The following is a 1,039,594-nucleotide window of genomic DNA, read 5'->3' on the forward strand; positions in this document are numbered from 1 at the left end:
GGGTTAGAGTAAATGGTGGGTTGAATATGAGTAATGAGCACACAGAATGCAGGTTCAGACACAGTCTTCTAGACAGTATACTCACTATACAAAGGTCACTTAGAACAAGGTTCTGTACCACTAGTCTGTAGTTACATCATGGATCAGCAGTCACATACAAGCATTAACTGCAAAGTGGATAATAATACTTGACTGGTCTAGCGTTCACTATAGGAGAACGGCTAGGATCTGGTGTAACGTCCCCCGGGAAGTACCTCTTAGGGGAACGGCTAGGGTCTGGTGTAACGTCCCCCGGGAAGTACCTCTTAGGACGGATAGGCAACCTGCGGCTCTCTAGCTGTTGTGGAACTACATTTCCCATGAGGCATTGCAAAGATTACAAAACTGACAGTTACAGCTATGACTTGCAGAGGCATGATGGAAATTGTAGTCCTGCGGCTCTCAGGTTGCCTACCCCTGTTTAGGAGAACGGCTAGGCTAGGGTCTGGTGTAACGTCCCCCGGGAAGTACCTCTTAGGGGAACGGCTAGGGTCTGGTGTAACTTCCCCCGGGAAGTACCTCTTAGGGGGACGGCTAGGGTCTGGTGTAACGTCCCCCGGGAAGTACCTCTTAGGGGAACCGCTAGGGTCTGGTGTAACGTCCCTCGGGAAGTACCTCTTGGGGAACGGCTAGGGTCTGGTGTAACGTCCCCCGGGAAGTACCTCTTAGGGGAACGGCTAGGGTCTGGTGTAAAGTCCCCCGGGAAGTACCTCTTAGGGGAACGGCTAGGGTCTGGTGTAACATCCCCCGGGAAGTACCTCTTTGGGGAACGGCTAGGGTCTGGTGTAACGTCCCCCAGGAAGTACCTCTTAGGGGAATGGCTAGGGTCTGGTGTAACGTCCCCCGGGAAGTACCTCTTAGGAGAACGGCTAGGGTCTGGTGTATCGTCCCCCGAGAAGTACCTCTTAGGAGAACGGCTAGGGTCTGGTGTAACGTCACCCGAGAAGTACCTCTTAGGAGAACGGCTAGGGTCTGGTGTAACGTCCCCCAAAAAGTACCTCTTAGGAGAACGGCTAAGGTCTGGTGTAACGTCCCCTGAGAAGTACCTCTTAGCATAAGCAATAGGCGAATGTCTTTGTGTAACAGCTGTAAAGGGACAGTCTTTAGTCCTAACTCTTCAGCTGGCTAGCATTGGGACCCAGTTAAACTGTTGGTGCACATGAGAATAGTCCCCTACTATTACTACTACTCCCCTAAACAATAATGTAAATAAATTCCCTTCAGTGACACCATACACATGGAACTGTACTACAACGCACCTCCCTCACTATTGTCCTTAACTAAGTAAAGTGCATACATCAAGAATATACACCATACATTATAATGTCGATAACTATGACTTAATTTAAATGAACAGCTTATAGCAAACTTAAGTCAATATTTACACAAAACTAACCAATTTATGTTAGCATAAGAATTTGACATGGGAACCTCTCACCACTTGTCATAAGGAGTGAGGTTGTTTTTGTTTTTCATAAGCCACTCTAAGCCGAGCTTGTGCTGTCATGCTGCCGCTATACGAGGGTGCAGTGGTGAGCAGGTGGATGAATATACAGTGGTACCTTGACCTACGAGTGAATTACTGTACGAGTTTTCTGAGGTACGAGTCGTCACTTGGTTGATTTTTTGCTTTGTTACACGAGCAAAAAAGTGACGTACGAGCTTGAGTTGCCACTGCTAGATGGCGTAGTGAGCAGTGACGCCACAGCATCCCCCAGCCTCCAGCACACTCTCTCATTCTCTTCACGTTCTCTTCACGTGTTCACCTCTAACTTTCTTGTAACCATGTCTCCCAAGAAAGTAAGTGCTAGTGACAATGCTGAGAAGAGGAGGATGATGTCCATTGAATTAAAGCATGAAATTATCGAGAAACATGAACAAGGTATGCGAGTAAAGGACTTGGCCAAGCAGTATGAACGTTCAACGTCTACGATCTGCACGATTTTGAAGCAGAAGGAGTCACTTAAGGTTATAACGTGAGCCAAAGATGTTAAAATAATTTCTAAGCTCCAGACGTCTGTCCATGAAAAGATGGAGAATCTGCTGTTGGTGTGGCTGACGGAGAAGCAGCTTGCACGAGATAGCGTAACAGAGGCTATAATCTGTGAGAAGGCACGAGCCATTTATGCGGATTTGGTGCAGCAAACCCCAGGCACTTCAGCGACTGAGGATTCCTTTAAAGCCAGTCGGGGCTGGTTTGACAATTTCTGGAAAAGGACCTGCATTCACTTTGTTGTTAGGCATGGTAAGGCAGGAAGTGCTGATGTCAAGGCAGCAGAGGATTTCATCAAAACCTTCGCTGAACTCGACGAGGTCGAAGAATACATACCTCAGCAAGTCTTCAACTGTGACAAGACAGGGCTATTTTGGAAGAAGATGCAGAGGACATAACGGAAGAGGAGAAGAAGATGCCAGGCCACAAACCTATGAAGGATAGATTGACACTCGCCCTGTGTGCCAATGCTAGTGGCGACTGCACGATAAAGCCTCTACTCGTATACCATTCCGAAACCCCAGAGCCTTTAAACCACACAAGATCATAAAGGAGAAACTGCAGGTTATGTGGAGGGCAAACCCTAAGGCGTGGGTCACTAGGCAGTTCTTTGTCGAGTGGGTAAACTTTGTGTTTGGTCCTTCGGTGAAGAAATATTTTCAAGAAAACAACCTGCCCCTGCAAGCCCTTTTCGTCCTCGACAATGCTCCTGCTCATCCACCGCATATCGAGGATGAAATACTTGACGAGTATAATTTTGTGAAGGTTCTCTACCTTCCTCCGAACACCACCCCTATCCTGCAGCCAATGGACCAGCAGGTAATATCCAATTTTAATAAGCTCTTTACCAAGCACCTGTTTCGCTGTTGCTTTGAGGTGACGGAGAGTACGAACCTCACCCTTCGAGAGTTTTGGAAAGGCCATCTTAATATTGTGGTAGGCCTCAAAATCATCGATATTGCCTGGCAGGGGGTTACAAAAAGGACCTTGACCTCTGCATGGAAGAAGCTGTGGCCTGAAGTTGTGGCTGAAAGGGACTTTGAAGGTTTCGAACCTGAACCCGAAGAGCCAGGGGAGGAAGAGATTGTGTCCATTGGAAAGACTATAGGTCTGGAGGTGGATGAAAGAGACATCGATGAGCTCGTTGAGGAGCACTCCGAAGAACTGACGACTGAGGGGTTAAAGGAGCTACAAGAGCAGCGGCATACGGAGGCGTTAAGTGAAGTTATTTCCAAGGTAGAGGAGACAGAGGCGGAGGTCATCAATACAAAAGAGCTCAAGGAAATTTTGGCAATGTGGGAGAAGGTTGCAGATTATGTAGAAAAGAAACATTCTGAAAAAGTTGCAACTAGTCATGCAACAGCGCTATTTAACCACTTCAAGTCCGGATGTTAAAGGGTGTAAAAGCAATAATTTCTCCTTCTCTCTGACTGCATTCTTGCAGCCATTGAGAAATGCTGTGTGAGCTGTGATTGGTCACAGCTTGTCACATGGTACAAGGCTGTTGTGAATAGCCTTGTACCATGTGACCTCTGTGATCATTCACAGATTTCACATGTAGTAAGCAATGATAACAGAAGTGACATCTTGCTTACTACTCTGCATGTGATCACTGATTGGCCAGAGGTCCTGTACGACGATCGGTGTTCAACTGTGTCCGGAGGACACAGCGGGCACTGGATCGCGTTGCTGCGCGCTCCCAGGGAGCGTGCACAGCTTGAAGATGCGGGTGCCGTTTATGAACGGAAACCCGCCCCTGGACTGCCACCGTCCTGCCGTTAATAAACAGCGGACGGATGGGAAGTGGTTACTGACACTTGCCTAACTCGTTTCTGAAACATTTTAAAAGGGATAATGAAACAGACCTCCTTGGACAGGTTTATTAAGAAAAGGCCTTTAATTGAAAGTGAGGAAAGTGTGGCGAAAAAGCCAAGAACTAGTGAAAGCGAAGACAGTGATGAAAATTAAGATAAGAAAAGAAGAAAAAGTAAAAAACAAGAAAATAAAAAAAAGAAGAAAAAAACAATTGTGAAATAGCAATTAAGTTTAGGGATACGTAGTGTACAGTAGCGATAGCAAAAAACGAGTCTTCCATCCTCCTCTGTCTATCTCCTTAACCCTCCACCTCCGCCAGTGTCTTCGTTAGCTCAAGTCGTCTCATCGCCAAGGTAAGTACACTGTATAAAACCTTATTATATCGTTACATACTCTTTCTATTATGTTTTTATACAATATTTGTTATTTAGAAATCCTTATTTAATAACATGAAACATAAAAATATGGGGTGGCATTTTGAGGGTTGGAACAGATTAAGGGCATTTTAAGTATTTTCAATGGGGAAAATTGATTTGATGTGCGAGCAAATTGAGCTATGAGCTCGGCCACGGAACAAATTAAACTCGTACGTCAAGGTAGCACTGTATATGTACGAAGCGTATTGTAACTTTTATCCTTTGAGTGTCAGGTATTGGTTGGGGTTTTAATAAGTGTTTTAGAAATGGAGAGCACTATGTTTCTGCCTTTCTGTTCTATATCTATCCAGCATCTGAGGAAAGCTGAGGAGGTAATACCGGGGTTGGGATTACGGCCACTTGGATGATATTGATGAGCCTGTGTTAAGTTGTAGGAGGTGAGCAGGTTTTTCACCTGGTTGGTGTCGTTGCACGGGTCACTGGAAGAACGAAGATTGCTGGTCACAAACTACACTGTTTATTGGGTGTTGGACTAGTTATCTCCAGACACTGTATTTTAATTATACCGAGGGCTTGAAGGACTATTTATCACAAAATGATTTGTTTATTTTGGTACAGTGTATAATAGTATCGCGCTTCACTAATTTTGAGATATTTTTGATTTAAGAAAGTGCTGTGGAATTAATTCATAGCTTTTAAGCTTGCAACACATTTATATAAGGGGAGCAAGAGTTTTGCGTTGATTGTGTTGTCGTTATTAGTACTCCCTCAGCCTTGACAACATGACAGAAGGCTGGTAGAACTGACATTTTTCTTGAGCCAACTTCATCAACATCCTTGTCATGAAGTCTCTTCAGGATCTTCTCCAGGCACTTTTCATGCTCTTCCAAAAACAATCATATCTTCTTGCTACACCAGCACTTTTATCAGGTTTATGTCCCCTATTGTTTTCTCCATCAACCTCTGGAAGTTTGCTGGAGTCCTCAACAGACTTGATGGCATTCTGCCAATTTTTAACATTCCTAGCAAACAGATATAGGCCATCTTCTCTCTGTCTTCCGAATGCATGGGAATCCTATAGTACCCACTCTTCAGGTCTAGTACACTGAGCCACTTCACCCCTCACAAACATTGTAGGGCATCTTCTATCCAAGGTGTGGGGCACTGGGGTGGCTCTCCTATTGAGTGTGCGGTAGTCAATACACATCCTCTAGGAACCGTTCTTAACCACAACTATAGAGGAGGCATAAGGGCTCCATGACTCTTGAATAATGGTCATCCTCTTCAACTCTGCCAGTTGTTCGTGGTGATCTTCCAGATCACCCAGCTCTTTCAGTGAAAGCTTTGTCTTCCTGAAGGTGAAATCGGGCGCTGGACAATCTTTGCACACCCACATCAAAATCACTCTTTAAAAACATTTCCCGCCATCTCAAAATCTTGGATTTGGCTCTTTATTTTGACTTTGGTGAGAGCTGTGTGTTCTGCAGGTAGAACTATGGGAATCTTATCTTCTGCTCCACCCACCAAATCAGAAACTGAGACTGTAGTAGCTGGATTCATTTGTCCTATCAGCATTTGTGCCCATAATTTCACTGGTGAGTCAGTGATGTTGCGGACACTGATAGAAATCTTCCCATGACTTTGTTGTAAAGCTGTAGTCAACAATACTCCAGGGATTACCTCCACACCTCTTTCTTTTCTCTGAGAGTCTGCTTTAAGGACAACAAAGGGTCCTGGTTCATCCCAGTTGAGCTTGACTGTTGCTTGTAAATATGCTATTTCCCCTTGCTTCAGTATCTTCTCATTCTTGTCCAGTTGTCATAGCTTCCCCACTCCTTCTGCTGGGGCTTTCTGTGCCATCCTTTGAGACAAGGGGAGTAAATAGTATCCTAACGAGGTCAGTGTTTGTTCCTACTATCAGGGAACTCTTGTTGGCTCTAGGTGGATGAGGGCATACAATGGTTAATGTATCGAATGTCTCTCACTGCCCAGCAACAAAGGTCAACTTGATCTACAGGTGCCTATCATAGGGGAAATTCTGAGTTCCAAGACCCCATATTTCTAGCTCCTCCAACTTTTGTACGGGTAGGTGTTTAAAGCGGAGTTGCAGTGAAACCATAAAAAAATAAAAGTCAGCAGCTACAAAAACTGTAGCTGCTGAGTGTTAAAAAACATCCACTTACCTGTCCCTCGATCCCGCGGTGCCCTCCCCACAGCCCATTTCACCGGCTGTCCTGTGTTCCTGGGTGACGGCATCTTCAGTATGGGCACCTGGCTGTGACAGCATGTGGCTTCACAGCTGGGTGCCCACTGCGCATGCCACATGTCACAGAAGACTACACAGAAGGAGGGGGAGGACAACTTCCGCTTCCGACCTCCTAGATGATCGCAGTGGAAGTGGGAGTGGGTACCTGTCAATTTTGGGTACCCGCTTCCCCCCCCCCCGATCCCCAAAGGTGCCAATCCTTAACAGGGACCAGTCTTTAAATCGGAACTGTCCCTTTTGGTGGAGCTCCGCTTTAAGGTATTTATCATAAAGGTCCCGTATAGCAGGGTCACCTATGCTCCTGTATCTAGAAGGGCCTTTGTATATATGCTTTCTACTTGAATTGGCATGATGAGAGAAGGTAAGGAAACTTGCTTGGTTGACCTGCTTCTGGGGTGTCAACAGCTTTCTTAAAGTTCTGGGAGAATGGTGTGCATTGTCTTTTAATGACAGTCTGCCTTAGGTCAAGGAGAGCAAGTTAGTTTTTTTCTCTAGAACAGCAGGGGTCCTCTGCAAATTTTTGAACCTCGCTGTTGTTTCTTCATGTCTTTGAGTTTGTAGCTAACTGTCATAGATGGGTACCCAGTTGATTCCTTCACTGGGGCGCTCTGAAGTTTCCCACCGCAGCTTCTTTAGCTCCTTCAGGATTACCAGATAGAAGTTTGTATAACTCCTTCCTTTGTGGTGTAGGGGAGTCCTTCTGTTTGGGAATTGCACTCTGAAGTGTCCAGTTTCCTCACAACTATAACATTTCTTTCCAGAAGGAGACAGTGTGGAACCTGGCTTAACTTCCCCTAACTTCTTTTTTTTCTTCTTTTTTTTTAGTGACAAAACAATCACTACCTGTTGCACATCATTGAGGAGTGTCTGCATATTTGCCTGAGTCTCCATCGATTGCACAACTGTCTTGTGTATCTCCAGAGTCTGCACAACTTGAGCCATCAGATCTTGCATTCTCTTTCTTGAGCATTTTAGTCTTGATTTCTCTCCTCCAAAAAGCTTCCCCCTCCAAAACTTCCTTCTCCAACTCTGGCTAGGTGAGAGTGCTTTTGGAGCCCCTTAGGAAAAACTTCAGGACAATGGGATGGTTTAGACAAGCTCCTCATGGAACTTGGTCAGACTGGACTGTCAACATTTGTTGGGTCTGTCCCTTTCTTCTGGATGATCTGGTGTAAGATCTCATTCACTTGGATTATTTAGTCAGAGAACTTTCCCCCTCTGTATTGATAGGTGTGTTCCAACTTCTACTTTAATCCTTTAAGGTTACCTTTCTTAACCTGTTACACCCATATTCAGGGACGGCCCCTGCTCTTCCCCGCCCCTCCCCACCACCTGTTATGACAGCTTCTGACCCCCCCACTAGCTGTCACAATTTTTTTAAAAATGTGGCCGGGTAGGTGGAGCCTCCCACAGTGTCCTGTGAATGAGAACACAGAAAGTTCTGACAGCCTTTGTGGCTATCAGCTTGTAGTTCTCAATGAACTGCCACAGTGCTGTGGAGTGCCATTTTAGTTCATTGAGTCTTCCTCTCAGTAAGTATCTGCCTGCCCGTATGGGATGTAGGGGCACACAGATATACTGACAGTATGCAGGAGAACTGCATGGCACCAGTGATCTGCTGATCTATGGTGCAATACTTTAGTGGAAAAAAAAATGCACTTATTATTTTTTTATTAATAGGTGAAGTTATCCTTTGAGTCTGAATGTTTTTTTGATTCTCCCTGTCAGGAACCGCCGCGGCGTGTGGCTCAGCGCAGGCGCAGTGTGCCGATTCACACTGGTGTGCGGGCACTAGGTCCTGGGCGGCTGCGGCGACGGCGGAACTCGCGCATGCGCACTCGGGACATCGGGCGCGTGCCTGGCACCAATGACAGTGCAGGGCGCGGTATTTAAATCCGCTCTGCTCTGCACTGACACTGGTTGCCGTATGGTCTTATCTGCTGTTCCTGCTCCTGTTTTCTGTGCTGATTGATTGCTGCCGACCTTGATTGATCCTGACCGTGCTGTCTTCTCCTGCCCTGACCCCTGGCTTGCCTGACCTCTCTGTGGATGCCCCTTATTGGATTTGACCTCCCGTTGCTGACCCGGCGAGTGACCCGACTATTCTCTGCCTGCTGCTTTGTACCGCACTGTCCCCACGGTTACCGACCCGGCCTGTCTGACCACACTTCTGCTCAGCCATCCATCCGTCCTGCTCGGACCCATCCAACTCTTCACATCAGGATCATATCCTGCAGATACCTCTGGCGGATCCCTCTACCATGGGTGGGTGTACTCAGGGGCCGCGACCTGGTCTCTGTCTGCTCCAAGTCCATCCCCACCATCAGGGGCCCTGGTGAACAAGCAGACTGGGACTTAGACTCCGCGCTCTGGGGAATTCTATCCCGTGGGTTGCTAGAGGTACCGCCAGTTGGTACATTACACTCCCGAACACAGCATAAAGCGCCTCAAAGTAATTTAGAGCTGTACAGTCCTGTTTTCCTAGCTTTAAGTTGTGAATCACTTTTGCAGCAGGTCCCCTCAGACTCTACCTGACTCTCTGCTTCTTTAGGGTCTGTGGGATCTCCCTCTCCTCTAATGCCTGGGAGGCTTGAGCCGTTCATGATTCAAAGTCCTCTTCTCCTGGAAAGAACCGCAGCTTCCTATACCTACAGTTGAGGGGGATGGAACTATTTTTCACTATGTTCTCCACCAGCTTTCCCACATCTGTGAGGAAGGAGGCAGGGAGCAACCCTGGCTGTGTTGTAGGTGTTGTGGCAGCTACCTCAGGCTCTGGTGGTGCCTGACTGGAACTCCTAAGGGTTAGTGTCCGGCAACCTCAGCTGTATCAGGGGGACTTTGGCTTCATTGGTTATTTGAAGGCTGGCAACTGGAAACATTTGAGAATCCCTCTTCTCCACTCAAGTAGTGCATACATGCAAAAGGTCACTTGGTCTACTTTCTAGTCCATTATCAACCCTTTCTGGTCAGGAACAAGTACTGTCACCACTTGAGGGATCTGATCCTCTGTCCATGTGTCTCCAGGGGTATAGGCCACCACACTTGTCTCCCGACGGCCATTTTGCTCCTTTGGATTGCAGCAGCAGGGTCCATATTATCTGTTTCTGGCTCATTATCTTGGTAATGTGCTTGGAAATGCCCTCCATGTATCACGTTACCCCTCACAGCAGCCGCTTAGTAATTTGGGCTCTGTGTTCTGTGCCTTGACTCCAGGAACACCCTCTAACACACCTGGTTGAATGACAGTTACTGCAAGCCCTTATAAAACATGAGTATAGATAACTTGGCTAGTATAATCACTTAGCATAAGCAATAGGTACAGGTCTCTGTTTAACAGCTGTAAAGGGACAGTCATTAGTCCTAACTCTTCAGTTGGCTAGTGATGTTGCCCAATTGTACTGTTAGTGCACATGAGAATAGCCCCAGTCAAGTCTTCAGGCAGCAGTAGGGCTACTAGATGGCTGTATAGTCAGTTCCTAAAGGACTCAGTGTTTCCCCAGCAGGAAATAGTAAATCCCCACAGTAGCAGCTCCACAGTAGCAGCTCCACAGTCCCAGCGACATTGCAGCTCACCATCCAGTCATACACAGCAATTAGTCTACTTCCTGCTCTCCGCCCAGGTGACTCTGGCTGTCAGCACACCTGGACTCAGCACTCCAGATTCTACACAGGCTGCCTTTATGTAGCAGTAGTGATGCACACTGGACAGCTATGTGCATCTCAAGGCTCCCTCATTGCATGCTGTGTCCTTTACAGTCTGAGAAAATTATGCTCTTTCCCCTCCTCCTGGAAATTTCTCTCTGAGAAATGCAGTTTAAAAACTATTTATCACAGTAGTGTCAAGGTCCTACCTTTTCCCTGAGGTTATGTTACTCCATGTGCTGGCGTCCATCTTGGATTCTGCTGTGCATGGTGGGAATCCTTTTATGCCTTCAGGTCTCTGAGGTCCATCCCCCAGAGGGGCGTGGCTGATGACATATAAGCCTGTGGCCCGCACATGCTCTTTGCACTTGTGTCTTGTGTCTTTGTGTTGCTATTACTCTGTTCTGACTCTCGTGACTCTCCTGGTATCTGATTCGGCTTGTGACTTGACTATTCTTTGTATTCTCCTTTGATCTGACCCTCTCTTGCTGAACCCGGCTCGTGACCTGTGATTCTCGTCTGCTGTCTTATACTGTTTTGTCCTGTTGTTGTTGACCCCGGACTGTCTGACTATTCTTTTGTCTCTTCCACCAGCTACACGCCATTGGCGACGGCCATTACCGCAGCTGAGGTGTCTCGGGGGCCGCGACCTGGTTCCTGGCTGCGTCAAGTCCATCCCCACCATCAGGGGCCCTGGTGAAGGGCAGCCTGGGACTTAAACTCCGCGCCCTGAGGGACTTCGGTCTGTGGGTGGTGGTTGTCGTCAGCCAGTGCATTACATTGTTAGGCCTGCCTGTCCGTTCCTCGGCTCCTGCCCTGACAAGTAGACTCTCTCCTCAAGTGCGCAGTTCTCACAGTGCAGTGCTGCCTGACTGAGTCTATTGAACTCTTCCTGTTTAGCAGCACTCAGCACTGTAGGGCAGCAGCTACAGAGAGCAGCTGCAGCCAGAGTTTCTCTTATTTTTCATTCATAGCCAAGCACCTGGCTACAAAGAAAAAGAAAGCTTCATCTGGTAGATGAAGTAGAAACAATCTTTATAATGTTAAAGAGGAATTTTATCTCACGTGTGTTACTGTGTTTATAAACCCAGCTATATGTTTCCTCTCACCCCCCTACTCCCCTCCTTTCCTTTGCATAGGTAGGGCACACAACCAGCCACAGATGTATTTGTAAAACACTGTGTAAAGTTTGGTGGAGGGGAGATTATGGGGTGGTGTTGTTTTTCAGGGGTTGGGCTTGGCCCCTTATTTCCAGTGAAGGGAAATACCAAGACATTTTGGACAATTTAATGCAACCAACTTTGTGAGAACAGTTTGGGGATGGCCCCTACCTGTTCCAACATGACTGCGCATCAATGCACAAAGCAAGGTCCATGAAGCCATGGATGAGTGAGTTTGGGGTGGGGGAACTAGATTGGTCTGCACAGAGTAATGATCTCAACCCGATAGAACACCTTTGGGACGAATTAGAGTGGATACTGTGAGCCAGGCCTTCTCATCTGAAATCAGTGCCTGCCCTTAAATGCGCTTCTGGAAGAATGCTCAAACATTCCCATAGACATATTACTAAACCTTGTCGACAGCCTTCCCAGAAGAGTTGAAGCTGTTATAGATGCAAAGGGTGGGCCAACTCAATATTGAACCCTACGGACTAAATCCACTAAAGGTCATGTTAGTATGTTCACCTGTTTATTCAAATAAGTTTATATGCAGCTCAAGTTATTTTAGTTACCCCTGTACCTTCTGCTCTGGTCTTGTTTTAAGAGCTAGTTTTAGCTCATGGCTCAGTAACCAGCATAGGCTAGAGCCATGTTAGGCATCCAATGGCCACTTCTGGTAGCTAGCAGTCCTGCTGCATGTTAGATTAGAAACTACTAGGGAAGGACTAAAGCTCAGAGTAGATAGGCTGACTCTGAGTTCCATTGCCATACCACGGTATCTGCATGTGAGAAGATGTGTTCCAGGCAGAGGTTGTTTGGGGTATGTATAAAGTGGTTGTAAAGGCTGAAGGTTTTTTTACCTTCATGCATTCTATGGGTTGGGTAAAATTCACCACCCACCCCAGCCACAAGTGTAAAATAGTCCTTACAGCGAAAGAGCAAGGGCTACTATTGAGCAGGGAGGCAGAAATGTACCCTTAGGAAGGTGAGTATACCTGGCTGAGGAGGGGGAGGCTATCAGGAAGCATGTTCAGGTTGGCATTCTGATTTCGGCAAAATTACAGTATCTTTTTAAAACATCAGCAGAGTCACGCTAAGGGGTGGTGTAGGGTTGCCACCTGGCAGTTAGAAATGGGACTTGTTTACAATCTTATTAATAGGAAAGAGTGCTTAACTTATGTAATGTAATGTCAAGTAATGTCAAGAGGGTACTATGAGAGGTAATAAATATCTGCAAGTGTTACACTTACAAACCACTCGACACTCATGCACATAGCAGGAAAACATTTACCGTCTCTGACACTAGGTACACTTTTTTATTTTATGTATTTGTATGGAAGAAAAATGTATTTGAAATATATTTTTAAAATATTCTTCCCATATATATATATATATATATATATATATACATACATACAATGCATGTTGAAATGCGTTTTTATTACAAAATATATGAATAATATTTTTAAAAATCCATTTCAAATATACTGTATGTCTTTAAAAATACAAATCTACATTTTTGGAATGCATTTACAAATATATGTAAAAATATATGTTAAAATTACTTTTTTATATGTTAAAAAAAATCTGAAGAATATATTTAGGATCCTTCCTAAAATTTCAGGAAGCGATCATGACAGCCCTTTTGTATCCAGAAGGGGCTGTGGCCCAAGTCCCAAATCCAGATGCAGTGACCTGGTTGCATTAGTGGCATTTTCCTGATGTCCTCTGTGGTACCCCAACCCAAAAGTCACCCCAAAGAAAATGTCCTGTCTGTAGCAGACACCCATTTTTTCTGTCCCTCTTTTCCTGGCCAACATGGTCTCTGCCTCAAAGACTGCTTCCATTTCTACCACACACTAGTCAAGTGTTAGTATAGGGTACAGCATGGCACAGTCTAGGGCACACAATTCACACGCAAGGGTCCCGAAAGATGATAGATAGTCAGGAAACTGTCTATCGCATTTTGAGAGACCCTAAAATCAAAGGCTGTAAAGATTATGTTTACGGTTCTTATAAGTTACAAACAAAGTTAAAGAAAATAAAAAAATTGTTTCACTGAGCTAATGTTATATTGTTACTGTTTTTTATATTTCAATCTTTTTATTGAAAAAAAAAATCAAACATACAGACCAACAATATCAACAAATGAGAGATATGGAACTTCTAGGGCAGTGGTTCTCAACCTTTCTAACGCCGCGACCCCTTAATACAGTTCCTCATGTTGTGGAACCATAAAATTATTTTCGTTGCTACTTCATAACTGTAATTTTGCAGTAGGAGGAATAGTGCCACGTCATTGGTGTCAGTGGGAGGAATAGTGCCCCGTCATTGGTATCAGTGGGAGGAATAGTGCCCCGTCATTGGTGTCAGTGGGAGGAATAGTGCCCCCTTCATTGGTGTCAGTGGGAGGAATAGTGCCCCGTCATTGGTGTCAGTGGGAGGAATAGTGCCCCGTCATTGGTGTCAGTGGGAGGAATAGTGCCCCGTCATTGGTGTCAGTGGGAGGAATAGTGCCCCGTCATTGGTGTCAGTGGGAGGAATAGTGCCCCGTCATTGGTATCAGTGGGAGGAATAGTGCCCCGTCATTGGTGTCAGTGGGAGGAATAGTGCCCCGTCATTGGTGTCAGTGGGAGGAATAGTGCCTCGTCATTGGTGTCAGTGGGAGGAATAGTGCCCCATCATTGGTGTCAGTGGGAGGAATAGTGCCCCATCATTGGTGTCAGTGTGAGGAATAGTGTCCCATCATTGGTGTCAGTGGGAGGAATAGTGTCCCATCATTGGTATCAGTGGGAGGAATAGTGTCCCATCATTGGTATCAGTGGGAGGAATAGTGCCCCATCATTGGTGTCAGTGGGAGGAATAGTGCCCCATCATTGGTATCAGTGGGGGGGAATAGTGTCCCATCATTGGTATCAGTGGGAGGAATAGTGCCCCATCATTGGTGTCAGTGGGAGGAATAGTGCCCCATCATTGGTATTAGTGGGAGGAATAGTGCCCCATCATTGGTATCAGTGGGAGGAATAGTGTCCCATCATTGGTATCAGTGGGAGGAATAGTGCCCCATCATTGGTGTCAGTGGGAGGAATAGTGCCCCATCATTGGTATCAGTGGGAGGAATAGTGCCCCATCATTGGTGTCAGTGGGAGGAATAGTGCCCCATCATTGGTATAAGTGGGAGGAGGAATAGTGCCCCATCCTTGGTGTCAGTGGGGGGAGGAATAGTGCCCCATCCTTGGTGTCAGTGGAGGGAGGAATAGTGCCCCATCCTTGGTGTCAGTGGGGGGAGGAATAGTGCCCCATCCTTGGTGTCAGTGGGGGGAGGAATAGTGCCCCATCCTGGGTGTCAGTGGGGGGAGGAATACTGCCCCATCCTTGGTGTCAGTGGGGGGAGGAATTGTGCCCCATCCTTGGTGTCAGTGGGGGGAGGAATTGTGCCCCATCGTTGGTGTCAGTGGGGGGAGGAATCGTGCCCCATCGTTGGTGTCATTTGGGGGAGGAATCGTGCCTCATCATTGGTGTCAGTGGGGGGAATAGTGTCCCATCGTTGGTGTCAGTGGGAGGAATAGTGCCCCATCGTTGGTGTCAGTGGGAGGAATAGTGTCCCATCGTTGGTGTCAGTGGGAGGAATAGTGTCCCATCGTTGGTGTCAGTGGGAGGAATAGTCCCCCATCATTGGTATTAGTGACACCAATGATGGGGCACTATTCCCACTGACACCAAGGATACTTACCTTGCAGACCCCTGCTCCAGCCTGGGCTCGCTCGCTCCCTCCCTCTCCCATGGTACCAACACTTACCTGTCAGATGTCTTCCTTCTCCGGCCGCTCTCCTCCTCTTCACTCGCTCGATCTTCGCGGTGCCGCTCGGCTCCTCCTCTCCAAGCTCCACCTCTTTGCCGGTGATTGGCCGCCTGTGTGCCTCTCCTGAGCTACAGTTCCGGCGGCCAATCACAGGCGAGGATTGATCTCGAGGTGTGTCCAGATGACAGGGGCGGCATGTCATCCCGCCCACACCTGGAGACGGCGGTGGCGGCGGTGGCGGCGGTGGCGGCGGCGAGGAGCGGTGTCTCGGTTCCTAAGACCATCGGAAATATGTGTTTTCCGATGGTCTTAGGCGACCCCTGTGGAAGCGTCGTTCGACCCCCAAAGGGGTCGCGACCCCCAGGTTGAGAACCGCTGTTCTAGGGCAATATTCACATGTGAAGATAGGTGACTTTTACATTTAACAGAGAGGTTGAAGAATCGAACATTGCTTACATGTATGGGAGCAAGAAATCCCTCTGGTGTAATCTACAGATATGGAGAATAATTTTGACAATGGACAGAGTTCCAGTACATATTTCACTATGAAAAACGATTAATCATGAGCATGACCAAACAGTAGTCTTAATGTTAGATCCATCAAATGAGAATAAGAGAATAAAGTAAAAGAGGGTCAGCTATGGTCCCTCTAAGGGACAGATAGGTATTGAATCCATGGATCCCAAGTTCTGTCGAATTTTGGTGTATTGTTATTGAGAATGCAGGTGAGTTTGTCATTAACCATGATCCATTTCAATTTATTTTTAACATAGTCAAGTGGCATTACCGATCGCTACCAATGTTTAGCAATAGTGATCATTGCAGCCAGGATCATGTAAAGGATCAATTTGGTCAATTTCTTGAGGATTCCTGAAGGTAACTTTTGAAAAAGGGCTATCTCTGGGGATCTACGAATATTCACGCCTGTCTGAGTAAATAAAGTTAAACATTTTGATCCAAAAATGTAGTCAACCAGGGCATTGCCACCAGATGTGGCACATAGTCCCATCCTGCCCAACAGTGCCGAAAACAGGAGGGCGATGTGGTAGGATGTATTTTTGCAAGGTTTGCGGGGACCAAGCAGACCTGGACTGGTCATAGGGCACACTGGGCATTTGCCCATCCCCAGTGCTGACAGTCCCCGCCCACCACAGACAGGAGAGGAGAAAGAAAGCTGCCTCTCCTCCTGTGTCTGCCCCACCCACACTCCCAGTCAGCCTTGTGTCTTCTCTCCCTCTTTCCTTCCTTCCTTCCTTCCTTTCCTTTCCTCTCCTCTCCTCTCCTCTCCTTTCTTTCTTTCTTTCTTTCTTTCTTTCTTTCTTTCTTTCCTTCCTTCCTCCCTCCCTCCCTCCCTTTCCTTCCTTCCTTCCTTCCTTCCTTCCTTCCTTCCTTTCCTTCCTTCCTTCCTTCCTTTCCTTCCTTCCTTCCTTCCTTCCTTCCTTCCTTCCTTCCTTCCTTCCTTTCTTTCTTTCCTTCCTTCCTTTCACTCCTCCCTTCTTTCCCTCTATACATCTCCTGTCTCCCTCCTTCTTTCCCTCCTTCTATACGTCTCTCTCTTTCTCTCTCTGTCTCCTGTTTCCCTCCTTCCTTCTGTCCCTCCTTCTTTTCTTTCTTTCTTTCTTTCTTTCTTTCTTTCTTTCTTTCTTTCTTTCTTTCTTTCCCTCCTTCCTTTTTCTTCCCTTCTGTCAGGGAGCGAGGAGCCAGACACACAAGGAGGTGCAATTAAAGGTAGGTTTATTATAACAAAAACAAGACAGAGTCTATGCAAGTCCAACAGCAACAGCGGATGACTTGGTAGAACAGTAGCCAGGATGGACGGTTGCCAGAGCCCGGGTCAGAAGCCAGGAAGGATGATCGCCAGAGCCGGAGTCAGAAGCCAGGAAGGATGGTCGCCAGAGCCGGGGTCAGAAGCCAGGAAGGAGTCTTGCCGAAGCCGAGTCGGTATCCAGGAGACCAATGAGAAACTAAACAGGAGCTACTGCTGTGCAACAGACAGGACACGAATGCAATGGACAGCTACAAACAGCAGACATATATGTGATAAGCCGCCACCTCCTGGGGGAGGAGCCGCAGAGGGCTGAAAGCATAAAGGATCCCACAATGCTTTGCAGACACCTAAGATGGATGCCAGCACATGGAGCAGCACAAACCCTGAGGAAAGGTAGGACCTTGACACCTTCCTTCCTTTTTTTCCTTTCTCTCTTTCTTTCCCTCCTTCCTTTCTTCCTACAAAAAAATGTCAAAAATAATATAAAATATAAAAACGGGCTCAGAGGAAAGGGTCCTCGGGCTTTGGGCTGCTCAGTCCAAAATGCCCAGGCCTCTTTTTTGTCCCACTCCAGGCCTGGGAACAAGTACCATCGTAGAAGTGTTTTATAGTTAGATTCTATTTGTGTGGTATTAATAGAAATCTTGGACAAAGCATAAGCAGTGTCCTGCCAATCAGTTAGTTCTAGGGTAATATGTAGGTCCCGTTCCCAATGAAGCATATAAGGGAGCTTGGTTTTTGAATTAATAAGGGAAGTATACAGTTGTGTTCAAAATAATAGCAGTCAGACATCACTAACCTGATCAATCACTGTTTTTGGTAGAAATGATATTTCTACATGGCAAATAATTTACTAACAGGTCTAGTAGAGTAATAGAAATCCAACAGACCCAACAGTCATGACATGCATGCTGCTGATTCTGTGTAATTGAATCACTAATTGAAAGGGGCATGTTCAAAATAATAGCAATGTGGAGTTCTATTAGTGAGGTCATTCATTCTTTAAAAAACAGGTGGCAATTATTGCCCTTATTTAAGGAAGGAAGGCAGCAAATGTTGTACATGCTGGTTACAGTGCATTTCTCTCTGAAATTCTGAGGAAAATGGGTCGTTCCAAACATTGTTCAGAAGAACAGCATACCTTGATTAAAACGTTAATTGGAGAGGGGAAAACATATAAAGAAGTGTAGAAAATGATAGGCTGCTCAGCTAAAATGATCGCAAATGCTTTAAAATGGCAACCAAAACCTGAAAGACGTGCAAGAAAGCGAAAAACTACCATTCGAATGGATAGAAGAATAGCCAAAATGGCAAAGACTCAGCCAACAATCAGCTCCAGGCAGATCAAAGAAGGTCTATAGTTACCTGTGAGTACTGTTACAATTAGAAGATGCCTATGTGAAGCCAAGCTATCTGTAAGAAGCCCCCGCAAAGTCCCACTGTTGAAAAAAAGACGTGCTGAAGAGGTCACAATTTGCCAAAGAGCACTTTTTCTGGCCTAAAGAGAAATGGCGCAACATTTTGTGGACTGATGAAAGTAAGATTGTTCTTTTTGGGTCTAGTGGCCGGAGACAGTTTGTCAGACGACCCCCAAACACTGAATTCAAGGCACAGTACACTGTGAAGACAGTGACGCATGGATGCGCAAGCATCATGATATGGGGATGTTTCTTATACTACGGTGTTGGGCCTATTTATCGCATACCAGGGATCATGGATCAGTTTGAATACATCAGAATACTTGAAGAGGTCATGCTGCCTTATGCTGAAGAGGAAATGCCCTTGAAATGGGTGTTCCAACAGGACAATGACCCCAAACACACCAGTAAACGTGCAACATCTTGGTTCCATACCAACAAGATTGACGTTATGGAGTGGCCAGCCCAATCCCCGGAAATTAATCCAATAGAAAACTTGTGGGGTGACATCAAAAATGCAGTTTCTGAGGCAAAACCAAGAAATAGAGAAGAACTGTGGAATGTAGTCCAATCATCCTGGGCTGGAATACCTGTTCACAGCTGCCAGAAGTTGGTTGACTCCATGCAACACAGATGTACAGCAGTTCTCAGAAACAGTGGTTATACAACTAAATATTAATTAAGTGATTCAAAGGAAAGCAAAATCTTTTTTCAGTTTATATAGTGAAAGTTTGAGTTTTTAAAGAAGAATACAAACACTGCTATTTTTTTGAACAGTTTAATATTCACTTTTCTTCAATTTTTTTAGAGGAACAACACAAATTTGATATATTTGTCTTCATGTTTTGATTTGGAATATAGAGAATATTGGACCTTTCAGCACACCAGTTGCTTGACAGGATAGTTCAAAGGAAGTAAGCGTTAGGGGTTCCTTCAACAATTTAAGTTTGGATTGTATAAAGGACACAATTTGGTTATATCAAAAGGTCTCACTGGATCGGAGCTGGTGTATATCCCAAAAATGTTGTAGAGAGTACAGTTGATCCCCATACAAATAATCCCGATACAGAGAAGGCCCTTATTAATCCACCACTGAAATAAGGGCAGTATAAACCCAGGTATGAATTCAATGTTACAGAAGATGGGGGCTAAAGGGGTATGAGGAGAATATAGAGATTTATGGATGCGCAGCCTGTCCCAGATGGCTAAGGAGTAAGATAATGTAGGGTATAAAATGGGAGGACGTAATCGATTGGAAAGCCATATCAGAGAGCACGTGGCACTAGGATGACAAGACAGGACTTCAATAATAACCCATTGGGGTTTAGGGCCTTTGGCTGTAGTGTAAGAGATCTGTGTTACCTGGGCCACTTGAAAATAAGCCAGGAGGCTGGGAAATCCTAAGCCGCCATGTGTTTTCTGATAGTATAGTGTTGATTTATTAATCCGGGGGTGTTTATTACCCCATAGAAAACAAAGGACTTCAGATTGTAACTGTAATAGTTCTCCTGTAGGGACTGCAGTTGGTATTGTCCTAAAACAATAAGTAGTCTAGTAGTCTAGGTAACAAAGTCATTTAATGGAGTTAATTATACTGAAACAAGATAGAGGGAAGCCCCCCCAGCAACAAAAGTCTTCTTTGAGCCATTTAAAGAGTTGGGGATAATTTGCACGATAGAGTGGCGATGGAGGGTGTTAGATGAAGGATCAGATAGGGAAGGGAGCAGGTAGCCCATTGAAAGTTATAATTGTCCCGAAGATTCTGTACCTCTGAAGGGGATAAAGTAATGTTGAGAGCAGTCCTTTTAGAAGAGTTTAAAGTAAGTCCCAAAGCTAGAGAAAATTGATGTAGTAAAGTCAACAGATTGGGTACGGATATCTGGGGATTCCTGATATACATAATGACATCATTGGCAAACAGGGCACACTTGTGCTCCTGTTGGCCACATTGAATACCCATAATATTAGAGTGAGAACAGATAACAATAGCGAGGGGTTCAATCGCCAGTGCGAAAAAGTAGGGGGGAGAATGGACTACCCTGTCTAGTACTACATCTGATAAGAAGAGGAGACAATTTGTATCCTTGTATAGAAATCTGAGCAGAAGGATTACAACACAAAGTTTTTAATAGAGAAATAAAGGTGGAGCCAAACCCAAAGGTGCTCAACTTGTTACATAGGTCAGATCAGACTATAAAACGCCTTGTGAAGATCCAGAGATAACAGTAATATTTCCCTGGGTAGGGGGTTATCCCAATTAGACTTTACTGCAGATATCAATGCTAAAGACCGATGGATTTGATCTAGTGTCTGACGTCCTCGTATAAACCCTGATTGGTCGTTGTGACTGTAGGTTTCCAGAAAGGTATTACGGCGCAAAGCCAAAACCTTAGTAAGGATCTTCAGGTCGCAACTGATCAGAGAAATAGGGCGGTAATTAAGAACAGCTGTAGTATCTTTGTTAAGTTTAGGAATAACACTTATATATGCTCTATTCTCATCGTGTGGCACTGCACCTCCATTCCTTAGGTGGTTAAAATAGAGAGCCATATGTGGAACCAAAAGGTCTGAGAAGGTTTTATAATAGTTATGAAGGAGACCATCAGGGTCTGGTGATTTATGTAGAGCTAAAGTTTTATTAGCCTTATGAATTTCTTCACAAGTAATAGATTGGTCCATAATTTCTCTATGAGTCTCCTGAAGAGACAGGAGTCATAAAGCGACTAATAGAAGGGGAGGCGTCTTCTTGGGTTTGGCGATATAGGTCAGTATAAAAAGAATTAAATTCTTGAAGAATTTTACAAGGGTCTAAGGATATAATACCAGTCAATAATATGATTTTGGGGAGAGCTAGATGAGTGTCTAGGGGATAACTTACGTGCTAACAGGTAACCTGGTCTATCTCACCATGTGAGAAATTTATGATTAGCCCAACACAGCTGTTTTTCTGCTGTGGTAGTGAGGCACACATTAAGTTTTGTGCGGACTTGGTCAAGTTTAGCCAACAGGTCAGCGTCAAGGTTTTTTTTATGTTGAGCAGCAAGAGCATCATAAGCTTTAGATTTGGCCAAAATCAATTCATCAGGAGCCCTTTTGAGTTGAGAGGACAGCTGGATAAGAAAGCCCCTAACCTAGGCCTTATGGGCCACCCAATTAATAGTGGGAGTCATGTCTTCTGCATTATTAGTTTCAAAATAAAACTCCAAATGGGTAGAGATATCAAGACAATAAGATTCATTGCTTGAGAGATTCGTTTAAACGCCTATGTGGGTTGGCCATTTTAGTTGTTACTGTTTTTTATTGTTAACTGTTGTTTGCTTTGCAGAAACACCAATCAGCAGCAGCGTTGATCTGTTCTGACAGCAAAAGGGTGTTGCTCTCAGAATACATACATCAGTGCCTGCAGCACTGCAGGAGGAGATTTATCATTTGCAGTTTTAAAAAGAATGTATATGCCCAAGCATGAGAGGCCTGGGGTGGTTAGTGGGCAGATTGCTCCTATGCTTTGGCATATATTGTTTCATTTTTTTTGGAACAGATTTCAGTTAAAAAAAAAAGTTGCTTTATAGAGTGAATGTTAATCATTATTGTGTGTTATTGTTAACCATTGTTGTTTGCTTTGCAGAAACTCCAATCAGCTGCAGCACTGATCTGTTTATTCTGACAGCAGTAGGGTGCTGCTCTAAGAATGCATATGTCATTGCCTGTAGTGCTGCAGGAGGAGATTTCTCATCCGTGGTTATAAAGAAACATGTATGTCCAAGCATGAGGAGCCTGGGGTGGTCAGTGGGCAGATCACTTGGTATAAAATGTTTTCACTTTTTTTCTGGCAGAGATTTTTTCACCTACATCAATCGATGTGAATGGAGGAATCTGTTAGGTTCTTTTTTTTTCGTTCAGCCCATGGGCTGAAAAGAGTACATTACATGTATGCAAAACATTAGAAGTAGGTGGATGCAGGGTGGTACATTTTAATTTTGGGCATACCACACACGTTTTCTGACAGAGATTTCTTCAACCACATTGATGTGAATTGAGGAATCTGTTAGGTTCTCCTTTTTCGAGTTTCAAAGACTAGTTTTTGTAACACTCCAACAGTGCACAGACCTTCATAAGTCAGTATGCCAAAGGACATTGTTCTGTGTACATCAGAAGCTGTGCAACTGGTGCTATTCTGACCACGTGCGTTACCACATCTGCTATTTCATCATGTACAGCAAGTAAAAACAAAGAGTAAAGATGAAATTCTGTGTGCAAATCTGCCACAGAGACGTTTGACATGACTCAGCAAATTTACAATGATGCTGCAATAAATCGTTTGAGGTGTTTTGAGAGGCCAGGTCCCCAGGCTGCTGACGCAGGAGCAGAAAGAACACCACATCAAAGTCTGCCAAGAACTCCGTCCGGGTGCCATGGATGACCCATCCTTCATGTCGAGGATCATACCAGTGACGAAACATGGATGTACAGGTTTCACGCAGAATTTCATATTTGCTCTTTGTTCTAACTTACTGTCCATGTTGAAAGACGTGGTAACGCATGTGGTCAGAATAGCACCAGTTGCACAGCTCCTGATGTACACAGTATGATGTCTTTTGGCACACTGAATTATGAAGGTTGGTGCCCCCTGTGACTGTGAGTGTGCAGCCTTGTTTTGCCATCTGTTGGGGTGTTACAAAACTAGTTTTGAAACTTTTTGATATCACGTTGTATATGCCCAACAAGGACCAACAACTTACTGGTATGGCACTGGACTTTGAGCAGTTATATCGGGATGATTCCTGCAGTTGCTGGCATCATCCTGGTATTTTTTTTTCAGCCAGTGGGCTGTGCTTTCTTGTAAAAGCAATCCTAGTGGCTAAGTAGCCGCTGGATTGCTTTAACAAACAGTGGGAAGGCACATTCACCCTCACCCGCTGCCTTTAATGGCTCTCCCATCCCACCAGGGAACCGAAGAATGCAGCCAGATGACCACAGAGCCTATCAGGGACCCGAACAACTCCAATCATTTCTATGGTCTAAGAAACCAGAAGCAGTGAGCATTTCATCACTTCCGATTATGTACACAGCTCCAATTTTAAATTGGGAAAGCATCTGATCACACCGATCTTGGTAGGATCAGATGCTGGTAAGGGCAGATGAGAGATCTAGGGTCTAATAGATCCCAGATCTCTTAGTAAAGAGTACTGGTCACTGCCAACTGCTATCACAGAGGATATTTACATTCCCTGTGATAACAATAAAAGTTATATGAAAAAAAAAAGAACAGTGTAAAATAAATAAATAAATAATAATTTTAAAAAATGAAAGTACTGCCGCCAAATGTGAGCAAATGCGTCCGTCCATCGGTATGTAAACAGCGATCTCACCATGAATGTGAGGTATCACTGCAAATGTCAGATTGAGGGTAGTAATTCTAGCTCTAGGCCTCCTGTGTAAATCTAAAGTTGGTAACTTGTAAAGGCTTTTAAAGTGTTACTTATGGATATTAAAAATTTCTGTGGTTTGTCACTTTTGCACAGGCGTACACAATTTTAAAGCTTGACGTGTTTGGTATCTATTTACTTGGCGTAACATCGGCTTTTATATTTTATTAAACAATTGGGTATAATTTAGTGTTTTTGTGCATTAAAATTCAAAAAAGTGTATTATTCCAAAAACTTGCATTTGAAAAACCACTGCACAAAAATTGTGTGACATAAAAAGTTGCAACACCCACCATTTTATTCTCTATGGCCTCTGCTTTAAAAAATATATAGTGTTTGGGGGCTCAAAGTAATTTTGGTGGTAATTTTCTAGCAGAAATTACTGATTTTTACTTATTTATTTATTTACTGTATTTATTTCAGGTATTTATATAGCACCGTCAATTTATGCAGCGCTTTACATATATATTATACATTCACATCAGTCCCTAACCCTCAAGGGGCGTACAATCTAAGGTCCCTAACTCACATTCATATACAAGGGCCAATTTAGACAGGATCCAATTACCTTACCAGCATGTCCTTGGAGTGTGGGAGGAAACCAGATTACTCAGAGGAAACCCACGCAGGCACAGGGAGAACATGAAAACTCCAGGCAGGAGGTGCCGTGGCGGGGATTCGAACCAACGACCCTAATACTGCCAGGCGGAAGTACTAACCATTTAGTCAGAAAAGGCTTAGTCTTCCAGTGGTTAGAAGAGTGGGTGATGCGTGGTAGAAGCTTCTAATGTTAGACACACCATGGTATTCCCTGAGTGGCATGCTGAGTTTATGGAAGATTTAATTTTTTACCACAAGTTTTTGGAAAATTATGCAAAGTTGTATCTTTAATGAGATATTCTCACATATGCCATGGGTATATGTGGAATTACACCCCAAAACACATTCTGGTACTTCTCCTGTGTAAGTAGATACCACATGTGAGACTTTTTTAGTTTAGGTGGTCTAATCCAATGACCACCTTCAGCCATTCAAAGGGCGTAATTCCATCACTTAATTTCCTGACAACCTATCACTATTTTGGAGGCCCTGAAATGCCATGATAGTGCAAACACCCCCCCCCCAAATGACTCCTTTTTGGAAAGTAGACACCCCAAGGTATGAGGGAAAATTAAGGACCTCTAAACCTTTGAAAGGCTGAAGAAGGTAATTGGATTTTGGGGGTTTATAAATGGCTAGGCTCCTAAAATGTCTCACACATGTGGTGTCTCCATACTCAGAAGAAGTAGCAAAATGTGTTTTGGGGTATAATTCCACATATACCCATGGCATGTGTGAGAAATATCTCATTAAAATGACAACTTTGTGCAAAAAAAAAAGTTTTTTTTGTTGTCATTTTCTTATAACTTGTGGCGAAAAACAAAAACTTCCATACACTTAGCATGCCTCTCTGCAAATACCTTGGGGTGTTTACTTTCCAAAAACGGGACATTTTGGGGTGTTTGTACTATCTTGGCATTTCAGGGCCTCCAAAACTGTGATAGGTAGTTAGGAAACAAAGTAAGGGAATTACATCCTTTGAAAGCCCGAAGGCGGTCATTGGTTTTGGGCCCCTGTATGCAACTAGGCTCCCAAAAGCCTCACACATGTGGTATCCCCATACTCAGAACTATCAGAATGTGTTTTGGGGTGCAATTCTACATATACCCATGGCATGTGTGAGAAATATCTAATTAAAGTGACAACTTTGTGTAAAAAAAAAAGTTTTTTTTGTTGTCATTTTCTTATAACTTGTGGCGAAAAACAAAAACTTCCATACACTTAGCATGCCTCTCTGCAAATACCTTGGGGTGTTTACTTTCCAAAAACGGGACATTTTGGGGTGTTTGTACTATCTTGGCATTTCAGGGCTTCCAAAACTGTGATAGGTAGTTAGGAAATGAAGTAAGGGAATTACATCCTTTGAAAGCCCGAAGGCGGTCATTGGTTTTGGGCCCCTGTATGCAACTAGGCTCCCAAAAAGCCTCACACATGTGGTATCCCCATACTCAGAACTATCAGAATGTGTTTTGGGGTGTAATTCTACATATACCCATGGCATGTGCGAGAAATATCTAATTAAAATGAAAACTTTGTGTAAATGAAAATTTTTTTTGTCATTGTCCAAAATCTGGTGGCAAAAAATAAAATCTTACATGGGTGCAGTGTGCCTCTCAGCAAATTTCTTGGGGTGTCTGCTTTCCAAAATGGTGTGATTTTGGTTTTTTTTGTACTGCCCTGACTTTTTAACACCTCATAAAATGTAGGCAGTAAGAAAGTAGAAGCTGTGTATATTCCATTATACAATATATACCCCTCCTGTCCGTTTGCATCCGACTGTCATCCTGTTCATTCATCTGCAGTGCAGCTGAGGCTGCAGAGAAAGAAATCTGTGTTCTCATTTCAATTTTTTTTCTGTCTTAAAGGTGAGATGTCAGACTCTGTTTGGACCCTTGATATTTTACCCAAACCCCCTCCAACAGAGTTGTAAAAAAAAAATGTAAAAAAATGTTACTCTATGAGGATGTAGCACTGTATGAATACAGCTGTAGCAAGCGTACACACAGAGATGGACGCGGTTCAACCATTTTGCTCCAACCCTCCATTTTGTTAAGAATTCTCCATGTTCTCCCCTCATTCCCCCCCCCTCCTCTCTGAGAGTCATAGAGACATTTGGCCAGTGTGTGTGTGTGAAAGCTGTGAAATATAACACCTCGTAAAAGCTAATGCAAGCCTTCCCAGGAGTTCAAAGAGATTCTAGCTAAGCACAGCCCAGATAGCCCTTTTAAAATCCATTTTTCCCCTATGTCTCATATCTTGGAATATCGTCAGAGTGGCCAAGAGGAGACAAACAATTTGATAGGTCAGTGGCAGGGATACATAGAAAAGTAGATCTCGTGAACCATTCAGTGTATAATTTCATATTTCATATCTAATCAATCCTCAGAAGTGTCTGCATAATAATCTACCTGCGGGTGGAGTGTCACTTGTGCAGATGGAAAGTTATGAGCCAAAATATGAACTAAAAGAGACTTTGGCTCTAGTTTAGGTCTACGCCCAGACCTTCACGCCCTAAACGGGGTATTGGTCCTTGACTTCAGAGACACCCCCTGCTTGGGAACTACAAAATGTGCTGTCAGGCCTAAGAGAGGAAAGTTGAAGAATACTCCCGTTTAACATCAGAACCAACTTGGGAGACAGCCCTTTCACTCTGAAACTTGATCTGCAAACCCAAGGCTGATTGGCAAGTACTTTAACCCTTTAACCTCCTTTCTGTTATCTCTTTGCTGTGCTGTTGCTCTCTGTATATTTATATATATTGGTTACATCTTTTTTTCTGTAAATATTTTTATTGCACCCTTTTGACCATTTAGTAATAAATCTTTCCTTCTGAAAGTGTTGAACTGTTTCTATAGCTCTTTATTGCAATTTTCGAATTCCTGCCTCTAAAAAGAGAGCTACTGTGTTTGTTTAACCCTCTGTATAACCGGCCTGCGGTGACCGTGTTATACAGACGATTACCTCAACCATTATAGTGTTATTGCGGATATCGCCGAGTTTCCTCTTTCTCTGTAAAAAAGGAGGTGGTGGCAGTGTGCAGGGTTAATTGCGTAATTAACCTGACCCAATAGCAATTGCTCCCAGGCTGCCGGTACATAGATTGTGGTTCAATTAGCTGGAAAATCGTGCAGGGAGCAGCTGGGTGTGGCATTGTTACGCACGTGACATTGCGGTTTTAGATTGGCCAGTCCTTCGGTCACGAGTTTGGTGAGAAGGTCAGGGGTCTGATGCCGCGTTCGTCACAACAGCCGTAGGTCCTAATTTGATAAGTGTGCAGGTGTGGGTGAGTAGCCCCAAATACACACTGTCAGTGTTTGGAGGCCATACACCTGCACCCACATGCCTATAAAATTAGGACCCGCTGCTGTGTTTGTAGGGAGATCTGTAATGGACTTGGGGAAGGGGGATTTGTACTGTTAAGAGGGGGAATTGACCATTGCATCATGCATTCCTGAGTCCTGCAGTCTGTTTTACACGCACCTGACCCCCTGCACACTGTGCATTTCACGCTCCTGACCTCTGTACCTATGCATAACTCCTAAGCCCTGCACACCCATGGACACTATGTTCTATATTCCATACTCCTGACCACTGCACTCTGTATTCTGGACTTTATACAGCATTCTCCTGCGCATTGCACCATAAATACATTATATACTTTTGAAGTTCTTCTTTAAGGTAGAATTCCAGATTTACTTTGACCTAAAATAGTTCATTTGGGCCAACCTGGACTTTTTACATGACTAAGTGAGGTGGCTACTGTGCGCGCTGTACTATGCTATAGTAGCATCAGCTACATACAGTATACAATGTTGTGTTCTGCAGCAGTATGGACAACATCCTGTTTATTGCTGGAACTCAATGCCTTTCCACCATTCAAGAGAAGCCTTGTATTTTAATCAATGAATACAAAGCTTCCTCTGATTGTTAGAGATGGAGAGGCGAGTGGATGATGTGATGATCAATGCTGCTGTAGTTATACCTCACCCATATGTTCAAGCCTACTTTACGTTGACCACACTCACATTTTGCCTTGGTGTGCTATACATGTCACATTCTACCCCTTTAAAAAATGTCTCTCTTTGGCAAGTTCAAAACTTAGGAGGTACAGGTGTACCTCGGTTTACGAATTTAATGCGTTCTCCGGGACGTTTCGCATTGCAAAAAATTTGTAAACCGAAACGTGGTTTCCCATATGAATGCACTGAAAAGCAATTAATCCATTCCAGAGGTCAGAAAAAAGTAAAACAAAAGTCGCTATCACTATAGGTCAGTGCCAGTTTTTAAATGTAACTATAGGCTTTTTTTCCCTTCACTATAGCTCAGAGAATCAGCTGTCACTTTCCCCCCAGCTAAAAGAAAGAAAGTTTCCTTTTAGTTTCTTTCCCAGTGTGAAAAGAAACAATGTTTCCTTTTAGTTTGTTTCCCCGAGTTAAAAGAAACAATGTTTCCTTTTAGTTTGTTTCCCCAGGTTAAAAGAAACAATGTTTCCTTTTAGCTTGTTTCCTGAGTTAAAATAAACAAAGATTCCTTTTAGTTTATTTCCCTGGGGTTAAAAGAAACAATGTTTCCTTTTAGTTTGTTTCCCCAAGTTAAAAGAAACAAAGTATCCTTTAGCTCCAGGGAAGGTGACAGCTAATTCTGTGAGCTATAGTGAAGGAAAAAAAAAAGCCAGCAATTGCATTTAAAAATCGTCACCGACATACGCTTCGTATTGCGAAAAAAATTTGTAAAACATTCATAAACTGAAGGCATTATTTTCAATGGATTTTCATTCGCAAACTGAAAATTACATTAACGAGGCATTCGTAAACCGAGGCACACCTGTATAATTTTATAGTACCTGATTTTTCATGCCCATATTGTTTTATTAGAGGCGCGTGGAAAAAAAAATCTGAACAGTGTGTATCTTTAACGCACTAGATTTGTCACCTGTCACATGCAATCACGGTGTTGCTGTCACACACAGTTTCTTCTTGTTACTTCCTGCATGTAATATTATGGCAGGGGAAGAAGAGACAGCACTGCCTAAGGAAGAGGAGTCTCAAGCAGATGTGTGTCCTACAATCCGGGAGCTGCAGAGACTCTTGGATAGTAAACATCCTTTTCCTCATCACGTGGATGAAGTGTGGCCCAACTTATTCCTGGCAGATCTGTGAGTATCGTGTCAACTTGCCTAAATCAATATGTAACCTACTATTAAAGGCTAGGCGAAGATCACACTGTCACTGACTAGCTGAAGCATTCTTTGAATGTTCTATTACTGTAGACAAGAAGGAGTGTAGTTAGTTTTTAGTAAGATAGACCTTGTCTTGTAAACTAGTGCTGAGATAAGATGGTCTGTATGGCACAAACCAGAAGCAGAACATACATACTGTATGAAATATATAGATACAGCTACCCCATCTACATATGCACGAACAAGGTGTTTGCAGATCATTCATAGTTACATAGTTAGTCTGGCTGAAAAAAGACAAAAGTCCACCCAGTTCAACCATTAAAAATAAATAAATAAATAAAAAGTTATAATCCTATACCCACAGTTGATCCAGAAGAAGGCAAAAAAAACAACAAAGCATGATCCAATTTGCTCCTGCTGGGGAAAAAAATCCTTCCTGATCCCCCGAGAGGCAATTGGATATTCCCTGGATCAGCTTTACCTATAAATGTTAGTATCCAGTTATATTCTGTGTATAAATGTGTATTCTTTTACAACACTAAAATCTTGAAGCAGGACTGGTAGTTTTTGGTACCGATATTTCAGGTGCCTGATAGGGTGGGCATAGTCAAAGGGCAGTGCTATGTGTGTAGCAGGAAAAAACGAGCCAAAAAATGTGTGCTCCCACTACGCTAGATGTGAATGGGGCTTGGAAGTGAAATTGGTTTGTTTACACAAGAACAATGAGGTTTCATTCCCATCTGTGTGTTTCCGAATGCATGGCAAACTGCATAGAAAATGCACATTTTGCTATGTGTTTCAGAAACACGGAGCAAATGTCCATTATGCTTGTGTTGTCATTATACACACACCAAAAACTGCAGTAAAAAGGCACCATGCTCCACTCCAAAAAAAGTTCTGGAGCTTCTCTGGGGTGATTGTTGTACATAGGGCAGTCCATTCACTATGCGTGATGACTGAAAATGCTCCAAAATCCCCCCCCTCCCCCAAAATAAAACCACATGCAGGAATGTGATTTTCCATTATGTGGAATTACATGGAGGGAGTACACCTCCTATGTACTTGTATAAAGATGGCCATACACTATGCAATCCGATTGTACAATCCAGAACTATGGAATAGGAGGACACACCCGACCAATCCATTCAATTTGCATCAAATCAGATAGGCCCTTGTACTACATAGCTGATGGGAGATCAAAAGGAGATTGTACAATCAGATTGTATAGAAAGTGGGTGGAAGGTAGTATTGTAATGAGGGAAGTGTGGTCCAGAGTGGTAAACACACCCTCTCATGCTCTTTTCTGTTATGCAACAAGAAAGTGAAGGCTTCTGGGAGATATCCTACAGGAAGTGAATGCTGAGAGAGGAAGGCCTACAGGAAGTGATGGAATCTGAAAACCATTTTAAAAATCCAAATAGACTGACAAAATTTTAAACCTCCTGTGGATAAAGTAAGAGAAATTTTACCTGAAAAGTTGAACTTGGCCTTTAAAGAAGAATCCCAAGTACACAGTTACGTAGGTCCAGCTTGGATCAATGTGACTATGAATATACCATACCCCCTGGAGGAAATCACTGTAGTGGGCACTGCTGTTGCAGTGATCTGCATTCGTTTTCGGGTCCCATGCCAAGCACCTGTCCTGCTACAATGTAAACACAGGAGGTTACCTGGGACTCCATCTAGAGAATACTTTGCATTTTCTCAATGTATGTAAAACACTCTCTGATTGGAAGACGTGGAGAGAGTGATGTCATTGTCCTGCCTCTCTACCTTGTCCAATCAGAGAATGCTTTTCATTCATTAATAAAATGCAAAGTGATTTCTGAATGATGCCTGTGCCAAGCAGGCAAAATCGTGTGTTCACAATGCTCCATGGCAGACACTTGGTGAGGGATCTGTAAGCTGGTGGAGATCACTGTGATAGCAGGGTCTATGGTGATTTTCGGCTTATAGAGGGATCGCACAGGTATGGTATATGCGTAGTTACATTGGTCCAATGTCCTTTGTATTCTTACCTGGAATTCTTACTGAAAGTGGTTCTAAATTCTGTCTTTTACCTTAACCGCTGTCCATCTGCTTACCGTGTATATATACGTCCTCGGAGGGGAACGGTGATACCAAGATCATGTCTGTGATGTCAGAAAACAGAAATGATGAGGATTTTGTCACTTCTGGGTTCAGTTTGTTTTTTTCTTACAAACAGTTACTGGCTTTTGAAAGCATCTGATAAAACCTGGATTTAGTTTGGTCATCTGCTTTGGAAAGTAGAGAAGAGATCTGGAGTCTAGTAGACCACAGATCTCTCCATAAAGAGGATCTCTCACAGCCCATGCTATCTATAGGGATAGTTCACCTTCACCAAAGAACTGCCTATGCAGGTAAGGGGTATCTGTAACTAATAGCACACTGGGCAACTCTGACTAAAGTTGAATAATACCCTTGCTGTAGGCGTAGGCCATTTACTTACCTCATGATGCCTGATGGGCATACTCCCAGGATGTTGCTAACTGAGGTCTACATGTTACTGTTCACCTCCACCATCTCAGGAGTCAACTCTCAGATGTTGAGATCAGAACTACTGTATTAGGGGAGAGAGAGCATGTGAGGGGGTCTGAATCAGAGAAAAAGCTCATTCCTGTGATGGTGGAGGTGAGCAGTAATAACTAGGCCTCACTTAGCAACATCCTGGGAGTACTGCAGCCGGGCTTCATGAGGGATGTAAACGGCCTACACCTATACCAAGGACATTATTCCATTTTAGTCAGAGACACACAGTTTGGTTTTATCCACAGACGCTATCTGCATAGCCAGTTCTTTGATGAAGGTGAACTATCCCTTTAAGGGATGTTGTTTATCCCTTGTGATAACAATAACGTTTAGCAAAAAAAGTTTAAAGAGACAGTGTAAAAAAAATGAAACAAAATAATAATAATAAATAAATCCTGTGAGGGAGTAGGGGGCGGGGTGTGCCTGATCTGCACTGTGTGTGTCTATGGACAGGTGCTCCCTCAGCACATAGCTTACTGAGAGGGCACTGAAAGGACTGGAGGAGCAGACAGCATGGGACTCCAGAAGAGGAGGTAAGGGATCGTTCTGTGCAATACCATTGTAAAGAACGTTACATATAACATCTTTTTTTAATTTTATTAAAAAATGTTTGCCTTTACAACCACTTTAAGGACGATGAAAGGATTTAGATTAATGTCAAGGCTAATATAGAGCTCACACCTGAAATTTATTTTTGCATTGGATAGAGGAGGAGTCAGAACCTCTGTCAGTTTTTTATTATTGTCTTTTCTCAGGAGAGTTCAAACCACATCCTGATACAGCAGGAGGTAACAAAAATGTCAACATTGTCACAGACAGCAATACAATTCTGGCCAAGGTATTAACCTTCATAATCCCAAGTGTGGCTCGGTGTAATTTACAGTACCAAAAGCAGTAACCCCGAGCCACACTCAGGATTACTCTATAGTGCTTGTCCTGCAATCTCCCGATCCTTTCCTTTTCCCTGCGATCCCCCGATGCCCTCCCACTGTGTCCTCTGGCCATGTCCTCCAGCCGATGCCAGCATCAGTCTTCTGGGTTTCCTTCCCTGCAAGCGTCAGTACCCAGGGGGGCGGAACCGGCAGGAGAGTTAAAAAAGTAAAAACATGACATACACACAATACATTGTAATCTGTTAGGATTACATTACTGTATCAAACCATTTCGTCTAAATTTTGTGTCCAGTGCCCTGCCTGAACTCTTACCGTTCTTTCTGCTTGGAAACTTGAGAACGTCCATGGCATCCAAAAAGCGTCCTTTTAGGTCAAAAGCAGTTTTAGATCAGCTAGAAAACAGCGATAGTAAATTAGAATCACTTGCAGAATTGAGTGATAATGATTCGTGGGGAAATTCGTCATCAGACACTGAAAACGATTCTGCGACTGAGCTCAGTGATGTGCGAACTTGGCGCTATATTTCACATTTCAGTGTTTTTGGTTTGATTACATTTTTGAATTAAATGTATTATTATTATTATTTATATATATATATATATATATATATATATATAATTATTTCTTATATTATAATGTATGATTTTGTTTTTCAAACTTTATCATACCCGGGATGTTTACTAGACTCTTGTTTGGACAGATTTAAGTGAGTTATTCCTAAGTATTACAGGCCTTCAATATAAAACAACAAATTTTTGTGCAAAACAATGTACCGCTTTTGATATTCAAAAATATTGATTAGTTAGACCGCCAGGGAGGTTAATCCGTCCCTACACTATTAGCAGCATTTACAAAGCTTTCAGTAACCATCAACAGCCCTCAGCTCCAGTGTGATGATAGGTAACACCAGTCTGGGAGTGTGGGGAGTTATTATAAAGAAAACCTTTCCCTTCTGGAAAACGTATCAAGCAATCACATACTATTAGAGACATATATTGCAGAAAAATATAGTCAACTAGGAAATTGACACTTCCAGAAGTGTGGATCTTGAGTCACCCACAGCTTTCACTGCTTCCTCCTGCTGACTTTCACGGTACTACTGTAGTAATGCATGCTGAAGCTGAGGGCTTTAAAAAAGCAGTTTGTAGTTTACTGAAAGCCCTGTATATGTTTTGCAACACTGTGATATACACAATGCTCCTATATGAAGCTTGTGTGTGAAAGGCCTTAATTATCAAATGGCATTGTGAATTAAAATGTAAATCACATCTGTAAGAAATAGTACTTTCTGCATATTCAGAGAAATAAGAGGTGGAGCTATGCAAATCCAGAGCGATTGTGTATAATAAGTTATTTACTTTCCCCCATGAGATTAAACTGATGGCAAAAATTACACAGAGGATTAGTATTGTCACCTTGTAGAGTAACATACTAAAAGTGGCCCCGTATTTTTTGCATACTATTCAAAGTATCAGGTTCCCTTTACAGGAAAGGCCTTAAAGAGTACCTCCCATTAAGGCTAAGTTGAGTGATTTTGACAATATTTGCAGATTTCACCAAGGTGGAACTCTTAATTCCTCTCATTGAGCTGGTAGGAATCATTGTTGTTAATTATTTAAAACCTAAGTGTAACCAAAATCACAAACAGAAATATCAGCACAAGGGACATAACTTACAGACAGTAGGATGTGTCCCTTGTGCCTCTTCCTCTGTTCTGCCCCCCCCCCCCCACAGCCTCTATCCTCCAATGAGGTTTACTAGTTCCAGCCGTCATTCTACAATATGTAGATATGCGGGAACCAACAAGTACAAACTTACACAACAATCTTTGGTGGTCTATCAGAGTAGTAAGGGGAGTGTATGTAAGTACAATGTGCTTATAGTTCCTGTGGACCTGTTGCTTTTCCCAAATACAGTATAGGCAACATAAACCTCAAGAGAAAGGTGCAGGCTTCCAATGCTAACCTCTCCTTCTGAATATCTGGCTGTCATGATGATGCTGACTTTTATAGCTTCCTTTCTAAGGTGCTGACCCAGAACAAGCATGCAGGTCAAAAGGACATCACTTGTTGCATCCTTGTTGCAGCTCAGTAATTATTACAGCTATTGATTCAGTATAATAAACAGACAGCTAGCATTTTTAGAAGGAGTTAAACTGTTACTAAACCCAATATGGTCTCCCACAGTACACAGAACGTGTAAATACAATCATTTTAGTAAATATAAACTGCTAAATACCTTTTCTCATCAACAGTTAGAGCAGTCTTGTGACTTCTATCAGTGTCCAGCAGAACAAATGTTAATGCTTATAGGAGGAGTTTTCATTTTGCTTTAGGAGGATGCAGAACCCCTGACCTCTGTCTGGACTGTGTTGATTGGCCCTGTGCTGATCACATGCACCTTGCCAAAAAAATAACACATCTCTAGCAATACAAACCACACTGAGCATGTGCAACGTGACTCCACATGATATGTCTTATCATGAGATAAGAGGGGGACACTGGAAGAAGGGAAGGATCAGAGAAGTCAGGATCAAACAGCCTTTTTACACAATGCAGAGGATTAACCCCTTAGGTTCCACAGTGAATATAACAAACATGCTTTACTGCATATACAGACAGATTTTACTGTTGTGGGTTTAGTAACACTTTAAGCAAAGGCATCCTACAAATCATTCTTAGCATGTTTTCATTATTTTGTTTTTCATTTTTGGACTAGATAACCATGTGATTGAGTCATGTATGTCAGTTTCACCCAGATTTTACTTTGTAAAACAGGGGTGGCATTGCCACTGTGTTGCATTATGCAGAAAGGAGAGGTGTAGGCTCCCAATTCAGGCTGCTTGCAAAAAAAAATAAAAATAAAAAAAAATACAAGACCAGTTAGCTTGAACAAGTGGAGAGACGAGCAATGATTGGTCTTTATAACATGAAACTCATGCACAGAAGGAAAAGTTGTTTAACGCAGGGTTGCTGCACAGATCTGGAAGAAATGCACACAGAACACAACAATGCAAGTACAAATAGACATGGATCTTGCATTTAATCAATATTTGTTTTGCATAGAGTTCTGCTATAAAACCATTATTCACTGTAGCTGAAACATAAAGATGACCTGTTTATTGCTATAATTTTGTTCCCACAGTTGTTTTGCCAATAATCGATATGAGTTGTGGAAATTGGGCATTACACATGTCCTGAATGCAGCTCATGGACGGATGCATTCTGATGGCAGCCCTGAATTTTATGGTACCAGCATAACGTATCATGGGGTACCAGCCAATGATCTGCCAGACTTCGACATCAGTCAATATTTCTATTCTGCTTCAGAATTTATTCACAAAGCACTGAACACCTATGGAGGTAAACATATGTAAAACGATATATTTTAATTAATAATTAATTATAATGCTATATTGTCAGGAATAGCAATCAAGATACAGGCTACCTCGATTTACGAACACCTCGGTTAACATAATTTTCGGTTTACGAATGAAAATCCATTGAAAATAATGCCTCGGTATACAATTTTTTTTTCGCAATACGAACGGATTAATTGGTTTTCAGTGCATCTTACAAATTTTTTTTTAGTCATGTCCCTGTACAGTATTTATGCCTTTAAAGTGAACTTTATAAAGAGTTTTGAACAGATAAGACTTTTTTCTTACTTTCTTCTGACCAGATTAATCTGAACAGATTAATTGGTTTTCAATGCATTTACAAATTAATTTTTAATCATGTCCCGGCCATACATAGGTCAAAATTCAACAGATTTTTCGTCCAAAAATCGGACCTAAGAATAATTGGCCAATTTTCACTCTGTTAGTGGGTCAATAGCACTGGCCGCTTTTTTTCATGGTTCCTCCCCTTTTCGGTGATCGGGCATGTTGGAAATCCTGCTGAATGATAGGGGATCAAATACTTAGTTCCCTCATGAACATGCAGATCAGTGCATAATTTGTTAGACATGCATTTCTTTTGAATTTTTTGTTGCTATTTTGTCTCACCTACACCTACCATTCGATTTTTAGACTGATCATTTCTTTGTGATTGGGCAAACATTTAAAATCAGCAGGGGATCAAATACTTATTTCCTTCACTGTATGTCTTTAAAGTGCACTTTATAAAGAGTTTTGAACAGATAAAATACTTTTTTTTTACTTTTATTCTTCTCTCCGGAACGGATTAATTGGTTTTCCCATGCATTCCTATGGGAAGCCGCGTTTCGGTTTACAAATTTTTCGCAATACGAAAAGTCACGCAGAACAAATTTAATTCGTAAACCAAGGTACACCTGTAATATTAATTACAGCAGTGCTACATGTTTTTCAAAGTTCATAGTCTTCCACCAACTGGTGATGAAAAGTGCACCAAATCCAAAAACAGTCAGTGAGATGTTTTCCTCTGGGTCAAATAGCTTACAGCATCACTCCTTCACCTTTAATCAGAATAGCAAATCAATCACCATTTGTGCTCAGTGAACCACATACCCCCTCAGGATACAACACTCACCACAAGCAAATGCCTGTCATATTACTGATAGGCAACAGCACTTTTATTTGATCATCCATTTAGGTGGATGATTGAATAAAAAAACTGTTTGCCTATCAGTAAAATGACAGGTAACAGATAACAGCTTCCTTCACTGAGTGTAACTTGGGGTTGCCGCCTCAATTCTTTAAACCCGAACACATATTAATTATACAGGTTCTGTGGCTAATTAAGGTGGTAATTAAACTCAGTGCCTTGTCTACAATAAATTAGCCTCAGAGCCTGTGTAATTAGAATGTGTTCGGTTTTAAAGGGATGAGGTGGCAACCCTAGAGTAACTTCAGCTCCCTGCCCCCTGCTTTTCAGAGTGGAGAGATCCTGTGCAAATTCTGCGCTATGTCTGAATCTAGGTGATAGGCGGGAGCAGATAAACAGGTACAACTTGTGTAGAATGATTTGTTTAATCTGTGTATCACCTGAGGCCAGTCACTTCACTGGGCATATGCAGGGGTTTACAACCACTTTAATGATATTGTATGTATGTATGTACTATATGACCCCAAATACAGTACTTGTGTGACCCCTGTATACTTACATTTGTGTGATAATTTTCATTTAAGGTACATCCTGTTTTATTAATACTGTGTGATCATTTTTAATAAACATGGATCCTGTTTTACTAATGCAATGTTCTTTCTCAGCTAGGGTTCTGGTACACTGTGTTGTTGGTATCAGCAGGTCAGCCTCTTTGGTTCTTGCTTACTTAATGATTCATCATCAGCTTTCCCTGACACAAGCTATACAAAAAGTACAAGAGAATCGCTGGATTTTCCCAAACGCAGGTTTCCTTCAACAGCTATTACACCTGGAGAAAGAACTGCAGCAGGCTGGAAAGAATCAAGTTCAGAGCATAAATTAGGCAGGAATGAAAATATGATTTTACTAGAAATGTTACAGTTCACGAGAACAAAACAATAAATATTTCAAATTAAACAGGTGGCTCTTAGATGTAGGCTACTTTTTAGAATTTAATCATTGTGTTCTATCTAATATTCCTTTTTATTTCTGAATAAAATTAGTCCATACCATTGTGTAATAGAGATTGGATTTGTTTCTGTATTAATATGTAGATGTTTGTGTATATAATATCGTGAATTTGCTGGTTTCTATATATTGATGTTCCACTTCACTGACTGTACGTTCTGTAGGAGTCAGCATATGCAATCACTGACACAATTTATGCAGATCAAACATGAGATTTTTTTTGTGTTAATGTTAAGTGTATGCATGCTAAGTAATCTGTAAGTGGAACACTTATAGTTATGTTTACCATTTAGGGTAAAAAGACTACTACTGACAATGCCCTAAATGCTTTTTTCCAGAACAGGGTGGGTCGGTAAAATATGGTACAGTGGCACCACACTTTGATGGCACCAGCAGAAGATAAGCAGGCCGCACCACGGACTGTAAAGCATAGGCTGAAACCTCACCCTAACTAACCAGTAACCACTATCTCCAGCAGTTACTACCTGCCAGGTTTCCTTCACCAATTACTGGAGCATAACTAAAAGCACACACATGTCTCTGCATGTTACCCATGATGTTTTAAGATTTTAAGGCTCATGTTTTTAGCAGTCACAATTATTTTTACATTATATTATGTTTTATTGTAGCCATGATGAAGGGGGAGTTCCTTTGACCCCCAAATCGAGTTGGCTGTCTTTTAACACAACATCAACAAATGAATTTGGACTCTTATTTTTTGGTCTGACGCTCCTTCCATATATGCACATTTTGTCCTGGAAATTGTTTAATGGTAACAGTTCCTTTCTGACCATTCCTGAACTGCACAGCCCACTGTTGGCATTACCTTCAAACTGTGGTGCCGCTGGCCATTTTTTATCCACCCAAACATAAGAGTTTCAATGCTGACTTTATTTTTTAGACAGACACCTCTCTGTGGCTTGTGTCTCCACGTTTAGGCCTGTTGGTACTGCAATGCCACTGAGCAATTTTTACTCACCTAAACCTAACAGGTCTAATTTTTTGAGGTGAACGTTTGGTTTGTATCTTTGATTTTAAGCATGTTTGTTCTAACAGCAAACTGGTGCCACTGGCCATTTTTTCCTACCCATGTCTTTTGAGGAAAATGACTGCCTGTGCCCATGTTTTCACATTTAGGCTAAAAGCCACTGGCAATAAAGGTAGAGATGTCTGAGCAAAGGAAGGTTTGGAGATATGAGGATTCCAGAGAATTTTCCCAAATACACATTGTGAGAGTTAGAATGGTATTTAAAGCCTGTGGATGGCGAATCCGTGGAAGCCAGGGAAGAGAAGCTCTGGTGATTGGATGACAAACGACAGAGTCTAACTAGTCCAGAGGGAGAAATCATGGGTGGCATGGAGATGAGGTAAAGAAGCAATGTTTGCTGCCAGGTAGTATTGGTAAATACTAGGTACTGCCAGGCCTCCTAGAGGTTTTTAGCAAACATATTTTGTTAAATATCCACTTGCCCTCCAGAAGATTTACCCCCCTTCATGACCAGGCCATTTTTTGCTGTGCTATTTCAACTGGCAATTGTGTGGTCATTCAATGCTGTACCCAAACAAACTTTATGTTCTTTTTTTCACACAAATAGAGCTTTCTTTTGGTGGTATTTGATCACCTCTGTGGTTTTATACTTTTTCTACACATTCTTCTATTTATTCCAAGTATAGGGGTACCACATGTGAGAGATCTTTTGGCAGCCTAGCTACATACAAGCCCCCAAAATCCAATGACCACCTCCAGGCTTTCAAAGGGCACTTCCCCACTACCTATCATAGTTTTGGAGGCTGTAAAATGCCAGGATAGTACAAACACCCCCCCTCCCCCAAATGACCCCTTTTTGGAAAGCAGACATCCCAAGAAATTTGATAAGAGGCATGGTGAGTTCTTTACAAATATAATTTTTGTCACAGGGTTTTGAACAAGAAAAAAAAGAAAAGAAAATACATTTTTTTCCCTTCGTTTTCCAAAAACATGTGGCAATAAATGAGATCTGCAAAATACTCACCATGCCTCTTAGCAAATACCTTGGAGTGTCTACTTTCCAAAAAAGGGTCATTTGGAGGGGTTGCTTCTACTATCCTGGCATTTCAGGGCCAATATTAGAAGCTTATGCCACACATCACCCACTCTTGAAGACCAAGCCTTTTCTGACACTTTTTGTTCACATGAAAAAATAGTTTTTTTTTGCTAGAAAATTACTTTGAACCCCCATACATTATATATTTTATTTAAAGCAGAGGCCCTAGAGTATAAAACGGTGGGTGTTGAAATGTTTTACGTCACACAGTATTTGCACAGCGATTTTTCAAATACAAATATTTTGGGAAAATTACACTTTTTAGAATTTTAAAGCATAAAATCACAATATATTGCCCAATTGTTTGATAACATATAAAAGATGATGTTAGGCCGCGTAAATAGATACCAAACATGTAAAGCTTTAAAATTGCGCATGCCTGTGCAATAGCAACAAAGTACATACAAATTTATTATTGATATGCAAAGGTTTAAAAGCCTTTACAGGTCACCAATTTATATTTATATAGGAGGTCTAGTCAGTGGTGTATTTTGGTTTTGTGCTGCCCTACGCAAGATTAAAATTGGGCAACCCCATCTAAATGTGTCCCTCCCTTTGCTGTTTAAGATCCACCTCTTCAGGACTGGAGCATGATGGAGGGCAGTGTGACATGGGGGAGGTGTCGCGGGACAGGAGGGAGGCAGTGTAATAGGGGGGCCGCAGGACAGGAAGGGGGAAATGGGATAGGAGGGGGGCACCATGACGGGGGATATCAGGACAGGAGTAGGCCATTGGGACAGGTGGGGGGTAGCAGGACAAGAGGGAGGCAGCGTGACGGGGAGGGCAGCATGATGGGGGCAGCGTGATGGATGGCAAAGCAGAGGGACAGGTGGTGGGCAGCGTGACGGGGGGCACGGGACAGGATTCAGGGCAGCGGGACAGGAGGAGGAGCGCAGAGGGACAGGAGGAGTGCAGAGAGACAGGTGAGGAAGAGCGTGACGGGGGGAATGGGACAGGATCGGGGCAGCGGGACAGGAGCGCAGAGGGAGAGGTGAGGGGTAGTGGGACAGGAGGAGCGCAGAGGGACAGGTGAGGAGCAGTGGGACAGGAGGAGTGCAAAGGGACAGGTGGGGGCCAGCGTGACGGGGGGCATGGGACAGGATCTGGGCAGCAGAACAGGAGGAGCACAGAGGGACAGATGAGGGGTAATGGGACAGGAGGAGCACAGAGGGACAGGTGAGGAGCAGTGGGACAGGAGGAGCGCAGAGGGACAGGTGGGGGGCAGCCTGACGGGGGGCATGGGACAGGATCGGGGCAGGGGACAGGAGGAGCACAGAGGGACAGGTGAGAGGCAGCGGGACAGGAGGAGCACAGAGGGACAGGTGAGGGGTAGTGGGACAGGAGGAGCGCAGAGGGACATGTGAGGAGCAGAGGGACAGGAGGAGTGCAAAGGGACAGGTGGGGGCAGCGGGACGGGGGACATGGGACAGGATCGGGGCAGCAGGACAGGAGGAGCGCAGAGGGACAGGTGAGGGGTAGTGGGACAGGAGGAGCGCAGAGGGACAGGTGAGGGGTAGTGGGACAGGAGGAGCGCAGAGGGACATGTGAGGAGCAGAGGGACAGGAGGAGTGCAAAGGGACAGGTGGGGGGCAGCGTGACGGGGGGCATGGGACAGGATTGGGGCAGGGGACAGGAGGAGCACAGAGGGACAGGTGAGAGGCAGTGGGACAGGAGGAGCACAGAGGGACAGGTGAAGTGCAGTGGAGCAGGAGGAGTGCAGAGGGACAGCTAGGGGGCAGAATGACCGGGGGCATGGGACAGGATAGGGGCAGCGGGACAGGTGGAGCACAGAGGGACAGGAGGAGTACAGAGGGACAGATGGGGGGCAGCGTGATGGAGGCATAGGACAGCATAAGGGCAGCAGGACAGGAGGAGCGCAGAGGGACAGGTGAGGGGCAGGGTTACAGGAGGAGCACAGAGGAACAGGTGAGGGGCAGTGGGACAGGAGGAGTGCAGAGGGACAGGTGAGGGGCAGTGGGACAAGAGGAGCGCAGAGGGACAGGTGGGGGGCAGCATGACAGGGGGCATGGGACAGAATAGGGGCAGTGGGACAGGAGGAGTGCAGAGGGACAGGTGAGGGGCAGTGGGACAAGAGGAGTGCAGAGGGACTGGTAGGGGGCAGTGTGACAGGGGGGCATGGGACAGGATTGAGGCAGCGGGACAGGAGGATCGCAGAGGGACAGGTGAGGGGTACAGAGGGTCAGGTGGGGGGGGGGGTAGCATGACGGGGGATATGGGACAAGATCGAGGCAGCGGGACAGGAGGAGCACAGAGGGACAAGTAAGGGGCAGTGGGACAGGAGGAGTGCAGAGGCACAGGTGGGGGGCAGCATGACAGGGCGCATGGGACAGGATAGGGGCAGTGGGACAAGAGGAACACAGAGGGACAGGTGAAGGGCAGTGGGACAGGAGGAGCACAGAGGGACAGGTGGGGGGGTAGCATGACAGGGGATATGGGACAAGATCGAGGCAGCGGGACAGGAGGAGCACAGAGGGACAGGTAAGGGGCAGTGGGACAGGAGGAGTGCAGAGGCACAGGTGGGGGGCAGCATGACAGGGGGCATGGGACAGGATAGGGGGAGTGGGACAAGAGGAATGCAGAGGGACAGGTGAGGGGCAGTGGGACAGGAGGAGCACAGAGGGACAGGTGGGGGGCATCATGATGGGGGGCATGGGACAGGATCAAGGCAGCGGGACAGGAGGAGCGCAGAGGGGCAGTGGGCCAGGAGGAGCACAGAGGGACAGGTGGGGGGAAGCGTGACAGGATCAAGGCAGCGGGACAGGAGGAGTGCAGAGGGACAGGTGGGGGGCAGCATGATGGGGGGCATGGGACAGGATTGAGGCAGCAGGACAGGAGGAGCGCAGAGGGACAGGTGAGGGGCAGTGGGGAGAGATGGGGGGTAGTGGGACAATGTTGGGTACAGGAGGGGGGAAGTGGAACAGGTGTGGGGCAGGGTGACAGGTGGGGCAGTGTGACGGATGGGGGGCAATGGCACGGGGGAGGGAAGTACAGCAGGTAGGGGGCAGTGTGTCGGGGGGACAGTGAGACAGGAGTAGGGAAGCACCAGTCCTCCAAGCACTTACCTGTCCAGCAGGGGCTCCTCCAGATGGTGTCAACATCACTCAAGGAGGAGCACCTGTGTTCCATCTTCCGGCGGTGGCTGCAAAAGAGAGGGAGGCTCCTCCCCCCTGACCTCGTCCTTTTCCTCCTCCGTGGCACCTTCTGGCCATCCTGCACATCCCGACATACTGACAGCGGGCCCCGGCCCTCACATGCACGCCACTCTGTTCTCCTCTGCAGCCGGTCCCTTGGCCCGGGTGACCCTACTTGTGTGTTGGCTTGTCTGTACCCTCACCCATGGCGGCCCTGCACACAGTGTCCCTTCTGCTTGGGGGGGGTGCCCTCCCCCCTGTAAACTGCCGCCCTAGGCAAACTCCTTGTTTGCCTCGCGGCAGATACGCCCCTGGATCTAAATAAAGATAATTTCTCCTGCAATGCAAAGCTTGCTGTCATGGGTTAGGTTTTTGTCAGTGATCTGTGATTGGCTGGAGCTGGTCACATAGTACAGTGTGCTGTGATTGGCCACATGTATCATGTGACAGCTGTGGGCCAATCACAGCTCACTAGGAAGAGAAGCAGAGCTGTTATGAATGAGATTGATTCACAACAGCTTTGCTTACATGATCATCGAGTCCCGTCCACTGGGATTTTCATTCCGCTGTGTCCGCCGGACACATCAGTCACGGGGGGGGGGGGGAGCGCTGCTCACCTGCTCGGGCACACAGCACCCCCCTGTGTTAGTACAGCCAGTGCAACGTACAGGTACATCGTTTTGTCTGTAGCTGCCACCCGGCCACAGCACATAGCGGGCGGGAAGTGGTTAAAGCATTACTACAGGATTACATTTTCTAAAAATACCAAACATATCTATACTTACCTGCTGTGTGCACTGATTTTGAGTAGTCTGGTTCCTCCTCTTCCCAGGTCCCCCGCAGGATCTCCTAGCCCTTCCTGTTGGGTGCCCCTACAGCAGCAGGTTAGTATGGGGGCACCAGCTGCTCCGTGTGTCTATTCACACTTGGAGCTGCGGCTCGGTCCCGCCGCCTCTCTCTTCTCATTGGCCCAGCAGCGGGAGCAGAGAGAGTCCCGGCACAGCCGAAACTCCAGTGCACATCGCTGGATCAAGAGGGGGCTTAGGTGAGTATTAGGAGAGAGAAGAGTCCAGCTTTAATCTGAGGGTGCTGCCACTGATGCTGCTGTCCGTTGTCCACTACCATTTGGGAACACTTACAGACTGTTCCCCCCTCACTCCCCTCCCTCCTTCCCTTACTAGTTGGACTTTATTGATGAACTTTTTAGATTGGTGGAATTTCTAGTAGGATCCATTATACCCCTTCAGCGCCAAATATTTACTCATTAAGTGAGCATTAGGGGGGACTGAGAGGGCTGCTGCACAGAGAAGGTTTTTTACCTTCATACATAGAATGCATGAAGGTAAAAACCTTGAGCTTTTACTACCACTTTAACTGTACGAGCCCCAGACAAAAATGTAGGAAGATATGTCATCTTGATTGCGTGAATCCTATGGAACCACGTTATAGAGAAATGTTGCCAAAATCAAAGTAGAGAGTTTAACTGTCTAAATAGGGGTGGAAAAGTGGTTTGATAGAGGGATTCGTAGGAGGGGTAAAGTAATACTTAAATAAGGAAAGACACTCAAGCATTGAAATGAGTAGGAGCTAGCCTGAATCATGCTCAACGAAAAGATTGTGAGTGTCTTACGCGATAAACAAACCCTATTTAAAAAGGGGTTTGGAACCCCTGGCACCTAAAGATGACTCCCTGGTGAGAAGGCAATGGATCCTGGCCAGACGCAATCTTGATCCTTTATTCTTTTCCTTTTCTTTCTTCTCTTCTTTTCCATTCCTGTTCTCCATAGTATTCTCCTACTTTTACTGTAAGTCGGATGTTGTTGATGTTCCCATCCCGACTTATGGTTATTTGCTGAAATGATGATAATATATGAGCGCTGGGTGATGGAAAGATGGAAAGCAGCCAGCATCAAGAGGAAAACCTCAGAGTCCTCCAATGTAAAAACCAATAGACACATATAGAGTTGCCCCCAATCCCTATTCACCCACCGCATGGCCCTATTCATGTTAAGGCAGCCATATTGGATTTCTGTCATGTAAGTGTTTTCCTGTTTTTTGTATTTATTCTCTGATATTATCCCATTTGGATTTATTAAAATACTATACTATTGGAGTTTTCTCTCTTTTGGGCTCATTTTTGGCATCTCTGAGCCCCCTTCCCCTAAGGTGCTTTTTTGCATTGGATCCGTGCTCTAATGTGGGATCCCCCTGGTGGCCAAGACCGATACTGCTGGATACTGCTAAACCTGGACTGCTTGATGTGGTGATATTGGAGAATGGTAACCTGTCCTGGATGGATGACACCTGGTGGCTAATCCCTACCTGACGACTTCATCCCTATGCAGAGTTCCCAATTCCTGAGCACCGTGGAGTAGGTCTTATATACTCCAAAGCACAATCATTTGTGCTATCTGGTTAGTGCAATATACATTTATTCTCCACAAGCCACGACAGCCACGGAAGTCACTATCTTCATATTGAAATTATCACCATTGTCACGTTGCACCATAGGGAATTTATTAAGGACTTAAGTTTTGATGCTATACCTTAACAACAATTTATTACGTCTAACATGATTTAATACTTCTCAGCGCTGCATCCTATATGTGTCTATGGTTATTTGCTTGCTTGCCATAAGTGATACATTACTGTATAGATAAAGATGCAGTCTCGTGACCCAAAGGCACTTCTACCATTGATGGGTACCCTTTGTGTACAGGGCCCCAGCGGTTGGTGTCTAATTTGCATTAAAGCCTAGAGAAGTGTTTTTATATGTAAAACTAAAATGTCAGTGTGTGTGTGTGGGGGGGGATAGTGCCCCATCATTGGATCATTGGTGTCAGTGGAGGGAAGAAATAGTGCCCCATCATTGGTGTCAGTGGGGGGGGGAGGGGATAGTGCCCCATCATTGGATCATTGGTGTCAGTGGAGGGAAGAAATAGTGCCCCATCATTGGTGTCAGTGGGGGGGGGGGGGGTAGTGCCCCATCATTGATGTCAGTGGGGGGGCGGAATAGTGTCCCATCATTGGTGTCAGTGGGGGGAGGAATAGTGCCCCATCGTTGGTGTCAGTGGGGGGAGGAATAGTGCCCCATCGTTGTTGTCAGTGGGTGAGGAATAGTGCCCCATCGTTGGTGTCAGTGGGGGGGAAATAGTGCCCTATCATTGATGTTAGTGGGAGGAATAGTGCCCTGTCATTGGTATCAGTGACACCAATGATGGGGCACTATTCCTCCCACTGACACCAATGATACTTACCTTGCTGACCCCTGCTCCAGCCTGGGCTTGCTCCCTCCCTCTCCCATCTACAGCCAGCATACCTGGCTGCAGCTGCAGCAGCACCATCTGCACGGCACAGACACTTACCGGTCAGCTGTCTTCCTTCCGCTCTCCTCTTCACTTGCGCTTGCTCCCTCACTTCTTTGATATTCGCACTGCTGCTCGGCTCCTCCTCTCCAAGCTCCGCCTCCTCGCCGGTGATTGGCCGCTTGTGTGCCTTTCCTGAGCTACAGTTCCGGCGGCCAATCATCGACAAGGAGGCGGAGCTTGCAGAGGGAGGGACAAGCTGCCATAGGCTGTTGAATGATTCTGGGGGTGTGGCAAGATGACAGGGGCGGCATGTCATTTCGCACACACATTGCAATCCAGGGAAATGAAGACACCGGACCCGCTGACAACCTCCCTACCCCTCCTCCAGCAGCACCTCATGGACCGGATTGACATGGGACTGGGACACAGAGTCTAAAATGTTTGGGTAAGGTTGCTGCCCATGATTTGAATAGCGTTTGTCTTCCTACCTGTAAATGGAAATGTAGAGGTGAAGAGAAAATAGTAAATAGACATAAATTTGATTAATGTTATGACTTATAATGTGAATGGTTTAAATTCTCCGACCAAAAGACATAAGATACTGAGGGAAGTACACCAACATTCTATAGATGTGTTTTTTTTTTTACAAGAGACACGCCTATCTTATGATACCATTGTCAAGGTATACTCAGGTACTATCCAACCTGGTCACATTACCCTAAACGCCCGCCCTGCCTCCTGGCTTCTGAAACTCTTAAAGGGCCGGGAGGTGCCGGCACCAAGAGGTTAACTTGTGATTAACCCTGCCAGTTTCAATATCTTTAAAATCAGTATGTATGCATATTGCTCCTGTTAGTGGTTCAAGCACCAAAATGAATAGTATGGGTTAAAGCAGACAACCTTGTTGAGTTTTTTCCCAGATAGGGAAGATCCATAATACTTGAATTTGGCTTGAGGGGTGCTATTGAGTGCAGTAGTCCATGTCCTTCATTGGAGACCAAAGCCCAAGTGTCCAAGTACTGCTTCAAGATATGACCAGGATGATGTAACAAACGTATTGGAAATGTCCAACAAAATTAACATCTCATATGATTAAAATATAATATCATGTGACTGCTGACCCTTACCTGTTGCTTAGGGATGCATCCCAATTGATATTTCCTAATAGAATGGGTAAGAAAGGAATAAAGTCTACGGCCTAGGATTTTAGTAAGTATCAATGTCTGTATTGAGCAATGATATTGGCTAGTAGATAGACCAACTGTCAAGGCCTGGATCTGATCCCAGGACCTATTCTGTGTCTGGCAGTAACTCTTCTTGCCAAGCCACCTGAGATACTTGACAGCAATCTATCTCATCTCTTAGGACAATCTTGCCTTGTCTCTTGTTTCTCATGAACCTTGAGCTCTTTGCTCCTACCATGAACTTCCTGATTTAAGCCATGTCTCTGCACTTTCTGTTTGTCAGATAATTGTGCTCTCTCCAGAGAATATCTTGCCCTTGTCACTCCTGCTGTCATCTGTATTTTTGCTAACACTTGTTACCAACCAACCGTCTTGTTTCTCAATTACACTTCTGCTTGATCCCAACCTGCTATACCTGCTACTGGACACTAGCTTGCTGAACTCCTGGTAGAGTGACCCTGAGGACTGCGATCTGGTACTAACATGCAGCAAAGCTCATCTCCACCATCTGGAGATCTGGTGAATACTGGTTAGTACTTAGACCTCTCACCACAGGTGACCTTGCATCATCCGCTGGCATGACCTGCTTGTCACGATCGTGGCGTCAGACCCCAGCCCTTCTCACCAAACTCGTGACCGTGACCAAAGGACTAGCCGATTTAAAACCGCGATGTCACGTGCGTAACAATGCCACACCCAGCTGCACCCTGCACAACGATTTTCCAGCTAATTGGACCACAATCGATGTACCGGCAGCCTGAACGATTGTTACTGGGTCAGGTTAATTACGCAATTAACCCTTCACACTGCCACAACCTCCTTTTTGTACAGAGAAAGAGGAAACTTGGCAATATCAGCTAAAACACTATAATGGTTGAGATAATCATCTGCATAATACGGTCACCGCAGGCTGATTACGCAGAGAGTTAAACAAACACAGTAGCGTTCTCTTTAGAGGCAGGAATTCGTAAATTGCAATAAAGTGCTATAGAAACACTTCAACACTTTCAAAAGGAAAGATTTATTACTAAAAGGTCAAACGGTTGCAATAAAAATATTTACTTGCTAAACTATGCACACTTAGTTTAGCTGCTATCAGGGATAGCACTGCTGGATATTCGTTCTTTCACAGACATCCTACGGACTGCTATAGTTTTGCTGCCACATCACCAGCTTGGAATCATTTATATCAGCAGTGTTTGTGATCTATTGACAACACATCCCGCACTACCGTTTGCATACATCTGTTGTCCACTGCAGCCTATCCATCCATCCATCTGGAACCTCTGGGTTACAGCGCATACAGCCATATAGCGATTTTACATGCATTTCTCACTTCATACCTTTGGATTGTCCTTACATTTTTAAGGACTGAGCTGTATGCCCTATGGACTGTAGTGGGCTTTCATTTATGGTGCCTATGCATTAGGGTCCATCTGAGACCTTGAGATTGACTCTCTTGAGGAACAGCAGGATTGGTCTTCATATTTTTCATATTTCATATTTAGTACCACCAGGGGGACTTAGACGGGGGTGGGTTCCTCAGCAACTCCAGGGTTGGGGGAGTTCGGTTGGTGTTTCCCTTTGGGAGGGGGTCAGGTTGGGTCTGTCCTGGCGGGTAGGTCATAGTTGGTGGGGGGGTAGTTTAGGTTGGGGGTGGTGTTCTCTGGGGGGACCCAGGTGGTTTAGCGGGTGGAGGGTTCGGGGGTTTGTGATGCTTGTATTATATTTATGTAATTTTCAATAAATTTTCCATGAGTAGTAGTCATATGGTGTGTACATCTACTTTCTTCTCTTGGTTTGCATGACCTGCTTGTATACCTAGCCTTGTTTGGCTTAGGTACCATGACTACATTGGCAGTAAGCATTGCAGAGGAGAAACAAAATCCTTTTTTATTTGACTGAAGAGTTGTGCCACATGGGGATGTGAGGGAGGGGGCTACTATAGTGGACATCTTTTTATAGAAAAGGACATAAAGCCTGCTCAGGGCTTTTACTAAGTGTTTGGTTCTTTATGGCTTGCAATATTTCAGGAACTTTTATCCACCTTTATTAGGTCATTATGAGAAGTGGAAAGTTGGGGGAGGGATAATTGCTGCAAAAAAGTCAATTTTGTAAGGGTAGAGGAGGCAAAATAGGTGGCCAAAAGGCGGTGTTAAAACTCCACATGCCTTGAAAGGGGGTAGCACATATGTACATTGCATGTAGCCTTAAGCATTTTGGGAGAATACTTGGGAGAAAAAGTTCTAAGTATATTAGCTAACATCTTATCACGTTTATTCCCTTTAGCATAAAATCTTTGTTGCATCCAACGTAGGTGAAATTCTGCAAGATAAGTAAGGCATAGATTAAGTTTGGTGCACACTTGATCAAGAGCCTTGGCTATTAGCTATTATGGGAGACTAAAAGTAGCAGAAGCTATATTTCTCTTTTGTTTGAACATGATTTGGATAATGTGGCCCTACATTATAGCTTTGTAAGCTTCCCATAGGATAGACGCTGAGGAAACTAAACCTTTGTTTAGGTTCAAATATTCTGTCAACCTCAACTGAAGCATGGCAACAATATGACAAATAAAAAGTATGGAGGCCTTCATGACCCAGGGGGAGGTAGCAGGCTTGTTAGGAGAGATTGACAGATATGAATAGGCAGTTGTGATCAGAGACAAAGACAGTAATATTTTAAACTATGTTCTTATTTGAAGGGGGGTTTCAGGCACCTGTAATTACACCCCCCTCCCCTACCCAACAACTGTACTGGTTTTAAGAGTTTGTAAATATTTTTGTTTTTTTTTTACTTTAGGTTGTCCTTCATCTAGAATCACTATTTGCTAATATTAGCTAAGTACCCACTTCATATTTCTTGCATTCTTGCATGTTATTGGTCCTGGCTACACTACTGTAAAGGACCTTTGTTTCAGTTATTTTTCTCTAGTTAAATCAGCATTCTTATGATCCCTGGCAGAACACTCTACAGTGGGGACAATCACTCTGTGTCTAAACATTCCCAACCCCCCTCCACTCTCCTTCCAGCAGCATTTGGTGACAGTCCGTCAGCTGTTACATGGCATCAAGTGTCTCCTCATAGAGATAGACTGATATATGCTGCACAACTGTCACATCCAAGAATCTTCTTCTACTGCTGCTGCTTTTACGTGGGATCCTAAAATGAGGAAGCTATTCAGAGGCCCCCCTCCAGTCTATGAGCTGGAAGCACTTCTGGACAGCTACAAAGGGGGTACGCATCACGTGGACCAAGTCTTCCCAAACCTTTTCCTGGGGGATGTGTAAGTGATAATGCCAAACAATAAACAGTACAGTAATATTACACCGGGTATACTCAGCTAATTCATATTATAAAAGTCCATTTTGTTTCTTGTTTTGTCCGCCACATTCCTAATAACAATATATCATTTCAAAGCAGCCCATCTTGTTAGCTTAATCATTTGTATTGGCTATAGGCGAAGGGTGGTACAAGTTCACTAGCAATTTCCTTTTGTTTTGTTTTTTTTGTTTTTATTTTTAATCATGCATTTTAATTAAGTATCAATGTTGACAAGCTAGTATTGTGAAGAAGAGACGTTACGGTCCCTTCTGAAAAGATATCACCAATGCATTTCACAGCCACGAAGGCGTATTTTGTCCTTCATACACCTGCTCTACTAGTGCTAACTGAATGTAAAATCTTGGCTTGTATAGTCCTTCAAAGACTACACAATGCAAGTTCAGAGATGGTGGGCATATTATGCAATGCACTCACATTTTGTTTCAATATATGGCAGAAATATTGCAAGAGACAGAAAACAACTGAGGAAGATGGGCATCACACACATCCTGAACGCAGCCCATGCCTCCTGGGAATTTACAGGGGATAACATTGATTATGGTCCTGATATCCAGTACTATGGCATCACTATCGAAGATTGCCCAGATTTCGATATTAGTGTATTCCTACGCCCAGGGGCAAAGTTTATTCACAATGCTCTGAGTACACCTGGCGGTGAGTATATAACAGCCATATACTGTATGTGAAAAGCCATATACTTGTGTGAGTAAATATAATCAATCGACACATACTAAAAAAAGGAAAATGGAGAAGCAAGTAGATCCACAGTAATGTTACTGTCACCTTCATGGGCTTTAGGTTTAGTGGACAGAAAAAGCAGTTGTTTTTTTTACCTGACCCTCCACTTTCCCCATGCCATGGATTATTTCTTGGCGTCCTCCTGCCCGATGCAGGGCTAAGGGCCATGTATCTGTCTTGATGATGTCATGGGAATCTGACCCCTGAGCATAGGGAATAAGATGTTGCGGGGACCGGTCTTGCAGTGTGGAGGAGCCGAGGATTAGGTAAGTAATGGTGCTTTTCCTGGTCCACTAGAAGTAAATGACCATTTAACCCTTGCAATGCAGGGGCAGCTCCATTGCAAGGGAGGATTTTTACTTTCTCTGGAGTTCAACTTGTTCAAAAATGTACGCAGTGCAAATCAGAAAACCAGATTTTGCTGATAAAATATGATTTCTGGCTGTTATTGGTTACTGCACTTCTCATATAGCCAGAACTATTTAAAGCTAGGTTTATACCTATGCAATTGATGCAGGTCGCATTTGCACAGGCACAGCAGCCCATTCGTTTGAAAAAGGTCCCTGCACCTTTTTAAAATTGCAGCTGCAGGGAAATCACATGGTGTTTTTGCACCATGTGGTTTCCCGCACTGAAAAGCTTACTGCATTTTAAGATGCCTGCGGGTGCTGGAATGTGCAGGAATTACACACATTCCCACACCTGCATATACTCATTTCACTGTATGTGAACCTAGCCTAAATGTACAAAAACAAATACTTAATTTGATACTTTGTGATTAAGCAGTTTATCCCTCATATTCAGCAATTGAGCTTACTGTGGCACCTGTCTACAGCCTCCTCTTGGACAATGACCTCTCTCCAGTGAGCACAAGCTGACCCAAGAAAATGTAATGCTATACCAAGAAGCAGGGGCGGACTGACAACTCATGGGGCCCCCGGGCAATAGGGGATCATGGGGCCCCTGTGTCCTTGCCCAAACTCAAAAAGCCTATGAAAAAGGTACCAGGGACATCTCATGGGGCCCCCTACTGATCCCGGGCCCTCGGGCAGTGCCCGAGTTTCCAAATGGTCAGTCCGCCCCTGCCAAGAAGTATCATTGTGATATTACTTACATAGTTACATAGTTAGTCTGGCTGAAAAAAGACAAAGGTCCATCCAGTTCAACCAAAAAAAATAAATAAATCCTATACTCACAGTTGATCCAGAGAAAGGCAAAAAATCCAGCAAAGCATGATCCAATTTGCTCCTGCAGGGGAACAAATTCCTTCCTGATCCCCCAAGAGGCAATCGGATATTCCCTGGGTCAACTTTACCTATACTGTAAATGTTAGTATCCAGTTATATTCTGTGTATCCAAGAAAGAATCCAGGACTTTTTTAACCACTTCATGTCCGGACACTTGCACCCCCTTCCTGTCCAGGCCAATTTTCAGCTTTCAGTGCTATCACACTTTGAATAACAATTGCACGGTCATGCAACACTGTACCCATATGAATTTTTTAGCATTTTTGTGAGACAGATAAAGCTTTATTTTGGTGGTATTTATTCACCACTAGGATTTTTATTTTTTTTCCTATGTAAATGAAAAAGTCCAAACATTTTGAAAAAAAGTGTTTTTTCTATAAAATTTTGTAAATAAATAATAATAATTTTCATCATAAATCTAAATTTATTCTGTTATCTTTTTAGTAAAAAAAATAACCCAAATTAGTTTATAACCAAAAGTTATAATTTTTAAACATTTTTTTTTACATTTTTTTATATTATTGTTTTTTTTTACATACTGTCACCCTAGCAGTAGTGTCACCATGCATGCAGGAGCACTGTACTACTTGTGGCGTGTGATGAAGATTTTTTTTTTTTTTACACTGATTGCTTTTACACCCATAAAGGCTATAAAAGCAATCATTTCTCCTTCTCTCTGGCTGCATTCTTGCAGCCATTGAGAACTACTGTGTGAGCTGTGATTGGTCACAGCTTGTCACATGGTACAAGGCTGTTGTGGATAGCCTTGTAAAATGTGACCTCTGTGATCATTCACAGATTTCACACATAGGAAGCAATGATGTCAAAAGTGACATCTTGCTTGCTACTCTGCATGTGATCACTGATTGGCCAATCGGTGATCACATGATTGGGACCTCGTACAGAGGTCCCGTACAACGATTGGTGTTCCACTGTGTCCCAGGGAGCTCGCACAAGCAGGGGGAGGGGAGGCCATTTATAAACAGCCAGCCGACCCAGCACTGCCACCGTCCGGCTGTTTATATACAACGGCCGGATGGGAGGTGGTTAAAGCAATCTACTGAGCTGGCCAGAACCAACTCTTGAGGGAGTCTATCCCACATTTTCGCAGCTTACTGTGAAGAAACATTTCCGTGTTTGGAGATTAAATCTCTTTTCCTTTAGATGTAAAGAGTGCCCCCTTGTCCTCTGTGATGACCTCAGGGTGAATAACTACACCGAGCTCACTATATGAACCACTGATGTAGTTATACATGTTGATCATATCCCCCCTTAACTTCCTCTTCTCAAGAGAGAATAAATTCAGTTCCTTTAATCTTTCCTCATAGCTGAGCTCCTCCATGAATCGTATCAGTTTGGTTGCCGTTCTCTGTACTTTCTCCAGTTCCCCAATGTTCTTTTTGTGAATTGGTGCCCAAATCTTAACTGCATATTCCAGATGAGGTCTTACTAATGATTTGTACCGGAGTAAAATGATATCTCTCTCTCTCTGGAGTCTATAGCTCTTTTAATACAAGAGAGGATTTTGCTCGCTTTAGAAACCGCAGCTTGGCTTTGCATGCCATTATTAAGCTTGTGATCTATCAGAACTAACAGATCCTTCTCCACCTTTGATTCCCCCAGTTGTACTCCCCCTAGTATGTATGATGTATGCATATTCTAAGCCCCCAAGTACATCACTATGCATTTATCAACATTAAAGCTCATTTGCCACATAGTTGCCCAATTAAACAGAGCATTGAGGTTGGCTTGTACATTGAAGACATCCTGTAAGGACATTATTCCACTGCACAGCTTGGTGTCATCTGTGTAAGCCGTGTACCGGGGTGTGCTCCCCAGAATACAGTGAAGTCACGAACGAGGAAAACAACCTCAACACCAGCTTTTGCCAGAACAGAAGTTTACTTAGATGTGGCAAATAAACACAACCACAAATGCTGGAAACATACAATAAATTTACATACACCCAGCGCAAAGGCTGAGACCCTTGTACTGCACAGCACGGCACCTTCTGATGGATGAAGGTAGAAAGTGAAGTAATTTACCTACTGGCGGGCACAACTAAGCTGCCACACCTTACCTGTTATTACCCTAAAAGAGCAAGAATCAGTGATGGGTGTATGGTATGGGCTAGACTGTGGTGCAGCACATCAGCTTACAATCTGACCCGGGTCTTCTTTGCATCCGCTGGTGATTCTGAACAGAACAAATGTCTCTCCAACAAGCATGCAGTATTGCAGTATATGCTGCTTAGTTCCTCTGCTCTCATCAGCATTCCTGGCAGCAATCTTCCTTTCTCTGAACAGGATCAGGGTCTTGGACACAATCAGCTTTACTTAGCTGCAGCTCTGGTTACTGAGGGATGCTTTCACACCTGGATGTCATCAGATTCTCAGCTCACAGGGCCCCTTATTCACCATGCTCCAAAATATGGCTTCCCTCTCTCCTTCCTGTTCTATCTAAACTCTGTGTGAAAACCCCACCTCTTCAAGAATATAGAAATATCTATGCAGTCTGAGGCTGTTAGAAAAACAGTGACATCTTGTGGCTAAACCACAGAATGTCAGTCAAACCATTTAATTGCTCCACACAAACAGTGTTCAAACAATGAGAGCTGTTTCCCCATCTCACATTTGCAAAGACTGAAATGGGATTTTTAATCCCAGACCCTATATCGTTTATAAATATATTAAAAAGTAAGGGTCCCAACACTGAACCTTGGGGTACACCATTAACAATAGAAAGGCAATAGAAAGGCTGTGAAGTAACGGTTTAAAATAAACCCAAGCAGAGTAGTTAGTGGTACAAAAATTACTTTAATATGAATCTTGCATAAAAAGTGAAACCTTGCAAGGTGAAAAATACACATCACATTTGTAAAAACTTGAGCAATCCAGATTGCGATGGTCTAAGGCTAGTATAATTACCAATCGTCATGGATACGCTACATAAATTAAACAATATCCATTATCCACAAAAGTGGTAAATACCACATTACTTAGTAGATGAATTGCGATATATCATTGTCAAATACTATGACTATGCTAGATGGCATAACAATTGAGGATCATGATGATGAGAGTTCCAATCACCCATAGGAGTGAAATGGGATCATATTAACCCCAGAGGAACAGAGTAATCATGCAGGCCCAAATTCCTATATGCATATCGCAACATGTCAAAAAGATGATGGAATATAGCACCGTTAACAATCAAAAGGAATAGCAGAAAACTGACCATTTAACAGTGAAGATAGCCTTATCACATATTTTAGCTGAAATTGAACTGGCAGTAAGTCATATTTGTCATAGCATGACCTGGTTGGAAATAAAGCGTAACATTGAATGAGACAATAACAATCATCCCAGAACGGGAGCATTTTATGGTGGGCAAATTTTAAGTACACAGAAAAGCAATTCAAACAGTCCAGCATATGTGAAGTGAGATAATAAAGATCAGCTGTAATGATGATGTATCAAACAGGTGTTGAAAATCAAATGTTGCAGGGATGGACCCCGTACGTTCCCGCTGATATGCAAATCTTAATGGGTATAAACTTCAAATGACACAGAGATATAAATGTGTCAGCATGCAAAGAACGTGAAAAATGGCATAACTCATATGTTAAAAGTCAAATGTTGCAGGGATGAACCCTGTGGGTTCCCACTGAAGTGCAGTCCATAGGAGATGTATGCTTCAAATGACACGGGGATATAGATGTATCAGCATTATAAAGGTATGGAAGAAACTCCAGAAAGGAATGTACGTTGCGAAATCGTAATGGCGTCACTCACCAATGGTGTATCCAACACTGCAGAACTTGGCGGTGGGAGCAGGAGAGCTCAAGTATATCCTTATATGTCGTTGGTTGCTGATCCAGTCCCCGTGGAAGGCTTAGAGGGGTCTAGGAAGAGTCCCTATGGTTATGATGCAGAGGGATGTAAGTTGTGAAGCCATGTGAAGTCACAAGTGAGCGGCTTTACTTTCAGTGTGGTAAACTCACATGGTGTGAGAACGCCTAAGGACATCGCTTCTGGGTGCAATAACGTCATTACGTCAGAACAAAGTAATGTGGTATTTACCACTTTTGTGGGTAATGGATATTGTTTAATTTATGGAGCGTATCCATGATGAGTGGTAATTATACTAGCTTTAGGCCATCACAATCTGGATTATTCAAGTTTTCACAATTGGGATGTGAATTTTTCACCTTGCAAGATTTCACTTTTTATGCGAGATTCATATTAAAGTACTTTTTGTACCACTAACTACTTTGCTTGGGTTTATTTTAAACCGTTACTTCACAGCCTTTCTATAGGGCAGTTTATTTTTTTGTATGCTTAAGTTTTTCGGTGTTAAACCACATCTTTATTGTTTAATGAGTCAGAGAGTAATTATATAGGGTTATCCACCCATATTGTGGCATTTTCTAATATATACATCACTAACAACCCTAGACCATTCAGAGTATGAATTATTAACCACTAATCTCTGAATACGATCTTTGAGCCAGTTTTCTATCCATTTACATACAGATTTTTCCAATCCTGTAGACTTTACCTTACACATTAGCTGTGTGTGGGGAACTGTGTGTTAAACACTTTTGAAAAACCCAAGTATACCACGTCCACGGCCACCCCTCTGTCCAAGGTTTTGCTCACCTCCTCATAAAAAGAAATCAGATTTGTTTGAAAACTTCTGTCTTTCATGAATCCATGCTGTCTGTTGCTTAAAATATCTTTTTTTTCAGCAAGAACTCATCTATGTGGTCTTTTATTAAACTCTCCAGTATCTTCCCAACTATAGAAGTTAAACTAACAGATTTATAATTACTTGGTAAAGATTTTGATCCCTTTTTAAATATTGACACCACATTGGCCTTATGCCAATCCAGTGGTACTATGCCAGTCATTAAAGAGTCCCTAAAAATTAAAAACAATGGCTTTGAGATGACAGAGCTCAATTCTTTAAGGACCCATGGGTGTATGCCATCCAGTCCAGGTGCTTTATTCACCTTTATTCTGTCTAAATATTTCTGGATCATATCAGTTGTGAGCCAAGGTGGATCATCTTTTTATTATACAGTATTTATATAGCGCCAACAGTTCACTCATCTGTGTCAATATCATGCCCATTATGGACAAGAGCTCCCCCATGCTTCTTTGTATACACAGAGCTGAAGAAGGTATTTAATAAATTTTCCTTCTCTTTGTCCCCAGTCACCCATTCTAGATTATTTTGTAAAGGGCTTACATGCTCGGACCAGACCTTTTTACTATTACTGACTGCTAGAGTTGTGTGCATTACAAGAACAGCTGGACAACATTTCTAATCCTTTGCAGATTAAACAGTAAACAAATGTGGGTTTCAACCATATATTTGTATTTCCACTTTAATTCCTCTATTTATTTAAAGTTGCCATCAAGGCATTTATATAAAATACACCAAGTCATGCAGTTACATTTCCAATAAATAAACTACATAAAATATACTAAATATATGCTGTTTAACTAGGGAATAGAACAGACCACGCTTATATGCAGATGGACTCATACTGCATGTGGGAAATGCTGAAAATGCTCTTCCCACTGCAATACAAACTGCACTCACCGGCCACTTTATTAGGTACACTTGATCAATTGCTTGGTAACACAAATTGCTAATCAGCCAATCACATGGCAGAAACTTGATGCATTTAGGCTTCTAAATGTGGTGAAGAGGACTTGCTGAAGTTAAAACCGAGCATCAGAATGGGGAAGAAAGGGGATATAAGTGACCTTGAACATTGCGTAGTTGTTGGTGCCAGACGGGTTGGTCTGAGTATTTCAAAAACTGCTGATCTACTGGAATTTTCATGCACAACCACATCTAGGGTTTACAGAGAATGGTCCAAAAAAGAGAAAATATCCAGTGAGCAGCAGTTGTGTAGCTGAAAATGCTTTGCTGATGTCAGAGGTCAGAGGAGAATGGGCAGACTTGTTCGAGATGATATAAAGACAACAGTAACTCGAATAGCCACTTGTTACAACTAAGGTATGCAGAATACCATTACTGAATACACAACATGTTGAACCTTGAAGCAGATGGGCTATAGCAGCAGAGGACCACACTGGGTGCCACTCCTGTCAGCTAAGAACAGGAAACAGAGGCTACAATTCGCACAGGATCACCAAAATTGGACAGTGGAAGATTGGAAAAACGTTACCTGGTCTGATGAGTTTTGATTTCAGCTACGACATTCAAATGGTAAGGTCAGAATTTGGAGTAAACCATATGAAAGCATGGATCCATCCTGCCTTGTATCAACGGTTTATAGATGTGAAGCCGACAAATCTGCAGCAACTGCGTGATGTCAATATAGACCGAAATCTCTGAGGAATGCTTCCAACACCTTGTTGAATCTATGCCACAAAGAATTAAGGCAGTTCTGAAGGCAAAAGGGGGTCAAACCCAGTACTAGCAAGGTGTACCTAATAAAGTGGCCAGAGAGTGTATACAGACCTCAGGATTAATTGGCAAAAGTTATTGGTTATGCCTTGAAACACAGGTGCTTCCCCTCTTATCTTTCCTACCTATCCACTATACATGGTGTCCTGTTTTACATAAAAGGGAAAAATCATTCTAATAGATCCTGAATAGGCCCCAGACACCAATGTTACCATGTTGCCCCAGGTTATTAAATGTAAATTTGCAATTTGAGTTAAACTGCCTCTTTTACTAGTTGATAGAATCAATATTATTAAAATTATACTTCTTCCCAAGTGATTATCTGTTCTACCCCATATGCTAACGGTAGACCATAATTCAGAATTAAATTAATTATTCTCTTCATTTATTTGGTCTAGCTCTAGGCGTAAATTGCAGTTAACTGCTCTGCAAATACTTCAAAAAGAGGAAGGTATGGCTTTGCCCAATATTCTTCTATATTACCTGGCTGGGCAATTGGAACGCTTGGTTCTCTCCCAGTATCTCTACCACAAGAGAAGATGCCCTTTTATCTCATATCCCTCAGACTGAGCAGCTGCTATTATGTTTAGAAATCCCTAATTTGCTTGTGTCCAAGACTTAACTTCCATTACTTAGACTAGCCAAGTCAATCTCATCAAAAGTTAGGAAGTTAGAAAAGAGCACCCTGAAATTGCATCTTCCTGATAATGTATTGCTCTCCCAGCTAACCTATGTACCGGGCACTGCAACTTGGAGGGCCAGAGGGATGTTGACTTTGTCTGATGCCTATGTTACAATCAGTTGTGTACCTATTTCCAAACTCATTGTCTGGGCTGTCACCAGCCTTAAGCAGACTTTGTACATTTGCTATGTTCATGCCCTGTACTCTGAAAAGTTTGATCTCCGTTGCCCCTGTCTTTCACCCCAGAGATTTGCCTGTTTGGTATTCTAGATGAGGATTTACAAACCCATTATATATGGATACTTCGAGGCAAACCCTGGATGGTAATTGAGTCAGCTAAAGGCATCTGTCTTTTGGCTAGCCTAACACATGTACAGTATGACAGATGTACTTAAGAAGTGGCCAGGGCCAAGTATAATTTTATAACGTAGTTTTAGAGGGGGGATTTATGACATGTTTTGGTAAATCTGTTCTTGCTGTGTGACAAAACTGAATTTAATTGTTTGAACCTTTCTTTGTAGGAAAAGTCCTTGTGCACTGCGTTCTGGGTAAAAGCCGTTCAGCTACAATGGTCCTTGCCTACCTGATGATTTACCAGCGCTTTACTCTGGCAGATGCTATTCGCCATATTTCTCAATATCGCTGTATTGCTCCTAACCGTGGATTCCTACAGCATCTGCAACACCTCGAGACGGAGTTACACTACACCCTTTGGAGGTGCTATATGTTCTAAAGGCATAAGAACCCACATGTAAGAAAAATATGTTTTAAATATATTTGAAAAATATTCTTCCCAAATATATTGACATATATTTGAAATACTACAATTTTGGCCATATTCAATATCTTTCAAAATATATTTCAATAAACCATTTGGGCACTGCCTGAGGGCCCGGGGTCAGTAGGGGGCCTCATGAGATGCCCCTGGTACCTTTCATAGGCTTTTCTGGGTGTGGTTTGAATGTGGGAGAGGACACAGGGACCCCATGAATTGTCAGTCAGCCTCTGTGCAGTATGTATATATATATATTGAATACGGCCAAAATTGTAGTATTTCAAATATATGTCAATATATTTGGGAAGAATATTTTTAAAATATATTTAAAATATATTTTTCTTCCATGTGGGAAGGCATGTAGCAACAACAACAAGTGGAGAGCTTGTACATATCCCAAAGATACTCCCATGGCTTATGTCACAAAAGAAAAAAAATATTTTAAAATGCTTGTAGTCCTAAAGTGTATCAAAATCCAAAAAGCAAACATTATTATATTGAAGCTTACCATTCCTTAGATGTGGTAGATGCATTCATTTCTCCATTTTTTTCCCATTCATTTTTCACCTGGTAATCCAGTGAACAAAACACTTCCTGTCCCTTCATGGCTACACTCTTTTATCCGCTGTATCGATGGAGGAAACCATGATTGTCACAGATTTGACTTAAAAAATGTCAGCCTTTGTTTATCTCCATTACATGATGAATTGATAAGACTAGTGGTTTACACAAGACAGATGAGGATGTTTGTGCTTTCTTTTCAGCAAAGACACTGCATTTCTGGCAAGATCAACACCTCAACATGCATTTTCTGTGCTTGCTGAAAATGTTCTTAGCCTGATAAGCTGTCAGATAATTGAATGTGTATACAGAGCTTCAGTAATTTAGTAATAAATCACAGCTATGATCCCTATCTCCAATGCCCTCAGTATCAGGCTTGTAGCCACGTGTTACAAGGGCCGGCCTAATGTGTCTTCAATGAAACATGTCAGATGGCACCCTCAGACACATTTGTACAGCCTGATACTAAGTGGAACACTGGGGATCGGGATTGTAGCTGTGGTTTGCTATTTGCTTACTAAAGCTCTGTTTTCACATATAATTATCTGATAATGCTGGATGCACTTATGTCAAGTGAGTGTGCCTTGCTGTTTTACCTTGTTTTTTTTGTTTTTTATAATAAACCCATTATACTAAAAGAATGCTTTTTCTCTTTCCTAACCATTGCACACTTAAAGTGTTACTAAACCCAGGACCCTGCATTCACTATATCTGGTCACCCGCAGTACGCACAACATGAAAATTCAATTATTTTAGTAAATATAAACTGCTAAATACCTTTTCTCATCAGCAGTTAGAGCAGTCTTGTGACTTCTATCAGTGTTCAGCAGAGCACTGGTTAAAGCCTGTAGGAGGAGTTTTCATTCTCCCCTGATTGTCCTATGAAGCTGCATAACCCCTGACCCTCTATCTGGACAGCTCTGATTACCCCGTGCTGATCATTATTTTTTATTACGTTACATCGAGTTTATATAGTGCCAAAGGATTTGCTCAGCGCTGTACAATAGAGGGGGGGACAATACATGAAACAGTACAGCAACTACAAACAGCACACGAGGGGTTAGAGGGCCCTACTCTTTCGAGCTTACAATCTAGGAGCACATGCATTCTCCCAAGAAAAATAAAACTCTCTAGCAATATACACCAAACGGAGCATGTGCAGCTTTCCCCCCAAGGCTCTGTTCTATCAGCAGATGAATTGGGGACAGTAGAAGAAGGGGAGGATTGGAGAAGACAGGATCAAACATCTTTTTTACACAATGCAGAGGATTAACCCCTTAGGTTCCATAGTGAGTATAACAAGCATGCTTTACTGCATACACAGACTAATTTTACTGTTGTGGGTTTAGCAACACATTAAAGTAGAACTCCACCCCCCTCCACTGCCACATTTGGCACTTTTTGGTAAGAGAGGGGAGTGGGTACCTGGTAGGCAGTCATTTCGATGCAGTAGGTTCCAGTCCAGTAGGTGATGGGACTGCAGCTGTAGTAGTGAGTGATACACGTGTGGATATATTGATTATTCCAGAGTGCAGAGATAGGCACAGGTGCAGCATTTAGCCATACTGCCAGCCGCCTGTCAAAATCTATGACAGGCCAAAATTACTCAGATGCTGGATGCCGCTGGAGGTACTCAAGCACATTTCCATACAGTCTTCATTACCACCTTGATCATTTGGATCTTTGAGAGCCAAGCTGGAGAAAATAATTGCCTCTCTGGTCACATATATAAAACACCTTCTGTATATTTATCACTGATACTGAGGAAAAGGCTGCTTTGAAATATGGTGTAGAGCCTTTGGTACAGACTCCATTTGCATGAATATATGTACTGTACCTTCTTCACCTCAAACCATTTATCTTTAGAATTTGCCCCTCTGGAGAAATGCAATGAGACAATAACTTTGCTTTAGGCTTTGATTTATCCTGGAATAAGCAAATATTGTCTAAAAACAATAGACATGAGTATTGTACTTACATTTTGGCATGCTTAGTTTATTTCTTCCAGATCTGATCAGCAGTAATTCAGTGTGAAACTTTGCATTTGTGCACGAGCTTCCTTTTGGTAAAGACCAGTCACTGCTACTCTTTGTTCTTGAGCAGGGTGACTGGTCTTACATCTGCCCCAATGTAGTTTTCTGCAATCATCCTATCCTCTGGGATCCCCCCACATCACTGCTGCCAGCACAGGGTATGTGCAGCACAGTGGTCTTGCAGGGCCGTGGATAAGGGGGTACCACCAGTCCTCCTGTATGAGGCCCAGGCCAGCAAGGGTGCCCAGGCAGCTAGGTGAATTGGATGTGGACAGGGAGGGTGATCAGCTCATTGTGGGGGGCAATTACTGGAACCGATCCCCTGCTGTAGAGAAAGCCATACTGGGGATCGGTTCCAGTAATTGCCCCCCGCTGCACCCATGACCATCCCTGTTCACCATACATTTCCCCCTGCTGTCCAGGCCCCCTCTGTGTACCCCCACCCCACAGTGCCACTGCCTCCCTCCTCTGCTTCCTATCAGCAGCTGCAAGTACATAATAAGATCCTTCAGGATGGAGAGTGGGAGAAGGGTCCTGTAAGTATGTCACATTTACTAGCTCCTTCCTTTTGTGAATGAACACAATGAGTGATAGGTTCCAATCACTCACTGTGTTCATTCATAACTGAAGCATAGTAAACTGTGTTTTTTATTTGGGGGGAGGGCTGTCAGGTTGGCTATATGGGGCCCCATGGTTTCTTACAGCAGCCCTGTGGTCATGTCACTGCTACTTTTACAAGATCTCTATGTCTGAAAAAGCATTTGGTTCAAACAAAGTGAATTTATATCCTTGGTGGTTATTGATAAATATATTTAAATAAGTTAAAAGAATGCTGCTGTGCATCTCGTAAGTTACTCTGGGTGGCTGTGCGCACCATCTGGGTCTGGTGGTACCTTCTTGGTACCTTTACAATATACATTTCATATTACTGGGCCTCTGTGTAATCTCTGCCATCAGAGCACCATACTGCACCCCACTCATATACAGACAATAAGAAAAGGGGTGGTGTGAAGTGTTATTATAAAAAACAAATAGAATAATGTCAGATTTCATATATCGTCAGCTATCGCTAACAGCTGTCAAACTAAAACCTTGAGAAGGGAGGGAGTAAGAGAGAGAATGTTCTAGGAGAATTCAATCTGTGTGCAAGAAGGACATTGCAAACAATATGGAGTATCTTGTGCTTAAAGGTTAAGTTCACCTTTGGAACATGTTACGTTTCACCCATTTTTAGGGTGGAACATGTTACATGTTCCCATAGTCGCAGCCACGCCTGCTGCTCTCCCCTTTGAAAACAGTGCGGCTGTGCGGGCCTCTGCTCACGTGGCTGCGTCACTCATTCATAGAGTTCTGTCGGCTTGTAGTTTTCAGTGAACTACCACAGTGTTGTGGAGCTCCATGGTAGTTCATTGAAGCTTCCCGTAAGTATATCTGCTTGACTGTACATCCCATACGGCAAGCAGATATTCTGACAGGTCTGCAGGAGACCTGCATGGCATCAACGATATACTGATCACTGGTGCAATGCTTTCTAGGCTCCTTTGGACAAAAATAATAAATGCACATTTTTTTACCTACAAAAAAATGTGCATTTATTATTTTTGTCCAAAAGGTGAACTTATCCTTTAACCACTTGCCAACCGCAGATAGCTGAATGATGGTTTCACCGCAGCCGACCAGTTCTGAGAGGGCATCATATGATGTCCTCCCAGAATGCATCCTCCCGCACGACCCCAGGGGTGCACACCCGGCGATCTCCGTTTATCGCTGTGTCCTACGGACACAGCTGATCACGTGATGTGGTAAAAGGCCGATCACAGCGGCTTTTTACCACATGCTGTCACCAGCGTGAGGAAAGTGCTGCCGATAACTGGCAATTGTCAGAGGACTGATTGACACCGATCATCAGGGCACTGATGATCAGTGCCCTGATGATCAGTGTCCAGCAGTGCCACCCACCTGTGCCTGGCAGTGCCGCCCACAAGCGCCTATCAGTGCCACCCACCTGTGCTCATCAGTTTCCAGCAGTGCCATCCACCTGTGCCCATCAGTACCTAGTAGTGCCACCCACCTGTGCCCATCCGTGCCACCCATCAGTGCTGCCCAGCAGTGCCACCCATCAGTGCCCATCAGTGCCACCAATCAGTGCCATCAGTCAGTGCCACCCATCAGTGCCCATCAGTGCTGCCCATCAGTACCACCTATCAGTGCCCATCAGTGCCACCTATCAGTGCCCATCATTGTTGCATATCAGTGCAGCATCATCAGTGCTGCCTCATCAGTGCCAGCTCATCAGTGCTGCCTATCAGTGCCAGCTCATCAGTGCCGCCTATCAGTGCTGCCTATCAGTGCCCATCAGTGCTACCTATCCGTGCCACCTCATCAGTGCCGCCTATCAGTGCTGCCAATCAGTGCCCATCAGTGCTGCCTATCGGTGCAGCCTCATCAATGCACATCAGTGAAGGAGAAAAATTACCTGTTTGCAAAATTTTATAATAGAAACAAAGAGAAAAAACACCCAGCAGTGAGTACATACCACCAAAAGAAAGCTCTATTTGTGTGAAAAAATTATAAAAATGTCATATGGGTACAGTGTTGCATGACTGCACAATTGTCATTCAAAGCGTGATAGTGCCGAAAGCTGAAAATTGGCCTGGGCACAAAGGGGTATAAGTACCTGGTAGGCAAGTGGTTCAATGAATAATACAGTGAAATAATTGGTCAGTGCATGCAATATTTTCAGCAATGCAGCCCACCATAACGTGTGGTAGTGACTTATAATGTATTGTGTACTACAACTCAGATGCATTGAAGTGCCATTCAGAATGAATAGCACCACAGCTCTCCAAAGTGCAGAATGTGTGCTACTGCAGTGCAGCTGTGTGTACCTGGCCTAAAAGTTTTTCCTTTAGGCTGTAAATAATTGGAAAAAAACTCTGCACAGGAGATAAGCATAAAATTAAGTTCTAGCTTCAAAATAATGTTGTAACTTTGTAGAGCATACTGTATGTACAGTCTATTGGGCCGCAGCACACGGGCGTTATAGGCACAACACTGAATATCATAAAAAAATATACAATCTTTATTGTTGCATGATTAAAACTTAATTAAAATCATATTTATAGTAAAACATAGTAGCATCCTGCACCTTTATGTCCATTATGGTGGTTGCAAACAAACAAAAGATTTCCCAGCAACACTTATCAGCCAGTCTAAAAAACAACCAATTTGGCACTGTCTAACAGATTGCGTTAAAAACAGAGGGTTTTGTTTGCAAACATTTGCAAATACATGCGTAAGCCACAGGAACGTGTCAAGGGTCCTCTGTATACTGCAGACCTAACTAAAATTTCCAAAGCCTCCAAAGTAGGAGCACGTATATCAATGGATAGGTTAAGGGCCCCAAACTATAATAAAGGTACACACTATGCAAATTACCAACATGAATACAATTATCCTGGGGTTGCCACCATCCATTCACATAGTAGGGCTGGACCGCAGGGCAACTGGAATTGACCTAATACCCCACACTGGAAGTGATGTTCTGCTCGCAGTCAGCGAGGGGACCAGGTAAGAGGCCGCTTATGTGGCACACTGGAAGTCTGTGGGGACAAGTTTTATTATATTGATGAGTTGTCACATTGGATTTTGTGAGTAGTATTTTTATTTGAAGGAATAAAGTATGGTTTTTAGCAATATCGCGCTATTGGCCTATTTCCTTCCTTTTTCTGTGGAACTCATATGCAGAGTTTAGTGTGTCACAAGAATCCACCTACTTCATTATGTGGCTAAGAGACTGCACAGGATGAGAGTTTAAAGGAGAGAGTGTTTACACAGGCGTTTCTTCATAGATAAGCCATACCATCTGGTGTGTGTCGGAGAGTGCGGAGGAGGGATCTGTGAGCATATGGTGCCTTTGGTGGATATTTTGCATGCATGCATGCATCCATAATTTAGGATTACTGTGAACTTACTTGGAGCTATATTGGTTATATGGACTTTGTAATATTTATACATGGACTCATTTAATATTTCATGTATTTTTCATGTATTCATATGAATTTATTAGTTATTTTGCACTTATTGTGTGTTTAGAAGGATTATGTTATTTTGCTCTAGTGCTGCCAATTGTGTGGATATGGTAAGCTGCAATATACCCTGCTCAAAAAAATTAAAGGAACACTTTGAAAACACATCATATCTCAATGGGGAAAAATATCATGCTGGATATCTATATTGATGTGGACTGAGTAATATGTTAGGAACGTAAGGATGCCCCATCATTTGATGGAAATGAAAATGATCAACCTACAGAGGACTGAATTCAAAGACACCCCGAAAATCAAAGTGAAAAAATGATGCAGCAGCCTAGTCTATTTTGCTGAAATTTCATTGCAGCAACTCAAAATAGTACTCAGTAGTTTGTATGGCCCCCACGTGATTGTATACATGCCTGACAATGTCGGGACATGCTTCTAATGAGACGACAGATGGTGTCCTGGGGTATTTCCTTCAAGATCTGGACCAGGGCATCACTGAGCTCCTGGACAGTCTGAGGTGCAACCTGCAAGTGTCGGATGGACCAAAACATGATATCCCAGAGATGTTCTATTGGATTTAGGTCAGGTGAGCGTGGGGGCCATTCAATGGTATCAATTCCTTCATCCTCCAGGAACTGCCTGTATACTCTTGCTACATAAGGCCAGGCATTGTCATGCACCAGGAGGAACCCAGGATCCACTGCACTAGCGTAAGGTCTGACAATGGGTCCAAGGATTTCATCCCGATACCTAATGGCAGTCAGGGTGCCATTGTATAGCCTGTAGAGGTATGTGCGTCCCTCAGGGCACCAGTGGCGGACCAAATCTGGTGTTCAATGGCAAATGCCAATTGAGCTCTATAGTGCCAGGCAGTGAGCACAGGGCCCACTATAGGACATTGGGCCCTCAGGCCACCCTCATGAAATCTGTTTCTGATTGTTTGGTCAGAGACATTCACACCAGTGGCCTGCTGGAGGTAATTTTGTAGGGCTCTGGCAGTGCTCATTCTGTTCCTCCTTGCACAAAGGAGCAGATACCGGTCTTACTTATGGGTTAAGGACCTTCTATGGCCCTGTCCAGCTTTCCTAGAGTAACTGCCTGTCTCCTGGAATCTCCTTCATGCTCGAGACAGTGCTGGGAGACAGAGCAAACCTTCTGGCAATGGCACGTATTGATGTGCCATCCTGGAGGAGTTGGACTGCCTGTACAACCTCTGTAGGGTTTTGGTATCGCCTCATGCTACCAGTAGTGACACTGACCCCAGCCAAATGCAAAACTAGTGAAAAACAGTCAGAAAAGATGAGTAGTGAAAAAAATGTCAGTGGCCTCCACCTCTAAAAAACCATTCCTGTTTTGGGGATCGTCTCACCGTTGCCCATCTAGTGCACCTGTTATTTCATTAAAACCAAAACAGCTGAAACTGATTAACAACCCCCTCTGCTACTTAACTGACCAGATCAACATCCCAGAAGTTTAATTGACTCGTTACTATTCTCTGATTAAAAAGTGTTCCTTTAATTTATTTGAGCAGTGTATTACATTCTTGGAACAGTGTGCAGGATGGTCAGTTTACAGAACTACTGTGTACAGAACAGCATAGTTCTATCAGTCCTGTGCAGAGCAGAAGGATCTTTCATTGCCTGTGTAGTTGCCCTGTAGTTGGACTACAAAGCACTAGAGGGCACTGGAGTAGAAGTATTCATCACTGCTTAGAATTATTCTACAGCAAACTCTTTGTAGACCTGTCTGTGAGCAGCACACTTCCTGTTCATATCCTTGTATAAGGCAACCGGCTGCATTTACAAGGTCTAATTAACATCTACATGTTTGTGTGCAATAAGGGGGACACCAAAAATTGTATTTGGAGTTGAAATTGCCAAGGACTGATCAGAGTTCCTGCCATACATACACTTACCCTACCTGTAGTAAAAAAAGGACAGAAAAATTCTTGTACGGAAAGGATAAAAGTAAGAAAAAAGTTGTTGTGCATTATCAATAAACACAAAAACATTCAATTGGCCAATTTTTTGCACTGCCTTTTTATGGCAGGGACAGAATCCTAGAATTGCTTTGAAAACTCTAAAAGTAGAACTAAAGATAAAACTTTTTTTTGCATTTGGGTAGAGTAAGGGAGATTTATAACCCCTGTCAGTTTTTTGTGCCATATATGTCCAATTGGGGGGATTTTCTTTCACTTCCTGTCCCATAGACATAAGAAGAAGTGAGAGAAAATTCTTCTGAAGTGAGGGAATCCCTGGTTGTCACCAGTGTTACCAGAATTAATGTCCCCATTGGAAGATTTCCCGTCTTATCACTGTTCTGATGACAACCCAAATTTGTGATTTTCCTTGACTTTCAGTGATAACCGTTAACAGGGAAAACAGAGAGGGGGAATTTCCCTTAACAGAGGTACATACAGCAATAAACATTTGAGAGGTATTCTAATTCCTCTTCATTCCATCACTCCCATCCCTAAAAAAACATTTTGCCTTTAGTTATACTTTGAGCTACTTGCCCATTTGACATGCTTGGCCTTCATGATTTTCACAAATATAATCTGCCTGCACAATTAGTGCCTATCCGTGGTTGGCTTGTTCCAATGCCTGATAACATCTGTACTCCGACTGAAGCCACTATAACAACTTTTTATGAAACCTTAGATAATATGCCATATAGGCATTCAATTCCCCCTTTTCCAGAAGCAACCTTGTTTGGTACCTCCCTTCCCATCTTCATCTAGGCAGTCTTTTAAAGGACCAATGGCCTAGGTTACTTCAAAACCCTGTAGGGTCAAACCTAATGTTCACTATTGTTCTTCATATGGCATTAAATTGGCATCCCACTGCTATTCCTTTGGGAAATGAATGTAATTTCCAACTACAGGTAGAATTTAGCCTACCCTCAAAATCATTTTTTTACTATAATCAACTAAGCCATGCAGCTTGTACTGAATTCAGAGCATAAAGTGACTCTTTAACTCTTACCCCATTAGAACAGTTATTAAGATAGTTGAATACCTCTAAATTAGTCTCTACATATTATTCTGTCCTTGGTCTTCAGACCTGGATATCAAAAGGCTCAAGCTAGGTGGTCGACTCCTTTAGATCATAGACCAGGACCAGAATTTGAGGACACTTAAAAAAGTTCTGTAATATCCTCTGGGGATAGAGTGATACTACTAAAACTGTTCACCAAGTTCACTACACCCCTGTTAGACTTCATAACTTAGGTAGATGCCCCTATTTAGCTTGATTTCAAGGCTGTGGAAAAGCTGCTGATTTCTTCCATGGTTTCTGGATCTCTCACTATATTCGAGAGCTCTGGTTAAAGTTGAATGAATTAATTTTCTCTGGCACTGGAACCCCCCTATAGTTCTCACCTTAAAAACTGCTTACGAGGTATCATTGGGGACCTACCACGCTCTAAACACACAAAGGGCATCTGCATGCTCTCTATTTGTATGCAAATAAATGAATCCTTTTAACATGGAAGGGGCCTGTATCCCTCTCCACTTCTGCCTGCAAAACACCGGTTAAGACCTCCTTCACACAGGCGTACTACAGCCTAGCTGGTGTGGGTGCACAGCCCTGAATGCAGACAGTTTGTATTGAGGGTCATGAACTCACTTGACTGTCAAATTGGAAGCAGCGGCTGTGTCCACTCGCTGAATGGAAAAGAAAATATCATCTATGGCCAGCTTTAGAGGGGAATTCTATTTTGTAGAGATTTTGTCTCACATCCCCGTAGTGTCCCCAGGACAGAAAGTGAGGAGAATCTTCCCAATGAGACACAAAGAGCTATCCAAAGTTAAAAAAACAAAAAAAGGTTTTGGCTATACACACACTTTAAAGCTTGTTTGATCCAACATAAACCCACGGAACCAGGCTTGTGTCTGTGTGTATCTTAGATTCTCAGCAAAGATTTTTTCTTTGTACCCAGATTCTGGGCATTCACAGCATGCAGTCCTAGACTTGACTTCTAAGCTGGAGCTTTGTCATTCCCACTTGTCATACCATGAAAAAATGCAGACATTTCAGTGGCCAACATAGAAGAGCTTGCATTGTTATTGGCAGGACAAGCACAGCTGTGACTAGAACTTAAGTTGAGGATTATAATATAAGCTTTGCTAATTGTAGTGTCTAATTCTGTGTGCTTGTACTAGTTAAACATTTTTTTTATTGTGCCAGGTTGCCTTTTATCTGCAAGCCTACCATTTTCAATTTTCAAAATCCTTTATGCACTCACGGCTACATTAAGACAAAAATGGACACAAAGCACCTATATAATCTATTGAGCTATCACGTTAAATCCATTTAGAAGGAACTGAACTCTGGAACCTGTGCCCAAAAAAAACAGGCAGATTGTGCAGGATTGGTCACCAGTATTGCCAGTGGTCCCATAGCAGCTGATCTTTCCCCATTACTGGCCATCCTAGTAGAGGAAGGGGTTATCTTCTTCATGCCAGGTTCTCCAGCAAGGAGAACATAGAGCAGCTCACTAGTGACATCTCCACATTTTACTCCAAATTTCCTGAGACTAGCATTCAGAGGCAGCAGTTTCTAAGCGTTCATATTGACGATATACACTCACCGGCCACTTTGATAGGCACACCTGTTCAATTGCTTGGTAACACAAATTGGTGATCAGCCAATCACATAGCAGCAACTCGATGCATTTAGGCATCTAGATGTGGAGAAGAGGACATGCTGAAGTACAAACTGAGCATCAGAATGGGAAAAAAGGGGATTTAATACAGGCCATAGAAACATCTGTATCCTAAATGGATACACATAGATACATTGTTGCAACCGCTATAAATGTCAAGGAACTGTCAAAGAAATAGCGGAGCTCTCTGCAGGGACACTTTTTGCCGGCTGTAGACGGGTCGAAAATCGGCCGATTTTTCTTTAAAAAAACGAAAAATCGGTCATTCAAGCGGCTGACGTTACCAGCAACGGTAAAAAAAAAAATCGGCCGATTTTCATCCCATCTACAGCCGGCAAAAAGTGTCCCTGCAGAGAGCTCCGCTATTTCTTTGACAGTTCCTTGACATTTATAGCGGTTGCAACAATGTATCTATTTGTATCCATTTAGGATACAGATGTTTTTTATTTGGAAACAAATAGATACATTGTTGCAACCGCTATAAATGTCAAGGAACTGTCAAACAAATAGCGGAGCTCTCTGCAGGGACACTTTTTGCCGGACTGGAATTCCTCTTCTTCTTCCTCTTCTTCTTCTTCATCCTCTTCTTCCACTTCTTCATTCTCTTCTTCTTCATCCTCTTCTTCTTCTTCATCCTCTTCTTCTTCTTCCTCTTCATCCTCTTCTTCTTCCTCCTCTTCTTCTTCATCCTCTTCTTCTTCTTCCTCTTCTTCTTCATCCTCTTCTTCATCTTCTTCTTCATCCTCTTCTTCATCTTCCTCTTCTTCTTCATCCTCTTCTTCATCCTCTTCTTCTTCATCCTCTTCTTCTTCTTCATCCTCTTCTGCATCCTCTTCTTCTTCTTCCTCTTCTTCATCCTCTTCTTCATCTTCCTCTTCTTCTTCATCCTCTTCTTCTTCTTCTTCTTCATCCTCTTCTTCATCCTCTTCTGCATCCTCTTCTTCTTCTTCTTCTTCTTCCTCTTCTTCTTCTTCATCCTCTTCTTCATCCTCTTCTTCAGCTTCTTCATCATCTTCCTCTTCTTCTTCATCCTCTTCTTCTTCATCCTCTTCTTCTTCATCATCATCCTCTTCTTCTTCTTCCTCTTCTTCTTCATCCTCTTCTTCCTCTTCTTCTTCATCCTCTTCTTCTCCATCCTCTTCTTCTTCTTCACCCTCTTCTTCTCTTCCCCTTCTCCTTCTTCCTCTTCTTCTTCATCCTCTTCTTCTTCTTCTTCATCCTCTTCTTCTTTTTTCTTCTTCTTTTTGTCTTCCTCTTGCAGGTCACTGCCCATGCGCAGATTTTTTTATCGGTAAAAAATTGGCCGATTTGCCCATCATTGTCGCGAAAATCGGCCGATTTTTTCCCAACTTTACCGCTAAAAAAAATCTGCCAAAATACCGAAAAACGGCCGAACATTTAGCCCACTAACGATCCGAAAATCAGCCAATTTTCGACCCATCTATGGCCTGCATAAGTAACTTCCAATGTGGCATAGTTGTTGGTGCCAGACAAGTTGGCTGAGTATTGTAAAAACGCCTAATTTATTGGTATTTTTATAAAGCGACACAGAGCAAATAACACAAACAATAAAAATGTGACGATGCCTTGTGGGAAGGCAAAACGCATTGACGTAACTTCTGGTTCCGACCATATACATGTGACATCATATCCGGTGAGTGGAATGCACGCTGATGTGCCGTTCCATGGCCATCTTGTGTGGGCAAAGAGATCTGATTCTACAATTTTGCCATTTCTTCATTGCCAATGCTGATCAACTGTGTCTGCCTAGCTGGAATTGTCAGAAGGGCTATTGAAACAAGTTTGAGTTCTGATTTATTTACAAAAATGCATTTTTCATCCATCCATCCATGAAAATGAATTCAGGGTAAATTAAGGAGGAATCATTAGCGAAGGCTTGAGAGTTACAAGATGGTCACAAATTACACTGATCCATCCATCCGTCCATCCATAAGTGAGAGCTTGGAGGATGTTAAGGAGGGATCATCATCTGTGATTTGGGAGGCATATGTTTCCATGAAACCTGGTGTCTAACCACCTTATGTGAGTGTAAGGAAGGTTTTTTCTTGGCTCTTTTTATTTTTATCATTATACAGTAATATACCATTGGCATCTTTTCTTTTATATTTTATATCACCATATGTGGAAATATCTGGGAAGGAGAGTCAGTGAGAAATCATTTAAGAGTATCACAACATCTGAGGATACCACACTCCACCTGCAGGCTTGTCTTTTTGTCTCTTAAAGCTATATTAGCTGGAGAATTCACAGTATTTGGTGAGTGTGGATCAATTTTTTTTTCACTGAAGATGTGAGCACGCTGGAAAATTTATGAAGTTTGTATTACAGTTCTATATATTTTTTTTTTTCACAAATTTTTGGGACATTGGATTTTACTTTGGGACTTTTGTTTGTTGGACTTTAATATATAATTTTTCACATTTTTATTATTTGTATTATTTGCTATTGTGTAAGGTAAAGTCTGCAGGCTTGGAAAAATCACTTTGTAAATGGATAGAAAACTGGCTAAAAGATCATATTCAGAGAGTAGAGAGAGTACAGCTGGGGGAATCAATGGTGGAGAGGTATGTGGGAGTTCTGATAGATCACAAGCTTAATAATGGCATGCAATGCCAAGCTGCGGTTTCTAAAGTGAGCAAAATCTTCTCTTGTATTAAGAGAGGTATTGACTCCAGAGAGAGAGATATCATTTCCCCTGTGCAAATCATTAGTAATACCTCATCCGGAATATGCAGTTCAGTTTTGGACACTGGTTCACAAAAAGGATATTGGGGAACTGGAAAAAGTGCAGAGAAGGGCAACCAAACTGATAAGAGGAATGGAGGAGCTCAGCTACGAGGAACGTTTATCTGATCCAAAATTATTCTCTCTTAAGAAGAGGAGATTAAGGGGAAATATGAGCAACATGTATAAAAACATAAGTGTTCCATATTGTGAACATGGTGTTGAGTTATTCACTTTAAGGTCATCAGAGAGGACAAGGGGGCACTCTTTATGTCTGGAAGAAAAGAGATTTAATCTCTGAATACGAAAATACTTTTTCACAGTAAGAGCGGTGAAAATGTGGAATAGACTTCCTCAAGAGCTGGTTCTGGCCAGATCAGTAGATTGTTCTAAAAAGGCTTAAATTCTTTTCTAAATGCACATAATATAACTGAATACTAATATTTATAGGTAAAGCTGAATCAGAGAATATCTGATTGCCTCTTGGGGGATCAGGAAGGAATTTTTTTCCCTACTGGAGCAAATAGGATCATGTTTATTGTGTGTTTTTTTGCCTTCCTCTGGATCAACTGTGGGAATAGGATAGTGTATATGAAGGTTTTCTAATTGTGTGTGTGGTTGTTTTGTTTTGTTTTTTTTTTTCATGTTGGTTGAACTGAGCGGACTAGTGTCTTTTTTCAACCAGATTAAATATGTATTTAACCCCAGTTAACATAAAAAAGCAGAACACTGGTAAAATAGGAATAATTAAATAGCAATGTTTAACAGGTTATACAGTCATGAGTAGTAAGCTTCAACTATGTAATTGAAACACCAGCAGCAAGAGGGGGAAGAAAAGGCTTGTTGACTTATCATCTTCGTCCATGCCACCGACACCGCAACAGGGCATGCAGAAAATGATGTAATGTATACTCTGGCATAAATAGATATAAATACCCCAAACCAATAACAATGGCCTTAGAAGAGAAAAACTCTTTAATTAGAGATCGCAACTTGAGTCCTGCGATGTTTAAAGTTCCTGATTATGGTGGTATCCTCTGTCTTCTGCTAGCAAAGCATTGATGAATACTGGTAAATCAATGAACAGATAAACCGTGGTACTGCTCAAAGCAAAGGTCTCCTGGTAACTGAGGTGTAAAGGCTCATGTACACGAGTAACTGCTAAAATCAAATTTAATTGCTTTTGGCATTTTTTGACAAAGCTCCTAAACTCAACTCCATAAAAGCCTCTGTGTCCATGCAGGGGCGGACTGACCATTTGGAAACTCGGGCACTGCCCGAGGGCCCGGGGTCAGTAGGGGGCCCCATGAGATGCCCCTGGTACCTTTTTCATAGGCTTTTTTGAGTCTGGGCAAGGACACAGGGGCCCCATGATCCCCGATTGCCCGGGGGCCCCATGAGTTGTCAGTCCGCCCCTGTGTCCATGTACATGTATAGGCTTTTAGCAGGGTTTAGGAGCTGCCATGCTTAAACCTCCCTCTCCTGAACGCAGAAGAATCGCGTTCAGGATAGGAACGTTTGGACTGGCGGCCATAGGAAAATGCAAAATACGGCACCGTGGTTGCCGTGTTTCGGCACGGTTTTGCCTTGATTTGCATTTTCCCGTGGCCGGCAGTCAGGGTAGGCTCGTGTACATGGAGCCTTAAGGTATCTGTATGCAATATCTCTAGAGTGTTGTCAGAAACAGGTTGGGCATCCACCCACGCACCAAACCCATGGATAGCACGGCCTCCTAGGAACAGAGTTGTTGCCCAGGCTTTTGGCTGTTTGCAGGGAAGTGCAGAGTTACTGCCTTACGGCCTGTCAGTGTGGAAGCAGAGATGTCTGTGTGAAGACCAGACAGTGACAGCCCCGATGCAGAGAAGCTGACGCGGTCCTGGGGTGGCAGTTGGCATCATCCCTGTGCTGAACTGATGTGCAGAGTCTCACAGCAGTAGACCAGCAATCTGTCTCTGGAAAAGAACGGCAGTCCCCCAGTGTTCAGCTCTGAATCCCACGCCAAGAGAGAGAGAGCAAGTCCTTTGCTGTAGAATATATATGCTTTTTCCAGTACCCTTCTCGTTCCCCAGCTCTCTGGTAGTTGTAAATCAAACAGCACTCAGGATGTATTGGCTATAGGACTACAGTTCCAAGATCATTTGCTGTCAAAAGAATTGGATCCACTCTGCTAACAGGAATGTAGCAGCCCCAGTACTGGGCATTAGGAGGGAAAAGGATTAACCATAGTCTCATCTGTAAATGACCCTGAATTACATAGTGATATAGCCAGCACCAAGCTACATAAAACAACGTATTCAGTTTAAAATAGAAATGAAAGGCAAACCATTGTGTATTGAAACCATTACATACATATTTTGTTTTCCTTTTTTAAAAGTAATTACCATCTGTTCTCAGCTCCATAAGAGCGGGGGGAGGAGAAACAGCAGCACACTAATCTTCCCAGTGAAAGGTTGTGCAGATTGGGTGTTTCAGGACAAGTATGATCATTGGAGGAGAGCGCATGGAGTTCCAGCATAGCTAGAGAACTGACCACACTCTGCTCACATGCCTAGTGTGGTCAGTTTAAATAGGAAAGCAGAGGGACTGGCAGGAACACCAGGGATTTCACACAAAGGAAGCAATATAAAGAGAGCAGGATACTTTTTCATACAAGTACATGGTACAGCAGTTACATATCAGGAACATGAAATGTTGGGTTTATACATTCTTTAAGGGCAAGAAGAGAAATGATGTGGAAGGGAGCCTGAAACTCCATGTATTGGCTCAAAAAGGGAACCCGTATTTTTCAAAATGTTATATTCTTTTAGTCTTAGCTGCAATTGTAAAAATGTGTACGAAACCATTACAGATTCCTTTTTAATTCCTTTTATTTTAAGAGCAATAATGATATGCAAAGGTTATTATTCCCCAAAAACCAGTTAGTCCGCAGTAAGCAGATCACTTAAATATTAATTCTGATCAAGTTTTATTGATTATTGCAGCTCTTGTCTGTCCCATTTGCCTTCCCAAGCCTATATTCTTTAATACTGGACACATGATATACTGCAGTGCAATGACACTGCTAGAGGCATGACTGAAAAATACTTTAGCAAAGATAGATAAATGTGAATAAAAGGGAAGATCTACTGGAAATTAAAGTAGAACTATGGGTAGTGTGTCTATAGCATTAATAGAGCAGTTGTTGTTTTTATGAGTCACCCATGTAACATAATTCTATTATCTGTTGATCCTGCCAGTAGTAGTGTGTTGTTCCACTTCCTTTACCAGGGTGACAACCCTGTTTGACAGTGTTATCACCCTGTGGATAGGATAAGCTTGCCATACACATAAAGGTGATTTTATTTAACTTATCCAAATCCCTGGCACCCTTTTGCTGGACAGCTTGGTCTACATGTAAATGTGTTCAATAATATAAATAAAGGCATATAAGAAATAATAAAGAAACTCATATACTGACTACTATCATCAGAGGTATTAACACCATATAGTTACAAGATATTTTTTTCAATATAGTGGACCTTAATTTTTTTATGACATTCAGTAGGTACTGAACTCACAGGTCCCTAAAAAAAAGTATGAAAGTTATTGCTAAAGGACAAATGCATTTCAATTTCCACTTTGTATTAAAAAGGAATACATAGTGTGTATTTATTTGATTTATCTGAAATGTCTTGCTTATGTTAGGCTCCTTGTAGTGTAGCAATGAGGGAAAAGCAAAACCTCCAGAGTTAAAATTATCTCTGATCAAAAATAGAAGCAAAGTAATATTGCCCGGAGTCACTGTCCAAACGTTTGGCCACAGGATCCATCTTGTAATGGAGGAGCTGACGGGAATGTAGTGTCACAGTCAGACACTTAGAAGGAAGAAAAACATCAGAAGAATTCATAGGACGTTTGTTCTCATACGACTGCTACGCAGAGGTTACAAGGTACAAACCTCATAACATAAAATTCAGCATATTCTGTGATACAAATTATATGATCATTGTTGCTACCAAAATACATGTATAACACACAGATATATAGAACATCTCGTAATAAAATGTCATGTTTATTTCAGGCATACAATGTCACACAGATGATGTAAATATACCACTTTTATAACACAATACTATATTTTATAAATAATGCATCACAGGGAAATAATAAAAACTTTATAAATTTCTCCTTTTCTAAGAGATGTAACAAGCTACTGTTTCAAAAACAGATTAACATGGATTTTAGTAATATACTTTTTATAATTAAGTACATATATATTTATAGTAGCAGATACTTAATATTTAAGTCATTGATATTAATAGTAAGTCATGTAACATTTTACATTTATACTGACCTTTGGCCATAGGTACATTGTAGCGGCTGACAAAAAGCTTTCATGTTGGTATCAATGCTGTTTATTGGCAGTTTATCATGGATACAAAGTGATGAGACGTAGATTAATTTAAGGATCGGTAATATAATCCTGCACAGAATATTCATTACCACAAGACCTTATATTGACAAAATCACAGAGAATATTTACAAGATTATTATACTTTGTGTAGATTAAGAAAAAGGGAAACGTTTAGGTAGAGACACTCAATTCTCATAATTAAAGGTCATATTTATAATAAAAAATGTTGAATCTGGCATATTCCTAAAACATGACTTTACTACATTCTCTTCTGCTACTTGTGGTAGTCATACCATTGGGGGGTAAACAGCTAAAGATCTTTGTTTACAATCCTCAATTGCTTTGTGTTGAATGCACACAATGGGTGATTAGAATCGAAGAAGATGAGACGTCCATAGTCAATCTCCCTAGCATATTTGACACCCATTGTAGATGATTTTTTATCCCTCCTTTATACAACAAACTATTTTCAGTCATTATGAAATATAATAAGAACACTAAAAATAATACTAATAGAACCTAAAAATAAACTGAAATTTACCTGAGAGCAAGATTAGGGTACCTCCACTGGATCACTACCACTGGCTCTGCCAAGACTACGCAGGCATGGTTGGACATTAGCGTAATCAGTCTTACAGTTCCTGCACAAATCCACTGAAGTGCGAGCTCTTGCACCCTATACCTGTGTGGAGTGGGTCCACTGCTCTTGGCACACCTCTGTCCATAGTAACCATTGGTAAATGATTATTAAAATGAATGGTTAATCAGCTGAAAATTGTAAATGTAAATGGAGTTTGTGTTGGTAAATTTAGTAATATTGGCCATATTAGAGATAAGGCTAATGTTGCTGAGACCTGGATTTACCATCACAGAATCCAGATATTGGGTGATGACAGCACAAGGGCAAACATGCAAACAAATGCAGATTGTGAATGTCTGTTATACAAATGGCTAACCTTCCAATGGGCATTTGGTTTTAAAATGTTTCAGATGAATGCAAAATCAATTATTTGCTGCTTTATGCTTTATAAATATGCATCTTGGTACACACGTATACGTCTATGCATACACGTTTGCTAAAATAAGAGGATATAACAAAGGGAACCTGAAGTAGTCATGGGAACACAACACATTGCCATGTTCTTAGCAATGTCAAAATTAATTCTAAAGGGAATTAGAGATTTTTTAGGGATGTTGTTTGGAATCTGCTAGGAGGAAATACTAGGGCTAACTGCTAGAGACCACTGAGAGGCTGACATGGAGTCATATGCAGAAACCATGTCACATCCCCAATGGAAATTGGTCACTGGAGGCTCGAAGCAATGGATAGTCAAAGAGTAAACTCTGGTAACAGCTCCCCAACTATCTAGTTAAAATAGGGGTTTGCTTATGGGCCATGGTCTGCAGGCATAAAAATATGTCTAGCATAAAATTTCTGGCATTTTCCAATGCCCAAGATGCCGCAGATGGGCTGTACAGCTGCCCACTAAAGTGGAAAGTCTGTATGCCCCTGTAACCATGTAAATGCTAACATTTCTGTGCATGCAAAGCCTGCATTTGGGAAATAGGTTTATATGCGTATGCTCAGGTTAACACTGAGCATGAGAAAACACCAGGAATTTTATGATAGGCATATTTTATGGCCTTTTGCAGTCAGGTACCAGAGGCCATGCAATATAAACTCCTGTATACTCCCTCCAGTCTGCAAAACACAGGTGCTGCATACATTCGCTCATAGACATGATGGACTGTGTGTGGCTGTACTTGGGTACACATTGGTGCTTGTGTAAACACTCCAATAGGGTATGGCATATTAAAAATGTACTAGCATATAGCCAAGTACACCCATGCACAGGGACTTGTTTTAAAAGGTGCATTTCTGGGGCTGCCATCCTCATCTTTGGTTACCTATTTAGTGACCCCCAAATAAGTATGCAAGTCATGGATCCTAACCTTACACCGTGCATACCAGTTCCAGGTAAGATACTTGTAACAAAGAAAGGAGGAGGATGGTGGTTTTAAAACAGTAGGCAGTAATAGCTCCCATATTTATATTTTGTTAGATTCCCTTGGATTAAAACCATTCATTATTCTTAATACTCTCTTAGGATGGCTGATGTCAAGTCTCACTATGAGCCCTTACCTGTCCATGACCTGCAGCGACTTCTCTGGAGTCACAGATCATCCACAGGACATGTCAACCAAGTATGGCCAAAACTGTACCTGGGAAATGCGTAAGCAGACTGAGCATTCATTTGGGTCCTTTGGCATCCTTTCTGCATATTGTCACTGTAAAAGTTTGAAGTGTGATGTCAAATGTGTGCTTTCAAATCAAAATGTTTTGTATGTCTCTTGTTATGACTGAACAAAGATTTAATTTGCATATTCACTTATTTAAATCTGTTGCTGCTTTGATATTACTAGTGCATGCTATATGTGCATATACAGTCATGGCCGAAATTGTTGGCACCCTTGATATTTCTCCAGGAAATCATGTATTTCTCACGAAACGTATTGCATTAACACATGTTTTGCTATACACATGTTTATTCCCTTTGTGTGTATTGGGACAAAACAAAAAAAGGGAGGAAAGAAAGCAAATTCGACATAATGTCACACAAACCTCCAAAAATGGGCTGGACAAAAGTATTGGCACCCTTTCACAACTGCGGATAAATAAGAATGTTACAAGCATGTGATGCTCCTGTAAACTCACCTGGGGCAAGTAACAGGTGTGGGCAATATAGAAATCACACCTGAAAGCAGATAAAAAGGAGAGACGTTCACTTAACCTTTGCATTGTGTGTCTGTCTGTGCCACACTAAGCATGGACAACAGAAAGAGGAGACGAGAACTGTCTGAGGACCTGAGAACCAAAATTGTGGCAAAATATCAACAATCTCAAGGTTACAAGTCCATCTCCAGAGAACTAGATTTGCCTTTGTCCACAGTGCGCAACATTATCAAGAAGTTTGCAACCCATGGCACTGTAGCTAATCTCCCTGGTCGTGGACGGATGAGGAAAATTGATGAAAGATTGCAACGCAGAATAGTCCGGATGGTGGATAAGCAGCCCCAAACATGTTCCAAAGACATTCAAGCTGTCCTGCAGGCTCAGGGAGCATCAGTGTCAGCGCGAACTATCCGTCGACATTTAAATGAAATGAAACGCTATGGCAGGAGACCCAGGAGGACCCCACTGCTGACACAGAGACATAAAAAAGCAAGACTACAGTTTGCCAAAATGTACTTGAGTAAGCCAAAAGCCTTCTGGGAAAACGTCTTGTGGACAGATGAGACCAAGATAGAGCTTTTCGGTAAAGCACATCATTCTACTGTTTACCGAAAACGGAATGAGGCCTACAAAGAACAAAACACAGTACCTACGGTAAAATATGGTGGAGGTTCAATGATGTTTTGGGGTTGTTTTGCTGCCTCTGGCACTGGGTGCCTTGACTGTGTGCAAGGCATCATGAAATCTGAGGATTACCAAAGGATTTTGGGTCGCACTGTAGGGCCCAGTGTCAGAAAGCTGGGTTTGCGTCCAAGATCCTGGGTCTTCCAGCAGGACAATGACCCCAAACATACGTCAAAAAGCACTCAGAAATGGATGGCAAAGAAGCGCTGGAGAGTTCTGAAGTGGCCAGCAATGAGCCCAGATCTAAATCCCATTGAACACCTGTGGAGAGATCTTAAAATTGCTGTTGGGAAAAGGTGTCCTTCCAATAAGAGAGACCTGGAGCTGTTTGCAAAGGAAGAGTGGTCCAAAATTCCGGGTGAGAGGTGTCAGAAGCTTATTGATGGTTATAGGAAGCGACTGATTTCAGTTATGTTTTCCAAAGGGTGTGCAACCAAATATTAAGTTAAGGGTGCCAATACTTTTGTCCAGCCCATTTTTGGGGTTTTGTGTGACATTATGTCATATTTGCTTTTCTGCCTCTGTTTTATATTTGTTCCAATACATACAAAGGGAATAAACATGTGTATAGCAAAACATGTGTTAATGCAATACCTTTTTTGTGTGAAATACTTGATTTTCAGGAAAAATATCAAGGGTGCCAACAATTTCGGCCATGACTGTAATATAATATAATAATTATTATTTCAAGAGCTTTAACATAAGGGAAAGACAACCAAATTTAAAGAATGCATGTAAAAATGTACTGCATAGAGCAAGACCTATATTTGGCAAGTTGGGCTTGGCTGGGGCGGAAGGTGTCTTGACCCTCCTCTGAGCCATTGGGACTGTATAATACTGCACAACTTTCTATAGACCCCAATGGAAATAGCTTTCAACCCTAAGACTTGCAAATAAATGGCTTGTACATTAAGGCCAAACTATACATACACTATACAGCATGGGGTTGTGGGTTCAGAGGAAGATCATCCCCCTGGTACAGTAGAGTAGGCTGCCATTCTCATACTGGGTCACCTGCTGATCTAAGTCAAAAGGTCTATAGCTAAAATGGGAATATGTATCTAGCGTTGTTAGCCTTCATTTGTTTGAAAATACACTTATCCATTAAAAAATATGCATGTTTTCTCACTCATATTTGTCGCTCTGTGTGCAGTATTGAAGTTGTGAGCCTTTCCTTGGATAAAGAATTATTCTGAGAGTAATGCTAATGAACTCTCTTCACTAATTTCCCCATTCTCCTGCTTCCCGCGTCTGTTTCCAAAATTCCTATTATTATTTACCCAGCATATAATCAAGCATGCTTTCACTTTGTTGGTATTTTTAAGCATAAATATAATGTTGTATTAGTTATATTTAGATAGCACGCAGTCCTATTTACTCAGGAAAGTTAAAAAGATTCTCCATCCCTTTTATTGCAAAGTGCTGTATGTTTTGCATAAATTTCTCTATGTATCCGTAAACCTTAATGGGGGTACTCAATGTTTTTTCTATCAGACAGCGATCTCATGACTATGATGTAGTAGAATATACTGCCAGCAGTAAGCTATGGGGAAATAGTGATTAGGGTGGGGGTGCAACTATTGAAATAAGGGCTTCAGTATCAAATTTGTTTGCAAGGCATTGTAGCACCTTGCTTCTTTATGAGTCCCAGGCACTTTGTCATTGGATCTGATATGACATCACATGACAAGGGACAGGGGATGCCTTGAGAAGTGTTCTTGACCACTGATTTTAATCAGCACATCCATTCCACACCTTCTGCTTTGTGATGAGTTTATAGGTGGGCAATAAAGGTGGTGCTCAAATCCACCTTGACCCCACTCCCTGGGAAGCAGGGCCTTTTTATATAAGAAGAGGCATTGGCAGAGCTTTTATTAGCTTTCTTGAAGCCTATAAAGTACCATGTAGTTCCAATAAGATCTGTGTTTATTATTCCCAAGCTGGAAGTGAAGGCTCGTTGAAAGCCTGCTAGCACTCAGTTTAATGTTATAGCACCTCTATTAAAATCTGTGTTTAACATCCTCAAATTAAAGCTGAAGGTTACTTGAATGATTAATTCCAGACAGACCACTATCTACACAGAAAAAAATACATATATATGAGCTGTATTACCTGTGAAAGGATTTGTATGTCTGTCCATTCAGATAGGATATTTACACAGCTCTGCCACACAGCCCTGTCTGGCAGGGAGGAGACCTAATTTGTTATTGCTGCAATTAAACTGCACCTGTGCTCAGACTATGGAAATTAAAGATTTACGTATTCTTAGCATGTAGTAAAATATGTATAAAGAAACTCTCACTCATCTCTTTATTTGCTTGCTTGTAATGTGAAGTCCTTCATTCTCAAAGATCCTGAAAGATCACAACAAAGACAGTAAAGTTGGTTCCTGTGTGCAGAATCCCTGGTTCTACCATGTACAGTCAAGTGCATGGCTTTATGAGGCTGTACTCGGGTAAACACTGATGGCTTCTGCATTGGTACTTAGCTGTGCATGCATACATGGACCTTCTCCCCAAATGCAAAAGTGGCGCTTGGGGAGAAGCACCTTACATGCATGGGTAAGTGCCAACGCAAAAGCCATTGGCATTTACCTGAGCATGGCTGCATACAGCCATTCACTTTCACTTGTATTGGCAGCTGTATGCAGCACGTCTGGCATCTCAGGCTCCAGAAGGAGCCATCAATTTTATGCCTCAACACTCAGGAGCTGGTAAGCATCTGTATGTATGGGCCTTAACAAATAACAATTCTATGCTCACATTAAAGTGGCTGCTGGGTAATGCTCATCACCAGTGGTTGCCCTGACCTTGCAAGCCTCACAAAACCTTTGACACTCTGGGTTCAAACATATTTCAGTAGTAGAGAATAATAATACAAGAGACACAATTCTTAGTAGCACCTCTATATTAGACTTGTTCAAAAGAGTAGGCCACAGGAATAATGGGTTTAAAGTGCACAACCCAAGTTAAAGCATAAAAGCCAAACACTAGTATATTATAAACAATCAATTAGCAATGTTTAACAGATTATACAGACATGAGAAGTAAGCTTGAACTATTTAATTGCAACACTGGCAGTAAGATGGGGAAGAGAAGTATGCAGAATAAAATGTAAATGTATACTCTGGCATAAATATACACTATATTGCCAAAAGTATTGGGACACCCCTCCAAATCATTGGATTCAGGTGTTCCAATCACCTCCATGGCCACAGGTATATAAAATCAAGCAGCAAACACAAATGCTCCTGCACTTGGGGATGGACTCAATGCAGGCTACAACCACATTAAGAATGTCCTGGAACATGCACACCTTGCTGCCCTCAAATAGACCGGGGGAATCCAAATATACTGAATGAGGAAAGAACAAACAGAGGGCGCACAGGCCTAGTGCATTACCATAAAAAATGTTTAATAAGAAATAAAGTAGGTGCTGTACTCACAAACAACAATAAAGTCAAGGCACATCATAAAAGAACAACTGGGTCAACACTGCGCTGAGTAACAGTCCGCAATAGGGAGTGTAGACATCCAATAGCTGACGCGTTTCGAGGACTTGCCTCTTCCTCAGCCAAAAAAAATAAGCACCTAGGCATGCGAACTGCTTCTACAAACATTTGTGAAAGAATGGGTCGCTCTCAGGAGCTCAGTGAATTCAAGCGTGGTACCGTGATAGGTTGCCACCTGTGCAATAAGTCCATCTGTGAAATTTTCTTGCTACTAAATATTCCACGGTCAACTGTTAGTGGTTATAACAAAGTGGAAGCAACTGGGCACAACAGGCCATGTAAAATGATAGAGCAGGGTCAGCACATGCTGAAGCGCACAGTGCACAGAAGTCGCCAAAGTCAATGTCTGTAGAGTCAATAGCTAAAGACCTCCAAACTTTGTGTGGCCTTCAGCTTAGCACAACAACAGTGCATAGAGAGCTTCAAGGAATGGGTTTCCATGGCCGAGCAGCTGCATCCAAGCCTTACACTTCACCAAGTGCAATGCAAAGCTTCGGATGCAGTGGTGGCCTCTAGAGCAGTTGAATACGTATTCTCTGGAGTGACAAATCACGCTTCTCTGTCTGGCAATCCGATAGAGCTGTCTGGGTGGTTGGAGATTGCCAAGAGAACAGTACTTTCCTGACTTCATTGTGCCAAGTGTAAAGTTTGGTGGAGGGGGGATTATGGTGTGGGGTTGTCTTTCAGGGGTTGGGCTTGGCCCCTTAGTTCCAGTGGAGGCAACTCTTAAGGTGCCAGCATATCAAGACAATTTCATGCTCCCAACTTTGTGGGAACAGTTTGGGGATGGCCCCCTCCTGTTGCAACATGACTGAGCACCAGTGAACAAAGCAAGGTCAATAAAGACATGGATGAGTGAGTTTGAGGTTAAGAACTTGACTGGCCTGCACAGAGTCCTGACCTCAACCCGATAGAACACTTTTGGGATGAATTAGAGCGGAGATGGCGAGCCAGGCCTTCTTGTCCGACATCAGTGCCTGACCTCACAAATGCACTTCTGGAGGAATGTTCAAACATCCCATAGACACACTCCTAAACCTTGTGGACAGCCTTCCCAGAAAAGTTGAAGCTGTTATAGCTGCAAAGGGTGGGCCAACTCAATGGTGAACCCTACGGACTAAGACTGGGATGCTATTAAAGTTCATGTGCGTGTAAAGGCAGGCGGCCCAATACTTTTTGCCTTCGTAGTGTATGTAGGTACCCTGGTTTGAGTAACAATGGCCTTAGAAAGGAAGATTGCAGCTTTAGTCCAGCGATGTTAAAAGTTCCTGATATGGTGGTATCCACTGTTAAACAGATAGGCTGTGTTACTGCTCAAAGCAAAGGTCTCCTGGTGACTGAGGAGTAAAAGTGTTTACATGCAGTCTGCTGTCTCTAGAGTCATGACTAGAGATGAGCGAATTATTCAAAAATTCGGTTCGGCCGATTCGCCGAATTCGCCGATTAAATTTTCTTCGTGCCGAATATATTCGCTGCGAATTTAACTTATAAAAAGGGTGTTTCTAGGCTTCAGAGAGCCTTTATATTAGTGCAGAACACTGTACCTTTAATTTAAATGCCCTTGGAGTCTGCTGGGGAAGAGAAATAATACTGTCAGTCAGTATGACATGCAGATGAGTGCCGTCGATCTTAGAATCACCGCACACTTCACTCATTTGGGCAGTCACGGGGCCAAAACCAGAGTGTGGAGCCACAGTGTGGCGGTGGAGGCAGCAGCAATGGGAGGCCAAACAGCACCCTATGACAAAATGGAACCCACCAGCAGTGTGAGGAGACCTGAAAGTGGCACATGGCAGAGTGTGGCGATGGAGACAGCAGCAATGGGAGGCCGTACAGGGACCCATGACACACTCTGGACCTGGCAGCAGCATGAGGAGGCGGTACAGGGGCCCATGACAGATTACGGGCCTGGCAGCAGCATGAGGAGTCGGTACGGGGGCCCATGGCAGATTACGGGCCTGGCAGCAGCATGAGGAGGCGGTACAGGGGCCCATGGCAGAGTGGTGGAGCGTAAGCAGCTAAAATTGAAGGCCATACAGAGGCCTATGTTAAAAAGTCCCCCCAGCAGCAGTGTGGGGAGACGACTATCAAGAGTCCAATGGCAGAGTGGCGGAGCAGAAGCAGCTTCAATTGAAGGCCATACACAGGCCTAGGTTAAAAAGCGGAAGCCGTCAGCAGCGTGAGCAGACGACAGAGACACATGGCGCAGGGTGGCGGTGGATGCAGCAGTATTCGGAAGCCAAACACAGGCCTCGGTTAAAAAGCGGAAGCCGTCAGCAGCGTGAGCAGACGACAGAGGCACATGGCGCAGGGTGGCGGTGGAGGCAGCAGCAATGGAAGGCCATACAGCACCCTATCACAAAATGGAACCCACCAACAGTGTAAGGAGACCTGAAAGTGGCACATGGCGCAGGGTGGCGGTGGAGGAGGCAGTATTCGGAAGACATACACAGGACTAGTTTAAAAAGCGGAAGCCGTCAGCAGCGTGAGCAGACGACAGAGGCACATGGCGCAGGGTGGCGGTGGAGGCAGCAGTATTCGGAAGCCATACACAGGCCTAGGTTAAAAAGCGGAAGCCGTCAGCAGCGTGAGCAGACGACAGAGACACATGGCGCAGGGTGGCGGTGGATGCAGCAGTATTCGGAAGCCAAACACAGGCCTCGGTTAAAAAGCGGAAGCCGTCAGCAGCGTGAGCAGACGACAGAGGCACATGGCGCAGGGTGGCGGTGGAGGCAGCAGCAATGGAAGGCCATACAGCACCCTATCACAAAATGGAACCCACCAACAGTGTAAGGAGACCTGAAAGTGGCACATGGCGCAGGATGGCGGTGGAGGCAGCAGTATTCGGAAGCCATACACAGGCCTAGGTTAAAAAGCGGAAGCCGTGAGCAGACGACAGAGACACATGGCGCAGGGTGGCGGTGGATGCAGCAGTATTCGGAAGCCAAACACAGGCCTCGGTTAAAAAGCGGAAGCCGTCAGCAGCGTGAGCAGACGACAGAGGCACATGGCGCAGGGTGGCGGTGGAGGCAGCAGCAATGGAAGGCCATACAGCACCCTATCACAAAATGGAACCCACCAACAGTGTAAGGAGACCTGAAAGTGGCACATGGCGCAGGGTGGCGGTGGAGGCAGCAGTATTCGGAAGCCATACACAGGCCTAGGTTAAAAAGCGGAAGCCGTCAGCAGCGTGAGCAGACGACAGAGACACATGGCGTAGGGTGGCGGTGGATGCAGCAGTATTCGGAAGCCAAACACAGGCCTCGGTTAAAAAGCGGAAGCCGTCAGCAGCGTGAGCAGACGACAGAGGCACATGGCGCAGGGTGGCGGTGGAGGCAGCAGCAATGGAAGGCCATACAGCACCCTATCACAAAATGGAACCCACCAACAGTGTAAGGAGACCTGAAAGTGGCACATGGCGCAGGGTGGCGGTGGAGGCAGCAGTATTCGGAAGCCATACACAGGCCTAGGTTAAAAAGCGGAAGCCGTCAGCAGCGTGAGCAGACGACAGAGACACATGGCGCAGGGTGGCGGTGGATGCAGCAGTATTCAGAAGCCAAACACAGGCCTCGGTTAAAAAGCGGAAGCCGTCAGCAGCGTGAGCAGACGACAGAGGCACATGGCGCAGGGTGGCGGTGGAGGCAGCAGCAATGGAAGGCCATACAGCACCCTATCACAAAATGGAACCCACCAACAGTGTAAGGAGACCTGAAAGTGGCACATGGCGCAGGATGGCGGTGGAGGCAGCAGTATTCGGAAGCCATACACAGGCCTAGGTTAAAAAGCGGAAGCCGTCAGCAGCGTGAGCAGACGACAGAAACACATGGCGCAGGGTGGCAGTGGATGCAGCAGTATTCGGAAGCAAAACACAGGCCTCGGTTAAAAAGCGGAAGCCGTCAGCAGCGTGAGCAGACGACAGAGGCACATGGCGCAGGGTGGCGGTGGAGGCAGCAGCAATGGAAGGCCATACAGCACCCTATCACAAAATGGAACCCACCAACAGTGTAAGGAGACCTGAAAGTGGCACATGGCGCAGGGTGGCGGTGGAGGCAGCAGTATTCGGAAGCCATACACAGGCCTAGGTTAAAAAGCGGAAGCCGTCAGCAGCGTGAGCAGACGACAGAGACACATGGCGCAGGGTGGCGGTGGATGCAGCAGTATTCGGAAGCCAAACACAGGCCTCGGTTAAAAAGCGGAAGCCGTCAGCAGCGTGAGCAGATGACAGAGGCACATGGCGCAGGGTGGCGGTGGAGGCAGCAGCAATGGAAGGCCATACAGCACCCTATCACAAAATGGAACCCACCAACAGTGTAAGGAGACCTGAAAGTGGCACATGGCGCAGGATGGCGGTGGAGGCAGCAGTATTCGGAAGCCATACACAGGCCTAGGTTAAAAAGCGGAAGCCGTCAGCAGCGTGAGCAGACGACAGAGACACATGGCGCAGGGTGGCGGTGAATGCAGCAGTATTCGGAAGCCAAACACAGGCCTCGGTTAAAAAGCGGAAGCCGTCAGCAGCGTGAGCAGACGACAGAGGCACATGGCGCAGGGTGGCGGTGGAGGCAGCAGCAATGGAAGGCCATACAGCACCCTATCACAAAATGGAACCCACCAACAGTGTAAGGAGACCTGAAAGTGGCACATGGCGCAGGATGGCGGTGGAGGCAGCAGTATTCGGAAGCCATACACAGGCCTAGGTTAAAAAGCGGAAGCCGTCAGCAGCGTGAGCAGACGACAGAGACACATGGCGCAGGGTGGCGGTGGATGCAGCAGTATTCGGAAGCCAAACACAGGCCTCGGTTAAAAAGCGGAAGCCGTCAGCAGCGTGAGCAGATGACAGAGGCACATGGCGCAGGGTGGCGGTGGAGGCAGCAGCAATGGAAGGCCATACAGCACCCTATCACAAAATGGAACCCACCAACAGTGTAAGGAGACCTGAAAGTGGCACATGGCGCAGGGTGGCGGTGGAGGCAGCAGTATTCGGAAGCCATACACAGGCCTAGGTTAAAAAGCGGAAGCCGTCAGCAGCGTGAGCAGACGACAGAGACACATGGCGCAGGGTGGCGGTGGATGCAGCAGTATTCGGAAGCCAAACACAGGCCTCGGTTAAAAAGCGGAAGCCGTCAGCAGCGTGAGCAGACGACAGAGGCACATGGCGCAGGGTGGCGGTGGAGGCAGCAGCAATGGAAGGCCATACAGCACCCTATCACAAAATGGAACCCACCAACAGTGTAAGGAGACCTGAAAGTGGCACATGGCGCAGGATGGCGGTGGAGGCAGCAGTATTCGGAAGCCATACACAGGCCTAGGTTAAAAAGCGGAAGCCGTGAGCAGACGACAGAGACACATGGCGCAGGGTGGCGGTGGATGCAGCAGTATTCGGAAGCCAAACACAGGCCTCGGTTAAAAAGCGGAAGCCGTCAGCAGCGTGAGCAGACGACAGAGGCACATGGCGCAGGGTGGCGGTGGAGGCAGCAGCAATGGAAGGCCATACAGCACCCTATCACAAAATGGAACCCACCAACAGTGTAAGGAGACCTGAAAGTGGCACATGGCGCAGGGTGGCGGTGGAGGCAGCAGTATTCGGAAGCCATACACAGGCCTAGGTTAAAAAGCGGAAGCCGTCAGCAGCGTGAGCAGACGACAGAGACACATGGCGCAGGGTGGCGGTGGATGCAGCAGTATTCGGAAGCCAAACACAGGCCTCGGTTAAAAAGCGGAAGCCGTCAGCAGCGTGAGCAGACGACAGAGGCACATGGCGCAGGGTGGCGGTGGAGGCAGCAGCAATGGAAGGCCATACAGCACCCTATCACAAAATGGAACCCACCAACAGTGTAAGGAGACCTGAAAGTGGCACATGGCGCAGGGTGGCGGTGGAGGCAGCAGTATTCGGAAGCCATACACAGGCCTAGGTTAAAAAGCGGAAGCCGTCAGCAGCGTGAGCAGACGACAGAGACACATGGCGCAGGGTGGCGGTGGATGCAGCAGTATTCAGAAGCCAAACACAGGCCTCGGTTAAAAAGCGGAAGCCGTCAGCAGCGTGAGCAGACGACAGAGGCACATGGCGCAGGGTGGCGGTGGAGGCAGCAGCAATGGAAGGCCATACAGCACCCTATCACAAAATGGAACCCACCAACAGTGTAAGGAGACCTGAAAGTGGCACATGGCGCAGGATGGCGGTGGAGGCAGCAGTATTCGGAAGCCATACACAGGCCTAGGTTAAAAAGCGGAAGCCGTCAGCAGCGTGAGCAGACGACAGAAACACATGGCGCAGGGTGGCGGTGGATGCAGCAGTATTCGGAAGCAAAACACAGGCCTCGGTTAAAAAGCGGAAGCCGTCAGCAGCGTGAGCAGACGACAGAGGCACATGGCGCAGGGTGGCGGTGGAGGCAGCAGCAATGGAAGGCCATACAGCACCCTATCACAAAATGGAACCCACCAACAGTGTAAGGAGACCTGAAAGTGGCACATGGCGCAGGGTGGCGGTGGAGGCAGCAGTATTCGGAAGCCATACACAGGCCTAGGTTAAAAAGCGGAAGCCGTCAGCAGCGTGAGCAGACGACAGAGACACATGGCGCAGGGTGGCGGTGGATGCAGCAGTATTCGGAAGCCAAACACAGGCCTCGGTTAAAAAGCGGAAGCCGTCAGCAGCGTGAGCAGATGACAGAGGCACATGGCGCAGGGTGGCGGTGGAGGCAGCAGCAATGGAAGGCCATACAGCACCCTATCACAAAATGGAACCCACCAACAGTGTAAGGAGACCTGAAAGTGGCACATGGCGCAGGATGGCGGTGGAGGCAGCAGTATTCGGAAGCCATACACAGGCCTAGGTTAAAAAGCGGAAGCCGTCAGCAGCGTGAGCAGACGACAGAGACACATGGCGCAGGGTGGCGGTGAATGCAGCAGTATTCGGAAGCCAAACACAGGCCTCGGTTAAAAAGCGGAAGCCGTCAGCAGCGTGAGCAGACGACAGAGGCACATGGCGCAGGGTGGCGGTGGAGGCAGCAGCAATGGAAGGCCATACAGCACCCTATCACAAAATGGAACCCACCAACAGTGTAAGGAGACCTGAAAGTGGCACATGGCGCAGGATGGCGGTGGAGGCAGCAGTATTCGGAAGCCATACACAGGCCTAGGTTAAAAAGCGGAAGCCGTCAGCAGCGTGAGCAGACGACAGAGACACATGGCGCAGGGTGGCGGTGGATGCAGCAGTATTCGGAAGCCAAACACAGGCCTCGGTTAAAAAGCGGAAGCCGTCAGCAGCGTGAGCAGATGACAGAGGCACATGGCGCAGGGTGGCGGTGGAGGCAGCAGCAATGGAAGGCCATACAGCACCCTATCACAAAATGGAACCCACCAACAGTGTAAGGAGACCTGAAAGTGGCACATGGCGCAGGGTGGCGGTGGAGGCAGCAGTATTCGGAAGCCATACACAGGCCTAGGTTAAAAAGCGGAAGCCGTCAGCAGCGTGAGCAGACGACAGAGACACATGGCGCAGGGTGGCGGTGGATGCAGCAGTATTCGGAAGCCAAACACAGGCCTCGGTTAAAAAGCGGAAGCCGTCAGCAGCGTGAGCAGACGACAGAGGCACATGGCGCAGGGTGGCGGTGGAGGCAGCAGCAATGGAAGGCCATACAGCACCCTATCACAAAATGGAACCCACCAACAGTGTAAGGAGACCTGAAAGTGGCACATGGCGCAGGGTGGCGGTGGAGGCAGCAGTATTCGGAAGCCATTCACAGGCCTAGGTTAAAAAGCGGAAGCCGTCAGCAGCGTGAGCAGACGACAGAGACACATGGCGCAGGGTGGCGGTGGATGCAGCAGTATTCGGAAGCCAAACACAGGCCTCGGTTAAAAAGCGGAAGCCGTCAGCAGCGTGAGCAGACGACAGAGACACATGGCGCAGGGTGGCGGTGGATGCAGCAGTATTCGGAAGCCAAACACAGGCCTCGGTTAAAAAGCGGAAGCCGTCAGCAGCGTGAGCAGACGACAGAGGCACATGGCGCAGGGTGGCGGTGGAGGCAGCAGCAATGGAAGGCCATACAGCACCCTATCACAAAATGGAACCCACCAACAGTGTAAGGAGACCTGAAAGTGGCACATGGCGCAGGGTGGCGGTGGAGGCAGCAGTATTCGGAAGACATACACAGGACTAGTTTAAAAAGCGGAAGCCGTCAGCAGCGTGAGCAGACGACAGAGGCACATGGCGCAGGGTGGCGGTGGAGGCAGCAGTATTCGGAAGCCATACACAGGCCTAGGTTAAAAAGCGGAAGCCGTCAGAAGCGTGAGCAGACGACAGAGGCACATGGCGCAGGGTGGCGGTGGAGGCAGCAGTATTCGGAAGCCATACACAGGCCTAGGCTTAAAACTGGAACCCAGCAGCGTGAGCAGACGACAAAGACGCACATGGCAGAGGATGGATCTGGCAGCAGTATGAGAAGGCGGTACAGGGGCCCGTGGCACAGTGTGGTGATGGGGGCTACAGCAACTGGATGCCAGAAAGTGGCCGATAGGGCTATATACTGCATGGAATTATAAAGTTGTAAAGACAGCGGCCTATAAGGCTATACACACTATAACAATCATGACTTGATTGACCATTGGCCTATAAGGCTATACACAGCATGAATATCATGACTTATTCTGAGAGTGGTTTGGAAGGCTATATACAAAAAGTAATTCATGAGCTGTCCGGACAGCGGACAATAAGTACATATATACAAATCAATTCATCAGCTGTCCAGCCAGCGGCCTCAAAGGCGACACATATAGAAAGCAATTCATGAGCTGTTCAGACAGCGGCATCTAAGGCGACAGATATACAAAGCAATTCCCGAAGTGTTCAGGGAGCGGCCTGAACGGCTAGGTTATTAGGTCAGTTGTGTCAGGAACTGGTGGTTTGAAATCCAGACTAATCCACGCCTGATTCATTTTCACAAACGTGAGTCTCTCCACACTTTGGGTGGACAGTCGTGTCCTCCGCGGAGTTACAATACCTCCTGCCGCACTAAACACGCGCTCCGATGCCACGCTACTGGCCGGGCATGACAGCCTTTCAAGGGCAAATTCAGCTAGTTGGGGCCAAAGGTCAAGTTTCGTTGCCCAGTAGTCAAGGGGATTGTCTACCTCGGTTGGCAGGGTGCTGTCCAAGTAGGCCCAAGCCTGTTGTTTGAGGTCCTGCTCCAGGTCCAACTGATGCTGCTGCTGCTGCGGCTGGTTAGTAGTTTCCTCACTGCGCTGGTGAAGAAAGCTACTCATCATCGACTGCAGACTGAGGCAGCCGCTGCTGGTGGAGCTGCCACTGCTCCTACCACCCCACCCCTCCCCTGCTGCCATGGCAGCGGAACGCGAGCGCACAGGGCCCACAGTGTCTGAGGATGGACGTTGGCGCAGAAAGGCAGAGACCAACTGACTACATAGGTGGTTTTTATAGTACTTTATTTTGGCCTCCCTCTCAGCAGGTGTGAAAAAGGCCACCATTTTTGAACGGTAGCGAGGGTCCAACAAGGTGGACAGCCAAAAGTCATCCCTCTGTCTGATGGTTATTATTCGGCTGTCGCTACGCAAGCAACCGAGCATGCTATGGGCCATTTGTGCCAAGGAATGCGAGGGACTCCCTGCCTCCATCTCCACAGCATACTGCCACGGTGCGTCTGGGTCCTCTGTCTCCTCCTCCTCCTCTACCAGATGCTCCTGCTCCTCCACTCCTGTCCGCTGAGTGGAAAAACCACCCATTTCACTCAATAATTCCTGAGCACCAATGTCCTCCTCTACCTCCTCCTCTTCTTCCTGTCCTGCCCCCACAGGGGTCATGTGGCGTTGAGATCTGTGCGCCACGTCTACCGCACCCTGACCAGCCATTGTTAACAGCATTTGTTCCAGGACGTGCAACAGAGGAATGACGTTGTTCATCCCATAGTCCTGCCGACTCACGAATAGCGTGGCCTCCTCAAAGGGCCTGAGCAAGCGGCAGGTGTCACGCATGAGCTGCCAATGGCTGACATCTAAGTTACACAGGGGAGTACCTTTATCCTCTTGTAACATCAGGAAATCGGTGATGGCCTTTCGCTGTTCGTAAAGGCGGTCTAACATATGTAGGGTTGAATTCCACCTTGTTGCAACGTCGCAGATCAGGCGATGCTGTGGAATTCCGTTCTGCCGCTGCAGCTCAAGGAGGGTGTGCTTTGCGGTGTAGGAATGGCTGAAATGCATGCAAAGTTTACGTGACATTTTAAGGATGTCTTGCAGTGGGATGGTGGATTTTAGGAACCGCTTGACAACCAGATTGAACACGTGAGCCATGCATGGCGCATGGCACAACCTTCCTTGACGCAGAGCAGACACCATGTTCTTTCCGTTGTCGGTCAACATGGTTCCGATTTTCAGTTTGCGCGGAGACAGCCATCTGTCGATTTCTCTGTTCATTACACTCAGAAGCTCCTCCCCTGTGTGACTACGTTCGCCAAGGCATACCAGGTGCAGCACAGCGTGACACCGTTGCGCCCTGCACATGTGATATGCCGGTCGGGTAATGGGACTTGGCACGGGGAAGAGGACACGGCGGAAGAAGAGGTGGTAGAGGCGGACATCTTTGCTGGACCAAGGACGTGCAAACGTGGAGGCAAATGCGGCGTGACCTGTCCAAGTTGCTGGTGCGGCTGTGCCGGCACCACGTTCACCCAGTGGGCCGTAAATGACATGTACTGTCCCTGACCGTAGTTACAGCTCCACACGTCGGCGCTGCCGTGCACTTTGGCAGAGACCGACATGCTCAAAGAATGGCCCACCATCTCTTCTACATGTGAATGCAGGGCTGGCACTGCCTTTTTGGCGAAGAAATGCCGGCTTGGCACTCTCCACCGCGGCTCGGCACAAGCCATCATTTCTCGGAAAGGTGCTGAGTCCACCACTTGGAAAGGGAGGGACTGCAGCACCAGCAACTTGGACAGGAGGACGTTCAGCTTCTGCACCGTCGGGTGCGTGCTCGCAAACTGTTGTCTCTTGGAAACGGATTCCAAGAAAGACTGCTGACGGAATCCGTGAAGAGGAGTAGCAGGAGAAGGAGCATCTGAACGAGCGGAAGATGCCAACGAGCGACAACTCCCCTCAGCAGAGGTGTTGGAGCCTTGACTGGCTGATAGAGGGCGATTGACGTCGGGTGACGGAGCAAGTAACGGAGCGGGTGATGGAGCGGGGGCTGGGGCAGGCAGAACCGCCGTATCTTTATCACGGTTTTCCCAGGCCACCGAATGGCGACGCTGCATATGCTGACGCAACGCTGTAGTCCCAACATTGGCCCCCTGGCCACGCTTGACTTTCTGGCCACATAGTCGACATACGGCTACGTTTACTTCCTCGGGCGGCTTGACGAAAAATTGCCACACCGCCGAGTAGGAAACTTTGCCCCCGCTACTCCTCACTGGCTGACTGCTACTTCCTCCGTGCACACCGGCACCACTACTGGCCGTGGTGGTAGGCTGCAGTGGAGCTGGTGCTCTAGTCCGTGGCCGTTTGGCTCCACTGACACTGCTGCGACCCTGCTGCCTCCTGGGCAACCCACCGACTGTTTTGCTTGCTGGCAAGCTGGCACCCTCTTCTCCTGATGATGCGGAAGCAATAGCCTGATGACGACGAGGCTGCCAAGTGCGATCAGCCTCATCATCATCAATTAGGGTCTCCGCGTCACTACTAGCCCCCTCAGCTGCGTGTGGGTCAGGAGACAGACTTGTCTCTAGACCGGCTACCGAGCCACTCTCCTCGCCAGTACTTCTTCGCCTGGCTGCTGAAGAGGCGGATGTCTCCCCCCGTTCCTGACTGCCCTCTGTTAGCTCTTCCTCACTGTACAGTGGGGCTGAGCCCACAGCATGCGATACTTCGCTTGGTGAGGGAACACCAAAGGACAGGGGCAGGTCGAGGACACGTGATTTCAGTGGGCTTGCTCCCGGGCCATGCCAACTAACGGTTGTGTCTGACGTACCCACCGACCGTTGGCTGTAGGTGTCAGAGGTGACCTGGGAAGAGGAAGACGACCGAGTCAACCAATCGATGACGGCAGGGTTGTCGGTGGAGACACGACCGCTGGATGACACCGGGAGCACTGGCCTCTGGCTGCGACTAGTGCTGCCTCGACCCCTTCCTCTGCTGCCACGTCTGCTCGCTCCTGAAACATTGCCTCCTCTGCCACTCCTCTGCGTGTTGTCTGACATACTCTTTAATTCAATAAGCACCCCAAAAATAAAAACGGATTTAACTCTTTGAACGTACAATAGTGGTTGTGAAGCAGAAAGTCAGTTTATTTAGCACAATCGGTCAATTGCAGCTTGCCGTTGGCTGGAAACTGTACGTTTATGTCACTGGAATGCACTAATCACCCAAAAAATATTACCGCCACCCGGCGTGTATATGGATTTAACTCTTTGAACGTACAATAGTGGTTGTGAAGCAGAAAGTCAGTTTATTTAGCACAATCGGTCAATTGCAGCTTGCCGTTGGCTGGAAACTGTACGTTTAGGTCACTGGAATGCACTAATCACTCAAAAAATATTACCGCCAGCCGGCGTGTAAATGGATTTAACTCTTTGAACGTACAATAGTGGTTGTGAAGCAGAAAGTCAGTTTATTTAGCACAATCGGTCAATTGCAGCTTGCCGTTGGCTGGAAACTGTACGTTTATGTCACTGGAATGCACTAATCCCCCCAAAAATATTACCGCCACCCGGCGTGTAAATGGATCTAACTCTTTGAACGTACAATAGTGGTTGTGAAGCAGAAAGTCAGTTTATTTAGCACAATCGGTCAATTGCAGCTTGCCGTTGGCTGGAAACTGTACGTTTATGTTACTGGAATGCACTAATCACCCAAAAAATATTACCGCCACCCGGCGTGTAAATGGATCTAACTCTTTGAACGTACAATAGTGGTTGTGAAGCAGAAAGTCAGTTTATTGTACACAATCGGTCAATTGCAGCTTGCCGTTGGCTGGAAACTGTACGTTTGTGTCACTGGAATGCACTAATCACCCAAAAAATATTACCGCCAGCCGGCGTGTAAATGGATTTAACTCTTTGAACGTACAATAGTGGTTGTGAAGCAGAAAGTCAGTTTATTTTGCACAATCGGCAAACTGCAGCACCAACTGTGCACGACAGCCACCAAAAAAAAAAAGGGTGTATGTCACTTTAAATTTTCGATTCTTTGATAGCTGTGGCCCTGAGTAACGTTTCTGTGTCCCTGAGTAACGATTCTGTGTCCCTGAGTAACGATTCCGTGTCCCTGAGTAACGATTCTGTGTCCCTGAGTAACGATTCTGTGTCCCTGAGTACCAATTCTGTGTCCCTGAGTAACGATTCTGTGTCCTTGAGTAACAATTCTGTGTCCCTGAGTAACAATTCTGTGTCCCTGAGTAACGATTCTGTGTCCCTGAGTAACGATTCTGTGGCCCTAAAGTCTCTGTGGCCCTAACTCTGTCCCTTAATACAGACAGGTCTGTCTCTCTTGAATGACCGGAGGCTAATGAAGAATTCTAAGATGGCCGCGATTTATAGCTCCACCATTACACAGTGCTTGCTGGCTGCTGATTGGCTAATGCGATCACATGTCATGATTCATGACTCATGAATGCATTATGGGTCAGCGCGCCTTGTCTGCGCGCCTTCCCAGAGATCCCCGCCCCATCTTCTCTGTCCATTTTCTCCTGTCGCCACACATGTCGCCGCCATTTTTGGGAAAATTCGATTCGTGCATCCGAAGTTTGCTAATCTTCGGATTCGTCGCGAATAGAATTTTTCCAAATCATCGGAACGAATTCCACTTCGTCATGTTCGATTCGCTCATCTCTAGTCATGAGAGAAAGAGGTTGGGCATCTGCCAGCTCACCAATTCTATGGATAACACGGCCTCCTAGGAACCAGAGGTCTTGCACAGGCTCTTGTCTGTTTGCAGGGATGTGCAGAGTTACTGCCTGATTGCCTGTTATCGCGGCGAGCAGCAATACCTGTGTGAGGACTGGACAGTAACAGCCCCGGTGCAGAGAAGACTGATATGTTCCCAGTGTGGCTATCACTGTCACAGCTGTGCTTAACTGTTGTGCAGAGTCCCACAGCAGTAGGCCCACAATCTGTCTCTGTAGGACAATGACAGTCCCCCTGTTTCCAGCTCTGAATCCCGTGCCAAGAGAGTGATCCTGTCCTTTGCTGTGGAATACATCTGATTTCCCAGCATTCTTCTAGTTCTCCAGCTCTCTGGTATGACTAGTTCAATCAGCACTCAGGAATATGATATGCATTGGCTGTAGGACTACAGGTCTTAAGATCCTCTGCTGTCAGAAGAATTGGATCCACTTTGCTAACAGGAAGTGAAGTAGCTGTCCCAGTACTGGGCACTTGCGGGAAAAGGCTTGGTCATAGTCTCATCTGTAAGTGTCCCTGCATAATAACATACGGTATTAACATACATTAACATGGATTTCAGTGCTTCTATTATGAGTTTTGAAAATGAATTTCATTACAATGGCTAAAGGGACAGAGTTGAATGATGGCTACCAGTGCTTCTACTGCTTTTCAAGAATATGTAAATAATTTAGTGTGCATAGTCTGGGCACAGGTTGACTTTAAGTAGCACTCACAATCTTGTGTCCTTTTTCTAGCCTGTGGCTAGACAGTCAAAGCTGCCACTCTACTTTCTCCACCTTCCAACATGCTTCTTATTAGCACATAAACTGATTGCCCCTTTCTGCTGCAACTCCATCTCCCAGCTATGTGTTACAGAGACTGCAAATGGCTTACACCAGGTCAAATTCAGGTACTTGTTTGCATTAAAAAATGATTAATGAATATAGAGCTGAATTTATTTGCATTCTTATATGTAAAGCCTTGAGTCCAAAGTTTAAAAAAGCTGCCCCAAAACAGGTTTTCTGAAAACCTTGTAAATGCTCTGGAGTAAAAGCATTATGTATACTGTAATGTAATAAATTGCAGTTTACCAATCCTTAAATGTGGTAGCTGCATTAGTTTCCTTTTTTAGGCATTTTACCCATTCATTTTCATGTGGTGATCTGGCCAATAACATCCTTTCTGTCTTGTGGTGTCTCCACTCTGGATGAAGAGGCAATGGAGACATCTTTGGACAGCAATATTGTCAGTCTGGAGTAGTAGTTACTATACTAGCAGATTTAGATTAGACTAACATGTGGGCTGGCCAAGCCGTACTGACTACCAAGTTATAAGGAGGTGGACTCTCCAACATAGGGTACCTTTGGCTTGTGTGAGCATGCTCACCAATGCTGTTGCCAGGAGGGGCCACTTTCAGGTGAAATTCACCTTATGGCAGCACTCCAGTTTAGAGCTGAGCCGTTCACCGTGTGTAGCTGTATGACCTACAGAGTCCCTCTGTGAATATACTGTCCTGTGTCACTACACACCTTCTTTGTTGTATATTGCATTTACGAGGGACACCGCTGAGCTCATGCCTTCTCCATCAGTCCAGCGTACTTTTGCCACCTCACTCCCAGTGACGGAAACTCTCCCATGTGGTTAGATCTGGGGTCTCCATAACGCTGGTTTAGTCCCATTTTCAGAGGAATCGATCTCCAGAGAAGGAAGTCAGCGCATCGACCCCCCTCTCCACCAGAGGACCCTGCACCGACGCCAGGAAGCAGGCTTACAACTGGTTGCTGTACACTTTGCTCTAGTTCCGGATACTAGGGATGCACCGATACCGGTATTGGTGCCAATACTGAGTATTTTCACGTGTACTCGAACTCGTGAAAATGCTTCCGATACCCAAACTGATACTTTGTGTTTTGATTTGTGTCAATAAAAAATGTATGGACACAAATTTCACTGCAAAGAATAGCATGCGATTTGATAAGGAATGCTATTCCTGTCCAAATCACATGCAGTTTCCTCTCCACTCCCATGTAAACCAATGCTTGTCATAGCCAGAGTTCACATAGGAGCACTGCGGTAAACCTCCCTGCACCAATCCCATGCTGAGCAAGTGAGAGAAGTGTGGGAGAGAAGGGCATGTGGGGATGTATATACCGGTGTCAGCAATCAGGCAGAGGATGGAGGCAGATGCTCAGGATTCTCAGCTGTAAGAAAGGATTTGAAACCCCAAGGGCTTTCTCTCCTCTCCTTGCAGGGATGACAGTACAAGCTAGACGGCTTCTGATTGGTCAGGACCGTGACGGTGCTGACCAATCAAAAGCCATTTAGCCTATACTGTCATCCCTGCAAGGAGAGGAGAGAAAGCAGTGGGGATTTCAAATCCTGCAGCTTTCCCTCCTCTCCTACAGCTGGGAATCTAGAGCATGGCCGTGGCTTTCCCTCCTCTCCTACAACTAAGAATCTGGAGCATGGCTGCAGCTTTCCCTCCTCTCCTACAGCTGAGAATCTGGAGCATGGCCATGGTTTTCCCTCCTCTCCTACAGCTGAGAATCTGGAGCATGGCCGTGGCTTTCCCTCCTCTCCTACAGCTAGGAATCTGGAGCATGGCCTCAGCTTTCCCTCCTCTCCTACAGCTGAGAATCTGGAGCATAGCCATGGCTTTCCCTCCCCTCCTACCATTGAGGATCCGGAGCATGGCTGCGGCTTTCCCTCCTCTCCTACAACTAAGAATCTGGAGCATGGCCACGGCTTTCCCTCCTCTCCTACAACTAAGAACCTGGAGCATGGCCACGGTTTTCCCTCCTCTCCTACAGCTGAGAATCTGGAGCATGACCTTGGCTTTCCCTCCTCTCCTACAGCTGGGAATCTGGAGCATGGCCATAGCTTTCCCTCTTCTCCTACAACTATGAATCTGGAGCATGGCTGCAGCTTTCCCTCCTCTCCTACAGCTGAGAATCTGGAGCATGGCCATGGCTTTCCCTCCTCTCCTACAGCTGAGAATCTGGAGCATGACCTCAGCTTTCCCTCCTCTCCTACAGCTGGGAATCTGGAGTATGGCCATGGCTTTCCCTCTTCTCCTACAACTGAGAATTTGGAGCATGGCCATGGTTTTCCCTCCTCTCCTACAGCTAGGAATCTGGAGCATGGCCTCGGCTTTCCCTCCTCTCCTACAGCTGAGAATCTAGAGCATGGCCATGGCTTTCCCTCCTCTCCTACAGCTGAGAATCTGGAGCATGGCCGTGGCTTTCCCTCCTCTCTTACAACTAAGAATTTGGAGCATGGCCACGGCTTTCCCTCCTCTCCTACAGCTGGGAATCTGGAGCATGGCCATGGCTTTCCCTTTTCTCCTACAACTAAGAATCTGGAGCATGGCTGCAGCTTTCCCTCCTCTCCTACAGCTGAGAATCTGGAGCATGGCCATGGCTTTCCCGCCTCTCCTACAGCTGAGAATCTGGAGCATGACCTCGGCTTTCCCTCCTCTCCTACAGCTGGGAATCTGGAGCATGGCCATGGCTTTCCCTCTTCTCCTACAACTAAGAATCTGGAGCATGGCTGCAACTTTCCCTCCTCTCCTACAGCTGAGAATCTGGAGCATGACCATGGCTTTCCCTCTTCTCCTACAGCTGGGAATCTGGAGCATGGCCATAGCTTTCCCTCTTCTCCTACAGCTGAGAATTTGGAGCATAGCCATGGCTTTCCCTCCTCTCCTACAGCTAGGAATCTGGAGCATGGCCACGGCTTTCCCTCCTCTCCTACAGCTGAGAATCTGGAGCATGGCCATGGCTTTCCCTCCTCTCCTACAGCTGAGAATCTGGAGCATGACCTCGGCTTTCCCTCCTCTCCTACAGCTGAGAATCTGGAGCATAGCCATGGCTTTCCTTCCCCTCCTACCATTGAGGATCCGGAGCATGGCTGCAGCTTTCCCTCCTCTCCTACAACTAAGAATCTGGAGCATGGCCACGGCTTTCCCTCCTCTCCTACAACTAAGAACCTGGAGCATGGCCACGGCTTTCCCTCCTCTCCTACAGCTGAGAATCTGGAGCATGACCTTGGCTTTCCCTCCTCTCCTACAGCTGGGAATCTGGAGCATGACCTCGGCTTTCCCTCCTCTCCTACAGCTGGGAATCTGGAGCATAGCCATGGCTTTCCCTCCTCTCCTACAGCTAGGAATCTGGAGCATGGCCACGGCTTTCCCTGCTCTCCTACAGCTGAGAATCTGGAGCATGGCCATGGCTTTCCCTCCTCTCCTACAGCTGAGAATCTGGAGCATGACCTCGGCTTTCCCTCCTCTCCTACAGCTGGGAATCTGGAGCATGGCCATGGCTTTCCCTCTTCTCCTACAACTAAGAATCTGGAGCATGGCTGCAGTTTTCCCTCCTCTCCTACAGCTGAGAATCAGGAGCATGGCCATGGCTTTCCCTCCTCTCCTACAGCTGAGAATCTGGAGCATGGCCATGGCTTTCCCTCCTCTCTTACAACTAAGAATTTGGAGCATGGCCACGGCTTTCCCTCCTCTCCTACAGCTGGGAATCTGGAGCATGGCCATTGCTTTCCCTTTTCTCCTACAACTAAGAATCTGGAGCATGGCTGCAGCTTTCCCTCCTCTCCTACAGCTGAGAATCTGGAGCATGGCCATGGCTTTCCCTCCTCTCCTACAGCTGAGAATCTGGAGCATGACCTTGGCTTTCCCTTCTCTCCTACAGCTGGGAATCTGGAGCATGGCCATGGCTTTCCCTCTTCTCCTACAACTAAGACTCTGGAGCATGGCTGCAGCTTTCCCTCCTCTCCTACAGCTGAGAATCTGGAGCATGACCATGGCTTTCCCTCCTCTCCTACAGCTGGGAATCTGGAGCATGGCCATAGCTTTCCCTCTTCTCCTACAGCTGAGAATTTGGAGCATAGCCATGGCTTTCCCTCCTCTCCTACAGCTAGGAATCTGGAGCATGGCCACGGCTTTCCCTCCTCTCCTACAGCTGAGAATCTGAAGCATGCCCATGGCTTTCCCTCCTCTCCTACAGCTGAGAATCTGGAGCATGACCTCGGCTTTCCCTCCTCTCCTACAGCTGGGAATCTGGAGCATGGCCATGGCTTTCCCTCTTCTCCTACAACTAAGAATCTGGAGCATGGCTGCAGCTTTCCCTCCTCTCCTACAGCTGAGAATCTGGAGCATGACCATGGCTTTCCCTCCTCTCCTACAGCTGAGAATTTGGAGCATAGCCATGGCTTTCCCTCCTCTCCTACAGCTAGGAATCTGGAGCATGGCCACGGCTTTCCCTCTCCTACAGCTGAGAATCTGGAGCATGACCATGGCTTTCCCTCCTCTCCTACAGCTGAGAATCTGGAGCATGGCCACGGCTTTCCCTCCTCTCCTACAACTAAGAACCTGGAGCATGGCCACGGCTTTCCCTCCTCTCCTACAGCTGAGAATCTGGAGCATGGCTGCGGCTTTCTCTCCTATCCTACAGTTGAGGATCCAGAGCATCTAGCTTCATCATCTGATTGCCGACATTAATGTATACATCCCCACATGTTCTCTCCCACTCTTCGCTCAGCATGGGATCGGTGCAGGCAGGTTTCCCACACTGAACCCTGGCTTGTCATAGTTCACACAGGAGCAAACCTCATGAGAATTAGACAGGAATAGCATTCCTGTTCAAATTGCAGTGGGATTTGCGTTCATAAATGCAAATTGCACCGCAAAGTATCGGTACTTACTATCGGTGAGCACTTGACCGAAAGTATTGGTACTCATACTCGCCAATCAAAAAATGGTATTGGTGCATCCCTACCGAATAACAGCTGCATTCCTCTTCCGACTTGTGTGACTGAGTTAACCATTAATAGTGGCCTTTCTTCTATATCCCATGTGTGCTTTACAGGCCCTGCTCTTCCATACGCCAGAAACCATCATGCACCCCTTTCAATGACTTCAGACCAGGCCAGGGGCGGACTGACAACTCATGGAGCCCCTGGGCAATAGGGGATCATGGGGCCCCTTTGTCCTTGCCCAAACTCAAAAAAGCCTATGGTACCAGCGGCATCTCATGGGGCCCTCTACTGACCCCAAGCCCTCGGGCAGCGCCCGAGTTTCCAAATGGTCAGTCTGCCCCTGGACCAGGCTTGAAACAGTTAACAGCCTTACTGAAGATTCAGCAACACAATTCAACATGAAACAGAGTCCAGCCATAACAAACTAATGCAGGCTACCAGGTTCATACCTTCTAGGGAAGCAAAGTCCAATCCACAAACGTCCAGGGATGGTAGGTTGCTAGTCCAGGGAGAATCCCAGCAGGGTGACCCAGAAGGGGGCTCATGTGCTCCAGCAAGACTTACATGTTGCACCAGTGCTACCTCTGAAATCCCATGTGGAAGAGAGAGGAGCTCTGAGCCCTCCCCTTGTATTTATGTGGTTTACAGCAGGGGCAGGACTCAGAAAGCCCGAGAAAAGAGATTAGACACAGTTAACCCCTTCCCATCCCAGGCAGTCTGTAACTGTCTGTGTAACTATACAGTGCAATGCATACAACAGCGGAAATACACCTGCTTACAAACAAATTAAGGATACTTTCCGGCAACAAATTTTAAAAAGTTACAGCAACAGGTTTTGTTTTTTCTTTTTGGGATAAAGGTTTTACATAAATGGATACAAGCTGGTCAATGTAAGCACCACTGTCTGTTTTAAATGGTTTGTTTCAACCTTCTAACTGACACTTTTGCTGGTCAGCTCGGTCTGTTAAAGGAAGTTGGAGAAATAACAGACTTACTGGAATGATCAACAGGTGAAAATAAAGGAAAGGGGGCCTGAATATATAAAACTAATGCAGCCACCACTTCTAAGAACTGGTAAGCTGCAATATAATACCTTTTTTGTTTTTAGGTTTAACACTGTTTTAATTCCCTTTTCTTAAAATGTTATGAATCAGCCCTAAAATGTCTGGTTTTCTATTTCATCCATGAATATAGGCTTGTATTATATGGATATGTTCCAGTGGCTAAATGGTTAGCACTTCCGCTTGGCAGCACTTGGGTCATTAGTTTTTATTCCCAACCATGGCACCACCTGCCTGGAGTTTGCATGTTCTCCTGGTGCCTGTGTGGGTTTCCTCAGGGTTCTCCGGTTTCTTCCCACACTCCAAAGACATGCTGGTAGATTAATTGGCTCCAATCTAAATCAGCCCTAGTATGTGTATGCATGATTGTGAATTAGGGACCTTAGATTGTATGCTCCTAGAGGAATAGGGATGTGAATGTGCAATATATACAGTGTGTGTGTGTGTGTGTGTGTGTGTGTGTGTGTGTGTGTGTGTGTTGTGTGTGTGTGTGTGTGTGTGTGTGTGTGTGTGTGTGTGTGTGTGTGTGTGTGTGTAAAGTGCTGCATAAATTGACGGGACTATATAAGTACCTGTAATAAATTAAATATTTAGGTCTGGTAGTTATTTTATTTCCTTTAACACACAGTGTGCAAGTACATTTTTGTAAGTTCATTTGACTTTCTTGTAGAGGTCATTGTGGATGCAGCTTAAAGGAACTACGGTAGTTAAACGTTTGTTTTGTATTAATGCTGTGTAACTATGTATGTGGAGATGACCCCAAGTCTCAGCATGTTCTGTGCTTGATGCTTTCTAAATACAAAGTTATGACTAACCATCCACCTACCAGTGACCACATGACCCTAAATCACTAAATCAAGGTGACCCTTACATGGATTATAGGTGGTCATAAACTTTAATCAAAGAAAGAAGAAAGAGCTCTGACAAGTCCTGATATCTCCTAGATTGTAAACTCAAAAGAGCAGGGCCCTCAATCCCCTTATGTTTTGCATTGTATTGGTATTGTTCTGTCACATGTTCTGTCCCCCTTTGTAATGTACAGCGCTGAGTAAACTATTGGCGCTTTATAAATACTGTATAATAATAATATATCAGTTTTACACAGTCAGTCTGATTGTATGATGTATCATATGATATGTATGTGTAGTACCCCATTACCTCCCAGAAGCCACACACAGACTCCAGAGGCCACATGTGCTAGCATTTCATTCCAGGGTTTCGTTAATGGCAGATGGTGGGGGCGTGAAACATTGGGCATCAATCATTTCAATTAAACAAACTGAATTTATTTGACAACATTTCTTGGAATGGAGAGAGGGTTTAGGACATCAGATATCCAGATCATAGTACGATACAGACTCCAGTCTCCTCTCCCAGCTTTACATAACATAGGTCTCTAACCCAAGACTGGCGTTTCTGTGATTCATAAAAAAACATTTTCTTAAAAATCAGCACAAGGGAAAATACTTACATTTAATCTGAAGTGTCCCTTGTGCTGGTGCCAGCTGTAGTAGTTGAAATCTGAAGTCCATTCACCCCCTCTCAATCCCTACAGCTGTAATCTTCCAATACTGTGGAGTTAATACTTACCAAGAGTGCCAAGAATGCCTACCCTTTCCTCCCGCCTCCTCCATTCATAAGTCCCTAAAAGATTTACTATAGCTTCCATAAATGAAAAGTGCTCTATGAATGTATGACAGGTGGATGAATTAAAGGTCTGCCTCCTCAATTCATAGATCGCTTTTCATTCATTAAAGCTATAGTACAGCGCCTATGAATTGAGAAATGGGTGGAGAGGGCAGGCATAGTTGGCACTCATGATGAGTGCCTGTCACATGTCCAGAGTTGGTATTAACCCCTGCATCAGAAGATAACAGCTGTGACACCAGCACAAGGTAGGGGGGAGCGGACGCCACTCAAGACCAGCCCTGGGAGTCCAGCGTGTTGTATGTGTTGAGTTCCCTCAGCACCACACTAGCCACACCCTCTGATGCATTTCACCCCCCCATCGGGGCTTGGTCACAGAGGCGTAAGGAGAACAGGCTGCTAGGGGATGCATACTCAGCATCATCAGCTGTGAGGTGAATCAGGTGTGTGTATGTGTGTAAAGGTGGGGAAAGGAAAACAAAAGTCAAACAAAAGAAGTAAACAAAGAAATCAAGGAAAAGAAAATCAAACAAAATATATATACAAAGCAAGAAATCAGAAATAAAAAGGGAAAAAAATTAATTGGAAAAAAAAAATTAAATGAAAAAAGGATGAATTCATCAAATAGAAAAATTAAAAGAAAAAAGGGGGAGGAGGATGAAAGGAAAAAAGAAAAAAAAAAACAAACTATGAAAAAATACATGAGAAAATGATAAGGAAATTAGAAAAAATGAAAAAAGAAGGAAAAATAAATAAAATCGCTGCAAAAACTTTTTAGAATTCATATAACAGAAAAGAAGGGGGGGGGGGGATAAAAATTGACATATGACCAGCACAAGGTACACTTCGGATTAAATGTAAGTAATATATCTTGTTCTGATTTTATTTTTTTTTTATTTCCTAAACTTAGGCTTTAAATGTCAACATAAACACAACAGAAAGCAAACTGGAGTCATCACAATGTTAGGAAATCCCACCTGTCACCAGAGGAACTACCCTCATTGGAAGATATCCCCTCTACTCCTGAATCTATGATATTCGTAAAAATGTAAATCCTTGTTTCTCAGTGGCAGTTATCACCAGGATAAATCATTTGTAATTGAGTGTTCCATGTGGGGACACAGGCAACAATAGGTAATATAATATGTTGGGGGTCCAGATCAACACCCAAGCATATTGGTAAAAGCAAAACAGTCTTTATTTTCCAAAAATCAAACAAAACCAGCTTTGTGCAACATAAAAAAACAAACAAAACAGTTCAGAAACTTCTGGTATACGAAACAAAACTTCGACTCATCACCATTATAAACTTGTCCGCCAACAGGGTTCGGAGTCCTCACCTGCTCCAGGGGTTCAGAAAGGTCGCAAGAGCTTAGCTAATCAACCTTCCACAGCTTTTTCTCACACCACACATCATAGGCACCTGCTGACTGCTTCATGGTCTTTTCAGCCCTCTCTTGCAGATGGGTTAACCCTTTCAGGTCCAAAATAGCCATAATCAGGGGTTAGAGGCACTTTCCTACCCAAGATCTACAAATTCTGGGTCCTATATCAGAACAATTTTGAGAATGCTGAGTCAGTTTTCTCTCTTTGTGATGGATCACCCCAGAACTCTTCACCCTGCATGGGTGACAATCCCTGAGTTGTTTCCCACTGAATCCCAGTATGCTTCTTTTCACCCCCCTTAAAGAGACCACAACCCAAATAATGGGGACAAATATTGTATCTCTATTCCAGGACCCATACCTGGTGTCCTGTACAAGAACTTCGCAGAGGGCTAGCTCTTCCCTATACAACATAGATCTAAAAAAAGGTTTTGGCTGAAGTACTCCTTGAAGTGATACCAAGCAATCATACAGTATATGCCATTATTTAACTAATATTAGGAGATGAAGAAAAGAGATAATGCTGCTTAAAACTCATGCTGGCTTTGTAAATGTTGCTGTTCGAACAGGAACCCCTTAACTATGATTGTCCCAGAGGCCACAGGCAGTCAGTTTATAGTAATTACACACAGGCATAGTAGTGTAGACAACACACTCGTGCTATTCTGAGTTTCCAACTATTCATTCATATTATTCCTTGTACAGGTTTACTGCCAGGGATAAGTCTGTTCTTCGTGAGATGGGGATCACCCACATACTGAACGCTGCCTCTGGAAAGTACCGCATTAACACTGGGCCAGAGTTCTACAGAGATCTCAACATTGATTACTTAGGAGTCGAGGCAGATGATCATCCTTATTTCGACCTGAGCGCTCACTTCTTTGCAGCTGCACAATTTATAAGGGCCGGGCTGCAATCTCCTAATGGTAAATTATAAAATGACATACGTTAAGTTGTCCTGTTAAGAACCCTGTTCTATTTCAATAAATTATGCATGTGTTCATGTGACGTGAAGTGAAAGCTGCATTAGGACGTAAGTGGGCATCCTTTCACCTTTCTAATACAAGAGTTAAAAAGTTCTTCTGAAGCTTTAAGACCTGATGATTGGATGCACAGAACCCAGCAGTTTATCCTGAAAGGAAAAGGAGGGAGATAGTCATATCCCCACCATCCAGAAATGTAAATCCCATGTTTTTGCAGACAAATGGAGTAGCAGTGGAGCGCATCAAAGGTAAGCGTAGCACAACCCCTGTAGGAGTTGCTGATGATTTGGGTCCCCCATAGTCCTGCTCAGCCAGGCAACACACATTTTCTCAGACTTGCATTCAGAGTCAGTTAACAGTCCTGGAGCTTGGTTTTATGTTTTGTTAGGGGGTGTTGAACTTGGATGGGGTAAGGGGTGTACGGGATGCCCAAGGAACGGTGAACTGAGGACAAACTCCTTAGCAACTATGTGCAAGTCTTTACACAGCAGAAAATCTTCTTGGACAGCTCTCCAGCCTCTCCTGCTGTACCACCCCAGATCCCTCTCCTTATCCAACTGCCTGAGGGAATCCCTGGGCAAGGGGATCTGATGACTATCACTTTAAATGAAACAGTCCCAGGTAAGGAGCTAATAAAGTTTCCCACCAGAGTGCTCTTTTCCCCTTAACTTGTCCAGAGGGTATAGGACTACTCACTTTCACTCTACCCACTCTCAGTCCCTCGAGCTGATTTAGGTAGGTGGCTGCCTTCAGGCCTTCTGCTGGGCTGGCTCCTTTCCTAGCTCTATGGGTGGTCCTCACTCTGGTGGCCAGTGAGGCTGAGTGATCCTCCTTTCCTGTCTGCAGATAGGCCCCTTCCCACTGTGCCCCCTCCCAAGCTCCTGCATACCAGCTTCCTCACATCTTCCACCCCAACTGTCCTGCTACTGAGCAGGCTCAGTCATACCTAAGGGCTGCTCTGGTTCCATGCCAGCCTCCTGTTTGGGAATTGGCCAGAGCCCCTTGAGTATGCTGACCAGCCCCACTTCACTTCTCCAAGATTCCAGAGCAAGGGGAGGTAGCTAGAAACTGGTCTGCAGAACCTTGCAGCCCTGACCCAAATTTGGCTCAGCTTACTATTGCCCAGGCTGCTATTCAGCCCTTCTGACTAACAAAATAGTCAGCTAGCTCCCCCTATCTAACTAGGAGGGTGCTACATTAGCATTTGTGGAATAAGCAGGGAGTGGCTTAACTAGTGAACCTGTATGTGCAAAGTGACAGAGTCTCTGGAAAATGCATTAGGATATAGATTTTTTACCACATTATAATTTATTTTTTGATTACCAATTTTAAATTAGAATGATCTATTTCTAATAAATTAGAAATGTAAATATATAGCACATACACAATCATTATATTCTAACAGATGAGCCAAGTAAACGAATGAACAGCAATGGAGCTGAAACTCCATTGTGGGTCATTTGTTATCATGGCCTATCTGTTTTCAAGTCCCATACGTGGAGCATTAGGGAGGTTGAGGGAACCAGCGTAGCTACAAAGAGCTTTCAGGTCATCTGAAGATGCAGTATATTTAAAAAACCTATACTATAAAAAATATGGCCGACATCTGAAAAGGCTAGCTGCCTGGCCATCTGTAGCTTCAGAATTTCTGTTCACTTATGTGGAACACAAACACACAGCAGCCAAAGCTAGATTATATTCAGAATCCATGATCTGAATACTTGTGTCAGGAATAAATAATGACATATATTGTATTTTTCAGGACAGTTTCCCTTTAATAAGTTAAAACACTCAGTTCAAATTTTTATTTAATCAAATTACATAATTTAATATTTTTTTCCATTGTCTTTTCAGGGAAGGTGTTGGTGCACTGCGCAATGGGGATCAGTAGAGCAGCTTCTCTTACTCTTGCTTTTTTAATGATCTCTGAAGGATTGAGTTTAATAGATGCTATACGCACAGTGAGTGAGTACCGAGACATTTGCCCCAACCCTGGCTTTCTTGAGCAACTGCGTCAACTGGATATAACACTGGAGGCCAAGAGACGAAGCCGGAGAGAATAGTTTATGATCTCTTTCAGGCAACACAGATCTATTTCTTATTTTTAAAGACTTCAGTCAGCTTTATTTCAAGCTTCAATCTGAGTTTGTTCTGGAGATTTTACATGTTATCTTTTCTATATGGACTGCTCAACTTTTTAAAAAATAGTCAACAAATGTCCTGCAGGGGGCTGAGGTCAGTGCAGAGTTTGTCGACCTTTCAGCAAAAAAGCTGTGTCTCTCTTTCTCTGAATAAAAATGTATCTGCCGTATAGCAAAAGCAGATAAATTTGAGTTTTGAGAGAAGATGTTTCTTTTAAAAATTGCTGTTTGGCCCTCTGGAAATTGTATTTAGCGCACAAAAAAAGAATCCAGAAAAGATTAGGATATTTGGTGATTTATTCACATATCAAGCCTGATTCTAAGCATGTTTTAACTGCAAAGATGAGGAGATAATATTTAACAAAAACATTAAAGTGATCACACAGGGAAATGTGAAGATTCAGAAAGTTATAGCTCTTCTGGCTCTTTATGACATTTCATCTGTAAGAAATATATGTGTGATGATATAGCGTACATGTTACTATATTCTTTTCAAATTAATTTATTGAAACCATCTTATTATATTATTTTGTTGGAAATATTTGAAACAGGTTTGTGCAATCTATTTCTGGGCACAGTGATATTTATCAAGGATTTCAGTTATTTATATGTCCCCATGAAGGTTTCCCTGTTAATAAAACAATCTCATACAGCACCAGTACAATAAAGATCTAACCATTCTGACTAAGCATAAAACTGATTAGTAACGGATATCAATAAACTCAAAACATGAATATTACCAGTGTGCTTTCATCTATGATAGAATTCTATTTTTAGACTACTACTCATGGTGGCATCAGTAAAATAATATGCTATATATATTTGTAGATGACAGTACATAATGTTCCAGGGCATTTCAGGTTAGTATCTGTGTATACATGTGTCATCTGCCCATCCTGGCCAGTGTTCTGTAATAGAGTAGGCCTGGTCCATAGAAAGGGTACTAATTGCATTAGAGATTTTTCAAAAGTGTAGATAACAAACATTTTTTTTATTCTAAATATGTTTTGTCCTCAAAAAAAGGTCAGAAGGACACTTAAATTGCATTAGTTCCAAGACCACAGACTTTAAAATCTTTAAACATTTTACAAGCAGTGAAAAAACTTTAAAACAAGCCATCCTTGACCTCTCTAGCTATTAGCACTGTGAAGTTATTAGTTCTCAAAGATACTCAATGATTACACAAAAACTCTGAAGTTAGATAAGAGTCCATTTGTAGCAGTTTACAAACGCCTGCGGTGTGTTTACACAAGAAGGCTGGAATGCTGCCAAGATTCTGCTCTCCACAGAAAATAAGGGGAGAAGAGTTGTGATTTCAGTGCCTCTGTTCTACAATGCCTGCAGCTACAGAGGTGATGGAGGGCCTGCATAAAATTCTTTTACTGCTTGTTCAGAATATATTAATACTTTATGTGCATAGTAAATCCACAGGTTCACTTCAAAGCAGGTTTAAACCTTAAGCACTTGAGCTCCAGAAGGTTTTACCCCCTTCATGACCAGAGCATTTGTTTGCTATTCAGCCCTGTGCTACTCTAACTGGCAATTGCATGGTCATGCATCACTGTAAGCAAAAGATATTTTGGTATTTATTTTTTTCACACAAATAGAGCTTTCTCTTGGTGGTATTTGATCACCACTGGGTTTTTTATCTTTTGCAATACAAACAAAAAAAGACCAGAGATTTTGAAAAAAAAATATTTTCTACTTTCCGTTATGAAGTATATCCAATATAAAAACAAATTTCTTCATAAATTTAGGCCAAAATGTATTCTCCTACATGTCTTTGGTAAATTAAAAAAATACCAATAAGTGTATACTAATTGGTTTGTATGAAAGTTGTAGCATCTACAAACTACGATGTATATACTGAAATTTATACAGCTATTGCATTATACTGGTAATGGCGGCGATCAGCGACTTATAGTGGGACTGTGATAGTGTGACAGGCAATCTGGCACTAGCTGACACTGGCTGGGAGGAACACTAACTGACACCGACAACAACAGTAACACTAATACAGTGATCAGTGCTAATACTGTACACTGTCATTATACTAATGACACTGACTGGAGAGGGGTTAACATCTAGGAGCACTTAAGGGGTTGTGTACCTAACAATGTGTAATATATGCTGCTTTTACTTTACTGTATGGCTGTTTATTCTCTTTGCTTTGCAGGGAGAATAAACAGCCAGATTGCTGTTCCCTGTACACAGAGGTCTGTGTTATGTAAACACAGAACTCTGTGTGTGATTGGACACAGCAGATCAGCTGACTTCAGCCAAAATTATTGGCTGAAATCATCTGCCAAACCCATGCTGTGTTGAATCTCACCACAGGTTGGCAGGGGGTGCGCACATGGGCCCCAAACCCAGATAAAAGGTCGTGATGTACCAGTATGTCACCCTGCCTGCAGCTGCTGCCCACTTGCAGTACAACTACTGTGGGCAGGCGGCAAGCAGTGAACTGAATTATCTTCAATCCCAAATGTTAACAAAGCTACAATTTAGAGGAAATAGATCTCAGAACTTATACCTAGACATATAAAAATAACTTTCCACACTGGTGCCACATCATCTGTCTTATATGGAATTATATTTTGATTGAAAGACATTTACAAAAGACTAAAAATCAGCTCCATGCAGGAAATTCAACATCAATAAAAATACACAGTAACACTCATTTATCAATTGTGACAGGAAGGCCTCAGTAATGTCTCCTCCAGAACCACGCGTGGTTTGGGAGAGGATAGAGCTGAAGCCTTCCTGTCATGTTTGAGATTGATTGGCTTTCAGTGTGCAGTTCCATATTTCTTTTTTATCCTGTTGAAAATCGGGTAAGATGAGCCCTTGGGGAGCTGCACCCAGCAAGGAGTGAATATGGAATGACACTTCGTGTTTGGTTTGGTCTAACTAATTCATCAATATCACATGAAAAAGTGTAAAAAAAAAGTCTTAGTTTACTAAAATGGAGTAAAGGCCTCCAGCTATATGAATAGACTACGTTGTTTATTTAGTCACTTGTCTTTGATCCAAACATTAACACCAGGGAGAAGCTTTAGCATAGATGTCCCACAGTAAGTTATAGTAAAGCAAATTCTAGGTTCAAAAGGTTTGTACCACACAGAGGAATTTGTCATGGATTCCCATCGCTGACTGATTTAGGTCTAAGTACTCAGAGTTTGCTCAGCTACCCTGAATGCCTTTTCTCCTGGCAGGAGAAAAGCTGTTTAAAAACTGTGCCTAAAGCTGTGTTTTGCACATGTGTTTAGACATATAAGGGGATCAAGTGTTTAAGGATTCCATTGACCAGACTATATTTTTTTTTTGGCCATTGGCGTGAAGGAACACTCCAACGCGAAACAAGCCTAGTGTTTAGGCACGTTTAGATGCATTTAAGTGTGTCAAAAAATTTTTATGCCCAAAAGATCCTCCCTGAATGAGCTTGTGATGTTTTTTTCTATCTATAAACGCTCCTCTTCTAATATTCCTATAAATGCATATGTGTGCATGTACACATAGACTAACATAGAGGTACTGTATGTTTACAGGCAGAAATAAATTGTCAAACGCCTAAAAGCAGCGTTTTTCAAGCCCGTTGTACATGGGGCCTTGTTGGCTGCTAGATTTTGTTTCCCATTTGTTATTGACCTGGCCACAGATGTTTGGGCCAACAGCCTGCTATCGTGTGACAGTTTCCTGCAGGTTTGGGCAGAATTGTGTTTGGCCTGAACATTGACTCATCACTACTACCAATCTCGCCTTATTTCTTACATGGAAGCCACCAAATGAACTAATCTTACTCAAGAGGTGATAGTGCCTTATCAGTTTCATTCTCCACTCTAGAAATACAAAACACCATCCCCTCCTTACCATCAGGGAAAAGTCCAGGCCCTGACAGGTTTACCAGTGCTTTTTATAAACACTTTAAAGGGATGCTATCCCTGATGGTACAATACCTTTAATGTAGTCTCCACAATGTGTCATTGCCTTAAACAAGATCAGGAGAATCATGATTCCCTGATTCCGAAAGAGGGCAAAAACCGTTTGCGGTGCTCCATTCACCACCTGATCGCCTTGATTAATATAGATCTTAAACTATATATCCAAACTTATTTTTAATAGATTGAAACTCTGTATCCCAACTGTGATCAATACTGAACCAGTGGCCATTTCCCATGTGAAGAGGCACGTGACAAGACTATAAGAATGATTTCCCCTATAGACTATGCAATAAACACTACCATCCCCTATGCTTGCTATCTTTTGATGCCAAGAAGGTGTATGATTGTCTTCACTGGGGATTCTTAACTGCCATCTTATAGAAGATTGGTTTCCCTCATACTTTAGGAAAAAGAAATGGCATTATATGACTGTTCCATGGTCTGAGTTTATGCTAGTGAACTACTGTCATATCCAATCTCCATCAGCAATGGGACATGTCTGGAGTGCCCACTCACTCCATACTTCTACATTCTAGCCAAGGAGCACCTTGCCAGAGCAAACTATGCTGACCACACTATTAGAGGTATGTCAAGCTGTGAACATCACCATACTGCAGGCCTTTAGACTAATGACATATTGTTTTAAGTACATGTTTCCTATATATTTCCAAGCGCTATCCATAGCAATTCCTAAATCATCCTTTGACAAAACGAAAAGGGCTTTGCTTTTTTATATCTGGGTCCACTCCCCTGCCTGCTTGAGATTCAACATGCTAGAAAGGCAGAAATCTTATAGCAAATCTGTATCTGCAGACCAACAAACAGAAAGTATCTTAGCCCTTTTGTGTAACAAACCTCATTTGGAATGCTACTATAACTCCACATTACTGACACACATCTTGGAATGGATTTTTCTTTTCTTTTTTTATTATTTTTGAAAGTACAAATAACATATGAACATGAATGGCACAGAGAGAACATTACAATGTTGAGAACAGAGAGTTCATTACAATATTGAGAACAAGATAAAGTTGTAAGTAATTCAACAATAAGAAACAATAACTTATTTATTAATACAACATAGGTAATACCCTGCCTATCCCAGAGGGATCAGACTGTAAGCAGGTATCTGAATAACATCAGTCACTAAAGACTCCGCAAGGTAGAAAAAGGTTACCCAAGAAGTCAATCTCAATAATTACACTCATTGGTCAGAAATCAAAATTATATACATCATGAAAATGAGTTAAATTCTTTTAAAGGAATAGAAGCTCTTGGATGAGAAATCCAAGTTTGCCAAAAGTGTTTAAATCTACCTGTAGTAAAGTTTTTATAAGCCAACGTGAGCTCAAGATAGGCTTGTGAATTTAGTCTACTAATGACATCTGAAGATTAGATTTCAAGAGACTGGTCATAGTAAGTCTTGTGGCATTCAATATATTAGCAACAATTGTTCTATAATAGAGGGGATGTAGGTCTAATTGAATTCCTAAGAGAACCATATGGAATGAGAGTAATTAAGTTTCCAGAAAGGTCTGCTATAAAGGAGGATACTGATCTCCAAAAAGTTTTTACAGCTCCAAAGAATGTGGAGCAGAGTACCCACTTGGTCATTACATCTCCAACAAATTGAAGAAGAGGATGGGAATATTTTTGAAAGTTTCAAGGGAGTTAGATATCATCTGTTCAGTATTTTCTGGGCATTGTCCCAGTGTTCAGTACAGGATGATGCCTGTACTATTAATTGATATAGCTTTTTTCCATTGGTCTCAAGCAGAAGACTGGAATAGCTCTGTTTCCCACTTTAACATATAGGTATTTTTGGTATTATCAGGATATGTAGACAGTATTTTGTAGAAAAAAGAGATCCCTTTAACTTTTCCACAATCTTTAGAAGTTAAATATTGCCGTATTAAAGATGGAATTTCTAATGGTTTATCAAAATTGACTTCTCTCTTGCCGTTCATACTTATTTAATATGTTACTCACTTTGTTCTTATATAGTTACATAGTTAATCTGGCTGAAACAAGGACAAAAGTCCATCCAGTTCAACAAAAAAAAAAGTTACAATCCTATACCGGCAATTGATTCAGAGGAAGGCAAAAAAAACCAGCAAAGCATGATCCAATTTGCTCCTGCAGGGGAAAAAATTCCTTCCTGATCCCCCGTGAGGCAATTGGATATTCCCTGGATCATCTTTATCTATAAATGTTAGTATCCAGTTATATTCTGTGTAACTAGGAAAGAATCCAGGCCTTTTTTAAATCCACTGAGCTTGCCAGAACCAACTCTTGAGGGAGTCTATTCCACATTTTCACAGCTTCCATATTTGGAGATGAACTCTCTTTTCCTCCAGACGTAAAGAGTGCCCCCTTGTCCTTTGCGATAACTTAAGAGTGAATAGCTCTACACCAAGTTCACTATATGATCCACTGATGTATTATACATGTTGATCATATCTCCCCTTAATCTCCTCTTCTCAAGAGAGAATAAATTCAGTTCCTCTAGTCTTTCCTCATAGCTGAGCTCCTCCATGCCTCTTATCAGTTTGGTTGCCCTTCTCTGCACTTTCTCCAGTTCCCCAATGTTCTTTTTGTGAATTGGTGCCCAAAACTGAACTGCATATTCGAGATGAGGTCTTACTAATAAAGTGTACAGGGGTAAAATGATATCTCTCTCGAGTCTATACAAGAGAGGATTTTGCTCGCTTTAGAAACTGCAGCTTTGCATGGCATACCATTATTAAGCTTATGATCTACCAGAACTCCCAGATCCTTCTCCACCATTGATTCCCCCAGTTGTACTCCCCCTTATGATAACAATAATTTGTTACAGTGATTGAATCCTTGAAATATCCATTTCCTCATTCTTAAGCAAGCTTTACTGTATTTTATTGCCCTTAAAAGGGACAGGAATGGTTATTAGGTCTCCCAAAAATTTAGACTTTGATAGAATATGTTTCCACGCAATCAAAGTTGATTCTATAGTAAAGAATTTGGGTATAGCTACCTTAGGCAATAAAATATATGCTATAGGTAAGGCGTACATATCATTGCCCATAGTAACTGCTCTCTCAATATTAACCCATAGTTTTTCCTCTGAATATGTGAACCAATATTTCATATAATCTAAAAGAGATGCTTAGTAATAATGTTGGATTTCTAGGAGGCCCATACCTCCATTAGCTTTGTTAGATGTTAATGAAGAAAATGCTACTCTGGGTTTCTTGCCATTCCAAATCAGATGTCAGAAATAGTAAAGGATTTTGAGTAACGTTTGCATTTTAAAAGCCGCTATTTTCCTAACCCAAGAAAGTTGTGTTTTTTTGAATGCCTTGGAAATCTTTATTAATTTGTTCTATTAATTTATGGTAGTTTGTTTCATATAGTTTAGAACAGCGGTTCTCAACCTGGGGGTCGCGACCCCTTTGGGGGTCGAACGACGCTTCCACAGGGGTCGCCTAAGACCATCGGAAAACACATATTTCCGATGGTCTTAGGAACCGAGACACCGCTCCTCGCCGCTGCCGCCGCCACCGCCGTCTCCAGGTGTGGGCGGGATGACATGCCGCCCCTGTCATCTGGACACACCTTGAGATCAATCCTCGCCTGTGATTGGCCGCCGGCACTGTAGCTCAGGAGAGGCACACAGGCGGCCAATCACCGGCAAAGAGGTGGAGCTTGGAGAGGAGGAGCCGAGCGGCACCGCGAAGATCGAGCGAGTGAAGAGGAGGAGAGCGGCCGGAGAAGGAAGACATCTGACAGGTAAGTGTTGGTACCATGGGAGTGGGAGCGAGCGAGCCCAGGCTGGAGCAGGGGTCTGCAAGGTAAGTATCATTGGTGTCAGTGGGAATAGTGCCCCATCATTGGTGTCACTAATACCAATGATGGGGCACTATTCCTCCCACTGACACCAACGATGGGACACTATTCCTCCCACTGACACCAACGATGGGGCACTATTCCTCCCACTGACACCAACGATGGGACACTATTCCTCCCACTGACACCAATGATGGGGCACTATTCCTCCCACTGACACCAACGATGGGACACTATTCCTCCCACTGACACCAACGATGGGGCACTATTCCTCCCACTGACACCAACGATGGGACACTATTCCCCCCACTGACACCAACGATGAGGCACGATTCTTCCCCCAAATGACACCAACGATGGGGCACGATTCCTCCCCCCACTGACACCAACGATGGGGCACAATTCCTCCCCCCACTGACACCAAGGATGGGGCACAATTCCTCCCCCCACTGACACCAAGGATGGGGCAGTATTCCTCCCCCCACTGACACCAAGGATGGGGCACTATTCCTCCCCCCACTGACACCAAGGATGGGGCACTATTCCTCCCCCCACTGACACCAAGGATGGGGCACTATTCCTCCCCCCACTGACACCAAGGATGGGGCACTATTCCTCCCCCCACTGACACCAAGGATGGGGCACTATTCCTCCCCCCACTGACACCAAGGATGGGGCACTATTCCTCCTCCCACTTATACCAATGATGGGGCACTATTCCTCCCACTGACACCAATGATGGGGCACTATTCCTCCCACTGATACCAATGATGGGACACTATTCCCCCCCACTGATACCAATGATGGGGCACTATTCCTCCCACTGATACCAATGATGGGGCACTATTCCTCCCACTGACACCAATGATGGGGCACTATTCCTCCCACTGATACCAATGATGGGACACTATTCCCCCCCACTGATACCAATGATGGGGCACTATTCCTCCCACTGACACCAATGATGGGGCACTATTCTTCCCACTGATACCAATAATGGGACACTATTCCTCCCACTGATACCAATGATGGGACACTATTCCTCCCACTGACACCAATGATGGGACACTATTCCTCACACTGACACCAATGATGGGGCACTATTCCTCCCACTGATACCAATGATGGGGCACTATTCCTCCCACTGACACCAATGACGGGGCACTATTCCTCCCACTGACACCAACGACGGGGCACTATTCCTCCCACTGACACCAATGACGGGGCACTATTCCTCCCACTGATACCAATGACGGGGCACTATTCCTCCCACTGACACCAATGACGGGGCACTATTCCTCCCACTGACACCAATGACGGGGCACTATTCCTCCCACTGACACCAATGACGGGGCACTATTCCTCCCACTGACACCAATGACGGGGCACTATTCCTCCCACTGACACCAATGAAGGGGGCACTATTCCTCCCACTGACACCAATGACGGGGCACTATTCCTCCCACTGATACCAATGACGGGGCACTATTCCTCCCACTGACACCAATGACGGGGCACTATTCCTCCCACTGACACCAATGAAGGGGGCACTATTCCTCCCACTGACACCAATGACGGGGCACTATTCCTCCCACTGACACCAATGACGGGGCACTATTCCTCCCACTGACACCAATGACGGGGCACTATTCCTCCCACTGACACCAATGAAGGGGGCACTATTCCTCCCACTGACACCAATGACGGGGCACTATTCCTCCCACTGATACCAATGACGGGGCACTATTCCTCCCACTGACACCAATGACGGGGCACTATTCCTCCCACTGACACCAATGAAGGGGGCACTATTCCTCCCACTGACACCAATGACGGGGCACTATTCCTCCCACTGATACCAATGACGTGGCACTATTCCTCCTACTGCAAAACTACAGTTATGAAGTAGCAACAAAAATAATTTTATGGTTGGGGGTCACCACAACATGAGGAACTGTATTAAGGGGTCGCGGCGTTAGAAAGGTTGAGAACCACTGGTTTAGAAGGAGGAAAAGTAAGCTGAGTTCCTAAGTATGGTATAGAAGTTTCATCCTACTTAAATCTACATTCTTTCCTCAAAGTATCACAGGACGTAGAAGGAATATTCATAGTTAATGCATAGCATTTATTATGGTTAATTTTGTACTAGGATGCTCTCCCAAAGGTTTCTAAATTTTTTGTACTGCTCTTAGAGAGGTATCCGGTTCAGAGATTGCTAGAATTATATCATCAGCAAATAGTCTTAGTTTATGTTCAGTTTTACCAACTTTAATACCTTTGATATCCTTATTGGAGCAAATAGCTTCTGCTAGTGGTTCTATTGCCAATTAAAAGAATATGGGTGATAGAGGGCAACCTTGTCTGGTCCCATTTGTTAAATTAAAACTTTTGGATATCATTCCTGAGGTGTAAACCTTAGCTGAGGGTTGAGACATTATAGCTTTATGAATAAATTCTTTGAAACCAATTTTTTTAAGGTTTCTGAGATAATACCCCAATGGACGCTGTCGAATGCCTTCTCTGCGTCCAAGCCTAGAAGCAGAGAGGGCATCCGACTATTGTTTACAAGTTGGATAAAATTCATCATCTGTCTAGTTCCGTCTAGTGCTTGACCACCTTTTGTAAAACCCACCTGATCTGGACCTATAAGATATGGGGTTAGTTCCATTAGGCATAGAGCCAGAATTTTTGCATAAATATTAAGGTCAGAGTTTAATAGTGATATGGGTCTATATTTTGAAGGGAAAATGGTGTCTTTCCCAGGCTTGGGGATAGTAATTATGAAGGCCTCTAACATTTCTTTTGGAAAATTATTATTAGTAGCCACATGATTAAACAATTCAGTGAGGTAAGAAACTAAAATATCCGCAAATGCTTTGTAATATTCACTGGAGAGGCCATCAATTTCTGGTGCTTTATTATTTGGGAGGGGCTTGATAACCTTAAGGGTTTCCTCCATCGTAATTGGTTTATAAATTAGTTGTAAAGTAGAGCTGTCAATTTTTGGGAGGTTAATTTTATCTAAGAATTCTACTATGATGTGTGGTAAGGGTTGGGAAGTATTCTCATCTCTTTACAAGTTATATAGAAGTTTATAGTATTCTGAGAAGGTATCAGCTATTTCTTGGGGATTATATATAACTTTACCAGTTTTATGATGGACTAATTTATGAATTTTATTTTTATTTTGACGATGACGTAATTAGGAGGCTAATAGTTTCCCTGCTCTATTATTCTGAGAATAATAGGTTTCAATTTTTTTAAGAACTCATCTTTGTCTGCAACCAGTATAGTTCTCAGGTCATTTCTTTTACTATTTAGTTGTTACAAAAGAACAGGATTTGGGGGGTAAGTTTATGACTCTCTTCTAATTTAGTTACATCCTTAAGCTATCTATATTACTTGATCTCCTTTTTTTCCCTTTGCAACTATCTGTATTAGTAGTCCCCTAATATAGGCTTTGTGGGAACACCATAGGGTTACACCTTGTTACAGAGTTATTATCATTAAGCAAAAATAATTATTTTTGTCTTTCTTTCATTACAGACAAATGTTTCTTTTGAGCAAGAATATAGGTATTATTTTTCCATATAGTAGTATTAGAGTGTTGCTTTCCAGTCACTATTGGTAATGTAATTGTTGTGTGGTCAGACCACGTTATGTTGTGAATCCGAGCTTCAACTATTTTTTTGTAAAAGAGCTTTGTCTGTAATGAAGTAATCAATCCTTGAATAAGTCTTATGTACATTTGAGAAAAATGTATAATCCTTTTCAATGGAGTGGAGACACCTCCAAGGATCATAATTGTCCTCTTGACAAATTTTTAAGCCTCTCCCGGTAGCATAGTTTTTCTTTGTAGTGTTCATGGTGGGGTCCATAGGAGCAATAAAGTCTCCACATTGTGTAGCCTTTTTGAAGTTTACGTATTTTCATCAAAATTTTCTTAATAAAATGATGAGGTTGATTATTTGGAGCATATATGTTTCGCAATGGTATAGGTTATATTATTGGCTACAGCTACTAATATCACATAACGACCTTGACAATCTGTCCTTAAATCCAAAATTGGAAGGAGGTATGATCACACCTTTTTTCTTTTTTCTGTTGTTAGAAAAGAATAGGTGTGGAAATTTGTGATGTGCAAATTTAGGTGGTTTATCTTTAGACAAGTGTGATTCTTGGATACAGATGATATTGCAGTCCAATTTAATAGCATCACAAATTTCCACACCTATTCTTTTGTTGACAGATGTTTAAGTCTCATTATCTGGAGAAAAATAAGTTGAGGTCAGGAAGAAGCTTTCCCAATGGAGGTGTAAGCCATTGAGCGTTTTAAAATAATATTTATCCCAGAGGTAGAAAATAATGATCTCGTTAGTATATAGGAAAGTGAGATAAACTTAACAAAAAAAATAAGTGAACAATAAAAAAGATTGAGTTGCGGGCAACTCCAGTGTGCATAATGATTTGTACTTGTATCATGGGGAAGAGGAAGAAAAAGAAAAAGGTCAGCAGTGGCTCCCTATGTAATGGAGTGCCTGAGATTTAAAACTGCATATTAAGTAATGAAGCAACAGAGTTAAGGAGGAGGTAACTTGCATAGGATACATATTTCTTCTGGCAGGAGAAAACTACAGTAACCATTATTAGAGCACCATTGCGGGGGGATTCTTCCAGGTGATGATTTTTCATGGAATTACCTTCAATGTCAGGCAATAAGTTCCAGGATTTAAGCATCTTCAGGCCATCCTCCATTGTAGAAACTGAGTAAGAGGCGTTGTTCCGCTCAATGAGTAGTTTAGTGGGGAATACCCATTTATAAATGATATTGTGGTTGTGGAGGATCTTGGTTATAGAATTTAGATTTTTCCTTGCCAAAATGGTGGCTTGGGAGAGATCTGAGTAGAGAATAATGCCCCCATAGGGATCTGGTAGAGGAGAGTTTTGACACGCATATTGCATCAATTGATCTTTCACGTGGAAGAAATGTATTTTAGCTATAACATCTCTTGGCAGTTTTTCTGGTGTATGATGTGGTTTAGGCAGCCTATTGGTCCTGTTGATCACCAGTTCTTGATGAGATATTGTTGGGATCAGGTCTAGTAATATCCTGTGCGAAAATTGTTTCATTTCTGTGTGTTTAACACTCTCTGGTATTCATCTAAAAGTTATATTATTACATCTAGTCCTGTCTTCAAGGTCAGCAACTTTCAATTTGAGGTGCTTCATTTCTTCCTCCAAATCAAAATGGACATCTACTAGATCATTATGAGCTTCAGTGAAATCACTAATTTTATGTTCAATATAGTTTATTCTTTCTCCCAGTATATTATATCCCTATTAGTACCTTAAATTGCTGTATGAAGGATCTCATATCATGCTGAAGAGCACCTCTTAGTGATAACATCTCTTTAATTGTTGTGTCTAATATAGGTTGGGCTGAAGTGGGAAAATCATTCAGCTTATCACTGTGTGGGTTGTTTGTTAGCATTGAATCATCATAAGTAAAGTCAATCACATGTTCATTAGAATCTGGTATTTCCTCCTCTGCTTAACAGGGCTGGTAATGTCAGCTGGGGAAGTGACATTGCTGTGTGCTTGCAGCTCCATGTGTCTGCTCCCTTCTCCTTTAGCCTTAGTAGTTTGCCGCCCTGTGCTATAATAGGAGCAGGCGCCATTTTGCTTCGTGGGAGACCCGGCTGGTCTGTGAAAATCACTCAATTTGCGGGGAGCTTCTATATTTTTGCTCTTTTTCATAATGACCATCCGACTCACAACTCTCTTCGGTCTCTGCCTGTACCCTCCAGTAAGCTGTGTGTTGCCTCTAGTTGCTGCAGGGATACTCATTGCCCCAAAGCTCTGTTATGTTGCTGCCATACACCCCCGCTGCCCACCACGCCCCCTGGAATGGATATTTCATATCGAGGACAAATTCAAAGTTAAGCTTGAAGATCATTTAATGCCACTAACTTTAACTTCTTTGCTTTGGATCTAGCTCTAAAACTGTCCCCACTTCACAACCCTTCCAGTCTACCACCCTCCCTCCTTACTAACATTGACTTGTTGCTCAAGCATCAAAACATTTCTTCACTCCAATGACACCTATGTTAGGAATTCTGACGTTTCCTCCAGGACTGCGCAACTCCTTCTTTGTGTGCTAGAAAGGCAGTAGACCTTCTCCCATAGTCTTGGCACTGATTTATGATTTGCATCCCCATCCTATAATTTGTAGTTGTGGGGATTAATGAATTGCCTTCATACCCATCCTGTTTCTCAACCTCATGCCACACTAGTGCACCAAACATATCCTACACTTCCTTACTTTGTTCCTGCTTGGGAAAAAGAATTGAACCATCACACACACAAACACACACACACACAGTTAAGCGCTGTGAACATGGCCCAAGAGGAAAACTTTAAGATCCTGACATTGTGGTATAATTGTCCATATACATACAGTATATCTAAGATATTCCCCTCAGTCCAGTGCTGGATACATGGTAGAGCGAAAGTTAACATGCCCCTTGATACTAATCTTTTGAAAACAGATCTTTACTGTATACGAATTGGCCACAGGTATTAACTTACCTGTAGCACCCAAAATGTCCTTCCTATTAGTGATCTCGGGCTCTATTGCTTATGTCACGACCCGCGGTCGCCGCCACCAACAGGCGACAATCGCACAACCGCGACTAACAGTAATACGTCACGCCCACGGCGTCAGACCCCAGACCTTCTCACCAAACTCCTGACCAAAGGGCCGGCCGATCCAAAACCGCGGTGTGACGCGCGTAACAAGGCCCCACCCAGCTGCACCCTACACAGCGATTGCCCAGATAATGGTCTACAATCGGTGCCTGCAGCCTGAATGCGCTTGTTACTTGGTCGGGTTAGTTACGCAACTAACCCTCTACTGCCACCACCACTTTTGTCAGAGACTGGGAAACTCCCGTTATCAAATATACTCTATAATGATTGAAATATTGATCTATATAGCCCGGCCCGCGGACCTACTATACAGAGATATACAAACAGTAGCGTCTCTTCAAAGGCAGGGATTCGTGAATTGCAAGTAAGCGCTTAGAAACAGTTTAACACTTTCAGAAAGAAAGACCTTTTTCTAACAGGGTCAAACAGATGCAAATAAATATTTCTAAAGATGTCACAAAAATATATATATATATGTATATAAAGACACAGCAAACATAGAATAGCGAGGGAATTACAGGGTAAGTTACTTGCCTTGCCTAGTTTTAGCAAATTCAAGATGCAGAGCAGAAAGGTTCTTTGATCTCCTCTGTTACGATGTTACCTCGGAGATCTCTGCGTGTGTGTGTGAGAGAGTGTGACAAACTCTAACTCTCTTGAAAGTCCCTCTCAAAGGGGAAGGGGCTCTGACTACACCTTTTGGGAGTGGTCATTGGGAGATTTTAAACTGAAACTGCCAGCTCATGTCCCATGATATGAAACATATGTTTGACCTGAGGAATGTTCAGTTCTGGGTCAGGTTGATAAGGTGTGGGGCTTACATAGCTTTGGGTGACCAAAGTGACACCTCCGCAGACGGGCCGGCTCCACTTCTCATGTCTTAGCCTGGTTGTTCCACATCATCTGCCAGGAGATAAAGTCTGCCCCACAGGAATGCAAAGGGGGGGGGGAATGTGAGGAATGATTCAAGGAATACCTCAAATACAACAAGGTAAAGGAGAACTCTGCTTCCAGCTGGATGAGCTAGTTTGCTACAGCTTATAGTAAGATGGGTCTTCTACGTTTCTTCTTACTGGCAGCCAGAATGGGCATTGAAAATTGAGTTAAAATCCGTTAAAACAATACCTACTCACATGGTACAGTGCTATGCACAAAGTTGTAAACCGCTTTATATTTGCATAGGGTACCTACTCCACATACAGCCTGTGCGAGCAACACTCCACTTGTCACTTCCTGATGTGTAATTGCGTCACTTCCGAGTGCACTGTGCAGGATGATGTCACTTCCTGCTCTGCCCCGACGCGTTTTATCATCTTGACATTTTCAGGAGGCATTCTCAAGAAGCAGTTTACTCCTTTGTGCAAGTCATAGCACTGTACCATGTGAGTGGACATTGTTTTAGCAGATTTTAGCATATTCAATAAATACTGTATTCAAAGTTTTATACTATAGGGCTTTCCTTATTTCCTTATAGCACTTTCAAAACATATGTGCTCATGTGAGGTGGGGAAACAGCTCTCATTGTTTGAACACTGTTTGTGTGGAAGTAAATTGATGTTTTGACTGACATTCTGCGGTTTAGCCACAAGATGTCACTGTTTTTCTAACACAGGCTCAGACTGCATAGATATTTCTATATTCATTAAGAGGTGGAGTTTTCACACAGAGTTGAGGGAACAGGAAGAGGAGACAGCAGCCATGTTTTTGGACGATGCTGAATGAAGGGGCTGTGTGAGCTGAGAATCTGATGACATCCCGGTGTGGGAGCTTCCCTTGGTAACGGGAGCTGAAGCTGGGTGAAGCTGATCGTGTCCAGGACCCTGATCCTGTTCAGAGAAAGGAAGAATGCTGCCAGGAATGCTGATGAGAGCAGAGGAACAATGCAGCATACACTGCAGTATTGCAAGCACATTGGAGAGACATTTGTTCTGTTCAGAGTCACCAGTGGATGCAAAGCAGACCCGGGTCGGTAAGATTGTGCGCGCACCTCGTTTCAGTGTTGGCGCCTTAAGACTGAGTCCAGGCCTATAGTTAGTTAGTTAGGGTCTCTGTTTGTGTCAGGCCACAAGTGTTGTTACTGATTATTGGAAGGACTCCACAACTTAAAGTGACATTTCACATTGGAGAGCTGATAAAATCCTACAAACTCAACCCAGACTGGCGTTTTGCTCAGAAGGAATACTCAGGCACGTGCTACAGGACCAGTTATGGGAGGGGGAATACTGTAGATTTGTATAAGATTGTAAGCTGTTGTGCTGCACCGCAGGCTAGGCCATACCGTACACCCATACACTGATTCCTGCTCTTTTAAGGTAATAACAGGTAGGGTGTGGCAGCTTATTTGTGCCCGCCAGTAGGTAAATTACTTCACTTTCTACCATCATCCATCAGAAGGCGCCGTGCTGTGCAGCACAAGGGTCTCAGCCTTTGGGCTGGGTGTATGTTAATTTTATTGTATGTTTCCAGCACTTGTGGTTGTGCTTATTTGCCACATCTAAGTAAAATTCTGTTGTGGCAAAAGCTGGTGTTGGGGTTGCTTTCCTCGTTCGTGACTTCACTGTATCCTGGGGAGCCCACCCCGGGAAACGGCTTACACTGACATACTGATGAAAGGAAAGGATAGGTGTCTGACCCAAGTCGATATGTATGGTGGAAACCCCTGTATAAACATAAGCGCTAATTGACTTACCTTCTTCGGGTGGTCATGGAGAATGGTGAATTCTCTGGTGTGATGGTGGAGGATCACTGATGCATGGATTATTTATTAAGCATTTGGAGGCATACTGCACAGCACTGATGCACTTTTCTGGATAATGGAAGATTTATTGCATGGACATTTTTTTACTAGCACAGACACTTTAATAGATACTTTATTTATTATTTTTCACTTTTTATTTTTTATGTTTTCTGTTACTGTTTCTCATGTGATGTATTAACAGAAACTAGCACTTTATGGCATTAGTGAACATGGAATAATGCAAAGTAAGGGTATGTTTATTGACTTTTAAAATAAATGTGTAGCACTCTCCTAGTTAGCTAGGGGGAGGTCTAGCTCAATTGTTAGTCAGGAGGGCTCAGTAGCAGCCTGGGTGAAATAGCTAGCAGGGTCAAATTGTGGTTAGAGCTGAGAGGCTTTGCACATCAGCCCTCTGGAATTCCCCCCTGTTCTAGGACTTTGGAGAAAGGTTTAGAAGTAGTGGGCAGATTTGAGGAGTGGCTGGTCTGTACTCTTAGAGGATCCTGGCCAATCCCTAACAGGAGGCTTGGCAAGGGGACAGGACAACCTTTAAGAGTGGCTGAGCTTGCTCAGCTGCAGGAGAGTTCGGGTGGAAGAGGGAGAAGAATGTGAGTCTGGAAGCAGGAGCCTGTGGGGGGCCAATATTGAGAGTGGCTCACCTGCAGGCAGAAGATCTTGGAAGGAGGAAAGCTCAGGACTTCACTGGCCCCCTGAGAGAGAACCACCTCTAAGGCAGGGAAGGAATGGTCTAGCTAGCTAGCTAGCAGCCACCGAACCACCAGTAGCACAGGAGAAGGACTGAGTGAGTAGACCTGCACCCCCTGAGCCAGATAAGGGAAGGAGCACTCTGGTTGGAAACCAGATTAGTTACCACCCCAGACTATCTTATTGTCTTGAAGTGACAGGTACTGGATCCCCTGTTCAGGGATTCCTCTGGGCAGCCAGATAAAGGAAAGTCTGGGGTGGTACATCAGGAGAGGTTGGGTAGCTCTCCAGAAGAGAATCTTTTGCTGTACAGACTTGTAAATAGCTTCAGGAAGTGGGGGTGGCAAGCTCAGGGGTGGCAGCCCTGGATGTCACTGCTATCCCTAACAGCCAGGAGAGCAGACCATCTGGTGGGCATAGTGAGGGTAGTGCAGGAAGGCCTAGACAGTTGGTGGTAATAGGAGATTCTATAATCAGAAAGACTGATAGAATAATTTGTCACCAGGAACACCTCAACCGAATGGTTTGCTTTTTCCCTGGTCCCAGGGTTCTGCATGTGGTGGACCGGGTTGATAAAATACTGGGAGGGGCTGGGCATGACCCAACTGTCTTGGTCCATGTTGGAACCAATGACAGATTACATGGAAGGTGGAGGCTTTTTAAGAATCAATTTAAAGAACTAGGCTGCAAGTTGAAGGGAAGGTCCAAGGAAATATTACCTGTGCCATAAGCAACACAGGAAAGACAGGGGGATATTATAGAACCGAATGCATGGCTAAAGACCTGGTGTAAGAGGGAAGGATTTGGGTTTCTAGAGCACTGGGATGACTTTTCTTTGTGGTGTGACCTACTGTATATGTGTAACGGAACCGGTACCCGACCGCACTTGGGTATATTCCGTTATACCGCAGCTTCCCCTGTCCGAACACCATCCACGGACCACACCCTTGAAATCCCTCAGGAAAAAGACAGCACCCAGCTCTTCTCAAAACAGGAAGCCAACTCCCTTTATTTTACACAAAAAACACAGGATATACACAGAGGGCGAGGAAACATAACCAGAGACAGGAAACATATCGTCAGCCCGCCCCATCAGTGGGAAGGGCTACAGTATAGACAGGAAACACCTCATCACCCCTCCCCATCCAACCAAGACACAGAACAATGGGATAGCACATGGAAAGCAAACAATGGACAGCCATGTGGCCCAGAACAAAGGAATGGCCACATGGCAGTAGACAATGGGCAACCACACGGCAGGGACAAAGGAACACACACTATACACAATACTGGGACATTCACATTTACACCCTGTACCCCTTAACAGGCACAAGGTGGGTTAAACATAATGAGGGGAACATGAGCTGACCAAGCGGTCCTCCCACCCCCAAAGTCACTCCCGTCACATATCTCCCCTTTCGGCAGGAGAGTAACGCAGGAGTAGATCCCAGACGGATGTACTCTGAAGTTACTCTGCACCTCCAGTCTCTCAATGCCAGCACCCGCACAGTACCCCATGCAAATTGTCCCACACCAAACGTTACTCACCCAGCCAACCTCTGCCTCTCCCGTAGAACATACCCGCCGCTGGGGAGAAGTACGGACTGGTCCTTCTCCCTGAAGTCTTCTCAGCCGCTGGGGAGAAGACAGGGTGGCTGGGCCAGCTCCATTATGCTGTGGGGGATCTGGGCCGACTACCCAGCATCTCTGAGGTATCCAGGTGGTGGCTGTAGTTGCTAGGCAGAGGCCAGCGGCTCTCTGTCCTGTTGCCAGCTCTTCTGCTGGGGACCCCACATCTACTCCGGCTAACCGTGGGGGAGGAAGGCTGCCTTCCTCCACTCCCAGACTGTGGATCTGCTGCTGGGATGGCATTCCTCTGTCACTGTCCCCCTGGTGCACAGATCCTGGCTTGGGAGGGAAAAGAGTTTCCTCCACTTTGGCTGACTGTGGGGGAGGGAGGACAACAACCTCCTCTCCCTTCTCACCCTGGGCCTCTGAAACTACCACAGGTGTGGGGCAGAGGTCCTGGATCCTCTGTCAGGTTGTCAGCGCTTCAGCTGGCGGCTCCCCGGCTGGTTCCTCATCAGTAAAAGTCAGTACAATCCCCAGTCTCTGGAATGGCTAAATGTCCAGGGCATGGGCTGGTGGCCCTTGGGTCCAGTGCCAGCACTTTGGCAGGTGACTCATCACCCACAACATCCTCCATTGAAAAATCAATTAGATCCATACAGCCTGGGATCTGTAATTGGAGGGATGAGCCGACTTTTCCATCTTCCATACCCTCATCCAGTTGTTGGACAGACGCGTCCCTCCATCCAAGCTTATCCCATGTAGAAACAGGATCGTCTAGGTAAGCCAGCACTTGCTGCATCCGCCATAAGACCTCTGTTTCCATAGCTGCAACTGGTATCTCTCCTCTCCTGCTATCTGAACCTTGGATCCTGGTGGTGGTTTGGATGTCCCAGACTGCAGGTGATTCATCACCCATAACATCCTCCAGCGAAAAATCCATTAGATCCATACTTCCTGGGATCTGTAATTGGAAGGATGCGCTGACTGCTCCATCTTCCACACTCTCATCCAGCTGTTGGACAGACGTATTTCTCCATCCACGCTCTTCCCATGTAGAAACCGGGTCATCTAAATAAGCCAGCACTTGCTGCATCCGCCACAAGATCTCTGTTTCCATAGCTGCGGGTGGTATCTGTCTCTCCTCTCCTGCTCTTGGATCCCGGTGGTGGTTTGGATGTGTTTACAGGTTGGAAGCACAATCCCACCGCTTGCCACCAATGTAACGGAACCGGTACCCGACCGCACTTGGGTATATTCCGTTATACCGCAGCTTCCCCTGTCCGAACACCATCCACAGACCACACCCTTGAAATCCCTCAGGAAAAAGACAGCAGCCAGCTCTTCTCAAAACAGGAAGCCAACTCCCTTTATTTTACACAAAAAAAAACACAGGATATACACAGAGGGCGAGGAAACATAACCAGGGACAAGAAACACATCATCAGCCCGCCCTGTGGCAGGCGCAGCACCCTTTGGTGCCTAGTGCGCTGTGGCATTAGAAAAATTATGCAATTGCTGTTTCTTTGTTTGATTAGACTAACTTTACTCTGTAATTCCTCCAATGCCGCTCTATGGATGCAGTAGGTTTAAAGAGCACACCGAATACTTTAGTTAACTTCTTTAATAACTTCAATCTTCTTCATATAACTGCTTACAATGGCTTATTTCTTTCATATTACAATGGTTTAATTCGTATTACATTGGGTTGATTCGATAGCTTATCTCGATAGGTTCAATAGATTCGATAAATTCGTTCTGTATATTTCGATAGATTGATAAATTCACTTGGATTTATAAATACGTTAGATTACTCTACAGTGACTTGATTCGTAAGTTCGGTGGAACTAAAAGTAAACACATACAACAGATTTTACACACAGATCTACCTGCACTGTTAAACAACAGAGGAACACACAAGTGCATTAAATACCTATTTGGCCTTCTCTGCTTCCATAAAGCTTTTCTGATTGGAACCTTGTCTGTTTCCTCTTCTGTCTGGTGAGCATGTGTCTCTAGAAAATCCTAGCAGGGAGATTTACACAGGCATAAATGTGAAACTGGCTGGGATTGGTTAAGGCTCTGTACAGTATGAGGCTGTCTGTGATTGGCTCACCTTTAACTAACTCTTAAAGGCATATTTTCCTTTTCTGCTTCTGCTAACACAATGAATATATAAATGTCATATAACAATCAAAGACATAAATTACAGCAATGATTCTGCTTTTGGCTTTTACATATGCACATATACACTATACTGAGGTTATTAGCAACCTAGGACTGGTCTTAGCTGGTCAGCTACACTCCCACCAAAATTACCTATAATTCTATGTTCTCAGTAATAGGATTCGAACATGAATTTGAGGAATTTTCCATCAGTTTCTCAACTCTCAAGTGTCTTTGTTACTCTCAAGCAGAACAACTAACTTTTGTATTGGACGTTCCAACTTGAGTGGAGTTGTGAGACGTTTTCCCTTTTTGTCCAGTTTTGAGTCTCTCATTTGTAACAAAACTCTTCTTACTAGTCCTTCTTCGTCCTTTCGAGCTTCTAGGACTTTGGCCAATTTCCATTGACTTCTAGGTAAGTCGTCTTCCTTTACTAACACTATGTCATTAACATGAACATTTCTTCTAGGCATTTGCCATTTACTTCTTAGTATGAGATGAGCTACGTACTCCTTGCTCCATCTATTCCAAAACTGCTCTGATAGATATTGAACTCTTCGCCATCTTTTCCTTGCGTATAAATCCTCTTTGGTGAAGTTGCCAGGTGGTGGCTGTATGTAATCAGCTTTAAGGTGAACTAGATGGTTGGGAGTTAGAGGTTCCAAACTTGTTGGGTCGTTGATGTTGTTGACTGTAAGTGGACGACTGTTAACAATAGACATTACTTCATAGAATAGTGTCCTAAGTGAAGCATCATCTAATCTTCCGGCGTTCTTTTTCAACACTGAACTTAGTACGTTTCTTACAGTTCTGATTTGCCTCTCCCAGACTCCGCCTGTATGGCTTGCATGTGGAGCATTCATGTGAAAATCACACTGTTTCTCTAACAAGTACTCAGTTACTTTCTCTTTATCAATCTCTTTTAGAGCCTTGTTCAATTCATTCTTTGCTCCAACAAAATGAGATCCTTGGTCAGATCTACGTTCTCTGACAGTACCTCTAATGGCTATGAAACATCTTAAGGCATTGATAAACGCGTCGGTTGACATATCTTCCAACATTTCCAGGTGAATTGCTCTGGAGCTTAGACACGTAAATATCAGTCCGTATCTCTTGTACTCCTTGTGGTTTTGTTTGGTGATAAATGGGCCGAAGCAATCCATTCCGCTATAAAGAAATGGTGGTGATGGGTTTACACGATCAGCTGGTAGATCAGCCATTCTTTGTTCTTCTGTAGGTCTTTGTGCCTTTCTACAGATTACACATTTACTTATGTACTTCGCTATAACTTTGCTTCCTTTCACTATCCAATAACCACCTTCTCTCAAACAGCTTTGAGTAAAGCTTCTTCCTTGATGCAAGGATTTGTTGTGGTAGTGATTGATAATGAATCTTGTGAAGGTAGAATTTTTGGGTAGAATTGCTGGATGCTTAACTCTGTTAGATAGCGACGCATTTTCCAGCCTCCCTCCCACCTTCAGTATACCATCCTGCAGAATAAGATTAAGCTTGTACAATGGGTGGTTGTTTGGAAGTCTCTTAGGTTCTTGACTAAGTCTTTTCAATTCTTCACTGTAGAATCTTTGATGAATGAGTCTTATAACCGTTTCTTCAGCTTTCACTCTTTCCTCTACATTCAACGATTCTTTCTTTCTGATTCCTTTTGCTAAGCGTTGAATTCGAGCTACAATGTTTATGACTGTATTCCACTTTGAACATCTGGCTAGTTGTTCAAGTATGTCATCTTGACACTTGGCAGCAGTGCTCAATGTTTGAACTACCTTTACTTCTGGATCACCCATAGACAGTTCTGTATAACCTTCACTGGGTATGATTTCCCTTTCCCAAAGGAACTCTGGACTGGTGAACCAGTTTGAATTCTTCAATTCTGTTACATTTAGGCCTCTTGAAGCATGATCTGCCGGGTTTTGCTTTGTGTCAACATAGTGCCAATGTTCTGGATTCTTTACTTTTCGAATTTTTTGAACTCTGTTAGCGACAAAGGTGTGGAATCTTCGAGCTTCATTGTTTATGTAACCTAGGACAACTTGTGAGTCTGTCCAAAAATGCTCTTCATCTATTTTCAATTCCAATTCTTCTCTCAGAAACTGACTTACTGATGCTGAAACGACGGCTGCCGTTAGTTCGAGTCTTGGTATTGTCTGAATATTGTTGGGTGCTACTCTGGCCTTTCCCATAACTAGGGCACAGTGTATCTTTTCTTCTCCTATTACTCTGATGTAGGAGCACTGACCATAACCATGACTACTGGCATCTGAAAAGTGATGAAGTTCTATTTTCTTGTACTTTCCGAAATCAGGAGGTACAAAACATCTGGGTATCCGAATTTGTTTCAAATTTTGCAAGTCTCTTATCCAACTCTCCCACCTTGGCCTCAAGCCTGCAGGTATGGGTTCGTCCCATCACAACTTCTGTCTGCATAATTCTTGCAGTATTTCTTTTGCTCTGAGGATTATTGGTGCCAAGAATCCCAACTGATCATATATTGAGGCTACCGTGGAAAGAATGGTACGTCTAGTTGGAACTTTCTCTTCCATGGATATTTCAAAGAAAAAATTGTCGTTTTCTACATTCCATCCCAATCCGAGTACATTCTGAACTGGAAGAGGATCATAGTTAAGATCCACATTCTTTATCGTTGATGCACGTTCGGAGTCACTGATGGATTCTAGTACCTCTCTGTCGTTTGAGATGAATTTGTGAAGACGCAGGTTTGCCTTTGCGCATAACGCTTGGCTCTCTCTCACCAACTGAATTGCCGATTCTGAGGATTCTAGGCTTATAAGACCATCATCTACATAAAAGTTTTTCTTCAAAAAATTTGCTGCTAATGGACAATCCTTTTCATTCTGATTGGCCAGATACTTCATACCATAATTAGCACAAACCTGGGGATGATGCTACTCCAAACAAGTGTACTTTCATCCTGTATTCCGCTGGCTCTGTATCTGTATCGCTGTCTTCCCACCATAGGAACCTCAGGAAGTCTCTATCTTCTTCCTTCACATGAAATTGGTGGAACATCTTTTCAATGTCGCACATGACTGCTATGGGACACTTTCTGAATCTACAGAGTACTCCAGGTACAGTGTTTGTAAGATCTGGTCCCTTAAGTAGATGATCGTTCAATGCAACATCATTGTACCTTGCTGAGCAATCAAAAACTACTCTGATCTTATCTGGTTTCTTTGGGTGATAGACACCTTGATGTGGGATGTACCACACTTCTCCATTTTTAGGCTGACCATCAACTTTCTCTGCGTGCCCTTCTTTGAGGATTTCTTTCATGAATTTCAAATAATCGTCTTTCAGTTTGGGATCTCTTCCCATCCTTTTCTTTAAGCTTTTCAATCTTGCCAGGGCAAGATCTCTGTTATTTGGCAGATGAGGTCGTTCTCTAAAAGGTAGGGGCATTTCAAGATAATTGTGTTGATTTTGCTGAATATTATCTTCTAGAACTTGTACAAACTTTATGTCCTCTTGGGAGACACTCTTTTCATTAGAACTTACGTCTGCAAAGTCGGATTCTAGGATTTTGAGTACTTTCGCTGGACTTACAGTTGGTATCTCTTGGACAGATATTCTATGAAGACAATCCTGTCACCTGTCCTGAATCTGCAATCTGTCGTCTTCCTCCAACAACACCCCATCCTAGATCAGTCTGGACTGCGTAGGGTTCACCCTTTCCTCCTGCGATTATCTTTCGTGGCACCAAGGCCTCGGGAGAGTCGTAGCCTATCAAGAGTCCAACACCAAATTCCTTCAGCGGGGACATTTCATGAGATATGACAGATAGGTGTTCCCATTTGTTGGCTGTTTCACAGGTAGGTATGCGATCTCGGTCCAGAGGTATGTCGTCTTTTGTATAAGCTGGAGGTAGATCTAATATGCAGTTTGAGTGGAGTCCTCTAACTCTCAGTCCTTTTACTCTTTGACTGTTCACCAATGTGTCTCTTCCTGTCATTGTGGTGAGTTTGAGTTTCACTGGTTCTGTGGCCACTTGTAATTTCTTGCAGATTTCTTGATCAATGAAGGTGACATCACTCTGGGCATCCAGCAGCGCATAGGCGTATACCTTCTTGTTCTTGCTTTTAGGATTTGAAATACACACTGGTACAACCATTGACATGCCATTGATTTCTCTTTCTCTCACTCTGCAAGAGAATACTGTCGCTTTATTTTCTTCCTCAGTGTTCTTGGGCATTAAGGACTTCTCTTTCTTTGGACGTTCTTCATGTAGTGGGGTAGGATGACGTCCTTTACAAACGCTGCAAGTGGCCTTTTTCTTGCATTCTTTAGTAATATGGCCTTTTCTTAAACATCCAAAACACAGCTGATTATCAAACACAAACTTCTTCTTTTCATCTGGAGACCTTTCCTTCATTTGTTGGCACTTATGTATGGAGTGATTCTCTTCACAGAACATACACTTGAAGGTAGTCTGAAGACTTGTCGGTACAAACTCTTTACTGATCCCAGTAGTGATGTTGAACTTGCTCTCATGGGCATCTGGACCTTTAGTAGCTGTGTTGGTTGCAAAGCTAGTTGCTCTTGCGTGTCTTATTTCTCTTGTAGGCCTTTCTTCTAAGGGTTTTAAGACATAAGATGCTGTTACTGGATTACATGCTATTCGTGCTTCCTTATTGACAAATTCAGAGAACTCTTTGAAACTTGGGAAGTTTTTGCCGTGATCTAATTGTTCAGTCACATAGCGATTACATCCAGAAGCCACTTGTTCTGGTAGCTTGGCTAGCATCCTGTGGTTTTCTAGATAGTCGTTCAATACTTCTAGTCCTTGAACATGTGGGATAGCATTGCTGCATGCTTGCAGGAAGTCGCCATACTCTTGGAGCTTGAAGTGTTCTTTAGGACCTATTTTGGGCCAGTTTATCAACTTCTCTCTGAAAGCTCTTTGCACTAAGAAAGGATGACCATATCTTGCATTTAATTTTTCCCAAGCTTGCTTGTAGGCTTCTTCATCTTTCCTATAGAAGTTACCTTCAAGAACCTTTTTTGCTTCTCCGCCAGTATACCGCTGGAGGTAGAATAACTTGTCCACTGGACGGGAGCAATTATGTTCAATGATCATTTCAAAACTTGCCTTCCATTCTATAAACTTCAGTACGTCTCCGGAGAATATAGTAGGTTCCGGAACAGGAAGTCTAGTGAGAAAGCTTCTCTGAGGTTTCGCCGGGTCAGCAGTTGCAACATTCTCGTGACCACTGCCATGACATATGAGAGTTGAATTATCTGGTTCTCTTTTTCCACTTTGTTCTGAATCAGGTGAGTCTCTCTTCCTTTCTCTCTGAGCAGGGATGGAAGGACTATGACTTATTTCTTCACTACATGGTGGAGATTTCCTTCCATTTTCCTGGGCGTAAGGAAGAACATAGGAGTCAGCTTCTCCACTGATTTGGATCTATGACTACCCTGATTCGTATCCTCTTCGTGCACTCTAAGTCTGGCTTCTATAATCTTAACTTCCTTCTGCCCTTCCAGACTTTTCATTTCAGCTTCCATTTTATGGCGCTGAGCCTCCATTTTATGGTGCTGAGCTTCCATTTCCTGGTGCTGAGCTTCCATTTCCTGGCGCTGAGCCTCAATGGCAGATTCCATCTCTACTTCTGCTCGTTTGGCAGCGAGTTGTTCAGCTAATTCCTTTCTTTTGGCTGACGTACTTGAGAACTCTGTTATGTGGATGGCGCTTCTGCTAGTGATGGAAGTCACACTTGAGATTGTGGTTCCTCCCAAGGACCTAGCATAGTCTTTCATGAAGAGCTCATTCATTCCCTTTCGGGTCTTGACTTCATCATAATTTGCTGCAGATGATAGTTCTCTCATAAGCTTCACTAAATCCCTAGTGACTGCGGTACATGTATCCATGTTCCTTACAATATCCTGGGAGGGTGTCAAGGAAGACCGCAAATTGACATATGCTGTCATAAGCTCTGACTCAGAATCTTCTACCGTCTCTATTATTTCACTCAAATTCTCCTTTATGCTTTCTTGTTTTAGCTTTCTGCAAATGTCTTTGATGTATGCTTTCCACCTCTCATATATTCGGATGAACTTTTTTCCTTTCAGTGCTGCCTCTTGCTCCAAATTTTCTAGCACCTTTTGGGTCGGTTTTCTGTCCCGTGATGAACGTCTTAGTTCACCTGTTTCAGCTATATTTGTTTGGGGCGAGACTACCGTTACATTGCACCTTTCAGATTCAGACACGTTCTCTTGCTCTTCACCTTCTACCATATCTATCATTGCATCCGCTAACAGTGGGGTGGCAATGCTAGGCTCAGCCATTTCTGAATGCTATAACAATTAATATGAATAATAAGGACCTGTCACTTTAAATGCAATACTACCAAATGCAAGAATAAATGACTTTCACTTTACATGTAATAGCACCAAAATGCAGGCAATAAATGACTTTCACTTTAAATACATCAGAATCATATACTATAACTGTCTCTTTTTATTAAAAGTCTGTATTCTCTTGAGCACAAAAATGTCTCTTGCAGAAACCTATGTGCGTAAGTGAGTAATAAAGGAAAGCTCTGACCTTAATTGGAAAGCAGCATACCGTGATCTGAGGGTTGCAGAAACAAACGTCAGTCTTAAAGGAGACTTTTCTTTTCTTGCTGCGGTGACTTTGCGATGCTCTGCAGTGACTTTGCGATGCTCTGCGGTGACTTGCGATTCTCTGCGGTTACTTGCGATGCTCTGCGTGAACTCTCTGGATGCAACACGTGGTCTCTTGATGGAAAGCGGTGCGGGCACTCTAGCTCTGGACTCTGACCCTCCCCCCATGCATCTCTTTCTCTCTCTAGGGGTGCAGGAGGTTTGGCGCTCTTTCTCTGACTGTCTTGCCTTTGCCGTTATGCCACTTTAAGAGTCGTCTGCAGTCTGACTAATGCGCACGTGCTATTGCCTGTACTGTTTTTCCGCTGAGGTGTCTCCGCGTGGCGGTATATGCTGGCGCTCTGTTTCTCTAGTGTACTCTTTACTGTGCAAGTTGAGGAGCGCTGTTGCTTGACCTCTGAGGGTAATAGTTCCACTGTGGCAGGCGCAGCACCCTTTGGTGCCTAGTGCGCTGTGGCATTAGAAAAATTATGCAATTGCTGTTTCTTTGTTTGATTAGACTGACTTTACGCTGTAATTCCTCCAATGCCGCTCTATGGATGCAGTAGGTTTAAAGAGCACACCGAATACTTTAGTTAACTTCTTTAATAACTTCAATCTTCTTCATATAACTGCTTACAATGGCTTATTTCTTTCATATTACAATGGTTTAATTCGTATTACATTGGGTTGATTCGATAGCTTATCTCGATAGGTTCAATAGATTTGATAAATTCGTTCTGTATATTTCGATAGATTGATAAATTCACTTGGATTTATAAATTCGTTAGATTACTCTACAGTGACTTGATTCGTAAGTTCGGTGGAACTAAAAGTAAACACATACAACAGATTTTGCACACAGATCTACCTGCACTGTTAAACAACAGAGGAACACACAAGTGCATTAAATACCTATTTGGCCTTCTCTGCTTCCATAAAGCTTTTCTGATTGGAACCTTGTCTGTTTCCTCTTCTGTCTGGTGAGCATGTGTCTCTAGAAAATCCTAGCAGGGAGTTTTACACAGGCATAAATGTGAAACTGGCTGGGATTGGTTAAGGCTCTGTACAGTATGAGGCTGTCTGTGATTGGCTCACCTTTAACTAACTCTTAAAGGCATATTTTCCTTTTCTGCTTCTGCTAACACAATGAATATATAAATGTCATATAACAATCAAAGACATAAATTACAGCAATGATTCTGCTTTTGGCTTTTACATATGCACATATACACTGTACTGAGGTTATTGGCAGGTTTGGTATACACATATATGTGAACCATATTAGCAACCTAGGACTGGTCTTAGCTGGCCAGCTACACGCCCCATCAGTGGGAAGGGCTACAGTATAGACAGGAAACACCTCATCACCCCTCCCCATCCAACCAAGACACAGAACAATGGGATAGCACATGGCAAGCAAACAATGGACAGCCATGTGGCCCAGAACAAAGGAATGGCCACATGGCAGTAGACAATGGGCAACCACATGGCAGGGACAAAGGAACACACACTATACACAATACTGGGACGTTCACATTTACACCCTGTACCCCTTAACAGGCACAGGGTGGGTTAAACATAATGAGGGGAACATGAGCTGACCAAGCGGTCCCCCCACCCCCAAAAGTCACTCCCGTCACAATATGCTAGAGATGGTTTGCACCTAAATTTATTTATTATTTATTTATTTATTGAGTTTATATAGCGCCAAAGGGTTTGCTCAGCGCTGTACAATAGAGGGGGGACAATACATGAAACAGTACAGTAACATCAAACAGCACACAAGGGGTAAGAGGGCCCTACTCTTTCGAGCTTACAATCTAGGAGGGAGGGGGTAGAGGTACAGGAGGAAACGGCTGTGGGGGATGGAGTGGTAGGAGGAGGGAAGGGCAGCGGCTGTTAGGTGAGGGTGGGGTAGGCTTCCCTGAAGAGGTGGGTTTTCAGGGAGCGCCTGAAGGTGAGGAGGGAAGGTGACAGTCTGATGGATTGGGGTAGTGAGTTCCAGAGGATGGGGGAGGACCTGGAGAAGTCTTGCAGTCGTGCGTGGGAGGAGGAGACCAGGGAGCAAGATAGAAGGAGGTCCTGTGAAGAGCGAAGGGTACGGGTAGGGTGGTACTTGGGAATCAGGTCGGTGAGGTAGTTAGGGGCAGTGTTGTGAATGGCTTTATAGGTCAGAGTGAGCAGTTTGAATTTAATGCGTTGGGCAATGGGGAGCCAGTGGAGGGAGAGGCAGAGGGGGGTGGCAGAGGTGGAGCGGCTGGTGAGGTGGATGAGTCTGGCAGCTGAGTTCAGGATGGTCTGAAGCGGGGAGAGTTTGCACTGGGGTAGGCCGATGAGGAGGGAGTTGCAGTAGTCAAGGCGTGAGATAATCAGGGAGTGAACGAGTAGTTTAGTGGTGTCTGGGGTAAGGAAGGAGCGTATTTTGGCAATGTTGCGAAGGTGGAGCCTGCATGTATTTGTGAGTGATTTGACATGAGGTTGGAAGGAAAGGTTTGAGTCCAGAATGACGCCAAGGACCTTGGCTTGCTGGGCGGGATTGATGGTGGTGTTGTTGGTAGTGATGGAAAGGATGGGGGGGGGGCACGGGAAGGGGGAAAGACGAGAAGCTCGGTTTTGGAGAGGTTGAGTTTGAGGAAATGGAGCGACATCCAGTCAGAGATGTCGTTTAGGAGGTGAGAGATGCGGGCGGAGAATGTGGGGGTGAGGTGAGGGGTGGATAGGTAGATTTGAGTATCATCAGCATAGAGGTGGTAGTTGAAGCCGTGGGAGTGTATGAGTTTGCCAAGGGAGGAGGTGTAGATGGAGAAGAGAAGGGGTCCAAGGACAGAGCCCTGGGGGACCCCAACAGAGAGGGGGAGGGAAGAGGAGGTGGCGCCGTTGTAGGAAACGCTGAAGGAGCGTTGGGATAGATAGGACGAGAACCAAGAGAGAGCGGTGTCTCTGATGCCAAGGGAGAGTAGTTTATTAAGGAGGAGGGGGTGGTCGACTGTGTCAAAAGCCGCAGAGAGGTCTAGGAGGAGGAGGACAGAGTAGTCGCCTTTGGCTTTGGCGGTTAGTAGATCGTTGGTGATTTTGAGGAGGGCAGTTTCGGTGGAGTGTAGGGGACGGAAGCCGGACTGTAGTGGGTCAAGGAGGTTGTTGTCAGTTAGATGGGCGCTTAGGCGATCGTAGACCAAGCGCTCAAGGAGCTTGGACATGAGTGGCAGCAGGGAAATTGGTCTGAGGTTGCTGAGGTCAGTGGGGTCCAGGGAGGGCTTTTTGAGTATGGGGGTGATGTGCGCATGTTTTAGGGGGGAGGGGAAGACGCCAGTAGCGAGGGAGAGATTGAAGATGTGGGTAAGGGAGCGGATGAGGGAAGAGGGGGGTGACCGGAGGAGTTGAGAGGGGATAGGGTCCAGGGGGCAGGTAGTGAGGCGGGCTTCTGAGAAGACTCTGGTGACTTCCTCAGTGGTAGTAGGGCTGAAGGAGTGCAGTGATGGGGGGGTTACGGTAGGCAGGGCCTTGGGTGTGGTGGGGGGCAGTGCCATTGCAAGGTCAGAGGAGGGGAGAGATGAGAGGGTGATGGAAGGGGAGAGGCTAGATGGGGAGGTAGACTGCAAGTTGACTATGTCCTTGCGGATTGCGTCAATCTTGCTATGGAGATGACTGGCAATCTCGTGGGCGGTAAGTGAGGTACTGAGTGGAGGAGGGGGGGGAGAGAGCAGGGAGTTGAAGGTGGAGAAGAGTCGGCGAGGGCAGTTTGAGAGGGTGTTGATCAGGTCAACGAAGTAGGCCTGCTTGGCGGCGTGGAGGGAGGAGGTGTAGGTGAGGAAGGCAGATTTGTAGAGGGAGAATGCATGAGGGGACCTGGTTTTGCGCCATAGTCTCTCCAGCGCACGACTGCGACGTTTGAGGCATTTAGTGTGGTCGTTCTGCCATGGTTGGAGCGGTCTGGGTTTGATGTTGCGTGTGGTTAGGGGTGCCAGAGAGTCTAGGGTGGCTGATAGTGAGTCGTTGTACGCGGTGGTGGCTAGGTCATGACATGACAGTGGAAGGATGCTGTCGTGCAAGCGGTCGGCAGCCGAGTGGAGGGGGGCCGGGTGCAGGTTGCGGAGGTTGCGGCTGGTGATGGTTTGGCGCACTGGGGGGGGGGAGTTAGGGGAAGGGGAGATGGAGAACGTGAGGAGGTGGTGGTCGGAGAGAGGGAAGGGGGTGTTAGTGAAGTGGTTAAGGGTACAGAGGTGGGAGAAGACGAGGTCCAGGGTGTTCCCATTGATGTGGGTGGAGGATTGAGTGTGTTGTGTGAGCGCGAAGGAGGTGGTTAGGCAGACAAGGCGCGCTGACCCATAATGCATTCATGACATGTGATCGCATTAGCCAATCAGCAGCCAGCCAGCACTGTGTAATGGTGGAGCTATAAATCGCGGCCATCTTAGAATTCTCCATTAGCCTCCGGTCATTCAAGAAAGACAGACCTGTGTGTATTAAGGGACAGAGTTAGGGCCACAGAGACTTTAGGGCCACAGAATCGTTACTCAGGGACACAGAATCGTTACTCAGGGACACAGAATCGTTACTCAGGGACACAGAATCGTTACTCAGGGCCACAGCTATCAAAGAATCGAAAATTTAAAGTGACATACACCCTTTTTTTTTGGTGGCTGTCGTGCACAGTTGGTGCTGCAGTTTGCCGATTGTGCAAAATAAACTGACTTTCTGCTTCAAAACCACTATTGTACGTTCAAAGAGTTAAATCCATTTACACGCCGGCTGGCGGTAATATTTTTTGGGTGATTAGTGCATTCCAGTGACACAAACGTACAGTTTCCAGCCAACGGCAAGCTGCAATTGACCGATTGTGTACAATAAACTGACTTTCTGCTTCACAACCACTATTGTACGTTCAAAGAGTTAGATCCATTTACACGCCGGGTGGCGGTAATATTTTTTGGGTGATTAGTGCATTCCAGTGACATAAACGTACAGTTTCCAGCCAACGGCAAGCTGCAATTGACTGATTGTGCTTAATAAACTGACTTTCTGCTTCACAACCACTATTGTACGTTCAAAGAGTTAAATCCATTTACACGCCGGCTGGCGGTAATATTTTTTGGGTGATTAGTGCATTCCAGTGACAGAAACGTACAGTTTCCAGCCAACGGCAAGCTGCAATTGACCAATTGTGTACAATAAACTGACTTTCTGCTTCACAACCACTATTGTACGTTCAAAGAGTTAGATCCATTTACACGCCGGGTGGCGGTAATATTTTTTGGGTGATTAGTGCATTCCAGTGACATAAACGTACATTTTCCAGCCAACGGCAAGCTGCAATTGACCGATTGTGCTAAATAAACTGACTTTCTGCTTCACAACCACTATTGTACGTTCAAAGAGTTAAATCCATATACACGCCGGCTGGCGGTAATATTTTTTGGGTGATTAGTGCATTCCAGTGACATAAACGTACAGTTTCCAGCCAACGGCAAGCTGCAATTGACCGATTGTGCTAAATAAACTGACTTTCTGCTTCACAACCACTATTGTACGTTCAAAGAGTTAGATCCATTTACACGCCGGGTGGCGGTAATATTTTTTGGGTGATTAGTGCATTCCAGTGACATAAACGTATAGTTTCCAGCCAACGGCAAGCTGCAATTGACCGATTGTGCTAAATAAACTGACTTTCTGCTTCACAACCACTATTGTACGTTCAAAGAGTTAAATCCATTTACACGCCGGCTGGCGGTAATATTTTTTGGGTGATTAGTGCATTCCAGTGACATAAACGTACAGTTTCCAGCCAACGGCAAGCTGCAATTGACCGATTGTGGTAAATAAACTGACTTTCTGCTTCACAACCACTATTGTATGTTCAAAGAGTTAAATCCATTTACACGCCGGCTGGCGGTAATATTTTTTGGGTGATTAGTGCATTCCAGTGACATAAACGTACAGTTTACAGCCAACGGCAAGCTGCAATTGACCGATTGTGCTAAATAAACTGACTTTCTGCTTCACAACCACTATTGTACGTTCAAAGAGTTAAATCCATTTACACGCCGGCTGGCGGTAATATTTTTTGGGTGATTAGTGCATTCCAGTGACATAAACGTACAGTTTCCAGCCAACGGCAAGCTGCAATTGACCGATTGTGGTAAATAAACTGACTTTCTGCTTCACAACCACTATTGTACGTTCAAAGAGTTAAATCCATTTACATGCCGGGTGGCGGTAATATTTTTTGGGTGATTAGTGCATTCCAGTGACATAAACGTATAGTTTCCAGCCAACGGCAAGCTGCAATTGACCGATTGTGCTAAATAAACTGACTTTCTGCTTCACAACCACTATTGTACGTTCAAAGAGTTAAATCCATTTACACGCCGGCTGGCGGTAATATTTTTTGGGTGATTAGTGCATTCCAGTGACATAAACGTACAGTTTCCAGCCAACGGCAAGCTGCAATTGACCGATTGTGGTAAATAAACTGACTTTCTGCTTCACAACCACTATTGTATGTTCAAAGAGTTAAATCCATTTACACGCCGGGTGGCGGTAATATTTTTTGGGTGATTAGTGCATTCCAGTGACATAAACGTACAGTTTACAGCCAACGGCAAGCTGCAATTGACCGATTGTGCTAAATAAACTGACTTTCTGCTTCACAACCACTATTGTACGTTCAAAGAGTTAAATCCATTTACACGCCGGCTGGCGGTAATATTTTTTGGGTGATTAGTGCATTCCAGTGACATAAACGTACAGTTTCCAGCCAACGGCAAGCTGCAATTGACCGATTGTGGTAAATAAACTGACTTTCTGCTTCACAACCACTATTGTACGTTCAAAGAGTTAAATCCATTTACACGCCGGCTGGCGGTAATATTTTTTGGGTGATTAGTGCATTCCAGTGACAGAAACGTACAGTTTCCAGCCAACGGCAAGCTGCAATTGACCGATTGTGCTAAATAAACTGACTTTCTGCTTCACAACCACTATTGTACGTTCAAAGAGTTAAATCCATTTACACGCCGGCTGGCGGTAATATTTTTTGGGTGATTAGTGCATTCCAGTGACATAAACGTACAGTTTACAGCCAACGGCAAGCTGCAATTGACCGATTGTGTACAATAAACTGACTTTCTGCTTCACAACCACTATTGTACGTTCAAAGAGTTAGATCCATTTACACGCCGGGTGGCGGTAATATTTTTTGGGTGATTAGTGCATTCCAGTGACATAAACGTACAGTTTCCAGCCAACGGCAAGCTGCAATTGACCGATTGTGCTAAATAAACTGACTTTCTGCTTCACAACCACTATTGTACGTTCAAAGAGTTAAATCCATATACACGCCGGGTGGCGGTAATATTTTTTGGGTGATTAGTGCATTCCAGTGACATAAACGTACAGTTTCCAGCCAACGGCAAGCTGCAATTGACCGATTGTGCTAAATAAACTGACTTTCTGCTTCACAACCACTATTGTACGTTCAAAGAGTTAAATCCATTTACACGCCGGCTGGCGGTAATATTTTTTGGGTGATTAGTGCATTCCAGTGACAGAAACGTACAGTTTCCAGCCAACGGCAAGCTGCAATTGACCGATTGTGTACAATAAACTGACTTTCTGCTTCACAACCACTATTGTACGTTCAAAGAGTTAGATCCATTTACACGCCGGGTGGCGGTAATATTTTTTGGGTGATTAGTGCATTCCAGTGACATAAACGTACAGTTTCCAGCCAACGGCAAGCTGCAATTGACCGATTGTGCTAAATAAACTGACTTTCTGCTTCACAACCACTGTTGTACGTTCAAAGAGTTAGATCCATTTACACGCCGGGTGGCGGTAATATTTTTTGGGTGATTAGTGCATTCCAGTGACATAAACGTACAGTTTCCAGCCAACGGCAAGCTGCAATTGACCGATTGTGCTAAATAAACTGACTTTCTGCTTCACAACCACTATTGTACGTTCAAAGAGTTAAATCCATTTACACGCCGGCTGGCGGTAATATTTTTTGGGTGATTAGTGCATTCCAGTGACATAAACGTACAGTTTCCAGCCAACGGCAAGCTGCAATTGACCGATTGTGCTAAATAAACTGACTTTCTGCTTCACAACCACTATTGTACGTTCAAAGAGTTAAATCCATTTACACGCCGGGTGGCGGTAATATTTTTTGGGTGATTAGTGCATTCCAGTGACAGAAACGTACAGTTTCCAGCCAACGGCAAGCTGCAATTGACCGATTGTGTACAATAAACTGACTTTCTGCTTCACAACCACTATTGTACGTTCAAAGAGTTAGATCCATTTACACGCCGGGTGGCAGTAATATTTTTTGGGTGATTAGTGCATTCCAGTGACATAAACGTACAGTTTCCAGCCAACGGCAAGCTGCAATTGACCGATTGTGCTAAATAAACTGACTTTCTGCTTCACAACCACTATTGTACGTTCAAAGAGTTAGATCCATTTACACGCCGGGTGGCGGTAATATTTTTTGGGTGATTAGTGCATTCCAGTGACATAAACGTACAGTTTCCAGCCAACGGCAAGCTGCAATTGACCAATTGTGCTAAATAAACTGACTTTCTGCTTCACAACCACTATTGTACGTTCAAAGAGTTAAATCCATTTACACGCCGGCTGGCGGTAATATTTTTTGGGTGATTAGTGCATTCCAGTGACACAAACGTACAGTTTCCAGCCAACGGCAAGCTGCAATTGACCGATTGTGTACAATAAACTGACTTTCTGCTTCACAACCACTATTGTACGTTCAAAGAGTTAAATCCATTTACACGCCGGCTGGCGGTAATATTTTTTGGGTGATTAGTGCATTCCAGTGACATAAACGTACATTTTCCAGCCAACGGCAAGCTGCAATTGACCGATTGTGCTAAATAAACTGACTTTCTGCTTCACAACCACTATTGTACGTTCAAAGAGTTAAATCCATTTACACGCCGGCTGGCGGTAATATTTTTTGGGTGATTAGTGCATTCCAGTGACATAAACGTACAGTTTCCAGCCAACGGCAAGCTGCAATTGACCGATTGTGCTAAATAAACTGACTTTCTGCTTCACAACCACTATTGTACGTTCAAAGAGTTAGATCCATTTACACGCCGTGTAGCGGTAAAATTTTTTGGGTGATTAGTGCATTCCAGTGACATAAACGTACAGTTTCCAGCCAACGGCAAGCTGCAATTGACCGATTGTGCTAAATAAACTGACTTTCTGCTTCACAACCACTATTGTACGTTCAAAGAGTTAAATCCATATACACGCCGGGTGGCGGTAATATTTTTTGGGTGATTAGTGCATTCCAGTGACATAAACGTACAGTTTCCAGCCAACGGCAAGCTGCAATTGACCGATTGTGCTAAATAAACTGACTTTCTGCTTCACAACCACTATTGTACGTTCAAAGAGTTAGATCCATTTACACGCCGGGTGGCGGTAATATTTTTTGGGTGATTAGTGCATTCCAGTGACATAAACGTACAGTTTCCAGCCAACGGCAAGCTGCAATTGACCGATTGTGCTAAATAAACTGACTTTCTGCTTCACAACCACTATTGTACGTTCAAAGAGTTAGATCCATTTACACGCCGTGTAGCGGTAAAATTTTTTGGGTGATTAGTGCATTCCAGTGACATAAACGTACAGTTTCCAGCCAACGGCAAGCTGCAATTGACCGATTGTGCTAAATAAACTGACTTTCTGCTTCACAACCACTATTGTACGTTCAAAGAGTTAAATCCATATACACGCCGGGTGGCGGTAATATTTTTTGGGTGATTAGTGCATTCCAGTGACATAAACGTACAGTTTCCAGCCAACGGCAAGCTGCAATTGACCGATTGTGCTAAATAAACTGACTTTCTGCTTCACAACCACTATTGTACGTTCAAAGAGTTAGATCCATTTACACGCCGGGTGGCGGTAATATTTTTTGGGTGATTAGTGCATTCCAGTGACATAAACGTACAGTTTCCAGCCAACGGCAAGCTGCAATTGACCGATTGTGTACAATAAACTGACTTTCTGCTTCACAACCACTATTGTACGTTCAAAGAGTTAAATCCATTTACACGCCGGCTGGCGGGATTATTTTTTGGGTGATTAGTGCATTCCAGTGACAGAAACGTACAGTTTCCAGCCAACGGCAAGCTGCAATTGACCGATTGTGCTAAATAAACTGACTTTCTGCTTCACAACCACTATTGTACGTTCAAAGAGTTAAATCCATTTACACGCCGGCTGGCGGTAATATTTTTTGGGTGATTAGTGCATTCCAGTGACATAAACGTACAGTTTCCAGCCAACGGCAAGCTGCAATTGACCGATTGTGTACAATAAACTGACTTTCTGCTTCACAACCACTATTGTACGTTCAAAGAGTTAAATCCATTTACACGCCGGCTGGCGGTAATATTTTTTGGGTGATTAGTGCATTCCAGTGACCTAAACGTACAGTTTCCAGCCAACGGCAAGCTGCAATTGACCGATTGTGTACAATAAACTGACTTTCTGCTTCACAACCACTATTGTACGTTCAAAGAGTTAAATCCATATACACGCCGGGTGGCGGTAATATTTTTTGGGTGATTAGTGCATTCCAGTGACATAAACGTACAGTTTACAGCCAACGGCAAGCTGCAATTGACCGATTGTGCTAAATAAACTGACTTTCTGCTTCACAACCACTATTGTACGTTCAAAGAGTTAAATCCAGTTTTATTTTTGGGGTGCTTATTGAATTAAAGAGTATGTCAGACAACACGCAGAGGAGTGGCAGAGGAGGCAATGTTTCAGGAGCGAGCAGACGTGGCAGCAGAGGAAGGGGTCGAGGCAGCACTAGTCGCAGCCAGAGGCCAGTGCTCCCCGGTGTCATCCAGCGGTCGTGTCTCCACCGTCAACCCTGCCGTCATCGATTGGTTGACTCGGTCGTCTTCCTCTTCCCAGGTCACCTCTGACACCTACAGCCAACGGTCGGTGGGTACGTCAGACACAACCGTTAGTTGGCATGGCCCGGGAGCAAGCCCACTGAAATCACGTGTCCTCGACCTGCCCCTGTCCTTTGGTGTTCCCTCACCAAGCGAAGTATCGCATGCTGTGGGCTCAGCCCCACTGTACAGTGAGGAAGAGCTAACAGAGGGCGGTCAGGAACGGGGGGAGACATCCGCCTCTTCAGCAGCCAGGCGAAGAAGTACTGGCGAGGAGAGTGGCTCAGTAGCCGGTCTAGAGACAGGTCTGTCTCCTGACCCACACGCAGCCGAGGGGGCTAGTAGTGACGCGGAGACCCTAATTGATGATGATGAGGCTGATCGCACTTGGCAGCCTCGTCGTCATCAGGCTATTGCATCATCAGGAGAAGAGGGTGCCAGCTTGCCAGCGAGCAAAACAGTCGGCGGGTTGCCCAGGAGGCAGCAGGGTCGCAGCAGTGTCAGTGGAGCCAAATGGCCACGGAGTAGAGCACCAGCTCCACTGCAGCCTACCACCACGGCCAGTAGTGGTGCCGGTGTGCACGGAGGAAGTAGCAGTCAGCCAGTGAGGAGTAGCGGGGGCAAAGTTTCCTTTGAAGAAGAAGAAGAAGAAGAAGAAGAAGAAGTTATGATGGTACCTTCTAAGTGGTATTGGATCTTTATGTTCCCGAGTAGGACAATACATAGATTATTTCCTACAACCACTAGTACGGAAAACGCCATCTTATCTGCGAGACACAAAACAAGTGTTGCAGGATATTCAAGGCCTCCATGTCGATCATGATACAATTTTAGTTACTGCTGACGTGGCTTCTTTGTACACGAGTATTGATCACATAGAGGGTATGCAAGCAGTAGATTTTTATCTTAATGAATCTACTCTGTCTCCTTTACATAAACAGTTTATTCTCACCCTTTTGGATTTTGCTATGACTAGAAATTATTTCTGGTATGATAGTAATTTTTATTTGCAGACTAGGGGCGTGGCAATGGGAGCGAAATTCGCCCCAAGCCTGGCAAATTTGTTCATGGCAAGATGGGAGGAGGATGTTATATATGCCAGAGATTGGCCGGAACTATACTTCTACAGGCGATATATTGATGACATACTGCTTGTCTGGAAAGGGGATGAACAGACACTAATAAATTTCTTTGGCACTCTTAACAATAACACCTTAAATATCAAATTAACTTTTGATTATAGTAGATCTAGTGTAAATTTCTTGGATTTGACATTAATAAACCAAGAAGGTACCATCATAACTTCTTCCTTTTTCAAAGAAACAGACCGCAACGGGTACATTCCCATCAGTAGTTGCCATCACCCGTTATGGCTTTCAAACATACCAAAAGGCCAATTCTTAAGGTTGAGAAGAAATTGCACTTCGGTTGATACCTTTTTTTCACAGGCATCTATATTAAAAAATAGGTTCTTGGAAAAAGGATACGACGATGCAGATCTGACCCGTACTATGCATGAAATAGGGAATATGGATAGGGATTCTTTGCTTGCTAATAATAATGTTTTACAAAAGTCACAAAAAATTTGTCCTTTTGTTACTACATTTTCCAGACAATATAAGTCCATCTCGAGGATTATTAATCAGAATTGGAAAATTCTGAAGGCGGATCCAGTGTTAACTAAAATCCTCCCTGATAGACCCGAGATTACTTATAGAAGAGCTCAACCTCTGAGGAATCTTATTGCCCCAAATATTATCAACCCTCCTAGGAACATTTCTTTTTTGAATGATATCACCGGTTTTTTCCCATGCAACAGGTGTATTATATGCACCTGTAATAATAATAGGAAAAAGAGGATAGATAATTTCACATCGACTAGTACTGGTAGGACATTCAAGATCAATAACTTCATATCATGTCATAGTAAATATGTCGTGTATCTCTTGCAATGTCCGTGCAAAAAACAGTACGTTGGGCGTACCATCAGAAAACTTAAGGATAGACTTCGTGAACATGTTAGCAATATTAAGAAGGGTTTTAAAGATCATTCTTTATCATTACACTACAGAACCCATCATAATAGGGATCCATCTTCATTACAGTTTGTAGGTATTGATATAGTACAGGCCCACTGGAGGGGCGTAAATAAGAAAAGAGCAGTCTCGCAAATGGAAACAAAATGGATATTCCAGATGGACTGTATGCGCCCCAAAGGACTTAACATAGAATTGGATATCAATAGTTTCATTGATAACAGCTAATTGGGACTAGTTAGATATCCTTCTATCTGTACATTTATATTCGAATTCTTTACAACTGATCCTATGTATATCCATCTTATTTTATTTATTTTATAAAACTATAAGAGTTTCCGTTTGCCATTATGATGATACATATTTATTTTAACAAATATGTTATTATATTAATAATTCTACATGCACTAATGACCCATTGGTCTATAGATGCATGTTTTATTTTTATAGTTGTATTAAATATATTTATTGTTGGTCATTACTGGTTTAGAAATGACTTTCATACATAAAGGTATTTATGATGTATTCATCTATTAAAAATTCTCTTGCTTGGCAGATGTTATATGTTTGCCAGTATCTATGTATGCATGATCACCAGGTTTTTTTATATACATTTTTTATACGTTTTTATATATGTTTTTAAATATGTTTTATTTTATGTTTATATAAATATACCCTTGTATGGGTTTACATAATCTCACTATTTGGGCTAGGATAAACATGGGCTATATACTAGGATTTTGGATCTATTAATTAAGGATCCATCCTGGTTTTTGCCCATAGCCATATCACTTGGGCTTTACTCTGCACAGGTGACCCATAATTTATGGATTGAATTATCCCTGGTGCTCATAGCATTACATTGAACCAGCTATGGTGTTCATAGCATTCGTTCTGCTGTTTGTCTTAGTGCACCTGACGATTGGCGTTTGCGCATGCGCCATCGGGTCGGGCTACAATAAAATGGCGCCCGTAGCGCGGACATCCAGCGTAGGGAAAATGGCGCATGGCGTACTGCGCATGCGCCAATGTCCGTATTTAGCCATTGTCATTTGCGTCCACCACTGTAAGCTGCACCCCTATGACTACGAGCCTTCGCTCGAAACGCGTCAGGGATAGCTACAGCAGGTTGGCGCCACGAGGGGCCCCGGCGGCCATCTTTGATTCATACCTGGGTCAGTATTTTTTGTAAGTTGGATTTTCTGCTATCCTGTGCCTTCAATAAAGATACCTGAGGATATTACACTATGTGGCCCTTTCTATTTATTTGAGTTCTGGTGAGAACCGGCCAAGTCTACGGAACAGCTGCATTCATCCAGTTACCGGGCCATGAGGGATATGCTGACCAGATCTGACCAGACCAGGATGATGATACAGGAGGTCTAGTGATAATTTTACACAAATGCGCATAAAGATTGCGTATCTGGTGAGTGCGCAGTCTTTATATTTTATCACCCGATGGTCCTGTATATTGGACGTCTGAAGATCACCCTGGATCTTAAGAGCACTCCTTCATTGGACTGTTTTTCACTCTCTTCACCTAGAGCCACCATAGAGTGGCATTACTAATTTACAGTCACTGTTCACTATTGTGTAATTATTATTTGTTTGGTTATACAGCGCTGCACCTCCCTGTTCACATATATGCTATTGAAGGTTTGATACGGTGCCTTTTGGGTGTACAGCTGCTGCTTATTATATATTATCACATAAGCGCTCACTTATCTTCTGTTTTTCTTTATGCGCCATGCATGGCTCACGTGTTCAATCTGGTTGTCAAGCGGTTCCTAAAATCCACCATCCCACTGCAAGACATCCTTAAAATGTCACGTAAACTTTGCATGCATTTCAGCCATTCCTACACCGCAAAGCACACCCTCCTTGAGCTGCAGCGGCAGAACGGAATTCCACAGCATCGCCTGATCTGCGACGTTGCAACAAGGTGGAATTCAACCCTACATATGTTAGACCGCCTTTACGAACAGCGAAAGGCCATCACCGATTTCCTGATGTTACAAGCGGATAAAGGTACTCCCCTGTGTAACTTAGATGTCAGCCATTGGCAGCTCATGCGTGACACCTGCCGCTTGCTCAGGCCCTTTGAGGAGGCCACGCTATTCGTGAGTCGGCAGGACTATGGGATGAACGACGTCATTCCTCTGTTGCACGTCCTGGAACAAATGCTGTTAACAATGGCTGGTCAGGGTGCGGTAGACGTGGCGCACAGATCTCAATGCCACATGACCCCTGTGGGGGCAGGACAAGAAGAAGAGGAGGAGGTAGAGGAGGACATTGGTGCTCAGGAATTATTGAGTGAAATGGGTGGTTTTTCCACTCAGCGGACAGGAGTGGAGGAGCAGGAGCATCTGGTAGAGGAGGAGGAGGAGACAGAGGACCCAGACGCACCGTGGCAGTATGCTGTGGAGATGGAGGCAGGGAGTCCCTCGCATTCCTTGGCACAAATGGCCCATAGCATGCTCGGTTGCTTGCGTAGCGACAGCCGAATAATAACCATCAGACAGAGGGATGACTTTTGGCTGTCCACCTTGTTGGACCCTCGCTACCGTTCAAAAATGGTGGCCTTTTTCACACCTGCTGAGAGGGAGGCCAAAATAAAGTACTATAAAAACACTGCTGCTGGGGGGACTTTTTAACCTAGGCCTGTGTATGGCCTTCAATTGAAGCTGCTTCTGCTCCGCCACTCTGCCATTGGACTCTTGATAGTCGTCTCCCCACACAGCTGCTGGGGGGACTTTTTAACATAGGCCTCTGTATGGCCTTCAATTTAAGCTGCTTACGCTTCGCCACTCTGCCATGGGCCCCTGTACCGCCTCCTCTTGCTGCTGCCAGGTCCAGAGTGTGTCATGGGTCCCTGTACGGCCTCCCATTGCTGCTGACTTCATCGCCAGACTCTGCCATGTGCCACTTTCAGGTCTCCTTACACTGTTGGTGGGTTCCATTTTGTGATAGGGTGCTGTATGGCCTTCCATTGCTGCTGCCTCCACCGCCACCCTGCGCCATGTGCCTCTGTCGTCTGCTCACGCTGCTGACGGCTTCCGCTTTTTAACCGAGGCCTGTATTTGGCTTCCGAATACTGCTGCATCCACCGCCACCCTGCGCCATGTGTCTCTGTCATCTGCTCACGCTGCTGACGGCTTCCGCTTTTTAACCTAGGCCTGTGTATGGCTTCAGAATAATGCTGCCTACACCGCCACCCTGCGCCATGTGCCTCTGTCGTCTGCTCACGCTGCTGCCAGGTCCATACTGATTCATGGCCCCCTGTACCGGCTCCTCATGAACGTGGTTCAGCGGGTTGACAAACGCTGGGATGTTCAGTGTTGTGCGCATTAAGCCAGACACCAAAGGGCAGCACAGACCTGTTATTACTCGCTCAAGCATGGCTGAACAAAACCAGTCTCTACCACAAATTGGACCCAGACCTGCCCAGGGTCTCGTAAGTAGATTGCACGGAGGAGTAGAGTTCATTATTGGAATTAACTGTGAGGGACTTTTAAACCTAGGCCTGTGTATGGCCTTCAATTGAAGCTGCTTCTGCTCCGCCACTCTGCCATTGGACTCTTGATAGTCGTCTCCCCACGCTGCTGCTGGGGGGACTTTTTAACATAGGCCTCTGTATGGCCTTCAATTTTAGCTGCTTACGCTCCGCCACTCTGCCATGGGCCCCTGTACCGCCTCCTCATGCTGCTGCCAGGCCCGTAATCTGCCATGGGCCCCCGTACCGACTCCTCATGCTGCTGCCAGGCCCGTAATCTGTCATGGGCCCCTGTACCGACTCCTCATGCTGCTGCCAGGTCCAGAGTGTGTCATGGGTCCCTGTACGGCCTCCCATTGCTGCTGTCTCCATCGCCACACTCTGCCATGTGCCACTTTCAGGTCTCCTCACACTGCTGGTGGGTTCCATTTTGTCATAGGGTGCTGTATGGCCTCCCATTGCTGCTGCCTCCACCGCCACACTGTGGCTCCACACTCTGGTTTTGGCCCCGTGACTGCCCAAATGAGTGAAGTGTGCGGTGATTCTAAGATCGATGGCACTCATCTGCATGTCATACTGACTGACAGTATTATTTCTCTTCCCCAGCAGACTCCAAGGGCATTTAAATTAAAGGTACAGTGTTCTGCAGTAATATAAAGGCTCTCTGAAGCCTAGAAACACCCTTTTTATAAGTTAAATTCGCAGCGAATATATTCGGCTCGAAGCAAATTTATTCGGCGAATTCGGCGAATCAGCCGAACCGAATTTTTGAATAATTCGCTCATCTCTAATTATAAGTGGAACTGCACATGGGGGTGTGTACTACAAAGGTAATCACTGGAGTTTGTTAAAGACCTCCCAGTGTTAATGAGGAGGTGGAGACTCAGCTTCGTGCACAGATCGAAAAGGGCTGCAAGGGCTGGGACAGTGATAATAATGGGGGATTTTTAACTACCTGGAAATTGACTGGAGTAATGGTACTGCAGGAACAGTTAAAGGGCAAAAATTTATATACCTACTACAGGACACTTTTATTGTTCATAGAGTCCCCAACTAGAAATGATGCTCTGCTGGACCTGGTAATTTCAAACCATGCAGAGCTTATTATTAATGCCCATATAAAAAAACATCTGAGTAGCAGTGACCATAACATGATTTAATTCATTGTTAGCTGTAAACAAGAAGCACATACGGGTAAAATAAAAGCACTCAACTTTAAGAGAGCTAATTTTCAAAGGTTGAGAGCTGCTCTCCAAGATCTAGACTGGGAGGGAATATTGGCATCCATGAACACAACACAAAAATCGGAGTTCTACAAAAAGACTGTATGTGAACACACTGCAAAATGTATTCCTATGAGCAAATTTAAAAGGCTAAAAATAAAACTTATGTGGCTTACAGCCAAAGTTAAAAAAGCTATAAATAATAAGAAAAGAGCTTTTATAAAATATAAAAATGAAGGAACGCTATCATCATTTAAACATTACAAAGAATATAATGGAATATGTAAAAAGGAAATCAAGGCCACAAAAATGGAAAACAAATTACAGATTGCAAAGGATAGCAGGACAAACCCCTCCAAATTCTTCAAATATATTAATAGTAAAAAGGTCTGGTCTGAGCATGTAGGCCCTTTACAAAATAATCTAGAGTGGGTGACGGGACAAAGAGAAGGCAAATTTATTAAATACCTTCTTCAGCTCTCTGTATACAAAGGAGCATGGGGGAGCTCTTGTCTATGATGGGCATGGCATTGACACAGCTCCAGATGATCCACATTGGCTCACAACTGATATGATCCAGATATATTTAGACAGAATAAAGGTGAATAAACCACTTGGACAGGATGGTATACACCCACAGGTCCTTAAACTCTGACATTTCAAAGCTAGTTTCTAATTTGTAGGGACACTTTAATGACTGGCATAGTACCACTGGATTGACGTAAGGCCAATGTTGTGCCTATATTTAAAAAGTGATCAAAATCTTTACCAAGTAATTATAGACCTGTTAGTTTAACATCTATAGTTGGGAAGATACTGGAGAGTTTAATAAAAAAACCACATAGATGAGTTCATGCTGTAAAAAAATATTTTAAGCAACAGACAGCATGGATTCATGAAAGACAGAAGTTGTCAAACAAATCTGATTACTTTTTAAGAGGAGGTGAGCAAAACCTTGGACAGAGGGGTGGCTGTGGACATGGACACAGCTCCCCACACACGGCTAATGTGTAAGGTAAAGTCTACAGGCTTGGAAAAATCCATATATGTAAATGGATAGAAAACTGGCTAAAAAATCGTATTCAAAGAATACTGGTTAATGATTCATGGTACTCTGAATACTCTGAATGGTCTACCGTTGTCAGTGGTGTACTCCAAGTTTAAGTGTTGGGACCCTTACTTCTTAATATATTTATAAACAATATAGGGTCTGGGATTAAAAATACCATTTCAGTCTTTGCAGATGACACCAAGCTGTGCAGTGGAATAACAGGATGTCTCCAATTTACAAGCTGACCTCAATGCACTGTTTATTTGGGCAACAGTGTGGCAAATGAGGTTTAATGTTGATAAATGTAAGGTGATGCACTTGGGGGGGTACAATTGGGGGAATCAATGGTGGAGAAGGATCTGAGAAGCTTAATAATGGTATGCAATGCCAAGCTGCAGTTTCTAAAGTAAGAAAAATCCTCTCTTGTTTTAAAAGAGGTATAGACTCCAAAGAGAGAGATATCATTTTACCCCGGTACAAATCATTAGTAACACCTCATCTGGAATATGCAGTTCAGTTTTGGGCACCAATTCACAAAAAGAACATTGGGGAACTGGAGAAAATGCAGAGAACCAAACTGATGAGAGGCATGGAGGAGTTCAGCTATGAGGAAAGATTAGAGGAACTGAATTTATTCTCTCTTGAAAAGAAGAGATTAAGGGGGGATATGATCAACATGTATAAATACATCAGTGGCTCCTATAGTGAACTCGGTGTAGAGTTATTCACCCTGAGGTCATCACAGAGGACAAGGGGGCACTCTGTACGGCTGGAGGAAAAGACAGTTAATCTCCAAACACGGAAAGGTTTCTTCACAGTGAGAGCTGTTAAAATGTGGAATAGACTCCCTCAAGTGTTGGTTCTGGCCAGCCCAGTTGATTTCTTTAAAAAAGTCCTGGATTCCTTCTAGGATACACAGAATATAACTGGATACTAACATTTATGGGTAAAGTTGATACAGGGAATATCTGATTGCCTCTCGGGGGATCAGGAAGGAATTTTTCCCCTGCAGGAGCAAATTACATCATGCTTTGCTGGGTTTTTTCCCTTCCTCTGGATCAACTGTGGGTGTAGGATTATAACTTTTTTTTTTTCATGGTTGAACTAAATGAACTTTTGTTTTTTTTTTAGTCAGACTAACTATAACTATGAGGTTGGTCCTCAGTTCTAGTTTCATTGGGCATCCCGTACACCCCTTACCCCATCCAAGTTTTATTATCCCCTGATAAAACATCAAAACAAGCTCAAGGACTGGTCACTGTCTCCTGGATGCATGTCTGAATGGAAAATGTGTGTTGCCTGGCTGTGCAGGACTATAGGGGGACCCAAATCTATTGAAACTTCTAAGGGGGTAATGCTACAAATGTTTAGATACAGTATACTTTAACTCTATGTTTATATTTGAAGTGAGACTTTCGCTTGTGGCACAATAATTAGGCATCTTTAGTGGGTACAGAAACTGCAAAATATGTGCACATTTTATACAGTGCCCCTTTATGTCATGCCCATCTTCATAGCTCCCAACTGTCCCTGATTTCGAGGGACTGTCCCTCATTTGGAACAAAGTCCCTCTTTCCTCCTCATTTGATCCTCATTTTGGTCTGATCTATATAGTTGTATATAAAATGCACTATTTATCTATTAAAAAGTGTTTTGCAGCGTTAAACCTTTCATCCATTTTCTAGATTGTTGCATTTGGAAGTTTCAAAAGCAAATACAAAGGAATAGTGGTAGAAAAAAAAAAAGCACTTGTGGGTTTAACTTATCATTTTTTGTATAAATTTCCTTTAAGGGGGGCATGGCAGAGGGTGTGTCCTGTGCCTACATACTTTTGCTAATAGGTGTCCCTCGCCCCCATCTCAGAAAGGTGGGAGGTATGTATTCCACCATGATGTGGACACAATCTTTGTTATTTCAGTGTGCCCTGGGTCTTTCACATTTCTAATAATGCCCATGCTTTGCTTACAATCTGACAACTAAAGACAGATACAGTATGTATCTGTATAACAAAATATACACAAGTAATGTACTGTATATATTTAGCACAGATAATTAGGAAACAGCATATAGATTACACAATGGAAGGTGTAGGGTTACATTGGAGCTGGTGGCTAGTACATGTGATGTCCTTGAGACTATATTTAAAAAGCTAACAAGCAGAGATCATGAATGTTTTTTTTTATAATAAGAATGAATGTAATTTTCTACAGAATGGGATATTTTCTTAATTTCTGCATTTGTCCAAACACTGCCAATTGTACCTACCCTTCTGTGACGGAGGTGTGGGTGGAAAAGAACACACACACAGAGCAGGAGTATACACAAGGCTTTTATTGAAAGACAGGGATAGCAGAGTTCTGGTAGGCAAAGGGCTAAGTCCGCAACACGGGGCTGGCACACAACAGGGATAGCAGAGTTCTGACGGGCTAAGAGTTAAATCCATTACACAGGGCTGAACACACTACAGGGATGGCAGGACTCCAGCAGACAAAGGGTTAAGTCTGTAACACAGGCTGGACACAAAGCAGGGATAGCAGAACTCTGACAGGCAAAGGGTTAAGTCCGTAGCACAGGTTGGGCACACAGCAGAGATGGCAGAGTTCTGGCAGGCAAAGGGTAATCCGTACAAATAACTGGGCACACAGCAGGAATGGACAGAGTTCAAGCACAACATGGGCTAAGTTCTGGAGACAGGGTGGCACTCTAGCACAGCAGAGCTTAGTCTAGAGACAAAGAGCAACAATTATGGCCCAGAGTGGCAGGATACAAACTGGTACAGCTCAATCCAGGAGCACAGGGCAGCAATTCAGGGACTCACCAGCCAACAGTGGTCTCAGCAGAGGAAGTCTAGGCAGAGTGGCATGGAGAATGAGGTCTAGTGGGCAGAGGTCCTTCACCAACTCATCACGTGTCCTTGGAGAACTATGTGCTCTGGCCAAAGCTTCAAGACCACACAGGCAACAGTTGACGTAAGAGCAGAGAACAGAGGAAAGTCCCAGCATCCGGAAAGCTACATAAACAATGCAGAACTACAAGTCACAGCAGTGTGGAAAACAAAACACAGAACTATCTGTCTCAGCAGTTCAAAGCATCTTCTCATGAGACCTGCAGTCATGAGCTCCTCTATCCATCACTGAGGTAAGCTCTGAACATTCTGCCATTCTTCCAGCATAGGGACATTATATTGTCCCTTCAATTCAACCAAACCTCAAGTACCCGGTGCAGACACATCTGGCTTTTTCCAGCTGCAGGACTCTGTGCTGTCTGTGCTTCCCACTGAGATCAACCTCATCTCCCACCCCCTGCTGGGCACAGGAACTTCTAGATTTAATTATGCAGACAAGCTGACTGCTTGACACACTTGTTGATTTCACCAAAACAACACGAAATAAAATAATATTTCTCATCTCCGTCACACCTCCATATGACTTCTTCTAGTGAGACTGGAAGACTGAAGCATCAAATTTATGACCATTGGATGGATGCTGTGGTTATCTCTGAATCTCATTTGATTGATGAGGTCGGGGCCCATGTCAAACTATGCAAGTCTCCCAACTGCAAATACATTATGGTGTTGCCACTTGTGGAATGAAGGGGAAAGAAAAACATATTCTTAAAGTAGATGTAAACCTTAAAGTGACTGGTCTCAGATGATACACAGAGAGGAAACAAACCCTCCATAAGTTGTACCTGTTTATCTTCATCCATCTGTCCTCTACATCTACGCAAAGCACAGAATTTACAGAGGATCTCTCAGCTCTGAAAAGCAGGGGGTGGGAGCTGAAGTTGCATCAGTGAGGAGAGCTCTGAGAGCTGATTGGAGGGAAGGGACACACCCCTCTTCATACAGCACACAGTGACAGAGCTGAGGATATCAATCACAGACTGTGCCCTTCCCGTCACCTTTTTTTTTCTTGGTGTTAGGAAAACTTGTCAGGTCTGATGTGATTCATGATGATAGCAGAGGAACAAAGCCACAGACAAAAATGACAGTTAGTGCTCTTAATTGAGGCAAGTACACACTATAGAGGGATATGCTTGTTCATATTTCATGTCTGAGGTTTACAACCACTTCATAAGAAGCAAACAGCTAAATACACAGATGAAATACAAACTGTACATGAGAGCTATTTTGCATACCAAAAAGATCTATATTTCTGTCAATCCAGGCCTGTGATTTAGCCAGCTCTGAAACACAGCACAGTCCTGTCTGGGAGGTGAGGGAACCTGATCTTTCTCTGTTGCAGGTGTATATAGGGCTCATGTACACAGGCACATTCCTCCTTACGGTGTAAACATACTGACAATTGCTGGTGCTCAGGAGCCCCTGGTGCTGCCAACGACCACCCTTAGACATGAATGGTTGTGGGCCACTTGCATATAGTGCACATGCATGCAGATCAAAGTCCCTGAATTCAGACATGGCATTTCTCAGGGTGGGTTTCTTGATGGTGATAACAGTAGACCATATCTGTATAATGTGTGTTAAAACATCCATTTGTAGTCTCAGCTAGAAGCCTGTGTGATGGGATGACAACATACAACTGGGAGACAGGGACTGGGTGTTGTCAGCCTATGACACAAATGCCTAATCAAGGAACTTAATGGCAGGATCACATATGTATTTTTTTGATTAAAGTTTCATATTAGAAAGTATTGAAAAGGATTTCTGCCATTTTAATGCTCATAGGATATTTTAGCATTTGAGTTTACATATAGCACAGCTGTCAAGTGTTTGGATCCTGGGTCTCTGCATTCCAGCACCGATCAGGGAAGTAACACTGGTACTGTCAGTCGGAGTGATCTTCGCTCAACAATAAAAATATATCTCCAGATCAACGTCATTACGAGAAAGGCAGAAGTGCTGGAGCATATGATCAAGTGAGTAAAAAATCTGTGAGGGGGAGTTTATTAGCACTTCACTGACCACCAATGAATGAGTATTTAATGGTACTGTCATTGACCAATGTAGGGAGTTTAGAGCGGTAGTAAACCACCCAAAAAAAAACACAGAATAATGGGCCCCATGCAGGTTTAGATCATAATGTACTAGTATGCCTGCATACTAAAACATTGTTACAGGCCTACCTGTACACGTAGTCCTCCAGCTCCCTGCTGTCATGGCTGCCTGGTGCTGCCATCTTCACCCAGTCTTCCTTCAGGGTTTGCGGACCCCGCAGTATGAATGGATGGAGCCGCAATGACGTCACAACTGCACATGCACGGGATAGATGCACAGATAGCTGTGGCATGAAGCTCTGAAAGTCTGGTACGCTGTAGTCCCTTCAGAACATATGAACCTGTGACATCACTGGCTGCATGCTGTGTGCAAGTTTAGGAGATATTCACTGTACCTAAAGTGGACGTTACTTCCACTTTAACCTCCCTAACGGTATTCCCGAGTGTAGCTCGGGGTAAAATGTCTGTACCAAAAGCGGTAACCCCGAGCTACACTCGGGCTTACCATGCAGCGCTGCATAGGGAGTCCCTGCAGCACTTACCTTGTCCTTCGCTCCCGCGATGTGTCCCCGGCCATCTCCTCCGGCAGATGCCGGCATCCTGCTCCTGTGTTCCGGTCCCTATGACGCCGGCGGGAAATTTGAAAATTTTAAAAAAATTTAATTTTTTTCAAAACAATTTTTCATAGTAAAACATTGCTGTTTCAACCCATTTCACATACATTTTGTCCCTAGTGCTCTGTCCTGTCCCCTGTCTGCATTTTGAATGTTCTTTCTGCCTGCTATTACAGCCTACAATAAAAAAACTACATATTTACATGCAGAATAATGGTACCGCTTTCAGCACCAAAAATCGGAAATAATCATACCGCTAGGGAGGTTAATAGTACTGCCAATGACACCAATGCAGAGGGGTAATAGTACTGCCTTTGACCACCAACACGTGGGGAGGGGTTTTATTAAACCTTCCACTGACCACCAGTGCAGGAGGGGGTTAACCCCTTCATGCCTAAGGGTAAAACAAATCTTAAAGCCTAAGCACAATTTTGCAACTTTGATATGTGTTAGCAAAATTGTACATATCACAACAACTACTTTCTGCATCCAGGTTAATTTTACCTTGCTTTTTTCAGGACAAATTGAGCTTTCATTTGGGGGTAAAATGATAAATCTCCTGATTTTTTTTATTATCAAAGGAAAACTGACCCAAAATAGTACAAAGAAAAACATTTTTTTAAATTTAGTTGTATAATTCTTGCTACTACCATAACCAACCACCAAAGAACAACCCAAAATAATTTCTCCTGCTCCTGATGATCGCAGCGATACCACATATGTGTATGTTAGTTGTTGTTTGTAACTGTAGTACAGCCCAGAAATAATAGTGCACATTTTGGGGTTTTTTTTATTGACACTGACACTGATACTAATGTAAAAATTAAAAAAAATCCTGAAAAAAAAATACTGACAAAAAATACTGATCCTTGACTTTTGACCCTGACCTTGACCCAAACACTAACCCTGGCAATGACCTAGATCAAACCTTGATCTAGGTATTTTTATTTATTTATTATTATTATTATTTATTTATTTCAAACATTTTTCTCTCTGAAAAGACAGAGAGAGATACAATGTATCCCTCTCCTGCATTCTGAGAGAGAAAACAAGTGGGGCGGGCTTCACAGTGACTGATCACAGCAATCATGTGACCCAGAATCGTTAGTTCTAGGTCCCAATTGTTAGAATGGGACCTGGGGCTCTCATTGACACCCTGGTCTTTATGCTGGGAACGTGCTGTGTGGCACACTCCCAGCACAAAAGACAGGTACGCAAATTAGCGGCTCCATGGAAAAAAGCCCTGTCCTGTGGGGCTGCTAATTTGTGAACGCTTGGTGCCAAGGGGTTAACAACACTACAACTAACACCAATGCAGGATGGTAATAATAAATAAATTCTTTAAAAATCATACAATGTGATTTCCTGAATTTTTTTTTAAATTCTGTCTCTCAGAGTGGGAATGCACCTACAATGTGAATTTCAGCCCCTCCATGATTTCTAAGTGGGAGAACTTGCAAAAATCGCAGGGTGTTCAAATACTTCTGTTCCTTACTGTATGCCATAAAGCGGCATACATTATATTGGCAGTGTACCCTTTTTTGGCCATGTCCTCTTGAGTGTTTATTTTACTGAAGTTGATTGAATGTATAAACAAGATAAACTAGAATCAGTGAGCGCTTTGAGACTAGCAGCTATAGCACATAAAGGTAACCAAGTAAAACCTAATAAAGACTAATAATAATAATAAAGTGCAACAATACAAGTAAAACCTACGTTTCTGCAGTGTATTTTGCATTGCATTTATGCACTTGTTTTTGACGCTTTTTGTGTTATTTTTCCTTTCTTTTTGCTAGGTAGATTTAAACCACAAAACGCATAAAAAACGCACTACATGCTTTTCTGCAGCGTCTCCTTTGAAGTCTATAGAGCCAAAAAATGCAACTTTTTGTGTTCAAAAAATTCCCTGAACCGTTCCAAAAAATGCACCAAGTGAAAAACGCGGTGATGTGAACACGTCCCATAGGAAATCATGTTAAATGGCATGGCACGTAACGCGTAAGGAGGAGCCTGCTCGCGCCGTTGACGTCACGCCGTCAGAGCATCGTGGAGCTCCGGCGGCCATTTCACTCTTGGGACGGTTAGTGTTCGCTTTGCTTTACCGTTCCCACTGTATGTCGGATGCATCCTATGCTTTTAAATAAACGTCTGCCTTAATTAAATCATACTACACGATGGGCACCTCTTTGTTTTGACCCCGTGCGGGGAGTATTTTTTTCCAGATACTGTGTTGCTCTGAATCTATCCAGAGAGGGAGGTTCCTACCACTGTAAGAGCAACACCCATACATCTCTTAAGGGGAACTCTGAGTTGGAGCTTTAATACCTGTGATCCTGGACCTATCTCACCCTGAGAGGGAAGCCCTTCTACCTGCTGACCCAGATGTGTATACCCAGAGACACCAGGGAACATTTATATACTGCACTATATCAAGTGCACTTCCGGTGAGTGGGCACTTCTTCTATTTAGCCTAAAGAATGTTCACCGGTCTGGAATATTGGGGACTATTTATTCCTTCATTGGGAATAGAATTTCTATTAAGCGCTGCACTATTTTTATGTTATTTTGTACTGAGGTTTTGTTGGTTACCTTGAGTGTACAGCTGCTGGACTGAATAGCGCTCACTTTTTTATTTTTTGTTTGCCAATGTTAAATGGACTGTAGTGCATTTCTGCAAAATGTTGCAGAAAATGCCTAGGTGTGAATCGAGGGTAAGGTTGGCGAGCTAGGCTAAGACCCTGAGTTTCTTTCCAATCCCTGCAAGGTGCCCATCCTAATTATTTTACATTATTGGCAACTACCCATATACTTCAAGACCCAGAAATACCCACGGGTGGTGTTGTTATATCCCTGTTACCAACAAATCCAGCAAAAGGCAAAAAACAATAAATAGCTCAGATTATTCCAAAGTACCTACCTCAAGGCATGGCACAGTGACTGTGTACTGAGCTGCAGCTAAGGAGATGAGCAGTGCCGTGTCTGGCACAGCACCACATTCGCTATTAGCGTCCCCACAGAATCCCTGTTTACATACGGACTTCCTGAAAATCAGTAAATACTCAGGACAGCCATGGGATCGCAGGAAGAATGACAGAAATGAAAACCAAACATGTAAATAAACTCGGCAAACATTCTTGTGGACAAAGATTGTCCGCGACCTTTATTATTGGTTTTCACAGACAATCCAACTTTCCGACATACCATTTGATACAACAAATATTCATTTGTATTACTTCAAGTAGTCAATCTTGGAGCAGCTCAGACTGGAGCTGAAATATTTAGCAACTGTCCCCCTTTTCAAAACAAAGGGGACTCTACCACATAACAAGGCCACCACAAGGAAGGGGGGGTTGGGGTGCTCTGCAGGCAACTGGCAGTGGATCTGCTGAGTGGTCATCTTTTTATAGGGACCACCAGGAATTCTAGAAAATTCCTAAGGTTCAGTCGTCCCTAATTGACGTATCCTGTGGCAACCCAGGATTCTAAAAGATTTCTAAGGTCATATTACCCAGACTGACCTATCTCAATTGCCCCCACTAATACTAATACGGGGGGGACTTGAAACTGCCACTGTCACGATCCCATGAGGAAACGAGGGGGGCCTTAAAACTGGCTTTCCCTCCTTTTCCTGCCCAGACATGCGCTGCGCTGTGGGTTGCAGGTGAAAATGCACACTGGAGACACTCCGGAGATGGCCCCATACAGTATCCTGTAAGTCTTTGGCCAGGTACCAGCATTGGAGAAGACATGTTTACATGGAGGATGTATAGAGTGGCACAGGCCGTGCTGTCCTCCTGAGGGAAGTAAGCAGCGGACATGAGAGTTATGTGATAATTACCCTGGGATAAATAGGAAGAGGTGATTGCACTTTTTGTATTTTAGGGCTGGTTCACACCATGCCCACATCTGAATCGCACAGGAACGTGCTGCGCATTCCTATACAACATGTCGTTCTGTGTGGTGCGATTGCAGCCCAATCATTTTGAATGGGCTGAAATCGCCCCGCACCAAAAGTAGTGCATGCATTTTTTGCATGTACATTTTAAAATGCACTGCAACCGGATCACGTGCTACAATAGTACCATGCGATCCAGTGCGGGCAGGTGCTGGCAAATGTACTGTGTTTGCGATCTGCGTTTTGGGGGTATTGTAGCAAACTAGCTCATCAGAGTTGGACGCGGAGCTCCCCTTTTCCTTTTCTTTTAGTGAAAGCATTCCTCAGCCCTCATTCCCTACCCCCCTCCCTTCCTGAGAGGCAAACGTTATCCCCTGACAGATGGTGGGGGGTCAACACAGGCTAGGCATTCCTAGTTTGGTACCAGCCGTTTGTGTAAGTGTAACCTTTTTCACCCATCATAAAACAGATAATAGCTTCTCTCCCGGACTTAAAAGAGAATTGAACATTCCTCAGGTCAACTGTATGTTTCATATCATGGATTATGAAGCTGTTAGTTTTAACTGAGAGTCCACTGACATCCTGGCCAACATATTGTATTGGGCAGACGCAGAGCCACCCCCCATTGCCGGGGGGATTTTAAAAAGAGACAGAATAGCAAGTCTGAGAGTTAGAGTTGTAACAGATCTCCCAGCTAACATCGAAGGAGATAAAGAATCATCCTGCTCTGCAACTTGGATCTGCAAACCCAGGCTAAGGGCAAGTAACTTAACCCTGTAATCTTCTTCCTATTATCTCTGCTGTGTCTTTATATACATATATATATATATATTTTTTTGTGACATCTCTTTGTAAATATTTTATTGCACCTGTTTGACTCTTTTAGTAATAAATCTTTCTTTCTGGAAGTGTTAAACTGTTTTTAAGCGCTTACCTGCAATTCACAAATTCCTGCCTTTTGAAGAGACGCTACTGTGTTTGTTTACTCCCTGCCCAATTGATCATATTGGACAGGTGACTTCTCAATCATTATAGTGTATTTCTGACAGATTCCGTCTTCTCTGTACATTTCAAGACGGTGGTGGCAGTGTGAAGGGTTAGTGGCGTAATTAACCTGACACAGTAACAAGCGCATTCAGGCTGCAGGCACCGATTGTAGCCCATTAGCTGGACAATCGCTGTGTAGGGTGCAGCTGGGTGGGGCCTTGTTACGCGCGTCACACCACGGTTTTAGATCGGCCGGTCCTTCGGTCACGAGTTTGGTGAGAAGGTCAGGGTCTGACGTCGTGGGCGTGATGTATTACTGTTTGTCGCGGTCGTGCGATTGTCACATGTTGGTGGCGGCGACTGTGCGATCGTGACAGGTATCGTTAACTTTTTATTGACACCCACTGCAGATTGCAAATGTAGTGCGTTTTGCATGCTGTTTGAATCGCACAGGAATGTACAGTACATTCCTGTGCGATTCAGATGTGGGCATGGGGTTGATTTACCAAAAATGGAGATTGCAAAATCTGGTGCAGCTATATTGGTTTCTATAAACCAATCAGCTTCCAGATTTTATTGTCAAAGCTTAATTAACCCCTTACCCAGTGCCCTATAGCAGATATACTGCTACAGGGCGGCCACTCTGCGCAAAACCACGTAAATATACATGATTTAGCAGTTCTAGGTAGGGAGCTCGCGCTGCCCTACCTGCGCTGCCATTGGTTGCAGCGAATGTCAACCACCGGGTCCCAGGCAGCGATTCTCGGCCGGCACTTGGTGATCGCCGCTAAAGCTGAGAGGGGTGAGATCTGTGTGTAAACAACACAGAGCTCTCTCCTGTCAGCACAGACATGCTGCTTTCTCTCTCTCTGCACAATACACAGTTAACCCTTTGATCACCCCAGATGTTAAACCCTTCCTGCCCAGTGTCATTAGTACAGTGTCAGTGCTTTTTTTAGCACTGATTGCTGTATTAATTTCACTGGGGATGTCAGTGGCTGTTAGTAAATTCCCACCCTGTGACAGAATGCCCGCCGCAGTCCCGCTATAAGTTGCTGATCGCCGTCATTACTAGTATAAAAAATAAATAAAACATTTATATATACAACGCCATTTGTAGATGCTATAACTTTCACGTAAACCAATTCATTTACACATATTGGGAGTTTTTTTTAGCAAAGTTGTGTAGCAGAATACATTTTGGCCTAAATTTATGAGGAAATTTGATTTTAAAAATTTTTTGGATACGTTTTATACCAAAAAGTAAAAAATATTGGGTTTTTTTTCAAAATTGTTGGGCTTTTTTGTTTTTAGCGCAAAAAATAAAAAATGCAGAGGTGATCAAATACCACTAAAAGAAAGCTCTACTTGTGGGAGAATAATGACATAAATTTCATATGGGTGCAGTGTTGCATGACCGCACAATTGTCAGTTAAAGTAACGCTGCGCTGTATCGTAAAAAATGGCCTGGTCAGAAAGAGGGGTAAATCCTCAGGAGGGCAAGTGGTTAAAGGAGCTGAAAGGATAAGTTCACCCATATCAGGTATGTAACATGTAACTTGTTCTGAATAGACCGGCTCCTGCTCCCCCACTTCAACAGCTAGCGGGGAACTTCTCTCCCCGCTAGTTGTCAAAATGTTAAAAAACCGCATCACTCATTCACAGTCCTCTGTGAGCGCCGTGGTAATTCATTGATTCTATTTGTCAGTATATCTGCTAGTCTGTACATCCCCTATGGGCAATCAGGTATACTGACAGGTCTGCAGGAGAACTACATTGCATCAGTGATTTGCAATGCTTTACAGACTACCAAAACAAAAAATAATAAATGCACAATTTTTTTTACCCTTTAATCACTTCAATACCGGGCACTTTTACCCCCTTCCTGCCCAGGCCAGTTTTCAGCTTTCATCGCTGTCACACTTTGAATGACAATTACATGGTCATGCTACACTTTACCCAAACAAAATGTTTATCAATTTTTTTGGTGGTAGTTTTTATTTTTTGCTGCATAAACAAAAAAAGACTGAAAATAAAAAAAAAAACTTTTCTTTGTGTTATAAAATTTTGCAAATAAATAATTGCTCTTCAAAGTGCATATTATTTAGTCTATATGATTGATATATATATATACACTCTATTACCAAATGTATTAGGACGCCTGCCTTTATACGCACATGAACTTTAATGGCATCCCAGTCAGTCTGTAGGATTCAACATTGCGTTGGCCCACCTTTTGCAGCTATAACAGCTTCAACTCTTCTGGGAAGGCTGTCCACAAGGTTTAAGAGTGTGTCTATTGGAATGTTTGACTATTCTTCCAGAAATGCATTACAAGTGCTTTACACCACTGCATCTGATGCTTTGCATTGCACTTGGTGATGTAAGGCTTGGAGGCAGCTGCTCGACCATGGAAACCCATTCCATGAAGCTCTCTACACACTGTTGATGTGCTAATCTTCAGAAGTTGAAGTTTGGAGGTCTTTAGCTATTGCACATTGGACATTTGCAGCTGCTCTAGGTGTTTTTTCCTGCCTGTAAAGTCCTCTGCATGTTAGCCTATATGTCCAGGCACACATAGACTTTTAGCAGCTTTTAGCAGCAGGGGTTTTTAGAGGCAGAAAAAAACACACTGCCATTGCGTCCAGGAGTAACAGAGTTTTGGCAGAAAAAATGCTTGACGCCTAGCGTGTTAACACTAGCGCGATTAGCACTTGAGCCTTACTTAATTTTAGTGTCCAGACTAAATAAATATTCTGGACTATGAAATGAATTAGTCCTTAGCGATTGATGCCTGTAAACGCGCCTTATTGTGGTACGCAATAAGAGGACTGCAAATAGGCAGGGGTTTACTTCTTGCTCCTTTAAGGCAATTTTCTGCCTTAAATCCTCCAGGTAGCGACATGTAGTCACTTTCTTTTCTGGCAGAACTGTATAAATGTGGGAGGTGGAGTTTAGAAGGTTGGCAGATGACAATGGAGCTGACAGGATATGGACATGGAAATATGAGGTTTAGACCTAGGTTTTTCTAACCCCAGGGTAGGCTCCCCTGATACTGGGTTAGGACACTGCTAATTAGCGAAAAGGGATTGATATATGCCAATGAGTGGAACTGTTTATTACAAATAGACCAAATTTCTTGTACCAAAGATTTTATTAAACATTGTAAAAGAACCATACAAACCATGACAAATCGTATGATACAAAGCGACACCAGACAATAGAGGACAGGGAAACATTGTACAATAACACAGAAATACGCACTAGTTCTCTAATGCCGGTATGTTATGAGAGCATCGGGAAACCGCTTTCCACATAGGCCCCCAATCCTCAACAGAAATTTCCATCTGAAGCTCCACATTCCATTGCACACAATAAGCAGGTAGAGGTTCAGCCATATGATTGCAGATTGATAAATAAATCTGAGAGAGGGCGCCTTTAGAGGAAGCTGACGCCTTACAAAGCATTTAGAAACAAAGAGACCAATTTTCTATCTGTGTAAACAGAGTTGGACTGTGCCTCTGGCTAAAGTATGGTGATTCAAGTGGATATTATCTGTGTAAATTGGGACAGCACACAGTTAGGCCACAAAGCTAGATGTGTGTATCTTATGTCAAACACACAAAGTGCAGTACAGGACCCGGACTTGAACTAAAGTTGTGCAAACCTGGTCAGGTTAGGACTGGTGGTTTTTAGGGGACAGAGCCACCCCTTGTTGGTGAAGAGTAGACCCTTCCATGTAACATGTAGTAAGTTACCTGGGCTCCCATGTCACATGGGCCCTAGGTGTTTGGCTGGACTATCTGAGTCCTGTCCTGCAGCCATGGCGAAGACGCAAGGCCTTGTGCAGTGAGTGTTCCCAACAGTTAGTGGGTTGTTGCTAATGATTACCAGGGGAAGAGTGAGTGAAGGGTTTACAACCCACCCAGTGTTGGGACAAGGTCCTCCAATGCCCAGAGCAAAGATACCAAACTCTTCCCCCCCTTCCCATTCATGATGTGCAAGCTTAGGGGGTGCACAACCTGCACCTAATCCCAGCTCTCTCATTGCTGCTCCCAGTGACCGCTGTCACTACTCCTGTCAGCCCTGTAACAGAAGGAACTCAACACAGGGTGCACACATCCCTGTAATAAACCACTGCACCCAGGGCAGCTGTCCCTCCTGCCCACCCCTTGTCCCAGCCCTGAACCCACCATTCGAGCGCATATGGCAGAAAAGGTGTTCAGCGTGGGCTGAGGACTGAGTGTTAGGTCCTGGACATCCCTGTCTTGCAGCAGTCCCCCAATGGAGAGTGTGATGATTCAGTAACAGTTGGGCCTGCCTATATGAATCTTCTACTTCTACTATATCTACTGATATCTTTATTCTCTAAAAATAACCTATACACATCCACTACTTAATGACCCTGTATTCTATTTTTCATTAAAGAGGTTTGTATTATATTTTTTTTTTCTCCTTGTAATGTCGCCTGGAAGCTCCCAAAAATCTCCTTTTCCACCTCACTTCCATTTTTTTTTGCAACGAGCGGTGCACACTAAGTACAGTCATGTACACTGCTTTTTGCACACTACAAATCTCATAGTCCATCTCAGAAGTGAGCAAGAGAAGGTCAATATGTTCCTACGTACAAAGGGACCAAAAAAAACAAACATAGCCATGAAGTCAGATCACAGCCAAAACAAAAAGGAATTTGGAGATTTGATGGAGGCTGAGAACAATAGAAGAGACTTTTTGAATTGAGAGTACATACTTTTTTTTTTAAACCAGAGTTTAATGGCACTTTATTTCAAGAGAAAGACAACATTTTCTGAATTATTTACCTGCAAAGTGATGGAAGGAAGTGTAATTTATCAATCTGGGGGGCACATTTGTCTTTTTCTTAAACCTTAAACTACCAAAGGCCTCAAAATAGGAACGGGAGGGCTGCCTGTGACTTCTAAAACACGCATTGACATGCCTGGGATAGTGAAGTGGATGAAGCCCTGCTTAGTGGGGACTGACAGCTCTGTTAGTTTTCATTGACTTCCATAAGTTGGCTCTGCATATACATTCTATTGTACGTTCTGTGTAAGTCAGCTCAAGTAATCCTCTGTAATGCTAATGAGCCTGTAGCAGACGCCTTAATGCTTCCACCACTGTGCTATCAGACAGTGCTGAGGTTTTCACTGGTCCCTTACAGTTTGGTGTAACCAGCACATTAACAGCCTTGACCCCTGTGTATGCAGCCTGCTCCACCCCACCGACAAGGTCAGAGTCAGCAAATCCCACCCTAAAAATAGCTCTCTTCACAGCAAGTGAGCGTTTTCACAGAGTGGCTCAGTCAGACGAGGGTCTGCCGAGCACTCAGGTACATCACGGGTTCCATGAAGGGGTGATAGAGGAATACAGGTGGGAAGAGCTGGGCCTGAAGAGGCTGGAAACCTCGAGTGTCCATAGTCTGTGTTATGGTCTCTGCTGGTGAACTGTAAGTCATACGTTGTCACCGAGGGTTATTTAGTGTAGCAAGGGCATTCCTGGGGAAGGTAATGACAATAATTAATTAGTACACTAAGGAGCAGAGAAATCTCTCTCATGAACACAGCTGTGCTAACAGAAATAGATGGAGCCATGTGATGACTACAAAATGCTTGTCGAAGGTATTTGAGAGCATGCTTAGTGTAACATTGTGTACTTATAATCATTCATATTTATTGGGAGGGCGGTAAGAGTGATAGAAATGTACTTGATGGTTTAAGACAACCATCTGAAAATCATCTGTCTGTCACCAATGACGTAACAAAAGACTGCTACAGTACATTTGTGATGAATTTTGTAAAATGAAGTATACTGTAATTCAGGAGCCTCACTAGATATTGTGGAGCCCCTGACACTTGGACATTTTACTGTACATTTATGGGTTGTATGCTCCTCTTTTGGACTGACTATAGGAAGCTGGTCACAAATACAGGTAGGGGGCTGAAACCTTGGTAATTTCTGTGTTAAACTAAAAATATACAGTTAGAATTCTTTACATTTAATGGCTCGTTGACACCAAGCAGACGCACCGATCGGATGGCTGCTGGTGTGAGCTGGCATGGACAGTGCCAATATGCAATTCCCAACACACTATACTCTTTTACTTTTTTTCTTGGCTAAATTTTATTTAAAAGTGAAAGTAACATTTCATTAAGGTTTTATTCACATTGTAGTGTTGTGATGTGGTACTTTGCATTGCAACCCGCTGCGCTGAAAAAAGTATTGCACGCCATACTTTTCTCAGCACACACCAGTGTACTGCAGTGGTGTGAATTCACATTATAGGGAACAAGGATTTTTGCCTTGTCTTGCATTGGGTCTGCACTTGAAGAAGGCTGTCCTGCATGTGAATATACCCTAAAAGGAAAGTATAATGTATTTACAGCAAGTAGTGCAGTAAAGACCAATTTTTTTTATAAAGAATGGTTAAAATCCTTGCTGTTTCTCTTTGGGGGCATTTCTCTTCATTTTCTGTACACACAACAGGGTGGGAGGAAATATCTCCAATGTGAAGGATACCCCCTCTTTAGCTGGCCATGAGTGGCTCAAATGTCATCCTATTCCTGCTGAATCAGATGAAATTCAAGCTGTGGATGACCCTGTTAGCACCATAAGGCTCCACAAACTTCGAATGAAAAATCAAAGGTAGACATGTGCTGTTCTTTTTGTTCCAAAATGAAATTCAAACAAAATTTTTGTTATTCATTGATCCTGATGTATCTGAATTTTGGAATAACAAATTTAAAACAATCCAAAATGATAAAACACAAATTTTGTCTGAAATACGATTTATCCAAAGTTGTATCAAATTCTAAACAAATTTGAAAATGAAATCGAATTAGAAAACAAATTTGATATGTAAACATATTGCTCACCATGTGCATTAATGTTAGACTATAGCCATATTCCAAAATTCAAATTAAAAAAAATAGAATAAAACAGAATAGGAAAAATATTGAATAGATTAGAATAGCTATAGCTGTCTTTCAAAATTCGAATTTCAAATATGATAGAATTAAACTAGAAAGAATATAGCTGTCTTCCAAAATTCAAATTTCAAATAGAATAGAATATAACTGTTTACTTTGAATAGAGGAATCCTTTTGATTTCTGTCATTTTGATTGTGTGTGCATCTAGCAGACATCACCGACAAACAGCAACAAATAGCTGTGGCCATCAGCGACCTGTCATTAAAGTGTACAGACTTGGTGGTCACAGCCAGCCACTCACAGGTGTCAAAAACAGCAACAGAAATCAGGAGATTCCTGCTGCTGCCATGGGCATTGGGACAAAATTCCCCTGCGAATGGAGCCGTTAACAGTAATCACAGCAACAAGTGTCTCCACTGGAGGATTTCCCCTCTATTCGTGGCAGTTAAAATTTTAGATTTACCCACTTTTATTCCCAGGGACATTGGTGATCAAAATTTTGATTTTTAATACTTTATGTCCCAGTAATTAACAAGACAAAAGAGAGAATGGTTAGATAATTAATTAAAACTAATTCAGACAAGTATACCTCTCCCCGGAAGGGAAACAGATCTCAAAGCATCATATTAAGTCCCCAACTCACCAAACACAGACCAAAAATTGTTAGGGGACCAGATAGATCCCCTAAAGCAGAGGTTTAATAGAGAGCCAATTGCGGTGTAATAAAATGAAACAGCTTTCTAGAGGTCAATATAGATAATAGGGCCAAATGGCCAACAATCCTCCATTCACCATTAAAATAAGGTAAGATAACGTTATCTCTTTAAAACCCAAGCCCGGGCCACGCTCATGTACTCACAAACGTTATAAACAAACATCCATCTGTAAAGAGCATAATACGGTGGATCAATAATCTCCAGAGTCACTCTCAGTGGGTGCCAAAACACAGTATCAATCTATAATGGGGTACGCAATCAATAAACACATGATAGTAATGTTAGTGACTGGACTTCAGAGAATAGATCCAATGTGTAAATCTCAGCATAATCAACTTATGTCATATCTTCTGACATGCAAAATCACATCTGAGTAAAATAGAACTAAGCTGGAACCCTTTATCAGGTAATACAGGAAATCCAAGTCCAAAAACACAAACCTCTGCAAAGTTGATATACCCCTGTAGAGGATATGATTGTACGATGTAGGAAGGCAGGTTTAAGAAGCTCACTAATTGAGCGCATTGTATAGTAGATGAGCTAATTGGATAGCTTAGGTGTATCCAAAGGATGCCTGCACAGAATATAAATGGACCTGAGGGGCACATACAGTAGTGGAAACAACAAAAGACTAATGACAGTTCGAGCAACAGGTATAGATCAGTACATCCCTTGTGGGTGAGGCCAATAACTGTCAGGTTGAGGCAATGTTGATTTACTGCACATACGGTGGCTACCACCACATAAACTGTGCTCGCATGCTCTCACCACTCCACACACTGTTGTTGGTCTCCTCGGTAGTGTCCGAACCTCCACTTGGGAAACATAGCAGAGTGAAATGAAGTATCTTTCTGGAGTAAGCCAAAAGTTTGTTGCCTCCAAACACCAGCAGGGTCAGATGGAATGTCCTTGTGTTGATAAAGCTCAGAACGGGAATCTTGAGTAATTAAGCAGAGGTAGCACAGAAGTAACCGCCATCTAAGAACCTAGTGTTTGGCAGATATAGACAACACTGCCGGTGGGGATGTGGCCCGGGACTGGCTGACGATGCCTACGTCAACGCGTTTTGCCCACGTGACCATGCACTTCGGCAGGATGTTGGGACGTACGCACCCCTGGCCTTTTAAAAGGACTATCAACCAAATCAACTAATTGTAATAGCCGGGGCCAGTCCCATATTTAAAAGGACAGCATGCATAAATTGCACATATCAATTGTTACATATTAAAAATAAGGAAATGTACTTTCAGTGACAGACGGATTCAAAAATCTCTAATAGTACTATCAATATTCATAAGCTGGATATGCAAAACAAGTACATAATCCACCTGGACATAAAATGTAATGGCATGCACAAAGGTGATTGATCATAGTAATCATTTAACATGGTGGTGATCAAGATCTACAGTGGGCTTTATCTCCTCTGAAAGTGAGGGAGAGGAGCAATGTTTAGTTGGATTTTTAGACGAGACACCAGGAATTGCGGAGGACTCGGCATTACCCAAGGGAATCTTGAAAGGAGGGTCAATCCAAGGAGTAAAAGGAGGAAAAGGAAAAGGGAATTTGAAAGAAGTCAACAATACCAAACAATTAGAAAGAACATGTACTCGGAGTCAGAGGGGTCGATAACTACAGACACAGTGGATTCTCAATTTGAGTTGGGCGCCTTAAATGACATGAAGGTTATCAACCTCTTTTACTTCCCACTTGAGAATAGACATTTGAAATTACTAAACAAGGCCTCCATTTTTCACCCTCTAATAAAATGGATCACTTTGAAATTTATAGGGACTTGTGCCTTTTTTTTAGGAAGGTTTTCTTAAAATTAACCCATCTAGAAAAATCCGTAAATCCAGACATGGAGGATAATTTAGAAACCGATTAACAGGAGGTACTGGGTTATCAGATGTCCTTACTTGAGGAGAATGTAGATACTAGTGAAAATGAGGATATCCCTCATGGGATATAGATGGACAGTGGAGAAGGTCGGCAAATATTAAAATTAAATCTATCTTGCTGCATTTGGTCCAGGAAGACCTTTCTAGATTAAATTGGGATAATCCTATTTTGGATAATCTCTCTATAGATGAAAGAAGAGCCTTAAGAGAGATAAAGGAAGCCCAAAATCTGGTTATCAAAAAGAGTGATAAGGGTGGCAACTTGGTCCTTATGACAGAAACACTCTATGAACAGAAAGTCTTTAGACAATTAAATGATAGCTATACTTATACTAGACTTCAATTCAATCCTTTCCCAGGACTTGTAGCCCTATTAAATGAGAAACTGACCTTTGCATGTGAGGCGGTGCTGGTTTCTAAAAAAGAGTTGGAATTTTTAAGTGTGAGGGAATTTAATACTCCTACCTTCTATATCATTCCGAAGATTCACAAAAATGCAAGCAACCCCCGAGGTCGACCTTTTGTCTTGGTGGTGAAAGGGCCTTTAGAGAGAATCTGTAAATATATCAATTCTCTAATTAAAGATATGGTATTTGCTCTGCCGTCATATGTGACGAACACAAAAGATGTCCTTGACAAGACTGAATTGATTCGAGTGACTGAAGGAACTCTACTTGTGGGTATTGATGTTGAGTCATTATATACACTGATACCACATGAATGGGGGACAGCAGCAGTGTCCCACTTTCTGGATGTATCTTTTTCATCTATGGGGCCTCAGAATGAAGTTATCATTGAACTACTGGAGATGGCACTTTATCAAAACTTTTTCCAATCTGGTGGTGTATACTACCAGCAGATCAGAGGCACGTCTTTGGGTGCCCCGTGGGCCCCTGACTATGCTTGTCTCCACCTTGGATGGTGGGAGGAGGAAGCAGTGTACACTTCGTCGTTGTACCTCAGCCATACGTTTTTGTGGCTGAGGTACATCAATGACGTTTTGATGCTGTGGAATGGTACTCTGTGTGAGTTGAAGAGGTTTATGGAGGAACTTGATATCAATTCCCATAACATTAAGTTGACCTATACAGTTGATGCCCGTGAGATTTCATTCCTTGATTTGTCTATCAGGATTGAAAATGGCAGGCTTAAGAGCAAAACTTTTAGGGAAAAAAACTGCAGCAAATACACTCCTTCATGTTTCTAGTCACCACCCCAGCTCCTTGGTCAGGGGAATACCTGTAGGTCAATTTATGTGAATTCATAGGAACTGCTCAGAGGACGAGGACTATAGGAGAGAAGCTGGAGACCTCTACAATAGATTTAAAGAGAGGGGTTACTCACATCATACCCATAGAGAGGCCAAGAAGAGGGCTAGTACCCGCGAGAGACATGACTTGGTAAGACCTAAGGAGGTTCACAAAAGCAATGCTGTATCTAATGATGGCCCAATGAGAATTATTACTCAAATTGGGACCCAGTGGAATGAGGTACGAGAGATCCTTGATAGGCATTGGCACATACTGACACTTTCATAGAATCTACAGGCTATTGTCAGCCCTAGACCATTTATGGTTGCTAAGAGTGGCAAAAATATAAATGATATGCTTGTACAATCTGAATTTATAAGGACAACAGGTAGAACCTGGCTGACTGACCTTCCGGAGTTGAGGGGAATGTTCCCATGTGGGCACTGCAATATCTGTAAATTTGTAGAAAGAACGGAGGTGTTCACAGATTCTGAGGGGAAAAAACATTACCAGATAAGACAATTATAAACTGTGCCACCACTAGAGTATTTTACACCATTGAATTCCCTTTTAAAAAATATTATGTGGGCAAAACTAAACGTCAACTCTGTATCAGGGTGGGTGAAAATCTTAACAGTATAAGGCTAAATGAAGATACACCACTGGCTCAACATTTTGTCGAATTCAATGGAGGTCAGACAGCAGGTTTGAGAGTTAAGGGCTTCTATGCCCTCAAACTATCCCTTAGGATTGGTGATTTTAACACTGTGTTATTGAAGAAAGTAAAGAGCTGGATTTAAACTCCAAAATTTCTACACCGTTCACCTGATTTGGATGTAAATACCCTCAAATTAAAGCTGACAGTCTGCAGTTAAAGCACATCTTGTTCGTTTCATTTCAAATCCATTGTGGTGGTGTATAGAGCCAAAAATGTTAGAAATGTGTCGATGTCCCAATATTTATGGACCTGACTGTAAATGTGAACAAGTTCTATAGGAAACCATGTTAAATGGACTGTAGTGTGTTTTTGCAAAAAACAATACAAACCGCATTGGTGTGAACGGAGCCTAAATTTAGCAATAGATTAGCATCTTAGTTTTGCCACAAACTACTTTAAAATACTTGTGTAAAATTTGTGGTAGCAGGCTGACAATCACAAATTTCTTGCAGAATTGATATATACTTTTGCAAAATTGGTAGTGGAGCACTACTTGCTAAAGCAGCAGGATGATTATTTACTGCGCTCCATGCATGCTAGCATTTTTTTCTGCTCTTAGAAGCTGTTACTAGCATTTATTTTTCTGCTCTTAGAAGCTAAATAGTGTCATCTTATGTGTCCAAAATGCAAGTGTACAATCCAAATGCACACCTTCCTGCGTTAAAAATGGCTGTGTGTATAAGTGGGTGCCTCAGCAACTGTCAGCTGGAACTGAACAGAATCAGCAAGGGAGGATGTCACCAGCACACCAAGGTTCACCAATATGGGTCTAAAAGGTTTAATGAACGATTACATAATTACAGCAAGGCAGCGTTTCTGATTCTCGCAGGACCCATTCATTAGGCATGCCTGATGAAGGGGTCCTGCGAGACTCAGAAACGTTGCTTTGCTGTAATTATGTAATCGTTCATTAAACCTTTTAGACCCATATTGGTGAACCTTGGTGTGCTGGTGACATCTTCCCTTGCTGATCCAATGTGTCCATGCACACTATTGTAGGCTAGAAGCATTTTTCAAGCTTCAGCTTTTAGGAGCAGAAAGAAAATTGTTTTTGTAGAGTTTTTGGGAGTGTTTTGCCGGTGGAAAAAAACACTGACTGCTCCTAAAAGCTCCTAAATGCTTCTAAAATCTCATAACACCTCCTGAGATGCTCCTAACAGGTTTTTTCCAGCTTTTTTTTTTTTTTTTTTCTTCAAGCAGAGGCCGCCGGTGTCCTTAACCATTTGACGCCCAGCCTATGGCCAAATGGCGTCCGCAAAAGTGCATTACCTTTCCGGGAGGCCGCCATATGGCGTCCTCCCGCACATGCGCAGTTCGCGGACTTGCAGAGCCTCGCAGCGGCGCGATCTGTCACCGGCCGTGTACCTCGGACACGGCCAATGACAGATCTGAGTACCGGCCCCCGTTGCCGGTACCATGTGACCTGCTGTGACCAATCACAGCAGGTCACATGACAGTTGTATACAATGGATGGCTTCATTCATGCCATCCATTGTATACTACTGCCTAGCTGTCTATGGTCACAGCTAATCACATGCACATGTCATGTGATTAGCTGTGGCCAAATCACAGCTAAGCACAAAAAAAAAAAAAACCCTGAATGAATCAATGTCATTCAGGTAAATGCTTGCTTATTAAGTAATTTTTTGCTATAAGTAAATTGTGTAAAAAAAAAAAAAAAAAAAAAAAATACTGATCACTTCCCCAAAGTAGTACAATGTTACCATAGAAAAAAAGATCTTAAAAAAATTTAAAAAATGTAATAAAAAATTTAAAATAAAAAAAAAATTAAAAAAAAATATATTTTTTTCACACTGTCACCAGTCAGTGTCCCTGATCACCGCCATGCCAGTTATATGATGACACTGTACTGCACTGGTGACAGTATGTAAAAAAAAATTGTGAAAATAATTTTTCTTATTTTTTCATTTTCCGAAAAATTAGGACAAAAATAATACGACTTCAAAAAACTAGCCATGCCTCTTATGAAGTACGTCAGACTGTCTACTTTGCAAAAAGGGGTCATTTGGGGGATATCTGTACTATTCTGACATTCTTGGACCTCAAGAAATTAGATTGGCCGTCAGTAATTCAGGATTGATCAATTTTCAGATCTATACCATAGTTTGTGAACTCTATAACTTTCCTACAAACTAAAAGTGTGAGAGCGCTGAAACCTGAAAAATGGCCTGGGCAGGAAGGTGTAAAATTGCATGGTATTGAATTGGTTAACAACCAGTGAATAGCCTGTTGTCATGGAGCGGGTCAGCAAGCTGGCCGACACATCTTTAACCATGGATGAGTCATCAACTGTCAGCAAAAAAAAGAAAAAACATTGTGGGTGTCCCCCCCCCCCAATTCATACCAGGCCCTTTGGGTCTGGTATAGATTTTAAGGGGAACTCCACACCAAGATTGAAAAAACACTGCGGTCCCCCCAAAATCATACTCCATAGCCATACTTATTCACATAGGGGAAGGCCAGGATCTGGGGGCCCCTTGTTAAAGTCATCCCCGCACCCCCATAACCAACAGCCAAGGTTGTGCGAAAGAGGCCCTTGTCCTCATCATGTCCCCCCACTTTCCTGGCCTGCCAGACTGCATGCTCAAATAAGGGCTTGGTATGGATTTTGGGAGGGAACCCCCCATTTTTTTTCTTAAATTCTGGCATTGGGTCCCCCCAAATCCAAACATGCAGCCTAGCAGGCCAGGAAAGCAGGGGACTCGTGAGTGCCCCCCTGAACCATACCAGGCCTCATGCCCCTAAAATGGGGGGTGCTTTGGGGCAGGGGGGCTCCCCCAAAGCACTTTGTCTCCATGTTGATATGGACAAGGGCCTCTTCCCCACAACCCTGGCTAGTGATTGTGGGGGTGTTGGGGTGACTTATTGGAATCTGGAAACCCCCTTTAACAAGGGAGCCCCCAGATCCTGGCCTTCCTTACATGAATGAGTATGGAGTCCATACTGTAGTACCCCTACTCATTCACCAAAAATGTGGTAAAAGGGAGTAAAAACACAACAGTTTTTGACCAGTCCTTTATTAAAAAACAAAACCCCCCCAAAAAAATAAATGTCCCCCGAAGTAGATCCATGTCAATCATAATGAACGCTGGCCGCAGACCCCCCCCCCCCCAAAAAAAAGGGCTCTGCAACCAACAAAGGCTCCCACCATCTTTCAGCTCCCCTGTCTGACAGTTAAATAACTAAGGGGCGGGGACACCCGATTACATTATCGAGTGACCCTGCCCCCTTGTGACATCATTGACCCAGCATGCCCTGATCAAAGAGTTACAAGGGGGAGGGATCACCTGGTTGCATCACTGGGTGGCCCCAACCCTTAGTTGTTTTTTTTTTCAGTCAGCGGCCAGATTCACCATGATTGATATTGGATCTACTTTAGGGGACTTTTTTTTTGTTTTTTTTTTTATTAAAGGAATTAAAACTGTTGTGTTGTTACTCCCTTTTAACACTTTTTTGGTGAATGAGTACGGGTACTATGTATTCCTATTCATTCACAAAGGGGAAGGCCAGGATCTGGGGGCCCCCTTGGTAAAGGGGGCTGTCATATTTCAATAAGTCACCCCCTGCACCTCCATAACCAACGGCCAAGGTTGTGGGGAAGAGGCCCTTGTCCTCATCATGTCCCCCCACTTTCCTGGTCTGCTAGGCTGCATGCTCGGATAAAGGTTTGGAGGGGACCCCACACCATTTTACAAAAAATAATTTGGGTGTGGGGTTCCCCTTAAAATCCATACCAGACCTGAAAGGCCTGGTAGGGATTGGGGGGGACCCCACGCTGTTTTTTTCTCAATTTTTTTAGCAAGCAATTCTTTTCTTTACATTCAGCTGTCAGCTGGGAATCCCGCTGACAGGTGATGACTCACCTGTTGTTAAGGACTTGGCTGCCGTCTTGCTGCTCCTTGACAACCAGTTATTCTCTGGTTGTTAAAGATGCCAAGGGCAACCTCTATAAACGCTAGTGCTCCTAAACTTCAAACATTCCTTTGAAATGCTTCTAAACACTGGAAAAACACTGACAAAAAACACTAATTATTTGCATTTTTGTCCAGCGTTTTTTTAAAGGCTACTATGCATGGAGCCTAAATGTTTTGTGTAGTGCAAAAAGTGTAACAGAGCTTTTTTTGTTTTTTTTTCTGCAGTGAGGGCAGCACGGTGGCTTAGTGGTTAGCACTTCTGCCTTTCAGCACTAGGGAATGTTTAAATCTCAACCAAGATGCTACCTGCATGGAGTTTGCATGTTCTGTTTGTGTTTGTATGGTTTTCCTCTGGGTACTCTGATGTCCTCCCACACTCCAAAGACATGCTGGTAGATTAATTGGCCCTGGTATGGTGTTGTACTGAGTGCATCCAAGATTGTTGCCTTATCTCCTGTCTGCCTTAACACTGATTTGATTAGTGCTTTAAGAAGAAAAGTACTATAGAAATATTAACTTCTTGCCACCTCCATAACATCCACATGCTGCACATATGCGACCATATTCCCATGACAGTGACCTAGCTGTTATAGACAGCTCCCAGTCTCTAGTAAGGATCAGAAGCTGGTGGGAAAGGATTCCAAGATTATGTGTCTAATGTGACAGCCACTCACATTGGCCACTTGATCAGGCACCCATCGGGTGTAAAGACCCACCTAAAGGGAATGCGGGCCAGGGCCAAATAATAAATGACTCCGCTGTGTTTTATTTTTTTGAAGTACTGCTAGCATGTCACTCATAAGGTATAATAGAAGGTGCCTAGAGTAGGGGCATTTTACCTTTGACCTGTCCCTGTCTTTGTTAAATGGTCCTAAATGGTCATCTGGGCTTTTGGCAAGATATTTATAACTAGTGATTAATTAATGAAAAGTCTGAAACATTGTTTTATTGGAATATCATTATTGCATACAAATGTTGCTTCACACATCGCAGCCCGCACAATGCTGGCACAGATTTTATATGGACTCTGTTTTTGTAATTCATCAAAGAGGGCTGAGAGCTTGTTGAAAGAAGAAAATGGGTCAAGGGTTGTGTTAGGCTGGCCACTCTTCACTATCAGCTGTTAGGTCCCTTTCACATGGGGCAGACTCTGCTTTGCTCTGCGGAGGATCTGTGCGCTGATCCCACGCTGAACAGAAGGGCCGGATAACATGTCTGCGCCTGCTCCGTTTATGTAGAGAGGACACAACTACAGCCTGCTCTGCGCTATGGGCGGTCGGATATAAATGAAGCGACTGTCCATTTACACCCAACTGCCCTCCAATTCGGTCCAACCAGATGAAAAGGAACTGATTCCCTTCCGTTTGTTTTTAGTGGATTGGATTGGAGGTAGGTGATGTAAACAGACACAAGCCCATTTACATCCACATGGCAGATGGACAAATACATTAATTAAACACTGGGTCGGTAGTAGTGGTTTTATTGTACATTAAGGCAACTGTATATGGCATTTGTGTTTTACACAAAGGATGTTTGTTTAGCCCCTCTGAACACCAGAACTCCTGGAAAGGGATGTTGGCTAAAATGCTCCTAAAGCCACATGTAGCTGGGTGCTCTGCCGCCTCTGCACAGCTCTACTCATCCACCTCCGCCACTGTGAGCTTCCGGCTGGTCCTCCTCCCCCAAAACCTGAGCACTGTGTAAACAAGAGCAGGGGGACTGGGACTGCAGAGATGCAGCTGCTGGTTTTCTCACCCTCAGCTGCGACAAGACTGTAAAACAGGAAGAGGAATGCAGAGTGGCCCCTTCTTCTACCTCCCTCTCCTAGTAATGCTAGCAGGTAAAGAATGATGGGCCATGTAGTCCGGGGGGAGCGTGCTGCCCATGAAAAGCAATGGGGCCTAGATTTCAGCCCACCAAGCCTTGCAGGAAAGAGGAGGCTAGAGTAAGACGTTTTCCTGGACAAATTTTACTGGGGGTCATCAGTACAGCATGGGAGAAGCTTGTGAGAGGACTGTGTGATGGAGACCATTCGACAGAGAAAGATGGAGCCACTGGAAAGTTATTGCATGGGGGACCCAAAGAGCACAAAACTGTGACCTGAGTGTGGGGGAGTAGAGGCACTGCCAGGATACAGACCTTGCTGTGCTACCTACTGGAGTTGCCACAAGCAACCCATAATGAATGGACACCTAATCAGAGAGATGACTGCTCATGCGTCGCTAGGTCTGGTGAGAGGGCCTTGTGGCCAATCCCGGTTGCTACCACTAGAGACTGAACTCTTGGGAACTATCTACACACAGGGGCGGACTGACCATTTGGGAACTCGGGCACTGCCCGAGGGCCCGGGGTCAGTAGGGGGCACCATGAGATGCCCTTGGTACCCTTCATAGGCTTTTTTGGATGTGGTTTGAGTGTGGGCGAGGACACAGGGGCCAAATGATCCCCTACTGCCTGGGGGCCCCATGCATTGTCAGTCCGCCCCTGTCTACACAGCTACTTTATAACTCTAATACTGCCTGTAGGCCTTGTTGACTGCCTCCAAGCATGCCAATGGTTATTGGGCCACGTTTAGCCAGCTGAAGAGTCAGCACTAAAAACTTAACAGTTGCTACCCAGAGACTTTTTCCCCTTTTACTTAGTTGAAGAGGTACTTCTCAGGAGACGCTACACTATACCCTAGCCGATCCATTAGAGTGCATTCTAATTTAATGCAGTATTGTTATTCATATTGCAGCTAACGTTTATTTGTACTGTTTATTGCTGACTTTCTGATTCACGTATTAATTTCAGTTTAGTGGTATAGGCTTTATTACTCTGTCCTGCAGATTGTGTCCAAATTTACCAGTTGTTTGCTTATTTATGTTCAAATCACCATTTATTCTAATCTGTATCAATATATTGAGTGCATCTACCAGCAAGGGCTCAATTCACAAAGCCGTATCTATTGATTTAGGTACTGCTAGCTATATTTTACACCAGCGGTACATAGTTACATAGTTAGTCTGGCTGAAAAAAGGCAAAAGTCCATCCAGTTCAACCATACAAAAAAAAAAGTTATAATCGTATACCTACAGTTGATCCAGAGGTGGGCAAAAAAAACCAGCAAAGCATGTTCCAATTTGATCCTGCAGGGTAAAAAATTCCTTTCTGATCCTCCGAGAGGCAATTGGATATTCCCTGGATCAACTTTACCTATAAAAGTTAGTAACCAGTTATATTCTGTGTATCAAAGAAATAATCCAGGCCTTTTTTAAAGCAATCTACTGAGCTGGCCAGAACCAACTCTTGAGGGAGTCTATTCCACATTTTCACAGCTCTCACTGTGAAAAAACCTCGGTAGCCAACGTCCTTAACAACCAGTAAACAACAATGTTGCTAAGGAGCGGGTGGCCACCGTTTCCTTAACAACCATAACTCATCAGAAAGTATGCAAAAAAATTGCTGGCTTTTACATTTTTTTTTTAACTGGCGTGGGGTCCCCCCAAAATCCATACCAGACCATTATTCAAGCATGCAGCCGGGCAGGCAAGGAATGAGGGGAGACAAACATTCGCCCCTCCAAACTATACCAGACCATGTTCCTCTTAACATTTGGGGGGTGCTTTGAGGGAGGGGGACTCCCCCCAAAGTACCTTGCGTCCATGTTGATGAGGACAAGGGCCTATTCCCCACAACCCTGGGCAGTGGTTGTGGGGGCCTGCAGGTGGTGGCTTATTGGAATCTGAAAGCCTCCTTTAAAAAGGGGGCCTCAGATCCCAGCACCCCACATGTGAATGAGTATGGGATACAACGTCCCTTGAAGTAGATCCAATGTCAACCACGATCAATGAAAAAAAAAAAACCTTTATTCGCACTTGGCTCTTGATGAATGACAGCTCCGCCGCCTCCCTAGGCTAAATAAATGAATGGGTGGGACAACCTGATGATGTCACAGAGTGAGAATATAGCTGACTAAAGCGATTCTGGTGGACTTTCAGGCATCACCATAAAGGGTAGGGTCAGCATTGTCGTGGCTGGGATCCCAAAATACGAACAAAGTCTTAATGGAAAGGGATACCGTTTGTTTCCAAAATAGGGTGATGCACTCCTTAGCGCCGTTAAGAAAATGAAGTAGTTAAAAAGGTTTGTAGCGCTTCAATGACATAGGGGTCAAATGTAATATAGAGGTAGCAGCATCATCCAGCATCTGGATATCGGCAAATTTTAGAATCCAAAATTAAAATTGTAACCAGAAATCTTTGATACCCTCACAGGACCAGAAAACATGGAGCATGGAGTCTACCTCCCATTGACATCTCCAACACAGCAGGGTACTCTGAGTGAACAATTTATGTAAAGTATTAGGGACCCTATACCATCTAGTTAATATTTTGGATCCAGTCTCTTGGATCCTACAGGAGATAGATGTCTTATATATAATCCTGTCTCTCTACTGATCTGTAAAGGTAATACCCAGCTCATTCCCACTTGATAAGGTACGCTGAAGGTAATGAGCACGGCGATAAATACAATATATTTGATATGACTGTGAAAGACCACAGGGATAATCTCCTCAGATAAACAAAGGTTTTCAAAGTCAGTAGTAGACAGAAGAGATAGTACTTTTCCCCAATGATGGGTTAGGAAGTGGTAAAGCTTTGGTATGGATTTTAAGAGGGAACCCCACACAACCACAGTCATTTATCCAACATGCAGCTTGACTCATCAAGAAAAAGGGGGGGCATGTGTGCAGCCCCCTCCCCTCCTCAAACACCTAAGGCCACATGCCCCCAACATGGAGAGGGGGTACCTTGGGAGACCCCCTTGGCAATGAAAGTACCCTGTTCCATATTGATAAGGACAATGGCCTCTTCCCCACGACTCTGGCTCGGTGGTTGTGGAAGCCTGAAGGCAAGGGGCTTATCAGCATTTATTTAGTAATAAGTGGCCACCCAGTTACTGCTCTCCCCTATGTGAATGAGTAAAGGGTACATAGTACCATTAATCATGTCAGCAATCATTAATCACAATACCTGCTGAAAGATAAGACTGACAACAAATATCTGGTCCCATTGCTTCACTCATGCTGAATGACAAGTCTGGTTGATGACAGCTGTTGTTAAAAAAAAAAGGGAGGGTAAGGTCTCCCAGGGGACACCATTGACCATGTTCATATATAGTCAATTGTATATATCAGCTGTTGGGAATGATGCGACAGAACCATACGTGTCAGTAGGCGGTGGGTTTATTGTTCAGTAGGTCGGTGAGCATCGTGACTGATGTAGATCTACATTTACACTTTGTATTTACTTTGTATTCCTTGCTCATTCCCATGGGAGGTGACTTATTATTAAAAGGATATCCAGATCCTGATAGGCCCTCCACCAGCAGACCTTCAGAACCGCTTTGCCAGGGTTGTGGGGAAGAGGCCCTTTATCCTCATAAACATGGGGACAAAGTGCTTTGGCAGGAGTGTTTCTGCCATGTTGAAGTTATATGGCCTGGTATGAATTAGGAAGAGAGGGAGGTGCCTGCTAAAGAAGGGCTTTAAAAATGGCAGAGTGGTGAATGTGTATTCATGAAGTGCCATCTATAAGAGGCACTTCTGAATACACACACAGATTGCCACTTCACTCGTGAATGGCTGATTACAGCTCAAATCACTTGTTAATCCAGAAATCTTAAGGGCTGCTGGAACATCCTTAAAATGGTAGTAAAGCCTCAATCGTGGCACAGCACTCTGAAGGAACGGCAAACTCACTGTATGAGCTGGTGATGTCACCGGCTGCAGAAATAATGAATATCTCTTAAACAGCGCAGGTTTAGAAGATTTTCCTTGTACCTAGAGGTAAACTTTATTATACGCTTATCTGTAGGTACAAGTCACCAAGCAGTGTTTACTACTGCTTTAGTAAGTGTTAGAAGTGCAGAATCTATATAAAACATCAGCCCCAAAATTTCCCCACTAATTGCTCCAGGATAGCTTACATAATTTCCCTTATTGTAAGGGAGACCTGTGACTTGTGAGAGAGATGGTCACCCCTCTGTGATAGAGACAATCCCCTGGTTTACAACTTCCCAGAGTTCAAAGCCTCCATTGCTGCACAATGAACTAGGATGTGCCTCCCCCATTTCTAGTGTTTTCCTTTGCTTTTGCCAGGGTAGCATGACAAAGGGCCAGTATGCCAAACAGTTTTGTCTACTTTTCCAGCCTTCACAAACATCATCAGAATATGCATATGGTCTTACAACACATATGTGTACAGTAAATGAGCTCGGCAACAAGGCAGGGGAGTTCCTTTTTGAGCAACAAAAAGCAACATTTCTTGGTCATATTATCTACAAGAATTGCCTCCAAATGGAACCCAACAAGGTGTCGGCTGTTGCTAACTGGGCAGGTCCAGTCAGTCAGAAGACAACTTGTTAATTTCACAAACTATTGTTGTCAGCTTATCAAGTCCTCTCTTATGGCACCACTTACTGGCCTGACCCATAAAGCTTTAAATGCCCTGAAATGCATCATCTTAACCAGTTCAGCTTTACTTCAGATACTGCTAAGCCCTTCTACCTAAATACTGACCCCTCTGTGGTGGGGATCAATGCTGTACTTCTGCAAAAATCTGCATCCAGAAAATTTTTGGACTGTATGGCATGCCATCTCATATTGTCTCAGAATCTCCAAATTTGGAGGGTGCTTTGTGAATCCATGCAAATCTCTCTGCAGTTGTCATCTACGTGCCATCTTCAACCAAATGGTCAAACAGAGAGAACTAACTAGATTCTGGGACAGATATCATGCCTCTGTCCACCATGATGACTAGGGTCTCTCTCCTGCCAAGCCTGCTCATAACAACATTGTCAGTTCTAGCTCCATGGAATTGCCATTCTTTTTAGTCTTTGGTAATCACTCCCCAGTCCTGGCTCCTATCCCATTGCCTTATGAGGTGCTCACTTTTACTACCTTGCAGACCTTCTTCAGTGCAATATAGCCTCAGGTATAAAAGCAGCTTCTCAATTCTGCTTGCAGAAACAAAAGATTTGTTGTCTGCGGTCTTACTAAAGTCCCTTAATTCTAGCCTGGACAAAGTTGACCCAGGACTTCTGAGCTATACAAGGCAAGAATGGGACAACATTCCTCTCCGAAAACTCCAGCAACTGGTCTCCTCAGTTCCCAGATGTTTACAGCATGTTGTTTATAGAAGAGGGGACACTGTAGTAAACATGGCCTACCCCAACTTTTTTGAGATGTGTTGCTGCCATCAATTTCCAAACTACTTAATTTATTTCCTAAAATATAAAATATGATATATTTTCTATTTTATACTGCGTATAAAATATGGATTTATGAGGTCTGAAAATCATTGCATTCTGTTTTTATGTAGATTTTATACAGTATCACAATTTTTTTTGGAATTGGGTTTGTAGTATACTGTAGATTCCAGAACCATTATGTACTGAAGTCCAGTTTTGTTTAAGACCATTGTGAAACCTGTTGTTATGCCACTTATTCCATAGTCCAGTTTAAACCCAGAGTACATAGATGTTGGGCACCACTAGACCTAGTATGGTCAGATCTAATTGTCATGCCACTTCTGACCACAGTAGCTCTACATGAATGGCTATTAATAAATAAGCATGATATTCCAAGCAGCTGTGTGTTTAAATGAATAATGAACAAAATCTATGTTTATGAGAGCAAAGGTAAACATCCACTTTTTTACATAAACTGTACATGTAATTGTAAAAGCATATTTATATATGTGTTCCTATTTATAAAGTGACAAAGTACTCTGAGCAGCATGTAATAGAGAAGAAAGCGCTGAGCATGTAACTTACTCTAGTACAGTTAATCTGTGAAACAAAATTCTTGCATTCCATTTAGAGTACACAAATGTTTACTTTCATTAGAGCCTAATTAAAGAACCACTATTATTGAAAATGTTGTATTCTGATAACTGTATGTGATTAGAGTGTAGCGAATCTCAAGAACAAAAATGTAATCTATGACAGTTCACCTGTTCTAAAATGTGGTGGCTGCATTATTATAGCACAAATAAAGTGAATATGATGTCAGTCAATCTTTATAATTGTTCAGGGTGTAGGTGGCTTTGATTTTGCCCATAACCTGATGGTCCATTTCTACATGTACTAACTTTTGGCTGACCTATAGCTACATTCACCAATTTGTTTTAAATAAATTTGGTAATCTGTGATCCAAATCATTTTAGTATATTTTCAGTAATAATTGTATAATTTGTATATTTATGCTTTAAAAAAGAATTCCAGTTATGGATATTTTTACATAGTTACATTGGTCCAGCTTGGACCAATGTAACTTCGAGACATGTGCTATTTATTTCATGATGAACCAAAATTCCGGCAAAATTTCATTATTCAGATATATCCAAAATTCTGAATCACAGAAATCAGTCAGCTAGTTCAGGCTGTGGAAAGATCCTGACTTTAAAGTTGGGATCCACCACAGAGTCTAGAGAGGTCTCTGACTCAGCCTCTCAGCAATCCACTGAGAGCCTTAGCCAGCCACTCCCTCCGCCTTCACAGCCCAGCGCTCCAGTGAGCGTGGGGGGAGGCAGAGCAGTCTGACTAATTGACAGTCACCGCTCTCTGCTCAGAGCGGCTGTGAGAACTCAGTGATCACTGAGTTCTCACATTTAGAGCTGGTGTGGGACCTATGCTGCATCCACCTACGTAAGTATGATTTGAGAAAAAAAAAACATAGCCATAATTCTCTTTTAACTGGGTGAAGCTCTTTGTCTCAGTTGCCCCTGAAAGTGCTCCTGTATAAATGATTCCGGCAAACACTGTTTACAGGCATCATCGGTGAATACGTTCTAAAATATTGTTGTTACTATATATTGAAATTTTTGTAATGAAGATTATTCCTTTATCTGTACACACAGTGTGTGCTGTGGATATGGAAACTTTTTCATGTTTTTCCATTTTGTTTGTTCAGTTTGTAGTGTCACAACTTTATTTTTAATGCCTTAAATAATTTTGCCAGACTTATTGCCAGAAATAGCATCATTAGACTGTAGATTTAAATTTTTAGTTTGCATACATAGTAACACTAGTGGATTAAAAGGCACACACAGGTAATTTAGAAATACATGGGTTTTTATTTTAAATCATTTTACCTGTAGGTTCCAAAGACAATAGAATTAAAGTGTTTCTTGCTGAAAATGCAGGTTGCGTTTTGATTAGATGGGCCAGACAGAGACTTTACCTCTTTATTTTCAGTTCAAATCTATCAGTCTATTCAAATGACTGAAAACAATACACTCTGTATAAAACTACATATCTTACCTTACAAATTTAAATGGTTTGCATTTAGCAAAAAACCTTGCATGTATTCAACAGCCAGTTCTATAGTCCATAGACTATTCATTCATAGTCACCAGTAATCAGTTTGTTACTAGTTCCAAACAGACATATTTGTAGCAGACATACAATAGAAAGGAGACATCATGTTTATTGTGTCTTTATTACAGGAAAAGTCCTGACAAGAGGACAGTGTTTGGCAGTTTAAAAAAGGACAAATATGTTTCCTCTGAGTCTTTATTGTCTAAATTAATTATACATTCTGGGATCAGTTCTCTGCGGTGTCTATAGCTCCAAGTTCATGCAGCTCCTAGGCCAATAATTTCCAGATGTGCTTTAAATGTAGCCTAACTCATTCTGAAATATTTTGTTTTTGGACAGAGTGATGGAGAATCAAACTTTTATTTGTGTTTGTGGCCCCGTTGGGGAGATTTTCCCTTACTTCCTGTCCATGTGACTCGTACAAGTAATGGGGGTTGTCAATGGATCAGAAAGATACAAACAGCAAAAACAGCAGCAGATGTTGAACCCTTTCTTACAGTAATCTAAAAAGTGCTTTTGTCTTTGTACACACTGGAGAGGTTTTCAAATTACTCCCTGTCCCCATCTGTATACTGATATGCAACTGGCCTCTGGACTTTTCATGTAGTCACCATTGCACCCTCAAATATATGACCTCATTCTGCAAATGCTAGGTGTTTGTCTGTCATGTGGATCCTTCTGCTTCATTACTTTGAATTACTGACTCAGAACAAGTATATAGACTCTCTTTTGTCTCACTTTCCTAATAGGTGTGCTTGTTCTACACCCTTGACTTAAAAAAAAAATATTAAAACCAGTGGTTCAGGAAACTAGCATTTTCAGAAGAAGATCTACAAGGGCAGTCTACATGTTTCTTTGCTGACACTGATGATTTGTGTTTTAAATTAAACCTGTGCTCAGACCATACACACTAAAGTATTTACATTTTCCGAATAAGCCGTAACAATGCTTTAAAACAAGCTCTCATTCACCTCTGTAGGTATATACATTGTGGAAAACTTTGAAGTGCTTTTGCAATCCGATTTTGAAGTCTTTATTCTGACCTTTGAGGATCAATACAAGCAGCAAGAGAGGTTGGGGATGGCTTGTTTTAAAGTGTTCACCTTTTAAAATTTTTGTTGAAAAGGTGAATTAACTGCGCACATCCTCCCCCCACACTGTACTAACTTCTGTGGATGAGGAGCTGTCAGTGCCCACACAGTGGGTGCAATGGTTCTGGGATTTGAAATCCCAGCTCTGCTCCCTCTTCTTTCTGCAGCTCTTCCATGATGGTTTAGAGCAATTTTGATTGGTCAGCGCCAATGCACAGAATTGCTGTGATCTGTCCCAGAAGCAATGTAGAAGAAGAGGGAAAAGAGCAGGGATTTCAAATTCCCAGCCTGCTAAACTTGCTGTGTGGGCACTGACAGCTCATCACTCACAGAGACAGCGGGGACCAAGGAGGTGGGGAAGATTTCCGTTGTTAGTTTGGTTTTCATTCATTCTTTAATGCCCTTTTATTGCTTGTTAAGAATATGAAAAGGATTTAATGTTCATATTCTGGGCACAGGTGCACTTTAAAGTTTTTAGAAGCCACTCAATCCTTGCTAACCATGAACATCAACATAACCTGAACAAAGGTCTACAAAACATTCTGATGACCATAGGGTGAATACTTAACCATGATGTTGGTTTACACCTATAGACATTTTGGGGGATATTTACTAAAACATGACAGTACAAAATCTGGTACAACTCTGCATAGAAACCAATCAGTTTCCAGGTTTTATTGCCAAAGCTTTATTGAACAAGCTGAGGTTAGAAGCTGATTGGCTACAATGCACAGCTGTGCCAGTTTTAGTAAATCTACCCCTTTATCAAGGAAATTACCCATTACTCAGGATACGGCCATACAGCCACATCACAGTTATATCTACTATGATCTGTATGTGTACAATGCCTTTAAAGTCTCATTTTCATTGAGGGTTTGCATTCTAGTTTGTTTGTAAATCTACCCCTTTGTGTCAGAGCAGTCAAGACCTTTCAGGAATGGATGAATCTCAGAAGGTTATTGACCTTGTCACCCAGTTATTTCACAATGATGCAGTCATCACAAAGTGAAGGCCAGACAGTCGCTGAAGGATGGCTGTAGACAACTGTCTTCACCGAAAGGCAAATAAAGCCTCAGCAGCTCTCATTTGTCCAGACTGTCTCAAATGTTAGACTTTTCTTTGGGTTATGGCATGGCTGTCACTAGAGGAGGCAAGAAGGACAGCTGTCCAGTCTGGAGAGGAACATTGTGTCATACAGGAAAAAGACAACTAGATAATACAATGTGCGTGGTCAAGTTATGGAGCCAATTATGGACCCAAAGCTCTGCAGTGTTATTATTTCTTCCCCAAAAAGGCTCTTAAAAAAGGAAAAGGAGAGAACACACAAACAAACACACTGCACATCTTACATAACTATTTTTGTGCTTATATGTTTGTTGTTTGTATTGTCACTGAATGTGCTCTTCTGTCTGACCTGTTCTGACCAACTGTAAGACATTGCTGCACTCAGTGTTAATTCTGCAAACACATTTTGCAATGATGTTTCTGAACATTCATTACATATTTGGATTTTCTCCAACGTATGACCTATTCTTGTCCAGATTCCCATGATACCCTACACAACTATATGTCTCTAAAGCTGACCATAGATGGACAGAATTTTGAAAATTCTTAAGAAAATTCATACAAAAATTCTCAGAACATTGAAATGACATTCAAAAGATTTTGTTTGCTTTTAAATTTGATTTTAGAATAAATGTATTTTACCGAATGAAAACCATATACCCTGTTAGAAATTTGTCCAAGAAAAAATTTTCATCTTGCTCCTTTGAATTTTCTCATCATTACAGTCGAAAAAGAATGCCAATTTAAACCAATAATAATTAGAAAAACAAAAGAAATTTTTTAGAACAATCTTTTTCTAAGAATTTCATTCAAAATTCTACCCTTCTATAGACAGTACACAGACCAAATAAAACCAAAGGAGACTCATGTTTTGTACTTCAGAATGCACCCCTTTTAACTACTCTGAAGTTAAACTAGTAAATATGAATTTCTTGGTGAGATAATTGCTGCTATAAACAAAATAGATGAACCTGAAATGGTTTATTGCATTCGTCAGCTTCACACTTAGGATTCTTCACTGGTGACATACTTCTAGTAGTGACAGTGTTTCACAGATGCCTATGACTTCTGTACTCAGTATTTAACAATACAAGAACCTTAGTGTCCATGAATAGTTAAAAGTATAAAGCTATGAATATTTTTGTAGTTAAAAACAAGTTGTGTAAACTAGACATACTAGGTCTCCCCAGTCAGGGTTATACATTTCTTGTTCATATATTCTTAATAAATTTGCTAGATAATTTGGTCACTGGTGGTTTTCACATATTAAGGAGAGATTTAAACTTGGTTGTATAAAGTGCCTGAAATGTCTCATGAAATCCATTTTTCAAAAAACCGAGCAAGTTATGTCCTGTGTTGACAAATGTTGCAGTGAAATAAAGATGGATTGTCAAAGTTAAAAGTGGCTGCTGTAAAATAAGTAGTCCAGGGTCACACAGCTGGTCAGAGAGGGGAGCACCAAGCTTCTATTGCTTGTAAAGACTGAAATTACACTCCAAGGTCTTGTCCAATGAGTCTCTGCTCACTTGACAAAACTCTCAACAAGGTATTTGGTGATCAGCAGAATAGGGAGTTAACAGAGTCTGTGAGCAGATCTAGTAACCACAGACATAGCTGCTCATGGTACTACTCCGCTAAGCAGCTGTTAATGAGATATAATACTCTATAAATTAACCGATTAGAAACAAAATAGGAGATGGGATAAAATGACTAACTAGCTCACTTTTAAATATATTTGAAAAAGCTAAGTACAATTATTTTATTAAAAAAAATAAAGATCTACCAACATATAGTTTGTGCAAAGGCCTGCCTGATCAGATACAATATTATTATTATAATGCAGGATTTATATTTTGCCAACAGTTTACGGAAGGCATAAATTAATTGCTTCAGGTCCTCAGATATTATGGTTTTGATACATTTAAAGGAGTCTGTACAATCAGATTGCAAAATGCATGGCCTGCTTTGTTTTTGAGCACCATAGGCCTTGGATCAGGATTAAATATTGTCAACACTCTCCCAACTACCTAGTGTTTATTTATATGGCATGGTGAAAAGAGCAGTGAGTGTTTAGGACAATTGTATCTCAGCCTATACACCATGGGAGCCTGGACACAGCACGTTTCTTGAAGCTAAACTGTAGTGTTTGTAAGATAATAAGCAGCTTCAGGATTGTTTTGCTGTTTAGTGTCACACTACTCCATGAGCACCCCAAACCTGAGGCTCTCCATTATGCCAATGTAGCACTACCCCCTTAGGAGTCGTTAAAGATTCAGGTCCCCCTGTAGTCCTGTACAGCCAGACAACACACATTTCCATTCAGACTTGCACCAGGAGACAGAAACTAGTCCTTGAGTTTTGTTTTGAAGTTTTATTAGGGGTTTAGAACTTGGATGGGGTAAGGGGTATATGGGATGCCCAAGGAAATGGCAATGGAGGACAAACCTCCTGAACTATATTACAAGTCTTTACAGAGAAATCCTCTTCTGGAGAGCTAGCCAGCACCTTCCAATGTACCTCTCGAATCCCAGATGCTTTTCAATTTGGCTGAATGGAAGAATCCCTGGACAGGGGATCCAGTAGTAACTACTAGAAGGGCAATAGTCCCAGCTGTAGCACGACTCAGGTTTCTCACTCAAATGTTCTCTCCCCTTTCAGGTGTAGATGTACTCAATAAGTCCTTCTCCTGTGCTGCGGTTGAGTCGGTTGCTGCTACCAGGCCTTTAAGATGAGCTGCTCCTTCCGTGCAGCCAGGTGATCCTCTTTCAGGGAGCCAATGATGTCCCCAGTTTTCCTCCTTTCTAGCATCACTCCTGGAAGTGAGCCCCTTCCAGCCTGGGCTCCCTCCCAGACTCCTGCACCTCAACCTCTCTTCCACCTCCTCCCTCCTTTGTCCCTTGCTGAACAGGCTCTATTACTTTTAAGGGTTGTCCTTGCCCCTTGCCAAGCCTCCTGTTGGGGATTGGCCAGGATCCCTCAAGAGTACAAGCCAGCCACTCCTCAGATCTACCCACTGCCTCCAGCCCTTTCTCCAAAGCTCTAGAGCAGAGGGAAATTCCAGAAGAGCTGGCTTGCAGAGCCTCTCAGTCCTGACCCAAATTTGACCTCCTATCACACCCAGGCTACTACACAGCCCTCCTCTCTGACAATTAGGATCTTAGCTCACCCTAGCTAGTTAGGAGGGCGCTACACTAGTTTTGAGCAAAGCTTGGATGGTTGCACTATGTATCACACCTTGCTCTTCTGTACTGGACACTAATGGATTGATTTAATAGAACTGAAGAGTACAAACTCTGGTGCAGCTCTGCCCAGAAACCAATCAGCTTCCTTTTTTTTTTCTGTCAAAGCTTAACTGAACAAGCTGAAGTAAGAAGCCGATTATCTACCATGCACAGCTGCACCGGATTCTGAGTGCTCCAGTTTCAGTAAATTGCCCCCTATATTTGCTTGTTGAAAGACAGATACGATTCCTTCACCCGCAACCAGCCCACACTGTATGTATCAGGCTTTAGGGTGACACTGTTCATTCTCAACAGACACAGTAGAAGTAAAAAAAGTGAAAATAAAGAACAGAAAGTCTTAAAAAAAAATATTGCAGCTGCTATATCTAAGCATGTGTAAGCTGCAACACAACAACCCCCTTGTGTGCAAGGGTGAGCATAAACTTGGCATGCCTATATCTTCATGGTCAGATTATTATCACATCCCTTGCCCAACCTTGCTGATCCCCCTGTTGTGTGTGTGTATTGGACGCTGTACAGCATCCAGTAAATTCTAAAGTATACGCCTTACCACACACTTCCCAGCCCACCTCTCCGCCACCTCTAATGTGTATGCCTCCAAGCTCTCTTATCTCAATAACATTAGGCTTGTCGTACATGGCCATAAGCAGGGAGTGTCAAGGGATTGGCAATCATTCCTTTATTCCTCCCACCCCATCCCCCTATGGCCTGAGGATGGTTTTGACTGTCTCCATGGAGTTAAAATGCTCCTGAGACATGTGATGCTGGTGCAAGTTGATGAATGCTGATTTTAGGATCTGCACCCAAGGCAGGGGAAGAGGAGAGGATGCAACAGGCATTTGACCGCTAAGAAAAAAAAAAGTACATAAACATTTAATATTAATATGTCTAGATTATATGGCATGCTTATCCAGTGGGTAGACATTGCCATAATGTATTTTAGGATCACAAATACTTTAAAGCCCACTTCCAATTTCTTTAAAGTAATAAGAAAATCAGACCTCCAACAGGTTTAAGAACAAAGCAGCTCTGGCTGCAATACTCTCTTCTCTAGTGCTGTCCCCCACAGACTCTCCAGCCGTACTGCCAGTGCTGTTTCTCCTCTGGATTGAATGACACCTGGGGGTTTATTTACTAAAGCTGGAGAGTGCAAAATCAGACTCACTTCTGCATAGAAACCAATCAGCTTCCAGGTTTCATTGCCAAAGCTTCATTGAACAAGCTGAGGTTAGAAGCTGATTGGTTTCTATGCAGAAGGGAGTCTGATTTTGGACTCTCCAGCTTTAGCAAATAAACCCCCTGGTGTCATCCAAACCACATGCTGTGAGCCCTAGTCATCAGGAACCTGGCCGTGGGTGAGGCTCACAGTACTCCTGCCTTGGAGGAAGGAATGCTCAATGGGCCAGTGACATCGCTGGACCGACCTAAAGACCGCAGGAAAAAAGGCATGTATGAAAAGGAGGTTTTAAGGAGGAAGTGTGAGAGATTGTGTTGTGAAGCTGGGCTTTATCCATATTCATAACATTACTAATTATGCTGATCACCTAACATTTATATCTACAGTATAAGCAAAACATGTACAATTACTCACGTTATTTACATGTTTTAGCCTGGAAAAGCTTTCAATAAAGAGTTGTCTTTCTCTATGATTTGTAGCTGTTTAGACTTGCTTAATGTGAGGCCTAAGCTTTTACCTTCTTTTATTTAAAAGAACATCTTTGCTGGTAATTTACAGCCAGAGAAGTACTAGTGCACATACCCTAAGAGGTTAGGATGACAGCAGATCAAGTATTTTATGGCTGAGGACAGCACTTACATGCCAAGTGAAGTGGGACTTGGCTGGGAAAACACCGGTTTAGTAATCAGTTCAGGACCTTCAGAAAGCTTCTGCAAAGCTGTTGAGACAGGAGAATGATCTCATGCCTGAATGGGAATTTGAGACAGGTGTCCAGTGCAGGGAACCAAGCCAAATACATCAGACTAATAACCACATTGAATGTATAGTTGTCATGACATGTACTGTATATGAACCTAATGAAAAATAGTACAAAATAAAGTGAGAGGAGCCAACAATGAAGTCATTCTAATATACACACATTTCCGAAGCAGGAAATTGGTATGGAAAACTTCAATAGTCAGGCAGAAAAAAAGAAATATGTCCCAAATGTATCCCAATAAACACAAATATTCATGACCAGTGAAAGGGAAAATGAGTTCACCATTCCTGACCCCACCTGTGTCACATGATTCTTTAAAATCTACATACATTGTTCTCTTAGAAAAGCCTTGCCTCAGTGGACTTGGACATTGTTATTATAATGCTCCAGCATCCCAAGTCAGTCCATCATGGCTAAGCTTTTAAATTGTTGATGGAGATAAAATCATATCCTGCTGATCACCATTATCACATCTATGGTAACCAAAGGGAATACAGTATATTGGAGGTGGATGCATTCATGAGTCATATCCAAAGCCTGGTTCAATGGTGTTATGCACATTTTTAGGCTTCACCAGTGTCTTTCATCCTGTCAATTGATATGCAATTCTTTATCACAATCCAAACTTGTGGCTCCAGAATGTTTAATGGCTCATAACTCCCATAACGTGCTTTACACAGTAGTAGTAATTAATGCCCACCCCAGGATGATCTATTGATACCCATCCTCCCCTCTTCTCTTTCTTCTCCAGTTCTACAACTCCCCACTTTCTCTGGCATATAATGCTACTTATTTGCACGTTTTACCTTTGCTGTATTTGACATTCGTTATCCCCCTCATAAAGAAATACTTTCTAGAATACATTGTAAGTTTAAAATTAACTATGAGGCTTTGTTTTGCTACACTATTGAGCCTTGTGGAAATTTATAATTTATTTTTTTATCTACAGTGGGGCAAAAAAGTATTTAGTCAGCCACCAATTGTGCAAGTTCTCTCACTTAAAAAGATGAGAGAGGCCTGTAATTGGCATCATAGGTAGACCTCAACTACGAGAGACAAAATGAGAAAAAAAATCAAGCAATCACATTGGCTGATTTGGAAAGAATATATTTGCAAATTATGGTGGAAAATAAGTATTTGGTCACCTACAAACAAGCAAGATTTCTGGTTCTCACAGACCTGTACCTTCTTCTTTAAGAGGCTCCTCTGTCCTGCACTCATTACCTGTATCAGTGGCACCTGTTTGAACTTGTTATCAGTATAAAAGACACCTGTTTACAACCTCAAACAGTCACACTCCAAACTCCACTATGGTGAAGACCAAAGAGCTGTCGAAGGACACCAGAAACAAAATTGTAGACCTGCACCAGGCTGGGAAGACTGAATCTGCAATAGGCAAGCAGCTTGGTGTGAACAAATCAACTGTGGGAGCAATAATTAGAAAATGGAAGACCTACAAGACCACTGATAATCTCCCTCGATCTGGGGCTCCACGCAAGATCTCACCCCGTGGGGTCAAAATGATCACAAGAACGGTGAGCAAAAATCCCAGGACCACACGGGGAGACCTAATGAATGACCTGCAGAGAGCTGGGACCAACCTAACAAAGGCTACCATCAGTAACACACTACGCCACCAGGGATCTTGCTAACCGTGCAGTTTGTGTGCAATGTATCAAGTGAAAGTGATCTACTGACACTGCACTTGCTGGAGGAGAAGGGGGGGTTAAGCGTAAGGACTAAACGCAGGTTCTGGCAGGTGCCGGGGCTGATCCTGCTAACGCTGCCTTTTTGGGGACATTATACTATTGTGAATGCTGGTATAGTGCTGATCTGATCAAAGATATTGATCCGTTCAAACGCTATACTAGCAATGGAGGTTAATTGTGTATGTGAGCGTGTTCCTGGCAATCAAAGGGTTAAATGTGATGACTGATACAGTGGCGGGAAATCTGATGCTATCTGGGAGGGACGCTAACGCTATCTGAAGTCGCTTTTGACACTAATACAGTGATCAATAAAAAAATCTATACACTGGCGGCAGGGCAGTGAATGGGTTAACTAGGGGGAGATCAGGGGGTTAAATGTGATCTCAGTGCTTTTACTGTAAAAGTGTAGTGCTTTGACTCACTTGGATCTTATTTCTTCTCTCACTGGAATGGAATGTGCTCCAGGGACAGAAGATTGCATCATTTCCTGTGCCTGTGTATTGTAAACACAGGCACATGAAGATCTGTGATAGGGCAGGGATCACTCAGCTGATCCAGGCGGAATATCATTGGCATGAATCTGCTGACTGATCAGTGCTGCAGTAAACCTGCTATAGGGTGGAGCTTAACTGATTACTTATCACTTTGTCCCAATTACTGTATATGACAGCTGTTTAACAACTGTTTATGGTGTTCAAGGGGTTAACTGTAGCCATAGCATAGAGGGAATATCCTATTGCCTCTTGGGGGATCAGGAAGGAATTTTTTTCCCAGCAGGAGCAAATTGGATCATGCTTTGCTGGGTTTATTTTGCCTTCCTCTGGATCAACTGTGGGTATAGGATAACTTTTTCCTTTTTCTTTTATAGTTGAACTGGATGGACTTTTGTCTTTTTTTCAGCCAGACTATGTAATACATCTGCTATAAATTCAACAGTATAAACCTGCACAATTCATACAATTGAACAAAAATTACTAACGCGACAGTAATGAAAGATATATAGTAGTGTAAAAAGGAAATAAAATGCATACAGCTACATTCTCACTAGTTCTTGCAGTTAGGTTTTCACCCCAGTACCAGCATGTTACACCCCCTTTCTTTCCAGGCCATTTTTCAGTGATGAGATAGTTTGACTGACCAGTACTCTGTCATGCAACACTATCAATTTTTTAAGATATTTAAAATTATCAACTCAGAATAACTGTTCTCCATAGCAGCCATTTTACTACAAGGGCTGGTAGTGGGGTGATTATATGTAGGAGAAATTATCTGGGACGTACACAAATTTTCTGCTTCCCAAATGACTTTCCCCCTGCATTTAAATGCACTTGTGTTAACATGTGTTTAGACATGTTGAGGGGATTTAATTTGCCTCAGGAAGTACAGGATTCTATTTTCTATATAACGCTGCTAATTACATCTTGTGAATAATACCAAATAAAAAATCATTATACATGAATTCAGAAACAACCTATAAATGCATAAAAAATAAAAAAACACAAAATAGCAGTAGGGTATGAGAAAGAGGTGATAAGAATATTTTATACTATACATATATACTGTAGATATCCTCACAGTAAATTATAGTATCAATATTTGATTTTGCAAATAATAAAGGGCTTTTTTTAATATTTTCAGAGTTGGAATTACTTTTTTTTCTCCTAAATCATGTATTTAAACACCACTTATTGCTCTAATGTGGAAATAAGGATGGTTGTTATATGACTGTGTTCTAGTTGCCAGGCCGTCATATTGATGCAATGGCGTCCACACTTTCAAAGTCATGGATTCAGAACAAGGATGCAGACGAGCTGCACCTATTGCAGCCAGGCAACTAGCGTGTTTAGAAGGTCAAAAGTGACAGTCTATATGTATTTCTTAGATATTTAGAAAGTGAAGGACATTTTTATGTGCAAACCTGGATAAAGCACATTTTGCTATAAATATCATGCCCTAGTGTAGATTGGCAACAAATGTTGATGTTGGGTGCTTAGGATCTCCTGAGAGCTGCAGGCAAGTTATGTTGAGCTTCATAAAAAATAAATAAATCTGTCACTTACTGTGGAATGGGAAGAACTTGTGAAATAACTGTATTATGCGCTACAATCCTCTGAACATACTGTATATAAAACAGTGTATGTCTGTTTATCAACCTACTCCTGTTATACATTACTAGTACAGTTTTTTTGGGGGCGAGGGAGGAGGGGATGTTTTTTTCTGAACTATTTTATTAAATCTGGGACAGGTTAGGAAGTTCTATAATGTGTTTTATAATATGTAGCACATGGCTTTCTTAAGGGGTATTTGTGTTCAATATTTAGCTCTCAGCAGATGATTATCTCCTAGAGAAATGATAAAGATGACGTTTAACAAATGGCACACATGACATTCTACATTGACAGCAGAAGTGTGAAGGACTCATGTCTTCTTTCATCTTACATAACTCTGTAACTAATACTTAGCTTTTCATCTGCGTAGGGACCACAGCGATACAGTACCTAGTCAGTAGCCCAAGTAACGATGCCTGCAAACACCACTAGCCAGAAGAAGCGCAATGCCTATGCAGCGGTCGCTGTAGATCCTGACACCGGGTACAGCACTCCAGGGGCATTTGAGCTGGAGAGGTTGTTTTGGCATGGAGCAGCCAAATTCACACATGTCAATGAAGTTTTCCCCAATCTTCACATTGGAGATGAGTGAGTATGAATATGACATCGCCTAAATTATTATAAAAGTATATATTGATTGCACAGCTTAGCTTCAAACATGCTGATATTTATAGCTTTTAAAGCTCTGAATAAGAAATTTCAGAATCCTAAATTGATTTGCTTATTGCTGAAGTCCCAGAATACCCCAGGCAGTTACACAATAATGAATCAGGCTTCATAGGTTAAAAAAAAATATTCAGAAAGGCTGGTAATACTGTGCTGCATAAGAGCGACCAGAACAGCAAGAGCAGACTTAGTGTTACTAAAATCAGGACCCTGCATTCACTATATCTGGTCTCCCACAGTACACAGAACATGAAATTGCAATTATTTGTTAAAGCTTGTAGGAGTTTTCATTCTGCTCTAGGAGGATGCAGAACCCATCACCTCTGTCTGGACAGTGTTGATTGGCCCTGTGCTGATGACATGCACTCTCCTGAGGAAAAAAAAAGCCTCTCTAGCAGTACACACCAAACTAAGCATGTGCAAAGTGACTCCACATAATATGTCTTATCAGGAGATAAGAGGGGGACACTTGAAGTAGGGGAGGATCAGAGAAGACAGGATCAAACAGCCTTTTTACACAATGCAGAGGATTAAACCTTTAGGTTCCACAGTGAGTATAACAAGCAGACTTTACTGCATATACAGACTGATGTTATTGTTGTGGGTTTAGTAACACTTTAAAGGAAACCTGTCCTTATGGAAAAGTGGTGGCTGCCATTGTGGACTTATGAAAATGTAATTTGTCTGGCAGTTAAGTCTCTCAGGTGGAGATAATACTTGTTCCAGGTCCATGACTTAGAAGTTACTGAAACCAGGCAACTAGCTTTCTATTTTTTTTGAAAAATGGCAGCCCCCACATTTATCCAAGGACAAGTTTACTTTATGAAAAAAAAAACAAACAAAAAAAACACGTTTCTGGGTACAAAATTTTATGTTTATTACAGTGACCTAGCTGCCAGGATCACAAAATGTAAGCAGCCACCCCCATTTATATATATAAAAGTTGAAATTGTACCTTTCCAGCTGGCAGTCCATTGTTATCTTGATAAGTGCACCACTGCACTTATCCACCACGTGTTGTATTGTAAAATTTGACTAAAATGTTTATGTATAATGTTAAATCTGGTTTTACAGAAAAACTGCTCTGGACCGCTATGGTTTGGAAAAAAGTGGCTTCACACACATTGTAAACGCAGCACATGGGCGCTGGAATGTGGATACTGGAACAGAATACTACAGTGATATGCCTATTGAATACTATGGGGTAGAAGCAGATGACTTGCCCACCTTTAACCTGAGCCAGTTCTTCTACCCGGCAGCGGAATTCATCCACAAGGCCCTGAGCAACCCCAGCAGTAAGTCTGAAACCTTATACCTTGTCACAGTGCAACATCTGCGATTTACATTCTGAAAAAACTATATCGTTATTTACCTCCTATAGAGGGCATTGCTATACTGCTCATTATTTTAAGCAAAACCGCGTTTAAAAGTCATTGGTCATGGCTGTTGGACCAATCTCAGTGTCAGTGTCCAACTCCAAAAAAGTGCTTTCTTCTCCTGCCTAGGCTAGCCAGTTATTAGTGAGGATAGTAGGGTGTAGAGTGGCAGAAGAAAGCAAGCTTTAAGTATTCCACTGTGTTTTCAGTTTACTACATTGTTTGACATATAAAATAGGATGAATAGGCTCATCATCATGTGAAGTTATCTTTCGCCCTCTATTAGACATGTCCTGACAGTAACATAGGATCATAGCATATGTAGTTCTGCTTTCATCTACAAAGCTGTTAGGGCCTATTCAGACCTGTGCCCTCTGCAGCAGTGCACAGGTAAAATGCATGTCTTACCACAATGCACAAACTGAGGGATTAATGTAGAATGGCACCTTAATGCACAAATCTACAATAGTGGGCAACACACCTGCCCTGCAGCTCACCATCAAGCACTTGTCATGCATCGTGGTGCACTGCATTAAAAAAAAAAAAAAAAAAATATTAAAACTAAAGTTGCAGGTTTTTTTTTTGTTGTTCAAGTAACCACCCCCCTCTTTGTCCCAAGTGCGACCTACCTGGTAAAACACAAACTTCTTCTCCACAATCTTCCCTGTGCTGAACAACATTTCCAAGAAAAACATGGTAGCTTGGTCCACTTCCTCCTGCACATGCACGTTGTAGCTCCACTCATTCCTACAGATGAGCCATACCCATGGTGGTCTTCAGTTGCCATGGCTTTTCATAGGAATGAATGGAGCTGTAACACTCATGAGCAGTGGAAAGAGGACCCCCAACTGATATGCTTTACTTATCCAATGAAGATTGAAGGATCTGGAAGGAAAGTATTTTCCCAGGCAGGCTACACTCAGGTAGGTTTACTCGATACTAAAATGTAAAATCGTCCTGTAAAGTGTGTCCCTAGGTATTTTTTTTTTATTTTAGTGAGTGTGGAAGGGTTAGAGCTTCTGTCAAGTTTGTATTGCTGTCTGTGTCCCAAATGGGGAGATTCGCCCCTTGGTACTGATGTCTAAAATGATTGATTTTCACTCATTTTCTGTTTCAGTAGCAATAGAGTTGTCCTCAGAGCAAGACATGAGGAGATATCCAATAGGAGCACTTGCCCCTTGGACAGCTATCCTATCTTGTATCTCTAGGAAATTTTTCCAATGGTACACAGATAGCAAAAAAATAATGGAGATAAGTCTTTTTACTGAACATCAAATCAGTTTCTTCTTCAGAGTTCATTAACCACCTCCCGTCTGGCCGCTGTATATAAACGGCCGGGCGGTGGCAGTGTAGGGGTGGTTGCCGTTCATAAATGGCGCCCGCCATTTTGGATTGTGCGTGCTCCCTGGGAGCGTGCGGCACCGCGATCCGGTGCCCGCTGTGTCCAAGATCGATCTGTGTGAGGTCCCGATCATGTGATCACTGATTGGCCAATCAGTGATTACATGAATAGGTGTAAGCAAGATGTCACTTCTGACATCATTGCTCACTACGTGTGAAATCTGTGAATGATCACAGAGATCACATGGTACAAGGCCATTCACAACAGCCTTGTACCATGTGACAAGCTGTGACCAATCACAGCTCACACAGTATTTCTCAATGGCTGCAAATGCAGCCAGAGAGAGGGAGAAATGATTGCTTTTACAGCCATTATGGGTGTAAAAGCAATCAGTGTAAAAAAAAAAAAAAAAATCTTCATCACCCCCCACAAGTAGTACAGTGTCACCATGGTGACACTGTACTGCTAGGGTGACAGTATGTTAAAAAAAACCCCAAAACAAATAAAAAATACAAATGTAAAAAACATTTTTTTAAAAATTCAAATTTTTGGTTATAAACTTTTTTTTTCTTATTAAAGATATCAGAATACATTTTGGCCAAGATTTATGGAGAAAGATTATTTATTTGCAAAATTTTATAAGAAAAAGGTTTTTTTTCAAACTTTTTCATTTATATAGCAAAAAAATGTAAATCCCAGTGGTGAATACCACCAAAATAAAGTTTTATCTGTCTCAAAAAAATGCTTAAAAATTCATATGGGTACAGTGTTGCATGACCACGCAATTGTCATTCAAAGTGTGACAGCGCTAAAAGCTGAAAATTGGCCTGGACAGGAAGGGGGTAAAAGTGTCCGGACATGAAGTGGTTAAAGCCAAGTACACACCATCAGCCACTGGCTGCCAGCATTGATCAGATGCTGATCAAATTCTGGTTTTCCAGCATGCCCGTTCAACAGAAGCTGGTCAGGAGACCAGTTTCTTTTGGACAAGGAGCTGTACACACAGGCCGAAAGTTGGCTGGTTCCTGCTGAAGGGACACAGAATCAGATACAATTAGATAAGTAGGTTATACTGCTTCATTTGGGTGGAACTGGATTCTGGCAAACAAAAAGGGTATTTTGACTTACTGTAAATTCTGTATCTTAGAGTATAGTACAGAACACAGGTACGATATTTAGACTGTGGGTTATAGGCTCATACCATCAGGTGACTGGAAACTGGCAAGCTTTGGAGGACACATGCCCTGGGTGCCTCCCCTATAACCCTACTCCACTCCATGAGATCTCAGTTTTGTAGCAAGCAATCCAGAATACCCAAGGAATGGAAGGGAGGGTGTCCTGTACTCCAAGATATGAAATTTACAAATAAGTCAAAACTCCTCTGATCTTAAATGTACACTACAGGATACAGACAAAATAGCCACAGACCCTGGGACATCTCCAAACAACGAATGTGAAGGGTTGGGCAACAAGTAGGCAAACAGGAACAACAAGGGTCCAAAGACCCAACTTCAGAGTGCTGCCGCAAGAATATTGCAGCTGAAAGCTTCATCTACAGAAGATTGGACATTTACCTGGTTGGATTTAGAAAAGGTATGGACAGAGGACCAGGTGTTGACCTTCCAAAGCTGGGCTACAGATGCTTGGTGCCAGAAAGCTCAGGAAACTCCCACCAATATGATGTCATGGATGTATACAAGCGCAGTAGTAGATTTGTTCTTTAGAGTTTAAGCTCTAACAATCCGATATCTTATCCATCAAGCAATAGTATATTTGGAAGCAGGGTGTTTCTTTTGGGGTCCTGAGTACAGGACAAATAGGGAATCCATCTTCTTGATCTAAGCTGTTGCTTTGAGGTAGGCTAACAGCTCCGACTACATCCAGGGAGGTTTTTACACACTGACACAGGTCAGAAGTGGAAATGAGGCCTGTTGGATAATTCTCAGTCACCAGCAGTGGAGCTATAGACATTGATATGAGCTGAAGATATGGAAGAAAAACAAGGAATGTGTGCCTGGCACTGTCTTAATGTAAGATACATCTGTACTGAGTGCCTCAGGTAATTCTTTACCCTGGTAAAATAAATAAAAAAGGTGTGAATCTTCAAAGAGAAAGGCGCCCCATAAGCTACAGTTGGTCACATTCATTTTAATGCAACTTGCCAGTCTTAAATAAATAGGAGACTGGGTTACACTTACAGGCTGTACCACAGTGTTGAAACTGGATTGTACTCTGCATCATATCACCTGTTAGTTGCCTGTGAACTGTTTTCTGTGTTTTAAAGAGATGAGTGTGTAAGAGGTTCATACGAAGATGCGGTAACCTCAATCCATAAACTCACTTAGAGAAAGACAGTATACAGTATCTAGGACACAGCAAAAACTGAGCCATGGCTCTAAGGTAAATGTCACAATGTAAAGCCCAGCGCCCAAGGCCACAATTCTCAGCTCATAACATTCAGCAGTTTACTCAGAATGCAAATGTACAGACATCAGTTGTGAAACCACTCTGAAAAGGAGCCGTGCCGTGCAGTTAAAACAGCTTTAATGCGAAGCATAGTTGTCAAGACATATCAGGATTTATTGCCCCATGTAGAGGCTTACATACACTGATAGACATCAGAGACTGGGCTTCAGCAGAGACACAGTGATCTGTGGCTGACACAGGACACGAGAGGGCTGGAATGCTCCACATGAAGAGTTCAGTGCTCAAATGCCATAACAGGCTAAAGTGTTAGTAGATCATGAGCTGGAGTGACCATTCTGGCCTCTGTCTCTGAGTTAGAGATCCAACGAGTTGCCTGCAACTTATACACACCAAGAATATACTTTGTGTACTCATAAGTCATCACGCACACTTGACGTTTTTACAGCTGCTGTTTTAGGCTTTTGACCTTTTTATCTACAGTTAGTAAACCCCCCAGCCTGTTATCCTATGTGTCCATGCACACACAGACAGTAATCAAAGGTTTTTGGCTGGGACATTTTTTGGCTGGAAAAAAAACCTAGGACTAGTGGGTTTCTAGAGGAGTTTTTTATCTGTAAAAACGCTCTAACGCTGAAAAGCGTGGCAAAACACAGTAAAACTCTGCAAACCGCCATTTTTGACCAAAAAAAATTGGGGGGGTTGGGTAAAAAAAACCCCGCTAAAAACACAAACGAGGGAAAACACTGCTAAACGCGGCAAAACGACGCTAAATGCTAATGCAAAAGCGCTAAAAAAAAGATGAAAAACTCAAGTTTTTAACCTGAGTTTACACAGCTAACGTTACCAGTGTTATCAAAACGCCCGTGTGAATGAGGACTTTAACAAGCTGCTGAGAACAGGAGGTGTAAATAGGTGAAAGTGAGACCAAATCACTAAAGGTGTCAGCAAAGGCAAACTTGGGCAACAACCATTTGACCCTCTCAGAGCAATGCTAAGGGAACTCCCTTACGCTCAAAAAGAGGGAACATTGTTGGAAGCCCGTCCACCAAGAGCCATTATGTTGTTGCCAACCTACCAAAACTGTCAAGAATCGAAAAAGACCCCTGATCGTTGTATTGGACTTTTAAGGCAACTTGAAAAAGGACTGAAGTAAAATAAAAAGCTCTTAGAAAAACAAATCTCAGCAGCTACATCTTCAAGAACATAGGTAATAAACTTTATGTTGTAGAGCATCTTCTTTCTTCCACTGTTGGTAAGGAGAAAACAAAACTTCTTCAGTGGGATATCCAACGCATTTCAGACCAATATATTTCATCAGGAGTAGAATTACAGAGGAGGATGGTAGAGCTAGGTTCACAATACAATAAAAAAAACAATAAGGATGTACATGTAAAGCTGTATACACAGATCATGTAACACATGATAAAACACAGACCATCCATAATACATGCCGTTACAACAAACATAGCCGTATTACATTAAAAACAGTCTGTCGTCCTCTGTCAGCACCCCAGTGATTCGCCAGGTGTCGGTCCCCCTGGGAGAAAGTTCACAAGGTACCACACTGAGGTTGCCACAAACAAACCCCCAGAAAAACTAGAAAAGTTGAAAGAGCAAGAAATATTTCACACACACATTCATATCGCAAAAAAAATAAAAACAAACAAAAAAAACCTTATGCAATATGTATTCCTGAAGATAACATGTATGGGAAAACCGATTTGTCATCCACAGTGGGTTCTCTTTGATAGTTTATCTATCATAAAGCGGAAGATGAATCTATCGTAGAAAGAAAGCTGAAAATGTGACTATATCAATGTGGAGACAAAGGTACAAATTGTAGATGTATAGTACAATATATCCTTAGATTCAAAAATGATGAGTAACCCATCATTCTCTAAATATCTCGAGGATAAGGTGGCCGCTACATAGGTTGTTCTATAAAGTAAGAAACTAATCAATAACGAGAGGGATGAAAGAAAGAAGAAAACCTCCAACTATCCTATAGTAATAACACAAAAAAGAGCCACAAAAGGAGGGAACATGGGGTATAGAGCATCAGTCCAACGCAAGCATTAGCGACACAGCACTTAAAACTCCAGCACATGGTGGTGCTCATTAGTATACTGTGCTCAAAAATAAAGGATAAAGTCCTTAAACATTTATATTAGGGGTGTACCTGGAAGGCGCTCTGCAGCTAACAAGTGCAGTATTGAGATGCTAAAGAGCACCACATGCAGAGCCCAGTGCCTTAAGATCACATTCCAGGTGATGTTTGCCCTGTCTGCGGGAATACTCACACAGCAGGACTTCAGCTATTGGTGCACACTAGAGGCTGGATCTGTAAAGTGCTCTTAGATTAGCAAACCAGTACACTAGGTGTCTGGAGAGGGGCATAAGCAGTGTCAAGTGACCGAACACCATATTACAGGTTGGCCTTGTAATCCTTGGTCCAGCAGGGTCTGGGTATGGGCCTACAAGGTGGTGCTGAAGACTAGCCAATCTAGATAGCTTTAACGAGCCCAGCTCAGCAGCGTAGCTATTAATCTTGATTGAAGACAACGTTTCTTGATAAAAAGGAAAATAAATATACACATAAAAATGGGTATATTTTCCAAAGTGAAGAGATGTCAATCCTCTAAGGACACTAGCAGTAGGAGTTATATCTGGTTAGACAAACTTTAGGGCAACATATTATCTGAATGGAATGTCGTGTCAATGTTTCTATGGAAAATTTGGCTTCCTCCTCCCAAACTAATCTTCTACTAAACTCATCCTGTAAATTTTCAATAGAACAAAAAGAAAAAATATTTCTAATTCTTTCAAAGCAGCAGCAGAAAATTAAATCACTGAGAACGACATAACTAAAAAAAGGGGCATTGTTGGAAATCTGAATTACAGCCCCTTTATATTAAAACAAAGGAATAGAATAAGAACATAGCATGATTTGGAAGACATCCGCTATGAGAGCAACACCCACGTAACGCCACTCACAACTACATCACATTGCAGCTGAAATCCAAACAGTAATGGAATATTTTTTGAGACTTTGAAAGGAGTAGAACCTCTGTCAAGCTTTTAGTGCCGTCTGTGTTCTCATCTTGAAGATTCTTTCTATCAGTCCCCACCTAACACATTAGGCCTACTAAAAAATTGTTTTGTGCTAATTGTCTCTCCTCAGAGAGATATCCAATCACTACATGGCCCAATAAGGTCTTCACCGTAGATCTCCCCAATGTGAACACAGGCAGCAATAGCAATCTAAATATTGTTCCCTTTTAGAGTCTATACATTTTGGTGCATTGCCTCAAACACATCAATGTGCACTGTTTGGGCAGCCCATCCATTTAAAATAGGTGGCTAACACATATAAAACCGGACAAGTGTCTTGTGTTTTTTAATGCACCACACCACAGATGAGTCCTGTCCATGTGGTAGTGCCCTGCCACATTTGTATGTTGGAGTTCCACTCAAAATGAACAGCACAGCACTGCACCACTGATGGCACATTATGGCAACATGCATACTGTACCACCAAGTACATGTGTGAAACTGGCCCCAGGGAAAATAACCCTCTTAAAAAACATGGATGTTATTTGTATGGAAAGTCTTGCCACAAATAAGGTTTATAACCCACTTCTTTCCACAGGTAAGGTGCTTGTGCACTGTGCAATGGGACGCAGCCGCTCTGCTTCTCTTGTCCTTGCATACTTGATGATCTATGAGAAGATGACCATAGTTGATGCCATAGCTCAAGTCCTGAAGCATCGCTGCATTCTTCCCAACCGGGGCTTCCTGAAACAGCTAAGAGAACTGGACATTCAGCTAGCACTGGAGAGAAGAGAATCACGTACTACCACAAATGGGGCTGAGGAGGATCAGTAACACTGAACAGAACAAGAGAGTTATCGAGACAGGACAACATCAGAGGTCTCAAAAGAGGCACAAGGGGAATCTTCAAATTTCAAAGGGCATGACTTCAGTCACCTAAATATGACATTACCATCTTTTTGCCCCATATAATCAATGCAGGACTAGTTTTGCTAAAACTCTTATCTTATATGTTCAGATTATTTATGTATTTACCACTACATTACATTTTTGATTATGAAAATGTGCAGTACACAACAGAACCTTCCATAATTATAATGCCAGCTTGTTACATAGTGCTAGCCTTTCATAAAAGCAGAAAGCATATTGAAATTATTACACATACAGTATAAGCTGATGGAGGCATATTTAAGGTGCAAAATCTAAAACATTAACCCAGAGTGACCAAAAGGTTTTTTTTTTCATTCATCTGAGATTTGGAAATAAATCTTTATGAATGGCCAACAATGCAACACACTGCTGCAGCTTTGTTGATTTTAAGTCCTCATGCACACTGGACATTTTAGCAGCTGCTGTTTTTGGCTTTTGTTTTTTTTTTCTACAGCCAGTAAACTCCCAAGTATGTTATCCTATCTGTCCATGAACACATAGGCATTAATCGGCGTTTTTTGGCTGGGAAAACAAAAAAAACAGAACTAGTGGGCTTCTAGAGTTTTTTTAGCTGTAAAAACGCTCTAAGGCTGCTAAACGCTGTAAACCAGCATTTTTTGAGCAAAAATTTAATTTATTTCTGTGTGGAAAACACTAAAAAAATGCAAACGTGGAAAAACGTGGCTAAACCCTAATGCAAAAACGCTAAAAAAATGCAGAAAAACTTGCATTTTTAATGTGACTATATATGGCTAACGCTATCCCCAAATGCATACTTCCCTCTCCATTTAACCCCTTCGTGCCAGCGCCTCCCGGCCCTTTAAGGGTTTCAGAAGCCTGGAGGCAAGGTAGGGTTTAGGATCATGTGACCGCCGTGACATGATTGGGAAAGGTCCCGATCGAAAGAGGAGATCAGGACCTTTCCGTAGGTACCGGACATGTGTGCTGGGAGCGTGCAGGGTGCGTGCTCTCAGCACATATGTTCTTTTTTAATAGAACGCAAATGTGCAGCTGCTCAGCGTCTAGTCCCAGATGCCAGGAGGCCGCACATTTGTGTTCGGCCGGCGTGAAGAGGTTATTGGACTCAGTGGCACGATTTGTTTTACATGAACGCAAGTCATAGGTATCTATTGGACTATCTCCTGAGGCCAGAGACACTCAGAAAACAACCCCATAAAAGGTCTATGAATGCAATGTGCAGGCATGATCAGGACACTGCAGAATTCCTGCTCTGGATGTAAATAAATAGGGACTGATATATGGAGATAAGAATGCATCTTGGGACAGGAGAGGGTTAGGTCAGGGAGAGGAAGCCAAAATGGAAATTCCAGCCAAAATGTTTATTTAGTTCTGGGTAGTGTGGAAAGGGCTAAAGCTTTTGTTTTTGTTTTTGTTTTTTTGCCATCAATATCCCTCTATCTAAAACTAAATAAAAAAAGGCTTAAACGTATTTTGAAACTAATAGTACATTATACATTAAAGTATGCAGAAGTTCTGACTTCTGATTGACTGGTTGCATGCATGTTTTAAGTCAGTAATTCAAAGTACTGAATGTCAGGCAACTAGCATTTATAGAAAAGGCCAGTAATGGCAGCCAATTGATATTCCACTGGTTCAGCAGGGACCGGGCGATTTTCAATCCAGGTATGGGCAGGCAGGTTGTACAAAAGTCAATCTACCGATCAACTTCTGTACAACCACCCTATTGGAAAATCTCCACATTATCAGCTCTGCCAGCTGCACTGGTCAGTGTATTCTGGTAGCAGGGAACTCTCCCTGTTGTCAGAATACAATAGCTCAGCAGAGGATTCATCTATCCACCTGGAATGTGTGGATGTGGGTTGCACAAAAAAAAAAAAAAAGGCTAACGTATTGGCTGCCTTGGTAATGCTAATATTCTTAATGAATAAAACATTAAAATAAGTAAAGCTAACTTCCTTCCTGAACAATAAACTCAGGATCAAAAAGTCTTAAACGCACATTAAGGTATACTGTGGCATTAAAGGAACTGTCCTGTGTCTTTTTGGTACCCCCATGGACCACCAGCTCAGCACCAAAGACATGGTCGCTATCCTGTTATAGTGCCAAAGATAGCAGAAGGCAGTTGGACATACAGCTCAGCTTCTTACTTACCCCTGCACCTGCTTCACTTCCTGTGCAATGTTTCGTTCTCATGTACAAATGCCCCTTGGTGCTATTGAACTGAACCCTCATACACGTCTATGACACTGTCCCAGGAAGACGCTCATGTATATGGGATGCCCTATAAAAGAGGGCTTAGTGTGTAGGCAGAGACAGAACCAAAGAGGATTTTGGCCCAAGAAGAAGAAAACTGCAAAGGAGGTGGTGCAGATACAAGGGAAAGTAGGATGCTGGAGTGGGGCAAGGTGTAAATACAAGGTAAGAAGCTGGGGTGGTGGTAGGTAGTTAAGAGGAGTTTATACTAGACTACAAATAAAAGCCAACTCCAAACATTTTTTAGGCGTTGGATAGGGTGGGCAAGATAAGAACCTTGTTAAATTTTTATCACTGACTTCCATACCAAATTATTATAGGGAGAGGAAGTGAAATTACATATCTTCACCGAGGCCAGAGAATGGAACTTTCTAAGAAGGGTTAGCACGTGTGTCAAACTGGCGGCCCTCCAGCTGTTGCCAAACTACAAGTCCCATGAGGCATTAGATTGGAGATTGATGGGAGCTGGAGAGATACTAGGTCTCGCCTGTCCTTGTGTGAAGGTTTTACACGTACCACACCTGTAAGTCCCATGAGGCATTGCAAGATTGACAGTTCCAAGCATGACTCCCAAGGGCAAAGGCATGATGGGACTTGTAGTTTCGCAACAGCTGGAAGCCCACCAGTTTCACACCCCTGGGTTAGAACATCTACTGGTGTGTTATTTTGCAATAGTAGAGCCTGATCTGACACTCACAGTAAACTTGTCACAACAAAAGTGAAAGCATATTAAATGTCAGCATCATGTCAAAGTCAGCGTGGTCTCAGAAAGGTATATATTTCCTTACGATTTGTTTTACTTTCATCCTTAGGGGTTAAAAGGTCAGGCAAAGTAGTAAGGTTAGGCTACTTACATAATATATGTAACAATTCTACAATGGATATATGGATAAAATCACCATCACAATCCAGGTTAACAGACTGCATTCAGATATGTGGTCCTAAATTCAACCTTCTCAATCCAGGTCTGGAATTATGCGTTGCACAGGGGCACAGTGTGGGATAAGCAGATTTATTTCTCTGGCCTGCAATTAGCTTGGCTGTTTGCCTAAAAACACTTTTCTAAAAATCTCAAAGTTAACAAATCACATTTTGTTCTTTTCTGAGTGTTTGGCCTTCCAGGTAAAGGATGTGCACTCAGGACCCAGTACAGTAAGCTTCAATGAAGCTGGTCATAAGATTTTCTGGTTCTGTGTCTTCAGGTATCTTTATGGTTTAGCTCTGCTGCCAGGAAAGGACAGATAGCTTTACTTTTCCAAATGTTTGTCTTCAAGGATTGCTGCACTAGCAGAATGAGGGTTTGATTAGACTGCTTAACACCTAATCGAGATATTATACATTTTTATAGATCATTTAACATTCACCTACAGATGATCACGGAACAACTTGGTATAGATGTCATCATATCGATCCCTTGAATGTTCCCACAGGTGGTACACATTTGAACAAGTTTTATTAAATCAAAACAATTATTTTTTTTGGAAGTATTCATTTTGTGCTTTGAAGTACAGCATCTATACAAAAAATATTTGACTTTTTTGCATTTGTATATTCTTGCCAAGCAATATTTTTTCCAATATATCCCTGTGTGGCTGTTTGTCAAACAGTGCAGTCCACATCACTGCTAAATGACAGTTCTACTTATAAACCTACTTCGTCATAAAATAATCAGCAAAGTACAATCACTCAACAGTAACCAGTGTGTATACTGCATGTATTGTAGGTCCAGTGTTTGAATTTGAAACAATATATATCCGATATAGCCAGTCAAATTAGGAGGAAAGGGGCATATTTTCACATACACAGGCACTCTAATTTAATACTGACCAAACATTCATGTTAATACCATTACATTTATACAAATGAAATTGTGCATACAGGATTCCAATGTGACTATAGGCTCAATTCACAAAGCTTTAACCTCAGGATAAGAATCTTTATTTTAGCCATGTGACTGAACTTTTCAAGTCTCATTGGACTCTGAAAATAATTCACTTTTTTGAAAATAAGTATCCTTATCCTGGTGTGTTAGTTTAGTGAATTGAGCAACATATCAGAGCAGTGTACAGCTTAAGCCAATGTCTGTGATATGACCAAAAACAGAAAAAGAAGATTCTAAAAGCACAAAATTCAGATATGGCTCCTCAATTTATTTTTCTTAGTAAAATGTACAGCTGTGTTTTGTCTGCTTTGACTTTTTTCAAATGACAGACTTAGAACGAAACACCAAATTATTACTAGATAATAAACTGCTTCTGTCCATCTGTCCACAAACACAAAAATAGGGGGCAATAATAATAAAACAAAAATATCTAGACACAACTCTGTCCTTCAAGAAATATATATAGGTTATACATGCATCTTGTCGAAGTGCTTGGTAACAATTTCCATATTACGGCTCTTGGTTTTTATTTAATCTTTTTCTCAAACTTTATTAAAAAATAACTCCAGTATGTTACAAAGATAGAAAATCTAGAGATGGAATGAAAACTTGTAATTGAGCCCTCATATGCAAGAGGGCTTGAAAGGCATTAAAAAAAAATAGCAACGTAACACCAAATTCAACTGCGTTTAACCGTATGTCCATTTCAGGACTCCTTGGCAAACACTAGGTGAAAAGTATTTCCAGTATCCAGCAAAATTCTTTTTGTGATGTACCTTTTTCACAAGTAAAAAAGTCTCACAAAGACACAGAAAGGTCACGTACATATCTAGGGTGTGAAAAATATACACTCGAGAGATCCCTCTGGGCAAGAGGACCCTGCAAATAACACAATATAATATTTTGTACAGTTTCATAATTAACAAAAATATATTTATTTTAATTTTTTTCCTTTAACTTTCAAACAAGGCTGACCAATATCAGAAAACAAAATATTAACCAATGGCTTTACAGTTTAGCACAGGACTGACTTGTAACAATACTACATTAAAAAAAAAGCTCACGCACCACAGAGAAGCAGCATGCTTAGTAAGGCTTACTTCCAGCAAACAAATGAAAACAAAACACAGACTTGGACAGGAGAGGGACAACTGGGTAAGAAAATTATGACAATTACTTTGTATGGAGTTGGTGAGAGGAAAAATGTTCTTTAAACGCATATTGATGTTGTAGGTGGTTAGAACATCTTGCTTCAAAGAAGCTGCAAGCTACTTACTATGATGAAAGTGGTAGAACAAATGGTGAAATATAAAACTAGTGAGATAAGTAAAAAATGCCAGTTACGGATTTCCAATTTTTCTAAAGACGCCTTTCTTAAATATTTTTGCATTTATTGCTGGCTTTGAAATCTCTCCAAAACATACTGAAGGAGATGCTGAAGTGAATGAACACAAGAACAGGCCTGGGGTCAAGGTACTGCAGGGAAAGCAGCTTATTCAAATTCCTCCTCTAGTGAAGAAGACAAAATCCTGGAAAAAAATGCAAGAAAATTGGAATAAAAAAAAAAGAAAAAAAGAAAAAAATCGCAATGCAAGCAGAAGTGTAAAAAATAAATTTCCACATCTTTGCTTGATAAAGTGTCAAGTGTAGCCATTATCTACAAAGAAATCCTCTAAATGTACATATGAAAAAAAAAATTAGATAAACAAATGGTATCAATTTGCATTCTGAATTATTACTGCAATAATAACTTCTCATACTCTGCTCCTTCAAGGACAGTCAGACTGAAAAACAAAAACAGCCCATTTTGTCTGTCTGGTCATGCCCAAAAATAGGTGAATGATTCTTCATGAATGGTTCAAAATGTTGCTTTATTGATTATTTTTGTACCTCTTGCCATTCAGCTTTTCTGAGTGGATTCCTCCCTTGTATTAGTACTTTTCATGATGCTTCTTGATGCACTTAAAATAAACTTCTTTCTTTAGAACAAGAATAAGATATGCCCAATTGCACCATTTTCAGTTTTACCCTGAAATCTTATTTTTAATTCAACTTCAGCGCAAACAGACGTTTTCTCCAGAGGATACATTTTGGTTAGAAGCTAGAAAACATCTATTCTGCTCAAATTTCAAATGAAAAGTATGGTAATAAAAAAAACAAAATCCAAACAAAAAAAAAGCTCTGATAAATGTGCAACAATGCAAAAAACAAAACAAAAAACAGAAACTACGTTGTAGCACAATTTGGGCTATCAATGAACTGAAAAGCTTGAGAAAAAGAAAGTTATATGGATACCTGGGGCCCCAAAAATACATTTCACAAGCATGCAAAGATAAAATGAGGTCTCAAAAACTTAGAAGGGAGATGAGTGATAAGGAAAAAAAAAAATCAAGCATAAAGTGTGTGTTTCTGAAATATGCAGCTGATGGGATTACAGATGATGAAGGTCTGCCTAAAACACTTTTCTCACCGCCAACAAATGTTCCTGAACATCACTGCAACATAAATGAACCAAAATAAATTAAAGTAAACATAATTACATATCTAATCTTTACTGGCATATTGAGTATGAAAGGTTGAGTGGAATAAAGAGCACAAGGAACTATGTTAAAAACCAAGGACAAGGGAATGAGTCTGTGTCCTTCAATGACTGCTTTCAGTCTGTGTTAGGTTCTGTAGTGCAGATTCCATTTTGCAGCTGCTGCAGTGTTAAGGAAAAGGGGTTTGGTATGCTGGTACCTGTAAGGGCAGCTCACCGCCTCATGTATGACCCGTTAAGTGACTGTTTGGGCATCTGCGAGTTCATGTACCCATGATGCCCAGGGCTGGAGTACATCATGTTGCTATGAGGGCTGGCCTGCATTGACTGCTGTGCATAAGGCTGGCTACCCATCATGCCCATTTGCATTGGGTACTGAGGGCTCTGATTCATATATCCATGGTTGCTATGATAGCCACTGTTCATCATGGACTGAGATACACGGTAGCCACTCATGGCATTGAGTGTGTTTACCGGATTGACATTGTAAGCAGGTGCTGGCATTAGATTGACACTCATATTCATTCCACGCTGCATGGTGAGTGAACGTGAAGGAGGTTGCATGGCCATAGCCTGTGGAGGTGGGGGGTGTCCATACAGCTGTGGTGGATGGGGCCCAGAAGAGGCTCCAGGAGGCAATGCAGATACTTTGGTCCGCATGGACATGTGAGTTTTGCCTGCCATCTGTGTTTGTAGCCTTTGACCATGTGAAAGTCCCATTTGCCCATTGGACATATTGCGCTGGAGGAGTGGTGGAGGCAAGTTCATAGGGGGAGGTGTGAGATTTGGGGAAGGAGTCATTGTTGTTTGGGACTGTGGGGGAACAGAGTGTGGACTTTGGGTCAGCTGCACCATGTTGCTCAGGGGAGAGGAAAGGGAGGCACCATTTGCATAGGATGTTACGGCCTGGGTATGGCTGTAAGGCAGGGAGTGATTCATTAAGGTGTTTGTTAATTGCTGAAGTTTGGCAAGGCTGAATGTGGCAGTGGGCTGTGGGTAGTGTCCAGATCCAAAGTCCCCTTGTCCTATTCTATCATAAAGCCCACCAAGTCCACTTCCACCAGTTTCTGGGATGTCTGGCAAAGTGAAACCTGTTCCTGCCATTCCACAAGGAGCAAGTTGTTGCTGTTGGCCACTACTAGGTGGTCTATCTACTGCACAAGCTTGTGGAGACTTTACATTGCAAGGGGGGTTAGGAGGAGGAGACCCAATCATGCTGCAGTTATTGTTCATTCCAGATATTTGTTGTGTTACAGCACAGCTGCTCTGTGTTAAGTTGGCTGAGGTCATTCCCCCGCTATACGTGCAACTGCTTTGTGAGGGTAAATTACTTCCTCCCATACCAGAATCATAACTGTTTGGATTATCATATGTTTCAGTGGTGCTCTCAATACTTCCCAGGTCACTGAATCCACTGTCTACAACCTGCTGTGAGTGATCAGATACAGAAGGTACATCCATCATTGGGCTAGCTTCAAGATTTTGCAAAGATGGAACAGGCAAGGCAGTCTGATCAGGGCTGATCTGGGCATAAGTATTTTCCAAAACGGGGGCATTGGGGCTACTTGATGACCTAACAGAATGACCTGGATGTGAATGAACAGAGGACACTGGGCTGCTGTGTTCAGACTGATGGCAATCCTCTGTTGCACTTGCTGCTGGGCTATGGGCATATGTTTGCAGACTATGACATACTTCCTGGGTGTCTGAACAATCTCTGTATGCCTCCTCTTCTACTTCACTTTCACGTGTCAAAGACTGAACAGCTTGCACAGTTTCTGAGTCAATATCCAATCCATCTCCACCTTCACGAGGTAGCTCGGGCTCTACTTCCTCTGTGGGAACATCCTCAGGACCAATGGCTTGCTCTGGTGTATTGCGTGGAAGTTCATTTTCTTCAGGTGACTTTTCAGCCTGCTCTCCTACCACTACTAGAGTATGGTTTAATACATCTGACTGAGGTGGGTTACTATTTTCTACACCAAATTCTAAAAAAGACTGTTCACCCAGGGATGCTTGGAAAGCTTCCCCTTGTACATCTTTCTTTGATACATCAAAGTGGCTTTCATCTTCATCATCTGCATCATGATCTTCATTATGTGACTGCTCCTCTTCATCTTCTTCCTCTTCTACTGCTGCAAGATCTTTTTTCTGCTCCATACCAGAATTACCACATTTTTCTTCCACAATGCATGGCTGCTTTATTTCTTGCTTTATATCTTCCTCCTCTCCCTGGGTTCCATCCACTTCTATTTTCTTTTTGTCTTCTTCAGTGTCATCTTTTTCATCTTCCTCTTCAGCGCAATCTTTTTCATCTTCCTTTTCAGCGTCATCCTTTTCATCTTCCTCTTCAGCATCATCTTTTTCATCTTCCTCTTCAGCATCATCTTTTTCATCTTCCTCTTCAGCATCATCTTTTTCATCTTCCTCCTTTTCATTTTCCACTTCTAAATGGTCTTTCTCACCTTTTTCTACAGTATCTTTTTCATCTTCCTCTTCTGTTTTGACCTTTTTATCTTGCTCTTTATCTTTTTCTTGATCCTCTTTATGTTGCTCTTCATCTTCATCCTTTTCATCTTCTGGTCTTATATCTTCATAGTCTTTCTTTTCTTCTTCATCTGTCTTTTCCAGACTGGTGCTACTTGGACTTGGTAGCTCTGCAAAAGAGGTCTTTGCTTCTTCAACATGAGTTTCATTTTCTTCAGTAGCTTGCAATAGGTCCTCATGATGAGCTTCATTTTCATCTTCCTCTTTAGTCTCCTCAGTTTGGATCTGATAATCTGGCTCCATAGGTGTCTCTGGTGGAGTATAGAGGTTAAGCTTAAAGCCAGCTTTTCTATCCACACTATGCTTTCTCTTAGAAGGGCCTCTTTTAACTCCTTTAGGCCAACCCTGTTTTCGTACAGGCTGACATACAGCTTTTTCACGAACTTTATTGTTAACAAAATCCTCTGGAGAGGGTTCTTCTATGTGATCTGTGTGGAAACAAATATGCAGAAATTAGAAATAAATAAAAGCACCAACAATTAGTATTATGGCCAAGGCAAAAACAACTACAAACTGAGAAACAAGCAGCTATTGGCTTGTAAAGCAGCTGGTCAAACCAATTTCGGTTTGATCGGCTGCTTTGGACGGCAGAGGAGGGATCTGAGGTCTACTAGACAAACAATCCACCATTTTATTCTCCAGAGACTTCGATTTTAGTAGATATATATTGTTTGGGGGTTCTAAGTAATTTCCTAGCAAAAATATGCTAAGTTTTACATGTAATGTCAGTTTTTCCTCGGTTTTGAAGTTAAGGATGACATTACAAATGTATATAACACCAATTCAAATGAGTGTAAGACAGGGACACATATGTGAAATACAACCACGTTCAGAAAAGAATAAACTGAAAATCACATAAAAAGCTAAACAGTTCGTGAAAAAATGTCCACAAAGTGAACTCATGCTTTGATAAGTATCACTCCAACAACAAAGTGGTGACTGCTTCCATCTCAGACTGCCAAGTGCACATACTCCTTACCAGAAGAAAAATCTCTAGGTTCAAGTGCAAACACACTAATGTCATTAAATATTACATTTCTGATTTTGAGTTTATGCTCTAATTCCAATGACAAACACATGCCACTCTACATGCTTCCACAGCAGACAAATGTTCTATAATCATAGGTAAGCCCATGGATAATAGGAAATCCAATAGCTTATTCCAGAATGGCTGCATCTTATATTTAGTATAATCCTTAGGCATTACCTGGATCGATCTAGATATCGTACGTCAAGCAATGGGATTTGTGTTAAACATGGAAGAACGGCAGTGTATTTTTTTGCTCCTGCATAAATAAATTTCATATCCAAAGAAGCAGCAGCATAGAAAAGGCTGTACTAGGTCGATCCTACCTATATCGACAAATAGGTCACCAGAATCTTGTGTCGCAATACGTGTCCAGAATGCTCCCAAGGACTAGTGCTATTAGAGGAAGGGAATCACCAAATAGAACATAAAGGAAGTGATCAAGGCTACTCTGTTGAAACCTTAAAGAGTAACTAAAAGATATCCTTCTCCAAAAATGAAGAATGCACAGCCATTACGTAAGGACCCTGTAATATATTTTATATTACATTTTTTCCTACAGTGTATCTGCCTCCTTGTAATGTCCTCTGTAAGTTCCCAAATCTCTCCTTTTTGCCTTCACTTCTGTTGTTTGGAAAACCATTAGCTGTGCACATTAGCTGTGGTCATCTGCACTGCTCTTTGCACACTACAAATCCCTAGTCCATGTGAGGCGCAAGCAAGAGAATGTGGCTTTGTTTCTACATACAGGAAGACCATGGAGAAGGAACATAACCCCCCTCTAAAAGTCAGATCACAGCAGCAAATAATAAAAAAATTAGAGGACACTGAAGGTTCTTTTTGTGGGTTAGGAACTCATACTTGAATAGATTTTTTTGTGTTTTTTGTGGACCCATGGCAATTCTACCTTTCTTGTCCATGTCTTGGGTGTTTTTTGTTGGTAAGTTCCCTTTCCTAATACCATCTGCTTGGACCACTGTGGACACTTGTTGCAACACAACGATTCTTAATTAATGGTGTTAATTAATGACGGCTAACGCCTGGATATGGGGCAGATTGACTCAATACAGCCTTCTTTGTGCTTCTGTTTTAAGATGGTACTTATTTAAACCTTGTAGAGAATACAGGCAGTCCCCGAGTTACGAACAACTTGTACTTATGAACAGAGGGATAAACAAGAAGTGGGAGGAAATCTACCCCTAGGAAGGGAAATTCAATCCTGTAAGAGTTATCATGGGAAAGAGGTGTCTCCACTAAAGGAGACACCCCTTTCCCATGATAACCATGGAAATTAGGATTACCACCAATCCTAATTTCCATGACAACCTACAATTTTCAAAATCCAATTGTCAGGAGGACAGAAAGTGAGGTGAAATCTTCTGAACAGGGGCACAGACAGCAAAACAAACATTACAGTGGTGTTAACCCTTCCCTATGCTATCCAACAAACTTAAAAATATTTTTTTTGCTGGGGCTACACTTAAAAAAAAAAAAAAAAAATTTACCTGTTCCAACTTGCATACAAATTAAGAACAAACCTACAGACGCCATCGTGCTCATAACCCGGAGACTGCCTGTAACAACTTACACTTCCATTTTAAAACACAAATCCCATTGCTAGATGGTTAAAGAATATACTGGCTAGAAAATACAATCTCTCTCAAAATATACTATTCGATATCCACTATGCAGAATAACATGTTACACATGCATTGTCTGTCTGTAATAATGTTGTCCTTTCCTCACTCTGTAGGTAGGAGATGCTCTGTATAGCATGTCCCACCCTCTTTTCAGCATGCTTTAGATTCCATTCACCACATGCAAGAAAGCAGAGATGGAAGCAGAAGCTGCATGGAAGAAAGCAGAAAGAGCAAGCTGCTATCAAAAGTGAAGAAATAAGAGCAGCAGATACTCAGTTGCATTGTATGCATAATCCTCACATGCTCTCCTAAAACTGCAGCTCCCAGTCACAGTATCTGGATGCCTCACCCAAAGCCAGTATGCTGGACATACCACCTCAAGACAATCTGCCTACTCATCCCTTAAGTACACCAGGCCTTTGCACCGCAGCAAACTGTAGAGACTGGTTTGCAGATAATAGACAACATATCTTACAGTGGGGCTAGTAAATTACATATCTAAAGACAAGAAGCAGTGCTTCAAAGTATACCTGGGGACTGTAGACCAAGTGACCCTTGTACCAAAGAAAGTCTCCATATACTGCAAGGAATATAGTTCCAATATTTATTGATCACTGGTAAAATGTAAGAACTGAGCTGATTCCACTCCACATACAGACTGACGCTGTGTGATATGGTGTCTCCCAAAAAGGCTAAAGACATACCCAACTCCATGTCCAAACAATCTGAGAACCGTCAACAACATGGGGGGGGGGGGTTTAGGACCACAATGTGAGGTCCCAATGTGAAGCACCCGGCCAGACAGATGTCTGAAGCAGGAGAGGACAGAAAGCAGCCCAAAAAGTGGTTTTCTGTAATAGATTACGTGTTTTGAAGCAGCAAGCTTCTTTATCAAATCCACTAATAAAAAAAAAAAAAAAAAAAAAAAAAAAAGAGAAGACAGAGTGGGTTTAAATAAAAATTGGCAAGGAAGAGGAGAACACAGACCAAAGAGCACCTCATACGCCTGTTCCCTTTACATATAAATAAGTCTGCGGAGAAAGTCTCCATGACAAATGTGCCAAAATATGCATACCCCCATGGGTCAACCTGAAAAGGCTGTAGGACTGTAAACTATTATAGATAATCAAAGTAACAGATCTCTTGCAAGGCCAAAGGTGTTTGACTTGTTAAACATAACAGGAGATGCCTTACTATGGTATGCACCCTGGGCACCTGTACAGGAATTACAGAAGTTTTAGACAGGACAGCCACTGGTGTTGTAGTAGCTCCCATAAATGACAGTGCAGAAATACCATTGCCCACTCTCATCAAGTATAGATTCCAATCAACAGAGAGGAGATTCCTACTCCTGCAGCTGCCTCTCACAGCTCTCTATTGAGAGGAATAGCTGACCACAAACCAGCTCAATAGAAATGCCAATATTGTTCTGCTTTGCAGCAGAGACATCCCAAGGGCACACAAGGATCACCAACAAATCAATGGGCCATGACCATATGCCCAATGCCTATACCTAGGCAGGGTTATCATGGGCAACATCTGGGAAAAGTCAGATGGTCTTCTACAAATGGTCACTTTAACCTGTTTTAAACAGTGCACACATCACTATCATGTAAAAGTAAGACTTTGTAGTAAAGACATGCAACAGTTCTTCACACAAGGCAATAAAAAGACCCTTAACCTCTGGGATGAAAATGTTGGAACCACAGTGTCCGATGTAACAACTAAAGACAAAGCTGGCAGCCACCATGGAAGACAAGGAGTTCCTAAAAACTACAAATAAGAGTTCTATCAGCATAATTCCAACAGGGTGGCACCACTACCATTTCTTGCCTCAAGGAAGAAACTAGCAAGTAATGCTTGGCATGCAGAAGCACAATTTACTAATATACAACGCACCCTGGAACCCCCCCCCCCCCCCAAAAAAAAAACAGATGAAAAATACACTGTTAACTTTATGCAGAAGGTGTTTGCAAAAGATCCTGCTGAGCCTGCACCACCACTCAAGGAAGGAGAAGAATGTTGGTACCGCCCATATTTTGGTGTGTACCATCCTCGCAAGTCATATCAGATCAAGGTGGTCTTTGACTCAAGTGCTTGATATGAAGGAGTTTTCCCTCCTTCTCAATGGGCCTAAGCTGAAAAACAATCGTATTGCTCTGCTTCAGATAAAAAACAGTTGGATGTCATGGCAGACATTCAGCAAATGTTTCGCTGTATCATCATTCGAGAAGTCAACAGAAATTTCTTCAGTTTCCAGTGGTATCGTAAAAACAATGTTAGCGACTATGTCTAACTGCCGAATGAGAGTACGTTTTTGGTAACAGTCCTTCTCCTGCTGTACCAATTTATTGGCTGAGAAGAACTTGGATTTGACGAATGTGAATTTGTGGAAGAGAATTTACATGTAGGTGACTGGCTCAAATCTCTGCCTACAGAAGAAGCAAGTGATCTCAGGATTTGCTTGCCACGGTCAGCCTAAGGCTTCACAAAATTGTCTTCAACAGTGAAAAGGTAATGGAAAGCCTTTCCTTCTGTTGACCACACCATTAGTGGAAAAGGTTTTGAGCTAGGAATGGATATTTTCCTTATGCAACGTAACCTTGTATTGCTTTGTGATGTCAAACCAGACACGTTCACACTTCAAGTATCAACTTGTGACAAGCCGTTCACAAAGCAAGGAATTTAGTCTCCTGTGAACAGCATTTATGATTCTGTGGGTTTCATAGAACCCTTTACAGTTCAGGGTAAGCTACCTCTATAAGACAGCTTACTTTTGAACACACAGATTGGGATACCCTGTTACCTATAAGGAAACAGCAAAGATGTGAATCATGGAAAGAGTCCCTAAAAGTACTAGAACAACTTCAGATACCACGCTCTTACATTTCTGCATCCCTAACGAATACCACCATAAAAGAAATCCAAGTTCTCTGATGCTTCCATTGAAACAATAGCTGTGATAGCCTACCTCAATGTTATAGACCCAAGAGACAAAGTAAGTGTGGGTTTTGTCCTCGGTTTGGCTAAGCTGGCCCCAAAACCAGCACACACCATTCCGAGGCTTGAACTCTGTGTAGCTGTGTTAGCCATTGAAATTGTTGAGCTTATAAAACATGAAATATACTCTTCACTTATACACAGACAACAAGATAGAGTTGAGATACACGCACATCCAAACAAAACAGTTCTATGTGTATGCTAGTAACAGGGTAGAATGCATGAGAAGGTTCTTCAATCCCAATCAATAGCACTATGTGCCTACAGGACTCAACCCAGCCAATCTGGGCATCAGTGCGGAACCAGCTGGTGCATTTCTGGACATTTAATAGTCGTCCCAAACTGACTTCTTGAATGGTGACCCCCATCACTATTCACACCCACTCTACTTTTGAACTGGTACTTTTTTGCCTAAGGAAGAGGTTTTGTCTTCTAAACCAACAACTTGATTCAAAAGGAGGTAAGAAGGACTGGTGAATGTTGCTGCCTTCCTCTCTGAAGACAGACATATTAATGGTCTTTAGTATCGCTTCTCAGCCACAAGTAATGACAAGTTTTGTGTTAATATTTGGTTTGTTCTAGTCTTCCCCTTTTCTTCTCTTTCAGGTATTCTTGCCTTAATGTTTGGACTTGATTCTCACTTGTTTTAATATTTGAGGTCATAGATTTCAAAGGGCAGTATCACGCTGCACATGCATTGTCTGTTTGACGTATCTAATGTTCATCTGTTATGATCTGCACAAGTTTGGAAAAAGCTTTCTACGATCTGCAAAATGTAATTTAGATGGAGTCAATGTCTGCTAATTCTATTGAGACTAAATTACAGCTATCTTGTCACTAGGGCAGGCATCAGAAATTTAGGGGCTCTTTGCACAGCTTTAAGCCTGGGCCCCCCCAGGCCTGAACACCAACATTCCCCAGAGCTCGCCCACTGGCCATTCCACCGAGTCCTTCAGTGCACCCACTTTTATTTAAAACATACAACTTAATATATGAAAATGAAAAGTGTATTCCAAGTCTTCAGTGCTTAACACTAACTGCACTTCTTTTTCAAAGGGACAGCCCAATCCAGCAGTGACACCCCCATATATTCAGCAAAGAGACTGTCTCATATATTCAGTAAAGAGACAGCTCAATCCAGCAAAGAGACATCCCCATATATTCAGCAAAGAGACAGCCAAATCCAGCAAAGAGACAGCTCCAACTAGCAAAGAGACATTCCCATCTATTCAGCAAAGAGATATCCTAATGCAGCAAAAACACGACCCAATCCAGCAGAGATATCCCCATATATTAATTCATTCAGTGAAACCTCATCACCGGATCCCTCACCTGTGGAGGAGCCGTGCACCCCAAGCCTGTACACCAAGGTTTTTGAATTAAAAAGCTCCCTTGACAGCCCCCTTCCTTACACCCCCATCCCCTTCACAGCCCCCCTTCCTTGCACCTCCATCCCCTTCATAGCCCCCCCATTCTACGCACCCCAGTCCCCTTTACTGACCCCCCTTTCTTTGCACCACAGTCCCCTTCATAGCCCCCCTTCCTTGCACCGCAGTTCTCTTCACAGCCCCATTCTTTGCACCCCCGTTTCCTTCACAGCCCCTTCTTTGCACCCCAGTCTTCTTCACAGCCCCCTCTTCCTTGCACCCAGTCTCCTTCACAGCCCCCCTGTTCCTTGCACTGCAGTCCTCTAACCTTACTAATCCTACCTTACATAGTAGGTGGAAGGTAGTAGGCAGAAGTAACAGTATTGTCCGGACAAAGGGCAGAAGCTGCCCAACCTTCCATGTTAACAGGAAGGTGATTGGTTGCGGGGGCGGTCCTAGCAACGAATCACCTTCTTATTAACTTGAAAAGCTCAGAAGCTCCTGCCCTCTGTCTGGACATACCGTTCCTTCTGCCTACTACCTTATACCCGCTGTACAAGCATGTACAAGCGTTCCTTCTGCCTACTACCTTATACCCGCTGTACAAGCATGAGTGCCGAGGTGGTGGCGGCGGCAGCAGCAGTGGGGGGGGGGGGGGAGCTTGCAAGCAGAGGAGGAGGATACCAACCAGGCTGCTAAGTGACGGGAGCCGCGGTACACATAGGACTGTTATTCATGGACCGCGCTACGCCATTCAGGGCGGCCATCGGAAATTTTCCATCAGATTAGCAGTGAAGTCCATTACAGAAGGCTCTCATGGAGCCCCTGGGCAGTGCCGGAATGTCAGTCCACCCCTGAGCTTGGGCCCCTAGAGATGCCCGGACCCCATACATTAGTATGGGCTGTACCCCTCTGATGGCAGCCCTGCTTGTCACAATGTTATAGGGATCACACTTTCACTGCTTAACCACTTGAGCTCCTGAGGATTTACCCCCCTTAATGACCAGGCCCTTTTTGCTACTCGGCGCTGTACTAATTCAACTGATAATTGCGCGGTCATGCAATGCTGCACCTAATCAAAATTTACGTCCTTTTTTTCACACAAATAGAGCTTTCTTTCGGTGGTATTTGATCACCTGTGCGCTTTTTATTTTTCATGCTATAAACAAAAAAAAGACCAAATATTTTGAAGAAAAACAATATTTTTACTTTCAGCTATAAAAAATATATAGTAAACTCAAAGTTAGTTATAAATTTATGCCAAAATGTATTCTGTTACATGTTTTTGGTAAAAAAAATCCCAATAAGTGTATATTGATTGCTTTGTGTGAAAGTTATAGCGTCTACAAACTATGGTATAGATACTGCAATTTACGCCATTTTTTTGCTATACAGCGCTGCGCTAGTTTAACGGACAATTGCGCGGTCATGCAATACGGTACATAAATGAAATTTATGTCCTTTTTTAACACAAATAGAGCATTCTTTTGCTGGTATTTGATCACCTGTGCACTTTTTATTTTTGGCGCTATAACCAAAAAATTTTTGAAGAAAAAATTTTTTTTTTGAAAAAAACAATATTTTCTCATTTTGGTCATAAAAAGTATCTAAAAAAACTAAAATTCCATCATAAATGTAGGCCAAAATGTATTCTGCTACATGTTTTTAGTTAAAAAAAAATCCCAATAAGTGTATATTGATTGCTTTTTGTGAAAGTTATAGCGTCTACAAAGTATGGTATAGATAATGGAATTTACACAGCTTTTACTTTCTGACTGCCCATCACATTTCTTGAGGTGCTAAAATAACAAAATAGTACAAACACCCTCAAATGACCCCTTTTCGGAAATTAGACACCCTAAGCTATCAGCTGAGAGGCATATTGAGTCCATGGAAAATTTATTTTTTTTCCACAAGTTTCTGGAAAATGACAAAAACTTTTTTTTTTTTTTTTTACACTAAGTTGTCATTTAAATGATTTATTTCTCGCAGAAGCCATGGGTATATGTGGAATTACACCCCCAAAATACATTCTGCTACTTCTACTGAGTATGGGGATACCACATGTGTGAGACTTTTTGGGAGCCTAGCCACATACAGGAGCCTGAAATCCAATGACCACTTTGAAAGCCTGAAGCTGCGTAACTTCCTCATTACACTTCCTCACTACCTATCACAGTTTCGAAGGCCCTGACATGCCAGGATAGCCCCAAACCCCCCCCAAATGACCCCTTTCTGGAAAGTAGACACCCCAAGGAACTTAAAAAGAGGCATGGTGAGTATTTTGCAGATCTCATTTTTTCTCACAAGGTTTTGAAATATAAAAAAAAATAGAAAACAAATGTTTTTGTTTTTCTTCATTTTCCAAAAACTTGTGGCAACAAATGAGATCTGCAAAATACTTACTGTGCTTTTTATCAAATTCCTTGGGGCGTCCACTTTCCAAAAAGGGGTCATTTGAGGGGGGTTAGGTGCTATCCTGGCATTTCATGGCCTCCGAAACTGTGATAGGTAGTCTGGAAGTGTAATGAGGAAACAAAAGCCCTTTAAAAGCCTGAAGGTGCTTATTGGATTTTTGGTCACACATCATTCACTCTTCTAACCACCTGAAGATCAAGCCTTTTTGTTCACATGAAAAAAAGCTGTATTTTTTGCTAGGAAATTAATTTAAACCCCCAAACATTATATATTTTTTTTAAAGCAGACACCCTAGTGAATAAAATGGTGGGTACTACAATTTTTTTATGGCACATAGTACTCGCACAGCGATTTTTCAAAAGCAATTAAAAAAAAAATACACTTTTTTTACTTTTAATGCACAAAAACAATATATTGGCCAATTGTTTGGTAAAATATAAAAGATAATGGTATGCTGAGTAAATAGATACCAAACATGACATGCTTTAAAACTGCACATGCAATGGCGACAAACTGCAAAAATTTTTAATATCCATAGGCAGCGCTTTAAAAGCCACCATTTTAGATTTACAGAGGAGGTCTAGTTTTAGAATTACTGAACTTGATCTGACGTTCACGGCAATACCTCACATGCACGGTGAAGCCGCTGTTTACATAACGGCACAGGGTCAAGACTTGTGCACACAGGTGTGCGCGCATGGGAGGGGCAATTTTTTTTTTTTCTTTTTAGTTATTTTGATTTTTTTTTTATTATTTTTACATTGTACCTTTCATTTTTTTTTTTTTATCACTTTTAATGCTATAACAGGGAATGCAAATAACCCCCATAACTTCAATGGGCACTGTCATATATTCTTTTTTGAGAAATCTGGGGTCTATCAGACTCTAGATATCTCCTCTGCCCTTACATTATCTAATCAAACCAAAATCGGTGTGATCAGATGCTTTCCTAATTTACAAATGGCACTGTTTATATCCTGCGAAACTGAAGTGATGAAATGCTTGTAGTTTCCGATTTCCTAGACTATAGAGATGATTGGCACCATTCTGGTCTCCAATCAGCTCTATGGTCAGCTGGCAGAAACACCGGCTGCATTCTCAGGTTCCCCTGATGGCACGGGACTGCCCGAGAAGGCCGTGGGGACATCATCTCCCACTGCTTGTAAAAGCAATCTTGCAGCTAATTAGCCACTAGGATTGCTTTTACATGAAAGCCGATCACCGGCTGAAAAAAACGACATGAGGATGATGCCTGCAGCTGTAGGCATCACCCTGGTATAACCATTCAAATCCAGTGATGTACCAGTACATCGCTGGTCCTTGTTGGTTATATATACTATGTTCTTTTTTTTTTTTTGTATGCAGCCAGTGGACTGAATGAAAAAATGAGAAGAAATCTCTGCCAGAAAAAGTGTGTGGTATGCCCACCATTAGAATATACCGCTCTGCATCCACCCACTTCTAATGGTGGGCACACATTAGGTCACACTTTGCCATAAGTGCCAGTTCCAAGATTGAATAAATGTCTAAATAGTGGCACGCTTGAATAAAAATTGTCCACGTATAAGTGGTACCCCATATGGAGAAATGATGACACCAAGTCCCAAACTATCTTGCCACTGCTCCCTATGTAGTCTGGGCATCCGGGGGGCTCCACATGACTATCTTTTCCCTCGTAAATCCGAAACTTATAAGTATAGCCTGTTGTCCTCTCACAGGTCTTCTACATCTTGACCCCATATCTGGCACGCTTGCAGGGGAGAAATTGTTTGAATGCAAGGCGGCCAGAAAAATTAATAAGGGACTCATCAACGCAGATGTTTTGCTGGGGAGTATAGACATCTGCAAATTTTAGGTTAAGGTGATTTGCGAGGGGCTGCATTTTGTGGAGCCGGTCAAATTCAGGGTTACCCCGAGGATGACAGTGTATTGTTGCTGAAATGCATAAAACACATTATACTCTCATATCTATGTCTGGCCATGGCAGCAGAGAAAACGGCATATGATGAATGGGGTCTGCGGAACAATACAACCGCAATTCATTTCTTGAGGGTTAGGCCCAAAAAAAAAATGTAAATTTGAAAACCATAATGAGTTTCCATGCGAATGGTCTGGCAAAGTTTGAATTTGGGTTGGCGGCAATAAATTGTTGTGCATGTAAACTGCTTTGATCCACAATCAACGCATACAGATATTCCGTGAAAAACAGCTCCAAAAATCAAGGAGGTATGTGAAAGACCAGGATGTACTAGACCGCTGGTACTCGCCAGTTCACCAAAAGGTAGAACGGCACTAGTACTGGAACTCTGCTGCATATGAGTCATGAAAATTTTCCGGCAAGTGCTAAAAGAGATCAGGCCTGATTCTGTGAACACTGCGGTTTTGTGTGCAATGTATCAAGTGACAGTGACCTACTGACACTGCACTTGCTGGGGGAGAAGGGGGGGTAAGCGTAGGGGCTAAACACAGGTGTTGGCAGGTGCAGGGGCTGATCCCGCTAATGCTGCATTTTTGGGGACGCTATACTAATGTGAACGCTGGTATAGTGCTGACCTGATTAAAGATATTGACCCGTTCAGACACTATACTAGCAATGGTGGTTTATTGTACATGAGCGTGCTCCTGACAATCAAGGGGTTAAATGTGATGAATGGTGTACTGAAGGGCAATCTGATGCTATCTGGGAGGGGTGTGAAAACCACAGGAGCGCGAATTATATATATATATGTGTGTGTGTGTGTGTGTGTGTGTGTGTGATTTTGCGTACCCATGCTGCCCTGTAGCAGTATTTCTGCTGTAGGGTGGTCAGGAAGCGGTTACAGAAGAGGTTTGTGTTACGGCGGTGCGTTACTTTAACTGACAATTGCGCGGTCATGCAACACTGCACCCAAATTAAATTTACATCCTTTTTTTCCCACAAATTGAGCTTTCTTTTGGTGGTATTTGATCGCCTGTGCGTTTTTAATTTTTTGCGCTGTAAAAAAAAAGGCTGACAATTTTGAGAAAAAAAAACAATATTTTGGACTTTTTGCTATAAAACATGTCCAGTAAAAAAAAAAATCAAAAAATCAAATTTTGTCACAAATGTCATCCAAAATGCATTCTGCGACATGTCTTTGCTAAAAAAAAAAAATCCCAATATGTGTAAATTAATTGGTTTACATGAAAGTTATAGCATTTCCAGATGGTGTGAAAGATACTGGGATTTTTTATTTTTTTATACTAATAATGGCGGAGATCAGCGACATATGGCAGGACTGCGGCGGACATTTTGACACTGGGGGGGAACTGACTTGAGGTCACTGACATCCCCAGTGACACCAATACAGTGATCAGTGGAAAAAAAAAAAAAAAAAAACACTGACACTGTACTAATGGCACTGGGGAGGAAGGGGTTAACATTTTTTTTCACTGAAAGGGTTAGGGGAGTGTTTTACTAGGGGGCGGGGGTGTGTGCTGGACGGGGGCAGGCTGATCAGGAGAGAGAAACTCTTCTCTCCCTCTTCAGCTTGTCAGGGAACTGACAGGTAGCAGGGCTGTGTTTAAACAATGCAGCCCTGCTCTCTGTCAGCGATCACCGCTAATCCCGTGGAAACGGCCGATAATCACCGGCCGTGATCCGGCGGCTGACACCCGCTGCTGACACCCGCGGGACAGGTAGGGCGGGCGCGCACCTTCCGTGCGCCCCCTACCTGTTTTGCAAAACTACGTTTTAAACCGTGGTTTTGCCCAGCCGTGCCGCCCTGCAACCGTTTTAATGCGGTGGTTGGCGGCAAGTGGTTAAACTGGAGAGGCAGAACACAGGATGTATTATCCTTGAGCTACACTTGATTTCTAATAACATTGACTATCTGCTGTTGAGTCATATGGCGTGGCATTTTATTGGATGTTTGAATTAATCCAGTCTTATACTAACCTGCACCATGACAATTATGTGCACAGTTATCATTTTGGAACTTATTCTAATCCCTTTCTGATGGTCAACCCATTCAAATGCTGTTCAATAGATCATAATTGTTTGGAATTAACAATGATTTACATATATTTTTGAAAGGGGATCTCTCTAAATGATTTACTTACAATATATAGTAAAGCGGTTTCTCTTTATTGAATATTTGCGTTATTTGCCCATTATACCCCAGAAAATGGGGAGTTTCAACATATTGAACATTTTCATTTGTGTGCCATAATAGTTCTGTAATAATGCAGTTGTAACAACAAGCTCATTTTAATGTCCTTTATTGAATGTTGGGGATCTAGATTTGAAACAGGCTCTACATGATTTGGTCATATGCTTTTAAGAATCCATACCTAATTAGTAAAGATTTTTCTAAATTTAAGTACAGACAACTCTCTTTGATTTTTTTTTTAACCAATCTCTCTGATAGCAATAAAAACCTGACAGAGGTTCTAGTACTGCTCCCAAGAAGTTCCTCGAAGGGGCAATTCGTATCACCAGAACACAGAGCTCAAAATGTTGGAATAAAAAAACTGTACTTAAAGCGGAGCTCCACCCAAAAGGGGGACGTTCCGCTTTAAGGACTGCTCCCCATTAAGGATTGGCACCTTTGGGGGGTGAGGGGGGGGAGCGGGTACCCGAATTTGACAGGTACCTGCTCCCATTTCGGTTCCGATCAAAATGGAAGGTGTCCTCCCTCCCTCCCTGTAGTCTTTTGGGACACGTGACAGGTCCCAGAAGACTACAGGACCATTCATGAAGTGCAGCACTACTTGAGCATGCGCAGTGGGTATCCGGCTGTGACGCCGCAAGCTATCACAGCCGGGTACTCACACTGAAGATGACGGCCTCCTGGAATCCAGGACAGCCGGTGAAACGGGCTGTGGGGGACACATAGCGGGACCGAGGGACAGGTAAGTGGCTGTTTTTTTAAAAGTCAGCAGCTACAGTTTTTGTAGCTGCTGACTTTTATTTTTTGACAGGGCTAGTGGAACTCCACTTTAAAGTGTTACTAAACCCACAACAGTAAAGTCAGTCTGTACATGCAGCAAAGCATGCTGGTTATACTCACTGTGGAACTAAAGGGTTAATCCTCTGCATTGTGTAAAAAGACTGTTTGATCCTGTCTTCTCTGATCCTCCCCTTCTACTGTCCCAAATCCTTCTGCTGATAGTACAGAGCTCTAGGAGCCACTCTGCAAAAGCTCTGTTTGGTGTGTATTGCTACAGAGTTTTTTTTTTCTTTGGGAAGGTGCATGTGATCAGCACAGGGCCAATCAGTGCTGTCCAGAGGGTCACATGTTATGCAGCCTTATAGGACAGTCATAGCAGAATGAAAACTCCTCCTACAAGCTTTATCAACTGCTCAGCTGGACACTGATAGAAGTCACAAGACTACTATATACTGCTGATAAGAAAGGTATTTAGCAGTTTATATTTACTACAATTATTGCATTTCCATGTTGTGTGTACTGTGGGAGATCAGATATAGTGAATGCAGAGTCCTGGGTTTAGTAACACTTTAAGCCATTGGGCTGTGTCTTTTGGGTTAAAGGTGAGGCGACTTGCGCCATTTGTAAATGCAGCATTTGCAGAGAAGATTGCCTTTTCCTGTCTGCAGTTTAAATGCACCTCAGAGCATGTTGCCTCCAAAGAAACAGCGCAAAGCAGGTCAAACGGAGCCTCTGAACTGCAATGTGTACTGCTCAATTAAAGGCCAGGGGATTTTGCTGATGTGTGTTTTTAATGCTTCTTGAACACATCTCAAAAACAAGAACACATCAACTGTCAACGCCCGCCCATAGTCTTCTCTTACTCACCTATACAATATTTCCCGTAGAATAAAATTGGATCTAGATTAGTTTATGGAAACCCAAACACACTTGTTTGCTCCCTTTTGTTCTGTTAATATACTATCGAAAGTGTTTTTATAGCTGCTGATACTGCCAGAAATCCACTGCTGTCCTGTGCAGTTTTATCTCAAGCACTATTATCAGCTCTGTCTTCTTTTCCTTGACCTACAGAACACATCCCAAGTTTTAGAGATGAGGAGAGGGCGAAGTGTTCTGTTCTGTAGAGGACAGGCACTGATGACACTATTCCTTCCAATTTTAGTGCAGCAAAATGCACTGCATTGTCAGCCCAAACATGAAATTAGGAGCTCAATGCATTTCTTCCAGAATCAACTGGCATGTAAAGCAGTAAAAAACATTGGGATTTGTGCATGTACTGCAGAAATGTGCTAAATAAGTATTTTTATTATTTTGTCCTAACAGTTTAATGAATTAATACAAACTGTTTAATTAGCCTAACAAATAAAAGTCAGCCAAACCATTTGCAGATTTTTTTTTTATTATATTGTGAATGGTGAAACGCAGTCTATTATATACTTCATATCTCTTCTAAAACATAAAATAAACAAAAAATACAATATCACTGACATACTTGCACATGGCTCCTCCATTTTGTTAGGTCTCTCGGTTGTCATACTGTTGGTAACTGGTTGTTGGCTGGCTCTTCTACTATTGGTTTCTTTCTGCTCTACTTTTTGCTGTGGCTCAGGGCTGCTCCTGTCAGAGTCTTCAAATGGCTCATTTAGCACTTCGGTGGTCTCAGAAATAGTCTCTGTAGTGACACTACTGTTAATTCTACGCCGTTTCCTTCCACGTCTTCTTCTGGGTGTGAAGGTATTCTGTCCAAAAGAAATACTTAAATTATTATTATTATACAGGATTTATATAGCGCCAACAGTTTGCTCAGCGCTTTACAAAATAACGGGAGACAATACAGTAACAATAGAGTTCAATACAAGAGGGATTTGAGGGCCCTGCTCCTTGGAGTTTACAATCTAGGAGGGATTAAATTAATATTATATGAAACAAAGAAATGTTGCCTATTGAATAAAAAAATTTACTCTGATCAGAAGATCTGTAGCTGGTCCTACACTGTTTCAATTTGCACACATCCAAGTAAGGTAAATCTTTGTCAGCAATTAATTATGTGGTCAGAAGACACTTTTTTGCCTTTTTTATATCAAATCTACAAAAATTTCAACAAAAAAACGTAATTACAATGCCCTATTCCAGGGGTAGGCAACCTTTTTAGTACAGTGTGACAAAAAATGTTTTCAAAGAAATTCAGTATGCCGGTTTTATGTGGGGAAAAAAAAAGAAAGTTAAGTTCGCACTCTTAATCATAAAAAGGATTTTTTATAATGTAAATGCTATAAACTACTTGAGTAATAGCAAGAAATGAACATCCCGCACTTTCATGCCTCAGATCAGCCCAATTCATGCACCTTCACACCTCAGATCACTGTACCCTTCTGCAAATCTGTTCCTAAGCTGTACCCCCCTGCCCATCTGTCCCACCACTGTAACCCCCTGCTCATCTGCGCCACCACTGTAACCCCCTGCTCATCTGCCCCACCACTGTAACCCCCTGCTCATCTGCCCAACCGCTGTAACCCCCTGCTCATCTGCCCCACCGCTGTAACCCCCTGCTCATCTGCCCCACCGCTGTAACCCCCTGCTCATCTGCCCCACCGCTGTAACCCCCTGCTCATCTGCCCCACCGCTGTAACCCCCTGCTCATCTGCCCCACCGCTGTAACCTCCTGCTCATCTGCGCCACCGCTGTAACCCCATGCTCATCTGCGCCACCACTGTAACCCACTGCCCATCTGCTCCACCACTGTAACCCCCTGCTCATCTGCGCCACCACTGTAACCCCCTGCCCATCTGTCCCACCACTGTATCTCCCTGCTCATCTGTACCACCACTGTAACCCTCTGCCCATCTGTGCCACCACTGTATCTCCCTGCTCATCTGCCCCACCACTGTAACCCCCTGCTCATCTGCCCCACCACTGTAACCCCCTGCTCATCTGCCCCACCACTGTAACCCCCTGCTCATCTGCCCCACCACTGTAACCCCCTGCCCATCTGCCCCACCACTGTAACCCCCTGCCCATCTGTACCACCACTGTAACCCCCTGCCCATCTGTCCCACCACTGTAACCCCCTGCTCATCTGCGCCACCACTGTAACCCCCTGCTCATCTGCCCCACCACTGTAACCCCCTGCCCACCTGTCCCACCACTGTAACCCCCTGCCCACCTCTGTAACCCCCTGCTCACCTGTCCCACCACTGTAACCCCCTGCTCACCTGTCCCACCACTGTAACCTCCTGCTCATCTGCCCCACCACTGTAACCCCCTGCTCATCTGCCCCACCACTGTAACCCAATGCCCATCTGATCTGTACCACCACTGTAACCCCCTGCCCATCTGATCTGTACCACCACTGTAACCCCCTGCCCATCTGTACCACCACTGTAACCCCCTGCTCACCTGTCCCACCACTGTAACCCCCTGCTCCCCTGTCCCACCACTGTAACCCCCTGCTCCCCTGTCCCACCACTGTAACCCCCTGCTCATCTGCCCCACCACTGTAACCCCCTGATCATCTGCCCCACCAATGTACCCTCTCTCTCATCTGCCCCCCCCCCCCCATTGTGCCTCCCTGTACATTTCCCCCACCACTGTAACCCCCTGCTCACCTGCCCCACCACTGTAACCCCCTGATCATCTGCCCCACCAATGTACCCTCTTTCTCATCGCCGCCCCCCCCATTGTACCTCCCTGTACATTTCCCCCACCACTGTAACCCCCTGCTCATCTGCCCCACCACTGTAACCCCCTGCTCATCTGCCCCACCAATGTGCCCTCTTTCTGATCTGCACCCCCCCCCCCCCCACTGTACCTCCCTTTACATTTCCCCCACCACTGCACCCCCTGCACTTCTGTTTCACCGCTGAACCCCATTCTCATCTGTCCTGCATTTCATCTTTCCTAACACTGAATCCACCTGCTGATCTGTCCCACCAATGATGTACCCCTCTGCATATCTGCCCTATCGTTGTATCCCGTTGCTCATCCACCCATCGCTGTACCCTCCTGCTCATCTGTCCCATTGCTGTAGCACAACAATAAAGCAAGAGCAAGCCACCAAAAATGACACTAATTGTTAATGTCATAAGCACATCTCCGACTCACTTATACAAGTGTGGATACATAAACCCAGGGGACAGCATACTAAACAATATGATAGTGTGACAAGAACACGCCTATCTGAAAAAGAAGGTTTCTAAAAGATCCACGCGGAGTAGTATGAATTCAAATGAATTTAACAATACTTTATTTGATCACATAGATCATGGGGAGGTTAAACATGAGCACGGTGTACATATGAAAAAAATAAAATCATGTTTAAAAACACTTAGCGTCTTCAATTTAGGGTCATCTTAGCCAACAGAGCACCATATAAGGCAGAGTAGTGTAATGATGGAATAGTTATCCTGGATTTCCGTAGGTTTCCTGCTTAATATTTGTGTGAACCGTATATTCAGTGGGTGTGTTCCCAGTATATGTCAGGGACCTCCTGGAATGTACAAGCTGGAACACAAAAATACATGGTATGTATCTAGCAATATGGAAACCAAATCACATCCAAAATTTACCAGGCCTCCCTCCACAATAATCAATGGATACTGCTGTTACCTTCTCAAAGGTGAGACTATCATACCCGCCTCTCAAATGTAGGGACTTCCTGGATAGCCACCCCAAATGGAACAAGGTCCACAGTACCAAATGATTCTGAGGATATACATAGAAAAAGATAATAAATGTGTAGATCATGGGCATCAGGTAACCCCGAAAACAAAACACACATAGAGATGTGGATATATTACCATCAATGAGGATCAAGAAGACTCCTGTCGACTTGAACTAAGATCAGGTCCTTGATGCTTTTCCAAAAATGCATATGGGGGTGAGGGACCAGGTATACAAGATGCGTGGATTTCAAACACATATAGTGTGTATATAGCATATAGCAGGCCGTAGATACCTGAATTTAATATACCCAATAAAGGGTTTCCAAAAATTGCTCAATTTGAGAAGGTTATTTGCGGTTTTATAAGGATGTGGCTATGTCACAGCAAAAAGATACCTGAATAGGATAGCGTATATATATATATATATATATATATATATATATATATATATATATATATATATATGTAGATTCTCCTCCTGAGAGGATTTCCAAAAAATTCCCTGAGTATACAGGGTAAATTAGGCCCATACAACATGCCCTATGAACAAAGTCTGAACGAAGTCTGCGGTGATTGGCGGACGAAACGCGTCAACGTATTGACGTCACTACGCTCGGCGTCTTCACAGGGTGCGGCGCCCACGAGGCGGGAAGGAACGGCGGTGTCACAGCTCCCTGTTAGGTAGGCCCAAGACCTTTTGAGAACTACCAGTGGGCTATTATCACAGCGGTTCGCAAACTGCAATCCCTCAGGGAAACATATCTTCCACCGGTGGCAAGTTATTTAAAAGCTTACGTCTGTTGAGATTTACAGAGCCTACATGGTGTTCATAGGGCATGTTGTATGGGCCTAATTTACCCTGTATACTCGGGGAATTTTTTGGAAATCCTCTCAGGAGGAGAATCTACATATATATATATATATATATATATACGCTATCCTATTCAGGTATCTTTTTGCTGTGACATAGCCACATCCTTATAAAACCGCAAATAACCTTCTCAAATTGAGCAATTTTTGGAAACCCTTTATTGGGTATATTAAATTCAGGTATCTACGGCCTGCTATATGCTATATACACACTATATGTGTTTGAAATCCACGCATCGTGTATACCTGGTCCCTCACCCCCATATGCATTTTTGGAAAAGCATCAAGGACCTGATCTTAGTTCAAGTCGACAGGAATCTTCTTGATCCTCATTGATGGTAATATATCCACATCTCTATGTGTGTTTTGTTTTCGGGGTTACCTGATGCCCATGATCTACACATTTATTATCTTTTTCTATGTATATCCTCAGAATCATTTGGTACTGTGGACCTTGTTCCATTTGGGGTGGCTATCCAGGAAGTCCCTACATTTGAGAGGCAGGTATGATAGTCTCACCTTTGAGAAGGTAACAGCAGTATCCATTGATTATTGTGGAGGGAGGCCTGGTAAATTTTGGATGTGATTTGGTTTCCATATTGCTAGATACATACCATGTATTTTTGTGTTCCAGCTTGTACATTCCAGGAGGTCCCTGACATATACTGGGAACACACCCACTGAATATACGGTTCACACAAATATTAAGCAGGAAACCTACGGAAATCCAGGATAACTATTCCATCATTACACTACTCTGCCTTATATGGTGCTCTGTTGGCTAAGATGACCCTAAATTGAAGACGCTAAGTGTTTTTAAACATGATTTTATTTTTTTCATATGTACACCGTGCTCATGTTTAACCTCCCCATGATCTATGTGATCAAATAAAGTATTGTTAAATTCATTTGAATTCATACTACTCCGCGTGGATCTTTTAGAAACCTTTTTCAGATAGGCGTGTTCTTGTCACACTATCATATTGTTTAGCCCATTGCTGTAGCCTCTTCTCATCTGTGTTATGCGCAACATGCAGAACAGTGCAGGGAGGCAGGAATGAGACACAGCTACCTGTACTCTCACACTCATCCCCACTTATCCGCCTCTTACATCCAGCCCCAGTGCTTGTATGTGATGTCAAATACAAGTATCTGGAATAAATGCGCAGTGATGATCTCATGTTGGGCATTTTTTGAAAGCAGTGGTCCTATGTGCAAGATTATAAATTGGGCCCTCCCAGATTAAGTGGATGCAAAAATTGGATGTGATTTTCATTGCGTGGAAGTGGCAGTGGCTTAAAAGGGACACAGAATGCAGGAGTTCAGTTGTGACGCAGAGATTCAGGAGTAAGTGATGTAGAGTTTAAGGGTTGGGAGTAGGTGATGCAGTGGTTGGTAGCAGTAGATGACGCAGAGCTGAGGCATCAGCAGTAAGTGATATGATATATATATATATATAAAACACACACACATTCACCAGCCAAGAAATTATCCCCCACACCATTACGCCACCACTACTAGCCTGAACCGTTGATACAAGGCAAGATGGATCCATGCTTTCATGTGGTTTACGCCAAATTCTGTCCCTACCAGCTGAATGTCGCAGCAACCAGTCTGACCCTTCTCCTCTAACAAGGCATTTTTTTTCACACAACTGCCGCTCACTGGATATTTTCTCTGTCTAAACGTTCTCTGTAAACCCTGGAGATGGTAGTGCGTTTAAATCCCAGTAGATCAGCAGTTTTTAAAATACTCAGACCAGCCCCTCTCTCACCAACAATCATGCAATGTTCAAAGTCACTTAAATCCCTTTTCTTCCTCTCTGTTGCTCAGTTTTAACTTCAGCAAGTCGACTTCACCACGTCTACATGCCTAAATGTATCGAGTTGCTGCCACGTGATTGCCTGATTAACAATTTGTATTACCAAGCAATTGAACAGGTGTACCTAATAAAGTGGCCTGTGAGTGTGTGTATATATGTGTGTGTATATATACACACACACTGAGCACATCAATCCTTTTCTATGTATACTCATAGCTATGTAAGGGCAAAATTAAAAAAGAAAAAGCAAGGGGGACAGGAATTGTAATAAAAAGTGAGATATGACAAACAAGTTATCAAAAAAATGTCAGCAAGATAAAAGTGTGATAGACACAGAGGTTTACCACCTGTCCTTTCCATCCAATATTAATTAAATGGCCAGTGTGGTAGGAGAGCAGCAGCAAATGAAAACAAACAGGTAGCTAACCATTTCAACAAAGTTCCCAGAAGCTCAACAGTAATTGCACACGGTCACCTGATTGTGGTTCTCTCAATCACAGTGAGATCCCTTCTTTCTGAGATTGGTAGTGGCAACCAAGCGAGTCATCTTCCTCCAAATAGTGGGACTGAGATTGGCTTTAGTAGTGCCTCTCCCTAAGGGCGTCTGTGGCACGGGGAATTCTGAGATCAGAATGCATTTGTACGGCAGAAGCTGTATATCACCTACACTTCCCTGTGCTGCTCTGCTGATGGGGAGGGAGTCTCGTGCCAGCATAAGAGGTAACGCGTGTCACTTGTGGCACCTGTGCTGGGGGTTGCTTTCTCCTGCCCTATTCCAATATATAGAACACTGGAAATGTATCTTTATATTTGTCCCACTAATCGTCAAAATTATGAAAAAAAATTATTTTTCTTTACCTCCTTACAACTCAAAGACCCATAAAACTCCATTGTTAATCATCTAGAATTCAGATTATGATAATACCTATTATTCAAGGTAGCCTTCCATCACCCCATCCCTTTAAGCAAGTCTTTCACAGTGAGTAAGATTATCAAGGTTATTTAAAGGATAAGGTCACCTTTTGGTAAAAAAAATAATGAATGCACATTATTTAGCAGGTTAAAAAAAAAAATGTGCATTTATTATTTCTTGCTGCAGGAAGGCATTGCACCAGCGATCAGGTCAGTTTACACACCGGCACAGGACCAACGCTTGTGTTCGCCTTTGCATGCGAGCATGGGGAAGGGTGGGGGGCGTCTGATTTTTTTTATTTATTTAGCTTTACTTTACACTGCCCCTTTCTAATTTTTATAACTTTTATTGTTATCACAGGGAATGTAAATATCCCGTGATAACAAAAGGCAGTGACAAGTACTCTTTTTTTTTTTTTTTTGTTATAGAAATCTGGGGTCTATTAGACTCTACAACTCTTGGTGTGTGATCAGATGCTTTCCCAATTTAGAAATGTCAGTACCCCCTTGTGTTAGTGCAGACAGAGCGACGTACCGGTACGTTGCTCTGCCTTTACATGCCGCCTGCCCAAGGTACTTGTACTTGGTCGGTAAATGGTCAAGTTTGGTATAGGCCTCGCACTTCAAGCAGTCGCAATTAAGATCATTTTTATTTTCAAAGTATCTGAAGAAATAAGGGTCCTATTTATGAAAGTCCTAAAAAGTTGGAACGTTGTGTACAATCTACATAAAAACAGAATGCATGGATTTGCAAATCTCATAAACCCATATTTTAAGAACAAAAAGAAAATAGAAAACATATCAAATGTTTAAACTGAGAAAATTTAATTGAAGAAAAAAAAAAAAAGAAGGCCATTTTCAAATTGATGGCAGCTACAAGTCTCATCATGATCATGGATTTTTTTTTTGTGTGATGATCACCTCCTACCACTGATGATCACTGATATGAGCAATAGTTTTAACTGGAATAAATGATTTTCCGTTCATGACAGCTTGTTTATTGTTGACATGCTGTGATTGGCTACACATGGTACAGGGTGCCAAGTCCCAATGTGATAGCTGATGACTAATCACAGCAGTATTACAATACATTATTACATCGACCATAGGTATATATACCTACAAACCTACAAGAGAACACACATAAAATCACGCCCCATTCACACTATAGTGTTTTGAATCGCAGTTTAGGAGCTTCTTTTGGGCGACGCGCTTTGTGTAATGCAGTTTGCTGTGACTGCAGCACAATTAATCGTGTGACAATCACAGCAGAACTGCACTGTGTTTTTAGGTACCATTAAAATGAATTGCACCTGAACACGCTGTTTTGCGATTTGGTATTTTAGCAACGCGTTTTGAAATTGTTGCAATTCTGCCCATGATTCAAAACGCCATTGCGTGAATGGGGCCAGAAATAAAAATGTTTAATGTTATATCCTATTGTAGTATAAACATTCCATCAGATATCTCATAGTCAACACTTTAACAAGTATGTGGGCTGTATTTCACACAGCTGCCAGCAGAGGTCCTTCAGCCCTTATGTAATAATCATTACAACCTAAAGAGCCCCTAGCCTAAAGTGCTAAACTGAGGCCTGTAACACTTAAGTTATCAAGTCTACAATGCATTCAGGTAGCAATCCATTTTAGAAGAAGGTTGTTGAATACCTGAGCATCTATTAGATATTACAAAGTCTTCATTATTTTGGCAGGAACTCAAAATTTTAGAATGCTGAAATTATATTTTCCTGCATTTGTGTTTTTTTGTCTTGCATACAGGTTTTTACACTCATAATTCTCAAAGTATACAGCAGTGCACGTTCTCACGAATGTGAAAACTGAAAAAGGCATTGAAACCATGTTCCTAGTCATTGTCTGTTTTGGGGGTAAAATATATCCTGTAGATAACTTTGTCGTACTACAATATTCACTGGTAGTAGGCTTGTTGACGGGACAGAGTGCAATAACAACATCTACTATATGCACACAAAATACTTTTTTTTTTTTTGGTTTTTTTTTTTTGCATCAGTAATTTTTTTCCTCTGCGTGCCCATGAGTTATATTACCACATCTATGCTCCCAGTAATAAAAAGGTAGGCTACCCATGCTGAGCCTTTTCCAAAAAAAGGCTAGGTATGCTTTATAATATATACTAGAGCTGACTTTGGAGTCCTAGAGTAACAATAACAGTCTGTACCAAAGTCTGTGTCATTGTAATTCTGTCAAAGGGACAATCGCTCTACCTGTAATAATTTAAAGGGAACGTAAAGATCAAATGTATTTATTTTTTTCTAAAATAAAAAAAAACATGTTATAAATACAAACAAGAGTAACTAAAATACACTTGCTGGTAGTGCACTAATAATACACTTAGATATATATGTGCTCTTAGCAAACCAATATAAAGTGCCAACATCTGTGATATTAAAAGATTCATCAATTATTCCATAAATTCATCAATGATATTTTCATGAATTATTCAGTGCAACAGACAATATTCTTCCTTTAAATACACCACCAATGGTTGTGTAAATCTTCCAATCCTCCACCACTGTGTGAAAAGTGCTTGCCACTCCCCATAAGACAACACACTCAGCAGAGGTTATTACCTCGTCTTACTGATCGGCAAATAAAGCGTTCGAGGTAATCCCCTTCACATTCACAATCCCATCAGTTTTCCCGCATTCTTTCATATAATAGTATTTCTAGGTCAAGGATTATTTCCTGATCTTTAAGAATCTGTGTGACACTCAAAATGTTCATATGGAACTGTTGCAAGTTCATCTGTAACAATAATACACTCTTCAACCATCTGATGACAACGTTCTGGTAAATCATATGGGGGAGATATAATTCTGTTTAAAGGCTTCTGATTTTTGATGACTAAAATTCTTTTTGATGAAAGGGTTCCTGGTTGCTTTTGTTCTAAAACGCACTTTAGAAGGTCAGTGGCACTGGAGTATTTCATGAAGAGCTTTGCCCTCAGCTCTTCAAACCATTCAACTGTTTGCAGTCATCTGCGATTCAATCTCTCTCTCTTTAGGTGGTTGTAAAGGCTGAAGCTTTTTTACCTTCATGTATTCTATGCATGAAGGTAAAAACCATTTCTGTGCAGCATCCCCCCAGCCCCCCCCAATACTCACGTATGCCCCCTCTCAATCCAGCAATGTGCACTGGAGTCTAGGCTATCTCAGAACTCCATCTCCGCATTGGCAGAGACAGCAGCAGGAGCCAGTAGCTCCTGCTGCTGTCAATTGCAGCCAATGAGCCAATGAGAAGATAGAGGGGGCAGGGCCTAGCTGTGGCTCCATGTGTGAATGGAGACATGGAGCAGCATCTTGTGGAGCAGCATCCCTGCTTGGGTGATCCCATGGCAAGCTGCATGCTGTGGGGGTGCCTGACAGGAGGGAGGGGCCAGGAGTGTCAAAGGGGGACCCAAGAAGAGGAGGATCCAGGCTGCTCTGTGCAAAACCTCTACATAGAACAGGTAAGTATAACATGTTTGGTAAATTTTTTTAATTTAAGCCTTTAGTATCACTTTCTTCTCTCTTTTCTTCACACTCTTCTTAAGTCCATATCTCTTTTACAGTTATACTTACCTGTTCTGCGCAATAGTTTAGCACAGAGCGGCCCCGATCCTCCTCTTCTTGAGTCCCCTGGCGGCGATCCTGGCTCCCTCCCCTCCCCTGAGTGCCCCCATAGCAAGCCGCTTGCTATGGGGGCACCTGAACATACTCGTTCCTGAGCTTTCTCTGTGTGTCCATTGACACACAGAGCATGGCTTGGCCACACTCCCTCCTCACTGGTTGTGATTAACAGCAGGAGCCAATGGCTCCTGCTGCTGTCTCTGAGCCAATGAGGAGGGAGAGCGTCTTTGGTAAAGAAAATCCCAATAAACGTATATTAATTGGTTTATGTGAAAGCTATAGCATCTACAAATAATTTTATATATACTGGAATTTTTATTTATTTTTTTTAATATTAGTGACGACGGCGGCGATCAGCGACTTATAGCAGGGACAGTATGGCGGCCAATCTGAAACTTTGTGGGAACTGCTTGACACGGACATCACCACTGAAACACATACTTAGATCAATGCTAATAATAAACAGTGACACTGTACTAATGACACTGGCTGGAAAAGGGTTAACATTTAGAGGCAAAGGGATAACTGTGTGCCTAACAAGTGTTAATGTGTTTAATTTGTGTGGTTTTAACAATGCAATATGCCGGTTTAAATTCACGGTTTCGCAGGGAGATAAAAACAGGAACATTGTGCTGTCAGAGAGCTCTGTGTTGTTTACCAACAGAGAGCTCTCTCCTGTCATTCTCTCCAACAATCATCGGTGATCGACATGTGCTGGAGCCAGTGACAGCACAGCTGGGGCAGCGCGTGCCTCCAACCTGGAAGTCTGAAATCACGTACACGTACAGGATCCAGCACAGTGAGCCCACACTGTACACGTATCTGTACAGTGCACAGTCCGCTAGCGGTTGATAAAATGGAATGTAATGTGCATTACCTGGAGAGGTGATGGTGCCTAGGCATTCATTCAAAACGTACTTCTAAATGCAACTAGTGTAAGTACCCAAATTGTGACTTGGTATTAGCCTCTTGCCATGCCTATACAGCAGAACACAGGCAGATAGGGAGGAGCAGTACTGAGAGCCAACCAAGGATGCTGAATACAAACAGTGAAGGAAATAAATATTTGATCTGCTGATTTTGAATGTTTGCCCACTCACAAAGAAATGATCAGTCTAAAAATCAAATGGTAGGTGTATTGTAACACAGACAAAATATCAACAAAAAATTTAAAAGAAATGCATGTCTAACAAATTATGTACTGATTTGCATATTAATGAGGGAAATAAGTATTTGATCCTCTTCACAAAACATGACTTGGTATTGGTGGCAAATCCCTTGTTGGCAATCACAGAGGTCAGACCTTTCCTGTAGCTGGCCACCAGGTTTGCACACATCTCAGGAGGGATTTTGGCCCACTCCTCTTGGCAGTTCCTCCCCAAGTCATTATGCTCCCTCCACAGATTTTCAATCGGATTAAGGTCTGGAGAGTGGGTACGCCACTCCAGGACCTTAATGTGCTTTTTCTTGAGCCACTCCTTTGTTGCCTTGGCCGTGTGTTTTGGGTCATTGTCATGCTGGAACACCCATCCACGACCCATTTTCAATGCCCTGATGAGGGAAGAAGGTTCTCACCCAAGATTTGACGGTACATTGCCCCGTCCATCGTCCCTTTGATGCGGTGCAGTTGTCCTGTCCCCTTAGCAGAAAAACACCCCCAACGCAGAATGTTTCCACCACCATATTTGACAGTTGGGATGGTGTTCTTGGGGTCATAGGCAGCATTCCTTCTCCTCCAAATGAGTTGAGTTAATGCCAACAAGCTCGATTTTGGTCTCGTTGACCACAACACTTTCAACCAGTCCTCCTCTGATTCAGATGTTCAGTGGCAAACTTCAGACGGGCCTGGACATGTGCTTTCTTGAGTAGAGGGACCTTGCGGGCACTGCAGGATTTCAATCCTTGTCGGCGTAGTGTGTTACCAATTGTTTTCTTGGTGACTGTGATCGCAGCTGCCTGGAGATCAATCGACAAAATCCTCACGTGTAGTTCTGGGATGATTCCTCACTGTTCTCATGATCATTGACACTCCAAGGTGAGATCTTGCATGGTGCACAAGACCTAGGGAGACTGACAGTTGTTTTGTGTTTCTTCCATTTGCGAATGAGTGCACCAACTGTTGTCACCTTCTCACCAAACTGCTTGGTGATAGTTTGGTAGCCCAGTCCAGCCTTATGTAAGTCTACAATCTTGTCCCTGACATCCTTGGACAGCTCTTTGGTCTTTGCCATGGTGGAGAGTTTGGAATCTGATTGTTTGATTGCTCCTGTGGAGAGGAGTCTTTTATACAGGTAACAAAATGAGATTAGCATCACTCCCTTTAAGAGACTGCTTCTAATCTCAGTTTACCTGTATGAAAAACACCTGGTAGCCAGAAATCCTGTTGAATGATAGGGGATCAAATACTTTCCCTCATGAACATGCAAATCAGTGCATAATTTTTTAGACATGCATTTCTTTTGAATTATTTGTTGCTATTCTGTCTCTGTGTTACAATACACCTACCAATCAATTTTTAGACTGATCATTTCTTTGTGAGTGGGCAAACAGTCAAAATCAGCAGGGGGATCAAATATTTATTTCCTTCACTGTATGTACCGATAATGAACATGGTAAAATTGGAATAGCAGAGTAAGAACAGAGATGGTCTGTCTCAGCCTGATGCTGCTCCTTCATTGTCTGTTAACAGGCTGGGGGCAGCAAGGTAGCCAGAAAATTAAACTGCACAAAAAAAACACAAAACATTCCACCAGGTCCGTGTAGATCCCAGGACCAGGGGCGGACTGACCATTTGGAAACTCAGGCACTGCCCGAGGTCAGTAGGGGGCCCCATGAAATGCCCCTGGTACCTTTTTCATAGGCTTTTTTGAGTTTGGGCAAGGACACAGGGGCCCCATGATCCCCTATTGCCCGGGGGCCCCATGAGTTGTCAGTCCGCCCCTGCCCAGGACTGAATAGAAAAGCAAGTATGGCAGTTGAAACAGCAACCAAATAGTCAAACTGTCTGTAAAGCTGATTTCTGGAGGTCAGCATTCAGACAGATAAGCAGAAATTGACCATCTACTTCTCAAAAGTGTATACAATCTATGAAATATCACTTCTCTTAATTGCTGATAGAGCCCAAACACTGGATTATCCAACACTGCCCTAGTCCAGCAGGACACTAAACATACTCTTGCACACAACTTTTGCAGTGTCAAAATACTTGAGATGAGAACAAGGATGACCATAACTGGCAAATATATCTGATTGGCATGTTTTATAGATAATTCACATTTTCAGTGCTTTGTACAATCTAAAAAATAAAAAGTACAAACTGTTAAAATCTTCTACATCCTGTGAATCATTTACCTTTCTCTTCACTGTGAGTGTCTGGGGTTTGGTAAGTATTGGAGTAACTTCTAGATGTGGGTCCTCATCTTCATCCTCACTACTTTTCTGGTTGTGTTTTATGGGCTTTTTCTTCTCTAAGATGGCTGGGGTGTCTGCTGCTGGAAGCAAGTAGGTGCTAAGAGCCTCATCCTTTGATGGGGACTGCTTTGAGTGTGATCGTGAGTGGAGGTGCTGGTGTTCTTGCTCCGTACAGCTTTCCTGCTCCATGAGATGCTCTGCCTACAGAAGTACACACACATAATCAAACACACACACATACATTTAAAAGATACTGGAAAAATCACCTGACTAGAGCTCAGGTACTGGATTTTTCTTATCATAATAAAAGGCATAGATTTAGATAAATTATACTGTTGCTGTATGCTGTGATATGTTAGAAATGTATTCATGCAATACCCCACCTGAAAACTTCATATCCGATTACCCTTCTAAGTGGGAATCGAAACTTCAACTCCTGTGGACTTCCTCATAAAAGGGATACAATTTTTCTCTATGCCCACAAAACCTTCCAATGCACAAAATATCAAGAATCAGGTTTTAAAATTCTGTCCAGTTGGTACAAGACCCTTTGAATTTGACATACTAGGTTCCCTACAATCCCCGTCCTATGCTGGAGGTGCCATTCATCTTCAGGCACGATCCTATATGCTTTTTGGTCATGCCCAGCCCTCCATGGCTTTTAGACTAACGTACGAGATGCTCCACAAAAGTTTACAGACTACCACCTACGCTATAACCCTGTCCTTTTCCTACTGTACCATAATGATCTGCCCATAAACATGTACATGTATAAGAGATCAGTGATCCCTCCCCTGATTAAGATGGCTAGGAGTTGCATCCCAGCCTACAGGAAACAGTGTCAGGCCTGATCTATAGCTACGTGGGCGCTTAAAGTCAATGATACAGAGCGCATGGAAAGCCCAATTGTCTCAGATAAAGACACCCTGACAAATTTCAGAAAACCTGGTTCTACTGGCAGGAAATCACTGTTTCTGCTGGGTTTCAGGATCTTCTGTTTGGGAACTGAGTGGCCAAAGGTTCCTGGGGTACCCATGGCTATGAGAGGGCAGGGGAGAGTTTTAATCCTTGTAATTCAGTTTCTTTACCTTCTACTACCACTTTCCCTCTTCCGAGGGAAAAGATTAGTCTCGGAATAGGGTTCCATGGTTGTGCATCCCTATACATGGTTTACTCGTATTAGTTCTAACAATATGTCATGGAACCCATCACATGAATGAGCCAATTGCTATAAAGATTGCACAAAACAAGAAATATATTCATGCAGAATTATGTTACTACAGATCTATGCTAAATAGTCCATATGTCTCTGACAAGATGGGCGCATATCAATTCTACTTTTAAGTGTGATTCCAAGCATGCAGTTGAGTCTTGTGATCAAGGGGTCACCACAGTTATGATGCTAAGCTACTGCCCAGAAACCAGCCGGTGTAGTCTTTGGTAATTTGATTAACCAGGACCTGGTATTAGGACAGCAGTAACTAGTGGAGACCCAGGATAAAATATGCAGCAGATCTATACTTTTGCAGTGTCACACCACAGATCTTCCCTCCTATGGTCAATATGAAATAATATCACCTTAAGATTCTTACAATTTGGAGGGACTGTGGCACCAGTACGGTTCTCTCTACTGGAAATCCTGGCATTACTCTAATTCTTTATAATGTAAAATAAAAGGAGAATCTAGTGCAAAAAATAGTGCCTTGCAATGGTGCTCAAAACATGTCATTAGCCAGTGATTGATTCTATCCAGCATTGTGAACCTTAACAGACATGAGTTTTGGGTAAGTGAACTTTTAGAGAGAATTGTGTACCTCCTTTTCAGAATCATGTTCCTCTTCAGACACTGCAGAGTTAGATGAAATGACTGGTGTCCACCTTAGACAGTCAGGGTCAACTTCGTTTACCTGAGCCCGTGTTTTTACTTTGACCATACAACTTGCCAAGAACTTTTCACGCCGAACAACAACAAACCTGCAAACGTAGAAAACAACTTTACCTGCATGCCAGGATCAGACTGCGGAGACATACTGTAAATAGTTTTGATGGTTTACCAGGGTAAATGAAATAGAGGCCCTATTGAAGACCGTGCCATTGAAATTGTGTCATTCACAGCTATTACAAAGAGGTCAAAGATATAATAAAATTGAGTCTTTAGGTATAAACTGAAAATAAGTTCCCTGGATCCTGGTGAAACTGAGTTTATGCAGGAAGAGGGTGGTGCACTTTTTCATGAAACATACAAGAAGAAAAAAAAAAGCTAAAGACATTCCATATCTTTTAGTATGGCACAGAAGACAGGCCAAGTATTCATAGACCCTGGGTTATAGACTGGTAATTTCAGGTGATTGAACACTAGCAAATCTTTTGAAGAAAGGCCCCATGGGGACCCTCCCGCTATTCCTCTACGCCACTCCATGAGTCCTCAGTTTTGTAGCAAGCAATTCAGAGTAACCAAGGAAAACAGAAGGTAGAATTTCCTGTATTGTACTCCATGATATGGAATTATTATACAGGATTTATATAGCACCAACAGTTTGCAGTGCTTTACAAGATAAAAGGGGGCTAGTACAATTACAATACAGTTCAATACAGAAGGAATAGGAGGGTCCTGCTCATGGAGCTTACAAACTAACGGAAGGGGGAGAAGGTACAAAAGGTAACAGCTGTAGGGGATCTGATGGAGGTGACTTAAGTACACTTCTTAGGTGCAGGTGGGGTAGACTTCCCTAAATAAATCAGTTTTAATGATTGCCTAAAGGTGGACAGGGTAGGAGCTGACTGGACATACTGTGGTAGGGAGTGCCAGAGAATGGGAGAGGTTCTGGAAAAGTCCTGGAGGCAAGCATGGGAGAAGGTAACAAGGGAGCTAGAGAGCAAGACGTCTTGGAAGGAGCGGAGAGGACAATTTGGGTGATATCTGCAGATGAGGTTGGTGATCTAGCTTGGGGCAATGTTGAGAGTGACTGTCATTTTATGAGTAGGAGCATTTTCTTCTTTGGAAAAAAATTTTGCTTGGGATACCTCCAGGCAAAGAGAAGGCAACTGAAACCCTGGGGCATGTAAAACCTACTCACTGAGTAGGGTGCAGAACAAAGAGAAAGTGTATTTAGCAGGAGTATGCAGCAATCTGGGTATAGACATCCTTTAGTGAAGTCCTTGTGGTGAAGTTACAGGAGGAAGCACCTGAGTATCTAATAAAGGCTCTAAGGCAAAAGTGGCAGTAAAGTGTGCAACAAGTGATTTGATGTGATGTAACACCTGTTCCTCCATTAGAGACTAAGCTCAAAGTGGATGAGTTTTAGCACAAGTTTGGCTTGCATTCACTTTACAGCATAAACTTTTCAAAGATAGCCCCAGTTAGTACAGGTAATGGTCAGCGATAAAAGGGCGACCATATTATTATTATTATACAGTATTTATAAAGCGCCAATAGTTCGCTCAGCGCTGTACATTACAAATGGGGACAGAACATGTGACAGAACAATACCAATACAATGCAAAACATGAGGGGATTGAGGGCCCTGCTCTTTCGAGCTTACAATCTAGGAGGGAGGGGATAGTGGTACAGGAGGAGATAGCTGTGGGGGATGGAGTGGTAGGAAGAGTGGAGGAGATCGGCAAGTTAGCAGGGGGTGGGGTAGGCTTCCCTGAAGAGATGAGTTTTCAGGGTGCGCCTAAAGGAGGAGTAGGTGATAATCTGATGGGTTGGGGCAGGGAGTTCCAGAGGATGGGTGACACCCTAGAGAAGTCCTGGAGGCGGGCATGGGAGGAGGAGACCAGGGAACTAGAGAGAAGGAGGTCTTGTGAGGAGCAGAGTGTGCGTGCTGGGCGGTACTTGGATATTAGGTCAGTGATGTAGTTCGGGGCAGTATGGTGGACAGCTTTGTATGTCAGTGTTAGGATTTTGAATTTGATCCATTGCGCAATCGGAAGCCAGTGGAGGGATTGGCAGAGGGGGGTGGCGGAAACGGAGCGGTTCGAAAGGTGAATGAGTCTGGCAGCCGTATTCAGGATCGACTGAAGAGGGGATGGCCAGCGGCGAGGCAGGCCAGTGAGGACGGAGTTGCAGTAGTCGAGTCGTGATATGATGAGGGAGTGGATGAGCTGTTTAGTGTTTTCTGGGGTTAGGAACGTGCATATTTTGGTGAAGTTGCGGAGGTGGAGTCTGCACGAGTTTGTTAAAGATTGGACTTGGGGCTGGAAGGATAGGTTGGAGTCCAGAATGACACCAAGTACTCTGGCCTACAGGGAGGGTTTGATGGTGGCGTTGTTGGATGTTATGGAGAAGTCAATGGGGGGTGGTGTCCGGGCTGGGAGGAAGACAAGAAACTCGGTTTTGGAGAGGTTCGGTTTAAGGAAGTGGAGCGACATCCAGTCTGATATGTCGCTCAGTAGGTGTGTGATTTGGGCAGAAAATGAGGGGGTGAGGTGGGGGGTTGAGAGATAGATTTGTGTGTCGTCGGCATAGAGGTGGTAGTTGAAGTTGTGAAAGTGTATGAGTTGGCCAAGGGAGGAGGTGTAGATGGAGAAGAGAAGGGGCCCAAAGGACAGAGCCTTGAGGGACCCCAACAGAGAGGAGGAGTGAGGAGGAGGTGGTAGCATTATAGGTAACACTGAAGGAGCGTTGTGACAGGTAGAATGAGAGCCAGGAGAGAGCAGAATCTTTGAGGCCGAGGGAGTGTAGTTTTTTGAGGAGGAGGGGGTGGTCAACTGTGTCGAAGGCCGCAGAGAGGTCAAGGAGTAGGAGCACTGAACAGTGGCCATTAGCTTTGGCGGTTAGAAGGTCGTTGGAGAGTTTGAGTAAGGCGGTTTTGGTGGAGTGTAGGAGACGGAAGCCAGACTGTAGGGGATCGAGGAGGTGGTTGTCGTTGAGGTGAGAGCATAGGCGGGTGTAGACGAGGCGCTCGAGGAGTTTAGATGTAAATGAGAGCAGGGAGATGGGTCTGAGGTTGTTTGGGTCATTGGGGTCCAGGGAGGGCTTTTTAAGTATGCCTTATTCAGAACACTGGGCCCTGTATAGAGTCCAGGCTTCATCTGGAATACTCCCAAAGGGGTCCTTGGGGTCTGAATTCTGTGGTGATGGACCATGGCCCTGGACCTGTATAGCACTCTGCAGCTGATTGCACAAAGTGACACGGTGAGCACCCGAATCAACATTACAGGCCGCTCCCACAGTGCGGGTCTGGTTAGGCTTCCAAAGTGATCCAATAACAAAAGGGTCTATAAATACTCAGTCTGTGTCCTGTACTGTACAAGTAATGTATCGCCTTTACAGCCATATGAGGACAACTTCCACTTCCGATCGCCTTAGGCGATCGTGGGAGCGGGTACCTGTCAAATTCAGGTACCCGTTACCCCCACCTGCTCCCCAAAGATGCTAATGTTTAACGGGGAGCGGGGGACAGTGCATTAAAGCAGAACTTCTCATTTTGGGTGGAGCTCCGCTTTAAGGCAAGCCGCATGCTACTCCCCAGGTTATTGCAAGACATCACTGTAGGCTAAAAACCGACTCCTCCTGTGAAGAATCTACACATCCCGCAAACTCTGGGACTTTCTGTCTAGTGCTGGCACAGGTGAACACTAAATGGTAATTAGGTAAGATCAAATTAGCAGAGCTTACCATGCTGGAGATGTGTTTTATAAAACATTTGTGATGCACACAGGGAAATGGCAAGGCATACATGACCTGAAAGAATAAAAGTTGCTTGTCCCTCTTGTGAAATATGGACAGGGTAGGTGGATCTATGGATGGCCATAGTGGAATTATCCATAACAATGCAAACTGCAGCCACCACATGTGTATCCACCATTACAAGGTAAGGCAAAAAAACAACTGAAAGTGTACAATTCAAGCATATAATTTCCCCCACACATGGACATCATAAAAACACTTCTGCAAATGGCAGATTCTAATCTTGTCATAAGCAGCATACATTTCTTACACAAAGCTTACTATATGAATTAAAAAAGTACAGCTGGAACCCAATCAAGCCTGTCCAGGAGGCTTCATTGCTCCCTGATGACTCCCTACCTTGCTCCATGACAGGGAGGAGGTTATTAGGAGGCTTGCTGTCTGGGCCCTTCACAATGCCTAGGACCCACAGCAGTTAGTCCTACATTATTACAGCCTGTAGTATTCACTGGCCCAATGTCACCCTGATGCCAGCACCTCTCAGCAATCAAAGCATGGAATAGAATGGTGCCAGTGTGGACACCCATGATTTTAAGTGGCTGGGAGGAAGAGCACATCCTGTCGCAACGCTAAAAGTGTGTTATTTGGTTCCAGAATGGAGTCAACATCATCTTGGTCCTCCTTGGCTAAAGGACCTGCCCATAGGCATTATACTGCTGGAAAAATGCGGGAAGAAACCCAGCAGGGGGGGCCTATGACCATCTGTGCCACTACTTCATCAGAAGAAACAGGCCAAAAAAGCAACGCACCGCTGGACTTGCCTACATCAGTCAAGCAGCAAGGTCCAGCACATATCTTCAGGAAAAAAAGCCGTTAGGTAATCAATCTGACCAGAAACACAGGCACACCAGGACTTAGTAACCTAAGGGGGGCCTGACAACCATAGTTACAGGACCAGGAGAAACAAAACAAATATGACTAAGTGTATTGTTGGACGGTCGGAAACACAAAATAATTGAGGAAGAGGCGAAGGGAGGGGCTTTTTAACCTCTTTCTGGTTTGTATTTCCTTTTGAAGGTGGAGCCAATCATCTCTCAAGTAGTTGTCCTGGAAGGTGATTTGGGAAATATTGTATTCTGGTAAATGTACTGTATTGTGTCTAATACCAGTAGTGATCGTAATCAGTATATGAATTTCTTTTTCATTTCACGTTTTTTATATATTTTTTTAACCTTTACATGTATGCCAATCTGTCCAGAAAAAGTGACAGTTACAGTAAATCAGAACAAGCTATTATACCCTTCCATTTAGATTATTAACTGCTGTACTCTAACTATACAGTCTACCTTTTTTTTGTCAAGAGCTGGTCAACTGTTGGCGCTAAATAAATCCTGTATAAGAATAATAATAATAATGCTGACGGGTGTGTGCAATAACAACTGCCAGCTCTAAATCTCACGATGTAACGGTTTTTCCCCATAAGGAAAAAAAAAAGTTACTATAATCACATAAAAGTGTTAGCTGGCATTGAGGTTTTTTATTTATTCTTTTGGTTACTTAAAGTAGAATTCCAGCCTAAAACACTACCTCTGATTACAAATGTCCCCTGCACCCTCATGTCTAAACTGTGTAAAAATGATATGTTTAGATTTGTTTACGTACTTATTTTCAGTTTCCTTCCGTTTGGTCACATGATCTAAAGCCTGATGTCCCCTGTGCCAGTGAGAGGCAGCGAACAGCGGCTTCAAGGGAGAGGAGGAAGCCTTTGACAACAGCTGGGAATTCTGGGAGTCATGATGTCACTCATAGGCTCCCATGTCCCAACCAATGTCACTGCTCCCTACTCTCCACTGAAGCCGCTGTTCACTGACACAGGAAATCAAGTGACCGGACTTAAAAAAGGTAATGTATGCACATCTTTTACACTGGTTAGGAAGCACAGGTAGCAGGGCTAGGAGTGTTATGGGACATTTTAAACATAGTTAAAGCTAGGCAGGAATTCCACTTTACCATCCATCTCAAACTACCTTGTCCACAGGGTGACAACAATGCTGTGGTTTCATTACAGAACAAACAGCGTTTGATACAAGAAGAGAAAAATGAATAGATCTACTGCTGGAGGTGACGAAAGCATATTACAGGGGACTCAGAAAAACACAAACTACTAATGACAGACTGCAGCATACATGTCATTTTTCATTTGCCCATAGTTCAACTGTATTTAAGACACTTACGGAATAATTTAAAAATTCAGCTTTAGAAACACGAAGCAGAAATGTCCATAAAGATGTTTTAGAAGCTATATTTGCAATAGTTGAACAGCTTAAAGACAAGTTCAGCATTACAGGTAAAAAAAAAATGTTTTAATATATGCATTTACCCCTTACCCCCCTTATACTTACCTGAGTCCAAATACCATTGCAGAAAGCAGGCAAATAGAGCAGGTTTGTTATTTTAAAAGAAATAAAAATGACAAAAGCTTTAAAAGTAATTCCACTTTTAAAACGAAACCTGCCGTAAGACCATAACCAAGTAATATCCAAAATGCTCTTGTAACACTTGGCAGCACTGTACTATATACAGTAATTTAGAAATTCTAATTTGCATTCAGATTGGACTGTACCTTCTGTGCAGGGTGTGTCTTCTAGAACCTGCATGGTCAGCTAGGGCTACAGTTATGCCCTTTGGTGGCTACCTCTCAGAAAGGTTGTCAATGGCTATGATGAACACTAACATTTTCAATCTAAGAACAGAATGGCAAGGAACTCTCCATAACATATATAGGAAATGGCAGATGCTTATTACAGTGAAATGTTACTTTCTTAGTCTGTCACTCACCTGTCTCCTCTCTTGTCTATCATGTTGAGATGCTGCAAGGTGGTGGCAATGTCATGAGGACACATCCCTGTAGCTCGACTAAGCCCTTTCACACTGATCTGCTTGTCATGATGAGTGGACAGATAGTTTATAACAACACTTTTCCAGTATGAGAAATACGATAAACGGCCCAAATCTGACAGAGGCTTTTCTGGAGAGCCCGTCTGCCCCTCACACCGTGAAAGCAAGTAACCTGCAAGTATATTTCAGAACAGGACAATTAGAACACTAGAGATGCATGCTTACGTTAAACAAATAATAGGAAACTACATGTCCAGAATTAGAACTATCAATTTCCTTTATATGGTTGTTTTTTGAAGCTTTGTCATCATACAAGTAGTTACTCCTCCTTAGACAGAAGCTACACTGAACAGCCATAGGATTATGACCACCGACAGGTAAAATGATTATCTTGTTACAATGGAATCTGAAAGTGAGTGGGATATATTAGGCAGCAAGCGAACATGTTGTCCCTAAAGTTGATGTGCTGAAAGCAGAAAAAAAAGGGGCAAGCATAAAGATTTGATCACATTCCCTCTGTTTTCTTCATTGGGAGCTCAGGGAGGAGAAAATGCAGCATACTGAACTACCCAGTGAATGGCTGGGGGGGGAGAAGACACATGTCAGCACAAGCCTAATCATTGGATTAGCTCCCAACACAGCCAGAAAACGGACCACACTGCACTCTCATATCTATTGTATTCAGTCTTTATTAGGAATGCAGAAGGAATGGCAGAAATACCAGAACTGTTAGGCTAGGTTACGCTTCTGAGTGTTGTGATGGAAGCGGTTTTCTGGCACATTTTGTGTTTTTGATGCGTTTTGCTGAGGGGGGTGGAAAGGTTGCCAAAAGGAGAGTATTGATTTTAATGTGACTTTGGATGGGTGTTAGAGGTCTAGTGGAGTCAATGTTTTGACGAGTTATGGTGGGTGGTTATGGTTCTATTGCTATGGCTGATCGCCGTATATTAAAATGTTTCTAACCAAAGAACATATAATTTTATGGTGCAGCTTGCCTTTCCTCAGGCTACGTACATTTTCTTTCAGGCTTTTTTTTAACATTTATTTTCAACTGGTGTCCCTGTAACACACTTCTTGTCCTAGAGTAACAACGCTCATTCACTGTACTGTATTGAGGAACACAGTTATCACCATAGGGCAGGACTACAAAACTGTCCCTTTTCTATGGCATAAGGGCAGTGTTATGTAGTCCACCGAGCGAACTGGGAAGAATGTAACTAACCAGATCACTATATTTCTGTCAGGAACAAGTGGTATTTTTTTAACTTATTGAACAGATAACTGATTTGAACAGTGTAACACACCAAACAGGAGCAAATAAAATGAGCCCCTTGTTAGAGCTTACAAATGACTTTGATGCCGACTTCGAATTTACAAATAATGTCAAGCAAATGGCCCATTATCACAATCTACAAAAAAATAGAGGACCATAGCTCAGGTTCAACAAAACCACTGTATTCATGAACAAACTAGACAATGATCCCAAGGAAAAATGGTGACACACACATTCAGTAATTTCTTGGTAGATAAATGTTGTTCTATCTAAATGGATGTCCATTAGTTTTGAATTAAACCATGTAAACGGTTCTCTAGCAGTATTCGATATACAGTGCCTTGAAAAAGTATTCATACCCTTCCACATTTTGTCATGTTACAACCAAAAACGTAAATGTATTTTATTAGGATTTTATGCGATAGACCAACACAAAGTGGCACATAATTGTGAAGTGGAAGGAAAATGATAAATGGTTTTAAAAATATGTGCAAAGTGTGGCGTGAATTTGTATTCAGCCCCCCGTAGTCAATACTTTGTAGAACCACCTTTCCCTGCAATTACAGCTGCAAGTCTTTTTGGGGATGTCTCTACCAGCTTTGCATAGCTAGAGTGAAATTTTGCCCATTCTTCTTTGCAAAATAGCTCAAGCTCTGTCAGATTGGATGGAGAGCATCTGTGAACAGCAATTTTCAAGTCTTGCCACAGATTCTCAATTGGATTTAGGTCTGGACTTTGACTGGGCCATTCTAACACATGAATATACTTTGATCTAAATCTTTCCATTGTGGCTCTGGCTGTATGTTTAGGGCCGTTGTCCTGCTGGAAGGAGAATATCCGCCCCGGTCTCAAGTCTTTTGCAGACTCTAAAAGGTTTTCTTCTAAGATTGGCCTGTATTTGGCTCCATCCATCTTCCCATCAACTCTGACCAGATTCCCTGTCCCTGCTGATGTTCAGGGTGATGTTCAGTGTTAGTTTTCCACCACACAGTGTTTTGCTTTTAGGCCAAAAAGTTACATTTTGGTCTCATCTGACCAAAGCATCTTCTTCCAAGTTTGCTGTGTCCTCCATCTGGTTTCTCGTAAATGGTACTTATGGTTTTCTTTCAGCAATGGCTTTCTCCTTGCCACTCTTCCATAAAGACCAGATTTGTGGAGTGCATGACTAATAATTGTCCTGTGGATAGATTCACATTCCCTCTGTTTTCTTCATTGGGAGCTCAGGGAGGAGAAAATGCTGTGGATCTCTGCAGCTACTCCAGAGTTACCAAGGGTCTCTTGGCTGCTTCTCTGATTAATGCTCTCCTTGCCCAGCCTGTCAGTTTAGGTGGACAACAATGTCTTGGTAGGTTTGCAGTTGTGCAATACTCTTTCCATTTTTGGATGATGGATTGAACAGTACTCTGTAAGATGTTTAGAGCTTGGGATATTTTCTTTTATAACCTAACCCTGTTTAAACTTCTCCACAACTTTATTCCTGACCTGTCTGGTGTGTTCCTTGGCCTTCATGATGCTGTTTGTTCACTAATCTCTAACAAACCTCTGAGGGCTTCACAGAACAGCTGCATTTATACGGAGATGAAATTACACACAGGTGGACTCTATTTACTAATTAGGTGACTTCTGAAGGCAATTGGTTCCACTAGATTTTAGTTAAGGGTATCAGAGTAAAGGGAGCTGAATACAAATGCAAGCCACGCTTTTCAGATATTTGTAAACAATTTTGAAAACCATTTATTATTTTCCTTCCACTTCACAATTATGAGACACTTTGTGTTGGTCTATCACATAAAATCCCAATAAAATACATTTAAGTTTTTGGTTGTAACACGACAAAATATGGAAAATGGCAAGGGGTATGAATACTTTTTCAAGGCATTATATATCTCACTGTGGTTTGCCTCTACAATACTAAGGAAAATGCACAAGCGTTAATAGACATATTTGTTGTTTTTTTTTTTCAGACAGCATATCTCCACATTCACACTTGTAAGTGGGCCCAACAATGATTACATGTGAAAACCCTAGCAAGGGTTTCCGGCAATTAGTTGAGGGAGGCAGACCCAGTGAAAGCAAAATGAGGCTGCTGGCTCCAGTAGCTAATCATTACCGCTCATGTGTAATCGCTCATGCAACAATCACCTGAGAGTGATCAGCCCTGGACACAGACTGAATGCATTGCTTTCAATGGGGCTGCCTCCCACAGCTAATCGCCCGGAACCCCCATTGGGGTTCTTGCATGTAATTGGTGTTGGGCATATGTGAAAGTAGCCCAGAACTATACATGGAGCTGATGTAGGCACTTATTTTCACCATGCCATTATACAAATTAAAAAAAAAAGCCAGTAAATCAAATTGCAATCTCAAATATCTAAAATAAAACCGCTTCCCTGCCGCCCTATAGCACAAATACTGCTACAGGACGTCAGGGCTGCGCAAAATTACGTATATATACATGTGATTTTGCATTTCCGGGCAGGGGGCACGTGCGAGCCGTCATTGACGGCTACGGCTGTCAATCACCAGGTCCCAGTCAGAGATTGCATGCCGAAGAACACTGACAGAGGAGAGGTCTATATGTAAACAATACAGATCCCTCCCCTGTCAGCACCAGCATGCTGCTTTGTTTTGCTCTGCATAGCAGAGCAATACAAAGCAGCATGCTTACCCAGTAAAGCACACACAGCTCACATAGTAAAACGGCACACAGTTAGCCCTTTGATCACCCCAGATGTTAACCCCTTCCTGCCAAGTGTCATTAGTACAGTACAGTACTTTTTTTTTTTTAGCACTGATCACTGTATTAGTTTCACTGGGGATGTCCCGCTATAAGTCGCTGATTGCTACCATTACTAGTATAAAAAAAAAAAATTCCAGTATATATAAAGTATATATTTTAGCAAACAAATTAATTTACACGTATTGGGATTTTTCAAGCAAAGACATATAGCAGAATACATGTTGGCCTAAATTTATGAAGAGATTTGATTTTTAAAATGTTTTTATTTAATATGTTTTATAGCAAAAAGTCAAAAATATTGTTTTTATTTTTCAAAATTGTTGATAATTGTTTATAATACAAAAAATTAAAAACACAGAGGCGATCAAATACCACCGAAAGAAAGCTCTATTTGTGGGAAAAAAAGGACATACATTTCACTTGGGTGCAGTGTTGCATGACCGTGCAATTGTCAGTTAAAGCGCATCGTCGTATCGCAAAAAATGGTCTGGCCAGGAAGGGGGGTAAATCCTCTGGAGGGCAAGTGGTTAAAGAAGAACTAAAAGCTCCTCTATGACAGTCTAAACACATATCAAATTCAGTTAATATTGGATACACAAGCCTCAAAGTAAACAAAAAACTCCCTTTACCCTCACTGAATGATCCAAATCTATATCTATAGGATTGCAAATTAGCAGTGACATTCCCTATACCCCATGCATTTTTTTAACCCACATGTAGCTTTGCCTACATGAGAATGGTAATTATGCTTGGAATATTCAAGAAATGCAGCAGGTTGACACATTATCACTGGAAGCTGCTTTAGGTAGACTTCACTGGAAGACAAACAGGTATTTGTGGGACTTTGCAGAGGCATCAATAGAAGCTGTCAGTGCAGATCCACTTACAATGGAGTACTGCAGCACTTTTTTTTGTTTTTAAATGTATTTTTATTAGGAAGGTTTCTAATATTACAATGCATTAAAATCAAAATGCTTACAATTAAAAAAAGCATGCTGGTCTGATTGTCCAAGAGCTACTTATTACAAGTAGGAGTTTAAGAGTGTATAGGAACAGGTATTAGACATAGTTGTAGATAATGCAGCATGTGAAAGTGTTGGTCACACCAACAAGTGGTCACAGTCTGTAATATATAGAGTCCTGTAGTCTATGAGATCGAGGTCTAATAACCAAATCTTTAATCCATGTCTTAGCAATGCAATAAAATGAGAACACTAAAAAAGTGTATAAAAGTGAGGAAGGGGCGATGAAGAGAACATTGTTGCCCAAGAAAACAGTGGAAGAGGGGGAAAGGAGGACACCAGATAGTTGGGAGATGGCAAAACAAGCTGTTTTGCTGTACCAATGTCACATTAGAAGCTTAGGGTTCTAAAAGTTTGACTTCTTGAATGCTAGAATAAAGGTCGTGTTTTTAGCATATGTATCCACTTCCAATGAGACAGCGTTAAAGCCAAGCTAAAGTCCATAAATACCTCCACTTCAGCAATGTGAAGCCAACATCTTCGCCTTTTCTTGAATGGCCAGCAGGGAATGATGTCATTCACATTGAGCTGTGCCGAGAATGTACACTAAGCTGTGCATGATCAAACATATTGCAAACAGGCAAGCAGTTTGTTATATTGGTGAAGATACATCACATGTTCTTCCACAAAAAACAGCCTGTTTGCTCACTATTTTTAATTTCCAACTTCAATTCCGCTTTAGGCATCTACTTGCAATTGGTACACTTAAAAGTAACTTTCTGGAGTCTTTATTCATGTTAGGGAGTGGAAGACCCAACAAGAGGGTAGATGCAGAAGAGGAACCTGAATAAGCAAAAGATATAGGAGATTTTTTTTTTACTGCCTGCCAGAATGGTGTAGCTTAGTGCAAGCCCAGAATATGCAAAAGAGTCTGTGTGTTTGAGGCCTTTCCAACATTGGTCTGGAAGGTTGGAATTAAGAGTATGTTAAAAGGCAGGAATATGGTACCAATGATAAAGAATTTAAAACTGGCTCCCTTTGTAGAAAGAGGAAAGTGAGGTTTTATGGGCTGATGCCCATACTGTTCCCCATTCCTCTATGGCAAATTCTTTATTCACGCTATGTTCTCATTTAGGAATATAGTTGTGTTTTGGGGGGATACGACATTTGGGGTCAATAAGCGTTTGAGATCCTAGAGGATTAGTTCTCTACACATCATGCAAAATTTCAAAAGCAGTAGGGGTGTGAAAAAATTAGGCTAGAGCAATAGATTGTGCAATGTGCTTTATTTTAATATAATTAACCATCTGGATGGTCGTTTCTGAAGTGTAGTAAGGGGCAGAACAGAAGAGTTCTGTTCTTCATGTCTATGATGTTGTAAAAGAGGGATTTAAAGTGTATTTCCACTTTTGCAGCCAAAACTGGATAACACTTTATATTTGTTACATGTTCCCATTCACAGAAGATAACTTTAATCAAAAATTGACGCTTAACTTTTTAAAATGTTCTTTTATGAAAGCTCTGCAAATAAAAAAAAAATATCCTGCTTAGCTTTCCTTTGTCTATAATGTTTATGAGAGGACTGGGGAGTGAAAGCGGTATTAAACCCATAAGCAAAATATTATATTGCAGTTTACTAATTCCTAGATTTGGTGGCTGCATTAATTTTTCTATTTAGTCTCTCTCCATTTTCAATTGGTGATCCACCCAGTAAGTCTGTTTTATAAACAGAACAATCTGTCCTGCAGATGTAGCAGCTAGATGGCGGAGACAAACCATTCACAACAGACAGGGACGATTACAATGAACAGCTTTTATTGTTTTTTTTTTTTTATATATATATAAAGCCTTTATTCCATAAGGAACAAAATAAGGACCACAACTGTTGCATTAACTATTTAAAAAGTGTTAGCTCGAATTTGGCTTCAACTTGTTAGCGTATTTAACACTAACCTCCTCCCACCAGAAAAGCAGCGCTGCTGTCCAATGCCATCTCTATTGCTCTTTAATTCAGAGTGTAGGGACTCTAATACAAGAGGTGTGCTACTGGTCAGATTACCAGGTGAAAACAGAGGGAAAAAGCCTAAAAAAAAGAAAAGAAAAAAAAAAAAAAAAAAAAAGAACACAATTGCAGCCGCCACAACTGATTGGTAAGCTACACTGTACAGCATATTAAAATTTTGGGTTTAATACCACTTAAATGTTTATCATAATTATCCCCGTCTATACTGCACTTGCAGTCAATGATTTGTGACCATCACCCCCACCATCCTACATACCTGAGGAATCGCATTATAGACCAAGACTGATGCTGCAGTGACTTTACCTTTGCAATACTCAACCTAAATCACTGTAAGTGTCCGGATGGAGGAACCACACTAATCGAAGATTCACCCCAGAGGCATTTATTTTCCGATGTGAAAGCTATCCCTCAATAGTAATGTAAGTTGCCAAACTGTCTACTCCCATAAATATGTCTAAACCAACTACACTCAGATGCACCTTCTGCTGTCTTTGTTCATCTATGAAGGACAAAGCAACTGGTTCATGATGATGCCCAGAACCCCAGCAGCATATGTTAACATTTCCTCTGCTCCCCAGGAGAGAAAAAGAATTGTTCTTCCAAGTATTGAGAAGAATGTGGCTCACTCCCCTTCCTCTCATATGACAGGGCTGGTGTTTGGTGATTGGCCCTGTACTGTCACATGGAGTGGGGAAACAAAATCATCACAAAATAGGGCTAGACTTCATTCAAACAGTGAAAGTAATGTAGACACACATGGAAAATGTACACTTTCCATGTCATCTGCACATAAAAACTTCAGTCTTAAAGCGAAGATCCAGTCACAATATAAAATAATAAAAGTCAGCAACTACAAAAACTATAGACAAAAAAAAAACAAAACAGACAGACACTCACCTGTTCCACAATCCAGTGGTGTACTCACCGGCGGTCCTCTTTCCCCGACACCAGCATCTTCAGTGTGGGAACTCGGCTGTGACAGCTTGTGGCTTCATGGCCGGGTGCCCACTGTGCATGCACAAGTAGCGCTGCACTTTCTGAACGGTCCCCGTAGCGAGGGGGAAGGACAGCATCTACTTCCGATCACCTAGGCCAGTGGTCGGCAAGCCGCAGCTCGCGAGCCACATGCGGCTCTTTACACACTTCAATGCGGCACTTCTGTGTGCCGGGCGCCCGCTCCCCTCCCTCCTCTCGGGCGGCCGCCCCAAAAGTCAGGACTCTGCAGCTAGCCCAGCAATGGGCAAACTACGGCCCGGCGGACCTTTTAATCCAGCCCGCGGAGCGTGGCAAACATTGGCTGTCAGGATGTAGGCGGGGCAGCGTGACGAACTCCTCTCACAGTCCGCCCTGAAGAGCGGAACGGCGCAGGAACACGGCGAGAGGAACGCGCAGAGCAAAGGTAAGTGAATTGACACAATATGGGGAATGAATTACTATAGGGGGGATGAATTACTATGGGGGGGATGAATTAGTATAGGGGGGATGAATTAGTATATGGGGGATGAATTAGTATATGGGGGATGAATTACTATATGGGGGATGAATTACTATATGGGGGATGAATTACTATATGGGGGATGAATTACTATATGGGGGATGTATTTTCAGTTTTAAAAATGTGGCTCTCAAAATAAATTTCAATCGTGGTTTTGGCGAGATTTGGCTCAGTTGAAAAAAAAGGTTGCCCACCACTGACCTAGGCGATTGCAGTAGAAGTGGGAGCGGGGGGACGAAGCCTTAAAGTGAAATGTCCCCCTTTGGGTGGAGCTCCGCTTTAAATACCAACAGGATGAAGAATTACTCCTTAAAACTAAAACTTCTGAGAGACTTCTATGAGTGCACAGCCAACTATTTCTGGGAACATGTTTTTTTAGTGGCTTTCTGATCATACAGTTATACAAACATACTGTCGGTGCTACAGTAGGAAGCAATATCTTCTAACACACAGTTAATGTCCTGGTGCCGCAGAAACAATACCACAACTGTATATTAGGTTTGCAGTGATAAAAAAAGAAAACATTATACAAGACTGAAATATAATGTAGGCAAACAAGGGTATTCTGATGTCACAAATTACATAATTTGTTCCCATTAGGACCTTATTCACTTGGCTGTAATACAGCAGTAAAACTTTTACTGATCATAAAAAGCAAGGATCAAAGTTCCAGCCTAATGATCAGTAAATAAAGCAGTTCTTTAATGCGTAAAAATTCTGTTTCTTTTTTTTTCCTTTGATCGTGTACATATTTCCTCAGATGCAGATTTTTGGATTTTGTGTTCTGGATCTGAAGGCAGTGCATTTTTACGCATTTGTGTGAATGCCTCAGAATTCAGATCTGAAATAAAAAGCAGCTGTAAATGCATTTTTTTTTTTACAGCCATGTAAATTAGGCCTAAGACACTGAAGTTGCGGACAGTTCCTGCCCAACGGGATCAACATTTAACAAGTAAGGTTCTACCAGAATATACAGACTTGGACTTGGCAGGACTGCATTAGAAGGCTTGAAAGAATCTTAACACAGACGGGCAAAAAAAAACCAAAAAAAACATAAAACCTTTTAGACATTCTAAGCTATAGGAAGATCATTTGTGCTTGTTGACAGGGTTTCTCACAAATATGATGGACAACCAATAAAACAACCAAATAGATTCTTAATTATATAAATCTTAAATTACCACATGAGCCCCAGATAGCTCAACTGAAACGTACAATTAGGTCCATATATATTTGGACACAGGCACAATAATAGTTTTTTTCAGGTATTTACGAAAACATAAAACATATTCAAGCTATAGTTATATAATGGATATGGGCTGAAAGTGCACACTCAGGTTTAATTGGAGGGTATATACATCCAAATTGGAGGAAGGGTTTAGGAATTACAGCTCTTAAAGAGTAGCCACCCCCCCTTTTTCAAGGGACAAAAAGTAATTGAACAATTGAATCAAAAGCGGTTTCATGGCCAGGTGTGGGCTACTTATTTGTTATTTCTCCATCAACTAAACAGGTAAAAGTTCTGGAGTTGAGTCTAAGTGTGGTATTTGCATTTGGAATCTAATGCTGTGAACCTACATCATACGTTCAAAGGAGCTGCCCATGCAAGTGAAACAGGCCATTGTAAGGCTTCAAAAACAAAACAATCTATCAGAGAGATAGCAGCAACATTAGGAGTGGCCAAATCAACAGTTTTGTACATTCTGAGGAAAGAACGCACTGGTGAGCTCAGCAACACAAAAGGCATGGACATCCATAGAAGACAACAGTGGTGGATGATCGCAGGATCCTCTCTATGGTAAAGAAAAACCCATTCACAACATCCAGATAAGTGAAGGACACTCTCCAGGAGGTGGGCGTATCATTGTCAAAGTCTACAATCAAGAAAAGACTTCACGAGAGCAAAACACAGAGGGGGTTTACCACAAGGTGCAAATCATTCATAAGCCTGAAGAGCAGAAAAGCCAGATTAGACTTAGCCAAAAAACTTCAAAAAAAGCCAGACCAGTTCTGGAAAAGCATTCTTTGGACAGATGAAACCAACATTAATCTGTACCAGAATGACGGGAAGAAAAAAGTGTGGAGAAGGCTTGGAACAGCTCATGATCCAAAGCATACAACGTCATCTGTAAAACATGGTGGAGGCAGTGTGACGGCATGGGCATGCATAGCTTCCAGTGGCACTGGGTCATTTGTGTTTATTGATGATGTGACAGAAGCAGCCGGATGAATTCAGCAGTGTTTAGAGATATACGGTCAGCAGCCCAGATTCAGCCAAATGCAGCAAAGTTGATTGGACGACGCTTCACAGTACAGATGGACAATGATCCAAAACACACTGCAAAAAGCAACCCAGGAGCTTTTGAAGGGAAAAAAAAGTGAAATATTCTGCAATGGTCGAGTCAATCACCTGATCTCAACCCAATTGAGCATGCATTTCACTTGCTGAAGGGAAAACTAAAGGCAGAAAGACCCACAAAGAACAACTCAAGACAGCTGCAGTTAGAACCTGGCAAAGCATCAGAAAGGAGGAAACCCAATCTTTGGTAAATGTCCTTGGGTTCCAAACTTCAGGCAGTCATTGCCAGTAAAGGATTCTCAAAAAAATATTAAAAATTTACAAATTATAAATTGGCCAATTGAATATTATCATTATACAGGATTTATATAGCGCCAACAGTTTGCTCAGTACTTTACAATATAATGGGAGACAATACAGCAACAATACAGTTCAATACAAGAAGGATTTGAAGGAGCAGGGCCCTCAAATCCCTCTTGTATTGAACTGTATTGTTGCTGTATTGTCTCCCGCTATATTGTAAAGCGCTGAGCAAACTGTTGGCGCTATATAAATCCTGTATTATAATAATAATATTCAATTGTCCAATTACATTTAAGCCCCTGAAAATGGAGGGACTGTGTATAAAAATGGTTGCAATTCCTAAAATTTGTACTTGATATTTATTTTCAACCCCTTGAATTAAAGCTGAAAGTCTGCACTTCAAATTCATTTGGATGATTTCGATTTAATTTATTCTGGTGCCATACAGAGACAAAAGTATTAAAATTGTGCCTGTGTCCAAATATATATGGACCTAACTGTATATTGGAAACATTATAAGACACGCACATTCCTTGGAAAAAAAATCCATTTTATTGGAAGAGGATGGAGGCAGAAGATGATGCTGAAGGAACCATCACAGCTTCAGATAAGAGATAAAACATTTTTGAGGTAGCAGGCACCCATCTGTTAAAGCTCCAAGGGCTAATGATGGTCTCCTTACTACTACAGGGCAGTACTCCGTTTAAAAAAGTCCCTGACCCTTTTTAAAAACCCAGCAGCTCAAAAAGGCATAGATGTGAACATGTCCCATAGGGAACCATGTTAAATGGACTGTAGTGTGTTTCTTCAAAAAGCATTTGTGTAAACCAGGCCTTAAGATGCCTACCAGCCTAAGCCTGTTAAATCAATACAGTCTACAAGAGGGTACATGTAACCACAGTTGAACTAAAATTGGGAAAACATTCATTAAAAATAAGGCATGCTTCACTAATACTGTAAATATCTAAATCTTAAAAGGAGAAGTAGGGCCAAAGCTTTTTTGGCTATACTTCTATGGATCACAGAAATGCAGTTCGTTCTCCACTCCTGTGACCCATTTTCATTTGGCTGACATCACGGAGCCATTCCAGGCTCTGAAAAGATCCTGACTATATGGTTGTACCCACCCAGAAGCCTGGAATGGCACCTGGTTCAGCACCTCAGTGGTCCGCTTAAGGCCTGAGCCAGCCCCTCCTGCCCCCTTCACAGCCCAGTGCTCCAAAGGGGTAGAGCAGACAGCCCAAGATTAACAGTCACAGCTCTCCACTCAGGGCGGAGGGAAGAACTGAGTGATCAGTGGTGTTTGATCACTCAGTCCATGCTTCTCTTTAATGCAAAAAAGAATTCCATAATTTGTGGAGCTAGTACTAAGTAAAAAAAGATACAGATTTACTGGAGTAAAATGCAGCCAGGGACAGGATTACTTAGAGCATTACCTGGGTGGTCAGGGACCAAACTCAAATAACCCATAAAAAGCATCCATTTGTTCTTTGTATTCACTTTAAATGTCACTGCCATTGTCTTAAGACAGATACAAAAAAAAGGTATCTATTTAAGAGAAAAAGGAGGTGACAAAATAATAAAATGTGCAACCATATTTTATAATATACGCTTCTTTTAATCTTTATAAAATGAAGATATATTCTGAAGAAAGCAGGATCACATGCAGCCTTTTAAGCATTGTGCTCACTAGTAAAACTGTAGAACATCAAGCTACCAAACCACCATTATGATTCAAGAGAAACAGAGGTGTTGTGCCTATGATGAGATTTATGTTTCCAGTAAGAAAGCACTTGATAGATTATAGTGGTTTGAATATGTGTCAATATCCGACAGCTCCTGTATTAGTATATACAACGCTGAGTTAGTAAAGCCCCTCCTGTGTGTTGCATGCAAAACATATTACAGTATGTAGGGGAAAAAAGGTTAAGTAAAAGACAAGAATCTGGCAGCGCAGGACAGAGATAATGAGAAAGCGCTGCAGGCTGTCAGTGTTATTAAGAGGCACTTAGAGGGGACACGACAAACACCAGGGGGGCAAAGCATTCTGACTTCCTGTAATTACACTCAACCAACCTCATTAAACACCTTCACAAGCCCGCAATAAACGTTGAGACAGCCCCTGAGACACAATGTAAAAAACACTAATCTACAGACAAATCAAAGCATTCAGGCAGCACAAACAGAACCCTATCACACAGACAATTATACCCATGTTTACTTAAGTAATGGTCATAGTGCTGGGGTCCAGCTTCATTGTTCTATATGAATTCTGTCTTTGTCATGTGTCAGTGAGCAAGCAGTATCCTGTGTTTCCCACAAAATCAGCTTCATAACAGACACAGTCACAGTGCCCAGACTAACACGCACACTTCAGACACATGCACTGCCAAGAGCTTGAACAGACAAAAGAGCTACAGCACAAGTACACAGCTGCCAAGATCAGCTTAAGCAATGAGTTCTGACAGTACAGGGAAAAGAAGGGAGGGAGGGAGGGACAGGAGGAAGGTCTCCATTCCTAGGGTGAGATTTTACACGCAATGCAGATCTCTTCCTTATGCTCCCACCTTCCGCATGGCTTTATCTCCTGAGCACAGATTTATTTATTTCAGGTACTTATATAGCGCCGTCAATTTACGCAGAGCTTTACATAAATATTGTACATTCACATCAGTCACTAACCCTCAAGGGGCGTACAATCTAAGGTCCCCAATTTACATTCATACATACACATACTAGGGGCAATTTAGACAGGATCCAATTAACCTACCAGCATGTCTTTGGAGTTGTATAGAATCTGGCTTTGATAGCTCACAATACAGGAGTCAGGAGATTAATTTTACCACATATGTTAAAAATGGGACAATTGAGCTAAAGACGGTATTTTGAGAATAATGAATCATACATTTAGAGGGTGGTGAAATTCTGCCTCTAAAAAATATAACTAAGCAGTGTCGTACCATAATGTATACTCCCTGAAAGGCCTTGGGACTATTAAAGAGTTCTAATGATCTTGATAAGAAAATCGAAGACTCCAAGTAATGATGTGTGCTATGGCTACATATAACATGTGGGTTACACTTTATGTAAAACTAAAATGGGAACTTATTAAAAGTTAAATAGATCACCACAAAAAAACAACAACAAATAAACAGACTGCTCTGCTGCACCAGGCTATTCTTACAGGCAAAGCTTTGACTTCTGGGTAGTTTCAGTTTGTGGTTTCCGCATGCTCCCACATTCCTTTTAGCCCATTACTATGGTGGCCTGCATCACTGGCTCAAATAGAGTGCAAGAGGAAGAAAAGACCTGACAAGTTTAGGGACCAAACGTTGCAAAGCTTTTCCCCCTCCAAACAGACCGGGATTCAGCTGTAAAATAATTAGAGGTTGCTGCATTTAAATTACCTAGAACAGTCTGTTTTTAAAATGACAGATTCTATTAACCATGTATCATATTTATGTGGTTGTAACAAACAATACATTATGTACTATTTAACAAGATCTCACTTTTACAGAAATTTGTTGCACAATAAAAACCCAAAAAAAGTAATAGATCACAAATGGAGACTAAGATACCGCAAACGTATTACATTACTGCAAAACAATAAAACTTGTATCATACAGCTGTATACAACCAGAAATTGAGAGGTTTAGTCTTTCAAGCAACTACAGAGCGGTATCAGAAAATGACTTAAGTGATTTAAGGAATCTGTAATATACAAAATATCAATCACCACAATGGTCAATAGCATTATTTGATCTACAATGTTGTATGCTTTGCTCTTGACACATGACAAGCTAGCAGACTAGAGCTTCTAATGGTCTCTTGAATGCCCAAAGGCCTTGAAAGAGAGGGATAAAACTTACTGAAATCAATGAGGAACCTTCCAAATCCCTGCCGCTGATACTGAGGCAAAATCATGATACATGACACATTGTACTTCTGCTGGCAAAGTTTCTCCTGTATAAAAAGGGAAGACAACTGGGGTAAATCATTGATACACAAAAGGATAAACAAGCCCATTCAGTAAGAGAAAGAGCCAACATAAGGAGCAAAGTATAGCTTGTCTATACAGCCAGTCAGATTTCAGCTTACTGCAGTAATATAAAAAGAGTCTGACTGGTGGGGATGGATTAAAGCCCTTTCCATATCACCACTTCTGTTTTTTAAAAACTAGATAAATAAGCCTGACAGTGTTCTGGGGACACACCTGCCCCTGACCTACTGTGTACCCCCTTTGTTACTTCACATTTCTTTATACTATTCAAAATAAATAAAAAGAAGCAAATAAGCTATAACTTTTGTAAAGGCCTCATTTGTCATTGGATGCTTTCCAAATACCTCTTGGGAAAAATGAATAAACACCCTGTTCTGACTAAGAAAATGTAAAATAATGGAACTAATTAGCACATGGGGATGATTAACAGAACAGCATCTTAAAAACATTCACGTTTACATCAGAGTTTGAATTGTCTAAATAAATGAGTACTGTCCATGATATTTTATATTTGCAAATACAGTTCCTGGGAGGTATAAGAGACTGGCAGGTGGGTTTAGCACTCCAGGATTTACAAAAAACTGAAATACTAGTTCTGAGTGGGCTCAACAATTATTATAAATGTTTCTTTAGTATCATTCATTGAAAAATGGTAAACTTGAAGGAACTTATCAAGATAAAAATATGGGATTTGCCATTTCTGACTATAAAAGGTGCTGGTTTCAGTACTGTCATCCTCAATTGCAGGAGGGTCTTTTTTTAATTTTTCTACTATGCAGGGGCTCTTGAGATCAGCTAAGGTCTGTTTAAGATCAGTTTACGCATTCCTACATTCAAACCAATACGAATCTAAATGCACTGCAAAGATTTTAAATGCCTGTGTACACTAGCCCTATGTCTACTTGCACAATAAGAGACTTGGTACTTACATAAAGCATGTCATCCTAAAATATGAACAGACAAGTGTGAAAATTATTTCCATAGCTCCTACAGAGCCATTAGACCCTAAATGTATCAGCAGAAGAGGTTCATCAATGTTTTAATCATATGGCAAGTTATGAAAAGTGAACTAGTTAGGTTCTCCAAATCTACACACCCAGGTTGGAGATGAAAACTAGGAATTGGTAAAGGCCAATGTGCTTGCAAATATTATTTGAAATACACTTTTTGTAGGCTCAAAAACACAAGATATGATAAAATCCATCAACATTCACATGTACAGTGCTAAAGAAGCAAAGCATAGAATGCAATGGGAAATGTCCTTTGAAAAATGCCTTTCACTGTACAGCTTTGACTCATCATTTCAAGCTCAGAACTGGATTCATTCAACATACAGCATTTAGGAATTACAATTTTTAGAAAACCTACCTTAGAGAAGTATCCAACCAAATGACAGCCCTTCTTGTCATTTTTAGTAAGAACATAGAAAAGGAATGGCTCAACATCATAATATAATGTTTTGTGATCCAGAAACAGCTTTGCCAGCAAACACAAATTTTGGCAGTAGATTTTACTAATGTTACCGTCCACCTAGAACAACAGCCATACAAAAGGCATTTATAATGAGCACTGTCCAATACCAAACATGCAAGTATATAGATTACAATCATATATATGGATAGGAAAATTTGGATTGCACCTACAAAACCATTATCTACTATAGTATTGGCTACTGCAATCACATCCACGATCTATGGCATGACACTAGCAAAAGATACATTTGTTTATGTAAAGAAGCCTGTAGGGTTGAGACTTGAGGTAGTCAAATAGAATATATATATATATATTCTAACATTAAGAGAAATAAAATCGCTGTCTGGCCCTCTAAAGATTATAGTCGCCCACACACCTCGAACACTGATAAGTTATCTTTCCGGTAAATTTCATTGGCAGGAGGGTGGAACCAGCCACACTTCTTTAGGTGCCGCAGTAGGATAGTCTTGCTCTTCATGTACTTCAGACAGAACTCGCACAGGTAAAGCTTTGGTAATCTGAGAAAAAAAAAAAAAGTCACCAACTAAAAAGGATCAAGAACTGTATATGTTAACGATAACACAACTCCAGCTGTGCTAGACGAAAAAAAAAACCTAAAGCAGGCTGGAAATGGCTATCTTTCCTAAGTGTTCTTTTTGTGTCCTCTCATCTTGCTGGGACTTAGTCCGAGTTCAGAGTAGAAAGGAGAGCGGGTTCATGAGAAACAGTGCCACTGTTCTAGTATGTAGATTAGAACAACCAACTCTGCATAGATAATTGAACACCAATTGCTAATGGACACTTGTAATCTGTGATCCCCATTATAACAGAAACTCAAGCTATCATATAACAATGCTGTCAGGATTACATGCATGAAGATCAAATGCTTTTTTATCTTACAGTTTTACCATACATCAGAAGCCAAAGAGTGTCAAGATCATACCTAAATGCCAAACTGCCCTACCTTAATACAGTCCCTGGAATTCATAACAACTGGCATAGACAGATTTTGCAAAAGTGTATTGTGTACATTCTAAAATTGGTGTAGCATGTGCCAAATTCATGTACCTGTCTAAAACGTGTACTTGAATTTGTCTTTTGGAGTGCATGTGAGACACTTTCACAAATCTGTTTGCGCGAGGTTCTCTCGCAGTACGGCAAAAGAGAACTGGGCTTCATTGGCTCCATTATTATAAGATATGAACTGTCTGTATTTTAGTTTGAGTTTGGAGCATTCATTTTGGTACAATGTAAAAGTGGCGCTTTTTTGAACTATCAGAACTTGGAGCACAAGTTGCTGCCAGAACCAAAAGTGTAGCATATGTTACATGAATTTGGCGCAGCACATTAACAAGAGTAATCAACACCAGAAAAGTGGTGCAGCAGCTTAATGGAATTCCCCCCCAATATCTTTCACATTAGTTCTCCTTTAACGTCTTCCCACCAGCACAGTAACTAAACGGTCACAGATAGATTCCAATGCATCTTTGTGATTAGGAGCTTTCGATCACGTGCCCACTGTGTCAGCCAATCACAGCGATCACATGATTGTAATGCCTGCCTCTGCCTCCTGGCATTTTAATCCACTTACAGGGCTGGAAGGCAGCAACAGGAAGGGGTTAACTAAGTGGATATATTTTAAACAATGATAAAAAGTAGATTGGGAATGTAATTTTTCAAAAGAACTTGTATCTAAAAATGAAATTTTTTTCTTGCTTTGAAAAAAATGCTTATGTGGGATATCACACAGTTCTCACCTTGCATATTCCTGTGGATAAGGCGAGGAGTACCACGTCTGGATTTCAAAATTTCCAAACTCAATAACTGAAGGGTAGCGTCCAGTGTGGTCATCAATTGTTTGGCATCCTATTTTCTACCCAAGAAAAAAAAAATGGCATAACATTTACTTAAATGTCATTACATACATAAAAGTGTATTGATTCTATATATTATAGTAAGCTCTGACATGACTCTGACATGACTCAATATTACTAGCAGCGTATGCAGTGAATGATGAGAGAAGCTTCCCACCTGTTAGCTAGGTGTCTCATCACACAGCAGAAGCAAAAGAATGTTACATAATTTCTGCTTTCAACGTGAAATAGGTTGTCACTTTCACACCTGCAAATCAAGTAGTGTTTCCATATTTTTGTCCAACCCCTGTATGTATCCCAACAACATTGATTTTAAAAATGCATTTATTATACTTACCACTACTGCCTTCATTGAACAGACTCTTTACTTTCCTCTAGAGGTACTGCTAGGATCATCAGCATCTGACACTTCTGGGAACATCAATGCCTACTTCTATCTGTTGTGCTTTCCCTGTCAACTACGTCGCTAGTGTGCCCCAGTAGCTTTGAGTAGATACATTAATGACACAGTGGCCAGGAAGGTGTGTAAAAGCCACAGTATGACACACCAGCAGGTTGAATGAAAAAACTGACTTGGATTCCCCCATACACACATTCCAGGTGGTTGGGTAAACCCTCCTCGCAGTGTCATTGCATTCTGACAGCAGGGAGACTTCAGTCACCGACCCTCTGCCCTGCCCTGCCCCCCTCCAGTTCTCACTGGAGCGCCAGGTTGTGGAGGGGATGGGAGAGGCTGGCTCAGGCTCTCAGCTGTACGTTGAGAGTCTGAGCAAGCTGCCGGTCAGGCACCTGTGTGAACTGGCTGTTGTCGGGGTCACAGGAGTGCAAAATTAAGTGCACTCCTGTGACCTACATAAGAGGCATGGCCAAAATAGCTTTGGCCATACTTCTCCTTTAATTATGTAAAATTGTGGGTTCTTCCTTTTTTCATAGAAGGGTACCAATAAATTTGTGTACATTTGTATCTGAGGCGTTTACCTTTCTTCCTTCCTTCTAATGCCTCTGTGCTTTATAGGATACCAAGAAAATTTAACAACTTGACTTGACTGAAGCAGCGCCCCCTGCCATTGATGGATGCACCCAAACTCCACCCCCAGCATTGATTCTGTCATGTTTTTTTTTTTTTTTTTTTTTTTGAGATCCTTATGAGTGGCACATTCCTCTAAACTCCAACTGATTCCAGATAATGGCAGGATGGAGTTGCCTATGCAAGTTTTTTCCTTTGTTTTTACTAGTGTCGTAGAGCATGAGTGTTAGAATTTGTTAACTTGTTACAGGGACTTGGAACATGCTGAAGGCAGTGCACTGGCATGACAGCAAGGGAACTAGCATTTTCAAAAGGAAAAAGAGATCAACAATGGCAGCCTCAATAATTTTCTCATGACAAGTGAAAGAGAATGAGTAAAGTTTTAAAAAGGGGATTTATTTTATCCATGCCTTAAAAATGAGGACAGCCTAACCTTTCCTATGCATCATTTCTCACCTCACCCAAAATTATTTTCCTTCACAAAGAAATACATCTTCAGTAGTGTTTCCAGTGTGCCTTTTTTTGCCAAGCTCAAGACTACCAAACTCGAATGTGAAGTGTCGTGTGAATATATGAGGAGGACATAAAGAAATAGATATGCCAAGGACAGAAGATGCATAAAAGCTGTGAGCCAGCTCTAAACATCTAAGAAGTTTATTACTGCCACCAGAAATAGGATCCCCTCTCAAATATAGCTGGATTCTTTGCAGCAGAAGGTGCAGAAGAGTCTGCAGCAACTGAAATCAGGACCAAATGTCTAAGGGATCCATCTACATTCTGTGAAAGTGGCACATGTTCAAGGTAACTCAAATACCTGGGTTGGGGTTCTGAAAACCCAGCTCAGGTAAAATGCATTTCATAGCTTTTAGTACTGAAAGCAAGCAGAAAAATACACTTCCTGAGCCCTAATCCTAACTAAACCCCTAGGGCTGATCCTATTGCTGTAAATTCCCCTCACTCAGGCCCTGAAACTCCAGGCAGACAGCGAAACATACAGTTTTCTTACAGCTGCTCCCATATATACAAAGCATTTTAACTGCCAACATTTTGAATTTCTGACCTGCACAGTCTTGAAATTTACATAGTTCTGGTTTAAATCATAGCCAGGATAGTGACCTGCCCATTTATATTGCAGTTAAGCAATACAGCTAGGTCGCCTTCCTTCCTCCAACCTGTGAATGTATGCAGCATACCTGACTGGCCCCTAATGCTGCCCCTCCTTTTCCCAGTCTGAGTGAGGCTGTACATGGCATAATAAAAAGGTTGATATGAATTCAAATTCAGGTACCTAAACCTATGTGCATTTAAAACAAAAGCATTTAAGGCTTTTTTAATTTCAATAGTTTTTATTTAAACCAAAAAGCAGATATAATTTGCTGACATATCCAATACAGAGTAATCAAGAAAAGTTATAAAAAGACAATGCACATATTGCAATACAGAATGTTGATTACATTGGTATAACTCTTGACAGAAAGCATATGTACTATCAGCAAAAGCAAATGTGAAAAAAGATGCTCTTTATGAACAGTTGGCGTATAACAAAACCAGCTTTAAGAAAAAAGTCTGAAACAGGAAGTATAAAGTGCCACACCATAAAATGCTATCTGTATGTAGGATGTAGTAGTTGATGACTACAAGAGCGACCCATACTATTACTCGGAAGCCTTAATTATTGAACAAAAGGAAGGTTATAAGATGGTAACCACGGTTCCCAAGTAGATCTGAATTTAGTGTTTCGTTGATGATTACATGCCAAAAAGTATTCGTAAGAGCATTGTTATTGGACTGTGATGCTTCAGATAGGTTTGGGGCCAATGTTTGCTTCCACTTAGCAGGTTTGGGGCCAATGTTTGCTTCCACTTAGCAGTAATTGTAAGTTTAGCTGCAAAGAGAATGTGCATAACTACAGTTCGGTGTTGTATCAGAAATTGATCTAGAGTAATGCTATGTAAGGCTAGGTGCATTTAGGTCTTCTTTAATGCATTCATAACTGTATTAATTGGTGTTTCTGTCTGCCTGGATTTCAGCCTTAACACAACCTATAAATTAATCATTAAAAGACATCAACACTTAAGTTAGAACTAAACAGAAAACATTTAGGATAGAGTAAAGGAAGGTTTATAACCCCTGTCATTTTTTCCCCCCATTTGTGTCCCATTAGGGAGATTTTCCTTTGCTTCCAGCCCCATAGACAAAACAGGAAGAGAGAGGAAATCCCTCCATAGTGAGGGAATCCTGGGGTGTCACCAAGGTCACTAGAACTAGGGCCCCCATGGGAGGATTTCCCCTCTATTACTATTCTGGTGTCAACCCAATTTGGAATTTTCATTTACTTTTGATAATTGTAAACAGGATCAATAGGGTACATCTCCCTAATGCAAGCACAGTCAACAATGAAAACTGGCAGGTGTTCTAATCTCTCTCCACTCTATCCAATAAAAAAAGCTACCTTTTGTTACACTTCAACCTTGACTAAACTGTGTTATTTAGTCCTTAGGCCCTTTTCACATTAGCGAAACGATCAGCTCCGCCTGTCCATTTTTCAGGTGGACCTGACTAGACCCTCCAGTCTCCTCTGTAGAACGGCAGGTGTAAACGGACATGTGTCCATACACATGAGCCTACATCTAATCAGCTAAAATCAAACGAATAGGGATCTGTTCCCCATCCGTCTGGTGGAATGGATCAGACAGTAGTTGGTGTAAATGGACAGGTGGTCCTTTACATCCGACTGCCCATAGAGGAGAGCGAGCTGTGTCTGTTCTGCATACGAAGAGTGGACACAGACCAGCCATCCGCCTGCTTAGCAGACAGATTCCCTGCTGAGAAAGCAGACTCCAGCAGAGACTGCCCTGTGTGGAAGGGGCCTTAATCTAACCTTAACTCCTCACACCAAGGCTGAAATCTGGATAAATTAATATTGCCTAATTACAAAAGACGTGTTTTTCTTAAACTCCTTTGTGTAATTCTTTCAGATCTGTCCAGTAACCCAGCATGAAATAATTACCACTTACTGCCTCTGTGTGGGAGTTTCCTGTAGTAATGACTAGTTACTGCTCTGCTCTCTTTTCTTGTGCAAAATGACATGTTTTGGATCAGCCTCCCTGTTATATTCTGCAGGCAACCTTAAGTATGAGGACTTGCTGGGTCTCACCCACCCACAGGCTATGTGCAGTACAGACCTGATGTCACCAATAATTTTACAAAGTAACGTCTGAGTTTGCAAAGGCATTTGGTACTTCTGAAGTTGATTTATATCGTGGCTATTTAATAAATGTACATTAAATTACTGTGCTCACAGTTCAGCTTTAAGCCCTTCAAATGCACAATTTTTCCACCCCAAACATTATAGGGCATATTTATGCTGAGAACACTAAAGCACCCTCTCCAATTTAAAGCAGTGCTAAACGCAACCGTTTGGTACTTTCAGGTTCTCAATCTCCAGGCCTTAATAATCCATGATTTATTCAACAATTTTAGTACATTCTGAATTCAGAACTGTGATAACCATTGCTTTTGAGTTTGGTGGGTATATGTAGAGGCACACAACAGCATTTACAAGTTGAATAGTGGCTGCTTTATTGTTATTGTAAACAAGCGTATGACATCAGTTTGCATGTGTGGTGTTAACTAGGATTTGACTCCAGTGCAGTATTCCATATCCATTGAAAATGTTTCAGAAACTGGTGTCAGAAATAAGCCAAAATGCCCATTTACAATAGCCCTTAAATGCATCATGTGACCCCAATTCCTTAATGTAAAATAGTTTTTTTTCTTTCACACATTGCTACAAAAACACAAATTTAACACATGAATCAAAGGTCCTGCTAAAAGCTTAATTGATAAAAGCAATATGGTAATACTCACCTCAAAAGACAGTTCCCGTGCTTGTCTGAAAAGGTCAACATCTTCTTGGGAGACAAAGTCTGGCTTTTCTGGAACACAGATCAAATCCCACTTTTCCTGCTTGATATTCATCTTCAAGTCAGCATCTGACGTTTAAAGCAGAAATACCACTGAAAGGCTCAGACACATTGTAAGTATTCAACTGAGAATAGTGTAGGTTTGTATATAATAGTGGTTTTTAATTTTAAATACAGTTAGCAGTACAGACAGTATTGCTTCCAGGCCAATATTCTGTCATTCACTAAATCTGAGCTCTCAGTGTGCCCCCAGTCAGTACAGCCTTTGTGAATCACAAGGAAGCTATAATGCTTATCAGTATTTTTGTTTTTGCCATTGTGTCTCATTGGGGAGACTTTCCTTCACTTCCTGTATCATAGCCAGGAAGTTGTCCTCTTAGACAGTGTACCCATTGAAAGAGCTGGAGAATTTCTCCTTTATTCCTGTTCTGGTGCCAACTCAAAATTTGGGACTTTCACCCTCAGTGATAATGATCACAGGACAAACAGAGTGAATGTCTCTAACAGAGACATAGGCAGCAACAAAATCCTTCAAATCCTGCTCTACCGTATCCAAAACTACAAAATAAAAAATGTTTGGGCTGCAGTTGTATTTTAAAGTTTGTGACATTTAGGTGAACTTGTTACTTTGCACTACATGGAAAAACCATAGTTTCACATTAAACCAAATACTTCACAATTTCAGTTGCATTATAGTTGCTAGTACCCTTTCAATCATCTCTGTTTTTGAAAGTGTATACTTATAAATGCTTCAATATGCCACTGTAAAAAATTGGCAATACATTGATCCTGAAAGTCAACCTTTACATAATATCAGGAAGATCACACAACTGCTGTACTGTTTCAAATATATATCACACGCACGTTTTTTGTTTATAATTAAATGCCCAAATGCCCAACTGATGGAAGATGCCATTGAGATACAGGCTGCATACTAGATCCAAGGCAGATATCTCAAACAGACAGTGATAATGCAAGGGTGTGGAAATTTTCTAAAAAAACTACTTGTCTGAGGGACTAAATCGGGGACCCAATCTACTTGTCCCTCATGACAATCTACTTGTCCTGATAAAAAAAAAAAAAAGATATGAAGGGTTAATGTTTTCTTTAGGCAAAGGTGCTTTTAGGAATGTCTGGGGCTTTTAAAAACAAAAAGGGGCTTTATAGCGGACTTATACTATTAGTGTTTTTAACATTGTGCTGTTTATTTCCTCCTCACCTCCCTGCAGGTCTCGAGCACTGCACCCGGGGACTAGCAGGGAAAAGAGAAACCTTGCAGTTTGATGAACACTGATTAGGTGCTAGTCAGGAAAGAAGAATGTCTGGCTCTTTAAATGCTCAGCAGAAGCACGTCTGTTGAGTAAGTAAATCAGGAGCTGGCCCCAATGAGGGACAAAAAAAAACATAAAAAACCCCAAAACTTTATTTTTTCAGGTTGCCCTCACACACAAACACTTGGGTGCTCAGTATTAGCACCTGCTGAGTAGCCGAATCAAGCTCCAATGTCTGCTCTGTTAGGCCCTGTCCAAAAAATTTGCAGTGCAAATACCTTCAGCATTTGCAAAGGTGCAACAAATGATCACCGTTTTGTTTGTAAAATCATTAAAAAAACATACTGCATTATGGCCACCGGATGAAGCCGACAATCATACATTATGGTCACTGGATGAAGCCGACAATCATACATTATGGTCACTGGATGAAGCCGACAATCATACATTATGGCCACCGGATGAAGCCGACAATCATACATTATGGCCACCGGATGAAGCCGACAATCATACATTATGGTCACTGGATGAAGCCGACAATCATACATTATGGTCACTGGATGAAGCCGACAATCATACATTATGGCCACCGGATGAAGCCGACAATCATACATTATGGCCACCGGATGAAGCCGACAATCATACATTATGGCCACCGGATGAAGCCGACAATCATACATTATGGTCACTGGATGAAGCCGACAATCATACATTATGGTCACTGGATGAAGCCGACAATCATACATTATGGTCACTGGATGAAGCCGACAATCATACATTATGGTCACTGGATGAAGCTGACAATCAAAGGAGATAACCCTGTTACAAATTATACTGTGATCATTCGTTGTGCTTGCTTGAATGCACAAAAGCAGTATTAAAAACAAAAGTAAATATTTATTATATTGCAGCTTACCAATTCTGAGATGTTTATTAATTTCCATTTTAGATTTTCCTTCTATTTTCATCTTGTGATCCAGCCAGTAAGTCTGTTTTCTACAGAAAAGGTCTCTTGCAGTTACATGGATGAGACACACCATTTAGCACTGGCAGGGGTGCTTAAAATGATCCCCTTCAATTTATGCAAAACTTTTATACTAAAAAGAAAAACACTGTATGCTGTAACTGATAATAAAGTATTAGCTGGAGTTTGGCTTCAATTTGTTACTGTATTTAAACCTGCTAGTACATTGAATACTCCCCTCACCGAGTCTGACAATGCTACTGTCTAAATCTGTCTCTGTTATTCATCAAGAGTAGTGACTGTATAATACAGGTGGTGTGTTACCGGCCAGATCACCAGTTAAAAACAGAGGGAAAAGTACCTAAAAAAAAGAATAATAATACAGCTACTATATCTAATAACTGATAAGCTGCAGTAGATTACACTTTTGGTTTTAACACTGCATAAGACATCTACAGGACATTTTTTTTTATTAATACAAAGACTCCCTAACTGTCATACTCAATTTCAAACACAAACTCTGAAAATCGGAGCACTGTCTGCTTAAAGTCCCTTTCCTTTAAGGGTTCATTTGCAGTTGGCAGTGCTTAACCGCTTCCCGACCGCTCTATAGCAGCAATACTGCAACAGGGCAGCACAAAATCATGTATATACATGTGATTTTGTATTTCCGGGTAGGGGGCGTACACTGTTGATCACCGGGTCCTGGCTGGTGATTCCCCCGCCAGCACCCGGCGATAGCCGAGTATCACTGATGGGGGAGAAGTCTGTATGTAAACAATACAGATCTCTGCCGTCAGCTCCAGCACACCGCTTTGTATGGCTCTGTTGAATTAGCGTGCAATTGTCAGTTAAATTAACACAGCACCGTATTGCAAAAAATGGCCTGGTCAGGAAGGGGGGAAAATCCTCTGGACGGCAAGTGGTTAAAATGGAACGTTACCCATAACAGTTTGATAAACAAAAGAATATACATTTCATATTGCCTTACTGGATTTCAAACAGTATAGGTACTTATTTTTTTAAGGTTTTACATAGCTATACTTGAAAAAAGGGCCAGCATGAAGTGATCTAACATGACAGAATTTTTGGACTAAAGTTCCACTTTGAAGTATGATTCTATGCAGTGGTGAGGGGTTAAAACAACTCTCAGGTTTGTACCATATGTTTTGCAGTTAGGGAGATTTACCCTCTGAAAGTGAAAATAAAAACAATTTGAAATTGTTACTGCTGACTGCTTTATAAAAGGGGATTTTCCTAATATTGAAATTATATACTATCACTTCCAGTTAAGTCTACAGGACAGGAAGTAAAATGGCCCTAATTGGACACAAATAGAAAAAACAGGGGTTTTACCCCCCTTACTCAATCCAAAATGAACAAAAAAATGGAATTTTGAGGTACCTGTAAATTCCATATATTGTAATACAGTACAGGGCACAGGAATTGAGTCTTTCAAGTCTCACAAGTCTTATTTTGCTGCTACCTTCAGGTGATTGGACACTGGCAAAATGCTTTACTGGGACCTTCATCTAGGGTACCCATATAGCCTTCCCCACTTCAAGAGGCTCCAGGTAATTAGCAAGCAGTAAGAAGATCACAGAGAAAAGAGTGGAGGGCCATGTGCCCTGTACACTACTCCAAGGAATGAAATTTACTGGTACATTAAAATCCTTGTCATTTTAATTGTACAGTATAGGACTCAGAAATTGATTCTTAGGGTCAAAGGACCTGAAAGACAGTTGACAGCAGAAGTAACTTCCATCTAAATCTCAGATCAGCAGAGGCTCACTCAGCCACATGTCAAATAAATGGTTTTGAAAATGTGAACAGGGAAGCAAGCTGGAGGTCCTGCAACTTGTGGGGAAAAAAAAACATGTGCTAGATGCTGTAAAAAGCCCAAGCGTATCTTTGGGAGAATGGGCTCAGGTATGGGTGGAGGGAAATGCGAAAAAAAACAACCAGGCAGCTGGACCAAGGACAGAGGGACCACCCTGTGAAGAAACAGAGGAGGGGTTAATTCCCAAGGGAAGACATAGCAGGCGGCCATAGATGACAGTTCTGAACCCACCCATAAATTGAATCTTAAATTGTTTGACATGTCTTCAAGGTAGCATATAGAAAGGGAGAATGACATTTCTACAGAAGGGAAGAAGAGCCCCCAAGGAAGCAAGATGGTCTGGCTTCCAGGATTCCTTGTCTCTATGTAGCATAAGATCAAAAGGCACTCCAAAGATGAAAATAGGGTGAGCCATGGATCTCCCATGGCTCACCCTATTTTCATCTTTGGAGGCTACCAGGGGCAACAGAGAGAAGGTGGCTTCGTTTCTATAGAGAACATCACAAAGGGAGGCCTCTGCGTGGGCAAAAGCACTGAGAAGCCCTCAGAGGGAGACAGAAAGGTGCAGTGGGTGACAACTTCTGGCAAGGGACAGTGTGCAGGAAGTGCAAGAGCCAAGGTGTTTAGAAGAGGATACACAGGAACAAACCAAGGCCTGCAGGGTACCAAGAGCTAGGAGTTTGGCAATTACAAACAAAAGAAGTTGCAGGCTGAAACATGGAACATATTCTAGCATTGGGTTTCCCCATTATCGCAATAGGTGAGAACTACCCATCATAACAGATTGCAGAGTAATAGGGAAGAAATCTGCATTCCCCAGAAGAGAGAGGCATGCAACCTAGAGGTTGGAATACTTGTAACTTGTGAATATCAGTGAATTATTGATGGTGGGAGACATTTGGGTGAGAGTTTGTAGAACAGTCATAACTGAAGAAGTTTAGTGAGAGGCAGGCAAATGGGGGGCATCTACAGACCACATAAAAGGAGAGTGTGAACCTTACTAGTACTAAGCCAGGCCACTCAAAAGGTCAGGTTTTTTGAGAAGGCGAGAGCAGAACGGCTTCTCAGTCTATAAAAAAAAAGGCAACTTGGTGATCCGCAACCCCAATATGGGGAGGAAGGGCTCAGGGCAGAGTACAAGGGTTGTAAGCCAGGAAGATTTGATTATATGGAAATTAGTAAAAGGGGCTCCAGGCAGTGGAACTGAGTGGAGAAAACTGGGTATGGGCAGTCTTGAAAGAGACTGTCAGTATAACCCGAAAGTCTCCTGAAGGGGCAACCAAGGGGTGCTATTGAAAGCATGTTCCTAACCATGACCATCATGACAAAATGTCATGATAGAGGGCGAATGGGAAAAAAAAGTAATATCAGGATTAGACTCCGATACCTTGGGCAGTGCATTGCCAAGGTAGAATCCCAAGTAGAAATCGAAAGGAAGAAGTGTGAGGACTGGCATTAGGGCATATAGTACAAAGAACTAGACTGAGGGGTTTCATAGTAAAAGGTCTCAAAAGCACCCTGGGATAGAAATGACCAAGCGTTACAACATAGTACCAACGAGTATCGTGATTCTTAAAAGCAATGTAAGGACTACATTGATGTATGAAGAGATGGGAATTATAAACTATAACATTGAGTTTGCTATCAAAGATAGAAAATCTATGAGAGATAGAGTGGTATGTCAACAGGAGACAAGGCAGAAGCCTTGCTACTGCAATACACATATTGGCAGGTCTACAGGAGACCTTGCAGGAACCCATCTACTGCAGAAATTAGAACCAACGTATAAGGGCATAATGGGACAAGCAGCTGTAAATGAACAATTCTTTCCAAAAAGGAAAGGGATGACTACCCTTTGTGAATGTAAATCTGCAAGATGGGGACAGGAAACGGTTTGCTTTTTGTGAAACGGCAAGTAGGAAAGGATAGGAGAAAGGAAAAAAAAGGGCAGCAAAAACACTTTGTGTACCTCTTGAAAGACAGGGAGAAATAAAAAGGCCAGGATATCCCTGTACTAAGCTAGAGCAAATGTCAGGAGATGTCCTTCCACCACTAGGCGTGGAGGTAAACTTTTAGTGTGAAGATATCTGAGCAGGCCTGCTGGGCTCAGAGATGGAGGGGCGAACAGATGGTTTACATAAGATAGAGCAGGGTAATTCGACAGGGTGGTGTGAATGTGGATAGTGGAGTGGGAAACCTCTTTCCTCTGTAAATGCTTCAATGTATTCTACAAGATATTTCAAAGAGAAACTCTCCTTCAAAAAGGCATGCACAAATGCCACCTTTCCTGATCAGGGCCATTAGACTAGGCTCGAACGCATAAAATTATTTGCATACCCACAAAAAGTAAGGACATTCTGGAGTTTGACTAACTATTCTCCATGACGTCTATGCAAAATAGTAACAATGGGAGAAAGAGGTATAATCTGGCAGAATAGGAATAGGAAGAATAGGATTATCTATTTCAGGAAACAGTTCACTTTTGAGTTCTTCAGTTCAGTTTGCCATACTCTGGGCAACAGCAAGGTGTCAACAGCTGGCTGCAGAGCTGGACCTGCTAGAACAAAGGATGACTTCCAGAGAGACTCCAAACACCTATCTGAATCCTTAAAGGGAGGCATACCCTCAATAGAAACAGATTTAGTGCAAGAATAGCTGGGCCCACAGTGGGAACAGTCCATTTTCTTCTAAATTCTTTCAAAGGGTACAAGGCAGCAATGATTCCTGGAGGAGTGAATAATCTCTTGGAGTTGGGCGAGTGATTATATACACCACAATCGGCTTGATCAAGAATAGGAAAAGGCGTTGTAGGAATTGCTTGTATGTTTAAAATGTGTAAAGTCCCACCCCTATCTGTAATAAATGTGAAACGGGTGATTTCTTACATATTGTTTGGGGGTGCAGTAAGACCTCCCAAATGTATGCTGTCCTAAGTGGTGCCTGTTAGGAATTTTTGAAGAACTGGAGGTGTCTAAGTACCAAACACTCCTGTTTGACTCCTGTTTTACTATGCCCATAAGACGACTGTGCTCAGTTGGAACCGTACGGAGACTCTACATATTGGGTTTTGGAAAAAGGTTATTAATCAGACCTTACCTATGTATAAACTGACGTATGAATCAAGAGAGTGCCCTAAAATGTTTTATAAGCTTTGGGGCCCATAGCTTGATACTCTGGATACTAGTGTGTACTATCTCACCCTGGGCAGAGTGGTGTTAATTTAACCTATTAATTTGGTGGTAAAATGTATCCCTATTACCTACTTATTTCAAAATTGGTAAATAATGTGTTTTCAGACACTACAGTCAGGTCCATAAATATTGGGACATCGACACAATTCTAACATTTTTGGCTCTATACACCACCACAATAGATTTGAAATGAAATGAACAAGATGTGCTTTAACTGCAGACTGTCAGCTTTAATTTGAGGGTATTTACATCCAAATCAGATGAACGGTGTAGGAATTACAACAGTTTGCATATGTGCCTCCCACTTGTTAAGGGACCAAGAGTAATGGGACAGAATAATCATCATAAATCAAACTTTCACTTTTTAATACTTGGTTGCAAATCCTTTGCAGTCAATTACAGCCTGAAGTCTGGAATGCATAGACATCACTAGATGCTGGGTTTCATCCCTGGTGATGCTCTGCCAGGCCTCTACTGCAACTGTCTTCAGTTCCTGCTTGTTCTTGGGGCATTTTCCCTTCAGTTTTGTCTTCAGCAAGTGAAATGCATGCTCAATCGGATTCAGGTCAGGTGATTGACTTGGCCATTGCATAATATTCCACTTCTTTCCCTTAAAAAGTCTTTGGTTGCTTTTGCAGTATGCTTTGGGTCATTGTCCATCTGCACTGTGAAGCGGCGTCCAATGAGTTCTGAAGCATTTGGCTGAATATGAGCAGATAATATTGCCCAAAACACTTCAGAATTCATCCTGCTGCTTTTGTCAGCAGTCACATCATCAATAAATACAAGAGAACCAGTTCCATTGGCAGCCATACATACCCACACCATGACACTACCACCACCATGCTTCACTGATGAGGTGGTATGCTTAGGATCATGAGCAGTTCCTTTCCTTCTCCATACTCTTCTCTATCCATCACTCTGGTACAAGTTGATCTTGGTCTCATCTGTCCATAGGATATTGTTCCAGAACTGTGTAGGCTTATTTAGATGTTGTTTGGCAAACTCTAATTTGGCAAACTCTAATGGTTTACATCTTGTGGTGAACCCTCTGTATTCACTCTGGTGAAGTCTTCTCTTGATTGTTGACTTTGACACACATACACCGACCTCCTGGAGAGTGTTCTTGAATTGGCCAACTGTAGTGAAGGGTGTTTTCTTCACCAGGGAAAGAATTCTTCGGTCATCCACCACAGTTGTTTTCCGTGGTCTTCCGGGTCTTTTGGTGTTGCTAAGCTCACCGGTGCGTTCCTTCTTTTTAAGAATGTTCCAAACAGTTGTTTTGGCCATGCCTAATGTTTTTGCTATCTTTCTGATGGGTTTGTTTTGTTTTTTTCAGCCTAATGATGGCTTGCTTCACTGATAGTGACAGCTCTTTGGATCTCATCTTGAGATTTGACAGCAACATATTCCAAATGCAAATAGCACACTTGAAATGAACTCTGGACCTTTTATCTACTCATTGTAATTGGGATAATGAGGGAATAGAACAGCCATGGAACAGCTGAGAAGCCAATTGCCCCATTACTTTTGGTCCCTTAACATGTGGGAGGCACATATGCAAACTGTTGTAATTCCTACACCGTTCACCTGATTTGGATGTAAATACCCTCAAATTAAGTCTGCAGTTAAAGCACACCTTGTTCGTTTCATTTCATATCCATTTTGGTGGTGTATAGAGCCAAAAATGTTAGAATTGTGTTGATGTCCCAATATTTATGGACCTGACTGTATCTTGCTAAAATGTCCTCTTTATTTCTTGAATTATCATCTTGTATCTTATGTTTGATGTAGGGGATTTTATTCACTCTGCAACAATTACCCTGTTGCTATCTAATAGTCCTATAATGCTGTAAATGTCTGACTTTGATTTTTTTTTTCTCAATAAAACTCAGTTTAAAAAAACCCAAAACATTACAGACCAACCCTGCTGTTGCGGAGTTCAGGTACGATTCCCAAGATGTACATTGAGATTAATCGATCTAGACACTGCTAATGAACCATAAGGCAGTAAGCAGTCGGGTCTTCAAAGTAGTGTCAGTAAAAAAAACCCCCAAAAAACGGTGAAACATAGAAATAGACCTTCTCCAACAGAAGAAGGGGTCAATCACCTGGCACTTGACCATGGCAGAAAACTGCAACTTCATGGCCAAGGTTATCTTGGTACACTGTGGGGTGGGGTCCCAGCAAATCTATTTGCCAGTGTCTAATCACTTGAAAGTAGGGGCATATAACCCATGATCTAAGAATCAATTCCTGTGCCCTGTACTGTAAATTAAGGTAATACAGTTTTGGCTTTAGATATTCTTTAATGTATGTATTAAGCAGTGTTTTGCTAAGAGATCTTGAAAAACATTAAAAAAAAAGTGTGGAAGATTATTGACCATACAGTGATGCAAACATCAATCAGCATAGGCTGAGCATAAGATATGCAATGCTCAACATGGAGGAACTGAGTACACAAGAAATAAATGTCAACATAATGTTTGATATTTTATACCTTCACTGATTATTGAGGACATAACAAGCATCACCATCATGGAGAACATAATATAATTTTATGCTCTATATGGAAAGCTTTATAAATAGCAGCACACAGTAGAAGCCTGTGTGCTGTGGAATGAGGTTGTTAGGTAAGGTACAGTATGCCCTGCCCTTGTTTTTTTTATTGGCATTATTTGAAAAGCAGAAGAGACCTGCTTGCCATTCATTTTGAGCAGAGAACTATTTAAACCCCTCCAATTTTGGTACATTTGTTAAAGTGGTTGTAAAGGCAGAAGGTTTTTTTTATCTTCATGCATTCTGCATACAGCTCCCCCACCCCAGCCCCCCTAATACTTGAGCCTGATCTTGATCCAGCTCATTGGCTCAGACAAAGCAGCAGGAGCCATTGGCTCCCACTGCTGTCCATCACAGCCATATAGCAGGATAATGGGGGGGGTGGCCAAGCAATGCACCGCGTGTCTTATAGGCACACAGAGACCGCTTGGGAGTGAGCACGCAGGTGTGCCACTATAGGAAGCGGCTTCCTATGGTGGCATACACAGGAGGAGCCAGGAGTGCTGGCGGGGGACCCAAGAAGAGGAGGATCGGGGATGTTTTATACAAAACCATGTGGTTACAATTACAATAACATGTTATTTTTAAAGAATAAAAAAAGCAAGGTTTACAATCACTTTAAGCTGGCCATACCAACCTATTCCCCTATCAACACATTCGAGCTGTTGAGCAAACCCTCCACTGTGCCACTGTATTCTGAAAGTGGGACAGCTCCACTGCCAGAATACAATGGCTAGCGCTGCATACAATTGGATGCAGGCTCTGATTGAGCAAAAATATAGTGACAGTCCCGTTCAGGAGGAACCAGCCAAATTTCAATCCATGTATGGCCAGCTTTACTATGACAGTGAGGAGGATTCAACTGTGATTCACTGAGAAATGTCATTTAATCCCCTCCACCATTCTGGCTTTCTACAGTGGTTATCAATGCAGTGCTGGGGGATTTAACTGTTGTAGACAAGCTACATATACATCAACTTTGTATGTGTACTAGATGTGCCCAGCAGCATATTGAATCTTTTTATGCATTATAAAAAATTACTTTCATCTCATTTGAATGATAAATACAGGTCAATGGTTCAAAATGAATGCAATAGCTATTTTCGTACCAAGTGTCAGTGCAAGGACTCTGACAAGAAAAAGTCTTAAGAAAAAAAATATGGATTTTAATGAACAGCTGCATTTTGCAGACCTGGAACATGGTACTCAATTCAGTGACATTGTGCCATAACTTGTCACCAGCACAGAGAAAGTCCTAAGGAGCTGAAGGAGAGGGAGAAAGCCAGAGACAAAAAACTGGAAGGAGACAGTGTTAGAAGCCAAGTAACTAGACCAACACCTATCTTTTTGTCCAACTTCCTCCCTGCAAGTCCATAGGACACCAGCTGTGATTGTCCAGACCTCCTTGCACTGCCATAAAAGAAATATTTTAAGTCCATTATCAAACATTGCTGATCTTTCCCACCTCTTCATTTTCAGTATGGTCTACTACTGAATGGGAGATGGAATTTAGCTGTAAAGGAAATCAGAGCGCACATGTCCTCAAAGATTTGGATATCATTTTAAAGAACTAATGAATGCATGTACATTTGAATGTTATTTACAGAAATGTTTAAACAGTGAAGATTTTTTAAGCTATTGTAGAACAAAGTATTCCATGACATATTTCATGTATGTGTTCTGCACTGTACTGCAAGTCGTCAGGTCAAGCTAGAGAAAAAGGTGAAAGGTATTATTTAGTGGAATGACTAGAATAAAAAGCAAGCAATGAAGAAAGACATGGAAGAATGTGCATGGGTTGAGCTGATGAAAAGCAGAGTTAGGACTGGACCAGCCATGCCAAAAAGCCAAAGCAATGAAGATATGGAGGCCAGGGAAGTGGTAATAGCTGAGCTATTCTATAGCATTGATCAAATGGTAAGAAAGACCAGGCAGAACATGAGCACAGTATGTGGAAAGAGGGAATTTAAACCATCTAAGAGGTTAAGTAACACAAGGTAGGCTAAACTAATATCCATACATCAGACCAAGATGTGTTTGCTAAGGCTAGAAAGGGGAAAATGAAAAATAAAGCAACAATAGCATTTCGACCTGTGCTAATAATAATGCAGTCATTTAAGAAATCATTAGAGCATATGGAGGCTGTTTCTGACTTCTAAAAATGCTAGTTGCCTTGTTTTGCTGATCCAATGACCGACATAAAACAAGCATGAAGATCAGGAATTGTGCCTATACTTTCGGCATACTTGTTTCAGGTCAGCAACCTTAAAAGTATTGAAGTCATGAGTAGCCAAGAGACATTCATTGCATTTTCAAGAAGAGTTCAGCAGGAGTGGTCTCCATTTTTTTTTTTTACCTTTAGTAACATGTTACACCCATAAATACGGTTTAAACATGTAACATGTTACTCACTGTGGCTTACGGCTTTTAGTTCTCAATGAACGGGCAGACAGCTACACTGACAGATTGCAGGAACCTGAGATTGCACCCGGGATTCAGCTGATCGTGGGGGCAATGCTTTACAGCAAAAAAAAAAATGTGCATTTATTTATTTTGATTTTTTAAAAAGCTGAACTTATCCTTTAAATAGGATAATAAAATAGGGTCCTAATATAGAAGTCAAAGAAGATGGTAGTACATTTCTACAAGAATTTACTAGACTTTGTTACTATTTTTTCTCTTACACTTTGGTGTTCTGAGGCAAATCTGTGCAAGACATATACAGGACAAAACATCAACCTTGTCTGTGGGCTTCATTTGCATGCTTATTAATTATATGTGAACAAAGCACAGAAAAAAAAAAGACTTTACACTGTTAAGCCTGGTACACATGCTGGGCTGAACAAAAAAACAAAACAAAACAAAAACGGAGGAGCTCAGGAAGAGGTTGCTGTACTAAGGATGCGAATTTAGTACAGCGATCTCCCAACTGAGCTATTGTGTTCTGACACGGGGACCGCCCCCAATGACAGAACAAAACGGCCATTGGCTGAGAGCGCTTATCAGATGCTGATCAGCTGCTGGTTTCCCAGCAAGCTTGTTCAACAGAAGCCAGCTGAGAGATCGGCTTCTGTCAAACAAGGATGCATACACACGGGCCGAATGTATGCCGGTATCTATTGCACCAGCCAATTTCAGCCAATATTCAGCCTGTGTGTACTGGGCTTTAATTATTCGTTATTTTTGAGTTAGGATATAAAAACAATAAAAAGCACACAAAATGTTTTAAATTAAATTTATAAAACAATTTTTTTAAATCACTGTACTCCATAGAATGTTGTTGTCCTCAATCTACTATCCTTATATTTTTTTTAAGTCCTACATGATACACAATGTTGCATAAGCTAGTCATGTACAAATACATTTGCTTATAAGGCTTGGTTCACAATGTCATACGACTTGCAGCGCGTTTTTGACAGGCAACTTCCTGGCGATTTGCTGGTGACTTAAGTACGACTTGATACACGACTTTGCCATGTGACTTTGTGTTTTGTTTTTTTGTTTTTTTACAAATTCTGTGTAAAGCATAGCTGGTTGCTGCATCCTTAACAACCGGTGACTCGTCAGCTGTCAGTGGTTTCCCCACTGACAGTTAAATGTAAATAAAAGAATGCCGGCAATTAAAAATGTGAAAAAAAATGAGTGGGGTAAAAGGGGTGCATAGAGTAAAAGGGGTGGGGGAGGCGAGCAATTCCCCTGAGCGACCCCCCCCCCCCCCCCGTGAACATTTTGATGGGGACAAGGGCTCTTCCCCACAACCCTGGGCTGTGGTCGTGGGGGTCTGCAGGGGATTACTTATCAGGATCTGGAAACCCCCTTGAAAAAGGGGGCCCCCAGATTCTTCCCCCCTAATGCGAATAAGTATGGGGTACATGTCCAGGTCGGTGACATCACAAGGGGGCAGGGTCTCACAGTAATGTCATCGGGTGGACCCGCCCCTTAGCTAGCAGCCACCTTCGGGAGTGAAGCTTTTTTTTTTTGGGGGGGGGGGGGGGAGAGTCGTCCATCGTAATTGACATTTATTTATTTAAAGGACTTGTCAAAAACTGTTGTTGTGTTTTAATTCATATTTTACACTTTTTTTTGGTGAAGGAGTTTGGGTACTACAGTGAGGAACAGAAGTATTTGAACACCCTGAGATTTTGAAAGTTTTCCCACTTAGAAATCATGGAGGGGTCTGAAATTCACATTGTAGGTGCATTCCCACTCAGAGACAGAATTTAAAAAAAAATTCAGGAAATCACATTGTATGATTTTTAAAGAATTTATTTCTCTTGCACTTGAACACCTAAGAAACAGCAAGAATTATGGCTCTCAAAGACCTGTTACTGTGCCTTTAAAAAGTCCACATCTACTCCACTCAATCTAACCTGTCTGAGCTCTTTAATCAATTCAATACAGGGCAATTTTACACCTTCCCGCCCATTTTTCAGGTTTCAGCGCTCTCACACTTTGAATGACAATTGCGTGGTCATACAACATTGTACCCAAACTAAAATTTTATCATTTTCTTCACACAACTAGAGCTTTCTATTGGTGGTATTTAATCACCGCTGGGGTTTTTATTTTTTGCTAAATTAACAAAAAAAGACCAAAAATTTTGAAAAAATAACACGTTCTTCTTTGTTTCTGTTATAAAAGTTTACAAATAAATAATTGTTCTTCATAAATTTAGGATAAGATGTATTCTGCTACATGTCTTTGGTGAAAATAACCCAAATTAGGATGTACTATTTAGTTTGTAGGAAAGTTATAGAGTTCACAAACTATGGTATAGATCTGAATATTGATCAATCCTGAAGTACTGACAGTCAATCTAATTTCTTGGAGGTCCAAGAATGTCAGAACAGTACAGATATCCCCTAAATGACCCCTTTTTGTAAAGTAGACAGTCCGACGTACTTCATAAGAGGCATAGCGAGTTTTTTGAAGTTGTATTTTTTTTTGTCATAATTTTTTGGAAAATTAAAAAATTATTTTCACAATTTTTTTTTTTTTACATACTGTCACCAGTGCAGTACAGCATCATCATATAACTGGCATGTCGGTGAACTGGGACACTGACTGGTGACAGTATGAAAAAAAATATATATATATATTTTTTTATTTATTAAAAAATTTTTTTTCATATTTTACTATGACCAAAGTAGTACAATGTTACCATAGTAACATTGTACTACTTTGGGGAAGTGATCAGTATTTTTTTTTTTTTTTTTTACACAATTTGCTTATAGCAAAGAATTACTTTGCTATAAGCAAGCATTTACCTGAATGAAATCGATTCATTCAGGTTTTTGTTTTTTTGTGCTTAGCTGTGATTTGGCCACAGCTAATCACATGACATGTGCATGTGATTAGCTGTGACCATTCACAGCTAGGCAGTAGTATACAATGGATGGCATGAATGAAGCCATCCATTGTATACAACTGTCATGTGACCTGCTGTGAATGGTCACAGCAGGTCACATGGTACCAGCAACGGGGCTGATACTCAGATCTGTCATCGGCCGTGTCCCAGGTATACGGCCGATGACAGATCACGCCGCTGCGCGGCTCTGCAACCGCGCATGTGCGGGAGGACGCCAAATGGCGTACACCCCGGAAAGGTAATGCATTTTTGCGGCCAAACGGCTATAGGCCGGGCGGCAAATGGTTAAAGATACCTGTCCACCCCACAGTCAGTCAGACGCCAACTACTACCATGGGCAAAACCAAAGAGCTGTCAAAAGACACCAGAGACAAAATTGTGGACCTCCACAAGGCTGGAAAAGGATACGGGGCAATTTCCAAGCAGCTTGGTGAAAATAGATCAGCTGTTGGAGCAATTGTTAGAAAATGGAAGAGGCTAAAGACGACTGTCAGTCTCCCTCAGACTGGGGCTCCATGCAAGATCTCACCTCGTGGGGTATCACTGATGATAAGAAAGGTGAGGAATCAGCCCAGAACTACAAGGGAGGAGCTGGTCAATGACTGGGACCACAGTTTCAAAGGTCACTGTCGGTAGAACACTACGCCGTCATGGTTTCAAATCATGCATTGCACGGAAGGTTCCCCTGCTCAAGTCATCACATGTCCAGGCCCATCTGAAGTTTGCCAATGACCATCTGGATGATCCAGAGGAGGCATGGGAGAAAGTCATGTGGTCAGATGAGACCAAAGTAGAACTTTTTGGTCTAAACTTCACTCGTCGTGTTTGGAGGAAAAAGAAGGATGAGTTGCATCCCAAGAACACCATCCCTACTGTGAAGCATAGGGGTGGTAACATCATGCTTTGGGGGTGCTTTTCTGCGAAGGGGAAAGGACAACTTCACTGTATTTAGGAGAGGATGAATGGGGCCATTTATTGTGAGATTGTGCGCTACAACCTCCTTCCCTCAGTCAGAGCATTGAAGATGGGTCATGGCTGGGTCTTCCAACATGACAACGACCCGAAGCACACAGCCAGGATAACCAAGGAGTGGCTCCGTAAGAAGCATATCAAGGTTCTGAAGTGGCCTAGCCAGTCTCCAGACCTAAATCCAATAGATTTCCATCTTTGGAGGGAGCTGAAACTCCGTGTTGCTCAGCGACAGCCCCGAAACCTGACAGATCTAGAGGAGATCTGTGTGGAGGAGTGGGCCAAAATCCCTGTTGCAGTGTATGCAAACCTGGTCAAGAACTACAGGAAACGTTTGACCTCTGTAATTGCAAACAAAGGCTTCTGTACCCAATATTAACACTGATTTTCTCAGGTGTTCAAATACTTATATTCAGCAGCGCAAGACAAATAAATTCTTTAAAAATCATACAATGTGATTTCCTGAATTTTTTTTTTTTAAATTCTGTCTCTCAGAGTGGGAATACACCTACAATGTGAATTTCAGACCCCTCCATGATTTCTAAGTGGGAGAACTTGCAAAATTGCAGGGTGTTCAAATACTTCTGTTCCTCACTGTATGTACTCCATACTCATTCACATGGGGGGGGCGTGATCTAAAAAAAATAAAAATTTAATTGCTGGCATTCTTTTATTTACATTCAATTGTCAGTGGGGAAACCACTGACAGCGAAGTCATCGGTTGTTAAGGACACGGCAGCCAGCTTCCTGGCCCTCTCCTTAGCAACCAGCTATTCTTTACACAGAATTAAAATTCCATTCGTTCTGAAAATTCGGAATTCAATAAATGAAACAAAATTTAATGAAAAAAACTTATATTTTCCAATAGGTCAAAAAAAAAAAAAAAAAAAGTGTGTCAGATCCAAATCACATCAATATAGATGAGGATGCGACTTGGAAGCGACTTCCATTAATGTCTATGGGCACAAGTCGGATAGAAGTCGCCTTGAAGTAGTACAGGAACCTTTTCTAAAGTCGGACCAACTTCAGTAGTACTAATTAAGACAGCTCTCATTGGCGAACATGGGATTTCACGTCATACGACTTGAGGTCGTGGCAGTGTGAATCGAGCCTAAATGTTGGTGGCCTCAGGCACCTAAAAGCAATGCAATTAGTTGCTCTGCATCTGAAATTTTAGGCTTTCAACTGTGGCACCTGACCAGTTGAAACAATCTACTAGAGATTTTTTTTGGCACAGTTTCAAAATGGACACCTTTTCAAGTAGTGAAGCATGCTAAAAATATATAACTAAAGCTGGGCACCAGTATTTTTCTTTTTCATCAGCCAACTGGTTGATCACTAGATCAACACCTCTCGAACAGGAACGACCATAGATGGATTGAGATTTGGCTGGTCCCTGTTGAACCGGCCGAATTTCGATCCTTCTATGGCCAGCTGAACTCCTGAGTTTGTCTTGGCTTTATCAGTTGTAAATTTTCTTAAACACCTGTCTAACCAGGAAGGAAAAGACTGCATTATTAGCACTACCAATAAAAGGAAAGTGACACAGCATGTTACAAAAATGTTCAAATGCTACTGCTAAAGTGCAATATAAAAGTACTAAGGAAATGGTTCTTAAGCCTCTGCTTACCATTGTCCTGGACGGTCTTAGTCCTTCTGTCTGCCAAGCTGACCTTTCCTGGTGTCCTGGCTCCCGCCCCTATAGGTCCCACTTTGTACTTTAACCTGCCTAGTGTCCTGTGTTTTATAAAGAATGATGAGCGCTTGTATTGAGCAATGGCTTTCAAAGCCCGACCCCGAGGCAGTGCCCAACTTGGAGGGCTGGAGTGGGAAAGAAGGAGCCTACTCCTTGCATCCCTTTTGCCAAAGTAGTGGGTTGAGGTGTACAGTCTGCCTTTTTGGCGAAGGCGCTTTGGAGGTGCATAGCTTGGGTGGCTTTTTTGGCGTGGCTGGCCCTGAGTAGCATAGATATGGGACAGTCCATCAAACAGCCCCTTCAACTGACTGTTACTAGGTAGGCTTCTGAGTGATGGAGCACTGGAGTGACTTGAAGAACTCTGGGGTGAATTAGACGTGGTAGAGTTGCTGGATTGCTGTGAGGTAGGGCTGTAGCCAGAAAGGGAAGAAATTTGTGAGTGAACAGGTGGGGGAACAAGTTGTGAGGGAGGAGGGCTGCTTAGCCCATGAGTGGTACTTGTAGCCAGCCTATGGAGAGTGCAAGAGTCTGGGTCATTATGTTTTTTCCTGGGACGGTAGTGCACAGAAAAGTCTACCATTCGCCTGCGAAATCTGCGTCCCTCAGGTGATGGAGTGAAAAACTTAGTGAGGCCGTCAATTAGCCCTTTGGTTTTCCTGTTAACTTTGAGAGGGGAACAGGTGGAAGTGAGGGTGGAAGTGATGGGATGGGGGCCAGGCCAAATGAAGTCAGATGCAGCCAGGCTGCTGATGGGGTCCTTCACAGATGCAGCATGACCAGATGGCAGTGTGGTGGGACACATTTTATTTTTTTGACTCCTACCGGATGGCCCCCTTCCTGGTAATGAATTCACAGATGTTCCATCATTGGGCATACACCTGCAAGTAACACAGTGATTTTAGCAACCAAAAAGAATGCAAACAAATACCTTGAATATAAAAAATACACTAAATTTCAAAAATAATCAGTAGATTTGAGAAATAGTATAATGCATTTCAAACTTTGCTTCTTCGATTGACACACAGAATATCAAGCAATGCAGATTAATGGTTTACAAGGACTATTTCTGTGACCTGTTATGGACTTAATAAATGTCCGGTGTGCATGAGGCCTAATGGTTTCCACATCTAAGAACACTAGGTAAAGCATATGTATAACCAAAACAATGAGTAAAACCCATCAGTGTATTTCTGCTCTCTTTTTCCTGGAGAGTGTGAGAAAATCAGATTTAGGCAACCTGGCTTCTTAGACAGCTGTCACTGATCAGGTGCCCCTTTGTAAAAAGTATCTTCACTTCTTGTTATGGTGACCATAGAAAAATTTTCGGTTTTCCAACCCTTTTGGTCTCGATCACAAGGACAAGGGTGAATTTAATCAGTAAGGGCACAGAAAGCAATAGAAACTTCACAAGGGTTTTATACTTCCCTACTTTATTTGACACAAAAAAAAATAAAAATGGATGGGTTATACATATACAAGGTAGATCTTGATATACAAATATATGGTGCTAGAGATGTGGAGAGGCAGACGGTAAAGCATTACATATTGGAATGACATGCTGAGCCATTCACGTCTACTGAAATACTATCTTCCAGGTCTATAAACACTTATAGAAGTTATATCTCAGCAGCTGTCACCGGAAGCCACATTGCTCTCCATAAACTCAGGACCGCTTTCCATGACCTGTAGGGAAATGCACCAGTGGTCACATGATAGCCTATCCTTCCTTACCCCCAGGCATTTAGAATTGTTCAAAGGGACGCCTCGGTGGGCAGGAAAGCGTTAAATGCAAAGAAACTAACCAGAGATATAAACAAACTTTACACTTCCCAAATCACTTTTGCCTGCGTTTACATATGTTTAGATGGGTTATAAGCATCTAACCTGCCCCTGTAGCCATATACAATCATTATATGCATTTATATGTGTTTAGAAATGTACTATAAATGCATGTATATCATAGGCATTGTGAATGAGGTCTTACACTTTATTGTAAGGATGTCCTCAATGACCAATGCAGAAGTTCCACATGTGGTGGGCAACTTTATTTCACAGGGATAGCAGAGACACACACATAACTTCAGCTGCTCAGACATCTGCTAATCATTTTGACATGCAGCTTTCACTAAAGATAACCTGCTCCGGTATGACTTCATTATATGCTCAGCTACTTGTAACCATGTGTGGGTAGATAAAACATTACCTTCCAACCTCCTAATGTAGGAAACAGATACCAGTGCTTTGGGACCCATCTATAGGCATGAAATATGGTATTGGCATGGCAGGAATCTGTATCTATAAACATACTGACCCACATGCCTGGTGTGCTTGGCTGCTGCCAGTTGTGTGTGTTTGTTTTTCACTTAAAATAGAAACAAAATAACCTGCCAAGTGCTGATCCTGTCTTTTTATTCAGAATCAGAACAAAAAAGCGCAGAACAATGCACTTCTAAACATTCCTTTGAAGTCACTTTTTGATTAGAAAATGTAAACTTAGCGAGTGTCATTGGTCTTTACCAATGATCTATATTGGATCAGTCCCCAGGAGTTGTACTGGAGGAGAATGACTTTTCATTGAAGCTCTGACATCTGCAGTTTATGCACACTAAATATGCCTTTAACTCCTCTGGCTGTCATAGTCTTTGCCTCATCATTTATGACCTTCTCTCTGTAGAAGACTGTTCATGAGAATCAGATCTGGCAGGAGTGATGTGTAAAAATCCCGACAAATTATAAAAACTAACAAATGTAAAACATCTGGCTAAATACAGACGTAGAACCATTGGTAAGGAGATCATGAAGAATATGGCTAGGGTATCAGATTTAGGTATACCTCCACAGTATCTCTGCAATAATGTGCACATAGATTCTAACTCTACTCAAGCATTAAAAAACCCAAACATAAAAGCAGGAAAAGTAATACATACAACATGCGTTGCTTTAATTTGTTTTTTGGTCGGCCAATGGGTTTTGCGTATCGCCTCTTGATCTGTGCAGCTTTCTCTTGAATGATTTTACGACCCTTTTTCTTTGGCCGGCAGACATGACAAATCCACATACCTGAAAAGTGACATCATTAAGTTTCTGGAATCACTCTGCAATAATTCAATAATTAACACCTTTTAAATGAAACTAATTTAGTTTACGGAAATTTATGACTTTATTGCTCATCATTAAAACAAGATGGTTCTATTTGCACATCATTAAGTCCTCCAATTTAACCAGTTGACGCCAAGCTCATACATATATATTGCGTCAAAAAAGTGGGCTTTCTTCCAAGGCGCCATATATATACACTCCTGTGTTTGAAGCACGCTCCATAGCATGCTACCAGTAGGGAAGCTGTGTTGTCGCTGATAGCTACTGGTCTCATATCAACGATCGGAAGATGGGAGAACCAGCTTCTCATCACATGAACACTGTGATAGATTAAACAATTATCACTCTGAGGCTTTGTTCACATCAGGGAAACCTGCGTTCTGTGTGCAGAGCAGCCCATTCATATCAATAAGCTGCCCTACCCCCAGAAACATAGGTAAAGAAGTCCAGGACCCTTTTTAAAATTTACGCCACATGGAATCGCATGCCACGGCACCATGCAGTTTCACACAGCCTGGCTCTGAGAAAGAGGCAAGTCCCCGAAACGCATTAGCCTGTTGGAGGTCCAATGTTCCTATGTGGATAGCCACACCATGAGGACTTGACAGTGCAGTTTTTTATGATGAGCTGGTACATTTTTGTCTTTTGTGAATATATTACCTATTATCTTTCAATAAATGGTATTTAAGGTAATGCACTAGGCCAGTGCGCCCACGGTTTGTTTTCTTTGTACCCAGTTTCACAGATGTTTAGAACATGCGAGGAGGTGCTCTTAAGAATTAATGTCACCCCCGTGTGTCTGCTAATGAGCAGTGTGTTTTGACTGCACTTTTTCTCCTAGCCAGAGAAGAATGTATTAACAAAAAAACAAAACAAAAACCCCACATACAATAGCTACATTCGGGCTTGGTACGGGTTAGTGAAGGGATCAGAGTTTGAAGGCCAGTGTCATTCTACTTAAGGCAGGAGTAAAAAAACAAAAAAACCAAAAAAAGTTATTTTATTTAGTATAAGAAAAAAAAAAACACAGCGCACACTATTGCTTCTTGGCTACCACAGGTGCAAACAAATAATGTACACATATGCACTATTGCCAAAAACATTAGGAGTAGAATACATTTTAATTTAATTGGGTTTACTTTTTGGTGGTGGGTCGTGGTAATCGCAAGAAATGTACAGTAAAAAAAATTTACATTTTGGGCCTGTTCTCCTTTGATATGAAAACAAATTATATTGACCTTATTACACTATTTTTCTACTACAAAATTCCCTCCCGCCCCAAATACCTGCATTTGGCATACATACGTTCTCAGATGCAGTTTTGTGGATTTTTAATGCAGTGCATTTTCATGCACTGTGTGAATGTTTCAATAAACAATACAGCTGCATTCAGATCCGTAATTAAAAAATTCTTGTTGATGCGTTGTATGTTGGAACGTTATGTATAATCCACATGAAAACAGAATGCAATGATTTGCAAATCTCATAAACATCATATTTTATTGACAATCGAAAACATATCAAATGTTTAAACTGAGAAAATGTACAATCTTAAGAAAAAACGCAATTTTGAAATTGATGGCAGCAACACATCTCAAAAGGTTGGGACAGGGAAACAAAAAGCTGGCAAAGTACAACCCCAAATTCCCTAATGTTGGCCATGTTTACCAAGGTGTAGCATCCCCTCTTAACAACACTCTGTAAATGTGAGAGAACCAAGGAAAACAGTTGCTGGAGTTTTGGGAGAAGAATGTTGTCCCATTCTTGCTTTAGCATACAGTGGGGCAAAAACGTATTTAGTCAGCCACCAATTGTACAAGTTCTCCCACTTTTGTTCCTCAATGTAAAAGTGCAAAGACTTTATATCATTAAAAGATTCAGAGTATCTGGAGAAATCTTTGTGCGCAAGGGACAAGACCAAAAGGCAATATTGGATGCCTGTGACCTTTGAGCCCTCAGACAGCACTGCATTAAAAACGGGCATGATTCTGCGATGGACATCACTGCATGTGCTCAGAAATACTTCCAAAAATCACGGTCTGTGAAAACAAATTGACATGCCTTCCAAAAATGCAAGGTAAAGCTCTATCATGCAAAAAAGAAACCATATCTGAACATGATCCAGAAATGCCACAATCTTCCCTGATCCAGATATGCCGTGTGTTCCAGGACTGTTATCCGTACTCTGTTCAAAAGCCTGCATCTCTCATAGTAAGGGGGGGGGGGGGGGGGTACATTAGTGTGTATGGAATGGGAATTTTGCACATCTTGAAAGGCGTCATCTATGCTGAAAGAGATATCAAGGTTTGAGCATACAGTGGTGCAAAAGAGTATTTAGTCAGCCACCAATTGTACAAGTTCTCCCACTTAAAAAGATGAGAGAGGCCTGTCATTGGCATCATAGGTAGACCTCAACTATGAGAGACAAAATGAGAAAATAAATCAAGACAAATCACATTGGCTGATTTGGAAAGAATTTATTTGCAAATTATGGTGGAAAATAAGTATTTGGACAATATCAAAAGTTCATCTCAATACTTTGTTATATATCCTTTGTTGGCAATGACAGAGGTCAAACGTTTCCTGTAAGTCTTCACAAGGTTGGCACACACTGTTGCTGGTATGTTGGCCCATTCCTCCATGCAGATCTCCTCTAGAGCAGTGAGGATTTGGGGCTGTCGCTGGGCAACACAGACTTTCAACTCCCTTCAAAGGTTTTCTATGGGGTTGAGATCTGGAGACTGGCTAGGCCACTCCAGGACCTTGAAATGCTTCTTACGAAGCCACTCCTTCGTTGCCAGGGCGGTATGTTTGGGATCATCGTTATGTTGGAAGACCGAGCCACGTTTCATCTTCAATGCCTTAGCTGATGGAAGGAGGATTGCACTCAGAATCTCACGATACATGGCCCCATTCATTCTGTCCTGTAAATGGATCAGTCGTCCTGGTCCCTTTGCGGAGAAACCGCCCCAAAGCATCATGTTGCCACCCCCATGCTTTACAGTAGGTATGGTGTTCTTTGGATGCAACTCAGCATTCTCTCTCCTCCAAACACAAGGAATTGTGTTTCTACCAAACAGTTCTATTTTGGTTTCATCTGACCATATGACATTCTCCCAATCCTCTTCTGGATCATCCAAATGCTCTCTAGCAAACTTCAGACGGGCCCGGACATGTACTGGCTTAAGCAGGGGGACACGTATAGATGACGCCTTTCAAGATGTGCAAAATTCCCATTCCATACACACTAATGTACCCCCCCCCCCTTACTATGAGAGATGCAGGCTTTTGAACAGAGTACGGATAACAGTCCTGGAACACACGGCATATCTGGATCAGGGAAGATTGTGGCATTTCTGGATCATGTTCAGATATGGTTTCTTTTTTGCAAGATAGAGCTTTACCTTGCATTTTTGGAAGGCATGTCAATTTGTTTTCACAGACAATGATTTTTGGAAGTATTTCTGAACACATGCAGTGATGTCCATCACAGAATCATGCCCGTTTTTAATGCAGTGCTGTCTGAGGGCTCAAAGGTCACAGGCATCCAATATTGCCTTTTGGCCTTGTCCCTTGCGCACAAAGATTTCTCCAGATACTCTGAATCTTTTAATGATATATATAAAGTCTTTGCACTTTTACATTGAGGAACAATATTCTGAAATTGCTCAACAGTTTTTAGAAGCAGCTTTTCACAGATTAGTGAAACTCTGCCCATCTTTACTTCTTAGACACTGACTCTCCAAGATGCCCTTTTTATATCCAGTCATATTACTGACCTGTTGCCAATTAATCTACTTTGTTGCAAAATGTTCTTCCAGCTCTTCCTTGTTAGTACCACTTACATTGCCTGTTTTTTTGTTTTTCTTTTTTTTACCCTGTCCCAACTTTGAGATGGGTAGCTGCCATTACTTCTAATACTACCTTATTTATTTCCTTCAATGGTCCATTTTTTCAGTTTAAACATCCGATACGTTTTCTATTGTTAATAAAATTTTACAGCATCCTAATTTTTTTTTAAATTGGGGTTGTCTATTCAAGCATATATACACAAATTGCAACACTCAGTGTTGGGACCCTTACTTTTTAATATATTTATAAACTATATAGAGTCTGGGATTAAAAATACCATTTCAGTCTTTGCAGATGACACCAAGCTGTGCAGTGGAATAATGTCCTTACAGGATGTCTTCAACTTACAAGCCAAAATCAATACACTGTTTAATTGGGCAACTATGTGGCAAATGAGGTTTAATGTTGATAAATGTAAGGTTATGCACTTGTGGGCTAAGAATATGCATGCATCATACATACTAGGAGAGAGTACAACTGGGGGGATCAATGGTGGAGAAGGATCTGGGGGTTCTGGTAGATCACAAGCTTAATAATGGCATGCAATGCCAAGCTGCGGCTTCTAAAGTGAGCAAAATACTCTTGTATTAAGAGATATCATTTTATCCCCATACAAATCATTAGTAACACCTCACCTGGAATACGCAGTTCAGTTTTGGGCACCAATTCACAAAAAGAACATTGGGGAACTTGAGAAAGTACAGAGAAGGGCAACCAAACTGATACGAGGCATGGAGGAGCTCAGCTATGAGGAAAGATTAGAGGAACTGAATTTATTCTCTCTTGAGAAGAGGATATTAAGGGGGGATATGATCAACATGTATAAATACATCAGTGGTTCATATAGTGAGCTCGGTGTAGAGTTATTCACCCTGAGGTCATCACAGAGGACAAGGGCGCACTCTTTATGGAGGAAAAGAAAATTAATCTCCAAATACAGAAAGGTTTCTTCACAGTGAGAGCTGTGAATATGTGGAATAGACTCCCTCAAGAGTTGGTTCTGGCCAGCTCAGTGGATTGCTTTAAAAAAGGCCTGGATTCTTTCTTAGATACACAGAATATAACTGGATACTAACATTTAGAGGTAAAGCTGATCCAGGGAATATCCGATAGCCTCTCGGATGATCAGGAAGGAATTTTTTTCCCTGCAGGAGCAAATTGGATCATGCTTGGCTGGATTTTTTTTACCTTCCTCTGGATCAACTGTGGGTATAGGATTATAACTTTTTTTTATGGCTGAACTGGATGGATTTTGTCTTTTTTGAGCCAGACTAACTATGTAACGGACAGCTGGAAGAGGCTGAAGAAGAATTTCAAGCATATGCATGTTTACATGCCTGTATGCATGTATACACAAGGATTTTACAGAACATAACTTGAGGTGTTTACTCAGGACCTTAACTGGGTCAGGCATTAAAGTGTATTTAAACCCTAACAATACATTTCTCTGATTTCCTCCATTTTGGCGTTTTAAATATAGAATTTACTGGAATGTTAACAGTTAGCATTGTTCCCTGTCATCTCCCTGAACTACAAAACACTTCCCCCAATAATGGAGAAGAGTGGGTGGTGCTATGTAGTCCCTCCTGTCCTAGGGTGAAAATGCTACTTAGTACAGTTATTACCTCAAAAGAGGAAGTTACAGCGGAAAAACCTTTTTAGCAATGGAACTTTTAAGGAACAAATTAAACCAAAAATGCTATAAAAGAATAATAAACCAGGTTTTATTTATATAGTATTGTAAAAGGCAAAAAACTTTAGAAAATATGGCGGTATCACCAAACGTGGTTTTACAGTAGATGAAAAAAAAATGAGTCATGCATATATTTGCACATGACGCATTTTGAGACTAATCATAATCTCTTCTTCAGAAGTTCTCAAAAAGCATGACACATAGCCCCAAGTGGGGGCAGAAGATGTGAGAAAACCACCAAGAATAAAATCATTAGTCAGGTGAGTGTAGCCGATAACTCCACAATCCTCTCATACCGGAAGTGAAGAAAGAAAAGGTCATAGGAAAACAAGCTTGTGCAGCCTTGGTGACACATTGTTTAATCCGACCTGGCTTATAATACCATACCAAAAGGTTTTCCGTCTCTGGGATTTGGATGCCAAGTCATCACTTACCCATATTAAGTGTCTCCTGCCACTTATGTACCCCTAAACTAATATTGGGGATCAGGTATCCCACTTGTTCGCCCCTTGGAGGTTTTGGAGGGGCCCCTCCAGGAGACGTATAGAGCGACGATTGTTTTCCTCTGTCTTTCTTCACTTCCAGTATGAGAGGAGGATTGTGGAGTCATCAGCTACACTCACTTGACTAATTATTTTAATCTTGGAGGTTTTCTCACATCTTCTGCCCCCACTTGGGGCTATGTGTCATGCTTTTGGAGCACTTCTGCAGAAGAGATGATTAGTCTCGAAATGCGTCAAGTGTAAATATATGTATGACTCATTTTTCTTTATCTACTGTAAAACCCACTTTTGATGATACCGCCATGTTTTGTAACTTTATGCCTTTACAATACTGTATAAATAAAACATGTTTTTTTTTAACTATTATTCTTTATAACATTTTTGGTTTAATTTGTGCCTTAAAAGTCCCATTGGTAAGAGGGTTTTTTCCACTGTATTCTTATAGGGATGATGGCATTTCTTGTATCACACCCATTTTTCTTTTCAAAACAGGAAGTTAGTTAATTCCAGGATTACCAGGTTAAAACAAAGGAGGGGGAAAAGTGTGAAAGAAAAAACTACTGTAGCCACCATATCTAAGGTATGATAGGCTGCAATGCTATCAATTTTTGGAATTTTTGGTTTTTATACTCTAGTATTTTTTTTACCTCTTGTCATGAGGTGGACATACAAAAAAAAGAAAAGAAAAACAGCCACTTATTTAGCACCAGTATTGAGTCATTTTGTAGAGAGGACCTTTTACACAACAGATCTGTTTGCTTCAAATTTATAAGTAAAATGGAAAGTTTCATACCCTTTGGCATGCGGGCCAGAGGTGGGTCACAGCATTCCATGTGAAATCCTCTATCGCAAGAGTCGCAAAAAAGCATATTATCCTGCAAGAGAAAGTGAAAGAGTTTGATCACTGGCATTTAAACATAATGGCAAAAGCAATAAACCAAGCAAATGAATGAACAGCTCTACAGAACTCACTGCATTTTTGCCTTGAATCCTACAGGCACTGCAAGTTTTGCATTCGATGCACTGCCACCTCAGTGCTTTTACATTAGAGGTTAGCTCTGGGCAGAATTTTAGACACGATGGGTGACCTGGAGAGTAAAAAAAAGTGTAAAATGGGTAAAGTTACAGATTGCAGCCACCAAGAAAAACAGCACAGTTACAAAACAGGAAACAAAATACAGATGTGCATCATTAAAACATTACCTGCAATATAACACACTAAGAGACGTCAGCAAAGGTGTACTAAGCTGAAGCCATCGTAAGGATCGATGCTCATTTGTGTGGAGAGGACAGTGGGAGTGTTATCTTACCCATACCAGGTCTGACATAAAATATGTACTGCGGTCAGTCTACGGCCTTTCTCCAGCCCCTTCAATATGAAGCCACAGCAACCCTGAGAACGATCCACAAATGATATTGTAGTCTTTCCTCATCTTGTCCTAATGCAGTTCACCAGAGCTGAACATGATCCTGCAAGGTTAGCAACAAGCCAGTCTTTTATGGGGATTATTACTTTTATGAAAACACACTCTGCTGCTGATACTGGGGACAGGTCAGGCTGGCAAGGAAAAGGTAGCTGACCCACCTCCTGAGATCTCTCCTGTGCATCTCATTCCTATGTCAAGAACAAAGCTGGAATTACACTTCAAACAAAGAGATAGATGGTACTGCCACATGCCTGGTGGGTTTACTATAAATTGTATAGCCTCCAGTGTAACACAGGTGTGATGCATGCAAGATACAGCAAGTAGCTAGGGAAAGACTGGTAGGAAGTATGGCTGCAAATGACATAATTGCGGTTTGCTCCAGATTGGAATCGGATAGCTAATAAAGCACCTCAAAGATTGAGGCAGGTGATATATCAATAGATGTACTGTATATATTGCTTAATTTAGAAGATACGGATCCTTTGGTTTGAATTTAATCTGTAATATGTAGTGTAGCTTTGTTGGGATAAATAAAAAAAACAGTAGGTAGCTAGGGAATGTAAAGTTGGCAGTCAGCAAAAGGAAATCTATATTAAAGTGTCAATAAACCCTACATTTCTCTGCGTCATTATGAACAACTGTTCTCCATCTTAGGGGTGGGAAACATGGCAAACGTACACCAACAGGTCCATTTAACAAATAGTCAAGAAGGGCTTGACAGTAATCAGAGAACAGCTTGCAGCATCTTGTGCTTGAAACTGGCATTCGAAAAAGCATGAACATCCACCTGGCAAAGCATAAACATGGAAACAGAAGAACAGGAGCACTCTTGATCTGGCAGAGTGCTCCTGAACAGAGATGGGGGAACCCTGTCCATCACACCATAGGCTGGAATGATCGATTGTCTCATCCACCTAGGAATGGTGGAACAAGAAGCAGGAAGCACAACCTGCAAGAACCTTCTTCAAGAAACATAAGGAGAAAACTGATTGCCGAAAGCAGGCTGTAGGTAAACTTGTGTGCATCTCGTGGATACAGTGGAGAAAATTTCCCTTGGGAAGCACTTGAGCAGGGAATAAGGAAAACAGGACAATGTCCTGGGTGAGATGGAAGAAGAGAACCACCTTAGGGAAAAAATGAGGCTTTAGGCCTCAGGACAACCTTGTCCTTAAGTAACATGAGTAAAGGCTTTTTACAGGATAAGGTAGCCAGCTCATAGACCCTGTGCCCAGAGGTGATAGCAATGAGAAAGGCCACTTGGAAAATTAGGTCAGACAAAAGAATATCCCTAATGGGTTAGAAGGATGATCTCTGAAGAGCCAAAAGAACCAGGGGAACATAAAAAGGGCAAACAATGTGCGCAAAGCCTTGCATAAAGGCCTTTAATGTTGAGAGGTCAAACAGAATGGACAAGGCTGTGATTTTCCCCTTTAATGGTACACAAGGCCAGATGCTGGTCTAGACCAGGCTGGAGAAAGGGCAGGATGCGTCACACAGAGAACTACCTGTGATGAAATTTCCTGGTTTTGCACTTAGCAAAATAGGCTTTCATGTGTGATGGTAGACTATGTGAGAATTTGACTTCCTAGCTTTCAAAAGGGTATGGATGACCGATTCTGATAGGCCTCTGTCTCTCACCAGCATCTGGACTTCAACAGCCACGCCATTAAGGCGGTAGTAAAAAAAGAAAAAAAAATCCCCTGCATAATAATGTCATATTGTGCTAGTATGCAAGTATTGCTTGGAGGCTCTGGTCTATTGATAAAAGTGTATTCCAGAGTTAGACCTGGACCTGGAAACCTGAGAGGGATGAAAGGAACATTTTCTAGCATTATGGAGTAGGTGGTCTATGTGCTGGAGAGCAAGCCATCTTTTACTGGGGGAAAAAAAACAAAACAAAAACAAAAAGGAGTATCTCCTGTGATCATGTTGTTTTGACCAGTATTTGTACCAAAGAATACTCTGCATATGGATGCAATGGAAGCTCATGCTGAAAATAATGTAGAGTATCTGCAAAACTGTTCAAGGTCACAGGTAAAAGCTCCAGGTAGCGGTGAACGAATGTCTGGCAGACGTCCAGGGAGGCATCTGCAGGTTGCATGACAAGGCCCACCAAAGAGAAGAGGGCCCTAAAGAGGAGCTCTAATTGCTTATCAACCAGAATTGTATTAAAAATGGCTGAATTCAACCACAGGGACTGTACATTTCTGCAGAAAATCCTACTCATCAGCATAGTGATGAGCAAGAGGGGCAAGTATTTTTTCAGAGCAAGGCCAGTCACTGTCAAGGGAGTCTCTAAGAGCAAAACAGACTGGGAAGGTCTTAACAGGTTTAGACAATTTTGTGGAACCCGTACTGGAGACCTTCGAGAGAGTAGACTCAGACTAAACAAAAGTATGCTCAGTCAAAAAGGCTAGCAATGGTCCAAAAGCACCAAACATCACTTCAGGCTAGCCCACTTACAATGCAAGCCCCAGAACCGATCAGCTGACAGTCTGGCTCATACTGCTAATAACAAAAGAGCATGGATGGATGACCGCACACGGATTCCAGTAATGTTCCGCCTTTTCAACCTATGCTGGAAACCTTAGGGTGAGCAAACTCAGGCTAAAAACAGAAGCATGCTGTGTCAATGGGTCAGAGACTAATAAGAGGGGAGACTGAAGGGGCTCAATTGCGACCCCTACAATCTATGGTTTCCAAAAGGACCAAGATGCTACTCAAAATCATGCATGGTGCCGGAGACTGCTCTCTAGAGGTAGGAGGAAGGGAGGGTAGCTGAAGGATCAGTGGGGTGCCCAGAAAAGGCAGGAAATTAGCAGCCAAAACTGTGGACTACTATGGCCCTTTGGAGACAGGCTACCACAACCCCACCCCATGTCCCTAGAGCAAGGATCTGAGCCTGAGCTAAAAAGGCCACCTGACTCCTTCTCCAAGTGCATAATCTACCACATCTGCTACTAAATTTCTCTCAAGGGCACCAAAGCCCTTTGCCAATGTTGAGAGGGAATAATGAATACCTCTGTGCCTGGCTGTTCAACCTAAGAAACCATCCAAGGAGTACTGTGCTATATATTGCAGGGAGACCTGGTCCTGACCAGGAGAGTGCACCAGAAGACCAAAAAAAAAAAAAAAAAAGAATATATATATATATATATATATATATATATATATATATATATATATATATATATATATATATATATACACACACACACACACATACATACATACACACATATATACACACACACACACACACACACACATACATACATACATATACATTTCCTATTGCCCAGGACATGTAGTTCCGGGCGCTGGGCAGATAGTTTTATTTTTGCCTTTAGCCCTGCTGCGGACAGGGCTCACCTGTCAGGTGAAAGCAAATCGGGCGGCTGCTGCCAAATTGCTTCCACACAGACCACAGTGCCAGCCCATCTGCCCATCTGTTGTTCCGGGACTGGTTCAGTGGGTGCCGCGGGATTTGGTGGAGGGGAGGGAGGAGAGTGGACACATCCGCTCCCCTCCCCTTCTTGTCCTGATCCAGAAGTGATGTGACATCACTTTCGGGTCCCTGTTTGGGGTAGTCAAGGAGCAGCACTGGCAATCGTGCAGCCAGGAATCTTTATAGAAGAATACTGAGAGAGAAAAAAACCTCCACATAAAAGAGGCAAGATTATTTCAGTAGAGAGCAGACAACGATCACCTAGTGACAGTAGCCAAAACTGATGGTTGCTGATAGTGGAAGGTGTTGTATAGGGAGTGTCCCTGTGGTTTTCTTTTTGACAGTATCCCATCACTTGAATGTAGCTGCATATAAACCATGTTTAAAAGCAAGAGATCCTGTATCCGTACAACTAAGAAACGCATATTACATGCCCTAACTTCACTCTGACATAAGTCCATACTTGTTTCAGGTACGATCCTCAAAACATTGAAGCCAGAGACAGTCAGGCAACTAGCATCTCCAGCAGCCTTTAGATTTCTCTCAGGACAGGGTTCCATTACCTTTCTAGAAAAAACAGCACTGTGGTGGTAGTATTATAAAAACCATACTAGGGGGAGTACCTTTATTGGAATAAGCAACATAAAACCACATACTGCCGCAAGCAGGGGTTGGTATGGTCGATTACCAGGACGACATGTTTCACACACGTGCTTTCTCAAGTCCTGGAAAGGGAGAGGTAATTGGCCATTTTATAGGACTATAAAATGGCCAATTACCTCTCCCTTTCCAGGACGCTGCGATCACGTGGTCCCTGCATCTGACTGACAGGCTGAACTCCATTCATCACCACTGTACATCATCCCCGAGCGGATAGGCTGTCCACCTGACCCAGGCACTTCCTCCAAGCCACAGGCTCAAGTGCTTTTAGTTTCCATTGCTTATTCCAAGACTAGAGCCACTAATAGGGGATACAGGCAAAGGGGGGGTTGTCAGGTAGGCTCCCAGTTTGTTTGTTTTTTTTTTTAAAGTGGACGCCTATTTGTGGGTGAGATTTGTTCAGGCCTGGCTTAGTTTTACTAAGTATGGCAGCATCTGCTGCAGTTCCACCAGCAAGAAAGGATATACAGTGTGAAATGTCAGGAAATTATGGTGGACATGGCATGTCATGGCACTATTCTATTACAAACCTGGACTACGCTGCATATCGAGAGCCAGTTAGTCAAATATAGGAATCAACAGGTACTTCTAAGTAATCAGGCTTGTTTCTGATGACAACAGAGATAATGGCTCAGTTGAAGTTTCTTACAAACTTTGGCCATCTCTTTTCTGGAATTTCTCCAGCCCTTATGTTCCATGCTCAAATTTGTTAACGAGAGAAAATAAACTTTATATATCCAGGTTAACATTTCATAATTTTGTAGCTGCCCCCTTAATAGAGTCGGGACAACGATCTAAAAGAAAAGATCCAGGGATGACTGTCCATCAACCCTCACAAAGCAATTCTCCAGTACCAAAGCTAGTGGTGCTACATCGGTTTTATTATCTACAACGCCAATAAGAACTCTCCTAAAATATGGGAAAAGTGCTAGATTTTTATGGAGACGTAGAAAGATACTTGCCATACAAATTGTAATATAGGCTTAAAATGCGTTTCCCGGTTAATCTCTTCATGCTCGGCATCCAACGAAGTTGATAAACATTCAACTTGACTTGTGTCCCTATATAGTCTGCAATGACTGAATTTTCTTAATGTCCAAATACATCACTGCATGATAATCTACTATTTTTGATTACAGTATCTTTACAATGCTTTCATCTATCCGGCTATATGGTACAGCAAATAAAATGTGATCTAGTTTATCACACACAAATGCTACAAGACTGCTAGAAAATGTGGCTAGTGTAAAATAAGTGGCCTCGGATGAGCAACAGCAAATGTTTGCATAATGCTAGCTATAGCCCTAGGGAATAAAACTACATGAAAAGGATTGCACTGCGAGGAAGGTATAACATTCTTGCTCAATAACAGCTCAGGGAATTGCAGAATCTTAATTCAGCAAAATACAGATACTGGATTTACTCGTTCTATCTTGGGTCAGGCCTGTTAGGCACCCCCTGTGAAGTGAGCAGTCAGACAGAAGAGATTAGTGCACTGCTCCCATACGATTAGACGGTAGAACAGTGACTTATTCTGAAGCTGCTTCTAAACACAGCACATTACGTGGGACATCGGAGGAGCTAATTAAGGATAATTTGATCTTAATGAGGCAGAGCGAGGATCAGCTGCTAATGCTGAAGGAAGCTGATCCATGAAAGTCGTGTGGAGTTCTCTCTCTCCACTGTGAGCACAAGGAAGAATAAAAGGTTTGGTTTTCTACCCTATGACTTAACTCCTGAAATGCTAGAACAGTTTACTTCTACAGACACAATCTCTACAGAATCCATAAACATGTGTCTAGCTTGGGATTTGAATGAATTGATATAATTAAGCTAAAGACTTCCTAAACATCAGTTCATTAAGTTAAATTAAGTTAGTGCAGGTTAAATCAATCAGGAACCAAGTGAAACATAATAGATCAAATATCCCACTCATTAAATGGTTGTTATTAAGGCTTTGGAAATCAAAGATACCCTCACACATGTTGATTTTCAGATGAATTTATTTTGCTTTTTTTTTACCCAACGTGCTTTGAGCTAACCATCTAGAGCTAAGTAAGGGGGAGAATGTGCCCTGCAGCAAAGAGCACAAGTGGCTTAGCAGAGGAAGGCAAACTATTGTGTCTACAACCGGTAATAGTAGGCACAACAAGCGGTAACAAAATATGTTAGACAAATAAAAGTCAAAACCTGTGGGGAGGTAGGCACGGAAAAGCCAAGGCTCGTTAGGTGAAACTGACACTGCATGAGAAGGTAGAGGACAATGTGACTATATTGACAGTGGGATCTGTGCTAGAAAGACTGAGCTATGTTATGCAGACACGTGAAAAACCTAGGTCAGTCTTACTCAAACAGCGGCAACTGTCACATTAGCTATGCTCTGATTCAGTACCTGCTTTACCCAATGATAATCCCAGCAATAGCCTGCTTCCCCACATACAATGGCTATATTAGCAAGCTAGGATAAACTCAATGTCCAAATGCTCCCGCCCTGTTCTCAAACTGACATTTGTCAGCTCCAGGATCATGACTTGTCTGCACTGAGAGTAGTGCAGCTAACAAAATGCAAGCAGGCCATGTGAACACTTGGCGCTGTTTACTGTTGCTTAAAGCTGCTCTTCTGGAAAATAAAGTCTACAAGGTCTGTTCTGTATTTTTATTGTCAATTTGTCAAAAAAAAAAAAAAGTACTACTGCTTAACTATACATCTTTTAGCTACATGTACAAAAAATATGAAGGTTGTGTTGTGCTAGCTCCTAGGCTGTTAAAGCTGGCTCACGGTTCTGTGTGAGATTTGTTGAGATCTGATGTAAAATATCTAGCAAAATGTGCAGCGCTGAAAAATACTAAATATAAAAATGTATAATAGCAATTCTCAATCACGAAGTTCATATGAATGACATAATATTGTTATAAACCATATGACATACAATGTTAGTAATAACATCATAAAGTTAGGTCCATATATATTTTGGACACAGGCACAATTTTCATACTTTTGGCTCTGTATGCCACCAGAATAAATTAAAATGAAACAATCCAAATGAATATGAAGTGCAGACTTTCAGCTTTAATTTAAGGGTTGAACATAAATATCAAGTACAAATTTTAGGAACTGCAACTATTTTTTTATACATAGTCCCTCCGTTTTCAAGGGCTCAAATGTAATTGGACAAATGAATATAATCATAAATAAAATGTTTATTCATCCGGCTGCTTCTGTCACATCATCAATACCAATGACCCAGTGCCACTGGAAGCCATGCATGCCCATGCCATCACACAGCCTCCACCATGTTTTACAGATGACGTTGAGGGCTTTGGATCATGGGCTGTTCAAAGCTTCTCCACGCTTTTTTCTTCTCGTCATTCTGGTACAGATTAACCTTAGTTTCATCTGTCCAAAGAATGCTTTTCCAGACCTGGTCTGGCTTTTTTAGATGCTTTTTGGCAAAGTCTAATCTGGCTTTTCTGCTCTTTAGTCTTATGAATGGTTTGTACCTTGTGGTGAACCCCCTGTATTTGCTCTCATGAAGTCTTCTCTTGATTGTACACTTTGACAATGATACGCCCAACTCCTGGAGAGTGTCCTTCACTTGTCTGGATGTTGTGAATGGGTTTTTCTTTACCGTAGAGAGGATCTTGCAATCATCCACCACTGTTGTCTTCCGTGGACATCCATGCTTTTTTTTATGTTGCTGAACTCACCAGTGCGTTCTTCTTTCCGCAGAATGTACAAAACTGTTGATTTGGCCACTCCTAATGTTGCGATCTCTTTGACGGATTTGTTTCATTTTTGAAGCCTGTTTCACATGCATGGACAGCTCCTTTGAAAGCATGATGTAGGTTCACAGGAATAGATTCCAAATGCAAATACCACACTTAGAAGTAACTCCAGACCTTTTACCTGCTTAATTGATGAAGAAATAACGAAGGAGTAGCCCACACCTGGCCATGAATCAGTTTTTGATTCAATTGTCCAATTACTTTTGGTCCCTTGAAAAAGGGGGGATGGATACTCTTTATAAAACTATAGCTTGAATATGTTTTGGTAAATACCTGAAAAAAAACAAAAATTGTGCCTGTGTCCAAATATATATGGAACTAACTGTACATCAATAAACAACAAAAAGTGAAAAGTGCAAAGTGTCTGATGAATAATAAAGTCCATTGACTATTAAACGCAAAAACCAGTGCCATCAATCCAGTGTTGACACCTCTTCCATGAGAACCTCATCCCTATGCACTCACCAGAACTCTGGCAAGCCCAAAATGATATTAAGATCTGATATAGCCTCCTTCATTTCTTCCTCTTAGAGGACTCCATCAGGAGTTACCAAGATGCGCCTTAATAAAAAAGCTCACACACGTAGCCCAAGGAAAAGTGCATACTGTAGTATTTTATTAAAATAGCGATGAAATCCACGTGGCGTACATAAAAAACAAAGCAGCCGAACTTACATGAATGGCCACGGAACCATGCACAGCCTCGGCAGCGTGACGTCAGCACGTAGGCTCCTGCTTGACGCGTTTTGTGCACACGCATGTTCTCCAAGGAACCTGCCTCCCTTGATGGACAGAAGACATAAAAAGTCTACACACTCCCTAGTAAAAGGTTTCTGTGACAATAAAAAATTAGATAAAGATAAATCATTTCAGAACTTTTCTTACCTTTAATGAGACCTATAAACTGTACAACTCAGTTGAAAAACAAACTGAAATATTTTAAGGGGGGGGGGGGTTAAACATAAAAAAATAAAATAATGTGGTTGCATAAGTGTGCACACCCTCTTATAACTGCGGATGTAGCTGTTTTCAGAATTAAGCAATCACATTCAAAATCATGTTAAATAGGAGTCATTACAAACCTGCCATCATTTAAAGTGTCTCTGATTAACCCCCCAAAAAGTTCAGCTGTTCTAGTAGGTCTTCCCTGACATTTTCTTAGTTGCATCCTACAGAAAAAGCCAGAGAGCTTCCAAAGCATCAAAGGGATCTCATTGTTAAAAGGTATCAGTCAGGATAAGGGTACAAAAGAATTTCCAAGGCATTAGATATACCATGGAACACAGTGAAGACAGTCATCAAGGGGAGAAAATATGGCTCAACAGTGACATTACCAAGAACTGGATGTCCCTCCAAAATTGATGAAAAGATGAGAAGAATACTGGTCTGGGAGGCTGCCAAGAGGCCTACAGCAACAATAAAAAAGCTGCAGGAATATCCGGCAAGTACTGGCTGTGTGGCACATATGACAACAATCTCCCGTATTCTTCATATGTCTGGGCTGTGGGGTAGAGTGGCAAGACGGAAGCTTTTTCTTACGAAGAAAAAAATCCAAGCCCAGCTAAATTTTGCATAAACACATCTGAAGTCTCCCAGAAGCATGTAGGAAAATGTGTTATAATCTGATGAAACCAAGGTTTATGGCCATAATTCCAAAAGAAATGTTTGGCGCAAAAAAAAAAAATAAAAATTGCACATCACCAAAAGAACACCATACCCACAGTGAAGCATAGTGGTGGCAGTCATCATGCTTTGGGACTGTTTTTCTTCAGCTGGAACTGGGGCCTTAGCCAAGGTAGAGGGAATTATGAACAGTTCCAAATACCAGTCAATATTGGCATAAAACCTTCAATCCTCTGCTAGAAAGCTGAACATGGAGAGGAACTTTGTCTTTCAGCATGACAACAACCCAAAGCATACATCCAAATCAACAAAGGAATGGCATCACCAGAAGAAGATTAACGTTTTGGAATGGCCCAGCCAGAGCCCAGACCTGAATCCGATCGAAAATCTGTGGGGTGATCTGAAGAGGGCTGTGCATAGGAGATGCCCTCACAATCTGAGAGATTTGGAGTGTTTTTGCAAGGAAAAGTTGGCAAATATTGCCAAGTCAAGATGTGCCATGCTGATAGACTCATACCCAAAAAGACTGAGTGCTGGAATAAAGTCAAAAAGTGCTTCAACAAAGTATTAGTTTAATGGTGTGCCCACTTATGCAACCATAATATTTTAGTTTTTTTATTTTTACTTCTCTCCACCTAAAAGATTTCAGTTTGTTGTTCAACTGAGTTGTACAGTTTATAGGTCACATTAAAGGTGGAAAAAGCTCTGAAATGATTTATCCGTCTCATTTTTTTACGTCATAGAAACCTGACATTTTAACAGGGGTGTGTAGATTTTGTATATCCACTGTATGTTATCATTACCAACATTGTATGACATATGGTTTATGATGGTATTATGTGATTCACATGAACTTTGTAATTGAGAATTGCTATTATACAATTTATATTTAGTATTCTTGAGCGCTGCACATTTTGCCATTTATTTTTCATTGGGTTGTTCACCTTTTCAGTGCTAGAAGCTTTCTCATCTCCAAGCGCTCACTATACCCTGTTAGTTTTATACCTGATGCAAAATATCGATTATTAAAGAGTCTCAGCACAATTTCCCCTTCCGAGGATACTCAAATAAACAACCTTATGGCAGAATTAGCAGCTGACTTCAGTGGTGGCTGCTATTCTCATGACCATATTGTATCAGACATCTGTGCTGTTACATACAGTGACAAGAAACCAATTAGCATGTTTCTGAACACGTGAGCACTAACAGTCATTCATAGCAATCACATGGCTTTATTTACAAAAAAAAAAAGTCAGTGCAAGATAGATCATCTGTCATTGTGTTGCGCACCCATACTGCAGGCTGCGGTTTCTAAAGTGCTATACAAAAACTGTAAAAACATACATTACATTATTATTATGAACCACTGAGTGAACATTTAAATTCCACATTTTTCCATTATCAACTTATAACAACAAAAAAAATATGGAGCAGGGTATATATTAAACCAGCATTTCAAATAAAAGTCAAGTTCTTAAAATTATTTAGGTAGGCATATTGACTGATGCAAACTGGCACTGCTCAATTTGGCCTGGGTATCTAGGTATCGCCCAAAACTATGAATACAACTTAAAACACCACTAGAGTGGTTGTAAAGACTAAGGTTTTTTTTTTTTACCACAATGAATTCTCTGGAATGCATGGGAGTTTTGTTGGATAGGTCGAGGAAAGATGAACAAACCCATCCACAGCCTAGAAAAGGACATTCACCAGAAGTCAGTGAATGGGTAAGAGCAGCAGAGGTAACATAAGCAACAAAGATGCTATTGGTAACTCTTAACAGCTGTATAGTTTCACAGAGGGAACGATAGAACTAGGTGATTGTAAAGGTAATTTTTTTTTTTCTTTAACCACTTGCTCTCCAGAGGATTTACCTCCCTTCATGACCAGGCCATTTTTTGCTGTTCGGCACGGCGCTATTTCAACTAGTAATTGTGTGGTCGTGCAATGCTGTACCCAAACGAAATTTATGTCCTTTTTTTCACACAAATAGAGCTTTCTTTTTGTGGTATATGATCACATCTGCAGTTTTTATTTTTTAAGCTATAAACAAAAAAATCCAGAAATGTAAAATTAAAATGATATTTTTCCCTTTTGGTTCTAAAAAATATCCAATAAACTCAAAGTTAGTCATAAATTTAGGCCAAAATGTATTCTGCTACATGTCTTTAGTAAAAAAAAAAATCTCAATACATGTATATTAATTGGTTTGTGTGAAAGTTATAGCGTCTATAAACTATGGTGTATATATATTGGAATTTACGTAGCTTTTACTTTCTGACTGCCTATCACATTTCTTGAGTTGTTAAAATGCCAGGACACTACAAACTCCCCCCCCCCCCAAATGACCCCTTTTTGGACAGTAGACACCTCAAGGATTTTGCAGAGAGGCGTGTTGAGTCCATGGAACATTATTTTTTGCCCCAAATTTTTTGAATATGAGTTTTTTTTTTTTTTTTACACAAAGTTGTCCAGTTAATGATATATTGCTCATGCATGCCATGGGTATATGTGGAATAACACCCCAAAACACATTCTGCTACTTCTCCCGAGTATGGGGATACCACATGTGAGAGACTTTTTGGCAGACTAGCTACATACAAGCTCCCAAAATCCAATCACCACCTCCAGGCTTTCAAAGGGCATATTTCCTCATATCACTTCCCCACTACCTATCACAGTTTCAGAGACTGTAAAATACCAGGATAGCACCAATACCCCCCTCCCCCCAAATGATCCCTATTTGGAAACTAGACACCCCAAGGAATGTGAGGCATGGTGAGTATTTTACAGATATCATTTTTCTCACAGGGTTTTGAAAAAGAAAAAAAAATGTTTTGTTTCCTTTCTTCGTTTTCCAAAAACATGTGGCAACAAAAGAGATCTACAAAACCCTCACCATGCCTCTTGGCAAATACCTTGCAGTGTCTACTTCCAAAAAGGGGTCATTTGGAGGGGTTGCTTCTCAAAATATAAAAGATGATGGTATGCCGAGTATATAGATACCAAACATGATATGCTTTAAAACTGCGCATGCCCTGTGCAATGGCAACAAACTGCATACATTGTTAATATCCATAGGCAATGCTTTAAAAGCCTTTACAAGCTACCATTTTAGATTTACAGAGGAGCTGTAGTGTTAGAATTACTGCCCTTGATCAGGCGTTCGCGGCGATACCCCACATGCACGGTGCAACCGCTGTTCACATACTGGCACAGGGTCAATGTTCGTGCCTGCAGGTGCGCCGGGAGGGAAGGGTGCATTTTTTTTTTTTTAAGTTACTTTGATTTTTTAAATTATTTTTACATTGTTCCTTTAATTTTTTTTTTATCACTTTTAATGCTATCAAGGGGAATGTAAATATCCCCTATAACTTCATTGTCATAGATTCTTTATTGAGAAATCTGGGGTCCATCAGACTCTGGATATCTCCTCTGCTCTTACATTATCTAATCAAACCAAGATCGGTGTGATCAGATACTTTCCCAATTTACAAATGGCGCTGTTTATATCCTGTGAAACTGAAGTGATGAAATGCTTGTAGCTTCCGATCTCTTAGACTATAGAGATGATTGGAACCATTCTGGTCTCTGACCAGCACTATGGTCAGCCTGAGGAACTGCTGACTGCATTCTCGGATTCCCCTGTGGGACAGGAGAGCCCAAGAAAACTGAAAGGAAGCAGGAGGGGGGGGGGGGGGGGGGGGAGATGTCCCTTCCTGCTGCTCGTAAAAACAATTCAGCAGCTAATTGGCCACTAGGATTGCTTTTACATGAAAGCTGACCACCAGCTGAAAAAAACGGTACCAGAATGATGCCTGTAGCATCATCATCCTGGTGTAACCACTCAAAGTTCAGCAAAGTACCAGTACATTGCTGGTCCATGTTGAGTATATATGTAACAGCAGAGAACACGGGCATATGATGAATTGGCTCTGTGGACCATTATGACTGCAATTCATTCTTCTCTGTAATGCCCATGTTGAGAATTAGACCCAAAAGAGTTTTAAATTCAGAAACTGTGAATTCCATACGAACTATCTGGAAAGAGCTGAATTTGGGTGGGCAGCCATATATTGTTGCGTATAAATTGCTTTGGCCCCCAATCAATTGATACAAATCTTCCATGGAAAACAGCGGAGGGGCTAAACGCTAGTGCTGGCAGCGAATGGGGCCGATCCTGCTAATTCTGCATTTTGGGGGACACTATACAAAGGAGGCACTAGTATAGTTCTGTATGTGATCAATATCTTGGTCCGTACAAACACAGTAGAGTAGCAGATTGTAAAATTAAAATAATTTGGGATTATATCTGTTTTCTATAGAATGACAAAGGCTCAATGCAACAGAGAATGCCCATAGGGTACAATGGGAACCGAGATGTGAACTGGACCTTCAACATTCCAAATAAATCCTTAGCAGACATAAGAAGCAACATGTGACTTGGAGTCAGAAGCATTTGACATCACATAAATCCTTAGCACAGTGTTTCTCAACCTTTTTCAATCAAGGCACACTTTACAATTCTGCACAATTTCGAGGCACCCACTGCAAAATGTAAAAAACTAAACTACGTTAGAGGTGATTTATTCTACCAAAGCAAATACAACTTTGCACACTGGTACTGACTAGTATTCCATTGTTTCTCCTCTTCCTCAGTTTATTTCTCTGAGCTTATGGAAAGGGGCAAGGGAGGGCCAAACAAGGATGCTGTGCAGGTGCTGATGAACTTCTTACCAACTGATGACATGATTGGTTTTTTTATGTCCTCGTTGGCAGCTAGAAGGTTGTAATGGTGCACAATGAAAACTTGTGCCTTTGTGTAACTAAATCCACTTGTTGGCTTGTGTGCAATTTTTGGGCAATTGTTAGGCATTTTGCCAAGGCACCCCTGAAGAAACCTGAAGGCACCCCAGGGTGTCTAGGCACCCTGGTTGAAAAAGGATGCCTTAGCAGACATACTCTACAAGCTCAGTTGTAATGTTTAAAATTGAGATTATCATTGCTTTCTATAGAATGACAAAAATCATTTTCCAACTGTCATTTTCTGAAAAAAATGGCAGTTATTTTTAGACAGTTGGAAAATGGCAGTTGGAAAATGGCAGTTGGAAAATGGCAGTTGGAAAATGGCAGTTATTTTTTGGCAGTTGGAAAATGGCAGTTATTTTTTGGCAGTTGGAAAATGGCAGTTATTTTTTGGCAGTTGGAAAATGGCAGTTGGAAAATGGCAGTTATTTTTTGGCAGTTGGAAAATGGCAGTTATTTTTTGGCAGTTGGAAAATGGCAGTTATTTTTTGGCAGTTGGAAAATGGCAGTTATTTTTTGACAGTTGGAAAATGGCAGTTGGAAAATGGCAGTTATTTTTTGGCAGTTGGAAAATGGCAGTTGGAAAATGGCAGTTGGAAAATGGCAGTTATTTTTTGACAGTTGGAAAATGGCAGTTGGAAAATGGCAGTTATTTTTTGGCAGTTGGAAAATGGCAGTTGGAAAATGGCAGTTATTTTTTGGCAGTTGGAAAATGGCAGTTAGAAAATGGCAGTTATTTTTTGGCAGTTGGAAAATGGCAGTTATTTTTTGGCAGTTGGAAAATGGCAGTTATTTTTTGGCAGTTGGAAAATGGCAGTTATTTTTTGACAGTTGGAAAATGGCAGTTATTTTTTGACAGTTGGAAAATGGCAGTTGGAAAATGGCAGTTGGAAAATGGCAGTAGGAAAATGGCAGTTGGAAAATGGCAGTTGGAAAATGGCAGTTATTTTTTGGCAGTTGGAAAATGGCAGTTATTTTTTGGCAGTTGGAAAATGACAGTTGGAAAATGACAGTTGGAAAATGGCAGTTGGAAAATGACAGTTGGAAAATGACAGTTGGAAAATGACAGTTATTTTTTGGCAGTTGGAAAATGGCAGTTGGAAAATGGCAGTTGGAAAATGACAGTTGGAAAATGACAGTTGGAAAATGGCAGTTATTTTTTGACAGTTGGAAAATGACAGTTGGAAAATGGCAGTTGGAAAATGGCAGTTGGAAAATGGCAGTTGGAAAATGGCAGTTGGAAAATGGCAGTTGGAAAATGGCAGTTGGAAAATGGCAGTTATTTTTTGGCAGTTGGAAAATGACAGTTGGAAAATGACAGTTGGAAAATGGCAGTTATTTTTTGACAGTTGGAAAATGACAGTTGGAAAATGACAGTTGGAAAATGACAGTTGGAAAATGACAGTTGGAAAATGACAGTTGGAAAATGACAGTTATTTTTTGACAGTTGGAAAATGACAGTTGGAAAATGACAGTTGGAAAATGACAGTTGGACAATGGCAGTTGGACAATGGCAGTTGGACAATGGCAGTTGGACAATGGCAGTTGGACAATGGCAGTTGGACAATGGCAGTTGGACAATGGCAGTTGGACAATGGCAGTTGGACAATGGCAGTTGGACAATGGCAGTTGGACAATGGCAGTTGGACAATGGCAGTTATTTTTTGACAGTTGGAAAATGACAGTTGGAAAATGACAGTTGGAAAATGACAGTTGGAAAATGACAGTTGGAAAATGACAGTTGGAAAATGACAGTTGGAAAATGGCAGTTGGAAAATGGCAGTTGGAAAATGGCAGTTATTTTTTGACAGTTGGAAAATGACAGTTGGAAAATGACAGTTGGAAAATGGCAGTTGGAAAATGGCAGTTGGAAAATGGCAGTTGGAAAATGGCAGTTGGAAAATGGCAGTTGGAAAATGGCAGTTGGAAAATGGCAGTTGGAAAATGGCAGTTGGAAAATGGCAGTTATTTTTTGACAGTTGGAAAATGGCAGTTGGAAAATGGCAGTTGGAAAATGGCAGTTGGAAAATGGCAGTTATTTTTTGACAGTTGGAAAATGACAGTTGGAAAATGACAGTTGGAGAATGACAGTTGGAGAATGACAGTTGGAGAATGACAGTTGGAGAATGACAGTTGGAGAATGACAGTTGGAAAATGACAGTTGGAAAATGACAGTTGGAAAATGACAGTTGGAAAATGGCAGTTATTTTTTGACAGTTGGAAAATGGCAGTTGGAAAATGGCAGTTGGAAAATGGCAGTTGGAAAATGACAGTTGGAAAATGGCAGTTGGAAAATGGCAGTTATTTTTTGACAGTTGGAAAATGACAGTTGGAAAATGACAGTTGGAAAATGACAGTTGGAAAATGACAGTTGGAAAATGACAGTTGGAAAATGACAGTTGGAAAATGACAGTTGGAAAATGACAGTTGGAAAATGGCAGTTATTTTTTGACAGTTGGAAAATGGCAGTTGGAAAATGGCAGTTGGAAAATGGCAGTTATTTTTTGGCAGTTGGAAAATGACAGTTGGAAAATGACAGTTGGAAAATGGCAGTTATTTTTTGACAGTTGGAAAATGGCAGTTGGAAAATGGCAGTTGGAAAATGACAGTTGGAAAATGACAGTTGGAAAATGACAGTTGGAAAATGACAGTTGGAAAATGACAGTTGGAAAATGGCAGTTATTTTTTGGCAGTTGGAAAATGGCAGTTGGAAAATGGCAGTTGGAAAATGGCAGTTGGAAAATGGCAGTTGGAAAATGGCAGTTGGAAAATGGCAGTTATTTTTTGACAGTTGGAAAATGACAGTTGGAAAATGACAGTTGGAAAATGACAGTTGGAAAATGGCAGTTGGAAAATGGCAGTTGGAAAATGGCAGTTGGAAAATGGCAGTTGGAAAATGGCAGTTGGAAAATGGCAGTTGGAAAATGGCAGTTATTTTTTGACAGTTGGAAAATGACAGTTGGAAAATGACAGTTGGAAAATGACAGTTGGAAAATGGCAGTTGGAAAATGGCAGTTGGAAAATGGCAGTTGGAAAATGGCAGTTATTTTTTGGCAGTTGGAAAATGGCAGTTGGAAAATGGCAGTTGGAAAATGGCAGTTGGAAAATGGCAGTTGGAAAATGACAGTTGGAAAATGACAGTTGGAAAATGGCAGTTGGAAAATGACAGTTGGAAAATGGCAGTTGGAAAATGGCAGTTGGAAAATGGCAGTTGGAAAATGACAGTTGGAAAATGACAGTTGGAAAATGACAGTTGGAAAATGACAGTTGGAAAATGACAGTTGGAAAATGACAGTTGGAAAATGACAGCTGGAAAATGACAGATGGAAAATGACAGATGGAAAATGACAGTTGGAAAATGGCAGTTATTTTTTGACAGTTGGAAAATGACAGTTGGAAAATGACAGTTGGAAAATGGCAGTTGGAAAATGGCAGTTGGAAAATGGCAGTTATTTTTTGACAGTTGGAAAATGGCAGTTGGAAAATGACAGTTGGAAAATGACAGTTGGAAAATGACAGTTGGAAAATGGCAGTTATTTTTTGGCAGTTGGAAAATGGCAGTTGGAAAATGACAGTTGGAAAATGACAGTTGGAAAATGACAGTTGGAAAATGGCAGTTGGAAAATGGCAGTTGGAAAATGGCAGTTGGAAAATGGCAGTTGGAAAATGGCAGTTGGAAAATGGCAGTTGGAAAATGACAGTTGGAAAATGACAGTTATTTTTTGACAGTTGGAAAATGACAGTTGGAAAATGACAGTTGGAAAATGACAGTTGGAAAATGACAGTTGGAAAATGACAGTTGGAAAATGACAGTTGGAAAATGACAGTTGGAAAATGACAGTTGGAAAATGACAGTTGGAAAATGACAGTTGGAAAATGAGTTATTTTTTGGCAGTTGGAAAATGACAGTTGGAAAATGACAGTTGGAAAATGACAGTTGGAAAATGACAGTTGGAAAATGGCAGTTGGAAAATGGCAGTTATTTTTTGGCAGTTGGAAAATGACAGTTGGAAAATGACAGTTGGAAAATGACAGTTGGAAAATGGCAGTTGGAAAATGGCAGTTGGAAAATGACAGTTATTTTTTGACAGTTGGAAAACGGCAGTTGGAAAATGGCAGTTGGAAAATGACAGTTGGAAAATGACAGTTGGAAAATGGCAGTTATTTTTTGACAGTTGGAAAATGACAGTTGGAAAATGACAGTTGGAAAATGACAGTTGGAAAATGACAGTTGGAAAATGACAGTTGGAAAATGACAGTTATTTTTTGACAGTTGGAAAATGACAGTTGGAAAATGACAGTTGGAAAATGGCAGTTGGAAAATGGCAGTTGGAAAATGGCAGTTGGAAAATGGCAGTTGGAAAATGGCAGTTATTTTTTGACAGTTGGAAAATGACAGTTGGAAAATGGCAGTTGGAAAATGACAGTTGGAAAATGGCAGTTGGAAAATGACAGTTGGAAAATGACAGTTGGAAAATGACAGTTGGAAAATGACAGTTGGAAAATGACAGTTGGAAAATGGCAGTTATTTTTTGACAGTTGGAAAATGACAGTTGGAAAATGACAGTTGGAAAATGGCAGTTGGAAAATGGCAGTTGGAAAATGGCAGTTGGAAAATGGCAGTTGGAAAATGGCAGTTGGAAAATGGCAGTTATTTTTTGACAGTTGGAAAATGACAGTTGGAAAATGACAGTTGGAAAATGGCAGTTGGAAAATGGCAGTTGGAAAATGGCAGTTGGAAAATGGCAGTTGGAAAATGGCAGTTGGAAAATGGCAGTTGGAAAATGGCAGTTGGAAAATGGCAGTTGGAAAATGACAGTTGGAAAATGGCAGTTATTTTTTGACAGTTGGAAAATGACAGTTGGAAAATGACAGTTGGAAAATGACAGTTGGAAAATGACAGTTGGAAAATGACAGTTGGAAAATGGCAGTTGGAAAATGGCAGTTGGAAAATGGCAGTTGGAAAATGGCAGTTGGAAAATGGCAGTTATTTTTTGACAGTTGGAAAATGACAGTTGGAAAATGACAGTTGGAAAATGACAGTTGGAAAATGACAGTTGGAAAATGGCAGTTATTTTTTGGCAGTTGGAAAATGGCAGTTGGAAAATGACAGTTGGAAAATGGCAGTTGGAAAATGGCAGTTGGAAAATGGCAGTTGGAAAATGGCAGTTGGAAAATGGCAGTTATTTTTTGACAGTTGGAAAATGACAGTTGGAAAATGACAGTTGGAAAATGACAGTTGGAAAATGACAGTTGGAAAATGACAGTTGGAAAATGACAGTTGGAAAATGACAGTTATTTTTTGGCAGTTGGAAAATGGCAGTTGGAAAATGACAGTTGGAAAATGGCAGTTGGAAAATGGCAGTTGGAAAATGGCAGTTGGAAAATGGCAGTTATTTTTTGACAGTTGGAAAATGACAGTTGGAAAATGACAGTTGGAAAATGACAGTTGGAAAATGACAGTTGGAAAATGACAGTTGGAAAATGACAGTTGGAAAATGACAGTTGGAAAATGACAGTTGGAAAATGGCAGTTATTTTTTGGCAGTTGGAAAATGGCAGTTGGAAAATGGCAGTTGGAAAATGGCAGTTGGAAAATGGCAGTTGGAAAATGACAGTTGGAAAATGACAGTTGGAAAATGACAGTTGGAAAATGACAGTTGGAAAATGACAGTTATTTTTTGACAGTTGGAAAATGGCAGTTGGAAAATGGCAGTTGGAAAATGACAGTTGGAAAATGGCAGTTGGAAAATGGCAGTTGGAAAATGGCAGTTGGAAAATGGCAGTTGGAAAATGGCAGTTGGAAAATGGCAGTTGGAAAATGGCAGTTATTTTTTGACAGTTGGAAAATGACAGTTGGAAAATGACAGTTGGAAAATGGCAGTTATTTTTTGACAGTTGGAAAATGGCAGTTGGAAAATGGCAGTTGGAAAATGGCAGTTGGAAAATGGCAGTTGGAAAATGGCAGTTGGAAAATGGCAGTTGGAAAATGGCAGTTGGAAAATGGCAGTTGGAAAATGGCAGTTGGAAAATGGCAGTTGGAAAATGGCAGTTGGAAAATGGCAGTTGGAAAATGGCAGTTGGAAAATGGCAGTTGGAAAATGGCAGTTGGAAAATGGCAGTTGGAAAATGGCAGTTGGAAAATGGCAGTTATTTTTTGACAGTTGGAAAATGGCAGTTGGAAAATGACAGTTGGAAAATGGCAGTTGGAAAATGGCAGTTGGAAAATGGCAGTTGGAAAATGGCAGTTGGAAAATGGCAGTTGGAAAATGGCAGTTGGAAAATGGCAGTTATTTTTTGACAGTTGGAAAATGGCAGTTGGAAAATGGCAGTTGGAAAATGGCAGTTATTTTTTGACAGTTGGAAAATGGCAGTTATTTTTTGACAGTTGGAAAATGACAGTTGGAGAATGACAGTTGGAGAATGACAGTTGGAGAATGACAGTTGGAGAATGACAGTTGGAGAATGACAGTTGGAGAATGACAGTTGGAAAATGACAGTTGGAGAATGACAGTTGGAAAATGACAGTTGGAAAATGACACGGCCGATGACAGATCCGAGTACCGGCTCCCGTTGCTGGTACCATGTGACCTGCTGTGACCAATCACAGCAGGTCACATGACAGTTGTATACAATGGATGGCTTCATTCATGATGCCATCCATTGTATACTAGTGCCTAGCTATGAATGGTCACAGCTAATCACATGCACATGTCATGTGATTAGCTGTGACCAAATCACAGCTAAGCACAAAAAAAAAAAAAAAAAAAAAAAAAAGAAGCTGAATGAATCGATTTCATTCAGGTAAATGCTTGCTTATAGCAAAGTAATTCTTTGCTATAAGCAAATTGTGTAAAAAAAAAAATACTGATCACTTCCCCAAAGTAGTACAATGTTACTATGGTAACATTGTACTACTTTGGTCATAGTAAAATATGAAAAAAAAATCTTAAAAAAAATTAAAAAAAAATGTAATAAAAAATTAAATATAATAAAAAAAAATATATATATATATTTTTTTTCATACTGTCACCAGTCAGTGTCCCTGTTCACCGCCATGCCAGTTATATGATGACACTGTACTGCACTGGTGACAGTATGTAAAAAAAAAAAATCGTGAAAATAATTTTTTTAATTTTTTCATTTTCCAAAAAATTATGACAAAAAAATACAACTTCAAAAAACTCGCCATGCCTCTTATGAAGTACGTCGGACTGTCTACTCTGCAAAAAGGGGTCATTTGGGGATATCTGTACTGTTCTGACATTCTTGGACCTCAAGAAATTAGATTGGCTGTCAGTACTTCAGGATTGATCAATTTTCAGATCTATACCATAGTTTGTGAACTCTATAACTTTCCTACAAACTAAATAATACATCCTAATTTGGAATATTTTCACCAAAGACATGTAGTAGAATACATCTCGGCCTAAATTTATGAAGAACAATTATTTATTTGTAAACTTTTATAACAGAAACAAAGAAAAATGTGTTTTTTTCCAAAATTTTTGGTCTTTTTTTGTTAATTTAGCAAAAAATTAAAACCCCAGCGGTGATTAAATACCACCAATAGAAAGCTCTAGTTGTGTGAAGAAAATGATAAAATTTTAGTTTGGGTACAATGTTGTATGACCGCGCAATTGTCATTCAAAATGTGAGAGCGCTAAAACCTGAAAAATGGCCTGGGCAGGAAGGTGTAAAATTGCCCCGTATTGAAACGGTTAAAATTAAGATTAACCACTTGCCCTCCTAAGGATTTACCCCCCTTCCTGACAAGGCCATTTTTTCTGTTCTGCGCTATTTCAACTGGTAATTGCACGGTCGTACCCAAACAAAATTTATGTCCTTTTTTTCACACAAATAGAGCTTTCTTTTGGTGGTATTTGATCACCTCTGTGGTTTTTATTTTTTGCGCTATAAACAAATAAAACAGAAATTCTGAAAAAACCCGATATTTTTCCCTTTTGGTTTAAAAAATGTCCAATAAACTCAAAGTTAATCATAAATTTAGGCTAAAATGTATTCTGCTACATGTCTTTGGTAAAAACAAATCTCAATAGTTGTATATTAATTGGTTTGTGTGAAAGGTATAACGTCTCCAAACTATGGTGTATATATATTGGAATTTACATAGTTTTTACTTTCTGACTGCCTATCACATTTCCTGAGGTGCTAAAATACCAGGACACTACAACCCCCCCCCCCCCAATGACCCCTTCTTGGAAAGTAGACACCCCAAGGATTTTTGCAGAGAGGCATGTTGAGTCCATGGAACATTTTATTTTTTGCCACATATTTTTGGAATATGAAAATTTTTTTTTACACATACTTGTCACTTCATGCATGCCATGGGTATATGTGGAATTACACCCCAAAACACATTCTCCTACTTCTCCCGACTATGGGGATACCACATGTGAGACTTTTTGGCAGCCTAGCTACAAACAAGCATATTTTAACTTCCCCACTACCTATCACAGTTTTGGAGGCCCTAAAATGCCAGGATAGTAGAAGCAACCCCTCCAAATGACCCTTTTTGGAAAGCAGACACTGCAAGGTATTTGCTAAGAGGCATGGCGAGTATTTTACAGATATTTTTTTTTTAAAAGACAAAAAGAAAAGAAAAATAAACTTTGTTTTCTTTCTTCATTTTCCAAAAACGTGGCAACACATGAGATTTGCAAAACACTCACCATGCCTCTTAGCAAATACCTTGGAGTGTCTGCTTTCCAAGAATGGTCATTTGGAGGGGGGGGGGGCTTCTACTATCCTGGCATTTCAGGGCCAACATTAGAAGCTTATGCCACACATCACCCACTCTTGAAGACCCAACCTTTTCTGACACTTTGTTCACATGAAAAAACTTTTTTTTTTGCTAGAAAATTACTTTGAATCCCCAAACATTATATATATTTTTTTTAAAGCAGAGGCCCTAGTGAATAAAACGGTGGGTGTTGAAATTTTTTCCGTCACACAGTATTTGCACAGCGATTTTTCAAATGCAAATCTTTTTGGAAAAATACACTTTTTAGAATGTTAATGCACAAAAACACAATATATTGCCCAATTGCTTGATAACATATAAAAGATTATGTTATGCTCAGTAAATAGATACCAAACATGACATGCTTTAAAATTGCGCGTGCTTGTGCAATGGCAACAAACTAAACACATTTTTATTATTGATAGACGACGCTTTAAAAGCCTTTACATGCCACCAATTTATATTTACAGAGGAAGTCTAGAGCTAGAATTACAGCCCTCGACTTGACGTTCGCGGTGATACCTCACATGCATGGTCCAACTGCTGTTTACATACCAACACGCGCAGGGAGGCAAGGGTGCATTTTTTTTTTTACATTATTTTTACACTGTTCCTTTTTTTTTTAATCACTTTTAATGCCATCACAGGGAATGCAAATATCCCCTATAACTTCATTGTCATAGATTCTTTATTGAGAAATCTGGGGTCTGTCAGACTCTACATATCTCCTCTGCCCTTACATTATCTAATCAAACCAAGATCGGTGTGATCAGATGCTTTCCCAATTTACAAAAGGCGCTGTTTATATCCTGTGAAACTGAAGTGATGAAATGCTCGTAGCTTCCGATTTCTTAGACTATAGAGATGATTGGAACCATTCTGGTCTCTGACCAGCACTATGGTCAGCCTAAGGAACTGCTGGCTTCATTCTCAGATTCCCCTGTGGGACAGGAGAGCCCAAGAAAACTGTGCAGGCAGTAGGAGGGGGGATGTCCCTTCCCATTGCTCATAAAAACAATTCAGCCACTAGGATTCCTTTTACATTAAAGCCAACCGCCAGCTGAAAAAAACGGTACCAGAATGATAGAATAATGCCTGTAGCTGCAGACATCATCCTGGTGTAACCACTCAAAGCTCAGCGACGTACCAGTACATTGCTGGTCCATGTTGGGCATATGTGTAACAGCAGAGAACACGGGCATATGATGAATTGGCTCTGTGGACCATTATGACTGCAATTCATTCTTCTCTGTAATGCCCATGTTGAGAATTAGACCCAAAAGAGTTTAAATTCAGAAATGATAGGTTTCCATGCGAACTGTCTGGAAAGAGCTGAATTTGGGTGGGCAGCCATGTATTGTTGCGTATAAATTTCCTTGGCCCCCAATCAATTGATACAAATCTTCCATGGGAAAACAGCGGAGGGGCTAAACGCTAGTGCTGGCAGCGAACGGAGCCGATCCTGCTAACTCTGCGTTTTTGGGGACACTATACAAAGGAGGCACTAGTATAGTTCTGTATGTGATCAATATCTTGATCCTTACAAACACTATACTAGTAATGGCGTGCGATAGTGTGCGGGCAATCTAACGCTGGCTGACCCTGGCTGGGAGGGACGCTTACTGACTTGACGTTATCTGATGTCACTAGTGGCAGAAATGCAGTGATCAGTGAAAAATTCTATATACGGACATTGTACTAACAGCACTGATTGGGTGACGGGTTGATCAAAGGTTAATAGGGGCGATCAAAGGGATATTTGTGCTAATCTAATGTGTGTGTGTATAAAATGTATTGGTGCTTTTACTCGGTGCGGTGTTCTCACTTCCCTCCCTGGACCGACGGTTGGGGCAGCGGGGGGCGCAGGTGTGTTCACACCCCAAAATAGGAAGTGACGCAAGATTACGTCGCTTTGCCAAGAGCTGCTGCTCGCCCGCAAAATGGTTGGCAAGTAGTTAAAAAAAATTTTTTAAAAACTCTTAAAAACTATTTTTTTTAAATTCTCTATATGTTTTTAGGTTAACATTTTTTAAATACTTTTATCAGAATAGTACAATGTTTAGATTGTAACATTGTAGTACTTGGGGGTGGGGTGATCAGGGATTTTTTCTTTTTTTGAACTGTCATGGAGTTAAGTTTTGACAGCTCAGAATAGTGATCTGTGCTTGGCTGGAGCTGGTCACATGGTACAGGGTGCTGTGATTGGCCTTGCTGTGGGACAATCACAGCTCACTAAGAAGAGGAGCAGAGCTGTTATGAATGAGATTTGATTCATAACAGCTTTGCTTACATAGTGATCATGTGGACACAGCAGTCGCGAGGGGGGAGTGCCCCCCCTGTGTTAGTACAGTGAGCGATGTATGGGTATGTCACTTTGCCTGCAGTTAACTAACAAACATAATACTTACCTGTTCTGTGCAATGGTTTTGTACAGAGCAGCCCTGATCCTCCTATTCTGGGGTCCCCCACTAGCACTCTTAGCTCCTCCACCCTTCCAAGTGCCCCCATAGCTAGCCACTTTCTATAGGAGTGTTCATTCTGGCTGGATCCCGAGCTAGGCTCTGTGTATCCATTGACACACATGGCAAGGCTCAGCCCCACTCCCTCCTCACAAGCTGTGATTGACAGCAGCAGGAGCCAATAGCTCTTGATGCTGCCTCCATTTTCAGTGTGGAGGGAGAGGAGAGAGTGGGATTGAGAGAGAGAGAGGGGGGGAGAGAGGGAAAAAAAGTACACACAGGTACGAGATCAGGCTCAGAAAATTACCGTATTTTTCGCTCCATAAGACGCACTTTTTTCCCCCCAAAAAAGGGGGGAAAATGTCAGTGCGTCTTATGGAGAGAATATGAAGCGGCCGGTCCGGTATTCCCACCACTGCGTCAGAATACCAGGCTGGCCGCTCGTCTCTCTTCTGCAGTAGAACCTTACCTGTTCCTCGGTCCAGCGCTGTACAGTCTTCCCACGCCAGTATCTTTAGTGTGGGCTCTTGGCTGTGACAGCTGTGCCTAGTGCGCATGCGCGAGAAGCGCTGCACTTTGTGAATGGTACGGCATCTTATGGGACACATGACAGGTCCCAGAAGACGCCGGACCAATCACAAAGTGCAGCGCTTCTGTGTTCGCGGTCTCTGGTCATTCCCTGTACTGTGTCCGTGGTCTCTGGTCATCTCCTGCACTGTGTCCGTGGTCTCTGTTCATCTCCTGCACTGTGTCCGCGGTCTCTGGTCATCTCCTGCACTGTGTCCGCGGTCTCTGGTCATCTCCTGCACTGTGTCCGCGGTCTCTGGTCATCTCCTGCACTGTGTCCGCGGTCTTTGGTCATCTCCTGCACTGTGTCTGCAGTCTCTTGGTCATCCCCTGTACTGTGTCCGCTGTCTCTGGTCATCTCCTGTACGGTGTCCGCAGTCTCTGGTCATCTCCTGTACGGTGTCCGCAGTCTCTGGTCATCTCCTGTACTAGGTCCGCAGTCTCTGCTCATCTCCTGTACTAGGTCCGCAGTCTCTGCTCATCTCCTGTACTATGTCTGCAGTCTCTGGTCATTTCCTGTATTATGTCTGCAGTCTATTGGTTCAGAATATTTTTTTTCTTGTTTTCCTCCTCTAAAACCTAGGTGAGTCTTATGGTCAGGTGCGTCTTATGGAGCGAAAAATATGGTATTTAGGGGGGTCTGAACACAGGATTTTTACCTTAATGCAGAGAATGCATTAAAATGTTACTAAACCCCAACAGTAAAATCAGTCTCTATATGCAGTAAAGCATGCTTGTTATACTCACTGTGGAACCTAAGGGGTTAATCCTCTGCATTGTGTAAAAAGGCTGTTTTATCCTGTCTTCTCTGATCCTCCCCTTCTTCCGCTGCCCCCAATTCATCTGCTGATAGAACAAGGCCTTGGGGGCAAGCTGTACATGCTCAGTTTGGTGTGTATTGAGTTTTTTTTTCTTGGGAAAGTGAATGTGATCAGCACAGAGCCAATCAGCGCTGTCCAGACAGAGGGGTCAGGGGTCAATCAAGGTAGAATAGGACAATCAAGGGAGAATGAAAACTCTTACAAGCTGTAACAAGTGCTCTGCAGGACACTAAGAGAAGTCACAAGACTGCTCTAACTGCCGATGGGAAAAGATATTTATCAGTTTACATTTTTTAAAGTAATTACATTTCCATGTTCTGTGTACTGTGGAAAACTGGATATAGTGAATGAAGAATCCTGGGTTTAGTAACACTTTAGGGTCAAAAACCTTCTGCCTTTACAACCACTTTAATAAGAAAACTACAACCCACAAAGCTTTATGGAAGGGTAATAACAGGAAAGGCATTGCTGGAAAAAACAAATACAATTCTATTTGGAGTTTGCCAAAAAGCATGTGGGAGATGCAGCAAAGGTATGGAAAAAGTTTGTCTGGTCTGATGAGACCAAAACTGAACTTTTTTGGCCCTAGTTTAAAATGATGTGTGTGGCAGAAAGCCAACATTGCTGATCAGGATTCAGGACAAGGATGGAACCAAACACATGGAATCTTCAGGAGGAAAACCTGTTTCAGTCAGCAATAGATATTAGACACATATCCAAAGCTACAGAGGAGTTGTTGAAGCTTGGGTCCACATTATAGTGGTGTGGGAAATTGCATGCGATACGGACAGGAATCACACTGCAATCCTGATTACAAAAATATGACAAGCAATTTTTTGCAGTATGATTTAAGCCCGTTTATTTTGTATGGGCGCAATTCGCACTGCACCTGCATGAACAAGGTGCAGGCATCTGATGTAGTTGAAATGGGATTATGCTATGTTGGCCACTCTTTTTTCAGAGCCCTAGTATATCTATGGGAGATAGTGTGGTGCTGATGGAGGTGTATTGAAGGAGGAGCAACTCTGAAGGAACTTGATGAGAGTGTTTTTTCTGATCATTAAAATGAGAGGCAAATGCAATTGTGTGGTGTCTTATGGGGAGTGGAAATCACTTGGAGCACAGAGGTGAAAGTGATCTGAAGACCAGGACTGGTTTTTGGATTGGAGCACTTGAATTTTGTTTTGGATCGATGCATGGGACATTATTTATGAACTAGTAGTCATCACAGAGGCAGACATTTGTTTTACAAAACAATACCCATCAGTATAAAGATTGCCATTAATATTGCTAAGATATCACTTCCAGTCCAGTGTGTTGACATCACTTTCGGTCTCTGTAAAGCCCCACTCTAACACGTTTCGTCATTATGACTTCCTCCGAGGACTTTTAGTAGTCACAGTAGTGCGCATTTGTTTTACACCTTTAGCACTGGGCGACTAGTCCTTGGAAGATTAAGTTTAATTTTTGGATAGTGTAACGCTACCAAGAGGTAAATTTTGTATAACTCTTATGTTTACGATGTCTGTATTTTAGCGCAGCTATAGGCTGTGTTTGCAGTGTAAATGGAACATACAAAAAACAATTGCTTCTGTGTGTCCTTGCAGCGACAGGCATTATGCAATGTAGTAAAATGCCGCATTGTGTGTAAAGTCACCCTAAAGCTTCCTTTAACAGACCAATTCATCTGACAAAAGTGGCAGCTAGAGTAGGGAAAAACCATTTACCACTGGCAGGGGTGCTTTTAATGATCAGCTTATATATATATATATATATATATATATATATATATATATATATATATATATATATATATATATAGCGCTTAGGCACCCCAAAGATATCAGTTTTTCTTCATTCAACCACCAATGAACACAGTTCTCAAAATAAATTGCCTCAGTTATGTGCCTTTATTAAAAAAAACAAAAGAAAAAACAGACAAACACACACACCTCTCTGCACTTTCAGAATATCTGCTTTCACAATTTTTCTAAATTGTAGGGTTTGCCTACTCATCCCCAGTCCAGTTAAAGGATAAGTTCACCTTTGGGAACATGTTCCACCCGTTTTTAGGGTGTAACATGTTCCAATAGCAGCAGATGCGCCCGCCGCCCCCCCTCCCTCTGACAGACTACGGGGAGAATTTTCCCCCTGCTGTCAGATTTGAAAACAGCGTTCTGTGATTGAGGGCCTACAAGTCCCAGCCTCCTTAGTGGCTATTGGCTTGCAGTTTTCAATGAATTACCACGGTGCCGTAGTAGTTAATTGAAGCTTCCTATCAGAATATCTGCTCGCTTGTACATCCCACGCGGCACGCAGATATTCTGACAGGTCTGCAGGAGACTTGCATGGCATCAGCGATCTACTGATCACTGGTGCAATGCTTTCCAGGCTCCTGCAGAAAAAAAAAATAATAAATGCACATTTTTTAACCTGCAAAAAAAAAGTGCATTTATTATTTTTGTCAAAAAGGTGAACTTATCCTTTAACCAAGGGAAAACTAAAGGAAGCATCACTGGTCCATCCAGTGAATTGGTGGCACTGCAGAAGCAGGCAAGTGGGTTGTTGATCTTCTAGTAATCATGTAATTGGTGAAGTGCCTCCAGACACAGGACTGCTAGTAAATCATGGCCCCTTTCAGACGGGGCGGACCCGTCAGTGAATCTGCCTGCTCAGCAAGGGATCTCTCCGCTGAGCAGGCAGATGACAGGTCTGTGTCTGCTCTGGTGCTGAGAGCGGACACAGACATTGCCAGCTATCTTCTATGGGGCGGTTGGATGGAAACGGATCACCTGTCCATTTCCATCCGATCCACCAGGCAGATGGAGAATGGATCCCCATCTGTCTGTTTTTGGTGTACAGGATCGGATCGGATGCTGGCGGTTGTCACTAGTCCGCTGACACCCGCCGCTCCATAGAGGTCTATGAATGGCCCGATCAGGTCCGCCTAAAAAAAACAGACAGGTGGATGCGATCGGACCGTCTGTGTGAAAGTGTAGTAAAAAAAAAAAAAAAAAACAGCAAACAATTTAGACTCTTTCTCAATAGAAAAAATATATCCAAAATCCAAATATGCCACTCCGATTAAAAAGTAAAAAAAAAAAAAAAGAAAAAAAAACAAAACAAAACAAAAAAACACACACAGAACACCTTCTGGAGGAACATTTCAATTAAGAACTCGATTGAGAAAAGTTTCAAAAAGTCACGCAGCGGAGAACATTTTTATGAAAGATGTCCTTCAAATTAACATCCAACTAGTGCACTACTAGTGAAACTACTCCCAAGCAATGCACAAAGAATGGTATCCTCTTTTGGCTGTAGACGTGGTACTGTAGATCACATGACAGAGCTACAAGGGACAGTTTGGTTATTAGTTCAATAAAAAGTGGCTGTAATATTCCAGAGGGGGCACTTCCCTATGTGCTTTGCTTGGAGGATATGGATGATCTTAATTCAGCAATGGCAAATCACTCTACCACCAATAAGGTTCGTATTCTGAAAAGAGATTTGTTAAAATGATTGGGAGGAGACTGATGACTTTAGAAAAAAAAAAGTGGGAGCCTCCTCTTCAAATCAGAAGTTTTGACATGTAGTAAATACAAAGTACTGAGAAAAAATATTTCAGCGGTGGATATGTCACCACAGTCACTGTGCAAACCTTTCCACGGTTTCTTATGCAAGATCTACACAAAATGTAGGAGCGTGGACTGCATGGCTCAATCAATTTAGACACTACTTACGGGGGTGAGTGGTGGGGCATCTCTCATCGAATGTACCTTTTTTAAAGTGTTTGAATATACTTAAAATGTATATGCAATTACAAACTGAAGGCAGGAGTTATAAAAGCCAACTTACCACTGCTCCCACAGTCAGCACAAGAGATCAACTCTTCAGGCTTCTTCTCCCGGTTTGATTCCTTTGTTCCAAGACAGAAACTACAGATGGGTATGGGATCTGCTCTGGGCTGTATGAAAAAAAGTTGAAAAAGAAGGGTAACTGGTTAGAAGAGTAGTCTCAATAGCCTTTCAACTGCCAACAGAATGGACCTGCATACAGGCAGCATTTCATCAACACCAGCTCAAAGCCCATCAGCCCTGGCATGTTCCTGATGTGGTCAGTGATTGTGTACAATTTATTGATGTGCAAAAAATATATATATTAATAACCAAAGTGGACATCTGTCCATACACACTTAAAACTGATTTTGTCAAAATATGTTTTTAAGACCTGATGTATTAAGGCATTTGATACTATTGACCACCAGCTCCTCCTCAAACTCCACTCCCTTGGCCTTCAAGATTCTGCTCTTTCCTGGTTCTTCTCCTGTCACATTGTTCCTTCAGTGTTACCTACAACTGTCTCCTCCTCTCTACTTCCTCTTTCTGTAGGGGTCCCCAAGGCTCTGTTCTTGGTCCCCTTTTCTTCTTTACCTACACCTCCTCTCTTGATCAAGGGACAACCTCCCATGGCTTTTAAATACCATCTCTACGCTGATGACACCCAAATCTCTCTCTCTACTCCTCTCCTCACTCCTTTTGGAAGTTTGGAGATCTGAATTTAGATCTTAACCACATAGAGGTTTCTATAGAATACAGTTCACAAGAGAAAGCCTCCATGTGGACTCACTGCCGGGTCCTCTTACATTCATTACATAAAGTCAACTTAGTTGAGCAGCTTGATAATATTTGTCCAGTTGGGGAAGACCCCAAGATCTCCAAAGGCCTTTGGCACAAGCATTGTCTTGTTTACTTGGTGGTCCCTGGATACCCAAATGAAGTACACCAAGGCATTTTGAAATCTATAAAGATCCAAACAATGGGACAGGAAGAGTCTTGAAAACATACAAATCTTTGGCAAAAGATTTATGTCTACGGCTGAGATTCTGCTGAACCAGAAGGATGGCAAAGTCAACCACTTCTGAAGATCCTCCATATGGCTTTTAACATCTGTCAGTAGTTTACTTAAAATAGACTGCACCCCAGAAGCAAGATAGATAGATACCAAAATAATGGAGAGCCAACACTGACCAATGAAAGTCAAAAGAGGAATTTGAAAGAAAAGTTGGTGCACAAACTCACATTATGACATCTAGCCCCTATTTTGGCTGCCTTGTTGGAGAGAGCCCTAACTAGGGTTGATGACTTTTCTTATTCTCTTTCCTTTTAAGTATTCAAAAACGCCAAAGACATTGAGTCCAATCCAATCAGTTTACAAATATTATAGATTGATTTAAAAACTGAGCACTTTAAGCTCTATGCCTGCCTTCAGTTTTACACGAAATGAAATGCCATACGGATAGTGATAAGTTACTGCTTTAGCCTTGGTTCACACTGGATCCGACTTTGAAATAGTCCGACTTCACTTGAAGTCGCACGACTTCAAAGTTGCATGTCAGTGTGACATCAGGTGCTATATGGAAGACATCTATGTGACTTCATGCACAGATGTCTATGCAAGTTGCACCTGAAATCGCAAAAAGTATTGCAGGAACTACTTTCAAAATCGGTGCGACTGACGGAGTTGGAGTCGCATCGATTTGAGTGGTTCCATTGCAGACAATAGGGTGTGTCTTGTTCTGCAATTTGAAACTGTAAAACTGGTGTAAACCAGGGCTTGGAGTCATCAATTTCAAATGTGTAGATTTTACCTTCAGATACTGATATCCATTAACAACAGGCTTTTACAGCAAAGTGCACTACCTGATAATTTACCTGATTAAAAATAGAAACTTTTTAATGAGGTTAATTTAGTTCTAATTATAAGAAATAAAACTTGTTTGGATAAAAAAAAAAAAAAAATTATATATATATATATTTATTTTTTTATATATATATATATATATATATATATATATATATATATATATATATATATATATATAAATAATTTTTTTTTTTTTTTGCTTCAATGAAACCTGTTCTAAGGAGAATACAGAAGCTTTCTTCGCTGATCTCTCCTGAAAATTCTAGTTGTTTGGCCTTCATGCTAATCCAATGGACTTCAGTGGCATTTCTGTGGCATGCCACTAAAATGAAAGATGCGGATCAGAAGTCCTGACCTCAGCCTTTTCTGAGATTTAAGGTTAACAACCAAGAAAATTTGTTTCAAAAATTCTTTAAAACTCAACTCCGGGATTAGAAAATATTGTCTAAAATTAAGAGAATTGGTTTATTCTGTGGAATAATCCAATGTGAAATGTTGCCTCTGTGCAGGAGCTTCCTGTAAAAAAAAAAAAAGGGGCCAATCACTGCTGCTCTCTCTGCTTGAGCAGGGTGACTGGTTTTGTCTCGGCCCCCTCCTGTAGTTTTCTGCAGGGAGCCTGTAGTTGGTGGAGCCTGTTGTGACCCTCCCACAGCTCTACTTTCTTCACAGGCTAGGTACAGCACAGTGGTGATGTCATGGTTACTTTCACAAGGTAATACCTTGGTTAGCAAAGATGTTTGGTGCACATAAAGCGGATTTATATCCTTTGAGGAATATACTTGTATGAAAGTTTTTGTGCCCGGAGTTCAGCTTTAAGGTTTAAAAACGCAGACCCCCCCACCCACTACTCAGTACAGCTTTCCGTTAATCAAAGACATAAGATATAAACACGGCATGCAAAAGAAATTCCAAGATCAAAAAAAGGCCAACTCAGAAGAGCAAGGAGTTAATAGTGATTACAGCAGCTGGAGATCCAGAGAGAGAAAAAAAAAAAAAAAGATACAATTGTAACCCATATACCTTAATTGGTCCTCCCCACACAGCTGCATCCTTACCAAGTTCCTAAAGCAGTTTGCACGTGTGGACTGCAGGACCAGGATTAGAGCCCCATAGACTTCTTATGTCCACAGGGTGTTATCTGCATAAGGAGAAAGCCCCATTGACATTTAAGAGCTTCTATTGTGCACACTGGAACTGCAGCAATAAGATCTAGCAGAATGTAAACACTGATGTGGGAAGATGTGCAAAAAGTGTCAACTCCTTGGTGCCGATGGTACGCACGTATGCAGCCTCACGGCAGCTGGGCCCTGATGCAGAGAGGCCACATTTGCGTACCAGATGTAAACAAAGTGTGCCGAGAGCGTGCGCTCCCGACACAGTTACCGGCACCTCACAGAAAGCTCCTGATCGCAAGTAGCAATCTTTCCAATTATGTGACCACTGCAGTCACACAACTCTAAACCCTGCCCCACCTCCTGACGTCAGGAGCCGGCTGGGAGGTGCTGGCACCAAGGGGTTGAGTATGCTTTGTTTAAAAGCATATTTGTTTTATGCCTAAAACTGAACTCCATACAAACCACTAAACACACAGATGATATACATTACGGCAGCCGCCAAAAGGATTTGTATTTCTGTCCATCCAGTCCTAAAATTTACACAGCTCTGACATACAGCATGGCCCCATCTGGCAGGGCAGGAGATCGAATTTTCTCTACTGCAGTTTAGCATCAGGTCTTGCCCCTTCTCCAGTATGTGACTTGACAATGAAAGGAGAAGAAGCTGACTGATGAGCTCATCTCTGTCACTTTGCTCTTTTCTTCAGTCATCATGTGCCTTGTGAGCATATGAGCATTGCAGCACAACTGACAGGATTCACGTGCAGATTCTCCCTCTGTGTGCGGCCGTTCCCCTCCCACTCGAAGCTCTGCTGAATTTACTAGTATATTAAAATAAATATAGCCAAAGCTTCTCTAGCCATACTTCTCTTCAGGGTCACAGCAGTAAACCTACTTGTGCTCTATGACGCACAATCAGCCATTACCAGGCAAAAGCCCACTCTCAGCTGATGTCACAAAGCCACCCTAGGCTCCTGAAGGATCCCTAGGATATGGTCAGGATCCTCTTGGATGCCTTACCGGCAACTGGTTCAGCCTCTCAGTGTGTCACTGCTTGTGTCAGCTGCACCTACCCCCCTCTCCAGTCTGGCGCTCAATTGAGTGCTCAAGGGGAAGAGCAGAGAGCGGTGACTGACAGTCACCACTCTCTGCTCCAGGAAGTGTGAGAAATGAGCAATCAGCAGTCATGTGATTGCTCATTTCTTGGACTTAGAGCCATCGGGGGGCAGCTGCAGCATCACAGGGATATGCAGGAGAAGTTTTCTGGGAAGGGTTAACAACTTTTTCCTTCCCAGATCACCCTTTCCTGCCATCAGATGTTCCTGATTTAAAAGAATAAGTACACTTTAACGGAGTAGAAAAAAAAAAAAGAAAAAACAATCCCCTCTAAGTGATCAGTGAACATAGCATGGATTTTATTGAATTTTGTAGCCGATTCCTAACATTTGTTGTCCTGAAGAAATAGTATGTTTCACCATGTCCTCTCCAGAGTGATTCTGAATAGTAAGGTCTGGTTCATTATAATCTGCGTCCTGTTAGAAGTATTCAAAGTAGAAATTTAGCCTGACACGAACTATATACTTACTTCTTTTTAGTCTGCTCCTGTCACATGATGCTGTCTGTTAGTGAGCAGTAGCTGCAGGGGAGAGGAGGGAGTGCTTGAAAATGGCTGGGAATTCCAGGAGCCATGCCATCATCACACCTAGACTCCCATTCCAGCCGTTGTCGGCATTCCCTCCTCCCCCATCACCGCTGACTGACACAGAGGAGCTGGAGATCAAGAGACCAGACTAAAAATAGGCAAGTATACAGATCTTTTTTTACACAAATTAAGCAGCAAAGGTAGCAGGAGGGGTGAGGGAACATTTTTAAGACTAGTTCGTGTTGGGTTGGAATTCTACTTCAACTCTTGGCGAATGATCTTACCAAAAATGAAATTCCTATTGCAGGAGGTGCCTAAAATCTGATTAGTATATTAGCGCAGACTTCAGGGAAAATCAGTGAGCCAATCACACACTGGACTTGTATCAGTTACTTAAAAGTCCCCGTACAATACATCTCACACTGGGAGAAGAAGCAGCACAAATGGTCATGCTGCACTGCAAATGTGCCAACAAATATGAAGACAGGAGGGGAGACAGCAAACTGAAAGAGAGGTAAGTTCATCAGTCTGCTGCTTCTCCTTTACGGTCCAATCAAAGGCTAGGGGAGAAACAAGACATAACATACATTCATTACTAGTGGTGCATCGAAATTAAAATTCTGGTGCTGAAACTGAAAATTCAGAAGGCATGTGGCCGAAAACCGAAATCTCTGCATATGTGGGGGTGGGGAGGCTCAATTTTTTTTTTTTTAAACTTTAGTGTGTATTTTATTTATTTTTTCAACTTATTATTTTATTTCTATCACATTGAGGACCAATAGTCCCCTATGTGATAGCATATGAGTGACAGGGGAGGAGGGGGGGCAGTGTGTGCAAGGAGGGGGCAGGAGAGGAGCAGTCTATACAGTGAGGGAGCTATACACTCAGGCTCCCTCACTGACTGCCCCTATATGTCACTGCCGGTTTTTAAAATGTAATTACCGCCTTTTTTTTCCCACCTTCACTATAGCTCCGAGAATAATGTCAATCTCCCCTCCGCTAAAGGAAACTAAGGGGTGGGGTAATGTCCCTGGGTGACCCCGCCCCTTAGTTTCCTTTAGTGGAGGGGAGAATGACAGCTCATTCTCGGAGCTATAGTAAAGAAAAAAAAAAGCTAGTAATTGCATTTAAAAACAATGCTGGTTTTTAAATGCAATTACCGGCTTTTTTCCCCCTTTACGATAGCTCCAAGAATGAGCTGTCCCATCCGCTAAAGGAAACTAAGGGACGGGGTCACTGGGTAATGTCACTGGGTAGCCCCGCCCCTTAGTTGCCTTTAGTGGAGCTATAGTGAAGGGAAAAAAAAAAGCCAGTAATCACATTTAAAAAATTTGCAGTGACATTTAGCAGTATCTCACTGTATACACTGCTCCTCTCCTGCCTTTCTCTGCCAAACCCCCAAATATGCAGTACACACAGTCCCCTATCGGCACCTGTATGGGCTAAACTTTTCCTATCAACAAAATGTCGAAAGGCCTATGGGCTATTTTCGGCACATCCCTATTCCTTACTTAACTGCAGCAGAGAAAAGACACGTTCCTAGGCTGGTTGTGCTGCCTGACAGTTCTTTGTAAATCTCAGAAACGCATTTAAAACTAGCTCACATATGTATTTAACCCGTTGCCACCCAGCCTATAGCCAGATGGCGGCCGGGCAAACAGCTCGTCCCTCCGGGTGGAGGCCACATGGCGTCCTTTCCAGAGCGCATATTGCGCATGCCCACAGGGCCGCGCTGTGGCATGATCTGTCACCGGCTGTTTACCTCGGATATGGCCGATGACAGAACTGTGTATCGGTCCCATTGCCAGTACCATGTGACCTGCTGTTTCACTATGACCAAAGTAGTATAATGTTACCATAGTAACATTGTACTACTTTGGGCAAGTGATCAGTGTTTCTTTTTTTACTCAATTTGCTTATAGCAAAGAATTACTTTGCTATAAGCAAGCATTTACCTGAATGAAATCAATTCATTCCGGGGTTTTTTTTTTTTTTGTGATTAGCTGTGATTTAGTTTGGGTACAATGTTGTGTGACCGCGCAATTGTCATTCAAAGTGTGAGAGTGCTGAAACCTGAAAATTTGCCTGGGCAGGAAGGGGGTAAAAGTACCCGGTATGGAAGTGGTTAATCTGTGAAGTAAGTGGTTTGCTAGAAGTTAGGCTTCACAGTGTACCTCCAGCCAAAACAGTATTTTTGGTTTTAATAGCATGGTGCAGTTAGATTTGTCAAGTTCTTACAGCTATCTACCCAATATAGGAGATTCTCTGTACATCCTCCACCCTCCCTACAATCTCCCCTTTAGCGTAACAGACAACCTCTCCATAGAGTCTATAGTACTGGCTGTGCGACTTCCAATGAGCCACACGGTGAATATTGGTCGCTCCTCTGGTCAGTATGTTCCTTGTAAGCATGTATGTCACAGAGTCTGAATGACCCCAGTACTGCCCCTCTCTTTACCAGAGTGTTCATGCCTGTGGCAGCACAAGAGACTGATATAAATACAAATAGGGTGGTTGTAAAAGCTTTTTTCCCTAAAATAATAGACATACATACATGCTCTATATTGTTGTACAAAGCAGCCCCGAACCTCCTCTTCTGGGGTCCCCTGCTAGCAATCTCAGTTCCTCCTCGTGTGGCCCCATAGTAAGTTGGTGGCACATCTGCAGGTTGGCTCCTGAGCCGGGATAGGCAAGTATATAGGGATGTGAGGGGGCAATACAATTACTGGGACAGTGTTCACCTTAATGCAAGGAATGCACTAAAGTGTTACTAAACCCACAACAGTAAAATCAGTCTGTATAATGGGAGTACAATCTAAGGTCCCTAACTCACATTCATACATATACATATTAGGGCCAATTTAGACAGGAGCCAATTAACCTACCAGCATGTCTTTGGAGTGTGGGAGGAAACTGGAGTGCCCAGAGGAAATCCACACAGACACAGGGAGAACATGCAAACTCCAGGCAGGTGCTGCTGCGGTTGGGATACGAACCAATGACCCTAATTCTGCCAGGTGGAAGTGCTAACCATTTAGCCACTGTGTTGATGAAGTCTTGTTTTGTGTACTAGAAATGTGGGCTTTTTACACTGACGTCAAGCTTTGTTATTTACGTACTACATCACTGACCTAATATCCAAGTACCACCCAGCATGCACACTCCGCTCCTCATCAGACCTCCTTCTCTCTAGTTCCCTGGTCTCCTCCTCCCATGCCTGCCTCCAGGACTTCTCCAGGGTGTCACCCATCCTCTGGAACTCCCTGCCCCAACCCATCAGATTATCACCTACTCTCCTCTCCTTTAGGCGCACCCTGAAAACCCATCTCTTCAGGGAAGCCTACCCCACCCCTGCTAACCTGCCGACCTCCTCCACTCTTCCTACCACTCCATCCCCCACAGCTATCTCCTCCTGTGCCACCATCCCCTCCCTCCTAGATTGTAAGCTCGAAAGAGCAGGGCCCTCAATCCCCTCATGTTTTGCATTGTATTGGTATTGTTCTATCACATGTTCTGTCCCCCTTTGTAATGTACAGCGCTGAGCGAACTATTGGCGCTTTATAAATACTGTATAATAATAATAATAATATGCAGTAAAGCATGCTTGTTATACTCATTCTGGAACCTAAAGGGTTAATACTCTGCATTGTGCAAAAAGGCGGATTGATCCTGACTTCTCTGATCTTCCCCCTTCTTCCAGTGTCTCCCTCTTATCTCCTGATAAGACATATGGTGTGGAGACACTGCACATGCTCTGTTTAGTGTGTATTGCTAGAGAGGTTTTTTTCTTGGGAAAGTGCATGTGATCAACACGGCCAATCAGCACTGTCCAGACAGCGGTCAGGGGTTTTGCGTCCTCCTAGAGCAGAAAGAAAACTCCACCTACAAGATTTAACCAGTGCTCTGCTGGACACTGACAGAAGTCACAAAACTGCTCTAACTGCTGATGAGAAAAGGTAATTAGCAGTTTATATTTACTAAAATAATTGCATTTCACTCCAAAGACATGCTGGTAGGTTAATTAGATCCTGTCTAAATTGGCCCTAATATGTGTATGTATGAATGTGAGTTAGGGACCTTAGATTGTACACCCCTTGAGGGTTAGGGACTGATGTTAATGTTCAATATACAGTTGTGTCCAAAATTATTCAACCCCCAATGCTGTAAAGGGGTTTAGGGACTATAGTGTACATTTGGAATTGTATTCAGAATCAAATCCTACAAGGACGTTGTAACTACCCAAATGCAACTAAAATGACATCAATTGTTTATGTAATACAGTAGTAAATGGTTCTTATGTGGTTTCTTCATTGCCACAATTATTCAACCCCTTAAAGACTACCACTCTGAAGAACAGAGGTTCATACAGGTGCTTTCCATCAGGTATTGAAAACACCTGTGGATGTCACCGAGCAGCAATCAAGCATAATAAGCACCAATTAGGCAGCTTTAAAATGACTGTGATACTCAGCTCCTTCTAGACATTTACTGGTGTGGTTACAAACATGGTGAAGGCAAGAGAATGGTCCAGGAAGACAAGAGAAGAGGTGATTTCTCTTCACAGGAAGGGCAATGGCTATAAGAAGATTGCAAAGATGTTAAACATACCAAGAGACACCTTAGGAAGCATCATTCGCAAATTCAAGGCAAAGGGCACTGTTGAAACGCTACCTGGTCGTGGCAGAAAGAAGATGCTGACTTCGACTGCTGTGCGCTACCTGAAGCGTAGAGTGGAGAGAAGTCCCCGTGTGACTGCTGAGGAACTGAGAAAAGATTTGTCAGATGTGGGTACAGAAGTTTCAGCCCAGACAATAAGACGCACACTGCGTAATGAAGGCCTCCGTGCCAGAACTCCCAGGCGTACCCCCTTGCTGTCTCCAAAGAATAAGAAGAGTCGACTGCAGTATGCCAAAAGCCATGTGGACAAACCACAAAAGTTGTGGGATAGTGTTCTGTGGACTGATGAAACAAAATTAGAACTGTTTGGGCCCATGGATCAACGCTATGTTTGGAGGAGGAAGAACAAGGCCTATGATGAAAAGAACACCTTGCCTACTGTGAAGCATGGTGGAGGGTCAATCATGCTTTGGGGCTGTTTTGCTTCTGCAGGTACAGGGAAGCTTCAGCGTGTGCAAGGTACCATGAATTCTCTTCAGTACCAGGAGATATTGGATGGAAACGTGATGCAGTCCGTCACACACCTGAGGCTTGGGAGACGTTGGACCTTTCAACAGGACAATGATCCCAAGCATACCTCCAAGTCCACTAGAGCATGGTTGCAGAGGAAAGGCTGGAACATTTTGGAGTGGCCATCGCAGTCACCAGACTTAAATCCGATTGAGAACCTCTGGTGGGACTTAAAGAAAGCAGTTGCAGTGCGCAAGCCTAAGAATGTGACTGAACTGGAGGCCTTTGCCCATGAAGAATGGGCGAAGATACCCGTAGATCGCTGCAAGACACTTGTGTCAAGCTATGCTTCACGTTTAAAAGCTGTTATAACTGTAAAAGGATGCTGTACTAAGTACTAAGATTGAATGTCACTTGGGGGTTGAATAAAACTGATAATGCTGTGAGCACAGAAAAGACATTTGTGGTTATTTCATTATAACTGTTATGTTATATTTGTCTGACCTACAAGTGCCTCTTTAATGTAAATGTAAGCAAGATGACTGAATGATCAAAAGCAATGTCAAACTGGCCAAAACACTCAATTTCAGTGGGGGTTGAATAATTTTGGACACAACTGTATATGTAAAGCGCTGCGTAAATTGACAGCGTTATATAAGTACCTGAAATAAATAAATTAAATTTCCATGTTGTGTGTACTGTGGGAGACCAGATATAGTGAATGCAGGGTCCTGGGTTTAGTAACGCTTTAAGGTAAGAAAAAAAGTTTTGCCTCTAGAACCACTTTAAGGTACTTAAAATAACTGCATTTCAAAACTTTGTGACTTTGACTTTTTATGTAGCCTCCCTAGCGGTCTGATTATGCCAGTATTTCTGTGCTCAAAGTGGTACATTCTTTTGCATGGAAATATGTCTTTTATTGTAGACCTGTACGTTTTAGGAATAACTCACTGAAATCTAGTCTAGTAAACATCCCGGGTATGATAACGTTTGAAACACGAAATCATAAATTATAATTTAATAAATAATCATAAAAAATAATAATATAATAAATTTAATTTAATAATGTAATAAACCAAAAACACTGAAATTTGAAATATAGCGCCAAGTTCGCACACCACTGATCTTAGTCGCAAAATCATTTTCAGTGTCTGATGACGAATTTCCCCACGAATCATCACTTAATTCTGCAAGTGGTTCTAATTCACCATCGCTGTTTTCTAGCTGGTCTAAAACCGCTTTTGACCTAAAAGGGACACTTTTTGGACGCCATGGACATTTCTCAGTTTCCAGGCAGAAAGAACAGTAAAAATGCAGGCAGGGCACAGGAAAAAGCACTCGGGACAAAATGTATGTGAAATGGTTTGATACAGTAATGTTTTACTATGCAATTTTAGTGTATTTATTGAATGTCAATTTTTAAAATTTCCCACCGGTTACGTCCCACCTTCGGCCTGACGTCGCAGGGAAAGGAACCCGGAAGACGGATGCCGGCATCGGCAGAGGAGATGGCCGGGGATGCTGCAGGGGAGGGGACATTGCGGGAGCGCAGGACAAGGTAAGTGAAGAAGAGATCCCGGAGCAGCGCTGCAGGGTATTCACAAGTGCAGCTCGGGGTTACCGCTTGTGGTGCTGAAACTTTACCCCAAGCTACACTCGGGATTACCTCCAGTGAGGTTAAAACATAGTGGCAGTAAATTGGTGCATTCATTTTTTTCACATTATATTGGCATTAAATTCAGCTGTAACTTCTGATTTAAAGTAAGTGTAAAGGTAGTTTTTTAAACAAACATGTCATCCAGTGAAAAGGGAAATAAAGCAATACCGCCACTCTGGAACAGAACTGGATCAAGATCAGGTTCAGGTAAGTATTTTGGGGGGGGGGGGGGTTGCCTAAAGGGTTTTTTACCTTAATGCAGAAAAAGCATCAAGGTAAAAAACCTTTAGACCGCATTCACACTTTGACTCAACACTCAGCAAGCAAAATCCCATTTATTTCAATAGCCGCTATTCACATTTGAGCGTTTTGTCACCTGTAGCAAAAGACCTGTCTTTCAAAAAAGTACATGAGCTACTTTTCAGGTAGATTTGAGCATTTTTGTCTCCATAGATTGCAATGGAAAACGCCTGCACAGCATGTTTCTGAGTGTTTTTTTTTTCTAAAGCATTTTCAGCCAAACAAGCTCCCCTCTTTTCTAGCATCACTGCACATATATGGTCACATCAAAAAAGCCTAAATGAAAAAGGTCTGAAAAAAAAAAATATTTGCAATACTGCTCCAAAAACCGCTCAAAAGACTGCTGAAAAACGCGCTTGAAAAAATGCCTGAAAATGCTCAGCTTGAGTGTGAATGTAGTCTCAGCCTTTACAACCACTTAAAGATACACCAATCCAAAACACACGATTTGTTTTAGTAGAGGCCTGGTTAAAAGGGGCATTCTGGGCATGATAATTGGGGATGGGGATAAACGGGGATGATAATTACCCATCATTCCCCATACTTGCCTATTCAAAGTGCATCTGTTGATCTGTTTTAGTCTGATAAACTCATCTCTTCAGTGTTCAGTGCAGACAGTGACCCCCCCCCCCCCCCCACCCGTGCCTACCATATGGTCATGAATTAAAATGTTTCTTTTGCTTGATGTAAGGTGATGTGTACAGCTTGTGCACAGTGTGCATACTGCATGAATGTTCAGTGTCTGGCTGGTGTATTATTTCAGTCTGTTAAACTCATCAGCGATGTTCGGTGGAATCAGCCACTTATTCTTTACTAGCCAGCCATACGTCAGTGTGCAAATGTTCATTGGAGACTGAATCTTTCTGAATGTTTCCTGTATGCCAGTGCACACGATACTGAGCAATGTCCAGAATGACCCAGGCTGGCCCATCTAAGTCACGCAGATGTTGCATCCACTGCAGACGGCTCAGTATTGTATCGAGATAGGCAAGTATATAGGGATGTGAGGGGGCAATACAGTTACTGGGACAGTGTTCATCTTAATGCACTAAAACATGCCTATTATACTCACTTTGGAACCTAAAGGGTTAATACTCTGCATTGTTTAAAAAGGCGTATTGATCCTGACTTCTCTGATCCTCACCTTCTTATAGTGTCTCCTTATCTCCTGATAAGACATATGGTGTGGAGACATTCTGCGCATGCTCGGTTTAGTGTGTATTGCTAGAGAGGTTTTTTTTCTTGGGAGAGTGCATGTGATCAGCACAGGGCCAATCAGCACTGTGTATACAGAGGTCAGGGGTTCTGCATCCTCAGAGCAGAAAGAAAATTCCTCCTACAAGCTTTAACATGTGCTCAGCTGGAAACGGTTAGAAGTCACAAGACTGCTCTAACTGCTGATGAGGTATTTATCAGTTTATATTTACTAAAATAATCTAATTTCCATGTTCTGTATACAGTGGGAGAGTGAATGTAGGGTTCTGGGTTTAGTAACGCTTTAAGGTAAAAAAGAAAAAAAAGGGTTGCCTCTAGAACCACTTTAAGGTACTTAAAATAACTGCATTTCAAAACTTTTTTTTATGCAATGCATACTAGCACATTATGGCTTTACCTTGCAGGAGGTTTGCAGGAGGTATTTTTTTTTCTTTCCTTTTTTTGGATGCGGTTTACTACCGCTTTAGGAGAATCCTTTGAGGACCCCCAGGTCACCAGAACTAGTGTCCCCAAACCATCTGCTGATAGAAAAGAGACTTGGGGGCAAGCTGCACATGCTCAGTTTGATGTGTATTGCTAGAGAGTTTTTTTTCCTTGGGACAGTGCATGTGATCAGCACAGGGCCGATCAGCAATGTCCAGACAGAGGGTCAGGGGTCCTGCAGCCTCATAGGACAACTAAAGGATAATTAAAACTCCTCCTTCAAGCTTTAACCAGTGCTCTGCTGGATACTGATAGAAGTCACAAGACTGCTATATACGGATGATGAGAAATGGTATTTAGCAGTTTATTTTAACTAAAATAATTGCGTTTCCATGTTCTGTGTACTGTATGAGACCAGATATAGTGAATGCAGGGTCCTGGGTTTAGTAAAACATTAATGCATTCTCTGCATTAAGGGGAAAAAAAAAAAACCTTATTTGCTAAAGAACAACCCCCCCCCCCCCCAATTTACACATCTTCACTATACGTCACAATCAGGAAAATGACTCTGCTTTCTAGTCCAGCTTCTGCTAGTGTTGGGGAAAACCATTTTCCAGAGTTCCACTTTAAAGTCCAGCACAAACATCCTATTTACTGTGTGCCCATTGGTAAGATTTGCCCTCACGTCCTGTCCTGGTGATTCTGTGGGTCAAAAAACAGGAAATAAATCTCTCTGATGTCAAACACACATTTTTCGTTTTCCAGTGGGGATGGACTTTTATTGCTGTCTACGTCTTCCTGTCTCAGTGACCTCTCATTTTTTACCTTTGTGTTACAGAGAAAAATAAAGAGGGAGGAGAGGTCTGAGCACACGGCGGTTTACACATCTTGGTAAATCAAGTGAGACAATGAACAGCTTTGTGGGCGCACCAGCAGAGTATTCTGACATTTTTAGACTTTTTCTAACCAGTGTGGTTCTGAGCAACATCAAATGCGATGCCTGTTTATCCACTAAAATGAATAGCATTACACGCCGAGAATGTGGAGAGGGTTTAGTAAGTGTCCCTGAAATTTTTCTTTGAGGTTTTTTACACTTACAAAGCAGCATTTACTGGTATTTTGATTTCATTACACAGGGGTGTTTATTAACAGTGCCTAGCTTAAAGCCCTATTTTCCTCATTCTAAAGAACATCTACACATATTATTATTATTAGGCATTATAGGGCTAATTAAAAAAAAACTGCAGCAAAAGCGTAGCGGTTCACTTTTCCAGGATCGTTGGCCTCAAAATGGCTTTTTTTTTTTTAAATCAATGCTGCAGTATTTCATAGAGGAAAATAGAATATTCCAGATGGTATTTCCAAGTAGGATCCACATTGGCCATGTATTATTAATTTAGCTTGATATTTCAGTCTTGCATGACAGCTCAGAAAGGTTTTCTCTCTACTAGTTATGGTGATGCCCATGTATCATCAATGGATTTGAACATAAAGTCAAGCTCGGTTACGTGAACACTGACATGCAGGGCAGGCTCCACAGTAACGCACAGTCACGGTTTTAATTTTAAAATGGCCAGAAACACCCTTTTTCCCTCAAGTGGTTAGGTTTCCTCTCTCAGTTTTTCACTCAACATCCTTGGTGGGCCAACAGTGTCGCCATAACATTGCATAGTGTGATTTGTCCTGTTCTATATTTCCCACGGTGTCTGTGCTGTCATGCAGCATTTTAGTGCATTTAGTGCTTTGTATAATACAGTGATAACAGTGTAGAGGATCAGAACGCTGCATACAGCATTGTCATCTCTATACAGTAAGCAATACACTATATTGCCAAAAGTATTGGGGCGCCAGGCCTTTACATGCACATGTACTTTAATAACTTCCCATTCTTAGTCCGTAGGGTTCACCATTGAGTTGGCCTACCCTTTGCAGCTATAACAGCTTCAACTCTTCTGGGAAGGCTGTCCACAAGGTTTAGGAAGGTGTCTATGGGAAGGTTTGACCATTCTTCCAGAAACACATTTGTGAGGTCAGGCACTGATGTCAGACGAGAAGGCCTGGCTAGCAGTCTCCACTCCAATTTATCCCAAAGGTGTTACACAGGGTTGAGGTCAGGTCTCTGTGCTGGCCAGTCAAGTTCCTTCACCCCAAACTCACTCACCCATGTCTTTATGGACCTTACTTTGTGCACTGGTGCACAGTCATGTTGAAACAGGAAGGGGCCATCCCCAAACTGTTCCCACAAAGTTGGGAGCATGAAATACTGCAAAATGTCTTGGTATGCCGACGCCTTAAAAGTTTACACTACTCTAGAGTCCAGTGGCGGCGTGCTTTACACCACTGCATCCGACGGACATGCTTTGCATTGCACTTGGTGATGTAAGGCTTGGATGCAGCTGCTCGATCATGGAAACCCATTCCATGAAGCTCTCTGCACACTGCTGTTGTGTTAATCTGAAGGACACATGAAGTTTGGAGGTCTTTAGCTATTGACTCTGCAGACAGTTGGTGACTTTTGCACACTGTGCGCTTCAGCATGCGCTAACCCTACTCTGTCATTTTTCGTGGCCTACCACTTTGTGGCTGAGTTGCTGTTGTTCCCAGTTGCTTCCACTTTGTTATAATATCACTAACAGTTGACTGTAGAATATTTAGTAGGAAGGAAATTTCATAAATTGACTTATTGCAGAGGTGGCAACCTATCACAGAACCACGCTTGAATTCACTGAGCTCCTGAGAGTGACCCATTCTTTCACAAATGTTTGTAGAAGCAGTCTGCATGCCTAGGTGCTTGATTTTATACACCTGTGGCCATGTAGTTGATTTGAACACCTGAATCCAATGATTTGGAGAGGTGTCCCAATACTTTTGGCACTATAGTGTATTTCTGGAAGTACAGTTAAAATAGAAGGCACTATGCTACTTAGACCTCATGTACACTGCTGCTTCTAAAAAATGCGAGTTTAGAAGCTTTTTGCATTTTTTTGCCAAAACCCCTGAACTCAACTCAATAAAGCCTATGTGTCCATGCACATATAGGCTTTTATCAGAGTTTAGGAGCAGCAGCGTTTAGGGGCAGTTAAACGCCCCTCTCCTGAACGCAGAAGAATCACAGTCAGGAAAGGAATGTTTTGGCTAAAAATTGCAAAACGCAGCAAAAAAACGCATGTAAACGTGCCTAAGATCTAGCCACAGTTAGTGTTTATTCATTTCATTGGCAAGTACTCTGGCCAATAAAAATTAATAAACACCCAAGTGCTAAATGTAGTACTGCGTTCACATGCCTTTTTGCCACGTTTAGTGTTTTTCAGCGCCCAGGAGAGCTTGGCGTCCAAGGGAGCTTCAGTGTAGACGTAGCCTTAACCTCCCTAACGGTATTCCCGAGTGTAGCTCGGGGTAAAATGTCTGTACCAAAAGCGGTAACCCCGAGCTACACTCGGGCTTACCATGCGGCGCTGCATAGGGAGTCCCTGCAGCACTTACCTTGTCCTTTGCTCCCACGATGTGCCCCCTGCAGCGTCCCCAGCCATCTCCTCCGGCGGATGCCGGCATCCGCCTCCTGTGTTCCGGTCTCTGTGACGTCGGGACGTACGGGCACCGCCGCCGGCAGCGGGAAATTTGAAAATATAAAAAAAATGTCATTTTTTTCAAAAACGATTTTACATAGTAAAACATTGCTGTTTCAACCCATTTCACATACATTTTGTCCCGAGTGCTTTGTCCTGTCCCCTGTCTGCATTTTGATTGTTCTTTCTGCCTGGAAACTTAGAAAAGTCCATGGCGTCCAAAAAGTGTCCCTTTAGGTCAAAAGCGGGTTTAGATTAGCTAGAGAACAGCGATAGTAAATCAGAACCACTGGCAGAATTGAGTGATGATTCGTGGAGAAATTCGTCATCAGACACTGAAAACGATTTTGCGACTTTGCTCAGCGATGTGCGAACTTGGCGCTATATTTCAAATTTCAGTGTTTTTGGTTTGATTATATTATTGAATTAAATGTATGATTTAGACTCTTGTTCAGACAGATTTCAGTGAGTTATTCCTAAAAATTACAGCATACAATAAAAAAAATACATATTTCCATGCAAAATAATGGTACCGCTTTCAGCACCAAAAATATGAAATAATCATACCGCTAGGGAGGTTAAAGTGAGACTAAAAACTCTGGTGAAGATGAAAAAAAAAATAAAAAATTAAGAAATAGAACACAGGGCTATTAGGAAGTCGATGCAAAAGTACAGTTCTGTGCAAAAATCTTAGGCAGGTGTGAAAAATAGAAATAGAAGTGTTCATAGTTCATTTTTATCAATTAAAATGGAAAGTAAATGGACAGAAGATAAAGCATTCTCAATTTACAGCATTTTTCACAGTATTGTATATGGATAATTTTAGGCAAATAAGGATCTTGTTTCATCTCACTTTAAAGTTGCAGTGTCTTCTATTTTTCATGGTGTCATTTTTAATTTTACCTGTACTAATACTAGAACTTAAAATGCAATGCCATTACTAAATAAGAGATCTTTAAAAACACTACTTCACCAATCTAGCAGTGGTTACCAAGAACAGATATACTAATAGACTAATAAAGGCAGATGTGAAATGATGTGTCAAATAGAAGACAAGCCAAGTACCTACATACTGTACATTGAAAATAATGCTGAGACAGTTGTAGAAAACATGGCGGATGCAAATGAATGTAGTAGGTTTGTTTACTACAAGCGGATCAACATTTGTAAATATATTAGTGCTGAATATACATTGCTCTTCACAACTGCATAAAGAAGACAATTTTCCAGCTGGTGTTTTCAGGTGCAGCTGTCAAACTGTGCTGCCAATCTGTCTACCGATGCTTCAGCATTTTCACATGTACCGCTAGACACAGCAAACACTGAGAGGGTCACTTATGATAGATTTTGATAGCCTGCTGACTGCTTTACTACTGGGAAGTGTTTTGCTGACAGATAAGACTTGCTAGAGACCTACTCAACACCGAAAGGATTAATGAACAGCCTTCCTAGGCTTATATATACACGGGTAACATCTTAGCTTTTGTCTGGGTGAACTGCGGCTGCTACAGTGATTTTAAATCCATCAACCACTTATTACTACAGGAACAATCGGCCTCTGTAGACAAATAGTATGTGCAAAGTGTAAAAAGCCCAAATATTTATTTGTAAAATATTCCTGGGATGGACTCCTACAAAAGGTTGGACAACATGCATTTGTGATCACCAATTTGGCTGTTGTCACAAAGACTAGAAGCACATGGGCTATTGTTAACCACACAATTGTGCTACTAAAATGGCTAATTATTAAGTGTAGGTTCACACAACTGCGGATGTGGGGATCACCACTGTCCCTAAAAAAATGTGCAGGTCTGTCATTCATTCTTAATGGCACCCCCACAAATCTAACCTGCAATGTGTTTGCGGGTGTAGGAACCCCAGAGAAATTGCACGGTGCAAAAGCACAATGCTATTTCCCAGCCACTGCATTTTCAGAATGCTGCAGGAACCTTTTTCATGCGTGAAATGCAGGCACAGCAGCCCATTCAAATGAATTGCTGTATTGCCTCCCATTATATTGTAAAGCGCTATATAAACCCTGTATAATAATAATAATAATAATAATAATAATAATAATAATAATAATAACAGGTCTGCAAAAACATTTTTTTCAAGAGCAGTTTTAGTTATTCCACATAATCTTTATGTTTTTTGGTGCGCTGAATCCGAAAATGACCTCCATTTTGTCATAGGACATCACGTTTCCTGACAATTTAGGTAACTATGTTAAATAAGGCAATACCGCAAAATAAATGGAAATAGACTTAAAAAATTAAAGTTTTATTACAATTTTTTCACGAAAATCTTTTTTTGAACTGAAATGAGCTCACCTACACACACTAAACTCAATTCTTCTTCCCTGTGAGGCTCCTCTTGGTGCATTTACGCTTGTGAGTAGCATCTGGAATGTCTCTCTGAAGCATCCAACAGTAGTCTGCCATCATTGTAATGCTCCATTTTCCCTGGTATCTCCTTTCCATCTCTTTAATGTCTTGGTGAAATCGTTCACCTTGTTCCTCACTCACAGCTCCCAAATTTTCAGGAAAGTAGTCAAGGTGGGACTGGAGGAAATGCACTTTCAAACTCATCAGGCAACCTAAACCTTGAAATGCTTTCAGCATTCGTCCGATGATCTTTTTGTAGTGAGTATCTTTGTTATTGCCTAAAACTTTCTGTACAACTTCTTTAAATGCAATCCACCCTTCATTTTGAGGATCCGTCACGGTACTGACAAACTCTCGATCAACTGTAAGCCTTCTAATGTCTGGTCCGACAAACACACCTTCCTTCAATTTTGCCTCCGACAGGCCTGGAAACTTGCTGACCAAGTATTTGAAGCATTCTCCATCTCTTGGAAGTGATTTTATGAATTGCTTCATCAATCCCAATTTCATATGGAGAGGTGGTAGAAGAACTTTATGGGAAGGTACCAAAGTTTCTCAGAGGACATTTTTTTCACCGACTGTTAGCACCCTCGGCTGCCAACTCTTCTTGGTCCAGTGATTTTGTCGGTCTCGACTGTCCCATAGACACAGAAAACAAGGGTATTTGGAATACCCAGCTTGTTGCCTGAGCAGCATGCACAAGACCATCAAGTCCCCACACACTTGCCAACCATGGTCTTCATATTTAAGATTACGAAGAACCAATTCCAAGTTCTCGTAGGTTTCCTTCAAGTGTACGGAATGACCTACAGGTATGGAAGCGTAAAAACCACCGTTGTGGAGTAAAACTGCTTTGAGACTTCTTTTTGAAGAATCTATAAAAAGACACCATTGCTCTGAATCATATTGGATTTTAAATTGACCCATCAGACCTTCGACATCGATGCAATAAACCAACGTGTCTTCCTGGGCGAAGTAAGGAACAAACTCCTTTTCACGATTTCTGAACCATGAAGATGACACTCCTGGCAACAATAAATTCCTGCTTTTCAGCCTTGATCCGAGTAACTCAGTGGAATCTTTGGGAAGATTCAAGTCTCCTACCAAATCATTCATCTCCTCCTGAGAAAACAATTTGGGTCTTGTATCATCTTCAAAGTCAGAACTTGATTCGTCATCTGGTTCAGGTATGACTTCACCTTCATCGGAGCTAGGTATTTCTTCCAAGGTAGCAGGGGGCTTGGGTACTGGTATATCTGTGGAATGGGGGATGGGACAAATTGCTGAGTGAAGATTGGGGTATGAAATTGAATGCTTCCATTCGGAATTAAACCCTTTCACATGGCATGGTTTCGGAGGTCCTCAACACACCGTATGCACACTTTATGAGGTGCCCAAACTTTATCTTGATCTCCAATTTTTAGTTCAAAGTATGCAAAGTATACTTTTTTCACAAAGTCTGTAATATTCTGCTGTTTCAACACTGTATATTCACCACAGATGAAACAGAAACTTTCTGGCGAATTAATACACTTTCACAGAGCCATAACCATAGCCATAAGTTAAGTTTCTTCATAGGATATACTATACTATACTCCCACAAGTCGCTCCATAGAATATACCCAGCACGCGACCCAGTGTGTCCTCGCTGCCGTGTCCATCCCGGGTCTTATCTTCATATGTTTTGGGATTGCCCAAATCTAGCAAGTTTTGGACTGATGTTTTCGATCTAATAAATCTTAAGTTACAACTTTCTACGTCCCCGGAGTTAGCACTTATGGGTATTTAGGAGGACGAACAGCGTTCCCATCCTATCAAATTGCTGATTTCTTTCCTTTTCTTCTATGCCAAGAAAGAAATCCTTAAGTAGATCTCTTCAAATCTTCCTAAGGTGTCTTCTTAGGAAGCTATGGTGGATGCAGCCTTGCCCATGTACAAACTTACATATCTCAATAGTGGCTGTCCCTGGATGTATGATAAAGTGTGCTCCCCCCTGGACCTTGAGATTCCCTTTGCTATTTTTCCTTCTCCCTCATCCCCCCTCTATTTCCTTCCCTTGTCCTTTTCTCCTCATTTTCCCCACTACCTTCTTCTACCTTTACATTTGGACAGATATCCCCTTATGGGATTCCGGTACCTTCCCTGACTTTAACTTGGGGTATCTTTAACTGTGTGGTGATTTCATGATTTTTGTTATGTACATGCATGCTTACTATCCTGTTGTATTGTACAGTTCGGCTCTAACTGTTCATCGGCTTTGGCAATTATGTATAGCATTGTACATTGTATATGAGTTTATTTGCTCTGTACTGTTCATGTATTCAATAAATCACTCCTGATTTATAAAAAAAATAAGTTTTGCCTTTAGTTGTACTTTAAGGCACAGGAAGTGCACTGCTAATTTTCAGAAGCAATTCAAGACAAAAAAAGTAAATATCTAAGGGTACTAGTTAAGGGATAAGTCCACCTTTGGGAACATGTTACATATTCCACCCATTTATAGGATGGAATATGTAACATGTTCCCAATGCTGCAGCAGCTGCCCGATATCCCGCTCCCTTTGACAGAAGTATGGGGAGAAGTTTCCCGTACAAGCTGTCACTTTTTAAAAACATCTTGGCCGTGCGGGGCTCTGACCACAAGGTGGCATCATTCATTCACAATGATCTGTAAATGAATGAACTACAAGTCCCGACAGACTTAGCAGCTGTCAGCTCGTGGTTTCCAATGAACTACCACAGAACTGTACATCCCGTAAAAGCAAGCAGATATACTGACAGGCTGCAGGAAACCTGCATGCCACCAGAGATCTGCTGATTTCTGGTGTAATGCTTTACAGGCTCCTGCAGCCAAAAAAATTCACTTTTTTTGCCAGCAAAAAAAAAAATTTGCATTTTTTTTTTTTGGTCAAAAGGTGAACTTATCCTTTAAGAGAATTAACATTCCTAGAGGTTTCCTAGGAGATAGCAAATCTTAATTCTTAGGAGTTCAAGTACACTTTAAAGTATGAGTTTATGCAAACATCACCCCAGCTCCCCTCCATACAATCAACTGTCACAGCACACCCAGTGTAGGTCTGCACTTACCTCCTCTGACTGTCCTATAGACTTGAATGGGGCATTGCTCCTATGCAAGTCTATGGGAAGTGCTGCAGACAGAGGGTGGTCACAGCCATTAGAAGTGGCACGAATAGACCTGGTGGGGATGGATGGTGCTGTCTGTAGGCTCTCTTTTTTTAATTCTCATCTTTCATGGATGGCAGTATGGATCTTGTATGTTTTCTGGAGTGACTACTCAAACTGAAAGGTCTGTGTCAAAGGGTGGCAGAATAAAAAGTGGCCTGTAGACTCTACCAGGAGATGAATATCACATTTCAATGTTGAACCAGAAGAAAAACTGGCATTCTAGTGAAAGTCGTGTTCCAGTACAGCTCTGAATTACCTGCTACTGTACTAGAGAGCTGTTACATATTTAAATTTTGTCACTGAATAAGACGTTGATGGTTAAAAGGACAGGATGACAGGGTTAACGTTACTTTAATCTGCTGAGCAATAAATCAAGAGTAATTAGTCCTCAGAGCATTTTTCAGGTAGGATGAATGCTGTTCTCCCCTATTACATAATTAATCCAAAACATCCCTTTATGTCGGCTCGATAAGCAGCGTCTAAAAAGCTTTTATTTGTGTAAGCTCTGAGCAGCCTTCCAGGAAGCGTTCCATAAATTGCTGGCTATAAAACTCATTAAGCTTTTTGCCATTACTTGGCTCCCAGTACAATACAGGCAGAAGTTACTATGTGAGGGAGGGAGAAGCTTGGCACTATAAAGTCTGTGCCTTTAGCATGACACTACTAAATACAAGCAAACTTTGCATGTCAGTAAAAGTCTAGACTGGAAGGGGGGGGGGGGTGCTCATAAGCTGAACAAGCCACTCCGAGAACATGACAAGATTTACAAGCATTGCTTTGCTGGTAATCATTCAGATCTCAAGACCTCTCATAATATTGCAGGCTTTCATTATTTTAAAGATGTACTTATGTACTTCTCAGCTTGAAATACTCTTCAGAAAAATGATGCTCAAATTAAAATCTGCACTGAGCAAACAAGACTTCCTATCATTTACCCTCTGAATTAGAACAGACTTCAAAGTGCACGGATCTAAATGCGTATAAAAATGTAGAGACAGCATTGAATTAGAAGGACCGTTCCTTGGGTAGACATACAAAAAGTTGTTGGCTACTAAAATGATCCCTCCAGTACCACAGCTGGTAAGCAGACAGATAGAATAACTAAAGAGAATACATACAGTATGCGTGTCATTAAAAATAAACATATCTTACAGAAACACTTCAACCACACAGGAAGAGTAGAATAGGGTTGGAGGTTTTTGCTCATTGACGATTTCCACTTGTCTAAGGCCGACTATACATGGGTCGAAATTCAACCGATTTTTTTGTTCTGTTAGTGGGTCAATGGCACCGGCTGATTTTCGTGGTTCCTCCCCTTTTCAGTGATCAGGCGCGTTGGAGAATTTGTGAAAAACTACCGATTTTCGACTCAATGAAGGTCAAATTGTACGATGGTTTTTCCGAAAAGAATATGCACATGAGCCGTGACCTGGAAGGAACAGAAGTTTCGCCTGTTATATGGGGTGAACTTTATGACTTGGTCGGCCGATTTTCGAAATCATTGATGGCACCATCGGATTACTGAGCGAACGTTTTTGATTTTTGGACAAAAAATCGTTTAATTTATGCAGGCCATACATGGTTTGAATTCCAATGTTGGATATTTTTTTCCCACTTGCTGCCCTTGTGACATGTCACTACTGAGGTGGCATGCACAAAGAAATTTTCTCAGCAGGACCAGAGAGAGCAGTGAAAGCTCTCAGGAGTTGTACTAACAATAAAAATCCTACTGCGCTCAAAGGAATCCCTAAAAGGTCAGAAAGCCGCTAAAACTCAACCTGATACCCAACAGTAGATAATCAATAATAAAAATAGTGCAGCGCTAACTATATAACATCACGATGAGAAGAAATATAAAACTCCGATTAATGATAATAATCTCAATAATCACAATATAAAAATCACACATCCAATGATGCAATAGGGTGACCCAATAATGAGATCATAAGATGGAATGAATCACAGTAGACCAGACGGGACCCCAATCCCACTCACTAATGTGAATAGTGAGCATTAAAATCAGTGTCACAAGTGAAAAAAGTCCATACATAAGATAATAGTGCTCCACTCCATGCGATAAAAATAATGCAAGTGATCACACAATACACTTCAAGTGATGGTGAGTGATAATCCTCCTGTGGCTAAATTGCCCCCTCACCTCCACTCTGCGGCCCAAAAGGACCTACACGCCTTTAAGATCACTTGGGATCTTGATCCATACAAATGACAGATATTACCAGCTGCTTTCCTATGGACCTCTCATCCGGGAAGGTAGATTCAGGATAGACTGGCTCTTGGTCTCAGCAGGATATACCTTGCCAGATTCATCCAGCCTAGCCACATAGGTTCAGCCTCTCCTGTGGCAAAGCTCTTTCCATACAGGTTGTAACGCTCCTAGAAGAATGAAGCCTCCCCAATGTCCAGGTACTGGGGTTGTAGGATGCTGGTCTCTAGGGATTGCACAAGTGCCTCCTTCATCATAACTCCATGCTGCACATTCATTGAACTTCCAGCTGGCTATGGGAAGTTCAGATGGTTAGACACCACTTGGTGCAAAAGACAATAGTACTTTAAGGCATTGACAAAACAGACAGAACTATAGACAACAAGCCAGCAAGACTCACATTTGTGATGCCTGCAGTAGATAACTCTTAACAGTTTAACAGCTGCTGAGTACCATTGTCTTTTGCACCAAGTGGTGTCTAACCATCTGAACTTCCCATAGCCAGCTGGAAGTTCAATGAATGTGCAGCATGGAGTTATGATCAAGGAGGCACTTGTGCAATCCCTAGAGACCAGCATCCTACAACCCCAGTACCTGGACATGGGGAAGGCTTCATTCTTCTAGGAGCTTTACAACCTGTATGGAAAGAGCTTTGCCACAGGAGAGGCTGAACCTGTGTGGCTAGGTTGGATGAATCTGGCAAGGTATATCCTGCGGAGACCAAGAGCCAGTCTATCCTGAATCTACCTTCCTGGATGAGAGGTCCATAGGAAAGCAGCTGGTGATATCTGTCATTGTGTGGATCAAGATCCCGAGTGATCTTAAGGGCGTGTAGGTCCTTTTGGGCCGCAGAGTGTAGGTGAGGGGGCAATTTAGCCACAGGAGGATTATCACTCACCATCACTTGAAGTGTATTGTGTGATCACTTGCATTATTTTTATCGCATGGAGTGGAGCACCATTATCTTATGTATGGACTTTTTTCACTTGTGATACTGATTTAATGCTCACTATTCACATTAGTGAGTGGGATTGGGGTCACGTCTAGTCTACTGTGATTCATTCCATCTTATGATCTCATTATTAGGTCACCCTATTGCACCACTGGATGTGTGATTTTTATATTGCGATTACTGAGATTATCATTAATCAGAGTTTTATATTTCTTCTCATCATGATGTTATATAGTTAGCGCTGCACTAATTTTATTATTGATTCTCAGGAGTTGTAACTGTTCTCCATTCTATCAATGATTGAACATGAAAAAAAAACCCAAAAGCTGGAGATGTACTTTAAAGTAAACCCTAGTAAGTGCCAGTGTTTGGTGCTCAAAAAACATCAGGCCTGGGTCACATGCGCTCAAATATCTGGAAGCTCTAACACACATATGTCAAACACAAGGCCCAAGGGCTGCATCTGACCCGACTGGTCATTTCCTATGGGCCCTGCACCTTTCCTGCACCTGTGCCCCCCCTCTTCTTAACAGCAAAGATGAGGACAGAACTCCTCCACCAGATTCTACATCTCTCCATGCAAAGAGGATCTTCTCTGCCCCCCCCAGCAGTTGGCAGCAGATCCAGCCAGCACCTCTCTGTGCAGCCGCAGCACCCCTTTGTCTTTGCCTCTGGTAAGGGGAAGTGCACTGTGATGTAAGGAAGGGTGGGGGACTCTTAACATCTGATGAAAGGGAGATGGCTTGCTCTGGACATCTGCCTATAATTATTGTGAGAATACAGTTTTGTGCTAGTTGAAGGGTTGCACACAGCTGGTATAAGTCATTAATAAGAAACTTTATTGGAGACTGCTCAGACAGGACACCCTAGCAGACATGTTCTGTCTAAGCAGTTTCCAATAATGTTTCCTGTGGTTGATACCAGCGGTGTACGACCCTCCTTTTCAGACTTGCATCACCTGCTACAGGAGTGTGAGTGGGCTCCATGCCAGTCTGCACCTGCCCTTCACAGCATAAATCTTAATTTATAACTAAAACCAGTAATAATCCAATGCAGAGGCAATTATGTATTATGACAAAGAATAGATACATTTATATACAAGTGTACATCGGTTTACAAACGCCTCGGTTAATGTAATTTTCAGTTTATGAATGAAAATCCATTGAAAATAATGCCTTGGTTTAGGAATTTTTTTTGAAATACAAAGTGTATGTTGGTGCCAATTTTTAAATGCAATTGCTGGCTTTTTTTTTCTTCACTATAGCTCACAGAATTACCTGTCACTTTCCCCGGAGTTAAAAGAAGCTTTGTTTCTTTTAAGAAACGAAAAGGAAACATTGTTTCTTTTAACTTGGGGAAATAAACTAAAAGGAAACTTTCTCTTTTAGCTGGGGGGAAAGTGACAGCTGAATCTCTGAGCTATAGTGAAGAAAAAAAACAGCACAATAAATAAAAAAAAATTGGTGTGGGGTCCCAATGTTGAGGGCCATGTGGCCTAGTATGGTTCAGAAGGGGGGTGGGTGTCACTCACTCATCCCCCACCTCCCCTTTCCTGACCTGCCGGGTTGCATGCTCGGATAAGGGTCTGGTATGGATTTTGGGGGGGGACCCCACGCCATATTTTTTTTTTATATTTTGATATTTATACTTTGATATTTTCGCGTGGGCTTCCCCTCCCATCCATACCAAGTCCTTTGGGTCTGGTATGGATTTTGAGGGGAACTCCAACGCCAAAATTAAAAAAAAAAAAAAAAAGAAGGTTCCCTCCCGCCAGATCCATACCAGACCCCTATCAGAGCATGCAGCCGGGCAGGTCCGGAAAGGGGGGGGGGGGGGACGAGCGAGTGCCCCCCCCTCCTGAACCATATGCCCTCAACATGGGGGGGTGCTTTGGGGCAGGCCCCCCAAGGCACCTTCTCCACATGTTGATGAGGACCCGCTGACAGCTGAAACATTAACACATGGTTGTCACTGCTAAAATACCGCATGACTTGATAAAATAACTCATGCGGTATTTTAATAGCGTTTACTTTTTTATGACCTCCGGAACGGATTAATTGGTTTTCAATGCATTCCTATGGGAAACGGCGTTTTGGTTTACAAATTTTTCGCTATATGAAAAATCCCTCAGAATGAATTAAATTCGTAAACCGAGGTATGCCTGTAGTCTTAAAGATACAACTGGCCCTTTGAGGGCAACCAATATGCTGATGTGGCCTGCGATGAAAAGGAGTTTGACACTTCTGCTCTAAAGCAAGGGCTTCTGATGGAACAGGGATACCAGGAGGGAATGTGGATAGACAATCAGCAGACACTATCATTTGCCCTGAATAGACAGATGACACTGTCTCCTTAAAGTGGAATTCCAGGTTAACCCCAACTACTCTTAAAACTACTTTTCAGGCTGCTTCAGTCCAAACACATGAAATCCCCTGTGTCAGCTGGCAGGGGCTGAATAGGACAAGAGTGCATGTTCTGACAAAACCTGGTAAAGCCTGCAGTGGTGATGTCACCCATAGGCTTCAATGTCCCATCCATTGTTGGCGCTCCCTCCTGTACCATTCAGTCACGTTGGCTGACAAAGGGGAGCGGCCTGATAATAGACAAGTATACACATCTTTCTTACACAGGTTTGTAAGTGCAAGTGTTGGGAAGTGGGGCACTTAGGGTTAACCTGGATTTTCACTTTAAGCGAAGGAGTATCACTATGGCTTGAAGGCTAGCTGATAATCCTTTCCAAAATTAGTTCTGGGGGGGATGATGTCTTCTTATATTCTTTCATTGTTTGCACATAAATGTAATGTTATGATCACTTTTCATGCACAAGCTGTACCAGAAGCAAAAAAAAACCAAAAAAACGCAGAATACATTTCTAGGAAACAAACTGCATCTCCTAAAGTCTTACACATCGTCGATGCTTTGCTGACGCTCTAGGGTACATCTCCCTTTAGAGCGGTACACTTCTGTTTACATGGCTTGGAGCGTCACCCATCCTCCACTACTACAGATGTTTGTAGACAGAAAAACATTTATAGGGATAATTCATTCCTTTTCTGCTCGACTCACACAAGCCCTTCCGTTCTTCTTCTCTCTATCCGGCACACTGGTCCTCCTTTCCACCTCATTAGCCTTTATGATTCGTAAGAGAACATCAGCCAGTGCAGGACTCATTTTGTATAATTAGGCAGGCACAAAGCAATTAAAAGAAGACCTTCAGCTAGCTTGCATTTATTAAGCAATTGCTGTAGCTGTCTGTAGCATTCATAGAAGAACTTCCTGAACACAAAACAAAATACAAGACTGATGTGACAAAGAAATTTCACTGTAATGGAAAGGAGATCTTTTTAAAAGGATAAATTCAACTTTGGGAACATGTTACATGTTCCACCTGTTTTTATGGTAGAACACGTAAAATGTTCCCAATGCTGCATCCACTCCCCTCACTGTGACAGCATTACGGGGAGAAATTCCCCTACTAGCTGTCACTTTTTTCTTTTTTTTTTTTAAACCAGTGTGGCCGTGCAGGGCTCGACCCACACAGCTGCTTCATTCATTCACAGATTTCTGAGAATGAATGAACTACAAGTTCCAGTGGCTTTAGTGGCTGTTAGCTTGTAGTTCTCAATGAACTACCATGGCACTGTGGAGTACCGTGGTAGTTCATTGATTCTTTCTGCCAGTAGGTCTACTTGCTCGTACATCCTGTACAGGCAAGCAGATATACTGACAGGTCTACAGGAGACCTGCATGGCACCAGCAATCTGCTGATCACTGGTGCAATGCTTTACAGACTCCTGCAACCAAAAATAATATATACACATTTATTGTGCAGGTATTTTTTGTCAAAAGGTGAACTTATCCTGTAACATAACATATATAATCATCTTAAACATTTTTTATTGGTATGGTATAGTAGTTTAATGCTTTAACTTTGAGAGTGATAATTCATCTTCTGTGTGCATTAACACCCTTGTGCCTGCAACCCTGGATTGGCAACAGAGTATCAATTAAAGGCTTGAGATAAAATTCCAGTTAGTTTAATAAATGTACACCTTAAATGTACATATTTAATTTGAGTGACTAGAATGGCTTATCTCAACTGTGCAGGGATAAGAAATGGAGATGTTCTCCGTTTCTCACCGCAGCTCAGTGAGAAGTTGCCAGTGAAGTCAAAGCAAAGGGCCAGTTTAAAAAGGTGTGACAGAAGCACATGACGGACCATTTGTGTAATTTATCTCCCTGCTTCGCCACCTCAGAGATGGAGATAGTTGGGAGAGAAGAGGGTAATGGCCATGATTTGATGAGAAAGAGGAATTATGTCCTCTGATTCCTCTGTCACTGCTCAACAGCTACTGAAAATTGCAGAGCAGGTTGTATGTACACCAATCAGCCATAACTTTTTGACCACTGACACGCAAAGTGAATAACATTGATTATCTTGTTACAATGGCATCTGAAAATTAGTGGGATATATTAGGCAGCAAGTAAACATGTTGTTTCTGAAGTTGATGTGTTGAGGTGCTGAAAGCAGAAAAATAAAAAAAAATAAAAATGGGCAACTGGTCAGGGTGCCCATGCTGACCAGTGTCCATAGCAAAAAGAGTCTACTATGGGCATGAGAACATCAGAACCGGACCACGGAGCAATGGAAGAATTTGTACTGGTCTGATTAATCACATTTTACATTTTGTGGATGGCTGGGTGCGTGTGCATCACTTACCTGGGCAAGAAATGGCACCAGGATGCAGTAGAAGAAGGCAAGCCAGCAGAGGCGGCATTAAACTTTGGGCAATGTTCTGTTGGGTAACCTTGGTTCCTGCCATTCGTGTGGCTGTTACTTGACAAACACCACCTACCTAAACATTATTGGTGTCCAAGTACACCTCTCCATGGTAACGCTATGCCCTGATGGCAGTGCCCACGTTCAGCAGGATAATGTGCCCTGCCACATAGCAAAAATTATTCAAAAATGGTTTGAGGAACACAACGAGTTTGAGGTGTTGACTTGGACTCCACATTCTCCAGATTTCAATCCAAATTGAGCATCTCTGAAATGTGCTGGAAAAACAAGTCTGATCCATGGAGGCTCCACTTCAAACTTACAGGACTTTAAAAGGACCTGATACTGACAGTTTGGTGCCAGATGCCACAGCATAGAGGTCTTGTGGCATCCATGCTTTGAAAGGTCAGGGCTGTCCTGGTGGCAAAAAGGGAAACCTAATCAATATTAGGTGGATGGTCCAAGTTATGGTTGATTTATGTACATGTGTAAGTAAGGGAGAACCTGAGGTCTAGTGTGGGTATATTCCCACACTTGACCCTCAGTTTAATCTATTATACTGTATATAAAAGGTGATAAAAAGACCTATGGGAGAGAGAACATTAAAAAAAATTGTGGTTTTATTTATCAAGACATTCCTGTGACACTTTCAAATTGGTCTTAAACATAATAAATAAAATTTATAGTTCATCTATTTTTCAACTTATACACTTTATATTTTTTACTATACTTGAGGAATACTTGAGCCTGTGATCTTGCGAGATCATAGGATTAAATCTCACTACTACACATATTCTATTCACTTCTCTTCTCAGAAAAGAGAAGTACAAATGGTAGTAAACAGGCTTACCTGAGAACTTTATATCATGTCAAGAGCTGTGATGTGATAAGGCAGGTATGATTGAAGGTTAATAAACATGCGCGTAAATAAAGGGGCTGACATTGCTGACCTTTAGCCCTCACGCAAACGAAGCTGAAAAAAAAATTGCAGCTGTTCTAGGCTTTTTTTGCAAGCCTATAAAAGCACTTCTATATAAGCCTGTGTGTCCATGCACACACATGTTTACAGGTGAATTTGTAGAGGAGCGTTTACAGACAAAAAAAAATAAAATTCGATAGAATATGAATACATATATTCGATCTATATCTCTCACAGGCGCATTCAGGAGAAGTGCTGAAGAGAAAATAATGCTAAACTCTTGGGTGCATTATGACATTAACTTGCCGGGGAATTTTTTTAAAATTTTTTTTATGCATTTAATGCTTTCCAAAGGCCAGAGTAAATGAATAGAAAAGATAGAACACAGAAGCGCCTCTAAGTGCAGACTGTTGGCTGTTTATTAAAAAGAAGTGGTAATTTACATTTAGCAGGATAAAATAGGCATTAAAAGTTCATCTCTGATGCACTAAGGTTACTGTCTGCACTGTTGGTCCATAGCTGCTGCTTGTCTGAATCCCGGAAGCTGGTCGTCTGTAGAGGAGAACCAGGAGAGAGGGCTGGAGCGCAGCGCCAGGCGTGATGAAGTCATCTCGGGCATATTGTGACACATTTCTGAGCATGCACACGTCAGGTGTGCTCCTTTGTCACATTGCCATGAGCACTCAAGCCTTCTCTCCTGGTTCTCTTCTAAACATTGCTGGCATCTGGGATCCAGACAAGCAGCTGCCACGGACCAATAGCGCAGGCAGTGCCCTTAGTGCACCGGAGATGGACTTTTAATGCCCATTTTATCCTGCTAATTGTGAGTTGCCTATATCACTTCTCTTTTTAATAAACTGCCAACAGTGTGCACTTAAGAGCAGAAGCAGAGAGAACACAGAAGTACCTTTTAACAAGAGACTTGCCCTTAGTTGCTTACACTCCCATGCTTTCATCATTACCTCTGGATGGACGTTATCCTTAAAATTTTGTACTCCACAACATAGGTCGATTTTCCCATAAGTGAACATGTTATTTGTGCCCATATTCCATTTTATCTGCCATTAATATTCTGATCAATGGAAAGCATTAACGCACAAACGCTTGCCAAGCTGAAACGTGTTTAAACGCATTTGCAATACGTGGCTTTAGGTGCATTGTTTTAGCACCTTTTCTCCTGAGAAGAGTTCAGTGTTCAGAAGAGAACAGCAAACATCCTGTATACATGAGGCTCTACGTTCAGAAAACACCAGCTTCCTGACGGATGACATGCTGATCCAATTAATTCAGAGATCTGAGAAAGAAATACCCATATTTCTTGAACCATCTCCCTATAAAACATAACCCTTCACATCCCCAGGGAGAATACCCTGCATTTCAAATTTGGACGGAGAAAGGGATAACACATTTTCATCATCAACTGTCTGCAACGCCAACAAGTGAACCATATACATTACCAATAGAAGTGAAATATCTGCGCTCACATAACTCTATGCATATTTTAGCTGCTGCCTAGATACTTGGCATTGTACTAAACAGGACTGACCCCGCTTAGCTTCTGAGATCAGAGAGATTGGGCGCTTTAGCGGGGTGTGGCCATAGGTCTTATTCCCAGTTACTATTGTTAACAGCAACGTGTAATCAAAATGCTTTGCATAAACTGTGTTATTGTGATAATATACAAAAACAAATCAAAGTGCTTAAATCCAGGAATTCAGATAGAGGCAAATACACTGGAAATTACACTAGGACAGAATAAAAAGAATCCCACAAGCCGTGATGAGAAAATAGGACGAGCTCCTCAGGCCATCACCAAATCCCTGTAAGGTCTCCCAGGTGTCATTGGTCACCCAAGGCTTATCAAATAATGTGATCCCCCGATATGAGTGGTCACATGCACAAAGTGAAATTCCTCCAGGGAAAAGGCGCTCTTCTCCAGCCTCCCCTCATCCACACAGACACTAGGAATTTTTCAGTTGTCACTATATTACATCCACAACTTGCAGGGAACCTCTGCACCACTGAGAATTAACTCAGCAGGACTGATGTCCATATAATAAAAGACGCTCCACATTGCATAAAACCACCCATAAAAATGTATTAAGTTTATGCACTTACAAACGTCCATAAGTAACACAGCATATCACATGGTACAGCAACATGGAATACTGGCATCAAAGACGGCTGCCATTCCTTTGCACATGTTCAGTAGCGTGTATCTAGGTCCACCCTAATATACACACACACAGTATAGCCAAAAGTATTGGGACACCTGCCTTTACACGCACATGAACTTTAATGGCATCCCAGTCTTAGTCCGTAGGGTTCAATATTGAGTTGGCCCCGCCCTTTGCAGCTATAACAGCTTCAACTCTTCTGGGAAGGCTGTCCATAAGGTTTATGAGTGTCTATGGAAATGTTTGACCATTCTTCCAGAAACGCATTTGTGAGGTCAGGCACTGATGTTGGACAAGAAGGCCTGACTCACAATCAAAACTCTAATTCATTCATTCCAAAGGTGTTCTATCGGGTCTCTGTGCAGTCCAGTCAAGTTCCTCCACCCCAAACTCGCTCACCCATGTCTTTATGGACCTTGCTTTGTGCACTGGTGCAAAGTCATGTTGGAACAGGGAGGGGCCATCCCCAAGCTGTTCCCAGAAAGTTGGGAGCATGAAATTGTCCAAAATGTCTTGGTATGGTGATGCCTTAAGTTTCCTTCATTGGAACTAAGGGGTCAAGCCCAATCTCTGAAAAACAACCCTGCAACATAATTACCCCACCACCAAACTTTACACTGGGCACAATGCAGTCAGGCAAGTACCATTCTCCTGGCAACAGCCAAACCCAGACAAATCCATCGGATTACCAGACAGAGAAGCGTGATTTGTCATCTCAGAGAACACATCTCCACTGCTCTGGAGTCCAGTGGCAGCGTGATTTACCCCACTGCATCCAACGCTTTGATTTGCACTTGGTGATGTAAGGCTTGGATGAAGCAGCATCTCTATGCACTGTTGTAATGCTAATCTGAAGGCCACATGAAGTTTGGAGGTTTTTAGCTATTGACTCTGCAGACAGTTGGCGACTTCTGCGCACTGTGCGCTTCGGCTTGTGCTGATCCTGCTCTGTCATTTTTCGTGGCCTACCACTTGGTGGCCGAGTTGCTGCTGTTCCCAGTTGCTTCCACTTTGTTATAATATCACTAACAGTTGACCGTGGAATATTTAGTAGCAAGGAAATGTCACGGATGGACTTATTGCACAGGTGGCAACCTATCACGGCACCACACTTGAATTCACTGAGCTCCTGAGAGTGACCCATTCTTTCACAAATGTTTGTAGAAGCAGTCTGCATGCCTAAGTGCTTGATTTTATACACCTGTGGCCATGGAGGTGATTGGAACCTGAATCCAATGATTTGGAAGGGTGTCCAAATACTTTTGGCAATATAGTGTATGCTGGGTGTAAGACCTATGGTCACACCACCCTAAAAGCACCCAATCTCGTCTGATCTTAGAAGCGAAGCAGGATCAGGACTGGTTAGTACTTGGATGGGAGACATTGCGGTTAAGATCTGGGTGATTCATAGGATTATTTTTCATTACTATTTATTATTTTAGTTTAGGGTTTGTGAGTGCTGCACTTGTTATATACCTAAACCATATACATTGCCTGAACTATGTACTAGATAGAACATCTCAGAGATTGTCTACATTATTTTTCAGGTCACAGCCCATTGGAAAAGCATTACCTGCAACCCAGCCATCAAACTGAGCACAGATTACCCTAGAGAAATCCATAGTCAGACCCAAAACTTATTTTCACCATGTAGCACTTCCTAAAAAAAATCTAGGAGTTGCAAAAATCAAAAATACAGAAATTAGCATTAGAATTTCCCACTGAAAATATAGTAGATAAACTTAACTGGTGATGAAACTGTCCACAGAGTTCTTATTAAGGAATCTGGGAGAGAAACCCAATACAAAATATAACAGAGCCTACATTCTCCATTCCAACAAGGTAGAGCTGATTCAGACTTGGAAAACTCACGTCCCAAGTTCAGGGGAAAAGTTTACTACAGTGTCGCACCGCTTCTGAAAATGCCCTATTATAAGTGCATTCTGGGGAAAAATAATCAAATATAAATCACCATAATCTGGGGAAACACTATAGCTCTAGATCCACTACTGTTAATATTTAGCTTCTGGGTGACTTCACAAATTCCTTAAAACACAAAAAAAAAAATAGATTGGCTACATATTTGTCTTTCTGGCTTTCACACAACCCCCTCCCATGATAACAAGACTGCAAAGTGACCTACAAGATCTACTCTAGATTGATAAACTGGCAAAGGGAGCAGGGGTGGACTGACAACTCATGGGGCCCCCGGGCAATAGGGAATCATGGGGACCCCGTATCCCTGCCCACACTCAAAGCACACCCAAAAAATCCTATAAAAAAGGTAACGGGCATTTCATGGGGCCCTCTACTGACCCCGGGCCCTCGGGCAGTGCCCGAATGCTCGAATAGTCAGTCCACCCCTGATCGGGAGTGGTGTATAGAAAGAACCTCAACACAAACACATTGTTAAACAGTGGCTACTATTTAATACACTAGATACCTTTTTGAGAGGAAATACAGAGAATTTCTAATAGTGAACAAAATTTGTATAGGCCATAAATGAGTGCACACCTTAGGCTAATCCAAGAAGTAATGTTGGGCCCCATGCAGTACTAAAGCAAGGTATAGACAGACAGAAAATCAGCCAGTTCCTGTTGAACCACGTGTACCACTGTCTGTTCAACAGAAGCAGGACTAACGGCAATAGCTAAAGAGCTGATCTGTGTATTCTGACAGGGCGATAGGGGTTAAAAACTGCAATATGTGTATCCCTATTTCACCTGGTGAACTAGCCAGTAAGTCTTCTTTTCAATAAAACAAGCTCTCCCACATACAGTCAGGTCCATAAATATTGGGAAATCGACACAATTCTAACATTTTTGGCTCTATACACCACCACAATGGATTTGAAATGAAACAAACAAGATGTGCTTTAACTGCAGACTCTCAGATTTAATTTGAGGGTATTTACATCCAAATCAGTTGAACGGTGTAGGAATTACAACAGTTTGCATATGTGCCTCCCACTTGTTAAGGGACCAAAAGTAATGGGACAGAATCATATTCATAAATCAAACTTTCACTTTTTAATACTTGGTTGCAAATCCTTTGCAGTCAATTACAGCCTGAAGTCTGGAATGCATAGACATCACTAGATGCTGGGTTTCATCCCTGGTGATGCTCTGCCAGGCCTCTACTGCAACTGTCTTCAGTTCCTGCTTGTTCTTGGGGCATTTTCCCTTCAGTTTTGTCTTCAGCAAGTGAAATGCATGCTCAATCGGATTCAGGTCAGGTGATTGACTTGGCCATTGCATAACATTCCACTTCTTTCCCTTAAAAAACTCTTTGGTTGCTTTTGCAGTATGCTTTGGGTCATTGTCCATCTGCACTGTGAAGCGGCGTCCAATGAGTTCTGAAGCATTTGGCTGAATATGAGCAGATAATATTGCCCGAAACACTTCAGAATTCATCCTGCTGCTTTTGTCAGAAGTCACATCATCAATAAATGCAAGAGAACCAGTTCCATTGGCAGCCATACATGCCCACGCCATGACACTACCACCACCATGCTTCACTGATGAGGTGGTATGCTTAGGATTATGAGCAGTTCCTTTCCTTCTCCATACACTTCTCTTCCCATCACTCTGGTACAAGTTGATCTTGGTCTCATCTGTCCATAGGATGTTGTTCCAGAACTGTGAAGGCTTTTTTAGATGTCGTTTGGCAAACTCTAATCTGGCCTTCCTGTTTTTGAGGCTCTCCAATGGTTTACATCTTACATCTCCAATGGAACCCTCTGTATTCACTCTGGTGAAGTCTTCTCTTGATTGTTGACTTTGACACACATACACCTACCTCCTGGAGAGTGTTCTTGATCTGGCCAACTGTTGTAAAGGGTGTTTTCTTCACCAGGGAAATAATTCTTCGGTCATCCACCACAGTTGTTTTCCGTGGTCTTCCGGATCTTTTGGTGTTGCTGAGCTCACCGCTGCGTTCCTTCTTTTTAAGAATGTTCCAAACAGTTGTTTTGGCCGCGCCTAATGTTTTTGCTATCTCTCTGATGGGTTTGTTTTGTTTTTTCAGCCTAATGATGGCTTGCTTCACTGATAATGACAGCTCTTTGGATCTCATCTTGAGAGTTGACAGCAACAGATTCCAAATGCAAATAGCACACTTGAAATTAACGCTGGACCTTTTCTCTGCTCATTGTAATTGGGATAATGAGGGAATAACACACACCTGGCCATGGAACAGCTGAGAAGCCAACTGTCCCATTACATTTGGTCCCTTAAGAAGTGGGAGGCACATATGCAAACTGTTGTAATTCCTACACCGTTCACCTGATTTGGATATAAATACCCTCAAATTAAAGCTGACAGTCTGCAGTTAAAGCACATCTTGATTGTTTCATTTCAAATCCATTGTGGTGGTGTATAGAGCCAAAAATGTTAGAATTGTGTCGATGTCCCAATATTTATGGACCTGACTGTATGTAGCAGATAGAGAATTGACACAAACCATTTAACACTGATGGGTGCTTATAAATGTCCAGCTTTTATGTAAAACCTTTATCCAAAAAGGAACAAAAAACTGTTGCTCTAACTGCTTAAAAAGTGTTAGCGTCCAAATGTTAGTGTATCTAAATCTGCTAGTGCATCCAACACACCGCTCCCCACAACCTCCAATGCAGCTGTCCAAAGGTGTGTCTGTTCCTTCTTAATCAAGAGCACTCCAATACAGGTGGTGTGTTACTGGTTGAATCACCATGTGAAGAGAGGAGAAAAAGGCCTAGAGAAAAGAAACATTTTGCAGATTACCAATCCACGTTGTCTCTGCATTAGATTACATTTTTATTTTCGTGTTTAATACTGTATTAAAGCAGTAGTGAACTGCAACCTAAAGGAAAAAAAAAAAAAAAAAACCTGTAAGACAATGGCATAATGTGCTAGTATGCATTGCATACTAGCATGTTATGTGAAACTTGCCTTAAAACGAAGCCCTCCAGCGGTGCGCTGTCACCGCTGACAGGTCTTCCATCTTCACACAGTCCTTCTTCTAGGTTCATGAACTCTGGCGGCTTGAATGGCCAAGCTGTGATGATGTCACTCCTGCGCATGCGCACGGGAGTCACTTTTTACGGCACACAGCTCTGAAGGAATGGCACGAGCATGCCGTTTCTTCAGGGCGCATGCGTCAGTGCTCCTTTACAAGTAAATATAGCGGGGAAAAGAAGTATTGAACACATCACTATTTTCCTCAGTAAATGTATTTCTAAAGGTGCTATTGACATGAACTTTTCACCACATGTCGATAACAACCCATGCAATCCATACATACAAAGAAAACAAAACAAATAAGTTCAGAAATTAAGTTGTGTAATAAAATGGGAAAAGTAAGGGAAAATGTATTGAAAGGGAGGTGCAAAATACATGGAAAGCCAAGACACCAACTGAAATATATCAGTAATTAGAAACCAATCCTGCCCCTTGTCAGTGCAAATTAATACCAGCTGGTTCAGTCTCAACTGATGGCCTATAAAAAAAGGTATCTTATTACCAAGGTGTCACACAAGAAACATTTCATGATGCAAAGAGCTCTCAAGACCTTTGCAACCTTATTGTTGCAAAACATACTGATGGCATTGGTTACAGAAGGATTTCTAAACGTCTGAATGTTCCAGTGAACACTGTTGGGGCCATAATCCGGAAGTGTAAAGCACATCATTGCACCATAAACTGGCCATGACCAGGTGCTCCTCACAAGATTTGTGACACGGGAGTGAAAAGAATTATCAGAAGAGTTTTCCAAGAGCCAAGGACCCCTTGTGATGAGCTTCGGAAAGACCTGGAATTAGCAGGTACAATTGTTTCAAAGAAAACAATAAGTAATGAACCCAGCTGCCATGGTCTGTATGCATGCTCACCAAGCAAGACTCCATTCCAGAGGAAAAAGCATGTTGGAGCTGCACAACATTGAAACAAGCCTATGAAATACTGGAAGAACATAGTCTGGTTAGATGAGAACAAAATTGAACTCTTTGGATGCCCTAATACACACCATGTTTGGAGGTAAAATGGCACTGCACATCACCCCAAAAACACCATACCAACAGTAAAGTTTGGAAGTAGGAACATCACGGAAAAAAGTACAAAAACATTCTTGATAAAAATCTGCTGCCATCTATCAGAATGCTGAAGATGAAATGTGGGTGGACATTTCAGCAAGACCATGATCCCAAACCCAAATCCAAGGAAACTCTCAGCTGGTTTCAAAGAAAGAAAATAAAGCAGCTAAAAATGGCCCAGCCAATCATCTAACATCAGAGTTCATAGAAGAGGCCTACAGAACCTTCAAGATTTGAAGGTTGCGTGTATAGAAGAATGGGCACAAAAAAAATAAAAAAATAAAAACAAAATCACACTTGAGCGATGCATGCAACTAGTTACTCCATAAAGCAGGCGTCTTGAAGTGATTATTAGCAACAAAGGGTTTGTATAAAGTATTAAATACATTTCAGTTAGCGTGTTCAATACTTTTTCCCTGTGTCATTCCATTTTATTGCACATAACTTAATTTCTGAACTTATTTGTTTTGGTTTCTTTGTATGTATGAATGAATTGCAGGGGTTGTTACTGACGTGGTGAAAATTTCATGTCAATAATACCTTTAGAAATGTATTTACTGAGAAAAAGACAATCCTCCATAGTGTTATATTGCAAAAAATGGTGTTTATGGATTAAAAGTTAACTTGCATTCAGAAGTGCACACCTATAACGAGTGTAATATCGCTTGTTGACAGTCCTACCAGTACAATCTGACAGTAAACCTGAACTTCTAGTCTCGGCCACGACCAGAAGTGACATCACCCAGTTCTGTTCTAGTCACATGACTTTAACCTGAGGAGGAAACTGTAGCCTGGTGTGGTGACCCGCTGGGACAGCATAAAGCGATTAGACCTGTATACAAATATAAGTCTAAATACAAGGTGAGCGGCCAATTTAATCTCGGGTGGAACACATCACTGCATACAGATGGCAGCCTTTTGTTTAATACACACTGAGAGATCAAGCACTCTGTTGTGATACGTGGACTGTTAGGGCCAGGTCACACTACATGCGTTTCAGTTGCTTTTTTTCGGCATCCAAAACACACAGAAAGTAGGTTATATGGTTGTTAAGGTCATAGTTCACATTAGTGCGCGCAGTTCCAGAAAAAAAAAAAAAAAAAAAAAGTAGAACAGGCATCATTTTTCCTGCACAGAACTGTATTAGAACGAGGTAAAACATCAAAAATGCACCAGAAAGCACCAAAACTGCACTGGAACGCACATGTCCCTATATATATTGAAGAAAAAGAGGGGTAAAAATGAACTGGAATGCATAAAAACACACTGGAACACGTCAAAAACACGCATGCAGAAATGCATCCAGAGCACATCTGGACTACGTTTCTATAGTGTGAACCAGCCCTTAGTGATTCTATTCACAGAAGAGTACCTGTGGACTTTTACTGGACTATCTTTGCACTTCATATTTGTTTGACAGCACTGGGAAAATGGTCTCAAGCTCTACTTATCGCTACATAGATGTACATGAACCATGTTGAGAGATTGAGCACTGTGATTTGGACAGTTCAAGTGAATGAAACTCCATGAGCTGATACCAGCTAAATTGTAAACTATCAAATTGGATGACGATAATCACCAAATCTGTATCCACCCTGCACTGAAACCGTTTCCTTTTAAAACCCCAAAAATCCAGTCTCTCTGTAGAGAAGGAACCCTCTACCTTTCAAAGATATGTGCAAAAACTGAATTTTCCTTAAAGCAGATACTATATGCAGGCACCTCCACCATTTGACTATGCTTAGACCTGATGAAGTTGTTGAAGTCTCAATAGACAAAATGCATAGGGAAGATATCTGGTTATTGAATTTGTTTTATTCTTGGTTTTAATAAAAATTGATATGCACTAGGTTTGATCTCTGTGCAGCTGCCCCTTTTTTCCACTTGGAGTGCATGTGGAACTGTGGCCATAATTGCAGAGTGTTGAGCCTACTAGTGTAAACAGCAGGATGTGAGGATGCCAAGATGTCCAAGAATGGTTACCATACAGAGACAAGTTGTTGTGACATATGATGTCACAGATCTGCCCATAGACTACATCAGAATGTGTGCCATCCAAAGCACTGTTTGTCTTCCATAATGATAAATTCAGGTCAAAACAGTCTGGCAAGTGGAATTACCCACGTTACTTAGGAAGATGCACTTTGCAAGGGAAGAACACCAGTTTTACATTATATATACTGCTCAAAAAAATTAAAGGAACACCTTGAAAACACATCAGATCTCAATGGGGAAAAATATCATGCTGGATATCTATATTGATATGGACTGGGTAATGTGTTAGGAACGTAAGGATGCCCCGTTGTTTGATGGAAATGAAAATTATCAACCTACAGAGGACTGAATTCAAAGACACTCCAAAAATCAACGTGAAAAAATGATGCAGCAGACTAGTCCATTTTGCTGGAGTTTAATTGCAGCAACTCAAAATGGTACTCAGTAGTTTGTAAAGTCCCCCATGTGCTTCTATGCATGCCTGACAACGTCGGGGCATGCTCCTAATGAGACCAGAGACGGCGTCCTGGGGTATTTCCTCCCAGATCTGGACCAGGGCATCACTGAGCTCCTGGACAGTCTGAGGTGCAACCTGGTAGTGTAGGATGGACCGAAACATGATATCCCAGAGGTGTACTATTGGATTTAGGTCAGGGGAACTTGAGGGCCATTCAATGGTATCAATTCCTTCATCCTCCAGGAACTGCCTGCATACTCTCGCCACATTAGGCCGGGCATTATCGTGCACCAGGAGGAACCCAGGATCCACTGCACCAGCGTAGGGTCTGACAATGGGTCCAAGGATTTCATCCCGATACCTAATGGCAGTCAGGGTGCCATTGTCTAGCCTGTAGAGGTCTGTGCGTCCCTCCAGACCATCACTGACCCACCACCAAAACGGTCATGCTGAACGATGTTACAGGCAGCATAACATTCTCCGCGGCTTCTCCAGACCCTTTCATGTCTGTCACATGTGCTAAGGATGAACCTGTGAAAAGCACAGGGCAGCAGTGGCAGACCTGCCAATTCTGGTTTTCAATGGCAAATGCCACTCAAGCTCTATAGTTCTAGGCAGTGACAGGCACAGGTCCTGCTAGAGGACGTCCGGCCCTCAGACCACCCTCATGAAGTCCGTTTCTAATGGTTTGGTCAGAGCTCTGGCAGTGCTCATCCTGTTCCTCCTTGCACAAAGGAGCAGATACTGGTCCTGCTGATGGGTTAAGGACCTTCTATGGCCCTGTCCAGCTCTCCTAGAGTAACTGTCTGTCTCCTGGAATCTCCTCCATGCTCCAGACAGTGCTAGGAGACACAGCAAACCTTCTGACAATGACTTGTATTGAAGTGCCATCCTGGAGGAGTTGGACTGCCTGTGCAACCTCTGTATGGTCCAGGTATCACCTCATGCTACCAGTAGTAAGTGTACAATCTAAACGCACACGTTCCTGTGTTAAAAATGGTTGAGTGTATAAAGTGGGTGCTGCAGCGACCGTCGGCTGGATCCAAACAAAATCGGCAAGGCGTTTTGTTGTCTCGCAGGACCCCGTCATCAGGCATGTGACAAGTTGTGACAGAAACTGGAGAACTATTTAAGAAAACCATCCACCAATCAGAGTGAAGAAAAATGAGCCTGACCCCATCCCAAGATATCATGTTCCCTCCAAAAAATCACCCCCACATCTCTAGGCAACAGCTTTTATCTTCTGTCAGGGACATATATGCTGCTGGTCATTGTTTCCATAATACAGAGCTGCTTTCAGCTGACATTTTATTACAATCTGGGGAGTACTATGATACACATGTGACCACAATGTTCATATCCCTGGGAATGCAGTTTATGCAATCTGATTGTTTTATGGTTTATTTATTTTCGCAGTTTGTTTGTTTACATTGATTTGAATGCATTTTTGGAGGGAACATGACATCATGGGGCAGGACCAGGCTAATTTTACTTCACTTGGATTGGTGGATGGTTCTCCTAAATAGCTCTCTAGCTTCTGTCACTGTTTGTCACATGCCTGATGAAAGGGTCCTGCGAGAGTCCGAAACGTTGCCTTGCTGTAGCAATGTAATCGTTCATTAAAACTTTTGGACCCATATTGGTGATCCTCGGTGTGCTGGTGACATCCTCCCATGCTACCAGCAGTGACACTGACCCTAGCTAAATGCAAAACTAGTGAAACAAAGTTGGAAAAGATGAGTAGGGAAAAAAATGTCAGTGGCCTCCAACTGTAAAACCATTCCCGTTTTGGGGGTTGTCTCATTGTTGCCCATCTAGTGCACCTGTTAATCAGTTTCAGCTGCTTTGGTGTTAATGAAATAAACAACACCCTCTACTACTTAACTGACCAGATTAAAATCCCAGGAGTAACTGACTTGATGCTATACTCTGATCAAGCAGTGTAGTTTGTTTACCAACCTTGCTAGTGTACAATCAGCTGGCTTCAACAAGAAGGAAGCATGGTGTTGACATGCTGGGACCTAGCAACTAGCTGCTTAGGCACTGAGCACTTCACTGTGTGAAGACGGGGCACTGTACACGTTCTTTGAAAAGTGCAGTGACAGAGGGGTTAAAATGTAAAGCCCAACTCTAGGAATTAAAAAAATGCAGCCGTGCAATTGGAGTAGGCTGAGAGCAATAAATATTTTATTGTGAGTTAACAATACATACTTCAGCATTTTCTAAAGCCAACGAAACACAAGAAAGAGAAGCTCCTATTAGTTTACACATGCTTTTTTTTCCAACCCACACGGCTATGACATGATGAGAAAGATGAAGCCCCACACAGCACCTAATTTTCTGTTAGATGCATGAGGCGTTCTACAATTACACTGGTTTTAGATTCTATAATCAGTTTAAATGCAAACAGTGCTTAGGGCAGATTGTCTTTAGCAGTTTGTGTAGCCTTGGGTTTTAAAACGCTTACATTCAATCTGTGGTAATGCAATATGCTGCTTGAGCTAAAAGAGCTTGCTGCTGGCATTTTCTATTGACCCTGCAGTAGTTAACACAGACCTAAGTACACATCTGCCTCCCTGCCAAGAGCAGGCAGACTGGCACTTCATTCAACAGATTATCACATAACTGCCTGTTTAGCGGCTGGATCAATAATCTTCACTCCACTGAGTAGCACAATCAATAGCAACAAGGGTGCTCTGCTGTCACTGGGCAACACAGGCTCTTAAGCAGCAGCCCCAGAAGGCTTTTGTCATATTGCAAGGATTCCAGCAGAGAGAATGAGTTTTATCAACCCAGCTCAAGTCAGAATAAAAAAACTGGAGCCAATATATCTGAGAAAGATAGGATAGATACAAAATAAGCACAGCACTATGGATTATGTGGCAAGGACACAGTAAAACTAAGAAAATGACTGAGGGCAGACCAAGAACAATTTGGGAGACTGAAGCTCATAGAAAATGAAGAGGAAGTGGTTGACAAAGTAATGTACAACAGGGATGGTTGTATGCATAGACATCAAAAGATATCTCTTCCCACAATATAGAAATTTGTAACATTTTGGCATACTGATGTCCTAAAACAGAAATTTCCGTACAGACAGAATTTCATGGAAGAAACATCCAACTTCAAACAATTTAAAAATGTAACTACAGTCTGAAAGTCAGTTGTGTCGATTTTAGCAGTGTTTAAAGTCTGGGTACACACTTGTGCAGTGCAGTATATCACATGTGATTCGCACAGGAACCACACCGCATTCCTGTGCAAATCACATGCAAATTGTGTGTGGTGCGACTGGAGCCATATATTTTGTATGGCTCAAATCGCCCCACATCAAAAAGGTGTAGGACCCTTTTTTTGGTCCGCACTAGAATCGGAACGAGTGAATATTCACACCCATGTGATCTGATTCTGCACATCGCACTGCGTTTTGTGGACCGATTTCAGAGTGTTGTTAACCTAACATACACAACCGCAGTAGGATAAGTTCACCTTTCGTTACATGTTACACCCATATTCAGGGTGTAACATGTTACATTCAAGTGACCCCCCCCCCGATCTCTGCTTTGACAGCTAGTGGGGGAACTTCTCCCCACTTGCTGTCAAATTTTTTTAAAGGGGGATGTGTGGGGATCCGCCCACACGGCCATGTTACTCATTTACAGTAATCTGTGAATGAAAGACTACAAGTCCAGACAGCCTTAGCGGCTGTCAGCTTGTAGTCCTCAATGAACTACCATGGCGTTGTGGAGTGCCTTGGTAGTTCATTCATTCTTCCTGTACAACCCGTATGGCAAGCAGATATTCGGACAGGTCTGCAGGAGACCTACATGGCATCAACGATCTACTGATCGCAGGTACAATGCTTTTCAGGCTCCTGCAGACAAAAATAATAAATGCAAATTGTGTTACCTGCAAAAAAATGTGTGTATTATTTTTTACTAAAAGGTGAACTTATCCTTTAAGACAACTACTGTGGGCTACCTCTATCAGCAAGCCACATAACCTGTGAAGGCATTAGTCACTGATTTCAACATATAGCAATGATTTGAGATTGATACTTTGGCATCTGGAAGAAGCCAGTGAAAAGATGCCCATGCTGGTGGGGACCTTGCAGGCACTGAACTATCTTGCCCTTCCTTTCACTCTAAGGCTTCCATACCTTATACAGATTTTGAAAGTTAAGGGAGCTGAGAGTTCACTTTTTTGAAGTATCAGCTCTATGACTGTCATTCTTATCCTTCCTTCACTACTTAGTGAGTCAATAACCTAGGAACAGTAGGTTTGTGACAGGTGTCCCGACACTTCACTGGCAGTTGGCTTGTTCCATGACAGTGAATCTGTGCCCCAGAACAAGTAACATATGTGGTGTTCAGACACTTCACTGGTCAGTTGATCATTAAGGAAGCAAAGTTTGGAATACTTTTCTCAGCGTTATTTAGCTGTAAAGATGCTCAAACGCTGATAAAAGCTGAAAAATGCTGATAAAAGCTAAAAACCTAAGCTATCCAGCGTTTGAGCATTTTGAGCCTGATGATTTTGTTGGAGATTTTTGCTAAAAAAAACCCAAACACTAAAAAACGCTGAGAAAAGCATTCCAAACTTTGCTTCCTTAATGATCAACTGACCAGTGAAGTGTCTGAACACCACATATGTTACTTCTTCTGGGGTAGATATTCACTGTCATGGAACAAGCCAACTGCCAGTGAAGTGTCTGAACACCACATATGTTACTTGTTCTGGGGCACAGATTCACTGTCATGGAACAAGCCAACTGCCAGTGAAGTTTGTAGGTGACCAAATACTTATTTTTCACCATAATTTGCAAATAAATTCTTTCCAAATCAGCCAATGTAATTGTCTGGATTTTTTTTCCCATTTTGTCTCTCATAGTTGAGGTCTACCTATGATGCCAATTACAGGCCTCTCTCATCTTTTTAAGTGGGAGAACTTGCACAATCGGTGGCTGACTAAATACTTTTTTGCCCCACTGTAGGATAACATGCTGAAGAGTTTACTGGCATTAGAAAAAAAAAAAAAAAAGGCAAAAAACAGCCACTGTAAAAACATCCAGTGTGCATGAGGAATTACCGTATTTTTCGCTCCATAAGACACACTTTTCCCCCCCCCCAAAAAAGGGGGAAAATGTCAGTGCATCTTATGGAGCGAATGTAAAGCAGCCGGTCCGGTATTTCTGCCGCCACCATGTCAGAATACCGGGCCGGCCGCTCAGCTCTTCTCTCCTGCAGGACCTTACCTGTTCCTCGCTCCAGCGCTGCAGTATTCTGCGACAGCCGGGTGCCCACTGCACATGCGAGAGAAGCACCGCGCTTTGTGAATGGTCCGGTGTCTTCTGGGGCACGACAGGTCCCAGAAGGCTCCGGGCCATTCACAAAGTGCAGCGCTTCTCGCGCATGCTCAGTGGGCACCCGGCTGTCACAGAAGCCGCCGCAGGAAGAAGAAGGAAGGACAACTCCGTGGAAGTAGGAGCGGGTACCTGTCAAATTCAGGTACCCATTCCCCCTCCCTCCCCAAAGGTCTGCAGTCTCTGGCCATCCCCTGTACTGTGTGCGCGGTCTCTGGCCATCCCCTGTACTGTGTGCGCGGTCTCTGGCCATCCCCTGTACTGTGTGCGCGGTCTCTGGCCATCCCCTGTACTGTGTGCGCGGTCTCTGGCCATCCCCTGTACTGTGTGCGCGGTCTCTGGCCATCCCCTGTACTGTGTGCGCGGTCTCTGGCCATCCCCTGTACTGTGTGCGCGGTCTCTGGCCATCCCCTGTACTGTGTGCGCGGTCTCTGGCCATCCCCTGTACTGTGTGCGCGGTCTCTGGCCATCCCCTGTACTGTGTGCGCGGTCTCTGGCCATCCCCTGTACTGTGTGCGCGGTCTCTGGCCATCCCCTGTACTGTGTGCGCGGTCTCTGGCCATCCCCTGTACTGTGTGCGCGGTCTCTGGCCATCCCCTGTACTGTGTGCGCGGTCTCTGGCCATCCCCTGTACTGTGTGCGCGGTCTCTGGCCATCCCCTGTACTGTGTGCGCGGTCTCTGGCCATCCCCTGTACTGTGTGCGCGGTCTCTGGCCATCCCCTGTACTGTGTGCGCGGTCTCTGGCCATCCCCTGTACTGTGTGCGCGGTCTCTGGCCATCCCCTGTACTGTGTGCGCGGTCTCTGGCCATCCCCTGTACTGTGTGCGCGGTCTCTGGCCATCCCCTGTACTGTGTGCGCGGTCTCTGGCCATCCCTGTACTGTGTCCGCTGTCTCTGGCCATCCCTGTACTGTGTCTGCAGTCTCTGGTCATCTCCTGTACTGTGTCTGCAGTCTCTGGTCATCTCCTGTACTGTGTCCGCAGTCTCTGGTCATCCCCTGTACTGTGTCCGCAGTCTCTGGTCATCCCCTGTACTGTGTCCGCAGTCTCTGGTCATCCCCTGTACTGTGTCCGCAGTCTCTGGTCATCCCCTGTACTGTGTCCGCAGTCTCTGGTCATCCCCTGTACTGTGTCCGCAGTCTCTGGTCATCCCTGTGCAGTCCGCAGTCTCTGGTCATCCCCTGTACTGTGTCCGCAGTCTCTGGTCATCCCCTGTACTGTGTCCGCAGTCTCTGGTCATCCCCTGTACTGTGTCCGCAGTCTCTGGTCATCCCCTGTACTATGTCTGCAGTCCATTGGTTCAGAATATTTTTTTTCTTGTTTTTCTCCTCTAAAACCTAGGCGCGTCTTATGGTCAGGTGCGTCTTATGGAGCGAAAAATACGGTACTTTGGGTAAATGTTGTAACAAGCAACAGTAAAATAAGTTAATGTGTCTGCTTACTGTGAACACAGCACAGCAAGCATATCAAAACATTAGAAATAATAAGCTTTATGTACCACAGTTGTATTTTAGAAATCACAAAATAATAAGACAAAACTGTGGGCTTTCATCTTTCTCCTGCCGGAAAGAAGAAAGCGGTGTGAAAAGAAACCTTACACATTTTTGAGAGTCAAGAGACAATCCAAACAAAAAACTCCTGTCAAGTCCATTCTGTTACCTTTCAAGATGCCCTCGCCTGTACCTAAAGGAGAACTCCAGACAAATATAATACGCTGCAATAAATGACATGAGCACCTGTGCCCCGATCTTTGCTTTAGCCAGATTAATGAAACCCCAAAATCTCATAATGTTATGTGCTTGTAGCAGGAAATGTCTGCTTGGGATATACTGCTATGGCAGGTTCCAGAACACATACCAGCCATTATACACAAAGCAGTTTGTTCCAACCCGGACACCTACCCTCCTAAAAAATAATTCATAAAATGTAGTGAAATGCAGAACTGGGGCCATCTTTGTTCACTGCTTCAACTGAAATGACAAGGCAGAATAAATCATTGTACTGAAAAGAAAGAAAATGCTTATTTCAAATGGAACACATCTTACAGATTAGGGGGAACCACAAATTAAAAAAAAAAAAAAAATAGTTGTGTACAAACCTTTTTTCCCAAGATCCAACTTATGACAGAAACATACGGACCTGTCTCATGCTCAGTGCAGACCACAAGTTCTGGCACAGCTTGAAACTGAACAATTGAAGCAAATAAGGGCTCTTTCACACTGATGTATTTTTTTTTATCAGTTTAACAGCCCTTTTACATTGATGCACTTTAGATACGTTCCTAGTTACTTACAATGTAAGGTGCCTTTTTAGAGCACTTTTGAGAAACTGCATCAAAGGGAACGCCTGCAGTGTCAACAGTTACATGGGATTTAACAGGGAATCATTTCATGTGCTTTTGTCACCCTGGAAAAGCATGGCAAAAGTGCCCCAGTGTGATAGGGGTCTTACGGCAATCACTGCCTGAAGAAATGCATAACTACACACAAACACTTGGCTACAAAAACAAATAAAACATGCAGATGTACTGTACATTCTTTAACACCACAATTTTAAAGACCTTTTTCAAGGAACATGCAAGAATGTATAAAAGCTGATTCCCACATGCGTGGTGCGGACTGCAGCTCGGGTTTCACAGCTAATTGATACATTAGTTGTTCAGCGGTTCATGTCAGGTGCACATCAGGTTCAGGACAGGATTAGCTCAGGTTTTTATCTTGTTCACACATATGCGGTTTAGAAACGGTTCCCAAAGAAGTCAATGGCCTGTAATCTGAACCTGAAGGCACTGCTCAGAAATCGTACATGACTCTTTCAAACCGCACTGAATCTGCACCGCCAGTGCGCCCGGACATATGTGAACACGCACCATAGGAAGCAATGTTTTTCACATGTCATGCAGATTGGATGTGGTTCAAACCGTATCCAATCCGCATACATGTGAACCAGCACTAAAGGAGTCACAAAACATTGTTTTAGATTGTAAAATTCATATAACTGGCTCTCCTTCAATCTCAACTTTTTATTCTGCGATAAGTGAGAACACCATGGAGTTACATGCTGCAGCCCACATTTTATGAGTGGCCTTTAAAATGCGGACCATGTTTTGTGCAGTCCAGTGTACTGGTTATTGTATATGACAGTCTCTAATTTAGGATAATCACCCCAAAGTTGCCAATGATATAGCCATGAAAGCAGTAAAATATCAGGTGGAATCACTCCGGGCTAAAGCACATAGGCAACTGCATTTTGCTTCCAACATGTCAGTAAAGCATTTCTGAAAGGTCTGCAAGTGTTTGAATGCTGAACTGGAATCTTAATAAGTAGTGCACACTTGCATTTGTTGTTACTTTTGCTATACATTGTATTGCTTTGCTTTTATTCATCTATACAAGTGAATGTGAATTATTTCAAAACTTCCCAACCCAATCTCAAACTGCCCTCAAACACAAACCATTTTCCATAAAAGGCATGCTGTGCACGACTTGCTTTTAAGCCCCTATACACGGACTTTAAGTGGTTTTCACCCTGCATCATTACGGGTAGAAGTGTTTGGTTTCTTATTCAACTGACTGCCAGAGCTCATTACCCTGGGATTTTAACAAGTGTTGGTTAAGAGGGGTTCGCAAACTGAGAGCATAGGATTGTTTTCAAAGAGTTCAGGCCGCTACAGAAGCGCCTCAGTTTTCTTTAAATATAGCTCAGCCTAGTTAAACAGTCACAAGGCTACTTTCAGTACGCTTTTATTGTCAGGTCATTCTTGCAGTTTATACCTAAAAGTATTATCTTTTTTTTCTTTCTAATCCTTTAAATAGCCACAGAGTTGGGCACAAATAAGTGCCCAAGTGAGCAAAAGAAAAAATAAAAAACACACACACACACACACAAAAAAAAAAAAACGCAAAAAAAAAAAAAAAAAGAAAATACCCACACACCACAACAAACAGGGAAAAATAAGCAGACATGAGCATGTTCAAATAAGTTTATCGTCAGTTACAGAAAGAAATCTGGGATGGACTAATTATCTTATTATAATGTATTCTCTAGCGTACATGCTCATACAACGTGTTCCCATGAACCAGAATCAACTTCTAGCAATGGTACCCCCCTTGCGGAAAAAAAGGGAGGGGAAGGGGGACCCCCTAGGTCAACTACAATTAACAACCAAACCACCATTAAGTATCATGGCAAACTATGTGCAGCGAGTGGTCATGTCTACCTCTCTGAGAAAATTATACCAATAAGATCCAGTTACAAATCAGGCCTACAGAATAAAAATAAACAATCATCAGGTGGCAAGGTCTGCAGTATACCTGGAGGAAAAAATATATTCCATCTAATAAAACCAAGTTCTGTGGAACTGTTCTTCATTAAGTTTAGCAAAGGCAAGTCCTCCATTTCATGGAAACTGATTTGCTCACTGGGGGAGAAGTACTCTGATTCCAATACAACGCACATTTTTGCCACGTTGAGCACACAAATCAATCGCTTAAACGTTTGGACAAAAGGAGAGAGACAGGTGGAATAGGTAAGCTGCTGGGTCATCTACTGGCTGAACATCAGCAAGTTTGAGTACAAGGTTACATACTTGAGCCCAGAAAAGATGCAGAACCAGACAGGTCCAGAAAACATGCAAAAAAAAGTGTCTTCCTGTGACAGACACCTCCAGCACATAGGTGCTGTTTGCGGATAGATTTTGTGGAGGGATGAAAGAACCCTGTATCAGCATGTGAGAGGATTTCGAATCCTGTTTCCTGAATGTAGCTGGAGAAAAATGAGGTATTGGTAAACAGAAAAATACATTCTTAATGCTGTACGGAAAAGCTGAACAGTTTAAAAGAGAGACAGAATGGGGTTTATTTACTAAAGCTGGAGAGTCCAAAATCAGACTCCCTTCTGCATAGAAACCAATCAGCTTCTAACCTCAGCTTGTTCAATGAAGCTTTGGCAATAAAACCTGGAAGCCGATTGGTTTCTATGTAGAAGTGAGTGTGATTTTGGACTCTCCAGCTTTAGTAAATAAACCCCAATGCGTCTAACCAGAGAGGTCGAAGTACATAGCTTGTGAAAGCTGGTTAAAGGCAGCAAAGGAGGAGCTAGCTTCCTCAGACATTTTAGAAAATGGTGTTAACGGTAACACTCTCAAAGCGATAACTGTAAATCCAACATGTGTTAAAGTTCTGCCACAGATTTGTATACCTCCTGCGTAAGGAAAGCATCTAAGATATTTTCACCTGAACTAGGAATTAGAAGGTCTGGTCAAAAACACCAAAGAGAAAGTTGGCCAATCACAGTTGTCATACAATTGGGGGTACCAGTCTGCAACGTATTCCACCTTGTTCAGTGCTAAGACGTTTGGCCGTACAACCTACCAGAAGAGGAGTCTTCACAGAAGATGGTAAAGCAGTCTGAAGTCACGGTATACCACATAATGGCACCTCAAGCATTGCTTGTTTTAAATGGAGCCAACATTTATTACTATCTTGAGTACACCAATCTAAAACTCTTGCAAGGTTATTTAAGTCCATGTTGCGTAATGAAATGAGGCAAAAGTTTGCACACTGGGTTCTATCTTTCCCTTCTTTGGAGAAATCAAAATGGTCATTCTCAGTGTATCAGGAGCTAAATGGTGCCTATCTCAGCTTGCATTAAAAGCCTGAATAAAGGGCCAGTTAAGAGTTGCATAAAAAAAGAAAAATAAAAAATTTATAGTAAAGCAAGGAGAACCCATCTAGGCCAGGGGCTTTCAATTCCTTCAGAACCTGAAGTAGCTCCTCTTAGAGGGTGATCTAGGGCCTGACTGTCAGGGACAGATGGGGAAGCTCAGCCTCACTCAGATAATAGGTAATTTCTGAAACCTTGTCCACCTCTGGCAATAAAGACCTTGAGGGTGACGAGTTAAAGTGCCCTATAGAATGACATCAAAGGAATTGCCGATTGCTTTGGAGAAATATAGGGATTTCCCATCTCTTGAATCCTAAATCTTGAGATGCCATTCACACTTTGTGATTTTGAACTGCGGACAGTATCAGCACGATTCTGCTCGTGATTTCAACTTGTGCCAAAATGTGCGACGTGCATATGGGTGTCATTCATTCTTAATGGCAACCCAAATGCAGTACAATCTTGCCACGATTGTTGTGCAGCAAAACACACAGGAAAAAAATCATGTAAAGTTTGTTGTCCCAAAAGGTGCAGGAGCTTATTTTGTGCAACAAACATGCACAGGGCAGTCCGTTCAACTGAATAGGCTGCATAATGAGCGTCATGTGGAAACGCTCGTGAATTATCCACACAAAATAATGAGAGGGAAAGCATGTTCCTGCTACACAAAGTGTGCCCCTGCAGACTTCTTATGAACCCTAACAAAGTTTACATTTGGGACAGGCCATTTCTTTACCCTCTCGGACTTGCTCTGGTCTTCAGGACAAATTTTCCCTTTCAATGGAAACCCAGAAGCATATCCTATTTAGGCACAGATGTACCAGCCCAGCTGTCGGACCTATATACTCTCAATTATACCCCCCTCTTGACTAAGAGGGATTTAGAACAGTGGCAAGATGAACAGATATTTTAAAGATGAAAACATTGCCTAAAATTACTGTATATTTTTAAAACCTACCAATCCCCCCCAGAGGGTTTCTTTCGGACTTTACGCTCTCTTTCAATACACTTTCTCTGACACAAATGGATCTCCAGACTACAGTATAATTCTCTCTGTATTGAGAAGTCACAGGGTGGGATCGGACTTCCTGACTTTAAGCTATACCATACTGCGGCCATTTCATTTTCGCTAGCTTTGACTAGTTCCCTATGTATGTTCCCATATAATCTACTCAAACAGAGCAAGACATGTCACCTGTGGACCTTACAGTCTTAACTTGGAGTTATGGGGAACACAGACACTCACTCCAGACACTGTCACCCCTTACTGATTTGCTACTCCACCTGTGCTATAAAACAGACTTTGTTCTTTATCGCTGTCTTCGGACTCTTGTCCTCTCACATCCTGATTTGCCTACTGACATACATAGTTCCTCCTTTGAAACTTCGAGGGAGGACTGGCCCATAGATAAATCTTTGTGGAGAATATTTTCGGTCACTTTATATCATCAGCTTCTTCCAGCTTCCTTCCTATAGATTGGCTGACTATACTCCAACTTTCCTCCTTTTGCATATCTCTCTTCTCTACAAAAAACACACACAGACCTCACATTATTCGAGGATATGTGCGTCAGTTCAGAAACATAATGTCACACATTATCAAAATGTCTACAGTCTCCTCCTTTCTAAAACGTCCAAGAAGTTCCCTAATTTTACCACGCTATGGTCTAGGGACTTGGGCCGTGAGATCAATACTGAACAGTGGTAAAGAGCCTTTCAATATACACACACATATATCTTTTTCCTGCTATTTCCAGGAGAAAAAAAAATTACAAACCGATTTCTAGATGGTACAGGGATCCATTGTCGGTCCACAGGATGTTCCTAATATCACTGGACACCTGATAGAGATGTGCAGAGGAGAGGGGAATATATCTTCACACCTGGCGGGAATGCAGAGAAATATGCTTTTTGGTGCAAGATTTTTTTCCACATATAATGGGATTTATGATGGGTCCCTTTCTTCATCACCTTCGTCACCTGACATTGCACTTTTGCCCATCTTACCGGATTCTTATAATTCAAAAAAAGAAAAAAAAAAAAAACAAGCTTGTTGTGTTTCTTTTTATCTGGGGCCCGATAATTGATTGCCTTTTTGGAAATTTCCTTCTTCCTCGTCCATTATTCAATGGGTTCATAAAGTTAATGATATTATGGGGATGGAAGAATTGCTGGCCCAGGAAAACAATACATGAGAGAAATTCCCTACCCTGAGGTTGATATGGGAACACTACTCTACTTCTGATAAACTGAAAACCTTGGTGGCCTCAAACTACACCCACTGCTTCCTGACCCTCTCGCATGTAGTTTTGCTACCCCTTGTAGCTTTAGGAAATACAATTTTGGTCATTTTGACCCTATCTTCCCTTAAGGGCTGAATGCAATGTACTCGGAGCACTCCTCCCTTTACTCTCTCTCCTTTTCCTCCCTTTCTTTTTTTTCTTGGTGCTTTTATTTTTACTAATGTCTTTGGCAAATTTGGTCTCATTATTGAAGCTCTTAAAGCATGGATGTGCTATTTACAGGCAGTATACTGGCCAGAACACACAGGTAAAAAAATTTTTTTCTAAATTTGTGATGCTTATCCTCTTGCAATATTGTGTTTGTAGACCCTCCCATTCACTGCTTTTTGATTGGCTGACATATTTGCCTAAATTTGGGACAAGCAAGGTTTTCTTTTGGGAATAAGATTTTGCCCAAAAAAATAAAATGTTTTTGTAATCTTCTATGCATGTTTAACTAGTGTTAGTTTTAAAGCAACTAGTGTTACTATTGATAAAAGTGTAAACTCTTTCCTGCAATGGCGTTGATTTACTAAAAGGCAAATAGATGATGCACTCTGCAAGAAAAAGCACTCCTTATCCCCAGAGCTTAGCAAATGTGGTAAAGCTGTGCTGATTTCCATCATCCAATAATGTGCAAGCAATACGTTTTTTTCCCCTTGCACATCATTGGGTGCAAAAATAACAAAACAAAACCAAAAACAAAACCAAAAACAAACAGTTCAACTGTCCACTTTGCCTTTAGCTACACACCAGCAAAAACAAAAAATGGGATATTTGGTTTACTTGTATCCTTTTCTTGTAATACATCACAGGACACAGGTAGTATTAAACCCAAAAAGGTTTACTTGTTGATTTTCTGTTTCAATGTATTTATTGAACTTTTCAGAGTAAACATGACACGCTCACAACTCTCCCTCGGAGGGACAGCGCTAAACAGTCTGATGTAAAAGCTAGTACAAAGAAGGCAATGTATATTAATATCAGCAGAGTACTTACCATAACCAAGGAGGACTAGTAGGAGGTCAAAGACAATATTGTGATCATTGCCAAGCTGTCCTCTATGAGGTAACAATCCCTGCTGACAAGTATCAGCCAGAAAAAAGGGAAAAGGGAAGAACAAAGTTTAAAAAAGAAGGAGGAAAGGGAAACAGAGCAGGAGAGAGAGAGAATAAACAGAAAGTTTAAAAAAAAAGAAAAAAAAAAAAGAAAAAAAGGAGTATCACAGACCCAGCGGACATAACTGGATGAAGGCAAGCATGGGAAGGAATAGCTTATCCAGGGTTTCCAAACTTTAAGAAACTTCAGGTGTGAGTCCTTAAAAATTAAGGACATTTGCTCATTGACCATCATGGCTGTCATCCGGGTTTTCACACCCTGGAAGGCAAATAAAGGAGTACTCCAAGCTTGAGCTATAGTACGTTTGGAAGAGATAAAAAGAAAGGGAGACAATTTCTGCTGGGGTGTGAAAAGGCCCAGAATAGGGCAATGCAGGAGGTTCAACCTGGCATTCTTGCACACCGCATTAAACAGTGTGCAGCAGACCAAAAGCCGTGGTGGACATGACCACCAGATGTGCAGGACTTCCCCACGCTGACCACAATTCCTGAAACAACAGTCGCTGCTGCCTGGATAAGCATGAGCAATCTGACCTGGGACCCAGTACCACCGCGGAAGAACTTTATAGGCGGCCTCAAGGGTAGCGGTGTTCAAAAACATTTTGCCACCATCTTCCAGGCCTTGCTCCAGTTCTCTCCCTCAAAAGATGAACCAAGATCTCGCTCCCATTGAGCCACAAATGGAAGGGATGTTAAAGAAGTCCTGCTGTTGAGAGGCGTAAAGTGTCGAGGTAAGACCAGGAGACCCTGGAAAATATGCTTGATGTTTTTCATCAGAAGGTCTCCTGCAAATGTATCTGTGTTGAGACAAATAAATGTACTACTGACAGGGGGTGCTCACGATGATCAACTTTTATTTATTCAAGTAAAACCTTTATCCCAAAAGAAAAACTGTTTCTGTAACTGCAGTGTGAGCTGGAGTTTGGCTTTAATTTGTTGCTGTATATAAATCTGCTAATACATTGAACACTTCCCCCAAAGGTACCCCTGTGCTCCTTCAGAGTGGAAGCACACTAATGCAGGTGGTGTGGTACTGCCCAGCCCACCAGGTGAAACAGAAGGGGAGGGAAAGAAAAAAAAAAAAAGAAAAAAAAAAAAAAAAAAACAACCACCACACACTATATACAGTAGCTGTGTCCTGTGATGTACTCCAAGAACAGGATTTTTACAGGTAAAACAAAAAAAACCCATTTTTTTTTATAATACTCAGGAAACAGGATATTTATTATTCACTGAAAGCCAGTAAGTATTTTTTTTAATCTTTTTTTTTTTTCAATCACTTTTATTCCTATCACAAGGAATGCAAACATAGAAATAAGCAGTGACCAGTCCTCTTTATGGATAGATATGGGGTCCATAAGACCCCACATCTCTCCTCTACAATGTAAAGCATTAGATGGGGGAAAAAAAAAAAAAAAAAAAAAAAAAAAAAAAGCATTGATCTAGTGCTATAAAAAATAATTGCTTTGTTTACAAGGCGCCAGAACCAGAAGCGACGCAATGATGTTGCTCCGGTCCTCCAAGGGCATAGAGATGAGTGGAGGCCATCATTCCTTCACTGATCTCTATGCCCAGCGCCAGGAACGTTGGATGGGTTTTCAGGTAAGGCTGAGAACCACCGGGCGGTGGCGAGGGTATTTTCGTCTGAAACCTCAAAATTTCGGTGAATCCGTAATTAAATAGTCCAAGTAGAATAAGCCATTACCAAGAATGTTGGAATTCTGCACTTCGTTCGGTAAGCTTGAGAAATAAGATGCCAGATAAACGAGAAATGTTAGATTTGGAAGTTGCGTTGACCCTTCCTTAGGCCTTCAGGAAGCACAGAGAAGAAATTAGAGGATGGAAAAATGAACGATGTGACAGGTGGTTAGGTTGATCTAGTAGGGTTCATGCTACACCCACCAACATGTTTTTGATATCGAAGTACAACATTATCCTGGGACACACTGGCGTTATTAGATGCCTTCCACCCAAGTCCTGGGAAGCAGAAAAGGTAGAAGCTGTAATGACGAGAAGGCATAAATGAGGAAAAACTGATCCCATTTCATCACCATACCGTCATCACCATACCATCTACCATGAACATCCTGGGGTTTCCGGCGCTAGATATGAATCTGTTCAGCTTCACATTGAACCTGGATGCCAAAAGATTCATATCCTGGGTTACCCACCTTCAGCAGTATTAACACCTCTGCATGAAGAGCCCACTCCCCTGAAGGCAGATGTTGACTGAGAAAATCTGCCTGCCAGGAGATATGAATTTCCACCCAAGAAAGGATGAAATTGACTTCCTGAGCAGCCAGACTTCTGGTCAATTTATGAATGCCACCACCATGGCACTATCAGTCTTAACCCTCACAGGGAAGCCCTCCAGCTGCACCAATCAATGCAGCAGAGCAAGATGAACCACCCTTAATTCCAGGATGTTGGGTAATGACTTCTCCTGCAGTAAATCAAATCCCCTGGGCAGAGAGATTGCTTCTCTCTCCTCCTCCCTTTTTAGCAACTGTTCAAATAGAGAAGTTAGATCTTTTCAGAAAGTCATACGATTATAGATTTGTGTTGCAAGAAACATCACTAAAGTTGGCTATACACTGATTAAAATTTGTCTGGTTCTTCAGGGACCGGCCAAATTCCGATCAGTGTGTGGCTATTCAATCTCCACAGAAGGTGATCGTTTTGTCGACTTCTGTCCAAGGAACATGTTTGGAAACTTGTCCATCAGAGGCTGCAACCTTGTTTGTGTGGATGGAGGAATCGGTTTTTATTCAGCCCACTGGCTGAATGGAAAAAGAAAGTAACCATGTATAGCCAGCTTAAGTCATAGCCACTTTCCTGCAATGCAAAGCAAAACAACAGAGCCTAGGGATGTAAAGAACAATTAGGGCTGACACCATGTAAACATACAGTATAACATTAAAAAATGTAACTAAATCATAAGCGGTTATTTACATCCACTTGATCACTATACAAGCAAATTAAATTTAAAAAAACAAAAACAAAAAAACCCACTCCATTTATTCCAGCAAATCTCATCTTAAGAGGCCTTTAATTCTCACAGTGGGGTTCTGATAAACAGTCCATTACAGATTTGTTATGATTAATGATGGTCAGTTTTGTACTTTGGTCAGGTACAGCCAAATTTAGGTAATGGCATGGAATATATGTGATGTGTCTTTGGAAGACCAGGTGTCAGCCCACAGAAAATTTGTCTAAACCTCTGTATACACAACATAAATAATATGCTCAAAACGATCTGCACTTTTTGAATGACAGGCATGCTTTAAGATTGGCATATTTTCAGTGAAAACATATCTTCAGTTATTACAGCTCTGGTTTAGTTTATCTGCAAGAATCTTAATTATCATTATTAAATGAAATAAATATTCAGATAATACTTCAAAAAAGCACAGCTAAATTTTAGTATGTAAAATTGACATTTGGTTTGGTTGCGTGTACAAAAAGGATCTGTTAATGCTGTCAAATTCGACGACATGGCAAATTGCCCGCAATTTAACACGTCTGCTTCAAAAGGAAAAAGTGTAAAATTAAGGTATGATATTGTGAAGTACTATGTAAGCCTTTCTATCGCATACACTCATGTTAAATCAGAAGAGCATTCAGCTTCACCGCCAGGTTTATTATTCATTTTCTTGGCTGTTACCAAGGGATACATGTCCCTAATGTGTAGTCGAGGAACACATGCCTGCAGGCTGCCAGTTGTTCTATAGAAAGCTGGCTGAGCCGCCTTGCAGATGGCAGGGGGAACCCTGGGTGCAGACTCTGAATTATTGTGAAACCTTTGTCAGTAGCCCTCACATCCTCGTGGTGACTGCAGCTGCTCCCACTTCAATTCTGTGTTTACAAGAGATTTGGCCTTCTGCAAAAACAAGAGCTGAAAAACACCCCTTTGTTCCTCGATGGAGAGGACCTGTGATTCACTGGATGAATGTAAAAGGACAAGGGTTTATACACCAGCCAAGGAGCTCATTTTCTGCTGAAGATGCTTTTGGTTAACCACTACAGAATCGCAAGTCTATGTGCTGCTATAGCAAGAGTTAAATATCTCTATGGCTAGAATATAAAACCGTATTCACCCCTCAAGATATAGTTACGCTCTGCACAGTTCTTCATTGTAGTGTTATCACATACCCACCTAAATGTATCCTGCTGGGCTTTTATCCTAGTCCAATGCTCTAAGATCGCCATGGTAACACTCACTGACATAACTGCGCCACCTTTGACTTTTTTAGACTGATACAAATCATGGAGATCAACTGTGCTGACAATGTTAACTGACACATGAAAGACAACAGGTGTTGAAACAAAGTCCCCTTAAGTGGTTGGATAAGTGCCTGGTACTCTTGCCAGCCAGCACTAGGATTGTGGATTTTCTTGCCACACAAAGGACACAAAATCTGCATGGAGTTTGTAAATGCTCCCTGTGTGGTGTGGGTTTTAAAAGGCGCTTTTTCAAGCCAGTTGCCTCTGACCCCAAAACGCAAACATATTGATAGTCTAACTGGCTTCTACATAAAACTGTATGTGATTAAAAAAAGGACTGTAACAGGCACAACAAGATTTATGGATTTTGATGATCCTGTAAATGCATGTTAAAAGGTTAGGCTAAATTCTATAAAATACATCTGCAAAGCAAATATATACTATAAAAAACAAACAAACAGAGGTCTAATAGCAGTTTTGTGTGTATGATCCCAGCTACACCTTTGGCAGACTCATTATCATTATCCCCCACCCCTTTCGAGCTTCTCAAACTCATATATTTATTTCACTAAATTACATTAATGAAAGAGATAGAGATATATATATATATATATATATATATATATATATATATATATATATATATATATATATATATATATATATATATATATATATAATATAGGCACCGCAGGCCTTGAAAGAAATATACAGTGTGGTTGCAGCATACACTTTTGTGTTGCTATGTAATACCAATACAAACTTATTTTTGACGATCCAATATAAAAACTTGAGAAATCTCCTTTCATGTTGTGAATTTTGCCTGTCTGCTGGCCATCAATTTCCACAACTTCCTGCATTCCCTGCATGCTTTGCAGCTTCTCCACTGCTGGTTACTTTCCATTTCTAAGGACTACATGTCCCATGATACCTTACTGCCTGCAAGCAGTGATTTCTGTACCAACACCTCCTGAGACGTCTCAGTTCCTCTGTAGTTCCGAAGGCAGGCTCTGAGAATTCAGTGACACAGCAGTGCCTACTCCCATGTGAATATGGGTCACAGAATTCAAGTAGTACATGTGTGTGTTCTTCACAAAGTAAGTTTAGAGCACAGAAGTGTCAAGATCATTCAGATTAATATACGTTGGTCAGAAATTATTAACATTCAATGTTGAAATGAATATGTGTTTTACATTTTGACCATAAAGATTTACATCTTACAGCTAATAGAACACAGATAAAACACTTAATCGTGAAATTCACCCAGTAATGTCTAAAAAAGGTATAGAATTTCTAGGAATAGTTCTCCATTTGCCACATTGGCAACCTTTATAATGTATATGCAAGACTATGAATAACCAAATCATGGCAAAAAGCAGCAAGATGGGTAACAAAAAAAAACACACAAAGAAACATTTTTGTTCACAGCTAGTACAGAACAAATTCCAATGACAGAAACTAATATTTAAAGAATTTCTATACTTTTGCATGACTGACTATCATTAAAAGTAAGCACTGTAAAAACGGCTGGGGCTATATAAATCCTGTAAGACAATAATAATAAAAATTATTATTAAGTACCCCACCCAGAAACCCCCTTAACCCCAAAGTTTTAATACTCACTTGATTATACTTCTGCAAGAGGTACACTGTGTGACCCATGACAAGTCACACAACCTCTGCAGCAAACACTCTGGACTGCACCTCTTAAGCCATTTATTGTTGGGAAGCATAAGAGATGTTCTTCACAGGAATGACTAGGAGTCTGCATGGGACTGCTTTTCTCTGAAAGGGAAGTAAAGGACTGGCTGGAGAGCTAGCAGTAGGTCGCAGTGTGAATCTTGCAAAAATGGACAACTGGGTATAAAACTTTTGGAGAATGCAAAAGATCATACAAAAAAGTATATTATTTATCTTTTAACGTATAACTGAAACCAAAACTTTTTTTTGGTGGGATGTTTACCATTATAAAACCGAAAGTGAAAGTAAAAGAAAATCCCAAAATTCTGGGTTGGCCCCAGAAAAGTAATGGAGAAGAAATCTTCCAATCAAGTCACTAGTTCTGGCGACACCCCAAAATTCTCTCACTTTGGAAGGATTTCCTCTCACTTCCTGTTGTGGCTATGGGACAGGAAGTGAGGGGAAATCTCCACAATGGGACACTGATGGCCACAAAAAAAAAACCTAACAGGGGTTCCAACCCTCTCTTATTCTATTCAGAATGAAAAAAAAGTTCTTTAACCAACTGAAGTGAAAAACAGCCCCAGCTTTACTGGGTTCTAACAAAAAAAAAATGGCACTTGACAATTTGTTGTAAGTCCTGAGATTATAGAGCTCTGCAAGACAGCTCAGCCAGCCTAATGTAATTAAATAATACAGCTAGGTAACCTTCCTGCCCCTAGCCTGTGACTGGACATCAAGGGAACAGCAACACAGTGATCAGCTTATCTCTCTGCTAAATCCAATACTTCAATCAATACTTGCACTGCATTTAAATATATATTATGCTTTAATAAATACATAACTGCAATGCATTGGCAATGTTATATTTGCCTAGCATTCAGCTTTAACCACTTGACCTCCAGAAGGTTTGACCCCCTTCATGACCAGGGCATTTTTTGCTATTCAGCACTGCGATATTTAACTGGCAATTATGCAGGTCATGTAACACTATAGACAAATGAAATTATTTTTTCACACGTAGAGCTTTCTTCTGGTGGTATTTGATCGCCCCACTGGGTTTTATTTTTTTATAATATAAGCAAAAAATTATAAAATTTTGAAAAAAATAAAATAAATAAACTCTACTTTCTGTATAAAACATATGCAACAGGAAAAAAAATCTAAATTTCTTTATAAATTTCAACCAAAAATGTATTCTGCTCAATGTATTTGGTAAAAAAAAAATCCTGATGTGTAAATTCACTGGTTTGTGTGAAAGTTATAGCTTCTACAAAATGATGTTATATATACACTGGAATTTATGCAGCTATGACGCTTTACTGGTAATGGCAATTATAAGATATAATACTGTACACTGTCACTGTACTAGTGACAGGGGCTGAGAAGGGGTTAACAACAAGGAGCAATCAAAAGGGCTAACTGTGTGCCTAACAAGTGTAATATGTATAATACATTCTGCTTTTACTTACAGATGTGGCTGTTTTTTCTCCCTGCTTTGCAAGGAGAAGAAGCAGCTAATCGATCTGTGTACAGAGCCCTGTGCGTTTGCAAACGCAAGGCTCTGTGCTGTGATTGGCTACAGCTAATCAGCAGGTCTCAGCCTTAAATCATAGGCCAGGACCTGCTCACAAAATCCCTCTGTAGCCTGTGACAGTGGGGGTTAGCAGCCCAAACCTGCAACAGGCTGGGTGACGTACGTGCACGTGATCCAGCCTGCCCATGACACCCACCCGCAGTAAATGTACTGTTGGTGGAGAGCAAGCAGTTAAATCTGCACATGGTAAACATTCACATACATTTTAGATATCTTTGAAGTCATGCTATCAATTAACCTGAACACATTCTACTACAAAGAAAAAATAGTTTCACTACACAAAAGGCTTTTTTTATTAAACTCGAAATTACGCTACTCCAAGCTTGCTTCAAACATACAATCACATGAATCCAGTCTTGAACCTTTTAAGAAGGGGCCAACATTGCCGAATTACTCAAATGCTAGTTGCTTGACCATCAAGCTTACTTTCTTGCTTCAATATTTCAAGCCACTAAACAAAGCAGAGAAGTACAGGGAGCACAATGTCTCTGAACACCAAGCACGTGCTTAGAGGAAATAACAGTAGTACATCACATGAAGTTATAATGGGGTTTATAATACATTTATTGAACTGCTGATCTAAAAAGACAGTCAGTAATATTTTGAAGGGACTTTCTCCATCCTTGGCCAGTCTTATAAGATCTGCATATGTTTTGCCCACCACTGTCACATGGAGCAAAGGTAAGTAGATTACAGGAAATGTAACCGGTGTGTATACCCTGAATTGGAAATCTGCCCAATTTTATAGTTTTGAAGTAAAGGTTGCACCTAAGAGGGGACACCGCATGATGCCAGTCATGGACTTTAAAATACCTAGAAAAGGTTTCCTGTGTTTCACTTTGATTTAATTTCAGTTTCTTACTGGGACCTTATGTCCTCTGATTCACGGCTAGAAGATATATTGTGAGGCCCATGTTTAGCCAAGGCAATTACTTTTAAAAAATGTTTAAAAAAAAAAAAAAATGAAGTGGTGTTAAAGTGGAATTCCAGGCTATTAAACACTTCCAGTCCAGACACTTTCACCCCCTTCCTGTCCAGGCCAATTTTCAGCTTTCAGTGCTATCACAATTTGAATGACAATTGCTCGGTCATGCAACATTGTACTCATATGAATTTTTTAGCACTTTGAGACAGATAAAGCTTAATTTTGGTGGTATTTATTCACCACTGGGATTTTTATATTTTGCTATATAAATTAAAAAGTCCAAACATTTTGAAAAAAAGTGTTTTTCTTATAAACATTTGCAAATAAATAATCTTTCTTCATAAATCTTGGCCAAAATGTATACAGCTATATTTTTAGTAAAAAAAAAAAATATAAAAGTTTATAACCAAAAATTATAATTTTTCAAAAATTATTTCTATTTTTTTAAAATATTATTTCTTGTTGTTTTTTAACCTATTTACTGTCACCGTAGAAGTACAGTGTCACCATAGTGACACTGTAGTACTTATGGGGGTGGTGAAGAATTCTTTTTTTTTTTAATACGGATTGCTTTTATACCCATAAAGGCTATAAAAGCAATCATTTCTCCTTCTCTCTGGCTGCATTCTTGCAGCCATTAAGAAGTACTGTGAGAGCTGTGATTGGTCACAGCTTGTCACATGGTACAAGGCTGTTGTGAATAGCCTTGTACCATGTGACCTCTGTGATCATTCATAGATTTCACTAGTAGTAAGCAATGATGTCAAAAGTTTAGGATTTAATTTGTTAGTCAATCTAAATCTCCTAGTACATCCAACACTTGGACTGACAATGCTGCTGTACAAAAATGGCTCTACTGCTCCTCCAGTGGAGATACCGTAAGACATGAAGCGTGTTACTGGTTAGATCACCAGGTAAAAAAAGAGACACAGAGGCACAGAGGCATTGGCATTTACATGAGTACTGGGCCTCACATAACTTATGGCTGGCTGTACTCCCGCACGTGCATCACCCTTTGGCAAAAGGAAGACACTGGGAATTTTACATTAACGTATAACTAAAGGCAAAATTTATTTTTTTTAGTTTTGGATAGGTCACCTGTGCTGTCTGTGCCCCCGTTTGGGAGATTCACCCTCTCCATTATCCTGTTTACTGTTATCACTGAAAGTGGAAGTAAAAGAAAATCCCAAATTTTCAGTTGTCCGCAGAAAAGTAAGAGGGGAATCTTCCACTTTCTGGTGACCTGAGGCCCAAAGGGGATTCGCTTAATTTGCACAGGTTTCCTCTCACTTCCTGTTTTAGCTATGTGACACCAAGTGAAGGTATATCTTCCCAGTGGGACTTCAATGGCAAAATCTGACAGGAGTTAAAACCCTCACTCTATCCTAAAGTGGTAGGGGAAAGTAAAAAAAAAAAAAACAAAGGTTTTGCCTATACTTCTACTTTAAGCCACCCCCCTCTGTCATTCCCTCCACTGGCTCCCGATTGCCCAACGCATTAAATTCAAACTACTAACACAGACATACAAAGCCATTCATAACACTAACCCAAACTACCTCACTGACCTGATACCCAAATACCACCCAACCCGTACTCTTCGCTCCTCACAAGACGTCCTACTTTCTAGCTCCCTGATCTCCACCTACCACGCCCGACTGCAGGACTTCCCCATCCTCTGGAACTCACTACCCAAATCCATCAGACTGTCACCTACCCTCCTCACCTTTAGACGCACCCTGAAAACCCATCTCTTCAGGGAAGCCTACCCCACCCTCACCTAACAGCCGATCTCCTCCACTCCTCCTACCACTCCATCCCCCACAGCCACTTCCTCCTGTACCACTATCTCCTCCCTCCTAGATTGTAAGCTCGAAAGAGCAGGGCCCTTGACCCCCTCGTGTTTTGTTACTGTATTGTCTCATGTTCTGTCCCCCACTATAATGTACAGCGCTGAGCAAACCTTTTAGCGCTATATAAATACTGTATAATAATAAGCATATTTTATATCTGCAAATATCTGTGTGCATGAGGCCTAAATGACTTCAGAAGCATCTCAAACTACTGTCACACTGATACTATCCACACGGGTCCCAACCCTTGCTCACCAGTGGATGACAGTGATTTACAAGAGTCAACAAATGACATTTGGCACAATAAGGACAAGCAGAAAAATGAGATCAACAAGGCAGCTTTTAGGTAGCGGCAGGAGGTCAATATCTGCATTTTAAGATTCCCTACCACCCAAATTATCAGTGGAAGTCTTTACTGGTTATTTTTTTTTTAAATCCTAAAACAACACACCCACCCACCCACCCACGACTCACTCCACGGTACATTTTAAAGAACAGCTTCATTTTCTGTGGACATGTGTTCTACACTCACCTGATCCTTCTCATGAGGAAGGAGACTGACAAGAGGAAGCATGGAAGAGGAAGAATATTTGGATACTCCTTTCCCTTCTGACCCTCCATAGTTAATCCTATATTGTGGGCCATCTTTCAGTAGCCTCCCGCTGTTAACAGCCCGCTTGGCCGCTAGACGCAGCCTCCTCTGGAAAATTGGATTTGCCACAATTCCAACCAGATCATTCTGGCTACGCAAATATTTCTCAATATTCTTAAGTGAAGAGCCATTAGATTCCTGAAGGCCTTCTAGTGCCCTACGAAGGAGTTTATTCCAGTCCACAGTGCGCAGATCGGTAGTTACAGCTCGCTGGCCTTTGGCTGCTTTAGGTAGAGGACCAGGCTTAACATTTGTAAGGCGCCCAGGGTTTTCCGGATCTTTGTATGAAACCACACCTTTGTTGTTAACCTTGAGAACGGAGCCATCCTGTACACTGAGTTCAAGCTGCTCAAGTACAAGCCTTTTATCAAGACCATGGGATACGCACACTGCATGACAAATCCGTTCCTCCGAAGGACGCTGTTTTTGTCTTTTTACTTTTTGTATGGCTTCCAAAATCCACTCCGTGTACAGAGGGTTTGCAAGTTTTACCATGGTTGAAAAACTGTATCCAAAAGCCAGATGCAACCCATAGAGGTCATCCGTGTACCACAATAAACATCCAAGCAACAATCAGACGACTCCTAAGTTGTGTTTGGTAACAGGTCACACACATCCATCTTCAGAAGACAAATCCGGCAAGAGCAGTCACATCAAAAGACACAGCTGGAATACAGTAAATCCACGTCATAAAACATAATCTGAAAGAAAAGAGGAAACAGACTTCACTGAAATGATCAAAGCATGAGGCATGTTAATGAATGACAGAGAGACATCTAAAGAGAAAACAGTTTGCTTGACTCATGAAACTGTTGTTACTCTAATACAACAATGTAATTTGGCCACATGAAGGACAACTGTACAATACACAGTGCAGATCATTTATAATAGGATAATGAATTTGGGAAGCACCAGATCTCCAGTATGAAAGCAACACCACTGCAAAATGGTAGTAAGTCTATTATAGTATGTATCATAAATGGAACATGCAAGGTACCTTTCTGTAACTGCAAGCATATGTAAACTATAGCACAAATGTTAATTTAGTTTCAAAAATCATTTTCAATATACCTAAATCTGCAGCTTTCATTAACCACTTCCATACCGGGCAGTTTCACCCCCTTCCTGCCCAGGCCAATTTTCAGCTTTCAGCGCTGTTACACTTTGAATGACAATTGCGCAGCCATGCAACACTGTACCCAAACTACGTTTTTATAATTTTTTTGAGACAGATAGGGTTTTCTTTTGGTGGTATTTAATCACCACTGGGTTTTTTATTTTTTGCTAAACAAAAAACAAAAAAAAAAACAAAAAAAAAAACAAAAAAAAAAAAAAAGGACTGAAAATTATTTGTAAATAAGTAATGTTTCTCCTTCATGGATTTGCGCTGATAAGGCTGCACTGATAGGCAGCACTGACAGGCATCACTGATGGGCACTAATAGACTGCACTGATGAGGAGGCACTGACAGGCATCACTGATGGGCACTGACAATCAGGGTCCTGATTATCAGTGTAGATGTCCCCTTTCAGGGTTGCCACTTATAGGCTCTCCTCTCCTCATGTGCTGTCACGCTGAGGTCTTTGTTTAGACGCTTCTTGTTTTACAGGCATTTGCTCCAGCAACTCTTGCACATCATTTCTCAGGTTGGGTTTCCTATGTTTGACAATAGTGGACCACTCCTCTACTCTCTATTGTAAGACAGCGTGACAAGGAGGCCACATAGAAGAAGGGTATAGACAGTCACTTCCTGTCTATATGCTTTTGCACCAGCCACCCCAGCGGACCATTCGTATTAATCACCATATCACCTATTTTACAAAACAGTACAGGTACTCTGCAAAAAGGTTACAAGATATAAAAATGGAAAAACAAAAAAAAGGAAGACGCAGCAAACACACACAGCACTTGCTTATGAACAGAGAGCTGAAGTCTGAAAGTGGCATGTGACACTGTTAATGCAGTAGTATCAGAGATGAACTATGCCAGTGGCACTAAAACCCAACGCCCCCCCCCCCCCCCACAAAAATAAATCTCTCTCTCTCTATTAAAAAAAATATGAATATTTGTGTAATGCTGCTTTTTCACTGCTACTTTTGACCCCTATAAATTTTGGGACCCAACTGACTATGTACCTCTGTACTGTAGCAATGCTTACATCTACATCAAGGCTTCATAAGCACAATTTCATGACGGAACACTTTTGAATCAGTAATTTTATGCTCATAAAATGTATGTAAGATGAAAACACTGCCCACACACAAATATATTTCCCATTTTGATATTTTTTCTACTTTTGTACAAAGTACATTTGATATTAATCAACTTTACCACCACATCATTGATATAATGCGGCATTATGAAATCCACAGCAAGCAGACAAATCCGATTTTTCAATGGTTCATTACAGCGAGGATTCCCGTTTGATGCTATGACTTACTGCACTACATGTGGTATTGCCAATTTACAAACAGCAAATTGTTAAGAATATTACAAGCTAAAGGTTTGGAAAAAACATGAAGTGTGACATTGTTGGTCCCTCTAACTGAAAAAGTTAGTTGTCTGGCTGACATGCTAAGCACCTTTCTTGCAGATAAAGGATCCTGGCTTTTCTTATCTGCATGGTCATTTTCGGTGACTCAAAGCCAGAGGTCAACACAACAGCCAGGAAAACAGCATTTGGCAATAAACAATGGCAATCCCTGCTTTTGTCCCATGAAAGTTTTACTTTAACAACACAGTGGAACTACATTGCACCTGAGCACCACAAACCAAACGGTGCTATTAAATTTTGTAAAATTTAAATAAAACTCACCCATGTCTTCATGCTCTATTTTGCTGAGAAATCACTTAAAAAAAAAACACCCCCTAGCATTTCTGGCCGTGGCCATCTTGAGTAAGGACAGCTGATTCATCTAACATTCTCATCCTGTATTCTATCGGCCCTTAGCTCAGGCATGAGGGTGTGCCTACCTGAGAAAACCCCTCCTAAAGACCCCAAGTAAATATAATATACTTTCCCATCAATTTACGAATGATAGCAGCATAAGGATTCAAAAGAGTTAATGTTGACTGAGAGATTGAAGTTCCACTTTTAAGTTTAGCAAGAAAATGTGTAGGCTGACATTGCTCAACTCTCCTTTAGAAAAGATCAGGTTTTTGGCTGTCAATGTGATCCCACAGTTTCAGTACTTTTTAAGTAATAGACATGAATATGTATGCAATCATGGGAATGCAGATTAGGAGTTCTGACAGGAACGGAGGATATATATCAAATTAAAAAGACAAATGCAAACACAGTGTTGTGTCACGCTGGTAGGAAGAGGTCAGATGTATGAAGCTTTATGAGGTGCAGTAAAGCACAGATGTATCATGTGGTTTCCTTTTTACTTAGTCATTTAACCATAAATAACAGTGTAAGCCAATTGTAAAGGTTTACACTTCTATATTTCTTGTGTTTTACCACATTTGTTAGTATAGCATGCAAATAGAAAACCTATTATTTGCAAGATCAGCTGTACTGGTTCAGGTAATGGTTTTACTGGTAACTATGATGATGGCACAATGTGCTCTGCAGATTATATTGCAGATTTGGTTTGGTTCATAAAATTTTTGGCCTGATAACACCACACAGGTAATAGTCGGGTACTAAAACATCTGTTGTGGTAGCGTTAATGGCGGTTCTTGATGTTTTTGACAAATTTAAACGGTTACAAAACCCACAACCATAAAATCAGTCTGTATATGCAGTAAAGCATGCTTGTTATACTCACTGTGGAATCTGAGGGGTTAATACTCTGCATTGTGTAAAAATGATGTTTGGTCCTGACTTCTCTGATCCTCCCCTTCTTCCAGTGTCCCCCTCTTATCTCCTGATAAGACATATAATGTGGAGATACTCTGCACATGGTCAGTTTGGTGTGTATTGCTAGAGAGGTTTTTTTTTTTGCTAGGGAAAGTGCATGTGATCAGCACAGGGCCAATCAGCACTGTCCAGACAGAGGTCAGGGGTCCTGCATCTTCCTAGAGCAGAAAGAAAACTCCTCCTACAAGCTTTAATATGTGATCTGCTGTACACTGATATAAATCACAAGACTGCTCTAACTGCTGATGAGAAAAGGTATTTAGCAGTTTATATTTACTAAAATAATTGCATTTCCATGTTCTGTATACTGTGGGAGACCAGATATAGCAAATGGGTTTAGTAACAGTTTAAGGGTTAAAACAAGGGGTTAGAGTGAGGTAAAATAAATATCAGTATTTAGAGACATGTAAAATGCCCTTCACCAATAAATTCCAGTTACTTGTAACTGGTGTACTGGCTTCAGTATGTCTAAATCAATGACCTGGAACAAACTAGCAGCAAGTAAAGTTGTTTAGAATTGTACTGGATCAGTGACTTATAGCACTGAAGCCACCAGTTGGGCATTATAGTGAGGCAATGAGAATTTTTACATATAGCAGCAATGGCAGCACATATTTGGCATATATGGCAGCATTATAGCGAGGCAATGAGAATTTTTACATATAGCAGCAATCCATATTACTTTCAGCACAGGTATCTGTTGAGAGGTTCACACTGAGTGACCTAGAAGTTAATGTGTGTGTTGTCTGCAAAAACAAAAAAAAGGCAAAGAAATGTGTCAGTAAAACCATCTAACCTCTTCCCCACCACCACCTCTTCGGTAAAGATGCCTCTTGTGTTAAAGTGCATCTAAATCCACTGCAGCTTAGAGTTATACAGTTTATACCTGCTTAATTGATGAAGAAATAATGAAGGAGTAGCCCATATCTGGCCATGAAACCGCTTTTGATTCAATTGCCCAATTACTTTTGGTCCCTTGAAAAAAGGGGGGATGGCTACTCTTAAGAGATGGAATTCCTAAACCCTTCCTCCAATTTGGATGTACATACCCTAAATTTAAACCTGAGAGTGTGCACTTTCAGTCCATATCCATTATAGAACTATAGCTTGAATATGTTTTGGTAAATACCTTTAAAAATCTACAATTGTGCCTGTATCCAAATATATATATGGACCTAACTGTATGTGGCAACTGCTTTTGTTTTCTCTTTTTTTCTGCCTTCTTTTCATCTGGTGATTCTGCCAGGAATACACTACTTGCCCAAGTGTGACGGTGCTCCCTCACCATAACCTGTCTATGGAGTAGCAGAGTTGTCACCCAGCACAAGGACACTTCCCTCAAATCCATAACAAGGGGTGGGGGATGTCCTGTAGCCCAAAGGTAACTTGTGCAGGTTTGGTAAGACTGCAGAGTGCTCAGGACAGCACTGATTTCTGTCAGGAACAGGTACTTGCACTTATCAATGAGAGTCAACTAAACTTTTACAACTGTATATTTACCAGACCAAAACAGACATATACCTGCAAAACAATGAGAGTGTACCTTAACCTTTCAGATTTCTTCCTAGCTGTTTAACCAGCTGATGTAACAGCTTCATGCAGAAAAAGCAAACACCATCTAAAAACAAAATCACATTTCATGTGACATACTGGCTAAACAAAGTATCAATACACAAAACTTTTTTTTCCTGGGACTCAGATTTCTCTTTACTGTCCCAGGGACCACCTTACCGGACAGGAAGTGAAGAAAAGTCTTTATTAATTCTCTATTAATTACATTGTTTAAAATTCAATTACAAACATATCTCATTTTACCAACAGATTACATTGATAATATTATAGTGGTTTTAAGGACTGAAGGTTTTTTACCTTTATAAATTCTATGCATGAAGATTAAAAAAAAAAAACCCTCTGTATGCTGCTCCCCCCACAGCCCCCCTAATACTCACCTGAGCCCCCTCTCGATCCAGAGATATACACGGGAGCCTCGGCTGTTGCAGCATTCATTCTGCACTCCTATGATCAGTTTTTTAGAATGGCGTTGTAGAGCCAGTTCAGGCTCCGGAGGGATCCTGACTAACATCAGGATCAATCCAGATGACTGGACCGGCAGCTGTCTCAGCATTTCAGCAAGCCGCTAATAGACTGAGCACGCAGCTCCTAGCTCCTGCCCCCTGCACAGCCCAGAGGGCTCTAGTAAGCACTGGAGGGGCAGAGCAGAGATCTGGTGACTGACACACACCAGCTCTCTGTTCACTGAAGACCGAGAACTGAGAGTTCAGCGGTCTTTAATCGCTCAGTTCTCAACTTTAGAAGCGGCGGAGAACCACTATATATATTTTTTGTGACGACTGCTGTTTTGCAGGGAAAAAAAAACAAAACCTGTGCACCCCCTCCACTGGTGCAAACATGCAAGCTGCATCATGAGAACTTTATGTTTGTACATCTGTGCCTGCATAGCTGACCATCATCTAAAAGCTGGTGGCAACACTGATAGTTTGATGTTCAAAGGTTTCATTGGTTCCCATATCAAATAAACATTTTTGGATTTGTAAGCAATGTTTTTCAAGAATATTAGATGCTCGTACTAGAACAAATTTAGGTTCAAGTCAGTTATCACTGACATTCTGGAAAAGAATATTGACTGTGGTCGAACACCAGTATGTACTTTGCTCCTTTACAAAGAAAGCATGCAACAAAAATACCTCTGCGTGTGCACATACACCCAGAAAGTATTCTCATGCAATTGAAATATAACCCAGTGTTACAAGCATCTGGAAATGATTTTTGTGGGTCTGTGATAAATAACTTTGCAACTTCAGGAATCTGCTTTTATAACGATTATGTACTGACATTACCTTGAACAAAGCCTTCAGAACCAAGTGCAACAAAACCCTATTTTTCCTCTCTTGAACCATTTTCTGGTTTGGGCCAGCATTTTAGCTAATTGTTTTTATTAAGGATTATAAAAGGAAAAAAACCCCAAAAAAAACAATTAACTCCTCAAACCTCAAATCAACAGTCCATCACCTTCCTGACCCCAAAATTATACAAGTCCAATTTACTAGGCCTACAGGATGTTACGCAGACCACCTTCTATTACTAGCTTGCAATGCTAGTAATAGAGTAGGAACACCAATGTCTCAGTTCATGGCCAAGGATGACCTACCGAACCCTGACCTCCCCCACAGATTGCAGATAGCCTTTTCTGAAAAAGCAGAACATCTAGACCAGGAGTGCTCAACCCATAGCCCACTGGTGTGGCCCACTACCTCATACCAGGGAAATGCATGCTCAGGGCCAGCAATCCGCTGATTGTGATCTGGGCCTGCCCACCCGCTTTCCAGGGCTTTTTGTCAGCAGCGGAGGAAGCAGGCGGAGTGATACCAAGTGCACTTCGCCTGGAACCTTTCTGGCAGCCTAGAGAGTGATGTGTGCAGAAGCTGGAAGAGAAAAGAAGGTCAGTGTATTATATCACATACACTGCACTTGTGCAATAGGCATATTAGCACCTATAGCAACAATTAGGCTGTTTTAACACTGCAGGTTATCTGCACTGATCAATAAACTTCTATTATATCATGCAGGCGTTTTGGTGCGCTTTCAGAAAGGGCACCACACCCGGAAATAGAAGTCTATGGCAAAGCGCAGCTAACCCTCAGGAAAACCGCAGGTGAACTGCGCTGCATCCCACGGTGCTGGTAAACTGCAACGCATCATGTGAAAGCAGCCTTATAGGGGGCTCAGGACAGTGATTGCTCATTTACATTTGCGGTTTGGGGGGTGGTAATATCCCATAATTGACATATTTTTACCACATACCCCCACCACTGGTATAGCATCAGTAGTCGCAATGGTGACCCCGTCCCATGTGGCCTCCATCATATTCTGTTTTACATTTGGACAGCAGAATGAAAAAAAAAAAAAAAAACCCACACACACACAACACACTTGAAGTGGGGGTCCTAGCTGCAATACATACCTTATCGCTCGGTACAGCAGGCTTCCACCATGCTGTGTGGTCAATTGTCCAAAGCCTTATCACTGGTGCTCTGGTCGGTGGTTGCACTCTCACATCATCACGTACTGTAGAGAAGAGGAACGTTCCGGAAGCCTGCCAAAGCAAGGAATAAAGCAAGTAATACAGCTTATTCCTCTACCCCTAGACTTAAGCTGGCCATACACTGCTCGACTCCCATCTGACATTCCTTGATTGAAGAGAGAAAAGGAAAATTGCTGGTCGAGCAGCAGCTGCATCCATTTAAATGAAGCCACTGTTAGGTAATTTGAAAAAGGTGGCGGTGCTGGATGTCATACAATAGCCACAGCAACACACGCCCTGTCCTAGGGTGTCTGCTTTACTACTTCATCCAGAATACAGACACCTTTGGGCAGCTGCATTGTCAGTCTGGGGAGAGGGTAGTGTTGGTCAAGTCCATATAAATCTGCAAGTGCATCTAACTAGCTAAAGCTGAACTCTAGCTAATAGCTTTCAGGCAGTTGAGACATCAACTGGGATAAAGGTTTTACATAAATTAATAAAAGCTGATCATTGTAAGCACTCCTGTTAGTGAATGGTTTGTCTCAACTCTCCAAATCCCTAGTGCCCAACCTGCGACCCTGCAGACACTAATCTGTGTTTCCCTATTGCTATTATATGTTATACTTGCGATTTCTAGCAATCTCATGTAATAGGTCTCCAGACTGTCATCTAAAGCATGTCCCCATCAGCTCCTATATCGTGCCCGCAGCCTCTGGCCAGCTCCGGTAGCGGGCCCGCAGCCTCTGGCCAGCTCCGGTAGCGGGCCCGCAGCCTCTGGCCAGCTCCGGTAGCGGGCCCGCAGCCTCTGGCCAGCTCCGGTAGCGGGCCCGCAGCCTCTGGCCAGCTCCGGTAGCGGGCCCGCAGCCTCTGGCCAGCTCCGGTAGCGGGCCCGCAGCCTCTGGCCAGCTCCGGTAGCGGGCCCGCAGCCTCTGGCCAGCTCCGGTAGCGGGCCCGCAGCCTCTGGCCAGCTCCGGTAGCGGGCCCGCAGCCTCTGGCCAGCTCCGGTAGCGGGCCCGCAGCCTCTGGCCAGCTCCGGTAGCGGGCCCGCAGCCTCTGGCCAGCTCTGCTATTCCCAGTCAGACAAACTTGTTGTGCGTCTGCTGTCTCATAATAAATATCCACTGAAATTTTATGTGCCGCCCTTTGGTGATATCAGGGGCCACACTTGAGGTCCCTAATTTTAAGAAATGAACCACCATTGCTCTACCAGCTACTTTGTCTGGACAGCTTGGTTTGTTAAAGTAAAATGAAAAATAACAAAAGCAGGGTATACATGCAAAGTTTTTTTTCTCTATTCCACCAGCGAGTTATATGAAAAAAAAAATATATATATATAAAAAACACATATAATAACCACACAGATCCCCAAAAGCGATGTGGATGCAGGGATAATCCCTGCTGCACCACTGTATTCTGACAGGGGTACTTGAGACTCCCCCCACCCCTGGGCAGAGTACATTATTATTATTATACAGTATTTATAAAGCGCCAATAGTTCGCTCAGCGCTGTACATTACAAAGGGGGACAGAACATGTGATAGAACAATACCAATACAATGCAAAACATGAGGGGATTGAGGGCCCTGCTCTTTCGAGCTTACAATCTAGGAGGGAGGGGATGGTGGCACAGGAGGAGATAGCTGTGGGGGATGGAGTGGTAGGAAGAGTGGAGGAGGTCGGCAAGTTAGCAGGGGTGGGGTAGGCTTCCCTGAAGAGATGGGTTTTCAGGCTGCGCCTAAAGGACAGGAGAGTAGGTGATAATCTGATGGGTTGGGGCAGGGAGTTCCAGAGGATGGGTGACACCCTGGAGAAGTCCTGGAGGCGGGCATGGGAGGAGGAGACCAGGGAACTAGAGAGAAGGAGGTCTTGTGAGGAGGTCTTGTGTAGTACATAGATCAGTTCTGAAGCCATTGGCTGCATGTGGTGATCAAACGCTAGTTTTCAGGCAGGTCCTTTTGACCAGCTTCTGCTCAACAGAGAGGTGTACACATTTACTGAGAGTCGACTGGTTTCTGCTGAACCGGCTGACTTTTCGATATGTGTATATCTAGCTTTACCAGATCTCCAGATAAAAAAAAAAAAAAAAAAAGGAAAAACTAATGCAGTCACATCTAATAATTAGTAAGCTGCAACAAGTAAAATTTGTGTTTTAAAATTTAATATATCTTTAAAGCAGAACTATAATTACCTTCACTCCAGTGCTGACCTGTCTTGGACCTACTCACCAGCTGCTGTCATCTTTGGCCAGGATGCTTGCAGGTAATGAGCTCTGGCCATTTTTGGCTGGGCCGAGGTGATGTCAGCCCCACGAATGTGTGGGAGTGAAGTCAGTTTGGCATTGCCAAAATTGTGTATCAAGCTGTGCATGTGCAGTTCAGCATACAGTGGCAAACAGGCAGGTAAGAAACTTTAAAAATCCTGCCTGTTCCCCAAATAGTTTTTTTGAGGGGGGTGACAGTTGCCCAGTCTGACCTTAGTACACCATCCATTGCTCTTTGCATTGCCTTACTAGATAAGCCATGGTGCCTGATAAAAATTATAGCTACACAGTAGGATCTCCTAATTAGTGGGGAAATAGCCTAAAGCACCAATACTGATTACATACAGTACATGACAACTATTACATTTCAACACCTTTTACTGCTGAAACTAACAAGCAGGTAAATGCTAATAGTTTCTGTTAAGGCCATGAAATGATCTAACCTCTTGGCATCAGATTGCCTGGATCCATTCTGTTTTGAAATTGCTTGAATGATCATAAAACTAGCCACAATTGGACTGCATCTGTCCTTGACCCAAAACTAAAGAACTAAGATTTGATCATCAGCGCAGACCCTCACTAGCTCGGGTAAAAACATATGTGGCCAGCACACCATGGATCCACAGACAACGGTCAAAGTTTTCTTTGAAGCAATCGCCACAAATCGTGTTAGAAGCACCACAGGACCTGTTTGTCAGGAACGTGACCTCACTAGATCAGGAAAATCAATATATAGATTCTAGGAGGTGCTCAGACTTATAAACTTAGGCAGTATATATTGAACTGAAGTGATTTTTACCGATGGAACAGTTTAGAATAAATACTAATACAAATGATTTCCAATACAACAAAGCAAATGTCAGTTTACATCAAATTTAACAAAAACAAACATACATTTATTAACAATAAGCTAGGAACAAGGATAACATGCAGTGTACAGGGAGGCCAAGTTTACATATATGCGGGTCGGGAATCAATGCATAAAATCGCACCAGTTCAGTACAGCTGCCCTGTGGGTGTGCTTTGGAAAAAGGGTCAAGGAGTTTTTCTATGCGTTGCTCACAGGTACAGTACATCCATTCTAAAGAATTGCTGCTGTGCCCACGCAAATTAAAAAAAAGGTATGAACCTTTCCTAAGGGCCCATTCACACCAGCAGCATGCACGACCAGTGGAAGGCAGAAGTGTACATGCACTGAAAACTATTCATTGCATTCTACTGGCTGAGAACAGGGCAATGGAGTATGTGCCACCACACTGTGCTGAAAACAGTTCTGCAGGTTGTTCTTTTTTCAGCACACACCACTACAGCTCAGTGGAGTGAACAGACATAGTAGGAACAGAGCCTTTTGCTTGGGGTACAGAGACTCAGGGTATGCCAGGTTATGTGCTGGGGGGCTACGGGCTCCAAGGAAATGGCTTGGGGTTCCTTGGACTCCCTATAAAGAGTTTGAGGTATTGAAGATACGCAGGATCGAGATATGGTGCACACCTGGTAATTAGCTCAGGGTACAGCAGACTTCCAGCAAAGGGCTTGGGGTATAATGAACTCCCAGTAAAAGGCTTGGGGTACGCCAGGTTCCCAGAAAGGGGCTCTGAGTAGTCCTGGCTCCTGATAAAAGACTCCAGGTATGCCAGGCACCAGATAATGGGCTCAGGGTAAGGCGGACTCCCAGTAAAAGACTTGTGGTACAGAGGCTCCAAGTAACACGTTCAGGGTATGGTGGATTCCCTGTAAAAGGCTCAGAATATAGCAGACTGCCATGGAGGTGCTCAGTGGACTACAAGTAAAAGGCTCAGGTACACCAGGCTCCAGGTTGAAGGTATGGTGGACTCCCAGTAAAAGTCTCAGGTACACAGGCTCCCGGTAAAAGGCTTGGGTGCACAGGCTCCAGGTAATAGGCTTACGGTATGGCAGACCCCCGGTGAAAGGCTATGGTACACCAGGCTCCAGGTAATGGGCTCAAGGTATGGCAGACTCCAAGTAAAAGGCTCAGGAACAAGGCTCCAGGTAACAGGTAATGGGCTCAGGGTATGGCAGACTCCTGGTAAAAAGTTTGGGGTACACAGGCTCCAGGTAATCGGCTCAGGGTACAGCAGACTCCTGGTAAAAGGCTCAGGGTACACAGACTCCAGGTAATGGGATCAGGGTATGGCGGACTCCCAGTAAAAGGCTCCGAATACACACGCTCCAAGTAACGGGTTGAGGGTATGCCAAACTCCCAGTGAAAGGCTTGGGTACACAGGCTCCAGGTAATGAGCTCAGGGTATGGTGGGCTCCTGGTAAAACGCTTGGGGTACACAGGCTCCAGTTAATGGGATCAGGGTATGGCGGACTCCCAGTAAAAAGGCTTGGGATACACAAGCTCCAAGTGACAGGTTGAGGGCATGGCAGACTCCCAGTAAAAGGCTTGGGTACACAGGCTCCAGGTAATGGGATCAGGGTATGACAGACTCTCGGAAAAAGGCTTGGGATGCACGGGCTCCAAGTAATGGGCTGAGGGTATGGCAGACCCCCAGTAAAAGGTTCGGGGTACACAGGCTCCAGGAAATGGGATCAGGTTATGGCAGACTCCCAGTAAAAGGCTTGGGAATCACAAGCTCCAAGTAATGGGCTCAGGGTATTGCAGACACCCAGTAAAAGTCTTGGGGTACACAAGCTCCAAGTAACGGGCTGAGGGTATGGCAGACCTTCCAGTAAAAGGCTTGGGGTACACAGTCTTCAGGTATTGGGATCAGGGTATGGCGGACTCCCAGTAAAAGGCTTGGTTACACAGGCTCCAGATAATGGGATCAGGGTATGGCAGACTCTAGGAAAAAGGCTTGGGATACACAGGCTCCAAGTAACGGGCTGAGGGTATGGCAGATCCCCAGTAAAAGGCTCAGTGTAGACAGGCTTCAGGTAATGGGATCAGGGTATGGCGGACTCCCATTAAAAGGCACGGGATGCACAAGCTCCAAGTAATGGGCTGAGGGTACGGCAGACTCCCAGTAAAAGGCTCGGGGCACCCAGGCTTCAGGTAATGGGATCAGGTTATGGCGGACTCCCAGTAAAAGGCTCGGGATACACAAGCTCCAAGTAACAGGCTGAGGGTATGGCAGACTCACAGTAAAAGGTTTGGGTACATAGGCTCCAAGTAATGGGATCAGGGTATGGCGGACTCCGGGAAAAAGGCTTGGGTACACAGGCTCCAGATAATGGGATCAGGGTGTGGCGGATTCCTGGAAAAATGCTGGTAGATACACAAGATCCAACGGGCTGAGGGTATGGCAGACTTCCAGTAAAAGGCTTGGGGTACACAGGCTCCAGGTAATGGGTTCAGGGTATGGCAGACCTTCCAGTAAAAAGCTTGGGGTACACAGGCTCCAAGTAATGGGTTCAGGGTATGGCGGACTCTCAGTAAAGGGCTTGGGATACACAGGCTCCAAGTACTGGGCTGAGGGTATGGCAGACCCCCAGTAAAAGGCTTGGGTACACAGGCTCCAGGTAATGGGTTCATAGTATGGCGGACTCCCAGTAAAAGGCTTGGAGGTACACAGGCTCCAAGTACCGGGCTGAGGTTATGGCAGACCCCCAGTAAAAGGCTCAGGATACACAGGCTCCAAGTACCGGGCTGAGGTTATGGCAGACCTCCAGTAAAAGGCTCAGGATACACAGGCTCCAAGTACCAGGCTGAGGTTATGGCAGACCTCCAGTAAAAGGCTTTTGGATACACAGGGTCAAGGTAATGGGATCAGGGTATGGCAGACTCCCAGCAAAAGGCTCAAGTACACAGGCTCCAGGTAATGGCAGACCTTCCAGTAAAAGGCTTGGGGTACACAGGCTCCAGGTAATGGGATCAGGGTATGGCAGACTCCCAGTAAAAGGCTTGGGATACACAGGCTCCAGGTAAAAAGGAACGGAGTACACAGGCTCCAAGGGGCTGAGGGTATGGCAGACACCCAGTAAACTGCTTGGGTACACAGGCTCCAGGTAATGGGTTCAGGGTACGGCAAACTCCCAGTAAAAGGCTCGAGTACACAGGCTCCAGGTAATGGGTTCAGGGTACGGCGGACTCCCAGTAAAAGGCTCGAGTACACAGGCTCCAGGTAATGGGTTCAGGGTACGGCAGACTCCCAGTAAAATGCTTGAGTACACAGGCTCCAGGTTATGGCAGACTCCCAGTAAAAGGCTTGAGTACACAGGCTCCAGGTAATGGGTTCAGGGTATGGCAGACTCCCAGTAAAATGCTTGAGTACACAGGCTCCAGGTTATGGCAGACTCCCAGTAAAAGGCTTGAGTACACAGGCTCCAGGTAATGGGTTCAGGGTATGGCAGACTCCCAGTAAAAGGCTTGGGATACACATGCTCCAGGTAATGGGTTCAGGGTATGGCAGACTCCCAGTAAAAGGCTTGGGATACACATGCTCCAGGTAATAGGCTCATGTTATGGCAGACTCCCAGTAAAAGGCTTGGGATACACAGACCTCAGGTAATGGGCTCAGGGTATGGCAGACTCCCAGTAAAAGGCTTGGGATACACAGGCTTCAGGTAATGGGTTCAGGGTATGGCAGACTCCCAGTAAAAGGCTTGGGATACACAAGCTCCAGGTATTGCTGCCCCAGAATAGGAGTGTGCAGAGTCCCGGTAACACCTGAGGCTCCCCATACATTGTCATGCAGCACTAGCAGAGTCCGAGCTGGTGAAGTGTATTGCAGAGACATGTGGAGCCCCCCAGCGGTGAGGACAGACACAACAAGTGGTTCTGGTCACACATGAACAGGTGTAGTGATGGAGAGCTGAGCTCACTGACGTGACCCGGGGATGCGGACACTGAGCCCCGTACACCCCCCCCATGACAGACACACTGCCCCCCGCACAACTCACACACACTCACCGGCTCCGCTTCCACAAACACCGCTCGGGCACGCGCACAGCGCTCAGACTCTCATTCGTGACGGAGTGACGTAACGTGTTTACCGGTGACGTCATGCGTTACCCAATGACATCACTGAAGCTTCCGCACACCCGCTTCACCTCTTTTACCCCCAGCGGCAGTAGCACCCACGCACGGCTTTCTCACCTCAGCTCACCCGGTTCCAAGGAAACCCGTTACAATTCCGCCGCCATTTTGTTGCGCCGCGTTCGGGTCCGACATGACACTGATTACACCGAGTCTCATTACAGCTCACCTACTCCGCTGGCCCCGCCCTGGCTCTGCGCTCATTGGTCGCTTCGTCCGCCATTTAGATGCTCTGCTCGGTGTCCACCAGTTTGGGGCGTGCCTGAAACATGAATGGCCCCGCCCAGTCGAGGATGCCCACCATGCCTACTGTTGTGGGATTAGAAGGCCGTAATTGGTGTTCGGCCGTGGAGGGCGTGGCTCAGCGTTAACGTTTGGAAGCTGCTTTCCCATAGACGGTGGGTATAGTTAGAGTGTGGCCGTGTTCGCGGGGGCTGAAGGGCTGCATTGGGAGACACAGGGGCAGCGAGATAGATGAGGCCAGGCCTCACCCGAAACAGACATGGAGCGCGTCCCCGTGCTGGGTGAGGGCTCAGCGCCCGGCACTAGTGATGGCAGCGGAGGGAACTCCTAGTACCGGGATCCGCCTTGCATCCCACCTTCTCTCACCCCATGCAGGTAGCTGCAGTCATGTCAAACTCATTCGTACCCTGATCCCATTACCTGGACCACTAGAAGACCTCTTCCCCCAGACATTATATATTATATTTATTTGTGAAGACCCGGAGAATGAAACCGCATGTGCTGCAACTTTTTTTTCCTTTGAGGACCCATGGGCTTTGCACAACAGCAATTTATTTTGTTAAAATAGTACACTTTAGTGCAGGGGTGTCAAACTAGCAGCCCTCCAGCTGTTGCAAAACTACAAGTCCCATCATGCCCCTACCTCTGGGAGTCATGATTGTAACTGTCAATCTTGCAATGCCTCATGGGACGTGTAGTTTGGCAACAGCTGGAGGACCTCCAGTTTGACACCTGTGCTTTAGTGAATAAAAAAACCAAACAATATATTCCCTGATTTTTTTGTAAAATGTGAAAGAGGATATTACAGCAAGTAAATTTAATGGTACTCACAACCAATTATTGGTCCAAACTAGACTGAAGGAAGGACAGGACATGTCCCACAGAGCACTTTCTAGGATGGAGGTTACTGGAGTACCAGTAAGCAGGAGAGGTCTGTGGGGTACAGTGGTAGACGTTACCAGAAGTTGACTTCTTAGCTATACTAATAAAGCCAGTGACCAAGAAGCAGGATGTCACACAGGCTCTGGGACAGGAGGTGTGGACAATCCAGAAGAGCCCATGGTGTGTCTGCTAGAAGCCAGAGTTGGAATACTAAGTTCTCCCAGCCCAATTTATTGCAGTGAGGACCATTAGGATGCTCGCCTTGATTCTGCCAAGTAGGCGAGGGAGAATTTGGCATAGATCAGCTTGAACTGATCTAAGCGCATCACCAGAGCTTCCACTGAAGAGCCGAGGGTCCCTGGACCTGGCGACAAAAGCTGTCCAGTGTGCTGTTGAATTCGGATGAAAAGGTTTCCCTAACTCCAGTTCTGAATTAGAAATCCAGCATGTCAGGGAGAGTCTGGCCTTGATGTTCAACCACATCAGGTGGACTGGACCCTCATGCATGAACCAAGTGCTTACTCTGTGCCCTAGCATGAGAATGAGGGGACAGAAGTTTATCCCAAGGTAGAAAGGGTCTGGACAAATTTGTGTTCAGCATCAGACCCAGGTACTTCAATCTGAGATGGGTCAAGTAATACCTTCTGTAGGTTGAGAATCAAACCCAAGCTCTGCAGAACCTATACTGTTTTTCCAGATGTTAGGCTGGCAGGTAGGCTTGATCCTTTAAAAGGAGATCTTCCAGTTACCCCACAATATGAATCCCCATAGAACTGAGTGGAGCTAAAACTGGAAAGCACCGTGGTAAAAACCCAAGGGGCTGTGGCCAGGCCAAAAGTAAGGATGTTAACTGGAAAGACTGATTGCCCACCGCAAAAAAAACCCGGCATTGATAAGGCAGAAATACAGGAATGGGCAAATAGGCATGTGTCTATTGTGGCTAGAAAATCCCCTGGAATTCAAAAAGGCAATGAATGAACGGGCCTTTTCCATGTGTTTTCAACGGTCCACATATGGACCACGGCACCCTCTGATGTGGCCTATGATCTCCTGCTGTGGGATGGTGGGTTGGCAAGCCCAGATCACAGGTGGCAGACCCGCCTTCCCAGATCATCAGTGTTGTGGATGCTAGTGCTAGAGGAAGCAAGTGGCTGTGGAGGGAGCAGGAGCTTCCTTTATAGCGCCAGCTTCTGATGCCAAGTGCACTCCGCCTGGGACAGCAACATTTCCTACCAGTGATGCCAGTAAAAGTAGCGATTCCTGTAAAAAGTGGCGATCCCTGCAGGCTGAAGCATAAAAGGTCAGTTTGTGAAAGTCACAGTTTAGCAGTGGGCATATTATAGTTTCTCAATGGTTAGTAGGTTTCTTTCACACTGATCCGCTCTCCTGGAGGTTACTTTCACTGAGCCATAGACTTCTATTATGTCCTGCAAGTTTGGTGTGCTTTCTAAAAGTCAAGAATGCAGGAGTATTCGTGCACTTTCAGAAAGCGCACCACACCAGCAAGATGTAATAGAGTCTATGGCTCATTGAAGCAAAGCAGCAGGAAAGGTGTTGGTGCGGTGCACTGCACTGCACCCGTGATGCAAAATGCTGAAAGCTGCCTTATAGGGGGCGCAGGGCAGTAAGGGCTTGTTTACATTGGTGGTTTGTGGGGTGGTAAAAAACCATAGTCCATTGTGGCCTGCAACTGATTCCAAATCATGTAAGTGGCCCTTGCTCTTCAAAAGGTTGAGCATCCCTGCTATACATCAAATATTGGCCAAACTCCTTTTCTGTCTTTGGAACCACACAACAGTTTAAAGTGGTTGTAAACCCTTACATAGTGACTAGCCTCAGGTGATACTCAGATGAAAAATCATCCTACAGAAGTTGTAAGTGTTTATGTACAGCCATCTTTCCCCTACATCCATTCAGAATTTACACAGGATTTTTCAGCTCTCTGGGGTTGAGAGTTGAAGTTCTACTCAGTGAGGAGAGCACTGACAGCTGACTGGAAGGAAGAGACAAACCCCTTCACGCAGGCTGTGCCCTCCTTGTCACCCTTTTTTCTTGGTGAAAATTTGTCAGAAGTGACTCATGCTGATAGAGGAAGAAGGCAGAGGAGAGAAAATACACTTGGTGCTCTGGATTGATACAAAAGCAGTTAAAGTAGTTGTTTACAACTACTTTAACTGCTTCCTGCCTGACCTATTGTAATATGATGGCCAAGCAGGAGCTCTCCCATCCTGGGTGGACATCATATGACATCCTCCCAGGATCGCCCCATGGGTCATGCTGCGGCATTGACTTTTCACCTGCTGTGTACAGTGACAGATCAGTGCCACCAATCACAGTAGATCACATGAAAATTGTACAGAATGGATGGCTTCCATTCATACCATTTATTGTATACTAATGTGTTGATCTCTGTGATTGGTCACATTGATCACATGGTACAGACAGGGCCAGTCACATCCCATCTGTAGCATGTAATTAGCTGGGGCCAATCACAACAGTACACAATGAATGGATTTCATTAAGAAAAAAATGATTGCTTATAAGTGATTTTCACTGTTATAAGCAATAATAGTGATCCTGATCACCTTCCCAAAGTAGTACAGTCTTACTATGGTAACACTGTATTGCTCTGGTCACATTATATTAAAAAAAAAAAGTAATACAAATTGAAAAAAAAGTTTTTTTACATTTATTTAACATACTGTCACCAGTCAGTGTCCCTGATCACCACCACACCAGTAATGATATAATGCTGTTCTGCATTGGTGACAGTATTTTAAAAGAAAAAAAGTGTTAAAAGACCCATTTTTTTTAAGTTCTTCATTTTCCAAAAAATTGTGACAAAAAAAATCACAACTTCAGAAAACTGGCCATGCCTCTTACTAAATAAATTGGACTGTCTGCTTTCCAAAATGAGGTCATTTGGGGGATATTTGTACTGTCCTGGTCTTTTTAGGCCTCAAGAAATGAGGACTGATCGATTTTCAGATGTACGTATATGCCATAGTTTGTGGACTCTATAATTTCCATACAAACAAAATAATATACAGCGATTTGGGTTATTTTCACCAAAAGTTTATAACAGACACAAACAAAATGCATATTTTCTTCCAACTTTTGGTCTTTTTTAATTTCCATGGTAGATGTTGTGGCAAACTTGCTCATCCTTGTTGGAGCGGAGTCCCCTTTACACTCTCTTTTTCGTGTTCTGCCTGTGTATTTGAGGTCTTCCTGGAATCCTCACATCCCCCCTGCATTCCTGTGAGGCAGACTTTATCTCCTGGCAGATGAGGTGGAACACTCTAAGATATTGGAAGTGGAGACACGCTGTCTACAAAGGTGTCACTTTTATCACCCAAAACTATGTAAGCCCACACCTTATCAAAGGGACCCAAGAACTGAACTTTCCTCAGATCAACTGTATGGTTCATATCACGGGATATGAGCTGGTAATTTAGTGTAGAGTTTCCCAATGACCACTCCCAAGTCAGAGCCCCCCTCCCTTCCCCTGAGAGGGACCTTTAAGAGAGTGAAAAGTTTTTTGTCACAGAAAGAGACTGTCAGAGATCTCTGAGGTAACATCATAACAGAGGAGATCAAAGAACCTTTCTGCTCTGCATCTTGAATTTGCTAAAACCAGGCAAGGCAAGTAACTTACCCTGTAATTTCCTCGCTATTCTATGTTTGCTGTGTCTTTATATACATATATATATTCTTGTGACATCTGTGTAACTATTTATTTTGCATCCGTTTGACCGTTAGAAATAAATCTTTCTTTCTGAAAGTGTTAAACTGTTTCTAAGCGCTTACTTGCAATTCACGAATCCCTGCCTTTGAAGAGACGCTACTGTGGTTATATTTCTGTATAGTAGGTCCGCGGGCCGTGCTATATAGATCAATATTTCAATCATTATAGAGTATATTTGATAACGGGAGTTTCCCAGTCTCCGACAAAAGTGGTGGTGGCAGTAGAGGGTTAGTTGCGTAACTAACCCGACCCAGTAACAAGCGCATTCAGGCTGCAGGCACCGATTGTAGTCCATTAGCTGGGCAATCGCTGTGTAGGGTGCAGCTGGGTGGGGCCTTGTTACGCGCGTCACACCGCGGTTTTGGATCGGCCGGCCCTTCGGTCACGACTTTGGTGAGAAGGTCTGGGGTCTGACGCCGTGGGCGTGACGTATTACTGTTAGTCGCGGCTGTGCGATTGTCGCCTGTTGGTGGCGGCGACCGCGGGTCGTGACAGATGTATCATCCTGATCTGATGCCTCCAGAGATGATTAATCCTCAGCAAATTCCCCTCCTGGTATATTGTCTGGCTTTTCTTGCTGAGATACTGGACAGCTCCCTGGACAACTGCTTGGATGATCTTGCCTTGAACCTTGTTTCTGGTGAATTTTGAACTTTGCTCCTCCCATGAACTTCCTGTTTAAGCCATGCCTTTGCACTGTTTTCCAGATTATTATTCTCTCTCCAGCTAATATCTCACTCCTGTCACTCCTGCTGCTGTCTGTATCTCCTTTACCACTTGTTACGACCCTTGGCTTGTCTCTCAACTATGCTTCTGCGGGATTCCAACTTGCAACCACTTGTTACTGACCTTTGACTTCGTTTACTGACTATGCTTTTGCTTGATCCCTACCTGCTATATCTGCTGCTGGACCCAATCTTGCTCACCTTCTGGTGGGACGATCCTAAGGCCCATAACCTGGTACCAATATGAAGCAAAACCCATCTCCACCATCAGGAGCTCTAGTAAATGCCAGTTAGTGCTTGACCACGCACCTTGGTTGAGCCTGCATTATCCGCCAGAATGACCAGCTTGCATACTTATCCCGTTGGTTGGTGGAAGCTTCTTAACTGTTGTAGCTACTGGTCTCCTAGCTAGACCCCTGACCATGACAGAATAATGTGGCCTGAACATAGAGACCACTATCGCAAATGCTGTGGTTCCTTTTAGGCAACAAATTGCGGAGCTGCAAGAGTTCAGTGTTACGTACCAAGAAAAAAATTTCCAATCTAGAAAGCGTGGTGAAAGGGCAGTGGGAGGAAATCCATGCTCTGCAGAGACCATTGCTGGACTTGTTCTTGAGATGATGCTAGACACACGTATGCCCCTACAGCACAAGTTCAATGAAGACCGATACAATTACAGGGGTTTCCAGAAAAAGAAGGTATCGTTTGTTATCAACCTTCTGCACGAGGAAGCCTCTAGCGTGGGCCTCCTTTTATATAGAGCAAGACAGTGCAACTCTGAATAATTTTGAGACTTGTGTGACTGCAATGAATCAAGTTTTTGATTACTGGTTTCCAATCACTGTGCTACTGCTGAAGCAAAGTTGCCTAGTTTACAGCAGGGTAGACATTCCATTGCTGAGTACACAGCTGAATTCCGACTTTGGCTTGCAGATACCACTTGGAACCAAGCAGTGCCAAAATGTTTATTGTAGGAGCCTAAAAAGCACTGCACCCACGATCAGCAGATTGTGAGTGCCATGCAGGACTCCTACAGACTGTCAGTGTGAGCTGTCTACCCATACATCATACGGGCAGACAGTTTCACACTGACAGGAAGCATCAATGAACTACCACAGTGCTCAACAGGTGCCATGGTAGTCCATTGAGATCTACAAGCCAACAGCTGCAAAGGCTGTAGCTTCCCATTTACAGAACCCTCTGAATGAATGACATGGCCAGAGCCCTGCACGGCCCCATTTTTTCAAAATTGTGACAGCTAGCGGGGGGAGAAGATCTCCCAGTAGCTGTCACACGTGGGTGGTGTGGGGGCCGGTGTTGCAGCAACATGTTAGACCCTGAATATGGGTGTAACACATTACAAAAGGTGAACATGTCTTTTACCTGCTTCTTGTCCACCCATTGCCTATAAACTGAGGACGGGAAGCAGCACCGATACAGGTTAACATACCTGTGTCAGCCTGCATTGGTGGATAACAGAGCATGTACCATCCAATGCACAATCCATTTGTCACCTGGGCACACAGATCGCCAGGCTAAAGTAAACAATAGAAAGTAAGAGTAAAGATTGGTTGGCCATAAAATCACAAAAAACAAGGACACCATCCAGGGCTGCTGCCCCAACAGGCCAAGTACTGGTAAGCTAACTTTGATCCAAGGGAGGCAATTGCTTGACATTGTATTGGGGAGATAGTTATACGGATGTGTAATTTATCCCCCTTTTAGGCCCATTGGCCGTTGTATGCCACACGGCGGTGGACTGCCAATGTGAGACTGATTTATACAGTGTAGACACGGTTATGGTCGTTTTTGGATGCCATTACAATATTATCACGATTAGGGGCCATTGCCCTGACCGGTAGGTTTTCTTCCTTGGAAAAGGAATATGATTGTAGACGTTTTGGTATTTATACTAATGTGGTGATTATATATCCCATTGTTTGCAGGTCTATGTACCTTCCTTTTTCATTCTCAGCCTTCTGGTGTTTTCCACTGAGTACAAGCCCCCCTGTTTTTTCTGGGACTGCAAGTGATGTGGTTATCCTCTAACTTATTGTTGTAAGAATATTTGCGTATCTACTATACTATAAGGTAAAATACTACCTAGGAAGTTAGTTTCTATGTATCAACATTACCGAGTAGAAAGCGGTATCCTTAGCCCGTACATATATTTCTATCTAGACCCTTATTGGCTTTCCAACTTTTGCCATTTATATTGGGACCCAAATCTCTTGGGGTTCCCTGGGTTTCCGGCCTGCTGCGGTCTTTGCACCCCAATATCTGATCCCTGGAGTGTCTTCCCCCACCTTGGATTCAGAGGAGGCTTTCCCCTGTGTGAGTGAAGGGTCCACTGCTGTCTGGTGCATAACGTTCTATTTTGTTAGTGCTAAACTCTTTAACAATTTTATAATGCTTGTTTGTTGTTCATGATTTTCTGTTTGTCTAAGTATATGTATCTTTTAGATATATAATTAACCCCTGAGGAACCAACTGTTGTCGTGAAACATGTCAAGCATTCTCTTCAGTCTTTGAATGTTCCTTGCCCTCCCACAGGATTACTTTGGTAGTAACTTCTATGCTGTATCACTGGTTGTCATCCTTTTGAATATATGGTGGGTTTTGGGACATTCATTTCGGGTACACTGTACAACAATATGTTATCCAAAATTGTCTATATGTGGTGTGATGTTAAATAAAGGAACATTGATCTTACTTTTCTGCATATGTAGTCTCTGTGCCTATAAAGTCCGTTTATACAATCTCCTTTTTTATAAATAGTATATACCAGGACGTGGCACTGTTGTATCTAGCGGGTGTGACCTATATCACCCGAGGGTTACCCCATATCCTTTTCATCAACTCAATATATTATCCTGTCTCAGAAGAACTTCCTAGGAGCCACAAGTTCCAAGACATTCCTGAGTCTCCTCAGAGAGGAGTATGAGAATGTGAGAATGACCCACTTCTCAATCCTCCTCCTAAGGACTTTAACCTCAAGTACAAGAATGGCTTTTGGAATCAAGTTCATTGTCTCTATGTGCCTGAATTGGTTTGGGTAGAAGTTCTCAGGTTGGTGCATGATTCTAAATTTCCTAGGCATTTTGGGGTTTCTAAGGTGGAAAAACTTTTATCACATTCTTTTTCATGGCTTGGTTACAAGAAAGATGTCAATAATTATGTGACCTCGTGTCTGACCCATACACGCAGTAAGAGACCCTGATTCTTTGGGGTTGCTCCAACCACTACCTGTTCCATCAAGACCATGGGGTTAATTTTTTCTGGACTTTGTGGTCAATGTTCCTCGCAAGAGATGACTAATATCAAGGTAGTCATTGACCGTCTCACTAAGATGGCTTGTTATACCTCTTAAGGGGGTACCTTCTGCTGAACAAACTGCAGAGTTGATGGTTCGAGAACATGGAATTCCTGATGATGTGGTATCTGACAGAGGAGTAAAGTTAACTTTTACATTTTGGAAAAGCATTTCCTCAGCTTGAGGTGTAACAATAAATGTGTCTTCTGTTGCTTTTTATCTTCAATCTAACAGTCAGACTGAGAGGACCAAACTTTAGAGCAGTACCTTCAATATTTTGTTTGTAATCTTCAGGATGACAGAGTGGACTATCTTCATACGACAGAGTTTGCTTTTAACAATTCTAAAATAGTTCCACTTCACAAAGCCCTTTTTTCTTAAATACCAGATATCATCCAGTTTTTATTCCTGATCTTCCTATCTGAACTCCAATTCCTGCTGCTACCAACGAATTAACTACATTACAGGAGAAATTGATACTTTGAAGGAGGCTCAGGAATATTATAAAAAGGCCGAAGGCAGACATTGCAGATCACTCCCTACTTTTCATGTGGGTGACAAAGTTTGATTACCTGCCAAAAATTTGAAGGTTCATGTTCCATCTGCTAAGTTGGGTCAAACGTTTGTGGGACCATTTCAGATCTCTGCTCAAAGCAACCTGGTAACCTTAAAAGTATGTCAAATAGATAAGTGAGCGCAACCTGAAAGTGTAATAGGGAGCAGCTAGCATAAAAAGGCAATCCTCAACACCTCAGTAACAAGTCATAAAATAAATATGCAGCGCTAGGAAAATGATAAACCAGTATGGCCCATAAAACTCTAATGTATGTGAACAAATGTGATCACTATAGAAGGTGCCAAAGCGGCGTGATAATGTCCACGTTATAGCAACTGCTGCTAATACAGATGTTGTTCCAAAAGTGACAATGGTGATAAGTCAAAACTGGATAGAACAAATAGTGCTCGGTGTTTTCCGTGACTTCAACTTGCTGGTGTAAAAATCTGGTACAATAATGCACTTACCAGAAGTACATATAATCAGGGCATTATATGTATAGCATATCCGTAGTGGCATCTAGGTCTGGTCAGCGGTTATGATGACATCCGGCACTATGGTAGACACTCAGGAATGAAATGACACACTCGGGGGTCACCTCAGGCTCACCGGTAAGTCCAACGCAGTCCAGATTCCTAATTGCACTCTCCAGAAGGCTCCACCTTGTAAGGCTCGCCAAAAACGAGCCAGGGGGCAAAATAGTGCTAATAGTGTAGTATGTTTTATTAATACAGGGAAGATCCAGGTAAACAATAATGAAACTCATATGAAGTATCACATGGCCACCAGGCCTTCCTCACAGGCTCAATGGTGGCTTAAGGCGTCAATCTGATGGATTCCCCGGACATGTTTCGTGCGACGTTTTGAAAACGTGCTGGTCACACAAAACAGGGTGAATAAATTGTGGGTGAGCAAATTCTTAAATCTAGGAGCTTTAGAAACAAATTACAATATCTGGTTCAATGGGAAGGATATGGGTAGATGTATATTCTTCGGAACATGAGGAGAAAGTTAATGCCCCTAGCTTAACAAAATAATTCCACCAGAGGTTTCCTCACAAACCTGGCCCTAAGACATCCATGGAGGAGGGGAGTACTGTTAGGATTGGGATCTGAACCTGCAAATTCTGCTGAGTTTGGCAGTATCTTTTCTTGTTGAACCACCTGAGATGCTAGGCAGCTCTCTGGACAAATCATTGGACAGTCTTGTCTTGAACCTTGTTTCTTGTGAACCTTGGACTATTTGCTCCTCCCATGAACTTCCTATTTAAGTCATGCCTTTGCACCTGTTTGCCAGATTATTGTGCTCTCTCCAGCCACAATCTCGCTCTCGTCACTCCTGCCATCCAAATTTTTGCTACCATTACCTATCTTTGGCTTGTTTCTGGACTACGCTTCAGCTTGATCCCAACCTGCAACCTGTTACTGACCTGTAGCTTGTCCCCTGACTATTCTTCTGCTTGATCACAACCTACAACCACTTCTTACCAACTCTGTTGGCTTGTTTACTGACTACACTTCTGCTTGATTCCTACCAGATTTATCTGCTGTTGGAGCCTGGCTTGCTCACCTCCTGGTGAGGCGATCCCAAGGACCACAAATTGATACTAACACACAGCAAAACCCATCTCTACCATCAGGAGCTCTGGTGAATACCGATTAATGCTTAGACCTGGCACCTCAGGTTAGTGCGGTTCATCTGCCAGGGTGACCTGCTTGTATGCTTATCCCACTGGCTGGTGGGAACCTCTCTACTGCCATAGCTACTGCTTTCGAGCCCGACCCCTGACTGTGATAGAAGCTATTCTAGACCAGACTGGAGAAAAAGCAGGATTTGTCCCATGGAGTATTCTCTGGGATAGAATTTCCTTGCGTCACACCATGAGAAGTATGCTTTCCAGGTGCAATGGTAGACTTCACGAGAACATAATTTCCTAAATTGTAAAAGTGTAGAGATTAAAAAAAAACAAAACATACAAACGCTCTCTCATTAGCACTCTGGTAAACACAGCCAGATCTTGTATTTTGGCAAATTAGTGGTTTGCATAAATAAATGATTTTAAATCTATGAAAGAGCTGTCTTTCACTTTAATGATAAAGAGTCCTTTCGAAAGAAGAGCTACTAGAGTGAATTCACATTTACCAAAAATTACATAGAGATACTAGCCTGGGGTATGCTGGACTGAGGTAACTCTAAAACCATATATCAATAATATTTGGATCTGGTTGACACTATGAGCCTGATTTCTCCTCCTCTTCTTTCATCTTCCCACCCCTGCTCTGTGGTTCAAATGCCATTGAAACAAACACTTTGCCAACGAGCGCAGTGCTAATGTTAACGTTCTATATACACACCTAACATACTTATATAGTTGTGTTCAAAATAATAGCAGTGTGTTGAAAAAAGTGAATAAAGCTCAAAATCCTTCTAATAGCTTTTATTTCCATACACACAAATGCATTGGGAACACTACACATTCTATTCCAAATCAAAACATGAAGAAAAATATATCAGATTTGTGTTGTTCTTCTAAAAAAATTGAAGAAAAGTGATTAGACTGTTCAAAAAAATATCAGTGTTTGTATTCAAACTCAAACATTCACTATATAAACTGAAAAATGTTTGAAGATTTTGCTTTCCTTTGAATCACTTAATTAATATTTAGTTGTATAAGCACTGTTTCTGAGAACTGCTGTACATCTGTGTTGCATGGAGTCAACCAACTTCTGGCACCTGTGAACAGGTATTCTAGCCCAGAATGATTGGACTACATTCCACAGTTCTTCTCTATTTCTTGGTTTTGCCTCAGAAACTGCATTTTTGATGTCACCCCACAAGTTTTCTATTGGATTAAGATCCAGGGATTGGGCTGGCCACTCCATAACGTCAATCTTGTTGGTCTGGAACCAAGATGTTGCACGTTTATTGGTGTGTTTGGGGTCGTCTTGTTGGAACACCAATTTCAAGGGCATTTCCTCTTCAGCATAAGGCAGCATGACCTCTTCAAGTATTCTGATGTATTCAAACTGATCCATGATCCCTGGTGTGCGATAAATAGGCCCAACACCGTAGTATGAGAAGCATCCCCATATCATGATGCTTACGCAACCATGCTTCACAGCGTACTGTGTCTTGAATTCAGTGTTTGGGGGTCGTCTGACAAACTGTCTCCGGCCACTAGACCCAAAAAGAACAATCTTACTTTAATCAGTCCACAAAATGTTGTGCCAATTCTCTTTAGGCCAGTCAGTGTGCTCTTTGGCAAATTGTAACCTCTTCAGCACGTCTTTTTTTCAACAGTGGGACTTTGCGGGGGCTTCTTGAAGATAGCTTGGCTTCACATAAGCATCTTCTAATTCTAACAGTACTCACAGTTAACGTTAGACCTTTTTTGATCTTCCAGGAGCTGATTGTTGGCTGAGTCCTTGCCATTTTGGCTATTCTTCTATCCATTCGAATGGCAGTTTTTCGCTTTCTTACACATCTTTCAGGTTTTGGCATTTTAAAGCATTTGCGATCATTTTAGCTGAGCAGCCTATCATTTTCTGCACTTCTTTATATGTTTTCCCCTCTCCAATCAACTTTTTAATCAAGGTACGCTGTTCTTCTGAACAATGTCTGGAACGACCCATTTTCCTCAGAATTTCAGAGAGAAACGCACTGTAACCAGCATGTATAACATTTGCTGCCTTCCTTCCCTAAATAAGAGCAATAATTGCCACCTGTTTTTCAAAGAATGAATGACCTCACTAATAGAGCTCCACACTGCTATTATTTTGAACATGCCCATTTCAATTAGTGATTCAACTACACAGAATCAGCAGCATGCATGTCATGACCGTTGGGTCTGTTGGATTTCTATTACTATACTACACCTGCTAGTAAATTATTTGCCATGTAGAAATATCATTTCTACCAAAAACAGTGATCAGGTTAGTGATGTCTGACTGCTATTATTTTGAACACAACTGTACATTCACAGGTGAAACAATATTAAATCCTAAAGTGCCACTAAAGTACCAACATACAGTGTAGTGCAACACAATAAAGTGCTATAGTACTTGAAATGTAAGCAAATACGCCATCCGAAGTGCTATAGTGCAGTCAGTGCATCAGATATTGTCCTTATTATCAAAATGTGATTTATTCTGTTGTGCTTCCGTCTCCACTACTGCAATTCCCGAGTGTAAACACTTCATGTAATCAGTTGTGCCACTTTGCATACTTAAACATCTGAAGTGTACATTGGGTTGAACCTCAAATATAAAAATAGTCTTATTGTTTTTTTTCTCCTTCAGGAGTTAAATACACCTCAGAGGCTGCACATTGGATTACCATTATTCTCCATTGGAGATGCCATGTCACATTTACTATTCATTTCTATTAAATCCTGTAGAATGACAGTCCTGCAGAGTATGGTCATCCAACAGGAAAAAATAGATAGGGCCACAGTGCACATGGGTAGTGTGAAAAGGAGCAGGGAGCTTGACAAAGGCTTTTTTGGAAAGCTTAGACAACATCAGACAGCGCTGCACAGTGAACATCTTTGGATCGGTTAAAGGAAAGTTTCACCAAAGGTGACATTCTTTAACAGAGAAAAAGTTAAGGTGCTGTAAAGCAATACATTTTGAATATCTATAACAGTGTCTCTAAGTGTGCTGACATACCCCTTTGCTTGTCATCGGCAACAGCAAAGCTCTTTGCACAGTCACTGAAGCAAGCAGAGTGTAATGCCCATTTGTAAAGCGCATTGTTCTGATTTATATGTTTGTTGATATTTTAATTTCTTTAAGTAGTGGTATGGCTGCAATAAAGCCATACTGCTGCTTTATTAGCCTTAAACATGGCCATATACTAGTAACATTTTAAATTAAAATTTTTAGTTTTCAAAAAGTTCGTTCATTTTTCTAATGATGGGTGGCACCGCCAGGCTGGGCGACTTACTGGTACATCGTCAGATACAAGTGCAGCGGCGCAATCCCGTGACTGCTGTGTCGAACGGATACAGGGATATTGTAATCACTATGATTTGTCATATCCATAACATGATTACAAAATAAAAGAAACATTCATGAATGGTTTCCATTCATGACTGCTTTCTTAGTGTTGTGAAGCTGTGATTGGCTTACAAGTATCCCATGGTACCTAGCTACCTGTACCTTATGATTAGCTGTAGCCAATCACAGCATGTCAACAGTAACTAAGCGGTCATGAATGTTAGAAATACACATGGAGAGGGGTGCTTGACTGGTACCACAATAAGATGGTGTGTGGAAAGGCAAGAAGTTCAGCTGCTCATTTACTCAACTGACTAGTGATGATAGTTCAAAAACCACAAAACAAGGAGTGGCTAGTCCTGCAACAACTTGGGGATGGATACTCTACTCTGAAATTCCAAAGAACCCCAGGCAATATGCATATTGCCTGGCATTCCTTGGACCTTCAGAGTGGAGTATTCACCCCTAAGTTGTTGCAGGACTAGGTGCTGCTTGTTTTGTGGTCATGAATTTTAACCCGTTCATGACTAGAGATAAAAACATTTTCAGAAATTTTGAAGCCATGAGAAAATTTTCCGTTTTTTTTTCTGGAAAACATGGACATTTTGTAAAATATTGGAAAAAAATTCAGTTTGGAATAGTTTTACAAATTGAAAGTCATTTGTTACACTTGGAACATGAAATACAGTGCATACAAAAGTATTATGCTTGAAATAAAAGTACAGCCTAATCAGTAAATAAACTAAACTTGCCTTTTTTAAAATATTTTTTTTTTTTATTACAAATGGAACAACAAGGATTTCCTCCTGATTTTCAGGTGTCATTTTATTTATAAATGAAGGTATTGTGTATTTTTGTGAAGCAGTGGTTTGCAACACTTCCTTACTTGAAGATGCTGCTGGTGAAGAAACACTTTTGGATTGATTTACTAAAACTGGAGAGTGCAAAATCTGGTGCAGGTGTGCCTGGTAGCCAATCAGCTTCTGACTTCAGCTTGTGCAATTAAGCTTGGACAATAAAACCTGGAAGCTGACTGGTTTCTATGCAGAGCTGCACCAGATTTCACACTCTACAGTTTTAGTAAATTAAACCCTTTGTCAAAGTACTTGCAATTTCATTAGAGTCCTTATCTTTTAATTCCTTAACCACTTGCTGACCGCCAACAGTACATTTACTGTGGGTGGGAGGCACATACAGGAACAATCATGTACTGTCAACAAAGCTGTTATGAATGAATCTCAGCTGAATACATTTTGTCCTAAATTTATGGAGAAATTTGATTTTTTTTTTTTATTGGATATGTTTTATAACAGAAAATATATATTTTTTCAAAATGTTTGGTCTTTTTTCATTTATAGAATAGAAATTAAAAAAAGAAACAGTGGTGATCAAATGCCATCAAAAGAAAGCTCTATTTGTATGCAAATAAAATTTATATAATTTTTTAAATACAGTGTTGCATGACCACGCAATTGCTAGTTAAGATAGTGCTGAATAGCAAAAAATGGCCTGTCATAAAAAGGTAAAATCTTCTGGAGCTCAAGTGGATAAAGTATTTTTTAATGTCTATAGGGCACCTCGGGCATGCAAGTGTGTGTTTTGTCATCCTTGTAGCATTTGGAAAAGAATATTTATTCTCACAATATTTGCAAATTGCAGCATTGCTCATTGCACTATGGAAATGTTTCCAGACTCTAGAAGTTGGTCTCATCATTTTACTTAGAGGAGGAAAAGAAACATTTGTCAAATTTACCCTCCTTCCTGTCCATTAAGGACAGAAAGCATCTATTGTATCCAATCACCCAACTGTGGGAAATAAAGGATGGTGCCCACAAGCAAACTAAACTAGAGCCTTTTCCCCCAGTGTTAATTTTTATGTCAAATCTCCAATCTAGTTTTAGTCTTTTGATTAAAATGCCATTTTAGTTTTGGTCATATTTTAGTCATCTGAATAGTTTTAGTCGACTAAAATCTCCAGTACATTTTACTCGACTAAGATCAAAGATCTGGTTTAGTTAAATTGTAATGCATTTTTCTTTAGAATTTCCAAACTCATTAACCTCCCTGGCGGTATTCCCGAGTGTAGCTCGGGGTAAAGTTTCAGTACCACAAGCGGTAACCCTGAGCTACACTCGGGCTTACCATGCGGTGTTGCTCCACGATCCCTCGATCACTTACCTTGTCCTGCGCTCCCGCGAGGTCCCTCCTGCAGTGTCCCCGGCAATGTAATCTGGCGGATGCCGGCATCTGTCATCTGGGTTCCATCCCCTGCAAGTGTTGGGACGTACGGGGGACAGAACGGCAGGAAATTTGAAAATGACAAAGTGACATTCACTAAAATAACATAGTAAAACATTACTGCATCAAACCATTTCACATACATTTTGTCCCTAATGCTTTGTCCTGTGCCCTGCCTGCATTTTTACTGTTCTTTCTGCCTGGAAACTGAGAAATGTCCATGGCGTCCAAAAAGCGTCCCTTTTGGTCAAAAGCGGTTTTAGACCAGCTAGAGAACAGCGATAGTATATTAGAACTACTTGCAGAATTGAGTGAAGATTCGTGGAGAAATTTGTCATCAGACACTGAAAACAATTTTGCGACTTTGCTCAGTGTTGTGCGAACTTGGAGCTTTATTTCAAATTTCAGGGTTTTTGGTTTGATAATATTGAATAAAATTTATTATTATAATTATTCATTAAATTATAATTTTTGATTTCGTGTTTCATGTTTTATCCTACCCGGGATGTTTACTAGACTCTTGTTCAGACAGATTTCAGTGAGTTATTCCTAAAAATTACAGGCCTACAATAAAAAAAATACATATTTCCATGCAAAAAAATGTACCGCTTTGAGCACAGAAATATGGACATAATCAGACCGCTAGGGAGGTTAAATACTCCTGGAGTAAAAATAACATAAAACATTATTTATGGCAAATGTCCCTCCCTCACATTTTTGCTCCATTTACATTTGTTGAAGAAAATTGGAATTGATTTTAGTCATTGTCGAAAATTCAAATTTATTTTTGTTTAGTTTTCGTCACTGAAAACATGCTGCTGCCGAAAATGATGATGAAAATATTTTTTTGCCCTGCAGTTCCCCCTAGTGGCAGAAATGCATATTTCTCGTTTGAGAGCTACATTGAGAAGTACAGTGTTACTTGAATTGTATTCCAGAAATTGTCTTCAGCTGAAAGACATTGCAGTAATTAAGGAATTTACATAAAGTCTCAGAAAGACACTGAACCACTCTGATGAAAGTATGTGAAAAAAAAAAATGGTAAAAATATAATTATTCAAATTTTTTTTAACTTTTTTTTTTTTTTAACATACTGTAACCAGTCAGTATCCCTGATCACTACCACACCAATCATATGAGGACACTAACGCACTGGTGACTGAAAGAAAATTGCATTGCTTCATTTTACAAAAAATTATATATGTACTGACCTACTCATTTTTTGGGTGAATGAGTAGGAGTAATATGTTCACTGGTTGTTATGGACACCGGAAGGTGTTAGCCCTTTAACAAGCAGCTAGTAATTAAGTACATTCATTAAAATAGCACATGGCTAGACCACAACATTTACCGAATGTATGTACTTTTTTTGTGCCTGTTGTGAATTGGCTTTTAGACAGGCCTATGTGGTATTTACTGAGTGTTTCTTATTTTTTGCCATAAACAAACCTGTAAATGAATTCACATTTTCATTATCACATACGATATTTGCATACATCACCCAAATATTGCATGCAATATCCTTTAGTGAATTGAGCCCACTCTTCCACAGTGGAAGTGGATGGAGTGGCACCCACAGAGTCAGAAGAGCACAATCAACCTACATGAAAGTCTTCATCGCTATCATTTTCTTCTGGATCTGTTTAAGTCGGTGGCTGTGGCTGAGACCCAGTGACTGGAGGTTGCCTGGAAGGATATGACCTGGGCGATAACTCCCCAGTAAATGGCAGTAAATGGTTTCAATGCCAGTTCTTTAGAGATCCTGTTCTATTACAAAGGATTTGGTAAACAGGAAGGCCACGTAGTTTGCAGATAACATATTGCTAGGTCAGCTATCTTATGCTTTGTAGAAGGTCCCAGATTTCTCAGCAACACTGTCTCCTGGCTGAAGGTCATGAACCTGTACTCTCAGTCTTGTTTCATTGTTCTCTGACATAGGAAGCTTCTCAAGCTTTCTCATAGGCCATCTTTAGGTTCTTACGGAGCCTATCCACTGAGTCAAAGCTGAAGTTCCATCTACAGAAATGCCAAAAGCCAAATCCACTGGCAAACTTCTTTCCCAAATGAGAGTCTATAAAGGGGAATAGCCAGTTGCATCAGTCTCTGTACTAATGTAAGCATGCATGACAACAGAGATGCGCCTGTTCCATTGTTGTTTTTATTTTTTTAAGGTGGCCCATTGGTACGGTTCCGGAACTCAAAGTTGTCCTCTGGATACAGTGAAATCAGGTGTGAAAGTAGCTTGCAACTTCAGCCCACATACATGGGTAGTAGGTCCAGTAGCCTAGGAATCACAATCTCAGTCACTGTATGTGACTGCAGCAGAGATGTCATTTTGAAGTCCCAGATGCAGTGAGAGACACAGCACACAGCCATAGTAAGCTCCTCAAGAACAAGAAGGTGCATTAGGCACTCAGGCCTCACAGGCACACTAGGTGCCACTGGGGTATGCATGCAGGAGCGCCACCTTAGATGCAACATAAGCTGGAAATGATGCCCTCTGTTAACTAATCCTGGTCCTCGCCACAACCAGCAGGCAAGTGGCTTGAGGCTTCCACATACCCCTATATGGGGTTTAGGGTAGGAGTATCCTGGGCACAGATATTTAAAGGTCTTTTGCCCTAGCTCATCACCATCTGTGCAGACAGAAACAACGGGAATAACCTTTTCCTGGCTTTGCCCAACTTGATGGGCTTACTTTACCAGGGGTTTGATAGGGCTCTCCACTAGGCAAACCATGGTCATGAGCCTGTAAAGCACTCTGTTGCCAATTCCATACATTGCACTACATGCCAAGGAGAATGCCTACAGGATCCAGTGCAAAAATCAACACTGGAGGCCAAACCTGCATCCTGCACGAAGCAGGGTCCAGGAGAGGTCCCTCAAGGCTCTGCCAATGAGTCAGGCAATCCAGAAGTTGCAGAAAAAGCCGCTGTGGCTGTGGTGAGCAGGAATCTTGCTAGAATAATAATCATTTAATATAATCATCCAGAGACTGACAGAGAGAACCCTAGATAGAAGGTAAATGCCACAGAGGAAAGAGGTTCATCAAAAAAAAAAAAAAAAAAGCGGTTGGGAATTCCACTCAAAGCTAGCCGTTTTTTGTTTTTTTGAGTGGGATTCCCAACAGCTTTTTTTTTCCTACCTGAATGTAGCTGCATAAAACCCAGTGTGTCCTGTACTATACAAGAACAGAGGAATTTGACTTGCCTTAAATGTCATATCTCTGAGTACTGTACAGGACAAAGGCAACTTATTCATACACCATGAGTGATTGGACACTGTCAAGCTTTTGAGGACTTGCCTCCTCTAAAACTGTACCCCTCTTTGTGAATTTCCTAGCAAGCAATACAGACTAACAAGAAGAGTTTAAGGAGAGTGGTGTGTGTCCTGTACTGTGTCCCTGTATCAAGTGATAGCGAAAGCATGTCCAGAAAGAGGCTGTCCTACAACAAATTATTTTGGGGAAAGGATGGAAGCAAACCAGAGTACCAAATAAGTGATCTAGCCAAACCTGGAACTGAAGTGTATGACCAGTGGTGTGATGTCATCCACCTGGGACTGAGTGGTTGAATTTTAGCACCAAGTTTAAAAAGTTTGCACTGTGAAATAAATACATTCCAAACATACAGTAGCCCTGTTCTACATAGTAACAGTCATACATACAGGGAGACCCTGTTCTAGCTGTCCATGACGCTTGACTGTATATAGGGTCCAGGCACAGATCCTTGTTTGATCTTTTTCTTTGCTTAATATTGTATTGTCTAAATTCTTAATAAAAATGCAATTATATATATAAAAAAAAAGTACAGACTGCACCCGTCATGGTGGGCATACCCCAGAAAGAGCCCTCAGGGACTGGGTTCCATAGTGATAGACCATGGCTCTGGACCTGCATAGCACCCTGCGGCTGACAGTGTGTTGCACAAAATGCCAAAGGTGAGCGCCCCACGCAGGATCCAGTGCGTCACCCACAGCATGGGGTCTGGGTACAGCTTCCAAGGTTTTACTGAGGCTGCACTAATCTGGATAAACAGCTTCTATTTAGGCATTAGAAGACAGTGAAGGCTGATTAAAGAATTCCAAGAAAAAAAAATGAAAATAATCTAGTGTAGCTGATAACTCCATGAAGGAGAAGAGATCCCTCACTAGCAAAAAACTGGGGACTCATGGGTAGTGTTACAGAGCAGGAAGCCCCAGGGAGCGGCTTTTTCTCAAAAGCTTGCCAGTGTCCAATCTCCCAAAGGTTCAAGCCTATAATCCATGGTTTATGAATGAGTTGACTGTGTCCTGTACTATACTGTATGATTAAGGCTGTCCATAATTTATGCAAGATTAGGCATTTAAGATTAAAATTTATGCTGAGTACACGAGAAGTTTAATTTTGTTCAACCCAGCGAGCTGAATGGAAAAAAAAAAAAACCTGAAAGATTGCAGTTCTAATTAAGTGATGTTCGTGCGGCGATCTTTCCTACTGAGCTATTGTGTTCTGACAGGTGGACTGGCCCCCTGCCAAAAAACACAGATTAGCACTCAACTCCATTGGCTGCCAGCACTGATCAGATGCTGGTTTTCCAATAGCCAGGCCGAATGTCACTGGTTGCTGTTGAACCCGCCAATATTTGGCCCGTGTGTACCAGCCTTTAGTTGTAATGTCCAGCAAAGGAACATAGTTTTTAAAATAAACTGCTAAGCTAATTTTCATTGCTTAAAATAGCAAACCTCTAAATGGAGCAACTAGTTCAAAGTACAGCATTTTACTTACTTCTAAAATCCCTTTCTTGGAGTACATCACAGGGAGGTTAATCCTTAGGCTATTGGATTATGCTCCACCTCAAGTTAATTGAACACTGGCAAAAAATAGTAAAGTTCGGCACAGTCCAGCATTACTCTTCCCACTCCCAGCACTGTCTCAGTTTTTTGAGCAAGCAATAGAAGAGTGAAACCACGAGGGACGGAGGGACCAGTGTCCTGCGCTCCAAGAAAGAAATTTCACCGGTAAGTAAAAAATAAATAAATCTTGTTTTCCTACTAATACACCAGAGTTATTCCTTACACTATTGGAATGTACAAAAGCAATCCCATAGGGACAGGCAGCAGCAAATCATTGCTAATAGGCCCAATAGTCTTAACAGAACAAGAGGAGGAATAACTGGGAAAGATTTCTGAGCAAGGCCTAAACATCCATCTGGTAAAATATAGCAAATGTTTAAGCAGAAGATCAGGTGGCTGCCTTAGAGATCTGGGAAACTGAGGCCCACAGAACATTAATAATTCTGGTGTAGCGGGCCTTCACAGGAAAGAGGCCATGGCCATAAGAAAGAAACTTATGTGATAGGACAGAGAGAAATTTAAAAAAAAATAGGTTCAAATCGTGATCTCCGAAGAACTGGCACCAGACTGAGATCCCATGGAGTTGGCAGGGAACAATGCTGAGCCATCCCTTCCACAAAGGATTCAACCAAAAAGTGGGAAGCTAGTAGTTTCTGAAAGAGCACCTCCCAGGCAGAAACCTGACCTTGCATAGTTCTCAGTGCTAAGAACTTGTCTAGTCCTGACTGACGGAAGGAAAAAACAAAGTAAAGTATCCTTTTCACATGCAGTAGTAAACCCTATGAGGACGACGACTTTACAGCCTTCAGCAAAGTAAGGATCATGGAGTGTACAAGAGCCCTGCCTCTCACGAGTTTGGTTTCAAAAGCCAAACCATCAAAGCCAGTGACCATAAAGAACTTTAGAGAAAAGGTCTGCCTGAACTGGTAGGACCCACAGAGAGTCTGCAGGGACTTCGCAATGTCAGAGTATAAAACCTTCTTGGACCAATTAGATGCAAGAATCACTAGAATACCTTCCCTCGCTGTCTGCTGAAGCAGATGGGGTAATGCATAAATAAAGGTTGAACTGGCTCCATGGAGTGACTAGGGCATATACCCCCAAAGGCCTCAGGATCATTGGACTTAAATAGAAATAATCCTGTCCAGTTTGTGGTTGAGTCTTCAGATCTAGGTCTGGCACTCCTCACTGAAGACGATGGTGAAACGCCTCTGGGTGAAGGGACCACTTTTTGCAATCCAGCCATTGGCAGCTTAAGTTTGCTTGCCAATTTTCCATGCCAGGAATATAGGGATGTGTGAAGTAGGCATCCTTGATATCAACCAAGGTCAGAAAACCCCCCAGATGGAAGGAAGCAACTACTGGCCATACATAACTTTTGTAACAACTTGTAATAGCATGTAAGAAATTGAAATAGCAGGTTGGTATAGTAACTGAAAACTTTCTGGTTCTTGAACAGTAGCATTGACCTCCTGAGAGTTTAACTGGTCCAGAAGAGCAAACATGGCTGCTTCTTCATCAGGTGCAATAGGTATGTTTGACGACATGAAGTGCGACAAACATGAAAACGCCAACTTGCAGCCTCTGGAGGCAAAGTTTTGAACCAAGACATCAGAGATGTCTTGTGTCTGCACAGCTGCCAAGTGTCCCCCCACATACATGAGTTAGAACATTTGTTGCCAGTCTTTTGTGGGCTTGGGGCTTCAGAACTTACTCCAAAAGAAGTTTTATGTTTCGCCCCTGAGAACGAAGGGAACCTTTCTTGGTTCCATATGATGATGGCTTCTGCTTCTTCATTAGAGCAGTGTTTCTCAACCTTTTTTCAGTCAAGATACTCTAAAATTCTTCACAATCTCAAGGCACCCATTCAAAAATGTTAAAGAAATATTTTTACATATTGCAGCAGCATCTACATGCTTAAGACACCCAACACCAACAAGGTGATTTATTCTCTTAAAGAAAATACACTTTTGCATGCTGCTATTGACTAGTATTCCAGCATTTCTTCATCCCCATTTTCTCTCACTCATGCAGCTCACATGACCCAGGACTGAAAAAGAGGGGTGGGGGGAGAGAAGTCCAGTGCTCGATATCCTCCTTACCAACCACGGAAATCAGCAGTTGTTAGGACATTAGCGGCTGGCCTGCACAGTGCCCTAGGTTGTAATGTTGCACAATGAAAACCTGTGGCTTTGTGTTACAAAAAAGCAGGTTTGAGCCCGTCCGCTGTCTTGTACACAATTTGAGCAATTTTAGGCATTTTGCCAAGGCAGCCTGGCTAACAAAAAGGCTGCTTCAGAGGTAGGGGAGTGTGTCTATTTTTTCAGATAAACATATCCAGAGTATTCCCAGAAGGGCATTCACCCTTGAAAGGCATACGTTCCAAATTCTTCTTGAAGGTAAGCGCTGATGACCAGCTTTTTAGCCATGGCAATCATCTCATGCTCACTGACATAAACCCCAGGCGAGAGTTGCTGAAGAGACTCTCCCAACATATCCACCAGAAGTGAGAACTGAAAATCTGAGAGGAACTCTTGGCTGATGAACTAGACTTAAAGCTGCCCAAATTAGCAAAGTCTGACAAACCCCCATAGATGCAATGGTGGTTTACATGGCCACAGAAAAGGATTCCTTAAAAAGGGACTCAGATTTTTATTTTTTTGGTCTGCAGGGTCTTTAAACAATGGCACACTATCCCGATACTGTAAGGATCTTATTTAGGTAAGGTACCGAAGGGTCCATGTAGTGACCGCCATCACGTATTGTTGCTTGATCCGCTTAGGGGGCGCAATGCTTCATCCTGATGGGCCCAGTCTTTGTAGAGATCCTCTTCCAGAAAGGACTTCGTTAGTTTGGGTGCTTTTCAACACCTCAAAGGCTTCAGTAGTAACAGTTTTAATTTTGTATGCTCCGCCTCTGTGAGAAGCCTCACTGTAAACTGTTGAAATGGAGACATAGGTCAGGGTGGCCTCTTCAGACAATTCCACTTCTTTGGACACTACCTCCTGTGCTTTCATCCTTTTTCAGAGGGTGGTAGGTAAAAGTCATAGGGTAGTCATCAGCCCATAGATGATTATGATGTCTGCTAGCTGTTCCAACACAGCTCCATCAAGCAGATGAGAATTCATCTTTGGACACCAAGCTTCCTACGGACAGAACCCATGAAGGAGTTTGTGAGAAACCGAATGTTGCCTGACAGTCAGATCTGGTTTGCTGCCCCATAAGTAAGTTTGTGAAAGGAATACTGTCTTACTTCACCTGATCCCAATTCCCCTAGCACCAGATCCGCCATGCCTGCAAGCCAACAAGAGGTCACAATACTCACGATCCTGGGCACTAGCACTAATAAGGGGTAGCCTCAGTGTCGCAACACCTGTGGCTTCAGGGTCTCAGATTGTACCAGGGTTTGTGTATAAACCACCACACCTGATAACTCACAGATGCACTTGCAGTACAATGCTAACACAACTTACAAGCCTTCCCTGTTTTTCCAATGAGGTCCAGGTACTGTCCCTATAGAATATAACTGTAAGTGGGCACAGATCTGGAAAACTGACACCGCTATAGAGCACTGAGGCTCAGCAGAGAAATGCAGTTCAAGTATAATTTTGTGTGCTAAAGGAGGCCCCTCAGAGAGTTAAGTCTATCACCTGTGGATACTAACACAAAACTGAGGCAATGCTGGGAGTAGGAAAGGTTATCCTGGGCAATAACAATATGCTGTAAGCCTGTGTCCAATCACCTGGGGGTAGAGCACCCAATAGTCTAAGAATGAACACTCCTGTGATGTACGATTAAGAAACAAGCTCTACATTAATTACTTAAAGCTGAACTCCAGCCTTACCTACAGTCTTGCACAGTTCTATGCACAAAACCTATTGACAGCTGTAAAAAAAAAAAATTAAAATAAAAGCTGATGCCCAGCATCCTAAAATGCTATGCACTGCCTTGCCTATGCGAGCCTGGAAAGAGTGGGCTGTGAAAGGGGGCAGTAGTCTTGATACAGTGCCTTAAAAAAGTATTCATACCCCTTGTCATGTTACAACCAACAACGTAAATGTATTTTATTGGGATTTTATGTGATAGACCAACACAAAGCGGTACATAGTGGTGAAGTGGAAGGAAAATGATAAATGGTTTTGAAAATTGTTTACAAATAAGTATCTGAAAAGTGTGGTGTGCATTTGTATTCAGCCCCCTTTACTCTGATACCCCCAACTAAAATCTAGTGGAACCACTTGCCTACAGAAGTCACCTAATTAGTAAATAGAGTTCACCTGTGTGTAATTTAATCTCAGTATAATTATAACTGTTCTGTGAAGCCCTCAAAGGTTTGTTAGAGATTAGTGAACAAACAGCATCATGAAAGCCAAGGAACACACCAGACAAGTCAGGGATAAAGTTGTGGAGAAGTTTAAAGCAGAGTTAGGTTATAAAAAAATATCCCAAGCTCTGAACATCTCACAGAGCACTGTTAAATCTATCATCTGAAAATGGAAAGAGTATGGCACAACTGCAAACCTACCAAGGCATGACTGTCCATCTAAACTGACAGGCTGGGCAAGGAGAACAGTAATCAGAGAAGCAGCCAAGAGGCCTATGGAAACTTTGGAGAAGCTGCAGAGATCCACAGCTCAGGTGGAAGAATCTGTCCACAGGACAACTATTAGTCTCACACTCCACAAATCTGGACTCTATGGAAGACTGGCAAGAAGAAAGCCATTGTTGAAAGAAAACCATAAGGAGTCCTGTTTGCGGTTTGTGAGAAGCCATGTGGGGGACAGAGCAAACGTGGAAAAAGGTGCTCTGGTCAGATGAGACCAAAATTTAACTTTTCAGCCTAAAAGCAAAACGCTATGTGTGGCAGAAAACTAACACTTCACATCACCTTGAATACACCATCCCCACCGCAAAACATGGTGGTAGCAGCATCATATTGTGGGGATGCTTTCTTCAGCAGGGACAGGGAAGCTGGTTAGGGCTGATGGGAAGATGGATGGATCCAAATACAGAGCAATCTTAGATGAAAACGTGTTAGAATCTGCAAAAGACTTGAGACTAGGGTAGAGGTTCACCATCCAGCAGGACAACGACCCTAAACATACAGCCAGAGCTACAATGGAATGGCTTAGTTCAAAGCATATTTATGTGTTAGAATGGCCCAGTCAAAGTCCAGACCTAAATCCAATTGACAATTTGTGGCAAGACTTGAAAATTGTTGTTCACAGATGCTTTCTATCCAATCTGGCAGAGCTTGAGCTATTTTGCACAGAAGAATGGGCAAAATTTTCACTCTATGTGTGCAAAGCTGGTAAAGACATCCCCAAAAAGACTTGCAGCTGTAATTGAAGGTAAAGGTGGTTATACAAAGTATTGACTCAGGAGGGCTGAATACAAATGCATTCCACATTTTTCAGATATTTGTATAAAATTTTCCTCCTACTTCACAGTTATGTGCCACTTTGTGTTGGTCTATCACATAAAATCCCAATAAAATATACACTGCTCAAAAAAATTAAAGGAATACTTTGAAAGCACATCAGATCTCAATGGGGAAAATATCATGCTGGATATCTATACTGATATGGACTGGGTAATGTGTTAGGAACATAACGATGCCCCATCGTTTGATAAAAAGGAAAATCATCAACCTACAGAGGTTTGAATTCAAAGACACCCCAAAAATCAAAGTGAAAAAATAATGCAGCAGGCTAGTCCATTTTGCTGAAATTTCAAAGCAGCAAATCAAAATGGTACTCAGTAGTTTGTATGGCCCCCATGTGCTTGTATGCATGCTTAACAATGTCGGGGCATGCTGCTAATGAGACCACAGATGGTGCCCTGGTGTATTTCCTCCCAGATATGGACCAAGGCATCACTGAGCTCCTGGACAGTCTGAGGCGCAACCTGGCAGTGACGGATGGACCAAAACATGATATCCCAGAGGTGTTCTATTGGATTTAGGTCAGGTGAGCATGGGGGCCATTGAGTGGTATCCATTCCTTCATCCTCCAGGAACTGCCTGCATACTCTCACCACATGAGGCTGGGCTTTTTCGTGCACCAGGAGGAACCCAGGACCCACTGCACCACTGTAGGGTCTGACAATGAGTCTAAGGATTTCATCCCGATACCTAATGGCACTCAGGCTGCCATTGTATAGCCTGTAGGGGTCTGTGCGTCCCTCCATGGATATGCCTCCCCAGACTATCCCTGACCCACCACCAAAATGGTCATGCTGGACGATGTTCCAGGCAGCATAACATTCTCCACGGCTTCTCCAGACCCTTTCACATCTGTCACATGTGCTCAGGGTGAACCTGCTCTCATCTGTGAAAAGCACATTGCGCCAATGGCAGACCTGCCAATTCTGGTGTTCAATGGCAAATGCCAATCAAGCTCTATGGTGCCAGGCAGTGAGCACAGGGCCCACTAGAGAACGTCAGGCCTTCAGGCCACCCTCATGAAGTCTGTTTCTGATTGTTTAGTCAGGGACATTCACACCAGTGGCTGCCGGAGGCCATTTTGTAGGGCTCTGGCAGTGCTCATCCTGTTCCTCCTTGCACAAAGGAGCAGATACTGGTCCTGCTGATGGGTTAAGGACCTTCTACGGCCCTGTCCAGCTCTCCTAGAATAACTGTCTCCTGGAAGCTCCTCCATGCTCTTGAGATGGTCATGGGAAACACAGCAAACCTTCTGGCAATGGCACATATTGATGTACCATCCTGGAGGAGTTGGGACTGCCTGTGCAACCTCTGTAGGGTCCAGGTATTGCCTCATGCAACCAGTAGTGACGCTGACCCTAGCCAAATGCAAAACTAGCAAAAAACAGTCAGAAAAGATGAGTAGGGAATAAAATGTCAGTGGCCTCCACCTGTAAAACCATTCTTGTTTTGGGGATCGTCTCATTGTTGCCCATCTAGTGCACCTGTTAATCAGTTTCAGCTGCTTTGGTGTTAATGAAATGAACAACCCCCTCTGCTAATTAACTGGCCAGATCAATATGCCAGGTGTGTAATTGACTTGATGCTATACTCTGATAAAAAATTGTTCCTTTAATCGTTTTGAGCAGTGAATTTACGTTTTGGTTGTAACATGACAAAATGCGGAAAATTTCAAGGGGAATGAATACTTTTTAAAGGCACTGTATACGAACTGCTGCTACATACCAACAGTTTTAGATGTGTGTCATTTTTTGCACACTCCATTTTGGATCTTCAGTGAATTTTTTTGGCACTATGAACTTTGATTTTCGGACAATTCTCTGTAAACCCTAGAGATGGTTGTGTGAAAATCCCAGTAGATCAGCAGTTTTTGAAATACTCAGACCAGCCTGTCTGGCACCAATAACCGTGCCACATTCAAAGTCACTTACATTCAAAGTCACTTAAATACCCTTTCTTTCCCATGCTGATGCTTGGTTTGAACTACAGCAAGTCGTCTTCACCATGTCTACATGCCTAAATGCTGAGTTATTGCCATATGATTGGTTGATTAGCAATTTGTGTTACCAAGCAATTGAAGAGGTGTACCTAATAAATTGGCTGGTGAGTGTATATTTCTGACAACCAAAGCCCTTTGTACGTGTATTAGACTACTAATATTGCTTTAATGAATATGTAAACTCTCACTTTGTAAAAACAACCCATTCTGAAAGGCAAAACATATATGTATACATATAAAAAAAACATACCTTTTTCCCCTTTTTTATAGCTGATCACATACCCTCTGTTCTCAGCTGCATAAGGAGCTGGGCAGGAGAAGCAGCACACTGATCCTTCCGGGGAATGGCTGTGCAGAGTGTATGTGTCAGGACAAGTCTCATAATTGGAAGAGAGCACACTGAGTTCCTAAGACAGCTAGAAAACGGCTGTGCTCTCATGGCTAGCATGGTCAGTTTTTAATAGGAAAGCAAAGGGACTGGCAGAAACACCAGGGATTTCACACATGGGAAGGAATACAAAGAAAAGAGGATACTTTATCATACAAGTACTTGATACAGCAGGCACATACACTATATTGTACACAAAAGTATTGGGATGCCTGCGTTTACACGCACATGAACTTTTATGGCGTCTCAGTCTTTGTCCATAGGGTTCAGTTTTGAATTGGCCCACCCTTTGCAGCTATAACAGCTTCAACTCTTTTGGGAAGGCTGTCCACAAGGTTTAGGAGTGTGTCCATGGGAATGTTTGACCATTCTTCCAGAAGCGCATTTGTGAGGTCAGGCACTGCTGTTGGACAAGAAGGCCTGACTCGCAGTCTCTGCTAGAATTCATCCCAAAGGTTTTCTATTGAGTTGAGGTCAGGACTCTGCAGGCCACTCAAGTTCCTCCACCCCAAACTCGCTCATCCTCATGTCTTTATGGACCTTGCTTTGTGCACTGGTGTGCAGTCATGTTGAAACAGGAAGGGACCATCCCCAAACTATTTGCACAAAGTTGGGAGCATGAAATTGTCCAAGATGTCTTTGTATGCTGACGTCTTAAGAGTTCCCTTCACTGGAACTAAGTGGCCCACCTCGACCCCTGAAAAACCCCACATCATAATCCCTTCTCTACGAAACTTGGCACAATGCAGTCAGGCAAGTACCGTTCTCCTGGCAACCGCCAAACCCAGACACGTCCGTCAGATTGCCAGACAGAGAAGCATGATTTGTCAATCCAGAGAACATATTTCCACTGCTCTAGAGTCCAGTGGTGGCGTGCTTTACACCACTGCATCCAATGCTTTGCATTGCACTTGGTGACGTAAGGTTTGGATGCAGTTGCTAGGCCATGGAAACCCATTCCATGAAGCTCTCTATGCAATATTGTGCTAATCTGAAGGCAACACGAAGTTTGGAGGTCTTTAGCTATTAACTCTGCAGACAGTTGGCGACTTCTGCTCACTGTGCGCTTCAGCATGCCCTGACCCCGCTCTGTCATCTTATGTAACCTACCACTTCGTGGCTGAGTTTCTGTTGTTCCCAGTTGCTTTCACTTGGTTATACCACCAACAGTTGACCGTAAAATATTTAGTAGCAAGGAAATGTCACGAATGGACTTATTGCACAGGTGGCAACCTATCACGGTACCACGCTTGAATTCACGGAACTCCTGAGAGTGACCCATTCTTTTCCAAATGTTTGTAGAAGCAGTCTGCATGCTTAGATACTTGATTTTATACACCTGTGCCCATGGAGGTGATTGCAACACTTGAATCCAATGATTTGGAGCGGTGTCCCAATTTTTTTGGCAATATAGTGTATCAGGAATATGAAATGTTGGGTTGACACATTCTTTAAGGTTGCAACAATTATAATGGCTGTTCATTAAAAACTTATTAAGAAAAAAAAAAAAAAACCCTGCAGATGCCTCCCCGTCTGCTACTGAGCTTCAATGATTTAGAAACCTGTGATGTCAGACCGATGGAGATTTGGGCAATTATTGGATGATGCCCAGAGAACAAGTTTAAATTTGGAATGAGACAATATACAGTGGGGTAAATAAGTATTTGATTCCCTGCAGACATTGCAAGTTTGCCCACTTACAAAGAAATGAAGGGTCTATAATTCGTATCATAGGTGTATTTTAAGTGATAGAGAAAGAAAATCAATCAAAAATACAAATTGCTATAAATTGAGTTGCTGTTCAGTGAGTAAAATAAGTATTTGATCCCCTACCAACCAAGAATAATTCTATCTCCCACAGACTGGCTATTTGCTCACGTGGTACACAGATTTAATTTAGGAAGGTGCTCCTAATGACTTGTTATGTGTATAAAAGACACCTATCCACAGAATCTCTTTCTTGGGCACCACCATGGGCAAGACCAAAGAGCTGTCAAAGGACATCAGGGACAAGTTTGTAGACCTGCACAAGGCTGGAATGGGCTACAAGACCATCATCAAGAAGCTTGGTGCAAAGGAGACAACACTTGGAGTGATTATTTGCAAATGGAAGAAATACAAAATAACCATCAATCGTCCTTGGTCTGAAGCTCCATGCAAGATTTTGCTTCATGGCATAAGGATTATTATGAGAAAAGTGAGGGATAAGCCCAGAGCTACACAGGAGGAGCTTGTGAATGATCTCAAGGCAGTTGGGACCACAGTCACCACAAACACAATACACCACCATGGATTGAAATCCTGCAGCACCCGCAAGGTCCTCCTCTTCAAGAAAACATATGTACAGGAACGTCTGAAGTTTGCCAATGAACATCTAAATGATTCACAGGATTGGGAGAAAGTGCGGTGGTCAGATGAGACCAAAATTGAGCTCTTTAGCATTAACTCGTCTCCGCGTGTTTGAAGGAAGAAAAATGCTGACTAAAACCCTAAGAACACCTTCCCTACAGTCAAGCATGGCGCTGGAAAAATTATGCTTTGGGGCTGTTTCTCTGCTAAAGGTACAGGCTGACTTTGTCGCATTGAGGGGCCAATGGACAGGGCCATGTATGGTAAAATCTTGGATGAGAACATTCTACTCTTAGTCAGAACACTGAAGATTGGTTCTGGATGGGTTTTCCAGCATGACAATGACTCAATACATACCGCCAAGGCAACAAAGGAGTGGCTCAAGAAGAACATCATTAAGGTCATGGAGTGGCCTAGCCAGACTCCAGACCTTAATCCTATAGAAAAGTTATGGAGGGAGCTGAAACTTCGAATTGCTAAGTGACAGCCAAGAAACCTTAAGGATTTAGAGAAGATCTGTAAAGAAGAGTGGACCAAAATTTATAACATTTGTATCATGTGTTTTTTCTGGATTTTTGGTTGATATTCTGTCTCTATCATTTAAAATACACCTATGATAAAAATTACAGGACCTTCATTTCTTTGTATGTGAGCAAACTTACAAAATCTGCAGGGGATCAAATAATTATTTTCTCCACTGTAGCTGCATGCTTTACATCAAACTATAGCATACTATTTATGCATTTGTGTTTTAGAACACTCCTGACAACTGTCAAATATCATACATACATTAGCAAAAGAAAAAAGAAAAGACTCCAACACCAAAAGTAAACAAGTTCATTTTGTTTTATTTTTCAGTATCAAATTATACATTGTATGAATGTACCACAGACTGTGCTAATGTCACAAACTAGTAAAATGGGAGGGGAAAAAAGGCTTTCCTCAATATTGTTACTAAACTGTGCGTCACTAACAAATCACTTCAAGAGGAAACCAAATGTATTTTGGTATCCATCCCCTCCATTGGCTAAGGTTTGGTTTAAAAACACATTTTGGCATTTCCTGACAGTTTTGTATGTGAAGTCTGTACCCGATTTAGAAAAAAAAAAAAACAATTTGCACCATTATTAAATACAACAAAATATAGCTTACTCTACAGTCCATAAGGACACTGACAGAAGGCAATTTATTGCGCTCTGGAGAATGTAAATATTACTGGCTCTGCTGCATAATATCTTAATGGTTGCCCAGCAGAAGAATAAAGAGACATTTCTTCTAAAGACAAGCTGTGAAAATGGTGTTCTTAGGATGCCGTTTCCATTCTAAAAGACAACTGTAAGCCCTGTTGATCCCTTAAAAAAAAAAGGTCTAAAGAATCTGTGTCAGAACTGATACTCAAATCGCTTCTTCTCAACTTACAGTTCTATGAACATATATGTGAAAATATTTGAAGGCCTATTAACACCAATAATTGCCAAAGAATTTTTTTCCTGCTAAAGATTTTCTCTTCCACTAAAAGAATAATAGATAAATGTTGTAAGGAGGCTGTACCTGATATTACATTTAAGACTTAAGCAGCAATGCTGTCCAGACAGTGTGCATGATCAGATAATTACAATTCACCAACTGATAACCCAACTAATAGGCAAGTTAGGTCACCTTGAGTACACCTATTTAAAACAATGCCCTCCCCAAATACTGGACAAATTTATTGGAGAAGAGGTAGAGAGATAAGTGGGGAGGGTATATATTATATTTGTGAAGCGGACAGGAGAACAGAGCACAGTTCCTTTTATATGCCTGTGTAGAGGGGAGGAGAAAAAAGAAACTAGGGACCTGCAGATCTCTTCTCACAGGCTTCATCCCTTTCATAATTTGAAGTCCGGTTTCTCTGGAAAAGTGCAGCCAGCTCGTCTGATAACCACGTTAGCAGAATAGTGACCAGCATGCACACATTCTACTAAAGCCTTGTCAGACACCAACTGCGAAAGAAAACCTAAAGAAAAAAAAGACAACATGTTAAATACTTAACAGTTTATGTATCTGCCACCATTCTATAAGCTAAGCACAACAAACAAGGCCATATGAATCAGACTTCCACATCTTTGTAAATTTTCTAAACCATCAGATTCCACTCAATTGTGATATTGTGGTTCCCACACCAACCTCATTCTACCTGTTACAATGAATGCAGAGATGGATTTCAAAAGTCAGAGAGTAATAGCTACAAAACCAATATACCATTCCACAAATTCATAGGTGGAGCCCCCCACAGGAGAAAAGATCTAATCTCTGTGCTAATCAAACACCTTACCAAGCAAGAACAGGCCTGGTTTATCTGACCTTCTAAAGATGTGTTACTGTAATTGGCTAAAAGAAAGACAGAAATCTGCCAAGCACTGCTCACTTGTAAAACAATGTAATTCAAGTTTTAATACAAAATGTAATGACATCCTCAATAAAGTACACATTTTCATCTTTTCAAAACATGTTAAAGTTGTATCCTGCTATACTGTGAAGACTTAAGCTGGCTATAGATGGAGCAATTTTCTTTCCTGCAACCATGGGTTTCAGAGAAGAAAATCATTTGATTCCCCCCATCAACACAGTTTTGATGGGGGGAATCCCTCCCACTGAGCCACTGTCTTCTGCCTGCAGGTGGCAGGGTGGTTCCAGGAAAACAGTAATTGCAGCTATAATAGCAGCCTCTAGCAATAAGCACATTTAAACCCCAATTGGCTGATTGTACCCTAGTTCTATGATCGGTCAACTTGGGTACATTGGGCCTGCCTATACATGGTTCGAATCTCGGCCGGCCCCTGCTGAACTGGCCGAGATTCGAACAATCTATGGCCGGCTTAACTGCTAATTTTATAACATTTAAATTAGGAGTATCAAGAAAGACAAATATGAATCAGTGTTCTGAATACTACCAGAGCAGCCCCTAAGGACCCTGCGGCCAAAATGGACTTCTCCTTTTCTAGCACGCATTAAAGTAACAGTGAGTGTACCACAAACACTAACAGCCTCTAAACCAAACTTCTTTGAAGCTTGTTCTGTCAGTGTTTCTCTTGCTATGGCAACTACTGTTCTCTTGTTCTGACATGAATGTTCAAACTAAATAAAGCTTTGATCAAAAGACTATTACCTCTGTCCCTTAACTCTTTTGTGACCAAAGTTCTTTAAAGCTTAAATGCCCAGACAAAGTTTGGCTGCATCAGTACGAGTCGGGTAATTTGAGAATCACTATAAGTAATTTGTCTGTGACATTGGGTCTGAGAACTAAGAGCACACATATGCACATTCCAAATTCTCTGCTGCATGGTTAATTAACATTCTCATGACAAATGGTATTTTACATTAAAAACGCAAAAGTCACAAAGGAGTAAAAAGGGAATCATAGTTTGGTGCAAATGTAATTTATTAGACTGATCATGTATTTCTGTTTTTACTGTGTATACAACCTTTGTTTTACAAACATTTGCTACATGACAAGATTCCCAGAGTACTATAGGCTTGCACAGTGCTGTACAGTGTGTGGTAATCACTGCTCTGGTTCACTAACTGTGTAGAAATTTCACCAAGCGTGCCCATGTTATCTAAACAAGCCTTTTACAATTGTAGGTAAGGAAAAACCTGAAACAAGTGAAAAGAGCTTAAAGACTAAGTTTACTGTTCAGGAAAGCTGGCTTCCTTAGGCGGTTTCAATGCAGGGCTACCCTGTCCTCTTCCTGCAGCTGAAATTTCGGAGCTATGGGGGTTAGTAGCTTTGGATCTTCAGGCTCAGCTGCACTAAAGATATTTCAACATGAATGGTTTGTCTTCCTACCCCCATCCTCCACTGAGAAAAGTTATTTCACTGATTACTCTACCTGTACAACAATCACAGGATTCTCTTCCCCTTTAGAATATGTTACAGGTATAATAATCGGTGAAAGAAACGTTCTCCATGTTTGAGAGGGCAGGACAGACTGCATCCCCTTGATCATCTTTAGTACAGCTGACCCTAGAGACCTTAAGATGTTATTCTCTCCAAGGGCAAAGTTCAGCAGCAGGAAGAGGACACAGCAGCTCTGCAGTGAATCTTTCTACAGAAAGCAGCAGCCTGCATATCAAGGAAAATACTTAATTACAGCTAAACGATGTAACTATAACTGTACAATAAAAATAATTTTTAGCTAAATGTCAGTTTTAAGAATTTAGGTCTGCTTTGAAGCAGGGGTCCTGATTTGCCTTATTTGCTTGGGGTGGTTTGTTACTACGACATCTTGATTTTAATCTAAAAATTGGTATGTAGACACCAACAGAAGATAATAAAATATGTATATTCATTTCTTGCATCACCATTATACATGTTTCTATATTATTAAAGAAAAAAAACAAACTTAATGACAGCATGTTTACCAGCTTGTTCAGTTCTCATGTAATCACATTTGCAAAGATTCAGCAAAGCTATCATTATAAAAGCACTACACCGCATAACATAAAAAAATTCATCTGAACCTTCAAACTAACCAGTGTGCTAAACTAACCAGTGTGCTACAGAATCACAAATGAGGTATTCTTCATTGCTTGCATTTGCTACCAAGTGCTAGAATTAAAATTTTCATGCGATTAAAACTGTAGTGATGCATGAAATTTAAAGTTACACATGAGGCTAGATACTACATTTCATGCACTTGTATCCACTGTAATTTAGCTCCCAGTAGTGAGGTTGCATGCTGGCAGGTGATTTGTCTGATGTGTTGGTCGGTAAGTAGTTTAGCAAGTTAATGGCAAGAGATTAGTGCAACAAAGGCACTGCATTCAAAATATTCTTGAAGGTTAGCAGCAGGAATCCCCAGAATGCCAAGGAATTTATATAAACCATGGCACTGGGATATGCAACTGAAAGTGTGTAAGCTGCTGTTGTTGATATATGGTTCAGTTTATGTTAACAGACACCAAGGACATAAGATCACACACTCCTGGAGCCCAACATGTGGCCCTCTGTCTGCCCTCCTGCTCAACTGAAAATAGAGGAGGAAGGAAGACTGTTTACCCTGCATTTGCTGGGGTTAAAATCAAGGCATATGGGCAGGAATAAAAGGAACTTTTACTTACCTACAAATTTCATATCTGAACAGGACACAGGTTGAATATTTATAGACTCTGGATTATAGACTGCTACCTTCAGGTGTTTGGACACTGGTAAAAACTTTTCTGGGCATGCCCTTTAGGCATACCTCTATAACCCCACTCTACCCTGCGAATCCTCTTTTTTTTAGCAAGCAATGCAGAACAGAATAGAGAGGACAGTGTCGTGTCCTGTACTGAACAGAAAATAAGGAATTTACAGGCAAATAAAAAATTAATATTGAATTCATCTCAGTACAGGATGGATATTCATAGACCCTGGTACAACCCCAAGCAATTCAACAAAGGGGTGAGCAAACAAGGCAAACAAAACAGAGCACACAGGCTCAACAAATCAAACAAGCAAGGGTCAAAGATCCAACTCTGAGTGCAGCTAATGAACCTTGCAGCTGAAGATGCTGCATCTACCTGGTAACACATGGAGAAAGTATGAACCAGAAACCAGGTGGTGGACTTACAAAGATGGGCAGAAGATGCTTGATGTTGGAAAAGCCAGAAAACCCCAACAGACTGTAAGCACCTTATCTTATATAGCATACATCCTTGCAATGGAGTTGAGCTATATACCTAGCAATACTGGACTTTAAAGCATCCATTACGAGAGAGACCATTTTTCAGGTATTGGCTGTGACTGTCAGATAGACCCTGACTGCTCTGTCTACGTCCAGACAATAGAGATCGATTATTTCGGTGTGCTTTTTTAGCAGGGCACAAAGAAAGAAAAAAAAGGTCCTTGAGGTTGAAGGCCGATATCACCTTAAGTAGAAAAGAAGAGTCTTGGGCGGAAGATCACTTTATCCTTGTGAAGAATCAGGAAGGGCTCTTTACAATAAGAGAACCGCTATGTCAGAAAGACATCTGACAGATGTGATAGCCACCAAGAATGCAACTTTACAGGAGAGTTTCCTAAGGAAGGCAGAACAACAATGAGATCAAAAAAAGCACTGAATAATGGGTGTTTGATTTCTGAGACACCTTTAATAAAGGTTCTAAAGAGGAAAGTGAAACCAAAGGTTTCTGAAATAGAATGGATAAGGCCATAATATGTCCCTCCAGAGTATTTAAGGCAAAATTCTAGTCAATAACAATCGTAAGAAAGTGAAGTACAGAGTAATCTCAAGTCGAAAAGACTGGGTCCACACCAGCCAAAAAAAAAGATTTCCAGGCAAGGTAGTAAAGTTTTCTTGAAGTGGATTTTTGGTCTCTGAGTAAGGTGGGAATGAAAGAGTCAAAGATACCTCTTTCCTTTAAAACCATGGTGTTAAAGCCAGTGACTAAGAAGCAGGATGAAACAGGAGGCCTTAAAACAGTAGGTCTGGCATGTTTTGTGGAGCAGTCTAGCAAGAAGATGCACTGGAGGAAAGGCAGACCCTGAAAAGAGTCCGGGGAATTACCAGGGCACCCAATCTCATTGATAGGGGATCCTTGGGTCTGGCCACAAACGGGGGTAACTTGTTGTTGAACCTGGAAGCTAGGATGTCCACATCTGGAGTCCCCCATTTCTGAAATCGGAGATAGAAGATGGTGGGATGAATGGACCATTCCCTCTGTCCAGTGAGTCTGCAGACTGTCTCTCATCTGAAGCAATAAGATTACTTTTAGCTGTTGTTCAGTATGCACTAGATCACTATTAGAAATGCTCTGTTGCTGCAAGGGTGGTTTCCAATGAACAGATCCAGACATCTTAAAGATAAAAAAAATCCAGTTGTGTAAATGAGCACACGGTTATTCAGGATTTTAATGATGGAAAAACTTGTGCCTGCCAAACTAGAGACTTGATCTTTACATTATGTGAATGTTTTACACAAACATTTTTTTGAGGGTGTGGAATGTTATGTACCAAATATAGAGAATTTACCAAAAGCAAACTATTGTGCCTTGTGTCTTGACACGTGAAGGGCTACAATTGATGCCCCTTATGATTACCACATTGAAAATGACTGCCAAAAACAGGACCTACCTCCAACAAATGCATCCCCAGCTCCATTGGTGTCTACTATTTTACTCTGGTCAATCTCTAACACGGGGAATGCCACAACTTCATCCACTGGAAAAAGAAAGCTATAGATTACACAGCATGTCATAACATGTTAACAACTTTTAAGATCCATCATACAACCCCAATTCCAAAAAAAAAAAGTTGAGACATTGTACAAAATCTGCAAATCATTGCATTCTGTTTTAATGTAAACATCATAAACCCATATTTTATTGACAATAGAAAATATATCAAATGTTTAAACTGAGAAAATGTAACATTTTAAGAAAACAAACAAAAAAAAAAAAACTGCAATTTTGTACTTGATGGCAGCAACACATATAAAAAAACATTGGGACAGGGCCAACCCCCACATACATAGGCATACATTAAAAAAATGCTTGCGTTGGGGAGCCTGTCAGTGTAAGATGTCTACTTGTACTTCACAAGAGCAGGCAGTTACACAATGACAGGAAAAATCATTGAAATACCTAGAACGCACACTATATCCTGTTAGTTCATTGAGAAATACAAGCCATCAGCCACAAAGGTTGGCAGCAGTTGCACAGAACTCTGTGAATGAATGATATGGCCAGGTGGCGGAGCCCTGCATGGCCGCATTTTTTTTCTAAATTGTGACTGCAGGTGCATGGAAGATCTCAGAACCGCTGTCACAGGAAAGGTGGATCGGGGCTGAGAGCTGCAGGAGCATGTTACATGTTCCACCCTAAAAATGGGTGTAACATGTAACATATTCCCTAAGGTGAACTTATCCTTCAATGTCAGCACTCTTTACTGGGTGGTAAGGTTGCTCAAGGCTGCCTGCCCATTTTCAGCACAGGCTTTGTCAACCCTTTCAAAGCACCTCTAAAATCCTGAAGGCTGTACAGGCACAGACATCTAGAATGGTGATGTAAAAAAAAAGAAAAACAAAAAACAAAAACAAGTGGTTAATCAAATATTTGTCCCTTTTTTAACTGTTTAACCTTCTTTGTCTGAGCCAAGACCGGTGTTTGTCGGAAGCATGTTTAAATTGACTGACCAACCATTTATTGACTAAGTATGCTGGAAGTCTGTTCCAAAACAACAGCTACTCTTTCAGTTTAAAAAAAAAAAAACTTCAAACGGTTATATTTAAACTGCTCCTGCTAGTTGAGATCTGGTTTCAAAGTTCTCAATTTTTGATTCATACTGTAAGTACAGTTCTGTTGAATCTTATTGACGTTTGTAAGGGTTCAATCATGTCCCTTCTTACCTCAAGATTGTACACAGTTCCAGCGATCTCTCCTGATGGTTTTATCCCTCATACCTTCATTTTATATATCTTTATTTTAGATAATAGCATTCCACCAAAAGAAGCAGGCCGAAGATGCCAAAAAAGATGTTGGGTATGCACCAGAGGGGAGAGTTGGAAGACACCAGTTTTCATTGTCCCCAGTGTGCCTCCCAACCAGGCTTATGCATCAGAGACTGCGTCTGACATTTTCATACATCACAAAAAAGTAACCATTTTTCTAACAGCCTGCCCTTTCCCCGTTTTCAATATCTGTGCTGATCATTTGCCTGCTGTCTCAACCAACCATGTCGCCACCCATTCCACCTTAACTGACTCTGGTCTGTTTATCAACTATGCCTCTACCTGCATTGTTTATTCACATTTCTGCATTCCACCTGAAATGACCCTGGCATGTTTATAAACTATGCTTCTGCCTGCTGTCTGGATTGTTTATCAACAACCACATTTCTTCCTTCTTCCTGCACTGACCTCAGCCTGTTAATCGACCATGTTTTTTGCCTGGCACTTGGATTGACCTTTTGCCCTGCTACTGTAATAATGGGATTCAAGAGAACACATGGGTCTCAAATATGTGAGGGGCTTCAGAGTAGATTTCCGAATAGAGAAAAACAGTTTTTGGTTTTCTCCAGGATTTTTAATTCCCGAAACAGGGTCTATTACTCTGGAGCCTTTGAAGAGATTAGGTGGGATGAAGCAGCTACCCCAGTGCCAAGGTCCTAAGCCTGATGTTCCTGCCTACTGCCTGGACCAATGCTTTGGCTGTGCTGACCATATTTCTGCCTACTGCCTGTACTGACCCAGGACCTTTTATGGGCCATGTTCCTGCCTGCTGCCTGGACAAATACTTTGGCTGTGTTAACCATATCCCTGCCTTCTGCCTGTACTGACCTAGGACTTTTTATGGACCATGTTTCTGCCTGTACTGACCGTAGCATATTTATGGAGCATATTCCTGCCTGCTACCTGGATGATTCCTTTGGCTGTTGCTGACCACATCTCTGCCTGCTTCCTGGACCAATGCTCTCTTCCAACTACAGGTAATCATTTGTTTACATTGTTTTATATACAGTGTGTGTTGTTTTTTGTGTAACACAGGTTGCAACGTTGGGTACATAATCTCTTCAGATACTGAAAAGGTCTTAAACATGTGTTATCCCCATAATCGGTAGTAGCAGAATGTATTTTGGGGTGTCATTCTTGGTATGCTCATGCTGTTAGAAATATCTTATAGAATGACAACTTTGTGTTAAAAAAATACAATTTCATTTTCTTTGCACATTTGCCAAAAACATGGCAAAAAAATAAAATGTTCAAAAGACACATTATACTTTTTACAAAATACGACGTGGTGTCTGCTTTCCAAAAAAGTAGTCATTTTGTGGATGTTTCCACTGTCCTGGTGCTCCAGAGCCATCAAAAATGTGATAGGTAGTCAGGAAATTTGATGTCTAATTTATGATCCTAGAACACCTGAAGGTGCTACTTGGATGTTGGGCCTCAGACTTTTCCATAGCCCGGCCACATACAAACATGTGGTATTGCCATACACAGGTGTAGCAGAATGTATTTTGTGGTGTCATTTTTGGTATGTGCATGCTATGCATTGGAAAAATCTTATAAATAGACAACTTTGTATAAAAGAAAAAAAAAATCTAGGGCTATTTGTGTGAAAAAAAGGCCAATTTCATATGGGTACAGTGTTGCATGACTGAGTAATTGTCATTCAAAGTGTGAGAGCACTGAAAGCTGAAAATTGGTCTGGGCAGGAAGTGGTGTATCAGTGCCCAGTAGGCAAGTGGTTCACGTTCCACTGTACTTTATAAAATAACAGATGGAACCAAGTGACAATAGCTTTTCACTTGCTTGTAATAGGCAAAAAGCAATCCCCAACACATACATCTTGCCTTTAATGCAGTGACAAAGCTTTGTGATATGATAAAATCATTACAGAAAAAATTGTAAACATTAAAAGAGAAGTTTGGTCAAAGCTTTTTGGCCATAGTTTTCTGGATCACAGGAGTGCACATATTTGTGCTTTTCTGTGACCCAGAATCAGCCGACAGCAAACTAAAGCCACAGACCAGGTCAAGGCTGTAGAAGTATTTCGACAATAATGTCAGGATCCACCCAGATGCCTGACCAGCAGCTGGCTCAGTCTCTCAACACACCGCTAAGAGCCTAAGCCAGCCACTCCCACCACCACCCCAGCCTGATGCTCCAGTGAGCGCTGAAGGGGCAGAGCAGAAAGCCTGTGACTGATAGTCACCACTCTTTGTTCAGCGAAGACCAAGAACTGAGCAATCTGCGGTCATGTGAGCGCTCAGTTCACATGTTTAGAGATGGCAGGGGGACAGCTGCAGCATTAGACCTATGCTGAAGCAAGAAGGTATGAATTTTTTTTTTTTTTTTACTATGCCCACGCTTCTCCTTTTGCAATTACTAAAAAATGTAGTTGATAAATAAGGACCTACATTCTAAAAGGTAGACAACATTTTTTTTCAAAATTCTCAATGCTTACAAAAAGCTACATTTCATAGGCAAATGACCAGATCTTTGTAGCAATAGCTGTTCATGAAACTATGTGGTAAACATAGCCTGGAACAGAGCAGAACATAAGCTACTGCTATACTCCTCCTTTAAAGCTTCCCACTTTAATGCTTGCAGACAGCGCTGTAGCCTAATTAGCAGCAAACTACAATGACAAAGAATATTTCAGAAGTGTAGACAATATTTAGCACTTCTAGCAGGATACACTGTTTAACTATGTTCCCTTAAGCCATACAGACTTCATGTTCCAGACATAACATATTTTGCAAAATTTATATACAAGTACAATACCCATATGTTACATATTTACTAATGTAATAGTGGACCCCTCTCTGGTTCTTATGTTCCGTGGCAACCAGTTGGGAATTTTTTAAAGCAGCTGGCCTGTCAGAACACAGTGAATTTCAGGGCAAAGCAAGATGGGGAGCTGAGAGGTGCCAGGACAGCCCCACTCGTTATGGGCACTGCTCTGTTCATTATCATGTCAATGGAGTCTGAGCCGACCAGACAAAGAAGGGTTATGAGAACCTCCCAGAGCATCCTGACTCAATCAAGCGACAATATTTCTTACAAGAGCATCTGTAACACAGACCTGATTATGTGGGGCCTGCTTAGGGTTGTTCTAAAGGGACGCGGATATGTGAGCAGGTCAACAAGTAAAAAGCAGTAAATAAGTGCTGCAAAGCCATAGGCTCACAGAATGAGGATACTTTTAGTCTCATTTTGATTTGCAGAAGATTCAATTATTGCCGAATTCCATTTGTTTCCAGGTTCTGGACAGGCATTTAAACAGCCCTTACAATTTTACTAAAAGCATATGAGATTGTAAATTATCAGAACCAATATGGCTCAATTAAGGATAAACCTACACTTGTGTGTTTAGCATCCACATGGAAACATTTATTGTTATGGAAATTTCCTTGTAATAAAATCTTTGCACACTAAGCACATACGTTTAAATGTAGCATTAGGATTTATTTGAAATGAGCCTCAGGTTCCAAAACAAAGAAACTATGATTTTTCCTAACAGAAGCAAATTTATTTGGAAGTAGCCAGCTGTGCCTCAGAGAACCCCTAATCCAAATGGTACAGTAATCTCTGGTGATGGTTGTGTGCAAGAGATTCTAGTACAAGCAATGTTTATGATTTCTGCAAACGTGTCCTGGGTTAAGGTGGTCAAACTGGGCAGAACTGGAAGAATTAAAATTGTTCTAAAGACAAATAGTTAACCATAATGCGCATTATGCATTAAAATGATTATAAAGGTTGGCGTGTAAAAAAACCCCAAAACAAAACATGTTATACTTACCTGCTCTGTGCAATTGTACAGAGCAACCCAATCCCCTTTTTTTTTGGATCCTCGCCAGCGGCCTTAGATCCTACCCCCAGCCGAGTGCCTCCCCAGTAGCAAGCCTCTTGCTTGGGAGCCAGTGAGGAGAGAAAAACCCGGGAGAGGCTCAGCTCTCATGCACATCCCTGGATTGAGATAGGGTTCAGGTGAGTTTAAGGGTGGGCTAAGGGGGAGCTGCACACAGAAGGAGTTTTTATTTTATCTTAATGCATAGAATGCATTAAGGTAAAAAAAAAACAAAAAAAAAACCCTTCTGCCTTTAGAACCACTTTAAAAAGGCAAAAACCTTTCAGTAGCGGTTTCTCCCCCCACTCCCCTAAATACTTACCCGATTCCTGTATCAGTCAAGCACTGTGCATGTCTGCAGGTCTTCTCTCCTCGGTCTCACATGCTTAGCCGAGAGCAGCCAAAGCCATTGGCTCCTGCTGCTTTCAGTTAAATCCAATGAGCAGAGAGCAAGGGACAGGGCTGAGCTGTGTGTATCAATGGACACACAGCTGGCTGGGAAGCAAGCCCATACTTGTGCCACCATAGAAAGAAGCTTCCTATGATGGCACACTGAGAAGAGAAGGAGTCAAGACTGCCAGCAGCGGACCCCGGGAGAGGAGGTTCAGGGCCACTTTGTGCAATACCATTGGCACTGAGCAGTTTAGTATAATATCTATTTTTATTTTATTATTGAAAAAATAAATAATTTTACAACAACTTTAACAACTAAAAAAAATATTTCCAGGCATGATGTGATGCCTCCTTTTAGCCTTTTTTTCTCAACTCAAGGTAAGCAGCTAAATACAACATTCAAATAGATATATGGGATAGGTATTACCTGTGAAAGGAATGAAAATAATATTCAGCCTGTTTTGAGATCTAGGCAGCATAGTCATACCTTCTATTGCCACTGCAGCAGCATGGGTTGATCAAGGACGTCAGAGTCAAAATACAATCCCAGCCTGCTGTCTGGATGGCAGGACAGCAACAGCACACTAAGGTGGTCATCCCACTCTTTTCCTGCAGGCATTTTCCCTGTCAGGCAGTATGCATGCATGCATGCTGCAGCATCTGATAGGTTCCCAATGTGGTCTCTCCCTTATCCAGTGTCAATTTGGGGTAGAGGAAACTGATATGGAGACAAATTAAGTTACTTACACTAGCTGCAATTAAGAAATAGTGCCTCTTTATTAATACACATTAACTATTTTTTTTTATCTGCCTGAGGCTCAACCTTAAGTTTATTTATATAGTTTCTCAAACAAGACTGGAGTGGTAAATATTCAAACCTTTTGTCCATACTAGCAAAATAAATGGTTTTATTATATATGACTGTAAAATGCAGAAGCCCGGAAACAGCTGGTAATTCACTTCACTATTTGTAATAAGTATGACATTGGAGAACCTGCAAGAATGTATGGAAAGGATAGAACGAGACAGATGAAATCTGATACTTTCCTAACAAAGCAAAACGCAAAAATGCAATCAAGGCAGTGCACACTGTATACAAGCTCAAAGAAAGAGCGAAGAGGTTTTTCCCATCAGCAAATTTCATTCTGATTTTCTATTTAGGCAGACTTTAAAGCTCAAATCTAGCATTTTTTGGGGGATACAGCACCGTACACATTAGCTAAGTGTAGTTGGTGTGTATCCCATTACCTGATCTCTCCCCCTTTCATACAAGTAATTTTATTACAATACCAAAATGCATCGCAATCTGTGAATGAGCAGTGGAGCAACTGAATGACAGGATTCTACTAGTTGCATTGAAAATAAACTTAAACCAAAAAATTTAGTTTAATCTGTTTTTAAATAAAGCAAGATGCCTATCCCTTTAAACCTCACTGACTGCTGTAGTTTTTTCACCAGAGATGGATGCTTCCCATAGTATCCTTCTAAAGTTTCAATGCAACCATAGAGTACCAAGTAATATCCTGTGAGGATGAAGGCCAGAATCCAGGTAATTCCTCCTCAGCTTAGCTGTCATTGACAATGTAGTCCTCTTAAAGCGGAACTCCACTCACGGTGTCAAAAAATAAATCAGCAGCTACAAAAACTGTAGCTGCTGACTTTTAAAAAACACACACTCACCTGTCCCCTTGGTGTGTCCACTGCAGCCCATTTTACCAGCCATCTTCTCTCCCTGGGTGCCGGCATCTTCAGTGTGGGCACCCGGCTGTGACAGCTTTCAGCTTCACAGCCAGGTACCCACTGCGCATGCATGAATAGCGCTGCACTTCCTGAATGGTTCTGTAGTCTTCTGGGACCTGTCACATGTCCCAAAAGATTACGGGGAGGGAGGAACGGAGGACACCTTCCACTTCCGATCGTCTAGGCAATCGGAGTGGAAGTGGAAGCAGGTACCCGTCAAATTTGGGTACCCGCTCCCCCCGCAGGTGCCAATCCTTAATCAGGAGCGGGGGACCAGTCTTTAAAGCAGAACTTCCCCTTTTGGGTGGAGCTCTGCTTTAAGTACAGGGGGGAGTCATAATGCAAGACTTGGCTGCTTTGCTGCAAGTCTCAGCTCTCCCTTTCCTCACCACTGTCCATACTGTTCCCAAAATCTTTTTGTAGCAAAGCGCAAGAGCCTTCCAAGTGGACAAAGCTGACGGGAAACTTTTGTGTGGCTAGATGTTACAAAAGCCTTGAGAATGCCTTTCATTGGCTGTACATGTACAGAAATCAAAAAGAAAATATTAATGATGTCACAAGTAAAGAAAAGAGGAATATCTAAAGCTACATAAAGCATTTTAAAAACTCCCTTTTCAGGTACAATATTTAACATACTAGTGTGTTAATGTACAGTGATTTGACAAAGTATTCATTCCCTTGGAATTTTCTACATTTTGTCATGTTATAACCAAAAACGCAAATGTATTTTATTGGGATTTTATGTGCTCGACCATCACAAAGTGGCACATAATTGTGACGTGGAAGGAAAATGATAGTTTTCAAAATATTTTACAAATATGTGAAAAGTGTGTCGTGCATTTGTATTCAGCCCCCCGGAGTCAATAATTTGTAGAACCACCTTTCAATGCAATTTCAGCTGCAAGTCTTTTTGGGGATGTCTCTACCAGCTTTGCACACCTTGACAGGGACATTTTTGCTCATTCGTCTTTGCAAAATAGCTCAAGCTCTGTCAGATTAGATGGAAAGCGTCTGTGAACAGCAATTTTCATGTCTTGCCACAGATTCTCAATTGGATTTAGGTCTTGACTTTGACTGGGCCATTCTAACACATGAATATGCTTTGATCTAAACCATTCTATTGTAGCTCTGCCTGTCTGCCTGCCTATGTTTAGTGTCGTTGTCCTGCTGGAAGATGAACCTCCGCCCCGGTCTCAAGTCTTTTGCAGACTCTAACAGGTTTTCTTCAAAGATTTGTATTTGGCTCCATCCATCCTCCCATCAACTCTGAGCAGCTTCCCTGTCCCTGCTGAAGAAAAGCATCCCCACAATATTATGCTGCCACCACGTTTCGCGATGGGGATGGTGTGTTTAGGGTGATGTGAAGTGTTAGTTTTGTGTCACACATAGCGTTTTGCTTTTAGGCCAAAAAGTTCAATTTTGGTCTTATCTGACCACAGCACTTTTTTCCATGTTTGCTGTGTCCCCCACATGGCTTTTCATAAACTGCAAATGGGACTTCTTATGGTTTTCTTTCAACAATGGCTTTCCTCTGGCCACTCTTCCATAAAAGGCCAGATTTGTGCAGTGCATGACTAATAGTTGTCCTGTGGACAGATTCTCCTTCCTGAGCTGTGGATCTCTGCAGCTCCTCCAGAGTTACCATGGGCCTCTTGGCTGCTTCTCTGCTTAATGATCTCCTTGCCTGGCCTGTCAGTTTAGGTGGACGGCCATGTCTTGGTAAGTTTGCAGTTGTGCCATACTCTTTACAGGATATTTTTTTTTTTTATTACCCAACCCAGCTTACACTTTTCCACAACTTTATCCCTGACCTGTCTGGTGTGTTCCTTCGCCTTCATGATGCTGTTTGTTCACTAATGGTCTCTAACAAACCTCTGAGGGCTTCACAGAACAGCTGCATTTATACTGAGATTAAATTACACACAGGTGGACTCTATTTACTAATTAGGTGTCTCCTGAAGGCAATTGGTTCCATTAGATTTTAGTTAGGGGTATCAGAGTAAAAGGGGACGAATACAAATGCAGATATTTGTAAAAAATTTTGAAAACCATTTATCATTTTCCTTCCACTTCACAATTAGGTGCCACTTTGTGTTGGTCTGTCAGATAAAATCCCAATAAAATACATTTACGTTTTTGGTTGTAACATGACAAAATGTGGACAATTTCAAGGGGCATGAATACTTTTTCAAGGCACTGTAGAGGTGTTTATGCCTAAACTTTAATACTCTTTAATTAATGCCTAAGGATAATAATTGGTTTAAGATCTGCCCACAATTAAGTTTTTAACACCTAATAAGTTGCTATAAACAACTTACGCATTTCTGTCTTTGCTATATTTCTAGTCTTTTTTTTCTATTTGCTTAATTCGCACTCTAGCTCATGTAAAAAAGCAATTATTTAAACAATTAAAAACTTTGCAAACATTAATCTCATTACACAGTACAGATCCCTGAAATGCTTAAGCTAATGACATACATGAAGATGTTCCAAGTTGACTAAAAAAAAAAAAAAACTGTGGTTGTCCAAAGCAAGCAATCCAGATTCTGGCTTTATTTTTTCCCAATAAAATAAGGTGAACCTGACTGGTGGTAAATGTGAAAAACATCACCTTTTACTCATTTTCCTTTCTCCCATTTATAAAATACAGTCCAAAGAAAAAAAGATGGAAAGTCACTTATAATAAATAGAAAAAACAAACTTGTTAAACCTGCCAATTCTGTATTTAAACCAGGTCTAGACAAACAAAGAATGTTTAAAACATTATAGTATTGCTCAAAACTACAAGAAAGAAATCTGGTACATTTACTCAATTGTATAAGTGTTTTTTTTTTCCCAGGTGCATTGGGCATAGGTTAACTATGCACAAAATTGATCCTGCAAGATCATCTTTTGGTTATTGCATGTCTTTTTTATATTCTTTGTTAAAGTGAAAGTAATCAGGAATACTATGTAACCCTTACTCATTCAAATAAGGAAAGGACTGGATATCATTGGAGTTTATCTTAAAAGGTGGTTTCCACATTCTGACAAGTTCCCTGCCCGCAAAGCCCCACAACCACTGGGCCAGAGTTGTGGTGAAGGGGCCCTTGTTCTCATCAATAGTGGCACAAGGTGCTTTGCCAGGGCAGTGTTGAGGGCTTGTCACATGACTCAGAAGAGGGGGTGCACGCTCTCTCCCTTTTCTGACCAACTAGGCTGTATGTTTGGATAAAGGATTGAGATTTTTTTGGGAAACCCCATGGTTACTCGTTTTTAAAATTTGTTGCTGAGGGGTCCCCTTCTAAATACATACTAAACCCATATTTTGGGTTACATTTTGACCCAAGGGACTTTCCTTCTAGATCCATTCTACATCCTCTTGTAGGTTAAGGGTCTTGGATACAGTTTGGATTCAAAAGCACTGCACAATGTTCATTAAAATGTACACTAATGCATATAAATGCAAAGCAGCCTTCTTAAAAATGCAGAGCAACACACAAAGCATGCATTTCATTGCATCGCAGTGCGTTTTTATGTGAGGTATGGTGTGATAGGACCCTTATGGATGGAGCATTTTATCATATAGAACTGATTCACACTAGCCAGTATAGAAACACACAAAGTTTTCCCATGTGGGCAGCTGTCCATGTGAGCTCTGGCACAGACTTGTGCAATACCAGACTCAGCACGTTGACTGCTTACATTTTTCTTTTAAGTTTATTTGAAGTGTCACATAGTACACATCATTCATGTGTTTGCACAGCAACACAATGCCCTCCAGTGCATTGCGTAAATATGTAGACATGCTTTTTTTGTGCTGCATTGCACATCATACCAGCATTATGGTGTGAACAGGGCACATACAAACAATTCTCTTATATGTGCCCTAGTGGTGACCTGCAGTGTGGAAAAAAGCAAGTCACCGAAGAGAATCTGAACAAGCCGTTAGTAATGTCCATAATCATAATCTAATATTTTATAGAGGATTTTTCAATTATAATACTCAAAAAGTTGAACTGTATTCTTCCATGGGCCCAAAAATGTCGCTTTTGATTTTTATAATCAAAAGGGTAACTACTGCGAAACAATGGATGACAAAAACCATCTCCTTTAATTAAGGTGCCGCACAGGTCTTGTGAATAAAGCTGTGTCTTTCAATGGTTAAAGGGGAATAATTCTAGAAGATAGAATTTGACAGGTACCCGCTCCGATCACTTAGGCTATTGGAAACGGAAGGTGTCCTCCCTCTCTCCCTGTAGTCTTTTGGGACACGTGACAGGTCCCAGAAGACTACCGGACCATTCATGAAGCGCAGCGCTACTCGCGCATGCGCAGTGGGTACCAGACTATGAAGCTGCAAGCAGTCACAGCCGGGTGCCCCCACTGAAGATGCTGGCCTCCAGGAATACCGGACAGCCGGTGAAACAGGCTGCGGGGGACACACCGGGGGACCAAGGGACAGGTAAGTGGCTGTTTTTTTAAAAGTCCTCAGCTACAGTTTTTGTAACTGCTGACTTTTATTTTTTGACAGGGTGAGCGGAACTCCGCTTTAAGTAACGCCCTTTTATAATCAACTGTCTGCTGGACACCTGTTTAATGAATAATGTTAATTAGGATTTTTTGTTGAAAATTTTGCTTTGCTCCTAAGACTTTCATTGAGTTGTACTCATTTTTGCAATATGGTCTTGAATTAACTTGTTAGTAAAAATACTTTGTGTGTGCAAATAAACCACTTGCCCTCCAGAGGATTTACCTCCCTTCCTGACCAGGCCATTTTTTGCATTCCGACGCCGCGTTACTTTAACAATTGCATGGTCATGCAATGCTGCAACCAAATGAAATTTACAACCTTTTTTTTCTTCTCAGAAATTGAGCTTTTGTTTGGTGGTAGTTGATTGCCTGTGCGTTTTTTATTTTTTGTGCTATAAAAAAAAAATAAAAAATAAAAAATAAAAAAACCCCAGAATTGAGAAAAACAGCTTGACTTTTTGTTATTAAACATGTCCAGTAAAAATAAAAAAAAAAAAAAATAAAATTTCGTCATAAATTTAGGCCAAAATGTACTCTGCTACGTCTTTGCTAGAAAAAAAAAATTAATTTGTTTACGTGAAAGTTATAGCATTTAGAAATGGCGGTATATATACTGGGATTTTTTATTTTTGCTAGTAATGGCAGTGATCAGTGATTTATACCGGGACTGCGGGGGGCATTCTGACACTGGGGGGAACTGACTTGTCACCGACATCCCCAGGGACATCAATACAGCGATCGATGCTAATAAAAAGCACTGACACTGTACTAATGACACGGAGCAGGAAGGGGTTAACATGTGGGGCAATCAAAGGGTTAACTGTGTGCCGTTTACATTGTGTCCTGTGTGTGTGTGCTTCAATGTAAGCACACTGCTTTGCAAAGCAGTGAGCAGGAGCTGACAGGGGAGAGAACTGTATTGTTTACAAACAGTTCTCCCCCCCCCCCTTTGGAGATGCTTGGCAATCACCGGGCACGCACGCCCCCTACCCGAAACAGCAAAATCACACATACGTATATACATACATATATATACACACACACACACACACATATATATACATATATATATATATATATATACATACATACATACATATACATACATACACACACACACACATGATTTTGCGCACCCGTGCCGCCCTGTAGCAGTACTTCTGCTATAGGGCGGATGGGAAACGGTTAATAAATTTTGTTTGCAATCAATGGTCCTCATTTGTGGGAGTATTTTGTAGTTTAGTGTGCTAAAGAAAAAGTTGATTCTGAAAGGAAAGTAAAGGTTTTCTGACACATCTGTTGAAGTGTACTAATTTATGCTGAGCACTGTATATATAGTGGAAGAGACTATTTTTTGCCATAAACTCTTCCCCTGGCTGCCACCAGCTTTTTACTAATTCAACAGTCATGAGCATCTCAAAGTACAATTTCCACATTCTTTAAAGTTCTTCAATGTATTAACTCCAGTGCACAGATGTGGGAGTTAAGTCCTTGCAGACAATTAAAGCGATAAGTTCACTTTTCTAACACAAAATAACAAATGCACATTTTTTTTGCAGGTAAAAAAAAAAGTACATTATTATTATTTTTGAAGCCTGAAAAGCATTGTACCAGCTGGTCAACTTCTCCTTGTCATGGGTGGGGGTGGATTGGGCAGCGGCTGCAGCAGTGGGAATATGTTACATGTTCCATCCTAAAAAGAGATGGAACATGTAACATGTTCCCAAAGGAGAATTTATCCTCTAAGACTGCCAAAGACTCCAGACATGAACACATTGGCGCAATGTGGAGGACATCACATCACTGGGTAAGGGCGCTTTGCAAGGTAAATGTGACACAAGTGCAAATATGCTGTGCATACTTGCACATTATAGGTAAAATCTATCATGATTCAGACTTAATTTTTCACTTTAATCGCTTTTTCACACCAGCCTCGCTGTGCTATATTGCCCAATGCAATCCCAGGGCATAAACATGACAATATGCCTTATCTCCTGTTTCAGTTCACACACTGCATTACAATAAGCTGTGGGACATAGGTTTTAAGGTATTGGGGTCTCTGGGTTATATGCTCAAATACTCACAATAATTTTTTTTTTATCATTGTTAAATTTTTCTTTCATATATGCACTTTTTAAACTCTTTTAAACTTGGCAATATCACTATCCTATCCCTTTTCCTCAAAGGGAATCTGTCACAACCCTGTAGTGTTTAGTCTGCATGTACAATGGAAGACTATATCAACAAAAACTACTTTTCAGTGAAAATGGATTGTCAAAACAACCAGTTGTACCAGTGATATAAGCAGCTTTATTTGTAAGCAAATTCTGATTAATTTAAGCTTACTATTTAATTTGAGTTAACTCCCAATTCCCTGTTTGTTGCTTTAGGTGTTGGAAAGCCTCAATTGCCAATATGGACACTTTGGATGTAGATATTAGATGAAGTCAAGCTCTGGTTTTACAAGAAGAAATTAGGTCTACAATGTAATTTTAGTTCTCTGTATTTATGGGTCAGCTAAGTGTTTTCACATACAGTTTTTATTGAAGATATTCTCTGCTGACACATTTTTCATCCTATGGAAACTTCTTTCCAGTTCAGCCAAAGCATGCATGTGAAACATACAATGCAGGTATACTTCCTTTTTGACATATAAAAGGAAATAAGATATTCGTTACAAATCATTTTTTTCTAGATTTCAGAACCTGTCCTTAGTGAAGGAATAATTACAGCTATTGAAACTCTAGTTACCTGTACCAGTTCCAATTGTCAAAAAGAACCGTTGAGTTGGTTTTAGCATGTGAATTTATTAGGTCGAGTATGGGCAGTCTTAGCCTGACATGATTTTCAACAAAATGGTACATTTAATTATAAGCTGAGGAAATCCCGCACAGACATTTTACTATAGCAATTAAATTCCTAATTATCCAATCTGAAAGGGATCCTGGTTTCTTACAATTAATTAGAAGCAAGAAAGCAGTCTTAAATTAGGTGGAGCAAACATTCCCCACAGTGAGTTCACTTCAAGATCACAGCAGCTACGTAGTTCTATTTTAATGCTCAAACACATAAATATAACCTATGCAGAAAAGGAAAACATTCTTCCATATTCATTCTGTTGGCAAACCTTTTTTGGTTGTACTTCTCTCTAGGGTCACAGGTATACACTTGCTAATGCACTCCTGCTACTCAAGAGTCAGCTGACAGTGGCCTATCGCTCTGGAGGAATTCAAATGACACTTTCAGGATCCACCCATGCTCCCACCATCTCCAACCTGGTGCTCTAGTGAGCACTGAAGAAACACTACAGGGTTCAGTGTCTTACAGCCATTGTTCTGGTGCAGTGTCTTACAGCCATTGTTCTCTGCTGTGAACAGATGTGGGACAGCTGCAGTTTCAAATTGATGCTGGAGCATAGAGTTTTTTTATTTTTTTTAGCAACCCCACGCATCTCCTTTAATTTCCTATGTTTTAACAAACCCCATGTAGTAGCAGTGTTTTGGAAATCAACTTCTGATGTTAGTGATGGCGACAGCAGTAAATGCAATGAAAACATTTGTCCAATCCAGCTCAAGTAGGTTTTTAAAGAATGTAGATAACATCAAGTGTGGTACTTCCATCCTTTTAAAGTTATATCCGTCATGCTATTTAAAAAAAAAAAAAAAAAAAAAAAAAAGAAGGAGGGTGAACGGGGGTAAAAGGATACTACTCTGGAGAGTGATTTGAAGGGGGGCACAGGGCAGAGGATGCTAATGTAGGGGGTGGGCAGAATGTTCTAGCATTCAGTGCATACTAAAACATTATGACATTACCCTGCGGGGAAACCTGTTTTTTGTTTTTAACGTGGTTTACTACCGCTCTAAGAATTGTTTACTGCAGTGTGCTATGCAGACGGGTTAGTGCAAGGAAATGAAGTTCAGCCTTTGCATGATCCAGTGTGGTTCTGTTAGATTATGGGTGGCAGAGTCCATTTACCTACCTGTTGCCATTATGGTATCCTCATTTCCTTGTGTAAATACAATAACCCTTGGCCTTTTCGAGTTCACCTTTGGAAGAGCCTGAGCCTTTCTGGCGATTTCCTTTATATCTTCAGTCTAGGGAAGAATAAAATGTAAGGATGTAAATACATATGGTAAAGAGACTCTAATACTATTTACATTTCTTTTTAATCATCATTGCATGAAAGTAAAAATTATTAATGTTCTCAGAAAGTTCCAATAACTTTCATAGGTATGCCCCAACTCCACTTGATTCTTATCTTTAATATCATAATAATAATTATGGCACTGCTCATTCGGATTTCTTCTCTTCCACTACTCACCAGCTTTTTGTAATGGTGGAAATGCAAATCACGAGAGGCTGGGATGCATTTGTGGACATTATGTCTGCTACCATGTATATTAACAGAAATAATGGCATACAAGCATTACTGCTGCTGCTGTACAAATAACAGCACAGTACTACTGGCTTATTTTACAAAATACTTTATTTTGGATAGGGTGAGGGGCATTAGGACACCCATCAATAATTATTTTTGTTAGTACACTCATTTAGGAGATTTCTTTTTTACTTCTTGTCTATATCATGGTACAATGAGAAGTGCTCCCCAATATGAATACAGACCACTATAAAAACACATTTTCCAGTAGTACAGAAAATGGTAAGAATCAGTCAGGATTTTAATGCTGTACTTTGCCCTTTCAAGAAGATTTTACCTATCCTCCTTGATCAAGCGATGGGTGTCTGACAGAATAGTAGGCCAGAATAGATATCCCCAATGAGGACACAGAGCAAGCAAAACCTTACAAACATTCTAACTCCTCTTGATTTGATGGACGCTAAGAGGTTTTGGCTGGAGTTGAACTATAAACAAGGTATACCATTCTGGAAAGGTCTGCTCCCAAAATGTCCAGGTCATGGTATAGCTGGTAGTAAAGTCTAATTCAATTGGACTTCTAGCTTCATTGCTTATCCAAGCTGCTGTAGCTATAAATGTAAATTCTAATAAGACAGAAAGTGGAAGAAATTAAATAGTTTGGCATTACAACTACCTATAGAGCCTATAAAGAGTAGTTGAGTTTACAATAAGCTAACAAGAAAGGACAGATCAACAATTTCACCAACTTACTACTATGAACCAGCAACAGAACAGAGGAGTTAACCTTGAGGAAAAGGGATGATAGTGGAACAACCCACAGCAATAAGGACATGTGGGTAAAGAACCTTTCAAATAGAGTGCTTACAAAATCCTCCACCCATAACCATCAGACATCGGCAGAAGAGGCTGAAAAACTCCATTTGAGGGATTCAGCAGCAACATTGATTGCCAAAACACCCCCTTCCAATATGACCTCACTAGAGAGGAAGGCTCTTACAATTCTTAGTACAGATCTGATCATCACCATCCTGCCAGTAGACATGGGATAACGCACCGTGAACATGAATACATCTAATTACCATTACTTGGTAGAAAAGGTAAAAGCCATTTTTAACATCTTGAACCACAGTCTCCAAGGAAAGCTTGACCATGCCTATATAGGCTTCCTAAGACACACAAGGCAGGTGAGTCTCTATGACTGACTGTCAGCAGCATCAACGCTGTCACATACAACATCGTGAAAAATTTGGCTACTAACCTAGCACCCTACACGGGCAACACTGTACTCCAATAGAATTAAGAACCAGAAGAGAAAATTGTGTCTTATGTGGTTGAGGCAACTGCAGACATTATTGAGACAGTAAGAAAACGTCTGAAATAAGATGAGACTTAATAGTGGAAGACAACTCAAGCCAGATCAAAGTATGTTTTTTTTTCAAGTACAAGGATATCATCTGCAGAGAGACACAGCTACGCTATAGAATTACCTGTATGTCTCATTGTAACTAACATGTATATGGAGGAAGTGGATAAACTCTCTCAGGGAAATAACACCAAGTCACTGGTTTGGGTATTTAGATGACACGTTGGTCAAATTTAGCGCACTAAAAATGCAAGCTTTTTGTGAATGCAGACTTACTGGACAACTACATCAATTTTACATGGGAACAGGCACTGAATAACAAAATTACCCTTTTGGACAGTGGTTAACATGGTGTGTGTGTCTTGGAAATTGAGGGCTATACCAGTATCTGCTTTTTGACTTCTACCACCCACTGCAATATACTTTTTAGTTATTAGAACACGCAGCAACATCAGGCTGAGATGGTAATTTAAAAATAAAAAAACCCCAGCAGCTCAGGAATACAATGAAAGTTTGTGGCTACCAAGACTGGACTTTTGTTAAAACATACACAGGGACAGGCAAAAAAGCGGGATCATCTACATCAGGTGTAAAGTAAGAGAGTCAATTTCACATTTGGCCGGAGTGTTGGAAAAATTCAGGATCTTCAACATAGATTGCATACCTGTATTCTCCAAGCCAAGCAATTTTCAGAGTAATACAACCCACCCCCCCAAAAAAAACAAAAACAAAACAAAACTCAAAACAACAAGATAAAAACCCCAAACACCCAAGTGATAAAGGGAACTGCCTCAAAGCATGCCACCATGAGAGACGGAACCATCATTCAGAAGTGAATGACTTTCCTCCACATTTTTAAATATGACCTGAAGGTGTGAGAGCTGAAACTTAGGGAGGGAATCTTTTCCAGAGGGAGGAAGATTCTTGCTTGGGCTGTGTCCAAGGTTAGACCTAGGGACTCCAAGACGATGTGAGGGCTGTAAGGAAGACTTTGGAAAGTGGATCATCCAGCCAAAGGTTTGAAGGAGCTGGACGAGGACAAAGATCCTGGCTAAGGAGTCATTTAGCAAAAGGTCATCCAGGTAACCTGTAACATGAATGCAATGGATTTCAAAGAAGTAGATTCAGAAGCAGAGCAAGCACTTTTGTGAACACTTGGGGTGCAGGGGAGCCCAGAGGAGAGTCCTTCCTTTGGTCTGAAATTGGCAGATGTGAAGGTACAAAGCAAATAGGGGAGGAGGGAAAGCAACAATTTTTACTATTTGATATGACAGATTTAACCCAGAGATCCATGACGTCTTGGATCCAGACTGGCACAAATGCCAACAAACGTCAGAGGACAGTCCTGTCAAATGACATTTTCAAGAGCATCAACAGAAAACAAAATAGGGCTGAAGCCATCAGCTAAAATTGTCCTAAGAGCAGGTTCATCAAAGACAGGTTCCTGCTCTCTGTTCATTTGTCTCAACCAGTTAGTAAAAACTTGGCAAAGAGACATGGTGGAAATTGCTAGCTGCAGGGCTGGACTTGCAAGAGTAAATAAGGCCTTTTAAAGGGCTTCAAACAGCCTATCAACAGAATTTTAAAAAGAAGAAACATCCTCAATGGGAGCGGTAAGGTGTTTATCAAGAACTTAAGCGGCAGGGTACACTACAGAAAGATCTTTTTTCTTTTTAAAATCCCTTTCCATAGGAAAATTATTAGCAAAAAGCACAGCAAATCCATACAGTACACATTTAATTTAATATGAACATTAGGAGTAAAAGTCTTTTTAGACTTTGCTAGGTTTAGTACCCATAGGGGTCCATTTCAGCTGTTGAGAGTCAAGAGCTGTTAGGCAAAAACTAGTGGGTGCCGCATCAATAGGTGTGTCCACAATGGAAAGCATTTGGCATGAAGCCATAGCTTGTAAATGATATGTTTCAGGAGAGGGGGCAATCCTCTGCTACAAAATGTACCTCAATACTTTCCTCAACATTTTGAAATATGAAGAGGGTCAGGGGGAGACAAGGGGAAAGTGTTGTGTTTTTATCATCTGGAAACCAAATGTTCTAGGAGTGCCAAAGGTTTTCCAAAGAATTCAGACATCATGGCACAGAAATTTGCTTTTGCCAGTTAGATGGTGATAGGAGGTTCAGATGAAAAAACTTCAATGGTTTAAACAGAAAAATACCACAAGAGAAGAACAGGTCCATCATCTAAGGACACTAGCAAAAATGGAGCCTCACAGAGTGGGCAGGGTTATATGGGTACGCCCCACATATTAAACACGTTAACAGAAAACAAGGTATATGCCTAACAAACTTTAACAGAAGCTTGATGTTGAGTGCAGACACTCCTGGTGGCACAGGCCTTGACCAGGAAAAAAAAGGAACCTTGCCCTTAAAGTAGTTGTAACGCTAAAAAGAAAAATACTGCTGCTTATCCTTTGAGGCAGGATATATAGCACGGTGCTTTTGCAGTGTCATTTGTCTCATTCCTTGTTGTACAATACTTGGTTCATCCTGCTTTTTCCTGTGTTCCCGTATGTATACTGACCACGCTGATCATAGCTGCTGATCTAGGATAGTGTTATCAGATTACAAGCTTCCATCATTCTGCTCTCTTCTAAGAGTCTCTGCATCCCCCCCACCCTCTGTCTGTCATTTCTGTAGTCTGTGTGTGAGACAATCTCCTCCCTGCCCTTTCCCCTCTCCTCCCCTTCTACTTTGAGTAACACTATTCTCAGCAGCTGCTCCAATGCTTGTAAAGAAAAATTACTTTGATTCTCTGTTTTAGGTCCCTGTTTAGTACAGTGTGTGTGCGCGCGTTTTCTTAAAGGGATGCTACATGCCGCCTTTGCACAGTGCTGCTGTGCAGTCACATATCCTCCCTCTGCCGTTTTGCATATATTAGAAGGGAATCTCAGCCCCTCCAACTGAACTCTCTTAGATCAGGATGGAAAGCAGAGGTGGTTAGTGGGGGGGTGGATAAAATACCTAGGAATAAAACTCACTGCCTCATCTAAGCATTTGTATAGATTAAACTACATCTCTTTGATAAATGAGATCAGGGAAGATTTAAAAAGACTAGAAGGAGGAAACCCATCCTGGATAGGACGTATAAACCTAGTCAAAATGGTAATTATGCCTAAAATACTGTATAGATTTCAAATGGTACCAATTAAAATTCCAGAGGCCTTCTTTAAGATAATGAAAAAAATGTTAACAAGATACATATGGAAGAATAAAAAACCTAGAATAGCATATGAAACATTGAGTAGGACTAAAGAGAAAGGGGGATTGGGTCTACCAGATGTCAAGAGATATTATAAAGCAGTAAATAAGGGGGGATATCCTCCTGCGCTTAATATGGGTAGGTCCCTATCTACTAGCTGCAATCACTCAAACTCAACCAACAAGTCAAAAATACCGTGCATTAAAATAGTGAAGCGCTCCCAAATTATCTAAAAAATTATTCAATAAGTGAAGAATTACATAAACACTTCTAATAAATACCCATATACTATTAACTCATAATAGATCTGTGATAAAAATACCAAAATATACAATTCATAATATATACCCAAATAACAGTGATAAAACCAATTGACATAATACTGCTGATTCATAAAAATGTGACAAATCGTGATACTTGTGACACAACTGAATATCAAAAAAAGATATATAGTGATACTGCGATAAGTAAATACATATATCTGTGGTGAACCCTATAACAAATTAGAAAAAATTGCTTCTTAGATCAAAAATTTTTTTATAAATAAATAAATAAACTCAGTGTTTCAAAAAAACTCAAATAATCCATGCAAAAAAATGTGAAACACTCTGTGATCTTCACTTCTAGTGCTCAAGAAAGGAATCCTCCAACGGCAGAAATGCCTGCTCACCTCCCCTCCTCGACCCACACAGGGCCAAAAGGCAAAAAGGCTCTCCTTAAAGGCAATCCTTTCCTCCAGGCAACTCAGGCAGGAACCTCAGGACTTCCACTCCACCTCCTCTCACCACGTCATATAGGGCACAAACAGAAACTTCCCATAGTATAACACCGTTTATTGTAAATAATATGGCATAACAAACTTTCCAACTCACATGGTAACTTTGGATACAGCGCTTTTTCACCTCACATCATGGGTGTACTCTCATGCAGGGAGGGAAACCAATATGGCCGCTGCGTCCGGACAAAAACGTCCCCACGTGACCGGAAGTGACGTAATATCGTGCTGGGAATGGCGTTCCGACGCGTTGCGTCACGTGCGTCGTGACTTCATCAGGGTACCGCCCCCCAGAACCATGATTCATTTATATATGGGAAAGTCAGCCCACTATGCCTAATTGAAGGGCGGACTCCCGGCGGCCATTTTACCGGAGTCCTCACTGCTATCCCCATTGCTAGAAGACATCCTATTACAGCACTCAATCCGTGCTATAAATAGGAGCCATCAGCTTCCATCAAATATATGGCATATTCTTATTACCACTCCCCACAGAAAAACATATATAAACAATGTAACTAATCTTTTAATATAATATTAATATTAAAAACCCACAAAATACCCCAACTTTAATACTAGTTAATCAATACCAAAAAAAGGGGGGCAGAAGAAGATTATTATTTAAAGGTAAATGAGACCCAGCAATGAATTAGATGAATATAAAAATAGATACTCCCATCTAATAAAATTGCTACCTTTAATATTAAAAATAGTATACCGGTATATATATATATACACCAATAAAACCATAAGACCATACAATTTAATAATTTCCAATAGAAACATTTATTCAAAACCCTAACTTGATTCCTCTAAATCCTCACAAAAAACTAAAAAACCTATTTGTTTATTAAAAAATCCCATATATCAAAACAAATAAATATATGGTTAATTAGGTCACACCTCACTTCGCCCAATCCGACCATTTACCTATGATTGAAAAAAACAACAATACCCAAACGAATTCCTAATAAGTCATGTGAATAAGCCCATGATCCGAGTATACAGGATACATAGCATATATCAGTAATCAATCACTACATTATATTAAAATTATTAAAAGAATTTTTTTAAAACAAACTTTTTTATATATAAATGCACAGTCTAAAACCAAATTAAAAGTCACTAATAAAACAATTTAGATCAAATTCCACATTTAATCCATACGGTGCCTGCGTACGCATAGTATAGATCCATCGGGACTCAGCTTGACTTAAAGATTTGACCTTACTACCTCCCCTCCAATGTTTGGTGTATTTCTGAATTCCCCAAAATTTTAAACCCGACGGATCCTTACTATGTCGTTTAAGGAAGTGTTTGGACACACTGTGTTTTGGGAAACCATTTTTTATATTTTGGACATGTTCCCTGATACGTTTCCAGAGTGGTCTCTTCGTCCTTCCAATATACTGCAGGCCACACTCACATTCTAAACCATATACAACACCTTCTGTGCGGCAAGAAATAAAATCCTTGATCTTGAATTCAGTGCCGTCGATATTGCATTGAATCCATTGTTAGGAAATGGTCCGAAATTTATTTATAGGAAAGCACCAACATTGAAAATGAAGTTGGCAAAAAGTGTGTTGGATCCACCTGATAGAAAAAAGAACGGCACGTTTCTTGACCAATCTGGTTTTTTCCCATGCAAACAGTGTTATGGGTGCAGGGAAACTAAAGGGAAAAATAGTAAACGGAAAACGTTTAAATGCAATATCGACGGCACTGAATTCAAGATCAAGGATTTTATTTCTTGCCGCACAGAAGGTGTTGTATATGGTTTAGAATGTGAGTGTGGCCTGCAGTATATTGGAAGGACGAAGAGACCACTCTGGAAACGTATCAGGGAACATGTCCAAAATATAAAAAACGGTTTCCCAAAACACAGTGTGTCCAAACACTTCCTTAAACGACATAGTAAGGATCCGTCGGGTTTAAAATTTTGGGGAATTCAGAAATACACCAAACATTGGAGGGGAGGTAGTAAGGTCAAATCTTTAAGTCAAGCTGAGTCCCGATGGATCTATACTATGCGTACGCAGGCACCGTATGGATTAAATATGGAATTTGATCTAAATTGTTTTATTAGTGACTTTTAATTTGGTTTTAGACTGTGCATTTATATATAAAAAAGTTTGTTTTAAAAAAATTCTTTTAATAATTTTAATATAATGTAGTGATTGATTACTGATATATGCTATGTATCCTGTATACTCGGATCATGGGCTTATTCACATGACTTATTAGGAATTCGTTTGGGTATTGTTGTTTTTTTCAATCATAGGTAAATGGTCGGATTGGGCGAAGTGAGGTGTGACCTAATTAACCATATATTTATTTGTTTTGATATATGGGATTTTTTAATAAACAAATAGGTTTTTTAGTTTTTTGTGAGGATTTAGAGGAATCAAGTTAGGGTTTTGAATAAATGTTTCTATTGGAAATTATTAAATTGTATGGTCTTATGGTTTTATTGGTGTATATATATATATACCGGTATACTATTTTTAATATTAAAGGTAGCAATTTTATTAGATGGGAGTATCTATTTTTATATTCATCTAATTCATTGCTGGGTCTCATTTACCTTTAAATAATAATCTTCTTCTGCCCCCCTTTTTTTGGTATTGATTAACTAGTATTAAAGTTGGGGTATTTTGTGGGTTTTTAATATTAATATTATATTAAAAGATTAGTTACATTGTTTATATATGTTTTTCTGTGGGGAGTGGTAATAAGAATATGCCATATATTTGATGGAAGCTGATGGCTCCTATTTATAGCACGGATTGAGTGCTGTAATAGGATGTCTTCTAGCAATGGGGATAGCAGTGAGGACTCCGGTAAAATGGCCGCCGGGAGTCCGCCCTTCAATTAGGCATAGTGGGCTGACTTTCCCATATATAAATGAATCATGGCTCTGGGGGGCGGTACCCTGATGAAGTCACGACGCACGTGACGCAACGCGTCGGAACGCCATTCCCAGCACGATATTACGTCACTTCCGGTCACGTGGGGACGTTTTTGTCCGGACGCAGCGGCCATATTGGTTTCCCTCCCTGCATGAGAGTACACCCATGATGTGAGGTGAAAAAGCGCTGTATCCAAAGTTACCATGTGAGTTGGAAAGTTTGTTATGCCATATTATTTACAATAAACGGTGTTATACTATGGGAAGTTTCTGTTTGTGCCCTATATGACGTGGTGAGAGGAGGTGGAGTGGAAGTCCTGAGGTTCCTGCCTGAGTTGCCTGGAGGAAAGGATTGCCTTTAAGGAGAGCCTTTTTGCCTTTTGGCCCTGTGTGGGTCGAGGAGGGGAGGTGAGCAGGCATTTCTGCCGTTGGAGGATTCCTTTCTTGAGCACTAGAAGTGAAGATCACAGAGTGTTTCACATTTTTTTGCATGGATTATTTGAGTTTTTTTGAAACACTGAGTTTATTTATTTATTTACAAAATTTTTTTTGATCTAAGAAGCAATTTTTTCTAATTTGTTATAGGGTTCACCACAGATATATGTATTTACTTATCGCAGTATCACTATATTTCTTTTTTTGATATTCAGTTGTGTCACAAGTATCACGATTTGTCACATTTTTATGAATCAGCAGTATTATGTCAATTGGTTTTATCACTGTTATTTGGGTATATATTATGAATTGTATATTTTGGTATTTTTATCACAGATCTATTATGAGTTAATAGTATATGGGTATTTATTAGAAGTGTTTATGTAATTCTTCACTTATTGAATAATTTTTTAGATAATTTGGGAGCGCTTCACTATTTTAATGCACATTATAAAGCAGTGATCTTAGCAAGAATATATGACTGGACATTTAACCATGGGGGGAAAAGCTGGGTGACAATTGAAAACGATCTTAGTGGTATTAGACTGAGTCAGATGATATGGGTTCCACCACAGTTTAGAGGAATTAAAGAAAGCACAAGTATCTACACTTTGAATGTGTTAAGGGTATGGGACAATTTACAAAAAAACATGAAATGGGAATTTAATTCTATATTAATGCCTCTCACAAACACTGAGTACTTTCCTCCGGGAAAGAATAAGATATCAGGGAGATGGATTAGAAAGGAGGATACCCAACTGAGAGATGTTTTGGTGGAGGGGGTATTGAGATCACTTAAAGATTTAATAGAGAAGGGAGATATTTTTATTAGAATAGATGAGTGGAAATATCATCAATTGAAATGTTTTATTGGAAATCTTCCGAAACCCCTGAGATTAAAACAAGAGTGGAATATGTTTGAAAGGTTGTTAGAAACAAGAAGGGATGGGAAGCACGGTATTTCAAAGGTGTATAGAATACTCACAGAATTAGACACAAACACAAAGTTAATTTTTGTAACAAAATGGGAAAGGGATATGGGAGTTGGGTTTGATGAGGATAAACAGAGAAAGATGTTTAGATTGATACACGATAATGTTAGTATGAGAGAGGTAGAGATTAATTACAAGTGTGTGACACGATGGCACATTACACCGAGTGTAGAGCACAAGATGAATGGGGAAAACTCAAATATGTGTTGGAGAGGATGTGGAGAGATAGGCACGGTGTTTCACGTCTGGTGGGAATGTCCAAAAATCCAGGTTTTCTGGAAGATAATAGTCAAATTGATTGAGGAAATAACTGAAATTGACATAGGGTTAGACCCAACGATGTGTCTCCTACACAATGTGGAGACATCTGTAAACAAATATAAAGACTCAGGTATATGGTACTTATTGAATGCGGCGAAGGGGTTGATACCCAAGTTTTGGCGGAGATCTGAGGTGCCGAAGGTGGAAGACTGGATCAATAGAGTAAACCAGATAGGCGGAATGGAAAGATCATACCATATGCAGGAAGATAGGATGAGAGTTTATTATAGGAAATGGGAAAAGTGGGAAAGAGCTGGATTGAAAGAGAAATATAGGAAAATTATGAACTAGGATGTTAGCAAAAAATTAATAAGCCTTGAGAGATTAGAATGGACTAGAGTCTGCAGAGGGGGAGGAGGGGGGATGAGGGGCGGGAAGGGGGGGTTGTGGGATGGGAAAGAAAAGTGTTTTTAGTAGGGGAAAGATAGAAATATTATAAATGTCTATTTTTATGCGAATTATTCCCCTTTTTGGGTTTTTGTATTAACATGAAAAATTTTATAAATATTTAAAGATGTAGACTTCAGATAATTCCAAACAACTCAAACATGCAATAAGCAAAGTACTTTCGCCTTTGGATAAACAAATGACAACGCAATGTCGTGATTCAGGTAGAACACCTTTAGTACAAAAAAACAAAAAAGAAAAAAAACACACAAATGTTTGTATGAAGGAATGAGGTAGGTCTCTGAAACCGAACAGCCAAAGTTTAGATCTGCTCGCTGAGGCCAGAGTTGAAATCGGCCCCCCTGAGACCAGAGACACTGCCACACCAAACTGGACAAAAACATGATTTTTTACTTACCGTAAAATTCCTTTCACTGAGTTCATTGTAGAACTCAGTTCGATATTCTTGACAGTAGAGTTATAGTGCCACCTTCAGGATTAGGAAACTAGGCAAAAATAAAGAACACAGCACCGCCTATGGGTAAGCCCCAACTGGTAGCCAAATCTTATCTTGGCAGCTTATTCACAAAGAAGCACAAAAAAATGTGGTAGAGGGGTAAGTGTTGTGTCTGTCAATTAACCAAGAAATGAGAAAAAAAATTTTTGTAAAAAATGTTTTAAAAATCCAGTTTTCTCTATTTATTGAACCACAAATCTCAATATTACTGACTGTAGGTATGTCCCAAAGCAGTGCATCACTGAGGGGTGGTCAACCTCTAGAACCCCCCCTCATAGATGAGGAATAAGGAAATTCAAACAGCTGCCTGCAAAACCTTGTAGCCAATACAGGCATCAGAGGATGCCCAAACATCAACTTTGTAAAACGTAATATAAGAATGAACAGACGACCAGGTAGCTGCCTTGCAAACTTAAGACACAGATGTCTGATGCCAAAGAGCCCAAGATGCACTAATTGCCCTGGTGAAGTGGGCCATGATGGGAAAGGGAGGAGCCCGACCCTTCATGGCATAAGCCTGGGAAGTCTGTCTGATCCATTGCCAATAGCAGCAGAAGAGGATGCCAAACTTTTACATGGATTGTCTGCAATCACACAGTACGACCTATGAAAGGAAGCTGTAGCAGACAGATGCACACTTACAGATCGAACCACATCCAAAGAGTGAAGTGCAATTTTCTTAGGGGGCTGGCACAGTGATGGAAGGCCAATGCCCTCAATCAGATGAAAATTGGATAGAAGAAGGGTTGGAGAACCACCTTATCCTTGCATCAACATGCGTCAAGAAGAGGTGATAGCTACCAAAATAAACAACTTTTTGGAAAAGTGTCACCACCAATAGAAGACCCGTAATATTCTCAAGGGAAGGCTTCTGTGGAACTGAAAGAGGCACGTTCTGGTCCACCGGTGGCAACGAAGATCCACATGCCTAACCCACTGAATAAAAGGTATGAATCAATGAATGAGTGGCCAGAGGATCTTGAAAGAAAAAAACCACAAGGGCTGAAACTTTGTCCGCAAGCTCCGCAACACAAGCTTCTGATTAAAGCCTTGTTGGAGAGAAGCCAAAATCTGAGACTCTGAGAATGCATGTGGATGAATACCCGAAGCCTTGCAACATCAAAATGTAAGCCTTCCAAGTATGATGGTAAATCTTCCAAGAGGTGAATTTATGTGCTTTAAACAAATGTCCAAGGCCCACAACTCTCTCTTAAAAGCTGGCTTTCAAAAGCTAGTCAAAGTCAGCCACAATAAAGCAGGGTGAAAGATTGGTCCTTGAGACAGAAGATCCTTTTGCAGAAGAAGATGCCAAGGGGCATCCATGACCAGATGCATCATGTCAGCATATCAGGGTTGACAAGGCCACCAGAATGATAGAATTAGCCTCTATCCTTCACAACAGATGCGGGAGAAGCTTGAGAGGTAATGACTCCATGACGCCTCCGGAGCATCTGCCCAAGGATCCCTCGTTCTCGCCGCGAATCTCAACACCTTCCTGTGAAGACAGGATGTCAGAAGATCCATGTCCAGAGTGCCCCACCACAGGCATATCTGGTGGAAAACATCTGGATGCAAGGACCACTCTTCTTGGTCCAGAATTTGAAAGGTGAGAATCTGCCTGCCAGTTTTCTCCTCTGTGCAATTGCCCTGGGCTCACATTGGACCCATCATATTGTTGAGTTGTAGGGGACTGAAGTAAAACTAAGAAAAACATTATTGGCACTAGTGATGCTACTATCAGGACCAGAACTCTGCAGAATCACAGAGATAAATGGATGGATTCTGGATTGTTGAGAGTGAGTCTGGAAGCAGAGGATTGGAAACTTTCTCTGGGGAAGAAAATTAGGGATTGGACCGTGTCTAGGACAGGACCAAAATACTGCAAGTGATGTGTCTGTTCCAGCATTGGATTTTTGAGATTCAGCATCCAACAACTTGTTCAATGTCCTTACTGTCAGCAGCACATGGTTAGTCAGTATTTGATGTGTCTGTTCCTTCAGAAGGAGATTATCAAGGTATCCCGCAATGGGATTACCATGGGACATTGTAAATTTAGTGCAGGTGGCAACACCTTGGTGAACACTAAAGATGCAGAAGACAGACACCATGATAGGTCTACAAACTAGAAGCGTCGAAACGCCCACAGCAAAAAACAGGAGGTAGCTGGGATATGCTTAAGGGACAGATAAGTATGCACTGCTTACATCTACAGAGACTAGACAATCACCCTGATGGAAGGAGACTATGACAGATCTGGTGAATTCTATGTGAAATTATTACACTTAAAGACAATTATTATTATTATACAGGATTTATATAGCGCCAACAGTTCGCTCAGCGCTTTATAAAATAAAGGGAGACAACACAGCAACAATACAGTTCAATACAAGAGGGTTAGGAGGGCCCTGCTCCTTGGAGCTTACAATCTAAGTCTTTAGATCCAATTTAGGGCGAACAGTGAAAAGGTTTCAGCAAAACCCCTCAAACTATTCTTCTAGTGGAACAATGGCAAAAATACCCTAGCTCAAGAGGATTACAAGAGCACTATGGAGTTCTGCTAGTCTGTGTAGGAAAATAGCCAAAATTTGATGTAAGGCTTGGATGCAGCTCCTTGGCCATGGAAACTCATTCCATGAAGCGCTCTAAGCACTCTTGTGCTAATCTGAACGCCACACAAAGTTTGGAGGTCTTTAGCTATTGACTCTGCAGACAGAAAGCAACTTCTGCGCACTGTGCTCTTCAGCATGCGCTGACCCCGCTCTGTCATTTTATGTGGCCAACCACTTTGTGGCTGAGTTACTGCTGTTCCCAGTTGCTTCCACTTTGTTATATTATCACTAAAAGTTGACTGTGGAATATTTAGTAGCAAGGAAATTTCATGGATGGACTTATTGCACAGGTGGCAACCTATCGCAGCACCACACAAATTCACTGAGCTCCTGAGAGTGACCCATTCTTTCAAAATGTTTGTAGAAGCAGTCTTCATGGATGGACTTACCGCACAGGTGGCAACCTATCACAGTACCACGCTTGATTTCATTAAGCTCCTGAAAGTATTCCATTCTTTCACAAATGTTTGTAGAAGCAGTCTGCATGCCTAGATGCTTGATTTTAAATACCTGTCGCCATGGAGGTGATTGGAACACCTGAATCCAATGATTTGGAGAGGCGTCCCAATACTTTTGGCAATATAGTGTAGAGGTGACAGGACAAACTCTGCTACCAGGGACACACAAAAGTTAAATTTACAAGGAAAATGTCTTATTTTAACTCCCTGATATTCTCTCCTTTCTACCTCCACAGAGCAGACTGTGAACTTCAGCACTGTAAAGCTTCTGTCAGCCTTCCTCTCTAGCTAAGATATACAATCAAGGCTGAAAATGTATATCATTTTAATTGAAAATAGTGACAGTTTTTGAGACCAAGGAGAGGGGGAGAGTTTCCATTAGGAAGTGACTTCTCTGGGCTTCAACAAAATAGCAGCTTCCAGCAAGAAGAAACAGGAGCAATGGGGGGGGGGGGGGGTAACGACGACAATTTACAAACACACTAATTTTGGTAGCATAATTAATGTGAAATGTATTTTTTTGTTAAAGGATGATAATAGTTATCAAACTTATGGGTAAAGTTCTCCTTTGAAGTAGAACTAAAAGGCATAGAACTAAAGGCAAAATGTTTTTTTCATGATTACCGTGAGGAAGTTATCCCTGTAAGTTTTTTGTCATCTGTGTCCCATTGGAGTGACTTCTCTTCAATTCCTGTGCCATAGCAAAACCAGTAAGTGAGATGAAATCCCTCCAAAGTAAGGGACTCACGGTGTGTCACTAGTACTAGTGTCCCCATTGGAAGATTGTTCTGGTGTCAACCCATAATTTTAGATTTTCTTTTACTTTCACTTTCGATAACCATAAACAGGACAAACAGAGAGAGTGAACCTTCTTAATGAGCTCTTGGAGCTTTTCAAGGATCCCAGACTAGTAACCACACTAATAGAAGCTACAGGCTGTTATAATTTGAAGCTGTGCATGCAAACCATCAATAAGAACCAATACGGTATCCAGTCTAGGAGCTAGGTTTTTTTTTATAAACCCTTCAAGTCAGGGGTGCTCAACCTGTGGCCCTCAACCTCAAATGTGCATGCCCAGGGTTGGAAACCAGTTGATCATGATCTGGGCTTGAGCACCCACCATCCCAGAGAATCAGAGTGCATCGAGCTGACAGTACAGGAAACAGCTGTGGCTGTCGACAGAGCAGGAGCCGCATAAGCCAATATCTTCTCTGTTGCACTGGCTTCTGTCCCAGGCAGAGTGATATCAAGTGCACTTTGGAACCTTTCTAGCAGCCTGGAGAGTGATGCCAGCAGAAGCTGGAAGAGGGGAAAAAAAATAGGTCAGTGCATTAAACACATACACTGCACTTCTTTTGCAATGGGCATATTAGCACCTATAAAAGGGTTAACTATTAGGCTGCTTTCACACTGATCCTGCTGACTGCAGGAGTTTTAGTGTGCACCACACCAACAAGATCTAAAAAATCTATGGCAAAGTGCAGTTAACCTGCAGGAAAGGCGCAGGTGCACTGCGCTGCACCCACAGATCATTGTGAAAGCAGCCTAATAGTTGTTAACCTTTTTATAGGTGCCAATATGCACATTGCAAAAGCGCAGTGTATATGTAAACTGTAGCGCATCAGTGTGAAAGAGCCTTATAGGGGGCTTAGGACAGTAAGGGCTCGTTTACATTTGTAGTTTGGCGAGTAGTAAAACCCCGTAGTTGAGACATGTTTTTACCACACCCTCCCAACCACTGGTGTATTATCAGGGGTTTCAATGGTGACACAGCCCCATGCTGCAGAGGGCTGTGCAGCCTCCTTGTCACTTTTTGTTTTACACTTGGACAGAAGGGGCAGCATGTACAGGAATCAATCCTCTCCATTTATCTCATGCAACCTCTGAAACCTGGCTTCTCCTCCTCTCTCTCCAGCTGTCATTCAGCAGCTGCAGGAGCAAAATGTTCTTTACGCTATTCAAACTTTTACTGTGGCCCATGACCGGTTACCAAATCATTTAGGTTGCCCTAGCTCTACAACAGGTTGAGTACCCCTGCTCTGTTTTTTTTATATTGGTTTAGTATCCTGGATTTATGTTTTATGGTTTACTACACACATGGACCAACATTATTAGGTTCTCTGATTAAAGCCAGCCACATACCAAATTCTGACCCCAAAAGATTCCCCCATTCACATTATACAGCAAGGATGGACAAATATTTTGCCACAGCTATTGGGGCGCTGGCTGTTAGAATAACCAAACAACTGTTTTATAGGACAATTTACTGCCCTGTTTCTTTGATTCTTCAGCTGACAGGGCCATACACTGGTTTACCAGGAACTGTCCAAAATTAGATCAGTGTAGGGCCAGCTTAAGAATCAGCACTCTAGTTGCACCTAGAGGAAAAGGGATATTTTTGAGGACTGAAATGCACACATTTTCAACAAAGAGGGCAGATGGTTTAAAGGAGTTGTGTTCAAGGTCCATAGTGTCATGGTGGATCTCAGATTTCTGCAAAAATGAATGCCCCTAGTCCTTGTTCATATTGGCTCCAACTTGTAATCACACTGCTTTTACAAACCATTTGCAGAGCATCTGGTAAGCTTTATTAAAGCTTTTAATGTACCATCCATAGATCTTGGCCTGTTCAGCAGGGACCGACAGAAATTTGATCCATCTATGGGCAGGATGGTTGTACTGAAGTTTATCCATTGAGCAAGAGCTACATCAGTGCAACCAGCATGTGTTCACTTTTGCATGTGATCACTGCTGGGAGACTATAGCTGCTAGCAGTGATCATTGATTTTTGCCAGCAGGGAAGACTCCTCTCCGGCAAAACACAATAGAACTGCAGGAGAGATTCCCCCTTCAACACTGACTAGTTTGATGGAGAAATTGAGCAATTTTGCAAAACTGTATAATCTGTGGCTTGCCTTAAACCACATGCCAAGTGGCTTAAGCAGGCTTCATAACTATGATGCCTGCTGAAGTTAAATAGTCGCCTGTTTAAATTAACAGTTGGCATTCTCATTAAGATCTTTGGTTAACATTCCAAAACTGGAGCTAAAGGGTGCTTAAGGACCCATTCACACCTGTGTCCTGTGGCAACACGTTATGAACCTTGATACAGCGTCATTCACGCAGAAGACCACGTTATAGCTCAACACAACATGCAGTAATGCATATCGTGTTTTGCAGTTCACGGTCAAGAACCCTATATGCACAATCTTTGGTCCATTGTGGTACGCCAAGCAGTCCATTTAATTAATGGGCTGCCTTAACTCAACTCACGTTAATACACAAACAGCGTTTAATGCCCCACAGTGAACTGGGCTGATGGGAAAGGACCCTAAGGCCTTCTTCATACCATATCTGTTGAGCTGCATTCTAATGTACACCAAAGGGCTCTTTTAAAAAAAAAAGTTGCTTGAAGCATTACAAGAGCTTGCTGTACACTGATCTCATACAAGCTCAAACCTGTGTGATCAAAGCCCTAAACATCATTACCCCCCACAAAGCTGTGTTATCAGGAGTTCACCAAGTTCCTTTTTGTGAGACTGGTAAATTCAAATAGAAAAATCTCAGGTTGTTTTTAGGGTATTCAACCCGACAATATACTTCAGATATTCCTAGATTTTTACATGTGGCTTTCTGCTGGTTTATAATCTGCTGAACATTTACAAACTGTTCAGCACAGTATGGTACATTTGTTAAATAAATCTAATTTCATTGAATTTTAAGTGGTGGTAAAACTAGGTGACTGTCAAGCTCTGACGCATAAAACAGTCTACGAAGATGTTTCACATTAATGCAATAAGACATTTAAATCTTGCCAAGATGCTTGCAGTGTACAATAATAGAAAGGCAACAGCAGGTTCATCCCATAACAAATGAACTTCATCATACGTGGGTGTCACTGTGCCAAGAAGATTGGAGAACAGTGTCAAGAAGGTGGAAAAGCATTATCGCTAAAGTATTCAAGATTTACCATGGCAACTGGAGTGAGCATCAATCAATGTCCAAAACATGGAATCCTGTTATAGGCTATGGCAACATAAAAATCTTAACCTTTCCATTTGTACATAAGGTTTAATAATGCTAAAGAATATAAAAATATCTGTGTGGTTTCCAAATACCTCAAATCCTTGTTCCCTGGCAAATGTAGCAGCTTCCTGAAATTTAGAAAAAAGATGTAAATAAACAGGTTTTTTAAATAGTTTAACCGCTATATTCATCATATTTTAGACTACCGTACTATATTTTGAAGATTAATAGAAGCAATATTAGAAACAATATATGAGAATTGCATAATCCTATTCCATTTTGGCAATTTAATGGAGACAGCTAATTGTATAAATGAATACAAAGTTATTGTTCTAAATGAATCAAATGCAATAACTTGAAATTGTTACTGTGCAGATTTTTCCTAACACACACTGATTTTAAACATGATCATTTAAATTAATTGTCCAATAGATAACTGAAATCTTGCTTAAAGTGTTGTATCCTCAATTCCACACCTTGAAGCCTCTCTGGTATCTTATTTTTTTAATAAAAGCACTAAAAAAACTAAAAAAACCCATACATACCTTTTTCTTGCAGACTTCAAGCTGGTCTAGCAAGGTCATGGCAGCCTCCTCTGACAGTGACGTGTGGCAGGCATTCTTCCAGGACTGAGTGATGCCTATGTAATGAAGTATCAGCCTGGGAAGCCATAATGATGCACCCCAGGAAAAAGGAAGGGGGGGGGGGGGTGAGGTGGTTTAAAAGTACAGACTGGGCTTAAAAAAAAAAAAAAAAAATAGCAGATTGACTTTGTGCTGTTATACCACTGGTGCTGGACCAAGGAGTTGGTAAAACTAAGACAAATGAAATTAATAAGTTGGAGATGTATTAGGCTAGACATTACACACTTTTTCAAACCATTATCAAGGCTGGGTAAACCTATGTACCTAAATTAATTTAAACTGCAAGCCTTTTTTTTGTTGCCATCCACTGAAGTATGTAATTATTCCTGGCTCCTACATTGTGCTGTCCAACTTCTGAATTCTAGCGTAATTTGTTATACTTTGTGTTATGCAGGCAACACTCAAATAATTAAAACTCATCCAGATACCTGTATAGAATGTCAACAAGCAAACAAAACATGGAAAATGGCACTTTGTCAGACAGGCTCAATTCTCTTAGATTTGTGATAGAAATTAACTAAGAATAGGCAACTGAACTGCCTTTATTCTTCTGCTCCTATGGGATAACAGATATTTCCCTCATTACCCAGCTCTAGAATCATTACAATTACTGCCCGATGAAAATTAGCACTTACTGTGTGCCTTCCAAGGAAAATTAAGTACCTCAGACACACTTGCTGGGTTCTGAACTTGTGAACTTACAGCAGCTGCATTTTTATCAACAGACTGTGAAGTGCCAGACTATGTATGCCTCAGCTGCAATTTGCAACTTTTTGAAAACTGAACAAGCTATCTTGTAGTAAGCCTCTCAGATCTGCTACAGAGGAGAATAAGATTAACTGCAAAAGCAAGAACGCATTCTTCATTAAAAGCAGGGTTATAAAAACTGAAATTCTATGAGGACTGAAGGGATGCAAATAAAAAAGGAGGCAATGTTACCATATCTTAAAACAAAACACAAGGCCATTGCTTAAAAAAAATAAATAAAAAAACCAAACACATTTGGCCCTTATTTTCTTACATGGGACATTTTCTTAAAGTGGCAGTAAAAGTAAAAAAAATTCCCCTGCAAAGCAATGTTATAATGTGCTAGTATGCACCACATACTAGCACATTACGTGAAATTTACCTAAAAAGGAAGCCTTCCAATGGGACGCGGTCACCGCTGACAGAGCTTCCATCTTCACCCAGTCTTCCCTCTAGGTTCACAGGCTGCGGCAGCTTGAATGGCCGAGCTGCAATGACCTCACTCCCGCACATGTGCACAGGAGTCACTGTTTATGGCACAAAGCTCTAAAGGAAAGGCCCGGCTATGCAGTTCCTTCAGAGCGCAAATGCCAGTGATGTCACCGGCTGCTACACAGTAAATACCTCCTAAACAGTGCACGTTTAGGAGGTATTTACAGTACCTATAGGTAAGCCTTATTGTAGGCTTACCCGTAGGTAAAGCATACAAAATTGACTTTACTACCACTAACTCTCCTAGAAGCCTTTCTTCCTTGCAGCAGCATTTTGGAAAAAAACAAGCGTGTAATGCATTTAGGGGCATTTAGCCATGTCAAGCATTTGTGCGTCAATTCATTTCATTGGTCAGAATAATTTATTCTGGCCAATGGAATGAATTAACGCTCAAGCACTAACGCACCTAGCGTTAATGCTTATTTAACCACTAGCCTACAGGGCACTTATACCCCCTTCCTGCCCAGGCCAAATTTCCAGATTTCAGCGCTGTCGCACTTTGAATGACAATTGCGCGGTCATGCAACATTGTACCCATATGACATTTTTATCTTTTTTTTGTGACAGATAGAGATTTCTTTTGGTGGTATTTAATCACCTTCGGATTTTTTATTTTTTCTTAAACAAACCAAAAACCACTGAAAATTTTGGAAAAAAAACCAAAACGTTTTTTCCTAGTTTTTGTTATAACATTTTGTAAATAAGTGATATTTCTCCTTCACTGATGTGCGCTAATGAGGCTGCAGTGATGGGCACTGATAGGCTGCACTGATGAGAAGGCACTGGTAGGTGGCACTGATGGGCATTGACAGGCATTACTGATGGGCACTGAAAGGCAGCACTGATGCACACTGATAGGTGGCACTGATAGGTTGCACTGATAGGTGGCACTGATTGGCATGGATAGATGGCAATGATAGGCAGCTCAGATGGGCACTGATATGTGGCATTGATGTGCACTGGTATGGCACTGGCACGTGGCACTGATCGACACTGACAGCTGGCACTGATGGACTTTGACAGGTGGCAGCTGCTGGGGCTACACTGATCATCAGGGCACACTGATCATCAGTGTCCTGATGATCAGTGTTCATGTCCCCTCCGCGGAAAGCCGATTACCGGCTCTCCTCTCGAGCTGTCAGCGTGACAGCTCGAAAGGAGAGAAATGCCGATAACCGGCATTTCCGTGTTTTCATGTGATCAGCTGTGATTGGACACAGCTGATAACATGACCGAGCCGACATCTTCGGCTCTTTTCGTGATCGGTGATCCGCTGTGTCCGAGGGACACAGTGCACCGCCGATCGCTGCGCGCTCCCTGAGCCGCGCATGCGCGGTGAGAATGGGAGGACGTCATATGACATCCTCTCAGAACGAGAGAACCACCTTGCACCCGTCATTGGACTATATGGCGGGGGGAGGTGGTTAAACGTGTCAATCGTTTTTTTCTGCCAAAACTCTGCTGCTCCTGAATGCACTGACAGTGGGGTTTTTCCCTGCCTCCGAGCTCTCCTATCATTAAAATGATTCTAAAGGTTTATGCACGCATGGACACATAGGCTAACATGTAGGTTTAAACAAAAAAATCCCAAAATATCCCCAAGCCACTTGCCATGGAGGGCATTGGTGCATGCTAGCTCCGGAGCCCCACTCTATGCGTCTATACGACACAGAGCTGCGGTTCAGCCTTGCCCCCGCTCTCTCCTCATTGGCTCACTGTCTGTGTTTGTGTTTCAGTCAATGAGGAGACCAAGACCCAGGACAGCTAAGGCTCCAGTACACATTGCTGGACCAAGATGGGGCTCAGGTGAGTATTGGGGGAGCAGTACATGAATGTATGAACCTTTGGCCTTTGTAACCACTTTAAACAAGCCAGAAAGTGCTTACAATGGCACAAAACCTCCTATTACTGCCCTATTATTTAAACACTGTAGGTGCTGTGTTTCTCCGAAAATAAGACACTGTCTTATATTTTCTTTGGCTCAATAAAACACACTAGGTATTATTTTCGGAGTAGGTCTTATTTTTTAATGTACAGGTGTGGACAGGGAGTGCAGAGGTGAGCTGCAGGCAGTTGTAGATGAGGGTTACTATAGAGAGGGCCGGTTGATGACAGTTGTGAGCTGCAGTCAGGTGTTGCAGAGGTGAATTGACAGGTGAGTTTCAAACAGGGTGCAGAGATGAGCCACAGACAGGGTGCAGGGGTGAGCTGCAGACAGGGGATTCAGAGGTGTGCTGTAGCTGGGGGCTACAGGGGCAAGCTTTGGACAGGAGGTGCAGAGCTGAGCTGTGGTTGGGGGGGTGCAGAGGTGGATTGCAACTCAGCTCACCTCTGCACCCCCCCAGTCGCAGCTCACCTATGCACCATGTCTGCAACTCACCTGTAAATATACCTCTACAACATTTGACTGCAGCTCACCTTTGCACATCCCCCCCTCCCCTCACGCACTCACCGCTCCACTGGCCAGCAATCACCCCTGCAGTATCGGCTTCCATACATTAGGCTGCAGGATGAGATGCCCTGCCCCACTCCTAAACACAATGCGCTCGCAGATATCTGTTCCTTCCCTGTCCCACAGTGAGTACAGAGGTAGGGAGGTTCTGTGGGAGCGGATGGTGCTGGCACTTACAAGAGGGACTGTCACTTGCAAACACAAAAGCCACGTTTGTTTATAAGAGACAGTAGATATTGGTGTGCACAGGGCCAGTGCCGGAGGTGGCGGAACAGAGTTCCGCCACATTCCGGCTGGAAAAAAGCCCTGATCACAACCAGGTCTTATTTTCAGGGTAGGTCTTATATTTTAACAATTCCCAAAAATAGGGGTAGGTCTTATTTTTGGGGAGACAAGGTATCAGAAGCCAATCATATGATGCCAATGAGCAGTAAAAGTGTGGTTTGTGGTAGTGCAACATTCTAAAGAGTTTTTGGGCATACTGTCATGTAACAGTTAGCACATGAATGATGTTGGAGGAGCAGGTGAGGTGCTGAGGTCTTCAGTTATAGGATGGAATTCCATAGCCTATTAAGAATCATCACATCCTGCTGTACTAGAAAATCTCAACATAAAAGGCACTTTGTGTCTGACACAATTAACTATAGCTTGTTATTTGCAAAAGGAGAACACTTTCACTCTCTTCGTCACATGTACACATTATTGATTCTCAACACAAAAGCAGACTAGGTGATTATATGGAACTTGAAAGCCTCCCCTGCTTTTATGGCTTGTGACTGACAGACTCTAATGTTCCCATCATGAACAGCAGGAGCACATTCACCTATCCAAGTCCTTATTCCAGCACATGCAACACACAAATTATTAGCTGGGCATTCTATGCATATACATAAAATAAAAAAAAAATGCTTTTAAAGCCTAAAAGTGAAAAAGATCAACTTTATACACCTTTTTCTTTTAGGTACTGAGCTTTTGAAGTTGCTCATGTGGTATAATAAGGAGCTTTTAAAATCAGGATTGGTTTGATGGATTTGTAGGGAAAGTGTCTACAGAGTAACCAAACTAATAGTGCTACCTCCTGAAAATGTGTAACCTGTATAGAACCAATGTTTAGTATGCCAAATTTAAGTTACTGTATGAATACTGACTGAGCCACTGTTTAAAATTTGCTGTCTTAAGCCTCTTGCACACAGTACTGATGTGTGAACATTACCATTTCTGGACAGGTGAGTATGTTAGGCGTATTTGCGTGTACAATAATTTCTTAAGCAAAATCTATTAATAGTTATGTTCATATGCGCGTATTTGCGTGCACTGGCACAAAATACTGACCAGAATGTAGTTTTTTTTTATAATTTGTTTTACTCATGATTTAGCAGCACTTGTTTACTTGCCTGTGTGTACAGGCACATAGTAAACAATGGGCCACATTTTAGATCAGCAAAAAAAAAAAAACCAAACAAACAGCTGTACTGAGCTTTTTCAAGCTGAAGTGTGCCAGAGGCCTTAGGAGAACCACAAAGTAAAAATGATCATGCAGCCCTTATATTTCTGCACCGTAACATTATTTCTATTAAATGTTAAATAAAGAAAAATTAGAACTATACATTTGCAAGTAAAATTTTTACATTTTCATTTACATATCACTGCACAAGTGAAAACAATGATTCTAGGGCCATTATTCATGATAAAACTTCAAACTGATGACCTGTAAAGGCTTTCAAAGCATCACCTATGGAAAGGTTTTAGGTACAAAAAGTTAATTGTTTCACAGGCATGCACAATTTTAAGGCTTTACAGGTTTGGTGTTTATATATTTGGGGCAACCTCATCTGTTATTGTGCCAAAGGTGAAACATTGGTGAAACATTGGCGTTTGTGTACCCTAAAGTCAGCGTAAAAGTAGTTTTTACTGAAAATTTGTACTTCTGCTTTCAGAATTTATGTTTGGGGATTGAAACTGACCTAAAGATTTTTTAAATGTGTGCAAAAAATGTCTCTGAAACCAAAAAGGATTAAGCACAGCCTAAAAAAAAATAAAAATAAATTGATATTTATTATATTTTCTCACCGTTTCATTCCCAAAAAGAATGTCCACATAAGGCATGACTTTCATAAGGGGCTCCTTAAAGAACTGACTGATGAAGGGTGCCGAAAGGTTCATGCAGAAGATCTTGTTGTTTTCAGTGGACTGTGTGGCAACCTTAAGGATGGCCTCAGGAGAGACAGTAAGGAAGAAACCCTGGAAAATGTAAATATATGCAGTACTGTTAAAATAGAGATTTTTTTTTTTACCACCATGCAATTGTTTATTGTTCCTGAATGCAATGCAAACAAAGTAACTTTTTGAATGGCGCATTCAACCTCAAGACTCCTCAACAGCGCTCTGTTTTGATTGTTTGTGAAGCAGCTCACGTGCAGTGACTAAACTCTAGAAACATTTTTACAAAGCGGCTCTGCCAAAGAGGGCAAGACCTTTCATATCTCAGAAAACTGCCTTATTTGTAATATTAGGACAAAAGCAGTGTTCTCGAGAACACAACGTGTTTTTGATTGATTTAACATGAACATTAATAAATTATCAGTGTTTATAAATGTAGACAGTACAGTTTCCCTAGACTTGAGTACTTTGTAGAGGAAGCTGTCTGGAGGTTAGGTTTCACTGCACCAGACTAAACACAGAGAGGAATTTTAGCACACCACTCATGCCACAAAGGCTATGTGGTGAGATTAAAATCTCAGACATGGATCTCTCTGCTGGTGAAGGAACCAGTTATCTCCAGTTACCTTGAAGATTTCCAAATATTGCCTGTCTGAGAAGTCTTTCATAGCACCAATAAGCTTTAACTGTATGTATAACCAAATCTTTCTTCAATCGTTCAACAGAAGAAAGGGTTAAAATCTTTCACTTTATTTTGGTGAGGTTTGTTTCCCATTGGGGACATTTTTCTTAAAGGTGCCTATGGTCAACATGTAGCATTAAGTATTCATTTACACATTGTATTTCTGTTACATCTAGCCTACTCCATTTACTCAGAACAATCTTGAAATTTGTAAACTTTGTGAAGGTTCTCACACTTTTACTTCCTTGAACTCTATGCCACGTATTCACTATGCCCTGTGAATATGCACCGCTGTGTCACAGAATTCACAGAGCCTACCTTCTGTACTACGGAGAGGAGGGATTTAAAGAGAGAGTTCTTACAGGAATCATTGTTTAACCATTTCAATAATGGGCACTTTTAACCCCATTCCTGCCCAGGCCAATTTTCAACAGTGCTCTCGCAGTTTGAATGACAATTGTGCCTCCATGCAACACTCTACCAAAACTACATTTTTATAATTTTGTTCACAACTAGAGCTTTCTTTTGGTGGTATTTAATCATCAATGGGTTATTTTTTACTAAAAAATCCCGAAATGTTGAGCCCCCCACCACACACATTTTTCTTCATTTCTGTTCTAAAATTTTGCACATAAATAATTGTTCATAAATTTAGGCCAAGATGTATTCTGCTTCATTTCATTGGTGAAAATAACCTAACTCCATATTTATTATTTAGTCTGTAGGAAAGTCAGAGTCCACAAACTATGGGATATATCTGAAATTGAGAGTGCTGGAAATGGAGAGTGCTGGTAATATAAAAAAAAAGGTCAACTTCACACTCTCAATCACAAAAATAAATTTTTATTACGGAAATGCTGTTAACGATTTGAATACTAGTAAGAGATGAATATTAAACTTTGCACCTTCACACCTCAGGTCATCCCAATTCCTGCACCTTCATACCTCAAATCACCCAAAATTCTGCACAAAGCGTCAGATCAGCCTCAATTCCTGCACCTTCACCCCTCTGATCACCTCAATTCTTGCACCTTCACACCATAAATCACCTCAATTTCTGCACCATCAGACCTCAGATCAGCCCAATTCCTGTGCCTTCACACCTCAGATCAGCCGCAATTCCTACACCTTCACATCATAGATCACCTCAATTCCGCACCATCAGACCTCAGATCAGCCCAATTCCTTCACATTCCCAGCTAAGATTCGTTCCAATTCCTTCAACTTCACACCTCAAATCAGCCCCAAATCCTGCACCTTCAGACCATAGAGGAGCTCCAGATCCTAAGCCATCACACCTGAGATCAGCAAAACGCCAACACCTTCACACTTTAGAACAATCCAATTCCTGCACCTCCACACCCCAGACCTTCTCAATTTCTGCACCTTCACACCTTAGATCAGATCCAATATCTGCACCATTACACCTCAAACCAGATCCAATTTCTGAACCCTCAGATCTCAAATAAGCACAATTCCTGCACCTTCACACCTCAGATCACCCTATTTCCTGCACCATCACACTTCATATCAGCCCCAAGTCCTGCACCTCAGATCAGCCTCAATTCCTGCATCTTCACAATCAGATCATACGCAATTTCTGCATCGTCACACCTCAGATCAGTCCCAATTCCTGCAGCTCTAAATTAGTGGTTCCCAATAGCTAATTACCAGTCCAAAATGAGAGCAGGCTGCTTGGGGCATCTAACTCCAGGATTGTGCCTAGTGTTAGCAGTTTTTAGGGCAATGTACAGAGGCCAGCAGGGCAGAGGCTGGGAGGTCAGAAGGGGAGTGTACAGGGGTCATCAAAATAGAGGACAGGGTCCAGCAGGGTGGACAATAGGGGCAGAGGACAGGGATTAGTGGAGTAGAGGGCAGGGGGTCAGCAGAATAGTGGACAGCAATAGTGGTGTAGGGGACAGGGGTTAGCCGTGCAGAGGATAGGGTCGCCAGGGCATAAGATAAGGGTCAGCAGGGCAAAAACTGGCCAGCAGGGCAGAGGATGAGATCAACAGGACACAGAACAGGGGTAAGCAGGGCAGAGGATGTGGTCAACAGGGCACAGGAAGAGAGTCAGTAAGGGCATAGGACAGGGGTCATTGGTGCAGAGGATGGGGTCAGCACAACGGAGGATGGGGTCAGCAGAAAAAATCATGGGGTCAGCAGGGCAGATGATCAGTGGGGCATAGGACAAGGGTCAGCAGGGCATAGGATGAGGTCAGCAAGGCATAGGAAAGGGTCCACAGGGCAGAGAACAGGGTTCAGTAGGACATAGGATGGAGTCCGCAGGGTAGAGGGCATAGGTCACTAGGACATAGGATTGGGTCCACAGGGTAGAGGACGGGGGTCAGTAGGACATACGATGGGGTTCGCAGGGCACAGGATGGGGTCCACAAGGTAGAGGTAAGGGGTCAGTTTGACATGGAATGAGGTCAGCAGGGCATAGGATGGGGTCCGCAGGCCAGAGTTAGCAAGGCATAGGATGGGGTCAACAGGGTATAGGATGGGGTCAACAGGGCAGAGGACGGGGTCTACAGTGCACAAGATTGGGTCCGCAGGGTAGAGGACAGGGGTCTTTAGGACACAGGATGGGATTCGCAGGGCACAGGACAGGGTCCGCAGGGTAGAGGACTGGGGTCAGTGGGACATAGGATGGGATCTGCAGGGCATAGGACAGGTTAACAGGTCAGGGGATGGGGTTACTGGTGGCAGGGCCCTCAACATAGCTGCTCCTTTCCACACAGCTGAGATCAGATTGTTTTACAAACACATCCTCGATCTGCACAGTGCGACTAACTGGCTGTAGTAGCTGTGCTGCTTTTCTGATCTGAAAACTACAACAGCCAGCTACAGTCACACTGTGCTGATCAAGGATGCGTTTGTAAAACAATTTGGTGTCATCTGTGTGCAGTGTGAGACGGAGCAGCTCCACTACATGTCCATTGAAGAGGATGAGTGTACTCGGAGGATGGGAGGAGGAGCTTACCGACCCATGCAGACTCAGCTTCCATAGGAGGAGGGAATCGGGCTGTGCTCACCACTGAACACTGTCATGCAGGCAAGCAGAGTGAGGAGGGCAGGAACGGAGGCGGGCGGGATATGAGCTGGAAAAGAACCGATTGTGTTAACCCCTTAAAAGCAACTGCAACCACCAGCCGGCTTTGCTGATGTGGGAGGTGGGTGTCCCAGGCTTCCCTCCCGTGCCATTAGAAATGAAGCTGCGTGCCATGTTTGGCACACGTGCCGGGAGTTGCAGCCCCAGGATTGGACTATTATATGAAACAGGTATCACAACCAAAGTGACAAGATGTTTAACTTGAAGAAGAACTCCAGGAATTAACTCACTATATAAATTCAGCTAACTTACAATGGGTTAAGTCCAACAAGGTGTTTGATACCTTGGACCTCTCTTTACAATTTAGAATTTACATTTTTACTGAGTGCTGTGAGTATAGCAATCGATATGCTTTTGGCTTTTTCTGGTCCTGCAGCTGGCTTGTAGTTGCAGTCCAGCCCCACTTATCTCAATAGGAATTTTTAAAAAGGCGCTGCCGTCTGTTAAACTCTGTAGCTCGAATTAAATGTCACAGCCATGAATCAAAGCATTGCATGTGTACAGTCCAATCACATTGTAATGTTAGAATTCAGGTGAGTGGCTGGGGTGCAGTAAAAGTGCAGCTTAGTCATCTGTTTTTGCTGCTCCCGGCAGCCCATGTGAAAGAGCCCTTCCTATTCATCCCTGTGATAATCTAACAGACCTATCCTCCTTTCCATTTCCTTTTTGTAGCAATGAAACATTTTGCCATTGTGATTCTGGAGTATTGCACCTTGAACGTACAGTCAAACAATAATGCAACCGGATCCACCTTGAGTTAGCTATGTCCTAGTTGACCTTTATTCCCAGGAGAAAAGGCAAAAGGTCCTTTCCCCATGAAAAAAAAAAAAAAAGGAAATATGTACATCTGAGGAGCTGTGAGTGCTTTTGAATGGGCAATAATAGCGGAGCTTCATTATTTATTTTTTTTTTTTTTATAACTTTCTAGTTACAGAAATTTTTTCAAAAAGATATGCATGTACATTTACATTGTGTTACAGTGGATATAGGAGCACAGTATATTCAAAGACATGCAGAGAAACCAAAATTACTGCGTGCGCAATTATGCCTACAACCCTAAATAGAAAATTAGCAAGCCAGCACTGATAAGTGGTTCAAACTGCCCCCTACTCTCCACCTTTTTTCACCCCATTTTCTTTGTCCTAGCTCTCCTCCACTTCTTTCTTGATACTTTTCCCCTCTCCCCCCCCCCTTTTTTTTACTTGTTTCCCAGATTCTTCTTCGCATTACTAAATGCTTTAGCTGGTTATTTTGATGCGTCCTTTGCCAGATTCTAGATCAGGGCCTCCTTATAAAAGTTAGCCTACTGGATGTCTTTACCAACCCTAATGCATCAAGAGTATGGCTCCTTACAAATGTTCATTGTTTAGAACGATCAAGATATTGGTTTTGATGGGTGATCCCTATGTGCCTACTTTAGCCAACTCTCTCCACTCTAGATCATAGGTTTGCTTGTATTTCTTTACTTGTTCAATATCTAACCTTTGTTGAAATTTTACTGGAATTGAATCCAGTTACAATTTAAATGTTGCTGACACTGTGTACGTACAGTGGATTTCTGCACTCCTTTCATTAACTTAAAAAAAAAATGGAATAATAATTGCTACTTTCAAAATAATCATTAACCAATTAAAGAGGGGCCTATTTCAGCCCATTCATTCCATTTTCAGAGCTGACAAACTTTAAATGACAATTACTCAGACATGCCACACTGTATTCAAATTCATTTTATGTCAATTTTTTGAGACACAAGGCTTTCTTTTGGTAGTCTATTTCTGGACTTTTTGCTTTTTTGGAAAAAATGGTTTTCTTAGTTTGTTATAAAAAAAAACTTTGCAAATTTCTTTTGATCAATCCTAACATACTGACTGCCAATCTCATTTATTCAGGCTCTAAAATGCATGCAAAATAATACACAGTTCAAGGAATTTTGTAAGCGACATGGTGACTTTTTGAAGTTGTAATTTAGTCAAAATTTTCTGGGGAACAAAAAAAAAATACAAGTTGTTTTTTTTTCCTTTCACAAAGTTGTCATTTTTACAAGTTATTTTTCACACACAGCATAGGCATACTTACAATTACAACCCAAAACATATTCTGCTATTCCTTCTGAGTTTGAAGATACCACATGTGAGACTTTCACAGTCTAAATGCATAGAGGAGCCCCAAATCCAAGGGGCTTATATGGGCTTTCAAAAGGAGTATATATTACACATCTAATTTTCTGGCTACTTATATTTCTTGAGACCCTGAAGTGCCAGGATAGAAGAAACACCCACTAAATGAGCATACTTTTGAAAGCAAATAACCCCCAATGTATTTTCTGAAAAGTGTAACCAGTCTTCTGAAAACATTTGTTGCCACAACTTTTTGGAAAATGTAGGAAAGAAAATTAAAATGGATTTCTTTTTTTTTACTTACTCAAAGTTGTTAAGATATTTCTGACACACAGCATAGGAACACTTCCAAAGACACATTCTGCTACTCCTTCCATGTATGTTGATACCACACATGTGATACTTTCAAACCTGAGCTACAGAGGAGTTTAAAATCTAAGCATATTCAGGTGTTTCAGGGGCATAAATAACACATCTGGCCCTTGAGCACCAGGACAGCTGAAACATCCACAAAAAATGAGCACACTTTCAAAAAGTAAATACCCAAGGTATCTTAAGCGCTATTCTTTTTCTAAAACCATATAATAAACTCCAATATACTTGGCTTATGTGCCAACAAATGTATAATACACACAAAAATAGTAAAAATTTATATACATAGCATTGAGCGATGATTAGTTTCCATATACAGTTAGGTCCATACATATTTGGATACAGGCACAATTTTAGTTTTTTTCAGGTATTTACCAAAACCTATTCAAGCTATAGTTATATAATGTATATGGGAGGAAAGTGTACACACTCAGGTTTAAATTTGAGGGTATGTATATCAAAATTGGAGGAAGGGTTTAGAATTACAGCTTTTTAGAGTAGCCATCCCCCTTTTTCAAGGGACCAAAAGTAATTGGACAATTGAATCAAAAGCGGTTTCATGGCCAGGTGTGGGCTACTCCATTATTTCTTCATCAATTAAGCAGGTAAAAGGTCTGGAGTTGATTCTAAGTGTGGTATTTGCATTAGGAATCTATTGCTGTGAACCTACATCAAGCGTTCAAAGGAGCTGTCCATGCATGTGAAACACGCCACTGTAAGGCTTCAAAAACAAAAAAAATCCATCAGAGAGATAGCAGCAACATTAGGAGTAGCCAAATCAACAGCTTTGTACATTCTGAGGAAAGAACGCACTGGTGAGCTCAGCAACATAAAAAGACATCAACGTCCACGGAAGACAATAGTGGTGGATGATCGAATGATCCTCTCTATGATAAAGAAAAACCTGATCACAACATCCAGACAAGTGAAGGACACTCTCCAGGAGGTGGCCGTATCATTGTCAAAGTCTACAATCAAGAGAAGACTTCACGAGAGAAAATACAGAGGGTTCACCACAAGGTGCAAACCATTCATAAGCCTGAAGAGCAAAAAAAGCCAGATTAGACTTTGCCAAACAGATCTAAAAAAGCCAGACCAGTTCTGGAAACGCTTTCTTTGTACGGATGAAACTAAGATTAATCTGTACCAGAATGACAGGAAGAAAAAAAAAGACTTGGAACAACTCATGATCCAAAGCCCACATCTGTAAAACATGGTGGAGGCAGTGTGATGGCATGGGCATGCATGGCTTCCAGCAGCACTGGGTCATTGGTGTTTGATGATGTGATAGAAGACAGAAGCAGCCGGATGAATTCTGCAGTGTTTAGAGATATACTGTGAGCCCAAAAGTATGAAAAATGTGCCTGTGTCCAAATATATATGGACCTAACTGTACACACCCAGGAAAAAAATAAATAAAAAGTCCATGTGAAAATCAAAGGATAAGAGAAATGTCCAGCATAACAGATGATACTCAAACTGTTCACCCAGTGAATCTTCACATAAAATCGATACTGTTCCTTAGTGATCCCTTAACCATACAATCACCAAAACATGCCTGTCTTTACTCAAGAAAGGCAACTCAGCTAGTGTTAAATTCAAGGAAGTGATCCTCCACTGTCTGCATGCAGCAATACTCCAGGGATCCAGGGGGATGGATGGATGGATGGATGGATGGATGGATGGAAGGACACCACAAAAAGAAGCTTCACATGGTTTAAAAAGACATTTATTGTAATTAGACCTATGCACTCACAATGATGCTTTTAGTAACATACAACTTTGTCAAGTGGATGAAACATGCTGGGGGGGAGCCAGACAATGCGGGTGGATCTTTACTAAGCAATGTGTGGGATCAGGAGCACTCCTTGACTAACAAGCCAAGTACTTTTCTCTGTTAAAGAGTGAGCACTCTTTAGGACAAGTTTACTTTAGCAAGATAAGTTTACTTTTATATAAAAACCACCATATCCTGCCCTTCTCAGTCCCCCTATCATAATATAACACAGACATCCCCTCCCACTCCAGATTTACTTACCTCAGTCTAAAGGCACTAGCAGTCTTCCCTGGCCAAAATCTTCTCCATTGACTTTCCTGTTAATTCAGTAAGAGCTTATAGACTTGGATGGGGTTATACGCTTACATTAAAGATGCTAGGAGTAGGGCCCCATTCAAGTCTATAGGGGCTCAATGCAAAAGCAGAGAATACTTCTGTCAAATGGAGGGTAAACACTGAAAGAGGCCCCTGCTGTCAGGCAGAGGTTAGAACCTGGGTGGGGATGTCTGTATTAGATTAGGTTAGGTTATGGGACTAAGGAGAATGGATTCGGTGGGATTTTGCATTATAGTAAGCTTGACCATCAGTAGTACACACTATAGTGGGATGTACTTTGTTTATTCATGCTTGATGTTTACAACCATTTTAAACATTCACATTGAAAGTAGTATCTCATATTGGTGAATACATACCCATACTGGAGGGGAAACTACAATAACGTGAGAAAATTTTAAAATGATATACATTTTTGAAAGGACGTTTTGTTCAAAAATTTTACAACTAAACATTTTAAGTAGGAGTTCAGTAAAACATCAAGTATACTTAAATCTTCTCCCACCCCCATTCTAATCCTATATCTACCCTGTGAAAGAAAAGATCTGTATACCTACTTCTGCTGAGTGTGCAGCAGTCTAGTCACAAGATATCCCTAATGGCCGGCTTCAGTGGAAAGGAGAGATTGCCAACAATGGTTGCAAAGCTGGGGCAATGATGTGACCCGCTGTCCCTCCACTAAACTGTAGCCAGTCTTGGGACCTGATAATGTGACCAGACCAGAGTGCCCTCAGAATAGGTAAATATACAGATCTTTCCTTTCACAGGGTAGATAGAATAGGATTACAATGGCGGTGGGAGATTTACGTATACTTCATGTTTGATTAAACTTACACTTTAATGGAGGGCACATCACAGGATTCACAGAGTATTGTGGGTGATCATAGAGCATAGTATTTTTCTATTCAGACTGTCTCTCTAATTGTACCTCTGTAGGCTCAGAATAAGCAAAGCAGCACATGGGAACAAGGGATGAGTCACTCATTTTACCCTGATCTTCAATTATTGACCTTCAGTTATTGAGCTTTGTAACAGGAAGACTGGAAATCTACCAGCTACCTGCAAAAGTAAATATGAAACATTCCTATGGAATATTTCAAATTTACTTGACTATAAGAAAAATTAAATGTAGTTTTTAGTCTAGAAGAAAAAAAAGCGTAAACACTATGGATTTCTTTAAAATAGTAAACCATAGTGGTCAAATTCTTTCCATTCAAATATAATACATAAACTAATAGATGTCACAAGTTTAGAAACCAGCTGATGTGAAGAGCAGAAAAGGACATTAAATGACAATGGCCTGTAAAACTGCTCATATACACTGTAAATATGAAAGGTGCAGAGGCAGAATAATGCTTTCCTTCTAGATATGGTTATGTGGCTGTATATGGAAGTGTAAGAATGAGCAGAAAACGGAGCTCAGAAATGATCTGTACAGCCCCAAGGGGGATATTATCGGATGATTAAGGCTGTATATTTTTCAGAGAGGTGACAGATTTCATGGAAACCAGAAGCCATGAAAATATTACTTTGCTGTGAAAAATTGTGACAGCACTAGAAGTAGGCTTATTTTTATTCTCTTCTTCTCACTTTCACTAGCCAAATTGCAATGCTAAAACCTGCTGTAGGGAATGCAGATAAATTTATTTATATTAAAAAGTGAAACTACAATTTACAGAGGCATGCATTTAAACATTACTGTCATCGCTATTTAAGCAGCCAATGAACTACAATAAAATTGTTTTCAAAATCATTTCAGGCTAGGTCACAATGGGTCTAGGTTACATTGAAAACCCAGGCTTAGCCAAGGTTTGTTACTTTAATTTTGTGTAATTTTTTAAATGAGATAACAGAACTTACATGTATGTGCTGGTTTTTTTTCCTCTTCTCTGAGCTTACTTTTCAAACTCACTCCCAGCTGCACAGCCATACTCCCATTTTAGTGCCCCTTGTGCATGTCAGGACCTATGGAGTCCTGCAGAAGTCTCCTCTATATGTACGCTCCAGTTTGGAACTATAAAGTTTCATGGAGCCGCCACACACAGACAGCAAGCGAATGAAACAGACGAAGCCACGCCTCTTCTCCTTGACAGCTTGGGAGCTGCTGCCAATCACTGCTGTGGAGAAGGAGAGGCGTGGCTTTTATTTTGTATATGGAGCTGTGAATGGCTGCACATTACACTGTAGATGTAAACAGGAGTACACATGTGGAGGAGACCCCTACTGTACCCCATAGATCCTGACAAGCACAAAGAGACTGGCAGTGTAGCTGGGTTTAAAGAAAACTCAGAAGAGGGGGGAAAAATGTATGCAGGTTCTGTTATCAACCGGGTTATTAAAAAAACCCAAAATGTAATATTACTATTAAGAACTTCTACTACTTACCAAGAACAGGTTAACTAAAATACCATAGCTCTGCAAGAGGAGAGTATGTTTGTTCAAAATAATGTAACATTCAGCCTTTACTAAGAACACTCTGACCTCACCAAGGTAGAGCATTTCTTTCCCAAGCTTCACACTAATCTGAAATATTAATGCTAAAGATGGTATTGGATTTGATCACAATGGTTTCTATAGCAGCAATTGTTTTTTGCTTCAGATCTTACCTATTTTTATAAATTATATAACGTTTTTTCAAAATATTATTTAACAACTTGAGAACGGGAAGATTTTTTACCCCTTCATGACCAGGGCATTTTTTTTCTGCTAATCAGCACTGCGCTACTTTATCTGGCAATTGCGTGGCTATGCAATACTGTAAGAAAATAAAATTTATAGCTTTTTTTCACACAAATAGCTCTCATTTGGTGGTATTTGATCTACACTAGGTTATTTTTTGCGATATAAACGAAAAAAGACCAAGATTTTTGAAAAAATGTTTTAAAAAATTGAAACGTTTTTGTAACTCTTTCTTCATAATTTAGACCAAAATGTATTCTGCTGCAAATGTTTGATAAAAAAAATCCCAATAAGTGTATAATAACTGGTTTGAGTTAAAGTTATAGCATCTACAAACTAAGGTATAGATATTTGAAAATCGATCAGTTCTGATGTACACCTCCATTCTTGATGCCCTAAAATGTCAGGACAATATAAAATGACCCTCGGCACTTCGTATGAGGCATGGTGAGTTTTTGAACCTGTAATTTTTTGTCACAAGTTTTTTGAAAATTAAGAAATAGAATAACTTTTTGTTTTTACAATTTTTCTTCTACATACCGTCATCAGCGCAGTACAGCATCATCATATATCTGGTGTGGCGGGGATTAGGGATACTGAGTGGTGACAATGTTAAAAAAAAAAATTTTTTGTGCAATCTTTTTAAAATTTTTAATTGTAATTTTTTTTCTTCATTTGTAACAGCAAAGTTTTCATCTGTCACAAATGGGTTAACCATTCATGACAGCAGTGATCACTAGTTATGTGAGATTGGCTACTGCGAATCACATAGTACAGGGTGCTGTGATTGGCCCAGGTACCGTGTGACAGCTGTCGGCCAATCGCAGCCTAGGAAACACAGCTGCTATGAATGAATTCAAAACAGATTTGCTGACACTGATCATGTGATTGCTATGTGAGCCCCAAGTACTGGGATCTGCAATCCGCTGTGTCTAGTGGACACAACGGTCATGAAGCACATTCCTGAACCCAAGCAGGCAATATGATGTACAAGTACAGTTGTGTTCAAAATAATAGCAGTCAGACATCACTAACCTGATCAATCACTGTTTTTGGTAGAAATGGTATTTCTACATGGCAAATAATTTACTAGCAGTGTAGTAGAGTAATAGGAATCCAACAGACCCAACAGTCATGACATGCATGCTGCTGATTCTGTGTAATTGAATCACTAATTGAAAGGGGCATGTTCAAAATAATAGTGTGGAGTTCTATTAGTGAGGTCATTCATTCTTTGAAAAACAGGTGGCAATTATTGCCCTTATTTAAGGAAGGAAGGCAGCAAATGTTGTACATGCTGGTTACAGTGCATTTCTCTCTGAAATTCTGAGGAAAATGGGTCAATCCAGACATTGTTCAGAAGAACAGCGTACCTTGATTAAAAAGTTGACTGGAGAGGGGAAAACATATAAAGAAGTGCAGAAAATGATAGGCTGCTCAGCTAAAATGATCGCAAATGCTTTAAAATGGCAACTAAAACCTAAAAGACGTGGAAGAAAGCTAAAAACTACCATTCAAATGGATAGAAGAATAGCCAAAATAGCAAGGACTCAGCCAACAATCAGCTCCAGGAAGATCAAAGAATGTCTAAAGTTACTTGTGAGTACTGTTACAATTAGAAGACGCCTATGTGAAGCCAAGCTATCTGCAAGAAGCCCCCGCAAAGTCCCACTGTTGAAAAAAAGGACGTGCTCAAGAGGTTACAATTTGCCAAAGAGCACATTGACTGGCCTAAAGAGAAATGGCGCAACATTTTGTGGACTGATGAAAGCAAGATTGTTCTTTTTGGGTCTAGTGGCCGGAGACAGTTTGTCAGACGACCCCCAAATACTGAATTCAAGACACAGTACACTGTGAAGACAGTGAAGCATGGTTGCGCAAGCATCATGATATGGGGATGTTTCTCATACTACGGTGTTGGGCCTATTTATTGCATACCAGGGATCATGGATCAGTTTGAATACATCAGAATACTTGAAGAGATCGTGCTGCCTTATGCTGAAGAGGAAATGCCCTTGAAATGGGTGTTCCAACAAGACAACGACCCCAAACACACCAGTAAACATGCAACATCTTGGTTCCAGACCAACAAGATTGACGTTATGGAGTGGCCAGCCCAATCCCCGGATCTTAATCCGATAGAAAACTTGTGGGGTGACATCAAAAATGCAGTTTCTGAGGCAAAACCAAGAAATAGAGAAGAACTGTGGAATGTAGTCCAATCATCCTGGGCTGGAATACCTGTTTACAGGTGCCAGAAGTTGGTTGACTCCATGCAACACAGATGTACAGCAGTTCTCAGAAACAGTGCTTATACAACTAAATATTCATTAAGTGATTCAAAGGAAAGCAAAATCTTCAAACATTTTTCAGTTTATATAGTAAATGTTTGAGTTTGTAAAGAAGAATACAAACACTGCTATTTTTTTGAACAGTCTAATATTCACTTTTCTTCAATTTTTTTAGGGGAACAACAAAAATTTTATATATTTTTCTTCATGTTTTGATTTGGAATAGAATGTGTAGTGTTCCCAATGCATTTGTGTGTATTTATTTATTTATTTATCGAGTTTATATAGCGCCAAAGGGTTTGCTCAGCGCTGTACAATAGAGGGGGGACAATACATGAAACAGAACAGTATCATCAAACAGCACACGAGGGGTTAGAGGGCCCTACTCTTTCGAGCGTACAATCTAGGAGGGAGGGGGTAGAGGCACAGGAGGAAACGGCTGTGGGGGATGGAGTGGTAGGAGGAGGGAAGGGCAGCGGCTGTTAGGTGAGGGTGGGGTAGGCTTCCCTGAAGAGGTGGGTTTTCAGGGAGCGCCTGAAGGTGAGGAGGGAAGGTGACAGTCTGATGGATTGGGGTAGTGAGTTCCAGAGGATGGGGGAGGACCTGGAGAAGTCTTGCAGTCGTGCGTGGGAGGAGGAGACCAGGGAGCAAGATAGAAGGAGGTCCTGTGAAGAGCGAAGGGTACGGGTAGGGTGGTACCTGGGAATCAGGTCGGTGAGGTAGTTAGGGGCAGTGTTGTGAATGGCCTTATAGGTCAGGGTGAGCAATTTAAATTTAATGCGTTGGGCAATGGGGAGCCAGTGGAGGGAGAGGCAGAGGGGGGTGGCAGAGGTGGAGAGGCAGAGGGGGGTGGCAGAGGTGGAGAGGCTGGTGAGGTGGATGAGTCTGGCCGCTGAGTTCAGGATGGTCTGAAGCGGGGAGAGCCTGCACTGGGGTAGGCCGGTGAGGAGGGAGTTGCAGTAGTCCAGGCGTGAGATAATCAGGGAGTGTACTAGTAGTTTAGTGGTGTCTGGGGTAAGGAAGGAGCGTATCTTGGCGATATTGCGGAGGTGGAGTCTGCGTGTGTATGGAAATAAAAGCTATTAGAAGGATTTTGAGCTTTATTCACTTTTTTCAACACACTGCTATTATTTTGAACACAACTGTACATAATTTTTCCTGCAAGTGCCGCCCAGCCGCAGTATACGTACTGTGGCTAGTCGGCAAGTGGTTACAGTAGAGACAAGTTTAAACCTAAATCTATCAATCTAACCTTAAACCTGACCCCACCCCCATTCTAAGACCTATACTAACTAGCCCATAGAGGAAAGATGTGCATATTTACCTATTTACCAGTGCCAGCTTTAAGGGAGAGGAGGGACAGAAGACAGATACCACAGAGTAATCCTATGGGTGACATCAATGCATTGCAGCTGTTGTCGATGATCTCTCCTCATTGAAGGCAGCCGCTGGGGAGATCACGTAACTTGACTGGAACACCCAGGGAACAGGCAAGTATACACATCTTTCCTCTACAAGTTAAGATATAGCACATAGAATGGGGGTGGGAGCAGGTTTAAGATTAGATAGTATTAGACGGGATTTACACTTTAACCCCTTTAGTTACTTAAAGTAGAATTCCAGCCAATTTTTCTTATTTTGTTTTGGTATGACTGGAGAAGCAAAGGATTGTATGTAAGCTTAGTACTTTCTTGGTCTTTGTTGGAAAGGTTTCCATTCCTGGCCCAGTGAGCACTGCCATTGGGACAGTAAGTGATAGGAAATCTCCACAACAGTAATTGCACTGAAAATTTGACAAAGCTTTTACCCTTTCCAAACTATTATGAATTATTCCTTTACTGTTGTATCTGTTCCCACTAGAAAGATCTTCTGATAGACTGCTCACTGTTATATGGATGTAGAACAGCAATAAAAAACTGACAAGAATTCTAACCCTTAACAAGTATTAAAAAAACAAACAAAAAAACCCTGCCTGGATTTTCCCTTTAAACTAGTTTTCCAACTGTCAGTCACTATTGACCATACAGTGACTGCACTCAACTAGGTATGTAAGCATGATGCGACATTCAGGTACAACATAGCTAGAAACAGAGGTGTCTACAGTAGATTAATAAACCAGAACACAGAAAGCATATACTGTAAGTAATGAACTGACTTCTGTTCCACAATTGTCTTTACTGCACATAGGATGAACTTTTATGCTAGCATATACACATTATTAATTCACAGTGCGAATTTGAATAAACTGGCAATTAAAACTTGCCCTAGTGTTTGTTTACACCACAATCCCAGTGTTCAGTGTGATGATTCCACATGCATTTGTAATGTGTTGGTGTTGCAATTTTGTAGGCATTTGTAATTTAATTACCTTTTTTTTTTTTGTCAAGTTGCACTTCCATGCATTTGTAGCATGTTTCAGCATGTTTTCACATGCATGAAAATGCTACATTTTTAAAAACACACATGAATGAATCACAATGATTTAAATACATTCATGTTTCTCACCTACAGTATGTGGTCATACTGAGTTTTAAAACCCCATTCAACTACATCTGGTGTAAACGAGTCCTTAAATTGCATGACAGCAAAACCATAGCCTTATCTGGATAACCATCTAAAGTAAAACATAATAATAAGCCATATATGAAAGGCAAAGTTACAACATAAGAAATGAAAATGAATGTCCACAGTGTTTGCTCTTAGAAAATAAAAGTAACCAGATATCTAAACTGAAAACTGCATGAGATCAGAGTACACTGGCCTATGAGCTGAAAGCCACAACTTAATATGATCTGAGCAGGTTCTGTTGCAGGTCTGTTTTTCCATTAAGCATTTATGGGTCTTGTCAGTGTTACAAGGGAACTGTAAAACATCCATATAATCCCTCAGTTCCTGTGTATGAATTAAGCTATTCCCTACAAGTAGAGCTTTTGCTGCCAAAAGCTTATTTTCTGATATTGAGCGCAGGGATAATACCAGAGGTGTGATGTTATTTTAACAGTGTACAGACCCTGCAGTCGAGATGCTAACGCAAAAGAATTCTTTTTCCAGGCCAATAAAATGGCTGCAAAGGCATCTGTGTTAACTGGGCTCAAAACACGGGAGGGAGAGGCAAGGAGGGTATATGTGCAGAAAGCAGAGGCTGCAACAAAGATAAAGAGTGGATTAAGAACACTGTCAAAGAATTTAGAAACTACAAACTCAGAATTGAAGTTTAGGGAAATATTTACAGGGGTTGTGACAAGATGAATATACAATTGTAATTTGTGAACACATCTTGTTTTCATGCAAATATCAAGTATCAAGTGAACAAATCTAAAATGGGGCATTTTTCTAGAGAGCAATATACTTTTTGCTTACCCACAACACACAACAGTAAAATCAGCCTGTTAATGCAGTAAAGCATGACTGTTATACTCACTGTGGAACCTAAGGGGTTAATTCTCCACATTGTGTAAAATGTTTGAGCCTGTCTTCTCTGATACTCCCCTTCTACTGACCCCAATATAACTCCTGATAGAATAGAGCCTTGGGGCAAGCTGCACATGCTCAGTTTGGCGTGTATTGCTAGAGTTCTATTTTTTTCTTGGAAGAGTGCATGTGATCAGCACAGAACCAATCAGCACTGTCCAGACAGAGGGTCAGGGGTCTTGCAGCCTCATAGGTGGAGAATGAAAACTCCCCCTACAACCTTTAACATGTGCTTGGCTGTACACTGATAGAAGTCAAGACTGCTCTTGAGAAAGAAATATTTAGCAGTATATATTTACTAAAATAATTGCACTTCCATGTTCTGTGTACTGTGGGAGACCAGATATAGTGAATGCAGGGTCATTAGTTTAGTAATAGAAGCTTTTCTGGATACAGTAGGGAAAGGAAAAATCTTATACATTTTTATTTTACCACTGTGTGGATTTCGCTCAACTTCTTGGCTTATAGACAAAGTTTAAAAAAAAAAAAAATCTCTCTTCAAAGTGAATGATGTCCCCTCTCAATGGCACCAACACAAGTGTCCCCATTGGAGGATTTCCTGTCCTGTTTCGATGACAGTTAACATTTTGGATTTGTTATCACCTCTAGTCTCAGTGACAACGGTCACAGGACAAAAAAAAAAAAAAAGAGAAGAGGGTAATTCTCCCCAGTGGGGACACTGAAAGCAAATAAATCTTTACAGAGTTTCTAATCTTTCCCCATTCTATGCAAACCTATGAGAAAAAAAAGTTTGCATTTTAGATACATTTTCAAACACTCTGAGCACAAGATAAACAAAATTAGCTCACTTGTGTCCTTTAGGCTACGTTCACACTAGCGTTGTCAGCAGGCGGCAGACAGGCGTTCGGGAAGCATTTTTAACGCTTCTCAAATGCCTCTGAAAATTCTGCACATGGCAGCACACAGTGCACGTTAGCGTCGCGGCAAAATTGATGCCTCTGTTCAAGTCAGGAGTTGAAGCCTCCCATTCAAGTCTATGGTGCTGCTCCGCAAACGCCTGGCCGGCATTTGCGGTGTGGTTGCGATGCGTTTGCAGAGTGTTAATACCATTTAAACTTTATTATAGCAGTTCGTGGTGAGGTTTTAATGCTTGGCAAACACCCATCAACTGCCTCAACCGCGCATAGGGCATTTTGGGAGCGTTAAAAACGCTTCACAAACACCTGTCTAACGCTTGTCAAACGCTATAGGTGCGCTTGGCAAGAGTTAGAAATAAAGTCAAGTGTGACTGAGCCCTTATGCAGCTCATGTCTACATAGACATGATCCACATCCTCAAAAAAGCCTAATGATTAAACATTACGGAGGGCTGAGTTAACTTCCACAAGGTATGTTGCACACTAATGAGTCAGAAACACATCATAACCACAAAAGCAATACTGCTTCCTGGGTCATCTCCTGTGAGAAGCAACAGGTGACAAAAGTTGCACTGCTGATACAGAAAATCAATATATCACCTGACTGACATTGCAATAGAAATTACAAGACATATCACAGAGAATTAGAAATGTTTTACTGTGCAACATAAAAAACATAGGTTAAGAAATAATAAACATAAAAATATAAAAGACTGAAAGCTAAAAAAAGACTAAATGGATCATCCAATCTGCCTCTGACTCAGACAACTTGAGCCAATGCTACCTACTGTAGAATTTAGGGTTACCTTTATACAGTTGCAAGAAAAGGTATGTGAACCCCTTGGGATTACGTGGAGTTTTGCATGAATTGGGCATAAAATGTGCTCTGAACGTCATCTAAGTCACAACAATAGAAGAACAGTCTGCTGAACGTAATACTACACAAACATTAGATGTTGCCATGGTTTAATTGCACATAACATGTAAACATTCACAGTGCAGGGAGGAAAAAGTATGTGAACCTATGGACTTAACTGGTTGACCCTCCTTTGACAGCAATAACCTCAACCAAACGTTTCCTATAGTTGCAGATCAGACCTGCACAACGATCTGGAATAATTTTGGACCACTCCTCTTCACAAAACTGTTTCAGTGTAGCAATATTCTTGGGATGTCTGGTATGAATCTCTCTGTTAAGGTCATGCCACAGCATTTCAATCGTCTTGAGGTCAGGACTCTGACTGGGCCACTCCAGAAGGCGTATTCTGTGCTGATGCAGCCATTGTTTTGTTGAATTACTTGTATGCTTTGGGTCATTGTCCTGTTGCATCACCCATCCTCTGCGGAGCTTCAGTTGGCGGACAGATGGTCGTACGTTTTCCTGCAAAATGTCTTGATAAACTCTGGAATTCATTTTCCCATCAATGACAACAATCCGTCCAGGCCTTGAGGCAGCAAAGCAGCCCCAAACCATGATGCTCCCTCCGCCATGTTTTACAGTGGGGATGAGGTTTTGATGTTGGTGTGCTGTGCCTTTGTTTCTCCACACATAGTGTTGTGTGTTCTTCCCAAACAACTCAATCTTGGTTTCATCTGTCCACAGTATATTTTGCCAGTAGTGCTGTGGAACATCCAGGTGCTCTTTTGCAAACTTCAAACGTGCTGCAATATTCTTTTTGGACAGCAATGGCTTCCTCCGTGGTGTCCTCCCATGTACTCCATTCTTGTTTAATGTTTTCCTTACTGTAGATGTGTCAACAAAAATGTTAGCATGTGCCAGAGATTTCTGTAGGTCTTTAGCTGACACTCTGGGATTATTCTTTACCTCATGCAGCTTTCTGCGCTGTGCTCTTGCAGTAATTTTTACAGGATGACCACGCCTAGGAAGAGTAGCCACAGTGCTAAACTTTCTCCATTTGTAGACAGTCTGTCTTACCGTGGACACATGAACATCAAGGCTTTTGGAGATACTTTTGTAACCCTTTCCAGCTTCATGCAAGTCAACAATTCTTGATCGTAGGTCTTCTGAGAGCTCTTTTCTGCGAGGCATGGTTCACATCAGACAGTGCTTCTTGAAACCAGTAAACCCAAAACAGGTGTGTGTTTTTTAAGGGCAGGACAGCTGTCGGCAACACATCCAATATCACACTGATTGGAGTCAAGGTTGGCTCACTCCTGGCTCCAATTAGCTCTGGGAGAAGTCACTAAGCTAGGGCCTCACATACTTTTTCCTCCCTGCACTGTGAATGTTTACATGTTATGTGCAATTAAACCATGGCAACATCTAATGTTTGTGTAGTATCATGTTCAGCAGACTGTGTTCTTCTATTGTTATGACTTAGATGACGTTCAGAGCACATTTTATGCCCAATTCATGCAAAACTCCATGTAATCCCAAGGGGTTCACATACTTTTTCTTGCAACTGTAGAAGGGCCACTTCTAAACAAATCCTGAGTTTTATTTCCCTGCTTCTGCTGGAAAGGGTTTTGTAAGCCAGGAAAAAAAAATTACAATTTCACACTCGCTTAACGAAAACTTTCTTGCCTTTTATCTGTAGATCTGGTAAGACCATGTGTAAACCAGAGCCAAAGAATAGGCTGCCTTCAAATGGAAGACCACACAGTCTCGATCTGGTTTCAAGACTGCCCATCCCAGGTCTTCAGCTAAATTACTTTTCTAGCTCAATAGAACCAAAGCTAGCAAAGATTTAACAGGCGTTACTCTATTGTCTACCAGCTAAGCAACTTCTTTACTCACCACTGACAGGGAATCCAGCAGTTGCGCCAATGTGGCACAGCGAGTCAAATGCCGAAACACATCTTCATGCCAGAAATCAACATTACTGGCTAAGCAAGCAGACACCAAAGGTGGGGGGGGGGGGGGGGGGAAGGCCATGACAGAGGAATTTTTGTCCCAAGATCTTCTTAATAAAGCTTTGTCCTTACGATCCATTTGATCTTTTCAGCTAACCCAAATCTTCAAAATAGAAGTCTCCCCTCTTAGGGACCTTGGATATATGTCCTCTTCTTCCTTACTGAAGGGAACATGCTCTTCAAAGACCTCTCATTTGCCACTTTCTCCTCAGTATCTCTCAATCCTTTAAAGTCGAGCTCAACCCAAAATGGGAAGTTCCACTTTAAGGCCTCGCCCCCCGCTGCCCGTTAAGTATTGGCATCTTTGGGGAGCGGGTACCCATTTTTGACAGGTACCCACTATCATTTCCTCTGCAATCACCTAGGCAATCGGATGTTGTCCTCCCTCCCCGTAGCCTTCTGGAACACGTGACAGGTCCCAGAAGAGCAGTGGGCACCCGGCTGTGAAGCTGAAAGCTGTCCACACTTAAGATACCGGCGCCGAGGAGAGCGAACTGCCAATGAAACTGGCTGTGGTGAAATAACCGCTGGACTAAGGGACAGGCGAGTGTCTGATTTTTAAAAGTCAGCAGCAACAGTTTTGTAGCTGCCGACTTATTTTTTTAGATTTTGACTGGAGCTCTGTTTTAAGAACCAGAGCCTTGAGAGACTGGTGACGGGAAAAAACATTTCCCATGAGGTTTCGCAGCCCTCTGTACATCTGGTCCTGGACAGACAGACAGAGGGATCAGGAATTTATTCAGTGGTTTTAAATAGCCTGAAGCAATTCTTTCAATTCATCTATAGAAAATAAATGCCTTTCAGAGTGAGAATCTGCTGCTCCTGAACAGTATGAAACACAATCTAAATCAAGGGACAGGGGGTATAAAAGGGGGTTTTCACCGTTCTGTTTTCTTGTAGAGGGAATAACCAATCATCTTAGGTTGCTCTCCTGGAAGATGATTGGGGAAATTTAAAATTATTTTATGGAATAAAACTGATATTTATAAATTTTCTTTGCTTTTTTATATCACTACTGGTTATCCATGTCACCATAATTTCAGATACAATCTACCTAGGTACATTATATTTAGCTGTAAAAAGGTATTTTAAATCAATCACTTCTGATGCCAATGTCAATATGAGACCATAGCCACCTAGAGGACAGCAGGAGGGGAGAGACTGAACAAAACAAAAGATTATTTAGTAGTTAGTACATTAGTCATTTAGAGTTGTCAAAGTTATGCCACATTCTATAAACAATGGATCACATAGTTTAGCAATCAGCAATTATATGCATCTCCAACAAAAAGACAGCAACCTTTGTCCCTTTAACTTAGAGTGACCTTACCTCTCTCCCCCTTATACCCCCATCATGAGCTCCCCTGTGTATAGCAGCATCTGACATAATGCATGGCACAGATGCCAATTACAGGGAAAAGTTGGGCATTGTCCCAGCACCGTCCCGAAAATTACACAGCACAATGTGCTTGACCAACAACAGTAAGCAAAGTATATGCATTGCGTCCACAGCAGACTAAAAGTGTTACTAAACCCAGGACCCTGCATTCATTATAAATGGTCTGCCACAGTACACAGAACATGGAAATGCAAACATTTTTGTAAAAGTAAACTGCTAAATACCTTTTCTTATCAGCAATTTGAGCAGTCTTGTGACTTGTATCAGTGTCCAGCTGAGCACTGGTTAAAGCTTGTAGGAGGAGTTTTCATTTTGCTCTAGGAGGATGCAGAACCCCTGACCTTTGTCTGGACAGTGCTGATTGGCTCTGTGCGATCACATGTACTCTCCCAAGAAAAAAAAAATCTCTAGCAATACACACCAAGTTGAGCAAATGCAGAGTAACTCCACACGATGTGTGTTATCAGGAGATAAGAGGGGGACACTGAAAGAAGGGAAGGATCAGAGAAATCAGGATAAAACCACCTTTTCACACAATGCAGAGCATTACCCCTTAGGTTCCACAGTGAGTATAACAAGCATACTTTACTGCATATACAGACTGATTTTACTGTTGTGGGTTTAGTAACACTTGAAAGGAGATAACTGCACTAACACAGTGTGCCGCTCCTCTCGAGCATGACTGCAGAAACCCAGGCAGGAGGGAACCCCCCCTTCCCTGTGGGAGCACACCTACATTGTGTGCCTTCTGTATCTGGCAACAGCAAACCCACCAGTCAAATGCAGAGTGACAGCCTGTGCACAAATAGCACCATTTAGTGGCAGAAATGAATAAATTATATTCAACTATTACAGCAGCATATTGCCCATGATTTTGTACATTTAAAATGTACAGAATGCCTTGCCCAAATTGCTCGCTACATTATTTGGGTACGTACCTTGTAAAAATACCAACCTGTACATACACACTAAAGTAAAAAATTAAGCATAGCTGTATCTATCACCATATGTCCTCATAGGTCACTACAAATACTTAACTTACTGTACTAGATCTTCATTTATTAAAAAAAAAAAAAAGAACAAAATGTGTGCAATATCCATTTTGCTTTAAGAGGTAGGTCAATGGCACCTAAAGAAAGGACAGAGTCTCCTAGATGTCAAGTGGGGTGGTGGCTTTTAAGAGGTAAATCCACATACCTCACACTGCAGAGAGGATTTTTTAATAATGACTCCACGGGGGTTCTCGTGTATCCTAAGCAAAGCTATGAAGGAAATGTTATAATTGATTGAGGAAGCAGTGACCATTTACAGTGGGGAAAATTATTTGATCCCCTGCAGATTTTGTAAGTTTGCCCACTTACAAAGAAAAGAAGGGCCTATAATTTTTTTTATCATAGTTGTATTTTAAATGATTGAGACTAAATATCAACCAAAAGTCCAGAAAAAAAATAAATAAATAAAAAAAACACACGATACAAACTGAGTTGCAGTTCAGTGAGCAAAATAAAGTATGTGCTCCCAAAGCAAAACATGACTTAGTACTTGGTGGAGAAACCCTTGTTGGCAAGCACAGAGGTAAGACGTTTCTTGTAGTTTTTTTACCAGGTTTGCACACATCTCAGTAGGGATTTTGGTCCACTGTTCTTTACAGATCTTCTCTAAATCCTTATGGTTTCTTGGCTTTGCTTGGCATCTTGAAGTTTCAGCTCCCTTCATAAATTTTCCTAATGTGCTTCTTCTTGAGCCACTCCTTTGCTGCCTTGGAGGAATGTATGGAGTCATTGTCATGCTGGAAGACCCATCTTCAGTATTCTGGCTGAGAGAAGAAGGTTCTCATCCAAGAGTTTACAATACATGGCCCCTTCCAATGGCCCCTGAATGCATCAAAGTTGGCCTGTACCTTTAGCAAGGAAACAGCCCCATAGCATATTTCCACCTCCGTGCTTGACTGTAGGGATGGTGTTCTTAGGTTCATAGTCGAGTTAATGCCAAAGGGCTCAATTTTGGTTTCATCTGACCACAGCAGTTTCTCCCAATTCTTCTCTGAATCATTTAGATGTTCATTGGCAAACTTCACACAGACCTGTACATGTGCCTACTTGAGCAGGGGGACCTTGTGGGGGGGCTGCAGGATTTCAATCCATGGCAGCGTATTATGTTACCAATAGTTTGGTGACTGTGGTCCCAACTACCTTGAGATCATTCACAAGCTCTTTCCGTGTAGTTCTGGCCTGATCCCTCACTTTTCTCATGATAATTCTTACCTCATGAAGCGAAATCTTTCATGGAGCTGCAGACCAAGGATGATTGATGGTTATTTTGTATTTCTTCCATTTGCAAATAATCGGTCCAACAGTTGTCTCCTTATCACCAAGCTTCCTGCTGATGGTATTGTAGCCCATTCCAGCTTTGTGCAGGTCTACAATCTTGTCCCCGATGTCCTTTGACCGCTCTTTGGTCTTGCCCATGGTGGTGAGGTTTGAATGGAAGAAAGATTCTATGGACAGGTGTCATACATATAACGAATCGTTGGCAGGAGCACCTTCTTAAATTGAAAGGACTAATCTGTGTACCACATGAGCAATTAGCCAGTCTGTGGGAGCCAGAATTATTGTTGATTGGTAGGGGATCTTATTTTACGCACTGAACAGCAACTCAATTTAAAACATTTGTATCGTGTTTTTTCTGGGATTTTGGTTGATATTCTGTCTCTATCATTTGAAAATACACCTATGATGAAAAATTAAAGGCCCTTCATTTCTTTGTAAGTGGGCAAATTTACAAAATCTGCAGGGGATTAAATAATTCTTTTTTGCCAAAGTTGGTCAAAACTACTGGATTGTTAATTTTTAATAATGATATATTTTAATTTCACTAAAATTTGATTTTTTAAGATTCTTATGTACGCATGCCTTGAAAGTCTTGCATTTCCTGTGTTTAATTAAAAGTTCTAGTAAATTACAGATGTGGTACTGCGGCCCACAAGTGCCTGGATGTTTGTTCCAGATCAGTGGCTCCCTAGATAGTAAAGACAAGATAAGCCTCTAACATGGGGGCTTGTACCTTGAAAAATAAGTCGCAATAGTAGCTCTCATATTTCTATCCTAACATATCCCCTTTAAACTTAGCTTCTGAACCTCTGACAAAGTAACTTGATGGTTAACGGCCATGAATGTATGCACAGTATACATCAAGTAGGCATGATGTAGGCTGGTTGCCAAATTAGAAAGTAAAACCTCAAAAGGCTACTTTAAATATCTCTAAACAGGAGAATATGGTTCCCTTCCCCTTATTTAAAATTTTGTGTTTTCATTAACTAAATTTGCTAAATACTGTGATAAGCAGCTAGTGTTATTGTTCAGAGTGAAAATTACTGTTCAATATTTACTAAAGATAAGAGACAAATTACTTTAGTTGCTGTATTCCGCTTCAATATCATAGAGAAATGCTACAACCTTTATCACCCAATCATATTTCTAAGATTTGCCCAATGTTCACTGGAAATTTGAATCTTCATCATATTGTAGTGTTACAACTGCTAAAAAGATAAAAACTGCAATATGTGTTCACTGTTTTACACAAAATCAAATATCAGAGTGGAATGAAATGTACATAACAGAAAAGGTTTGAGTGCCTAATAATCCATCTCTTTAGAAAGAATGTGAGAGATATGAGAAACTATTCAAGAAACAACTATAATCTTGATGCTTGGCAAAGCTGGGCATTACAGAAAAGTGGCAAGATGAAAGACTGCCAGGAGAGAAGGAAAAGACAAAAACAAAAACAATCACATGCAATCTGGACTTTTCGAAAAAGGTAAATTATACATGGAGCTCTGTGCTGAGGAGAAGTGGTTGAAAAAAATGTTGCGGTAAAAGTTTTTTTTATAAGCAGGGACTGGGAAACTGGTTAGGATTGAAAGCAGGATGGATGGGACCAAAAACACTATTTTAGATGCAAGAATTGGGATGCAAGATTGCCATCCTGCAAGACATTAATCCAAGCAACACAGTTAAATCTCAACTGGGGTGCTTTCAAATTCAAGAACCTGAATATCTTAGAATAACCCAGTCCAACTCCAGACCTGAATCCAGACCTAATCCTATCCCATTAGATTAAAAGCTCTTATGAGCAGGGAACAAACTACTGGCCCTATAGAAAACCTGTATAATAATAATAATAATAATAAATGGTTAAGATTTGAAAATTGGCATTTATGAATGAACAGCTTTAGAGCAGTTTTGCCAAGAAACAATTATTATTATGCAGCTGTGCATAGTAGCCAATCAGCTTCTAACTTCAGCTTGTTCAATTAAGCTTTGACAATAAAACCTGGTTGGTTTCTATCCAGCGCTGCACCAGATTTTGCACACTCCAGTTGTAGTAAATCTCCCTCGTGTGTAAATCAAAGTCATACTTTGAAAGCAATTTGGCTGCAGTGCAGTGTACCCATGGTTTTCATGCAGTTAACCTGCGGTTTCCCATCAACTTTTACAAGAATTGTGCGTTTTCTGAACGTGCACCAAAAGTCCTGCATGCTGCATCTTCAGTGCGCTTTCATAAATTGTGCCAAAAATGCACCAGTTCATAGTTTACAGAAAACAGGTAAATTCACAAAAACAAAACTGCAGGTACAATCACACTACAGCATGAGAGTATGGTAAGGTGAAGAGCCGGCAACTCATTTTCCCGATAAAAGTACTCTATTAATAAAGGGTACAGTGTGTAAGTTACAGCAGCTTATGCATTTTGGTAGAAAGAAAAAAAAAAAAAAAACCTTATCCGTAGCCACACTACACCCTGCTGTGGCCACACTGAAGTGTGGCAGTGTGAAATGGCCCTTACAAGTGTACTTGTAGCCAAAAGGTGGTCCCCACCAGCTAATGGCTCAGAGGTAAATATTTAAAGGAACATCAATTGCTTTTGGGTATGAACTTACAGGTAAATGTATTTTCATGGGACATCAGTTAAGGTTTTTATCATGTATTATTATTGTGATAGATTATCATCACTTTTAATTAGCAAGTATTTGTATTCTTATATTCATGCTTTTTTTTTTCAGATATACAACTGTTATATAGATTCACTGTGTTAAGGTCAATTTGACTGTACTTGAAGCTAGAACCAGCTGCATACACTTTTGGGCAGTTTTCCCCACCTTCCAATGGGAGGAGCTTGCATTACACTATGTGATCTCTATTTCTGTGATCTAAAGATGGTGAATGTAGGATGTGAGCTTGACTCTGAGGAAGAGGAGACTGCTCCTTGAAACGTGTCAGCAATCTTGAGGGTCCTCTCATGATTGGGAACTGATCTGGTGAATTGGTTGCTTTGGACTTTGATATTCTTTTTTACCACAGTTATTTGAATATATATCTGCTTTGGATTTAATAAAGCTGTTATCTTTGGTAATGTACTAGGCTGGTGCGCCCTCTTTTTCCCTTGTTTTTACAGTGATTTTATTTGGGTATTCCCCCGACCCTTAGAGGGCAGCAAGGCCTATGCCAGCACTGGATGAGCTAAAGACCTGATATGTTTCCATCATAGTGCAGCACTCTTGAGCGCAGGGGGCTTTGTTTCTACCTTTTCTTTGCCTGAATATCAGATCACAAAAAATTTGCATTGCCCAATGTTGTTGTATGATGAAAATACTAAATATTTTAAATTTAAGGCTGCAAAATTAGAAAATCTAGAAAAATTAGAAAGAAGTCAACTAGAACAGCTATATTAGCTATAAAGCCATTGATGTTGACGAACTACAGAATTGTGAATATGAGAACACAAATCTTATGTCATAAGACAATTCGAATCTTTTATGCAAGATACATAAAGCATCTTACCACAAACATAATTGCTGAACTTGTAAAACTCAGTCTTGTAAGGAGGTGTGATTAGCAAGTTTCATGATTTTAAAAGGCCACAAGACCAATAGGCTATCTGTGCCTCTTTTTTTTTGTTATCCCATATAGCACTGTTCATTCTAAAATAGGCCGTGTCCTACAAGTCTGCAGGTGACTGTTTATTTCAATCATTAGTAGAAAATAGGAAATATCAATTACATCACTATTTTTGCCTCATTTCATTCATGTTACAGACACTTTTGATAAAGTCAGGAGGATAGTAAAGTGTTACTAAACCCACAACAGCAACATAAGTTTGTTTATGTAGTAAAGCATGCTTGCTATACTCACTGTGGAACCTAAGGGGTTAATCCTCTGCATTGTGTAAAAACGTTGTTTGATCCGGACTTCTCTGATCCTCCCCTTCTTGCAGCGTCCCCCTCTTATATTTTGATAAGACATTGTGTGGAGTCACTCTGCACATGCTCAGTTTGGTGTGTATTGCTAGAGAGGGTTTTTTTTCCCCTTGGGAGAGTGCATGGATCAGCATAGGGCAAATCAGCACTGTTCAGACAGAGGTCAGGGGTATTGCATCTTCCTAGAGCAGAATGAAAACTCCTCCTACAAGCTTTAACATGTGCTTGGCTGGACACTGATAGAAGTCACAAGTCCCTAACTGCAGATGAGAAAAGGTATTTGGCAGTTTATATTTATTACAATAATTGCATTTCCATGTTGTGTGTGCTGTGGAAGACCAGATATAGTGAATGCAGGGCCCTGGGTTTAATAACATTTTAAATGGTAAACAGAGTGGATGGTACACACTTTAGGCTGTGTGTATAGTTGATGCAGCTTCATACAGTATATCGCTTAGCTACAAAGTAGAAGACCAAACCTGAAAGCGTTAAGTGGCATACTTAACTCATAATTGTAACTACTGTGTTTGAGACAAAGTCTTCCTTGTTAGCAAGCTTATAGTCTAAAAACAGCTGAGTCGGAGAATCCCAGTGTTACAGTGTAAGCCAAGGGTAACAGCTTATATTTAGGGCACCTTCAAACTAGGCATTCAAAGTCGAGCATCTAACTGGCTTTTTCAATGAAAAGAGCTTTTCTTCCGAGACTTGTTTTATTGAGTGTCAGAGTGATGAAAGAGGCAGGTTTACATAAGAACGTAGTGAAGTCATTTTTTTTTTAAGACTAGCAAACTAAAGACCAATAAGCTTGTAAAAGAATATATCAAAAGACCTATTAAAAGAATATTTAAATGTATAGAAGGTATAGCCCCATGTAGTAGCTGTAAAATTTCTCTCTACCATCATTTATTTTCCTTCATGAACAAAGTTAATAAAAATTTGAGGCCAATGCAAGTAGAGCAACATTTTTCAAATCCTAATGAAATCTGCAAACCTCTGGGAGCAATTGGAGGTGTCCTAGCTTAACCAGCCAAAACATTGTCTATGCCACGTGGACAACATGGGCAATGTTTCATTAGGAACTATTGCCTAAACAAACTGCATTCTTTCCATGGCTCGAGGCTGCAAAAATATTAAGACAAAACAAAGCAGCAAAAGCATACTGTTTCACATTACAAAACTTGTGTTTGATTACAAAGACCCTTGGATATTATAGGCAGGGCTGAAAACAAAATGCATTACAGTCACAGAACACAGCACATACAATATAAAAAAAAAAAAAAAAAGACATTGTGTTCTCTATTTTCAGTGAGATTCTGGATTCTGATCATTCTAATGCCCAAAATCAATGTGCAGCAGCATACTTGAAGCAATATATATATAACTTAAACTGACTGCTGCAGTCTACACTGACAACATGTCTATGTTATACCTAGGATCAATGTATACTCTGGAATTTTGTTAATTTATTTTGAGGCCTGTATTATAATAGCTTATACAGTACCAGTTTGCTTGCAAAGAACATAAGTGTGCCAATAAAACCAGTTTTTATTGCACATGCCAAAGCAAACCTGTCACATATACACACAAAAAAAAACAAAACAAAAATCAAATAGTAGGCTGCCACTTCTGAGAGTTATAAATAAATAAAAAAATACAAGCAAGCTTTTCAGGCCACCTGCCCACAATGTACTGCACACGGGTGGCAGCTGCAGGGCCAGCAAGAAACGCGTACGTCGCTAGTCTTTTGCCAACACAGGGGAACACTGCATGCCCCAGCAGGTGCGCAATTCTACGTCCCCACTTCCACTGTGTCCACCGGACACAGCAGAATGAGAATCTCGGTAATCAGGACCTGGTGATCACGTGATCCATAAAAGCTTTGCTTCTGTTCCTGGAGAGCTGTGATTGGTCCACAGCTTTCACATGACACATAGGGCCAATTATAGCACCCTGTACCATGTGACCTGCTGGAGCCAATCACAGATCACTATTATATTGAACTGTCATGAACTTAACACATTCAAGACAGTTCAAAGCAAACTTTGCATTTCAAAGTGTAAAAAAAAAAATCAATGATCCCCTCACAGAGTAGTGCAATGTTACTAGGATGAAAGTATTTTTTTTTTTTAAAGGTTTAAAAATATATATTTGCAAATTTTTTTTTTTTTTTTTTTAAGTACTTGCCGCCCACCAGTCAACAATGTGCCAAAGAGCAACAGGTCTGGGCAAGTGACATCAATTTATGTTGCTCTTTATTTCTGGGTGTGCGTGCGCTCGCCGCTGCCCACTATGCCGTCCACGGAGAGAATAACGAGCACGGCACTAAGTAAAAGCACTACATTTTACAGCACAAAACAATAAATGGTGCTACATGCAGTCCAACACCAATATTTTCCATATTGGTGTTGGACTGCATGTAGCACCATTTATCGTTTATGTTATTTTGGTTTAAGGTATTTGGAGATTGAGTGCGGGGGGGGTTTATGGGGAGTGTAAGCGCCCACTTATAGTTTCACTTTCACAATTAGGAGCACTATTAGGTGCTTTTAAAGGGGCAGCTACAAAAAAACTGCCACGCACCTGCTCTTAAAGGGGCAGCTATAAGAATATTGCAGTGCACCTATATGGTATACAAGGTTTCACTATATTTGCATTGCACTTTTTAGTATTATGGTTCTGCACTGGCAGTAATTCAGCTTGGAGGAAAAGCACCATATCTCGTTTTTATTTGAATTTGGTTCATGGTGTTTGGAAATGGAGTGCGGGATGTCTATGGGGTAAGTACCCACTTACAGTTTCATTTTTACTACTAGGAGCACTACCAGGTGCTCGTAAAGGGGCAGCTAAAAAAAAAATAAAAAAATATTGCAATGCACCCATTTGGTGCAGGCGTACACAAGGTTTCACTACATTTTGGGTTTATTTCACCTTTCTGTAATATGTGAATGGTATTATGATTTTGCACAGGTAGCAATTTAGCTTGGAGGATAGGCGTCATATCTTTTTTATTTCTATGGGGAGAATTTTGTAGACCTCATTTGATCAAAAGACAAGAGGAATACTGCGCAGGCAACAATCAGCATCAAACCAAAGCAGGTGCAGGCCTTGGCTCGCCACCACACAGTATGCATCATAAAGAAAGGTTGGCCGCACCCCAGAGGAATGATGAATATAGGTGCATATAATTTATTGATCCATAAGACACCAAATGCACCAGAACATGTACATGGATGTTAACGCGTTTCACACGATTTGGTGCTTAATCATAACTGATATAGGATGATATGATTAAGCATGTGATCGTGTGAAATGCGTTAACTTCTATGTACATGTCCAGGTGCATTTGGTGTCTTATGGATCAATAAATTCTCATTTTCTTTTATCCTTTTTCAAAACCCTGTGACAAAAATGATATCTGCAAAATACTCACCATGCCTCTTCTCAAATTCCTTGGGGTGTCTACTTGCCAAAAAGGGGTCATTTGGGGGGGGCTATCCTGGCATTTTAGAGCCTCCAAAACTGTGATAGGTAGTGAAGAAGTGATATGAGGAAATATGCCCTTTGATAGCCTGGAGGTGGTCATTGGATTTTGGGGGCGTGTATGTGGCTAGGCTGCCAAGAAGTCTTTCACATGTGGTGTCATACTTGGGAGTAGTAGCAGAATGTGTTTTGGGGTATTATTCCCAATATACTCATGGCATGCGTAAGCAATATATCATTTAACTGACAACTTTGTGTAAAAGAAGAAAAAAATTGTCATTTCAAAAATTTGTGGCAAAGAATAAAATGTTCCATTGACTCAACATGTCTCTCAGAAAATTCCTTGGAGTGTTTACTTTCAAAAAGGGGTCATTGGGTTTTTTGTGTACTGCCCTGGCATTTGAGCACCTCGAGAAAAAGCTGCATACATTTCAATATATATATAGCATAGTTTGTAGACTCTAACTTTCACACAAACCAATTAATATACGTTTTGGGATTTTTTTTTTTAACCAAAAAAAAGTAGCAGAATACATTTTGGCTTAAATTTATGACTTCATATACTATATATTTTTTTTATAACCAAAAGTAAAAAATATTGTTTTTTTTCAAAATTTTCATTTTTCTTTTCATTTAAATCACAAAAAAAAAAAAAAAAAAAAAAAAATGATTGGTGATCAAATACCACCAAAGAAAGCTCTATTTGTGTGACAAAAAAGGAAAACTGTGCAATTACCAATTGAAATAGCGCAGTGCGGAATAGAAAAAAATTGCTTGGTCATTAAGGGGGTAAATCTTCCAGAGGGCAAGTAGTTAAAGCAGAACTACAGGCAATAATAAACTAGAAATTAACAAAAACCTCTTTCCCCTTCCGCTAGATGTCTGATGGCCAGTATCATTCATCCTACTTCCTACCCAGTTCAGCCTGGCCCCACCCCAGAATGACTAAACAATGAAAGGAGGAGTGGCACAGTAATGAGCTGTCTTCTCTGTGACTCTGCTTTATCTTTCAATGACCATGCTGCTTTAAAGCATAAGTGGCTGACTAATTGTACTGCCTCCTCCTCTCACTCCATCCCTGCTGTACATGGACCTCAAGATGCTGATACCAGGTCAAACTCAAACTTTCACTGCATGCATTTAACAAATACATTTATGAAGTATTAATGATTAAAGAGTTTTGTCTTTTTTTTGTCTTTTTTAAATCTTCCTAGAGCTCAGCCTAAAAGGAATGCTATAATGATGAGTGAGGGTTTAATGTATATGAAAGACAAAATGATGCTGCTGCCCACTAACATGCAGGACAAATGTCAACATAGGGGAGGGTGCCACCTGCAGCAAGGATAGAGGAAAGAAGCAGAGAACTCTTAAGAGTCTAATTATAAGGAAGTTAACCTAAAGCGGTTGTAAACCTCTGAAAAGAAAAAAGCATATCCTTTCAAAATGTGTACTTGCCTCAATCCAAAGCACCTAGTGTGAATCTTGTTTACTCTATCCTTCCTCTGTTATTTGCAAGAGTCACTTCTGAAAGTTAAACTGGACACCAAGCAATCCCAAAAGGTGGCATCTACCCCCCTTAGGAAAAGCAGGTGACTGATAGCCTCAGCTATACATGTTTCCCTCTGGGACTGTGTAGAGGGGCATGTGTCCACTCCATCCACGCATTCAGGTCTCAGATAACACACCGCCCTGTGCCCAGATCACCATCCCCTGCTTTCAGGAGGTAAGAAACAGCCTTTGATGTGTCTACTTTGAACAGCTGTAGACAGAAAAATGCTGCAGATGATCAGGTAAAGCTTATGTGGGAGGATTTGTTTGCTCTGTGTCACCTGAAGTAGTCACTTCAGTAGTTATATGTAAGTGTTTACAACCATATTATGGTATATTAAAGGCAAAAACGTTAAAAGAAAAGTTTAAGGTAGAAGGGGATAAAATGTGGTTACTTAAAGAAACACTTATTTTTAGCATGCTTGTGCAGTTACTGTTACTTTTGAACATTGCACTTGTAGAGCAGCTGGCTAGATATACACTACTTAGAAAAATGAAAAACAAAATTGGTATTTTGGGGAGCAAAGGAGTTAATACGTAGTTTGGAATTGGGGTGGTGCGGTTAAATGTGCTCGAGTCTACACTAAGATCAAAAGGAAGCTTTCTGGAGCCAAGCGGGTTCTGGAAGTCAGCCGAGAAGAGTGAAAAGAAGTCTTTATTATTCTTATTGAGCATCATATTACCAAGACATGCTGAGCTAGCCACAGTAAGGGCACTAAGTTGGCAGAACAGACCCAAAACAAAAATAAACCACTTATTAAATAAAGACCTAAATTATAATCAGTATTTAGTCTGTAGAGAAGTTAAGATTCCAAAAAATAATTGTACAACAATTGTTCTTAGGTTTCCTGGCTTAGGAAACCTGCTAAAATGCAAATTAGCACCCTCGCAGGGCAAGGATTATATGGGCACATGTCTTACTAAGCACAACGGATGGAGAGGTATTTACCTGACCTACGTACCTAAAGGTGGCTTTGGAACACTGGAATCCACAAATTTTTTATCATAACATAAGGTTTGTACATCACATTACATCTGTCCTACTTATAAAACACATTTTACTTTGATTTTTTTTTTTTTTTACTTATAGCCTTGATGAAGAGGGTTGCACCATAAAATCTTATTTAAGCTTAAAAACAGTAATGTAAGTTCAAAAGTCATACAAAAGACGCACATTGTATCTGAAGCTTTAATCACAATAATAACTGGTGATCCTCCAAATTAAATGTCATCCAGTTAGGGTTTATGTCCACTTTTAAATGCAGCTCCAAAGCAATTTCTGCCAATAAAAAGGGGTACGTTTTCAACAAAGAGAAAACTTTCCCATATAAAACCATCAAAACTCCTTAAATAAATGTTCTGATTTTTCATTCATAGTGTAGACTTTCAGCTTATTGGAGTATACTTTGGATATAAAACATGCAGTTAACAATGGAGAAAAATGTTCAATATCCTCTCATTTGTTGTAGCAGCTGGCACAAAAGTAAAACTGCTGCTTCACACACGTGGGAAATATGAGTGACTGATTATTGTAGCCAATCATTAGGTAGGAACATCTGATCACAACTTCGCTCTGTCTGTACTACCTCATTCCTAATTTATTGAATTCACTTATTAGAAAGGTCATCTATTGAATGTCATTAGATAGGGAAAAATCTGCTTATTTTGTGCAGGTTTTTTTAGTGTTTTTGATAATGGGCATGAAAAAATACCACCATACCATAGTAGCCAACTCTAATTTATAGAATCAAGAGAAAATCTTGTAACCACAGAAGTCCAGGCGACATTTTATTAGGAAAAGAAACATGAGAAAATTAAGCCCCCACATTTGCAGGTCACCGACCCCAAACATTTTAATGGGGTAGTAATATAGAGGTCATTATAAATCAGAAGAAAATTCTATTTGCCAGTTACAAAGATTGAAAGTGTTACAAAACCCACAACAGTAAAATCAGTCTGTATATGCAGTAAAGCATGCTTGTTATACTCACTGTGGAACCTAAGGGGTTAATCCAACGCATTGTGTGAAAAGGATGTTTAATCGTGACTTCTCTAGACCTCCCTTTCTTCCACTGTCCCCTAAATATCTCCTGATATAACAGAGACTCAGGGGCAAGCTGCACATGCTCAGTTTGGTGTATATTGCTAGAGACTTTTTTTTATCTTGAGAGTGCGCAGATGATCAGCACAGGGCCAAACAGCAATCTCCAGACAGAGGTCAGGGGTCCTGCATTCTCCTACACGAGAATGAAAATTCCTCCTGCAAGCTGTATCCAGTGCTCTGCTGGACACAGACAGAAGTCACAAGACTTCTCTAACGGCTTATGAGAAAAGGTATTTAGCAGTTAATATTTACTAAAATAATTGCACTTCCATGTTCTGTGTACTGTAGGAGACCAGATATAGTGAATGCAGGGTCCTGGATTTAGTAACACTTTAACAGAAAAACACAATCTACATACAAAATGTTGCTTTAAATAAGTACACATGTAAGCAGTGAGAAAGAATGCTAAGGGCTTGTTCGCACCAGCCTGCACACTGGTGTGCTGCACATAGGAGATGTGAGTTGTTATAATGTAGTGCATGGTTTACAGCTATTTTTCTTTTTTTTTTCTTTTAACTGTCACAAAATAGCACTTCAGCTTTGCAGTGTGTGTGCTGTGTAAAAATGCATACATATGTTGCAATTAAGTCATAATGAAAAGGAAAGGAGTTCAAGTAATACGTACCCCAGTTCACGTTATAGCAACTTATCAAATGAGGGTATGTAGGTCACAAAAATACCTCAAAATCTTCCTAAAAAAATTGCAGTGAGCATTGAAGCAACGGGGATCATGGGAGGGAGTGAGCAAACTGAATTTTTATCATTCAATTTAGCACTGACCAAAATTTCCAGGCAATATGGTTAACTCTGGCAGAAGGATAGTTCTGAGCAGCTGGTGAAATCTGTCAATCTTGCTATGCCTGTCTCTATAGGTGGCATCATCTGGGATAGATAGGTGCAGACAAAGCTTCTCTTTTACTTTCACTGCTAAGCATATGCTTATGTTAGTGTCAACAAGCTAAAAGAAATCTGGAGCATTCAGTGATTAATTAGAAGTTATGCTAATCAGAAAACCGCTTTTAACATGGCACCAGAAATACAGTCAGATTAACAATTCCAATTTTTAATCTACATTTAGAGATGCTAAAATGCTGTAACATACATTTCATTTGCAAATATAATTAAATCACAGTAGAAAATGCTCTGGATTGGTTTTGCATACAACCGACTTAGGTCCCAACCCCAAGAACAGTCTTAACTGCTTCCCGACCGCAATGTACTGTGGCCGGGCAGCAGCTACAAGCAAAGCAACGTACCCATACGTCGCTCTGGCTGTAGCAACACAAGCGGGCGCCGCGCTCCCCAACTGCGACTGCTGTGTCCAGCGGACACAGCAGAATGAAGATCCCGGTGATCATGTGATTGCTTACATTACAATCATGTGATCGCATAGCAAAGCTGTTATGAATCCATCTCATTCATAACAGCTCTGCTTCTCTTCCTAGTGAGCTGTGATTGGTCCACAGCTGTCACATGATACATGGGGCCAATCACAGCACCCTATACCATGTATAAAAGATAGTAAACAAGCGCTAGAAATAAATATAAACAGTCTAAAAAGCAGCTAGCATAAAAAGGTAAAACCTCCAACCCTCATATAATAATATCCAAGAAATGCAGCGCTCAGATGAAGTACACCTCATATACCTTGTGAAATATAAATACATATATAAAGTATCATATAAAATGCGTGTAGATAAACGAATGCAAAAACAGCTAATATTGCTCAGTCCAATGTGGTAATCAAAATAGAGATAACAATGGTAAGACTCTGAGGAGTGTCAGAAGGGTGCAGTTGGCGTCTAATAATGCCGTAAAATGGTATATTGGTGACAGTTATATCTCCAAAACCAGTGCAGATCTGTGCGTCAACTGCATGTGGAAATGAGAGTAAGTTGCACTAACCAGATAGCGCAATGTAAAGCACTTTTGAGTGATCAAGACCACTCCTGGTCCTCATCATCATCCTGGAGTAACCCCGGGTAACGTCTGGCAATACGGTGGCAATCTTTATAGACTCTAAAACTTTTACACAAACCAATTAACATACGAGTATTGATATTTTTTTTTTTTTACCAAAGACATGTAGCAGAAAATTTTTTGGCCTAAATTTATAACGGAGTTTATTGTATATTTTTTATAACCAAAAGTGAAAAATTGTTTTTTTTTTCAAACTTTTTGTTTCTTTTTTGTTTATAGAGAAAAAAGTAAAAACCGCAGAGGTAATCAAATACCACCAGAAGAAAGTTCCATTTGTGTGAAAAAAAGGACATAAATTTCATTTGGGTACAGCATTGCATGACTGCGTAATTACCAGTTGAAATAGCGCAGTGCCAAACAGCAAAAAATGGCCTAGTCATGAAGGGGGGTAAATCCTCAGGAGGGCAAGTGGTTAAAAACAGCCCTTACACTACAACATGAACAATGAACAGCCCTCGAATCTCAAAGTCTGATAAATTTAACCCCTGAAAGCTAAATGTTTAAAAACAGAGATATTAACTTCTGTCTGGACTTAAAAGAGGAAGTTTCTTGTTCTACACACAACACAAAATTATCTGTTTCCTATTGGTACCTGGTACTACAACATTGAATTATATATCAAACTTAGTCTAGGTTCACACCTATGCGTATTCTGCACAAACGCACAGCAGTCCATTTAACATTATTTCCTAGGGACAGGTTTATATTTTCCACATTTTCACCTGATACGTTTTTTGGAAAGGGTCAGGGACTTTAAATGCAAAACGTTGTGTTTTTGGTTCAATAGACTCAATGGAGACGTAGTAGAAATGCATGTAGTGCGTTTTTGAAGAGGTTTGCGTTTTAATCTGCACAAGTTTGGGGGAAAAAAAATGCGAAACGCACCAAAAGCACATGTGCAAAAACGCACTGCAGAAACGGATCAAACGCAAACTGCATTGGAGTGAACCTAGCCTTACACAAAAATATGGCACAAGTTTTCTAATAAGACAATCACCCTGCAACAAACATTAGGCAATGCTCACATATTGCGTATAGTAGGCCAAAGGATCTATTAGATACATACGGTAAGTAAAAACTATGTAAGCCTCAAGACTCTACCACTTTTTTTTTTCTTAAAAAGAAAAAAAAATTTTTTGAATTACCTGTAAATTCCTTGTATTGCAGTAGTAAAAGTACAGGACACAAGATTTGTAATCAAAGATCATGGGTTATATGCAATCTATCTTCAGGTGTTTGGATGCTAGCTAAAACTTGATAGGGTTGCCCTATACACATACCCCAACCAATCCATGATACTCCGGGTGTTTATTTTATCAAGACAAGGTAGTGGGGGGTGTCCTCAATTGTACTCAGAGTTAGGGAATTTACAAGCAAGACAAAATTCCTATTGTCGTAATTGTGCAGTATAGGACACAGGACTTGTATTCATAGACCATGGGATGTACCCAAGCAATAAACTGTCAGGTGCGCAACAACACAGAAAAAAACTCAGAATGAAAACAAGGATTAAAAAACCCCCAAAGAACACACTCAGATAAAGGCTTGAAGCATTTTAAGGTCAAAGCTCACATCAGCCGGGGCCTGAAAATCCACCTGGTAGAACTTAATGGGCTCTGACAGGGAAAGAAGAAACTCTGCCCTGATCCATAAGGCAGAAACCTGTCGTACAACTTTATTGCACAATTTATCTTTAGATTTACCAAAACCATATATTGTGAGGTCAAACCTAAGCATTATCAATTTGTATGCAAACAGGCAGGCTCCTACACTGCATAGTTGAAGCTACATCTAAAGGAAATTGAAAAAGAAAAATTGTATAATGTATGGCCAGCTTACTTCAAACAGAAGAAAAAGCAAAATATCAGTGATAGCATATTCTGTGGGACTCTGCTCACTGTCCCCACACTAGGCAAAGTGAACATTCCATATACATTGGTAAAACTTGCAGGATGTGGGATTTTTTTTTCCCCTGAAGATGGGAATAACAGTCAGAAATACCTCTATCCTTTAAGTCTTGGTTTCAACAGCCCTTAAAGCGAGCAACTGAGAAGCAGAATAGAAATGGGGGCCTTGGGTGATTATGTCTGGCCTGTTTGGAAGAGGCCAAGGTTCGTTTGTCAGAAGACAGACTATCGCTGTGTAACAGGTTCTTCTGTGCAAATCTGGTGCAATGAGAATCACTGGCACCCTTTCCTTTATTCTTGTGTAGCAGTCAAAGGAGGATCTTCATTGAAGGAATAGCAAACAAATGTGAAACAAGTCCAAGGAAACACTAGAGCATCTACTATGAAGGTCCCTGGTCTTGGACACACATTTATTCAGCTTGTTGTTAAACATCAAGGCCAGGATGTCCACATCTGGTTTTTCGCACCTTTGTTGGGTTCTAAAACCTCCCCTTCAGGTCTAGGTGTTGAAAACTTAGGAAGCCCACCTGCCATTTTGTCCCTCTACAGTTGTAGATGACCAACAGAACCGGAATGTGGATTTCTATCCAAGAGAGATTCTGACTTGTTTCTTTTAGGGAAGCTTGTTTTTTGGTGCCACCTTGATGGCTTAGGAAGTCCACACTACTCTGGCATTGTTCACCTGCACACCAAGTGATCTTGCAGAAGGGAGGTCCAGTGCTGAAGAGATAATCTGATGGTTCTCAGTTCCAAAATGTTGAAGGAAAGTTTTGACCCCTTTGTGGACCAAGTCCCCTTGACAGTCCAGGAATTGTAAACTCGACCTCAGCCTATAAAGCTGGCATTTGTTGGTACTACATTTTTTCAGGGAATGTGAAGGAAAGATTTTACCCATTTCAGGGCAGGATGGAGATCCACCATGTCAGGGAAGCTTTGTCTGGCTGAACAGGACCACTGGGTGATCCAAAGATTGGATTTGCTTGTTTCAAGATGTCAGCATGTTGGATTGAAGATGTCTGGAGTGAAAATAGGAAAAACCGAACTACCTCGAAGACTACCACCAAGTTCAGAACCCTCAGACAGAAGCATATCGGGGATGCAGTTTTGACCAAATGATCCTTGTTTGGAACCTTAGGGAAGCAAGTTTCATCTGAGGATAGAAAACTCTGTCTTGGGCTGTATAAAATTAAACCCAAATACGTCAGACTGTGTGAGGGTTGAAAACAAGGCTTTGGAAAGTTAAATATCTAACCAAAGGTTTAAACAAACCATCATTTGGACATTGTCAGACAAGGCTGTGACTGAAGATTCTTTTAGAAGGTGGTCATCCTGGCAGTCTGTGAAATAGATACGCAGAGGAGCCAGAAGCAGGGCAAGCACTTTTTGTGAACACTCAGGGTGTAGATGAAAGCTCAAATGACAGTGTCTGTGAATAGGTTTAACCACTTAAGTACCAGCCTGTACCGAGGGGGTTAAACATGGAGCTTGGTAATGGTGCACTAGATACGTTAATATATGTTTTTGTACTGGTCACATACGGAGGCAAGAAGGAGAGTAGTTCATCTTCAGATGAACAAGATGAGGGAGGTGAATGGGTTAATATACAGGTCACATGAAGACAGCATGGAAATAGTATGTGTAGGAAAGGAGGGGGACATGAAAGGGTTAAAGAGAACCCTGTCTCACTGAAACAGGGTGAATGAACCTGCAGCTGCTGATCTATGCATTCTGTTCCCAGTCACAGGTACTCGGTCTCTCTTCTTCCGCTGTTGTAAGGGGAAGGGGAGGCATCAAAACTGTAAACGGTACCATGTGATTGCTGTGATGACCAATCACAGCAATCACATATTACCCAGCCCCTTATTCTGGCCCAGTACAATGTCTCTATTTAACAAGCTGTCTGACATGTGCCCAGTAATCACTTTATACTGAGAATAGAAGGGAGGGTGTCTTTACAGTACAATTTATAGGCAAGTCAAAACACTCATTTATACAGTACAGGACACAGGTTGCATATTCATGGACCATCAAAGTAATGAATGAGAAGGGTGGGCACCAATTTGTCAAACTGAATCTGGGCCAACAAGGACCAAAGTTATCCAATTTCAGAGTGGCGCTGCAAGGACTTTGAGGCCAAAAGCTGCGTCTACATTAGACTGGAAGTCCACATGGAAAATCTCTGAAGGTATAACAGAGGACAGGGCAGCAGACTTGCAAAGCTGGGCTACAGAGGCTTGTTAAAGGAATGCCCAGTAAAAACAATCCACAGACCTGGTGGAGCAGGCACATAAAAAAGCAGAAGGAGTTTTGTCCTTTAGAGTAAGCTCTAGCAATGAGTTGCTCTATCCAAGTGATGATGGACATGGAAGCACAAATAAGGAGTCTATCTTCCTGAAAGAAGCTACTTCTCTGAAGCAAGACTGATGGCTCTGATGTCCAGGCAATGAAGAGCAATTTCCTTTGGATGCTTTGGAGCAAGGAACAAAAGGAAGGTCCAAGTATTCACTGAGATGGAAGACTTAGGAAAAAAGGATGGCTTTGGGCATAAGACTACCTGGTCTTTGTGAAGAATGGGGAATGGCTCCTTGCAAGAGAGCTGCCAGCTCAGAGACACTACTAACATGTGACAGTAACCAAAAAGTCCACTTTGCAGAAGAGATCATCTAATGAACCTGATGGGGTCAAAGGCTGTTTTTTTTCCAGAGCAAAGAGACCCAAGTAGCAGTCCCAAGGAACCACAGGGTGCGGTATGGGGTCTTGATATGAGATACACATTGAATAAAGGTTTTGACGTGGGAGAGCGTGGCCAGAGGTTTTACAAAAAAGAAAAGATAAGGCCTAAAACTTCCCTTTCACAGTGTTTATAGCTAAGTTTTGGACAAGTCCTGATTGTAGGAGGCCAGAATGTGACGCGCATAATAATCTCTGTTATTGAAAATGCCTGTGTTTTCAGTAGGATTTCCAGGTCTTTCTGGAAGTATCTATTTTTGCTTTCAGCATGGTAGAAATGACAGACTTTGAGACCCCGGTGTCCCTTAAGACCTGGGGTTTAAATAGGCATAACATTAAAGCTAGTGACTGAGACAGAACTGTATTTAGAGACCCTTATACAGCAGCTCTGAAAATGTATATTATATAGGGCGCGCTTGTTGGAGCCCAACCTCTGTAGCTGTAGGATAAAGGTGCCAGATGAATATCAGGGATGGATGCAGTAACACTGAGGTAGCTCTTCTTAGAGTGGAAGCAAGGTTCTAATGCAGTAACAAGAAAAAGAGAGGAAGGCGCCTCTAAGTGCAGTATTGACAATTTATATAGTAAACAATGAATAATTGTTTTAATTAATTTGCAATTTATCCATTGTTTACTAAATAAATTGTCAATACTGCACTTAGAGGCGCCTTCCTCTCTTTTTCTTTATACAACAGCTCTGGACTGTTGTATAGTAGTCCAAGTATGTCTGTGTAACAGGTTCTTCTGGGCCAGTTCAGTGCAATTATAACCATCGCATCTCTCCTCATCTGAGGAAAAATTTGCACTGGAGGAAAGGCAATGATTAGCCAGAATGGAGACCAGAAGACTATTCAAGGCACCCGATACCAGTGCTAAAACATCTGTGGTCCTGACCAAGTAATCTGTTGTTGAATCTAGAGGCCAAGATAACCATATCCTGGGTCCCCCTATCTCTGACATATTAGGTTGAAGATGTCAGGGTGATGGGCTTTATTCCCCTTGGTCCAGAAAGTGACAACCAAGGAAATTCACCTTTCAGTTATCCACTTCTGGTACGTGGACAGCAGAGATCACTGGACAGGAAGTCTCTGTCCATGAGATTATGTGGCTTACTTCCTTCATGGCTGCACAACGTATTGTGCCCTCTTGGTGGTTGAAGCAGGCCACAGCCATACCACGTTCCAACTGGACCCCCTTTTTGCAAGGACACTCAGTGTTGCAGAGCCACCCATAAAACTGAGCTCCAAAAAGTTGCCTGGCTTCCATGACTACATTCCCTAGATTGTGTGAGGCAGAACAATCCTGCCCAGCTTGAAAAATGGACATCTTAATCTTTTATCACTTTCCAATGATAAGAAAGGAACTTCGATGTCTTTCTTGGCTGGATAGGAGCATGGGTAGGCTGAGGTGCATGCTTGTTCCAGGGTCAACAACTTAAAAAAAACAAAAACCTTAAATCATGGTGAGCTTTACCTGATGAAGAAAAAATAACCATGTCCAAACAAATTACTTTCCAGCAAATCCTCAAAGGATCAAAACATGCAATCCTTTGTTTCAAACCTTTATATTTAATAGGCTTTAAATCAATTCAATGACATGTTTTTACCTGCAAGCCACTTTACTTTGCAAGTTTTTATATGTTTGACATATGAACTTTACTTCACTTTTGGGAGAGCAGTATGCTATGTTTTAACTAGTGCCAAAGGCAGCTCTCACAAGTAGCAATGAACCCTTCAAAAAGCATAGCCTAATATGAGAACAGGCAACCTCACCAAACACAACACAATGTGCAGAAACCCAAAATGTGAACGTGAAACCTGAAACAAAATCAGGGGGAACAGTATTTTTAGTCAAATAATTTTTTCTAAACAGTTACTTGATCTTTTGTCAATGAAGTTTGATGTGGTGTGTGAGTGTATATGTCCTGAACATATGTTTGGTAAACAAAACACTTTGCAGGGGCACACTTAAAAAGGAACCCCCAAAAAACAAATTAATCACTTAGGGCAATGCAACAAAAGAGAGAACTTTGTATTGTTTTTGCAAATGATGGCAAGAAACCGCTATGAACATTAAAGTTAAAAATATATTATAGTGGTTCTAGAGGCACAATGCTTTTCCAAGATTTTGTATGCATTAAAAGGTTAAAAAAAAAAAACCTGTGTGCTGCCCTCCCCCCCCCCCGAGCGTGATGTTGATCCAGTGCTGCGCACGAAAGCAGAATCACTGCTCTTTCGCTCCTCACTGGCTCAGACAAAGCAGTGGAGCCACTGGCTCCTGCTGCTGTCAGTCACAGCTGGTGAGTAGGAAGTTGAGGGCGGGGCCGAGCTAAACTGTGCATGTCAATGGACATACAGAGCACGGGCTGGGAGCGAGCTTGCATGAGTGCCCCCATAGCAAGTGGTTTGCTATGGGGACCATTCAGCAGGGGGGAGGAACTAGAAGCACCAATAGGGACCCAAGAAGAGGAGGATCTGGGCTGCTCTGTTCAAAACCATTGCACAGAGCAGGTAAGTATACCATGTTTCTGATTTTTTTTTTTTTTTTCTACCTTTACAAATCACATTTAAAGTTAAAACTAGATCTCTGCCAAGCAAGATCACAGCCTACAGAGCCTGAGATAGTTTCCTCAAACAGTGAAAGCAATCTCAAAGAGGTTATGTATTGTCAGCTTTTCTCCCAAGAAAAAGAAAAGAGTGTGAAACAGCCTAATCACATATGGATGTTTTGTCATCTGCGTCAAAGATGCTGTAGATTGCCACCAACATGTCTACTTAACCACTTGTCTACCGGGCACTTTCACCCCACTTCCTGCCCAGGCCAATTTTCAGCTTTCAGCACTGTCGCATTTTGAATGACAATTGCGCGGTCATGAAACACTGTACCCATATGACATTTTTAGTATTTTTTTGAGCCAGATAGAGCTTTCTTTTGGTGGTATTTAATCACCACTTGGTTTTTAATTTTTTAATAAAGAAACCAAAAACTACTGAAAATTTTGAGAAAAAAAAAAAGTTTTAGTTTCGGTTATAAAATTTTGTAAATGAGTAATTTTCTCCTTCACTGATGTTCGCTAAATGAGGCTGCAGTGATGGGCACTGATAGGCTGCACTGGTGAGCACTTATGGAGAGGCACTGGTAGGTGGCACTGATGGGCATTGACAGGCATCACTAGTGGGCATTGACAGACATCACTGATGGGCACTGAAAGGCAGTACTCATATGGCACTTGTAGGCGGCACTGACAGTTGGCACTGAAAGGCAGCTCAGATGGGCACTGATATGTGGCATTGATGGACACTGACAGGTGGCACTGATGGGGCCGAGGAATGCCGATTACCAGCTCTCCTCTCCTGACGAGCCGTGGGGGCCCACGGGGGTACGCACGCATGGTAAGAGTGGGAGAATGTCATATGACGTCCTCCCAAAACGAGAGAACCACCGCCCATGAGTCATTTCCTTATATGGCAGGTGGGAGGCGGTTAAAGAGGATCCTCAGTGACCCCTACCCAGAAAAAATATTTTATTTAAAAAGTCAGCTACTACAAATACTGTATCCGCTGACTTTTAATACAAGAACTCTTGTCTGACCAGGGATCCAGCGCTGTGCTCACTTGAGTGACTTATATGTGAATAGTCCTGCAGCTTCCTGGGACCTGTGATGTGTCCCCTGTGGACCTTTGATGTCACCCCTGCTGACTGGCTGCTGCAAGAGGATAGACTTAAAAGGGCTGAAATTTATGACCACCGGTCAGTATTTTTTGGGCAGGATTTTTTTTTTAAATTAGTATCACTGTTGGTGTGTTTTAGGTAGGATAAAAAAAACAAAAAAACAAAAAAAAACAAAAAAAACACACGTGGTATCGCCGCGACCGTCGGGAGCAGGAGAGTTTATTTTGGCCTGTTCTTTTTTGGTAGGTTATGGTGGTAGTAAGAAATATACAGCTACAGAATATATATATATATATATATATATATATATATATATATATATATATATATATATATATATACATATACACACACACATACATACCCTTAGTCACTAATGGGTTAAGGAAAGGTAATTTTTAACCACTGCATTTAGGAAATACTTTGTACAGTGCTTTCGCTGGCGCTGTAAATATATATATTTTTTATTTTATTAACTACCTCTAGAGACTAGGAGGTGTTTCCTAGTTTTAGCTTTAACTATTATCTGAGAGCAGAACACTGACGAAGTGATATGATTACTGAAAAAGGTGAGCAACAAGGTACCCAATATAAAACAAAGAGGTTTAAAAGAGCAGCATTTACCAGTCCAATGAGAGAAGGATCATACAACACAGATGCAGCAGCAGCTGTCTTTCTTGCCTCAGGGATGCGGGGCACTTGACAAAGCAGACAGCCTGCTGCTGGCATGTGATTAGCAATGTGTGCATTGTTGGCAGCACGTTTTCTGTCTATGCCACTAATGAGAAGACGCAAAGGGTGAATGCACAGTGACTTTTTAAAACTACAAGCTCTTATGAATAAAATTCACTAATCCTAACAAGAAAATATGGCAGCACTTTTAAAGAATGCAAGAAAATAATGAAACCTAGCTAAATTACACAAAAAAAAAACCTAGCTCTAATAACCACTGAAATGAGAGTAAGCAGTTCAACAGAAAGTACATTTAATATACAAGTTTGACTTCTCACATACAAACATGATCACCAAAGCGAATTTTTACAAATTAATTATCTTACTTGAGCAATGTGTAAGTGTCAAGACAAAGCAGTAAAAACAGCTTAAACAGTTAACAAAAAAAAAAGAAAAATAGAAATGACATCTGTCACTGTACAAATTACAAGAGGCAAGCTTTAAATCCACAGCTGAAAAAAAGCACAATCCTCATCTTTGCTTAGGAGATTATGCGGATGTGAGTGTGTGATTAGAGGCGTGGGAAAGCAGAGCTAGATACGCTGTACCCAACCACCAATTACAGTCAATCATATATCGAGGTGGTGGTGGTGGGGCATCAAGTTAACAAGAGAATAACTATTTCTGAGATAATTACGGCATTAGTAAGCTTAATACACCGATAAAGCTTGCTCCAGCTTTAAAAGGGTGTGCTGAGAATACAGCCTCAGCTTCTTGATATGCCTGCAGTGTCATTAATAGTGCTCAAGTGTTGGTTCCTTAGCAACAGACTGCCACAAAATATTTTGGCGGCATTTCAGGGCTTCCCCCCACCCCCTGCACTTGCTTCCTCTTTTGTGAGATGTGGAGGGACTCCCACCTTCAGCAAAGGAGGGGGTCCATGAGAGAGTTACTAATTTAACCTGGAGAATGGGAGAAGACAGGGGTACCCTTAAGGGTGTTAACCATATTTCATGAGTCTTGCTGGAAAAACCTGTATGTACAGTATTAGACGTGCGGATTGTGTTTGTTTTATGTATCCTAAAATGCAAACACATTTAAAAAGACACGAACTGATATCCTTATCCAAAAATAATGCATACCCGCCCATGACTTAATGGCCCTGTAAATTTATTTTTCATGAGATAAATTCTTATGTTGTTTTTTTCCCTCCTTGTATCATCCTCTGTGAGCTCCCAGACCTTTCCGTTACCCTCTCAATTCGGTTTGTTCGGAACGGGACCTACACAGCAATTGTGGTCATGTACACTGCCCTAAGCACACTACATATTCCATAGTCAATCCAAGATGTCATGAAAGTGGGGAGGCTAACACGAAATCTGAACACAACAGCAAAAACATAAAAAAAAAAAAAAAAAAAAAAAGGATTTGGAGAGGACAAGGAGCAATAGAAAGCATTTTTGAATACATACCTGAATTATTTATTTTTAATTTGCTTAGTGTTACTTTAACTCAGTGATCTTTATATAGGATATTCTTACAGCTTCAAATATCCTGTATGCTCCTGTTTAGATGCAGCTAGGTTTAGCAAATACTGGCTACCAAAAATGTGAACAAATGAGTTCAATTAAAGGGGATTTTCCATTATTGTTACGCTGATGGTTGAAGTCTGTAAATTAAATTGCTCTGCAAACTCTGGGAGTTTAGGAAAGGTAGCCTCCAGTAATGCATGGGTGCTTAGGCTGTGACAAGGAACCCTCTAAACACAAAAAAAAAACTGCCTACTGCTCACCTAAAACCATGCTAGTATGATGCTCTGGTCCCGAGTGTTCTCTCTTCTACAAACAAGAGGGTTCTTCCGCTCTACACATGCCTGATGTGAACACTTCCTTTTGGCTGTCTAGCAGAAAAATCCACGCAGGATCTAGGACTGGAGTGATGTCAGAAAGAGACCAACTGGCACCAGCACAACTCCAATAATGGATTATCAGTGCCCTCCATCCAGAAATGGCACTGAAAAAGGACACTGATGGGGGCATAGGAAAGTATAAACACGAATCACAAGGTAATTTTAAAAAGCAGATGCTGAATGGATTAGTGGGGGCATTTGGGGTGGGCATGAAGTTTTGCCTAATGATGGACTTTACGTCAAATTAAATGTTTTTTTGTCAATTTTAATGCAATTTCTTTCAATAATTATCCTTTTTTTTATATTGTTTCAATTGTTCATCATCTGAACAACCCTTCCTAAGCAGCACAATAGGGCGTTATATTCAGGTTGAAACTTGGGTTTACGATGATAAAAAGTTAGGAATGCCAGCTAGGCAGGGCAACGTCATCATAATGGGGCACCTCAACTATCCAGGTATTGATTGGGCAGAAGGAACAGCCCAATCACTTAAGGCTTGTCATTTTCTAAATGTCTTACAGGACAACTTCATGTGTCAATTAGTGGAGGCCCTGACAAGAAAGAATGCATTGTCAGACCTATTAATTACAAATGGCTCAGATCAGATTGCAGATCTGGGATTACAAGACAACTTGGGAATCAGTGATCACAGGATAATTATACCCAAGAGTCCTCAAAGAACTCAGGCTGGTTGAAGCTAGACCGTTATTCCTAAATTTTAAGCACAGCATACTGACAGGAATGATACCAGCTGATTGGCGAAGGGCCAATGTGGTACCAATATTTAAAAAAGGGCAGATCTATATTCCTGGGAACTATAGGCCAGTCAGTCTAAAATCTATAGTATGTAAACTATTTGAGGATGATAAGGGACTATATCCAAGATCTTGCTGATGAAAAAAATATCATTAGTAGTAATCAGCATGGCTTAAGAAAGGTCGTTCTTGCCAAACCAATCTATTAACATTCTATGAGGATGTGAGCTGCCATTTAGATAAAGGAAGGCCTGTGGATGTGGTGTACCTGGATTTTGCTAAAGCATTCGATACAGTTCCCCATAAATGCGTAATTCACAAACTGAGGACTGTAGGCATGGACCATAGGGTTTGTGCAAGGATAGAAAAAACTGGTTAAAGGGGTGCGTCCAAAGGGTGGTGATAAATAGCGTGTATTCATATTGGTCTGGAGTGCTAAATGGGGTACCCCAGGGTTCTGTCCCGGGACCAATTTTATTTAATTTATTCATAACTGATATGGAGGTTGGAATAAATAGCTCAATATCAGTTTTTGCTGATGATAGAACGCTAAGTAGGGCAATAACTTCACAGCAGGATATAGCAACTCTACAAGAAGATATCAATAAAATAAAGGAGCGGGAAAATACATGGAAATGTGGTTTAATATTGAAAAATGTAAAGTAATGCACTTGGGGGGGGGGGGGGCTAAAAATACTAACGCAAGTTACTCGCTAGGGGAAAAACCTCTGGGAAATCCAGGATGGAAAAAGGTCTGGGAGACCTAGTGGATGACAAATTCAGCAGTGGCATACAATGCCAAGCTGCTGCAAGCAAAGCTGGTATAATTTTAGCATGCATAAAAAAGGGTATTCACACAAGAGATAAAACTAGAATCCTGCCACTTTACAAAACTCTGGTTCGGCCAAATCTGGAGTATGCCCTCCAGTTCTAGCCACCAGTCCTCAGAAAGGATGTGCTAGAACTGTAGAGAGTCCAGAGAAAGTTAATAGGGGACTTGGGAGACCTCAGTTACGAGGAACAATTACAAATATTAAACTTATTCTCCCTGGAGAAGAGACTCTTGAAAAGAGATATATCAATCTAGAAATAACTCAGTGGTGATTCTAGCATATGGAATTAACTATTCTGTCTCGGAGTATAAGACGACGCAGGGCCATGCAATAAAAATGGAGGATAAGTGGTTTAACTGAAACTGCGTAGAGGATATTTCACTGTCAGGACCATAAGGATGTGGAATTCACTTCCACAATTGGTAGCGCCAGTGGGAAGTACTGATACTTTAAAAAAAAAAAAAAAAAAAAAACAAACACTCTTGGATGGGCATCTTAGTGAACACAATATACAAGGATATGAGTTTTTTACATGAGCGCACACACAAACCCATACAGTTTGAACTGGATGGACTTGTGTCTTTATTCAACCTTACCAACCATGTAACTATGTAAGGTTTTTAAACTCCTCCTAAAAGGCTTTAGGCCTTTGCAGGGTTAAAAAGGGAAACTACAGTTTTGCGTTTTTTTTTTTTAAATTTACACCACTGGTCAAAAGTTTCAGAACACTCCCAATATATGCATCTTGAAGAACAGTACCTTTAGTTCAAGTTTTCTTTTTTGTGACCCTGCACAGAGACTACTGGTTTTAAATTCTTTACATATTCCTAAACAGTAAAGGGTTTTAAAGCAAGCCAACTCTGACCTCTGTAGCGGCTTGTAATCTGAAGTCATTCATTCACAAATCTATAAAGATCACAACAAAGGCTCTAAAAATGGGTTCCAGTTTCTAACAGCTTAAGGTCACCACGCTAAATACAATTAAACTGCATAATATCCTTTAGAGCTATATATAGGGTTCATGCTACACCCACCAACATGTTTTTGATATTGGAGTACCACAATATCCTGGGACAGACTGGCATTATTAGAATCACCGGGATGCCTTCCACCCAAGTCCTGGGAAGCAGAAAAGGTAGAAGCTGTAATGACGAGAAGGCATAAAATGAGGAAAAGCTGATCCCATGTCATCATCATACCATCTACCATGAATACCCTGGGGTTTCCGGTGCTAGATATGAATCTATTCAGCTTCTCATTGAACCTGGATGCCAAAAGATTCATATCCTGGGTTACCCACCTTCAGCAGTGTTAACACCTCTGCATGAAGAGCCCACTCCCCTGAAGTCAGATGTTGACTGAGAAAATCTGCCTGCCAAGAGATGTGAATTTCCGCCCAAGAAAGGATGAAATTGACTTCCTGAGCAGCCCGACTTCTGGTCGATTGAGGAATGCCACCACCATGGCATTATCAGTCTTAACCCTCACAGGGAGGCCCTCCAGCTGCACCAATCAATGCAGCAGAGCAAGATGAATCACCCTTAATTCCAGGATGTTGGGCAATGACTTCTCCTGCAGTAAAACAAATCCCCTGGGCAGAGAGATTGCTTCTCTCTCCTCCTCCCCTTTTAGCAACTGTTCACATACGTAAGTCAGATCTTTTCAGAAAGTCATACGATTATAGATTTGTGTTGCAAGAAACATCACTACACCGTGTTCCAAATTATGCAAATTATATTTTTCTCATTTACCTAAATAATTGATGTAAATAACAGTCAGCATAATTCTCATGTTATCAACTATTAGGCGTACAATTCAAATTTTATTGAACAAACCTCCTAATAACAATATTTTTTTTAAACATAAAAAAAACTTACAATGCACTGTTCCAAATTATTACACACAGTAAGTTTCAAAATACTTTATAGGTTGTAAAGAACTGAAAATTGTAATTTGTTGTGTTTGCAGCATATTTACTGAAATCAAAAGCTATTTCAATCAAACTTTTAACATTTTAACTTTTTAAACATTTTAACAGGTCACGTTATATTTTAACATAGGACCCCTTATTTGATAGCAGCTTCACAAGTCTTGCATCTATTTAACTTGTGATTTTTTGGACAGTTTCTGTTTGAATTTGTTTGCAAGATGTCAGAATAGCCTCCCAGAGCTGCTGTTTGGATGTAAACTGCCTCCCACCCTCATAGAGGATGCTCCAAAGGTTCTCAATAGGATTGAAGTCAGGGGAGGATGGAGGCCACACCATGACTTTCTCTCCTTTTATCCCCATAGCAGCCATTGATGCAGAGGTATTTGCAGCATGAGATGGTGCATTGTTATGCATGAAGATGACTTTATTACGGAAAGCATAGTTCTTCCTTCTGTACCAGGGAAGAAAGTGGTCAGTCAAACTCCACATACTTTGCAGAGGTCACCTTTACACCTTCGGGGACCCTAAAGGGGCCAACCAGCTCTGTTCCCATGATTCCGGGCCAAAACATGACTCCACCACTGCCTTGCTGATGTCGCAGCCTTGTTGGAACAGGGTGGCCGTCCACCAACCCTCCACGACTCCATCCATCTGGACCATCCAGGGTTGCACGGCACTCATCGGTGAACAGGACTGTTTCTGCCCAATGCAGCCGTTTCTGCTTGTGAGCATTGGTTAGTGGTGGCCGAATAGGTGGTTTATGCACAGTTGCAAGACTCTGGAGGACTCTACACCTTGATGTCCGTGGGACTCCAGAGGCACCAGCAGCTTCAAATATCTGTTTGCTGCTATGTAATGGTATTTTAGCAGCTGCTCTCTTGATCCGATGCATGGATCTGGCAGAAATCTTCCTCAATGTGCCTTTACCTGCACGAACCCGTCTGTGCTCTGAATCAGCCACAAATCTCTTAATAGTGCGATGATCACGCTTACGTTTTCGTTAAATATCTAATGTTTTCATACCTCGTCCAAGGCATTTAACTATTTCACTCTTTTCGGCTGCAGAGAGATCCTTTTTCTTCCCCATATTGCTTGAAAACGGTGTTCTGCTTAATAATGTGGAACACCCTCCTTTAGTAGTTTTTCTTTAAATTGGGCTCACCTGCCAATCTAATTATCACAGGTGTCCGAGATTGTTTTCAGTGATCAAAAGAGCCCTGACACACAATGCCATCCATGAGTTAAACTCAAAAACAAAATATTTAATCTTTGTGACACTTAAATAGAATTTGCATAATAATTTGGAACAGGGTGTAGATGCAAGATTATATACTTTGATTCCAGGAATGCAACGTTTTTTTTAAACCATTAAATCAATGGTCCACATTATGATTTACTGCTGTTCAGGGGCTCTGGGCTTCAGTGAAATGACAGCCTCCAGCAAGAAGAAACAGGGGCAATACTGGAGGCAATTGTGGTAGCATAATTAATATGGAATGTAGGTTTATTGCTAAATAATATTTTATCAAGTGGTTATGGGTGAAGTTCTGCTGTCACTGCCATCAACCTTAAATTACATTCTTTTTTTCTTTTAAAAATGGTATATTTTCTCAGTTTAACCACTACAGTCCCCCAGCCAATTCTGACATTCCTCTCCTAAATGTAAAGATCAGCTTTTTATTTTTTGCTAGAAAATACTTAGAACCCTCAAATGAGATAGATCGATATCTCCCTCATTCATATAGGACTAGGGAGCATATGTTCTGAATGGAGAAAACTGGTTTTGCAGCTTTCTCCAGGTTTTCGTAGTCCTGGATGGGGCTTCCTAGTTTGGAGATTCCATAGTGCCTTGGGCGGGACAGAATCTCCAACCCAGTGTCTGGGTTTTGTGGAGGAACAGCAGGGTGTGTGCCCAGGTGCACACAGGCCTTATAATGGAGGTTTAGGAACACCTCAGGGCTCCACCCAAGAGAGACAGAAGATCTCCTACAGGAGTCAGAGAGGTTGCAGGTGACAGCTGCAGTATGAATGCCTGCAAGAGACAGTTAACGGCCTGAGGACTTGGTCAGAGGAGCTGTGCGTGTCCTAGAAGCTTGGGGCTGTGTGTGTTAAGGAGCTCAAGACTGTGTACATTAAGGAGCTCTAAGCTGTGTGCCTGGAGGAGCTAGTAGTCAGAAGGACCAGAATCTATAGTAGCAGTGCTGCTGTAAAGTATTGAAGTGGGCTAGTATTTGCATTTAGACTGTGTGTATTTTACTGGAGAAAAACCCGTATGGGAAACTTTATGTTGGACTTTTGTTTTTGCATTTCCTTTTAATAAAAATGGGCTACCAAGTCCTGAAATATAGTTCCTGAAAGTTTAGGGATCTGCCTTTGCCTAACGAAGAATTACTTTTTCCCTCATTTACACCAGTCAGGAACTATACTTCAAGGCTTCCTTAAAAATGTCTGTGGAAAAACAGTGTAAATAAAATCTATGAAGGTTGGGAGAGCCTTAGTGTACACTATGCATGAGATTTTTCCATGGATGAAATTTTTCACTGCAACTCACAGAAGACACAAAGCTAATTATGTGCTCTCACCACAGGAAGGTCACCGCCAGGAAGAGAACCGGCCATCCATTTACTTAAGATTTCTACAGGATCCAGCAGTCTGCATGACATGGGGCACAGGTAAGTAATGTGAATGCAAATATTGACTTAAATTTAGTCAAAAATAATTTTTTCTTCTATTTAAGAATAGAAGAACACAACTCGTTGCGTGTATAAAAGACACCTGTCCATAGAATCTCTCTTTCATTCAAACCTCACTACAATGGGCAAGCCCAAAGAGCGGTCAACGTACATCAGGGACAAGATCGTAGACTGGCACAAGGCTGAAATGGGCTACAATACCATCAGCAAGAAGCTTAGTGAGAAGGAGACAACTGTTGGACCGATTATTCGTAAATGGAAGAAATGCAAAATAACCATCAAATCGCCTTCAGTCTGGAGCGCCATTCAAGATTTCACCTCATCTTGTAAGGATGATCATGAGAAAAGTGAGGGATCAGCCCAGAACTACACAGGAGGAGCTTGTGAATGATCTCAAGGCAGTCGGGACCACAGTCACCAAACAAACCATTAACACAATACATTGCCATGGATTGAAATCCAGCAGTGCCCACAAGGTCTCCCTCCTCAAGAAGGCACATGTACAGGCTCATCTGAAGTTTGCCAATGAACATCTAATGATTCACAGAAGGATTGGGAGAAAGTGCTGTGGTCAGACGAGACCAAAATTGAGATCTTTAGCATTAACTCGATTTGCCGTGTTTGGAGGAAGAAAAATGCTATGACCCTAAGAATGCCATCCCTACAGTCAAGCACGGAGGTGGAAACATTATGCTGTGGGGTTGTTTCTCTGCTAAAGGTACAGGTCGACTTTGCCACATTGAGGGGCCAATGGATTGTAAAATATTGGATGAGAACCTTCTTCCCTTAGCCAGAACACTGAAGATGGGTCGTGGATGGGTCTTCCAGCATGACAATGACCCAAAACCTACCAACAAGGCAACAAAGGAGTGGCTCAAGAAGAAGCACATTAAGGTCATGGAGTGGCCTTAGCCAGTCTCCAGACCTTACTCCTATAGAAAATGTATGTAGGGAGCTGAAACTTCGAGTTGCCAAGTGACAGCCAAGAAACCTTAAGGATTTAGAGAAGGTCTGTAAAGAAGAGTGGACCAAAATCCCTCCCGAGATGTGTGCAAACATGGTAACCAACTACAAGAAATGTCTTACCGCTGTGCTTGCCAACAAGGGTTTCTGCACCAAGTACTAAATCATGTTTTGCTTGGGGATCAAATACTTATTTTACTCCCTGAACTGCAACTCAATTTATATTATTTGTATCATGTGTTTTTTTCTGGATTTTTGGTTGACAGTCAGTCTGTCTCTATCATTTAAAATACTATGATAAAAATTATAGACCCTCAATTTCTTTGTAAGTGGGCAAACTTACAAAACTTGCAGGGGATAAAATAATTACTTTCCCCACTTTACATGCATCTGATTTGATGCAGGTGCTATTTGTCCAATGATTTTCTACCCAGCTACTTTGATTTTTCAATCAAAGGATGTCAGGAGGGAGGGTGCCACATTATCACCAAAAGTGAAAGTAAAGTTGAATAGTCACAAGAACAAGTATACAGAGAAGATCTTCCATTGGGGACATTAGCTCTGGTGACTGGCAGAGATTTCCTTCACTACCTACTGTGGCTATGGAACAAGAAATTAAGGGAAATCTTCCCAATGAGACACAGATGGCAATAAACGCAACAGGGGTTATAGCCCCTCCTCACTATATCAAAATAAGGGAAAAAAAAGGTTTTGCTTCTTTTTTTAAAACTGGAACCAGCATAAGTTCCAAACCATCATGCTTTCACCTATGTTTTAATGACATTTGGAGTCACACTGAACCATTTCTTCTGCCTCATCAATAGCCTATAAAAAAAATGAACCAAAGACTACAAATTTTAAAGGTCCCCTTCAGTCAGAGCACATGCGCCAATCACAAGACCGCTGAATAGCGGTCACAGTGGTCACATGATTGGGAGCAAGTCTCACCATATTATTAAAGACTGGAAGCGATCTTTGGCAGGTGGGCTTTCAGCACAGAAACATTAGCACCCTCTTTGCTGATGCACATGTGTTATGTGGATGGAAAGAGGTTAAGCTGCGTTACAAGGTATTCGAATATCCAAGCTGCTGATTCTCAGAAACGTATCTTCTTGCTTTGGTTTGGCTTTGGGTCTGCCAGACCCATTCTCATTTGAGTTGCCCCTGGTTTCTCACTGACCTTTCGAAGATGAAGGAATCTAATCACAGATACCTTGGTTTGTAAGTTTTCACTTTTTGGCAACCTTTTTTGGTTCTTACTTTTAAAATATTTCAGAATACACACAGGACTTCACACTCTTAAAAAAAATTATTGAGAAGTGGTGATCTAAAATGTTTGACTGGTAGTATATCTACAAGCTAGGTTTACTTTTTACATATTCTGCCTGTACTCGTACACAGTGATCACCGGTTTATCATTTCCCACTTACATCATGTTCTTCAGCCTGGCTAAAAACTTTGTTTTCGGGTGATTTATTATGATATTTCAGCAATAACACATCAAGACTGCCAACAGCACAGACTGACAAGAAAAATCTTCCAAAAAGAGAGAATCTACAATTCTGTATATGAAATAAACTATTAGATAAAAAAGTACTTCTTTTACAATGTAAATGCCATATCTTATACTAGCAGAAGTGTGCCTTTCTTATATTAGCATAAAAAAAAGAACACATTTCCAGAGTGTTTCTGCAAATGTATCATCTCCACATCCCAAATTCAGCAGTGCACATGCAAACACAACTGCCCCACTCTGAACCCCGCTCAAAAGCATCCTTCCACATGCACAGACACATGCTATGATGATAATAACTGCCATATTATATATATATGTGTGTATGTATATATATATATATATATATATATATATATATATATATATATATATATATTATTAGGTTACCAGTAGTTTCCTTTAAAATACAAGCATGGAAAGAGATTAAAACATTGTGGAGCAAACATTTCACTGGAAGTCGCACGGTTTCAAAGTTGGTTCGGTGTAACTTGGGACTTACCATCAGACTACATTATTAAAAATATAAAAACAAGCAACCATGTTTAAACAAAAAAAAAACTTTGTAAACTTAAATTACAAATATGTATTTCTTAAAACTACACTATACTGTAGTTTACCTTTAAGTATAAATACAAAAATCTGAACTTAAATTGATATGTGAATTTCACAATTTGCTAACTGGTTGACAGTAACAAAATAATGTAGTGTCTCAAAATGGCACTTACAGCTATATAGTAAACTTTTGCCTTTTCCACCAGCTGCCAATTCTCCTTCAGGTCGAGGTGCTTTGTTTTATCATAGCAATTAGCAGCAGCCAGGTTAGCCACCAGAGACCTAAAAAACATTTGTGTGTCATGTTATTGGGCTATGTTCATCTATAAATAAAAAAAATGTAGGTCATGCAATCTTAATGTGGCAGTGTGTGCCAAGTGCTCCGCAAACTAATACAATGTCCTTCTCCCAGTGTAAATGTGCATAAACAAAAAAGATCATTACTTGACATACCTTACTCTAAAATCACAAAAAAGTATAGAGCTGAAAAAGATTGAAATATATCTGGTATATTATTGAAAAAACACCACAGTAAAAACACTGGATATAAGACAAATATTAACAAAATCTAAAAGGCAATTTTTTTTTTTATTTGGATAGAGTGATGAGGAATTAGAACTCCTGTTAGGTTTTTTTTGCAGTCTGTGCCCTTGTTGCAGAGATTTACTCATCCCTCCAAGAAAAAAAAAAAACCCAAAAATTTGAGGAAAAGGAAAAACAGGAATAGAAAGGAAATCTTCCTATAGAGATATTCGCTTTGAATGACAACTGTCTAAAGAGGGTTTTCCTTCATTTTGGAAACACATAATCCCACTTACTGTTGGGTCTACAGAACAGGAAGTGAAAGGAATTCTCCCTAATGAGACACAGATGGCAGATACAAAAAAACTGACAACAGGTTTACCTCTCCCCTACTCTATCCAAAATAAGAAAGCGACTTTATATAGACCTTAGGCAGATATTAAAAACAATGGGAAGTAGTCAGGCTTCATGTTGTAGTGTAAAAAAAAAAATATTTGGTTGTAGCCTAAACATTTCTCTTCAATAATCAATAACTGGAGATATGCAATAAAAGATTTACGGTCATATCAGACAATATTGTCTTGTGAGAAGTTATATAATTTCACTGCTTGAATTACAAATCCACAAATATTCATCTGAAAGATGAATTTTTACTTGATAGGTATCTTTCGACACTTTCTTCGTATCATTTAGTAAAGCTTACATTCAAAGAAAAGTTGAGTTCTATTTAACCCGTAGAAACCAAAAGATGGGCATCAATAATATTATTCAATCCTTACATACATACATACATACATAGATCTATTATATACAGTTATTCATCCTATTTTATTTTGCTATGTTTGTGTGACTGTTTGGTATATATTCAAATATATTTTTTATACTTCATAAAATAGGATTTTTTTTTACTTATTGTAAATTTTTTTGGAAAACAACCCCAATTCTAAAAAGATGTTTGGGACACTGTAAAATCAACATAAAAGCAGAATGCAATGATTTGTAAATCTCATAAACTCATATTTTAATCACAATAGAAAACATATCAAAAGCTTAAGCTGAGAAAATGTACCATTTTAAGTAAGGTAATTTTGATGGCAGAAACAGGTCTCACAAAATCTGGGACAGGGCCATATTTACCACAGTGTAGAATTCCCTCTTCTATTAACACTCTTTAACCACCTTCCACCTGCCCTATAGTACAATGACGGGCGCAAGGTGGTTATCTCGTTCTGATAGGACGTCATGTGACGTTCTACCATTCCCACTGCGCAGCGGATCACGGAGAGAGCCGAAGATGTCGGCTCGGTCATGTGATCAGCTGATCACATGTAAACACAGAAATGCCGGTTATTGGCATTTCTCTCCTCTCGAGCTGTCACGCTGACAGCTCGAGAGGAGAGGAGAGCCGGTAATCGGCTTTCCGCGGAGGGAACATGTACACTGATCATCAGGGCACTGATGATGTGCCCTGATTATCAGTGTGGCCCCAGAAGTGCCACCTGTCCGTGCTCATCAGTGCCATGTGCCAGTGCCCATCAATGACACATATCAGTGCCCATCTGAGCTGCCTTTCAATGTCACCCATCAGTGCCAGTGCCACCTATCAGTGCCAGTGTCGCCTATCAGTGCACATCAGTTCCAGCCAGTGCCGCCTCTCAGTGCGCATCAGTGCCACCTATCAGTGCCAGTCAGTGCTGCCTATCAATGCCATATATCAGTGTCATGTATCAGTGCTGCCTTTCAGTGCCCATCAGTGATGCCTGTCAATGCAACCTACCAGTGCCTCCTCATCAGTGCCACCTATCAGTGTCCATCAGTGCAGCCTATCAGTGCCCATCACTGCAGCCTCATTAGCGCACATCAGTGAAGGAGAAAAATCACTTATTTACTAAATTGTATAACAAAAACTAAGAAAAAACTTTTTTTTTCAAAATTTTCAGTGGTTTTTGGTTTAAGAAAAAATAAAAATCCCAGAGGTGATTAAATACCACCAAAGGAAAACTCAGTCTCAAAAAAATGATAAAAATTTCATATGGGTACAGTGTTGCATGACCGCGCAATTGTCAAAGTGTGACAGTGCTGAAAGCTGGAAAATGGCCTGGACAGGAAGGGGGTTATAAGTGCCCTGTAGGCTAGTGGTTAAACATCTGGGAACTGAGGAGACAGTTGCTGGAGTTTTAGAATGTTGGAAGGAATGTTGTCCCATTCTGGTCTGATATAGGATTCTAGCTGCTCAACAGTCCTAGGTCTTCTTTGCCATATTTTTTGTATCAAGATGTGGCAAATATTTTCAAATGGTGAAAGGTCTGGAATAGAGGCAGGCCAGTTAAGCACCCAGACTCTACTACTATGAAGCCATGCTGTTGTCACAGATTTAGTATGCAGTTTTGCATTGTCCTGCTGAAATATGCAAGGTATTCACTGCTAAAGACATTGTCTGGATGGGAGCACAAGCTGCTCCCCAAAATCTGGATATACTGTATTTTTCAGAATTGATGGTGCAAGCTGTCAATTTCATATGCACCACTGCTCCTCTATACCTTCAGAGCTGCAGGCTTTTGAACTAACAAGCTGGAAGGTCCCTATCCTCTTTAATTCAGAGGACGTGGAGCCCATGGGTGCCAAATTGCAACTAGTCTGAGGACAGAATATGATTCCACTTTGTAACAGACCATTTCAAATGAGTTTTGGCCCAGAGGAGACAGCTGTGTTCAATTATGCTAAGATATGGTTTCTTCTTTGCATGAGAGAGCTTTTGGATGTAGAGGCGAATGGTGTTCATTGTCAGTGATTTTTGGAAGCATTCCTGAGCCCATGCAATGATGTCCATCACAGAATCATGCCTGTTTTTAAATACCGTATTTTTCGCACTATAAGACGCACTTTTTTCCCCCCAAAAAAGGGGGGGAAATGTCAGTGCGTCTTATGGAGCAAATATGGAGCGGCCGGTCCGGTATTTCCACTGCCGCCGTGTCAGAATACCGGGCCGGCCGCTCAGCTCTACAGCGGGACCTTATAGAGAGGACTGCTGACCTTTGGGGGGGGGGGGGGGCGGGTACCTGAATTTGACAGGTACCCGCTCCCACTTCCGTGGAGTTGTTCTTTCATCTCACCCGTTCCTCTATCCAGCGGCGCGGTCTTCCCGGCTTCTGTAGTGTGGGCATGACAGCCGGGTGCCAAGTGCGCATGCTCAGGAAGCGGTGCTTTTTGTGAATGGTAAGGCGGCACCTGGGACACATGACAGATCCCAGAAGCCGCCGGACCAATCACAAAGCGCAAGTGCTTCTCGCTCATGCGCACTGGGCACCCGGCTGTCATGCCGAGCACCATTACAGAAGCCGGGAAGACAGCGCGCGGCTGGATAGAGGAACAGGTAAGATGAAAGAACAACTCCGCGGAAGTGGGAGCGGGTATCTGTCAAATTCAGGTACCCGCTGCCCCCCCTCCCCAAAGGTCAGCAGTCATCCCCTGTACTATCCACAGTCTCTGGTCATCCCTGTGCTGTCCGCAGTCTCTGGTCATCCCTGTGCTGTCCGCAGTCTCTGGTCATCCCTGTGCTGTCCGCAGTCTCTGGTCATCCCTGTGCTGTGTCCGCGGTCTCTGGTCATCCCTGTACTGTGTCCACAGTCTCTGGTCATCCCCTGCACTGTGTCCGCAGTCTCTGGTCATCTCCTGCACTGTGGCCACAGTCTCTGGTCATCTCCTGCACTGTGGCCGCAGTCTCTGGTCATCCCCTGAACTGTGTCCGCAGTCTCTGGTCATCTCCTGAACTGTGTCCGCAGTCTCTGGTCATCTCCTGTACTGTGTCCGCAGTCTCTGGTCATCCCCTGTACTGTGGCCGCAGTCTCTGGTCATCCCCTGAACTGTGTCCGCAGTCTCTGGTCATCTCCTGTACTATGTCCGCAGTCTCTGGTCATCTCCTGTACTGTGTCCGCAGTCTCTGGTCATCTCCTGTACTATGTCTGCAGTCCATTAGTTCAGAATTTTTTTTTCCTGTTTTCTGCCTCTAAAACCCAGGTGCGTCTTATGGTCAGGTGCGTCTTATGGAGCGAAAAATACGGTACTTCCCACCCAGGCCAATTCTGGCATTTCTCTCCTACATATAAAATATTCATCATTGTTTTGCTAGAAAATTACTCAGTATCCCCAAATATATTTATATTTTTTAGCATTATTTATTTGAGAATAAAATGGCAGTCGTTGCATTTTTTTTTTTTTTTTTTACATTGCATGGTATTAGCACAGCAATTTTTCAAATGCAAATTTTTTTGGAAGAAATGCACAATTTTTAATGAAAAAAAAAAACCATAACCCAATTTTTCATAAAATATTAAAGATGTTATGCTGAGTAAATAAATAGATGTAAACATCTCTTGTAATTGGAATAAGGCATGACAGGTCCACTTTATAGAGAGATCTGGTGTCTATAAGACTCTACCATACCTTCTCTATGCTGAAAAGCATAAGGAGAAAAAAAAAAAAAAAAAAAAGAAGATCAAAGGCTTTCCAGCAAAAAAAAAAAAAAATGTCAGTGTTTACATCTGCCAGAGCCAGAAGTGACATCATGACTCAGGACCCAAGACCATGCGGTCCACGCCAGCTCTATGGTAACCCTCTGCTGCATCGGTTCTCCAGCTCCCCGATCGCATGGGAGAGCAGGAAGAGCTGCTTGTAAAAGCAATCCAGCGGCTAATCGGCCGCTATGATGGCTTTTATTAAAGAGGGAATCGCCAGCTCTGACAAAAAGATATCTGTGAGGCAGCACAGTGGCTAAATGGTTAACACTTCTGTCTGACAGTACAAGGGTTGTTGGTTCGAATCCCAACTAAGGCACCACCTGCCTGAAATCTGCATGTTCTCCCGATGCCTGCGTGTGTTTCCTCCAGGGACTCCAGTTTCCTTCCACACTCCAAAGACATGCTGGTAGGTTACCTGGATTCTGTCAAAAATGGCCCTAATATGTGTATGTATGAATGTGAGTTAGGGACCTTAGACTGTACACTCCTTGAGGGTTAGGGACTGATGTGAATGTTATTTATATATATATGTAAAGAGCTGCGTAAATTGACAGCGCTATGCAAGCACCATAAATAAATATCTGGATGATTCCTGTAGCTGGAAGCGTCATCCAGGTATCTCCACTCAAACCTGAGGATGTCATGATATCATGCTGGTGTGTAGCGGTTAACGCAGAGCCATCTGAGGGCCCGAAGTTTATAGGCATCCAATATTTCATTTCAATCTTGTCCTTTGTGCACAAAGATTTCTCTAGATTCTCTAAATCTTTTGATATTATGTACTGTAGATGATGATATATTTAAAGTCTTTGCAATTTTATGTTGAGGAACATTATTCTGAAATTGTTTTACAAATTCTAGACGCAGCTATTCACAATCATGTTACTGGCTTGTTACCTAAATCAGCTGCAAAATGTTCTTCAAGCTCTTCCCTGTTAGTACCACTTTGCCAACTTTTCGTTGCCCTGTCCCAAATTTTTCGAGACACTTGCAGCAATCAATTTGAAAATTACCCGTTTTCCTAAAATGGTAATTTTCTCAGTTTAAACATTTCACACGTTTTATCAGTTATTGGGAATACAATATGGATTTCAGATATTGCCAAATCATTGCATTCAGTTTTATGTAGATTTTACAGTGTCCTTATTTTGGAATTTTGGCTGTACATTGCAGAAAAAGGATCAATATAAAAAGGTATACAGGGGTGATTCTGCTGCCTTCAGGAGTTTGAAAACTAGCAAAACAAAACTAAGGATAGTCCAGTATAAACCATCTCACTCCCAACATGCACCAGCTTTGTTTGCAAGCAATAGTAGTGGTGGATCATTAGCCTTTGAGGCCACAACATAACCAAAGTAAAAAAAAAAATTGGCAATTGAATTTTGAAGGGTACACAGAAAGCACACATCAACATTTTCAACAATACATAAAAATTACAAAAAGGTTTATTTAGCAAAACAAAATTAAAATAAAATAAAAAACCTTTCACATGGAAAGTGTATGGATGACACATGATACTAAATCATCAATGACGGAGATTTAAAATAACCACTCTAAGGTCCCTGTGGCCATCACAAAGGACCTGTTTGTACTGTTTGCTGCTGGTTAAGGTATCTTAAGCTACATAACGAGTCCACTATGTAGGCCTCTCCAATATTTTCACCACTGGGTTTTATTTTTTATTATATAAAAATCCCAATAAGCATATATTCATTGGTTTGTGTTAAAGTTATAACATTTACAAAATATGGTATATACTGCATATTTGAACATTAAAAAATTCCAATGTACTGTTGGCCTATCATTTACTGAGGCCTTTAAAATGCCCATTGGAAAGTACAATGAGTATATAGTAAGGAGTTTTAGCTTTGTTATTTTTGTGAAAATGTTTTTGAAAATTAAATTAATTTTTTTACATACTGTCACCAGAGCAGTACAGTGTCATATGACTTATTCAATCGCTTTTTTTTTTTAACCCCCCCCCCCCCCAAAAAAAAATTTTCATCGGTAGTTCAGTGTCACCATGGGGTGATCAGGGATTTCTCTTCCCCCCCCCCCACACTACAACAAGTTTTGAACTGTCATGAATGTGTACATTCATAACAGCTGTAATTACTAGTGATCTGTGACTGGCTACAGCTAATCACATGGTACAGGGTGCGGTGATTGGCCCAGGTACCATGTGACAGCTGTGGGCCAATCCCAGCATCACTCTATAGGAAGCACAGCTGTTATGAATGACATTCATTTATAACAGCTTTGTTGACATTGTGATCATGTGATCGTATAGTGATGATGCAGATGATCCCGGGGCCACAATCTAACAGACATGGTAGTTGCAATAGCGACACACTGTGTGCCCTTATCCCTAAACAGGCTGGATGACGTCCATGTACGTGAGATGCAGTCTGTAAATGTACTGGGGGCGGGCAGCAAATGGTTAAATATAATTGTCACACTATCCCATGAGGAAGATGGTTATCGAACCTTGCTGGCCTCATCCACATGAACATATCTACTTCACTGCAAAATCTGTCTGTATTTTGACACCATATGGACTTTAGAGCGGTTATTTTATATCTGTCATTGAGGGTTTGATATAATGTGTCAGTCATACACACGTCCTGTGAAAGCTTTTTATAATTTTTGTTTTGCTAAATAAACTTGGAAGTGGAATGAGAAGCATCAGGAAAGAAACAGATACGGACTGATGCAATAAGTGTTCTGATAACAAAAGTTGCAGGGTTTGCATCCTTTCAGAAGCCATTACCCCTTAGGGATTATCTCACCAAAATGCAAAACCTTAATCGTACATTACAGGACACAGGCAAATTATTCATACACCATGGGTTATAGGCCTGCCCCTTCAGATGATTTTGAGGACATGCTCCCTAGGGCACCTCCCCTATTACCCTACCCCACCCTAGTCCTCAGTTTTGTGGCAAGAAGAGTTTAGGGAGAGTAGCCTTTGTCCTGTACTGTATAACAAGACATGGAATTTAAATACAAGTCAAAATTCCTCTTATCTTAATTGTACAGCGCAGAACACAGGCATCCTATTCATGCAGCATGGGCCTTTCTCAAGCAAAGAAAAAAAGGGTGGCCAACAACTAGGCAAAGAGAACTGTGCCAACAGGCCCAAAAATAACAAATATAAAAGCCCCTGGTTTAGAGGGCTGCTGCATGAACCTTATGGACGAAATTTGCGTCAGCAGAAGACTGGACATGCACCTGGTAAAACACGGAAAAAGAAAAATAAAGTATGAAAAGATGACTAGGTAGTAGCCTTACAGAGTAGGGCCACAGAGGCTTGGTGCCAAATGGCTCAGTACATTCCAATAGATTTGGTGGAAGGTTATTCTTTTAAAGCATAGGCTCTAGCAATCAAAATCACTTATCTACTGTGCAATGGAGGATTCTGAAGAGGGGTGCCCTTTGCAAGAACTTGAGGAAAGGACGAACATGAAATTGTTTGACAAAAGCAGTAGCATTGAGGTGAATTCTATTGGCTGGGACTATATCCAGGTAATAAAGAGGTTTCTTTTGGATGCTTAGGAGCAGGGCACAAAGTTAGTAGAAAAATGTCCTCATTGAGATGGAAAGCGTACACAGCCTTTGGAAGAAGGGATGGTTAATGGTGTAATACAACCTTGTTGTTGTGAAGTATGGGGAAGGGCTCTTTACATGAAAGGGCCTCTACTTCAGAGACATGTCTGACAGATGTGATGGCCACAAGAAAGGATACTTTGCTGGTAGGAGTCTCTAAACAGAAAATCCATGATGGGTCCATGGTTTCTGCAAGTCAGAGAAAACCAAGCTAAAGGTTTTTATAAGTGAACGAGAAGCAAAACGCCTTTGGAAAAGGACGCATTAGTCCAAAAATGTACCCCTTCTGGGTGCTAAGAGCTAGATTCTGGTCAAGGCCTGTATGTGAGGCACAAAGTAATCTCTGGGATTAAATTGACTGCTTACACCAGATGAGGATTTCCAGGTACAATATTATATCTTCCTGGAAGTAGTTTATCTGGCTTATAGCAACATATAACTCACAAACTTGAAATCCCTGTTAGGACCTGGGTTAAAACAGCCCTGTTGTTAAAGCCAAAACCTGTTTAGCAGGGTGGAATACAAGCCTTAAGATAGCAGATCTGGTCTGTTGGGAGGGGGACAGGGGTCATTTGCAAGAGTATGTCTGTGTACCAGGTTCTTCTGAGCAAGTTCAGTGCAATTAGAATCACTGCCTTGCTCTCTTGCTCTATTTTGTGGAGCAGGTGAGAAAGAATGCTCAGTGGAGTAGAGTGAAAGATTAGCCAGGACTAAAGAGAACTATGGCATCCAAATCGAGAGCGTGAGGATCTATGGCTCTGGATGAAGAGGCTATTTCCCTTGGTCCAAGTGGCTGCAGCTAATAATCTGCCTGCCAGTTGTCCAGCAAGGGTACTAAGACCTTTGTGAATACCTAGAGGACAGGCTGAAGGGCAATATAATCAACTGGAAGTGGCAGTCTGCCACTGCAAAGCATTTTTCTCTCCGTTTATGTGTTCCTCTTGATTCTGACACTGCAGATTCCATTTGAAACTTTGGAACATGAAGGGATTTGTTGAGGAATTGAGAAAGTCCAGGATAGGACAGATGCCTCCATTGGGCTTTGATAACGTGAAAAAGTTTGAGTAGAATCAATTGAACCTGTCGTGTGGTGGTATTGGTATAATGGATCCCTGTGACAAGACGTGGTTCAAGGCCTTTTGTAAATCTGACTGTCCATTAACAGTTTTTAGATTATTTAAAAGAAGAAAATTGTGAGGCAGCAGAGTCTTGTACTCATCTATATTTTTTAAACCACAGGTCTGGGAAATTTGTGATCCAGAGATGCAAACTGCAACAGACATCCCCCCCCACTCTTGGGAAGGAGCCCCTTCATTGTGAAGATGACTTTGGGGAGGACTTAGTCATTTTTTTGGGCTAAGCCTTGTGCCAAAAAGAAGGGCTGAACTTAAGTTATGAAGCTGAAGCCTGGGAAGAGCATGAAGGTGCTCTACATTAGAGGAGCTAGGAACCCCTGAGGTGGGGTGTTTTGGCACTTTTCTCTGAGAAAGCAAAACTTTCCCACGTGTGACCTCTTATGAATTGGTCAAGTGCCTCACCAAATGGATGTCTTCCGTGAAAAGAAACATAGGTTGAAAAATGTGACAAGTCCATCTAGTTCAACCAAATAGGAAAAAAAAAAAACAGATCGAAAACCTACATATACACAATCTTAGATCCACAGCTGATACCGATGAAGGGAAAAAAAAAAAAAAAAGAAAAAGCATGATTCAATGTGCTCTGATGGGGGGAAATCCCCTTCCTGATCCTATAGGATGCAATCAGATATTCCGTGGATCGCCAACCCCTGGTGTTAAAACCTATAAATGTTAGTGTCCAGTTATATTTTGTGCATTTAGAAATGCATCCAGCTCTTGTTTTTGAGGACATTATTCCACATTTTCATAGCTCTCACAGTGAAGAACCCTTTTTGCATGTGGAGGGTAAATCTATTTTCCTCTAAAGTCTATGATCTATCAAAACACCCAGACTCTTCTCAACCATGGACTTCCCCAGATTATTTCCTAGAATGTACAACGCATGCATGCTTTGATCCACCAAGTGCTTAATTTAACATTTATTAACAGTAAACCCCATTTGCCACAGTTGCCCAATTACATAGGTCGGCATGGAAGTTAAAAGAAGTGGCAGCCTTTCTGTACATCTTTGACAGAAGAGATGTGGGAAGGTGGCCTGTAGGTCACATCTACTATCACCAGTAAGAAATAATAAACTGATACAATTGTATGTTTTACATCAAGCATATCTCTTACTCCATGTAGTTTACAGGCTATGGGCCATATGTCAAATGCAGATTACGTGAGGTGTTATCAATCCGGCTGGAGAAGGAGTAAGTGCTCAAAAGCTTGCCAGTGTCCAACTACCTGACAGTACAAGCCTATAACCCATGATGTCTGTGTCCTGTACTGTACGATTAAGATAAGGTTTTCTTCTCTCAGAGGATAAATAAAGTATGTTCTCCTAGGACACCCTTTTCGCCTAACATGTTGGGTGTGGAAGGGGTTATACTGTCCTCACAGCTTTGATTTTCCAGTGTTCAATTTTAATGAAATGCAAAATATGTGGAGAGTGCTGAGTATTCAGAGTTTCTAGCACAAAAAAGGTCAAAGGTAACAAAACCCATAAGAATTATTATAGGTGGAAGTGCAGAGCCAAGTATTAAATACCATCATAAGGTGTTATGGTGAAAAATGATTATAATAAACCATGTGACAAAATCTCAATGTATTGCACATATAACCATGCAAAATATTAAACAAAATAAATATAAAAAAATAAAATGTCCATGGTACTACAAATCACAGCAATCCCAATGTGATAGATGTAATAGTGCTCATCATCCAGTGAAGGAATCCGTGGTAGCACAAGGTACAGCAATACTAGGGGAGATATTCAAAAGGTGCTCATAATCCAATGTGGGAATCCACCACCTATTATGGATATGCACTCACCAGAATGCTACTGGTATAGTAGCCTTTGTGCTGATCCCATAGAAGATCTCAGAGCCATATGTGCAGACCGGACTTCTCCAGTGAATAACCTTAGAACATCAAACTGAAAGGGGAATCCTCCTAGGGTGAAATGCTCACCACAGGAGCCCAAGGTTCGGTATACAGTGTAGTATTTATTAAAAGGCTTATAAAACAGTCCACGTGGATATACAATTCATTGGTGTATAAAAACACATACCAAGATGGCCACCGCTCCGAGTTCCTGCCACGGCAGCGTGACGTTAGGATGTAAGGCTCCACCCAACGCGTTTTGTGCGCATGGATGTCCCCAGGGGTACGCCCACTTGCTATCATACACAGAATCCATTTAAATAGCCTGCAAGAATTATGGCTCCTGCAAAATAACCCATGTAGTTAGCATTTCCTGATCTGTGGGCTCCAGCAAAATGGCACTGACTAATTAACATTGCACCTTGGAGGCTATTTAAATGGAGTCTGCGTATGACGTTGGCAAGTGGGTGTACCCCTTAGAAAATTCCATTAAAAATGTATAAATATATGCCGCGCTCCTCCTTTTAGTGAAACAAGCTAAAATAAATACATTAAATGAAATAATTCATATTTCCAATAAACTGTGATATATACTGTATACAATCAAATGTCATCAAAAAACTAAAATGTGACATCCAGTGATAAATGTATACAAATAATAAATCTCTGTGAATAAGTGATCAAAACAGATGAAAATGTGACTTCCAGTGCTCCACATATACAGATAATAAGTGTCTGTGCAAGAATCGTGACAATTCCCAGTGATTCAAATTTATAATTATTTCCAGGTGACTTCCTTAGTGAGATTAGGATGTACGCTCACCTCCAGGATAGCCTATGATAGGCTAATAGCGCTTTTGTTCACTTTAAAGGAACTTTTAATGATGTGTGTTGCACCATAGGGGGAATAAGAGGGATTCACCATTCCTCATATGGTGCAACACACATTGATTGTATACACACATTGATTGTATACAGTATATATCACGTTTATTATGTTTCACTAAAAAGAGGAGCGCGGCATATATTTATATATTTTTATTGGAATTTATTACACATAAAAAGAGGATGTGTTGTATGTCAACGCACCTTTAATAATTGTAGTAGGTGGCTCACAAGTTACACCCTTGTTCTTTATACCCCTTAGAACATGCATGCGCACAAAATGCGTTTGGTGGAGCCTTACATGCTGACGTCACGCCGCTGCAGCCGGAGCTCAGAGCGGCAGCCATCTCGTTATGTGTTTTATACACCAATGAATTGTATATCCACGTGGATTGTTTTATAAGCCTTTTAATAAATACTACACTATATAACAAACCTTGGGCTCCTGCGGTGAGCATTTCACCCTAGGAGGATTCCCCTTTCGGTTTGATGTTCTAAGTTTATTCACTGGAGAAGTCCAGTCTGTCTACACATATGGCTCTTTGAGATCTTCTATGAGATCAGCACAAAGGCTATTATACCAGTAGCATTCTGGTGAGTGCATATCCATAAAAGGTGGTGGATTCCCACATTGGATTATGAGCACCTTTTGAATATCTCCCCTGGTATTGCTGTACCTTGTAGTACCACAGATTCCTTCACTGGATGATGAGCACTATTACATCTATCACATTGGCTGTGATTTGTAGTACCACAGACATTTTATGATTATATCTATCACATTGGCATTGCTGTGATTTGTAGTACCACAGACATTTTATGATTATATCTATCACATTGGTATTGCTGTGATTTGTAGTACCACAGATATTTTATTTATTTTTTATTTTGTTGAATATTTTGAATGCTTACATGAACAATACATTGAGATTTTGTCACATGGTTTATTATAATCAGGTGTTCACATTTTTCACCATAACACTTTATGACGGTATTTCATACTCAGCGCTGCACTTCCACCTAAGTGTTCAATTTTAGCATAACCCCTACATACCTGAATACTTATTCTAGATCCCATAATTATGATTAAGAAAAACACACTTGTCAAACTGTGTCGAATAAATGAGCAAGATATACAATATAATTAAATATATAAAATGTTGTTTGTAATTTCTAAGCATCTCTACTTTACAGATCATTTATACTTCAAAACTTTATAAAACAGATATAATACATTTTTCACTCAGTAATTAAAGCTCCAGGCAAACAGTTAAATGCATATATTTGTTCTGCTTCGCATGCTTAGTTTTTGTTACTATGCTCAAGTACTCTTAACTCATGCACAACTACTGCAATGTATAAGCAGGAGCAAAACATAACCCATCTAAAGTTTTCAGATTGCTGGGAAAAGCTTCCATTGAGCAGCATGGACAGTGCACTGGGAATCAGCATCACAACTCTTATAGCTTGTTCACAACAGGTAAGTGGAGCTTTGTCATCAAAGCAGATACAGCGCAAGGGTTTTTAGAAAAGCAATGTTTTCTACATACACTGATCACATCATAGATGTGTGTTGCATAAAAATGCAGCATGCATTTTGTATGCTGTGTAATGCACTGTATATCTGCACTCTTTCAATAAAATGTTAAAAAAGTAAACAGTGCAATGTATTGCAAAAATTCATTGCACCACACTTACACAACTGTACACCAAGATGTGTTATGATAACACACATATGCTGATGTGAATGGACCCTAATTCCAATGTACATATGTTCCAGCAGAAAATGGATCATCAAGTGTCGTCTGAAAGCTTTATTGAAGAATGATGTGATCATTCTTCAACAAAGCTTTCAGATGACATTTGATGATCCATGGTGTGCTGGCAAAAAAATGCACACTGACCTCTTATGTCTCCAGCCTCCAGCTGGCTGTTGCTGCAGCACCCGCTACCTCTAAGCCCATTTCAGGATTGTGTGCAATGAGAATATTTGGCATTATCTTGGGCCCCAAGTTCTTCCCTTTACCATGCCTTGCTGTAAAGCTCCGCTAAACAACTGCTACCCATCTTCTATAACCAAAACTATTGCAATCGGAGCACAGCAAAAAAGAAAACAGAGCCTGAAACTCCAAGCCAATGTGATTTCTGGAAAGCAGGGGAATTATGGGAAGCCACTTTAAAATAGCCCTTGTACAAATATACAAAGCTCAAATAAAGGACATTTTTATAATGGTTTTGCTTTAAAACAGGATAACAACTCCATATTAAATTTTGTACAGGCAAGAACTGACCATTTTGCCAATTTCTTTCCCTCTAAGGAAAAACATCCCCATTCTCTGCTCATTAGACCCAAGTATTGTAATCAGTGTCCATTTCCCAGGATACAAAGTAGCTGACCTGTTTTCACCAGTGATGCAAGCAGCACATGTTCCAGTAGGCTGCTCGTTCTGTTCATAATAGTGGGCATCAACATGAGCCTCCTCAGCCTTCTTCTTCAAAATCTCTCCAAATTTATCTGTTCCAATGCATCCGAAAAACGTTGCCACCTTATACGGCTTCTGAATCATCCACTGCAAAATTCAAGAAAATTCCAGAGATTGAATATATTAGGGAAAAAAATACACAAAATGGGCATGAATAATAATTAAAATGTCTTCTATGTGAAGCAAAGGCAGGATAAAAGTCATAAAAGCAGGAGAAAATTTTAAGGTCATAGTTTAATTTCTGTGTTCATAACCAACATTTAAAAGTTGATTAGAAACTCAAAAGTCCATAAAAAAAACAAACCTGTACAACTTTTTTTTTAAGCAAACTTCAGTGATTTAGCTTTGCCCAACATTTGGCATTAGTGAAGAAGCAAAGGTCGCTTTTCAGCGCTGGTGCAGAGTTTTGGTGAAGGCAAGTATTTTCCTTAAAGTATAACTAAAGGCTAAACTTTTTTTTTTTTTTTAGTTTTGAATCGAGTGGAGAGAGATTAATACACTTGCCAGTTTGTATTTTTGCGGTTTGTGTGCCAGTTAGGGAGATTCACACTCTCCATTTGTCTGGTCTAGTATTATCTTTGAATGTAAAAAAAAAAAAAAAAAATCACAAATTTTGGGTTGTCTTTTAAAAGTAATTGAGGGGAGATCCTCCAGTGGGGATACTAGTAGTCCCCAAGGAATTCCCTTAATTTGCAGGGATTTCCTCTAACTTCCTGTTTGGCTGTGGGACAGGAATAGAAAGGAAACCTCTGCAATGGGACACAAAATGGCAAAAAAAAAAAAATCTGACAGGGGCCTATGACCCTCCTTTACCTCTATCCTAAATTAAAAAAAGTTTTGCCTATAGTTCTCCTTTAAGCAGAGCTTTGCTCTGAGGAGAAGAAGCCAGCAAAGGATGTAAACATTGTTGAGGGACTCAATGGGGACATCTAGCCAAGTATAGAGGATTGATACTTCTGCTTAGGGGAGCAAATTAATCTAAAGGTATAATTCCCCCCCCCCCCCAGTGCTTGAAGTGGTTGTAAAAGCAGAAATACTTTTACCTTAATGCACTCTTCCGCATTAAGATACAAAATCCTTCTGTGATCAGGTCTCCCCACAGTTCCCTGCTGCTGTCAATCAAATCCTGAGGCAAGGCAGAGCTACAGTCAGGTCCATAAATATTGGGACATCGACACAATTCTAACATTGTTGGCTCTATACACCACCACAATGGGTTTGAAATGAAACGAACAAGATGTGCTTTAACTGCAGACTGTCAGCTTTAATTTGAGGGTATTTACATCCAAATCAGGTGAACGGTGTAGGAATTACAACAGTTCCTACTGTCCTAAATAACTTTTCTTTGCTGAATTTAAGAAATAAAGCCTGTTCACAGTTCCAGATTCACCCTGTGACAGTGGAACAGCGGCAGTACAAAAAGGTTAAAGCTTTTCTCACTCGGCTTTCTTTCTGAGTCTGAGCTGTGCTGTACAGGAGATTACAAGAGGCTCATGCCAAGTCAACTTCAGGCGCTTACCCTAGTTAATTTAAGAAAATAGGGTTTTGAACTCCAAGAAAAAGATTTTATGGTGGGTATATAAAGAAAATTGGACTTGCCTGTAATTTCTTTTTTTGTTGGCGAACAGTACAGCACACAAGACTTGTACCCACAGACCATGGGTTATATGAAGGCTACTGTTAGGTAAATGGACATTGGCAAAAAAATAATTCCTGGAGCCACACTAGGGAACACTCCTATAACCTCACTGTCCCCAGTTTTTTTTAGCAAGCAATACAGTGATGAAGATAGCGTGGAGGAGCCTGTGTCCTGTACTCCAAGAAGGAATTTCCGGGTATGTCAAAATTCTCCTTATACTAACTGTACAGTACATGTATTCATAAACAATGGACTGTCCACAAGCAAAAACTGAAGGGTGGGAATATGGCAAACAGAAATGCCTACAGATACATAAACAAGATTAAACAACCTGGAGATTGCATCACCTGAGGCATGAACATCTGCCTGGTAGAAATTTGAAAATGTGGTAACAGAGGACCAAGTGATGGCTATGAAAATCTGGGATACAGCTGCTTAATACTGAAAAACTCAAGAGACCTCAACCACGGTGGAATGAGCTATGATGGAGAAGGGAAGAACCCATTCCTTAAAGCTGTAATCACCAGAAATAAGTTATCTGATACACTTGGCAAAGGTGGACTGGGAAGCAACAAGTGCTCTTTGAGCACCTCCAGACACAATAAAGAGGGACTGAGTCTTGCAAAGATAGGCCATGACTGCTAAATGACCCTGACAACCCTGACTACATCAAGGCAATGTAAGGCAAATTTCCTGTCATGTTTAGGAGAAGGATAAAGGGAAGGGAGGACAATGCCCTCAATGAGGTGGAAAGAAGAGTCCAGCTTAGGTAAAATGAAATGTGTTGATCTCAAATCTACCATGCCCCTATGTATAACAAAAAAGAGCCATTTCACAAGAAACAAGCCTAACAGACATAATGGTTATCAGGAAGGCAACTTTACATGCGAGTCCCTCCAAAAAAATACCCTGAGGTCCCTTTCACACAGGCATTCCTTTCTTTTCATCAGTTCAGTCACATTTTTTCCAAGAAAAGTTCACGTCTGTTTTCCGTCCATTCACATCCCTTTTTCGTCTGTTCGGGTTTTTTTTTTTTTAAATGGAAGAAAAATTGGGTTTTCTTCTGCTAAAAAAAAAAAAAAAAAAAACCTGGATGTTAACGGATAGACATTAACAGATGTAAACAGATAATCATCCGTTTATATCTGCTAGTCCACAGAAATACATGGGTGTCTGTTTTTCATCCGTAAAAAGACAGATAAACAGAGATATGGAACGCCCGTGTTAAAGAGGCCTTAAGTGCTTCAAAAGTGGGTTCACTGAAAAACAGATCACCAGACTGGGATTCTAAGTTGAGACAGGAGGGTGCATAGAGGAATTTAGATGAGCAGCTTCCTGAAAAAAAAAAATCTTAGAAATTCTGGGGCAAGAGGTTTCTGAAATAAAATGGATGGCAAAAGCCTGTCCCTTAGTGGTACTCGGTCAGATGCTGGTCAAGACCAGACTGGAGATGAGCCAAAATACAAGTCTTCCTGTCCTTGCACCTGGCAGAGTGAGTCTTCCTTTAATGATGGTAAATCTTGAGGGTGTTGAATATTCTTTTTCTGACTTTGGTGGGTGTAACGAAACCGACCCAGACTGCGCTTGAGTACTTCCGTTAGAATACCGCTTCCCCGTCTGAACACCGACAAGAGACACCACAGCCGACCATACAAGACTAGCCGACACCAGTCTTGAAGTAAACCAGAAGGTAACCTAGTTTATTTGAACACAGATACAAGATATATACACTCAGGGGACAGTCCCCCCCCCCCTGCATAATGACACAGGGCAGGGCAATCCACATTTAGTAACAAGAGACACACAGGTATTCAAACTTCACACCAGCAGACAGTCCCATCAGGAGGGAGGGACTGCTGCTGGAGACCCCCCCCCCCCACTAAGCTAATACACAAACACATAGATCCCATAATAGTTTGCTCCCAAACAATAGAACAATGGGATGCAGCCACATAACATCAATCAACAACCCCCCACCCCAATATTAGGACAAATCACCCTGTACCCCTAACAGGCACAGGGTGATTTACACATAAGAGGGATATGGGGAGCTGAGACAGGGGTCTCCCCACCTCTCCAAAGTAAGCTAGGTTCCATGGGCCCCCCACCCAAAGTGACTCCCGTCACAGTGGGAATAGCAGAGTCAGAAATAACAGTCTGAGTAGGTATTTGTATCATGTTCTTCAGGGCAAATTTGTCTTAAATGAGAATTATGGGGACACTTTCTTCCTAATTTTGCACAGCAATTGTGGAAGGGATCTTTATCAGAAGAAAGACAAACCAGTTTGAATTAAGTCCAAGAAATCACCAGAGAATCCACTGTGAAGTATACAGAATGCATGGCCTTGACTACAAATTTGTTCAGCTTGTTGTCGAGCCTTGAGGCCAGAATGTCCACATCGCCCCAGCTTGTAAGACTGGCATCTGTTATCACCTAAGACTGTGAAACAAAGGTTGGAGATCCACCACGTTGGTTGAATAGAAGCATTGGGTGATCCAAAGCTTCGTATTTGCTTATCTGACATCATTAGTATGTTGGCTTGCAAGAGTCTGGAGTGAAACTAGACAAAGAAAATGGCTTTGAAGGAGGCTATCATGAAGCAGAAGCTTCCTGCTGTCAGAATACACTCATCAGCACCGCAGGCTATAGCCAGCGACACTATCCAGGAACAATTTTCTAACAGGATGGTTGTACAAACGTTGATCAAGAGATTGACTTTCGTACAACCAGCCTGCCATTAGATGGGTCAAAATTCCCTGCTGAACGGGCCGAATTTCACTTAAAAGCTCAGGATCCTTGAAGACCAGTTCCAGGTCACTAAACACTTGTCTTTTCCAGTTAGCAATAGTCTGGCAAATAGTCTTGGCAGCAATTTATGGCTGCAGAGCTGGACCTGCAGGAGCAAATAAGGCCTTCAGGATGACTTCAAAACTAATAGAATCCTTAAGATGTAACTTCCTCAATAGGAACTGTAAAGTGTTTATTGAACTAAGGATCCATTACTGGAGTAGCCTACTTTTTCTTACAATCCTTTGCCATAGGATAAATTTCAGTAAAAAGCTTAGGAGGAGGGAAAACCCTACCAGGGTCCTCCTAAAGTGCACAATCATATGGTGCATGTATGAGAAAAGTCTTTTTTGACTTTGACAGTCTTAGTGCTCATAGGCGCTTGTTTTGGCTGTGGACTGTCATGTGCAGATAGGCAAAGAATAGTGCACATTGTGCCAATTAATGTTTAACTTAGCATTTTGTGTGAAGCTGCAACTTTGCACATAATCCTCCTCGTGTAAATACACTTTTTCAAAGGGCTTGGTTTGTTCTGCGAGCCTCCTCTCCTAAGGTGATTTCTACTGATCAGGCATATGAGAACATGTTTGATCCCCCAGGTGGCTGAGGACTGAATACCCGGAGATGGGCTATCCCCCTCTGATGTGTGTTACCTGGATGCTGCTGGCCTGATGACCCTGATGGTACAGTGCTCCAGATCCAGATGACCAGGAGTAGGTCCTATATTTACTCCAATGCGCAATAAATTGCGCTGTCTGGTTAGTGCAATCAACAGCTATTTCTCACAGCCACAGGAGTCACCGATTTCTTCACCATGCTATATTGCTATCGGAAAGATTGACTTTGTCACTAATATCATCACATGCACCTTGGATGTATTTATTTATTAGTTAATTGGCACCTATGATCTTAGTGCCATTTCTCACATTTGGCTCATTTCCTAATGTTTACCATATATAGCTAATATTTATATTTCGATTCCATTTTACTGATAATTTTAGTGCTGCATATATTTATGTCTATATTTTATGAAGAGGTTACAGAGGTTTTCCTTTTATGCAAGCAGCTTTTAACTTCTATCCATTTACCCAGCACTCGTTTATTTTAATTTACCACTAGATCTAGATTATCCAGCCCATTGCCCAGCCCAACTGTTGACAGAAGATCTCTGCAGGAAATCAGAAAATCCCAGAGAAAAATGAAAAAAAGAGAAAGAAAAAAAAAAATTTGAGACCACACATCCCAGAAGAACAGGTCCATTCTCCTGAAGACACTAGGCAGAATGACTGGATTGCCTACAGCAGAGAGGGGGTTTTATATTCAGAGAGGGCTGCACATGGGGATCACTGGTACCATGCAGGTTTCCTGCAGACCTGTCAGTGTATCTGTGTGCCCATACATCGTACGGACAAGCAGATACGCTGACAGGAAGACTCAATAAACTACCACAGCGCTCCACAGCACCATGGTAGTTCATTGAGAACAACAACGCAACAGCCGCAAAGGCTGTCGGAACTTGTAGTTTCTCATTCACAGAATACTGTGAATAAGTGACGCTGCCAGGCAGACCACCGCATGTCCACTTTTTAAAAAGCTAGCTGTCACAATGGAAGAGCGGGGGTCGGTCTGTTTGTAACATGTTATACCCTGAATATGAGTGTAACATGTTACGAAAGGTGAACTTATCCTTTAAGTTAAAGTTATGAGTGACTGAACTTTGCACATCATTGTCCTGTGGGAAGATGCTTGTAAATATTAAAAAAAAAAACCCCACACAATAAAAACGTCAGATCAAAACTATAACTCTGAAACTTACAAACTACTGTAATTATGCTCACCTATGCATCTGTGACCTACGTCCTTCAATTCAAATTAGCCAACAATAGGCAGAGAAGAGGTAGTTAAGATTTATTTTTTCATAATGAAAATACTTAACATGCACAAAGGAAGACAAGAATTAAATATTGCAGTGAGACTCAACTGACTGCTAATGAAACAATAGGGAAGGATCGCAAAGCAGAATGGAGGGGGCTGAAGCAGATTACTTTAAACTAGCACATCTCTCCTCTCATTACAGCCTATGAACTTATCCACTCAATCTTTTGCAAGAATTAAAAGCTGCACCAATTTGCTACCATGCAGCCACACGTGTAATTGTTTCTGTGCAAGATATAAATGAGTGATCAAAATCTCCATTACTAATCAGTATAATATGCTGGGTTACAGAGAGGTCACTGGCCTACATTAATATCAATTCCGTTTAACACACACATGCCAAATATGAATAGCAGAGGACAACGATGCTATATTTCCAAGAACTTCTGTGGATTTAAAATATGACAACACTGGCCCAATTAATCAGTAATTAACATTAAAAAAATGAGGAATAACACCTTTTTTAAATTTTTTTTGTGGAATAAAGCAGCAGATAGAATATAGGACAAAATTCCTCCATTTTTTTAAAATTGTTTTTCTATATCAGCCCTCAGAAACTAGTAACTACTCATGTATCAAGAAATCACGTTGCCAAGTCACACGTAAAATGGTAAAATTACAATTGTTTAAAGCTAGAAAAAAAAAAAAAAATGATGCAGAATCCTAGAAGTCTGGAAATGACCCATTAGTGATAAAACATGAGGAGGGCAATTTAAAGTGTTACTAAACAGTAAAATTAGTTGGTACATGCAGAAAAGCTACCTTGATATACTCATTGTGGAACCTAAGGTGTTAATTTTCTGCATTGTGCAAAAAGGCTGTTTGATTCAGACTTCTCTGATCCTCCCCTTCTTCCAGTATCCCCCTCTTATCTCCTGAGAAGACATTGTGTGAAGTCACTCTGCACATGCTCAGTTTGGTGTGTATTGCTAGAAAGATTTTTTTTTTCTTGGGAGAGTGAATGTGATCAGCACAGGGCCAATCAGCACTGTCCAGACAGAGGTCAAGGGTTCTGCATCCATCTAGAGCAAAAGGAAAACTCCTCCTACAAACTTGAACCAGTGCTCTGCTGGACACTGACAGAAGTCACAAGACTGCTCTAAATGCTGATGAAAAAAGGTATTTAGCAGTTTAAATTTGCTACAATAACTGCATTTCCATGTTCTGCGTATTGTGGGAGACCAGATATAGTGAATGCAGGGTCCTGGGTTTAGTAATACTAAGTTATTTGGTAAATGGTTATTGCGACCCCTGGTGCTACACCTGTGGTTTGGTCACAGGGGCGTTGGATGGAAGGGAAAAAAAAACCTCAACTATGGGGTTCTACCTAACCCCAAGCCTCAAACAAGTCCTTACTGTTCTGAGCCCTCCCTCATTCCACTGCTATGCTCTTCTGTAGTAGTTGGTCAGAAAGAAGTGGTAAAAAACCTCAACTATGAGGTTCTACCTCCCCCCAAGCCGCAAACAAGCCCTTATGCTCTTCTGTAGCAGTTGGTCAGAAAGAGGAACGGGGAGGGGGGGGGGGTGTCAAGGGGTAAGGTGTTGTCAGGCTGAGCCACATTGTGTGTGTCTTACACAGAGCTTGGCAGCGAGCCCATGCATGTGCCCCTATAGAAAGAGGCTTGCTATGGTGTGCGCATGCAGAAGAGGAGCCGCCTAGAGCACCACTGCACAGTGCAGGCAAGTATAAACAATTTAATATTAAGAGAAAAGAAACAAAAAAAAAAAAAAAAAAAACTTTACAGCCACTTTAAGACACATTGCTGCAGTTATAATAAATATACAGCGGGTAAAAGTAAGTATTGAACACATCACCATTTTTCTCAGTAAATACATCTCTAAATGAAATTTTCACCACGTCAGTAACAACCCATGCAATCTATGTAAAGAAACCAAACAAATAAGTTCAGAAATTAACTGCCTCCTGCCCAGCATGTACTTCGGCAGAGCGGCAGCTACAGGGAAAGCGACACAGCGGAATGAAGATCTCGGTGAACATGTGCACGATATGCGATCACATGATCACTATGTAAGTAAAGCTGTTTTGAATCAATCTGGGCAGCACAGTGGCTAAATGGTTAGCACTTCTGCCTGGCAGTACTAGGGTCGTTGGTTCGAATCCCAGCCACGGCACCACCTGCCTGGAGTTTGCATGTTCTCCCTGTGCCTGCATGGGTTTCCTCTGGGTACTCTGGTTTCCTCCCACACTCCAAAGACATGCTGGTAGGTTAATTGGACCCTGTCTAAATTGGCCCTAGCATGTGTATGTATGAATGTGAGTTAGGGACCTTAGATTGTACGCCCCTTGAGGGTTAGGGACTGATGTGAATGTACAATATATATGTGTAAAGCGCTGCATACATTGACTGAGCTATATAAGTACCTGAAATAAATAAATCTCATTCATAACACTCTGCTTCTCTTCCTAGTTAACTGTGATTGGCCCACAGCTGTCACCTGATAGATGGGGCCAATCACAGCACACTGTACCATGTGACCAGCTCCAGCCAATCACAGATTTTGGCCCATTCTTCCATACAAGCAGTCTTCAAATTTTGAAGGTTCTGTGGGCCTCTTCTATGAACTCTGATCTTTAGTTCTTTCCATAGATTTTCAGTTGGATTCAAGTCAGTTAATTGGCTGGGCCATTCTAGCAGCTTTAATTTCTTTCTTTGCAACCCATTGAGAGTTTCCTTGGCTTTGTGTTTGGAATCATTGTCTTGCTGAAATGTCCACCCACATTTCATCTTCATCATCCTGGTAAATGGCAGCAGGTTTTTATCAAGAACGTCTTGGTACATATTTCTATTCATCCTCCCTTAAAAGGATATGAAGTATGCGAAAATACAGCCCCACATCATGATGTTCCCACCTCCAAGCTTCACTGTTGGAATGGTATTTTTGTGGTGATTTGCAGTGCCATTTGACCTCCAAACATGGTGTGTATTATGGCATCCAAAGAGGCTCCAGGCTTCTGTAAATGTTGTGTAGCAAACTTTAAATGAGATTCAATATGCTTTTACCTCTGGAATGGAGTCTTGCGGGATGAACGTGCATACAAGCCATGGCGGTTGAGTGCATTACTTATGGTTTTCTTTAAAACAACTGTACCTGCTGATTCCAGGTCTTTCTGAAGCTCTCCACAAGTGGTCCTTGGCTCTTGGAAAACTCTTCTGATAATTCTTTTCACTCCTCTGTTAGAAATCAAGCGAAGAGCACCTTGTCGTGGCCGATTTATGGTGAAATGATGTTCTTGCCACTCCTGGATTACGGCCCCAACAGTGCTCACTGGAACAGTCAGAAGTTTAGAAATTCTTCTGTAACCAATGCCATCAGTATGTTTGTATGTATAAGGTTGCAAAGCTCTTGAGAGAGCTTTTTGCTTTTACCCATTATGAGGTGCTTCTTGTGTGAAACCTTGGTAATGAGACACCTTTTTATAGGCCAGCAGTTGAGATTGAACCAGCCAATATTAATTTGCACTGACAAGGGGCAGGGATTCTAATTACTGATAGATTTCAGTTGGTGACTTGGCTTTCCATGCCTTTTCACCTGTTCAATAACTTTTTCCCTGTGTCATTCCATTTTATTACACATAACCTATATTTGGACACAAGCACAATTTAATTTTTTTTCAGGTATTTACCAAAATATATTCAACCTATAGTTATATAATGGATATGGACTAAAAGTACACACTCAGGTTTAATTTGAGGGTATGTACATGCAAATTGAAGGAAGGGTTTAGGAATTACAGCTCTTAAGAGTAGCCACCCCCCCTTTTTTCAAGGGACCAAAAGTAATTGAATTGAAACAAAAGCAGTTTCATGGCCAGGTGTGGGGGACTCCTTCATTTCTTCATCAATTAAGCAGGTAAAAGGTCTGGAGTTGATCCTAAGTGTGGCATTTGCAATCTATTGCTGTTAACCTACATCATGCATTCAAAGGAGCTGTCTATGCAAGCAAAACTGTAAGACTTCAAAAATGAAACAAATCCATCAGAAAGATAGCAGCAACATTAGGAGTGGCCAAATCAACAGTTTGGTAAATTCTGAGGAAAGACGAACGCACTGGTGAGCTCAGCAACATAAAAAGGCATGGATGTCCACGGAAAACAACAGTGGTAGATGATCGCAGGATCCTCTCTGGTAAAGAAAAACCCATTCACAACATCCAAATAAGCATAGGACACTCTCCAAGAGGTGGGCGTCAAGAGAAGACTACACGAGATGCAAACCATTCCGAAGTATGAAGAATAGAAAAGCCAGATTAGACTTTGCCAAAAAACAACTAAAAAAGCCAGACCGGTTCTGGAAAAGCATTCTTTGTACGGATGAAACTAAGATTAATCTGGAAAAACCAGAAGGACGGGAAAAAAAAAAAAAAAAAAAAAAAAAAGTGTGGAGAATGCTTGGAACAGTTCATGATCCAACGCACACAACGTCATCTGTAAAACATGGTGGAGGCACTGTGATGGCATGGGCATGCACGGCTTCCAGTGGCACTTTGTCATTTGTGTTTATTGATTTAGTGACAGAAGACAGAATTAAAGTGAATGAAAGTCTGCACTTCAAATTCATTTGGATTGTTTCATTTTAACTTATTCTGGTGGCATACACACACACACATATATATATATATATATATATATATATATATATATATATATATATATATATATACACACACACACACACACATACATACATACACACACACACTATTTCATATTATATACACACAAGCTAATTTATTTCTTATCATTTACACTCAAACATCCAGCCATTCCACACCATCTAAGAATACCTGCACCACTGACATTGTCCAATGGCTACCACAATCCTATGCTAAAGCCAATCTGGGCAGAAACCAGCTGACCTACAATATGTTGTTAGACTATGGAAGGAAAATCATGCAAGTACAGTGAGAAAATGTAATTTTTAAGCAAATCGTTTAACCTATATGTTAAGTGCTTTGAAGAAAACAATACTACATTTAGGTCATATAGCTCTAGATTCACTTCTCAGAAAATACATGTCATTGTCAGAATCTTACCTTCAAAAAAATGCAAACTGAGACAGGTTGCTAGAAGTCAGATATAAAATACAATGCATAATTGGTTCCCAACCAAACAGCAGTTTCCTAGGTAACCAAGATGTACATTTCTAGAAGGTGAAAAACTGCACCCCTTCTTGCCCTGCTTTGGGAATGGAAGCAATACTAAATGTTTGGTGACTTCCGATTATTTCCTGGCGCAAAAGCATTATTATAAAGGGAATGTATTCTAAGGTTCTGTACAGCAAACAGGTGGATAAAGGGACATCTCTAAACAGTAACCATGTCAGCTACAAGGTGTACAACCTATTTAACAGGTTGGCATAGTAGCTTCTATATATTTTCTCCAACCCATCAGTACAGACCAATAACTTACTGGCTATACATACAATTATATGCAATTCCCAATTCCCCAATAAACTCAAGGCAGCTTAACCCCTAAGAATTGGAAATATGCAAGTAATTGCGATTGTGAAATGCAAAATGAATATGGATTCATTGATAGAATAGAATGTTTGCAGCCCTAGGCTACATTCACACAGGCAAGCAGCCACAGTGCAAATCTGCCGATTCCTGCTGCTGTTTCTGCCACCTGTGAGCTGCTAGCTGTGGTTGCTGATCCTGTACACTGTAATGACAGGTCACAAAGTGCACCCACCAGCAATCCCTGCAGGTGATACATGGCTGTGCAAGCAACCACGGTTGGCTGTGGCTTCAGGGACCAGTTAAAGTGAACGCGCTTTGTAGTTGCAGCTACCCACTTAAAAGGTAGCAAAAACAGAAATCTGCATATTCCTACCGCTGCCATCCATACCATGGGTAGTTGCCCCTGTGAATGGAGCCTCATTGTCAGAAATCAATTTAAAAACCTCTTTGAAAACGGAATGTTTGTTTTCAAAGGTGCCATTTTGCAGTTACTAAAAAAAAGGCCCATGCTTTGCAAAAATGACTTAGAAGCCAAAAAAAATTCCTATGTATCCTTTCTGCACTGTAGCAACTGTCCCTAGTTTTACAAAACAATTATAAGGCTTCATGTACACTGGCAGCTCCTAAAAACGTGATTTAGGAGATTTTGGCGTTTTTTTGCCAAAGCTCCAAAACTCAACTCCATAAAAGCCTTTGTGTTCATGTACACATAGGCCTTTGGCAGAGTTTAGGAGTTGCCACGTTTAGGCAGGTTAAACCTCCCTCTTCTGAACGCAGAAGAATTACGTTCAGGATAGGAATGTTTTGACCACCGGCCTTGGGAAACCGCAAAACTCTGCAAAATCACATGTAAACACGGTAACGCGTTTACATGCGTTTTACATTTTGCTGCAGCCACGGTCAGGGTAGGCTATTGTACATGTAGCTTAAATCATTGTACGGTTGGATCCTATAACTGGCTAATTTCTCACAGGACTAAGAACAGTCAAATTGAATTCAGTATTACGTTTGAAATATGACGTCCTTAGCATTTGTTTTAGATGTGCATATCAGAGCTTTAAGTGTCAGTTTGGTAAAACATGCCAATTAGATAAAAGTAACTTCATTTATATATCTCTATGGGAATTCACTATTACGGTCTACTGAAATACTGGAAAACTGCCATTCTTGAGTTGAAGTTTTTTTTTTAACAGAGCTTGCAGAATAAAAAAGTATTTATGCAGAACTTCCATCTGGCAATCATTTTAAAACATTTTAATGGGTGCATTGCTATGATCTTTGCATGTACACTTCACTAAAAGATAACAAATCCATTTTTTTTTTTTTTTTTTTTTAAACAAAAGCCATTTTGAATTGTCAAGATCTGTGACTGGTTAGGTGAAATGCCAGATTTTCACTCTGAGGAAACTACACTGTCAAACACCTAAAATAATGCTATTTAGCGTATGTCGTCATCATACCACATACTGTATGTAGTATCTTACCAAACACCAGGGCAGCAGTCAGGACTAAGTTCAAAGTCATGCTTGACAGGAGCAAGTCTATTGTCACTGAGGATGATATTGAAATGAGCTCTTACCATATGTCCCACCCTTATGGACTCCCTGAGATGCATGAAGGAAAGACCCCCTGCTGCTAGCTGCAAGTGAAACTGTGGTTACTCAATACAGGCCAGATGTTTCAATCTCCCAGAATAGCTTGTTATGTGACAAAGTAGTAAAGGAATAACAAAAACAAACATTCTCATCCAATCTCATCTTTTACACCTTGGAAATCTGACAGCTTGGGAAAAAAAAAAAAAAAAATCTACTGAAACACAGAGATTCAATATAACAAACAAGTAGGTAGATACCCTGAGAGTATTTTAGAGCCACCAAAATACCATCTTTTAAAACTGTGCCTGTTCACTTATGAGTGCTCAGTTAAGAGAAGCCTGGGAAGAATATGGGACTTCCACCAAAGACCTCCAAAACCTCCTGATCTAAAAAGGTTAGTTGTCTGGTCGCTAAGCTTGACCCATTTTATAAATTTTTTTTTTCTATTTCAATGGTTTTTATTAAATTTTTTAAACAGTATAAAGAGAGGCAATAAAACACGCCCACGCAGGGGCTATCAATTGCACAGATAAACAAAATGCAAAATAAAAAAAAAAAAGGGAGGGAAAAACAATGCTCTAATGCCAACAGGGCAAAAGGTACGCCCACGCAGGGGCTATCAATGGCACATAAGTTACAAAACATTAATGTAACTGATTATAACAACTAAATGCAGCTGTCCTAGTCACACCAAAAACAGAGAGAGAGAAAAAGGAAAAGAAAAAAAAAAGAAAAAAAGGGGGGGCAAAGAGCAGGGATTCAAGAGCGCCAACACCGAACGCCATTACATCCCCAGACTAGCCGGGGGGAGTGAGGGAAGGGCATATTGCAACCACGGCTCCCATATTTTCAAAAATTTACGTTGGGAGTCATTGCGGATACTCGACATCTGTTCGTTGAGCATCATAGTGGTCATACGATCCCGCACCCCCTGAAGAGGGACAAACAGACTCCTCCAGGCCTGAGCAATTGTTCTAGTGGCGGATAAAAACAGATAGGAAGCCAACTTCTGCTGGTGAGCCAAGAGGCCCGGTATGGGGCAATGAAGCAAAGCATACCGAACATCCCGGCGTATGGAGAGATGGAACAAGGTGAAAAGGAGGCCAAATACACGAGACCAAAAATGAAACAGTCTCGGGCATGACCACCAGATATGCAATACATCACCACGATGACCACAACCCCGAAAATATTGATCACTACAGGCAGGGTTAGCCCGGGCCAACCGAGCCGGAACCCAGTACCAACGAAACAATACCTTATAGGCTGCCTCCAGTGTGGTCGTATTAAATGAGCATTTAGCTATGAGTGACCAGGCCTTATTCCAGTCCTCCGGATCCACAGCCACTTCCAGGTCGCGCTCCCATTGAACAACATATGAAAGAGAAGTATGCGACGAGCGTCTGTTCAGAGCTGCATAAAGAAGGGATATAAGGCCCGGACGCTGTTGGCAAAGCTGTTCAAAGGCAGATTTCTGGTACGGGAACGCAGAAGTACCCCGCAGCGAGAGCAGCCAGTGTAGCAATTGAAGATATCGAAAAAATTCCGCTGGGAGGATATTCCGGGATTCCCGAAGAGAGTCCCAGGTGGGAAAGGACCGAAAAATCAAAAAGTGTCGCACCTGCGAAAAACCATTAGTCACCCACCAAGAAAACGCCCCTGGGTGATCCAAACCCGGTGGGAAAAGAGGGTTGTTAATAATTGGTAGCAAAAGGCAGAAAAGGTGACATCAGACCACCAGAATAACGTACAGAGTCCCAAACTTGTAGGCCATGAAGTAACATCGGACTCAGTGCCATAGGGCGCAGGGCAGGGGGAAGCCATAGAAGCGTCGACAGTGCGATAGGGGCGCAATTAGGTAGTTCCAACAGGACCCAGAGGGGGATGTCGGAAGAGGCATGCAACATAGACAGCGGGGCAATCTGGCTCGCTTGATAATACTTAGTCACATTAGGCACCCCAAGACCACCCTGAAGTCTATGGGCAAAAAGCGTACTTTTGGATACTCTGGGGTGCTTATCGGCCCAGATAAAACGCATTAACTTCGCCTGAAGCAACCGAAGAAAATGAGGGGGAACCCGCACCGGGAGTGTGCGAAAATAATACAACAATTTCGGCAAGATGGTCATTTTCACCGAATTAACCCGTCCTATCCAAGACAGGTGTGGAAATTGCCAAGAATGCATAAGAGAGGATAGAGAGCTAAGCAATGGATAATAATTTGCAGCAAACAAGGAGTCATAAGTGGGGGTCAAGCAAACGCCTAAGTATTCAAGAGAAGAGGAAGCCCATTTGTAAGGGAAGTGGGATTGTAGGCGCGAAACCAAATCCGAAGCCAAAGTAATATTGAGGGCGATAGTCTTATCCAAGTTGATACGGAGACCCGAAATCAAGGAGAAGCGCTCAAGAACCTGTTGCAAATTAGGAAGCATCCTCAGGGGGTTAGTAAGAGTCAGGAGGGCATCATCCGCAAAAAGATTCAGTTTGAATTCCTGTCCCGCGTAAGGAACCCCCCGATACATTGCAATCGGTCCGAAGCGCTGAAGCCAGCGGCTCAAGCGCCAGGACAAAGAGCGCTGGGGAAAGGGGGCAACCCTGTCTCGTCCCTCGCCCAATAGGAAAGGGATCTGAAAAATACCCAGCGTATTTGACGGAGGCCGAAGGAGAAGAATACAAGGCCTGAATCCAAGAAAGAATAGAATCCCCAAAACCCCAACGAGACAGCACAAACCGCAGATATTCCCAGGATAGAGAATCAAAGGCTTTATAGATGTCTAAAGACAGTAAGAATCCTGGGATTTTCCATTGTTGCAGAAAATGTATAAGATGGACCACCTTACGGACGTTATCACCCGCCTGCCTCCCGGGGACGAACCCCACCTGGTCCCTGTGGACCAGGCTACGCAAATATTTATTGATGCGAAAACTAAGGATCTTGCCCAGTATCTTCAGGTCTTCATTAAGAAGAGAAATAGGCCGGAAGGCTTGCGGTTCCTGTACATCATCGGTCGTCTTAGGAATCATGGCGATATGCGCTCTAAGCGCATCTGGAGAGGGCGAGGAGCCCTGTCTTAACGCATTAAAATACTCAGCCAAAAAGGGCGCCAACAAGGCTGAGAATTTCTTATAATAAAGACCGGAAAAGCCGTCGGGACCTGGGGCCGCGGTGGACCGTAAAGATTTGATAGCTTGGAGCACTTCTGGTACAGTGACACCGGCGTTGAGTGCCACCTGTGCTGCCTCGGATAACCCAGGAAGTCGGAGATCTTGAAAGAATGCCTCTGCTTGAGCTACGGGGAAGGGATCTGGTTTAGCGTAGAGGCGTGAAAGGAAGTCTGAGAAACGGGAAACAATCTGCTGAGGATTAGAAGTACAGCCACCTGTAGGAAGTCGCAGTCGAATCGGTTTATGGGGTTTCCCCACAGAATTGAGTTTCCTGGCCAGCATCGGGCCCGGCTTATTAGCACAGGAATAAAATTTGTGTTTGGTCCAGCGCAGGGCCCGTTCTGCCTCCGAAGAGGCAAGTAAGTCTAATTCTGCCACCAGAGCGTCCCGAGCGCGTTTATGGGCCGCAGATGGAGATGACTTCCAACGCGCATCCGCAGAGGCCAGGAGAGAATGAAGCTCCAAAAGTCGGCGCTCCTGCTCCCGGACCGCCGCCAGCTGTATAACATGACCCCGCACCGTGGCCTTATGCGCCTCCCATAGGGGCACTGCCGAGGAGACCGATCCCGCATTTTCCGTGAAGTATGTTCGTAAAAAAAATTCTATTTGTTGGCAGGTAGCCTGAGTGGTCAATAAAGAATCATTGATGCGCCAATGAAAAGGGCGCTGTTCTGACCCAGAGAGGGCAAGGAGAAGTACCAAGGGATCGTGATCTGACCAAGGCGAGGAGGGAATAGTTATCCGCCTGACCAAGGGAAGCTGCTGAACCTGCATAAATATATGATCAATTCTACAAAAACTATCATGAGGACTGGAATAGAATGTAAAGTCGCGTTCCGTTGGGTGAAGCTCCCTCCAGATGTCCGCCAGCCCTGCTGTCCGCAGGAGAGAGTGCATACGTTCCTCCAGCACCAAGTCATGAGAAGGGGCCGCCCCCCGTGCGCAGCGCCTATCCAATGCGGAATCCAAAGTAACATTCGAATCCCCCAAAACAACAAGGAGACCCTTAGAGTGTCGGGAAACAATGGTGCAAAGATGTGAAAAGAATTTATCCTGAAAACGATTAGGCGCGTAGTAAATAAATATTTTTTTTAAATCACTGATCCAAAAAGGGTATTCAGATCAGAAAAGTTCATGTCCACATTCTTGCTTCAGGTCTCAAAAGCACCCAGACACAGTGGGGTTTATTTACTAAAGCTGGAGAGTCCAAAATCAGACTCCCTTCTGCATAGAAACCAATCAGCTTCCAGGTTTCATTGCCAAAGCTTCATTGAACAAGCTGAGGTTAGAAGCTGATTGGTTTCTATGCAGAAGGGAGTCTGATTTTGGACTCTCCAGCTTTAGTAAATAAACCCCAGTATGTCATCTATGGTTTGGTAATGGAAACCTCCACATTTTCCTCATGACAGGTTTCCTTTAATTCACAAAAAAATAAAAATATTTAATCTGTACGTGGTAGGATCTCTATGCTTGGATTCTTTGGTCTGCAGCTGCAATGCCAAGGGGGTCCTGTGTTTTGGAAATTAATGTTTTAATTACAGAGGATGTAACCGAAGCTGTGAGAACACCAAAAGGTGGGCCTGATTTTAATAAAAACCACATGTACCTTAACCACTTGCCCTCCAGAGGATTTACCCCCCTTTGTGACCAGGCCATTTTTTGCGCTACGGCACTGAGTTATTTTGACAATTGCGTGGTCATGCAACGCTGCACCCAAATAAAATTTACTTCCTTTTTTCCCCACAAATTGAGCTTTCAGTGGTATTTGATCGCCTGTGCGTTTTTTTATTTTTTTGCGCTATAAAAAAAAAAAAAACAATTTAGAGACAAAAACCCAATATTTTTGACTTTTTGCTATAAAACATGTCCAGAAAAAAAAAAACAAATTTCATCATAAATTTAGGCCAAAATTTATTCTGCTACATGTCTTTGCAAAAAAAAAAAAAAAAAAATCCCAATATGTGTAAATGAATTTGTTTACATGAAAGTTATAGCATTTACCATTGGCGGTATATATATGCTTTTTTTTTTCTTTAACTAGTAATGGCAGCGATCAGCAACTTATAGCAGGACTGCGGCGGGCATTCTGACACTGGAGGGAACTGACTTGGAGTCACCGACATCCCCAGTGACACAAATACAATGATCAGTGCTAATAAAAAGCACTGACACTGTACTAATGGCATTGGGCAAGAAGGGGTTAACATGTGGGGCGATCAAAGGGTTAACTGTGTGCCGTTTTACTTTGGGCTGTGCCTGTGTGCTTCACTGTAAGCACACTGCTTTGCATAGCTGTGCTGTGCACAGCCATCCAAAGCAGTGTGCACATGCTGACAGGGAGGAGAACGGCGATTAATCACCGACCGGGACCTGGTGATTGATAGCTTTGGCTGTGAATGGTGGCACGGGCCCCCTACCCAGAAATACAAAATCACATATACATGCAGTATTTCTGCTATAGGGCGGGCGGGAAGCAGTTAAAACAGAACAGTGTGATTTCAGCCAAAGGATGGTTGGCAACAGATATAAATAAAAACAGTGCATGCAATTTACTGCAACACTGACGTTTTTCAAGTTGTCCTTTAACATCTCTTCAATGTTCAGGACTGAAAATCAGTCAAGACTTACATTCCCATGTACACTAGATTGCCAAATGTATTGGGACACCCCTCCAAATCATTAAATTCAGGTGTTCCAATCACCTCCATGGCCACAGGTGTATAAAATCAAGCACCTTGGCATGCAGACTGCTTCTACAAACATTGGTGAAAGGCTGGGTCGCACTCAGGAGCTCGTTGAATTCAAGTATGGTATCGTGGTAGTTTGCCACCTGTGCAATTCCATCCGTGAAATTTCCTTGCTAATAAATATTCCACGGTCAACTGTTAGCGGTATTATAAACAAAGTGGAAGCAACTGGGAACAACAGCAACTCAGCCACCAAGTGGTAGGTCACATAAAATAACAGAGTGAGGTCAGCACATAATGAAGCGCACAGTGCGTAGAAGTTGTCAACTGTCTGCAGAGTCAATAGCTAAAGACCTGCAAACTTTGTGTGGCCTTCAGATTAGCACAACAGTGCATAGAGAGCTTCATGGAATGGGTTTCCATGGCCAAGCAGCTGCATCCAAGCCTTACATCACCAAGTGCAATGCAAAGTGTCAGATGCAGCGGTGTAAAGCATGCCGCTACTGGATTCTAGCGCAGTGGAGACGTGTTCTCTGGAGTGGCGAATCACACTTCTCTGTCTGGCAATCTGATGGACATGTATGGGTTTGGCGGTTGCCATGAGAACGGTACTTGCTTGACTTCATTGTGTAAAGTTTGGTGAAGGGGGGATTACGGTGTGGGGTTGTTTTTCAGAGATTGAGCTTGGCCTCTTAGTTCCAGTGAAGGAAACTTATAAGGCATCAGCATACAAAGACATTTTGGACAACTTCATGCTCCCAATTTGTTTGGGGATGACCCCTTCCTGTTTCAACATGACTGCACAGCAGTGTACAAAGCAAGGTCCATAAAGACATGTATGAGCGAGTTTGCGGTGGAGGAACTTGACTGGCCTGCACCTCAGCCCGATAGAACACCTTATATTAGAGCAGAGACTGCAAGCTAGGCCTTCTCATACGACATAAGTGCATGACCTCACAAATGCGCTTCTGGAAGAATGGTCAAAAATTCCCATAGACACTCCTAAACCTTGTGGACAGCCTTCCCGGAAGAGTTGAAGCCGTTATAGCTGCAAAGGGTGGGCCAACTCAATATTGAACCCTACAGACCAAGAGTGGGATGCCATTAAAGTTCATGTGCTTGTAAAGGCAGCCCCAATACTTTTGGCAATATAGTGTATAAAGGCATGCAGCAACTCCAGACCCAAAGATCTGTAATGGAAAGGAAACAAATCATGGCATCTGCAGGAGCAGGTTATTGGTGCTGGAACACGGCTGCTATGGAAACTTCATCAAGGAACCAGTGGGCAGGTCATATCCAGACCGACTGTTCTGGGCGACAGTAGCAAGTAGAATTATAGGAGGTAAAATTTAAGCCAATCTAAAATGTGATATACATGGGAACTACTTTTTCTAATGTGATTTTAAAGCTGCATTATCTGCAGCGATCATCCTCACTTTGATAGTAAATGCAGCACTGACAAGGAGCAAGCATGTACAAATTGGGCACCCTGACATCTAACAAGCCTGTTCAAGGTCAGTGCCTCACCATTTAGTAAAGAATAATGATGGTAGCATTAGGCTGAGTGCACACAGGACATTTTTGGTTGTGTGATTACGGTATGTCAACAAAGATTAGTGGACAATGGAGTGTTGCATGGAGGAATTATTTATTACTAATGCTGCTACATGCAAGTGTATGTGAACAAACAGTCACAGATAACTGTGGGAGATTATAGCAGCATGGTTGCACTGCCAAAAGTTATCAATGTGCATCCAAGTGTTGAAAAGGCAAAAGAAACTAATGTACTTTTTTTACCCTGACAAAAGTACTGTAGCTGTATGACTTTAGCAAAGTCACAGTGACACCTTCATTATTACAAAGTCTAAAAGCATTATTTACACTGAAGTATAACAAAACACTGCATGAGCCACAGGATTGAGACAACTTACATATAACTAAAACACACCATTCTGATCAGCCTTTCAAAAAAACAGTTTCGCAAGTTTCTGTTACAAAAGTTTACTGCCACTGACTTGGAGATGAAGCAAGTAGGGATATAGACCACCACCACACTCCAAGCACTTCAATCCTCCTCAACCTCACCTGCAGTCACAAAGGACTTGTTCCTGGTGATAATGGTATACTGTCACAGAGCGACACTTCTCTGCTTACTGCCTGTCTGTGGGATACAGTGGGGCTGGCAATGCATATAGAGTAAAAATACTGATATAGGATGGAGACCTGGAAACAAGAGCTAGGAGTAAGAAAAGAAAAAAAAAAATGTAGCAACGGACATCAGGGCTTAATTGATTTAGCAAGCCTCTCTTTCTAAAGAACAAACTTACCAAGCTGGACAGTTAACGAATAGAAGCTGCATTGGTGACCATGGGGTCTGCAGCTGGCTCAGCAAAGTGAGTATGGACAAAGATGGAAGGTGTCATTTTTTTTTCCTTTCTATGCCACCAACACAATTCACAGACTTCATAGTGGTTTAAAGAATGCATAGATGGGGGAATGAGGGGAAGCCATATTTGCCAATTACAAATTCATAATTTGTTTCTTGCTTTTCAGTGTTGTGCAATGGTTGGGCTGTTCCACTTCTTTTCACAATACAAATCTATGAGTCAGAAGACTCGATAAAATAATGCACTTTTCTATGCTGCTGAAAAAGGTCATGTGGTTAATCAACTGGAAGAAAAATGTAAAATACAAGCATGAAAAAATTGTAGAACCTACATAAAATTACTTTAAATGAATAGGACTCTATCTCAAATATTTTAATGGGGTAGGCTTGGGCAGATCTCTGAACCCCCATCCCCCACACACTCAAGGGCTTGCTTATCTCATCATAACTGTGATGGTCTCCTTCAGCTTTTACATCCTTGGGCCTGATAACTTCCCAGTGTCTGTTATACCCACACAGTAACTCCCCATAGACTTAAATGTGCCCAAACTCCTTGCAGTTCTAGTTTAGTAGTTTGGGTTCATTATTGTTTATAGAGTTACTGTGCAGGCATGGCCAGTGAAGATACTAAGTCTTAGGACAAACACTGAACCGCCACAATCACAGCGAAGTGGGAATCTTGGTGGGGGAATTCTAAGTAAGATTAGTGGCTTGGGAGGCTTCCTATGTATTTTGCCCTGTTGTGAGGTGGAGGTCAGTAGGGCAAACACAGCGGTAGACACTTTATACGACATAACATCTGTGATAGCAATAGAGTGATGTTTGAATGCACCACCAGACAGAAAGGCGAATATTCAAATTCTTCTAATGCAGGCCGTGTTCCGTTTTAGGCTTAAAAAAATATGTAAACAAAAAACATTTTGTATTCCTGATATGTACCTGCTTTACCATATACTTGTATGAAAAAGTATTCTGTTTTCTTCGTATTGCTTCGTTTAAGAGAAATCCCTGGTGATCCTACCTGTCCCTCTGCTTTCCTATCAAAAACTGACCACACTAGATATAAAAGCGTAGTGTTGTCAGTGTTCTGGCTATGCTGAGAACTAAACCTACTCTCTACCAATAATTAGAATTGTGCTCACAACACCGCCCCCCCCTCCCCCACCATTCACTGGGAAGATCGCTATACTGCTGCCTCTCCTCCCCCAGCTCCTTATGCAGCTGAAAACAGAGGTTATGTGATAATTAAAAAAAAAAAAAAAAAAAAGGGGGGTTAGTATATATATATATATATATATATATATATATATATATATATATATATATATATATACACACACACACACACACACACACACACACACACACACATCAAAACATATTCAAGCTATCGTTATATAATGGATATGGACTGAAAGTGCACACACTCAGGATTAATTTAAGGGTATGTAAATTCAAATTGGAGGAAGGGTTTAGGAATTACAGCTTTTAAGAGTAGCCATCCCTCCTTTTTCAAGGGACCAAAAGTAATTGGACAATTGAATCAAAAGCTGTTTCATGGCCAGGTGTGGGCTACTCCTTAGTTATTTCTTCATCAATTAAGCAGGTAAAAGGTCTGGAGTTGATTCTAAGTGTGGCATTCGCATTTGGAATCTATTGCTGTTAACCTACATCATATGTTCAAAGAAACTGTCCATGCAAGAGAAACAGGCCACTGTAAGGCTTCAAAAATGAAACAAATCCATCAGAGAGATAGCAGCAACATTAGAAGTGGCCAAATCAACAGTTTGGTACATTCTGAGTAAAGAAGAACACACTGGTGAGCTCAGCAACATAAAAAGCCATGGGCGTCCATGTAAGACAACAGTGGTGGATGATCGCAGGATCCTCTCTATGGTAAAGAAAAACCCATTCACAATATCCAGACAAGTGAAGGACACTCTCCAGGAGGTGGGGGTATCATTGTCAAAGTGTACAATCAAGAGAAGACTTCACAAGAGCAAATACAGAGGGGGTTCATCACAAGGCCTGAAGAATAGAAAAGCCAGATTAGACTTTGCCAAAAAACTTCTAAAAAGCCAGACCAGTTCTGGAAAAGCATTCTTTGGACAGATGAAAGATTAATCTATACCAGAATGACGGCAAGAAAAATGTGTGGAGAAAGATTGGAACAGCTCATGATCCAAAGCACCCAACGTCATCCATAAAACATGGTGGGGGCAGTGTGATGGCATGGGCATGCATGGCTTCCAGTGGCACTTTGTCATTGGTGTTTATTGATGATGTGACAGAAGACAGAAGCAGCCGGATGAATTCTGTAGTGTTTAGAGATATACTGCCAGCCCAGATTCAGCCAAATGCAGCAAAGTTGATTGGACAGCACTTCACAGTACAGATGGACAATGATCCAAAACACACTGCAAAAGCAACCCAGGAGCCTTTGAAGGAAAAGAAGTGGAATATTCAGCACTTGCCAAGTCAATCACCAATTGTGCATGTATTTCACTTGCTGAAGGCAAAACTAAAAGGCAGAAAGACCCACAAACAAAGAACAACTGAAGACAGCTGCAGTTAGAGCCTGGCAAAGCATCAGATAGGAGGGATTGGGGTACAGAGGTAATCAGTAAGGGGTGTGTGGAACTGAATGGGGGGTTAGGGTGGAAAGGTGAGCAAAGGAAGGGTTGTGGGATAAGGGAGGTGAGTAGCGACGGGGGTTTAGACTACCAAGGTGAGAAGAGAGGGGGGTTGCAGTGCAGAGGTGAACAGAAAGGGTCTGGGCTGCAGAGATTAGCAGAGGGACTGGGGCCCATAGGTAGGCAGAGTGGGACTGGCATGCAAACGTTAGCAGAGAGGTAAACGTGCAGTGTGATTTTGCAGCCTATTCATGTGAATGGGCTGCAAATCGCACTGGAGTGCAGAAAAAGCAGCGCGTGCACTACTTTTAAAAAACGCTCTGCACCAAACCACATGGTACTGCGGTTCCACGCAAGCTGGTGACTTAAAAAAAAAACCCACCACATTTGTTATGTGTTTGGGATGCCGTTAATGCATTGGCACCTACATGCAAATTGCAAGGGTAATGCATTCACCTGCAGTGCAGGAAACTCACATGGAGCGAGCCTTTCCTGTACCACATTCCAGAGTGAACTGGCCCTAGTCCCGAAACTTTTTTTTTTTTTTTTTAAATTGCACCACACCGAAAACACATTGCTAATGCATGGGGGTAACATTGGAAATCAATCACTCCCTTGAGCATCTGCTAAAGAGCAGCACATTCCCTGACATGCAGTAGTGTGAATCAAGCCTTAACTCGGGTGCCTTGAGAATGAAAATAATTTTCATGGGCGCCGACTGGAAAAAGGTTGAGAAACACGGATGTAGAGAATAGTTTCTATCTGCAGAGATCTACCCAATTCTACACTATATATTTAAGTTCCCCTAGCAAGCCCAACAAACCAGGATAACTAATTGTTGGCACATGAGACATGGCTTCTGTAGAAGCAAATTAAAGAAAGAAACTTTTTATAAAGATCCAGTATTTAGTATTTTCTAATTGGTGTTGCAAAATGTATACTTTCTACATGGAAACCACTTTCTAGTGCCAGGAAGGAAGATTTATATGTGCAGAGAATTAGCCCCTATTCACACCAGTGCGATTTGACAGTTCACCCTATTTGTGCCTATGGAACTGTTTAAACTGGTGTAACTCTGTCTTAGCTGACTGACCGATCTTGAAAAAGGTTCCTGCACATTTTTGGCAATTTCACATGCGACTTGCATTGACATCTGTACATGAAGTTGCACAGATGTCGGCAAGCCACACATTTAACTGAAATAGCACGATTTTAAAGCCGCAATCATGTGAACCAGGGCTTAAGGGCTATGTACACCTTTTAAAAATAAAAAAAATGCATATACTTTGCAGGTAAAAAAAATGTGCACTTAATATTTTGCATTGGCACACTGCCAGATGAAGTTTTAGTTCATTCATTCACAGAACTCTGAATGAATACTGAAGCCGTGTGGGCAGAGATCCTCTTTATAAATTGTGACAGTAGGTGCAGGGAGAAGAATCCCCACTCGCTGTTACAGCGGGGGATTGGAGGGACGCAGGCAGGTTCTCTTTGGTAATATTTTACATCGTACACCCTAAATAGAAGTGTAACATGTTAGCAAAGGTAAACTTATCCTTTAAAGGATTCAAGATTTCAGATATTTGTAGAACACTAAGACTTGCTGCAGGCACACACAGAGAAGAAGTCATGAGAGAGAGCACTTGCAAAAGCGGCTATATCAAAAAAGTAATGCAATGGTAACAGCAGATAAAACTCCTTTTCCTACTTGCAATCACCTTTTTTTTTTTTTAAATCCTTCCACCATTGCAGGCATTACCTTACCAATAGCTACTGACCAGGATGTTTTATTAAAATAAAAATAAATCCTCCTGCGCTGCCAGTAACCTCCTTTAGCATAAGAGTTGCAGCAAGTACCCAACAGTGTCCCCACCAGTGTTAAATCAAAAATAAAATATAATATGATGCTGCGCTACTCAAAAAAAAAAAAAACCTTATCCCAAAAACAACTTGAAAGTAAACACCCCACAGAGCACTTGAATCAATTAGTCGTAGTGACATAAATAATCACAAACATAATAAACATGTAGTGAAAATTAATACAACCAATAAAATATGTATAAAGTTACTAATAATTAGTAAAAAAAATTAGCATAATAAATACATCAGCAACACAGTAAAATTATCAAATTGACTGCAAAGTGCTTCACAGTCACAAAATTGTTTAAATGTGCCACAAAATTCAATAAAACCTCAAAGTGAAATCCTATAAGTGGTGTAAAGTCCCAATATGTGCAATAAGAGAATCTTCAGTAATCTGTGAATCCACCAGTGAACACCGCTTGTGCTCCTCCACCAGCTAGCATGGTGCACCACTATAGAAGTAGATGAGAACCTAAGGAACTGGTGCTTAGCAGGAGCCAGTCAGGATGGCCAAGTTGCAATGGGGAGTCTGGAACAGGAGGGTCAAGTAGAAGCATAGTCTAAACAAGCCAGGTCACATATGTATAGATCAAATCCAAACGGTATAAGATCAGCAGCGAGGAAATGCAGGGTCAGAACAAGCCAGGCCATCCTGACCGGCTGCTGCTAAGCATCAGTCCTATTGCTGCTCTACCTACATCTACAGTGGTGCACCACAAGTACCAGCAAACCTGCTCTGCCTACAGTTCCACTCACGTATGGTCCATATAAAAGGATTTCTTTAATACATCACAGAGGGGACATCCGAGGAGAACACCACTGAGCATATTTATTTAAAGCGTGTCTGACCCTGTATGGGTCAGAATTGGAGGTGAGCGTGCATGCTAGCTGGTGGAGGAGCACAAGGGGTGTTCACTGGTGGATTCACAGATTATTGAAGATTCTATTATTGTACATATTGAGACTTTACACCAGTTATATGATTTCACTTTGAGGTTTTATTGAATTTTATGGCACAATATGGCAATTTTTCACTATAAAGAACTTTGCGGTCAGTTTGAGAATTTCACTGTGTTGCTGATTTATTATGCAAATAATTTTTTTACTAGTTATTGGTCAATCGCTGTATACACATTTTATTGGTTGTATTAATTTTATCACTACAGGTTTATTATGTTTATGTGATTATTTGTCACTACAACTAATTATTGATTCAAGTACTCTGTGGGGTGTTTACTTTTAAGTTGTTTTTGGCATAAGGTTATTTTTTGAGTAGCGCAGCATCATATTACATTTTATTCATGATGTTTTATTACCACAGCCATCTAACCAGGTGAGCCTTTCCAAGTGTGTAATTCTTATTCACATGCATACAGTTAGATATTTTTACAAATAGCAAAATGATCCCCTTCTTACATTAGGACAACAACTGCCACCAACAGAATGCTCAGATGACATCACAACAGCTCTTCCTCCACACCATCCAGAAGATTAGAAGGAGATCATTTACACAGTTTTCTGCATGTGAGAGGTAGCATGCATGGTGTTGTTAGGGCAAGATCATTTGCTTACAATGAAAAGGGAGTGGGGTGGACTGGTTCAGTGTAACAATTCAGGCAGAGAGAAGAATTGATGTCAGTAGAGATCAATAGGATCATCTATCATAAAAACCCTACCTCTTCATTTTTTTCTATATATATGTTTACCGCTGCTCAATGCAGAGATTTCCAGTCTCCAAACACAAGTCCTCCTTGTAGGTGCTAGCCCTGCTCGTGTGCTGCATAGATGAGAACAAAGGAAGTCCGATCGGCTGCACTCCAAACAATCCACTTTACTGAGCCAAGATAAAACCAATACAGACAGTGGAAATACAGTGGGGGACTGGCAAGTAAACATGTTTCACGCTAAAAACAGCACTTATTCATTACCCAATGGACCCATGTACAGAGTTGGTTATAGGCTCAGTTCACACCTATGTACTTTTCTTTTTGTCCATTTTGCGGTGCTTTTTGCAGTTCATATTCTGTTTTTCTACACACTTTTTTTATGCATTTGACGCTTTATTTTAAGTGGATTTTTTTTTTTTGCTGGGCAGAATAAAAATGCAAAATTCTGCAAAAATGCACTACCAGGCTTTTCAGCAGATTCTCCATTGAAATCTATTGTAGCAAAAATACTGCTTTTTGCTTTTAAAAAAAAGTCCCTGACCCTTTTCAAAAACACAGCAGCTCAAAAAAGCAGAGGTGAACATGTTCCATAGGAAACCATGTTAAATGGACTGTAGAAAGTTTCTGCAAAAAGCACAAAAAATATGCATAGGTGTGAACGGAGCCTTAAGCACCAGCAACAGCTGTTCCTCCTAATCAACACTGGGTACACCTCCTGCTACACCAGACCGATTTAAAGGTAAGACAGTTCTGCAACTGTAGTAAAAGGAATCAGCGAGTGCTTAAAATCAGCAGCTAATGCACTAAAAAGGTACCAAAAACCTTCAAATAGCATATAAGATCAGAGAGTGCAGCGCTATAAAATAATAATATACACATATCCATTGTCAAATAAATATGTTTAAAATGATAAATATTTGTGCGTAAAGTCCACAGTATGCAAAAAAACCTGTAAGTAAAGTCCAAACATACAACTTCAATATGTGCTATGGAATAAGTATAAATAAATAAAATGGATTAAAGTCCATGTGATGGTGAAATTCTAACATCCGTTAGATGGTAACACTACGTGAAGATCTGTGCTCAGGTGATATCAAATACATTCCATGTGCCAATATTTATTCGGTGAAGTGCCGGGGATATAATAAAAATGCGCACTCACCAGAAGTGCATTTTAAATACGCAATTTTTATAAATGTTGTAATCTGCAAGAGGTCCCCTTTAAGGTGGAACGGATATGTAGCCTGGAAAGGACATCTGTTTCCTCAATGAGTAGCCATCCCAAACTTCTCCACAATCTTTTCTTCTCTCCCCCTCGGCAGGTTTTCCTGCGTTTTTCTTGGTGTGCTTCTCTTTTGCTGACCTCCATGTCGTTTAAACCACTTACCTACTGGGCAATTTTACCCCCTAAGTGCCCAGGCCAATTTTCAGCTTTCAGTGCTGTCGCACTTTGAATGACAATTGCGTGGTCTTGCAACATTGTACCCATATTATATTTTTTTCACACAAATAGAGCTTTCTTTTGGTGGTATTTAATTGCCACTGGGTGTTTTATTTTATGCCCTATAAAGAAAAAAAATAGCAAAAAAATTAAAAAAGAAAAAAAAAGTTTTTTATAAAATTTTGCAAACAGGTAATTTTTCTCCTTCATTGATGTGCATTGATGAGACTGCACTGATAGGTGGCACTGATGAGGTGGCACTGATAGGCAGCACTGGTGAGGCGGAACTGGCAGCCATTGATGAGGAGGCACTGGGCGACCCTGACAGCACCAACTGACAGCACTGACTGGCAGCACTGCTGGTTGGCACTGATAATCAGTGCAGATGTCCTCTGTGTTATTTGCTGGTTATCGGTAGTACTTTACTCGTGCTGTGACAGCGTGAGTAAAGTGCTGCCGATAACCGGCAACTGCATTTACATTGTGATCTGCTGTGTCGCTGAACACGTGTTAAAAGGGTGCTGTGATTGGCCTTTTACCTCATGTGATAAGCTGTGTCCTTAGGACACAGCAATCACAGAGAGCGTGCTGCTAGGGGCGCACGGGAGGGCGTGATCTAGAGGGACGTCATATGACTCCTTCCCAAAACAAGACAACCACGCTGTAGCCATCATTCAGCTATAGCGCAGATGGAAAGTGGTTAAACAGCTGAAACCAGGTGTGGCACTTTCACTCACATCTGAAGAGGAATCCTCCGACGATGCTAACGTTTGATCCAAATTATCATTTTCAGACCCTGAAATACTAACTCTCTTGAAATACCAGCAGTAATCAAGCTTACCCTGAAGCACTTTCTCCTCCTTACCAGCGATCACCTCCTTTTCTATTTTGTCAAACAGCTCATTTAATTTAATATCTAGACTTTCAAACATAAGGCGACTCCTAAATGGTATGATCTCCTTTTGTATTACAGCAATTTCATCCTGTATTCTGTTGAGTTCCTGTGTTATAGATTCCACAATGATTTGCATCAACTCACGTGAGGCTGCAGACATTGTGTCAGTCCATTTCTTTTTCAATTTATCTGTAGCCAGTTCAAAAGTTGGGAATTTTTTTTTTTTTTTTTTTTTTAAGTGACACAGCAAGGAATCCGATTCACTGCTAAATATTCAATAAAGGTACTTTTAACCCAATAGGATTTTATTTCCTTAATCATTATTCGCTCTAGTTTACGAAACAAAAACTTTACAGCCCCCACATTATCATCGACTGTAATAACGTTTGGTGCTAGATCTTAAAGGATTTTCCTTTATAGCTTTGAGTGTCCAGCTATATCGTTCCCCCACTGCAACATCACTGCTGTTGGTAGTCATCATAACATCAAATTGTGGATCCGGGAGTATGTGCAATAAACGCAGTTCATATAAACTTGGTCAAGGAATAAATCACTCACCGAGCCAGCGTACACGAATCCGGACATTCACACATATATGTTTACCACTGCTCAAGGTAGAGAGACTTCCAGTCTCCAAGCACAACTCCTGTAGGTGCTAGCCCAGCTGCACTCTGAATAATCCACTTTATTGAACCAATAAAGGATAAGCCAATACAGACAGTGGAAATACAGTGGGGGACTGGCAGGTAAACACGTTTCACGCTAAATTCATTACCTAGTGTTCCCATGTACAAAGTGTTGGTTTTAAGCAACAGCTGTTCCTCCTAATCAACACTGGGTCCACCTCCTGCTACACCAGACTGATAGTATTTCTGACTATTTCCACTGTCTGCATTGGTTTTATGCTGGTTCAATAAAGTGGATTGTTTGGAGTGCAGTCGATCAGACTTCCTTTGTTCTCTTCCTTTTTCTAGGTTTAACTGAACATTAATTTTTTATTTTAATTAAAATGATAAACCCTTACATAGGCCCACTGCAGTGACTAGCCTCAGGTGATACATAGTAATGAAACAAATCCTCCTACATACTGTCAATTGTACTTGTTAATTTGCGGCCTTTTCTCCTCCAAAGCCTTTCAAAGTACACAGATCAGATGGTTTCTCAGCTTCCAGGGGGCGGGGATTGACACTGCACATTCCACAGCACAGAATATAATTTGACACTTGTGTAGAGGGAATGGACACACCCCCATCTACAGAACTGGAAAAAATGCACAACTGTGGTAGTTAGTCACTTGCTGAGTGCTAGAAGGGGAGATGGCCATGGATTGCCTGGCTTCCAGGAAAATTATCAGAAGAGACAGAAGAAGACTGCAGAGTAGACAGCATCCAGGAACACTAGATACTATGGATTGAAGCAAGTACACTTTATATGTCAATGTGTTTTGGGTTTATTTTTCCTTTCAAAGGTTTAAAGTCACTTTAATATTCTCTCTCTCTCTCTCTCTCTCTCTCTCTCTCTCTCTCTCTCTCTCTCTAGATAGATCAAAAACTATGTTGCACAATAGTGAAGTGCATATCCAAAAGAAAATACAAGTGAACAAAAAAGTCCATAGCCAAAAAATCCAGTGAGAATGAAACCACCCATAAGTTCCCAGTTTACTAGATTCTCAGACCTCAAATAATGGAGGTCTGGCTGTGTATAGAAGGAAAAAACCCAAATGGATGGATGAAACCAACATCAGAATGAACCGGCTCTGGATTAATACCAAACAAAAAGGAGAAGGTCTCCCATAGTGCAGTTTTAAAACAATCATATTTTCATCCAATAAGGGAAGAGATTTGCCTAAAAATAAACAGAAAAACTCTAGTCTGCCTTTGTGACCAGTAAATGCCCTTCTCACGTATAGACTTGCAGGATGACGGGAGCTCAAAAGCACTGTCAAAAAGTATCGATCTGAATGAATAGTACTACCTCATCTGAAAACTCTGCTCTGAGACAAGTTTATAAAGGCACACATGGGGGCAGTGATTGCCTGGTCTCTCCTTCTCGATGGTGTGCTTTGGTACACAACAGCCTTCGAAGAAGACAAGGCGGACTCAGGCCACAAAAAGGAAAAGCATTTTTAACCACAGCCAATTCAAAGGTAAAATCCACTGATGTGAATTAGTTACCATTTGGCATTGGCATAAGGTTAGTGAAGTAAACATATTATAAAGCAGTTTAACCAAGAAAGGACAAACAATTTCAGTGTTTTTGAGCAGGTAAGCAAATCCAACATTTTTAAATTATGGTTTATGATCCATACAGATACAGTAACCATAAACGTTTTCTGTCTTTTTAAAAGAGCTTGTCAGTATATTCCATTTCATCATAGAAACGTCTTAGAGATTTATTCATTAGAATTGGTTTAGGGTCAAAATGATCTTCCCCAGATGACGTTTAGATCCAGAAAGTCAAAAGTATATCTTGCTAGGTTAACTGTGGAACTATAAAAGCTGGAATTCAAACAAGAGCTAAGCTTAGAAAGACAAAAAAGGCTCTAAGTTGACTTGTCAGGCTCCCAGTAACTGGTTATTTCTTAGTATCCTTGTCTGATCCTTGAAAGCCATTATTTTTATATATAACTCTGCTAAACAAGTACTAAGGGTTCACATGCTCTACTCAGCCTTGCCAAAGTACCTCTAGAGAAAGGGGAAATATTAATTTCCTTGATTCTACAAATCAATGCCAGCCAAAAGGTGTCAGTGCTGCATAGGACACAAAATACAGTTTTATCTAAAGTAGTACTTTAAATTTAAACCTCTTCACGCCGGCCGCACACAAATGTGCGGCATCTGGGCCTAGACGCCGAGCGGCCGCACATTTGTGTGCAATTAAGAAAAACATATGTGCTGAGAGAGCGCGCCCTGCGCGCTCCCAGCACACGTCCGGTACTCATGGAAAGGTCCAGATCATGTGACTGCCGTGACGGTGAATCACGGCGGTCACATGACCCTAAAACCCCACCCCCCCGGCTTCTGAAACCCTTAAAGGGTCGGGAGGCGCCAGCACCAAGGAGTTAAATTAAATTGCACCTGAAATGCCACGGCATCCAAAACCAGCTCAGTAAAACTTGCTTGTTTAGTTTGTGTCAGACTGTTATAATGGTGCAGTGTGTGAGGTCAGATTCCTGTCCCCTGCCTCTTGGAAGTTTACAAATACAGCATGTGTAACCTGAGAAGCTCTAGAGGAGAGAGGACTACAGATAAACAGGTACAGCTGATGTGGTTTTATATATTTGCTTCATCATTATGTGAAATAAGGGGTGGTGTTTATTTCCCCCTACTTAAATGATAAATCTATAATATCTTCTCTGTTGCTATAATTAGCTAGTCTATCATATATGAAAATTAGTGGTGATAACAATATTAGCTATAAAAAAAAAAAAAAAAAACACTGCTCAAAGAAGCAAAGGTTTCATTTATGTACAAAGAAAGAAAAATACTAACATAGAAATCTAAAATAATATAACAAAAAAAAAACAAAAAACACATACATATATATATATATATATATATATATACACACACATATATATATATATATATATATATATCTCTCTATCTATCTATCTATCTATCTATATATATATATATATATATATATATATATATATATATATATATATATATCTATCTATCTCTATCTATCTATATATATCTATCAAAGGTATGTTACACAAGTCTGTCCTCAAAGTTTGGTCTCGTGGCTGAGCTCTAGAAAAAGAAAGAGGCAGACCACTGCATACCCTAGCCTTTTTTTTACTACGCATAATCACTCAAACTTTCTAATGCCCTCCTGTTTAGCCCTTTGTCCAATGAGCAATAGGGAGTAAACTTTCAAGAAGCGTGTTGCTGTCCCCATACCCCACCACTAGGGTGTATGCATGAATTATCTTCCAGTATAAGAAGTCTGATACAATGTCTTGTTACACATACCCTGTTGCGAAATATTGTTCTACTGGCATTCCAAGACTACCCCCAGCAGTGTCCAGATGTTTTAGGTATAACCAGTCTCAACAGTCCAGAAATATCTCATTTAAAAAACATGTTATGCCTTCCAACATTGTGTATAATCTGAGCCTAGTTACTTCAGTGGGCATGTAGCTGAAGAGGCAAATCGAAAAGAAGGTAAAACATCATAATGAGCATTGTGATACAACTCCCATCGCATACTGTATTATGATACACGAATCCCAGCAGACTTGCTTTTGGATATTAAACCCAAAAGCAAAAAATTATACTGCAGCTTACTCATTATTTGATGTGATGGCCATTTTAGTTTACTTTTTGAAGCTTTCATTTTTCTGTTTTTATCTGGTGCTCCAGCCAGCAAGTCTACTGTGTTTCAGAAGGTCAAGCTCTCCAGCAGAATGTATCAGTTTACATGGATGAGAAAATCCCATTTACTACTACCGGGGGTGATTCAAATGATCAGCTTTTATTTATTCATGTAAACCCTTTATTCCAAAAAGAAAAAACAAACTGTTTGCCGTAACTGATTACTTAAGTGTTAGCTGGAGTTTGGCTTCAGTCTGTTATTGTATTAAAATCTAATACATTTAAACACACCCACCCCCCAGACTGACCAGGCTGCTGTGTTCTGTGCTCATTCCTCCAACCTAGTGTCTCACTGGCCAGATCAATAGGTGAAAACAGAGGGGGGAAAACAGCCAAAGAAGAAAACTGATGCAGCCACCACATCTAGATTAGTAAACTGCAATACATTACATTTTTTGGCTTTGGTTTAATACTGCTTTAACCACTTGACTTCCAAAAGATTTATGCCCCTTCATGACCAGGCCATTTTTTGTGATATGGCACTGCGTTACTTTTAACGGACAATGGCGCGGTCATACAATGCTGTACATAAATTAAATTTATGTAAATTTTTTTCCCACAAATAGAGCTTTCTTTTAGTAGTATTTGGTCAACTCTGCATTTTTTTATGCTATAAATGAAAAAACACAACACTTTATAAAACAAACAAAAAAGAAATGATAGATAGATAGATAAAAATAGGATATTTTTTCCTTTCAGCTATAAAACATATCCAATAAAAAAATTTTAAATCAAAATTTCTTCATAAGTTTAGGCCAAAATGTATAATGCTACATATTTTTTTGTAAAAAAAAAAAAAAAAAAAGAAAAATCCCAATAAGCGTATACTGATTGGTTTGAGCAAAAGTCTATAAATGGTAATATATATATCTATAATCATCAGTATACTGGAAATATATTTTTGATGCTAGTAATTGCAGCAATCAGTGACTTATAGCAGGACTGAGATATTGCGGAAGACAGTCTGACACTTTGTGGGAACCAGCGGCACTAATAAAGTGATCAGTGGTAAAACTATATACTGTCACTTTATTAATGACACTAGATAGGAAGGGGTTAAACATCTAGGGCAATCAAAGGGTTAAATGTGTGCCTAGCCAGTGTTTGTGTGTTGACTATGTGCTGTTTTTACTAGGTAATCTGCAGATTTTATTCCTTAAATAAAATCTAGCAGATCGCAGTTGACATAACACAGCTCTGCCTTGTTTACATTGGTCAGCAACTGTTGATCAGCTTCTGCTGTGCCCAATGACAGTAGAAGGGGCACTCTGGTGGCAGGTGCGTGCTCCCCAGTGGCGGAAGTGCAAAATCACATTTATATACGTGGTTTTGCACAGAGCTTCTGCCCTATAGCAGTAAATTTGTTATAAGGCAGATGGGAACTGTAGAAGTCTATTCCTGTCAAGTATAGGAAGTTATAGTGGTTTACCAAACAAATGCATTTTTAAAGTGTAACTCCACTTTTGTTCAATTAAAAAAAAATAATCCCTTTAGAAACAATTAACCCTTGGGGAGTATGTCACAAAAACTTACATTTCTATTGCAGAGGGTACCTAAAATCTGAAAGCACACTTCTGGGAAAAATTGGTAAGTCAAATCACACAAACAGGAAATGACATTACTGGGGGTATTCTGTTCATTAGCAGTGTACAGAAAACCTCTAGGCTGCCATATTGCATTTTACAGAAATTTACAGCAGCTGCAGGTTGAAAAGGAACAGTATTTTAATTACATTAAACTGCAACATGCCCATTGCAAGTGGAGCTACCCATTAACCCTATCCACTTTAAACAAAGGTCCTCTGCTCCAGCCTGATTTGCTGGGGGAATACAACCAATTATATAATTTTAGGTATTTGCTATGCTAAATGTATACTCCTATCTGACTGTAAAAGTAATTCAATGCTTCGGTTTTGTGATACAATCAATGAGCTCATTACAAAAAACATAAAAGTACATGACAGTGGGCTGGCGCTGTATGACATGACATATCTATTACAACAGGCCATCCATTTCTCATTATAAAGAACTTTCTGAGAAATGATTTGAGAAATAACCTTCCCCATTTCAATTTTTTTATACCATTTTACATCCATATTTAAAGGTGCTATGCCCCTTTCATTCATCAGAGTCTTGAGTTTCTTTTCCCCGCTGTATCCTTGTCACTTTTTGATTTTTGCATGACTGACTAGCTCTCCCTGCACAACTACAAGTCCCATCTGCCACCACAATAGAGATACTTGTAATCAGTGGAACACAAGTGCAGTAATCACTGCACTTGTAGCCCACAGGCACTTTCCAGCTCCATAACAGATATTCCAGTACTATCCTGACCAAATCCATTTAAAAGCAAAAACTACAGTCAAATTTTAAGCATGATAGTTTTGCCTTCCTGAATGTAACGTGGTAAAAAATTATCAGAGACCAAAGGAAGGAATAATGGTTTTTGTCCTATGATATATGCTTTAGGCTTTGAATAACCATGCAGACACTGAGGCAAATGGAAATACTAAACAAAATGGAGATGCCAAGCTTATATTAGGTACATTATTGTACATGAAACATCTGGGAAGTTTTTTGTTTTTAAAAAACATTAAAGTAAAACTATACTGCATCTGAGCACCACAAATCAAAAATGCTATTTCTAATATTCAAAGCAAACTCCCCCATCCATCCATGTCTCAATGTTTTATTTTGCTGGGAAATCACTGTGAAAAACACGTCCTAGCATTTCTTGCCGTGGCCACCTTGAGAAAGGGCAGATGATTCACGTAGCATTTACTTACTGGAATCCATCTGCCCATAGTTCAGGCATGTAGATGGGGGGGAGGGGGTTCTTCGCTGAGAAAACCCTCCTTCCCTCCTGAAGACTTACGGATATATGATATAGTTTGCCTAGTTTCCAGGAATTAAATGAAGAACTATAAAAATAATGAAAATAAAATTTAAAAATTTTTTATCACAAGTGAACATAATATACAGTCATGGCACCTCAACAAATGTTTACACATTCTCATGTTTATTTCTTTTGTTTGTATTGGTATGACACAGTGGAGAAACAAAAAGCCAAATCTGACATTCCATGAAAAACTCCAAAAATGAACTGGACAAGAATTATTGGCACCTCTCAAAATTGTAAGAAATAACTGCATTCTAAGATTTTGATGCTTCTGTAATTTTGAAACTCACCTGTATCAATTAACCACTTTCCGATTTATTGCTACAGGGTGGACATTCTATGCAAAATCAAGTATATACTAGATTGTAAACTCGTAAGAGCAGGGCCCTCAATCCCCTCATGTTTTGCATTGTATTGGTATTGTTCTGTCACATGTTCTGTCCCCCTTTGTAATGTACAGCGCTGAGCGAACTATTGGCGCTTTATAAATACTGTATAATAATATAAACTTGATTTTGCACTTCGGCCACGGGGGGCGCCTGCCGTTGGAGCACTGCTTCTGCTATGATTGGACACAGCAGAAGCAGATCAACAGGTGCCGGCCAACGGATGAGCGCTGGCACCTGTTGATTGCTGAGGAGACTGACATAACGCATCTCTGCCTATGTAAACAAAGCAGAGCTGTGTTATGTCCCTGAATAAAACCTAGCAGATTGCCTAGTAAAAACAGTACAAAGTGCACACAAAAACACTGGCTAGGCACACAATTAACCCTTTGATCGGCCTAGATGTTTAACCCCTTCCTAGCCAGTGTCATTAATACAGTGACAGTCTATATTTTTAGCACTGATCACTGTATTAGTGTCACTGGTTCCCACAAAGTGTCAGACTATCAACCACAATATCGCAGTCCCACTATAAGTCACTGATCGATGCCATTGCTAGTAAAATCCAGTATATAAACACCACCATTTATAGACGTTATTACTTTTGCGCAAACCAAACGCTTATTGGGATTTTTTTTTACCACAAATATGTAGCAGAATACATTTTAGCCTAAATTTATCAAATTAGATTTTTTTTGTTTTTGTTTTTTACTGGATAGGTTTTATAGCAGAAAGTAGACAACACAGTTTTTCTATTTATTCTTAATTTATAGCGGAAAAAATAAAAACACAGAGGTGATCAAATAACTCTAAAAGAACGCTCTTTGTAGGAAAAAAAAAATGACAAATTTCATTCATGTACAGCGTTGCATGACCACACAATTGTCAGTTAAGCAACGCAGCATCGCAAAAATAGCCTGGTCAGGAAGGTGGTAAATCTTCCTGAGGTCAAGTGGATAAAAGGTGCTGACAAAACAGAAAATGACACCGGCAGCCAGTTAAAATGGTGAAACATTGATTCAACCTTTCTGTTGTGTGTCTGTGTGAGCCTGTTACGGTGTGGCCGCTGTCCCTGCTCGCTCCCCCCTCGCCGCACCCTCTCATCCTGCACACAGCCTTTGAAGCAGACTGTGTGGGATGGGGGGAGGGGACCCTTGCGGCAAGGATCACGGCCCCCCGGCAATCTAGCCGGAGGAGCTGTGACGCCCCCCCAGGAGACCGCGGCGGGGGGCCACCGGGAGGTCTCCACGCGTGCCCTGGCAGACGCAACGCGGTCACAGGGCTTCCCACGCTCTGCGCCCACCAGTGATAAAGGTCGCACTTACAAGAGCGGGGCCCGAGTCAAGGGGTGTGCCTCGCTGGGCCGGGGCAACCCGGAAGCAATCTGCGCGGCTTTAAAAAGGCCGGTGCGGGACCAGGCCAGTCTCGTCCTCCTGTGTCTTTGGTTTCCACCGCAGCTGTTCAGTTGGGAGGTCCGGGTGGGGACCGGACCTCCGCAGCCATCCCTGCTGGGCACTCTGCAAGAGACCCCCCCCCCCCTCCCAAAGGTCAGAACCATTACCCGCTGCCACTCTGCTAATACTCCACGGCTGGGAGTGTCCCTTGTAGCTTTCCGTGTGTGTGTGTGTGCTCGTTCCTGCTCGGGACAGGGTGCTGTGCGGGGTCTGTGCTGAGGCCAGGCCCCACAGCCAAGGCCCTCCTGAACCCCTGCAAGCCTGCTGTGTCCCTGGGAAGCTGCCCCTGTCTGCTGGTCGCTGGGTCCCTGGGAAGCTGCCCGTCTGCTGGGTCCCTGGGAGGCCGCCCCTGTCTGCTGGGTCCCTGGGAGGCCGCCCCTGTCTGCTGGGTCCCTGGGAGGCCGCCCCTGTCTGCTGGGTCCCTGGGAGGCCGCCCCTGTCTGCTGGGTCCCTGGGAGGCCGCCCCTGTCTGCTGATCGCTGCTGTCCCTGGAAAGATAGCTGCTGTGAGGATCTCAGTCCACTGACCGCTGCTGTCCCTGGAAAGCTGACCGCTGTGAGGGCCGCTGTCCGTTGCGGAGTGTCCCTGGAAGCTGTCCGTTGCGGAGTGTCCCTACAAGCTGCCTGCTGCTGAGTGTCTGCAAGCCGCCTACTGTGAGTGTCCCTACAAGCCGCATGTTGGAGAGCCCTGGACTGCCCCTATTGTGTGCCCAGACTACCCTTGCCATGAACTGCCCCTATTGTGTGCTCAGACTACCCTTGTTTGAACTGCCCCATGGGGTGCCCGGAGTATAGCTACCTGGACTGTTCCCGAGGGCTTGAGCCATCGTTACCCGAACCAGATCCCATCGCCAAGGTCCCGCTGAGTCCCCGTTAGCCTGATGTTGTGCCTAGAAAGCTGTGTGGGAGCTGTGCTGAGGTCAGACCCCATAGTCAAGGTCCCGTTGAATCCCTGTGAGCCTGATGTTGTCCCTAGAAAACTGTGCTGAGGTCAGACCCCACAGCCAAGGTCCCGCTGAGTCCCCATGAGCCTAATGTTGTCCCTAGAAAGCTGTGCTGAGGTCAGACCCCACAGCCAAGGTCCCGCTGAGTCCCCGTGAGCCTGATCTTGTCCCTAGAAAGCTGTGCGGGAGCTGTGCTGAGGTCAGACCCCACAGCCAAGGTCCTGCTGAGTCCCCGTGAGCCTGATGTTGTCCCTTGAAAGCTGTGTGGGAGCTGTGCTGAGGTCAGACCCCATAGTCAAGGTCCCGTTGAGTCCCCGTGAGCCTGATGTTGTCCCTAGAGAGCTGTGTGGGGGTTGTGCCGGGGTCAGGCCCCACAGCCAAGATCCCGCTGAGCCCCCATGAGCCCGCTTACCATGAGTGTCCCTACAAGCTGCATGTTGCGGAGTGCCATGAACTGCCCCTGATTGAGTGCCTTCCATAGTTCAATAAAGCTTTGTGTGTTTACAATCTTCTTTGTGTGTTCTGTCCTGCCTACGTTGCATCACAGTGCCACATGGAGCATATTGAAGAGAAAGAGCAGCAACAAATTGTCTAAGGATTTATTTGAGAACAAAAATTGTGGAAAAGCATGGACAATGTCAAAGTTACAAGTCCATCTCCAGAGATCTTAAAGTTCCTGTGTCCACTGTGCGCAACACTGTCAAGAAGTTTACAGCCCATGGCACTGTAGCAAATCTCCCTGGACACAGACGAAAGAGAAAAATTGCAACAAAGGATTGCTCGAATGGTGGATAAAGAACCTCGATCAACTTCCAGACAAATTTAAGCGGATCTTCAGGCACAGGGTACAACTGTCAGCTCGTACTATATATCGCCATCTGAATGAAAAGGGATACTATGGTAGGAGATCCAGGAGGACCCCACTGCTGACACAGAAAATAAAAAAGCTACACTGGAGCTTGTCCACAGAACATTGTCCCAAAAGGATTTTGGCTTCCTCAGGTACGTTTTGGCAGACTAAACAAAATTACAGCTTTCTGGTAAAGCCCATCATTCTACGGTTTTCACAAAAAGAAATGAGGACTTTAAAGAAAATACAGTCCCTCAAGTCAAACATGGTGGAGATTCTCTGATGTTTAGAGGCTGCTTTGCTGTTCCAGGCACTGGATGTTTTGACCATGTGCATGGCATTATGAAATCTGCAGACTACCAAAGAACCCTGGGGTACAATGTAGAGCCCAGTGTCAGAAAGTTGGGCCTCTGTCAGAAGTCAAGGGTCTTATAGCAGGACGATGACAGAAAGTACACGTCAAAAAGAACCCAGAAATGGTTTCAGACAAAGTATTGGAGAGTACTGAACCAGCAATGAATCCAGATCTAATTTCCATAGAGCATCTATGGAGAGATCTCAAAACAGCAGTTGGGAAAAGGAACCATACCAATCTGAGAGACCTGGAGCAGTAGGTGAAAGAAGAGTGGTCTGAAATCCCAGCAGAGAGGTGAAAGAAACTCACTAATGGTTACAGGAATTTGATTTTAGTTATTTTTTCCAAGAGGTGTGCTATCATATTAAATTGAGGGTGTCAATTTTGTCCAGTCCATTTTTGGAGATTGTGTGAAATGTGTAAAATTTGGCTTCTTGTTTCTCCACTTTTCTTGTCATACAAATACAAACAAAAATAAACATGAGAATGCCTAAACATTTGTAACTGCAACAATTTTCTGGGTGAAGTGATGCATTACCGGACAGGATGTTGGGGTGCCAAAATTTATGGCCATGACTTTACTTTCCTATCTATTTACTAATGCTAGCAACTTAAAGTTAAGGATCAAGGTTTTACCTTTATGCATTCTATGCATGAAGGTTAAAAGAAAAAAAAAAAAAAAAAAAAAAAAAGGTTCTCTGTGCAGCAGCCCCCCTCCCCCCCCCCCCCACCCAATACTTACCTAATCCCCCTCTCAATCCAGTGATGTGCACTGGAGTCTTGGCTATCCCAGAACTCCCTCTCCTCATTGGCTGAGTCAGCAGCGGAAGCCAGTGAGCCAATGAAAATAGAAATGGGGCGGGGCTGATGAGCCAAGAGGAGGAGGATATGGGCTGCTCTGTGCACAACCATTGCATACAGCAGGTAAGTATAGACATGTTTTTTATTTTTTAAAACATTAAGCCTTCATAATCACTTTAAGGCTTAAAAATAGTCCATTAATTGAGAGAGTGAAGTTCCACTTGCATTGCAGGATAGCAACCTAAAATCATTACATTACTTTAATAAATTGAATTAGTGAAAGGTGTAGCTTCTCGTGCAGTTTATACATTCATGAAATCTGGAAGTCCTATAGGATAGCTTTTTGACAATTGTTCCAATGCCTGGTGGAAGGGTTGGGGAAAAACAGGTTATATCATCGACACTAGATTGCTCTTATGTTTTCCACACATCACAATAATCATAAGTATACTGAAAGGTGAACTAATCTTTACTAAAATTATTATAGGGTTACCATATTTAAAGTGGTATTAAACCTCCAAACAAAGCTGAGGGTTCAAGTGTAAAACTCTGACAAGAGATCTGGTTGAATAGGTAGAACCTATGGCAGAGAGATTGCCAGAAACAGTCAGAGTGGAGAATCAACTTCTTCTTGGCCCCCATGGAACTATCAGATTGACTTGTAGCTTGTCTTGAATGACTTCCCTATCCACTAAGGGTAGCAAGGCTATTGGCAGTTATGTTAAAGCCCAAAATGGTTCGAGACACTGTTGAGGAAGCCTTTTTTTTATATTACTGACATGCTCCCCTAGTCTCACACCAAGTTTTGTGGTTGTTCTGGTGTTTTTTTTTGGGGGGGGGGGGCGAACATCTTACAATCCCTTCCATGGACTATTATATATAAGTTTTTGAATTTTTATGCATTTGATTTATATACACAACTAGTTATGGTAGCGCTGTTATCTATTGGGTTTTTAGTGGTTCATATTTGGAGTAAAAAAAAAAAAAAAAAAAAAAAAAAAAACACATCAAAAAGGAAAGGAGGTGAAGAGCAGAAAAAAATACAGCATGCATTAAACATGTATAAACGCTAGACGTGCCTAGTGTTTGAGCGTTAAGGCATTCCAATAGCTAGAAGAAAATATTAATCTGGTCAAACGAATGCATTAACGCTGAAACACTAGATATGCTTAAATATGTGAGCAATATGCCACTTTCTACATTTTTTTTTTAAGGCAAATTTTCCTGCCAGAAGTACTAGGGGTACAAAATCAGGGTCCTCAATACTTTCTTTCATAAGATCCTTAAGAAAAGTAGGTTCCGCTTCTGAATCCTGAACAGGGTCAAGGAGAACAGAGAACGTTTAGCATTTGTTTTTTGGAAATTGAGAGCTGTAGACATGCCAAGAGATTTCCAGAGTGTTCCGACTAGCGGCAGAAACATACGCTTTTGTCAGATAGGCCACATGTTACATGCCTGTAAGGAAGCTAGAGACAGATATTGGGAGCAGTATCACAACAGAATATTTCTTTGGGATAAGAAAACCGCTATCACCCAAAGGGGTGGTTAGTTTCCTGTAGGCAGTTTGTGGATCACATGCTGTGTTAACCCATTTGTCCCACACCTTTCATCCACCATTTCTAAGTGAGAGGCTCCTTGGTGGGGTACTCATGGTTATGGACTGAGGAATGGATGGGGGAGGAGTGTGTCCAGATATAGAAGTCACTATAACCCAGTCACTGACAATGTTCCTGTGGCTGTGTTGCTAAAGAAAAAGACAGCGGAAAAGCAGCAACATACTGGGGTAGATTTACTGAAACTGGAGCACTCAGAATCTGAGGCAGTTGTGCATGGTATACAATCCGCTTGTAAGCTCAGCTTGTTTAATTATGCTTTTGCAATAAAACCTGGAAGCAGATTGGTTTCTATGCAAAAGCGAGCCTGATTTTGCACTCTCCAGCTTTAGTAAATAAACCCCAGAGTGTGCATTTTGGCAACCACGCAGGTGAAAAAATATGTCATCCAAGAGGCGTCACTCAGTTACCTCATCCTCCTGAGATGAAGTCTGGATAGGAGGAGAAAACTGACAAAATGTAAATTGCTTGCACTAAGAAACGTTAGAGATTAAAATGGCAAAGGTTACCACAATAAAGTATACACCCAGATCCACTGCCTGCAGAGCTGCATAATGCAATATGCACGACAAAAGCTGTTAATAAGCTTTTATGTTTTTATGACAACTTCTATATAATCTAACAACATAAGTGATCAAATATTCTTAGTTTATACCATTCATTATATACCAGTGCATACTAAATATATCCATTGTGACCAAAAGGGAATATTCCATTTTTGCTGACTGCAATCAGGAAACTGCATTCCTTTGCAAAAGTCTTTGTTAACATTCCTACGTTTAAGGCAGAAAGCTATAGCCTTGAGCAAAAGCTGATTACCAACTGACAAAATAAATTCTTCAAAAGCTTGTACAGACACAATCTGATTGTTGCACTTGAGTTGTTATATTGATATTTTACAACACCTACTCTTCTAGGCAGTAGGCATTAGGGGAAAGCTCTGACATGTTCAGATCCTAGTCCAAACCCACCTGAGTGAACCCACAAGAAAGTGGTCATCTGCTTTAGGCCATTAGCGGCCAAAGCATTCCCTGCCCTACAGCCACATGTATATGTAGCACCCTCCTAGTCAGGTGCTAGGATAGGTAAATCTAGTTTGGGCCCATTGTAGTAAAATTGTAAAAAATTAGAGTTACAGCCAAGCAGATTTAAAAAAAAAATAAAAATTTGAGGGGGGGCCCCCACATATACGCATGTAGAAATGCAAAAGCACACGCTGGGGCACTTACAAAACGTTGATTGCGATAGACATGTTACATATCACCGTGAAGGTCAGAATGAGAGCAATAATTTGAACATGAGAGACATCCTCCATAACACTATACTGAACCTATAAGGGGCTTTAAAAGTGTCACCTATAGAAAATATAGGGTACTGAAGTTTGTCACCATTTCATGAGCACACGCAAATTTAAGGTTTAACATGTTGGATATCTATTTAATTGGTGCAATCTCATCTTTTATATTTAAAAAAAAAATAGGGTCATTTATTACTTTTTTGTGCCCTAAAATTAATTTAAGTGTTTTTGTTACTGAAATTTTGTGGAAATAAATCGGTAATATCACGAGACATAAAAAATTGGAACTACCACTATTTTATTCTCTACGTTGTCTGCTTTCATTAAATATATACTGTTTGGGGGTTTTCTGTAATCTTTAAGCTTAAAATAACATTTTTTAAAAACTTGTGCATAAAACACAAAACGGCTCTGGCAGCGAAAGGAATAAAAGGATAAGCCGACACTCCGCTTTCCTAACTAGCACCCAATCGGTGTCATTCCACTGCAAGGTCTCTTTCCTCCCTGCCAGTCCCTGGGCACAGTGCTAGAGAAAGGCAGGGAAGGGAGGAGGAGATAAACAGGGCAATGTTAAAAATATTAAACATTTAAGTCACCATAAAAGCACTTTTGATTTTAAAAGGCCCAGACATTCCTATAAACACCTCAGAATTAAATACAGTTTTGATTAAAATGTTTTTGTTTTGTTTTTTAATCTGGACAAGAAGATGGTCATGAGGGACAAGTAGGTTGGGACCCCAATATAGCTCCTGGACAAGTAGTTCTTTCAAACATTTCCACACCCGTGACACCATCCCTCCCATATCTTTCTATCAAGTCATCATATAAGAAAACAGATATTCAAAACAGAACATCTTAGACTAACACAATTTTACACCCATCAATACACAGAATGCGGACCATATATTGGTTGGAACCAACCAGACAATGAGAGCCCAAATATTCCTCTAGGCAAAAAGGATGGTACAAACTCCAGTTGACTGGAACAGTCACCTCCAGTCACCTCATCTATACAAATAGAGCTATATAGATATAACTATGACCAAGTAGAAAGATTTATATATGTATATAAAGATTGGGCAGTATCATAGTGAATACATACCATTATCCAAGGGAATAGGGGAGAAATGAACCAAGCCGCTGGGCAGCTGTCCATAAATGCCTCCCTCAACAAATCCACCTAATGTTGAAAAAAATACATACAAAGAAGGAAATAAATCACCCAATCTTCCCCATTTGGTAACCATAGTAAATAAAGGGGGAGAGAGAGAGATCCATCTATGCTTACCACGCTATCCAATGTCTCATGGATTACCACCTCCATCAAACATATATATCCACCTTAGTGTGGTCAAATTGTCTCATTAAGGGGTAATCAGATCCACCTGTGCCACCAATAAGAGAAGTTGCGGCAACTGCCACCATAAGACACCCAATGGTGTCCACCGTGTGGCCACCCTGGCATCCATGAGAAAGAGCATCCCTCTTGGAGTCTGCCACCATCCCTGTCACAAATGCGTGACGTCATGATGTCACGCCAGCGCCCATCCTGAGACTAACTCACGTTGGGCACATGTGCAGTAGCCAGAACGTCCGAGGACAGTCCTAGGATGCCACCAGCATAGGAGATTGCCCTCTAGTGGTCCAAGAACAAATAGCAACGCTCAGTCCACACCGCTGAGTGTCTAGGGCGGCAAAAATGGGTGATAAAACCCAAAATGCCACCCTCCTCCGTGCCGAATTTTCAACAGAAAACTCGCCCATCATACTGAAACACAATGCTACCTTGAAGTCCATCTATACAAACAATATCAGTGTAAGTAAAACAGTAGAGTTGTCACAATATAAATGGGAATAAAATAGTGTAGTTGCCACATTAGATGATGCAATTAACAAACTTATAATATACAAAATATACATAATAGAACAACTTTTATTTATGGATATTAAGTCCATAAATAAAAAAAGAGGCCTGACAGACACATTAAAGTCTAATCAATTTTTTCTGAAGCAAAATAAAAACTAGTCAGTTTTACCTGAAGTATAACCTTTCAAGAAGGGATGAAAGGATACCGCTTCATTTTAGCCTGGAGGGACAGTGGCGTGCAGTTTATACATCCATTTCTGTTCTATTGGAGAAGCCTCTTATTCCAGTCTGCTCCCCGATCTGGAATGTGTACCCGATCTTAGGGCAACAAATTTTACTTGAGGACCTTCTATAGGTTATGTACAAGGACAGCAGGTCTGTCAATAGGCAGGTAGCAGTTCCCAATTTGCATACTGTTCACGTTTGTAAATGTGGCGCCAAACTCCTGTTATTGAAGGTACGGTACTAAATCATCATTTGTCAAGATAGACCAATGGCATTGCAAAATGCACTTTATCTTTAAATGCTGTATTGGAGTACACAGGTAAGTTCTTTTGTTGCAGATGTGTCCGGTCCCTTCTTTTTAAATAGAAGTTTGTGACGCGATTGCTGGCAGGTACAGTTATAGGCTTTTTGTTCACAAGTTTTACTCTATCCCGTCCAACAGTCAATCTATAACCCTCTGCTGCCTCCTGAAAATCCTGTACTGTAGAGCAGTTACGTCTCAGCATCAAATACTGGCTGCAAGATATTTAGTCTTTTTATGAATGAAAGCTGGATGCATGCAGGATAGTATTTCCTGCAGTGTCCTTTCGACAGAGTCCACTTGAGAGGCAGCCATTGCTGTCCTTCTGTATGCGGACATCCAAAAAAGTTGCCAATGCTTTACTGTGAGACATAGTGAAATTAAAATTGTAGCTATTGATGTTTTTTTTTTTTTTTTTTTTTTTTTTTTTTAAATCATTTCAGCAGCATTTCCTCAGGCTTCTCCCAGATGAGAAATGTGTCATCTATGTACCTATGCCACATGGAAATGTGGCATGTATACAAGGCAAGGCTCATCGGAAAGAAACCAATGTTCCCACTCCCCCAGGTACAGATGGGCGTAAGATGTGGCACAACATGTCCCCATCACTACGCCCTGCACCTGAACACAGTGGGAACTATCAAACGAGAGGTAATTATGGCAGAGTGGCAGAGGATAAAATCCAGCCCAGCCAATACATTCATTCATTCATGGGCCAATCCTGAATAGGTCGTTGAGAAAGTATTCATTGTATGGCTGACAATCCTCAGTCATGGGGGGAGCGAATTAGACAAACCTTCAATGTCAATGGTGACTAAAAATGTCCCCTCAGAAATAGTAGAATCTTTATTTATTTGTAAAAAGCATATAGTATCTTTCACAAATGAAGGTAAGGAAGACATGGGGAGTTGTAAGTAACAGTCAATCATACGACTTAGATTCTCAGTCAGATCTCCATTCCCCGAAACAGTGGGGCGCCCTGTAGGATTTTTAGGATTCTTATGTATTTTAGGCAGACTATAAAAAGTGGGAGTTCTAGGAAACTTAACTCGATTGAATTCCCACAGTTCTTTAGGAATTATGCCAGCTTCCAGAGCATGGTCAACCAGCTCTTAAAATTCAGACAAATTTTCAATCAAGGTTAAAAAGGGACAGGTCGATGCCAACTGTTATTCTGCAAAAGCCTAGAACACATCTTTTTGTATTGTATGCTGTCCATAATAACCACGTTTCCACCCTTATCAGACGGTTTAATTGTGATGGTATTGTTTTCCTGTAATGAACATAATGATGCCTTTTCTGCTTCTGATAAAGTACTGTTTTTGACTCGGCCATAAGATACTGTCAGCATTTGCTTAAGAAATATGGAAATGCGATTAAAACGAGTGAGCAAGCCCCGGTGGGTGGGGCAAAACGCATCAGAGGGCATGACTAAAACAGCGGCTGTGGTAATTTCTCAACATTGGACTCCTGGGGTTGGTTGAGCACCGTCCGTCCCTTCACTTGTATTGACTGACACTGGAATTGCTCAGCCACCTCTCAAGCAGACTATCGACAGGACACTAAAGGAAATACTATCCTGCATGAGTCCAGCTTTCACCCACAATCATTAAAAGAATCAATACCTTCCAGCCAGTATTTGAGGCTGAGACGTAACTACTCTACAGAAAAGAATTTTCAGGAGGCATAAGTCTGTTTGAGATTGTGACTGCTGGGCTGGGGATACAGTAAAACTTGTCTGTGAAAAGCCTATAACTGTCCCTGCCAGCAGTCACATCACAACCTTCAATTCAAAAAAGAAGGGACTGGATACATAAAGCAACAAAATAATTTACCTATGTATTATTAAGATACTCCAATCAGCATTTACAGATCAAGTGAAATTTGCAACGCCGTTGGTCTATCTTGACAGATGACGATATAGTTAAACAATTTGTGAGCACCATACTTTCAATAACTTTCAGAAGGGCCAGCTCATTGAGAGACAAATTGGTACGTTAGAATAAGGAGGGCCCTAGAGAGTAGAACTGCCAGGATGTTGGGACATACCCGCGTGGCAACTGCTCTTATTGCCACCTAGCGGATAAGAAGAAAGTAGCATTATTACCCAATGGGGGGACACTTTGCCAACTGCCAGACCAGAGGGGTGGTATATCTAATGTGTTGTGAAGGTGGCGCCTTCTATATTTGAAAGGCCAAACAGGGGTTTTGGAACCGCATCTACAAACGTTTGTACAGTATGCATATTGAGAACCACTGCATGCCTACTGACAGACATGCTGTCCTAGTACATAACTATAGAAGTTCCTCAAGTAAAATGTGTTGCCCTTGACCAGGTACACATTCCAGATCGGGGAGAAGACTGGAATAAGGGGCTCCTCCAATTAGAACAGAAATGGATATATAAACTGCAAACCACTGTCCCTCCAGGCTAAAATGAAGTAGTGTCCTTTCTTGAAAGGTTATACTTTAGGTAAAACTGACTAGATTTTTATTTTGCTTCAGAAAAAATTGATTAGACTTTAATGTCTCTAAGGCAGGCCTCTTTTTCATTTATGGACTTGATATCTTTAACAACCAGGAAGTTGGGATATATCTCCACACAGTTCAGATGTTTACCTCTTGAAGAACAGGCATTTCACTCATGTACTTGGACTCTAATATTATCAGAATTTGAATAAAGCTGAAATTTGGGGGATGTGCACTAAGAAGGTGTTGTATTATGTACAGTATATTTTTGTACATTATAGGTTTTCTATTTGCATCATGTTAACAACTACACCATTTTATTCACATTTATATTGTGACAACTACACCGTTTTTCTTACACTTATATTATTTGTTTAGATGGACTTTAAGATGGCACTGTGTTTCGGTATGATGGTAAAGTTTTCTGTTGGGCATTCGGCACGGGAGAGGGTTTATCACCCATTTTTGCTGACCTAGACCTTCAGTTGCATGGACTGAGCATTGCTCTTTGATCTAGGGCCTCTAGAGTGCAATCTCCCATGCTGGTGGCATCCTAAAACTGTCCTCGGATGTTCTGGCTACTGTGCATGCGCCCAATGCGAGTTACGGTCTCACGATGGGCGCTAGCGTGACATCATGCATTTGTGACTGGGACGGCGGCAGACGCATGTGGTAGATTCTCCCGCGGATGCCAGGGTGGCCACATGGTGGACGCCACTGGGAGTCCTATGGCAGCAGTTGACGCAACATCTCTTATTGGCGGCAAAGGTAGATCTGATTACCCCTTAATGAGACAATTTGACCATACTGAGGACATATATTCGAAGACCTAATTGTAGTTTGCTACCGGCTTGTTTGATGGAGGTGGTAATCCATGAGACATTGGATAGAGTAGTAAGCATAGATGGATCTCTCGCTCTCTTTATTTACTATGGTTGCCAAATGGGGACAATTTGGGTGATTTATTTCCTTCTTTGTATGTATTACATTACATAGGATTTGTTGAGGGAGGCATTTATGGACAGCTGCCTAGGGGCTTGAATCATATCTCACCTATTCCCTTGGATTAATGTATGCATCTTTAAGACACTGCCCAATCTTTATATGCATATACAAATCTTTCTACTTGGTCATATTTATATAGCTCCGTTTTTTTCATTATAGATGAGGTGATTGGGGAAATTTTCCAGCTATTTGGAGTTTGTGCCTTCCTTTTTTGATTAAAGAGGAATATTTGGGCTCTCTTTGTCTGTTGGTGCCACCTCATATATGGTCAGCATTCTGTGTATTGATGGGTGTAAAAATGTGTGAGTCTGAGATGTTCTGTTTCTAATATCGATGTCTTCTTATATGATGACTTTATAGAAAGATACGAAAGGGTGGTCTGTTTCCCCCTCTGCTGCCATTATTATGAGATGTCCATGTGACCACTCATGTCCACCTGACTGCTCACACCATCGAATATTGGAACATAGAATTCTATTTTGAACGCTAGTGTTTTTAGGACTGCTCTGACACACATTAACTGTCCAATTGTTGCTCTGCAAGTATGAAAATGGAGATTGTATGACTGTTCTTTTCGGTACTATAATGATTTGCCATGAACTTTAAATGTGTTTATTTGGAGATTCCTCAGGTTTTCATGACCCCTGAAGAAGATATTGAATTAAAATGATTGAAACTCGTTAAGGCTTTTTGGGAACATTGTATTTCTGTAACCCTTCAAGGGACTGTATTTTTGGAACAGTTTCAGAGCTACCAGTATGATTTTAAGCTGTAATGGATTTTTTAATATTTTTGTAAAACTAAGTATATACAAAAAAAAAAAAATTCTTATGAATATTTGTGTGATGTTATGTCAGCCGCATTAAAGTCCCAAAGGGGGTCATATTTTCTTGCATGTATATTGGGGACGAGCAGCCAGATACTCAATCTTTTTGTTTTAAGCACAATAGAAGTACCAAAAAAAAAAAAACTGTAGGTGTACCAATAAGGCAGTGTGCACCCATCTTCCTCTTTAACAGTATTTTGCAGCTCTAAATTCCTAAGCACATGGTGTTAGCCCTTCCTATTTAATTTTACACTGGATTAAAAAAAAAAAAAAAAAAAAAAAAAAAAAAAAAAAGACACCTCTTCATCTTTTACAGCCAACCGCTCCAAACATCCTTTCCATAACCCTTCCTTGTGCACAGAGAGCTGAGGAAGTTATCTGCGCACAAGATTTCTAGCAAAATCAACAGGTATTTCTTGCACTTATCAAACATATATAACAATATTCTTTCAAATGCCTTTTTAATAGACCGAAAGGAAGCAAAAATGCAAGCAAAGAGAAGGGCCAGTTGGTGTTATTTCCCACTATAGCTGTGGCTCAGGCATTTTATTAACAGATGGGGCTACAAGTAAAACATCCCACAGTCTACCAGACTTTATGCAGTTGGCACCCTCCAAATGTATTTAGGCTAGAGGTTTATCAGTCTCAGAATCCTGCATTACTTGAGACTGCATGATTGACCATTTGAGTTGTACAGCACATATCAATGTATAAAACACATTTGTTGATTTGGGAAAATGTTACAATAGATAAATCCAGAAAAGTGTCCTCCAGATTCTATTTGGCAGCTTTCATTTGTTTCCAAGGTACACGCTGTACTGTCATTTATAAAAGAACGAGTAATTATTTTGATAAAGCTTATACCATGGCAGCAGGTTAATTATGCTGATCATTTATATGCTTTTTAAGCAGCTAAAGCGGTCTGATGAGATAAAACAGAGGAAAGTGTAGAAAAGGAATATCCATTTAAAAACATTATGTTTTCTGTTAGCTGCAATCATAAAACAATCAAAAGGATCAGTCACCTTAAGGCAAGCCATTGATATATGGATTTTCTTTTCTTCCACCATGGGTAACAGGAAAAAAAAAATCACTAGGATTCTCTCATCAACACAGTTAGTGTTGATGAGGGCATGCCTTCCACAAAGCTACTGTGTTCTGCTGCTGGCAATAATTGCATGCTAAAAATCCAACAGGCCGGTTGTACCCAATTCGATCGATGAACCGACTTGGGTACAATCAGCATGTCCACAGATGTATCGAACCTTGGCCGGTCTCTGCTATGGTTACCTTAGCTTGCAACTCAGATTTTGATCCAAGTGTATGTGAATAAATTAGGTCAGGTAAGTGAAGGTGTGTCAAACAGTTTCATCACAGCCACATTGGCATTATTGTTGGCCTCAAAGGGCTGGTTGTGTCTGTAAGACTATGTACAGTGCCTTGAAAAAGTATTCATACCCCTTGAAACTTTCCACATTGTCATGTTACAACCAAAACCGTAAAAGTATTCTGTGATCGAACACAAAGTGGCACATAATTGTGAAGTGGAAGGAAAATAATAAATGGTTTTTAACAATTTTTACAAATAAATATCTGAAAAGTGTGGTGTGCATTTGTATTCAGCCGCCTTTACTTGGATACCCCTAACTAAAATCTAGTGGCACTAACTGCCTTCAGAAGTCACCTAATTCGCAAAAAGAGACCGCTTGTGTGCAATTTAATCGCAGTATAAATACAGCTGTTCTGTGAATCCCTCAAAAGATTTGTTTGAGAACTTGAACAAATGGGATCATGAAGGCCAAGGAACACACTAGATGGGTCAGGGATAAATTTGTGGAGTCATTTAAAGCTGGGTTAAGTTAGAAGAAAAATATCCCAAGCTTTGGGGGGGGGGGGAGAGAGAACGGGGGGGGGGGGTGGGGGGAACGGGGGGTGGAGAGAACGGGGGGGGGAGAGAACGGGGGGGGGGAGAGAACGGGGGGGAAGAGAAAAGGGGGAGAGAGAACGGGGGGGAAGAGAAAAGGGGGAGAGAGAACGGGGGGGAAGAGAAAAGGGGGAGAGAGAACGGGGGGGAAGAGAAAAGGGGGAGAGAGAACGGGGGGGAAGAGAAAAGGGGGAGGGGGGGAGAGAGAGAACGGGGGGAAGAGAAAAGGGGGGAAGAGAAAAGGGGGGAAGAGAAAAGGGGGGAAGAGAAAAGGGGGGAAGAGAAAAGGGGGGGAAGAGAAAAGGGGGGGAAGAGAAAAGGGGGAGGGGGGGAAGAGAGAGAACGGGGGGGAAGAGAGAGAACGGGGGGGAAGAGAGAGAACGGGGGGGAAGAGAGAGAACGGGGGGGAAGAGAGAGAACGGGGGGGAAGAGAGAGAACGGGGGGGAAGAGAGAGAACGGGGGGGAAGAGAGAGAACGGGGGGGAAGAGAGAGAAAAGGGGGGAGAGAGAGCGGGGGGAGAGAGAGCGGGGGGAGAGAGAGCGGGGGGAGAGAGAGCGGGGGGAGAGAGAGCGGGGGGAGAGAGAGCGGGGGGAGAGAGAGCGGGGGGAGAGAGAGCGGGGGGAGAGAGAGCGGGGGGAGAGAGAGCGGGGGGGGAGAGAGCGAACCGGTGGGAGAACGGGGGGGGAGAGAGAACGGGGGGGGGGTAGGGAGAGAGAACGGGGGGGTAGGGAGAGAGAACGGGGGGTAGGGAGAGAGAACGGGGGGGTAGGAGAGAGAGAACGGGGGGGTAGGGGGAGAGAACGGGGGGGTAGGGGGAGAGAACGGGGGGGAGGAGAGAGAGAACGGGGGGGGAGAGAACGGGGGGGGAGGGGAAAGAGAAACGGGGGGGAGAGAAAGGGGGGGAGAAAGAGAAAAGGGGGGGGGAGAGAACGGGGGGGAGAGAACGGGGGGGAGGGGAGAGAACGGGGGGGAGGAGAGAGAGAGAACGGGGGGGGGGGGAGAGAGAGAACGGGGGGGGGGGGAGAGAGAGAACGGGGGGGGGGAGAGAGAGAGAACGGGGGGGGGGAGAGAGAGAGAACGGGGGGGAGGAGAGAGAGAGAACGGGGGGGAGAGAGAACGGAGGGAGGGGGAGAGAATGGGGGGAGGGAGAGGGAGGGGGGAGGGAGAGGGAGGGAGGGGGGAAGGGAGAGGGAGGGGGGAGGGAGGGGGGGAGGGAGGGGGTAGAGAGGGGGAGGGAGGGAGAGAGGGAGGGAGGGAGAGGGAGGGAGGGAGAGGGAGGGAGGGCGCGAGAGGGAGGGCGCGAGAGGGAGGGCGCGAGAGGGAGAGCGCGAGAGGGAGAGCGCGAGAGGGAGAGCGCGAGAGGGAGAGCGCGAGAGGGAGAGCGCGAGAGGGAGAGCGCGAGAGGGAGAGCGCGAGAGGGAGAGCGCGAGAGGGAGAGATCACACCTGTACTGAAATCACACAGAAACCAGAATGACATTGCGATTTCAGTACGCGTGTGAACCCAGGCGCCAGGACGTAACTTCTAGTTGCCACGGGCGGTGTGTACCGGTGACAGCGGTGATTGGGATGCAAAGGGCGAGAGCTGGGTAAAAAAAAAAATTTAAATTTGCAGGAGCAAGGGCCACATGACATGTCCTGGCAGACCAGATTTGGCCTATGGGCCTTGTGTTTGCCATATGTGCTTTAGAGCAAGTACTATATGTGCAGTATGTTCTCAATGGCAGTCTTGTCCCAAACATCAGCAGCTCTGGGGAGCACTAACTGCAAAACTCATGATGCACATTCAGAAAAAGCTTGGGGCCAGCACACTATGCAGCTCATAACCTATGAAACAGTTAAAACGGTTTTAGCTCCTATGCTTATTTTAAATTAATGTTACAGAAACAGAAAACAAAGACCAACACTGTTATGGCAAGTTTAGCTGGGCACATAGACCTCATGTAGATGAACCAAAAGGAAATCCTTAGAACCCTAAATTGTAATACTTTTCCCATGAATGTAGACACTCCTGGCCATGTCTCATTTGATCCAGAATGGCAGCGTTCCCAGATCTAAATGCTTTCTAGGAGAGCTGATGTGTGAGTGATGAAGGGGGGTGTGGGGAATAAAGGAGGGGTGCAACAAAACTAAAAGTAGAGCTAAAATTCCAGCACAAATGCAGCAGGACAGACATGAATTAAATAAATCGGAATTCCAGACTCTAAAATGTACTGTCAGCGCTCTTGAGCACTGTGGAGCTGTGATTGCTCTGATTTACAAACAGTGATCACGTTACATAGATATTGGCACTATAAGTGCATGAGAAAGCTGGGGTTGTTGGAGAAAAATCGGGGTGGGACTGTGCTCATTCACTCAAATTCAAAGTTACTCAAGAAACCACATTTTCAACGAATACTGCTTTTTTTGTTCTACATATCCGTCAGAGGGATCTGAAAAGGATGTCTGGACTTGATTTACGCTGCTATTTTTCAAACCCAACTAGCAATGTTATTTTCAGACTTTCACAAATTCACATAACTTACAAAATTGATGAGTTTCATACCTTTTTATTTTCTCATAAAAGTATTCTTGAGCTCCCTATGATTTCCATGAACCTGGGGCACTCAATATGTCAACAGGGCCCTCCAAAGTCAGAACTCCGATACAAGCTCTACTGCAAGAGCAATGTACGAATATGAGAGGTAAGGCATTATTGTATTTAGGAGATGTGTATGTGGGGTTGAAGGGAAAGGCAGCAGGGGGGACAGATTTGATTCTAAAGTTGAAATCTGATGAATGATAATTTTTATGAGCTTAGCACATGTACAAATAGAATTAGTCCAGTGAATGTGCAGTGAAGTGTGAAATTGAGGGAATTAAACACTAAGCATCATTCCCCACTATAGAACAAATGTTGATGAAGTCTGGCATAACTGGCAAATATGCTTTATAAGGAAAAATATCTCACTGATGCTTTGGAGTAACAAATTAAGTATACAGTATACAGTACCAAAAAATAAGTCTGCATTTTAAAACGCAGCTTCAGGCCTGGGTTGCAGTGTGAATAGGACACAAAAAACAATTGTTTTCTGTGTGTCCTAGTGAAGTCATTTTACATTGCAGTAAAGTGCTGGTCAGCACACATAGTAGTTTATTTACTAAAGCTGGTTCACTCAGAATCTTGTGCACCCGTGCATGGTAGCCAATCAGCTTCTAACCTCAGCTTGTTCATTAAAGCTTTAACAATAAAACCTGGAAGCAGATTGGTTTCTATGCGGAAGTGCACAAGATTCTGAGTGAACTAGCTTTAGTAAATAAACCCCACAGTGTGGAATGGCCCTTAGGTGACTGGGCACTGGCAAAGCTTTTTGAGGACAAGCAATCTGGGAGCTTCCCCATAACCCTAAGCCACTCAGTGTTGTAGCAAGAAAGACCCAGTCTTCTGTTTTGTAGCAAGAAATGCAGAGTGACCCAGGAACAGAAGGCAGGGTGGCTTGTGTCTTGTACTGTACTCCAAATCTGGAATTTATTGGTAAAGTCAAAAATTTCTTGTCTCTTAATCACAAGATACATTACACTGAAATACATTTAAAAAAAGAACACCCTTTCAATGTCCACTCCGCCCTGCTCCCCCTTTAATACTTATGTGGGCCCGATCTTGATCAACCGTTGTGAATGACTCAACAGCAGTAGGAGTCATTGGCTCCTGCTGCTGTCCATCAAATTCTCTGTGAGGAGGGAGCAGGGCACAGGGCTGAACAGCACTGTGTGTGTCAAAAGATACAAACTATGGCTCAGGATCAAGGCTGCACGAGTGATCCCATAGCAAGCAGCTTGCTATGGAGGCACATAGATAAAAGAAGTAGCCAAGACCGCCAGTGGGAGCCTGCTGAAGAGGAAGATCTAGGCTGTTCTGTGCAGGTAAGAATACAATGGTTGGTATTTTAGAAAAAGTCAACCTTTACAATCACTTTAAAGAAGAATTCCATCTATAGATATTTTATACAGTGTCATTGGTCCAGCTTGCACCAATGTAAATATGCATATACCATACCTGGGTAATGCCCCTGGAAGCTGGAAATGACCTAAGTAGACACCGATGAAGTAGAAAGTGGTGATCTCCACTTGTTTCTAGGACCAGCGCCAAGAAGCTGCCTATATGCATTTTGAACACAGGTGGTCAGTTACTCGGCACAGACATTCAGAGAATGCTTTACATTCTCTGAATTAATGCAAAGCATTTTCTGATTGACAAGGTGGATAGCATGACATCACCGCGCCAACTCTCTACCTCATCCAATCAGAGAACACATTGCATTGATTCAGAAACTCTCTCATCGACCAGGTTTATGCATACTTACATTGGTCAAACTATGTGTATATTATCCATACCTGGAATTCCTCTTAAAGGTCAATGTAAAGATCTAATAAATGTCTGTTTAATCCTAAAAGCCTATGCAAAGTTATGGGTTGATTTGCTAAATACGGAAAAAATAGGTATAATCAGTGTAAAGAGATATAGAGGGGGTAAAGAGGTAAAGCATAAAATATCCCAACACAAGTAAATGTAAAATCAAAACCAGAATTTTAAAAAATTACATTCAATTGTATGAGCAATTCTACTAAAAAAACTATGCATGATAAATCAGCCTGCCTTTATTAGGTCAGAGGAGGTTTGTGGCAAGATTAAAACAAGATTTTCCTTCCTTATGAACTGCTTTTCTTATGCACATTTAAAGCCTTATTACATACAGTGGGGAAATTATTTAATCCCGTACAGATTTTGTAAGTTTGCCTACTTACAAATAAATGGTCTATCATTTTATCATTTTGTGTATTTTAAATGATAGACAGAACATCAACCACAAATCCAGAACACACACGATACAAATGTTATAAATTGAGTTGCAGTTCAGTAAGTAAAATACGTATTTGATCCCCCAGCAAAACATGACTTAGTACTTGGTAGAGAAACCCTTTTTGGCAAGCACAGAGTTGAGATGTCTTGTGGTTCGTTACCAGGTTTGCACACATCTCAGGAAGGATTTTGGTCCACTCTTTTCAGATTTTCTCTAAATCCTTAAGGTTTCTTGGCTGTCGCCTGGCAACTCGAAGTTTCAGCTCTCTCCTTAAATTTACTGTAGGATTAAGGTCTGGAGACTGGCTAGGCCACTCCATGACCTTAAGGTGTCTCTTCTTGAGCCACTCCTTTGTTGCCTTGGCCGTGTGTTTTTGGTCATTGTCAGGCTGGAAGACCCAACCATAGCCCATCTTAAGTGTTCTGACTGAGGGAAGAAAGTTTTCATCCAAGATTTTACAAATACATGACCCCGTCCATTGGAGCCTCAATGAGGCAAAGTTGGCCTGTACCTTTAGCAGAGAAACAGCACTATAGCATAATGTTTCCACCTCCGTGCTTGACTGTTGGGATGGTGCTCTTAGGGTCATAGTTAGCATTTTTCTTCCTCCAAACACAGCGAGCAAAGTTAATGCTAAATAGCTCAATTTTGGTCTCATCTGACCACAGCACTTTCTCTCAATCCTTCTCTGAATCATTTAAATGTTTATTGGCAAATTTCATCCTTCTATCCTCACAAGTGCCCCAGTCCCTGCTGCAGAGAAACCCTGTAAAAGGATATTATCACCTCCATGCTTTACTATAGGAATGGTGTTATTTGGATGGTGAGCTTTATTGGATTTCTGCCAGACATAATTTGGTGTTCAGGCGAAATAATTCAAATGTAGTCTCATCTGACCATAACACCTTTTTCCATGTTGCCTCAGAATCTTCAAGGTGAGTTTTGGCAAAGCTTAGTCATGACTGCATGTGACCTCTCTCAAAGAGGGGCTTTTTTCTTCCAACCCTCCCATACAAACCATATTTGTGGAGAATTTGTGATATTGTTGTCACATGCACACAATGACCACTCTTTGTTGTAAATTCCTACAACTGCTTCAAAGTTTCTGTAGGCCTTGCCACCCATAATTGATTATTTGCTTCATTTGCATTACCAGGGACTTAACTGCTTCACACTAAGCTAATCAAAATGACAATATACGTATAAGTGTGGACAGGATCGATTAATTTACCAGGGAGTCACCAACCCTAACAATGAGACAAAAAAGAAAAGGGAATAAAAGAAGGGTGATCAAGGGTGACTTGTGGTAATAAATGAAAATGACCACAGCTGATCACAGTTGAAAAATGGTTAGCTACACTTGATTGAGTTTCAAGTCATTTTTAGGAGGGGGTAATCCTTTTACCAACTTGAGGATTCTCTTTTTGAAATTATTTTTTTTTTTCTGACAAGTTGGTGTTATATCGATCTTTCGCTTGGATGTTTTAAGTTGCGCTCAGTACAAACAGCTGGATAAAACAAAAAATTGTGTCTTCATTGCAGGAAAAACAACAAAATATGATTTTCAAGGGGGTGATTATTTTCTATAGCCACTGTATATAGATTTTCATATCAGGCTTACACTGGTTCAAAAAAAAAAAAAAAAAAAAAAAAAAAAAAAAAAGGTGGGGCGTAAGTTGGGGCAGCAATTTTAAACTGTTGGATTTAGCACATTATTTGGCTACCTTATTAAATAAGCCCCTGTGTTTATAACACAACAATTAATAGAGATGATGCAAGCCTCTATCAAAATGCAGCCAAACAAAGTAGCAACTCTCCAAGATCAACTAACCTGAGCCACTTTTACAGAATTTTGAGTGGAGCCACCAGCATGATAATCAACTTTGAACCTTTTCACCAGCTCTTCAAACCTGGAAAACAAAACACAAGATGTGGGTCAATAAGAAGGAAGTTCCTGTGAGAAGAATTCAGAGCCAAAATGTAAATCTGTAGGGTTGGGATGTGGGTCAGCAGGATACACTGTGCTCATTAGTTTCTTTACAAGGTGTGAGCTGAGAAAACCAAGGTTAGACATGCATAAAGAGACCAGGGAAGGCACGACCTGCACATAAACTATGCTGGCACAGAGACAAGTCTGAAAAAACATGGATGAGTGTGTGGATTTTTTTTTTTGCACTACAGTATGCTTATTATTCATAGATGCACACACTAACCTGCCATCTACTTCATGCAAGAGAAAAAAAGCAGAATACGCAGAAAATTAGCATTTCATAATGTGACGCAAAATGTTGTTGTGTCATGTTACTCTGTCTGTTGGGGTCTAAAACTGTTAGTTGATAATGTTACCAACAATACTGTAGACACACATTAAATCAGCTCTGCATTCATTAAAATATATGCAGATCTCAGACTGGGAAAGAAAGGGGCTTGTTTTTGCCATTTTGCTCATGTGCCAACAAATGACGTGCCGAAAAGGCAAAAGAGCAGAGTGACAGCAGAACAGAGAGAGACAAGCTTATTTTTCTGCTGCTTTTTCTTTTCATTTGTCCAATCACAGGCTTTCCCTGTCTAGTCATAGAAGGATTAACATTCTGCAGGGGAAGTCCTTCAGGTGGAGGTGTGCACAATGTAAATTGTTTACACAAAGCTTGCTGAAGGCTGATACAATGTGGCCTTTTGATCCTTATCAAATTGTATATATTTCACCAAGTATCTGTTTTATCATCTTAAAACAGATATTTGGATCTAAAAGTTTCCATTTTGCTTAAAAGAAGTGTGGGCTTTTTTCTTCCCCCCCATTTATACTTACCTAGGTGGATGCAGCATCAGTCTGATGCTGCATCCGTACTCCGCCAGCTCTAAGTGTGAGAACTGAGCGATCACATGACTGCTGATCACTAAATTCTCACAACCACTCTGAGCAAATTGCAGTGAAATGTCAGTCACCGCTGTCTGCTCTGCCCCCCCCCCCAGCGCTCACTGGAGCGCAGGGCTGTGGAGGAGGCGGGAGCAGCAGGCTCAGGTTCTCGGGGCTCGTTGAGAGGCTGAGCCAGGTGCCGCTCCAGACTCTGGGGTGGATTCTGACTTTGAAGTCGGGATCTTTCCCCAGCTGGACCGGCTGAGTGATGTCAGCTGACAGAGGGCTTCAGAACGAACTGCACTCCTGTGATCCATAGGAGAACAGCCAAAAGAGCTTTGGCTTTACTTCTTTCAAATGTGTTAAATAACGCTTCATGTATAGAAGATATCAGGGCCACAAAGCCAGTATTTGGCTGTGGGATCAAAGAGTTGAGCAGGTGATACCTGGGTCAGTTTCAAACTAACAAAAACCGACCTGATTTCACCATCCACACATTTGAGGTAGATGCAGGAATCCTCCCCGCTGCATCATTTTATTCTGATTTAGTTCCCCACCATCAAAAAACACAGATCAGCGCTGTAGTCTATTGCCTGCTGATCGAGCGAAAGTATACTGACACTGTGGTTAAACAGTCGGTTGGTAAACTGACTTCTGTTCAACCACAGTGGCCACACAGGGATCGAAATTCTTCCAGTCCCTGCTGAACGGGCTGAATTTCAATCCGTCTATGGCCAACTTTAAAGGGTAAATGTAATGCATCATTCACTGATAACTAGTAACTAGGTGTTAAGGAGAGCCTATATACAGAATCTGGTGGGAAACACCTCAGAGATCCAAAACTGTGAAAAATAAAGAAAAGAAATTACGCAAACATATCCAAATTTGGGTTGATTATTAAATATAAATAATGTTTCCTTACAAGTCCCAGAAGTTTTGCTGGGGTAAATTTTGGAAAAAGGTTATACAAATTCTTTTGGTTTGAATGTGCATCTGGAAAGAGGTGAGTGAGCATCACAGCATGTATCCATTCTAACATATGACAACTCAGCAGGCAGTGCAGATCAGATGAATGTGCCATATGAAATGAGTTATCATTTGATGTATAAAAACATGCTATTATTTCCATAGCAACCTTGCCTCCGGCATCTCTTACAAAAGAATGGAAAATATAGGAGTTATTTTCATGTTTCAGGATTATAGTATGAGTTATGTACAGATAGTAAATCAATCTACAGAACTTATCCTAAAAATGTATATAAATATCAGTGCATTTATTTATTTTGAACCCGAAAAGTTTTCTACGTCTACTGTACTATGTACGCTAATATTGTCTGTTTTTTTCAGCCTGCATTGCTAGATTTACCTAAACTTACAATCAAAGGTCTATGGCTGTATTTTTAACTCTTTTCACTCAAACCTTTGATAAAAACCATACAAATAAATATCAGGTTATCAACTACCCCAAAGTCAAAATTTTAGGACCCCAAAAAACACATTCAACAAAACCCATATGCACTTCTCTCATTAGCCATGAAACCCACAAAAATATATATTTTTAAATAAGATAATTTACAAGTAGCATATAACAGAATGCATAAAAGCAGTCCTGTGACCATGTGTAGCAACATTTACTCTATACTTTATAAAAATGTTAGTCTGTCTTCCCACAGAAAGCCAAAAAGATACCAAAACTGCAGAAAGATAAGTTTGTGGATATTATGGTTAACACTGCAACAAAAATATGATTAACCAGTTGCCCACTAGAGGATTTACCGCCCTTCCTGACCAGGCCATTGTTTGCGTTACGGCGCTGCGTTAATTTAACAGACAAATGCGCAGTCATGCAACGCTGCACCCAAATTAAATTTAAGTCCTTTTCTCCCCACGAATTGAGCTCTCCTTCATTGGTATTTAAACAGACTGATTTTTATTTTTTGCGCTATACAAAAAAAAAAAAACCACGACAATTTTGAGAAAACTATTTTTTACTTTTTGCTATTAAAAATGTCCAGTGAAAAAAAAATAAAAAAATAAAAAATAAAAATTTCCTCAAATTTAGGCCAAAATGTATTCTGCGACGTCTTTGCTAAGAAAAAAAAATCCCAATACGTGTAAATGAATTGGCCTACGTGAAAGTTATAGTGTCTACAAATGGCGGTATACTGTATATACACTGGGATTTTTTTGTTTTGCTTTTACTAGTAATGGTGGCGATCATCAACTTATAGCGGGACTGCGGCGGGCATTCTGACACAAGGGGGAACTGACTTTGTGTCATTGATATCCCCAGTGACACCAATACAGTGATCAGTGCTAATAAAAAGCACTGACACTGTACTAATGACACTGAGCAGATAGGGGTTAACATGTGGGGCAATCAATGGGTTAACTGTGTGCAGTTTTACTAGGGGCTTTACTAGTTTTACTAGCCATGCAAAGCAGTGTGCATGAGTTGACAGGGAGAACGGTTTTGTTTAATAACAGTTCTCCCCTCATCGGAGATGCCTGGCAATCACTGGGTGTTGGCGAGTAATCACCGGCTGGGACTCGGTGATTGACAGCCGTGGCCGTGAATGGCGGCGTGGGTAGGGTGCGCGCTTCCTACCCAAAAATGCAAAATCACACGCATATCTACATGTGATTTTGAGCACCCGTCCGCCCTGTACCAGTGTATCTGCTATAGGGCAGACGGGAAGCGGTTAATAAAGAAACTATTATTGTTAGCCAGTGTCAATTGTCATTAAACCAGAAATGTGAGGTCAGCACAATTTGCCTCAATCACAGTTTGGTAGCCCCACTAGACTCCAATCTGTACAATAACTCCCTACTTGTGTATTAGGCCAAAAGGGGAATATCTTGCATGGACATAAGGTTCTTTGGGGCTAGAACTGAAATGGGTATATAGGTTTGACTGTCTTCCAGTCAGTCTATGCAATAATAATGGATTTGGAGTGTATCCTGGGGTGTCCAACTATAGTTGTCAAAGCTTGTTAAATCATTCTGGGATCCCTCTAAATTAAACATTTTTTGCTAATTGTAGTGTATTAAGTGACTAGACGCATAATGATAATGTTGATGGAATGAGATGTCCATCTGTTAGCATAAAACGTCCTTGCCAAAACTAGCAATCAGTGTGAGTACACTATTGTCCTCTAAATCTTCTATGACTTTAGGTAGACAAGTATAAGGTTTACAAGATATACTTTGACAACAAATCCGATTGATGAAATTATTACATTCTGCTAGAGCATATGGAATTGGCTCCCATGGGATCAATGATATCATTAATAAAGGTGGGAGTACCTACTCCCTATGTTAGAGATGAAGAGTTCTATGTGTTCTGTGAATAATTGACTTATAAAGCATTTGCAAGGTCAACAGGGAGACCAACAGAATAGATGAAGGGATATCTTTTGCTAACTAAACACAAAAATGGGAATTCTACTATATACAAGTGGTGTTAATTTTTGTTGTGCCATAACGGAATGGTGCAGTTGCAGAAATTTAGGCCCCATGCACACTGATGCAGTGCAGATTAAATGGATTGCGGGTATAGCAGTAGGGGGATATATGGACATGAGGGTACTACTGTTGCCATCACATTCTGGATAGGGTCCTTCACATCATGAACTGTAATCTAGACACAAGAAAGTAGAGGTATGGGTTGGATACTTCCAGTCCCCCTTTCCCCAGTAGTCAATACAGAGTATCTAGTTTAATTTAGTTAAACCATCTCCAAAGAGTCTATATGAGGAATTGTGTGAAGTATTAACAGTCAAGATGACCAAATCATTTTGTTAAGTTATTTATTCCAGCCACAGGTGATGCAAGGGCTTACACTTCTAACAAAAACCTTTTAATCTGTAGCTACTCATAGATTTAGATAAGCCCCCTCTGATCTAGAGGTTTTCAGGTATTGGTACCAATCTCATATCTATGCTGAATGACCATACACTGCCAGTTAGGGGCTGTCAAGAAAATAGAGACAGGATAGGTTAGAAATCTTTCCTCAAACACTACTTTTTCAGGTGGCTAAGGTAGTGTCTGCCCCCAGCTCCACTCCTATATTAAATCCAACGACATAAGCAACCTGATAATTAACCCCTTCATGACCAAGATCAAAACAAACCTTAACGCCCAGACCCAATTCTTTAAGTTTGATGTGGGTTTACACAAATGTACATATCATCGTAACCACATAGTGTATCCAGCTTGATTATACCTGCTTTCTTTCCATAACAGATTGGGCTTTCATTTGGTGGTAAATATTAATGGATCTCTCAACTTTGATTTCTTATGAAAGGAAAACTGGCCCAATACAGCAAAAACTAAAAATGTTTAAATGTTAACCTTCTATTTTTGTGCCATTACCATGACCCACCAAAGAATCTGCAAAATAAATTCTCCTACTTATAATTGCAGTGATACCATAAATGCATGCATTATTTGTTCTTTGCACCTGTAGTGTAGCCCAGAAACAACAACACGCATTTTGTTTTTTGGAACACATTGACACTAAACACACTGACTTGATATAAAAAAAAAAGTATTTTACCAATAGCATAAAGCCACTACCACTGCCACCTATTGTACATGGACACTAGCACTCACTAAATTTGATCTAGCTATGAACTAGTTAATCTAGATTGTAGGTAAAGCACCTAGGTGCCCTATGTGCAACTGGCCTAAATTTTCAACTGGACTGTATAGTCAATAAGAAACTACAGCAGAGGCCACAGAACCAGACTATGCAAGGGAGAGGAAAAAATAAATAGTCACAAAGCAGACAGTGGCCAGTGGGGTGGTCTAAGGGGATTTAAAAAAACTCCAAATGAAGTTCATCTGAGTACAGAGAATTTAGACTTTGGGAGAGTGGTGCATCAAGTCCCTATAACTGGTAGGTGCACCACATGCATGGTATATTGTTTCCAAGCCTAGAACGGTTTTAACTGCACAGCCTCCACGGTGACAGCTGATCTCATGATTTATAGACTCTGTTAAACCTGACTTGTGAGAAGAGAAACAGAGACACAGAGGGGATCCTGGTGACTGATGTTTGAGGCAGATGACAAATCATGAATCCTCTTGCTAGAGACACATCCATCAAAAGTGACAGAGTGGCAAATCCAGAGGACAGAATTTCCCAGCTACTAAACTGTGATTAAGTGTTTTATAGTCACAGGCTTTAGTAAACACATTTCACAATAGAAGTACATTATGGTATACAAAATTTATCTTTGAAACATTTTGTGACAGTATCATGGTTTACAAAAAAAAAAAAAAAAAAAAAAAGCTATTCATACTTAGGGTAAATTTTTGCATCCCTGACAAGTCCCATGGCCGCATACAGAGATGTAATCTCCTCCTCATATACCCTCTAGGACCGTCAATCTAAAATGTGTACCAATCTCCAGACACAGCATTGCATTACTAGCCAACTTCCACAGGGTGGGATACTATGCTGCCATGGAGTTCATCAGGAAAGGAAAATTATGAAGTATGAACATTTGTTTCCCATTTTCTTGATGGCTCCAAGTCAACATACAAATGGGAAATAACCAGACCAGACAGGGTGGAAATGCTAATATTTTAATCAGTAGAGGTGACAGAAGAAAGTACTTTCCAAACAAAACAGTTGTAAGAAAAGCTGGTCAAACAAAATAATGTGTGAAAAAGGTATTGAACGAGGACCAAGAAGTTGCCCTATAAATTATCTCTGGAGAGACGCGAGTGGTTGCCACCCAGGAAGCGGCCATACCACGAGTGGAACAAGCCATTACTTCATCCAGTACTGCCATACCTTTGAAGATGCAGATAGGCCATGGAGGGGGAAATTTACCATCTCTGGCAAGAAGGCCCAGTTCGTCAACTTGCCAAACATTTCTGACAGGAGAAACCACTTTTTGTCAATGCTGACCTTGGACAAGCAGTCCACTTGTACATTGTCTGGACCTGGAATGTATACTGGTGATAAGTGCAGAAGATTGCCTTGGCCTTAACCATTATAGGGACTTTTTTTTTTTCCAGTAACGCCTAGCTGTGAGTGGCTCCCTGCCTCTTTACATAGGAGACAGCGATGGTGTTGTCCATTTCCAGCAAGACTGCTTTGCCTTTGATCTTGTGCCAAAATGCTAGAAGGCCCTTAATACAAGAATATTTGAAACTATTCCCCTTTTGTGGCAGGACCAAAGTTCCCTGGGCCAACTGTCCCATACACTGGGCTCCCCAACCCTTTTTGTTGGCATCTGCAGTCAATCACTACCAACAAAAAAAGGGGCTGAGCAGGTGGTGACAGTTCCACAGATTCTCTTCTTTAACAAACATCTGAGATGGTTTCCTAAAAGGGGACACAAGCATTCTGTCTGACAGATAATCAGACCTCTTCTGTTCAAAAAACCCTTTCTGGAAAGGATGCAGCATCCACTGATACCACTTCACCAATGGTGTGGAGGAAACCTTTATCCCCACAATCTAAACATTGTCCTACAGAAAAAATTCACCCCCAGAGCCTGTGAAACTTCCCATGATGACTGAGACCTTCTCCTGAGGGAGCGAGAACATGTAGCACCAGGTATTCAGCCTGGCCCCCAGCTACACTAAATTTTGTGAGGGAGAAAGATTAATTTTTTTGCACATTTAAAAGGCCTCGGAGTTCTTCCAAGGTTGACTGCCCCAGAAATTAATGAGTAAGCAGTAGACTGTAGTAGTCCTGTGAAAAAAAAAAGTTTATTGAAGTAGTGAAAGATTCCTACTCTTTTCTCCAGTAGCTCTGACGAAGTCCTGGAGACAAGCATGTGAGGAGACAAGGAAGCTTGAGAGCAGGAGGTCTTGAGAGGAGCGAAGAAGACTGTTTGGAGACAAGGATTGGTGATATAGTTTGGGGCAGAGTTGTGAATGGCTATGTATGTTGTTAGTATTTTTAATTTAATTCTCTGAGCAAATGGAATCCAGTAGAAAGACTGGCAGACAGGGGTGGAGGACACGGAGCGGTTGATAAGGTAGATGATTCAGGTGACCAAGAGAGGAGGTGTAGATAGAGAAGAGAGGGGGGGGTCAAAGAACAGAGCCTTGGGGACCCCTACAGAAAGATTGCTGTGATAGGGAGGAGAACCAGGAAAGCACTGACTCTCGGAGACCAAGGCAGTGGAGTTTGAGTGTGTGGTCAACAGTGTCAAAGCATATATTGCTCTTGCAAGAGCTTGATCAATGTTCTCATTTTCAGGTGTCATTTGTATCTACAAATGAAGAGATTGTATATTTTTGTATCATGATTTGCAACACTTCCTTACTTGAAGATGCTGCTGTTAAAGAAACACTTTGTGATGATCAAGAAGCAGCAGAAGAGTGTTTCGTGAACGAGAACTCTGAAGGGAAAAGCTACTCGCACTTTCATTCTGGTTCTCATCATTAGATTCCATAAAGTATTTTGTCTTTAATGTCTTTGGGGCACCCTCTGGCATGCCAGGATGTGTTATGTCACCCTTGTAGCATTTGGAAAATAATATTTCTTTTACAATATTTGCAAATTGCAGCTTTGCTCTCAGCAGACATTTCATTGTGGTAATGCTTCCAAACTCTAGATGTTGGTCTCACCATTTTACGGAGTGGAAGAGAAGAAAAATTTTTTACCGGACAATAGATAAACATTATGCTGTATTGGTGGTGGAGAATAATAGGAATCATTTAAAAGGTTATAAAGATAAACTAATAAGACAAATGTACCTTCTTACCTGTCAAAGCCTGAGAGGAGGACAGAAACTCATCTACTGTATCTCATCAATAACCCAACTATAGGAGATACAAGATGGAGTCCACAAGCAAACTAAACTGAAGCCCTTTTTCTGCAGTGCCCCCTAGTGTCAGAAATGCATATTTCTTTTGTATGATAACTGAACTGAGAAGTACAGTGTTACTTGAATTTTATTCCAGGATTTGCTCGTCTTCAGCTGAGCGAACTTGTAATAATTTATAATTTAAGACTTTACAGTCTTAGAAAGTCTCAGAATCTCTCACTAAAGACTTTATATACAGTTTAAATACCATGTCAGATATATTATCTCTGTAAAAACATATTGCACTTTTTTGTCCAATTTTTCCAGGAAAAAAAAAAAAAAACTTTCCACGGTCGTCTTTTTTTTTTTTCCCCAAGCCTTCCCATCTCTATGCAGACTATCACTGTAATCTAACCTGGAGTATGAAGTCAGATTTGGTTCTTGTTGCCTTGGAAATTAATGGCGCCAACTTACTGCCAAATAGAGAGTGACCCTCATACAGAATCTTGTACCAGCCATGGTTTTAACCAAAGGGATCTCTTCCCTGCTACAGATCATAACATCACCCTTGCTCGAAGCTTAATGCCGATTGAGGCCTCCACCAAGAAAGCCGATGTAAGCTTGATATTTTGGTGAAGAGCAAGGATCTCAGATTCATTCAGAATGTTAGAAACTGCTGAATCTGCGTTGTCAGCCCAAACCTTCAAGGCTTTCAAAATTGATGCTATGGACACTGTCTGCTTACCTGTCATTCTATTTTCTTGAAATCAACCCATATGTCTCTCTAGTGTATCCTTGAATGATACCGTGTCTTCCAAGCTTCATCAAGGCCGCATTTACGAGAGGACAACTAATCTCTTACATCCACTTCCTAGAAATAGTTTTGTAAAACTATTCTGGAAATTTGACTTGTCTACGTTACGCCACTCGTCAGTAATCAAATCTTATTTCTTCAATAAATGGGAAAGAAACAATTCCTTTTTCATATGCTTGAAATACTTCCTCCATTTCTGATGCTCTTCCACTGTGCCTTTCCACAGCAGCACATGCCTGAGTGATCTTACAAAGGGTTGCACCAGTGAGAAATCGAATCCTACAGACTCTTAATCCTCCACTGGAGGATTAGAGAATTCTGACACTGTGCAAGGAAGGGGTTGTTGTGCAAGTAGATGACATGAGGAAGCTTGGCTTGTAGAGGCAAAACAATCTTAAGGTATCCTGGAACACTTGTCTCATCAGTGACGCCACTGGTTGATTATTCACCTCTTTATATCTTGTTGCTTCTGTAAAACAGCTCTCACAGACTGTCTTCCCTGGTAAAGCCATGTTTGAGCAGGCCCAGCAACAACCAAGGTTGAGGCTGCTGGTAGTGATATCAAGTGATCAGATGAGGAGATTGGTGGAGTGCTGACGGAGACCAAGACCTGCATGTTCTGTGACTATAGCTGGGAGGTTGAATTTTTGTATAATGTTCGCAGCCCAGACTTTCCATGAACTTCTGGACAGCCTGAACAGTCTATGGTCTGACCTGCAACGATTAAAGAGTGGATATCTTCAGAATCCAAGCATTTAAAGCATACTACTATTGGCATTATCGCACACGTTCTCTGGATTTGCTTTTCTTTCAGAGGAGTTGGTATGGCAGTATCCACTTTGGGGAAAAACATGCATACTATTAGCATGCTTAAACCCCAGAAGCAGGAACCATAAGAATAAAAAGGCGCTCATCTAGAAACCAGAAGGTCAGGCAGCAGGTCAATAGGCTAAACAAGCAGAGATATGGCGACCACTTATCACACAGCCCAGCCTGGTTAAATTAGGTGCCTAGCCAAAGCGCCCACCTCTTTCGCAATTGTGTACATGTGCAACTGACGAAACACCCCCAAAAAAAATGTTTGAAACAGCATGAAAGGTTGCATGGCATAAGCAGCAATGCCTGGAAGTAACGTGTGCAACTTAGGCCACACGATGCATGCGCACTCCGACTCAACGTATCACAAAGGTAGAATGAAGATGTGCACTCCAGAAAGCAGCCATACCTCCAGCTCCCTTGCCCATACTCTATTTAGAAGGTTATCCAGGGGGACTTAACCTATCTCCAGGTGAACTATCAGGGATTTACCCCAGCAAGGTAAAGTGGCAGCTCAGCAGGTCCAAGGAGTTGGAGGAGGAAGAAATTGCACTGCAGTGTCTGAAGAGAGGTTCAAATTTCTAAATAACCTGTCCTATGGGCTAGAGGAGGAGGAGACTAACCATGTGTATGTCAACATTGAGCCTACGGGAAAGTTATATGTAGTTAAAAGGAGATCTATAGTCACAGCACACACATTTTTTTTATAGCATCAGCATTGCAATAGCAATACAAAACATAGTTATTTTTGAAAACCCAAACATAAGCCTACTTGAAAAAACCTTTCAAGGTGCGATTGCTGCTTGTCTGCTGCCCATCTATTAAAACAACTTTCTGGATTCCTTGCAGTCATTGCAGCTTCTCTGCTCATTCCTTTGGTGTACTATATATGTTATGGTACCTTGCTACTTGAAAGCAATGGTTCTTGTTCTGACTTTGCCTCCTGAAAACTCCTCACAGCATTTCTGTAGTTCAGAGAGCAGGTTTTCTAAAATGTGCAGTCAGCAGTGCATATTCACGGAGCATAATGAAAAGGTCACTGAAAGTAAAATGTGTGGGATTCTTCAAATTTTCAAACATCAACATCATATAGGTCTTGGCCTTTGGATCCCTGACCCTGGCCACAAGCCTGTCCACCTTGTAGTTGAAAACGGATCTCAAAAGACCTAGGTCTGTAATCCACTGACAGTGTCAAATGAATCAGCCTTTGGGGTAGAGAGACTATTCCCCCATGTCCAGGCATTGGTGACTGAGGAAGTTCATCTGCCAATTGTGTAATCAAGGAATGTGGGCTGAGCACAGACCTTTTGTCCCAAGACAGAAATTAGGTCCACTTCTCGAAAGGCCATGGGGCTTCTTGTGGCACTTTGATGGGTGATGTAAGTCACGGCCGTGGTGTGTTACAACTGAACCTTCGGTTACCCCCAAAGCTGGCTATCCACCACAGTAGGGCAACATACAGCTCTTAGGGTAGGAAGTCTGGATTAAGATAACTACATCGCCATCCTCCCCAGCTCGACAAATTGGCATCTGCTGTGAGAATCATCCAGGTTAATAAGAGAAAGAACCTCTCTGAATCTAGCACAAGGCTTGTAAGTCACCAGGTCAAAGATATCCTGGCCTTGGGTCATAGGAGCATGGGAATGTCCAGAAACAGTTTGTCCCATGCAATCAGTACATTAAGCTGCAGGGCCTTGGAGTGAAACTGGGCAAACATCACCACCCTGAAGGAGGCTACTATGAGGCCCCGTACCTTCCTACACAATCAGACTGATGGAAACCTCTTGGCGTGCAAAGTCCAGACATGAGCACAGAGGTTCAATACCCATTCCAGGGGAACACCCAGTGTCCAATACTAAGCCCAGGTACTCCAAGTGGTGGGCTGGATCCCATACAGACTGCTGTGGGTTCAGAATCCATCTGAAGCTCTTAAAAAGTAGAATTCCAGAATAAACCTAACTTGTCTTAGAAATGTCAACCCCCCCCCCCCCCATCTCTACAGTAGTAACTTGTGTAAGAAAGATGTATAGGCTTACCCGTTGCCAGCCCGCTCCAGTCTGGTCACACAATCCCCTGTATTAGCCAGCAACAGTTGCAGGGGAGAGGAGAAAGCACTCAAAAATGACTGGTAAAGCCTGAGGTGGTGACATCACCCATAGGCTTCCTCCTCTGCCCAGCAGCAGTCATTGTCGACTGACACAAGGGAGCCAGATAACATGCCAAGACAGAAGCAGGCTGAAAAGACGTATATACATTTTTCTTACATAGGCCTGTCAGCATACATGCTAGGAGTGGACAGGAGGTAATGTCACCACTAAAGTACCACTCTATGTCCGTTTACTGGTGCAGAGGGTTCAATTTTTTCTTTTTTTTTGAAAAATGCTGATTTTACAGTAAAAAAACAAAAAAGACAAAAACACATACAAAAACAGACAGACATACTCTGTTCCAAAGACCTTCAGTGTTTAACTACTGGAATTTAGCAGTGTGTCAGTGGCTGGGATGTTGCTATTATCTTCTGCACTTGTCATTCCTATTACCTCTCCTTGCATACTCCACGGGTTATTTAACTCACGCAATAACTCACTGCAATTGATTTATACCATGAGTCTGGTGGGTTAATTACAAGTCGTGGAGACTGTACAGCCAGCAAAATATGCGAATGCTTGTTTCTACAGCTACATATTTTTTTTATAAGTTTTACATTTTGTAATTTATTAGCGTGAGTGTTGCTTGATCTCTTCAGTGTTTATATTTAACATTGCTTTTGGAGGATGTAGGTTTTTTCAAGCTAGTAACTACACAGATTGATTAACCTTTTAATATTCCCATGACTGCACTAGAGCTATTGCTATTGCTGACGTTATTGCGAAAATGCTTGTAGCTTGACTGTGCTGACCCACTAGATTCAAAACTTGGATCTGGAAAGTATGGAGATCAGGAAAGCAACCGGTCCTGATCTGCATACTTGACACAGGTCAGACTCAGAATATTGAAGCCAGAAAATTAGCAAGATCTCAGCTGGCATTCTGAGAAGTAAAAAATTGCAGTCTTTTGGTTTTGGTCACAAAATATCTAAACCCATGAGCAAAAATAGTATATATTTCATACATACCTAACTGATGAGGAAAATAAAGACACCAGTCCAAACTGTATATGTACATGTGTGAATGTTTCTGAAACGAACAGACAATTTCCATACCCCTGTACATTGTGTTCACTGAAAAACACATCTAAGTGTTTTAAATATGCCTACACTCCCTGCTGGCACCACCAATTGTGGAAAACAATTCTACATCTTTACTGCTCTAACAGTAAATAACACTTTACAAAGTCGAAATTGAATCAATAAATTAAATTGCACAAATATATATAACCACCACCAAATATGTGCAAGTTAATAGTGCAATAACATAAAAAAGGGAAACGCTAGCCACACCCTAATGCGTTTCGTCCAATGCTTACCACTCCCTCGGAAGTCATTGGACAAAAAGCGTTAGGGTGTGGCTAGCCGGAGACGTCACCACGCACGCCGACGCACGTGTTCGGATCATGTGATCGCACTATCGCCATCTTGAGTGCAGGCAGGCTGGTGAGACGCTGGATACAGGGCTCTGAGCTCTGATGTAACAAAAGCTTTACTCTTACTTGCTTATTGTGAGTGTGATTTTAAGGGGGGGGTTTATAATAAATCTGTTGGATAATATTACACTATGGCGAGTTCTTTCTTTACCCACATGTGCTAATTTGGATATGAGAGGATCTTCTTTTGGAGTTTGTTTGGTGGAATACCGGATATATATTGATATGCTGATTGTTTACCAACACATGAGGATCTTCTTTTGGAGTCTGTTCGGTGAATGCTGGATATATACTAATATGCTGGTTAATTACTAGCACATGGTGAGTGTGCATTTTGATTGGGTGTTCTGAGCACTGAATATCACATTTGATGAAGGAGGATCTCAGTACTTCATTGATTGAGGATCATTAATATATGGATTTTTTTGAATGGACTATATTGAGATCCCTTATTTATGTTATTGCACTATTAACTTGCACATATTTGGTGGTGGTTATATATATTTGTGCAATTTAATTTATTGATTTAATTTAGGATTGCGCTATTTGTGGTTATTTTTGATCACAATTTATTATTTACAGTTTTTTAATAATAGCAGCACCAATTATATCCACTCTCTGTTATATTGGCGCAATGATGTTGGTATAGGAGGAGTGTCATACTCAGAGACATTTCTTTGGTGACTAACCTTATAAACTTTAAATTGAACCTTTTCTCATCCAACTTGTGTGGCCACGTATGTTCTTTAGAGGCTTTATATTAAAATAAAGACAATCACCATTTAAAAAGATTTGTACATTGCGATCTTATACCCTCTTAAAGTGGAACTGCACTGCATCTGAGCATCACAATCCAAAAATGTTATTTAATTAATTTTTAATATTCAAAGCAAACTCACCCATCCATGTCTAATATATACTATAAAATAGTGAAGCGCTAAATAAATAAATATATATATATATTAAGGTGCCAACAGTGAGTGTAAGTGCTATAGTGCTAACAGTTCCTTGTTACACACTGGAACATTATAACCAATAGTGTATATTAAATAGAAAAAATCAAACTGAATCCATAATATATCAGTGATGATAAATAAACAAACCAGTGACAAATAATCTTATATCTCCAAAAAATTCCTTCTCCTCATTCACTATTTAAAGTGAAGAGTGCTCATCAATAATAAAGGGTGAACACGTGTATACAAAGAAAAACTTTAAGTGCATATATAGAAAATATATATATGTATAAATAATATATCATATATATATATAAATAAATAGAGTCCATGCAAGTGTAACTTGTGATAGAACGGTGGTCTTCACTTCTAGTGCTCAAACACAAATCCTCAAATGGCAGCAGTGCCTGCTCACCTCCCCGCACTGACCCTCAAGGGGCCAAAAGGCTACTGATCTCCTCTATGGCCAATCTTTTTTTCCTCCTCCTCTCGGTAGCTCAGCAGGTGATCACAGGGTCTCCACTTCTCCTCCACTCATATGTCATAAAGGACACAAAACAGAGCTTCCCATAGTGTAATATTGTTTAATATAAGCCACTTCTATTACATATCGGTTGTACTCACATTTGATTTCCTGGTTACAAAAGCCTTCCACCTCATCCCATAGGTGTATCTCATGAACACAGGGGGAAACCAATATGGCCGCTCCGTTCGGACATGCGTCCCACGTGACCGGAAGTGACGTAGTTCTAAACCGGATATGGCGTACCGACGCGTTGCGTCACGTGCGTCGTGACTTCATCAGAAACCCTGGGAAGCTCTGTTTTGTGTCCTTTATGACATATGAGTGGAGGAGAAGTGGAGACCCTGTGATCACCTGCTGAGCTACCGAGAGGAGGAGGAAAAAAAGATTGGCCATAGAGGAGATCAGTAGCCTTTTGGCCCCTTGAGGGTCAGTGCGGGGAGGTGAGCAGGCACTGCTGCCATTTGAGGATTTGTGTTTGAGCACTAGAAGTGAAGACCACCGTTCTATCACAAGTTACACTTGCATGGACTCTATTTATTTATATATATATATATATATATATATATGATATATTATTTATACACATATATATTTTCTATATATGCACTTAAAAAAGTTTTTCTTTGTATACACGTGTTCACCCTTTATTATTGATGAGCACTCTTCACTTTAAATAGTGAATGAGGAGAAGGAATTTTTTGGAGATATAAGATTATTTGTCACTGGTTTGTTTATTTATTTATCATCACTGATATATTATGGATTCAGTTTGATTTTTTCTATTTAATATACACTATTGGTTATAATGTTCCAGTGTGTAACAAGGAACTGTTAGCACTATAGCACTTACACTCACTGTTGGCACCTTAATATATATATATATTTATTTATTTAGCGCTTCACTATTTTATAGTATATATTTGGCTACTTAATGGTTTAAGGTAAAGTGACAGCAGCTGTTGAGATAGGGACCTTGCCTGTATTGAACGCAGGAGGATACTTGTAATTTTGTACCCATCCATGTCTACATGCTTTATTTTGCGGAGAATAAATTTTTGGAAAACATCCTCAGGTATTTCTGGCAGTAGCCATCTTGAGTAAGGGCATATGATTTGTATAGCATTTACTTCCTGGAATCCATCTGCCCTTAGCTCAGGCATTGAGCTGAGAACCCCCCCCCCTCCTGGGATGTGTGACATAATTTGCCTAGGCATGAAAACCAGGAAGTAACTGAATGTAGAAAAAAAAAAAAAAAAGCAAGCAAATATAATTATATACTTTCCGATCAATTAGTAATGCTAGCAGTATAAGGATTAAAAATCAATGAATGTTGATTAAGAGTGAAGTTCACTGAAGTTTAACCTCCTTGGTGGTATTCCCGAGTGTAGCTCGGGGTAAAATTTCAGTACCAAGAGCGGTAACCCCGAGCTACACTCGGGCTGACCCTGCGGCGTTGCTCAGGGAGTCCCTGCAGCACTTACCTTGTCCTTTGCTCCCACGATGTGTCCCCTGCAGTGTCCCCGGCCATCTCCTCCGGCCAATGCCGGCATCCGGCTTCCGTGTTCCAGTCCCTGTGACGTCGGGACGTACGGGCACTGGAACCGGCGGCAAATTTGAAGTTTTTAAAAAATGTCTTTTTTAAAATGATTATTATAGCGTAAAACATTGCTGTTTCAATGCATTTCACATATATTTTTTCCCTACTGCTTTGTCCTGTGCCCTGCCTGCATTTTCTTTCTGTTCTTTCTGCCTGGAAACTTAGAAAAGTCCATGGCGTCCAAAAAGCGTCCCTTTATGTCAAAAGCGGTTTTAGACCAACTAGAGAACAGCGATAGTAAATCAGAACCACTTGCAGAATTGAGTGATAATGATTTGTGGGGAAATTCGTCATCAGACACTGAAAACGATTTTGCGACTTTGCTCAGCGATGTGCGAATTTGCCTCTGTATTTCAAATTTCAGTGTTTTTGGTTTGATTATATTATTGAATTAAATATATTATTATTATATTATTTTTTATGATTATTTATTCAATTATAATTTATGATTTCGTGTTTCAAGTTTTATCATATCCGGAATGTTTACTAGACTCTTGTTCGGACAGATTTCAGTGAGTTATTCCTAAAAATTACAGCCTACAATAAAAAACTACATATTTCCATGCAAAAAAATGGTACCGCTTTCAGCACAAAAAAAATCGGAAAGAATCATACCGCCAAAGAGGTTAAGCACTCCTTCAGTGAGAAGTAGTTTATTTTTGTAGTTAATCCTCATAACAGAGGTCCTCCAACCCCCTTAGTTTTGTTGCCCTTCTCTTGACTCTCCAGTAGAAGAACATCATTCTTGAAGACTGGTGACCAGAACTAGACTGCACACTCAAGATGTGGCCCATTTTAAAGTTCTCTCTCTTGAGTAAATACCTTTTTAATGCATATTAGACCGCTAGCCTTGCTTGCTGCAGTTGGCACTGCATGCTATTGCTGAGATTGATCAAAATGAGCAGCTTCATCCTTTTTAATCCTTGACTCCCTGTAGCAAGTAACTTGCATGCAGGGGCGGACTGACCATTTGGAAACTCGGGCACTGCCCAAGGGCCCAGGGTCAGTAGGGGGCCCCATGAGATGCTCCTGGTACCTTTTTCATAGGATTTTTTGAGTTTGGGTAAGGACACAGGGGCCCCATGATCCCTTATTGCCCGTGGGCGCCATGAGTTGTTAGTCCGCCCCTGCTTGCATGTGTATTTTAATAAAAAAATAATCTACCATATACAGTGCTTAGCAGAAATGAGTAAACCCCTTTTGAAAAGGAAGATTTTAATCAATAACTCAAGGAACACAAAACATTTACCAACTTTTGACAAAGCAGAGTTTTATAGAACATTTGTTTAGCTCAATACATTAAAGTAAGGTTAATAATATAATAATAATAATTAGATGAAACATTTTTCAGTTTTACTCAAATTAGTTGATGAAAAAATGAATACAAAAACTACTACACATAGTATTTTGTATGACTTCCATGATTTGTAAGGACAGCGCCAAGTCTTCTAGGCATAGAATGAACATGTTGGCATCATATTGCAACATCTTTTTCCATTCTTCAAGAACGACCTCTTTTAGAGCCTGAATGCTGGATGGAAGTGATGCTCAACTTGTCTCTTCAGAATTCCCCATAGGTGTGTGATTGGGTTTAGATCAGGAGACCTACTTGGCCACTGAATCACTTTAACCCTGCTCTTCGAAAATACAACAGTTGCCTTAGATGTGTGTGCGTTTTGGATCATTGTCATGTTGGCAAAGTGCAGTACATCTGTGAATTCACGATACCATCAATGAAATGCAGCTCCTCGACACCAGCAGCACTCATACAGCCCCACAAAAAGACACTGCCACCACGTTTCACTGTAGGCACCATGCAATATTCTTGTACTCCTCACCTTTGCGATGCCACACAGTTATGCAGCCATCAGTTCCAAAAACATTTATCTTGGTATCATCACGTCAGAGTCCCAGTAGTCTTTTTGGGCCCTTGCAAAATTCTAGGTGGGCTTTTTGTGTATGGGCTTTAGGAGCGGCTTCCTTCGTGGACAACACTCATGCATGCCATTCCTCTGCAGTGTATGCTGTATTGTGTCACATGCAACAACCACCCCAGTTTGGCTTTCTACTTCTTTAGCTAACTGCAGTGAACTTGCATGGTGATTTTCTTCAACCCTTCTCATAAGAAGATGTTCCTGTCAAAGTGTTCACTTCCATGGATGGCCTGGATGTCTCTGTGAGATGGTTGCAGTTCCATCTTTGTAAAATTTTTGGATCACTTTTGCTACAGTATTCTGACTGATCAGTAAAGCTTTGCTGATCTTGTAGCCTTCACCTTTCTTGTGTAAAGAAATTAATTTTCTTTCTCAGACCTTGTGACATTTCTCTTCCATGTGGTGCCCTTGCTGACAGCATAAAATGGGATGGGGTTTTCGTTAAGTAACACCCTTTTATAACCAACTATCTGCTGGACACCAGTTTAACACGAATTCAGCTACAGGCGAGTCTAATTTATTAAATAGGATTTTGTGGTCTAAAATTTAGCTTTGCTCCTAAGACTTTCTGTTTCAATATTTTTATTAAGAAAGTTTTGTTTTAAGAATGCAACAAGCTCAAAATACACCCTCGCAGGGGCAGAGCAGAATAATAACACATAGACATCCTGCTGACTCGTATTAGTCAAATAACAAAATGTCCAATGAGATCAAGAAGGGACAGCAAAAAGCCGAACCAAATAGCAGCAGTAATCCAACATAATATCGGAAAAAGAAGAGGAAAGAAAAAAAGGTTGGAAGAAAGGAAAAAGCAAATAAAACAAAATGAAATCACAAGAAAAAACATGAATGAAGCGAAACTATAAGGATCACGGATCCAGGGCTAGCATAGACAGCAACTATAGGAGGCCATAACTAGTAGGAGGCAGGGATGGCAAGGAATAACGTATCCAAGGTTCCCAAACCTTAAGGAATCTCGGATGGGAACCATGAGGAATGCTAGACATCTGTTCATTTAACAACATAGCATTCATCCGGGTCTTCACCCCCTGGAAGATAACCGAAGGGGTTCTCCAAGCTTAAAATATAGCACGTTTGGCCGAAATAAATAGGCAGGATGCCAATTTCTGCTGAGACCTAGACAGACCCAAAATTGGGCAATGCAGGAGGGCCACCTTTGCATTCCTACGGACCGTAATATAAAATAGTGTTTGTAGCAAACGAAAAACCCTAGCCCAGAAGCCTATCAATCGTGGGCAGGACCACCAAATGTGCAAGACGTCCCCCCGTAGACCACAGTTCCGGAAACACCCATCTCCGCCAGTGGGATTAAAGTGAGCAGTCCGAGACGGGACCCAGTACCACCTCAGTAAAACTTTGGAGGCTGCCTCAAGAGTGACTGTATTGAATGAACATTTCACCACCATACCCCAGGCCCTACGCCAATGCTCCGCCGCAATCAAGACACCCAGATCTCGCTCCCATTGAGAGACATAAGACAGGGGTGGTGAGGAAGACCTACTGTTAAGGGAGGCACTCCTAAGACTTTCATTGGGGTGTATTCATTTTTGCAATATGGTCATGAATGAATTTGTTAGGAAAAATACTGTGTGTGCAAATTAACAAATTTTGTTTGCAATCAATGGCGCACATTTGTGGGAGTATTTTGTAGTATAGTGTCCCTCAGAAAATGTTGATTCTGAAAGGAAAGTAAAGGTTTTTTTGACAAATCTGCTGCAGTGCACTCATTTATGCCGAGCACTGTAGCTGCCCACCCCTCTAGTTTACTGAGGTAAATTTATATCCTGTTGTGAAAGGATTGCCCTGCTTAGCTTTCTATGGATTATCAAACACTGAATTTTAACTACACTGTGTGCACAATTATTAAGCAAGTTGAATTTTTGAGGATTAGTGAACTGCAGTGCTCTCTGTTAATCCTAAATGTTAATAAACCTCAAACCTGAATATTAAAGAAAGTAGAAGTGAGGTTTTGGCTTTCTTGGGAGAATATCTATGTTGAACAATTATTGGGCAACTATTAGTGTGCACATTTAATATGCAACTACATCAAAAACTAAAAATTTTCTGATTTCGTTTATTTTCATCTGTTTAAAATGAGAAAAATAAAACTACTCAAAATTTAAAAAACATTTCGGACAAAAAAAAAAAAAAATCAGTGATCAATATAACCACACTTCTTTTTAATAAAAGTCATAAGCTTTCCATTCATGGAGTCTGTCAGTTTCTTGATCTGTTGACGATCAACTTTTTGTGCAGCAGCAACCACAGCCTCCCAGACACTGTTCAGAGGTGTACTGGTTTCCTTCAGCGTAATTCTCTCGTTTAAGAAGGGCCAACAAAGAAAACCGAGGCCCAAACTGTTGGCGCATGGAAAGCCCTTTTAAATAAGGCCCTCCCATTATATAAGGCCACTTATGCTAATAGAGGGGTACCCCTAAAATTTGACAAAGTCTGCGGTGGCTGGAATTTAATAGTGGTCAGCGACTTAGAGCGGGACTGCGGCAGGCATTCTGACACTAGGGATAACTGACTTGGTGTCACTGATATCTATCTATCTATATATATATATCTATATCTATCTATATATATACACACACACACACACACACACACACACACACACACAGTGGGGATCGAAAGTTTGGGCACCCCAGCTAAAAATTTGTATTGATGTGCATAAAGAAGCCAAGGAAAGATGGAAAAATCTCCAAAAGGCATCAAATTACAGATTAGACATTCTTATAATATGTCAACAAAAGTTAGATTTTATTTCCATCATTTACACTTTCAAAATAACAGAAAACAAAAAAATGGCGTCTGCAAAAGTTTGGGCACCCTGCAGAGTTAATATCTTGTACTGCCCCCTTTGGCAAGTATCACAGCTTGTAAACGCTTTTTGTAGCCAGCCAAGAGTCTTTCAATTCTTGTTTGAGGTATCTTTGCCCATTCTTCCTTACAAAAGTCTTCCAGTTCTTTGAGATTTCTGGGCTGTCTGTCACGCACTGCTCTTTTAAGGTCTATCCATAGATTTTCAATTATGTTGAGGTCAGGAGATTGTGAAGGCCATGGCAAAACCTTCAGTTTACGCCTCTTGATGTAATTCCCCGTGGATTTCGAGGTGTGTTTCGGATCATTATCCATTTGTAGAAGCCATCCTCTCTTTAACTTCAGCTTTTTCACAGATGGCATCAAGTTACCATCCGAAATTTGCTGAAATTTTATTGAATCCATTTTTCCTTCTACTCGTGAGATGTTCCCTGTGCCACTGGCTGAAACACAATCCCAAAGCATGATTGATCCAACCCCATGCTTAACAGTTGGACAGAGGTTCTTTTCATTCAATTCTGTGCCCCTTCTTCTCCAAACGTACCTTTGCTCATTCCGGCCAACAAGTTCAATTTTAACCTCAGCAGTCCACAGAACTTGTTTCCAAAATGCATCAGGCTTGTCTATATGTTCATTTGCAAAGTTCAAACGATTTTTGTGGTGAGGACGTAGAAGAGGTTTTCTTCTGATGACTCTTCCATGAAGACCATATTTGTACAAGTATCTCTTTATAGTGGAATAGTGTACCACAACTCCAGTGTCTGCCAGATCTTTCTGGAGGGATCGTGCAGTCAAACGTGGGTTTTGAATTGTTTTTCTCACAATCCTGCGAGCTGTTCTGTCTGATATTTTTCTTGGTCTTCCAGATCTTGCTTTAACTTCCACTGTTCCTGATGACTGCCATTTCTTAATTACATTCCGAACAGAGGATATTGACATCTGAAAACGCTTTGCTATCTTCTTATAGCCTTCTCCAGCTTTGTGAGCATCAACTATTTTCAGTTTCAGTTTTCTAGACAACTGCTTAGAAGAACCCATGGTGCTGATTGTTGGGGCAAGGTCAGATGAGTCTGGGCATTTAAAACCTTTGAGATTGACATCACCTGGTCTGCCCAGACGATGACTGAGAACAATCCATGACACTGGCAGGTCTCAGCTTGGCAAAGGGGGCAGTGCATGCTATAAATTCTGCAGGGTGCCCAAACTTTTGCAGACGCCATTTTTTTTTGTTTTCTGTTATTTTGAAAGTGTAAATGATGGAAATAAAATTAACTTTTGTTGACATATTATAAGAATGTCTAATCTGTAATTTGATGCCTTTTGGAGATTTTTCTATCTTTCCTTGGCTTCTTTATGCACATTAATACAAATTTTTAGCTGGGGTGCCCAAACTTTCGATCCCCACTGTATATAATATATATATATATATATATATATATATATATATATATATATATATACACACACACACACACACACACACACACACACACAGTGGGGCAAAAAAGTATTTAGTCAGCCACCAATTGTGCAAGTTCTCCCACTTAAAAAGATGAGAGAGGCCTGTAATTGGCATCATAGGTAGACCTCAACTATGAGAGACAAAATGACAATCACATTACCTGATTGGAAAGAATTTATTTGCAAATTATGGTGGAAAATAATTATTTGGTCAATATCAAAAGTTCATCTCAATACTTTGTTATATATCCTTTGTTGGCAATGACAGAGGTCAAACGTTTCCTGTAAGTCTTCACAAGGTTGGCACACACTGTTGCTGGTATGTTGGCCCATTCCTCCATGCAGATCTCCTCTGGAGCAGTGATGTTTTGGGGCTGTCCCCGAGCAACATGGACTTTCAGCTCCCTCCAAAGGTTTTCTATGGGGTTGAGATCTGGAGACTGGCTAGGCCACTCCAGGACCTTGAAATGCTTCTTACGAAGCCACTCCTTCGTTGCCTGGGTGGTATGTTTGGGATCATTGTCATGTTGGAAGACCCAGCCACGTTTCATCTTCAATGCCCTTGCTGATGGAAGGAGGTTTGCACTCAAAATCTCATGATACATGGCCCTATTCATTCTGTCCTGTACATGGATCAGTCATCCTGGTCCCTTTGCGGAGAAACAGCCCCAAAGCATGATGTTGCCACCCCCATGCTTCAAAGTAGGTATGGTGCTCTTTGGATGCAACTCAGCATTCTCTCTCCTCCAAACACGACGAGTTGTGTTTCTACCAAACAGTTCTAATTTGGTTTCATCTGACCATATGACATTCTCCCAATCCTCTTCTGGATTATCCAAATGCTCTCTAGCAAACTTCAGACGGGCCCGGACATGTACTGGCTTAAGCAGGGGGACACGTCTGGCACTGCAGGATCTGAGTCCCTGGCGGCGTAGTGTGTTACTGATGGTAGCCTGTTACGTTGGTCCCAGCTCTCTGCAGGTCATTCACTAGGTCCCCCCGTGTGGTCCTGGGATTTTTGCTCACCGTTCTTGTGATCATTTTGACCCCACGGGGTGAGATCTTGCGTGGAGCCCCAGATCGAGGGAGATTATCAGTGGTCTTGTATGTCTTCTATTTTCTAATTATTGCTCCCACAGTTGATTTGTTCACACCAAGCTGCTTGCCTATTGCAGATTCAGTCTTCCCAGCCTGGTGCAGGTCTACAATTTTGTTTCTGGTGTCCTTTGACAGCTCTTTGGTCTTCACCATAGTGGAGTTTGGAGTGTGACTGTTTGAGGTTGTGGACAGGTGTCTTTTATACTGATGACAAGTTCAAACAGGTGCCACTGATACAGGTAATGAGTGCAGGACAGAGGAGCCTCTTAAAGAAGAAGGTACAGGTCTGTGAGAGCCAGAAATCTTGCTTGTTTGTAGGTGACCAAATACTTATTTTCCACCATAATTTGCAAATAAATTCTTTCCAAATCAGCCAATGTGATTGTCTGGATTTTTTTTCTCATTTTGTCTCTCATAGTTGAGGTCTACCTATGATGCCAATTATAGGCCTCTCTCATCTTCTTAAGTGGGAGAACTTGCACAATTGGTGGCTGACTAAATACTTTTTTGCTCCACTGTACATACATACACACAGACGATTTTATGCACCCGTTTTTTACAGCTTGGAGTTGGACAATATGCATTAAAATTATGATTTGGTCAAAATACTCACTTGCCCAATAATTGTGCACAGTGTATTTAGTCCAACCTCTATTCTTTATGAACAAGTTAAACAGAATTAGTCCCAGGACAGAACCCTGAGGCAAACCGCTCACAACTCTAGACCATTTGGAAAAGATGCCATTAACCCTTTCACTGCTAAAGCAGATTTTGAGGGGTTTCAGAAATGTTAAAAAAAATAAAATAAAAATCATAAATTTAGCCCTGAAGATTGCAAAAAGAAGAAGCAATTTAGACTTTCTGAAGCAGACACCCTTGAGAATAAAAGTGGTAGTTTCAATTCTTTTTTATGTTGCACAAAGTTAGTGCAAAAGTCTAGAAAACGCAAAAAAATTCAGTAAAAACTAAAAGGTAATTTCAGGGTATACAAAGTAATACATTATCCAACTTTTTTCAGTAAAATATAAAAAAAAGATTAGGTTGCATCAAATGCCTTAACGAAATCTAGATATACTACTATCTCAACTGGCCTTCATCTATCCAAAATTACAGCTCACCTAATCACAGAATGTTAAAAGGTTACTTTTAGGACAGCCTTTCATGAATCCATGATGGTTATTACTAATACTAGCTTCATTGCCAAATTCTTGATTATAGTCCCTTATCATACCTTCAAATAGTTAACATACCAGTGAGGTTAAGCTGACTGATCTTAAGTTTCCAGAGAATATACAGTATCTCCCAGAAGTGAGTCCACCGCTCACATTTTTGTAAATATTTTATGCTATCTTTTCATGTGACAACACTGAAGAAATGACACTTTGCTACAATGTAAAGTAGTGAGTGTACAGCTTGGTTAACAGTGTAAATTTGCTGTCCACTCAAAATAACTCAACACAGCCATTAAATGTCTAAACCGCTGGCAACAAAAGTGAGTACACCCCTAAGGGATAATGTCCAAATTGGGCCCAAAGTGTCAATATTTTGTGTGGCTACCATTAATTTCCAGCACTGCTTTAACAGTCTTGGGCATGGAGCTCACCAGAGCTTCACAGGTTGCCACTGGAGTCCTCTTTCACTGACAACATCACAGAACTGGTGGATGTTTGAAACCTTGTGCTCCATCTTCCATTTGAGGATGCCCCACAGATGCTCAATAGGATTTAGGTCTGGAGACATGCTTGGTCAGTCAATCACCTTTACCCTCAGTTTCTTTAGCAAGGCAGTGGTCATCAAGGAGGTGTGTTTGGGGTCGTTATGTTGGAATACTGCCCTGTGGCCCAGTCTCCAAAGGGTGGGGATCATGCTCTGCTTCAGTATGTCACAGTACATGTTGGCATTCATGGTTCCCTCAGTGAACTGTAGCTCCCCAGTGCCGGAAGAACTCATGCAGCCCCAGACCATGACACTCCCACCACTATGCTTGACTGTAGGCAAGTAAACAAAAAACTAAAATAATGTGGTTGCATAAGTGTGCACACCCTCTTATAACTGGGGATGTAGCAGAATTAAGCAATCACATTCAAAATCATGTTAAATAGGAGTCAGTACACACCTGCCCCCATTTAAAGTGCATCTGATTAACCCCAAATAAAGTGCAGCTGTTCTAGTAGATCTTTCCTGACAGTTTCTTAGTCGCATCCTACATCAAAAGCCATGGTCCGCAGAGAGCTTCCAAAGCATCAGAGGGATCTCACTGTTAAAGGTATCCGTCAAGAGAAGGGTACAAAATAATTTCCAAGGCATTAGATATACCATGGAATACAATGGAGACAGTCATCACGAAGTGGAGAAAATATGGCGCAACAGTGACATTACCAAGAACTGGACGTCCCACCAAAATTGATGAAAAGACGAAAACTGGTCTGGCAGGCTGCCAAGAGGCCTACAGCAACAATAAAGGAGCTGCAGGAATATCTGGCTGTGTGGTACATGTGACAACAATCTCCCATATTCTTCATATGTCTGGGCTATGGGGTAGAGTGGCAAGACGGAAGCCTTTTCTTACGAAGAAAAACATCCAAGCCCAGCTAACTTTCGCAAAAACACATCTGAAGTCTCCCAAAAGCATGTGGGAAAATGTGTTATGGTCTGATGAAACCAAGGTTGAACTTTTTGACCATAATTCCAAAAGATATGTATGGCTCAAAAACACTGCACATCACCAAAAGAACACCATACCCACAACTAAACATTGTGGTGGCAGCATCATGCTTTGGGGCTGTTTTTCTTCTGCTGGAACTAGGGCCTTAGTCAAGGTAGAGGGAATTATGAACAGTTCCAAATACCAGTCAAAATTGGCAAAAAACCTTCAGGCTTCTGCTAGAAAGCTGAATATGAAGAGGATCAAGGAATGGCTTCACCAGAAGATTAAAGTTCTGGAATGGCCCAGCCAGAGCCCAGAACTGAAACTGATCGAAAATCTGTGGGGTGATCTGAAGAGGGCTGTGCACATCTGACAGATTTTTGCAAGGAAGAATGGGCAAATATTGCAAAGTCATACTGATAGATTCATACCCAAAAAGACTGAGTGCTGTAATAAAATCAAAAGGTGCTTCAAGAAGTATTAGTTTAAGGGTGTGCACACTTATGCAACCATATTTTTTTATTTTAATTTTATTTTCCCCCACCTAAAAGATTTCAGTTTGTTGTTCAACTGAGTTGTACAGTTTACATTAAAAAGGTGGAAAAAGTTCTGAAATTATTTACCTTCGGATAAAATCACAGAAACCTGACATTTTAACAGGGGTGTGTAGACTTTTTAAAATATACATTTTTATTTTTTTTCATACACACATTTTAGTACTATTCCATTCAGTAAGCTGTCCTTAAAAATATGGAATAGTCTGCTTATAATAACTCTTGGGTGTAAGTCCCCAGTATAGCAATCATGTACAGAGAGATGGATGCGGTCATCCATTTTGCTCCAAACCCTCCATCTTGTATCTCTCTCTCCCTCCTCCAAATCCCCCCCTCCCTCTCTGTTGAGTGACATGTGGCCTGTATGATGCAGAGATCACAGGCAATCAGGCTCAGCAGGAGAGCTCCAGGGCTATAAAAATTGCAACCTAGCTGGTGTCCAGATGTCCGTTAGCTTCTCAATCTGGGATATTGTAAAGCCATAAAACCAGTCCTTCACTGGGCTTCAAAGACATTCCAGGTAGTCGTAAAACGGCATCAAATTTAAAAATCCCCTTTCCCCTATGATTTCATATCTTGGAATATGAAAGACTTACATAAAAACCAGGCATATATTCAGATGGGTCACTTTAATACAAGTCGCCTGATATCTTACATCCCCGAGCTGGAATCTACAGGAGAGCAGAAACCGATATCTCCTTAACCATCCCAGCAGGTATGTCATATTTCATATCTAGACGTTCGGCAGGTGATTCTGCATATTAATCTACTCGTGGATAGAATGTTACAGGTATCCAGGGAAAGTTATTGCTCTGGTATCAACTTGGGAGGGATTTTGGTGCCCAACACCCTCCCCAAATGAGGCGATTGGTTCTCTGCTTCAAGGAGACACCCTGCTGAGTTCGTAGAAAAGCTGTTATGCTTGGAGCTAAGCTAAGCTGAGTTGAGCTAAGTTGAAGAATTCTCCCTTTTAACATCGGAACCAACTTTGGGAGATAAAGGCCCTTTTGTTCAGGAAACTTGATTTGCTAAACCAAGGCTGATGGCAAGTACTTTATCTCTCTAAACTTCTGTTATCTTTTTGCTGTGTTATCTCTCTCTCTTTCTATATATATATGCTACATCTTTCTCTGTAAATATTTGTATTGCACCCTTTTGACCTTTTAGTAATAAGTCTTACTTTTTGAAGTGTTGAACTGTTTCTAAAGTTCTTTAATGCAAATTAAGAATCCCTGCCTCTGAAGAGCACTACTGTGTGTGTTTTAAACTTCTGTATAGCTCTGCCTGCAGTGACAGCGGTATACAGACGCTTAGGCAAACATCATAGTGTTTTTGCTGATATTGCAGAGTTTCCTCTTTCTCTGTACAAAAAGGAGGTGGTGGCAGTGTGAAGGGTTAATTGCATAATTAACCTGACCCAGTAACAATCGCTCTCAGGCTGCAGGTACATCAATTGTGGTCCATTCGCTGGAAAAACTTTGTGCAGGGTGCAGCTGGGCGTGGCATTGTTACGCATGTGACAGCGCGGTTTTAGATTGGCTAGTCCCTTGGTTACGAGTTTGGTGAGAAGGGCTGGGGTCCTACGCCGCGATCGTCACACCCCGGTCCTTACAGTTTTTCTAGTCTTTTCTGTCAGCCACAGGGGTACAATTCAATATGTTATTAACATTGCCGTCTTGTTTAACCACTTGCCAACTGCGCTATAATCGAAAGACAGCTACAGCATTAGTTGTCCAGTCCTGGGAGGGCGTCATACGACGTCCTCCCAGAACGCGTCCTCACCAATCTCCGTGATCACTGTGTCCAACAGACACAGTTGATCATGTGGTGTGGTAAAAGGCCAATCACAACAGTTTTACCATGTGAGCAACTGTATCCAATGACACAGCAGATCACCGGTAAATGCAGTTGGCAGTTATCAGCTGCGCTTTCCTCACTCTGTCACAGTGTGAGGAAAGTACTGCCAATAACCGGCAATTGTCAAAGGACGGATCGGCACCGATCATCAGTGCCCAGCACTACCACCCAACAGTGCTGCCCACCTGCGCCCAGCAGTGCCACCCACAAGTGCCCAGCAGTGCCACCCACCTGTGTCCATCAGTGCATAGTAGTGCCACCCACCAGTGCCACCAGTCAGTGCCCATCATTGTTGCATATCAGTGCTACCCATCCGTGCCACCTTCCCGTGCCCATCTGTGCCACCTTTCAGTGCCGCCTCATTTTATATTAGAAATTTTATAATAGAAATAGTTTTTTTTTTTGTTTATAGCGCAAAAAATAAAAACACCCAGTGGTGATTAAATACCACCAAAAGAATGTTCTAATTTGTGTGAAAAAAAGGATAAAAATTTCATATGGGTACAGTGTTGTATGACCACACAATTGTCAAAGTGTGACAGTGCTGAAAGCTGAAAATTGGTCTGGGCAGGAAAGGGGTATAAGTGCCCGGTACGCAAGTGGTTAATATATCCCTCCTTCCTAATATATCCCTTTCATTCCTATAAATGAATACGAATGTATGTAATACAGTTGCCTTCTCCCTGTCACTTGTGACCAACTTCCCCCAATCATCTTTTAAGGGGCCAATATGTTCTGACCTAGTCTCTTCACTATTTAAATATTTGAAAACTTTTTTTACTCTTCAGCAATATGTCAGTCTCTTGTAAGCTATTTTACACTGCATCTCAACAGTGCTGATATGTAGCAGCTGAACTCATTATTTTTGCACATTATGTGTGGTGCTATTCATTCTGAATGGCATGCAATAGCCCTTAAAACACACATTTTTGGCACAACTGCACAAAACACACAGTAATGCATAAAGTCAAACATAAAAACCTTCTGGGTGTGCAAACAGCAGAAACTAAGCTATATACAGATCAAAGTGATTGTGCTGTTCACCCATTTCATCAGCAATTGTGACTTTGTAAATGGATGTACATTATATTAGCATTGTTCTAATAATCTACTGTGCCAGAAATAATAATTATTACTGGAAAGACTTCCATTACAACATATTATGGGTTTTGAACATCAATTGTATACTAAGGTTTGAAATACTATGTAGTATTAACCTCTGTAGCAAAAAACTCATCTTCATTCACAAGGCTTTAGCCGCTTGACGGAGCATCTCATGTGGAGTTCAAGGGATGATTAGCTGCTGCAAACCCAGTCTGAAAAGCAAGAGGCCCATTTTCTCCAGATGACTCATTACCAGCAGAATGAAGTGTTCCAGCTTTAAATATCATGCTCTAAAAATAACCCACCATAGCCTGCCACTTCTCCCCCCTCCCCCTCTTCACAGCCTGTCCTGTCTCCTAGATTTTATAGGTGAAATATAACAGGTCACCTTTAGAAGAAAAGAAAAAAAAATACTGCATGTGAAATAGGCAGATCACTAGCGGAAGCTGCTAAACTCAAAATAAGAAAAGCTGTAGGTGTAGGTATATTTCAGAAGCAAAAAAGGAGTCAGAGCACTCCGTCTTTAGTGAACTGCTCAGCAAGAGACATAATCCACTGCAATCTTTGAGCTGCAACAGTGAAGAGAAGCTACTAAGACACAAAAGTGTGACATACAGAAGTGTGAACATGGCCTCCAGCTGTTTAAGATTCTCTCTATACATTCAGGATTACTTTCTGCCTAGAAAGGTTTTTGAAACAATAAAATGATACTCAGCTTATGTTCTCACCTCAGCTTTACAAACAGAAATACTAAGCCAAATATTTGAATGAACTAAATGGTCCTTTGGACACTGACAGACAAGGTTGTGGCTGAAGAGTCCTTTAGTACAGGGTAACCCATGAGACTAATGCCCTGGGTTGGTGGAAGAGCCAGAAGTTGTGGCTCTACTTTTGTGATCGCTCAGGGTGTAATGCAAGGTAACATGGTAAAAGAGGGGAGGGTGGCCGGTGTCCTGTACTGTACTCCAAGATATAGTATTTACAGGCAAATAAAAAAACAATTTTAACCATACACAGTGCATGACACAGGTCGGATATTCCTAGACCCAATGACGTCTCCAAGCATAAAATAAGAAGAATGGCCAAGGAGCAAACAAAGAAAAGACATGACTTAGGCTCCATTCACACGTGTGCAACTTGAAAATCGTGCAATTTTCACTGTGCCTTTACAGTGCGATTTGATGCGACTGACCAAGGATGACTGTTTGTGCTGTACAAAGTCGCACACAAGTCACACGTCTATTATTCAGGTGCGACTTTGGAGGGTTTTACATTGAAGTCTTTGACTGTCAAGTTGCATGAAAGTCGGACCAAGTAGTGCAGGAACTATTTTCAGGTTACACAGATATGAATGGTACTCATTGGGAAACATAGGGTGTTACTTGTCAAGCAACTTTGGATCCCAAAGTCACATGACAAGTCCTACAAGTGTGAATGAGCTCGAGTGTCGCTAAAGAACAATGTGGCCAAAAAGCTACATCTGCAGAGGCCTGGACAGCCACCTGGTATACCTGGGAGAAGGTATGACCTGAAGACTAGGTGGTGGCCTTACAGAGCTAAGCAACAGATGCTTGAGGTCAGAATGCCCAGGATAACCCCACTGATCTGGTGGAGAAAGCATGTAAAAGGTACTGACGGTACCTTTATTCTTTAGAATGTAAGCTCTTACAATGAGTTGTGTAAGGCCTCATTAACACGGGCACTGATGCACATGCATTAATGAGTTTAGAGGACATGTTTAAATGCATGTAATAATTTTTCAATGGTGCCATTTACACTGTATTTACACTGTTTACCTGCATTTAGATGCAGTCAATTTAGCAGTGTTTACAGGAAATAGGAATCTGTGCATTCAGGATCCGATTAGACACTCTAAGCACAGCTAAATGTATCTAAACAGAACTATGCCTGCTGTAAAGCAAAACATCTAAAAAAAAAAAAAAAAACACAGGAAAAAGTGTATACTTCATGGAAATTTCTCAAGCATTTAGAAAAGCTAAAACACAGGAATGTCAGTGTGAGGGAGGCCTTATCCATCTAGCAATAATGCAGAATATCAGAGGGATGTCTCCTGGATCTTAATGAGACCGAGAGAGAAGCTTCCTTGCAAGAAGGATAACTTTAGCCTGGTCTGTGTCTAGGATCAGCAGTATTCTAAAACAAGAGGGTAGGCTGGAAAGCAGACTCTGGAAAGTTATCAATCTGAAAGCCTGAAGAACCTGAAAAAAGTCCTTTGGATGCTTGCAGACAGTTTTGATCGCAAACCCTTAATAAGGTAGTCTAGGTAGTGGTACCCTGTAATGTGGATGCCCCGAATACGGGTACAAGCACCTTTGTGAATACTGAGTGAAGGAGGATAGACTAAATGGAAGTGCAAACAAATAGGAAATGCGTGTCTCCTACTTTGAAGCACAGAAAGTGCTAATGCTGATGAGGTGTGTTAGCGTAAGTGCAAAATATTCCCATGGTCTTACAGGAGCAATAACTGACCTTTCAGATTCTATGCAAGACTTGGGAACACAAAAGGTTTGAATAAAATCATTTGAACCTGTCCTCCAGAGGGTCTGGAACAATCACACTGTGGCATAAGAGATGGTTCCGGGCAGTCTGCAAATCTGATTTTAGTTGGTTTGAAAGAAGAAAACAATGAGGGCACATATACAGTTTTTATACACTATTTTGTGCCCTTTAGAAACCACTGATGGGAACCCATAGGTCTGGGGCATCCGTGACCCAGAGAAACGCAAACCGATGTCACCCCCCCAAACACACTGGTGAAACTTTGGGGGCACACTGGATGAGCTGTGTGTTACAAGTCCTGCGCCAAGGGAAGGACTGAATTTTAACTTTGAAGATGAAATGCGAGGAGAGCAATGAGGTGCCCTGCCTTTTGAAGAGGTGCATGTCCCTGAAGAGGAGGGAGTAGGAACCTTCCACTGTGGGAGGGTGTCCTTTCCTCCTCTGATGTCCTTTATGAACTTATCAAGTGCCTCACTAAAGAGATGTACTCCTTTAAAGGGCATACAATTGAGGTGTCATTTCAGGCAGCTTCAGCTGACCAAGTTTTTAGTCATAAGATTCTGTGCATATGGACAGAAATGAGATCCATTCTGGAACCGTGCGTCAGGACTTGTTCAAGGGCATCAACATAAAAAAGTTAGGTGGAAGCAGCGTTTGCAAGTGTTGAGCCAGAGTTCAGTCCCAAAAGATATATTCTTGCCAATTGTTCATCTCTCTAGTCCACTTAGCTGAAGTTTGACAAACAGAAATTGCAGCAATAGCTGGTTGCAGGGCTGAACCTGCATGAGTAAAGGTCTTTAGAACTTCAGTTTTTTTTTTTTTTTGTCCACAGAATAGTTAAATGAATAAACATTTTCCATTGGCACAGTAGGGGACAGCAGGGTCTACTACGGCAATAGTCCACTTTTTAGTGATTTCTTCTTCAACTTGATCTAGTTCGGCAGTGATTCTCGGAGAGTTAAAACCTTTTTCAGGAGAAACTCCGTGGCCATTTGTTCATGGGGCAGGGCTTTTTAGCTTTAGAAGGAGGGACACAGCAAGATTGAGAGGACTAAAGTGTAACTCTATAATCAAGACTTCAGCAAAAAGCAGAAATGAGCTTATCTACATTGGCAAGATTATGATGAAGCCATAGTATTAGGTGTATTAGAGGCTGAGGGCAACGGTAGTGTTAAATACACTAGTAGATTTAAATGCACTAACAAATTGACACTACTCTCCAGTTCACACTTTATAGTGTGATTTATCAGTTACAGCAGTTTTTTTCCTTTGTGAATAAATATTATATATAAATAAAACCTGATCACCCTAAGCACCTCTGCCATTGTTAAATGGCTTGTCTCATCTCTGTAACCTGTAATTCCGTTCTACGAGGATGCAGGACCCGACCCTCTGTCTGGACAGTGCCGACTGGCCCTGTGCTGATCGGCCCTGTGCTGATCAAATGCACTCTTCCAAAGAAAAAAAAAAACATTCTAGTAATACACACCACACTGAGCATGTGCAGAGTGACTCCACACAATATGTCTTATCAGAAGATAAGAGGGGGGGCACTGGAAGAAGGGGAAGATCAGAGAAATCAGGATTAAGCGTTTTTACAGAATGTAGAGGATTAACCCCTTAGGTTTCAAAGTGAGTATAATAAGCATGCTTTACTGCATATACAGACTGATTTTACTGTTGTGAGTTTAGTAACAGTTTAAGGGGTTAATCCTCTGCACTGTAAAAGGGATGTTTGATCCTGTCTTTTCTGATCCTACCTTTCTTCCACGTTCCACTTCATCTGCTGATAAAACAGATAATACATCATAGCACGCACACTGTGGTAAAGACCACTAAACTGAGCATTACTACACTGCATAAGTTCACACTTATGGGAACCATTTTTTTATATACATACCTGGATTAAATTGCATATTCTTATAGATGCCTTGGGTTCAGCGTTATGACATTTACAGAATATCAGATAAAACGCAAGCTCACTGTGAGCGGGGAGATATTTATGAAGCAAACCTTGCATTATGCAATTTGTGATCTTTGCATTTCTGGGCTAAATTCATAAGCCTCATTGCCAGAAGCACAATTCGCAAGCTAGGCCACTTTTACTGTACCATCCTTTATCTACTGAACACCACTACTGTAAATTATTCTAAGTAAACTCAACCATTTCTCATTAATAGGTATAAAGTTCATCTAGCTTTGTAACTTCCACACATTTTCCCTGAGAGGTTTATAAAATCAAATTTTTTTTTACCCAGAATGCAATTTGGTCTTACAATGCAAAGAAAGCCTATTTACAACCTCATCTGTTATGAATTATAACACATGTGCAAACTTCAAAACTGAAGCACATATGGCTCAGTGGGGGGATGAAATATTAGACAAGGTTAACCAATTTTTAGCAAAATAAAAATTTCAAAGAAAGGCATGTTTTAATGTTTTATGTATACAATGTCTTTTCACATTCATAAACAACAAAGAGCAAAAGAAAAAATATTCTCCTTGTGAATTACAAAATAAATAAATTTGATTTATACACAAAAAGTTTCATACCATTAACAGAATATACATAAAAGTAGATAAAATATAGCCAGTACTGTGAAGGCAACATTTTTTCAATTTGTTCCCCTACAATAGCAAGCCTACCAATATTACAATAGTTGCCAATAATGGCCTGCATTGTAACGGTAAACAGAAAAAAATCTTATTTACAGTAGAAGCACATACTTTTCCTTTACTCCCCTGCCAAAAGCAGAGAGAAATACAGTAACTAGTACTTGTGGGCACAGGAGAGCATGTTAAAGTGGTATTAAAACCAAACATTTTATCACAGGTTACCAATTCTTAGATGTTGTACTGTAGATTTCATTATTATTGTGTTGATTAGGGAGCCATCTATTGGCTGTTCACTAAAACTGCAGCCTATTTCTTTCTGAAAACAGGAAGTAGGAAATGTTTTGCATTTGTTAATAAAGTTTCACCCTCACATCAGTCCAGAGCCATTTTCCAGAAGCACACCAGTGTAGCTCTTGTAACGTTCCCTTTGATATACATATACATGTAAGTCTATTTATTGTTTGTTAAATTTTATGGTGGATTGCTGTGGGATTTGAAGGTGGGCGGTCTGCAAAGAAATCTGTTTATTGTATGCATTTGAAAGACATGCATAAAAGCATATTGCAACCTGTTTATGTGATTGTATTGCACTTTTACAGAACTATTAACATAAGTACATTCAGTTATGGAATGAAACAACTCTGCTTCTGTCAGTTTTCCTAGCTAGCTGTCAGCTAAGAGTTAGTGGGACAGCATAGTGTTAGTGGGATGGATGCCCTTTTTTTGTTTTATTTTCACTCCATGATCCTGCCAGTAAGTCGGTTTTTCAACTGAACAAGCTGTCCTGCAGATTTAGCAATTATAGGGTCAAGGCAAAACCACTTAACACTAACAGGGTTACAATGACCAGCTTTTGTTCATGAAAAAAATATGTCATTCCAAAAGGTAAAAACACTGCTGCTGTAACAGTTTAGAAATGGTTAGCTGGAGTTTGGTTTAATTTGTTAGTGTATCTAAATTTTCTAGTGCATCTAACACTCCCCTCCACACAGACCAACAACATTGCTATACAAGGGTGCCCCTGTGCTCCTTCAGCCAGAGTGGGGTAGGCCAATACAGGAGGAGAGTTACTGGCTAGACCACCAGGTTAAAACTGAGGGGGAAAAAAAAAAGCCTAAAATGAATGCAGCCACCATATCTAAGGATTGGTAAACTACAGGATTTTACACGTTTGGTTTTGGGTTTAATATCGCCTAACCCTTACTCTCACGTGACATTGCTGGTGCTTGGCAATTGGCCCAGTAATATAACCAAAAAATCTCTCACACGCCACTCTCTAAAATTAAATATCAAGCTGCAGAACCCCCCACTGCCCGCCCCCAAAAAAAGAAAAAAAAGCTTAGTTGCAAAATAAATTAACTGTACCATGCTATATATTACTAATGTATACCTAAAATTAATAATGCCAAATACTCAAAAGTGGTAACAAATGAACATTAATAAATCTGTGAATCCAGTGTTTTGTTTTTTTTAAAGAGTGAAAAACAGTGCCGAGTAATTAGAAGGTAATAAATATTAAATAACTTATTATTTGCAAAGAAATCCAAGAACCCATGATTAAAAAAAAAAAAAAAAAAAAGAAGAAAAAAAAATTGGTGAAGAAACAAAAGTCTTAATAAATCTTCTATAATAGTTCATAACAAAACATCCAACAGAACCAGTAAAGAGGAGAATAACAGTGAGTCCAAAACTAAGTGCACACTCCACCACCTTGAAACCTCAGTGGGTAGACACTCCCCTCCTTCGCTAGACCTTTGATCATAAAGGTCAAAAGAGCAGGGAACAGGAAGCAATGTTCAGACTCTCCCTTTTCAAAAGAATACAATATGAGGAGAAATGCAGCCATATAACACAAAAGCAAAAGAGACAAAAAAACAGCGCTCTCCATATACCCTAAAAAACAATCCTTTATTAAAATCCCACTCACATTAAAAGCAATACAAAGTAATTCCCAATGAAGCACCAAAGTCAGACACTTGAAAAGGGCTCACTGCTCCATCTGAACCAAGCTAACGTCTCACTGTCCTATCACTGAACCAGAGCAGCCGCTGGAACATCCTCTCTGCTCTCAATATTAAGACGACTCAGCACTCTGTCCTACGAGTTATGTCATCGACTATCAGGGGACCCGAGCATCGAGGTTAGATCCATTTTATACATAGCCCACTACCATCTGTTTCAGCAAGATCCAATGCATAATACAACAGATAGGCCAATGAATCTGAATGCTGTGTAACTGGCAAACATTTTGGCCCAGTACTGTCACTCAGAGCTGGGGAGAATCCTCAGCTCTGTGTAGGTTCAGTCATAACTTTTTGCAGCCAAATGGAGATGGCGAATTGGAGCAGTTCTGGTTTAAAACCCACTCTAATACAGTAAATTCCTTCACAGAGGTAAAATGCAGCATTTTTTCATACTAGTTTACTGCAAAGACTGGGAAGAAATTCACAAAGCAGACAAAAGAAAAGCCTCAAATTTGTGAGCCTGTTATTTCCAAGGGCAAAGTACATGTCGTTTAAAAAAAAAAAAAAGTCAAAGAATGGAGAAAATATGCCATGAATATTGTCTAATTCCTTATTTCGATCAGCTTTCCACAGTAAATAACTGAAATTGGCAAGTGAAGAAATTGCTTCACTATATGCCTGAAAGTTTGACAGTCTGCAAGGATAAACAGGTGTGGGACCTAGAGTCACCAAATGAAGTTTATTCCCAAGAGGAATTCTATCCTTTATTATAGCCGCAAACCACATCCTGCCCTGCAGGGCAGCTGCTTCATCACATAAGGCAACTAAAAAGGGGCACCTAGATCAAAGCACAGGAGGATGTCTAAGGATGTGTGCTCTGTGGATTGCAAGGCAATTCCCAACTACTAACATTAATAAGCAACAGCAGACTATTTTTTTTTTTAGTCCTACATGCCAATATGACAGATTTAAACAATTAAAATATTAACTACAGGCACGATTGAAGCTGCTTTGTTCATAAGCTACTTGTGTGAAAGCAAAACACATCACCAAGCCAGCTTACATGAGTCACACCAAAAGGTCTAATTTTACTTTCCACTTAACTATATACACAGCAGGATTAAGATGCTAGACAATAACCGGAGTTTAAAGCTGAAGCATGCTGCATGTGCGTACCACACACCAAAAACACTATGCAATTACATTGTAATATTCAAAGCAAACTTACCCATCCATCCATGTCTCCAGGCTTTATTTTGCTGAGAAATCAGTTTGAAAAGCAACCCCTAGCATCTCTGGGCAAGGTTATCCTGAGTAAGGGCAGATGATTAATGTAGCCTTTACTTCCTGGAATCCATCTGCCCCAAGTTCAGGCAGGAAGGTATGCTTAGCTGAGAAGCCGCCCCCCCCCCTTTCGGAAGACTCCTGGGATATATGGCATTTGCTTAGAAACCAGGAAGCAAATGAAAAGAAATGTAAAAGTAAATAAAAACAAGTAAATATGATATACTTTCCTATCTATTTACTAATACTAGCAGCATAAGGATTAAAAAGTGAATGTTGATAGTGAACGCAAAGTTCCACTTTAAAAAGTTTGCCTTGCTAAGGAAACTTGTAGTGTCAAATAGACAGAAAGGGAACTCTGTATCCCATTAAAATCTATTGAATATCAATTCTAATATTGGATAAATCGACAGAGAGATCAACAGATCTCAAGGGTGAAGGGCAATGTGTGTGCTCTCTTCACGGCCAAATCAAAATCATGCTCCCTGCAGACTGGAGGTTATTTGTGACCTTTGCAAAGAGACCACTGTTTCCACACAGAAAGCAAGGGACAGTATGCTGGCAGAGAACAGGCGTTTCTACTCAGGCTGTGGCTGCTTTCTAAAGAAAATGAACCAACGTTGTGCACACCTGTTTTGATGCATCTAGAATGTAATGTGTTAGCGGATTTAAAGTAAAAAAATTATTAGAGCCAACCTCCAGGTTTACACAAGCCCCTTGCTCTTTGCAGCTTCCCCTCTGCTTATTCTTTTCGTTTACTTTCAATATTTAAGGACTACATATCCCATGGCACCTTGCTACCTGCATTCACATAGGTCATATGGTGTGCTTCCCATACTGCCTGTGCCACATGTAGTGCTGAAAGTAGGCTTCATGGAATGTGTGACATTCTTCAAAAAGTATGTTCTCAAACTTCAAGATAATGCAGAATAGAAGGACTAGTCTAGAAATAATTAAAAGTCACTATAAAAGTTAATGTCATTTCAATTTGTGACCACAGATGCATTTTAAAATGCTAAGCATTATAACCCACTTCAAGCTTGATACACTTTCCAGAGAAAAGAACCCCCTGCTTATGAATTTTGACATATTTAAAGAATATGTAAACCCAACATGTCATATTCCTGATATGTGCCTGCTGTAGCATGTATTTGTGAAAAAAATAAATAAAAAAAGGTATCCTGTTCTCTTTGTATTGCTTTCTTTGTGTGAAATCCCTGGTGTTTCTGCCAGTCCCTCTGCTCACCCAATATAAACTGACTAAACTAGGCATTAGTGCACAGTGTGTCCAGTTTTTCTGGCTCCCCCCCCCCCCCCCCACACACACAGGGCCATTCACTGGGAAGACCAATGTGTTTCTCCTCCCTGAGTGTCTTATGCAGCTGACAACAGAGGGTACGTGATCACTTATAAAAAAGAAAAAAGAAAAAAGGATATGTTTAAAAATAAGGAAATAAAGTAAGTGTAAGAGTGTGAGTGTAAGTAAATATTTTTCCTTTTGTTTCTGTTTTAAACTGAATGGGTTGTTTTATAAGGTGAGGGTCTAATATATTAATCTATTTATATATCTAGCTATATCTATAAATATATATCTATATATGTTGCCCAGGCTTGCATCAAGTTTATATAAATATAAATAACCATAACCAAACATTTGTATTATGCAAATTAGGATAGGCTCGTTCTACAGCCGTGTTCCCTGACGTGCTCAAACTAGCAATAGAATTGCTGGGGCAAACAGAAGACCTCAGGACAGGAGCATGAATAATGCAAAAAACTAAATAGAAAAATATTTTAAAACTTATCTGACAACATAAAAACCCACAGAAATGACCTTATTTAAAAAAGTTATTAAAGATAATCAAAGTTGTTCAAAGAAAATACATTTTAATCTTAGTACAAGGAATAACAAATTTCTTGCATTAAAAATGTAAGCCTATGCCACCACCTAGTGGGCAGAAAAGAATAAGAAGATTTATGGGCACTTGTTCATATAAAAAAAATAAAATACATACCTACTATATATATATGCATTGCTTTAACCTGTTAGAAAACTAAAAGTTTAAATGTGTGCATGGTATTTCTTCATACAGCTAGAACATTCAAAGTATAATTCATGAAATATATCCCAACAACTGTTTTCTTTTTAACATCTCTTATGTAACAGTAATTGTCCTGATGCCTCATACACCCCTTCCTCCTCTTGCCTCCTGGGTTTTTTTTTTAAAGCTATCCAGTATTCCACTGGAGAAATTTACACCCCATTTCCTTTCCCTAGAAAGGAAGGAAAAATTTGCAAAAGGCACACAAATAAAAATCTGTCAGGTTTCTGGCCTTCCCCCAATTTACTAAAGTAAACCTTTTAATTGTGGTCATTGTTACTTTGAAGGTGGGGAGAGTTCCCCTCTCTTCCTGTCTGGTAAATTGATGTAAGGAGGACAGGATGTTCGGGTGAATCTATGTAACAGTATTACCAGGCAGGGGTGCTACCCATTCCAAGCTTTAACCAAATCTAAGAGACGAAATCTAGAAATGCACACTGGGAGCTCAATCAAGGGAGCGAGCAGAAACCTATTCTGTGGTGGATATATAATACATGTGAATCACAGACAGCAATAATGCAGTTGGCATCTATCCCTTAATAAAATAGGGGAGGTACCTGCAAATTGAAAAACATAACCACCTCCACCCATAAGTACATGTATCAACTACTCCAGCGGTAAAAAAATCACAAAGAAATGCAATGTAAAATGCAAAATCATGTCACAGCATAGCAGCAGCAAAAAATAAAAAACAGACAGAGAAGATAAATTATATCACATAAAAATAGAAATTTAAAAAAAAGTGAATGAAAATAACTAAAAAAAAGACACCAAAGACAAAGCCAAGTAATATCAAATAAAACTGATAAAAACAATGCAAAATGAGAAAACAGAAGGGGTCCCATAAGAGGGCAGAGCTGGGGAGATCAACTACAAATTGGTAATAAACAGTTTAATTCTATATCCACATTAAGGCTACATGAGACAAGAGTGTTGGCCTCATATCCACCACATCTCCCTCTTCGATAATGCACTTAAAATCCCCCCCCCCCTCTAATGTTTAATGGTCTTCTCTATCCCACAAAGTTTCAAACCCTGGGGGTCTATATTATAACAAATGAAAGTGTTTGGACGCCAAGGGGTTGATTTACCAAAGGCAAATAGGCTGTGAACTGGAAGTGCACTGGCTCTAGATCTAAGCTGAACATGCAAGGAAAATTAAAAAATAGCATTTTATTTCTTGCACATGATTGGATGAAAGAAATCAGCAGAGCTTTGCCTCATTTCAGAGCTTCCCCTCGGGTATAAAGCAACTGCATTTGCAGTGCACAGTATATTTACCTTTAGTAAATCAAGCCCGTAGTGTACTTTGAAGCCCCTTTTTATATTGTACACATGCTGGTTGGGTGGCCAGTCTCCTGGTGGTCCTCTCGACATATTAGAGGCCACAGGGACAATATTAAATGAAGAACACCCCCTCAGAGTCACATTAAATAATAGACTAACCCTCCTATTAGAGTTTGAAGAAAATATTTGTTCTTTTTTTAAAATTACCAATAACAGTCCTACAAGCATAGCACCGCCCACATTACTGGAAACCAAGAAACCTGGGTTTAAAAAAATCCAATAAGATGGGGAAGATCAATTGAGCTCCAGATGACTGAACTCCCAAGGGAAGGTGCCTTGCAAGAAATAATTTTAAGTTTACCTGGAAGAATGCTCCCTAGATGTTCATTCTTTTTTTTTTTTTTTTTTTTAGAATAGCCCAATGTTTTATTAGAATATTTTCAACCTGTCCATCCTGGATACTGAAGTCAAGAATAATGGCTAAAATACTAATAGTTTATTTTTTTCCTTCCACTTCTCTAACTTGCAGAACAGACTCCCTATCCATGTTCAAAATTTCTCCTATTTTAGTTCACAATTTAATGTTCTTGTACGTGTTTGTATGAATATTTTTTAGTATGTCACACGGTTTTAAAAAAATCCTCATCATCCGTGCAGTGCCGCTATTTCCGGAAGAACTGTCCTTTAGGGTTGTTTGAGATCCATGCAATATGACGACAGTTTTTCAAGGTTCTAAAACTGTTCCTGTGGTGGATTTGAAAACCGTTCTAGTTGCCACAATGGTCCCCTTTAACAAACAGCTACACATCCAAAAAAAATTATTCAGCGTGGGATGTGTTATAAATTCAAAACAATATTTTTGTTATTGTTAATCTGTGGTGAAAACAAATCATAAGTGCTCCTTTGGGCCCATCCATATTATTAGATCATCAATATAGCACATGTAAGATATAAAATGCTTTGATCTCTCATTCCAAATGGCCCCTCAGTTTCCCATTTTTCTATAAAAAGGCATTGGTGACACGCCGCAAATTTGGTACCCGTCACCACTCCTGTGACCTGCGTATAGAACTTGCCCTCAAACCAAAAATAACTATGTTGGAGACCAAATCAAAGTGCCTTAAAAAAAACAAAATTTTTTGATGGAATTTAACTCATCTGCCAATCCTAGGAGCAACTTTACTGCCGATAAAGCCTTACAGTGTTACTAAACCCAGGACCCTACATTCACTATATCTGGTCTCCCACGGCACACAGAACATGGAAATGCAAATACAGTCAGGTCCATAAATATTGGGACATCGACACAATTCTAACATTTTTGGCTCTATACACCACCACAATAGATTTGAAATGAAACGAACAAGATGTGCTTTAACTGCAGACTGTCAGCTTTAATGTGAGGGTATTTACATCCAAATCAGGTGAAAGGTGTAGGAATTACAACACTTTGCATATGTGCCTCCCACTTGTTAAGGGACCAAAAGTAATGGGACAATTGGCTTCTCAGCTGTTCCATGGCCACGTGTGTTATTCCCTCATTATCCCAATTACAATGAGCAGATAAAAGGTCCAGAGTTCATTTCAAGTGTGCTATTTGCATTTGGAATCTGTTGCTGTCAACTCTCAAGATGAGATCCAAAGAGCTGTCACTATCAGTGAGGCAAGCCATCATTAGGCTGAAAAAACAAAAAAACCCAATAGAGAGATAGCAAAAACATTAGGCGTGGCCAAAACAACTGTTTGGAACATTCTTGAAAAGAAGGAACGCACCGGTGAGCTCAGCAACACCAAAAGACCCGGAAGACCACGGAAAACAACTGTGGTGGATGACCGAAGAATTCTTTCCCTGGTGAAGAAAAACACCCTTCACAACAGTTGGACAGATCAAGAACACTCTCCAGGAGGTAGGTGTATGTGTGTCAAAGTCAACAATCAAGAGAAGACTTCACCAGAGTGAATACAGAGGGTTCACAACAAGATGTAAACCATTGGTGAGCCTCAAAAACAGAAAGGCCAGATTAGAGTTTGCCAAACAACATCTAAAAAAGCCTTCACAGTTCTGGAACAACATCCTATGGACAGATGAGACCAAGATCAACTTGAACCAGAGTGATGGGAAGAGAAGAGTATGGAGAAGGAAAGGAACTGCTCATGATCCTAAGCATACCACCTCATCAGTGAAGCATGGTGGTGGTAGTGTCATGGCGTGGGCATGTATGGCTGCCAATAGAACTGGTTCTCTTGTATTCATTGATGATGTGACTGCTGACAAAAGCAGCAGGATGAATTCTGAAGTGTTTCGGGCAATATTATATGCTCATATTCAGCCAAATGCTTCAGAACTCATTGGACGCCGCTTCACAGTGCAGATGGACAATGACCCAAAGCATACTGCAAAAGCAACCAAAGAGTTTTTTAAGGGAAAGAAGTGGAATGTTATGCAATGGCCAAGTCAATCACCTGACCTGAATCCGATTGAGCATGCATTTCACTTGCTGAAGACAAAACTGAAGGGAAAATGCCCCAAGAACAAGCAGGAACTGAAGACAGTTGCAGTAGAGGCCTGGCAGAGCATCACCAGGAATGAAACCCAGCGTCTGGTGATGTCTATGCGTTCCAGACTTCAGGCTGTAATTGACTGCAAAGGATTTGCAACAAAGTATTAAAAGGTGAAAGTTTGATTTATGATTATTATTCTGTCCCATTACTTTTGATCCCTTAACAAGTAGGAGGCACATATGCAAACTGTTGTAATTCCTACACCGTTCACCTGATTTGGATGTAAATACCCTCACATTAAAGCGGACAGTCTGCAGTTAAAGCACATCTTGTTTGTTTCATTTCAAATCCATTGTGGTGGTGTATAGAGCCAAAAATGTTAGAATTGTGTTGATGTCCCAATATTTATGGACCTGACTGTATTTTAGTAAATTAAACTGAAAAATACCTTTTCTCATCAGCAGTATATAGTAGTCTTGTGACTTCTATCAGTGTCCAGCAAAAGCAGTGGTTAAATCTTGTAAGAGGAGTTTCCATTCTCCCCTATGAGGCTGCATGATCCCACATGCAACCTCCCAAGGGTACCATTTTCAGTTGCTGCAATGAAATTTCAGCAAAATGGACTAGCCTGCTGCATGTTTTCACTTTGATTTTTGCGGTGTCTTTGAATTCAGTCCTCTGTAGGTTGATAATTTTCATTTCCATTAAAATATGGGGAATCCTTATTCCTAACACATTACCCAGTCCATAACAGTATAGATATCCAGCATGATATTTTTCCCCATTGAGATCTGATGTGCTTTCAAAGTGTTCCTTTAATTTTTTTGAGCAGAGTACTATCAAATCTCTTATCCATTTTGTTGACCTTCAATTGTTTTAACTTGCCTAACAAAATTGTCTAGAGATCAATTGGTACCAGAAACTGGAGAGTTAAAAATTATTTGTTCACTAATTGGGGGGGGGGGGGGATTTTGGGGTGAAACACCCTGTTTACATAGTTCACTCGGGGGATTGTTGGGGACTTGTATAAAAATTATTTGTTCAAAGTCAATTTTCTCATGTTCTTATGGATATTAATGTACATTTCAAATTCATTAACAGTCTTATTAGGGGAAAATTTCAAACCTTTAGCCAAAACTGACACCTCATTGACATTACTTAACCACTTAGCGACCATCTACAATGCTGTGACATACCCATATGTCTCTGCCTCCAGGTTTTGGGCGTGTGCATGTGAGCCCCAAGGCCGGCACCCACTGCGATTGTACACAGCAGAAGCCTGTCAGTAAGTGCCAGCCAACAATTCATGGCCAGGACCTGTTGCTCAGCTGCGTACAATCATAGCCCAAAGCTCTGTGTTGACATTCACCACAGAGATCTGTACAGAGGGAACGATCACCAGTTTTAATCACTTGCCGACCACAAGTGGTTATTTTAAAGGGAGCCTTGACAATTAAAAAAAAAAAAAAAAAAAAAAAAGGGTTGAAAAACACTAGTCTAGTGCACGGTATCCTACTAGAGGCAAATATTTCCTGCCCAAATTAAACACTCATTTTTATAGAGGGAATCCTGACTCCATTCTCATTTCCAGTCCTAGCTATAGACACATGCTTACTATACAAAACCTATGCAGTTATCACCTGCACCTAGCAGTACCAAATATTACATGACTGCAGTAATCAATTTTTAATGGTTACTAGTGACAGACAAAATAATCAAACCGGTATGTGGAGCACATAACAGGAACACTCTGGAGCAGTGGTTTCTAGGCTTTTGCTTACCCCTCGACAGCTCCTTTACATACACTGTACTCTTCAATTGGGGGGGGGGGGGGGTGTTGGACAGAGGGTGGCATAAGAGACAGGGCTAATAGGACATGCTGCACACCAAATGGTGGATAAAATACACCAACAGTGGAAAAAGCTTAAAGAGGTATGGTTAAACAAAACCAAGGTCTATTCTGGGTCAAGAATGCATAATTTTCCCCTCCTTCAAACCCATCATGGCAAAATCACCTCCAGCTTAACACCGACACCTCCATTCTCCCCCCACCTCAATTTAAAATTGAAAGTGAAATGTATGAATGTATAAAAGAATGAATGGGAAAAAAAAGAAATGAAAATGCATGCATGTTGTGCACATGTTGCTATGGGCTGATACCTAAAGTCTGTACATTGTAATCATGGCTCTTCCGAACCACTGTCCTCATTGACAGCCTGACAGCCATATTAAAATTCCTCAACCTCATTCCTTGCTATGAAACCATGCTGATATGAGTCCAAGGTTACACACTGGTCACTTAAGTGCTGCCACAGATACCATCTAGTAGAAGAGAGGATAGGAGGAAGGGAGCAAAAACCATCTCTTCCTCAGCATAGGCTCTCCAATCCATTGACTCCACTGAAGTTACCGTTTCTACAAGAACTGCTGCTATACTCTTAATATTTAAAGTAAAACTATTGTAGCAGCATTAGTAAACAGCTGCAAAGTCTTTCAAATCAGTTAAGTTTTGCTAGAGTTTAGGAGAACAAAAAAAGTTAGTTGTTGGTTGACATTCAGTCTCGACCACAGCCATTGGAATAAATGGCCTATTTTGCTTCCTCTAGAATGATTACAACCTTCCATTGGAGGACCCAAGTTGAATACTTGTGTTTGTGGTTTTGCAAAAAGCAGAAAAAACATAAAACATGTCAAATTTATAGAAGTGGCAGCCAAAGTAATGACAGCAAGGCAACGCCTGTCTAACGGATGTTTAAAAATAACACCAGGACAGTACTAACTGTATCATCAGATTTTTATGCTACTAACCCAACTTAAACCATATTTTTTAAATTTTAGCAACAAAATGGAGCATTCACAAACTAGGCTTACAGTACGTGAAAATCTGAGCTCTCTATCTTTGCTAAAACCTCTAGACACTGGCAGAAGGACAGCATCATGCTCACAGCAAGCTTACTTTAATTTCGAAATTAAACTGATCACATGAGGCGTAAGTAAATCCTAATGGTGAACTTCTGTTATGGGTTTTAGTAGATTCTGTCAAATAAATGCACAAACGTGTTGATTCTGACAGAAATCTAGTAAACTTCCTGTGTTTTTTTTTTTGTCTCTATTAGCACTGTACCCAGCTCTCTCCATGGACTACATAACTTCTCCCCCGTGTTATGGAGCTAGAGATGGTATGTTCTGTAGTCCTAAAACATTTCATTTAGTAGTTTGAAAACACTGCTCCACCACAAATGCAGTACAGAGAGTGTCATCACTCTAGGACAGTGGTCGGCAAGCCGCGGCTCGCGAGCCACATGCGGCTCTTTACACACGCTAATGCGGCTCTTCTGTGTGCTGGGCGCCCGCTCCCCTCCCTCCTCTCGGGCAGCCGCCCCAAAAGTCAGGACCTTTTAATCCGGCCCGCGGATGTGGCTGTCAGGATGTGTGTAGGCGGGGCAGCGTGACGAGCGTGAGGGGAGGGGAGCTAGGCTCCTCTCACAGTCCGCCCTGAAGACCGGAAAGGTGCGGAAAGACGGCGAGAGGAACGCGCGGAGCAAAGGTAAGTGAATTGACACAGGGGGGACTTGGGGACTTAATATGGGGAATTAATTACTATGGGGGATGAATTCCTATAGGGGGGATGAATTCCTATAGGGGGGATGAATTCCTATATGGGGGATGAATTCCTATATGGGGGATGAATTACTATATGGGGGATGAATTACTATAGGGGGGATGAATTACTATAGGGGGGATGAATTACTATAGGGGGGATGAATTACTATAGGGGGGATGAATTACTATATGGGGGATGAATTACTATAAAAACTTATTGAAACTAAAAACAGTGTACCATCCTATGTATTTTCAGTTTTAAAAATGTGGCTCTCAAAATAAATTTCAAATCGTGGTTTTGGCGAGATTTGGCTCAGTTGAAAAAAAAGGTTGCCCACTACTGCTCTAGGACACCAAATATACTGGCAGCATTACCAAAGCTTCCTGATATGCATTGAGGCCTGAGCTGCATTGTCACTTCCTGTTTTGTCCCCTGACGTCAAAACCAATTTGTTGGAATGCCCGCTGATTGGGGATAAGAGCGGTGGTGTGGATAGGTCCTCCTAGTGAACTAAAATGTGTTGGTGCCCCCTTTGGCACCTTTACCATGTAAGTGTATATAGGTCACTCCTTTTATTCTCCAATTTTAATAAAAGTTACTACACTATGAGCACTCTTGGGATTTCTGAGATGGGTTATCATGGAGGAGATTTATTAATGGTATATGAAGTGGTTGGGATTTAAAGTCCTGAGAAGAAGCGAGTGGACATCTAACCCGATACATAAAAGATCATTTATGCGCATTGGCTACTCTGTTGGTCCATACCATTCGGTGAGTGTGCATTTTTTCTGGGCATGGTGGTAGAGCACTGGTGAAATGTGAAAGATGACTTGGTTATGGTAAAAGATACATGGTGCCTGAGGATCTTCTATGAATACTTGAATGTAAGCATGGACATTGATTAGCACCATTTACTGTTTATTTTATATGCATGTTGGTATATTTATTTTTCTTCATTACTGCACGGATTTGGAGTTTTGGCAAGCTCCTACATTTATTTTGTTTTAGCATTAGCAGGGTGAAAGTTTATTTTAAAAAAACCACACATGCACGCTCATGAGGTCATTACACCTAAAGAAACAGTCATATATAATTTTTATTTTTAAAAGGAATTTTACTCCTCCCCCAGTAAATCAAGCTTTGATCTGGTATATTTCGTCTGACGCACGCTGGGTCCCATACCTCCATCTTCCTTTCTATGTCACCAGGAGTCATCCGTTTCTTCCATGTTCTTGCAGGCCACCTCCCATTTGACATGCCACCAGTTGATGCTATCACTAGCCACAGTGTGGAACCAACGCTTTCCAGAATATGTAAAGTGAATATTCCAGAAAGAACCAGGAACAGGGTCCACGCCATTCCTACCTAGAGGAGAATGGAGGCAGAGAGCTGGGGCTGGAGCTTGATGGAGGGAGGGGGGAGGGGAAGAATAAAAAAAAAATTATTTTGATTTGGGTGAAGTGGGCACAAAGTACAGTGGTGCAAAGTTTTTTTTCCTTGTTTTTTTGTAGTGTGTTTTAAAAGCAGAACTATGTCCTAGAGAACAAAGTGGTTCTAAAGGCTGGGTGTTTTTTTTTTTTTTTTTAAACTTTATGCATTCCCCACACCCCACTATTTCCCACCCTCCAGCCAAATACCTGAGCCAGTCATGGATCCAGCACTGTGCCTGCCTACAGTCTTCTCTCTGCTCACTTTCTCTTCTCACATGGACATTGGCTGTCAATCAAATGGTGTGAGGAGGGACCAGGGGTGGGGCCAAGCCATGATGTGCATTTCTATGGAGCATGGCCCCCTGTTGTGGACACAGATGGTGCTACGGACTTAACTTTTGTTTTGCCAGAACCTTGCTATACTCATGTGCCCTCCAAACCACTCAAAAGCCCAGAAGAGGAGGTTCAGGGCTGCTCGGTGCAAAATTCCTGCACAGACCAATACGTTTGTAAAGTCTAGATTTTTTTTTTATTAAAATAAATACCTTAAATATATAAATGCATCTTAACTTCGTAAAAAAAAAATATCTAACCATCTCCCATTTTGGGAGATTTCTCTTCACTTCCCATCCCATAGCCAAACAGGAAGTGAGGGGAGATCCCTGCAAATTAAGGGAATTTCTTGGGGATCCTCAGGTCACCAGAACTAGTGTCTCCACTGGAAGATTTCCCCTCCATTACGATTCTGGTGATAACCCAAAATTTGGGCTTTTAACATCAATGATAATGGTAAGTCCTCAATAACTTCTATGGTCAGCCAGCAGAATCACTGGCTGCAAAACCAGACTCCCAGCTAGGATTGCTTTTACAAAAATAAATACATAATAAAAAGGATACCAGAATGATGCCATCCTGGTAAAACCGCAGAAACTCAAGGATGCACAGGGATGTCTTTGGGCGCCAAGTGGTTAAAGCAGAATTTCAGGCTACAACCTAACTAGTCTTAAAAATGCTCCCTCACCACTTCTAATGCGCCTGATGCCTAACCTATGTAAGAAAGGTGTATATACTTGCCTATATTCAAGTTAACCAATGGTTAACAATAGCTTGACCTTCTGACATATATGACCTATGGCATGTATGATACAACCGAGCCATCATTAAGATGAATTGGAGAGTGTTGCACCTATATCTGACAGTGTAAACAAGGCAGGAAAAGGGACCCACCTATGTGGGATTGGCTATCTATACTTTCTAAATAAAAGGCCAACAACAGAAACTGAAGGAGGACTCCAAGGTGACTTAACACCAAGGAAGATCTTTGCCAGAACCTAAAGACGCTTTTAGCCCAATCTCCAGCAACCGTTTTAGAGCAAGCCTGAGGTCTGCGTTGCTTACAGAGATTGTGAAGCTTCTATAATCAAGAGCGAAGTAACTTTTCAGAGTATTACTATTGTATACAGAACATAGTTTCGCTAGGATGGAGGTAGCATTTTGCTTGTTATAGGTATATCTGTCAGTCTTTGTATTTTATTCCTATAATTATATGTACAGAATGTTTGTTTAGTAACAGCACATTAATATACCATGGAGGTCTAAGCTTCCTTGCTTATAACACAAAGTAACCTTACTAGATACCAAAGCAAAATATGGAGCCCAAGATAGAAATGAAAATATGTCAGGGCTTCTAATACACCCCTACTTTATCAAAAACTATAAAATCAAAAAATTTGCTGGACTTAAAAATTGTTATTCTAGCCACTGGAATGAAAGATCAAAACCCTAAACGTGCCTGGTGTTCAGCATTCTTTTTCTGCACGGACTCCCCATTCCTGAACAGAGGCATTTTTTATGTCCTGTGACCGTGAGGCCTAAACAATACGAAGAATAATGACCTTACAATTTATGTAGTTATCACTCACTAATTAGTCACATACTAAACTAGTGAATTATTTGCTTTCTCGTTCTGGTTTTAATTTTTCAACTACTGCAATTCCAGAAATATGCTGTAAGCACATGTGCAGGTAAACGCTGATGCAGAAGGCCACGTACTGCCACGCACTTGTATGGGTGGCTGTACTTGGCATCTGTGACACTAACGGTATTTGAAACTTTAGTGACAAACCGATTATATGGATGTTTTTGCCCAACGAGTTTATCTTTGCTTTTTTCCATTTGAGTGTACACTGTACTTGGGAGCTAACAACCTTGAGGTCTTAAGATAAATGATGGTAAAGCTAGGTAAGATGCAAGAAAAACAAACATGTATAGGTTTGCCTTTATATTAAAAACTGTCCATGTTTACCCACACTTTTCATAGGGAATGCACAACAGATCAGACCTTACATGCTGCGCAGAACCCCTCTAAATGCTTCATAAAGATGAACAGAAGAGCCTGCCTGACGAGTCTCTCATTCATTTCTATAGAATATGTATACACAGCTGTGCAACGGAGCACAACAGTCAGGAAAAATAACGTAAACCTTGCCCAGCATAGCCAAAGCTAGGCAGTTTAGAGGGGAACAACACATCTGAGGTCTGATCTTTTGCAAAATACATAAGTGGAAGGGGGAATTCATAGACAAATTTCTTATTAAAGTAAGTGACATTAACATTTTTTGCAATCAATCAACATCAAAATATAAAGTATACCATAGCTGTGTTTTTTGTTTTTTTGGTTTAAAGCAGTATTAAACCCAAAATCAAACATATTGCAGCTTAACACTTAAGCTGGGTACACACGGGCTGAAAATCATCTGCTCAGCAGGAACCGGCTGACTTTCAGCCCATGTGTACTGCTCTCTGTCCAACAGAAACCAGTCTCACAACAGACAAAGAGAACAATCCCCTGCGCTTGAATGGAAAATCCCTACCCCTAAGCTGCTAACACCTCCCTTCAACCATAAAGTATAAATAATCAATATATAATGGTGTAGCGCTAGATAAATACTAACATAAGTGACCAAAATCAGACTCAAATATAATGAATAAATAATCAAAGTAAAAAATTAGTGCACACACACAATCAATATAAAAGGATAACCCCAACTACGGGGACCAAAGTAAGTGAATGATAAAATTAGTGCATGTGTACACAAAAACACTCTGTGAAAATTATATATATATCGCCACACTAACATTGCTTGTGTTAGTATGGGGATCTGTTAGGTTTTTTTTTATTTTTATTTTTTAAAGTTCAGTTCACTGGGTTGACCCAAAAAAACTCCTTCTGTGCATCTCGTATTAGATGGGATGGCTGCATTCGTTTTCTTTTTCAGGCTTTTTATTTTCACCAGGTGATACAGCCAGGAAGTCTGTTTTTCTACATAAGATGTCCTGCGAATGTAGCAATTTAGAGAGTTGAGACAAACCATGTACCACTGACAGGGTGTTTACAATGATCAGATTATATTTATTAATGTAAAACCTTTGTCCCCTCTTACCCTCCCCCCCCCAAAAAAATGTGGCTGTAACTGCAGTATAAAATGGAGTTTGGATTTGTTAGTGATTCTAAACCTGCTACTTCATCTAACACTTTCCTTCTGCAAACTGACAATACTGCTGTCCAAAGGTGCCCCTGTGCTCATTCCTCCAGAAAGGGAGCACTCTAATGACAATACACATCAGATGAAAACTGAAGGTTAAAAAAAAAAAAAAAAAAAAAAGGCAACCAATGCAGCCACCACCAATCTAATGATTGGTAAGCTGCAATATATTACATTTTGCGGTTTTCAGGCTTTTTTTATCCTGTGCACGTTTCCTATCTTCCACTGATGTGCCTCACTGCTACTAGTGTAGCAATGCGGTTATTTCTGGTCACATGCCCCATTCTGTGTGGTTTCCCACAGCACTGGTAGATGTGCACTCCATCTGGGGGGCAAGGGAATGAACATACACACCCTAGAACAGGAAGAATAAAAAAATGTGCATTGGAGAGAAAAATGAAAGGATGGGAAGTATATTCTGTTATATTTAGACATATTGGATAAGTTTAGTGTCACTTTAATGTACTGCTGTCTTGTAATCATTGAATATTGTTAGCTGTACAAAACTCAGGTTGCATGACTTTGCAGTGTATTAAAGCAGTGTCGTGTAGTGATGCCCAGCCTTTACAAGTAATCATTATGGATAACAGTGAATTGAAGGGTAGAAAAGGAAGGGTATGCCATTCCATAAATATACCTAAAACAAACATTAACATTATTATACTACAGTATATTATAGATTAGCAAAAGCAGGCCATATACAGTTGCAAGAAAAAGTATGTGAACCCCTTGGGATTACGTGGAGTTTTGCATGAATTGGGCATAAAATGTGCTCTGAACGTCATCTAAATCACAACAATAGAAGAACACAGTCTGCTGAACATAATACTACACACACATTAGATGTTGCCATGGTTTAATTGCACATAACATGTAAACATTCACAGTGCAGGGAGGAAAAAGTATGTGAGGCCCTAGCTTAATGACTTCTCCCAGAGCTAATTGGAGCCAGGAGTGAGCCAACCTTGACTCCAATCAGTGTGATGATATTGGATGTGTTGCTGACAGCTGTCCTGCCCTTAAAAAACACACACCTGTTTTGGGTTTACTGGTTTCAAGAAGCACTGTCTGATGTGAACCATGCCTCGCAGAAAAGAGCTCTCAGAAGACCTACGATCAAGAATTGTTGACTTGCATGAAGCTGGAAAGGGTTACAAAAGTATCTCTAAAAGCCTTGATGTTCATGTGTCCACGGTAAGACAGACTGTCTACAAATGCAGAAAGTTTAGCACTGTTGCTACTCTCCCTAGGCGCGGTCATCCTGTAAAAATGACTGCAAGAGCACAGCGCAGAATGCTGCATGAGGTAAAGAAGAATCCCAGAGTGTCAGCTAAAGACCTACAGAAATCTCTGGCACATGCTAACATTTTTGTTGACACATCTACAATAAGGAAAACATTCAACAAGAATGGAGTACATGGGAGGACACCACGGAGGAAGCCATTGCTGTCCAAAAAAAATATTGCAGCACGTTTGAAGTTTGCAAAAGAGCACCTGGATGTTCCACAGCACTACTGGCAAAATATACTGTGGACAGATGAAACCAAGATTGAGTTGTTTGGGAAGAACACACAACACTATGTGTGGAGAAAAAAAGGCACAGCACACCAACATCAAAACCTCATCCCCACTGTAAAACATGGCGGAGGGAGCATCATGGTTTGGGGCTGCTTTGCTGCCTCAGGGCCTGGACGGATTGTTGTCATTGATGGGAAATGAATTCCAGAGTTTATCAAGACATTTTGCAGGAAAACGTACGACCATCTGTCCGCCAACTGAAGCTCCGCAGAGGATGGGTGATGCAACAGGACAATGACCCAAAGCATACAAGTAATTCAACAAAACAATGGCTGCAACAGCACAGAATACGCCTTCTGGAGTGGCCCAGTCAGAGTCCTGACCTCAACCCGATTGAAATGCTGTGGCATGACCTTAAGAGAGCGATTCACACCAGACATCCCACGAATATTGCTACATTGAAACAGTTTTGTGAAGAGGAGTGGTCCAAAATTACTCCAGATCATTGTGCAGGTCTGATCTGCAACTACAGGAAACGTTTGGTTGAGGTTATTGCTGCCAAAGGAGGGTCAACCAGTTATTAAGTCCAAAGGTTCACATACTTTTTCCTCCCTGCACTGTGAATGTTTACATGTTATGTGCAATTAAACCATGGCAACATCTAATGTTTGTGTAGTATTATGTTCAGCAGACTGTGTTCTTCTATTGTTGTGACTTAGATGATGTTCAGAGCACATTTTATGCCTAATTCATGCAAAACTCCACGTAATCCCAAGGGGTTCACATACTTTTTCTTGCAACTGTATATCACATGTACAATTGAATAGTGTTGCAAAACGTTATTGGCGATGGGAGACTTCCTGTGTCAGAAGCAGACTGCTGGTATGTGCATGGATCACTAGAGGTCAGAGGACATTTGAAAGCCGATTTTGGACTTTGAACAGCAACAATTGATCTACCCACTGCCATGTGCTGTCAAACAAACGGAGGATCTGAGGGACTAGTTTCAGATCTGCCTTCAGTCAGGCTTCTGCCCATTCCATTAAAAAAGTTCCTTGACCATACACCCATCAGTGTGAAGGGTGCAGTGGGAGGGAGCACACTAAGGAATATGTATCTAGTATGGAGTGTTTCTGAAAAGGTACATGAATAGGTACACACACAATTTCAGCCTGGAGGTCTGACTGAATTCTATTCTAAAAGGATGGACCTGTCACTGAAGGACCTGAACTGCCTCCGCAAGCAGCAAAGACCCCGACCATGCAGAGGGGGAAAGTGGGGGCCTCATTTAGAAATGCTTAAATAAAAAAATTTACATTTAAGTATTTATATATTTTAAAAAAAGCTAGTGGTGTGGTTAATAGGAGAGAGATACGGAAAACATATCTGGATTTGGAAGCACTGTAAAATGAGACCAATACAGACAGCAAGATAGGTTACATAATATAATTAAGAGAAGGAAAATATGAGTCAGATTAACTTACAGCTCTTTGTGTTTATCTTCAGCCAAAATCTGATCATTTGCCTTCAAGCCATACCTTTAAAACAAAAATAATAGTGTATGATCATTTTTATGCTAATAATAAAAGGTTTCTTAAGAATTAGAGCATTGAGCAGGATACAAAACCCAGGGTATGTCAATCTAATGAAAGGTGACAAAGCAAATGGCATATTATTTAAATACATTTTTCATGAAAATCCTTACATTTTAATCCTTTAATATAAACAAACACCCACATTTTACCATAACCCTCAACATTTCTGTGACCATAAGTATTTTTATTTAGTTGCAGGTCTAACAGGAAGAGTCCCAGAGAAGGTAACCGTTTTTCCCGATCTTTTTATATTGCAACACCCTTTTAAACAGATAGCTTTTTCCATTTGTAAAGTGAAAGTCCAGAATCAGTCCAACTAGGCTAAAACCTACTCCCACCCACTTTCTGAATACCCTGTGAAAGGAAGATACTTCTACTTGCCTATTCTGAGGTCGCTCTAGTTCAGTCACATGATTGCCTCCCAGTGGCTGGCTCCAAGGAAGAGAAGGGAGAGCAGACAATGGAGGACCCATATTATGCCTATGGGGGATGTCACCAAGCTAGCACTGCACCCGTTGTCGGCAATTTCTCCTCTCACCTGAAGCCAGACGCTGGGGAGATCACAGGACCAGAATGCCCTCAGAAAAGGTAGTATAAGTATCTTCATTTTACAATGTAGATAGAATAGGATTTAGAAAAAAATGGGTGGGAGCAGTTTTAGGCTTATTTAGGTCATTGACTTCCACTTTAACAAATACAGTAATTCACCTGCTCAATCAATTCCTCAGCTGCAGGGGGAAATGGGGATATTTTAAAAAAATATTTCCTAGCAAAATAAAAGCACTAAGAGCCCATTCACAAAGTCAAATGACAAATTACACCCCATGTTTTCCAATGACTATCATTCATATATATGCGACTTTCAGTCGCTGCGACTTGAAAGTAGCTCCTGCACCACTTTGGTCCAACTTTAATGTGACTTGAGGGCCATAGACTTCAATGTAAACCTTCCAAAGTTACATGAAAGTCACCCCTGAATGATGTACATGCGACTTGTGCCACTAGAGCAAACTGCAGGGGAAATGCTCCAATTTAGTTTGCTTGTGTGCTCTGTAACGATTGTGCACAATAGAGACATGGAGCTGTACGAGACAGCCATCTTAAGGTCTCAGCATTTTGCTTTCATGAGCAGTGTTCCTAATCACCTCCCCCCACCTTTTGCAGCCAATTAGTCTTGGCAAGATGCCTGTTTCCACAAACCATGAAAAACACTTTTCCTTTTGCCCTATCGTAAAACATAACTCAGTCAAGCAGGCACACGACATGTAAGGCCATTTAAGATCTAGGAATGCAGAGCGTGCCATAAAATGTTTAACAACCTAACAATTCCACATACAATTCATAGAATTCAACCGGAACGGGACAAATTAATATTAAAGTATATATTTGAATGGGGAATATCATATCGAATAAAAGGTCATACATGACTACCCTAGCACATACGAAAGGGGAGAAAGCAGTCTCCTCCTGCCTGGGAGACAAAGGTACGCTGTGTTTAGTATCCCTGGTTTCGGAATACAATTCTGATTAATATTCTGCCATTTCTCTAGAATACCACCTGTACATATTGGAAGTTATTAATATTACCTTAAAACTCTATTTGAGAATTGGTCGTAAACATGATGGCCTCCCAGCACCTATGCAGGTGCATTTCTGCATTGCGTTTTGTTTTTGTTTTGTTTTTTCTTGTTGCTAGGCAGATTTTAAAATGCAAAACGTAAAAAAAAAACACAATACATGCTTTCCTGCAGCGTTCCCATTAAAGTTTATTAGAAACAAAAACGCAACGTTTTGCATTCTAAAAAGTCCCTGACCCTTTCCAAAAAATGCACCGGTTGAAAACATAGATGTGAACCTATCCCATAGGAAATCTTGTTAAATGGACTGTACTGCATTTCTGCAAAATGTGGGAGGTGTGAACCTAGGGTTAAACCAGATTATTAAACAGTTGGTCTCTGGCGACACCCCTTTGAGATCACAGAAAGCAAGCTCTCATTTTACCATCAAGCATTGACAGAGAGTAGTTTGTTAACACAGAGCTCAGCGTTTAGTAGTTTGTAATGCAAAGTTTAGCAGTTTGTAAAACAGAGAGGTCTGCCTTACAAAAACTATTGAACTATGAATGTAGAGTTCAGAATTCAGTTTTTTGTAATAGAGTTCATTAGCTATAAAACTCAGATTTCACAGATTGGTACCAAACACTACATAAATAAAGCTATAGGGAAGAAAAAAAAAAGAAAAAAAAAAAAACAGGAAAAAAAGAAGACATTCACAATCCAAGCAAAAGCGGTTATAAATAAACATTCCAATTAACCACTAGCCCTCCTGAGGATTTACCCCCCTTCCTAACCAGGCCATTTTTTGTGTTACAGCGCTGTTACTTTAACTGACAACTGCGCGGTCAATTGCAACACTGCACTCAAATGAAAATTTAAGTCCTTTTTTTCCCCCTCAAATTGAGCTTTCTTTCAGTGGTATTTGATTGCCTGTGCTTTGTTTTTATTTTTTGCGCTATAAACAAAAAAAAAAGCTGCCAATTTTGAGAAAAAAAAACTATTTGACTTTTTGCTATTAAATATGTCCAATAAAAAAAATTTTAAATCAAATTTAATCATAAATTTAGGCCACGTCTTTGCTAAAACAAAATCCCAAATACATGTAAATTAATTGGTTTACGGCAAAGTTATAGCGTCTACAAATGGCGGTATAGATACTGGAATTTTTTTCTTTAATTTTTTTATACGAGGAATGGCGGTGATCAGCGACTAATAGCTGGACTGCAGCGGGCATTCTGACACTGGGGGGAACTGACTGTCAGCGACATCCCCAGGGACACTAACACAGTGATCAGTGCTAATAACACTAATGACACTGGGCAAGAAGGGGTTAACATTTGGAGCGATCAAAGGGTTAACTGTGTGCTGTTTGACTGTGTGCTAAGTGTGTGCCGTAAGCACCCAGGTTTGAAAAATGCTGCATTAAATGAAAGTTTCTTTCCTCTCAGCCCTAATTGACAGGTAAGAGGGTACATTAGTCTGACAGAATAGTTTATCGTTGTTACCCTTTCAATGGTTCCTATTAATGTTTTTCACCATCACAACAGGTTTACCTACAGAATAGTCTGGTCGGTACATTGGTATTTCTTTTCCTCCTCTCAGTAAAAATGGCGAGACCAACATCCAGAGTTTGGAAACATTTTCACAGTGCAAATTCTACTGAGAACACAGCTGCAATATGCAAATATTTTAATAAATATTTTTTTCAAATGCTACAAGGATAACAAAACATGTCCTGGCATGCTAGTGGTGCCCTAAAGACATTAAAAAATAATTTATGGAATCTAATGATGAGAACCAGAATGAAAGTGCGAGTAGCTTTTCCCTTCAGAGTTTTCGTTCACGAAACACTTCTGCTGCTTCTGGATCATCACACAGTGTTTCTTCACCAGCAGCTTCTTCAAGGAAGTGTTGCAAACCACGGCCTCCCAAAACTACACAATGCCCTCATTTACAGATAAAATGACACCTGAAAATTAGAACATTGACCAAGCTCTTCATAGAGAAGCTTTTAAATTATGAGGGAAAGAGGGGGGGGGGGGTTACCTGTTCTCATGTATAGTTGAATTGTTCTTACCATATACTGTTTGTTATTCCATTTGTAATTTAAAAAAATAAAAAGCAATTTGATGAATAAGCTGTACTTTTATTTCAAGCACAATACTTTCATATATACAGTGTTCAGCATAAAGGAGTACACCCCAAAAGATTTGTCAGAAAACCTTTACTTTACTTTCAGAATCTCAGGAGCAAAGCTAAATTTTAGACAACAAAATCCTATTTAAACAAGAATTCAACTACAGGGGAGTCTAATTATTCATTAAACTGGAGTCCAGCAGACAGTTGATTATAAAAGGGTGTTACTTAAAGAAAGCCCCATCCCATTTCATGCTGTCAAAAATGGCACTACATGGAAGAGAAATGTCACAAGGCCCGAGAAAGAAAATAACTTCTTTACACAAGAAAAGTGAAGGCTACAAGAAGATCAGCAAAGCTTTACTTGTCAGAATACTGTAGCAAAAGTGATACAAAATTTGACAAAGATGGAACTGCAAACATCTCACCAAGATGTCCACGTCGTCCGCGGAAGTTAACACCTCAACCCTTATCTTCTGATAAGGGTTGAAGAAAATCACCATTCAAGTTCAATGCTGTTCGCTAATGAAGTAGAAAGCGATTGTTTCCGTGACACAATACGGTGCACGTGCAGAGGAATGGCATGCATGGATGTCGTCCATGAAAGAAGCCTCTCCTAAAGCCCATGCACAAAAAAGCCCACCTAGAATTTGCCAGGGCCCATGTTGAAACAGAAGATGACTGGTACTCTGGAGTGATTAGACCAAGATAAATGTTTTTGGAACTGATGGTTTCAAAACTATGGCGTCAAAAGGTGAGGAGTACAAAGAAAAATGCATGGTGCCTACAGTGAAACATGGTGGTGGCAGTGTCCTTCTGTGGGGCTGCATGAGTGCTGCTGGTGCCGGGGAGCTGCATTTCATTGATGGTATCATGAATTCACAGATGTACTGCTCTATATTGAAAGAAAAAATGCAACCGTCACCTTGGTCGTCGTGCATTTTTCCAGCATGCCAATGATCCAAAACACACATCCAAGGCCACTGCTGCATTTCTGAAGGAAAAAAAAAAGGTGAAAATGATTGTGGCCAAGTATATCTGCTGATCTGAACCCAATCAAACATCTATGGGGAATTCTGAAGAGTTATGTTGAGCATCACTGTCGATCCAGCCTTTAAAAGAGGTTGTTCTTGAAGAATGGAAAAATATAGATATTGCACTATGTTGCCAACTTGTTCATTCCATGCCTAGAAGACTTGGTGCTGTCCTTACAAATCATGGAGGTCATACAAAATACTAGATCTATTCATTTCTGCATCAACTAATTTGAGTAAAACTGAAGATTTTGTAATTGACGTTATATTAACCTTACTTCCATGTAATGAGCTAAACAATCGTTCTAAAACTCAGTTTTGTCAAAATTTTGGAAACTGTTCTTGTGTTCATTGAGATATTCATTAAAAATCTGACTTTTCAATGGGGTGTGCCCATTTATGCTGAGCACTGTACATTGCATTTCACCTTCCAAGTGTAACAAAATTACTTTCAATTTGTAAAACTACTCCACACTTTTTCCCTTAAAAGTTTCTGAAAATTTAAAAAATTTTTACAAAAAAAAAAAAAAATCCCATGGATTCAAAATTCCTGGAAATTTTACATCTCTAGCACTGACATACAATACAGAAGTACTGATGTATACAAAAGTTCACACAAAAAAAAGAAAAATAATTCACACAAATATTTCCCATATCCTTTAAGGGCCCCCTGACACTAATTGTGGTACAGGAGCACGCAAAGCAGAGTGTGTTTTCCCACATCGGAATGTGCAGCCATCTGCAGATTTGTGCAGGTGCCATTCATTCTAAGTAGCACCCTCAAGCATCTCAAACCAAGATGTGCTCATGGCTACACAAATGCATGGTACCACAGTGCAGTGCGATTTTATTTGTGCCTGCCACACTTTTTGCAGATTATCAAGTGCTCAGCTGTACACTGAAATTAATAGGCTATCAGAAATGCACAACGACATGTGAACGCACCCTTTACGGTGTGAACGTCACCTTTAGAACATGTTACATCTGTATTTAGCGTATAACGTTCCAGCATAACCCCCCACCCACCATATGAAAACAGGCAGGGATTTTGCTCGCCTTCAGCCTCCTCACACCTAAAATTGATGAGGTAATGCGGGGCTGCGCCTGCACAGCCATGTCATTCATTTACAAGGATCTACTGTATCAATTAAAGTATACAGTAAGTCCCATTTCCCACCTTGGCTTGTAGTTTCCAATGGACTATGAGTGTGCTGATCAGAGCACTCATTGTCCATTCACTCTTCCTCCAGCTTTCTAACTGAAAGCTTGTATGGGTAGGTGCTGGAGGGAGTATGCAGGAGCCTAACATTACACCCGTGATCCACTGATCGGAGGTGCAATGCTGTGCAAGCTCTGTAAGAAAAAATAAATTGCACATCTTTTTTCCTGCAAAAATATCTGCGATTTTCTTTAAAGAGTAACTCCACTTTTGTTGAGAAGAAAAAAATTCCCCTCTGGTTGATCTATATACATTAACAATATACTGTTAGGTGAAACTGTAAAAACAGTGCCACTTAGGGAACCATGTGTGTTCGGACTCCATATTTTAATTGACAATGATATCATGATTTTAAAGGTGACGGGTGGAGACTAATTATTTCAATGCGAGTTTTCATGATTTTCAAATTGCGTTCCAATAAAGGTTGATTTTTAGTTAAAATACTTGGGTCACTAGTTGTACCTTTTTTTTTGTTTAAGGGCTCATGTACACTGAAGCTGATAAAGTCACGTTTAGGAGCTGTTCAGCAATTTTTTCAGCAGACCTTGAGCTCTCCCTAATGTTTTCCTATGTGTCCATGTACACTATGTCGTTTACAGGCATTTGAATTTACAGGTCGTTTTTAAGTTTTTAAGAAAACTTGCGTTCAGCAGTTGATTTTATCAGCATTTCAAACGCAAAACGCTTGTAAATGCGGCAAATCACGTTTATAAGCGTTTGAACTTTTTTTTTTTTTTTTTTTTTTTAACTTTTCCAGTTCCCTATGCTGTCCAGATCCTTTTTTCCTCATGAAAAATGCATGCAAAGCGTTTTCAAGGTATTCAATTGGACAAAACACTGACCACAGGATGTTCCTACCAAGCTTGTCACACATTGTAATAACGAATTCACACCTCAGACCTCTCCAAGCCTTGGAAACAAAAGATATGTGAATGGACATTCACACCTCAAATCCCTCTTGAACACCCCCTGCAGGTGGCCTTAATGACTCACTCCACCAGACACCTTCCCACCCTTGGAAACAAAAGAAATGTTAATGAGCAACTCACATCTAAACTAATCTCAACAGATGCTGCTGTCTCTGTTTCTATGCTCTGTATTTCTCTGAAACAGTTAATAATTTACCACTTTTCAGTGCATTCTGAGCATTTGGGAGGTTCTCCTGTGCTTATATTTAAAAAACGCTTCTAAACGCAAACGCGGCTAAACAGACTTTTTTAACCTCCATTTTCCATCATTCAGAAGTGTCCCATGTACATGGAACCTAAGGGTCTTTCCTTTCAATGTATATAGATCAAAAAGAAAATTTAAGGATTTTAACAAACCTTGCTGCAGAGACCTGCCTTTCATTATTCTGAAGAAAGGGCTGTTTGTTATGCAGGCCATACATGAGCTGAATTCTGAAAGAATTTTCTTTAGAAAATCGGAAATTTTGTGCGTTTTGTAATCCAATGGTGCCACCATTGATTTTGAAATTCAATTTGTGGCCAAGAATTTTCTTTTTCCAGGTCACAGTTCATGCTCTATTTTTCAGTTGCATTTCTTAAATGACTCTCCCATCATTGATCAGAAATTCATTCATTTTTCAAAAAATTTCCATCATGCCCCATCACTCAAATTTGATGGTTGCTCAAAAATCGGCTGTTGTTGTGGCCCACTAATGGTATAAAATTCGAATGAAAATTCTTGGAAAATATTTTCAAAAGAAATTTTTTCCGGAATTCGACCCATGTATGGCTGTCTTTTGTCTCTGTCCATATCGAAAGTGAATCTAATGGGAGTGGTTTCACTATCAAATCAGCTGCAGTACCTGCAGGGCTCTAATGATGAAATTGCAGCGTCTGCATCCATTTAGATATGACTTCCTATTGGGAGTATCTCACCAAAAATTACATTTTTGTTGCAGGGGATGCCTGAAATCGGACTTGTATCTTAATGCAGACTTTTGGAAAATCAGCAAGCCAATCACACAAGCAGGAAATTATGTTGCTGAGGGGCGTCCTATGCAAATTCTCTGTATAGAAACCTCCAGGTAGCCATATTGCATTTTACAGAAAATTACAGAGCTGCAGATTGAAAAGGAAAAGGTAATTTTTAACATTCAATCACAATAAGACTTGGGTCAAAATTGGATATGCTATATATTTTTTTTTATTTGCCATTTTATTCCCACGAACGCCGAGTGACCCTTTAAGATGATCTTATCCTTTAAACCGGATCTAGATAAAAGTCTCAAGCTGGGCATAGGTTTTTTTTTTTAAAATAAAGAAGAAGAAAAAAAAAAAAAAAAAGAAGATGCTTTCATCCACACAAGCAAGGCTCCCACTGCGGTCAGAAAAGTAACCAGTTGGCTGCAGCTGCTGATCTACAAAGTTTTTCAGCATGTTAGACTGACTTCTGTTAAAACAGGGCCACCCTCAGTCAGAAATTAGGTTGGTCCCTGCTGAACCAGCCAAATGTTGCTCCATAGGTTGGTCCCTGCTGAACCAGCCAAATGTTGCTCCATCTAAGCCCAGCTTTACAGATCTGTAATCTGCAGTCAAAATATTTGCAAACAGTTTAGCTAAAAGCCTTTCTAATCCAAAAGGAATACCACATATAATGCTGCACAATCAAGCTTTATCCCTCTGCAGACAGATCAAGGATGCTAATTGACATAGTAGAAGACACACCTAAAGTTAATATTCAAAACACAGCTAGACTTAAGCCAAATGTATAATTAAAAAGCAGGACAATGACATTCAACAAATAATCATTAAAGGCTGTATCTTTCAGATGCATGTGTATAATGTGGTAATAAACCCAAAAATGTCATATTTCAGTTAACTAATCATTAAATATGGTGGCTGAATCAGTATACTTTTCTTTGGCTTTTCCCTCTGTTTTCATCTGTTGATATGGGCCAGGAACGCACCTTTCGGTATTAGTGAGACAATACTTTGGAACAATGAGCCAGGGCACAGCAGACCACACCATTTTTCAGCCTGGGAGGAATGGAAGTGTTAAAGGTGCCTGTAAAGCATTGCACTCGTGATTTGTAGACTACAGGTGCAATCTCAGGCTTCTGCAGACTGTCAGTACACTGTCTGCCCATACCTTCTACGGGCAGGCAGTAACTGAATGACAGGGAAGGATCAATAAACTACCTAGAGCTCATAAGCACCCTAGTAGCTCATTGAGAACTACAAGCCGTCAGTTGCAATATGTTATTGACTGGGCTGCTCAGTCAGGAACATGTTACACTGTAACTATGGGTGTAATATGTTACTAAAAGGTGAATGTATCCTCCAAATATTACAAACACAGAATGAGACTTGATGCACTTAGTGATGTGCCTCCATCCCTTAACCCCCCTGGCAGTCTAAATAATCAATATTTTTGAATGTCAAAGTGGTACATTATTTTTTGCACGGAAATTTGTTGTTTTATATTGTAAGCCTGTAATTCTTAGGAACTGACTTAAATCTGTCCAAACAAGAGAGTCTAGTAAACATCCCGGGTATGATCACGTTTGAAACACAAAATCATAAATATAATAAATTATAAAAAAATATTAAATTTAATTTAATAATGTAATCAAACCAAAAACACAGAAATTTGAAACATAGCGCCAAGTTCGCACATCGCTGAGCTCAGTCGCAGAATCGTTTTCAGTGTCTGATGACAAATTTCCCCACGAATCATTATCACTCAATTCTGCAAGTGGTTCTAATTTACTATCGCTGTTCTAAAACTGCTTTTGACCTAAAGGGACGCTTTTTGGATGCCATGGACATTTCTCAGTTTCCAGGCAGAAAGAACGGTAAGAGTTCAGGCAGGGCACAGGACACAAAATTTAAGTGAAATGATTTGATACAGATTACAGTGTATTGTGTGTAAGTCAAATTTTTACTTTTTTGAATATCCTGCCGGTTCCATCCCCCCTACATCCCGACGCTTGCAGAGAACAGAACCCGGCAGACATGGGCGGGGGACACAGCGGGAGGACCTGGTGGGATTGTGGGACAACGTAAGGCTCGAGGGATCGCTTCAGTGTAATCTCGAGCATTGCTCAGGGTTACCGCTTTTGGTACTGAAATTAACCCCAAGCCACCGGGAATACCGCCAGGCAGGTTAATATCCATGCAACCAATTTATTTGTCCTTGGATTGTAAAATGAGGCACAACGCACACGACCAAACAAACTGGTTTCCAACATTACTTTTTAATAAACTCATTGCTTACAAAAGGAGGATGAAATGGTATCAAGCCGATTTGTCATAAATCCCTATTAATACATTTCATACATAATTGGATATATAGTTGACTATATTAAATCCAGCTTGCAATACATAATTACATTAAAATTGCATCCATAAAAATGCGTTTCCTGACTCAGTTCACTTCCACAGGAGTAGATGCATGTATAATATCTGCAGGGCAAAGCATCAAGTATATAAACAACCTACTGGCAGTATTTCCAAAATGGTGATCGCCAAGGGAGTCTCACTAGGGAGCTGTAGAAGTATGACTCCTCCAGAACCCAAGGGGACAAGCCAGAAGGAGATTCAAAGTGGGTGGACTATCGATGGCCCACCCACTTCAGTACTGTGCTGCTTTAACTGGCAATTGCTTGGTCATGCAACGCTATATCTAAATTCAATTTAGATCTTTTTTCACACAAATAGAGCTTTCCTTCTGTGGTATTTAATCACCACTGGGTTTTTTAGATTTGCTATATAAATGGAAAAATACAGAAAAAATTTTTTCCCCCCCAAAAAACAACAAAAACATGCTTTTCTTAGTTTCTGTTATAAAATTTTGCAAACAAACCTTTCTTCATACATTTAGGCCAAGATGTATTCTGCTACATCTTGGCCTAAATCTTGGGTTATTTCTTGGCCTTGGCCTAAAAATAACCCAAATCAGTGTATATTATTTAGACCGTGTAAAAGTTATAGTCTACAAACTATAGTATATAATACACAGTACAATAGTAAAAATAACCCCCAAAAGGACCTCTTTTTGGAAAGCAAACAGTCCAAGGCATTTAGTAAGGGCCATGGAGAGTTTTTGAAGTTGCAATCTATTGTCACAATTATTTGGAGCCTGAAGAAATTAACTATTTTCAGACCAGCTTACGTACACATACATTGCAGACTGGAGGATTACATCAGGCTGATGCTGCTGGAACGCTTGTACAAGCGGTGGGAGGGGTCCCCCACCCCCGCCACTCTGCTCTGCCTCTCCAGGCTGTCCCATCCCACCAGGAGCCCCCAATCATCTCTATGGTCCCTGGTCAAAATCCCTGATCATCTGTTTACCAGCAAAGAAAAGCTTTTGATCAATCCGATCTAAGTTTGATCCAAAGCTTTCAAAAGCACAGGAGAGTCTCAGTTAAGATGACCTGTCACTGCCTATTGCTAACACAGGGTAGGTTTATGTTCCTTGTGATAATAAAAGTGATTAAAAAAAATTGAAATAAAAAAAAAAAAAGTTGAAGTGCCCAGTCTTCAAATGCAAAGGAAAGCACATTCATAGGTCGCACATGCATATCTAAACTGTGTTCACACCACACATGTAAGGTATGGTCACAAACTTTACAGCAAGAGCAATAATTCTAGCACCAGATCCTCCTGTGCACCTCTAAATTGGAAATCTGTAAAGGTTTTTAAAGTGTTGCCTATGGATTTTTAAGTACCATAGTTTGGTACCATTCCACAAGTGTACACAATTTTTAACCATGACGGGTTAGGTATCCATTTACTTGGCGTAACATCTTTTAGTTTGAAAATACGCTGCTCAAACACCATGTGACATAAAAAAATTGCAACACCCAGCATTTTATATATACGGCCTCTGCTATATAATATTTGCATTTAAAAATCAGTATTTTTTGCTAGAAAATTACTTGTAACCCCAAACAAAAAGGCGTCAGAAATTTTCTGGTCTTAACTGGTTGCCACCCACCCACAGCAACTGTACTTCCAGAGGGTGGCATCAGTACATCAGGATCGATCAATTTTCATATAATATATTATATACACACACACATATATATATATATATATACACACACACATATATACACACACACACACACACACACACACACACCATACATACACACCCCATAGTTTGTGGGCTCTAATTTTCCTACAGACTAATTAATAAACACTGATTTAAGTTATTTTCACCAGAGAGGATTTATTGTAAATTCTCTCATTCAAAATTGTATAACAGAAAGAAAGAAAAGCACTTTTCAGCATTGTGTCCTTTTCTTTGCTTATTTAGCAAAAAATAAAAAAATCCAGTGGTGATTAAATACCACCAAAAGAAAGCCCTATTTTGTTAAAAAAAACAACAACAACAAACATATGCTAACAATTGAATATGGGTATAGTGTTGCATGACCGCGCAATTGTCAAAGTGTGACAGTGCTGAAAGCTAGCCTGGCTGGGAAGATGGGTCAAAGTGCCTGGTACTAAAGTGGTTAATATACACTTATTGGGATTTTTTTCTTTTTACCAAAGAGCTGTAACAGAATATACTTTGGCCTAAGTTTATAAAGAAATTAGATTTCTGGATTTGTTTTATTGGATAGGTTTTATAACAAAAATGGGTGAAAATATTTTTTTTCCCAAAACTTTTCAGTCTTTTTTTGTTTTATATCACACAAAAAAGAAAACAAAATTCAGGGGTGATCAAATACCACCAAAAGAAAGCTTTGTTTGTGTGATGAAAAATGATGAAAGTCAATTTGGGTACAGTATTGTATGTCCACACAATTGCCAGTTAAAACAGCGCAGTGCTGATAAGCAAAAAATGCTTTGGTCACGAAGGGGGTAAAACCTTCTGGAGCGAATGTGGTTAAATACATTTTTTACATATACAGTGCAGTACAGTGTTCATCATACTGCTGTGGCTGTAAAAAAAAATATCGCTGTTGTAATAGTTTTAACTGTACTATGTGATGGCTGTGGGCCAATCACAGCATCACAATAGTAAGAAAGTTGTCTTGAATGGAAGCCGTTCATTACAGTCTTGCTTACATGTAATCACCATGATTGGTCACAGCGATGATATGATACCCTGGCCTCTCTCTGAGGCTAGGTACCAGACACAGCGGTCACGGGAACGGGTCGTGGCAGAGTTGGTTTATCTTATATAGACTGTGGTTTTCAGACAAACAGCCCTGACTACGCCCAAACAACTGGGAAACTGAGCTGAGTTTCTAACTCTTAAAAACACATGTGAAAGGCATGACAGCTACCAAGGCAGCTACTTCAAGAGATTACCCAAAGTTCCCTAATGAGCCCAAAGGGTGGTTTCTGCAGGAAAAAAAAAGGAGCACCTTATTGAATGCCTAAGGGAGCATAGGCTGCAGTAATTGGGGCCTGATGTATGAGAGCTAGTCTCTGGGACTAGAGATGGCTCAGGGCAGTTTGTAAATCTACATGTCCTTGGGCAGATTTTTGTTGGTTTGAGAGAAGAAATCGATGAGTAGTGGTTTGAAGTTCTGTTATGTAGCCCTTTGAAACCACCAATTAATCCCATAGGTCTGGCATGTCTGTGACCCAGAGGAGTCACAGACCACACAGTCACCTGCCTTCCCTGCTATTAGGTGCGATGACATCCCTACCCTGTGGAGAGGGCTTTGTGGAAACATGGTAGGCTTTGTGTTCCAAGTCAGCTTTAGCTGACTCAGCTTTCAAAACATAGGATTCTGTGCGCATGGACAGAAATGATAGCCACTCTGGCAATTTGTGTCATGACTTGTTCCAGGACACCAACACAGAAAAGTCAGGAAGAAAGCATTGTTTGTAAGTGTTCCACAATAGTTCAGTCCTGAAAGGCAGGATCCTGTTGATTGTTCAATGTCCTACTCCAATGAGCTGTGGTTTAACAAACTGCAGTAACAGCAGGTTGCAAGACTGAACCAAAAGGGTAAGGAGCTTTTAAAAGCATCTCAGATTTTTGGACTGCAAAATTCTTAAAGGGCACATAGGCACAGGAAGGCGTTTAGGACTGAGACAGTCTACTACCGGAGCTTTTTGAAGTGAATTTTATTTTTTAGGGCTAGTTCACACCATAGAAAAACGCATTCCAGATGCATTTCTGCATTCGCGTTTCTGACACATTCCGGTGCATTTTTTATGTGTTCCAGATGCTTTTTTCCCCTCATTTGGGGTCCACTGTATTTTTTAAGCATTCCAGTTCATTTTGTATTGTATTCATTTTACCATGTTCCAATACAGTTCTGTGCAGGTAGAATTCAGCAAGTTCTTTTTTTTTCTGGAAATGGAACACACTGAAACTGCAAGCACTGGTGTGAACTATGCCATTGACAACCATGTAAGCTACTTTCTGTGTGTTTTGAATGCAGAAAAAAAATGCAATGGAATGCATGTCGTGTGAACCAGCCCCTATACTTGATACAGCTCAACAAGGATTCTCAGATGAGTGAAAAAACTTTTCAGGTGAAACCCAATCACCATAAATTGCCCATTTTATTTGATCAAGAATAGGGAATGTCTTTTTAGACTTTGCAAGTCTTAGTACCCAAAGAGGCCTGGCAAGACTGAGAAGAATCAAGTGTGACCATACTAAGGCTTTTGCACACAGTAGAAGTGAGCATATCTACACTGGCAAGCATATTGTGTGAAGCCATAGTATCAAGTGCATGAGAGGCTGGGGGTAAGATATCTTAGGTGGCCTCTTCTAACACTGCCTCAGAAGAGGTAGACATGGAAAACTTTGATGGACACTCGAAGAGAAGTAGCTCAACGTCTGACTGGAGAAGGTGAAGAAGAAGCCTGGTGCTTTTGGGCTCTGGACAGTGTTGGCTGAATAAAGACCATTCGTTCTCTAAGAAAGTCTAGCACAGCTGCAGGGAAATCTGCCTTTGTCAGATAGGCTGCTTATTGGGTACCTGAGAAAGATCTAGAAACAGCTGCTTTAAAGTAGGGTCCTGCAATGCAAGGTCAGCAATGTCACCCTGAACGGTTTGAGCACTTTGCAGGCCATCGGCAGAGTGCATGTTTGTCTGAGCTTGTGTCACGATTGCCTTGCGCCTTATTTCCAGTATTGCTAACTGTGAGGGTATTCCCCTGTGGGGAATTCAAAGAGTACATTACAGAAATGGGGTAAGTATGTCTGGAGAACTTGGATACACAACAACCCAGGTGTCAACTGTCCTGTAGCAAAGTGCTAGTTGAAAAAGGGCAGGAGAAAGTGCCCGAGTACCTTATAGGGGCTCTGAGAGGAAGATGGGGGCAACCGCACAACCTGTTGGGTGATGTAACACCTGGCCATTCACCTGAGACAAAGCTTTGAATGGTGAAATTTATACTGCCAACCACCAACACAGTTCCCCCTTTCCTGATGGTTTATTCATTTAATAAATATTATCCAGGAGACACTAATAAGTGTATTGCAGGCAGTACAGCTATCAAGTTTCATACTTGCTATAGGGCTACAGTAACTGTCTGATAAGTAGACAAACCAGTCTCACCTTTCCATATTACTGGTCCCTGTATGGGTCTGTCCAGCACACATCACAGTGGGCATACCCTGGAGGGGTCTTCAGGGTCTGGGAAGAATGGACCACGGCCCTGGACCTGTATTGCACTCTGCAGCTAAATACACGTATTGCACTAAGTGCAAAGGTAAGCACCCAAACAGATTACAGTGCTCTAAGCAACATTCTGTTCCCACAGCATGGAATCCAGGTACCATTCAAGGATTTAAAAAGATTGTATTGTTTCGCGTGCATGGCTGCGAAGGCTCACTTAAAAAAAACAAAAAACAAGGTATTCTTACTTGCTCTGTGCAATGATTTTACACAGATCAGAGCTGATCCTCCTCTTCTTGGGTCAGCCCCCAGCGCTCCTGGCCCCTTCCCCCACTGAGTGATCCCACAGCAAGCAGCTTGCTCTTGGGGAACTCGTGCATGCTCGCTCCTGAGCTGCCTCTATGAGATACAGAGCATTGTTCGGCCTCACTCCCCCCCGCTCCCTCCTCAGTGGCTGTGATTGACAGCAGCGAGACCCGAGAGAGCCACTTCTCTCAAACACATTGCTAGATTGCAATCCAGCTCAGGTATGTATTAGGAGGACTGAGAGGGGAGCTGCAATGTGAAAGTTTTTTACCTTCATGCATAGAAGAATTTTCTCGGAGAGGGGTGGTGTTATAGGTGTATGCCAAAAAAGGGCATGACCAAAAGCTTTGCCAGTGTCCTGTACTGTAGACCCATGGATCAAATGTAACTATAGACAGAAGGGAGTGACACCACGCCCCGCCTCAAATTTGTTGCCTGCCATCCCATTTGTTCTTTATTCACTCCCTCCTATCTTTTCCATCTGCTCTCTCACCCCATACCCTCAGTCCCTCTTGCATAATATTCTTAACTCAAAATTGTCCTTCCCCCCCCCCCCCCCCTCTATCTCATAAATGCAATTTGTTAAAAAAAAGAAAAGAATCCCAGCCTACTCCCCAATTTAAAAGCATTGATCGAGATTCAACAGACAGGAAGTAAAAATGACAGCTTTTCTATCACCCCACACACATTCACTAATGTCACCCCTTTCAGTATCAATCATCCTACACCTGTACATATATATTTTTGTCTGCATGTGCCAGTTTGTATATTAGATCTTATGGGAAAATAAAAAATGAACAAAACAGTGATGTGCTTTTAGTGGCAACCTTACTGACTTCAGGAAAAATCTAACATAAAATTGTTTTTCCAGTAACTGCTGATGACTGCCAGTCTGGTCTTTCTTGTTTTGTAGCTAAATATATGGGGGAAGGGGTGTTTATAGTTTACCAATCTAGAATCAACCTTAAATGACAGCCCTAACACTATTCTTTTACCTCTGTAGTGTGCATGGATGTCTAATACACAACAGGGGTTTATCTGCATATGTGCGTCCTGACTGGTGTATGTAGGTGGTTTTTTGTCATTTTTTCTCAATTTTTATTATACACTATAACAATTATTTCATCTTTGTGACAATCATGAAAATGTTAAAAATTAGAAGAAAAAAAAAAAAAGAAAAGAAAGAAAGCTAATTGAGCCATTCATGAGTGTGTGCAGTGGAAAGACAGCTGTGGTTCCTCAAGAAGCCGCAGGCAGTACCTGTATCCACAATGGCGACATTGGTGACCCACAGTGGTAATAACCACCAGCTACAGGAAGACAGGGCTGAATCCCTGGCACTGGTAAATCAGCAACTACAGTATTTGTAGCTGCTGACTTAAAAGAAAAAAAATCTAGCTGTTACTATTCAACCTCCTGTACCCACCAATGAACTGTGGAACTAACCATAATGTTTCAATAGTGAGATGAGAGGCAAGTCAGAGCTTACAGACAATGAAATCAATATTTAGATAAAAGCCTTGTACATATTTGGGTTCCTGGGACACTCCGTAATTAGTACAAACGATGAGGAAATTGGATGAAAAGTAGCATTTTCTGAGTGAACGTCCAATAATCTTATAATTTTGCATGAACTGAAAATCAAATGACCAACACCACGCATGCTTGCAAACAAAATAATACATTACAATACATCAAAGCATGCAAGCATGCAAATAAAAAGAGAAAAAAAAGGGCGATCATTCATTAGATATTCCTACCATGTGTATGAGGCTTAAAGGACAAGTTCACCTTTGGGAACATGGTACACCTGTTTTTAGGGTGGAACATGTAACATGGCCCCATAGCTGCAGATCCCCCCCCCCTCCCAAAATTGGAAACCAGCGCGGCTATGTAGGGCACCACCCCCACATGCCCGCTTCATTGATTCACGGACTTCCGTGAATGAACTGCAAGTCCCATCATCCTTAGTGGCAGTCGGCTTGTAGCTTTCAATGAACTACCATGGTGCTGTGCAGCGCCATAGTAGTTCATTGAAGCTTCCTATCAGAATATCTGCTTGCTCGTACATCCCCTACGGCAAGCAGATATTATGACAGGTCTGCAGGAGACCTGCATGGCATCAGCGATATACTGATCACTGGTGCAATGCTTTCCAGGCTCATGTAGATAAAAATAATAAAATTGACATTTTTTTACCTGCAGAAAATGGGTTTATTATTTTTTTCTTAAAAGTAAACTTATACTTTAAGCAACATGCAAGTACAAGCAGACACATATAGGTTTCAGCTCTCATTGACTACAGGCAGATTAGTAGTGATAAAGTGATTAAGAATTCCCCAATACATAAAGAAACACTCATTCCTAGCCTCATAGCAGTTGTGAAGTCAATGTAAAAAATAAATAAAATAAAAAGGAATTTTTACTTACCTATAAATTGCATATGTTAGAATACAGTACAGGTTGATTACTCCTAGGATAACCCTGTGTTATAGGATGGTACCTTCAGGTGAACACTGGCAGGTTTTTGAGAAAATATCCCCTGGGGGACCCCCCCTTGTAACTCTCCCACTCTGTGCGCCCTCAGTTTTATAGCAAACAATACAAAATGTGGCCTGAGTCCTGTACTGTACTCCAGAATATGGCATTTTTGTTGCCAAATGAGTCAAAAACTCCATTTTTCTATTCAGGGAAAAGCAACAGGTTTGTGTGATCATTATTATTATTATACAGTATTTATAAAGCGCCAATAGTTCGCTCAGCGCTGTACATTACAAAGAGGGACAGAACATGTGACCATGCAAACCTTTAATGGATAACCTTCCCACCAGGTCTCGCCACCCAGTTTGAATGCCAAAACCCCAATAAAAAGCCTTGCACAAGTTCCAAGTAGAAGCTTGCACAGTATAAAAAGCCATTTCCCCACCACGTGATAGCACTAGGATAGGCAAATCTTGCGTTTTCCCCATAACTAGAAAACACTGGCACTCCACAAAGCAGAACTTTAACAATCTTATGTCTCTGAAAGTTCTACATTATTTCAAGAAATCAAAAAAAGGTTTCAAAATAAAATGTTAGTGTCTTTCCAGGACAAAACTGAAAGTTTTCTTGATGCACATTTCCAGTGAGGATCAAGATTTCACAAACAAATTTAAAAAAAAAAAAAAGGGGGGGGGGGGGGGGGATTTGGGAGATGAAGTCAGAATCATAATAGGTTTAACTTATTAGACTGGATCAGGAAAGCCTACTCAATTAGGTAATCAAGCTAAAAACTTTGCTCATTAGAACATTGAAACTGGAAAGACTAAAACTATGACATGTGAAACTGAAACAAACAATTCCCAAACTATACAACTGGTAACATAAGAGTCAAGACCAGAATCTACTAGCATGTAAAGGAAACCAAACACACCAAAGACATGATCATTAGCAAAAGGATGCACACAGACATCAACCAGACAGGAGAGGTAGAAGAGAATGGGGCATGTCAGAGTCCTTTACAATTTTTTTAAAACCATAAAATAACCTATTATACTCCAACTCCATTCTTTGACATACATCTCGTCTGCTTTTTAGCTGACAAGTGTTCCCGAAGGGGTTTTCTGCCCCCTGTTATAAGAGCAGGAAGGATGAATATCTCCAACAGGAATAAGTCATCTTGAACACCTTACAAAGGTTGTAAGCGTTCTGTACTCTACGGAATAGAAAACTGAACAGAAACCTTTATGCTTAAGTTGAAGCTTTAAGGAAATCTGTAAATCTAGAAAATAGATAAACTGTGCTGTTAACAAAAATGTGAAATACTGATCTGGATGAAGTAGGTTTGGAGATCAGACTGTACTCTCGTCGTGGGTTAGTGACAATATATGAACACCCAAAACATTTTAGGGTTATCAGCAATATCAGAATTACATCTTACAAAAAATGTCCATAAAGAAAACCTGTCAAAGGAAGTTTTGACTTGCCTGCAAATTTCATATCTTCCTGTAAAATCCATATCTTGAAGTACATGTAGGACACAGGCCGAGTATTCAGAAAACCTGGGTATAAACTCGTAACGTCAGGTACTTGGACACTGGCAAATCTGTTGATGTCATGCCCCCTGGGGCTTCCCCAATAACTTTATTCCACCATTCCATTCTCAGCTTTATGACAAGCAAGGCAAAGCAACAGGAATAGAAGAAAGGAAGTCCTGGTTTCTGTACTTTACTCCAAGACATGGAAGCAAGTTAAATGTCCTTTAATCATACAGTACTGGATATAAGCTGAGTATTCATAGACCCTGGGATGTCTCCAAGCAATGAATTTTAAGAAAAAAAAAAAAGAAAAAAGAAGAAGGGGGGTTGGGGGAGCAACAACTAGGCAAAACAGAACTGTGCCAACAGGGCCAAGGACAGGAGTCAACAGACCCAACTTCAGGAAGCCAATATAAGAACCTTGACGCCAAAAGCTACACTCACAGAAGACGCTAAACATGCACCTAGAATTTTGAGAAGATCTAGAAAGAGAACCAGGTGTCTGTCTTTTACTAAGCTGTGTGATGAAGGCGGTGCACGGCCCCTGCCCTTCTCATCAACTCGTGACAAAGGACCAGCCAATCCTACACTGCGCTCTCACTTGCACAACAATGACACTCTCAGCTACACCCTGCACAAATATTTTCCAGCTCGTGGGACCGCAATCTAGGTGCCAGCAGCTTAAAGGCTCATGTACACTGCAGCTGATAAACTCACGTTTAGGAGCTGTTCTGCGTTTTTTTTCAGCAGCCCTTAACTTAGCCTAATATTTTCCTATGTGTCCATGTACACATCATCGTTTACAGTAGTTTACAGTTGTTTTTTTTACTGCAGAAAACTTGCGTTCAGCAGTAGATTTTATCAGCATTTCAAACACAAAATGCTTGTAAACGCGGCTAACCGCGTTTGAAAAATTGTTTTTAACTCTTCCATTTCCAGATGCTGTCCACTGTAGTTCCTCCCAAAGAACTCTAAAATCATTACCGTGTTCCACATTATGGCTGGAATACAAATCACCCATATACCAGACAGGCAATATATACACCAGGACACACCTGGCGTGCTTTTATAGGTCTTCTTTATATACTCAGCTCCTGTTTTAAGACTTATGCCTCCAACACATCTAGATTATGCATGATGACTTTACTGGGTGAGTGCACCGGGGCAAAGGGTCCAAATATAATGGAGGTGGCTGGCTACTCAAATATAGTCCTTTTCTTCAACTTCAGTCCAGTCAGTCAACAACATTTGAGGAAGAAGGGTCAGCTGCACACCTGAGGATAGATGAACATAGTGTGTATTTATTGATCCATAGGACACACAACACACCAGACATAAATACAGGATTAATTATGATTAAGCATGAGATCGTGTGATACGCGTTAACAAGTCCTGTATTTATGTCCTGGTGTTTTGTGTGTCCTATGGATCAATAAATACACACTATGTTCATCTATCCTCCGGAGTGCGGCTGACCCCTCTTCCTATTGCATCGTGGCTGGTGGCGAGCCACAGCCTGCACCTGTTGTGGATTGGTCTGGATTGTTTGCCTCAGTGGTATACCTTTTGTTCTTTTAACTACATTTCAGGGTTTTTCCCTCCCTTTTCTTTGAGGGCCAGTTCACACCATATGCAGTCCAGTGCATTTTTCTGCATCAAAAACATGGATAGTAGGTTACATGGTTTCCAATGGCATAGTTCACACAAGTGCAGTCAATTCCAGTGCGTTCCAGAAGAAATAAGGGAAAAAAAAAAAAAGTAGAACATGCTGCATTTTTTTTTCTGCATCAAACTGTACTGGGATACAGTAAAATGCACATGCCCTTATTTAAGTTGAAGAATAAAAAAGGGGGGGAGTTAACCAGAAACGCATCAAAGCGCGCATACAGAAACACATCTGGACTGCATTTCTATAGTGTGAACCAGCCCTAAAAGTAAAGTTCTAAAACTCACACAAGGGGTTTTCAGCTTCACAGAAAAAAAGAAATTTCCAAGCCTCCTGGCTATCCATCTCCATATTCCCTGAGCCTGACTCAGCATTTTATCACAACCAGCTTTGCAACAAACCACCCAACTTGGGCTGCACAGGCTCTGCCTAAATATACAGTCTTAGAACAGCTTCAGGCAATGGCCTGGTCAGATTAAATTGCCTCTCCTTGAAGCCAGGGTGTCTCTTCAAACACATTACTCCTGTAGCAGCTTGTTTTCAGGGGAAGGAGCCCTGACCCATAGACAGACTCTTTACTAACTGTGCATACCTTCACAATCAGGATGCTGATTTCCTGGTAATGGGGACCCAACGCATGTGCTGCCAATCCTGAAACATTTCACACCCCTCAGTCATTTTCTCTATTTTTTTTGTAAACTTCAAATGAAACATAATTCACTTAAAAATTTAATTTCCATCAACTTTAGTTGTGTGTTACTAGCCAATATTCTAGTGGACTGTAAATACCGAATCTCTAACCACAATCCAGAATTACGCCAGTCTGTGGAAAGTTTGAAAATATAGGCAACAATTACATGCAAGAATGTGGTCTATTTTCAGCAAAAACAAACAATTGAGTTACTGCATAACAAAAAGTAGCTTGATGGGCCTATCTTTAACTAAATAAACACATCTCTCAACAAAGACGAAATAAAGAAAAAAAACAAACACCCACGTTTATTAAAGACATCCTGTCAGACAGAAAGGGCAATAAAATTATATATATAAAAAATGCCATAATTTTCTACAATTTTTTCCCCCCACATGTAAAGGCTGAACTAAACAGATTTTTACACATGTTCATATTCTACCTGCTCATCACAATGAATCGAAATTAAACGATTTATCTTCCTAACACACAGGGCTGAAATTGGTTACACGTGTGACTAGAACGGATACAGAGCCACACGAAAATTAAGCAGGTGCTTAGTTTTATACAAGGTAATTATAGGCAGCCTTATGGCTGCTTCTAGCTAAAAAAGATAATCTAATGTACAGTAAATGACATTAAAGTGACAGCCAGATTGTCTGTCTTTGCAAACATCCCCTTACCATTTTTTGCTGCGTTAGCTTAACCACTTCAGCTTTGGAAGGTTTTACCCCCTTTATAACCAGGCAAAAGCATTTCTGGTTAGGACATGAAACCGGAATTGTGCCAAGAGACGGATGTATAATAAAGGAATGCACTTACATATATGCAAGTACTATTGTAGCCAAAATAAATAGTGGTAATCGTAAACAGTGTTATGCAATGAGAGTTGTCTTATTCTATATCTGAGCAACACTGGAAGTGGAGACAACAAGATCCAGTCTCTTAAAAGGGATCCTGCTTATGAAGTAGGCACTAACAGATAAAAAGTGGATCTGCAAGGATCATATACTTAAGTGCATTTGAGTTAGTACATTATAGGTCAATAAGTTCAGGCGAGCAGGCACTGCACCCATTGGTTGATTGCTGGCACACTTGATTACTGAGCACTGGAGCATGTTTGAAGATTATTGAAGATCATATGAACTTTATGTTACGCAGCTCACATTGATGCATTTGGTGTTCGTTTTACCACTTAGAGATATTTATATTTTACTAAGAATATTTGGTGAATAGTTTTGGACACACTATTTTGCACCAGTTTTAGGATGCACCATGTGGTATTATATAATAGTGGTGTTTATATCACTAGCTCATGTGGTAGCAGAAGGTTTGTTTTCTTTTTGTTTAGTACACGCAGCACTTAATTATCACATTTATTTAAAGGAACAGTGCACCACTATAGTACGTTTTATAGGTTTAAATAAGATGCTGTAAATTAGGAATACAGATAAAGATTTAACATTTCAATTTATTACAAATTCCTAGCAGATCTGTAATCCTAATGGTAAGAGCAAAAACATAACCATATATCAAATCAAAGTGACACTTGGCTGACACTTTAGCCACAGCCTAAGGCTGGCCCATACACTATACAATTTTCTTGAGAATTTTGATTAAGACTTACCAAAAACCATATAATATGAGGTCAAACCTAAACAACACTTTCAATTGTATCCAATTAGGCTGGCCCTTGCACTACATAGTTGAAGATAAATCTAAAGGTAATTGGGCAGAAAATTGCATAGTGTATGGCCAGCCTAATGTAGGACTGTGAAGGCTGCACAAAGTTACTTGCAGACCCAAGGGAATATTTGCCTTGACTACCTTTTTATGCCTTTCCTGGCTAAGCCTGCTTGGTTAAGAATTTATCAGCTGGGATAGACCCATTCAGATGGTCGCTACTGATAACTCCAAATTGCCTGCATCACTACTTCAATCCCTTTCCATAAAAAAGGAAGCAAGTGCATTCAATGATTACATGTAAGATCAGAGCAAACAGTACAAATGGTTTTAATTTTCTGGTTCAAAACGTCACAATAAAAAAAAAAAAAAAAAAAAAAAAACACTTTGGTTAGCATATTATATGGATACTAGAAAAGACACTTGGCTGGATAGCATTATCTCAATGGCAAAAACAGGATTTTTTTTGTTACTCACCGTAAAATCCCTTTTTCTGTGCAGACGGAGTCTTTGCTCTTAAGAGAAGGTCCACTAGAGCAGCCTCTCTCAACCTTCAGGGGTGCCTTGGCAAAATGTCTAACAAGTGCCTCAAACTTGTGTACAAGCCAGTGGATGGAACAAGCCTGCCTTTAAGTTACACAAAGTCACAGGTTTTCATTGTGCACCATTATGACCTTCTAGCCGCTGGCATCCTGACAACCAATGGACATCAGTTGATAAGGAGGATTTCAGCTGCCTGCACAGCATCCTAGTTTGCCCCTCCCCTGCCCCATCAGTGATGGGGTCACATTAGCTCAATGATGGAGAAAAACTAAGAGAAGAGAAACATTGGAACACTGCTCAGTACCAGTGTGCAAAAGTGTATTTGCTCTGGAAGAATAAATCACCCCTAATGTTGGGTGTCCTACATGTGTGGATGTTGCTGCGTTATATAAAAATATTAGAATAGTTTTTACATTTTAGAATGGGGTGTCCTTTTAAAAATGGACATTTTTGAGGCACCCCATAATTTTAAAGGGTGCCTCGGGACTGTCCATAATTTTAAAAGGTTGCGAGCCAACTCTGCAATCCCCCGTTGGCCAGGGAGAACTCCACAACCAATAAAGTGAGTCCCCAAAAACAGGAGCAATAAGTGCTAGTGCCTGATCCAAATGGGAAAGTGGAAGTAGGCATCTCTGAAATTTTTAGAAAAAAAAAAACAGGGACTCACCACCTCCCGTCACCACCAAACTGATGGGTTCCATCTTCCATCTCACTCTGCTCCGGCACAAAGCAACTCAAGGCCTGAGGTGCAGAATCAGAAGAACTCCTGCCACATATGAGGCCATAAAACGGTTGAAGTAAAATCTCAGAAATACCTCTGGGGCGGAGACTGGTCACTCACTCCCTGTCTGAGCAGGTCATGCAATGCCCCCATAGGGAGCTCGTAGATGAGAAAGTGAAGGGACAAAGATGACAAAGAACCTTTTCGGTGGACAAGAGCAACCCCCTATATTCCGGTCTGACAAAACCAAAATAGTCAGAAAGCAGGGTTGTCCACAAACTGCAACCCAATATGGGACCCCACCCATCCAGATGCAGGCAGAATAAGCCTCACAAGAAGAGGAGTAGTCTGTGGGCACATGTGGAAGCATAGAAGGCAGTGGAGCCCTTGTCCAAGAAGCCAGGAGAACGTATACAGACAGTTTTGTGCAGGGAAGGCGAAACTGTGCCTGTGGTGCAGCTCTTTCCCCTACATAGACTGTGGTAGAAAAGTACACTACCTCACAAGCAAAAATGTCTGGATGATGCCATCCAGGGTGGCACCCAAGGCACATTTTCTCAGAGGGGAAGTCCACCAGGGTCATCGCAAACATCAGGTCTGCAGATCAATACTAGAGCTAAAGGAATTGCTGAAGCACTACCATTGAGATGCATAGATAGCTTAGAAGCAACGGGACCACAATGCAAGGCATCTCACGCTTGAAACGGAGGCCCTGGACCAACCGATCCACAAAGTAAACGTAAAATAGGGGCACCAGTCTTGTATCCAGAACTTATCGTAAGCGTCCAAGACATGAGAGCCATGGCCAAAAACAAGACGCAGTGCCCAGCCAGCACTTACAAAAATAGCACAGGTGATCAAAGCCACCTACAGATCACAGGAGCCTGGAAGAAGGAGACTCCCAACACCAACATCCACAAAGAAGGGGGTGGGGTCTACTGACAGGGTAATGCTGACAGCACTGTCCAGACAGATGCAAAAGCACCGACCACCAGCACAACACCCCCCCCCCCCTCCACTATGCAGCTATCATGGGAGTAGTAAGACTTTGCAGCTCAAAGCAGATGTCCGAGTCAAGTACAAATGCATGACTGCACCGATAAGGCTCAGGGAAACACCAGCCAGCAATGAAAGTAGCCATTGGGCAGAGCATCAATACACCGTGCCTGATCGCTAATGTGCATGTGCGGAGATATGGCAGCTAAAACCAAAGCCCATAACCAAGATGGCGGTGCAGCAGTCTGGCTTCATAGGCCACAAGCCATGGCCTAAGTTTGTGGGCGGTCTGACCATGTGGTGTGCGTACCCGCTCGCCAGGGATTAGGAGCCCCATACCATCACCAAAACCTGTAGGAACTAGCCTTGTACATTAAAAAAAATAAATATGCAGGATCACACCGCAACCCGCCCAGCCACTGATCCAAGAAACCAACAGGGAAGGGGGTCCACAAGCCTATATGGCTATCCCAGATCTGCAAAACCCCTGCTGGCTGTAATCAGTGGGCTGCCTTCCTGCTCAGGAACAGAGGCCAACATACAAGGTAGAAGAGGCCCCTGAAAACACCTACATTCCAATGCCCAGCTAGGGGAGGACAAGGGCCCACAGACATGGGCAGCACCTCAGAGGTACAGCATGCAGCTTTGGGAGGGAAGGGGGCAGACCGCAAACACAGGCCCAGGAGGGGACAAAGGAAACCCCACAGGGCCAACAGCCCCAAGGAGCACTTACAACCTGCCACTGTGCACAAGGGAATGGGGGTGTCTACTTAGCAGTTCAGCAGGGAGAGTGGCAGGGGTGTGGAAATTTTTTAAAAAGCTACTTGTCCAGGGACTAAAATCGGTGTCCCAATCTACTTGTCCTGATGAAAAAAAAAAACAACAAATTTTAACCAAAACTGTATTTAAATCTGCTTTAGGTAACGTCTGGGACTTTTAAAAACAAAAAAGGAGCTTTATGGCTACTTAAACGTTTAATATTTTTAACATTGTGCTGTTTATCTCCTCTCCCTGTCTTTCTCCACCACTGCACCCAGGGACTAGCAGGGAGGGGAGAGACCTTGCAGTGTAGTGAGCACCAATTGGCTGCTCGTCAGGAAAGGGGAGTGTCGGACTTATCCTTCATCCATTTCGCTGCCAGAGCGGTTTTTGGTTATGTGCACACGTTTAAAAAATAGTTTTAGACCTGTAGATGACACAAAACCAAAACATACTTTCTGAAATTAGGGATCCTAGAGAATAAAATAGCGGTAGTTCCAACTTTTTATGTCACATGATATCACAAAGGTCTAGGCGACACTTTTAAAGACCCTTATAGGTCATCAGTATAGTGTACGGAGGAGGTCTGGTGCAAGAATTATTGCTCTCATTCTGGCATGCGCAGCGATATGCAACGTGTATCACGATCCATGTTTTCATGTGTAGGCGCCAGAGTATGTGTTTTTATGTTTTTGCGTACATATGTGGGGGTGGGGGGCCTTGAAAAACTTTGGGGTGTTATATGCTTGGGTGTAACTTCCATTTGAAAGAAAAAAAAAAAAAAAAAAAAAAAAAGATTAACTTTTTTTTTTTTAAATCCCATTACGGGACGAGACGTCCCATATGTGATGAATTTTTGTGACAGGTTCTCTTTTTTTGACTCCCCTGTACTACACTGAATGTTATGTGATGCACATTGCACCGCATTACATTCTTTCCCGACTTTAATGACCGGGAATTTGTTGACTGAGGACCCAGAAGTGACGTCACATCACATCCGGATCAGGAGAAGAAAGGGAGGGGAGTGGATGTGTCCACTCTCCTCCTCCCTCCCCTATACCACATCCCGCGAAACCCACTGAACCAGACGCAGGCCTGCAGATGGGCAAGCGGAGGCCAGGACATATAGCGGGGGGGCGGGGAAGAGGCTGACACTGTGGGCTGGGTGGAAACAATCAGGCAGCAGTGCTGCTGCCCGAATGCTTCCAACTGACAGGTGAGACCTGCTGCTTGCCCGGAACTACATGTCCCGTGCGTCGGGCAATAGGAATCGGACATCCCTGAGCAGGTAACAATCCTGAGACAGATGCTACTCACCACCAAAGTAGGGCGGGGGGAGCTGGCCAGGGGTAACAGTGACACGAACGTCAGGTGCCCGGTCATATGTGCCCATGCGGGACGTTGATTTAACTTGCTGGCTTGATCCGGCCCAGGATGAGGCTCAGTTGCAGCTGACCCAGCACTTATCTAAAGGTCTGCGCAAGCTCGTTGGCCAGACTGGGGTGACCTCTAGATCTAAATTATCCAGTGTCAGTGCTTTCTATTAGCACTGATCACTGTATTAGTGTCTCACTATAAGTCGCTGAACGCCACCATTACTAGTATGTATGTGTATATATATATATATATATATATATATATATATATATATATATATATATAAATAAAATTAAATTCTAGTCTATATACACCGCTATTTGTAAACGCTATAAATTTCACAAAAGAACAATTTACATGTATTGAGATTTTTTTTTTATAGCAAACTCATTTCACAGAATACATTTTCAGACAAGTTTTCCTGACACCAAGAGAAAATTGGTGACAGTGGAGGGACCTCCAGCAGACTGACAGCCTCAGCTCTGTTCCTGTGAGCTGTGTAAAGGGGGGGGGGGGTCTCTTACCTCCAATCAGTACTCAGAGCTCTCCTCACTGAGCTCTCTGCTAACTTCAGCTCTCTTCTCCCTTTTATCTGAACTCTGACAATCTAATAGAATTCAGCACTTTGAACAGCGTTATAGAAGAATACGCCAGATAAACAGATACAACTTATCTAGGAGGATTTGTTTCAACTCTATCACCTGTGGTCAGTCACTTCACTGGGTATATGCAAGGTTTACAGCCACTTTAAGGCAACACCAGATTTGTAAAATAATTCAGATGATTTACAAAACAAATGCAATATAGGACATAACTAGGTAACACTTTCTGCTACCCAAACTAATCAGGACTTACCTATGCACTTAAAACATTCAGGATAAAGTAAAAAAAATGTAAACACAAATTTTACAACAATAATCAGACTTATTAACACTAACCATTCTGACCAGTTTCACACTGCTGCACTGCAATTTGCCTGCGGTTCACACATTTTAGACTTTGTGAAGTCACGCATTTTTGGCATGTTTTCTGAAAGAGCACCAAAAGTCCTTCATGCTGCAACTTTAGTGCACTTCGTGACACAAATGCACGACCTAAAAGAAAATTAGTCTATGGGGCAGCGGCTAAACCCTAAGGTACAACAAGTGAAACCTGCAGATACACCTGTGCTGTGTGAAGCCGGTCTGATTTACTGGAAAGTAAATTCTTCTAAAATTGTTTTTACAAACATGCAGCTAAAATTATAAATATAAAGAGATGAATTCTATACACAACTTGCAAATGAAACAAGTTGCATTCAAAAGTTTATTACAAAATCCCAGTCTGATGATGACACAACAGCAAGAGTTGCAAGCATAGAATACTTTGGCAAATATTTAACAGCACAGTCTAATAGCACCTGGCTGCTCAAAAAACAATAAGTACAATGAACAGAAACGTTGAAGAAGAAAACATTTACATACTTGTCAAGAAAGTCCTTGTCCACCACAGCACAAATATCTAGAAGAGGGTTGCCCATACCAAAAAGGAGATTTTCTCTGCAAGGAAGAAAACAGAAGAAACATGCACATTACTTTCTAATATTTCCATGGCAAATTACAGTGAACCTGTACTACTGGGCAATGTATAGTAATGGGGTCCACTTTACAGTAGAGTAAACAAGACATATACTTGGTGCCCTAGAAAATTCCTAGCCCTCACACTACCAACACCCTCGATTAGCTGCTCAAGCACTGACCTTTGTATTGTGGGACGCAGAGGACAAGGAAAGGTAGGCAAAGTTACATTTTAGATAACCATTTGCCAACAAGCAAATACTAAGGGGTCTGTTAGGGGGATCATATCTACACTGTGTGCACAATTATTATTAGGCGAGTTTATTGACCAGATCATGCTTTTTATGCATATTGTCCAACTCCAAGCTGTATAAACTCGAATGCTTACTTGGTTTACGCATACCAGGGGATGTGTATTTGTGTAATGAGGGAGGGTGTGGCCTAAGGAGATCAACACCCTATATATCAAGGTGGGTATAATTAGGCAGCTTCTTTTCCTTTAGGCAAAACTGGCCAAAAAAAGAAAAAGGATTTAACTGACCAGCACCTTTAATTTGGTTAGCTGCAAGTAAAAAGGAGTGCTTTATTACAAAAGAATCAGTTGCATGCAGGGGCGGACTGACCATTTAGGTACTTGGGCACTGCCCGAGGGCCCGGGGTCAGTAGCGGGCCCCATGAGATGCCCCTGGTACCTTTCATAGGCTTTTTTGGGTGTGGTTGGAGTGTGGGTGAGGACACAGGGGCCCCATGATTTCCTAGTGCCCGGGGGCCCCATGAGTTGTCAGTCCGCCCCTGGTTGCATGACAGGTAAATTATCTACAATTATTATGGTTTACCATTAATCATAAACATGTTTAATATTCACCAAACTGACACATACATACAATGTGCATTATAATTACATTACCAACAGGAAAAAGGTCAGGCAAGGCATTACCAGATTTTAGTGTCATTCAACCCCTAATAATCCTAAAGCCTGGCCTATTAACAGCAGTAAAAGCTGTAAATTAGTTAAAGAAACAATTTTCATTTTCAGCCACTGCTGCGCCTCTGATCAGGAGAAGCAGACCCTGGGATCAGTAGATCCATAGCACTGCAGAATTATTAAAGCAGTGTGCAATTGTCACTTTCTATTAGGCATGGGGTATGAGCAAATGCTACAGAAACTGTCTCCTTGAGGTCTTTTCCCATCAAAGCTCCATGGCAACATTGCCTTATCAGCGTTTCACATAATAACACTGGCCATTCAATTGATGTTCATCACTGTAGCTTTTGGCAAACAGGTCTGAACAATTTCCCTTATTTTGAGATTTAAATTAAAACTTCCTTCTACAAAGAAGAAAGTATACAGTTATAATGGCCAATGCAAACATATTCTGCGATTCTACACGACCAGCCTTTGTTTGCATCGGTGCATTCAAAGCTATATTGAGGCTTCTTACCTTCCCCCACACAATCTGTGAATAAACCTCCCCTAGCAAGACGCCCTGTGCTGGACATAGGTTTATAAATGTCCCCACTACTTTTTCAGAGCCCTTGGGGTGGGGGGCTCAGTGGATTGCTTTAAAAGAAAAAAAAAAAAAAAAAGCGGCCTGGATTCTTTCCTAGATACACAGAATATAACTGGATACTAACATTTATAGGTAAAGTTGATCCAGGGAATATCGGATTGCCTTTCGGGGGATCAGGAAGGAATTTTTTCCCCTGCAGGAGCAAATTGGATCATGTTTTGCTGGGTTTTTTGCCTTCCTCAGGATTAACTGTGGGTATAGGATTATAAGTTTTTTTGTGGTTGAACTGGATGGACTTTTGTCTTTTTTTAGCCAGACTAACTATGTAGCATCACAATATTAAGCAAAATAAAAGCTACTCATGACAGTTTACTCGCATTTTAATCATGTGATCACAGTGATTGGTCATAGCCATCACATGATACTCCAGCCACTTGCCTGGTACCGAGCACTGTGTGCACAACAATATTTTAGTACATTGCAGTGCCTGCATCTGCTGCCTGCACGCAGTAAAAGTACTGTGGGCAGGCAGCAAGTGGTTAAAGTGATTCTAACAACATTAACCACTTCTCCGCTGCCCTATAACAGAAATACTGCTACAGGGCGACGCGTCTGTGCAAAATCACGTATATATACACGTGATTTTGCAGCTCCGGGTAGGGGGGCGCACGCTCTACCCACGCCACCATTTGCAGCCTTGGCTGTCAATCACTGGGTCCCAGCTGGTGATTCCCCACCTGCAATCATCACCGACGGTGGAGAGATCTGTGTATAAACACAGATCTCTCCCGTCAGCTCCTGCACACTGCTTTGTATGGCTGTGCGTAGCACAGCTATAAAAAGCAGTGTGCTTACAGTGTAAAGCGCACACACACAGCAAAACACAGTTAGCCCTTTGATCACCCCAGATATTAACCCCTTCCTGCCCAGTGCCATTAGTACAGTATCAGTGCTTTTTAATAGCACTGATCACTGTATTGGTGTCACTGGGGATGTCAGGGACACCAAGTCAGTTCCCACCAGTGTCAGACAGCCCGCCGCAGTCCCACTATTAGTCGCTGATCACCGCCATTACTAGTTACAAAACAAAAAAATAATAATTTCAGTATATATACTGCCATTTCTAAACGCTATAGCTTTTTACGTAAACCAATTAATTTACACGTCTTGTTTTTTTTTTGTTTTTCTAGCAAAGACATGTAGCAGAATACATTTTGGCCTAAATTTATGACGAAATTGGATTGAATTTTTTTTCACCGGACAGGTTTAATAGCAAAAAGTCAAAAATATATAGAATTTTTTTTTTTTTTTTTAAATTGGTTGTTTTTATTTATAGCGCAAAAAATAGAAACTGCAGAGGCGATCAAACACCACTGAAAGAAAGCTCTATTTGTGGGAAAAAAAGAAGTAAATTTCATTTGAGTGCAACATTGCCTGACCGCGCAATTGTCAGTTAAAGTAATGCAACGCCATATTGCAAAAAAATGTCATGGTTAGGAAGGGGGGGGGGTAAATCCTCTGGAGGGCAAGTGGTTAACAACACTAGTAACAACAATACATTTTAGACTTATCTGCTCTGCGGAATTAGAGTGGCCCCGAACCTCCTCTTCTCAGGTACCCCCCCTTCCCTGATGCTCCTGGCTCCTCCTCCTCTTGCTGTGCCCCCATAGCAAGACACTAGTGGGAGCCAATGGCTTCCACTGCCGAAAAAAAGAGACATTGCACATGGGCACAGTGCTAAACAAGTGAGGTAAAGTATGGGGGGGGCGTCATAATGCTACCTAAAAATGTTATTAGACAGGCTTTAGAACCACTTTAAAGTGGTGTGAAATCAAAGAAGTATTATGTTGCAACTTTCCACTCCTTAGATAAAAGGTGGCTGCAAAATTTTTTTTTTCCTTAAGCCTGACAAAGAAGCCACAGAAAATCAGAGTATAACATCCCTGAGACTTGCATCTAGGATAAAAGGCAGCAGTGGTAGAGCCTATATTCCTGTCCTTATTTGTTTGTTTTAAGCAAAGAACAGAGAGTTTATGTTCTATATTTCAGAGAAGGTCAAGAAAATGAGAACATCTGTTATGCAATATACATTCTTCCTGATGTATAAAACACCCAACATGGAGTAATCAAGCCAATATGAGCCTTGCCAGCCTACAATGCTATGAGTTTATGAACTATATACATGCAGCAAATATTTCCACAAGCTTCAGGCACCTCTAACAGTGAAACTAAAAAAAATGTTTTTAAAACAAAATCTTTCCAGTGCTCAAATAACTGGCTAGACTGCAGGGGAGGAACTGGAAATAATTAATCTGAGTGTTAGAACCAGAAAAACTTGGATTTCCTTATGCATTGTCAAAGGCCACCTAGCAAAATGATTCAATATACCAACATAAAAAAGCCCACTGATAATAAAGTTTTGATTTTATTAAAAATACTTTCTAAAAATAGCACATCAACATGTGTTTGCTAGTTTAATGTTTTCCACTATATACCAGCATTTAGACTTAAAAGGGGTAGAACTCAAAGCCAATTAGGTGTTCTATTATTATTGCACAGGGCATGTTTTGTAACAAATCTTGCTTTGGAGGTTTGGAGGAGAGAGCAAAATGGTGACCTCCTAAGCGTGCCAATGTTCCTTCATTGAGCAAACAGACTCTGCCAAGCTGTATACTTTGGCTACACATGTAAATACACATGGTCAGGACTTTGTGTAGTGTCAGTGACAGTTGTCTAGATTTCAACACCGAACAAATTTACATTTATGGAAGACATTTTCAATGGCAAATTTAGTTGTAGGCATACACAAACTTTAAAATAACAGTTAAAAGGATATAGGTAATCGATCACTCTAGATCACGGGTGTCAAACTGGCATCCCTCCAGCTGTTGCCAAACTACAAGTCCCAAGAGGCATTACAAGATTGACAGTTACAAGCACGACTCCCAAATGCAGAGGCATGATGGGACTTGTAATTTTGCAACAGCTGGAGGGCCGCCAGTTTGACACCCCTGCTCTAGAGTATATGGCCAAATTAACAGTACAGCAAATACACGAATAGATCAAAAATGCAGATATTTGCATAAGAACTTCTGCGGCTCCGTTTCCTAGCTAAGGCATATCACTGTAAATCTGTAGGTAATACCAGCCACCTTATTATACCGCTTTCACAATATTGTTGTTTATTACAAGTTTTCATTCAAAAGCTGTATACCTCAAAAGATAAAAAAAAACAACAATTTGGCTTTACATGCACTTTATTAAAGACATCTATATGCGAACAAGGCCTGAATGCCAGATATTACAGATGCTCCAATACTGTATTTACTTAAAACACTCAGGGGCAGAGATACAGCAGTAACAGGAAATGGGTTGCACAAGTTAAAAAAAATAAATAAATAGAAAACAGATGGAGATACCCACCGACTTTGCACAGCTGTGCGTTCACTTATAACTTAAAAACAGGCAAGGCCAAGGCTTACAAAATAATTAAATAAACCTTTTGTGCAAAACACTTGATAAACTCTGTGCCAGTTCTAGTAAATAATTTCCAAGCAAAGTTTAATTTTACATAAAAACTTGTCAGGTTGTGATAAAAAGTCCTAAAAAATGTAAACTAAAATACACTATACTGCCAAAAGTATTGAGACATCTGCCTTTACATGCAGATGAACTTTAGTAGCGTTTTAGTCCATAGGGTTCAATATTGAGTTGGCCCACCCTTTGCAGCTATAACAGCTTCAACTCTTCTGGGAAGGCTGTCCACAAGGTTTAGGAGTGTCTATGGGAATGTTTGACCATTCTTCCAGAAGCGCATTTGTGAGGTCAGGCACTGATGTCGGATGAGAAGGCCTGGCTAACACTCTCCGCTCTAATTCATCCCAAAGGTGTTCTATCGGGTTGAGGACTGTGCAGGCCAGTCAAGTTCCTCCACCCCAAACTCCTTCATGTCTACATGGACCTTGCTTTGTGCATGAAATTGTCCAAAATGTTTTAGTATGCCGACACCTTAAGATTTCCCTTCACTGGAACTAAAGGGCCAAGCCTAACCCCTGAAAAACAATCCCACACCATAATCCCCCCTCCAGCAAACTTGGCACAATGCAGTCAGGCAAGTACCATTCATCTGGCAACTGCCAAACCCAGACATGTCCATCAGATTGCCAGACAGAGAAGTGTGATTCGTCACTCGAGAACAAGTCTCCACTGCTCTAGAGTCCAGTGGTGGCGTGCTTTACACCACCCACAGCATCCGACACTCTGCATTGTACTTGGTGATGTAAGGCTTGGATGCAGCTGCTCAGCCATGAAAACCCATTCCATGAAGCTCTCTACACACTGTTGTAGTGCTAATCTGAAGGTCACACAAAGTTTAGGAGGTCTTTACCTATTGACTTAGCAGACAGCTGGCGACTTTTGCGCACTATGCACTTCAGCATGCGCTGACCCCATTCTGTCATTTATGTTGCCAACCACTTTTGTGTCTGAGTTGCTGTTGTTCCCAGTTGCTTCCACTTTGTTATAATACCACTAACAGTTGACTGAGGAGTATTTTGCAGCAAGGAAATTTCACGGATGGACTTATTGCACAGGTGTGTACAACCTGTCATGGTACAGATGGTGTACAGAATGCCCCTAGAAATGTCATTTCCTGCTTGTGTGGTTGGCTCACTGATTTTCCCAAAAGTCTGCACAAAGTCAGATTTTGGGCTTCCCCTACATCAATGCCATTTATGGTGAGACACTCCTAAAAGGGAAATCACATCTAAAGCCTTGCAGTCCCTGGCACTTTCATTAGAGCCCTGCAAGTGCAGCAGCTGAATGAGTGTGAATAGGAGTGATTTCAGATTTATCATTTTGCACGTGGACACAAACAGCCATTTCTTCACAATAACAAAAGGCAAGAATCTGAAAAGTGGAGTGACTCTTTAATGATGTCCGAGAAATGATAGTGTTATCCCCAATACCACAATTTTCATCTGTCAATATACATCAAATCGACTTACGTGATAGCACTGTCACATACACGCTCTCATATTCAGTTTGTTGGCAGTTTTAAAATTTGCTAGTACATCTAACACTCCCCTCATACAGATGGACAATGCACATCCAAAAGGTTGTCCAAAAGGTGCCCCTTCACCCAGAGTGGGGGCACTCTAATAAAGGTGGTGTGTTACTGGCCAGACAACAGGTGAAAACAGAGGGGGGGAAATCTTTAATATATTGCAGCTTACCAGTCATTAGATGTGGTGACTGCGTTTTTTTTTTTTTTGTTTTTTTTTAAGGGATGCATCTAAATTTTGGTGGCCGAAACGTTTCGACCAAAAAACACCCCTTTCGGCCATCGGCTAAAATGGAAAAAAAAAAAAAGCACTGATACAGGTGCCGAAAAAATGCCGCCCCTCACTCGGTTGTTCAGCCTTACCTGAGAAACCATCGATCCCGGTGCTGGGCATAGGGATGAGTGAAGGAAAGATGGCCCCCACCACAAATCTCTATGCCCTTAGAGGACCAGAGCGATGTCACTTTCCATACCGGCTATTTTATTTTTTAAGCACTAGATCAATGCTTTTTTTTTATCCAATGCTCTACATTGCAGAGGAGAGACGTGGGGTATTATTGACTACATATCTCTCCATAAAGTGGACTTGTCATTAATGATTTCTATCACAAGCGATGCATGCCATTTCTTGTGATAAGAATAAAAGTGGTTAAAAATTTTATTTTGCAAAATGTGCAAAAAAAAATGAATAAATGAAAAAAAATGAATAGTGCAAAAAAAAATAAAGTTAAATTTTTGTTAAATGTTTAAAGTGCCCCCACATAGTGGTGAACGCATAGGTAGGCCATGCCTACATATGTAAATGGTGTTCAAACCACACATGTGAGGTATCGCCACGAACGTCGGAGCAAGAGCAATAATTCTCGCACTAGACCTCCTCTGTAACTTTACACTGCTAACCTATAGAAATTTTTAAAGCATCACCCATGGAGATTTTTTTTTTTTTTTTTTTTTTTAAGTACCACAGTTTCACGCCATTCCACAAGCGTGCACAATTTTAAAGCATGACATGTTGGGTATCTATTTACTCGCTGTAACATCCTCTTTCATATTTTACAAAAAAATTGGGGGTATACATTGTTTTATATATTGTTTGTATATATTTCTTTTTAATCAAAGTATTTTTTTCCAACAAAAAATATCTATTCATTTTTAAAAACAGTTTTCTGTTTTTGGCCAAGTGCATTTTGAATTTTCGTTTTCGGCACCAGAATTCAATGCACCACTAACATTTTTGGTTTTGGATTTAATACCACTTTGATGCATTTAGGGCAGAAACCACTTTTTAGTATGGAGACAACAGACTGGAGTAAAATCCCTGAAACTGCTCTTTCACAGGGAATGGTGTAATGACACCCTGTTCCAGGCAACTGACTAGGGCTGCATGGACATCTTAATCCGTGTTAGAACACTGGTAGGTTGAATTGACAAAACCAAGGAAGGTGATGGGAGAGAAACTATCCTGCAGCCCCTGGAAACTAGCTCCACAACACAGATAAACTTGTTCAAGGGTGCACAAAGGCTAATCATCACTGATGACAGTACAGAGGGCAGTCCTAGAGACATGGTCTCTCAAAGGTCATGCAGATCATGTGCATTTTAGAGCTTTACAGTCAACATGGTTAGTCAAGGAGACCTCATGTGTACTGACAGGTGACTCAAACAGGTAATGAGACGAGATACATGTGCACGCTGTAGCTCAAAGCTGCAGGCATGATGCTCTATGACCAAATGCTATAGTGATCAAGCCACTTGTCTTTGGAGTCTTTAAAGCTTAACTTTAGGGGGGGGGGGGGAATGACAAAGACAAGGATTTTCAAAGGCAGAAGAGATATACTATGTGTTGTCACGAGTAAAGTTCCTTACCTGCCTGTAAGCCGACCTGCGCACACGCAGCTCAGTATACAATTTAGAAAATTCCCAAGCTGAATGAATTCCCGTGCATGCATGGGAGTGAAATCATCTCAGCCCAGTCAATGAAAATGGCCAAAGACCAGTACACAGAAGCCAACCAGCCAAAGCTATCAGCTGCAAGCTGGGAGCCCTGGGACTCTCCAGAGCTGGAGACAACAAGGGAAGTATAGCTCTGCTTTAAAAAGAGATTCTTCATTCACTGGGATGTCAAGGGCTGTGTTAAGACTGAATACTGCCAATCTATGCAAACATCTTGCCAGGATGTTTCCAGTCTCCATAAAAAGGAAGACCAGGTGAACAGCAGGTGCATCAGCAAGGTCAGTTTGAAGAGCACTAAAGGATCCTAGACTGGGGACAGTGCTATTGGGGCTACAAGGCTGATCTTCCCAGTTTTAAAGTAGTGTGTTCTACGAGCTGAACAGTCTTTCAGTTTGGGAGTAATGGCAGAAGAGTGGGATTCCCCAGAGGCAGGTCTGTCTGTCAAGGACTAGAGAGGCTTAGAGTCAAAGTATTGCCAGCTGATGGGCCAAGAAAGACTCCAAAGATGGAATGGACTCTAGTACAGGACACAATTCAAGGCTTCTGGCATCACATCAGTGAACATGCCACAGTCATCATCACAACAGTTAGTGGAGTGTAAGCTGGTGGCACCAGGTACAACACAACCAGCTCCCATGTCAGACATGCTGCATTACAAGGCAGACAGCCAACATAGCTCAAGGCAAGGCCTAAGCCACTCACGATCCCACCTGATAGGAAGCATGCACAGTGGGGTCAGGCAGTCTAAGGTGACCAAATCACTGTAGGTGTGCAGTAGTAAAGGACAGAGGATTGAGTTCCACATAGCACTTGCAAGCAGGAGCAGTAGATGGAAGGCGCAATGATGAATGGCAGAAAAGAGAACACCACTACACACAGGATGACAGCACTCATTCTCTCAACATTAACCTAGCTTCCACAATTAGACGGCGGGAAGTTTTGAGGCACCCAATGGACCAAACAACAAAGGTAACACCAAATGTTCAGCCCCAGCAGCCTACTCACAGAGACAGAGCAAGCACTGAGGCACTGCCACAGCTCTGGAAAGTGCTTTAAAAGCTAACATTTTACAAGTACGCGGTGTCTGGAAAGTGCCACAAGCAGAGCCCAGTGCCTCGAGGTCACTTTCCAGGCTAGCACAGCATCATCCAGTCCAATGGGATCCAAAAGGCCAATCTGTATTATCTGCCATATACAGACCAGTTCAAGCAGCAATAAAACACTAGGAATTTTGGATAAGGAAAAAAAGAGCAGCTACTAAAAAGGTTAGACTCAACACAGCAGAAAAAGAAAAAAAGAAAAAAAAACAAACACACGTCTTTACAGGACGCTATCAAAACACTGAGGTATGCTGAAGTAGGAAAGGGTTATCCTGAGCTGTCCTACAGTTTTTTTGCTAACATCCAAGCCTGTAGGCAGCAGTAGAACACTTTCCTGTATCCATCAAAAGGACAAGAGAAATACCAGTTAATCCTACCAGAAATTCATTGAGCTAATAAAATCCTATATACTCTGCAGCACTGTTATCTGTAAACATTGTTCCCAGTTTTCTTTTCTACAAAAAACCCTTGCTGTGTGTTATGGAGACAGGGGGCGCTTTGAAGTCCTAGAAATATTTAGTTTAACCAAGTTATTCTGAGAGTGTCCAATTAAATAGATCAAGCCAATCTTTCAAACTTCTTTGGTATGACTATTATGTGCAAGCAATTTGACCTTCTTATATACAGTTACTTCAAGAGTGACACCAAGCTCAATGCAAGTGGTTCTCATAATTGGAATGGTCATATTTCAAGACAGCACAGACACTGGCACGGTATCATAAAGAATACTCCTGCGGCAGGTTTTAGCTACACTATGTATACTAAATTAATAAACTATTTCAGAGCTTTAAAAGCAGAGATTCAGAAGTGAAGAAGTTAATTAAGCAGACTGTTTACGATGACAATAGGTTAAAGACATTCTGAACAGAAAAAAAAAAAATGAACTTGGGTAACATGTCAATTTGGGCTGTCAGTAGAGCAAAAAGTCTCCAGATCAGTCCGACTCAGTTTTGACAGGCTGAACAGACTATATTCTCACCTACTATAAGGTACACATGAGAGGGTATTTTATGCTCAGATCTCATCACTTCTTTTAAACCACAATGATTTTTGCTCTGATTTGCATTAAGAAATCCAGGTATTCAGAAACCATGGTACCATTCAGGCAAAGGTTGGTTCATTGAATGAGAAATCTAAGGAAGTGCCTGACTTAGAGAACCAGGATAGTGAGAATGCTTAGACAGAATGAGTTTGTTACTATAGATTTATGATGGAAGGAGAGCGCAGCAGTGGAGTCACTAGGTTTAGTGTCACATGGTGTCAAGCTCCCCCCCCCCCCCCCACACACACACAATTTTTGCAACCTGCAGTTAGGGTGCTGTTAACTTTGCACTGACGTGAGCAGCAGATCACAAGGCAGTGCAACTGGAATGCAGTGCAGGAACCCGCATGGGAACGTGGCTTTCTCCTGCCGCATTCTAGTACAAAAGACCTTAGAACTGAAGCAGTCCAACGCAGTCTGGGAAAGTGAAGCAGGGAACTCTTACAGCCCGGTCACACCAATCTCCATTTTGAAATCGTGCGACTTACAGTGTTGTTGCACGACCTCAAAGTCAGATGGCATGCCGATTTGAGGTGTGATTTGCAAGACATCTGACACAGATGGCTATGTAAATCGCACCAAAAGTAGTGCATGCACTACCTTAGAAATCGGCGCAGCTCTGACAAATTCGGAAACGCGCTGATATAACTGCTGTAACTGCGGACAATAGGGTGCAACTTGCCGTGTGATTTGCATACCATACAACTTGCAAATCGCACGCCAAGTCGCACCCAGTGTGACCGGGGTCTTAGGGCCTGTTCACATTAGTACACAGTGCGGTAAACCCACATTCCCTGCACATTTCCCACACTGCATTCCAAACACACTGCCCTTGCGGTCTGCAGTTGGTGTCAATGCGAATTTCAGGACACCCCAAATGCAGGTCGCAATTGCAGTGCATTTGCCCAAACCAGATCACATGGTACAGCAGTGCCATGCAATCCAGTTGCAGTGCATTTTCAAAAGTAGTGCATTCACGACTTTTGGTGTAGTGCGGTGTGATTTCAGCTCATTTGATATTAATGGGCTAAAATCGCACTGCACTTGGATCACATGTGAATTGCACGGGAATGCACAGCATGTGCCTGTGCTATTTATAGTGTGAATGGGGCCCTCAAGCTGTGAAAAGCTACTCCAGCTATCCTCCCCATTCAAGTTGTGATTGGATGCAGTGTGTTACAATTTTGTTTAATGACGGATAGCTTCTCCACCGACCCCAACGGTCCTCTAAGTCTGCGGTGGAAGTGGTGCAGCCTTTCAAGGGGCATCAGAGCAGCCCGGGGGAGGCCATTGCCCGCCAACCCAGTCCGCCCCTTGTGTCACCCCTCTGGCGGGTGTTACCCGGGTGCGATCCGCACCCCCATAACAATGCCACTGCAGAACAGAGGGATTACCTCATCAACAAACAGCTGCTTCTTAGGTCTACTCACAGGCGAATGTTGCTCCTAAACCATGACATAGTTCTCAGCTACAGTGTAGTGTGCAGGGTGGTTCAGATGTCTGTCAGTGGGTACCTGGATTACACGACTGGTTAAATACAATTAGAAATCCTTATCTTTAAGATACTTTAGATACATTGGACTACATTAAATTGGCAAAATTGAAGCTGAGCTTTCATAATCAGCAACCTTAACAAATGTTATAAAAGTGAATACAACCTCCGAGTATTCACCAATATGCATTCCTATGTAATAGGACACATACAACTGTATAGTACTTAATTATATGTAACACATGTAGAAACCTAGCTCCATATACAATGCAAGTCAATAATACATGTGTACAATTTAAAGAATCAAGTCTATAAATCCACTCAGTTTACCTTTAATCTGAGTTTTATATAAATCGCAGTCCAATTTTGCAAGCTTTTCCCGATGCATCCATTTAGGTTTGCAGTTTCTTGTCATGTGATCCGATGAAAAATTTCCTCTCTTAAAAATACAAAGGGTGGTACTCAAACTAGTAACATGATGATTTGCTTTTAACGCTCAGTTACAGGGCCATGCAGGAGATATGGATACCAACAACTTCAGGGACTTATTAGACAGGGTAACCAACTACACTAAATAAATGCTTGGTTGAAAATTAAAGCCACTCAACAGAAAGCCTGGGCTTACACAAAGTATACATGCAAAAATATTCAACTCCGACTGGACATTAAAAATGCTCCTATAGCCAAATGGTGTTTTAGTACCACACAGCAATACACTCTGCCATCTATTTGAAAGCACTGAAGACACAAATGCCAAGCACCTCTTTAAAGACAAGTCTTCCTAATACTAATAGCTGAAAAAGCCCATAAAACACAAGCTTTCATATTATCTGCAACGCTATAGGCCTCATAAACACTGCATCTCAAAAAAAGCTGCATCATCAGGCGTTTTGAGCTTTTTTTTTCCTCTGCCTGTAAACTCTCCTCCATGTTAGCCTATGTGTTCATACACACTATGGGCAGTTTCATGACTTTAGCGGCCGGAGAGTTTACAGGCAGAACAAAAAACCCATCACTTTTGCATTCAGGAATGGAGCTTTTGAGCATAAAAAAGCCTGGTGCACCTAAACGTGGGTAAACGTATGTGTTAGTGTTAAGTGCCGTTCGCACTTGAGCATCTTTTCATGTCAATGGCCAGAATAAATTAATATTCTGGACAATTAAATGAATAAATGCCCAAGTGCTTGACGTGCTGAAACGTGCTTAAAGTAAAAGCAGCTTAGGAACGCTTTTGCAATGGCTTTTCTCCTGCCAGGTGAAAAAAAGTGTTTAGAAGAGTCCCAGTGTGCATGAAGCCTTAGTATACCCCCACTCTGGATGAAGGAGCACAGGGACACCTTTGGACAGCAGCATTGTCAGTCGGGGGGGGGGGGGGGGTTTGAGTGTCAGATTGCTAGCAGATTAAGATACAGTAACAAACTGAAGCCCACCTCCAACTCAGTATTTTTTTCTTTTTGGGATAAAGGTTCGAGATGAATAAACGCTGTACACTGTAAGCCTCCGTCAGTGGCTATTGGTTTGTTTCAAGCCTCTAACTGCTTTACCTGCAGGACAGCTTGTTCTGTTAAAAAAAAAAAAAAAAAAACTAATGCAGCCATCACATCTAAGAATTTGTAAGCTGAACTATAATAAAGTTTTACTTTTGGGGGTAATACCACTTTAACATACACTTCTGACTCATCAGCTTTAAACATACTGGCCACCTTTAAGGTTATTGGGGTTGATTTACTAAAGGCAAAGTCTGCGCACTACAAGTGCAGTTGCTCTACATCTGAGGGGAAGCGCTGCTGATTTCTATCACCCAATCATGTTCAAGCAAGGACACTGGGTTTTTTTTTTGTTTTTTATTTTCCTTGCATGTGATTGGGTATTCTTTGCAAAGTGAAGATTTAAGCCAGTGGTCTCCAATCTGCAGCACGTGGGCTGAATTTAGCCCTTTGTTAGTTTCAGTGCCCCAAGGGCCAAATAAAGACAAGCAATGGGGCAGAATTCCTTCCATTGACATCAATGATGGGGCACTAGTCCTCCCACTGACAAAGACAGGGCATTGTTTACACCCACTGAACGCCAAGACATTTTCTATTCCCACTGACCCTAGTCCAGCCCCCTAAACTCTCAAGGACAGTAAACCGACCCTTTGTTTAGAGTGTTTGGAGACCCCTGCTTTAAGCTCTGGTATATTTGCCTTCAGTAAATCAACCCCATTAAGTTCCTTGTCTGCTGTAGCATTTGCATCCAAAAAATCCATTTGCATTAGTTGTGGTTTCAAAGATATCAGGATAAGGTTGCAGAGCCAGACCTGACAAAAACCATCTTTAAAACCATCCTATCAGTTGCAGAATTCCTTTTAAGAGAAAAAAAAAAAAAAAAAGTCCTTGCATATGCAGTGTCATTAGAGTTAACGGCCACAAGTACATTGTAACTGTGTCAATGAATAAGTCAATTGGGCAAAGCTGGTTGGATTCTGTCCCAGAAATAATCCAGCATCATTCCCTCTAGCAAAATGAGAATTACACTGCAGCACTTGGCGTTAAAGACCATTAAAACTGACCATAAAGGGTTACAAGCCGAAATGTTCAAAACCTGCTTCCTGCATAAAGTCAAGAAGGTTAAAATATGACATGAAGCAACCATTCGGTAAATTTTAAATATTGACAAATGCCAGAGTCCACTTTCCCTGTACACAAGGCTGACAAATCCCACCTCTGTGTCAAAGCCATGGGAAAACAACAGGTGTGTATACAGCAGAAAACTGACACCTGGGTACATTTTCAGGTGTGCATTAAACAATGCACAATGCACACGTATAGCTTCATAGATCACCTACAAGTCAAGGGTTGTTTTCACCCAGATGGTCAGCAAACCAGTATTACATGTCAGCTGTTCAGATCATAGAAGCAGATTTCAGGCTTCATTCAACAGAACAGCAAGAAAAGGAAACAATACTATAAAATAATGTGCTCTATGGCTACCAGAAGGATGCATGTGTATGAAAAGTTGTCCACATCAGCAGAGGTGACATGACAGACCAGGCAGACCAGTTAGTGACACGGGTTTGCAGGTAAACACACAAGGGGAGGTTACCTTAAAGCCGGCATGCTGGCAGAGACCTGAGGCGATCCCAAGCGCTGTTATCCCGGGGCCGATCCTTGACACTCCTGTGTAACACTGTAGCAGCGTGCTTCCAGGCGAGCCGAGAGATGATTCCACCATGAACCGGAAGCTCCGCCCATCCGCGCCGCGATTGGCTAAAGCGCGCCTCAACCAACAGAGACCATTTGGGTAGCCAGCCCCAGGGCTCTGCAGGCTGCACACCCGCTCCGAAATCCGTATCCTATCGCCTCCTACACTGGGAACACCACATGTGGCCTGGTCCCCGGCAGGCTGAGTACAGTCCTGTACAGCCGCCATCCAGCACGGCGGAAACAATTCGGACCGATTATCCACACCTATTCATTTCCAGGGACAGCAATGCCACTGAATGAGCTTACAGACCACCGAATCCTAGACAAGACATCTGTACACCATCATTGCATTGTGTGCGACCCATGAAAACATCTACCATCTGCACAATGGCCCCACAAGCCACCCGCCATCTGCACAACTCCCCAAAAAGCCCACACAGTGCCCCCAAAAGCCACCCGCCATCTGCACAACTCCCCAAAAAGCCCCACAGTGCCCCCAAAAGCCTCCCGCTGTCTGCACGGCACCCTCAAAAATCACCCGCCGTCTGCATGACGCCCCCAAAACTCACCCGCCTGCATGGCACCCAAAAAACCCACACGGTGCTCCCAAAAAAAAAAATCACCCAGTCTTCATGGCGCCCCCAAAAATCCGCACAGCATCCCCAAAAATCACCCATCTGTACAACGCCCCCAAAAGTTTGCACAGTGCTCCCAAAAATCACCCGTCTGCATGGCTCCCCAAAAACCCACACGGTGCTACCGAAAGAGTCACCCCGTCTGCATGGCACCCCAAAAATCACCCGTCTGCACAGCACCCCCAAAAACCCACACTGTGCTCCCAAAAATCACCCAGTTTGCACAGCATTCTCAAAAATCACCCGTCTGCACAGCGCACCCAAACATAACCCAATGTCTGCACGGAACCCAGGAAAAAAAAAAAAATCACCTACAATGCCACCAAAAGCCTATTGGGGTCCCATTAAAATGCATGGTACATAAACCCGTCATCTCACATTATGGAAAACACACAGAACCAGGAGATTCCACCATGCTCAGGTGTGAGTGCAGTCTAATTCTAGTACACTGGAGGAGTAACAACTTATGTTACACCGGGACACCCAACTTTACTAGAGATTCTCAGGAGTACACTATATATAAGGCCCCGTTCACCCTGTGCTCCTTCGCTGCACTAAACCGCACCTCAGGCCTTATTCACACCATGTGCACAGACACAAGATTTTCACCACACATTCTGCAAGGGCACAAAGAAAACAATGGTTCTTTGTGTCAGACTTTTTCAACCAGGGTGCCTTGACATAATGCCTTAAAGTGGTTCTAAAGGATCAAGGTTCTTTACCTTCATGCATTGAATAAAAGGTAAAAAACCTTCTGTGTGCAGTGCCCCCACCCCCTCCCCCCCATTCCTTACCTGAGCCACCTCCGATCCAACAATGTTCATGATAGCTTTAGCTGTATGGGGACTCTCTCTCCTCATTGGCTGAGACAGCGGTGGAAGCCCATTGGCTCCCGCTGCTGTCAATCACAGCAGGGGCAGGGCTGAGCCACAGCTCTATGTGTCTTATGAACACTTACCCCTGGTTCAGATATCCACGTTCCTGTGGTCCGCATTTTGCGCAGGCAAGAGAGCCCATTCATTTGAATGGACTCCCGTGCCCTGTGACAATGCAGGGAAGAAGTCCCTGCACTTCTTCTGAAAACGCAGCCCGCACAAGAACCTCGGTTCCCAGTACGGTTGCGATTTCCAGTGCGGGAGGCGTGCCATCAGAATGAATGGCACCCGCGGCTCCGTATTCATCTGTGTAGGTGGTGTGGCTGCATGGAGTTTTGTGCGGATCTACAACGGCACCACCCGCACATATGTGAACCTAGCCTTAGAGCAACAGCTCGAGAACAAGCACGCAGCTGTGCCCCCAGGGCAAGCAGTTCTTTGGGGCCACTGCTTGAGACAGGGATCTTAAAAAGGACGGGAGCAGCTGTGTGCAAAACAACTGCACAGAGCATGTACATATGACACGTTTGTCATTTTATAAATAGAGAAAAAGGAAGCTTTAGTGTCACTTTAAAGTTTACCAAAAATTGGATAAAAGCCAGCAGATGGATCAAACCTGCCTTTTAGTTACATAAAGCCACAGGCTTTCATTGTGTGCCATTAAAACCTTCTAGCAGTTGGCAACCTAACAACCAACGACAGCATCAGCTGAGAGGATGTTGAGCGCCTGCACAGCATCCTTGTTGGCTCCACCCTGGCCCCTCTCCACTAGCACTGGGGTCACATTAACTGAGTGAGGGTGAGCAACTGAGGGAGAAGAGAAACATTGGAATACTAGTCAGTACCAGCCTGCAAAGGCATGTTTGCTTTGTAGAAATAAATTACCTCCAATGTTGGGAGTCCCATGTGTGTGGATGTTGCTGCGTTACATAAAACTATTCTTTTTTTTTTTCATTTTAGTCTAGGGTGCTTCGAGACTACAGAATTTTAAAGGGTGCCTTGACTGAAAAAGGGTTGAGAAACACTGCCCTATGTGCCCTAGTATCATGTGAAGAATTCTGCAACATGTATGCAGTTTTCTCTGCGGGAAAAAAAAAAAAACTGAAGTGACATCAACATTGTGGTGTGAAACAGGGCAAGAGAGAAAGTGATAACACAGGGTGTGATGTCTGAGCATTAAAAAAAAAAAAAAAAAAAAAAAAGTGTGTGAACGAGGCCATAAAGTTAGTAAAAAATAAATTCTTTAGCCTAGGTTCACACATATGCAGTCCAAATTTGATCAGTTTTGGTGCGAGTGCAATCCTGGTCAACATATATGCAGTTTGCACTGTCCGAATTTGGATGACAGTGTATTGAACAGCAAAATCAGATTGCATGGCCCAGAACTCACACACGACCCTTTTTGCAAAATGCAGCGTGGCTCAACAGCATATATCTGAACACCCCCTGGTTCACACCAATGTGCATTTTACTGCTTTGTGCAGAAACGCACTACAGTCCATTTAACATGGTTTCCTGTGAGACACATTAACATCTACTGTATGCTATTTTTTAAGCTGCTGTGTTTTTGGAAAGGGTCAGGGATTTTTTAAAACACAAAACAGCGTTTTTACTACACTGGCGTTCAATAGAGACGCTGCTGCAACGCATGTAGTGCATTTTTGCCACATTTAGCGTTCTTATTCTGCCCAGCAACAAAAACATTTCCCTTTTAACAAAAAAATAAATGCGCAGGGAAGGAAAAAAAAAATGCAAGTCGTGGCAAAAACGCATGTGCAAATAAGTAAAACACACTGCAAAACAGACAAAAAGCACACTGCATTGGCATGAGCCAGACCTTAAAAAGTCCTGCTTGCAGCATCTTCAGTGCCCTCTTTGAAAAACACAGCTTCCATTGAAGACTATGGGACGGCAGCAAACACGTTTAACTGCGTTTCTTGAATCATGCCAATTTTTTTTGCCAGGTGACCAGGGATGAAAACCTTTGGAAAATACATGTAAAATGCTTTATGCGTTGTGTTCGGTTTAACCACTTTCCCGCCAGAGGATTTACCCCCCTTCCTGACCAGGCCATTTTTTGCAATATGGCGCTGCGTTACTTTAACTGACAATTGCGCGGTCATGTAATGCTGCATATAAATGAAACTTATGTCCTTTTTTCCCCCCACCAACAAATAGAGCTCACTTGGTAGTATTTGATCACCTGTGCATTTTTAATTTTTTGTGTGCTATAAACCGACAATTTTGAAACAAAACACAATATTTTACTTTTTGCTATAAAACCTCCAGTAAAAAAATCCCAATACATGTAAATTAATTGGTTTACGTGAAGGTTAGAGAGTCTACAAATGGCGGTATATATATACTGGATTTTTCCTTTTTTTTTTTTTTTACACTAGTAATGGTGGTGATCAGTGACTTATAATGGGCAATCTGATACTTGGGGGGGGGGGGGGGGGGACTAACTGCCACTGACACTAATACAGTGATCAGTGCTACTAACTAAAAAGCACTGACTGTACTAACACTAGGCAGGAATGGGTTAAAATCTGGGGCGATCAAAGGGTTAACCGTGTGCTGTTTTACATCATGTCCTTTGTGTTTTACATGGGAAACATGCTGCTGTGTATTTCTCTGTGCAGAGAAACATACAGCAGCATGTTACTGCTGGCAGGAGAGAGACCTGTGTTTACACACAGGTCTCTCCACTGTCAGTGTTACTCGGCGACCGCCGTGGAATCTACGTCCGAGACCAGACGATCAACATCTCTACAAAAAAAAAAAAAAAAAAAAAACACACAATCTCTAAAACACAATCTCTAAAAAACACAATTTTTTCTGCATACTACAGTTTATAATGCACCAGTGTGAATGGGTTTTACCATGGTTTACTTTGTGCCAAACAGACCAATCAAATTTAATATAGACAGTCTCAGAAGTAGGTCTAAAATTTCAACTTCACATATAGGAGAGACAAAAAAATTACTTAAAGGGGTATGAGACCCAAAATCAAACCAATTGCAGCTTACCAATTCTTAGAGGTGGTCGCTGCATTCGTTTTCTTTTTTTCATCTTTCTCTGTTCCATTTTCAGTCAGCAAAACTAGCCATGCATGAATCTAAATTTATCCAGTTCAACAGGGACTAGCTGAATTTCAATCCATGTATGGCCATTGTGGTTGAACGAATGCTTACCTCCTACCTGCTAGAAGCGCACTGCACAACACACTCCCTGGACAGAGATCAGGCTCTCTTGTTGAGAACCCCAAGTTTTGAATGTTAGCACTGGACAGTCTCCTAATCACAGCGATGAGTCAATAAGCCGCCAACCCATATGTTTACTTCCTCTTCTGAATGAAGAGTATGTATGTATATATATATATCTAGATCAGGGGTGGGCAAACTTTTTGACTTGAGGGCCGCAATGGGTTCATATATTGGACCCGGGGGCCGCACCAAGACTAGATGAATGATGTGTATGTGTCATCCATAGTAAGTATAGTAATATTCCCCCATAGTAAGCATAGTAATTCATCCCCCCTATAGTAATTCATCCCCCCTATAGTAATTCATCCCCCCTATAGTAATTCATCCCCCCTATAGTAATCCATCCCCCCTATAGTAATTCATCCCCCATATTAATTCATCCCTCATATAGTATTTCATCCCCCACAGTACTATTCCCCCCCAAGTAGTAAGCCAAGTCCCCCCTGTGTCAATTCACTTACCTTTGCTCCACGCGTTCCTCTCGCCGTGTTCCCGCGCCGTTCCGGTCTTCAGGGAGGACTGTGAGAGGAGCCTAGCTCCCCTCACATTCGTCACGCTGCCCCGCCTACACACATCCTGACAGCCAATGTATCACGCTCTGCGGGCCGGATTAAAAGGTCCGCCGGGCCGTATACGGCCCGCGGGCCGTAGTTTGCCCATTGCTGATCTAGATCAAGGTTTAATCTAGGTCAGTGGCAAAGTTAGTGTTAGTATATTTTTGGTAGGATTTAAATAAATAAAATTAGTATCTCTGTGGTTTAAGTAGGCAAATAAAAAAAAAATGCACCATTGTTTCTGGGCCCTACTACGGGTAGATACAACACACATTTATTGTGGGTTGTACTTTGGTGGTAAATTATGTTAATAGCAAGAAAGCCAAATTTAAAAAAAAAAAAATATATATATATATATAATTTTACTAATTTGAGCCAGTTTTTCTTTGGTAAGATTTAAAAAAAAAAAACCCACAGGAGATATTCATTGCCATTTACCACCAACAAAAAGCCCAATTAGTCCTGAAAAAAACAAGGTATAAGCCACCTGGATATACAAAGTAGTTGTGATATGTACAGTTTTACTAACGCAAGTCAAAAGTTTCGAAATTGTGTTCAGCCATTAACATTTGTTTTACCCCAAGTTACTAAGGGGTTAAACACTGACATGGGTGCTTACAATGATCAGCTTTTATGTAATACCTTTATCCCAAAAGGAACAGAAAGCTGTTGCTGTAACTGCTTATAAAGTTTTAGCTGGAGTTTAGCTTCAATTTAGTAATGAATCTAAATCTGCTAGAATAGAAAAACACCCTCTTCCACCCAGACTGACAATGCTGCTGTCCAAAAAGGTGTCTGTTGCTCCTTCATCCAGAGCAGGGGCACTCTAATACAGGTGGTGTGTTACTGGCGGGATCACTCATAAAAGGGTTACTAAACATACAACAGTAAAATCAGTCTGTAAAGTATGCTTGGAAGGGGTTAATCCTCTGCATTGTGTAAAAAGGCTGTTTAATCCTGTTTTCTCTGCCTCTCCTCTTGTTCAAATGTCCACCTGGTGAGAGAGACTGAACCGGTAAACACATGCACATGCTCAGTTTAGTGTGTCTTGCTAGAGAAGGTTTTTCTTTTTTTGTTTGCTTGTGGGGGTTTTTTTTGGGGGGGGGGGGCACGGGAGTACATGTGATCAGCACAGGGCAATAAGCACTGTCCAGACAAAGGGTCAGGGGGGTTCAATTTATATTTACTAAAATAATTACACTTCCATGTTCTGTGTACTGTGGAACACCAGACAGAGTGAATGCAGGGTTCTATAACAATTTAATTGTCAAATAAAATAACATTCTGTTTGACACAAACCATAAAAATATTATATAACAGGTAGTATCAAGCATTTTACTGGGAGTCTCAAATTACCTACCAACAGCACTATAGTGCAGGGTAGATGATCATGCAATACATATTAATGATCGCAAATGGCAACTGTTTAGAAAGGTGATTGCTGTCTATTATGCTTACTTAAATTAAAAAATAAAAGCATAATTGTTTTTAAATTGGTGTTATTTTGGTAAAACAAATTTCGGATGCAGACTTGAAAGTGTAGTTTTGATTACAGAGTATATTACAAGAAAATGTGGGTGTAGGGGTAAATTTACTCTGGAAGCGCAAATGTGGTAGGCAATTTCTGGAGGAAATGTTCTGTGGAATTATACATTTGTAGGATAGGATTAAAAGTGCAATTTTATAAATTTAACAAATAAAAAAAAAAAAAAGTGTTTTAGGAGTCTGTTGGATATGGCCTCATCATCCATATTACTTGGGAAGTACTACAACACAGAACGGTTACTGTAGTGTGATATTCTTCTCATGGTGTGTATATATTGTATATAACTTCAGCTCAAAGTGGGCAGCACACATCAGAATAATAGCACTCACTTTGCTACTAACTATACTGAAGTCAATTCATTGTGACATAACAGGTCAAACAGCCAGACTGGATTGTCATTCAGCAGCAAGCACATTTTCTAGTCTCCTTCTGAGCAACGACAAACAGTTTGTTTTAGGAAAATAAAGATAAAAATGTTTCCTTGAGCAGTTATGTTCTCTGACTTCAATACAGGTTGTAGGTTCTTTAAATATCATACAGTTTTTTTTTTTCTTAACATCCAGTAAGTGATGCTAACATTTTGAACAGCACTTGTTTATTTATATGAGCTCTCACTGTGCCCTCCATTTTTTCTGTGCTCTTGCTGGCTGGAACAGCCTGCACTCTAGGGGGGCAGAAGTCCAAGTTCATCTCATGGCATTTATGTAATCTGTAACCTCTGCAACAGTGTGTATTTGTTCATCCAGGCAAACCTATTTTGAAGTCATCCTCCAAAAAAACAAAATATAAACCCAGTCCACAATCTGTACAGATAGCAGCAGTAATTATATACAAACTAATCTTAATCAAAATGAATGTTAATACACAACGTTTGCTAAAAATATCAACAAAGTAACCCTTTTTACTTGAAGTCACGCACTTTATTCACTTTGACACTTCAGGTTTACTCTGTTGATAGTTTAACCACTTGTCTACCGGGCACTTGTACCCCCTTCCTTACCAGGCCAATTTTCAGCTTTCAGCGCTGTTGCACTTTGAATGACAATTGCGCGGTCATGCAACATTATACCCATTTTTTTTCTCACAAAAACAGAGCTTTCTTTTGGTGGTATTTACTTGCCACTGGGCGTTTTACTTTTTGCGCTACAAAAAAAAAAAAAAGTTTCTTTGTTTCTATTATAACATTTTGCAAACAGGTAATTTTTCTCCTTCACTGATGTGCGTTCATGAGGCTGCACTGATAGGCAGCACTGATTGGCAGCACTAATGAGGTGGCACTGACTGGGCGGCGCCAATCTTCAGGGCACAGATGATTGGTGCCGATCACGTCTCTGACAACTGCCGGTTCTCGGCAGTACTTTCCTCACGCTCTGACAGCGTGAGGAAAGTGCAGCCGAGAACCAGCAATTACATTTCCCGGTGATCAGCATGTCATTGGACACGGCTGATCACGTGGTAAAAGGCCGCTGTGCCTGGCCTTTTACCACATCATGTGATCAGCTGTGTCCGTAGGACATATCGATGACGGAGATTGCCAAGTGCACGAGAGCGCGTTCTGGGAGGACGTCATATGATGGCCTCCCAGAACTGGCCGGCCACAGTGCAGCCATCATTTAGCTATCTGCGGTCAGCAACTAGTTAATACAGATTGGTACCCATGTTTTTCATGAGCCTCAATCTTCAATACTACAGTTGGGATAAATCACTTGCTGGCTACATGTATCTCTCAGGAGCCAACAGTGAGACTTGCTGCAAAAGCGGGTTTGAGTCATGTTGGACATAAAGCTGGGTATACATGAATCAAAATTTCAAAACCATGTGTACCCCTCTCTGTTCCACAGAAGCTGAGTGTCAGATCGGCTTCTGCTGAAAAAACATTTAATCAGCCACTTCAGCCAACGCCCACAGCGCCAATCAGTGTATTCTGATGGGAAGGGGAGAATCCCTGCTGTCAGAATACAAGTGTAGCATCAACATAGTCTGCAAGGATGCAGGGATCTGAATTTTTTAGTTCAACCTCTGGTACCTGCCTCCCCAAAGATGCCAATTCCTCACGGGGAGCAGGGGACCAGTACTTAAAGTAGAAATAAAGTCTATTTTTTTTATGTTTTAACTACAGGTAAGCCTTTAATACGTTCCACAAGCTATGACTAGCCCTTGGGTGGTTCAGTAGATATGCAGCTGGCTAAAAGGATAGATACCAGAGTGTGGTTATAAATGTGGTTAAAGGAGGGAACAGAAACCAGTCACTAGTGGTGTACCCGAAGGCTCTGTACTAGGTCCTGTTCTATGTAATCTATATACAAGTGATCTAGCTAAAGGTTTGTTGGGTAAGGTAATGTCTTTTTGCTGATGACAACAAAGGTGTGCAACAAGGTTGATATCCCGGGAGATGTCTGTAACATGGAACATGATCTGGCATTGCTGGATATGTGGAAATTGCCATTTAAATGTTTCTAAAATGTAAAATAATGCACCTAGGGAAAAAGAATCCCTTGAGGGTATGTGATGCATACTAGCACATTATGCTCCTAGTTGTAGGGAGGTTTTTTGGTTTTTTTGCGGTTTACTACCACTTTAAAGAGGAATTTCCCCTTTTGGGTGGAGCTCTGCTTTAAGTCTCCCTCTTCCACATGCCAAAAAATAAATATATATTCAAGTAGAACTAGGAAATCCACAAGCATAGACAAACAACTCTTGTATGGCGTACACACCTCTGCACTCGTGTGCATGAACCCTAAAACTTGGTGGAGAGCAATTAAAGTGTTACTAAACCCACAACAGTAAAATCCGTCTGTATATGCAGTAAAGCATGCTTGTTATACTCACTGTGGAACCTAAGAGGTTAATCCTTTGCATTGTGTAAAAAGGCCATTTGATCCCATTTTCTCTGCCCCTCCTCTTGTTCAAATGTCCACCTGATGAGACTGAATCCATAGCCACATGCACATGCTCAGTTTAGTGTGTATTGCTAGAGGGTTTTTTTTTCTTTCTTGGGAGAGTGCATGTGATCAGCACAAGGCAATCAGTACTGTCCAGACAGAAGTTGGGGGTTTTGCATCCTCCTACAAGCTTTAACCAGTGCTCTGCTGAAGTCGCAAGACTGCTCTAACTGCTAATGAGAAAAGGTATTTAGCAGTTTATATTTACTAAAATAATTGCACTTCCATGTTCTGTGTACTGTGGGAGCCCAGATATAGTGAATGCAGGGTCCTGGGTTTAGTAACACTTTAAAGTTGCTTAGCATATCTCCAATTATACACCATTAAAAGAAAATCAGCAGTGCAGGTCCCATATTCTACATTGACAGGCTTCCTTTAGGGTTAAAAAGGAAATAGAACAAAAGAAAGCTTTCCACTGGCAGCAAACACTAACCTTTTTCTTTTGTCCATTACTTGACTTTCTCTTGAACCCATGATAGGGGCCTTGTAGGGTTAAAGGCAAATAGTAGTAATGTAGTTTTTGGATCAAACCATCACAGCAATGAGTGCAACTTTGTCCACCAAGGCCGAGGTCTCAGATTTGATTCATGCCAGCTAGTTACTTCTCAAGATATCCATTTAGAAGCGACATTTGCCGACCTCTTATTTTTCTCAAGCTAGTTACCTGGCTTTCATAAGGACACAGGCTTTAGAGCTTCAGTACCTCAGTTAGTAATCAAGAATATGTAGGTGGGACTTCTATGCATACTTGTTCCAGGTCAGTGCAAACCTTGTATGCCAGGCAGCTAGCATTATGAAGTGGTCAGCAATGACACCCTCCATCCATGCTGGTTATATATTAAGTCATTTCACCCACATTAAAAAAATAAAACAAACATGATCAATGCAATTTACTGACAAAAATCTTCTGACACCCTGAAAATAATTCACGCGTTGGGGTCCCTTTTCATTTCAAAAGCTGGACAGGACCATCAAAAAAAAAAAAAAACACGGAGGGGGGCTAGTTATGCCCTACATGACTCAAGTCATCGAATAAATAGTAAATTAAAAGGCCAACAAAAATAATTCCAAGTCAACTCCGAGGTGTACACATGAAAGGAGTCTTTTGTAAAAAGGGTCTTCTTTTGCACCTCGGACTAGTATCGAAATTGGTTATCTTTGGACCCCAGACCACTCATCCTACTGAATTTTAGATAAAAATTGCAGAACATGCTATGGGTGGAGGGTAGCATTTGAGAACACTCCCGTCATGGCAAGAGAAGTGAAACTCTAAAAACCACATATGCACCAGGCTGACCACACCCATGATCGACAGACAACAATTTGGGCAGACTCCACAAATAGATCTTAAAGTGACCCTATCATCACTATATAAAAATAATGTCTGCCAACAAATGAAGACACTATATACCATAGCTAAAAAAAAAAAAGTTATCAGGCAGGTGACCAGGTATGAATATTTTATATACGGTTTCTCTGACCACTGGTTTCACAGTCACCACTAGATGCACCTACCACTTATAGGATTTTCTCAATTACTAAAGCAAATCTGGCATAAAAGTGCTCTGTATCCTGTACATGTTAACGTTTGAGTAACATTTACTTGCATGGTTTGGCCTCTTTCACACAACCGTTCCACTCAGGTCCACCTATCAGTTTCGCAGGCGGACCCGACAGTTCATTCATCCCTATGGACCGGTGTAAACAGGCTTGCGTCCGTTTACACCCGCTTACCTCCAATCCACTAAAAAACAGGAGGATCTGTTTTCTGTGTAGGCAGACCGGATTGGAGGTAGTCAGATGTAAACAGTCCCCTCCCACTACTTGTACAGCCAACTGAGCTAGTTAGCCGCTCGGATTGCTTGTACAGGAGGGCCAACCACCAGCTCTAAAAACACAATAACAAAACAAAAAGAAAAAGGGAAAAAAAAATAAAAAATTGGTACCAGGGTGATGCTTACAGGCAGTACCATCTCCAGTATAACAACCGCAGGTCCAGCAACATACGGTTACGTCACTGGTCCGGAAATTATAATTATTTGTACACAATTGTTTGGAAAATATCATTGTAAAATCTCAAGCCAAGTTTGTGGCCCATGTCCCAGGAGAATCATATGTTGGCATTCTCATTGTCTGCCTGGTGACAAGTCCTTTTTTTGTAATTAAAGTGATATTAAAAAAGGTTCGGTTTTACACAGAGTAGCCCTGGCCCTCTTATTTGCTGGTTCCAATCCGGTGCTCCTGGCCCTGTTATGCGGGCACTAGTGCGTGCTCGCTACTGAACATGGCTCTGTGAATCCATACGCCTCTGCCTTGCCCCTCGTCCTCTCCTTATTGGCTCACTGGCTGTGATTGACAGTAACGGAAATCAATGGCTCCTACTGTTGTCCCAACAAATGAGAGGGAGTCCCAGGACAGCTGGGGACTCAGATAAGTATGAGGGGGCGCTGAGGGGGGCGTAGCATACAGAGGGTTTTTTTTTTTTAACCTGCATGCATATATTGCATGAAGGTAAAATATATATTATATACACACACACAAAGTTCTTGGCACAAACATATTGGTTGTGCCAATAAATTGACATGTTAACAGATATACAATACTGCATTCGCTATTGCAGCTTGTTTGTTTATGCGGAAAACATTAGGCTTAGTGGCTACTGTGCAATTGTTTATTATAATTATTTTTAGTTATTAGTTACTACACATCACTAGTAAACGGGGTGGATAAAAATCAATGATTTTTTTAAAAAAAAAAATAAAAAAAAACAGATTTTTTTTTTTAATTAAATTGGATTTATTTTAAGTAAAATGCTTTTTGGAGGAAAATATATTACCATCCAAAGGTTATTCCATCATGAAATAAAGATTCGTTTTTTAATTATGTAGAATAAGGCTGTATATGTTTAATTTTTTTGGTAAATAAATTCCATTAATCCATTCACAATGTCATGCTCTTCCAGAGGTTTCTGTAAGATTATTGGGCAGTTTCTCTGCCTACAAGATATTATCACAGATGTTTGGTTTACTTTTGCAGTTCTCAAACTGAATTTGACTCAGCGGAGATCACATGCCTCTTCTTCACAGCAAAAATGTTAGAACATGAACAGAGTTAAGAAAAAGACCTTAATCCTAACTTCTACAAACCTATGAATACAGAATCGGCCCCTTCAGTGCTAAGTTTCAAGAAGTTCAGTGAATAGAATAGAAACAATATTTTTCTGATTGTTTGGAGTGGAATAGATCTGCACAAGAAGAAAGTGAAACGAAGTGTGAGGAGGAAGGGGCTGACAGTCTAAGTTTCTGAAAATATATATATTTTGGTTAACAAACATGGATGTTTGTTTAAGCAAATAACATATGCTGTAATGTTATTGTTTCAGTTGAATAAATCTATTTAAATTGTTATTATTAAGGTAATGATTATTTTTCTCCTTCCTAAGTACAACAGAAAAGTTGTCCAAATATGAATGATTAACCTATTAAACTGGGGATAAAAAAACTAATATGAAAAGTTGTTGTTCTAAAAATCTTCATCTACTTGCATATTAAAGTTATACCAGCAAGAATTAGTCTTTATGTAGAAAACTATGATTTAAATCAAGCCTACCCTGCTAGTAAATCATATTGGGAAACATATTTCCAAAAGATTACTAATTAGTAAAATAGCTGCTGATCTATATTTTTCCAGTAGATGGCACCATAATCCCAACATTATTATCCATGCCAAGGACAAATTCACATTGTTCACTGCTGATGAATTCTATTGGAGCATGAATTTGAAATTACATGGCATGATTAACTACTTGAGAATGATCCGGGACTGTCACAATTTACTGCTTTATAAAAATTCCCCGTTATATCAAATATGAAGCACAGTTTGAGAGTGATGTTCAACTGATGAACAGAACCAAGTATTCTCAAAAGCTTATCCTCTGAATATTTCCAGTAAAGACATTAAAAGGTTACATGTTTACAGATTTTTTTCTCTCCTAGCAATGGCTAACAGGACACAGTATTACAGGCTTCTTTATTTAAAGTGGTATAAAACTGAAAAACAAACATTATATTGCAGATAAATTTCAATCTCCATTATCAATTCTTTGATGTGATGGCTTCATTTGTTTTCTTTTTTTAGGCGCTCTAGTTTCATTGGGCGATCTGGTCAGTAAGCCTTTTTTTTTCCAAAAGAACAAGCTCTCCTGCAAAACGTATCAGTTTACAGCAGTGGGTCACAGGCGTGTACTTAGTTCTGCACTCCTGTGACCCAGATTCAGCCGACCACGAGCTAAAGCCAGCTGACGCCACAAAGATGGTAAAAGCTCTGTGGGGATCCCAACAATAGGATCTGCCTAGATGGATGCCCAGCAGCTGGCCAAGCCTCTCCAGCATGCTGCTGAGAGACTGAGCCAGCCACTCCTGTCCCTTCCACAGCCCAGTGAGCACTGGAAGGGCAGAGCAGAGAGCTGGTGACTGACAGTCACGGCTCTCTGATCAATGAAGACCGAGAACTGAGCAATCAGCACTCTTTGATCGCTTGCCTCTTGGTCTTGGAGGTGGTGGGGGAGTAAATGCAGCCACTTAGGGGAGTGTGTGTGTTTTTTTTAACCCACAACTTTCTCTGAAGTGTGAAAGAAGGGAAAAGGCAGAGTATACAACGGCTACTCCCTAGGAATTTGTGTTTGGGAACATGACTCTATACCAGTGGTTCTCAACCTTCCTAATGCCGCGACCCTTTAATACAGTTCCTCATGTTGTGGTGACCCCCAACCATAAATTATTTTTGTTGCTACTTCATAACTGTAATTTTGCTACTACTATGAATCGTAATGTAAATATCTGATATGCAGGATGTATTTTCATTGTTATAAATTGAACATAATTAAAGCAGTGATTAATCACAAATATTGTTTGCAGTATTTGATGATTTTACATTTACCCAGTAATTAGAATTCATGAAGTGTCATTTTACCTCCAATACTGCTGCTTTCAACACAGTAGCAGCTTTCTACACAGTAGCTGCTTTCTACACGTGTGACTGGTCCACATAATTACATTATGGCGCCAACCCTGTCACATACACCTGTATTTTTACGGGGTGTACGTGATGGGGTTGGCGCAATGATGTTATCACGCCGGGTACTCGTATGTGGGTGTAGCTGCATGTGGGCGGACCCGCCTGGAGACAGATAGAGGAGCGGTGTCTCAGTTCCTAAGACCTTCGGAAATATGTGTCTTCCGATGGTCTTAGGCGACCCCTGTGAAAGGGTCATTCGACCCCCAAAGGGGTCGTGACCCACAGGTTGAGAACCACTGCTCTACAGTTACAAAGTTACACTAGAGGAGTAAAATAACACTTCTCTGCAGTATGTGTCAGTCCAATTTAGCAAAGGAGGTCAAGGATTTTTAGAAATCAGCTGCTCTTCTCAAAACCCCTACAGAAAGAGGTGTTCAAATCAAGTACACTCTAGGCACATGTGAAAATCCTGCATTTTCCCTGACCCAAGGAGCACAGCTTACCCACTCAGTAATCCCACATGTTATCTTTTTTTCAGACAGTTGCCTTTCTAGATAAATCCCTACCTATGCACTCTTTCTTCATAGTCTTGATTCAGTGCCTGCAGAGATAAAAGCTATGTTCACCTACTACGGCCTTCTTACAGTTCACAGAACAGAACTGCAGCCGTAAGCACCTACAGCTCCAGAATAAAAGGCATTCTAAAGCCAGCCACAGATGGTTCAAACCTCAGCAGGTTCAGCAGGGACCGGCCAAGATTTTATTTCATTTATTACAGCTCCTTCTATAGCACCGTCAATTTATGCAGTGCTTTACATAAACAGTGGGGATCGAAAGTTTGGGCACCCCAGCTAAAAATTTGTATTAATGTGCATAAAGAAGCCAAGGAAAGATGGAAAAATCTCCAAAAGGCATCAAATTACAGATTAGACATTCTTATAATATGTCAACTAAAGTTAGATTTTATTTCCATCATTTACACTTTCAAAAGAACAGAAAACAAAAAAATGGCGTCTGCAAAAGTTTGGGCACCCTGCAGAATTTATAGCATGCACTGCCCCCTTTGCAAAGCTGAGACCTGCCAGTGTCATGGATTGTTCTCAATCAGCGTCTGGGAAGACCAGGTGATGTCAATCTCAAAGGTTTTAAATGCCCAGACTCATCTGACCTTGCCCCAACAATCAGCACCATGGGTTCTTCTAAGCAGTTGTCTAGAAAACTGAAACTGAAAATAGTTGACGCTCACAAAGCTGGAGAAGGCTATAAGAAGATAGCAAAGCGTTTTCAGATGTCAATATCCTCTGTTCGGAATGTAATTAAGAAATGGCAGTCATCAGGAACAGTGGAAGTTAAAGCAACATCTGGAAGACCAAGAAAAATATCAGACAGAACAGCTCGCAGGATTGTGAGAAAAACAATTCAAAACCCACGTTTGACTGCACGATCCCTCCAGAAAGATCTGGCAGACACTGGAGTTGTGGTACACTATTCCACTATAAAGAGATACTTGTACAAATATGGTCTTCATGGAAGAGTCATCAGAAGAAAACCTCTTCTACGTCCTCACCACAAAAATCATCATTTGAACTTTGCAAATGAACATATAGACAAGCCTGACGCATTTTGGAAACAAGTTCTGTGGACCGATGAGGTTAAAATTGAACTTTTTGGCCGGAATGAACAAAGGTACGTTTGGAGAAGAAGGGGCACAGAATTTAATGAAAAGAACCTCTGTCCAACTGTTAAGCATGGGGTTGGATCAATCATGCTTTGGAGTTGTGTTGCAGCCAGTGGCACAGGGAACATCTCACGAGTAGAAGGAAAAATGGATTCAATAAATTTTCAGCAAATTTTGGATGGTAACTTGATGCCATCTGTGAAAAAGCTGAAGTTAAAGAGAGGATGGCTTCTACAAATGGATAATGATCCTAAACACACCTCGAAATCCACGGGGCATTACATCAAGAGGCGTAAACTGAAGGTTTTGCCATGGCCTTCACAATCTCCTGACCTCAACATAATTGAAAATCTATGGATAGACCTTAAAAGCGCAGTGCGTGACAGACAGCCCAGAAATCTCAAAGAACTGGAAGACTTTTGTAAGGAAGAATGGGCAAAGATACCTCAAACAAGAATTGAAAGACTCTTGGCTGGCTACAAAAAGCGTTTACAAGCTGTGATACTTGCCAAAGGGGGCAGTACAAGATATTAACTCTGCAGGGTGCCCAAACTTTTGCAGACGCCATTTTTTTTTTTTCTGTTATTTTGAAAGTGTAAATGATGGAAATAAAATCTAACTATTGTTGACATATTATAAGAATGTCTAATCTGTAATTTGATGCCTTTTGGAGATTTTTCCATCTTTCCTTGGCTTCTTTATGCACATTAATACAAATTTTTAGCTGGGGTGCCCAAACTTTCGATCCCCACTGTACATTGTACACACACGATATTCAAACCATCTATGGGCAGGTTGATTGTTGTACGACTTGGGTACAACCAGCATTGTCGGATTTTGCGTGCGATCACGGCTAGTGGTTATGATAGCAGCTAGCAGTAATCACTGTATTCTCCCCCACCAGGAGAACAGAGTAGCTCCGTGTAGACTCATGGCTGCAGGAAAGAAAATAGCAACATGTGTGGCCTGCCTAAAAATACTAAACTAAAGGAATGCAATTAACATTTGTTTGGTTTTTTTCTTAGCTTTCTGAATAGCATTAGCAGTTCACTAGCTAAGTGAAATGTGTTAGTTACATACACTTTAAATGCCTTTTGAAGCAACAAATAAGATTTTCTGAATGTGTTAAATATACCATTGAAAAAAAATATATATATTTTTATTTTGCCCTTGTTCAACGGACCTAATAAAAATAGCAGTTGATCACACCTGAAATCTTGTGAAGCTGATAATTTTCTGTACTCTCTGCCTCTGGACTCACAGGAATCACACTGCTACTTCAGCTGAAGTAGCACAATTGCAGTTCAAATCACATGCGATTCTTTATGGTGCAATTCAGGGTGGATTTGATTTAAATCAAACGGATTTAAATCACTAGTCAGTAAGGCTTGATTTAAATCATAGTTTTCTACATAAAGACTAATTCTTGCTGGTATAACTTTAATATGCAAGTAGATGAAGATTTTTAGAACAACAACTTTTCATATTATATGAAAAATAAATATGCAGCGCTTTTGAAATTAAATATGAACAAGCATAAAAAACAGAACATGAACAGCATAACTGCATGACAAATTCAGTCCATATTGCATGGTGCGATAAAGTGATAGGTGCAATTGTCCCAATAATTCATGTTCAGAGAAATTCGTGACTCTTGTGATCTCGTGATTTGTACAAATAATGCACTAACCAGATAGCGCAACCAATGCGCATGGAGCAATTAAGACCCGCTCCTGGTGCTCTGGACTTGTAGTATTAGGAGGATGTCATCTGCAGGTTTGGCCACCAGATGTCATCAATCCAGGTATATGGGTAAGTCATCCACCAGAGAGATCATCAGCGGGGGAGGGGGTGATCATGCATCATTCCCAAATGGACGTAACCTTCAAAAGCGGGCTCCCATAACATAGATGAGACCCAGAGAAGCCTCTGATAGTGTAGTATGTTTATTAAGTAAAAACTTACACCAGATACAATTGGAGGAAAAAAAACTTACATCAAAGCAAGGTCAGGCCACCAGGGTGTCAATCAGGATGGCTTAGTGGTATGCATACACAGGTCAAGGGCACCTCCCTAACGCGTTTCGTGTGCAAAACACTTCCTCAGAGGGAGTGTGCCCGTGATAAATGATACTGCTTATCATTTATCACGGGCACACTCCCTCTGAGGAAGTGTTTTGCACACGAAACGCGTTAGGGAGGTGCCCTTGACCTGTGTATGCATACCACTAAGCCATCCTGATTGACACCCTGGTGGCCTGACCTTGCTTTGATGTAAGTTTTTTTTCCTCCAATTGTATCTGGTGTAAGTTTTTACTTAATAAACATACTACACTATCAGAGGCTTCTCTGGGTCTCATCTATGTTATGGGAGCCCGCTTTTGAAGGTTACGTCCATTTGGGAATGATGCATGATCACCCCCTCCCCCGCTGATGATCTCTCTGGTGGATGACTTACCCATATACCTGGATTGATGACATCTGGTGGCCAAACCTGCAGATGACATCCTCCTAATACTACAAGTCCAGAGCACCAGGAGCGGGTCTTAATTGCTCCATGCGCATTGGTTGCGCTATCTGGTTAGTGCATTATTTGTACAAATCACGAGATCACAAGAGTCACGAATTTCTCTGAACATGAATTATTGGGACAATTGCACCTATCACTTTATCGCACCATGCAATATGGACTGAATTTGTCATGCAGTTATGCTGTTCATGTTCTGTTTTTTATGCTTGTTCATATTTAATTTCAAAAGCGCTGCATATTTATTTTTCATGTTTCTATCTGGGTCCCAAGGTTACCTTTTATGCTAGCTGCTTCACCTATGTACTCCCAGCGCTCTATTACCTACTTATAAACTTTTCATATTAGTTTTTTTATCCCCAATTTAATAGGTTAATCTTTCATATTTGGACAACTTTTCTGTTGTACTTAGGAAGGAGAAAAATAATCATTACCTTAATAACAATTTAAATAGATTTATTCAACTGAAACAATAACATTCCAGCATATGTTATTTGCTTAAACAAACATCCATGTTTGTTAACTAATTTGGCTAAACAAATATATATATTTTAAGAAACTTAGACTGTCAGCCCCTTCCTCCTCACACTTCGTTTCACTTTCTTCTTGTGCAGATCTATTCCACTCCAAACAATCAGAAAAATATTGTTTCTATTCTATTCACTGAACTTCTTGAAACTTAGCACTGAAGGGGTTGATTCTGTATTCATAGGTTTGTAGAAGTTAGGATTAAGGTCTTTTTCTTAACTCTGTTCATGTTATAACATTTTTGCTGTGAAGAAGAAGCATGTGATCTCCGCTGAGTCAAATTCAGTTTTGAGAACTGCAAAAGTAAACCAAACATCTGTGATAATATCTTGTAGGCAGAGAAACTGCCCAATAATCTTACAAAAACCTCTGGAAGAGCATGACATTGTGAATGGATTAATGGAATTTATTTACCAAAATTATTCTACATAATTAAAAAACTAATCTTTATTTCATGATGGAATAACCTTTGGATGGTAATATATTTTCCTCAAAAAGCATTTTGTTTAAAAAAATCCGATTTAAATAAAAAAAAAACGATTTAAATTAAAAAAAAAAACAGATTTTTGCAATTTGATTCCATACAAAAAGGTGTTGGTCTCAGGTGTCGAAGCATTTGCACGAGTACTTAGTATCTGCACCGCGCTGAGCGAACTGTTGCCGCTTTATAAATACTGTATAATATTAATAACTGCTATCAGTGTAACCCTATATGCATGTGCAGTTCTCCATATTCTCAACGTGAATGACAAGCGGAAAAAAAAACAAAAAAAAAACGCAAACAGTGGAATGTGTGGTTATGACATATCGCGCCTCCCCCACCAACCTTAAACAAAGCATGCATTTTAGTGTACAGGCTGGTGTGAATAGGACCTAAAAGGTCAGAGAAGAACATGGCACCATGCCATACAAATGAAAACTGATATCAATCCAAATCACTGGCATTACTAAAAAGCTGACCCATATGGCAACATGCAGAAATTCTCATTACAAACAAACCACAAAAGAACTGATGTCCTGAGCCACTTCAAGTAGAAGTAAATCCAAATCTAAATACGATTTGTCTAAAGTACTCTGTATCAAATGTTTTTCATATGCTTTGTTGCATGTCAGCACTGTTGGTCTCCTTCTGCCTATACAGATGCATTCCAGCAATAATTGCATATCATTGCAACAATGTATACTGACTCCTGAAGCAGTTGAATACCATTTCAGTGTAATAGGCAGAATTGGGGTTCATTAGGTCTTTCATCATTGTTGCATGTATACCAGCATTATAATTATGTATCAATAGGATCAGAACATTTACAACATAGTGGTGTATGATACAAGCTAGGAGGAGCACTACTTTTAACTCATGGGTTTTGTATTTGGGTGCCATTTATTGCACTTCCTTTTTAGTACAAATTATGATTTTTAATGGAACATGGCAGATTGATATGTCTCTGTTGGAACCCTTAAAGTAGTAGTAAAATCTTATTTAATACTTTTACCTACAGGTAAGCGAATAATAAAGCTTACCTGTAGGTAAAATGAATAACTCCTAAATGTGCACCGTTCAGGAGATACTGGCTCTTTTTGATAGCCGGCACATGCTCTCTGAAGGAATGGCATACCCGTGTCGTTCCTTCAGAGCACTGTGCCGAGGCCCAGGACTCCCGCACGCATGCACGGAAGCGACATCATCGCGGCTCAGCCAGTCAGACGGCCGGAGCTCACGAACCTGGAAAGAAGACCGGGCAAAGATGGAAGCCCTGACAGGGCACCACTGGAGAGCTTTGTTTTAAAGGCAAATCCTTAAAGCGATTCTAAAAGGTTCATTTTTTTTTTTAAAAAAATAGCATGTCTATACTTACCTACTGTGTGCAGTGGTTTTGCATAGAGCAGCCTGGATCCTCCTCTTCTTGGGTTCCACACAGGCTCTCCTGGCTCCTCCTGTCTGTCGGGTACCCCCACAGCAAGCAGCTTGCTATGGGGGCACCCGCTGCTCCGAGTGTCCATTCATATATGGAGCTGTGGCTTGGCCCCCCTTTCTCCTCATTGGCTGACTGGCTTTAATTGACAGCAGTGGGAGCCAATGGCTAAGTATTGAGGGGGCTGGGGGCACTGCTGCACACAGAAGGTATTTTAACTTCTTGCATTAAATGCATGAAGGTAAAAAAAACCTTGAGCCTTTACAACCACTTTAATAATGTGCTAGAATGCGATGCATGTTAGCACGCTGTGATATTACCTTGCAGGGGGGAATTTTTTTTTTTTAACTTGCAGTTTAGTACCGCTTTAAAGTCACAGCAATTCTTAACTTTGTGTAATCTATAGGATGTAATGGGAACGTTGATACAAAGATGTTGAAGTAACATTACACAAAAATCGATTATATTGCAGCTTACCAATTCTTAGATGCAATTACTACATTTATCGGCTATTATTCGCTTAATTTTACCTGATGATCCAGCCAGTAAATCTGCTATTTTTCAATTTACTTCAACAGACCAAACAGTCCAGAAAAATTAGCAGTTAGCCCTCATGCAAACTTGACATTTTGAGAACACTGGTAACGTTAGCTGTGTAAAGTCATGTTAAAAACTTGAGTTTATCAGCTTTTTTTTTTTACATTATCGTTTAGCCGGAACTAGCAGCGCTTTCCGCATTTGTGTTTAGCGGGGGGGGGGGGGTTAACCCAAAAACACTGGTTTGCGGCGTTTTGCTGTGTTTTTCAGCGTTAGAGCATTTTTACAGCTAAAAAGCTCCTCTAGACCTCTAGAGACCCACTAGTTCTGGGTTTTTTTCCCAGCCATTGATTACAGTCTGTGTGTGCATGGAAACACAGGATAACATGCTGGGGGGTTTACTGGCTGTAGAAAAAAAACAAAACATCAAAAGCCAAAAACAGCAGCTGTAAAAACGTCAAGAGCGCATGAGGACCGTGTGAGCCAAGACAAACTATATTTACCACTGACAGGGTGGGGCGCTTACAATGATCACATTTTAGTCATTTATGTAAAACCTTTATCCTAAAAAGGAAACAAACTGCTTGCTGTAACTGCTTATAAAGTGTTGGATGGAGTTTGGATTTAATTTGTTAGTCAAGTCCATATAAATCTGCCAGTACATCTAACACTACACTCCCCCAAGATTGACAATACTTCTTCCCAAAAGATTTCCCCATTGCTCCTCCACCCACAAAGGAGACACTGTAAAACGGACCATACACTGGTAACATTTAGTTCAAAAACTTTGGTTTCAGAAACATTTGTCTGAATTTCTAGCATGCTCAAATTGACATTCATTTACATCCACAGAAGCAAGAAAATTCAAACTAGCAGAAAGGAACAGTTTTCTCAAACAAATTAACAGCGCAAGTGGTTCTCATCAGGAAATTCCATTCATTCCAAATCGGAATATAAAAGCAAATGACATTTTGAAGTACAATTAAACAACAACAGTCATTGTCGAATGTACTGAAGAGAATTTACGAATGCTTGCACAAATGTTCGTTCCACTAGTGTATGACCAGCTTAAGATAGGAGTTGTGTTACTGGCAGGATCACAGGTGAAAAAGGAAAAAAGCCTAAGGAGAGAAAACTAATGCAACTGCCACATCTAATGATTGATAAGCTGCAATAGATTACATTTTTGTTTTCAAGTTTAATACGGATTTAACCACTTGTTCACTGGGCTTTTTGTTTTTTTAAACACATTATAGAATCTGCAGTGTTTGCTAGAAATTACTGTAAACCTCCCTCTCCTCCCCCCAAAGTATATATTTTCTGAAAGCAGTAGCCCTGGAAAAAAAAAACAAAAAACAAAAATGGTGGTAGTTGCAGTTTTTTTTTATGTCACACAATTTTTCCATAGCTATTTATAAAATGCACGTTTTAAAGAAAAAAAAAAATACTAAAATGAATTTAATGCAAACAAACACAATAAAACACCCAATTGTAAAATATAAAAGATGGGGTTGCGATGAGTGGATACCAAATTAATCAAGCTAAAAAACCATAGCATCGTAAAAACCCATGGTACCAAAATTCTTTACACAAGGCTTTAAAAGCCCATATAGGTTGTCAGTTTAGAGTTAACCCTGAATTATGGTCTTAGAATTATTGCTCTCACTATGGCATTCGAAATACCACCTCCCTTTATGCGTAGTTTATGTTACATACCCATGCTCGCCCTGCGCTGAGATTTTTTATATGCTGTCTGTATAGGGGTGCTTTAATTTTTTTTTTCTAACATGGCTTTAATTCATTGCTAATACAAGGAGACCAAGAAAGCCTCTATGACATGTGATAGCATGGGAAGGTGACTCTTTATGCAGCTATTCCAGCACAGATCATGCTGAAATAGCTGCATCCTCAGCTACACTAGCTGTGACCCTTGATGAGACATAATACATTATAAGAGGTCTTCTGTGTCCCGGGCTCCCCCGTGGAACGGGTAACGCTGACTGGGGGGGTTATTCACTTTGTTAGCTTCATAAATGTGATCAGGTGGCTCCAGAGCTGCCGAGATCACTTTAATTACAATGCCCTTCACTAGTTCTTAAAGGATAAGTTAAGTTGAAAAAAAAAATAATAAATGCACATTTTTTTGAAGGTAAAAAAAAAGTACTAGTACATGTATATTTATTTTTTTAGGATCTTGCAGAGAATTGCAACCACGACCAGCAGATCACAAGTAAATGACAGGCTCTCACAGGCTCAAAGTACAGCCGGTAGGGGGCATACAGTTACTGAATTGCAGGAAATCGATCTACAGGAGCATTCATAAGTGTCCTTCCAGTTCATTGAGAATGACAAGCCATATGCCACAGTGGCAGACAGCACTTGTAGTAGATTCACCCACAGATCTGTGGAAACGAATGAAGTTATGTAAGCAGATCCCTGCCCAGCTGCACGGTTTTTAAATTGTGCTGGTGGGTGAAAGGAGAGGATCCCAGCCCTCTGTCACAGTGGGGGACCGCAGGGTGCGGGGTTGCTGTATTAGTAACTTAAATATGGGTGTAACATGTTACTAAAGGTGAACTTGTCCTTTAAAGCCAGTACCCAGTTCATGGCGGCAGCAGCTTTGAGCTTGATTTAACCCCTTGTCTACCATACCATTAATAAACATACCTTGACAGGCAAGTGGTTAAAGGATAAGTTCCCCTTTCGGTAAAAAATAATAAATGCACTTTTTTTGCAGCTAAAAAAAAAAAAAATGTGCATTTATTATTTTTTTGCTACAGGAACCTGGAAAGCATTGCACCAGCGATCAGCAGATTGCTGGTGTCGTGTAGGTCTCCTGTAGACCTGTCAGTATCCACAATACAAGTAGCTGGCAACTCAGAAAGCTTCTTAATGGACATCTTTATTGGTTACATAAATACAGGATCCAAAAATCTGACACGTTTCGGCTTCACAAAGCCTTATTCATAGCATGATACTAAGAAAGGCTTTGTGAAGACGAAACGCATCAGTTTATGGATCCTGTATTGATGTAACCAATGAAGATTTCCATTAAGAAGCTTTCCGAGTTGCATTTGTTTTCACACCTGTCAGTACATCTGCCTATAAGGGATGAACGAGCAAGATGGTATACTGACAGGAAGATTCAATGAACTACCACGGCGCTCCACAGCAACGTGGCAGTTCATTGAGCACTACAAGCCGACAACTGCTAAGGCTGTTGAAACTTGTAGTTTCTCATTCACAGAGGACTGTAAATGAGTGACTCGGCCGGGCGGGTGGGCGGAGCCCTGCACGGCCACGGTTTTTTAAACATTGATCCCCTGCTAGCTGTCAAAGCAGAGTGAGCGGGGACAGTGCTTTCATAACATGTTACACCCGAAATATGGATGTAACATTTATTGAAAGGTCAACTTATCCTTCAACCTCTTCACGCCGTCCACACGCAAATGTGCAGCCTCCCGGCGTCTGGGCCTGGACACCGAGCGGCCGCGTATTTGCTTGCAATTAACAAAAACATATGTGCTGAGAGCATGCACCCTGCGTGCTCCCAGCACACATGTCCGGTACTCACGGAAAGGTCCTGATCTCTTTTGATCAGGACCTTTCCCGATCATGTGACGGCGAATCAGATGACCTTAAACCCCCGCCCTGCCTCCTGAAACCCTTAAAGGGCTGGGAGGCACCGATGTCAAGGGGTTAAAAGGATACATTCACCTTTGTGAACATATTACACGCCTTCAGCTCTCCAGCCCAGTGACAGCGGGCCAGGGATCCATTCCCCTCACCCGCTGTCATAATTTGACAAGAACATGGCCGCACGGGGCTCCGCCCACGACTGCATCATTCATTTAGAGTTCAGCGAATGAATGCCTACAAGTATTGTTTTCCATTGCAGCTGACAGCTTGTAATGGTCAGTGAACTATGAGGGCGCTCATGAGCTCTCCCCTAGTCCATTCAGCGTCCCGTCATTCAGTAACTGCTTGCCAATAGCAGAGGTACTGGCAGACACCGACACCAACAGCCTGCAGGAGCTGCACACTGCACCCAGGATCAGGGGAATATTTACCACAAGGCACTTGCCTAGGACGGCATTTTTAAGCGGGCAGCACCTCCTCCCAGAAGAAGAGATGAAAGAAGGGATATGCGCACCATGGGAACCAGATGGGATTCGAGAGAGGCTGCTTAATGGTGTATGTAAAGCCTGACTCATTCCTGGGGATGTCTGGAGCTATGAAGATGAGTGTCTCTGTCTCTCTTTTGCTGGGGAGGGCGGTAGTGGAAGGCTCTCCCAGGTGGGGGGGTAGGGGTGTTGTTAATCAATGTCAGGCTCTCTCCACAGCAGGAGGGGAGGGGTGTTGGTCACTGTCTCTGGGGCAGAAAATTTGTGTTTCCTAGGGCAGCACAAGGCCTAAATGCACCACTGCCCGGGATCCACTGGTAATGAGCACAATGCTTTACAGGCTCCTAATACATTTTTAAAAAATGCTTTTTTTGCCTGCAAAAAGTGCATTTCTTAAAGGAACTTAGCCTTTAAATATGTAATCAAGCCATGTCCAATTATTTAGCTGCTCAGCGCAGGTCTCCCCCTCTGACACCAGTGAACCATTCCTGTGTGATGTGTATAGCCTGGCTGCTTGCAGTTGCCGTCAAAAGCCTAGGTGACTACACAGGAGAAGAAGTAGGAGTCGGGCACAGCGTTGTCACCTTATAACAGGAAGTGCCTGAACAAAGACACCACGTGGTATTATTTTACTACAAACTGCAGATAAATACAAATGGCCATAATGGCAGCCATGTGGGATGCAGAGATGGGAGTGTGTGTCCATGGTATGGACATGGAGTGCAGGCTCAGGGCAGTGTCCTGCCCCCCAGGCACATTCCTCCACACAAGGAGCGGGCTGTGCTCTGCCCCCACATGCATGGGAACTGAACGTGTCCAGACTGGCGGGCTACTACCAGTTACCTCAGAGCCGCCTTCTCCTCCAGCTTCTGCTTCTTAGCCTGGGGTTCTTCTGATGCCACCTTCATGCTGCCCGCTTACAGAGACGTGCTTCTACCTGGAGGAGAGCTGACTGCGCGCTACTACTGTACAGCCGCCGGTACGGCGTGACAACGTGCTCCGTCCGTCCCCTCACACTAGTCACCGCTCTCCTCCTATCTCCGCTCACTTCCCTCCGCTGCCCCCCTCAGGCTGCATACCGCCCCCTTGAGGGGCGTCACCCGAGCCTGGTCGCCTAGCAACCCCTTCCACTAAGACACTAGCAGTCCGTGTAGGTGCCTATTTTGATGTATGACTAGAACGCCAGCTATGTGTTACCGGGCTTTTGCCATTCAAACACCTTGATCAATAATACTCACACATTGCTACGGCAGCCTTTATAACCAAAGGTATTTGACGAACACAAGCCGCCCTTCATTATTAAAGTATAAATCAGGCTGCTGTAGCCTGATGTGGGAAAAGAACACCTCATCCAGAACGTAGTTTGCTTAGAATACTAGCTAGCCGCAGTTCGAATTCCTTATAGGTTTTTTTTTTTTTTTTTAACAGAGGCAACGCAGCTACAAAGTTTTCATCAGGCAGCGCTGAAGACAGGGGCGGAGTGGCGGGGCCCTGGGCGCCATCTTTGTTGAGGCAGCACTGGCTGGATGATGTGTCAGGAAGATTAGGAGAGCTGCTCACTTCCTGCTGGTCCCTATTGATTGGTTTCGGTAATTTATCGTCCAGTTCTGAGTGTGTGTGTGAGTGTGCTTGTTGTGTGACGTCGTTCTATGTGTATCTAACACCGGAGAATGTGTCTTTGTCTCAATAAGTGACTTTTATCTGTGGGAGAAGGAGTTGGAGAGCTCTCCTGTAGTTCTCACAAGTCGGTGCAGGTGTTTGTGAGGTATAGATCCAGCCTGTGGAGATGAAGCAGACAGCTTGGTGTCCACACAGAACATGTTTGGAATGTACACTATCCTACACACCTTCTGTGTAGCTATAGGTCAGACTTTGTACAAAGTATGGACAGGGAGAGGTTACCTTCCCTTTGTAATCTGTGTACCATTGGGGAAATTTCCCTTCACTTCCTGTCCCAGAGATGCAACAGGAAGTTAGAGGAAATCTCTCCGAGGGAGGGGAATTCCCCTTTCAGCAGAAGTTTCCCCACCTCTCCTTCCGAGAACAAGTGTAACATTTGGGGTTTCTCTTCACCTTCTTTCTTTGGGCTCAGCTCTGTATGAATCATATGGAGAACCGCACCCGTACTACTTGAATATAGGCTTTTGAGGTGCCCAAGGATGACACACATTCCTGGAAATTCTTATAGAATCTTGTTGAATTTAGCAATCCTAGCCCAGAAATGTATCAAGGTTTGTCTTGGAAAGGCCCAAGGTGTCCTGTTTGCTCTGCATTTCAAGCGATATCACCCGTGACAGGGGAGAACAAATATCTGTAGACATTCAAGAGAATTGTTCCAAGATAATGGATTCAATCTAAAGGACCAAAATTCCTCGATGAGTTTAAAAGGATCATTTCATTTGTGCTGAGACTCCTGTATAGGTTAAAGTGGTAGTAAACTGCAGCTTTAAAAAATATCCCCTTCAAGGTAATGTCATTATGTACTCGTACGCATCATATACTAGCGCAATATGAAGGACTTACCTTAACCCCCGGTTCACATCTATGTGGCCATGCGGGACGCGTTTTGCATGGGCACGAGAGCCCATTCATTTGAATGGACTCCCATGCCCCGGACACGCAGGGAAGAAGTCCCTGCACTTCTTTGGAAAATGCAGCCCGCACGGGAACCTCGGTTCCCAGTTTGGTTGCGTTTTCCAGTGCGAGCGGCATGCCATTAGAACTAATGGCACCCGCCCGCGGGTCCGCATTTCTCTGTGTGGGTGGTGTGGCTGCATGGATTTTCATGTGGATCTGCAGTGGCAGCACCCGCACAGATGTGAACCTAGGGTAAAGTGGTAGTATTCTTTATTATTATTATTATTACAGGTACTTATATAGCGCCATCAATTTACACAGCGCTTTACATATATATTGTACACTCACATCAGTCCCTAACCCTCAAGGGGCGTACAATCTAAGGTCTCTAACTCACAATCATGCATACACATACTAGAGCTAATTTAGACAGGATCCAATTAACCTACAAGCATGTCTTTGGACTGTGGGAGGAAACTGGAGTACCCGGAGGAAACCCGCACAGAGAAAACATGCAAACTCCAGGCAGGTGGTGCCATGTTTGGGATTCGAACCAACGACTCTAGTACTGCCAGGTAAAAATATAAACTCTCATTTATATTTTTACCTAGAGTGTGCCGCTGGAGGGCTTCGTTTCTGAGGCGAGTTTCACATAATGTGCCAGTATACAATGCATACTAGCACATTATAATATTACTTTGCAGGGGGAAACTTTTTTTTTTTGTTAGTAATATTAGGGGGAAACTTTTTTTTTTTAAGTAATGTTAGTAAACCTGTTTAAAACGCGTTACACTAGATTCCACGAGCAGTTAAAGAGGCTTCCATCTTCACCTGGTTTTCCTTCTGGGTTTGTGAGCTCTGGCCATCTGATTGGCCGGGCCGTTATGATGTCACTCCCATGCTATGGCACAGTGCTCTGAAGGAACAGCATGGGTATGCCATTTCTTCAGAGCGAAAAAAAGAGCAAATATATGGAGATATTAATTTTACCTACAGGCATTGGTGTATTTAGGTTTTTTGCTGCCCTAGGCAACACAAAAATCAGACGCCCTCCCTGGTGAAGAGAGCCTGACACCGACCAACACCAGCCCCCCACCACACCCGAGAGAGCCTTCCACTAACACATATCCCCGCTCACCTGTAGGTACAAGGAATATCTCTTAAACGTGACATCTTTGCACCTCTGCTATTCAAACAGCCAGAGCCCACGAACCCAGAAGAAAGACCAGGTGAAGATGGAAGCCCTGTGAGTGGTGACAGTGCACCGCTGGAGGGCGTCATCTCAAGGTAAGTATTTTATAATGTGCTAGTGTGTCATGCATACTAGCACATTATGAAGTTACCGTACAGGGGGGTCTGGATTTTTTTGTCTGCATTTACTCCCGCTTTAATATTAAAAAGAATTTATACTTGCCTGCTCTGTGCAAAAATGTTGTATAGAGCAGTCACTTACCTCCTCTTCTCTTCCATGTGCCCTTATAGTAGTCTGGATGCTATAGTGGCATGTGTGCAGACACGCTCCTGAGTCGGGCTGTGTGTGTCCATAGACACGTGCAGCACAGTTGGACACACCCCCTGCTCCCTCCTGACAGAATTTTACTGAAAGCTGCAGGAGTTAATGGCTTCTGCTTTTTTTTTCATGTAGCCTGTGAGACCAAGAAGGAGGGGAGACGAGAGCTGCAGCCGGACACTGTGCTGGTTTGGTAGGGGGGTACTTTTTTCCCTAATGCAGGGAATGCATTAAGGTAAAAAAACATGATGTGAGCAAGGACACCGCTCTAACTGCTTGTGGAATCTAGTGTAAAGATGGCCTCAGCCGTAGCTCGGGCCACGCCCTCTTGACACATTTTGCCCTGCCCACAGCGCTTAGTTACAAAGGAGTCCTCTGTGACCAATCCCCTGAGGCTGAGGCCATCTTTACACTAGATTCCACGAGCGGTTAGAGCGGCGTCTTTGCTCACATCATGCATGCAAGACTGGAAACTATTGTGGACATTGCTCCCCCTATATAACGGTGAGGTGACTATTGAGCTCCTGCTTGGAGCGGCGCCATCACGCTACACATACCAAGGTAAAAAAAAAAGTTTAGGTTTAAGAGAAATTTAGTGTAAGGTTAGGTTCACACCATTGCGGTTGTAGGAATGGCAGCTGGTTCCACAGCTGCAGCCAAAATCGCTGCTCTATACTGATGCGTGGGGCTGCCATTCATTTTTAATGGTACCCCCAAGCAACTAAAACCACAGTGTGTTTGCAAAAGCACCATGCAATTTCCTGGCCGCTGCTATTTAAAAATGGTGCATGAACCTTTTTCCTGCATGAAACACAGGCACGGCAACCCATTTAAATTAATAGGCTGTTGTGCCTTAGACTTTTCATGCACTTTAAAATTGTTTGGAAGCAACAAATAGAATAAACTGGTGACCTGCTAGAGCTGTTCAGAAATATATGAAAAACCCAGAACGATCAATCAGATTCCTTTAGTTTAGGGTTTTTAGAATGCCTTGTATTCAGGAGCTGTAGGATTTCTCAGTTCTTCCCCGATAGCTGCAGTTCTGTTTTGTGCACTATAGAAGGCTGTACTAGGTGAACACAGCATGTATCTTTGAAGGCACTAAATCAGGACTATGTAGAGCATAGGGAGGGATTTATCTAGATGAAAGGCAGGATTACAAAGCATTTAATTGATTAGGCTTTGCTCCTTGACTCAGAGAAAATGCTCACTACACTTGTCCTGAGACTCCCATATAGGGTAAAGTTATGTTAAAGACTGTTTTCTTTTCTTAAAACAAAAGGAGTTTTATATTTACCTGCTTTCTGCAATGATATTGAACAGAGCGGCAGCTTGCCTTCTCTTTTTTGTGATCCCAGTGCTGTCCACTTCTTCCACCCCTGAGTGCTCCCTCAGCAAGGCGGGTGCTGAGGGGGCATGCATGTATGCACTCTCCCGACCTGGGCTTTGTACATCCATAGACACACACAACAACAGCAAGTCACACACCCACTCCCTATGGCTCCCACTGTTGCTTGTGTCTCCTGTGAAACAAGAAAGAGAAGAGAGTAGTGCCTCAGCTGGGATGGAGCTGGAGCAGTGAGAGGTGACATGTAGGTTTAGGAATGGGGGGGGGGGGGGAGTTGGTGGGGATTTTTTTCTACCTTAGCTCAGTGAATACATTAGGGTTCAAAAAAAGTTTAGAGTTTAGAACCACTTTAACACCACTTCAGATCTCCCGTGGCAAGCACAGAGACACATTCAAGGGGAATTTACATAATCAAAACCATGAAAGGATAAAAGGTAAGTACTCCTACGTAATTGCAAAGGGGACTGCCTATGGCATGTGATCCACTTGTAAGACTGCATAATTATTCACAAGCAAGATCACACCTGTGTGTTCAGAATTGTAACCAGAAACTCCTAAAAGTCACCAAAAAGATACCATTGTTTTTATCTCCATCACATGTAATTACAATGGTGATTGTTGCTGAAAGTATATATTGTATCTTCCTGACAACAATGTAGATTAGCATTTGTAAAGCCAACATAACCCAGTACCAGGGGTGGACTGACCATTTGGAAACTCGGGCACTGCCAGAGGGCCCGGGGTCAGTAGGGGGCCCCATGAGATGTCCCTGGTACCTTTTTCATAAGCTTTTTTGTGTTTGGGCAAGGACACAGGGGCCCCATGATCCCCTATTGCCCGGGGGCCCCATGAGTTGTCATTCCGCCCCTGCCCAGTACTGTGGTCTATGCCAAAGCAATTGTGTGAGGAATAAGGAAACCAACTGCATGCCCACCTGTTGGTCTAATGCAGGCCATAGACGGGTCATTTATCGTCCGAATTTTCATCCGCACGAAAAATCGGCCAATAATCACACCATTAGTGGGGCCAGCCCGTCGGCCATTTTTCACGGATCTCCTCATTTATTTTTTATTAGTCGTGCTGGGAAAACCCGCGAAAAACGGCCATTTTTCGTGGACATGCGTGGCAGCATCGGCAATGGGGCCGACCAATTTTTCATTTATCGGTTGAAAATTCGACCGATAAACGGTCCTTCTATGGCCTGCCTAAACTGTCTGCTCTGGGAGGTGTGGTATAAGGGGAATTCTGTATCTGTATGTCACCAATTTGCCCCTTTAGGTGTTGGATAAGTCCTTCATAATAATTGTAAGGCCATATTTAAGATCTCATACACACTAGGTATCAAAAACACAGCTTTTAAAGATGATTTACTTTTTTTTTCTCTGCCTCTAAAGACCCCTCTGTTAGCCTATGTGTCCATGCACACAGGGCGTTTAATAACGCTGGTAACGTTAGCTGTGTAAAGTCACATTAAACATGAGTTTTTCAGCTTTTTTTTTTAGTGTTTTTGCATTAGCATTTAGCGGACTTTTGCAGATTTTCACATTTTTCACATTTGTGTTTTTCAGCGCTATTTTTACCAAAAAAAAAAATTTGGGGGTCAAAAAAAAGTCCAACAAATGCTGGTTTGCCACGATTTACCGCATTTTGTCGCGTTTTTCAGTGTTAGAGCGTTTGTACAGCTAAAATAACTTCTCTAGAAACCCACTAGTTTTGGGTTTTTTTTCCAGCCAAAAAACGCCCAAGCCAAAAAACACTGATTACAGTCTGTGCGCATGAACACATAGGATAACACGCTGGGGGGTTTACTGGCTGTAGAAAAAAAGTCAAAAGCCAAAAACAGCCGCTGTAAAAACGTCACCTGTGCATGAGGACTAAGAAAAGAAACGAGGGCCAGTGCATTCAGGAGAGGAGCATTTTGCCCCCTCAAAAAAAAAAAGCCAGATAGGTCTAAACATGCCTAAGCAATCTTTTAAATGGCCAGAATAAATTATTCTGACCAATGAAATTCATGAACGCCAGAAGGCTTGACGTGCCTGAATGCGTTTGGAAAGTGAGGTTTTCTCTTGCCAGGGAAAGGAGGTTTTGAAGATTTGTAGTGCGCATGAGGCCTAGGATGCTGAAGCACACTATGGTATGTTGCAGCAAGTTGTAACTCATGTGTGCTATTATTATTGTTATTATTATACAGTATTTATATAGCGCCAAAGGGTATGCTCAGTGCTGTACAGTAGCAAGGGGGACAGAACATGAGACAAAACAGTAACAATACACTACACGAGGGGTTCGAGGGCCCTGCTCTTTCGAGCTTACAATCTATGAATTGCACACCAATGCAACAACCCCTGTAATGTGCATTGCTGTGATGCATGAAGGCAAACTGAGATGGATGAGTTTTTTCAACTTGTTTATTATGTTTTCTAAATATGATCTATATAGTATAGAGGTAGGTCACCACACATGCTTATAAAAATAAGATGCAATCCATAAGGACAGTAATGTAGGATTACAAGAAGAAAGCAGGTGAGAGTCACGGGACTTCCAACAGGGGTAAAGGTTCAGTAATGTATTTATTATGGTCAATACTTGGCAGGGTGCAGCCTATCTTTTTCAAGACGAGTTGAGAAAGGCAGGCAGCACCCAACCAAAATGTTTACCACACTGAAAATCCTTTCTTGTTGAAATATTTTATAGATATTTATTTATATATTATAACCAATTATCTAATTTTTAACAAACACAAATGTGTTTAAAGTATAACTAAAGGCAAAACTTTTTTTTCCATTTTGGATAGAATGGAGATGAATTAGAACCCCTGTCAGTTTTTATTGCAGCCTGTGCCCTCGTTAGGGAGAATTACTCTCTCTATTTGTCCTATTTACTATTATTATTGAAAGCAAAAGTAAGAAAATCCCACATTTCGGGCTTTCCCCAGAAAAGTAATAGAGGGTAAATCTTCCACTGGGGACACTATTTCTGGTGGCCCCCAAGGAATTCCCTTAATTTGCAGGGATTTGCTCTCACTTCCTATTTGCCTACGGGACAGGAAGTGAAGGGAAATTTCCCAAATGGCTCACATATGGCAAAATATAAACTGACAGGGGTTATAACCCTCCCTTACTCTGTTCAAAATGAAAATAGTTTTGCCTATAGTTTAAGTGTGTATTCAATTAATTATTATTTTTGTAAATTTTTTTTCAATTATGTCAGTTAAGTTTGACAATTTCTAAAATCCTCTATAAACAATAAGCTTCTAGGAAATTTTGCTGATTAGTGTTCTAATTCTTTGCAGGCCCAATCACACTTGTACATGTGTTGCACTGAACATGCCCATTTAGTTTCCAAGGATCCTAAATGGGTATTCTTGCGGCAAAAAAATGCATCTTAAAGTGATTGTAAACCTAAAAAACACAAATCAATCTAATCCTACAGTTGAATAGATTGTACCTTTACTAAAGTATTTGAGCCACTGCAAAGGGGTGGGGGAGCGGGTTTCCTCTCCCTGCTGGTCTCTGCCTTCACAGCACAGCCATCCAAAGCAGTGTGAGTGCAGTGAAGCACACTGACATGGCCCCCTAGTAAAACACTCCCAGCACACAGTTAATCGCCCCTCATGTTAACCCCTTCCTGCCCAGTGCCATTAGTACACTGTCGGTCCTTTTTTTTTTTAGCACTGATCACTGTATTGGTGTCACTGGGGATGTCAGTGACACCAAGTCAGTTCCTCCCAGTGTCAGAATGTCCGCCTCAGTCCCGCTATAAGTTGCTGATCGCCGCCAGTACCAGTAAAAAGATTTTTTTTAAATTCCAGTATATATACCGCCATTTGTAAACGCTATAACTTTCACGTAAACCAATTAATTTACACGTATTGGGATTTTTTTTTTTTTTTAGCAAAGACATGTAGCAGAATACATTTTGGCATAAATTTATGATGAAATCTGATTTTTTTTTTTTTTTTTTTTTTTTTTTCTGGACATGTTTAATAGCAAAAAGTCAAAAATAATAGTTTTTTCTCAAACTTGTTGGTCTTTTATTTTTTATAGTGCAAAAAATAATAAAAACACAGGCGATCAAATACCACCGAAAGGAAGCTCAATTCGTGGAAAAAAAGGAAGTAAATTTAATTTGGGTGCAGTGTTGCATGACCGCGTAATTGTCAGTTAAAGTAACGCAGTGCAAAAAATGGCCTGGTTGGGAGGGGGGGGGGGGGTAAATCCTCAGGAGGGCAAGTGATTAAGGCCTCATGCACTCTGGGTGTATTTACAGCGGCTGTTTTTGTCTTCTGGCTTTTTTCTACAGCCAGTAAACTCCCCAGCATGTTATCCTATATGACCACGCACACATTGGCTTTGTTCAACGGTTTTTGGCAGGGGTGGTTTTCTGGCTGGAAAAAAACCCCAGAACTAGTGGGTTTCAAAAGGAGTTTTTTAGCTGTAAAAACTCTCTAATGCTGGTAAACGTGGTAAAAGGCAACAAACCAGCGTTTTTGAGTCACAATTTTTTTCTTTTTTTTTTTTTTTTTTAAATGCTAATGCAGAAAAGGCAGCTAAATGCTAAAGAATACGGAAAAACTTGCATTTTTAACGTGACTTTATACAGCTAACGCTACTGGCGTTTTTAAAACGTCCAGCGTGCATGAGGTCTAATTATTATTTTCTTGTAATGCAATGTATACGCTAATTAAGACACGCTATGCCAAGAGTCAGGTTCTTTTTCTTTTCCGGCTGTATGAGTGTGGCGATGCCATTACAAATGAATAACTTACACTGCCTGTAAAACAAGTGTGAATGTAGCTTTAGTAAAATAAAAAAAATCCTCTTTGATAATAAAGCAGATTTAAACCAAATTACTATAATCCCTAAGAAGCTTTAGGGCCGGTGTTCACAGCCTTGGGCTTGTGCCCATGGACAAAAGCAGCATGCTTTCAGGTGCATTCAGCTTGCATTTGATATTAATTTGAGAGGCTTCAGAGATTTTTCATTGAAAGATACATGTGACCTCCTTCTAAGCTGAATCAACCAGCTTCATGCTGCTTTTGCATTGTTGACTTGTGTGGGGTGAGAATCAGTTCTGATGTAAACAAAAGTCTCTTAAAGCCGAGCTAAACTCCACAGCATCTTCAATGGTTTGATGTCCCTCGCTGGCATCTTCAAACCTGAAAATGAGGTCAATTCACGAAGAGATAAATACTGCATACATTTTCTGAGATAAAATAACTCATGCAGTATTTATCTCCAAGGTAGTCAGTTTGCTAAAAACATTGCGTTATTTACTGAATGTGTTCAATATTTATGCTTTGCGAAGTTTAGCACTTAAATTAAGCGTTATTTTTAGCGTATATGTGCCAGCACTGCATCAGAGGAAGATGCTTCTGGAAATCAGTGCACAGAAATTTTATGAAATGGTGAAAGCATTCTACAGTAAGTTACCTACTTATGAACGAGTTGTATTCCGGGAGCTTGTTTGTAAATTCCGCAAAGATTGAAGATAATGTTACATCCCTTTCTCCGCTTCTCCTTCATATTTGGGCGCCTCTGCTGACACCAGTTTCTCACCTTTTGAGGCTCTTAAACCTCTTATTGTGAACACACCGGAATCCTGAGACCACAGAGCGTAGGACCATCTGGATAACCCTACCAAGCATCGAGAGTGACCTTACTCTGCACAGGGACAGACATATTCCCTGCAGGCTTTCAATCCAGGTTGTCTGATCCCCCATTAGGGAGCTCAGCAACCTCACAGATGTGAGTACACCATTTACCTTTTCATTGTTTATTTCATCCAATTATCTGTCAAACTGCTACAGCATAAGAAACTCTCCAGTGGCCTCTGTCTCTTTTTTTCTTTTTTTCTCCTTATCTTTGGAGGTACCCCAGCTTGCAGGCAAAGGCTGTGAGTGCTGATCAGTGTGTTCTGGTAGAAGAGTCCCCCTGTCAGAACACACACACAGCTGGGGAGATCGCTGCACCAACGTTGCTTGTACTGGTACAGCAATCTGTCAGTCTCAGGGGTTTTTTCATGCAGCCCGCTGGGTTGAACGAAAAAAAACTGATCGTGTGTACCCAGCTGTACACGATTGGACATGTGTACAAGTGTTTGCATCTTTGAAAGTTTGCTAATTGAGCCTGGGTTCACAGGGTTTTACGGAATTTGCAGCGATTTCCGCACCGGATCAGAATCGCACCTCGTTCATGCGAGCCGCTATGGGTGTGTATGTTAAGTTAACAACACCCCGAAAGCAGTCCGCAAAACTCGGTGCGATGTGCAGAATCAGATCGCATGAGTGTGAATACCCATGTGATCCGATTCTAGTGCGGACCCAAGAAATGTCTAATCGCACCGCACACAAATTGCATGTGATTCGAACAGGAATGGGGTGCAGTTCCTGTGCAAATCACATGTGATATACCGCACCGCATATATGTGAACCCGGGCAGAATGTTCGTATGTAGGGGACTAACTGTAGTGTGCTTTTATTCATAGAATGATCTTCCTCTGGTGAAATGTTACAAATTATTTTACTTCCTGAGCTCAGAGCAGAATATTTCCACACTGATACATTGTATACTTTTAACCTGCTGGCCAGTGCAGAGTTCCCCTCATTGTTACTTTGTACGTTGCTAAAACAGGGACTGCCAGGTGATAAATATGGAAAGTGTATGTTCTGTAGCCACTTGCCTACAGGGCACTTTCACCCCCTTCCTGCCCAGGCCAATTTTCTGCTTTCAGTGCTTTCGCACTTTGAATGACTATTGCATGCAACACTGTACACAAATGAAATTTATATCATTTTTGTGAGACATATAGAGCTTTCTTTTGGTGGTATGTAATCACCATTGGGTTTTTTATTTTTTGCTAAACAAACAAAAAAAGACCAACAATTTCATAAAAAATATTTTTTTTTCTTAGTTCCTGTTATAACATTTTTCAAATAGGTAATTTTTCTCCTTCACTGATGTGCACTGATGAAGCTGCATTGATGGGCACTGGTAGGCTGCACTGTTGGGCACTGATGAGGCTGCATTGATATGCGGCACTGATACACTAACTTTCAGCACTGTTGGGTCTGCACTGGACTACCTCTAATTCTTTTTAAATACACTTGCCGATTACCGGCTCTCCTCTTTCCTCACGTTATGACAGTGTGAGGAGAATGCAGCTGATAACCAGCAACTGTATTTACATTGTGATCAGCTGTGTCATTGGACACAGCTGATCACGTGGTGAAAGGGCGCTGTGATTGGCCCTTTACCATGCCATGTGATCAGCTATGTCCGACGAACGCAGTGATAGCAGAGTTCGCCCTGTGCGTGGGAAGCGTAGTTCTGGAGGCCGTCATATGACGCCCTGCCAGAACTAGATGACTGCGCTGTAGCCATCATTCGGCAATAGTCCAGTCATCAAGTGGTTAGTGAATTGAGTTATCTTTTTTTTTTTTTTCTTTTTTTTACAATATTCACCTCACATCTAAAAAAATTGGTCGCATGACTTTTCATATCACATGCAAAAACCTTTAGTGAATTGACCCCTTTATTCATTAGGATCCCCTTAAAGGGCTGGCTGCCACCTGTAGAAAGAAGTTCAATGAGTACCTGGTGATCCTGTCATTAAGGCATTTCCTTTTATAGGATGACAACTCAACATTGTCACTTATGCAGTCATGGCCAAAAATATTCGCACCCCTGCATTTCTGTCAGATAATGCACCACTTCGCCCAGAAAATTGTTGCAATTACAAATGTTTAGGCGTTCTCATATTTATTTCTTCTGTTTGTATTGGTATGACACAAACATGTGGAGAAGCAAAAAAGCAAAATCTGACACATTCCACACAAAACCCCAAAAATAGACTGGACAAAATTATTGGCATCCTCAATTTAATATTTAGTAGCACACCCCTTGTAACAATTAACTGAAATCAAATTGCTTCCTGTAACCGTCAATGAGTTGCTTACACCTCTCTACTGGAATTTTGAACCACTCTTCTTTCGCCAACTGCTCCAGGTCTCTCAGGTTGGAAGGGTTCCTTTTCCCTACTGCTGTTTTGAGATTTCTCCACAGGTGCTCTGTGGGATTGAGATCTGGACTCTCCAGAGCTTTGTTTGAAACCATTTTTGGGTGCTTTCTGGCTTTGGGTCATTGTCCTGCTGTAAGACCCGTGACCTCTGACACAGACCCAACTTTCTGACACGAAACACAAGAATGCTTGTAATTCCAACAGTTTCTGGGTGAAGTGGTGCATTATCTGAAAGAAATCCAGGGGTGCCAATATTTTTGGCCATGGCTGTATGTTCCTCTGATTGAGACTACTACTGCCATGCCACTGGTATTTGTTTTTCTGTTCTGGGTCCGTGTGCATGTTTCAGAAGCTGTCCTTCAACTGTGGGTATGGGTGGGGTGAGCTGCATGAGAAATGGAAAACCGCTTCTTCTGACATATACTTGTCACTGTCAACAAGTACATTTCTTATGTCTGGCTGTGTACGTGGACATTTTGGAATGGGCACTATGCTGTAAACATATTATACTCTATGTAACGTGTCAGATAATTATCCAATATTTTTTTAAGCTACTTATTTTTATAGCTCTACTAATAATTTGTATAGGCCATTTTCCCTATTTAGCACTGCTCTATTTTAAGGTAATTGCACGGTCATACAACGATGTACCCAAACAAAATTTGTATAATTTTTTTTTTTCACAAAAGTAGTGCTTTCTTTTGATGGTATTTGGATTTTTCTTTTTTGCAATCTAAACGAAAGAAAAAAACCAATTTGTTTTGTTTTTACTTTCTGCTATAAAACAGATCTAATAAAAAATGTTGTTTTAAAAAAAAAAAATCTTAATACATTTTAACCAAAATGTATTCTGCTACATGTCTTTGGTTAAAAAAAAATCCTAGTAAGTGTATATTGATTGGCTTGCATGAAAGTTATAGCATGTACAAACTCTGGTGTACACATCTTGGAATTTAGTTATTTAAATTTTTTTTATACTACTAATGGTGATCAACAACGTATAATGGGACTGCAACAGTGCAGGGGCAGTCTGTCATTAATCAACGCTGGGGGGAACTGACACTGACATTACTAGTGACACTATCACAGTGATCAGTGATAAAACTATACACTGGCCCTGTGCTAAGGGATTAACATGTAGGGCGATCAAGGGGTTAAATGTGTGCCTAACCATGTGTAATGTGTGCTGCTTTTACTAACAGATCTCTTTCTTTATTATCCCTGCTTTGCAGAGATTATTCTCTCTGTATAGAGCCCTGTATTGATTTTCAACACAGAGCTCTGGGATGTGATTGGAGGACACAGCCAATCAGCAGGTCCTGGCAATGAATCATTGGCCAGGATTTGCTGACAGACTCCCACTGGTTATCAGGACACACTGGCTTGGTTGTTCTCAGGACACTGGCATGACAGTGAGCAAGAAAGTGGTGCTGATGTATAACAGTCTGCCTGTCACTGGAATCAGGGCCAGTGTTCCTGGCAGCACTGGTGACACTGGGACAAGTGGCTGGCTGTAATTTATTCGCAGTGAACTGTTGGGCAATGATCAGGGACATGGTGAGGTAGCTGGCATTGTGATCATTGGTAAAATACAGTGTGACAGGCTGTTGTTTCTCACTGGCAGTGGTAACATCTCTCTCTCCTGTCACAGAGGAACTCTGTGTAAAGAGAGAGTTGTAAGCCATACCATGCAGCTTTTTTACATTTGCTGTGATTGGACACAGCAATCATATGGTACCAGACCAATGAAATTGAATCTGGTCATTTATATGCATTGGCCGGAAGGGAGGTGGTTAAAATTTTTTTCCCTGCCTGAAGAAATACATTTTCTGTTTTCCAAGCAGGAGAGGACAAGTATACAGTCTTTAACTACCACACTATAGCTGAAGGACGGCTGCAGCGCGGTTGCCTATTTCTGGGACGTTGTCCATGGACGTCATTCCAGAACATGCCCCCTGCCTACAGACACTGCTGATCGAGTGATATGGTAAACGATACGTGATACTTAAACGGTCAATCACAGCGGCCTTTTACCACGTGATCAGCTGTGTCCAATGACACAGCAGATCACCAGGCAAATACAGTTGCCGGTTATCGGCTGCACTTTCCTCACGCTATCACAGCGTTAGGAAAGTACAGACGATAACCGGCAATTGTCAGAGAAGTGATCAGCATTGATGATCAGTGCCACCCATCAGTGCCACCCACCTGTGACCAGCAGTGCCACCCACTTGTGCCCATCAGTGCTGCCTATCAGTGCTGCCTATCAGTGCCACCTCATCAATGTCTCCTATCGGTGCTGCCTATCAGTGTCCATCGGTGCTGCCTATCAGTGTCCATCGGTGCTGCCTATCAGTGTCCATCAGTGCTGCCTCATCAACGCACATCAGTGAAGGAGAAAAATTACCTGTTTGCAAAATTTTATAATAGAAACAAAGAAAAACTTTTTTTTTCAAATTTATTGCTCTTTTTTTGTTTATAGTGCAAAAAATAAAACACCCAGTGGCGATTAAATATTACCAAAAGAATGCTCTATTTGTGTGAAAAAATGCAAAAAATTTCATACGAGTACAGTGTTGCATGACCGCGCAATTTTCATTGCGCACAGTGGCTAAATGGTTAGCACTTCTGCCTGACAGTACTATGGTCGTTGGTTCAAATCCAAGCAATGGCTCCACCTGCCTGGAGTTTGCATGTTCTCCCTGTGCCTGCGTGGGTTTCCGGTTTCCTCCCACGCTCCAAAGACATGCTGGTAGGGTCATTGGATCCTGTCTAAATTGCCCCTAGTATGTGTATGTATGAATGTGAGTTAGGGATCTTAGACTGTACGCCCCTTGAGGGTTAGGGACTGATGTGAATGTACAATATATGTAAAGCGCTGTGTAAATTGACGGCACTATATAAGTACCCGACATAAATAAAGTGCGACAGCGCTGAAAGCTGAAAATTTGCCTGGGCAGGAAAGGGGTGACAGTGCCCAGTAGACAAGTGGTTAAATATTGCTGATGATTATGTATCATTCTTGAATACCACTGGCAATGTACTGTAATTACAATATAAATTGTACTAGTGATTGGGGAATCAGACAAAGGCTTGGGTGACCTATGATATTTTCATAATAACTGGCTAGATTCTCATTTCTGCCCATCTGTGAAGTATCATTGTGAGGAGCACAGCCTTTACTTTACTACTATTTATTCCTTGTAATGCTCCAAAGCACTCTAAACACGCTTTAAATCTGCATTGTTTAAGTGGTTCACCTTCCTCCTAGGATCTTCAATACAACCATTGTAGGGAGTAATATCAAATTTCAAGGCTGACTGCATACTACACACATTCAGGAAACTCTGAAAACAGATAGTAAAGATAAACAATATATGAGGCAATTTAGGAAAGACTACTGTGTTAGAAGTGCAATAGATAATATCAGAGCAGCCTTGAATAAAAGGACTTCAAAGTGTATGAATGGAATGTGGAAAAGCTGTGGCCACAAGCAATAACTTGGAAGATGTTCAAGAAGAACCAGTCATCCAAAACATTCAAATCGGTCAGTGAAGCAAAGCTGGAGGGTGATTTTGAGGAATCACTGCATTCTCATGGCAGGTGTCCAAACAATGGGGAGCAATTAGCAGAGAAAAGCATCCAGAGTGAAGAGCTTCTTTTCCAGAAGAGTAAATGTACATAATTGACCATTTATTACAGAATTCATTAGAATCCGCATCACCTGCATCATTACACACATGAACAATTGACTTCTAGATCATTAAGAGTGTAGCAAAGTGTTCTGCAAATGATACCCTGTGTGAGAGAACTGCTTCAAGACACAATTACCTGTTAACTAGATTTCCAGGAATTTTCCAGGACAGCGTCTGTTCTAGCATTCTGGCCACACATGTCATAGCCACCGCTGGCCTAACATTCACCACACTGGTCTCGAGTAAGCTATCCTGGAAGATGTCTTGGGAAAACTCAAGGCAAACTTAAAGTGTTACTAAATCCAGGACCCTGCATTCACTATAAGCCCCTATAAAAAGTTGCAGTACATTACCTTCCCTCACACAGCCGAGTACTGCACTCTAGGGGGAGGCAGAGAGCACAGCAGACACTCCCCCTTCCTTTGCTTTCACTTTGCTCAGCGTATTCAATAGTGCCGATGTACAGCCGGCCCTGTGGGACACACCCCCCCCCCCACGTTATTTCCACTCACCATATGCGAGCAGGCAAGTGGAAATTTTGAGGCCTGCATATTTAGTGGCCTGTGAATTACAGTGGTGAAAACATGAACAGCAGGCAAACTCAAATCAAAATGACTTTGATGTAAACATTCTGATTAGCCAGTTTACCTCCACCTTAAAGCAATTTTACTGCTACAGGGCGGCTCTCCTGTGCAAAATCATGTGTGTGTATATATACGTGATTTTGCACTTCCGCCTCACGAGGGCCATTGTGCGCCAACGGAGGAGAGCTTCTGCTGCGAACTGTCACAGCAGAAGCTGATCTGCGAGTTCAGACAAATGGATGTTCAACGGTACCTGCAGATCGTTGGGAAGGGAGGAAGAACACAGCTCTGCTGTGACAGCAGAATATGATGTATCATGTGTCCCTGTAGAGCTGGGAACACGATCCATCACTTCCACTTTTACCAGCGCCATCTAGTGTACACCAAGCACAAATCTAGGTTAACCCTTTGATCACCCTAGATGTTAGCCCCTTCCCAACCAGTGTCATTGGTACAGTGATCAGTGTATGTTTTTAACACTGATCACTGTATTGGTTTCACTGGTTCCCACAAAGTGTTAGTGTAAAAATGTCCACCGAAATATTGTATTCCTGCTAGAAGTCACTGAGAGCCATCATTACTAGTTTAAAAAAATTAAACATTTCCAGTATATGTGCCATAGTTTGTAAATGCTATAACATTTGCACAAACTAATCAATATTGGGATTTGTTTACCAAAAATATGTACTTATTGGGATTTGTTTACCAAAAATATGTAGCAGAATACATTTTGACCTAAATTTATGAAGACATTCGATTTTTAATTTTTTTTTAATTGGATATTTTTTATAGTAGAAAACAAAAAATATTGTGTTTTTTTGTGTTTTTTTTTTTTTCTTCAAAATTGTCAGTCTTTTTTTTTGTTTATAACGCAAAAAGTAAAACCCACAGAGGTGATCAAATGCCAACAAAAGAAAGCTCTGTTTGTGGGGGAAAAAAAGGACATAAATTTAATTTTGGTACAATGCACGACCGTGCAATTATCAATAAAGTAACAGCGCCGTATCACAAAAAAATGGCCTGGTCAGGAAGGGGGGTAAACCTTCCGGAGGGCAAGTGGTTAATCAGAAGACAATGAAAATTCACAGTAGTTCCTATTTAAAAGAGAAGTTCGAGTTTCTGAAAAAAAAAAAAATGCTCGCCTAGGTGGATGCAGCATCAATCCGATACTGTAACTGTCTCCCGGCAGCTCTAAGACTGAGAACTGTCCAATCAAAGACCACTGATCACTGAGTTTTCTGTCTTCAGTCCACAGAGAGCAGTGACTGTCAGTCTGTCACCAGCTCTCTGCTCTGCCCCTCCAGTTCTCACTGGAGTGCCAGGGTGTGGACAGGAAGGGGAGGGGCTGGCTCAGGCACTCAGCAGCACGCTGAGAGGTCGAGCCAGCTGCCAGTCCAGGCATCTGGGTGGATCCCAACTGTAAAGTCAGGATTGATCCAGAACCTGGACCGGCTGAGTGCAGAATGAACTGCACTCCTGTGATCCACTGGCGAAGTAGGGCCAAAATAGCTTTGGCCATACTTCTCCTTTAATTCTTTCTTGGTATCCTGTGATTACTTTGGATTTGGTTATTTTTTCATCAGCTCAGTTTAGAAACATGTTTTGTATTTGTGAGATACTCATTATAATATGATGGCTTGGGCCAAGAAATTAAAAAGATTTAAATTATTTTTTTTATTTTATTGTCCATGTTCAATAATGTATCAACTTAAAAGACAGTATCTGTTAGTTTGGATAGCGTTTCAGATAGCAGATGTCTTTTCTCTCATTGTGCTAGGGGTAAATGCAACAGAATATGATTCTAAAATTGATTACTCTTCCCCGGAGCAGCATGTGTCTAAATATAAACAATATGTTCCTAAATATAAAACGTGTCTGATTTTCCTAGGGCTGATCAAGTTTCCCACTATGCTGATTAAAATAGATTTGATTTCAGCCCTTTTTTTGAATAGAATCCTATTCCTATTATTAATCTGGGACACTTACGCTTAAAGCTTAACTCCAGACACAAAAACTTTTAATTAAAATGTATTCCTCAATAGCCACTAAGGATATAAAGCCACTATGTGTGCACCATATGCCTTTGCAAACACAGGTATTACCTTGTAAATGTACTGGTGAAATCTTAACTGTACTGCAAATAGCCTGTGCAGAGAGCAGAGCTGTGGGAGGGACCCAGTAAACTACCTACTACAGAGCAGAAAAATGCAGGAGGGGGTAGATAAAAGACCAGTCAAACTGCCCATGGAGAGAAAGCAGCAGTGATAGGTCTTTATTACAAGAAGTTCCTGCACAGAGGAAATTTTCACTGTGGATAACTGCACAGATCTGAAAGGAATACACAAGGAACACCGAGATTCAAGGAAGAATACACATGCCTCTGTGTTTAGACAGTATCTGCTTACCTGGAATTCAGCTTTAAAGTGGTTCTAAAGGCTGAAGGTTTTTTACCTGCATTTTATGTGTGAAGATAAAAAACCTTCAGTGCTCAGCTACTGCCTCCCGTTTATACTTACCTGAGCCCAATCTCAATTCAGCGACATGCACAAGAGTAGTGGCTGTCAAGGCTCTTTCCCTCTTCATAGGCTCAGGGACAGCAGTGAGAGCCATTGGCTCACAGCCAGTGAGGAGGGAGCGGAGGACGGGGCTGAGTCACACTCAGTGAGACTCAAGAGCTAGCATGCACGAGTGCCCCCATAGTAAGTGGCATGCTATGGGGGTACTCAGCAGCCGGGAGGGGCCAGGAGTGCTGGCAGGGAACCCAAGAAGTATTACTTGAACTCACAAAGCTAAATACTTATTGTCAAAGAAGATAAGGAATTTGCAGTTAAAGTGGTTGTAAAGGTTCCATTTTTTTTTTTTTACATTCATGCATTCTATTCTGTCACATGGTTGAAAATAGAGTGACTTGGGGCTTGTCTACGTTTATGGTATTGTTCACCACCCCTCTGCAAAGTGTCTTTCAGAGAGCAGTTGACAGGTGACTGGGAGGCCCGCTCACCACCTGTTGTAATCATTGAAAGACTAGTACAACGCTTCAACCGCATTCATCACATGCAGTTGCGGTGTGTCCCTATTCCCTTGAATGGATCATGTTTGCCAATGGTTCTTTCTGCTAACTGCAACACGGGGTAAATTTTGCTGTGATATATGTACTACCTTGTATGGCTGCCGTATTAGATTAAAGTGGAACTGCATTGCATTTGAGCACCACGAACCAGAAATGCTATATAATTCATTTTTAATATTCAAAACAAACTCCTCCATCCATCCATGTCACCATGCTTTATTTTGCTGAGAAATCATTTTGAAAAACGCCTCCTGGCATTTCTGGAAGTGGTCATCTTGAATACGGGCAGATGATTCATGTAGCAGTTACTTCCTTGAATCTATCTGTCCTTAGCTCAGGCGTTGGCTAAGCTGAGAACCCTCCCTCCCTTCCTTTAGACTCTTGGGATGTATGACATCATTTTCCTAGGCATGGAAAAAAGGAAGTAAATGAAAAAATGCAAAAAAAGGTTAAAACAAGTAAATATAATATACTTATTAATGCTAGCAGTATAAGGACTGGAAATAGTCCATGTTGATTGAGAGAGTGAAGTTCCGCTTTAGGCTGCAGCTCAGCCACCTATTTTACCCCCCCCCCGCCTCAAGTGTAAATGAGGCCTTCAGCTTGTGTAAAGGTGAGGCTATTCTAGTTACGTATTTAGTAGCCTGCAATAGTTTGTGTAGATATGTGTTACGTCTTGGTCCTTACTGTGTTTGCAGTTGTAGAATGAACATTAACTGCACCAATGATGGTTTCACTTATCAGGACCATCTCAAAGGTTCACATTGTTCAAGTTTCAAGATTTTTTTTTTCTATGAGAAATCATCATCTCTGTCTTGTAGGTGGGGCCTAGAGCCTCTGATGTGATATGCTGTCACTTACTAGACATCAGGTGAACCTTTGTAATCTGTAACCTAGACTCCCTTAAGAGTCAGTTCTGGCCAGCTCAGAGGATTGCTTTAAAAAAGTCCTGGATTGTTTCTTAGATACACAGAATATAACTGGATGCTAACATTTATAGGTAAAGTTGATCCAGGGAATATTCGATTGTCTCTCAGGGGATCAGGAAGGATTTTTTTCCCCTGCAGGAGCAAATTACCAGTAGATCATGCTTTGCTGGGTCTTTTTGCCTTCCTCTGGATCAACTGTGGGTATAGGATTATAACTTGTTTTGTTTTTTTTTAATGGTTGAACTGGATGGACTTTTATCTTTTTTTCAGCCAGACTATGTAACTATGTAACCTGGAAATACATAAGGAGGAATCATATTGTCCATTCAAAACTTGTATTGCAGTTTTTCGTGAGAGTCACTGGGTTGAATTACTAACTAGATTTATATGTATGTGGCAATGGGGGACTGAGTCCTTCCTCCAACTATATATAAAATAATTCAACTTTCCCTGCTAAATAGTACACAACGTGAAGTGGATGGGGGAAATGAACAATGCTACAGAAAAAAACTTTACTTCACAATGGCTTATGCAGTTTAGGTGGAGCTGGGTCTAATAAATAAATCACAACAGTGGAGACCCTGAAAAGTTTTAAAACACCAGTAGGTGGTTCAGGCTGCCAGAGCGCAGCCAAATCAGGAATATCTGTCTTGGATGTTCTATTCCTTTTAAATTCCAGTCAACAACAACAATCAATGAGCTGCTAATGCTATCCAGCAAACCTACCTCTGTACAAAAGTCAAAACTTTACTCTGTGAGTTTACAATTTACTTCATGATCCCCTGGAAATGTCAGAAGTGAAAGGGGCAGCCTTAAAGCGGAGCTCCACCCAAAAGAGGAAGTTCCGCTTTAAGGACTGCTCCCCCACTCCCCATTAAGGATTGGCACCTTTGGGGGGCGGGGGGGGGGAGCGGGTACCCGAATTTGACAGGTACCCGCTCCCACTTCCGGTCCGATTGCCTAGGTGATCGGAAACAGAAGGTGTCCTCCCTCCCTGTAGTCTTTTGGGACACGTGACAGGTCCCAGAAGACTACAGAACCATTCATGAAGCACGTTACTCGCTCATGCGCAGTGGGTACCCACACGGAAGATGCCGGCCTCCTGGAATACAGGATGGCCGGTGAAATGGGCTGCGGGGGATACACCATGGGACCGAGGGACAGGTAAGTGGCTGTTTTTTAAAAGTCAGCAGCTACAGTTTTTGTAGCTGCTGACTTTTATTTTTTTTGAAAGGGTGAGTGGAACTCCGCTTTAAGTATCAGTCAGGTGTGGTGCATGCACATAGACCACAAGATGTGAGGGATCACGTTTTCAGTTGATATCAGTGTGATACTATTGTCCAATAACATACTGGGTATGAGGTGATCAGTTTGTACTAGGTTTCCAACCTCACTAGTCAGAAATGGAAATCCAATGGCAAGTGAAATGTGGATATATAATCTATTTTACCTATGTATTTAGATGTATGTTTGGAGTGAAGACTTAGTGTAAACCCCAATCAATAGATTAGTATGAATTATTAGGAAATGTAAATGCTTTTACTTTTATCTCATGGCAATATTTTGTAAAAAATGACTTATTTTATGTGCTAAATACCACGGTCACGTTCAGGTACTTGCTCTGTACCGCAATGTAAGAGGTATGGGTGGAGCAAGAAGGAAAGCTGTTTCGCATGAAGGCAGAGTTTGTGCTGATTGACTCAAGTGGGGCAGAAAGCAGGGGATGTCAGGACTGCTGGAGCCACCCTAAAGGATAATTAACAGTCACATGGGGGTCTCTTCTAAACAAGAAGTGCACTGCTTCTCAACCGGGGTCTCCCAGGGCATGCACAGTGAGAATGGCAATGGAGGATACCCAGGATCAGCTGCTATTCCATTGCCATTTAAATAGGGAAGTACAGTGAAATGACAAGATCAACCAGGTGATTACGAACAATCACAACATGTGTAATGGAAACGTGTAGATAGGGTAATGACAGAACAGTACATTTTTAGTTTTAGTGACACTTTAGCTTTTGCTGACATGCCTTGGTTATACTGTTTTATGTTAATACGCTTTTCTGTTAACTTGATGCAGCTCATAGCCTATGCTTATAGTTTACTTCTACTTTTCTTCTTCCTGCAGAAGATGATCCACAGCCTCTTCCTCATCAATGGGTCTGGTGACATCTTCTTAGAGAAACACTGGAAGAGTGTAGTGAGTCGTTCTGTGTGCGACTATTTCTTTGAAGCTCAGGAGAAGGCAGCAGATGTGGAGAATATTCCTCCGGTTATTCCCACCCCTCACCATTACCTTATCAGCATTTACCGAGAAAAACTTTTCTTTGTGGCAGTCATTCAGAATGAGGTGACTCCACTTTTTGTCATCGAGTTTCTTCATCGAGTCGCAGATACATTTCAGGTAGTTGCCAGTGCTGGTTTTTTTTCATTTCTTTTTATTGGTATGGTGAATTGAGTTTTATTTTCTTTTGTTTATAGTGTACCATGCTCAGGGAACAGGAAGTTACTGTTTACTAATTTGCTAACATTGTGTGACAGATGCTTTTGATAATAAACAATAAAAGAATTTCATTATCCATCAGTAGAAGAATTCCATTATGTATTTTATAGTGGCCATACATACTTCGATAAATGATCGAATGCTTTATTTTTTTTATTTTTTATTTTTTTTAATTTAAATATTTATAAATTTTTCATATTATTACAAATATCCATGCAGGGAAACAGTTCACATATAAATAGACAATTATAACATTTCTACATTTCCCCTTCTAAAAGCTCTTTTCTTTCCCAACCCACCCCCTCCTCCCCCTCTGCAAGCTCTAACCCAATCTGATCTCTCGAGGCTTATTAACTTTAGGTAACGTCCTAGATTATAGTTTTCTATATTTCTCTTTCAATCCTGCTTTTTCCCACTTTTCCCATTTCATATAGTATACTGCCATTCTATCTTCCTGCATATGGTACGATTTTTCCATTCTACCTATCTGGTTTACTCTATTAATCCAGTCTTCCTCCTTCGGTACCTCAGTTTTCTGCCAAAACTTGGGTATCAAGCCTTTCGCCGCATTTAAGTAGTACCATACGCCTGACTCTTTGTATTTATTTACTGATGTCTCAACATTATGTAGGAGGCACTAATAAAATATTAATTGTGTCGCGCTCCACCTACTAAAAAATAAAATATTTGAAATATTTTCCCCTTCAAACGTGCATATCATGCACTACTGTGAAATAATGTAAATATATATTATTCCATAGTGATATAAAATAAATTAAAATAAAAACCTCTGTGCTACAATTGATTATTAAACAGTGTTACTAAATATATTATAAATAAAATAAGATCAATAATATAAAAAAAACTCTAATAAATATAATCGAATTCCATATACGTGATATTATTATTATAAAAATAAATAATCAAAAAACCACCATTTAAAGTGACATATATGTGCAAAACAAAATGTGTATGTGACAAATTCCAAAATACACAAAAACATTTTATAATAATAATTAATAAATAATAAAAATGAATATAAAAATAAAAAACCTCTATATAATCTTGCTGTGCAAGTGATATTGTGTGTTCACCTCACTTATACAGCCCAAAGTTCTAAATGGAGCTATATACTTATTGTCCTTAACTAGACATAATATGAATGTCCCAATTTTGATCTTTATATATTGTGAAAAATATATTGCTGTTGGAATGGACTGTAACGTTACTCTCCTTCCACTGGGTGGCCTCCCAAATTCTTCTGAGCTGTAAGGGCTAGATGGATGAATGCGGATATCTCCCTCGTCCTGTGGGGATCAATCTCCTATCTCCTCTTCTCCCCTTTTGCTCCTCCAGTTTAGACCATGTAAAAGAAAAATTCCCACATAGTGCTTTATCTTTCATAAAGACTTTAATTTGTCTCTGGTAAAATGCGCACTTACATTCCACAAGACAATACAGAGCGTGTTTCAATGTGTGCCCATGCACAATAACAGTACTCGCCGTTCTGCTGAGAAGTGGCGTTGTGACGTCAGAGCCCCTCCCCTACGCGTTACGCCACAGGGTCACGTGGCTTCCTCAGGGGGATTCAATCTGTAGGAGGCACGTCGTTGGGTCTAACCCTATGTCGTTTCCAGTTATTTCTTCAATCAATTTGACTATTATCTTCCAGCAAGCTTGGATTTTCGGACATTCCCACCATATGTGAAACACCGTGCCTATCTCTCCACATCCTCTCCAACACATTTTTGAACTTTCCCCACTCATCTTATGCTCAACACTCGGTGTAATGTGCCATCGTGTCACACACTTATAATTAATCTCAACCTCTCTCATACTAACATTCTCGTGTATCAGTCTAAACATCTTTCTCTGTTTTTCCTCATCAAACACTACTTCCATATCCCTTTCCCATTTTGTTATAAAAGTTAACTTTGTGTTTGTGTCTAATTCTGTGAGTATTCTATAGATTTTCGCAATACCGTGCTTCCCATCCCTTCGTGTTTCTAACAGCCTTTCAAACATATTCCACTCCTGTTTTAATCTCAGGGGTTTCGGGAGATTTCCAATAAAACATTTTAATTGATGATATGTCCACTCATCTATTCTAGTGAAGATATCTCCCTTCTTCTCTATTAATTCTTTAAATGGTCTCAATTCCCCCTCTACCAAAACATCTCTCAATTGGATATCTTCCTTTCTAAACCATCTCCCTGATATCTTATCCTTTCCCGGAGGAAAGTATTCAGTGTTTGTAAGAGGCATTAATATAGAATTAAATTCCCATTTTAAGTTTTTGTGTAAGTTGTCCCATACCCTTAAAACATTTAAAGTGTAGATACTTGTGCTTTCTTTAATTCCTCTAAACTGTGCTGGAACCCATATCATCTTACTCAATCTGTTTCCACTAAGATCATTTTCAATTTTTACCCAACTTTTCCCCTTATGGTTAAATGTCCAGTCATATATTCTTGCTAAAACTACTGCTTTATAGTATCTCTTGACATCTGGCAGACCCATTCCCCCTTTCTCTTTAATCCTACTTAATGTTTCATATGATATTCTTGGTTTTTTATTCTTCCATATATATCTTGTTAACATTTTTTTTATTATCTTAAAGAAGGCCTCTGGGATTTTAATTGGTACCATTTGAAATCTATACAATATTTTAGGTATAATTACCATTTTGACTAGGTTTATACGTCCTATCCAGGATGGGTTTCCTCCTTCTAATATTTTTAATTCTTCCCCGATCTCGTTTATCAAAGAAATATAGTTTAATCTATATAAATGCTTAGATGAGACAGTGAGTTTTATTCCTAGGTATTTTATATCTTTTTCTCTCCATATAAAGGGGAATTCTTTTTGTAGCTTTTCTTTTTCGTTCTTTGGTATATTAATGTTCAAAATCTCTGTTTTTGTTGGGTTAATTTTTAGATTTGATAATTCACCATACTCCTTCAGGATCTTCATTATATTTGGGAGTGTTATTCGGGGATTCCCCACATAGAACAATAAGTCGTCCGCAAAGGCCGCTACTTTATGTTCTATAGTTTCTATCTGAATTCCCTTTACCGCTCCACTATTCCTTATTATTGACAACAGAGGTTCCAGTGACAAAACATATAGTAAAGGGGACAGTGGGCAGCCCTGTCTTGTTCTATTAGACATCCCAATGGGGTCTGATCTCTCCCCATTTACCGTGATGATTGCGGTAGGCTCCCTATATAATTTACTTATCCACTCACGCATTCTATCTCCTATCTCCAGCGCTTTTAAGTTGTCCATCATAAAGCCCCAGTCCACTCTATCAAATGCCTTCTCTGCATCAATTGACAAGAGCACCACCGGGGCTTTCCCTTTTCTACTTTTCTAAATAAGCATCAGGGTTCTCAAACCGTTATCTCTACCCTCTCTCCCTGGTACAAAGCCCACCTGATCACCATGTATCCAATCAGACATTAGATCTTTCAACCTGTTTGCTAGAACCTTTGCGTACAGTTTGGTATCAGTGTTCAATAATGAAATTGGTCTATAGCTGGAGCACTGAGAGGGATCTTTTCCCTCCTTGTGAATAAGTACTACATGGGCCTGTAAAGATTCCCTCCTCACCTCCATCCCACCTCCCAGAGCATTCATATACTTCTTCAGCTTGGGTAACAGTAATTCACTGTATTTTTTATAATACCTAACTGTGTAGCCATCCGGTCCTGGGCTTTTTCCTCCCCCTGTACTTCTTAATGCTGCTTTAATTTCTTCCTGGGAAATTTCCATGTCCAAGGAGTTCAACTGTGCTTCACTTAGTTTTGGTAGTCCCGCATTTTTTAAATATATCATCCTTTTTTCATTAATTCCCTCTCGAGCTTCTTTTGGAGAGCCTTGGGGACTAATATTATATAACTTTCTATAACACTCCGTGAACACTTTAATAATCTCTTTTAGTTGAGTAGGCCAACTCCCCCTTAGGACTTTTTATCTTTTCTATATAGTTCCTATTTTTCTTTTTATTCAAAGCTCTCATTAAGTAATTTCCTGGTCTATCTCCCCATCTATATCTCTCACTTAAGACTTTGTTATATACTCTTCTCTTCTCCTCATCCATCAACATCTCTAGCTCAACTTTTTTATCCATTAACTTCTGTCTTGTATCTTTTGTTATTTTCTTCTTGTGGATCTGCTCCAGGTCCAGTATTTCTTTTAGAAGCCCACTGACCCTCTCTCTTCTTTCTTTTTTCTTCCTTGCTCCTGCCGCAATCAAAATTCCTCTTATAAATACCTTATGACTCTCCCAAACTGTAGCTATCGATACTTCCTCTGTTTCATTCTCCTTAAAATATACCTCAATCTCTTTCCCGATCCTCTGAGCTATATCCTCATCCAGAAGAAGAGCCTCATTTAACCTCCACCCTAAACCTCCAGTCCACCTTCTTCCCCATCCCATTTTGATTACGACAGGAGCATGATCAGAGAACGTTCTTGTCTCTATTTCTATTTTGACCAAAAGTTCAATGAGTTGATGGTCTATTAAAATGTAATCTAGTCTCGAGTATGTCTCGTGTGCATTAGAGAAGAAGGTATAGTCTCTGTCTTTCATATGCATTATTCTCCAGGTGTCCACTAGTTGATACTCGTGAATCACTTTTTTAAAAGCTCTCAGAGACCTACCCCCCTCTCTTTGCACAGAAGAGGTAGCGTCCTTTTGTGTTTCCATGCAGAAATTTAAATCTCCTGCTACTATCAAACGCCCTTTTTTAAATTCTATCAATTTTTTCAACAGACCCTTCATATACATCTCCGGTTTCTTATTGGGGCAGTATATATTGGCTAATGTACACTCAATCCCCTGAAGTTTACCTTTCAAGAATAAAAATCTCCCCTTAGGATCGGTCCTTCTATCCTCCAACTCAAATCTCATATTCTTTGCCAATCCTATTGCAACCCCTTTTGCTCTTTTAATTGGAGAGTCAGCGTAATACCATGTTGGGTAATATTTAGATTTCAATTTCACATTTGCCTCTATCTCAAAATGAGTCTCCTGTAAAAATACCACTGACGTTGCCCTATGATGTAACTCCTTAAACAACTTAAATCTTAGGACAACTCAACCCATTCACATTATAGGTTATAAACTGTATTTCTTCCATCCTTCTTAGTTCGCTCTATCTCTCTTCCAAAATGCCTCTTCCTCTTTATCCCTACTATCATGCGGAGTATTAACCCAGTAGCCCCTCCCCTCCCTCCGACCCGACTCCCATCCCCCCTCCATCCTCTCCCCCACCTCTCCCTCCCACCCCCCCATTAGGCCTACTAATTGCCTTCTAATCATTTGTGGACCTAGTGCCACGTTTGATTTTTGACCCTGGGGTTAAACTCTGACCCTGTACGGTTCACCTTCCCAAAGTTCCCTTATCTATCAATTCTCTATTTCTCTTTTTAACTTGCTGCCATTCTTCTTTTCCCCCCAGCATATATCCCTCCTTCTTCCTCCCCCCAACCTGGAATCTCTATTCTCTGGATGTTAAGTTTGTCAAAAAAGTCTCTCAGTTCCTCAGGAAATCTTAAGTATGCGGTAACTCCATTCTTCCATCCGATTAAACACATTGAGCTACTCCATCTATATTGTATATTCTGTTTTTTCATCTGTTCTAATAGTGGTTTCAATGATCTCTTTCTCCTCAATGTCTCAGCTGTCAGGTCTGCAAAAACTTGTATATTTTTCCCTTCATATTTAATACTGGTTCTTCCTCTTATCTTCTTCCATATTTCTTCTCTCTCTCCATTTTTATGGAATTGTACAACTACATCTCTCGGTCTCTCTTCCACCTGCTCTCGTTGGAGCCTTCCTATTCTGTATACATTATCCAGTTCACATGTCTCTGTACTAGATTTATCCATAATGGAGTTTAAAATGTTATGTATTGTCCCTTTTAAATCTTCTCCTTGTGCAGGTTCCGGGACTCCTTTTATTCTGAGGTTCTTTTTTCTATGCATGTTACCTTGTATCTCCAGCTTATGCCACAGCTTATTTTGTGCTTTCCTTATCTCCATTAACTGATTTCTCAATTCAGGGATAGCTTGATCATGTTTTTTAATTTTTTTCTTCTGTTTCTTCTACTCTTGATAATAAATGTCCTAAATCATTCCGGATGATTCCCATCTCTTGTTTAATAGATTTTTCCAAATTTCTAAACATTTCTGCCATCTCCTTTTTATTTGGGATTTGTAGTTCTCCTTCATTTTCTCTCAGCTCTGTTCCCTCTAGTATTAATTGGCTATTATTATGCATTTCCCAGATGACCTGACGCTCTTATTCATACTATTTTCCATTATACTTCTTTCACATATCCCCTGAGATCTTTCTGGGGTCACATTACCCTGGGATGTATATTTTCTAATCGTTCCAGATTGGGAGTGCTTGGGACCGCTCCCTTTACTATTTTTACTCTTCATATTTTCTGTAGGTCCTATCTCTCTCCTTTAAACCTTTAGGGCATATGCTGTAATACGTCCTTTTAAAGAAGGTCCATTTCTTCTGCCCCTTTGGGAATCCCCCCTATTTATTCCTCTCCTGCTTCCGTATTTTACAGTCCATATACAAATTTAATGTGTAGTTCAGCCACTCTCACTCACCTTTCTCCGACTGCTTTTTCAGGAAGGCTGCCTTTCAGGCTCGTTGTCCTCTATTCAGGGGTCCCTTCAGGCTTTATTTCCTCTTTTGGGGGATTCCTCCAGGTTCCTCTCTTTATCCTTTGCTCCCCTCCTCCACAGGTGGTCAGCAAAACAGGACTCCCCTTCGTTGGGACGGCGTTTCCCCGGTTCTTTAGAACGCCGTCCGACTTACAGCGTTGCTGCTCTCCCAAAGCTGGGTCCTCGTGGCCTGTCAGTGAGAGAGCCGGCGTCTCCCTTTGACTAGGAGAGACAGCCGGCTTCTCTTCCTCCCAGTACTCCCTTGCGGGAGGTCACGTGACCGCCTCGCGTCCCCTAGTTTCCCAGCAGCCCGCTGCATCCGACGAGAGGCTTAGTCCGTCCCACTGCCACGGTCCCCGAAAGCTCCGTCCTCTCCGCTCTTCAGGCGGGACCCCCTCTCAAAGGTAGGGTTTAGCTGGGCTTCCTCGGCAGCATGTTTCTTAGGAACGATGGGGTGAGGGTGGCTGTCCCACGGAGAGCGCTCACATCGCTCTCTCCCCTGCCGCCATGGTCAGGCTCCTCCTCCTGAAATGCCTTTATGAACAAAGTATCTTAGTTTTGCACCCTGGCTGATCTACTCAGTTTGATCAAAATTGAGTCTAAATTAATCAGAAGTTATGACTGTTTGTGGATTCGATTGTTTTGATCAAATTGAACACATAAAGCTAAAGTGTGTATGGCCACTATTAGAAGTATGAGTTTTAGGTTGCTAACATTTGAGGATAATTGTTAATGCAATTTACAATACCTATGTTGGTGTATATTTTAAAGGTAATATTTTAAATACAGATATGGTGAACACCCCCTCCCTTACTGATCATTGTAGTATAAAAATCAAAAATGTCCTATCTAAATGCCCCTTTTTACTTGCCATAAAGCAGAACTAAACCCAGCGATACCCCCCTGTGCTTGAATGGTCAAACACCCACAAGGTTCTTCGCCAGCGCTAGCATCTTTTTCCCATCTTCTTCTAGGTGCCGGTTTTTGACCATGTTCACTGGCCAGCTCAGGATGCCCTCACGGGCAGCCCTCACTCAGGATGCCCTCACAAAAGTGAGAGCATCCTGAGCTGGCCAGTGAACATTGCCAAAAAACGGCAGCTAGAAGAAGGTGGGAAAAAGATGCCAGTGATGGCGAAGAACCTTGTGGGTGTCTGACCATGCACAGGAGTTGCATGTCTCTTCTGCATCAAAGGGCTTGCGTGCTCACTGTTTTATTATTATTTACTGTACTTTAGTTCCACTTTAAGTCATGGTCATGTGAAACTTCAGCCCCAGGCCTTCTCCTATTCTGTTTACTTCCTGCTTGAGGCCCTTTTTTGAGTGTGCACATCACTGCCTAAGTAACATGAACAGTTCTGTTGGATAGCTGACTGCAGGATCCTCTCAGAAGAGAGGAGAACTTAAGCCCTCACAGGAGGAGAGTAAGGGACCGGTGGTCTCAGGGCACCATCACAGCAGTAGATTAGTGCCCCCCCTGCACCAGAACCAGCGTCATTGAGGGACCTGGATGAGAAATTTAGGTGAGTATTGCTGGCTTAACAAGTTAAGAGGGGGAAAAAAGACTGTCAGGATGGGTTAGGGGGTTGGAAGGAGAGGTGAGAAATAAATAGTTTTATTCCGAAGTGGAGCCTTAAAGTAATTCAAGCTGGACTGTTTGTTTATAAAACTTTGCTACATAATTGCTTTTCACTTTGTTCTATTTTGCCACTTACATTTTCATCAGTTCAATAATGTGAACCTGCACTTTGCACATGCTGAGCAAGACATTCACTTATACCATAGTTAAAACCAAGAGCAAACATTTAATATATTGTAGCTTACCAGACCTCAGATGTGGTGGCCGCATTCATATATTTTTTTTTTTTTTTTAGGGTAAGAATATTTTTAGCAAGTACAGAAATAACTGCTTATCTTACCATGAATGCATAAGTGTTCTTGTCACTTTCTGTGAGCTAAAAAGATAACAATACAATGTTATGTTTCTTTTGTAAACTAACAATCCCAATAAACTACCATATAATGGAGATAAAAGGCAGACATTTTTATCCACTTGCCCTGCAGAGGATTTACCCCCCTTCCTGACCAGGCCATTTGTTGCGTTACTTTAACTTACAATTGCGTGGTCATGCAACACTGCACCCAAATGAAATTTATGTCCTTTTTTTCCCACAAATGGAGCTTTCTTTTGGTGGTATTTGATCGCCTGTGCATTTCTATTTTTTGCGCTATGCAAAGCAATATAAAGCAATGTGCAGGAGCTGACGGGATAGATCTGTATTGTTTACATGCAGGTCTCTCCACCGTCGGTGATCGTCAGGTGCCGGTAGGGAATCACCGGCCGGGACCCAGTGATTAACAGCTGAGGCCACCAATGGTAGCGCGCCCCCTACCAGGAAATGCAAAATCATATATGTATACGTGATTTTGTGCAGCCCTGCCACAATCTAGCAGTATTTTTACTATAGGGCAGAGGGAAAGCAGTTAAAGTTCAGCCTGTGTGGCAATCATGGCTCCCTCAATGGATACATTGAAGGAGGGAGCATAGCCATAAAGTGACAGGAAGTGTTACTTACAGATATATCCAGGTGAAAATAAAGGAAAAAGGCCTGGAAATAAACAATACAGCCACCACACACCACCACCACCACTGCAAGGACTAGTAAGCTGCAATATATTACGCTTTTGTTTTTAGATGCTGCAAATATCTGTAAGGTTTTTAATTTTTTTTCTTTATAACTTCATTCTTACAGGTTTTTAATTTTTATCTGTGAAATCATTGGGGAGACTTTTCTTACTGTCACTAAACGTCTCTACAAGAAATAAGGGTTACAGCTGTCACCAGAACAAGAAGGCTCAGACAGCAATAAAGAGATTGTCATGAGTTCTAACCCTTCCTTACACTACAAACATTTTTTCGTTTTTGTTGGTATTCACATTTGGATAGATTTCCCATCACTGTATGTATGAAGGTGTATCTCCCCAAAAGGGCAACAAGTGGTAATAAAAATAGTGCTTTAATGGCCAATTTTCCACTTTGATATGACCAAAAAAGTGGATAAAATATACAGACTGGATATATTTTACAAAATTAGTGTATCTACATTTACTTTGATTTATTTTTAGTTGAAATGCAATGAAAATGATTTGATACCTTGACCAGAGCAGCTAAACCATGGATAAAAGGGCCAACTATTCAGTTCAACCTTTATAATTAGGTATCTGTTAACACTCCAGCTAGATCTGTTCAGTACAGTGTGGGCACAGTTTGTAATGTCCTGTCATTTGTTAACTATCATATATGTCATGTGCACTTGTCTTGTTTCTATAAATGTCTGCCAGGATTATTTTGGGGAGTGCTCAGAGACCTGCTTGAAGGATAACGTGGTCATTGTGTATGAGCTGCTGGAAGAGATGTTGGATAATGGATTTCCTTTGGCAACAGAGTCAAATATCTTGAAGGAGCTGATCAAACCCCCAACAATCCTGAGATCTGTAGTGAACTCCCTCACAGGTCTGTAACACACTCACTCAGTTTTTCTCAAGCACACTACAAAAATATTTTATTTCATCACAGATGAGTCCAAAGGAACATTTAAGTATACTTAAAGTGGTTGTAAAGGCATAACATTTTTTTTTACCTTAAAGTGATCTCAAAGTTTTGGCTTTTTTAAAATAATTAACAAACATGTTATATTTGCCTGCTCTGTGCAATGGTTTTGCACAGAGCAGCCCCCCTCCTCTTCTTCTTGGCTCCTCCCCCTTTACCAATGTCCCTAGTAGCAAGCTGCATGCTATGGAGGCACTGGTGTGCTCAGTCTCAAGCCCTGCTCTATGCGTCCATAAGACACATAGAGCCGTGGCTCGGCCCCTCCCCCAGCTCGCTCCTCATTGGCTCATGGGCTTTGACAGCAATGGGAGCCAGTGGCCCCGCTGCTGATTTAGCAAATGAGGAGAGGGAGTCCTGGGACAGCTGAGGCTCCCGTGCACATCGCTGGATCAACAGGGGTTCAGGTGAGTATTAGGTGGAGCTGTGGAAGAGCAGCACACAGAAGGTTTTTTACCTTCATGCATAGAATGTATGACTGTAAAAAACCTTCGGTCTTTACAAGCACTGTAATGTATTCCATGCATTAAGGTAAAAAAATCCCAACAGTTGTATCGCCCCTCATGCCCCCCTTCCCTATATACTTACCTGAGTCCTATCTTGATCCAGCGCTGTGCCTGAGTGCAGCAGCACTGCTCGCTCTTCCCCTCCTCACAGGACTCTGAAAGCAGTTGGAACCATTGACTCCTGCTTCTGTCAATGAAATCCTGTAAGGAGGGTGCAGGGGGGGAGGACAGGACCAAGCCGTGCTGTGTGTGACTATGACTCCTCCAAGCATTTAGCTGGAACTATACATCTGTCACACCTGAAAGAGTTGGACACGAAAGACTCAAACCAGCTTAGCTCTTCAGTAGAGCAAAGATCGACAACATTGGCATTGGGATAGGAAAGTATTCTTTTCTCTGCATCTTTTTATATTTTTGTAATAACTTTTAAGTAGCAACACAGCTCTTTTAACCTTTTTCTGTTTCAATAGTTTCTTTAGTTTTACATGAAGTTTGGTTTAAAAAATGGAAGTCGCACCAAAAATGTAACTGTACAAGTTCCAGTAAATGTACACTCACTAACCATACACTAAAGCTTCCCTTTAATGTAGCTGTGTGACCTCTGCTCAGCAGATTGCTCATGTAATCTGTAGATAATAGTTGTGAGCTGGAACAGTTTGTGTGTGGAAAGGTTAAAGGTAAACTGACAAAGCAGAATGCTGTTTGATGTAGTGCTGAGCTCTACGTGGCATGAATAGATGCATTACCATGAAGTGTTTTTAATGTTATTTTAAAAAGCAGCATGCTTCTCATCCACTTTTCTTTGTTGGCACAAGTTGTAGTTATTGATCTTTTAACATCAATAAATGTGAATGTGAGTACTCATACTGGTCTGTAGCAGCCCCAGCCATTAAAGGTAATCCATAGATTGTAAATTCTGTTGTTTTATTACTATAGCTGAGATTGTTTTATCTCATTTAAGGGAAGCCAATAAGTATTTTCAGTTGGTATTAAAAATTATTAGTAAAATACATCACATAAAATTTAAAGCAAAATGTAAAAGATACTCACCTCTCACCCCAGCTTCCAGCATGCTCACCTATTTGAGGGAGACAACTTTCCGTCTCCTCACAGGGTCTTGGGAAAGCTGAAGATATCAAATCTCACAAGTGTGTACATCTGCATTGTGCTATAATGCTCTCTCTGTAAATTTCCAATCTCCAAGAATTGCGCAGTGATGTCCAATGACATTGACGCCTACAGGAAGCATCAGTAAACCAGGGTGTAATAGGATTATTTTTAAATCCCAACTCTAGGCAAACAAAATAAATTTTCCCCTTACACTTGGGTTGTCCATACACTGCAAGGGTTATTTGCTTGTTTATGTCTAGGGGAAGAATCAAAGGAAATATATCATTAACAGACCCTTCACTCCTCCCCACTGCTGACTCTGCAGCTTCTGCATCCCATGCGCTCTAGTAGTCTATGGTCTTGACATCAGAAAGACCAGAGCAGGATCTATAGTCCTGTTCTGGACGTGAGAGCGCCAAAGAACAGTCCACTGCCAGTACATGGGGGAGTGCCGTCTGCTGGGGGTGTGGAGGATCAGGTAAGTAAAAGTGCTTCTGCTCTCCCCTGGACAAAATGAGTTAATACCCTTGCAGTGCATGCACAGCCCCACTGCAAGCGATTTTTAAAGCCCAAGACCTGGGCGGAAAATATGTTTTTTGTGCATTTTATTAATCTTGGAGCTGCCAGATAATTGTTTTTTTTTTATGCCAGATCTACTTGAACTTGAAAATTAGTGGTTTATTAATATTTGGTCTGCTATATTCCTTTTTAAAGCCCAGGATCAGCTATTACACAATATTTTTCCTCTTATTTCACAGGGAGTAGCAATATGGGAGAAACTCTACCCACTGGACAACTGTCCAACATCCCATGGAGAAGAGCTGAAGTCAAGTACACCAACAATGAGGCCTATTTTGATGTCATTGAGGAAGTAGATGCAATCATAGACAAATCTGGTAAAAAAAAATTGTCTATTTTGTATTTAAAATCTGTTACTGTATTATGGGCTAGCAAGGTTAAATCCTGGTAATGGAAGTGTACGTGCCATTAAAATAGTGTGTGTGTGTGTAATAAACACTAAGATTTTTACAAAGGCTGCATTAAATAAATGTAGTGCCGGTCAGATATAACTGATGAGAAATAGCTGTCATGAGCTTGAATTGGCAAAACCCAAGATACCTCCCAATCAACTTTTGGAGGTAGGAGTATAACCAGCATAATTGACTGCTAAGGTAAGTCCATAGAAGGTGTAGAGTAGTGTGTGAATGCTGACATGGTAGGCCCTCATGGAGGGGGCAGAGCTTGTACACAATGGGAAGAGTGCAGTTCAAGGGTTAATCTGGCCACACACTAGTAGATTATCGAATAAACAGTCATGTGAACAGTCATAGAAAAATACTGATCAGCACCTTCACTGACATGACATACTGTATGTAATTCGAAGGTACTTCAAAAAATTGACTTTCCTGAACAAAAAACACATTCACTGTAAGAGATTCTTTGTTTTACCATGAGGAAGGATGAGTTGGTGTGCCTTAACCACTTCCCCTGGGTGGACATCTTATGACATTCTGGGAGCGAAGTGGTTATACCAGGAGGATACCTGTACGCATCCTGGTATCAAAATTCACAGCTGCCGATTCTCTTTTAGACAGAAGTTATTAGAGTGGCTGAACAGAACACTTCTGTGGGTGACTGACCGGCCATGCGGGGAGCCCAGGACCGCTGCGACTGGCGGCAATGGCTGCACTACACAGAGACAGACTCGATGCTCTTCCCTCTGTGATACCAGAACCAGTGACAAGTATTTTGGCACTTTGGCTTCGGCACTTTGTTTACCTGGCCGTTGGCAGCCAGGAAAGCAGCCAGTCAGACCAGGCTTTGTCTGATCGCCTGCTTTGAAGACCAGAGGAGAAATCTGGGGTCTAATAGACCCCAGATCTTTCAGTAAAGAGTGCCTTTCACTGCCTATTGATAGAACAAGGGATGTTTACATTCCCTCTAAAAACAATAAAAGTGATTTAAAAAAAAAAAAAAGGGAAAGTGTAAAAATAAAAACATTTTTTTAAAGCACCCCTATTTCCCCCATGCTTGCACGTAAAGGCAAATGCATATGTGGGTCACACACGCATGTGTAAACAGTGTTCGCAACACACATGTGAGGTATCCTCGTAAACATTATAGCGAGAGCAATAATTCTAATAATAATAATTTCTAGGGCCTCTGCTGAAGAAATATATAATGCTTGGGGCTTCTAAGTAATTTTCTAGCAAAAAATGTTGATTTTTAAATATAAGTGAGCAGTGTCAGATTTGGCCCAGTATAGAAGTGGTTAAAGTGAATTCTAAGCCCACTTGTAACCTTGAAAACCTATTTATATAAACAATGTGCTTCACCAAGAATTATAACAACTCTGAATTGTACCCTCATTAACCTCCACGCATCAATGACTGCTTTCAGTGATGACACCACCATCTTTAAATCAGCTAGCTTCCTCTTTCAAATCCTTGGTCTGGCTTAGGGATGAGACATTCAGGGCCAGGGAAAAAAATAAAAATATCTTTTAAGGAGTCTGTCTCTGTGCAACCAAACAACATTAAAAGACTCCAGAGGTAGCCGAAAAAAATCACTACTATGATATATTAAGGAGCATATAATGCATGGGACAAGAACAAAACAAAGGAAATCGCTACTAATGGTGGCTGCTGTACTATAGATATGGCATTATGGGGTTAATTTACTAAAACTGGAGAGTGCAAACTCTGGTGCAGCTCTGCATGGTAAAAAACCAGAGTTAGACTTACCAGTAACTCCTTTTCTACGAGTCTTCCAGGACAGCCCTTGAGACATAGAGCTCCTCCCTCTGGGTCAGGAAACACGCCATTCCCCCACGCCTTTAAAAGGCGGACCTCCAGGCCTCCAACTCAGTTTTTAATCGAGAACTAGCGGAAGACACTGAAAGACACAATTATACATAACTATATATCTATATACTCAACCTTAAATATTTCGGTTGAACATTAGAAGGGTGGGAACTACCGGCTGTCCTGGAAGACTCGTAGAAAAGGAGTTACCGGTAAGTCTAACTCTGGTTTTCTCCTTACGTCTTCCAGGACAGCCCTTGAGACGATAATCAAGAACTTACCCCTTTAGGGTGGGCCCACCGCCTGGAGGACCTTGCGTCCGAACGCCTGCTCCCTACCAGACAGGAGATCCAGCGGTAATGCTTCACGAAGGTAGAGAATTTTGACCAAGTGGCTGCGTTACAGATCTCCTCCGGCGAAGCCCCGGCCCTCTCTGCCCAGGAAGCTGCTAACCTAGTTGAGTGAGCTTTAACAAAAGGAGGCGGAATACCTAAAACTTTGTAGGACTCCCCTATTGTCAGCCTAATCCACCTGCCTATCGTGGCCTTAGACGCTGCAAAACCCCTTTACTGCCCCGAAAACAAAACAAAAAGGGAATCTGACTTCCTAAATTCCCGGGATCTGTCTGTCATAAGACTCCTCTTCACATCTAGTAACCCTAGCTTTTCCTCCTCTTTACCTTCAGAGGAAGAACAAAAGGTCGGTAGAACTATATGCTGCGACCTGTGAAAAGAGGATACTTTAGGGAGAAAACCTGGATCCGTCCTAAGCACTACCCTGTCTTTAAGAATGGTCAGGTAAGGCTCCCTAATAGAAAGCGCTTGTAGTTCACTCACCCTCCGGTCTGTCATGATAGCTACCAAAAATACAATCTTTAAGGTTAAGAACCTAATTGTTGACTCTTCCAAAGGCTCAAAAGGCTCACGAATCAAGGCCTTTAGAACTAAGGACAGATCCGAAACCGGACAGGACCTAACTTTAGTAGGCCTAGACCTGGAAAGAGATCAGAAGAAATCCACTACAAAAGGATTTTGTTGCAAGGAGACCTGCAGAAAAATGCTTAGAGCTGAAGCCTGTACCTGCAAGGTGCTGATCGAGAGGCCCCAATCTGCACCCTCCTGAAAAAAATCTAAAATCGTTGGGATGTCCAGAGGCCCCAGCCGGCCTGAACACCATGAGGCAAACTTTTTCCAGACCTTAGCATAAATGGCTCTGGTTACTGGCTTACGACAGTTTACCAAAGTCCTTACCATCGAATCGGAGAATCCCCTGGCCTTGAGGATCTGCTCCTCAAAAACCAAGCCGTCAACCGTAAGTTCTTGACCTGCGGATGCAGAAGAGGGCTTTGCGAAATCAGATCCCTTCTCTCTGGGAGAGGAAACGGGTGAGCTGAAGCAAGCCTTTTCAGTAGGGAGAACCAGGGTCTCTTTTGCCAAAAGGGTGCGATTTAAGACCAAATCCGTCCTTCAAAAATGTTTGCAGGACTGCCGGGACCAGTCTGATCGGAGGGAACGCATAGGTCAAACTGAAGTCTGAAGAGGTCGACAGAGAGTCTATCCCCAAGCTCTGCTCTCGTGGATTCAGGGAAAAAAAACGATCTACCTTTCTGTTTTCCGTGACGCAAATAGATCCACTTCTGGACTTCCCCATTTGCACACTATCTCTTTAAAAACCTCCTGGTTGAGAGACCAATCGTCGTGACTGAGAGGTCGACGACTTAAAAAATCCGCCAGGGAATTCTGCAATCCCTTTAAATGAACTGCCGATATCGACCACAGATTCTGTTCCGCCCAGGTCAGAATACTGCCTGCGATCCTCCTGAAGTGAAGGATTCTGTGTACCCCCTTGCTTGTTTATGTAGGGTACTGTCGCTATGTTGTCTGATCGAATTTGCAAGTGATGGTACTCCAAATTTGCCTGAAAAGCCTCCAAGGCCTTCTGAACTGCCATCAGCTCCCTTTGATTTGAGGGTCTTAACTAGTCTTTCCGGGGCCACCTTCCTTGAGCCATCCTCCCCTCTAGGTGGGCTCCCCAACCAAAACTGCTGGCGTCCGTAGTCAAAATGAGCGGAGCTAACTGTCCCCAATCCAGACCTCCGGTCAAATTTGTTTCCCTTCGCCACCACCAAAGAGACCTCTTGACTCTGGACGGAAGCTGGATCATCCGTTCTAGTGCCAAGCTGTCTCCGTCCCTTACTTTCAAAAAGAAAGCCTGGAGTGGTCTTTGGTGGAACCTTGCCCACGCAACTGCCAGGAAACAAGATGTCATGAGACCTACTGCTGCTGCGACTTCCCTTACTGAGACCGCCAGGCTGCACTGCAACCTTGCCAGTGTCTGATCCATCTTTATGACCTTCTCCCGAGGTAGAAAAATATTTTCCTCTAGAGACAAAATTTCGTACCCCAGGTAAACCATCCTCTGGGAGGGTATAAGAGCAGACTTCTCTCCTGTTGATGAGCCAACCCAGACGATGAAGGAGATTCTGAGCTACCCGTAAGTCCTCGACCAACTGTTGACGAGACCTGGCCACAAAGAGCAAGTCGTCCAAATACGGTACTATCGTGATCGACCTTAATCTCAGGGGAACCAGAGCCTCTGCCAAAACCTTGGTAAAGATCCTCGGTGCTGATGCCAGTCCGAAGGGCAAGGCCCGAAACTGCCAATGGAAGGTCTGCGAACCTATCTTTATCGCCAGCCTCAGGTATTTCTGGCTTGCTTGATGGATGGGAATGTGGAAGTAAGCATCACTCAAATCTAGTGTAGCCATGAAGCACCCCTGGAAACGGATACCCCTTACAGAATAGATTGACTCCATTCTGAAGTGCTTGTACTTTAGAGCCTGATTCAGAGGCCGTAGTCAGTTCGCTTTGAGGCACCTGAACCAGAACCCTCTGGTCCACCAGCTCCCCAATAAGACCGCATAGCGCTTGGGCCTTTCTCTGGTCCTTGGGAAGGTTGGTAACCAAAAACCTGCTTGGAGGACCCTGAATCAGGTTCCAGATGTAGGGGTTTGGGGAGATAGAAGCCTACTGCGGGAGAAAGGACCCCAGCCTTCCCCCTACTGGGCCGCCCAAGTCATTGCGACTTGGAGGCTCCTTGAGGAGGATTGAATAATCCTCCTCTCCCTTTGTTTTATGCCCTGTCCAATGCTTCTTTGGCTGGACCTCCCTACCTTGTAGCATCTGTGCTTTAGGGCGAAAGGTTTTCCTAGGAAAGGCTTTCTTTCTACCTTCTGGAAAAGCTCTCTTCCTATCCGCGGTGCGCTCTAGAGCTTCCTCCAGGCCAGGGCCAAAAAGGTTATCTCCTAAAAATGGCAAAGCACACAGGCGCAATTTGGACGCTAAGTCCCCTGACCAGGTTTTCAACCATAAAGCTCGTCTGGTTGAATTCACCAAGGCTGAAGATCTAGCAGCGAGTTTGACAGACTCCGCCAAAAATCCTGCCGCCTTAAGAAGCAGAGGTAGTGACTTTAAAATCTGCTGCCTTGAGGTTCCTGCCACTAAATGATTTTGTAGCTGGGTTAGCCAGCACTCTAAATTCCTAGCCACACAGGTCGCAGAAAGGGCGGGCTTCAGGCTAACAGATGAAGACTCCCAAGCTCTTCGTAGCAAAACCTCCCCTCTCTTGTCCATAGGGTCTCTCAAAGCTCCCATGTCCTCAAAGGCCAGATCCGTTCTTTTTGAAATCCTAGACAAGGGAGCGTCCAGTCTTGGAACTTTATTCCAGGGCTGCGAAGGATCTTCATCAAAAGGAAACCTTTGCTTCAGCTCTCCGGAAAAGAAAGGCTTCTTTTCTGGATTTTCCCACTCCTGCTTGATGGTCTCAATCAAGGAACTATGTACTGGGAACACCCTGGTCTTTTTAGCGTGAAGCCCCTGATACATGAGGTCATGCTTGGACAAGGCTACTTCTTCCTCCTCAATCTCTAGAGTCTCATAAGTTGCTTTTAAGAGATCATCTACCTCCTCTAAGGCTAATCTATATTTAGAGCCTGCAGAGGCAGGGGTCTCCTCATTTTCGGACCCCGAACCCATCTGTGAAGACGCGAGGGATCGAGGTACCTCCTCATCCTCCTCCCGGGGCTTCCCGCCTAGTGGCCCCTACCACCATGGCTGACTGTGACCCAAGCCCTAGCGGTGCCTGTATCCTATCAAAGAGGGACCGAAAAGCCTGAAACGTTGCCGTCATATCCTCAATGGAGGACAATACTTTATGGCACGTAGTAAAGGACTCATCCCTAACTAAACTATCAACGCAGCTGCAGCATAGGGGTTTCTCATATCCAGACCCCAACTTAGCCGCACACACTGCACACTTCCTCTTTGGAGCCTGCACCGGGGTCCTGTCCTGTGTTTTAACCTAAAAACCAACAAAATAAGTACACATGTATCCACAGTTCCCAAGAAAACAATCCCCTCTGCACCCAGTGCTAGGGGGAACCTGCAGTGTGCCCACCATCACCTACGCATAGGGACTGAGGGACCTCTGACCAACCTCCCAGGAATCAGCATAAAGGGGGGCCTCCCCAAGCCTACCTGCGAGGAGCCGGTGCTGGAACCAGGATCAGCCTGCAAAGGTCCGGCTTCCATCAAGTTCCTGTAGCGTGGAGACAGCGCTGCTTCTTCGCACGCTTTACTGACCGTTTCCCAGGTGGCAGCCTGCGCCTTTCAATGGAGACTGGAACCGGCGTCTCTGGCTCCCGACGATGACGTCACTGGGCGGACTTCCGGCCTCTGGAGTGCAGCCGCCACAGGAAGTAGCCTTACTTCCGGTTTGTGGAGCGCAAAACCCCGCCCCTACCGGAAGTCCTGCCTGCTTCCGCCGCCCAGTGCTCACACCGAATGGCGGGACAAGACCTGCAGGGTCCAGGGGCGAACTTACCACCACACCCCTCCAATGAAACCGCCATCGCCAGTCACCCACCTGGGCATGAAGGCCTACCACCGGCACCAGCCCCACCACTGTGGAAGGTACGCAGGGAGAGGAGGTAAGCAGACCTGCCAAGCACTCTTCCAGGATGGCCCTCCCGAGAGTGCAAGGATCCTAAAGGTTCCTGACGTGCTCCTTCTGGCTCATGAAACACTAAAAACTGAGTTGGAGGCCTGGAGGTCCGCCTTTTAAAGACGTGGGGGAATGGCGTGTTTCCTGACCTGGAGGGAGGAGCTTTACGTCTTAAGGGCTGTCCTGGAAGACGTAAGGAGAAAATAAGCTTCTAACTTCAGCTTGTTCAAATTATTAGGCATTGACTAAAAAATGGAAGCTGATTGGTTTCTATGCAGAGCTGCTGTCGGGGAACGAGAAGATTGTCGCGACGCACGAATCTGCACATATGTAGGATCCCGACAAGACATACAGGCAGGCGGGCACTAGGACCCAGGCGTGCCTGTCACCAATGACGGCGCCGGGCAGGCACTAGGACCCAGGCACACCTGTCGGCGCCGGGCGGGCTATTTAAACCAGCTCTTGCAATGCTCACATTGCCGTATGGTCTTGTTCCTGCTTGCTCCCTATTATCCTGTGAGAGTATCCTGTTGCCGACCCAGCCTGACCCTGATTGCTGTTGACCGTCTCCTGCCCTGACCCCTGGCTCGTCTGACTATTCTTCTGCCTGTTCCTGATTGTCTGACCTCCTGCTGCTGAACCTGGCCTGTGACCTGACCATTCTCTGCCTGCTGCTCTGTACTGTTCCGCCTCCACTGTTACCGACCCGGCCTGTGTCTGACTTTGCTACTGCCTCATGGTGTGTTCCGTCCATCCATCCTGCACGGATCCATCCGTTGCTGGCTGGGCCTGCTGTGCCTCTTCACATCAGGCTCTCATCCTGCTACGTGCCACTGGCGGTTCCCTCTACTACAGCTGGGTGTACCCAGGGGCCGTGACCGGGTCTCAGTCTGCTCCAAGTCCATCCCCACCATCAGGGGCTCTGGTGAACAAGCAGATTGGGACTTAGACTCCGCGCCCTGGGGAAATCCGGTCTGTGGAGCTCTAGAGCTACCGTAAGTAGGTACCTGACAGCTGCACTCGATTTTGCAATTCCCAGTTTTACTAAATCAACCCCTATAAGTCAGTCCTCACATTGTTATTTATAAAGCAAAACTGTAAACAAATGAATCACTAATATGGCATCATTTCTAATAAAGTAGGTAAGCTCTGATTTCATAAAAGCAGGGAGTCTGAAAGTTTTGGACCTTCAAAAACAAGCCATCTTTGGCAGCTCTCCTATACCTGTCCTACAAGTTCTCATTATGCCCCTTCACCTTTATAATCTAAGCCATTAGTGCTTTTATATGTTGATCTCTGGCTCAGGTGAAACTGGGATTTATGTTACTGTGCAGTCTCAAATGATGTCACTTGTTTTTTGTAAATCAAGTTTTACCCGTTCTTAACTTGATGGTAATAGCATATTGTTGTAATTGGGGCTTGGTATGCTTTTAATTAAGCTAAATGACCTATAGGGCAGTAGCAAATATTAGTGGAATTTTTTTTGTTTATGTTGTTCCAAAAAAAAGCACACAAAGGTACGTAAAGGGTGAGGTATGTGTATGACTGTTACTGGGTGAGGGAACACAGGTTGATGTCAGCACAAGGGCACTGTAGGGACTATTATTCAGCAGACACAGACAGTTTCAGGTTTGATGGAAAACCAACAATGACTCTGCAACAGCTTTGTTTATCTTTTTACCAGTTTTGTATGTCAATGGTTTTTATTAATTTTAAACTTTTTAAACAAAAAAGGAACTGAAGAAAAAGGCTCACCCATGCAGGGGCTGTCAATGGCACATAGGGTACAAAGGGAACAATGCTACAACACCAGCAATGCAAACGGCACACCCATGCAGGGGCTATCAATGGCACAGGAAATGTGAAAAATATAGTGTTATATCTCCAACAGTGACGTAAACCAAAGGCAGATCTCTACTGCCTCACAATAGTCAGACAAAGACAAAAAGGAAAGAAAGGAAAGAAGAAGACAAGACCAACAGCAGGGATCTGAGGACACCTAATATTGATCAACAACCTAGACTAGCCGGAGGGAGCGTGGGAAAAGCATTAGTCAACCACGGCTCCCAGATTTTCAAATATTTGCATTGGGAGTGAATACGAATATTCAACATCTGTTCATTAAGCATCAGAGTGGACATATGGTCCTGCACCCCCTGAAGAGGGACAGATGTACTTTTCCAGGCTTGAGCAATTGTTCTTGTTGCCGACAAGAACAAATAGGAGGCCAACTTCTGCTGGGGAGCCAAGAGGCCTGGTATGGGACAATGAAGCAAAGCATACCAGGATTCCCGGCGTATGGAGAGATGAAACTGTGTGTAGAGAAGGCCAAATACACGAGACCAAAACCGAATCATTCTCGGTCATGATCACCATGTATGTAACACATCTCCATGATGGCCACAACCCCGAAAGAAGCAATCACTATAGGTAGAGTTTGCCTGGGCTATACGAGCCAGGACCCAATACCAACGGAACAGTACTTTGTATACCGCCTCCAGCGTGTTTGTGTTGAACGAACATTTAGCTATAACCGACCAGGCCTTATTCCAGTCCTCTGGATCCATGACCTCCCCCAAGTCGCGCTCCCATTGAGCAACATACGATAGGGAAGTACTCGTCAAGCGCCTATTCAAAGATGCATAGAGTAGGGAAACCAGACCTGGGGCGCCAGGATGCTGTTGGCAAAGCTGTTCAAAGGCAGATTTCTGATATGGAAAGGGGGAGGTGCCACACAATGAGGTCAGCCAATGCTGCAATTGAAGATAACGAAAAAATTCCACCTGGGTAACATCCCGCGATTCCCGTAGAGATTTCCAGGTGGGGAAAGACCGAGAAGTCAAGAAGTGTTGCACCTGCGAAAAACCATTGGCCACCCACCAAAAGAATACCCCAGGTTGATCCAAACCTGGTGGGAAGAGAGGATTAATAATTGGGAGCAAAGGTAGAAAGGGTGACATCAAGCCACTAGAGAGGAAAACCGAGTCCCATACGTGCAGGCCAAGGACCAAAAGTGGACTCAATGTCATCGGGTGTAGAGCAGGGGGAAGCCATAGAAGCGTTGATGTCGCAATAGGGGCACAATTAGGTAGTTTTAAAAGAACGCATAGAGGAACATCAGAGGAAGCGTGCAACATAGACAGTGGGGCTATCTGGCTCACCTGATACTTGGCTAAATTAGGTACCTCCAGACCTCCTTGCAGCCTATGAACAAAAAGCATATTTCTGGAGACTCTGGGGCACCGGTCAGCCCAGATAAATTGCATAATCCTCACCTGAATCAGCCGAAGGAAATAAGAGGAGACACGCACAGGGATGGTGCAAAAATAATATAACAATTTCAGCAGGATAGTCCTTTTCACCGAATGAACTCCTCTTATCCAAGACAAGAACGGGAATTGCCAAGAGCACATAAGAGAGGACACGGAACGAAGCAATGGAAAATAGTTGGCAGGAAACAAAGCATCATAGGTGGGGGTCAGGTGAATGCCAAAGTATTCAAGCAAGGATGAAGCCCATTTGTAAGAAAAATGGGACTTCAGGCGCGACAACAAATCTGAGGCCAAGGTGATATTGAGAGCGACCGTCTTATCTAAATGTATACGTAGGCCTAAAATCAAGGAGAAATACGCAAGCACCTGTTGAAAGTTTGGGAGCGTCGTCAATGGATTAGTGAGAGTCAAGAGGGCATCATCTGCAAAAAGTTTCAACTTACATCCCTGTCCCGTGTATGGGACCCCGGTATGTTACAATCAGCCCAGAGCTCTAAGGCCAACAGCTAAAGCACAAAGACAAAGAGCACCGGAGACAAGGGACATCCCTGTTTTGTCCCTCGCCAAATAGGAAAGGGATCTGAGAAATACCCTGCATACTTAGACAAAGGGGAATACAAGGTCTGAATCCAAGAAAGGATAGAATCCCTGAAGCCCTAGCGGGACAACATGAACTGCAAGTATTCACAGGATAAGGAATCGAAAGCTTAGACCGTAATCATCCTGGAATTTTGTTGCAAAAGGTGTATAAGGTGAACCGCCTTACGAGCATTGTCGCCCGCCTGCCTCCCAGGGACGAAACCTATTTGGTCCCTATGGACCAGGCTACGCAAATATTTATTGATTCGGAGACTGAGAATCTTGCCCATTATCTTAAAATCTTCATTAAGAAGCGAAATGTGCCGAAAGGCTTGCGGTTGCTGTACATCCTCTGTTGTCTTAGGAATCATTGAGTTATGGGCTCTGAGTGCATCCAGGGAGGGCAAAGAGCCCTGTCGGAAGTCATTGAAGTAACTAGCCAAGAAGGGCACCAACAAGGTTGCAAATTTCTTGTAGTAGAGGCCTGAAAAGCTGTCTGGGCCTGGGGCTGCCGAGGACCGTAAGGATTTGATAGCTTAAAGTACTTCTGATACAGATACACCTGTATTAAGGGCTATCTGCGCCGCTTCAGATAATCCAGGCAGCCATAAATCCTGAAAGATTGCTTTCACCTGAGCTACAGGAAAGGGATCTGGTTTGGTGTACAAATGTGAAAGGAAGCCCGAGAAGTACAAGACGATCTGCTGGGGATTGGAAGTACAACCCCCCGAAGGGAGCCGCAACTGGACCAGCTTATAGGGTTTCCCCACAGAATTGAGTTTCCTAGTCTCAAGGTCCTACCTTTCCTCAGAGACTGTGTTGCTCCATGTGCTGGCATCCATCTTAAGTTTCTGCAAAGCATGGTGGGAGCCTCTATGCTTTCAGGCCTCTGCGGCTCCTCCTCCAGAAGGGTGTGGCTGATCACATTTAAGTCTGCTGTCTGCAGTTGCTCTTTGCATTTGTGTCCTGTATGTTCCTTTGCAGCAAGCTCTTGTTCTGTTTTCGTTGCTCTCCTGGTAACCGACTCGGCTTGGACAAGACTATTCTCTGCTTTATCCCATTACTTGACCTCCCGTTGTTGAACCTGGCCCGTGACCTGAGTATTCTTGTCTACCGTCTTGTACTGTTTGCTCCTTTGTTATCGACCCGGCCTGTTCGACCACGCTATACGTTTTCCATCTGGCTCCCACCAGCTGTACGCCATTGGCGGCAGTCGTTACCGCAGCTGGGGTTACTCGGGGGCTGCGACCTGGTCTCAGGCTGCGTCAAGTCCATCCCCACCATCAGGGGCCCTGGTGAAGGGCAGCCTGGGGCTTAGACTCCGCGCCCTGAGGGACTCTGGTCTGTGAGTAGCTCCGTCGTCAGTCGCTGCGTGACCCTACCATTAGGCCTGCCTGCCTATTCCACCGCTCCTACCCTAACACCTAGCCAGCATCAGACCCTTCTTATTAGCAAAAAAGGTATAAAACTTATGTTTGGTCCAATGTAGGGACCGATCAACCTCCGAAGAAGCAAGTAAGTCCAGTTCTGCAGCCAGGGTGTCTCGTGTAGGTTTATGGTCCTCGGATGGGTGTGACTTCCAGCGAGCATTCGCCGAGGCCAGAAGAGGATGAAGTTATGAAGGGAGCTGCTCCCGCTTCCGAGCCGCAGCCAGCTGTATAATGTGGCCTTGCATCGTAACTTTATGCTCTTCCCACAAGAGCACTGTCAAAGAAACAGATCCTGAGCTGTCTGCAAAATATATCCGTATGAAGGATTCAATTTGCTGACAGGTGACCTGAGTGGTCAATAAAGACTCATTAATATGCCAATGAAAAGGGCACCATGCCACACCCAAGAATGCAACAAGTAGGACCAGGGGATCATGGTCTGACCAGGGTGAGGAAGGGATAGATATCTGCCTGACTAAAGGAAGCTGTTGCACCTGCATAAATACATGGTCAATTCTGCAAAAACTGTCATGAGGATTGGAGTAGAGTTTGAAGCCACGCCCAGTAGGGCGAAGTTCCCTCCAAACGTCTACCAGTCACGCAGACTGCAGGAGCGAGCGCATGCGTTCATCCTTCACCTAGTCATCAGAAGGGGCTGCCCCCGACCATAGCGCCTAGCTAGGTAACATTTGAATCCCCATAGAGTGATGGGAAATGATAGAACAAAGCGAGAATAAAAATGTGAGAAAAATTTGTGCTGAAAGCGATTAGGGGCATAATAGGAGACAAAGGTGACCTCCTGATCTCAAAGGGTACCCTGCAAGAGTAGATACCTTCCTGTGGGGTCCGCTTTATTCCGGACACAGATGAAGGGCAGATTGCGTTTGAAGGCTATCAGAACACCCCGTCTTTTCTCAGGAGCCAAGGCCGTGTAAAAAGTGGGATAATGAGGCGAAAGATACCGTGGAGCGGAGAACTAGGAAAACCTGGTTTCCTGCAGGCATACCACGTCAGTGTGCTGCGATTTAAGGTGATGGAAGACTTTAGATCTCTTCTGAGGTAAATTAAAACCTTGTACATTTTATAAATGTACTTTCAAGAGGGGCGAAGCCATGGTGGGATCGGTGTAATCTGCTCAGACATAGGTCAGCCAACAATTTCCACTCCTGAGGACAGCCAGTTCTTGGCGTCCTGAAACCCTGCAGAAAAAAATAACAGGCCAGGAAAGATAAGAAAAGCAGGAGAAAGAAAGAACACAAACATTATGTACAATGGCATAGCCATATTATACCTATGGTGAAATTAATCCTACACTCAAAGGATACCAGTTTGGGGTGGCTGTAGCACAGGACACATGGCTGCAGATGGATACATCAATAACATAGGCCCCCAGGGAGCAAAGGGCAACAAACATAAAACATGAAACAATCAATAACATAACTAAATCCCACGTCAATAGGAATAAGGGTCCACAGGAAGTGGGACACACCCATGGAAGCCATGTTCATGATAAACGCATGTGAATTGAGCGTATATGTGAATAAAGTGCAAAAAGTGCAATATACATATAAATAATTCAAAATGATGTAAAAAGCAATAAAAGGAGTTCATAGACTTATTCGTGAATATTAAAACATTTTTTGTGCAAAGATATCAGCTGAAGTAGTGCCTATGGTTGGCACGTGAAGTTATCCGTGAAGTAACTTGTGAAAGGAAATCCACCCTTGGGACGGATGTACATTCACCAGACCATAAATAATAATGCTCATGGGTTATGCTACATCGCACATCTGGGGGTGCAGTGGTATGGTGGCAGCTACAGGGTCTTCCATCCGTCAGGGTGGGTGCCTGGTGGTCCAGGGGAGGAATCCGCTCACCCATAGGAGCCAGATAGGTGCTTATAGTGTAGTATTTTATTATAGTAATGATAGCAAGTAACATAAAAGTATCCACATGGAGTAACAAAAATCAATAAAATAGAGTACCAGGATGCTCCTCTGCAGCGGCAGCTAGACGTCAGCAAAAGGGCTCCACCCAACGCGTTTTGTGTAATAACACATCCTCAGGGGCACATCCATTGCTGACATCTCATTCACATCCCCTTATATAGCCTGCAAGGTGCAAAAATACCATGAGGTGACCGTTGCCATTTTGTTGGTGACAAGCGGTAACGTGACAACCGCGCCCATCTTGCCGAAGTCCGGGCCGGGTTGGATAGTGGCCATTTTATTGGAGGTGTTGGTATACTGTTATGAGAGTACACATGAGAACCGGAACAAAGCTGTTCGCATTCATACGGAGCAGGTTTATTCAAAGAAAGAGGGAAAACAGAAGCTAAAAATCAAATGGCATATAAAGACTAATAAAAGTGTGGTAGTAAAACTTGGATATTTTTCTTAAAAAACGGGGTTTTAAAAATGTATCATATAGATAATAACAATGTCATATTTGACCTAATAATGACCCCTAATACACAGAGATATAAATATGTTGGCATATGATGAATTATTACAATAATAGGACCATATAATATGCTTTGTACGTATAAACCTTCATGATATATATAAAAATAGACCAGATAAACAGAATAAATATGTGGAGTCCACATAAAAACGTATAAAATGGGGAAAAAAACGAAGTTTGCATTAAATAGATGTGTATGACCGTATGAGGTAATTCAAATAGAATTACTGATGTAAAATGTGTCAAAATGTTGTAAAGATATAAAAATGCATATATAAAAAAAATAATAATATATATAATAAGATATGTCTGATCCAGAATTATCATTAATAGCGTAATGAGATTAATATAAAATTATTAAAAATTATAACAATAGTAATAATGGTTTGGATTCATGCCTTGCGAGATATGTACAGAGACAATTCAGTCTATATAAATTACATATGTATAAAAGGAAATGAATCCAGAATAAAATACATAAAATACAATATGTCCATATTGGGATCATAGTATGTATGTTCATAAATCATTCAATTCGTCCACTGACTATCCTGATACATGCTATTGTTATGTGAAAATTTCAGTCATACAGTCACATTCAATGGTACGGATATGATAAATAATATATTCATTTTAGCTTTTATCAATAAAGCAATTTATATTGATTTCAACGTTGTGGCCTAAAGGTGCAAGTGACTTCATCTCGTATATCCACTTTGTTTCTAATTTGGGATATTTTCCTGCGTTTGTTACACCCTCTCCAGTGTGGGCTAAGAATGCCTATACCCACAAATTTAAAATTGTGTGGATCTCTGTGGTGCATGTCCCTATAATGTTTGGACAACGAATGTCTTTGTACCCTTTTTTGATATTGTAAACATGTTCTCTCATTCTATATCTCATTTTTCTTGTGGTTCTTCCAATATATTGTTTATTACAGGAGCACTTGAGGAGATATACCACATATTTACTATTGCTTGTGATAAATGTGTCAATTTGGTAACTTTTATTGGTAACATTCAAAGTAAAGGACGTGATTTTCGGCAGTTTGTTTCTGTTTAAGACACAGATTGGGCACTTGTTGCACTGGTAAAATCCTTTGAGGTTCCCAAACAGTTTAATCTAGTTAGGTGGGTTGATAATATTTGGGGCTATTTTATCTCTGACAGTGGGTGCTCTTCTAAAACCTATTTCTGGTTTTGATGGTAAAATTCTCTTTAAAACTGGGTCATTAGCTAAAATGTTCCAGTGTTTTTTAAAAATATGTCTGACTTGATAACGCTGGATGGAATAATTGGTTATAAATGGACACACCATCTGGGTTTTAATTTTATTGGTGTTATTCGTAATCAAGGCGTTTCTGTCCAACTCTGCCATCGATTTGATAGTTTCGTTTAAAGAACCATTCGAGTATCCTTTTTCCAGAAATCTATCTTTTAGAATATTTGATTGAAGATAAAAATCGGACGTTGTCACAATGTCAACGGATTCTCGTAAATTGTTGGGGATATTATTCAGCCAGGATGGATGGTGGCAGCTGTCTGTCGGGATGAAACTATTCCTGTTTGTTTTCTTAAAAAACATCTTAGTTATGATTTTCATTACATCGTTGATCAGTGCCAGATCTCCTGAAATGATTAATTTCAGCCATTCTCTGGCATAGATGATATCCTCATCCCACTGAGCCATAAATAGATTGGCTAGACTAGGGGCAAATTTGGCTCCCATAGCTACCCCTCTAATTTGCAAATAGTGTTGTTGACTAAACCATAAATAATTGTGCGTCATCACAACGTCCAGTAAGTTTAAAATAAACTTTGTTTGTAAGCATTATTGTAGTTAGATGCATTGTGTAAAAAATTATTTAACAGCCTCCATTCCATCATTATGGTTAATGTTGGTATATAAGGATTCTACGTTCGCTTTGACTAGGTAGGTGTTAGAAGTTATATTAATACTTTTTATATCCATAAGGACCTGCTTCATATCTTTCAGGTACGAGGGAGTGGTTTGTACAAGTGGCTGTAGGAATACATCAATATATTCACCTGCCCTTGCCAATAAGGAGTCTATCCCACTGATAATGGGTCTCCCTGGTGGATTCTTCTGGTCCTTCTGTATTTTTGGTAGCCAGTAAAAAGTTGGCAGTCTTGGCACTGTAGGGCAAAGGAACTCTTTCTTTCTTAGAGATTGTTCCCTGGGTATAACCTGAGTTAATTTAATGTCTTTAATTCCTTTTTGTACGTCAAATTAGGATTTTTTTTCAATTTTTGAATATGTTGCCTTGTCACTGAGTATTTTTAGTGCTTCAATGATGTACTGGGTTTTATCCACTACCACTACCCCACCTCCCTTATCTGCGGGTCAAATCACTAGGTCTTCGTTATTAAGTAAACTGGAAATCCCTTTCGAGATTGTCTCTGTTTGATGAGTTCATTTTATTGTTAGGTTTTCCAAATCCTTTAACACCATGTTTTTAAAGATATTGATGTGTGGATTATTATTGGCTGGAGGGTTAAACAAAGCGGGGTTCCTGAGACCAGACTGTGTTCTACTTTGTAAAGATGTGTGATCTCTTGTGATAGGGTTTTGCAGGAAGTATTTCTTGATGGATACACTCCTCACGAATTTGTGTATATCCACATATGCTTGAAATTTGTTTAACTTGGCTTGGGGTGCAAACTTTACTCCTTTATTTATTTAATAATGATATTTCTTCAGATGATAAAGTGGCTGTGCTAAGGTTGAATATTCCATTAGTGGTCACATTCATCTCCTTTTTGGATCTGTTAATTCTTTTGCCTCCTCTTGACCCTCTTCTTGATGTCTTTTTCTGTTGGGGTGTCTCGGGCCTGATCCTGAAAAAACACTGTTTTGAGGGTACTGTTGATGTTGTTGGGGGGTTCTAGAATTATTCGGGTATTCATATTCTGTCATATGGTATTGGTCCTGATTATTGTAGTGTTGATTATGGTTTCGACCTTTGGGGGCCCTCTATAGTAAGGTCGTTGTTGAAAGGATCATCTGTCTGGTTGAAAATCTCTATAGTTGCTATATGGAGGGCCATGAGGTTTATAGTATGGTTTATGGTTAGGTCCCCTCGGACCTGTGTTTCTTCCTCTATGATTAGGTGAGTTAAATTCCCCCCTGTATAATGATTGGGAGCCTCACCTTTGGGTTTTAGGAACATTATAAAAGTGTTTACCGTTAGAGTTTTTGGGGTTAGGGATGAATCTCATATCCCTACTCCCTATGTCATAATCGGGTACATTACGGAGTGGTGAATATTTGTTATGTGTGTCAATATTATATTCATCATCCTCCATAGATGAAGTACTACTACAAGAGTCTCTTCTGTAGTGTTGATTTTGGTGGTAATAACCCCTGGAGTCTGTACTAGTCTCCTATGTGTGGGTTTAGTAGGGCGGGGAATGAAGGTATTATCATCAAAATGGACCCCTTGTTGTTTTGTGACATCTCCATTATTGATGTTTGAGGATTGCCATTTAAACTCGGTTTTCCTTATAATCACTAACATCTCATTTATATTTTTTCTTTCTTTTTCAGTGGACTCTAAGATCTGTTCAAGTCTGTCAGACTCCGTTTTGTAGTCTTTGTTTCCAATGTATGGTGACAGACTTTCTCTAGTTTTGTTGATTTCGGCATCTAGCCGTATCAATTTTTTCTTTTTTCGTATTATTAGAAATTTTAACAGATCTTGGCATGCATTATTAAAGAATTGGAACCATTCTAATTTGCTATTAGCATCCTCCTTCCCTGGAGGGATGTCCCAGCGTAATGAACGTGGGACCATATCATCCTTGATGTATTTTTCTAGGAAGGATATGTCCCATAAAGTACGGACTTCCACCGTGATAAGATTTTGAAGGTGTAAAAATATACCATGTAGGTTATCATTAATATCCTCCTTGGTAAATGCATCATCAGCTATAGCTGGTCTTTTTGATCTTAATTCAAAGATATCCATGATTATAATCTTACTAGGAATATTAGTATAGAAGCTCAAGTTTGAGGGTCACCAAAGATCAAAGTATTCAAACCCTCCGGAGGGATGACTACAGGTCACAGCATATCCCAACCAACTCAGCCCAGATGGTCCTGCCCCAGTACCCCAACAAGAAAGTCAGCATGGTATCGAATAAGGGCCCACTTAAGCCATCCTCCCTCTCCGGAACCCGGGGGAAATTTCGGCCCAAGCCACCCCCACTAATCCGACCACCCTCACCCAGGACCCCTGATATATTCTGTAGTTGTGGAAAGTCTCGGAGCTCAAGTTTATTCGGTGACCCCCTACCTAAGGAGGGACTCATGGGAAACAGTCGAACAGGACGTAACCCTAAACCAGGACCAAACCGGGAAAGCCCATAAAGTCAAACTCGCAATCCGAGCAAAAGGATTCAACGATGAGGCACAATGGAGGAAGTCCTGGACACAGATTCAGCCCAGTGAGGTGCAGGTTGGACTGGAACGTAGGGGAGTCCGAGGGAGGGCCTTCTTCCAGTTGGATTTTTTTCTCCCAGAGGTGACGGCCCCACCTGGGATCCAGATGGATGCTCCGGGCTCTGCGCAGTGCCTCCCAGAGGGATAAGATGTAAGGATTCCAGAAGGGAGTGGCTACGGCGTGGCAACGGAGTGGCTACGGCCTTGAAAGTCGAAGGTGAGGCGGAATGGAAAGCCCCATGCATTTTTAGTTCCACGATTCACAAGGACCGAAGTGAAGGGCTTCAACTGGCGACATCTCTGAAAAGTGAGCTGGAAGAGATCCGAGAAAAGCTGGTAGCAATGCCCCTGGAAACTGAGGGCTGGGTTATTCCTGGCCACCAAGAGAATAACTGCCTTAGTGCGATAATACGTGAACTTGATAATAATGTCTCTTGGCCCCTCCAGCCGTCAGCGACCCAATTCTCAATGTTGTGGTCAAACTCGAGTCGGTCGATGGGAATGGCAGGGGCCAGCTCCAGGAACAGGGCGGTGGCGGTTGAAGTGAGATCTGTAATGGTTTCAGGAATACCCCGCAGGCGAAAGTTATCACGACGGGAACAGTTCTTGAAATCTTCAAGCCGGAGCAGCGTGTCCACCAATTCTTTCTTAAGGTTGCTCAGATCCTGCTCATGATTTTCAATCACCATGACCACAGCATCCATTTTATCCTCAAGATCGTTCATACGATTGCCCTGCTCCCTGATTTCTCTAGAGAGACGTTCTGTCAGCCTGGAAGTAGCAGGAGAGAATTCTGTCTGCAGCATGGATTTAAAGCAATCCAGGAGCTCAGCGCCCGAAATGCCGCTGCAGGGGCGCCTCTGAAGCAGTGTCCGTGTCATAGGCGGGTTCTGATTCACCCGTGGGTAGCAATCTGGGCGGGTCCGAAAGTGAGGCCGGGGCTTCAGGGAGAACTGTCAGTAGGCTGCAAGCTCTGGCGCGGACTGCCGGGTGCTGGAAGCGTGGGCGGCCCCCGTTTTTTTTTCCCCATAGATGCGTGTTTGCGGTAGCGATCCAGGGGATGGTAGCTGGCAAGCAGCTTACCCCCCTGGGAGCCAGCAGATTGGCCTATGTGTCCAGTGGGTGGGAGCGCATCTATATTAAGTTGTTTGTTATGGTTTTATATGTACCTTGGCTATTAGACCACTTCCCCACAGGGCCATCCAGTTGCAGCACAACCAGGAGGGACAGGCCAGCATCCATCCTCATGGCAGGCAACCTGTCAAAATCTTAGGTAGGGCAGGACTGAACCTATACTGAGTGATCCTGACAATGAGGGTCCTCTGCTTTCAGGGAAGCACGTTCTGGAACACAGGTGACAAGCGCATTGTGAATACAGAATTGCTGCTTTATGTGCCTGTTCTCCTGTCCTTGTGCCAGGATGATGGCAGTTTAGCATAGAGAAAAGAATACTACCATCAATATTTTTGTTACAATAACATATCTGCTCATATCTGATGAAATGTAAGCTGTAAGTTTTGAAAAATAGACAATCCGTTATTGAAATGTATTTTACAGTAGAACTCCAGCCCCCCCCCCTCCCCCTTTTTCTTTCCCTCCTCTCCCTTCATTGTAAATTAAAAAAAAAAGCAAAGTTCTGCCTACACTATCTGTGCCACAGCTCTGTTCCCGACTTACTCCTCAGTCCAGCGCTGGGCAGTCCTTGTCAGACCAGAATAATATTCCTGTGATTCTGCCCATTTCTTGTGTGCCCAGCCTGTCATGTACACACACTCTTAAGGGGCTTCTTGTCACAAACTAGAACGGAGTGGTGCTTACATATCATTACGTGACCGCCATTGGAAGAGAAGAAAGTGACATCTTGCCCGGTAAGAAGACTGCAGTTGGTATAGGGAATTTACAACAAACACTGGTGAGGGCTTCAGGGTATGGCGGGTAACTTGACCGCCTTAAGCCTAGAATGCAGATGTTACTTGAGAGATTTACAGCTCAGTGCACAAGTTAAGGAAATAGCGGCATGCGGTTGTATTTTTAGAAAACCATATATGAGCCTGGAGCTGTTTTACCTTTCCAAAAACAGAACATAACTTTTCAAACACAGAACAGCAGGTAACTGCTCAGGAGGAGAAGAGATCACTATGTAGACATGCTGTCTGTGCACTCCTGGCTACTAGAGATATGGGGAGCATATATACCGTGTGTATTTTTAAACGAGCTGTAGTTTTTACAAAAAAAAAAATTCTAACTTTGGTGTTATGTCATCATTGTAAATACAGATAATTCTCAGTGGAGTTCATACTTAAGATTCTGGATTGAACTTGTACTTCTACAGTAAAACCCTTTACACTGAATTAATTTTGTCCCATTTTTTCTCTCTTTTCAGGTTCCACTGTGTTTGCTGAGATCCAGGGAGTTGTGGATGCCTGTGTCAAGCTCTCTGGGATGCCTGACCTTACCCTGTCTTTTATGGTAAAATAAGGCTTTAGATATGTACTGTATGTTTTCACTGTATAATATTTAATCACTTCAACTCCTGTAAAAGTATACCTCCTATGGACCAGAGCAATGTTTACATTTTAGCTGTGAGCCTATTGATTTAGCAGCAGCTTTGTCTTTTAAATGTCAATCCACCAAAACTGATATTTGACCGGATCTTCAAAAGAGGTTAAATGTGAACTGCTCATTTAAAAAAAAAAAAAAGATAATCATTTTAATCGTACCATACAGGACACAGGCTGAGTATTCATAAACCCTGGCTATAGGCTCATACCTTCAGGTAATTTAACACTGGCAAAGCTTTTGAGAACATGTTCCCTGAATGCTTCCCTTTTAATTCCACCCTACTGTGTGAATCCTTAGATTTGTGGTAGTGTACTACGGAGATGGGCAGAGAAATCACTCTTGGCGTAAATAGTTTATCTTCAGATTCCCCAACTCTTCAATCAACTTGTCACAGTCTTCTACATAATAGAAGCAGTGCATCTTGACTGGTGCAACCTTGGGAACCGTATCTAGACCCTATGTTGTGGTGATGGCCTGTAATGTTTGCTTCGGACAGCTGCACAGGTGCTTGCCTTGGCATCATGTTTAGTCAGCTGCAGGGTGCTATACAGGTCCAGGTTGGTTCCATCCCCATAGAGCCCAAACTTTGAAGACCCCTTTCAAGGTTATGCCCACCATGATGGGCAAAGCCAGGACCCTATATATGGACCAGCATCATGGACAAGTAAGACAGGGATACCCTGTATCTCTAAGCGTTGATGTGAAAACCAGTGCTTGTTTGGAATGTATCCACTTTGGAGTACAAACTTGCCAATAAAATACAACCTTTTAGAGCTGTCTTGGGTGGATCACACCACAGGTCACACACTTTACTGTCACTTCTGCCTAGAAGCCTTTATATGGTAGTCAGGCTCTTCCTCCTGCCCTTTTGCCATGAGGACTTCGCTGTAAGACAATCGGTACCTGGTTGGCTGCGTTCTCTTTCCGGACATGACTGCCCTATATTTTGCACCCTATTGCTTGAGTGCCCCACAGGGGATTACCCTCACCAATAGCTATGGTGGAAACCAGGCTAAAGGGAGCTACAGCAGAAGCTCAAGCAAATATTCACCTGTGACAATGCTTCCTTTGCATTGGAGCAGGGCACAATTTTAGCACCTGTCTCTTCATCTGATTCTAGTTTTATTTCAGGTATGGTACAAGTGACCTACCTGCAGATGCAAATGCAGATTTTTCTACAACCATGTCACAGTTCGTTAAACAGCTAATGGCTTTAATGCAGCCATCACTGTCCAAAGCCTCAACACCAGGCCCCTTCTCCAGCTTCATCGTCTCCACCCAAAACAGATCGCAATGTGCCCAGCCTTGATGAGGTGGGCATGGAAGGGAATGAAGAGGACCAGGAAGCAGTGTTAAAGGAGGCTTCAGAAGATTTCTTTCTCCCATACTCCCTTTATGCCTGAAGCAGGAGCTTCATGCATTATGTTTGCAATGGTGAACATGCTCACTTCTGCTGGGGGCACAAGCCTCAGTATTGTCCCACTTGATCCGCCCCTGTCTCTCCATGCCACCTTTGGGTACAAGGAGACCTGCAAAATCTAAATCTGTGTCACTCCAAGCTCTATTTAGTGGAAAAACTGGATAAATAGTCTGTTCCAGTAGTAGAGCCTGCTGTTTAAGTCCTAAACAAACATTTCACAATACCAATGCTCTTTTATTCAAAGATTCTGCAGATAGGAATTTTCAGATGCAGTGAAAGCTGATCCCCATGTTTCATTTAACTTTAAATAGCTTGTTTGGACCAAGCTGGTCCAAACCAAATCTTTATTTTACTAACGGTTACAGTGGCCTCAGCTACATACAGTTTACAGCACTGTGTTCCACTAGCAGAACGAGAACTTCTAGCACTGCTGCCGGGACAAAACTGAGCCGGGCTGAGTGCTGCTCAGCCATCCAGAGGAAGTTTTGTATTCTGTGAAAGAGTACAAAGCTTCTTCTGATTGGCTTGGGGCAGAGTTTGTGATGTCATTGCCCTGCCCCTCCACCTCAACCAATTAGAAAATGGCTGAACAGCGCTCAGTCTGAATTTTGTTTCGGGAGCGGGAAGGGAAATTCTTGTCCTGCTGCCGCAGCACAATACTGTATACTGTCTGTAGCTCAGGGTACATACAGTTTATAAAACGTTCTCAGCCACTGCATCTGTTTGCGAAGTGAATAGTTAGTTTGGTCCAAATAAACTATTAAAGTTAAAAGAAACCTAGTGATCAGCTTTAAAGGCTTTCTTTACTCTTGCAGACCCGGCTCTCACTTTCAACAATTTCAATATATTAAACTACAGCTAACTGGACTAGGGAAATGAATGATGAAAGGGAATCCTGAAGATTCTGTAATCCGGAACCATGTATTATCTGATACAAATACCTTCTTCCTTTTTTTTGTGTGGCTGTCCTAGAACGTGATAAAACAAAATTCCAGAATGTCCTTAATCTCCATTCAAATGTGCATTATTTAATGACTAAAAAATAATGAAAAAAAAAATTATTTTCTTTTTCCATAGCAGAAGTTTCCTAAACCCTCCCATTCTCTTTAGTTTCTACCTCATCAAGACACAAAGTAGCTAGTCGCTCCTCCCAGGCTTCAACTTCAAAACTAAGTTCAGGCCTTTTTTTCCTGCATAAGCCCCCGGTCACATCTGGTGTGACTTAGCATGCGAATTTGCATGCCCTGCGACTTGCAAATTGTATGCCAAGTCGCACCCGTATTGTCTGCTATTAGAGAGGTCAGATTGGTGCAGTTCCAACTTGATCGGATCCGCACTGATTTCTAAAGTAATACATGCATAACTTTTGTTGCGATTTGCAAGACATCTGTGTCAGATGTATTGCAAATTACAAGGAAATCAGCAGGTCACCCTATTTTGAAATCGTGCAACTTCACTGTAAGTCACACGATTTCAAAATCAGCTTTGATGTGACCGGGATGTAAGACTTGGCCCACAAAGCCCAAAGTCTTCTCCAAAGTCCTGTCAATGAAGGGGTAGTCTCACTCCTAAGAGTGGGAGGAGGTCTGTTACAGTTTTCCACTCTCACAGACGTTCCAGACCTGGGGATTTTATTTGGGGGGGACAAAATAGAGTCCAAAACTATACCCCCTCAGTGCTTTCTTTTCTCAAAACATCCTAAAACTGCGCAAAGTCAGATGTACAGAATTCACTAAGCCATCTCATGTCCAAGGGAGTTATTGTGCCGGTACCGCCATAAAACAGGTGTAAAAGGTTTTTCTTTAAACTTCTTCACGGTAACAAAGCCCTATTAGGTTATTCATTCTATTCTGGACTTCAAATCCCTAATCGGATACAGTTAGATCCATATATATTTGGACACAGGCACAGTTTTCATACTTTTGGCTCTGTATGCCACCAGAATAAATTAAAACGAAACAATCCAAAAGAATTTGAAGTGCAGACTTTCAGCTTTAATTCAAGGGGTTCAAATGTAATTGGACAAATGAATATAATTATAAATAAAATGTTCATTTTTAATATTTTGTTGAGAATTCTTTACTGGCAATGACTGCCTGAAGTCTGGAACCCATGGACATTACCAAAGACTGGGCTTCCTCCTTTCTGATGTTGTGCCAGGCTCTAACTGCAGCTGTCTTCAGATGTTCTTTGTGGGTCTTTCTGCCTTTTAGTTTTTGCCTTCAGCAAGTGAAATGCATGCACAATTGGGTTGAGATCAGGTGATTGACTCGGCCATTGCAGAATGTTCCACTTCTATTCCTTCGAAAGCTCCTGGGTTGCTTTTGCAGTGTGTTTTAAATCATTGTCCCATCTGTACTGTGAAACATCGTCCATAAACTTTGCTGCATTTGGCTGAATCTGGGCTGACCTTATACCTCTAAACACTGCAGAATTCATCCAGCTGCTTCTGTCACATCATCAATAAACACCAATGACCAAGTGCCACTGGGAGCCATGCATGCCCATGCCATCACACTGCCTCCACCATGTTTTACAGAAGACGTTATGTGCTTTGGATCATGAGCTGTTCCAAGCCTTCTTCGCACTTTTTTCTTCCCGTCATTCTGGTAGAGATTAATTTTAGTTTCATCCGTCCAAAGAATGCTTTTCCAGAACTGGTCTGGCTTTTTTAGATGTTTTTTGGCAAAGTCTAATCTGGCATTTCTATTCTTTAGGCTTATGAATGGTTCGCACCTTGTGGTGAACACTCTGTATTTGCTCTCGTGAACTCTTCTTTTGATTGTAGACTTTGACAATGATACGCCCACCTCCTGGAGAGTGTCCTTCACTAGTCTGGATGTTGTGAATGGGTTTTTCTTTACCATAGAGAGGATCCTGCGATCATCCACCACTGTTGTCTTCCATGGACATCCATGCCTTTTTATGTTGCTGAGCTCACCAGTGCAACCTTCTTTCCTCAGAATGTACCGAACTGTTGATTTGGCCACTACTAATATTGCTGCTATCTCTCTGATGGATGTGTTTTGTTTTTGAAGCCTTACAATGGCCTGTTTCACTTGCATGGACATCTCCTTTGAACGCATGATGTAGATTCACAGCAATAGATTTCAAATGCAAATACTACACTTAGAAGCAACTCCAGACCTTTTACCTGTTTAATTAATGAAGAAATAACGAAGGAGTAGCCCACACCAGGCCATGAAACAGCTATTGATTCATTTGTAAAATTACTTTTGGTCCCTTGAAAAAGGGAGTATGGCTACTCTTAAGAGCTGTAATTCCTAAACCCTTCCTCCAATTTGGATGTACATATCCTCAAATTAAACCTGAGAATGTGCACTTTCAGCCCATATCCATTATATAACTATAGCCTGAATATGTTCTGGTAAATATTGTGTCCAAGTAAGGTCAATTATCGTGTCTGAGAGAAGGGTAATACCTGGCATCAGTAGACATATGAAATGCCAATGTACATTATTCCTTTTTATCCACCACATCAGCGTTTTCTGCACTTTTCAGTTGCATTACCATTTTGCCTGTTTGCTCACAAATTCACAAAGGTCTTGGCACCTCTTCTTGCCCAACTAAGACCTCAGGGCATCCATGTCACAGGAAATCTTGACAATCTTCTTGTGAAGGACCCTTCTTCCTTCCAGGTATCTGCAAATGTCCACAGGAAAGTTCATATTCTACAGACATTTGGTTTAGTGATAATCTCTTTGGAATACTTGGGTCTGATCCTGGATACATGCCAAGCAAGGGTTTTCCTTCTGTAAAAGAAGGCTCTGTCTCAGGACGGTGGAGGACAAAGGTTAAAAGAAAAATCCCTTGGATGAGATTCTCCATGAGAGTGCTAGGACTCATGGTAGACTCCTTCAAGGCTGTTGCATTCGCTAAATTCCATTCAAGGCCACTTCAGCACAACATCTAGTCGACCTGGAACAAACATGATCCTTCTCAACTTACCCATGCTGCTGGTCCGCCGAGCACAGACTTTTCTAACTTGGTGGATTTCAAGCTCAGTTCTTTAACATAGAAGTCCTTCCTTGTCACTGGAAAATGATAGCATCAGATGCCTATCTCCCAGGCTGGGGAGAAGTGTTCCAGTCTCTCACAAGCCAGGGAACCTGGTTTCCAGTGGAAGCCAAGGTCCCCATCAACATTTTGGAGTTCAGAACAATCAAATTGGCTCTGCAGCACAGGACTCCACTTATACAGGGACACCCTATAAGGGTGCCATCAAACAATGCCAGGGCTGTGGCCTACATCAACCACCACGGGGGCAAGCTAGATCATTTCATGGATGGAAACTCGCTGTCCTGTGATCTCTGCAGTCCACACCCCAGGAGTGGGCAACTGGAAAGCAGATTACCTCAGCCACCACCGCCTGGAAGAAGGAGAATGGACTCTTCACCCCAACATCTTCAAACTAATATGTCAGCAATTGGGGGAGGGGACAGATGCGGATATCCTGGCCTTCAGATTCAACAACAAACTACCTTGGTTTTTTGCCAAATCCAGAGATCTCTATCTCTGTCATCAAAAAATCCCTGGGTCTTAGTTCAAACTAATCTATACCTTCCCTCCAGTGTGTATTCTACCTTGTTTGCTCCACCAAATAGAACAAAGGAAGAAGCCAGTTGTTCTGATTACCCCAAACTGGACCAGAAGAACATGATACACAGACATACTCCTATTACTAAGAGATGACTCCTGGGCTCTTCCCAACAGACCAAACCTATTCTTACGGGCCTTTGTTCCATCTTGCTTCTCAGTCATTTGCCTTAATAGCATAGCTGTTGAAGCTCACGTTTTAAGAGACAGAAGAGTCTCCTAGTTTGTCATCCCTACGGTTCTAAAAGGAAGAACAGCCACTTCCAGAAATATCTAGTATCGTACCTGGAAGTCCTTCTTTACCTGGTGGTCATTCCCAGAGAATTCTCAGTACCTTGTATCCTGGCTTTCCTCCAATTGGGACTTGACCAAAACATAGCCATAAACACCCTGAAAGGACTGGCTTCAGCCTTCTCTATTCTCTTTTAAAACCCACTGGCTTCAATCTCCCTTGTCAAAACCTTTTATACAAAGTGTTTCTTGAATTAGGCCCCCTTTGCAACACCCTTTTTTTCTCTCAAGGTGGCATTTCTAGTTGCCATCACTCTAGTCAGACGTGTTTCAGAATGAGCATCCCTCGCTTACAAGGAGCCATTTCTCATCCTTTACAAGGAAAAGGTAGTCCTACACCAAGGTGGTGCTGGACTTTAACCTTAATGAATAAATTGTTCTTCCATCTTCGTGCCCTGCTCTAAAGCACCCAAAAGCAATTACCTGGACATGTCAAAAATCATTCTACCTCAAAGCAACAGCTTCTATAAGGAAAATGAACTCTGTATTTGTCCTGCCCTCAGGATCTTGCAAGGGACACCCTGCTTCCAAATCAACCATTGCTCGCTGGATCAGACAACTGATTACTAAGGCTTACACTCTTAATGACAAAACTCCTCCTGTACTTTTACATGTCCACTTTACCAGATTTGGTGTTTCCTGGACATTCTGGCAACAGGCCTATATTGCCTAGCTCTGTAAGGCCGCCACCTGGTCTTCTGTTTATACATTTTCGAAGTTTTACCAGGTGGATGTCCAATCCCCAGTGGATGCAGCTTTCGACCTCAAGGTTCTTGCAGCAGCACTCTTAAGTTTTGGTCTGTGGACCCTTTTGTTGCTGCTTGAAACTTCTGACAGTTTTGTTTGCAAAATTGATATAAAGCAGTAATATACGAGCGCTGGGTAAAATATAAAACATCAAACAGAATAAGCAGCCAGCAAAATAAGAGGAAATACCTTAAAATCCTCCAATAGTGTACAAAATAATCAATAAAAATGCAGCGCTAAAATGTACAGATTAAAAATACGTAAATAAATAAAAGTCTTAAAAGTAATAATAAAAAAGGTGCAATGTGATAATCGTGGTTCATTAGATAGCTGTTGAGTTATCGTGACTTCCGTGGCTTGTGAAGAATGAGTATATAAGGCACTAACCAGATAGCACAAAATTTTGTGCGTTGGAGTAAATAAGACCTACTCCAAGGTACTCTGGAAACCGGAACTCTGCAAACAGGTGAAGTCGTCAGGTGGAGTTGAGTCACCAGATGTCATCAGACCAGGGCAGATTTCCTCATTCCAGTATAGTGTATAATCATCATATTAGATGCATCTTGTAGTACAGGTTTCAGCCACCGGGGGATCATACACTTAAGTGTGAGTCGCCTACTATGGTGCACCTTGAAGGAGGGGGGGGGGCTCAGAATATCCCAAAAAATGAGCCCAGAAGAAAGAAAAAGCTCCAATAGTGTATTTATTAGACAAACGGAGTTACAATTCAAATCAAGTAAAAAACGGACACTTACATCCAAGAGTAAACAGAGTAGCATAACAGGTCAGTAATCCATGTACAGGGGGGTCTCCCTAAAACTGTAATTCTGAGGAAAATGGGTTGTTCCAGACATTGTTCAGAAGAACAGCGTACCTTGATTAAAAAGTTGATTGGAGAGGGGAAAACATATAAAGAAGTGCAGAAAATGATAGGCTGCTCAGCTAAAATGATCGCAAATGCTTTAAAATGGCAACCAAAACCTGAAAGACGTGGAAGAAAGCAAAAAACTACCATTCGAATGGATATAATAGCCAAAATGGCAAGGACTCAGCCAACAATCAGCTCCAGGAAGATCAAAAAAGGTCTAAAGTTACCTGTGAGTACTGTTACAATTAGAAGACGCCTATGTGAAGCCAAGCTATCTGCAAGAAGCCCCCGCAAAGTCCCACTGTTGAAAAAAAGACGTGCTAAAGAGGTTACAATTTGCCAAAGAGCACATTGACTGGCCTAAGGAGAAATGGCACAACATTTTGTGGACTGATGAAAGTAAGATTGTTCTTTTTGGGTCTAGTGGCCGGAGACAGTTTGTCAGATGACCCCCCAACACTGAATTCAAGCCACAGTACACTGTGAAGACAGTGAAGCATGGTTGTGCAAGCATCATGATATGGGGATGTTTCTCATACTACGGTGTTGGGCCTATTTATCGCATACCAGGGATCATGGAACAGTTTGAATATTTCAGAATATTTGAAGAGGTCATGCTGCCTTATGCTGAAAAGGAAATGCCCTTGAAATGGGTGTTCCAACAAGACAACGACCCCAAACACACCAGTAAACGTGCAACATCTTGGTTCCAGACCAACAAGATTGACGTTATGGAGTGGCCAGCCCAATCCTCGGATCTTAATCCAATAGAAAACTTGTGGGGGTGACATCAAAAATGCAGTTTCTGAGGCAAAACCAAGAAGTAGAGAAGAACTGTGGAATGTAGTCCAATCATCCTGGGCTGGAATACCTGTTCACAGGTGCCAAAAGTTGGTTGACTCCATGCAACACAGATGTACAGCAGTTCTCAGAAACAGTGCTTATACAACTAAATATTAAGTGATTCAAAGGACAGCAAAATCTTCAAACATTTTTCAGTTTATATAGTGAATGTTTGAGTTTGTAAAGAAGAATACAAACACTGCTATTTTTTTGAACTAATATTCACTTTTCTTATATTTTTTTTTAGAGGAACAACACAAATTTGTTTTGATTTGGAATAGAATGTGTAGTGTTCCCAATGCATTTGTGTGTATGGAAATAAAAGCCATTAGAAGGATTTTGAGCTTTATTCACTTTTTTTTAACACACTGCTATTATTTTGAACACAACCGTATATATGCGGTATATCGCATGTGATTCGCACAGGCTCTAATTGCACCTGCACCAAAAATGTGAAAATCTGCAGGACCCTTTTTTGATCTGCACTAGAATTAGATCGCATGGGTATTCACACCTATGCGATCCGATTCTGCACATCGTACCGCGTTTTGCGGACCACTTTCAGGGTGTTGTTTTAACATACACACCCGCAGCAGTTCGCATGAACGGGGTGCGAGTTTGATACGGTGCAGAATTTGCACAGAAAATGGTGTGAAATCCAGACCGCGTCAGTGTGAACCAGGGCTCAGAACAGAAAGTGGTAGGAATCTGCAACAAAGTTTGTTAATCCCCTCTGAGTGGGGTGATCAATGTACATTGGAAGGATTTTGTGTATTTTCTTTTTCTCAACAAAAGTGCTGTTACTGTTTAAAGGTGTACTTATATTTTCCAGGTAACAAACCTGCCTTTAATTTAGATCATTAAAATTAACACACCATGTAAATGTTATGTGTCATTTGTTTACATATACCACCTTTATCTGATAGCCACTATATGAATGAAGATACAATATTTGCCTGATCAAAAAGGCAACATTTTCAATGGGTTGTACTTTACTTTTTCACATGGCTGTATCATTATGTGATTGACTGCCTCTCAGTCATTAATCATCTGAAGTTGAAAGTCTCATTCCTCTCATTTTAGCAGTGTGTAAAATAAAAAAGAATCCAGGATCAATATGGTTTGAAGCTGAACTCCAGCTAGGTGCAAAATATACCAATTCCTGTAGGGATTTGTTTGCATTAAAATTACATTTATTTTTTAAATAAACAAATCCCTACGTTTGAGCTGGCATTAGCCTTGTACAATCCCCCATACAGAAGAGTTCAGACTGGAATAAGGAGAAGCAGCACAAAGAGCCAGTTCGATGTGTTGCAGTCCTCATGCTGGCAAGCAAGATTTCAACAGAAGAGAGATCAAGAGTCTTCGCTTCTCCTTCACTGTATAATAAAAGGTCAAGTCTCAAGACTAACTGTGCTGTCTCACTAGGTTGTGTAAATCTCAGGAATGAAGGGTCAGTTTTTTTCTTTTTTTTTTAATGTGAATATAGCGGTTTACCTTGTTTTCAACTTTAAAAAGTAAAAACCATATCCCCCAGTCTTGCATTAAAAGGCCTATTATTTATTAAACCATAGGATAAGTCAACAAAGGCTCTTGTATAAAATGGGCCAGGCTTTTATCCAGAGCATCAATAAAAAAAAAAAAACTCACCAAAAGATAAAATGGGCTATCAACACTCCTAGGAAGGGTAGCCATATACCCTGCCAGGAGCAGTGCCTGGCATAGGAAAACAGATGAGCTCATCTAGTTAAGGTTTAGTTGTTGAGGCTAAGACACTGTGATCCCACTTCCCAGCATGCCTTAGATCTGTTCAAACAAAGTATGATTCCATCATAACTTGTAATCTTTGGGCTAGTAATTCCCCAGCTGTGCAAATGTTTACAAGATGTATCTAGAACATTTCTTAAAGTACCTGAAAAATAGTATTACTTATGAGCACCTGTATGCCGCTGTCAGTAATATCCTGTTTTACCTTCACCTTATTTTCAGAATCCGCGGCTCCTAGATGATGTCAGTTTCCATCCCTGTGTCCGATTTAAACGCTGGGAATCCGAAAGAGTTCTGTCCTTCATTCCCCCAGATGGAAACTTCCGACTCATGTCTTACCGTGTTAGTTCACAAAAGTAAGTATGATGTACAGGCATACCTCGGTTTACAAATTTAATTCGTTCTGCGGGACTTTTTGTATAGTGAAAAATTTGTAAACCAATACACCGTTTCCCATAGGAATGCATTGAAAACCAATTAAGAAAAAAGTAAACGCTACTAAAATACCGCATGAGTTATTTTATCAAGTCGTGCTATTTTAGTAGTGACAACCATGTGTTAATGTTAATGTAAAAGGCGACAATTTAAAAAAAATAAATAAAACGGCGTGGGGTCCCTCCTCCCATCCATTAAATTAAAAAGAAAAAGGCCAAGCATGCAGCTCGGCAGGTCAGGAAAAGAGGGGGAGACGAGCGAGCGCCCCCCCTCCCCTCCTGAAGCATATACCAGGCCACATGCCCTTAGCATTGTCCCCATGTTGATAGGGACAAGGGCCTCTTCCCCACAACCCTGACCGGTGGTTGTGGGGGTCTGCGGGCAGGGGGCTTATCGGAATCTGGAAGCCCCCTTTAACAAGGTGGCCCCCAGATCCCGCCCTCCCGTGTACATGGTTCCGATACTCATTCACAAAAAACAGAGTGTAGTGTGAAAAAAGACAGGACACGATCTTTAACAAGTCTTTCATTAAAAGAAAAAAAACGAAAAGAATATCCCCCTCAGTAAATCCAACGTCAATCACGATGGCTGCCACTGACCCGAAAAAAAAGAAGGGCTCTGCTTCCGACGATTCCGCAGTCTGCCTGCTCCAGTGGTTTGACAGTTCCTAAATAAGGGGCGCTGCGAGTAACCCCCACACCATGTGACGACATTTCCTGACCTGGCTGGCTGCATGCTTGGATAAGGGTCTTGTATGGATTTTGGGGGGGACCTCCATGCCATTTTTTTTTTTTTTTTTTTTTAATTTTGGCGTGGGAGTTCTCTTCAAAATCCATACCAGACCTGAAGGGCTTGGTATGGATGGGAGAGGGGACCCCACGCCATTTTTTTAATTTATTATATAGCCAGTTTAAATGTAATTACCACTTCTTTTTTTTCTTCACTATAGCTCAGACATTCAGCTGTCACTTCCCCCCCAGCTAAAAGAAAGTTTTTTTAGTTTTTCCCCAAGTTAAAAGAAACAATGTTTCCTTTTAGTTTCTTAAAAGAAACAAAGCTTCCTTTAACTCTGGGGAAAGTGACAGCTAATTCTGTGAGCTATAGTGAAGGAAAAAAAAAAAGCTGGCCATTGCAATTAAAAATCAGCACTGACATACACTTCATATTTGTGGAAAAAATTTGTAAACCGAGGCATTTTAATTTGTAAATCGAAAATTACGTTAACCGAGGTACAACTGTATTACTCGCCGAAGATTTAGGTCCCATTTACATTTTTGCATTTTGTTAAGGCAGGCCCATGAAATGAATGGGTTGCTAACATCCTAAAAATCACGTGCTCCATTTTGCCTTAGTGCACCAACACTTTTGAGGACTTTGCAAGTAAGATTCTGTATGAATAGGGACACTCGGCACTGGGGATGGAAGGTCCAGACACTAAAGTGAAAGAATCTAACCACCGCAGTTCCTGAGTGATACAGGAAACTATTGGCTGATGAACTACATCAATACTAGACACTTTCACCCCCATCCTTCCCAGGCCAATTTTCATCGCGGTCATATTTTGCATAACAATTACACATGGCAACACTATACCTAAATGACATTTTTACCATTTTTTGTTTTCTTTTGGTGGTAGTTAATCACCACTGGGTTTTAATTTTTTTGCTAAACGAAAAAGTACCAAATATTTAAAAAAAAAAAAAAACTACGTTTCTGTAATAACATTTTGTAAATATTCTTTTTTCATAAATTTAGGCCAGAATGTATGACCCTTTTTGGGGAAAGTAGACACAGCAAGGTATTTAGAAAGAGGCATTGTGAGTTTTTTAAATTGTATTTTTTGTCACAATTTTTTGGGAAATAAGAAATTAAATACATTTTTATTTCCACATACTGTCACCAGAACAGTGCAGCATCACCATATGACTATTATGGCAGTGATCAGGGACATTGACTGATGACAGTATGGCCATTGTTGACAACTGCCGTGATTCTTGTGATTGGTCACAGCGATTACATGATTCAAGGGCTGTGCACAGCGGCCGGTACAATGATTTGTGTTCTGCTGTGGATCACCGATCACACTGCTGCACTCCCCCTAGGGCGTGGGCATATGGGGCACCATATGACATCCTCTCAAACTAAGTGCTCCTGCCCAGCCATTTTTTATTTATTTTTAAACATTAGGCTGGGCAGGAGGTAGTTAAAATCACCAACTATGCAAAACTGAAATACTGGTTTTGGATTGACTGACCCTACAGTATACAGCTCCATCTTTACCAAGATTATACAAGTGAGTCTTGGTGTTGTTTGTGGTGTTCACAACTAACTACTTTTTAATCCCCTATAGCTTGGTTGCCATTCCTGTCTATGTAAAGCACAACATTGTCTTCCAAGAAAGCAGCTCAAGTGGAAGATTTGATGTGACTGTGGGGCTCAAGCAGACCATGGGCAAGACTGTGGAAAATATAGTATTAACCGTACACATGCCAAAAGTGATCTTGAACATGAACCTCACTCCAAACCAAGGAACCTACATATTTGATCCTGTTACCAGAGTACGTAACTTTTCTAACCAATTTTATAATTAAAGTCAAGATTGGCAGTTTTAAATTTGTTATTTGTGGAGGTGGTCGTCTGACTTCCCAAAGGTTGCTGTGCTACTAGGAGATGTAGACCTGGTTTGAATATTCTGTCTGTTGTGAGAAGCCTAGGAACCATATTTTTTAACCATTTCAATACCGGGCAATTTTACACCTTCCTGCCCAGGCCATTTTTCACGTTTCAGCGCTCTCACACTTTGAATGACAATTGCGTGGTCATACAACATTGTACCCAAACTAAAATTTTATCATTTTCTTCACACAACTAGAGCTTTCTTTTGGTGGTATTTAATCACCGCTGGGTTTTTTTATTTTTTGCTAAATTAACAAAAAAAGACCAAATATTTTGAAAAAAAAACACGTTTTTCTTTGTTTCTGTTATAAAAGTTTACAAATAAATAATTGTTCTTCATAAATTTAGGATAAGATGTATTCTGCTACATGTCTTTGGTGAAAATAACCCAAATTAGGATGTATTTTTTAGTTTGTAGGAAAGTTATAGAGTTCACAAACTATGGTATATATCTGAATATTGATCAATCCTGAAGTACTGACGGCCAATCTAATTTCTTGAGGTCCAAGAATGTCAGAATAGTACAGATATCCCCAAATGACCCCTTTTTGCAGAGTAGACAGTCCGACGTACTTCATAAGAGGAATGGCAAGTTTTTTGAAGTTGTATTTTTTTTGTCATTTTTTGGAAAATTGTAAAAAAAAAAAATAGTGAAAATAATTTTTTTATACTGTCACCAGTGCAGTACAGCATCATCATATAACTGGCATGGCGGTGAACAGGGACACTGACTGGTGACAGTATGAAAAAAAAAATTTTTTTTTTTTATTTTTAATTACATTTTTTTTTTTAATTTTAAGATTTTTTTTTCATATTTTACTATGACCAAAGTAGTACAATGTTACCATAGGAACATTGTACTACTTTGGGAAAGTGATCAGTTTTTTTTTTTTTTTTTTACACAATTTGCTTATAGCAAAGAATAACTTTGCTATAAGCAAGCATTTACCTTAATGACATCGATTCATTCAGGTTTTTTTTTTTTTTTTTTTGGTGCTTAGCTGTGATTTGGCTACAGCTAATCACATGACATGTGCATGTGACCATTCACAGCTAGGCACTAGTATACAATGGATGTCATGAATGAAGCCATCCATTGTATACAACTGTCATGTGACCTGCTGTGATTGGTCACAGCAGGTCACATCGTACCGGCAACGGGGGCTGGTACTCAGATCTGTCATCGGCCGTGTCCGAGGTACGCGGCCGGTGACAGATCGCGCGGCTCTGCAACCGCGCGAACTGCGCATGTGTGGGAGGATGCCAAATGGCGTACACCCCGGAAAGCTAAAGCATTTTTACAGCCGACAAACTGCTATAGGCCGGGCGGCTAATGGTTAAAGCCAAATTTGAGGATGGAAAAAAAAAAAAAAACCTGCCAGATGTCATCATTCCTCCCTGCTCTTTTCAAAACCAAAAAACAATAGTGGCTATAGCTATACTTGAAATGCTCATGTAATAATAATGCGCATGCTGTTAGGAGAGAGCGGAGAGCCAAATTTTATGGCTTTTGGCCATAGTTTGATATCACTAATTATGACTTCTAACACTACAGACTGAATGCAAAAATGTATTATTAGTTTTCATATGTAACTAACCATAGGTACTGTATGTCAGATTTGACATGGCTTTTAATGAAAGATATGGGGGATTTGGAAAATTGCAGGAGTTGATAGAAGCAGATATATAAGAAAATCCATTAGATAAGGCGTATCCCATCATTATGACAGATGTTTCCATGTATGATTTTTCAGGACATATATAAATTAATTTTTTGGACACTGAATTAAATTTCTTGCCTGGTAAACCACCAGTGCACCATTACTAATATCACTGCCCAGTAGTATTGTACAAAGTTGTGGGAGATGAGAGGCCACCCAACGTAAGAGGATGTTGCAGAACTGTCTGCAACCAGTGGGTGTCTGACAATACTGCTACTTAGTTTATATGGGTCAGACAATTTTCTGGAGAAAGGATTGGGGTATTATGACCAGTGTGTGGTGAAATTAGATACAAGAATTTGGGCAAGAAGATAATTTTAATCAAATTAACTCTGTCTACTGGGCTTGAAGGGAGAGAAAGCGCTGGACTTTCATTTATAAATTGATGTCAACCGTTTCTTTCCAGTTTCAGAAATAGTGGGGATGGGTTGGGGCCTACAATTCCTTTGTTACCACTGGGCTGAGTTTTTTTTTTTGTGTGTAATTTCCTTTTTTGGAGATATAATAGTAAGTGGTCTCACCAATGATAGCTGTCACCAAAGTAGGTTCACCTCTACTCCTGTTAATATGACATGGCTAGCATTTTAAATTTTCCATAACTTTCTGACAACAGGTACCAGTAGAGAAACTGGGAGTAAATTCCTTAAGTGTGGAAACTGATTCTAGTCCTCTACCAATTCTGTTCACTAATAGAGAAAAAAAAAGCATTGGCTGGAGTTTCATTCTTATTTCCTTCCTGTAATCCTCAGCATGCATGTCAGTTTAAGGAATTCTATACTGTGAGCACTAATGAAAGCATTGCTCCCAGTATCTGAGCATTTATTGCTGCAGCTTGCCCTCCTCGTTCAGTGGAGGTGTTGATACCAATTTTGGCTTTATCGGATGCACATAAAGCCTTGAACTGAAGGGAATTGCAGAGGATTTGACACCAGTAGAAAGCACAATTCTTTACTGTATATCATGTTTCCAACACTTAAACCATTGACAACTCTATTCTGCACTGTTAATCATCTAGTTATATTAATTAGAACATATATTCTGTATATAGGTACTGAACTGGGAAATTGGTAAAATAACCACACAGAAGCTTCCTAACTTGAAGGGAATTGTATCTCTACAATCAGGGGCCCCAAAACCAGAAGAAAACCCCAGCTTAAATATCAACTTTAAGATACAACAGGTTGCAGTCTCAGGTAACTTCTATTTAGTTTCTGAAAGTGTTGTTATTACTGTGTTCTTATGGATTTTTCGACACGTACACTTATGATCATGGTACAATGTGGAAATGAAGTGGGTTGAAGGAGCTTATGCTTGGGATTCTGGATAACCCCATGAACACTGCAATAAACTTACATATTTCTAGCAACATTTTCCACATAAACAGAGCTCAGTAACGAGCCCGTCCCATACTAGTGAGAGAGATGGATCCTGATTTTAGTGGGCTACTGCAATTTTCCCTTTTAGAGTCATATTGTAACATACCATTTACAAATTATAACTGTAGATGAACATCCATGAATACCTGCTGTGAGACTTCTTCCATATGGTAGACATTCTCCTGACGTCTCCAAGAATTTCCTTAGAGTGGCATGATACCCATGCTGATATGGCAAGCATTTCAAATGGTCTTAGCTAATTTGCTGTGAATCTGGCATGTACAACATATAAAACAGCCCTCCACATAATTTTTTGGGCTGAGAAAGTTGAAGCCTCCTTTTTGCACCTCCCCATATTCAGTGTTTTTTCCTTTCTATGTTAATGCATTCTTCCTCATTTGGATAGCCCTGTTACTATGAAAGCAGGGCAGTGAATCGTTTACCTATACTGTTAGTGTTTCACTACATGTGAAATACTCATACATTGACTTACAAGTGGCATACACATCATTTGTATGTGTGTTGGGACTTGAGAAAAGAGTAAAGTATTTGTCTACTTGGAATACTGCTTTTCATTACCTTGGTCTTGACATTCAGCAGACATCAGAATTCTCTAGTTAAATATGTTCTTTACTCCATAGGGCTCAAAGTGAATCGGCTGGACATGTATGGAGAGAAATACAAACCTTTCAAAGGAGTGAAGTATCTGACCAAAGCAGGAAAGTTCCAGGTGCGCACATAACACGCACCCCACAGGGCAAGTACTAAACCACGAGCTGGCCTTGCAGTTTGGAATTACTGCTTATGTTTCCAAACATTTTCTTGTTCACCCAGGAAAAAGTTTACACTAAATGTTAAGGCTGTGGAAGATGTCGGCATTTGAACTGCCAAAAAAAAAATTAATAGAAAAAGGGAGCAAAATGGACTGATCATATATTTATGTTTGATTCATTGGTATGTGGATTACTAGGGAAAATGTTATGACTCGTCAAGGTGGCCAGTGGCTTTACTCTGGGATTGTCCTTTATGCTGCTCGATTCAGGTGGTAAACACAATGTTACATCTGTAATAAGACAATTCAGTTACCCCAAGCCGTCAAATAGTAAATGCAGCTTGATGACGGTCTTTGTAAATGACGTATAAAAGAAAAGCACTATTCACTGAGTGTCTCCACTGAATCCTGATCTGACCTTCCAAGCCACCAGAACACTGTAGCTCTGATGTCAATCACCAGTTCTTCCGTATAGTACACACCTAAAATCAGTAGTCTGTGTTTAGTGCCACAACCTAGTGTACTACAACAGTGAGCACCACAATGCCCTCAGTACCAGTTGTCTTGGGTATTCCTGCCTTCCTTATGACCAAAATAAATGCCTTACCCCTTTCACTGAAAGAGGTCTGGCTCCAGTCAGAGCCTCTGTCAGTGAAAGGAAATTTTCACCAGTGCCATCAGCAACATAGCTGGTATAGCAAACTTGTTATTTTAGAAAATGTTATTTTTTATTTAAAAATGGATGTGTTAATATAACCAGAGTCATAATGTTTATATGAGGGCTTATGTAGCAATGCTTTGTGTCTATGTAAAAGGCCAAAATTAATTACTTTTCATCACTGTTTGGAAAATAAATTGTACATGTTTCTGTATAAAATAAAAAAATTCTGCCCATCTTGTAAGTGTTCTGCTGGCCTTGATCTAGGTTTATATGACCTGAATTATTCTACAAGCCATTATTTCCTTTATGGTAGGATTCTTTTCTATCTAAAATCTGTAGCAAATGAGAGGTAGCTGATCACTGTAACAGCCTCTATGCATCACAGGTAACAAGTAATCTCTATAGAAGGCTGTAGACTGGGGAGCTGGTACTGGGTTATTAGATGAGGAACCTTGGCAATTGGACAAAATGTCTAGAGCAAGCCATATGCATTAAGAGGATAGTTGGATGGACAGACATTACCTAAACGTGAACACTTTCCTTCAGTACAGACCCTGTGGAGAGGTAGGTTTGGTGTGTTTCCAAGACAGAGTGCTCATTGGGGAAAGCAACTTAAAGTTTTGTACAATTAGTGGCTCAAATACACCACTGTGTTGTAAAATACAGTAAAGCCTCTCTGTGTCAGACTACCTATTGTTTACCCTTTCTTCTGTACAGTTAGGTTTTTGGCTTAATCAGCAGATTGCTTTGTGTACATGTTATGAGGGGCTCATTGGTACTTTTTTTAATTGATTAGTCCCAGGTCTTATCCAGCAGAACTGCTCAAGTGGGATTCTTTTTTTTGGTACAGCAAGTGCTTCAGTCCCATTCTGTTGTAGACAAAGTAATGCAGCTTCTGTGAGAAATCAGAAAATGCTATATAGACTGAGGATATACTATTGATTCTCTCTTTCTTCTTGCCCACGTTTTGATTATTTCACTTGCAGCGCATTGAACGATATGTCCTATAATCTAGCTGACTGCTAACCAGTGGCAATCTCAATTTCCCATCAACAATATAACTGGAGTTTGAAAACCATTTCTTTGTATGATTAATCTTGATTTTTGTTTTTCTGCAATATTTAGTCAGTAGGGTCAAAATGAGGCACACATGATTTCTTTGGAATGAGGTGGAACAGGAGGGGGGAGTTTCACAGCATCCATGTGTGTGGACACCGTGCCTGTAGGAACCACAAGATGTTTCATTGTCCTCAGGTACTCGAGTCCCAAAAGAACATTTCAAATATATTGCCAAATCCATGCAAGTGTTGCCACCTTTATTAAAATAAGACACTTAAAAGCAAATCTGAAGTATATAAATTGTTTATTGGTTTGTACTGACAGGAACAAAGCTGAATCAGAGATTTAGTGTAATGATACATTTTGTTCTTACAGTGTATCCCAGGACACAGTGCAGGTTGGATATTACGTAACCCTTCCACTCCACAAAGGGCCCCTAATCAACAAGAAGTTGACTAAAATACTATCAGACTCTGCCGTAACTGTTTTCAGTCATATATACCAAGTGCAGTATATAGAATAACTGCAAACAATTGGGGAGTTTAACATAAATGCTCTACAAACAAAAATATAAGTCTTTGGTTTTAACTAATATTAGAGCTGTGTGGGTTAAAAGGCATTAAGGCATTTTCCATTCAAATACAATCTCATTTCCCACATTATAAACCAAAACTGTACACAAAAGGCAAATCAAGCGGTGGCTTAATTCCCAGCCCTCCAGTGTGTACATGCTTGGACATTCATTGGGATTGACCAGATACCTCCAGTCAACACATTGTGAGAAATGAAGCCACACGTGAGATGGAAGAGCAGGATGTAGAAGGCAAGTCATTCAGTCTGAGTGATGAAATAACTACACATTCACCTGCATCAACCTCTGCGACAGTAAGCAGAAAGCTGGAATTCCAACCAAATCAAAAGGTTATTGCCTCATCTTCAAGAGTTATACATGACGCTATAATGAAGAGCTAACTGGCAAGCAATAATAGTGTAAAGGCAAAGCTACTTCCACAGGCCTCTCGTTTATTCAGATGTGATATTATTCACATCTCAAAAGTTCAAGTTTGTGTAGGTTTATCTCCATAAATGGCACCAGGTTTGATCTTCACGTCTCAGAAGTCTTGAGGTCATATACACAAATCTAATCATCTTCCATGCATTCTGAAAAACCAGCAACACTCTGCTACCAACAGCACTGGTGCTGGATCACACAAAAGGTAGAAGTGCTGCTATTATACATTCATCAATTATGACACATTGCTCTTCTAATCTGAAGGACATTTCATTAATATATGCTAGGATGCCAAGTCACAGTCCTCTGCATAGACTGGGAGATACGATATGGGCCCTACATGATGAACATATCAAAGCACCAAAGAGTATGGATGAGTTTAGTGTTTTACATTTCATAGTGATACCTGCACTATACTATCTTGGGCTGTGCTCAGCAGAAGAACAAGATGGCTGTTTGGGCTAAGGTGTGACAAAGCAGAAAGAAACAGATCAAGTTGTGCAATCTGATGTATTGCATTGAACTCTCCCCAAACAAAAACACAGTTATTCTGCAGTAAGTATGTGCAGAAGAGTCAGGCTAAAGGCCATGAAAACGATAGAAAAAAAAACAAAAAATAGTGAGTTAAGCAACTTACTGATGGAGGAGCCAAATTACTGTTAGACAAAAAAAAAAAAAAGTCTGTCTAACAATCTGGAGGCTCACTTAGAAAGCAAATTCATCATCAGTTTCCTTTCAGTTACACAGTATTAGTGTGCTTTGTACAGTAGGGAAATGAGGCTATATTCCATCCCAGTGTGGAGAAGTTACTGGTACCATGGGATTTTCCGTGCCCAACGCAGCGTGAATCCAGCATCTGTCCGGATCTTGATTGATGCAGCTTCAGCTTCCCTTACAGTCTCCTTTACTGACTGCATCAGGTTCTGTGCATTGTGGACAAGCATTTCTGTTGCCTGCATTTACAAAAACAGAAATTTACAGGTATTCATAAGTGAATGACAGAAGCAGGTGCCTTTTTCTGTCTAAATGTTCAGCTTCTTTACAATAGGTGTATGAACCTATAAGCCAAGTTATCTGGCACACATGACTTTCTAATCGATTCAGGGACACGGGAAGTTTTTAACTCCCCCCACCTACCTAACAGTATACCTCAGTTTTTTTCTAGTGTCCTAGGGGGAGTGACATCTTTTCTTCAGCTCTGCTATTGTAAAGACAGACCTGTGTTTTTCCAGCAATTCTTTTCCCCCCAGTCAAAACACATTCTCTAGATCACTGCCGGGCATTTCCCCTCTAATCACAGCTGTCTGGCATAATCATTCTCAGTTAGGCTTTTGGACTGTACAATATCTAAACCCGATTGGACGTGATGTCTGGGTGTTGGGTTTTGCATGAGGGGCTTCACCGATGCTGTTCTGACAAAGTGAACATACAGCATTTTCCAGATCCAAAGCCGGTAGCACTGCCTCTGCACTAGCCTTTTCTCTGGGGACACACTTAGTAAGTAGGCTGGTCAAACTGTTGGTCGCTGGATGCCATTATTTCCAGTATTCAGCCTCTTTACCTTGGAAAGAGGTTAATGCTGTGGGACTGAGCACTAGCGTCATTCAATGAGTGGCGTGTAGTTAATGCTCTTACCCACCCTGCATTGAGAAGGCACCTCTCCAGTTATTCCTGTTGCAAAAAACCACCCTCACTGACCCTCGTCTGCTACCAGGTGGCCTTACCTCTTATCATGAATGTTGCTTTACCACACTGCAGCCACCACATGACATGATTCTAAACAATGGCTGCTCCACACTCACTTTCTAACAGGCAGGAACAGTTTGCAGCATGCCCGCTGATGGTACAGATATCTGCAGTCTGGAATAATGTTGTCCTTGCTGTTAGACTCTCTACTATTTTCACAGTCCTATGTAGCCCAGTCAGACGTAGCTTGGTCCTTTGCCCTCCTGGCCAAGTTATGCAGGACTTTCTGACTCAAATTACTGTTCCTGCTGCACACTTGCAATCACTACGGTCACCCTCTGGCCATCCCACCCTACCAGCTGTCCAAGCATTATGAGTCCTAGCCCCTTACCCGTAGCATAACCTTTGCCTTACCATGCCTGAATCTAGACACAGGGGGGAGCAGTCCCATTCTGGTTCCCCCCATCCACATTCTGTCAACAATTCTTCATTTTGAACCTGTTTTTACAACTGTTTCTATACAAAAGTTTAAATGTGTCCTGGAAGACTGTTCACTCCCCCTAAACACTTGCTGGTCTTGTATCCTATGTTTTTTTAAAAGTGGTTGCAAATAATTTTTCTGCATCTTACCTGCTCTGATTCTTCATCGCTTATGTTGGTCCTTCCCAGCATAGTGGCCTTGACAGTACTCAGAATCTTTAGCTGGGTGCTAATAGTCGGGATCCTTTCACATACCTGTAATGCAATTTCACGGAAAAGTGCTCCATTAAATGCTTTTCACCTTTTTTAAACTCTCTTCTTTATTATACAGGTCAATAACACAAATTTTTCTATCAAGGATTAAAAAGAAAAAAAAAAATCAGTCTCACAGACTGCATTGGATAGAGCAGCTTCCAGAGGTCAAAAATGCCATAATTTTGCAGCAAAAAAAAAAAAAAGTGATTGTAATTTCTGGTATACAGTCCAAGCTTTCACATTGGAGTCAGACAATTTTTGTTGACCAAACACAGATATTTTAAACTATACATGAATCATTTTTGTTATTTGGCCTTCATTGAGAGGTTTCGGCTATTCCTGAACCAGTGTTAATTGCTGCACACAGAACAAGGACTATCTTTATAAATGTCATTGCAGTACCATTATCCCCTCAAATTGATAGTTCACACAAAATTCTTGCTAGTCAGAAACTCCATATTATCAGGAAACGTAGAAATTACTATACTGGATGCTTGAACATTGTTCAACTGATAAATTTACCTTTGAAACATGTTCCATCCATTTTTAGGGGAGAACATATAACATGTTACATCTGAAGTCTCTCCCCCCCTCCCTGAGACTACAGGTAGGGATCCTCTCCCTACAACCATTGCAGCTGACGACTCATAGTTCCCAAAGAACTGTGAGGGCTCTGGTGAGCGCTCTCAATGTCCATTGATCTTCCTGCTCTCATGTAACTGTCTGCCTGTACAGCTATGCTGAGAGTCTGCAAAAGCCGAGATTGCGGGTGCAATGTTCTGCAGGCTCCTTAAAAATAAAAAAAAGTACTTTTTTTTACCTACAAAAAGTGTTCAGCAATTTTTTTTTTTTCTTCAAAAGGTGAACTTATCCCAAACATATAGATACCCTGATCTCAGACAAGAAGTAATTGTTAAAAATAACCTGCTCAGTAAAGGCTCTAAAAACTTATCTAAATCTACCTAGCAACTGGAATTTTACTTTCTCCATCAACTCATCCCCATAGTTTTTACCTTTTCTATCAGTTGCCTCTCCATTTAGACTGTAAGCGCTCATGAACACGTGTACATTTTTTTTTTTAAAATGCTGCTCAAACTGTTGGCGCTTTATACATTCTGAATAACAAAGGAGCAACCTTTAAAAATTAATGAAACAGACTGTAGACACTGTACATTAATTGATAACATGATATGCCTAGCAAAAGACAGTCTACCTGAAGCAGGTTCGTTCTGATCCTCTTATCTGTGCACTGCTTAGCCACTTCCTTGGCCAGCTTGGTCACTTCATCTGAAGCTTTAGCAATATCCTTGGCACACTGAATGAGAGCTCTCTTGTTTCCACTACCACCTCTCACAAGCCGAGACATCTCTGCCATAAGCAGAGCCATGCGTTTGGCAGCTGCAATTATGTCATTACCCTACAATAGGGGAACAGTTTAATTAGCAAAATAAAATAGCAGTGAAAGGAACAAATATAAATACATTTATCATCACCCACTTTTTAGATAGGCAGCAATGTGCAATACAAATTTAGGAAATTCTTTAAAAAACAAAAGCTAAACCTGCATCCTGTAAATGGAAAAAAGTACAAAGAAAATAAAAAACAAAAGTGCTCTGGTTCCATGTGCTTCTCCCAATGGTTACAAGTATGACAATTCTATACTTGCAGACTTTTATAATGTAAAGGTTTTTAGTGGTAAATTCCATGCCTTGGCATTTATTTTCAAAAAGAGGCCGTTGACGACAAATCAATTCTTTACAAGCTATGATAAAATCAGGTTTACTCTGCTTTTGAAAATTGGCACACTTCAGCACTTTTTGGAAGTGATGAACATTTACCTCAAATTGATGCCATTGAGAGGAGCTGGAAACGAGAGGCGAGATTTGCAAAACTGCAGATACCATTGTATGTATAACAAGTAACAATTTCCAGGCTTAACATGGTTAAATCAGTGATTCGCCAGACACTGCAGGGCAACATTCACACACGTTAAGTGAGGTGCGCAGGATTACGGATGCTGTTAACACAACGGATGTTGCCTTAACAAATCTGTACACTAAAACAGACGACAGTGCAGACTACAAACAGCAGAGCCGTCCCACACACGTGTCCCCCCGCCAGACTGAGCGATATGGAGATTGTGCAGGCTGTGGGTTAGTATCAGACACTGCAGTACTGTCATGCATCAGTGAACACATTTAGTACACACCTGGAAGGAAGATTGTTAGAGAGTGAAAATGGTAGAAAGGCTCCCTATTGAAGGGCCCAAGTAACCCTATCCAAAGAACAATGAAGACATGTTAAGCTCATTTTATGTACTTGCCATTTAGGTCAGTTTTAACATCACTGTTTTGCAAGAATTACTTCTATGACCAGATTTTCTGTCATTCGTAAAAAAGGTGAAATACATATTGTAGACCTGGTTTATACTTTAACATACCATAGTAGGAGGAGATGATAGGTGACCACTTAGAAGTTCCATTTGTAACACCTATTTCCCATATAAACAGGAGTCTATTGTGCTTGTGTAAAATACGGTTTTAATAGCTGGCCAGTGAAGGATTCTGGGTAAACCTGCTTTAGGCCTCATTCTCATTGGGCGTATAAATCCATAACCAGTGTGACCTGTGTATGTGTTAACCTGCATGGGAAGGCAGAGGTATTCAGTGCATCCCCATTGAGTCAACTGAGACACAGCCACTGCTGCCAATGTGACATCTCTGTGGGTGCACAACCCCAGACACAGCAAATGGGGCACTTCATACAGTAAGTTAAACTGTTGACTGTAACATAACTATTAAAGGGTGCAACAGCATAACATGTAGGATATGTAGCACTGAGCAGCCCCAGTCTCATTATATCATGATTATCAAGAACATGGTCTCTCTACATCTTCCTCTATGAGTCCCCCTGTAACCTGTCAAGTCTTATGTTGAGAAATGTGTGATAATGTTACATTGTATATTTTAAAGTAGTAAAGTGTTATTTTACCATAATACTGTATATACCAATGGGCAGACCAAACCAGTACATGCCCTCATACGTGCAGTAGACAGGGATTATATTGTTGGCACAGTAGCTCGTTTTCTTCTTAAAAGGGTCAATGTGACCAGTAAGATATTTTCATGACCGGAATATTAATACCTCTAAACTATGGTCTAGTGCTGACACCTCATCGCTCTGCACATGGTCATCTCTAGGACCACACATTCATTATGTAGAACATCTTGCAGGCAGGATACAAATATGTAGAGCAGCCTTTCTCAACCAGGGTACCCAGGCGCCCTGGGGTGCCTTGAGGTTTCTTCATGCATGCCTTTGCACAAGGTCTAAAATTGCCCAAAACTTGTATACAAGTCAGCAGGTAGAGCAAGCCTGCCTTTTAGTTACACAAAGCCACAGGTTTTCATAGTGCACCAATATGACCTTCTAGCTGCCAGCATCCTGACAATCAATGACATCAGTTGATGAGGATGTCAGCTGCCTGCACAGAATCCTAGTTTGACCCTCTCCATCAGTGCTGGGGTCACATTATCTCAGTGATGGAGAAAAACTGATGGAAAAGAAAAACACCAGAATACTAGTCAGTACCAGTGTGCAAAAGTGTATTGGCTTTGGAAGAATAAATCACCTCTAATGTTGGGTGTCCTACATGTGTGCATATTGCTGCATCATATAAAACTATTAGAATAGGTTTTTTACATTTTAGAATCGGTGCCTCAGGACTGTCCATAATTTTAGAGGGTGCCTTGACTGAAAAAAGGTTGAGAAACACTGATATAGAGCAATAAGCAACTCTCAACGTTGGAGTTCTTTATAAATAAAAATGTTACATTGGGAGGGTTACAGAAAATGTGAAAAATTCCATTCAGATATGAAAAAAAAATGTATTTTTTTACAGTATGGCCATTAAAGCTGACAAGATTGTCATTACAAAAAGCAGTAAACTGTAATTCTGATGTGACAAACTGTACCTTGTGGATTTCTGGGAGTTGTGATATAACCAACCTTCTGGTGCCCATCCAGTCATAGAACAGCTACAACCTATTTTCCTGTTACCAATAGGAATATGCCTTGTTGTATAACCAAATACATGGGCCATATAGGAATACTGTTCTTAAAAGGGGAAGTTTCTCGTTTGCCTCTTCACCCTCACCCAAGCGGAGGTTCATCCCCACCACTTAGCGCGCAGCCTTCTGGGACACAACACAGGTCCCAGAAAACAGTGAGGCCATAAAGTGCAATGTGACTCGAACATGCGTAATGGTTAGCCAGCTGTGAGGCCTGAAGGCTTCACAGCTGTTTTCCCTTAGTTAAGATGCTGGTGCCTGGACCCGAAGCCCATTGAAGAATCGGGACAGCGCTGGATCCCTGGACAGGTAAGTTTCCTTCTATTAAAAGTCAGCAGCTACAGAATTTATGGCTGTAGACTTTTTTTTTTTTTTTAGGGGGGGGGGGGGACTGGAGCTTCTCTTTATATGATTGTAACTATATATGTTTTTGACTGAGTTTCCATTTTTCATGAAATGTCAGCATCTAGCTAACCAATTGATGTGGCTACTACTGGGGAAGGGGTATTTTCTATATTCTGAACATATTCATTTTATCTCATACCAAGTGATTCAGTATCCAGGGAAAACCATTATAAAAGATATGCCTCCAGTCAATAATACTAATTTGTGGGATTGAGAATCCACATCTGTTATAACTGATCATGTCAAGAACTGTGGGCAGCCATGCAAAAAATAAAAATGGTTAATTACGTAGTCTGCCAAATAGAATTGTTAAAAGCACATTAAAAAGGGTACTTTGGATGGCTGAACATTCTCCTTGAGGGCTCGTCTGTTAGTATGCACTGGATGGGATGGAGATAGGATACTGGTTACCGGCATACATAGGAAAACAGAGATTAGACAGAGGAGACATTCTAGCTGCAATAATCTTTAATTGCATCCAGTACCAAGTTGTTGTATTCCATTTTGAAGACGTGGTCATGTAAAATGTTGAATACTTATATTAAATGATACTATCACCTATCTCCAACACAGTATAATTATTATTGAACAACTAACCCAACATATATATCTTGATACACAAAACATACACAAGCCAAAATCCACTGAGGAAGCCATTCATGGGCTCGCAGACACAAGCCAGCACAGGTAAACAAAACACTCAGCAAAACTCTCAGCTTGGCGCAGACGGGAGGCGCAAACCGTGTCATGGATGGAGGGAGAGGGGTGGGATGCACATGGCACGGTGGAGGATGCATATTTTGTAACCATTGAATACCTTACTGGACCATTTTGTAGCTTCCCGGTGTAAAGACTGAGCTGCGGCCAGCATTGGCTGGTTCACAGGCTGCCCCTCAGGTACTAAGAGCAGCTCTGGCTCATAATCATCTTCAACGTCAGAGGAGAGGACAAATTCTACTGACGCTTCCTCCTCCTCCTCCTCTTCCTCACGCTCCTGCTCTACCTCAGACACAACGGCTTCTGTACCCTGCGGGGTAGCAGGGGCAGGGCTTCCAGGTGACTGGGAGGGCAGGGAGGGGTAAAGAAAGGGGGACAGGTTAGTATCAGAAGCAGAGGTGGGAAAGGAGGGCAAAGGGCTGACTGCTCCAGAAGCCAAACCATATGACTACTTGGGTACATGTATGCACATTTTTCTTTCAGCTGTCTATAGTAGAACCATGACAATATAATTGGAACGTTAAACAATAATATGAAATGAATCAAAATACACGTTTATGAAATTCCAAAAGGTAAGCGAAGAGTAAGATCTAAAACACAATAGATTAAAAGCAAAGCCCACCCAAAATGAAATGTAAATGCACATCACAAGGGTAAATTACTACCTGTCTTCAAGCAAAACTAAACCCTCTTTAACCTTACCGCCAGGGAAGCTGCCATCTTAGCCTCTGTTTGCTCTGCCGGTGCCATGGTGCTGCTCATGTGATCAGTTATGACACCAGCCATTTGATGGCTTGACAGTTCAGTTGACAGTTGAAGCTTGCACGTCTGGTGGCACGGCATGCCTTGAACGTAACTGTTTTGGGAAACCATTAAATCGATGGGTTTAGTTCACCTTCAATGTACCTCCCGTGGACTTAAACACACGTTTATAGTGTGTAGCCCAATTTTTAAGCTCTGGATAGCATAGGGAAGGTTTAGGAATCCTGCAAAGTGTTTTCCCATTTTTGTTTTACAAGATTCTTCATCCCCATCACAGGTTTTTATTGCTGCGTCCTTGATGTGGAGATTTATCCCCTCTACGAGGGCTGGTGAACACAGTCACAAAGACTTTATGGGAAATCCAAGGTATACTAGTTTTCATTGAAAGAAGAATAAAGAGCCCCTGCGTGGGCGTACCTTTTGCCCTGTTGGCGTTAGAGCACTGTTTTTCCTTTTTTTTTTTATTTTGTATTTTGTTTATCTGTGCAATTGATAGCCCCTGCGTGGGCGTGTTTTATTGCCTCTGTTTTATACTGTTTAAAAAATTAATAAAAACCATTGAAATAGAAAGAAGAATAAAGGAAAAGTATCCAACACCTAAGAACATAGTTTCCCTCACACAGAGATTTCCTTTCTACCCATGTCATCTGTGGGATAGAAGGGGAATCTTCTCAATGGGACCCGTAAAAAGGTGGTTAAACCATTCCCATTTCTATCCATCCATCCAAGATCTTTATTATTGCTTTTATCACTTGTCATCAACCACAAAAGGTTAACAACTGATTTTGGCAACTAATGAAAAATTGTCTGTCTATGGTTTCAGATACATTGTAGAATGGATTCATTATGCATGACTGCAGTATTCATATTAAAGATTTATAGGGAGCACAAAAAATATTACATGAATAAATGATTAACCTGGTGTGACTTTGGTGTGTGGCGTAAAACAAGAGAGAGCTCTTTGCAGTCATTCGGCATAATAAGGCCATGGACAAAGAAATCAATTAACTGTTTTTGGATGGACTTGGCTTTCAATGGCACTTTGAGGAGCAATTTAGTTTACATTGTTAACAAATATCTAAAATCCTTACAAAAGGACATCATTCTTCTTTGATGTACGTCTATGTGTATGTCAGACATAGCAATAGGAAAAGCTTGGAAAAGCTTGAATGTATTGCAACACCAACTTTTAGTCCCTCTCCACTGGCCTTATTACATGAATCTCAGAACAAAAGTAGAGAGCATGATGTCACTGCCCTTCTCTCAACCCGTCCAGAGAACGCTTTGCGTGATCTGTGAGTGGCGCCCAAGCCAAACAACCAACCTTCAATGTTCAGAAAACAGGGCAGCCACTTGGCATGGGACCCAAAAGCTAGTAAAGATCACTGTCGTAGCGTTGTCTACTACAGTGATTTCCAGGTTCTGGAGGGATATCTCAGGTATGGTATATGCATAAATACATTGAACCAAACTGGACTATGTAACTATGTTAAAATATCCATTGCTGTATTTTTGCTTTAAGTAAATGTATAAACCAATAAACATCACTGCAATTCCAATCTGCAACTTTCATATCCATTTAAATGTATTAACACCATTAAACATCCATTCAATTTAAAAGGTTTCCAGCCAAGTTTTTGTCTACAAAACCCACTGCACTCGTGGTATAGAAAGCAAATCATTTAATAGTTTAAAGACTATTTCATATTCTAGTGCACACAACTGAGCTATCCTCAAATGCTGGCATAATACTAGGTTACTAGTATTACTGAGATGACTCACAATCAATGTAAATAGGAGCAGTAGGAAAGCTCAAGTACTGATCAGAAAAGATCATCACGCCTACACTTGTGGTCATCACAAGAGGTCCTATAGGAAGCCTGCAGTGATATTCTTTCTAGGAAATGCACTTCAGCCGTTCTGTTATTCTGTATCCATCCCAGCAAAACATGGTGATACAGCCTTATAGGACAACTGTCATAAAAGAGGAGCAGAAGCTGCCATTGCTGATTTCTCCTTTTGAAAATACTAGCTTTCTTAAGCTTTTTTTCTTGCTTTAGTTCTTTAGTTCCAATAATCTGGAACAAGCATGCAGATTTTACAAACCTGATATGCTTTTTTTTTTTTTTTTATTTGAGTCAGTGACCCAACCAACCAGTGTGTCTCATGGTTTTAAAAGAAGTGGTTAAAAATATCAGCCAGGTAAGCAATATTCAAAAGGTCTGAAATGGCAGCCCACGTATTTCCCCCAAAGACAGGTTTACTTTAAGGCCTCATTCACACTATGGTGCAGAGATGTGAGTTTTTTTGCACGCGCTCTGCAAGGGCACAAAGAAAACTGTTCTCTATGTGCCCTGTACACACCACAACACTGGTATCACGCGCAGATTTTTTTCTGTGCAGGAATCTGCAACCTGTGTAAAACTCATTGAAATGTGCATGAAAACTGATTTGGTGGCACGTTTAGTGTGAATAAGGCGTAAAAAGTAAGCTGGATATGCCATTTAGAAAAACAGATTTAAAGGAAACCTGAATGGAGCAGCACAAACCATACTCTAGTTTTATAGCATCATACATAAAATTCACAAATCGGAGATGTAAAAAGGTTGCTAATCTACACATTTAAAAGAAAGAAAAGGAGACTTTTCAGCCAACCCCAATATAAACCTTTATCGCCATATAAAGTGCTCCCTCTCATTGTAGGTCACTCATTGAAGGGTTTCATAGAATGAAGATTGAATTAGTGGGTTAATATCCCCAGGCAGTTAAACATGCTTCTCTTGGTCAGTATATTGTACTTTTACACAAAACCCATTTATGTCAGCTGGTAATAAATTCTATGGTTTACCATAATGCAGAACACAAGATGTACTTGAAAGTTTAGGACATTTTAATGGCTGCTGTGTAGGGTTTCTCAAGAACTGTCCTTCAGGTCATGCTTTCAGGATTTCTTAAACAGGATGAGGTCAGAAATTACCACGGATATCAACATTAAAGGAAATCCTGAGGACACCACTTGTTAATGGAACTCAGGCTTCAGGAGAAATACAACACAGATAAGCTGGATAGAAACATTCTGGCTCTCTGGTATTGTGGTAATGTGTAACATACATCTTCTGAAGGAAATATCCTCCAGAGCTCATAGCCTTCCACCACTTATGTATATCATCCTAATTGAAAATTACCTTGCTGGACCATTTGCGTGCTTCTTCGTGAAGCTGTCTTGCAGCCACCATCATTGGTTGATTGACTACCTCGCCAACCTTCATTTCAGGGAACTCCTCATCCTTCTCTTCAGGAGGTGGGGGCCTGGGTGGTGGAATCTCTCCCTCAGGAAGAGGTGGTTTGGGAGGTGCAGCCTCATCAGTCAGCTAGGGGAAAGACAACGTAGTAGAAAATGATTCAGAGAACATAATAATAAATAACATGGAAATCACTGATAAAATATTAACAATGTCTATAGAAAATTTACAGCAGATATTACATTTCTAATGCCTTTTAAAAGCAAAAATGCATTCTATGTACAGTAATACCTTGGTTTACAAACGCCTCGGTTAACTTAATTTTCAGAAAATCCATTGAAAATAATGCCTTGGTTTACAAATTTTTCTCACAATACGAAGTTTTAAATGCAATTGCTAGCTTTTTTTTTCTTCTTCACTATAGCTCACAAGATAAGATAATTTCCCAGAGTTAACGGAAACTTTGTTTCTTTTAAGAAACTAAAAGGAAACATTGTTTCTCTTATTGTGGTGAAAGTGACAGCTGAATTTTTGAGCTATAGTGAAGAAAAAAAAAAGAGCGGCACCATAATAAATTTAAAAGATAGTGTGGGGTCCCCCCTCCCAACCATACCAAGCCCTTCGGGTCTGGTATAAATTTTGAGCGCCCCCTTCCTGAACCATACCAGGCCACATGCCCTCAACATGGGGGGGTGCTTTGTTGATGGGGACAAGGGCCTCTTCCCCACAACCCTGGCTGATGGTTGTGGGGGTCTGCGGGCAGGGGGCTTATCGGAATCTGGAAGCCCCCTTTAACAAGGGTGCCCCCAGATCCTGCCCCCCCTCCCCTCCATGTGAATGAGTATGGGGGACCCCTACTCATTCACAAAAAACAAAAAGTGTAGTGTGAAAAACGACAGGACACGGTCTTTGACAAGTCCTTTATTAAAAGAAAAAACTAAAAGAATGTCCCCTGCAGTAGATCCATTGTCAATCACGATGCCCGCCGTCCCCGCCGCTGCCGACCTGAAAAAAGAATTTTAAAAAAGGCTCCACTCCCGATGATTGCTTCCAGCCTTCTGCCTGCCTCATTGGTTTGACAGTTCTTAAATATGTAAGTGGTGGGGCCACCCGAGGACATCACCCGAGCGACCCCACCCCATGCGACATCATTGATGTCACATAGGGCGGGGTCACATGCGACAGGGTGCCTGGACTTGGTATAGATGGGAGGGGGGACCCCACACCGTTTTTTACATTATTTTTTTAATTGCTGGCAATTCTTTTACATTCAGCTATCAGTGGGGAACCCTGTTGACAGCTGAAACATTAACACATGGTTGTCACTAATAAAATACCGCACGACTTGGTAAAATAACTCATGCGGTATTCTAGTAACGTTTACTTTTTTCTGAGCTCCGGAACGGATTAATTTGTTTTCAATGCATTCCTATAGGAAACGGTGTTTCAGTTTATGAATTTTTTCGCTATACGAAAAGTCCAGCAGAACAAATTAAATTCGTAAACCAAGGTATGCCTGTATGCTTATACCGAATACAGAAAGAAGGTTTAATGGAACATTCTTGGGAATTGTGTCTTTAGCGGCTAGTAGAGGGAATGCCAAATATTTAAAATGTAAGAGCATTAACTTCAAAAATTTTTGCTGCTGATGATATAAAAATAAAACTAAATTACAACCTATCCAAAATCAAGTACTCCTCCTATATGTCTGCACATGTTGACTAAAAGCAGGCACACTTGATCTTTATAAGCTGCGGTTATTCCATCTGTCTGGAGCCATATCAAACTTGAATTGTTTTTGGGGATATTGAGGCTCTATCAAAAGCAAAGCACAATTGATCTGTTTATTGAGATCTCTCCATTTGGTAAGGAGTGGGTGAGCGCTGGTGTCATTCCCTTGGGAGAGCATTTATCATTTGGATTGATTCATAGTTCAATATTGTCAACTTTGGAACTTTTTGCACTTTATTTTACATATATAGACGTTTTATTGATCTTTGTTTTAATCTTAATTTCCTTATTTTTGCACTAATTTTATTAATAATACACTGTTGTATCTACATGTGTGTATTATTAAGGTTCTAGAAATTGTTATACTTTGCCAACGATACAGAATTTTTAAGTTAATAAATTGTATAGTAATAAAAGCTGGTTAATTAAACTGCATCTAAGAAAAAGTAACTTGAGCCATTCCTATTTTCTTTTCATTGGATTCAATTACATTTTTGGGGATATTGTGGGAAGAATAAGTACCATATTCTTTTAGAGAGGCAAACACCATGACCCTATACAATGCTTACCCGCAGATGCTCCAAGTCAGGGGGAGGAGGGGGGAATTCTGGCTCTGGAGGCTGGAATGCTTCCCTAACTTTGGCCACAGCTCCTAGAATCCTGTAGCCTGAGTCCAAAAAGCCTTTCTGTAAAGCTTTGGGAGAAAATAAAGAATAGATTGTGTGAAAAATAGTCTCAGAATTATCGTCACAATAAAAGAGCCAACATGCATGAAAGTAAGGAATAAACCTGCACATCTACTAGAAACAGTATAAATATTATAAATTGTAGCAGAACATCAGCTGAGACTACTTACATGGTGTCACTGTAGTTCTAAAACACAGTACATCTTTACATTTAAATGAATGCACTGTATTACTGACAAAATTCCAGATTTAAAAAAAACAAAAAACAAATTGTGAAATTGTCACAGTGCTGAAATCAGGGGAAAAAAAAAAACCAAACTTGACTAATCCTATATACTCTATTTTAACCACTTGCCCTCCAGAGAACTGAATCCCTTTCCTGACCAGGCCATTTTTCACGAAACAACGCTGCATTACTGGTACATGTACCACAAATAGAGCAATCTTTCAGTGGTATTTGGTCACCTGTGCGTTTTTTATTTTTTGCTCTATAAACAAAAACAGACCAAACATTTTGAGAAAAAAAAAAAAACACTATTTTTTACTTTTTGCTATAAAACATATCTAATAAAAAACTTTTTAAAAAATCCAATTTCTTCCTAAATTTAGGCCAAAATGTATTCTGCTACAGATCTTTGCTGAAAAAAAAAATCCAAATATGTGTAAATTGGTTTACGTGAAACTTATAGCATCTACAAATGGCGGTATAGATACTGGAATTTATTTTCAATTTTTTTATACTAGTAATGGCGGCTATCAGAGACTTATAGCGGGACCTTGGCAGGCATTCTGACACTGGGTGAGACCCAACTACCTCTGACATCCCCAGTGACACTAATAAAAAGCACTGACACTCTACTCATGACACTGGGCAGGAAGGGGTTAACATCTGGGGCGATCATATGGTTAACAATGTGCTGTATGTGTTTTACTATATGCACTGTGTTGTGCTTTACTTTGGAGACATGCTCTTTTGTATCTCTCTACTGTGCAGAGAGATACAAAGCAGCATGTCCATGCTGACAGAAGAGAGACCTGTGTTGTTTGCACACGTCTCTCCCCTGTCAGCTTTCCCGACAACCGCCGATTGCCGGTCGGGACCCAGTGATTGACATCCCTAGCCTCCAATAGCGGTAAGGGTAGGGCGGTGTGCGCCCCCTACCTGAAAATGCAAATCACGTATTTATATACACGTGATTTTGCACAGCCATGCCGCCCTGTAGCAGTACTTCTGCTATAGGGTGGCGGGGAAGTGGTAAATGAAACCTATTGAACGTATGTTGATGCAAAGACTTTTGGTAATTAATTTGAGTGATTTACCCCCCCCCCCCCAAATGATGAAGATAAAGAGTGCCGCATTCTTGTGCACATTAGTGACTTAAAGTACCAAAGCCAGAGACCACCAGGTGACTAGCACTTTAGGATAGAGGATAGTAATGGAATACCCCATAGTTCTCCTAATGTAGCTCCTTAATACATGAACTTATTCTTGCTATTTGAGGCATCAACTGAACTTTTTACCTGGGTCGGAGATGTTGCCAGCTACAGCTTTGGCTTCCAGAACCATAGGAGAGATGGTCTTGCTTAGGTCATCTGAAGCATTTTTCACTGCCTCTCTGAATTTTGGATCTTCAGAGTTCTCCACCTCCCTTTTGGCCACCAACAGGATACGGTTTGCCCGACGAGCAATGCTAGTGGCTCCAGCAACAAGCATTTGGGGTTGCATATTTGCCATGGCCACTTTGCATTTGTCAATATCTTTCTTAATGGCTTCCTCAGAAGCATCCAGCAGTGCCCGTGTGTCAATGGCCTCATCAACAAGGCCTGGAAAATGAACAGAAAGTTAAATATGGAAGGCAATAGTTTAGGCATATATTAGGAAGGAAGAAAATAAAAAGTAGCCAATCTCTGCCAGTAAGGGTGGGTACTGCCCTCCAAGGAAACTACGTAAAACAAACCTGTCATCTTTTCTACATTATCTATCCACTGATTTTTCATGGTTTCAAAGTGTTCATATGCAGCCTGGTTTCCAGGATTACGTAACAGGATTCGAGCAGCAGAGACAACCTATAAAACGTGCACATGAGAAGACGAAGAGAATTAGGAGAAATTTGAAAACAAAATCTACCAGAAATTATGAATACAAGGATTGGGCCCCAATCAAAAAACAGATCAAAGCACAAGGAGCTTTCAGCCCCGCCAGTACCTGGTCAGAAAGCCCAATGCAAAATTCCTTCACTTATAAAAGTTTTCTTTTCTTTTTTTTGTTTAAAGGTAAACTACAGTGTTTTCAGCGATTATGAATTTTGCTATGATAGCAATTACTTCAATGACTTTCACATTTTTGTTGCTTGGAGTTCCATATTTTAATTTACAAACTAGTTCAAGGCTTATAAAACACCACAGATGGAGGCCTACCATAGGCTGACTATAGTTTCCCTTTATTATTTCCCACGCATGGGAAAATGCAGTCTCAGGCCTGAAGATTACCTAAAACTCCCAACACATTATATATTTTCTGCAAGTAGAAACTCTGTAGAATAAAATGCTGGCAGCTACAATTTATGTTGCATGATAATTGAGCTACTGTTAATCAAGTTTTTATTTTTTTAAAAAAAAGCTCAAATTATTTAATGTTTTGGTCAAATATAAAAAGATGAGGTTACAGCAAGTATATGAATACCAAATATTCCAAGTCTAAAAATTGAGTGCGTCTGTCAAATATTAAAAAAGGGCAATACCTAACATTGTTGATAGGCAATGCCTTTACAGCGCATCGGTTTACGGTTAACAGTGAATGATGCTCTAGAATTATTGTTCTCACTCAGGCGTGGCAATAAGTACTGCTTTATTGATGTTTTCATATGTGTGAGCAAATATTGTGCATGTTTGCAATCATATATGGGTGTATGTGGGGGCAGAGTGTTTTTACATCGTTTATTTAGTTTATTTTATTAAACTTTATTTTTTTCTTGGAAGCAAGGATGTAAAACTCCAAGCTGTTCTAGCAACAAGAATTTTGTTTAAATGCTGGCACATCCATGGATATTAAAATGTCAAACAGCAAGAGGGTTAAATGAAATGGGTAAAAACAAAATATAAACCTTCTTAAATGTATGAAAATACTATGCCAGCTATCAGTTTAGCTCTATAATGTTCAGTAACTACGTATAGAGGAAACTAGTCGCTGTAAATGTAAAAGCCAGTCCCAGAACAAACCTGTGGGGTAAGCTCCCTGGCTGTTTTTACTGTTGCTTGTATTCCTTCCACAGTGGCTTTATTGGCCGATCCTGCTGCTGCTGCTTTTTCTGCGGTGGCTCCCAGACGAGCAGCATGGTTCTCAAAATTGGCAGATCTCTCCTCAAACACCTAGTGACGAGAGTAAACCATGACATTAGGTGAAAAATGGAAATGAGGTAAAAAAAAAAAAAAAGAAGAGGTAGAAGACATCCGTAACTGACCTCTTCCCTGTTTGGAGCATCAGGTGGTGAAGTTGCTGCCACAGCCAGAAGTTTAATAGGAGTAGTGGTATCACTGAAGACATCAGACACTTCCTGAGTCATTGCTTCTTGCATCTTGGCCTTCAGATCCTTGAAAACAAAATATATGTAAGATACTCCCATTCCAAATTACGGACAATATATTATATAAAGTAGAACAGCAATCATAACTTACTTTTAAGAGTGTGGAACGGTTACATCCTCTATCAGGTTTTACTATGCATTTGTTGGTCCTAATGGGGACAAATATCAAACATAGGCCCATTGTCCCTGGCCCTTAAGGAAATTTTACCTCCATTGTTAATGAGGTCCCAGCAAAGCTTTAGCCAGGGTCCAATCATAGTAGTGGCATATACCCATGGATTAGGACTACATATCCTATGTTCTGTGCAGTTATAAGGGTAATGCAGGCTAGAGTAAGGCCCTAGTAGCTCTTTATATGGACAAATTCAAAAATAAAAAGAACTCTAGCACACCTACTCTGACCCAAAAAAAAAAATAAAAAAGGAAAGACAAAAAATGAATAATCTTACAGCGGGCAAGGTTGACTTTTTAAGCACATCTCCCACCCCTTCTTTAAAAGCAGAGTAAAAGCTGAACGACCTGTAGAAGGGGGAAAAAAATAGATATTATAGTAACCTTTCCTCCAGCTTCTGCAGTGCAGGGGGTGCCATCATCCTCATGCCAACATGATCCCAAGGAAAGGGAAGCACTCAAAACAGAGATAAGATACTGCTGCACAGTGCTGGGACATCCTCTCAGCAAGATTTGGAGTACTCTACATTGCCCAGTTATCACCAGGAGGATGACATCACCCTTACCTAGGCATTACAATTGGAAGCCAGGGGAAAGGTAAGTATACTGGGCTGCATTCTCTCTGACTGGTAAATACTTTATTGCTCTGCAGTTTATTGGGGCACCCTCGTTTTGTAGCAAGGATGGCTCCTCCCCTAGTTTTGGTTCCTGCTGTATGCACCCCATGTGGGTTGTCCGGTCCACTCCACATCTCCCAGACAAGATGGATTTGGTCGGTGCTTTCTTGGCGCACTCCATATTTTTGGCTAGCCTCCATATTTCTGTATTTATTTTCTGTGCCTATTACACAGCACTATGATCAATTTTCACATCATCTGAAGACGTGAACGTTATTTCACAAAACATGTCAAGCTCTGTGGAAGGGCTTGATCTATTTCAATGTGTTGTACATGATTTTATTATTACTATTTATACTCCTACGTGCACAAAAAAATTCTTTGCTTATGTTTGTGTTTTATTTTGGTCTGTATACTCATTTTAAGTGTTGGTAAATATGTACACTTCTGAATAAAATGCTACGCTCTTAATCTTGTATTTTTGCTTTGACTCATAAAAGTCCCTCGGCCACTTTTTTCTATGTACAGGGATATGCAATTCATATCGCCTGGCGCACGGGACATGTAGTTCCGGGCAGGTAGGGGTTTTATTTGCCTTTAGCCCTGCTGTGGGCAAGCAGCAGGGCTCATCTGTCAGGTAGAAGCATTCCTGCAGTGCTACCGCCCGATTGCTTCCACACAGCCCACAGTGCTAGTCGCCGCTGCCCCCTGCCCGCTATATGTCCCGAGCTCCGCTTGCCCCATCCGCGGGCCTGGGACCAGTCAGTGGCTGCCAGCAGTGTGTCGGGATGCGGTTATAGAGGAGGGAGGAGAGTAGACACATGCATTCCCCTCCCCTTCTGGTCCTGACCCAGAAGTGATGTGACGTAATTTCCGGGTCCCCATTGTCAGAATCCCGGCCACTGCATTACATTCAGAGGAGCACAGAAAAACAGAGACCCTGTCACCAAAAATCATCACATAGGGGACAAACTGTCCCTTATGTAATAAAAAAAAAAAAAAAAAAGTAATATTTTTTTATTTTAATTTCAAATGCACCCAAGCACATAACCGCCTCCCCCTCCTAATAGGGTACTAAAGTTTGTTGCCGTTTCACGAGTGCACGCAAATTTAAGGTTTGGCATGCTGGATATCCATTTACTCGACGCAACCTCGACTTTTATATTTTACAAACAAATTGGATAATTTATTACTTTTTGTGCCCTAAAATTAACTTAAATGTATTTTTTACTGAAATTTTGCATTTCCTAGACCTTTGTGCAAAAATGGCTCTGGCAGCGAAAGAGATAAAGGATAAGTCCCACACGTCCCTTACATGAGGAGCAGCCAATCGGTGCTCATTACACTGCCAGGTCTCTCCCCTCCCTGCTAGTCCCCGAGTGCAGTGCTGGAGGCAGGCAGGGAGGGGAGGAGGAAATATACAGCGAATTGGTAAAATTATTAAACATTTAAGCTGCCATAAAGCCCCTTCTGTGTTTAAAAGCCCCAGACATTCCATAAAGCACTTCAGATTTCAATACGGTTTTGGTTAAAAAACATTTTTTTATCAGGACAAGTAGATTGTCATGAGGGACACGTAGACTGGGACACCAATTTAATCCCTGGGCAAGTAGTTTTTTTAAAAATTTCCACACCCCTGTATTAGTACATTTGTTTTGGAGCTGAGCCACGCTTTATCCATGCACATCAGCCTGTTATTAGAAGTATACTAACTTTCTCTCTCTATGTCTTTAAACGTTTATGCTGTGCGTCAGTAAAGGGGAGAATGCCTACTTAAACAGCAGACCTTGCATTTTAGCTGCAAGCCCAGCTTTAATATTGATAAATAAACAAAAACGTGGATTAATAAACAATACTTATGTATGACTACTCTGCTTTGTCTTGATCACCTTACTTCAGAAAGCATAATCTCTGCTATGACCATGACCGCAATACTTTGCTAACAAGTGCCGACTGCATTAAGCCAAACAGCTGTAAATACTGTCACAGTGTATGGATCAAAGTCAAATGAATTCAATCAACCTTTAATGCCTCCTGGAGTTGAGCTGCCACAACTCGAGCCTGTGGTGTGTCCCCTTCACCCCGTGCTGCTAGCTCAGCAAGCTGTCCCGCCAGCTGCTCTACACGGTCGCACTTTCCCAACATATCTTGGCGGAAAGGTCCCATCATAGAGTTCGCCAGGCGACGTCCTTCAGCTACTAGGCCACGGATGGCAGCCTGACCTTTAACAAGAACAAAATAAATGCTCCGGCAATGCTAGAAGACATTCAAAAATGTACACATTAAATCAATGAAGGAAAAAAAAAAATCCAAAAAGGTGTTTATCTGTTTTTTGTTTTTTTTTTTTGTTTTTTTTTTTAATACAAGCCGATGTTGAAGGATACAGTTTGAGGACATAACTGGTAGGCTTTGGGAAAGATTGCATGAGGTGTTCCATGATTTAAGGATCAACTTCAACCAAAGCTTTTTTATCCAATATTTGGACAGAGTAAGAAGGGTAGGACTCTCTCCATGGTTTTATATTGCATCTATGTTGGGCAGATTTCTCCTCACAACCTGCTCTGTCTGACACCCATCACCTGAACAGGAAGGAAAATCTCCCCAATGGGAACATAGCAACAGAAAATTAACAGGCTTTCTAAATACTTCCCCACTCTATTCAAAATTAAAAAAAAATTATCTATCTATATATATATATATATATATATAATGTTAAATTTTAAACAACTTTTTCTTACCCACACCACGGTCGTCCACAGAGGGATTGTCAATCCAGCGCTGGGCCTGCTCTACCTTCCCTTCCATATTTACAGCTGCTTTCACAGGGCGGCTGTTGGCCACGGCACGATTCACCTTGGTCTGCAGATTCTGCAGTGATGTTGCTATCTGCTTCGCTAAAGCTCGAGCTTCTGGTGTGTCTCCCTTCCCTCTGTTTTTTTTTTTGTTTCAGGAAAAAAGTAAAAAGGGAAAAAAATGCTTTATTTATATCCTGGACAGTAACCGCCAAACCTCCTTAAAGCCTAAATTTAGCTAAAATGTAAAAACATACAAATCCTGCACAAGGGACGGTTACTTAGTTAATATGATGTGTGCCTTGTGCCGATTCTTCTTAGAGGAGAAATCCTTCTCTGTCCTACCTGATTTTTATATTTTTGAGTTCAGCTAAACTTAGGCTTTAAACAAAAAACTTAGAAAAGTCATAATGAGCATACAACATATAGGCAGAGACAGTGTCCATTAAAATTACATACCAAAACAATCAGTAGATTAAAAAATGTATGCATCTTAAATTATATGTACAACTCGACTTTTCCTGTTAAATAAATCATGTGCCTTTCCTCTTCCCACCTCTCAAGTTTCCTATCATTAGCGCTAGTGATAGGCTGCCTCCTTTACGAGTAAGGAAACTACAAAGACAAGCAGTGCAGGGTCAAGGCACAATTAACAGTACTAACAATGTAAACAGCTGTACTTTAAGGCCTCATACACACTGTATGGTTTTTTGTTTTGTTTTTGTTTTTTTAAATGCTGCGGTTAGGGGCATCTGAATTTTTTTTCGGCTTCTAAACACCCCTGCATATTAACCTATTTGTCCACGCACATATAGGCATTTAAGGATAGAGAAAGAAAAAAAAAAAACAAAAAAAATTCGTACCAGCGCATCCAGGAGTAGCAGCATTTTGAAAGAAAAAAAGCTTGATGCCAGTAAACATGTCTAAATGCACATTAACGTTAGGCACGTTTGGCGATCGAGCATAATTTCACTAACCAGAATAAATTATTCTGGGCAATAAAATGAACTCCCAAGCGCTTGACATGCCTGAACACATTACACGTTTACGAATGGCAAATATTTTTTTCTGCCAAAATGCTGCTGCCAAAAAGGAAAGGCGTCTAGGAGAGATGGCCAAACATCCAGTGTGCATGAGGGCTTATTTTTGGAAGTTAAAAAAAGTCAAAATTTGAATATACCTTCAGCAGCCTACTCCAGACTATTATTGATGTGTGCAGCTCTGCATATACAATTTGTCATTACATACTAACTTTGAACTGATTGAATATGTAGCAAGTTTATTTAAATGTATTGTTTACATACTGTCGTCTGAGCTCACTCAGCTTGCCAGTAAGTGCTGCTATTTCCCCCAAGGAACGCAAGATGTCCTCTCTGTCCTTGGGATCTTCACACAACTCAGCAATCCTCTTGGCTTCAGCTAGGATATCTCGAATAGTCTCCTCACCTTCAGGACCACCATTGGGATCTGCAAGCCAGCTCTATAGGGAAGCAAGAGACGTAATAAAGGAATTAAGCAATACACCCTATAGAAGCTTCCAAAATAAAGATAGATCAATAGATTGATTTCTATCGATCTCGTTATCAAGTGCACTTAAGTCTTTTTGGGACATGGCAGACATATGGTTATAAATCTTACTTAGGGAAATTCATCAAAACTTCAGCATACAGAATCTGAAACAGCTATGCATGGCAACCAATCAGCTTTAATCTTTAGCTTTTTCCGTTCAGCTTTGAATATGAAAATGAAAAATTAATTGGTTGCTATGGACAGCTGCTTCAGCTATGGTTACATGTTCCTGCTCTTCTTGAAGTGTTTGTTCACACTACAACCTCAGATATTTCTATTTCTGAATTGGTATTCTTCATAATATAAAATGTAAATTCAACAAAGAGTGGAGTGCTGCAGGTAAGCAAACTCGGGGACTTAAAGTGGAACTTCACTCTCTCAATCAACATTGACCATTTTGAATTCTTATGCTGCTAGCTTTGGTAAATAGATAAGAAAGCATATCATATGTACACATTTTACACTGTTTTTTACATTTCTGTAGTTACTTCCTGGTTTCCATGCCTTGGCAAATGATATCATAAATCCCAGGAGTCTTCAAGAGGGGAAGAGGGGTTTTCTCAGGTAAGCACAACCCTCCTGTCTGCATGCCGGAGCAAAGGGCAAATGAATTCCAGGAAGTAATTGCTACATATATCATCTGCCCTTACTCAAGATGGCCAAGGCCAGAAATGCTAGGGGATGTTTTTCAAAGTGATTTCTCAGCAAAATAAAGCATGGAGACATGGATGGATGAGGGAGTTTGCTTTGAAAAATAAAAATGAATTAGATTGCGGTTTTGGTTTGTGGTGCTCAGATACAATGTAGTTCCACTTTAACTATAGGTGGGTGATTACTGCAGTCAACAAGAGATACAAGTCTTTAGAAGGTTTAACTTACATCCTAATAAAAGCAGATATAGGATAGCATCCTGTTGGAAAGCTGAGAACTCTTTACCCAACCAAATAAAAATTGATTTATAATCATTGTTCTTGGTAACTTCATAGATTGCATTATTTTGTAATTAGTAAGGAAACTGCTTATGAGAAAAGGAAGACTCTTTTTAATTGATTTGTCAGTTTTAAACAAACTTTAATGAATACATTAAAATAAAAGCACCTGAAATAAAGTATGCATCCCATGGGTGTGAACTCAGCTTCTAAGCATACAAATAAGCAGCCTCTGGCTTGAATGTAGCCACTCATCCATAACACACTCCCATCCCTCAAGGCAAAGTTGTCTGCCTTTCTGGCCAACAGTATTGCAGGGAAAATGCAGCAGAATCTAGACTAGCATGTCTTGCTTGAAAGTCATCTAACTGCAATTATGGGGCCAGTAAAAAAAAAAAAAAAAATTAAAGTTGTGAAGCCTGTCAAGAGATATCAGTACCATGGCCCTAAGAAATTAACGGTAGGGAGTAATTCCAGCTCCTCTAGCCCACAGAAAACTGTTTCTCATCTGAGTAATTTGGAAATACTTTGGGCAGCTAGAACTGAAAGACTACATTAAAGTTTGGTATTACCTGAGCTGCGTCAATCTTTTTGCCAATAGCCTGCTTAGAGTTTGTCAGAGCTTCCAATTTACGGGCGGCATTTTCAACTTTAGCTGTCAGGAGGTCCAAGCCCTGAGATACTTGCTGTGCTTTCTGCATTGCTGCTGGAGTAGCTCCTTGGCCTCTGTGCCATGAGGTTAAAAAAAAAAAAAAAAAAAAAAAAAAAAAAAAGATTTAAAAAGTCAGAATAAAACCAGACAAAAAACATTTCATCTTTTGAGGATTTACCCCCCTTCATGACCAGGCCATTTTTTGCAATACGGCCCTGCATTTGTGACAATTTTACAGTTATACAAAGCTGTACATAAATGTAATTTTTTCCCCCACAAATAGCGCTTTCTTTCAGTGGTATTTGATCACCTCTGTGGTTTTTATATTTTGCGCTATAAACAAAAAAAGGCTGCCAATTTTGAAATAAATATATATTTTTGACTTTTTGCAATAAAAACACATCCAATAAAAAACAAAAAAAAAACTAATTTATTCATAAATTTAGGCCAACGTGTATTCTGCTACATGTGTTTGCTTAGAAAAATCCCAATACGTGTAAATATATTGGTTTATATGAAAGGTATAGCTTCTACAAATGGCTATATGTATATATATATATATATATATATATATATATATATATATATATATATATATATATATATACACAGTGGGGATCGAAAGTTTGGGCACCCCAGCAAGAAATTTGTATTAATGTGCATAAAGAAGCCAAGGAAAGATGGAAAAATCTCCAAAAGGCATCAAATTACAGATTAGACATTCTTATAATATGTCAACAAAAGTTAGATTTTATTTCCATCATTTAGACTTTCAAAATAACAGAAAACAAAAGAATGACGTCTGCAAAAGTTTGGGCACCCTGCAGAATTTATAGCATGCACTGCCCCCTTTGCCAAGCTGAGACCTGCAAGTGTCATGGATTGTTCTCAATCATCGTCTGGGAAGACCAGGTGATGTCAATCTCAAAGGTTTTAAATGCCCAGACTCATCTGACCTTGCCCCAACAATCAGCACCATGGGTTCTTCTAAGCAGTTGTCTAGAAAACTGAGACTGAAAATAGTTGACGCTCACAAAGCTGGAGAAGGCTATAAGAAGATAGCAAAGTGTTTTCAGATGTCAATATCCTCTGTTCGGAATGTAATTAAGAAATGGCAATCATCAGGAACAGTGGAAGTTAAAGCAAGATCTGGAAGACCAAGAAAAATATCAGACAGAACAGCTCGCAGGATTGTGAGAAAAACAATTCAAAACCCACGTTTGACTGCACGATCCCTCCAGAAAGATCTGGCAGACACTGGAGTTGTGGTACACTATTCCACTATAAAGAGATACTTGTACAAATATGGTCTTCATGAAAGAGTCATCAGAAGAAAACCTCTTCTACATCCTCACCACAAAAATCATCGTTTGAACTTTGCAAATGAACATATAGACAAGCCTGATGCATTTTGGAAACAAGTTCTGTGGACCGATGAGGTTAAAATTGAACTTTTTGGCCGGAATGAGCAAAGGTACATTTGGAAAAGAAGGGGCACAGAATTTAATAAAAAGAACCTCTGTCCAACTGTTAAGCATGGGGTTGGATCAATCATGCTTTGGGGTTGTGTTGCAGCCAGTGGCACAGGGAACATCTCACGAGTAGAAGGAAAAATGGATTCAATAAAATTTCAGCAAATTTTGGATGGTAACTTGATGCCATCTGTGAAAAAGCTTAAGTTAAAGAGAGGATGGCTTCTACAAATGGATAATGATCCTAAACACACCTCGATATCCACGGGGGATTACATCAAGAGGCATAAACTGAAGGTTTTGCCATGGCCTTCACAATCTCCTGACCTCAGCATAATTGAAAATCTATGGATAGACCTTAAAAGAGCAGTGCGTGACAGACAGCCCAGAAATCTCAAAGAACTGGAAGACTTTTGTAAGGAAGAATGGGCAAAGATACCTCAAACAAGAATTGAAAGACTCTTGGCTGGCTACAAAAAGCATTTACAAGCTGTGATACTTGCCAATGGGGGCAGTACAAGATATTAACTCTGCAGGGTGCCCAAACTTTTGCAGATGCCATTTTTTGTTTTCTGTTATTTTGAAAGTGTAAATGATGGAAATAAAATCTAACTTTTTTTGACATATTATAAGAATGTCTAATCTGTAATTTGATGCCTTTTGGAGATTTTTCCATCTTTCCTTGGCTTTTTTTATGCACATTAATACAAATTTTTAGCTGGGGTGCCCAAACTTTCGATCCCCACTGTGTGTATGTATATATATATATATATATATATATATATATATATATATATATATATATATATTTACTGGAATTTGTTTTTTGGTTTTTTAATACTAGTAATGGCGATCAGCGACTTATAGCGGGACTGCGGTGGGCATTCTGACACTGGGGGGGAATAACTAACTGCCACTGACATCCCCAGTGACACTAATACAGTGATCAGTGCTAATAAAAAGCACTGACACTGTACTAATGGCAAGGCAGGAAGGGGTTAACATCTGAGGCAATCAAACTGTGTGCTGTGTTTTACTAGGGCGACATGCTGCTTTGTATTTCTCTGCTGTGCAGATACACAAAACAGCATGTCCATGCTGACAGGAGAGAGACCTGTGTTGTTTACACACAGGTCTCTCTATTGTCAGCTTTACCCGACAATCACCGAGTGTCGGCTGGGAAACGCCGGCCAGGACCCGGTGAGAGGGCAAAGGGAAAGTGGTTAAAAGATCAAGAACTGGACATGTTCTACAAATGTTTGGTGGAATCAATAACTGCAATATTTTTTCAGATGTTAACCCTGTACCAAACCAATTAGTGACAAAGATAAACCTCTGTCCAGATCATATTTCAAATGACCTGTAACAGCAATAACAAGCCGCTTGCCCTATATCCACTGACACCGGACAATTTAACAGAGATACACAATCCTTGTGCTCTACCACAAATGATGCAACAGTTCTAAGGTAGATCAGCATCAGCACAGAGTAAAATCCATAATTTATCAATTTAAAAGTACAGCAATGTCAGTACACAAATGTAAACATATTTAAAACACAGTTTCATCTTCCTTTTCTAAAGCAATGACCTGTAGGGATTAATACAAAATCAGTGTTGACTACAATACTGCAGCACTGTCCCTTACAAATGCAGTATGCTGCAATCCATCGCACATCCAACATGGTTTAACCCACTTTCTGTGAGCCCGAGGTTTCCTGGTATGTTCCAAGTGGAAAACCCAAGAATTACCAAAAGGAGAGGTCTGCAGCTCCATATTTGAAGTTCAGATTCCTTTTAATACCTTTTATCATGCTGCTAATGCATAATAAATTGAGGACAACAGAGAAACTATTTTCTGATGGAAGGTTTTACATACCTCGCCCTTAGATCAGCTACTTGATCGGTTATTTGACCTAGAGCTTTGCAGGTCCCCAAAATGTCCTTTCGCTCCTTGCCTGCACAAAGCTCTCCGACTTTCCCTGCCTCGTCCAGAATCTGACGTACAGCTTGTTCTCCAGCATCACCTGAACAGACAGACATGAGGCAGAGATTAATCGGTGTCAGAAAGCACAGAACAAAAATGATGAAAGATAAAAACCAGAAAATACATTTTATTATGCATCAGTGACAGCTGTAAAGCTGCATGGCATATACCCACAAGACATTAATAGGAAGAGTTATAAAAAACAAAATGTAACATTGACCAGAATATACTTTAGCATCCTACAAAATCTGAGCAGATTAGGTATTGCCAACCATCTCAGTGAGAGATCTACCCATTTCAGACCACTTTAAAGAAAAACCTCGCTGCCAAAATATGGGGACTGATATAACACACATGCCATTAGCATTTCACAAGGAGTTATATTGATTCTCAGACTTCAATGTATTCTGAGTCACTGACTCAGAACAAGCATGTGGCCAGTGAAGTCAGATATCCTGATTTGCAGTCTGAGTGACTCAGATTATTGAAAAGTTATCAATTTGACAGCCATGCAACTGGTATTTTGGGAAGGAGAGGTTAGCAATAGCAGCAAATATACATCTCTTAGCACAGGAATTCTTTACAACATACCCGTTTAAAAATTTTACCTTTAACCACCTTTCTGGAAAGCTGATTAAAAAAAGGATCTTCACAAAACACACTTAAAACAGCCAGTGCACCTGAAAAATGGATGTGATCTAAACGCTCACTGGACAGCTGAGATGACAGTTACGATATACAGAGCAAATCAGCGTGGCTCTGTACCTTGTGATTGCTGTGAACAAATTACTGCCATTACAAGTGTAAACACTCTTACATAGCTACATAGTTAGTCCGGCTGAAAAAAAAAAAGACAAAAAAAGTCTATCCAGTTCAACCATAGAGAAAAAAAAGTTATAATCCTATACCCACAGTTGATCCAGAGGAAGGCAAAAAAAAAAAAACCCAGCAAAGCATGATCCAATTTGCACCTGCTGGGAAAAAATTCCTTCCTGATCCCGAGAGGCAATCGGATATTCCCTGGATCAACTTTAAAACTCTTAGTACTGCTTAAAACAAATCAGCACATTCACAATGGAATTCTCCCCTTTCTCCAACGTTAATGGACTGAATGTTTGCAAACCACAGCAGGACAGAGGATCCATGGTCTGGGGGGTATATAGAGCTCCACTGGCTACAGGATTTTTTTTTTATTTTTTTAAAAGGTGAATAAGAAAAACCCAAGCAAACCCCCAAATTATGGCTTTTTTCCTCTATATTATAAAAGATTACAGAACAGTGGTTATTAAATAACATCAAAAGAAAGCTCTGTCTCAAAAAAATATTTGAATGAAAATTGAGTACAAATTTTGCATAACTAAATCTCAGTTAAGCTATCACACTGCTAAAAACTGAAATGGCCTGGCAATGAAGAAGTATATACTGTATACTAGTACTCAACTAAAAGGCAACAAGAACAAAAGTTAATTCTGTAGGCCCAAAAAGCCTTTTCGGTGCACCCCCTAACCATGGTTTTCATAAGCTTTTCTTCAGGGGTAAGGTCTACACTTAGGGGGTCAACAAGGGTGCTTTCACTGGACAGGAGAAGATGTGCTGCTGCAGCTACGCTCTAAGGGACAGGTCTTAGCCCTAAAGTTGATACCTTTCTAACAAGTGAACCAATATCGGAGAGACATACAGAAGAGATTGTATTGATTATGAATTGATTCCATCTTTATTATGCAGGCCTTTTACATTTCAGAGTTTAAAATGGCTGACATGTTTAATTTAAGGGCATGTTAAACATTCCACTTACCTGGGGGAGCATTTGGGTCTCTCAGCCATCCTTTTGCCTGGTTCATTTTAGAGCCAATGAGTGCAAGTGCCCTCTTCATAGCCTCTGTGTCCTATATGTATAATTGAAAGCCATGCTTATTAGCGTTTTATAATAAATGCTTGACACAAACAATAAGTTCTAAGTCAATGTCCGAAAGAATTGTTTCGCTTCCTAAGAGATTATTATAACATTGAAATATCCTAGTTTGTAGGAATGCAGTTCACGAACAAACAACTTTTCTTCACTCATGCGTAAAAAGCAAATGAAAAACTAAAAAGCGTAACATAAAACAGTGCAGCGCTGAAGATAGTAGTAATAAAACAGAAATAAGTCCACTGCAAGTCCAGTTCATAGAAACATGTCAGGTGACAAGTGGAAATTCAATGTTGGTGATCCGTGAGGAAGTGGCTGAAAAACGCACTCTCCAGAAAGAAGATATATATATAAGCAGTATATATCAAAAGCCCATGGATCCTCAATCGAGAAGGAACAAAGCTGGTCTGGTCACAGAAAGTGGGTCCCTCCTTTAAGGATGCAGCAAAAGATCTTCCTCCTCCCAGTTTGGTATTGGATTCCAAAGTCAGGGTTCTGCAAACAAAGTGCTCCTCTGACATACACAGTGCCCAAAGGGGGAGGGATCTACCCCGACCGGGGCACTGTGTATGATCCCTCCGCTCCACCTTTGGGCACTGTGTATGTCAGAGGTATTGGTTGGTCGGGGTAGATCCCTCCCCCCATTGACTGGGCACTGTGTATGTCAGAGGAGCACTTTGTTTGCAGAACCCTGACTTTGGAATCCAATACCAAACTGGGAGGAGGAAGATCTTTTGCTGCATCCTTAAAGGAGGGACCCACTTTCTGTGACCAGACCAGCTTTGTTCCTTCTCGATTGAGGATCCATGGGCTTTTGATATATACTGCTTATATATATCTTCTTTCTGGTGAGTGCGTTTTTCAGCCACTTCCTCACGGATCACCAACATTGAATTTCCACTTGTCACCTGACATGTTTCTATGAACTGGACTTGCAGTGGACTTATTTCTGTTTTATTACTATCTTCAGCGCTGCACTGTTTTTTATGTTATTCTGTATAAGTATATATCGGTTGCTTAGAGTGCTCAGCTGCTGTTTAGGACCAGCGCTCACTGTTCTTTCCTTTTAAATTAAAAGCATACACATGCAAAACGTATGCACATATCCCAAGGCAAATGTCAGGTATCAACTCAAGCCAATAAACTTTTTTAAAACTGATAAAGTGTGACAAAAAGGGCCATTGTACAAAAACTATAGCAGTCTGCATGTGGTTACTACTTCTATTATAAAATTACTTTAACATACATTAATTTATTCCTCCAGATTTAAATGCCATTCAAGCCAACCAAAAAAAGTAATGCTGACAGGAACAAACTTTAGATGATCATATTTTGTTCCATTGGCTTAATCTATTTTTTCTTAATTAATGTCAAAATTGCACAAGCATCCCTAGCAGTAGTACAGTTTTTCCCAAGCCCGTCACTGTCACTTGTTCTGGTCAGCAAGTAATGTGCAGAAAACTATAAAAAGGCATGTCAAATAAATATGATGAATATTTCCATTATTTAAAAGAGAAGTATGAGTTCCATTTAAAAAAAAAAATTATACTAACCTAGGTGGATGCAGCATGGGTCCAATGTTGCATCTGTCCTCCCCCGCTTTGAAGACTGAAAACTGAGCAATCAGACTGCTAATCACGCAGTTTTCAGCCTTCAGTGAGCTGGTGACTGTCAGTCACCGGATCTCTGCTCTGCCATAGGATGTGGAGAGGGTGGGAGCAACTGGCTCAGGCTCTCAGCAGCTTACTGAGAAGCTGAGACAGCTGAGGATTCAGGCATCTGAATGGATCCTGACCATATGGTTGGGGTTTTTTTTTTTTTTTTAGAGGCTGGACAGGCTCTGTGACGTCAGCCAAGAGAGCTTTAGCCCCGCTGTTGACTGAAAACGGGTCAGAGGAATGCAGAACAAACTGTGGTCCACAGAAGAAGTACAGCCAAAAAAGCTTTGCCTATACGTCTACTTTACCTAAATTTACCTACATTTTAAGCACCCATGTCAGATCTTGTTAAATGAAATGAAAAATTAATTCTGCCCTCTCTTGGTTTAACTAATGAGGCAGTAGATTATTAGCTTCCTGTATTCTAGATCTCCCAACAGGGCACAAAAATATTGAAAAGTGACACTAAATTACGATTTTTTTTTAAATACCATTTAAAAATATAAAATGAAAAAAAAAACTATTTAATTCTTAAATCAAAAATGTATTGATTCTATTGCTCTTAGCCTCCATGTTTTTTTTTTTGTTTTGCTGCTATGATCCAACTTACTGTTAGAAGGTAGCTACATTCGTTCTCCATGGTCCCAATGTATGTAGGAATGTAGCCACCCCATCTTGATCCCTCCCAAGATGAATTATAGGATTTGTAATGTGCATAGAGCAGTGGATGTGTCTGGGACTAACATCCATTGGTCATTTCAAACAAACAGATGTAAGAGGGAAAAATAAGTTTGGGACCTCATGGTTGACATTACAAGAAAGCAGGAAAACAAAGTAAGAAATTATTTCAAGAAAATTAGATTACAGGGCCTAGAAGTAGTAGATGTATATGGATCATTTTTGGATCAGGAGGGTGTTTAGCATCATTTTAAGCTTACCCAAAAAGCTACACAGCCCCCACCAAAAACAAATCCTATTTTTATCTATTAAGCTTTCACTACAAAACCCTATCCTCTGATCTGTGGCATTTCCTATCTCTGGAGGAATAATGCTGCAGCTGTAGTCTATCCATATATTTTACCTCTTACTACTATTCAGTTTATGAACCATAGTAGGCACACCCGAATCTATTTATTTTATTATTACAGGTACTTCTATAGCGACATCAATTTACGCAGCACTTTACATATATTGTACATTCACATCAGTCCCTGCCCTCAAGGGGCGTACAATCTAAGGTATCTATCAATACACACATCGAGCTGACAATATGTCAATAGTCTACAACCCAACGACACTAGCATAAAGCTAACAGAATGTTATTCTGAAAATAAAGGCCTCTGGGAACACAATTTCTTACAAAGTTTAATGCCCCATCACAAATCAAACATGCCCCTTTTAACCACTCCATACAAAAAGGCACAATCCGCAAACATTTAGCAAAAACTCAAAGCCTTACAAATCCAAAATGATGCCTTATGGGATACTGACAATTTCTCAGTCATAGTAACACCCATAAAATTAAACACAGCAAACCAAGACCTTTTGGTATTTTCCTCTGGTATAATCATGCACAGATTGGAAACATTATAAACACCATCACACATCATATTAAGGCTTAATGCACACTAGCATTTCTTTAAGCTCAAAAAACACTGGATAAAAACTGCTGGTAATAGCGTTTGAGCATTTTTACAGTACAAGTAAAGGAAAAAAAATAGCTAGAACAAAGCTGTAAGGAGCGTTTAGCATTTTCTTCTGCTGGAAAAAAGGTTCCAAAAAAACTCTACAAAACCAACTTTTTTTCTGCTCCTAGACTGTTAAACTCAAAAAACGCTACTAGCCTAAAGTAGTGTGCATGGACACATAGGATCACACTATTTACTTTCTAGGAGCACAAAAAAATTCTAACAACATCTTCTATAGCCTAGAAGCTGTTAGCATTTTTTTCTGCACTTTTTGGGAGTGTTTTTTCCAGCAGGAAAAACTGCTAAATGCTCCTAAAAAAGCTTTTTTTCTACCCTACATGTACTGTAAAAACATTAACGCTCCTAAACACTATTAAAACTTTATTACCAGCATTTATCCAGTGTTTTTTTAGCTTAAAAAAACCCTAGTGTGCATGGAGCCTAAAGCAAATATCAGGTTTGGTCCAGTATGGATTAACAGTTCAGTAGTATGTAGCAATTAAACAGCAAGAGGTTTATTCCTAAATAAGTATACAGGGTGTCAACAGCTTGTGCGCCCGAGTGATGCCTGGGTATCTGGACATCTGGGTATCTGGACTACACTTCTATATCTTGACCTACGATCACTTGGGTTTTGGTTTTATTCAACTCCTAACATTTTGGCTGCTTGTATGTTTTGTGGCACATTTATCTTAAGAAGCTTCCATTAGGTAATGCAGTAGGCTTTTGCACCCTCTTGTTGCACCTCTAAGTTAGCCTGTGTGGCCATGCACATGCTTTTACAGGCGTATTTGAAGAGGGACATTTACAGGCAGAAAAAAAAAATTGTACCTTAGGTGCATTCTGTGAGGACATTATGTGCCTAATTTACACAGGCAAATGTATTCCAACAGCCAGAATAAATGTATATTTTGGCCAAACTGCATTTACGCAGGTGGATAAACATGCATATATTAGAGGTATTTTTCTATCAAGTTCTGGCACTCTAAACAAAGATGAATTGTGAGTGCACAGACAAAAATTAATGTGCGATATGTATGTGTCAATTATATTAACCACTTTCCCTCCAGAAGATTCCCCCCCCCCCCCCCCTCCTGACCAGGCCATTTTTGCAAAACGGTGCTGCGTTACTTTAACCGACAATTGCGCGGGTATGCAACGCTGAACATAAATGTAATGTGTCATTTTTTCCCCCATAAATAGATAGAAAGCAGCACGTCCATGCTGACATGAGAGAGACCTGTGGTGTTTACATACAGATCTCTTCCTTCTCAGCTTCACCGATGACCACAGAGTCCCGGCCAGGAATCGCCGGCCAGGACACGGTGATTGACATCCTCAGGAGCCAATAGCAGTGCAGGTAGGGCAATGTACGCCCCTACCTGGAAATGTGAAATCACATATTTACATCTGCTATGGGGCAGTCCTTAAGCAGTTAAAAAAAGATCATCCAATCGTAGGACCTGATCAATACCATTACCAGATTATTGCATAACTACGCTTTGAAATTTAAATATAATACAATAAATCTCTGCGCCTCTGGAAATTATGTGCAAAACAGAGTGTTGTAAGCTGCTGTACACCTCCTATTGCCAAATGGAAAATCATAAAGCAGTTCAAATATTAGGTTGGTGCAGCGTTCTCAAATAAAAAAAAAAAACAAAAAAAAAAAAAACACACACACGTTCTAAACGCAAATATACCAGGAAAAAAAAAGTTAAAAATTTGCTACATGTGGCTACCAGCCTACACTCCACTATATTTTTTAGGTTTTTTGTTTCACACGTTGCATTGAAGTTAATAGTTCAAAATTGAACAAGGTAATAGCTGGTAACCATCTGTAGCAAGTTTAAGATTTTTTTTTTCATTTTTATATTTTCTGTATATTTGAGTTTAGTTCATGTTTTTGTGGAGAGCACTGCACCAACCCAAGTATATTTGAGCACTTTGAAATTTAACACCATATATATTATGTTCAAATTCAGAACATAACCACTTCAAATCACATCAGGTAACGGCCATTCTAATGCACACAAAACAATTAGAAAATTAAGAAGGAAAAAAAAAAAAAACACAGCACTCTGAAGTTAAAAGACATGCTACTTTTGATTGCAGATGTCTTACCTTCTACACCCCAGAACATACAAAAACAATTACATAAAGAGACAGTGAAAAACATACCCCATTATATACTGGGATTTTCAAAACTTAAATAAAATACAAAAATAATAGAAAAAGTAAAATAATACTTTTACCAAGTGTAAATACAACAAAAATGGTTATATGTTGCTTAAAAAAAAATAAAAAAAATCAAGCTGATTAAATGCAACACTAAGAAGTGCAAAAAATGTATTGCATTTATAAGTATAGGTATTGATCCAATGTACAATTTAATGCTACTACACTACTATACATGTCAAACAGAAGCAGAGCAAAGCTGGTGTCACCTTAAAGTGGTAGTAAAGGCTTGGAATGTAAAATTCACTGACAGGCAGAGTTTGTATAACAGAAGAGACCCTAGTGGACAATTTGGGCCCATTCATTTTGTATGGCTCACATCGCACGAAACAGGTGTATGCACCAATTTTTTGCCACACTGGAATCGAATCGCATGGGTGTTCACACTCATTGGATCCGATTCAGCCTATTGCACTGCATTTTGTGAACCGTTTTTGGGGTGTTGTTAACTTAACGTTGGCATCGCAGCGGTTCGCATGAACGGAGTGAAATTGTGATGTGGTGCAGGGGAGACACAGGAATCACAGCAAATTCTGTGCTGCATCAGTGTGAACCAGGACTTAAATCTCTCAGTAACATCAAACCTAGCTTATAATAGCTCTACAAGATCAGCAAAGGTGCTGTACAGTGATGGGTTTCCATGTATGAAATTTGAAACTACAACACATTAACACAAGGAAACCGTCATGTACGGGTAGGGTTATCAATATATTCCTAGATCCTACTAAAATAAGCACAACAGTTTTATTTAAAACAATGCTGAAAAAGCATATTTTGATGGTTATCTATTATAGCACAAGTCAAACACAAGGCCTGTGGGCTGAATCTGGCGCAGCCAGGCCATTTCATGTGGTCCTCGCACCTCTCCTGTAACTGTGGCATACCCCCTTGTCTCTCCCCCACTTTGTCCCAGCAATTTGCAGCAGAGGACAGAACTTCTTGGCCAAATCCTGCGCTTCTCCGTGAAGCCATGGAGAGGTTTGTTTATGCCCCCCCATCCAGTCTCACCAGTTAAGAGCAAAGTGGGGGACAGAACTCCGCCTACAAATCAGGCACATTTCTGTACAGCCATAGCAGCCCCCTCATCTTCACTTCCCCTGGTCTCAGCATTCAGAACACTTGATTCCAGCCCTTCTCCGGTCCTCCTCCAGACCCTGCACTTTCTGCTTCCCAGCTCCAGCTTCTTCCTGGCAGCGGCACAAGGTAAGGGGGGGTGACTGTGATGTGGGGGGACCCTAGGCGTCTGATTGAGTGGGGTGCTCTATACAGCTGGTCTTACAGATACAACATGGGCCCTTTGAGGGCAACCATAATGCTTATGCGGTTCACAATTAAATAGAATTTTCCTGGAAAAACAAAATCCTCCCTTGCACTGGGGCTGCCCAGTACTGCAAGGGTTAAATGCTCATTTAGAGCTGGGGTATCGAAAAAAGCACTTTTATTCTCCCAATCCCTTTCTTCCACTGGTCATCTCTGTGCTGCTAGCCCGGTCCTTACAATTGCTTACCCCCTATGCTCTGGCAGTTTGCAGGTCTTCTTATATCAAGTACAATCCAGAGTCCATAGTCAAGGCATAAGAGAGAAGAGGAGAGCGCCAGGTAAGCAGGGTTCAGGAACGTTAATATTTTTTTTTTTTTCTTGCACTAGACATAAATGAGCATTTAAATCTTGCAGTGTGGGAGAAGCTCCACTTCAATGGATTATTTTTGTTTTCCCTGGAGATATGCTTTAAAGAAAAGAAGTAGCACTAAGTGTACTGTAGAACCATAGGACATCCTTGGCATGAAAACACCCTTCCTCAAATTTCATTATCAAATTTACAAACCACTTCTCACCTTGCTGGCCCAGGCATCTTCATCCCAAGAAGTAAGCTGCAGTACCCTGATTATTTCATTAATCTCAGTACTCATCTTATCCACTGTAAAGTTACGATTTTTGAGAGCTTCTTCTACACCTTGGCTACGTGAGCTCTTAGTTGTTACAAAGATCTTCATAGCTATGGAGAAAAAAGCCTGAATGAAGAACAAGATTCTGTACAAACTTTAGGCATGAACCAAAACAACAGCATCTGTCAGTGCCTGCTCATCAGAACATACATACCTGAGATCAGCACTGGCAACAGATCTTTCACTGTGTTCATGGAATTAACAAGCATAACTCGATGTTCTTGATGAGTCAACTCTTGTTGACGGTCATCAATCATTTTTGCCATCTTGGTCATTCCTAAGAAGAAAAAAAAATGTCAAACTCTAGTATATATTACTTCTCATCTCTACCACTGATCTACTATAATTGTGATACCAACAAACAAAAATCTATTCACAAAAATAGCACCCGGCTTTAGTACATGAACAAGTGAAGAGAGGACATACTTGGACTCAAACAACAGACAGTATATTAAGAAGTGAGCAATACTGATATGGTTTGGAAGATACAAAACTTTGTCTCTAGAATGGCTGTGTGTGGAGAAACCTATTGAGGCAGCAATGCAGGATTTACGTGCCAGACCCGGGAACAGGATCAACAGGGAAGACTCCTATTACCCTGCCAGTGGTTTTGCTCAGAGGTATTGCTTGGCGTGAACAAGAAAAGCAATACCCCCACAAAATAATGCTTTATACAGTGAGCAAAACAACAAATGGGGAGGAATTGTAATTTCTTCTGCTGCTAAATCCAGAAGTACACTGCACAGGAAACACAAGGACAATTTCCAAAATTTTTACAAAACTGGGTTTTATAGAACATTTGTTTAGCTCAGTACATGAAAGTAAAGTTAAAAATATAACTAAGATTACAAAATCTTCAGTTTTACTCAAATTAGTTGATGCAAAAATGAATATACCCCACAACAGAAACTACATCTAGTATTTTGTATGATCTCCATGATTTGTAAGGACAGCAACAATCTTCTAGGCATGGAATGAACAAGTTGGTGACATATTGCAACATCTATCTTATTTCATTCTTTAGAAAAGGTCCTCTTTTAAGAGCCTCGATGGAGAGTGATGGAGAGTGATGCTCAACTTGTCTCTTCAGAATTCAGACGTTCCATTGGGTTCAGATAAGGAGACATACTTAGCCACTTAATCACTTTCACCAAGTGCACGATGGCCAAGGGCACGGAATGATGGTAGCATCTTCTCTTTCAATATAGAGCAGTACATCTGTGAAATTATATCATCAATGAAATGCAGTTCTCTAGCACTTATGCAGCCCCACAGAAGGACACTGCCACCAACATGTTTCACTGTAGGCACCATGCATTATTCTTTGTACTCGTCACCTTTGCGGCACCATACAGTTTTGAAGCCATCAATTTCAAAAACATTTATCTTGGTCTCATCACTCAAGAGTACAGAGTCCCAGTAGTCGTCTTCTTTTTCAGCATGGACCCTGGCAAATTCTAGGTAGGCTTTTTTGTGTATGGGCTTTAGGAGAGGCTTCCTGCATGGACGACAAACCATGCATGCCATTTCTCTGCAGTGTATGCCATATTGTGTTAGGGGAAACAATCACCCCAGTTTGGCTTTCTACTTCTTTAGCTAACTGCAGTGAACTTGCATGGGGACTTTCTTCAACCCTTATCAGAAGACTCTCCTGTCGAGGTGTTAACTTCCGTTTGATGTCTTTGTGAGATAGTTGCAGTTCCATGTTTGTTAAATTTTTGTATCACTTTTACTACAGTATTCTGAATGATAAGTAAAGCTTTGCTGATCTCCTTGTAGCCTTCACCTTTCTTGTGTAAAGAAATTATTTTCTTTCTCAGGCCTTGTGACATTTCCCTTCCATGTGGTGCTATTGCTGATACCATGAAATGGGAGGGGTTTTCTTTGTTAAGTAATGCCGTTTATAATCAACTGTCTGCTGAACACCTGTTAATTGAATAATTAGACTCACCTGTAGTTGAATTATTGTGAATTAGGATTTTTTTGCCTAAAATTTAGCTTTTCTCCTAAGACTTTTATTGAGGCATATTCAATTTTGCAACATAGACTTGAATGAATTTGGTAGGAAAAATACTTTCTTTTGCGTGCAAATTAACAAATCTTGTTTGCAATAAATGGCCCGGATTTGTGAGTATTTTGTAGTAAAAGGGGGCCAGATTATATATATGAACATGAGGGATTCTGTTCACCCAAATAAAGCAGATGAGTTTTATACTGTGTGCACAATTATCAGGCAAGTGGGTATTTTGACCAAATCACCATTTTTTGCATATTGTCCAACTCCAAGCTGTATAAACTTGAATGCTTATCGGATTTAATCATAGCAGGTGAGGTGTATTTGTGTAATGAGGAAGGGTGCGGCCTAAGGAGATCAAAATCCTATACCAAGGTGTGCATAATTATCAGGCAGCTTCTTTTCCTCAGGCAAAATGGGCCAACAAAAAAAGATTTAACTGACTCTGAAAACTCAAAAATTGTAAAGTTTTTCAGAGGGATGCAGCACTCTTGAAATTGCTAAGATATTGGAGCGTGATCAAAGAATCAAATGTTTCGTTGCGAATAGTCAACAGGATCGCAAGAAAGGTGTTGAGAACAAACCCCCAAATTAACTGCCAAGATTTGAGAAGAATCAAACGTGAAGCTACCAGGAAGCCATTATCCTCCAGTGCTGTCATACTCCAGAGCTGCAACCTACCTGGAGTGTCCAGAAGTACAAGGTGTTCAGTGCTCAGAGACATGGCCAAGATAAGGAAGGCTGAAACCCGACCACCACTGAACAAGACACATAGGTTGAAACGTCAAGAGTGGGCCAAGAACGATCTAGAGACAGATTTTTCAAAGGTTTCATGGACTGAGGAGATGAGAGTGACTCTTGAAGGACCAAAGGATGGGCCCGTGGCTGGATCAGTAACAGGCACAAAGCTCCACTTCAACTCAGATGCCAGCAAGGTAGAGATGAGGTACTGGTATGGGCTGGTATTATTAAAGATGATCTAGCTAGCCCCTTACGGGTTGAAGATGGGCTCAAAATCAACTCCCAAACCTACTGCCAGTGTTTAGAAGACACTTTCTTCAAGCAGTGGTACAGGAAAAAGTCTACATCTTTCAAGAAGACCATATATATGCAGAACAATGCTCCATCGCATGCATTAAAGTAGTCCACTGTGTGGCTAGCCAGTACAGGCCTTAAAGATGAAAGAATAATGACATGATCCCCTTCCTCACCTGACGTAAATCCTACTGAGAACTTGTGGGCCCTTCTTTAATGCGAGATTTACGGTGAAGGAAACCAGGTCACTTCTTTGAACAGTGTCTGGGAGGATGTGGCTGCTGCTGCACAAAAAGTTGAGTGTCAACAGAACAAGAAACTGACAGACTCCATGAATGGAAGGCTTATGACTGTTATTGAAAAGAAGGATGGCTATATTAGCCACTGATATATATATATATTTTTTTATTTTTTTTTTTTCAATGTCACAAAAGTTTATTTGTAAATTTTTAGTTGTTTCTCTATTATTCTCACTTTAACAGATGAAAATAAACAAGTGAGATTGGAAAATATTTGTTTTTCATTTAGATGTATAATAATTCTGCACACTAATAGTTGCTAATTGTGCACACATAGATATTCTCCTAAGAAAGCCAAAACCTCACTTTTACTTTCTTCAATATTCAGGTTTGAGGTTTAACATTTTGGATTGACTGACAGCATGGTAGTTGTTCAATAATGAAATTAATCCTCAAAAATACAACTTGCCTAATAATTTTGCACACAGTATAGGAGTGTTTTAAATATGTGGTTATTACATGTTACTTTTTAAATAAACGTGAGTACTGATACTGGATACATAAATATTACATTGTAAAGAACTGAGATATTACCAGTGATGTAGCAATTAGTGGCTTTGAAATGGGTTTATAAATGTGTCTGTAACCAAGTTTGCAAGTACAGTTGATATACAATGTATATAGAAAAGAGTCACCCCCCTTAAAAATAATCATTTTGTTGCTTTGCAGCCTGAAATAAAGACAGGCACAGTTTTTGTTATATGCAGCTGTATTTATACTTATAACCTATATACTTTGACTTTAGGCACTTTACCTCAGCTATCATATGGCAAGTGCCACTTAAAGCAGATCTTCACCCTCAACAGGATCTCGCCTCCTCTCCCCTCCGCTGTGCTAATCGGGCATTCATTTTTTTGGTGAATATGCTCTGGCAAGGGGGCAAGAGGGGGTGGGTGAGAGTGGAGATCTGCTTTAAAAACACACAAAAATAAAATTCTTCCATCTGTCTAGTTGGGTTGTTATGGCACTCGGGTATGTCCTATGTGGCCACCATTATGGACGTCCAAGCTTGGACTGGCAATTATGACATTTTTCAGTAAGGTTGCTGTGACTCAGTATATGTGATTCATACGAGATAGTTTGGACAGTATACCCCATGAATATTTAAGACTGACCATACACTACACAATCTGATTGTCCTTTCGATCTGCCATCAACTATGTAGTATAAGGGCCTGTCTTATTTGATACAAAATAGTATTGCCATAATTTGGTACTGTGTAAGCATGGAACTACGGGGGGAAAAATATGTTTGCCTGGTAATAAAGAAGACCATCTTCAGTATGACTTGCATACCATATAACAAACTATATGCCAAATCACAACTGGTGAATCACAAACCTGGTCCCAAATTCTTGGTGTATGTCACCAGGTCTTCCATGCTTTCAACCACCTCTGCAACAGCCAGGTACTCCAGAATACCTTTACACACTCGGATTATTTTCCTCACCTGGTGAAGAGCAGACAGAGAATTAATTTCAGCAGAGACAATTCAGTAAACATTTCTGCCTTGTAAAAGCTATAAAACAAGGTAGGCTAGGTTCACACTATGCTGGTTTCCCAGCGGCTGCATTTGCATGGGCACAGCAGCCTATTTATTTGAATGGGTTGCTGAACCCACGGAAAAACGCAGGAAAAAGGTCCCTGCAACTTAACCAAACACGTTGTATGCAGGTGCCTTTAGGATTAATGGCACCCCCAAGCATCTCCTAAACAGAAGTGCATTTTTTTTTTTAGTGGGAGTGCAGTTAGGCGTGCAATTACACGCCTTCCCGCACCGATGTAAACCTAACCTTAGTCTCTTTAAAGAACAAAACTCCTTGCAGACAATGAGATACAATTCCAATGGTCTGTTTAAGTAATTACATAAAGAGTACCCTTTAACTCCCTTCACGCTGCCCTCGAAGACTTTTTTTTTTACGCTGGGAGGTGGACTTTCACAAAATGTGACTGGCATGATTTGCTGTCACAGTGTTCACATGATTGGAAAGCTCCCTATGGCAAGCAGACATTGGGAGCTTTCTATTATCCACCGGTAGTTGTGTCAGAAGCACGCTCTCAGCACAGTACTGGATGTTTCGAACGCATATAGGCGCCTTCTCGCCGTTAAAGCTCACCTGCTGGGAGACCGCATATATGCATACGGTCAACAGGAAGAGGTTGAAAAAATGCCATTATATGCTGTCCTTAAAGCTGGTCATACACTTAAAAGGATAAGTTCACCTTTTGTAACATGTTACACCCCTATTCAGGGTGTAAAATTAACATGTAAACAATTACAATTGTACTGGCACCCGCCTGATCCGCCCATTGTGGCAGGTAGTGGGGGATTCTCTTCCCCGCTAGCTGTTACAATTTAAAAAAAAAAAAAAAAAGTGAATGAGAAGACTACAAGTCCTGACAGCCTTTATGATTGTCGGCTTGTAGCTCTCTATGAACTACCACTGTGCTATTGAGCGCTGTGGTAGTCCATTGATTTTTTTTTCCTGTCAGTGCTAAAACTGTCTGCTCGTACAATGTAAGAGTAGACAGATTGCTCCGACAGTCTGAAGGAGACCTGCATAGCACCAGCAATCTGCTGATCACTGCTGCAACATTTTCCTAAAACAATAGTAAATGCACATTTTTTTTTTACCTGCAAAAGGTGAACTTATCCTTTAAGTTTCTTTTTCGCCAGCAGGCTAAAAGAAAACGAACCAATAGATTCCTCCATCCACACAAACAAATCCATCCATCCTCCATCCACACAACAAATCCATCCATCCTCCATCCACACAACAAATCCACCCACAGTAGGGACCTGCCACACAATTTAGCCAGTTCCTGCTGAACCGCACGACTTCCAGTCAGTGTATAGCCAGCTTTAAATTAAGGCAGGTAAATGGGACCATTTATGAAAATCTGAAGCACTGGCAAATGGATGTTCTTCGCACAGCAGACACTTGTCTTCAATTCCATCATGGGTAACAGTATGTCATAAGTTTCATGACTTGGAATGTTCAGTGTATATGAACTGAATGTAGATTTCTGGGAGCTTTGAATGTAGCACTTTGAGGCTTTTTTTTTTTTTTTTTTTTTTTTTTAGAGGACTAGAAAACACTATACATAAATTTAGACAATTTTTTAAAATGTTCATTAACCACGGATTTGAGAAATGTGCATGCGCTACAGTTCTGCAATAATAAACTTACAATTAGAGTAGCTCTATATACAACATGGATAGATAGAACTCACAAGTGTGTCTTATTTTTACTAGAACACGTTCTACTTTGAATCCTAATTAATTTTTTTTTTTATTATTATGGCTAATGAGAGGACTCCATTTATTTCACAATACATAAAATAAAGTCAGGGATGGACAACAGGGCATGTACACTTCCCACACAATGCTCGCTTCCACACTTAAATCCAGATATCCAGTTACATGCTAAAAAAACACACATTTGCAATGTGGCTAGTCTGTCAATGGATACCTAGTTCTAGTCAGGACAGTTTTAGATCTTAAACATCTCTCCCACATCGTGAAGCCAGACAGGTAACGCCACTTTTTTTTTTTCATTTCAGCTTTGCTGCATCTTTTGTTCCCCACTTGTTCACAGGCCAATAAAAGAATAACTGTGATGGATAAATACCCAATCAGCAGAAAGGTAATGTAGAAATGTGCAAAGCTAAAAAAATAAAAACAGCAGTGTCCCCTTCCTGGATTGCAGCATCTATTTTTCAGTTTGTCTGGAGGTCTGCTTTAGTCATTAAAAAAGGAATTGATACCAACACAAACATACAGGTTAGTCCTAGATATAGGGCAGCAGTGATTACAGCATAGAAACAGACACCTACCTCAGCCTCATCAAATGTCAGAAGCAGATCTGAGGTGCCCGAGAGGATTCCACGAGAACCATCAATAAGGTAATCACGAGCTGGCACAGAATATGGATCTGCATGCAGCATTTGAGCAGCCTGGACAAGCTTAGCACAAGCATTTTCTACTCTGGGGCAAAAAAGACATGTGAGGTTACAACAAATTTAAAAAAAAAAAAAAAAAAAAAAAAAACACAGATGAAAATTACTTGTTAAAGAGGAGAAATTTAGATCACATTTAAAAGACATCCATAAATATCTGCTCTACACTAAGCACACAAACATTACTGTTATACAATACACGTACAGTATTTAAAAGACTCAACTACCTTTTTACCTTGAGCCATCAAAGTATGTTGTAAAGTAAGAGTCAAGAGAAGGTAAGATTTAACAATATTATTAAAATATAGCAATATCTACAATTCTGCAGAAACTGAATTACATTTTAAAGTTACCTCCGACCTCAGTTTTCACTTTTGCATTCAAATCTAAGAAACCCCTACTTTATATTTGGTTTGTGATCCTATTCACCTAGTATACCCAAAAGATAAAATAAAAAGAAAAAAAAAAAAAAGAAATCTTACCTTTCTAGTTGTATCTTTGAAGCAGGTTTATATATAAGACAGGGGTGTGGACATTTTTTGACCAAAACTGTATTTAAATCGGAGGTGATATTAGGAATGTCTGGGTGGAAGCAATCGGGCGGCAGCGCTGCCGCCTGAATGCTTCCACCTGACAGGTGGGCCCGCTGCTTGCCCGCAGCAGGGCTAACGGTAGAGAAAAAAAAAAAAACTACCTGCCCAATGCCCGGAACTACACGTCCCAGGTGTCGGGTAATAGGAATCGAACATCCCTGATAAGAGCTCTCTACAGACAGTTTGTATTTGTTGAGAATAGCTTGCAATGTGAAATTAGGTAATAGAGTAAAAAATGCTTCAATACAATGTGCCACCCAAGCCTTGAAATAGTTAACTCTTTATTATGACAGACAGTACGCAAATCTACTTTAGAACAGATAAAAAGATCTAACCACAAAATACAGACAGGGCTCTTTAAGGTAAACATAATTCCTCAGTCCCTCATTAAGTATGATTTTTAAGTGAAAAGGTAAGACAATTTTTTTAAAGTATGCTGTGTCAATGGTCTCCAAACTGCGGCTCTTTGCTTGCCTTTATCTGGCCATTGAGGCATTATTCCTGCTACTGACATAAACAATGGGGCACTATTCCTCCCTCTGACACCAATGGTGTACAATTCCTTTCACTAACTCCAACACTGGGGCATTATTCTTCCCACTCACACCAACTGTTTCTCCCACTAATACCAAAGATTAGGCATTGTTTACTCCCACTGGGCACAGCCAGCCCCCCTAAAGTCTGAAGGACAGTAAACTGGTATATTTTTGCAGTTTAGAGACCCCTGTGCTATATGAATAGGAACATGTTACAGATATAAAGTAAGTGTTATCCCAATATGGCTGGATATACACTTTAATAAGGGTTACAATTTTGTTACTATTATTATATTTTAGATTTGACACAAATGGAAGAAAAAAAACAGTCCTGTTACTTACAGGTAATACCAGTAAATGGCAATAGAAAACAATCTAGATTCACAAATAAATCTCTAAACTCAGAGGGACCACAGAATACTCACTTGATGAATGCAGGTGGCATGTCTCTCTTCATTATCTGATCATCAGTTGTCTGAACAGTTTCCTTCCCAACCTGAAACAAAAAGTTGGTAATGTTTAATGAATTCCCTTTATTTGTTAATAGGGCAAGTAAGAGGTATTCATAGCTGCTGGCCTGGAGTCTAGATATGCTGTGTGCTTACAGATCCCAGGTAGAGTAGAAGGTATCCAAGCAGAAAAACAATACATAGTGGAGGACGATGTCATTACTCTACTTTGCTTAGAACCAGATGTACTTTGGATGTTTTTGCAGTAATTAGAAACACCAATTACGAGAAAAAAAAATGAATACTTTGCATACATCGCCAGCTTGAGGCTGTTGTCCTCTCAGACATGCTAAAGTAATAAGGTACTAAGACTGCATTTATTTGCTGGACTTTCACTGGCCTCCTGAACAATGTGCCCAATATAGAAGCTCCAACAAAAACTAAAGTGCAGCAGATAAGCGCAAAATATTTTGCAGCCAAACTGCTTTTTTTTTTACTTTAGAATGATCATTTCTGCATATTGTACAGCCAGAGGGTTGCTGGGGATGCTGAAAATCATTGTCAGCATGAGGACTTGAATCTTTAGGGCTCTACTGCTGTGACCTGCCATCTGGTCACCCACCTCTCCCCCACTGGTAAAATATCTTGAAGACAAAAAGATTTTTAGCATCCCCAGCAGTCCTCTGGAAGTAGTATACACAGATTCATAGATGACCAAGGTGGACCAGTCTAAAGTAAAAAAAAAAAAAAAAAGCGTGGTTTGTTTTTTCCTCCCTGAAATTTAGCTTTAAAATGTACACAGCTGGCGATATACCCAACTACCCCAAGAGCCATGTTAGCAGGCTAGTATCTACCAATCTGCAATACTTCTTCGCAGGCATTGTCCCCGACTACTAGTAAGGCACACATGGAACACATGGTATATGGACTGATATTCCCATAGCAAGAGGGCTGTGATACCAGCCCATGTGTTCCTAAAGAACAAAAGTATAGAGAGTGTCTTATTGAGCACATATTTCAAGTCAAAATTTGAATGTTTAATTAGAATTAACTGTAAAAATTACATTCATATTTTAGCATGCATGTTCTTCCATATAATCAACATAATGAGCCACCAGAGGGAGATATTTACTGCTGAAATCACTCAGCCTCCCCGCTAAGCAATAGTTGAGCTATCAGCCACATAAGGAAAGACTGCAATGGTTTCAGAGGGTCAGCAGGCATACAGGACTTACACTGATGAGTAGCAGTAGGGCAGAAACATTGTGCACAGCTGTAAATCAAAAAGAGAAGTCCGTGTATGTAATGAGGCAAATTTCTTTTTTTTTTTTAAAAAAAGGCAGATATGACCAGAAGCTCAAGGTCAATCTCTACAAAGGTGGATGTAAATTAATGTACATCTGCTTACATCCAATTATGTCAAAGTCATTCTAGGTTACGGGAAAAAAAAACAAAAAAAAAACACAAAAACAAAACAAAAAAAAAAAAAACACAGAAAGTGTTTGCATTATTTTCTTTTTTGGACCTAAAACAACCTAACATGATGGGCTCATTAAGCTCCAGATTCAGGCTGGAGGAAAGACCTAACTGGACACAGATTTCACAAAGTTCTGTTTAGCTCCGATTCAGAAGGAGATCTACTCATGTTCCCCTGCTGACTGGAATGGACATTGAAAGAGAATGGTCCATGTGAAAGAGCCCATACTCTGATCTATAACAGCAATTTACACAGAAAATGGTGACTCCTACAAAATGAGTCTTTTAATGAAAAGGAAAATACTAATACAGTCATCCACATCTGTACAGTTAATGTGGGAGTAAGCTTCCTTTACTGTTTTGTACCTACAAGTGAGCCTAATAAGGCTTGCCTGCAGGTACAGTAAATATCTCCTAACCCTAAACCATTTAGGAGATATTTACATGTGAAGCAGACCGTGACATCAACGCAGCAAGCTCACTGCGCTCTCAAAGAACGGAATTCCACCCATTGAGAGAGCTGTACCATAGGAGTGACACCTCCATTCAAATGAGTGGAGCCTGCGAACCCGGAAGGAAAACCAGGTGAAGATGGATTCCCTGTCAGAGGTGACAGGGAGCCACTGGAGGGATCCGTTTCACAGCTAAATCTGTCATAATATGCCAGTATGCAGTGTATACTAGAATATGACATTACCTTGAGGGTACCACTTTAAGAAAGTTCACCCCACCCATTAAACCACTCCTAGTTAGAGCCTCTAAACTCACAAAGATACACCACTCAAAAAAATTAAAATGAATAATTTGAAAACACATCAGATCTCAATGGGGAAAAATATCATGCTGAATATCTATATGGATATGGACTGGGTAATGTGTTAGGAACGTAAGGATGCCCCATTGTTTGATGGAAATAAAAATTTTCAACCTACAAAAAGGACTGAATTCAAAGACAGCCTGAAAATCAAAGAGAAAAAATAATGCCTCAGGCTAGTCCATTTTGCTGAAAGTTCATTGCAGCAACTCAAAATGGTATTCAGTAGGTTGTATGGCCCCCACATGCTTGTATGCATGCCTGACAACGTCGGGACATGCTCCTAATGAGACGACGGATGGTGTCCGGGGGTATTTCCTCCCAGATCTGGACCAGGGCATCACTGAGCTCCTGGATAGTCTGAAGTGCAACCTGGCGGTGTCAGATGAACCGAAACATGATATTCCAGAGGTGTACTATTGAATTTAGGTCAGGCGAGAGTGGGGCCATTCAATGGTATCAATTCCTTCATCCTGCAGGATGCCTGCATACTCTCACCACATGAGACCAGGCATCGCCATGCACCAGGACTCACTGCACCAGTGTAGGGTCTGACAATGGGTCCAAGGATTTTATCACGATACCTAATGGCAGTCAGGGTGCCATTGTCTAGCCTCTAGATGTCTGTGCATCCCTCCAAAGATATGCCTCCCCAGACCATCAATGACCCACCACCAAAATGGTCATAGTGAATGATGTTACAGGCTGCATAATGTTCTCCACAGCTTCTCCAGACCCTTTCACGTTGGTCACACGTGCTCAGGGTGAACCTGCTCTCATCTGTGAAAAGCACAGGGAGCCAGTGGCAGACCTGCCAATTCTGGTGTTCAATGGCAAATGCCAATCAAGCTCTATGGTACCGGGCAGTGAGCACAGGGCTCACTAGAGGATGTCAGGCCCTCAGGCCACCCTCAAAGTCTGTTTCTGATTGTTTGGTCAGAGACAGTCACACCAATGGCCTGCTGGACGTTATTTTGCAGGGCTCTGGTAGTCCTCATCCTGTTCCTCCTTGCACAAAGGAGCAGATACCGGTCTTGATGATGGGTTAAGGACCTTCTATGGCCCTGTCCAGCTCTCCTGGAGTAACTAACTGCCTGTCCCCTGGAATCTCCTCCATGCTCTTGAGACTGTGCTGGGAGAAACAGCAAACCTTCTGGAAATGGCGCGTATTGATGTGCCATCCTGGAGGAGTTGGACTGCCTGTGCAACCTCTGTAGGGTCCAAGTGTCGCCTCATGCTACCAGTAGTGACACTGACCCTAGCCAGATGCAAAACTAGTGAAAAGATGAGTAAGGAAAAAAAATGTTAGTTGCCTCAACCTGTAAAACCATTCCTGTTTTGGGGGTCATCTCATTGTTGCCCATCTAGTGCACCTGTTACTTCATTAACACCAAAGCAGCTGAAACTGATTAACAACCCCCTCTGCTATTTAACTGACCAGGTCAATATCCCAGGAGTTTCGTTGACTGGATGCTATACTCTGATTAAAAATTGTTCCTTTAATATTTCTGAGCAGTGTGTGTGTGTATGTGTATATACATATATACACATATATACACATATATATATATACACATATATATATATACACATATATATATATATACACATATATATATATACACACATATATATATATACATACACACATATATATATATACATACATACATATATATATATATATATACATACATACATATATATATATATACATACATATATATATACATACATACATATATATATACATACACATATATATATACATACACATATATATATATACATACACATATATATATATACATACACATATATATATATACATACACATATATATATATACATACACATATATATATATACATACACATATATATATATACATACACATATATATATATACATACACATATATATATACATACACATATATACATACATACACATATATACATATATACATACATATACATATATACATACATATACATACATATACATACATATACATATACATACATATACATACATATATACATATATATACACACATATACACACATATACATACACACATACACACATACACACACACACACACCAGATTCTGCTTCTATCATTACCTTGATACTGAGTCTAGACAGAGCCACCAAAGGAATAACTGACTTACTAACTAGCAATTACAGTAAAAAAAAGGATCTGACTCTAGTAAGACTCACATCACACCTAACAGACTTTATTCAACCACTCAGTTCTTCCAGATTTCAGAGAGCACATAAATAAACTGAACAGCCAAATAAAAGGAATTTTAAAAAGTTTATTTGCTTTCTACTAGGAAATTGTAACATTGACATCAACCTTTTATGACACAAGATATAATGAGTTAATGGCTGGTCAGCTCTCTGCCTTTGAAAAGGAAGGAAACAGAAATGTCATCTGAAGAATGAGTTTCTTTCATGAGATGAGCTGGTAAACCCATTACCCATAATTTCCAGCTGTGTAAGGTTCATGTACAATAGAGGGGATTAAAGGGAAATGAGCGCATATTTAAAACTGCCATCTCAGTTGTCCTTACATGTTTGCCAGATCTCCATTATTTTATTAGATATACAAAAATTGCAGTTTTTTTTAGGACTATCCATATTTAATTCCGTCATTTGGGTCTCCTTGATTGCTTCCCATAACTGTACACTTTCATTGTGAGAAATTAACAGGATTGTGATTGATATTATCCTAATATTGAATTACAACGTAAAGTGTTACTAAACCCACAACAATAAAATCAGTCTCTATGTGTCGTAAAGCATGTTTGTTATACTCACTGTGGAACCTAAGGGGTTAATCCTCTGCATCGTGTAAAAATACTGTTTGATCCTGACTTCTCTGATCCTCCCTTTCTTCCAGTGTCCCCCTCTTATCTCCTGACATATCATGTGGAGTCACTCTGTACATGCTCAGTTTGGTGTATATTGCTACAGTGTTTTTGTTTGTTTGTTTTTTTATTGGGAGAGTGCATGTGATCAGCACAGGGCCAATCAGCACTGTCCAGATAGAGGTCACGGGTTCTGCATCCTCCTAGAGCAGAATGAAAACTCATCCTACAAGTTTTAACCAGTGCTTGGCTGGGCATGATAGAAGTCATATGATTGTTCTAACTGCTGATTAAAAAAGGTATTTAGCAGTTTATAGTTACTAAAATTATTGCACTGCCATGTTCTGTGTACTGTGGGAGAGCAGATACAGTGAATACAGGGTCCGGGGATTAGTAAAACTTCAAAGGAGAAGTGTGGGACAAGGAAAAAACAAACATTCATACACATCTATGTGGCTGCAGCATTGGTCTAATGCTGCAGCTGTCTCCCGCCAATTCTAAAGCCAAGAGAACTGCATCTATTGTTGGGATCACTGCAGAACCTGGACTGGCTCTCTGACGTGAGTCAACGGTCGCTCTCAGCTGAAACTGGGTCAAAAGAGCTTGGAAATAAATGTACTCCTGTGATCCAGAAGAGGAGTAGGGTCAAAAAAGCTTTGGCCATAATTCTTTTTTAAAGTGATATTAAAGGTTCAGATTCTTTAAAAAAAAAAAACATGTTATACTTACCTACTTTGTGTAATGGTTTTGCACAGAGTAATCCCGATCATCCTCTGCTTGGGTACCCAGCTGGCGCTTTTTGCTCCTCCTCCCCACTGAGTGCTCTCTACAGGCACTAGTGCGTGTTCGGTCCCACGCCGCACCCATGTGCCTATATGATTTCATTTTCTCTTTCCTCTTGGAAGCCCACTTGTGCGCAGCCAGTAAAGAGCCCCCCCACCCCACCCCCGCTTCCTCCACACAGGTACTACAGTCAGTGCCCTGCTTTCACCATAAACAAAAAATTTAAAATGTCACTTTAACTGCCTGACCAGAACAATGCCTGTCTTTGACCAACAACATGCCTTCAGCACACTGTGTGGACATACAGCACTCTATACAGAGAATGTATAAAACACCAAAATAGAATAGCCAATTAGAACATAGGCTCTGCAAGATGGCTTTCAGAGTCCATGGTTGTAAACATTTTCTGCATTTGAACCCCTCTGTATGGTGGCTTGAGTACAGCATGCCACCATGGCATAAGTTCTGACCAGGGGTGGACTAACCATTTGGAAACTCGGGCACTGCCCGAGGGCCCGGGGTCAGTAGGGGGCCCCATGAGATGCTAAGATAGTTATTGAAGAGGTTATTAAATATATTAACGTGTCACCCAATGTATGGTCTCCATTCAGTAGCCAAAAGAGGCATACAAAAAAGGAGGGTTGTGAAAAGAGATTCACAGAAAAGCGGCTACATAATGAACAGAACGTGACACTAAGGGAATAATTTCCAAAAATTATGCTTTATTACACACAAATAAATATGACATATGGGCACTCGCCCTGGTTTACCATCACCTCAGTATGAGACAATACACACAGACCTAAAACCATTTAAAATGACACAAAAACCGGTCTAAATGTATGTGTAGCAGGGAAAATGGCTACATGAGTCTAGTGTCCCTGCAGCACAAACACATAGGTGAACACTTCCCTAGGGAGGTGTATCCAAAAATTATGCCATGGGCATACCATAATAGAGGATATGAGGGATTAAACAGTAACCATAATGGCAAATCCCTATCAAGAAATCCAAAAATTATGCTGTAGATATATATATCACATGTATGCAATGAAGCAAGCACAATATGCGTCAAAAAGGAGAGTAGCAGGCCTCAGGCCTGTATGAAGGAAGACATAAATGTCAAATATATGGTACAATACATTCCTGTGCCGGCACAAGTGGTTGGGGCCCATTCATCTGTAATATAGATAGCTGTTTCCTAGAGCTCTTAGATGGGAATATGCCCCATTTATTTCCAGGATGGAAGAAAAGATGCACGCAGCAGCACTCTGCTTAAAATGGTTTCTTCACCACTACATGTGGACTATACACCACTTTTTGTAGGAAAAAACAAGACACATCCCAAAGACTCTTCTGCCTGTTGAAATATATATGGTGGTATATCTTGTTTCCTATACAAAGCACCATGATGTCCCCATCCTGTAGTGAAACAAACAATATGTGGGAAGTCACTGACAGAGCTCACACTCTATAGAAGATATATAGGTCATATAGATCACAGAGGACCATATATCTAATGTCTTGTAACGATCTACTCACCACCTGTGCTATGGATAACGGGAATGAAAGAGAAATCCTTCATAGGTACTGCCATACAGGGCCAAGGCGGCCAAGGAACCACCGCTGACATCCGCCGATATACCAGCTGAACATTTACATAATGAAAGGTTTTTGGAGAAATGGAAAATGCTGTGCATAGAACATGGAATTAATGGTATGAAACTCATTGTAGAGGAGGAAAAAATACAACTTGAAGAACTAGATCAGGCCATTAATAAAAGTGTGTCTGGATTAGACCCTTTTAAAAATCAGGAGAATTTTGAAAAATATAATGAGCAATTGAAAAAGGAAGTTGAAAAAGTACAAAAAAATCTTAGAACCACTAAACAAACTAAATTTAGACGTGATTTAAAAGACTGGGAAACAGGTGAGATATTTGATCTCACTACAAAAAGAAGTAGAAGTCGGTCTAAACGAAGAGTTTTTCGCTCACACTCTAGATCAATGGGAGAAACTATGTCCAGTGAAAGTGACTCTGAAAATCTTGGAAAATCTGTTTCTTTTTTAGACCAACAAAATGGAGAACTTCCTCGTACCAATCAACTACAGATGGGAAGAGGATCCAAAAAGAAAGTAGAGGAATCCTTAAAAAACAAACATCAGGAGGACAAGGGCAGAACAAGAAGTCAGAGGAGGTAGTAGTAGAAAATATCCATGATAAAAAGGTAATCAATTTGGCTAATTTTCCACTCAAAAAAGAACATATTTCTTTATTGAATAAAGGTATGTCCTTTTCACCAGTGACCCCCATGGACGAGTTTGAAGTATTTAAAGATGTTAACTTATTTCTAAGAAAGGTGTTCTTGAGAATGATACATGGTAACCCCACTATGTTGGAGGATATGGCCTCTGACTCGTCCATGGAGGATCGCAAGATGTTGGATATGTTGATATCTCTCATAGAGGAAAATGAGGATGGTGATGAAAGTGACACTGATCTTGATAATTGTAGTGATATAATTAGAAAGGTTGATCTGAACATTAGATCAACGAAAATGCCGAAAATTCGTTCCAATATGAGGATATCAACGTTTCTAGACTTTGTTGCTGATGATTTGAAAAATCTTGAGTGGAAAATGCCAATTGGTGATAACCTTACCAAAAAAGAAAGGAAAGCCCTTAAAGAACTAAAAGAGACCAAGGATATTGTTATTAAGAGAAGTGACAAAGGGGGTAATGTAGTGATTTTGAATGAACAAAACTATGTTAGGGAAGTGAAACGCTTATTGAGTGACTCATCCACGTATAGGAAAGTGACTACGAATCCTTTTCATATGGTGGCTAAAAAATAAATTCCATCTTAACATTAGGAAAGGAAGCTGGTCTGTTAACTAGAAAGGAATATGAGTATTTGAGAACTGAAGAATTTAATCACCCTACTTTCTACATTATCCCCAAAATACACAAAAATCAGGAAAATCCTCCGGGTAGACCTATTGTTTCAGCCATTAATGGCCCCCTAGATAAAACAGGGAAATATATAGATTTGTTTCTTAAAGACATGGTCCCTAATCTCCCCTCCTATGTAAGGGATACTAAAGATGTGTTGGCGAAAATTGAGAATATGATTATCAATGATGATGCCATTCTAGTGGGAATAGATGTGGAATCACTTTACACCTCTATCCCACATGAATGTGGTGTGAGATCAGTCTCTTATTTTCTTGACAGAACATATCCTACGTCGGGGGGACAGAATGAGTTTATCAGTGAGCTATTGGAATTTGCATTAAAACATAATTTTTTCCAATTTAATAATACCTTTTATCAACAGACTAGGGGTACCAGTATGGGAGCACTGTGGGCTCCGGCCTATGCATGTCTCCATTTAGGGTTTTGGGAGGAGCGGGTTGTGTTCAGATCATCAAGATTTCTTGCAAATGTCCAGATCTGGTTAAGATATATAGATGATGTGTTCCTTGTATGGCGAGGAACATCTGAGGAATTAAAATTGTTTTTGGGAGAGCTCAATCAGAACTCCTTTAACATTGGACTTACATATATATTTGATGAAAGATGTATCTCTTTTCTGGATCTGGAGATTAGAGTTGAAAATGGAAGACTTCTTACAAAGACATATAGAAAACCCACTGCCGCCAACACCCTATTAGAGGCAAGAAGTTATCATCCGCGTTCACTGATTTCAGGGATTCCAGTGGGGCAGTTTTTGAGATGCCGGAGAAATTGTTCAAATATCAATGACTTTAGGATGGAGGCCCAGGACCTCTATAGAAGATTTAGGGAAAGAGGATATTCCCATTCCCAAATTAGAAATGCTCGGAGACGGGCATATCAAACTGACCGCGAGGACTTATTATCCTCTAAAAAGGATGTGAAGACCAAGTTGAGTGATCAACCTGTTAGAATGATAACCCAATTTGGAGCCCAATGGCAAGATGTAAAATTGATATTAGAAAAACATTGGAAGATTTTGACTCAATGCCCCAGATTGAGTAAGATTGTAGGCGAACGCCCCCAGATGGTAGCGAGAAGAGCACCAAATCTTGGTGATCTTCTCATTCATTCAGATTATCAACCATTAAAACAAACAACATGGTTAAAATCACGTACTAAAGGGATGTTTAAATGTGGAAAATGTCAAATTTGCAAATACGTGGATCGTACGGATTCCTTTCATGATTCAGGAAATAATACTCATTATAAAATTCAGAGTCTCATAAATTGCTCTACAGTAAGAGTATTATACATCTTAACCTGCCCCTGTAAAAAGATGTATGTAGGTAAGACCAAAAGACAACTTAAAGTACGAATAGGTGAACATCTTAGAGATATTAGATCTAATGAACCTGACAGTAATCTTGCCCAACATTACGTTAAATATCATGGAGGCAAACTGGATGGTACGAAAGTGAAAGGTTTCTATGCACTGCACTTTCCACAGAGGAGAGGTGATTTTGACAGAGAACTGCTTAAAAAAGAAAAATATTGGATATATAAACTTGATACATTGCACCCTAAGGGGTTAAATGTGGAATGTGATCTCCAAGTATTTTTGGAAAAATAGCTATAGCCATGTACTTTATTATTGCCATGTGGTGGTTAATTTGTGGGATTTTTGTTTTCACTAATATGTCACTTAAATCCTTAAAAAGTATGTATGTATATGGAAACAACTAAAATAATATGGATGATCTCAAGTTATGAGTTTAAATATAGCTCCAAACCAAATGTATCAGGACGGTATTTTGAGCTAATTTCTTCCTCTGTACCCCTTTTTTTCTTTAATAATAATCATACCATAGGATGGATATTTAAAAATTGGGGTATTTCTGTTGAAGTGACCCTTAATGAGAATTTTCAGGTTATATTGCCATCTTGTGGTATGTTATGGTAATTCAGAGGGGTTTCTTTGATAATTTGACTCAGTGGATAGACTTGTAGATTCTCTGATTAATATCGCCACCTTCTGGTTAGAATGTGACGGGTGCTTTAATTGACGAATATATTTAATTCATGATTTTTTGATCAATATATGTATCGTCAAAATTGCAAAAGTCTCTCCCCTCTCTGTTGTCTCCGGATATCTGTTTTTTAATTATATTCAATAATGACCAGCAGCTGTGCTAAGTATTTAGCCCTTTCTTTCTTCCATTAGGAATAACTGCAGGTTGGCTTTTTGCATAAATGGGTGGGTCTTTACCCACTATAAATAGGAAATTGAAATGCGGTTGTTTCATTGGTCCTGACGAAGCTGAGTGAGATACGCCCATCGGCGAAACGCGTTGACGTCATACGTCAGATACGTCACTTCCGGTCATGCGCACTAGGTGGAACGCACGCTGACCCATAAGGAGGAAGCCATCTTCACAAGCCATGAGGCAAGCCTAAGCAGCACAAGCGCCGAGAAGGGGCTGGAACCCGCGGTATATCGGCGGATGTCAGCGGTGGTTCCTTGGCCGCCTTGGCCCTGTATGGCAGTACCTATGAAGGATTTCTCTTTCATTCCCGTTATCCATAGCACAGGTGGTGAGTGGATCGTTACAGGACATTAGATATATGGTCCTCTGTGATCTATATGACCTATATATCTTCTATAGAGTGTGAGCTCTGTCAGTGACTTCCCACATATTGTTTGTTTCACTACAGGATGGGGACATCATGGTGCTTTGTATAGGAAACAAGATATACCACCATATATATTTCAACAGGCAGAAGAGTCTTTGGGATGTGTCTTGTTTTTTCCTACAAAAAGTGGTGTATAGTCCACATGTAGTGGTGAAGAAACCATTTTAAGCAGAGTGCTGCTGCGTGCATCTTTTCTTCCATCCTGGAAATAAATGGGGCATATTCCCATCTAAGAGCTCTAGGAAACAGCTATCTATATTACAGATGAATGGGCCCCAACCACTTGTGCCGGCACAGGAATGTATTGTACCATATATTTGACATTTATGTCTTCCTTCATACAGGCCTGAGGCCTGCTACTCTCCTTTTTGACGCATATTGTGCTTGCTTCATTGCATACATGTGATATATATATCTACAGCATAATTTTTGGATTTCTTGATAGGGATTTGCCATTATGGTTACTGTTTAATCCCTCATATCCTCTATTATGGTATGCCCATGGCATAATTTTTGGATACACCTCCCTAGGGAAGTGTTCACCTATGTGTTTGTGCTGCAGGGACACTAGACTCATGTAGCCATTTTCCCTGCTACACATACATTTAGACCGGTTTTTGTGTCATTTTAAATGGTTTTAGGTCTGTGTGTATTGTCTCATACTGAGGTGATGGTAAACCAGGGCGAGTGCCCATATGTCATATTTATTTGTGTGTAATAAAGCATAATTTTTGGAAATTATTCCCTTAGTGTCACGTTCTGTTCATTATGTAGCCGCTTTTCTGTGAATCTCTTTTCACAACCCTCCTTTTTTGTAGGCCCCATGAGATGCCCCTGGTACCTTTTTCATAGGCTTTTTTGAGTTTGGGAAAGGACACAGGGGCCCCATGATCCCCTATTGCGCGGGGCCCCATGAGTTGTCAGTCCGCCACTGGTTCTGACAGAGATCTCCCCCTAGACCATTGGTTGTCATCTTGGTAGAAGAACAGAGCTTTACTTCCTCATGTCAGAGATGGCTCCTGATGACTGGTGATCTGATAACTGTTGAGAGAACATTCCAAAAGCAGCAGGAGACGTTCTTGAGATTACCCATCACAGACATGTGAAAATGTAAATGCCCAGTATGGAGAATTGTTGACTTTGTCAACATATTTGAACGTAAGAACATTAGAACTTCTATATCCTCCAATATCACATACAGATAAAGGGAATATATGTGAACAAATGACACATAATTATGATATATTCATTTCCATGAAAATAAAAATGTATCACATTTTGAAAGTATACCTCTACATGTATCATCACATCAAATCAGTTCATTAGAATTTGGTGTTTCACATTAGGTTTTTTAAACATCAAAATATCCAAGGGTCTAGTGTTTTAGTGCTGCTATTGAAGTATATGGGGTCATCATGCCAAGATCAAAAGAGCTCTGAAGGGTCTTAGTAAAACCATAAAGGTTGAGGATGCCTTTAAAGCCCAAGCTGCACCCACACTGCATGGGTTAACTGCTGGTTTTGTCTAGGGGAGATAAGAAATTGTTTCACATACCTGATCTCCTACTCCCCAGTCAGATGGCACTGCCCCCCCCCCCCCCCATGCTCTGCTGGTGGACTGTTGATAGGCATCACCACATCCAATCCAGGGCTATAGACCCTGCTTTGCTCTTGATGACAGAGATTTTGTATTTAACAATTAAGTTAAAAAAACAAAAAAAGCACCAAGGATGATAAAATAGACATTACAACCAACTTATAATTCCAGATTGTAGTATGCATTCTATAGGAGTAGGTCTATGCGCCAGAACCAGTCAGGATAATATAGTGAGAAAAAAACAACATCAAACATCATTTGCTGTTTGGTTCTCACTGATTAGTCTTGTATTATACACATGGGGGATTTTGTTATGTCTGTGTATTTATTTATTTATTAAAGGTTCTTATATAGCGCCGTCAATTTACGCAGCGCTTTACACACACATATATATACACATATATATATATATATATATATACACACACACACACACACACATATACATATATTATATTATATATATATTTATTATACATTCACATCAGGGCCAATTTAGACAGGATCCAATTAACCTACCAGCGTGTCTTTGGAGTGTGGGAGGAAACCGGAGTACCTAGAGGAAATTCACGCAGGCACAGGGAGAACATGCAAACTCCAGGCAGGTGGTGCCGTGGTTGGAATTCAAACCAACGACCCTAGTACTGCCAGGCGCAAGTGCTAACCATTTAGCCACTGTATATGATGGAATTTATTTATATATGCTCTCTTTTATTAGAATGTATCCTATGTAAATAGTACAACCTTTTGTCCTATGAACAATTTATATTGGTCCAGGAGAACCCGTGCATACACACTCTATAAGAAACATAGTACACTTAGGAATGATAATTTGGTTATAATATCGATTTTACACATGCTTGGTGCTTTTTAACCGATTTGTTAAATATGAAAAAATATCCGAAATCTATATGAGATATTTATGTACATGAACACATACTTCCTTCTTTTCTGTTTGTGTACACCATTAGTATACGCAAATTCCCATCTACCACTTACTTTTAAAAAAGTACCCTACAGCAGTGGTGTGAGGGAGAAGGAGCGAGCTGCAGGGAGGAGCGGAGAATTGGATAAAAGTAACTACTTTTTTTGTTCCTCTAGACCAATGGTATCGGAACTGCAGCCCGTGGGCCAAATGTGGCCCCTTTGCTTGCACTGACTTGGCTCTTGGAGGAGACTATTCCTCCCACTGATATAATCCACTATTCCTCCTAATGACAACAATGAAGCACCATTCCTTCCACTGACACCAACAATTGGGCATAGTTCCGTCCACTTACACCACCAATAGGGCACAATTTGTTTACTCTAAATGACCACCAAGCCTCACGCCTCTACTCTCACTTATGCCAGGCATTTTCTACTCCCACTGACCACAGTCTAGACTCTCTAAAGTTTGAAGGAAGGTAAACTGGCTCTTTTTTTTTTTTGGATACCCCTGCTATTTTTTTTTTTTTTTATTTGCCAGGAGTTGGGCTTTAAGTCTGACAAGGTATTTAAAACGATCACTAAATTGCTAAAAATCATTCTATCCATTGTAAGGAAAATAATCTTTAATTGAAATCGATTTCAAATGACTGCTAATTTGTCCAGGACTGTTGGATCTAGCAAATACAACCCAAGAGCTGACCCTTTGATGGTAAAATTCATGTCCAAGATCCCAAAATTCAATTGTGGGATCTGGAGGTAACTAATTCAACAGCTGGTGCATTCATCTACAATCAGAAAGACTGCACCAATTCAAACTGCATGGGAAGTGTGAAGCCTTGGCTACCCAAAAAAAACATTACAGCAAGACTAGTTTGACACTGAACACATAGGCAAAGACCAGACGCTCTGAAACACAATGCTGTATGACCACAGGAACAGTTTAGCAAAAACAGTTATAGTTTGGGTTACTTTTGCTGACTTTAGAGAATGCCTGATTCATAGTTGACTATGACGGCTATCTGCTCAGGCTTTCAGATATAAAATGTACTTGATTAGAATGTGAAGCCAATCTTCCTGAAAACTGGAGTACAACCAGAAATGGATCTTCAAACATAATAATCTGAAGCACACTACTAGCAAACCCACCAAGGTATGTTTTTTTTTTTTAACCAAGCAATTTTTTTCTAGGGGTGAGAACTAAGCTCATACTCACCTGACCCACCAATTACGGAAAACCATGCTCCCCCACGATCCAGCCAGTGGACTGCTCCCGTCTGTCCATTTACAAGACCGCTGGGTGGGGGGTTTAGGAGCAGAAAGGAATTGTCTTGTGAGGGGAGGATCAGTGGGTCAGGCGAGTATATCTTCAGTGTCCTCTCCTCTAGAACAAAACAAGCATTTAACCCGTGCAGTGCCAACAAAAAAATGGATTTCTGCTTTAAAAATAAGGAACAGAGTATTAAGAACTGGTCTATTCAAAGTCTTAACTGGAATCCGATTGAAGTGTTGTGGGGAATCTGAAACTGGCAATTCAAGCAAGAAACCCACAAAAATCATGAACCTGATGGAATTTTGCATGAAGGGGTGCTCAAATGTCAGACTGGTAAGCATCTTCAAGAAGTGATTTCTGCTAAAGGGAGCAATATCATATCACCTTTATCTGCAAGTACGGTTTCATTGAAGATCTAATGTTTGCCTGTTGAAATACAATGAAAAAGTCAACCATGTCCATGGGGTGTAATTACTGTATACAGCTGAGGCTGTAGACACAGGAGGGCCTAGGCCGGGTGTCAGCAACCCGCTGCTCTTTTTCACCTTGGCTGCGGCTCTGGAGCACAATGCCCACCAGGTGACAGGCAATAGGGCAGCAATGGGCAAACTACGGCCCGGCGGACCTTTTAATCCGACCCGCAGAGCTAGGCTCCCGCTAGGCTCCTCTCACAGTCCGCCCTGAAGACCGGTGTAGCATGAAAATCTGTCTCCTATGAGGATCTGTTCCCCTCGACGTATCTGCGCATGTGCCGGAGATCGCCGATCGGCTGCTAATGCCTGAAACTGGCACATGCGCAGATACGTCGAGGGGGACAGATCCTCATAGGAGACAGATTTTCATGCTACACCGGAACGGCGCGGGAACACGGCGAGAGGAACGCGCGGAGCAAAGGTAAGTGAATTGACACAGGGGGGACTTGGGGACTTAATATGGGGGATGAATATGGGGAATGAATTACTATATGGGGAATGAATTACTATATGGGGGATGAATTACTATATGGGGGATGAATTACTATGGGGGATGAATTACTATATGGGGGATGAATTACTATATGGGGGATGAATTACTATATGGGGGATGAATTACTATATGGGGGATGAATTGCTATGGGGGATGAATTGCTATGGGGGATGAATTGCTATGGGGGATGAATTTTCAGTTTTAAAAATGTGGCTCTCAAAATAAATTTCAATCGTGGTTTTGGCGAGATTTGGCTCAGTTGAAAAAAAAGGTTGCCCACCACTGACCTAAGGCTATGATTGTGATTATGACGATACACTGTGGCCCTGATTAACCCTTTGCTTACTGGGCCCTTAAACCCCCTTCATGACCAGAGCGCTTTTTGCAATATATGCAGTGTCGGATTTGTTTTAAATGTTGCAATGGTTTTGCGGCTCCCAGTCTTTTTTTCCCTCTCGGAAACGGGTCCAAGTGGCTCTTTATGTCTTAAAGGTTGCAGACCCCTGGCCTAGGCACTCTTACCTAGCAGAACTGCACTGCTATTTTTCAGGATGAATTCAAGACAAAAATGTAGAACAGCATTTCTAGATGTTCCCAAAAACATAGCAAATCTTCATTTTTTTGCGTGCATGTCCACTTTACCACCCTATTCCTCTAGGACAGCCTTTGTCAACAAGGGTGCCCGGGCACCCTGGAATGCCTTTAGGGGTGCCTTGGCAAAATGCCTAAAAATCAAATTGCATACAAGCCAGCAGGTTGATCAAACCTGCCTTTTAGTTACACAGTGCCACAGGTTTTCACCTTGCTCCATTACAACTTTCCAGCTGTCAGTGTCCTTAACAGCCATTGACATCATTGGTTGAGAAGGAGGTTGTCAGGTGTCTGCACGGCATCCTTTGTTTGCTCCCCTGCCTCTCTATCAGCACTGGGCTCACATTAGAAGTAGGATGAGAAACACTGCAATACTAGTCAGTACCAGTGTGCAAAAGGTGAAGAATACATCACATCGAGTGTTGTACATGTGTGGACGTTGCTGCGTTATGTAAAACTATTAATTTCATTCTTTACATTGCAGAATGGGATGCCTTGTGAGTATTTTCAGAGGGTGCCTTGACTGAAAAAGGTTGAAAACACTGCTCTAGCAACATTATTTGCACCCACTTTAAAGTGTTAATAAACCCAGGCCCCTGCATTCACTATATCTGGTCTCCCACAGTACACAGAACATGCAAATGCAATTATTTTAGTAAATATAAACTGCTAAATACATTTTCTCATCAGCAGTTAGAAGTCACAAGACTGCTCTATCAGTGTCCTGCAGAGCACTGGTTAAAACTCATAGGAGGATGTTCATTCTCCCCTGGTTGTCCTATGAGGCTGCATAACCCTTGACCCTCAGTCTGGACAGTGCGGATTGGCCCTGTGCTGATCACATGCACTCTCCCAAGGGGAAAAAAAAATCTCTAGCAATACACACCAAACTGAGCATGTGCAGCTTGTTCCAAGGCAGATGGATTGGGGACAGAAGAGGGGGAGGATCAGAGAAGACAGGATAAAACATTCTTTTTACACAATGTGGAGGATTAACCCCTTAGGTTGCACAGTGAGTATAACAAGCATGCTTTACTGCGTACACAGACTGATTTTACTGTTGTGGATTTTGTAACACTTTAACATTCTTGTCCCTTGGGCTCTCCAGGATTTAGTTTGTTTTATCTGCTCCATATTTGTAATCAATTAAAAACGGCTGACACGATGCAATGTTACGTGAAAACCAATTTCCCAGTATGTTTGCTTCGTGGAAAGAAACTGGACTAGTCAAAAGGTAACCTCAAAAACCAGGGTTAGGACCTACAAAAATCAATGCAGATCGCAGACTTGGTAGGATTGGAATCCAACACACAGCTATGCATTTCAAAGTAACAACCACAAAAGCACCGTACACTTGTAAGCAGAAATAGGAAATGAAGTCAAAAGGAAAGCTTGTTTGGAAATATATTTCTAGAGAATGAGTAAAATCATGATTTAACCCTTTCGCTGCCAGAGCTGTTTTTGCACATTTAAAAATTCATTTTAGGCCTGAAGATTACACAAAAACCGCAAAACTAGGGAAACAAGGCGGCCGAAATATAGTGTTATCGGCATTCTGACAATAGGAAAAAGGTGCTGAAAACGAACGATTTTGTCTGTTTTTTTTTTTACACGTGATTTTAACACGTTTAGGGTGCATTTTTTATAGGTTATGTGACTAAAAAAGGCATCAAACCGCAACACGTGCACGTGATGTATTTAATGCCTGATTCATACTAATGATGTTTGCGGTTTGTCCATTTTGCAGTGTGTTTTGCATGCACGTTTTTGACACTTTTTTTTATTTTTTTGGCCAGTTTGTTGCTGGACAGATTAAAAAAACGCAAAACCCATGCAAAGGTGTCAAAAACGCACTACGTACATTTTTTGCAGCCTCTCTATTGCAGTGTGTTTAACCAAAGATGTGACATTTACAGTTTAAAAAAGTCCCTAACCCTTTCCAAAAACCCAGCAGCTCAAAAAAGCATAGATGTGAACGTGTCCCATAGGAAACCATGTTAAGTGAACTGTAGTGTGTTTCTGCAAAAATCCCTAAAAAAAATGCATTGGTGTGAGCCAGGCCTCAGCAGGGATGTGTGTTTTTGGTGCTTTTTTTTCTTTTTTTTTAACTCACCAAATATGCACCAACAGTGTTGCAAGCAGGATTTTTAACATTGTAATGGACTAGTGTGAAAACAGCTTTTCTTGTGCCTATTTTTTTCATAATGCAAAGGCACTACAAAAACTGCACAGTGTGAAAGCAGCCTACTGGCCGAAAAGGTGCTAAAAATAAATTCCTATTCATTTAAAGTCAAAAATCAAAATATAATACAATTATATATAAATATATATATAAATTAAAAAAAAATGTGTTTAAAAACTGTCGGTTTTGCTTTACTGCAAAGATCTGGGAAATGCAAAATCTCAGTAAAAAAACAAAGCAAAAACACACTAAAGTGAATTTTAGGGCAAACAAATGCAATAAATTACCCAAATTTTTGGTAAAATATAAAAGATGAGGTTGCGCAGAGTATACCGATACCAACATGCCAAACCTTCAATTTGTGTGTGTGAAATGGCGACAAACTTCAGTACCCTATATTTTCTATAGGTGACGCTTCAAAAGCCCCTATAGGTCAGCAGTTGTGTTCCAGAGTGCTAGAATTATGGCTCTCACTCCGGCGTGCGCGTAATATGTATCGCAATCATCGTTTTCACGCGTAGGCGCCCTGATGTGTGCATTTACATTTTTGCACGTGCGTATTTATGGGGGTGGCAGCCTCAAAATATTTTTTTTTTGGGGGGGGGGGAAATGTCCCCATGTGGGGATTTTTAAGTGACAGATTCTCTTTGAGACGTGCAATGTTTAAAAGACCCTGGATGTCTCCTCTGGCCTCCATTCAATGTATTTTAATACAGACCGCATTGCAATACATTGCTTCTCAACTGTGCCAGCCAAGAAAGTGACAGCAATGACCTGGAAGTTACGTCACACACGCCGCCTTCCAGTTCACAGAAAGAAGGGGAGGAGAGCAGAAGTTCGTCCGCATTCCTCTCTCCCCTTCATCCACCAGCACCCACCTTGGTGTTCCCCAAACCCACAGATGGGCAAGCGGGGCCCAGATGCATGGTGGGAATGCAGGAAGGGGGCGGCGTGCATTACCAGGGGCCATGGAAGTGATCGGGTCGCAGCATAGCCACCCCTCTGCTTCCACTTGACAGGCAGGAGTCTGCCTGTCTATTTTGTACATCATTCTGGTGGCTGAAAGCGAAAGGGACTATACTCTCCTCAGTTTCAGCGATGCAGCGTCCATCTGCTCCCCACCGAACCACCGACATCTTTGAGCAGCTGACTTACAGGTCTAGATCTCCAGCCACTGTCATTGGCCAGGCGGGGATGACATCACTCCCACGCATGCGCAGGTGTTCAGTCAGAGTCAGCATTGCTGAATTTGTACAGTGAGCTGCGCATGCACGGCTCATTGTACAGGGGTGGACAGGCAGGTAAGTTTAATGCAGAAGAGACAAAGTATATACAGGTTTAAAGAGATTTCTCCTCACTTACTGTACCCAGTGACATTGATTTCACTTGACAGGAAGTTTTAGTCACAAGTGAGGTGGATGGAGGAATCCTCCCACTGGGGCACTGTACACTGACCGTAGGGTTTCGACGCTGTCAGAATGCTCTGATCAGCAGCTGTAGCCGATTGACTGCAGTCACTGATAGGCAAATGTTTTCCAGCATGTCCCTTTGACAGAAGTTGATCGTTTGGCAGGGAGGGCCACAAACTGATCGAAATTCGACCAGACTGCTGAACCAGCTGAATTTTGGATTAGTCTATGGCCAATTAATACCTGTGTGGAAAGAGTGGTGGAGGAGCATTTTAAAGCTCTCCTACTGTCCACCACAGCACCTGTTAATGTTGAGATGACAACCCTGTAAACAAAGGCGGTCGAGTTGCTTTGAGGTGCGCCACAACAGAAAGTATACCCCTTGTCGCATTCGATGGCTAAAACCAACATTGAATGTGACCCATTCAAATGAAATGTCTGCATTTGGAATATACGTTGGGCAGGCAAGCAACGAAACATCAAACTTTACAAGGTCACAGACTCATACAGCTGTTTACTTGTATGGCATGCTGTATGTAACTGGTGTGGCTTCCTGAGCTCAGGAGAGCACAGGGAAATGGCACTAAGTGTAGACAATTCCTGTAAAAGCCAATGTGCATGAACCCTGAGAGCGCTTTACGGTTTGTCAATCTATAAACATTATGTTGATAGTCTGAGTACAGGTGCATTTCAGATTCTACACAAATGGTTGCCAAGTTCATCATTAACTAGTTGGACTAATGTGAGGCTCAGAAAGATCCAAACCTAACCTCAACTTACAGTGCCTTGAATAAGTATTCATACCCCACAAATTCTCTACATTTTGTCCTGTTACAACCAAAAACATAAATGTATTTTAATAGGTTTTCATGTAATAGAAAAACACAAGGTGGCACATAATTGTGAAGTGGAAGGAAAATTAAAAATGGTTTTCAAAATGTTTTACAAATAAATATGTGAAAAGTGTGGCGTACATTTGTATTCAGCCCCCGAGTCAATAGTTTGTAGAACCACCTTTCTCTGCAATTACAGCTGCAAGTCTTTTTGGGGATGTCTCTACCAGCTTTGCACATCTAGAGAGTAAAATGTTTGCCCATTTTCCTTTGCAAAACAGCTAAAGCAATTTTCAAGTCTTGCCACAGACTCTCAATTGGATTTAGGTGTGGACTTTGACTGCGCCATTCTAACACATGAATATGCTTTGATCTAAACCATTCTATTGTAACTCTGGCTGAATGTTTAGGGTTGTTGTCCTGCTGGAAGGTGAACCTCCGGCCCAGTCTCAAGTCTTTGCAGACTCTTAAAAGGTTTTCTTCTAACATTGCCCTGTATTTGGCTCCATTCATCTTCCCATCAACTCTGAGCAGCTTCCCTGTCCCTGCAAAAGAAAAGCATCCCCACAACATGATGCTGCCACAATGCTTCACAATGGGGATGTGCAGTTTTCTGCCACACACAGTGTTTTGCTTTTAGGCTAAAAAGTTAATTTTGGTCTCATCAGACCAGAGCACCTTCTTGCACATGTCTGCTGTGACCACACATGGCTTCTCACAAACTGCAAACGGGACTTCTTACGGCTTTCTTTCAATGGCTTTGTTCTTGCCACTATTCTATAAAGGCCAGATTTGTGGAGTGAACAACTAATGGTTGTCCTGTGGACAGATTCTCCCACCTGAGATGTGGATCTCGGCAGCTCCTCCAGAGTTACCAAGGGTCTCTTGGCTTCTTCTCTGATTAATGCTCTCCTTGCCTGACCTGTCAGTTTAGGTGGATGGCCATGTCTTGGTAGATTTGCAGTTGTGCCATACTCTTTCCATTTTTGGATGATGGATTAAACAATGCTTCGTGAGATGTTCAAAGCTTGGGATATTTTTTTTTATAACCTATCCCTGCTTTAAACTTCTCCACAACTTTATCTCTGACCTCTCTGGTGTGTTCCTTGGCCTTCATGATGCTGTTTGTTCACTAATGATCTCTAACAAACCTCTGAGGGCTTCACAGAACAGCTGTATTTATACTATTAAATTACACACAGGTGGACTCTATTTACTAAGTAGTTGACTTCTGAAGGCAATTGGTTCCACTAGATTTTAGTTAGGGATAGCATAGGAAAATTTCAAGGGGTATGAATACTTTTTCAAGGCACTTTCCATTCCTCTCTGGAGGCTGACAGTTCTGTGCGTGAGTGTGTGCATGTCAGAGGGGCCAGAATCCTGGAACGTGGACTGTCTGTTACATAACATTGTGATACAATTTTAATCTGTTAGGTGGAGGTCGTCTGCCTTTCAATTTTGCTTAATTTTGTTAATAAACGTTTTTCCAGCCGTTGTTTGCTCTCATTAGGATTTCTGCTCCAGTGGATCTCCCCCCCCCCCCCCCCCGGTTTTCCCCCCTTTTTACGATATCTACACATAGGCTACAGAATTTGTAGTTGCCTTCTTTGCAGTGATATCATCTGTTTAAACACTTTATAGGCATACCACAAATGTTAGATGCAACAACCCCTTCAGACACAATTTTTAAAAAGTATTTCCACTTTTGCAGTCAAATTGAACACCTATTTTACATTTGTTACACGTTCTAATTCACATAGCAGGACTCAAAATATTTGTGCCACTTCCCATATTAGATGCTTTTCTGATACCTCCAGCACAGAGAAATCCTACCTATTTCTCTGTTTACGAGGGGGCAGGGGAGAACAGTGATGGACATAAATTAACGTCTATACTGTGCTAGCAGATTTCATTATCAGATCTAAACTGGATTTGGACACTGTCTGTAATGACAAGGATTAAAGATTTAGAAGCTTGCCTTCTTCATTGTATGTTAATGAGGAACTACACCTGTCCTAAGCCTTCCTAATGGAATAACACCTTGACACCTTCTCCTATAAAACATCTGAAGTGTAAAGAATATTTAACACTTTCTGACATGCTGTGTGAATGGGAACAAACATTTAATGGTGTTTTTGCAAATTTTACTGCAGACATGAAAATACACTTTAAATCTATGTCACATAACCGGTTGATGCCTTGGGGAGTCTAAGAAAAAGAAACCTTAGACCAGGGCAATATTTAGAAGTCTAAGGTGGAAAAATCTATAAAAAAAAAAAAAAAAAGTATGGCACTAGCAGGCAGCCCATACGTTCATATTTTTTTTTTTTTTCAATTCAACCAGCAGCTGGTTGCATAGAAGTCAATCGGTGGAAGTGACCAAACTGAATCCATGCGTGGCCGGCTTAACATATTGCGCCCAACTTCTAGCTGGAGGCCTTTGGCGTACTTTAGTGCCACACTGACATCATTGAGCTTCCAGTTCACTTCTGGTTTTTTACTTCAACCCATCACAAAAATGTCTGTACAAGCACAGAATGACTAGTTTGAAATTTAGGAAAAAAGAATGCCAACAGTGAAAGTGTTGTGCTCTGGAAGCATACTGATATCTGTTGTTCCTACATATCTCAAAAACAGCGGGAAATAGAGGCAAGTGGGTGGCAGAGATAGAAAGCCACTGTCAGCTCCACATTCTCCTGTCACTCCACCAGGATGTGCTAAATTAGAATGACCTTTACTCTACAGTTTCTCAGCCATTATCCTGTCATCACACAGACAGCTCTGAAAACTGGAGAGAGAGAGACCCTGCGCTGACCCAATGGCTGCCCACAGGAGGTTGGAGACCACCCAACTACCTTCCAAAACAAAGCCAGACACTATTGGCAGAAAATACACAGATCACATGGTCTGTATCTGAGGTGACAGTGCTAAAAGAGAACTCCAAGTAAATTTGATAAAAACAAAAATGCAGGCCCCCATTTACAATGGAGAGCGGATACTGCTGGACACTGCAGTGATTTATCCACACTATGCCTAAATGTATGTTCCATTCATAAAACTCAGGCCATTGTGTGTTATAAAGGCCATAATTCTGCAGAGAACATTCCATGATTGGCAGAGAGGCCAGTCACATCTTCTAGAAATAGGGAGACCATGGCTCTCCTCTCAGCTCTCCCTCTCTCATTCTGAAATGTCAATGAAACTTCAATTGCTTTGGATTCCCTAAACAAGCAAAGCGCAGTGCTGTATAAATGTGTGTGGGGGTTAGACGGTCACACCATACCTGTGTGGGGGGGTTAGATGGTCATACCATACCTGTGTGGGGGGGGGAGGGTTAGATGGTCACACCACACCTGTGGGGGGGGGGGGGGGTTAGATGGTCACACCACACCTGTGTGCGGGGGGGGGGGGGGGGGTTAGACAGTCACACCACACCTGTGTGTGGGGGGTTAGACGGTCACACCATACCTGTGTGTGGGGGGTTAGACGGTCACACCATACCTGTGTGTGGGGGGTTAGACGGTCACACCATACCTGTGTGTGGGGGGTTAGACGGTCACACCATACCTGTGTGTGGGGGGTTAGACGGTCACACCATACCTGTGTGTGGGGGGTTAGACGGTCACACCATACCTGTGTGTGGGGGGTTAGACGGTCACACCATACCTGTGTGTGGGGGGTTAGACGGTCACACCATACCTGTGTGTGGGGGGTTAGACGGTCACACCATACCTGTGGGTGGGGGGTTAGACGGTCACACCATACCTGTGTGTGGGGGGTTAGACGGTCACGCCATACCTGTGTGTGTGTGTGGGGGGGGGGGGTTAGATGGTCACATCATACCTGTGGGGGGGGGTTAGATGGTCACATCATACCTGTGTGTGTGTGTGTGGGGGGGGGGGGGGGAGGGGTTAGATGGTCACACCACACGTGTGGGGGGGGGGGGTTAGACGGTCACACCATACCTGTGTGTGGGGGGTTAGACGGTCACACCATACCTGTGTGTGGGGGGTTAGACGGTCACACCATACCTGTGTGTGGGGGGTTAGACGGTCACACCATACCTGTGTGTGGGGGGTTAGACGGTCACACCATACCTGTGTGTGGGGGGTTAGACGGTCACACCATACCTGTGTGTGGGGGGTTAGACGATCACACCATACCTGTGTGTGGGGGGTTAGACGGTCACACCATACCTGTGTGTGGGGGGTTAGACGGTCACACCATACCTGTGTGGGGGGGTTAGACGGTCACACCATACCTGTGTGGGGGGGATTAGACGGTAACACCATACCTGTGTGTGGGGGGTTAGACGGTCACGCCATACCTGTGTGTGTGTGTGTGTGTGTGGGGGGGGGGGGTTAGACGGTCACACCATACCTGTGTGTGTGTGTGGGGGGGGGGGGGGTAGACGGTCACACCATACCTGGGTGGGGGGGTTAGATGGTCACATCATACCTGTGGGGGGGGGTTAGATGGTCACATCATACGTGTGTGTGTGTGTGTGTGTGTGTGTGTGTGTGTGTGGGGGGGGGGGGGGGTTAGATGGTCACACCACACGTGTGTGGGGGGGGGGTTAGACGGTCACACCATACCTGTGTGTGGGGGGGGGTTAGACGGTCACACCATACCTGTGTGTGGGGGGGGGTTAGACGGTCACACCATACCTGTGTGTGGGGGGTTAGACGGTCACACCATACCTGTGTGTGGGGGGTTAGACGGTCACACCATACCTGTGTGTGGGGGGTTAGACGGTCACACCATACCTGTGTGTGGGGGGTCAGACGGTCACACCATACCTGTGTGTGGGGGGTTAGACGGTCACACGGTCACACCATACCTGTGTGTGGGGGGGGGGTTGTTAGATGGTCACACCATACCTGTGTGGGGGGGGGGGGTTAGATGGTCACACCATACCTGTGTGTGGGGGGTTAGATGGTCACACCATACCTGTGTGTGGGGGGTTAGATGGTCACACCATACCTGTGTGTGGGGGGTTAGACGGTCACACCATACCTGTGTGTGTGTGGGGGGGGGGGGGGGGGGTTAGACGGTCACACCATACCTGTGTGTGGGGGGTTAGACGGTCACACCATACCTGTGTGTGGGGGGTTAGACGGTCACACCATACCTGTGTGTGGGGGGTTAGACGGTCACACCATACCTGTGTGTGGGGGGTTAGACGGTCACACCATACCTGTGTGTGGGGGGGGGTTAGACGGTCACACCATACCTGTGTGTGGGGGGTTAGACGGTCACACCATACCTGTGTGTGGGGGGTAAGACGGTCACACCATACCTGTGTGTGGGGGGTTAGACGGTCACACCATACCTGTGTGTGGGGGGTTAGACGGTCACACCATACCTGTGTGTGGGGGGTTAGACGGTCACACCATACCTGTGTGTGGGGGGTTAGACGGTCACACCATACCTGTGTGTGGGGGGTTAGACGGTCACACCATACCTGTGTGGGGGGGGGGTTAGATGATCACACCATACCTGTGTGGGGGGGGGGTTAGATGGTCACACCATACCTGTGTGGGGGGGGTTAGATGGTCACACCATACCTGTGTGTGGGGGGGGGTTAGATGATCACACCATACCTGTGTGGGGGGGGGTTAGATGATCACACCATACCTGTGTGGGGGGGGTTAAATGATCACACCATACCTGTGTGGGGGGGGGTTAGATGATCACACCATACCTGTGTGTGGGGGGTTAAATGATCACACTTTTTTTTTTTTATGACACACACACACACTACTGTCCTCAGTCCCTCAATATTACCCCCCCCCCCCCTGCCATTCAGTCCTCAGTCCCCCCACATTCAGGCCTTGCCTCCTTTTCACATCTGCCCCCCTTCACACTAATGTCCTTAGCCCCTTTAACTTAAAGAAGGGAATGAAAAAAATAAATCGAATGACAGGATCAACAACATGGGGGGGGGGGGGGAGGGGACACATACAAAACCGGTTGGATCAATGCATGGATTTTCTGAATTTTTTTCCCACCAGTTACATGTGATTTTGGAATTCTTGTCTGCAGTTTAATTTCATGTTTTTTTGCGAATAGACATGCCCACATGCAGCACAATTGAATCTGCCCAGGAACAATCTAAATTTGAGAGTCAGTCTAAAAAAAAAAAAAAAAAAAAAAAAAAAAAAAGTGTATATAGTGCATTTTTTAGCTTTTTTTTCGCAAAAAAAAAAGGCCAAAAACACCGGTTTGCTGCGCTTTACCATGTTTTTCAGCGTTAAAGCATTTTTACAGCTAAAAAACTCCTCTAGAAACCCACTAGATCTGGGGGGTTTTTTCCAGCCAAAAAACGCTGATTACAGTCTATGTGTGCATGAACACAGGATAACATGCTGGGGAGTTTACTGCCTGTAGAAATAAAAAAAAAAAAGTCAAAGGCAAAAAAAACAACCGCTGTAAAACCAACCAGTGTGAATGAGGACTTGCAGTCAATATTAGGAGACAACCTATGGTGACAACTCTGCTCCTCCACAGATACGCTACAGCAAATATGTGTTGTCACCCTAGTACGCTAGTCAAAAGCCAAAAACCAGCCGCTGTAAAAACAACCAGTGTGAATGAGTACTTGCAGTCAATATTAGGAGACAACCTATGGTGATAACTCTGCTCCTCCACAGATACGCTACAGCAAATGTGTGTTGTCACCCTAGTACGCTGTGTTAGTGGTAAGGATCACCAGGCACACCAGTTTTTCTGCCTCTCTGAGCTCCAAAACCTCCCCTTTTCCTTCCCTCATGTTTGTTTGAACAAGCAGTACATCTCAGTTGCAGCCACATGCACTACAAATCCCATAGTCTATAGTCCCTAGTATATTTCAAGCACAAGAGTGTGGCTATGGTCCTACAGACAGAGGAACTATGGAGAACAAATGTAGCCACCCTCTAACAGGAGTTAAATCACAGAAAAGTTTGCAAATTTGGAAAATTTTTTCATTAACTTTTTGAGTTGAATATATTGAATATAATTAGTTTTTTCTTAAACCAGAGTTTTGTGTCACTTTTAATTAAAGTGAAGCTGTGCCCAGACTACCCACACTAAATTATTTACATGTTCTAAACAAGCAGTAAAAACACTTTAGACCTAGGTTCACACTAGAACAAGGTGCAGGAAACCTGTGATCCTTGTTTCCCATACTGCGTCCAAAACACACTGCACTTACGATCTGCAGGGGGTGTAAACCTTAAATTAACGTTTGCCTGCACCGGATCACGTGGTATAAATGTAGTATGCGATTCAGTTGTAGAGCATTTCCAAAAGTAGTGCATGCACTGCTTTTGGTGCAATGCAGCGTGTTTTAAGCCCATTCAAAATGAATGGGCTCAAATCACACCACACTGAATTGCATGTGATTCAAACAGAAATATGCACCACGCTCCTGTGCAATTCATGTGAACCAGGGCTAAAGCAAGCCTATACTCACCTTTGAGTACAGGCATTGTAGAGGAATTAATGTTCAAAATTCACAACACAAGCATGTTAAAGCAGGACAGTGGCCAAGAGAAAGGTCAATGGACCTTATTTTATAAAAACACATCCAAAAAAATGATTTCTACATAAAACACTTATGTAGCCAACATGTGATACACAAAAGCAGAACCATCTTTATTCAATAGGTTTAGATTGTAAGCTCCATGAGCAGGGCCCTCCTATTCCTTTTGTACTGAAATGTATTGAAATTATACTGTCTCCCATTATATTTTAAAGCGCTGCGCAAACTGTTGGCACTATATAAATCCTGAATATTATTATTATTAATAATAGGTCCCTATATAGTAGTTGTTTACCAGATTTTCAAATCAATAATGTGGACTTTTGTATGTGCTTGCAAAAATTTAAAGGCCAAGTTCACCTTTATAAAAAAAAAAAAAAATTACATTACCTTTTTTTTGCAGGTAAAAAAATTTGCATTTTTTTTGGAGCCTGTAAAGCACTTCACCAGATCGTGGGTGCAATCTCAGGCTCCTGCAGAATATTAGTGTATCTATCTGCTCATACCTTATACGGGCAGGCAGCTACTCAATCACAAGTAGACTCAATGAATTACCAGAGTGCTCACTAGCGTCCTGGTAATTCATTGAGAACTCCAAGCCGTAAGCTGCAAAGACTGTCGGTACTTGTAGTTCATTCATTCACAGAAGTCTGTGAATGAATGTAGTAGCTTTGTAGGCAGAGCCCCACATGGCTGCACTCTTTTCAAATTGTGACGAGTGCAGGGAGAAGATCCGCAGATCACTGTCAAAATTAGAAGGGGGAGCAGAGAGAGGCTGCAGGAGCGGGAACACTTTCCATGTTCCACCCATTTTTAGGTTGGAACATGTAACATAATTCCAAAGGTGAACTTCGCCTTTAAAAAACTGGTCCAGCAGCAAAGAGGATAATGACTGGCAGCTTCTGTTTCCTGAACAGTCCCTTAAGTTTCTAGAAAGAAAAAAAAAAAAAAAAAAACACCACATGAACATACATAACCAAATATTTACCTGAGTTAAATGCTATATACTGTTATGATAAAAGACACAATCAAGGAGAAATAAGTCCTTTATGTGCCTAAAGCACCTCATCTGAGATCCTGCGCTTTATTACAGGCCATGTATGTCTGAGGAGCCGAACTAGATGCCTAAGCAGAAATGACATGTAGAGCTGCATTTCATGCATGTGTCACAGTCCATCAGATATACAGACCTTTCCCCTTCTAGCTAGCCCCAATCCATCTTTCCTGTGTTTTGTGGGTGGCACAAAGTTTAACTGCCACTTCACAAAATGTATAAATGTCCAGTGGTGAGAGGAATGACAGTTCACATATGACTAAGGACATCTGGAGAGGGAGTATAGAAAACGCTGGCATTATGCCTGAGTACATGGCACACTCAGCCTTTTGTACACAGGAACCAATTTAGGAAACCAATTTTTTGCTGTATTTATTCCAACACACTTGTCATGAAAGAAATGTGGGCTGCCACTCCTGTGCTCTCCTTATAAAGCTCCCTGACCGCCATTGTTGATGCTTTGGCTTTGAGATTAAAAATAATTCTGACTTTTCTCTTTTTGCTTCAAACAGGTCTATGACTGAGAAGTCTGGAAACCACACAAATCCATGCAAACCGTTTTTTGCAGAAGCAGGCCAGCAATGGCAAACCACATATTGTCCATGACATATTTTAAAGAGCATCTGCCATGAAGAAGAATATCCAAGTGAAAACTTTCAAAAAGGTTGACAAGCCAAAACACTAGTTTCAACTTGCTCAGCATCACTTAAAGTGACTTAATGCCTCAGAGTTAATTGGTTTGACTCTACAAAAGGCTTGCCCTGGCGGGGGTCATGCAAGCTCCAACTGCCAATGAAAGTCATCATGCAGCACAACTTTTAGAAAGAATGCAGAAATACTGTATTCTGTAAGATTACACTATGGCCTCATTCACATGGGTTTAGATGCCTGTACAGCATGAATAAAGCCTTTGTTTATGGGTGTGGTGAGGGGTGAATGCAGCCTAATGAATGGAATCCAGCTCACAGCCAATTCTGACAGGTGTTCAGGTGTGGGTGCATGGCTATACATGCACAATGTGCATTTGGGGGCACAGCACCCACCCTTGCATGCCTGTCAAAATCGGTTGTACACTGCAGTCACCCCAGGTGTTGGGTGTCCATTCACCAACACAGGCAGCCTGCTCCTAAGCACATACAGTGAGGAACAGAAGTATTTGAACACCCTGCGATTTTGCAAGTTCTCCCACTTAGAAATCATGGAGGGGTCTGAAATTCACATTGTAGGTGCATTCCCACTCTGAGAGACAGAATTTAAAAAAAAAAAATTCAGGCAATCACATTGTATGATTTTTAAAGAATTTGTCTTGCACTGCTGAACATAAGTATTTGAACACCTAAGAAACAGCAAGAATTCTGGCTCTTAAAGACCTGTTACTGTGCCTTTAAAAAGTCCACCTCTACTCCACTCATTCTAACTTGGTAGCACATGTCTGAGCTCTTTAAAGACACCGGTTCACCCTACAGTCAGTCAGACGCCAACTACTACCATGGGCAAGACCAAAGAACTGTCAAAAGACACCAGAGACAAAACTGTGGACCTCTACAAGGCTGGAAAGGGCTACGGGGCAATTGCCAAGCAGCTTGGTGAAAATAGATCAACTGTTTGAGCAATTGTTAGAAAATGGAAGAGGCTAAAGACGACTGTCAGTCTCCCTCGGACTGGGGCTCCATGCAAGATCTCACCTCTTGGGGTATCACTGATAAGAAAGGTGAGGAATCAGCCCAGAACTACAAGGGAGGATCTGGTCAATGACATCAAGAGAGCTTGGACCACAGTTTCAAAGGTCACTGTCGGTAGAACACTACGCCGTCATGGTTTCAAATCATGCATTGCACAGAAGGTTCCCCTGCTCAAGTCATCAAATGTCCAGGCCCGTCTGAAGTTTGCCAATGACCATCTGGATGATCCAGAGGAGGCATGGGAGAAAGTCATGTGGTCAGATGAGACCAAAGTAGAATTTTTTGGTCTAAACTTCACTCGTCGTGTTTGGAGGAAAAAGGGGGATGAGTTGCTTTGGGGGTGCTTTTCTGCAAAGGGGACAGGACAACTGCACTGTATTAAGGAGAGGATGAATGGGGACATTTATTGTGAGATTTTGAGCAACAACCTCCTTCCGTCAGTCAGAGCATTGAAGATGGGTCGTGGCTGGGTCTTCCAACATGACAACGACCCGAAGCACACAGCCAGGATAACCAAGGAGTGGCTCCGTAAGAAGCATATCAAGGTTCTGGAGTGGCCTAGCCAGTCTCCACACCTAAATCCAATAGAACATCTTTGGAGGGAGCTGAAACTCTGTGTTGCTCAGCGACAGCCCCGAAACCTGACAGATCTAGAGGAGATCTGGGTGGAGGAGAAGGCCAAACTCCCTGTTGCAGTGTGTGCAAACCTGGTCAAGAACTACAGGAAACATTTGACCTCTGTAACTGCAAACAAAGGCTTCTGTACCAAATATTAACACTGATTTTTTCAGGAGTTCAAATACCTATGTTCAGCAGTGCAAGACAAATAAATTCTTTAAAAATCATACAATGTGATTTCCTGAATATTTTTTTAAATTCTGTCTCTCAGAGTGGGAATGCACCTACAATGTGAATTTCAGACCCCTCCATGATTTTTAAGTGGGAGAACTTGCAAAATCGCAGGGTTCAAATACTTCTGTTCCTCACTGTAAGTACAATATCTCACAGAAGTGAGTACACCCCTCACATTTTTGTAAATATTTTATTCTATCTTTTCATGTGAAAACACTGAAGAAATGACACTTTGTTACAATGTAAAGTAGTGAGTGTACAGCTTGTATAAAAGTGTAAATTTGTTGTCCCCTCAAAATAACTTAACACACAGCCATTAATGTCTAAACCGCTGGCAACACCCCTAAGTGAAAATGTCCAAATTGGGCCCAATTAGCCATTTTTCCTCCCCGGTGTCATGTGACTCATTAGTGTTACAAGGTCTCAGGTGTGAATGGGGATCAGATGTGTTAAATTTGGTGTTATCGCTCTCATTCTCTCATACTGGTCACTGGAAATTCAACATGACACCTCATGGCAAAGAATTCTCTGAGGATCTGAAAACAAGAATTGTTGCTCTACATAAAGATGGCCTAGGCTATAAGAAGATTGCCAAGACCCTGAAACTGAGCTGTAGCATGGTAGCCAAGACCATACAGCAATTTAACAGGACAGACCTCGCCATGGTTGACCAAAGAAGTTGAGTGCACATGCTCAGCGTCATATCCAGAGGTTACCTTTGGGAAATAGACGTATGAGTGCTGCCAGCATTGTTGCAGAGGTTGAAGGGGTGGGGGTCAGCCTGTCAGTGCTCAGAACATACGCCACACCCTGCATCAAATTGGTCTGCATGGCTGTCGTTCCACAAGGAAGCCTCTTCTAAAGATGATGCACAAGAAAGCCCAAAAACAGTTTACTGAAGACAAGCAGACTAAGGACACGGATTACTGGAACCATGTCCTGTGGTCTGATGAGACCAAGATAAACTTATTTGGTTCAGATAGTGTCAAGTGTGTGTGGCGGCAACCAGGTCAAGTGCGTCTTGCCTACAGTCAAGCATGGTGGTGGGAGTGTCATGGTCTGGGGCTGCATGAGTGCTGCCGGCACTGGGGAGCTACAGTTCATTGAGTGAACCATGAATGCCAACATGTACTGTGACATACTGAAGCAGAGCATGATCCCCTCCCTTTGGAAACTGGACTGCAGGGCAGTATTCCAACATAACGACCCCAAACACACCTCCAAGACGACCACTGCCTTGCTAAAGAAACGAGGGTAAAGGTGATGGACTGGCCAAGCATGTCTCCAGACCTAAACCCTATTGAGCATCTATGGGGCATGCTCAAATGGAAGATGGAGGAGTGCAAGGTCTCTAACATCCACCAGCTCTGTGATTTCGTTATGGAGGAGTGGAACAGGACTCCAGTGGCAACCTGTGAAGCTCTGGTGAACTCCATGCTCAAACGGGTTAAGGCAGTGCTGGAGAATAATGGTGATCACACAAAATATTGAAACTTTGGGCCCAATGTGGACATTATCACTTAGGGGTGTACTCACTTTTGTTGTCAGCGGTTTAGACATTAATGGCTGTGTGTTAAGTTACTTTGAGGGGACAGCATATTTACACTGTTATACAAGCTGTACACTCACTACTTTACATTGTAGCAAAGTGTAATTTCTTCAGTGTTGTCACATGAAAAGATAATAAAATATTCACAAAAACGTGAGGGGTGTACTCACCTCTGTGAGATACTGTATATGCCTACTCCTGCTGTGCGGGCCTCTGAGGCCTATCCATATTTCTTCAAGATGATTGGGGGGGGGGAGGCAGAGGGACCTGATCATGGCCAACCCTCTTAACGCAGACTTCTGATCATTGGGGTTCCAACTGGCTCAGATCGCACGTGTGTGTGTGTGTGTGTGTGTGTGTAAATAACAGGTCTTTGTACTGTTAGAAACAGACTGAAGCACAACTTTAAAGTCTTTTGTGATCTTTGAGATTTTATTAATTCACAGAAACTGCAGCTAGAGAGGTCAACGTAGACTTGCTTGTTGACTTCTGTTTGGGAATAAAATTTAATGCCCGGCTCTTGCTACCTTCCACCCTGCTTCACAGGGCCCTGCAAACAGATTGTTGTGAAAGAGGGAGAGATCAAGGGCAAGAATTACAGAAATAAAAGGCACATATAAAAGACTGCAAACAGATGTTAAAAATGGGAGGGGATCTTGTAGACAAGGAGGAATTTCCCTGCGTAAGACAAAAGTAAATTAAAATTTAACGAAAATTATATTTTCAGCAACTACAGAAATTACTTGATCGTGCTGAAAATTCTGAGTTCCTGTCACAATCTGTGAGATGGACAAAGAAAAACAATTTGACCTTTATCACTAGTGCAACTTGTCATGCAACTTGTGACATGCGCAGTCACATGACTAGACGAAAACCCATGTATTTCAACGGCCACCGTTCTAATTGCTGCGACTCAAGTCGCAGCAACTACAAAAAAGGGAGGGTATGCCCTAAGGAGATCAATACCCTTTATCAAGGTGTGCATATTTATTAGACAGCTTCTTCTCCTCACGCAAAATGGGCCAAAAAAAGATTTAAATGACTGAAAAGTCAAACATTTTAAAAAGTTTTTCAAAGGGATGCAGCAATCTTGAAATTGCTAAGATGTTGGGGTGTGATCACAGAACCATTAAAGGTTTTGTTGCAAATAGTCAACAGGGTCGCAAGAAATGTGTTGAGAAAAAAAAAAAAAAAGACGCAAATGAAATGCCAAAGATTTGAGAAGAACCAAACATGAAGCTACCAAGAACCCATTATCCTCCAGTGCTGTCATATTCAAGAACTGCAAGGTGTTTAGTAGTTTTTGGGTTTCAGCTTACCTTGGCCATGTCTCTGATCACTAAACAAGACACATAAGTTGAAGCATCAAGACTGGGTCAAGAAATATCTGAAGACAGAGTTTTCAAAGGTTTCAAGGACTGATGAGATAAGAGTGACTCCTGACAGACCAGATGGATGGGCCCGTGGCTGGATCAGTAGCGGGCACAGAGGTCCAATTCGACTCGGACACCAGCAAGGTGGAGGTGGGGGGGTACTGGTATGGTCTGGTATTATTACAGATGAGCTAGCTGGACCTTTTCAGGTTGAAGACGGACTCAAAATCAACTCCCAAACCTACTGGCAGTTTTTAGAAGACACTTTCTTCAAGCAGTGGTACAGGAAAGTCTGTATTTTTCAAGAAGGCCATGATATTTATGCAGGACAATGTCCATTGCATGTATTGAAGTATTCCATTGCGTGGCTAGCCAGTAAAGGCCTTAAAGATTAAATAATGACATGGCCCTCTTCCTCACCTGACTTAAACCCTACTGAGAACTTGCGGGCCCTTCTTAAATAAGAGATTTACGGTGAAGGAAACCAGTATACTTCTCTGGACAGTGTCTGGCAGGCTGTGGTTGCTGCTGCATAAAAAAATGAATGTCAACAGATCAAGAAACAGACTCCATGAATGAAAAGGTTATGACTGTTATTGAAAAGAAGGGTGGCTATATTGGCTAATTTTTTTTTTTTAAAGGTGAGAAATGTTTATTTGTAAATTTTCAGTTTATTATTCTCACTTTAACAGATGAAAATAAACAAGTGAGATGGGAAAATTTTAATTTTTCATTTAGTTGCATAATAATTCAGCACACTACTAGTTGCCCAATAATTGTGCACACATAGATATCCTCCTAAGAAAGCCAACACCTCACTTTTACTTTCTTAAATATTCAGGTTTGAAGTTTATTAACATTTTGGATTGACCAAGAGCACTGTAGTTTTTCAATAGTGAAATTAATCCTCAAAAATACAACTTGCCTGCTAATTGTGACCAACTAGAAAAGTATTTCTGAATGGACAAGTAAAGTGCGAGCGACCCCCTATAATCACTGCATGTACCTTCACTAAGGGCATATCAGCCCCGAAGTAGTCATTCACGTGGCAGCTCCGCATGCACAGAATGCCCTGGGCCTTTAATTATTCAGAATTGTCTGCGGTCATTTTGCAGAGGCGCCACTGGCTACACATTAATTTATGTTGTTATTTTTATGTGGGCCCAGAGCAGCAGCATCCAAAAGAGTGAATTCGTCCTGTGTGATATCTACCTGTAAACGTTTGTGCTAACGTTTACATGCACATGTATGCAGTGTAAATAAATGTTGTAATTAATGGCAATGCATTTTTTTACTTTTCACAGCTGAATACAGTGGAACAATATGCTGCCAGGCTTGGATGTCTGAATGGGCACAAATATTTGGATACTACACAGATGAGTACAACTAGATAGAGTCACCCACCACTGCCCCCCCAGCGATCAAGGGAGATTCAGCAGAATTCCAAGCTAATGAGGGAGCCATCCTATAGAAGTGGAATTCTATCCTGGGTGCTCCCTCTTGTATGACATCGACCTCACAGCCCCATCACACAAGTCTTTCATGACCGAGCCCCTTGAATTTTATGAATCAGGACGCTCTCCTAAAGTAACAGGCAGGGTATGAGACTCAGTGGTAATCTGTATATTGACATCACAGCTGACATGACCCATCATACAAGTGACATGTTTATAGGTATGACAACACAGAAGACACAGCTCATTAGTTTGCTCTTCCCTAGAACTATAGACAGAACAGGCACTAAAAAGATTTAGGATATTAAGATTCCCCGATAAACAGACCAGTGGGAGAAAAGTGGACTGGGAGTCAGCGAGTGGCAATATGACACCTGTCCTACAGCTGCCCTGTCTCCACCGAGTCTGGAGCTGTCCTGTAGGCCACATTTAGAAGGCGATATGAGCCAGTATGGGAAGGCACCTCTTTTAGGTTTTATAGCTGCATCCTACATCTCTACGTGGCTGAGAAAAGATCCAGTATCCAACCATTTCAGGAACACAGCTTGTAATAGGAGGCTAGACAACGGAAGCTAATTAAATTAGACATGGTGCACATTCAAAATGATATTTCACTTCAATCTACAATCTGTTTATCTTCTGTTTGTTCAGTTTTAGGGACGTTATAAACAGGCTTTACTCATAATGATTGATTTAAAGTGTTATCAAACCTTTCACTTGAAATGCAATATATAGCAGCATACTACAGGACTTAACCACTTGCCGTCCGCCTGCTGTTTATAAACGGCAGGGCGGTGGCACTCCAGGGGCGGGTGGCCATTCAAAAACGGCACCCGCCTTTTCTAGCTGTGCGCGCTCCCTGGGAGCGCACAGCACCGCGATCCAGTGCCTGCTGTGTCCTCCGGACACAGCGAAACACCGATCGTTGAACGGGACCTCGGTCCCAATCATGTGATCACTCATTGGCCAATCAATGATCACATGCAAAGTAGTAAGCAAGATGTCACTTGTGACATCATTGCTTACGTGTGAAATCTGTGAATGATCACAGAGGTCACATGGTACAGGGCTATTCACAACAGCCTTGTACCATGTGACAAGGTGTGACCAATCACCGCTCACTCAGTATTTCTCAATGGCTGCAAGAATGCAGACAGAGAGAAAGAGAAATTATTGCTTTTACATCCTATATGGGTGTAAAAGCAATCACTGTAAAAAAAACAAAAAAAAAAAACAAAAAAAAAAAATCTTCATCACCCCATGGTGACACTGTACTGCTAGGGTGACAGTATGTAAAAAAAAAAAAAAACCATGAATAATAATATAAAAAATAAAATAAAAATGTAAAAAAAAAAAAGTTTAAAAATTATAATTTTTGGTTATAAACTAATTTGGGTTATTTTTTTTTTCTAAAAATATAACGGAATACATTTTGGTCAAGATTTATGATGAAAGATTATTTATTTGCAAAATTTTATAAGAAAAACACTTTTTTTCAAAATTTTTGGACATTTTCATTTACATAGCAAAAAAAATAAAAATCCCAGCAGTGAATAAATACCACCAAAATAAAGCTTTATCTGTCTCAAAAAAATGGTAAAAAATTGATATGGGTACAGTATTGCATGACCGTGCAACTGTCATTCAAAGTGTGATAGTGCTGAAAGCTGAAAATTGCCACGGACTGGAAGGGGGTAAAAGTGTCCGGACAGGAAGTGGTTAAAATGTCTGCTCTTTGTTTTCTGTCTGTAGCCTGTCACTTTTTTTGCACTCCACTTTAGAAGTTTCTCTCAAATCAATTTTTGTTTGCCTTAAAGGGTCCCATGGAGCCACCATCGAGTGCATGCTTCAGGCTGGGACTGAGCGGACATGCGCCTTCTTATCAATGCACTAGGGATGAGGGCCGACTAAAGTGTAAGCGCTTCAAACTAGGAGAGGGGTGTCATTTGATCACTGGGGACGATGCAGTGCCAAGACAAAGTTACCTAGCGCCCAGGGCAAAGATGCCAAACTAGGTCCCCCCCCATGTATGAGCATCATATGTTAGCAAATACCCCCCTCTAATTAAATTAAGCATTAATCTGTATGCTAACCCACTAAGCATATATTCCCCTTTCAAGCCAAAATTCTCCCCAAACCAAAAATTCCCCCTGCTCCCAGTACAAATCCCCACCCTGCTGGAATCCCGCCATCCTAGCACAAATCTTTGACCCACCAGGGTTTCCTAACCTGCTCCTTGCTGGGAAGAGATCGGAGCAGATAAGGAAAGCCTGCACAGTTCCATTCTGAAACTCCAGATGCAGGAGTTGCAGGAGGTGGAGCTGTAGGGGAGAGAGAGCACAGCCCACACCTCTTCTCTGATCTCTTCTTCTCTTCTGATTCTGCTGGTCAGTTCCTGCACTAAGCTGACAGGAGTAGTGAGGCTACTGTCACTACTCCTGTCAGATTGCAGCAGCAAGAACTAAGTGGTGACCCCCCCCCCCCACCTCACATAATATCACAGTGCCCAGGGCAGCCGTCCCTCCTGCCCACATGTTCTGATGATGTGGGTGGACCTGGTGGAGGATTGGGATGCATTCAAATCGGGAAGGGGGGAGGGGGGGACCTGATGCTACTGATGTTCATGATCATGTGACCCCTACAGTGCAAGCACCCCAACCAGAAGTTCAAGCAGCAGCATTGATCCATAGGAGTGTCAACTAAAGTAGGACATTGGGGATGTAGTCTCAAAAAATAGTTGATGCTCTATAGGATAAGTTCACCTTTTGTGAAAAAATATGTACTGTACAGGCAGGTAGTTCCTGAATGGCAAGAAGATCAATGAACACTCACCAGCAGCTTCACAGTTCATTGAGAACTACAAGCCATCAGTTACAATAGATGACGGTATTTGTTGTCCAATTCATTCACAGGAAACAAAATGAATGACGCGACCTTGTTGGAGGAGCACAGCACAGCTTTACTGTATTCAAATTGTGACAGCGGGTTCAAAGGAGAAGATCCTCCGCCCGCTGTCACAAAGAGCAGAGCACTGGTGGTGGAAGGTGGCTGCATAGGAGGACCTGAAATATGGGTGTAACATATACCGAAAGATGAGCTTAAATATAATAATTTGGTGCTGCGCTAATAATTTATTCCTTGAATCTAAATAAACAGAAAACTTCACAGAAAAAGTATATAAATCCCAAAATATATATAGAACAGAAAGCACATAAAAATCATATATAACATTGCAACCCTTAAAGTACTAAATCTAGGGTGTAACCTAAGTGCACCATAAATAGGTGACAGATGAATATCGAGATATAGAGAATAGAACGCACATGAAAATACAAATCATATAAAACAGTGAAACCCCCAAAATATATCTAGGGTGTAATCTAAGTACACCATAAATCGGTGACTTATAAGTGACAATCCTTATTATCCGTAAATAGTGCCAAAATAGTTATAAAATAGAATCCCACCACTACTGTGCTTAATAGCACAAAATAACTTGTGATGTGAAAATATACCTGCAGGTATATTACGTGCCAAACTGGTATTGCCAAAAAGATCTACCAGAATAGAACACTTATAGTACAGAAATACAGTTACAGTACAGGTACAGTATAGGTGAAATGAAAGGAAACGTTTTGAAAAAGGGGTTAATCGTGTAAAACCACAAAGCTAATTTGCCGCAACATAGTTGTAAATAAAATCATCAAAATTCAACAGATATACGACTGATAAAAAGAAAAAAGTGAACCATATAACAGGGACCCCTAATTGGGGATAAAGTGAAAAATGAGTGGCTAAGTGTAATAGAATACTGTATACGGTGAAACGTTTATAAGCCACACACAAATACAAAGAAAACAGAAACAACTATTTATACGTGACCCCAAAATGCGGGGATAAAGTGACATGCACGTGAATCCATGACACATTAAATGATAGATCAAAAATTCCAGAATCATATATAAATAAAATTTCCAATATGTAAAGTGAATCTCATCCAAAAAATAAACAAAGTCCAAAACCCATCTAAATGATGGAGGTGTTCTAAAGGTTATACATAGGGAATCCAACACTGAGTGAAATGCCCCCTCACCTCCATGAAGCAACCCCACAGGGTCAAAGCGTTTTTTTTTTTTTTCTCCAAATAGTACCGCTCCGATCAAGAACATGGACCCCCTCCTACAGGCACAGGGTCCAACGCAGAGTCAATCCCCCTCACTGGTGGACAATGGCACCACAAGAATCCTCCTCAGAAATATCCAGGAACTAGCCAATCAGATCCAGCTGGAGTACACAGATCGCAGCAGGTCACTCCTATCATTTTTATGTGTATTCTATTCTATATTTATTTGGGGATTTATATGTTCTGTGAAGTTTTCTGTTTATTTAGATTCAAGGGATAAATTATTAGCGCAGCACCAAATTATTATATTTAATTATTGTCCATTGTGGTATGTGGTAGAGTGTTAGCGGCTTTATTTAGAGATTGACATTCTGAGCATGCGAGGACTCAGGGGCGGACTGACCATTTGGAAACTTGGGCACTGCCCGAGGGCCGGGGTCAGTAGGGGGCCCCATAAGATGCCCCTTGTACCTTTTTCATAGACTTTTTTGAGTTTGGGCAAGGACACAGGGGCCCCATGATCCCCTATTGCCCGGGGGCCCCATGAGTTGTCAGTCCGCCCCTGCAAGGACTATATAGATATTAAGATGAACTTAACCTTTATATTTCCTTGGTAGAAGCAAATATTTTACAATAAAAAAAAAAGGACGTTTTAATACTACTTTAAGGTTTCAGGCAGGGTGAAGAAAATAAAGTAAACCGCTCTAAATCATAAGAAAAGATGACATGTAAAAAGGGATTAGGTTAAAAAAAAAACTATCAGCTTCCGAAAGGTGTAAAGTACATGTGAAGACATGCACAACCTTTACTAACAGTTCACTGAAGGAACAATACTATACAAGGAATTATGACCACCCAGTTTTGGCTTTATCTTCTCCAGGCCAGGACTACATGACTAATCGAGGCTGGGAGGCTGCATTTGGCCCTCTGCCTTATGATTACTAACCAGCTATGGAACTACAGCTTGTATTCCAGTATGAAGGGATATGAATCTGGACTGTCAGAAGAAGGTATCCGTGCAGATTGAATGGATGTGACAATGTAGGACAGGGACCATGTAGAAAAGCTGGCATTGCACTCAGAATACCCACCTAGATATCTGGAGGGGAAGAGAGTGAGCCCATTAGAACAACATCCGGTGGTTTCGATTAGTAGATCACTATTGCAGATCTGCAGCAAATCTAATTGTAACATTTAACAGACAAATTGTAATGGAATTTGAATAAGCCAACATTTCCTCTTTGCAGGCCAGCACAGCCCTCCTCGCTCCATGACATATACACTACAGCTGGTAACAAATGTCTGGAGGGAGCCGGCCAGCTGCTGGCAGTTCAAACCTCGCTCTTCATACATACCCTAGAGCAAGAGGCTGGGGATTTATGACATTCAACATTCTTCAGCAGGACTGAGATTGGGAGTTCTATTATTTTCATTATTCAATTACACACTTGGAGACCAAGTATTACAATGCACATTCCAAAATCGCACGAACCAAGTAGCCAGATTGCTTAAAAGTACAGCCTGCATTTTCGGCTTTTGTCAGTTAACGGTTATGCTCCCGTATTTATGAAAGCAAAGCATGCTTACAAGAATATGCAAAGGGCAACTGAAAATGCCAGTCTCCTGGCTGCCACGGTGATTAGCAGTAACCTCCAATAAGTTCTGACATTCCTCTGACTTTCCTGATCTGCATGTATCCAGGCAACTGGCATTTTCAGTAAAGCAACAGCAGCCGCTTTCTTTCAGTACAGGTTCTCTTTAAAACAGCTTGCTGGCTCCTTCACTGCAGTTATTTGTCCATGACTCACTTTAGGAAGTGGCAGTTGACCACTGCTACCTTATTAGGAGTAAAGAGACCTATATTATTATTATACAAGATTTATATAGCGCCAACAGTTTGCTCAGCGCTTTACAATATAACGGGAGACAATACAGCAACAATACAGTTCAATACAAGAGGGAATTGAGGGCCCTGCTCCTTGGAGCTTACAATCTAGTAGGGAGGGGCATATTAAACCTTTATTGCTGTTTACATTTAATTAAACTTATCAGGAATATGAAATGTTGGGTTTACATATTCTTTATTGTGCCTGCTGTACCATGTACTTGAGAAAACGTATCCTGTTCTCTTTGTATTCCTTCCTTTGTGTGAAATCCCTGGTGTTCCTACCAGTACCTCTGCTATTCCTAAAAACTGACCATACTAGGCATGAGAGCACAGCGTGGTCAGTTCTCTAGCTGTGCTGGAATTCAGTGTGCTCTCCTCCAATGATCAGGCTTGTCCTGGCACCCCCACCCCTCTCTCCCTTTTCCTGCATTCACTGGAAAGATCAATGTACTTCTGGGTTTCCTCCTCCAGCTCTTATGTGGCTGAGAACAGAGGAAATGTGATCACTTGTTAAAAAAAAAAAAAAGGAGGGGGGGGTATATAAAAAAAACATTTTTATATCTATACACAAATGTTTTGCCTTTCATTTTTATGTTAAACTGAATGGGTTGCTGTACAAAGTGAGGGTTTTATATCTCAAACCTGCTGCCCACAACCCTCCATGCTTCCCTACTGACCAATGGAGATAATTAGAAGCTTCACTGACCAATTGTTAGGCACAGATGGCTCAGCTAGGAATGTACATCAGCAATGAAGTCAATGTTAACCTAATAGAGAAGCCTTTCCTAACCAGGGTTCCTTGGAATCTTATGGTTCCTCCAGAAGTTCCTAGAGCAATGGCCAACTTCTGACAGATAAATCATCACTGACACCAATGTTTTCAGCTATCTGTAAGAGGGCATTCTTCCCACTGACCACCAATGTAAGCAGCCCTTCTGTCACACACTCTTCCACTGATCACCAATCTAATAGGACTATTCTCCACCGACAACCAATGTAAGGGATCATCCCAATGACCACCAATGTAAAGAGACACTACATTGATCACTAACATAAAGGGCCACTTCACTTACCACCAACGTAATGGGGAACTTTTCTCCGGATTGTCTTAATGGGCAGCTTTCCCCTGGCTACCAAAGTAAAGGAACACTGTTCTTTTCACTGCTTTTATTTTCTGGACATTATTCTAATTATTCGTTTTAACTTTTTTTTTTTTTTATTACCACTGAAAATAATTTAGTTGTATAGAACAGGCCATGTGTCAAAAACACAAAGTACACCACATTTTTATATCACAACAAAAATGTTGAGAAAGGGTGCAAGACTGTCCTGGCCTCTTAGCAAGCACTGCAAGGTGGTTAATGGTGCATTCAGGTACCTGAAAGTAGTTATACTAGCAGCTTAAAAAAAAAACTTTGTTAGTATGGTGGATTTATTCAACAACTAACTACAAATAGAAGAAATAAGACACAAATCAAGGCAGAATTGTATTCATGAACCTTGAAATGAAATGCAGTCTATGCAACATGATCTGCACACATGAATGACACCACCAAAGGAAACAGCTTCCAACTGACACTGTGATTTATGAGGGGGACATACAATATTCACCCCATCGGATGTTTATGAACAAGTATAGTAACAATGCTCGTGTGTGCATATTTTCTGCACTGAACTAGAAAACAAAATACAGAAAATGCTGCGACTTCCAAACCTTGAAGTAAACAGAACCAAACTGACCAAATCACGCCTACAAAGCTGAACGGAAATGTGATCACTTAGTAAATACAAAACACATTTGAAAATAGGATGTATAGTATAGTTAAAGGTGCTAGACAGATTCAAGTATGGAATAAAGCTACAATCTTCATTAACTGGGTAAAAGAGGTCTTAGAGTGAAGGTCAATTCTTTTGTTTAATAGTACGATGAAGGCATTCCGGGAGGGGGTTCGGAGCCCCCAGGGGGATTTCACTTTCTTTTCTGAAGACACAACAGGAAGTGAGCGGAATCCCCTCTTAAACGTTTATCACTAGAACAGGTGTCCTTACTGGCAGATTTCCCTTTGCCTCCTCCACTGACATCCACAACATTTTGGATTTCCCATGGCTCTCTGCCACAGTGGTAAAGGAGGAGCGTATCGGCCTGTGGGACACAGAGTAATACATACCCAACAGAGCTTCAAAGCTTTTTTTTTAAATATCCAAAACTACGAAATATTTTGGGCTTCAGAAGCACTTTAAAGAATACCTGTCAATGGGAGAAGGAACTGGGAGTAGAAATGAAAGCACAGCAAAGGAATATTGTTTTCAAATGAATACATAAGGCGATAAATATGTGCACAGTGGAAATGAACTATAAATGTAAAGCTAGATGGTATATAACACCAAGCATAGCTCACAAGCAGCAAGTAGATATCTCCCCTTTGTGTTGGAGAAGATGTGGAGAAGGGGGTACAATGGCACACATATGGTGGAGTTGCCCGAAAATACAGAATTATTGGAGGGAAATAACTCAACTTATTCAGGAAATACGTGAGATAACGTTTCAGAGGGACCCGGGTAAGTGTTTATTTTATTATTTCGAGCCCCCATTGGAATTACATAAAAATAAAGTATTGTATCACTTAATTAGCGCGGTAAAGGGTTTGATTCCCAAGTATTGGCAGGCTACTGAAACATCAAAAATTAGAGACTGGATAGAGTGGAAGGTATCTTTAGAATGGAGGAACTGTACCATATGGAAGGGGATAAAATGGAAAAATTTAGGAACACATGATTTAGTTGGGATGAAATTTAAAACCTCATGTAACGGAACCGACCAAGTCTGCGCTTGGATACTTCCATTAGAATACCACTTCCACGTTCGAACACTGACAACCATACAAGACTAGACAACACCAATCTGTCTGAACATGGAACTCTTTATTTGAAACTCGAACTTTATACACTCAGGGGACAGTGCCCCCTCCCTGCATAATGACACAGGGCGGGGCAATCTACACTTAGCAACAAGAGACACACAGGTATTCAAACTTCACACCAGCAGACAGTCCCATCAGGAGGGAGGGCTGCTGGAGACACCCCCCCACTAAGCTAATACACATAAACACATACATCCCATAATAGTTTGCTCCCAAGCAAGACAAACAATAGAACAATGGAATGCAACCACATAACAATAAACAATCCACAACCCCCACCCCACCTATCTCCTAGACATGTCTACACAATATTAGGACAGATCACCCCGTACCCTAACAGGCACAGGGTGACTTACACATAAGAGGGATATGGGGAGTTGAGACAGGGGTCTCCCCACCTCTCCAAAGTGAACTGGGTTCCATGGGCCCCCCACCCAAAGTGACTCCCGTCACACCTTGGAAATATATAAGGAATTGATTATAGTAAGGAGTAAAGGGGGAAGTCTAAAAACTAGAAGAGAGTTTCTGTGGTAAATACGAGAAAAAGAAGAATTTGATACAGACAGATAGGTATGAGAGAAGAACTAGATTGGGAGGGAGGATGTGGAAGGGGGGATGAGATGACTGGGAGGGACAGTGGAAATATTTGGGGTTATTGGATTATATGGGAAATATTTTTTTATAATTGAATTGATGTTTTTTTGTATGAAAATCAGATAAAAATTTAAATTAAAAAAAAAAAGAAGAATAACGGTCACTTCCAAAAAACGAGGAACACATTTATTACTTACCTCTCTCGCCACCTTCCAAATTGCAGAGCTACTGCTACATCTGGAAAACCTTCATCCGCCACTTCCAGGTGTGTCAGATGCCCAGTACCCTTTGTACATTGTGCATTCTCATGTCACCATAAGGCTTGGTTCATACAATTGTGAGTTTGCAGGCCGTGTTTCACACAAAAAAATGGTTCCTTCAGCATACTGAAAACGCAGCAGCTGGGAAATCGAAAACTACTTTTGCACCATGTGATTTCCATGTGGTTCTCACACCCGCAAATGCAATGCATCTGTGTGGGGGTGTCATTAAGATTGAATGGCAGCCCCGCGTGATCTGGCTGCAGATGGTGGTGAGTGCAGGAACAGCGGCGCTTCCAACACCTGCAACTACCTGCAAATAGTGTGAACCTGCACTAACAGCAGTGATGTAAGGGCCAGCAGCATGAACCACAGAGCTCAGCAGGGGACAAGGTATTCGAAGCACCCTGAACTCTCTTGGGTACAGTAGTTGTTAGCAGCAGTGGGAGAGGTACGTTTTTGGGCTCATGCACACAGCTATAGACAAGTGTACTGTTCTCTATGGGGCCTTGCACTCAGCTATGTAAAGATCAATAAACATGCGATAAGAATATCTGACGAATGATCACCCATTTTTCAATGTTTTTTTTTTTTTGCATGCTGGTTTCATATCGAAAATGAAGAGGTTACTCAGTTTTGAAAATTCAGAAGTGATAATATATGGTGTTGTATTTTCGGAAAACTGTACTGATTAAAATGAAAATCATACAATCTGGTATCGTACAAGAAAGATTTTGTGCTTGTCACTTCGAATGATTTCAGACAAAAGCTGTGTCCTAACAGTCAGATTATCGTACGATCGCTTTGAAAGCGGTATTTTTCATAAAATTGTGTGTCCGATTGTGTGTACTAGGCTTAAATCTAGAAAACTTTTTGACTGTACATGTACTAACTGTATTCTTTTACAGGCACTGCAGTTGATTTTTTCACAGGTAACGGTCTTTTACATCATATAGATAAACATACAAGATACTCATCAGATTATCAGAGGTTCTACAAAACCAAAGTGACAAATCATGGCGCAATATCCTCTTACACACAGCTACTTTCCTGCCCAATAATTTCATGTTGTTGCCTCTAATGCTGAGGTGATATATGTGAATTATAGACATGTGGGGGTTACATGCTTTGTAAATATAAGAAGCCAGGGTGTCACTAAAATAATGCATCTATGGCACATGCCCCTGAGCCTGGCAGCTGTGATACCACAGCACAATGTGCACAGATACATACCCCTGACCACGTCACCCTGTATGTGGGGCTATATATTACATCATCCTCAGATCTGTTTACAGGGAGCACAGTCAGCTCTGTGTTAATTACACCCCATCAGTTAGAACTATGTAACATACTGCACAGCTTATAGAGTGCAATGGTCAGGAGTATGCAACACACAGCCTAGTGTAAAGAGAGCGTGGGTCAGAATTATCTATTGCAGGGCTCGACAAATCCCAGGTGCCAAGTCACCATGGGAACTAGAAATTGCATCCAGGCGCTGGGCTACACTGCAGAAGCAGTCTTCACTGGCTGCTTATCTGGATTCAGTCTCCCCATGTGGCCCCACATGTGGGTGCTCAGCCCAAGAGGTCGGGCCGGCCGGTAATTGAGGCCGCAGCTTTCTGGAGCGGGATACAGTGCTCGCTATTTTGTTAGTGGGCATTGATATTTGCCCGGGAACCTGCGCCCTCCTTGGTTGGTGGGGCTGTGATGAGCAGTCACTGACAGCGTCCGCCATCTTCACTGAGGTCTTAGCTTGCCTGCTATCACTGCCCACCCACCTTCCACATCTCCTTCCCAGTTTGACAGCTGGGCACTGGGGCTGTGGGCTTGATCTGCTTCCCTTTCCTGGCCGGTGTGTGGGGCAACTGGCTACAGCGATGGCCTGCTTCAGTTCCATACCTGTATACAGGGGCCCCATCCCACCAGATAGGGACCCCCATTATCTGACCATACTGGCCAGAATCCAGTACACACACTCCATCAACCTCACCCTGCACCTGAGTGACATCACCCCACCTACCTGTACACAGGGGCCCCCATACTCCCCACCTACCTGTATACAGGGGCCCTCATAGCTACCAACACCCCGCCTACCTGTACACAGGGGACAATATCTCCACCATACCCCAACCCCATACCCCCTGTACATAACTACATCCCACGCCTTGACCCCCACCTGGCTCCTAGGTTTTTTTTTTTAGCCGATTCCTAGGTTCAAAGCAAATTTGTCAAGCCCAGAGCTACTGTATAGTGCAGTACACAGGGATAGTGGTCAGAAGTATTCAGCATACAACACGACATACAATTTGCAACAGTCAGGATTATGTGATGTACAATGTACATTTCATACTCCCAACCATCTGCATCCTGTGCTAAGCAGTACATAACTTTTACTATTGTATCTTACATACTTATACCCACTGCACTCTGTAGTGTACACTAGATACCCCAACCACTGCAATATGTATACTGGGCTGTACATGACATACTACTGACCGCTGCACTCTGTACTGTACACTAGATACCCCAACCACCGCAATATGTATACTGGGCTGTACATGACATACTACTGACCACTGCACTCTGTACTGTACACTAGATACCCCAACCACCGCAATATGTATACTGGGCTGTACATGACATACTTCTGACCGCTGCACTCTGTACTGTACACTAGATACCCCAACCACTGCAATATGTATACTGGGCTGTACATGACATACTACTGACCACTGCACTCTGTACTGTACACTAGATACCCCAACCACCGCAATATGTATACTGGGCTGTACATGACATACTACTGACCACTGCACTCTCTACAGTGAATACTCCTGATCCCTGCAATCCATATGCTATAATATACATTACATACCCCTGACAAAAGTTTTTGTATCAACAGTTGCGGTTTGCTTTACTTTTTAAAGTAAGTTCTTCTTTAAATTAGGCTCTAGGTGCTACATCTGTCTATATAGTGTGTGCAGAAAGCATATCCTCTCACCTGTGACTCAGTAATGCAGCCATATCTTGTAGGCATACGGACTAGGGCATAAGTCTGTATACAGAGAGTAGGCTCAGGTCCTAGTTGAAGAGAACTAAAGCCACCATACTTACCTCCTCTCCAATAGCCCAACCCTTCTCCCTAGCATGTCCCCTCTGCAATAAATGACCTGCCCGCTCGTATCTTTATGTCGCATTCAGTTCCGCTTTAAAGTGATTGTAAACCTTTTTATTTTTTTGTAAATAATAAACATGTCACAATTACACACTCCGTGCGATGGCATTGCATGGAGCAACCCTGAGGCTCCTCTTCTGGGGTCCCTCTTTCTGATGTGACTGGCCAAAATAGGAAGCCACTTCCAAAGGGAGAACTCATGCAGGTTTGATCCCAAGCTGCGCTGCCTGCATCTATAGACACAGACAGTGCAGCTCTGCCAAGCCCATCTCATCACATAGCTTGATTGACAGCAGCGGGAGCCAATGGTTCTCACTGCTATCATTCAATCTGCCCTGTGAGGAGGAGAAAGCCGCTACTCTTGAGAACAGTGCTGGCTTGAGATAAGACATTTCATGTCTGAAGTTTACAACCACTTTAAGCCTTTAGAACCATTTAAAGTAGAATTCTGGCCTAAACCTAACCAGTCTTAAAAATGCCCCTCCCCCCACTATGCTGGGGAACCTGTATAAGTGAGATCTGTATACGTACCTATCCCCAGGCCACTAAAGTGCAGTCATGTGATCCCTGTGTCAGTTAGCAGCAGCTGCAGGGGAGAGCAGGGAGCCAATAGATGGACCAGGAGGCTATGGGTGATGTCACCGTTCCAGGCTTTGGCAGCTGTTGTTTTACTCCCTCCTCTCCCCTGCAGCTGGTTGACATAGGGGATCACATGACTGTTCTTGGCACAGGCTGAGAATAGGTAAGTAGCCAGCGCAGGTGTTAGGAGGAGGAGGGGACAATTTTAAGACTAGGCAGGTTGGGATTCTACTTTAGTCATGCCCCTCCCACTTCCAGCAGCGAGGCCACACCCACCCAGGCTCATGCTTTCCCTTAGGCTCCATTCACACTTGTGCAATTTCATTACCACTTTACAGTGCAACTTGGATGACACTTTGGATGAGTGCGACTTGGATGACACTTTGGATGAGTGTGACTTGGATGACACTTTGGATGAGTGCGACTTTGACCAAGGATGATTGTTTGTTCTGTACAAAGTCACACACAGGTCACATGTACAACATTCAGGTGCGACATTGGAGGGTTTACATTGAAGTCTATGGACCTCAAGTCACATGAAAGTCAGACCAAAGTAGTTCAGGACCTACTTTGAAGTCGCTGTGACTTGAGATCGCACAGACATGAATGGTACCCATTGGGAAACATGGAGAGCGACTTGTCAGGCGACTTTAAACCCCAAAGTTGCATAAGTGTGATTGGAGCCTTAGAGAGTCCCCTCTACCACACACAGGATCGGCCCGTCCGCCTTGCAGCACCGGGGTCCTGACAAGGACACTACCTGCATGGAGTTTGCATGCCTCGTCAGACTTGCTGGGTCTCCAGTTTCCTCCCACACTGTGATATGTCGGTATAAATGGTATAAGAAGTTAGATAGTCAGCTCCTGAGGCCAGGCTCTGCTGTGAAGGCACAACATGGAAGAAGGCTAGTGACACCCTGCTGGAAGTGGTGTCGGTGACTTACCCGGACCAGGTTGCTGACCGCCGCCTGGACAGCCGCCACAGGTGCGGTGAGCTCCGGGATGGCCTTCCCGTCCACCTCGCCCTCCTCATGCATGATGACCAGGTGGGAGATCTGCTGGGCCACCGGCTCCAGGATGCTCTCTATGGTCTTGGTGTGGAAGACCGGCATGGTGTCGGCGGTGTGGTGTCAGCTATGAGAAGAATGTGGTGTCAGCGCTCCCGGCTGGGTGTGGACAGGTAAGTGTCCCCGGTACTCCCGGCTCTGTCCTCGGTGCTCCCGGCTCAGTCCGCTGTGCCCGGCTCCCCTCTCTTCCACTCTCCGGACACTTCCACTCAACACTCCCAACTCCGGCCGCTGGGTGACGTCCCGCCGCCCCGCCTTCCCACGCACGGGGAGCCAGAGCGCCGGGTCCCGCCCCCACCGGCTGCTCCCTGTCATCCCATTGGAGGGGGGCGGTGCCACTCACCGAAGGCACGCTACTCCCGATCCCGGCTCGTGACGTCACGTGCCTTGTTCACCTTATAAGGAGAAGCCTGGAAGCGAGAGAGGGATTCCTGGGGGCATGACGTCACCTGGGGGAGAAGAGGGCGAGGAATGTGAGGGAAGCCAGGCAGGGAGATCAGATGTTCCCCGGATGAGCCCGCATACTGTGTATGGCAGACAGCGGGGGACCCTACCTCTTCCACAATGACGTCACCACTCTGGACCAATTGCGAACTGACCATTTGGAAACTCTGGCACTGCCCGGGGTCAGTAGGGGCCCCATGAGATGCCCCTGGTACCTTTTTCATAGGCTTTTTTGAGTTTGGGCAAGGACACAGGGGCCCCATGATCCCCTATTGCCCAGGGGCCCCATGAATTGTCAGTCCGCCCCTGCTCTGGACATGTCTCCCAGCTGCTTTTCCTGCCAAAGGATTTATATTTCTGTCTGGGGGGGGGGGGGGGGGCATCAGAAATCAGCCAGAACATCGGCCTGGTATTGAGGGCATGCAGGGCGGCCCAAGTCACTTACCAAGAGGTACAGTGGGTATCATTTTTGCTGCAGAGCACAGCCATGGCATAGGTACACCCTGGCCTCTGCAGCTAAAGGGTGAGCAGTTGGGGAAGGTAAAAATACAGTTCCACCACAGGGTTTTACCTCTCTTCAATTGCTAGTCTTATCAAGCCCTCACAGCAGTGGTCTTCACACTGTGGCCCAGGGGTACTGTTCCTCCAAGTGACACCAACAATGGAGCACTATTCCTCCCCATGACCCCAACGATGGAGCACTATACCTCCCCCTGACCCCAACGATGGAGCACTATTCCTCCCCCTGACCCCAACAATGGAGCACTATTCCTCCCACTGACCCCAACAATGGAGCACTATTCCTCCCACTGACCCCAACAGTGGAGCACTATTCCTCCCACTGACCCCAATAGTGGAGCACTATTCCTCCAACTGACCCCAACAGTGGAGCACTATTCCTCCAACTGACCCCAACAATGGAGCACTATTCCTCCCCCTGACCCCAACAATGGAGCACTATTCCTCCCACTGACCCCAACAATGGAGCACTATTCCTCCAACTGACCCCAACAGTGGAGCACTATTCCTCCCCATGACCCCAACAGTGGAGCACTATTCCTCCAACTGACTCCAACAATGGAGCACTATTCCTCCCCATGACCCCAACAATGGAGCACTATTCCTTCAACTGACCCCAACACTGGAGCACTATTCCTCCCACTGACCCCAACAATGGAGCACTATTCCTCCCCATAACCCCAACAATGGAGCACTATTCCTCCCCATAACCCCAACAATGGAGCACCATTCCTCCCCATAACCCCAACAGTGGAGCACTATTCCTCCCACTGACCCCAACAGTGGAGCACTATTCCTCCCACTGACCCCAACAGTGGAGCACTATTCCTCCCACTGAACCCAACAGTGGAGCACTATTCCTCCAACTGACCTCAACAATGGAGCACTATTCCTTCAACTGACCCCAACAATGGAGCACTATTCCTCCCACTGACCCCAACAGTGGAGCACTATTCCTCCCACTGACCACAACAATGGAGCACTATTCCTCCAACTGACCCCAACAGTGGAGCACTATTCCTCCCCATGACCCCAACAATGGTGCACTATTCCTCCAACTGACCCCAACAATGGAGCATTATTCCTCCCCATGACCCCAGTAATGGAGCACTATTCCTTCAACTGACCCCAACACTGGAGCACTATTCCTCCCACTGACCCCAACAATGGAGCACTATTCCTCCCACTGACCCCCACAATGGAGCACTATTCCTCCCCATGACCCCAACAGTGGAGCACTATTCCTCCCACTGAACCCAACAGTGGAGCACTATTCCTCCCCATGACCCCAACAGTGGAGCACTATTCCTCCCACTGAACCCAACAGTGGAGCACTATTCCTCCCACTGACCCCAACAGTGGAGCACTATTCCTCCCACTGACCACAACAATGGAGCACTATTCCTCCAACTGACCCCAACAGTGGAGCACTATTCCTCCCCATGACCCCAACAATGGTGCACTATTCCTCCAACTGACCCCAACAATGGAGCACTATTCCTCACCATGACCCCAACAATGGAGCACTATTCCTCCAACTGACCCCAACAGTGGAGCACTATTCCTCCCCATGACCCCAACAATGGTGCACTATTCCTCCAACTGACCCCAACAATGGAGCACTATTCCTCCCCATGACCCCAACAATGGAGCACTATTCCTTCAACTGACCCCAACACTGGAGCACTATTCCTCCCACTGACCCCAACAATGGAGCACTATTCCTCCAACTGACCCCAACAGTGGAGCACTATTCCTCCCCATGACCCCAACAATGGTGCACTATTCCTCCCCATGACCCCAACAGTGGAGCACTATTCCTCCCCATGACCCTAACAGTGGAGCACTATTCCTCCAACTGACCCCAACAATGGAGCACTATTCCTCCCCATGACCCCAACAATGGAGCACTATTCCTTCAACTGACCCCAACACTGGAGCACTATTCCTCCAACTGACCCCAACACTGGAGCACTATTCCTCCAACTGACCCCAACACTGGAGCACTATTCCTCCAATTGACCCCAACAATGGAGCACTATTCCTCCAACTGACCCCAACAATGGAGCACTATTCCTCCAACTGACCTCAACAATGGAGCACTATTCCTCCCCATGACCCCAACAATGGAGCACTATTCCTCCCACTGACCCCAACAATGGAGCATTATTCCTCCCACTGACCCCAACAATGGAGCATTATTCCTCCCACTGACCCCAACAATGGAGCATTATTCCTCCCACTGACCCCAACAATGGAGCACTATTCCTCCCACTGACCCCAACAATGGAGCACTATTCCTCCAACTGACCCCAACAATGGAGCACTATTCCTCCAACTGACCCCAACAATGGAGCACTATTCCTCCCCATGACTCCAACAATGGAGCACTATTCCTCCAACTGACCCCAACAATGGAGCACTATTCCTCCAACTGACCCCAACAATGGAGCACTATTCCTCCAACTGACCCCAACAATGGAGCACTATTCCTCCCTGTGACCCCAACAATGGAGCACTATTCCTCCCACTGACCCCAACAATGGAGCACTATTCCTCCCCATAACCCCAACAGTGGAGCACTATTCCTCCCACTGACCCCAACAATGGAACACTATTCCTCCCACTGACCCCAACAATGGAGCACTATTCCTCCCCATGACCCCAACAATGGAGCACTATTCCTCCCCATGACCCCAACAGTGGAGCACTATTCCACTGACCCCAACAGTGGAGCACTATTCCTCCCACTGACCCCAACAGTGGAGCACTATTCCTCCCACTGACCCCAACAATGGAGCACTATTCCTCCCACTGACCCCAACAATGGAGCACTATTCCTCCCCATGACCCCAACAATGGAGCACTATTCCTCCCCATGACCCCAACAATGGAGCACTATTCCTCCCCATGACCCCAACACTGGAGCACTATTCCTTCAACTGACCCCAACAATGGAGCACTATTCCTCCAACTGACCCCAACAATGGAGCACTATTCCTCCCCATGACCCCAACAATGGAGCACTATTCCTCCCACTGACCCCAACAATGGAGCACTATTCCTCCCCATGACCCCAACAATGGAGCACTATTCCTCCCCATGACCCCAACAATGGAGCACTATTCCTCCCCATGACCCCAACAATGGAGCACTATTCCTCCCCATGACCCCAACAATGGAGCACTATTCCTCCCACTGACACCAACAATGGAGCACTATTCCTCCCCATGACCCCAACAATGGAGCACTATTCCTCCAACTGACCCCAACAATGGAACACTATTCCTCCCCATGACCCCAGCAATGGAGCACTATTCCTTCAACTGACCCCAACAATGGAGCACTATTCCTCCAACTGACCCCAACAATGGAGCACTATTCCTCCCCATGATGCCAACAATGAGGCTCTGTTCTTCCTCTGACACCAACAAAGGGACACTATTCTTCCCACTGACACCATTTTCTAATCTCACTGGTCCCAGTGTGGCCCCCATAAAGTAAACTGACCCAAAAGCATCTTTTTTGCTGTTATATTTCTCATCCCCAGGTGGGCCGTGCTCAGAAAGGTACAGAAGAGAAGATACAAAGTATAACATACCTAGCAGACTGCCTTCACATAGAAAGGAACCAGATGATTCTCCGGCTGCTGGAGCTGGTTAGAAAACACAAGCGATGTGTACATGGGGCTCACCATACACATTACAATCTGGTTGTACAATCTCCTTTAGGTCAACCAATAACCATACAAATGCAGCCCAAGGCGGTCGTCCTCACCTAGACCAGGATTGGGGAAGTGAGAAAGAAAAGAGAAAACCCTGAAATATTTAGAGACGGAAGCAGGAAAAGGATGGGCTGTACTTTCATCATTCAGTGAATGTCTGCTTTGTGTATCAGGTACGGGTCTTGCACCCCCCCCCCCTTCCCCAGCCTGTGAATGGACAATGGAAGGATGAGCAGCAGAATGATTCACCCATCTCTCTGTCACTTTCCCCTCCTATCAGCAATGCTCCTTGCACCGCAGCACACGTGACTGACATCCTCTGCAGCTTCCCTTCTCCCAGTGTGAGTTCTGTTGTACAGGGATTGTAAGAGGTGGATAGCAGTTTACATTCAGGTACTTCCACTGCTTGTATTGAATACATATAAAATGACACTAAACTCTGGTCTAAAAAAGGAAACAAATCTATTCAAGTATACATTTCTAAAGAATATGTAAACCCAACATTTTCTATTCCTGATATGTGCCTGCTGTACCATGTACTTGTATGAAAACGTCTCCTGTTCTCTTTGTATAGCTTCCGTTGTGTGAAATCCCTGGTATTCTTGTCAGTTCCTCTGTTTTCCTATTAAAAACTGACCACACTAGGCATGAGAGCGCAGCGTGGTCAGTTTTCTGGCTGTGCTGCAACTCAACCTGCTCTCTTTCAATGATCAGACTTCCTGGCTCCCCTCCTTCCCCCTGTACAGCCATTCACTGGGAAGATAAGTGTGCTGTTGTTCCTCCTGCCCCAGCTCTCTGAGCTCTTTATACATCTGAGAACAGAGGGTATGTGATCACTTATAAAAAAGGAAAAATGGTATTTATAATGTTTTTTTATATCTGTACATATGTTTGCCTTTCATTTCTATTTTAAACTGAATTTATTTATTTTAATTTATTCCAGGTACTTACTGTATATAGCACCATCAATTACACAGAGCTCTACATATATATATATTGTACATTCACATCAGTCCCTAACCCTCAAGGCGTGTACAATCTAAGGTCCCTAATTCACCTTTATACACATACATGGGCCAATTTGGACAGGGTCCAAATAACCTACCAGCATGTCTTTGGAGTGGGGGAGGAAACTGGAGTACCCGGAGGAAACCCACGCAGGCACAGGGAGAACATGCAAACTCCAGGCAGGTGGTGCCATGGTTGGGATTCAAACCAATGACCTCAGTGCTGCCAGGCAGACGTGCTAACCATTTAGCCACTGTGCTGCCCTCTATATGACTACAATCTTCCACCCCTCCTTACTCCATTCTGCAAGCAATCAAATCTGTACATATAGAACAACGCTGCTCACTAATATCTGATCCAAAAGATAAAATATCTAGAAAATATATCAAGAATATAAAGAAAAATTCCCTGGAGAAAAATTGTGCAAGAAACTGATATAATGTAACAAACCCTCCTATACCTCCAATTCACATAGAATGTAATCTGTGGCTAATACATAACATTCTTCCTCGTCACGTGTAAATATATGAAACAATATTATAAATTATAAAGTGATTACTGCGATCAAATAAATAAAGTGCAAGAGATGTGTTCATTAAATGACTATAGACATAACATGAACATGCAAACTCCAGGCAGGTGGTGCCTTGGTTGGGATTCGAACCATGAATGGGTTTTTGAGGCTTTACACATACTTTACCTTTATTTCTCTCAGTATCCTTCAGTGTGGGTTTTTTTTTTTTGCTGCTATGATCTGACTTCCTGTTAGAAAGTGTCTACATTTGTTCTCCATGGTCCGACTGTATGTAAGAACATAGCCACCCTCTCTTAGGCTTGGCTCACATATGTGCATTTTGCCTTTGATACTTTCTCCAATGCTATTTGCAGTGTTTTTTGCATTTTTCTACACAAGTTTTTGATGCATTTTTACCGTGTCTTATGTTTTGTTCAGCTTTTTTTTTTGTTAAAGTGGAATTTTTTTTGTTGCCGGGCAGAATAAAAATGCAAAGCGCAAAAGCGCTGTGTAAATTGACGGGGCTATATACGATAGGTACCTGTAATAATAAGATGGAAGTCCTGGGGAGCCTAGACAGCGCTCCTATGGAGGGCTTTGTTTTCAGGGAAGTCTTTCATAATTTATTTATTCCAGGTACTTACATCGCACCATCAATTTATGCAGTGCTTTACATATATATATTGTACATTCATATCAGTCCCTAACCCTCAAGGGGTGTACAATCTAAGGTCCCTAACTCACATTCATATACAAGGGCCAATTTAGACAGGAGCCAATTAACCTACCAACATGTGTTTGGAGTGTGGGAGGAAACTGGAGGAAACCCACGCAGGCACAGGGAGAACATGGAAATTCCAGGCAGGAGGTGCCGTGGCTGGGATTTGAACCAATAAACCTAGTACTGCCAGGCGGAAGGGCTAACCATGTAGCCACTGTGCTTCCCATATGTGCTAGTATGCGATTTACTACCGCTGTAATGATTATTAAAATCTTTTTAATGGTTATTAATATTTTGGATCTGCCTAGATTTAGTATTAAATTATACATTTTCACACCGTTACAAACATGGGAAACAGAGCAATTCTTGTGAAATGACATGGAATTCAGGGAAACATTTTCTGGTGGATAATAACTGGAAATGTTTAGAAAACATTGTTAGAGAAAACCTTGTTTGTCTCCAAATCCATCCATGAAATAATGAGAATGATGGTGGACTTGTGCATATTACTCCTCCCGTTGGCTTTCCTCGCCATTGCTGGGTGTGTTTGTGATGTGTTGCGATATAATGCAGATGTCCAGGATGTGTCCAGTGTGATCAGGCTTTCTTCTACACACCACCCTACAGCTTCCCTTGGGGCACATCTACAACGCCATCTGTTTTCAGGGAGTACACTGTTTGATGAGTTCCCTGCCTGGATACATAGGAGGACCCCCTCTCCAGTGAACACAGGTTGAAGCAATAATCGCAGTCTTGCATCATCTTGCCTTGGGCACTGAAATACAGTACTGCTGCAAACGAGCAAGCTGTGTAGAAACTGTCGAGTCAAATTGTGGCCTTAGAGCACAGTGATCTTACTAAGATCCTATATGAAGGAGGATGTTCGAGCTGTTACAGGAGCGGACTGACAACTCATGGGGCCCCCGGGCAATAGGGGATCATGGGGCCCCTGTGTCCTTGCCCAAACTAAAAAAGCCTATGAAAAAGGTACCAGGAGCATCTCATGGGGCCCCCTAATGACCCCAGGCCCTCGGGCAGTGCCCAAGTTTCCAAATGGTCAGCCCACCCCTGAGCTGTTATAGTAGATGTAAACCCCAAATGAATAGCCACACATTAAACAGCCAAGATGGTGAAATCTATCCTACCGGGTATTGTATCCTGACAGCCAGCACCCGCAGCTGTCAGAATTCTCACACAGTGGCTGCATCTGATTGGCTGCAGGCTCTGCCCAGCCAAGAACTTTCCTCCTGGCACTTTCAGATTGAAGGATGTTGAACAGGAGGGTGCCTATAGGACCACCTGTGACTCAAATGTCAGGAAATAGTCAAAATTCACTCTGTGTATGGGCAGCTTAAGTTTGCTAAAATGTGTGTCATAAAATTTGCCACTCTATAACCCCTTCCCGCCACTGCCCCCCGGCCATTTAAGTGGATCGAAATGACGGGAGGTAAAGGCGGGCATTCCAATCATGTAACTGCTCTAATTGGTTGTCACAGTGGTCACATGATTGGAAAGCTTCTGATTGCATGCATGCATCAGGAGGTTTCCATAATGGCCTCATGCACACTAAGCGTTTTATAATGCCGGTAGCGTTAGCTGTATAAAGTTGCGTTAACCACTTTACAGTCGTGCTATAATCGAAAGACAGCTACAGCGCAGTTGTCCAGTTCTGGGAGGGTGTCATATGACGTCCTCCCAAAACGAGCCCCCTTCGTGCCCCCAGTGGCACGCACTCTACGGACACAGCTGATCACTTGACTAGCTAAAAGGCCAATCACAGCTGCCTTTTACCATGTGATCAGCTGTGTCCAATGACAGAGCAGATCACAAAGTAAATACCGTTGCTGGTTATTGGCAGCACTTTGCTCATGTTGTCACAAATGAGGAAAGTACAGCCGATAACCGACAAACGTCACAGAGCAGATCTGCACTGATAATCAGGGCACTAATTATTAATCCCTTGATCATCAGTGCCACCCTGCAGCTCCGCCCATCAGTGCCACCAGTCAGTGCTGCCAGTCAGTGCCACCTATCAGTGCTGCATCATCAGTGCCTCCTCATTAATACCCACCAGTGCCACCTCATCAGTGCAACCTATCAGTCCTGCCTATCTGTGCCACCTCATCAGTGCTGCCTATCAGTGCAGCTTCATCAACGCACATCAGTGAAGGAGAAAAATTACCTGTTTGCAAAAATTTTTAATAGAAACAAAGAAAAACTTTTTTTTTCAAATTTTTTGCTCTTTTTTTGCTTATAGTGCAAAAAATAAAAACCCCTTTGGTGATTACCACCAAAAGAAAGCTCTATTTGTGTGAAAAAATGATAAAAATGTCATATGTGTACAGTGTTGCATGACTGAGCAATTGTCAAAGTGCAACAGCATAGAAAGCTGAAAATTGTGGTAAAAGTGCAAGTGGTTAAAAACGCATGTTTTTCCGCTTTTTTTTTAGCATTTTTGCATTAGCGTTTAGCTACATTTTTCCACATTAGTGTTTTTAGCATTTTTTACACATACAACAAAAACATTTTGGCTCAAAAAACGCTCAGAATGCCAGTTTGCCACGTTACCGCATTTACTACCATAAGTCCTCATGCATACTTGACGTTTTTACAGCGGCTGTTTTTGGCTTTTGACTTTTTTTCTACAGCCAATAAACCCTGCAGCATGTTATCCTATGTGTTCATGCACATACAGACTGTAATCAATGTTTTTTGGCTGGGACATTTTTCGGCTGGAAAAAAAACCCAGGACTAGTGGGTTTCTAGAGGAGTTTTTTAGCTGTAAAAACGCTCTAGCGCTGAAAACTGCTCAAAAAACGTGGTAAAATGCCACAAACTGGCGTTTTTTGAAATTTTAGACAAAAAAAAAGCCAAAAATGCAGCTAAATGTGGCAAAACACCGCTAAACACTAATGCAAAAGCGCTAAAAAAAGCTGAAAAACTCATGTTTTTAACATGAATTTACACAGCTAACGTTACCAGTGTTATTAAAACGTCCAGTGTGCATGAGGACTTTACAGCGTTTTTACAGCTCTTCAAGAAACCCACTAGTTCTGTGAGGGGTTTCAGCCAAAGAACGCCCCTGCCAAAAACCGCTGATTAACCACTTCAAGTCTGGACACTTTTACCCCCTTCCTGTCCAGGGAAATTTTCAGCTTTCAGCACTATCACACTTTGAATGACAATTGCGCGGTCATGCAACACTGTACCCATATGAATTTTTTAGCATTTTTTTGAGACAGATAAAGCTTTATTTTGGTGCTATTTATTCACCACTGGGATTTTTATTTTTTTTGCAATGTAAATGAAAATGTACAAAAATTTTGAAAAAAAGTGTGTGTCTTATAAAATTTTGCAAATAAATATTATTTCATCATAAATCTTGGCCAAAATTAATTCCGTTATTTTTTTAGTAAAAAAAAAAAAATAACCCAAATTAGTTTATAACCAAAAATTATACTTTTTAAACAGTTGTTTTTACATTTTTTCTTTTTATCTTTTTATATTATTAAGTGTGTTTTTTTTTTTACATACTGTCACCCTAGTGGTGACACTGTACTACTTGTGGGAGTTGATGAAGACTTTTTTTTTTTTTTACACTGATTGCTTTTACACCCATAAAGGCTGTAAAAGCAATCATTTCTCCTTCTCTCTAGCTGCATTCTTGCAGCCATTGAGAACTACTGTATGAGCTGTGATTGGTTACAGCTTGTCACATGGTACAAGGCTGTTGTGAATAGCCTTATACTATGTGACCTCTGTGATCGATCACAGATTTCACACGTAGTAAGCAATGATGTCACAAGTGACATCTTGCCTACTACTCTGCATGTGATCACTGATTGGCCAATGAGTAATCACATGATCGGGACCATCCGACGATCGGTGTTCCACTGTGTCTGGAGGACACAGCAGGCACCGGATCGCAGTGCTGCGCACAGCTAGAAAATGCGGGTGCCGTTTATGAATGGCAACCCGCCCCTGGAGTGTCACCGTCCGGCCGTTTATAAACAGCAGGCAGACGGCAAGTGGTTAAAGGTTATGTGTGCATGAACACATAGGATAACATGATGGGGAGTTTAACAGCTGTAAGAGCCAAAAACAGCAGCTGTAAAAACGACCTGTGTGCATGAGGACTTGATGCTACTTGTGCTGGGAGCGCACTTTCACCATAGTAAATTGTTTACAAACAGACGTATACAGGTGAAACTCAAAAAATTTTAATATTGTGCAAAAGTTCATTTATTTCAGTAATGCAACTTAAAAGGTGAAACTAATATATGAGATAGACTCATTACATGCAAAGCAAGATAGTTCAAGCTGTGATTTGTCATAATTGTGATGATTATGGCTTTCAGCTCATGAAAACCCCAAATCCACAATCTCAGAAAATTAGAATATTGTGAAAAGGTGCAATATTCTTGGCTCAAAGTTTCCCACTCTAATCAGCTAATTAAGCCATAACACCTGCAAAGGGTTCCTGAGCCTTTAAATGGTCTCTCAGTCTGGTTCAGTAGGAATCCCAATCATTGGAAAGACTGCTGACCTGACAGTTGTGCAGAAAACCATCATTGACACCCTCCATAAGGAGGGAAAGCCTCAAAAAGTAATTGCAAAAAAAGTTGGATGTTCCCAAAGTGCTGTATCAAAGCACAATAATAGAAAGTTATGTGGAAGGGAAAAGTGTGGAAGAAAAAGATGCACAAACAGCAGGGATGACTGCAGCCTGAAGAGGATTGTCAGGAAAAGGCCATTCAAAAGTGTTGGGGACTTTCACAAGGAGTGGACTGAGGCTGGAGTCAGTGCATCAAGGGCCACCACACACAGACGGATCCTGGACATGGGCTTCAAATGTCATATTCCTCTTGTCAAGCCGCTCCTGAACAACAAACAACGTCAGAAGTGTCTTACCTGGGCTAAAGAAAAACAGACCTGATCTGTTGCTCAGTGGTCCAAAGTCCTCTTTTCTGTTGAGAGCAACTTTTGCATCTCATTTGGAAACCAAGGACTCAGAGTATGGAGGAAGAATGGAGAGGCACACACTGCAAGATGCTTGAAGTCCAGTGTGAAGATTCCACAGTCTGTGTTGATTTGGGGAGCCATGTCATCTGCTGGTGTTGGTCCACTGTGCTTCATTAAGTCCAGGGTCAATGCAGCCGTCTACCAGGAGATTTTGGAGCACTTCATGCTTCCTTCCACAGGCAAGCTTTATGGGGATGCTGACTTCATTTTCCAGCAGGACTTGGCACCTGTCCACACTCCAAAAGCACCAAAACCTGGTTCAATGACCATGGGATTACTGTGCTTGATTGGCCAGCAAACTCGCCTGACCTGAACCCCATAGAGAATCTATGGGGCATTGCCAAGAGAAAGATGAGAGACATGAGACCGAACAATGCAGAAGAGCTGAAGGCCGCTATTGAAGCATCCTGGTCTTCCATAACACCTCAGCAGTGCCACAGGCTGATAGCTTCCATGCCACGCCGCCCTGAGGCAGTAATTGCTGCAAAAGGGGCCCAAACCAAGTACTGAGTACATATGCATGCTTATACTTTTCACAGGTCCGATATTGTTTTATGTACAATCCTTGTTTTATTGATTGTATGTAATGTAATTTTCTGAGATTGTGGATTTGGGGTTTTCATGAGCTGTAAGCCATAATCATCAGAATTATGACAAATCACGGCTTGAACTATATTGCTTTGCATGTAATGAGTCTCTCTCATATATTAGTTTCACCTTTTAAGTTGCATTACTGAAATAAATGAACTTTTGCACGATATTCTAATTTTTCGAGTTTCACCTGTATATGCAGCCACTCGTCGGCAAAGCCCACCCACCAAAAAACTGCATATATGATATTCACTTTTTTTTTGTAGCATTTCAGTGCTGTTGAATGCCTCACAGCCTCTTTGCAGCCACTTCATGTCTAGTGTAGTGGCTAAATGGTTAGCACTTCCACCTGGCAGCACTAGGGTAATTGGTTTGAACCCCAACCACAGCACCACCCGCCTGGAGTTTGCATGTTCTCCTTGTGCCTGTGTGGGTTTCCTTTGGGTACTCTGGTTTCCTCCCACACTCCAAAGACATGCTGGTAGGTGAATTGGCTCCTGTCTAAATTGTCCCTAGTATGTGTATGTATGAATGTAAATTAAAGTCCTTAGATTGTACGCAGCTTGAGGGCAGGGACTGATGTAAATGTACAATATATATGTAAAGTGTTGCATAAATTGTCAGCCCTATATAAGTACCTGTAATAAATAAATACATGCATGTAACTCAGTGATGGCTGCTTGGTATTTCTTATAACTAACTTGCTTTATTGAGGAGGTCTTTTCTTCCCCTCCTATTTCTGCTCATTTTATAGAAAACATGTACCATACTGTTATCCACGTGTCGCAAAGTTTTCACAAATATACATTTTTTTAACTATATTTTAAACCAGCATATCTCCCAGTAGAGGTCCAAAACCTTAGTCTACTCCTTTTCTGTCATTATGCTTCTTTAAAGTGTTTGTAAACCTGTGCTGATAGTGAGGTCTGGTGAACCACAAACTGAGTGAGTGGGGAGGTTGGGGAAGTCGTACCACAGTACCAACCTCATTTTTCTACATCTTTCAAGTCAGCTAAAAAATGATCAGCTTTAAGTCTTATGTCTGTAGTGGTCAGGCAGAGAACGGACACGTCATAGAACTAAAACAACCAGCTAAAAGAATGCAGCAGTGCCATTAAACTCTTAGCAGAATGTGGTAATACTTCTAGCATTTTCAGAAACAGGACTTAGCACAGCTTGGAAAGCCTTTCAATGCTGCCTTGTCTAAATAACATGCCATAAAGCAATGCACATCTGTGAGTCTGGTTTCTGAACTGTGCAATTAAAGAGCAGCTTCAGTCTCTCCAAAAGACATTAATAGACAACCACTACAAATATCGTAGCTGCTATTAATAAAAGAGCACTTACCTGTCCAGGGATCCAGTGCCATCCTCACCTGGGCCGGTTCTTCACCAGTCATTGAGTCCCCAGTGCTTGCATGTCTACTAAGGGAAACCAGCTGTCAAGCCTTGTGGCCTCACAGCTGGCTTCCCACTGTGCATGCATGTGCAATGCTGTACTTTGTGAATGGTCCCGAAGACTCCTGGGACCTGTGACATGTTCCAGAAGGCTGTGAGTAAAGGGGGGTATGAACTTCCACTTGGATTGCCTAAGCAATCCAGGCAGAACTGGGAGCAGGTACCTGTCAAAACCAGGTACCTGCTTCCCCAAAAATATAACAAAAGGGGGAGAGGAGGCAGAAAAGAAAAAAGCAGAAAAAAAACCTTTTCATTTTGGGTAAAGTTCAGCTTTAATTTTCATAACATTTCCATACTTCTAACTGTACTGAAGATATCTTCATAAAACATAGCTACATTCATTTATAAGAGAATACCAATAAATAAAAGTTGAACATGCCTAAGCTACAATGTTCAGCAGGCAAATGTGGCAAATTAGATCTTCTGAGTGAAATATACATCAGATTTATATCATGTTTTATCTTTATTGATTTGTGATTTCATTCAGTTTATTAATATGTAGATTTATCAGATTGCAAAACCTGCCAGACAGAAATATAGATGCATTTTGAATAATTAATATTAAAGCCTGGATCACACTGATGCAGCTCTGCAAGCTGCGTAGGAACAGCAGTCTATTCATTTGAAACCTCTACTGAAACACAGAGAAAAGGTCCCTGTTCCTTTTTTGGAATTGCAGCTCACACAGGAACTGCAAGTGCAGTGCGGTTCCCAGTGCTGAAGTGATTTCTAGTGCATGTGGCGTGCCTTTAGAGTTAATGCCACCCACACACATCTCCTGCATTTTTCGGTATGGATGGTTGCAGCTCTGGAACAGGTGGGTTACCGGAGCAGCAATCACCCCCACAGATGTGAACCTAGTTTAAGGGAGTGCCTGCTGAAATATAATAAAACACTTAAGCATTCTTACGTCACACTTCTAAGCTTTTGATTGGGTTGGCTCAGAAACACCCTTTAAATTAGAAAACTAATATAGCCACCACATATAAAGATTGGCAAGTTACATTACACTACATTTATTTCTTAAGTTTAGATACACGTTATTAAAAAGATTGAAATACAAAATTTCTGTTTGCTTGCTCAAGCATGTTGACACACATCCGTGGGTTCACACAGATAAGCAGGATGTGGCTTACTGAGTGGCAACTTAAGGTGAAAAAAACGTTAAAATTACTATTTTAATAAATTAAAAAAAATATATTGGTTATGACACAGAGTGCTTTACCAAACTAAATTTAATTAAGGTAAAGGGTTACTAAACCCACAACAGTAAAATCAGTCTGTATTTGCAGTACAGCATGCTTGTTATACTCACTCTGGAACCTAAGGGCATAATCCTCTGCATTGTGTAAAAATGCTGTTTGATCCTGTCTTGTCCGATCCTCTCCTTCTTCCAGTGTCTCCCTCTGATCTCCTGATAAGACATATCATGTGGAGTCATTCTGCACATGCTCAGTTTGGTGTGCATTGCTAGATAATTTTTTTGCTTGGGAGGGAGTGTGTGATCAGCACAGGGCCAATCAGCGCTTTCCAGACAGAGGTCAGGGGTTCTGCATCCTCCTAGAGAAAACTCCTCCTACAAGCTTTAACCACTGCTCTGCTGGACACAAGACTTCTCTAGCTGCTGATGAGAAAAGGTATTTAGCAGTTTATATTTACTAAAACAATTGCACTTCCATGTTCTGTGTACTGTGGGAGACCAGATATAGTGAATGCAGGGTCCTGGGTAGAGTAACACTTTAAGTATGCAGGAATACATGTTTATTGACTAAATACAACAATGTTGCAGAATATTAAATAACATTGAAGCACAAAAAAATAACATATATAATTTCTAGACAAGTTGTATGGTTTTTCAAACATTTGTTTCATGTAAATGTAGGTATGTTTTTTTCCCATGTAAAAAAAAAATTCCCTTTCTCTTCCTTGTAATTATAACAACCAAACTCTGTGTACTGAAACTCCCAGATTGCCTAGCCTGCTGTTCATGTGGTTGGCTTACTGCTTTACCACGAAGTCTGCACAGTGCTTGAGGTCAAATGACAGGCCACCCCTGCAACATCTACTGTAGCTCACATAAAAGGCATGATCATGTTGTAGTAAAGGCAGACACTTTTCAGTCATTTTCAGAAAGTAAAAAAGGAAACAGGAGCACTCCATAATGACTAAATCATAGATTATTATTATACAGCATTTATATAGCGACAACAGTTTGCTCAGCGCTTTTCAATATAAAGGGAGACAATATATCAAAGATACAGCTCAATACAAGAGGGTTAGGAGAGCCCTGCTCCTTGGAGCTTACAGTCTAAGTGGGAGGGGCTGGTGGTACAAAAGGTAATAACTGTGGGGGATGAACTGATAGGAGAAATAGAAGATTTGATTAGTAGCTGTTGGCAGGATAGACTTCCCTGAAGAGATAGGTTTTCTGTGATCACCTAAAAGTGGGCAGAGTAGGCGATAGTTGGATAGATTGGGGTAGAGATCCAGAGGATTGGGGAGGCTCTGGAGAAGTCCTGGAACAGTTAGTAAGGTGGATGAGTCTGGCAGCAGCATTCATGATAGACTGAAGAGGGGATAGCCTGCGATGAGGTAGGCCAATGAGGAGGGAGTTACAATAGTCAAGGCGAGAGATAACAAGGGAGTGAATAAATTGCTTAGTAGTTTCTGAGGTTAAGAACGGGCGTATCTTGGAGATGTTGCGGAGGTGAAGTCTACAAGATTTGGACAGTGAAAGATTTGGGGCTGAAAGGACAGATGGGATTCTAGGATTACACCTAGTACCCTGGCATGCGGGGAGGGACTGATGGTTGCGTTATTAATCTTGATGGAGAAGTCAGGAGAGGGGGCACGGGCTGGAGGGAATAGTATGAGCTCAGTTTTGGAAAGATTTAGTTTGAGGAAGTGGAGTGACATCCATGCCGATGAAACCCATGCAGGCACAGGGAGAACATGCAAACTCCAGGCAGGGGGGGCCGTGGCTGGGATTCGAACCAATGACCCTAGTACTGCCAGGCGGAAGTGCTAACCATTTAGCCATTTGCTGCCCTCTCGCATTATGAACCTACTAAGCGACATATCTGGGTACTCTGGTTTCCTCCCACACTCCAAAGACATGCTGGTAGGTGAATTGGATCCTGTCTAAATTGGCCCTAGTATGTGAATGTATGAATGTAAGTTAGGGACCTTAGATTGTACACCCCTTGAAGGTTAGTGACTGATGTGAATGTACAATATATATATGTAAAGTGCTGCGTAAAATTGACAGCGCTATATAAGTACCTGAAATAAATAAATAAAATAAGTTGCTTAGTAGTTTCTGAGGTTAGGAACGGACATATCTTGGAGATGTTGCGGAGGTGAAGTCTACAAGATTTGGACAGTGATTGGATTTGGGGCTGAAAGGTCAGATGGGAGTCTAGGATTACAACTAGTACCCTGGAATGCGGGGAGGGACTGATGGTTGTATTATTGATCTTAATGGAGAAGTCAGGGGAGGGGGCACGGGCTGGAGGGAATAGTATGAGCTTAGTTTTGGAAAGATTTAGTTTGAGGAAGTGGAGTGACATCCATGCTGATATGTCACTATTATAGATACATTTATTTCACAAAATGCACCCCCTTTTGAACTTGTTTCACCCAAAACCACTTGGAATACCATGTACCTTGAGATGCACTGCTTTAGACAGTCAATTTAAAATGAATGAGTCCTAATGCATCTCAATGCACCTCAATTTAGAGCATACTGCATTTAGGAACAATGTGCAAACGCATTAAAAATGGATGGCACTGCAGTGCACCAATGCGCATAATCTGTGGATTTCAGTAACACGCATGTTATGGAGAAGTATAAGGGAGTCCTACAGATATAGCTGCCCAATGTCCCCTTTGCCACTATAACAGCTTTTACTTTTACCAGGAAGGCTTTCAACAAGAATTTGGAGTGTGTCTATGGGAATTTGCACCCACACAGCCAACAAGGCATTTGGGAGGTCAAGTACTGATGTTGTATAAGAAGTCCTGGTTTTATTCCAATGGTGTTCAGTAAGGTTGAGTTAAGGGCCACATATGTTCCTCTACACCAGGGGTATCCAGCAAGCAGGCCACGTGTTGCCCAACACCAAGTTATTAACTTGCGGCTATGAATGTTCACATCTGGAGGGATGCCAAGAATGCCATGTTTAGCATCGCACCCATGGCAGGATGCTGGGGATACCATGTTTGCAGTCACACTGGAGGCATTTGCAGGGACCCTTACTAGCTAGCTCCAGCCAGGTAAGTGCCACATGGCCAGATCTAGGGAGTGCTGGGGTGGGCTGTGTTCCCCTCTGGCCTACCCCTGACACTGTGCCTGGCCATCTCCCATCCCTGCACACATACACAGCCTGAATACACAACACATATTGAAATCCTATCATCTGCCTTATCTGCCTGACTGGTTTTTGCTCATCAGCTATTCTTAGGCTCCATTCACATTTCGCAGTTTTGAATCGTTGGCAAAATCGCTGTGATTCCAAATCGCACTGCAATTGTGGCAAAAACGCACCCCACGTGTTTGGGTGCAATTCATTCTTAATGACACCACAAACACGGTATGATTTTTGCACGCAGCAGAATCATGTGGCAACTGTGGCAAAATGCATTGCGTAAAGCTTGTTGTCTGAAAAGGCACCACAGGAGCTTCTTTTGGGTAACAGCTTTGCACGGTGCGTTTTTCAGTGCAATTCTGTATAGCGACAATTGCAGCAAAATTGCACCACTTTTGGGGTGCCATTAAGAAGTACCCAAACGTGTGGTGCATTTTGCCACAATTGTGGTGCGATTTGGCATTGTGAGCTGCGATTCTGTCGTGATTCAAAATCGCAAAGTGTGAATGGAGTCTTATTGTTAGTATTTTTTAAGTGCGACCCAAGACAATTCCTTTTTGTCCAATGTGGCCCAGGAAAGTAAAAAAACTGGACATCCCTGACCTACACCAAACTGGTCAAACCACGTCTTTATGAACCCAGCTTTGCGCACAGTGCCACAGGCATTCTGGAACAGAAAAAGCCCTTCACCGGATTGGAAGTGTGTATTGGAAGTCTAAAATATCTCTGTATGCTATGTTATTGAAAGTACCTTCACTGGAAACACAGAGAGGTGTCTACATATGTCTGGTCATACAGTATACACGACTATGCAGGCAGAGTCTAATTATAAAGTTTGAATAAAACTAAAAAAAGTCCTGAAGAACCTAAAACAATGCAAACCACCACAAACCCATATATATTCCTGGAGTGTGTACCAATATAGTTGGTTGTAAAAGGCAAGAACATGCAACTATGGTTTGTCAACCACTTCCTTTTCAACAACAGATGTTACTAACATCACAGATATACAGAAATTATGATGTCAGTGTCAACAATGTGTGTCACAAAAACTAACACAATCACAGGATAAGCTGAAAAAAATTCCAAATTCTTTAGCAGGTAAACTTGCTTATGTAGTTTATCTGTATACTGTAAAGTGTTAGAATGAGGTTCGGCTTTGAATCAGAACTATACTCACCTCTGCTCTAGCAATGAGGCATCTACGGCTCCCTCTCTGGCCCCTTCTGCTTTCCAAATCTTGAGTCCTGTAGACTGGCCATGCCAGGGTGACATAACTCCTGTGCATGCGCATGGAAGGTCATTCATCCTGATATCTGGCAGATGATAGTATGGTACACTGACCTGTGCAGAGTTTGCAAGCAGGAAGAGAAGAATGCTTTATAGCGGATTATTAATAGGGTCCTTACAGTACTTTGCAAGGGAATTTGCATTTTGCAAGAGAATTTTCCATTAGTTTAGGAAATGTGGGGAATCTGTGCTGATTTCCATCATCCAATCACATGCAAGCAAAAATACTGTGTTCTTCAGAGGGCATTGACAGGTAGCGAGAAGCAATGTGTCACCTTCTCACCTCCTTTTTTTAAACTGTACAAGACGACACCACCGTGCTGCAACCACATGTGATGCAATGCACCATACAGGTGTATGGATTGCAATCGCCAGGTAGCACTTCCCACCAAGCAAAACAGAGAGGTTTATTAATGCCGCAAAGCAAACTATTGCAACAGCAGCATGTGTACACCCCCATCCACTGCCTTTGCATCACAAGGGGGAGTGGTGGTAAAAATGAAGCTCAGCTACATGTTATTACCTCCCCACTTCTTCAAACACAAATGTAAAAGATCCCTTAAAGATACGTTTGAGATCATTCTGAATTCCTTCGGTGTGTGTGTGTCAAAAAAATTAAAGGAACATTCAATAGGGGAAAAAATCTCATGTTGGATCTCTATACTGATATGGACTGGGTAATGCGTTCGGAACGTAAGGATGCCCCATCATTTGACGGCAATGAAATTTATCAACCTAAAGAGGACTGAATTCAAAGACCCCCGAAAATCAAAGTGAAAAAATGATGCAGCAGGCTAGTCCATTTTGCTGAAATTTCATTGCAGTAGCTCAAAATGGTCCTCAATAGTCTGTATTGCCCCCACGTGATTGTATGCATGTCTGACAACATCGGGGCATGCTCCTAATGAAAGACGGATAGTGTCCTGGGGTATTTCCTCACAGATCTGGACCAGGGCATCATTAAGCTCCTGGACAGTCTGAGGTGCAACCTGATGGTGTCGGATGAACCAAAACATGATATTCCAGAGGTGTTCTATTGGATTTAGGTCAGGGGACAGTGGGGGCCATTTAGTGGTATCAATTCCTTCATCCTCCAGGAACTGCCTGCATACTCTCACCACATGAGGCCGGGCATTGTTGTGCACCAGGAGGAACCCAGGATCCACTGCACCAGCGTAGGGTCTGACAATGGGTCCAAGGATTTCATCCCGATACCTAATGGCAGTCAGGGTGCCATTCTCTAGCCTGTAGAGGTCTGTGCATCTCTCCATGGATATGCTTCCCCAGACCATCACTGACCCACCACCAAAATGGTCCTGCTGAATGATGATACAGGCAGCATAATGTTCTCCCCGACTTCTCCAGACCCTTTCACATCTGTCACATGTGCTCAGGGTGAACCTGCTCTCATCTGGGAAAAGCACAAGGTGCCAGTGGCGGACCTGCCAGATCTGGTGTTCAATGGCAAATGCCAATCAAGCTCTATGGTGCTGGGCAGTGAGCACAGGGCCTACTGGAGGATATCAGGACCTCAGGCCACCCTCATGAAGTCTGTTTCTGATTGCTTGGTCAGAGACATTCAAACCAGTGGCCTGCTGGAGGTCATTTTGTAGGGCTCTGTCAGTGCTCATCCTGCTCTTCCTTGCACAAAGGAGCAGATACCAGTCTTGCTGATGGGTTAAGGACCTTCTATAGTTCTGTCCAGCTCTCGTTGAGTAACTGCCTGTCTTCTGGAATCTCCTCCATGCTCTTGAGACTGTGCTGGGAGACACAGCAAACCTCCTCGAAATGACATGTATTGATGTGTCATCCTGGAGGAGTTGGACTGCGTGTGCAACCTCTGTAGGGTCCAGGTATCGCCTCATGCTGCCAGTAGTGACACGGACCCCAGCCAAATGCAAAACTAGTGAAAAACAGTCAGAAAAGATAAGTATAAAAAAAAATTTTATTGGCCTTCACCTGTAAAACCATTCTTGTTTTGGGGATCATCTCATTGTTGGCCATCTAGTGCACCTGGTAATTTCATAAACACCAAAGCAGCTGAAACTGATTAACAACCCCCACTGCTATATAACTGACCAGATCAATATCCCAGGAGTTTAATTGACTTGATGCAATACTCTGATTAAAAATTGCCCCATGTATATATTATATATACACACACACACACATACATTTTATATATATATATAATGTTTATTTTAGATATAGCAGTAAAGGGTCAGTCCCATTTTTGGTAGTTAATTTTTCTAGGAAGCTACACGTTGTGGCTTACACAGGGATTGGGGCTTCCTGTATGATGACTGATTAACCCGGTGCTGTCACAATAAGTGAGTCAAATACTCCTCCATACTTGGAAGTACTGGGTATTCCCTTTGGCTCCTGGCGTTCAATATAGATACAGGCAGGGCAGGTGCCAGACTAATTTGCTCCCTAGGCAAGACAGCTACCCCCCCCCCCCCAAAAAAAAAATAAAAATAAAATAAAACCTCACCTATAGTTCTACTTCACTCCTCCTAGCACACATCCTCTTTCCCCACAAATTTTCCACCCTAGCTCAAATCCTCTCCCCCAACTCCTCTCTCCTAGCATACAGCCCTCCATTCCCACCCCCATGCACAGCCCCCTCCAAATTACCCTTAGCACAAATCCTTCCTCCCCACCTAAATCCCCTATTCTAGCACAACTCCCCCCCTCCCCCCATCCCCCTCTCCTAGTACAAATCTCCCAATCCCCTCTCCTAGCACAAATCCACCCCCATCCTTCCTTCTAGCAATACCACCCCAATGCCATCTCCTAGCACAGATTCCCCCAATCACCCCTCCTAGCATCACTCTTCCTTTAAACCCCCCACCTAGGATAAATTCTCCTAAATCCCTCCTCTAGCTAAACCCCCTCCAAATTAGCCTTCCCAGCATAAAATCCTCCTTCCTTACCCAAATCCCCTCAAAGCCCATCCCAGCACCCCCTAGATCGAGCCATGGCATAGAGTAGAGAAACCAGTGGCCATGACCACGTCCCTAGATATTAGTGCACCCTAGGCAGCTACCTAGTTTGCCTAGTGGTAGCAAGGGCCCTGGATACAGGAGACTGAAAGAGAGGTAATTCTATGCTGGGATGGGGACGGGAAATTAAAACAAACCTTTTTGTTTGGCAAGTCTGTTGAGGTGCCCAGAAAATCATCTGGTGTAAGGTCAGTACATCTGAAGCATGGGTGATTACCCCATCAAGCAATGAATATGCTTTGTTAGTTCACTAAATTTACAGGTTAGTCTTTCATCTCACCCACACAATACCTTAGAAGGATGTTAGAAGGGTAATTATTTTTGTATTTAGTTTTGCATTTATTTGAATATCATTAATCTTGTTTTTAATTACTAATCATCTAAATACCTTACAGCTGTCATGCTGAGGTCCTCCATTATCTTACACACCCAAATCAGGATTACAGTTGAAGTACCAGCACCATGAGCCAATCATGCTGTATTGCATTGCCTACTGTTGTCATTGAAACATGTTTTAAACCCCAGGGATGAAAGGGGGGAGATGTTTAAATGGGCTTATAGGCATGAAAGGGCACAAGGAGTACTTTGCCAGTGTGGTCATGCTAATTTATTCAATATTTAAAGTCCAATGAGAGGAATAAATGAAGGGAGGTGAAAAAGAAAGCTTTGAAATATCTCAGTAGTGGAGTCACTCTGTGGAAGGGATCTCCAAACTTTCTAAACAAAGGGCCAGTTTACTGTCCTTCAAAATTTAGGGAGGGAGCAGAAAATGTCCTGGTGTCAGTGGGAGTAAACTGCGTTGCCTCTCTGGTATTAAGGGAAGGAATAGTGTCCCATTGTTGATGTTCGTTGAAAGGATAATGCTCCATTGTGGGTATCAGTGGGAGATATAGTGCCCCATCTTTGGTGTCAGTGGGAATAGTGACCTATTGTTGGGGTCAGTGGGAGTAATAGTGCCCCATCATTGGGGGTCAGTGGGAAGAATAGTGCCCCATCATTGGGGTCAGTGGGAGGAATAGTGCCCCATCATTGGGGTCAGTGGGAGGAATAGCATCCCATCTTTGTGGTAAGTGGAAGGAATACTGTCCCATCTTTGGTATTAGGGGGAGGAATAGTACCCCATCTTTAGTGTAAGTGGGAGGAATAGTGACCCATCATTGGGGTTAGTGGGAGCAATAGTGTCCCATCATTGGGGTCAGTGGGAGGAATAGTGCCCCATCATTTGGGTCAGTGGGAGATATAGTGTCCCATCTTTGGGGTCAGTTGGAGGAATGTTTCTCCATCATTGGGGGTCAGTGAGAGGAATACTGCCCCAGCGTTGGCATCAGTGGGAGAAATACTGCCCCATCATTGGTGCCAGTGGGAAGAATAGCATGCAGTCATTGGTATCAGTGGGATAAATAGTACCCTGTTGTCTGTGTCAGTGGCAGGAACTATGCCTCACTGCTGTTGACAGTGGGGGGGACTAATGCCCCAAAGGCATAATAAAAGCAAGCTCTATGACTATGTTGTATGGCAGGATTGCATGAATCAAAATGCTGGCTAAAAACAAATAACCCCGGTTCACACTGAATGCGACTTTGAAATCATGCTACTTCACTTGAAGTAGCATGATTTCAAAACTGCAGATCAGTGCGATTTGTTCCTCTGATTCCACTATGGCTTGCAACTTCATTTAAACAGAAGTCAATGCAAGTCGCAATGAAACTGGAAAAAAGTAGTAACTATTTTTGAAAACGCACTACTTCATATCGAACTGTGCCAAAGAAACACATTGGATGCGACTTCAGGTGCGAGTTGTAAATTGCATGTCCCACCGGTGTGGACCAGGGCTTACAAATGATATTGTAGGTAAACATTCACATATTACTATTTAATTTTTCTACTTAGCTGTTCTCTGAAATTCCACTTAAATATCTTGTTTATATAGTTTGTATATCATTGACTCCTGCTGCCTTCCTCCTGGGTAAATGCACCTTTCTCCTACCTCCACTCTTAACTCCAAAACGCATTGACTCCTGCTATATTCAGAACAAATGGTGTATTTATATTTTTGTATATGTTGTAATTATATCTGTGTATCTGTTGACTTGTCCTCACCTCTAGGCGCACTCAGGTTTATGACTGTGGACTGTGGACTGTGGACTGTGGACTGTGGACTGTGGACTGTGGACTGTGGACTGGTTCCTAAGAATCATCCCCCCCTATTCATGTGAGCCTTATCAGCTTCTAATTGGGGCGGAGTTGAATGCTCATTTGAGCATCTCCCTATAAATTTAGTTCAGCTCATGGGGGAGATCTCTGATGGGGATGCTGCTTATGATGGAGTGCGGCTTTGAATGAGTGCAGAGCAGTTAAACACAGCAGTTGAACTTAAGCAGCAGGAAGACACAACAACAGCAAGAAGCTCTACTGCATGCTGGACAGACTGCAAGCAAACACCCTGGGAAACCTCTTACATGCCTGAGACCCACTCTGTGTACCTTTATATAATACGCCCCTCTTCTCCTTATCATATTACTACCCTCTGTTCCCAAATCTCATTTCTTTACCCCTCTGCTCCACCCCACAACCTGTACATCTCCCCCTCATTGCTATCATCTCCCTACTATTGCTTTCATCACCTCCCCAAAATGCCTCTTCCACTCCTCCTTCTCATTTTCCTCTCCTCTGTTCCCAAAATCCATTCACTATATCCCTCTGCTCCTCCCAAACATTTGTATATTGTGCCCTCACTGCTTCCCTCACCCCTCTATGGCACCCACCACCTCCTCCTATTACTCCGCTCTCCCACTGACCCCAACACCTCCACTAGGAGTTTCTCACGCTCCTGCACATCCCGCTCCCATGCCACCTTTCTCACACTTCTCCTCCTCATAACCGCGGGGGACATCTCCCCGAATCCTGGCCCTCCACCTCCCTCACCCGCTCAACACCCTCCCGCCTCCACGTCCTGCCGCAACCCCCGCAACTTAGTATCTGTCCCCCTGCTCCCTAAAATCTCCCCCCCGTTTTCATGTGCACTCCTGAACGCCCGATCGGTGTGCAACAAGCTTACCGCCATCCACGACCTCTTTGTTTCCCGCTCCCTCAACCTCCTGGCGATTACGGAAACCTGGATCCAGCCCACTGACTCTACCTCCCCTGCTGCACTCTCCTACGGCGGTCTCACCTGGACCCACTCACCCAGGCCCAACGGTCGTAAAGGTGGTGGGGTTGGCCTGCTCCTGTCACCGCTGAGCACCTTCCGAGTCCTCCCAAACCCCCCCTCCCTATCCTTCTCCTCCTTCGAGGCCCACTGCGTCCGACTATTCTCCCCAACCCCCCTGAAGATTGCTGTGATATACCGGCCTCCTGGATCCATACCCCGCTTCCTGGAAGACTTCTCCTCCTGGCTACCCTTCTTCCTCTCCTCTGAGCTACCCACTATCATCCTTGGAGATTTCAACATCCCTGTCAACCTCGACAACCCGGACACAGCCCGTCTCCTCCACTTAACCTCCTCCTTTGCACTTGCACAGTGCATACAATCCACCACCCACTCCGACGGTAATATCCTTGATCTTGTCTTCTCCAACCGCTGCGCTCCCCACAACCTCACTAACGCCCCCTTCCCTCTCTCTGACCACAACCTGATTACTTTCTCTATCTCCTCATCCTCCAATGCCTACCCTTCCAAATGTCACACTACTACCAGCCGTAACCTCCGCAACCTTAACCCTGCCTCCCTCCACTCCGCAGTTGATCAACTCCATGACCGCATCCTCCCCCTGTCCTGCCCCGACTTGGCTATGACCGCCTACAACAATGCGCTGTCAACAGCCCTTGACTCACTAGCGCCTTTAACCACACGCAACATCAGACCCCGACCGCTCCAGCCCTGGCAGACTGATCACACCAAAACCCTCAAACGACAAAGTCGTGCCCTAGAGCGACTATGGCGCAAAACCAAATCCAAACAAGCCTTCACCCGCTACAAATCTGCCTTCCACACCTACACCTCCTCCCTCCACGCTGCCAAACAGGCCTACTTCTTGACCCTCATCAAGGCCCTCTCCTCCAATCCTCGCCGACTCTTCTCTGCCTTCAACTCTCTACTCTCTCCACCCCCACCTCCACCTCCACCCAGCACCTCACTCACTGCCCTTGAGATTGCCAATCACTTCAAAAACAAAATTGACACAATTCGCAAGGACACTGCCGCAACTCACACACCCTCTCAACCCGTCCCCTCTCCCACAGCTACCCCCTTATCCCCCCTCCCCCTCGACATAACCCGCAGGGGCTTCGTCGCTGCTCAAACTCTCTCCAACCCCCTTCACCCTCACTCAGCTACCCCCTCATCACCCCTCTCCCACAGCCCCACCACTGCTCTGACCTCCTCTTCCACCCCACCCTACATTCCTCATACTGAAGCTCCCCCAACACTCCACACCTTTGACCTTACTACCATCGAGGAAGTCTCCAAGATCCTCTCTGATGCCCGCCTCACCACCTGCCCCCTCGACCCTATCCCCTCACAACTCCTACGACCTTCCTCCTCCTCCATCCTATGCTCCCTCACCCACATCTTCAATCTCTCCCTCTCCTCAGGCACCTTCCCCTCCCCTCTGAAACATGCACACATCACCCCCATACTTAAAAAGCCCTCCCTGGACCCCAATGACCCGAACAACCTCAGACCCATCTCCCTGCTCCCATTTACATCTAAACTCCTCGAGCGCCTAGTCTACACCCGCCTATGCTCTCACCTCAACGACAACAACCTCCTCGATCCCCTACAGTCCGGCTTCCGTCCCCTACACTCCACCGAAACTGCCTTACTCAAACTCTCCAACGACCTGCTAACCGCCAAAGCTAATGGCCACTATTCAGTGCTCCTACTCCTTGACCTCTCTGCGGCCTTCGACACAGTCGACCACCCCCTCCTCCTCAAAAAACTACACTCCCTCGGCCTCAGAGATTCTGCTCTCTCCTGGCTCTAATCCTACCTGTCACAACGCTCCTTCAGCGTTACCTATAATGCTACCACCTCCCCCTCACTCCCCCTCTCTGTTGGGGTCCCTCAAGGCTCTGTCCTTGGGCCCCTTCTCTTCTCCATCTATACCTCCTCCCTTGGCCAACTCATACACTCTCACGGCTTCAACTACCACCTCTATGCCGACGACACACAAATCTATCTCTCAACCCCCCACCTCACCCCCTTGGTCTCAGCCCGAATCACACACCTACTGAGCGACATATCAGACTGGATGTCGCTCCACTTCCTTAAATTGAACCTCTCCAAAACCAAGTTTCTTGTCTTCCCCCCAGCCCGGACACCACCCCCCATTGATTTCTCCGTCACATCCAACAACGCTACCATCAAACCCGCCCTGCAGGCCAGAGTACTGGGTGTCATTCTGGACTCCAACCTATCCTTCCAGCCCCAAGTCCAATCTTTAACAAACTCGTGCAGACTCCACCTCCGCAACATCGCCAAAATCCGCACGTTCCTAACCCCAGAAACCACTAAACAGCTCATCCACTCCCTCATCATATCACGACTCGACTACTGCAACTCCCTCCTCACTGGCCTGCCTCGCCGCTGGCTATCCCCTCTTCAGTCCATCCTGAACACGGCTGCCAGACTCATTCACCTTTCCAACCGCTCTGTCTCCGCCACCCCCCTCTGCCAATCCCTCCACTGGCTTCCGATTGCGCAACGGATCAAATTCAAAATCCTAACGCTGACGTACAAAGCTGTCCACCATACTGCCCCGTACTACATCTCTGACCTAATATCCAAGTACCGCCCAGCACGCACACTCCGCTCCTCACAAGACCTCCTTCTCTCTAGTTCCCTGGTCTCCTCCTCCCATGCCCGCCTCCAGGACTTCTCCAGGGTGTCACCCATCCTCTGGAACTCCCTGCCCCAACCCATCAGATTATCACCTACTCTCCTCTCCTTTAGGCGCACCCTGAAAACCCATCTCTTCAGGGAAGCCTACCCCACCCCCTGCTAACTTGCCGACCTCCTCCACTCTTCCTACCACTCCATCCCCCACAGCTATCTCCTCCTGTGCCACCACCCCCTCCCTCCTAGATTGTAAGCTCGAAAGAGCAGGGCCCTTGATCCCCTCATGTTTTGCATTGTATTGGTATTGTTCTGTCACATGTTCTGTCTCCCTTTGTAATGTACAGCGCTGAGCGAACTATTGGCGCTTTATAAATACTGTATAATAATAATAATAATATTATATAGTCATTTTTTGTACATTGTGCTGCATTTTCCAGTGAAGATCATTTTACACTGGTGATGCCCATACCAACAAACTTCACTGAGCTGTTTTGGGGAAAAACTGATATAATTGTGGTGAGCTTCCCCATATTTTCCCAGTCAAATAATATCTGTTAGGATCTGTGTAATTACATGTCTAAAATAAAGGATGTAAGCTCCATTGTGCACCAGGAACTGATACAAAGGGTTTGGTGCTCTCTGTGTAATACTGCAAAGTGTAAGAACTATAACAATGCGTAAAACGAAGATTAATTTAAAAATGTACACATCAGATGTAACTGCAACTGACCACTACTTCTTCACAAGGAAAAAACCATTTAGGTTCCACTTCTGCTTAAAGTGTTACTAAACCCAAGACCTTGCATTCACTATATCTGGTCTCCCACAGTACACACAACATGGAAATGCATTTATTTTAGTAAATATAAACTGCTAAATACCATTTCTCATCAGCAGTATATAGCAGTCTTGTGTCTTCAGCAGAGCACGTTAAAGCTTGTAGGAGGAGTTTTCATTCTGCTCTGAATGTCCTGTGAGGCTGCATGACCCCTGACCTTCTGTCTGGACACTGCTCATTGGCCCTGTGCTGATCACATGTACTCTCCCAAGAAAAAAAAAAAAACTCTAGCAATACACACTAAACTGAGTAGGTGCAAAAAGGCTACGGGTTCAGTCTGTCTTATCAGCGCTGACATTTGAACAAAAGGAGGGGCAAAGAAGTCAGGATCAAACAGCCTTTTTACACAAAGCAGAGGATCAACCCCTTAGGTTCCACAGTGAGTATAACAAGCATGCTTTACGGCATATAGAGACTGATTTTACTGATGTGGGTTTAGTAACACCTTAACACAGCATTCTCAGGTACTCAACGGTTTTATTATTAAACCTTTCATCCTTTGTGTTCTGCTATTTATGTAAAGCTTCAAGTATTGTAAATTTACTTGTATTATTTTTTTTATTATTTGTCTATAAGCAAGCAAACATAGAAAATATAGTCATGTATCCAGATCTCCGGCTTGAAGATGAATGCAAGGTTTGAAAAGTGGACTAGATGATGACATACAGTGCGTGCCCCTTACTGTACACAGCAGCTTACAAGCAGTTATTACTTGCAGAATTAATATAATATGTAGGACTGCGCTCTGGGCCCCTACACCACTCACAAAGAAAAAAAACTCAACAGGTAGCTGCCATTCTTAATGGAATCCCATTCATTAACCACTTCAAAACGGGCACTTATACTCCCTTCCTGCCCAGGCCAATTTTCAGCTGTCGCACTTTGAATGACAATTGCGTGGTCATGCAACTTTGTACCCATATGACATTATCATTTTTTTCACACAAATAGAGCTCGCTTTTGGTGGTATTTAATCACCACTGAGTTTTTAATTTTTTTGCTTAAAAAAACAAAAAACACTGAAACTTTTGGAAAAAAAACAAAAAACAAAAAAAAAAAACCACACACTTTTTTTGTTTCTGTTATAAAATTTTGCAAATAAATAACATTTCTTCATAAATTTAGGTCAAATTGTATTCTGCTACCTTTGGTGAAAATAATAATAATAATAATAATAATAATAATAATAAATAATTGATTTTTTTTTCAAATGTTTCTATATTTTTTTTATTTATTTAATTTTTAGCACACTGTGACCAAAGCAATACAATGTTACCATAGTAACACTGAACTACTCTGGGCAAGTGATCAGGATTTTATTTTTATTTTTTTTAACACATTATGATTGCTAATACCAATGTTTTTCATTGATATTTGCAATCATTTTTACTGAATGAAACTGATTGATTCAGTCTTTTGTGATTAGCTTTGATTGGGCAAAGCTGATCATATGATACAGATGGGCTGTGATTGGCCCTGTCTTTATCATGTGACTGCCTTGACCAGTCACAGCTAACAACATAATTGTATACAATGGATGGCATCACAGGAAGCCATCCACTGTATACAATTTACATGTGATCTGCTGGTCACAAGACATTGGCAATGGGCCGGTGTAGTGATATGTCATCGGCTGTGTCCCGTTGACACAGCCAGTGACAGGCTCTGCGGCCACGTGAGTGGCTCGATTTTGACAGGATGTCACGTGACGCCCAGTCACAATGGCAAGTGTCCCGCATGGCTGTCAATCTACTATAGGCCGGGCAGGAAGGTGTTAAACAAATCTGTACATATAGAACAGCACAGCTCACTAATATCCGATCCAAAAGATGAAATGTCTAGAAAATATACAAAAAATATATAGAAAAATCCCCTTGTGAAAAAAATTGTGTAAAAAAACTGATATAACAAACCCTCCTATACCTCCAATTCACATATAATATAATGCAATATAATCTGTGGCTAATACAATAACGTTCCTTTCTCATCACATGTAAATATATGAAACAATATTATAAATTATAAAGTGATTAGTGCAATCAAATAAATAAAGTGCAAGAGATGTGTCCATTAAATGACTATAGACATAATCGCATCATCACAAACCCAACATAACTCCTTGTGTACATCCAATCCGTGAAGTTCCTCAATAGTAAAGTGCTATTTGTTGTGCAGATTCCACTAGGCCAATGACACCACCACGACAATGTGCTCAGTCTGCTTTGCAGATTGTCACTGTCAGAGCAACAAGCGCTTATGCTGGTCTATAATTTCACCAGCATATCACTCTGGTGAGTTTATCCAATTTATCTGGTGGTGGATAGAGCACATTTTCTTAATGGTGTCATTGGCCTAGTGGAATCTGCACAACAAATAGCACTTTACTATTGTGGAACTTCACGGATTGGATTTACACAAGGAGTAATGTTGGACTTTGTGATGTTGCGATTACATCTATAGTCATTTAGTGGACACATCTCTTGCACTTTATTTATTTGATTGCACTAATAACGTTATAATTTATAATATTGTTTCATATATTTACACGTGACGAGGAAGAATGTTATATATTAGCCACAGATTATATTGCATTATATTCTAAGCGAATTGGAGGTATAGGAGGGTTTGTTACATTATATCTCTCTCTAGTTCCCTGGTCTCCTCCTCCCATGCCTGCCTCCAGGACTTCTCCAGGGTGTCACCCATCCTCTGGAACGCCCTGCCCCAACCCATCAGATTATCACCTACTCTCCTCTCCTTTAGGCGCACCCTGAAAACCCATCTCTTCAGGGAAGCCTACCCCACCCCCTGCTAACTTGCCGACCTCCTCCATTCTTCCTACCACTCCATCCCCCACAGCTATCTCCTCCTGTGCCACCATCCCCTCCCTCCTAGATTGTAACTCGAAAGAGCAGGGCCCTCAATCCCCTCATGTTTTGCATTGTATTGGTATTGTTCTGTCACATGTTCTGTCCCCCTTTGTAATGTACAGCGCTGAGCGAACTATTGGCGCTTTATAAATACTGTATAATAATAATACTATCAGTTTCTTGCACAAATTTTTCTCCAGGGGATTATTCTTTATATTTTTGATATATTTTATCTTTTGGATCAGCGTTGTTCTATATGTACAGATTTGATTACTTGCAGAATGGAGTAAGGAGGGGTGGAAGATTGTAGTCATGTATTACATAGTGGTAGACAGCTCCCACTACTCTTCTTGCAGGCTTCCCTGTAACCCTGCATTGCAGTTTACAAAGTCTGGGGAGGGAGCTCGGAGACTGGAATTCAAACACAAACCACAAGAGATTAGAAAGTTACAGCCAACTTCCTAATATGGGAGAAGACATTCCTGTGGCAGGGAGGAAGTGGAGTTTGGCAATCAGCAAAGTCAAAGTCTTCCAGCTATAGTGATGTACAACTTTTTTTTTTCCAGTTGTTATGTTAAAATGTTAAATTCAGTACCAATCAGATTTTAATCACTTTAAAACATCCAATGCCATTGCAAAAAAAAAAGAAAAAGAAAAAAATATGGAGCTGAGCACACCATTCCTACATTTATACCATTCAGCAGAAGGGCACTAATTTGATAATTTACAAAAATAAAAAAAAATATCAGAAGTATGTGTGCTACTATGGTAGGCGCGGATGCAATATTGTTTATTGTAAAGACTGAGGTAGGAGAATATACTTTCCTGTATTGAAACACTTAAAACTTCAGTTTACAGGTTTTATTGCTAAAGCTTAAAGTGTTACTAAACCCACAACCAGGGGCAGACTGACCATTTGGAAACTCAGGCACTGCCCAAGAGCCCGGGGTCAGTAGAGGGCCCCATGAGATGCTCCTGGTACCTTTTTCATAGGTTTTTTTGAGTTTGGGCAAGGACACAGGGGCCCCATGATCCCCTATTGCCCGGGGGCCCCATGAGTTGTCAGTCCGCCCCTGCCCACAACAGTAAAATCAGTCTGTATATGCAGTAAAGCATGCTTGTTATACTCACTGTGAAACTTAAGGGGTTAATCCTCTCCATTGTGTAAAACCGCTGTCTGATCCTGTCTTCTATGATCCTCCCCTTCTTCCAGTGTCCCCGTCTTATCTCCTGATAAGACATATTGGGGTTGATTTACTAAAGGCAAATAGACTGTGCACTTTACAAAGTGCAGTTGCATTCTGCAAGTGCAGTTGCTCCAGTGCTTAGTAAATGAGGTACAGCTTTCCTTCCAAGAATACCCAATCACATGCAAGGAAGATTTAAAAAAAAAAAATAGCATAATTGGATGATGGAAGTCAGCAGAGCTTCTGCTCAGATTGTAAGCTCTAACGAGCTCTGAATCCTCCTGTATTAATGTGTATTGTAATTGTACTGTCTGCCCTTTTGGTGTAAAGTGCTGCGTAAACTGTGGGCGCTATATAAATCCTGTATAATAATAATTTACTAAGCTCTGGAGCAACTGCCCTTGCAGAGTGCAATTGTACTTTGCAAAGTGCACAGTCTAATTGCCTTTAGTAAATCGACCCCATTGTGTGAAGTCACTCTGCACATGCTCAGTTTGGTGTGTATTGCTAGAGAGGTTTTTTTTTTCTTGGGAGAGTGCATGGGATCAGCACAGGGCCAATCAGCACTGTCCAGACAGAGGTCAGGGGTCCTGCATCCTCCTAGAACAGAAGGAAAACTCCTCCTACAAACTTTAGCATGTGCTTGGCTGAACACTGATAGAAGTCACAAGACTGCTCTAATTACTGATGAGAAAAGGTATTTAGCAGTTTATATTTATTAAAATAATTGTATTTCCATGTTGTGTGTACTGTGGGAGACCAGATATAGTGAATGCAGGGTCCTGGGTTTAGTAACACTTGAAGGCTCCATGCACACTGGGCGTATTAATAACGCTGGTGTAAAGTCATGTTAAAAATGCAAGCCTTCTTAGCATTTCTGCAATAGTGTTTAGTGTCGTTTTGCCAAATTGTTTCCACGTTTGCATTTTTTAGTGTTTTTTTACCGAAAAAAAGTTTTTTTCATCTCAAAAAAGGGACCAAAAACGCGATTTACCGGATTTTTTGTAGTAAGGCTAAGTTCGAGAAGCATTTTTAACACTCTACACAATTCTACACATGGCAGCACATAGTGTTGTTAACACAGAAGCGTCAGCGTCGCAGCAAAATTGAAGCCTCACATCGAGTCAGGAAGAGTTGAAGCTTCCCATTCAAGTCTATGGTGGCGCTCCTCAAACGCCTGGAAGGCATTTGCAGAGCATTAATACCATTAAACTTCATTATAGGCATTTGTGGTGCAGTTTTAATGCTTGGCAAACTCAAAAACGTGCATAGGGCGTTTGAGGAGTGTTAAAAACACTTCCCAAATGCCTGTCAGACGCTATAGGGGAGTTCGGCAAGAGTTAGAAATTAGTCAAGTGAACAAGCCCAGTAGGCAAATGGTTAAAAACGCAAGATTTTCTGCTTTTCTTTTAGCATTTTTGCATTAGCGTTTAGCTGCATTTTTACAGGTTAGCGTTTTTAGCATTTTTTACACAAGAAAAAAAAAACATTTTGGCTCAAAAAATGCTTAAAATGCCAATTTGCCACGTTACTGGGTTTACCACCATTAGAGCGTTTTTTACAGCTAAAAAACGCCTCTAGATACCCACTAGTTCTGGGGGTTTTTTTCCGCCAAAAAAACGCAGATTACACTCTATGTGTGCATGGCCACATAGGATAACATGCTGGGGGGGGGGGTTACTGGCTGTAGAAAAAGGTGAAAAGCCAAAAACAGCCACTGTAAAAAAGTGAAGTATGCATGAGGACGAATTGAACAAGCTGAGATCAGAAGCTGATTGGCTACCATGCACAGCTGCACCAGATTCTGAGTGCTCCAGCCCCAGTGTGTCTAGTCATGAGGCCTTCACCTCAGGAACATCTAAAAAGTATGAAATAATAAAGTGGTAGCAAACTCGTTTTTGTGATTTTTTTACCTACAGGTAAACTTATAATAAAGCTGTAGGTAAAATAAGTATCTGCTGAACTAATAACTTTTAGGGAATATTCCATCATGCAGCAGCCGATATCACCGTGCATGCACACTCAAGGAACAGCATACCTGTGAAGTTCCTTCAGAGCTTTGGGCTGTGACATCAACTCAGCTTGGTCAGTCAGACAGCCCGAGAGAAGAAGTTTACCTGAGGCTAAAATGATTATCTTCTAAACAAGGGGCAGCACAGTGGCTAAATGGTTAGCACTTCCGCCTGGCAGTACTAGGGTCGTTGGTTCTAAATCCCAACCACAGCACCACCTGCCTGGAGTTTGCATGTTCTCCTTGTGCCTGTGTGGGTTTCCTCCAGGTACTCCAGTTTCCTCCCACTCTCCAAAGACATGCTGATAGGTTAATTGCCTTCTGTCTAACTTGGCCCTAGTATGTGTATGTACGAATGTGGGTTAGGGACCTTAGATTGTATGCCTCTTGAGGCTCAGGGACTGATGTGAATGTGCAATATATATATAAAGCGCTGTGTAAATTGATGGTGCTATATACAGTAAAGGAAATAAGTATTTGATCCCCTGCTGATTTTGAATGTTTGTCCACTCACAATACACCTACCATTCAATTTTTAGACTGATCATTTTTTTTTTAACACAGAGGCAGAATAGCAACAAAAAATTCAAAAGAAATGCATTTCTAACAAATTATGCACGGATTTGCATGTTCATGAGGGAAATAATTATTGGATCCCCTATTATTCAGCAGGATTTCTGGCTACCAGGTGTCTTTCATACAGGTAACAAGCTGAGATTAGAAGCAGTCTCTTAAAGGGAGTGATGTTAATCTCATTTTGTTGCCTGTATAAAAGACACCTGTCCACAGGAGCAATCAAACAATCAGATTCCAAACTCGCCACCATGGCAAAGAGCTGTCCAAGGATGTCAGGGACAAGATTATAGACCTACACAAGGCTGGACTGGGCTACAAAACTATCGCCAAGCAGCTTGGTGAGAAGGTGACAGCAGTTGGTGCAATCATTCACAAATGGAAGAAACACAAAACCACTGTCAGTCTCCCTAGGTCTGGTGCACCATGCAAGATCTCACCTCGTGGAGTGTCAATGATCATGAGAACAGTGAGGAATCATCCCAGAACTACACGTGAGGATCTTGTCAATGATCTCCAGGCAGCTGGGACCACAGTCACCAAGAAAACAATTGGTAACACACTACGCCGACAAGGATTGAAATCCTGCAGTACCCGCAAGGTCCCTCTGCTCAAGAAAGCACATGTCCAGGTCCGTCTGAAGTTTGCCACTGTACATCTGAATGATGCAGAGGACGACTGGTTGAAAGCATTGTGGTCAGATAAGACCAAAATCAAGCTTTTTGGCATCAACTCAACTCACCGTGTTTGGAGGAGGAGGAATGCTGCCTATGACCCCGAGAACACCATCCCAACTGTCAAACATGGTGGTGGAAACATTCTGCTTTGGGGGAGTTTTTCTGCTAAGGGGACAGGACAACTGCATCGCATTAAAAGGGATGATGGACGGGGCAATGTACCATCAAATCTTGGGTGAGAACCTTCTTCCCTCAGCCAGGGCATTGAAAATGGACCGTGGATGGGTGTTCCAGCATGACAATGACCCAAAACACATGGCCAAGGCAACAAAGGAGTGGCTCAAGAAGAAGCACATTAAGGCCCTGTCTCCAGACCTTAATCCGATTGAAAATCTGTGCAGGGAGCTGAATATTCGAGTTGGCAAACGTCAGCCACCAAACCTTAATGACTTGGAGAGGATCTGCCAAGAGGTGTGGGCCAAAATCCCTCCTGAGATGTGTGCAAACCTGGTGGCCAACTACAGGAAACGTCTGACCTCTGTGATTGCCAACAAGGGATTTGCCACCAAGTACGAAGTCATGTTTTGTGAAGGGGATCAAATACATATTTCCCTCATCAACATGCAAATCAGTGCATAATTTGTTAGAATAGCAACAAAAAATTCAAAAGAAATGCATGTCTGTCTCTCAGTGTTACAATACACCTACCATTCGATTTTTAGACTGATCATTTCTTTGTGAGTGGGCAAACATTCAAAATCAGCAGGGGATCAAATACTTATTTCCTACACTGTATTCATTTTACCTACAGGAAACTTTATTATAGGCTTAACTGTAGGTAAGATACAAAAGTGGGTTTACTGCCACTTTAAAAAGGTAGTTTTTTCATAATGTGCTACTAAGCAATGCACACTAGCACATTATGATGATATGGCCTTGCAGGGGGAAAATGTTTTTTTTTTAATCTTTACTACCACTTTAACCATTTGACCTCCGGAAGGTTTTACCCCCTTCATGACCAGGGCATTTTTTTCAGTACTGCACTTTTATAACTGGCAATTGCTGTCACACAACACTGTACACAAATGGCATGGTTTTTTTTTTCACACAAATAGAGCTTTCTTTTGGTGGTAATCACCACTGGGTTTTTTATTTTTTTTCCTTATAAAACAAAAAAATACAGAACATTTTGAAAAAAAAAGAAAACCTAAAATTTTTCTTAGTTTCTATTATAAAATTTTGCAAACAATCTTTCTTTATAAATTTAGACCAAAATGTATTCTGCTACATTTCTATGGTAAAAAATATCCCAATTCAGTGTATATTATTTTGTCTATATGAACATTATAGAGTCCACAAACTATGATATATACTGTATATCTGAAAATTGATCTGTCCTGATATACTGATTTATGAGGCCCTAAAATGCCAGGAAAGTACAAATACCCCTCAAATGACCCCATTTTGAAAGTAGACAGTCTTTTTTTTTTTTACACACACAGTCATCAGAATAGTTCAGTGTCAGCATAGGTAACTGTCATGAGCAGACTTCCATGAATGGCAGCTTACTGTTAACATGCTGTGGTTGGCTACAGCTAATCCCATGGTACAGGGTTCCAGGTACCATGTGATAGCTGTGGGTCAATCACAGCTTCACAACAATAAGCAAGCAGTCATGAATGGAAGCCATTCATGGCTATTTTGTTTACTCTGTAATAATGTGATCACTATGATTGGCCATAGTGATCAACATGATACCCTGGCCACTCATAACGTGTCCACATACCAGTGCGCACGTGCTCAGCGACCAGTACATCACCCTACATGAGACTGACTGTAATGCCCGCTTGGAGTAAATGTACTGTGGATGGCAGCAAGTGGTTAAAAAAAATAGGCATGCTGTGTGAATGGTAATACATAACAAAACACATAGCTGGGTTTCCTCAAATTTGACCGCGAAAGTAGAAGTACACAAGAGAGCGGAAATCCCACTATTGACAGCTGACACCTTAACAGGTGTCTCTGCTAGAAGCTATGCCCTATGCTCCTATTCTGGTGACAGCTGTAAAATGTAGGATTTCCTTTCACTTTCTGTCCCAGTGATAGGGGTCATCACCCCAGAGGTTTTTAACCTCCCGTAATCTATTCAAAGCTAAATTCTGGCTGGAGTTCCACTTTAGTAGTCAGAGTTTACAGCACTCAGGGTAATTTATTCCTAATTAAAAAAAAGAAAGGTCATTGTGTGCTACATTATCTAGGCCCTAAAATATCAGTTCCTGCCCAGCAATAAATGTAACAGGTGTAACACACTTTATATGAAATCCTTGCTGTCAACATCATCAGAGTTTGTGGCAGCTGCTCTAGTATGTTAGCTGGGCCAGCACGTTATTCTGATAACTGCAGAGGAGTCTTCCTAGAATGTCACTCACAATAGTTCCAAGCTATTTATTATCCTCCTGCAGGCAGTTTCTGATTGATCATGGTAAGCGGTCTTCTCAAACCTAGACTGGGTTATTGTAGCTATATGTTCTATCATTCTCATGGAAGAACTCATCCTTGCTGAGCCATAATTGCATTATATTTCATCTACAACATTATAAATTCTTTTTCGAATGCAGATTTTTAAGACATTACTGGAAATCACCCCTACATGATCATCTCCCCTATATGAACGTGTTGGACATCTCATGATAAAATCATGGACACGGAAGCTATGTTCATGGGTCATGTTTTGTGATGCTCATTTTTAATGCAACATCCCATTGACTTGAATGGACTGTCTGTCACTCGAAAAACATGCCAAAAAAGCTCTAATACCAGATTTTGGCACTGAGCCAACCATGTTTTGCAATGTGTGTTTGGGAAATAAAGGCACCACAAATGTGTTGCGTGTATTAGCGCATCTGCAAGCTTTTCTGCTACACTCAGTTGTGAACAGGACCTAATAATAATTGTTCTCTCCCCTCTTTGAGGTTACAACAGCTTCCTCTTTTCTGAGTAGGCTTTCCATAAGATTTTTGAGTGTGCCTGTAAGAATTTGTGGCGATTCATCCAAAAAGGGCATTTGTATGTCAGGTACTGATGTTGGACATAAAAAAATTATATAGCAAAACAGAACACCTACTGTGCATGAGTATGATGAGTTAGTGCTAGTGCTTCATAGACATCTGCTTCACAACACTGGTCAATGACGCACACCACCTTGCTGCCCCCCTAGGACTGTGGAAGTCTCAATAACATTCTACAAAAAAACAAACAAAAGAGGGCACACCAGCCTAGTGCATTATCCCATGCACAATTTGCTAATTATCCACAAATAAATATACTCACAAATGATATAACAATCATAGCACATAAGCTTCTAGGTTGGTGAATTCTGCACTCCAGACCTTGGGAGGTCACCACCAGGATCCTAGCTGGCTTATGTGTTTCAAGGGGAGTACCCCCTTTCTCAGAGCCAAATCATCCACTACAGGATGGTTTGGTTCTGGGCAGGGCCGGTGCTAGACTATTTTGAGCCCGAAGCAAGACCAGCTACTTGCCCCCCCCACACTAAAAATAAAACTTTTTAAAAATAGAAAATATTAAAATCAACAAAACATGAAACTGCTAAATTTTTCAGTTTGGAAAAAATTAGTGCCATAAGATGCCACCAGCACCAATATTAAAGAAAAAAATCAATGTAACGGATGGACTGTATCTGTGGCTGGCAGTGGCAGGGAGACAGTTGCAGTGAGTGGAGGATGACAGATCCACACACTGACAGATCCCAGGCTGGAATTTCCTAGACAATGGGGGGAGATAAAACTCTGCGACAGCAGGCAGTCCAGCGCACGCACGCACGCACACACACACACCCCCCCCTGAACTGAGCGATCTCACACAGTAACAGATCCGACACAATACACCACCACCAACACAGATCTGCAGGCACTAGAAGAGCAGGCTGTGGGATCATGATGATGTCATCACTCAGTGGCACATTGCACATGTGATGGATGGCTGGCCAGGTCACACTCACATAGATATGAGACAGCAGACATTACCTTCATCCACAGGCGCAGTTCCGCCTCCACTGATGAATGGGAAGAGAAGGGCTGGAACTCCACAGAGATCAGCACCTGCAAGCCGGCTTGCAGTAAGGGACTGAGTTTGAGAGGAACACTGGAAGGAGCGACAGCTCAGCTGCTACACTGGCCCCAGATACCCGGCATCTTTCTCTGTCTTTTCTTCCTCCCCTCTGCCACCCTTCCTCTCAGCTCAAGGATCATCCATGGGGTGTCGGCATCCCACACAGAGAGAGTGCCGGCCTATGCTGCACCCAGGTGCCCCTAGGTAACAGTGCACCCTATGTGGCTGCCTAGTTTGCCTAGTGGAAGCACCGGCCCTGGCTCTGAGGAAGAGGGTACTTGCCTTGAAACACGTAAGCCACCTAGGATCCTGGTTGTGCCCTCCTGAGGTCTGGAGTGCACTGAGTGGACTAAGCAACCTGGAAGCTGATGCTTGCTTTGATACGCTGTGATTTGTACGTTTGTGAGTAAATGTTTATTTGTCCATAATAAACGGTGCATGAGATAATATACTAGGCTGGTGTGCCCTATTTTGTTTGTTTTTGTAGATTGATGTTGGATAAGCAATGGGAATTGGATTTATTCAATAGGGCAGGGTTCTGTGCAGGCCATTCAAGCTTCTCCATTCTAATCTCATCATACAATGTCTTTATGGCCCTGGCTTTGTGTGCTGTTCAGGCAAAGCGCTAATCTAGTAATAGATATGTATTCCATATCTCTATATTTCTGCTGATGAAGGCAGGAGAACTGTAACAAAAAAAAAATTAAAAAGAAATGCCAGCTGTGAGTCTGAAGTATGTTTGCCGTAACAGAGGAAAACCATGCCTGGTCTCTTGCTGCTGAGCGGAAACTGTTTATCAGATAATAGCCAAGATCTGCTTCATCATATTGTGTGCTGTAAGAACAGTCCTTGCATGCTGTACAGCATCATACTTCTATGAGCTATGATGGCTGAAGACATGTAGCATTCAACTACACCATTGGTGTCAGCACAACCTTTCAAGTTTCCACACTGGTCCCATAACTCTTATGGGGATTTGGAGGGTTGAGCCGGGCAAGGGCAGTAGTTTGTGTTGGTGAAAGCAGCAGCTGCCACTGAGGCAGTAATAGCAGGCTTCATAGAGTGTCTGTATTTAGGCAGAAATCTTCCTTTTCAAAGTTTCAAAGTAGAGGATCACTGTAAGCACAATCACTGTACTCTGCTGCAACATAGAAACAACATGTATACAAAACAAGCAACTGTGGCTCCATAAAGGAAGAACCTCTCCAAGCCACTGTGAATGCACTACCTCGTGACTCCAAACTATAAGTAGTGCCGCTGCTCCAAGCAGAGCCTGCCTAGCTCAATAATACAGACATCCGACAAGACAGAACAAAGGTGCACATGTCAGCCTAGTGACATCAGACATAGAAGATCAGCCATAGCTAGTCTCCTTCCATAGGCCACGCCCCAATGATGCATTTCATCCTCCCACGGGCTTAATTGTTGAGGTAGGCACTGCACACCTGGTGGGGTGAATCGCGTCAGAGGGTCATGACTTATGGGAGGAGACTAGCTGAAGTCAATCTTCCATATCTAGTATCACTAGACTGACATTTGTATGCCTCCGTTCTCTCTTGTCAGAGGCAACTATGGCTGTCTCAAGTTACTGTGAGGCACTGGCTAGCAGGATTGTGGATGTATATGTGTCACCTAGATTTCCCACTTAGATATGATAAGGGGCTCCAGGGATGAGGATATTAAAAAAAAAAAAAAATGTTTGTGGTGCCTGGAAGCTTTGTAGAGCTCTGAATGGGGTAAATCCTCCAATCCTAGATCCACATCTTACCTGATAGTCAGACCTTATGATTAGTTTTAGCTGTGCACACTCTCTCAGCTCTGTGATCCTGCTTCTCGGTAAAACTGACTGCTGACAAAATACTAAAAAAGGTACAAGAGCTGCCAATGTATTTTGGAGAACACACCAGTGGACATCCCGTTAGGCAGGAAATGGACTTGCTGTACAAAGCCCTCTTGCATATAACTGTGCCTGTTTGCTGCCTTGCTCAAAAAAAGTGCAGGACAAACCTGCTTAGACAGTTTCTGAGTGCCTGTCTCAGCCAATACCAGCTGAACTTGTCTCCATTGTAGTACATACAGTATTTATTTACATAAAATAAATTCTGGTTAAATTTTGTAATATATGTACTAAAAAATAATCTATCACAATCATTAAGACTATGGATTCCCGTTTAAGTGTTGGTCAAACAAGCCAGCTCTAGTGCCTTAACTACAACTGTAGTAGGATCTGCACAAACCCCTGCATTCAGACTAGGCACAGAAGGTGAAGCAGTACGCTAATGAGGTCCTCCTGTCAGTTTGTTTGCAGTCAGCTGTTGGGCACTGATGCCAATCCACTCTCCTAGTCTGACTGCTGCTATACAAGATATTAGTCAGCTAATATGAAGACAATTTAAGGTGCTTATACTAGCTGTATTTTAAAATCCTCATATTTCTTTTCATCATACCCTCTACACCAGGGGTGTTAAACTGGCAGCCCTTCAGCTGTTGCCAAACTACAAGTCCCAGGAGGCATTGCAAGGATGACTGTTACAAGCATTACTCCCAAAGGCAGAAGCATGATGGGACTTGTAGTTTCGTAACAGCTGGAGGGCCGCCAGTTTGACACCCATACTCTACTCCCTCCCCTTTTGAACATAATGCAAGTGGTCATGGTGTTCCCATCTCAACCAGTCAAGCAGGGAGTTCCAAACCTATCTTACATAGGAATTTAGCTTACCTTCACCACTCTCTATAGGAAACAATATCCTAGAAGCAGGATAAATTCCATCCAAACATTTTCCTTTCCTACAGTAAATGCCTGTATTGTTTATTAGTTTTGCTTGTCCTTTTATGAAGCCTGACCCTTTAAATAAATAAATTTAATAATTCTGGACCTCTTGGAAACCTCTAAATCAACAGTACTCTCTCTTTGGCTCAAATTAACAATGGCCTTGTGGTGGCACACACTACAAAATACTACACAGCAGCCCAAAATCCAGTTACCATCTCCACACTGCTCTGAATCAGAACATCTTGAAAACCTGTCTACTGTATACGATGCTGTGGCATAGCACTTGAAAAACGTTTAAAATGATTAATGTTCTTTAACAAAAGAACATACATTCCACAATAATATGTATGTCATCACAGTCAATTGCTTCCAGTTCTTTTTTTCTTCTTGCTGAATTCCTTAATTTTATTGAACCCCGGAAGAATCACTTCCTTATTGGAACTCCACCCCTGTCCCTGGTCTCAAAAACTATATACAGTGGGGAAACTATTATTTGATCCCCCCTGCAGATTTTTGCCTACTTACAAAGAAATGAAGGGTCTATAATTTTTATCATAGGTATATTTTAAATGATAGAGACAGAATATCAACCATAAATCCAGAACAAACACATGATACAAATGTTATAAATTGAGTTGCCTTTCCGTGAGTAAAATAAGTATTTGATCTCTCAGCAAAACATGACTTAGTACTTAGTGGAGAAACCCTTGTTGGCAAGCACAGAGGCAAGACATTTCTTGTAGTTGGTTACCAGGTTTGCACCCATCTCAGGAGGGTTTTTGGTTCACTCTTCTTTACAGATCGTCTCTAAATCCTTAGGGTTTCTTGGTTGTTGCTTGGCAACTCGGAATTTCATCTCCCTCCATACATTTTCTATAAGATTAAGGTCTGGAGACTGGCTAGGCCTTTACAGGACCTTAATGTGCCGAGTCACTCCTTTGTTGCCTTGGCTGTATTTTTTGGGTCACTGTCATGCTCGAAGACCCATCCATGACCCATTTTCAATGTTCTGGCCGAGGGAAGAATGTTCCCATCCAAGATTTTACAATACAGGGCCCCGTCCATTGGCCCCTCAATGCAGCAAAGTCGGCCTTTTACCTTTAGCAGAGAAAAAGCTCCAAAGCATGTTTCCACCTCCGTGCTTGACTGTAGGGATGGTGTTCTTAGGGTTATAGTCAACATTTTTCTTCCTCCAAACACGGTAAGTCGAATTAATGTCAGAGAGCTCATTTTTGATCTCATCTGACCACAGCACTTTTCCTCAATCCTTCTCTGAATTGTGCAGATGTTCATTGGCAAACTTCAGATGGGTCTGTACATGTGCCCTCTTGAGGAGAAACTTGCGGGCGCTGCAGGATTTCAATCCATGGCGGCGTATTGGGTTACCAGTGGTTTGTTTGGCGACTGTGAGATCATTTACTAGCTCCTCCCATGTAGTTCTGGGCTGATTCCTCCCTTTTCTCATGATCATCCTTACCCCATGAGGCAAAATTGTGCATGGAGCTCCAGAGGGCGATTGATGGTTATTTTGTATTTCTTCCATTTGCGAATAATCGCTCCAAGAGTTGTTTCCTCACCAAGCTTCTTGCTGATGTTCTTGTAGCCCATTCCAGCCTTGTGCAGGTCTAGTCTTGTCCCTGATGTCCTTTGACAGCTCTTTGGTCATTTGCCCATGGTGGTGAGGTTTGAATGGAAGAAAAAGTCTGTGGACAGGTGTCTTTTATACACATAACGAGTTGTCATTGGGAGCACCTTCCCTAAATTGACAGGACTAAGCTGTGTATCGCATAAGCACATAGCCAGTCTGTGGGAGCCAAAATGATTGCTGGTTGATAGGGGGATCGAATACTTATTTGACTCACTGAACTACAACTAAATGTATAACATTTGTAGCACGTGTTTTTTCTGGATTTTGGTTGATAGTCTGCCTCTATCATTTAAAATACACCTTTGATAAAAATTATAGACTCTTCATTTCTTTGAAAGTGGGCAAACTTACAAAATCTGCAGGTGATAAAATAATTATTTTCCCCACTGTATCACTTTCTCTAATTAAAATATGTATATTTGTGGCCTTGCTTAAATGCCTTGGCTAAGTTAGAGAGGAAGGCTGACAGACGTTTTACAGTGCTGAAGTTGAGATCGATGCTGCATCCATCCAGGTAAGTATGATTTAAAAAAAGAAAAAACTACAAACAAAAACCATACTTCTCGTTAAAAAAAACAATATGGCTTGTGTAGCAATTGTATGTGCTATATTTTTTTCACAAAACTTTAAACTTAAAGTTCAGTTGTGCTTTAAAGTGCCAGAAAAGTCTTACTTTTTTCAATTTCACATGCTAAGAATTACTATCTATGCTGTCTCTTGTTGCTCTAAAGTCCTTCTTCAGCTGGGCCCCAAAGTTCTTGCAACACTTTCTGGTTTCAGGGTGGCTTATTTCCCTTGTAGGGTCCTATGGAGCCATTCTTGTGGAGGGCTCCCAACCTGGACTACGGTTAAAGAGACATGCATCAATATAAACACAGCCCCTGCAAGCCACTTGCCTCCTCCCGTTTACAAGCGAATTTGTGGATTCTGTGCTGTCCCTTGTGACCATGAGACCAAGTACACACTTTCCCCAATGGGAAGGTTTTGGTCCCAGATCCTGCATATTAAGTAGAGGGGAACGTTTACCAGGCTGCTTAGCATGCAGTCTTTCACACAAATAGGAACATATAATACATTTGAAATTCAAGAAACTAATAGGGGACAGGAATACCCTTGCCTTCATAAAAGATTCAGTCTGTGTGTATTGTGATGCTACAATATTCTTCAGGAAGAAAAGCCTTGTGTTCACTCTAGAGATGAAGGTGATGGTAATTTGCTTTGCCCTCTGTGCTCCAGAACTTCCCATATAAATTAAATTGCCATGCAGAGCAATTAGAGGAAATTGCTCACATGAGATGGCTGTTCATTATGCATCTCCCAACCATGTTTAACAGTTGGCAGCAGACATCAAAGATTGAACTCACTGAGTTTCTCCAAACGTGAACAGCAATGTAGGATGTGGGGTGAAAGATGACTCATTAGACAGCTGCTCAGGGTCCAGGCTTTCTACTCCTTATAATAGGTTGTCTGCTAACCCTGCATATGAGTGGTTCCCGAATGGAGGACCATCCAAAAATTCCAGGTTTTTGACATTCTCATCTTCTCTTTTCATCACAGAGGTGCCGATTCAATTCTGTGAAAAATGTGGTGGTTGTAATTTTGTGACCAATGTAATCTAATCATTTCACAGTTGAACCACTTTAGCTTATAGGGTTTTTTGGTCACCCTAGAACACAATACAGCAATTCATACATTTTATTATATCATCTCAGGCTTTTCTTACAGGAATAAAGCCCATTTGATCCTTGGTCTTTACGAGTACTATACCACACAGTAATGTGACCACCCGCGACATTCTCAGCTGCAACGTGAAGGCAGTTACTGTGGACAGGTGTAGAAAACATGCTGGGTCAAAGGGCAAGGGTTAGGAATTTGGGAAGAGGGAACTTAAATTATTTTATGAGAACAAAGTATGTATATTTAGGTACAAAGTACAGTATACATAGAAGATGAATGCTTTGGTCTCAAAGAGATTTAAACTATGGCAAGTTTTCGGTCATGAATCTGAAATGACAGACAACTGAAATCATACAGATTGATCATAGATCATCCAGGGAAGCTAAATTAAGCCAAGTGTTACTTTCTGGTTTAGATCTTAAAATAAGACGTTTACGCTGCTCTGCAAGTTTAGAGCTATAGGATGATAAAGTCATATTTTTAAAAGGAAGCATCTCATTTACAAAAAGGTCTTCTAATTGCATTCAAAAGAAGCAGTTTCACATGTACAAGTAGATGGCTATTTATAGCAACAGCAGGTACGAAGGATGTTAAAATTAGTTTAAATCTTTGTCAGTTTTTCCTTTATTAAGTGTTCTTGCATGGCAAGACCACTTACTGTTATCTCACATATATATTCTTATTATTATAGCCAAATTTACCCCCCTAACTCCTCCCACAGTTTTTACACTAGACAGTAATATACCGAAACGTGTGGATTGTTCCCGATTGGTGTGCTATTACTTTGTGGAACGTTTCGCCAAATGGTTCACAAAATATCGGCGTTTTTGTGGTGAAATTGGTCCCATAGGAATGAATGGCGGAATGTTCAAAACTAGAGTGGGAGCTGACAAAAGCTAGAGTGTGAGCTGAAAAATCAGGACATGATTTCTAAACTGCCATCACTCCCTCATTTTCAAGCCCACCTACACAAATCTTATATCAAAATGTTCAGCTATCCCTGGTGCCACTAAAAATGTCCATGGCTAAGCCATAGTCCTGATAGTTTTCACAATATGACCATTTGTTTGCAACTCACCCCGCCCATTGACATTCATTGAAACTCCACTCTAGCCACCTCAAATTTGAAGGGCAGTTTCTAAACTGCGACTGTGCCTTCATTTTTAATATTTCAGAGACATACTATGCATCAAAATGTAGGTCTTGCTCTTCGGTGTAGGATTTATAATTTTTAAACTACAACCGTTTGAAGATGGCAACCGCCAGTGAAGTGAGCAAGTTGGAGCAGTTTGTTTTTAAGCGCTCTTCTCTGCCCTTGCTGTAGAGTGAGTTGCCACAGGAACCCAGGTGTGTGAGCAGGCAGCAGAGTGACAAAAGCTAGAGTGTGAGTTGTAGACTACTGGTGGAAGCAAGAACACTTCACACAATTTCCCCAAAAATTGTAGCTTTTCTAGTTAGTTTATTTTTTATGATTATTTATTATATTATAATTTATGATTTTGTGTTTCAAATTTTATCATACCCGGGATGTTTAGTAGACTCTTGTTCAGACACATTTCAGTGAGTTAATCCTAAGAATTACAGGCCTACAATAAAAAAAACAACATATTTCCATTGAAAACAATGTACCGCTTTGAGCACAGAAATACTGACACAATCAGACCGCTAGGGAGGTTAATCAGTGCCGCCTATCAATGCCCATCAGTGCTCAACAGTGCCCATCAGTGTTGCCTAACCGTGCCGCCTCAGTGGTTCCTTGTCAGTGCAGCCTATCAGTGTCCATCAGTGAAGGAGAAATATTACTTATTTACAAAACTTTATAACAGAAACTAAGAAAAACTTTTTTTCTCAAAAAGTTTGGTCTTTTTTAGTTTGTTTAGCAAAAAATAAAAACCCCAGTGGTGATCAAATAACACCAAAAAAAAAAAAAAAAAAAGCTCTATTTGTCTCAAAAGTACAATAAAAATTTAGTTTGGGTACAGTGTTGCATGACCACGCAATTGCCATTCAAAGTATGAGCACACTGAAAGCTGAAAATTGGTCTGGGCAGGAAGGGGGTAAAAGTGCCTGGTAGGCAAGTGGTTAAATGTGTAACATACAGTATGTTAAATATGTTTGTGACATATTTGTTGGTTGCATTATTAGTTACCCAGAAAAAGTTGGCTGAACCAACTTTGACTGCATTTACAGCTGCAGTCTTTTGGGGGTAAGTCACTACCAACTTTGTCCAACTAGGATCTTGAATTTTTTGCAAAAATCATTTTCATGCTGGAAGGTAAACCTTCACCCTAGTCTTCAATCTATTGTAGACAAAAACAGATTTTCCTTTAGGATTGCCCACTATTCGACCCCACTGATCATTTTCACAGTTCTGACAAGTTTCCTAGTTCCTACCAGTAGAGAAAAAAAAAAAAAGGAATCCCTGCAACATGATGCCACTTTTCCAGGTTTCATCTTGGGAATGGTATCCTTAGGTGATGAGCTGCTGGCTTGGTCTACAAACAGACTTTTGTTCCAAGACCGAAAGAGTTCAAACAAAAAACAAACAAACAAGGGTCTAAATTCCATTACAATAAACCAACGAAACTGATCACTTCTGAAAGATAGCAAGAACAAATTATTTAATATCATCCTGACAAGGGGTATTCAGAAAGTAACTACTGAGAGCTATGAACTTTAGCCCTCCAGTATGTAGCCTCTGGGCTTGTGGTCCTGCAGGGTGACACCAACTAGCTTATAAGCAAAGGAGCAAGTATGTGAGGTTCCCTGTGCTACTCAATGGTGCTACTCAATGGGGGTCACAGAGAAAAGGAGAAGAATAAAAAAAGGGAGGTAGAGGAGATTGATAGGGGTATGGATAAGGGTTTTATAATCCAATAGACTGTCCAGCTCTCTCCCCCCACTTACAATCAACTGTCCACCCCTGAAATCAAATTCTGATGTCAGAAATGGTGTAAGGGTTCTCCAATGTTTAATTTACAGTAGCCAATTACAATGTATTTTGGACATGCTGTCTTTGTACTCAGATAAACCTTTTTTTTTTTTTAAATGCACCTCCCTCATGTCTTCTGGAAAACTCCAGGCAGGATTTGAAAACAGATTTTTAAGCAGTGGCATTGCTGTTGTCACTATTTTATCATACGTCATTCAATGATAAGATTATGGTTATGTTATGAACGGTTTCTGCCATCTCTAACTCCTTTAGTTATCATAGGACTTTTCATTGACTTGGCCTAAGCCACCTTTATTCGGTCAGAATTCCTTCCATCTATAAAAGGTTTAAAAACAGCAAGGTTTTCAAACTGAGGTTTTTTTGTTTGTTTTTTATTTTATACCCCAATTTTATTAGTACTTCATTTTGGATTTTAGGGGTGTAAAGCATTCTACTAAATCGTGTGACTTCTGGAAGGCAACTGAGTGCACCAGAGCTTATTTAGGGATTTGATTTCAAAGTAAAACACTTTAGAATAAAAAGCCTACTTTTCAGAGTCCTCCTTTAGTCAAAACGAAACAAGTAAAGCAATACAAAAAAGGTACATTTCATGATTTATTTAAATTATTTTGATATTGTACAAGAGCAAAGTTAAAGGACATGAATAATTTCTCAGTTACAGAAATAGTTTTAAAGGAAATGAAAAACACATACAAACTTAAATATACAGTCAGAAAATTGGAAAGACAAATCTACAGGTGACTTGAAAGTCATGTGTCCTGGGTTTCCTCTTGGAGGAAGTAAAAATATTGCACTTGTAAGAACAATCTTCCATAAAATGGAAACATTAGAAACCTAAAATTACACATTGCTATTTACAGTCCTCAGATAAATGGATAAGGAGGGTAAAGGAAAACAGTCATGAGAAACTTATGGGAGGTAGCACTGCCCTCCTTTTTCATTCTTAGGTGCCTGGCTGTCATGCTGACATTCTTGCACTATTACTTTGACTTTGTCCAAGAAAAAAGTATTCCGATACAGATTTCGGACTTAACTAGACTTGACTGATCTCTATATTTGTTCCAGGTCAGTAGCTCAAATTAATGAACCAAGGGGGTCAGAATAGCAACCAGACAACCAAGTTTAAGTAGGTCAGCAAAGGCAGCCCCTGTGTCTTTCTCTTATGAAGGGATCACTTAAATGTGTTGTTTTCTTGTTCTTTGTCCAGAAAGTAGGGAGTCCATAAAACACTTAGCATACACTGATGTATTTCAGGGTCAAGATATAAGATATACCACCGTTGTCAACCTAGATGTACAGTATGTAAGATAAATAATTAGGAAAACAGATAGTTGTGTTCAAAATAATAGCAGTCCAACATCACTGACCAGATCAATTACTGGTTTTGGTGTAAATTATATTTCTACATGGCAAATAATTTATTATTAGGTGTAGTAGGGTAATAGAAAACCAACAGACCCAACAGTCATGACATGGATGCTGCCGATTCTGTGTAACTGAATCATTAATTGAAAAGGGGCATGTTCAAAATAATAGCAGTGTGGAGTTCAATTAGTGGGGTCATTCAGTCTGCAAAAGAACAGGTGTCAAACAGATGGCCATTATTTAAGGACGAAAGCAGCAAATGTTGTACATGCTGGGTATAGTGCATTTCTCACTGAAAATCTGAGTAAAATGGGCCATTGCAGACAATGTTCAGAACAGCGTACTTTGATTAAAAAGTTGATTGAAGAGAGGAAAACATAAAGTGGTGCAGAAACTGATAGAATGCTCAGGTAAAATGATCTCAAATACTTTAAAATGGCAACCAAAACCAGAAAGACATGGAAGAAAAAAAACCCCCCCAAAAAAAACCAAAAAACCAAAAAACACAAAACTACTATTAGAATGGATCGAAAAATAGCCAAAATAGCAAAGACTCAGCCAAAAGCTCCAGGGTGATCAAAGAAGGTCTAAAGTTACCTCTGAGTACACAATTAGAAGACACCTATGTGAAGCCAAGCTATTGGCAAGAAGTCCTTGCAAAGTCCCATTGTCGAAAAAATGCTGAAGAGATTACAATTTGCCAAAGAACACATTGACTGGCCTAAAGAGAAATGGCGCAACATTTTGTGGACTGATGAAAGCAAGATTGTTGTTTTTGGGTCTATGGGCCACAGTTAGTTTGTCTGATTACCCCTAAACACTGAATCCAAGCCAGGGTACACTGTGAAGACAGTGAAGCATGGTGGCGCAAGCATCCTGATATGAGGATGTTTCTCATGGTGTTGGGCCCATTTATTGAATACCAGAGATCATGGATCAGTTTGAATACACCAAAATACATGAAGAGATCATGTTGCTTTATGCAGAAGAAATACCCTTGAAATGGGTGTTCCAACAAGACAACGACCCCAAAGTGAGCAGCATCTTGGTTCCAGACCAACAAGATTATTATTTTCTGCGGTAAAACCAAGAAATGCAGAGGAATTGTGGAGTATGTAGTGCAGTCATTCTGGGCTGGAATACCTGTTCACAGGTGCCAGAAGTTGGTTGACTCTATACAACACAGATATTAAGCAGTTCTCAAACAGTGGTTATACAACTAAATATTAGTTCACGATCCACAGGAAAGCTAAATCTTCATGCATTTCTCAGTTTATGCAGGAAATATTTGAGTTTGTAAAGAAAAATGCAGACACTAATATTCCTTTTTCTTCGCTTTCTGTAAAGCAATACAAAATTTTAAACATGTTTCTTGTTGTTTTAATTTGGAATAGATTGTGAAGTGTTCCTAATACATTTGTGTGTATGTAAATAAAAGCTATAAGTATTTTGAGCTTTACTCACATTTTTAAACACATTGCTATTATTTTTAACACAACTGTATTTGTATTGATACAAGCAAGGGTATGTGTATGCACTACTCATTTCTGAAATCATATTAAGGATTTTTCATGGTGACATTCCAGAATTACATATTACCAGACTTGTTAAAAACAGACACAGCAGTGTGTAAATGAGGAGCGAATGAATGTCTTTGGGATACAGCTCAACACTCACTGTTGGAGCCAGCTCCAATCCAGGCTCTAATCAGAAAAAAAAAAAAAAAAGAAAGAAGATGTTAGACTATTTTTTACCACAGTTTAGTAAAGTATAAAATAAATAAAATACTAAGACAAAAAGGCATTAATATACAGGATAAAGTTACAAAGAAAAGCAGAAGTATTTTATAGAATCAGTAAGGCTTTGTGTGTCCAAAGTGTGTTAGACTGTTTTTGTCTCTTAATAGTGCATAGAATATAATTAATTGTAGATCGTGAACTTGTTGCCATTAATCACAATATTATAGCCCAACTTTCAAACAATACAAAAATATGGCAACTTTGGCTGCAATAATAATGTTTAATTTAAAAACGGCCATCTGCAAGATGTCCTGAGTTTTTCAGACTGAATGGCACTCACACTTGCTTTAGTCTTTTGGGTTGAGTGACACTGAGTGCAAGGAGTCATGGCCTTGCCTCCTAAGCACAGCACTCTGCAATCACGGTGTACTGATGCACACACCAGCGCTGTGATCATCACACCAGCTTTACTTTATGCATCATCCAGGGTTACCAAACACTAGAAGCCTGAAGAGGACTCCGCACAGCACGTGACCAAACAGAAGGACATCAGAAAAAAATAAATAAATCATACAAGTATCCTAGAGGATGGGGATGGAGCCCAGAGCTTTGAAAAAAAAATATAAATAAATAAAAAGCATAATAGGAGACTGAAATAAAGGTTAAATTACTACTTCTAGTAACAAAAAAACTCACCACTAAACTGCTCTCCTTTTCTTTTGTGCTTTCCATAATCAGGGTACTCAGTTGTTTCTGGTAGAACAGATTCTCATCTATGGCACGCTTAAATGCTTCCCTAAAAAGAAGAATATTGCGCTTTAAATTATGTTTAAAAGTAAACTATATCTACCCAATATAAAGCAACCAACACTGAAAGATGAAAAAAAGTCACCCTTTTCATTTTTGGTATCCTTCCTTCCTACCATCAATCTGTTATGCATTAGACAATACGTCATTATGCAGGAAAATTGGCAATCCAGCAAATGAAAGGCTGCATTTTAATAGTACATACCTGTTCTTGTCTTTTGGAAGAAGCATAGAAGTGAGAGCTTGAGGAGAGTTTGGGTCTGACCAACCTGCTGGACGAGGACTAGCTGAGTTCTCTAAACTAGAAGGTCCCAATGAGCGTGCAGAGCTTTGGGTCTACAAAAAAAAAAAGAAAAATAATGGATATTTTAAATGTCAAACTTTATTTTACCATCCATCTGCATTAAATTATCAAGTCAAACCCTATGAATTACAAGCAAATTCTACCCTCAAAAGCTATTAAAGAGGCTGTAATTGTGACCCCATTTTAAAGATACTAATTACCTGGCTATCACTTGAATCTAAACTTTGAGTCACTGACCCTGAACAAGAATGCAGACCACTAAGTATGTGACAAACCACTGGACCATCATCAGAATATATATATATATATATATATATACACACATATATATATATATACATACATATATATATATATACATACATACAGTGGGGATCGAAAGTTTGGGCACCCCAGCTAAAAATTTGTATTAATGTGCATAAAGAAGCCAAGGAAAGATGGAAAAATCTCCAAAAGGCATCAAATTACAGATTAGACATTCTTATAATATGTCAACAAAAGTTAGATTTTATTTCCATCATTTACACTTTCAAAATAACAGAAAACAAAAAAATGGCGTCTGCAAAAGTTTGGGCACCCTGCAGAATTTATAGCATGCACTGCCCCCTTTGCCAAGCTGAGACCTGCCAGTGTCATGGATTGTTCTCAATCATCGTCTGGGAAGACCAGGTTATGTCAATCTCAAAGGTTTTAAATGCCCAGACTCATCTGACCTTGCCCCAACAATCAGCACCATGGGTTCTTCTAAGCAGTTGTCTAGAAAACTGAAACTGAAAATAGTTGACGCTCACAAAGCTGGAGAAGGCTATAACAAGATAGCAAAGCGTTTTCAGATGTCAATATCCTCTGTTCGGAATGTAATTAAGAAATGGCAGTCATCAGGAACAGTGGAAGTTAAAGCAAGATCTGGAAGACCAAGAAAAATATCAGACAGAACAGCTCGCAGGATTGTGAGAAAAACAATTCAAAACCCACGTTTGACTGCACGATCCCTCCAGAAAGATCTGGCAGACACTGGAGTTGTGGTACACTATTCCACTATAAAGAGATACTTGTACAAATATGGTCTTCATGGAAGAGTCATCAGAAGAAAACCTCTTCTACGTCCTAACCACAAAAATCATCGTGTGAACTTTGCAAATGAACATATAGACAAGCCTGATGCATTTTGGAAACAAGTTCTGTGGACCGATGAGGTTAAAATTGAACTTTTTGGCCGGAATGAGCAAAGGTACGTTTGGAGAAGAAGGGGCACAGAATTTAATGAAAAGAACCTCTGTCCAACTGTTAAGCATAGGGTTGGATCAATCATGCTTTGGGGTTGTGTTGTAGCCAGTGACACAGGGAACATCTCACGAGTAGAAGGAAAAATGGATTCAATAAAATTTCAGCAAACTTTGGATGGTAACTTGATGCCATCTGTGAAAAAGCTGAAGTTAAAGAGAGGATGGCTTCTACAAATGGATAATGATCCTAAACACACCTCGAAATCCACGGGGGATTACATCAAGAGGCGTAAACTGAAGGTTTTGCCATGGCCTTCACAATCTCCTGACCTCAACATAATTGAAAATCTATGGATAGACCTTAAAAGAGCAGTGCGTGACAGACAGCCCAGAAATCTCAAAGACCTGGAAGACTTTTGTAAGGAAGAATGGGCAAAGATACCTCAAACAAGAATTGAAAGACTCTTGGCTGGCTACAAAAAGCGTTTACAAGCTGTGATACTTGCCAAAGGGGGCAGTACAAGATATTAACTCTGCAGGGTGCCCAAACTTTTGCAGATGCCATTTTTTTGTTTTCTGTTATCTTGAAAGTGTAAATGATGGAAATAAAATCTAACTTTTGTTGACATATAAGAATGTCTAATCTAATTTGATGCCTTTTGGAGATTTTTCCATCTTTCCTTGGCTTCTTTATGCACATTAATACAAATTTGTAGCTGGGGTGCCCAAACTTTTGATCCCCACTGTATATATATATATATATATATATATATATATATACACACACACACACACACACACACACACACACATATACATATACACATATACATATATATACACATACACACACACACATACATATACACAGTTTCATGATTCTTAATAAAATCACCATGGTATATACAGCAAATACTATGTATTTAGAGAACCCGGTACACCAACTCATCTAAGGTCAGCCGTTGCCTATTTTCTTAAAAAGCAACAGCTGCATTAAAAAGTGGTATTTATGCCAGGAAAAACAGATTCCATTCTTCTGAGCACTCATACACAGACTTATAAAAGACCAAAGTGAAACTCCAGTCATAATACCCACAAGCCTTCCCAACACAGAAGTACTGCCATGCATTAAATGATCTTGTGCTGTGGTGCTAAAAAACAAAACTACATTTGAAAGGAGTGCTGAACAGCAGGCCTGTCTAATTCACCAATGAACAGATCATCAAATCCGGCTCCTTAGGCAGAAAAGCCAGGGATCATTTTACTGAAAATTATAAAAATGAGAGCACCAGCTGGAAATTTCAAGTAAACTTAAAACACAACTAAAGTCTGCAGAATACTCACTGGCATTCCACCAACACAACAGTTGGATTTCTCAGCAGCCACGGACATCTCCTACCTGGGCTTTTTCTGGGTGCTAGGTTTTTGGACTATTGACTGGCTGGTGGGGATGATGTAGCTGCCATGCATGCGCATAGGAGTCATTCATCCTGGCACACTGGCACCATGCCAAGAACGCATGCTAAACTGTTAATGTACAGCTCAGTGAACATTCAATAGAAGAAACTGCGAATAGGGAGGCAATATAATATTGCAGAAGGGAAATAGCATGTTTTTTCTGCAATAAAAAGCTGTCTGCTTGCAATTTTTTACTTCAACATGCTATACAAGATCCCATGAATTAAATTATTAAAACTATTGGATTTTTAATTTAATTTTAAGTCAATGGAGAACACAACAGGAAGTATGGGAACCCCAAATCTCCAAGGTGGACAGGAAGAGAACATTATCTATGATAGGACGATCTCACCACTGAAGACTCCAAGACTTAAGAATTCCACTACACTGCTCTTATAAGCGAAATTTCACTTAGATAGTTTCATTACCAAAATACTGTACCCAGATTAGCTTGCAGCGCCCATCAGTAACTAAACAGTAACAAGAAATACTCACACATGCAATTTTCAGAAGATGCCAGATTTCTCGTTGACGTTTGGCTTGCATCTGCATCAAGGAACTATCAGCTTCCTTAATGTTATTTATGGTCATCTCAATCTGAGGCAACAGTTCAATAATTTTCTGCTTACAACCCAAAAGTCGGCTAAGGGAAAACATTTTTTTTTTAGTAAAGGGGAAAAACAAAAAACCACACACATAAACCAAAAAAAAACAGCAACTCAGTCTGCATTACAAAAAATTGTACACATGGGCTTTGTCTTGGATAAGAACAGTGTATGCAGACAACATTTGCAAAGCTTTAAGCTAGCTTCAAACTGTTTTTGTGATACCTTTAACCACAAGCCTACAGGGCACTTATATTCCTCCCTGCCCAAGCCAATTTCCAGCTTTCAGCGCTGTTGCACTTTGAATGACAATTGCGCGGTCATGCAACACTGTACCCATATGAAATTTTTATCATTTTTTTGTGACAGAGGTTTATTTTGGAGTATTTAATCAACTCTGTTTTTTTTATTTTTTCTTAAACAAACCAAAAACCACTGAAAAAAAAAAACAAAAAATGTTTTTTCTTAGTTTTTGTTATAAAATTTTGAAAATAAGTGATTTTTCTCCTTTACTGATGTGCGCTAATGAGGCTGCACTGATGGACACTGATGAGGAGGCACTGGTAGGTGGCACTGATGGGCATTGACAAGCATCACTGATGGACACTGAAAGGCAGCACTGATATATGGCACGGATAGGCGGCACTGATTGGCAGCATTGATAGGTAGCACTGACAGGCAGCTCAGATGGGCACTGATATGTAGCATTGATGTGCACTGGTAGGCACTGATATGTGGCATTGATGTGGCACTAATGGGCACTGGCACGTGGCACTGACAGCTGTTACTGATGGGACACTGACAGGTGGCACTTCTGGGGCTACACTGATCATCAGGGCACACTGATCATCAGGGCTCTGATAATCAGTGTACATGTCCCCTCCGCGGAATGCCGATTACCGGCTCTCCTCAGCGTGACAGCTCGAGAGGAGAGACATGCCGATAACCGGCATTTCCCTGTTTATTATTATTATTATTAATATTACTACGAGTTTATATAGCGCCAAAGGGTTTGCTCAGCGCTGTACAATAGGGGGGGACAATACATGGCACAGTACAACAAAGACAGACAGCGTACGAGGGGTAAGAGGGCCCTACTCTTACGAGCTTACAATCTAGGAGGGAGGGGGTAAAGGTACAGTAGGAAGTGGCTGGGGGGGATGAAGTGGTAGGAGGAATGAGGGAGGATGGCCGTTAGGTGAGGGTGGGGTAGGCTTCCCTGAAGAGATGGGTTTTGAGGGAGCGCCTGAATGTGAATAGAGAAGGCGACAGTGTTTACATGTGATCAGCTGTGATTGGACACAGCTGATCACATGACCGAGCCAACATCTTCTCTTTCTGTGGATCGGTGCGGTGCCGCACTCCGGGAGCCGCGCATGTGTGGTTAGAATGGGAGGACATCATATGACGTCCTCCCAGAACAAGAGAACCACCTTGCGTACGTCATATTATGATATGGCGGGAGGTGGTTACAGCATAATTTAGGTCCAGTTTGGAGGTTATACACAGATTTTAAAAGTGCTGAACAATGAAAATCCAGGAATCCCTGTTGCACTTTGAATGACAATTGTGCGATCAACACTAACTGTAAGAAATTTTTATGATTTTTTTTTTGAGACAGATAGAGCTTTAATTTGGTGGCATTTAATCACCACTGGGTTTTTCGCTCTTTGCTAAACAAATTTAAAAAAAGACAAAAATGTTTTGATTATACAATTTTGCAAATAAGTAATTTTTCTTTTTCACGGATGTGCTCTGATGAGGCTGCAATGATGGGCACTGATGAGGAGGCACTCACTGGCACTCATAATCAGGACACTGATGATCAGTGCCCTGATTATCAGTGTAAACCATGTATTGACAGTTTTGCCAGTAATCTACTTTCCTTGACTCACACAGATACAGCATGAGGAAAGGGCTGCCGATAACTAGCAAGTCTGTTTACATGTGATCAGCTGTGATTGAACACAGCTGATCACATGGTAAAGGGCCACTGATTGGTTCTTTACCTCGATCTATGATCCAAAAGGACACGGCAACCACAGAGCACACCCAATGCTCATCCTGGGACGTGCAGGGGGAAGGGTTCTAAGAGGACGTCTATAGACATACTCCCAAAACTAGCCGACCGTGCTGAAGCTGTCTTTCATCTATAGTCCACTTGGCAGGAAGTTAAACAAACTGCTAGCAGACTTCACGTGATTGTAAATGCAATTTTTTTTAAAATAAATAACAAATAGGTTAATACTTACTTACCTGCTCCTTGAAATGGAATTGCATAGGGTCTCCCACTGGCGCTCCTGGCTCCTCCTCTCCGAAGAGTACTCTCATAGGCAACTCACTACCGTGCCTCGTTGCCTGTATCCATAGACAGACAGTGGGACCAGGCCATGCCCCCTGCTCCCAATGGCTCCTGCTGCCTCAGCAAAGCCAGAGAGACCAGGAAGTGAGGGGGAGAAAAAAAAGCTGTAGACAGGCACAGCACTGGATCGCATGAGGGCTCAGGTAAATAAAAGTAAGCTTCAGCACTACCATATATAAAGTATGTTAAAAGCCAGTCATTACTTCCCTTAAAGTGGAACTTCACCCAAAAGGAGAAGTTCCGCTTGTTTACATTCTGTCTAACCTGCCCCTGAACACAGTGATTTATATTTTATGTAAACATACATGAATTGATAACTTTATAAAATATCCTAAAAACACAAATAAATGCATGTATGACATCACCAGTGTAAATGAGGCCTTAGAACTTTAGTTTTGTTCCTTTTTTCTTAGAATTCTGTCTGTATCCCACTTTTAGATTAGAGAGATATTCTGACTTAAGCAATATTAAGCTTACCTCAAATGGCCAAATAGTTCCTTTAAAACTTTATCCTGGCCCTGCACGGTCATCACAATGGTTCTCACCATTTCGGTACTATCACTGTAGGCATTTTCTTAAAATAAATGGATTGCCAACTTTAGTTAAAATATCAACATCTTGTTAAAATAATAAAATCTACATAGGATATCAAACACACACCTGGAGACCGAGGCTTTAACTGCTTGTATAATTCTATAGCCTTCTGTTCCCTGGGAAAAAATATATTCATTATACAGCATCACAATCTACTCTGACACCAAACAAGTGTTACAAACACATGAGAGCACAGGCAGTGTTCAGCAATGATAACATTGCCATTAGTCTATTATCTGTGCTAGTGGAGGGGAGAAAAAAAAAAAAAATAAGAAGTAGTACCAATGTAGGAGCAGCTGCACAGCAGAGTCAGACTACTGAATTCTTATCTCTCTGTAATTTGTAGTCAGTGGAGAAGCTATTAGAGAGAAGTAGTAACTGAGAAGTGACAGGAAAAAGTGTTTGGCCTTTAGCTTGTATAAAAACAGTATGAACAGCAAGATTTTCTGAAACTTTCAGCAAGCTTCGAGTAGTTTTCTCTAAGCCTTCCAAGCGCTCTTCAACTGTTTGGAAATGTTACATAGATCTTAATTGGAGGGCTGTCTGTCACTTTAAATATGCTGCTAGCAGGCTTTACCAAGCTTTAGGTAGTGCTGAAGCCTGCTAGCAGCTTGTTTAAAGTGACAATCATCAAATCAATCGCATTAAGGTCTGTGTTCAACATTTAAAAAAAAATGGGAGCTGAGTGCTGCTTTAAAAAGCTTCAACAAAGCTTGCTGAAAGTGCTGCAAATGTTTTGTGAAAACTTGCTGTTCACACTGCTCTTATATAGGCTGAAGTCATGTGAAACAGGCCTTAGTGGTGAGTAGCAGAATTCGGGTTGATTGCATGGAGGAAGGTGGAAGAGGGATGAAGGTTAAAACAGACCATACAGTTAAAAAAAAAAAAAATCTAATCTACCAAGCTCTTTTCCCCTTTCTCCTCTATTCCCCACTCTGCCACTACTTCTCTGTCTTCACAGTCGCTAATTCTCTCAGGTCACACAGATCGTTTGCTTCTGACAATTGCATTTACTTCATAACGCTCACATTTCAATTCACGCATACACGCACACACTTGTGCTCTGTAAGTATTGGTATTTTACCACGTACTAGTGATTTTTTATTACTGTTCAAGTCATCACCCCTTAAAATAGCACTAGGTGGTGATACCTGAGAGGGTCAATAGTGGACTATGGGGGAGAAAAAGAAAACCGAGCCAGTTGAAGGGGTGACAAAATAACATCCTTTGGGGATAAAATAACCTTTAAAAAAACAAAAACAAAACAAAAACAGGATTTTAGACAGAATAATGGTAATTTCACAGGAAAAAAAATAAAGATTAAACATATGGATGAGATGTTTGAGACATGAAGATTTTAGAAGATAATCATTAGGTAAAATAAGATATGGTGTTATAATAAATCACCCATCTTAGTGAGCCGAGCCTTTTGGGTTAGGGGAGCTTTGTAAGTTAGAGTTTTGAACTCCATTGTCTGTGTAACCTACAGGGAGGGAGGGAAAATAAAGAAAAGCTATAGCCAAGGCTCTATTCCCACTTGAGCATTTTGTAGCTTGAAGCTCCAATCTCCAAAAAAAAAAAAAAATCAATTGTTCTCCATGTTCATGTGAACAGGCACCATAGAGAACAATTGATTTTTTAAGTTTGAGCATTTTTGGAGCTTTCAGCTTCAAGCTACAAAACGCTCAAGTGTGAATGCAGCCTTAGAGGAGAAATGGATACACTGATAGTGGTGTCAGTGGGTTCAGTAAGAGGTTAAAAAAAATTGTGATAAAATCATCAACTAAACAATTATAGGAAATGTTTTAAATTGGAGACAACAGGAGTTAGTTAAGAAAATCTGTATTCTAAATAAAATGATAAAGTAGACCTGTGTGAAGGTTTAAAAGACAGAATGTAGCAGGCACATAAAAAGGCAGCTGCTTCACTTTAACCACTTGAGGATGTTGAATGTAAGAGACACATCCTAAACAATTTTTAGGATGCATCTCTTACATCCAGCTCCTATCCCCCTGCTGCAGTCCCCCAATGCTATTACTGATAATTACCAGCTGTCAAGATATATTGTAACAGTGCGACAAAAGAAAAGTTGCATTGGCTTTTAAAACGTACCCCCAAAGTGTGTGTTACTTTGTTATCTTAAGTAATGACAAGGTACCCCATGTAAACAGGCTCATACTGAACAGTTGTTAAAATTTGCTTTGGGGTATAACGGTAGCTGAAGTGCTTAAAAGCACTGTCCAAACTCCTGAAAATCTTCCTGAAAGACTGCATTTGAACATGGCTAGGCACATCTCTGCCTCCCCACCCTCTATGTAACAACATAGGTGGTAAATCATCTGGTAAATGGCTGCTCAGGAACCCCAATGCAGCATTATACAGAGGGCGCAGGGCAGTGTCCACAAGTACCGTACATTAGAAAGTATCAGTTTTCTTTTCAAGAATCTGGAAAGGTGAACCATGGTGTTTGGGAGTGCTGTAGAAGTGGGAACTGTCAATATGATTTATCGTTTTTGCTTTAAAAATAAAGCAACAGGAAGGATATGTAATCATTGAGGTCTTGAAGTGTTCCTAAACCCACAACAGTAAAATCAGTCTGTATATGCAGTAAAGCATGCTTGTTATACTCGCTGTGGAACCTAAGTGGTTAATCCTCTGCATTGTTTAAAAATGTTGTTTGATCCTGTCTTCTCTGATCCTCCCCTTATTCCAGTGTCCTCCTCTTATTTCCTGATAAGACAATGTGTGGAGTCACTCTGCACATACTGAATTTAGTGTCTATTGCTAGAGTTTTTTTTTTTTTCTTGGGAGAGTGCATGTGACCAGCTCAGGGCCAATCAGCGCTGTCCAGACAGAGGTCAGGGGTTCTGCATCCTCCTAGAGCAGAAATAAAACTCCTCCTACAGCTTTAAGATGTGCTCTGCTGGACACTGATAGAAATGCAAGACTGCTCTAACTGCTGATGAGAAAAGGTATTTAGCAGTTTATATTTACTAAAACAATTGCATTTCCATGTCGTGAGTGATGTGGGAGACCAGATATAGTGAATGCAGGGTCCTGGGTTTAGTAACACTTTAATTTTAGGGCAATCTGCCTAATATGGGAGGAAAAAAATTTATATTTTATCCACGCTAAGCTTAAAGTATATGATACCCCACAACAATAAAAACTTTGCTTATTTATGTCCTCTGCTAAATATATAAGTGAAAGCATTTTGTTATATCGGTTTGAGAAATTCCTGACACACATCTTGTCAGCTGGTAACTTTCTGTGCTGCCCTGTTATATTGTTCTGAAGACTACAGGATCTCCCCCATGTGTGTTATGTATCAGGGAAAAGGGGGAGTTCCCTGTGGTTCTGTCCAGTGTCTGTTGTCATGACACAGTATGAGGAGTGAGCATGGTCATCCTAGAAAAGGAAGTGTGTTACTGGGAGAATTACCAGGTGAAAATAAAAAGCATGAAAAAAGATTTTAAAAAATATAGCCATCACATCTAAGGACTCGCAAGCTGCAAGATCATATTTTTGTGAGCTATCAAGTCACCTGTCAGACAGTCGGGAATTTTAGGTAAAATTTCAAAGATACTGATATCCAAACCAGCTAACATGCTGAAAAAATCCATAATGGTAACGGTGAACCTCACCCTGTTCTTGTTTATTTTCAAAGGCATGAGCAGAGAACCACTTTAAGCTTGGCTAGCAGAAACATCATTAAAAAAAAAACAAAAACACAAAAGCAGATTTCTGGAAAGTCTTCCTGCATGTAAGAACTGCTCAGTGTGAACTTACATAAGTTCCATGCCATCGCCTTGTCTACGTGCATAAGGGCTCCTCTGTAGCTCGACTATCTCAGTGTGGAGTCCCATTATTTGGTCATCCAGAAAGGAAATTTGTCCAGCCTGCAGGTTCAGAGCAATACAATAGAATATTTACAAACTCTTTTACAGAAAAGAGATATAGACAAAGTTAAATCTGGCCATTGACATGAAATGAACACTTGCCAGCCAGCTGCTCTCAGGGAAACAACTTTTGCTCACTAGACCTGTGTCTGGTGAAACATACTGTATATGTTAAAGACCATGTAAACAGACAGTTGTCTCTGGGCAACTGAAAGAACAAATAGGGGTGAGAAGACAAAGGGAAAAGCAGAGGGTGGCAGGCAACTGAAAAACATTTTATATACAGCCTTCCCTAGACACCTACCGTATTTTTCGCTGTATAAGACGCACTTTTTCTTCCCCAAAAATGGGGGGGAAATGTCAGTGCGTCTTATAAGGCGAATATGGAGCGGCCGGTCCGGTATTTCCACCGCGGCCGTGTCAGAATACCGGGCCGGCCGCTCAGCTCTGCAGCGGGACCTTACCTGTTCCTCTATCCAGCGGCGTGCTGTCTTCCCGGCTTCTGTAGTGTGGGCACTGGGCATGACAGCCGGGTGCCCAGTGCGCATGCGCGAGAAGCGGTGCGCTTTGTGAATGGTAAGGCGGTACCTGGGACACATGACAGATCCCAGAAGCCGCCGGACCAATCACAAAGCGCAAGTGCTTCTCGCTCATGCGCACTGGGCACCCGGCTGTCATGCCGAGCGCCATTACAGAAGCCGGGAAGACAGCGCGCGGCTGGATCGAGGAACAGGTAAGATCGGGTACCTGTCAAATTCAGGTACCCGCTCCCCACCTCCCCAAAGGTCAGCAGTCATCTGTACTGTCCGCAGTCTCTGGTCATCCCTGTGCTGTCCGCAGTCTCTGGTCATCCCTGTGCTGTCCGCAGTCTCTGGTCATCCCTGTGCTGTCCGCAGTCTCTGGTCATCCCTGTGCTGTCCGCAGACTCTGGTCATCTCCTGTACTGTGTCTGCAGTCCATTAGCTCCGATTTTTTTTTTTCCTGTTTTCTGCCTCTAAAACCTAGGTGCGTCTTATGGGCAGGTGCGTCTTATACGGCGAAAAATACGGTAGGTGGTTTGTTGCATCTATCCAAGGCCCTAAAGCAGTACCAAAGCAAACACGCAATGACAGGCAACACAGCCCAGATAAACTTCCCTAATTAACATAAGATTTTCAGGATCTGAAATACCAGTTTTTGCCATCCTTCACCTACTGTATGCATATAAAACATCTTCGGAAGCATTTTATTAGTTTATGGGGGACAGAATAATTGTTTCACATATTACCTTCGCACATCCTACCGCTCGATCTTCCATCTCTTTCCAAGCTCTCAGCATCTTCTCTGAAGCTGACAAGTAGAGAAAAGATTTATTGGTCTTTTGGCCTAATGGCTAAAATAGACAAACAATCTGCTGGAATATCTGTCATGTTATTCAGATTACTGTGAAAAGGTGTGGGAATCTCAGAGCAGTGAAGATGGCAGGCAATTGAAAAACAGTCTGTAAGGGTGTACTGGTAAGGAGAATATAATTTGGGGTTGAGAAGGCTCTGCGTACACCCTACACCCTAAATATGGGTGTAACATGTAACACGTTACAAAAAGGTGAAATTATCCTTTAAAAATGTTGCCCCTGCATCCTTGCTACCCATCCTGCCTAATCTGTGTAAAAAGATGTGAATTCTTACTTATCTTGAGCCTAGGTTCACACTACAGCAGTGAGGTAAATCCCATGTGATTCGCATAGGAACCGCACCGCATTCCTGCACAAATCACATGTGATTTGTATGCAGTGCGATTAGAGCCATATATTTTGTATGGCTCTATTCGCACAGCACCTGCACCAAAAACATGCAGGACCCCTTTTTGGTCCACACTAGAATCGGATCACATGGGTATTTACACCTATGCAATCCAATTCTACACATCGCACTTGCGGACCGATGTTGGGGTGTTGTTAACTTAACCTACACACCCGCATCGGTTCGTATGAATGGAGTGCGATTGTGATGCAACGAAATTTGCACTGAAAACGCTGCGAATTCCGCACCGCATCAGTGTGAACCACGGCTTAGTCCACTCTAGTCCGGTCACATGATCCCCCTGTGACAGTGAACAGCAAATAAAGGGGAGAGGACAGAGTGCTTGACAACAGCTGGGAATCCCAAGAGCCACGAAGCCCCCCATAGGCTCTCACATTCCAGCCATTGTCAGTGCTCCATCTTTTCTCTTACCTTTTCCGCCTCTCACTGACAAAGGGGAGCTGGAGCTACAGGATCACATGACTGGACTGAAGTGGACCAAAACTAGGTAAGCATACTGATGTTTTTTTACAAATGGTTAGGAACCCTTTTAGGCATAGTTCATGCTAGTATGGTGTTCTACTTTATATCTGGAGGCAAAGAAGATTCTTGGTACTGACATTTTTCATACATTAGGCTTTAAGTATGAGAGAGATGATTTATTGATGGATAGTTTAACAAAATATATAATATATAAATCAAGGGGGCAGTTTGTGTGGTAAATGGCTTCAAAAACAAGACAGCCTTTGTCAGGGTCCAAATGACTGAGTAAAGACTCTGGAGTCTAGCCAGGGAAAGTGTGGGCAGGTTTCCTGACCACCACATTGCACTCATCCACTCCAGGACCTTATTTTGAGGGAAGCTACAGGTGGCTTGGTAGGGGACAGTATATGTGCTGGGAGAGTGCTCTACAGTCTAAGTGTTAACAGGTTCAGGAGTATGGGTATTACTGAAGAAGCTGTCTGTGCTTTTAACAGACACAACCCAGAGCTGGCAAGACACCTCCGTTGATTTGTACTAGATATATCCCCTGCATAAGAAACTTGTGCATCGCTTTTTAGAAAGAGAAACCTCCCTGAATCTGAGGTTTGGGAAGAGGGCCGTATTCTGAAGCTGAACACCCACAATACAAGAATAAAATAAATGATCTTTAGGTGTTCTAATGTGTTAAAATATTTGTTCTATGTACAGTTTGTTATTATTATGTACATGGAGGAAGCCATATTTGCTCATGGCATACCGGCTCTGCATCCCAGTGCCATCCAGCTATAATACTTTACTGCCCCTTCAGAAAAAAGGTGGTTGTAAACCTCAGACATGAGGTGACCTACAGCAGATTTCCACCAATCAGTTTTCAGAGCTCTCATCACGGAGTGTAACTTCAGCTCTCCACCCCCCTGCTTTTCAGAGCTGGGGGATCTTGTATAAATTCTGTACTTTCAATGGATATAGAGAAGAGAAGACAGCAGATAGACAGGTACAACTTACATAGGATCATTTGTTTCACCTCATGTGTATCACATGAAGCCAGTCACTTCACTGGGTATATGTAAGGGTTTACAACCACTTCTAAAGTTGGCTGACCCTACTGAAAGCAATCCACTCTGTGTGTCTTAATATATTGTCATTTCTTACATAGTTAGTCTGGCTGAAAAAAAAAAAAAAGACAAAAAAGTCCATCCAGTTCAAGCATTCCAGAGGAATGCAAAAAAACCCAGCAAAGCATGAAGCAATTTGCTCCTGCAGGGGAAAAAATTCCTTCTTGATCCCCCGAGAGGAAAATCGGATATTCCCTGGATTAACTTTACCTATAAATGTTAGTATTCAGTTATATTCTGTGTATCTAAGAAAGAATCCAGACCTTTTTTAAAGCAATCCACTGAGCTGGCCAGAACCAACTCTTGCGGGCGTCTATTCCACATTTTCACAGCTCTCACTGTAAAGAAACCTTTCCATGTTTGGAGAATAAATTTCTTTTCCTCCAGATGTAAAGAGTGTACCCTTGTCCTCTGTGATGACCTCAGAATGAATAACTCTACACCGAGTTCACTATATGAACCACTGATGTATTTATACATGTTGATCATATCCCCCTTAATCTCCTCTTCTCCAAAGAGAATACATTAAATTCCTCTAATCTTTTCCTCATAGCGGAGCTCCTGGATGCCTCTTGTCAGTTTGGTTGCCCTTCTTCGTACTTTCTCCACTTCTTAAGCAAGTAGGAAGTGAAATACAAAGCGCCACCTAGTGGTTAAGCTATAAATCTCTCTACATGCATGGCAACATGGCCAGTGAAGTTGCACTCACAGATTCCATAGGCCATTTGATCACTGTAGCGCTCTAAATCAATCTCAATGCTTTTCTTGAAAAACTGCAGCTTGGCGTCTAATTGTTGGGAGGCGGACACCATTGTATTCTTCATCTTTGTTAGGTTGGTATTGTAGCGGAGTAGACTAAGCCTAACAAAAGAAAATAAGGTGAGGACAGTTAACAAGTAAAGGAGTGTTAAAACAAACTGCTCAGCCATTTCAAACTTTTAAAGAGAAAAAAAAAAAAGAAGTTTGCCTAACAGCAAGTGCCACAGGAAAGCCTAATCTGTGTGCCCTTCTGATCTTGGTTTTACTTTATTACCAATTATATGCTAAAACAAAAACGTTTTCTTTAGTTTTAGATAAAGCAGGGAAGATTTAGAGTCTCTGACAAGTTTTTTTGTGGTCTGTATCTTTGATGGGTAGATTCACCCCCTATATTCGTCCTGGTCAAATTATATATTTTCTCTATTATTTTTTTTTTTTTTTTTTAAAACTATCTGGCTACCTGTATACCCTGTTCTGAATAGAATCAGATGCTGAATACTTACATTGCTGCTCTTTGTCCCTGGAAAAGACGGCTATAGTCTTCCTTCAGCCCAGACACATAGTGAACAGCCTCTGCCCACACCTTGCGCAGCTGTAGTATGGGAAGCTGAACTCTGCTGTCCTGTACTACACAAAATGAAAAAAAAATTTGTTTTTTTTCTATTTGTGATCAATGGTTAAAAACCAGACACAAAGTAGATTAAAGCATTAAAAAATTAAAATGTAAGACAATAGTATCATAAAGCTTAAAGCACACTAAACAAAAAAAAAAAATTATATATATAGTTGCACTTCCTAAAATTTGTACTTGATATTTATGTTCAATCCCTTGAATTAAAGCTCAAAGTGTATGCTTCAAATTCATTTGGATGGTTTAATTTTAATTCATTCCGGTGGCATACAGAGCCAAACGTATGAAAATTGTGCCTGTGTCCAAATATATATGGACCTAACTGTATATAATTATTATTATAAATGCTTTAAAGTATAATTGATGGCAAAACTTTTTTTTTTAGTGACGTGAAGATGGATTAGAAAATCTCACTCACTATTTGTCCTGTGTACCATTATCATCAAAAGTGAAAGAAAAACCCAAATTGTGGGTTGCCCCTAGAAAAATCATAGGAGGGGAAAATTTCCAATAGGGACACCCAAGGAATTCCCTTAATTTGCAGAGATTTTCTATCTGTTTTGGCTATGGGACAGGAAGTGAAGATAAATCTTCCCATTAGAACACAGATGGCAAAAAAATAATCGGACAGTGGTTAAAACCCTCCCTTCCTCTATCCAAAAAGAGAAAAAAAAAAAGTTTTGCCTATAGTTTGACTTCTCTCCTTGCAGCCAACTGTTTATATGCACTGAGAGACTACAGGTGTAAATGGTGACAAATGATGAGCCAAAGTGAAAAAAATAATAATCTCCAACTCCTCTTTACACAAGTATGTTCCTCCCTGCTGGCCTCTGGATGGCGCAAACTTTGATCAGTCGCCTGATTACTGTTCCTAACGCAAATCTGATTGAATGTAATCAACCAATTTATTTGCAAAACCGCATAGCTAAAATCTACACTATCCAGTGGCCAGCTCACCTGGAACATTCACATCTAAAAAGGGTGCCCGGGGATAATTTCTTTTGCTCTTGCTCAGCAGCATAACAGTACTATAACTGGGAGAACTTCAAGGAACCATGGGAAATGTAGTTTTTCGATCAGAAGGAAGCTAATCTGTCACCAACCCCCTCCCATTCCTATTGACTTACCAATATAATTTACACATTCTGATAGATTTCTTGGTTGGAAAGGCCCTTCATAAGCAGTCTTGCTCTTATCAAACAAATATACCATATAACTGTCCCAGCCTCTCTGCAGAAAATTAGAAAATAAACAAACATGGTATATTATATATGTTTAGAAATTCTTACTCTTAAACCCCCCCTCCCCCCCCCCAAAAAAAGAGACATTCATTTCGTATCTTTATTCAGAAAAGTACAGATAGTAAGATTACTAAAATAATCTGCAGCTCACAAGACCCTCATTATCAAACAGGATAGGTCGACATTATCTCCTTACAAAAATAGCTCAGCTAAACACCAGACCAGACATTTTAGAAGTTAGTTAAGAAATGTGTGTCCTATGATTCAGCTGTACGACTTGTGAAGGAAAAATTAATGGTAGCTAACAGGGAAAGTCTGATCTATGCACACACTGCTCAGGAAAGGGACCGGTAGCCGTGCCAAACCTCCATCTTTCTCTCTGCTGCAAAGTGAAACAGGGGCATTTACTGGCTATGTACTCTTACCTAACCATTTAAAAAAAAAAAAAAACGGACGTCAAACTCAATTTCATTGCGGGCCATACCAGCATTATGGTTGTCTTCAAAGAGCCATTTGTATTGGTAAATCTATATAAATTTATCCAGGACTTGTTGCCCCCCTTAGAGAATAGATACAGAAACTCAACCACACCGTCTTTGCCAAACTGCATCGAACGGTGGGTGTGGCCAGATTACAGTGGGAGCATCTTGTAGGGGCAATAAATACCAAGAGTACATTCTGTGCAGAGTTCAGGGGTGTGCTATGTACAGAGTTCAGTAGTGTCCTATGAACAGAGTGCAGAGATCAAGGGTGTGCTATGTACTAATGCAGTTTCAGAGGTGCCCTATATAGAAGGCTTCTGTGTTTACAAGTGACAGTGGTGAACGGAGAGCAGAGGATGAGAACCAGAGGTGGGGAATGGAGTTCTTCCACACTCTGGCTGAAAAAAAAAGCCCTGGGTGTGTAGGCCACATAAAATGGCCTGACAGGCTTGATGGGGCCCATGGACCATGTGTTTGGCATGTTTTAAAAAGGACAAAACCACTGCTACACTCTATGAAGTTCAGAAATTATTGCTTAAGCAATCAAAAGCTTGCAGTAATCCAGAATTATATTAAGTGGAAAGGGTTCTGAAGTAACAAATGAAAAAAAAAAAGAAGTGATGGGTGAGCAATTTTGAAGAAAGCCTGCTGTTGTCCAGCCTTGTTAATAAAGTATGCAGTAATTTATTTACAGCACTTCAGTTTGTGTCTTTCAAAGATACTTGCCTTCAGCCTTTAAAAGTGTAAGTCGACTTTTGTGAGCTCTGATGCCTTTGCTCATCACTCCCTACCAGCAACACACCTACTTGTCCCCCCCATCCACCAAGATCTTTGCTGTGTGGCCTGCACGGCACCTACAGCCCCTTCATAAAAGATGTTCAAACTTGAGTCCTGCTCCTTCCTGAGCATGTGTACCAAGATCTCCATGTATTGCAAAGGGAGACCTATACTCTGGAGGAGTAATACAAATATTCAATTGGAATTAATGGAGAATGCAATGAGCAGGACTTGATGATGAAGATGTTCAAGACCTGCGCAACAGGGACAGTAAGTGTGTTTTTCAGGGGTGATGACAGAGCCCATTAAAAGTGTGTTTACACTTTACATGATGTCCTACATAAAAGTATTGCAAAGCTTACCACTCCATCTATCACACACTGGGAGGCAGGTTTTCTGGGGTCAAGAGACACCCCCATTTCAAGCAGCAACTCCTGATTGCAGGTATTAATTCCAGTCTCTTTTTCAATGTTGGACTGAAGAGAGTGTAAACTTTCCTCAGGTTGTAGGAGGAAAGAGATGATCTTAGCAGATGTCATGTTCAAAATGTGTACAATCTGTAGATGAAGTATAGAGGAATGAAAAATACAATGCACCACCATTAGCGTTGCAAATAGTTATTGACTACTGTAGCTAGAACTGATAATTTCAGGTCCGTTACACACAAAAGAAAAGCCCAACGTACCTTTAGGTTCAGAATGCGATCCATTAACACAAAACAACGAGGCCGACCGGAGTGCTCATCAATTCCACCTCCGCGTTGCTGGGGGTCCCAGTTTAGTACAAGCTGTAGCCACGTCTCCAGGTGCTCTACCATGATGCTTCCAAAAACAAAAAAATAAAAAAAAAAAAGTAAAAAACATCATATTTCCTCATAAGAAGCAGAAAATTAAAAAAAAAACCTTAGTGAAATTGTAAAGGGTTATTTTGTTTTTCTTAAAAATAACAAACATGTTATACTTACCTGCTCTGTGCAATGGTTTTGCAGCCTCAACCTCCTCTTCAGAGTTCCTCCGCTTGCGCTCTTGGCTTCTCCTTCCTTCATGTGTCCCCACAGCAAACTGCTTGCTATGGGGGTCATGCATGTGGGTTTGATCCAGAGCCGGGCTTTGTGCATCTACACACACACACACACACCTTGGCCCTGCCCCCCCCCCACTCCGCTCCCACCTCACAGGATTTGATTGACATCAGCAGGAGCCAGTGGCTCCCGCTGCTGCCTCTAAATTCCACGAGGAATTGGTAAATATAAAATTGATCATATAGAGCTTGTGTGGTAAGACTGTAACTTATATGGTGAGCCTAAAGATATACATATATTTATATTAAATACACACAGACACTGATCAGCTATAACTTTATGGCTACCACATAATATTCAGTAGGTCCCCTTTTTCTGGCAAAACAGCCCTGACCTGTTGAGGCATAGACACCACTAACCCCCTGAAGGTATGCTCTGGAATCTGGCACCATGCTGTCAGTAGCAGATCCTTTAAATCCAGTAAGCTGTGAGGTGGGGCATCCATGGATCTGACTTGCTTTTCCAACACATCCCACAGATGCTCAATAGGACTGAGCTCTTTGGAATTTGGTGTCCAAGGCAACACCTTTAACTCATTGTCCTGTTCCTCAAACAATTCTTAGACCATTTTTGGAGTCTGGGAGGGTGCATTAACCTGTTGAAAGAGGCCAGTGCTATCACAGAAAACCATGAAGGCGTGTAGTTGGTCAGAACAATGTTTTACGTAGGTTGTACAAGGAACATTCACACGAATGGCAGGAGACAAGGATTAACTTAATCTGTCATAAAAGGTATGGTTTAAGACTTAAGATATGCCATCAGAATGATCAGACCACTAAATTGTTTTTCCTATCTGATATGCCCTATCTACCGGATTGCGCATGGCAACCCTGTATGGACAATATTACGGCGCAGTTCTGCCTTCTTAATTAGCAAAGATCAAAAATATTCACATTTCATTACAATGTTCGATGCCAAAGAACTGCTATCTTGGAGGTTATAGGGTGTGAGATCATTTAATGCCCATATATGATCAGATTATTTCACAAAATGTGTAAATCTTTAATATCATTCAAGATTTCTTCTATCTGTATGGGTTCCTTAATTTAACAACCAACGAAATGACTTTGTGTATGTTCTTTTTTGCCCTCCTACACCAAAGTAACCAAACCAGTTCTTTTGTTTTAAAGATTTTGTGTTCCCTGTAGGTTTAGTGAAAAGTCAGTTCTTCCTATCTCAGTAAATTTCAAGCATCTCCTCAAAATCTTCGTGGCCGACACTGAAAATTACAAATGCTTGAAATACCGCCCCCTTCCTAACAACTATACTAACTACCCTGTGGAAGAAAGATGCATATTCTCAAGTGGTTCCAGTTCGGTCATGTGATCTCCCTTGTGTGAGCCAGCCCTGCTACAGAGGGGAGAGGAGAGAGCGTTCTGCTCAGCTGGAATGCCTGAGTGGTGGCATCAACCATAGGCTTACTATGGGCCTCAGTTGTCAGCAATCCCTCCTCTCCCCTGAAGTTGCTGCTTGCTGACACAAGGGAGCCGATCATGTGACCAGACTAGAGTGGCCTGATAAAAGGTAAGTGTACAGATCATTTTTCTACAGGGTAGTTAATATAGGTGTTAGAAGGGGGGCGGGAGCGGTGTTAGGATTAGTTCGTATAAGTGTGCAATTCCACTTTAAGAGTCCTATATCAAAGTATAAATCTGTAATCAAATGGTACAGAAGACAAGAACAATAAAAAAGAAATACAGCGAATTGCATTGGTCACAGGGTACAGCACAGCAACCTATTTTGTTTCATTTAAGGAAAAGTCAGAATTGATTTAAGGGAAGCAGCACAATATGGTAGCTGTAATTTATACTGTAAAAAAAGAATGCAAAGATATACAGCAATCATTCATAACATTATAACCACTGACAGGTAAAGTAAATAACATGGATTATCTCACAACTATAGCACCAGAAAGTTGGGGGGACATGTTAGGCAGCAAGTGAACATGTTGATGTATTGAAAGCAGAAAAAAAAAAATAGGCAAGCATAAAAGTAATGGCTAGACAAATGGGTCAGAGCATCTCCAAAACTGCTACTCATGTGGGATGTTCCTGGTCTGCAGTGGTCTGAACCTACCAAAAGTGGTCCAAGTAAGGAAAACCAGCAACAGATACCACAGCATACTTTCAGAGGTCCATACCTTGATGGGAGGTCATAATGTTAAGGCTGATCAGTATATGCAATACTTTCAGCGCAACTCTGGAGAAAGTAGATGATATTAATTCTACCTAGCAGAGAACACCTGTTTCAGGACTCAGGATGAGGAAAAGCTCACAAACATTGTTAGAAAATTCACACAAGAGCTCAAAGAGGGTCCACACACATACATAACATATTAGGGATGCACCGAAATATATCGGACGAAAATAGCCCCATCAGCATTTTGCCGATAGGAAACATTTAGTCGATACAGGGGGCTGTGTGTACTGCAGATGTGGCTGTTTAATCGCCTCCCACCTGCCATATAAGGTAATGATGGGCGCAAGGTGGTTCGCTCATTGTGGGAGGACGTCATATGACGTCCTCCCATTGTAACCTAGCATGCGCAGCTTCGGGGAGCGCGGCGATCGGTGGTGCGCTGTGTCCCTCAGACACAGAGGATCACCGATCAACGGAAAGAGCCAAAGATGTCGGCTTGGTCATGTGATCAGCTGTGTCCAATCACAGCTGATCACATGTAAATAGGGAAATGCCAGTTATCGGAATTTCTCTCCTCACGAGCTGTCACACTGACAGCTCGAGAGGAGAGCCGGTAATCGGCATTACTCAGAGGGGACATGTGCACTGATAATCAGGGCACTGATGATCAGTGTGCCCTGATGATCTGTGTAGCTCCAGCAGTGCCACCTGTCAGTGCCCATCAATGTCACCTGTCAGTGCCCATCAGTGCCACATCAATACCACATATCAGTGCCTACCAGTGCACATCAATGCCACATATCAGTGCCCATCAGAGCTGCCTTTCAGTGCCACCTATCAATGCCAGTCAGTGCCACTTATCAGTGCTGCCAATCAGTGCCAGTCAGTGATGCCTATCAGTGCCAAATATCAGTGCTGCCTTTCAGTGCCCATCAGTGATGCCTGTCAATGCCCATCAGTGCCACCTACCAGTGCCTCCTCATCAGTGCAGCCTATCAGTGTCCATCAGTGCAGCCTCATTAGCGCACATCAGTGAAGGGAAAAAAAAAAAAAATCACTTATTTACAAAATGTTATAACAAAAACTAAGAAAAAACGTTTTTTTCTTTAAAACTTTTAGTGGTTTTTGGTTTGTTTAGCAAAAAAATAAAAAACTGAAAAGGTGATTAAATACCACCAAAAGAAAGCTCAATCTGTCTAAAAAAAAAATGATAAAAATTTCATATGGGTACAGTGTTGCATGACCGCGCAATTGTCATTCAAAAAGTGTGACAGCGCTGCAAGCTGAAAATTGGCCTGGGCAGGAAGGGGGTATAAGTGCCCTGCAGGCAAGTGGTTAAAGGCAGGAGAGGAGCAGTGTATACAGTGAGCTACCGCTAAACGTCACTGGCAGTTTTTAAATGTAAATTATCGGCTATTTGTTTTCCTTCACTAAAAATTCAAGAAGGAGTTGTCATTCTGCCCACCACTAAAGGAAAACAAAAGGGCAGGATCACTGGGTAATTTAACTGGGGGACCCCGACCCTTTGTTTCTTTTAGCAGCGGGGAGAATGACAACTCCTATGTGATCCTAATAACATCTTAAAGTTAAACAAAATAAATAAAAATACACATGAAAAGTAAGAAAACAAAAAAAAAAAAAAACAAAAAAAAACAAAAAAAAAAAACACCTCGAAAAAGAAAAATTTTTTGAGCCTCCCCACATACACTTTGGTTTTCGGCCACGTGCATTCTGAATTTTTGGTATCGGTTTCAGCCTCAGAATTTTCAATTCAGTGCACCACTAATACATACCTACATACATACGAGAGGGAGGATATCAAAACAGATTTGCTGATCTGTTAGTTCTTTTTTGACAATGCTCCAAGATTATGCAATCTAAATCACTTGCTGCACTGTGAAATAATGAGTAAGCCATAACCGTCATCATTAGAAACAACTTCACTGGTCTTAGCAAAGACATAAAAACAGGTATTTTAAATTGAATTGGTGGGAAAACAAAAATTTAGAAGAGTCAATGAAAGACAAAGCCTGATCCAATTTTATTTTTAGAAGCTGCAGCTCTATAAAAGCTACACCATCTTCCCCTATTTGTGCATCTAGAGGGAAAAAAACTGAGCACCCGAGTCCATAACGTTGTTAGGTCAGCCAGAACTTCTGGCAACTGCTGAACATAGGATGCTTTGTGTTACCAATATTCTACCGGAATCTTCTCAGCTGTATGGAGCCAGCCAGGATCCCTACCAGAAACCAGACTTATGATGTTCAATGTGAGCATCAAACAAGGTCAAGGGCTGCCTATAGCAGCTCCACAACATTCATTTGTCACTTTGGTTGAGAGTAGAAAAGAGAAACGATAGAGTAGAATAATACTTAACCCCCCCTCCCCAAACACTAAAGCACTTATAAAAGAACAGGGAACCCACGGGAAATCTAGGTAGGAGTCTCCTCTAAATATGGGGATTTCACCTCTTAGGCAGTTGTAAATGGAACAAGGGTCCTTGAAAGATAACCCTCACCTCTTGGTCTGGTGACAACGCTAAAATGTTGGGGACTGAATCTGCCCTGCGGGCACACATACAGAAAGAAAAAACAAAACAAAAAAAACACGCACACCATAAAGAAAAGCATTTAGCTATACAGGTCAAATCATAGTTTCATTAGCAAGCATGAGAACAAATGCTTGCACCTCTTCAGCACCATACAAACATTAGGCCATTGCCAGATGTGCAAACACTGTAATGACTTTTGGGGACTATTTCTTAAAAAAAAAGAAAACCAAAACATTATATTATTTCAAACTGGGAATCCTAGCTGACTGTGAGAGGTTAACCTCCTTGATTGATCAACTGCAGGTGACCTTCCAGGAGCTACCATAACCAATGAGGGAAAAAGCTTGTTCAACACACAATATCACTATTTGAATTTCTACAGGTGATCAAACAAAGTACCAGAAAATTACAATGGTGGTATCTGATTCTGGTTATTCCAAGACCTTGCAGATGTATGTCATCTAAACAAGTACCATTGTCTATGGGAAGCTAGGAGTTACTTCAATTACAGGAAACTCAATTATAGGGAGTCAAACATCTCACAAAACCTTGGAAGTGTGGATTCCCAAACAAGACTTTTTGAGCCGACAATATACTATTATCCACTGAGGTCAAAATATAACTGGCTGTTTACCCTAATTCCCACACAATAAACAGGTAAACAGAGGGTTTTTCCTCCTCATGGGAACCTCATGCCTTAAACAAGAAGGTGAAACTTAGGTCATCTAAAAGCTGAAAACTTGATATATCTACCCACAGATACATTATCAAAAGGCATATTACCAACACTTTTTATCAAGGGAAAATATCTTTGAGAAGGTTAGGTATTGCATTCCACTCAACTAAGTTTGAAGTGATGAAGCAGAAGATGATTTGTGAATTGGGGTAAATTTTATATTTCCAAAAGAAATCCAATACAGTTAAATATCAGGAAAATGAGAAACCAAATGTATTTACATCTTTCTATGGTCCTTATCCAAGAGTTAGTAGTGAAATCAACTGTACTTGAATAGGACATATATTTGATACATAAAGAGATTTTGTTTCTATCAAATGAGTCATCATTAAGACCACCAATTCATTTGTGATACCGGACTGTCCCCAGTGGACAGGTGAGGAATCTCTCTAGATGCGCAACTTCTCAACCGTCCAATCATCAAGTCTGTTGGGAGGTCTTTTTGGAACAATGGAATTGGAGGATATAAAATGCCAAACACCAAAAACTCAAGAGAACTCACAAACTGATGAACTCACTTGCTCACCTGATCACTTCAAGACTTCTAATAATCACTTCACTTCTTCTGAAAGACTGCTACTACTTCTAGATCACTTCTGAACTTAATCTTCCAACTATTTCTTCACTACTCCTACCACTATATACTGCACTATACTCACTTGCTACCTGCGGCCATTTTGCTGAGAACTTCCAGCTGCCATTTTGAAGGAAGAGAGTTCCACCAGAGACGCTCATGCTCAGTTAAATTTTGGGAGTGGTGATACTGTGCTAGATTATATTTTCTTTGACATTTCAACTTTCTAAGACTTATAACATTTATTGTGTGTTTAGGAATATATTGAGAGATATATATATATATATCACTAAAATTGTTTGATTTTTGGTATCAAGATTATATATTGCATATTAACTGATTTGTAGTTTTGTTGTAGTGCAATTTATCAGAGAATACTTTCTTATATTCCTATGGCCAGGGAATATGAGAAAAAATTTCTGAAGCACTATAAGATTAATCCCTCAAAATTTAGGTTTTCTTATATTTACTATGATCTGAAATCATATATTGTTTGATCATATAGAAATTAGCATATCATATTTTTGATTGTGTGTACAAGTATACATTTATCACCAGTATTTTGCGTTTGTATTAATATATATATACATTTTGTACATAAATAAATTTATTAAAAAGGCAAATTTTGTTTATATGGTACGAAATCATATTGGTAAAAGAATTCAAAAGGTATATTATTAAATTGTGATCAAATTATTAAGGTGTCCAAGATATTGGTTCATTAAATATTTGCCGTATTTTAAACGGCTGGAGGCAGTGCAATATTTTGTTTAAGGGAGAGGACCCCGCCCTACGTATTTAGAATAAATTATTACATAAACCACCACAGGATAAATTTGGAGGCACTGCTGAGAGCCAAAGAAATCGTACCATAATACAAAATGCACTGGTGATTATATATTTATACACATTGTCAAAAATATATTTTGTATAAAAATGGCATCCAGTAACCACGGATCCACCTCTTCCAAGCATAGCAAGGAAAAGGTAGCTGTTCAGAATTTTGAAGAGGAAACTCCTAAGAGAGCTAGAAAAGTCCGCGATGCTTGGCAACGGTATACAGAATGTGCGGTAATAGATCATCTCCGCCAGAGATTAGATTTAGGGGATAGCACTGAGGAATTAGTAGAAGAAGAGAAGGTGCAAGCTCAAAGCACATGAGGACCTGTTTAACCAGAAGGGTCGGGTTGTCAGGTTTTTATTAGCATTTTCTGAAGCAGAAAATAATAAAAGCTGTGACAGACTTTTCCTAGAAGCATGGCCCATGTTATGGTTTATCAGCAGTGAAGCTGCCCAGCAAACGCCAACTTTAAGGAAGGACTTGTCAGAAGCCCGCCACCTTTTGAAAGACAGAGATCAGGAAATGGAGTCATTGAGGGAGAAGCTTGACCATACCTGTGTTCGTCTAGACCAGGCATGTCCAAAGTCTGGCCCGCGGGCCATTTACGGCCCAGGGGTCGGTTTAATACGGCCCTCCAACAGCCCTCCCTGCTCTATGTAATGTGGCCCTCCCACGGCCCTCCCTTCTATGGCAGACAGTCTTCTGCTTGAGAGCAGAGGGCACTGCGCATGCCTGACTGCGGCGCGTTCTCCCTGGTCTGTGTAAATGCGGCTGTCGCACGGCCCTCCCTTCTGTGGCAGACAGTCTTCTGCTTGAAGGCAGTGCGCATGCCTGACTGCGCCGTGCTGGGAGCGACAGAGGGCGGTGACGTCAGGGCCGGGCTTCTAGCATGAAGTGTGTTTCTCTTCCCCTCCCGGCTGCCGAGCAGAGACTTCAGCTCCAGCTACCTTTTTCACCCTTCACATTAGTGCAGGTAAGTTTTTTTTTAATTTATTTTCAATACATTGTAAAAACTCAGCTGTCAGTGGATCTTAATGTTATGAAATGAAAAGTATGTCGTTTGCAATTAACTTGGCATAAAATAATTTATTTGCATTTAATTGTAATGGTTCAAAGAATGTTTGGAAAAATGTTCGGCCCTCCACCATGTTCACTTCATCCAATCTGGCCCTCTTTGAAAAAAGTTTGGACACCCCTGGTCTAGACGAATCCAAGGAACATCAAGCTAGCTTAGTCAAAGACATTCAATATGCTCAAGGTTTATATGAGGACAGTTTTGAGGAACTAAAACAATTTAAAAAGAGATATCAAGATTTAAAACAAGAAGTGGAATTCTTTAGATCATGAAGTATATCCCCTGTTGAAATTAAAAGTTCATCCAGGGGATAAAAATGATCAGTCAGAACTTGCTTTTGTAAAATCTGAGCAAAAAGCACTGGAGGAGCAGATTGTCAGGTTAACTGCCCAAATAAATGCTGGGGTCCGGAAGCGGACCAACCCAGTTAAGCATGAGGCTGATGAACGGGGATACCTGTATCACAGTGAAGCAACTGATAGTGAGGCAGAGACAGACTATAGGTCGCCCCCTAGGCTCCCAAGATATACCCCAGAGCATGCAGAGGAAGAATAAGAGGCTTCATATAGGCAGGAAGGGAAGTCCCGGGGGTCATTCAAAAGATATGACACCCCAAAAGGTCATTAAGTTTTTGAAAGACACCGTTTCTATTTTCACCAAGAAAGGGTCCCTAGCGATTACCGATCATATTGAAACATATGAACAAACCTTAGAAATTCTCGGCATTAAGGATGACCGCACCAAAATTGGATTATTGCCATGGGTGTTTGGAGAAGGCCTTCAAGGTATCAAAGAATTGCCGGTATTTTTCTTCAATCAGTCCTGGAGGGAGGTAAAACACAGGTGCCACATGGAATTTGGGCCCTATAGAACTGTTACCTCTGCCAAGGCTGCGGCCTACAATTTAAAGTGTGGTCCTAACCAAAGCCCTTCAGAATTTCTGTCAGTCCTCAGAAATGCATATTTCCTGGCTGAGAAGGATCCCAATCCCGACCAGCCAGAATTCAAGACTCTATTTTATGAAGCATTACCTGCTTACATAAAATTGGGACTTGCCCAGGATTACAGAAAGGGACGCTCTCTTGATTGGTTGGTGAAAAAAAGTGACTATTTGTTCTCGATCCAGCAGTCCAGTGAGAGCGGGATAAAAAGAGAGCCCAAGAATAGTCCCAAGATAGTGGCAGCCACTACCGTTTCCCCTCCAAATCTAAATCTGCAGGCGGAGAAGAAATCTTATGCGGAAGTAGTCAGTGGGGGTAAACCCAATGGTTCCCCTAGATTTGCACCTCAAACCCAGCAAGTGAAGGAGGCCCCTAGCTTTGCACCTCAAACCCAGTGGGTGAGGAACGATAGACAAAAGCCAGGGAGCTACGGTAGTGGAAGTAAAAAGAATAAAAAGGCATAAAAATGCCCAGTATAGTGATGAGAACCAAAAGTGGTCATCGGTATCCTGGGAGGTTCTACTATCCTCACCAGTCCAACAGAGAAATTTTTATAGAAACAACAATTTTAATAGGAACCCTAATTTCAATAGGAACCCCAATTTTAATAGGAACTCTGACTTCCAAAGATTCCCTCAAAACCAGGAACACCCTCAAGCTCAAAGGGTGGATACAGTAAACCAGGTCCCCCTCAATTACAGGGAGAACCAGAAACCTCAGGGAGCAAGGCCATGGCGTCGGGACCTGAGCGGTAGTTCTGACTCAGAGTCACCTAACCAGTCCCATCCACAGTACAACTGCAAGTACAGAAAAAGGGAGAATCACCAGAATGCCTCCTCTAAGCGATTGAGCAAATAGAGGTGCAGATCAGCAAAATGGCTGAACAAATGGAAAGGTTTGTCAATAACCATTCTGCCAATCCTTTTTTAGGAGCAGCTTCTGTGACCAACCAAGGGTCACAGAATTAATAAGCAACCAAGCCTTACACCAACAGGGGAGAACACTGAGTGAGATGACAGGAGATGTGTGTCCCATCCTTGACACGCCCACTAATGGAGAATCTAGTTCTCTGGGCAAGGGGGACCAATTGTTGGTTATTAATTCCTCTCCTGTTTTTCAGTGTCCATCCATTTCCCCTAATATAGTCGCGGTGTCAGAAGTCATCGTGATTGACAAGCCAGACGGAACACCAACTTCTAGTTGTGCTTCCGTCTTGAAACAGTCCAGGAGTCCCGCCAGGAAGGATAAGGGTGATGTGTCTGCAACGTGCGGTGAGATAAAACCAATCACATGTCACTGAAGGGCCCACAGATCTTCAACCACACTAATTTCATGTGTGAGCTGACTGAATCTGATGGAAGATATTATGCCATAGTACAGGTGCAGGATGCCAGTGATCTTTCTATTGTAGGCCTAATAGACACTGGATCCCAGGCTGCCATTATGTCACAGGAACATTTTAATAAAGTGGCAAATGTCATCCCCAATAAGCCAAAACTTAAAAGCTTTGACAGTTCACTGATTGGCGTAGGTGGAGATCCTTTACAAGTCATGGGTACAGCCTGGCTTAAACTTAAACTGGGTAATAAGGAACTGAGACACCCCATTATTATTGTCAGTATCTCCCAGCACCACATGATAATCGGGATAGACTTCCTTAAAAGGCTCAACACAATAGTTGACTGTGTGAACCAAGTACTGTGGTCACAAGTAAATACCCCGATTAAATATGGGAAACTTAAAACTCCCCATTCCCGGCACCACTGCCACCTGGTGGAAGAAAGGCCTGGTTCCTTGGAAATCCATTTCAGGAATAGTCAACTTCCGGATGTCACGGTTATCCAACCTGATGACCATAACCCTACCAGAAGAGATGAAGATCACATTTTTAAAATTCCCTGAAATAAAATAAAAGATATTTCCCTCCAAGATGATATCCTTACTATATCTTTTCATCAGAAGGATAAATCAAGGAAAGGGGGGAATCACGCCCAATTCTTGACAGGTATTGAAAGGGTTAACAGTGATTTATTTATCCCTATCCGGATAAATGGTCTTAATAGGTCAAATTATGCCAAACTAGATTTGAGACAGGAACACAGCTTTATAAGCCATGAGCTGATAAAACACCTGACCGAAATGGAAATGATCCATTTCTCCACACCTCAGTGTCATTGGATTTCAGACTCCATTGAGGATTCTGATGATTATAATTCAATAGCTAGGTGTCTATTAAACGTCACTATAGGGAATAAGACAGCCACCCATGTGTTCCTAGTCTTGGATAATCCCCAAACTAAAATTTATTTTGGCAATGATGTGTTACATCGCTTTGCAACACAAGTCGACCTAATTGACTGCTTATGGAGTAGACTAAAGGGGGACCCCAAGAAATACCAAAATCTGGACTTAGCCTTAAAATTCCAGCAACAGATGCCTTATGCTGTTGAAGTCCAGGTAGCCCAAAGAATTACAATTCCTAAGGGCATAAATAATTTCATACTCCCCATCCAAGTTAAAAAGGACATAAACTAAAAGGGGTCAGATGCATTGGTATGCCTCTCCCATAAGATGCAGGGGGAGGGACTGAACATTACACATACACCCCTAGTCAACACACATCAGTCCCCGATGTACATTTACCTACATAATCTCTCCAATCAGGACATCGGCTTACCCAAGGAGACCCTCATTGGTCTAGTGGTAGAGACTGAGTATCACACTTTTGGAGTCACTAACCAGGTGATTGGACTCATCCCCGATGAATATTTATTGGAGGAACAATTAATTGAACAATCGTTCCATTCATTACCAGAAGGTATCTTCACCGTAGAGTCCATTTATCCCTTCGATTCTAAAGATGGTACCTGTAGAATTGAAGAGACATCAATTGTCTTTGATCAACCAATCAAAGAACAAGAGTACCCCAAGGAACCTGGATGGCAGGAGAACCCACATCACATGCCCAATGACCTCACCACAAAACTTGAAGAGGTCTATGCAACAGGACAGCCGGAAAGCATTCCTGGATTCAAGGAGTTAGTTGAAGAGATGGTAGCCCTAGCCGATGCGTGTTCCAATGATCTTGACCGAAAACTGCTCCGAGAGCTTCTCCTTGAATTCCAGGAGATCTTTGCCAAGGATTCTTACGATTGTGGGACTACGGACCTACACATCGCTAAGATCCAAAACAGACCCAGATGCCCCACCAGTATTCATAAGACAGTATAGGTTGCTGTTAGCTTCCTATGAATCTCTAGCTGAGATTATCAGGAAGTTACATGAAAGGGGTATAATAAAGCCAGTCCACAGCTCCTATAACCACCCTATCCTAGGTATTTTAAAACCCAACGGACAATGGCGTTTGTGCGCTGACCTCCGTCAGTTAAACAAGCGTGTTTACATGTCAGGATGGCCTGTCCCATACATAGACCAATGTCTAGCCCAACTCCAAGGATCCCGAGTTTTCACAGCCTTGGATTGTGCACAGGGATATTGGACCATTAAGGTGAGTGAGGAAGACCAATACAAACTGGCTTCCAGTTTTGGCAACCGACAGTACTGTTGGGTGCGTATGCCTTTCGGATTTATAAATTCCAGACATGAGTTTGCTGGGTTTATGCACAAGGCCATGCCAGATGCCCTCGAGCGGGGGATGTTGGCATATGTGGATGATATCCTGATCAAAAGTACTGATATGGCCAAGCATATTACAGAACTTCGACACGTTTTGGTCCAATTAAAAGCAGCAGGGGTTAAACTATCAATACAAAAAGCCCAATGGTGTCGCACAAGGGTAAATTTCCTCGGCCACGAAGTTACCGCTGAAGGTTTGAACCCACAAAAGAAGAAGGTTGAGGCGGTTCTAAACTGTAAAGTCCCTACTAACCTTAAAGAATTAAGATCATTCCTAGGTATGGTAAATTACTCGCGTAAATTCATCGATAATTACGCCGAGATAAGCAAGCCATTGCTTCACCTACTAAAGAAAGATGTTGAATGGTCGTGGTGTAAGAAACAGGAAGATGTCACGAAGGAGTTGAAGTAACGTCTCACACAGGCCCCATGTCTCGTGTATCCAGAGGGAGGTAAAAACTTCTATCTAGAGACAGGGTTCACGCAGGTAAGTATGAGTTCTGTTCTTTAACAAAAACAAGATAATGTCAGTAAGGTAATTGCCTATGCAAGTAAAACATTGTCCACGGTAGAAATAAAATTCAGTGACTGCAAAAAAGCTCTATTATCCACCGTGTGGGCATTACAGAATTTCCGCAGCTATATTGAAGGAGAGAGAATCATTATAGAAACGTCACATCAGCCTTTACAGTATTTAAAGACTGAACGTATCAGGGGAGGAAATGTGTCTAATAGCCGCATCACTGCTTGGACTTTGTCTTTGCAAGGGTGGCCTCTTGAAATTTGTTATAAACAGAACAAGAAAAATCCAGTAGCCCAGGGCCTAGCTGAACTCCATGATTGTTCCGCAACTACGCCTGCTACGGAGGCCCCGGAACACTGACTTTTTTGGAAGAACAAGTGTTATGTTCCTACAAGGTTTATGATGAAGAATACTGTAAACAGCTGCCGTGTATATATATGTAGATGGTTGTGCTTTCCACCACAAGGATAGAGAATAGCTCCAACTAGTGGCAGGTATTGGAATTGTTTGGACCCAAGGGGGTTTATTTACTAAAGCTGGAGAGTCCAAAATCAGACTCCCTTCTGCATAGAAACCAATCAGCTTCTAACCTCAGCTTGTTCAATGAAGCTTTGGCAATGAAACCTGGAAGCTGATTGGTTTCTATGCAGAAGGGAGTCTGATTTTGGACTCTCCAGCTTTAGTAAATAAACCCCAAGGTGTCACCCCAATGTCTGTGGGATACAAACTTGGACCAAAAAGCAGTCAGGCTGCTGAACTCACTGCAATCCTAACAGCAGTTAAGATGGCTATAGAGTTCAACATAAAATAATGTGCCATCATAACTGATTCCAATTATGTCAGGAATAGTTTTGTGGAATATTTCCCTAGGTGGAAACGAAACAACATGACAAACAGCAATCACAAACCCGTAAAACATGGTAAGCTCTTTTGTCAGATCGATGAGCTGGTGAGATCCAATGAATTAACCCTTTATTTCAAAAAGACCAAAGGCCACTCCAAGGTCCTAGGTGCTGAAAAAGAAAGAAACGATTTGGCTGATTCTCTAGCCAAGGAAGGAGCAATCACCGGTGACTTACTAGACATAGATCATCTCTTAGGTACCGTGCAGATTGAAGCTATCACCAGGCAACAGGCCAGAACAGCTGGTGATCCTAATGTGTTACAGTGGTGTCACGATTCTCCTAGTGAGGATTTAATTACTGCCCAAAAAGAAGACCCAATAATTGGCTTATTTTACAGACATATAGAAGATTCCAAACAAAATCCCATTAAATCAGGAAATATGTACTGGGAAAGAGGATTTACGTATTTTAATGAAATCCAAATCCCAATTCGCTTTGTACCAGGGATTGTTGATACAAACCTCAAAGGGTGGTATCCAACAATGGGTCGTCCCACTTAAATTTAGAGGTTTAATGTTACAGCATGCCCATGATGCTCCTACTTCCGGCATCGTGGAGAGAAGATCACATATGAGATCCTGCGGGATGATGCTTACTGGCCTCATATGTTACATGACGTGAAGGCGTACTGCCAAGGTTGCCTAATATGTCCCCAGTTTCAACCTACTAAACCAACTCATAGAGCACCTCTCCAGAAAAAGGGGGATATGTATGCCTTGGTCAGACCTTTAAATGGATTTTATTGGGCCCGTAACAAAATCTTCACGAGGAAATCGATATATGTTAACAGTTACATGTTTATTTACCAAGTAAATAAAAGGAAAAAGCTGCAATTAGTGCTAAGACATACTATGATCTCAAAACCTCCAATAAGGAATATGAGATTGGGGACAAGGTCTATCCATACAACTTTGCAAGAGACCAGATCAAGGAACGGAAATTCCTTCCGTCGTGGAAAGGTCCATTTTCCATTGTTGACAAGATTTCCCCCGGTGGCGTATAAATTACATATTCCCTGGAATGTGAAATCAGTGAGAGATGGGTGCACATCAATCAATTACGTGCTTGCCATCCAAAGTCTCAATTGCAGTTGTTGGAAGACTAACCCACCAGTTCCTAGCTGGAGATATTGGAATCATTATGGAATTTCCTCTATACATTTTTCATTCACCTTTTGCCTTACAGGATCAAGTCATATAATATTCTGTGTATCCAGTACTTAAACTGTTCGTTTTCCATAATTTAGTAATGAAGGCCCAGACGATGACCAGCCCCTAGAAGGAAGCTAAGGTAGCTACCTGATGTCCTGTGGGAAAGACCAGACACCAGCGATCGATCCGGAGACGACAACCTGAGGTCCCAGACCACTAAGGCCCAGTCCAGAGGAAGAAACCCGCCTATGAGACAGTCCCAAAGACCAGTCATGCAGAGGATCCTATGGAACCTGATGTGGGTGTGCCCGCCAGGCCGGCCTCATCGCAAAACCAGGATTGTTGTCAGGAATATTCGTCCAAGGAGCGCCCGAGTTCAATTCACAGATAAACCCAGCATCACTGCTGCCATTTCATCATTAAGAGACTACTTAATTCCGAAAGTACCATCGGAAAAATGATCCTTTACCCAATCACACCATCTAAATGACTCTCAAGAATGCTAACTTATCAGTTGAGAACTTTGATGTCACCGGAGAAGATCAACGGTCACTTTGATCAAAAGTCACACTAACAATTTGCGAAACATACACCGATTTTTACATGTCCGTCTCCCAAAAAAGGGGGATATGTAATGACTTTTGGGGACTATTTCTTAAAAAAAAAAGAAAACCAAAACATTATATTATTTCAAATTGGGAATCCTAGCTGACTGTGAGAGGTTAACCTCCTTGATTGATCAACTGCAGGTGACCTTCCAGGAGCTACCATAACCAATGAGGGAAAAAGCTTGTTCAAGACACAATATCACTATTTGAATTTCTACAGGTGATCAAACAAAGTACCAGAAAATTACAATGGTGGTATCTGATTCTGGTTATTCCAAGACCTTGCAGATGTATGTCATCTAAACAAGTACCATTGTCTATGGGAAGCTAGGAGTTACTTCAATTGCAGGAAAATCAATTATAGAGAGTCAAACATCTCACAAAACCTTGGAAGTGTGGATTCCCAAACAAGACTTTTTGAGCCGACAATATACTATTATTCACTGAGGTCAAAATATAACTGGCTGTTTACCCTAATTCCCACACAATAAACAGGTAAACAGAGGGTTTTTCCTCCTCATTGGAACCTCATGCCTTAAACAAGAAGGTGAAACTTAGGTCATCTAAAGCTGATAACTTGATATATCTACCCACAGAGACATTATCAAAAGGCATATTACCAACACTTTTTATCAAGGGAAAATATCTTTGAGAAGGTTAGGTATTGCATTCCACTCAACTAAGTTTGAAGTGATGAAGCAGAAAATTATTTGTGAATTGGGGTAAATTTTATATTTCCAAAAGAAATCAGCTATTCCAATACAGTTAAATATCAGGAAAAATGAGAAACCAAATGTATTTACATCTTTCTATGGTCCTTATCCAAGAGTTAGTAGTGAAATCAACTGTACTTGAATAGGACATATATTTGATACATAAAGAGATTTTGTTTCTATCAAATGATGAGTCATCATTAAGACCACCAATTCATTTGTGATACCGGACTGTCTCCAGTGGACAGGTGGATACGTAACTTCTCAACCATCCAATCATCAAGTCTGTTGGGAGGTCTTTTCGGAACAATGGAATTGGAGGATATAAAATGCCAAACACCAAAAACTCAAGAGAACTCACAAACTGATGAACTCACTTGCTCACCTGATCACTTCAAGACTTCTAATAATCACTTCACTTCTTCTGAAAGACTGCTACTACTTCTAGATCACTTCTGAACTTAATCTTCCAACTATTTCTTCACTACTCCTACCACTATATACTGCACTATACTCACTTGCTACCTGCGGCCATTTTGCTGAGAACTTCCAGCTGCCATTTTGAAGGAAGAGAGTTCCACCAGAGACGCTGATGCTCAGTTAAATTTTGGGAGTGGTGAGACTGTGCTAGATAATATTTTCTTTGATATTTCAACTTTCTAAGACTTATAACATTTATTGTGTGTTTAGGAATATATTAAGGTTTTATATAATTATCACTAAAAAATTGTTTGATTTTGGTATCAAGATTATATATTGCATATTAACTGATTTGTAGTTTTGTTGTAGTGCAATTTATCAGAGAATACTTTCTTATATTCCTATGGCCACGGAATATGAGAAATACTTTCTGAAGCACTATAAGATTAATCCCTCAAAATATGGGTTTTCTTATATTTACCATTATCTGAAATCATATATTGTTTGATCATATAGAAATTAGCATATCATATTTTTGATTGTGTGTACAAGTATACATTTATCACCAGTATTTTGCGTTTGTATTAATATATATATACACATTTTGTACATAAATTTATTTATCAAAAAGGCAAATTTTGTTTATATGGTACGAAATCATATTGGTAAAAGAATTCAAGGTATATTATTAAGTGGTGATCAAATTATTAAGGTGTCCAAGTTATTGGTTCATTAAACATTTGCCGTATTAACACGGCTGGGGGCACTGCGATATTTTGTTTAAGGGAGAGGACACCGCCATACATATTTAGAATAAATTATTACATAAAACACCACAACACGATCTGTCCAATTAATGGACATTTTTAAAAAACCCTGTTATACAAACAGGTGTTCGCACTGGGCACACTTGCATGTTAGCCCAAAAAATCCAACCATTACTTAACGAGCTTGGCCAGAGGAATGCCTTGACATGTACAAATGCTCCCCAATCAAATCATAAATGGTCAAATTGGGTGTATGTTTTCTGTAGCGATCCTAAACACACAGGTTCTAAACTTCTACCAAGTACAGTACTATGCAGTAAACTATCCCATCACATCAGTATAAAAATATAGCAAAATAAAAAATTATGATGAAGAATTTTTAGTCATTGAAGAAAAACAAAAAAGGTTGGTTTGGCAAACTATACAAAATGTTGGTGGTACTGTAAATAAAAGGCAACAGTGAGATATACGGTGGCCTACACCATGGGGACACATGATAAATTATTGGGGTTTAGAAAGGCTTAACATACAGTTTCAGTCACATATGTTGAAAAAGTTGATCAGCATTCCAACATACCTGCTCAAGTTATTGGGTTGTGGCAAATCGGTGCTGAACCTAATTTCACCTGACATCTCCTCATAAGCATAGATGTGCTTAGGATCCTTCTTCTTGATCTTTTCGTGCCTAGTACAAGACAAATGAAGTTGTATATTAGAATATCCAGGCTATCAGACAGCTTTAAATACAGTCACAGTAAGAAGAGTGTATAGCACCTGCACTCTGATTACCAAGCGAACTATGCAATTAAAATGCTTCTGTAACTAAAGTTAAATTGGATAAAATTTAAATGAAATTTCACTTCTGTTAAACATGTGAGGAGCAAATTGATATGACACCTTTCTAGAAAACAAGCAGCCTAAAGCAAAAAAAACAAAACAAAAAAAACAAAAAAAACAAAAAAACCTAAAGCTGAACTCCAGGTTAACAGGTAAATACACAGATGAAACAGTCTCCTAGATCTGCCTGGAATTCAGCTTTAAATGAGATCTGCAAGGAAGATAGCGCATTCCCTGTCCTATTAGTAATGGACAGTCAAAAGTGGCTTTGATCGCCTCCCGCTATATACATTTTTTAAAAAAATATAGTACATTTGCATCTCTACTATCAAAAAAATAGAATTTATTTAGATTTTCAGTTAACCGCTCCCTGACCGCCCTATAGCAGAACCACTGCTACAGGGCAGCAGCGCTGCGCGAAATCACGTACACATACGTGATTTTGCATTCCCGGATAGGGGGCTTGCGCCACGCTCCCCTCACCGCCATTGGCGGCTACAGCTGTCGATCACCGGGTCCTGGCCGGAGATTCCCCACTGGCACCCGGCGATCGCCGAGAAACACTGACAGGAGAGAGGTCTGTATGTAAACAATACAGATCTCTCCGCTCACAGCATCAGTATGCTGCTTTGTGTTGCTCTGCATAGCAGAGCAATACAAAGCAGCATGCTTACATAGTAAAACAGCACACAGATGTTAACCCCTTCCTGCCCAGTGTCATTAGTACAGTTCCAGTGCTTTTTTATTAGCACTGATCACAGTATTAGTGTCACTGGGGATGTCAGTGGCAGTTAGTTCCCCCCCAGTGTCAGAATGCCCGCTGCAGTCCGTCTATACGTTGCTGATCGCTGCCATTACTAGTGTATATCTATCTATCTATCTATATATATATATATATATATATATATATATAGAGATATAGTGACAGTGTGGCAATATGTCACAATGTGGAAAGGTTATTTCACCCAGGATTCTCAACAAGGCAGGTTGAGAGGCTCCGGGGTACGTGTTTGATACAAAGGAAAGTGGATTTTCACTTTCCTCATTTGTTTGTAAGGTCCATTTTGGGACCTGGAGCCTGGAGATTTCAAAGCGATTTGGGAGGGATGAAATCTCCAATCCTGGGACCAGGTTTTGGGAATGGCCAGGAGACTGATTGGGCATGTGTGCCTCGCTCTCTTCTAGAGTCAGGACCAGAGTTCTGGGCTCCACCCTGGCAGACGGAGTCAGGAGGGCTCCACCCTGGCAGACAGGAGGTCTCTGCCTTGGGAGTCAGGAGGGCTTCACAAAGGAGAGGTGGAAGCCAGACTAGCTGTGTGCTAGTGGGCAGCTGTGTACGAGAGCCATATTTTGGGAAGAGCCTGCAGGAGACAGACGTAAGCCTGAAGAGAAAGGCCAGAGGAAGATTGTTTATATCTGAGAGAGCCAGGAGGCTGAATCTTTTTTCGTTTATATTGATGATAGATACCCATGCATGGGAAACCTCTTATGTTATTGAACTGTCATTTAAATAAAAGTGGGCTGAAACGGCCCTTAAAAAAAAGCAAGCGAGTTGCTGTGTGCGTTACAAAAGCTATATATATACACATATATATATATATATATATATATATATATATATATACACATACATACATACATATATATATACACATATATATACATATATATATATACACATACATATATATACATATACACATATATACACATACATATATATACACATACATATATACATATATACACATATATATACACATACATATATACATATATACACATATATATACACATATATATATATACACATATACACATATATATATATATACACATATACACATATATATATATATACACATATACACATACACATATACACATACACATATACACATACATATATATATATACACACATACATATATATATATACACATACATATATATATATATACACACATATATATATATATACACATATATATATATATATATACACACATATATATATATATATACACACATATATATATATATATACACACATATATATATATATATACACACATATATATATATATATACACATATATATATATATATACACATATATATATATATACACATATATATATATATACACATATATATATATATATATACACATACACATA

The 1,039,594-nt window shown here is 41.7% G+C and overlaps 9 protein-coding genes and 2 long non-coding RNA genes across 18 annotated transcripts; 6 read left to right on the top strand and 5 right to left on the bottom strand.

Moving 5' to 3' along the window:
- The first annotated feature begins 29,268 nt into the window (after positions 1–29,268).
- DUSP13A (dual specificity phosphatase 13A) lies at positions 29,269–38,514 on the top strand. The gene is made up of 3 exons (XM_089682578.1): positions 29,269–29,461; positions 36,073–36,290; positions 38,120–38,514. Exons 1-3 carry the CDS (start codon positions 29,307–29,309, stop codon positions 38,335–38,337), a joined length of 591 nt encoding a protein of 196 aa, XP_089538704.1. The 5' UTR covers positions 29,269–29,306; the 3' UTR covers positions 38,338–38,514.
- Positions 38,515–51,221: 12,707 nt separating this feature from the next.
- Positions 51,222–62,626, top strand: LOC149458234 (dual specificity protein phosphatase 13A-like). Its single transcript, XM_089682579.1, has 3 exons — positions 51,222–51,476; positions 51,972–52,189; positions 61,171–62,626. Exons 1-3 carry the CDS (start codon positions 51,292–51,294, stop codon positions 61,380–61,382), a joined length of 615 nt encoding a protein of 204 aa, XP_089538705.1. The 5' UTR covers positions 51,222–51,291; the 3' UTR covers positions 61,383–62,626.
- Positions 62,627–79,239: 16,613 nt separating this feature from the next.
- Positions 79,240–114,398, top strand: LOC149458235 (dual specificity protein phosphatase 13B-like). Of its 2 annotated transcripts, none has more exons than XM_089682580.1 (4): positions 79,240–79,397; positions 81,970–82,095; positions 111,241–111,461; positions 113,373–114,398. In XM_089682580.1, the coding sequence occupies exons 2-4, from the start codon at positions 81,971–81,973 to the stop codon at positions 113,579–113,581; spliced, it is 555 nt and encodes a 184-aa protein (XP_089538706.1). In that variant the 5' UTR covers positions 79,240–79,397; position 81,970; the 3' UTR covers positions 113,582–114,398. The 2 variants fall into 2 exon arrangements, with proteins under 2 accessions (XP_089538706.1, XP_089538707.1); XM_089682581.1 differs by having other exon boundaries at positions 79,245–79,397; positions 81,970–82,066.
- A 62,021-nt stretch (positions 114,399–176,419) lies between these two features.
- LOC149458236 (dual specificity phosphatase 29-like) lies at positions 176,420–220,626 on the top strand. Of its 3 annotated transcripts, none has more exons than XM_089682587.1 (4): positions 176,420–176,497; positions 207,498–207,715; positions 208,868–209,088; positions 216,588–220,626. In XM_089682587.1, exons 2-4 carry the CDS (start codon positions 207,540–207,542, stop codon positions 216,821–216,823), a joined length of 633 nt encoding a protein of 210 aa, XP_089538713.1. In that variant the 5' UTR covers positions 176,420–176,497; positions 207,498–207,539; the 3' UTR covers positions 216,824–220,626. The 3 variants fall into 3 exon arrangements, with proteins under 3 accessions (XP_089538713.1, XP_089538712.1, XP_089538714.1); XM_089682586.1 differs by having other exon boundaries at positions 176,476–176,614; XM_089682588.1 differs by lacking the exon at positions 176,420–176,497 and adding an exon at positions 176,634–176,786.
- A 657-nt stretch (positions 220,627–221,283) lies between these two features.
- Positions 221,284–429,698, bottom strand: KAT6B (lysine acetyltransferase 6B). 3 transcript variants are annotated; one of them, XM_089682584.1, is made up of 18 exons: positions 429,571–429,658; positions 422,189–422,320; positions 414,222–415,042; positions 346,955–347,063; positions 315,712–315,827; positions 315,533–315,614; positions 308,520–308,652; positions 305,527–306,470; positions 287,679–287,803; positions 282,665–282,780; positions 281,284–281,425; positions 280,803–280,964; positions 279,304–279,397; positions 264,280–264,511; positions 257,621–257,780; positions 255,747–256,007; positions 241,977–242,223; positions 221,284–226,550 (listed from the first exon to the last, which is right to left on the bottom strand). In XM_089682584.1, exons 3-18 carry the CDS (start codon positions 414,834–414,836, stop codon positions 223,789–223,791), a joined length of 6,300 nt encoding a protein of 2,099 aa, XP_089538710.1. In that variant the 5' UTR covers positions 414,837–415,042; positions 422,189–422,320; positions 429,571–429,658; the 3' UTR covers positions 221,284–223,788. The 3 variants fall into 3 exon arrangements, with proteins under 3 accessions (XP_089538710.1, XP_089538711.1, XP_089538709.1); XM_089682585.1 differs by lacking the exon at positions 422,189–422,320 and having other exon boundaries at positions 306,415–306,470; positions 429,571–429,698; XM_089682583.1 differs by lacking the exon at positions 422,189–422,320 and having other exon boundaries at positions 429,571–429,698.
- Positions 244,705–245,367, bottom strand: LOC149458238 (uncharacterized). The gene is made up of 2 exons (XR_016313488.1): positions 245,090–245,367; positions 244,705–244,984 (listed from the first exon to the last, which is right to left on the bottom strand). It is a non-coding gene; the product is annotated as an uncharacterized LOC149458238 (long non-coding RNA).
- A 32,354-nt stretch (positions 429,699–462,052) lies between the features above and the next one.
- Positions 462,053–770,941, bottom strand: ADK (adenosine kinase). 2 transcript variants are annotated; one of them, XM_089682589.1, is made up of 11 exons: positions 770,714–770,941; positions 728,293–728,367; positions 698,463–698,516; positions 642,013–642,091; positions 581,484–581,656; positions 566,728–566,836; positions 508,978–509,148; positions 502,665–502,700; positions 484,164–484,278; positions 468,321–468,407; positions 462,053–463,220 (listed from the first exon to the last, which is right to left on the bottom strand). In XM_089682589.1, the coding sequence occupies exons 1-11, from the start codon at positions 770,776–770,778 to the stop codon at positions 463,093–463,095; spliced, it is 1,092 nt and encodes a 363-aa protein (XP_089538715.1). In that variant the 5' UTR covers positions 770,779–770,941; the 3' UTR covers positions 462,053–463,092. The 2 variants fall into 2 exon arrangements, with proteins under 2 accessions (XP_089538715.1, XP_089538716.1); XM_089682590.1 differs by lacking the exon at positions 770,714–770,941 and adding an exon at positions 743,630–743,773.
- LOC149458240 (uncharacterized) lies at positions 534,714–536,470 on the top strand. Its single transcript, XR_016313484.1, has 2 exons — positions 534,714–534,870; positions 536,117–536,470. It is a non-coding gene; the product is annotated as an uncharacterized LOC149458240 (long non-coding RNA).
- Positions 770,942–771,330: 389 nt separating the features above from the next.
- Positions 771,331–847,013, top strand: AP3M1 (adaptor related protein complex 3 subunit mu 1). Its single transcript, XM_089682593.1, has 9 exons — positions 771,331–771,459; positions 793,728–794,003; positions 804,131–804,302; positions 806,770–806,907; positions 828,405–828,490; positions 839,359–839,492; positions 841,922–842,129; positions 845,017–845,161; positions 845,986–847,013. Exons 2-9 carry the CDS (start codon positions 793,731–793,733, stop codon positions 846,084–846,086), a joined length of 1,257 nt encoding a protein of 418 aa, XP_089538719.1. The 5' UTR covers positions 771,331–771,459; positions 793,728–793,730; the 3' UTR covers positions 846,087–847,013.
- A 1,110-nt stretch (positions 847,014–848,123) lies between these two features.
- On the bottom strand, positions 848,124–946,707 carry VCL (vinculin). Of its 2 annotated transcripts, XM_089682591.1 has the most exons (22): positions 946,327–946,707; positions 894,954–895,024; positions 893,277–893,427; positions 890,781–890,889; positions 886,247–886,369; positions 885,982–886,142; positions 878,449–878,539; positions 876,546–876,693; positions 873,117–873,270; positions 871,351–871,526; positions 869,993–870,183; positions 869,277–869,476; positions 866,344–866,472; positions 866,102–866,251; positions 864,841–864,949; positions 864,404–864,706; positions 862,766–862,890; positions 860,409–860,594; positions 856,562–856,804; positions 852,483–852,686; positions 851,165–851,269; positions 848,124–849,801 (listed from the first exon to the last, which is right to left on the bottom strand). In XM_089682591.1, exons 1-22 carry the CDS (start codon positions 946,492–946,494, stop codon positions 849,655–849,657), a joined length of 3,444 nt encoding a protein of 1,147 aa, XP_089538717.1. In that variant the 5' UTR covers positions 946,495–946,707; the 3' UTR covers positions 848,124–849,654. The 2 variants fall into 2 exon arrangements, with proteins under 2 accessions (XP_089538717.1, XP_089538718.1); XM_089682592.1 differs by lacking the exon at positions 856,562–856,804 and having other exon boundaries at positions 946,327–946,706.
- A 50,162-nt stretch (positions 946,708–996,869) lies between these two features.
- On the bottom strand, positions 996,870–1,037,303 carry CHUK (component of inhibitor of nuclear factor kappa B kinase complex; the record flags this gene model as incomplete). The annotated part of the gene is made up of 14 exons (XM_089682470.1): positions 996,870–999,356; positions 1,000,089–1,000,188; positions 1,000,405–1,000,535; positions 1,003,683–1,003,830; positions 1,006,632–1,006,728; positions 1,006,815–1,006,864; positions 1,010,538–1,010,647; positions 1,011,915–1,011,976; positions 1,014,736–1,014,887; positions 1,015,289–1,015,412; positions 1,016,544–1,016,646; positions 1,018,279–1,018,473; positions 1,018,602–1,018,737; positions 1,037,155–1,037,303. Coding segments are annotated over 14 exons (1,587 nt in total), but the record flags the coding sequence as incomplete, so codon positions are not given.
- Positions 1,037,304–1,039,594: the final 2,291 nt, after the last annotated feature.

This window comes from Staurois parvus, unplaced genomic scaffold, assembly GCF_062004578.1.
Source record: "Staurois parvus isolate SC_StPar_1 unplaced genomic scaffold, SC_StPar_1.0 ptg000291l, whole genome shotgun sequence".
In the NCBI taxonomy this organism is placed as follows: Eukaryota; Metazoa; Chordata; class Amphibia; order Anura; family Ranidae; genus Staurois; species Staurois parvus.

Excerpts from the sequence above, each read along its gene's own strand:
- DUSP13A (XM_089682578.1), top strand. The coding sequence starts at position 29,307 with ATGGCAGGGGAAGAAGAGACAGCACTGCCTAAGGAAGAGGAGTCTCAA. Across the intron at positions 29,462-36,072 it reads AACTTATTCCTGGCAGATCT|TTGTTTTGCCAATAATCGAT; the intron begins GTGAGTATCGTG and ends TTGTTCCCACAG. Across the intron at positions 36,291-38,119 it reads AGCACTGAACACCTATGGAG|CTAGGGTTCTGGTACACTGT; the intron begins GTAAACATATGT and ends GTTCTTTCTCAG.
- LOC149458234 (XM_089682579.1), top strand. The coding sequence starts at position 51,292 with ATGCTGCACAACTGTCACATCCAAGAATCTTCTTCTACTGCTGCTGCT. Across the intron at positions 51,477-51,971 it reads AACCTTTTCCTGGGGGATGT|AAATATTGCAAGAGACAGAA; the intron begins GTAAGTGATAAT and ends AATATATGGCAG. Across the intron at positions 52,190-61,170 it reads TGCTCTGAGTACACCTGGCG|GAAAAGTCCTTGTGCACTGC; the intron begins GTGAGTATATAA and ends CTTTCTTTGTAG.
- LOC149458235 (XM_089682580.1), top strand. The coding sequence starts at position 81,971 with ATGGCTGATGTCAAGTCTCACTATGAGCCCTTACCTGTCCATGACCTG. Across the intron at positions 82,096-111,240 it reads AAACTGTACCTGGGAAATGC|GTTTACTGCCAGGGATAAGT; the intron begins GTAAGCAGACTG and ends TTCCTTGTACAG. Across the intron at positions 111,462-113,372 it reads CGGGCTGCAATCTCCTAATG|GGAAGGTGTTGGTGCACTGC; the intron begins GTAAATTATAAA and ends TTGTCTTTTCAG.
- LOC149458236 (XM_089682587.1), top strand. The coding sequence starts at position 207,540 with ATGCCTGCAAACACCACTAGCCAGAAGAAGCGCAATGCCTATGCAGCG. Across the intron at positions 207,716-208,867 it reads AATCTTCACATTGGAGATGA|AAAAACTGCTCTGGACCGCT; the intron begins GTGAGTATGAAT and ends CTGGTTTTACAG. Across the intron at positions 209,089-216,587 it reads GGCCCTGAGCAACCCCAGCA|GTAAGGTGCTTGTGCACTGT; the intron begins GTAAGTCTGAAA and ends TTCTTTCCACAG.
- KAT6B (XM_089682583.1), bottom strand. The coding sequence starts at position 414,836 with ATGGTAAAACTTGCAAACCCTCTGTACACGGAGTGGATTTTGGAAGCC. Across the intron at positions 256,008-257,620 it reads AACATGATTCTGAAAAGGAG|GCAGAGCATCTCATGGAGCA; the intron begins GTACACAATTCT and ends GTACTTCTGTAG. Across the intron at positions 242,224-255,746 it reads CACTCACAGTGAAGAGAAAG|AATACCTTCACACCCAGAAG; the intron begins GTAAATGATTCA and ends TCTTTTGGACAG.
- ADK (XM_089682589.1), bottom strand. The coding sequence starts at position 770,778 with ATGAAGGTGGCATCAGAAGAACCCCAGGCTAAGAAGCAGAAGCTGGAG. Across the intron at positions 566,837-581,483 it reads TGCATCACTGGTGAAAACAG|GTCTCTGGTGGCTAACCTGG; the intron begins GTCAGCTACTTT and ends AATGTTTTTTAG. Across the intron at positions 463,221-468,320 it reads TGGGGATGCATTTGTTGGAG|GTTTTCTTTCGCAGTTGGTG; the intron begins GTAGGTCCTGTT and ends TTTTTTCTTTAG.
- AP3M1 (XM_089682593.1), top strand. The coding sequence starts at position 793,731 with ATGATCCACAGCCTCTTCCTCATCAATGGGTCTGGTGACATCTTCTTA. Across the intron at positions 794,004-804,130 it reads GAGTCGCAGATACATTTCAG|GATTATTTTGGGGAGTGCTC; the intron begins GTAGTTGCCAGT and ends AATGTCTGCCAG. Across the intron at positions 845,162-845,985 it reads ACAACAGGTTGCAGTCTCAG|GGCTCAAAGTGAATCGGCTG; the intron begins GTAACTTCTATT and ends TTTACTCCATAG.
- VCL (XM_089682591.1), bottom strand. The coding sequence starts at position 946,494 with ATGCCGGTCTTCCACACCAAGACCATAGAGAGCATCCTGGAGCCGGTG. Across the intron at positions 873,271-876,545 it reads GTAGCTGATCTAAGGGCGAG|AGGCCAAGGAGCTACTCCAG; the intron begins GTATGTAAAACC and ends CTCATGGCACAG. Across the intron at positions 869,477-869,992 it reads TGTGGACGACCGTGGTGTGG|GTCAGGCTGCCATCCGTGGC; the intron begins GTAAGAAAAAGT and ends TTCTTGTTAAAG.